Raw genomic sequence first — 1,153,433 nt, forward strand, 5'->3', positions numbered from 1 at the left:
TGGTGGGCAGATCACTTGAGGCCAGGAGTTCGAGACCAGTCTGGCCAACATGGCAAAACCCTGTCTCTACTAAAAATACAAAAATTTGTAGGGCAAGGTGGCACAAGCCTGTAATCCCAGCTGAGGCTTAGGCAGGAGAATCACCTGAACTCTGGAGGTGGAGGTTCCAGTGAGCTGAGATTGCGCCACTGCACTCCAGCCTGGGTATCAGAGCGAGACTCTGTCTCAAAAAAAATAAAAATAAAAAATAAACAAATAAATAAAATGCTTGTTACCCAGGATTCTGGCATGGAGTAGGCACTCAAGAGATGTTAGTGATAATGATGTTAGAACATGTACCTTTTTCCTCAGCCAGGTTGTCTAGAAGAGGAGAAAGAGATTTAAAATGCCCTTGGCAATTTTTCCCTCCCAGAGTCATCCTGTTAGAGAAATCCAGCTCACATGATTCCCATTGCCTTTTCCGAAATCCACAGCCTATACAAGCAACTGAAAGTAATAAGCATAATTTAAATGCTGTGTCTTTCCTAATTAAAATCCATCCAGAAAGGGATGCCAGGGTTATTTTTGTCTATGTGGCAGAGGAAGTTTTATTACATAAATCCAGCCTTCTCAACAGAGTCCAAGAGGAGGTGTGTCCATGTGTGCTTGTGTGTGTCTGTGTGTGTGCACACATGCACCCATATGCATGTAGCATGAGTTTGGGGGTGTGGCCAAGAATGCATGGTTGGCACTGAACAGGTTGAAGGGTCTGAATTTTCAAAGGGAGCTATTGATAGAGCCACTGGCAATTGCTTCCCAAGGCATCTTAGGCTGGTGAAGAACCTTGGAGTCTGCCTTGGCCCTCTTCGCTAGTTCTCAAGAAACACACTGGGATGGCTTTTCCATGAGGGGATGTTGACCTAGCTCTCTCAGCAGAGGCTCCACATGCTTGGTGGCTCTTCTTGGAAACACTGCTTGCCAGAGCAGCTGTGTCAGCCTGGTTCTCCAGAAAAGATGGGAAAGCAGTCAGGGAGCCCTCTGCTAACCCAAGGGCTTCTTTCCAGGGGACAGCTCCCAAGAGCAATCCACACAGGAAACCCAGTCCAGATAGAAAAGAGACGACAATGGAAAAACAAGGAGGAAAAGAAGAGAAGGAAGGAAAAGGAAGAAGGGCAAGGAGATTTAAAAGGCTTAATTAAGAGACATTCTGAGGATGGGTTTTCTTTTCAAGGGCAGGAGTTCATTTCTGTGTGGGAGGCCAGTTGGCTGAAGTATGAAGATAGTTTGCGGCACACATTTCATTTTCAAGGGATTCTTCCTTCCCTTCACCTGGCCCTGAACCGTTGCTGTAACTCTACTAATACTTGTCAGATGAATCTCAATGTATTTTCTCATGTTGGTAAATTTGTTTCTTCTCTGGAAGCCCCTCTGCCACATTGCTGCTGGGAAGGAGAATGTCCTAGAGTAGGCAAGAAGACAGATATGATGCTAAGGGGACTTCCTACCCAACAGGAAAGAAGGGGGAAAATGCATCTGCAGGTCTGATGAGGGGGCTCAGAAGAGAGAAAAGACAGGGCAAGAGATAAGAGATGGGATGCTTCCACCCCTCAACTCAAACCCAGGGTCGTTGTGGGTAGGAGGGGAGGAAAGATATTGGGCAGGAGTCTCAAAACTTCCAGATAGGGAAATAGGATAACGCACACCTGGGAAATAGAAAGGTCTTGGAGACAGCCCATGGTTAGTCGCCACAGCATCCAGCATGGCACAATAGCAGCAGGCTAGCAGGGCTGAGGAAGGTCCATATGAATGGGCTGGAGGTCCAACTGGCTGAGATTTGCGGACTCCAGCTTGGTGCAGGGAACACATTGGAGGCCCCCAGGGAGATGCAGAGACTGAAAGAAATGAAGGACCAAAACAGCCCCCAGGCTGTAGATAAGGGGGTAGGGACCTCACCTCTGGAGTCCAGGTCAGGGATCACACACAAGGCTCTGAAGGACAAGGTGAGATTCGCCTTCCCAGGCAAATAGGCGCAAACCAGACTAGAACAGCCCACAGATCAGCACAGACCTGAGGCCAGCATGGGAACCTGAGACTCCCCACCTCATCGCCATAGAATCTGTGAGTTCTACCTGCAGCCAGCCACAATCTTGAGAAACAGAAGAAGGTGAAAAGATCTTGAGAGAAATTTTCCTGGATATTTGTACTTTGAATGAATTGAATTCTTAACCCAAAGATATCAAATTGAGTGAAAGATCCTGCTTTGAACTGGAAAAGAAGAAATTATATGTACCTGGCCAATTAAGTTTTTAATGAACTCAAATAAGGATGAAATCAAGTACAGGTCATTTTAAGAGCTGCGTTTTTTTCACAACTCAGTTGTAGTGTAAAGTTTTTGACCACTCAGTAATAAGGACCTTGCACATTTGCAAATAAATTTAGAGTGTACGAGTCATTTTCACATATGTTATTTTTTTTGAACTTCACATTGAATAAAGATGGATGTTAGTCTGACTTTACAGATGCAGAAAATGGAAGCTCAGCAATAGTAGGGCACTTGCCAAAGCTCAATGTAGATGAAGGCCTGCTCTAGGGCCATTTCAACTACAAACTGCAGAGTCTCAGTCTAATACAGTGATGCTCAACTGGGGCAACATTTTTTGGCAATTTCAATTGTCACAACAGAGGAGAAGGGGTGCTATTGGCATTTAGTTGGTATTTAGTAATGATATTTAGGGGTATTGTTAAACATCCCACAATGCACAGGACAGCCCCCACAACAAAGACTTATCTGGCCCAAAATATCAAGATTGCTGAGGTGGAGAAACCCTCTATGATATTACAGAGGATTCCCAGAGTGGAAAATGACTGTCTCTTTTCACACTTGTAGAAATGGAAAAGAACTCAGAGCTGAGACAATTGCAACTTAACAAGAAAGCCCCAACTACCAAACTTATTGGAGCTTCATTTCCAAAATGCTGTTGGCGATGGGTGAGTGAGAGGTCTTGCAGAGAATTAAGAAGAAATTGTGTTCACTATGGACAGGGGAGTACCCAGAGGTATACTGAATGCAGATAGTATTTAATCTCCCCTCCTTTGACAAGATAATTATCTTCAACAACAATCATAAAATAAAACAAATAATAGTAACTGACAGAAAACCATGCTTTTTAAAATTTTTATTGAATGTCATGTTAATAGTCATGTCATAAGGATGGCAACAGTAGACACTGGGGAATACTAGAGGTGGGGAGGGAGGGAGCAGGGGGCAAGGGTTGAAAAATTATTGGGTGCTTGCTCACCATCTGGGTGACAAGATCATATGTGTCTCAAACCTTAGCATCACACAATATATCTAGTATGGTTTGGCTGTGTCCCCACCCAAATCTCATCTTGAATTGTAGCTCCCATAATTCTCCGAGGGAGAGACCTGATGGGAGATAATTGAATCACTGGGGGTGATTTCCCCCATACTGTTCTCATGGTAGTGAAAAAATCTCAGGAGCTCTGATGGTTTTATAAGGGGAAACCCCTTTTAGCTTGGCCCTCATTCTCTCTTGTCTGCCGCCATGTAAGACATGCCTTCTGCCATGATTGTGAGGCCTCCCCAGCCATGTGGAACTGTGAGTCCATTAAACATCTTTTTCTTTATAAACTACACAGTCTTGGTATGTCTTTATCAGCAACATGAAAGCAGACTAATACAATATCCATGCATATATGTCCCCTGAATCTAAAAAAATTAAAATTATTAAATAGCAATGATGTTAGTAAAATAAATAAGTAAATATAGCAAAACAGGAAAAGAGCAGTAGACAACTCATACTTTTTAATTACATTAGTGTATCTTCTTTTAAAAGAAAAAAACGTATACCCACATATCAGGCAGTGGCAATAACGCATAATAATATTACAGATTTTGTGTTTGTGCCTGAACTTCTGTAAATTTGATAATAACTTTGTCAAAATTGGTCTTCTAGGCATATTTGACTGGGTAACCAGATTTATCAAGCTATTTTCACTCACAGTTGATCAGAGAACTTTTAATTAATTTTAATTTTGAAATGTGCTTTCACACCGAGGAACAGATTTGCATATAGTAATTTTAATACTGACTTGAGGGCAAGTTTAGAAGAGATTCATAAAAATCCTATTCCCCAACAGGTTTCAGAAATTGCAATACTGCCCATGTCTTTGTTTCCTTTCAGGATTTATCCTAGCAGCTTTTCAAAGTCTTCGTATTTGAAAATTCCACCAAAATACCTTCAGCAGAAATTTCATAATTTCTATCGTAGTTGATAAAAACTTGAAAAACTTTTCTTTTGCAAAAGAGAAAAATTGCTGAATAATATAGAACATTGATGTCATCCCTTTTAAAATCGCTCCAGACGAGGTACCCTGAACTGCCTACACCATGGGCTGACCCGCCCTGCTGCTCAGCCCTCGGATGCTTCCTGGAGGAGGAATGCTTCATGGTTTAGGGGAAGGATCTAGGTGGTAAGGCAGGCTTCATTGCATCACAATATTCCAAGATTAGATTTTTTCTTTTTTATGTTTTTTTAACTTTGCAAAAAGAATATGAAAATACAGAGACACATTAAGGAATAAATATCACACATTGAATTAGTTAGGATTAGGTTTGTTTGCAATCCATAACGTCATCTCTGTCCTCAAAAATGCTGGCAGCTTTGCAGAAGGGGCTCAGCTGTGGACAAGTGTATTGAAATTGCACTGCAGAAAGTTAGCCACGGCAAGAGAGGGACATGTGGAGCGCTTGGGTTGGAAGTGGGTGGGTTCAGAGGAAGGAGTGACTGCTTCCAACTGGGAAACTAAGGAACATTTCATGGGAAGAGTGATGACATTCATCATGAAGAATGGGTAAGATTTAGATACTTAAAGCCTGCTTAGGCCTAGAAGACAGCAGACTGAAGAAATGAGGCTCTTGTGCCTCCATATTTCCACCTGCAAAACAAGAATCAGATCATCTTTGCCCTTAGGATCCTCCGTAGAAAATAGCCAAAGAGGAGACAGGGTGCTGTATTGAACAGCCTGGCCTGGGGAGCAGGGATTGCATTTAGCTGTGTGTAACACTTGGCAGGTCACTTTCCTTCTCTAGACCCCAAGGCTCTCATCTAGAAAATGAACAGATTCACCAGATGGAATATATCAAAAGCATCCTCTGACCCAAACATTATCTTGTGATCCTTACAGTGCCTTGGGGAAGGTTTCTGAGAATGGGTAATGGGCTTCCTGCTCGCATAGACACTTTAGTGAATGGGTATCACAACTGTGGCATGGTTACAAGGTCACGGTCAGGAGGCCAGGACTACTAGGGTCCTGTTTGGGCTTTTTCTGTTTTCATCTACCTGCCCGGGCCCTCAAATCTTCATCCCTATTTTGCCTATAGTCATTTCCACCTCCTATCCACATGCACCCATTCACACCCCCTCCAACACCACCGCTTCACACAGGGGAGAAAAGTAAGAAGGGAAGGAGCAGAGGAAAGAGGGAGAGACAGAGAGAGAAGGAGGGAGATAGAGAGGGGTGAGGGGAAATGGAGGGGGAGAGAGACAGAAAAGGAGGGAGGGAGTGGAGGAGTAAGGTAGAGAGAGTGAGAGAAACAATGACAGAGATGGAGACAGAATGAGAGACGAGGGGAAGGGAGAGAGAGGGAGAACGAGGGGAGGGGAGGGAGTGAAGGAGGGGGGGAGGAGAAAAAGAGGGAGAGAGCGAGCGAGAGAGAAAAAGAATGAAAGATTGAGAGAGCGAGAACGACCAGCTCGGTACACAAATAGCTCAAATCCAAGGTTCCCACTGACAACCTTGAGGCTGGGGGACGTCTCCCCTGTGTCTCCTCTTTCAAATGATGTTTCCTCTATTTCCGAGATTCATCTTCACTCAAAAGAAAGAAAGGCACTTTGGTCTTTTAAGGGTTCCTTTTCATGAAGCCTTTCTTGTGTCAGCTTCCCTCTGTAGTTCTGGGGAGGCAGCAGGGGGGTTGGGGCCTGAGAGCAGGGTGAAGGAGTTTCTGCAATGCTGCCCAGGGAAGAGGCGGATGGGCTGGAGACAGGGAGGGGCATCGCAGGACAGGCACAGAAAGCTTGTCAAAGCACACTCATTTTTTGGCTTCAAAGCTATGAACAGAAAAGTTAGCAAGAGGAGAATGAGGTTACAGGTGGGGGAGGCTCGTTTTAGGAAAGACAGCCCTATCTCAGATGGAATAAACTGAGCCCTGGCTTCTCCCTCCCAAATCACAGGGAGTGGGCGGAGGAGCACCAGGAGGCAGGCTGGGGAGCCAGCGAACTGTCAGAGGCATTTACTTCTTTCAGTGTATTCAAAATTAATTAATTATAGCTGAGGACATTGGGGTATATTTGCAGGGGGTTGAGGTGGCACACATGAGGTCTTCCCAGCCCATACTCCCTTGGGGATTTGGGATGTCGAAACACTCAGCAGCACGGACCTCCCGGCTCCCCTCTGACCCTGGGTAAGGTTTGCCATCACCAAATCTGTCTCCTTGTTTATTGTACCCTGAGTCCCTCACAGGGTTGCTGAAAGGGCCAAAATGAAAAACAGATGAGGGACTGTTAAACTGTACAACGGTGTTCAGACGTGGTGGGATCCTGATCCCATGGGCAGGAATCATTTTTCCTTCCCTGAGTGCATCCTCTTCACAGGCAAAGTTCATGAGGGACCCTCCTTTTTCTTTCCTTCCTCTCACCCTCTTCCAAGGTCACAGGATGCTGGGAAGAGGAGGGACAGAAATGATGACTGGGGAAGAAACCTGGATTAGAGCTGGGCCTTGTGACTCATGCTGGAGTCCATTGTATCTACTTCCAAGGAAAATCACAGAATCCTCAATTGGCTGTGGATGTGGGGTCAACTAACAGGCACTGCCTTCCAGTCTTTTATACCCTGGGACTCATTTTCAGTAGTGGCTTCAGAATTTCTACAGAGAAGTAACTCAAGAGCTGTGGTCTATTTAAGGGGTAGAAGGTGCCGCCACAGGAATTGGAAGCCATGTTAGCAAAGCAAGGATCCTGGTTTTACTTGAGTGTGTGCAAATTTGGGGTGGCTTTTGGAAATGAGTGGTGATCATGCGGGACAAAAGTCCATGATGCTTGCACTATCGATTTACCTTGGGGACGGACGATAAAGATGTGATGAGGATTGCTAGGGGTAAGATTGATGTCACGGCACGAGCATCAGATGGGAAGTTTGCAAACCTAGGATAGAATCCAGTCTCCAACATCAACTATTTGACTTCTCATCTTGAAATAGGATAGTAGATGAGAGATTCTCTAAGTCTCCTTTCTTTTTTTTTTTTTTTTTTTTTTGAGACGGAGTCTTGCTCTGTAGCCCGGGCTGGAGTGCAGGGGCCGGATCTCAGCTCACTGCAAGCTCCGCCTCCCGGGTTTGCGCCATTCTCCTGCCTCAGCCTCCTGAGTAGCTGGGACTACAGGCGCCCGCCACCTCGCCCGGCTAGTTTTTTGTATTTTTAGTAGTCTCCTTTCTTAATCCATCCTCTGCCTCTAGTAGGTTAGGATAGAAATCTTACAAGTAAATCTAGCCTGCAAGGGACAAATGTCTCAAATGGTGTCATTATGTTTTCTCATGTCCCTTGTGTTATTCATTTAATTTTCAAAGGTCAGAGAGAGAACACTAATCCTGAGCCACTTCCTTCAAGAGGCTCCTTGTCCATCTCCTGCAAGGTCCAGGGAGAAGAGAGGGGACTGGGCAGTACAAAGGAAGAAAGTCACTCTTGTTGAATGTTTACTGTTCCAGGCCTCCAGATGCTTCATATTTGTTATCTTGCCGAGTCAAATAATATGAAGATGGCACTAATGACTGTGAGGTTCGGAAAGATTAAGTATAACGTTACCAGCTAAAAAGGCCTTCTCCATAGTGGATGCTCCATAAATACCTGTTTCTGAAATAAATGGACGCCAGAGACAGGGTTCGAACCCAGTTTTAATTCAACTCCAAAGCCTGTGTGTTTTTCACGCTGCATCTTCAAGCCCAGCTTGGAAAGGAAGATGGTGATTGAACTTCTTCAAATGCTGCCCATCTCTGGCAAGCTTTGTCCAAAATGTCATTCAGGAGAAACTCTTTTGAGGCCATGCACCAAATAATCAGTGATGACCTCACTTTCCCTCTCCACTGACGAAGGATTCTGCAAGGCACGTTGGTTGATTCAAACAGAAGGAAATTTAAAAAGCAAGTATGTTGTGGCACTTGTGGTTGTGTTACAGTAGGTAATTAGTGAGACATGAGCAGGGCACAAGAGGACCCCCCACTCCGCCGCCCCGACCACCAGGAATGTCAGGCGACCATCAGGTGTTGGTCAGGCGGTTGTTAAACTGTCTCTTTAAAATAATAATTGACCTCAGCCAGCACAAGGAAAAGGCCAGTCTCCCAATAGATAAAAACATCTGAAACTGGTGATGAGCAGCTTCTCTATGCGATCTCAGGAGTTGGGCAAGTGGGCTCGAGCATGTGCACTAAGAGGCAAAATGGTGGCATTTAATTGGCATATGACCTTCTAGGAACATTTGACTAGTAAGGGAAGAAGGCCTCAAGTGAACATGCATACAACTTCAGAGAACACTGACAGTGCGGCTCCTCCCAAGTTGCAAGAGATAGAAGCCTACTCAAACTAGCCTTAAAAAAAGGTGGGGCGGGAGAGGGTAACTATAATGCTAGATATTGTTCAGAATTCAAGGGAAGCGCAACAGTTATTCAGGAAGGGCAAGAATCAAGGAAATCCAAGGACTTTGAAGGATTGCAAAGACATGTACGAACCTGCTATTCACTCCTCCACTGACTCATTTTGTCCCTCTGTGATTCTTGGTGGTGGTGTTTTGTTTGTTTGTTTTTTGTTTTTTTGAGACAATGTTTCGCTCTTGTTCCCCAGGCTGGAGTGCAGTGGAGCAGTCTCGGCTCACCGCAACCTCCGCCTCCTGGGTTCAAGGGATTTTTCTGCCTCAGTCTCCCAAATAGCTGGGATTACAGGCACCCGCCAGCTAATTTTTTGTATTTTTTTGAGATCAAGTTTTGCTCTTGTTGCCTAGGTCATGCAATGGCGTGATCTCGGCTCACTGCAACCTCCACCTCCTGGGTTCAAGTGATTCTCCTGCCTCAGCCTCCCAAGTAGCTGGGATTACAGGCGCCTGCCACCACACCCAGCTAATTTTTGTATATTTAGTAGAGACGGGGTTTCACCATGTTGACCAAGCTGGTCTTTAACTTCTGACCTCAGGTGGTCTAACCGCCTTCGCCTCCCAAAGTGCTGGGATTACAGGCGTGAGCCCCTGTACTCTGTGTTGTTTAGGGGAGAACTTTGCAATCTTCAGTGTGCATAGGAATCATCTGGAGATCTTGTTAAACTAGAGATTGTGATTCAGGAGTCTAAGACAGGACCAAAGAGGCTACGCTCCTGAAAAGCTTCCAGTTGATGCTGATGTTGCTAATTTGTGGACCACATTTGGAGAAGAACTTTGATCATGAGTTCACAAGCTCCAAGTGTAATCACCTGGGAAAAAAATTTTAAACTATGCCTGAGTTCCACCCCTACCCCATTCCCACCCCTCCCATTTTGACTCAGTTGAATGCAAGTATGACCTGGGATTCGCATTGTTAAAGTTTCCCAGGTGATTCTAATGAGCAGTAAAGTTTGAGAGCCACTATCTTAGACTTCAGTTGATGCAGTGGAATGGCTCCTCTGGGCCCAGGTGTCCCTCCTAGTCAGGCAGCTGTGGATGGAGGTAGTGCTCAAATTATAAACACATCAGCCACACTCAGGAATATATAGGACAGGTGGTCAAACAGGAAGCAGGAGTGGGCAGGCAGGCAAAGATCAGCACATCTAGAACAGGAAGGGGCTTGGAGTTCAAATAACTTGGGTTCAAATCCTGGCATTACCGTTTCCCTAGTTACATGCTTTGCTCCAGGAATTCTGATTTCAGAACCCTTTGAACTTTGGTTTCTTTAATGGAAAGATGAAAGCTACAATTCCTGACCCATATTCCTCTCAACCAGAGAGTGCAGAGTAGAATGAACCGAGAGAGCTTTCTAAGGAAAATGGGCCGGCGTTCCACACCAGAGTCTGCAAATTCAACAAGTCGCAGGCTGATGCCAGGCATGAGTGTTTTTGCAAACTCCTGAGAGGATCCTTATGCGCATCCCTGACAGTGAACCATGGATCAACTGAGATCATGGAACTTAGAGCTGTCCTTGACTCCTTCTACTAAACTCTGCAGGCTCAACCTTCCTAGATAGCGCTTGAATCTATGCATCCACCTCATCCCTAGAGACTTACTCAGAGACTAAAGTAGAAATCTCCCTCACTCTTCCTAATTCTGTGCAATCCGTCTTCCTCATAATTGCCAGTATAATCTTTCTAACGTAGACACCTGCTCATGTCATTCTCCTGGTCAGGCTAAAGTCCAAAGGTCTTAGAGCAGCATGCAAGGAAATTCATGGTCTGGTCATACCTCATTTTTTACCACTCATCTTATACCCTTTGCACCAACCATGCTGTTGCCTGTAGGAGTGTTCTGTTCTCTTCTCTTACCTCTGTGCTGCCACCTGGGATATCCCTCTCCATCTCTCCTGACAAGATCCGGCTCATATTCACTCACCTCAACCATCACCTTCTTTCTGGGGACTCTCCAGACCCATCCTGTGCCCCATCAGAGCTTATGGGAGGCATGGGGTCAATTCTATTTTAGGGGCTATAAGAGACATTTCAAAACATATAGAAATGCCAGAAGAAAGTTACAAAAAAAGTGGTTATTCTATCTTTAGGAATATGTATATTCACTTGGAAACAAATCAAACATTCTAATTTGAGCCCCTTCAAAAATGTTAGAACTGGCCAAATAACCCTTCTGCTCTTTCACCTCCATCAGCCCCACTCTAATGCCCTGCCTTAAGCCAGCAGGACACACATCTAGTGGTGCATAAAGTATATCCAAGGGATATGTTTGCGTAGGCAAATCTTAAGGGAATTTCTAGGTCCTCAAATTCTATATGTATTTTTTCTTAAAATTGACCTACCTGAGATAGTGGTTGCTGATGAGGCCTCATGCTGGTTGGTTTTTTTCCTTTCTTCTCCTTTTGCAATCACATTTCCCCTCGTTTTACAAAACATAGGCATACTTCCTACCTATCCTAAACCTTACTCTAGCTCTGGGCTCCAGTTCCAGGCATAAAAATGTCCGGGGCAACAGACAAAGGGACAACAAGGAAGTTTGTTGTCTGTGAAGTCTTTTTCTTTATCTGTTATCCAGCACCACTCCCATCCATCTTCCTAGATTTGTAGTTCTGTTAAAGTTTTGTTTTTCATGGATAATAATTATTTAAAAATTTACCATAGATGTGGTTTTGATCATGCATATGCTAGCAATGAAGGTAACCATAAGTCATACCTAAAGAAAAAAAATTTTTGTTTTATGAGCCTTGTTTTATTTTCTCTGAAAATAATAAGAATCTCAGTCTACAGTTGTTGTTTTACAACTGAGAAATATGATGGGGGGCAATATAAGACTTTCAGGCATAAAAATATATTACATAAGAAACAAACTCAGTGAGGAAACAGAATGTAAATAATGATTTCAACAAAAAAAGTGGTATACAAATTCCAACTCTACTTTTCAAATGGATGTTGGTTGGTATTAAATCACTAGGGTTTTATTTTTTTATTTTTATTTTTTTTGAGGCGGAGTCTTCACTCTGTCGCCCAGGCTGGAGTGCAGTGGCACCATCTCGGCTCACTGCAAGCTCCGCCTCCCGGGTTTACGCCATTCTCCTGCCTCAGCCTCCGGAGTAGCTGGGACTACAGGCGCCCGCCACCGCGCCCGGCTAATTTTTTGTATTTTAGTAGAGACGGGGTTTCACCGTGTTAGCCAGGATGGTCTCGATCTACTGACCTCGTGATCCGCCCGCCTCGGCCTCCCAAAGTGCAGGGATTACAGGCGTGAGCCACCTCGCCCGGCCAATCACTAGGGTTTTAATAGTTCATCAGATATATTAAAAAGAGTCATGAAGTAGCTTATTTTTAAATGCCAGTACTTAGAGTAGCTATTACATCCTTTGCAACTATTTAAACTTGTGATAAAAAAATTTTAGTTGTCAACTTTATAATGTGCAATGTGGATGCATGGGTTAAAGAGAATTTTAGGGAGCATGTGAACAAAAAAACTGAAAGACCGGTGCTCTAAAAAATGGTAGGCCTCATCTTGAAGTGAGTATCTGAATAACTGGGGCTGGGGATGAAGGGGGCACGAGTGGCCAGGGAGAGAATTTGGACTCAGGAGAGTATAATGAGTAGAAAAGCTGATCTGGAAGTAGAGGCTAGTTCCCCTGTGATATGGTTTGGCTGTGTCCCCACCCAAATCTCATCTTGAATTGTAGCTTTCACAATCCCATGTCATGGGAGGGACCTGGTGGGAGGTAACTGAATCATGGGGGCAGGTTTTTCCCATGCTGTTCTTGTGATAGTGAATAAGTATCACAAGATCTGATAGTTTTATAAAGGGCAGTTCCCCTACACATGCTCTCTCTTGCCTGCTGCCATGTAAGATGTGCCTTTACTCCTCCTTCACCTTCCACTAGGATTGTGAGGCCTCCCCAGCCATGTGGAACTGTGAGTCCATCAAACCTCTTTTTCTTTATACATGACCTAGTCTCAGGTATTTCTTCATAGCAGCATGAAAATGGACTAATACACCCTGAGAGCAACTGAACAATTCTGGACAGTGTTCAAATGCAGGATAAATGGAGGGAAGAAGTAGGCAGTGATGTTCTGAAGGTCCAACCCAGCAGGCTTAGCCTAACCAGGGTGGGAGGTCTGTCCAGAAGGTGGAAAAACCTCAAAGTCATGTATGTGAGGGGTGATGAGCCTAGGTTGCAGTTGGGAACCTGGCAAAGATGTCAAGACTTCAAATTAAGGACACTGGGCTTCAGAAGAAGGTTCTCATATTAGCGTTAGGCTAAACAGCAGTTAGGCCATGCAACAAGCAACCCCAGTATCTCAATGGTTTAATACAGAGAAGCTTTTTCCTCCCTTGTGTAACAGTTTGATGACTCAGTGTCATGCCAGACCCCTATTAATCTCAACAAGCAAGGTACCATGTTTGAGAGGCAGAAGAAGAAACCCAGAGCTACCAAATGAGACATAAATTATTATCAGAGGAAATTTACACACAGGGATGGTCCAGTGGCAGTGGGCCAGCCAGAACCACAACCACTTGCAAATAGCATGTAGTTTATAATATAGCATTTCCACTTCGCACCCTCCCCTTAACAATCTCCACCTGACAACCTTCATTTAACGCAAAACAAAGGGCTTTGATCCCCTGTATGGCTCGTGGTCCTTGGGACAGGCTGGGGGTTCAGATGTTCATCATAGATAAAAAATGAACCTCCAGGCTGGCCACTCCCAGATTCCTGAGCTTGGAACTCTGAGCACATATTCCGCTGTGTCTGCCCTACAGGGTCATTCTCAGAGTATGCTTAAGCTGTTGCTGTCAGGTGTGTTTGCCATACACTCAGGATCAGGGTCCTGTCCTTCTTAGTCTCCATGTTCTCCAGGAGCCAGAAAAAAGGAGAGAGAGGGGATCAGGTGGCACTGTTTATGGGCCTTTCATGGAAGTGACACCTGTGGTTACTTCTGCCTATGTTCCTTTGGACAGAATTCAGTTGAATGGTCATACTGGAGGCAAGGGAGCCTGGAAAAAGTGGTCTAGTTGAATGTCCAGAAGGTGAATAAAGAGGTTTGGTCAACTCCTGATGTTTCCCACCCCTGTCAAACTCTGGAGTCAGGCTTTGGTCTGGGTTAAAATGCTGATTACTGGCCAGGCGCGGTGGCTCATGCCTGTAATCCAGCACTTTGGGAGGCCAAGACGGGCGGATCACAAGGTCAGGAGATCGAGACCATCCTGGCTAACACGGTGAAACCCCATCTCTACTAAAAAATACAAAAAACTAGTTGGGCGAGGTGGCGGGCACCTGTAGTCCCAGCTACTTGGGAGGCTGAGGCAGGAGAATGGCATAAACCTCGGAGGCGGAGCTTGCAGTGAGCTGAGATCCGGCCACTGCACTCCCGTCTGGGTGACAGAGCAAGACTCCGTCTCAAAAAAAAAAAAAAAAAAAAAAAATGCTGATTACCTAATTTCCATAAGCCTATTTCTTTATCTGCAAAACAGGGATAATAATAGTACCTGTTTTGTAGTGTGAGGATTAAATGAGATGTGGAAGGCACAGGTTTAGGACTCAATAACTGTTATCTCTCTGTACCGTTTCCAGGCATCGTGCCAGGCTTTGCAGGATAAAAAGAAGTTAGAGACAGGGACTTTGGATCCAAGTCCTCCCTGACTCAAAATCCAGAGAGGCAGAGGATGCTTGCCACCTTTGACTAGTCCTATCTCCTCTAAAGGGTCTTTTTGATTTATTACCAAGAAGCCATCTTCTGACCACAAAGACAAGATTTCAATAATTCTCACCCGGTTCCTAGCTGAAGATGTCCGAAGCGACTTCTAGGCCAATGATTTTCTTTTTTTTTTTTTTTTTTTTTTTTTTTTTTTTTTGAGACAGAGTCTCGCTCTGTCGCCCAGGCTGGAGTGCAGTGGCCGGATCTCAGCTCACTGCAAGCTCCGCCTCCCGGGTTCACGCCATTCTCCTGCCTCAGCCTCCCGAGTAGCTGGGACTACAGGCGCCCGCCACCTCGCCCGGCTAGTTTTTTGTATTTTTTTAGTAGAGACGGGGTTTCACCATGTTAGCCAGGATGGTCTCGATCTCCCGACCTCGTGATCCGCCCGTCTCGGCCTCCCAAAGTGCTGGGATTACAGGCTTGAGCCACCGCGCCCGGCCAATGATTTTCAATGAGGAAGTTGAATTTGTATGCTTTGAAGAGAGTTGAATTTGTATGCTTTGAACATGCCAAATATAAAATCGGTTGTCCCAGAAGAATCTTAAGCTAAGGTCACTATTCTTATTCCTCTGAGAAAGGTGACAGGTGGGCTGGGTGCGGTGGCTCACGCCTCTAATCCCAGCACTTTATGAGGCTGAGGCGGGCGGATCACGAGGTCAAGAGATGGAGACCATCCTGGCCAACATGGTGAAACCCTGCCTCTACTAAAAACACAAAACTTAGCTGGGCGTGGTGGCACACACCTGTAGTCCCAGCTACTCGGGAGGCTGAGGCAGGAGACTTGTTTGAATCCAGGAGGCAGAGGTTGCAGTGAGCCGAGATCACGCCAGTGCACTCCAGTCTGGTGACAGAGTGAGACGCCACCTCAACAACAACAAAAAGGTGAAAGGTGTTTGATGGGTGGAAATAGAGCTGAACCTAACTTGTAACCACTCAGTTTTAACTGGAGGTTGTCACCAAGTAAGAGATGCCCATCGACCTTGTGCACAAAGCTGCTGCTAGTCTATGAACTGTTGATGAAGTCATACTACGAAAGAACATTTCTAATGGTGTACCATCCGTTCTCACACCATCAGCCATCCTGCTCCAGCATGTGAGCAGGGGAATGGTTTTCTGTTCTCTTTGAAGGAACAAATGGTCTGAAATATTGAATAGGAAAAATGCTCAAGGCATACATTCTACTCCCGTGGGCCCCATGCAGTTATCTATTGAAGGCCTCGGATGTGCCAGAGACAATTCATTTGTTGTCATTAGTTCCCCCCACTACCCTCCAGAAGTGAGTATACCTTCATTTTACAGATGAGATTTACGTTCGAAACTGTTTAGAAGCTGCTCAAGGTTGCATACCCACTAGGTGACAGATTTGAATCCAGAATTCTACTCCTCAACACAGAGTCCCCTTCTCACTATGCCAGAGATGCTGAGTTTCTTGGCCTGGGCTGCAGCCCCACGCAGCTGGTTTTGAGCTCCCCAGGTGAATCTATGGGCTTCGTGGCTGAGAACCACTGCTCCACGTCAGCCTTCTTATAGGAATCGGGGGTTTTACTCCCCCTTGCATCACAGGTTCCTTCAGGGAAGTTAAAAAAAAAAAAAAAAGCGACAAGTCTTCTCTACAGCAAAATAAATGTGTTTATACACCAAAAAGTTGCATACAATTTCAGATAATTATGGAATCTCTGAAGCTTCTGCATGGATCCCGCAAGGGTCATGAACTTGAATTAAGAGCCAAGTCTATAAATCCTTAACACCAATTATTTGGCTGCACATGGGAGTTGGCTGGGATCACTTTAAAAATTCAGATTTCCGGGCCCCATCCAAGAACTACTGACTGAGAATCTCTGGATTTATACTCCCAGATGTTTGCTGAATTTTTTTATATATATTAGAGAACGAGACACTCTGTGGACTGGCTTTTGGGAACCACCCCTCTAAATGATGCTCATTCCAGGGATCAGAATTCATCTCAGCCGCTTTTACCTCTGTAACATTAGGTAAGCTACTTAACTCCCCTTTCAATTTTGTCTTCTGTAAATGGGGATAGTAATTGTCCCTACCTCATAGAGCTAATATGGAATAAAATACTCCATCTAAGTGTTTAGCACAGTGACTGGCACATAACTACCCAAAAAATGTTAATTTATTACTAATTATATAGTATTATCATTTTATTATCTAGGTAATAATCTATAAATGGTCTCTTTGCTACTGAGGTGAGAACAGAATACCATTGCTAGCCAACTGTTAATAAAAATACATGAAAGAAAGGAAAAAATTCAAAGTTTATTCAACATTAAGAATAACAGACAGATAAAGGTTTGGACTTAACAGCATAAATACCACCAAAATCATGGTGTACAATTAAACTAACCTCATGTCAACTTGTACCTGTTTAACAGATGCAATCTTTGTGGTGTTGCCAAAAGGATAATGGATTATCGTTATGTTTGGTAAGGTGCTTAAAATTAAAGACTTTATGTCGACTTATTCACACACACACACACACACACGCACACACGCACACTTACACTTGGCCTCCTGCAAAATGTATTGACTTTAGTTGCTATATCCGATTCGGATAAGGCTTTGCTCATTTTTTAAATGACATTAATAATTGCAGAAAAAACCTGGAGGAGACCTTGGCCTTGCCAGTGGGAGTACCTAGACGCAGAAGGTGATCGCCACCTGGACGGTAGAACACTTAGTCTCAGACATCTGCAGGGTGCCGAGACCCCAGTGCTAAATCCAGATCTCCAACTGCCATCACACACAGGCAAGCAGGCCCGGTCCCCTGCCTTGGGATCGCTCTAATTAACTGTGATAAAGATTAAGTTTTCCTTAAAGGAAGATTAGGGTAAAATGAGATAAACTACTAGAAAAACCAAAGTATAGCTTTGCATTTCACAGAATGTCTATTGTTTTACCCTGCGACAGTGGGGAAGGTGCCACTGATAATTCTTCTTGCTTCTTCTGAAAACAGACCCTAGACCTTCGAATGTACATTTGGAATTACCGTGAGTTCCCCACCAAACCAGTGGGTTAGAAGGAACCTCTGGGTTATCTAGTACAGGTTCCCACCCACCCCGCTGTGGAATCCCATCTGTATTCTCCTCAAACAAAGGGTCCTTCTGCTTCGAGGGATGGGTCCATGGAGGCCTGTAGTATTTGAAGACAAAAGGCCTATCACAGTCTTGCCAATAATGTGATAGTTGAGTGGTTCCAAGTGGCCACTTTCTGAAGAGAAAGAAGTAATGATTTACAGCCCTCCCCTCCACTAACTACCTCCTTAAGGCAGCACCAGCAGAAAGACAGGCTGGTCAATGTTTGCCTCTCTTTGCCAAGTCTAGTCAAAAGAAACAACAATGTGACCTCATCATGAGGTCCTAAGCTGCTCCTTCCAAATCATCTCTAGATGATGTCAGTGTGATATGATTTGGATTCACTGTTAATGGCCAAATAATTAATCTCTGAAAGATGCTTAGGATGAAAAGGTGAAAAATGACAAAGGGACTCTCATAATAGCTGCAGTGTGCAGACATGTGTCTAACCCTGGTTGACCCAAATCACTCGGAGTCAAGCCATGAGCCCCCTGCTCCATGGAGCAGATCTGCCTTGTTTGCTAGTTAACTGCCCTGGATGGAGAGGCAGCCAGTCCAGAGGGAGTGTTCGTGTGTGTGTGTCGTGACAATGACTTACATATAAGGCACCTGTACAGACTCCAAACTGTTTAAATGTTTAAGACGAGGTAGGTTTCTGAAACCTCTCCTGGCACACAAGAGAATACATTTGATTAGAATCTTTTTATTTTTTTCTGCAGAAAACATTTCAGATGCTCATTTGAGATAAACATCTAATTCCAAGAAGGACCAGTGCTCAAATATAGTTTTTTCAGCTACCATTTGATATGGCCATAAATTTGGATGGTTCATGTTGCAATCCTTCCACAATTCTCCACTTAAAGACATCATGTTTCTTTGTTTTTAATGACTATTGCCATCTAACAATTCTACAATTCGCCTCTTTGCCTGTAAAAAGGCCAACTCTACGTCCACTTGTGTCTCATATTGATATCTTTTATTTAGCTCTGCTTAAGATTGCAAAGGTTTTTGATTTTATTATTCACCTGAACAATGTATTGCAACTCCAATTGTACTGCAATTCTGATACACCCCCACCTCTTGCTGTTATCTATAGCTTGTGGCAAAATGAACACCTAGTGGAAATATCCTACTGGTTGGGTTTCCCAAGTCTACGACACTATGAGAGAAGCATTGCTGATGGACTGACAGGAAGACCACCAGATCATTAAAGAATTAGATATTCTGAAGGCAGGAAACTAGAAAATCCCATTGATGAAAGGATATTTTAATCTAGCATAAAATGTTTCTTTGTCGTAACAGCAGAATTTCTTGACATTTTACAACTTAATGAAACAAAAGAACAATCGTCTTTAAAGTCAAACATCTATCAAATTATAAACCAAACACATAGCACCGATATCGACCTCATAAAACGTGCGGGCCCGCAGGGTAGAACAGAACTGTCTGGGGCACTGGTAGCAACGTGCCATTCCAGGAACTCAGAATTTCGAAGTGAACATTTTTGTGGCAGATGCTTTTCCTAAAAAACACTGTATCATCCAATAAATATTTGACTAAAATCCATTTTGTGCTTTTGGGTGACGTTAACTGACTTCTTTCTGAGGCCTAATAAGAAACAAGAAAGCTCCTTGTGTATTTGAGAGCAGGATTCGTCATCACAAGCCTCGATACTGTCATACAATTTTAATTTAAAGCAGAAAATGTGCTGATGTGTCAGTGATAGGGCTTAAAATATTAAAGACTTCAAAAACCCCCAAGCGCTTCTTCTCTGTACAACATTGGTGAATATATATCTTTGCTATATAATTTTAAAACATGGAATAGTTTTCCTCTCCTCTTTTCTATATATAATATATGTCTTCCAAAATACATTGTCAGTATTTATATCTGAAAAATACTGTACAAAAAAGAACTTCCTATAATGACTCTGTATAAACATTAAACGATTTAATAATCTCTCCTTTTGGTCTATAGTAAACATTTAAATTGATTGGATTAACCACAGTTTGTGACAACACCATCCCCTTCTGAGATACACCAGTGTCTTTTACATTCATTTTTCAGAAGTCCACTTTATAAGAGCACATACGTTCAAAAGCAAACAGAGAATAAGAAACATAAGCTTCAGAATCATTAATTTATGAGGCATTCAAAAAGGACACCACTGGGAAAAAGGGCCTTAGAAAACATCAACTTATTAACTTAATCAACTGATTTTCTTTTTAAAAACAGCAAAGTATAATTCACAAAAATATATATATTACCAAAAAATGGGAAAACTGAATCTTAAGTAACTGTTTTGAATATCAAGAGGGATATGGAAAAAGTTAACTAGAAAATCGGGGGGCGAGGCAGCGTGTCAGGGAAGGGAAACAACAAAACCGAACACATCAATGTCAAAGGCTAATCCAAGACGCAGTTTTTGGCTCGTGTACTGATAAATTAACCCCTCATCCTTAGACCTCCCATTTCCCTCTGCTTCCTTGTCCTAGGGAATAGTCTGGCCATGCTCAAATGCATTACTTTACTTTTTGTGTTTTAAAAGACAGTGAAATTCTTAGGTAGGGAAAATATCCTACGTCCACTAGTAATACTCAGGCAGCATGCTCTAGCGTACAATAGGATTATTGCTTTAGGTACAGACAGTGCAAAAACACACTCTGTGTTCTATTAATAGTACTCTTACTTATCTGGGGTTGGTAGAATGAAAAGGAAACTTAGTAGATAGCGGGAAGTAAATATGGGATCTAATAAATCTAAACAGCACTTTCATTTGAAGACGATTATCACCAAAACTGAAAGTAAGAGAAAAGCAACCTGTGAAGGACTAGAGCTGCGGTGTAGTGCTAAGTTATTGTGTGCACCTCATTAGCATGGTAACTTATGGACTAAACAGAAACAAGAGCTTGTACTCTTAAAAAAACTGAGATCCACTATTTTACCAGGGCCCTTTTTAGTGAATCCAAGCAGAGAGTCCTGGAAGAGTAGGTAAGCTCGAACATGAAGCAACGCTGAACAGGCAGGAGTGAAGGAGGGAGGGGATGGGAGACCCGCGAGAGGGCTCCTCAGTCTAGTAAAAACATGGCACCTTTCTTTGTTGGAACTAAAAGACGATGAGAGGGCTATCTTAAAATGGCAAGAGCAAAGGAACACGCACACGCACATACCGCTGACCACACGCATAAGCACAAGCACATATACACGCACACACACACAGATGCACACCAAAATGGGAGCCAGTTGTGTTTATGCCTCTGGTAAAGTGCTGATGTCAGAAAGGTTGGTTTGGGTGTGGTGCTATCAGACAGGAAACAAACCGTCCATCTATTCCAAAGCCAGCCTGCAAAAATGCCATCCTACAGGGGCCCGTGCCTGGCCTCATACTTGGCAAGTATGTTCTTGCATTTGCCCAGCTCCTTCCTCAAGTCAGCCACCTCCTGGCGGAGGGCCGAGTTCTCCTTCTCCAGGAACGAGGCCCGGATGGCGATCTGGTTCTCCTTCAGCCTCCGGGCGTCGCGGGAGCGCTTGGCTGCCATGTTGTTCTTTCTGCGCCTTGCCCAGTACTTGTCATCCTGCTCATTAGTTACAGAAGGGAAAAAAAAACAAGATATTAGATTTCAGCAAAGTCCAGTGCCAGCCAGGGCATGGGCAGGCTCCAGGACTGTGCAGAGGCGCCAACCCGGGTTTCTTAGCTTGTGTCTCCTTCCTTGACAGTTTCTGCATGTCTGAGAGCGTGGCCCACGAGCCACACTTCCTTCCTGGAGCAAGGACCCACTAATCTGTCCCAACAGGCTCCTACTCTTTGCCCAGCAGAGGTGTGCTCAATGAAGCAGAGATCAGAGGCTGAATGGAAAGCAGGTGGCTCACCTCACCCTTAAATGACCTTCCAACTTTCTTTACTCTCCCTGCTTAACATTTTATTTTAAGAACCCTTTTCCTCCATGGGCACTCATATGCTTTTTTGGGTATGAGTTGGCGCAAAAATTTTAGAAGGCAATTTGGCAATATCGATCAACTATTTAAACGCATATACTATTGATCTAGCAACTCCACCTCCAGGATTTTGTCCTGTAGCAATCTTCATACATGTGCATATACACACAAGCATACACTGTTCACTGCAGCATTATGTGCAGTAGAAAAAATGAGGAAAAACTACGCCTAGGAGATTTAATAACCATGTTATGATAGAGTCATACAAAGGAATACTTGGCAGCTGTTACAAACAATGACCCACCTGCACCAGAAAGATGTTCATGATATGCCACTGTGTGACTATGTGGGTGGAAACAATGACAGTTTACACACAAATATGTATGGTTTCATCCCAGTCTGATTAAAAATCATATAACATATCCATAGAAAGAGGCGCAGAACGATTTATACTAATCTATAAAAGCAGGGCCTCTAGAAGGGGGATTGGCAGAAGCAAAGGAAAGAGGTAAGACTTTCTACCTTTTATATTATTCTGAACCATTACGATATCATATAATGGATACATACACTTTGGTAATTAAAAATAGAAATTAAAAAAAAAGGCTTCAACCTGCCACTAATCAAAGTACTCATATTGGCGGCCAGAATTTACATAATTTACTCTAATTTCCTGTTTAACTGTTCTCCGGGCCCTAATTAGCCTGAGTAATATTTTACTGTGGTCAGTGAAAAAACAATCCCTCCTTCCCTGCCCTCCACCCCCGCTGCTACCTCCCTGACAGAAAGGAAAACTTCTTAAGAAGACTCAGAAACAGGGATCTTCTTTTAGATCTTCCCAATTCATTGATGGTGCCACCTGGTGAATTTTGCAACTCCCTTTTTTCAGCAACTTGCAACAGCAAATCCCTCAGTCCTAGCAATTCTACTACCTGCAGTTACATGACACCCAGAATAAGTGGATCAGGCCAGTGCTTGCCCCCTCAGAATTCCAAGGGGCAGCTGGCATTGGGGGAGGTCACATGGGTTGGGGCCAAGGCTGCAAGGAAAGTCTAAGGTCAGCGGTCCACCCCCAAAACTGCCCATTACCCTCAACAGGCATTTGCCCTGCACAAATACAGAAAATGTGGGATAGGAACTGTGTAGATACCTCCTATCTGCCGGATGGCAGATCATCATCAAACCAGTACTATCATCTTAAATAAAGCACCCCCAGCTTTTTATACACTTCATAACTATATGTAACAGGGTAAAAAAAAAAAAAAAAAAACAATTTTCATAATAGATGATACCAGAATTCTTCTGGGTAGAGGGAGACGGCTGCTCTTTGAAGAATACCTGGGTAAGCAAGCTAGGGCAGGTGTGCAATGGCTGTTGGCCATATTTGTTGTCTGTGCTTCTGAAAGCGAGCAGGGGAGCTGGAGGCAGGGGAGAGGCTGGGAGGGGCCAGGAGGGTCCATGACATCATGGTGGTGAGGGGGCCCAAAGGCATATTAACAATAGTGGTGAAGCCTCCAGTTCTGACGGAAGTTATTTGTGTTTTGATGGAAGCCTGGGTTCTACTCCCTTCACAGTATCAGTAAATCTATACCCAACAATGTGCCCGGGAGTGTGGTTTCCAAAAACATTCAAAAGAGGACTTGATTTAGGATGTATCAGAGTCTGCACACAGGGGAACAGCAGCCCAGGAAGCGAAGGAGTACATAAGAATGAGCCCCTGGAAGACTGTAGAAACTGCATGTATGTGATGGGGGAGGAATGAGGAGGTCACACCATAGGCCACAGGCTTGGTGTGGCCTAAGATAATTCTGACCAGGTCTTAAAGCCCAGGGAGTCACCAGCTGACTTCAGGGTAACAACCAACTTCTCTCTAACTTATTAGTGCTCTTCTCACTTCTAAAGTGCTTTCGTTTCCCAGCCTCACCTGTCCACACATGCAGATGAGCCAGCCAAGGTGCGGAATGCAAAAAAAACCTTTCAGGTGGGAGGGAGGGGAGCTGGGAACCGGTCAAGAAGAGGATACAGAAGGCAGGAATGACAAAAGGAGTGTCCTGGACTAGAAAAACCAGCTCGCCTCCCTTTGTTATCGCAGAATGGTTGTGGGCAGGGGGAAGAGGGATTTTGAGCAGGGCTGATAAACTAAACTTGGCACTCCATCCCCTGCCCCCTTTCCCTCTATCTCCCAGGTGCTGATGCCATCTGGCTACTCAGTTACCTCCATGCAACAAGGGACCCACTTAGCCCTGCCGCAGCCAACAGGTCAACACTCCCTGTTTCTCACCAGTCTAGAAGTTCCATGAAAGCAGGAACAGTATCAGTATTGGCTCACCTCAGTATTCCCAGCCCCTGATACCGGGTTAGAGGGTTGGCACACACTAGCATTTGGAAAATATTCATCGAGTGAATGAATGGACCCTTAAAAGCATCAAGAAATCCAGGTGATTAAATGGATTTTCAGCTAGGTACCCCAGCATGTCAACCTCAATTCTCCCTTCATTCTCCAGGGCATGCATGCTAACCCTAATGACTGGCTCAAGAGAGGAAGTTCAGGCAGCTGCAGGGAAGATCATTTTTGGTGGGGGCCATTTCATTAAATTGGTTTCCTTGCCCAATGCTGGGGGCCAGAAACACCTTCTCCCCCACCTACCCTTAGCTCAGACCTTTCTGCCAGAAGGAGAAACATGCTACAGCTCTGCTTCCTGCTTTATATTAGCTCATGGTCTTTAGCTTGAGACTTCATCCACAACTAAAAAATATCCAAGGACACCGGGCAGGACAATGTGCCAGCCCATTCCCCCGCTGCTATGTGAAAAGGTCAGGCCTGACCATGACAGCAGCAATATGTGTAATTCCAGCACAGATAGTTTTTGCCTGGCCTCCTGTTGCCAAGGTTACCTGGGTTATTAACTAATCTTGCTCTTTGGTGAATGTGGAGACCTTGTGAAGGTCTAGCTAGAAGTTCTATCTATCACTCATAGCAGCATCCTTTCAAACTACCCTCCATTCAAGAGGAAATCCGTGTTGAACAGGATCCCTAGCTTTAGTTTAAGATAAGAGGCTTTAAAATACACAAAAAATTGGATCACTAAGAAGACAAGACTAGGAAAGGCATCTCATTGAAATAAGGTACCTAACTGCCCAAGACCTGAGCCCATGGTTGCCCCTTTCTTACCCCATCTCGGTCTAACCATCAATGTCCTGACTACTTTAGGTTTTCTGGTGTTTTTACCATGTGATTTCCTTTTTTGATTCTCAGGGTGACAGCCACTGATTTGTCACCCACGGGCCCTGTTATAGCCCTTGTCAGGGCCAACATGCTGCTGTGATCTTTTGTGAAGCTACATAACCTGGGAGCCAGGCTAAGCCTTCCTCTAATAGGTAGTGATCTGCTGACCTCAGCTTTCCATTTTCTGTATTTTCTCAACTGCAAGGTGATAACTTTAGACAAATGAATCTCTAAGGTCCCCTTCAGCCCTGACGTTTTCCTATTCTGCATTAATTAAGGTAATCTCAGGAATGTGGATGACAGCAGTGATTTAAATTGGCCAGGTACTTCTGCTTCCAGCATTTTTTCTAGATATGTAAAGCAGGAACAACTGGTCTAAGCCAGTTCAGATGATGTCTCAAATTCCTATTTCCCAGCCTAGGAGTGTCTCTACACAGGAACCCTAGTTAGGTTTGAGAGATGGGGGGCAGACAGTAAAAAAGGGCTAATTATGTCTGGTTCCAAGGCCTTGACTATGTAATACTCATATCTCTAGTACCCATATGATTGGAAAGAAGCATGAAAGTTCTAAGCAATGGTTAATAAGAAATGGTTCTTTTTTGGCATCAGCAGACATGGCATAATTTTGGAAAGAATTTTCATCCTAAGGTATCATTAAGTGTGTCTGGTTAATTTTCTTTTAAGCTGTATTTGACTTCCAAGGTAAATCTATTTCCCTTTACAAATAATGTGTCCCTTCAACACTTCAGAGAAAACCTACTCAGAATTAACCTAGCAGTGAGATATTCAAGTGATCATTACTTAAGATACAAAGTGAACAGTACATATAAATGGTGTCAGGGAATTACCAGTTTCCTTCACAAAATCCGACCCTGGTCATCCAAGGTTGGCAATATGGAGGAAGGACCTGTCTCTGGCTGTTATTCCCCACAGCCTACAGGGAAATGGCAGCACCAAATTATCACAAATTCCCTAAAAGGAAGGTAACCCTTGGAGGGCGATGAGGTTCAGATGCCCTTCTCAAATGATTTCCTTTCTCTTTCCAACCTTGAAAGATTTGGGGTTTGATTGTATTAGACTTTTATGGGTTTGCATGCAGACAAGAGCACATTTGCTTCCTTTGTGGGCTTAAAATCACTCCATTGTGGACTTTAAATCCATTTTACCACTTCTCATTGTTTCTGTTCAGCATCAAGACATAAAAGTGTATTTCAAAAAATACCCAGACAGGAAACAACTTGCCTAGAAGTCACATGCCAAGAAACAGGAAAAGAAATCAGAAATCCTTCATGCACTAGCTTCTGGGATCTTCCTGGGGTCACCCTTTTAATTTGTCTGCAGATACCACTCTCCATTTGCCCAAAGACTGATTACCAGTTCCAATTTACCTTCAGGTCATCAGGGATGAAGACTTTGCGAGCTTTCTTGATCATGGGCTGCGGCTTCAGTTCTTCCTCAGAGAACTTGCGTTTGCGAGGGTCAAACATTTCCTGGCCAGGGATGCTGGAGAGGGCAAGATCTGCTGGGTCTGGTTCATAACCCACTGGGACCTGGATGGTGTCAGGATCAATGGGACTCGGTGTATTGCGGTTTGCTGGCAACAGCTGACCTGGAACAACACAGGAGTTTTAATTCATGAACACCCTAGAGAGTCCCAGTAGGCAGCTACTTAATGATGGTCTGAGATGAGTGGTAAGAGTCTTCAGCTCACTTATATATGGTCCTAACATGATTTATCTTACTCATCCTCACTGCATTTCTGAGAACACAGCAGGTTGAGTATGACTTGACTCACGTCACATCAGGCAAAACAGAAACCCACATACACATGTTCAAAAACTAGAGAGGGAGAAGCCCAATTTAAAGATACACGTTCATTCTTTCCTATCACACATTTGCCAGGCACTCTGCAAGATGCAATGAACAGAACTACGGATTTTTCACCTTAAGGGTGTTTTCCAGGTGAGTTAGGGAGACAGATCAATAACTAGTCAGTTAGCGGAGAGTGTAGATGTTGGGATGGAAGTAAATCTCATGTGCTTCCACAGTGTGAGGAAATGGTACGTAACACAAAGGAGGTTAGGCAGCATTTCCTAGAGATGACACTTGGTACAGCTGCATCTTGAGACAAAGAGTAATTAGTCAAAAAAAAAAAAAAAAAAAAAAAAAAAAAAAAGGGTTTTCTAGGCTCCAAGACAAGACAGAGGTTTGCATTTTTGCAGAACCACATAAAGTCTTGGGTAGCTGTCACATTGAATCAGAAGAAACCATGGAGTAGGGAGAGGTGCGAGCACAAGAGACGTGGCCAAGAAGGTGGGCAGTGGGGATATAATTTTTAAAAATCCAAATGTCACTGAGGGATGCTGAGCAATGAAGTGACAAACAGCTGATGTTTGGAAGGAAGACTCAGGCAGCATGATGAACGGATTGCATGGGGCACGGCTGCGGATTGATCAGATACAAGGCTGTTGTGATAAACAGTGCACATATTGACAGTAGCAATGGAGATAGTGAGAAGGGGATTAGTTCAAGAAATATTTAACAAATTAGAAAGAACATAATAGAGACCATCTAACTTCCACTTGAGGGTCCTATAGGCAAGACCACTGAAATGCACGAACATCCACAGAACAATGGATTTCTTGTGTTTCTCAATGTGTCTTACTGGTGAAAGTGAACTTCATACCAGACCCAAATGTGTATGCTGGGAGCTCTGAATTTTAACTTCTAGTTTTCATCTGAATTTTACAATCGCTCCTCTCGCACCCCATGAATAAATAAGAGGATGTAGTTCAGCTGTGTTTGGCGCATCTCCTCCTCTTCCTCACTGCCAATGGTAGGTCAATGTGTGAAGTATTCTTTAGGTTTCATTAAAACCTACCCCAGGTTGAAGCATGAAGCCACTGGCTTGCATTCTAGCAAAACTGTAAAACTGTGCTCATCTGCCTTCTGGAAAGGCCTGGTGGGGAGTTTGCAAAATGAATGCTCTGGGTGACCTTCTAGGTCCCCACTCTGCTTTGCGCTCTCTTTGTATCCTGCTTGCCAAAGAGGAAGAGATGGGCCCTGAGGCACTGGCAGAGGATGGAGATTTCTCATTAGCCAATCTGTCGCTCAGCTCCAGCTTCCAGAGACTGCTGAGTTCTGTACTGGATGGTGTCAAGCTAGATTTGATCTTGTGCCTCTTGAGATTACCTCAGAAAATGAACCACATGTGATTCAAATGGGGATTGTATTTTCCCTTTAGAAACTCTTTGAACTTAATAACAAAGCTACCCAGTGCCATCACTGCAACGTCCCCACCTCCCCATACTTACACAGGCATATGCACCCATCTCCTATCATCATGAAACACCTCTTAATACTTCCCAAATCTAATTGCTCCAAGATCCTCCTTAGTACTCCAATATTGTTTATTATGCTGTATCAAAATGTTCTCCTTTATTGCTTTATAAATGTTCTTAAGCTGTACACACACACACACACCTCCTCTACCATACCACATGGTCTTTTACATTTTATTCATGTATCCCCACCTGACTCCTCACCATGACGCATACTTCAGAGTTCAGCTTCTACAAAGAGTACTCCTCATTTAATGGTGGCCTCTGAGATGCTGGACTCTGACATTCATTCGTGGACATTCTAACAATAACACTTTCCATTCAGGTGGAACCTTTCTTGGCATTCTTTCTCTCTAGGATTTTCCTCCAATGGAAGTAGGTCAGCCCTACCTGCAGAGTGGAGGAAACCTAACTGGACCACAGACAAGGTACGTGGCTTCCTCAGTATCAAACAGCAAATGGCAAAGGACCTGAGAAACAAAACCAGGTCCCGTTTCTCCCCAGAGATACCTTAGTGCCATCTTATTTATTTATATTTTCTGCTGAATTAACTCAGCTAAACTCATCTTTTCCTTTCATTTCAAAATGTCAATAGCATCACGAGTAAGGGGTATTTTTTTCTATCTCCTGTGGGATTTTCAAAATTTTAGTATAAGAATTGTCAATATAAGAATGCATGATTAATTTTTTAAATGATCAAAGATGTTCACTGCGAAATGTCAACAAATACAGAAAAGCGTCAAGAAAGTGAAAGTCCTGGTTCTTGCTACTCTCCTCTTCCCCCCAGTCCCACTCACTGTCTTCCCAGAGGTGATCACTCTTAACATCTTGATGTGAACCTCTTATATGTTGGTTTTTACACATAAGTGATTTAACCCAAATGGTATTATACTACCCACATATCTTAAATTACTTTTTAAATCTATCAATATACCAAATGCAATTTCCAATGTTAGTACAAATAAAACTACTTTTTAAAGGGTCAAGAGTATCCCATAGTTTGGATATATAACAATGTATAATTCCTCAACTGATGGATTTTTAGGTACATATTTTTGTAGAAGTGATTTCTAGAAGTGAGACTGCTCACACGAAAGGCATGTACATTTTTTATTTTTAAACATACTGCCAGGATGGCTATTAAAAAGTCAAAAAATAACAGATGTTGGTGAGGTTGCAGAGAAAAGGGAACATTCTTATACTGTTGGTGGGAATATAAATTAGTTCAGCCCCTGTGGAAAGCAGTTTGGAGAGTTCTCAAGGAACTAAAAATAGAATTACCACTTGGCCCAGCAATCCCATTACTGGGTTTACACCCAAAGGAACATAAATCCTTCAACCAAAAAGACACCTGCATTCGCATGTTCATCGCAGCGCTATTCACAATAGCAAAGACACGGAATCAACCTAGGTGCCACCTACAGTGGGTTGGATAAAGAAAATGTGATACATCTACACCATGGAATACTATGTATCCGTTAAAAAGAATCAAATCATGTCCCCTGCAGCAACACAGATGCAGCTGGAGGCCGTCATCCTAAATGAATTAACACAGAAAACCAAATATTGCATGTTTTCACTTGTAAGTAGGAGCCAAACACAGACATAATGCTGGGAACAATAGACACTGAGGGCTCTAAAAAGGTGGACGGAGTGGGGCAAGGTTGGAAAATGATCTATTAGGTACTATGTTCACTATCTGCATGGAGGGTTCAATCAAAGCCCAAATCTCAGCATCACATAGTATATTCATGTAACAAACCTGCACACGTACCCACTGAATCTAAAATTAAAAAAAAAAAAAAACATTTTAAAAACCTACTGCCAAACTGTCCTCCAAAAAATGTCATATTTACACTTGCACCACCATTTGTAAGAATGCACATGTCCCACAATTTGACTTTTTAAATGTTGCCAATCTGATATGCACAACTATTACTATTGTTTTGTTTTGTTTTGTTTTGTTGAGACAGAGTCTTGCTCTGTCACCCAGGCTGGAGTGTAGTGGCGCAACCTTGGCTCACTGCAACCTCTGCCTCCTCGGTTCAAACGACTCTCCTGCCTCAGCCTCCTGAGTAGCTGGGTCTACAGGCGCCCAGCACCACACACAAGTAATTTTTTGGATTTTAAGTAGAGACGAAAATTGTTTTGTATTTTTTAGTAGAGGCTATTTTTAGGAGAGGGTTTCACCATGTTGGCCAGGCTGGTCTTACTATTGTTTTAATTTCCATTTCCCTGGTTACTGGTGACACTGAACATCTCGCATGTTTATTGGTTATTTGTTCTTTTTAGAAAATTTTCTAAGGTATTTTTATACATATACTCTTCTAGGTGAGTTTCAGAATACATTGGTTAAGTTATATTTGAAGTTATCATTTTAAATATAACAATATTTGGCATTTCATAGGTTAATTTGAGGACAACTATCTTCAAAATATTGAATACACCCACAGTATGCTCTCCATTTTTATTTTTTGTGGGCTTTCGTAAAAACATGTATCAGTTCAGTTATAGTTTTCTTTATTTTAGCCTCTCACATTTCAGTTTATTCCTTAAATGTCTTATAAGAGTTGTTACTAGCGTAAATTACCCTATTATATTTCCTAAGTGGCTACTGCTGCTATATAGTAAGCTACTAGTTTTAAAAGCTATTGGTTTATATCCAGCCACTTTACTTTCTTATCAGTTCTAATAGTTCTAACAGTTCTAACTTCTCTTAGTTTTTAGGTGAACAATCTCATCTTCTGCCTCTATAGACAGAGGTGGCATCCTTTCTATGTTTATAATTCCTACTTTCTTTTAAATAATTTTCAATTTCACTGCATTAGCCGGGTTCTACAAGACAATGAGAAGAGAGACTGAGACGAATGATCACTGCTTGTCCCAGACTTTAAAGGAATATATGCTTTTAATTCTTCAGGTCCTTCAATATAAAGGCTTGTTCTAGTATCTTAGTAGATACAACCTGACAAGGTAAGGCAGTTCCAACTCTTTCAACCTTTGTTAATAATTTTTAAAATCAGAAATAATGTATTAAGTTCCCTTAAATGCCTTTTGGTATTTATTTATTGAGATAATCATGCCATTTTTCTCCTGTATTTGTTAAGTCTGAGCTTGGTATTTCCAAAGCTTTATTTAAAAGATCCATAGTGGACAAGATCAACCCCATTACGTAGCCTCTGCAGTTACAGGAACATTGTTTTTTTTTTTTTTTCTTTTTCTTTCTAAAAGCATCTTGCTGAAACTCACTTCCAGAAGAACCAAGGAGGGTTTCTAGAGGAAAGGGTGGAACAAAGGGCTTAAAGAAATCTGGAAAGAGAATAGAAGTGACCTTCAAACCCAAAGTTGGCCTCTACTTTTGTCACAGACTGGGCATGGCTAAACCTCCAAATAGTATAACTGGAAATAGGATATTTCATATTCTTACATATTTTAGCAAGAATTTAGCAGCTTGTGTTTAATTAGCTGATTAGCAAGCAGTCGTCAGTGAAGGGAACAGCAGCACTCTATGTCCTTATCTCTTCTCTAGTCAATGGTTTATTTTTTAAATTTATGACTGCATCAAAGTCACAAATCATAGTGTTTGTGTTACTTATTATTTAATCCTCAAGGCTAATTGCAACACCTGCAATCTTTCTGATGTGCTCCTCATTCAGGCAGTTAAGTAAATAAAGCAGGAGATTTGCAGCAGTAACATCAAAACACAATAGTCTAATGTTGATCACTGATGAGCATTAGCCAGCTGATAACATTATCCTCTATCAATTAAGGCTGAGGAAAGAGAAGACAATTTTTATTTTGGCCAAAGTGTTTCCTTTAGAGCAGATGGGTGAAACTCCTAGTGATTCAAAATTTGGTGCCAAATCTTTCCCTCCTGCTCACCTCTGCCCTCCTCCTCATCACCAGTTTAGGGTCTGTTCACTTGTCGAATTCCTGGATCCCATGTGGTCATAACCTGAAATAGCATCTTTTACCCTCTTGCCATCCCCTGATGATGATACCATCATCAGGGATTACAGCTGACTTTGCTACAAACCATGCCTGCCTCTGAAAATCCTTTTAGATACGGGGAGCCAATTGACTTAGGAGACGATAGCAACACTGTAAGGCCAACGAAGAGTGCTCACAATATATACAGAGATTAAATTAAAACCTCACAAATACAGCCTAAGGATACAGGCTTTCTGGACTCTGAGGCCACAGTAGCTGGTCTCCATTCCCACAGCAAGAATCTGTTATTTGTCCAACAAGTCCTCTCTGCAAAAGCACTCATGTCCTAATGGCCAAAGGCTCATTCCCAACCCATTCATGTCCTATTCCATGTGACTTGCACTTCCAGGCAGAGCCTATTTCCCTACCCCTCACACCTGGGCTGGTCTCCGACTTGCACTGGCCAACAGAATGTGGCAGAAATGACAGTGTTAGTTCTGATGCTGGGCCTGAAGAGGCTTTGCACGTTTCTGCCCCTTTTCTGTAGCACTTCTGTCATCACCATAAACATGCCCAGTCTAGTCTGCCGGAAAATGAAAGAACAGGCCAGCCTAGGTCAGCTTAAATCACCTGAACTCTAGATATGTGAGTCCAGCCAAGATCAGCAGAGCCACCTGACCAACCCATAGCAATTACAGATGAGTGAACAACAAGCCTTTGTTTGTGTACGGTGAGTTTTTGTGGTTGTCTGGTAAACATTCTCATGGCAATGGAGACTCACCGACAAGCTGAGTTATTGTGTAGGCAGAGAGTGTTTACACCCACATTAACATTATAGCAGGATTTAAATTTTTACAGGACAGTGGTTAGACCTGAGTCAGACCTGGGTTTGAATGCTGATTCTGTCACCTGTATGTTATAAACTTGAGCCTTTGTAAATAAATGACCCCCCAAAATGCCCCTCTAAATCCTAATAAGATCTGTATTGGGGAAAGGGACTACTGTTGACTTTTTCCCCCTTCTTTTTTTAACCTACCTGAGTTTCAATTTCCTCATGTGCAAAAGGAGATTACTATGCCTGATTCTCAGGGGTATGTGAAAAATGAATTAGATAACATACACAAACAAAGTGCTTAGCACAATCTGTAGTACCTGGAAAGTGTGCAATAAATGATCTGCATATAAACACATATACAAAACACAGACAATAGATCACAGATACTTGAAAGTAAATCAAATAAACAGACTATTTCCCCTGTCTAAGCCAGCACTGTCTGTCCCCTGAACTACTGCAACTTTTAACCTTCTCCCTTTTCTATCTCCCATGTCCCCACAGTGGTACACAGCACCAGAAAATAACTCTAAACATGCAGACCCATGCAGGTCACATCCCCGTATCAAACCTTCCCAAGGCTTCCCATTGCCACATATGATCAGATCCACGGCTCTACCTTACTCATATACTTGGCCACACCGGCCTTCCTTCTGCTCCGTGTGTACCCTGAATGTGATTCTACCCAGGCCTTTGTATTTAGTTTCCTCTCTACCTAAAACATTCTTCCTCTGCTCTCTGCCTGCCTAGTCCTCTTGCATCATTTAGACATTAGCACGAATGCCAATTCCTCAAACCCTCTGACTTTCCTCTACCCCTGCTCGATATCCATTAAACCACCCTATTTGATTTTTTTTTTTACAATATTTATCTCCATCTCAAACGATCTTTTCTATTTGTTTGATGTTCCCTCCACTCCCATGTAAGCCCCACGGAACAGTGACCTGGCCTTAACTGCTGCTGCCCCAGATTCTAGATGGAACCTACATGCAGGAGATAGCACAAAACCGAGCAACTGGACATAATGCCCCCCTCAGATACTAACAGGGACTTTTGGAAGGAACAGGGGCTAATTTTAATTCTTATTTTCAATATTTTGCAAATGGTCTATAATGAGTATCTTCACTTTCAAAATCAGAAATTAAAAATGTTATTTTTTTCACTTTGTGCATGTATGTTCCAGGAGTCTGTGTTAAATGCTACTGAGAGAAGGCTGGGCATGGTGGCTCATGCTTGTAATGTCAGCACTTTGCGAGGCCAAGGAAGGCAGATTGCTTGAGGCCAGGAGTTCAAGACCACCCTGGGTAACATGGTGAATCCCTGTCTCTACTAAATAATAATAATAATAATAATAATAATAATAACAAATAATTAGCTGGGCATGGTGACACACGCTTGTAATCCCAGCTACTTGGGAGGCTGAGGCAGGAGAATCACCTGAACCTGTGAGGCGGAGGCTACAATGAGCCGAGATTGTGCCACTGCACTCCATCCTGGGTGACAGAACCAGACTCCGTCTCAAGAAAAAAAAAAAAAAACCACTGAGAGGAGATCATTCAACCCCCTAGAAAGGAAGAAGAAACCAAAGAGAGGGAGGAAATGTGATGAGGAAAAAAAAAAAAAAAAACAGAGGAGGTAAAAGCATGTTGCTCTGCTGCAGGCTGTTTTACCAAATCGAGGAATATATTATGGTTGATAAACCAACCTAGCTGAGACCTAGAGGGTTCCCATCCAAAAGGCCACAGCAGCAGATGCCCTTCAATGCATCTACGACCTGAGGGCAGAAGTGTACTAGGAAAGGAAGAGAAAGAAAGAGAAATTAAGAAACCAAGGAAGAAATACAAGAATGACTCAAAGAAGAAATAAAGAAAGAATAAAGAAAGGTAATATGGAAGGTAAGAAAGCCATCAAAAGGGAGGGGGAGAAATAAAGAAGAAGAACAAAGAGAATGTCCCGGATCCCAGTAGCTGGGAACCTGTCATGGCTCTGACGTTTTTTAAATGTCCTGCACATTACACAGTTGATGTACTAATTTTAAGGTAAAAACAAATCATGCATACACACACACATACGCATACAAAACAAATCATGCATACACATACACATACGCATACACACACACACACACACACACACACACTTCCTTTTTGCCTCATTCAGACAGCAAGTGCTCAGTAAGTTTTCAGTCCATGATTATAGAACAAATATACTGAAAGGCCCACTGTAAAGATCCTTTGATCTTAGTGGCTCTTATCCAGCAATTCTCTCCACATAGTAACAGGCTGTCAACAGAAATATGGCTAAAGCATGATGCTAAAAAGCCAGTTCAATCCATCATGTGTAAACATTAGGAAGAGAGTCTGTCTGTTACCATTTACTGAGCAGGCGAACACGACGACGTCCTGCAGGCTGGTAGACAGGCTTCCCTGGCCTACTGAATAATCAATATCAGTAATTTTTTTAAAAACAGGGTCCTGCTCTGTCTCCCAGGCTGCAGTGTAGTGGTGTGATCATAGTTCACTGCAACCTTGAACTCTTGGGCTCAAACAATGCTCCCACCTTGGCCTCCCAAAGTGCTGGGATTACAAACATGAGCCACCTCTCTGGTAATATCAGTAATACAGATAGTAAGGTTCTTCACAGGTATTATTTCATTTAGTCCTCATAATAGCTATATGAAGGTAGAATGGTTCAGATACTCATTTTCCAGATGTGAAAATAAAGGAATAGAAAACAGAAAGTTTAAGACAAGCTCAGATATGCTAAATAATTTGCCCTCGCAAATGGAAAAACAGAGACTCACTTCCCCATCCTTCTCACTCTAAAACCCATGTTCTTTTTCATGCAAATGCCCCAGGAATGTAGCCAGGAAGCCTAACCATGCCCCAAGGAGAGCCAGGCACCTGGCCTTCCAGAATGAGAGTCCTGCATCAGGACCTGGGCCTCTGCAAGGAGGGCACTGTGTCCCACATTTTAAGGAGGAAAAAGTGGAGAGGCAGAGGGGTTGAAACCACCTGCTTAAAGTCACACAGCTAGAAAGCCAGGGGGAGGCCGGGTAGAGTACAGACTCCAGTGGGCTCAAACCATAGCCCATGCTCTTTCTGCTCCACTTCACTTCCTCCTCATGGGGGCAGAAGAGAAAAAAAGGGGAGACTGCAGTTTCCCTCCTCTCTAGCCCAACAGGTTCCTGGACAAGAGTTGGCAAACCCCAAAGAGGTAGGTATGGCTGTCTCTCATGGACAAGAGCCCAAGGAAGCTCCAGGCAGCCAGGCATCCTGCTTCCTTTCCCTCCCTTCTTCTTTTACCTCCCTCTCTCTCGTCCACTCCCTCATCCTCCTGAATGGCGAGCTGTGCCAAGAGCAAGATTGCATTTGACAAAGCAACTGCCGTCCCACAGGCCAGGGCTCCTGTCAATGCCACATCTCATGCACTGTATTTGTAAAGAGCTTCTGGATAGGCCAGAGAGCATGGCTCACTAGGAGAAGGGTAAGGATTCCCAGCAGACAGGGTGTCTGATGTATTCCGTCACATGAAGAAGAAGTTGGCTTCAAAGGTCACTTCTTGGGGGAGGTCTGTATTATATCTATGCCCTTAAACTATTAGTATGCAAATTAACGTTTGGTTTGGGCAAAGACAGACAGTTTGAACCCTGTTTCAATGCTCCCACTCTGGCCTGAGCCCCTTCCCTTGGGCCTGTCCTGCACAAGGTAGCTCAGTTCATCAGAAGTTGTAGATAAACAAGAATCATCATGACTCTGACACTACATAGTTGTGTAAGGCCTGGGGCCAGTTACTCTGCCTCAGGGTCTGGTTCACTCATCTATCAAGTGGGAGAAATGATGCCCACCTCAGGGCGCTGGATGGGATGGACAGTATGTGGGAAGGCCCCTTGGTAGGTGGAGAGTCCACACTTCCCTCCTGTCACACTCCCCAGCTCCCATTTCCCTCTCACTGCAGCCCAAGCAAAGCCTGTGAGATGTCACCCAGTGTGATCCTGTGCCCAGGACAGCACATTGCCCTGCGATCATGCGTCAGTACTCAAAGTGGCCCTGACTAGACTCGTCAGTTTCTAACTTGGCAGGAGCTTAGGCTGGATTAACAAGGCCTCTCATTCCAGTGGTGTTTATCATCACGCTTCCTTGCTTATGATGTCAGCAAAACCTGCCTCCTTGAACCAACTGAGAGGTGAGACCAGTGGAACTCATAACCACAGCCTGTTAGAAGTCAGTTAAGTTGGCGTACAACAGACATGACAACTAGTGGCCAAGGCATGTGGCCCACGAGCCTTCTCGCCATTGCCCCCCATGATGGTATGACATAGCAACTTCCACCTCCTCTTCCCTGGGCCGGGAGCCTCTCCCCAGACATGTGGGGTCACCATGTGGCAGAAGGTGAGGCAGGAATGGCTCTGTGCCTTCTATCTTGGCCTCCTCCTACCTGATAGCTGTGCCAGCACCTTAGGGCAAGGAAATATCATAGGGTGACCAGAAATGAACCCATGGTACCAGAGACAAACATCCGCATGAGGTATATTTCAGGTCTGGGCCCACTGAAGTGGGTAGGGATGGTCACGAATGGGAAACGAGAGACAACAACCTCTCCCTTCCCACATTCATATTGAAACCATGCCCCAAAGACTTAAACCAGTGACTCAAGAATTAAATAGAAATTCTTGAGCTTACCGAATGGCAGATAAAAAGAAGAAGAAGAAAAAAAGAAGCTTGTGGAAACACTAAAACTCCCTCTACTTGAAAGATGGTAAAGCTGGCTAAAATTGGTTGGGACCAATATGGCCAACTGGAGTCTGTGCAGAACGAGCTTACTGACGTCACAGCCAGAATTTCCACCACACGTTTCACATTCACCCCCCTCGCTGAATTTGCACAAACCATCCATGAGGATGCAGAGAGAGATAACTGTGCATGCCCAAGGACTTTCCAGACCTCACCCTTCCTGCCACCAATCACCTGCTAATCCCAAAATCCATCCCCTAAGCCTTTTCTACTACAAATGCTGCCTGAAAGCCAGCAAGCACAGGGAGACAGATTTGAGTTGGATCCTGTCTCCTTACTGGTCGATATGAAATAAAAGCTTTTCTTTTCTTAAAAACCCAGTGCCATAGTACTGGCTTCTAGTGCCCTGGACAATGAGCCCTATCACCTGGTAACAATGCCATGCTTCTCACTCCATCCCAAAGTTACGGAACTATGGTGGGAGAAGGGTAGCTTTCTAATCTCCTCTGTACTTGTAGGGAATGGATGGTAGGTTAAGATCTGGAAAACGGGAGGTTAGGTCAGCTGGTCAGCTGCTGGCTAGCTCAAAATCTGCAGTGTTTTGTGCAACAGTTATCCCTTCTTGAGAGAGTAGCAGTCAGTCCCTCCTCCCAGGGCTGCCATGGTGATGGTCGGTGTGATGACCATTTCAAGCCACACTGCAACTCTACACACTAGAGGACAGGCAACAAGAGACAGCTGGAGGAGCCCCCAGTCCAATGCTCACCTCAGCCCCTTCTCATATCCCTGCTATGGTGTGCAGAGTGGCGATGCTGGTCAAGGCCACCAGCTTTCCTCAGAGGAGTCTGAGGGGAGGGGACTTCGGCTTTTGTCAATATTCTGCATCTGGTAGAACTAGCCCAATGACGTGCTGCCTACCTATAGCCTCATTCTGCCCTCCTAACAACTCTGTGAAGTAGGTAGGGCCAAATGGACCCATTTTAACTATGTAGAAATTGAGCCACTAAGCAATTTATCTCGGTCCCCCTAGGATGGGCTACCGAGGGGGCAGAGAAACAAGTTCTCCCATACCTGGAGTCTATTTTCAGAAACAGACTTTCCATTTTAAATGACAATATGCACCACTTGAATCAGCGCCACCTAGGTCCCTGGAGTCTCTTTAATTGTCTCACTTGGTGAAAATGTGCAGGCCTAGTTATTTGAAACCTGCAGTTTCCAAAGAGCTGCCATGGCTAGTTACTAAACTGACTATTCTCCTTTGGGCTACATTAAATTTTTTGTTTTGATTTAGAAGAGAGAGTGAAGCAGGAGATGAAATCAGCGACAATATTCGCTGATGTTCACTGAGAAACCATGTGAACTGCAAACAAATGACCCATATGCTTCCCAGGTGACACCCTCCCCTCCCCTCCAACCCCCTAAAACCAAGCTAAACAAAACAAAGGAAGAAAAACAAGGTTGTTCTAAAGTCTGCATTTCTGGATGAACATGAATAGGATTCAGGTGTGTCTGTGGTTCTGCAACTTCTCAAAGAGATCCACAGATTCTTTCCCACATGAGTCTGTAAGTTAAGCACTCAAAAGTAAACATGCCTTTCCAAAGCCTTCTTGCCTTGGCTCCTACCCAGTGTTCTCTGTAATCTCTTCTACTAAAGTTCACAGAGTCCTAAACTGATCTGTGGACTGCTGGTCATTGCCTCCAATCCCTCTGTTATTTCTAAATCAACATGTTTAAGCCAAACTCATCCACCAATCTCCTATAGACCATCAGCCTCTCCTGCAGGTCACCTCATGCCTGTGAACTATTTCCTCTGTTCTTCCAGGCTTTAAACTTTAACCACCCATTTCCCAGACAGGTTGGGAAAATGAGCCAAGGATTGGAATCCAAAGACCCCATCAATTATGGCAACCTTGAGATTAGTCCTCAGTTTGCCCACCTGTTAAATAATAGGATGAGACGTTTGGGATGATAGCAAAGGCTCCTTCCAGATCTAGCAATAAATTATTCTTGGAGTGCAGTGGAAGCTTTCCTTTGTGTTTCAGATCCCTGTCACAAGACAGGTGCAGTCATGAGGGACTTGGACAACTGCAAAATCTTCCTAACTGGTCTTTGCCACCTGCAATCCCATCTGCCAACACAGCCACTAGATTACTCTTCCTAGAGTATCTCCACCATGATCAAAGGAAGCCAATGGCTTCCCGTTGACTCCTACTCTGAAATCTTTGTCTGTTGGGGAGAGACCTCCACAGCCAGGCATATTGTTCCTATGTCGTGCTCTCTGCTCAAGCCACTGGTCTGCTTTGTTTCTAGACACTCTTGCTTCATATCTTCTCCACTTCTACTTGTCCTAACATCCATATCAAGGTCTAATTCAAGCCCTCTGACTCCTGACTATACCAGTGTTGGTGACAGTTCCTCCTAACTTCTTTCACAATGTCTATACTGAGAATTTCTTTTATCAGATCAAGTGACTCTATAATTTTTAATCAACAAGATTGAAAATCTTTCCAGGCAAATGACATGCCACTGCCTTACACAGAAAATGATAAACTATGTCTTTGTTGATTAAGACACTCATTTGCTGAAAACACTTTCACTGAGCATCTACTATGGGCCAGGCTTTGAGAATATATAAATAAAACCCAAACTTTAAAAGCATGCAGTCTGGAGGTGCAGACAGGTAAGTAAAAAGGTTATTATATTGCACAATAATATGTGCTATAAAAGGGCTTTGCCCAGGGAGTCACAGGTTGGAGTTCAAAGGTTGATCAGAAATCCCTATCTTTGGAGGGAGTGCAGGGACAACAGGAAGTGTCCTTCAGAGGGAGTTGCCATCCTGGCCAAGTCTTGAAATTGGCCAGACAAGTAAATGGGATAAAGGGTAACCAAGGCAGAAGGAACAAAATATGTGAAGGCACGAAGATATGAGAGAATTCACGGGCCAGTCGGGGAACTGAGAGTAGCTGGTGTAACTGGAGCTCGGGGGGTAAGAAGAGTGGTAAAGGCTGAGACAGACAGAGAAGGGTCTTAGATGATCAGGTTCTGTCTTCAAGGGAACGGGGAACTATCGATGCAATTAGAGCAAAGGACTCCCTTGTCTGGATGACTCGTTCCAGAAAGATTGTTGTGGCAACCTGGCAGAGCTTGGATTACAGGGGAACCCGGAATGGTGACAGCTCCCCTACATCAACAGCCGAGAACTAGGTGGATTCAAGAGTTATTAATGAGATGGGAGCAACATGAATTGTGGCCAACTGAACATGGGGAAAGAGAAGGAGAGAGCAAGATTCACTTTTAGGTTTCTGGCCTGGACACCTGGAAAGGAGGTGTTGACATTCACTGAAATAGGGAATATTGTGGAGTGAGCACATTTAAGGGAAAATAAAATGTCTCATTGCGGATCCATTGAGTTTCAGGTGCCCAGATGAAGAAGCCTAGAGCACATGGATCTCAGCTTCATATACCAATGTAGGCTATAGAAAAGCAATGTAAATTGGAGATGCAGATGTTATAATCTTGATATCTCCCCAGACAAGAATACAGAGCAAGAAAACCAAAGAAAAAGTCCTGGGGAACACTGACAGTTTAGGTACAGCTGGAAGAGGAGGACTCTGTAAAAGGTACTTAGGAAAAGTCACACAGGTAGGAGGCAAACCAGTTCCTGAACAGGCTAGTGAAATGGGACTGACCAGAGATGTTTCCCTAGTTACACTGTTGATCCCTCAAGAGCAATCACTGTGCCTCCTAATCAAGTGGCTGCATTATTATATTGGTTAAACAAGTGAGGAAGGCCAAGCACTCACACCTGTAGTCCCAGCACTTTGGGAGGCTGAGGAGGGATGATAATCTGAAGCTTGGACTTCAAGACCAGCCTGGGCAATGTAGCAAGATCTTATCTCTAAAACATATTTTTCAAAAATTAGCTGGGCCTGGTGGTGGCATGTGCCTGTAGTCCTAGCTACTTGGGAAACTGAGGCAGGAAGATTGCTTGAGCCCAGGAGTTCGAGGCTGCAGTGAGCTAGATGGTGCCACCGCACTCCAGCCTAGGCAACAGGACAAGACCCTGTCTCTTAACAAAGAAGAAGAAGAAAACAAAGCAAATGAGGAACAATATGACTAGGAGTTCAAAACCAGCCTGGGCAACACAGCAAAATCTCATCTCTAAAAAATATTTTTCAAAAAATTAGCGAGCCATGGTGGCACATGCTTGTAGTCCTGGCTACTTGGGAGGCTGAGGTGGGAGGATCGCTTGGGACCAGAAGTTCAAGGCTGCAGTGCGCTAGACGTGTGGCAGGCATGCTGAGGTGATGACATGCATCTTGGATGTTAGGTGTCTGCCTTCTATTCTCCTTGGGAACATTTTGTTAGAAGTGTTTGTAAGAGCACCTTGGTATGTTAAGAACCACGGCTAACATAGGTGCTTCCTTTTGCTGTCTATTGCATCTAGTGTCTGAAGTTCCTGCATCAACTTTCATTATTTTTAGATTTCATGTCTGGAGAATGTATGTTTTGGGGGGCATGGGTTACGGAAGTAGGAAGGATAGCAGGCGAAATAGCCTCAACAGTCTACGATTGGCACCACAGGCTGTCTTCCTATTAGTTAATGATCATTCTGAGAGGTTACTAAGTGTTGCTAAGCAATAAGAGTTGCCTGAAAGTGTATGCTAAAGAATATGGATTATTGGGCACAAATCAGCTAATTCCACAGAGTCATCTGGTACCTAAATGAAATGGACTTTATGCCTCTGGCATCTCATTTGGGGTACGGTGAGCAATCACCTAATACCGTCAGCCTTTGCAGTTCTTGCTGGGCACTTCAGCGTCTGCTTCATGTAAGTATTCACTGCACATGTCCTGTTATTGACCAACTGATATATACCTTTGTGATGAGGTATTCTGGGAAGAACTAGATTAGAAGGAGTTGACAGTTTGATCTTCAGTCACGCAGGCAGAGGGAAAGAAAAGACCACAGAGCAGCCTATATAGTTTACAGCTATCTATAATCTGAATTAACATTCATTGAGCATGCATCTGATTTTTACATTCAGATGCAAGCCAAGACTTGGAAAAAGGCATACACTCAGGTTTTCTCATATAAATTCAAGTCCCACATAGGAGAAAAATGGCCGAACAGCCACTGATTTACACACGTAATAAAAACGGGGTTTATTAAACCTACTTCTTTCCACCTCCATGTTGGAGGGAGAAGTAGGTAAATTTTCACACATATTTATAGGCCTGCAGTAATTCAGCCTTGCTTTATAGTCATACAGCTCCCTAACATACACTAGAATAATATTCTAACCAGACAATTTCTTAGAAATATGTTGTTTCGGAAAAACTGAAATTTTCCAGCTTGCACTAAGATTAGCCAAGCTAAACCCATCTGTCTCCTGCTTAATGTAGTCTATGGAGAAAACTTCATGGGACAAAAATCTGCCTTTATATTTCACAGGCATAAGGTAAAATTTGTGTGCCTCTTGGGTAAACAGACCATAGATATGAAGTCATCATCAAAAGATCAGATTCTGAGTTCCATGCGTTTTCTTTCAGCTTCTCAACCCCGAGCCCACCAGGACCTATGTAAGAAGGAAATTCCACCGTGATCTGCAACCTTTGGGTAGACCAAGAATATTCCAACATCTCTGAAGTCCTTTGTCATTCGAGTATGTTGACAAACTCCCATCCCAAGCAGTATGTAGTTCCCCACATAAACCCCCTTAACAGGGGACCTAATCTGACCTCATCATGGGAGTCAGTTGGTTGATAAGGAGATCACCCGTGAAGATATGCCAGGCAAATGCTGGGTGGGAGTAGACAGGACTCAGTTTCTTCAAACAGGAAAAGAAAGAAGTGCTGGCCAGGCACAGTGGGTCATGCCTGTAATCCCAGCACTCTGGGAGGCCAAGGCGCGCAGATCACCTGAGGTCAGGAGTTCGAGACCAGCCCAACCAACATGGCAAAACCCCGTCTCTCCTAAAAACACAAAGAGTAGCCGGGCATGGTGGGGGGCACCTGTAATCTCAACTACTTGGGAGGCTGAGACAGGAGAATCACTTGAACCCGGGAGGCGGAGGTTGCAGTGAGCCGAGATTGCGCCATTGCACTCCAGCTTGGGTGACAGAGTGAGACTCCATATCAAAAAAAAAAAAAAAAAAAAAAAAAAAAAGAAAGAAATGCTGTTAGATGAAGACACACGGTCTTCAGGTTGGTAGGAGTGTAAGGGGTGTGAGTAGGTGCCTCTCACCCCTTAGAGCTGCTCAGGGGACAGAGGAACACAGCAGAGGGTGACAAGTCATGACCTCAAAGGAAAGGATCAAATAAATGAGGGCTGGGAAATTTTTTTCAGGCAGGCAGTAAAGAAGAGCAATAACCAAAGTAGTGTCCTAAGATGGATAATTCTTAGAACAGGTTTTCTGAAGAAGAGATGTCCATTTTCTTTCAATATATTGAGGCTACCTAAGCAAGGGAAAAGAGACACTTCCAGTTCCCAAAGCTATGTGATAACCTGGGGACATTTCAAACTGAAATAAGAGAAAGACTTTCAGTATCTACAAACTCTACCTACTGCTAATGAAATCTGAGGCCACACCAAAAGCAATTAGATAATTCTTCCTTGAAAGCCTATAAAAAGAAAAAATGGTTTATGAACACATAACTATAGAATAACAAGAAAAGGATCAGACAGAACCTAGGTGGTACCTCTCTGGCTCTTGTTGCTTTAATCATACATTATCTTAATAAAGATGGATTAATGTTTACATTTGTCAAAATAAAGAACTCCAGTTTAACAGAAATTTCAGAGGAAGTGGGTCATTCAGTTTCTCCCAATTAACCACATTAAAGGAGATCTTGCAGTTTGGATCCGAAAGGACATGACCCAGGCATCATCAGGAGGAACCGCGTCTCCTAATTTTACACCCTCTATCTAAGACCATAGATGAGAACATATATAAGTTCTCAACCTCGGTTACAGATCAGCCTCACCTGTCGAGCTCTGTAAAAGTACAGATACTCAGCTCCCCTCCCACCTCACCCAGAAGATATGAAAATGGGGCCTGGGCTCTGTAAAAAAAAAATTTTTTTTTGAATGAAAGAGGAAACAGCTTTCTCACACACTTTTAGTGGGAGTGTGAACTAGTTCAATTCTTTTGGAGCCTACACACTTTGATCCAGCAATTCCACATCTAGGAATGAAAACTTTAGATATACCACAGAAGTGTACGAAGACTGGAATCCAAGGATGAAAACAATCTAAATCCCTAGAGGCATTGTTAAGTAAATTATGGCATATCTAGACCATAGGCTCTATGCAGCCAGCAGATTTATATGAATTAATATGGAAAAATCTCCAAAAAATATCAAATGAAAAAGGCAAGATGCACAACACTATGTATTGTATGCATATACATATATTTCCATATTCCCATACACACAATATACACCCACCCACCCACATATATGTATATTAATGCTTATAAACACAAAGGGAACGTCTGGAAGAGTATGCAGAAACTGTGGACAGTTAAATCTGGAAATGGAATATGGGAACTCAAGGTACACTTTGTACAGTCTTATTTTACAACAATCGTATATTACTTTTGTAATAAAATGTCCAATTTCTTTAAAAGAAATCACTGGTTATTATCATGTGAGGCCAAGATTGAGAACCACTGGTCCAGAGGAAAACAGTCCCTGTGGATGTTAAGGAGCTTGCAAACCCTACCTTGTAAGGAAACCAACCATCCACACCTCAGGAATATTTGCACCATGTCATACCCATGACTCACCAGAAGGTGGTGCTCCAGAGGCAACCACTCAGGCCTCCAACCAAAACCTGTCCAACCAATTTTGCATTAACCTGTCTTTTTGCTACTCTAAGGACTATTTATGCCCCAAAGCATTCTACACTACTGCTTCTATAAAGGGCATTTTAGAAACACAGATGTCATATGCATTTTTCCCCCATAAAAATCTACCAGTTAGTCAAAACATTCTAATATAACTCTAGGAAACGTTGACCTGAAAGGAGCTGACACTGCTTGCTCTGGCCTCCCCCTCCTCCTCCACACTATTTCCCTGTTGTCTTTTCTCTGATTTACTCATCTTCTTATCTTATTCCAGGGTCAGTTCCACAAAGGCAGGCAGCCATCAGCTATGTGAGGCATTTGTCCTTTTGAATTTGTTCATACCTTTGGCGTAGAACAGGTGGTACGGGACATAGGGCAACCCAGGGCAAGTACCACGAGTTTGCCTCCCCTCCCACTAACACTCATGTTCTGGAAGTGGGTGTGTTGCCACAGCAACTGTCAAATCCCATCCATTACACCGCCTCTAACCTCCCAACGTCTTCTTTAAACACGTTTGAGACGTGTAGTTCTGTTGCCCTGGCAGTGCACAGCCGCAGGTCCCTTGCCAGGTGGCAAAGTTCTCCTTATCTGGGCAGGAGGGATTTAGCCCCGCTGAGTATTAGCCATCATATACATACATTTTAAATTTTCTCTTTTTTCCCCCTCTCATTATATCTCAAATCCATGTCCCGTAACATTCTGACCTGATCATTTCCTGTGAATTACTGGTGCATATTTAATGAAAATTCATTCTTAATATCAGCCAAGAAAAACTCAACAAGTCACTTATATTGTATCCTTTCTTTCCATGAATATAATTTTTGCTCATTCTTCAAGACACAATTCAAGGATCATCTCCGATCTTCCCTCCTCACTCTATTCAGAGCTGGCCATTCTTGCCTTCCTGATTCTACCTCATATATAATCTGACGCCATCTACCACACCCCATTCACAATTAATTATATCTCTTTGCCATTTATAAGCTTCTCAAGTTTAAAGGATGACATCTTCCTTATCTCTGAATTACCAGCACCTTGCCAGGCCCTCAGTAAATGATTAAAAATAATCATAAATAATGATGAATAAATGCACTCCAAAAAAAAATCCATGGGCTTGTGGTTTTCCATAAATTTTTATTATGTTATTAAATCACTGAATAACAGATGACAGCTGTGTATCTGACTTGACAGCAAGACCTAAAAAACATACACACAAATGCTTTTTAAAAGGGAGAATACAGAAAGGTCCATTTCCTGAGACTTTAGAGCCATCCTCTTTCTTGTTCTTGTTTTTCAGATCCAGGAAGTGCATGGAAAGGGAGCCTTCTCCATATGGAGAGAAGCAGTGAAGTCCTGAAGAAGGAAGCCGTAACATTCCTTGAGTACTCACAAGGCGGCCTGACATCTGGTCCACACTTGGGGAAAAGAGGCCACATCCCCACATGGAGATCTATTTTTGCATTCTGAGCTGCTGATGCTTTGCTCGTACAACTTGCCTTACACACAGAAAGGGGAAGGAAACTAATATTTACCAAGTGCCAGCTACATGCCCTGTGCTGCTTCACGTGCGTATCTCTCCCCCTATATTGTGTATCTTCAGAGAGCTCACCAGGTATGTCTCTGAAAAGCACATGGAAGTGAACACTGAATACTTCCAACTTTCTCCACTCACCCGGCTGATGGCCACATGCACAGCTGATGCCCAACACATCCATATATTCATGTATACTTCTTTATAAGGACTTCTCACCATGGTCGAAGGAGAAAATCTATTCGTGAAAGACAGATTCTCTTGACCATATGCGTCTCCCTGTTGCACTGGGGCAGATCAGCTTAATGTGGGCACAAGGAGAATGAAGCTTTGACTTATATGGACTGTGCTGTGGGTTTAGAACCAGCACCCTCAGGGACACAGCCAGACTCAGTGTTTCCAATCCTCCTCTACTAGGCTGTCCCTAAATCTTCCTGGGCTGCTGTGTTTATCACTTCATGGTGCTTCTTTTTTAAGATCATATCAGAAGGAACTGTAGCTTAGAAAGTCATCCCTCATGACTTAAAAGTAAAACCTGCATTAAAAACTACCCTCTCTGTGTCCTTTAAAGTTAAATTCCCTAGGAATTGGCTGAGGAGACCTCAGGGCCTCCCCAGAGGTGCATACGTTGCTCCTTTCCTCCTCACTCCCTCCACGTCTAGGTCCCTGGTACATATCTGCCACCGCATTGTGCCATCCACACAGGTGTTCTGATGGTTTTAGACATTCTACTACCTTGCACAAGGCAAAGTCTTCTACTGAGAAGTAGACCATTGAATTGGGGCTCCATGAACGGGCTCTGGTGCCAGACTGCAGCTTCATGTTCCAGCCCTGCCACCTATTAATTGCCCCCAGCACCATTTTGCTCACTTTCTCTGGGCCTCAGTTTTCTCATCTGTAAAATGACAATAATAATAGTATACCTACCGAGTACTAACAGTCGTTCCCAGAGATTGAGTTTTAATGATATAACACATATAAACCACTCAGCCCAGTGCCCAGACTATAAGCAGCACTAAAGAAGGGTTAGCTATTATTACACTATTCTTTTTCTACCCATTCATTTGATAGGAGCTCTGTAGTCAGAGAAAACCTGGTGCATAGTTGACTGCCCAGTTCTCAGGATTTCACCAGCCAGGAGATAGAGGGGGAAGCTCTGCCTTCTCTCCTCAGAGCACAATGGCAATCGGCCGCTGCCCTGTCCAGCTGCCACATGTAATGGTCATTCCACCGGCATCCCCTATAACTCCTCAGGCACACACAGCACCTCAAATCTTAATACATAATAAATGTACATATTAATATAGTACATGTGATCTTTTGATACATGCGTATAATGTGTAATGATCAAATCAGGGTAACTGGGATCATTGATCATTTCTTTGTGATGGGACCATTTCAAATCTTCCATTATTTTGAAATATACAATAAATCCTTGTTAACCATAGTCACCCTACTATTATAGGGTGCGTATCTGTGTGTACAAATAAGTTCGAGATACAAATCTGTGTTTTAGTACCTCTTAACTAACCTCTCTAAATCCCACCTCCCAGCCCCCGCTAACCTTCCCAGCCTTTCTACCTCCACGAGATCAACCTTTTTAGCTCCACATTTGAATAAGAACATACAATAGTTGTCTTCCTGTGAATGGCTTATTTCACTTAACATAAATGACCTCCAATTCCATCTATGTTGCTGCAAGTGACAGAATTTCATTCTTTTTTTTATGGTGGAATAGTATTCCATTGTGTATGTATGCCATATTTTCTTTGTCCATTCACCCACTGATGGACACTTAGGTTGATTCCATTCCTCGGCTACCATGAATAGTGCTGCAATAAACATGGGAATGCTGGTATCTCTTTGATATACTGATTTCCATTCCTTTGGATATAAAGGCATACCTCAGAGATATTGCAGGACCAGTTCTAGACCACTGCAATAAAGCTAAGAATCCAATAAAGCAAGTCACATGAATTTTTTTGGTTTCCCAGTGGATGTAAGTTATGTTTATGTTATATTGTAATCTATCAAGTGTGCAATACCATTGTGACTAAAAACAATGTACATGCCTTAAGAACACTTTATTGCTAAACAATGGTAATGATCCCCTGAGCCTTTAGTGAGTCATTTTTACTGGTGATGGGCCTTGCCTTAATGTTGATGGCTACTAATTGATCAGGGTAGTGTTTGCTGAAGGTTGGGGTGGTTGTGGCAGTTTCTTAAAATAAGACAATAATGAAGTTTGCCCCATCAATTGACTCTTCCTTTCAGGAAACATTTTTCTGTAGCACACGGTGCTATTTGATAGCATTTTACTCACAGTAGAACTGATTTCAAAATTGGAGTCAATCCTCTCAAACCCTGCCACTGCTATACCAACTAAGTTTATGTAATATTCTAAATTCTTTGCTGGCATTTCAACAATGTTCACAGCATTATCACTAGGAGTAGATTCCATCTCAGGAAAGCACTTCCTTTGTTCATCTGCAAGAAACAATCCCTCATCCATTCAAGTTTTATCATGAGATTGCAGCAATTCAGTCGCATCTTCAAGTTCTACTTCTAATTCTAGGTCTCTCGCTATTTCCGCCACATCTAAAGTTATTTCCTCCACTGAAATCTTGAAGTCCTCCAAGTCATCTACCATAAGGGTTGCAATCAACTTCTACTAACTCAATTAATGTTGGAGTTAGTTAATGTCCCTTCCCAAGAACCATGAATGTTTTTAATGGCATCTAGAGTGGTGAATCCTTTCAGAAGGCTTTTGATTTACTTTGCCTAGATCTATCAAAGGAATCACTATCAATGGCAGCTATAGTCTTATAAAGTAAATTTCTTAAGTAATGAGATTTGACAGTCAAAATTATTCCTTGATCCATAGGCTGAAGAATAAATGTCTTAGCCGGCATGAAAATAACATTAATCTTCTTGTACATCTCCATCAGAGTTTTTGGATAACCAAGTAAACTGCCAGTGAGCGGTAATATTTTGAAAGAGCTTTTTTTTTTTCTTTTTTTTCTGAGCAGTAGGTCTTAACAGTGGGCTCAAAATATTCAGTAAACCATGCTGTAAACAGATGTGCTCTTATCCAGGCTTTGCTATTCCATTTATAGAGCACAGGAAGAGTAGATTTAGTATAATTCTCAAAGACCCTAGGATTTTTGGAATGGTGAATGAGCACTGGCTTCAATTTAAAGTCACCCACTACATTGCCCACTAACAAAAGTCAGCCTGTCCTTTGATGCCAGGTGTGGATTTCTCTCTAGCTATGTTTTACATGGTGTCTTCTTTCAATACAAGGCTGTTTAGTCTATACTGAAACTCTGTTGTTTAGTACAGTCACCTTCATCAATGAGCTGAGCTAGATCTTTTGGATAATTTGCTGCAGTGTCTACACCATCTCTTGCTGCTTTGCCTTGTACTTTTTTGTTATGGAGATGGCTTCTTTCCTTAAACCTCATGAACCAACCTCTGCTAGCTTCAGAATTTTCTTCTACAGCTTCCTTACCTCTCTCAGCCTTCACAGAATTGAAGAGAGTTAGGCCCTTGCTCTGGATTAGGCTTTGGCTTAAGGGAATGTTGTGGATGGTTTAATCTTCTATCCAGGACACTCAAACTTTCTTTATAACAGCAATACGGCTGTTTCACTACTTTCTAATCATTTGTGTGTTCACTGGGGTAGTGCTTTGAATTTCCTTCAAGAACTTTTCCTTTGCATTCACAACATAGCTAACTGTTTGGCTCAAGAAGCCTAGCTTTTGGCCTGTCTTGGCTTTTGACCTACCTTCCAAATTAAGCTTACTCATTTCTAGCTTTTGACTTAAAGTCAGAGACCTGCAACTCTTTGTTCACTTGAGTGCTTAGAGGCCATTGTAGGGTTATTAACTGGCTTACTTTCATCCTTAGTGTTGTGTCTCAGGGAACAGGAATCCCAAGGAGAGGGAGAGAAATGGGGGAACGGCCAGTTGGTGAAGCAGCCAGAAGAACATACGTAACATGTATTAAGTTCACCATCTTATATGAGTGTGGCTCACGGTGCCCCCAAACAATAACAATAGTAACATCAAAGATCACTAACCACAGATCACCATAACAAATGTAATAATAATGGAAAACTTGAAATATTGCTAGAACCACCACAATATGACAGAGACATCAAGTGAACACATGCTGTTGGAAAAATGGTGCCAACAGGCTTGTGCAATGCAGGGTTACCACAAACCTTCCATTTTTAATAAACATACTATCGGCAAAGTGCAATACAGTGAGGTCCAATAAAATGAAGTACGGCTGTATACCCAGCAGTGGCACAGCCGGGTCATATGGTAGATCTATTTCTAGTTTTCTGAGGAACCTCCACACTGTTTTCCATAGAGTACAGCACTTTAATTCTTGAGGCTGCACCAAGGCCTTCCGTTAATGTTGGTTGTGCTTATTTGTCTGGTTTTCTTTTTCAGCACTGAGGAAGAAAGATCATTTTGAGGCAGGTTCTCCTTGGGTTGTCAAGAGAGACTCCTTTCACATTCCAAAGCAAAATATCTTGGAATTCTGTACCAGTGAGCCCCCTGCTCTCCAACAAAGAATAACCAAAGGGAATGCAGAATTCTAATGAATGAGGCTGGCCTTTTTTAACTAGGCTCAAAACAGGCTTATTTATTAATACAATGAATGCAAAGTGCTAGGAAAGATTAAGAGCTGAGCAAACAGACTTAGAATTAACTCAATCAGGCCTTATGAACGAAATGCATTTCTCTTTATAAAAAGTTCCCTGAGACCCCCAAGTGAATCTGCAATATCTAGAATCACATATGAATATATAGGTAAATTTATATATGAATATATGGCAACTATACTGAATTGTTAATTCTGGGTGATAAGAATAAGGATGTTTGCCACATTTTAAAAAAATTGTTCTATATTTTAAGTCATTCTCAAAGTAATTTTTCAAATGCCTCGTCATATGAATAACTTTATGCACTATTTTATGCAGAGAACTTTGCTATCTCATCTTGGCAAAAGGGGTGTTTTTTCCCCAGCATATTAGTAAACTGAGGCACACTAAACTGAACAGAAGCAGCAAATGTGAGGAGGCTCAGGCAACTCTGGATATTGCCAGAGGCTCACACTGTATTTCCTGCTGTGGGCACACAGGGTCTGGGGTACACAGAATGAATTCTGTGCAGGGATACTGAGGGCACTGCAAGTCCAGGGATCACTCTGTTCTAACTCTTGAGTCAGTGAACCAGAAGGGCAGCTTCCTGCCAGCTGCACATACCTCTGTGGTGGGGTCAACTACTCATGGCCTGGTGCTTGGAAGCCTTTAGCAAGGCCAAGTCTGTTTTAGCGCCACTTATCACTGGCTGGCATAGGGAGACATGCCATTCCGTAAACCAATCAAATCCTGTGCTCAAAGAAGCTATACCCTGACATACCACATGGAGAGGAGGGGCATTCTCCTGTATCTATCAACCAAAGAAACATAAGTTGATGTTTTTTCAAAATATTTATATCCATCTGCATCCTCCCTTCCCCACACCCAACATGGAGCTTCTCTACTTACCCAGTTAAAAATCCCAATTAAGAACCTGTGGGATGAGTTTTAAGAACTCTTACAGGTGATCTGGGAACATGCAGGCTGGAGCTGCTGACTTCCAATCATGTCTCTGTGATTAAAGGGTGGAAAATTGGGGGGTCAATATCCACTTTTATTTGTAAGCATCTAAATCCTCTTCTCTGAAAACACTCTTCATTCTTGAATCTTTTTTTTTTAATTTAAATTTATTTATTTATTTATTTTTTTGAGACAGGGTGTGGCTCTGCTGCCCAGGCTGGAGTGCAGTGGTGCAATCTCAGCTCACTGCAACCTCTGCCTCCTGGGCTCAAGCAATCCTCCCACCTCAGCCTCCCTAGTAGTTGGGACTACAGGTGAGCACACCACACCTGGCTAATTTTTTTCTATTTTTGGTAGAGATGGGGTTTCATTACATTGCCCAGGCTGGTCTCAAACTCCTGAGCTCAAGCGATCCACCTGCCTTGGCCTCCCAAAGTGTTGGGATTACAGGTGTGAGCCATGGCATCTGGCCTTGAATGTTTACCAATCAGAAAACAGTGAAACTGGCCAGGTGCGGTATGTTTACCGATCAGAAAACAGTGAAACTGGATGGGTGCGGTTTGTTTACCAATCAGAAAACAGTAAAACTGGCCGGGCACGGCGGCTCATACCTGCAATCCCAGCACTTTGGGAGGCCAAGGAGGGCGGATCACTTGAGGTCAGGAGTTCGAGACCGGCCTAGCCACCATGGTGAAACCCCCTCTCTTCTAAAAATACAAAAATTAGATGGGCACTGTGGTGCATGTCTGTAATCCCAACTACTCGGGAGGCTGAGGCAGGAGAATCCCTTGAGCCCAGGAGGCAGAGGTTGCCGTGAGCTGAGATTGCGTCACTGCACTCCAGCCTGGGTGACAGAGTAAGATTCCATCTCAGAAAAAAAAAAAAAGAAAAGAAAAGAAAATAGTGAAATCTTCATGAGAAAAACAGCTCACTGAAGTATTATGAGGAGCCTATCAGCAGGGGTGTATCTGCACTTCGCCTCCTCCAAGACCATCCTGAGTCATGTCTGGCCCACAGGCGTGCATCATGCTATCAAGACCCTTTGCAAAGACCCACCATGTTGAACAAAATTCTGCCAACATACGCACTCATTTCAAACCACTTCCAATGAAATTAGTGTATCCGTTACTTCATTCATTCAACAAATGTTTCCTGTATATCACCTCTGGGACAAAGCAGCTGCCTAGGTGCCAGAGATAAAAGCCAGTCCCCACCTCTGGGAAACTTGCAAGTCAACTACAGGGAGTCCACAGGGACCTACCAAGGTATCTAGAGTGCTTTGGGAGTTGGGAAGATGGACTTCAAAAAACCTTCACCTGTTTTATGCAAAATGAGAAAATTTTTTTTTTTTTTTTTTTTTTTTTTTTTTTTTTTTTTTTTTTTTTTTGACGCGGAGTCTTGCTCTGTGCCCCAGGCTGGAGTGCAGTGGCGCGATCTCGGCTCACTGCAAGCTCCGCTCCCCCGGGTTCACGCCATTCTCCTGCCTCAGCCTCCCGAGTAGCTGGGACTACAGGCGCCCGCCACCTCGCCCGGCTAATTTTCTTGTATTTTTAGTAGAGACGGGGTTTCACCGTGTTAGCCAGGATGGTCTCGATCTCCTGACCTCATGATCCGCCCGTCTCGGCCTCCCAAAGTGCTGGGATTACAGGCTTGAGCCACCGCGCCCGGCCAAAATGAGAAAATCTTGCAGGATTAAAGTATTTACACTGGTATGAGGATAGGCCAAACACAGGTCCAACAACTTAAATTACTGATTCTCAAAGTAGTCCAGACACAGTCCTTTCTGAATAACAATTGTCCTGCTGTTAGAATGCACCACGGAAATGCACGGTGCATTGTTTCAATTAATTATAAAATGAAATTACATTCCCTGAACACTTCCCAAGTGCGGGCAGAGGGTAGATGCCTTATGGTGTGTTGTTTTGCTGGGTGGCAAATGGCAACTGGCCAGGGCTTACACATTGACTATGGCTAGTACACCAAAGAGATAATCTACACATGAGTAATGCAGAACTGACTCTTGATACTGGCTGTAGATGACTCTCAATCATCAACTATGAGAGCGTTCATCGATCAAAAAAAGAAAACGTGGCTTTTAAAAAATACCGGTCTTATTTATAAAGGGAAGGGGGAGACAGCTCCAAATAAATGTCTCAACTTCAACTCTTTCTCAACACTTTCAGAAGACCTCTTTCAATGTACAGGGTGACTTCACCTTTTCAATAACCTTATCTAACCTCCCCTGGAATGACTAATATGATTGCAACAGTATTACTCTTTGAAGCAGCATGCTTCTCCCCTGCCTCGCCTCTGATTGAGCTAATGCATCTACCAGCCATGTGAGAACTTGGCATTATTTTTAAAGTTAATTACCAGCAGGTTTTTGAGACAGGTGGAATGGGTTTCTGTCACCTCCCTTCTGCAGAGTAAGTAAAGACTGCACCCGCGGACTGGCAGGAGGCTGTATCCCAGTCCCTGAGATTTGGGGCATCCTCTGTGACAAGGGAGGCCTTCCAACATGGTAGGAAGCAGCAACCTGGCACGTGCATCTAGCTGGACAAGTTTCTGTAAGTCTTGATTGGTTGTTGCTTGGCTGGATGATACTGATGGCAAAAGCAACATTCCAAAGCAGTAAATATAAGACTCTGAATAAGGCTTGGCGCTTGGGAAATCCTTATGGAATTTATGGCTTCGTGTGATGGGGAAAAAGAGTTTATTTTGAAGCATTTGTTATGAGAGGGGTCTATTCCATTGAGAAGAGAAATGTCAGTTATTATTCCAATAAATCTTTGTTTTCTAACCATTCAGATCTTTCCTAAGGAAGGTTTAAAATTCTAAAACCAACTTTATTTTCAAACGCAGTCAAGCTTCAGGTGGCCACTTATAAGAACAAACAATAGAGGAGCTTGGGGAAGCGAGATTACCCCAAAAATGAATTATACCACCTCTTTCTCCTAATTCCTCTTTTTGAAATTAGATACTTGTTTTACTGAAGGCAAAACAGCCAGCTTGGCCCCTGAGAAAAGTGAGATGAGAATGGCAGTAGGGGTGGAAAAAGGAGGGTACTATCGAGAGGTAAAGTACAAGGGTGGGTAAAAGAAATAAAAATAGACAAGTCAGGGAAAACCAAATGGCAAAGGTCCATTTGTTTGTTTTAACAGTGTTTGCCATTCCAGGCGGCTTGCTGAAGTTCCTTCCTTCCATGGCTGGCCTTGGACCAACATTAGAAAAGTCTTAGATCTCTGGAAAGAAGGTTTGGACAACAAAGTTGTTTTATCTGGGAGGGTAACTAGCTTACTCAAGAGTTCCAGGACTTTGGTTTTGATGTTATTACCTTGGCCTCAGTTTCTGTGTCCCAGGCGGTCCTGGCTCTGTTTACTGATTTTGCAAGAGAAAAGGGTGGCCCGAGGAAGGAAGGGGCTTCTCACAGGCACCACTGCCACATTTAGCTGGATCACCTTAGTACCTGGGCACTGCGAAGAAGATGAAGGCGGGGGAAAAGTAAAACATTTTCTAAAGGTCCTATCTCTCGACACTCATAAGAGGGAAACAACACTTCTCTAACTTACTCCCCAAATAGACACCGCCGTGGATGTTCTGCCAAGGAGTGATGTGAAAGTGTGTTCCGAAGTGAAATGTAAGCTTGGCCCCGTGCCCAGCTCTCTGCTGTATTTTGCACAGAGTGCTGCAGGCTGAAGGACCAAAGGAACACATTTCTCTCCACGTGACTGCAAGAGCCAGGCAGCCCAAGCAGATTTCTTTGTGTTAATAAAATGTGATCTCTAGACTGTACACACCAACAGCCCTGGAAAACGTGAGCCAGAGAGAAGGACCCAAGGAAACCCATGGCCCTGGCTGAAAAGGGACTGCAGCTGCCGGCACACTGTGTTGTATCAAGGCAGGGGCATTGCAGGCCTGGCAAATGCAAGTGAGAACACAGCCAGAGATGGAAAGACATGTCAAAGGCTCAGAGGAATGCTGCTTAAGAAATGAAAACAATCCATGGAATCCCATCAAATAGGATCCTGCGCAAATGTTTACTCTTTCTTGGTGGGCTACAGACCAAAGTCCTCAATGGACACTCTCAAGACTTTGGATATACCTGGGATCCAAGGTACCATGTCTCAAAACTGAGATCATTCCAAATATGGCAGGAGCTTGACTCCTAGGTTAAACTGTGTATATTCTGGTCTGGTGTAAGGTGTGACAAATACACATATTTCCATACTCTCACCCCACAGGGACCCAGGCAAATGCGGTCAACTCTCTATGAACCTGGGCAGCCATGGGAGGCAATCACAAGGATCCCAAACAATCACGATTGGGTGGCCTGGACTCTAGGGAGCTTTGCTGTTGTGGGCAGCCCCTGACTCCTTGCTTCAGTGGTCTTGGTCTCCACTGGCCAAGAGACCATTGCTCAGGGTCTCAATCTATTCTATATTTATCTATATCTTGGGAAGGGAGGAGGTTCCTAGGCTGAGGAAGAAAGGGGATTAGTGGCCCCTGCTCACTGGGTCCCTTTCAACGTATTACTTAATCTCCAGATTTTCAAATTCACTGTGCCCTGTGGTCAACTTGTTCCCAATTTGAACAGGGTGTTGGGGGCAGGAGCTGAAAGGTAGCAGGAGCAGAGCACCAGGACCCAGAGAATTTCTGAACCTCTCAGGTACTGCACTGGAGAACGCAGAAGTTTATAGGGCTAGAGGGCACCTCTGGTTGGAGAGAGTAGAAGGTCCTGGAAGAAGTCATCCCTTGGTCCCCCTCCCCTGCAGTCACCCAGTGCCCAGGTTTCCTAACCCTGGGGCAGGCAATTAGCCATCACCAGCTAATTATGGAGAGCTGAGTTGATGAGTGACTCCCAGGCCCAGGTGAGCCTTCACCTTGGTTAATCTGCAAACCAGTTAATCAGCCTCAGGATAATTGAAAGTTAATCGTATGCAGAGCTCAAGTGCAGTTACTGGAAACAACAGGAAACAGTAGTAGCAGAGGAAGTCAGGCCCACTCTCAGTGAACTCTTTTGCAAATCCCTATAGCCAATGTTTAACCTGCAGCCCACTTCACCCTATTGCCCAACACACTCTTGGATCAAGTCCTTGTCACACAACCTCCCAAAGTGCTGGGATTACAGGCGTGAGCCACCGCGCCTGGCTGCGACTCAGAGATATTTGATGGGATACAAAAATATGCTGAGGGAGCTTTAGCTGAAATTGAACATCTCTCTCAAGAGGCTAAAATCTTGCCTAGTTTCATGCCGATGTACTTTGTAATCCCTCAAGACTGCTGTACCTGGATCCCAGGGAGCACACAGTAAGTGCTCAACAAACTGCAGCTAGTTGATTATTTCCCTGGTGCAGTTCATGGATTTAAAGTTAGGAGGCTGGGAGGGCTCAGAGACATTTGGCTGGCTATGTTAGAAACATACTGGGGGAGCTGCAAAAAGCACTACACTCCCCCTCAACCGTTCTTTATAGAAAGAAAAATCTGAAGAGTTCAAACCTTACCAGGAAAGCAGATCAACAGCACAAAAACATAAAGCACGTTCCACAGCTGAGGAGAAATGAACTTCAGTTTATCTGTTCCATCAGCATGGATAACTGAGAATCACCTTCAATCCTAAACAGACTGGCAAATTCTCTAAAGCTTCCTTAAAGAAAAGTGGCTGCACTTTGATTTCAAATATCAAGAATCGCAAGTATGGAGTGTATGGTTGACTGCCTACCAAGGATGCAGTTCCCCTGGCATTTGCAGCCATGACCTCTGGCCACAGGCAGCTTACCAGGGCCTGCGGTTTGTGGCTGCCTCTGCTGGATCAGTGGCACCTACGCCTGTGCTTTATCGGAGTATCCACGGAATTACATGTTGGAATTCCAGCTTCCCTCCACCTTGCAATTCCTGTCTCGTGACCAAGGAGCTGAATCAATAGACTTCCTTTCTTCCATTCTCTCTGTTAAGCTAATCAGAATAAGCCTCCTTCAGAGAGTAAAACATTATGTGCTGGAGGCTTGGAAAACACTTTTCCAGGACATCGGAAGCAACACTGGCCCGAGTCCTTGATCTGCTGCCCAGTAGAAGGACAAGTACTGAAGGATCTTCCCAACCTGCTCTGGCAGGACAGCAAACACCAGGCACCAGTACTGCCCCACCCAAGCCAACGGCAGACATCACTAGTTAATCACAGAACTCTTCACTGAGCCCAGACCAAGCCTTGGAATCTTTCAAAATGACTTTCCAGGTACCTACTAATCCATCAGAGTCAGCTGCAAGATGAAACCTACTATCACAGGCAGGTCCTACAAACCTGACTCCAGCCACCCAGAAAAGCCAAAGGTCCCCTCTGGCCACTGCCCTTCTAGAAAAGTTGTCATCAAAAGAGCTAGCAGTGGGCCCTGGGGTTTTTCCTTCTGCGGGCTTTCCTTTTTTTCTTTTTCTTTATAAAAAAATTATTTTGTCTGGCTAATAAACTACTGCTAAGAAATCCAACTGTTGGAGCAATGATTCCAGCCGGATAATTTATTTTCAGGGTTGCTCTGGAATGCTGAACACCAGAGAGAATCTGGTGGTTCCCATTCAGCATGAAGACCATTTTTTAAGGAAGTCACTAGCTTCACTGTTGTTGTTGTTTTTTCTCCAAAAGGTGTCAAATGTCTTCTGCTTTTCAGCTTTAGTTTTTAAACTCTGTCATCCTTTATGAGTGGCAGAATGTCAGATTCTTAATCCATCTACTACTTGGCTCGGGAGCAGCTCCATTACCCCCAAGGGGCTTTAAATTTTTTTAGACATTCACCAAAACATGAATGTTAGTCGTCTTCCAGCACATAGTAGTCTTTGAACATGGGAGTCACAAAGCTAGAAACAGCGCCTACATTTTATAGACAAGAAAAATTAGGTTTTGAGAGATGTGGTGACCTGTCCAGAGACACCTAATGCTGACAGATTGGCTTTAGAACCTAGATTGGCTGACTCCAAGTTCAGTGCTCTTTGGAACTGGCCTACCTTTGAAATTGTTGCTATGTGTTTTCCATCTCTTGCCACCTAAAACCCAACGGAAATAATAACGGACGTTGATGTAAACTGTTCGGTCAGTTTTCTATTATGACATACTTGTAAGTTAGAAGGACGCAGATTATTCCCATTTTACAGATGAAAAAGTAAAAGCCAGAGAAGCTGAACACCTAAGGTTATACTCGCAATTAAGAGCATAGCCAGGACTACAGATTAAATCTCCTGTGTTCCCAAAGCAGCATCACGGAGCTTACAAAGACCCAGTCCAGCAACTCAAAATCCTGGAAGCAAGACTCCAAAGACATTAACTACAAGTGCATTTTAGAACGTGGTCTTTAAATACCAGATTTGGACTCTGAATTAAAACTCGCTGGGTGACAATCCGAGTAGGCACAGTCCCACATCCTTTTACTGATAGCTTGTTTAATGTAATTTAACGTGCATGACAATCCTACAAAATAGGCCACCATGTTCCGGATGAGGAAATGGGGGCTCAGAATTCAAGTGACTTGCTCAAAGTTTCCTGGCTTTTCAGCAGACCCCTGATTCCAAATTGAATTTAGCTTGGTGACTAAAGGGCTCCACAGTCACGTGCTGATGCTATTAGGACTGTGTTTCTCTGAATATCTTTATCAACGCTTGTTATTTCTGCCTTGAAAATGATTTCATCCTGATCTCCATGGTTTTTGGCCACCGAGATATGCCCAAATTTATTTTTAAGCTGCCTGTAGTCAGAATGGAAGGGCTGATGGAGAAAAAAAGAAAACATACTTTGGCAATGTATTCACAACATTCAGTCCTCTTGGGAACAGACTAAATTCCAGGGACCAATATCATTTCTAATATGAGTTGATTTCCTACAACCACTTACAGTAAGTATTTAGGACAATCCTGGTTTTAACACATAATGGCTATTGCTATGATTTCATACTGAATTGACCTGATTTAAACTTAGGAGCATTGTGTCCACTCTTTTATAAAAGCAGGGAGGGACTCAGAGATATTTTTTGTTTTGTTTTGTTTTGTTTGAGATGGAGTTTCGCTCCTGTTGCCCAGGCTGGAGTGCAATGGCACGATCTTGGCTCACTGCAACCTCCACCTCCCGGGTTCAAGTGATTCTCCTGCCTCAGCCTCCTAAGTAGCTGGGATTACAGGCACCCGCCACCACACCTGGCTAATTTTGTATTTTTCGTAGAGACGGGGTTTCACCGTGTTGGTCAGGCTGGTCTCAAGCTCCTGACCTCAAGTGATCCACCCTCCTCAACCTCCCAAAGTTCTGGGATTACAGGCGTGAGCCACCACGCCTGGCCGCGACTCAGGGATATTTGATGGGATACAAAAATATTCTGAGGGAGCTTTAGCTGAAATTGAACATCCCTCTCAAGAGGCTAAAATCTTGCCTAGTTTCATGCTGATGTACTTTGCAATCTCTCGAGACTGCTGTACCTTTAAAAGTCTTATCCTGCCACACCCATATGTATAGTGCACAACCTACTGTCGAGCGAGATGCATGTCAAAGGCCAAGAACCCCACAGCTGTAATCTAGTTGGAAACCAAAGTCACACCAGGTTAAACTCAATTCTTAAATCAATCAACTTCTAGTTGTCCCCTTTGTGTAAAAACTGTTTTTAGATGTTTCTTCCAAATAATCTACTTTTGTTTTTACAATTTCCTTATATTTCCATTCCACTTCAGAAAAGCCCATTCTTTCCTAGCTGGACCCCTCCCTGCCATGTTTCCCTCTGGTACAGAGAAAGGAGAGTTAAGAAGTGTGTATTTGAGAGACTCACACTAAGGAAAGCAGAAGGTCAGGGAGTTTTGTGACCATTGAAAACCCATTTTCCTGCCTCCACGTCACTCAAGAGCCCATCAACAACAACTAGAGGACAGCCGGTTCACTACTTTATGGCCCAGAAGTGCCACCAAGGGTAAAAAGAAGAAACAGAAAACACAGATCTGGCAGCATGTTGGAAAGGCTCTAGAGCACCAAAGGAAATGTATTCTAAATTCCCTTTCACCCTTACCCACTCAAGATCTTCCAGGCATAGCACCAGAAGACATATGCAGGCACAGCAGGGCATATGGAGATGGAAGACGCAGACTAGTTGGAAACCAAAGTTTCTGCAGAGCATACATCTATTACAAGAGCTATCCAAGAAAGCAGGCAGTTACACTGTGACATGCTAGGGTGATAGGACCACAAATGGTGTTTGAGGTGGGATGTATCTTCTCACAGGTGTAAATACACAGGGTGCTCACCTGCTTTATTATCTCTTCACGATCCTTTCTTCCCTGCAATAACTCAAAAGCAGTTTCCAGGCCATCACTGCTATAGCATTGCTGTAACACAAGATGTGTTCCCACTTAAGTGTCCATAAAATAGCCATGGAGGTGGAAGAAGAGAAGGAATAGTAATTGTAGAATAAAAATAAAACTGCTGAAAGCTGCCATTTATATACTGAGCACTGTTCTAAGTGCTGTACATGTATCATCTCATTTACTTCTCCAGGAATCCTCTGAAGCAGGTATTAGCACCCTCACTTACAATGGAGGGAACAAATGCAGAAGAGTTATATGGCTGGTAGATCCCACACCATCTTTGGGGGTTGGCCGATGACATCCTCTCTGATGGCAGGTAAATGAATGAAAATAATATTTCGGTTCCATATACTTATATGAAAATTTAAAGATATGAAAATTTAGTGGTGGGGGGAATGGAGAAGGGGACAGATGGAGATAACTGGCAACAATTTGGTGGGAATGCTAATCTCAATTACTGAAATGTCTGAATGACAAAAATTATTTTGCTATTCACTAATATGCACTTGTCATTCAGAATATTAATTTATATATACACAGTTAAAATCTTTAAAAACTCTTTTGTACTCAAGTTAACTCTGTGTCCCAAAATTATGTTTGCATAATTAATCTGTTTGGTAATATTTTTGCTTTTTAAATTAAAAAAATATATAATGTAGAGATGGGGTCTCATCAGGTTGGTCTTGAACTCTTGGCCTCAAGTGATCTTCCCACCTTGGCCACCCAAAGCATTAGGATTACAGGCATGAGCCACTGTGCCCAGCTAGTAATATATTTCTTTATAAAGAAGACAAAGATATAAATTTTAGTTTAAGCAATTCAAGATAAAATGATCATAAAATCTGAATCAATGCAATGTTACTGCCACGCAAGTGAGAGGGTCAAAGAAGAAATAAAATAAGCAGACCTAAATTGCTTCTTTATACCTAGTTTGTGTAATACTGAATCTTCCTGTCATTAGTTGTTTAGGAAGTCAATAACTAAATATCATTATCTGGCCTACTATGTTTAGATAAATTTCACTTATAATGTTAAAAATAACTTCTTTGACATGAATATAAATATTATTTTAAAATCATTTAGTTGCCACTGCCCATTTGAAACAAACATGCTTTAGATTCTATGAGGAAAAAAGATACTCACTTCCCCAGGAAGGTGTATTAATACAAAGAAATCAATCATAATGAAATGAATTTTATGCAATTCTTACGAGGCCAGTTCTGCAAATTTCTCTCTTCTTGTCTTCAGAGACTCTTTCAAGGCTTTATTTCCATCTTTACAGTTTGTATTACCTACTAGTTCCTCTATAAATCTTTCAATGGCCTTTGACCTTTTAAAAGCAATACTATTTTGATTGGATCTGAGATCTCTGTCCTGTTTTCATAGTTCTCTAGTAAAAGCCTGCATGGTCTCCTTCAGTGATACTAATTCAGCCCACATCATAATGACTCCATCCTAAGGTGAATTAAGTCTTCTGTTCAATCTTCAGAGCAAGTTGAGTTTAACTGTTTGCCACTATCCTTAAAATAACCCTTCATATCTTGGGGTATTGAGATTTCTGTTCTGGGTAATCTGATTACTGCGTATCTAGATGATCTTGTTCATCTGGTTTGCCGCATTGACTCCCACCGGTCAGGGCCTGGTGGCATCCGTCCCCCAAACAAACCTTTGCTTTTCCCATTCAATTCAATTCAATTCAAGTGGCATTTCTTGTGTATGAACGGACAGGCGTGCTTAACTCTTTCCATTAAGTGGAGAAGCACTTAGAGAGCAGTGATGAGACTTTCCTGCTCCACTGTCCATGCCTGGGTTCCACAGCAAAGACATCACAGCAGACTGTTACCCAGAGCTAATTAGAAAAGAAAGCATTGCTCTTCCCCACTCAAGGAATTTCTGCCAAAGCATTTATTTCTGCTGATCCGTTTATGCAATTCCACTTTCTAAGAGAACATTTTGTCACAGATGATTTAGTGTTGTAGCTCCCTGAAGCATCTTTCTGTAGCATGCACTCATTGTTTTTAGGAATATAGGGTCTCCCAGGCAAAATTTGAGAGGCAACAGGGTTTAACAGCCACAAGCCACGTCTCATGATAAGACCTCAAATTCCAAAGCATTCTTCCAAAGATCATTAAGGAAACAAATCCCAGATTAAACTTCTAAAAACAAAACTTTTACGAACCCTGTGTGACAGGGGAGCTGCGTAGTTTTTCAGGAAAGAAAATGAGATTGGATAGGTAGTGAGTTAAGAGAGTAACATCAGTTTGTTAAAGTCAGAAAAGAAGAAAAACTAACATTTTAGGAATTTCCACATTCAGTCATGGCGTCCGTACCCACCACACAAGCCAATTTAACAGAAACAAATACTATAGTTTCTCCCCCAGCAGACACTCGATTCTGCCAACACTCCTGTAATTATCCCAACTGTATGTAGCTGGAGGTGAAATGCCCACATTGACAGCTATTTTCTATGTAAGTGAACTAGATTGGGTTATGGCAACTCTTTGAGCCTTCTGAAATCTTGGCTTGATATCAGGGTACACTTTAGAGGGTGCTTGAGCAAGTCATTTCATGCACGTGACATTCAGCCGTCCAACCCCCTACAATCCGATCCCCTCCCACAATGTATGTCCCTTTCCTTTACTAGTACTCCCAATGTGAAACACACACACACATCCCATATCTAAGCATGATGTACAATTCTGTTTTCAGGAAAGAAGGGAGCCACAAATACAAGGTCAGGATTCAAGAATGCAAAACTGTAATAATGACTCCTTTGTTTCCCAGGAGTAAAATTAATAAGCTAGCCAGAAACTTGGCTTAGTATTTTTAGCTTGATATTACTGCTCCAGGTAATCCTTATAATCAGGTACCACTTGTATCACTGAGACATTAACCTTCCCACCCCCACCCACAAACCCAAACGCATGCATGCCCACGCACACACAAACATATACATAACATCTGGTTCAATACACTTATTTGCAAACCTAGTAAGCTGTATAAAATAGAGGCATTTAAAAGTGATGAACGTTAATGAGTTGGGTTTATTAAAATCTATTTTTCTACTCCTATGAGACCAGGCCTGCTTTTGGACTTTTAAATTCTGAACCAGTCAAATCCCTCAAACTATTTCCTTGCCAAACAGTGTTTCCCCCAATCACCAAAATTATGGGTTTTATAAATGAAACCTAAACCCTGTGTTTTTGAATTACTTTCTCTAGATCATTAGAACATCGTGTTTTGAAAAGCTGTTTGATGTTCAAGGGAGAGTATTTATTTTCAAAATAATAAAAATAAGGAAATCCTGGTTTGCCAGAGGAAACTATTGTCAAGTTTCTAAAAATGTTTCCAATCCAACCTTGAACTCAAGTGGAAATGTTCACATGCCACTTCCCTGCTCAAAAACCTTCAATGGCTCCCTATTGCCTACTGGATAAAGTTCAAGCGCTGCAGCCTGGTACTCATGAAGCTGTCAGCCTGACTGGCACCAACCTCTCTGACTCATCTCCTTGACTCCTTGATATGAATTTTCTGCACCAGCTAAACTGGATCTACACCCTGTTGCTTAAAACACCCTGTGGGCATTCCTGCCCCTGTAACTTTGTGGGGCATGAACCTCTCCAATCTGGCTCTCTCACCCCTCCTTCCGGGCCCATCACAGGCTACAACTCTTCTAAGAAGCTTCCCCCAGCACCTTTGCCTTGAGCAAAGGCTGCTTCCTGTGAGGTCTGGCAGCTCTTATTGGCTATACTGCTCTGTTATTTATTTTTAAAATTTTTATTCATTTTCTTGATTAATCTTTCAACCTCCTCTTTTCAACAGATATTGGGAGCCTCTATATACCAATCATTTGACACTGAGAACATGCTCGTTTGTCCTGTCACTCATCACTTTGCCTAAAAGTCTTATCTTCCCTACTAAATCACTGTCTCTGGAAACGAGCAGCCAAATTGTACTCTTGTCTCTCTTCCTCAGGGTGCACAAATCAAAACACCAAAGCACAAAACAAAAACAGATGCTATTTCTGGGACCGTGCACATTGCTCTTCGCCTCCTAAAACCTCCTCTGTTGCTTTCTCTTTTATTTTTCATTTTAGATACAGGTTCTCACTCTGTCACCCAGGTTGGAGTGCAGCGATGCAATCAAGGCTCACTGCAGCCTCGAACTCCTAGGCTCAGGTGATCCTCTTGCCTCAGCCTCCCAAGTAGCCAAGACTACAGGCACGTGCCACCATATCCAGCTAATATTTTAAAAAATATATTCTGTAGAGATGGGTCTTGCTATGTTGCCCAGGCTGCTCTCAAACTCCTGGTTTCAAGCGATCCTCCCGCCTCAGCCTCCCAAAGTCCTCTGTTGTTTTCTAATCACTGTATCACTTCGTAGAGAAAAGTAACTGAACTGACTCATGGTAAAGGCTTGTCTACTATGTACAGGGCACCAAGCTGGATCTTTCCTACATGGTAGCTTTAGAAAGCTCACAGAAACCCAACAAGGATGTTGCTTTGCAGAAAAGACTATCAAGGTTCAGAAAGATTAAGAATTTACTCATCAAAGAACCCCTTGGGTAGAGGAGGAATTATTATTCTGGAATGCTTGTGTAAAGTCTTGCTTGCAAGCAGGAGAATAAACTGAACCCTTCTCCTTTTGAAACACCATAACATACCTTTATGGCTTCCTTACCCCCAAGGTCACTATATTGCCTTTAAATATAAGTATTAATGTCTATCGTTAAACATTCAATGGTAGCAGTAACTGATTGACCTATTACCAAATATGACACGGAAGAAATCTATTATCAAGAACTTCTTTGGGCAGGGCACAGTGGTTTCCACCTGTAATCCCAGCACTTTGGGAGGCCAAGATAGGTGGATCGCTTAAGCTCAGAGTTCAAGACCAGCCTGGGCAACATGATAAAACCTTGTATCTATAGAAAATACAAAAAGTAGCCAGGTGTGGTGGTGCATGCCTGTAGTCCTAGCTACTTGGGAGGCTGAGGTAGGAGGATCTCTTGAGCCTGGGAGGTTGAGGTTGTGGTGAGCCATGATCATGCCACTGCTTTCTAACCTGGACAACAGAGCATGACCCTGTCTCAAAAAACAAACAGACAAACAAAAAAACTTCTTCAAAATGCATTTGGTTTATTTAATCCCGTGAGCCAGGAAGAATGAGTAAAGGGTACAGTCAGCTACTCAAGGTCACCTAAAATTCAGAGGCTAAGAGAAGGGCAAGCAAGACTTGGCAGAGAAGCAGGAGAGAAATCCAAATTTCTTGACCAGTGTTCCTTAATTAGCTAGGAAGGGAAAAGTATCAAGACTCTCTCTGAGCCCCATGCTTGGTCCTCCCATGGGAAATGCGATTCGATGGTGGTGAAGGTGCTGCTTGCAGCAGCTGTTATTAAGCACTTGCTGTGTGCGACGCAGGGTGACAATTACTCTGCATGCATTGGCTCATATGACCTTCAACAGTGCTATGAGGCAGGTCCAATGATTGTTCCAAAGTTCCAGATGAGAAGCTGAAAGCTCAGAGCATTTAAATGACTTGCCTGAGATCGTGAGCAGCTAATGAGTGGCAAAGTCAGGATTCACACTCAGGTTGGTTTGTTTACTGGATTCTGTGCTCTAAAAAACATTACTGCTATATTGCCCATATAGACTGGTGTCTCAAACACAGGACATTCTGACAGACATTGTGCCTGGTGAGACAGAGGCACCTAAGTCTGAGGGAAATTGAAATTTATAGGAAAACGGTGGTGTAGTATCTTTAGGACAAGACATTTGCTGGGGGAGGGCCTATTATTATTATAATCACTATTAGCTGTGACCAATATTCTCACCCACTACCGTTACAGAATCAAACACAGGCCCTGTACCTCTCTAATATATTATTTTCTAATTTTTTTCATCTTATTACTTTCTCTACTACCTCCCCTCTTCTCTCCATTTTCATTGCTGAGACATAAAAAATGATTCCTGGGTAAAAGTGATTAGTGCTAGTTGGAAGAGAGGTTTCTGAGAAACCTAATAAATCACGGCTGTCTTCCCCTTCTCTGGCTTTCTACATGAGAATGTTAACAAGGGTTTTTTCTTCCCACCTCCCCCACCCCCTTTCCTTCTCCTCCACCTAATTCTGTCTTTATACTGCTATTTTTCTAGTCTGGTAGGCACAGTGCTGAACTGGAAAGACTCTGCCAAGACCCTTGGCAGGAGCTGGCCTCCAGGAATCTTGCCCACCACAGCAGCGCAGAGAAGACAGGGCCTCTGGGCAGACAGGCAGGAGAGAGGGCCGGGTTTGGGGTCTGGCTAGAATGTTGGACAGAACAGGTTTCCCTGGCATCTGAGCTGCCCTCCAGAGCTCAGCTTTCTCATGCCAGGGTCAGGATTACAATTGCTTGCTGGCACTTGCTGTCATTCTCCTGGGAAGGGAAGCGAGAGGGAGGAGGGAAAGGAAAAAAAAAAAAAAAAAAGCAAGCCAGCACACCACACAGCGTTGGGCAAGCTCCACAGGGCACAGCCACGTGTCTGGAGCACACGGTCATGCAGGCAGGCAGCCAGGGTTGCCAGGGCTCACACGAGAGCTCGGGGGCTGGGCACCTAGACAGTGGCTGTTTCCACATTGGCAGAACAGGAGTTGGTAACCCAGAAGCCATGCTGCTGGGTTAACATCAGGGAAGTGACTTGTCCTAACCCAGAAGGAAGAGAAAGGTCAGGCTGGCTGCACAGAGTAAGTGTTGGACATGATGGGAAAGAAAAAAAAAATGCATGAAAGTATGTCCTATTTTTGCAGAGGGAAGGGGACTGGGTAAATAAACCCCAAAATAGAAAACAGGGGTTGGGAATCCAGTCATTCCTTTCTGTACCTCCATGCCACTGACACCATAACGGCTGAATGCACTGAGTACTCATGCAGTACACACCGGCCGGACTTGTCAAGTGCGATCTTATTTAAACCTGCCAAAACTCCAAGGGAGAGGGGCCATTTGTAATTTCCATTCTACTGATGAGTAAACTGAGGCTTAAAGAGGTTAAGAAATTGACACAAAGTTACATGGCAAGCCAGGGGTGGGTCCGGGATGTAAACCCAAGCCCCTGAGCCCACAGCCTACACTCCTAACCACCAAGTTGCCTTGCTTTCCAGACATACCCCAAAATACCTCTTGCCACAGGCTTGGGATTACTATCCTGTGAATGTCAGCAAGCCCGTCCTCTACAGGGCTCCGTGGAGAAGATAAACTCTCCAAGAAACAGAGCAATGACTCCCTCCCCTTCAGGATCCCCTAGCCCCTGATGAATGAACAGCACTTTCAAGATGCTTGAGACACCGGGCACAGCCACTATCAGTCATGGCGCTCCCAACCTGCAGATGTTATCAGTCTGCCGGATTAGAAAGATATGTGAACTGCACGCCCTTAAGGGGAGCTTCACTATTGAGAAAAGAAAGAGAATCCTCCGACCTTCCATAAACGCAGAAATCACCTGCGCAGAACTTCCCTCCATCATTATTCAGATTCCCAGGCCAGCATTTTCTTTCCATACCCAAACCTTCTCACAAGGAAGGTCGGCAGAAACAGAACACAAACTCCATATTGCAAAGGTACAATGGGTTCTCCCCCACCCCCGCTCCTTTTGTGCCACCCACTTATGCCATCCTTTTCCCACACACGACCACATGGAAGGGTTTTCACTGTACTCTGTAACCAGCCTTCATCATAACCCGGTCTCCATGCTCAGAACTAGAAAGACAGCCTTCTTAATTCTCAGCGGAATATGGGCCTAACAGTGGTAGGACACCCCCCAGCTATTCAAAGAAAAACCACCAGAGGAAACAATTTCAAATCTGGCTTTACAAGCATGTGATATAAAAATAACTCTGCCTTTGTCTGCTATAGATGACTTTCCCTAAAGGGATGGCTGTCCTTAAAGCTATCGCTCAATTCTCAGGGCAAACAGATTCTTCTTTTTCCAGTACCCGGCATATATTCATGCCTCCAGGAGAGCACCCCCACATCCCACCTCTGAAAGTATCTACAATGCAAACATTGAAGTCATCAGAATGACTCCTGCCATCTCTGCTGGCCTAGGAACATTCAGGACACTGCACCTTGGATGACCGAGGAGCCCCTGCAGTTAGCTCCAGCCTCCAAGAACCACTACTCTTCCCTTCATTAAGATGTCAGCCCAGAAAGCTTGGTGACCATACAATAGCCACAACAGGTTTTAATGAATCCCTGGATTGTTTCTTGAAAGAAAACTGGATTTCTTCAGATATTTCATTCATTCTTTGGTCAGTTAGACTAATAGAGATGGGGTGCCCAAGATAAGAAAGGGGGTGGGGCAGTCATGGTAAATAGTATGAGAATTCACAAGAATGGGCCAGGTGTGGTGGCTCACACCTGTAAGCCCAGCACTTTGGGAGGCCGAGGTGGGTGGATCACTTGAGGTCAAGAGTTTGAGACCAGCCTGGCCAACAGACCCCATCTCTACTAAAAATACAAAAATCAGCTGGGCGTGGTGGTGCATGCCTGTAATTCCACCTACTAGGGAGGCTGAGGCAGGAGAAGAGCTTGGACCTGGAAGGTGGAGGTTGCAGTGAGCCAAGACTGTGCCACTGCACTCCAGCCTGGGTGACAGAGCGAGACTCCATCTCAAATAAATAAATAAATAAATATTCACAAGACTGCTCACCTTGTCATTCCAAGAAATCCTTGGGGTAGACCTAGAAATGCAGACTTTATCAGCTCATGGTTTCATTGCCCTTCAACCAAACAGGTAGCACTAACACCACAACAGAGCATAGCTCAAAAGATGCATGCTGAGTGAACAGCCAGGAACAACGGTTTGGTAAACTACTCTGCAGTTATCTCCTGATTAGCCTGATGGCTTAGTTTTATCAACTAAGTGTATAATTATGCTCTTATTAATATTCTATTTCTTCTTGGCAACCCAACGTCCCCTGACCTTCTTAAAAGTTTTGCCATAAAGCATTGCAGGTGGTTTATCCATTCGTGTGACAGGATCCTAAAGTAAGCCTAGATTTTGCTGTCCAAGTTGAAGTTCTAGACCAGTGGTTCTCCACCAGGAGTGATTTTATTATGCCCAGGGGACATTTGGCAGTGATTGAAGACCATTTTTACTAGTCACATCCGGAGCAATGAGGGTCCTACTTGCAACTCTCAAGAGGTAGGGGCAGGGATGCTGCCAAGCATCCTAGAAAGCATAGGACACAAGATTTACCCAAAACGTTAACAGTGCCAAGGTTGACAAACACCAATCAAGACTGAAATTATACAATTCCCAGAATGCCCGAGGCTACATCTGCACTCTTCCCTTCTGAGGACTTATTTTCCTTAAGAGTAACTTGGTACTTTTATTCTGGTCACTCCTGTGAGCCACAGAGAATAATCAAGAACTTTCTCCTGTTTCTGGTTTGCTTGCAATATCCATCCATCAAGCCAACATCTCTTAGAATTTTATTTTGCGTTGTAATCTTTATCATGATCAACAATCTATGAGCAGCAGAGCGTTATTTTACCTGAGTTCGGTATTTGAAGACAAGGTTTAACTTTTTTCCTTTTCTGTGAGGACTATTGAGTTTTCAATTCCAAGAAGGAAATTATGTTAAAATGTGTTTCCATTATTTAAAATAAGACATTTAAATGGAGAACTTATTTCTAGATCCTCAGTGTTCCCTTTGATCCCAGTGTCTTTTCACCAGAACCTTACGAAATGATATCCCCTGAAACTCAGGAGTTCTTTGCTATGGATTGCAACTCCGACTGGGCATTCCAAGCTTCTGAGAGTCACTGATCAATACTGACTCCAATGAGCTCTGACAAATGAGTTTTCAAGCTGCTTCAATTTCCAAAACCCCAATTTTTGACTCTCAGTAGGAACCAAGGTGTGAACACCCAACATGTGCAGGTCTCCTGGGAAAAAATACAGTATTCCTAACATGGTACACATCCTAAATTTGGTAGGGGACTGAGAAATACTTGTCAATTGATTACAAGTGTTAGGGTCAAAATACCCCAATCCAGTAACTACTGGGCAAAATCTCCTGACATTTCTCTCCAGAGGAAGGGTTATGTACAGTACCTAGTTACCTTAAGAAGATATTTCCAAAGACAGGGATTGAAGAAAGTAACAACAGTTGACACATATAACAATGATCACAATTGCTTCCGCAAATAGAACACTCATTGCTAATCCTTTGACCCTTTATACATATTACCTCTAATTTTCACAACAACTCAATCAAATAGAAATTGTATCCTTCTACAAAAAGGGAAACGGAGGCTCCAAGAAATGATGTGGCTTTCTAAGGTCACACAGCTACAAAGTGGTGATTCTCAGTCTACAGAGCACAATGACCGAGGCACAACTGTGTCTCTCACCGGAGCTCTGTTCCCTTCTCTCCTCGCTGTTTTCCCACTTTGAAGGGTTATTCATTTTGTTGGCTGTTCCTACAAATAAATTGAAGACAGTGGCACCGCACATTCTAAGTAGCAGGGGTTCAGGATCCCATAAAGGAGTGTTTTCCCAAGCCCCCGCAGCCTCCAGGGGTGGCTGGAGACTAAGAATTAATTCCATTCCAGCCAGTGGCCTTGAGCTATAATTCAAAGTGAATTTTGGAGAAGGGGCCAGCACGCAGAGATTTGAAAGGAAGAACTTTAACTCTAATATGAATATATCAAGGCAGGGGTATTCTCTTCCTCCTTTGCATCATTTCCTTCCATTTAAATCTTGCTCTGTGTGCCACAGAAACTTCTACAAGGGTCGAGGACACGGAGTTCAGTAACAATCTCTAGCACAAGTTTCGCATTGTCCTGCTTTCTGTCTGCCCCCACAGCTAAGGCCCTCAGCTCTGTGACCTTCCGGACGATTTATCTGGATGAATCTTTGTTCCTGGTTACCTGTGCACATGAAATTGTCTTTCTTCCTGTTCATTTTGTACTACAGGGTGCTAAAGGCATGAATTCAAAGCTGCTTCAATCTGTGTTTATATCTGAGCATTAGCAGTGGGTTTTGAAGTACTGGTCATTTCAGGTGATATTTTTGTGTACTATTTCAAGATCATTTACAGCTGACCTTGCAGCCTTGTGGGCTCTGATACAGGTAGATTGAGTGTGATGGACAGATGAAAATGAAAAAAAAAAAAAAAAGTAAGAACAGTTGGGTTTATGGGAATAGCAACAAGAGAGATGGAGTCTGGTCCTGAAGAAGCCTCAGAAGCACAACATGAGAGCCTGGATTTAGATTCTATATCTCAGCTAATGACAAAACAAGATGAAAAGGATGGAAAAAATATACCTGCCCCACATCCCTACTCATATTTTTTTTTCCTTCAGGACAGAGAAGAGTGAACGTAGGTAAACCAACCCCTATTGAGAGGCTACCTATTATCTATGTGTTTAGGGAATGAGGAAAAGAGATAGGAGATGTGATGGAGGTTTAAATTAGCCAAATCATTAACTGTAAGTTGTTACTTCTTAAACCTGCAACCCTTGGATCGGCCGCATCACAATCCCATGGGGGAGCTGGTTAAAATGCATATGCCCGGGCCCTCACTCCAGACTTGCAAAAACTCAGAATTTCTAGGGGTAGACACAAAGAGTCTGTATTTACCAGACCCTCCGGATGAGTGACATGGACGCTCATTAAAGTGGGAGAGCCTCTGCCAGGAGTGGAGCAGAAGAAGGTTCCTCTCTTAGGATATTTGCCAAAACCTGAGTGTGAAGATGTTTACGCTAACTCTACCTCGCCTGTCCCGTTCACCCTCCTCCTCCCTTTCTGAAGGGAGCATCTTCAGGGCACTTACCTGGTCTGATGGGGCTCTGCATACAGTTCGGAGATGGGATGCCAGGGTGAAGGGGTGCAGAGGCCCGGCTGCTGAGGTCCATGACCGAGGGGGCAGCCGAGGAAGCTGGCTGCAGCCCGGGAGGGTGAGGGCTGTGGTCATGCTGAGATGGGCTGGGGGGAATGCCATTTTCTGACAAAAACTCCTCCAGGTCCATGTATTCCAACTGGAAAGTATCTCCGTCATAGGGAAGGGTTTTGTCCCATAAGGTAGGCCCCAGGAATGCCGACTGGGGGACCGTCGGGCTGTTACTCTCATCATCCAGCTTCTTTTCCTTGTCTTTATCTTTACTAAATGCTGCAGAAGAAGGGAAAGTTGGACTTAAAAAAAAAAAAAAAAAGAAAGAAAGAAAGAAAAGAAAAACAATACCGCTCTTTTACCACTCTTCCTGGCCTGTTATAAAACTACTTCTCACTAATGGCAGGATCCTTCTCTGGCTGCTGTCTTTTGTAGATCTAGAGTTAAAAGTTCAGGCAGGACGTGGATCTCTGCCTGTTTTTCAACATCTTCCTATTTACTTTGGAAAGAAGGCACTAGCCCTTGGGGCAGGGCTACAGGCTGATCTAGGATAAAAACCAGCGAACAGCCTCAGCACCTTATTTGAGAAGAGTAATAACTTAAATTTAAAATAGTAAAATAACACCTGCGATTATATGCAACTGCTGTCATTTTTAACAAAACAACAGCCAATAACCAGGCTTGAATTATCTTCCAGAAATTCAACACAGCAACAATATGAGGTCATTTAGACTTACAAAGCCAGTGAGTTAGTGGTCTTAATTTTGGTAAGGCAAGGACCTTCCACCCTTCTTTAATATCATGTTTAGAGCACCTACTGGATATCTGGTTATTTCCATATATTATCTCAAAAATCTCACAATAAACTTGCAAAATAGCAATTACCTCCATTTACAACAAAGACTTGGAGGCTCTGAGACTTGAAGGAACTTGACCAATGCCTCATGTTGGCAGAGGAGAAAAATGAGAACTTTCTGAGCTCACATGTCTTAGCTTCTAAAGCCACTGGGGCACACTGATTTTTACGAAAGGAGTTTAAAAAAATACAAAGTGTTTTCTTCCTTCTCTTCCCCAAACATTTGAGTATGATCCAATTTACAAACAGTATGCATTTACAAAACCTTTCAAAAGCACAGATATTGGAAAAGGTGAGTTATTCTATACACTTATGTTGGAAGTATGCAGCTATTTTCTACCTGGAAATACTGCTCGCCCATTAGGTCTTTAACAAGCATTCTGGATCTTGCCAATTCTAGTATTCAGTCGTGGGTGGAATCTGGGATTAAGGAATTTGCTTCTGAGTTTCATCTTCAGAGAAACACAGCCTCCACTGCCATCCATTCTAACCCTCTACCGTCTCATCTGAAAATCTGACTTAAAACACCCACATATGCAAAAGCCTGCAGCAGGCAGCCCCTTCCTCCCAAATGCTCTTCCTTAAAGCATAGTTAAGGAGGGGTCCGTGGCTATCATCTGCAGATTGCAAACTCTTGCAATGCAACAGGTTGTCCTCTCCTAGGAAAGAAGGTGCAAGTACTCCCAAGCTATTTGTAGCCAAATAACCTTTCAAGACTTTACACTGTGAGTCGCACGGTTCGCATTTGCTACTGTGATACCGAAGGCATGAAACCGCATCAACCCAAATCCGTGGTATCACTAGCTGGGTTTGGGGCCTCATCACACGTACCCCTCCTCTACCGCTATGGCCAAGGTTGTCTTGGGAAGGTTTGGGACTTACCAAGAAAGGGCTCAAGCCAGAGGAGGCTCCTGCGCGATTACACGTGAGCCTGCTCCGCTCTCCCCTCCCACCAGAAAAAGTGCACCGGGAAAGTGTCAGCGCTGGAGGCGTGCACCGCTTCCCGCCGAGAGACCACTCCCCCCACCGGCCCCAGCCCCCACCCCGCTTTCTCAGCTACCCTTCACCAGGAGAAAAGGCGTCTTCTCTCACACCTCGTGGGTTACAAATACTAACCAGTAACAGAAGCTGTAACACAACCCCGAAACCCAGGCTACGCAGTGAGACCCCCTCCCTCAAGCCGACCCCCGCCCCCTGCCCCGCACAGAACCAGGCCCCAGGGTTTCTTCTCTCCAGCCTGGGAGGCTCTGCCCTCCGCAGGCGGGCTCGCTCTGCGTGCGGGTGTACCTCGTTCTAGGGAACGATCCTGACCTGTCAAGTTACACCTCCCACCCGCGCCGCAGGAGCGGGACCCAGGGAGGCCGGGTGCCCGAAGCTCTTTAAATGTAGCTCAGGAGGGGTTCCTCCCCTTTCATGGAGGAGGAGGAGGAGGAAGGGGAGGAAGGGTGCTGGGTGAGCTCCTCAATTTCATCAGAGCGGGGCCGGGGCGCCGCGGGACAGGGCGGGAGCGGGGTGGGGGGATGCTCCAGCGGGCGTGCCCGGCCGCGGAGGGGGACCCCCGGAGCGTCGTCCCTTCCCGGAGCGGGGCCGCGGCAGCGCTCACCGTCTTCGTGGTGAAGGGGGAGCTTCAGCGGGTTCTCCAGCAGGGACCTGAGCACGCCGTAGGGAGGCGGGATAAAGGTGGGATTCAGGGGGAGCGGTCGGGACATTTTCTCCATCGCGATGCACTCAAAATTTTTCCCCTTAAAAAAAGAAATAAGAAAGAAAGAAACAACCGTCCCCTAAAATGTTGCTGAGCTTTTCCTCCGTCCTTTGCCAAAAGTACTCGCTCTCAAGGCGGTGGAGAAAAGGGAAGAAAAAAATTACTTATATTTTTATAAATACATCTGCATAAAAATATATATTAAAAAAAAACTTTCGGGTTTCCAGTGCAGACGGTCCCAGGAGAGCGCGCCAAGTGCCCGCGGGCTCCCCGGCGACGCGCAGGATGCTCTCACCTGCCTCGAACCCCTCGTCTTGCAAAATGTTCAAAACTGAAAAAAAAGAAAGAAAAAAAATATGTCGACGGCTGCAGAAGGGCAGAAGGCACCGCGCCGACCCCAGCCCCTAGTGCCAGCACCGGAGGCGGCGCGCCGTCCCACCCCACCCCCCTCCCCGCGCCGGCGGCCGCTGCTCCCCAGCGCTCCGCGGCCCCGCAGCGCCGGGCTCAGCGCATCCGGCCACCCATGTGCCGCGGCCCTGACAAGAGTGACGTCAGGGCCCGCACCTCGCGCCCATAGGCGTGCGGGGGCGGGGCCACGCGCGGCCCCGCCCGCCTGGCCCGCTTGCCCCGCCACCGTGTGTTTAGCGTCGCCGCGCGCGCCGATTTTCCGGGACTTTGCAGCGCTGGATGGTTACAGGGGAGTAGGTGCCAGATTCCCTGGGCCATCAACTTACGCTCCGGTATTTTTATTTTATTTTATTTTATTTTATTTTGGTCTGGATGGGAAGAGGAATGAGAAATTTATATCCATAGTTTTCAGGCTGGGAATAACCTGAGGAGTTTAAAAAAAATCCCGATGCCCAGGCCACATCCCAGATCAATTAGAACAGAACCTCTGGGGTGCTATCCGGGCGTCCATAGTTTTTAAAGCTCCCCAGGTGGTTCCAAAGAGTAGCCAAGTTTGAGATGATTGGTTTAGATCGGATTGAAGGTAATGACTCTTCTCAATATTTCTCCTGGCCCCAGCCAAGCTTAGCGTCTTCTTTCTTGCCCGGTTTCCACCACCACCAAAAAATAACTACTTCCTACGAGTCCGAATGGGATGCGAAAAGCAGAATGGGGAGCAGAGGGCTGAGCTGCTGGGCACTGTTGCCCACGCTGCCCAGAGGTGTTAACGGTGGGGGGCGAGAGGGGTAGACATTTGCCTGAAACGGAAAGCGGCGGGAGAGACACAGACACACTGAACGGGATTTTAGGAATATTTACTCTGGGTGAGTACAGGTGACTGTGCTTGGGTCAAGTTATTAGGTCTGCACGGTGATTAAAATAATTTTGTAAAGTATCCCCTACGGGGGTTTCGGCTTTCCTTGCTGTCACAGCAGCTGCGACGTCTCCCTCAGCCAGTTGGACCCCGCGGCGCCCACGGTCCCCGAGAGCTGCGTGCGACCCCTGTGTGGTAGCTCCGTTCCCGCGTGGGGTGGTGCGGGCGCTGGCGTGGCGTGCAGTCGCGGCGCCCCCTGGAGAGCTCCGCGGGGGTCCAGGCAGCTTCTCCCCCTCCCTCCTTACCTCTGCTTACTAAGACTAGGGTAGTTCGATCTGGGGAAGGGGCTGCAAGAACGAATGGGCACGAATTAAAGAAAACCGGTTTTCAGTGAGACGTAAAGACCTCTGTGACCCCAGGCTGAGTTGCTGGGGAAGGATGTGGTGGAGTCTTGATGGGGTTTACTTCCCCAGGAAGGGGTTGTAAGAGAGGAGGCGCCTGAAACCCCAGAGATCAGGAGCGGCGGCGCAAGGGGATTCAGGGTACCCTGGCAGGATGATTGTGGCAAGTGCCTTTCTGCCCTGAGCTGTAGGTTCCTCATAAAAGGACACGTAATCCAGTGACCTCAACCTCCTCACTCTAAAATTATGGCAAAAGGGTAAGGCGACGTTCTAAGTGAGACGTTGTTGCAGTGTTTCAGGTTTCAGACAAATTCCAGAAACAGCAAACTTTTAGTTAATGCCACATGCATTTATTGAGCACCACGGTATGTATGCCAGCGACTATGCGGGGGCTAGTGAAAAAAGATGAAAAAGACATAATTTTAACCTTCAAGAACTCATCGTTTAGGGTTTGGCATATAAACAAACAATGTAAAATAGTATTAAAAGAACAAAAATGGAAAGATGGAGGTGGCAGGGGCACTTACATTATTAGGAGAGGGATTCTAGAGAAGGTGCCTGAGCTGGGCGTGGAGCTAATAGTCTTTCGTGAATGGTCTGAATCCATTAATTCTATTATATATATATATATATATATATATATTTTTTTTTTTTTAATAAAAAAGGGAATCCATCTCCACTATCCTTTTGGAGAGAGAGGCTATTTCCCTGTCTTGAGTTCCTTACATCCCTGTAAGTTCATAAACTGGGAGGACTGAGAGCATCCGCTCAGCCTGGTTAGAAATCTGTTAGATTGCAGATTCCAGGTGCACAAAAGATGCGTTACCTAAGCTTTGTGTAACAGTCCACTGACATTACTCAGTACACCCAAAGCGCTCCACCTGCTCATGGTTCTCTGCATGTCCTCACTTCCCCATGTTTGCAGACATGAAACTCTTATCAGGTCAAGTAATCTGGTTTCCCAGAGTAATCTTCTCCTTACCACCTGACAGAGCTAAATACTGTGGCTTGGAAATTGCATTTCTCATTGCACGTGGATGAACTGGCATTGGTTGATCAAGCAGTTTCTTGGGAAATCGGTTCATTTAATTTAATTCCCCTGAGCCTGATCAACTTGTCACAGACCAGATTGAGGACCAGCCCTTTAGACCATGGTGACTCCCTCTCACTTCTCTCCATCCTTCTCTAACTTCAAAGGTATTTCTTAGAGTCTTAAAAATTATAAGCACTGGCTAATCTTCAATCTAGCCCCATTCCTTAACAAGATAAATGAAATTGATGCATCTTTTCTGCTCTGGCCATTTGTAAATGTTATTTTCTTTTATTTTTTTAACACTTTATTTTAACCATGAATATTTTATTCATGGTTATTTTGACCATGAATAACTTTCTTTCTCTTTCTCTCTCTCTCTCTTCCCCAGAAGCAGTTGCGGACGGCTGCTCAAGAGAAACGAACAGGATAGAAGAAATCAAAGGTTATATTGGTTGGGTAGTAAGACCCTCTGAATTCTACAGGCTAATTCTCAAATGGACATATCCCTAATGAACACTAACCCCAATCTGCACATATGCCCAGAGATGGCTGCCGCTCACAAGTGCTTAGCACTTGTCCACTTACAGAGCCCTTCCATGAGTGTCATATCATGTAGTCTGACAATTCCATGAGGAAAGCAATGATTCTGATTTTTGATTGCTGTGTAACAGATCACTCCAAAACCTAGTGGCTTAAAACAACCACCATTTTATTATTTCTCATTATTCTGCAATCTGGGTTAGTCTCAGCTGGGACACTGGGGTGGCTGGTCTTCTCTTTCTCTTCACCTGGCCTCCTTATACTATAGATTCATTTTGCTTGTTTTACAATTTCATGCAAGTGAAATCATACTGTATGTACTCTCTTGTGTGTAGCTTCTTTCACTCTGCACAATATTTTTGACATTCACCAATGTTGCATGTAGTTCATTTCTTTGTATTCGTGAGTAGTATTCCGTTGTATGAATATACAAAAGTTCATCTGTTGTATTGGTGGACATTTGGGTTGTTTCCAGTTTTTAGGCACGAATAAAATGTTTATGAGTATTCTTGTCTGAGTTCTTTTGTGAACACATGCTTTCATTTCTCTTGGATAAACAAATAGGAGCAGGATTGCTGAATCATAGAAGAGATGTGTGTTTTACTTTAGAAGAAGCTCTTCCATAGTCTTCTGAAGCAGGTAAATTTTCCTGCATTTCCAGCAACAGTATATGTGAGTTCTGGTTGTTCTAGCTCCTCATCAATATTTGGTGGTGTCAGTTTCTCTTAAAACTTGTAGCCATTCTAGTGGATGGATACTCAGTTCTCAATGGACCTTTCATCTGAATTTTCCTGATGCCAAATGATGGCATCTGCTACTTCGTGTGCTTCTTAGCAACTTGCACATCTTCCTGTTCAAGTCTCTTGCCCATTTTTGAATTTGGTTATCTTTTGATTACTGAATTTTAGGAGTTCTTTTATATACTTTGGTTATAATCTCTTTGTCAGATGTTTGTGTGTTGTGAATATTTTCTTCCCATCTGTGGCTTGCTGATTAGTTTTTATAATAACGTCTTTCCATGAGCAGTTTTTAATTTTGACAAAGTTCAATTTGTCAATTTGTTTTTCATGATTATTACTTACTGTGAACTAGGAAACTTTTGACTACTCCTGAGTCCTGGAGATATTCTCCTATACTTTCCTTTATAACTTTTATAGTTTAAGCTTTTTCATTTAGGCCTATGACCCATTTCAAATTAATTTTTGTGTATACTATGAGGTAAGAATTAAGGTTGGTTTTACTCATGGGGATAGCCAATTGTTTTAGACTTTCATTTCCCCCTTGAATTTTTTTTTCTTTTTTTTTTGTTTTTGAATTGGAGTCTCACTCTTGTTGCCCAGGCTGGAGTGCGATGGCATGATCTCGGCTCACTGCAACCTCCGCCTCCTGGGTTCAAGTGATTCTCCCGCCTCAGCCTCCTGAGTAGCTGGCATTACAGGCACGAGCCACCACATCTGGCTAATTTTTGTATTTTTAGTAAGAGACGGGGTTTCTCCATGTTGGCCAGGCTGGTCTCGAACTCCCGACCTCAGGTGAGCCACAGGCCTCGGCCTCCCAGAATGCTGGGATTACAGACATGAGCCACTGCACCCAGCCCCCTCTTGAATTGTTTTGATGTTATTGCTGACAATTATTTGACTGTGTATTTGCAGGTGACCCAAACTTTTGACCCCAAGGAAAAATAGGTGTTTTATCACTAAGGACAGAATAATGCTTTTTCTATGTTCTTTCTAAGTTTCCTGGGGTCTGATTCATATCTAGCAACAGAAAAAAGTTCATCAAAGTTTATGGCTAAAATGAATGCCTCACTTTCCGTGGCTCATTCAGTTTGTTGACAAGACCTCTGCAAAGTTGTCCACATTAAGTTAGATAAGAGCCAAAAGCAGAGGCATTATCCAATTTGCTTTTTTGTGTATGAGCAAATAATTAAGCCTATTGGCTAGCAATGCCTCAGTGCTCCTGTCTTAACCTGCATGAGCTTAAACAGTAAGTCAAAACTAAACCTCTTTGTTAGAGAAATTCAAACAAATACTAGATAAAGAACATTTGACAAGCCACTGAAAAACCCTTCAGTTGGCCCTTCAAGGAGAAACGGATAGCAGAGGCTCTGGAGGTTTAAAACTGTCCTAAAAATAGGAATGACCATAGAAGAAACGTTCCTCAGAATCAACTTCTTAAAAGATGCCAGCACAGCTCTCCTCTGAAGTTCTGGAAATTAGCCTTTTGCCCAGCCAGCGGTTGCCACCTGTCCTGTCATTTCAGAAGTTTTGATAGTGAGGTTGGGTGGGGAGTCCTTTGTGCAGCCCGGTGGGGGCAGACATGAGGCAGCCATTTTGGCACCAGCCTTGCGGGTCTGCAGAGAGAGCTTTGCAGTGTAAGCAGTGTTTATGTTTCAGATCCCCAGTGGGTGTGAAATGTTGTTGAGCACACAATGCCTGCCACTGTAGCCTACTTGGGGCTAGGAACCTGGGGTGGATGGAGACAAGCACTGTGGTTACGAAGGGCTTTATACTCCAGTGAGCCAAACCTCTAGATGAACCTGTTTATCTCATTGTCAGAAGGGCACTTTATCCAGGGAATTAATTCAGAAGTGAAAGGCATCACGTGGGAGTTAGGCTAGATATGCCTAACCCAGGCTTTTCCTTCTCTCCTTCCCGAAACCTCTAACTCAGCTAAAGCACCAAAAAGGAAAATTATATCTAATTAGCTTAACTACTGGAGACCCCCAAAGCTCTTTACTTGGTGTAGGATCATGGAAACCAAAACAATAAAACATTTGTTGGGAATGCCAAGCTCTCCTCTGAGGCTGACTCATGTAAAGGAGCATGAGTCCTTCCCTATCCTTTCCTTGAGGCTTCCCCGTCCTTTCCCTGAGCCCTGTATTGTTTGAGTAAATCTGAGTAGGAAAGACTAAGATAGGTAGATAGATAGAAGAGATACTAAATCAGGCATGTGTGTGTATGTGTGTTTCACATCAGAGGATGGTAGGATTTCTATACATGTGATAGGAAGGAGGATGAAAGAAAATTGTATAAAAGAGAAAGAAAAGAATGTGTGTGGCAAAAGGAGAAGAAAAAAAATCAATGCAGTGTATTGCATAGAATGAACACAGGATTTGGGGCTAGATATACATTCACACCTGCCACTATTACTTCTTCTACTACTACAACAAATGCCAACAACAGCATAAAGAAGGCATAAATTATTGTGTGTTTGTGTTCTGGAGCAACGTTAGACCAGTTAAATATATTATCTCATGTATTACTTGTGACAATGATATATATTTCATTATTCCCATTTTTCAGATGATGACACTGAGGCCCAGAGAAATGAGTGACTGGTCATGATCCTACGGCTAGCTAATACATGGAGAAGCTATGAGTTGAAAATAGGTCTGCTTGACTCCAATGCCTGCACTCTTAACCTTGCTCCAGTAAATAAATGACAAACACTCATTCAATAAACTTACTCCGTTTTTACTGGTTCAAGTTCTGCCTCTGTCCTGTGACCTTGGATAACCTCTCTGATCTTAAGTTTCTTTGTGTGAAATATGAACTAATGCCTGTGCCTCCCAGCTTGCAGAGTTGCTAGGAGGATTAAATGAGATAATTTATGTGGAGGTGCTTGGTACATTGTGAAGCGCTAAACAAATGTGAGGGCTTGCTATTTGGGGCTTTTTTTGCATTTTCTGGTTTCTCTGCTCCTTTGCAGAGATGCTCCCACTTATGAATCTGCAAAACTGTTGATGTAGTCCATGATATTAGAAGCTACTTTTCATCCAAACACACATCCCTTTTTCTTCTCACCCTTTTCTCCCTCTCACCAGGGGCAGCTAAATTCTATTGCTCCCAGTCTCCAAAAGAGACACAAGTTTGAAGTTCAATAAAAAAATCAAATATAGCAGATTCCAAATAGCCACTCAGCCAGAGTCGGGAAAGAATAGCTATTTCCTATATCTTCGTAAGGGGTGAAGGAATAGAAGTTTGTGGATTAACTAACACTTTAAAATTATTTCAAGTCTGGTAAATGCAACTGAAGGTAGAGACGGTTGAGCTGTAGAGGCAGAAAATCACCATGACTCAGAAGCTAGTCTTTAATTTGCTCAGTATCCAGTGTCAATTAGACTGAGTGAAATTGACTGACATCGACCACATTCTAAAATATAACTTGAAAATCAAAAAAAAAAAAATTATATATAATTTCTAAGCTGCACTTCGGGCTCTTTTATGTGCATGGAAAATATAAGACCAGGTATCCTCAGGTGATCAGAGTTTATTTTTAAGCTAAATAAGTGGAGAGCAAGACTACAAAACTGTGCTGAGTGTATGCATGCTCTGGTGGACCAGGTATTTTCATGACCAATGCAACCTGAAAACCTGCGGAGAACTTGAACAACGGCCTATCATCATGTAGGGTATCAGGACCAACTTCCCTCCCTTTATTGCATATTAATCCCAAAACAAAGGTTCTGATTCATAGACGTCACCATCTTCTTTGAAGTTTCTGCACCGGGTGGAGTCTCACGTGAGCCATCTCATAAGTGATTGGCTAACCTTACACCTATAAATGAGTGTCTCTGTTGGGACATTGGTAATTGGTCCAATTATAGAGCCCAAGGCAGCTGGTTTAACTCAGACACTGGCAAAATACCATGTGCAGCCAGATTAGCCTGGCATAGCTTTCCTTTAAAAAGGAGCTCTTTCTAGGGAGCATGCCAGGTGTGTCGAACTTCAAGCAATACTTAAAAATTTGTGTCAGCTGGAAAATGTGTTCCCTGCCCTGTAGGGATACTTTCCATGGGAGCTTTCTTGCTGAGCATGGAATCGGAGCAAGGGGAGTGAATTGGATGACCTTAATGACATCAGGCAGTGCCAGCCGGGTGCGCACAGCCTTGCCGAGTACTTCTTTCCAATTGAGCATGTGGATGTGAATGTTTCCATCCCAGGGACTTGGAGCCAGGGTGAGAGAAGCAGGAGGAAGCATCCTGAAGGGTCTTGCTTGGCCCGCTGTGGTTTTAGATCTTACACATCAATAGACACATTCTAGGGTTACTTTCTTCCTACTCATTATGCCTCAAAGGCATTGCATCTGCTGGTCTTTGTACAGCGCTGGAGGCAGCATTCCTGACTCTTTGGACTTCACTTTTACTAGGTTCCAAGCACACCATTCCCCATCTGTTAATGCACTTTTGGTGTCAGGCAGGGAACATTAAGATTGATGAGCTTTCAGCAGGTCTGCTTTCCTGAGACGACAACTTAGTCTTCTGCTCCTCGATGCACACAACACTGGTAGAGGGCTCTCCTAGGCCAGGTACTGTGCTGGGCACTGAGGACTAAAGCAAGGAGGAGAAATGTGGTCACAAAGGCCTTACAGTCGGGTGGGGATATAGCAGCTTAACCAAATACCTATCTCGGTGTGACAGGTATCATTGATAAATAAGGAAAAAGGGAGTATGAGTGGGAAAGTGATTAACTCTGTCTGAAGGGCTCAAGGCAGTCTTTATAGATGAGCTTCAAGTAAGGTTTTGTAGATAGAATAAGAGTACATCAGGGAGGCAGGGAATGGGAGAGGAATGCCAGTACGGTCTACACAGGCAGGAATACCACAGTCTGAATACAAGCTGTTCAGTTTTCTGGAATGCAAAGCTTACTAGAGGAAGAATGACACTGATTATTTTAACAGTAAGAACTATTATTTGCTGACCACTGACTGGGCTAGGCATTGTGCTAAATTCTTTGCATGCATCATGGTAACCCATCTTTAAAACAACCCTAGGAAATGGGTACTACTATTTCTTACTGATGAAATTTCTTGCCTATGTCATAAACCCAAGTCAAACTGGCTTAGGCAAATGGAGGGGTTTTGAAAACCTTTTCAGTCTCTTCCTTCTCTTTTTGTGTTGTTTTTATTCTCTGCAAACTTAACCTCTACCACACACTGGAGCATGTGATTTCCAGTAGTTCAGGAGTTTTACATATTTGCCTTTCCTCCACCAAAGAGGAACCAATTTTCTTTCTCAATTTTAGTTTAAAAAATCCCAGAGAGGCCAGGCACGGTGACTCACACCTATAATCCCAGCACTTTGGGAGGCAGAGGTGGACAGATCACTTGAGGCTGAATTTGAGACCAGTCTGGCCAACATGGCAAACGCCTGTCTCTACTGAAAATACCAAAATTATCCAAGTGTAGTGGTGCACACCTGTAATCACGGCTACTCAGGAGGCCAAGGCACAAGAATCTCTTGAATCTGGGAGGCGGAGGTTGCAGTGAGCCAAGATTGCACCATTGCACTTCAGCCTGGGGGAAAAAAAATTCTCAGAGAAGGGTTTAGATAGGCCCAGCTTAGATCAGCTGTCCATTCTTGGATTAATTAGTAATGGGACTGTTAAGAACGTGACCATTCCAACCGGCACTGATGGTTAGAGGGAAAGGAGGAGCAATTTCCAAGAGGAAGGAATCCCGGGCAGATAGAAGTACATATGCCCACTGAATTCTTCATTTTGTAGATGAGGATATTGAAGCTTTGAGAGGTTGAGTAACATGTTGAGGTCACACAGCTAGTAAGGAGCAGAAACTAAAATTCAGTCTATCTCAGTGGTTCTCAAAAAGGAGCTCTGGAATAAGACCACCGGAGCTCAATGCTGGTTCCACCATGAATTAGCTGGGTGGGTGACTCTGGGTACGTCACTGAGCTTCTGGGTGCTTCAGTTTTCCCAGCTGTAAAATGAGCAGAGTAATTGTACCAAGCTCACAGATGAGGATTAGATGCATTAATACCTAGGGAGAACTTAGACTAGTGCCTGGCACAAAGGATAAGCTCAATAAATATGAGCTGGCATGCTCTCATGCTTCACGCTAGCTTTCTTGTCCTGGTTGGATGAATGGCTGTTTCAATCTTCAGGGTTCCGCTCAGCTGCCTTCCTTGGTGAAACCTTCCTGATGCCCCCAGAAAAAGTTAGTTCTCCTTTGTGCTCCTGACACTTTTGCTTTCATGCCCATCTTCCCAACTGCTCCTTGAGGATGTGGTTCTTTCCTCCTGACACGTGTCATTCCACCAAACAGTATACCCACTACATAGAAGACATTCAGTAACTGTTCGAAGGCATAAATATACAGATTTCACCGGGGCAACACCAACATCGTGGGTCATGGAAAGGTGGGTCATCTGAACTGATCAGTTTGCCAAGCATTGTTTTTTCCAGCTCTCACATTTCAACTCTTCTTATTTGCCTGCCCCTGAAGGAGTGAAAAATATCATTTACAGAGTTCAGGAAAGTGGTTCTTCCTCCTTTGCTGTCAGCTTTTATCCAAATCTGAATGTCGGTCGTGTTTGTTATCAATGCTTCCCAGAGTCTCCATTACCTCCCCAGCGTGGGTTTCTGTTTACCTACTGTGACTTAACCCTGACTACTCAGCTGTCCTTCCTTATGAGTTTCTGTACACCCTGAGTCAGAATGGCTGCCTGTCCAAGTGAGACCTACTGTCAGGTTTGTAGGCTTGTGGGTCCAGTTGCTACTCAGTCAGTGCTTAAGAGTTACAAGCCGCCGACAACTAGTAATCTGGGTATCTCATACCATTGCCTAATCATTCTGGTTCTTTGTTAAGAAGATGGCAGGCAGCCTGTGGGATTTTCTTTCTTTCTTTTCCTTTTTCCTTTTTTTTTTTTTTTCTTTTTTTGAGACAGAGTTTCACTCTTGTTGCCCAGCCTAGAGTCCAATGGTGCGATCTCAGCTCACGGCAACCCCGCCTCCTGGGTTCAATTGATTATCCTGCCTCAGTCTCCCGAGTAGCTGGGATTACAGGCATGCGCCACCACCACGCCAGGCTAATTTTTGTATTTTTAGTAGAGACAGGGTTTCTCCATGTTGGTTAGGCTGGTCTCAAACTCCCAACCTCAGGTGATCCTCCTGCCTTGGCCTCCCAAAGTGCTGGGATTACAGGCACGAGCCACCGCGCCCAGCCTGGATTTTCTTTTTTTTTCTTATTTTAAAATTAAAAAAACATAAACCTTACAATTCAGGGTCATTACAGCACTGAAAGACAAAAGCCACACTCAGTTGTTCTTTATCAGTAGCTGTCAAACTTTATAATACCACAGTTTAGAGGAGCTGGCTAGAATGCAGATTCTTGGTCCTGCTGCTAAAGATTCCTGTTGAATAGTCTGGAATGGGGTTGAAGTATCTGCCTTTTTAACAAGATAGGTAGTTTTCTATGGCTGCCCTAACAAATTACCGTAAACTCAGTGTCTGAAAACAACAGAAACTTTTCTGTCACAGTTCTGGAGGCCAGAAGTGTGAAGTTGAAGTGTCAGCAAGGCCACGCTCCCTCCAAAGGCACCAGGGCAGAATCTTCCCTTGCCTCTTGCAGCTTCTGTTGGCTGCAGGCATTCGTTGGCTTGTGGCTGCATCACTCCAGTCTCTGCACCTGGCCCTTTTCTCTGTGTCTGTGTGTCTGAAATATCCCTCTCCTTTCTCTTACGGAAAAACACCAGTCACTGGATTTATGGTATACCCTAAATACAAGATGATTTCATCTTGACATCCTTAACTTAATTACACCTACAAAGATCCTATTTCCAAATAAGGTCACATTCATAGGCACTAGGGGTTAGGATTTGGACATATCTTTTTGAAGGGACACAACCCACTACAAAAGGTTATTCCGACATATGAGGTTCTGGCATCATACTGCAAAAACACTGTCCTAGTTTCTAGATGAGTATTAGAGATTATCCTGACTAGTTCTCATGCAATCTAGACAGTTCTACAGCTGAGTACTAGTCAGTTGAAAAAATTAGAAATGGACCAGGCCCAGTGGCTCATGCCTGTAATCCTAGCACTTTGGGAGGCCAAGGCGGATGGATCACTGGAGCTCAGGAGTTCAAGACCAGCCTGGGCAATATGGTGAAAACCCGTCTCTACAAAAAAAATTAGCTGAGCATGGTGGCTTGCACCTGTACTCCCAGTTACTTGGGGGGCTGAGGCAGGAGGATTGCTTGAGTCCAGGAGGTGGAGGTTGCAGTGAGCTGAGATCACACCACTGCAGATCATACCACTGCACTCTAGCCTGAGTGACAGAGTGAAACCCTGTCTCAAAAAAGAAGAAAGAAAGAGAGACAGAGAGACAGAAAGAAAGAAAGAGAGAGAGAGAGAGAGTGAGAGAGAAAGAAAGAAAGAAAGAAAGAAAGAAAGAAAGAAAGAAAGAAAGAAAGAAAAAGTATGCTTTTCCCTGGCACATCTTCCTGCCAGTGCTTGCTGAGGTGGTTGGCAGGGAGGGCAGGGGAGGAAAACCAGAGGGGCTAGCTTCTTTCCCCGGCTCCATGTTTCTCTCTGTCTCTCTCTGGCTCTCTCTCTATCTGTCTCTCAACTCCCCCACCTGCCTCTGCTCTGAAATGCCTGGTCTTTTCCTCTCCAGCTACCACTTTTAGAGACGTTGGCTGCAAAAGCAAAATTCTAGACTCAGACATTGCCTCTTGGTCAATTGCACTGAGTTTGAATGAGTCCGAAACATAAATATCAAATATATAAATGAATAAACACACACACACACACACACACACACAAGAATGGAAGCATTTTCTCTTCTTTTAATTCATTCAGGATTTTGTATATTGAACCTTGAAAAAAATCAACTCCTTTATCCCCTATAATCCTCATCCTGGTTTTCCCCTCCCAATATTTTATCAGTATAATTTTACCATTGAGATAAGATTCCTCCTCTTTCTCTTCCTGTGTGTTAATCATGTTTCTCATTCAATTTCAAACCAAAGAAGGCTTTGAAACCAAGGACCTACAATAATGCCTGTTTTTCTGCAAAAGTATAGGCATCTTAACATCATGGCTGCAATCTGCCTTGTCTACAAGAGCCTCATCTCCTTTACCACGTGTTCATTTCCTGAACACCTAATCCTCCAATGATCAGTTACAAATCCTGTAGCCAGTGCCCCCTCCTAAGACCAGACATAGTTCACCTTTTATACAGTCCTCAGTCTTTTCTCCTCCAAAGCGATACCAGGTCCTAGAACCCTTCCCAGAAGCTGTAACTCCTCTTTGACATCAGAAATCTGGTCCATTTGCCTTGGGTTCCAGCCCAAAGCTGTCCCTCCCCCTGCATTATCAGGTATTTACTGCATTATCAGGTATTTTCCTGGTAGCAGAATCTAGCTAAATGAACCTCTTGACTGAGATCCACCTGTTTCATTTTTGTAGCCCTGCTATTCGTTTAACCCTCAGTGAATCCACCTCGCACAACAACACGGCTGATGAATCCCACAAATGTAATGTGGAGAGGGCCAAAGAAACTAGATGTAAAAGGGTATGTGCTGGACATAAATTTCCTATGGGATTAGAAGCCATCATACTCTTGAGGGTGGGTGGGGGCCTGATAAACATTTAATGACTGGCTCTCCTCCGAGCAAGAAAACCATAATTGAAGTGCTGGCTAATGTCCATGGTGTAAATACTCCTAACCATTGCCAATTCAACCTACTAACATGATGTCACTTAACATGGAGCAGGAGAAGTGTGTGCTATAGCATAGCATTATGTGGTATTTCCACTAGACAGATACAATAGATAAATAACCTTAAGAGCATAAATAAGTGTATAACATAGTGAAATAAATAGGAAGTAATGAATTTTGAATATTTATTACCTATTACGGTGTGCCAAATGATCTTTCTAGCATCTCACTCTCCTACGAATGTAAAATCCCTACAGCTAATGTCACCTGAGATCACAGGACTAAAATGACTGCAAATATCCATGATACTCTCGATTTCCACCATCTTTGAACACTCCTAATCTAGTCTATATTTATTTGTCTTTTCAACAAATGCTTACCCAGCTATATTTCAGGCACTTTTTTCTCTTTGATAGTTTTATTGAGGTATAATTGACATACAACAAACTATACATGATTAAGTACACAATTTGATAGATTTTGAAGCCATTACCTATGAAGCCATTACCATAATCAAGATAATGTCCATATTTATGATAACTGGCACTCAAAAGCCACAGGAGCTAGCTTCAGCACAGGACTGGGTTGGGTAAGTGAACAGAATGGAACATGATGGGAGATTCTGGAGTTGGGATAATGTTCTATTTCTCGATCTCCGTGATAGTTAAATAGGGATTTCTGCGTGCTTAAAATGTATTGAGCTGAACACTTACAATGTGTGGACTTTTCCCAATGTGTGTTAAACATCAATAAATTTCACTCCAAAAATGGAGTAGGATTAAAGAGGGAAAAGGGTCAATTACTTCTTCTGAACTTAAAATTCTCTGGTTTTCTGTTGCATTTCAGTTAAAATGTCAGCTCCTTCCCACAGCTTTCAAGCCTTGCCCTGCAGCTTCTAACCCCTAACTATATTTCCAGCTTGACTAGCTTAGGCCTTAGTTTCTCAAAGCTATCAAGTTCCTTCCAGCCTCAGGGCCTTTACATATGCTGTTCCCTCTGCCTCAAGCTCTTTCTGCCACTGTGTTAGTCCACTTTTGCACTGCTATAAAGGAATACCTGAGACTGTGTAATTTATAAAGCGGTTTGTTTTAGCTTACAGTTCTGCAGGCTGTGCAGGAAGTGTGGTGCCAGGATCTATTTCTAGTGAAGGCCTCAGGGAGCTTACAATTATGGTGAAAGGCAAAGGGGGAGCCAGCGCATCTCACGGCAAGAGAGGAAGCAAGAGACAGAGAGAAAGAGAGAGAGAGAGAACGAGGGGGGGGGGAGAGAGAGAGAGAGAGAGAGAGAGAGAGAGAGGTTGCCAGGCTCTTTTAAACAACCATATCTCCTGTGAACTCATAGAGTAAGAACTTACTGATTATAGCAAGAACAGCTCCAAGCCATTCATGAGGGATCTGCCCCCATGACTCAAACACCTCCCACCAGGCCCCACCTCCAGCATTGGGGATCACATTTCAACATGAGATTTGGAGGGGACAAATACATACACAAACCATATCGGCCACTTTTCCTAAAGCAGCTACTTCCTTCTCATCCTTTAGAGCTCAGCCTAATCATCACCTTCCCAAGTGGCTGCCTTCTCTAAAGTAGTGTTACTCTTTTTCTCAAAGCCTTATTGGTTTCTTTCTGCAGGCTTTTTAAAGTGTGTAACTGTTTCTTCATCTGTTTGCTTTTGACCTTTGGCCTACTTAACTGTAAACTCCATGAGGTCAGGGATCACAGGTTGTGTCTTGTTTACCAGTGTAACCCAGACACAATGTAAGGGGCCCAGGAAATCTTTAATAAAAATGTAATGAATGGGCCCGGGTGCGGAGGCTGTAATCCCAGCACTTTGGGAGGCCGAGGCGGGCAGATCATGAAGTCAGGAGATCGAGACTGTCCTGGCTAGCACAGTGAAATCCTGTCTCTACTAAAAATAACAAAAAATTTAGCCAGGCGTGGTTGCAGGCGCCTGTAGTCCCAGCTCGTCGGGAGGCTGAGGCAAGAGAATCGCTTGAACCCTGGAGGCGCAGGTTGCAGTAAGCCGAGAGCGCACCATTGCACTCCAGCCTTGGTGACAGAGTAAGACTCCATCTCAAACAAAACAAAACAAAACAAAACAAATATAATGAACAAAGCAGTTAATTCTTGGTTGTCTTGGGGAATGCAAGGAAGCTGTGCCCCAGAGGATGTGTGTAGATGTAAGGAGTGGGAGCAGAGGAGTCAGTCTACTATGCTGATTACAAAGCCGCTTAGGTCACTCCTTACCAACTGCAGATTCCATGTCCTGCTTCCTGCAAGAGTCTGAAGGTTCACATCAGATGAGGAGACTGAAGCCCTGAGTGCCTAACGTCATGAGCAGCGGTGGAACTGGAATTGCCATCTCCTGATTCCCAAACTAGAGTTCGCCTCTCTTTGTCATATTTTCAGATGCTGGAATTGGGGAGTGGGGAAGGAATGAGGAAGGCGGAGAGAAGGAGCATGAGCTTTAATACATGCAGACATGGAAGAGAATCTGGCTTTATAACTGCCTGGTTCAGCATTCTTAGGCAAATAGCCAAGTCTCCCAAGCCTCAGTTGTCTCATCACTAAAACAGGGATCATAATGACCATTTTATAAGAATCTTGCAAGAAATGGAGGAAACAATATATATAAAGTGCCTATCTCATCCTTGGTGTTTTGTGAAAGCCCAGTTGGTTCCTTTTGTTTCCTGTAGTAGCAGAAGCCTCTAGGGGCTGGGCAAGATGAGGCCTCCCCTCGCTGTTCCACGAATGTCTTAATCATGGCTTTGATTGTTGCCCAATTTAATTAATGCCCTAGCAGTGGGTTGACATTCTCAGGCTTTAACTGTCTAACAAAAGCACTGGTACCACAATGCTATGCTAACACATCAAGCTTCTCCTCTTGAATGTCTAATGAATTCATTCCTGTAGGCACTCTGAGAAGAGTGAGAAAATTAAGGCATAGATTGGATGTAAAACGATGACAGTTGTGAGGCATAAAATCAATAATGTCCCACTTTCCCAAAAACCTGGAACCTCTGTCATGTCGAAAATATAGTGAGACATCTTCTGACATACTTGTATAGTGATGCTATTCTTCTAAGAACAATCTTTTTTAATTACAGGTATTTAACTTCTCATTAAAACTTGGTTACACTGATTTTAGGGTTCCAGGCATTAAAATGATGTATGGAGTGAAGTGCGTGCAGAGGAAGGAAAGTGATATATTTTTAATATTTACTTTCTTGCAGACACTATGCTAGCTGTTCACCTCCCTATCAGATAGGCATACCCTTCTTCATGTTAAGAACTTCAGATTTCACTTAATTTGAATGTAAAATATGCCAGTTGGGTAGAATTTAAGATGCTGTAGCAGAGACTGGGAAAGCAGAGGGGTTCCAATAGGTTAGAAGTTTGTTTCTTTCTCATATAACTGTCCAGAGATAGGCAGCCCGGGATTATAGGGTTGCTCTGTTCTCCTTCAAGATGGTGCTTCCATTTCTGAAACTAAGATGGTGGCCCCCTGCTGTCATTGTGTTTGCATCCCACACAGCAGAGACAGGGAAGGGCAAGGCAATCTTTTCTTTCAAGGGCATGATTCGGAAGTGCCAGACATCATCTTTGTTCACGTCCCTAAAGAGCTTAGATGATTTAAATAATACAGAAGTTCATTCCTCTCACATGTGACAGTCTAAGGGTAAGCAGTCTGAGGGCTTCCACAGTATCAAGAGCCACATTTCTTGTTTTTCCACCATCCCCCAGGGTTTGTCATCTATACAACAGAGGGCAGCTTACCACCACATGGGTCCACGTCCCAGCCAAAAGAACTGAGAGAAAGAAAGAGAGGACAATCCTTTTCCTCTTGAAGGCACAACCTGGAAATTGTTCACTTCACTTCTGCTCATACCCCATTGGCCAGAATATGGTCACATGGCCAAAACTAGCTGCAAGGGAAGCTGGGAAATGTGCCTAGCTAAAACGGGATAATTTTGTTACTAAAGGAAGAAAGAATAAATGGTTTCTGCCAGAAAATAACTCCTCTGCCATAGGAAACCATTATAGGGATTTGTCCACATGATACAATTTATTTGTCAGAAATTGCATGACTGTTGGATATAAAGTGCACTGTGGAGGGTAGGCACAAGCATGGAAGCAGGAAGAGTAGCTGAGGAATAAAGTGGCCTGGTCTAGGGTGTAGCAGCTGAGATGATAAGTGGTCTGATTCAAGATATATTTTGAAATGTACTTTCAAATGCCCTCAGGACACACACACACAATAATAATAGTATTAACACAAATATTTAAAATAAAAAAAAAAACCTAAGCAGGATTTTCTGTGGGGTGGATATGGACTGTGATGGAGAAAGAGGGGATGAGGATCTTTGGATGAAAGGCTTCTTCAAGTCACTCAGGGTTCAGCTCAATGAAGTTTCCTTAATCCACTGGTTCATGGCAGTCATGCTATCACATCATCCTGGTTTTTCTTGCTAAACCATATCTCTATCTGAAATTATCTTGCTTAGTTTTCTGTTTGCTTATTTTCTCTTCCCACTAAAAGATATGCTCCACGGAGTAGAAATGCTTTCTATCCTGTTCATTATTCCAGTGTTGGCACCTAGAACAATGCCTGGCACATAGTAATATTAAGAGCCAACATTTGTAAGCCAACATTTACTTAACACTTGTTGAAGGGATGAATCAGTTAGATAACAGTTGGTGTTTCTGAAGATGATAAATGAATAGAAAGAAAAATTAAATGATATAATAAGGAAATAGAATGACAGGAGCCAGAAATCTACACATTGAAGAGGCTACAATGTTCTTTAAAAATGGTTAAATATTGACCAATGCTGTCATATTAGTGATGTTGGTTATCTAAAGTTTACAGTCCTAGTAAAAAAAAGTCAGGTTACTTTAAAAGAAGAAATGATCAGGCTGCTCTCAAATATCTCAACTCTCTCTTTAGCCCAGTAGATTTTTTTTAAAGGAATCCCTAGAGATTTAGAGGGAAAAGAGTATGACTCAAGAATTCTAAAAGCAATCAAATTGTCATTCAAGCATGTAAGAACTGTGGAAACATATCACCTGTCCATTCTTCCTGGAATGGAAAGATATCATTAGGGGCCCTGCGCATGATTATGATGTTGAGGCATGTAAGCATTATTGGTGAGCATTAAAATATATTCAACATAAAGTCTGAGTGTTTTTAATAATTACAGTTGTAAAACATAATGTAAATGTTACATTTCTTGTCAGAAAAGCTACACAATGTAAAATAATAACTGAAGATTAATTTGGCTGCTTTAATAGGTACCAAATTAACACAGTTTAAACAAGAGGAAGTTTATTTCTCCCTCCACAACGGTCTGATGATAAACAGTCCACAGCTGCTCTGGGGCTCCATGATACTAGGCACACAAGTTTACTCTCTTGTTAGTCTGCATTCCCTGAAGGGTGGCTGTCTTCAGCTTTGATGAACAGGGTTCATGACCATGTTCATTGGGTTCATGTTCTAGCAGCAAGAAAGGTTAAAAGGTGGAGAGGGAGCAGAAATTGAACACATCTCTTTTACTCACATCCAATTAATCATCCTATGACCACACTTAGCAGCAAGGAAGGCTGGGAAATGTGGTCTTCAACTGGGTTGTACATGTCCACCTAAATCCTCTATGATTATAGAAGTAGTAGAGAAAAGACATGTGTGGGGAGGGAAACTGTCAATCTTTGACATTCTACTTCAGGGGTTGTTGTGAGAATGAAATGAATTATATCAGTACACATGCTTAATATTTGCCCCTAAACGTAGTAAGTGTTCAGGAATAGCAGGTATTCTTTTTAAATGAAAAGAACCTTATTTTTCCTTATAGAAATGATAATGTTGGTTATAAAATATTCAAACTATATAAAGGAATACAAAAAAGTCAAGATCACTCTGAACCTCATCTTCAGAGTCAACCACTGCTAACACTATGCCCATATATGATAATTTACCAAATGTGTATTTGAGTCCCAATATGTGATATTAGGGACATAATAAGACAAAGAGGTAAATATGAGCCTTCCAAATTTAGTCGATTTCCTTTTGAATTTATCTCATTGATATAAAACTATGAAAAAAAGATGAACTCTTATAAATGTTTCAGCACTTAAACAAAATGTATTCTCTATAGAGTAAATAACTGGTATATATACCTATTATTTCAACTATATTAGTTGCGTTATGTGTTTATGTTATGTTATTTGGTGCAAAAAATTTATGATCGTTTTATCTTCTTTGGGGACCGGACCATTCATAATTATAAGGTCTCCCCTTGAGTTTGAACATCTGATCTTAATATCACAGCCCATCCTTCCTTTCTTCTTCCACTTGTCTGTATTCTTAGGTTGATATATGAGTTTGTCCCCAAGCAGGTTCAGAACCCGAATAGGTTAATCTTTTTAAGGACTCAATTTTCTTCTCCCATTCCCTTACAACAACTAGGGTATAGTTTACAGCCACCTGCTTTGTACTTACTAATCTTAGGTTCTATAAGAACTTGAGATATTTTAAACACTGCATATCCTATTTGGATACATTTCCCCCACGTTGAAAAAGATTGTGCCAAGTTGTAGCAGCAACTCAAATCTAGAGTTTGAGTTTTCATTAGATTTCAAGTGAAGCCATCAATTCACAGCTAATGTGTAGTTCAAAGGCATTGTACAGGGTTCCTTTGAAGCCTTTGAAAATGTCACACATACCTTAACATTTTGTGCTTCATCTATAGAGAAGGAACCACTTCAGAGCTGGCATCTCTATTTACAAAGAGGCAAATATGAACCTTCCAAATTTAGTCAAATTCCTTTTGAATTTATGTCATTAATATAAAACCCTGAAAAAAAAAAAAAAAGGGTAAATCCTGGCTTGTTTGTGCCTATTTTTTTCCTAAGAAAATAATAAAATTGATGCCTGCAACTATTTGAGGGTACCCATTACATGCCAAGCATTTCACATGTATCGTCTTTACTCTGATCTTCATGGCCACTTGCCATATGAGTGTGATTACCACCATTGCGCAGGTAAGAGTACTGAAGGGAAAGTCACAAGTACAGCTGCACATGTAGACTACCAGTGGCAAGAGGGAGCTGGGGGTCAAGCCTGTTCTGTTTAACGGCAAAACTTCTGTTTGTTCCATTGCTTTAAGAGCTGGACTTCTGAAGCAAATGGGCAATTCTTTGTTTTTCTATGTTTTGTGTTCTGATTAATGTTTCCTCTTTTTCTCTCTCTGGACGCTCTTTACTAGAGTCTAATAAGAACAAATTCCATATGCAGCTACAGAAATGCAAGTCTGAAGGAATGGAAGGCTAGAACCTGTTTTATTTACAGTTCAGCAAACAAATACAATTTGCTTAAATAAACCCACCAGCAGGGTTGGTGGAATCAAGTCTCTTGTTATTTTAGTGCTGTAATTCCAGAATGTACCTCAGTGATTTAACAAAGAACACTGATATCAAATATTACTCTCTATTTATTGCAAATACCACACGAAGATTTTGTTCCTGTTTACAATATGTAAGCTCTGTAGCAAAACATTATATCTAGTTTCAGAAATGCTAACTGCATTTGGATCGCAAAACAGGTAAAATTTTCTGGGGTACTTATTTGTGCTTCTTACAACCAACTAAAACAGTTAACATGTAACTTGGGGAAAGAAAGAGTTGTTTTTGTTTGTTTCCTTTTGTTTTCTTTATTGAGATCGAGTCTCACTCTGTCGCCCAGGCTGGAGTGCAGTGGCATGATCTTGGCTCACTGCAACCTCCACCTCCTGGGTTCAAGCAATTCTGGTCTCTTAGCCTCCCGAGCAGCTGGGATTACAGGCACCTGCCACCACGCCCAACTAATTTTTGTATTTTTAGTAGAGATGGGGTTTCACCATGTTGGCCAGGCTGGTCTTGAACTCCTGACCTCAGGTGATCCACCCACCTCGGCCTCCCAAAGTGCTGGGATTACAGGCGTGAGCCACTGCACCCAGCCTAATTGTTCCTTTTAAATGCAGGTATATTTCCAATAATATGAAATACAAGGTGTTTTGGTATAACTGACTAAAAGGACCTGGGAATGATTTAATGAAATGAGGAAATGATTAGACCAAACCCATAGCATTATAGTTGTAGGTCTTTTCCACAGATTCAGGCCCTTCTTCAGACTTATTGATTCAAAATTTTGAGAAGTAGAGTTACAGACATGTGCTTTTAGAAATTTCATGGGTAATTTTGATGTGCATCCTGGTTATAGACCTCTGGGCTGGAGCCAGGTGTGTATCTTTAGTACACTGAGTAGCAACAATAAAATATTTTCTTGCCAATGCTGGCTGCTACTACAAACAGTTATTCTTCCCTGTCCCTTTCCTCACTCCAAGAAAAAGGAATTTATGCAGTGAAATAAAGATGGGCAGATGTTCTCAACAAAGGGCAATATGGATCATCTCATTCTCAAAGAAATCTACCTTACTTGTCTGCCATGAATACCTGACACAGATGGAATTTAATAGACACTTGCATACTAGGAAAGGGTTTTGGGAATGATAAAGTTTCAGGAATGATAAATGCAGTGGTTTTTTTTTTTTTTTTTTTTTTTTTTTTTGCGGGGCGGGGTGGGGGGATAGAGTCTCACTCCGTCACCCAGGCTGGAGTGCAGTGGCGTGGTCTTCGCTCACTGCAACCTCTGCCTCCCAGGTTCAATCAGTTCTCATGCCTCAGCCTCCCAAACAGCTGGGATTACAGGCGTGTGCCACCACACCCAGCTAATTTTTGTATTTTTAGTAGAGACGGGGTTTCACCCATTGGCCAGGCTGGTCTCGAACTCCTGACCTCAGGTGATCCGCCCCCCTTTGCCTTCCAAATTACTGAGATTACAGGCGTGAGCCACTGTGCCTGGCCTCAGTTTTTACTAACAAAGAAACAAAATACTTTTTTCCATTCAATCATATGGTGAATAGATGGACACAACACTGGAAATCACGGAGTCCAACTGTCTTATTTTATATTAAGAGAAACTGAGCCCAAAGTGGGGAAGTGACTTCTATGTCACACAGCTTTTTCCTACAGTACAAACCATTCAATTCAATGGCCAACCTAAGAATGCAAACCAAGCTTTCTGTTCGTTTTTGGAACCTTGCCTCACTGAAATTAGAAAGAACACAGAAACAGCTGTTCAACCATGTCCAGAAATGAGATTCCATTCTTCAATAAAGCACCAAAACTTTAGCTAAGAAGTGTTAACGGAGAAAAAAAGATCAGCCTGAAACAGATTCTTGAGCAAAGTTGCCCATCCTCACAGAGGCTCACAAAGAGTGAAATAACCAAACTTACTTTTCTATTAGATTTCCTCTCATCAATGTGAATTATCCTTCCAGGACATATATTTGAGAGTGGGCTTAGCCAAATCTTCATTACATGCTGTTTTTCTGGATCTATTCTCAGAGAGGAGCTTTCCTATTCTCAATCTATCTTCCTTTCCTAGCACCTAAACAAAAACCTGGAGAAGAGCATTTGTAGCAGTGTAAAGATCTGGTATCAAGTAATCCATATAATATTATTAATGCCTTGTTGGATGTTATGGACCGAATTGTGTGCCCTCCCCTACCCCATTCATATGTTGAAGTCCTAGCTCCCAGTACTCAGAATGTGGTTATATTTGGAAATAAGGTCATTGAAGAGATAATTTAGTTAAAATGAGGTCATTGGGGCAGGCTGTAATCCAATATGACTGGTATCCTCACAAGAAAAGGAAATTAGGACAAAGACACATGAAGAGGGAAGACCATGTGAAGAAACAGGAAGAAGATAGCCGTCTACAAGGCCAGGAGAGACTCAGAAGAAACCTACCCTGCTGACACATTGATCTTGGACTTCTAGACTCCAGAACTGTAAGACTATAAATTTCTGTTTAAACCACCCAGTCAGTGGGATTTTGTTATGTCAGCTCTAGCAAACTAATACATTGGATGTTTTATTCATTTGTTATGGATGTGAAATTTAATTCCATTCTTTAACAAGTGCATGCTCAAAATGGAGTGTCCGTACCACCATTTTGATCCTCTAGTTAAAATGAAAACCTGGGCTAGGCATGGTGGCACATGCCTATAATCCCAGCACTTTGGGAGGCCAAGGTGGGTGAACTGCTTGAGCCCAGGAGTTCAAGACCCACTTGGGCAAGATGGCAAAACTCCATCTACAAAAAAACTTAACTGGGTGTGGTGGTACACGCCTGTAGTCCCAGCTACTTGGGAGGCTGAGGTGAGAGGATTGCTTTAGCCTGGGAGATCAAGGCTGCAGTGGGCCGAGATCATGCCATTTCACTCTATCCTGGGTGACAGAGTGACACCCTGTCTAAAACTAAATAAATAAAATAAAATGAAGACCTAGACATGGTGTCAGGATGTTTGCATTGACAAACACCCGAAAACCCAATTCTGATGATTAAAGTAACAACGGGATGCATTTAGCTCAAACAGCTCAAAGGTCAAGAGGTAGTGCAGGCTTCAAGTGTAGTTTGATCAGGGTGTGGCTTCCTCTGCTTCTCCCTATTTATCAGGTGTGTGGTTGGGTTTGTTCCTCTCAAGGTGGAAAGATGGCATCAGTAGTTATACATGCTCCTCCGTTCCTATCCGAGAAGAAAGGATGGCATCGAGTAACTATAACAAGTTAAGGCTTTCCTCTGATTGAACCAGTCATTGTTACACTGATAATAACAACAGTAACAACAACTAATACTTAATGTACTCTTAATATGTGCCAGGCACTTTTCTAAGTGCATCTGCTGCATGAACTCTTTCAATCCTTATAAAAAGAGGAATGGTGGAAGCAAACTACATGTCCATCAGCAGATGAATGGATAAAGCAAATATGGTATAGACGTACAATGGAATTCTATTCAACCATAATAAGAAGGCAATTCTGCAATATAAAACAAGATAGATGAACCTTGCATACGTTATGCTAAGTGAAATAAGCCAGTCACAGAAAGACAAACACTGCATGATTCCACTTATCTGAGGAATTTAAAATAGTCCAATTCAAAGACTCAAAGAGTGGAATGGTGGTTTCCAGGGGCTGGGAAGAGGAGGAAATGGGAAGTTACCAATTAGTGGGCATAAAGTTTCAGTCAAGCAAGATGAATAAGTTCTAGAGATCTGCTGTACAACATTGTACCTATGACCAACAATAATGTTTTACACTTAAAAAAATTTTAGAAGAGTAGATCTCATGTTAAATGTTATTATAATACAACTTTAAAGCAAATAAATAAACATAAAACCCAAGCAAAATGAAACAAAAAACAATGGGATCACCCTGATTTGTTAATCTGGTCAAGCCCATCCCCTGAACTGAGAGAGGAGGTAAGGCCCCCCACCAGCCGAAATTGGAAGATTGATACACAAGGTGAAGGATAGATATTAGGAAAATAACCACAGTATGAACTACAACCATGTGTTTGAAAAGTTATAACTCTGTTCCATGCTTCAGATTTCCTTAGTGACCTAGCTTAACACAGGCAAAAACAAGATATGTTCTCTTGTCATTGTCCACATTACTTACATTACCTTTTGTCACAAAAGTTCTTTCTAATGTCACAGTATTGTTTTCTCCTGGCAGATACAGATGCCAACAGAAATTGAGTTAGGAAGCTTGCAGGCTTCCAGAAATTCACCAACACCTGACCAGCTTTTCTCTTGCAAGTTAAAGTGACCTCTTAAAAGGGTCAAACCCTGGGTCCCTTTGACTCTGCTACTGTTCTGACATTTGCAGAGGGGTGTGAAAACCTCTTTGCTTGTTCTGGCTTGTGTGAGCTGCTTTCTCTTTTACCCTAGATGTACAGTAAGAAAGGAGCAATCAGAGACAGGCATTTGGTGAGGCTTTAGTTTGTCCCACTTTCACTCTTGCCCCCAACTCCTACCTTGTCCATGTTAGATGTTCCCTGTAAGAATGAAATGTACTGATCTGATATTTTCCCATTTTTAAACTTGAATTCAATTAGACTTTTATCATGGGTCGTATAAAGCAGAAATGCATGTGTATTATATTTCTGGCATTCTAGTGAATCTAGTGTTATTTTCATAAGGCTTCATTGATTTGAAATAAATAATGGGCAATTTACTGACTGAAGGCTAAATATTTGTACAAATTAGTACGACCTTTTTTGAAAATAATTTGACAATACTTTATCAAAAGTTACAAACTATTTGTATCTTTTATATAGCAATCCCACTCCTAGGGGTTATTAAAAGTGGAGGGGGGAAAGCCTCATGCACAACAATGTTCATTCAAGACTGTCTTAGAAAAATATAAATGTAAACAATACATATTCCAACCATATGCATGGCTAAGACAATTATAGTAAAAACTTCTTATGGGAAAATATTATGTAACTATTAGTAATTTCCTTTGTTTGGAACACTTTCCACCCCCTCTGCCTTATTTCTCTGCCAGCTAACTCCCACTTAGTCTTCAAGACTCAGGGTACCCACCACTGTGCTTATATAACACCTGGGCACACCCCTATTAAAACATGTGTAGCCCACTGCATTGTAACCCATTGATTTTGCCTGTTAGTGTCCCCCACTGGATTGCAACTCACTGAGGCAGAGTCTGTCATTTGTGCAACAAGTTAAAAATCAGAAAGCAATGGGGCAAGAAATAAAATTATTTCTGATATCTGGAACTTAGCTTCAGCTAATTCAGACCTGCCTTCATTCCCTGCTCCCAACCCCCTCCAGCCTCCAGCAGCAGCAGCAGCAGCACCAGCAGCAGCAGTGGCAGCAGCAGCGCCCCTGAAGTCTCTTGTGGAAGGTGAGAAATCTGCCGATAAGCTTTCTAGTAGGAGTGTCTTTGGGGAGGGAGTGAGTGGGAGATTAGAAATGGGGCCGGTGGCATATTCCTGCAAAACTCCAGGAACCATTAGCATTCCACTTCTTACAAAGTTTGTTTTCATGTCTGAGTTGCTCTACGTAGTGCACAAATTGGGAATGCAAACGTGCAAACGATCGGTGTGATATACTGAAAGACGATGCGCGTTCCCTTCTTGCAGGCAGAACTGCCTTAGGAAGCATGAAAGTGGACGCAGCCCTGTGCCAGGTGTCAACTATTTGAGCTCGCTTCCCGGCCCCATTGATTTCCAGCTCCGCTCCCAGATACTTCGCGAGGCGCTCCCTTTTGCCCGCCCGACTTCTGAGCGGAGCGCTCGGGTGGGAGGAGAACCGGCAAATCCTCGCGGGCGCCGGGCGCTCGCGGAGCCGCCCGCGCCCAGCCCCGTCACGTTGGCTGCCGAGCGCATCCCGGCTGCGCCCCGGCGGGGAGGCGCAGAGGGTAGCTAAGGGGAGCAGGTCACGTGAGAGGAGGAGTCTGACCTACTTTCCAGGCGGCAGGCGCATGCGCACTTCCTATCTGCGCGCTGGCCGGGAGGCTCACGTGGAATCGCACGTGCCTGGTTCTCCAGCTAGGGGCTCCTGGCCGGGCGCGCGCAGTGGTAGGTCCGCGGTGGGACCGGCGGTGGAGGGCGCGGCAGGGCGGAGCGCTTGGAGACTTAATCTGCGGGTCCCGCAATCATCATCCGTGACAACCGCAGCCTCTGGAGAGTTGCTTAGGCGCCCTGCGGGGCTTCCCACGAATTCATCACATTCAACATTCGTGAATTCAGAAATTAAGACACAGACTGCCCCTCTGCCCTGTAAATCACCAGTTCTGCAACTTAGAATTTATCCTGCAATGGGCTTCTGCTCCTGTGAAATTAAGTCCCTGAAAGGATAATCATTACATCATTGTTGGACATCACAGACGGCCGAACCAGTCAAAATGTCCAACGATAAAACCGGTTAAATTCGTAGAAACATAAATTATGGTTGGACCACACTTGAAGTTGTCTGCAGCTCTTAAAAACAAATAGACTCTGCTCTCTAGACACTAATATGGAAAGACCTTCAAGATACATTATGTGATTTGTAAAAAATGATGCAGAACAGTGTATGGGATGCTGACATTTGTGAGGAAAAAAAGTATATATGTATATATGTTATGAACAGACTAGGTCTGAAAAAATATATTGGATGACTGGGGGTGGGGGTCAGGGAAGACGCAAAACTCCACACTTATGTAACTTTTAAATTTTGTAGCATGGATGATTAATCTTTTTTTTTTCAAATAACATTTAAAAACAGAGTTATTTAGCACTTACCCTGTGCTGGGTACCAGCTTTTATGTAAATCATTTCCTTCTAGAAAGTTTGTCATGTACAGTATCTGCCGCATTTCCTGTTCTGTTCGGCTTGAATCTTAATGTCTTGAGCTTTCTGATAAACTGTTGAGACATTTTTTTTAAAATCCCGATATGAACAACCCGAGTCCTCCACATCTTTAAGATTCTTTTCAAGTTCTGTCTCTTGAGGGGAGGTATCTTAACCAAGAGGCTCTCAGCAACAAATATTTGCATAATAAAGCCGACACAGCAGTTTTACACATGTGATTAGCTTTTACTCTCCCGATTACTCTGTGAGTTTGTAGTGCAGATATTATTATCGTTGTGGTTATTACGTATGTGCCGGTTATATTTGGTTGCAAGTTAACTAAAAGTCCAACTCTAAGAGGCTTGAATGGTACAGCTTATTTAACTTTAGGTTGGATGTTGGATTTCAGGGATACATCGATGTGCCTGCTAAACAATGCCATCAGGAACTTGTTTCTTTCTAATCTTCTACCAAGGTTTCCATAGTGTCAGCTTCATCTAAAGCACGGTTGCTCACGCCTGGAGTCCTAGCACTTAGGGACCCCCAGGCTGGCAGATTACCTGAGCTCAGGAGTTCGAGACCAGCCTAGGCAACATGGCAAAACCCGATCTCTACTAAAAAATACAAAAATTAGCCGGGCGTGGTGGCTCACGCCTGTAGTCCCAGCTACTCGGGAGGGAGGCTGAGGCACGAAAATCACTTGAGCCTGGGAGGCAGGGGTTGCAGTGAGCTGGGATCCCGACACTATACTCAAGCTTTGGGGATAGTGTGAGACCCTGTCTCAAAAAAAAAAAAAAAAAAAAAAAAAAGAAACAAAAACAAAAACAAAACCAGTAAAGCTTTGGGAAAGTCTCATTAATAAAAATGCTTCTTCCCAGTAGCAGCCAGCAAACATCCTCCCTATACTCCTTGGCCTCAAGTTGGGGCAAGTGCCCAGACTTGAACTAGTAACAGTAGCCAATTCAACTAACACAAATGAATTGTTAGTCCATGTGCTTTGAGGGGAGCTAAAGAAAAAAAAAAAAAAAAAAAACAGACAAACAGCCTATGGATGGTGCGAAGGGACCACAATGCCTCTTAATCATTACTATCACTCCTACTGCTATTATTTCTCTCTTTCTGGTGTGGCAAACTGGATGAAGTGATAGCTCTTGACTTCCTGAAGATTATGTAGGCAGTATACTTGCATTTCCCCGCTACTGTATACCTTCTCAGTGATGGAGTGAGAGCATGAACACATCAGAAAAGTTTATCTCCAATCTAGCAAAACAACTTGAGTTGTAATGAGAAATCAGTGATACCATTATGGCAGAATTATATATAAGGAAGTGTGCAAACACCACATTTACATTCTAGCTCCTCATCCACCCATCCAATAAGTATCAAACTTCTACTGTATGTGGAAGCATAAAGGCTCATACAGAAAAAACAGCCCATATTCATGACCAAGCCTCTGAACTCAGAGGGAAGACAATCAAGTTAGGCAGGCAAGATAAATACTTGGGAAACGCTGAAATAATGATATGAGACAGCGTGCAATTAAATGTCTAAGTGGATGATAATACACTGTGGCAGATGTTGAGAGCAGAGGCAGGGATTGGTTGAAAGAAATATAGCAAATAGGAGTGAGCCTTGAAGGATTGCTAAGGTAAGATACAGTAAGCATCGGAGAAGGGAAGGGTGTATAGATAGTTGGACAATATGAGCAAAAGAATACAGGTGGAGGCTGGGTGTGGTGGCTCATGCCTGTAATTCCAGCACTTTGGGAGGCCGAGGTGGGTGTATCACGAGGTCAGGAGCTGGAGACCAGTCTGGCCAACATGGTGAAACCCTATCTCTACTAAAAATACAAAAATTAGCCAGGCGTGGTGGCGTGCACCTGTAATCTCAGCTCCTTGAGGAGGCTGAGGCAGGAGAATTGCTTGAACCGGGGAGGCGGAGGTTGCAGTGAGCCGAGACCGCACCACTTCACTCCAGCCTGGGTGACAGAGCAAGACTCCATCTCGGGGGCTGGGGTGGGGGGGAAGAGTACAGGTGGAAATGAATAGTGTGTTCTCAAGATTAAAGACCTATCGGCATGGCGGGGGGTGTTTGTGTTGGAGGAGTGAGAAATGATGCTGAAAATGTAAGCAACCAGGTGCCCCAGGCCCCACCATCCTGTGGATATAGATGCGTTGTAAGTATTTAAATTGCCCTGGCTCTATTCCTACCTGCTCTTTGTTTCCAAGTCTCAACCAGTTGTATCAGAGTACCCGAGGGTCTTTCACATGTGTTCACAGATCAATCAGCCAGTTACTGTCACCCCACAGCATCTGCCGTGCTCTCCCTCTCCTGTTCTGCTCCCTCTAACTTCACCTTTTCCTAGAAAAGCAGGATGGAGGATGTCTCACCACCACTTGGCTAGTTACATGAGAGGAGGGGGAAGAGTCAAGAGTGATTCCAAGCATATCCACATTGGCTGCCTGGTATGTCAAAATGAAACACATTACGCACAGAGCACGCCTGTAATTGGCATGGTCAGACCAGACAGAGGAGGGACCTCATCAAACACATTAGGTTTTAAAATATTTAAGTAGTTAACAATGATCAATTCAAGATTGAGACATTCTCTCAAGGGCAGCCTGAGGCCAGTGCAGCTGCCAGGGCGGAAAATTTAAGAAGGCGCTCACTTTTGGGGTGGTGCAAGGGTGAACTCACAGGAATAATGTGCCATCGTATTTGTCTTGTGGTCTGGACAGGCCAAAAGTAGAGACTTTAAAGTGTCCATCTGAAACTCTAAGGCCCACAGCTTATCAGTCTTAACAGCAGGCAGAGATAGATTCATACCCCAATATTTATTTGTCTGTGCTTCTCCTTTTTTCCTTGTAAAAGTCTTTCTTACTTATCCTTCTTACTATAGCTCAAATCATACTTTAAACTTTGAGTTTTTAACTAGATGTATGGATTTATGTGGACATATGTGCTGTATATTCATTTGACAATTGAACAAACACACATTAAGGATCTGAAAGGATAGACCAGGAGATTCATTAGTTGTTGGGTCTATGAAGAAAATAAACAAAAATCAACAAAAGTCCTACTTTCCAGGAGATCCCAGCCTAGTAGGGGAGGTAGTCTATAAGGAGAATACAGCCAGGTATGAATGTTTATCAGGATGGGTGGGGGTTGAGGACCTGAAAGAGTGAATGGCTGTCTTTACTATAGTTGGTGGTAGATGGGAGGTAGCATCCTACCTTCGTTAGCATGTGATACCTGAACTGGGTCTTCAGAGGTGAGACCCCATAAGTCAAGCATTGTACAGGCATTTGGGGTGGAGAAAGGAGGAGTATTTAAATTCCAGATATTAAAAAACCTCTCACAGTAGGAGACAGGCCTGAAGACAGAAAAATGGTGAAGGTCCTGAGAAATGGTCAATAAAAGATTCTACTCACTGTTATGAAGGGACAGGAGAATGGTCAAGGTGCCTGACGTGTGGAACTAGGAGAAAGTTTTGGGCGTGACGAAGCCATCCATTCCATAACTCTTGTTATAGGAAATGTAAACATTACCAGGCAGAGTGGAGCATATTTGCATAAGGAGACAAGTTTTTACAGGCCTGGAAACTCCCTTTCTCTTTCCCTTTTGATGCTCAACATTATTTGAAAATCTCTGATGATGGAGATAGTATGCACTGAGACCAGTAGGTAGAAAAAGATACCAAAATGTCATAATGATAGAGGAAGGGTGTGATTGGTATCAGGTTCTCAACTGTCAATTGAGGATGAAGCATGTGTTTGATGGTGGGACCATTTTATCATCAAGGGAGTATTGGCCAGAAATGTCCATAACATTGGGAGCTCATAGATGAGCATAAGGGACCCTTCCTTGTTTTCCCTTGCCCCACATTTTCTGGAAAACAAAACTTTGTGAAATGCTGTGGCAGGAACATCCACTGGTGAAGAATCTTTTGGAATATCAGCCCAGGCCTCCTGCTTTGGCAGTGCACTTGTAATGCAGTAGCTTGTTCTTAGATAACCAAGCTACTGGTATGTATCAGTCAGCATAGGCTGGCGTGGGTCATTGTAACAAAAAAATCCAAATACCAGTGACTTGAAAGGGTAAAGATTTTATTTCTTTTTAAAGTCAAATTATTTATTTTGAAGCGGGTTCTTGCTCTGTGGCCCAGGCTGGAATGCAGTGGCATGATCATGGCTCACTGCAGCCTCAAACTCCTGGGCTCAAGTGATCCTCCTGTCTCAGCCTCCCAAGTAGCTGGGACTACAGGCATGCACCACCACACCTGGCTACTTTTTAAGATTTTTTGTAGATATGGAGGTTGTATTAGTCTGTTTTCATACTGCTATGAAGAATACCTGAGACTGGGTAATTTATAAAGGAAAGAGGTTTAATTGACTCACAGTTCCTCATGGCTAGGGAGGCCTCAGGAAACTTACAATCATGGTGGAAGGCAAAGGGGAAACAAGGCACATCTTACATGGCAGCAGGCAAGAGAGAGAGCATGTGAAGGAGGAACTGTCAAACATAAAACCATCAGATTTCTCACACAGTGAGTGTGAGAACTCACTATCACAAGAACTGCATGGGGGAAACTTCCCCCATGATCCAATTACCTCCCACCAGGTCCCTCCCTTGACACCTGGAGATTATGGGGCTTATAATTCGAGATGAGATTTTGGTGGGGACAGAGAGCCAAACCATATCAGGGGTCTCACAGTGTTGCCCAGGTTGGTCTTGAACTCCTGACCTCAAGCAGTCCTCCCTCATCAGCCTCCCAAGGTGCTGGGATTACAGGCATGAGCCACCACACCTGGCCAAAGGTTTGTTTCTTCATACTCATACCCATTGCAGGTTGGTGCTCCATCTCATCGTTGTTCTTACTTGAGGACTGAGATACAAGCTACAACCATTATCTGAGACATTGCTGGTCTCTTTGGCAGAGTGAAAATAGAGCACTGGAGGGTCCTACATTAGTGCTTGGAGGTAACACTCATTGCTTCCACTCACAACCCATTGGCTAGAACTTGTCATGTAGTTCTTCCACACAACCACGGTGGTTGTGTAAGTCAGTTCTCCCGATGCCAGGAAGGAAAAGGTGCTGGAATATTTGTGAGCAGCTTCAACAACTACTATGCACGTGGCATCTTTGGCCTCAGGTTGGCTCACCAAATTCTGAGTCCAACAGGCAAGTTGAAATACCAGGAATGATATTGATGGTAGGAATACTAATAATAAATAATTTTTATTGAGGGCTTTCTATTCTATTAGAATAAAGCTAGACATTAGTCTAAGCATTTTCTCTATAGAAGCTTCTTTAATTTTCGCAAGCATTTTGGAGACAGAGGTGATCACAGAAAAGATCATTCTGGCATAGGGAGGAATGTAGTCTCTCAATAGGGAGTGTAGCCTTAGAGTCAGATTTCATTAACAGAAAAATAAACTTATTTTATATAAACCAGGAGTAGGAAGTGGGAGCTATCAGTTTCATATATATTTCCACTTTCACTGCATAAAGAATTGATTCATTGTGTAACAAAATCACGAAAATATAAATTCAGGGGCATGAATAAATTAACTAGGACATTGTTTCTTGTACTTCACTTCCACAGTAATAATAGTTACTTTATTAATTGTTGCACATTTTATTACAGGCTTTCTTCATTCCAAGCAACCACAGGCTTTTCAAAGAATGTAGTGAGTACAGTATCTTCCTCCACATTGGCACAGAGATCATCCCTGGAGGAAATACATTAGGAGTGTGCTTACCAGGACATATTGTTTGCAAAGCTCTAGCTGAGGGGTATCTGGAAAAGAGGTTGTGTGTGTGTGTGTGTGTGTGTGTGTGTGTGTGTGTGTGTGTGAGAGAGAGAGAGAGAGAGAGAGAGAGAGAGAGATGTGAAAAGAAGTCTGGGGATGGAGGAGAGAATAGGCGTGTCTGTGTATCCCTAAGTGTGTTTTTCTGTTTACATCTGTATACCTTGCCCCACTATTCATTAGCAGCTTATTGAGTCTTTCTTTCGTAGCTGTTTCACAGCCTCCAGGGAGAATCACCTACCAAATGTTTCTGAGCAATCGGTGCTGATTTGGAAAAATGTTTTCTGAATTGCACACAAAAATAGCGAAATGATATTAAGCAACATTTGAGACTTCATAACCAAGCACCTTGTTAACTCCTCTATGTGCATTATGTTATTCATCCTCAAAATAACCAGTGATGAGATGAGTACTATCATCTGCTCAAGTTGACGCAAGACAAAACTGAGGCACTGAGAAGTGACACTGCTGTTCAACAGAGCAAACAGCTTACTGACTTCGGAGCCCACACTTGGGACCTCTGCAGGATCTTGCCCTCTGGAGCCTTCCTATGGCCCAACTGAGTCTGGCATTCTGTGTTCTAACTCCAACCCACCTTTACAAGCTTACTGTCCTCCACTCATTTAAACTTTCTGCTGCTGGCTGTTTGGCTGTTCCCTGAACTCCCCTAAGCTTATTAACTCAACTTTTCACCCACAGCGCATTCTGCCCTCTTCTGGAATGTCCTTTTTCTCTACCTGCCAGAGTCCCGCCATACCTTCAGGCTCATATCAAGAAATGCCTTCTTCATAAGTGCCGTCTCATCTTCCTAACCATGTCTAACTACTGCCCTCTTTTTTCATCTTTCCTGTGGGTTTCACCTCTGTCCACCCTGCGCTGGAAGAGCATGGTATGTCATATGCCTAAGTTTATTCTTCAAGAACCTAGCTGACCAAGTGGTACACATGATAAGTGCTTGATGAATGAACAAAGGGGACAGTTCTATAGGCCTGAGAAAATGTTAAATGGCTACACTGCAAAATGAGAGCATTATCTTCCCTCCTCTGGTATTTAAGGAAAGACCCATTGTGAAACAGAAACTAATGAAAATAAAGCTTAGTTGACTTGAATATTCTTTGATCAAACCATGTTCTTCAGAACTTACTGATGTTCTAAAGGAAGTTTGATATAATCTGGTCATTCATCCCCATATTATTTATTAAGTGACTACCATGAAAACAAGTGCTGTTCTAGAGACTAGGGATCCAGCAATAACCCAACAGATAATAAACAAATAAGTAAAGAAATATATAGCTTGTCAGATGGTAATAAGTGCTCTTGGGGTAGAAGAAAATAAAACAGTATGAACAGGAAAACCTGGGGCTGGAGGGAGCGATGTAATTGTGTTTGCAGTGGTCAGATAAGCTCTAAGCAAGGAGATGACATTTGAGAAAAGAGCTGAAGTAAGTGAGGGAGTGAACTATGCAGATATCTGGTAAGAGGGCATTCTAGGAAAGGGAACAGCAAGGGCAAAGGTCCCGAAGCAGGAGTGTGCTTTGTGTTCAGGAACAACAAGAAGACCGGGGCGGGGGTTGGCGGGGGTTGCAGTTCAAGGAACAAGGAGGAGAGAGATAGAAAAGGAGATCATGGAGGTCCTATGTAGTGGGGCCGGTGCAGATTAAGCAGGGTTTTTTAAGCTATTGAAGGACTTTGGCTTCTAGTGAGTGAGATAGAAGTCATGGAGCATGGTGAGCAGAAGAGTGGCATGATCCAACCTCCGTATCAGAAGAGCCCCTCTGGCTGCTGCACTGAGAACAGACTGTAATGGGGCAAGGAGATGGGAAGACCAAGTAGTTAGCTATTGCAATAAACCAGAGGAAAGCTGGACAATGGCTTAATCTAGAGCAGTGGTTCTCAACAAAGGGCAATGTTGCCCCCCAGGGGACATTTGCCAATGTCTGGAGAGGTTTGGTTTGTCACAGCTCAGGGGCTGGTAGGAAGCGGGTGCTGCTGGCATCTAGCGGGTGGAGGCCAGGGATGCTGCTAAACATCCTCCAGTGCACAGAGCTGCCTCCTCCCACAAAGACTTATCCAGCCCTAATGTCAGTAGAGCTGAGGGAGAGAAACTGGTTTAGAGTGGTAGCGAGTGGTGATGGTGAGAAACGATCAGCTTCTGGATGTATTTGGAAGGCAGTGCCAGTGGGATTTGCTGATGAACTGCAGATGGAGTGTAAGAGGAAGAAAGGAGCCAAGGGTGACTTAAAGTTTGTTACTGGAGCAATGGAGAAAGTGGAGTTTCCATTAACCCAGAAGGGGAGGAGGCTGGGAGGAGCAGATCTTGGAAGCACAGCCAGGAATTTGGTTTTGGACATGTCAAATTCCATCAGGGCATTGCTCCCATCCCCAGTGGTAAACAGGGCTCTCATTATATATTGCCAGTGAAAAATGCACAGATAATCCAAAGCAGATAGCTCCTCAATTATTTATATTTTGCTGGACTGCATTATATGACATTCTCCCAGCAAGTTCATTATCCTATTTATATTTTGCTTATGCGAGTATTCACCTGGGTTTACAATTCTGGAATGTGGTCTGCCTGAGAAGAGCAGATGAGAAAGCTTAGGAAGCAGGAGACCAGGAGAGAGCTAATAATAGCTTAGCATTAGGGTCTTGTCTTTACCAGGGGGTGGGGATCAATCTCTCCGTTCATGGTCATCGGTAGAAAGACTGGGATATGATCACCTATCCTTTTTTCAGTGTGACACCTGGTACAGATGCCACAATATCTACAGTGAAGTATCATGTGAAGAGTGTCCATGTCCTGAAGTGGATAGGTGCTCACTGGAGCCGGGGGGCGGGGGGGGCCACATTCCAGCTTTGCCACTGACTGTATCCTTGTTATGTGTGAGTTATATGAATTCTCTGAGCTTCAGTCTTATCATCTGTAGAATTGGCACTACAGTAGTTCACTCAAAAGGTGATGCAAGGATTAAACGAGCGAATACACGTAAAGTGCTTAGACTGCTGTTAGACACAGAGTAAGTGCTCAGTAAACATTTGCTTACTATTGCTGTGAAGATTGCTGGTTAGGGGTGGGAAAGATCCAAGTTCAAGTTCCAATTTTGTGGTCATGAACTTTCTCTGACCCTCAGTTGCCTTATCTTCAAAATGGCTATGATAAAAATTATCTATATCCAAGAGATACGAACACTGCATGAAACAGACTACGTAAAGCAGGCAGCAGATGGCCTGAGTTACAGGAAGCACTCAGAGAACAGATCTAAATCATGAGCAAATGAAACCAAAAATCTCATAGGGTGACCTGAACAGACCCATATCTTGAAACACTGTGGAGACCCTTTGCATACTTCCAGAGGCTGATGAAGAGCCAGAGCCCCAGAGAACCTGATGCCACCAGCCAGAATTCTGATTTCTAGGCAAGCAGTCCTAGGATGGAAGGGACAAGCCCAGGACTGGATGCAACATGCTTATGCTATGCTATGTTATATTATGTTATGTTATGCTATGTTATGTTATTATTTCAAAGGAAGAAGACAAAGGAAGAAATGATAGTAGTTTGAAACACGTGAAGAAAAAATAAACCCCAAATGAAACCCTCAGGACTCCATTGTGCCTGAGAAAGGACAGAGCAGACTCCATAGAGAGTAGATACTTGGATGGGCTTGCATTGGGAATGGAACTCTTGACACCCTTCCAACTAGGTCCAGAATGTGGTATGGGGCAAAGCAGGGGATTTACACGTAAGTCATGGGAGGAGGTGCATGTTTTGTATTTTTCAGGCCAGGACAGCAGCATTCTGAATCTGTATGGTCCCAGTCATTCAGTTCACCCACATTTACTGAGTGCTCGCCATGGGCCAGGAGCTGTGGTAGCTATTGGTATACAGAGGTGGATGAGATACCATCTGTACCTTCAACTGTCTTACAGGACAGTAACAAGACATGCATATACACAGCTAGCTCACATGCCACGCCAGGTAGAATTTAATGCTTTATCAGAGGAGGTGTGGGAAGCAGCTCAAACTTACCAAGAGTCATCAAAGATGATAGAGAAAGGACAGCTTTGATCCAGCCACAGTGCAAAGAGGTGAGAATGCAGGAATTAATAGAATGCAGTTCCTGTCCTAAAGCAGCCCCACAGCCAGTAAGGCCCGGGATTGTTAGTGTGTGGCTCATCTGCCACGTGTAGGCAGCCAATCTTATCCCGCGGGAGAGCTCAGCCTCTCCTTGGCAAACACCTTTTGCTTCCCTCGACCTACCTCCACATTGAGCTATCACCAGCTTTGACGTTATGGGATCAGAAACTCACACTAGAAGGACTCCTCAGTGATGATCTATTCAATGTTTTTCAAACGTCCTGTAGGGATGAAGCGTTTTGGACTTTATCCCAAAAGTTCCAAGGGGCTCTCATCAGGGCAGCTGGAGGTAAGGAAATAAAAGGAAAGAGAAATGAAGCCACCTCCTCTTTAATTTCAACCAGAGCAGTTCTATTTTTATTTATTTTAATGGTCTTCGTTTTCATATAAGATTTCACTTAAAGGGTTATGCAGCTGGAAAAGGTTTGGGAGGCACTAATTTTGTTTTTGTAGAGACGAGATCTGGAAGAGAAATGGCTGTTCAAGATATCAGAGTCAGAGAAAGCTGAGAGCCTGGGTTTCCAACTTGTGGGCCACTGAGCTTTCCACTGTGCCCACTGGCTCCGCTGTGAAGTGGGAGCACATCTGCAGGGGAACCTCAAGCTTCTCCCTAAAGTGAGCGGAGCAAGGTCGTGTGATGGGTTTACACTGGGGAGGGAATGGAGGAGCGTGGAAGAGCTGTCGTTTGTGGGCACTGCTTGGCACCTCCCCCTGCCTGCAGGTCATGGTGGTGTTGGGTGGGCACGTAGAACATAGGTCTGTGCTGGGAAAGAACCCAGGGGCCTCTCCCTGATTCTGGAAAATAGAGCTCCGTCGGGAGCTTCCTGGAGTGAGAATTTGAAGGTGGCAGGAAGTAAATGTGTTTTGAAAGAGGGACAGCTTAGGAAGTGCCCCCAGAAGACACAGAAATAAGCAGCTTTTCCCTGGGCACCAGAAACTCGGGCAGCTTTTAGGCTAAGGGTTCATTTGCTGAATGCCTATGGGGGAAACAAAAGTGAATGGTAGGTTTGTGTTCTGTAACATAAAGAAACCCATAGCCCAGTGGGGGAAGTTAGAACAAGTACATTTGTAACACAGGGGTGAAAGAAAGAAGGCCAGAAGAAATAAGGAGACACATGCCACGGGAGCTAGACCATTGTGAGGGGGAGACCATTGGCACTGCCTGGTGAAGGACGCTTTGAGGTGGAGGTTGAAGCCATGTAAGCCAGCAGGAGATGGGAAAGGACACTGCATACAGAGGGCACAGGGGGAACAGGGACAGAGACAGGTCCTCTCTGGCTCTGAATGGGAAGAGGGATACTCTGGTCTGGCTTGAGTATACAGTCTCTGAAAGGCTATTTTGGACTGAATCACATTCTTCCCAGAATCTGAGATGAAGCCCTTGGGGGTCCGTCTTCTCTGAAATACCAAGCAGGCCATTGCTGATGTACGTAGTTTTGGGAATTTGGTTTTGCTGCCTAGGGAGAGGGAGCCAGGTTCAGACAGAGATGGTAGGAGGCTTCCAAATGAAGTAACATTTCACCTCTTCTTCTGTTCCTTCCCAGGGGGAGAAGGTAAGAGCTGATGACCTATGGGGCCCTGTAAGCTATGGGTCTGGGAAGGTGGTACGTGGATGGCATTCACTTGGAAATCTGTCTTCCTCTCCTAACTTGGAAACTCTGTCTTCCTCTCCTAAAACAGCTTGGAAACCAGCCGGAGGTCAAGGGAAATTAGCAGCCTCCCCAAACCAGGATGAAAACGTAGTTATTATTTCTTTGGCACTTCCCCAGGTTAGCCACCTGACACAAGTCAGGGAGAGGAGAGGGCATGGATCACAATGAACCAAGGGCAGCTCCTCTCCCCTGGCGAGAGAGTAGAAAAATGCCAGAAGTGGGGAGTGGGAAGGAGACAGTAGAGCCAGCCTTGAATGACATGGCTGGATCTGATGAATTTCAGTGCTTACAAAATTAAGTCATTATCAAAGAAAACTTGGGGATAATGAAATGCTTTCCAAGCTATCTGGTTGCCCTTGATAAAATAATTACATGTCCCACTATGGATGTATGACCAGGTGAATAAGGGTTACTGCTCAGAGTCGCAGGCTAGGGAGCCAGCAAGTGAACATCCTTTTGAACTGATTTTGAATATTTATGTTTTCCTTTAAAAAAAAAATCAAAATTAGCATAGAAGTATGCTCGCTGTGTTCTCAAAGTTAAAAGACAAAAATCCATCTCTGAACTTTTGTAAATTTTTAACATGCATTCTCTAAAAAACCTGCAGTAGAATAACATGAAAGAAAAACCATGAAGATACATGTTTCTTTTTTCTTTTCTTTTCTTTTTTTTTTTTTTTTTTTTTTTTTTTTGAGACAGAGCCTGGCTGTGTCACCCAAGCTGGAGTCCAGTGGCCCGATCTCAGCTCACTGCAATCTCCACCTCCCAGGTTCAAGCAGTTCTCCTGTCTCAGCCTCCCCAGCTGGGACTACAGGCATGTGCCATCACGCCCAGCTAATTTTGTATTTTTAGTAGAGACAGGGTTTTGCCATGTTGGCCAGGCTGGTCTCGAACTTCTGACCTCAGGTGATCCACCCGTGTCAGCCTCTCAAAGTGCTGGGTTTACAGGCGTGAACCACCGCACCTGCTCTTACATACATATACTTCTGTTCTTCTTTGTCCTCTCCAAATTTCTTCATTGAGTATACCTTTGTAATTTGCTTTTTTTTTTTTTTTTTTTTAAAGAAACAAGGGGATTCCTTGTTTCCTTCTTCTCTGGGAATAAAGGGGAGACATTCGATTGTAGAATCTGGTTTCAAATCCCCTCACCTTTAATTCTTGACTTACACAGCATATGTGGTATGCAGAGGCAGGTCCCAGCTCAAGATGTGGTCTGACTCCCACAGAGTGGACAGGGAGAAGCAACAACCTTTCTGCCCTTAGTGACCTGAATACAGCAATGTGGCTCAAGTCTACACTGGTGTTTTTATTAGGATGTCTCATGGTTAGACTGTTTGCATCGTACTTCTAGCAGGCTAAGGACCTGCATTTTCTTTTTGTGTGCCAAGATTGGTCAATGCTTCAAGCATTCTGTCCCTGAGCTATCTGTGGCCAGAGAAGGTGCCAGTATGGGTCCCAGAGAATGGGCTCACAGGGCAGGGAGTATAAGCCAGAAGTCAAGGCAAGAACAAGAGGATCATAGTGGCAGAGGAGACCCCATAGTCAGAGCCAAAGGGTAAGTGTTTAGTCAGAGTCAAAGAATGGAACAAAAAATCAGGAACTGAAGTACCCAATGGGTTAAGAAATGAGTTAGGCTGGGCACAGTGGCTCATGCCGGTAATCCCAGTGTTTTGGGAGGCCAATGCAGGAGGATCACATGAGGCCAGGAGTTTGAGACCAGTCTGGGCAACATAGTGAGGCCCCATTAAAAAAAAAATTAGCTGGTGCGTGCACCTGCAGTCCTAGCTACTCAGGAGGCTGAAGTGGAAAGGTAGCTTGAGCCCAGGAAGTTGAGGCTGTAGTCAGCTATGAATGTACCACTGCACTCCAGCCTGGGCGACAGAGTAAAATCCTGTCTCTAAAATAAAAATAAAGAAGTTAGCTGATTACCCGGGTGACCTTGGGCAGTAGGGCTCTAGTGCTCTAGACTTGGGCTGTGTAAGGTGTCTGAGACAGAGTTTTTCAGGGTATTGGCCGTGTAGCTTGGGAATGGCACCATCGATTTTCAAGAATTTAGCTAGCCAGTTGTGTGATTGATTTGTTGAACCTGAGTGCATGCTTTGACATGTATCTCTATTAAATTCAGTCTTGCTATATTCAGCCCATTGTTACAACTCAGTAAGATATTTCTGGGACATGATTCTGTCACCCATGTGTTTACTCTCATTCCTAGCTAGATGATCCGGATTTGATCAGAATGTATTCCAGGTATTCATACCAATCTGTTGAAGTTCATAACCAAAGACCCCGGCTGCATCTTCCAGAGATGGTTATTCAATCATATATCAGTTCACTCACCTTTTACCTTCTTATTTGTGAAAATAACCTGAGAGACTCTGCAAAATCCTTTGTTGTAGAGCGTTCCTCACATACATCAGTTTAATGACCTTAACCAAAAAGACTTCAGGTGAATTTAACAAGACTTGTACTTGGCAGATTATATCTCTTCTCAGCATTTTCTCCTCTAAGCTAAGTATCTCAAGGGCTGTAATTTTTTTTGACACCAGAAATGGGAATAATGAATTACAATGTAATCGAGTGACAATAAGCCAGATGCATTTACATAGAGGTAGTGTCCAAATTTGCTTTCATTCCTAAAACATCGTTATGGCTGTGCAGTCACATTGACTGAAGATTCCAGCTGTCTGGATACCCAGATACTCACAAGGTAACCTGACCTTGGTACTAGATTTGGCCTGGGTCTGAGCAATTAGCTCTGTTTGTCTAGAGACGTTTTGATCAGTTCCCCAGAACTGAACAAATTCAGGAAAATCCACCCATGACAAATATCTACACATTCGATAAATTCATTTGGAAAAAAAATGCTTCTTGGGTGTCTACGTTGTGACTGGCACTGTTCTGGATCCTGGGATACAGCAGCAAATAAGATAAAGTTTATTCCCTCATAGAGCTTACATCAGAGCAAAAAGGCACATAATAGACAATTAAGCAAATAAACAAATAATATGATTTTAGGTAGTCGTAAACGTCATGAAAAAATTACGCAAGAATAGGGGATAGACAGTGACTGGTGCATGGCTGCATGGTAACTGATGATGTCTATATAATCAAAATATATATACTGAGTATGTTTATATAATCAAAATAGAATTTGTAATACGAATTTCTGTCCCATGGCAGATGTTTGTGTCCTTACTGCAGGACATAATTTTTTTTCAGTTACAGAGGGCAGGAAAGCTAAATTGAAATACTTATCAGTTTGGAAAGTGAACACTTTGTATAAAGGGAGAAAGATGGTAGGATGTGGTAGGTTATGGACTGTCCTATTGCACTGAAACCTACAGTGGGCACAGTGAAATGGTAAGAAATGGAATATGAAAGTAAGAACATTACATAACTGTGGTTCAACAAGAAAATATATCCTCAAACCTAGATGACATCTTAGAGAGTACATCTGATACAGCCTTTTTCTCCCCTCACCTCCCCAGCCAAAATTAAAAGGCATAAAGACAATGAGTGTGCAGTTCTGGGCTTTTCTGACTTGACAAGCCCCTCACCCTGTTTGGGCTGCTAGGCCAATGCCATCTTGGGTGCATCACTTGAGAGAGGCATTGGATACCTGCTCACTCATGCCAGTATGTATTTTACTGGTTTATAGTCTGTGTGGTGCCCAGTAGTCAATAGGGCCATTTAAAAAAGTCAACAAAACCACTGCTGAGTCTGACTTATCAATTTTGCCATCCTCAGACCTGCATCAGCCTCAAAGAAGGGTGGTCTAGTTCAGAATAAGAATAATCACTACACATTTTAAGCACTTTCTATGTGCCAGGCACTATCTCCTATGTTTTACATGGACTCATCTCTTTCACCTCTTACAACAAAACGAGTAGTATATCACATGCTTATAGCAGCACAATTTGCAGTTGCAGAAATGTGGAACCATCCCAAATGCCCCTAATCAATGGATAAGGAAAATGTATATATATATATACACCATAGAACACTACTCAGTCATAAAAATGAATGAAATAATGGCATTTGCAGCAACCTGGATGGAATTGGAAACCATTATTCTAAGTGAAGTAACTCAGGAATGGAAAACCAAACATCATATGTTCTCACACGTAAGTGGGAACTAAGCTATGAGGATGCAGAAGCATAAGAATAATACAATGGACTTTGGGGACTCAGTGGAAAGGGTGGGAGAGGGGTGAGGGATAAAAGACTACACATTGGATACAGTGTACACTGCTCCAGTGATGGGTGCACCAAAATTTCAGAAATTACCACTAAAGAACTTATTCATGTGACCAAACACCACCTGGTTCCCAAAAACCTATTGAAATCAATCAATCAATTAATTAAAGTAATTAGATAGTGTATGAATCAAGATGGCTAACTGCTATATCAAATAAGTCCTCAAATGAAAGGTGATTCCAGGTTGGCAAAGGGGCTCTGCTCCACACGTTCATTCAGCTACCAGGGATGCTGGCGGCTCTGCAACATCTAGCCAGTGGAAAAGTAAAGAGGAAGGAAAATTGCATATAGGAAGTTTTTATGGCTCAGGTCTGGAAAGGTTGAACAACACTTCTGCTCATATTCCACTGGCTAGAAATAAGTCACATGGCCACTCTTAAAACTGCAGGAGAAGCTGGGAAACATGCTCTCACTGTGTGCCCAGGAAGAAGAAGCAACAAGGAACTGTTGTAATTATCTTGAATTTTTAGATGAAGAAACCAAGGCTCTGATAATTTAAATATCTTGTCTAAGATAGTAATTAATTAATTAATTAATTCAGTCAGGATGCTGCTGTTGAAACCAGGCTAGTCTGACTATCCTAGAGACACTCTTAACCAATACGTTATATGGCCTCTTGAAGGGAAATGCACACCGGCTTTGGCGATTCTCCCAGATTTCCCCTGGAAAAGAACTGAGCACACAATGCCAAATTTTGCCTCTGCAATCCCCATTTTTCTACGCATTTTTGGCTAAACAACCCTCTTCTATTGCCATAGACTTTCTTCGGTTAGGTTAATTTTTATTAAGCTGGGACAAAGTTGCTTTTTCCTTCATCCAGGAAAATTTTTCATATCATACTTATGCATTAATTTTGCTGTCAAACTCTCAGAATTCTTGAGTGCATTTCATCATTTCTCCCACTTAGATGATTCTGCTATTAGTCAATAAAATCACTATACTTTCTAGGCATCACTTTTACACCTGTGCATTCAAAACAGTTAAGCCAGCACTCTCTTTTGTTGTTGTTACCAGGATGTCTTCTCAGCTGTTACTGCTCTGAATTCCCTGGATAACACAGTTCTGCTATCTTTAGTCAATTTTACTGACCTCATGAATATACTGTCACTGTGGGAGCAGGCAAATCAATGAGAGCACAGAGGTTTAAACTTTCGTGAAGGTTTATAATTGTTCAGGTCCTGCCCTGTCCATCTTGCAACATCAACATCTTTCTCAGTTCCCTCTCAGTTCTGCAAACATGCTTCCCTCACCATAAATTCCACACCTCATAATATGCAAAAGAGAGGAATATTTTCAAGATAGATGGGAGAAATGAGCCTGTCTTTTGACCCCAATTCAGTTGTGTTCGTCATCAGGGGTTTCATCTGGTGATGGAGTGGTCCATGATACGCACTGATAGAAAACCTGCCCCTCATCCCAACTTGAAAGCAGACATTCCAGCCTCCTCATCCCAGAGAATGATGCTCAGAACCACAAATGTCCTTTTCAGTATGAACAGAATATGCAACTATGAGCAAGGTAAAATTATGATTTTGACTATCTATCTAGATTTTGACCAGGAAAACCACATCGTTCCCTAAGAAGAAAGGGAATGCTGGTTGTCCCTGTAGTATAGGATTTGGGGGAAGAATAAAAGAACTATCCTGAATTTAAAGGATAAAGAAATTAATTGTTTATCATAATGTTTTATTAATTGTTTATCATTAATTGTTTTCATAATGACCCTATGGGCCCCTTGGGAAAAATAATGAGAAATGTAATGGAGAGCTGGTGATACTGGATGTGTGTCTTATCCAGATATCATGTTGAAATGTAATTCCCAGTGTTGGAGGTGGGGCCTGTTAGGGACTGTTTGGGTCATGAGGGTGGATCTCTCATGAATGGCTTGGTGCCTTCCCTATTGTGATAAGTGAGATCTCACTCTCTTAGTTCACATGACAGCTGGTTGTTTAAAGGAGCCTGCCTTCTCCTTCTCTTCTCTTGCTCACCATCTCTTGGTCCCACCCTTGTCATGTGACCCAAGGGCTTTCCCTTCACCTTCTGCCATGATTGTAAGCTTCCTGAAACCCTCACCAGAAGCAGATACCAGCATTCTGCTTTGTATATCGCCTGCAGAACCATGAGCCAAATAAACCTCTTTTCTTTATTAATTACCCAGTCTCAGGTATTCCTTTATAGTAATGCAAAAACATACTAACAGCTGGTTTCTGGGACCTGGCGATAAAAATCTCTGAGAAAGGTAGTAGAAAAAGCCATTTGAGGAAAAGTGCCTGAGTGAGCAGGAAATTCATTCCAAGGTGGAGAGATGAGAAAGTCGTAAGATGCTGGATGGGAATGAACACTTTCGGCCCAGGAAGTGACACCCCTTGTTTCTCTGCACCTGAGGAACTTATCTGAGGTGTAGTGGGAAAGGGCGGCAATAAAAATACTAGATTGTGTGCTCCACGAGGTCAGTGACCATCATTGCCTTCTTCTCCACTGTGCCCCCAGTTCCAAGCCCAGTGTTTGGCATGTCATAGCTGCTAATTTAGTATTTGTTGAACACATGTTGCACGAGTGAATGAAAATGACAAGAGCCAGGCTGCTTTTTGGGATTGCTTGTAAAAAAAATTACCATATTAACAGGGGTAAAAACTTTCCCCCATCAGGCTAGGGTAATGATCGCTCCAAGGCCAGGGATGCAGCAGAAGGGTAAAAAAGAAGCCCTGATGTTAGAAGCCACCAAGCAGCAAGTGAGGTCACAATATGACAGAGTGGCAAGAAATGAATGCATGAACTCCCACCCGACAGGGTCTGCCCAGGGAAGGGCGTGGACAGGAGAATGTTGGGGTCAATATGTTTACTGGGGATGTGATCTCAACCCACTGTCATTGTTCTCTGTGCCTTAGCAGTGCCGTGACCTCTCTCCTTTTATGTTTTCTTGCTTCTCATCCTGCTTGAAAGATGCTAATTGTGATTTGGGAGCAATAAGCCTATTTTTTTTTTTTTTATATTCCTCCCTGAAACTTAAACCTAATTCTGCCTTGTGGAGGAAGATGTCCAAATGAGTCTAATTTCTTTTCCGCAGGTTAGTCCTTCAAATAGAGAAAGACAGGCTAGAAAAGAATGCCATTTTCCTTTTATCGGAGAAAGATCAAAAGGTTGTTTCCTTCTGCTTACATCCCAGTTGTGGTTGTTGGAGAATTTTGCTCAAGTCCTACCTTCTAGGCCCTCCTCACCTTCTTGAGGCTCAGGGGAGAATTTAATTAATACATCTCCTCAGTTCACTTTTTGGACAATTCCAAAGTCATTTCATGTTGGCGGTATATTGATATCTCTTTGTGACAAAGTTAAAAATATGTTCGCTGTTCAATATGTAGGACCCATTGGGAATTTCTTTGTCATTTATCTCACATTGTCAAATTTATAAAATTAAAATTGCATGTAAACAGATGATTTTCTGAGTACTCAAAGCTGTTACTGATCAATAATTCCCTTCAGGTAAGAATGTCTTTATTTCTGCCTTTTGCTTCCAGGGATGCTTCTGGTGTAGGAGAGCAAAGATTTGGAAGAAATCTGTCATGGTTGATCTCCATCACTTCAGTTTGCTTTGAAGTGTACTTTTTGGCAATTAATGAGCATGTACATGTCTCTCTCCCTACCCTTAGGCTCAGGAAACTAGAATAGAGAGGAATTGGGTGTACATGTGGTGAGTAATGTTAGATGGTCAGATGTTTGAAACGTTAAGTATTATAGAATAAATTTTAGAAATATTAAATAAAGTTTGGTTCCTTCTTTCATACCATGACCTGTTTCCTTTGACTCAGCGGCATTAATTGCCTCAGAGAGCATGAAAGGAAGGCATAAGGAAATTAGAATAGAGGCAAATTCTTTTTCCTTCTTTTATTTGAATTCCAAATGGACTCTTGAAACTCAGAGCAGAGGCATTAGTTTTGAAATCTAAAGCTTTTATTTTTGTGCAGAAGGCAAAAGATGAGTTGGTTTCTTTTTTCTTTCTTTTTTTTAATTTTCAAAGGCTAAAACTCTGCAGAAAGCCAGGTATACAGTTAATTCCCTCAATATATTGGGGGTGGAAAGTGACAGCCTGGGTAAAGAGAAGCTTCAGAGAAGGATAAGGGAGCTTAGCTGCCAGTCAGACCCAGAGGCAGGTCTGGTCCCTTCTGCCTGCCTGTGAATAAGCCTGAAAGGGATAGATGATAGCAGACTAGAGCCCAGATAGGGAGGGCAACCCAAGAATAGAGGAGCTGTGTAGCTTCCTCCCCAGATAAAGCCTGAGGGGGTGGCAATGCTTTACAGAAGTCCCCTAGCCCTGCTTCGGAGAGTAGCTGTACAGCACAAATGGAAATTAGGCAGGGAGGGCTTGAGATAGCATCACCCCACCCAATAGGCTCTTATAACACCTGAGAGGCAAGGGGCACCGTCCAAAATTTCTACATGCCCCTTAGAGGGACTTAGAGTGGCTGACAGTATGATAGCAGTGGCACATCTGAGGGGTCTGCAGGAAACTTGATACTTGCCTCCTTGGAGGAAGGAATTTGGCTGAGGGGCATACGTCAGAGTGAGAGACTGAGGAAAGTTTAAGAGCAGGAGTGATTTACATTAGTTAAACTTGTATACATATGTAACAAACCTGCACATTGTGCACATGTACCCTAGAACATATAGTATAAGACTAATAATAATATTAATAATAATAATAATAATAATTAAAAAGCGCAGGAGTGGGAGTTTATTTAAAAGTTTTAGAGCAGGAATGAAAGGAAGTAAAGTACTCATGGAAGAGGGTCAAGTGGTTGACTTGAGAGATCCAAGTGTGCTGTTTGGCTCTTAACTTGGGGTTCTATACATTGGCATGGTTCTGGGGTTTCTGTTTCTCCTCTCTTCATTTTTCCCCTGGATCAGACTGTCTGCATGCACAGTGGCCTGCCAGCACCTATGAGAGGCTGCAGTGTGTTTACTGATGTTGTGTGCATAGTCACTTGAGGTATTTTTCCCTTACCAGTCAAGTGTTCCTAGCGGAAAGGTCATATACTGGTCAAAGTCTGCCATTTTGCCTCTTAGTGCACATGCTTGAACCCACTCGCCAAACTCCTGGGATCTTACGGGAAGCTGCTGATCACCAGCTTCAGGTGTTGTCTATCTACTGGGAGACTGCCTTTCCCAGGTGCCAGATGCAACCAATTATTATTTCAGCTAGACAAGTTTGTTTGTTTGTTTGTTTGTTTTTTGAGGTAGGGCCTCACTCTGTCACCCACGCTGGAGTGCAAGGTGCAATCTCGGCTCAGTGCAACCTCTGCCTCCCAGGCTCGGGTGATCCTCCTGCTTCAGCCTCCCAAGTGACTGGGACTACAGGAACATGCCACCATAACTAGCTAATTTTTGTGTTTTTAGTAGAGGCAGAATTTCATCATGTTGGCCAGGCAGGTCTCAAATTCCTGACCTCGAGTGATCCGCCCACCTTGGCCTCCCAAAGTGCTGGGATTACAGGCATGAGCCAACGTGCCCGGTCTCACCGTCACTGGACGGTTGCCTAATGTTCTTGGAAGTGGGTGGCAGTGGCAGTTGGTGGGGAGTGGGCTGGGGGGCTCTCCTGCCCTGCTCATATCTGCCTAATTACCTACTCTAATAAGAAGATTTGCTAACCCAAGAAGAACTTGGCCATCAGAACAAGAAGGATGGCCTCTATGCACCTGCCAGCGGAAGGTAAGGCAGGACAGAGAATATGCCAGTGTAAGGGTTCCCAGCCTCCAGGCTGTGGACCAGTACTGGTCCGTGGTCTGTTAGGAACCAGGCTGCACAGCAGGAAGTGAGCAGTGGGTGAGTGAGCAAGCAAGTATTACTGCCTGAGCTCTGCCTCCTGTTAGATCAGTGGCGGCATTAGACTCTCATAGAAGCGCAAACCCTATTGTGAACTGTGCATGCGAGAGATCTAGGTTGCATGCTCCTTATGAGAATCTAATGCCTGATGATCTAAGGTGGAATAGTTTCATCCCAAAAGCATCTTCCCCTGCCCATCCCCGTCCATGGAAAAATTGTCTTCCCTGAAACCAGTCCCTGATGCCAAAAAGGTTGGGGACCACTGTGCTAGCAGATACAGCAGGGACCCAAGGCAATGACCAGAGTTTATATGAGGGGAATTACATCCCAGCAGATTTTATCAGATATAGGTGGAAAGCTGCAGACCAGATACCCCATCCCACCAAAACTCTCCCCATAGTTAGATGCTACTTTGGGGTGGGTGGGCAGAACACTAAGTCTTAGCTTGTACTTCCTGGAAAGAAGATCAACCAATTGACTGAATTTATCTGCCTGGAATAGATGGTTTTCTACAATCCATTCAGATAGAATGAAGGCCCTGGCTAGTCATGAAGGTGAGCTAGAGAACAATTTTGCAAAGTTATGTTCTTTGCGTTCATGAGTTTTATGGCCTGATAATTAATGTCCAGTCTTTCAATTAGGGGTCCTCCCTCCCTGGCAAAGGCCCTGCTCAGAAACCATCTGAGTTTACTCAATTTAAGCTCCTTTACAGGTTTCTTAAACAGGGGAGTTTCATCTGACATGGATGCTTTAGTTGTAACTCAGTCCATAGATGGAACAATGGAGCAGATAACCTTAAGGGTACATCCCTTGGTTTACCGGTTTGATCTTTGGGCAGTTTTACAAATATCTACTGCTATGTAAACTTTCTATGATTAATTAATTGGATTTCAGCTTCCTAAACTGCTTGACACTCTTCATGATTTCTTTTCTTATTTATTATTATAAAAATATTGAAAAGTAAACAAATGCAACTGTCATGTTGAACATAGGAACTTGAAGGATATAGCAGACAACAACCTGATTCCATTCTTCCCACTGCATTGCATGGTCATTTGGGAGGGCACATTCTTTCTTATCCTTTTGGATACATTCCGGGAAGGGCCCTATAATATTTCAGGCCTCTTTGAGATAATTAAAAAGTCTTTGGATCACTTTAATCCTGTAAACATTATCAGTCCAGTTCGAAGTCCAAACTGCAAATTTCAATGAAAAGTTCCCATTTTCTAGCTTTGGGTGAGCGTTTCTGTTCCTTCACCCACTCATATCATTGCTAATTCTTCCAGAGTCAAAATGGGTAGGGATGAGGGTGGGAGAAAGGAGGAGGCAAGTGGGCAGGGAATGTCTTCTTTGATTGATATTGTACGTTGCCACTCTCTGGGCTCTGAGATGTTTTAAGGGGACTTTCTCTTGAAATGCTTTGGGGGTACTTTGCAGAGCCCCTAACACTAAGGAGGTTCTCTGGTTTTCTCACTTCCAGTTTCCTTACCTGGAGGATGTACTCCTGGACTTTTCACACTTTGAAACAGAGTCTCACTCTGTCACCCAGGCTGGAGTGCAGTGGCCTGACACAGCTCACTGCAGCCTCCAACTCCCTGGGCTCAAGTGATCCTCTTGCCTCAGCCTCCCAAGTAGCTGGAACTACAGACATGTGACACCACACCCAGCTAATTTTTTAAATTAAATTAAATTTTTAAAATTAAAATTAAAATTATTAGTTTGTAGAGATAGGGTTTTGTTGTGTTGCCCAGGCTGAGTCTTGACCTGCTGGCCTCAAACGATTCTCCTGTCTGGGCTTCCCAAAGTGCTGGGATGACAGGCATGAGCCACACACCTGACCTGATCAAGTCTTCTTGTGCTGCCAGATAGCCTTACTGGTTCTTACCTGGTCCCAGGAAAAACAGATTTCTTAGATCTGCTGTCGATGGGGGGCAGTTTCTTCCCAATCACCGTGTCTACTCTCTGCTGGAGGCTGCTGTGGCCTCTGTCCTGTAGATGCCTCAGGCATGAATGGGATTCTACACCACGGTGTCCCCAGCTCAGGACACACACAACCAGTTTTCTGAGTGGCCCCAGTGGAGCTACTTTCACTTGACTTGAGAAGCAGGCATCCTGCACTCTTCCTTAGGGTTCATGGGTGTCCTGCGTGTGTGGGTGGGTTGCGGTAGAGGGGCTGGATGAGATGAAGCATGCACACTGCTCTCTCTTCTAAAAAGTCTCTGATTTGCAAACTCTCCCCACCTCTCCAGTTTTAATCTCGATAGATGCTCAAGAGGATAATAGGATGAGCATTATAAAAATGATTTTCAGTTGTCTCCTTTGATGGATCACCTCCTTTGATCCTAGAAGGTGAAGTACTCCTCACTTCGAATAAAGTACCTCTCACTTTGGAATAAAGAATGAATTGACACCTATGGATTTAGGGTTTCAGCCATTTTAACAAACAGTGAGAAGATGTAATAAAAAATATTTTTAAAAGCATAGCAAATACCTAGGAATAAGTAAACACGTATGGTATTAATGATAGAAGTGTACTGAGATACACAAAAGAGAATGCGAATAAATTGAGACATTCCATATTCCCAGATGACTAAACATCATAAATACAATAATTATGATAATAACCATGTATTGAACACTAAACGTGTATCTGCCACTATGCTAGGCATTTTTAATTTTTAGCTCTTATAATCTACAACCTAAGAATTATTATCCTCATATTTCTGGAAGGAATGTAAATGTATTCATTCAATAATTTATTCATTCTTAACAGTTAAGTATTTATTGAGTGCCCGTTTTTCATCACACTGGAAAGAGACTATGAATGATGATACCACGACCCTGCCCTGATAGAGTTTATAGTCCAGGGAAGAAAACTGAAGCTAGGGGAGGATCAAGTAATTTGCCCAGGGTCACATAACTTGAAAATAGCAAACAGTAGATTTGAACTCTTACTTTAGACACTTATGTTCCCAAGTACTAAGTACAGAAACAGCATTCCCCGGCGGGGCGTGGTGGCTCATGCCTGTAATCCCAGCACTTTGGGAGGCTGAGGCGGGTGGATAATTTGAGGTCAGGAGTTTGAGACCAGCCTGACCAACATGATGAATCCCCGTTTCTACTGAAAAAAAAAAAGTACAAAAATTAGCCGGGTGTGGTGGCGGGCGCCTGTAGTCCCAGCTACTTGGGAGGCTGAGGCAGGAGAACGCCTTGAACCCGGGAGGCGGAGGTTGCAGTGAGCGGAGATCACACCACTGCACTGCAGGCTGGCAACAGAGCAAGACACCGTTAAAAAAAAAAAAAAAGAAAGAAAGAAAAAAAGAAACAAGAAACAGCATTCCCCAAACTAATTGATAGGTTCAGCATGATTTCAGTAGGACATTAAATCGGTGGGGAAGCTTGTCAAATGGATTCTGAATTTCATCTGAAAGGATAAACATGAAGATACAATTAAGAAAATGTAGAAAAAATTTAAAACGAATGCAAAGCATCAGATATCAAAATAAATTACCCAACTACCTTGACTTTTAGGTAAGCTGCAAAAAATAATAGGAAAATAAGTGGAACAGAATGGAAAGCTGTAGAATCATAAATAATGTATGATGAAAGAACATTTACAAATAACAGGAAAGGGAATATTCAAAAACTAGTATTGAAGTGATTGCATATTTGAAAAATTCAAGTGAGAGTCTTACTTTACAATTCCCAGGAGATAAATTTCATGCAGTGAAATGTAAATATATATATATATATTTTAAAAACTAGAAGAGAACATCGGCAGATAGTGAACTAATTAGGGATGAATGAGGACTTTTAAGCCCCAAAGCCATGGGAGAGGTCATAAAGAAAAAGATTGTTATATCTGATTATCTAAAACTAAGTATTTTGTTACCAATACAAGAAACAAAAGTAAAAGGTATATGACAAACTAGAAATCATATTTACAAATCAACAAAATGAAGGGCCAATTGCCTTACTTGAAAAAAAAAATCTAATTATACTAACATTACTGACACTGGCATAAAAATGTGCAAAGGTGCCGGGCGCGGTGGCACACGCCTGTAATCCCAGCACTTTGGGAGGCCGAGGCGGGTGGATCACCTGAGGCCAGGAGTCCGAGACCAACCTGGCCAACATGGTGAAACCCCATCTCTACTAAAAAAAATTTTAAAAATTAGCTGGGTGTGGTGGCAGGCACCTGTAATCCCAGCTCCTCGGGAGGCTGAGGCAGGAGAATCACTTGAACCCGGGAGGTAGAGGTTGCAGTGAGCCCAGATCTCGCCACTGCACTCCAGCCTGGGTGACAGAGCGAGACTCCATCTCACAAAACAAATAAACATAAAAACAAAAAATAAAAAAAATTGCAGTGGACTGACATAAATCAGCATGATTGAAACGAATGATGCTCAAGGTTGTTGTGGGTGGAGTGAGATCTCGGCCTACCTCCCCTCTAGTGGGAGCCACACAGTGACAAATTTCATGGGGGAGGCATTTCACAATAAAAGTCCTAAAAGCTTCAAAATGAGCACCTCTTTGAATGTGAAAACTCCATTTATTTATTTATTTATTTATTTATTTATTTATTTATTTATTTTTGAGACGGAGTCTTGCTCTGCCGCCCAGGCTGGAGTGCAGTGGCCGGATCTCAGCTCACTGCAAGCTCCGCCTCCCGGGTTCACGCCATTCTCCTGCCTCAGCCTCCCGAGTAGCTGGGACTACAGGCGCCCGCCACCTCGCCCGGCTAGTTTTTTGTATTTTTTAGTAGAGACGGGGTTTCACCGTGTTAGCCAGGATGGTCTTGATCTCCTGACCTCGTGATCCACCCGTCTCGTCCTCCCAAAGTGCTGGGATTACAGGCTTGAGCCACCGCGCCCGGCCGAAAACTCCATTTCTAAGAGTTTAAAGACATAGCTGGTCTCAAGTTTATATTTAAACAATGACTACTTCTCAGACCTACTTAAAATGGTGATTAATTAGACATAATCTTTACAAACAATGATAGGGAACTGTTCATGATGATTTATGCCTAACTATGGTGGGATATTATGTAGCCATTTAAAGAAATCTTATTTTCAAATAATAGTGGCAGAAGCAATGATAACAATATAAGATCAAATGAAAAGAGCAGGACACATATTTATGCATAATGCAAGACACCAGTTTTACAACACATGTGTGTTCTTGGGTTTGTGTATATATATCTTTATTTAAAGATATTAGAAGGAAATACACATAGTATACACAATATCTGTGTATATTTTAAGTGGGGAAAGATCTACCTGTCAAGAATCAATTTCTTCATCTTTCTAATTTTATGATTTTATAATCTAACGAAAACATTTTAAATTGGCACACCGAGTAAAACCATCCTCTTATTTTTGGCATTTGTTATTTCTCTTTTGAACTTTATCAAGAGAAGTAATACAGGCCTCTCAGATGGCAACCCGCCAACATCACAGATCAGGATTTTAATGAATTCCCTCCTTCTGAGCCCTAATTTAAGCCCAATTTAAAGTAAACAAAACAAACATATTACTCCATAAAGGGGAATGAGCGCTTCTTTGTTGTGCAGACTTTGAATTTGAATCTCTTTAGAAAAAGAAAAATAGAGCAAAAAATGAGCTTAATAAGCTAGACTCCTCTTCTGCTCAGGCTTTTCTCATTAGGGTTTAATAACATAAAATGCCATTAAAAATTTAAATTGATAATATGGTGTATCTGTGAATTAGTTTTCTTCTCCCTGCATGTTGGGAACAAGTGAATATTCCAGATGCAGGGGATCCTGCCTGGGAGATAATCTGTGGTACATCAGCGGGCTCCGTCCCTTCCATCCTCCTTCTTTCTCTCCCACTAAAGATATATGCACACACAGATACGAACATGTCTGCACGCACACATGCACATGTGTGTGCACACACACGAACACGCTCACATAGACACATTCTTGCCCTAACTTGTGTTGTAAACACAAGTTATAATGTTAGTATAACCAGGGATGCCCAACCTTGTACACTCAGCCTGCCTCTTGGTGAAGCTCCAAATTCCACGGAATGAAGAGCCTGATTCCAAGAGGATAATCATCTTGGAAGAGGGGAATAAATGGTGGGATGGAGAGCTGTGTTCTCGGCAAGCCAAAGCTATCTTTCAGCCCATGATGTGACCTAGGAGACAACAGTGACATGAAGTCCTCTGTCGTCCACAGCATCAGCATCAGATGTGAAACAGCATTGACTAGTTGAGCACAGGTCCCCAGCTGCTCTCCCTTATCCAGAACAGGTGGACTGTACTTTAAAGACAATGGCCGTGATAAGGGAGGTACATGTCTGCTACATTGTGTTTCTTTGAATATAAGCAAATTCCACCTTATTCTGTAAAGTGGCTATTTTCATCTCAGATGGACAGATGAGGAAAGTGAGGCACAACTTGCCCAAGTAGTGTGTCTAGGGCTTGACTCTGACTCCCCAGCTCTGGCCCTTCCTTCATGCCCAGCTCCTCCCAGCTGAGAGGACAGATTTGGATGAGCCTCAGCTGGGCCTGCGTATGAACTGGCATCTCTGCTGCCTCTGACCTGGTTCTAGCACAATCCTTAACAGATAAGACCTACTCTTCTCTCAGCTCGTTTCCTACCCCAGATGAATTGTTAGAAAGAACTTTGTTCATAGGGCATTTTCATTTGGATGCATCATTGGGTCTCCTAACACAGTCACTATCTATTCCACTGTCTGTCAAGAGTGGAAAATAAAGTTATTTTTTTTTTGAAATCTTCAGACTCCTCTTTCAGCCTTCTCTTCCAGATTACTTTCCATCCCTCCTCTTTTATAATATATTTAATTATTTTTTTAACTTTTGAGAGGGAGTCTCGCTCTGTTGCACAGGCTGGAGAGCAGGTGCATGATCTTGGCTGACTGCAGCTTCCAACTCCCAGGTTCAGGTGATTCTCCTGCCTCAGCCTCCTTTGTAGCTGGGATTATAGGTGCCCACCACTATGCCCTGCTATTTTTTTTTTTTTTTTTTTTTGTAGAGACAGAGTTTTACCATGTTGGCCAGGCTGGTCTTGAACTCCTGACTTCAAGTGACTCACTCACCTCAGCATCCCAAAGTGCTGGAATAACAGACGTGAGTCACCGTGCCCAGCCTTAAAATGTCTAACTTATAATAACTAAAACTTGTTTACACAAATATACCATCTCCACACAGGTCTGTTTTATTTTCAAGATTCTTGCCTTTAATTGTGGAAGAATAAGCTTTATTCACTACTCAAAGATTTGCAGGATCATAAAACAACATGGATGTATTCTTCCTCCTTCTCTCCTTTCATTCCCTCCCTCCCTCCCTTTTTTCCTTCCTTCCTTATTTCTTTCCTTCCTCTCTCCTTCCTTCCTCCCTTCCTTCCTTCCTTCCTTCCTCCCTCACTCCCTCCCTCTCCCTCCGTCCTCCCTCCTTCCCTCCTTCCTTCCTTCCTCCCTCCCTCCGTCCTCCCTCCCTCCTTCCTCCTTCCTTCCTTCCTTCCTTCCTTCCTTCCTTCCTTCCTTCCTTCCTTCCTTCCTTCCTTCCTTCCCCTCCTCCCTCCCTCCCTCCCCCCTCTCCCTCCCTCCTCTCTCCCTCCTTCCTCCCCTCCCTCCCCCTCCCTCCCTCCCTCCCTCCCTCCCTCCCTCCCTCCTTCCTTCCTTCCTTCCTTCCTTCCTTCCTTCCTTCCTTCCTTCCTTCCTTCCTTCCTTCCTTCCTTCCTTCCTTCCTTCCTTCCTTCCTTCCACCAACAGGGTGACCTTTGTGCAACTCCTTTGTGCAGAACAGTACTGATTTTTCACGTTGTACCTATGTAACTATGAGTAGCACCCACTGTCACTATCAGAAGTGTCCTGATTTGAATGATAAATTATATGATCTCCCAACCCACCCAACAAGCATTTATTGAACATCTTATAAACACCTACACAGCACACCGTACCAGGTGCAACAGGTGCACAAAAGCAGTTCACAGTCTGTAGTCAAGTCAACAACAATGTTTCTCTGCCTGTCTCCTGGGCAGTGCTACGAAGTGCTATGAAAGATTAGAACATACTGGAAGAATTGCCATGGATTTCTGGAGGCAGACTTCCTTGTTTTCTAAGCCAAGCCCAGATTAGAACTTGGAGTAAATTGACCAAAGAATTTCAGTTTCCTCATCTGTCAAAAGGCTGTAATTATGAAGCTGTGGGGAGGATTAAAACAGATTATGTTAATAAAGGCATCTAGTACAGCCTGGTACCTTGAGACTTAAAAATGCCAGCATTTATCAATATTTTATTATTATTACTACCATTACTATTTTATTGTTTTCTTAATTACAAAAGAATTGCATGGTTATTATAAGCAAATTCAATAATACAGAAATAGAGTGAAAAGTAAAAGTCACCCTTCCCACTGGTCTGCAATTCTACTGCAGAGATCATCAGCGTTAACACTTTGTGGGTAGCCTAGATCTTGTTCCACTCAACAAACTATATGTGTTTGCAAACGTGCACATGTGCGTGCATGAGAGTGTGTGTGGCGTGAATGGGACAGAGTGCTAAATGGGATATTTCCTATTGTTTCAGATTTGCAGTCAATGCATTACATTTGAAAACAATTGGCGATAAGGGTCCCTGTATTCTAAAGAGAAGCACAAAATACACCCCATCGGATTTGCTAAAACAAAGCAAATAGAGACCAGTGACATAAATACTAACAGCCTAGTAAAAGTAGACTAGAAATCAATTTGAAATAAGAGTATTTGAAGGGGATTTGTAGGAGTAGAGAGGACGTTAGCTTTTCTCTCCTCCTCTGTTTCAGGCCCAGTTAGGGGACTGCCTATGTGAATGGCTCATTCCTGTGTGGGAGGAAAAGGGCGCTCTATTCCCTGGCTAAATACCTGCTGGGCCGGGGTATTGGAAGCCCATCCTGCTCAGGGCACTGAGGTGGACTGAGACTGGAGGGTTCTAAGCGGGAGCCTCGAGTATGTCTGTGGGAGTTGGGGTGTACATGCATGGAGTGACAGGTGACTGTTTTCCTGCAGGTGAAGACTGAGGGCAGGAGTCTGGCTAGGGCTGCCCGGGATGGCACATCCTGGGGACAGTCAGCAGTTTGACAAGTTGTATATGGTGGAGAAAGAATGTGTGAGCTTCATGCATAGAGATTCACTGGACTTTAGCCATCTTGACAGAAGCCTGCCCCAAAGAGTGGCCTGTTAGGGTGCAGGGACCCCAGAAGTATGGGCTTGTGGGGTGAACTGCTGTGAGAAGTTGCAGGAGGGTAAGTGGAGAGTGCCTCCCTCAGTAATGTTGAAGTTTCCCATAAAGGTTTCCATGAAAGAGCCAGAATTTAGATGCGTGCCATGACAGAGGGCATGACCAGAACCCTGGTATTATCACAGCCAGCACTGGCTGAGTAAGACATTTTGCCCTTTTCCTTTGACACCTTTTTTTTTTTTCTTTCTGAGACGGAGTTTCCTCTGTTGCCCAGGCTGGAGTGCAGTAGTGTGATCTCGGCTCACTGCAACCTCCCCCTCCCGGGTTCAAGAAATTCTCCTGCCTCAGCCTCTTGAGTAGCTGGGACTATAGGCACCCACCACCACATCTGGCTAAATTTTTGCATTTTTAGTAGAGATGGGGTTTCACCATATTGGCCAGGCTGGTCTTGAACTCCTGATCTCAGGTGATCCACCTGCCTCAGCCTCCCAAAGTTCTGGGATTATGGCGTGAGCCACTGTACTCAGCTGACACCTCCTTTTTCAGGACTTGACCCTGTTGGAGTCATCAGCAACCGTAGGAGGAAAGAAAGGAAGAGTGTAAGAAAAGACATTCTCTCTACCCCACTAGGATTAGGCCTGGGCTGGCAAGAGAAGAGAAGTTTTCAACTGGATGTGAAGTTGAAGTTTTCATTTTACTGGCTAGATTTCTTTTTTTTTTTTTTTTTTTTTTTTTTTTGAGACGGAGTCTCGCTAATAGCTGCAAGTGATCAGAAAAGACGCTTTGGGATTTGCCTGATATAACAGCACATGAAGTTTTTGGGGGTGGGACCTCGTGATCCGCCCGTCTCGGTGGGATTACAACAATCACCCCACAGCCATTTTCTGTTGGTTACTGGGTTCAGCTCTCTCAACAAGCCCCCTGCACACACATACACAACACACACACACACACACACACACACACACAATATATATATATATATAATAATTCACAATAGTACATAGACACCTACACACGTAATGTATATGGAATAATTTACAGAGATTTTTCAAAGACATCATGCTATAAAAATTTTATAACTTGCTTTTCTCACTAATCAATATAGAGTCTATGATAATAAGTATAGACCGGCCTTATGCATTTTAATAGGTATATAATACACTATTTAATATATTCACAAACATTTAATTAACCATTCTTTTACTTAGGGACATTTAGGTAATTTCCAATTTTATACTGCTAGAAATAATGCTTCAGTATATTTCTTTTATCCAAGTGCCCATATTTTTGTAGGAGGAAACTCCTAGAAGTGAAATAGTACAAATGTTTTAAAGTTTGATAAATATTGTAAAGTTGCTTTCCATAAAATTTGTACCAGTTTATCTTCCCACCAAGTGTATATGAGATCCTCTCTTTTCACAGCCTTACCAAAAATATATATAAATATTTGTCAATCTAAAAGATTAGAAAACTCTTATTTTGTTTCTCAGATTTTTTTAATACAATGAGGTTGAACATTTTTCTGTAGGTTTATTGGCTATCTCTAGTTCCTTTTATGTAAATTGTCTCTTCACCTGTACCACTTTTTGTATATGTGTGGGTGTGTTTGTGTGTGTGTGTGTGTGCATTTGTCTGCTGTTTATGTCTTTCCCAGTTTGTTGTTTATATGTTTACCTTTTAATACTGCTTATGGTATCTTTTGCCCTATACAAGTTTTATGTAATGTAGACAAATCTGTCATTTGTTTTTACTTTGTGTGCTAACCTGTGAAAGGCTTTTCTACTTCAATATTATGATTGTTTGACTCTTTAGATCTTTAATTCATCTGACATTCATTTTATATGATGGGAAATGCTTCCTTTTATATAATATTTTAAAAGTACTATAATAAATATATAATATAACCAACATCTCTTGATACCTTTTTCTGTTATACGGATCTATTTCTCTATCCTTGTCTCACCATCATGTGGTTTCATTACTAAAACTTTATAGTATAAAGACAAATCCTCTTGAATTAAACAAAAATTTCCTTGGCTATTCTCTTGCATTTACTCTTCCAGATATAGTGTAAGATTTATCCAGTCAAACTCCAACCTCTCATATAAACATTATAGTGGAATTTCACTTCTGGCCATGGCAGGCTAATTTGTTTAGAAAAACTTACCTGCTAAGAACTACTAAAAAGGGTGGACAACAATTATATATATTTATATATAATATAAAATAGTATGTTTGGTAGTTATTCAATACTGCTTGAAAGTATTGGAGAACTACCAAGACAGTAAGAAATATAGATATATATGTAGATGTAGCTATAGATAGATACCTTTTTGAAGGGGTGTGTATATGTGTGTGTGTGTGTGAGTGTTTGTGTTTAATCTTGAAGGCATTGAAGAGATACCAATGCAGCCAGTACTTGAGCAAGCAGAAACCCAGAGAAAAGTAAGTTCATATAGTTGAGCCCAACTGGTGTCAGTTGGTGCCTGAAAAACTAATTATAGTTTTCTTTTTTATTCATATGGGAGAGACATTGCTAAAAACTGATATCAGGGCCCACCAAGGAGGACTAAGGAGGGATTAAGGTGAGTAAGTGATCTACTTTTATTGTGACTGTTGTCACAAGCAAAAGTAAATTCTTCCTGAGAAAGATAGTATCTTTTATAGCTCTGATTATCTGTGTAATTTTTTATACACAATATTTAGAGTTCAATTTTTAAAACCTGGCAGGCAAAAAAAGATAAGAATTAACCAAAAAGTACATAAAAAAGCAGATCACAGAAATAGACTCACAAGTAATCTACATATTAGAGTTTATCAGGAATAAACTTTAAACTGAGTATAATTAATACATTCAAGAAATTGGATGACAAAATGGAGAATTTAAGCAGAGAACTGGAAACTATGAAAAAGGGTCAAATAAAAACTATAGAACTAAACAATACAATAACTGAAATTAAGAACTAAATAGTTTAACACCAAATTAACCACAGCTAAAGAGACAATTAGTGAACTGGAAGATAGATCAGAAAAAAATACTCAGAATAATACAGGAAGAGAATAGCATTAAAAATAGAAGGACAGAGGAACATGATGAAAAGGTCATACAGACAGCTGAAGTTCAAAAAAAAAAAAAAAAGAAAGAAAAAATGAAATAGAACAGAAGAATATCTAAAGAGATATTGGATGAGATTTTCCAAAAATGACCCAAAAAATCAAATCACATTTTCAAGAAGTGCTATAAACTCCAATAACAAGTAGCAAAGAAAAGTATCTCTGTATAGAACATACTAAAACTAAAAATACCAAAGATAAGGATAAAAATCTTAAAACCAGTGAAATGAAGTAAGAAAAATAAAGATCACCTTCAAAGGCACAAGAAAGACTGATGACCAGCTTCTTAACAGAAATAATGGAAGCCAGAAGATAATGAAATAATGACACCAAAATCTTGAAACATATAGCATTCTTTTCTTGAACACCTTTAGTCAGTTTGTGAAATAATCAGTTCTATTAGAGGATGTGTATGATTGGCAGAAATTTTCCTCTTATATTGTACTAAAATGTATCTGCTTATAATTTTCACTGGCTCTAGTTTCACTCATGTTAATTTCAGAGAATTTAGAATATCAGGACTTTTGGAGCTAAATTTTCCTCTATTTGTTTGTGTTAGATAATTCTCAACAACTTCTGATGTTTGAGAAATATTTTTCAAACTCACCTTAGATCCCCTACCATCTATTCATTCTACAAACAATGAGCATGTATTAGGTACCTGTCGTTTTTTTAAATGACATCAATGCAATGATAACTATGACATGCTTACTCTTCATGAGGAGCTCTTCATAAAGAGGGTGGGAAAGACAATAGAGAGTAATTGCAATGCACTGTGATAACTTCAATTACAGGTATAAACATAAGATGCTATTAGAGTACAGGGCAGGAACATCTAACTCAGCGCGGGGGAAGAGGACCTAGTTCCTAAAGGAACTAAAACCTGATGGGATTAAGAGTTAGCTATATTTTCCTTTTTGGAGGGAAAAGCAAAACAGGTGTTCTAGGAATAGAGACCCATATGTGCAAAAGCATAAAGAAGTGAAAGAGCATGCCATCTGGTCTTTCTGCCTTTTTCTCAACTACAGCAGATGAGCTCCTTCCTGCAGCCAGGAAATATAACTTCCAGCAGCTCTAGAAAAATACTGCTCCAGTTTAGCAAACTCAGTGGAAAAATGAAGCTTTTTCCTACAGTCCAATGATCATTTTCTGGAGACATGAATGCTGAATGACCTTTCTTGGCTCTTATGCCCATCCTCCAGACTACTTAAAGTGGGAGAGGAATGTAGCACCAAGATTGAACAACCTTGAAGTATGTACCTAGCTTTTGGGGGAGAAGAAGAAATGATTAGAGAAAGATCAACAGTTTCCATCACCAGTGGAATCTCATAGAGTCAGGGAAGGTAGGGTTCCAAGGGATAAGATGTTGGTCAGAAATAAACCACGCCTATTAAACAATGCCTATTAAACCCTTTCAAGACTGTTAACTCTGCAGCCCAGATGTTTCCATGGCAGCGGTTAAGCTGTGGCTGCAGAAACAGCCTTCCCCTCCACAGTCACAAACCCATTCTCAAGAGCTTTTCTGTGTTCGCATAGAACGAGCATAGAATTTGCAGTCTGAATTCCTGGCCAGTTTTATTCCTGTTACTACCTGTGTTGCCCTGAGAAAGAAACCCTTTAAACCCAAACTTCTGTGTTTATAATAATACGTGCAATGTCATACTGGTTAGGTATTAAATTAAATTAAGTATTAAATTAAATTAAATGACATCATTTAATTTTGTGAAATTAATACCTGTAGTATTAATAATAAACTAATATCTGTGGTAACAGGTCCTGCCTGTTTAGTCCCACTCAATACCTGTTTATATTTCCTTTGCTTTTATCTTGGACTCTCAAGCATGTAAGAGATCAGGCCTGGGGGTGAGAAATATATATATGTGAATCAGGTATTCAAGACTGAGAGACCATAAGAGCAGACTGTGGAAAGGCTGAGTTGGTAGAGGAGGAATAGAAATTTGAGTAATGGTGAACAAGAGGATATGAGTGTAGGGCACAAGGTGCCCTAGCTTGCAAATTGACTCTGGCACCATATGTGTGTGTGTGTGTATGTGTGTGTGTGTCCCATATCTACATGTCTTGACTATATTGAACAAATTAAAGGTAAATTATTGATACAAATATAAATGACACTAAAGAATAAAGGACAAGAGAAAAGGAGAAACATTCGATTCCACCATGTAAATGTAATTCCATCTTTGTGAATTGTTTACTGTTTATGCTAATCACCCTGCAACATAATAAGAATTCTTAACATTATGAAATATGTTTCAGATTAAATTTGCTGCATGTTGCATTTGGTGACAAAAGTCAACCGTGTGCATGCATGCTCAGCTTTGCTGGGTTCTTGCTCTTGGAGCTTAGCTCTCTGCTCAAACATTTAAATGTGAAACTGCTGAGGAAGCAAATACGGATAGAGCAGATCTCCTAGTGAGACTTACCTTGGTCGTCCCTGTCTTTGCTGCGAACATTTCCTTTGCTACGACCTTAGCAGTAACATCTTGATTGGACTTCTTTCCTGGAATGTATTCAAATTTCCTAGGCATGCTGAGAAGAGAATTGGAAGCTGATGGGAATGAGAAATGCTGTAATTACTAAGTATCTTAGTATTGAAAAAGAAATTTGATCTTTGAATTTATTTTTATTAATAACACAAGACACTGGCATCCTGGAACATAGCTCTTCTCTTTTTGCTTCCCATCTCTCCCTTTCCCTCCCTTCCTCTCCTTCCCTCCCCTCCTCTCCCCTGCTTTCCTCTCCTCTCCTTCCTTCCTTTTCCTTTCTTAATTTTAATCTTTATCGTTTGAATAAAACATAATAATAAACTCACAATAACAAAATCATTTAAAAATGGACATTTATTATTTAAATAAAAACAGTGCAATCATTATATAAAAATACCAAAGCTTAGCTGACTTTAAACATTGCACTTGCAATTAGCATTTTAAATACCAGTGTGACTGTGGAGGGGAAGGCTGTTTCTGCAGCCACAGCTTACCCGCTGCCATGGAAACATCTGGGCTGCAGAGTTAACAGTGAAGCTTGTCAAAAAAATCAACTTTGGCATGGGGAAATGACAGTGAATGGAACATAATTTTGACCATGGGGAAATGTCCATTAAGCAAAGCGTGTGTAAAACTGTCTCCAGAGAGAGAGAGAGAGAGAGAGACAGAAATATGGATGAGTCTCCTCTCTGTAACCATCCTTAATAAGATGGAGAGCCATGGACTCCCAATTGGGTTAGAGAGAGAGAGAAAGGCCTGTTTGCTTCACCTCTTCCATTGCCTTTGTTTATGGTTTACTTTTTGTTTCTAATATATGCACCGTATTTGTTAATTGTTAAAAATATACACTGAAAATAGATTTTCTCCAGCAAGTTAATTTAGCTGTACATCCAATCAAATTGGAAATCAAAGTATATTTCTCCTTCAGGGTACATTCCTCTGAAAATCATCTCCAGACTTTGGCAAGAGTAGCGTGACTGCAAGACAGGGAGAAGAATGAGGCAGGGAGGAGGGTAGGGCGAGGAAAGACCAGTGAATTAGATACCTGTGGACCTGGGTTTGAGTCCTACTTCTGCCCCTTATTAATGTGTGATCTTGAGCAACAAAGAAGGTACAGAAACTCTGAATTTACTTTTGTCTCCTATAACATAGGAAACAAAAATGTAAAAGTACTATGAAGTACTTGCTTTGTGAGTTAGAATGTGCTACAGATTATGGCAGTTATTATTCTGGGATTTAATCCCCCTTGAAAGTTTCCACTTCCTTTTTTATAGAAAAACAGTCATATCTGGGGAAGACCTCCTAAGACAGTTTCATTAGCTGTGACTAAGAAGAGAATGATGTCTGTTCCATTACAAAGCATGGTGTGGTCACATTGTGAATTAATATAGCTTTCATTCAGTCACTCTTAGAGAGATCTGATATTTATTGAGAGGTGATTAAGTAAAAAGCACTGTGCTAAGCAGTGGAGATACTCTGATGAACAAAGGTAACCTAAGCTCTACCTTTCTTCAGCTTTCCTCTTACTGGAAGACAAAGACAAAAAAAATCCATGCAAATAAAAATGTAAATTACAAACTGTGGTAAGTGCAACAAAGGAAATTTAAATAAGGGAATTTAAAAAGGCTTTACAACAGGAGGGAAGGTAGGGCTAGATAGATATGATCGAGGAAGTACTATCAAAAGAAATGAAGCTCTAAGGAACGTGAATAGGGGAAGTATTCAGGGCATGTGTCTAGGCCCTGGGGTGGAGAAGAAGTGGACTGGGAGAACTGAAAAGAGGCCAGTGTGTATGAGCTAAAGGAAAGAAGCACAAGGTAAGAATGGGGGACACAGCTAGAGGTTAGATCATGCCGGGCCTCAGTAATTTATTCTATGTGAAATGGAAAACCATTGAGTAGGCTTTAAACACTGGAGGAACACAAATTGCATCTTGGGTTATTCTACTGTGAATCTTCTTGCGTTAGAATTCTAGTTATTTTGCTGAGTACCTTAACATACTTGAACATATAAGTGTAAAATAAATTCTGGTTATTACCACTCAGGGAAATCTGAAGATTAGGATGAATTCATTTTCCTGTCACGTTAGAAGTTTAAATGGAAAACAGGAGATGGTTTTATTAGCAGAAGGTCACTCCATCTTCCATTTGTAGTGGATGGCAAATACGATGGGGATGGTCTTTCAGAACTGAGAAACAGGAAAGAACAGACCAAGGCTTCTCATCAGGAAAGCATGCATAGAATGAACCGAAATTCTTTGAACTTAACTGCATCTAGGAGAAAAACACATTGTTGGAGGACTTTGATCGCTTCCTATAATTTTTTTTTTCTAAAACATTCAAGAATTCACAGAGTACTGTTTTCAGTAAGAATATGAATAAAACTCCATTCTGTTGTGCTTTCTGTTTTAAAATTTTTTGTTCTGAGCAGAATCCTGTCACTGAGTGAAAAATGCTAATTGGACATTTGATTCATCTGGACAGCTGTGAATGGAATTTTTGCTAACCAGCAGCAGATGTAGACCTAAAACAGCATGGCAAATAGCCATTGGCATGGATGTGATGTTAGCTGCATATGCCATGCTCTGATCCATCAGCATCTCAAAGTCTTTTTTTCTTGAAGTATTTTTTATTAAATATTTCTGTAAATTAATCTTAGTAATTGTAAATGGTCAACCCAATCCGTTGGCATAGAAAGACTGTGTCATAGCCTTTATAGTACTCCAAAGAGTGAATTGGTGGAGTTGGATGGGAAATACTTGCTTTCCAGTTGAAAACACAGAACAGATGCTGGCATTATTAACAGAACATTGCCTACTTGCAGTTCATGTTCTGGATGGAGTCGTACGCCACATTGGTCTCTGAGTAATACTCTTTAGTTTGTTTAGGAGTAAATGTCTTTGGAAGTGAACCATCTCAAAGTAAGAATTCTGTACATTGAGAAAAGGGTGCTGATGTTTCTCACGTAAGTTTGGTGAATTGGTGAATCGATTTTATACCAGATCTGCTTCATTTAAAGCAGTTATATTTAATGAGGAGTGAATCCCAAAAATTACTCATGGGGAATTTATGAGAAACAAAAAATCATGGGTTCTATCTCCAGAGAAATTTTGATTTCAGATTTCTATCTTGATGATTTTGATGTGCACCCCTGGTTGAGAATCTCTCATCAAAATAAAACTTTTTTTTTTTTTTTTTTAAGTTTAAGATCTCTTTCATTAGATCAATGTGGCATACGGGAGCAGCCACAGCCCACTCATGCATCCTGTATTTCCCACTGAAGCAGGAGGATAGGGTCTGGAGGAAGGGAACCTGAGGCCAATTTACACTGACTTCCTGGAACTAAATCAAAAGGAAAACCCCAACATTCTACACCTAAGTAACAAAAGGACCAGAGGCTACTCCCTTTGCAAACCTGTCCCTCATTTCTGTGTGGTAGATGGAAAATTAAGAGTATCTCTGACTGGTTGCATAAAGCAAACAATCAGATGTTTGCATAGGAGTGTAACTTTGTAACTTCACTTCAGCCTCTGATTATGGGCCACTACTTCATTTGCATGGGGTGTATGCCAAGTGGCCAATGGGAAACCTCTAGAGGGTATTTGGACCCCAGAAGATTCTGTAAACCAGGCTCTTGAGCCCCTGCTTGGGCTGCTCCCACCCTGTGGAATGTACTTTCATTTTCAATAAATCTCTGCTTTCTTTCCTTGCTTTGCTGTGCGTTTTCTCCAATTCTTTGTTCAAAACTCCAAGAACCCAGACAACTTGCAGTCAAGACTGTCCACCGGTAACCCCACGCTGAGGGAAGAGTTGGGAGGAAATCCAACATTTAGTGTTTCCAAATTCAGTTAGCTTGTGCTCTTCCCAGCAATGCTTTGCTGTGTCTCAGCCAGAATTTCTTTTTTTTTTTTTTTAATTTATTGAGCCTGAGTCTCGCTCTGTTGCCCAGGCTGGAGTGCAGTGGTGCAATCTTGACTCACTGTCACCTCCGCCTCCCGGGCTCACGCCATTCTCCTGCCTCAACCTCCAGAGTAGCTGGCACTACAGGTGCCTGCCGCCACGCCCGGCTGAGTTTTTGTATTTTTAGTAGAAACAGGGTTTCACCATGTTAGCCAGGATGGCCTCGGTCTCTTGACCTTGTGATCTGCCCGCCTCGGCCTCCCAAAGTGCTGAGATTATAGGCGTGAGCCACTGCGCCCGGCCACTCAGCCTGAATTTCTAAAAGAAATCAGGATATTTCAACTGTACTTTGTCCAGGGAAAGCCATAGGCTTGGTGGCTTGGTTCCCATTGTGGGGAACTGTCCTGCTTTCCCTCCCATTCCAGGTAAAGTAGTAAATTTCCCATTGGTCACTTTCATGTTGAGGGGAATTGCATTTTCCTATGTCCACTCAAGTCTTTGGAGTGTTCCCTCTAAGCAGAACTAAGAAGATCCACAGAACAGTTCTCCATCTTGTCTGCACATTAGAATCACCTGGGGGGTTTGTTTTTAAATCATGCTTGCCTTCCCATTCCCCAGAGATTCTAATTTAATTGTTTACCGTTGAGATGCCTAATTGTTTTAATGTGTTAATAGTTTTCTGGGTGATTTTAATGTGCAACCAGATGTAAGAATGACTGACTGGCAGCATCCCAGTTTGGCTTCCATAGATCTAAGGATCTGGCTTATTATATTAAGGACCATCAATAAAGATAACGTGACTTTCATTCAAATGTTGGCTGGTTCTATTAGAAACATGTTGGAATGAATGCATGCTCTTCATCATGACATTGTTATGACTTGGCTATTTATATGTCATTCTGCAGATCCAACTGGTTTGTCCAACACCTGTGGGTTTAAACCTCAAACCTCAGAGAACTGTCATCAAGTCTATTCTAGGGTGAGGTAGGCTATTCTTAGAACATTCATCCATTCATTCATTATTTAAATATTCATTCATAAAACAGTTACTGAGTACTTCCTATGTGCTAGGAATGGTGATAGATGCTGGGGACACGTATATCTTAAAGGAGCCCACAGTCTAGTTGTGGGGAACAGATGTGTGAATAGTTGCAATATAATGTTATACAAATGATTTACCAGAGCACTGGACACAAGAGAAGATCATAGAAGAACACGTGATCAATTCTCTAGGGTGAGTAAGGGAATACATAAAAATAAAACAGACAAGTTCAACTGCGTGAATGAAAGCTTAACAAGTTGATTCAGTGTAGGGTTGAATAGAAAATTTTACACAAAGGGAAGATGTTTTGCCAAGCTATGAGGATTCTGAATAATGCTGTACTTGGAAGTGGAATATAATTTGGTGGCGCTGGCTGGAGTACGGGGTGTTTGGCAGGGAATGGTGCATGCTAGGCGGTTAGTGATCACGGAGGCCCTTGTCTGCTATCCTTAGGAGTATGAATTTTGATCTCTAGGCAATGGAGAGCCATTGCAGGGGAGAAAGAAGCAGATGAATCATGTAACATCTGAAAAACATGCATGTCATCCTGAATGACCAGCTCTCCTGAGACCACCAGTCAAGTCATTGCTGAGCCATCCCACATTGAGGGGATTCAGAGAAGAGGTAAAATACTTAAGAAAATACAAACCATTCATTCATCCACTCAGTCACTGAACAAACATTTATCAAACACCTACTATGTGACAAGCAGTAGGGATACAGCAGGATTTCTGAAGCTGGACACTGTTGGCATTTTGGACATACGGGATACTGGGGAGAGTGGGATGCCCTGTGAGTAACAGAATGTTCAGCAGCATCCTTGGGCTTTACCCACTGGACGCCAATAGCTCCCCCTTCCTCTCTCGCCGACAGTGTGACAACCAAAAATCTCTGCTGGTTGAGAACCACTGGGATACAGGGATGAATAAGACATACCCCTTGCCCTCAACAATTTTACAGTCTAATCCAGAAAAGAAGAGATACGCATTTAAAAAGCCCAGTGGCTCACATCTGTAATCCCAACACTTTGAGAGACCAAGATGGGAAGATCGCTGGGGCTCAGGAGTTCAAGACCAGCCTGGGCAAAATAGTGAGACCCCCATTTCTACAAATAAAAATTAAAAAATTAGCTTGGCATGGTGGTACACATCTGTGGTTCCTGCTACTCAGTAAGTTGAGTTGGGAGAACCACTTGAGTCCGGGTGGTTGAGGCTGCAGTGAGCTCTGATCACACCACTGCACTTCAGCCTAGGCAACAGAGTGAGACCCTGTCTCAAAATAAATAAATAAAAAATTAAAAAAATTGACAGGCACAGTTCAAGGCTAAAGAGGGGAAATACATAAAAGAAATACAAACCGTTACAAAGGCTTATATAAAAGGGAAACAATGTTCCCATTTGGGGTAAGCAGGGACATCTTCATGGAGGTAGAGGCTTTTGAATTGGGCTTTAAAGTAGCTCTGGATGAAGGTGAACTGGAAGGATTGAACTTCATAAGATCTCTGGACTACCCAGTTCCATCTAGGCACTCCTTCTGCATAAGTTGCCCCATGGATAGTAGCTATGAGCCATCTGGACTCTGCTGATTGGCCCAGGGGTGCTCACCTAACCAATGTACAGGCTGACTGTTGACCCATAAGGTGACCTAGATTTTAACATGTCTCACTCATTGCTTTAATAGGACTGTTTGTTTCAACCAAATCACCATCCCTCCCTTGCTTGTTCCAGATTGATATTTAGGTGGTATGCACAGGTATGAGTACTTGATGTCCAGGTTTCATTTTGATTGCTCGTTACTTGGGCCATGTCAACTCATTACCCTGGCTCTTTCACTCAAAGAGCACTGTTCAAATGATCTTCTGCGTAAATGGTGCCCCTAGAAACATGCAACTCACACTGCTCTCTCTCTCTACCTCTCTCCACCAGTGACATATAAAGTGAACTAGAATATAAAGGCCTGACATTTCTCCACTGGACAGGGTTCAGGTATGTCCATGCCTCTCAGCTTTTGTTCTCTTGACCTCTGACCTTCTGGAACCTATGATTGATGCCTGTGCCTTCTGTCTCTGCCTGCATCAGTAAAGTAAATTTAGTTAAGGGAGAAGGTGAGAGATCCCACAACATTTTCTTAATCTAGTCATTAACAGACAGGAGGAGAGGCTTTGCATGCAATCATGTTTAGACTGGTTCCATGCAACCAAATAGGTGGTTCCATTGCTTTAGAGGCAGCAATGTGGGACAGGGGACAGGCCAAATAGGGGGAGCTCTAGATTCCTCTCTGCTACTTTGTTCCCTTGTTCCAGAATAGTGTATGTGTTGTGTATATGTATATTCATTCATATATATATACACACACACACACAACACATACACACACAAATAAGAATGTCTACTATTTTAAAAATGTTTTAAAGTGCTGATGCAATATTTTTCACATTGCTCTAACTTCTCAGTCTGAGATCTGGAACTAATCTAAGAGCCAGCCTACCTGGGTTCACTCTATCACTTCTGGACTGTGTGATTCAGGGCAAGCTGTATGACCTTTTTCTGCCCATTCTGTACCTCTAGAATGAGGATGCTGATTTTTGCCTCATGGGGTTGTTATTAGGATTGAATGCAGGCATATGTGTAAGGTGCTCTGAGATGCCTGGAGCATCAGAAGCACCATGCAATAGGAGGCTTCACATGGCATCACTTCCCAAGTGTAGAAAGCCTTCCTTTCCCTGAAATTCTTCCTCTGTTGATTGATCATGCCTAGATTTCTCTAACTGAGATGATTGCAAAATGCCTTCCTTTAAACGTTAATGCTTCTTCCCCCTGAGATTGGTGACACCTTAGTCCTTGCCTGTCATGGACACCTTGCTGTAGGAATCAGTTAGGTTCTTCCTCTGAGATCAGGTCTTGGTTAAGGTGAAGACAAATGGAGGAGGCAGCCCAGGAAGTAAATGATGGAAGGTTCCAAAAGCAAATTTCTAATTCTCCAAATTTTTGAAGTGATATTTTGAAGCCCCTTAGTTTAGAAACTGGTAGGGGTTTTTTGTTTTGTTTTGTTTTTACTTTTTTTCTCCTCTTCATCCCTGAAGCTATTCACCTCACCAAACTGCAGATAACTTCTCAGATTCACCACTTCCTTTCTGCTTGCATTTTACTGCCTAACTCAAGCCATCATCACCTTCCTTTTGGATGGCGGTCTCCTCCAAGCTTCTCCTGTGGTTTCATACATCCTGGTGAGATCTTCTCCAAACCATGATGAGAATTGATGTCAGGTTCTGTGGTAGGTTGTTCTCTCTCAAACTGCGCTCAAGAATCCTACAACCCAAACTTTTTTGCCTGCGTTAAAATCCCCATAATCCGGTTCATTTCATCTGTTCACTTTTAATTTGATTCCCTTGCATGTGATCCTTTCATCTAATGTGGTTTTCACAGCTCTCCTCTTCTACTCGCTCTACCTCCCAGGTCTCTGTTTCCTCATCTTCCTCATGAACTCAATCTTTTCTAAGCTCACTTCCTGCTCAACAATCTAGAATTCATTCTAGTCCCTCAGATTGGAAAGTCTTCCTCAAAATATATCCCACCCATCTGCAAATATCAGGTCAAAACACCAGTCCTTTATGTAGCTTTCACGAGTGCTCCAATCCAAAGTCATGTTTCTCTTTTCTGAGTCTCCGTTGGCACTCAAGTTTTTATTAAATCTTTTGTGCGCTTGTGTAGTGGTTAACTGCATGGTATTTGCAGTCAGAAAGACATCACTGCAGGTTTGAAATCTGGCTCTACTAACTATTAGCTGTGTGAATTAACTTCTCACACTTTCAGTTTCCTTATCGGAGAGGCTCCTCTGGTTCAGCAACATAAGACAAAGATTTGGGGGTCTGTGTCTATTCAGGTTTGAATCCAGCCTTCACTACATACTAGCTGGATCCCCTGAAAGTTAGTTAACCTCTCTAAGCCTGAGAATCTTCATCAGTAAAATGGGCATACTAAGCGTAGAGATTTCAGAGGGTGACCGTGAGCCCTAAATGAAGTAATCCATATACAAAGTGTTTAGCAAATTCCTGGGACATAGTGATTATGAATGTGGGGGCTAATCATACATCTTGGAAAGAGTGATTTCTCCATTCTTCGGGTATTTCCTTTCATCCAGAAGGAACTCAATTCGTGTAGGAGTCCTAGTCTCTTTCCTCCATTTTACTCATTACACTTTGAAGGTGGCGCGTGTGTGTTTAGGGTGAAGTAACTAACTTGATAGGTTAATTTAGGAAGAACAACTTTCAAATTGAGCACATTCAATTGTCCCTCCCTTTCTTTCTCTTGACACCACGTTGCTCACATGAAGTAAGTCCTCTTCTCTGTCATGCCATACATTTTATACTGGATTGCCTTTCCACTAAGAGGTCTGCTGTGGTTCCAGGATACCTGTGTGAGTTTATTTACTTCTGGGGTGTAGTATTGGAAAAGCCATTCATCTGAAAATATACACTCTATCCTCCAACCTATATTTTATCAATAATAGAGATGATACATTTGGTCCCTTTGTCTTTTTATCAATTCACTCAGAACTCAGACAGACAGAATTTTTTATTGGATTCAATAGCACCTATTTCTTTTGGTTATGATTAAATTACATAATTCACAAACTTATACAGCACAATCCCAGCCCTATTCATCACTTCCATTTAGCTATTCTTGTGTTATATCCTTTATAATAAACTGCTAATAGTAAGTAAATCACTTTCCTGAGTTGGGTGAACTGTTCTAGCAAATTATCAAGCATGAGAAAGATGTTGTGGAAACGTACAATTTGTAACCAATCAGTCAGAAATACAGGGGGCCTGGGATTTTTGACTGGTGCCTGAAATTGGGGGCAGCCTCATTTGACTGAGCTCTTAAGCTGTGGGGTCTGCACTGTCTCTGAGCAATGTCAGAATTGAATCGAATTGCTGGATATCTTGAGTTAGTGTCTGGAGAATCAGAGAATTGACTGTTGGTATCAGAGAACACCTCCACTTGACACTGTACATTCAAGGACATAGTTTGGTGGTCAAGCATGAGTGAGAGTAATAGAAAAAGAGAGTCAGAGACTGAGGTAGATGCAGAAAGAGACTGAGAGAGATGGGGATGAGAGAACGGAGACAGATGAACTATAACAGAAGATGTCTATGTCCCCAGAAGTGTCAGGGAAATAAGTATTTCTTCGGTTGAAGTTGTTAAGGGACCACTATTTGGTATTTTGAAAAAATAAGAAGGATCCTCCATTGTCATAACTGTTTGAAGGAATTTCATCTGGGAAACACAGACTATGATTATCTTTCATCATGAAGAATGCTTTTTCTCCAGCTGGCGTCACAGAGCTGGAAATGCAGAGTCTCAGGTCTCACCCCAGACTTATGATTCAGATTCTGCATGTTGGCTCCCAGGTGGTGCATATGCACATTGTAGTTTGAGAAGCCCTGTCCCTGTGGTATTAGATCAGTAAAGTGAAAATCAGACTTGGGTTCTAATAGTCCCTTCAGCACTCTCCAGCCACATGACTCTAGAAAAAACCTATCTACCCTGAGTTTCAGCTTCCTCATCTGTATAATGGGAATAAAAGATCTGCACTCCTTGTTTTTAGGATTTGTTGGGAAGAACCAATAAAATTGGAAGATGAAGATACTCTGAAGACTGGAAAGGGCCCTGAAAATGGAAGCTCTTCAGTTGCTCAGTACATGAGGCTAGGGTGGGGACTGACCTTTCCCCTAACTATCACTTCTGAGTTTCACTTTACTGCTAGAGTCATTCTCTCTGGCTCGGAGTAAACCCCACCATGTGTGAAGGAAATGTGAGCAAGTCAGCAGATGCAGTGTGTATTTTTGAACACGTTAATTTCTTTATCAGCTCAATTTTTTTTCTGAGGGCATCACTGTATTACATTAATGCCTTGAGTTAACAATACCAGTTGGCACTGCAGGTCTCACTTATATACACAGTGTAAAAGCTCAGGGAGTAGCATGGAAATTGCCACCCAAATCACAATGCTGGATCCCCTCCTTGGCATGCTTATTATCTCCCTCGGGAGCAGATCCACTATTCCTTCCTTTGTTTTCAAAACCCTTTATTTATGATAGTATTTGGCATCTATGCAATTAATTTTGTTCTTCTGCAGGTTTTGAGGCCTTGGGAGATCACAGACTTTATATTTTATCTCTGCCTGTCCAGGGCTTGGCACATAGTAGGGATGTCAGACATATCTGTGGAATATGAATAGTGGTGGTGGGGAATATGAAATTGACCATTGTATCCCTATTTATTCATTCATTATTAGCATCAATGAACCATTTTCAGATAAGGCCATCCTTGACAGTATACGTGAGGTCTTGTGCACCCCTATGCTTCCCTGGTACCCTTTCAAAATGCTCATCACACATGCAGACATTTAATGAAGGTCTTTCATGAGAGCTTGTGAGCTCTCTGAGGGCAGGGATTGTTCTGTTCCTTGCCATTTCTTTGGGCTCAGGACAATACCTGTCACTTTATGGTGTTCAATAAGTATTTGTAGAGTTAAAGCGATTCACTGGAGATTCCAATTCTTGAGGATTCCAACCTTCACTATTCCTTTCTAAAACCAAATTATCCCAACAGGAAAACTTCCCCAGTTGGAAATCTAGCCAATGTTTTCGCTGTTCAGAAAGTTACCCTATCAATTCTTTTCTCCAGTGGCCTACTGCCTGGAGGGAAGAAGAGTAACATTTACTGAATTGCCTACTTTCAACAATATATGATAAGTGTCATTTTCTCCACTCTTCTAGAGAGGAGAATGATGTTCAGAAGGTAAGTGGCATGACTAGGGACAAAGAGGTACTATGGGGCAAGGCTAGGATTCTAACCCAGGTTTAATCCAATTTATAGTCACTCTTCCCACTGCATCACACCACCTGGGTAGCACATAGAAGACTCTTATACTTTCTTATATTTTTCCTCTAGCATCTGTTTTTCAGAGTGTAATCTTGTTTAAATAGGGTCACAGAACTGGCCAATGTCAGAGAGGACTGATATTCCAAATTTAATTCCTTGTATAGGTTTATTTTCAACAAGAATTACTTCATAACTCAGCCTTCACTCTTTCAGACTAAACTGTCTCCTTCCAACTGGGGCATGTAACTTGACGGTGACCTCGCTTCATCTCTTAGATCTAGGGCAGTGATGGGCAGCCTGTTTCTTGTAGATGCTTGTTGATGGAAAGGTTGATCCTTTCATCCATTTGTTGGAACTGGGTTAAGGCTCAAAGTAAGCTCTGATGCAAATGCATTTGGATTTTCAGAAAATCCATCTTTCTCTCTCTCAGATAAACTATCTGTCCTTGGCTTCAACTTACGCAGGGCTTGTTCAAGTCACATATTTTATAGCCTAAAGAGGAAAAGCGATCATCAGTATAATTATTGTCTGGATGTAGACTCTTTGATAACCTTTACTAAAAATATATAGATTCTCGTAATTTACTTTTCATTTAATCTACTAATGTTTTACTTGGTTTTTTGAAGCATCCTTTCAGCATTTGTTTGCCAAATATGTATTCGATGTCCCCCTTGCATCAGGCCTTCTGCTAGGTACTGAGCATGCAAAGGGGAGAAATCATGGACTCTAGCCTCAAGTATAATTCATTCCTACAAAAAGTGCTGACATCTGCCTGAGGGACTCAGAAAAGTCTTTCCAGAGGTGGCAGACTTTGATGGAGACTGGGTAGATGAGGAGAATGAACAGGTTTTGCTCTGAGCCCATTCTAATAGATGTTTGCTGTCATTATGGAATCATTCTGGTAGAAAAGATCTCTGCACTTCGATTGCCAGGAACCAGGGTGAGAAAATCCTTTGTGGGGTCCTTTAAAATCAGGAGTGGCCACAGTGCTTTTTGACTGAGACAAAGGGGATAATGCAGTCACCGAGAATGGAATGGCCCTTCTGTTAGTGGCAGTGCCCTCTCCTATTCCATAAGGTGCTCTGGAGAGAAAGAGGTGCGTGTCTGTCCAGTTCCCAGGTATCGTTGTTCTAGGGAGAGAGAAGCAATTTCAGATAGCTGGAACATGGCTCAGAATTACCATGGAGATTCTGGTTTAGACTTGATGCATGGGTTCTTTTAAATCCTGGCTCTCCATATGACTTATTCATCATGCTGTATTTCCCAGGGAGCATCTAGTCTAAACTCTTCTTTTCAGATGAGGACAATGTGACCCAGACACATCCAGCAACTTACCGCGAGTTACACAGCCAATTAGTGCAGGTCTTCATTAATCCAGTGCTGACCTTATTCTGCCATGTTCAACATTAGTCGATTATTTATTTCATTAATAATTATTTACTGAATGCCTACAGTGTGCTAAACATGGTGTTAGGCAACAGATTATCTTCAGTGGAGAGGCAGTATCTAGTGATGGTTTCAAACTCACTGCTCTTCGTCTTCAATTAGTTGCATAACCTCTCTCAGGTACAGTTTCCTCATCTGTAAAATGGATATGATAACAGTGCCAATCACAGGGACGTCAGGAAGATTAAATGAGATAATGCATCTAGAGTTCAGCACAGCATCTGGCACACCTATTACCAAGGTTGCTATGGTCTAATCCTTCTGTGCTCTTCCGTCACAGCAAAGATCTTTACTCTTTAATTCTTATGTCTGCCTGCCCTAAAGATGGTTATGAAAGGTTACTTCTTCTGAGTGCTTTCATTCTCTCTAAGTCCCTCTAAATCCCTGATCGACAACTCTAGAGGACTGGAGCTTATCTCCCTCACAGCCATCCCCTGGTCCAGACACTCCTTCCCCACTCCTCTGGGTTCTTGGCAGCCTCCCCGGGAGGAAATTCGTTTGTGTTCTCATTACAGCCTCACAACCTTGGGAGGAAGCTTTGTCAATGCTCAGTGCATTCCCTGAATCCATTTGGAGAGGAACCCTGGGCCAGCTCCAAGATGCTATATCACCCATCTCTGAGACCGGCCAGGTTTGGGTTGGCTCAGAAGACCTGGGACTTGTCATGATCTTGGGCATTCTAAGAATGGGCTCCATAGAACCCTGTTTTTTTTTTTTAAATCATAAGCAGCACAGCACATCAGCCCATTTGGCAAGAAACAAGGGAGGGGTGCAGTTTAGCACATACTTGGCTGTGCATATTCCTAACAACATAATAGAGTTTTCATGGTTCCTTCCCAAGCTTGATCACCTTTAATATAATAAGTCATCTTCTGGGCAAGGTTCTGCATATACATGGGCATCCTGCTTCTCTGCTCTCCTTTTGCATGTCATCTTGCCTATGAGGGAGCATGCTGCCTACTTCTCTGCAAAATCAGTTGGAGGGAAAGCACACCAGTCAGTGTGCATTAATGATGGCAATGCATTCCCCAAAGGAGGCAGAAACCTCAGCAGACGTCTGGAACAGATTTGCAAAATACTCTGTCTGCATAAGGCAGCTCTGGACATCCGTGTATTTCTTAGCCCACAGCCTCTAAGGCTCACTTGAATGAATGCCTTTCATGGTTTCTTTGTCTCTTTTGATTGGAAGAATGAGCTCTTTTTATTTTAGGTCTTTTAAGGTAATTTTGGAGGATCTTTGTTTTGCCTGCTGTCTTTTTTGTTGGTCATGTGTGAAAATAAGGATATAGCTGTGAAATGGAGGAAAGCGGAATGAATGGAGAAAATGAGAAAGGGAGTGATATTTATTGGGGACTAATGATAGTATATCTATTTGTCATTTAGCCTTCATGACAAGTGGATAATCAACTGGCAAAAGATCACAGAGACCTGTGTATTCCTCTCCACATTTGTCTGTCTCCAAAGACCATGCAACACATCACAGATAAAATGATTTTGTCATTTTTTTACCTCTTCTCTAAGCCAAGAATTCATTTTTTATCTTGAACTCAGCTTCCTTGTAACTTCCATATTCTTTTGATTGAACCATCATGCATCCGCTAGAATTTGGTGCATTGCATATTTTACCCATCTGGGTTTCAGTAAGGATATATTTTCTTTCAATGCCTATTCTTTTACAACACTACATACTTTGATTTGCTAAACAAAGCAACCCAAGTTTTTTCAAATTTGCTTAGTTTTAGAAGTATTAATATATAATGAGGCTATTAATTCTTAAGATTGCTTTTCCTGTATTTGTTAACTTGAAATATAGTTAGAGCTTTTCTTTCCATGCATTGTTTTCCTCCTGAATATTTCTTTTTATGGCATTCACTATTTAAATGCATTTATCCACTCCAGGCTGGGTGACAGAGCAAGATCCTGTCTCAAAAAAAAATGCATTTATCCCAAGCTACTTTTTTCATTTATATTTGTGATCATAAATTAATGCATGGTTAAGTGTCAGCAATCACGTGGAGGGTTTGTAGACAAGTAATTGCATAGTGGTGATAAAATCTCTCTTTCATAGAGAATGTATGGAAGGGGTTGGTATAGATAATTGTTATGTCCACTGTAGATCTAACACCCTGTTATGCATCATCATCTTCAGGATAAAGTCCAGGCTGCTTCATGCTCTGGTGCCTCCACACATGGATCCTGGGCCCTAGTCATGGACAGCCATTGACAGCTTCCCAAACTCACTGGACTCTCTCCCTTCTCTGTGCCTTTAAATATGATGTTCACTCTGCTCAGTGCACCCTTTTCATCTTTCTCCAGATTCTTACCTCCTGTAAGGCTTGGGTCAAGCATTCATTCTGTGAGGAAGCCTCCATGCCCTGAGTGGATGCGTTGAGTCTGTCTCCTCTGTGGTCCTGGCACACACAGTAAGTGCTTTGCCCTATCAGAGTACTTGGTCCGCAGATGTCACTGCCCAGTACTCACCGGCTCTCTCCACTCCGGTCTTTGACTATGAACACCTTGAAGACAGGAGAATTTTTAATACCATGGGAAGTTGCTCATGTTATAATGCTTTTTCATTTTAATTTTGAAATAATATAAAGACCTCTTATATATTCTCCACAGAGATTCCTTATTCACATTTTACTTCATGTACCTTATAATTTATATTCTCTTTTCCCCTCTATGTGCACACACATGTACACACACTGCACTTGAGAGCAAGTTGCACACATAATTCCCCATGGCTTTGTAATACTTCCGTATGAGGAGGAGGAGGAGGAGGAGGAGGAGGAGGAGAAGAAGAAGAAGAAGAAGAAGAAGAAGGAGGAGGAGGAGGAGGAGGAGGAGGAGGAGGAGAAGAAGAAGAAGAAGAAGAAGAAGAAGAAGAAGAAGAAGAAGAAGGAGGAGGAGGAGGAGAGGAGGAGGAGGAGGAGGAGGAGGAGGAGAAGAGGAAGAGGAGGAGGAGGAGGAGGAGGAGGAGGAGGAGGAGGAGGAGGAGGAGGAGGAGGAATAGGAAGAGGAAGAGGAAAAGGAAGAGGAAGAGGAAGAGGAAAAGGAAGAGGAAAATAATAGTGGCCAGGTGGCTATAATTCCAGCACTTTGGGGACTGAGGTGGGCGGATCATTTGAGCCCAGGAGTTCTCGACCAGCCTCGGCAATGAAGCAAGACCTCATCTCTACAAAAAATACAAAAATTATCCCGGCCTGGTGGCACGTGCCTGTATCCCAGCTACTCAGGAGGCTGAGGTGGCAGGATGGCTTGGGCCCAGGAGGTCAAGGCTGCAGTGAGCTGTGATCATACCACTGCACTCAGCCTGGGTGACAGAGCGAGACCCTATCTCAACAAACAAACAAACAAACAAACAATCTTTCATACAGCCAAAGTATCACCAAAATCTAGAAATTAATATTAGTACAATAATACCATCTAATCCACAGACCCCCTTCAATTTTTGTCTATTGTTCCAATAATGTCTGCATAGGTCCAGGAGCTAATCCAAGACAACATTTATTAGTTAGGTCTCTTTAGTTTCCTTTGCTGTGGAATAATTCCTCAGTTTTCCCCTGACTTTTATGATGTTAACACCCTTGAAGACTAGAGATTACCTTAAAGAATACTCCTCAGCTTATATTTCTCTGATGTTGCAATGTAGAGTTTTTTAAAGCCATGTAAAATAATACATAGTATATTCCATCTACATAAAGTTTAAAAGCAGACGAAAGGAATACATACTTTCAGAAGTTAGTATACCGGTTACCTTGGAGAAAAGGAAGAGCTCAAGGGGACTTCAAGGGTGCTAGAAAGTTCTATTTCTCCTGTGTGATGCTTATTCAAGTGTTTTCTTTGTGATGATTCACTGATTGGTATATTTATATTTGGTACATTTTTGTGCATGTGTTATACATTATGATAATAGCTTTTTAAAAAATAGTAAAAATTAAATTTCTCTTCTCGTTATAAATTAACTCACATTTTCTCTTTGAGATTGGAAATGCATCAAACTTGCCCTCTACAACCTCTTTCCAATAATTCACTAAACAACTTAATAAGGCTAGAAAAAGAAATAAAAGTTACACAATTATAAAGGAAGAAATAAAATCATCATTTGTCAGATGAGGTGATTTCAGTTCTTTGACATTGGTTGAGAATTGTGTGGTGACCCAGGATATGGTCAAGTTTTGTAACTACTTCATGTGTATTTGGAAAAAAAAGTGTATTTTACAATTGTTGAGTAGTATAACAATTAGGTCACATTTATAAATGTGTTGTTTGGATTGTCCATACCTTTTTTGATTATTTTTGTCTGCTTATACTGCAAAGTATGATGAAAAACTCTTAGTAAGATATTAAAATAATAACATAAGCGTGTATATTACTTGGTTTACATAAATGTATAATTGCCACAGCTACCTGGCAAATTAAACTATTTTTTATTATCAAGTTTCTCTTTTATTTATTTGTGACAATTTTGGCCTTCAAGTATATCTTTTTCTGTTAATTTAGTGATACTACCTTTCTTTTAGTTTTTCTTTGCACTGTATATCTCTTAAAATTCATTTGCTTTTTTATATCCTTTTACAATATTTCCATGTTGAGATGACTCTTGTGAACAAGAGTCACAGTTATAGTTGTTGAGATGACTCTTTTGAACAAGAGTCACGGTTATAGTTGACCTTTGTTGAATTATAAAGTCTGACAATCTTTGCCTACAATGGAAGCATTTAGTCCAGTTATGTTTAATCAATTGCTGATATATTTGGCTAGAATCTATCATTTTAATGTGAGCTTTCTACTTATGTCAACCAACGTATGTATATATTTCTTGTTTCTTGTCTTCTTATTTATTATTTATTTTTTATAGAGACTGGGTCTTGCTATGTTGCCCGGGCTGGTCTTGAACTCCTGGGCTCAAGCAATCCTCCCAACTCAGCCTCCTAAAGTGCTGGGTTTACAGGCATGAGCCACTGTGCCCAGCCTCTTGTCTTATTTTATGTTAGTTGAATTTTCTGTTTTTTAACTTTTACTAACTTTATGGTGGTGGATCGAGAGATTACAACATTCATCCATTACCCATTAAAGGCTAATGCTACTTGGTAGTTTTTACCCTCTTTATGTGAAGTGCAAGGACTTTAGAATATCTGAAGTCTACCCTCCTTTTGACTTATATGCTATTGTTGCTGCCTATCAATAAGTTTAGAGATATTTAAAACACTATGAGATGTAATCACTATTGCTTTTTATAGCCAATATTCATTGAATTCTAATTGCATATTTATTCTTTTTATTTGATTTTTATCCTTCCCTTCATCTTTAAGCTTCCATTTGGAGTAATTTTTTTTCTAAGAAACTTCCTTTAACATGGATCTCTTGAATTCTCTTGACTTTTGTTGTCTAAAAAAGATTTTCATTTTATCTTCGTTTTTAAAAGCTATTATTGCCAGACATAGAAATCTAAGTTAGCCATGTTTTTGTTGTTGTTGTTGTTTTCCCTAGTACTTTGTAGGAGTAATTCTATTGTTTTTTTGTCTCTTATTTTTGTTGAGATGGTAAGCAGTGTTTTTTTTTGTTTGTTTGTTTGTTTTTTTTTTTGAGACGGAGTCTCGCTGTGTCTCCCAGGCTGGAGCGCAGTGGCGCGATCTCGGCTCACTGCAAGCTCCGCCTCCCGGGTTCACGCCATTCTCCTGCCTCAGTCTCCCGAGTAGCTGGGACTACAGGCGCCCACCACCTCGCCCGGCTAGTTTTTTGTATTTTTAGTGGAGACGGGGTTTCACCATGTTAGCCAGGATAGTCTCGATCTCCTGACCTCGTGATCCACCCGTCTCGGCCTCCCAAAGTGCTGGGATTACAGGCTTGAGCCACCGCGCCCGGCCTCTGTCCACTTTTAATATTTTATTTTTGTCTTTGTTTATTAGAAGTTTTACTATGATGTGTCTAGATGTGGCTTTCTTTGTATTTATCCTACTTGGGGTTTGTAAGCACTCTTGAATTTATGGCTTAATATATTACATCAATTTGGGTAAGAATTCAATTTGGGTAGTGAATTCTTACACTACCCCTTCTCATTGTACTTCATATGCCCTTTAGTCTCTTCTGTATTTTTATTCTTTTGTTCCTTCTTGCATAATTCTGGATGTTTTCTTCCATTTCCCTATTTTAAGTTGTGCCTAACTGCTGTTAAACACATTCATGGAGTTCTTAATTTTGGTTGTATCTTTTAGCTCCAAAATATCCCCTTTCCTGTGGTTTCCAATTATCTGCCAAAATCTTGAATCTCATCTTTTATCTCCTTTATAAGAATTGCTAAAGTTTGTGACTAATAATTCCAATATCTAGAACTCTCTTTTTGCTGTTTTCTCTTGATTCTTGCCTTGCCGTCTCATGTGCTTGGTTTCTTTTGACCACGTGCTGGATGTGGTACTATGAAAATTAAGAAAAAAGAAAAAGAGAATTTGTGTTTGCTTATGGAAGATAAGTAGGGGCACTAGAAACTTTGAGTTATATTGATCCAGTTTCTGGGACTGAAATGATTTTAACTTTGTCTTCAGTTTCTGCAAGGGTTAATCTTCTTCCACTTTACCCTTACTCATAGGATGTTGAGCCTTTAAAGTTCCAAAGATTTATCAGTACCCCTTTGGTAGGCTCTGGACTCCTACTTTTGTCTCTTTAACACTAATGAATCTGTTAAAATTTCTGTTCAGTAACTCATACTCTTATTCACCCCTTCTAGAATCAGCAGATACCCTAAGGGTAAATAGGCCCAAATGTTTAACTTACCTCTATTGGTTTCCACCTTCTTTCAGATTTCAGTCTTACAATTTCCCATCGCCTTTTCAGCTTTCCAATGACTTTAGGCAGATTTTTTTTTTTTTTTTAAGTCTAGACTTTCTAATTGTCTTCAGTGGGAGTGTTGTTTTCAACTACTTAGTCCACCATTTCAGATGCTATTTAATTATCTTAAAAATTAAATTTCCCTTTCTCTCTGCTTCTTATGGGAACCGAGGACAGGGATGCAGTCCAGGCTTGGGTTGTGAATTTTAAGGTGAAAATAACATGTTCCAGGGCCTGAATGAGATTGCAGCAAAAGAATTCTGACAGCACTCCAAAGGGAAGGTGAAATTTGAGTAGGAAAAATTCAGGACTACTGCTTTATCCTCTCATTATATCATAGGCGACTCTGTTTTTCCTATAACAGAATACAATTTAATTTAAGATTTATTTAAAAAATTTGTACCTATAATCACAACTACATTCTAAGAAGGTTGATAATTGACAGTGTGAAGACTTTTTCAAACCTGCTAAGCACCTTGGTAGTTCTGAATATTCAAGAAGGGTAGAAAAACTAGATAATTCTGCAAAATAGCAGAAGAATTTCGAGTCTTATATGACAATCATCGATGAAGGAGCTGAGAAGAAACAAAGGTGAAAGGTTAAGAAACATAGGTTGCTAGTGTGATAGAGTAAGGTTATGAGTTTAGTAAAGTGAACCTGCATCTGTCTCCTCCTCCATTCCCCCAAATGTTAGTGAATTGAAGTATACTCAGCTTTTCTAGCAGAAAGTAAAAAATGGATTGTTTTGTGTCAGTTGACATGATGTAGGATGAAGGCTTGGAATAGAAACCTAAAAGGGATTTTGACTTCTATAGGTCATATGGAGCAGGTGCTATCCACCATGACCTCTGAGATACACCTAAAATGGTCTTTTCTCTTGTCTCAAGTCTCTTCATGGGAAACTCCCCTCAGTGTAAACCTGAGCCAAACCTAAGTTTCTCTGTGATGTGGGAGGCTCTCTGTCATACCACATTACTGTTCCCACACTGGTAATAGTGAGATGTTACAGCTTAAAATGACAGAAAGCATGGTGGTCTCAGAGTTCTGAAACCAGCCTTTTGATTCTGATTCTGTCTCAAATGGTTGGAGAGTTGGTCGCCTTACCTGTAAAGTCTCCATTTCCTCATCTCTAAATTGCAATTCTTTTAGACTGGTGGTTTGCAATTATTTTCTGGGGATTCCTTTGTTCAAGCAAGGTCTTAAATACATACATACAGCAAGTAAAAAGAACTCAGGTTGAAGTAGAGTGGTGAACAGGGACAGAAATCTCATCCAACCTCAAACTCCCTCAGAAGGCTTCATAGAGTATGGTTTGATGACCAGTGGACTTAAAAGTTCCTATAGTTCTTTTAGTTCTAGCTTTCTCCTTATGCAAAGAAGAACAAATGCCATCTTTCAGTCATCCCCAAACAGTAGCTATTTAAGAAAATATTACTAATTTTTCCTTATGGAGGTGGGAGAAAGAGAATGGAAGAAAGCTCACATTTACGAAGGTCTTATCAGGTGCCAGACATAGAGCCAGGCACCTCCTTAGCCTTCATAATGACTCTGTTGAGTTGGTTTTTTGCCCAAAGGAGGAGGCACAGGCAACTCATCAGAGATGAGTCTTTAGCTCAAGGTAACATAGCTAGTATGTGACAGGGCTTCATTTTAAGCTCAGCTCTTTCTCACTCCACCACCGGACAGGGAGGTTGTGGGTAGAAAGTGGGCACCTTAGTAAATGAGATATCAGTCTGAGTCAAGGAAAATGCCGTGGAATATTGTGTGGTATAGATATATACAGTTGACTCTTGAATGATGCTAGGGTTAGGGGTGCCAATCTGCCCCCTACTCCCGCTGCAGTCAGATATCTACATATAACTTTTGACTCTCCTGAAGCTTAATTACTAACAGCCTACTGTTGACTGGATGCCTTACTGATAACATAAAGTTGATTAACATATATTTTGTATGTGACATATAGTATATACTGTATTCTTACTACAAAATAAGCTAGAGAAAAGACAACATTAAGAAAATCATGGCTGGGCGCGGTGGCTCAAGCCTGTAATCCCAGCACTTTGGGAGGCCAAGACGGGCGGATCACGAGGTCAGGAGATCGAGACCATCCTGGCTAACACGGTGAAACCCCGTCTCTACTAAAAAATACAAAAAAATTAGCCGGGCGAGGTGGCAGGTGCCTGTAGTCCCAGCTACTCGGAAGGCTGAGGCAGGAGAATGGCATGGCATAAACCTGGGAGGCGGAGCTTGCAGTGAGCTGAGATCCGGCCACTGCACTCCAGCCCGGGCGACAGAGTGAGACTCCGTCTCAAAAAAAAAAAAAAAAAAAAAAGAAAATCATAAGAGAAAATACATTTACTACTCATTAAGTGGAACTGGATCATAATAAAGATCTTGATCTTCATTATCTTCATCTTGAATACAGAGAGGAGGAGGAGGAGGAAGAGGAGGGGTCGGTCTTGCTATCTCATGGGTAGCAGAAGTGGGAGAAAATCCATGTATATGTGAACCCATGCAGTTCAAATTCGTATTGTTCAAGGACCAACTGTATATAGCTTTTTGCCTTCAGATTTGAACTCATTTTTGTTTAGTTTTATATAGGGGAGTCTAATGACATGCCTGCAGCCCAAGGATGTGTTTTCCTTCAGTTTATGGTCTAAGCTCTTCTTTGCTTGGTTACCTATACTCATAGGTCTAGTCTGAAGCGTTGACAAGAAGCTGTTAATTAGGCCCCCTTCTTTTTTTTTTTTTTTTTTTTTTCAGTGCTCTAGGAATCAATATGAGACATTCTTTTATTTCCGAAATGCTATCATGCATTTCCACTTTTCCCCAAGAGTATTAGAGAAAATAGTCCCAGTGGTAGTAACTCTTGCCATGAATTAAATGTGCAAGATGTTGAAAATTTTCCTGAGGGAAGAAAAAAATTATATGTAGCTTTGATTTCATTATGATTATACTGATGATTGGTTTTGGTTTTGGGCAGTGTGGAAAGGGCTAGATGGATGTAAAATACCAGATCTACATTAATAACAATCACAATAATAATGTTAATAAAGCACCATTTAGTGTGATTTTATATGTCAACTTGACTGGGGCACAGAGTGCCCAGATATCCTACTAAACATTTCTGGGTGTGTCTGTGAGGGTATTTCTGGGTGAGATTAACATTTGATTGGATAGAATGAGTAAAACAGATTTTCCTCCCCAGTATAGGTTAAGCCTTATCCTCCATTGAAGGCCTGGAGAGAATAAAAGGCTAAGAAAGGTTTCCTTCTCTCTGTTTTTGAGCTGGAACATTGGTCTTCTCCTGCACTTGAACTGGATCTCCTAAGCTGTCCTGGTTCATAGGTCTTCAGGCTCATACTGGAACTATACCACTAGTTCTTTGGAGTCTGCTGGAGCTTGCAGATGGCAGAACATGGCAACTCACAGCCTCTATAATCACGTGAACCAATTCCTTACAATAAATCTCCCTATATGTATAAAACAAATATCTATGTATCTCCTATTGGTTCTCTGGAGAATTCTAATACAATAAGTGATTGCAGTATAGCAGGCACTGCACTTAAGTGCTACACATAACTTATTTAATGTAATCTTTCACAATCTTATGAGTGAGATGTCTTCGATATTTGCATTCTGCAGATGAGGCCTACGGCAGGTAAGTAACTTTATTAAGGCCATATAGCTTGGATGGGGGACATTCACATAACCACTTGCCATGTGGTTTTGAGCAGTTCAACGAATTTATCTGAATTTATGTGTTAAATGGGGACAGTAATGCCCATGCTGAAGAACTGTCAGGATTAAATGAGATGATAGGTGTAAAGTACTTGGAACGGGGTGGGGTGCATGGTAGGGACTCAGAAATAGTAGCTTTTGCTACTTTATTTCTTATTTGTGTTAACAAAATTTAGAGGCTTTGCAGCTTGTGGAATAGATCTCATTCCTCTAACATGATATATCACTAACATCTGAATTTGATCATTTGTTCATCTCCATTAAGCTCCAATGATATTTCACGTTATCCTCGGGAAAAATGTGATTACTGTGACATTTAAAATTCTGCACAACCCAGAGAGAGAGGAGGCACACATTTGAAAACAAGAGGAAATCCTGGTTAGACTGTCATTAGACAACTCCACGTTGCCATAATTTAGGGAGTGGAACAGCTGCAAAGGTCACCAGGAGGTGCTTTGTTTCCCAAAAGGTGTTTGGTATTTACTTTCACTCAGGCATGTTCCTTCTGCTCTGATAACCATTGTCATTTTCCATTACAATAAAAGATGTCAGAGGGATTTTTACAGGCATATGGCTTTGATTTAGTTTTCCCCTCTGCGGTCATAAGAGAGTTTGAGAAATGAAAACAAAACAAAGCTCCACTCAGTCATTCATCAATTGCTATTTACTGGACAGCAATCCTGTGCCACACAGCCAGGAGGACAGAATCTCTATTTCGAAAGTCATGGAATGAACAACCTCCTTTCAAAGTGCTGGCTCTGGTGTGCTTCCTTCTCCATTTCCTCTCCAGTCTTTGCAAAATGAGTCAGAGGACTACATAGATTTCCTTGGGAAATTAACAATATCAGCCACATTTTCTTTTCATCACATTATTTGGAATTACGACTGGGCTTTCTGGTTGCCAGAGCCTGTTCATGTCCCTTCACTGCTTGCAATAATCCAGTGAGGCAGGCAAGACAGGCCTGATTATTGCTGTTGAACAGGTGAGGGCGCTAGACTTAGGGAGGTTGAGACACCTGGCCAGGGTGTCACAGCCAGAGAAGGGGCCAGTCTGAAAATTTCCTCCACTCTTGTTCCTTGCTCAGCTGTCCTCTACACCTGGGAGTTTTTAAAAACAAATCTTCTTATGACATTGCCCTGTGTTTCAGTCAGGGTTCTCCAGAGAAACAGAACCAGTATTTTCATATGTATCGCTATAGGTACAGAGATAAGAGGGGATTTATTATGGGAATTGGTTTGTGTGATGACGGAGGCTGAGAAGTTCCAGGATATGCCTCTGTAAGCTGGAGAACCAGGAAAGCAGGGGTGTAATTTGGTTCCAGTCTGATGTCCTGAGAACTAGTGGGGACCAATGATGACACTCTCTTCTAAGGCCTGAGAACTAAGGGTGGAGGTGGGGATAGGGTGAGGGTGGGGCTGGTGGAAGGCCCAATCTGAGTCTCAAGGCCCCAAAACCAGGGCCTACGATGTCTGAGGGCAGAAGAATGATGTCCCATCTCAAGAAGAGGGAGAGAGGATTCTCCTTTCCTCTGCCTTTGGTCTGTTCAAGCCCTCAGTGGATTGGATGATACTTACCTGCATTGCAGATCTTCATTCGGTCTACTGATTCAAATGCTAATCTTTTTCAGAAACACCCTCACAGACACACCTAGAAATAAATGTTTTACCAGCTATCTGGGTATCCCTCAACACAGTAAAACTGACACATAAAACTAACGGTCACACCCTACTTAAGATCTTTTGTGCCTCACCCTTACTCTAGGGGAATGTCCAGATTTCTTAACATAGCTTATGAGGCCTTTTGGCATCTGAGCCCTGCTTACTTCTCCAGACTTATTTCAGGCTATTCCTATTGTCCCCACCCGGTTGCCCACCTGAAGATGTGCTCTGGTTACACAGTTACACTCTGTGTAACTCTGTGTAACACTCCACAGCATCACTCTGTCTCATCGCCCTGCCATTACTCAGGAGGCTCTCTCACCTTTCCTCTTCTCCACATGCCTCATCAATATCTACTAATCATTTACATTTGTGTTGAGGCATTACTTCCTCCAAAAAGCCCTTGCAGACCGCTCTTTCCTGCGTTACATTCTTCCACTATGTGCGTCTGTCACACCTACTTCCTCCCCGTGCTGAGTTTGCCTACTTCTCTGCTTCTCTTGACTGGCTGTAAGCTCTGTGAGAGTAAGAACTGCGTGTATCTCATCCATGGGCAGCATCTGTGCCCCTAGAAGGTGGGCGATAATTACCCATCAAAGAATGAATGGTTTGTTTACTCACCCATACTCATCTTTCTCAGATAGCAGACCTCCTCCTGCATATGCGTCAAGAATCACTGGATTACTCTTGTGCCAGTTATTCCTCACCTGCCCCTCAGTTCCATCTGTGATCTTGTCTGTGCCTCAGGAAGAAGTAGAGCCCTATAGATTGCCTCCCCTGGGTTATCCCGCTGAATGCTTTTGGGTTGGCTTCCTTCTAGCAATGGGAAGCTCTCAAAAGAAGGGAGGATGGGAGATTGGGATGGCTCCATCCCTTTCTGTCCTTCTTGCTTTGACACTATGTTCCAATACTAGCTGCATCCCTCTGCAACTACAGCTCTGGCAGGGTGCCTGATCCTCCACGGTCTCATTCTCAGTGGTTTCCAGTGACATTATGTTCTCCTTTGTCCCCCAACTCTAAAAGCAGAGAGATGGCTTCCAGCCTACTGCTAGTTTTTGGGTGCTTCACCATCACTTGCTTGTTGTTTGACCCCTCACCACGTATCTATGAGCAGCGCCTTCATTTGGACCATCTGTGACGGATCCTATTTCCCGCAGGGTTTCTGACTGATAAACTCCTCTGCTTGGTGCAGTAAGAGAATGATTTTCAAATAGCCTGGGCTGGTTTCTCTCAACTTTAGATTCTTGAAGTTAATTCTCAAGACAGCTCCAGATTGCTGCCTTATTATACAGACATAGACAAAAATTTCCAGAAGGCTTGCAATAAAATTTCTACTCTCTGCTTAATTTTCAGCATTTCTGCTATGAGCATCAGCAGGTGTCTTTAGATTTCAAAAATCACACTGTTCCAAGCAGATTTGGTATCTATACATCTATATAATTCAGTGGTATAGAGGTCTCTCCCCATGCTTAGGAACTACTCTGCAGTGTTCTCAAATTTCCTCCCAGTTCATTCTGACTTCTTGTCATTTGACTCCCCTAATGGTTCTCTTTTTTTTTTTTTTTTTTTTTGAGACAGAGTCTTGCTCTGTCGCCCAGGCTGGGGTGCAGTGGCCGGATCTCAGCTCACTGCAAGCTCCGCCTCCCGGGTTTAGACCATTCTCCTGCCTCAGCCTCCCGAGTAGCTGGGACTACAGGCGCCCGCCACCTCGCCCAGCTAGTTTTTTTTTTTTTTTGTATTTTTTAGTAGAGACGGGGTTTCACCGTGTTAGCCAGGATGGTCTCGATCTCCTGACCTCGTGATCCGCCCGTCTCGGCCTCCCAAAGTGCTGGGATTACAGGCTTGAGCCACCGCGCCCGGCCAATGGTTCTCTTATGAAGGCCACATCCGCACTCAAAAAATGTTTGTTGGAATGTAGGGACATTAGTGTGAAAGGAGTTGCAGATGCCATGTTTTTAAGGATCAGTGTTTCCCTTTAAAATTCTTTGATCTTATAAATGAAATGTTTTAGTAGATTAAAAGTTGCATTCTCTAAGAGGAATATAGGAGTGGAGAGATTTGTGATAGGTAGATATCTGGGATTTACTATAACTTGGAGAAGGCAGAGACATTCTCAGATCTGAAAACCCTGGCTTAGAAACCCAAATCAGATCACTCTGTGGTCTAGGCCAACCTAAACAGAACCTGAGGTGCAGGAAAATTGTATGTGTGCAACTGGTATATAGGTGAAATATGGAAAAGTTGGATTTAGACAAGAAAATATTTGAAAATCACATATCTGACAAAGGACTTGTATCCAGTATAAAGAACTCTTAAAACCCAGCAGCAAGAAGACAACCCAGTTTAAAAAATGGGCAAAATATCTGAACAGAAATTTCACCAAAGAGGATAAATAGATGAAAAATAAACAGATGAAATGTTGTTCAACATCTTTAGCCATGAGAAGAATGCAAATTTAAACCATGATGAAATACCACTACATACCCATGAGAATGGTTAAAATAAAAAATACTGACAGTACCAAGTGCTGACAAGGGCATGGAGCAACTAGAACTCTCATACACAGCTGATGGGAATATTAAATGCACAGCCATTCTAGAAAACAGCTTGGAAGTTTCTTGAAAAGATAAGCAGGCAGAATAACACTCTCCCCTACAAATGCTCATACCCTAATTTCCAGATCACATGAAGATGTTACCTTTAAAAGCAAAGGGGATTTTGCAGATGTGATTAAGAGTATGAACTTTGAACTCGTGAAATTATCCTGAATTTTATCAGGGTGGACCCAATCTAAGCAAGAATCCTTAGAAGCAGATAACCTTTCATGGTTGGGTCAGAGAGAGAGATATGATAATGGAAGAAAGGTCAGAGAGGATGAGAGAAGGGTTAGAAAGAGATGTATGTGAAGGGACTGGACTTGACTGTCCATTGCTGGCTGTGCAGGTGGAGAAAGGGGGTCAAAAGGCAAGTTCCATGACCTCAAGGAACTGAACCTAAATGGATTCTCTCTGAGGGCCTCCAGAAAGAAATACAATCCTGCTGATAATTTGAATTTAGGCCAGTAAGACCTTTCTGACCTACAAAACTGTAAGATAATAAATTTGTAACGCTTAAGTCACTAAGTTTGTGTAATTTTTAAGGGCAGCAATAGAAAACAAATATATCACAAAATCTGGAAATCCTACTTGTGGGTATTTCATCTAGAGAAATGAACAGTTATGTTCACAGAAAAACCAGTATGTGGATGTTGATAGCAGCTTTTTTCATAGTCACCAAAGCCTAGAAACAACCCAAATGACTTTCAGTGGGTGAATGGCTAAACAAATTGTGGTATATCCATGCAATGAAATAAAACCCAGTAATAAAAACAAACTACTGATACACACAACAATCTGGATGAATGTCAAAGGCATTATGCTGGGTGAAAGAAGCCCGTCTCAGGTTACGTAATACATGATTATTTATATGATATTTTCGAAAAGGCAAAACTACAGTTACGGAGAATAGAGCAGTAATTGCCAGGAGTTGGGGTGGGGAAGGGTGTGTTATAAAAGCACAGCAGGAGAGCACTTGAAATGATAAAACTGTTCTGTATCTTGATTATAGTGGTGGTAAAATAACTAGACATGTGTTACAAATTCATAGAACTCTGCACTCCCCCAAAAGTCACTTTTTTTCTGTATTAAAAAATAATAAACTTAAACTATAACAACTCAATGACAAAACAAGGCAAAACAATGAAACAAATCTCATTGCTGACACAGCTGTCTGGGAATTTCCAGTCCCAGAGAATGAATGTATCACATACATGGTTGGGGAAGGAGACATAGTTACTTCTCTTTCCTTTGTGCCCTGGAAGCCCCTCAACATCTTTCTAGAAGTAGAAGGTGCTCCAGCAGGGGTTTTGGAGACTTACCTAAGTCTTTTCCTTTTCCAGTAAAAGGAGGAGCTGGTGTAGATAACCTCTACAGTTCTTCACAGCAGGTAACTAGGACTCAGTTCAGTCCTTGTGTAGGTGCAGGGTGACCACCTGTCCTGGCTTGCCCAGAGCTGAGAGAGTTCCCAGGATTTGGGACCTCCAGTTTAAAAATCAGGAGTCAGTTACTCTAACATGACTCAGGGAAGTCACATAACTTATCTGAGGCTTAGTTTTTTTCTCACATGCAAAATAGAAATAATGCTTGCCCTATCTCACCAAGTTATTATGACATGCAAACTTTAAACTGTAACTTCTATGTAAATGTGAGTTGGTGGGATTATTACTAACTTTTAAAAGAAACTGGACTTAGGGACAGTCTAAAAATTTGGAAAAATAAAAGTATTATTAAAGGAAGTTATGCAGTTGGAATATGTGTGTGTATCTGACTGCAGCATTGTTCAGTTTGCAGCTTCAGTTTTGAGGCTATAAGAATATATGCATCCAAGAAAGTAACTTTTGATTTTTGTAATCTGCTGAAGTTTTAGTTACCTGGATTCCAGGACAGGCTATGGCAGTGAACCTTGGCTACACACTGAAATCACCTAGAATCCTTAAAACACAGGTGCCAGGGTCCTGTTCTCAGAGAGTCAGGTTTAATGGGTCTGGGGTTTGGCTAGGCTTTGTAAATTCTAAAATCTCTCCAGGTGATTCTAATGTGCTACGAAGGGCCTCTTAATATACCAGACCTGGTCATCGCCCAAATGGGCTTGCACCTTGAAGATAGTGCCACTTGGAAGTTTGTTCTTACTACTAACCCAGATCAGTCAAAACTTACCTACAGTTGAATGAGCTCCCTCCACAAGAAAAAAGTCTTAGATATGCCTCTAAGTGAGAGGACTTCTGATCTCAATAGGGCAATAACTCACATCTAAAAAGAATGCCCAATGGTGGGACCAGTCACTCAGGGTAATAATACTATAATTATTGCTGTTTTCATTATCCAAAGGAGGACAGTTCTGGATTGGGGGATGTATTAGTTTGCTAGGACTGCCAAAACAAAGCACACAAACTGAGTGGCTTAAGCAACAGAAATTTATTGTCTCACAGTTTGGAGGCTAGAAGTCCAAGGTCAATGTGTCAGCTGGGCACTGCTCCCTCTGAAGGCCCTGGGGGCAGGGGATGGGGCTTCTATTCTAGGCCTCTCTCCTAGCATCTCCTAGGTAGTTCTCTGGCTTGTGGCAACAGTGCCCATTTTAGGACTTCAACATACAAATTTTTGGGGGACACAGTTCAACCCATAACATGAGAGCAGTCAATTTCCATATACATGGCACCATGTATCTTATTCAGGTGTACTCTAAAATACCATGATGGGGTATGGTCAAAATGGACTGGAATCTGCCCTAGGCTTCAATGGGGAGGTATTCCCTGGTCAGCAAGGAAAAGCTACAGAAGGTTAATTCACAGATTATTCCTTATAGATAAATCAATAATTTTGGCTGACGTTAGAGGTTTTAAAAACTCAGTCTTCGGCAAAATAAGAATTATTTAAAGGAGTTAGTAAGTTCCCCCTCAATAAGAATATCTAAGCAAAATATTGATGAGCTATTGGCCAGGGGTGCTTTGGAAGGATTCTTTCATTTGAAAGGTGGTTGGACTAGAGGAACTTACAAATTCACCTCAACTCTAGGATTTTGTGCTTCTTGCAAAGACTATTCAGAGGCACACCGGATGTTTTGTGGTACAGTTCTGCACCAGGCACTATATCCAAAGGAAGGATACTTTAGACATGGCTCTAAGTCCAAAGAGTTAATGTGAAAATCCTAATGATGCATCAGCTCTGCTAAAATCCATTGCTGGTTTTACACACAAAAGCTTTCAAGGTAGAAAATAATAGGTCCAGGATCTTTGACAATAGCAAAATAAAGACGGTAAACTCAGATGCCCTGCAGGACTGCCCAGCCAATGATACTGCTCTGAGATATTTAAGTTGACATCCATAATCACAGCATTGGCCCCAGTTCTTTCTCTGTCATGAAACTTGGCCCTCCCCAGAGAATGAAAACATAAATATCACATCTGTGACAACTCTAGCATTTCTAGCAGGAAAAAGAAAGCCTGAATAAGCACCAAATGCAGTGAATCTAACCACACAATGGTAAAACAGTTATTTCAATACAGATTTTCATTTCAAAAAATGATTTTTGTTGTTTCCACAATAATCAATTTAGTTATTGACAATGCAGATCAGGCCTCATTCATGGCCATAACGTAATCTCTGATCTTTCCAGTTCCTACAACACTACAAATATTCACAGGATTATATATAGAATTCTAAAGCAAAATAATCCTAGAAAATATAAGTGAAAATAAAAATATATAATCCAATCAGATACACTTTTTTCATACATAATACATCACTAGCCCTTTTTTCTTATAAAGGGCATGCTCACTATAGAGTAGTATGCAGAAAAATATAATGAATAAAATAGATATCACAAATAATGTCATCTAATATTTTTTTCAGATCTTCTATGGTGTTTATATATACAATACTGTTGGTTTTATATTGTATATGGATCTGTTTCCTTTTATTACCACTTGATGTTATACTGTGATACTTTCCTGGTATCATTAAACATTATTAAACACTTTCTATCATGTTAGATATCATATTTTATTTAGACATTCCCCTGTTTTCAGGAATTTAGGCAATCATCTGTATTTTAAATCATGCTTTAACAAGCCTTTTAAGCATTTTTTTATTTTGGTCTAAACTTGGGGTCATTTGTGAGCGTAAATTCACAGAAGAATAAATTTTTAGGGCTCTCGATAGATATTCCAAGACTGCTTTCCAGAAAGTTTGTGGTGATTCATAGATGCCCTAAGAATACCTGAGGATATCTATGTCATGTACCTGCACTAACGTAATTACTGTGTTTTAAAAAATACTTTGGTTTTATTATATCTTCAATAATTAATCGGTAATTCTAAGGAAGCCTTATATCGTAGGTGGGAAGGTTGGTTTGAAATTGGCAGGAAACAAGGTACTGGAATAGATTACTGAGGGAGTTTGCATTGTCCACAGCCATAAAGGTTCACTTCACAGAGTAAATAACACAAAATTATCTGTCCTGGATTGTTTAGACATTCAATTGCTTGAATGTCCAGGGACAAACCACTTGATCTCTTCTAAGTATTTCATGTCAGTGTCTTTAGAAATAGCTTTTAACATAATTTTGATTGAAATAATTTTTCAGAAAGCCCATTTCACTTGTTAAGGCATTTCATCTTTAGCTGAACTTTAAGTATGCTATGGGATAAACCAGAAACAAGGAGACTTGATTCTCCACACCATATTTCATTGATTCTAAGACACACATTTTTCACATCTAAGCATCTTTAGCATTTGGGTGTAAAATAGGCACTGCTAGCACTTTCAGATCCCTCTACCACTCTCATGCATGATAGCTCCCTGTGCTTTCACTCTCAACATTCAGAACCTGCACCTCTTTGTTGGAGGGCTGTCCTCGGGCTACAGGAACATGCTTTGACTACATTACAGGCTGGAAGCACCTGGAAATTTACACCCACCCCCCACGCCCATTCAATAACTCACGGTGTAGAGGTATAAATACTCCTGGTTCTCTGGCCTCTGACTTGAACCTACTGTAGAACCTTTTTGTCTCCAGGGCTCTCCTGTGGGAGTAAACCAAAGTCATCTCCAGAATAGGCTTTGCTTGACAACATCACAATTTTTGTGGGTTTTTTTCCCCCTTCCCTTTGGGTCGGTTCTATTTCTCTATTCCCCTACTACTTTTCACCCTTGGGTCATTTCCTAATTCACAAAATCCTTATGTCAGAGGAATTAAACACATTACAGGAAGTGTCTTACAATAAATGATGTCTTGCAGTTGCTGTCGGCCAGCGGACATAGTGATATGGTTGTCTTTGCCTGTGCACGCATGAATTTGGTTGTTCTTTCCATGATATGACTGGACTGTTATTCCTTTACTTTTTGGCTAATAAACCATTTAAGGACAATTGAGAAAGGAGTATGAACCCTGATTGTTATCTAAAAATTTTCTATTAAGTCCTTCTGACAAGATAAAATACGTGCCAGCATCAGAGTTGTAGAATGGATGTCTAAGACAGGGAAAAAAAAATCTCAGAGACTGCAGTAGAATGTTCCTTTAAGAAATGTTATTTATCTTGATGGCAGGGAGGGTGTTATTGTGAAAAAATGTGGTTTATGACAACTGTGATTCAAAAAAGAGATGCAGAAAGAGTTCAATTCTGAATGTACAGAGCTTTGTAAATATCATAATTTATTTATATTTCATTTTCTTTTACATACATGATTTTTAAAAATCTATGCTGAAACAGTTCCCTTGTATTTACTTAAAGGGCTATAAGATAAAAATTCTAAGTACTACGTCATATTTTAAATCTTTTTTTCATTTTTATTTATACACAAAATAATGATAAGTCTTATAACTGATGAAATACTAATTGGGAATATGGTACTTATAGACACAGAAGAAATACAATCAATGAACAGTCTTAATTGGAAAAACTAAGGTAACTTCATAGACTTCTCACCTTCCATTTGTAGTGGGAGCTCTATTGGTAAGTGAGGAACCACCAGTGCTTGGTCATATTCTTGAAATTGTGTATATTTTATTAAATATTTCTTATTCCTCCAATATCTGTGTGTGTGTGTGTGTATATGTATACACACACTAAGTGTGTGTGTGTATGTATGCATTCTATTTTCCTTCAGATTTTCCTTATATTGAGTACTTTCATTATTCAGAGAAGTAATCCATGCATTTAATTTGGTGTCAACTTCTTATTTTTGTGTGGTAATCACCAAAGAAAAATAAAAGCTGGCATTAGATTAAATGCATAGATTACTTCTCTGAATGATAAAACTGCCTAAAGAAATAGGATCTGCTCATAAACATCTTTTCATATTCCATTCCATAGAAATTTCTGACCTTACATGTCTGTATTACCTATTCCTATAAGGTAACTTTATTATCTACTCAATTTGTTTTGTCTTCCTGTTTTCTCTTCTCATATGTGCTGATGAAAGATGAATTTCTCCACTGCGAAACAGAACAGTCAAGCAATTCCAGTGGGGTTAGTTATAGATGAGATAATTTCTGCAATTTCAGAGTACTGTGGCAATACATAGCTCCCTTGTGCCAAATCAATTCTTCAGTAACATGATTAATTAACCCATAAGAACAGTTTGCTGCTGCTCGGAAATGCACTAACCTTGTATTTTGGTTTCAGGCTTTATCTACCCTTCTAAACCAAAATCATTCTGTGGTATTTCTTCAGAACCTTGGGCAAATCAACAATGTGTGAGTATGTGCTTTACAATCCTTTTACTGCAATCATACTGTGAGTTTTATGGCCCAACTTAAGTAGCATGCACTTCCTTCTTCAGCAAAATTCATTATATTGTTCCCACATTAGTGGAACTAGTTAATATAGACATGCTTACTTAAACCCCCACCTCATTTTCTTTATAATTCCCCTGCCAGAAGCAGGAAACAACTAAAATAGTTTTTTTTTTTTTTTTAAACACAATGTTACATTTTAAATTTATTTTGTAAACTTTTATGAGATTTTACTGTGTCATGTCTTGCACGAGGAATGAAAAAAAATATATGGACTCTGAGTTAATAATAAAGGACTCACAGTCTACCAGGAGAGATGACACATGCCCTACTTTCCTATCCAAATTAATTACATATATAGTGTGATCGATACTTTATTAAAAGGTATGCAGCAATAGGGGACCGGGGTAGGATTTCTGAGTTGGAACCCTTCCAGTTAACCTTCTCAGCCTCCAGGGTTTTAGAATAAAATATCCCAAAGCAACAACAGATCCTGGCCAGTTTTCTGTTTTCCCATTTCCTTCCCACCTCCACCTGATTTACCCACCTAGCTACTGATGTTGAGTGGAACAGCCACAGTGAGAGTTGGCTTTAATCAGAGTTCCAGTTTTCGTTACCACATGCAGAAAGAGAAGGTAGAACCAGAATTCAGGCCTCTAAGACTCAGTAACCCAGCTCAGTAGATAAAAGTAAATTAGTAAATATGGTAACCAAATGAGTGTCTGGACAAACAGGCCAGCAACTCTCTTGAGGGGCAAGTTCTTGCTCCACCACTCCTGAGTGGGAAGGGGGGCTGGGCAGGTGTGTAAAAATGCAGGCATGGCATCTATAGAGTGCCAGCCCTGGGCATGGGGAAGGCAGCATGTGTCAAGGAGCTCTTCAAAGAAGAGGTGAAATGAGAGCAGAGTCTTGATGTGTGAGAAGAAATCTCATGCAGGAATTGGGCAAGAGAAGCTTCCTAGACAGAGAACAGCATATCTGATCAACTGTTGGGGATAAGAAATGAGGCTAGAGAGAAAGCCAGGGGCTCAGATAGTAGAAGGTGCTAGGGAACTACTGAAGACTAGCAAGGGAGCAATAGAAGCAATTTTGTGTTATAGAAAGATAATTCTGACAGAAATGTGATGGGTAGATTGATGGGGACAGGTGTGGTGGAGAAGGAAGAAGCTATATCACCTATGTTGAAATCATCCGGGTAAGAAATGAGAAAGACTTGAAAAATAAATAGGCCATGTTTGCATGAAACAAAGAAAAGGGAATATATATTTAAGACATGTTTTAGGATGTATTCCTTTTTTTAATCCTAAACTCACCAGTTAGGTAAATCACTGCCTAGGGAAGAAGCAGAGACAGGCCAAAAGGGTTACTTTAATGGAGCACTCTCCACAAAGAAACACCAGGAATAGGGAATAAATGATCCGAGCAACATTAATTTCAGGCAACTTGCAGTTCTTTCCTTCCCTTGGGGTCACTGCTCAATTCTGTGGGCTGTCTTAGTCCATTCAGGAGCTGCTATAACTAAATATCTTAGACTGGGTAATTTATAAACAATATAAATGTATTGTTCACAGTTCTGGAGGCTGGAAAGTGCAAGATCAAGGTGCCAGCAGATTTAGCTTCTGGTGAGGGCTTGCTCTCTGCTTCAAAGATGGCGACTTCTTGCCGCATCCTCACAAGGCAGAAGGGGCAAACAGGTTCCCTGAAGCCTCTTTCATAAGGGTACTAATCCCATTCACCAGGATGGAGCCTCATGACCTAATCACCTCCCCAGAGCCCTACCTCTTAATACTGGTACCTTGGGGGTTAGGTTTCAATATATGAAATTAAGGGCTGGGCACAAACACTCAGACCACAGCAGAGGCTTATCTAGTGCTAAGGCACTCTGGGTTAAGATGTTCTAATGTTATTGTCCGAATTGATTTCCATTGAGAGAACATGTGGATGGAATGGAAAAGTCCTCATTCAGGTCCAGCAGGTGTTACTGCTACTCCTGTGATCCTTTGGGGTTCACAGAAATCAATCTAATCCTCCAGTCTGGACCACATTGGGCTGGAGGAAGCTCATTGCAGTTGTCCAAGGTCCCACTACCTAAACACACCACATAGTCATTTCCATTCTAGGGGACAAATGTCATTGAGGTTTTGCTGCTCCCTAGAACTTGGTCCAGAAGGTTAAGCCCAGTACCTTTCTCTGAGCCCTACCAACATTTTTGTTCTTTTTTCTCCTCCTCACAGCCAGGGGAATTATTTCCTAGACAGTGAGTAAGAAAGCCTCATCTTCCTCATCATATGTGCTCTCAAATCTTTGCCCTAAATCATAAATCCTTTCTAGTTCCCCAAAGAGCTAGATTTTGGAAACTCAAAAGAACATGCTTTTTCCTGCTTTCTGATATCACACCCTTTCTTAGTGTAATGAACGTTAAATGGCCCAGTAATTCAAATATCTGATAAGGAATGGGAAGAAAGAAAATAAATGGAAAAAGTTTTGGTTAATTTCAATTGTATAGCCTTTACATAGAATACGAATTACACAGGGCTAGAAACACATATATCTCACATTGTATCCCTACTACTCAGTGAAGTGTCTGGCATCTAGTAGCTCTCAGTAAGTGTGTAAGTGAGTAAATGAATACAAAAAGACAAAATCCCTGCCCTCATGAAGCTGACTCCCATTATTACTCCCATTATTGAGGAAGGTAACAACAAAATAAGATTAGGGCAAACTGATAATGTAAAAGAAATAAACAGGGTAGAGTGATACAGAGAATAATTGGATGATGGGGGAATGGAATGGGGGACAGAACTATTAATCTGATTGTCCTTTCCCTCAGAACAGCCCAACCCCCAAAAGTAAAAATTGAACTTTTGAAAAAAGTAGACAGAAACAGTATAAGTTTAAATGTAAAAAGTCGTATCAAGAAAGCAAACACAGAATTGCAGTTAATATTTACAAAATCATTATGCAGACACACTATTACATGTAGACAGTTGTAGTTAAAACACCTTGGGTATTTCATTTCTAAAGTGAAGCTCCACAGGCACATTCTGTTTAAGGTTCTTTTCATTCTCTCAAAAGTTATACGCAATAGAGTGTGTAAGTTGTTTTAATAATAGTTCAGTTCTTTACGTACATTGTAAAAATGTCAAGCATGTTGATTCTTCAAAAAGTTGCATTTCAGTTAGAAGAGAAAATAAAAATGTCCCATTTCTCCTGAGAAAAAGGATAACATTTTCTGATTGTTCAAACACTTTATGAAAGTATCATTTGACTCTATATTTTGACAGCTGCTTTGCATTTATTATTGGAGAAGCTCTTCATACGGCATCTTCCTTTTTTTTCCTTTTCTAGTCAAGAGGTGTTAATATTATTTTGGAATTATTCAAATTTAAGAGAGTGATAAAGGGTTGCTCTTCAGGGGTTCTTAATAAACAACCCCCTAACTTCTTACCCCTTTAAAAGGTTTTTTAGGGGAAAAAAAAAGAAAGAAAAATGGTTTTGGACTATGAGCTCCTTGTTTTGAGAATCATTACCATTTAGCCTCGTAGCATACAAATTTCACATTTTGCCTGGCATGTAGTAGGTGCTCAGGAAGTGTTTGTTGAGTTGAACTGGTTTTGGAAAAGGCAAGGGATTACTATCCTTATTATTCAGATAGGGAAAGTGAGGCCCAAAGAGCTGGAAGATGCATTTGTATTGTGCTTGGTACTCTACTGAACATTCTCACCCAAGTTAGCTCATTTAAAAGTTGGTCCTTGCCACCATTACATGTAAAGTAGGAAGAGAAGAGTAATGATGTGTTTGGCATATAGTGAACTAGTCACTGCTACACTTCCCTCTGTACAGCAAGTCAGTCTCTGCAGCTAAAGGAAATCTAAAACCTAATGATTAAAAATCTCAGGTTTTTGGACTTGGTGGAAGGAAGGTTATTCTTCCAAGGACAAAAACAAAAAACAAACAAAAAACCCAGAAAATCTATAGGAACCTTTGGACTAAAAACTAGTCCTATCATACATTAAAAAAAAAAAGGCTCACATACACTTTTGGTGGTAATGTAAGCTGGTCCTACTTTTATGGAGGAGAATTTATGAATATATACCAAAATTAAAATGAATGTAACTTTGACCTAGCTTTGATCAAGAAATTTAGGGATGTATTCACACTATAGACATACTAGCACAAGAGTGCAAAGATATATGAGGAAAAGGACGTAATGAATATATAAATGTTCACTGTGACATTGTTGGTAATAAGAAAACTTAAAACATTTTAGCGTGCAAAAAATTGCTGGCCACACAAATTATGGGTTATGTGGGTAGTGATATTTTATGTAGATATTTGAAATAAAAGATTAATCTATGTATTGACATGAAAAAATGACCACAACATTAACACGTCAAAAACAAGCTGCTTAATAGTGTGATTTCCTTTGAGTAAAATCACTTACCACAGTATTAGTGACTGCTACCTCTCGAAGGTGAGATGGGCTATCTCTTACTTTATTCTCTTCCATAGGACTTGATTTTTTAAAAAGAAAATAGATTAGTTTTAAAATTCAAAAATTAAGAAGAAGCTGTTTAGTTCTGGCCACACAAAAACTTTTTTGTTGTTGTTTTTTAAAATCAAGAGTAAGTGGAACCCAGGAAATGATTAGCAATTGTTCTACTTCACCACAGTGCTTAGCACGGTGCTTGTGATATTGTTGGTGCTCAATAAATATTTTGAGGGAATGAGTGAGTAAGGTTGATTGATGTTAAAGAAAGACTGGCTACTCATCAACACATAATGTGAGGGTCCTATTTGCACTGGAAAAGGACTTGCTAAGCCCTGACCATGTTTTTTTGAACATTTCTTATGGCATTGACCTGATGGTTTAGAGGTCACACAAGTTTTATGAAGAGGGAATCTGAGAGAGTGGCCAACTGGTCCAGTCCATTCACACACTGAACCTCCTCAGCAACATTCCCCACATAAGGAATTCAGATTGACTGAAATCTGCTGGGACAGTGCTTCCATTTTCTCCTGGGAAATCCTTTTCTTATCAGCCTTAACTACTAGAAAGTTCCTTATGGCATTGAACTAGAATCTGCCTTTTTATAAATTGTACCCATAGACAATGAATCTAAGCAGTTCCGCATAGTGGTTTAGAGAACAGGTTCTGGAATCACAGATCTGCCTTGAACCCTAGCTTCTACACATAGGTGCTTTGTGACCCTTAGGCAAAGATTACTAACTCTCTAAACCTAAGTTTTTTCTTTTAGAAATGGGGATCATTACAGTTCCTATTTCATGGAATGGTTTTAAGAAGATCATAAATAAATATATGCAAACTGCTCATCACCATGTCTGACACAAAATGCTCAATAAATAATATCATTACACTTGTCTAGGCCTTTTTCACTAGGTATTTGACAGAAACAGGGAGGCAAGTAGTACAAAACAGCAGTTAAAGGATGAGGTGTCTCTGTCGGTGGGCTGTGTGCCTGAGTACTTTGATTTCAGGCGACTCAAGCACCTGCTTTGTTTTGCTCACTAGAAACAAATTAGAAAACTCTCCAAGCAGGGGAGAGAGATATTTCATAGTATTAATCTGACGAAAACAAAAAGTTTGTACTTTCACAATTATAGACACTAACTTACAGAATACCTCATTCACCTTTGGGGGGGTGCAAGGAAATAGGTCCCTCTGGGGCTTCTCTCAAAACTTGTCTTCCCAGAGCTTCCTAACATTCAAATGGCTGTCAGGCAAAACACAAGTCTTCTCTAGCCATCCTGAAACATTTCTCATGGCTAATGACTACCTATCAGTCTGGAGTTGACTTTATATTATTACTCAAGACATAAATCATAAATCCTAAATGTAATCAGGAATGTATAGTTGAGCACAATGTATATATATATCTTTACCATATAAATCTGTATTATACACCATATGAAATTCGGTAGACTAGGAGACTTAGGATCTCAGTTTACTCATCTATAAAATGGTTACAATGAATGGTTCTTAGACTATGTTTTAAGGACTTCTAGGACTGCACAGCAGTGCTGGGGGCTGCTTGACTTGGGCTGTAGGCTTCCATCTTGTTTTGAGTAGAGCAGCAATGTTTTAACAGATACCTCTCTTCTCATCAGCTCCCCTCAAACCATCCCTCTTGGAAGGGCAACCTAAGCAGGACAAACCATGCCTTTCACTTTAGAAAAACATGAGCTGCTGAAAGAAATCTGTTGAAACAATATCACAAACAGCGCGCCTACTTGGCGAAGGCTTGGGTGCAGAGAAGGGGGAAGGGTTTATAGGAGAAGAATAGTGGGGTTATAGAGGGGCCATGTTCGACTGAAGAGGTGCCTTCTGAATCTCTGTGGAATGCACAGCTGTGGAGCCAGCTGCATCAACACAATCACAGTGTCCTGCGTGATGGGCTGTGACCTCCCTCTGTGGGGACAGCAGGGTGTGAGGGAAGGGGGACTGGACATGGAATCAGAAGACTTAGGAGTGAGTCTCGGTGCTGGGACAGGGAGCTTCCTCTCTCTGAACTGCTATTTCCCTACTGAAAACGAAGAATAAACATACCCACCAGATCAGCTTCACAGGCATGTTGTATGGTTTAAAGAAAGTGAGGTCTGCAAAGCATTTTGTAAATTAGAAAGCTCAACAAAGATATAAGCTGTATTCATTAGCCCAGGAGATGTCTAAATGTGACCCTTAAATTCCAAAAAGCTTGCTAAGATCACTGTCCTTATATGTGAATATAAAAAGTTAGTGAATTATCAAATAAATGAGGCATTTCCTTATGTTCATATACTTTTTCTATATGTCAATTATAAAAACCATTGTATCTGAGACCCTATGAAGAACTACATATGAAATTACAAAGACAGATCTAATTATATATGAAAAAGTATATATATTATAAAGTCTAATTATATGTGATTTCAAAAAATATGACTAGATTATTCTTAAGGAACTACTGTAGTGGCAATTGATTTTTTAAATGTATACAGAAATATCAAAAGTTTTACAAAAATACCCAAAGTCCAGATCTCCATTCCACACTTCAACAAGTAGTGCATGCTTTACTCCTATTTTAGACTGTTGCATCTCAGAATTGAATGTTATGTGTCTCTGCTCACGTCATCCATGTAGCTCCACTTCCTAAGGAAAACCATCAACTTCTCTGGTTGGGGAGTTCTCTAGAGAAATCCGCTTCATTCTCCTCTGAGCGAGACAGATTCAGGACACTCATCACAGGATGGATCCAGGATGTAGTCTGTGTTACGTGACTTGAGAAGAACAAGAATGCAATTAGAATCTGAAAGACTGTCTTTCTACTCATCCATGCAAGTATTGATCCTGGTGACATGGCTTCTACCCCAGTAAAGTCCCTGTGAGAGGAAGCAGTTAGAACTAGATCCAATAGTTTTAATAAGTTTTAGACACATTTTAAGTTTCAACGAAAACCATTTCTTTCTTTTTTCTTTGGTTAAAAAGGAATGCAGGTGAATGCAGCATCTCTAACTCCTTTCCTTTCAGTATCTGACATTCAGTCAGTCAGCAAGTCCAATGACTGCCTTCCTGTAACATCTCTGGGATCTGTTTCTTGCTCTCCTTTTTCAATGAAATAGTCTGGGTCACTGAAATGGTTTGCCTCCCTGACTCTGCTCTAGTTCTAACTCATTCTCTACTCCAGCCAAATAACTTTCTAAATGACAAATCATACACTGTTACTCACTTGGTAAACATTCAATGAAATACTTTGTTTTTTTAGCTTCCTCAACAATACCTTTTTTTTTTTTTTTTTTTTTTTTTTTGAGACAGAGTCCTGCTCTGTCACCTAGGCTGGAGTGGAGCCACACAATCTCAGCTCACTGTAACCTCTGTCCCCTGGGATTCAAGGAATTCTCATACCTCAGCCTCCCAAGTAGCCAGGACTAAAGGTGCATGCCACCACACCTGGCTAATTTTTGTATTATTGGTAGAGACAGGGTTTCACCATATTGGCCAGGCTGGTCTGGAACTCTTGGGCTTAAGTGATCCACCCACCTTGGCCTCCCAAAGTGTTGGGATTACAGGCGTGAGCCACTGCACCCCACTAACAATATCTTCTTCTTTCCCATAATCCTTTCCCATGAGAAATTAACTTTATTAATTCTAAAAAACCAAATATCCCTTAAGAATCCGCCAATCTGTGCCCATGGTCTTATCTCTTATTACATTAACTTATAAATGCTTGTTTATTTTTAGGCCTTCCTACTACATATAAAGCTCCTTAATGGCAGGAGCTATGTTTCTTATCTCTGAATTTGTGGGGCCTAACATGATCTCAGAACAAATGACCAGCATCCTGAAAAGTGTTTCAGGGAAATAACACAAGCAGAGATGAGAAAGGAAGTACAAAAGATATTGCATATGTCTAGGAAGTGGTGACACATCACAAAATCGTGCTCTTAACCTGGTGGATGGTATTTCTTACACTTAGTGTCCTACTCCCAGCCTTTGGCTGGATGACTTTCCTAAATCCATCACCATCTTCCCAACTCCGAGTGCACAAATTAGGACGAGGATTTGATTCTTCTCCTTGGACACTGTTTCTAGCCCTGGTTTACCTCACTGCCTTCATCCATCCTAGATCAGTTTCCCTAGCCTTCGTCCTTCCCAAACTCAACCTGAGAAGCAGCACCGTGTCTTAGATCAAGTGCATCTGAAGGCCAGTACTTATAAAGATTACTTAAGATTGTGGATCGGAAAGTGCCTCCTACATTATAAAGTAACATTTTCCAAAGTTATGTTCCCAAGAGTTTTAAATAAATGTTATGTGAAGAATAGCATGGCACAGTGGCTCATGCCTGTAATCCCAGTTACTGACTTGGGAGGCTAATATGGGAGGACGGCTGGAACTCAGAAGTTTGAGGCTGCAGTGAGGTATGATCCACTACATTCCATCCTGGGTGACAAAACAAGACCCTGTCTCAATCAATCAATCAATCAACCAATTAATCAATGTTATGTTAAGAATATAATTCTACAGTCAAATAAGTTTGACATAATGGAATAGGTTTCTTTACTATAGGATTTCCCAGAGACTTTAATATGCTAATGTGCTATATGCTAATGTGCTCTGTGAGTCTCCAAGACTATGTAATATTACTCAAAGTAACATATCTCTGTTAACAAACACAGGGCTTGTGTTCCATAGAACACAATTTGGGAACTATCACAAAAATGCATTCACTTTATTGGCCACTGATTACAATACTGAAAATGTTAGGTAGTACAAATGGTAAGTTCCACTGTTATTATTGGTTTGGTTTGTTTCCAATCCTATACTACACATTTTGTTCATGTCCCCACTACACAAATTGTTCAGTTCCTCTGTTTAAATATTAAAAATGTATCTTTTCATGGAAGAAGATTACTAGCAGTTTTATGATGGCATAAAAAGGGTTTCAGTTCTTTAAGAATCAAGGTGAAAGTGACAAGGCCCAGGCATCTTCATCGTTTCAAAAACTCAGAGTGTGGTTTAGTGTACAAGGAATCATTATTCTCTTGACAATAATCCACATTACTAATATCCCTTTAAAATGGTTTAATGGAATTTCTTATTATGGAGGCCAAATTTACTAAAGCATTTGATTCGGCACAGGTTAACTTCATTTCAAGGCCTTTATAAAGCTGGAAAGCTGCCTAACTTGAAAGTGGTTTAAAGAAATACTAATGAGTGTAACATGAGAGGGCTGGAATGCCACTGCAAGGTGAAATGAGGACACATCGCCTTGTTCAAAGTACATGTTTAAAACTAAAAGGGAAAAGCTTGATGAGACAGCTTTGCTTATTTTAAAATATTGGTATATATTTTAATACTTTGTTTATCAGCACATATTACTCCAAAGAAGAGACGATAATTTAAATCACTTAAATTTCTTCCTCTCCTTTGAAGTTCCATAATTGGAGGAGATGGGAAGGAAGAAAAACAGGAGCAATTACCCGAGGGTAAGTTCAGGTAGTATGCTTTGCTATTTGACTTTTTATAAATAACATTCTCATGCCTGAAATGTTACAACTGTCCATATATGAACATTCCATTAAATTGCTAATTTAAAATAATCAAAAGGAAAATGTCTAAGAAAAAAAACGTAGTTACAGACTCAGAATGGTGAATATCAGAAAGTTCTACCAGATGGTCATCCTTGCCAGTAACCTTCATTAAGCACTTTTTAATCAACAAATGAACATCTGCTCTTACTCCAAATACAAAAGTAATATAAAATTTGATTAACTTTATAACTTGATTAATCTTGTATTTGCAGTATTTTTTGTATATGTGTAAAAACACACATGCACACACCTAAGCATCAAATATGCAATTACAACAGCTACTCACTAGAAGAAATAAAACCAAAGCAACAGAGAGATGTATTCTGTGCTTCAAGCACACGTTTCAGACCCGGGTCTTTGTTAAAAATGTCCAGAACCAGTGGGACACAGTGCTTCTGAAGCTCAGGTAATGCATGGGAAGTGCCTGGCAGACAGGAGACATTCAATAAATAATTATAGCTAGTTTTATTATTAATTAGGGATTTCTGATTATTGTAAGAAAAACTTGGAATTCTTCCTATGATGCTGGAAGGGGGCCATTTGTGTGTATACCATTCAATTTTCTGTCCTAGTGAGCACTGTGGCTAAAGAGCTTTGACATAATCGGTATGATGAGATAATCCCAGATTTACTGGCTTGGAGAACATTCTAGTATTAAAAACATTTCCTCTGTGATTTGTGTGCTTGGTAATTCAGCTGATAAGAGAGAGAATAAATCAGCCCTGTTGACTCTGTTTAATTAATAAAGACCCCATGGTTCATAAAGGGAGATGTTGCTACTTAGTATAAAAAATTTAGAGGTTTGGAAAATAAATGAAGCTTACTATGGAACGTGAAAATTTTCCATTTGAACATACAGTACCTCTGGCAAATTCTCCTAAAGAGACAGTGCATCTGACCTGATTTGGAGAGCAGTCAACAGCACTTCAGATATATTTGAAAATCTCAAAAGCATAATACTATTTGCCTCTGAATGGTTGCCAAATCCATTGTTGGAAAACAATAATATTCGATTTGGGAAGATAACAGTATTGTGTGTTTTAAAAAATAATATTAGTAAACAGAAAGACACATTTTAGAGCTTATTAAAAAAACTAAGAGGACATGCTTTATTTTATTGGCATAGAAATGTAAGTGAATTATTTAAATCCCATTATAATTACCCTCCTTATGTTTCTTACCTCCTAGTTAAAGGAGCAAAATGTTTTCTTTCAAAATAAAAATTAGGACAACCTGTTAAACAGAAAGGGTTTAAAGACAAAAAGGACACTTGTTCTGTAGAAATTCATTCTTACAAGCGTCTGTGATGATGAAAGACATTCTTTTGTTAATCTTCCATCATAGATGGCACTATTTATACATCATTGTGAATTTGCATATACTATTTTATCATGTTTAAGATAAAGCTGTGGAATAAAGAGCCAAAAGTAATTAACTTCCAGTGTCATTTTTGGGGGGAGAGGTGATAATTGTATGTATATAGTATTTATATAAACCAGAAAACAAAGACAAATAAGTAACTATATGTTAATATAATTTGTTTCAGGCACCAGTAACTTTGAATCGCTGGAAAATTTTACAACTGGGCATAAACTGCAAGTAGTAACGACATTAAAAGATTTATACTTAAAAACTAATCCCAATTGAAAACAAATGAGAAGGTAGGAACACAAGCTGAGCCTTGTCAATAAGATTATTAAAAAGCAACCAAACCATGATAAAGCAGCCTATAATCTTATATAAATACTGGTTATGAGAATAATTACAAATTAGTAATGGGAAGTATTTATTCTAAAATACGTTTAAGAGAAAATTGCAGGCATTTTGTTCCCACTGGTATATAAGGAGTATCCTCTTACATAATTTTGGAAATATGCCACTAAAATCAAAATAAATATTTCTCATTAGTGAACTTTGTAAATATCACAGAACACTCTGAGCATTTTTTAATTAGGCATTTGGAAATCCAGTGAGGCTCTGATCAAATATTAGCAGGATCTCATCCAAATCTTTACAGTCGAGAGGACAAATTTTATTTTTATTATATATTTATGGTAATTTCTATTAAAAATCATTTATCTTTTAAAATCTTAAATTCCAATTAATTAAAAAAATATTTAGGTCTGAGATATCAAATTATATTATAAGAATCTAAAGCTATTGTAATATATTACTTATGTATAACATTGGAAAAAATTGTTGTCACTAGACTTGTAAAAGATAAACACTGAAAAGAAAATTCCTGAGGAAAAAGTATGGAAAATATTAATTACATTTTTTCAAAGAATATCCATAGGCTGGATTTCTGTATAGAGCTAAAACATACCAGGTACAAAGCCAATATAATTAATTTTTCAAAGAAGGAAACAACTCTGTAGTGACAGAGTACAGCCCCTAACTCTTAGAAATTGATGCTGTTTTTGATCATAATGGACAAACAAAATAGAAAAAAACAAAGAACATGTCCTACTGACACTGATACCTATACACTGAATTATTAGATACTAACAAACAATTATATAGGATTGTATAGTTGGTAAATTTGTACTTTCTCATATACCTGTTGACAGTATTCACCAAAAATTTATGTTCTCCATTCCATGCCATAGAGTTGCTGCCAGGTGGCAGCTGCCTAGGCAGAGACCACATTTCCCAGCTCTCCTCACATCTTTATGTGAGCATGTGATTAGTTTCTGTCAATAGAAGGTAACAGAATTGTTTATCTTTTGTGGGTCGGGGTTTTTAAGAAGCTGGAATGCCTTCTCTACTCTCACTCTTCATCCTACTAACCGAATGTAGAGGACTCTGAGGCCATCGGGGAGGGCAGAGACATGAAATGGGAGGAGCCTGGGTCTCAACATCACCACCTGAAGAAAAGCTACACCCATCAACCAGGAATCCCTGCATTGATTTGTGAGTATTAAGCCACTGAAAGCAGATGATTTGTTATTGCAGTTAGCATCACTCTAGATCACTGTCAAGCAAGACGAGAATATTTCAAGAGGAAGCTATGACTATTACTTTCTCAACAAATATATGTACAACTTCTATAAACTAAAAGCCTATCTTTCTAAAATACAGAAAATAAGTAATAACTATATATTTTCATGCTACTTTAAATATCAATAATCAAGACTGTCAGAATATAGATTAATGAATACTAAATTTAATTGGAAACAAGTTCATAAGACCACTGTCAACATTTCCATATTAAATTCCCACTGTGAGAAGTGCACAAAATGTAGAAGCTACTTTAATTTTTAGTGTTCTTATTAAAATAGAATTATATTACAAGCCATACAGGCGTTCACTTAATTTAATCAACAAAGGAAGTTTAATAAACATCTGACTAAACATTTTTCTTAATTAACAAATTTAAAACCTTAAGAAAACTAAAATTTAAAACATATTTCAACTAATTTATATTGATTATAATATTATGTTTATCTATCAAAGTTAAAATGATTACACCTCAAATTTTAAATATAAGCAAATATATTATACTACAGAATGATTTCTAAAAATCACAGAGTTGGAAGGTACTTTGAGAGGCTTCTTATGAGACCATCTCTAATGTCTTGAGGTATTTTGTCAGTATTACTGACTCCATCATGTATAAATGCTAAAGCTGCTTGAGAGTGAGTGTTACAAAGAAAAGCCTTCCATTATGATGAAAACTATAGGATAAAAATATGCCATCAACCTCTATAGTTTTCTCATGAACTTTTAAATCCTGATATTGGGAGTTATACCTGATGTAAATGACGAGTTGATGGGTGCTGACGAGTTGATGGGTGCAGCACACCAACATGGCACAAGTATACATATGTAACAAACCTGCACGTTATGCACATGTACCCTAGAACTTAAAGTATAATAATAATAAAAAAGAATACTGATTGTTTCTAATAGTGCCACCTTAGACTTGTGACTAAATGGAATTAACTGTCTTTTAGGACCTTAGCATATATTAAAGGCAAGAAAGAATTACATTCTTATTTTCTATATGAGGAATCTGATACTAAGAAAGGTGAAACAACTTATTCCAGGTCATAAAACTAGTGCATGTTAGAGCTGGGATCTAGATCCAAATCTGACTTCTGAGAATTTAACCATTATATTAATCTCCTCGCTGAGGTTCTGTTTTCTGGGTTGGTGTCAGTAACAATATATAGGGAGGCTCTGGAATGGATTAAGTGACCATCTGAAAGGGGTTCTTCAGCTTTACAAGGTAAAATTAATTAAAGATGTATTGACTAGTTCATTGATTATAAATGAAATGTCTAAAGGTATTTTTTACACACACACACACACATATATATTTTAAAGTACTTGCCATATGATATGGTTTGGCTCTGTGTACCCACCCAAATCTCATCTTGAATTGTGATCTCCATGTGTCAAGGGAGGGACCTGTAATCCCCATGTATTAAGGGAGGGAGGTGATTGGATGATGGGGACAGTTTCTTTCACACTGTTCTCGTGATACTGAGTTCTTACAAGATCAGATGGTTTAATAAGCGTCTGGCATTTCCTCTGGTTGCACTTCTCACTCCTGCTGCCTTGTGAAGAAGATGCCTGCTTCCCCTTCTGCCATGACTGTAAGTTTCAGGAGGCCTCCCCAGCCATGTGGAACTGTGAGTCAATTAAAGCTCCTTTGTTTATAAATTACCCAGTCTCAGGTGATATCTTTATAGCAGTGTGAAAACAAACTAATATACCATGAAATGCATAAGAATTGTTACCTGAATGACCATGAATTAAAAGTACTTGTAAGAAGCCTGAGTCAGAGGCTTTGTGCCAGCAGTCATATTTTTTACGTCGTGTAGCAACAAATTCTTCATATATCTATTTTTGTCTAATAGGTTGTTAGTTTCTGGAGGGTAGGGAAGGGTCCTACTCATCTTTATAGCCCCAGTGTCAGGCTCACAGAAAGGGAGGTCCATAAATGTTTGGTGCATGGATACATTCCACGGATGTACTACTATTGTTATATCACTGGGTAAAAATACTCAAAAGTGGTAGACAAGCTTACTTATAATGGGGGATCAGATAAAGCAATCTTCAGATGTGGTAGTTCAGTGTACCGTCCTAAATTATTAAGAAATATGCATAAGTAAATTGATCATTATTAAAATAAGATTTAAATAGCTCCAAAGTCACATCAATATTCTCATACCCAAGTAACTTCCAAAGGTCTACTCATACATTTGGTTGTAAGTAACAGTTGAATCACTGTGATAATTCAAACCATTTTGATTAGTTTATTTTCTATATAGCTGGAGTTATATGTCAATCTACTCAAATCCCAGGTTCTGTTAAAATTATTTACATCAAACAAATACTATTTTTAGCTAAGCAAACCTTGTTTTAACTATTAGAGATAACACTTTACTAAAGACAAATAAATATGATGGTAAGTGGCCTGGCTAACAGCTCACCCTTCCCTTCGGTCCCTAAACTGTAGAGGTGATTTTACCAGACTGGAATTTTTAGTCTTTGAAATCATGAGAATGCAGCCAAAGCCATGTTTCTAGGCACCAGATACCCAATAGAAGGATGGAGATTTTCATAGAGGTACCTGCTTAATACCAACGCTAAGTAACAAAGTGCAGGTGTGATCAAAGAAGACCTCTGGCCCTCTTAATATTGAGATCATTCATTTGATAGAGATGTTCAGGTATGTGGCAGCTGGGTAAGACTTTACATCAGGTAAGCATTTTGTACTTTACAACATTCTTTGATACCAATTTTCCAATTTGCTTTTCATATAAATCTCACAGACCTTATTTTTCTCTTCAGTTTTTACAATTGATGAAACTGAGGCTCAGAGTATCAAAGCCCTGTCCGAGGTCACACAGTATTGTGACCACTACCCTCCCCGCTCTACTTCTAACTCCCTGTAATCATTTTCTACTGCAGTAACCAATTTCCACAAATTTAATGGCCTAAAACGACATAAATTTACTATCTTCTAGCTGTGTAATTCAGAAGTCCCACACAGGTCTTATTGTTCTGGAGGCTCTAGGGGAGAATTTGTTTCTTTGCTGTTCCAGGCCACTCACATTCCTTGGCTTATGGCTCCCAACTTCAAAGCCAGCAACATAATATATCCTGAATTCTGCTTCCGCTGTCATATCTCTTTCTGACTCTTTTCTTCTGCCTCCCTCTTCCACTGTTAAGGAGTCATGTGATTGGACCCATCTGGATAATCCAGAATTAGCTCCCTGTTTTAAGGTTAGTTGATTAGCAACCTTAATTCTACCTGCAACTTGAATGCTCCTTTACCATGTGACCTAGTATATTCACACTTACGGGTGCTGGGGAATAGGATGTGAACACTTTTGAGGGCCATTATTCTGCCTACCCTATTCTTCCCTTAAGCTGCTTCTTCCCCTAAGACTAGGGTCTAATGGAAAATGCACTGATTGGGATCAACTTTTGCAATTTGCCTAAAACTTGCTAAACGTTTAGCATGAAAAGTTTTTTATATATATATATGTATGACACTATAATGAATATAATCTACTGAATGAAGAAAAAAGTTGCTAGGGACCTTATGAAAAGTAATTTTCGGGAGAAGCAACTATATGGACTGAACTACGTCCCTCCTAAATTCATATGTTGAATCTCCAATCCCCAGCGTGGCTGTATTTGGAGACCGGATCTCTGTGGAGATAATTAGGGTTAGATGAGGTTGTAGGGTTGGCAGGACACTGGTCTGATGGAACTGGTGTCCTTGTAAGAAGAGACACCAGAAATATCTCTCTCTGTGTGTACAAAGAGAAGAGGCCAGGTGAGGACACAGCCAGAGGTAGGCATCTAGAAGCCAGGAAGTGAATCTCACCAGAAACTAACCCTGATGGCACCTTGATCTTGGGACTTCTGCGAGAAAATAAATTTCTGTTGTTTAAGCCATGTCTGTGGTGGTTTGTTATGGCAGCACTAGCAGACTAATACAGCAACCAAATTTGGAAGGGAAAGAGTTTGACAAAAAGTATTTGTTAGTAAATTGAAATAAAGGGTTCTGGCAGCAAGGAAAATTACACACCTTCCAAATAAAAGAATTAACCCTCAGAAAGGTTACGAGCTTCCAAAGTACTTTATGAAACCCCAAATAATTTATTTTAATATCTCAATGAAATGTGAAAAAACATGCTTCATGCCTATGTTATACCTGTCATTGGTTAAAGGAGGGGGAAAAAGGGCTTTGATGCTGAATATTTAGGTCTAGATGTTCCTTTTATTTTAGTGGGCTTTGCCATTCTGAATAACCCAAGCCAGCTGCCTGGTCTTTCATTTCATGACGATTTCTCACACAGTACTTCATATTCCTACATATCTTTGTAGGTATTTACAGAAATTCCCAAGTAAGCTGTCTCAGGTTCATGATCACTGCAATGTCTCTGCTTCTGTCACAAGGCTTTTGACTGGCCAGAGAGTGGCACAGGTGTAGGTTTTGGCTACTGGTTTCCATCTGCAGTTGTGCAAATATTGTCATTTTAAACTCCTCCATTGGCAAGTAGCAATAGTATAAAATAAGGAAGAGGACAGGGAACTAACAGCTGATAAGCACCCATTATGTGCAAGGTATTTTGCTAGGTGCTTTTTACCCCACATTTCACTCAATTCTCAAAACAATCTGGGGAGACAGATAGAAATTATTATCTTTGTTTTTGTATGAGAATAGAGGGTAGAGAGTATTGAAATAACACCACCAAGGTCACACTCAAAAGTGGTTGCATAAACATTAGAAGTTAGCTCTGTCTGATTACTAAAGTGCTGATTTTTTCCCCCATCAATTGCTTCCGCAGACTGCCAACAACAGTATTCATTCGATAAATATTTATCATCCCTACAGATACCAGGCCCTGTGCTAGGTAATGAATATTCTCAACCAGTTGTCACATGGATGGTTACAGCTTTAAAGTGCAGTCTAGTAATTTCAACACCTTACAACTCATTCATAGCTAAGAAGTGTTTGGTGGCAAAATATTTAAAAAGGTCCATATTTCATCTTTTAAGTCCTTTGTTGGTTTCTTCATTGTAGCCTCATTAAGAATAAAATGCCCAGAATTCTTGCACATGTAAAAGAGAGTGAGGAGCTTACACATATTCTCCTTATCTAGTCTGAAGTCAATTGCATAGAAATTGCCCTGACACCTCATGCAGTGAGCCTTAGATCTTACTAATTTGTCAGTAGACATTTCCTCATTCACAGAATGAATCAAAGCCCCCAAATTAATGAGATCTTCAGAAGAAGGGTGTTAGGCAGTGTCCACTAAAAGCAAAAATAAGCCAGGTGCTTGCTCATGCCTGTAATCCCAGCACTTTGGGAGGCTGAGGTGGGTGGATCACCTGAGGTCAGGAGTTCAAGACCAGCCTGGCCAACATGGTGAAACCCTGTCTCTATTAAAAATATAAAAATTAGCCAGGTGTGACGGTGGGTGCCTGTAATCCCAGCTACTTGGGAAGCTGAGGTAGGAGAATCACCTGAGCCCAGGAGGCGGAGGTTGCCGCTGAGCCATTGCACTCCAGGCTGGGTGATAGAGCAGGACTTCATCTCAAAAAAAAAAAAAAAAAAAAAAAAAAAAAAAAAAAAAAAAAGCTAAAATAATTGTAAAGCATTTAGAAAAAGCTAACAGTAGTACTTTTAAAATTTCTAATTCAGAAACCATTCCTTCCTCTTCATCCTCTCCTTTCTAACCTCCCTAATTTCTAATTGCATTAGATTTACCAAAGCTAGGCTCTACTTTGCAAATAAAGTTAGGGCCTAAGAAATGATAATCTAAAATTCTTCTCTTTTGTGTTTTCCTTTGTTTATAAATGAGATGACACAATGTAACTGAAGCTTTTAACTAATACAATAGGCAGACAATACAATTTATTCACTTATAGATTATGAGCCATTCTTCCCTACTTGCAAACAAACTAACTGGCTATCTTAACCCAGGTACAGACATCATTTTAGGGCATTAATGAATTTTGACTGGAGAGAAATGAGAGAAACCATGTGTACTGGAATTTAGTTATGCTGTAGAGTCATAAAAACAAAGCTCTCACATACTGAACATCTCGTAAGAAATTTGGGGTAGGGGTGTTCTCATTGTTTATTTTGTTATTCCAACCTAATAGTTGCATCATTACTGTTCATCATGGCAGAGTTCCTGTCATGTGCTAGCAATACACTCTAGAAGAAAAGATTGCAAAGATGTGGCATGTGTCCTCCACACCACCTCTCCCTCTAAACCCATGGCAGACATCTAAAGCTGATCAAGGCATACATCACTGAAGCTGAATATGTCCTCAGAATTCTTCTCAAAATAATACTTGAGACAGCTATTATCGACAGAGATGGCATGAGTTAAAATCTATTTCCCTTCCCTGTTCTAGACAGAAACTTTTGTTTTATTCAAACACATAGACTTTCTAGGTTCTATTGATACACATTTGTAATGTTCTAGGTATAATACTGCCTAGGTGATAAAGAATGGAATTTATAATATGAGGAACAATATCTCAGATTTTAGGATCTGATATAAAGGCATATCAACCCAAATGAATGCATGGAGAATTACAAGCCAAATTTAAGTAACTTAAAAGCAAATGATTATATGTATTTGAAAAATCACCAACAGTATAATTCAGGGGTCCCCAACCCCTGGGCCATGGATAATTCAGGGGTCCCTAACCCCCGGGCCATGGACTCGTAGTGTTCCATGGCCTGTTAGGAGCTCAGCTGCACAGCAGGAGGTGAGCTGTGGGCAAGCAAGTACTACTGCCTGAGCTCTGCCTCTTGTCAGATCAGTGGTGGCATTAGGAGCGCAAACCCCATTGTGAACTGCACATGCAAGGGATCGAGGTTGCGTGCTCCTTATGAGAATCTAATGCCTGATGATTGAGGTGGAACAGTTTCACCCCAAAACCATCCCCCTGCCCCCGGTCCATGAAAAAAAATTATCTTCTACAAAATGGATTCCTCGTGCCAAAAAGGTTGGGAACTGCTGGTATAATTGAATATTCAAAGCAAGTACTGGACATAGACAATTTTGTATTATTTATATAAGTCATATGAAACATATATTTTACATATACTGTGAAGCGGCATCTACTAGGCATCCTCTAAGATGGTTCCCAGTGATCCCTACCTTCTGGTATTCATACTCTTGGGTAGGAGCCTCTTACACTGAACCAGGGTTGGTCATATAGCAGGAGTGATGGTAGATCAGTCACTCTGACATTGGTTATAAAAGACACCGTAGCTTTTGTCTTTCTCTCTCTCTGTCCTTTTTGTCCCTTACTTCGGGGAAGACAGCTGCCATACTGTGAGTAGCCCTACGTCTTCATGATATGGTGAGGAAGTGAAGCCTCCTGCCAATAACCTCATGAGTGAGCCTGGAACAAATACTCTAGCCAGCTCACTAAGCCACTCTTGAAGTCCCAGCCCTAACACAGTGACTACAACTTCATGAGAGACCCAGAGAGAAAGTGAGAGAGTCAGAATAATCCAGTGAAGCCACTCCTGGATTCAAGATGCTCTAAACTTGAGTAAGAAAATGCATATTGGTTTAAGCTAAAATATTGGAGAAATTTATTATGCAGATATAGAGTTAATACAAGTACGAAAATAAATCACAGTGAATCTGAATCAACAGAAAGATAATAGAATACAAAAAAAGCAATTAGCAGCTATGTCTAATTTGTCATAAATTCAGTTTTTTTTGCAAACTTAATAACTCTCCTAATAATTTTGTTACATTATATAACACGTATAAAGCATGTGAACTTTTAAGTGGAATCATACCAAAGACTACTATAAATCTGTAACAGTATACAACTTCAAAGGGAAAAAGATAAGAAGTTGGGTAGAAAAATGGATCAAGTTAATCAGAAAATTTCATTATAGCATTCTCAAGATCATGGATATTTTGTTATTAAATTTAAGAATGTTGCAACTCTCTCTCTAAGGAGAACATAAGAAAAAAATTCCTAGAATGCACAAATACGTTTTAAAACTATATAAATAATGTATTTTCTTTTTCACATATATATGAGGCAAGTGAGCAAGCTCTGCCCACCTGCATATATGCATATACATATTGGTACACACACACACACACACACACACACAGAAACATACACACACACACAGACATATATGTTTATTAATTCTATGAAACACTGGCTGTAGCAATGCCAACACTGATTAAATTTGTTCATCCTAGGTAAAATGCTTTCTTCTCTTGCATCAGAATTTAAGTAGATGACAAAGTGTTAATATATGTGTGATGGACATGTGGATGGGCAGGAATATTCAATGAGGATTATGTTCATCTGGACATTCTTAGGACACCACTGACAGTTATTCCCTTGCCAGAGGCTTGGCTTCCATCAGATGTTACAATTCAATTTCAGGGAAGGCAGTGACAGATGCCAATTTCAGGGAAGAGATTATGTGTATATAGACCATCATTCCTTCTGGTGTTCTGGGAGGGTGATTTCAGTCACTATTCTTAAGTAGAGGTGAGAGAGCAATGATCTGAGTCCATTACTTATTTCTTGCCTTCAAAGTATCATCTATATGGTAAATGAATCACTCTTACCTCAAAAGTTAATGCAGGCTATACAGACTGAACATTTTTGTTAGGGTAGTAAGAGAATCAAGATTGAAACAAAACAAAAATGACAAACCAAAACTAAATAGTTCCAAAAAAAAGACATATAGTAGATGTCTGCTTATGCAAACTTTACTTATCTGGCAACATCACCTAGTTGAATGCAGCTAAGAACCATGAAGAAACTCCCACCAAAATGTGAAAGCAAGGGGAGGGAGTGAAGAGGGCTAACCTTTGCTCAAAGTGTCTGTTTTGGACCAGGTGCTATGATAGGCCCTTTACATACACAAACTCCTTCATTCTGGACAGGAACCCTATGAAGGGCTAATATACTTCCCATTTTATAAATGGAGAAATTAAGCCCGGAGAGGTTAAGTAAATGTGCCTGAGGTTTAGCTATTTTATTCAGCTATTTTGTGTAGACACTGTTATTTTAATTAAAGTTTCTCCAAGTCCAAAGCCCATGCTCTTCTTTCCCTGATACCAGATGGCCTTCCTGTAATCAAATCCACCTGCAACAGAACTTACGTATCACACTTGACTTACATAAGCACTCCTGCAGAACTCCATTCAAAGGCTATTTACAAGCAGTTCAAATCAGCCTCATTATCTGGCATCCGGTCCTCTCCAAATACAAAACTGGGGAAGAAGGTGACTTGTGGAGAGGGGGCAAAAGAGAATGGGCATGGGGAGAGAAACAGGGACACTGAGAGAAACAAGAGATGACAGCTGTGTCTCTACTCTGTCTTATACATCTTAATATCCCCTGTAGAACTCACTGTATTATGTATAATGATGGATGTTCATAAGGATTTTGTTCACTGGCCTCTGTATAAGAAGTCAGGGAAGTGTGTAACATATACTAAAGTAAGACTTTCATCAAGAACAGTTAAACTAAAATAAGTCTTGGTGCTTGAACAGGGTTAAGTTCCAACAACAACAACAAAAAACTAACTTACGCCAAACACCCCATTCCTTCATGAGGCTGAGTAAAAGAAGCAATGGTATATTGTTAGATTTTCTTATTTCCACTCTTTGATTTTTTTAATCTCTGGAAGACAACTTCTTATTCTTACAACCAAGTTTCTATTCTACTATTTTAAAATGAATAAAGTATAGAGCTCTTCCTAAATTGAGATCTGTTTAAAGTGTCTTTCTTGTCACATGTCAACATACTATATTAACATGAGGATATGGAGGTGGTGAGGCATGGTGTGTGTGTGTGTGTGTGTGTGCGTGCGCGTGGGTGACTTTGGAGTCAGACAACCCTGGACCTGAATCTTGGCTCTGCAATTTTACTACTGTCTGACCTTGACAAGTACAGCCTCTTTAACAGTTTCTCCTAATGAAATGGTAAGAAAATGAAACCTACTATGGCCCTTTGGGGAATACATTTATTTTATTGTCTCTTTTTCTGTTTTCCTTATGTGTCAAGACTAAGGTCAAGGCAAAAAAAAATTGATGGACTTCCAAAACACACCCTTTGTGGGTATATTTTCTAAGCAAAGCAATGGGGTTAGGATAAATGTAGCGTCTCTCTGTTCTTTCCACAGACACTGAGTTGGTTCCCAGGGCAGCCAAAGGGCTTATTGACTCCCTTTTTTTTTTTTTTTTTTTTTGAGACGGAGTCTCGCTCTGTCACCCAGGCTGGAGTGCAGTGGCCGGATCTCAGCTCACTGCAAGCTCCGCCTCCCGGGTTCACGCCATTCTCCTGCCTCAGCCTCCCGAGTAGCTGGGACTACAGGCGCCTGCCACCTCGCCCGGCTAAGTTTTTGTATTTTTAGTAGAGACGGGGTTTCACTGTGTTAGCCAGGATGGTCTCGATCTCCTGACCTCGTGATCCGCCCGTCTCGGCCTCCCAAAGTGCTGGGATTACAGGCTTGAGCCACCGCGCCCGGCCTTGACTCCCTTTTGTCTCCTCTTCTGGGACTCTCTTCTCCCGCAGAGTGGGAGTCCAGCCCAGGGCTATTGTTCTAGGCTGCAAAGAACAGTGGCTTAAGCTAGCTGGGTCACAGGTAAGGAGACAAATCAACTTTCTGGCTGACCATCTCTTGTTCCCGCTTCGTTCTCTGTTTTGGGTAACTGTGCCCCTAGTATTCTTTTCTCTTAAGGCACTAGTTAGATGCTGACATTCAGCTCTGGGTTAGGATATACTGACAGCCAGGTAAGTTTGGGTAAAGGAGTTCCCCACAGGGTCCAGACTCATTTACTGACATTTTTCAAAGGTCCCTGAATGCAGAACCCCAGTTAATAATGCATGCTAATTTTCTTTCTTTTAATCATGCATTTCTTTTGGGGACCTTCTAGGAGAAAGGCATGACTCAGGGCAAGATGCGGTGCACCAACATCATAATGCCATTCCAATAAGAGCCCAGGAACATCTACTTTCCACATTGTTAAGAGCATTAAATGATATAATGCATAGAGAAATATACCTAGCATATTCCTGACTATTAAGCACAAGCTAGTGCTCAGTAAACGCTCAGGCCCTCATCTTTTCCTTTATAAATTTATAAAGTTAATATCAAAAAGAGAGAAAGAAAGAAATTAAACACAGATATGAATGTACTTTTTCATTTTCCTGCCATTCCTACAGTACAGTGATTCAAAGCTTCCAGAAACTAAACATGATTAATCCTGCATACTAGAGAGCCCCTTCCAGAAGCGGTCTGATTCTGGAAGTAAAGAGTGTGGCACTAAATGTAATCTGCACATGGAATTCCTGGGTCCTCTATGCCAAAAGTTCCTTTTCTTTCACATGTTATAAACAACACCTTTGCTTGATTAATCACTTCATGCTAGAGATTGCAAGAAAAAAATTCAGCATGAAAACACTAGAGAAAAAACTAGAGAAAACAGGTTTATCTCTAGCTTTTCCTTAAATTTTTTCAAATACAAAGCTTTTGAATCCTCAGTGTTTTTAATGGTCATATGATTGTTCAGGTTTTTTTTTTTCCCCTCCACGATGGTTTCTCCATATTGTAAATTCATGACGGCCATTTATTGAGCATCTACTGTGTTCCAAGTCCTATGCTAGGTGCTTAACATTGAACAACTTTATAAAGTAGGTAATATTCCCCTCAGTATATGATGTGAAAGCTGAGGTTAAGAGAGATGTAGGAAATGTGTAAAGTTGCAGGGCGTGAGAATCCAAAATCTGGATATTGCTTTGTAAAATATTTGCATGTTTGAAAGGGGATAGCAAAGACATGTCTCCCTTTTCCTCCCAAAATGCATACCAAGTATACTTTGCTAAAAGGATACACAAAGGAGTTCTCTGAGATCTTAGGAGTCTGCTGGGATTTCCCTTTGTGCTCTCAAAATGTCAATTCTGACATAAAAGGAATTTTCAGGAAATGGTAGAAGGATATCACAGTGCTCTGTCCAGGGCAAAACTAACCAGTTCAGCGCTAGGGAATGTATTCCCGTTCAGGCTTTCAGGGCTGGGTCTTTATCAGTGACAGTCTAGTGTAGTAGCAGAATCTTGGGGTCAGAAGACTTTGATTCTAGTTCTGACTTGCTAGTTAAGTAGTGATAGATTTTTTGGTAACTACTCAAGGCTCTTATTTTCTTCACCTATAAAACAGAAAAAATGACAAGGTACACATACCTCAAGGGGTTGCTCTGAGAATCCACTGAGGTAAGGTTTGTTCATATACTGTCCTATTTATCTCAAGTTATTTACTGTCTGTTTTTCCTATTGTGTAAATTCTATGCTATCAAGAAACCAGTCTATATATTTCACCACTCTATCTCCAGGGTGTGGTACACTGCCTGGCAAACAGCAAATGCTCAAAAAACAGTTGCAGAATGAACTGTGTGCATGTTAAAGCATTAAAAAATGTTGATTATTAGTATTATTGTTAATAACTTTTAAAGATATACAAAATGCATTTTTTGTTAGGTATTAACTTTTCATAAACATTAATACTATTAGCCAGCAAGTGAATTTAGGCAGCCAGCATTTAAGTTCAAATGATGATCCTGTTCCAATTTTTTGATGTTTCCCTAGAAATTATTACTAGGATTTTTCTCCCAAATGATATCTGATATTAGCATTTAAATCACATGAAATGAAAATGGTGAGGCTTCATTTCTTGTTACTAATTTTTGTAACCTCCAAGAAGGTTTCTTAGTTTTGCTGATTATTCTGCAACTTCCAGGTTCTCTCCAGATGTGAAGAAAATTGCTTACTTGGTTGAGATGCTTGTACTTACTTGATGAAGTACTTGATTCCATCTGCTGTGTAAGCTTCCTCCCACCCATAAGGTAAACCTAGAGTGAAAGGAAACCAAAAATATATTTAATAAGATGATAAAGATAACTTTATTTCCTGGACACAAACCTCCCTCATCTTTACAATTATTTGAGCACATTTCTTGTACAAAATAATTTTCTAGAAAGGGGGAATTAAGACAATTCAGATGAGCTTTCATACTCAGCATCTTTAGAACACAATAAATAAGTCTTGAGCAGTTAACAATCTGCTTTAGTTGCAATAACTGGATTATGACTTGTCATTTACATGTGGTGAGCATTTTTGTCAGCAGGATTCAAGCAAAAATTTGTGTTGCAGTGGATGGTTTTTGCCTGAAGGCAGAAGGATGGACAAGATGGCCTCTGCTTGTCTATTCTGGCTCAAAGTTTCTTTAATTGGCTCCCTTTACATTCTTTCACTCAGCTCCACAGGGAATCAGACATGAGTGCCAGATCAGCAGGGGTTTGAAAGTAGCTTTTGGACAAGACAAAATTCCTTATTAAGTTTGAAAGTTTAGCAAAGCGATTTACAATAGATTGTGGCATTTTACTTTGTTAATTAAGAATTTTGTGCACTAAACATAAACGGCCAAACAATTTGCTAAACTTAGCTTCCATTTCTGTAATGGGATTGAGAATAGTTAGCTATAAAGAGATGTGGATTGACGTAAGCAAGCAATATTTGGCCATATTTCTGTAAATGAGTACATTTTGGCCCTCATCATACCAAGAGAACAGCCCCAAGTTGAGGCAGCCACATTTTCCTACATTCTGATTTTGGGTGGTACGTTTCCAGAACACAGTGGTTTCCACCCCTCTGTCCCATCCAAGTACTGCTAAGGATTTTAATCCAATTTTTGGATCAGTTCTTTGACACTGGCTTATCACGACTCAGGTAGCCTACCTCTTTGGAAAGTAACTGAGCTTTAACAACAAATCATTGACTTCCTTTCCCCAAGTCTCAGCAAGGGGCAGAGCAAAAGTGCAGGAAAGGTAACTATTTTTGCTTGTTTGTTTTTAGAGACAGGGCTTCTCTTTGTTGCCGAGGCAAGAGTGCAGTAGTGCAATCATAGCTCACTGCAACTCTGAACTCCTGGGCTCAAGTGACTCTCCCTCCTCAGCCTCCCGAGTAGCTGGAACTATAGGTATGTGCCACCGTTCCTAATTTTTATTTTTTTTTTTTTTTTGTAGAGACCAGATCTCCCTATGTTGCCCAAGCTGGACTCAGACTCCTGGCCTGAGGTGATCCTCCCACCTTGGCCTCCCGGCCTGAAGTGATCCTCCCACCTTGGCCTCCCAAAGTGCTAGAATTATTGTTGTGAGCCACCGTGCTTGGCCTAACAGTAACTATTTGAATGAAATGAAACCTTACTCTACTGCCATTTGCTTCTTGCGAATAGTCTTTGAGAAGCAACTCTAAGGATGACGTTTTTGTAATTATAAAAAACAAGAAATACACTTTGCATTGTGTTTATTTCCAGTCTTTTACCACAAGTCATACACACCTTGAGCAAAAATTCTGTAACTATTTCCTTTGTATATTAACGCAGGCCACCTTGGAGTTTCTATTCTCTCTTTATGAATAAATGTTCCTCTTATAAGTAGAAAATAAGCACTTCCTAGAGCTTGGCATAAGCAAATGACTGGCTTCCTGAAAGCCCCTGAGTGACTCCCACTATACGTCTCCTCTAGTGTCCACTGCAAGCACATGCTCAGCCAGATGCGCCATGATAAACTGCTCTGCTGTACCAGTTCAAGTAGATTTATTTTCTGTCTTCATGCTTTCTGCATCTTCTTTTATAGATCACTTCATTCATCACTGACAAGCCCCTCACTTGGAGGAAAGAAACTGATGACTGTACCTAAGAACCTTGCTTTCATGACAAAAATGCTCAGAAATACCAGGATTTCCAATCAATAAGACAAAGGCAGCTAATAGTTAAGTAGGAAGTTATTCTAATGTGACTACAATTTTTGTCTGCTGAATAATTTGATCAGTACAATTGTATCTGTCCTTCTAATTTCTTAAGTTACAGATATGTTCTAATAAATAAAAAATGGACACTTTCAAGACAGTCTCTCTTAATCTACAGGCGCATTTGAAAATCGACATTAACATCAGATTACCACATCCCCTGTGCCATCAGAATAGAATTTCTGCCTTGATTATTTCTTTACAATTATTAAAAAAGAATTATAACTTTATAACAGCCTTATAAAGGTACTAATTCATAGGCATTTAAGTCACAATGGTTATTCAATGACTGCAGCCATAAAGATATCCCTGGATATTAAATAATATGTATAGCTTATTTTAGAAGACGTTCTCTGCTCTGAGAAAATAAGTGTTTCTTTTTGGGAGATTCAATAGTTGCGTATTGTTCGTGCAGATTTCATATAATCTATTATATAAAAGACAGACCTAGAGACTAAAATGATAGTAATTAATCTCTCAGTGATATTTCAGTAATAGAAAACAATCACTGTCTAATTATAAACTAAAAAACACAAATAGCCTACCTTATACAAAAATAGGACTTCTGATTCCCACCAGCTTATTGATGAACTCAGTTTTCCATTAGTAAAGTTTCATTTCTTCATAATAAGTGATTTGGATATAACTAACATTATCTAAATACTTTTCCATAATAATTTTTGTTCCAAACATTAAAATCTTCCCACATTTATCACATCTTTATACTTGGAAATATACAATGCTTCCATTTTTTTTCTTTTCATATTTGCTTTAAAAATGTTACAACAACTATAACCACCTGGAATTGCTTTTGATTAGAAGTATTGTCTATGAACCCTCCCATAACATTCTTTCCATCAGTGATCATCTGTTTTGAATCAATAACTTCATAGTGATGACTCCAAAATCTTCATAAGTATCTTGCCAACGTAAGAGTCTTAAATACATTCAACTTAGAATAGTGGCTGTTACCTAAAACTCGACATATCCAAAACCAAAGTCATTACGTTGCAGACAAAATAGTTTCCTTTCTGATTTCCCAGTCTATTTATGTATCAAATATTTTCTTTGTCATACCTGGACCATATGTATCATTCATTAAATATTTACTGATCCTTCATTATGTGTTCAGCATTTTGCTAGATGCTCAATATAAAATGATAAACAAATAGACATGACCCTGGATCATATGAAGCTTGAAATCGACATAAAGACGTTATTAAAAATAGGAATAAGTTCTATGAAAAAAATATGGAATACGATGAAGGTAAGTCATAGCACAGAAAAAGGCTGAACTCCCTAATGCAGAAAGAATTCCCACAAATCGATAATAAGATCAATAACACACAACAAAATAGGCAAAATGTGAAACATTTAGGGCATGAAACACAAATGAACACATGTGAAAATGTTTAACTTCATGCTTAATTAAAGAAATAAAAAGCTATTATGAAATACCATGTTCATTTATCAGATTAGCAAACATTAAAAAGTAGTTTAATCAGGCACAGCATTGATGATGTGAAGAGATAGTCATTCTCACATTAACAGAAGTATTAAGTATTACACACTTATGAGGAGAAACTTGTAAATACCTATCTAAAATTTTCAATGCTAATAACAATGAGTTGACATTTATTGAGCAGTTAGACTCCAGACACTGTCGTAAGCACCATACATGTACCAATTCACTTAATCCTCACAAATAATCTATGAGAAGTACTGCCATTATCCCTATTTTAGCAATAGAGAACTCAGGCACAGAAAATTTAAATAACTTTCCCAAGGTCACACAGCTAGCAGGGGAAGGAGCCCAGACTCTTCATCACTATGTTGAATGATCTCCATATAGCTTAATCCAGCAATTTTTCTTGTAGAAATTTATCCTATAGATATATTTTATTGACAAGACTGTTCATTGTGAAAACAAAAAATTGGAAATAATCTAAATAACCATCAATGGGAACTGATTAAATAAAGATACTGTAATAACAGAGCCAGATGTATTTGAAAAACATTTGTTAGTGCTATAAAATTGTTGCAAACTCAAATACGTTTAACTTTTAGCATCCAACATGCTGAGCAGAGCAGAAGGAGAGAGGGAGGGAGGGAGGGAGTGTGGAGGTGTTGGGGGGAGATATCTCTAACTCACAATTAATAAGGCTTTGCTAAAGAATATAACATTCATCACATAAATGGAATTTTCACTTGATTTGCAGCCAGAAAATCTGAATCCATATGTAATGTTCTTCAATTGCAAGCTGAATAACCATGGGAAAGTAATAATCTTATGGAATCTGAACTTTCTATATAAATAGATTTGTCATTTATATAGTAGTGATGATAATAGCTACCATTCTAGCTTAGGGGGTTAGCATGATACTCTTATTAGATAACATGTAACTACACAATCATATACAAAAGCAGACAATTGTTATTAATCGTAATGAAATTAACAGCCCTTTCTTCATTGCTTATGGTTCTGGTGATATAGAGTATTTTGGAAGCTTAACATAGGAAAGTGTTTATAGGGGAAACCTCCATTAAGGTGTAAGCACTTTTTTTTTTTTTTTACAATCCTTTCCTCAATCTCTGTTTTACTCGTGATAACATTCAGCAATAGAATAACAGAAACTAGTGGGACACTCTGACCCTGATCCAGTAGTGTGATGGTAAATGTTTTAACAACCAGCTCTTGGGGGTGGGGGCAAGGCTTGATTTGCAACATTTGCTCAGTTTCATAGTGTAAATACTATACCATGCCTATTTTGAGCTACCAATGTGATGTCACTGAATACGGAGATGGGAAGAAATGCATAGTAAAACATCATGATATATAATTCTTAGATACAATAGGTGTAAATAATCTCAAGAACAAAGACAAGAGTAAAATGCAAATAAATAATTAGGAAGTGGTTAGTTTTTAAAAATATTTATTACCATTTCTTTTAATATACTTTTCAGTTTAAATATTTTAATTATTAATAATGACTGTGTTTGACAATTGGCTCACAAAATTCTTGCAAGCCAGTAGAAGCCAGCTCAAACATACTACCGTGGCTACCCACTTCTTAGCTCCCTGGTCCCGTTGCACAGAAAGTTCCAAAAATCAAAGGACAGCAACGCTGTTTTATCCAATAGAAGATTACATGAAATTGATAGCAGCTTCCAAAGGTGTAAAGAATTGTTGCCCTAACAATAAACTATGTTTATCGGATGTTTACATAGTGCTTTCTACTATTTCTGACATTCTTCTAGGTAGTTTATAAATATTATTAATTCATTGTACCATCACAACAATTTGAGATAGATACTGTTATTAACCTCATTTTGCAGAGAGGAAACTGAGGGATAACGAGGTTTAAATAACTTGTCCATTGTCACACTGCTGATAGTGCAGTCATGATTTGAATGTAAGCATTCGGATGCCAGAGCCTACGCTTTTAAGCACTGTGTGTTGCTTCTTTTCCCTAACTCCTGTTTGCACTGCCAACAGTCAAAATTAAAACAATCAAATAATACTTTTGCCTAACTCTTTGAGGAACACAAAAAGTAAACTAGATTCCCAACGTCTTAATTTGTGCATTATTATCCAGAGCAATGCTCTTTTAAAAGGAACTGAAATAATTTCTAGGCTTCAACACAAAGCAGTCTATTTTAGAGACATTACATGTTTACAATTGTACAAGTTAATTTGTAGGTCTGAACTGCAGTGCCAATTTAAAAAGAACTACTAGCTAATTTTCCTATGAAAAAGGAATCTATTATACTGAGAGATGGTTGCCACCTATAAATAACCAAATAATGCAGTATTTCAACTATTAAAATCATTTCAACTATTAAAATCATTCAACCATTAAAATCACTACTAAAATCAAAATAATTGAAAAAAATGTATATATTTTCTGAATTGTGATTTAAACACTCCTTAATATTGGCCTTGCAAAAATGCTGTGTTTTAACAAACATGATTTTGGACCTGTGACTTGATTATTTTACCACCTGGTTATATACATCATTGTTGTCTGAGACAAAAAATAAAAAAGCAAATGACATATATACATATATAATTTCACACATTTTGTGCATCCCAAATTCAAAAGTTAAAATGTTAATGTAATTAGATATGAGCTATTTCTAGTTAGAAGTCACTTACCCGGCAACTGAAAAGCTATAACATATTAAAGGAAGAACAGTGTAAAAAACTTGTAGAGGTTATCTGGTGGTTCACAGTCTGCTTTATCTGTCTGTCGTTATTTTTTTTTGCCAACATATACTACATGAATTACCAGTAAAAGAGAAGGGGAAATGCCAACATTCATTTTCTGCATTTATCTTCCCAATAGATGCAGAATTCAGTGTTTTTTACAGTTGGAGTTCTCTCCCTCTCAGTTAAATTATGGAGTCACTTCTTTGAATTCTGAGGTACAGACATTCAAGGGGCCAGTTTAAATGTTTTCTCTTACATTGCTAACCCTGATCCCATGACCCAGACTGAAGATGAGAATGTGGGATTTCCCCAGCAGTTGTTTCTGGGCATTTATATTATGTAATGCTGGGGGAATGATCTGGGCTAAGGCACTTTGATTTGATTTGCTTAAAAGCAGTAATATACAACGGACTTTATTCTGTGCACTAATGAAACTCAGCATAAAACTTACTGAAGCTTTCCTCACTAGAGTGTGAGATCAGCCTAAAGACACAGCTGAATAATAGGATAAAATGATCTTCTCATACTCTGTCCTGCCAACAACCTTGGTTATGATTAGTCATCTAATAAATTTAATCAATGTAGACAGTAATGATGAATAATACATCTGACTCTCCTCAACCCAACTTCTTATTTTTATAGGGACCCCCCACCCCATACATCAATTTCTCCAGAAATTCTGAAGTTATATATAATTGCTTTGGATGAAATAACAGATCTTCATTTCACAAATCAAATGAAAATTTGATCCCAATTTTGTTTTACAGTAAAGCATTTTTTTTTGGCATCTACTGTACATCAACTGCTAAGCTAAACACTTTAAATTTGTTATGGTAAGAGATGGTTTTCACTGGTTATCTCATAATACATTTCATATAAAATAACTGTGTACTTCATTAAAAAAAAAGGCCTTTCAGTACATTCACCCTATCCTCTTGTAGCTGAAGACCTTGCTTCTTACCTCACTGAGAACACAGAAGCATCAGGAAGAGAATTTCTAGATTCCCACCACAACATCCACCAACAATGCACATACTCCGCCTTTCTCTGTGATCATACCTCATGCATTCCTTCCATCTTACTTACTCAAAGCTTCAATCCAACAATTGTCTGCTTTCTTCCCTAACATCTGTGTTCCCTCCCTGTACTGGGTTATTACCATGGGCATAAAAATGAGCTGTAATTATCTTCTATCTTAAAAAAAAATTAAAAGCAAAACTTTGTCTTGCCCTCACATTTCCTTGCAGCTACTACTCCATTTCTCTGCTCTACTTTATAACAAAACCTTACAAAAATGGATTTGTCTACATTCAATTCCCCTCTTTTCATTCATTCTCTTTTAAATCAACTCTAGTGAGGCTACCATTCGCCCTATGCCACTAAAACAGCTCTTGTCACTTTATGTCCAGAAGTCAATTTTTCAGTCCTCAGCTTCCTTCACTTTTGACTGTATGTGATGCTGTTGATCACTACCTCCTTGGAACAGTTTATTCGACTGCAAAGACACAGCTTTCTCTAGGTTCTCCTCTGTCACTGCTGTTTCTTCCCTGTTCATTTGCTAGTTTCTTCTCATCTCCCCAATCTCTAAAAGTTGGACTGCTCCAAGGCTTGGTTCTTCAACTCCTCTCTGTCCTTCCTTTCTGTTCTTTTCCTGCTTACACTCATTTGTTAGGTGATCTCATCCAGTTTCTATTTAAATACTATTCATACGTGACCCAGAATTCTCTATCCCCAGTCTGGACCTCTCTCCTGATTTCCAAACTGGCAAATTCAGGTGCATGCCCTCTCTTCCTTTATCATTGTATCACTTTTAAACTGAAGGTGCCCATTACTGATTTCCTGACTCTTCACCCAAACCTCGCCTCTCAGCTTTCCCCATCAATTTCTATCCTTCCAGTTGCTCAGGCCTAGGACACATCCTTGACCCTTTTCATTCTTTTACATCCCATATGTAATCAACCAGCATATCTTGGTGGCTTTGGTCTTCAAATTAGTTACAGAATTTGACCACTTCCCAAAACTTTTAGCATTATTAAGTTGGTCCATCCCCTACCTAGATTATTCTGATAGCACTGTAACTGGTATCCCTGCCACAGTCTACTTTCAAACTAGTAGGCAGCATCACTAAAAAACCAAAAAGTCAGATTATGTTCCTTCTACATGACCTGCCTCCCCCATCTCCAACTTCTCTGACTTCATTTCTTAATTCTTTATGTTCAATGTGCTGCAGCTGCATTGGTCTCATACTGTTCCTTGAACATAACAAGTATGTTCCTGCTTCAGGGCTTTGCCCTTGCTAGCCCTTCTGCCTAGAGAGCTGTTCCCTTTCAATGCATGGCTCACTCTGTCATTTCCTTTCAGGGTCTGCTCAGATGTCATTCAATCAGTGATCCTTTCCCTAGTCACTCATAAAAGAGCAGCTCCCTTCCTCTCCAACCTCTGACACTCATTATCCCCCTCAACCCGGTTTCTTTTCTCTCTCTTTCCTCACTAGGATGCAAATTCCATAAGAGGAGGTACTGTTCATTCATTGTTTCACTGCCAGTATTCTTGTGGCACATGATAGGCTCTTAGTTGCTGAATTAAGGAATCAATGTCACCAAATATCTATATTTATACAAATACCTACTATTTAACAGGATGTAATATTTGGGAGGAGAGTTCTTTAGAAAAAGATGTTGAGAGGGTGTTTAATAAGATAATTGGGCTGGGAATGATGGCTCATGCCTGTAATCTCAGCACGTTGGGAGGCTGAGGGCAGATCACGAGGTCAGGAGTTCAAGACCACCCTGATCAACATGGTGAAAGCCCGTCTCTACTAAAAATACAAAAATCACCAGGGCGTGGTGGCACACACCTGTAATCTCAGCTACTCGGGAGGCTGAGGCAGGAGAATCGCTTGAATTCCGGAGGCAGAGGTTGCAGTGAGCCGAGATCATGCCACTGCACTCCATCCTGGGGGACAGAGTGAGACTCCGTCTCTAATAATAATAATAATGATAATAATAATAATAATAAATTGAAAGTGAGGCTGTGAACGAATATGCTGAAATATTTGAATTATTTTCCCCAAGAGTTGATATTCTTCTTTTCCTTATGGGTACAGAGATGAAGAGGGGAGGGGCTCTAATTTATTTCAGTATACAAAGATAACATGTTTTTAAAAAGAACTGCTGTTGGCTAGGTGCAGTGGCTCACATTTGTAATCTCAGCACTTTGGGAAGCTGAGAGAGGTAGACCACTTGAGTCCAGGAAAAAAAAAATGCAAAAAATTAGCCAGGCATAGTGGCATGCACCTACGGTCCCAGATACTCAGGTGGCCGAGGTGGGAGGATGGCTTGAGCCTGGGAGGCAGAGGTTGTAGTGAGCCTAGATGGCGCCACAGCACTCCAGCCTGGGTGACAGAGCCAGACCCTGTCTCAAATCGGGGTGTTGGGGAAGCACCGCTGTTATTACAATGATAAAAATATTAAGGGGCCAGTGGCTGTTGAACATGAATTAATGGAACTATTGGGAAAAAAATGCACCTTCTCTTTTCTGTTCTATCCAGGAAAACTGATTTAGTGATTAGAGGTGGTAAAGTTGCTATCCAGCAAACTTGATTTACGCTGGTTAAGAGTCATAGCAGCATGTCTGATAGTTCAAAATGGACACTACCATTTGCTTGTAACAGGTTGCCTGACAGCAATAGGTAGACACACTTGATCTAAGAAAATAGGAACAGCAGTTTGCTAATTAGGTCAAAATGCTAGATTCAAAACTGACAGGGAAATTAGTGTGTCTCAAGGTGATTTCATAAAATCCCTATGGGATGTCATTCACTTAATATTACTGTACCATGTTTCTAAGAGTATCCCATACCAGCATACCAGAATTCTAAAAAGAGGACATACAAATGGCCAATAGATGTATAAAAGTGATTCACCACGAATAATCATCAGGGAAATGCAATATAAAATCACAATGAGATATCACTTCACACCTGTTAGAATGGTTATTATCAAAAAGTTGAAAGATAATCATTGGTGAGGATGCAGAGAAAAAAGAATTCTTGTACACTGTTGGTAGGAATGTAAATTAGTACACCATTTTGGAAAATAGTATGTAGGTTCCTCAAAAACTAAAACTAGAATTACTATATGATCCAGTAATCCCACTTTTGGGTATATACCCAAAGACATTGAAATCTGCATGTTGAAGAGATGTCTGAATGCCCATGTTAGTTATAGCACTGTTCACAATAGCCAAGATATGGAAACATCATGATATGGCCAAGATATCACTCATCAACAGATTAATGGATGTAATATTATGAACAATGGAATCTTGTCAGCCTTAGGAAAGGATTCTGCCATTTGCGACATGGGTGAATCTAGAGGAGATTATGTAAAGTGGAATAAGCCAGGCACAGAAAGACATCTATGACATGACCTCTACTGATATGTGAAACCTAAAAAGTCAAACTCATAGAAATGAAGAGTAGAATAGTTGTTACCAGAGGCAGGTGGGGAGGGAACAGGGGAAAGGGAAATGTTGGTCAAAGGTATAAAGTTTCAGTTAGACAGGAGGGATAAATTCTGGTGATCTACTGCACAGCATGGTGACTGTCATTAATAAGAATGTGTTTTATATTTCAAAATTGCTAAAAGTGTAGATTTTTAAACGTCCTACCACAAAGAAATGATAAGTATGTGAGGTGATGAAAATGTTAATTGGCCTGATCTGATCATTCCACAATGTACGCATATACTGAAACATCACATTGTACTCCAAAAGATATACAATTATCATTTGTTAATTAAAAAATATAAAAGCTTTCAAAAAAACATAATGTTTATACTTTTATAGCAACAGTTTTCTACTGTTGCATAACATATCACAAATTTAGCAGCTTAAACAACACCTATGCATTAGATCCAAGTTCTGAAAAGTTCTGTAGGTTGAAAGTCTGGCATGGCATGACTGAAATCAAGGTGTCAGCTGGGGTAAGTTTGTATCTGGAATCTCTGGGGAACAATTTACTTTCAAATTAATTTTTTGTTGTTGTTGGCAGAGTTCAGTATGCAGCTGTAGGACTGAGGTCCCTCTTTTTTTGCTGGCCATCAGCTGGGGCCACTCTCAGCTCCTAGAAGTAGCTAGCATTCCTTGCCATGTGACCCCTCCACTTTCAGTCCATCTTAAGCGGTGACACATAAGAGTCCTTTTCAGATTTCTAATATGACTTCTCTGTCTCCGATTTCAAGATTCAGATTTAAAGGCTCATGTAGGTCAGGCCCACCAGGATAATCTCTTTTTCTTAAGGTTAACTAATTACATACGCAAAATTTCTTCACAGCAGCAGCTAGATTAGTATTGGTTAGATAACTGACAGAAGGTGTGTGTACACAAGGAACCAGGAACATGGGGGCCCCCTGAGAATTCTGCCTACCACAATGCTCCTATTATTTATTTCATACAATGTCTAAATTAGAGCTGGGACACTTTTTTGTTGTTCCTAGGAAGGAAAATGTAACTAAGAAAAATATATCAAGGGTTACATACAAATAAAAAGAACTTAATAACGAATTTTAGGGCTTTTTTTTTTCTTTTCCTTTTTTTTTCTTTTTTGTGAGAAATAAAATCTCCCTGTGTTGCTCTGGCTGGACTCAAACTCCTGGGCTCAAGGGATCTTCCTGCCTCAAGCCTCATGAATAGCTGGGACAACAGACATGTGCCACGGCACCTACTTAATTTTAGTTTTCTTTATTTATTTTTTTGTCATGGGATTATAAACATTTTCTTCCAATAAACCCGGAACATTAAAAAAATAGTTTTCTATTTCATTTTGTGGTCAGTTAACGAGGGAGAGAAAGTGATAAAAGAAAAAGGGGGGAAAGGGGAAGAAAGAAGGCAGGAGAATGAGAAGCCAGAGGTAAGAACAGAGAGCAGAGATTAAAAAAAAAAAAAAAAAAAAAGAATCCGACCAGGTGCGGTGGCTCACGCTTATAATCCCAGCCCTTTGGGAGGCCGAGGTGGGAGGATCACAAGGTCAAGATATCGAGACCATCCTGGCCAACATGGTGAAAACTCATCTCTACTAAAAATACAAAAATTAGCCGGGTGTGGTGGCGAATATCTGTAGTCCCAGCTACTCAGGAGGATAATGCAGGAGAATCACTTGAACCCAGGAGGCAGAGGTTGCAGTAAGCTGAGATTGCGCCACTGCACTCCAGCCTGGTGATGAAGAGAGGCTCCGTCTAAAAAAAAAAAAAAATCCTTACAGGCTGAACACAGTGGCTCACGCCTGTATTCCCAGCACTTTGGAAGGCCAAGGTGGGCAAATCACCTGAGGTTAGGAGTTCAAGACCAGTCTGGCCAACATGGGGCAGCCCCATCTCTACAAATGTACAAAAGTAGCCAGGCATGATGGCAGGTGCCTGTCATCCCAGCTACTTGGGAGGCTGAGGTGGGAGAATCACTTGATAGCGGGTGGTAGACGTTGCAGTGAGGCGAGATCATGCCACTGCTCTCCAGCCGGGGCAACAGAGTGAGACTCCTCAAAACAAACAAACAAACAAACAAACAAACAAACAAACAAAAAACGGGCTATGAAATCTTATAGTTGTGTCCAGTTATAGACTATACTTTAAAAAGAAGGAAGAGAGAGAATACATAAAAGGGATTATAGGAGGCTAAAGTTAGGCACAGTAAAGTTGAGCAGGTAAAGTGCATTTGGGGGTGGTAGACTCAAATCTCCAGACCCCACCTCTCAATCTGATTTGGAATCTCATCCAAGCAATCTCTGGTACAACTGGTTAAAATCTCCCTCACATTCACCCAGTGTGGTAACTTCCTGAACACTCTCAGCAATGCCTCTCCCTCTTACCTCTCAGGTAAGTTCAGTTAACTGCCCAGACGCTGGGTCTGCCAGAAACTTCAACATTTTTTTGACTTTCATTTGTTGAATACCTACTGTCAGAGAACTGGTATAATGGTACCCAGATTCAGGACAGTATCTCACACATAGTGGGCACTCAAGAATTATCTGTTGATTGACTGTAGAAATTTGCCTCCCATGAAGACTGATGATTTAGTGAATCTTGCACATATTTGAAATTTTACTGTTGTTATGAGGTCTTTGTACTCACCAGGGGAGCTTATAAATATTTGTACAACTGTTATTTGTGGATTTTGACAACAGGGTAAGGAGGATCAATAGACATAAAATTTAGAAATGCTGTCACAGATGAGATGAAATGAAGTCAAGATCATTGCTGTTTCCGACCTTGAATATAAATGAATATACATAATGAAACCCTAAACACCACTGATCCCTGATCATACAGCATTTGTTGTTACTATCTTTGTCTTTCAAATTTAAAAAAGTTTATCTTAAAATCTGTTAACAACCTCACATTACTTTCAGGTAAAATTTGGAAAAAAATCATAAAAACAAGCTCCCTGAAGACATTTGCCTTTAAGAGGATGTTTGAAAATTTTAAATGTGTTTTTAAAAAGATTTAAAGAAAAACAATAAAAACACCTACATAGAGGGTTATTTTTTTTTAAATAATAGCTCTCATAAAGTTAGATAACTCAATAGTCATTACATTAAAGAGTTATAAACTTAAATAAAAGTGACCCCATTTTGCTTTTTTTCTTCTGCAAAGAATACCAGTTCTGACTGTACAGTTTGTTATCACTCAAAAAATTTAATCATTTAAATCACTTAAATCCATCCATGGATATGTTAATCCATGTTTTCAATAATCTTGAAAGACCATTGAAAACATATATCCCCAGAAAATCACATCCTTGAATGTTCACAACAGTTTTATTCACACTAGCTTCAAATTGAAAACAATTGGGGCCGGGCGCGGTGGCTCAAGCCTGTAATCCCAGCACTTTGGGAGGCCGAGACGGGCGGATCACGAGGTCAGGAGATCGAGACCATCCTGGCTAACACAGTGAAACCCCGTCTCTACTAAAAATACAAAAACTTAGCCGGGCGAGGTGGCAGGCGCCTGTAGTCCCAGCTACTCGGGAGGCTGAGGCAGGAGAATGGCGTGAACCCGGGAGGCGGAGCTTGCAGTGAGCTGAGATCCGGCCACTGCACTCCAGCCTGGGTGACAGAGCGAGACTCCGTCTCAAAAAAAAAAAAAAAAAAAAACAAAAAAAGAAAACAATTGGAAGATCCATCAATTGGTGACTGGATAAACTGTGGCATAACAATACAATGGAATACCACTCAACATTATGCATATAAGGATGAATCTCAAAAGCCCTACATTAAGTGGAAGAAGCTAGAAACTTAATAGTCTATTTATTCCAAATTTTAGAAAAGGCAAAACTACAGTGATAGAAAGCAAATCAAGGGCTGCCTGGGACAAGGGATGGCAGGGAATGGATTACAAAGGAGCACATGGAAAGGCTGTGAGGTGATGGAAATATTCCAGGGCATGATGGTGGTAGTATAATGCAGCTGTCTACGTTTGTCAAAACTCACTGAATTGTACACTTACATTTTATTGTATGTAAATTATATCTCAATTTTAAAAAGCAGGGGAAATCTCCTGAACCAGTAGTATATGCAATCCCATTTAAAAAGCTGCAGTATGAGCAATCCCGTTACAAAATGACTGCAATCTTCCTTTCATCTTTATGCTGTGTCAGTCCCACTTACTGTCATCCAATGAGCTATTTCCTGGAGCATACTACAGATTTCTTTTCCTCTCTGCTTTTTCAGATACTGTTCCTTCTACCTGCAATGCTCATCACTATGGAATATAGAAACTCAATAAACACTCTGGAATGACTTCAGGGACAATGGTCACACACCAGAATCTCCTTGTCCAGCTGTTAGCGGGTCTTTGATTTAGGGATTTCTTCAGTTGGGAGATCTATCCAGAAATTCTTTCTTTTGATGTAAAATTTGCTTCAATGAAATGTAAAAATCTTAAGTGTATATTTACTGAATTGTCACAAATGCCTACACCTGTGTAACCCCAACCCCAATCATGATATAGAATATCACCACCACCCCAGAAATATCCCGTTCCTGTTGATTTCTATTTCCATGCCCCAAGAGGCAGCCACTGTTCTGATTTTTTAAAAGGTATCATACTTTTAGCATTTCCATTTAGTTTTACAAAATTATTTCTATTTCTCTGCTTAGAGATCTTCTCTTTCCATTCATTATGAACATGTTTTCCTTCACCTCATTGCACGTAGGTATAACAACACTTTAGTCCTTATTTCAACATCTGGTCTTTTGGAGGTTGGCATCTGTTGACTGTTTTTTCTCTTGAGAATAAGTTACATTTTCCGGTTTTTTATTTTCACACTGAGTAATTTGGGATTGTTTTCTGGAAATTATAAACATTATACTGTAAAAACTCTGGATTCTGTTACACTACTGAGAAGAATGTTAATCTTTTTGTTTTGGCAGGGCATCTAGTTGGTCGGACTCAAGCAATAAGTTCTATTTCTTAGGCAGCACCTAAAACCTCAGTTCAGTTTCCCTCCCCATCCTCCTTTGCTGGGCTGTTTGCAATGTGCCCTATATTTGTGCAGTTTGGGGTCAGACCCAGAAGCTTGGACAGAGTTTACATGCAGAACTTGGGGGTCTCTGTCTCCAGTGCTCTTCTTTCTGGGATTTCCCCTCTGCCTTTCCAGTTGTTTCAAACTTCATATGCTAGTTCTATAGGCCAGAAAGACTGCAAGTTATCAGTTTTACCACTCCTGCTAGGGTTTGGACTAGAGTGAGGCAAGCAGTGTCTACATAGAAAATTTAAGGAGGCACCCTCCCTCAGGCTCATGCAAGTGCAGGGTCACTACCTGAGACTGAGCCTCCTTAAGAGGGAGGTGCACCCAGGGTACCTTGTTGCCTTACCCTAATCACAGCCCTGGGTCCTACCATCAATCTAAAAGTAGAACAAACAGGAAACTTATCCTATGTTGGGTCGTTCTTCCAAGTTTTGACTGATCTCCAGAATTTGCCTGGTCATATTCACTTTTCAGAAGCTTCAATCGTTTTTTTTTTTTTTTTTTTTTTTTTTTGTATTTTGTCCAGGGTTTACAATAGGTTTCTGCAGGATGGTTAGTCTGTCAGGAACTTACTTAGCCTTACTGGAAGTGGAACTCTCAGATGCTTAGAATTTTTGAGTGAAAAGAGATCTTAGAAATCCTCTAATTGTCTTATGTTATAAATTGATACTGACACCAAAAATGGTTACAGAGCTTTGTCATAGAGTCAATTAGAGGAAAAGATAGTAATCTAACTTCTACTTTAGTGATCATCCACTATGCTGTTCTGTAATAATGCTGAATGAAAAGAGCAGCTTCTGTGCAGAGTGTAAAATGCTGCACTCAGACCTTTCTTTCACATGTAAATAAATTGTACATTAACTCTCAATTATTTTTGTTTTGTTTTTCTTTTTTTTATTATTATACTTTAAGTTCTAGGGTACATGTGCACAACATGCAGGTTTGATACCTATGTATACATGTGCCATGTTGGTGTGCTGCACCCGTTAACTTGTCATTTATATTAGGTATATCTCCTAATGCGATCCCTCCCAACTCCCCCCACCCCACGATAGGCCCCAGTGTGTGATGTTCCCCACACTGTGTCCAAGTGTTCTCATTGTTCAATTCTCACCTATGAGTGAGAACATGTGGTGTTTGTTTTTCTGTCCTTGCGATAGTTTGCTGAGAATGATGGTTTCCTGCTGCATCCATGTCCCTACAAAGGACATGAGCTCATCCTTTTTTATGGCTGCATAGTATTCCATGGTGTACATGTGCCACATTTTCTTAATCCAGTCTATCACTGATGGACATTTGGGTTGGTTCCAAGTCTTTGCTATTGTGAATAGTGCTGCAATAAACATACGTGTGCATGTATCTTTATAGCAGCATGATTTTTATAATCCTTTGGGTATATACCCAGTAATGGGATGGCTGGGTTGAATGGTATTTCTAGTTCTAGATCCCTGAGAAATTGCCACACTGTCTTCCATAATGGTTGAACTAGTTTAGTCCCACCAACAGCATAACAATGTTCCTATTTCTCCACATCCTCTCCAGCACCTGTTGCTTCCTGACATTTTAATGATCACCACTCTAACAGGTTTGAGATGGTATCTCATTGTGGTGTTGATTTGGTATCTCATTGTGGTGTTGATTTGCATTTCTCTGATGACCAGTGATGATGAGCATTTTTTCATGTGTCTGTTGGCTGCATAAATGTCTTCTTCTGAGAATTGTCTGTTCATATCCTTTGTCCACTTTTTGATGGGGTTGTTTGATTTTTTTCTTGTAAATTTGTTTAAGTTCTTTGTAGATTCTGGATATTATCAGATGGGTAGATTGCAAAAATTTTCTCCCATTCTGTAGGTTGCCTGTTCACTCTGATGGTAGTTTCTTTCACTGTGCAGAAGTTCTTTAGTTTAATTAGATCCCATTTGTCAATTTTGACTTTTGTTGCCATTGCTTTCAGTGTTACAGACATGAAGTCCTTAACCATGCCTATGTCCTGAATGGCATTGTCTAGGTTTTCTTCTAGGGTTTTTATGGTTTTAGGTCTAATATTTAAGTCTTTAATCCATCTTGAATTAATTTTAGTATAAGGTGTAAGGAAGGGATCCAGTTTCAGCTTTCTACATATGGCTAGCCAGCTTTCTCAGCACCATTTATTAAATAGGGAATCCTTTCCGCATTTCTTGTTTTGTCAGGTTTGTCAAAGATCAGATGGTTGTAGATGTGTGGTATTATTTCTGAGGGCTCTATTTTGTTCCATTGATCTATACCTCTGTTTTGGTAACAGTACCATGCTGTTTTGGTTACTGTAGCCTTGTAGTATAGTTTGAAGTCAGGTAGTGTGATGCCTCCAGCTTTATTCTTTTGGCTTAGGATTGTTTTGGCAATGTGGGCTCTTTTTTGGTTCCATATGAACTTTAAAGTAGTTTTTTCCAATTCTGTGAAGACAGTCATTGGTAGCTTGATGGGGATGGCACTGAATCTATAAATTACCTTGGGCAGTATGGCCATTTTCACGATATTGATTCTTCCTATCCATGAGCATGAAATGTTCTTCCATTTGTTTGTGTCCTCTTCTATTTCACTGAGCAGTGGTTTGTAGTTCTCCTTGAAGAGGTCCTTCACATCCCTTGTAAGTTGGATTCCTAGGTATTTTATTCTCTTTGAAGCAATTGTGAATGGGAGTTCCTTCATGATTTGGCTCTCTGTCTGTTATCGGGGTATAGGAATGCTTGTAATTTTTGCATATTGATTTTGTATCCTGAGACTTTGCTGAAGTTGCTTATCAGCTTAAGGAGATTTTGGGCTGAGACAATGGGGTTTTCTAAATATACAATCATGTCATGTGCAAACAGGGACAATCTGACTTCCTCTTTTCCTAACTGAATACCCTTTATTTCTTTCTCCCGCCTGATTGCCCTGGCCAGAAATTCCAACACTATGTTTAATAGGAGTGGTGAGAGAGGGCATCCCTGTCTTGTGCCAGTTTTCAAAGGGAATGCTTCCAGTTTTTGCCCATTCATTATGTAACTCTCAATTATTAATTACCACCTGCTTAACAGTTTAGTATTGGTATAAACTGAATGTTTGTGTCCTCTAAAAATTCTTATGGTGAAGCTCTCACTCCTGCTATATGGCTGTGTTTGTAGGTGTGGCCTTCAAGGAAGTAATAAGGTTAAATGAGGTCATAAAGAGTAGGGCCCTGATTCCATAAAGTTAGTGTCTTCAGAAGAGCAGGGAGAAGACCCACTCCACCCTTTCTCTGTGTGTATGTACAAAGAAGGGGTCATGTGAAGACACAGCAAGATGGCAGTCATCTACAAGCCAAGAGAAGAGGCCTCAAATGAAGCTTACCTTGCCACCACCTTGATCTTGGACTTCTAGTCTCCAGAATTGTGAGAAACAAATTTTTGTTGTTTAAGCCTCTCAGGCTGTGATATTTTGTTATGGTAGCCTGAGCAAATACAGCCATAAAAATGGATCCAAATTTTGCACACTGTTAAATCAGCTTACTTGACAGAATTACTTCAGTCTGACTACACTGTAAAGGTAAACTCATTCTTCTGTAAAAGAGCTTGAACTCAGAAAAACAAAATCTACCAATCAATGCAGTAAAAAATAAAATTTGAAGGATAAATGTGGCACTCGAAGCAGATCTGTTGTAAGGCTGGAAGGCAACAGTGTTTCTAAAACAATTTAATCTCGTTGTATTCCCCACTTTATTTTTAAAATGTTTATATACAACTATTAATAAATATCACAGTCTATTCTGCAAATGCCTTTAAAGGGTCAAGGCTTCCAAAACAGCATGTAAACAGGTACCATGCAAAAGTAAGGCCTGAACACATATCCTTTATTTGCAGACTAAGCTTTCTGATCCATCATGAACCTCTGCTCATCTTTTCTTGATTTCCACACCTTCTGACCTCACAGCCTGTCTTATTTGGACCTCCATCTCATTCTCTTAGGTCCCCACATAATGTTGTTTCCCTATTTCTTCTAATGATATCATGGGGCCTCACTGCCCTTTTTACCTAAACACTCTTGATAAGATCTTTCCGTGGTGACTGGCCTGGGACCTTCTTGTCACATCTTAGGCTGACACAATCCAGCATAGCCTAGATTTATAGCAACCAATCATTATCAAATAAAAGGTATTAATAGAAATTAGGAGGTGTTAAGTAAAAGTTAGAATTGTATTATGCATTAGAGTTTCAAGTCATATTTCTCATTTTATCTTATTCTTTTTTTTTTTTTTTTTTGAGACTGAGTCTCTCTTCATCACCAGGCTGGAGTGCAGTGGCATGATCTCAGCTCACTGCAGCCTCTGCCTCCTGGGTTCAAATGATTCTCCTGCCTCAGCCTCCCAAGTAGCTGGGACTACAGGTGCCCACCACCATGCCCAGTTAATTTTTTGTATTTTTAGTAGAGATGGGGTTTCACTGTGTTAACCAGGATGGTCTTGATCTCCTCACCTTGTGATCCGCCTGCCTCAGCCTCCCAAAGTGCTGGGATTACAGGCGTGAGCCACCGCGCCGGGCCCATCCTATTCTTTTATATTTGTTGTTGTTGTTCATTGCTGCTTACTGTTGCAGTCAGGTATAGTCCATTATTGTAACATTAGAACACAATATTTAATTTCTACACTGCAACTCTTTTATCTCTTCTCTTTGTCTGGCAGTACTTAGTAAAGAAACCTATATAACAAGAAGCTAAGAAATATGACAATTATCTCTCATTTGACCAGTGATAGTAATTTCTGATTAATTCAGGATAAAAACCTGCATGCAATTATAAATAGTCCATTTTTATTTTGACATATTGGTTTGGTTTGACTGATGCGGTCAATCATTCCAAGTAAGCCAGGCACCAATTCTGCTACCTCTTCCCTTACATTTTCCCCTTCATTGAATAATCTTAACAAATTACTGGACACACACACACAAAAGCTGCTATGTTTAGGGATCCTGATACGAAAAGTACTTTGGCAAGAACTTATCTAACTACTAGGTTAGATCTTGGGGTTCTCTGGGCAAAGCAAGTTTTGAGATTAAAATTTGAGCATACCTTTCTTCTTAAAATTGTGTGTCTGCTTTAACTGATAACATAAAAGGAGAGGGATAACACATTTACAAGGAACATAAATTCCCATAAATGTGAATAAAACAAAGGAGGAATTAGCAAAATCTCTAAAAGATTTTCTAATTAAAAAATTTAGTTTTCTACTTTTAAGTACACTTTGATTTGAGATAATGTTCTTTAAGGATATATTTTAATGACTGGATAAAATACTTGTAACTCAAAACTTTAAGTATTTATAAAAGAGTGCTTCAAAAGCACTTAAAAGTTTCTTCTTTTACTGTAAGTAATCCCCTTATAATTTTAATATTTTAATCTGCTTTGGAAGTCATACATTAACCCACATACACACATATCTCAATATGTAAAATGACAATCTAAACTTTTGAGTGCTTCTTGTTATAATTTTTATAAATTCAAACTAGATGGAATTTAAATATACTGCTTTCTATTAATTATAAAATTAACTGCATGGAGTAAAATCTGCATTCATTTTTAAATATAGCCATATCTGATATAAAGTAAACATAAAATGTTCCAACTCAACTTTTTGCTTTTGCCAGTATAGAGCACATTCCTTCATTTATCTCTGCATTTGTACAGTACAGACTCCATTCCTTCATTTATCTCTGCCCAGAGTTACTCTTCCTTTTCATCTGCCTTGTGAGCTTCTGCTTATCCATCTAGAATCAGCTCCTCTGTGCATACTCTCCTAATTTCTTTGGCAGACTTCATCTTCCCCTCCTCTATGGTACTTCTGTGGTTTGTACCAGTTTCTATCACAGCACTTAACACTCTTCTGTGGAAAACATGATTGTGGACAATGACCATGTTTTATACATCTTTGTGTCATTTTCTGGTACACAGCTCAGGCTTTGGTGCATAATAAATGTTTAACAACAGTTTGTTGAGGATTTACATTCCAAGAAGTAAAACATCTTCAACATTTTTTAAAAAGCAATATTGTCTGGAGGGATTCAGAAAAATACATGGCATATTAGTTAGGAATGATTTTGGGTGAAAATGACAGACAACCCAAGTAGCTGGGAAAACAAATAGGTATTTATTTTTAAGGAGCCTAGAGGTTGCTAGACAATAGCATAAAGTTTTTCATCTTTCTATTCTAGTATCCTTTGGGTGTAAGTGGCTCATCCCTACACATTTTGTCTTGTGGGGGCCAAAAAGCCCCCAGAGTTACATAGGCAACATATTTGTATTGAAGGCAGGATGGAAAAAGAGGTGGTCCCAGCTCCACATGTCCTTATCCATTAATTAAAAGTTTCCCCAAGCAGAAGTTTCTAAGCAGACTTGACATGACATCTCATTGACTAGAACTGGGGTGGGTGGCCACTCTGTGAGGCAGGCTACCCCTGAGAGGGCAACTGTCTGACTTTACAGTTTCTAATGCAACAGGCTGGCTAGGGCAAAACACCAAGTCTGCCATAGATTACAAAAACAAAAACAAAAAGACAACAGAAGAGTGGATTAAGGTTAATTAAGATATTAAGGTTACCAGGTTTGTTGAAATGAGTATGCTGGAGACCCTGGGGATTCTAGGGTATCAGTGCAATTGGGGACATAGTTAATAATTCACACTGAGACATTTTCTCAAGATTGTGGTTGCTTATAATGACATAATGAGATGTTTCAATCTTGCATCTCATCTCTCTCTCTGTGTTTTTCAATTATGACAGTTTTCCTTTATCTCCCATTCACCCCAACCTCACTTTGGTTCCATCACTGCCATTCAAAATTTCTCAGAGTCAAATATTAAATGTTTCATTGTCTATAAATGCTTTCTTGACTTTAAAATATTTTTTTCTCATTTCTCTGAGCTATCAGCACTTTGTACCATTCATAAAATACTTAATATCTTAAACTTTGCATTACAAGAATTTGCACAACTCTTCTACTCCTCTCTTCTCACAGACTGCTAGCTCTTTGAGGGTACTGAATCTTCCTCAGTCATACTAGGTTCTGAAAAATTATTTTCTGAGTTGAATATTTAATTCATTTCATTTGCTTAGTGTTAGAAGGAAGGAAATGAGAGGAAAACCCAGCATGTACAAACACAGGGCCACTGCTAGCCTATGTTTATGTGGCAAAAACTAAAAAAAAAAAAAAATTTCCATTATGTGTTGAAAATGGCACTCCTTCCATGTGCAAGGGCTAGAAAATAGTGCCTCCTTTGAGCTGATGCACCTCTGAGGGCATGGAACGTGTAGGGCTAATATTCCTTCTGTGCAAATTGCTAAAATAAAGAAAAAAAAAACACTCTTTCTTCTAGGAAACACAGTCCTGTACCAGAGCATCCAGTGGGGTGAACAGAGCAAGGGCTGGATTTCAGTCCCCAATGTACTCCCTTGACCTCTGCTTATTGCACAAAATGCTCAGTGCTCTGCAGCAGCCATTTAGAAAAGATTTCAGAAGTTCCATTTTTACCCAGTATATCTACAAGTCTTTTGTGATTTCTCCAGGCTCTGTTTATAATGATGGTAAACTCAGAGCTTCACGCTTTTGCATGAGTCTAATTGTCCAAGATACTTGCTCACAATTGAGCCAAAATTTGTCTTCCTATTTTTCCTATCTGATGACCTGAGACTTCTGATGCTAGATATAATAATCATGTCTCGAAGCAGTGTACATATCTCTGGCAGGAAGCTGCCTCCTAAGAAATGCATAATAGAATGGAATGTAATTATTTATAGGTAGGTACTACCAACACTGTATTTGGCTATCTAACATTTGTGTGAACATGTAAAATCTTCCTCTAATTTGTTACCTACCCCATTTTATAGTGGCTGATGTGGGCTCACTTGCCATCCCATACGGCTCACTAACAATTAGACTATTAAATATGGAATTTTAATTTGAAAATATTATTGATAAAAAAACAAATGCTTACAGCTAAATTTATAGAACAATAAAGACTGACATTTAAAAGGTAGCAGTATTAAAAATCACTCTTTCTCATGTCCTCTAAGCATCTTTGGAAAGGCTTGAAATTAAGTTTAAAGAGGATTTCAAAAATAAGGGGAAGAACACCTTTAACTTACAATATTTTCTACTTGAGAAGTACACTTTAGTAACCTTAACTATGGCTATATGTTAACAATAAAAGTGAGATTATAATGATTTTATGTGATGTGTCATCAAATACATTTTAAAACATTTTCCGTATAATTAAAGCAAAAATAAATACAAAGGCTAGCTATAGAAACACAACATGCATATGGTTAGAAAATTCAAAATATCCAAAGACTCATTTTTTTTTTTGTTTGAGGCATTTAAATATCAGAAGCATGAAAGACAAGGGATTAACTAATATTGTAAGATTTCATTTATTCAATGATAACTTATTAATACATTTTGGTAAAGAACATAAACTGAGTTAGATATCTGTATTAGATACAGTAGAAGTTTATCTGTATTAGATACAGTAGAAGATTTACTGTCAAAGTGTCATATACTTATGGATATATTTTTATTTTATATACTTATATATTTTATTTTAAATCAAAACATATAAATATATATTCATTTGCCAATCTTTATTAGGCCAAAGTCTTGTCTTTGTTGACTGACTTCTGATTAGGGTTCTGTATTGTTCTTCTAGTTCTAGGGTTCTTGTATTGTTCAGAAATCATACTAAAAATATATCAGCTATCACTTCCAGGTGGGGTTTCTTTAAAGTGGATTAAGAATTAAGAGTGGTTATAAAATAATCCAAGGGCAGAATCCTTCTAGACTTCTATAATTTTCTCCCAGTCTTTCACAGATGACTTCTTTGCAATCTATCAATAGTATTAACTCACCATCATCAGATGCATTCTACTTAGTTTTTGTAGAAACAATTTTTTCTTTTCACATTCGTGTAACTATAATAAGCACAAGTGGCATCAACTTTTTGAAAATAAAATGATATATATTTTAACTAGTAGCAGTTTAAGTACATGGTAGTACCAGGGAGAGGCTTCTCAGGCACAAGTCGACATTGCCCATGGGCATCAATGTGCTTTTTAGAGAGAATGGATGAGTTGGCTAATCTGGCAAGTGGGTTAAAAATAGAGATCAGTTAATACAGCTTCCACTTTTTGGAGAAAGTGGTTCTAAAAAAAAAATACTGATGGTGATGGAGTCTTTTATAATTTATTGAGAAAATTTTAAAAAAGCACTATCAGGACAGTTAACTACTGAAAAGCATATGTATTTAAAGCCATTTTTCTTGGTTTCTATAATGCTACATTTGCCTAATTCTCCTTCTATCTTTCTGACCACTCCTTTTTAGTTCAGTTTCTTCTTTCAATAGACCTCTAAAAGTTCCTAGTGTTAAGTCTTGGATACTCTTTATTTCCCTACATGTACTTTCCTCCTAGATGATCTCACCATTTTCATAGCTTTAAAAACCATATATATGCTAAAGACTCTTAAATTTATTTCTCCAGCCCAGCCCTTTCTTTTGACTCCAGACTGGTATAAACAACTTGCCAATAACATCTTGACTTAAATGTTTCACAGGCAACTTATACTTAATTTTTTCCAAAGTTAAGTTTTAATTTATTTCTCAAAAGCTGATCCTGTCTGCAATCCTCCTCGTTATACTAAGTAAATCTGTTCTGGCCTCCTTTCATTTCTTTGAGTAGGCAACTCTTTGCGTCAGTCTGGAATGCTTTCTCCTTAACTCATTAGATGGTTGGCTCCTACTCATCTTTCAAATCTTAACTTAAATCTTACTATGAAGACAGACTTTTCTTGTCCTCCCTTCATTTCTACCAGAGCAACATATTCACTACAGTCACAGCACTTTCTCAGTTTGAAATTACATATATATTGATTTTCCTGTTTATTGTCTGCTTTCCCAACTTAAACCATAAGTTCTATAAAGGTAGGGATCGTGCCTGTTTCATCCATCCTTGTATACTATGGGCCTACCAAAATGCATGAGATATCATAGGCCCTCAAAAATGTTTGCTGAATAAATGAGTAGTGTTTTAGTTTTACTCCTTAGAACACTTACCACTATTTGTAATTATGTCAGTAAACTTTTACAAAAATGTCCAGTTATTCCCTAAAAAGCAAATGTTCCAGGAAGACTGTGTCTGTTTTATTCCTTATTCAATACGGTGTCTGACACATAGATACTCAGTCAATATCTGTTGGTGAAAGGAAGGGAGCAGAAGTGATGATACGACTGAGGGAGAGAACAGAACGTAAAGGAGACTGTTTTACACTAATGTTCTGAGACTACGGCAACAATTCAAATAAATGCTAAAAACATTCTGTCCATCATTCAGTTGTTTTGCCCACACGATGTAAACATCTGTACCTTTAGAAATAGCTAGATCAGTTTTTCACGTATAAAGCAGATGTTCAAAGTTATTTTAGATACAGCTGAAATTATTATTATTATTGTTTTTCGATTAGTGCAGCAAATTTGGGTAGACTTATGTTTCTCAAAGATACATAACTTTAAATGAGAGCTGTGCTATTTAGTCAAAGTCAGGGTATTGGGAAGCCTTGATCATGTGATGTGTGTTCAGTCAAATGACCTGGAATTGATCCAATTTCCTAACAGTAACATTATGGCACAATGGTTGCCTAAGACCTTTGGTCATCATCAAAACCTGAATGGGCTATAGAGAAAAAAATTTACAACTCGTCTTTTACACTAATGGTTGAGAGAGAGGAAAGGCTGAAATCTGTCATATCACTTGACATGTAATAGAAATGGACAGCTGTTCTCCTTCCGTAGCTTGAATACCCATTACAAAATGAGATCATATGGTAGATTTTAATAGCAGGAAAGACTCTTCTAAGAGATGATAGATTAAAAAAATTGCTTAGCAAAATGTCAGAGTCACAGTTTTTGCCTACGAAGAATTTCAAGATTACATTAGAAACAGATAAGGAATTCATGTACACACAAAAGCATATTATTATTTAAAAAAAATTTAAGAGTAAATCTTTAAATATTTACCTCCTGAGAAATTTCCTTCTAGAAGGATTCTTAATTATGCTTATCTTATTAACTCATCTGCAGTATTATAGCACTATACTTGTTTTTCATCAATAAAAGGTTTCATTAAAAACTTTACACAAATAATTCCTCTATGTAGCTGGCTCATTTTATTATTAGTGGTAGGTGTGCAGAGAGGGAATACATTGGTTTTCTACAGGAAATACTACAGAGATTTGAAATCTAGGTCACATAACAGAGCCCTGCTATAACAGAAGAGCACAAAGGCCCAATGTTTTTTCAGCTTCCATTCAAATATGATCATCATGTTTAAACAAAACTTAACAATTGCCTGCTTTGAAATTGCATTTGGTTAACTTATACGACAGTTATAACTGTCACATAATTATCCTTTTTGATCTCTTCACAGTCTTAACATGTTACAGTTATATACAAGGAAATTTACATTCAGTGTGTACTAAGGGTAACCACTAGACAGAAAGCCAGACACTGAAATTTGTGCTTCTGTGAAATCTTTAAGCTGGAAATCCCAAAACTGTTTTAAATACCAATTGAGAGTCTGTAGCATCATTGGGCAGCAGTAGAGTTAAAAATGGGGAAATTTGGCATGTCACATGGCAAGTCAGCAACTACATAGAAGAGACGCCTGGTATGTTCTAAAAGGTTTGCTTGCCTTTGTGGTTTTCTGAATGTGATATTATGGTAAATATATATATGTGTTGTGATTTAGGCACTAATGGTATTCAGAAATAACACAAACACCAAAAACATATTTCAAAGATAAAACATTTAAGTTACATTCCCAAATGCAAACATGCTCTGTAGCAATGATTTGAGTACATTTATCAGGTCTTTGGGAAGTGGCAATATTTCCTTTGAGTATTAAAAATATATGTTTATAAATGTGTATGTTTCATTAAGCTTTTCAGTCCTTGAGACATAAGTAGCTCAGATATTTCAGTTAAAATACAAGCAATCAAATAAGGCACCATTCCCTAGAGTTTGTCTTTACACCTATACTGGGTTACCAAGTCTTAAACCAAACTCCGACCTCCTTCAGCAATTCAGAAAAGAATTGGAAGGTAAAGTCTAACTCTGTCATTTCCAACCATGGTTAAATCTAGAACATAAATCATGTCTGATTAGTCAAATTTAGTTCAGCTTTGAATCCTGAATTGTACATTTGAAAAATAACCCTAGATGCTGGAGGATGACATCTCTATATCATAACAAATGTTCCTATTATTTAGGTCTGCATTCGTTTGCACTTGCCTTAAATTTTAAGCTTCAGATTCACTATTGGAAGAATTTTGCTGAGGAATTATTGCTTTAAACTGTGACTGGGTTACAGAGTAAAATATGCCAGTAAACATTTTGCAATAATTGTATCACTGCATTTTATTAAAGAAAAATCAAACAAAGGTTTACTCCAAAGAATAAAAAAGAGGGTATAGTTAAAAATTCAGAAAATACATGAACAAAATCTGTGCTTCTATTTGGGAAGCAGTAAATAATTACACGCTCTTTAGAAGAAAACTTAAGATGAGCTAAGGCAAGTTGTTACACAAATGCAACCATCCTCTTAGTCAACCCTGAACAAATGAAAACATGCAAAGAACTATAAGATTGATTAGATTAGAAACATGCGAGCTTTTTCTCTAAATCTACAGAAAGCCATATTCTATACTGATATATGTTTCTTATCTTTGGATTAAAAAAAGAGGTAGGCGGTTTTAGAACTATGATCATGTGTTGCACTTATATTTTTTTAAAGAGTCAATGTGCTTCCTAAGGAAGTCTTTGGAGGTTGATTTACTGCAAGATACTTAGAAAAACCTAAGTGGTCTGTTTCCTTAAGTTAATGTCAATTCGCCATTTACTCAAGCAATAAAACAATAGCATATTACATTTTAATAACTCTCCAAACCAAAGTACATCAATACACTTCACAGAACCTTATCAGCACCTTATCAATAAAGACAGATCCACTTTTGAATGACAACTTACATTACAGTATTAGGACAGGGCAAAGACATTTTCAATAAAGGATATGGTCAACAACAAACTTGCTCACAAAGAAAGGATATGATATGTACTTCAATTATTTTTTTCTGAGCTCCAGTTCAGGAGAGTAATTGCAAGAGTGCCAAAACATATGAAATCAAGGTTGGCTCTGGGAAATATGGGAACTGTGATTGTCATAGCAAAGGGCCCATTGTGTTCAATGGGAAGAACTGAGGGCTTCTTTTTGTTTTCAGTCATGAAGCTAAGAGGGAAGGTATTCTATCTTTTATGACCATGTTCTGCCTTGATGCTACTTGACCAATGACTTTAACCAAAAGGCTAACAAGATGATCTTCCTTCCTACCCCTTTATTAAAGATACTTAAATGTTAAGCCTTTTCTGAAATAAAGAAAAGAAGAAACTGTTTTCCATAGGAATCTTGATTACTTCAATAGTTCACAGTTAGCCTCAACTTAGAAACTTTTCTGTCATCATAGTCTGCACATAGCACACACAGTTGTAATGTTGTGCCCTAAGGGACATACTACTGTTAACAGCCCATCCAGTCGCTTGATTATCACTGTATGGTAAATGGCTTTCTAGGATAATAACTCTGATACAGACAATCAAGCGCTTTACTTAGTTTATTATCCTGTTTTCTTTTAGAACAGATCCAGGCCATATTTGACTTAAATGTGAGAGCACAGTGCAATGCAAATTCAAGGCCATTATAGACAAGTATAATTCTCAATTGGGTTCCTCAGTTTCTCATATTAGTTCAATTTCCAGGAGTAAGGTTGGCTTCCAACCTAGATTATATTTGTAAACAATATTTGCAAATAAGTGAAAATGACAGAACTACAGGACATCAAGAGAATGACAGATAAAATGATAAAAGAGGTAAGAAGCCTTCCAAATGAGTGCCAGTTAAGGGAAAAAACAGACAAAATAAGATTGGAAAGGTGGAAAGAGTATAGGATCAACTCTGTTTTGGATACTGGATACTAGAATGAATAAGCTTATAAAAAATCAGTTGTTCTTCCATTTCATAGGTGAGGAAAATGAAGTACAGAGAAGGTAAGAAAGTTGCAAAGATTATGTTGCTTATAGGAGGCAGAGGTAGGATTTGAACACGGGTAATATTGTTCTTGAGCCCATGCTGTTAGCCACTATATGCTGCTTCTTTCATTATGCGAAAAACAAAAAAACACCAAAAAACCCAAACCCAAACAAACAAACAACACACAAAAGTGTTAGCAAGTTAGAAAAGGACTAAAAGTAATAAGGCCAAAATGTAAATGACGATTGCCTCTCCGTGGTGGGTTATGAGCAATTTTTCCGGCTTATTCATTCTCTTCAGGTCTTTTCAAAATAACAAAAATAAAGTTTAACACTTTTTTTTTTATATCAGCAGAAAATAAAATAAAAATATTGCTGGCCTAACTAACATTTTCCCTCTTATGATAGCACTTCTCAATTTAGAAAAACTATGCATACAGTTAAACCACACTTCGATGACAGCTATCAGAGCACATCTCACTAGAAAGTCACAGAAATCTGGGCATAAGCAGGAATTTGTCCAAATTAAGTAACTTTTAACATATGTTACAGGATCAGTATAGATTCAGTGGAATTTCCCATACCTTTTTTCTTTTAATGCATTTTTATTGTATGTATTTAAAGTGTACAACATGATGTTTTGGTATACAAATATATGGTGAAATGATTACTACAAGTAAGCAAATTAATATAGCCATCACCTTCTATAGCTACCTCGTGTGTGTGTGTGGTAAGAGCACCTAAAATCTACTCTCCTAGCAAATTTTCAATATCCAATATCCTATACCTTTTTCCTTAATCCTATATCTTTTAAACTGCAGTGTTACATAACCGATATTTATGAAATGACCAAGAGGTCCTAAGAGGTACTGAAATGCCATATGAATCATAAAAGAATGATTAAATTGACATTCAAAATGGTGTTGGAGTAAATTGTATTTGTGCCCTCACCAATCTACTGAAATTTCTCCTCGAAAGGTCACAAATCTTTACAATTTCAGCCAACCTTTTTTTCACATGTTGTCCACTTGTTATCAGCATTTCTCACTCCTTCTTTGAAATTCCCTTCTCCATGGGTTTCCTCTCTTCCCAGTCATCTACTCTTCATTTGACCCTATCGTCCTGACTGCTCCCCATCTGGCCCCCCTTCCTCCTCCGAACTGTCCCAAATGAGTTCTCCTCCCACTCCTGTTATATCCTTTCTCTACAATATTAGGGTTTCAACCATCAAAACTACATGAAGAATCCCCCAAACAACATCTCCAAATACTGACATTTCTCCCAATCTCTTTCTTCATGTCAGCTGGCATCTCAAGCATCTCATGATGTCTAATATGGAACTTCCCTCACTCTAATCTCCCAGATCTGTCTTTCCTGCTGAGCTCCTTGATTTTTAATGGTTCGACCAACCTCCAATAATCCAGGCTCAAAAATCCAGTGTCGTTTTTACTCTTTGTCCTTGTTTCTCTTGTTAATTGTTGTTTAGTCTTACATAATCGACCTCTGCAATATTATTCATTTAGTTGTTAAATACTTGTTGAATAACTACTGTAGTAAATTCTGAGGCTACAGCAGTAAGACAAGTGAGGATCTTGCCTTCCTGAAGCTTATATTCTAGTGAGAAGACACAATTTCAGGTGGCCAATAAGTCCTATTAGAAAAATAAGATCAAGAATGAGTAGTAGCGATGATGGAGTTGATCAGAGAAAGCCTCTGCAACATTAAAGCAGAGACCTGTGGCTGGGTATGGTGGCTCATGCCTATAATACCAGCACTTTGTGAGACAGAGGTGGGAGGATCACTTAAGGCCAGGAGTTTGAGCCAGCCTGGGCAACTTAGCAAGACTCCATCGCTAACAAAAAAAAAAAAAAAGAGTAAAATTAGCTAGGTGTGGTGGTGTGCACCTATAGTCCTAGCTATCTGGGAGGTTATAGTGGGACAATAGCTTGAGCCCAGGAGTTAGAAGCTGCAGAGAGCTATGATGGTGCTATTGCACTGCAACCTGGGTGACAGATTTAGATCATCTCTAAGAAAAAAAAACAAACAAACAAACAAACAAACAAAAAAACCCAAAAAATCATGAATAAAATGAAAGCATGAGTCTTGTGAAGGTCTGAAGGAATACCATTCCAGGCAGGTGGAACAGTGTATTAGGCTATTCTCGTGTTGCTATAAAGGAATACCTGAGGCTGGGAAATTTATAAAGAAAAACAGTTTAATTGGTTCACGATTCTGTAGGCTATACAAGCATGGCACCAGCATCTGCTTGGCTTCTGGGGAGGCCTCAGGGAGCTTTTACTTATGTCAGAAGGCAAAGCAGGAGCAGGTATGTCACACAGTGAGAGCATGAATAAGGTTGTGGGAGGTGCTGCACACTTTTAAACAAACAGATCTCTTGAGAACTCAGGTACTCTCGCGAGGACAGCACCAACGCGATGGCGTTAATCCATTCATGAGAAATTCACTCTCATGATCCAATCACCTCCCACCAGGCCCCACCTCCAACACTGGGGATTACATTTCATCATGAGATTTGGGGGGACAAATATCCAAACTATATCAAATAGCAAATGCAAAGGCCTTGAGCTAGGAATAAGTTTGGCATGTTTAAAGAACTACAAAAACACTAATATGGGCCGGGCGCGGTGGCTCACGCCTGTAATCCCGGCACTTTGGGAGGCCGAGGCGGGCGGATCACAAGGTCAGGAGATCGAGACCACGGTGAAACCCCGTCTCTACTAAAAATACAAAAAATTAGCCGGGCGCGGTTGTGGGCGCCTGTAGTCCCAGCTACTCGGGAGGCTGAGGCAGGAGAATGGCGTGAACCCGGGAGGCGGAGCTTGCAGTGAGCCGAGATCGCGCCACTACACTCCAGCCTGGGCGACAGAGCGAGACTCCGTCTCAAAAAAAAAAAAAAAAAAAAAACACTAATATGACTGGTATATAGTAAGCAGGAGAAGAGTGGTAGACAATGAAATTAGACAGCTAGCTAGGGCCAAAAATGAAGGTCTTCATAAGGAATGGTAAAGAGTTTGGATCTTACTCTAAGTGTAATTGGAAATGATTGGAGAGTTTTGACCAGGGGAGTGACATGGTCTAATTTATGTATCGAAGGCTACTAGAGAATAGACTGTAGGGAAATCTGGAAGTAGGGTGACAAGTTAGGAAGTTACTGTGCCATTTTCCTTCCTCTTGACTAGTCTAGTTTAAGCTCCCATTACCTGCATCTACACCAGTGTTAAAGCTTCCCTGTTCACATTGCTGCTTCCCCTTCTTTACCTCATACCCTAGTGCTGGCCAGGTAAAGTTTCCTGAAGTACAGTTATGAGTCTACTCATTTCTTGCTGAAAGTCCATCACTAGCTCTTTACTGTCTACTAAAAACAATCTCCAGAACATTTTGCTAGGTGTTTAAGACAGTCTATAACCAAGTCCTGACTTATTTACCATTACTTTAAAAAATATTATTTACGTGCCAGGCTAGGACTTGAAAAAACTATAGCCATGGGCCAAATCTGGCCTGCCGCCTGTTCTTAGAATTAAAGTTTTATTGGAACACTACACCTTTGTTTACTTATTATCTATGGCTCCTTCAAAGTGGCAGCTAGTGGTAGAATAAGAGTCAGTGTCAGAATGATGTGACATGAGAAGGGCTTGACTGACCACTGCTAGCTTTTAAGATGGAAAGGCCATGAGCCAAGGAATGTGGGCAGTCTCTGGAAGCTAGAAAAAGCAAGAAAATGGAGTATTTCCTAGAGCCTTCAGAAGAGAATGCAGCTTTGCTGACACCCTGGTTTTAGTCCAGTGAATCATATTTTGAACTTCTGACTTGTAGAACTGTAAGATAATACATTTGTATTGTTTTAAGACATTGACAGCTGGGTGCTATGGCTCACATGGGTAATCCCAGCACTTTGGGAGGCCAAGATGGGTGGATTGCTTGAGGCCAGGAGTTCAAAACCAGCCTGGCCAACATGGTGAAACCTCTTCTCTACTAAAAATACACAAAATTAGCTGGCCATGGTGGCGGGTGCCTGTAATCCCAGCTACCCAGGAGGCAAAGGCAGGAGAATTGCTTGAACCCGGGAGGCGGAGGTTGCAGTGAGCTAAGATCGCGCCACTGCACTCCAGTCTGGCAACAAGAGTGAAACTCCGTATTAAAAAAAAAAAAAAAAAAAAAAGACATGGAGTTTGTGGCAATTTGGTACAGCAGCAATAGGAAACTAATGGACTATCCTTTAGGTTCCATAACCACTTTGAACTCTTCTGGGGCCTTACCATGTTCAGTTTATATTATACTCATATAGAAGTTTTAATTCTCATTGTAAATGGATAGATCCTTGAAGTTAGGGTGTATATCTGATTCATCTTTGTATCTACTATAATACCAATCATAGTGCCTTGTACATAGCAATAAATCAACAAATATTCATAATTAATGAATGCTTGACATTTTTTGAAAAATTGTAATGTATATATGGCATATATGATAGATAATCAGAATACTCAAATAACCTGTATAGTCCTTTTCTCGACTGTTCTGAAAAAGTGAGTTTATTTAAAAAATCAATATCTTAAAAGTATTAATAAAACTTAAAAGATGATTAATAGTCTTAGGCAATACACATGGTAATTAAGCATTTTTTGTTTCACTTTTAAAAAATGAAGGTTTCAAATCAACAAGCATGTAATTTCCCAATTCATAAATAATTATATTATGAATTGAAATACCTTTATTTGCATTAGTTTAGATTAAAATAATACTATAATTCTGAAATCGACAGTAAAAGCAATGGGGGATATATTTTTTTCAACTTTCTACTGATAGGTTATGTAAATAAAGCGAAATTTTGGGGGGAATTTAATTATCAGTAATGTCCAACAAGGCAATTAGGAATGAATTAAAACATGTATAAAGAATTCACAACTGATGACTGGCAAGATGGCCGAATAGGAACAGCTCTGGTCTGCAGCTCCCAGTGAGATCAACGCAGAAGGCAGGTGATTTCTGCATTTCCAACTGAGGCACCCAGCTTATCTTATTGGGACTCGCTAGACAGTCGGTGCAGCCCACAGAGGGCGAGCAGAAGCAGGGTGGGGGGTTGCCTCACCCGGGAAGTGCAAGGGGTCAGGGAACTCCCTCCTCTAGCCAAGGAAAGCCATGAGGGGACTGTGCCATGAGGATCGGTGCATTCCAGCCCAGATACTATGCTTTTCCCACAGTCTTCGCAACCCAGAGACCAGATTACCTTGGGTACCTGTGCCACCAGGGTCCAGGGTTTCAAAACAAAACTGGGAGGCTGTTTGGGCACTGAGCTAGCTGCAGGAGTTTTTTTCCATACCCCAGTGGCACCTGGAACACCAGCAAGACAGAACCGTTCACTCCCCTGGAAAGGGGGCTGAAGCGAGGGAACAAAGGGGTCTAGCGGATCCCACCCCCACAGAGCCCAGCAAGCGAAGATCCATTGTCTTGAAATTCTTGCTGCCAGCACAGCAGTCTGAAGTTGACCTGGGATGCTGGAGCTTGCTGGGGGAGGGGCATCCACCATTACTGAGGCTTGAATAGGTGGTTTTCCCCTCAGAGTGTAAACAAAGTTGCCATGAAGTTTGAACTGGACAGCTGGGCAAAGTTGCTGTAGCAACTGCCTCTCTGGATTCCTCCTCTCTGGGCAGGGCATCTCTGAAAGAAAGGCAGCAGCCCCAGCCAGGGGCTTATAGATAAAACTCCCATCTCCCTCGGACACAGCACCTGGGGGAAGGGGTGGCTGTGGGCACAGCTTCAGCAGACTTAAATGTTCCTGCCTGCTGGCTCTGAAGAGCGTGACGGATCTCCCAGTACAGCACATGAGCTCTATTAAGGGACATACTGCATCCTCAAGTGGATCCCTGACCCCCGTGCCTCCTGATGGGGAAACACCTCCCAGAAGGGGTCAACAGACACCTCATACAGGAGAGCTCCAGCTGGCATGTGGCAGGTGCCCCTCTGGGATGAAGCTTCCAGAGGAAGGAACAGGCAGCAATCTTTGTTGTTCTGCAGCCTCCGCTGGTGATATCCAGGCAAATAGGGTCTGGAGTGGACCTCCAGCAAATGCTAGCAGACCTGCAGCACAGGGGCCTGACTGATAGAAGGAAAACTAATAAACAGAAAGGAATAGCATCAACACCAATAAAAGGATGTCCACAAAGAAACACCATCCAAAGGTCGCCAACATCAAACGAAGATGAGGAAAAACCAGTGCAAAAAGGCTGAAAATTCCAAAAACCAGAACGCTTCTTATCCTCCAAAGGATCACAACTCCTCGCCAGCAAGGGAACAAAACTGGATGGAGAATGAGTTTGATGAATTGACAAAAGCAGGCTTCAGAAGGTGGGTAATAACGAACTCCTTCAAGCTAAAGGAGCATGTTCTAACCTAATACAAGGAAGCTAAGAACCTTGAAAAAAGTTAGAGGAAATGCTAACTAGAATAACCAGTTGAGAGAAGAACATAAATGACCTGATGGAGCTGAAACACACAGCATGAGAACTTCAAGAAGCATACATGAGTATCGATAGCCAAATTGATCAAGCGGAAGAAAGGATATCAGAAATTGAAGATCAACTTAATGAAATAAAGCATGATGACAAGATTAGAGAAAAAAGAATGAAAAGGAATGAACAAAGTCTCCAAGAAATATGGGACTATGTGAAAAGACCAAACCTATGTTTGATTGGTGTGCCTGAAAGTGACAGAGAGAATGGAACCAAGTTGGAAAACACTCTTCAGGATATTATCCAGGAGAACTTCCCCAACCTATCAAGACAGGACAACATTCAAATTCAGGAAATACAGAGAATATCAGAAAGATACTCTTCAAGAAGAGCAACTCGAAGACACATAATTGTCAGACTCACCAAGGTTGAGATGAAGGAAAAAATGTTAAGGGCAGCCAGAGAAAAAGGTCGGGTTACCCACCAAGGAAAGCCCATCAGACTAACAGCAGATTTCTTGGCAGAAACCTTACAAGCCAGAAGAGAGTGGGGGCCAATATTCAACATTCTTAAAGAATTTTCAACCCAGAATTTCATATACAGCCAAACTAAGCTTCATAAATGAAGGAGAAATAAAATCTTTTACAGACAAGCAAATGCTGAGAGGTTTTGTCACCACCAGGCTTGCCTTACAAGAGCTCCCGAAGGAAGCACTAAATATGGAAAAGAAAAACCGGTATCAGCCACTGCAAAACATACCAAATTGTAAAGACCATTGACGCTATGAAGAAACTGCATCAACTAACAGGCTAAATAACCAGCTAGCATCATAATGACAAGATCAAATTCAAACATAACAATATTAACCTTAAATGTAAACAGACTAAATGCCCAGTTAAAAGACAAAGATGGGCAAATTGGATAAAGAGTCAAGATCCATCGGTGTGCTCTATTCAGGAGACCCATATCAAGTGCAAAGACACACTGAGGCTCAAAATAAAGGGATGGAGGAATATTTACCAAGGGAAAAAAAAAAAAAAAGTAGGTGTTGCAATCCTAGTCTCTGATAAAACAGACTTTAACAAATATCAAAAAAGACAAAGAAGGGCATTACATAATGGTAAAGGGATCAATGCAACAAGAAAAGCTACCTATCCTAAATATATATGCACATAATACAGGAGCACCCAGACTCATAGAGCAAGTCCTTAGAGACCTACAAAGAGACTTACACTCCCACACAATAACAGTGGGAGACTTTAATACCCCACTGTCAATATTAGGAGATCAATGAGACAGAAAATTAAGAAGGTTATTCAGAACTTGAACTCAGCTCTGGATAAGCAGACATAACAGACATCTACAGAACTCTCCACCTCAAATCAACAGAATATACATTATTCTCAGCACCACATTGCACTTATTCTAAAATTGACCACATAAATGGAAGTATAACACTCCTCACCAAATGCAAAAGAATGGAAATCACAACAGTCTCTCAGACCACAGTGCAATCAAATTAGAACTAAGGATTAAGAGGCTGGGTGCGGTGGTTCATGCCTGTAATCCCAGCACTTTGGAAGGCCAAGGCGGGTGGATCACGAGGTCAGGAGGTCGAGATCATCCTGGCTACACGGTGAAATCCTGTCTCTACTAAAAATACAGGAAAAAAAAAAATTAGCCAGGTGTGGTGGTGGGTGCCTGTAGTCCCAGCTACTCAGGAGGCTGAGGCAGGAGAATGGCATGAACCTGGGAGGCAAAACTTGCAGTGAGCTGAGATTGCACCACTGCACTCCAGCCTGGGTGAAGAAGTTGAATCCCTGAATAGACCAATAGCAGGCTCCGAAATTGAGGCAATAATTAATAGCCTACCAACCAAAAAAAGTCCAGGACCAGACGGATTCACAGCTGAATTCTACCAGAGGTACAAGGAGGAGTTGGTACCATTCCTTCTGATACTATTCCAATCAACAGAAAAAGAGGGAATCTTCCTTAACTCATTTTATGAGGCCAACGTCATCCTGATACCAAAGCCTGACAGAGATACAACAAAAAAAGAGAATTTTAGACCAATATCTCTGATGAACATCAATGCAAAAATCCTCAATAAAATACTGGCAAACCGAATCCAGCAGCACATCAAAAAGCTTATCCACTATGATCAAGTGGGCTTCATCCCTGGGATGCAAGGCTGGTTCAACATACGCAAATCAGCATATAAACAGAACCAAAGACAAAAACCACATGATTATCTCAATAGATGCAGAAAAGGCTTTTGACAAAATTCAACAGCCCTTCATGCTAAAAACTCTCAATAAATTCGGTATTGATGGAACATAACTCAAAATCATAAGAGCTATTTATGACAAACCCACAGCCAATATCATACTGAATGGGCAAAAATTGGAAATATTCCCTTTGAAAACTGGCACAAGACAGGGATGCCCTCTCTCACCACTCCTATTCAACACAGTGTTGGAAGTTCTGGCTAGGGCAATCAGGCAAGAGAAAGAAATCAAGGGTATTCAGTTAGAAAAAGAAGAAGTCAAATTGTCCCTGTTTGCAGATGACATGATTGTATATTTAGAAAACCCCATTGTCTCAGCCCAAAATCTCCTTAAGCTGACAAGCAACTTCAGCAAAGTCTCAGGATACAAAATCAATGTGCAAAAACCACGAGCATTCTTATACACCAGTAACAGACAAACAGAGAGCCAAATCATGAATGAATTCCCATTCACAATAGCTTTAAAGAGAATAAAATACCTAGGAATCCAACTTACAAGGGATGTAAAGGACCTCTTCAAGGAGAACTACGAACCACTGCTCAGTGAAATAAAAGAGGACACAAATAAATGGAAGAACATACCATGCTCATGGATAGGAAGAATCAATATTGTGAAAATGGCCATACTGCCCAAGGTAATTTATAGATTCAGTGCCATCCCCATTAAGCTATCAATGACTTTCTTCACAGAATTGGAAAAAACTGCTTTAAAGTTCATATGGAACCAAAAAAGAGCCCGCATTGCCAAGACAATCCTAAGCCAAAAGAACAAAGCTGGAGGCATCACGCTACCTGCTTTCAAACTATACTACAAGGGTACAGTAACCAAAACAGCATGGTACTGGTACCAAAACAGAGATATAGACCAATGGAAGAGAACAGAGCCCTTAATACCACACATCTACAGCCATCTGATCTTTGACAAACCTGACAAAAACAAGAAATGGGGAAAGGATTCCCTATTTAATAAATGGTGCTGGGAAAATTGGCTATCCATAAGTAGAAAGCTGAAACTGGATCCTTTCCTTACTCCTTATACGAAAATTAATTCAAGATGGATTAGAGACTTAAACGTTAGACCTAAAACCATAAAAACTCTAGAAGAAAACCTAGGTAATACCATTCAGGACATAGGCATGGGCAAGGACTTTCTGTCTAAAACACCAAAAGCAATAGCAACAATAGCCAAAACTGACACATGGGATCTAATTAAACTAAAGAGCTTCTGCATGGCAAAAGAAACTATCATCAGAGTGAACAGGCAACCTTCAGAATGGGAGAACATTTTTCTAATCTATCCATCTAACGAAGGGCTAATATCCAGAATCTACAAAGAACTTAAACAAATTTACAAGAGAAAAACAAACAACCCCATCAAAAAGTAGGCAAAGGATATGAACAGACATTTGTCAAAAGAAGATATTTATGTGGCCAACAAACATATAAAAAAAAATCTAATCACCACTGGGAATTAGAGAAATGCAAATCAAAACGACAATGAGATACCATCTCACGCCAGTTAGAATGGCGATCACTAAAAAGTCAGGAAACAACAGATGCTGGAGAGGATGTGGAGAAATAGGAATGCTTTTACACTGTTGGTGGGAGTATAAATTAGGTCAACTATTGTGGAAGACAGTGTGGCTATTCCTGAAGAATCTAGAACCAGAAATACCATTTGACCCAGTGATCCCATTACTGTGTATATACCCAAAGGATTATAAATCATTCTAATATAAAGACACATGCACACGTATGTTTATTGCAGCACTGTTCACAATAGCAAAGACTTGGAACCAACCCAAATGCCCATCAATGATAGACTGGATAAAGAAAATGTCATACATATACACCAGGGAATACTATGCAGCCATAAAAAAAGATGAGCTCATGTCCTTTGCAGAGACATGGATGAAGCTGGAAACCATCATTCTCAGCAAACTAACACAGGAACAGAAAACCAAACACTACATGTTCTCACTCATAAGTGGTAGTTGAACAATTACAACACATGGACACAGAGAGGGGAACATCACATACCAGGGCCTGTCTGGGGGTGGGAGGCTGGGGGAGTGATAGCATTAGGAGAAACACCTAATGTAGATAATGGATTGATGGGTACAGCAAACCACCATGGCACATGTATACCGATGTAACAACTCTGCAAGTTCTGTACATGTATCCCAGAACTTAAAGTACAAAAAAAAAAAAAGAAAAAAAAAAAAGAATTCACAAATTGCTAGTAATGAGATACAATGTAGGCATTTGACAGCAATAAATAATGCTAAAATTTTGTTTTCATCATGGGTGTACAAAGAAGGAAGCTAAAAATAAATGAAGAAAAAGATAAAGGCATTTCATTTTCAATTATTGTCAAGTTATAAAAATGTTTGTACTTTTATGTGATACAAAGATAGAGAACATAGACATAACAAATGAGTCCATTATGTCAGTATCATTTGGAATCAGACAAGTTTCTGGCATTTACTAACTCTGAATGTGTCTCAAACAAAACTATACAAAACTCTGTAGATTGAGAAAAAATAAAGAGAATTATGAAGTAATCAGAATTCATATTAGGTTTTTAAAGCTCCTTTTATTTACAAAAGCAGTTCACTAATGTCTGTATTCTCATGGTTCATTCATGCTTCCTTGTATATAAATAAATACCATGTATGCTTTTTCATCCCCAAAAGTCTAAGAAGGAAATGTGCTACAGGAAAAGGGTGAATTTCCCTCTTTCTTATTGAATGTATATACATTCGGATGAGATAACTTAATGAGGAATTCATTCATTAATCATTGAGTATCAACTGTGTCAAGCACCATGATAGGTACTAGAAATGTTAAGCTGAATAAGACAATATCAGATGGTAAGGAGGGAGAGCTATTTCTCTCAGGAAGATTCATAGTGGTATTTCTAATATAACAGCTGCTGTTTGCTTCTGGAGGCTGGTGTCTTAATTAAGGTGGTAAAAAATCACCCTTCTAATTCCCCCAAATTTCTTTTGATTAGACAGAAAAGTGTCAAGGGGGTAGGGAGGATGTTTACCTCTCATAAGGAGTCTGAAGAGTGACTAAAAGCCCTAATAATGTAATTTCTATCCCTTATGCCAATAGAACAATATTTTTTAATCCAGGAAAAATTCTAGCCTTGCCACTGTGAAGGTCATTTTCCCACTGGGAAGATAGAAGCAAATGGCAATAGTTTATGGTGTTAATTTATATTGTGGTATAACAAACTACCACACATATAGCAGCTTAAAACAATACATGTATATTATCTCATGGTTTCTCTAGGACAGGAGTCTGGGCATGGCTTAGCTGAGTCCTCCACTTAGGATCTCATAAGGCTTCAATCTACAGGTTGAGCATGGCTGTGGTCTCATCTGAGGCTTGACTGGGGAGCACTGAAGGCTTCAACCAGAGACTGTCCTCAGCTCCTTGTCATGAGTCTCCTAACATAGCAGCTCATATCTTTGAAGCCAGTAAACAGTGCAAGATTCCAGCAAAATTGGCACTAAAATCTCATGCAATATAATCATGTACATCCTGTGACTTTGCTGTATTGTAGAGTTACAAGCAAATCACAGTTCTCAAACATACTCCAGGGGAGAGGATCATACAAAGGCATGAACACCAGCAAACAGGAATCATGGAAACCACCCAAAGAATTTGTCCAACACAATTCTTAGACTCTTCCTCTCTGTATTACCTTTAAAAACCAATTCTTCTACTTTTACATTATTGCTTTAAATGTAGTTCTTCTCATCTTTATTTTTCAAAGTTTAAGTTAATCCTGGCCTTAACTTCCCTAACACTATTTGTAAAAGTTTTTGTTAGTTCTAGGTTGTTTCTTTGTCCATCTTTTGTATATTTGTTTAAACATGTAAGTTCATTAAATAATTCTGTTAAGCTTCCCTTGATTTACTTGTGTACTTTTATGCTTTTTCCTTATTTAGGCTATAAGTAATCATACACAGTAGTGTTAACCTTTTAGGATTTCTTACCCTACAAGCTATGTTCCCATCCACAGTCTCTAAACATGAGAATAAACTCATTTTAGCCAAGTTTAAAACAAAACAAAACAAAACTGCGCCCATGTAGTCTGTAATATATGTCCAGATATGTACATAATTAAACAATCACACCCTCTGTGGCATCTTTTGGTAGAAATACAATTCCAGCAGATATTAAAATAGTTGAAGTGCTTCAGTATTGCAACAGGTTGGCAGGCACTAATGATCCACCTTCAGAAGGCATCATTCATACTCCTTTTATGCCTGGGCTGGTTAAGGTTCACTCTAATGGTTTTATTTTGGTTTCTTCCTTTTTTATCTCTCATGCTCATTATTGGTATATCATCCTCACTCACATTCATCACTTTCTGTACAGGAAACTTTGTAGTCTTATTCCCCTTCTATAAGGTGTGTTGCTCTGTTAAAAAGGTATAACCTTCCACAGAAAGATTTTAATCAGAAAGTCTCAGCAGATGGTATGTGGTACCTACTTAGGATCTCTATATACAAGAGTTGATTCTGTTCTTCCTCCAAGTTTTACCTACTTCAATACTGAGCTTCACCTGCTTGCTTTATACTAAAGGACATTAGCAAAGCTGGCCTATGTTCTTAGTGCCTGATAAATTGGACTCAACAAATATTTGTGGAAAGAATGGACTATTTGACATCTATTTGTACATACAAGTAGGTACAGTAATGTACTGCATAACCATGTTTCAATCAATGACAGACCATATTTGTAGCAGTGATTCTATAGGATCATAATACTGTATTTTTGCTGTACCTTTTTCATGTTTAGATACACAATACTTAGCATTATAATTGCATACAGTATTCAGTAGTTTTTCTATACATACCTGAAGCCTAGGATCAATAGGCTATATGCCATATAGCCTAAATAGATAGTAGGCTATACCACCGAGGCTTGTTTGTATGATATTTACACAATGATGAAATTGCCCAATGATATATACTCAGAATATATCCCTGTCATTAACCAATACATGATTATAATCTGTGTATTATATTTATGCATATAAATGGGTATTTCTGTATATAAACTTTGGAAGTGAAACTGAAGGGTCAAAAAAATGTGCATTTAGATTCCTAGAGATACAGCTAGACTGCTCTCCAAAAAAGCTGAATCTAGTAAACAACTATCAACAGTGTATGAGTGTGCTGGTTTCCCCACGTATTTACTAACACTGTAGATGACCAATCATTGTTAATATATGACACTGGTGAATAAAAATGGTGCCTCATTGTTTTAAGTTCATTCCTAAGTAAATAAAATTAAAATATATATATTCAACATTCATCTGTTAAATATTAAATATGCTTACTAAATAGATATTAAGCACAATAATAAAATATGAGTGTCTCATGAATACCTGCTATGTACCAGGCACTGTTCTAGGTGTTACCTAATTGTGGTAAAGAAGACGTTCAAGATCACTGTTCTCAGGAAGCTTATATTTTACTAAAGGAGGTAGAAAATAAACAAGTAAACAAACAAACAACAAATAAAGTGCTGTGAAGAGAATAAAATAGGGGAGTGAAATAGAGTATTGGAGGTGGAGAGAAGGTCAACATTAGACAGGTGATTAGGTACAGCCTTTCTGACAGTAGACAATTAAACTGGGGGCTTCATGATAGAATGAACTGGACCTCTCAATCCAAACTATTCTCTTTGCTTTTCTCAAACACACCAGGCACACTCCTGCCTCAGGGCCTTTCTACTTGCTGTTCCTTCTGTCTGGAACACTTTTCCTTCAGGTATCTATATGGCTTACTCCTACCTCACATGGATGAAATGCCTGTGAATATCTAGTTTATGGGTTTGCAGGGAACTACTGGCTATTTAGACCTCATCCCTATGTAATTTTAGTATTTCCATTTTCTATACAAGTTCAGCAAGGCTTCCTTCATTCCATATATAAGATTGTATGAAATGTTTCCAGGGGGCCTTTGAGGTTGCCAGTTAGATATAAACTTCTTTATTATTTCAATCTTTATATCCATTAAATAAATGAGTTGAAGACTGATTTCTTACCTAAAATTACTGCCACTTGAAAGCATGAAATGTTACTTTGCAATTGTTTTCCAGGGTTTTAGCACACAGTTTCTCACATGTTCCCAAATAAGTAATGTAACGATAGATCATAGAAATCTACATTAGTAGAAATTGTTCATTATCTTCCAGGGTTTCCAGTTCTTAAAAAAAAGGAGGTGCAGAAGATAATCGTTTAAGGCTGTAAGGACAAAATAATCCTTTTACGCAATGACAATGAAAAATGAAGATTATAATGGTGATGATGATAATGAGAATATTAAGTACCTACCAGATGTGAGCCATAATATTTTCAATGAGCTGGCCACTTCAGATACATTAGCTTTAATCCTCAGGACAAACCTATGGGTTGGTGATATCTCCATCTTCATAGATGAAAAAAAAAATGAGACTCAGCTAGCTTATAGAATTCTCAAAGCCAAATCTATTATGCCATAGAGCTGGCATTTGAACTTTATAGCATATGATCTTTTCACTACTCTGCTTCTCTACAAGTAAAAATGAATCTACTTTTTGGATAAAAATAGAATTAGGGTGTGAACTAATTTATTTTATTTATCTGTAGTAAAAACTACAGGCAATTTTTTACAAATGTTACTTCATTTTTATCCTATAATGCTTAGAGACAAATACATCATTTTTCCCATTTTATAAATGGGGCAAAAGTGAGGTTCAATAATTTATTTAAGGTTGTAAAATAACTTGGCTAAGAAGCAAGTTTTCTCACTCTGAATATTTTTCCTATTCTACTTTCGACTTTCACTTTCATTAGAATTCTGGAGTTATTATAAAAGAAATGGGAAACACAAATAGCACTGTGTAGTCCCAAGAACTAATTGCTTTATAATTTTTTATCAATAATGCCGGTTGGAAAAGGTCACATATTTTCAGAAAAAAAAAAACTATTAAAGATTCAGTTGTTGACTTTACATCTTCATTTTTTTTTGTCATTCAACAAAGATTTATTATTCACTTATTATGAGGTCAGCACTGTGCTTGTCACTAAAGATGCAAAGCAGTTTAGGACAAAATTAAGTGAGAAGAAAAACATACAAACAGATAATTACAAAGCAATATGAAAAGAGCAATAATACAGGTTTGAGCAAAGAGCTGTTAACTCTGTCTGGAGGTTTAAGCTCACTTTATGGAGGAGTGCATCCCCAGTTTTAAGATCTTTACCTAGGCACATTTATTATTCCCTCTTTACGTATTGTTATGCAAATAGCCCCAAAGAGAGCTTTTGTTTCTTACTGTGAGATCTCCATGATGCTTAAAAATTCTTTTACTTAAAAAATAAGCTTTAAAATGCAGCAGTAACAAATGCTTGCTCTTAAAAAAAAAAAAAAAAGCCATATAAAAGTTTCTAATAAAAAACAGATAATCTCCCTATCCTATCTCCTGAGAAGATCAATGTTATCAGTGAGGGAGATATCTTATAGCAGACTGAAAAAGCTTCTTGAGGCAATGCAATCTATTGCTTTATCCTGAATACTTGTAAGTCATGAAAATTAGGTAAGATGAAGTGTATTTTATTTAATGATTCTAATTGAAATACAAATTGAACTCTAAAACATAAACTCTAGCCTGGACAACATGGCAAAATCTCATTTTACAAAAAATTCCAAAAATTATCTGGGTGTGGTGGTGTGTGCCTATAGTCCCAGCTACTCAGGAGGCTGAGGTGGGAGGATCACTTGAGCCAGGAAGGTTGAGGCTGCAGTGAGCTGTGATCACACCACTGCACTCCAGCATGGGCAACAGCATGAGACCTTGTCTAAAAAAACAAAACAAAACAATACCCAAACACACAAAACCCCTATAAACCTATAGTTACAGAGCAAAGCACTTTCATAGTAGGTCACTTAATCCTTGAGACAACCCTATGCAGACTGTACCCTGACTTCAGAGACAGGAAGCGAATACTCAGAGAGGTCAACATATTTCACCAAATCTAAGGTGCCATCAATTTTAACACACCATGCTATTTTATATTCTTTAAAAGACAAAAAAATAATTACCAGTTCAATTGTGACATAATGTCTTAACTACATTCCTATGAGACTCACAGGATTTATTAGGAACCCTGGACTGAGAATTAGAAGACCTGAATTAGGATTCTCACATTGTCCTTTCCAAACTTGTGACAAGCAAATCATTAAGTTCTATGAGCTTTGATCTTTCCATATCTTTTAAACTAAAAAGAATAATGTCTCTCTCACAGGGTTGCTGTGAGGACATATTAATGTAAAACAGAACTTCAGAAGTGCAAAACTGATAAAAATTTAAAACCTTTTGTGTCAATGTTATTATTTTTTAAAATATTATCTGTAACAGTAATATTAATACTCTGTTGTTGAAGGCAAGAACTGAACTTCTGGATCCAAACTGAACTATTTTATCATGACAAATAATTATGAAAGCTCTTACTGCACAGATTTTAGTACTGCCGCCTTTTCTGAGATGAGCTGTTAATATTTTGTCCTCATGTGAACTCTGGAAAATACCTATTCCACTAACCCAAAATAATGCATTCAGTTTGGATGAGGAGATTTTCAGGCCTTGAGGGAAGATGTTTCTTACCGGCATCATTTACGTTTTGTCTGTCCAGTTATAGGATTGAAACATGCACTATACTTTAGGCATTCTATCATTATAGTCAGTTCTAATTGTGAAAAGAATCAGAGTTTCATCTTTTCAAAAAGTGATAATTGACTCTATTTTACCACTGATGCCTTCTAGAATCTTAGAAGCAGTCCTTGCATTTTTTCGGCCTTTGTGCTTGTAACCATTTTATGTGATAGACTGTTCACACGTTAGTAGTAAGGTATATAGATTTTACTTGATTAAATACTAGATAGTCTACATCCTGGAATCCCCTTGACAACTACTATAGTCCTGCCTGTAGTGGGAATTAAGTCTTGCTTGTCTAGCTGTGCCTTCATATCTTAAGGCTATCAGTAGTGTATGTGATTAAAGTATATATCTGAAATAGTTTCTTGGAAATGATCTTCTGTGAAAACCCACAATATATGGGAGCTTTGGGATTGATTCACACTAGATATTCGTTTTTGTATGTTAAACACTAGAAATATCATGGCTTCCTGATTTCTATGAGTGAAGAACTGTCTATGTTTGCTTCCTGTGTACCAACAGAGATTAGTAGATTGCTGCTATGTATCTGGTGGCATTAAATAATTTCGGCACTTTTTTAGGAATTTGTTTGACGAAAAAAGCAAATACCCAATAGTTGATTAGTGCAGAAAAGGCACAATAGAAAAACATGGAGTAGTCTAAGATCCAAGATGACAGCAGATCTGTCTGTGCTACCGGACTTTTGTTTACTCATTGAACCAATGTGCACATGAATAGGGAAGTTTAAAAATTAATACCGAATTTCAGGTGTTCCAAAAAGTTAAACATGCTGACACATTACTAATCCTTTTTAAAAAATAAATATTTGTTAGCTGTTACTTCAAACCGAGCCCAAGTTACCACCATCTCCCACCTCAATCCCTGCAATAGCCAACTAGTCTTCCTGCTTTCTTCACTCTTGCTACTCTTAGAGCCCAGTTTTAAATAAACACCCAAAGGATCTTTTAAAATGTAGACCATATCATGTCACTCCTTCTGCCTTCCTATGACACTTAAAATAAAATCCAAACTCCTTAGTATGGTGTTCAAAGCCTTGTATTATCTGGCTTCTTGCTATACATCCACCCTTATCTCGTGCTACTCTCCTGCTTGCTCATACGTATAAGACACACTGGCTTTTTTTTTTTCTCCCTGTCCCTCAAATATGTCAAGTTTGTTCCTATCTCACAGCTTTTGTACTGGGCCTGAAAGGTCCTTCCCATAGTTTTTGTTGCCGGCTGAGTCTGGGATGCAATGTTAACCTCTTCAAAGCCGACTTATTTGTCAATTAATCTAATGTAGCATCCCCACTTACTCATCTTTCCTAATACGTCATCTGGTTTCATTATACGCATAACACTCATCACTGTCTACAATTACTTTTTAAAATTTATTTGTTAACTTGCTTGTCCATCTCTGCCTACTACAATTTACCAAGCAGCTTGATAGCAAGGGCCTTGTTTGTGTTGTTATCCTAGGGTCTGGCCCATTGTAGATACTCAACAACTAGTTCTGGAAGGAATGAAATAATGAATGTAAATCATTACCTTTTCTTAAGTGATATGTTTTTCTCTTTAACTCATTTTTTCTGGAAATAAAATTGTACCAGGAAAAGAATTATTTCTCTTGTTGCTGGCAATATTTTGCCAACTTAAAGTTCAATCACCCAAGATTAAATTTGATATATTTTCTTAATGGAACCTTACAGCAGTGACCTACTTTCAGTTTGAAACAACACAGGAGAATATGTGAGTTAGCCATTTCCTTGAATGGCAAAGTGCCACAAATATTTGTTGTGGTTATTATCTGGCTTTGAATAATCAAGTCAGCAGACAACAGGTCTGTTTTACAAAAACAGGTAAAATTTATCTCAAATGACAGAATCACATAAGCTATTATCTAATGCTTGGAACATCATCCCAATTCTAGGACACAAAATAGCATAATTACTTTGTGTACAGGAAAATACCATAATGTCCATTCTAAATATTAATAGTATAGCTGACTTTCATTAAAGAAACAGAGTTTTGGCTGGGCACAGTGGCTCAGGCCTATTATCCCAGCACTTTGGGAGGCCGAGGCGGGCAGATCACTTGTGGCCTGGAGTTCAAGACCAGCTTGGCCAACATGGCAAAACCCGTCTCTACTAAAAATACAAAACTTAGCTGGGCATGGTGGAACACACCTGTAATCCCAGCTACTCGGGAGGCTGAGGCTCCTGGTCCCTTGAACCCAGGAGGTAGAGGTTGCAGTGAGCCGAGATTGTGCCACTGCATTCCAGCCTGGGCGATAGAGTGAGAAATGAGGCAAAGAATGATGAATGTCTGAGGTCCAGAAGAAGTAGAATGAGAAGATGCCATATCAAGTCTGAGCTTTAGCTCGTAAAGAAGGGAAGAATTTAAAAGACAAATCCCATCCAAGGCCTTTAAAATGTTACAGTACTGCTTTTCCCTTTTTTCTCAGAAAACCTTTTCTGATCTGCTTACGTAACTTCTAATTAGCTTCAGATGTAACAAAAAAAGGCAGCTACTACTCACATTCTTCTTAAAAGTTAATATATTGCTGATTTCAGATAGAACACCTGAAGTGATGCAGGAGGCTCGCACAGACAAATATATGCAATCAGATGGTCACCGCTTGACAGTCTTATTTTCAATTGGTTGAGTAAAAATAACAAAGATATTGAACCAACCTGTAAAAGTTGAACATTCATTTCTTTTGTTGCCTAAAATAATATGCTAAAGATTTTTCAGAGTAATGAAACATACTAAATTACACTGTTGTTAATAAAATACAAAATCATGATCTTTCTTTACTGAGAGAAATTAGGACTTTTTTACTGTTAATAGAAATATTTTCAAAATGTTATGTATTTCATTTATTTATTTATTGTTATTATTTCAATAATTTTGGGGGAACAGGGTGTTTGGTTACATGGATAAGTTCTTTAGGTGTGATTTCTGAGGTTTTGGTGCAGCCATCACTCGAACAGTGTACACTGCACCTAATGTGTAGTCTTTTATCTCTTAACCCCCTCCCATCCTTCCCACTAAGTCCCCAGAGTCCATTGTGTCATTCTTATGTCTTTGCGTCCTCATGTCTTAGCTCCCACTAATAAGTGAAAAGATAAGGATGTTTGGTTTTCCATTCCTGAGTGAGTTCCGTTAGAATAATGGTAACATCCATATTTTTGATATTACAGGTTGAGTACCCCTCATCTGAAATGCTTGGACCAGAAGTATTTAGGATTTTGGAATATTTGCATATACATAATGAGGTATCTTAGGAATGGGACCCAACACTAAAACATAAAATTCATTTGTTTCATAAGCACCTTTTACACAGCTTTTATAGAATATTTGTAACAATTGTGTGCATGAACCAAATTTGTAAACATTGAACCATCAGAAAGCAAAGGTGTCACTATTCTGGTCAACCATGTGGACAATCTGTGGTTGTCTGGCATCACCATCATGCTTGCTCAGAAAAAAATATATCAAAGCTGAAGTGGGCTGGGAGGGTGTTTTGTTTCATTTTGTTAGTTTTTTTTCTCTTGGGGACGCTGAATAAACTGTGTTATGCTCCCGCGTTTTGACTACAACCCATCATATGAGGTCAGGTGTGAATTTTTCCACTTCTGGGGCCATATCTGCACTCAAAAGTTTTGGATTTTGGGGCATTTCAAATTTGGGATTTCAGATTTGGGATGTTCAATCCGTATAAGAAATGCAGTAATAAAAGCACATGTATATACTTATACACATCTTTTTTGCAAATAGTAACAGGTGGGAGGTGGGGTTATTGAGTGAGAACATATGACCATTAAAAACATTTTAACTTTCACAAAAACCTTCCAAATGGATATTTAAAAAGCTCTTGATATATACTGCAAAACTGATTCCCAAGTATGTCTCATGCCAATTTATATTCCCCACCTGTAGTGGATGGAATGTTTACTTTCAACTTTAATTAGTGGCAGGCCCAGATGGCTCCTAAACTGGAGGGATTTTTTTAAATGCCTAATATATAAGCAATTTAAGAAAACAAAGTATATTCTCTACAGAAGGATTCCTGCCCCTTGCTTCCTTTGCTTAGGCATCATTTAGGGCCTCATGGGTGTAGAAACCTTAGCTCCAACTGCTGATCTCAATTCTGTGAAATCTCTGAAGCTTAAAATCCTACTTATCATGATAGTTTCATATTGTTTCTGACGCAAGGTGATATTCCTTTCTTGTTTTTTATCTAAACACACACACACACACACACACACACACACACACACACACACAATTTAAAATGTCATTTCTATGTGTAAGACCAGAATGGGAAGGTTTTAGCATGAGATCCCTCTTCTATCTTGATCCTGAAATCCATTGTGAATCTTGATGGCTATATTTCCTGGCTTTAATACTGTGGACTTTTTCATAATCATATATTAATATGTATATGTATGCATTTGTTTATAAGAGCTCGAATAGCTTGAATGAGATGTGTGTGTATATATACACATTATATATGTCATACATTTTTATTCATAAAAGCTTGAATTTAGAGAACTCTCTACGCAGAACTGGTTTTTGACCTTTTAAAGAATGTGTAGACCCTTTGATTGCCCTAAAATTTGACCAAATTGTTGTTGGAATTACCCTCTCAAACCTCTGGGTGAAATGTACCCTTGCATTGTGAGTTTAAGGATGACTCAGCAGTCTGAGTGGGGTGAAAAGTGACTTAGAACAAGAGGTGGCTGTGCAGAGCGATGTGGCTTTTGGTGCTGAAGCTGTCGTGACAGCTCCTGTTACACTTAAAGCTTCCTGTATGCCCCCGTGTCTGTCAGATCTAAAGTGTATCTCCGCTTTCTAAAGGATCAAGCCCCAGTTGGCCTTCTGCTTGACAAATAATCTGTGTGAACCTGAGGATTTCAACAAATGCCATTGACTCACTAAGATAAAAAAGAGTGAAAAGAGATCATCTGTCCCCTACCCCCAGCCTGTCTTTGACTTTATTCATTACTCCTTCAACTCAGAACATATTAAGAGTGTCCTCCTGCCAGGGTTCCTGCCAGCCAGTTATTCCCACAATCGTTACTGTTGTTTAGCAGTGGGAGTAACAGGTTGACTCTTCCTGCTTTCCTTCCATGTGGTCCTGCCTCTCCTATATTAAAAAGTTTTTAGGATTCACCTGTAACTGCTAGTGCTTTTGAAGATTTTTGCCCTATTTTGTATTCTAGTTATCATTTCCATGAGGCCTGAAGGAAGGTAGTTAGAGGCCTGTGATTATGCTGCCAATTTAACAAGAAGTCAATATATTCTCTTTTTATTAAAGACCTCATTTGGCTTATCTGGCCAGACTTTTTCTTATTATGTATTTTTAATGATAGAACTGCCTCTTTTGTTACATAACCATTTTGTCAATCTATATGTCAGTTAAACAGAAATTGCAGTTCTGAACATGTAGTTCAAAACTATTTTATTTCGAATAAAAACTACACAAAGGCATTATACTGATATAGAACACGTAAACATAAGGAGATCAATAGAAGCATCTCCAGGGATTCCAACACTAAATAAAAATGCCTATTCTGTTTTCAGACTGTTTCACTATAAATAATGATAGAACAGACAAAAGTTTCCTCACAGTTAGCAATAAACAACTAAAAGATAAGATGCTGATTAAGACATTTAGCCACAGTTTCCTGTGACAATTACATTCTAACTCAACATCAATAATAACATTAAATGATACATATTATGAAAAGCTCTCATCTACCATATTTTCAAATGTATCCAAGTTGAAAGAAGCTTTAGACAATAATAATTTAATACCTACCATAGGGAGAAAGTAAAATTAAATTAATTACTTTAAATAACAATAATGTGGCACCAGCAGTAGTCATGGCAGTGGCAGCAGCAGCAGCAACAACAATATCCATATAGGGAACATCTTACCCTACCAGAGGTTCTTTTGGGAATTTTATATGTACTATTTAATCTTTCAATCCTGCCACTTTGATATTATGAGATCCACTTTTTATATGCAAAAACAGACCTAGATGTTAAGTAATTTGGCTAGTGAAATTGGATGAACAATTGGGGTGCTCTGTGGAGCATGTCTAAGGAACATCAGAGATTCTGTGGAGCATTGTTTACATGTATTAAAACTGCTGCTTCCTTCCAGCCTGCCTCTATGATTTACACACTTCTCCACTGTTAGAGGTACTCTGGTGATGCTGGGATGACCATGTGTGCAATGATGTGAAAAGCATTCATGTTCCTTATACATGGGAGAGTCTTAGGTAGGGGTTTGTAAATACTCTGAAAATGGATGCAAAATGTGTGTAATCTCACATTTCTGGGAAGAGGGTTTTCATCAGATTCCAATGGAGTCCACAATCCAGGAAAGGTTTGGAATTGTCTTCTAGGCCTGGCGTGGTGGCTAACGCCTGTAATCCCAGCACTTTGGGAGGCCGAGGCAGATGGATCACTTGAGGTCAGGAGTTTGAGACCAGCCTGGCCAACATGGTGAAACCCTGTTTCTACTAAAAATACAAAAAATAGCCAGGCATGGTGGCAGGCACCTGTAATCCCAGTTACTCAGGAGGCTAAAGCAGGAGAATTGCTTGAACCCAGGAGGCGGAGTTTGCGGTGAGCCAGGATCACATCACTGCACTCCAGCCTGGGCGACAGAATTGTCTTCTAGATATTCCTTAGAGACTGGTTTTAAGCTGTAAGAGCCAAGAAACCTTACCCTTCAGCTTTCTGAGAAAATCCCATAGTATAACATCCTAGAGAACACTTATATTAAGAAGAAAGTAGAGGCAATTACTCAAGTAAAAATTTCAAATTGTAACTTGAAATAACCAGATAGTCAAGGCAAAGAAAGAAAACGAGGTGGGGGTTGTGGCTGAATTATCTACCTCATGGTAGTTTGTAATTTTCTGTTTTCCATGCAGAAAAAGCTGCTGCTTAAAGAGAAAGAAAATCAGTTGAATTTAATATGAATTATTAAACTTGAAAAGCTATGTCATATAAACCTATAAAAAGTACTGGCAAAATGTGCCAACATTAGCAATTATATTTCTAAATAAAAGGACAACATAGATTTGCTAGTTTTAAACATCAAAGCATAACCCTTGCAAGAGACAATACCTTTATAAGGAAAACTATAAAATACACATGGAAGAAACTGAAGAGGCTATAAACAAATGGAAGGACATCCCATGCTCACAGATCAGAATAATTATTAATAATACTGTTAAAACGACAATACTACCCAAAGCAATCTACACATTCAATGCAATCCCCATCAAAATACCAATGACATTCTTCATGGAAATAGAAAAAACTCTAAAATTTGGATGGAACCACAAGAGACCCTGAACAGCCAAAGCACTCCTGAGCAAAAAGAACAAAGCTGGAGACATCACACTACCAGACTTCAAAATATACTACAAAGCTACAGTAATCAAAACAGCATGGGACTGGCCTAAAAACAGACACACAGACCAATGAAACAGAATAGACAACCCAGAAATTAATCCACATATTTACAGCCAACTGATTTTTGATAAAGGTGCCAAAAGCACTGGGGAAAGGATAGTCTCTTCAATAAATGGTACTGGAAAAACTGGATATCCATATGCAGATGAATGACATCTCACCCTATACAAAAATCAACTCAAAATGAAGCAAAGACCTAAATGTAAGATCTGAAACTATGAAACTACTAAGAGAAAAAATAGGGGAAACACTTCAAGACAATGGTCTGGGAAAAGATTTTATGAATGAGACCTCAAAAGCACAGGCAACAAAAGCAAAATAAACAAATGAGATTATATCAAACCAAAGACCTTCTGCACAGCAAAGGTAATAATCAAGAGTGAAAAGATAACCTATAGAATTGGAGACAATATTTGCAAACTACTCATCTGACAGGGAATTAATATCCAGAATACACAAGAAACTCAAACTACTATCAGAAAATCAACAGCAAAAAACCAATCAATCTGATTTAAAAAGTGAGCAAATGATCTGAATAGACATTTCCCAAAAGAAGACATATAAATGGCCAGCAAATAGACAAAAAATGCTCAACATCACTAATCAGCAGGGAAATGCAAATAAAATCCACAATGAGTTATCATTTCACCCTAGTTAAGATGACTATTATCGAAAACACACAAAGTAAATGCTGGAGAAGATGCACAGAAAAGGGAACCCTTGTACACCACTGGTGGGAATGTAAACTTGTACAGCCACTATGGAGAACTGTATAAAGGTTCCTCAAAAAACGAAAATAGAACTACAATATGAGTCAGCAATCCTACTACTGGGCATTTATTCAAAGAAAAGAAAGTCAGCATATCGAAGAGACATCCTGCCATGTATATTGCAGCACTATTCACAATAGCCAATATATGGAATCAATCTTAGTGTCCAACAACAGATGAATGGATAAGGAAAACACGGTGTGTGTGTGTGTGTGTGTGTGTGTGTGTGTCCCCACATATGAATAAAAAAGTTGATCTCATAGAAGTGAAAAGTAAAACAGAGGGTACTAGAGACTGGAAGGACGGGGAGAACAGGGGATAGGGAGAGATTTGTTAAAGGATAAAAAATTACAGCTAGATAGAATGAATAAGTTCTAGTGCTCTATACTAGTGCAGGATGAGTATAGTTATCAATCATGTACTACATAGTTTGAAATAGCTAGAAGGAGGATATTTAATGTTCCCAACCCAAGGAAATGCTCAATGTTTGAGATGATAGATATGCTAGTTACTCTTATCGGACTATTATATATTATGTGTATCAAAATATCACTACATACCCCATGCATACATACAATTATTACTTGTCAATTGAAAATAAAATTAAAATAAAAATTTAAAAACCTGATTGCATAATTAATTTATAACCAGCATGCAAATTACTGACTATCATTGGGGGAAAAAAAGTGCAGATGAAATTTTTAAATTTTCTTCGAAATAAGTTCTGCTGAATTTCAAATATTTTCTTTGGATCATCATTTTTGACAGATATTCAAGTTAATGTTAGCAAGGTAATGAAAATTAATGATGTTAATGTCCACTGGGCTATGTCTATGCAGGTGTTTCCCTACACTGTTGCCGCCCCAACATAAAAATGTCTGATATATAAAATTCTGAACTTACACATAACACATTAGGAGTGATTATTTTCATTCCTCCTAAAACCCACAGAATTTCTTCACATAATTAGCCCTTATGAGTTTTTGACATATAATTTGATTTTTACAAACATATTAGGTAATACAAATTTTTAAGTATATACTTATTGTGAAAATTGAGTAGACACTATGAGAGGCATAGTTTCCAATCCTCCATATCACAGTTGTGAAATCAGAACTTATCCCAGAGGTCTTTGAATGTTACCCCATACCAAGCCAAGCCATCTAATACCCAGAACTGTACTGAAAACATCATTTTCATAGTTAATTAACATGGACGTTTACATCTTTCTTTCTCTGTCTCTCATTCTCTTTTCATCTATTTCCCAGCATGGGGAAGATTAAAAGTGGCAAACTAGAGGGATGGTGGAATGTTAGAAGCAAGCAGAAAGACAACTAGCAGGTAAGGTGACATTAGGAAAGAGACAGAAAAACAACCAAAATCTAACACACTAATCTACTAATATGCCATATATTAATGGGTACTTGTAATAATGTTTACTGAGCCATCCCAACTAAATTAACTTGCATTTGACATATACAAATGTATCACATTTTATTCTTTAAAGATGGCCACAATAATAACTTCTGACTATATGCTATTCTATAAAGAGATCTTGTCACTTTCCCATACATGGGTGGAGTCTAAGTCCCATCACCTCAAATTTGCATTGATGAACAGAATATGGTGAAAGTGAGGCTGTGTGACTTCTGAGGCTGGGTCATAAAAATTGATACAGCTTTTGTCTTGCTCACTGAAATACCTATGCTAGAGCCTTGAGCCACCACACAAGAAGTTTAACTACCTTGAGGTCACCATGCTAGGGAGGCCAAATATAGGTAGGTGTTCCAGTTGATAGCCAAAGATGAGCTCCCATCTTAGATGTCCAGCCCAGTAGAGTCATCAGATGATTGCAACCCCAACAGACATTTGACTGCAACCACGGGACAGTGCTCTAACATGAGCTGCCTAGCTGAGTGCAGTTAGTTAACCAACAGGACCATGAGAGAAAATACTAAATTGCTGGTTTAAGCCATTAACTTTTGGGTTGATTTGTTCTGCAGCAATGGTAAATGGAACAGCTTATTTTTTAAAAAGTGCTATGTCTATAGTTCAACCACAATTCAAAACTTACTCCCGAGTATGTTTTTTGTGCTAGGAATGTGATAGGTAGGTGCTTCAAATAAATTATGTTATTTAATAATCAAACAACTTTTTTTGAGTAATATCTTCATTTAGTGAAAAAGGAAACGTAAAATACTTTTAAAAGCTCTTTACTGGCCAGGTGCGGTGGCTCATGGCTGTAATTCCAACACTTTGGGAGGCTGAGGCGGGTGGATTGCTTGAGTCCAGGAGTTCAAGACCAGGCCTGGGCAACATGGAGAGACCCTGTCTCTACTAAAAATAAAAAAATAGCCAGGCATGGTGGTGTGCACCTGTGGTCTCAGCTACCTGAGAGGCTGAGACACCTGAACCTGGGGGTGGGAGTGATGGGGGATGGGGGAGGAGGAGGTCGCAGTGAGCCGAGATTGAGCCACTGCACTCCAGCCTGGGTAGTAGAGCGAGACCGTGTCTTGAAAAAAAAAAAAAAAACGCTTTATTGCATGCAACTACTTCCTGTGTTATGAATGCAATGTGTTATTGATTCTTTAAGGATAATAACTCCATTTTATTTCAAGAATATAATATAGCTATCTTCAGAATATTAGAATATTACATTATGTTTATTTAATTAAAGACTTTTTCTCCCTCTCTTCACAATCTCCCTGTTATGTAGTTCTTCTCACCCTTGGACCATTATTAGGTGATTGTTGGTTGTTGGTTCATATTTTAAACAAGGATCAACAATAGAGGTTCCCACTAAGAATGGTATTACACCTAGGGGGCATTTTTGGAAATTTGTGAGGCATTATCTATTGTCATAGGGTTTGGGGATACTTTTGGCATTTAGTGAAAGGGTACTAGGAATGCTGAACATCCTATCATTATAGGATGCACCCAACAGTCCTGTGCAACAAAGAATTGTTCTGTGTCCTGTATAATGTTTAAATGCCCTACTAGAGATTTATGGTGGTAAAACATCTGTTTTTAATTATTCAAATCTGGAACAAAATTCCATTTTTAGATAAACCTCAAATATTTTTGCATAGTTTTAATATACATTACATTTCCTAGGCTTGTACCTAGTATATAAATTGATGGAAGACTTTACTTTCTTCTCTTCAGAACTTTACCATTGGTCACCATTTTGGACAATCATTTGAACATTACTGATGACAATCTGCTCATGCTATTTAAAATGACAATACAGTGTTTCTGTATCAGTCTACATTCATGGTTGCCACATTTATGGTGATTCTCTGTTTAGGTGCAGGCATCTGATGACTACATTATATATCCTAGTATAGTTGTACTAAAGCATTTACTTATTGAAATATATATCATTTTATTATAAATCACCTCCCTCTTATTTCTCCTCTATAGTACATTAGCATGCCATTGATTTTTATAAATTATAGGTATAGTTAGGTAAATTATAATTTTCATTGCAGGAAAATAAAGGGTATGTAAGAAATAGTTAGAAAAAGGGAGTTGAAATTCATAAAGAGGCAAAAGTGTCTGGAGAGACACAAAGACACAGATAAAGAGGAAAATGTCCAGTCATTTATGTTTTCCCCAAGGATCTCTCTGTCTGTTGGGATGATGGAAGTTACTTAGAGCATTGCCTTACTTCTCTTTCTAGCCCAATGCTGACTCTAGAGGTATCTAGTGACAGGTCATGTAGCTCCTTTAGAGAGGTATTCTCCTGGCCCTAGCATAGGAGGATATGCCTGAGCCAGCAGCTCTGAAGACTAGAGAACTGGTTCAGCTATTCCAAGACAGTTAATTAACTACCTTGCTGACTGCCCCAGAGTCTGTTTCCAGTATTCACAGTCTGTGATCCTGGGGTTTTTTCCACGGTTCTGCTTAACTCATTGAGCAGTTTTGTCTGTTATATTTGAGTTTTGGGGTCTTTTGCTCAGCTGGATTGTACGTTTAATCTTACTCTATCTGTGGTATATTATTATTTAACAACAAGTTCCTCAATGCTGATTCCACTCCTCCAGTTTCCAGTGCTGCTGCCGATTGATTTTTACATTTATTCTTCCATTTCAAAGAAACTTTGGGTGGAAGTAGATGTAAATGCATGTCTTAATTAGAGCTCCATTCTGAGTCTTTACATAAAGGAAATATTCTCCTCCTATGATCTTGGTAGATCAAGATTTTTATTGATTAGGTATCAATTTTGCTGTAGGCAAGCCACTATAATGCAATCCAACTGTCTGACTTCAGTTTTTTTGTTAAATAAATTATTTTTTAAAAGTGAAAAAATGCAGACAACTTACAATCCATATCAAGTAAGGCACGAACAGATTTAACAAGTTCCTTAGACTCAAGCGCCAGCGTTGCTGGGATGTTACGTCCATTCCTTCCCAGCGGTGTGAGGGAAGTCTGAGAAGCTAACACAGCTCTTCTTTCACTATAAAGGCAGTAAAATAAAGTTGAACTCACTACACAATAAATAACATCTATCTTTACTAAATCTGAAGTTGTATTAGTTACAGATTTGTACAAAAATATTTCTATTTCTGAGGAAATTATTTCACATAACTAAAATTGAAGTAATTCACATAAAACAATATTTCTGTCTTCAATTATTTACTACATAATAAGTAGAAATATTTTAAAATTAGGTTGACTTCATGTATGAGAAAGAAGTAATAGAAGGATGACCTGTCTCCTAAGTCATTTGTTGGGCTGATTTTGTGAGTGCTTCTGTTTTGCTAATATGATATAATTTTATTTAGTTCCATATAAATTCAAAATAAACACATAAACATGACTTTATTAAAATACATTTATTATTACTTCTAGTAATATTAAATATAAATTCAATATATGTATTTGCTCCTGAAATTCTCTCTTAAACTATTCCATTTTTTGCCTCGAATCAAAAACAGCCTAGAGCATTTATATCACTTCTAAGAAATGCAAATGTCACCTAAAATGAATGCATTCTGATCTAATTAAAAATCAAATGTTTTCCTCAAAAAAAACACTAAAACTTACTTGAAAAAAAAAATTTTAAACTGATGACAAAATTGTCATTATTTATAGTCCATCTTCCTAAGCATAATGATATTAATTCACAAAGTGAAACAAAAGCATCAATTCTCAAATTCAAATACATAGCCTTTATTCTGTGTTGAATGACCAAGGCCAATATCCATGTAGAAGATATGCTATATTGAAATGACTGCACCAGATTTTACTAGTGTTTAATTTACTAAGACATCATGAAATGTTGCTTGATGTAGCTATTTAAAGTCGTCTTTTTTTCCATGAAGCAGTTTGAGGCAAGGGCAGGCTCTGGCTTTCACATAGCCATTTTAACCTTAATTTTTAAAACAAAACTTTTGAATTATTAGTCAAGGTAAAACTAAGACCTTGGAAAGCTGAGGGTGGGTGACACACTTAACCCATATAAGAAATAAATATGATTACTGATTATTTTAAGATCTTTACTGAGAGTAAAAATCATGAAATTCACAGAGTTTTCTTGTATCATAAGCAGCATGGAGAGTAAGAAGACATGTCAGATCCCTTCATCATAAGAAGCAAAACATTACACTAAAATGAGTTTAGAAGTGAATTATAAATATTCTTCTAAATTAAAAAATGCTATGCGGACCAAAATATCTTCATTTATTAAGCTGCTGTTATCACAGTAAAGGGTAGAGTATTTATTTATTTTCTGAGGCAGGGTGTCACTATGTTACCCCGGCTGGAGTGCAGTGGTATGATCACAGCTCATTGCAGCCTCAATCTCCTGGAGCTCCTGGGCTCCAACAATCCTCCTATCTCAGCCTCCCAAGTAGCCAGGAATATAGGAATGTGCCATCACATCTGGCTATTTTTTTTTTTGTAGAGATGGGGCCCCACTATGTACCACTATGTTGCTTGTCTCAAACTCCTGGGCTCAAGTGATCCTCCTGCCTCAGCCTCCCAAAATACTCGCATTACAGGCATGCGCCACCACACCTGACCTCATTGAGTCTACCTGTTTCTGCAAGCGTATGTTGCTAGAAGTAGAAGATGTATCTAGGACTAGTGGCAGCTATTATGAGATCAGAAAAAAATTACTTTGGAAATGCATAAACAAGAATCTTTCTTTTATAAATGTCTTTCATCATGTATCAAAATGACCATAAACTTGTGGTTTGAAATAAATAAATTTGATTGGTATGTTTGCAGCTTCTAGTAAGAAACTTTAAATCCAAAACGTATTATGAATAATGACACAATACAGGTATACTCTCCAAATATATTTCTTTTGTTTATATCTACTGAGAGATGAAAATGAAAGAAAATGATTGCATGAATATGTTTTCCAAAATTCTGTTTGCCAGAACAACTAGTCTGCTGTGTTGACTCTAACCTTTAGTAGTGAACCTGTGACCAGTAACTTTTATTCATATGCAGGACAATCAAAGAATTTCAAGTTAATCTCATCTTTATAGAATTTTTGACAAAGACAGGATAGGTGGTTCCTACCACAATTTTAGATTACAAGGTTACAATGATTGACTAAATACCTCCAGGAATTTCTTTAATAGAGATGGGACCCAAAACAACATGGTCTTGCACCTATTTCCATATGATGGCATCCAATGGGAGTTATGCAGCATCTTAGGACTATTGAAGAGATTTTTACTATTTGAGTCACAATGACCAGATGAAGAATTTAATCACTACCCATATTCTGCAAAAAGCACTTAAATTTTCTTACCTTAAATTTGATAAAGGAGTAGAATTATCAGAAAATACTTCTTGAATTGCCTAGCAACAAACAAGATGGTGAAGGAGATATATAAGTTTGAAAGTTTTTAAAAAAGATCTTTTCTTGATTAATATTTACAACCTCCTCTGTCCACGGATTAAACTGATGTTTCTATTACGTGGGGGTGGGGGAAACAATTGAACTAACATGCAATTTTACTCAGAAATATAACAGCTATAAAACATTTCTTTATAAGGTAAATAGCTATCAAATAATGTTTATACATTATCAGGATTTTTATTAAACTATTCATTAATATAGTATATATTTGGAATCACATTACCTTGTGTCAACTATTTCTCTAAACAATCTATAAAATGTGAGCCAATCTTTTCAACATCTATGCAGTTCTAAATCTGATCACAAGTTAGCATTGCTGCTCTGAGACTAGAGAATGTTTCACTAGGTACCAAATACAGTAACATTTATCTATATGCCAGTTGCCTATATATTTTTTAAAGATGAACGTAATAGAACAGAAAAACTTGCCTCTATAAAATGAAGAAGCTTTTCAGTAGATGCCTCAAAAGTTTTTCGAGCCATTTCTGATTTTCGTAATTGGCAGTCAAGTACCATGATTCTCTTTTTTAAATCCTGAACACTTTCCTGCAGAGATATCAAAAGGAACATTTACACATTTCTTCATTTTTATATTACTGATCCCTATTATTCAATATTACAAAATTATTTTTTTCTCTTACTGTACATATATTTTGATTTGGGGAACATGAAATTAACTGCATATTTAAAAGTTAATTTGCATGGAGATGCTGCAAGTTTTATGAGATAAGCTGTATATGAGTTCATTGATTCTTATAGTAAAATACATTTAAATTAGTTTATGGGTTTTTCTTTTTTTTTGCAATGTGTCTTACCAGATGCTGACAGAAACCTCTACCAATTTAACACAACTAAAAATGCTGGATACACACACACACACACACACACACACACACACACACACACACAAAGTAAGACAAAGCTAGCAAGGACGTAAAGGAATTCCATGGAGACATGCAACAGCAATGCCAAGTGAACCCACTGGGGTAAGACAGCACTGAAGCATAATTTGCTTAGAGGGTATATGCTGATCCCTGGTGGCCTACAGTTTGGGGTCTCAACAGTCACAAATGGAAAACAGAAGAACCTTAATGGGAACGAGGAAGTAGTAAACTTCACAGAGGTAAACAGTGTTTTGATGATGGCTCAGGTGACTTGAGTAAAAAAGTTTCTCCAGAATAATTCCTAACCAAAAGTCCCCACTCACGCAGGTTTGGGGCCAGAACTTACATTATCTGTGTGGCCTAAAAAGCCATATGCCGAAATTTTGGTTTAAATTGGTCCTAGGCTAGCAGAAGCAAACACAAAACTCTGGAGAGAGATTTCTAAAACTTGGGGCTCAAAGAATTCCCATTTATAATGCATTGATAGAACATGACCTCACAGACACAAGCAAAAATCACTAAACATATGAGAAAATAAGCTCTATGAATGAAAACTAACTGAAGGAAATAAAGTACAGTATCAGATCTATAAAGACAGCAGATATTTAAGTGAGCAGATACAGAATATAAAGCAATTATGTTTAATATGTTTTTAAAAATAAGAGGGAATTGAAAGTATAATACACAAGAAACTACTGAAATAGATCCAGATAACATAAAAAATAAATCTCAAAAATAAAAATGTAACATAACTACATTAGAAACTTTATTTATAGATTTGACATCCAATTAGATACAACTGTAAAGAGAATGGGTGAACTTGACCACAGAGGTAAAGAAACTTCTCATAATGGAACAGAAAGACAAAAATTGAAATATAAATGGGGAGAAAAGGTAAAGAGAAAACAGCCAGTAGAAGCTATAGCACACATCCAATCTGAATTACATAAGAACAAATACAAAGAATGAAAGAGAAATCACTCAGGATAATAGCTTAGTGATTTCCAGAAATGGCAGAAGACATTGCTCTTCGAATTGGGAAGCTCAATGAATCCCAAACAGTACACATTAAAGAAGTCAACACATGATTCATCATAGTCAAACTGCTGAACACTGAAGCCAAAGAGATCTTAAAATCATATAGAAGGAAACAGATTGCAAACAAATGACAGATTGACAGCTGACATCACAGACATGAAATAAAAACAGTGAAAGATATTAAATGCCAACTTAACATTCTAAATGTAGCAAAAATATATTTCAAGAACAAGAGTTGAATAAAGATGTTCTTCAGACAAATAAAATGTGGAGAGCTTTTATCATCAGATCCTTACTACATGAATTTCTAAAATACATACTCATGAAGAAAGCAACAAAGTGAGAAGGTCTGAGATGTAAGAACGTTTAACAGAAAATGTTAAACATGGAGTCTATTAAGCAAATGCTGACCACACAAAACAAATAATGTCTAATCTGTGGTCTTAAAAGAAAAGAAAGAACTAAAATACTGCTAAAAATGGAAATTAAGTCAGGAGGGATGATTGGATTTGTGTTCTAAAGTGCTTGTAATATTTAGAAGAAGAGAAAAAAGGTACTGATTAATTTTATAATTGAAGTTAAATTAGAATGTTAAAATTTCTAGGATAATCATTAAAAATTAGAAACAGAATGTGTAACTTCGAAAACAACAGAGAGGAATGAATGTAATGGGGCAAGGTGACATAGGAGAAATCTGAACCAATAAAAAAAATTAGAAAAGGCAGGAAATTACAAACTAGAGCACATGGGGAAAATAAAATGTACAAAATAAGAGGGCAGAAATCAGGCCAAGTGCATGAGCAAATAAAAAAGTGTAGATAGGAAGGTCTTTCCAATTAAAGGTCAAAAATTAGTAAGATGGGAAAAAAATCCAGCTACATGTTATTTACTATAGATACAATTAAAATGTATTGAAAAGTTGAAAGTAAATGTATGGTATTTAGACAAATACCAACTAAAAGAAAGCTGGTGTTACTATTTATTATCAATCAAAAATAAGCATTAAGGGGTAGAGAGGATTACTAGATTGAAGAGTCATGACATTTTCATAAAAGAATTATAACACAATTCCAAGCTTGTATGCACCTAAAAACATTACTTCAAAGTATATACAAAACAATTTTAAAAAGAGAAGCCAAAAGGGAGATTTTGCCACACTTTTATGAGTAAATGATGGCTGTAGCAGACAAATTAATATGAACAGAGAAGAACTGAACCCCACAATTAATGACCCTGATTTAGTGGATTATATAGAAGAACAGCATCCAACAAGTTCAGAATTATTTTCAAGCTTTCTTTGAACATTTGTAAACAGACTTTTCAAGCTTTCTTTGAACATTTGTAAACAGACTCCAAGGTAAGCCATGAGGCAAATGTCAACAAATTTCGAACAGTTATTATTCTATAAACTAGATTATCTGGTCACAATGAAAGTAACCTTTCTGTGCCTCAGTGGTGTTCATAAATAAAGAAAATCATAAATATGTAAATTCTTCCCAATTTAATCTACATATTTAATACATTGTCAGTGAAAATTCCGATACGTTTTTTTCTTTTGATGGAATTGATAAGCTGAATCTAAAATAGATAATAAAAAATCAAAGGGTCATGTAACCAACACATTTCTGAAGAAAAAGAATTAGGCAGGATGATCAGATATCAAGACTTACTGTAAAAGATACAGTAAGCAACACCATGTGTTATTCACAGAGGAATATACATTGACCAACAAAAGAGAATAGAGAACCTCAGATTCATACACATATGAAATCTTGATATATGACTGAGATTATTTTGTAGATCACCTAGGAAAGAAGGGGCTTTTTAAACATGGTGATGACATAGTTATTCATTTTGAATAAACAAAGAATGAAATGGATCCTCACCTCATACACTGCCACAAAACCAATTACAGAAGGATCAAAATTTAAAACTTTTAGAGGCACATATAAAAGAATATCTTTATATCCTTGAAAATGGAAGGACTTCTAAAAAGACACATGAGGGTAAAGATTTTAAGTTAGTCTACACGAAAATTAAAAACTCCTGTCCATTTTACCATACAGTGAAAAGGCAAGCTAGAAATTTGGAAGAATATTTTCATAACATATAATTTAACAAAGGATTAGTAACCAGAAGAATCACTACACATCTATATGAAAAAGATAACTAATCCACGGGAAAAAGGGTCAAAAGATATGAAGAAGCATTTCACGAAGAAACACAAATGCCTAATAAAGAGATAAATATATGCTCAACTGGCTACCAGGGAGGAGGAAACCTTGGTTTATAACATTAATGGGTAGAAATAACCCCATTATGGCTGATTTCAAGCTACCAACCTGATATCACTGTACATGGAGTTGAGAAGAGATGCATGCAATCAGCTCTCATGAGCTAGTGTCAGTTGGTCCCAGCATATCACTGTCTCAAAGCCATTAGTAACCAGGGAGATTCAAATTAAACTATAATGACAACACGTATTATAACTACCAGATTGATAAAAGTAAAATAAAACAAAGCATTAGCAAGCATGTGGGGTAAACAATAATTCTTATTCATTACTGGTGGGAGTACAAATTAGTTCAAATACTTTGAAGCATAAGTAGGCATTACCTAGTAAAGCCAAACTTACAATTATTCAACTTAGCAATTCTATTCCTAGCAGGTAACTATTACACATGTGGAGCAGGATACATGTACTAAAATGTTCTTAGCACCATTTATAACAGAAGAGAACAGAAACAATTGCACTGTCCATCAAATGCAGAATGGATAATTACACTGTAGTATATCCACACAATAGAGTACAAAGAAACAATGAGAAGACATGAACTAGCTAAAAACTTCAAAGAGATGAAATGCAAAAACAAAATGTTGAGTGAAGAAAAGCAGGTCAGAATCATACATAGAGTATATTTCTACTTATATAAAGTTGATAAACAGGTAAAACTAAACAACATATTGTTAAGGAATATATACACAAGTACTAAAATTTTCAAGAAAATGGTTAACAATAAATCCAAGAAAGTGGTTCTCTCTGAGGGAAAGGGTGGGAGATGCAACTGGAAAGAAACACTGTGGGTCTTCAAAGGTACTAGTAATGTTTTATTTCTTACGTTGAAGGTGAATAAAAACTCCAAAAGGTAAATAAATAAATAAATAACATAAAGAAAAAGTTATAATGAAAAATAAAAGTATTGTTACAAAAAGAATCTGTTATCCTACAAATAGACACTTGAATCTTAATTCTGTAATATCTTGGTCAATGTCTCTTTAAGCAATCTCACGATTCAAAAAAAAAAAAAAAAAGTTTCCTTCTTTTTTTCCACTGATACTGGGTTTAGAAAATGTTGAATGTTGAGATGCTCATATTAATAGCTCTTTAAAGGGACTTTTTAAAGACTGTTTTCAGAGACAGGTTACTGGCTTAGAGTCTTGTTAAGAGAAATGGCATGAGAACCCGATTATGATAAAAGAGAGAAAAACTGAATTAATTATATTACCAGGCAACTTAGGACAAAAATGTTTCTCAGTTAAGAGCTGGAAGAGATTACAAATAACCCAAGCTTAAAAAAAAAACAAAAAACAATGAATAATTTCATGTGAACTTTCTTGAAAGTTATATTATTTAAAATTAAAATATTAAACACTCTTGATTTTTCACTTCAAGAGTAACCGTAATAAATAATACTTTTGATATTGTGATAAATCTCAAAGTATTTTCATACTCAGGCTAAAGCTACATAACATAATCACATATCTATTTTCAGAATGTAAATACTAGGTCACAAATAACAAATATGTAATATTCCTAAATATTGCTGCTTTGTCAACTAAATGTTTTCCTCTTGGCCTTGTGGTATTATCAAAGGGTGATGGGAACTTCAGCCTTCTTGTGGAATTGGTTTAAGTGAACAGATGTGAGAAATAGTCTACTGACTTTTAACAGATTTCAAATTTTCTTTGGTAGTTTGCATTTCTAACACCAGTTTCATTTTCATGTGGTATATTTAAAGTATTTAACCTTTTAATGTTTAAATAAATAGTCATAAATTATTCAGATTTGCTTTATGTTCTCTTAGAAACTGATTGGATTCGAGATATAAATAACCAGTTATGTTTATAAGTGAACAAATGTATGAATATTTATTTCAATTTATTCGATTTTCTACCTTAATTCAGTAAAGTAAAAATATATATGACTATTATAGTTTTTTGAAGCCTCTTCACTGAATATAGTATGTATTACGTAAAAAAAATTGCATAAAAAACTTTGCACTGTCCAGGCGCGGTGGCTCATGCCTGTAATCCCAGCACTTTGGAAGGCCGAGGTGGGTGGATCACCTGAGGTCAGGAGGGCAGACCAGCCTGGCCAAGACGGTGAATCCCTGTCTCTACAAAAACACACAAAAAAATAGCTGGGTGTGGTGGTGGGTGTCTGTAACCCCAGCTACTTGGGAGGTTGAGGCAGCAGAATCACTTGAACCTGGGAGGCGGAGGTTGCAGTGAGCCGAGACCACGCCATTGCACTCCAGCCTGGGTGACAAGAGCAAAACTCTGTGTCAACAACAACAACAACAAAAAGTTCACACTGGCTTCTGAAAAAAATTCAGTATTTTGCTATTGAAATTGGAAAATCATCTATTGGAAACTATTTTAGTACACTGTACATTAAAAAAAATTCAAACTCAGTTTCTTCCCATTAATTATCTAGGCATTAGGCAAACATTCTTTCACTTTTATGCTTCCTTGAATGCTCTAATCAAAGAGCATACCCATTCCTAGACTCCCCTCCTCCCATTCCCATAAAATAAATTAGCAAGTTTAGAAACAAAAGAAAAAAACCAGTGTAATCAACTAAATGTTAAAGAGTTCCAGGACTTAATACCTGAATTGAACAATGTTGACCGATGACCTAAATAAATTTGGGGCACATGCTTTTCCATCCCAAAGCCATCTGGATAAAGGAAGGCTCAAGACCTTTACATTACCCCCATCAGGACACAGCATCCTATCATTGAATAATAGAAGACAAACATTGACCTAGTTTAGAAGAGCAGATGAAAAGAAAATGAAAACAGGATACATGACAACGGCAAGGAAACCATGGTAACTGGAAGAGATGACTGCTTTGCTTACTTTATTTTGGTCAGAATAATCAGCAAGCTGAGCCTTTAACTCTGTAATCTTGGCCTCTAACAGACGGATCACTTCTTCATAGTCCATTTCCATTCCATGTGCCTGTCTCTGCGCAGCTTCAGCAAGATGAATCCGACTACGCAGGGCTCTTGTTTCTTCAACTACAGCTTTTGCTTCCTAAAGATTTCAAAATTAATGTCATTTAAAAAATATGTAAGAAATACTTCCGAGGTTTACACAAAATATTTTCCCTGCTCTGGAAGTTACAATTCCACAAAGTCAATATACATATTTTTTTTATTTTTTAATTTGAAAATTAATAGTTATGTTATTTTATTATATGAGGTAGTTGCCTGATCTTACTTTTTCCTTTGTTGATTTCAGTATGGAAACTCTTGACTTCATATACCTAGCATAACATTTTGAAAATAAAGGATGTAGAAGAGTTGAAAATGGAAAACAGAAGAATAAGAATGGGCTCAAAAGATAAAAAGAGTAGGCTACAACAAAACTCAAGTAGGTGGTAGGACTCATGTTCTAAAAAGGCTCTTGTAGTGTCATCAGATGCTGCGGAGAGATTTGTAGTAGTGTTATGGGGCTTCTCCATGGACCAAGTTCCGGAGGCCAAAGTTATCTCAGGGACATCAATCTATCTACTACTTCTCACTTTCGGTTTAAGTCAAAAGGTAGCATTTAGTAGTAAAGTACATAATTGTGTTGTTGAATGCAATGCTCACAAGACATTTATTAAACACATGTTATGTCCCAGGTGCTTCACATGTCTTTTCTTACTTAATCTTTAAAACAATATTGAGAGAAAGACATTACCAAAAAACATTTCATACACAAGCAAACAGACTCAGAGAAGTTATATGACCTGTTCAAGCACACACAGCCAGAATCTGAAACTAGGTCTGCCTGACTGCATCATTAATGCTGTCTTTCTACTGTTTTACTCTGCTTCTAAATGAAAAAACAAAAACTCCTCATACAGCTATACCCTCCACCTTAGGAAGAGGATAGGGTAGCCAAAACCACTTGCTCTCTCAAAATGTAGTTGGAGGGAAAAAAATGTACTTTGGGACTGGGTCAAAGAAAGTCCCCCAGGATACCAATATAATTTAATATGGCACTTCTTATACTGTAAACCATTTCTTTTTATTTACTTGATGCAGAAATCTCTTTTCTCTGCGATAGAACTTTCTGCTCCAATTGCCATGGCTAATATTAAACTATGGCTATTTTAATTTTTTCAGAGCTGTTAAGGGACATTTGCTTTTGTTTGAGCCTAAATACATTTGAAGTGCTGGGAGGGTTAGGAACGCTGGCATATTCTTAAGGGTCAGTTTTTCATTCATACATTCAATACTGATTTATTAAGTATTTACTATGTGTCAGGTTCTGTTTCAGGTACTGGGGGTAGACACTAAACAATATAGACAAAAAGCCTTCCCTCTTGCTCTTTGGAATTTACACTCTAAGTTTGGGGAGACAGGCAGTAAATCAGGGATGAGACGTAAATGTCTCATTGAGAAGATAACTGACCAGAGACCTGCAGGAAGAATGGAGTCAGGATTTCCCAAGGAGAAGCTTTCTAGGAAGAGGGAACAGTTTTCATGAAGGCCCTGAGATGGAGTTGTGCTTTACATCTTCCAGAGAACAGCAAGGAAGCCAGTGTAGCAGAGGTAGGAGTGGTAGGGTCCAGGAAGAGGGGAGTAGTAAGACATGAGGGCAGAGTGGTAACAAGAGTGAATATAAGGATGGAGGTAGAGTGAAGTGGCAGAGGCTAAGAGAATTTGTAGGCCATTGCAAGGACTTTCGTTTTACTCAGGGTGAGACAGGAAATGATTGGAGGGTTTTGAGCAGAGAATCAATGTGATCTGACTTAAATTTTAAAAATGTTACTTTTGCTGCTGTGTTGAGAATAGACTGTAGATGGTGGGCAAGGCTGGAAGCAGGGAGAAGAAAAAGGAGACAGGCAAAAAATTAACTGTAGCTTCTATAAGGGTGATAGTGGTGGAGTTGGTGTGAAGCAGTTAGATTCTAAATATAGTTTGAAGGTAAAGCCAATAGGATAGTTCATCAATAGCATTTATTTAGCAGCCACTGCATGCAGCAAATATGTTTATGACAAAAATACAAAAGGGTAAAAGATAACCTCTCCTTTTCTGTCTCAACTTAGAATATCAGGTATGACTTAGATAAATGGATGAATAAAAGAGGATGTTACAAAAGAGAACCATGTGAACAAAGGAAGAGAGACAAGCAGAAATGTGTCACACTGGGAAACAATACTAGATCAATTATGATTGGAGTAGAGACTTGCCATAGGGGAGTAATGGACAAAAAAAGGTCGTGCCAAGGGAGGGAGTCAGGCTCTGATAGAAATGGCAGGCATGACGGGAAAGGAGCTTGAGTCTGAAGAAGACTTGAAGGTTTCTGAGCAGAAAATGATATGAGAAAACAGTGCTTTAGAAAGCTAAATTTGGCAGCAGGGTGCCAGATGGAGAGATGTGGTCAACCGATTGCCTTCTATGCCCTTGACTCAAAGAACTTTATTTCCTTGTATCTGAAAGTAATTGTTTTATAATAAAAGAATACTTTTGGAAAGAAATATCTGGAAAAGATAGGTACATTAACCTAGTCTACCACATCAGTCAATTTCATTCAGATGATCAAGAGAGTCTCTAGTGACACAGCTGGATCAACTTCACACCAGACTGCTGCCGTGCATACAGGAGGTAATGGCTGGCTATGTGCCAGTACTATTCTCAATGTTTTACATCCATCATCTCAGTTTATCCACACACTGCCATGGATGTGTCTATTATTATCCTCCTATTATTATCTGCATTTTATAGACAGGACATTGATGCACAGGAAAGTTAAGTAACTAACTCAGAATCACAAACCTAATAAGTGACAGAGCTAAGATTTGGCAGTCTAGTTATAAAGTTCACGTTCTTGGCTACTATGCTGTACTACCCTGCCTACTACAGAAAATATTTTTTAAAAATCACTTTTAGATGACAATATTATCAGTGCCCAGTCCTGGCTGAGCTTATGATGTGGTCATTATAATAGGTGTATTTGAAGCTGCTTCACTCTCCATTTTTCATTCAATCAAGCTAAAAAAAAAAAAAAAAAAAAAAAAGCCTCTAAAGAGAAAGAGGAAGGGCAGAAAATTCTCCATAGCTGCAATGAAGAATAACTAATTTGATGATTTGTCTTCTTCACACTCACTTCATGCAGCTTTTATTCCTCTATAAAAACAGCACTTTTATTTTTGTTCAAAGAATGCTAGTTAATTAAATGAAGAATCTGGATGGAATTTATATAGCCATTATTGTGCACTGATGGTAATACAGTGTGAAATGTAGTTGGGTGGTAAAAGATGCAGAGGTTTTGATGCTGAATAAATTCATGCTATTTCTTTTGTAAATATATAACTGTCAGGTTGGTGAATGTGACCCCTTAGCAAAGTTCTAGCCCAGTTACCACTGAATGGCTGTTTAAAAGATTAGTGCATTGAAATGATGACTTTCAGAGGAAGCAGTAAAGAAAAGATAACAGCAGTGTGCTGTATTTAGCAATACAAGATCACATAAATCCATTTTCTCTTTTCCTCCCAGGCTGTCTTCTAATAAATAACTGTACAGCCTCCTATGTCAGTAACAATTGAGCCAGAATTTTCCTGGTACCTCACCATGAGACTGAAATCCTATCAGGGAAAATGCTGTAGTCTATTTACTGATTTACTATATACTAGATAGAGTTTAATTCAATTTAGCAGGTTAGATGATAAAAGAAAAACGAAGATATAGTAGTAAGTCAGAAAATCCACAAAAGCATTATGCTTTTTAATACTAAGCAGTGTGAGCAAATGTACTAGAAGGGAATCCCGAATTATGAAGTAAAATCTCTAGCTTTTTTTATTTTTTATTTTGGCAACACTGAGGAAATGTCTTCAACTTACACTGTCCCTTGATAAAATGAGGTTTTTCTGCCTCACGATTACATAATGAACCTTTAAAGAAAATCAGCTCGAAGTCTTTTTTGAAAACGTTATCTGAACTAATGAAAATCTTTGTAGGCTACCAATACTTTGGACTTTTGTTGGGACAAAGCACAGTAACAGCTCACACACAGGACAATAAATATGCTATGTGTTTTTCCACATACAGCACTTTTCCCCCACAAGGTAACATGATCTAGAATGAAAAAGCATGGGCTTTGGATAGGACATAACTAGGTTAGAATCTCAGATCAGAATCTTACTTTATAAAAATTTTCTGGCTGTGTAATTTTCTAAGACTCAGTTGCTCATTTTTATAATGGGAAATCACACCTATTTTATTAGTTCAAAACTACTCTCACAAAAGAATTGAAGAAACTACTGTAGTTCTTGGCACAATTTTTTCCTTTTCCTCTTTCTCACCTTGAAAAAAATATACATAATCACCTGTGTGATCAGAGAGCTAGACAAAATAATTTATTAAGGGTTTTCCTGAGGCACTCAATTAGTAACACCAGCTCTTGAACTTTGGAGAGTTGTTTGGAAACACAATTTGCATACGTATTTTTTAATGTTAGCAACAATCATGCAAAGCCCTTTCCTCTAGTTACGAGTTGTAATGAATGGCTCCCTACAGTAGACGGAAAAAGCATTAATTGCAGTGGCCCATCTGTAATTAGGCTAACACATTCACATCACCAACTTTAAAAGTTCTGCAATTTTTAAGTTCATCAGTAAATCTTTCAAAACGTCAATAGGTGACAGGAGAAAAATGTGACTGCAAAGAGAAATTGTTTTTGTGCAATGTAACCTATGCTGCCAAGCCCTAAAGAATACTTCTCTTATCAGCTTCCTACATCCACTCTTTGGAAAGCCCTTCTTGGTCTTGGTACTATTACAGCTTGTGATAAAGATTAAGGGTTACTGCAGGAAAAGGGCTATTGAATTAAAATGCTTAAAAGTAAGTTATATCTAGCTTCCTTAACTTATGAGTCTGATTTGTTAAAATATATATAATATACCTATCAATGGATAATCCCAAAATGCTTTGCAGATATTGACAAATGAAGGTATAAATCACTCCTCAGGCATGAATGTGTATGGGGGAGAATATGAATTCGTAGAACTTTTTAATAAACCTCTGACATATGCTTTCTTTTCTCTTTCCTCACTCCCCCTTCATGATTCATCTAGCCAACTCCTCCTCCTCCTTACCTAACCGGTAATTAACCACTGCGAAGTCTTCATTTATAATGTAATTTGCAGCCATTGCTTAATTTCCATTCTAAACACTGTATTACTGATTTATGTCTTTATCACCTCACGCTTGGGTACTATGAAAATCACATATGTGATCACCCTGCCTATTGTGTTCTTTACTGTAATGTATTCTGCATACTTCTGAAAGACTGATTTCCTCAAAATATTGCTGAAGTACCACCTTAGGTAACAAACCTAAGAACATGGTACATGATAAAATATATCCTCATTCTTCATTCTTCAAAGTTCTCTACTACCTAATCCAAATCAACCCACTTACTAGCTTTAGTCCACTTAACTCTCAGATGATTCCCATATCCAAGTACATTAACTTACCACATTTACCAGATGAAATTTTTCCACTTCCAAGACACTTTGGGTCACATTAATCCTCTAGGTATATACACTTTTCACCTTTTTCCATCATCTAGGTGTTACTTGTCCTTCAAAATCTTTCTTATATTTCACCTTATCTGTTTTTTCCAGTTTACTTTTGTATAAATGATCTTTCTCTCCTTTTTAATCTTTTATATTTTTCATCTGTAATTAATCATATATTTAGTACTCTTACTGCTATCTTGAACTGTCATTAAAATGCTTTATTACCCAACTTTCTAAAATCAAAGGGTCTTGACTGCCCAAATTAGAACACAATCTGTCTGAGAGTAAAAACCCTATCTAATATGAGCAGGTGCTCTACTTAACATAAAATGAGATATAACTGAGTTGACAAGCCATGAAAATGACTATTTCATTTTTCATATAAAAAAACTGCCTTAAGGAACTTTACGAGGCAAGAAGCTTTCATAGGAAATTTCTTCAAAAAAGGGTTCAGATTTATGGGAATATTAGAATTACATTTCATTTAACAATTAAAATAATAATCATAAACCATGCTTTGAGAAACACCATATAATAACAGGCAAATTATTTCATTATACTCTTTTTTTTGAGACAGTCTCACTCTGTTGCCCAGGCTGGAGTGCAGTGGTGTGATCTCGATTCACTGCAACCTCCACCTCCCAGGTTCAAGGTGACCTCAAGACATTTGCCTGCCTCGGCCTCCGAAAGTGATGGGATTACAGGTGTGAGCCACCATGCCTGGCTGCATTATATTCTTTTTATATAAATTTTAAAAAATCTTTTTACAGTATTTATCAAGCAAATAAGACTAAGTGGAATGAAGAAAATACCAATGCTAAAAATGACAATTATACTTGTCAATTTTATTTCTTGTTTTCATTAAATATATACGATTTTAAAATTATGAACATTAGTTTATATTCCTTAAAAATTACAATTTTCGGCTAGGCGAAGTGGTTTACATCTGTAATCCCAGCACTTTGAAAGACCAAGGCAGGTGAATCACCTGAGGTCAGGAATTTGAGGTCAGCATAGCTAATACGGTGAAACCTCATGTCTACTAAAAATACAAAAATTAGATGGGTATGGTGGCAGGACCCTGTAATCTCGGCTACTTGGGAGGCTGAGGCAGGAGAATTTCTTGAATTTGAGAGGTGGAGGTTGCAGTGAGTTGAGATCACACCACTGCACTCTAGCCTGGGTGACAGAGAGAGACTCTGTCTCAAAACAAACAAACAAACAAACAAAAAAAAAAAACCACACAATTTTCCATCATGAGAAGTACAGTGCATGTTCTCTAAGACTAAATAATCTTGAAGGTCTTTTTCAACCTTACCTAATCCTTGATTCCACAATTTAGGTAGCAACACTTATTTTTAAAGTGTGTAATAATGACGGATATCTAGAACTTCAAGAAACAAAGATTTTCTTTATTTTGTATGATAAAGTAAAATCCATCCTCATTTTGCAAAGAAAGATAGGTTAAGCTTTTGGAAGAAAAGCAGGTCAATGAGATTATAATTAGCTCTAATTAACCCTCCCAAGAGCTTTCAACTTTTTTTACCTGCAGCTGCCTCACTCTCCAAAAGGTGCAACATTGATTTCTGCCTCTGACCATCAAAGAAAATCAAAGAAACAATTTTCAATCTCCTTTATAAACAGAAGTCCCTAATCAAGGACAGATATAAAAATACAACTAATTGATAAATTTTATCATATGAAAATTGTTCACTATATAAATATCAGTTATAACCCTCTTTGAAAAATATATTTAACCCTGAACAAGTATTTTCTGGTTTAATGAAGACTGACAAAGAAAACAACAACAACAACAACAAAAAACTTTCCTAATTCTCCAATTCTGGTTACACAAAAGGGAAAATTTATAGTATTGGAAATTTCCTTTCATAATTGAAGATTAAACTCTTTTCATTGAAAAATGGTACAGTTCAAAAGCAACTTTTGGGGTATTAAACATTAGAATTCATCTGAAATTTGGGATTTAAGGGAGATCTGGTCTTTAAAACATAAAAATATTCCTTCCAAATTAACCTTTAGAGATTTAATTAAATTGGAATCAAAATTTCATCAAATTTTGTTTTGGAGGAACTTGACCAAGAATTCTAAATTCAAAGCTAGACATAACAAGAGCTAAATAAAAAGATTCTTAAGTTGATGTCGATGAATAAATCAGTGAAAACTGGTAAGCAAATTTTGAAACTACAAGAAATAAAGAAAGAAACAAGAGGAAACACGGCCCAAGAATTTAAGGCTTTCATAAAGCAGCAATAGTTGGTAATGGCCAAAGAGGAGTTAGATAAAACAGTCATTTACCTAATAAATATGTATTGAAGAAGCAACTAGAAAGACCAGATAGCCCCACACAGACCCTATATTATGTAAGAATTTAATCTATGACAATGGTGATAACACAAAACAAAAGTGGTTGCGACAACTATTTGGAAAAACAGTGTAAAGTGTAGACCCTCATCTCATACCATATGTCTAACAAAATAATTTCTTAGATGAATTAAAGATATTACAGGGATGTGCGTAAATATATATCTGAAATATGGCTAGGAATGAACTTAAAGTTATAAAAAAGGAAAAATCATAAAGGCAAAGGTTTGACAACACAAAAACACTTATGTTTAAAAACTTCAAAAAAAAAATTAGACTGTAATCCCAGCACTTTGGGAGGCTGACGCGGGTGGATCACAAGGTCAGGAGTTCGAGACCAGCCTGACCAACATGGTGAAACCCTGTCTCTACTAAAAGTACAAAAATTAGCCAGGCATGGTGGTGTGTGCCTGTAATCCCAGTTACTCAGGAGGCTGAGGCAGGAGAAACGCTTGAACCCAGGAGCTGGAGGTTGCAGTGAGCCAAGATCATGCCACTGCACTCCAGTCTGGGCGACACAGCAAGACTCCATCTCTAACAAACAAACAAACATTAGAAAGGCAATTTGTAGACAGAGGGAAATATGTGCCCCAGAATTGGCAGAAATAGGGTTAATAACTACAGCGTAAAGAGATCTTATAATTACAGTAGTGAAAGGGGAAAAACAGTGATTAAGAATATGAGAGGAGGAAAGAGGAAAAAGCAGTGGTGGGAAGGGGACACAGACAAGATAAAGGGCACGTGGCAGGGGCAGCAGAATACCACTAGCAACCACATTAGGAAATCAGCTGCCTTCAATACTGAAGAACTGTGATGAAGTTCACAATTTAATTTCAAATCCATGGTTACAGACAATCTTTGATATCTAATATGGATGACAGTTAATCAAAGTAATATTTTCAAACAGAGTGATTTATTTATGTGGGATTAGGCATGACTAGAGAAGTCTTGTTTTTAACTCTAAAATAGCTTGTGAATAAATCATTTAACACAATGTCATGAGTCCCATACTGAAGTAAGGGACAGAAAGTGTTTCTCACATAGTAAACTGCCAAGATAAGAGTTTTACAGTATCAACTGCCTTATCACTACTTCCTCCTTGGGTAAAATTTACTAGTTTGTCAGCCAAATTAATTTATATTGCTCTAACATTAAGAAATGCAAAATGTTCAGCTTCTAAGTCGTTGTTTAAAATATACTCTCAAAGATGTTCTTAGCAACTGAATAATGGAATTTTAGTGATGCGTATTTGTTTGTTTCTAGTAAAGCAAATTATGGGGACTAATGCCTACTTTTCTATATAGATATGCCTCTAACAACTCACCAGCCACAGGGCACCTATTATGAAATGCTTTCTAGAAAGTGATGATTTGGCTCTATTTTTATTTTTCCTTACTAGATTGAGAGCTCCTTGTAGAACTGTATGTTTAGCATTCACAATGACTCCATATAAAGCATGCATTTAAAAATGTTTCTTAAATTCTCTTACCAAGTCTCCCTTATAAGTTACTACAGGGCTGTGTGAAACAATTGATGATAAAGTATGACATGTGATCCCTAAATAGCCAGAAAATAAGTGACTCACAGTATGGAACCTAGAACTTTAACAGCATCAGTTCTAAATAGGCCAACCTACCGTAGGCAATAATCAAATGAACTGGAAGGTTCCTATGAAGAACTGCAGAATCTTCCAACATTGAAAATTCTGTGATTCTAAATTGGGTTCCATATTATAAATAGGATAATAAAATTTATCTTAGAATCATTAAGATGGTAAGATCTTTTCTACAATTAAAAAGACCAACAACTATTTGGAAATGATAATTTTGAAATAGACACTTTTGTTTGCCAATGCTTGCTTAGAAGGCTACATTCACCTCTAATGAATCACTAGGTACAGTTGGTATCTGTGCAAACAGGAATGCCAGCTGGGCTGTCCAAAAGCTATGTGCTGGTGTTCCTTCTCCAAGCTCACTGTCTTCACCTTAGGCAGTTTCTTGGGCAGAGTCTAATGGTGGAGAATACAGGAGTCACTTTCTGAATCACAAAAAAGGAATTAGTGTAAAAAAAATCCAATTAAGTTTGTTTAATGAGTTTCTTCAACCAGATTGCTGTCTATCACTATAAGAGCTTTATAACTTCTTTTCTCAAAGAGATTTTTAAAAATCTTTTTAAAAAGCCTTTTCCAACTTCCAGGTACACCAATCAAAGCTCATCATCATTGGTCATTAGAGAAATGCAAATCAAAACCACAATGAGATACCATCTCACGCCAGTTAGAATGGCGATCATTAAAAAGTCAGGAAACAACAGATGCTGGAGAGGATGTGGAGAAATAGGAATGCTTTTACCCTGTTGGTGGGAATGTAAATTAGTTCAACCATTGTGGAAGACAGTGTGGAGATTTCTCAAGGATCTAGAACCAGAAATACCATTTGACCCAGCAATCTCATTACTGGTTATATACCTAAAGGATTATATATCATTCTACTATAAAGACACATGCACACATATGTTTACTGCAGCACTATTCACAATAGCAAAGACTTGGAACCAACCCAAATGCCCATCAATGATAGACTGGATAAAGAAAATGTGGCAAATATACACCAGGGAATACTATGCTGCCATAAAAAAGGAAGAGTGCGTGTCCTTTGAAGGGACATGGATGAAGCTGGAAACCATCATTCTCAGCAAACTAACACAGGAACAGAAAACCAAACACTGTATGTTCTCACTTATAAATGGGAATTGAACAATGAGAACACATGAACACAGAAAGGGGAACATCACACACTGGGGCCTGTCTGGGGATCGAGGGCAAGGGGAGGGATAGCATTAGGAGAAATACCTAACGTAGATGAAGGGTTGATGGGTGCAGCAAAGCACCATGGCACGTGTATACCTATGTAACTAACCTGCACCTTCTGCACATGCATCCCAGAACTTAAAGTATATATTAAAAAAAAAAAAAAAAAAAGCCTTTTAAGATAATTGTAGAGATGGAGTCATGATTTGTTGCTCAGGCTGATCTTGACCTCCTGGTCTCAAGCAATCCTCCTGCTTTGGCCTCCTAAAGTGTTGGGATTACAGGCATGTATAGGAGAATGTACTCTTTATCCAATCTCCCCCAGCAGTTACATCTTGCATGACTGTAATAGACTATCACACCTAGGAAACTGACATGGATACAATCCACCAACTTTATTTAGATTTAACTAGTTTTAAATGCACTCATCAATAAAAAGGAACAACCTAGAATCTAGATGAATCCCAAGGGAATTATTGCTAAGTAAAAAGAATCAATCCCAAAAAATAATATACTGTATGATTTCATTTATACAATATTCTTGAAATGACAACAGTATGGAGATATAGAATAGATTAGTGTTTGCCAGGTGTTAGGGGAGCAGGTAGGATGTGGCTGTGGTTATAAAAGAATAGCATAAAGGATCTGTGTAAAGAGGGTTTTTGATAGAAAATAAAAGTTGACATTCTGAGGCCACAGTGACTATCTGAAATGGAAACAGGAACATTTTACTACAGCATGCTTTTAGAACAGAAAAGACTGACAAATATATGTATTTTTCTTCTTTTTCCCTCTGAAGATGAGATAGCATCTTAAAACACCTACTAGTGCTATATGAAAAGCTAGTAAAAATTTAGATCACTAAAGAGAAAAAAGAGTGAGAAATCATATCAATTCTAAAAATTAGAGGCTTTACTGCTTTTTAAATAAATACACAAACAATCTTTAAAAGTGTGAAAATGTGAAAAGTACTTTAGGAATCACTTATTATTGTTGTTCCTTTTAAAGATATATTTAATTTGTTGCTTCATCTGAAAACTAAGATAGCTCACGTCAGCTGCACTAGCTGTTACTTGATTCATGTTCAACCTCAATTGTCCACAGAGAATCCTGTCTTGATTTGACCTTACATTTCTGCCTCAGGACTTCACGCTCTCCTCAAGAACTGAACCCAACCTTTACACAGGTGAGGCCAACTACAACTGGGCTTATCTGAACCTAGAGAATTTGCCAAATGCTTAAGATCCCACGTTTCTTTAGGGCAAAGACTGGTTGAGACAAGCTAAATATTTTGGCTTTGGACTGTTCACCAATTCATTGCTGCCTTAGGTCATAATACTATGCTGAAAGAAACTTTAAAAACAATGTAAGTGTGAGAGTAGGCTTTAGAAAGCTGTTGATCAAAGGAAGTTGCTAAAAGAGTGGCCCATGCCTGTTAAAAATTGTTAGAACTTGAAGAAAAAATAACAACAATTTCATGGGAAATTGTGCTCATGATTTTAAACTTAAGTTCGGTTATTCTGTAAGACATAAAAACTCAAAAAAAAAAAAAAAAAAAAACTTGAGTTTTAGAGAACAGTACAGCTAATTCTTTTCAAAACAGTAGGTATTCTGGTAGCTATCCCTGATTGAATAAAACAATGAAGGTGATCCTTCCAGTGAAAAATGAGCCCTTCACATCCTGTTTTAATAATTAGGTTATCTACATGTTTAAGGAATTCACATGGGATGATCATTAGTACTGTACTAGCTTGGTGTAAAGATCTTCAGAAGGATATCAAAGGAAAGAAACTGCCAAATTTCATACAATTTAAGTTTCTAGTTTTCAAAAATTTTTAAGAGAAGAGTTATACACACTCTGTAATTTTTAAAGACTCATTTATTGTGAAAAAAGAAATCAATCTTTGGAAAAATGGAAAGGTATTTTCACTAAAGCATAGGTACTCTTTCATTAACAATAGGTCTGTATCATCAAAATCCTTTTAACAAAGTAATATCAATCTATATACATAAGAAAAGCTGAATAGTACCCATGGCCAACATATTTTAAAATTGGATACTTTTAGGGTTGATTTTGGGTAGTCTACTTTTTTTTAATGGTGTTTGTTTATGAAATGAATGGTGTTTCAGTATGTATGCATGTAGGTTTGTATACACAGATGTATACATGTATTTTTAATTATTTTTGTTTAAACTGGAAACTATACACTAAGTACTACTCTGAATTCACACATTTTTAACCTCAATCTCATTTGTCTTATTTTGTTGATTGCATCATTACAGCCTCTCAGTCACTAAATTACAAATCCTTGACTGTTGTCTCTCCTTATTACTGCACATTCTATCACTGTTATATCGGGTTGACTTTATCCTCATGGTGTCTTTTGCATAGACCTTTTTGGTATATTACTATTTATGATTACCCAGTTAAATCCTCCATTGCCTATTGCCTGGACAAGGGCTTCTCAAATTTTAAGGTGCAAACAAATCATCTGAAGACTTATTAAGTGCAGAGTCTGATTCTATAGATCAGGAATGAGACCTGAGACTTTGCATTTCTAAGTTCCTGATTGCTCTCCTGTTGCTGACCACTCTGAGTAGAAAGGATGTAGAGTTCTACATCAGTATTTCTAATCACAGTAGCCACTAGTTGTATGTGGCTACTGAGCACCTGAAATATAGCTAGTTGACTAAGGAACTAAATTTTAAATTTTTAATTTAATTTTAATTAGTTTGTATTTAAGTTTAAAAACTCAAGTAATGTAAGTTTTTTCACAAATAAGACTGTATTGTTTTGGCACAACTAAGATATTAAGATATTTATTTAAGATATTATTTTTAAGATTTAATATATTATTGTTGAACTGTAATGTCTGTGTCAGGCACATGAGTCATTTGAGTAGTATACATAAACGCATAACTGATGTGGTCAGTGTCAAAAAATTAATTAATTATAAATCTTTTTTTACAACTAATATGTACACACAGTAGGTTTATCTGAATATTTTATGCAATCAGCATGAGTTACAATGAAACCTAGGTAAATCATATTAGTAATTAAATTAAAATACTTATTTTTATTAGGCTATAATTATTTTTTATTTTTTCTATTTAGTAAAAATTTGTCCATAAAATAACTATGGACAAAATTAAATTTAAATTAAAAGTGAAGACATACTATGATGTAGAATAAAATGGAGATAAATTAGCTAGTAATATTACTGGAACAATGCAATTGCAATTTGCAAATAGTGTGTCTACTGTATAAGATAATTCTGAAATATATAAAAAGTGAGCAATATTAATAGTCATTTTTGCAGATTAATGGTGAATTTGATAAGAAGTTTCCTATTAGCAGTAAAAAAAATCAATAAAATTAGTCACCAGAAGTAAATGTCCAACATTTGTAACTATAAAATGGCTAGAATTTTTGCACAAAAAAGAAAACCATTTTTAGATTGAGATAGTAATTTCAGTTATGACAAAACTACTGGGAAACATATTTTATAAAAAATGGAGGACATTCAATTAAGTAATAAAACAAATGCCCATCAACTATAAGAACTTCCTAAGAATATCAATGATCAATTGATTAAAATAGCTTTCAGTGGGCCATATCCTACAAGAGACACTACCAAATTCATACTTCAGGCATGTACTGCCTCAAAGGGCGTCCAAACTTATAAAATGTTGTTGATTTGCAGCCTAAAAAAATCAAACTTGCAGTGTAGATATCTTTAACTCTTTTATATCTGTCAAAAAAGACTTTCAGGTAGATAATAAAAAACAAATTTTCATGATGATAAATGGGGCTCCAGCTATATTGCATCAAAAATTTAGATTTATGAATCCCATCAACAAGTGGGTGAAGGATATGAACAGACACTTCTCAAAAGAAGGCATTTATGTGGCCAACAAACATGAACAAAGCCTCATCATCATTGGTCATCAGAGAAACGCAAATCAAAACCACAATGAGATACCATCTCACGCCAGTTAGAATGGCGATCATTAAAAAAATCAGGAAACAACGGATGCTGGAGAGGATGTGGAGAAATAGGAATGCTTTTACACTGTTGGTGGGAATGTAAATTAGTTCAACCATTGTGGAAGACAGTGTGGTGATTCCTCAAGGATCTAGAACCAGAAATGCCATTTGACCCAGCAATCCTCTTACTGGGTATATAACCAAAGGATTATAAATCATTCTGCTATAAAAACACATGTACACGTATGTTTATTGTGGCACTGTTCACAATGGCAAAGACTTGGAACCAACCCAAATGCCCATCAATGATAGACTGGATAAAGAAAATGTGGCATATATACACCATGGAATTCTATGCAGCCATAAAAAAGAAAAGAGTTCATATCCTTTGCAGATACACGGATGAAGCTGGAAACCATCATTCTCAGCAAACTAACACAGGAACAGAAAACCAAATACTGCATGTTCTCACTCTTTAGTGAGAGTTGAACAATGAGAACACATGTATACAGGGAGGGGAACATCACACACTGGGGCCTGTCAGGAGATGGAGCAAGGGGAGGGAGAGCATAAGGATAATACCTAAAGCATGTGAGGCTTAAAACCTAGATGTTGGGTTGATAGGTGCAGCAAACCACCATGGGACATGTATACCTATGTAATAAACCTGCACGTTCTGCACATGTACCCCAGAACTCAAAGTAAAATTAAAAACAACAACAAAATTTGAATTCATTGATTTTCAAAGAAGAAAGAGGCTGCTTTATTGTTTTATTCCACTGTATGATACATATTGAAAATATTTGTGCTCAGTTTTCTTAAGCTGGTTTTATGACAAGCATCATACAGTTGCTAACACTGTTTAGTATATGCACGTAAATTCTATGAGTCATCAGCAGTTGATAAAACTGTTAAAAGAAAAAAGGAAGACAATACATTTTCTGATGCTATGTTATTTGCCAATACTTTTTGGCTGAGATATGAAAGAGATTTACAAAGATTTTCTGTACTTTTAACTCCAATTGAAGGTTTTCTTAAACAAAAGGAATGTGCGTCTAATATTCAGTAACCAGACAAAAGAAAATGGCAGTGTGATTTACATTTTCTCATTAATATCACAGTGCATGTAAATGAGTTAAACTACAAACTACAAGGAAAAGGAAAGTTTGTTTATGAAGCTAGATAAGTATAAGAATTTATAGTGAAATTGAACCTTTTCGTAATATAAATAAAAAATAATGATTTTACCTATTTTTCTACTATAAGGTAATATGTAGATCTCAATTATTGATAGTGTTACATAAATTGGCTATGAAAACTGAAAAAATTTTGAAGTGTGCTTTCTTCATACTGCCAAATTTAGAGTTGCTTTCATTATATGTAACACTCCTTGAATTTGATGCTAATATTTTTTGTAGAGTTGGGGGTTCTCCATGTTGCCCAGGCTGGAATGAACTCCTGGGCTCAAGCGATCTGCCTGCCTTGGCCTCCCAAAGTTTTGAGATTACAGGCATGAGCCACTGGGGTTGGCCAGTTTTTTTGTTTGTTTTTGCGACAGGTTCTTCCTCTGTTGCCCAGGCTGGAGTGCAGCGGCATGATCATGGCCCACTGCAGCCTCCATCTCCCAGGCTTGAATTTTATGCTAATAATACTGAGCTGACAAGAATTAGTGAGGGTACTTAACAGACGTAGCTTTGAAAAGATCTTGCTTAAAAACAAATTCCTCTTAAAAAATAAAATAGTTTTGTTAGTGTGGATATAAATATTAAAGAAAAAAAGATTTTTGGTGTTCAGTTCAGTTATCAGAAACTTTTAAAATAAGTTTGGAACAATTTGAGTACGTGAATTCACTTTTTCAACCGTAAATTTTATTAAATCTAAACAGAGATCCAATATTTCCACTGAAAATTCACTGTAAAAATTAAGATGTGCTCTAAATTTAAAAAACACTAGATTTCAAAGATACAGTATAAAAAAAGGTAAAAATATCTCATAATGAATTTTAAAATATTATTGCATGCTAAAGTAACATTTTAGATAAACCCAACTAAATAAAACATATTAAAATTAATGTTACCTGTTTCTTTTTACTTTTTTAAAAAAATGTGGCTGTTAGAAAATATAGCAATATATCATGGTTTTCATTATATTTCTAAGGGACATTGCTGTTCTAGACTATTACGACAGCCTTTTATCTGATCTTTGGTTACTTCTCAACTTGCTGTCAGTTTAACCTTAAAGTATATCCTTCATTTATCCCTTCATCCATTCACCAAATGTTTGAGTACCTAATAACAGCTATTATTGTAAGATAAATCAGAGAACAAATCCAAGATAGCTGTCTTCATGAAGCTTACCCTTCAGATGGGGGACATAGATAAAGAGCAAAATGTAAGTAAATTATTTAAGATGTAAGATAGTAATCAGTTATACTAAAAGAAACTCCTCCACACACAGTAAGGGTTAGAGGAATGATGGTGCAAAGAGACCAGATGAGCTGGAGAATGAGTAGAGGGGTGGAGGAGAGAAGTGTGGAAAGAGCTGAGGTACTTTAAAAGGAGTGTTAGGGTGGGGAAAGGACAGCAGGTCATGTAGGCCCTCATAGGCTTTAACAATTACTTGGAGGTTTCTACTTGCAGCATTTCCAGCTTATTTTGACTGAGACAGAAAGTCCTGGAGAATTCTACATGCAGTTTTAAAACAATATTTCTGGCTGCTTTGTTCAGATTAGACAGTATGGGAGTAAGGCAGTGTAAAAGTAGGCTGATCTGGTAGGAAGCTGTAATAGTAATACGGGCGGGACTTGATGGCGGCTTAGACCACTGATGGAAGTGGTGAAAAGTGGCAAAATTCTGTGATTTCCAAAAAGTAGGCCCAACTGGCCGGGCGCAGTGGCTCATGCCTGTAATCCCAGCACTTTGGGAGGCCGAGGCGGGTGGATCACGAGGTCAGGAGATCGAGATCATCCTGGCTAACACGTGAAACCCCGTCTCTACTAAAAATACAAAAAAATTAGCTGGGCGTGGTGGCAGGTGCCTGCAGTCCCAGCTACTCGGGAGGCTGAGGCAGGAGAATGGCGTGAACCCGGGAAGTGGAGCTTGCAGTGAGCCGAGATCGTACCACTGCACTCCAGCTTGGGCGACAGAGCGAGACTCCGTCTCAAAAAAAAAAAAAAAAGTAGGCCCAACAAATTGGTTATGGAGTATGAAAGAAAGAGTGGGGTCAGATTATGTGTGGAGACAGTTGTTCACTTTTCTCTCTTTGTTAAATATTTTAAATGGCAGTCCTCTAAGATCTTAGGCTGGTATTCACTGTTTATATGTGTAGGCCCCAACACACCCACCCAAATGTCATTTCCCAACAGATTCATCTTTCCATGTTTCCCTTATGTTCCTGGGCCTTTGATAATGATGTTGATAAAAGAATACATGTCAAAACTAGTATTCAAAATTATATTCCTGACAGGTTTAGGCTCTTAAATTCTCAAGTCCTGTGAAAAAATTATAAGGTAGATATTATTAACACTTTTTCAGACACGATGACAGAAATATGTTAACAAATAAAGTTAGCATAGAAAAGGTCTATTTTGACCCCAAACACAAGCAAATTTCCCTTTTTGCCATGATTTTCATGCTGTTTTCTCAGTCTGAAATGCGCTCCCTTTCTGTGTCTGGGTCAGCTGACGTGCCACCTTATCTATGAAAAGTCCCCTTATGCCCTCAGTTAAAATTACATTTTCCTCCTCTTTATTAAATAGTTAATACAAATCATTTCCAGCTCTTAATATTTCTGCTTCTATTATTTATAATAATATTTGTTGAGTGGTATGTGCTATACACATTATCATCTATGTATATTATCTTAATACTTCTAATGTTATTGTGAAGGATCCTATTATCAACCCTATTTTACAGATGAGGAAGCTAAGACCCATAAAGGTGAAGTAGTTTGATAAAGGTCAAAAGCTAGCAAGAGGCAGGGTCAGGGTATAAACTAAAATGGTATACCTCCAAACCCCGTAATCTACTGCACTTATCCTTAGGCCAATTCACTGTTTTTTTGTTTTTGCTTTGTTTTTGAGATTGCATATCACTCTGTTACCCAGGCTGGAGTGCAGTGGTGTAGTCTCAGCTCACTGCAACCTCCACCTCCCAGGTTAGAGTAAATCTTGTGCCTCAGCCTCCCGAGTAGCTGTGATGACAGGCATGCACTACCCTGTCCGGCTAATTTTTTTGTATTTTTAGTAGAGATGGGGTTTCGCCATGTTGGCCAGGCTGGTTTTGAACTCCTGACCTCAAGTGATTCACCTACCTTGGCCTTCCAAAATGCTGGGATCACAGGCGCGAGCCACCGTGCCTGGCTAATTCACTGTAAACCACATAAGATTCTCTCTTTTATTTATATATTTTTTCATATATTCATTTTTTGTCTTATTAAATTCTAATACAAATTAGCCCTAGATTACTTATTCCTGCAGACAGGACCTTTCTTAATAACAGAAACTAATCCTTTCACAGAAATAAATACAGGAGGGCCTCATGTGGAAAAAGTAGGTACTGCTAGAAAAAGAAAAAAAACCAACTACTGTTTTTCTTTAGATTCACGTCTTACATCACCCTTTAATATAATTATTATTTAATCAATCATGGTTGATATTCTAAAGATTATATATTCCAAGCCTTTAGGAGAAAAGAAAAATTTAAAGTTAGGAGAAAACTCCCCTAATTTATTCTATATACAAAAACTAACTAGAAAGATTTGTAAACGTCCATTTTCAGGATGCAAACACTAAAATGTAAAAAGATCTGGCCATACAAACTCATGGAGGTATAAAAGATACAGAATGAAAAGCACTAAAAAGTCATATCAATTAAAGTACAAAAATATTTAATAAAATGAGGGTCTGAAAATTGGCCCCGAAATAGAGGACTTTAAAAAAACTTGACTTTGGAAATAATTTCAAATATTCAGTTGAGCTGCAAGAATAATATAAAGAATATATCCTCATATCCTTTACCCAGATTTATCTAATTCCCCAGGTTCATCCTTTTGCCAACATGTTCCTGAGTGAGAAACAATATATTCTTGTAAGCCACTGATAGTAAGTGGTTGCTGCTGAGATTTTACATGTTCTCAATCTCTCTCATATATGTATTCATATATGTAATAGTTAAACATAATGCAATTACATATATGTGTATAAATAATACACATATGTATATATAAATATACATGCACTTTTTTAACCATCTGAGGGTAAGTTATATACATCACGGTCCTTTATCCCTAAAAACTCCAATATTTCCTATGAATAAGGATATTCTCTTATATAACCACATATTTCCTAAGAATAAGGATATTCTTTTCTATAACCACAGTACAGTTAACAAATTTAGGAAGTTTAACATCAATTCAATGCTTTAATCTACCATCTGTATTCCAATTTTGTCAACTGACCCAATAATGTCCTTTATAGCATTTTTCCCGTTCCGGTACAGGATCCAGTCTGGAGTCAGATGCTGTATTTAGTTTTCACGTCTCTTTAGCATCTTTTAATCTGTAAACTTCTATTATCTTTGCTTTTTTTAAGAAAATATCATGGACATTTCTAAAGAATACAACCCATACACACACACGCATGCGTGCACACACACACACACGTCATACACGTCTTTTTTTTTTTTTTTTTTTTAAACGAAACTTTCTCTCATTTTGAGCTTGCCTGACATCTCTTCATGGTTAGATTCAGGTTACACATTCTCAGCCAGAAAACTACACAGGTGATGTTGTAGTCATTTTTTGGGCGTCACATTTGGAGTCACACAATGCCCATATGTTCTTCATTGGGATATCAACATTTAGCACCAGTCAAGGTGTTTTCTGATTCCTCCACTATATAATTGCTATTTTATCCCCTTGCAATTAATAAGCAGTTTGTGGAGAGATACTTTAAAACCATGTAAATATTCTGCTCTTCATCAAAATTTTCCCCTAAATTTAGCATTGAATGATTTGTGCCTATCAAGTCTTTACTAAAATAGATGTAAAATGCTGATTTCCAAAACTAGCAGCTTCTCTGCAATTACCAGTCAGTATTCAACATCCTACTATGAGCAAAAGTACTCCTTTCTCCCTATTAATTAATCAATTTACTAATGATACCATGAATTACGATTTCTTCTATAGTCTGCAATACATTACTGTACTAAATTATTTTGTACTCAAGTTCTTCCATATTTGGCCAGTGGAAGCCCCTTCAAGCTAGTTCCTTGTGATATGCCCCTGTCATTTTGAACATGTCCTTATTTTCTGACATATTAAGATATTCCAAGCTTATATTTTACTTATCCTTCCTTGTTTCTAAAATTAGTCATTTCTCTGAGTAACCTGAGTTTCTTTTAGTGGGGAGTGGTATCTGGACACTTAGATATAGTAATGTGCTCACTGTTATTAGGGTGTCTGTTTCTTAGTCCTTTAAGTTGACAGAGCTAGGGAAAATATACATATACAGATGGTCCCTGACTTATGATGGTTTGACTTAATGTTTTTTTGACTTTATAATAGACTTACTGGGGTATTAAACACATTTTCTACTTATGATATTTTCAACTTGGATTGGATGTATCAGGACATAACCCCATTGTGTTGAGGAACATTTGTATATATATACACGCATATATATAATACAGATGTGTACATACACGTTCATATGCACATACATATATAAGAAATGATGTATTCACAATGATACATCCAATTCAAGCCCATCCCACAGGGTTCTTTCCTTCTTTCTTTTTCCTTTTAAGAGACAAGGTGTTACTATGTTGGCCTGGCTGGAATACAGTGGCTAGCCACAGGCACCATAATAGCATACTGTGGCTTCAAGCCATCCTCCCACTTCAGTCTCCCAAATGGCTGGAACTACAGATGCATACCACCACACCCAACTCAGAGTCCTTTCTTGACTTCATTCATTCTATTTTGTCTTTTCTTTTTCATTGAGATTCTGCTTCTCAATAACAATCAACACATTTGCTAAGACCTATAAAGCATCTAAAATTGTTTCAGAACTGCTTTGCTCCACCAGTAAAACAACAGAACAAAACAAAAAACATACAAAAAAAAAAAAAAAAAGGTTTAGGACTTGTATGAAATTCCTTCCCAACTCAATTCCGTCCAGACAAAATACTGAGCACAAATACTGTATTCACTAGTTACTTGAATTGGTTCTATCTATCTTTGTTTTTTTTTTCTTATCATAATTATGGTATTCATTTGAAATACAATTAGATTCATTTTCTTCAGTACACTTGCAGTTTTAGGTTTATTTTCCCCTTTCCATCTTAATTTTTAATATATTTTTTGAATGAGTAGAATATTAACATGTACACAAAAGTAAATATTACATGATAATGTATTCTTAGAGAGGTGTCACTCTTTCTTGTATCTTAACATGCATGTCTACCCATGTTGTAGGTAATTAATTTCATTGCTGTGTAGTTTATCCCTCCTTTGATTTCTTTTACAAAAATAAGCAGCTATATTTTTAATTTTCCTTGTTCATAAAACATACAGAAAGGAGTGACACCTCTCTAAGAATATCATTTTATGCCCAGTGCAGTGGCTCACACCTGTAATCCAGCACTTTGAGAGGCTGAGGCAGGCAGATCACCTGAGGTCAGGAGTTCAAAACCAGCCTGGCCCACATGGCAAAACCGCGTTTCTACTAAAAATACAAAAATTAGCTGGGCATGGTGGTGCGCACCTGTAATCCCAGCTGCTCAAGAGGCTGAGGCAGAAGAATCGCTTGAACCCAGGAGGTGGAGGTTGCAGTGAGCTGAGATCGTGCCCCTGCGCTACAGCCTGGGTGACAGAGCAAGACTCCATCTAAAACAAAAACAAACAAAAGAATACCATTTCATGTAATTTTTACTTCTTACTTCTAGGTACATGTTAATATTCTGCTTCTCTTCCAGGAGTAGCAACTTGTCTGATGATGTTCAATCTCCAATTCCTTTGGTAGCTGCTTATTATTAAATGTTTAGGTTCTAGACTTATTTTTTATTGGGGGATGTCGTCTGTCAGAGTCTTATTCCATAATTTCTTAGATGGTTTCATTTAATGATTTTAGAAGCTAGGAGTTCGATGATAGTATAGATTTAACTCGCATTTCTTTTATTATGAGAGAAAGAGGTTGAGTATCTTTTCATTTGTTTAAGGGACATTTTTACAGCTTTTTTGATGAATTATCTGTTCAGGTCTTTTGCCTATTTTTTTATATAGTTTTGGTTTCTCTTCAACTATTAAAACTTCTAATTGGTTATTATTTGTGTATATGGATGCAATTTAGTTTTGCATATTAATTTTATATCTTGCTAGCTTATCAACTTACTGAGTTACTTTTATCACTCTCTAGGGTATTCCAGATTACTACTATATCATCTGCAAAAAGAGACAGTTGTATTTTTTCTTTTCCAAGTCATATGCCTCTAATTGTATCTTCTTTTTTGTGTTATTTTTATTAAGTTTATACACTGACGCTATACTTGCTTCATGAAAAGAATTTGGAAATTTTCTTTCATTTTTTACACTCTGAAGCAATTTATATAGCTTTAAGACTGTCAAAGGTTTGGTTAAATTTCTCTGTGAAGCCATCTTGCCGGGTCCTTTTATCTAGTAGTTTCTTGATAACTTACTTTATCTCTTCTACATAAAATGGCCTTTTAGGCTTTCTATCTTTACTCTGGTCAGTTTTGGCAAACTACATTTTAAAAAAAATTTTTTTAAAAATAGGTGAGTCGATCTTATTCATGTTAAGATAATCATTATGTTTTGTCGCGGTTCTATCAAATTGTCTTATGTTGAAATTCTTGTGTATATTTACTGCATTTCTTTGTGTGTCCTTTTTACTTAAAAAATTCTTTTTGGGCCGGGCGCGGTGGCTCAAGCCTGTAATCCCAGCACTTTGGGAGGCCGAGACGGGTGGATCACGAGGTCAGGAGATAGAGACCATCCTGGCTAACACGGTGAAACCCCGTCTCTACTAAAAAATACAAAAAAAAAAGAAACTAGCTGGGCGAGGTGGCGGGCGCCTGTAGTCCCAGCTACTTGGGAGGCTGAGGCAGGAGAATGGCGTAAACCCGGGAGACAGAGCTTGCAGCGAGCTGAGATCCAGCCACTGCACTCCAGCCTGGGCGACAGAGTGAAACTCCGTCTCAAAAAAAAAAAAAAATTATTTTTGGTGTTTATGAAGGTTTGTATTTTCATTCTATAGGTTATCTTTCCATTATTACTTTTTAAATGCTTACTGTTTCCTCTATTTTTACCTAATTTTTATGTGATATCACTTTTAAATATTTGTTGACTGCTACCCTTTGCTTATATAAGAAAACGAGGTATTCTGTATTCCTCTTTTTTCTTTCTTATCCTCCCATCAAAAAATTTACATCTTTTGACTTTTGTTAACACATTTAATGTTGACGTGTTAGTTTTTTCATCCATGCACTGACTCATTTTAGTCTCACCTGTACAATAAAATATATGAAGCATTTGGAAACATTTTTCAATGTTATTTCAGGCATTTTTTAGTTGGATAAAACTCATCCTATCTGAAGGTCTTCAGGAATACCACATGTGTGTAGTATTCCCTTAGTGCTCGTATATCCCAAACTGTTTGCTATGGCCTTGATATTTTAAAAGTCAGGTTGGCTGTATACAACATTTTTGTATACTTTCTTTCTTTCCTTTAATGTTGAAAATGTTGTTCCACTATTGCCTTACTTTGCATGTTGTTTTGAGAAACCTGATGCTGGTCTAATTCTATTGCCTTCGTAAGTTACTTAATCTTTTTACTTGGAGGCATTGTGCATTTATTTTCCTCTAAAGTCTAATAATTTTACTAGAATATGTTGTAGAGTAATCTTTCCAGGTCAGATTTCCCCAGTACCTATATTAGATTCAGGTCTTATTTTAACTTTAGAAAGTTTTCTTGGATTATAGTTCTAAGTATTAGTGCTGTTCAGTTATTTTGATTGATTTCTTTAAGAAACTCTTTTACTTCTTGATTATACTTTCACTTTCCTAGTTGCTTTTCTTGTTTTTTCATTGCCTTTTCACTTGATTATATTCTTCCTAGGGCAACTTGTAATTTAGTTTTCATTTCTGATAGGATTTTGTCTCTTCCTTCTTTCCTAAGTTTTATCAACTCTCATTTCAGTTTTTCCTGATTTTTTTTGGGGGGGGTATCAATATCTATTATTATTATTATTATTATTATTATTGTTGTTGTTGTTGTTGTCCCAGATTTATTGAAAATAATATAGCACTGCAGAAAAAATTCAAACAGGTCCCCGAGGCGTTTTGAAATTCATCCCAACTGTAGGCTGAGTGACCTGCAGGTTGGACAGACTGCCGAAGTCCAAAAGCTTCAGCATTTCCTTAGTGTCAGGATCTACTTCAATTATCTCCTGATCCAGGGCTGAGACCTCGGGAACGTAATTGTCTCTCCTTTCTCTCTCCTCCTCCTGCAGCTTGATGGAGATACCTCTTACAGGGCCTCTCTGAATCCGCTTCATCAGATGGGTGACATAGCCTGCTATCTTGTTGCGGAGCTTCTTGCTGGGGATAATGGCGATCTCCTCGCACACGCGCTTGTTCGTGTGGAAGTCGTTGCCCAGGCGCGTGTAGTACTTCTCTATGATGACCCGGGCCGCCTTCTTCACGGTTTTGGTGCGAAGGCGGCCCATGTTGGCGGGTCCTTGGTAAAGAGGCTATTATTATTTTTTAAGCTTCTGATTTGAGATGTGTTTTTCTTAGCCTGAAATGCTTATTTGAGGATATTCCCTTGAGTATGGAGTGTGACATTACAGTTTTCTTAAGCTTTTTGGTTAAATTGTTTTGGAAAGTTTTCATCAGGAGGAAAACTTTCATTGATATCAATCTGATTTTTCCAGTTATTTTATAATGATGGAGATAGAATTTTTGTTCTATTCTTTTTTATTTCACAGAAAAAGTTCTTAGTTCAAGAGCACTCTCTTCTGTGCAGTTTATTTAATGGATCTTGTTTTGATGGTCATAGGGTAGGGTGGGTGGATTAGTAAGTTGTGTTCCGCTTTCATTTCTATAAGATCCTTAATTTTCCCTTCTTATTTCCTTCTTTCCCATCATTGCCTAGTCTCCAAGGAATTCTATCCATTCTCTATTTATCTGGTTCTTCCTCAGAAACAATGATTCTTCAAGGCTGCCACTTCTGATTGCATTCATACCTTGAAGTCTCTTTTTTGTAGCTAGTGCTAAGAATCACCAAGTCCTGACCTATGTCCAGTATTTTGGCACTTATTGTTACATTTTCTCTTTCTGGGGTTGATTTTGTTTGTTCTTCATCTCATTCATGGTTTCTCTCTATTCTTTATTTCAGAATTTTTCAAGCCTTGCCTCCTCTGTTCTCTGTAATCCAGGTTTCAGTACAGGCAAGCTGCAGGAGTTTTGTTGGAATTATTCTTTTTCTTACTTTATTTATACATACTTTAAAGGCTGTGGTGTTTTATGTCACATAGTCATATTCAAAATATGGGTCCTGCATGGTTCTATTTGCTTTCTTTGTTGATTTTATGTTTTCTAGGGGGACTGTGTGAGGGAGATTCAAAATCAGGTGACCACTGTTGATCTCTAACAAAGTTCTCTTATTTATATTTTATTTGTCATTTGGGTTTTCATTTTATGATAATGTCATATATTTGTTTTATAGTAAGCTACCTCAAATTCTTTGAAGAATAATGCAAAGTGAAAATAAATATTTACTTTTTATTATTAACAAATAAATGTAAAAAATGCTCTGCCTTGATGGCTTTTTTGTTCTTTAGTAAAATGAAGTATGAGTAACAAAAGAAAACAGAGAAAGAAAAAAGGGGAAATGAAAGAAAAGAAAACATAATGGAAAAGTAAGGAGATTGGTTATTTTGGTCTATGGATATCTTTCTTTCAAAGCAATTTCAAAGATATTTTAACATTGTTTTGAGCAATAGCAGCAAGACTTTAGCATAGGTAAAGCCTCCAAAAGTGATTGCTTTTAAGATCTATGCTATTTTGTATTATATAATACGTATCAGGAAGCTCTGCGATATTATAAAGAATCACTGCTTTATAATTATACCTCATATGTTCACACACACACACACACACACACATGTGACACATGAGCACACATATACACAATACATATACTTACTTGCTTCACATTCTGGAGCTCTTCTGTCAATTGTTTCCTTTGCTTATCTGATTCCAACAATTTTTCCTATATTTAAAAAACCACCAAATTAACAACTTGTTATGAAACTATCAACAAGTATGACTTATTAGTTCCTTGTTTCAAAGCTTATATTCCCCAAATATCAAACTGCTACAATCTGAAAATGTTGCTTCTAGTCATTTTTCCAGCTTTACATGGGGCACTTAAAAGTAATTAGTTATTTACAGTAAATTGTGATGTAAATACACTTTTTATTACCTTAATTTTGCACAATCTCAAAATGTAAGCTCAAACGGAAGCCAGTTAAGAGTACAAATGTGTAAATATTAACTGGATTTTGGTTAAGCTATCATTGCCAAAGAGATACCAAATTGAAGAGCATTATTATTACAAATTAGAATTAAAGGTCTTCGACCATACTAAAGAGGGCATATGAATGGAGACTGGCTCATCTCTTAATTTCCTAATTTAATTTTAGCTTATTCTTGGAAGATTATCCATGAAAAGACAGATATGACTAATGTAACCAAAATATAAAATAATAGTTATTAAGATTAACATTATGCATACAAATAAAATACCTTTGGATTTGAAATTAAGTGAAGTATATACCCTACAATGTCCAATTTTGTTAATTATATCTTAAATAAATCCACATTTTATTGGTCAAATCAGAAATACTAAGAGTAATTTAAGAGCCATTAAATACAAACCTGAACAGAGGAATTGCTTGAACATTAAATTGAGTGGTAAAGATTCATGACAATATTGCAATGTTTATAAGAGGCAATATCCTTTCTGGTATATTTCAGCTTATTCTTGTCTAAGAGGTGAAATGAAGGTATATGAAAATGAATGTAATATAGCAATCTAATGAATATGCCACAGGAGCCAAGAGACTGCTGGCTCCTGTGATTTTATGTTCTGGCAAGTCACCTTCACTCTTGGTGCCCTAGTTTTTTTTGTATCTGTAAATGGAAAATATATCTATTTTCCATTCACCTTTGCAAAGCAGTAGCAATGTGAATTCTGCAGAAAGGCTTCCTTAAATAAAGCCCACGACACTTTTAAAAATTATTCTTGCAAAATAAAAATTAGCTACTGACATAAAATTATCTTGGTTTCATTTTTATTTGTACTCATATTAGACATGAAGAATAGAGATGTCACAGGATAATGGAAAGTGATGAGACACCATCTAAATGCTTTATGAACTTCATTTAACAACCTCTGCTTTTATATGAATGTATAATACAAGTAAAAATACTGAAAACAAAAACATTACCTTTAACAAAATATTTATTGCTTTGTACACTACTTCACATGGCTTCTTTAACTGGCCAGCTAATAGATAGATTTTGAGGTAAAAGTAATTATAACATGTAAAATTTGCTTTTTCTGGAATTTTTGCACCATATTCTAACCAACTGAGCTAGCTGGTTGCCAGCTTATCTGGGAGTTTAGGTTTTGTCATATTAGGGTATATTCAATTACATTTCATGAACTTTAAAGGTAAATCCTAATTTATTGAATGACTCCTCAGGAAAGTCTTATTTAAATGTTCAATTAATATGGCATAGACACTTTCAAATTAACATTCTAATAATTACTATTGATATTAAAATAAAAACAAATATATCATATCATTAAATTTAACAATGATAAACTATAAGGAAATGAAAAAGATCTGAGAGCCTCTGAAAATTCTGATAAACCACAAGTCTAATGGTTTAGGCAGAGATAAGAGAATACATAAAAAGTTATCTTATTAAGGTAACCAACATTGGGGAAGTTTTCTAAGAGAATATAAGGAAACCATTGTCAATGTATTTTTAAAACTAAATTTTTATTTTCCAGCAAAACAATTGTTAAACTAAAAAATGTGGAATGATAGTGGTTTCAAAGGTAAGAAAATAAATATATAAAATACTATTAGAGTAGTGAAATTCTCATATACTTTAGGAAGGAATGTGAATTGGCAAAACCTTTTCAAAGGGAATATGGTAACATATGCAAAATTTTAAATGTCTATAATTTTTAATAAAGCAATTATATTTTCAGACATTTATTCTGTGTATATACTGTACAAATGCCCATAGATACATCTACAAAGCTGCTGAAGATGAAATTATTTTTAAAAACTGGAAATAGTCTAATGTCTATCAATAGGGAACTGGCTAAATAACCATTTAATTTATAGGAGAGTTATCGAGAAGAATTTGGTATATCTGTGTATATTAACCTGAAAAGCTGGCTGAGATATAATTCTTATAAAGAGAGAGAGAGAGAAAAAAAAAAGACGGCAAGTTATAAAAAAAAGTGTGGATGGATGAAGTGACTTACATAGAAGTGAAAATACACACATACTGGAAAAAATTTTCTTAAGGCTTTATTATTTTTTGAAGCAGTTTTGGATTCATAGCAAAATTGAGAGGAAAGTACAGAAATTTCTCACATACTCCCTGTCCCCACATATACATATATTTATTTATTTATTTTTGTTTTTCTGTTTTAAATAGTAGATACGGGGTCCTGCTATGTTACCCAGGCTGATATTAAACTCCTGAGCTCAAGTAATCCTCCTGCCTCAGCCTCCCAAAGTACTGCGATTACAGGTGTGAGCCATCATGCCCTGCCTATTTTTAAAAAATATAATGTTCTGTGTAGAGAAAAATCTATGAAAAGATAAATAATATATTTGCAACAATGGCTTCCTCTAGAGGTTGGAATTATAAAAACTAAGATAGCAAAAAAAATTTTCTTTCTTTTTGGTGTAAAGATTTTCTATTTAATAAAAATTAAATAATTGTCAATATACTATACCATATTTAATAAAATAATTTAAAAAATATGTTCCTATGGTAAATTAGTGGTAAATCAAGTGGTTATGTTGCTTTTCCTGAAGATTTGGAAAATATAGCTTTCTGTAAAAATTAGGATATAATTTAAACGTAATATTCCTCTAAAAACAGAATGAAACCATATAAAGGCAATCAAGGCTAGACATGGTGGCTCACACCTGTAATCCCAGTACTTTGAGAGGCCGAGGCAGGTGGGTCATTTGAGCCCAGGTGTTTGAGACCAGTCTGAACAAAACAGTGAGACACCATCTCTACAAAATAAAAAATTAAAAAAAAAAAAAAAATTAGCTGAGCATGGTGGCTTGGACATGTTGTCCCAGCTACTTGAAAGGTTGAGGTGGGAGAATTGCTTGAACCCAGGAGGTTGAGGCTACAGTGAGACGTGATTGTAGCATTGCACTCCAGCCTGGGTGACAGAGTGAGACCCTGTCTCAAAAACACAAAACAAAAACAAGAATCAAAAAACCAAACAAACAAACAAAAAAAATAGAAGTAAAATGTTACAGTATATTTGGGATATGTGTGTTTTTTCCTCTCTTATATAATACTGTCTTAATTCCAAGTTACGTTAGCAAAACATGATGTCCCTTAAGAATAGCCCTGCACATGAAAAAAAATGTATTTCCCAAAGAACTCACAGGATCCAAAACTGCCATGACTTGCTTTATTGGCTCTTCATCTAATTCTGCCCTGGCCACCAATGAGAGAGAATAAAAAGGGTAAGAAAGAACCTGAACAGAAGACATGAGCAAAAACCATTGTTCACACTAAATGTTGTACAGTAATGTGAAATATAAATATGTAGACCACAAAATTAATTCTCTAAAGGCTAACTGAATAAAGAATCTGATTTTTACTATTTGATATTAATATTTTTCCATTAAAAATAAAGTTAAGCCCCAATACTTCAGAATCCAATATAGGATATTTTTCTTTTTCTTTTTTTTCTGAAGAAAACATGAGGAAACTAAATTAGAGGTTACCTTAAGTGTATTTACTTCTTTAAAGGCATCATCTCTTTCACGCTTGAGCCTTTCCATTTCATCTGCTTCTAAAGAATCACAAGGAAGAAGCTGTCAACATTAAAATATAAGAGAAAAGTTGTGCATTAGATGCTAATTATGAGAGGTAACATAAAAATCCTTTTTGACTAGTCTTAGGCTTTTGTATTCTAATAACAAAATTCAGTTTCTTACGTTGGAGTCATTTGATTAGATAAAAGGGAATATTAAAGTATTAAAGCAATTTCACTCATTTAGGCTTAACTTTACATTATTGTTACTTATAATAGAATTTTGATTTTGTTGTCACCTTTATCATTATTTTAACAATATAATTTTCCTTAAAATTCCAAATTCGAAGACTGTGTTTATAATGTCAAAAAGACTTCAGGAATTACCAACATAAACTATTCCCTAAATATATTCATTCTAATAGCATGGTATCTAAGGCTAACAAAATGCTGTACATTATAAATCAGATGGTTTACATGAGCCTAGTAAAGTATATTTATCAATTATGTATCTGGTTTTAACTAAGTGAAATGTAATGCAACAGACAAGTGGCTTAAAAAGATTCCTACACAGAAATTGTAGATTGAAGATAATATTAATAATTTATGCACAAGTGAATAACAACAACAAAAAATAGCAGAGATGACCAATTCTCTTATATCTAGCATGATGTCTTTGACCATCAATTATAATGTAAAAAACAACGACAGTCTAATCAGAGATAAAAATCCAAGTTTACAGCCATCTCCTATGTGGAAGCTATAACAACTAAAGAAAATAGAATTTAAAGGATTAAGTGGAGAAAGTGGTTGTTATGTAAGCATGGGCTTAAAGCAGGGCCCTTTAGATAGGTGAAGCGAATGTGGAGTAGAAAAAAAATAATAAAAATAATAATATCAATCACTTACTGGAAACTTGTATGTGCAGATGTATTACTAAGGACTGTATATATTCAATATCAATCACCTTGTCTCCATTTTACAGATGAAGAAACAAGCTCAGAAATGTTAATAACTTGCCTAAGGTTTCACAGCTAACAAATGGCCATTCCAAGAGTCCCACAAATATAGTCTCTGATTTTTACTAAAGATTCAACAAAAAACATGGTGGAATAGATGTAATAAACTCATATTTGCTTTCCAAACTCTAGAATAACAAAAGTAGGAGTTATTCTTCCTATTTGGGGAGAATTTATTTCCCTGAACATCACTGGTTCTTTTTGGTCTGTCACATTAGCTTTTGGGTATCTATGGACATTGCCAATAATTTATATGATCTACATTCTTCATGGTTCTGTTACTCTGCTCTCTCAGAAGTACTCAATACACACACTCATAAGAATTCATTCCTAATTGTTAGAATAATTTTGAACACATTTTAAAATGTAATAATATTTCCCAGAGTGTGTTCCAAAGGATATTAACAGGCTTTGTGTAAAAGCAAAATTGAGTGGTAGTGATGGTGGTAGTTGTCAATGCTTTAGAAAAAATTAATCTTACTTCCTACATGGCGTCCAACAGCCTTAATATGCCAATGAGCATTTGAATTGCCAAAAAAAAAAGTATAATAACTTGTCATGTTTCCTCAGTAATTTCACCATACTACAAACCCCTAACCTCATCACCCTGTTGCCTTCATTTATTTATTTTTATACTAGCTCATGGAACTAAAGTATACAAAACACAATCTGGGAAACTCAGTGTTGCTACTCAGCATTCATATGGCCTATTCCATTTTTTCATTCTAAGAAGTGAAATAAGGAGGATTCAAAAGTTTAAATAAGGCTGGGTGCAGTGACCCAGGTCTGTAATCCCAGCACACTGGGAGGCTGAGGCTGGAGGATTGCTTGAGTCCAGGAGGTTGAGATCAGCCTGGGCAACATAATGAGACCTTGTCTCTACAAAAAGTAAACAAAATTAGCCAGACATGGCGGGGCACTCCTGTAGTTCCAGCTATTCAGGAAACTGAGGTGGGCGGGAGGTCAAGGCTGCAGTGAGCTGAGATTGCACCACTGCACTCCAGCCTGATGACAGGGTGAGACCATGTCTTTAAAAAAAAAAAAAAAGTCTAACATTTTAGATACCAGAGCTAAAATAATTTATTAAGAGAAATTATAGATTGGGATTTTAGGGATGTGATAATAAACTTTTGAACTTAACATCATGGAGGTAAATCATGCATAAAAGAATCCATGGTACTATTTCGAGAGGCAAAGCCTAGACTAAATAGTCATAGAACAAACTATGAATTAAAAAAATGTTTTATGATCCCACTGCTATTTTGGACTGTGCAGCAAAAACTTGCAGTCAGAGAATTGGCCATGAATGTTCCTTGTGAATTCTTTGAAAAGCCCCTTTGTGTTCAATGACTTCTTTTATACAGTTCCATTCAAATATACTTCAGCTAAGGAAGCAGCAAATGAATTGTTGTTATTTAACAGCAACAATTCCAGACAGATGCCTGTTTTCAAAATCTATCACTAACTACTGAAATTTATATTCCTTAACCTTCCACATCTGTTTTCTGTCTGGTTCTCACAATATCATTTGTGATCCTTGGATCCCCTGAACTTTGCAACAGCTGGTAAATAACATTGTAAATCATTTCTACTCTGCTTTCTAGAATCTCCTTCTGGAGATGTCAAGAAATACATACTATAGGTCATTGGACTGTGCTGATTAGGTCTGACTTCACCTCTCCTTTTACTGTTGCTGCTCCATCATATTTTAAATTACTTGACTTGTATCAATTCTGGATAACTGCTATTCTGTTGGCCATATTTCCTAATCTCAATTCATTTTAAACAGAAACAGTTACAAAACAGTTAACTTCAGTGTCAGTCTAATTTTATTGATAAGGCCTTCCATTAGAGACCTATTCAATTACCTCCTTTCCTTATAAAAGTGTGTGTGACTTTACTATCCTATTCACCTAAAAATTTCTGGGTATCTTCTTTTCTCCTTCCATTTCTCTGCTCATTCCTTTCACTTCTTATAATCTGGCTTATACATCTTTCCTCTCATTCCCATATTTCTAAAATGATTACTTCCAATTTCACCAATAAAACTGCCATGTGACAAAGAAAATTACCCCAACCAACTTTCTTCTTTGTTATATATAACAGTATTGAAGGCTTTTTTCCTTGAAATTTTATCATCTTTAGATTGTGATATCCTAATATCTCACCCAGCCTTCTGCACATTTAGGCTATTCCCAATGAGTTACTTTCATGTCTACTCCTTAAATGGAGAAAGGGGGTTTGGGAGGTTCCCCAAAGTTTGTTCCTTTTCTCCTTTTTCCCTACAAGTTCTGAGTGAGCACATTCACTGTTATGCTTCAACTATCACTTTCCAAAATATCCCCAAATTCCTTCCCAGTGTCTACTTCCTAATTTCCAGTGGCCTTTGGTTATTTGTATTTGCCAGCTTCTTAAATCTCTCTAAAACACAACCTGTCACCGTCTGTACTTTGAAAAAGGCTTTCTCCTTATTTCCCTACTTCTATTAATGCTACCTGTACCATCATATTCTTAGTTATCCTAGCCAAAACTCTGGAGTTGTTTTTTGTTTTTTGTTTTTTTTCCATTCGTTCCTCTTCCTTAGTTCTCATGTCCAAAGGGTCAGCAAGTCCTACTGATGATATATTTGTTGCAGTTGTTGTTTTTGGTAAGTAATCTAGATCTATCATGTCTTTCCTTTCTTTTCTCCCCACCTTCACTATACTTTAGTTTTTTATTATCTTTATTTGGATTATTTCTATAGTCCTCTGTCTAGACTACCTACCACCACTTTCATTCCCTTCCTAGATAACCACACATAAGATTCCTCTTTCTAAAATATCACTTTTGTCATTCAACTGTTTTCCTTAATGGCTCCTCACGGACTACTGAGTGAAGTACAGACTTCTAAATTTAACATTTACCCTTTGAGGCATAACTTCTGTCACCTGAATGAACCCAATTATCTTTTTTTTTTTAAGTAGACTACTCTCTGTGTGCATTACATTCTAATTTTTCTGTTTATGCTAATACTTTGATCACTCCCTACTCACCTCTTGAGTACATAAAATCCTACTTATCCCTCAAAATTTACTCAAATGCCAACTGTTATGAATCTTTTCTGAATGTTCTAAGCTTTATTACTCTTACGGCCTTGCCACACAATGCAGCTTTTCTTACTATAATTATTTGGGCACATGACTTTTCCTTAAAATATGTAGGCCAAGTTTTATCTATCTTAATAACATGTGAACATAAAACATGCACACTGCAGTTGTTCAATATATATTTTGTGTTTTTGTTAGGGAAGTGGCTATAAAGTATTTACTGCTATACATGGTGAGAAATATGTACATATTATGATCCAGTATAAGTGAAACATTACTCAGTTTTATCATATACAGTTCAGTTTGATATTTTCCATTTTGTTCTATTTCACTTGTTTAAGGGTAGTCGCAGAACACTAAATTGACTTAACAAGAGCCCAAACTGTGAAAATCTATTTTAGGGAATTTAGTGTTCTGTCTATAATTTTAAGATAATCCATTCATGATACAGTACTTGATTAGTCTGGTAAAATCATACTAAGATGGACTATATTCTGCTATTGCTAAGTTTAGAGTACTGCTAAATGTGGGCTCCAGCCTTGCCCTTTCTGCATATAACCTTGTGCCAGCAGCAGGTGTAGCACTGTGTGAATTTTGTAATGTAGCAATGATGATTAGACTCACAGTAAGATAATTATATTTTTGGTTCTAAATGTCATATTCTTCCAAACCCAAAAGTTGTCAAACAAACAAAAGTAGGACTGATTTTAAACTGACTCAGCAATTCCTACTTAAAAGATAGCATCTCAAGAGATTTTATAAGTCAGACAAAATAATGAGCAAAAGCAGCAAGTTACAAAAGAGTACAAATTCTATAATTCTATTTATTATGAAATTCAGTAAAAGGCAAAAATAATCTATGTTGTTATAAGTCAAAATATTGGTTCCAATGTAAAGGTGGGAAAGTGGTGGTTGACTGGGAAGGTGGCCTGAGGGAGCCTTTTGAGTGGTGATTCCACTTGAGATACATAATAAAAATTAATCAAATTGTACACTTCACATTTTTGTACTTTATTTTGTGTATATTAGATTTCAGTAACAATGTTTTAAAAAATAAATTAAGAAAGACAAGCCATCTTTATTAGCCAAAAAAAGAAAACATATGAGTGAAAGACATGTATGCCTAACAGAATGACCCAGCCCTGTTGTTTGTGAAACTGAGATGGTTGAGGGGGTAACCATAGTGGAATTTCCCACCCTCATAGACAGTTGGCATCTATAACTACAGACTGATTGACATACTTCAGATGGGGGACTAAACTGCTTTTGAACTCAAAAAAGTAGGGAATTACACTGCAAAACAATCAGTAATTTTGTATGGTGAGCCACATGACAGTAATCGTGATTTTTATAATGTTTCTTCAAACTGTTACATTACCCATTAGTGAACGTGAAACCAAAGTTTTAATGAAATACAAGTGAATATTAAATAAGAATGCAATGTACATAGAAAAGGTAACTAATGCTTTGACAGGCTTTTGCTTCAGTTATATATGTAAGTATGGTGAAAAAGTACATTTTCTTATTGTGGACTCAAGTGAAAAAATACAATACAAAATTAATACAATTCTATTACACAACATTTTGATCTGAAGCCACGAATTGGAAATCATTGACATATCGGAATTATTGACATGTCTGGAATTATTGACTCTTGCACAATTGCCATTAGCACTTTGCTTTTGCTGTCAAAGTATCACAGGTTAACACATTCTTTTTTTTTTTTTAATCCCAACAACTTCCAAACTATAAAAACATTCTTATCTGCCCTAAAATTAATTGGTAAGGAGGAAATAAATTGCTAACTTGGAGCATGACAATCCATTTGCAGCTGCTAAAAAAGATTTGCTTGCTCACAAAAAATACTCTGAATTGCCACTTCATTGGCATGTTGTAAATTACCCAACTATCTTTGCCTTCCACATAAAAAATGAGCATGGCAGCTCTGAGAACTGTTTGGCAGTAAAAAACGATGCTCCCTGCCATCAACATTAGGTAGATAAATACCCAACACCTGAATCAGCAGAATGAAAACTCTGCTACTTGAATACAGCTTTAGTTCTCTTTGAATAAATGCTACAAAATTAGTTCTGATAAATCAGTGCTTCATGCTGGGAGAACTGGGTACTCTCCTGAGGGTTATAGAACAACCAGATCTTTGGGTGACTGCAATGGGCAACATGCTTAGCAGCAAAAGAGACTGCTTACAAAAGAGAACAAAGTGATTTGAAACATTAAAAAAAGTGACATGCATCATTTTTTAAATGAGCGGTCAGATTTATTTGTTCAATAAATTAATCATATACTTATATACTCTGTGTTTCTGGAATTTGAAATTATGTAATTAATAATAAACAGTATTCAAACTTCCTGTCAATAAAGGGTATCACCTGAAAACAGTAGAGCTCTAAATATGTCCAAGAAATAAATGTGCAATTTTTGTTTTTAAACTTGAACTAAAAGTTATTAAAAACATGTAACACATCTATTCTCCCGCTTGAATTTAGGGTTTCTAGCAGCATTCAAAGAACTTGACTGACTGTATTATTTATTTAGAAGTATCACTGAAAACAGAAACAAAAATAAAGAAATATCTAAGTTAATAAGACTATTAGCAATTCAGAAAGGGGATCATTAGAACAAAAAATGTTGAAGACTTCCTGGAAAATAAAAAGAAAATGGGTATAACAAGGTTGTAAGATATAAGGTAAATATATAAAAATTAATTTTATTTTATATATAACCAAATAAATTTAAAATGAACAAATTTTTAAAATGTACCATTAATTTTAATGGCAACAAAAAGTGTAAGGTAACTAGATTATTAAAATATAATTAATTTAAAAATATGTAAAATACATTGACATCAAAGCAGATATAAATACATGAGAGCCATAACATGTTCACAGAAACTTAAATTTATAAAGATGTTGATTCTTCCCAAAATAACGTATAAATTCAATAGAGCAAGATTTTTCATGGAACTCATATGGACAAGATAAGACTGAAGATTAGCCAAAGCGATATTTTAAAAGAATGGCAGGGGTCTGGGAGGCAGTTTGGAGTGATGTCAAAGGACATAACATTTCCATAAGACAGCAGAAAAAACTTCAAGAGATATATTGTACAACATGGTGACTATAGTTAATAACGATGTATTGCATTTTGAAAATTGCTAGAGTAGATTTTAAGTGTTCTCACTATAAAAAAAGATAAATTATTTGAGGTAAAGCATATGTTAATTAGCTCAATTGAGCCATTCCACAATGTATACATATTCTAAATCATGTTGTACATAATAAACATATAAAAGTATTATTTGTCAATTAAAAGTAAGTAAATAAGATAAACAAGATAGGAGAACATCTTATCAGATATTAAGACTTATGGAGCCAAGAAATCACCAGAATAGAGTCCAGAAATTCCCAGGTAAATATGGTAATTTCATAAGGGATACAGCTGGCATGAAAATAATTATTTCATCCCATTAAAATATAGATTTATATTTTTAATATTATGTTCATAAAAATTGATCAAAAGTTATGTCATATTTCTAATTTTATTGATTAATTATGTACCAATAATAAGTATAATTATAATTCAATACAGGAGAAAATTTTAATTTGTAAAGCCTTATAAACATAGGAAAATAAAACAAATCATTTTAATTCATTTAAAGTTTTTTTTTTTTGCAGCAAAATGACAGGGTGATCATTTCCCAAGCATACAATTATGTGTTATCAGGATGAGATTCCAGGTTTATACGGAACAGAAATAAGAGCTAACAGAGAAAATGAAAGAAAAAGTTTTGAGAATAAAAGGATAATGCATGAATTTTCTTTGAAATAGATGGCTATGGGTATAAAATACTGTAGTATATAGATTCTACTGGTAACATTTAAAAGAATTGTATAATAACAGGTTTCTTTAAAATATATATATATATTTATATATCCAATGATTTTAATCACTGGAAACAAACAAAAAAAAATCAACCAATGAAAAGTTGTTATAACTATATCATAAGACTAAGTCAATTTTAAGGTAAAAAACATTCGAATGGTAGATATAGAAACAGATCTGTGTATCTAGATAGAAATTTAGTATATGATAAAGTTTGCATTTCAAATCAATGGCAAAAATGTTTAAATTGTTTAAATTGTTTAAAATGTTTAAATTGTTAAATGTTTAAATTGTTTAAAAAAAGATGGGTTTTTAAACAAATGATGGTGGAACAAAAACAAGTGGTTTGCCTTGCATAAATAAGAATGAATTTTTTAGTTAATTAAATATACAAATTATATAGAACATAAATTAAGAAGGAGGTCCTTAAGAGGATAATACTACCAAAAATCCACATTGAAAAGGACTAAAATATTCAATAATATAAATGTCAAACTTCTATAGAACACATGATTGAAGCAAATAGACTTCACAATTCCATTTTATGTAAAGCACAAAAAGAAGCAAAACCAATCTACATTGTTAGAAGGTAAAAGAGTAGTTACCCAATTTTTTTGTAGGGGTACAGGGGTGTTACTAGCAATCAAAACGGAACCTGGGGGCAGGAGAGCATCTGGTAATGTATTTATTTAATTTTATGTTTCTTGATCTGATGCTAATAAGGATGGTTTAGACTATAAAATTTCATAGTATATACACACATTATATAGGTGCTTTTCTGTGTGTATATTATAGAGAGATAAAACAGATTAGAATGGACACATGCACACATGGTATCTGTCTGTCTAGCTAGCTAGTTACAGCACGTATCTTCCACATATCAAATTGCCAATACTGGTAAACTTAGGTATGGGAGTAGCACAAGAAGCTGGTGAGAGAGGAGAATGAAGATCAGGATGAACTTTTACTTTTGATTTTAAATTGATTTGTATTTATATATTTATGCAAGAAACATGTATTATTGCTATTTTTAAGTGAAAAAAGCCTACACATATGACATATAACATTCAAGACTTGTGACTTATACGTGTCAAAGCAATTCTATAGGGCATACTCTACCTGTGAATCTAATATATTGGAAATTTCATGTGCACCAACATTTACGTCATCCAACTGCAAGCAAAACAAGTTTCTGGCAACCTGGACAAAATCTAAAATGGAACACATTTAAGTAAGAACATAGCATTTAACCCCTTCTAAATCTTACTTTATTCTGTATGAAGTTGCTAATGTTTCAAATTTCACCTGCATAAATTATCTTAAAATAGTATTGACTGAAGTGATAGGTAAATGTAGTCCAAATAAGAAGTAAGAGACAAATTGGTCTGAACTTACTTCAGTTAACTTTGCTAAAATTAATAATTCGGTTAAGATAATAATAAAGCAAATATATAGCGTGGACCTATAGTTTTTCAACCCTTGTATTATAAGTAGAACTTTTTCTGAAACATATGATAATATTATGATTTATGGCTTTTCTAGCTGGAAGAACCTGAGGTTTGATAGCAATTATTAATAGCAGCAGCTAATGTTTATGTAACAGCTGCTGTATGCCAGGCATGGTGCTTAGCAATTTCATCCTCCCAACAGTCTTCTGAGGTAGGTCCTCTTATCCTGTCCATTTTACAGATGAAAAAAATTGAGGCTAAGACAGGTTAAATAGGAAAAAGAACAGTTCCTAGGCTTCTTCTGACATGAAGAGTAACTTACTTATCTATGTATCCTCAAATATTTTCCACTTTGGCTACTGTATTTTTAATTTCCAAGAATTCTTTTAAATGTTCTCTGATTGTTCCTGTTTTACAACATTCTACTTTATTTCATGGTTGCATTACCTTCACTTATCTTTTTAAAGATGTTATGAGAGTTTGCCTGAATTTTTTGTTTTGTTTTGTTTTGTTTTTGAGATGAAGTCTCATTCTGTCACTCAGACTGGAGTGCAGTGGCACGATTGTGGCTCATTGCAACCTCCACTGCCCAGGTTCGAGCGATTCTCCTGCCTCAGCCTCCTGAGTAGCTGGGATTACAGGCATGCACCACCATGCCCAGCTGATTTTTGTATTTTTAGTAGAGACAGGGTTCCACCATATTGGCCAGGCTGGTCTTGAACTCCTGACCTCAGGTGACCCACCCACCTTGGCCTCCCAAAGTGCTGGGATTACAGGCATGAGTCACTGCTCCTGGCCTCCTACCTGAAATTCTCTTCTGTGCTTCTGTTTTTCTTTTTTTCTAAGTTCCTTTATTCTGTTTGTCTGATAGTTTGGGGTTCTATACTTTATGTTGGAGGATTTCTCCAAATCTCTGGTGACTCTTGACTATGAGTTCATATTTAAGAATTGGGCACTAAAAAAGTTGGTTGGAAATTTTGTGTGTGTAACTTGCTTTGTCAACTGGCAGTTTTCACTACAGGGAAATCTGGTGGCCAGCTGACATTTTTGTTCACTTCTTCAGAGAGAATACTATAGTCTTCTGCCTATAGTAATAAACATGGCGGCAAAGTTCCCTGAGCAATCTGGATGCATATTACGAGTGATGACTCACTATATACTCCACAAACTCCCTTGCTGCTGGCAACTATGGGTCCATGATCTCTGGTTTAATTTCTCAAAGGAATATACTTCTTTTTCCCCGGAGGTGTAGCGTGGTAGATGCCGGACTACTTAAGAAAGGGCAGAAAAGAGCATGCATAATTCTCCTTATAAAGATTTCCAACAATTCTGTTTCAATATCCTGCCTAAAAACTCAGTCTCCAGAAGTACTTAATGTCTTCAATTCCTAAATCATTTTAGGGTCAAATCAACTTGTTCCTCATTGTGATTTTCCTCTATCTTCACACACTTGGGCTTTACCTACCTCTGCTCACAAATTTGTTTACTTTCCTCACCCATTTTCCTGTCCTTAGATATTGTGGTTTTAGTTGTATATGTTTTTCTGTTTCTTATTTTCATGATTATTTTGGGATGATTTTCAAGTGGAGATGGGATGAAAAATATCTTTTTATCATCACTTAAAAACCAAAAGGTCAATTTTCTTTTTAGCAATACAGATGCTTTATAAATGATACAATGTTACATCTACTATACAAGAAAAAATTAAATACTTAATAGTGACAAGAAGATAAAACGTGTTACATTCAAACATTACTGGTGGTAGAACAAATATATTGCAAAATATCTCTGAAAAACAATTTACCAGTATATATCAAAAGTCTAAACCATTTGTGAGGATTAGGCTTAAGAAAAGAAAGAAAAACAGCTACATTCACAATGATGATAAATACAGATTTGTAATATCAGCTACTAAGAAACAATCAAAATTCACAATAGTAGAAAGCCTTAATATTATAGTACAACAACTAAGTGGTACATTATGGTATCTTTAATAAGAATAGAGTTGATCCCTGAACAACATAGGCTTGAACTACACAAGTTCACTTATACATCAAGTTTTTTCAACCAAATGCATCAAAAATACAGTATTTGCCAGTTGCAGAAGCCACATATATGGAGGGTAAACTTTTACTATATGTGGGTTCTGCAGGGCTGTCTACGAGATTGAGTATGGCTGGATTTGGGTATATGCAGGCGTCTTGGAAACAATTCCCCTCCCATAGCAAGGGATGACTGTAATTATGTAGCATCATAAATATATTTACTACATGATATTAGCTGAAAAAGGATTAGAAGGAACCTCACAATAGTGAAATTAGAACTTCCATATTTTGTACTGTTTCTTTTGTTATTACTAAAGCAATGTTTATGCAATAAATTAAAAATAAAAAGAATATGATAGAATGATGATAGTTTAGAGCTGTTTAGGTCCTAATAAAATTCTTTCTGCTGACCCTGACAGCTCAGTAATTCTAGCTGAGTTCTTGGGGTACTGATTAAGAAACTTGAAATGGATGTAGTTTTACTTTTCCTTCTCTCCTTCTAAAGAACAAACACTCTTAATGAAAATGTGTCACAATAACTCTTGAGTGATGATTCGGTGATAATACAACACAGTAAACCTAATATTACCTCCAAAAGACACTGTCCCTTTTGAGTCTGCTTGTACTTGCTGTCTCAGGGCTTGGTGTTGTTCCTTTGTGGGCTGAATACCAAGATAATTTAGAGCCTGCAAGATAGAGAACTCATTAAAAGCAATTTTTCAAATCTCCAAAGAATAAAATTTTTCATTACAAACTTTACAACCCAGGGAATATAATCAATACCAGAAAGAGTTGACCAGGATTAAACACCCTAGGGAAGTCGGCTGACTATGGATTAAGTGCCTATAAAATATTAGCTTCCTGATTTTACTACTACTTCACTTTTTCCCCAAGACTAGCACTTTGGCTAACACCAAATTTATGACATTATCCTATAACCAAAAATCAAACTATTTCTTAGTTTGTATGATTTGGCAGAAGTAAAATGGCAAAAGAATCCCACCACATCAGATTTACAAGTGACACTCTAAAACATGAATTATATTTGGTTAATATCTTGTCTTTGAGAGCAAAACTGAAGTTGATAGGAATTAGGTTCAACATAAAATCTTCTGATTTTTGGCTTGTTGGGGATTACACAAATATTAAACTAAAAAGCTTTCTCTGCCACTTACTTCTCTCTTTCATCAGGCTCGTCCCTTAAGGGAAAGCTCTTTCTCCTTTTGGTATCCATTAGTGATTAAAAATTCAGAGACTGTTAATTGTATTCCAATGTCCATTCTCTCCTTGCTCCTTAGTAACCGAACCAACCACAATTTCGGCTGAAAACACTGCCATGCAGCTAAAAGACATTTCCCAGCCCCTTGTACATCTCCAAGCAGCCATGCCACTAACTAGGTACTAGCCAATGAGATACAACGGGAAGTGCCATAGAGTACTACTAGGAAGTCTCCTTTCAAAAGTCAGGGTAAGCACTTCTTGTCTATTCGGATTAATAAGGGAGAAAGAAAGAGAAAGAAAAAAGATGAAAGGAAGGAAAGAAAGAGGGATTGATGGAATTTGAGCAGTTCTTTTGGTTCACGTGGTACCTCAGTAAAGATGGTGGAACAGAAAGATAATTGGAACATGGTCCCTGACACTCTGGAACCTCCACAGCAGCCCTGGATTACCTTCTTTCAGCTTCTTTTTGGTGTGAAAGAAATTTCTAAAGGAAACCACTGTTATTTTGAGTTCACCAGTTATACATAGCAAAATCTAATCTTAACTAACGCAAAGGGACTGATTGGATGTCCTATTATTGGATATGGCAAGAGCATATATAGTGTCGATCACATCAAAACTAAAATGTAGGCAAAGTTTAGTATTGGTAATTATCTCTTACATATTTCTTCCTCCTTTAGAATCTTGTTAATCATTTAGTATTTCATTCATCAAATAATTTATTTGGTGCCTACTATTTGTTAGCCACTAAACTATGCATAGCTGATAGATAAATGAAATATAGTCTCTCACCCCAAAGAGTTTATGGTCTCTAGGGTGAGAACAACTGTAAAGAAATAAGTAAAACATGTAATTTAGTAGAAGTATGTATAGGGTATATTAATATACAAAGCAACTGGTTAATTTGTAAGTGCACAATTTGGGAACAATGAAGAATGGAGGAATAATCTCAGGAAAGATTCTTTCAAAAATGATTCCTGAGCTTAGTGTAGCATCATCTGCTTGTCTTGCAGTCAAGTATTTGCATTGTATAACATGGCATAATGATTTTTACCTTCTGTATGTTTTTCTCTTCAGTTATAAAAATGTTTCAAATATAAACACAAAAAAGAATAATACAAAGAACACCCATATACTCACTATCATCAATTAGTCGTTAATATGTACTTAAAATTTATGTATATATTTTCAATAAATAAAACTATATATTTGGTTAAAAGTTTTTATAATTGTTCCTCAGCAGGAAGTACTATCCTAAGTATTCTTCCTAGTCCTAATTTAATGACGTTTACTATGTAAGCAAGTATCCCCCAATAATATTTACTATTATTTTGTGCATTTAAGGTTTCACATCAAGAGTATAATCTAAAAGAGTAACTCTACAAATTATTTTTATTTTTATCTCAATTTTGTGATTTCATAATTGCTCAATATTGTCTGCAAAACTAGTTCACTTATTTTAAACTGTGAATAGTAATCCATTGTATAAATTTATTGTAATTTATTATCCATTCCCTGATTAACAGGCTTTTATAACTACTCCAATTTGCTTTTTTAAAAATTACAGATTATACATGCCTCTTTGTATAAATGTATGAAAATTTCTCTACATTATATCCCTAGAAAAGGAAGTCCTAAGCCACAGGGGACATATGGTCAATTTTATTAGATATTGTGGAATTGTTCTCCAAATTGGCTTCATCAATTTATGCACACCAGTAGTGAATAAGCATTCCTATTTTTCTACATTCTTAACAGCACCTGCTGTTTCCACTCTTTTATTTTGTCAGTGTTGTATATGAAATAGTATGTTGTTTGTTAATTTGAATTCTCCTAGTTACAAATGCAATTAAACATCATTTACATGTTTATTAGCAATGTTTTTGACTCATAAATTATTTAAAATATGTTTTAAATTTTCATACATGAGGTTTTAAGAAGTATCTTTACTGATTTTGAATTTGGTCTCTGTTTTCCAGCTGTGACGCACAAAAATGTCTCCAGACATTGCCAAGTGTCCCAAGAAGAAACACTGCAGCTCTGCCCTTGAGAACCACTGCTCCAAAGACAATTGCTGTATTAACAATTGTATCTATTTTTTCAGGGTTTTTTCTATGAATATAGTACCTATAAATTTATATAAATTGTGAATTTTTTGCAAAAATTGTCACACTATATATGATGTTAATAATTATTAATATATCATGTCTTTCTATTCTGTACATTTTACAAACATTGCATGCTTTTTAAAATTGTCATAATTGTACACTGTTGAAATGAACTTTTTTAAAAGCGTTCTTCTGATAATCATTTAGAGTGCACACAATTTTTCACTATGGAACACAGTGTTACAAAGTGCTAGTGCTTTTTGCTTTATGCCAATGACTTCAGCAGCTGTAGGAATTATCTGAATTTTTAAAAAAATTATAAAATATTAATACAGCAGTTATAGAAAATACTATAATAAAGTAATAGATGTCTACTATCTTGCTTCATTAAAGCTTAGCACTCAACTATATTTACTTCAGTTTTTGAATGTAACCAAAACATTATAAAAACCCCTTTTGAACTTATTCCCAGAGGTAAAACTTATCATATATTTGATTTAATATTCCCATGAATTTTTTATTATATAATATTTGGTATATACTAAAAGCATATATGTAAAAAAACATAAGTTTTAAGGTAGGACAGTAAAACACCTATGAATCCACTTAAGCAGCATAAAACTGTGAACACTGTTGGATTCATACCACAATATGGATATGGTATTTCACCAGAGGTAACCATACTAATGAATTCTGAACTATTGATTTCTTCTTTATCATTCTTGACCTGTTTATTTTAAAATGGTTTTTCACATACATATGTATTCCTAACATGTTATTTTGTTTTACCGGTTTTTTAGCTTCATAAAAATGCTGCAGATGGTTTTCTAAAGCTTGCTTTTTTCACTCTACAGTAAGGTTTACTACATATTTCAAATCAGAAAGTGTGAGTTCAACTTTTTTCTTTATTAATTTTTAATTTCAATAGCTTTTGCGATATAGGTAGTTTTTGATTACATAGATGAATTGTATTAATGGTGAAGTCTGAGACTTTAGTTTACCTATTTACCCAAGTAGTGTTCACTGTACTCAATATGTAGTTTTTTATCCCTGCCCCACACACCATCCCCCTTCTGAGTCTCCAAAGTCTATGATTTCACTTCCTTTATGCTTGCCTTATGATACCCAGGGGACGTACTCTGGTTTCTTGGGTGATAGGAAGGGCCATAGGGTTCCCACAAGTTTCTGTCCTTTGTGTTAAGCTACCAGAGTGGGTGGAGGGGCAAAGCCAGGTGGGAGCTGGGTCAGGCAAGTCCATGTTCTGACTCCACCTGAAGGACAAGCAGTGGCCCTTGTGGGGTTTAGCGAGTAGTTCTCTGGCCACCGGCAGTAATGTTCTAGGTTAAGAGCATAGCTGCCTCTGCTGTGCAGAAGAGTTCACACAGGGAGTAGGGAGTAGCAGATGGCAGTAAGCTTCACCTAGCTCCCATGCACTTGGCAACGCAGGTCTCTCACTTGCAGTGTTGGCTAGAAGCAGCTAGCTAAATTCCAGCTAGCTAAACTCACAACTGCCCCAGGTCATAAGCCTTTCACATAGACAGGAACCCTAGGCTTTCAGGCCACACCCTTTCCAGTCTACCTGCAAAGCCAGGGTGCCCAAGCTCCTCTGCCTGAGGCCGCAGCATACTTCCCACTTGCCCCCTGGATATGGACAAGGCAGTTCATCCCCATTTGAGATTAAATCATGAATTTCAGTTGGGAGTTTCTCTCAACTTGCAACTGCTGCCTGACTTAGTTGGCTGACTTCCACAAAGTCCCCTGTAATGTAGAATCAGGAATGGCTTCCTTCGGTCCATGTTGGAGGCTGCAAATGCACGCTATGCTCTTCCCACTGCCCCCTATATTAGTTCCAGTGCTGGGTAGGGTTAATGCCTTCTCCTGTGAGCTACACTGCCAGGTTCCCCAGTGGGGGTGTATATCTCTACCCATCTTACACTCTTGGGACTTAGTTTTTTGGCTGGCTCATGGTGTAGGCTGCAGCCTCCTGCTTCTTTCAAAGGGTTTTGGGGTTTTATTCCATTTTCCTTTAAGCTCCTACATTGCTTCTTGGGAAAAGGTTCACAGTGTGAATATCGATACACTATTTTGTCTTTCCAAGGAGGACAGACATGCTAATACCACTCTAATCTACCATCTTGGGAAAAAAACAAAAACAAAAAGCTTCTTTTTCATGACTGTTTCAGCTACTTTGGGTCTTTTGCATTTCCATACAAATGGATCCGTCTTTTTTTGCATTTCCTACAAATGGATAGGGTCACCTTATCCATTTCTGAAAAATAGCCAGCTGATATTTTGATAAAGATTGCATTAAATCTGTATATCAACGTGGGGAGTATTGCAATCTTAACAATTAAGCTCATAGATTCATGAGCACAACATGTCTTTCCATTTATTTAGATCTTCTTTAATTTCTTTCAATGATGGTTTGTAGTTTTAATTATATAAGTCTTACACTTCTTTTGTTAAATTTATTCCTAAATATTTTACTCTTTTAGATGCTATTGTAAAAGATTGTCCACTGTTCATTATTAGTGTATAGAAATACAATTGCTTCTTATATATGATCTTGTATACTGTAAACTTGCTGAACTCATTTTTAGGTCTAACAATATTGTGGTGGATTCCTTAGGATTTCTTATATACAAGATCACATCATGTGGGAATAGAGATAGTTTTAATTCTTCCTGCAATCTGGATGCCTTTTATTTATTTTTCTTGTCTAATTATCCTGGCTAGAACCTCCAGCACAGTATAAAGTAGAAGTGGCAAAGCAGACATCCTTGTCTTATCCCTGATGTTAGGAAGGAACCATCCAGTTTTCTACCATTAAGTACGATGTTAGCAATAGGCTTACATAAATGTCCTTTTTGAAGTTTAGGAGATTCCTTTCTATTGTTAGTTTATTGGGTATTTTTTATCATGCAAAGGTGTTAGGTTTTGTCAGATATTTTTCTTGTGTCTATTGAGACTATCACGTAAAAGAATAAAAAAATCAAGTATCTGCTTTTAATAATAATAAAAAGACTATCATGTAGTTTTGTCCTTTATTCTATTAACATATTGATTTTCCTATATTAAACCAACTTTGCATTCCTGAAATCAAGAGATGGGTTGGTACTATTTGTACAAAGTTTTTTGATTACTAATTCAATCTTTTTACTTGTTATAGTCTGCTTAGTTTTTCTATGTCTTCTTGAGTTAGTCTTGGTAGCTTGTGTCTTTCTAGGAATTTGTCCACTTCATCTAGGTTACCTAATTTGATGGCATATAATTATTCACAGTATTCTCCTACTTTGTTTTATTTCACAAGGGCAACAGTAATATCTATAACTTTCTTTTTTAATTAAATTAATTTTTTTTCCTTTTTTTTTATGAGACAGAGTCTCACTCTGTTGCCCAGGCTGGAGTATAGTGATGGGATCTCAGCTTACTGCAAGCTCTGCCTCCTGGGTTGACGCCATTCTCCTGCCTCAGCCTCCTAAGTAGCTGGGACTACAGGTGCCTGCCACCATGCCCAGCTAATTTTTTGTATTTTTTTTTTTTAGTAGAGACGGGGTTTCACTGTGTTAGCCAGGATGGTTTTGATGTTCTGACCTTGTGATCCACCTGCCTCAGCCTCCCAAAGTGCTGGGATTACAGGCGTGAGCCACCGTGCCCTGGCCATCTATAACTTACTAAAACATGACATTGTGAAATTTGGGCTGATGTAGGAGGCTCTTGTTCCTTCATTTTCCTTACTATATAGTATTCCTCATATAATGATAATAATCATGCTACCATGAATTTATCCATTCTTTTATTGATGAATATTTAGACTGTCTCCTATCATTTATTCTTTTAAATAATGCTGATATATTCTTGTGTCCGTTGGTCAGGATGGTCTAGTTACACCATCGTTTCTCTAACCCCAGAATCTTAGTAACCTAGAAAAGACAAAGGTTCGTTTTCTCCTTGCTAATGTTACATATCCAGTTTGAGTCAGCTGGTTTCTCTTCCTCTGTATTTTTCACTTAGGGACCCTAACTGTCAGAGCTTCCACCATCAGAAGTTTTGCTGCCTGCTAAAGCAGAGATGAAAGAAATATGATGAACTGCACATTGGCTCTTTATTAAAGAAGATGGGAAAGTACAATTCTATCACTGGCTGACAAGGATGAGAACCTGATATAGCTGAAAAGCTCTAACTACTACTGCACTGTACATATCTCCTTATATGGTGGCACTAGAATTGCTCTAGTGTATATGTCTAGAAGCAGAATTGTGAGGTTAAACGATGTAAGCAGGTTCAGTTTCGCCAAATTGCTCTCTAAAGTTACAATCCCATGAGTATCACATGAGAGTTCCCAGCTCTTTCTCTGTATCTTTGTGAACAATTACTCTATGTATGTTTGTCCACTTCATGAGTAGGCAATTGTACCTCACTGCTGCTTTATTTTCATTTTTCCAGAGGGCATCTTTTCATATATTTAACTGCCATCAGTTTTTTTACTTTTGTAAATAGTCCATTCATTTGTACCAATCATCTTTCTTTGGGGTTATCTGTATTTTCCTTGGGCTAGTTGGAACATTTCTCTAATTCTTTTTTTTTTTTTGGAAAAGGGCAACCAGCCCTTGCAGAATCTTGTGTTTCTCTAAATAAAGATACCAGTTCTAGAATTCCATCTGAAAATGGCCTGAGGCTATGCTAAAACTGAGCACCAATATCTGAGTCCTTCCTTGAGCCATATGATGTCAGTATCACTCACAAGTGCTCACATGCTTCTGTTGTGAGATTTCCCTCCCTCCTCTTCTCTCTTCCATTTTTCTTTTTTTTCTTCCTTCCTAGCTTGACTATAAATTTTAAAAACTTCTTTATTTTATTCATTGTCTCTATATACAAGTTTAGCATCTCTAATCCAAAAATCCAAAATCAAAAATGCTCCCAAATCTAAAACTTTTTGAGTGCCAACATAATACCACAAATTGTCCACACGGGTGGCTGAGTCCACACCTTTGCTTTCTGATGGTTCAGTATATACAAACTTTGTTTTATGGATAAAACTATTTTAAAACATTGTATAAAATTACCTTCAGGCTATGTTTCTCAGGCATATATATAAATTTTCCTGTTGAGACTTAGGTCCCATTCCCACGATATCTCATTAGGTATACATGCAAATATTCCAAAATCTGAAAATATCAAAAATTTCAAACACTTCTGGCTCCCAACATTTTGGATAAGGGAGACTCAATCCTATATTCATGGCAGGAATGGGTTCTGGATTTCTTGGATTATACAATGTTGCCAGAATTAGAAGTTCTATTCCTAACTGTTCAAGGATTACACAGACACTTTTGAAAGTCCCTTAAGAACTATGGATCCGCTCCCAGAGTAATAGCCATATATGCAAATTTTAATCTAGAATTTCTGGGGTTCATAAACTCCAAGTTAAGCATTTATGGCTGTAAGTTATGGCATTTAGTTGTGACTAGGCAAAAATCATTTTCCAGATATATATTTGAAATCTTCCATAATGAAGAGTTAAAAATTATACACACACAAACACATATACACACACAGCGGTCACTTTCCTATTAAAAATGCCTCAATGCAGGAGAACGGTGTGAACCCGGGAGGCGGAGCTTGCAGTGAGCTGAGATGCGGCCACTGCACTCCAGCCTGGGTGACAGAGCAATACTCCGTCTCAAAAAAAAAAAAAAAAATAGATAAAATAAAAATGCCTCAATGGCTTTTTACTGAACTCAGATTAAAATCCAAAGACCTCACCTAGGCCTACAAAGAAATGATCTGATTATCTCCCTGACTTAGGTCGTTAGTACCACTCTTTCCCTTGATCACACTATGCCAGGAACACATTTCTGTTTTTCTTAAAAAAAGTCCAGGCTCCATTCTGTCTTAGCACTTTTTCATTAACTGTTCTCTTATATCTCAGATGTTTTTCCCTAGCACCATAATTCTCACACTTCACGTCTCAGTTTAAATTTCACCTTCTCAGAGATCTCTTCTGTGACTACCAATCTGAAATAATCTACCAGTTACTCTGTCACTCTTATTATTTGATATGTACTCTTGTTATTCACTGGCTTTTTGAATTTTCTACCTCCTCCACCACAATGAATTATAAAGACCAGGAAATAACTTTTTGTCTTGTTTACCACCAATTTTACAGTGCCAAAACACTATAATGCCTCAACCAGAGGAAGTAAACAATAAACATTTGTTGAGTAAAAATAACCTTGTAATCTTTGATAATCTAAGATGGCTGAACTGGATTCACCTACAACCTCTTCTGACTTGCCATGAGAATGAAGGAAAACAATAGGATAGAATCAAAAAAATAACAATGTATATATGCCTTGATACTGCATATTTTATGTTTTCATGATTAGAGAAATTCAAACAATCTAGAAAGAAGTGAACTACATCTAAAAGTTCACTAGCAAGCAATAACCACTATTGATATTTTGGTATATAAAGCTTTCAGAATTTTATTGATGAACAAATCTATTTTAAAAAGGCACTCCAGAACTGAAAAAAAGGCATTCCATGTCAATGAACATAACTCTTCAATATACCATGTGTTATTAGATCAAGCTCCTATTGATTGCCATGAATTTTTCACTAATATAAACAGTGCCACTGTGAACGGCCTTCCACATATACATCTTTGTGCCCCTGTCTATTATTTACTTGGGAAAATTTCTTAAATGAGGAATTACTGCCTGAAAAGCATAGGCAAAATTCAAATTTTGATACATATTGTGAAACTATTCTTGAGTCATTTTTGTTTGATACATTTTTAAGAAATCCTCATTTTTTTCTAAAAAAAATAGTAATATTTTATAATTTATCTGAGAGTTACAATGTATTTCTGATAATACAGAAAAGATCCTGGGGGAAATCCTACCAGAAAAGTTTTTAAAAATTACTAGATAATAATAAACAATAACATCCACAAACACCTTAAATGCTTGGATTGGCTTAGGAGAGAGAGTGATACCAAAATTTATGAAGACACAAGAACACACAGAGGTAAGTGAGCATAAAGACAATGGATGCTAATACTTTTTTATAAAAAATTATGATTATGATTATTTTCAGAGACAGGGTCTCTTACTGGAGTGAAGTGGCATGATCATGGCTCACTGCAGCCTGGATCTCCTAGGCTCAAAGGACCTTCCTCCCTCAGTCTCCAAGTAGCTGGGACTACAGGTGTGCACCACCACGGCTGGTTAATTTTTAACAAATTTTTTGAGACATGGAATCTCATTTTGCTGCCCAGGCTGGTCTCAAACTCCTGGCTTCAAGCGATCCTCTTGCCTTGGCCTCCCAAAGCACTGAATTTACAGGCATGTGCTACTATGCCCACCCCAAGAATCTCCTAATTCTTGATGGCCTAAAACCTGCAAGCAGGAGGAAAGCATCTAAGGCCTAATACAGGGAGGCAGGATTAAATCACCCAAACAATGCTGGAACCTCATAGTGAACACTTTCAGTAAAATGGTAAACTAAGAACAAAGTCCTACAGACGTTACAGAATATGTCTTCCTTAGGTCTGGGTGGAAGAAAAAATATTTTTCCTGAGAGTGTATAACTATAACAATAGGTACAATAGTTTTATAGCCTGAAAAATCACAATCTGGGAATTTAGTTCCAGTAGTTCCTGATGTCTAAGAAACATACATATGTAAATCTTTTCCAAAGGTTTCATATAGTAGCTTCAAAATTCACAAAGATAAAATTCCATTTTTTCATTAAAGTATAATTTTATTTTTAAATTTTTTAAATTTTTATTTCTTGAGATGGAGTTTCACTCTTGTCGCCCAAACTGGAGTGCAATGGCATGATCTCGGCTCACTGCAACCCCTGCCTCCTGGGTTCAAGAGATTCTCCTGCCTCAGCCTTCCAAGTAGCTGGGATTACAGGCCAATGCCACCATGCCTGTGTAATTTTTGTATTTTTAGTAGAGACGGTGCTTCACCATGTTGGCCAGCCTAGTCTCGAACTCCTGTCCTCAGGTGATCCACCTGCCTCGGCCTCCCAAAGTGCTGAGATTACTTACAGGCATGAGCCATGGCGCCAGGCCGAAAGTATAATTAAAAAAAAAATCACAACATATGAGGGAATATGACATCATAAGCAAAAGTAAACATACATACAAACAAACAACAGATGTGACAACCAAAGACTGCAGCTACTGTATAGTTAGACATAGAATATGTTTAACATATTTAAGTTAAAAAGGTGAATCAAGAATAAGAGGAACAATATATTATAACAATACTAGGTAGACAATAACAAATTAGAAACTCAATGAATATGTGAAATAGCAGACGGTTGAAGAGAGTGAAGCAGAGAAACAATGTATAGGAGAAAGAGTTGAAAATGCAGCATAGATAGATAAGAAGATGCAAAATATGAAGGAGAAGCTTGAAAGACATGGAAGATGAGCGAGTCTGTCTATAAATATGTAATTGAACTGGTAACAGATAATAAAGAGAATTAAAGAGAGGCAATATTCAAAGTGATGCTAGCTGAGAATTTTGTAGAACCTAAAAAAGATATAAATCTGCAGATTTATGAAGCCTGAAAAATCCTAAATAGGCTAACATAAGAGAAATCAACACCTGGATACACCAAGGTGAAAATACAGAACATCAATAACAGGTAATATTTTCAAAAGCAGAAATAGTGAAAAGACAGATCATTACAAAATAAAGACAGAGCGACAGTTGAGTTCTCAAAATAGCAACAACAGAAACCAGAAAAAATAAAAATAAGATCTTCAAAAATCTTAGAGACAATAACTGTGACCCTAGAATTATATACCTAATAAAATTCTTTTTAAAAAATGAGGGCAAAATATTTTCAGAAAAATTAAAAAATGAGAGTTTTCTCGCAACCTATACGAAAAGAACATTTAAAGGGGTTAGAGAAAAGGGAAAATGACCCCCAAAATGTCAGAAATGCAAAATAGACCAATGAATAAAGAATATGGTAAATGTGCAAATCTAAACTATCATTGACTACAAGATTATAATAATTCCTAATTTATAAAACTAAACAAAGATATTAATAATTCATAATTTGTAAGACTACACAGAGATAGGCCAAAACCAAAATATTGGACAATTATAGATACATAAATTGAGAAGAGGGTGATCAGAATTAATGTATTGTAGGGCTTTGTATGTACAAAGGAATTCTGATTAACTTTAGACTTTTAAGTTAAATGTGCATGTTAAAATCTTAAGGAAATCACTAAAAGAATAGCAAGAGAAGACAATTTTCAAACAAGTTGGAGGTAAAAAGTAAAATGCAAAAGCAACTAATCAAATAATCAAATATAATCAAACCAAAAGAATACAACAAAAAGGGGAATAAAAGAAGTGATAAAAAAGAGAACAAAAAGAAATTTAAAAAATAAGATGGTAGAAATACATCAAACTATTTTATAATTAGAATAAATTTAAAGTATATGAAGCAATGAGAACTCTTACATAAGACTAGTAGGAATGATAATTGAGAAAACTACTTTAGAAAACAATTAAGTAATCCAAGAATTATTTTTTCAGCATATACAATGAGCCAAACATTTTTGTAGGAGCTGAAAACACAGAGCAAAAATTTTAACAACACCTCACATAAACTGAAAATAAACTCGGGTTACCCTCTTTGGGTCCCCTCCCTTTGTATGGGAGCTCTGTTTTCACTTTATTAAATCTTACAACTGCACTCCTTTGGTCCATGTTTGTTACGGCTCAAGCTGAGCTTTTGCTCGCCATCCACCACTGCTGCTTGCTGCCATTGCAGACACACCACTGACTTCCATCCCTCCCGATCTGGCAGGGTGTCCGCTGTGCTCCTGATCCAGCAAGGTGCCCACTGCCGCTCCTGATCGGGCTAAAGGTTTGCCATTGTTCCTGCATGGCTAAGAGCCCGGGTTTGTCCTAATCGAGTTGAACACTGGTCACTGGGATCCACGGTTCTCTTCCGTGACCCACGGCTTCTAATAGAGCTAAAACACTCACTGCATGGCCCAAGATTCCATTCCTTGGAATCCATGAGGCCAAGAACCCCAGGTCAGAGAACACGAGGCTTGCCACCATCTTGGAAGCAGCCTGCCACCATCTTGGGAGCTCTGGGAGCAAGGACCTGGTAACATTTTGGAGACCATGAAGGGACTTCCAAAGCGGTGAGTAATATTGGACCACTTTCACTTGCTATTCTGTCCTATCCTTCCTTAGAATTGGAGGAAAATACCGGGCACCTGTCGGCTGGTTAAAAACGATTAGCACGGCCACCGGACTTAAGACTCAGGTGTGAGACTGTCTGGGGAAGGGCTTTCTAACAACCCCCAACCCTTCTGGGTTGGGAGCATTCGTCTGCCTAGAACCAGCTTCCGCTTTCAATTTCCTTGGGGAAGCCGAGGGCTGACTAGAGGCAGAAAGCTGTCGTCCCAAACTCCCGGCGTTAGCTGGTTGAGATCACTGTGCAGCCAGAAGTCTCTACTCAACAGTCACCCATGCGTGTGCCCCTACCTTTCTTTGTGACCCATACCTTCTGGGTCCCGACCATGACTTTCTTGAAAGTGTAGCCCCAAAATTCTCCTTACCTCTGAATCTACTTCCTCTGATCCCTGCCTCCTAGGTACTGATGCTTCAGACTTTCATTTCCTCTAGCAAGTTGTATCTCCAAAGCGAGCTAAGGAAGTTCTACATGTGAGCATCCTTAGGCAGCTAGTCTTGTCCCTGGTGTCCCTCCCAATTTAGGCATACAGCTCTTCACATGGGCAGTTATGTGGGACCTGTTCCCCACCACCCTTGCCAGGGCCCCAAGTTTGTAAATGGTTAAGAGAAAAGAGACAGAGAGACAGACAGACAGAGAGACAGAGAGGCGAGAGACAGAGGCAGAGAGCGAGACAGGTAGAGAGGCGAAAGAAGCAGAGGAGAAACAGGCAGAGAGGAGAAAAAGGGAGTCAGAGAGAGAAAGAAAAAGACAGGAATAGTAAAAAACAAACAAACAAAAAACAAAAAACAAAACAGTGTGCCGTATTCCTTTAAAAGCCAGGGTAAATTTAAAACCTATAATTGATAATTGAAGGTCTTCTCCCTGACCCTGTAACACTCCAATACTACCTTGTTGTCAGTATAAACAAGGGCGTAGGCTGAAAACACTGAGACCACTGACAAACCGTAGCCTTCCTATCAAAAATCCTTAACCCAGTAACCCGGAGATGGCCCAAATGCATTCAATCTGTAGTGGCAACTGCTTTGCTAACAGAAGAAAGCAGAAAAGTAACTTTTAGAGGAAACCTCATTGTGAGCACACCTCACCAGTTCAGAATTATTCTAAGTCCAAAAAGCAAAAAGGTAGCTTACTAACTCAAAAATCTTAAAGTATAGGGCTATTCTGTTAGAAAAACGTAATTTAACACTAACCACTGATAATTCCCTTAACCCAGCAGATTTCCTTACAGGGGATTTAAATCTTAATTACCATACGAAGGTCCAACCAGACCTAGGAGGAACTCCCTTCAGGATGACAGATGGTTCCTCTGAGGTGATTGAGGAAAAAACCACAATGAGCATTCAGTAATTGATAGGGAGACTCTTGTGGAAGCAGAGTTAGAAAAATAGCCTAATAATTGGTCTCCTCAAACTTACAAGCTGTTTGCACTCAGCCAAGCCTTAAAGTACTTATAGAATCAAAAAGACTATCTCAATCCTGACTCCAAAGGTTACCTACACCCTCTCTGAAACGAATTTGCATAAGAATTGTTTATGGTAATGCATCTTGATGGCGCAGCTGGGTTGTTATGAAATACTCAGGAACCCAGTCCAGCTCTAGGACTCGCCCTCGAGCACAAAGGCAATGTTGGGCATGCTGGTAAAGGACTAGAATCCAGCAGCCCAGACCCCTTTCTTTGTGGTCAAGGAAGGCGGGAAAACAGGTGCAGGACTGCTACATCGGTGGGTGTAACTAATCCGATAAGCAGAGGCCCATGGGTGGTGATGCACCCTGGAAAGGAATAAGCATTAGGATCATAGAGAACGCTCTAGGACTAATGCTCATCGGAAAATGACTAGGGGTGCTGGCATCCCTATGTTCTTTTTTCAGATAGGAAATGTTCCCCTCAAGGCAAAAATGCCCCTAAGATGTATTCTGAAGAACTGGGACCAATTTGACCCTGAGACACTAAGAAAGAAACGACTTACATTCTTCTGCAGTACCGCCTGGCCACGATATCTTCTTCAAGGAGGAGAAACCTGGCTGCCTGAGAGAAGTATAAATTATAACACCATCTTACAGCTAGACCTCTTTTGTAGAAAAGAAGGCAAATGGAGTCAAGTGCCATATGTACAAACTTTCTTTTCATTAAAAGACAACTCGCAATTATGTAAAAAGTGTGATTTATGCCCTACAGGAAGCCCTCAGAGTCTACCTCCCTACCCCAGCGTCCCCCCAACTCCTTCCTCAACTAATAAGGAACCCCCTTCAACCCAAACAGTCCAAAAGGAGATAGACAAAGGGGTAAACAATGAACCCAAGAGTGCCAGTATTCCCTGATTATGCCCCCTCCAAGCAGTGGGAGGAGGAGAATTTGGCCCAGCCAGAGTGCATGTACCTTTTTCTCTCTCAGACTTGAAGCAAATTAAAATAGACCTAGGTAAATTCTCAGATAACCCTGATGGCTATATTGATGTTTTACAAGGGTTAGGGCAATCCTTTGATCTAACATGGAGACATATAATGTTACTGCCAAATCAGACATTAACCCCAAATGAGAGAAGTGCCGCCATAACTGCAGCCCGAGAGTTTGGCGGTCTCTGGTATCTCAGTCAGGTCAATGATAGGATGACAACAGAGGAAAGAGAACGATTCCCCACAGGCCAGCAGGCAGTTCCCAGCGTAGACCCTCATTGCGACACAGAATCAGAACATGGAGATTGGTGCCGCAGATATTTGCTAACTTGCGTGCTAGAAGGACTAAGGATAACTAGGAAGAAGCCTATGAATTATTCAGTGATGTCCACTATAACACAGGGAAAGGAAGAAAATCCTACCACCTTTCTGGAGAGACTAAGGGAGGCATTGAGGAAGCATACCTCCCTGTCACCTGACTCTACTGAAGGCCAACTAATCTTACAGGATAAGTTTATCACTCAGTCAGCTGCAGACATTAGAAAAAACTTCAAAAGTCCGCCTTAGGCCCGGAGCAAAACTTAGAAACCCTATTGAACTTGGCAACTTCGGTTTTTTACATTAAAGATCAGGAGGAGCAGGCGAAACGGGACAAACTGGATAAAAAAAAAAAAAGGCCACCACTTCAGTCATGGCCCTCAGGCAAGCAGACTTTGGAGGCTCTGGAAAAGGGAAAACCTGGGCAAATTGAATGCCTAATAGGGCTTGCTTCCAGTGTGGTCTACAAGGACACTTTAAAAAGATTGTACAAGTAGAAATAAGCTGCCCCCCTGTCCATGGTCCTTATGTCAAGGGAATCACTGGAAGGCCAATTGTCTCAGGGGACAAAGGTCCTCTGAGTCAGAAGCCACTAACTAGATAATCCAGCAGCAGGACTGAAGGTGCCTGGGGCAAGTGCCAGCCCATGCCATCACCCTCACAGAGCCCCGGGTATGCTTGACTATTGAGGGCCAGGAGGTTAACTGCTTCCTGGACACTGGTGCGGCCTTCTCAGTCTTACTCTCCTGTCCTGGACAACTGTCCTCCAGATCTGTCGCTATCCGAGGGGTCCTAGGACAGCCAGTCACTAGATACTTCTCCCAGCCACTAAGTTGTGACTGGGGAGCTTTACTCTTTTCACATGCTTTTCCAATTATGCCTGAAAGCCCCACTCCCTTGTTAGGGAGAGACATTCTAGCAAAAGCAGGGGCCACTGTACACTTGAACATAGGAAAAGGAACACCCGTTTGTGGTCCCCTGCTTGAGGAAGGAATGAATCCTGAAGTCTGGGCAACAGAAGGACAATATGGACAAGCAAAGAATGCCCATCCTGTTCAAATTAAACTAAAGGATTCCGCCTCCTATACCCCAAAGGCAGTACCCCCTTAGACCCAAGGCCCAACAAAGATTCAAAAGAAACTGTTAAGGACCTAAAAGCCCAAGGTCTAGTAAAACCATGCAATATCCCCTGTAATACTCCAATTTTAGGAGTACAGAAACCCAACGGACAGTGGAAGTTAGTGCAAGATCTCAGGATTATCAATGAGGCCATTGTCCCTCTATACCCAGCTGTACCTAACCCTTATACTCTGCTTTCCCAAATACCAGAGGAAGCAGAGTGGTTTACAGTCCTGGACCTTAAAGATGAATTTTTCTGCATTCCTATACATCCTGACTCTCAATTCTTGTTTCCCTTTGAAGATCCTTAGAACCCAGTGTCTCAACTCACCTGTACTGTTTTATCCCGAGGGTTCAGGGATAGCCTCCATCTATTTGGCCAGGCATTAGCCCAAGACTTGAGCCAGTTCTCACACCTGGACATGATTATCCTTCCATATATGGATGATTTACTTTTAGCCGTCTGTTCAGAAACCGTGTGCCATCAAGCCACCCAAGCGCTCTTAAATTTCCCTATACCGCCTTATCCTCATCTCAAAACCCTAAAGCAACTAAGAGGGTTCCTTGGCATAACAGGCTTCTGCTGAATATGGATTCCTAGGTACGGTGAAATAGCAAGGCCATTATATTCAGTAATTAAGGAAACTCAGAAAGCCAATACCCATTTAGTAAGATGGACACCTGAAGCAGAAGTGGCTTTCCAGACCCTAAAGAAGGCCTTAACCCAAGCCCCAGTGTTAAGTTTGCCAACAGGGCAAGACTTTTCTTTATATGTCACAGAAAAAAACAAATAGCTCTAGGAGTCCTTAAACAGGTCCAAGGGATGAGCTTGCAACCCGTGGCATACCTGAGTAAGGAAATTGATGTAGTGGCAAAGGGTTGGCCTCATTGTTTACGGGAAGGGGTAGCAGTAGCAGTCTTAGTATCTGAAGCAGTTAAAATAATACAGGGAAGAGATCTTACTGTGTGGACATCTCATGATGTGAACAGCATACTCACTGCTAAAGGAGACTTGTGGCTGTCAGACAACCATTCACTTAAATATCAGGCTCTATTACTTGAAAGGCCAGTGCTGCAACTGCGCACTTGTGCAACTCTTAACCCAGCCACATTTCTTCCAGACAATGAAGAAAAGATAGAATAACTATCAAAAAACAATTGCTCAAACCTACGCCACTGGAGGGGACCTTCTAGAGGTTCCCTTGACTGATCCCGACCTCAACTTGTATACTGATGCAAGTTCCTTTGTAGAAAAAGGACTTCAGAAAGCGGGGTATGCAGTGGTCAGTGATAATAGAATACTTGAAAGTAACCCCCTCACTCCAGGAACTAGTGCTCAGCTGGCAGAACTAATAGCCCTCACTCGGGCACTAAAATTAGGAGAAAGAAAAAGGGTAAATATATATACAGACTCTAAGTATGCTTACCTAGTCCTCCATGCCCATGAGGCAATATGGAGAGAAAGGGAATTCCTAACTTCTGAGGGAACACCTATCAAATATCAGGAAGCCATCAGGAGATTATTATTGGCTATACAGAAACCTAAAGAGGTGGCAGTCTTACACAGCTGGGGTCATCAGAAAGGAAAGGGAAATAAAAGGGAACAGCCAAACAGATATTGAAGCAAAAAGAGCCACAAGGCAGGATCCTCCATTAGAAATGCTTATAGAAGGACCCCTAGTATGGGGTCATCCCCTCTGGGAAACCAAGCCCCAGTACTCAGAAGAAGAAATAGAATGGGGAACCTCACGAGGACACAGTTTCCTCCCCTCAGGGTGGCTAGCCACCGAAGAAGGAAAAATACTTTCACCTGCAGCTAACCAATGGCACACTGTGAAGTGTGCCAAAGAAATAATCCCCTGCACTGCAGGTTATACATTTCAATCCCTGTATCTTTAACCTTCTTGTTAAGTTTGTCTCTTCCAGAATCGAAGCTGTAAAACTACAAATGGTTCTTCAAATGGAGCCCCTGATGCAGTCCATGACTAAGATCTACCACAGACCCCTGGACAGGCCTGCTAGCCCATGCTCCGATGTTAATGACATCGAAGGCAACCCTCCCGAGGAAATCTCCACTGCACAACCCCTACTACACCCCAATTCAGCAGGAAGCAGTTAGAGCAGTCGTCAGCCAACCTCCCCAACAGCACTTGGGTTTTCCTGTTGAGAGGGGGACTGAGGGACAGGAATAGCTGGATTTCCTAGGCCGACTAAGAATCCCTAATTCTAGCTGGGAAGGCGACCGCATTCACCTTTAAAAACAGGGCTTGCAACTTAGCTCACACCCGACCAATCAGGTAGTAAAGAAAGCTCACTAAAATGCTAATTCGGCAAAAACAGGAGGTAAAGAAATAGCCAATCATCTGTCGTCTGAGAGTACAGCAGGAGGGACAATGATCGGGATATAAACCCAGGCATTCAAGCTGCCAACGGCTATCCTCTTTGGGTCCCCTCCCTTTCTATGGGAGCTCTGTTTTCACTCTATTAAATCTTGCAACTGCCAAAAAAAAAAAAAAAGGGAAGAAAAAGAAAAGAAAATAAACTCTTTGATCCCACAATATTTAAAATAAGTGAAAATTTTAAAAAAATACAGAAATGACGAACTCAAAATTTCCCCTCTTTTGGGGACAGGTACATATGATCAAGAAGAAATACATTAGCAACGTCAAAGGTTCTGATTCTTAAGTTGGGTGATGGGTAAATATGTGTTTGCTTTATTATTCTTTAAACTGTATGTGTATAATACATTCTTGTACAGGATGAATGTTTTAATATAAAGAAATAAAAAAATTTTATAAAAATAATGCAAATAGTCTGTCACAGAAGGTGCTCAATATATGGTAATTCTTACATAAGTAATAATAAAATTACATAATGCAATTAACTACAGTGTACACTGATCTAGAGCTAAGCTTAGTAATAAATGAGTTTTGTTGAAAGTTCACACTAGATGAATACCACATGTCATGTTAGGTAAGCTCTTACATTTAAGTTGGAAGTAACATGTTTTATCAAAAAGTAGGTCTCATATGTAAGCACAGTATGTATGGGGAAAAAAGTAAAATAAATTGGTTCCAATAATTTATTAAATGACTAAGGTCATCTTTTAACCTGAAGCAAAAATAAAAGTTTGTTAATTAGACAAATAAATGTACTGAAGTTTTTCTGATGTCTGAATGATGAATTTTAAAAATTACTTTGTTACAATATTAGTCACACACCTTTCAGCCTAATACAAAGAACATTTCATTAACATTGGGTATGTCATTGCTCTCTACAGTTTTCTTGAAATGTTACAGAAATGGCAAGAGGTAAAAGTAAATACCAGTGAAATGGCATCCATATCCCAAAGCATCTTCCATAGGTATAAATATACGGATAATGCAGAGGTACGATATTTGGATTTCAAGCCAAGCAATAAATTGCATCCCTATTTGCTAAGTTTATAATGCATATTTTTAAGTTTAATATTAGGATCAAATGAGACATATCCTATTCATATTTTGATACAATGTATCACTACAAATAACTATGCTGAAATAACATTAAAATATCTGTATATTAAAACATTCTCAGAGTATTCATAGAAAGAGACAAATGTAAATCCATTTTATGGACAAGGAATTAAATAACTAGTTCAGTGTTATAAATTTCTCTACTTAAACCAATAAAATATAAAAGACTTCATGACAATGCCACATGTATATATACATATGTCTGAACATACATGTTTGTCATGTATGCGTGTGTGTGTGTATATATATATGACATTGTCTTGACAGGTAATTTCCTTAATCAAATTCTAACCTCTCTGCTTTCCTTAAAAATTGTACCAGGTAGGCTAATTACTTAATAAATTCATAATTAGCAAACATCCTTTCCTTGTGAAATTTTATTAAAACACCAGTTTTCGAGCTGCCACATGTAATGTCTATAGAAGATGAAAAATATATACTAATTTATTTTATTTTAAATACCTGATCATATTGGCCATATTTATTACTGAATAGGAATATGTTAAAACGTAATGGACAATAAAGTTGAATCTGTCTACAAAGTAGCAACCAAGAGAAGGACCTATTTCAAGCTGAGGTGATACTGATATTATGACCTTAATATGTAACTATGCAAAACAAGAAGAGTAGCTCAAGAAATAATTTGGGTGGATAGACGCTAATGTAGATTTTAGGAAAAAAGTTATTAAGATAAATATAATTTCAGATTCTAAAAAAAAGAATGCTCTACTAAGTAAAATTAACAAGTCTATCTTGATTAAGAGCAGAGGCAGAATTTATATCAAATGTGGGTTTCTTTGATGTAAAACTGGCATTTTACTTTTCCACAAAAATAATTTGTTTAGGCTTAAAGTGGAACCAAAACTGGAATTCGGATTTAATGGCCAAGCAACTCATATTTCTCAGAATCAATACAAATTTTGATTTTCATACCTCTAAGAATATTAATCAGGTTAAAAATAATATCATGTGCTAGAAAAATTTAAGTAAAATAACAAAGTCTGTCAGGTAAAGCAATTAGCTGGATAAATTTCTCCTTATCCAGAAGAATGAACATCTTGGATGTTCAGAAATGTATACTAAATCAATATCATTGAATAATTATTCATTTTTAGAAATGTAACAGTCATGCTTTTAAACTTCAAACACTCTATTTTTGAAAATGTTACTATTAACTGATTGCAGACCAAGCGTTAGCCAGAACTTACATTTTAGCCACAAACAGAAACACATGTTACAAAAGATACTCAGGATTTTGAAAGTATAAAGGAAACATCTCAAGTATCTAATTAACTGGAAAATTTTATGGAGCACAAACCAGCTATTTAAACACTAATAGGTACTACAGGGTCTGTGGTGAAGACACTTATAATTTCATTGATAAAACAAGATATTGAAAAGATTACAGGGCACCAAAAAGTGAAGGTAAGTGCTATTAATGTGCAAAAGAAGGTAATGTTGGTCTGAACTATAAGAGTTAGCAAAGTCTGAATGAAGGAGATGGAATTGAATGACAAAATCCAGGACATCCTGCCTCAAAGTACGGCACTTTGGTGTTTAAGAAAATGGCAGAAGCAGGAAGGTCTTTCTTACCTTCTCTCACCTTTTCTCCCCTGAAGTGGGCCATAAAACCCAGCTGATCCTCCCCTAAAAGCAGATTAGAAGACCCTCATTCCAGAGAGGTCCTCCCTATACCCAGAGGAAAGGAAGTATCTTCAACTCTGAAGACACAGAGATGTTAGGAATCTGAACAACCAGGCCTTGCTTGCTATGCTCCCCCCAGTTTATTACCATTAGATTACACCCTTTTGTGCTCCAACTACACTTTTGTATGACTGTTCATAAAAATACAGTTTTCCCTGTTTCTTTGGGTTTTCATTTCTGAAGGTTCTCATGTCATGTAAAACATACATTAAATAAATCTGCATGCTATTTTCTTGTTAATCTGTCTTTTGTTATAGGTGTTTGGGCCATGAATCTACCGATGGGTGAGAAATCTTTTCTCCCCTGTGTGAGTTAGAATTTAGATAAGATTTAAATTGGCAATGAGAAAGGACTATCATAGGACCAAGCAAAGGTATGGATATAGGAATAAACAGACGGTGTACTTTATTTTAGCTATGCATTTTTATACTCTTCCTAAAATGTAAAAATGCTTTATCCTTAAAAACTGACAGGAAGGTAGAGGTTGTGGACTTTCAGCAGTATATCCATTTTACATTAAAAAAAAAAAAAAAAAAAGTGGCTTATTTTTCCCTTCAGATCCCTGGTAACCTGATAAGAAATGCTTCTGAGTGCTTTTCTGCCTTTACTTTTTCTTTTTTAATTATCTTAAGTTTCTTTTACATCAGAGTCTCAATGTTCCACTTTCCCCAGGACTATTTTTTAGTGCTTTAGTATATTGCCACCATCTTTCTATTTAGTAGACGTCTGACTATTTTGTTCTTTAAAATTTTGTTTCTCTTTACTTAAAAAAATTGAATAATGGACTATTACTTGATTGCATTTATTGCCATTATCTATGAAGCCTCATCTACTTTGCCATAATTTGTTACATCTTTGCATACATTCTAGACTGTAAAAATCATATTTGTCTTATTCTCAGAGGAGAAAACTGTTTGATCCAAATGCCAATTTAATTATGAAAGATTTTATTTCTATTTTGTACTAGTGAACCAACATGAACTACCAAATTCAAATGTGAATTAAATAATTTAAATCCAAACTGCCATTCATTTAATTGTAAATAAGTAACTTCAAGAAACTAATGACTCCAGTACTTTATCCTCTCAAAGAAGGAGAGTACTTCTTTCCTGTTTTTGTCTTACGGAAGAAAAATGAAAATTTAAAGGATTTACCATTTCCAGTTTCTCTGCCTTAAAGCGAACAGAGGGATTTAGGGAGATCTTTTCTTGTAGTCCATAATTTTCAGTCCAGGCAGAAGCAACATCTAAGAGACAACAGGGTGCACATTAATTGGGAACTTAATTGGAATAGAAATTTTCATTTGACAGGATACGTTCTGAGTTCCTGCTGTTCAAAAATAATTCTAGCTAATCAGTTGGCAGCTTTTAGTTTTGTTTTCGTAACTTTTTCTTTTTTTTTCCTTTTCTTTTCTTTTTTCTTTTGAGACGGAGTCTCACTCTGTCACCCAGGCTGGAGTGCAGTGGCGTGATCTTGGCTCAATGTCCGCCTCCCGCGTTCAAGTGATTCTCCTGCCTCAGCCTCCCGAGTAGCTGGGACTACAGGTGCATGCCACCACGCCTGGCTAATTTTTGTATTTTTAGTTAGAGACAGGGTTTCATTATGTTGGCCAGGCAGGTCTCAAACTCCTGACCTCAGGTGATCCGCCTCCCTCGGCCTCGCAAACTGCCGGGATTACAGGAGTGAGCCACCGCACCCGGCCAGTTTTCATAATTTTTTTAAGTCTAAATTTTTTATATAAGCTGTCTTCACTTAAGTCCTAAGATACAAGAGTAGCCAATTATGCATTGTGAAGTCCCAAAGATATATTAACTTAAAAGACAAACATACATCCCACCACTACTACATCACCACAATGCCTTAAAAAGATAAAAAGTCTTTTTGTTCAAAGATGTTGATATTTTTTCAAGTGGTAAAAGTGTTTTGTGATGTGAATTCTGGAAGTACTCTGGAAAAAAAACATAAATGCAAGTCATTTCAAGTTTGCACATAAAGTATTATATAGATTCTGTACTTTGAGCTAAAAATCTTATCTCTTATTTTAAAGACAGGTTACATTTCAAGTAGCATAAATGAATTTTCAAGAGCTAAAAGTCATACACTTCTTATCCATTTTCCTACATCTTCTCAATATACCCTGATTATTTAAACGAGCCTTTGTCCTTATTGCATGAATAAAAAAGATGCTACAAAAGACCAGAACTTGAAATACTGTATGTTTTAATATGCCAAAGTTTGTAAAACAAATTCCTGTAATTCATGTTGATCTTACTATCTAAATTGCCACTATTCTAAATACACTTTTAAATGATATTTTACTAGTTCTACATAGAAACAAGAGGAAGAAGAAAAATCTTTGGAAAATGTCACATCTTTATGCAGTGTTTTAATTTTTTAAAATTTCTCAGAGCATCTGTCTCTAAGTACAAAATGATTTGCATTCTCTTAAGAATATAAGAAGTGCATATGAAAATAAATAGTCTTCCTCTAAACCTTTAACACATCCTTAACATTCTATGTAAAATCTTTAATATAGCTTATAGGTGTCAAGATCATAAAAAAATGGATGCTGACTTTTAGCTTCAAATGGAATTAAACTTTGAAAAAGACTGATTTTAGTATTAAATAGAATTTTTACAATTCTGATAAAAGTAAGTGAATCTCCTTTGTAATCATACCTAATTGTTGGCTATGAAATTAAAAATAATATATACATAGTGTATATATATATACACACACATACATACACATATATTCACATACATATGTGGGTATGCATATATATACACACACATATACACACATATACATATACACATATATGTGTATGTGTGTGTATATATACATATAATTTTTTTATACACATACATGTAATTTTTTTCCTCTCCTATGAGAAATTCTATGCCAAACCTAAAGTGTAGTATACAGATCAGCATGGAGTGGAATGATATAACCAACCAGCAGATAACTTTATTTTTCATCCTTTAAGGTTTGGATATGTGAAGCTTGTCCAACGACTTCCAGCTTGGTGTTTGGCCTGCAATTAAGGCACATTAACACTAGGTGGACCCAAGTGAACCTGATTATGGTCTCAAAGACTAAACTTGGGCTTGAATTATTCATTTCAAGTGTTAAGTAATTGAAAGAGTTGCAGAGGGGAGAGCAAGGGGAAGAGAGGAGAATGAGAGAAGGTGAGACAGGAACACTTACAACATTGACATACTGAGGAATGTGTTCTCACGTTTTCCTACATCTAAGCATAAAAATTTGCTATATTGGCCGGGTGCAGTGGCTCATGCCTGTAATCCCAGCACTTCGGGAGGCCAAAGCGGGCGGATCATGAGGTCAGGAGATCGAGACCATCTTGACTAACACGGTGAAACCCCGTCTCTACTAAAAATACAAAAAATTAGCCAGGCGTGGTGGCGGGTGCCTGTAGTCCCAGCTACTGGGGAGGCTGAGGCAGGAGAATGGTGTGAACCCGGGAGGCAGAGCTTGCAGTGAGCTGAGATTGTGCCACTGCACTCCAGGCTGGGCAACAGAGAGAGACTCCGTTTAAAAAAAAAAATGCTATATCTAACAGTGAAAAGAACAGAAGCTCCTATCTTCTATCTAAACAGTAAACTATGTACCTATATAAGCTCATTAATCTTCACAGTGACCACAGATGTTATTATTCCCATCCCAAAGATAAAAGACCAAGGCAGGAAAAGGTAAAGAAATTAGCCTAGGTCACATAGCTAGTACATGATAATGTTAGGAGTCTAATCTCTTGTGACTCCAGACCAATGTTCTTAAATGTGTTCAACATCTTTAATAATGGGTTTGCTCATCTACAAAGTTGGAGGAATAAACCAGATTGCCTCATAGGAGTTAGAAGATCAACAATATCATAGAAAACTACTGTGAAAACGTATACAGTATTATTAATATCAACACAGAGACACTGTATTATAAGGAGATTCAATGTAAAATTATACTAACCATTTAACAATATGCAATCAGGGCTTAACAAAATCTTTTTCTAGACAACTTACACCTTTACTTTTGAGTTAAAACCTTAAGAAGGTCTGTGTATAACTCCAGCATACTTCGTCAATTCAGAGTAGCTTTACCTGAAAGCCCCTCACAGACAGTTTTCCTCATCTGCCAATGACATCTCTCTATCCCAGCCCCAAGCTCTTTATTTGCTCCTCTCTGGGGGAGTGAGTTTTTCCAAGTATCGCTTATTATTCTCTTGGATCTCTCTCCTTCTTGTCCTTCTCCTTCTCCTCCTCCTTCCCCTTCCTCCTCCTTCTCCTTTCTTTAGAGACAGCGTCTTGGTCTTGCTCTGTCTCCCAGGCTGGAGTGCAGTATCCTGAACATAGCTCACTGCAACTTTGACCTCCTGGGCTCACGTGATCCTCCCACCTCAGATTCCCAAGTAGCTGGAACCACAGGTGCATGCCACCATGTCCAGCTAATTTTTTAATTTTTGTAGAAACAGGGTCTTGCAATATTGCCCAAGCTGGTCTTGAACCCCTGGGCTCAAGTGATTTCTCCCATCTCGACCTTCCAAAGTGCTGAGATTATAGGTGTGAACCACCATGCCTGGCTCCTCTCAGATCTTCTGTTCCTATCCTCTTTGTAGCAGCAGAAGAAAAGGAATGTTTTGTAAGGAAAGGATCAATACAATTTACTTAATACCACGAACTCTGAATGGATATTTTTTCCCATAACTACTTTATTTCAGTTTCAAAAGACTTGGTCTAAAGGAATTAAGTCTTTACACTATTAGTAAAGTTAAAATAATGACTATTTCTTCATGCAACAATTCTTTTTTTTTTTGAGATGGTGTCTCGCTCTGTTACCCAGGCTGGAGTGCAGTGGCATAATCTCAGCTCACTGCAACCTCTGCCTTCCGGGTTTAAGCAATTCTCCTGCCTCAGCTTCCCGACTAGCTGGGACTTCAGGCATGTACCACCATGCCTGGCTAATTTCTTTTTTTTTTTGCATTTTTAGTAGAGATGAGGTTTTACTATGTTGGTCAGGCTGGTCTCGAACTTCTGACCTCAACTGATCTGGCCATCTCGGCCTCTCAAAGTGCTGGGATTACAGACGTGATATTCAACTTATATACGGCACTAGTGAACAACTCTGGATTTTGAAATAAATTTCTGTAATAGCATCATTTTTGAAAACATTTAAATATTATGTGGATTTTTAAAATTCTAACCAATTTTTACACTTTGGGATGATTTTTAGATAAGAACAGACATAGAACTATCTAATTACATTTACTTTTGTTGAGGTTAACATTAAAATTTGTTTATATTTTTTGAATTCGTATCAGGTAACTGAAGGAATCTAGAAGTGATGGTTAATTTCTGATTTGTAACCATCTATAATTAGGTACTTATAACATACAAATCACAATATATATAAATTATCTAGAGATAATTTAGAGGTGAATTTACCTTTTTTCCATTCCCCAGAAATATCTTGCCTATCACATTTATGTAGAAGAAAATGAGACTGAGTTGACACAATTTCTACTCTAGAAAAATGTTCCATCTTAATTGTATTTTAGTATTTACTTTACCTATAACTTACTTAAATATATTTTTCACTAACCTATTTTTCTACTACAAAATCTACCACTGTTCTTACAGCGACTGGTATAAATTTACCTGAGATTATTTACTGTTAACAAGATCTCTGTTCTAATCACACCTGACTCTTAGAGTCATCTGACCTCTAGTTCATCCTTAGTTCTTTCATTTGTGGTGCTTCCTTAACTTGAAACGATCTCCTGTGTTCAGTTATCAATTGACGTTTACCACGTTTTTCAAGATATGGATAATGTCTGACTTTTGACAAGAAATTTTTCTTAATTTCTGCATATTGTGACAGATTCCTTATTATATACTAGTTTTTGGGGTCAAGGGGAGGACATAAAATTGAATCAAGAATTGGAAGCTTTTCCTTCTGCTCTATAAACATGACCTAGAATATTATCTGAGCTATACTCTAAGCTATAGGTTCTGTATTATTAGTAACAGGAAAATTTAGTAGGCATATACTATGCACTAATTACAATATAAGTGCTTGACATGCATGATCTTGTTTAATCCTCATAACAACTCCGTGTAAACTTGTAACTCTTTCAAGGTTACAGAGTTAATAAGATGAAAGCAAGAACTTGAACACTGAGTCTGTATCCAGAGTCTGGTGGTAACCACTGTGCCTTCCTTATACCATACTCATAGCACTCACTACTTCTTTCCTTAGGCCTCTATGTTCATGTCTTTACATAATTTGTTTAAATGTGTTATTTATCCACAAGACAGAATGGTTTTTAGAGTAACAAAACCACCCACATCCTGCTCCGATTAACACAAAAAACTGCAGATAGTAGCTGCTTGATAAAATAAACATACACACACATCTATAAACAAACATATGCATATAAATTAGAATGTTTCCTAATTTGAATAATTAGAATTTTTAGCCCCATGTTTTATTTCACAATATACTATTAAGTATCTCACAGAAAATATCCTAATTTCTTCATAAATCCCATTGTACTGTATTCTATATAACACAGTAAATCCTTACTGAATAAAAGGTTAAAAGAGGCATTGAATAGTTTAATTACTTTAAAAGTTAAAAACATGTTATATAATTATTAATAATTTATAATATAATCAAGGAATAAAGGATTCTGACTTCCATCATCCAGCAATTTTGATGTTCATCTCATGACTGTTTCATTTGTCTTTTTCTTCTCATATGGGTTCCCAGTTTAAAATAAATATAGTACATCCAGAGACTGGAAATTAATTATGTAAGAGGAATAATACTATAAAGTTTCTAAGGGTCAATAAATCTAAGTAAAAGCAAATATAACTCATGGCTGAAGATTGCTATTAACCCACTGGTAAATACCACCCCAAATCGGAGTAAACCACTGTGGAATATAGTATAAACTCCTGTAAAGATTGGCAGCTATTGGGCTGGGAGCAGTGGCTCATGCCTGTAATCCCAGCACTTTGGGAGGCTGAGGCAGGCAGATCACGAGGTCAGGAAATCAAGATCATCCTGGCTAACACGGTGAAACCCCGTCTCTACTAAAAGTACAAAAAATTAGTTGGGCATGGTGGCGGGCACCTGTAATCCCAGCTACTCGGGAGGCTGAGCCAGGGGAATGGCGTAAACCCAGGAGGCAGAGCTTCGACAGAGCGAGAATCTGTCTCAAAAAAAAGATTGGTTGCTATTTAATTTAAATTAATGCTTCCTTATTTTTCTGTTCTTATATGAATAATGCTATTAAAACAAAACTAAAATATACAGGTAAAAATTTGCATTATAATTAGGCATATATAATTAGTTTTTCAGTTATGTTTAGTCTTTTTATCGTTGTGTTTAACTTTTGGAGATAATTTCAGGGGACTTTTTCTTGATATTGATCCTGTAAACACCTTACAGCCAAATAAAAATCTTTATTTTACACTTGGCTTAGATAATTAATGCTTTATTGTTTTAAAAAGTCAGTAAATCATTTTATGGTAATTAAGAATCAATAATAATGAATTAACAATACTGACATCCTTTCTGATTGATATCCATATGATTTCTTCCAAAAAAACAAGACACATTTCTTAAGGTATGCTCCCTTCTATAATGTGTTTTCTGAAAGGTGTATTTAATATGCCTCATCAGTATTGCACTAAAAGGACACGGCAACCTAATCTTGATCTTTATAGAAGACTTTTCATTATTTGATTTAAACAATTCATGAATTATTATAGCTTTATAAACACTGTTATGACAATGCATCTTTTGAAATTTCAACTCTTTGTCCAGGGAAATTTCTAATAAAAGTCATATTTTAACAGGGACCAACATAAAGACATTATTTTTACTTTTTCATTCACTGAAGGAACAAAGACATAATTCACCCTTCTTCGAAGTCTTAAGTCACATTACATACTCCTCATTGAGAGAGAATTGAAAAAAAAAAAAAAAAACAGGAAAGAGAAATTAAACGTGTATTTACCTGTATTAGACAAACCCACAGAACAGTTTTCTGAAGAAGTAATTGGAATCTGTTCTGTTTTGCTGTATCCAGTTTTTATCTGTGAAAGAAAATGAGGAACATGCAATGTCATTTACTAAAGTAGGTCACTTGAAGCCCATGTTAACATAAAAAGAATGGTTACAGAGATTAAAGTAATTGTCCCTCAAACATGAACCCTCTAAAATTTTGGTATATGCATCTTCAAACAAAGCAATTCAGAATTAAAGGTAACAATTGCTTTCAGCTCTACCACATCCAAGGATAACAAAATATAAGGCCACACATGTTGTCTTTTAAAAGTATTATAGCTGCAAGTGACAAAGTATAAGGGGCTGACAGAAAATCGTATACTCTGTCTCTGTTCAGCATGTACCAGAGACTGAAGTTACCTTTGACGAATTTTATTCTACTGACTAAAAGCATAAGTTCCCTATATTACAGCTAACACAGACATAAATAATACACACTTTATTCTATAACTGTAATTTGTTAGGACAGTATAGCAGTTAGTAATTGAGTATGTTAATTCTGATATAGAAATTGCCCATTTTGTGTGATTCTACTTGGGTGAACTATAGCACGCATGAAGGTGCAATACCCTCTTAGACTGGATTAGCCTGGGATTAGCCTCACTGTGTGGGAAAGAAGCTAAGGAACAAAAGGAAGATGGCCTGACTTCAGTCAAGCAGAGAACAGAAATGGCAAATAACTAAACCAACTGAAACTAAATATGATATTCCTAACATAGTTTTGAGTGATATCTAGGCATATCTTTGTGGAACTATTTCGTCATGCTGGTATTTTCTAACCCATCATGCTTCTGGCCACAGGACATGCTGACTTAAAATATGTTTATTGAAAACACAGCATCAAAATTTTAAATAGAAAAAAATAAAAAAAACTTTCAAAGAAATATTAATTTGTTAACAATTTTACTGAAATAATTCTATATGTATATAACCAATGTAAAAATGTATAGGGAATTTATGGAGTACATACATAAATTTAAGATTACCTGACTTACCTCATAAGAAGGTAAAATGGCATTATTTGTTTTGGGAGTGGATGAGGTCTTCGGGATTAGTATTTCAGGAGGAGAAGAAAAAAAACTAAATGTTGAGGCTTGAGGTCCATATTCTCCTGAAGCTTCTACAAGTGATGTACATGACAGATTTTCTGGCTGAATGTTGTCGGATTTTTGTCTGATGAATGCTATCTCCCAAGCAGATTCTGACCTAGTATTAAAAAGAAATCACTTTATGGATATGCTATGAATACAGTACAACTGAATTCCAAGATAATGTTTCAAATGTTATTAAAAAATATTTCTTATAAAGTACTTAACACATCTTAAATTACTGCTTCCAAGGAAATATCTTAAATGACTCATTCTATCCCATGGGTAGTATAGTTACCTCAACTTGGCTCTGGTAATTATGCTTTTTGCCTCTTCAAATGATACACCAATCATAGATTCCTTGTTGACTGAGATAAGTTGATCTCCTGGTTTCAAACGACCATCCTAACAAAAACAGTAACATTTATAAAGGAACTAATGAGGTATTTAAAAAAAATTGATGCAATTAAAGCAATGAAAAGTTTTTGTGAAGAACACCTTCAAAAAGAGTAAAAAGTAAAATCTTAGACAATCTCAGTAGCAAAATGTCTTGATTAAAGTCTGGTTTAGTAATATATATGAGTAAAATGGAATGGTTCATGCATTCCATGAATAAATTTACATGCTAAAGAATTCTGAATATGGCAGGTAGGACATAGGCCAGTATACCAGGAAAAGGGACCTGTTTTAAAAACTGAGCACTATGAGGCTGATCATGCTCTGACTCTGTGATAAAGTGGGCCAAATAACTGTGGGATTATTTCAGAATACAAAACTCATTTACTTTAATTTCTCTGCATTCCTACATATTTCCTCCCACCAAACTGTTCAATGTGCAGTTATCCCACAATGAAATTTTTAAAACTTTAGTCAAGGGTCTTTTTTTAACAAAATTTTTAAATTTTCAAAATTTTTTAGTAGAGATGAGGTCTCATAACATTGCCTAGGCTGGTCTCAAACTCCTGGGCTCAAGCCTAGGACCACCTCGGCCTCCCAAAGTTCCGGGATTACAGGTGAAAGCTACTGCGCCTGGCCAAGGATTTTAATCATATTGATCCTACCCGTATTTCAGCATCATCTTTTTTACTAGACCTGCGATTAAGGCCTAGTTGGCTGTGCATATATTGTTAGCCATGTCCTGCTAATAATGACAATTCTAACTGGCTGCCTGGTGTTGCCTTTGCTAAGGCCTGGCTTGCTCATAGCTAGCCTAACTGAATACGACAGAGCATATCAGGAACAAGAGTTAATGTAGTTGTTAGATAAGTTTCCCAGTTTTTGTCTTTTCTTTTCATTCAAACCAGAAAATAAAAATAAGCTTTCTTCTTTTACAGCTCCTAAGGTATTTCCCTATTTATCATTAATTAGTACAGTGGTAGAAACCATTATTTTTATAACTACAGAAAAAGCTTATATGGTTAAAAAGGGAGATTTTCACCTTGATGGTACTTAAGTAACTTTCACAAATTCAAGAAAACATCTTTCTTTAGTCTTATCTACTAAAATATATCCCTTGGATACTGATCTTTAATCTAAGCTGTATTATTTATAATAATGGTGATTCACAGTTATTTTACTCCTAAATAACAATAGGTATTATTTTTTAAAAAGACATGAAGTACTATCTCTTTCACCGACTAAAGAATACATAGGAAAACAACAAAATTGACATAAAACATTCATGAAAGGATTTTATAGAAACATATCTCAAATACTGTGTAAAAGATGATATAATCTAGATGCATAATGACCCTATCCTACTGAAAGGTAAACATTATTTAAAATACTTAAGCCAACAGAGTCAACTTATAAAACATATATAAGCCACAGTGGCTTACGTCTGTACACCCAACACTTTGGGAGGCTAAGGCAGAAAGATTGCTTGAGCCCAGGAGTTTGAGACCAGCCTAGGCAACATAGTTAGACCCCACCTTTCAAAAAAAAAAAAAAAAAATAGCTGGCACATGTCTGTAGTCTCAGTTACTCAGGAGGCTAAAGTGGGAGGATCACTTGAGCCCAGGAGGTCAAGGTCATGATTGCACCACTGCTCTCCAGCCTGGGCAACAAAGCAAAATTCTGCCTCAAAAAAAAAAAAAAAAAAAATATATATATATATATATGTATATCATATATATGATATACATATGATATACATATATCATATATATTTTTATTTTATATATAATTTGAAAACAAATTTTCATTTTATGTAAATATGTGATTAAATATAGTTAGCAAAGTCAGACAACATAACATGCAGTGTTAGTACAGAGAAAAAGTTCACATGAAGGCAATTTAACCCATCTTATATTAAAGTACGCTGATGTACTGAAGCAGCATTTTCTGGCAGGAAGAGAGTCAGAGAAGAGAAGAAGAAGCATGCCTTCTGACTATGACTTCTGGTGTTTACATATTTTTTTCTTTCTAAAAAGTATTCATAGCAGTTAGTTTTTTTCTTTGCCTCCTAGAATAAGATCTCAGCTGATCATGTGAATTTCTGAACCTGTTTAAAAGTCAGAACCTGCAAATGAAAACAAAGCTATTTTTGTAAGTCTGGCATTCGAGTGCATTCTGCCCCAGCTGGATTAATGTATATGTGAAGATACTAACTTCAGAGATATGCTAAGATCTCTTCCACACAGTCTAGATTTCAATTCAGCAGTTACAGAGCAACTACCTGACATGCGAGGCAACGTGCCAAGCACTTTCATATGTTGAACTTCAGATCTGAATTCTTTCACATTGACATTCATGTAGATGTTGAAATAATAATATATTCCTGACCACGTAAACACTTCTGTTAAAAAAGACCAGTACTATTCATTTCTATATTATGACTTTGGTATATAGTTTTCTAAATAATACATTTCAATATTATCAGAAACCATCTATACAGCCTAATTCTGATTTAACTAACTCATTATACCTAATACTAAGGAACAGTCCTTCTGTAAGCCTTAAGATTCCTTTCCTATACTTTTACAAGATGTAGACTGACAGGAACCTTCTTTTAACTCCAGTTATTATTGTGAACTGAGGGAAGCTGTTTAGCTTTTATGAAACTCCATTTTCTTAGCCGTAGAATGGGGATAAATTTATGTAACACGAGGTTGCTATAAGAAGTAACATGTGTAAATTATAGCACATTATAGATGTTAAATAAGATGAGGTAAATGAGACTTCCATATCTGTTGTGGACAATTTTCATACTGATAGCAAATTTAATTATATTACTCATCAGATTGAGAAACTTCGATGGCTGCCAACTGGTAGGAAAAGTTGAAACCCCTCAGCATCCCAAACCCAGCACAACAAATTTACTGCAGCTTATTTTTTCTAGCTTCACCATTCACCTTCCACACCAGCATATAAATTCTTCATGCTACTCTCAGAGAATGTGCCTCAAATCAGCCATGGTCTTTCGAACCTCAGTGTTTTTATACATGTGAATTCCCATCTAGAATGCCACCATCTACCCTCCAACTTCTCTGCGATAAACTCTGACTTAAACGTCACAGCCCAATTCAAACACTATCTCTGCTGCAAGTTTTCTCTAGTTCCCCAGGATTTACTTAATTGTTGTATCTTTTTGCTCAAAAAACACTTTTACTTACCTAAAGGATTGCACTTAATCTGTATGGTCCTTATGTTTACACATCCGCTTTTCCCTGCCTTCGCATTAGAATATACTAAATTAGCAACTCCCAATCTAGGGGCAATGATTCTTTTAGTGGGCCAGAATCACCGATTCTTTCAGTTAGGTAGAACTAGAACTCTGTCCTTTTCATGGTTATTTCCCCGGCACAGTGCTAGGTACACAGGAAGTCCACAGTAGGTTAAAGGGGGCCAAGAAACAGTCTGAGGATTTTAGGGTAGCTATGACAGAAATAATAATGGCAAAGGAATAAAGAGAGTGACACTGCAAAGGGAACCATCTTGGCTGCTACTTCTTCAGCTCCCACCAGTGGGACTGGTTGCTTCATAGTTTGCCATCCAGAGGCCTGATCCTGCTATTTATCTAAAAGCCTTAGCCCTGGTTCCAGCGCTACGCTCAGCATGAAAACAGATTTCCTCTGAAAGTTAAATATGTCCTACTTCAATGCCACCAATTACATGATGACATTGATTGTGAGACCTATAATTTCAGAGATAGAAGAGGAAAAGTTACATATATATACACACTCAGAAGTATATTACATACCGATATATGCATGTTATATATATGTGTGTGTGTGCAAGCATAGCTTATATGTGTATGTTTTAATGTATGTCTTAGAACCAACTGAAGAAAATATGAAATATACTATCAGATTTGAAGAGAGGATTTTGATTTCTGTCTGCTTTCCCTATGTTACCAGCAACAAAAGAAAGAAAAAAAAAATGAACATTTGAGAACTTTAAAGTATTGTCGGAAATCTGACACAAAGGCCCAAGGAGGAAGTACCTTGGTGTGGAGCCCAAATGGTGCCAGTGGAAGGGTAAATAAGCAGATCAGAAACCCTCGGAAATGTGACAAAATGACTACGGAACCATTCATTCCTAAATTTAAACTGAGCAAGTATGTATGTGTCAGGCACCACACCAAAGACCAACAACGTTCCTGTGAATAAAATCAGAGAGCATCCTTGCCTTTAAGAAACACTGTCTTGTGGTTCAGGCAGAGTTGATTAAACAATCATAAATATAAATACATCATTACAAACTGAGATAGGTGACACAAAGGAAAGGAACAGGAGTTAGGAGCATATATAGAAAAAATAAAACATAGCCTAGACTGGGGAAAAGCAGGCAACATAATCCTTAGGCAATAGTATTTGAATTGATAAGGAAATAATATGGGAAAGAAAATGGAGTGCTGTTTCCAGACTAAGGGAACAGCATATGACATGGGAAAAAAAAAATTGGCCCCTTCCAGGAACTGAGAAAATGCATAGCGATAGAGAGCCAGAGAAGGAGAGGGCAGAAGCCACACTATATGGAACCTTGTAGGCAACCAATATTAGTAAGATATAGGTTGGGAGGGAAATAGATATGGCGCATGAGAACAAACAATGTTACTGAAAGAGCTGATTCAAAACTGATGACAGTTTAAGCTCCAGTGATGAGAATGAAGATCAAGAAGACTGATGGATTCAAGAGATATTTAGAGAGTAGAAAGTCAATGGTATGTGTTAATGAATTGAATAGTGTCATGGGAGTGGAAATAAATTTTCTAACTTTGTATACCTGGCTGTCTTTCACCAAGACTAGGTAAACTGGAAGAGACTCTGTTTGGGAAGAGATGAGCAGAATATGGTGTGATGTAAATGTTATGAGTTCAGCTTCAGAAATGTTGAGTTTGAGATACCCTTAAGAGGTCCAAGCAAAAATGTTGATCAGGGAATTGAATATGGGTATGAAGCTTAAAGGAGTGTCTAGGCCAGAAAAAGGGTCTAGGATTGACCCCAGATAGATACGGGACTAGCTGACAAGGTAAAAGGGCCTTGGACCTCTCTTATTTCCTTAACTTTAGCAACTAATATAGTTGTTCTCAATTTATAGGGTGCCTCTAGCTCTTAGAGCTGAGGAAATCTTGGTTCTACTTGAACTGAAAAGATGTATTCATAATATCCCATATTTGAATTCTGGATATGTTTTTCAAAGAAACATAATATTTTGCTTCTACTAAACCAGTATTTCATTCTCATATTTTCCAGGAGGAAAACATTTGGGGTGGGTGGTGGCAAACCATGAATAATTAAAGAAAAGTCCTTCTGAGTCCCAATAACTCCCTTACAGTTTGGAAGATTTGCAAATATAAATGAAATATAATCTAGCTATAAGCTTGAGATTGCCTATATTGTTAATTATGAAACATTATAATGTTAAAATTACAGAAAGTTAAAGCATTCATACGCATTTAAAAAATATTAAGTTACTCAGTTCAGCAACTTCATTAAGATAACCTTATGAGTTGTGTTTCCTATTCTACAGATTATACTATGTAGAAATTCTGTGCAGACTAGAAATTTATAACATGTTAAAACAGTATTTAGAATACAGTGAATGTATCGTTATTAATACATTGTTTTGAAATAGTTATATCAATTTTGTATTTGAAGAATAAATATGCATATGCATACAGCTCTCCATCTTGAGAAAATATTTAAAAATAATGTAAGCACTAGAAAATTACTCTTGTATACGTTTTTTTATTTTTTATTTTTTAGAGACGCTCTGTTGCCCAGGCTGGAGTGTAGCGATGCAATCATAGCTCACTGCAACCTGGAACTCCTGGGCTCAAGGGATCCTTCCGCCCGGGCCTCCAAAAGTGCTGGGATTACAGGCATGAGCCATTGCCCCCGGTCCTCTTCTCCTACACCTTTTTCTATCTTGCCTGTTTTTGGTCAGCTGTGACCAGGTAGAAAGAACATTAATAGCTCTGTGCTGCCCTCTAGTGGTAGGTAGAGAATATAGTCAATGAGAAAATTTTGCCTTTTAATACTTCTTTCAATGAAATTCTAAGAAAAAGTAGATATTATAAGAATAATTCCTTAATTTGCTATCACTGACAGAAGACAAAGAGTCATTCAGCACCACTGCTATCAATTTATTACTCTAACTCCAAATAGTTTTCATCGTAATAAACAAGCACAAATTCATGCTTATCTTAAAAGCAAATTCTTAGCTTAGGCGCGGTAGCTCACGCCTGTAATCCCAGCACTTGGCGATGCTGAGGCAGATGGATAACCTGAAGTCAGGAGTTCGAGACTAGCCTGGCCAACATGGTGAAACTCCGTCTCTACTAAAAATACAAAAATTAGTTAGGTGTGTTGGCACGCACCTGTAATCCCAGCTACTCGGGAAGCTGAGGTGGGAGAATCGCTTGAACCTGGGAGGTGGAGGTTGCAGTGAGCCGAGATTGTGCCACTGCACTCCAGCCTGGGCAACAGAGTGAGACTCTATCTCAAAAAAAAAAAAAAAAAAAAAAAAAAAGAAAAAGAAAAAAAAGCAAGCAAATTCTTATCATTTGTTAGGTACCTTGATCTATTATTGCGTTATATCAAGGGTAGTTTAAGAAATGCCTTAGCTATATTGAACACACACACACGCCCCTCTCAGCTTTAACACTAAAGAAACACCTCGGCCGGGCGCGGTGGCTCACGCCTGTAATCCCAGCACTTTGGGAGGCCGAGGTGGGCGGATCACGAGGTCAGGAGCTAGGAGACCATCCTGGCTAACACGGTGAAACCCCATCTCTACTAAAAATACAAAAATTAGCCAGGCCTGGTGGCGGGCGCCTGTAGTCCCAGCTACTCTGGAGGCTGAGGTAGGAGAACGGCGTGAACCCGGGAGGCGGAGCTTGCAGTGAGCCGAGATCGCGCCACTGCACTCCAGCCTGGGCGACAGAGCAAGACTCCGTCTGAAAAAAAAAAAAAAAAAAAAAAAAAAAGAAACACCTCAATTCTTGGAAGAAAAAAATTCAATTTTTGGTTTGTTTGGATTTGTTTAAATTTAGTTTTTAAATATGTTGATTAATAATTTAAATTTAATAGCCAAAAAATTATATCATTAAACTTATTAAATAATACTTTTTTGAGACAGGGTCTCACTCTGTCATCCAGGCTAGAGTGCAGTGGCACGATCACACCTCACTGCTCTTGATCTTCAGGGTTCAAGCAATACTCCCACCTCAGCCTCCAAGTACCTGGGACTACTGGCAGGCGCCTCCACGCCCGGCTGATTTTTTTTATTTTTAATAGAGTTCAAGTCTCTCTACGTTGCCCAGGCTGGTCTCAAACTCCTGAGCTCAAGCAATCTTCCTGCCTCTGCCTCCCCAAAGCTAGGATTACAGGCATCAGCCACCATGCCTGGCCCATATGACACTTAGAAAATACATTTAAAACAGGCCTTATTATCTGAACAACCGTAAAGCAATTGAAATTACTACAACTATTTTGGAAGTTATTGGTAAAATGGAATTTTTCCCTAACAAGACAAAAAAATCCAGCTGAAAAGATAAACTGCTTGGTAAACAAGTGTTTGCAGTGGTGGGGGACGGATGGGGCAGTGGGTAAAAGTAGTAGGACTATTTACTTAACCAAACAACAAGAACAAAATAAGAAGATCCTTTCTCTTGCTAATCACTTGATATTAATAGAATATTTTATTAATTCTTAATTATTAATTTTATTAAATTCTTTATATCTGATATCTCTCCAAAATCAAATGGAGGCAATCAAATGGAGAATATTTTATTTTATTAATTATTAATATAATTTTATTAAATTCTTTATATCTGATATCTCTCCAAAATAAAGTGGACGCAATTTTCAAAAAATGACACATAATCACTTTAGTAAAACAGAAACAGCAAATGAAATCCAAGAAGAATGAGAATTCAAATATAGTAACCAGTTTGTTAAATTGCTGGGGTTGTGCTTCAAATTTGGGTCTCAGCTTCCTACCAACCAAAGTGAAAGGGAGCTCATTATATAACATATTTCTTACATTGAAGAGGAGAGTAAGACTTTCTAATTCCTAAAAAAAGACAATTTCTGGTTTTAACGAGTGATAAAACTCATTAGCTCAACAAGAACTGCAAATTCAGAAATTAGTACATTTTGTTTGCTGTTTCTGTTTTGTTTTGCATTTAGTAGAGGCTAAATGAATGTAATTAAAGTTCTACTGATCCAACTTAATTTAAAAACTCAAAGTAGTAGAAAGATAACATGTCATCAAATATAATTTCTCTCAATCAGATACAGGATAAAAGTTGAACAACACGTAATTTAAAAATAATAACCTTATCTTACAGTCAGAAATATCTATTATTTTCATATAAGAATAACCTATTTATTTCTTAGTTTAAAGCTCCTTGAGGGCAACAGTCTTATCTCCTAGTTCCTTTGTATTTTTCACTGAGGTATGGTCACAGTGGATATAAATTCACTAATAAAGAAGAAAAAATAAACTTCACCACTGGTAGTCTTATTGTTTGTATTTTTGGTGGGTAGGGGACATATTTTTACCTTATAACAGTCTCCTCCAGGAATAATTTCCTGAATATATACCAATGGGCCTTCATTCCGGTTAATTCCTCCTAGTATCTTCAGGCCAAGGCCTGTTTCCTTGGTAATTGTAATCACCTGAAAGGCAGGATCCCTAAGATAAAGTAAATTAGCACACACAGGTTAGTCTAGAGATCTGTACCTATTTTTTTCTTTAAACTACTTATTAAATCAAATTCTTAGATCTAGACCAGCGGCCCCTAACCTTTTTCGGCACCAGGGACTTATTTCGTGGAAGACAATTTTTCCATGGGAGGTGGAGAGGGGATGGGGGTGCAAAGAGGCGATGGTTTCGGGATGATTCAAATGCACTACATTTATTGTGCACTTTATTATTACATTGTAACATATAATAAAATAATTATATAACTAACAATAATGTAGAATCGGGGGAGCCCTGAGCTTGTTTTCCTGCAACTAGACAGTCCCATCTGGAGGTGAGGGGAGACAGTGACAGATCATCAGCCACTAGATTCTCATAAGGAGCACGCAAGCTAGATCCCTCACATGCACAGTTCACAAAAGGGTTCGTGCTGCTACGAGAATTGAATGTCACCACTGATCTGACAGGAGGCAGAGCTCAGGCAGTAATGCTCGCTTGCCCTCAGCTCACCTCCTGCTGTGTGGCCTGGTTCCTAACAGACTACAGACCACTACCAGTCTGCGGCCCAGGGGTTAGGGACCCCTGATCCAGACAACCTAAAATACTTAGTACTTACTAGCAATGACATTTTTAGAAGTATGGTGACATAACAGCAATTAAATGAGTTTGCTTGCCTATTATCTACAAAACCAAAACACAAAAGAATTTACAATGATAATGCTTATTTCTTTGGAGTAGAACAAAAATTTATTAAAGGTGATGGAAAAGATTTGCTTTTACCTGGTTATTAGACTACCTGAAGAATTCCAAAACTAAATATTTTAAGTAAGTAGCTTTAAAAGACATGCCTGTGGCCATTTAAAGCAAAGTTAATGTGACTTCCATTTGAATCTCAAAATTTATCTTTTTAATTTAGAAAGAATATTTTCTTGGTACAAAGTACTTGTTTCAACTGTAATATCTGCCAGACATAAAAGCAATGCCATTTGAAAAGAAGGGACTGTAAAAAAAGTCCTGCAAAAGGAATATCCAAGTTGCATTTCTGAATACCTAGGTCAGACCAGAGACTTTCACTGGTCAAACAAAACTTGAATTAAGTTTGAAATAAGACTGAGGGCTGCCTGCTTACTTATTATGTACTGAGTACTGTGCTAAACAATACCTAAATAATGACATTTAATTTAATATTTATAAAATCCTTAAGATTCTTATCCTTATTTTTTTAAAGGACCCAAAATTCAGGTAGGTTAACTTGATGGCCCAAGAGTGAGCCCAGTCAGTCTTACCTCAGAGGCAAAATGTGATATGTAATCTACTTTGTTGTTGTATTAGAGCCACTGTTGAATATAGGACTTCCGGCTATCTTCAAAAACATCGAATAACTGAAACTACTATTAAAAAAAGAGTTACTTCATATCTTACATGATTATAGTTTTTAGAAAAAGCTTTCTTAGCTTCCACCATAGAAATTCTAAGAATATCTTTAAGAAAACTGTTGCATTCAAAAAAATAATTTCTAAAAAGAAGAAAGAAAATTTTTTAAAAAGGATATAGCACTCCCTGTTTTTGATATTTTGCTCTCCATGTATAACATCATTTAGAGCTGTATTACAGGTATACTGAATTCAGCTCTAATTTGGGAAGGTCTCTCTGGTTTCTAGGGCAATAGTCAGTCAGCTAGAAAACAGGCAGAGAGGACAGGGTCCAAGGGTCCAAATGCACCCTAAATTCATTCATTCTTTTTTTTTTTTTTTTTTTTTTTTTGAGACGGGGTCTTGCTCTGTCCCAGCTGGAGTGCAGTGGTGTGATCTCGGCTTACTGCAACCTCTACCTCCCAGGTTAAGTGACTCTCCCACCTCAGCCTCCTAAATAGCTGGGATTACAGGTATGTGCCACCACACCCAGCTAATTGTTGGTATTTTTGGTAGAGACAGGGTTTCACCATGTTGGCCAGGCTGTTCTCAAACTCCTGACCTCAAGTGATCCGCCCCCTCAGCCTCCTAAAGTGCTGGGATTACAGGCATGAGGCACTGCCCCTGGCCAATAAACCCATTCTTTACGGGATAGTAGATTGCAAAAACATAAATGAGTAAAGCCTAGAAATGAAAGAGAAGGTAAGAAAGGGAAGTAAGGTGCCTTATTAGATCTCTCCACTAACTCTTAAACCCTCCAAATGTGAATGTCCTTCACTGGGGGCACAATAATCTCCAGCATATATTATTGTTTCAGTGCAGGATCTTACTTTTCTAATTCTAACAAAGCGTTATTAGCACAGCAGTTTAGTGCTGTTAGTATTTTTTCTCTATAAATCTATCCATATATTTTCTGAATTAATATCCATATATTTTCTGAATTGCTATCTTACTACTTAAACAGTTTTAGATCTTATTTTTTTTCTTACGCAGAATTATTATAAGCAATGTCTATGTTGTTAAAAGTTCTTCTTAAACATAAATTTATATGTTCATGGCAGCATAAAATTTACATACACGACTAGGACCTTATTTTAAAACTCTTCTATTGTTAAGATTTTAGATTATATACTTTTTTCCTATTAAATATTAAAATAGTTCTGCTAAACTTTACTCATAATAAGAGAATTACAAGTTAAAACTGCAGAGATACTACTACTCACCTACCAGACCAATGAAAATTTAAAACTTCAACAACATACTCTGATGACAAAGCTATGGGAAACAGGCATTTTTGCACACTGCTGGTGGGAATGCAAAATGGTACAACTTCTAAAGAGATAAATTGGTAACCTCTAACAAAAAAAACCCTCTGGTCCAGCAATTCCATTTCTAGGAATCTATCCCAAAAATACTCTGGTAAAAAATAGAAAATGACTTATCTGCTAGGTTATTCATTTTGGCATAATTTGTATTCACCAGAAATTGCAAACAATACAAAGGTCCATCCATAAGGTACTGGCTGAATAAACCATGGTACATCCACACCGTAGAATATTATGCAGTTATAACAAAAAACAAGGAAGATTTCTATTAACTGATATGAAGGGATCACCAGGATATACATTAAAACAAAAAGGCAAGGTCAAAACAGTACACATGATACCTTTTACTTAAGAATATTCTGGGGAGCGGAATCCAAATATATATAATTATCATGTGTACATATATTATATATGTGTATATTTATTTTTATATATATGCATTGGCTTAAACAAAAAGAAGCACTACAAAAGGACCAAGAATAAAAACAACTTTTTATAGAGAGAATGAGGGCACACAGTGAAGACTAGACTAAGAGCAAGATTTTTTTAAATATACCTTGTTAAAGGTATGTTTTATGTTTTCAAAATGGCCACCAATTCCTCCCATTCCTGTCTGCATGCATCTTGGTAATGTGACTTTACTGCTTCCTTTCATTAAAAGCTAAGTCTAGGCCGGGCACAGTGGCTCACGCCTGTAATCCCAGCACTTTGGGAGGCCGAGGCGGGCAGATCATGAGGTCAGGAGATCAATACCATCCTGGTTGACACGGTGAAACCCCGTCTCTACTAAAAATACAAAGAAATTAGCCGGGCATGGTGGTGGACACCTGTAGTCCCAGTTACTTGGGAGGCTGAGGCAGGAGAATGGCATGAACCCGGAAGGCAGAGCTTGCAGTGAGCTGAGATTATGCCACTGCACTCAAGCCTGGGCAACACAGCCAGACTCCGTCTCAAAAAAAAAAAAGAAAAAAGCTAAGTCTATATCTCCACTCCTTGAATTTTTACTTGGTCATTTAAATTGCTTTGGCCAATGAGATACCAGCAAATGTGAGGAAAATGGATATTTGGAAAACACCTGTGCTTCTGCCACCAGGCAAAAAGCTTGAGCCAGCCTCCGGAAGAATGACAGACTAGTTCTAAAGAGACCTCAGCCATTCAGCCTTCCTAGCTGAGGCCTCACAAGATGTAAATGAGGCCATCCTACATTATCTGGAATAGAGCAGAACTGCTCAACCAACCCACTGAATCATGAGAAAGAATAAATGCTTATTGTTTTAAGGGACTTTAGGGTGGTTTGTTAGTCACCAATAGTTAATCTTATCAAAATTTTTAACAGAATTATAGAATATTCTAGATATTAAAAAGTCAAAATTTAAAAAAGAAATCTCAGAAGAGTTTTTAAAAATGAATTTTATAATTGTTTATTTTTTATTATTTTTAGAGACAGAGTCTTGCTCTGTTGCCCAGCTGGAGTCCAGCGACTATTAACAGGTGCAATCACAGCATACTACAGCCTCAAACTCCCAATCTCCCGAGCAGCTGGGACTACAGGCATGCCCTACAGGCATGCCCTACTGTGCCTTGTACAGATGACTTTAAAGAGAATGCAGATTTTGTTCTATACACTGATTTACACTGAAAGGTAATTCAATGTATTACTTTACTTACTACTCATTACTGCTATCCTAGACCACATTAGACAGCTAGATGTAAAAAACTTTTAATCAAATGTTCATTAGTAGTTTACATATTTCAAACTATATTTCAAAATGTATTAAATTTAAAAGTTACTTTTCAAGTAGACTGGATGGTACTACAGTAGATGTATTTTTATTCATGCTTTCACCAAAGTAGCTTTGGATTTAACAGCTGTATAAACGAAGATCTTGATGAAGAGTCTAGAAATTCTTCTTTTCCTAGGATTGAAGAAGTAGAAATTAAATTGTCAGGTCTTAGAACTGTCAAATTTGATTCCAACTATTTGTAAAAACATTATATACACTTGGCACATAAATAATATAAGCCTGTGTATAGATGTTAGATGTATGTATTTTGAGTTATGGCATTTTAGTCACTGACAATAACATCAGAGAAGTGTAAAGACAACTCATTAGATAGATAGATACATGTTTATATCATTATGAATATCCATATCTATATAAAATCTTCATTCTCTGGCAAAAGTGAAGAATACAGCTAAGCTTTAGGTAACTATTACAACTTCCACCCTTGGTAAGCTTAAAAATCACATAATAGTTAAAGATTGAGGAAAATGTCTCTGGCGAGCACAAGGCTATGAAGCTTATAGTCAGAAAAGTAATTATCCAATGCATTTGAAAAAAACTAAATTCTTATTATCTTACCAACTATCTTGAGGCACTTCCTGCAGATCCTATATTACTCTGACTAATATTATTCCAGGAACTTCTTAAATGGCTTTCCTATGAAGAGAAAAAAAATATGCTTTTAATGTCTTATATTGTTCCACTGTGAAAATTACAGAGAATAGTGCAGTTTCATTGAATTAAAACAAACTGTATTTGAACAGAGATTTACCACCTTTTCATAAGAAAAATGAATGAAGCAAAGGAACTTAAAGTTGACAAAGACACTAGGATCATTTAGTACAACTCTCTTCCTGAAGAAATGAAGAGCTAGATTCTGAGACTGTGTGGTTTTCCCTCACAAATGAAAAATAGTGTTTTTTTTATCTTCTTCTCCTCCTAACTAGAACTCAGGTTATAGTCTACAGGATGGACCTTGAGATCTGATAGGCCTGGGTTCTCATTTGAAAGTTCGGGCTTCTCCAAGCCTCGGTTTCCACAAAGGTACAGTGGGTGCCTTGATTGTGGTGATTTCACAAATGGACACACATGTCAAATGTAACAAACTGTCTCACTTTAAATATCTGCTGTTTGTTGTAAATCAATTATAGCTTAACAAAGTTAAACTTTAAAAAACCCGATTTTCAGTTAAAAATGGCATCTTGACCTTGGCACATATCTTCTTTCCCTCCCAACAGCCAACTAATATGAAAGTCTTAGGGTAAAGAGTTACAAACAGTATAAACTCAGAATGTTGAAGAGTAAATGGGAAAAGAGCCATTGGATGAAAATTAAGTTTCTGGAAGATAAAAAATAGATGGTTGGGTGACAATTGGTAACAAGAGGGCTGAAGAAGCTAAGATTTAGGGCAGTGCTTCTTAAACATTTTTTAAGTCTGAGCACACACATAATGGTAATATTTGTATGGCATACTAAGCTAAAGAAAGGTGATATCCTCTGAAAAGCAGCACATCAGCAACTGATTCACAACAAAATTCTGGCCTAGGAAACAGGTGCAGGAGGAATGTATCTTAAAGAATCCCAGAGAAACTGAGGACTCAGAAACAAAAAGTTCTAGGCAGAACAAAACTGAGAGATTGAGGACTAAAATCAAGAGGATCATCCTATCTTTTCTTCAACCACTGTATGCAGAAGAAATCACAGATTCTTCTGTAAATGAACTGAATGGGCCCCAAACACAAAACAACTACTTTTGAGAACCTAACATAGCGATATATTCACTGGTCTGGGTGGTAAAAACACATTTTGACTTCACAGCCTCTGTAGTAGCAAGCGACAGGAACCATGGAAGCATGCAGATCAACAATAGCCAGAGACATGAAGCCACCAAGCCACAATGTCGGTAGCAAAAGTCCAATGACCATGAAGTAAGAAAGTTATTCAGTACCCATGAGGAAAAGAAGGGCCACCTGAGGGAGGAGCTTACAATCCTTGGGCTTTGACTAGCAGTCACTCAGAGTCAAGAGCCACCGCAGCTGTCCACAAGACTGATATAGCCATGGAAGAGAGTTCAATTCTAAAACCAAGTTTGCATAAGTTCATTATACACTGCTTTAATAATGCATGCATGGAGCAGATTCTCAAACCTCAAGAGAGGTCATTCTCATATAACAATAATAACAGTAACTACCATTAATTGGCACTGTGTTTCACATACTATGTATTCCAAATGTATTTATTTAATATTGTGGAAAATGTACTGGACCTAAGTTAAAAAAAGAAAAGAAAAGAGAAGAAAAGAAATGCAGAGTTCAAATGGCAATATTGCCATGTGTTAGTAATATGGCATTAGAAAAACTGCCTAACCTCTTAGCATCTCCTCATATTAAGTAAGGTAGGAATAGTAGCACCTTGCTCAAAAACAGATGTGAAAAATTGAGCAGTGTTTCTACTGGTACCAAAGTGAGTAAGATCCTCATCTTTGGTGAGTTGTTCTAACTGGACACAGGTCCCCAGGTCCCCTGGGAACATATCCAAGTCTAATGATGTATAAATGCTACTGTACAACACATTCCATATAATATACTTAACAAGACATTTTAAAACATTTCTATTTTAAGGTGCAAAATAAAATTTAGGTGTTTATTCCATTCACTTAACATGTTGGCAGTGTCCTAAGTGCTAGAGATGAGATGAGATCAGGAGGGGCGAAGTGCTCTGACAGCAGTATACACAGGGAGTATGGAGAAAGGCTGCGTAACCTGGGATCTAAGTCATCATTAAACACCAATACAGCCAGGCGCCATGTCACAGGATTTTCTTCCCACAAGAACCCCACAAGGGAGGTATTATTAACCCAATTTTATACAAAAGAAAAATAAGTCATATAGAAAGTATGTGACTTGTCCATTGTCACAGGCTAGTTGTAAAGTAGAGTTTGAATCCTGCTCTTTCTTGCTCCAAACCCAAGCTGTTTCTACTACAGTATGGTGGAAAATTAATTCAGGTAAAAATCTTGATTCACCAAAAAAGTAGAATGAGAGAGTAAGAGTAGTAATGTGTTATCTCTTTTATATAAAGATGACACTACTGATTAAACAGAAGTGGGTTTAATCTTATGCATCCCAACAGTGGGCTTATTTTTTGTATTAACAAGGTATTCATTGTCATGTCCTTAAATATCATAACATGCCTGTCCTTTCCCTCTCCTTTGCCTGCTTCCTACTCTTTCTTTATACAAGCTTGCAAGGCCCTCAACCAACAGGGATTCTAGTAATGTTACATACTCACCACACACACACACACACACACACACACACACACACACACACGCCACCCTCAAGTTCCCATAATTAATAAATAACACAGAAGGAAAACATTCTGTTCTTTTACTAAAAATATGCACATTGAAGACAAATATATTGTTATTCTAGTTTGGTGAATCATAAGAGGGAAACAGTTAGGTCAGCAAAAACAGAGAAAGTAGAACATTGGAGAAAAAAAAATCTTGTTGTATAAGATGAATCTATTCCAGAAAACTTAAATTAGAGCTTTTCTTTGATAAATCTGTTTACTTATGATCTCATTAAAACAATCTTCAACCCATATAATTAGAAATCTCATCAGATAAAAAAAAAAATCTGCCCATAACGCATATGGTGTTTGAGTAAGACTTAGTAATTTATATTCTCAGACATGGTATTCAATAAAAGCAGTTCTTTTCACTGGACAAAAAATAGAGAAAATAAAAGGGATAAAAATATCTTCTGCCAGAAATTATAGTAAATATTAATTTAATGAAATTACAAAAATGCCATAATGAAATTGATAGAAATTGCCAAATGTCCCTCAGTCAGGGTTGTACTAATTTACTATCTCACCAACAATAGTGACTGTTACTCTGAATTTTCTCCACTATGGTATACTAAATAACTTTTGGATTTTTGTCAGTCTTATTGATGAAAATGGTATCTCAAGGTGGTTGGAGTGAAGCTGAAGAGTTTTTTATGCTTTAAGAACCATTCAGTATCTTCTTTTATGTGAACTGTGTTTTTTTTTTTAACACCTTTTGCCAATTCTTCTATTTATTGTTAGGTCTTTTTCTGTTCAGTTTCTAGGAGTTCTTAAATCTTACAGAAATTCTCTATCAGCACTAAGAATTGCAAATATATCCCCCGCCCCCAACACTTTTCTTCTGGGTTATAGGCTTTTTGTTACGCAAAAGTTTGTGGCTAACTTTATGAATCTTTTATGATTTCCAGGTTTTAGGTCAAATTAGAAACTCCTTGCCCACTCCAAAGTTATAAAGAATTCTCTCATATTTTCTTCTAGTACTCTTATGGTTTCATTTTTAAATATTTGATCCATTTGGAATCCATCGTAATATAAAGTACAAATCCAACTCATATTTTTCCCAAGAAGACCACCCCATTGTCTCAACCACATTTATTAAATAACCCATCTTTTCCCCACCATTTTGAGATACAACTTTCATCATATACAAAATCTCTTAAGGGTTTGGGTCTACTTCTGTAATTTTTATTCTGGGCCTTTGGTTAGTCTGTTTATTTGTACACCAATGCCATTCTATTTTAATTACAGAGGCATTATCATATCTAGTAAGGCCAATCACCTCTCATTTGTTCTTTTGTTAACCAAGTTTCCCGGTTGTTTTTGGTTATTTATTTTTACACATTAAATTCAAAGTATTCTTATCTTGTTTAAAAAACAAAACAATGCTATTTGTAAGGGAATCATACTAAATTTACAAATTAATTGAAGACATATTGTTATCTATGATGTTATTTTGAGTCTTCCTATCCAAGAATTTGGTATCACTTTCCATTTGTTCAAATCTTCTTTTGTGATCTTCTATAGCAGGGGTGGCCAATCTTTTGGCTTCCCCAGGCCACACTGGAGGAAGAAGAATTATCTTAGGCTACACACAAAATACACTAACACTAATGATAGCTGATGAGCTTAAAAACAAATTAACAACAACAACAACAATGCAAAAAACCTCATGTTTTAAGAAAGTTTATGAATTTGCGTTGGAACACATTTAAAGCTGTCCTGGGCTCCATGCAGCCCATGGGCCACAGGTGGGACAAGCTTGTTTCTATGGTGTTTTAAAGTTGCCTTCACAGTGACCTTGTGAGGCAGGAGAATAGAGTTTGGAGGCAGGGAGCCTAAGGCTGATTGGTGCTGACTTCCTAGAACTGAATCAAAAGGAAAACCCTACCTTTCCAAAAGGATCAGAGGCTACTCCCTTTGCATTGCCTGGCAGATGAAAAATGGAAAGTACTTCTGATTGGTTGCAGGTCACTCCTTCATTTACATAGGGTGCAACCAAGTAAACAATGGAAAACCTCTAGAGAAAGTTTAAACCCCAGAAAATTCTGTAACCAGCTCTCTTGAGCCACTTGGTCCAGCCTGTTTCCACTCTGTGGAGAGTACTTTCATTTCAGTAAATCTGTGCTTTCATTGTTTCATTCTTTCATTGCTTTGTTTATGCATTTTGTCCAAATCTTTGTTCAAAGTGCCAAGAACCTGGACGACTTGTAGTCAAGACCCTGCACTGGTAACAGTTGCACATTTCTTATTTAGTTACTTCCTAGGTATTATTATCTTTTTATTGTTAATTTAATGTCTTTTAAAAATATACTATTTTATACATAACAAAAAATGTTTTGGGAAAGCTTTAAGTGTATTATCTTCTAGAAAATAATTTCCCTCCCACCCCAAATTCTGCTTGATTATATGATTATATATATGTCTTCATTTAAAAATGTTACTAACAAAGCAGTGGAAGAAAAAACCAGGCACAATTCATACGTGTTATATTTTTGTTAAAAATTATGTAACTGTAATATATTGGTTTACATACAAGTGCATTTTACTTAACACTTCAACACACACACATAGACACCTGTCACAAACAAATAACTAGACAATTTATTGAGCTATCATTACAAAGTCTAAAATAATACATTTAGAATAGATGTATAAAGGCTTTGTAAGCAAAAGCCTAATTCCCATCCTTCCTTGCCAAAGTACTTTTATATTTACTTTGAGGTACTTAACGAGCTGTAAGGTCAAGAGCTCTAATGTCTTTTTAGTTGTTTGTCTAAAGTGAAATGATCACAAGAAGGAAACGGAAGGACAGTATGATACCAATGAAGGCAAGATTTGTTGCTTTAATACTAAGTCCAAACAATCTTTTCATAATAAAAGTGTTAAAAAGCTCATAAGAAAAGTGCTTTGTCGAAGCTATTGGCTATCTAGAGGTGTCTAAAGATACATTAAATTATCTCGATAAAATGGGGATTTTCAGACAGATCTGGCATGTTCAGGGTGGTATGGCTGTAGACTGGGGAATTGCAGCTCATATTGCGTATGAGGGCTTACGCTTATATCGTTAGTGAGGGAACAAAAGAAAAGAAAGGGGTTAAAGGAGGCTTTTTCTTAGCAGAGAGCACTGTTAGCTTTTCCAGGGGCAAAAAGGAGAGATTTAATTGCTTTCTTGGGTTCACACACTATATAAAGTAACCAGATTCCTGATAGAGCAATAAGGACACATAGGGCACTCCTTGATTTTATGTTCAAAAAGGAAGATGTGGCTGGGGTCAGAAGTATCTAAAAATGCTAGGTAAGTATGGTTTGTAAAATATCCCTTAACAGTGAAAATTCAGCACATTTAATAAACAATTATGAACAATAAAGAAAAAGAGGGTTAGAAAAAGTGAGAGAACAGAAACATTTTCACAAGTGGCACCTGGGGAAATGGGATATCAGTAATGGTGGAAAATCCAAACCCACGATTTTTCTACCAAAGGCAGGATACTAGTTCATTTTAATACTCTGCGGTTGGCAAGGAGTGATTCAGCAAACATACAGAAGTATTTGTTAGTTCATAAGTATCATTACAGAATAGTTAGTAATTATAAAATATCAGAAACCTCAAAAATATGTAAAAATTGATAATTGGTTAAATAATTTACAGTACAATGATGTCAAACAATACTATGTAATCATCAAAAATGGTCTAGGTAAAAAACAGCAGCAAGGTGAAAACAGAATGTATAGAATAATTTAATCTTTTAAAATTACATTTATTAAAAATACACAATAAAATGTAAACAATAACTGACAATTGGAACTACTATTTTTATTTACTGTTTTTATTTCCTTCTTTAAATTATTCTTTAGTTTTTGAATGGCTTAAAACAAGGATATATACTTTGATATATTATTTGGATAAAGAAGGAAAAATACCAAAAAAGCTACCAGGTTTGAGTGTACCTTCTTGGCATCTAATATTTAAAATCAGCTCTTTCTGTCTCCTTTAATGTCATTTTCTCCTTTCATCTTCATTTGCTAAGGTATCAACAAATGTTGCAATTTAAATAACACAGATCTAGTGTTTCCCAAAGAAAATCAGCTATATCCTTTAAATAACTTCTTATGACAACCCCTTTGTAAGCAAATTGACAGGCAGTAGAAATAAATACACTTATTTTCTGCTATAATTTAAAAAGAAAGATGACTCATAGCAAAGAAGCTCATAGTACATATTACACAGTACATATATTTCATGACTTTTTTATTGCATTGGGAAGAGTACTGGTCTAGAGGGTAGATGCCCAGTAGCCATATGACTTTGAGTAGCCACTTACTCTAATCCCTAGTTTCTTCATATGTACGATGTCAAAATCACTCATCAAATGATCTTTAAAGGTTCTTTCTTGGCTCTACAAATCAAAAATTTTCTGGCAGTCTTATTAAGCTACAAGTCCCCCAGTGTTTTTGAGGGAAAGATTTTCTTTTTAAAATATACATCCACCTCTAAGATCAGTATGGCCCATGAATGGGAGGGAGTAGGCTGCAGTAGGTCATTTGGGAGGGATCAGAGTGGAGGGAAAAGTGTACTGGTATAGTGACATTTCACATTAAGGTCATTTCAAAAGAGGAAGAGGGCACAATGATGTTGGCTGCTCAACAATCTGTCTGGTTTCTGTGGACTGACAAGTTAGAAATGCCTATTTATTTATTCACTAAAGCTAGTATTAAACATGTAAATATTTCTTCCTATAAAGTTAGATGTATTATACTTGAGAAGACAAAAAAATGACAGCATTTAGAAACTGCTAACTTGTTTTATACCTTATCACAGCAGAGATTCTTCAAGATAACATCAGCTATTTATATAATCCTAAGGTTGTTTAAGAAAATTGGCAAAATCAGGAATGACTATTTTCCCTTGGCTAAACTTAACTGATCATTTTTCAAACAACATAAAAGTTTCAGGAAACCAAGATACAAAAGATCAAAGAGTTATAGTCATCCCTCAGGATCTTCAGGTAACTTGTTCCAGGACCCTGCAGATACCAAAATTAGAAGATATTCAAGTCCCTGATATAAAATGATGTAGTATTTGCACATAACCTATGCATATCCTCTCCTTATACTTTAAATCACCCCTAGATTAACTATAATACCAAACACAACGTAAATATGTTATGCTATATTATTTAGGGCATGATGACAAGAAAAAGTTTGTACATGTTCAGTAAAGACACAGCCGTTGAGGCCTGATGTTCATTTTCAATCTGTGATTGGTTGAATCTGTATATGTGGAACTTGCAGATACTGATGGCCAACTGTATTTTATTCTCTTTTATTCTGTACCCAAAGGCAATATTCCCTTTGCTATTGCATGTTTTTTTTCTTTCAAGAACCTAAGGCATTCAGAAATGCTGCTCATTTGTCTTGGGGGTTTTACCAAAATGCCAGGGGTTCGGTTTAGGTCCTGTTGCTTGCTACACAGAAAACCAATCACTGAAAGAAGGAGTATTGCCAGGGAAGAAGGCTTTAATGGGTGCTGCAGTCAAGGAGATGGGAAATTTGTATCCCTCTGCCCGACTAGCTAAAATTAGGGGCTTACATGGCAGGGAAAAAAATGTAACTGACTGGAAAAACAGGAATTAGGGAGGCGTAAGGAAGAGGAGTTGGTCAACAGGTAGCAAGTGATTGGTTAGGCTAGCGGTCTCCAACCTTTTTGGTACCAGGGACCAGTTTTGTGGAAGACAATTTTTCCACGGATCTCAGGGTGGGGGATGGTTTCAAGATGAAACTGTTCCACCTGAGATCATCAGGCATTAGATTCTCATAAGGAGCATGCAACCTAGACCACTCGCATGCACAGTTCACAATAGGGTTCTCACCCCTGTGAGAATCTAATGCTGCCACTGATCTGTCAGGAGGTAGAGCTCAGGAGGTAAGGCTCACTCACCCTCCACTCACCTCCTGCTGTGTGGCCAGGTTCCTAACAGGCCACAGACGGACACTAGTCTGCAGCCTAGGGACTGGGTACCCCTGGGTTAGGTAGTCATGATGGGTGAGGGGTCTGGTGTCATATTGTCCTGATGCAATGATCTGGTAAGTTTCAGTTCCTTGATAGTACCTGGGAGGCCTGATGGTTGGTTTCTTGAGAAAGTAACTCAGATAAGACAAATTTAACTTTCTCAAGTTTTAACAATGGGAGAATCAATTTCTATGTTTATTCAAAGAAACTATTAACATCAGTTCTATGGGACAACTGGTCGTATTTCAGGATGCGTAAGCATCTGCCTGTAACACATAGCCCAACTCACTGGGAAACATCAGAAAACTACTTCAAAGAAAGTCTCAGTCTTCTTGAAAGGAGTCTTCAGCAGCACAACAGCTCACTGCTCTCAGAAGTTTCCTTAGGCTACCTGCCTTCTGTTTGCTTTCATGCATGCATTCATCCACCAAACATTTAACTCAGTACAATTATGTGCAGGTATCACACCAAGGGCTTGTGATATTATGGTGAACAAGTCAAGATCATTGCTCTTTAGGTATTTACATTCTAGTGGTGGTAGAAAAACAATAAAAAATGATACAATTAAATGAACTAGATTTCAGATACTGAAAGGAGATAGCAAATGTGACTAAGGAGAGAAGGGCTAATTTAGACCGGGGATTGTGTCCCAGCTAAGATCCAAATAAATCAGCTGTGAAGAAAGCTGACGGACAAAGCATTCCAGGCAGAGAAAAGGTTTGAGGGCAGTAAAACAAACTTGAGGTGTTTACAGAAAAGAAAGAAGTGCAACTAGAGCGTGGTGAACAGGGAGAGAGTGGCAGAAGATAAGGTTAGAGAAGTAGACAAGGTCTGGATTTCCTAGGGTCTTACGGGCTATGGTAGCAAGTTGGAGTTTTGATCATATTTCACTTAACCTGACTATTCTCAGGAGACCTGAATTTGCCTTTTCCTTTCTCTCTTACCTTTAACCTTCTAAAGGTTAAAAGTAAAGGCTCTAAAGGCTCTCCACTTTGGTCTCCACTTTTGTACTTTCCCGAGTTTTATGCCTTTGCCTTTAATCATATAATTAAACTGTGCTTTGGCCTGAATCATGTGAGACTGTCAGTCAGTGCATTTGAGATATAATATTGTGCCTTTATCTATATCTGTATGTGTATCTATATATCTATTTACATCTTGACCAGGACTGGCTGCATAAATTGCAGGGCCCAATACAAAATGAAAATGCAAGTCCCCATGTTAAATAATTATTAAGAATTTTTAGCAGGGCATGGTGGTATGCACCTGTAATCCCAGCTACTCAGGAGGCTGAGGCAAGAAGATCACTGGAACTTGGGAGGCAGAGGTTGCAGTGAGCCGAGATCATGCCACTGCACTCCAGCCTGGGCAACAGAGTGAGACTCCGTCTTAAAAACAAAAAAGAATTTCAAGATGCTGACAGTAGAGCATTAAAAATAAACACAGGGCTTATCTAAGTGGGGTAGGAATCAGGAGTTGGAACCAAACTGAGGATCAGCTAAAAAGTTCCTGGATAGAAGCAGCTTTCCATAAGACATGGCCACTGGTGTGCCACATCAGTTTATTATCACCATGGCAACGCACAGACCTTACCACCCCTTTCCACGGCAATGACTCTACAAACTGGAAGCTACCACACTCATCCCAGAAATTTCTGCATAAACTGTTCCATGATTTGCATATAATTAAAAGTGGGTATAACTATGAGTGCAAAACTGCCTCTAAGCTGCTATTCTGGGCACAGCATCTGTGGGGTAGCCCCATTCGGCAAGAAGCAGAATCTCTGCTGCTTACTGTACAATGCCACTCCAATAAAAGTTGCTGTTTAACACCACTAGCTTGCTCTGGAATTCTCTTCTGGGCCAAGCCAAGAACCCTCCTGGGCTAAGCCCCAATTTAGGGGCTTGCGTGTCCTACATCATAAGTGAGGGGCCCTTTTAAGAGCAGGGTCTTGTGTGACTGCACAGGTCATATTTTCATGAAGCTGGTCCTGATTTTGATAAACATTACTTGAATTAATAAATGCCTTCTATTGATAAATGATTTGTTTTCCTTTCATATTATCTGTCAATCATATAAACTCAAGAGCTTTTAAATGGAGTAGCTTCTCAAAAAGATGGCACAGAGGCCACTGCCAGGAAATAAGAAACTAAGATATCAAAACCGACTGAGACGACTTCAGGGCATTATTGTGCACTAATTGGAAAACAATAATTACCCTGCCTTTTCTTAAGCAAACACAATATATTTGTACTTACTGTTTATTCAAATACATTACTCTTATTCTTTTAGATACAAGTATTGTAATAAATAGCTACTAAATAAACAGTTGTTAGTATTGTTGGAATTACTGTTAGATATTTCACATTCCTAAATGAGTTCAGGAGCTTTATTAGGAAAACCACCAGAAAATACAGTTCAGTGATGACCACCATATTAAGACTGAAGACCCAATTTCCTTAACTTATGTTATGGATTAAAAATACCAAAATTTAAAATAATACACCTTTATAATCCACAGAAAGCCTAAAAATCAATAATCAGATAAGAAAATATTATGTGAATATCAAAATGGCTTATATGAAAAATAACTTACATAACTTATTTTACCTAATATATAAAAGTGGACATGATTATAGCTAACCAGAAAGAGTTTACAAGGTCTAATTGTTTATTGCTGAAGAATAATATTGCAAATTAACGGTGTCAAATCTAAAATGTTAGTCCAGCTCTTGATATTTAAAACACGTAATCAACACCTATACCTACAAAACAGGGTTGGATTAGCCCTGCCCTGAGGAGCTCTCATTCCATTCATGGTATAACCCATTATTTGGCATTAGTTATCATAACGATTTACGCATTATTACAAGCACACTCAGACTCATAAAAATCGCAGCCCAGGCTTATGCATTCATTTAAAGCTTCAGAGAAAAAAATATACATTTCAGCATCTCCCAGTGTTGTGTTGTTATTGTATCTATGCATATTGACAGACCTTTCATCATCATGAGAACTCCTTGTATCCAGGTTATAACCTTGGTCTCTGACCCCAGTCCTATGCTCAACTCTGTCTAAACTGTTCTAGCTTTGAAATAACTTCAAATGTGCCATCTTATAAACAGGCATCTAACCACGTTAATGATGATTTTCACCTGAGACAAAAGTAAAGCAGTATTTCCTAACATAGAAAAAAGGCTTCTGTGTTTTTGTTGTTGTTTTGTTGTCATTCATTGCAAAGCTGCTTTCTACAAGATGCAGTAAAAATAGCAAGTTGTACGGAGTCAGAAAAAATCCAGGCTTAAACTCCAGCCCTGCCACGACCCAACTGATTAGGCTTGGACAAGTTAACTCATCATTCTAAGCCTGCTTCCCCTATTCATGGACTGAGCTTGGGAAAAGAGTAGCGGAAACGGCCTATGTGTCTAGAACCAAACTTCCTAACCGGCCTTTCCTCCTTCCTCCTACCCCTTCTAAAATGTCTGCAGCTGAACTTCCTAAATACAGTTTTCTCTTTCCTTCTTCCTCGTCACTTTTGTCTTGCTGAGTTTTTGGATGGTGTCCAGTGGGCAGCATATTTAATACCCAGCTTTGGGCTGACATACCAGGCAGAGATGAATTCACTTGTCTGGGGTCAAGCTTTCAGCCATAGTAATCTGCTTACATATGGGGGGAATTGAGCAAATAAGTACATACATTGAAGATAAAGGTAGCCAGATTTCCTGCTGTTGAACACACAAATGCATACTTGTTTATACACACAAATTCTCTAGGGTCTCTCTGCTGAGAAAGGCCAGTAATGAACACCTCTAGTGCTCAGAGCTTGTTTTTAAATACGACTTTCCACTAAAGAAACCAAAATTCCTGGCAGAAACGGCTGATTCCAAGGCAGGTCAGGAAAATACAAGATAAGTGTGGCACGTTGTTGTGCTAGAAAATAAGGAAGTGATCAAAGAATGATGGAAACATGTCAAAAAGGGGCTTCTATTGGCTAAGTCTAAGAAAATTTGAAGTTAGAACTAAAAAAAATGTAATAAATTGATTAAAATTTGAATTCATGAGTCTATGCTGATGTAAACAAATAAACAAGAAATATATGGCATAGCAAGGAAAACTCTACCTTACAGTAAAATGCCAACTAATAAATCTAGAAGGATTGATAACATTAGAAAGTTGTCATTTGGCATCCATCACAGTAATAACAGATTCAAACAAGAAGCATCAATGGATGCTAAATCTGGAAGAAGAAAGGATGATGGGAAACAGAATATTTACAGTCTCGAAGCTTCTCCCTACAAAACACAAAGATTCTCCCCACAAAACACACATCGCCTATTAATTTATGAATGTGACGTATTTGCTAATTCACCTTGTAACAGAGAAACCTGGCAGACACAATCTTAAAGAAACAGAAGTTAACAACATGAAGCCATGGAATAAATTGAGATCATGTGAGACCTAAGAGGACTCACTGACTGAAGCACAGCATCTCCTCTATGATATTCCTGTCAAGGGGTCACAAACATGAGGAAACATCAGACAAACCTATACTGAGGAACATTTAATCACATAACCAGCCTGTATTCCTCAAAAATGTCAAAGTCATGAAAGATAAGGCTGGGTATGGTATCTCACGCCTGTAATTCCAGCACTTTGGGAGACCAAGATCACTTAAGGCCAGGAGTTTGAAACCAGCCTGAGCAACCCAGCAAGATCTTGACTCTCAAAAAAAAAAAAAAAAAAAAAAGAAAGAAAGAAAAAAAAGACAAGACTGGCAACTATTCCAGAAGAGGCATGACAACTAAAATCAACGAGTAATCCTGGATTAAATCCTAGATCTAAAATGGAAATGATTGGGACAAATGGGGTAGTTTACATAGAGTCCATGAATAACATGATGTAAAGAACTTAATGTATATCCCCCCAAAACCATATGTTGAAGCCCTAACCTCCCAGTGTAGCTGTATTTGGATTAGGAAGTAATTATGGTTGAATGAGGTCCTAAGGGTGGGAACCTGATCTCATGGGATTGGTGTCTTTATAAGAGACATATAAGAGCTCATTTACTCCAATCTATGTAAGGTCACAGCAAGATGGCAGATGTCTACAAGCCAGGAACACCCCTCACCAGGAAGTGAATCAGTTGATACAGTGATCTTGGACTTTCCAGCCTTCAGAACTGTGAGAAACAAGTATTTCTGTTGTTTAAGCAACCAGTCTGTGGTATTTTGTTATCGGTAGTCCAAGCTGACTACATATGGTAATACTGGATAAATATTAACTTACGGTTTTGATGCCTGCTCTGTGGTTTGGAAGAAGAAAGTGTCCTTGTATTAGGAAATAAACAAGTAAGTATACAGATAAAGACTGAAGAATCTTCATCATTCCCTAATCTTGGTGAAGAGTATACAAGAAATTTGAGTACTATCATGTTGCAGAAATGTTTTAAATGGTTTAATATGTTTTTTAATTGGACATTGAACTAAATGATGTTCTACACATTTCATTCAAAATATAAAAAACCAAAATATTTGTCATTCAGAAGTGTTTCATAAACATGAACTGTCATTTCACATTATCATACTAAGATCAGATACGATGCATATTTTCTTTCATTAAAGTAGAAAGCTACAAAGACCAACACCACTTCATTGCTATCGATATCACTGTACATAAGAGTTTCATTTTGCAATTATTATACAAAAAATAAAATACTGGAGTCCAAGACGAAGACTGTATTACTGACATATATTTATACTGCTACCTGGATCTACAAGGAAGGGATGCCTGGAGAAAAAGAATGGTGAGTGGAAATGTATTGTTGGTGTCGGGGATTTCAGTCTATGTTGTAAGAAAATTAAAGTACGAGAAATCTCATAGTTTAATTCTAGAAGAGCTGAGAATCTGGTACAAGAACCAAGGCGTATGCAGATGAAAAAGATTTTCAAACACTGTCATAACACAATATGAATAAATTTGTAGAATCATGGAGACCTGAAATTTTTAAGACAGTATGCCAGAGTATAGAAAGAAGTCAGAAGGTATTTAGATTTTATTGGTTCTGCAATTTTCTGGCCCTGTGACCACAAATTAATCAATTACTCACTCAAGGTGACCTTCATCACTCATGTGGACTACTGCAATTGCTTCCTAATTGTTCTACTTCCATTCCTCCCCCTACCTTTAATCCATTCTCCACAAAGTAACCAATATCTTCTAAAAAATGTGAGTCAGATCATATCACTTGTATGAGTCAAACATTCCAATAGCTTCCTATTACTTTTAGAATAAAATCCAAACCCTTGGGCATGGCTTTAAAGGCTGGTATTACCAGGCCTTTGTTACCTGTTCTGACCCCATTTCCAACCACTTTCCACTCTGCTCACTATGTTGGGAACACAGTGGCCTCCTTTCTGTTCTTCAATCATTCTAGCTCTTTCCTTCCCCTGGGCCTTTGCTTGGCCTGGAATCGTCATTGAGCAGGTAGCTCCTTATCATCATTCAGGTCTAAATTCAAATGTCACTTCTTCAAAAGGACCTTACTTTACTACCCCTTCTCATCACTGTCAATCATATTATGTTACTCCATTGTCTTCACTGTACTGATTGTTCATCTGAAGTTCCCTTATTTAGGTAACTGTTACTTGATTATTTTCTGAGTTCCTCAGTAGAAAGGACACTCCATCACAGAAGTGATCTTCCGCCCTGTTCTGTGCTATAGCGCCAGCAGGTCGATTGGTGTCAGGCTCACAGTTGAGAGGCAATAAATAAATAAAATGTCGAATGACTACTTAAATTTTCTCAGGCCTCCAAGTTCCTCATCCACATAGTGGGGTATAATTATACCTGCTCTGACCATTAGAAATGGCCAGGTAGCAAGTAGAAATACAGCCTAACTTCTAACTTAATTCTTACTGTGCCTCGGTCATCATGAAAGTCGCGTTATATGAATATTCTCATTTACTGTTATGATTTCCATTTTACAAGTAAGGACACCAGGTCTTAGAGAGGGCAAGTAACTGATCTAAGGGCACAGGGCCATGGTGAGGACCCGGGTAAAATTCTAGAACTGCCTAACCTCAGAACCTGAGCTCTTAACTGCTATTTTATCGTTTCTAGAAAGATGCTTCCTTCTAATACAGTAAAATCCGCTACGCTGTCTGTCCCCCTCGAGTTCGTCCTGTGGGACAACTGAAGAAAGCTATTACATCCCCCCAAGGGCTTCTTTTCTTTCAGTCTCTCCTTAAATGGCCCTCCTGTCCTGGTTACTCTCTCCAGAACAAACTTCAGCTTGACAGCCTCCCTCTTGCTCCAGCTGTGTGGTGATTTCCACTGGCCAAGTTGTAAAAAGGCATCAGAGCAGGGGAAGCCGACTGCCCACGGGCTGAGAAAATGCAGGCATCGTGGGTGTCCATGAGGGCTGCGGTTAACGCAGCAAGGCTTCCTGAGAGAGGTGATCCCCGAACCAAGTCCAGGGCAGTAAGCACAGGAGCCAGCGGCCAGGGGACCCCGGGAGAAAAGACCGCGGGAGAGCGTCGCCGGGGCTGCCGGGTGGAGACAAAGGCTGGTGGAGTTTAAATAAAGATCACAGGCACAACCCCAAGTGATGGCAAGCTTGCACGCGGACGGGCTAAACGCATTTTCCTAAACGTTAAGAGACGCTCTGGCGGGAAGCGAAGTGGGAGGAACGGTCACAAAGCAAAACGCAAACTTACCCGTAATCTGGCAACCCGGCCTCCGTAGCCCTACTGCAAGCGCTCCCACCTGAGGAGCCTGGTAGCCAAGGCAGCGGCAGGCTCAACCCAGATCTCGCGAGACGGAGCAGGCCTCGCGAGATTTGACCTCGTCCCTGAGAGGCTGGTGTGTGTTAGTTCAGGGGGTTATGGGAGGGCTCTGGTATCTGGGATGGAGGGGCGTCGCTTTCTGTGGCTGGCGTTGGATCCACCCTGGGTCTCCAGCCAGGGTTGCAGAGAGGGTAGAGCCGTTTCTTAGGCCAGCGTGGAGTGGGACAGGAGGTGCCGAGAGAGGACTGAGGTGGCTTGGGACATGGAAGCACTGCAGCCTTCCAGCCCGGCATCTAGCACTGCAGCCGCCGCGGCGGCCCAAGAGCTCCGACCCTTTCACGCGCGCGCATGTGGAGGAATGGCGGCGGCGGAACAAAACGACCCTCACTTACGTGGCCGCTGTCGCCGTGGCCATGCTGGGGGCGTCCTACGCTGCCGTACCCCTTTATCGGCTCTATTGTCAGGTAGGGGCCGCGCTGCCCGCAGGGTGACGCAGATGCGAGAGGTGGGGGTGCAGGACAAATCCCGGGACAGGCCCTCGCTCTGCGGGTCGTAGGTGGAAGAGGTGTCCGATATTATCTACCTAAGAGGAGAGAGGTTCAGAACAGCCACTTAACACCCAAAGCCACCAAAGAAATTGGTGGCAGAACTGCAAGTAGCACCCAGTTCCTCTTAGTGATTGTGCTTATCCTGTGCTGCAGACTCCCTCATCTATGAACTGCACCTCGTCCAAAAAAAAAAAAAAAAAAAAAAGGTCCGCAGCCTCTAATCGGGTATCCAGCAGTCTGCCTTACTCTCCTGCGCACACACGCTTTTAAAATGTATATTATTCATACATTCAGTCTGCAAACCACATGTGGTTTATGTGCTAAGGGTAACTCTGGAAATTGGGCTTATCGTGTTTCTTGTGCTTAAACTGGGATTAGCAGTTCCTCCATACAAAGAGGCATGAATTAGGCCTTTGAGGCTCTCTCTCCCGCCCCTTTTAATATATAACTGTGATGTACTTAACCTGGAATCTCTTAAGTACATTGCAGTGGTTCTGGGAGTGTGGCGCCCAGGACCAGCAGTATCAGCATCACCCGGGAACCTGTTGAAAGTGCAAATTCTAGGGCCCGACTCCAGGACTGAGTCAGAAACATGGGGGGGTGGGACCAGCAGTCTGTATTTTAGTAAGTCCTGCAATTGATTTTGAGGCCAAGTTTTGAGAACCACTGGCAAAGTCAAGTTTCACGTATTTTAGAGATTTAGCGTTTGTCCTTAGCTAATAATTTGCAGCTTTGGCTGGGCATTAGGATCACCCGTGGAGCTTAACGTTAAATACACGTTCCAGGGATCCCCTACCCCAGAGATTCAGGTTAGGAAGTCTAGACTAGGGACAGGAATTTCGGTTTAAAAATCAGGCCACAAGCGAGAGCTACACATTGTGTTCAGTAGGTGTTTAAGATAGTGGCTTCCAAAATTCATTGTACAGCTGCATTGGGAATCACCTGGAGAGCTTCTAAAAATCCACACACATTACCTATTTTTATCATAATGCCAGAGTGGGAACCAGGCATCAGTAATTGTCAATTATGTTTTAGGTGATTCCAACGTGCAGGAAAGTTTGAGAATTGCTATTTTAACACCATGACTGGTATTCTTAGCTGGAGTTCACTCTGTCCGTGAGGCACGTTTATTTATTTAAATTTGTAGAGACGAGGTCTCCCTGTGTTGCTCAGGCTGGTCTCTATTCCTGGGCTCAAGTGACCCTCCTGCCTTGGCCTCCCAAAGTGCTGGGATTACAGGCGTGAGCCACCATGCCCAGGCTGTGGAGATTAATTTACCTTTCTTTTAGATGATGAAGCAGCAGAAGGCAAAAGGACTTTTCTTTTCTGGCATAGTCTCCTAATGCCAGCATTTATGTGGGAATGTGCAATAATTGATTTCTGAGGATGAGTATAGAATGTGAATTACTTTTCATCAGAGACCAAACCCAGGCATGAATTCTAAAACTACCAGTTGGTTAAATCATAAGCAGAACTGAATCCAAATCAGCAAATCTAGATCATTCTCAGACTGCCAAGAGTCTGGAGGAGAGTGAAATTTGTCCCTCAGGAAACATTTAATGTGTGAAGACATTTTTGGTTGTCACAGCATGGAGGTGGGGGTATAGGGTGCTATTGGCGTCTAATAGGTAGAGGCTGGGAATGCTGCTAAATAACCAACAAAGCACTGCCTCACCCCCAAACAACAAAAAATTATTCAGCTCAAAATGTCCATAGTGCTAAGATTGAGAAACTCTGCCCCAAACTGAAATAATTGATAATACTGTGTGTGAAATGTGCCCACATGCAATCATGGGTCAGGAAGGCAAATGTAATTTGTAATCTATCAGGTTCTTAGGGCTAGTAGCACAACTAGAATAGCGATCAGGACATCTTTTCAGTGCAGTTTTCTAGTCTTTTTGTCTATTTTACTTTCTCTAGGCATTGAACTTAGAAATTTGAAGAATCCATGTTCAAAGACTATATCAGGGAATCTTTATTGAGGGAGGATACTTAAAAAATATTTTTATTCAAGTGACAAATTCTTCAGGAAAAGGAGTTACATCTTAAACATTATAGCACTCAGGGAGAAGGATAAACAAGGATAAAGGCTTGCCCTCTGATGCATCTTTTAGGGATATAATTCAGTTATGTTGTATGGCAGTTGAATAAAGTTAGTTGACTTGTGTAACAAACAGAGGATGCTAAAACACTGTATCTTGCTGGGAGTCTTCCCCTAGCCTCAAATTTGTTTTTTTCTTCCTAGCATAGTAACAGGCTAATTATCTGGAAATCAGAATTCTGGCAACCTCAAGTATCCGAAGAAAGATGACCTTGGAAGTAAGGGCTTTTTTTTTTTTTTCTTCTTTTGAGATGGAGTCTCGCTCTGTCGCCCAGGCTGGAGTACAGTGGCGCGATCTCGGCTAACTGCGCCCTCCGCCTCCGGGGTTCAAGTAATTCTCCTGCCTCAGCCTCCCGAGTAGACCTAGGACTACAGGCGTGTGCCACCACGCCTGGCAATTTTTTTTTTTCTATTTTTAGTAGAGACAGGGTTTCACTGTGTTAGCCAGGATGGTCTCCATCTCCTGACCTCATGATCCACCCGCCTTGGCCTCCCAAAGTGCTGGATAAGGGCTTTTTTTAAAAAGTGATGTCAAGGAAATAACTGTCATGAATAAAAGAAGTGTCAGACACAAATACTCTTGATGCCCTATGATTATTTCTGTGGCCATAGGGGTTAGGTGCTCTGATTACTGATTTATATAAAAGCTCTACTATACAGAGAAGTACAGAGAAAGATTCAAAAACATTAACCAACATGGGAAAATACCTATGATGCCTTAGAAAAGCAGAATGTTAATAAAAGTGAAGCTAGAATCTAATTTGGATTATAAAAGCTGTGATATGGAAAAGGACCAGACAGGAATATGGAAAAATTGAATTAACATTTTCAGTGAAATTACGAGGTGATGGGTAAATTTTATTTCTATTAACGAAACACTAGCAATGAAGAGAAATGTGTTTTTTTACAAATGGCTAAGCTGGAAATTGTGAGTTCTACTATCAGTGATAATAGTTCACTTATCTAGTGATTCTGCTTTTCCCAGACTCATTTTTGACCATGCCAGGTAACCAAGGGATTGCTGAAAAAGAGAAATGACTATAATGAATACAGGCTCATGACATCCCAAAAGTGGTCAGACTCTTGACAGTTACAGAAATGGTCAGTTAACCATATGTAAACTTGGCTCCAAATGGATTATTAATACTACATTGTTTTTAAACTTTTATCAAAAAAATAGATCATCAACACCTAAAAGTATTGTTTAACATATTTGGTATCTTTTTCTAGACTACTGGACTTGGAGGATCAGCAGTTGCAGGTCATGCCTCAGACCAGATTGAAAACATGGTGCCTGTTAAGGATCGAATCCTTAAAATTAGCTTTAATGCAGATGTGCATGCAAGTCTCCAGTGGAACTTTAGACCTCAGCAAACAGAAATATATGTAAGTGACTAACCAGCCATTAAAAGATTACTTTATTAATGTAAATTCCTTTCTTTCATCACTTAAACTGTCAGAGAACTACTTTTAACAATGTGATTCTAATAAAACATGACATTTTTTCTTGTTCCAAACTGACTTTTACTGTCATGTAACTTAAAAATTAAAGTATAAATTCTGTTTGCATTAGGTATAAGGCACTGTCAAAAAGTAGTCTATGGGAATAAAAAAATTTATAGTAATGGAACCCGTCAGTATTTTGAAATTAAGTTTAGATGAGTGAAACAGTTGGGAATAGCAGTAACTGTCAGCCTGTATAGCTTCCTGACTTTTCCTCAGGCATAGAAGACATGGGAAAAATGTGGAAAAGCGTTGGTGACAATAATTAGTTTACTGGTTTATATCAAAAGTATCCCTGTCCTTGTAAAAGAAAAAAAATTGAGGGCCTTTGAAGTAATCAATAAGTAGTAAATAGTTATGTTATACTCCAGTGAGACTGAGACTATACCTAAAAGCTTTCCTAAAATTTTAACCAACTGTAAGAAAGATTTTAACTGATATCTCATTAATTGAGGATTAGCCAGAGTTAATTTCAACCCATATTGGAAAAGCCTTATAAATATTATTGCTTGCCCAGTTTAGTAAACATGACTGAATCTCTTAATAATTAAAGCTTTTATAGGTTATGATTATGAATCTTATCCAATTACATGGTAGTATACAAGGTATTAGTGGCTGAATTGGTACACGTGACAGAATATCCTTTGGAAAAATTTTTTAAGCCTTGCTATTTTCTTATTTTCTCCAAACAAGGTATTAACACTCTGTGGCATAATAAAGGTTCTAGTCAGTTTTATTCTGGTTTTAAGGTAAGTTTAATGTTGGTATCTTTTAAAAAAAAAAAAAAGTCAGTCATGACATTCAGGTATAAGGGTTACAGAAAAGTTGGGCTAGGGCTGTTATATGATTGGCTTGGACACATTTTAAATAATGTAATTTGCAGATTATTCCTTGAAGACCTCAAATATACAAGAGGACAATTCATAACTAATTGTGGATATTAGAACATTGGTTCTTCATTGACATATGCAAGTAAGTTTTTAAAGTCATATGTTTATGGGTAATACTCACAATTTATTTTGCTGAACCCTGCATTAGATTAGGTATTATGGTCTGATGAATAGGCAAAATAATGAGACTAATTTAGCAGGGAAAAGAGGAACTTTGTGAGATTCAAAGTATTGATTTTATATATATATATATATTCTTCAAAACAGGTGGTGCCAGGAGAGACTGCACTGGCGTTTTACAGAGCTAAGAATCCTACTGACAAACCAATAATTGGAATTTCTACATACAATGTTGTTCCATTTGAAGCTGGACAGTATTTCAATAAAATACAGGTAAAACAAAGTGTAAACTTTACAGAATATGATAAAGGTACATGAAACTGTTTAGTATGAAACTTAGTGTTTTTAGTAGATCTTGTGATTTCTGAAAACTAATTTCTTCTAAATATCAAACTATTTTTCTTCACTATCTATACCTGCTATGCAGATATTGAGAACGAAACCAAATGAATATCTGCTTTTAAGATTAGAATTTGTTCTTGATCCTTAAAGCAGAATTCATTGAGATGAAAAGATGCTCTTATCACAGAACTGTGTATTTAACCATATGTGTATTAAAATCAAGAAGTGTACTAGAATGCTAAAAGAACTGTATAGTTTGTTATGCAATATGAGAATAGAAATGTTATTAAAGTCTTTCTATAATTTCCAGTGCTTCTGTTTTGAAGAACAAAGGCTTAATCCCCAAGAGGAAGTAGACATGCCAGTGTTTTTCTACATTGATCCTGAATTTGCTGAAGATCCAAGAATGATTAATGTTGATCTTATCACTCTTTCTTACACTTTTTTTGAAGCAAAGGAAGGGCACACGTTGCCAGTTCCAGGATATAATTGAAGTCAGCAACTAAGTCTTCCTTCAAAGTTGATTTTTGGGAAAATCATGTATCCTATCTTTTCAAAGGAGAAATACTGTACAATAATACGAAGTCTTATATTTTAAATACTTTTTCTCAACTAATTTATTTCACTTAAAATTGAGAGAACAAGGAAACCCACATACCTAGCTAGAATATATGATTGACTATTCAATACCATACTGAAGAGTTTGATAGTATTAAAATAAGTCATTTTGTTTTTTAAATATGCAGGCATGGGTTCATCTTAATTCTATAATTCCCTTCCAGATTATTAACTCTTCATACTTACAGCAATGAATCTGACAATGTTTTTCAAAAATGTATGATCAGGGTTATTTGTTTCAAGTCATAGGCCAGAACTTCTGACTATGTTTATTATATCTAAAAGAGTTGGTTGCTGTTTTCCTTATGAACAGTCAGTATTTTAAAAGCTCAAAGTAGAAGAGGAGTCACTAAGCCCTAACAGCTTGTCCAAAGATTTAAATTCTTATTTCAAATTTGATTTGTGCTTTAAGATTTAGGGCTATTTTATATTCAGAGTTCTGAATAGATGATTACTTTGAAATTGTAGTATCATGAAATTGAAATAAAATACATCTAGGCTGCTAGCCAAAGTGTCATCATTACAAGCCCATGAATGTTAAAATGTACAGGTGGGACTGTGAAGATTTACTGACATCAAAAGTTCTTCTGGAAAAAAACCTTTGTAAAAAAAAAAAAACGTATTAAATTATTTTAATAGTGATTTATTTGTCATCAAATGTACAACTTATTCTAAATATTTTCATTTTCTGTGTTCCAAATAGAAATGTTAAGTTGTAGTAAAAAGAGAAAAAAAGACTATTTAGCATTACAAAGAATCATATTTCAAGGCTGCCCAATGTAGAGTCCAGTGACCTGTTCAGGACACCTGAAATATAATTAAATGACAATCATCAAGGTTTTAACAATTTACAGTTCTAAACCAGAGGATTATAAAGAAGTGCAAATTGACTTTTACATTCAACTTTAGTTAAATGAAGGCACTCAGTATTCTTCCTGAATAATACATTCAGTTTCTCACATTTTATGCTTTCATCTATTCAGAATTATTTTGTAGTAAAATAATCTACTCTTATCACAGCTGTGTGACGATTTCTAAATGTAGGAGGGCCTGTGAAATATATGACACTGCAGTTAAATTGGTTGGCCTAAGGACTAAGTAATTTTTCTGCTGCTGAAGTTTTAAGTGAGTATTTGTTCCCAAGAAGTTCTGTTGAAATCTCACGCTGTTGTCAGGAATCAGTGTTATCCTGGAACTGTTATTCTTCTATTTAATCTTCATCATAGCAGAAATGTTCCAGCGTGGCTTTGACATGGTGGCAGGTATTGTCTTCCAGGCTTCAAAGCTGCACAGTCTACCCTTTAGAGAGTTGGCACCTTTGATGTGGCTAGTGAGCTGATCATCCACTTTCTTCTAAAATAAAGAGAAGAAAATAGCCAGTATTCATCCTGTCCTCTTTCCCCATTCCTTGATAACTCTCTTGTCTTTACTGGGAGGCTGGAGAGCCACAGTCTAGTAGAAGAAAGGTAAGAATGTGCTTCTTCCATAGGGGAGGGTATAAGGGGAATAAATAAGTTTAATAGTTCATTGGTGATCATTAAATAGTAAATACATGGGATTAGTAGTGCTGAAAATAGGAAAAACTCAAACCTATTTGGAGTACTAACAGTAAATGGGCCTACTGGTACCGGTTGACAAGTATTAACCGCACGTAAAAGACAAATGCCTGATTTCAGTGCTACTCCTATTGCTCATCTATTTTGTTAGCATTAATATTTCTATACCATAAACTACTATATTTCCAAGTCTTATTTACAGATGAGAAAATCACAAAGAATGAATCTCATTAGTGAACAATGGTTCAGCACAATTGGAATGATTCAGGGGAACTCATATTTCAAAGTGACAGACTCAGATGGCTCTTACAAAATATAAATACTAAATATGTAAAGTGATAATTATACTGAAATTATATGGAATTAAGTTGTATAAGTTGAAGTCTTTACCTCAGTCACCATGATTTTCAGTTCCTTTGTGCTGGTGAGCATCAATTTCTTCATAAATAGCTCTGAAACAAAGCCATCACAGCAAAAGGGTTATATATCAATTTCAAAGTGCTATTTTCGTTTTTAACTGCCAGCACCGTAATTAAAAATTGAGCTGTTTTTGGAGTTCTGGCTATATATGAGTTAAAAATAAGTTTCTGCCCTGAAGTGTATATTCTAGTTTTCTTAAATTCTAATGTTGCACTTCTTTTTTTTTTTTTTTGGAGACAGAGTCTCACTCTTTTGTCCAGGCCGGAGTGCAATGGTGCTTTCCTGGCTCACTGCAACATCTGCTTCCCGGGTTCAAGTGATACTCCCGCCTCAGCCTCCTAAGTAGCTGGGATTACAGGGACATGCCACCATGCCCAGCTAATTGTTTTGTATTTTAAGTAGAGACAGGGTTTCACTATGTTGGCCAGGCTGGTCTCAAACTCCTGACCTCGGGTGATCTGCCTGCCTCTGCCTCATAAAATGCTGGGATTACAGGTGTGAGCCACCAAACCCGCCCTTAATGTTGCAATTCCTATGCCTCTTAAAAGTATGTATTTTATAGAACCAATTAATTTTTTATTGTGATTTAAATGAGAAATATGGCTCAAATTTGAACAGTTTATGTTTTGCTTAAAAAAGTCTTCAGTTCTTCTGGTTTCAAACATTTTTTAAAAATATTAGGACAAGTGTAGTGACTCACACCTGTAATCCCAGCATTCTGGGAAGCTGAGGTAGGTGGATCGCTTGAGTTCAGGATTTCAAGACCAGTCTGAACAACATGGCAAAATACCATCTCTACAAAAAATATAAAAATTGCCAGGTGTGGTGGTACCGGCCTGTTGTCCCAGGTACTCAGGAAGCTGAGGTGGGAGGATCACTTGAGCCTAGGAAGCAGAGACTGCAGTGAGCTGAGATCCTGCCACTGCACTCCAGCCTGGGCTACAGAGCAAGACTCTTGTCTTAAAAAAAAAAAATTAATCTTCCAGCTTATTTAACCCATGTGATTATAGTCCAGACTCCTCAGCCACCTATAGCTCATCACTTGTCATTTCTGTACATTTTTTATATTGTTTAATGACATCCTTCATTTGTTTTTCTTTTTTTTTTTTTTTCTTGAGACAGGGTTTCACTCTGTCACTCATGCTGGAGTGCAGTGGTGCAGTCATGACTTATTGCAGCTTCAACCTCCCAGGTTCAAGTGATCCTCCCATTTCAGCCTCTCAAAATGTTGGGATTAGAGGCATGAGCCACCATGCCAGGCCCATTTAGTTCTTTATATGTATCTTACATATGTCTGTAGCTGGACAATATCTATAACTGAAAGCACAGTATTCATATATACAGTATAGCAAAACATGGCTGAGGAAAAATCTCAAAAATCACAGCACTGTGAAACCATGATCACCAAGTTCATAAGGCCCCAGAATGGTCCTACAATTTTAATCTTTCCCTAAAAAGTTTGGTCTCATCTCCCTCAAAACGATTTCAGTCTTCTTCACTCTCCTCAAACCTCTGACCTCTCTGGTAGAAACCTCATTCTTAATACATTAAATGTCTTGATATGGAAACTTTCTCATTTTCCCATCACTGAATCTTCAAGTTTATCTTCATCTGTATTGTCCGTTATTTCTGTGATCCTATCTATTCCTGGCTTCTGAAGCACTTCACCCAGTTATTCTCCCCTTCCTGAGTCTTCAGCCTCTCCTATGCCAGATCCTATTCTTTGACATTCACAGATTCTCCAGCATCTTCCACATCTCCCATTTTATACAAAGTACAGTCTTTAATTCCATCTGTACTTGTAGTAAATGCCTTGGTATCCTCTAGCTACCAAACTCCCCCCACCCCGCCTTTTTTTTTTTTTTTTTTTTGAGGTAGAGTTTCACTCTTGTTGCCCACGCTAGAGTGCAATAGTGTGATCTCAGCTCACTGCAACCTCTACCTCCTGGGTTCAAACAATTCTCCTACCTCCTTCTGAGTAGCTGGAATTACAGGCACTCGCCACCATGCCTGGCTAATTTTTCTATTTTTAGTAGAGACGGGGTTTTGCCATGTTGGCCAGGCTGGTCTCGAACTCCTGACCTCAGGCGATCTGCCCACCTTGGCCTCCCAACGTGCTGGGATTATAGGCATGAGCCACCGTGCCCGGCCCAAAACCCATTTTCATCACTGCTTCTCATTTAAGTTCTAAGAAGTTATCTGTACTTACTGTCTCTATTTACTCTCTTATGTGCTTTTCAAATGCACTGAAATTTGGGTTCTGTATCCATCAGTCCATCAAAGTAGCTTTACTAAAATCATCAAGTGATCTCTAATCCATTATCTAGTTTTCAGTTCTCATCTTGTCTGCCCCTAGCACTGTTCTTCACAGTTGTACTCACTTCTCTTTGCTTCCAAATTACAGTTTCCTCATCTGGTACTGAGCTCCCTGTTAACTTTCTTTACTCTTGGCTTTAGCATTTCCATTTCCTTGAATGTGCCAGAACTCTGTCCTCTGGGTCTTTGTACAGGTTGTTCCTTGAACCTACAATACTCATTTCCAAACTTTTAACTAAGAATTGCGGGCCTCAGCTTTTAATGCTACCTGAAGCTTTCTCTAACCCCCATTTAAGTTAGTTCTGTTATACACTTTCAAGTTGCCATATTCTTTCATAACATTAACACAAATTGTAAACCTGTATTTGGTGATTTGTCTAATTTCTGTATCCATGCTACATTTAATCTCTGTGAGGATAAGGGAGCATGTTTCTTGCTCAAAATTATAAATTAGTCCAGTCATAGTCCCTGGCACATAATATTGAAATAAATGAATCGTGTATATCTTCATAAACATACTGTTTGTCTTGGTAGAGCAAAAATTGTCAACCTGGGGTTCATGGACAACCAGTGATATGAAAAAACCCAGTAATTTCCTGCAAGATTCTGTGCTTTTCCTTGGAGAGAAGTCCCTGAATTTCATGGGACTTTCAAAAGAACTGAGACATTCTGACCCCTAGAAAGACCCATCACAGGAATAAAGAGTTCCAAAGCTTCACCTCTCCAGCTTTTTACTGTCTCTCCCACCTCCAGTCTCTGTGACACTGCCATATCTACATACAGCAATCTCCTAATTTGAATAGAATCAAGAAATTTTCCACTACCTATTTGGATGGAGAAAAAACAAGTTTCTAGAAAGCATACCTAGTTTAGTGCTAGTTTCTTAAACCACTAATATGATCAGTGATAGATCTACTCTAACAGGCAGAATGACTTAGAGAAATTTCTCAAACCTGAGTTAGGAAAAAATACATAGTGGACTCCTAAGTCCCTTAACATCTGCTCATAAATTAAGTCAACCATTACATTGAGGGATTAAACCAGGGACCATAATATCAAATGTCTACACATGTCAGCCAAAGAAGAGATGCAGAGGGTTGGGTGGGACTGTAAGCAGATAGGAAGGGTCTCCAGGGACTATAGGAATACAATCAACTTGATTAATCACCTTTTTTCCCCAAACCCTGTGTGGAATGCAGCCAGCTAGCTGGTTTAAACCAGCTCATGACAGACCTCAGAAATTTACAGATGGATCCCAGTGTACTTGCTTCATTACCATAACATGTGACCTGTGTGCTGAAATAACTCACTGCATCCGTACAACTGCAACCCCTCTCCATATAATAACATACCCTCTTCCCTATCACCCCATAAAACCCTCCTGTCACTTTCCTGCTTTGGAGACTATGCCCAGTGGTTTATTTGTGACAAGTAATAAAACTCCTATTGCTCAAAGCCTACATTCTTGGTTGGTTATAGTGGCTCATGCCTATAATCCCAGCACTTTGGAAGGCTGAGACAGGAGGATTGCTTGAGCCCAGGAGTTCAAAACTAGCCTGGTCTACATAGACCCCCTTCTCTATAAAAAAAGAAAAAATTAAAAGGCTGGGCACGATGGCTTACACCTATAATCCCAGCACTTTTTGGGAGGCTCAGGCTCAAGTTCAAGGTAAATGAACTTGAGACTGAGAGTTCGAGACCAGCCTGGGCAACATGGCAAAACCCTGTCTCTACTAAAAATATAAAAAATTAGCCAGGCGTGGTGGTACCTGTCTGTGGTCCCAGCTACTCAGGAGGCTGAGGCATGAGAATTGCTTGAGCCTGGGAAGCGGAAGTTGCAGTGAGCTGAAATCACCCCACTGTACTCCAGCCTGATAGAGTGACACTCTGTCTCAAAAAAATAAATTAGCCAGGCATGGTGGCGTGCCCCAATAGTCTCAGCTACTCAGGAGGCTGAGTAGGGAGGGCTGCTTCAGCCTCATAAGTCAAGGCTGCAGTAAGCCATGATCATGAGTGACACAGCGAGACCCTGTCAAGAAAAAAAAAAAAAAAAAAAAGAATAAGCTGTGTTCTCATGGAGGGTTGTCTGTTACTCACCACATGAATGAATCTCAGGTTTTTTTAGGGGTAACAAGTCCGGCACCCCAGATGGGACCCAGGCCCTGACTTGACTTCCCATATAGACTCCTGGCAGGCAAAGCAGTGGGCTGTGGAAGCCTGCCTGGGCCAACTCACCTCGGTTGCCAAGAGGGAGACTAGAGAAAGGCCTTGGGACCCCCGAACTGGTGTCTAGTGAAGTCTACTAACCAGCACCACAAGATCTCTCTGGGAGAGTAGAAGTGGCTGCCTAGAGTCCAGACCTTTTGCTCGGTGCTCCTTCGAAGCAGCAGCTCCATGAACTACTAAAAGAGTGGTCTGGGTTTTGATCATTAGGATTCTGGGTTGTCAGGATTAGGACCTAGGTCAAGGGATCCAGGATTATTGAGAAAAAGAACTTCCTTCTTTCAGGTCTGGGAGACAGAGACATCGCCATTGTTTTAACAAGGGGAATCCCCAACATAAAGACAAGGATGCTTGTCTTCAGGATTTGATCCCTTTCTGGTATGACTGTAGGGCTCGATACTCTTCCTTGTCTGTGGCCTGAAGGAATATGAAGTCTGGATTCCTCTACCCTTAGTGTGTGGCAACCCCTAAAATATCAGGCTTTGTTTTGCAGCAGTCAGAGAAGGACTGCTATTGGTTTGATGAGGAGACCAACTTTCAAGGATCATGATCCCTGGAACCAGAATGCAGTGATACAAAGGTTATGTGAACAGAATGTGTGTGCTTTCTCTGAGGAAACACCTCACTTGATTGATTTACCTACCTCCCCACCACCTGAGCTGGATCCAGAACTACTTCAGTGTCTCCATGAGATCTCCTGGGAGGCTGCCCGGACTGAACATGATCCAGGGAAAGGAAATCACTGTTACACTCTCAGCTCCCCAGGACCTCCACTCCAGATGGCTTCGCATAGTGGCAAGCAAAGAGGACCACAAGTATTCAAGCTGAGTTGTGGAATTTGTGTTATCATTAATCTCCAGAGTTTGGAAGCCCCTCAAACTCTGTGCAGAGACCCTAGGATGTGGTGAACCAGGTCTTGGAAGGAGAGCTTGTTGGGGTGCCTCCTCTGGCAATGGAAACTGCATATCAACTCATGACCAAAAAGCAAATGATATATTACTGTAATAGAGCCTGGCCCCAGTATTCCCTAGGAGATCAGAAGAGATGGTCTGAACGTGGGTCACTTACTACAATTCTCCAATTGGACTTACTTTGCAAGAAATACGGTAAATGGGAAGAAATACCCTATATGCAATGTTTTATGGCCCTCTATCAAAACCCTGCCCTGCAGATGAAATGCAGAATATGTAAATAGGCCAAAGGGAACTATATTGCCAATTCTAGAAGCCTCTGGAGAGGAAGCACCAGTCGTGTGGGGGCCTGTAGGGAAGGGAACAAGAAGAGTCCCTTTATTTCCCTCTCCAAGAGAAGTGAGGCCCTCTAACTCTACTCGGGGCCTGGTACCTTGACCAATACAGGGGCATAGTCCACCTTCTTCCTTGGGAATGGTGCTCTCAGCACCTCCAGGGGAAAGCAAGGGCCCGTTATGTACTTGCCGGGCCCTCCAAACTCTGCAGAGCCAGCAATGGCTCCTGCTATGGCAATAGCAGGCCCCCGCCCCCTCCCCCGCTGTACTCTTCTTTGCCAGGGAGCACCACTCATAGTGGGAATGCATATAACCCTGGAGGGTGACTGTTCCCACTCAGAGCGTGCCTGTTGGAGAAAGAGGTTTTGCTCGGGTCTGTGTTTTTTAAAACTGTTGACTTGTATAACTGGAAATCCCATAGTAAGGGCTTACGGGTGAGCCCACAAGAGTTCATAACTCGCATATGGAGAATATTCTCCACACATAACCCTACCTGGCCAGGTGTGCAGACCTTAATAGCAACCCTGCTCACAGCAGAAGATAAATCTGCCACCATGGCCAAAACTGAGGAGGAGGCAGACAGTATGTGTGCTGATAACCTGGTGACCTGTCCTGTTGAGGTGTTGGTCCCAATAGCTAACCCAAACTGGGACCCCAATGATGACAAGAATCAAGAGTGGCTTCATCATTATAGGAATATGCTTCTCAGAGGTATGAGGGAAGCAAGCCAGCCCCTGGTCAATTGGGGAAATCTCAGAGAAACAGAACAAGGCCCTAATGAAAATCAGCATTCCTAAATTGATAAGAATGCCTCCAGAATTACAGCCCTTGGGACCCAAATGACCCAAAAGCCGAGTAGTACTTTAATCCCACTTCATCTCTCAGCCCCAGATATTCAGAGAAAACTCTAAAAATTGGCAATAAGTCCACACACTCCCCCTTTCCAACTGGTAGACATCTCCTTTAAGGTCTACAGTAAAGAGATGTGGCATCTGATGAAAAAGAGGACAAGAAGATGCAGCAGCCCTACAGACTACTTCAGGAAAACCAGGAAGAAGATGGCATGAGTGAGTAACCAGGGCCCCCGCCATGGAAATCAGGGCCTGCCTACACTGAGGCCCAAACAATGTGCTTACTGGAAGCAGAAAGGATGCTGGGAAAGGGAATGTCCAAATCATCTCCAGAGAGGGAAGAAAGAGGACAAGCCTGAGGTACCAGTTCCCTGTAACTGGACAAGAAACTGATGGATGGGGCCATGGGGCTCCCTGCCTGGCTCCTCAAAACAAGATCCACATCTCCCCTCCAGGTTACACAGAATAAGGGGGGCAGCCAGTTGGGTTGTTAAATTTTTTTTATTTTTTTGAGACAGAGTCTGTTACCCAGGCTGGAGTGCAGCACCGTGATCATGGCATACTGCAGCCTCCAACTAGGCTCAAGCAGTCCTCCTACCTTAGCCTCTCAAGTAGCTGGGACTAAGGCACACCAGGCTAATTCTTTTTGTTTGTAGAGACAAGGTCTCGTTATGCTGTCAGGGCTGGTCTTGAACTCCCGGGCTCAAATGATCCTCCAACCTTGGCCTCCTGAAGTGTTAGCATTACAGGCATTTGCCACTGTACCCGGCCACCAGCTAAGTTTTTGATCAACACTGTAGCCATGTTTTCTGTGTTGATCACTAAAAGTGGACCCTATCCAGGAGGGAATGTATATAAGGGATGTGTCTCATAAAGGAAATAAAAGATTCTTGGAGCCTCTGGTCCATGAAATGGTATCTAAAACTTTGACTCATTCTTTCTTCTGTTCCCCAAATGTCCCATTCTCCTTTTGGACTTCTAAGTTTGGAGCCACAATTTCTCTAAATCAGGACAGGATAGAGGTGTTCTGAGCCCATGGCACTGCCATGCTAGCCGTAGTTCCTGGGGAAGTTCCAAACTTGGGACCTCATAAGACTCCTTGGCTAATGTGGTACTAGATAACTGTAGAGCATTAGACTGCCTCTTAGCAGTAACAGGGAGGAGACTGTGCAGTTATTAATTCCTCTTGCTGTACCTGAATAAATACCTCAGGGGAAACAGGAAGTTAACATTAGGAAAGTCCATGCCCAAGCCTCTTGGTTCCACACTTTTAATCAATAGCCATATATATATATATATATTTTTTTTTTTTTTTTTTTCGTTTTTTTTTGTTTTTCAGAGTCTCACTCTGTTGTCCAGGTTGGAGTGCAGTGGTGCATAATCTGGGCTTACTGCAACCTCCACCTCCTGGGTTCAAGCGATTTTTCTGCCTCACCCTCCTGAGTAGCTGGGACTATGAGCGCTCACCACCACACCTGGCTAATTTTTGTATTTTTTGTAGAGATGGGGTTTCACCATGTTGCCCAGGCTGATCTCGAATTCATGGTGATCCGCCCGCCTTGGCCTCCCAAAGTGCTGATAAGGGAGAAGACCACCCCTCATATCGTCTTATGCCCAATTTCTGCCTCCAAAGAAAGAAGCAGTAAAAACTAAAAGGCAGAAATGAAACCCACAGGCAGACAGCCTGGTGCTACACCCTGGGCCTGGTAGTTAAAGATTGACCTCTGACAATTGGTTATGTGATCTATACATTACAGACATTGTATAGAAAAGCACTGTGAAAATCCCTATCCTGTTTTTTTCTGATCTTATTACCGGTGCATGCAGCCCTCAGTCACGTACCCCCTGCTTGCTCACATGCACTCCCTTAGAGTTGTGAGCCCTTAAAAGGGACAGGAATTGTTCACTCTGGGAGCTCGGCTCTTGAGATGGGAGTCTTGCCGATGCCGTCAGCCAAATAAACCCCTTCCTCCTTTAACTAGGTGTCTGAGGAGTTTTGTCTGCAGCTCGGTCCTGCTACACTGGGATTACAGGGGTAAGCCACCACACCCGGCCTAATAGCCATACTTCTAACTCTATTTGAGAAACTCTCAAATTAGCAATACCAAGTGTTACTTGGTTTCTTCCCCTAAAGGGGGCACTAATTTTATTGCTCTTACTACTGTTGTTTAGTCCCTGCATCTTTAACCTCTTCGGAAAATTCGTATCTTCTAGATTAGAAAAATTTCAACCGTAGGTGCCTTTACGACCTATCCTGGGAGTCCCTAAAACATATTTAGTTTTAGTGCCTAGAGATTTTCACTCCTCTAACATCTCTGGATACAGTGTCCCTGGATCAACATGAAGAAGTTACAAAAGAATGCCCTCTGACCCTGGCCCCTAAAGAATTTACTTGTGCTAAGTAATGAAATGGCTATTGATCAAAACCTGTGTTCTTGGGAAGAGTCATCTGTTACTATCCAGGTGAATGAACCCTGGATTTTCTGGTGGGTAACAGGGCCTAAGGGCTGCAGAGCCTGCCTATGTAAAGGAGATAGCTACTACTCAGCCCCAGCCCATAGCTGGCATGTAAAAATTCAGGCTTGGTGTTGCCAGAGTATCTAAATGATCATGAAGTCCAGATTTTTTATTTTCAAATATCCAAGTTTTCAGCTGTTGGCAACTGTGGTCTTATGATACATACTGTTTTTGTCTAAGGTTCCTGGCTTACAACTCCCATAGCCCTTGTTACAGTCTTTTGTTATAATGTTGGGTGTGACAGGCCTTAGGAGCCAGCCTCTGGAAGCAGAATTGCTCTGACCTTCTCTAGTCCTCCTTTCACCTGCCCCAAGGCACCACTCTAATTGCCCACCTTTTTGACTGTGGGTCATAAAAGCCTCCCTAGAGAGGGTCCTGCCCTATACCCTGGGGAAAGGAACTGCTGACATCAAGAAGCTTCCATTAAAAACCCTAGAGGACTGGGTTGGGGTTGGGGTGGGTCGAGTCAGTTTCTGGATAGCTGAACATGTGGAAGTACCTGGAGGGTGGGACTCCAGGGAGGACACGGAAACTCCATGGCCTCTTCATCTGCATCCTTTGCAATGTCCTTCATAATAAACAAGTAAATGTAAGTATTTCCCTGAGTTCTGTGAGCTGCTCCAGCAAACTAATCAAACCCAAAGAGGAAGGCATGGGAACCCAACTTGAAGCCAGTCAGTCCTAAGTTTGGAGGCCCAGTATTGTGACTAGTGTCTGGGAAGGCAGATGTCAGGGTGGTGGGGACTGAGCCCTCAACCTGTGGGGTCTGACACTATCTCCAGGTAGATGGTGTTGGAATTGAATCAGAGGACACCCAGCTGGTGTCCATTGTAGAATTCATTGCTTGCCTGCTGGTGGAGAGAAATCCTCACATATTTGGGGGTCACAAGTGTCTGCATTCATTGTTATATCAGTGTGAGAGCCAAGGAAAAACATGGTTGAAAGTTTCCCGAACCAGCAATTAATTTTTAAAATGCACATTTTAAATTCTGCACAGGTCAAAAAAAAAAAAAAAAAAAAAAAACCAACTGCAAGCAAGATGCAGCCTGTAGGCTGTTAGTTTCCAAACAATGATTTCAAAAAAACGTGCTTTAATAATTTTTAACAATTTGGGGAGTAACCTTCAGTCACTCAAAGTATATTAAAGTTCTAAGGACCTTACCATTCCACTAATATTTATATATCTTGCCCAATAAGAAATCATACAATAATGCTTTAAGGATTTTAAGTAAAAGATAATTGTTATACTAATGCTTTGGAAGACTAAAAACAAGTTCTAATATAAGACTTTTTTTGGATCAGTTCTTAAAGAGCAGCTAAAATATTCCATCAATGTGGCATAAACTTACATCACCAGTGACTAGTACCCTTCTTAAGCTAAAGAGAACATGACTTTCTGCCAAGGAATCTACGAGGAGTCCATTAAGCATGTTAGTTCCAGTTACTTCTTAATGTGCAACCCCAGCATTTTTATTTTTATTTTTTATTTTTTTTTTGAGACGGAGTCTCGCTCTGCCGCCCAGGCTGGAGTGCAGTGGCCGGATCTCAGCTCACTGCAAGCTCCGCCTCCCGGGTTCATGCCATTCTCCTGCCTCAGCCTCCCGAGTAGCTGGGACTACAGGCGCCCGCCACCTCGCCCGGCTAGTTTTTTGTATTTTTTAGTAGAGACGGGGTTTCACCGTGTCAGCCAGGGTGGTCTCGATCTCCTGACCTCGTGATCCGCCCGTCTCGGCCTCCCAAAGTGCTGGGATTACAGGCTTGAGCCACCGCGCCCGGCCAGCATTTTTATTTTTTAGTCACATGGTCGGAACGATAAGACCATTAAGAGTAACACCTGCCATAAAACCTCATAAGGCATTTTTAATAAGGCCATCAATTTCTGGCAAGACCTAAACAAAGTTAAATGTATAACCAAGTCTGTTAGCTCTGCTATCAAAGGGAACCAAGACAAAAAAATCAATTAATCATTTTGTAAATGACTTACTCTGTAGTGACAGCAGGAGCTAAGGGATCAAACTCCATTACCTCGTAGTAATTAGGTGGCTGGAGATCACTTTTTGTCATCGCTTTAGGCAAAAAAAAGAGACCAGTAAACATACATTGTGCTTTTCGAGGAATACATGTAATTGATATTCTTTTTATAATTTATACTTCAAATATTAGATCCTAATAAACACAACCAAAACAGACTGGTGTTCCAATGCTACTCCCAAGTTCAACAAATCTGTATATAACAGAAAGGTTTCCAAACCTCAACTACCTTAGCAGTCAAAACACAATAGTTTAACACAAGTTTAACACAAGCATTTTTACAGTCTCTTATAGTCAGTCATAATGCTATCTGCCCTGAATTTGTTTCATTAGCTTAAAAATACAAAGAACTACCTCTAATTTCTCCTATTTTCAGTTACCAACGAATCTCTGGCAGACTCATATATTCTCGTAAGTTTCCTTATTTGATGCAAATAATAAGGTCCCATGTACCTGGATGATTGCTGGGCAAAGGTGGCAGACTCTGGTTTGATGGTGCCGCTGCAGTGGTTTGTAGACTAACCGGCTGTAGAAACACTGAATTTGAATGTTCCAGAAACTGAAGAAAGCATAACACATGTTCATATAAACATTCTACATTAAGCTTTTCTTTTATTAGTTAGACTCCTACACTTCCAAGTACATTATTCCAAGAACCATATACTTTGAACTGGACAAGAACAAGTTGTTTGTAATTATTACTTTAGTATTTTTAGGTTATCATCACTTATGAGATTTACTTCGTTTCTGCTGGGCATGGTGGCTCACATGCCCAGATTTCCACATTCTGAGTGAAAATAATCCTAACACTCAGAATGTGGAAATCTCTTGTCCTTTTTTTGTCGCTTGTCCTTTTTTTGTCTGTCTCAGCAATTTGGGAGGATGAGGCAGGAGGATTACTTGAGCCCAGGAGTTCAAGATCAGCCTAGGCAACAGCAAGACCCCAGCTCTAAAAAAAAAAAAAAGCTGGGCATGGTGGCTCGCATTTGTAGTCCCAGCTACCCCAGAGACCAAGGCAGGAGGATCGCTTGAGCTTAGGGGTTTGAAGCTGCAGTGAGTTATGATCATATGATCTTGCTATATGTTCTAGCCTAGGTGACTGAGTGAGACTCTATCTCAAAGGCAAGAATTTACTATATGTTTGTCTGGATTTATGCCTAATGCACCCCATTTCCCATAGAAACTGAAAAAAAAAAAATATTGCTTTTAAAAATGAAGCAGATTCAATGGCTCAGGCCAGATTCTCTGTTGTTTCACTCTGAATATAAAATCTCAGTCCTGAGTAGGAAAAAAAAAAAAAATCTTAAATCTACAGAGAGGCACTCAGTGACACAACAAAATCAGGACTGATAAAAGATTAAAATCATAATTAGAAATTTCTCAGAATTTTCCTCATTCATTCCACAAATATATCCTGGGTACCTATCAGCTGCCAGGCACTATTAATAAAGCAATAAAGCAGACCAAGTTCCTGCCCTGATGACGCAGACAATCAACAAATGTAAACAGATATCCAATGGCATGTGCTCTAATATAAAAGCAGAGTAGTGGGTGGGAGAGAGACTGAAGTAGAATACTGCTCTAATAGGTCATGGTCAGGAAATGTCTCATCATTGGGGGCATTTAAGCAGAGCCTGACTAAAGTGAGTCTTGTGGTTACTGAAGAGGACACAAGTTCACAGTCTCTGAAGTGGGGACGGCCAGTGTGGTTGGAACAGAGTGAGCCAAAGTAGAGAGGGGCAGGAGGTGAGGCTGGAGAGGTGACAGGTGTGGTCAGATCAGCATTTCAGGCATTTACTGAGTAAAATGGAGTGAGGAAGAAACTCATAGGTGGGTTTTGAGTAAATGAGTGACATAATATGACTTTACTTTTTGAAAAAGAATGCCCCAGTTTTTGTTTTAAGAATAGATTATGAGGTGGGCAGGAGGGATGCGAAGGGAGGCAAAGGTTGAAACAGGGCTTCCCTTAGAGGCCACTGCAACGTCCACCTGATGGTGGCTTGGACTAAGATGCAGAAGTGGAGGTGGTAAGAAGTGGCTGGATAATTGACATACTTTAAAAGTAAAAGGCAAAAGTAAAAGTAAAAAGGTGGATGTCAAACACTATTACCCAAGGTTTTTGACCTATGCAGCAAAGAGTAGAGTGGCCATTGACTGAGGTGGGAAGCCTACAGGAAGGGCAGGTTGAGAGTGGAGACTGGGAAGAAATCAAGAGAAGACATTAAGTGGAAAGTGGATGTATGAGTTCTGAGTTTAGAGAAGGGGTCTGAGCTACAAGAGATACAAACTTGTAGGTTGTCAGAAATTGAATGGTTATTTCAAGGTATGAGACCAAAAGACCACAGAGGAATGAATGTAGATAGAGAAGTCTGAAGCCTGATCCCTGGGGTCTCCAGCAATGAAAGGTCAGTAGAGGAGGAAGAGCCAGCAAAAGAGATGGAGAAGAAATGAAAGGGAGGCAGGAGAAGAACCAAAGTGACTGATATCTGAAAGCCATGTGTGCAAGAAGGAGGAAGTGATCGATTTTGTCATTTGTTGCTGATAAATTAGATAAAATGAGGGACTGCAGTTCTAAATTTCATAATACAGAAGTCACCAGTGATCTTGACAAGAGTTATGTCCACAGAGTGGTAGAAGAGCATGTCTGAAGTCTGTCAAAGAGAATACAAGCAAAGGAAGTGGAGACAGCAATTACACACTCCAAAAAAATTTTGATCCTTAACCATCTTGCCAACAGGGGCTGCACATCAACACAATACTGAGCAGAACATGGGAATTAATGACCGTGAGTTATTTTCTGGCCACAAGAATCTGCTGACTAGGCGCACTGCTAGAAAAGAGTCTTGTTACTTACGTTATCATATGCGTGGCTTGAGGTGAGGTTTTGGCTGATCCTTTGGGAAAACCTAGGATAGTGTGATAACACAGAATGATTACCCTACAGTGAGAACACAAATGCAAAAAGTAAGATCATTTTCCTAGTCTAAAAACAAAACCTAAAATGTACCTTCAGACTGCATAAAGTGTCATTTTGTAATAACTATTTATAAAACAATTGGTTTTTCAGTGCACATCAGGTTTTGATGCCATGGGCAGTGGGAGCCCTGAGACTGTGGAGTATGCACACAACACTAAGAACAGAGCCTTTAGTCTTTCCATCAGAGTAGCTACCACCCCATCGTTTCCTAAAGGATGAGTAGTAGTATAGAACACAGGTTAAGAAGAAAGCTGTGAGGGTTCCAGTCCAGGATAAAGTGGAGCAAACGTACTGCACCCTGTCTCTCCACTGAATGTCACTTAAAAGTGGACAGAATGCATAGAGCAACTCTTTGAGGACTCTGAATAACAGGAGCAGCCTCATTGGGAAAGAAGACCAGAATTCAAGTATCACTGAACTGTTGGTGAATTTACTGTTCTCTGTCCCTTTATTTCCTGACCAAATGCAATGCAGCCTGAACCCTAGGCATCAATGAGAAAGACAGAACTCTAGGAGAAGCCTTCTCATTCTCAAGGAGCAGGAAAGGGAAAATAATCCTAACACTCAGAATGTGGAAATCTCTTGTCCCTTTTTTTGTCCTCTTCTCTCTGTTCTCTCACACCCCAAACCACACGCAACCCCAAAGTGGCTGTAGCGACAGCAGAGGCAATGGGACCTGTAGGGAATTGAAACAGTGAGAAGAATCTTCTTCAATAGGAGCTGTGATACCCACAGCTTTTTTCCTTTCTCTCCTGCCGTTTAGTCACAGACATAAGCATAGTCAAGGAAATGTGTGGTATCATAGGGTAACTAGAGCTCCAGCTTTATGACTGGATAAACAAAAACGGGAGTCCCAGGAAACTAGAAAGTACCAGATAAATCACGATGATGGAGGACTCAGGAAAACAACCCGATGAAGTTGTTTATGAAATACTGAGCTCACCCCCCAGATCCCACCGCAGTCACGATGCCAAAAATGGTGAGAAGTGAACAAACAACCTGCCATCTGGACCTTAGATTGACCACAGGATGGAACATACATGAGACATATTTGAATGGCACTGCAAAGGCTTTGAAAATGTAGCTGACATTGGAGCCACCCCCCATAGAAGAAGGGTAAAATTGTGGTATGAATCTAACCAGGTTGTTTACATACTAAAATCAAAATATCAATATTCTTGATATGATTTAAATTAAGACCAAGAGTCTCCTAATAAGACATTAAAAATGCCCAAGATAGAATCCAAAATTATGAGGCATATGAAGAACCATGAAAATTTCAGCTTGCACGAGAAGACAACAACAGATATTGATGCCAAGAGGACACAGATGTTGAAATTATCTCAGAGATATTTAAGGCAGCTATTGTACACATGCTCCAAAGAACTGCAAACAATCTTTAAAAAAAAAAAAAAAACACGGAAAAATAAAGTCACAGCAAAAACACAAGATATAAAGAACCAAAATGAAATTTCAGAACTAAAAACCCCAATAACTGAATTAAAAAAAAAAAACTTACAGAATGAGCTCAATAGCAAAATGGAAATGACAGAGGAAACAGTCGGTGAACTTGAACATAAATCACAAAGTATCCAATCTAAAGAGTAAAACAGACAAACAGGACCCCAAACACCTATGAGACAATGGCACAGGTCTAAAATTTGTGTCATCAGGGTTCCAGCAGAAGAGCAGAAAGATTGTAGTTCTGAAAAAAAGACTAAAAAATCACAAGTTTGATGAAAGACATAAAGCCACAAACCACATTCAAGAAGTTCCATTAGTGGGTTAAATGGTGGCCCCCCAAAAGCTATGTCATGTCCTAATTCTCAGAATCAGAGTTTCTGGGGACCAGCAACTTTTTGACAGTCACCCAAGGGATTTTTATGCACACTGAATTATTAGATCCAGTAGGCTACAGATTAAAACAGGCAGCTATTAGCTGAAATTTGACTCTTAATGAATTTTATAGATACTTGTTGTTAATGGGCTTTTATCTGTATTATTCTTTCTCACATTACCCAACAAGATTAGCAAGACAACTCAAACAGAATCACCTACTTTAAACCACATTATTTACCAAGCAACTTCAATCTGCCTACATGTCAGCATTTACTTGTATTGTATGTAGCCAAGACAAGAGGTAGCCAACCAAAGAAACTGACCTAACTCAGTATCTTCATGAGAGAGCCATTGACACTTTATCATTTCCCAACACATGAATCCTTTCTTCTCTTCTTCCCTTATATTTTGCTCTTTTTTCTTCCCAGTTTGATTCTTCTTTTTCATTTTCCTCCCTCTGCCCCTCCCCCTTTTAAATATAGAAAAGTAATTCAGTGATTGGGTACACAAGTATTTAAACAAAACACTAGGCAACTTTTTAAAAAATCTAAATCCACTGATATAAACACACTGCCAAAATATGTTAAGTGAAAAACAAAAGCAAAGTTCAGAACAGAGTGATAGTATGCTGCATTTTATTGAGTAATGGAGAAATTCATATTCATATTTGCCTACAGACACTATGGAAGGACAAATTAGAACCTAACAAAGTAATTATCTGGGTGGGAGTAGAGCGTGACACTAGGGAAAGGGAAAGAGGGAGGATGAAGAGGGAATGAGAACAAGAATTGTCTTATACAACTTTTTATATTGTTTTGATATCTGAATAATGAAAATGTATTGCCTATTATCTAAAATATATACACTTAAAAGGAAAAAAGCTATTGACATTGGCATAAGGCAAATTCAACTGCTATTTATTCTATCCTGCCTCTTCTGGAACTTATATAACCACTCTTTCACTCTTTTTCATTATTTTCCTTCCTGTATCATTCTTGTTTCTTTATGTGAATAGAGGCAAATATTAATATATATTCTTATTTACAACTTTCTTACACAAATGCAATATATTACACACACACTACTTAGCACCTTTTTTTTCCTACTTAGCAATAAATATATTGGTGATTATTTTATCCCCCAGCTATATAGTAATATGTTGTACAGATGTTTAACAGTCCCCAACTGATGGATACTTGAGTTGTTTCCAATTACTTGCTATTGCCCAAAACATTGTAAAGAATAATCTTGTAAACACCTAACTCTGTATAAGTGTGGTAAAAATTTATACACATAAGATTACAGATTGAAAGAAATAAATGCATTTATAATTTTAATAGATATTGCCACTTGCCCCTAGAAGAGTTACATAAATTTTGTCATAGTAACTGTCTTTCCATAGCCAACAAAGTATGTTATGAAATATTGGTACTTTTGCCACCCTGAGAAGTAGAAAACGATTTCTTATTAGACTTTAATTTACATTTCTCTATAAGTAAAGTTGAACATCATTGCCTATGTTTATAGGTCATTAATATTTCTTTTTAATACTGTACTATCAGAAAACCTGATGGCTGGATGCAGTGGCTCACATCTTGTAATCCTAGCACTGTGGGAGGCCGAGGCACCTGGATCGCTTGAGCCCAGGTGTTTGAGAATAGCCTGGGCAACATGGTGAAACCTCATCTCTACTAAAAACACACAAAAATTAGTAGGGCATTGTGGCATACGCCTCTAATTCCAGCTACTCAGGAGGTTCCAGCTACTCTATCAGGTTTTATTAGTCCAAGTTTAATACTGGACTATCAGTCCATCAGACTTGCTACTTACTGGCCATACAAACTTGGGCAAGTTCTAGTTCCTTCAATAGAGAAATGACCAAGAAGTCGCAGTCTCTTTTCGTGTATGATGGGAATAATGATAACAGGCCGGTGCAGTGGCTCACTTTAGGAGGCCAAGGCAGGAGGATCACCTGAGGCCTAGAGTTCAAGACCAGCTTGGGCAACAAAGCGAGACCGCATCTCTACAAAAAAAATTAAAAATGAGCCTAGCCCAGTATGGTGGTGCACACCTGTAGTCCCAGCTATTAAGAGGCTAAGGTGGGAGTATCCCTTGGGCCCAGGATTTTGAGCCTGCAGTGAGTTATGATGGCACCACTGTACTCCAGCCTGAGTGACAGAGCAAGACCCTGACCTAACATCACTGACCTAAATACTTTAGTGAAGATTAGATGAAATAAACAAAACTAGCTTAACTGAGTGCCTGCCACACAGCAAGTGCCCTGTAACTGATGGGGCCATTACTTCTAATTTTGAATCTCATTGCTTTTCTGCCTCCTTTATCATTGTATTTCCCCTGTTCTTCCCCATCTCCTGTTACCACTAAAAATAACAGAAAGGGACAATTTATTGAAGGCTTACTATGTACCAAGTGCTATATTAGGAGTTTTGCATATAGCATCTCACTGAATCTTTGTAAGAATCCTAGAAAATATTCTTAGAAGAAAAATGAACATTTACAGTGGCTAAATAACTCATCTAAGTTATATGGCTAGCAGGAAGTAGTGCTGAGATTCTAATTCAGGACTGTCTGATTCTTAAGTCTCTATTTTTTGCTATTTTATCATGTTTTTCTTTTTTTTTTTTTTTTTTTTGAGACAGGGTGTTGCTCTGTCACTCAGGCTGGAGTGCAATGGTGCAACCTGCACTGCACTGCAACCTCTACCACCTAGATTCAAGTGATTCTCATGCATCAGACTCCCAAGTAGTTAGAATTATAGGCATATGCCACCATGCCCAACTAATTTTTGTATTTTTCCTAGAGATGAGGTTTTACCGTGTTGCCCAGGCTGGTCTCAAACTCCTGGGCTCAAGTGATCCATGTGCCTTGGCCTCCCAAAGTGCTAGGATTACAGATGTAAGTCACTGCGCCCAGCCATCAGGTTTTCTTACTTGTAAGGAATCCAAATGTCATATTAGTTCTGCAGTGTTACTGACATACTTACAGGGGTATTTCTGTATTCTCCAAGGCTAGCAAGTCCATCTGTGGATGAAGACTGGGTTTTAAGTTGTTTGTTACATCAGAACTTGGAGAGCTGAAATCTAAAACACAAAATGGACTTGTTTGGCTTTAAAACATTTTGTCAGTCAGTTATTACGCTGGATTTTCTACAGTAAAAACAAAAAGAAAAAAGAAAAAAAAAAAAAAGGGAAAAACCCACCAAATAAAAGAGATTAATTTAGATATTTCTGTCACCATAAAATCATGAGATTTCCTAGCTCTAAGAGAAATTAAAAAGCATCATTTATGGTAGGTAGAGAGAGAAAGAATTTCCCTGCCATGAGAAGAAGTTGTTGTAAGGGTAAGAAATATTATTGTATTGGATTTTCTAAAATCCTAAGCTGATCCAGAATGGAAAGGATTTTATATCTTGTTCTGCCCAGCACAAAAGTAAAAAGTAATAGTACATACTGAGCTCTACCTTCACCTCAAGCTCCAGTCCATAATCTTTTTTTTTTTTTTTTGAGATGGAGTTTCACTTTGTCACCCAGACTGGAGTTCAGTGGCACGATCTCGGCTCACCACAACCTCCACCTCCTGGGTTCAAGTGATTCTTCTGCCTCAGCCTCCTGAGTAGCTGGAATTATAGGTGCCCACCACCACTCCCGGCTAATTTTTGTATTTTTAGTAAAGAGGCGGGGGGTTTGCCATGTTGGCCAGGCTGGTCTCAAACTCCTGACCTCAGGTGATCCACCTGACTCGGCCTCCCAAAATACTGGGATTACAGGTGTGAACCACCGTGCCTGGCCTCCAGGCCATAATCTTAAGTGAGATACCCCAAAGGGAATAATTACTTTCCCCTCTGAAAATTCTCTACTAAAAACTCAGGAAAACTCTCCAATGTAACTGACTCTACACATCCCACTAGCCTACATAAACAAGTAGCCAACATTTTAGAACTGGGTAGAGATCTAAGAAAACCACAAATTCAGTGATACTGAGTGTTTTTACTCTGGAAACAGCAGATGACATAGGAGAAAAACAAACTGCTTTTAGTTTGGCAAAACTGGATTTCAGCATTTTTCATCATCCTTATTTTGTAATTTACCAAACCCTTGTTGGGAATAAGGACAGCAGAAGATAACAAGTTAGGTAAGATAGGTAACTCTTTTATAAATGTTTATAAAATGCATTGTAGCAGAGCTTACATCACAACTTGGAGAGCTGTAACAAAGCTTACAATGCATTTTATAAACATTAGTTTGTTAATCTTGACAACCACCCTTTAAGGCAATCATTGTTCCCATTTTATAAAGTGAGAGTCTTAAAGGTTAGGTGGCTGAGAGGTGCAGAACTGGCATTTCAACTTGGACTTTTCTGACTTTAAAGCCTGTGTTTTTCCTTCTTCATTTCACAACCACTTGGTTCATACCTTGTAATTTCTAAATTTCTCCGCTTGCATCAGAGATACTCCCTTACCTGATGCTGAGGTGTAGCAGAAGAGCCCAATGATAATAGTGTGTAGGTTCAGAGTAGACTTTAAGTATTGGCCATTGGGCTGAAAAGCCTCTACAAAGCAGGCCAGGTGAATTCCATGAAATTCTAAGTGAGTAGGATGAGTTTCAAGGACCTCCTCCCCCAGACACATCCCATTGCTATACCAGGTTTGACTCAACCATTTGTCAGGAAGTAATCACATCTCCTAACATAGTGCTCTGACATTCAAACTGTCTTCAGTCCTTCTTAGGTGGTATTTAATCATGTAATTAAGGAGAACTGTTTCACATCAAGCTCTTCTGCTGGTCTGAAAAGACCTGAGTGTTTATTTACTTAAGTCTGAAAGTTGATTATTCATGGTGTTGAGTTCTCCCAGAGTGTCCCTAGGCATCCGGGGACTGGGACTTAGGTCGAGGAGATCTTGAGATGGGGCAGAAGGCTCACTGGTAGTCTGAAAACAAAGCAAAAAAAAAAAAAAAAAAAAAAGTGTCATGTAGTTTATCATAGCTTTCTCCCCATACATTCTCCTTTGTTGAGGGGAGGATCCTATTTGGATGCATTTTAAGGAAGAATTCTCCATTCAACCAATGGGCAACATTAGTATGAATCCCATCTTAACCACCTACATAGGTTCCTGCTTCTTATTAATAACTTAATAACATTAACTTTACATTACATGACATTAACAGTTTAACATTAACAACTTAATAACATTAAGTTATTAAGGCAAGTAATCTATACCATTAAAACCACTCCAAATTATCAATGCATATCTCCCTCTTTTTAAGACTTGTTTTAGGTAAACCTTGCTTCTTACTGTAATTGGCAAAATGTTCATTTGTTTATTTTATAATGTTTCTAATCACTTACACTGGTGGCTTCCTTCTGGTTATTTTGCTCCAAAATCCTTTGTTGGTTTCTAGTAAACCTGTTTAAATGATCAAAATGCATGTGTTTTAAAAAAATATATGAAAATGCTATAAAAATCTAACAATTATTAATACACAAATATTTAGGAATAAAGACAATCAGCCTCATCCTCTCACAATTATCAGTAAAAAACTTTTAATAACTTTTTTCCAGCTTACAGAGTATTCATACCCTCAGAGAAAACTGTGAGAAAATAGAAAAGTATTAAAAAAAATCTCATCACCCAGAAATTGTTAAATCTATTAACATTATTCCAGTATTTCATCTATAAGTGCATCTATTTTTAAACTTAGTTAAAATTATACTTTACATAATTCTGTATCCTAATTTGATTATGCTGTGAGAATTTTTCTAGCTGAAATACAATTTTTAATGGCTATAATATTTTACCTTATGAATCGATCACACCTTTAACCACTCTTACTATTAGCAATTATTTGTTTTCTATTTTGCCATTATAAGTAATTTTCCAAAATATTCAAATATATTTAAAGTATTTTCACTATTTCACTGTGTATTTTTATAAGATACTTAATACATACCAAAAAATTGACCTTCTACAACTCTGATTTAATTTTACATTGTTTGTCCACTGAGAGTAAAGGAGTATAAACGTAAAAGACTAGAGAAGTTGAAGGCAGAAATCCAAGGTTCAAGTGTCAGTGTTAGTACCTTGTAGCTACATGACTAAGGAGATGACTTCCTGAACCTTGGTCCCCCAGCTGCTAAGAGGGAATAACATTTGAACTATTTCCTCAGAAAGTTATTTTCAGGGGCAAAACTAGATAGTACAGGTGGATGAATGTGGAAATGCTTTGCAAACTGAGATTTGCTTTAGAAACATACAGTATCACTGTTAAGACAATTTGACTTCATGATCCTAAACACTTTAAAGTATAAGTTTATACTCAATTGGGCCTCTGAGTCCAAGCCTACAGGTATACATCCAGATGGCCTGAAGCAACTGAAGAATCACAAAAGAAGTGAAAATGGCCAGTTCCTGCCTTAACTGATGACATTAACTTATGAGCTTCCTTCTCCTGGCTCAGAAGCTCCCCCACTGAGTATCTTGTGACCCCTGCCCCTGCCCTCCAGAGAACAACCCCCTTTGTAATTTTTCACTACTAACCAAATCCTATAAAACTGCCCCACCCCTAACTCCCTTTGCTGACTCCTTTTTCTGACTCAGCCTGCCTGCACCCAGGTGAAATAAACAGCTCTATTGCTCACACAAAGCCTGTTTGGTGGTCTCTTCACAAGGATGCGCGTGACAGAATCTGCGCACGCAGTTTAACGATTTTTCAAAAACATGTGCTTTTAAATTCCACCTAGTTAAGCCGGGAACTGTGGCTCATGCCTGTAATCCCAGCACTTTGGGAGGCTGAGACAGGTGGATCACTTGAGGTCAGGAGTTTGAGACCAGCCTGGGCAACATGGTGAAACCCCATCTTGACTAAAAATACAAAAATGAGCTGGGCATGGTGGTCTGTAATTCCAGCTACCAGAGAGGCTGAGACAGAAGAATCGCTTGAACCTGGGAAGCGGAGGTTGCAGTGAGCCGAGATCATGCCACTGCTCTCCAGCCTGGGCAGTAAAGCAAGAGTCCATCTAAAAAAAAAAAATCCATCTAGTTATAACATTAGCTTCTTGTGTTCTAGTCAGTTAAGTGCTGGGTATGAACAACTTTCCTAGATCAAGCCCTGAGTGACAAATTTCAGTTTCTTTATTTGCACAACTATTCCCTGGATGTAATGAGCAGATACTTTGGGGGATGTTGGAATAGGGTGAATGTATTTTGCAAGTGGATGGATATGAATCTTTAGGGGCCAGAGCGTGGGCTGTGATAGGTAGAGTAACGCCCACCCTCACAAAGGTACCCACATCCTAGTCAACACAACCAGTGAATATGTTAGGTTATATGGCAAGGGGAAATTAAAGGTTGAAAAAAGAATGAAGTTTGCTACTGTTAAAGGAAAAGAAATCTCAGGACCCCAAAATCACTAAGCCAAAAGGAAAAGTCAAGCTGGGAACTGCCTCAGGCAAATTTTATTCCTAACTAATATAGCTACAAAGATAAAAAGCTACCTACCTCTCTCACAATTTTCCCAAGAGAAAACTCCTTGTGGGCCTCAAGATCTTTACCCTAAAACAGTTCTGTTGAATCCCACCTTGGCAATATAAACTGATAGCTTATCTTCACAAGTACAGGACAAAGGACAGAACTGACTGAGTCCTCTGCCCTACTGCTTATGTAGAAATGCAGATTCACCGAGCCAGACCAAGGTATGAGTGACTATTCCTCTAGCCCCTTCTCACATGTAAATTGTGTATTCTGTGAAAGATTTATCAAAGACTCAAAAGAATGCAACCATTTGTCGCTTATCTACTTATAACCTGGAAGCCCCCTTCCCTGCTTTGAGTTGTCCCACCTTTCTAGATGGAACCAATGGACATCTTACACATACTGATTGATGTCTCATGTCTCCCGAAAATGTATAAAACCAAGTTGTGGATGGCCGGGTACGGTGGCTTATGCCTGTAATCCCAGTACTTTGGGAGGCCAAGGTGGGTGGATCATGAGGTCAAGAGATCGAGACCATCCTGGCCAACACAGTGAAACCCTGTATCTACTAAAAATACAAAAAGTAGCTGGGCGTGGTGGCACACACCTGTAGCCCCAGCTACTCAGGAGGCTGAGGCAGGAGAATCGCTTGAACCCAGGAGGCAGAGGTTGCAGTGAGCCGAGATTGTGCCACTGCACTGCAGCCTGGCGACAGACCATGACTCTGTTTCAAAAAACAAACAAAACAAAACAAAAAACCAAGCTGTGCCCCCATCACCTTGGGTGCATATTGTCAGGACCTCCTGTGGCTATGCCACAGGTGCATCCTTAACCTTGGCAAAATAAACTTTCTAAATTAATTGAGACCTGTCTCAGATACTTTTGGTTCACATTACTAAGCTGCCCTTAATTGAGAGATTATCCGGGAATGTACAGATAAGCCCAATGTAGTTATAAAGGTCCTTAAAGGTGGAAGAGAGAGGCAGAAGTGGAAGTAAGAGTGATATGATACAATCAGGCCTGAACTAGACACTGTTGGCTTTGAAGATGGAGAAAAGGGGCCATGAGCCAAGGAAAGTGAACAGCCTCTAGCTGCTGCAAAAGGTAGGAAGATGGATTCTCCTCTGGAGCATCCAAAAGTAGATAAAACAGAGGATAAGCCACTAAGTTTGTGGTAATTTGTGACAGCAGCCAGAGAAAACTAGGAGACTAGTATCTTTTCTAGAGGCAAGAGTTTCTCTCTGAATCTTAGGACATAAGTGTTTCACAGTTGTTCTGGTACACACGATTCAAAGCCCAGTCAGAACAAGCTGTTCATAGAGGTAATCCAATCTCCTGAGAGCTAGACAAATAAACACAAGTTCCCCCTCGGAGGAAGCCTTTAGGCAGTGGTCTTATGGTTTGCAATAGAATTCTCCAAAATGAAAGCCAGAAGGCAGCACTCTACTGAAAACGATGTGGTTTTCCTTGGATATTTTTTGTTTATAAAAATTTGTTCCACAGAAAACAAGAGTAACAATTGTGAGTTTCTTCAGTGCTAAGAAAGCAAGCATGGTGGCCAGGCAAGGTCGCTCACACCTGTAATCCCAGCACTTCAGGAGGCCGAGGAGGGTGGATCACCTGAGGTCAAGAGTTCAAGACCAGCCTGGGCAACATGGTGAAACCCTGTTTCTACTACAAATACAAAAACTATACGGGCATGATGGTGTGTGCCTGTAATCCCGCTACTTGGGAGGCTGAGGCAGGAGAATTGCCTGAACCCAGAAGGTGGAGGTTGCAGTGAGCCAAGATCGTGCCACTGTACTCCAGCCTGGGCACTCCATCTCAGAAGAAAAGAGAAAAAGAAAGAAAGGAAGCATGGTTCCTAGGCTTACATCTTCAGTCGATGCCCTTCTCTGAATACACAGTAAATATGAGACAGTAAAGGAAAGACACTACCATTTCATAGATACTGGTTTTTATGTTTCTCTTTTTTGAGACAGGGTCTCACTCTGTTACCCAGGCTGGAGTGCGGTGACACGATCTTAGATCACTGCAACCTCTGCCTCCTGGGCTCAAGAGATGCTCCCACCTCAGCCTCCTAAGTAGCTGGGACTAAAGGCGTGCATCATCATGCCTAGCTAATTTTTGTAATTTTTTGGTAGAGATGGGGTTTCGCCATGTTGCCCAGGTTGTTCTCAAACTTCCTGAGCTCAAGCAATCTGCCCACCTCAGCCTCCCAGGGTGCTGGGATTACAGGTGTGCACCACCATTCTTGGTCCATAGCTACTGGCTTTATTTTATGGATTCTCTTAATTCACTCAAGATAAGTGGGAAGAAAAACTTAGTCAATAAATTTAAAGGTTAAATGGGACACTGGTGCAGAGGAAGAGAAGAAAATACTATTGAATGGACGTCAATGTGCTCTACTAGGTGTTTTCATATATATTATCTCATTTAATCCTCAAAAAAGCCCAACCCTCTAAAAAGGTATTATTATCCTATTTAATACATCAAAAAAAATAAGAAAGAAAAAAACTTAAATCTTAGAAAAGTTATGCAACTAATCCAAAATCATCAGCTAGATTTGAATCCAGGCCTGTTCAGCTCTTTCCCTTATGTCAGACTGGTCTCATTCTTTATCAGCTGATTAGAAATACAGTCATTGTGCAAGTAGAGATTCCCAGTAATTCTCAACAGAAACAGTGCCCCTAACATGCCCTTAACATGCCCTTTTTTTTATTATTTCTCTTAGAGGTGGGATTTCACTCCATCACACAGGCTGGAGTGCAGTGGTGCGATCATAGCTCACCACAGCCTCAAATTCCTGGTCTCAAGCTATCCTCCCACCTCAGCCTCTCCAGTAGCTAGGCTATAAGCACCTACTAGAACCACCACACCCAGCTAATTTATTTTTTATTTATTTATTTGAGGCAGAGTCTCACTCTGTTGCCAAGGCTGGAGTGCAGTGGTGTGATCTTGGCTCACCGCAACCTCCACCTCCCCTTCAAGTGATTCTCCCGTGTCAGCCTCCTGAGTAGCTGGGATTACAGGCATGCACCACCATGCCCAGCTAATTTTTTTGTATTTTTAGTAGAGATGGGGTTTCACTATGTTGGTTAGGCTGGTTTCAAACTCCTGACCTCAAATGATTTGCCTGCCTTGGTCTCCCAAAGGGCTAGGATTACAGGCGTGAGCCACCGCGCCTGGCCTTATTTTTTATTTTTTGTAGAGACAGGGTCTTACTATGTTGTCAGGGCTGGTCTGGAATTCCTGGGCTCAAGTGATCCTCCTGCCTCGGCCTCCAAAAGTGCTGGGATTATAGGTGGGAGCCACCATGATGGGCTGAAATGTCACTTTAACTAGGAGAAAGACCTCTGGCATTTACTGAGTAGGAGCTGCACAAGAGAAAACTGTCCCACCCCACATGCCAATACCTTTCCTATTGAGAATGGAGGATCTAGAAAGAGGGGTTCCTTGTAGGCACTCTGATAAGAATGCTGAGTAATTGGTGGTGAAAGTAGAAATGGAAGAGGGGTAAAGAGGGTACATGATTTGCTCACCTCTCATATCCAAGGATGGCATTATTCAAATCCTCGTTCACCTGAATTAGCTCAACAGTTACATCTTCATTCTCCACCACCACAAGCAGGTCCATGATCCTCTCCTGCATCTCCCGACCTGTTTTATAGAGTTTCTGTCAAAGAAAGGAGAGAGATTTCTTCTTCCACACCTGAAACATTCTATAAAGACATATGACTCACCAATCTGTGCATACCTACAGTCACCTCCACCCTTAAGTCGCCTGTGGGGCACTACCTAAGTACTTAACTATAAACAGCTTATCCTTCCTATTGGAAGGCAGTGAGTCATAAACTGATTATATTTTCCTTTAAAAATCAAAATAAGTGTCATAAGAATAATATGGTGCATTGAAAATAATGCTGGACTAAAATCCAGAAGTGCTGTATGGGAATTCTAAATGTAGTGCTTATTAGCTGTGCCATGTTGGGGAAGAAAAAAATAAATTAAATAAACACGTTTTTAAAATCTCAGTTTTCTCATTGATAAATGAAAATTATACCCCTTGCCACATCTACCTCAAGGGTTGACATAAAAATCAAATGAGATGTGTGTAATGAGGAACTCTATAACTATAAAGCATAAACATAAAATGTTATTGCATTATTAGTGGTAGAAGTAGTGAAAATACATTTACAGTGGCATTATTTTATTTCCTGTTATGTTGTACTTAAACATTTAAAGTTTATAGTTATATCGCATTTTGAGGCAAACTAAAACAGGATTAACAAACAAATCATGAATACCCTTATTTGGACTACCTAGAAATACTGCATTAAACCATGACTCCACCTCCCAAACCCATTTTTTTTTTTTCCTCATAAGCATCACAGCCATCTATGTCAGACTTACTGATCCAGAATCTCCAGGCTGGGGGTCTGAAAATCTACATTTTTTTTTAAACAAGCACTCCAAAGTGTTTCTTATGTACACTGATATTTAAGAACTGTTACCTTACAACTGACTTTTTTTCCAGGCACACCTTCGATTAACCCGAGGTGCATAAAACTGATATTAATATTTCCTCAATCCCACCTTGGCTAGAGTTTGTCTGTGTAATAGTACATTAACATCAGGCAAAAACACAGGGACGCTGCTTCTCTCAAAATGAAAGCAATAGAACTTCCTTAAACACCGCACAATCACTTTGGCTGACTTTTCCCCTCAAGAAAGAAAGATCTGCTGAAAAATGTATGTATGCTTCTTGAAACCATTCAGAATCTCAAACAATCTATTACAAGACTGCTGACAGGAAATCTCTAAACAAATAAATCAAACTATTACTAACTGGCGTTTAGACTCAGAGGTAAAAGCCACTACCCTCTACAAAATCATAACAACAAATATTTAAAAGACAACGTGACATAAAGAGAAAAAAAAGGTGAGTTAGACAGATGATAGACTTTCCGATTTTAGACTTGCAATGTGCCGCCAGAAAAACCATCCCATTTGCCAACCACAGGGCCATCTTCAGGAACAGTATAGTGTAGGGGTCAACAGTGTTGTTCTTAAAGCTCCAGACAGTAAACATTTTCTGCTTTGTGGGCCATCTAGTCTTTGCTGCAACTACTCAACTCTGCCACTATAGTGTAAAAGCAACCCTGGAAAATATATCAATAACTGGGTGTGGCCATCTTCTAATAAAACAGATATATGTAGCAGGCTAGATTTGGCTCCTTTATATACCCCTAGTATAATGCGAAGAGAAAACTTTGGTCTCAGATGCCAAACACATCTCCCATATATATGCCTGCTATGGAATTTGGGGAAATGTGGCTAAAATTTAGCCTTAGGTTTTGTTGTTGCTGTTTCGTTTTGTTTTTTGTTTTTTCCATCTATAATACAAGGAGAACAGCTATCTTGTAAGTTTGTTGTAAGAATTGGCAGTGGTGTCATTGAAACCCCAGTGTCTGGCATACAGAGGTAGTCGGTAGTAAATAAATGTATTATGGGTGCTTGACAAGGTGTCACTAGAAGCTTAACTAGATACCGAATACAATCCTGTAATACGCTATTATCCAGGATCCGATCTTCTACAAAGGAAATAATTAAGAATGGCATTTAATATAACCCCCAGAATGAATGAGAACTTTTCCTTTGTTCTTGCTTTACAGAGTGTACAGAAATTGTTCTTCTTGTTGCTCACTGGCAGCCTTGCTAGAGCAATGTCAAGATCAAGGGAATTCAATGGCTGATACCTATGACAAAAATGTAGAAATTAATTGAAATGAATTTGAAGCCAACATCAATAGCCCTCAGTCACATGAAGACACTCCCTTTGCCCTTTCAAGAGACAGATGGGATGGAAACATGAAAGGAATAGCACATCTCAACAGGTCTGCAAAGCAGAATGTGAAAAACCTCTTCAAAAGCCAGCCCACTCTGATCTTTGCAATTGATGTCTGTCTCAGAGGAGGGCCAAGCCACCTGGAAACACCCGAGAGCAAGCTCTATGGACAAAAGGATAGGTCACAGTTGCCCAGAGCAGGTACTTGCAGGGCTGTGGATGTGGGGAGCCGGGGGGGGCAAGTCAAAATACAGAGCAACAGCTGATGGTGCATATGTCCCTCACGGAGACCCTGGAATTGTCTCCGTTTATACCATATAAAAGCAAAGGCAAGCTTCTAAGTTAAAGTGAATTTAACAATCAATTCAAAAGTCTTTGGAGCAAAACAAAAAGGAGCTCATTAAGAGATTCCTCTTCTGATATCCAGATGGCTCTTACTCCTCCATAGGGCACTCAGGAATTAAGGAAGGAGATCCCTCTGCACTTTCAATTCCAACTATAGTCATCCCACATTGACCAACAGAGGGCAACTCAATAAAAAGAAACACAAAAATGCTTGCATATCTATCTCGAAAGAGCTAAAACAGGAAGAAATGTGTTTGCTTTAAAATGTCTCTGGAAATACTATCTGTATGGCAATATCCCTATTATTAGCCCATAACGTATTTTCTTCATCCCAGTATTCCCCACTCAGAGTGCAAGAAACCCCAATGTCTCTATCTGCTCAAAGTAAATACTCTCCCCGCTTACTCTAAAACTGAACATTCTTCAGCTTAACTTGCTTATATAGTCTCTTTTTCCTTATACAGGCTTCAGTCAAATGACAAATTGTCAGCATAATCCTTAAGAAAAGCATTAACATGTTAAAGCCCTTCCAACTCTTCTTTCCAACAAAACAGTGTCTGCAAAAAGTACAGGACTTGGTTGCTGCCTTCAAATTGCTTCCTATACCCACATGAAAACACAATAGGTTAGCCAGGTATAATAGAAAGTTAGTCCTGGGTTCAAAATGAGAAGCTAGTTGGTCTAATGGATAGAACATAAGCTCATGAGAATGAAGTTCTCCTTCCAGCTCCACCACTTGTCACGGTGTGGGCAATTATTCTTTCTGCATATGCAGCCTCATCTGCAAAGGAAGGGAGATGGACTCAAAGAGGCTGACAGTCCCTTCTACTCTTAATATCTTACACATTTCTGAATGGTAAAGACAAGAATGGTCTGGGAGGATGGCTTTATTTTTCCTATTCTCAGGATTTTTTTTTTTTTTTCAACTGGTTACAATCCTCATAGGATCCAATTTCAGATTCCCTTGATTTTAAATTTCTCCAGTAAGTTAGAGTAAGGCTTTCTCTAGTTGTCATTTCAAAATCTGAGCTCCCTTTATTCTAAATACTAGAGCATTCTCTTCTTGTCTTACTGAGGCTAGGCAAAAAAAAAAAAAAAAAAAAAGAGAGATAAGATTAAAGTGGGAGGTACCAGGAAAAGTCAGCTATTAAGATAAGAAGAAGGTGGCCCAAAGCTGAGTGCATAACACCAAGAAAGCAAATACACAAAACACATGTTGCAACTCTTCATTCCTACGGCCAAGGTGGCTGCCTTTAACTCGTCACAACAGTTGTTAGATCGCACAGAGCCTCAGAATTATCACGTTCCACTTCGGAAAACTAAAGAAAATCCAGTCCTCACCCCTAATGAAAAGTTTAAAGTTTACAAGCAACACAGTGGTGGGAAAACGTGTCTACTGCACAAAATGGTTTTATGGCCTGAGAATCTAACAAAAAGCAAGACCCTCTTAGTTAGTAGGGCTTCAGGATCTAATTGTTCAGCGTGGGTTGGTGGAACAGAAAGGGGATTCCAAGTAAATATATTGGATTTCACATGAAAGAAAACAAGACAAGGAATAGGTTCCAAAGAAACAGAACAGCTACTAGAAGGTAAGTATAAACAGACAAAACAGGAAGAAATTCCAAGTGTACAGGTTGGTTTATTTTTTTGAGAGTGAGTCTCGATCTGTCACCCAGGCTGGAGTGCAGTGGCGCCATCTCAGCTCACTGCAACCTTCGCCTCAACCTCCTGAGTGACTGGGATTACAGGCGCATGCCACCACGCCCAGCTGATTTTTGTTATTTTTAGTAGAGATGGGGTTTTGCCATGTTGGCCAGGCTGGTCTCGATCTCCTGACCTCAGGTGATCCACCCGCCTTGGCCTCCCAAAGTGCTGGGATAACAGGCATGCTCTGCTGCGCCCAACCTCAGGCTGGTTTTATAATAAACCGATATTATAAGACTGTGGTCACTGGTAAAGTATATGTGCAAGAGCAGTCAAGAAATTTTTGAGTGGAGGCTTTTCCTTTCTGCTGGAGAACTTTTCTTGGCTCTCCAGATCCACCATCCACACTTTCTGCCTTAACTCTGTGCCCTGGGGCCTGGCTTGTAGAGATCACATCACCAGGTCCCCTGTCTTCCTGCTTCTGTGCTCAGCCAACGGGCATGCTGGCTGGCAGGAAACAGGAGGAAGGAAGGAGAATGAGGTCTGGATATTTATTCTTTCCACCCCTTCTACCAAAGGCACCACTGTTCTCAAGGCTGCCTTCTCCACATTATTCTTTCCTCTAGGTTCTGGCAAAAGTGCCCTCTTCTTAACTATGTAATTATTAGTTAATAACCCAGTGATATTAGTTAATAATCCAGGGTAGCGATCAAGCCCTTGTGGTTTCCCTGAACTTTAAAACATCTTACTAAATAAACGGTATTTTGATTAAGCTTTCTTCAAATTACCCAAATGAAGTATGTCATCTCTTTGCTAATATACCCTACAAAGCATGAAAACACATCTTTAGAGTAATCAAAATAGTATGATGCCAAGTTAGCCACAAATAGGTCAAGGGATGAGAATAGTCTCTAGAAGACAACCTTGAATTAGAATATACAGTATATGATAAAGGGGCATTTAAAACCATTGGAGAAGGCATGAATTGTTAGTAAATGTTATTTGGACAACCAGCCATCAAATTGAAAAAATAAATGAAGGTAAAGTCCCCATCTCATACCAAGAATACAAATTCGAATTTTAAGTCACATAAAATCCAGGGGAAGAAAGCTATTGATTAATTAAGCCTGTTTTTAACTGAATGATTACATCATGTTAGGCACTAATCTGGGAGCCAGAACCTGGTAATGAACAAGACAAGCCTTTTGACATTTCCATTCTAGTAGGCAAAGACAGCTGACAACCATGCAAGAAAAGCATCAGATGCTGTGAGTGCCAGGTGAATAAATGGTGATGTGATAGGACAGTGGCTAATTTTAGACTGGGGAGTCAAAGAAGACCTCTCAGGAGAGTAACACGCTAAGATCAGAATGATAAGAAAAAGTTCGAGATCAGCCTGGCCAACATAGTGAAATCCCATCTCTACCAAAAATACAAAAAAATGCTGGGCATGGTGGCAGGTGCCTGTAGTCCCAGCTACTCGGGAGGCTGAGGGAGGAGAATCACTTGAACACGGGAGGCGGAGGTTGCAGTGAGCAGAGATCGTGCCACTGCATGCCAGCCTGGCTGGCCATTTGAAGACGGGGAAGCGTGAGAGTCAGGGATGAAACAGTTCCCCAGCAAGAATGAACTCAGTGCGCTCAAGGAATAGGAAGTAGGTTGGTTAGCAAGCATGTGCCATGGAAAAAGAAGTAGGCTAAAGATGACCGAGAAGGGCTCTGTGACCAGAGTAGAGAGGTTTGGTTTTACTCCAAGTATAATGGGAAGCCAATGGAGGGTTTCCAGCAAGAAACAACACAATCTGGTTTACATTTCATTTTATTTATTTTAATTTTTTGAGAAGTAGTCTTGATCTATCGCCAGGCTGGAGTACCGTGGCGCGATCTTAGCTCCCTGCAACCTCCACCTCCCAGGTTCAAGCTCCTGGGCAGCTCGCGGCCTCAGCCTCCTGAGTAGCTGGGATTACAGGCACCTGCCACCATGCCTGGCTAATTACCTTTTAAAAAGCCACAATACAACTTTGGGAGGCCAAGGCAGGTAGATCACCTGAGGTCAGAAGTTTGAGACCAGCCTGGTCAACATGGTGAAACCCTGTCTCTACTAAAAATACAAAAATTAGCTGGGCATGGTGGCAGATGCCTATAGTCTCAGCTACTCAGGAGGCTGAGACAGGAGAACGGCTTGAACCCGGGAGGCAGAGGTTGCAGTGAGCCGAGATCGCGCCACTGCACTCCAGCCTGGGCGACAGAGCAAGACTCCGTCTCAAAAAAATAAATAAATAAAATAATTGATGAAAAAAATAAAAAGCTATAATACAGACACCCAACTTCATTAGTCATTAGGGAAATGCAAATACAAATCAAAATCAAAACCGTAATGAGATACCACTTCACACCTACCAGAGGGCCATTAAAAAAACACACAATGGAAAATAACAAGTATTCATTGTGGAGAATCTGGAATCCTAGTAGTACCGCATACTGCTAGTAGAATATACAATGGTGCAGCCACTGTGCAAAAGAGTTTGACAATTCCGCAAAAAGTTAAAGTTACTATATGTCCCAGCAATTCTACTCTTAGATTGATACTCAAAAGAAGTGAACACAGGTATTCAAAGAAAAGCCTGTATGTGAATGTTCATAGCAGCATCAGTCACAATAGCCAAAGGTGGAAACAATGGAAACAACCTAAATGTCTACCAATGAACTGATGTACAAAATGTGGTATATACAATGAAATATTAGGCCATTAAAGTAATAAAATTCTGATACACACTACAACATGGATGAACCTTGAAAACATTAAGTGAAAGATGCCTAGACACAAAAAGTCATATATTTATGATTCCACATATATGAAATATGAAATGTCCAGAACAGGTAAATCCACAGACACAGAACCAGATTGGTGGTTATCTGGAACTGATGAAAGGCAGAAAGGGGAGGGGCTGCTTAATGAGCATGGGGTTTCCTTTTGGGGTAATGAAAAGGTATTGGAATTAAATAGAGGAAATACAGTTGAACTTTGAACAACACGGGTTTGAACTGCATGGCTCCACTGAGAGGTGGATTGTTTTCTGCCTCTGCCACCCAAGACAAGACCAATTTCTCTTCTTCTTCCTTCTCAGCCCACTCAGCAAAAAGATAAAGACCAAGACCTTTACGACCCATGTCCACTTAATGAATAGTAAATATATGTTCTCTTCCTTATAATTTTCTTAAATTTTTTTTAATTTTAATTTTTAAATTGAGACAGGGTCTCACTCTGCTGCCCAGCAATGGTGCAATCACGGTTTACTGCAGCCTCAACCTCCTGGGCTCAAGCGATCCTCCCACCTCAGCCTCCCCAGTAGCTGGGACTGCAGGCATGCACCACCATACCTAGCTAATTTATTTTTTTGGAGCGACAGAGTCTCACTATGTTGCCCAGGCTGGTCTCAAACTCCTGGATGCAAGCAATCCTCCTGCCTCAGCTTCCCAAAGTGCTAGGATTACAGGTATAAGCCACTGTGCCCAGCCTTCCTTACAATTTTCTTTCTTTTTTAAAAAAAATTTTATTTATTTTTAGTTTTTTAATTTTTTAATTTTTTTTATTATACTTTAAGTTCTAGGGTACATGTGCACAACGTGCAGGTTTGTTACATATGTATACATGTGCCATGTTTTTTTTTTATTTTTGAGACAGAGTGGCACTTTGCCGCCCAGGCTGGAGTGCAGTGGCACGATCTCAGCTCACTGCAAGCCCCGCCTCCTGGGTTCACGCCATTCTAAGGCCTCAGCTTCCCGAGTAGTTGGGACTACAGGTGCCCACCACCATGTCCGGCTAATTTTTTGTATTTTTTAGTAGAGATGGGGTTTTACCGTATTAGCCAGGATGGTCTCAATCTCCTGACCTTGTGATCCTCCCGCCTCAGCCTCCCAAAGTGCTGGGATTACAGGCATAAACCACTGCGCCCAACCTACAATTTTCTTAATAACATTTTCTTTCCTCTAGCTTACTTTAAGAATACTCACGTATGTATATAACATACATAATATGTGTTAATTGACTGTTTATGTTATTGATAGGGTTTCTGATCAACAGGACATTAGTAGTTAAGTTTTGGGGAAATCAAAAGTTATACATGAATTTTCAACTACATTGTGGGGTCAGTGCTCATAACTGCTATGTGTTGTTCAAGGGTTAACTGTAGTTACAATGAATGTATATTTATTTTCTTTTTATTTTTTGAGATGGAGCCTCCTGCTGTTGCCCAGGCTGGACTGCAGTGGCGCGATCTCTGCTCACTGCAACCTCCGGGTTCAAGACATCCTCGTGTCTCAGCCTCCCGAGTAGCTGGGATTATAGGCGCCCACCACCATGCCCAGTTAATTTTGTATTTTCAGTAGAGACAAAGTTTCACATGTTGGCCAGGCTGGTCTCGAATTCCTGACCTCAAGTGATCCACCCGCCTTGGCCTCTCAAAGTGCTGGGATTACATGTGTAATCCCACCACGCCCGGCCCTGAATGTACATAAATGCCACTTACTTGTACCCTTTAAAATGGTTAATTTTATGTGATATGGATTTTGCCCCAATTTAAAAAATGCTATATAGAAATTTTGTTTTGTTTTTTTTTTTTTTGCACAGCACTATACTCAATATCCTGAAAACCTTTCTCATAACAAAATACCTAAAAATGCTAGATATTAAAAATATTTTAACATTTGTGCCTACACTTTCAGGAGAGCATGAGAAATCCTCAAAGGCTCAAAACCAAGTAAGATCTAAAGACTCAAGCAGCAAGAAAGGAACGATGGTTCACAAGGCACCTATCTGCCAATCTCCAGTAGAGTTCTCAGCAGATGCAAAGGACAAAGCCCAGGGTGCAACAACATGGGGAGCTGGAGCAAAAACCCCTCCTCCACTCAGACGGAAGCCCCACATGACTACTCCCTGTGAAAGTCAGCGAATCAGAAAAACCTCAGCCCCACAAAGCGAGATGGCAAGCCAAATTGGGTGTCAGCGTCGGTTCTTGGTGGAGAGAGTGAAAATACTTATTTTTCCTGAGAAATCTGACAGCCTTACTACATCCTCATCTCTAGGAATGAGGCTGCCTGCCTTCAAAGTTTAAAAAATCCTAATGAGTGCTGATTATTTTTCTTCTAACTGCAGAGGTTCCTAGATTGTTTTGGAAACCAGCAGTTCTTTGGAGGAGAGTCCTTTTTTCTGGCCTCGACAGTCACCCTGGAAGTTCCCTGCTCCTGAGTTAGTGGCTCAGACAGCAGAGGACAGAGGACAGTTGTTTTCCTCGCCATGTGAGGGCCCAAGGCCTATTCAATCTTGCTCTGATTTTGAGGTTAGTATGGGCTGCTTCGGGGAAAAGTCCTTTGGAAGGGTCTCTTTCACTTCTGTGGGGCTGTGAACTCTGAGCTGGTCTGATCCCACCTGCTTTATCAGGCACTGAATAGTCTCACTGTTCTGGAGGCCTGATGGTCAGTTTAGCCTTTTCTGTCATCCTTGGGGTTTATTTTTATTTTCATATTTCTTCCATCATTTCAATGGGATTTGGGGAAGAAAGAGGATGTAAATATATTTTGGCAAGCTAAAAAAAAATTGTGATTATTGGTTGGTTTGGGGAGAAAAATGCCTGTTTTACAGTTCACGTAGCTGATTTCAAATACTTTTATTCTTTCTTTACAGTTGTACTCCTTCCATCAGAGTATGCCCGTGGGCCCTCACTGACCCCCAGCCTGGGTGTCGCCTCTGCTGATGACTCCCTAGGCTTATGCTGAAGCCTCCAAAAGGCCCTGCAGTTATAAGGGGGCAGCCAACCAGGGCGCCAGTATTATCTGGGGGTTCTAACTGTACTGACCTGACTCCTTCAGATGGGTGTGAGAAACCTGTGAAAAAGTATACCCTAGAGAATTCTTTGTTTATGACATAAGGTTAGAGGGGGGGAAAAAAAGAATAGAAAAACAAAAACACCAAAAAAAAGAATTCTGTTTCTCCACAGTCTATCGATGCTGATTTCATTCTGAAATTCTTAAATCAGATAAACTTCTTGTCCTTTTTCTCCATAGACGATTTAATTGAATTATTTCAGATCAACCATAGTGGAGTTATTTAGATATAAAAAAAAAATTAATTATTTGTCAAAAGAAATTAAGAATAGCACTCCCCACACCAGATCTTTATATGTCACTAACAAAAAGCACACAAAGAAAAATAACATTCCACATTCAACAGTCTCTATAAACAAATTGATCCCCTGCCAGAACCTATTCAATCTGAACTGGCCATGAGTAGTATTCTCATGTTGATTTATAACCTGAGACTCTTTACTATTCAAGGCAAAACACAGCCCTGAGCTCTGGCATTAAAACAGCAACCAACAAATTGGTATTATCCTTGCAAAATTCAACCAAACATCTGCAGCCAAACACTCTGAGACAAAAAAGGCACTTCAGATTGGAATAAAATATAAAACTGGATTCACGTATTTAAATGAAATGTTTCAGTGTATGTTTACTGAAAGATTGTATGCCACAGATGGATGAGAATATGAGACAAAAAGTCACAAATCATTTCATTTTTGAGCTCTGAAAGGTCCAGGAAGACCAGGTGGAACTAGAAATATTGCTGTGGCCATTTAAAAAAATATTATCCACCACATAACCATTTACTTTGATATTTAATTTTTCAATTTTAGTTTAACACATGTGTTAACATCATGAGTTAAAAAGTTTATATCTGGAAAAGCCTCCATTATGGACTACTACATTTGAAATCTATTTAATGATGAATTTTCCTTTTTACATCCCATATAAAGAGGATGTATTTAATATTACTCTGGCTGTCATCTAAGCTCTTCATTTGATACATAAACTAAGTCCATTGTAGTAAATGACTTGCCTAAGGTCAAGAACCCCAAGGATCCTTAGCAAAATGTTTTAATTCTCCTAAGATATTCCAAAAATAATATACTTAAAGCTACTGATCCACAATATTGATTTATTTCTCAACGTGTACTACTCTGATGTTCTGCAGAATATCAGCAGGTATTTGGCAAATTGGGATTCTTTAGTTAAATAAGTTAACAAATGTTGGGTTAAACAAAGACTCTTAGCTATATCAGTGAACTTTATGCACCTCCAAAAGGAGAAATACAGTAGACAATTGGTTTTGCAAACGTATTTGACCAAAGATACCACTTTCTACCCACAGAACACAGCATACAACCAATGAGAAATACTCTCTTGTTTTCTAGAGTCTTATCTTGCTTCCTGAGAATTTATCATCATAACACCACCAGAAGGATTTTTCTAAAATCTGACCTGGTTATGTAGCCCCTCAGCTTATACCCTTTCAACAGCTCCCTTCTGCCAGCCTGGTCAAGCCCACGCTTTGGCATGGCGTAATCCTCCATTACCTGTACAGGTCAGCTCTTACCTCACCTGGAACTTTATACTCCCACGTTGTGGTTTACATCCTCTTCTCATCCCTACACACCTGAGCGATACCACAAATTCACATCCATTAACGTTGGGGTAGGGCATGGCAATGAGTTCCTCAAGAGGAATATCTGAGTCCCCAGTAGTCTCTGGGTATAGGCTTGCATGGATATAGGAGAAATGACCTCTGGTTTTTTTATTTGTTTTTATTATTTTTTAAACAACCCTTTAAAAAACCCTTCTGAGCCTGGAGACAGCACAAAAGAGAGCAAGGCCCAGTTTTGGCCCATAGGCCACAGTTTGCTAACTCTTGAATTAGAGGATATTCAAGGATATTCAAGGTTGCCCACAATGAGTACTGCCTAGAACATGGAAGGAATATGAAGGGTGCTCCATGCCTAAAAGCCAGAAGCCAAGAAGCACAAGGGGCTCTAACAGATGGGTTGAGGTATAGCAGTGAAATAACCAGGCAAGACAACCCCTGCTTATGCCCCTTCCCTCATTTGAGACCAGATAGCTGAGAAAGGAGTAATGTTTCCAGGTGGAAACAATGAATTAGGACAGAGGGATAGGGTATTATTTCTAGGTGCTAGTAGCATTCAGGAAAAAAAAAAAATAGAGAATACATAATCCAGAAGACCAGCCATAAATGGGTCCCAAACAGCATCATCCCATATTGCTATACCATATTCTGAAAACATTATCAAGCTCAGCTGTAGCAATTACATTCTCCCTTCAGCATGGGTGAGCTGGGTCACTAGAGAATGCAGACCAGCTGGCAGAGAGTCTCACACAAAAATGAGCTCACTAACAGCAATCCAGCTGAACACTGGAGAAATGCAAATTAAAAAGACCAACAAAAAAATTTGCAGAATCCACAGAAGAAACAAGAAAGCAGTATTAAATATAATTATTATTCTTGGAAAGATAAAGAAAAGTAGAACCATGAAACGAAAGAACTATTACAAAAATCCAACATATTTTAAAAATATTTTAACATTATACACATATTTGTACATAGTAAATATTTTTAAAGTATATATTTTTAAATAAAAATAAACTGTTGAAACATTTATTAGAAGGACTGAATAAGCAACCCAATGTACAAGTTTTAGAGAAATACATTAAACAGAGAAATTATCCAAGAACTTAGAATGAAGAGATGAAAAGTATAAAAGAAATGTTAAGAGACAAATGAATCCAACTGGAAGTTTCATCATCTTAAAAAAGTTCCATAAGAAGAGAATAGAAAGAATGGTAGAAAGGCAATATTTAAAGTAGGAGCTGAGAATTTCCTAGAATTAAAAATACACATGAGTCAATAAGGCAAAAAAGGCTATCATCTACTAAGTAGGATAAGTAAGGAAAACAAACATCTGCACACACATGTACATATATCTCTTGATAGGGAACAGTAAAATTTCTGAAATATTAAAGTAGAGAAATAACAAATGCAACTAGAAAAAAATATAAATCAAAGGATTAAGAAGCAGAATAATATAATACTTCTATCAGCATTAGTGGGTGTAAAAGAACAATGAAGCAGTATCTTCAAAGGCCTGAAGAACAAGAATTTTGTGCCTAGAATTTTATATCTAGCTAAACTAATCTGCATTTAACATGACAATCAAAGGACATTTTTGGATATGCAAGCACTCAAAGTTTGCACCAAAGTTTACCAACATGGGTGTACTTCAGCAAGGAAAAAACAAACTATTCACGATAGCAGTGATATATAAGAAACATTGTTGGGAAAATTTTTACAATTTTTTTTGTTTCCCAAATAAGAAATGAGCATGGGAAAAGTTATTTACTAACAATCTAAGAAGTTAAAGGAAAAATAACACATGAGAAGTGGGGAGTGGGAATCTGAGAAAAGTAAAAATATCTTAAGCTTCTTAGTTTAGCAACAAAGGGACTTAGAAACTAGAAACTGATTTTTTTTCTAACTGCTTCTAAAATTAATAAGTTTTAAAATTTTAAATAATTAGAACAGCAAACCAGTAGAGGGAAAAATAAAGTATATGTATACACAGACATAGCAGAAGGCATAGGAGGGCTGTAGAACTACTCATGCAGTCCAAATGCCCTGTCTACTTGTTCCTCTACAGCTCAAGCACTGCTTCCATCTAGACCGTTCCTAAAAACCTCACCTCTCTCCTTCTGCCCACCCATGATCCCACCATACACTGAACAAATTTATATTACAGTATCTATAATACTTCTTTATGTTTGTTGTTTACAAACCAATCTTGCTCATTAGGCATAAATTCTTAAGGACTAGAACAGCCTCCTCCTCATTTCTACATCCCTTCCTATATCACAGTTACTCAATGTTTGTTGAATGGATGAAAATAGAGGCAATTTTTACATACTTAAAACAACTAGAGAATTGATTATACATGACCAAGGTTATAACTTACAATAAATTATTTGTTGCAAGAGGCTAAAATCCACGTCTAAGTCACTACCGCATTTCTGACAAAGTCATTCTTGGATATTTTTGTTAAGTTTAGAAATCAATTGAAATGAGGATGTAGGAGGACGTACTAGACAATATTAAGGTGTCTTCCATCTCCAAAGCTCAGAATTTAGAGAATAACTTTAAGAGACACTTTGACTGATTGTCCCTGAAATCGTACAACACCTGCAGAAGCTCTATGTCTTCATGGTTTTCAGACCCAGGCGTATTCTCCATCAATATGGCGGACATCACTCGCACATTCATTTTCACCATATCCAATTCACTGTGCAATTTTCCAATCTGTAGAGAGCAACACAATCACCAGTCAGTGTGACACACACAGAATGTGTTCACATTCCTTGTTTCCTGCCCCCATGGGACATTTGCTGGAAGAAAAAATACTTCTGCAAAATTTAATATTTTCAAACTTAAATTTAATTTCATATAAATATACACATAGTTATTTTACAATATATACCTTGTCACCTTCTAAAAGGACTTGAGATCTCTTGTAATAAACCCCAAAATATGCTTTAGGAATTTTAAAAATGAAAGAAAAAAAAAAAAGGTTAGAACCAAATATGAAGAGGGGAGAAGTACTAGGTACCTAGCAGAAGAAGGTACCAGAAACCTGGATAAAATGGCAAAAGTTATCCTGAGTTTCTTGGCAACGGACAGGATAAAAGAAAAACAAATGAGGGTTATCTAGTTCTCATGGTATTAAAGAAGAAAGAAGAAATAAATCTTTTTCCTGTATTAAATTCTAAGAGGAATTAGTCACATGAATTTTTATATAAGAAAAAAATAATAATACAAAGTCTTCAATTATAGTTCCTTTACAGCGGAACGGAAATGGGCTTCATACAATAATTGCTTATCTGTACCTTGGACAAACTGATATACACAAAGAAGTAAATACAATTCAGTTGGCATAATAAATACAAGTAATAAGACTACCATTTACAAAACTCTCTGAAATATGTGACAGTCCTACCAGAAGTAACAGGAATTAGCTCATGGACACTAGATCCAGTCCACAGTCAAGGCTCCACAAAGCCATGAAAGCCACTAGGCAAGCACAACTCTTACAAAGTTGGGCTTTGGAAGTAGACAGAACCAATGGGATTAATCCTTCTTGGAACTGAACTATAAGTCACATAGTATGACTAAGCCTCAGTCTCTTCCTCTGTAAAATAAATGTACCTACATCTCAATGTTGTTAACCAGAAAGGACAAACTGTATATAAGGTGCTTACAAATCAGGAAAACATATCAATAAATACAGTGATTGCTGTTGTTACCTGTTCTGGGACCAATGTAATAGTCGAGTTCTTTGGAGCAATTACAGAAGAAAGAGCTGGTGCAGTAGGGACAGATGTTGGAGGATTTGATGAGATTTGAGCAGTCTATGAGTATAAAATATGGTAATATTATTATGTGAATTAACATAGCCACCCAACGCCAAGTTTTTTCCATTCAGCTAACTCAAGCACTCTCAAACAAAGTCCTGTGTACAGGGTATCTGCCCGGAGTAAATCATCAACTACACAACCCGTCCAGCATTTTGTGAAGAATGCTAAGCAAATGAGATGCCCATAATAAAGCAGGTATTCAACAAGAGGTGGCTATTAGAATTATCATTTACAATTTAATAAAATGCCTTTTTTTTTTTTTTTTTTTTTTTACCAAGGGTTTAAGTGATAAACTGCCATGTGAGATTATTGATGCCTTCTCTTTGGACTGTTAATAACAAATGATAGCTCAATTCATGTCAAGTCTGTTTAAGCCACAGCTGACAAGGCATCTCCTTCTCCATCAATGACCCTCCTTGGGTCAATGCCACATCTCCAACCTTGGGCGGCGAGGTGAAAGCTCAAGGCTCTAGGCCAGTGCTTCTCAACATAAATGTACAGAGAAAACACCTGGAAATCTTGTAAAAAGGGAGGTTCTGATTAGTCTAGGGTGGAGCAAGCCAAACAAACTTTCACACTTTAAGTAGCAAAATCCCAAGTCTCGGTTATTCTATGAGATATTGCAATATCCTAATAAATTCATCTTTTTGCTTAAGCTTAAGTGGATTTTAGGGTTGTCTCTTGCAATGAGAAAAGACCCAACTGATATACTACTATACTCTCCATGGGTCAAAGAAAGGCCTCTTACCTCTTGTCTTGCTGTTTCAGCCTCTGCTTCTGAGGGAGGAAACTGAACGCCTTTCTTAAGCAGGTCAAGGTATACTTCTTTGACTTCGCTTACATCCACACCTCCTGGGAAACCCTGTGACCAAGCCTGAGTTCAAGAGATGAAAACGTTCCAGAGTTAAAACAGCAACAAAACCAAAACACAATTCTTTTTTTTTTTTTTTTGAGACAGTCTCACACTATTGCCTGGGCTGGAGTGCAATGGCACAATCTCAGCTCACTGCAATCTCCACCTCCCGGGTTCAAGCGATTCTCCTGCCTCAGCCTCCCGAGTATCTGGGAATTACAGGTGCCCACCACCACGTCTGCCTTATTTTTTGTATTTTTTAGTAGAGATGGGGTTTCACCGTGTTAGCCAGGATGGTCTCGAACTCCTGACCTTGTGATCTGCCCACCTGGGCCTCCCAATGTACTGGGATTACAGGCGTGAGCCACCACGCCCGGCTGAAAACACAATTCTTAAGCTCCTGATAGAAAATGAGAGATCAATAATTATGTACCCCACTCAGAAAGAGAAAGCTACTTTTGAATGCCATGGGCAAAATGCTCATTTTCAAAGGCTAGGAAAATATAAAATATTTTATTTTTATTTTTTATTTTTTTTGAGATGGAGTCTTGCTCTGTTGCCCAGGCTGCAATGCAGTGGCGAGATCTCGGCTCACTGCAAGCTCCACCTCCTGGGTCCACGCCATTCTCCTGCCTCAGCCTCCCAAGTAGCTGGGACTACAGGCGCCCGCCACCACGCCTGGCTAATTTTTTTTTTTTTGTATTTTTAGTAGAGACGGGGTTTCACCGTGTTAGCCAGGATGGTCTCAATCTCCTGACCTCATGATCCACCTGCCTCGGCCTCCCAAAGTGCTGGGATTACAGGCATGAGCCACCGCGCCCGGCCCAAAATATTTTAAATCAGACTTTCATGCCTCAAAATCTTGAAGAAACCCTAAGATATATACTATCAATTGTTTTTTGCTGCTCTGAATCCAAAATTAACAGATTCCAAAACAACATCAGTAGCTCTTTTTCCAAGTAACCTTGAATTAGTCAGTTAGTTGGAACAGTTTCCCAACCTGCAAAATGAACATACACATCATTGTCTTTCCTATTTGACACAGATAAAATAGAAACTGAGAGGAAAGTAGGGAAATGACTACAAATCTTCAGAAAAAGTGTACCATCCAATGCCAAAAAATTATTATTACACAGAAACTAAAAATAGCAAAAATGCTTTTCTGGCTCAATCCAAGACATATAAAAGATAAGCAAAACAATCAGGAGGTAAGCTGTGAAATCCCTAATCTTAGAAATTTACCATCCCATGAGGTATACAACAGACTTACCTTAATGAAATTCAAGATTCTATTCTGAATGTCTAATGGCAAGTTGTATCTAGGATTCAGTAGCTTAACTAAATTCTCTTTAACAAATTCCTTCTTCACAATCAGAGTCTGGAAACTTGGACCACAGTTCTGCACGCACATGTCAATAAGCTAAATTAGAAAAATAAATTAAACATTATATTTATCTGGCAAAACCACCTCCTAAAAATGTAAGGGAAAAACTGCTAAATAATAATTTCCACCAGCATACTAATTAACAAACATAATTTAGTATCTACTAAAATATATGGCAAAATGTTAGGTTCTGGGGATATGTGGAAATATGAGCATAATGTAACAGTCTAGAGGACAGACTTATCGAGGAGTCCCAGCACATCCAAAAGGGAATTAACCAGCAATGCAGAGTACTAAATGCTAAATGCTGAAGGGACGTGCAGGCCAAACATATGAGCTACAGATGGAATAATATCTGTCCCAGTTTACCCAGGGTAGCACAGGTATATTCCCAATGTCCTGTTTATTAATGATGACACACCCTTTCACTTTCAAAAATGTCCTGGTTTGGATGATGAATTACACAGTCACCCTAGCTATAGGTCCTTATAGGCAAGAGTGATTATTTAGGGCTGGGTGGTCTTACAAGACTTTTGGAAAAGGCTAATTGGAAGCTGGGCTTTGCAAAATGGCTAAGAACAGTAAAAATGAGTATAGAGCTATATTCCAGACAGAGAAATTGTATGAAAACTATATAAATGTGGAAAAGTGGGTAAGTTATGAAGGGGGAGATAAGTACTCTGGTCTGTCTCTAGCAGAGGCATCTTGCAAAAGGTAAATTGGGGAGACTGTAAAGATAGGGTAGATAAAGTCTGTCCAGGTTGTAGAGAAGTTTGTGTGGCAGTGCAAAGGGTGTGGATATTATCTTGAAGGCACTAAGAAGTTACGGAGGGTCTCTGTTAGTTTGTCACCATCACACCTTTACCCTGAAATTGAGGAAAAGGTTAATGTGCGCAAAGTACTATTCTGGATAGGTTGTCAGGCAGCACTCTGCAAAGGCAAGTGGAGGGAGAAGAAACCTGGAATGACAGAAAGATCCACTAGCAACCCACTAGTTCAGGCATGAGATACAAAAGGCCTAAACTAAGATGATGTGGGTACAAGAAAAGGAGTCACGACAGAATTATGAAGGAAGAACTTTGAATGACAGTGCTGGTCAAAAAAGGAAGATGACTGAAAGTTAAGTGACTCTCATTCTGCATGAGGACCCCTGTGATGGAAATTTGGAAGAGGGGGTGGTATGGCTGGTCTAGGGGTAGAAATGACGGGCTGAAATTTAGATATTTTGAGTTCAAAAGATAAGGGACATTTAAGTAGGTGTTTAGCAGTGAGCTGGACACACACAGCTATAGTTCAAGAGAGTGAAGGACCAAAATTGAGTTATCAAGGCTGCCTACAATGAGAAGAGAGGAAGAAGGGCTGAAACACTGGGGTTCACCTATTACACAGGCCAGCGAAAATCCAAGGAAGGCAATCAAAGAGTAACTGACAGAAAATGAAGCACAAAATCAGGAGTACATAAGGCACCCCTTTGGTAAAGTCAAAAGAAAAGTTTCCTGGAGGATGGGGTGTTATACAGTTAAGAATATGCACTAAGGAACACCAGTTCCCTTGAAAAACACATTTGCGATAAAGCAACGTGAGCAGAAGCTTGACTAAGAAAGAATGAGCCAATACTGAAGAACTGCATGCAGAAAGTAGATTTCTAAAAGTAATCTAAAAACAAAATTAAATCTTTAGTTTCCATGCTACAACCTCAAATTAGAAAGGTCATAGAAACCATTAACATGACCAGGATAATCATCTCTGCAGAATAGAAGCCCTAAAAATGGACTTCATGCCATGCTTTGTCTTTGTATTTTTAGTCTGTCTTTAATGGAAATACATAAAGTGGCAGCAGGTATGAACGCTATAGTTTTAAAGCACTGTGATCAAGAAGGTAATCAGAAAATACAGAAGGTGAGCACGTGTAGCTGTGTGAAACACAGCGAAAACCTTTAAGGCAAAGGAAAATAAAAACAAAATCCAAAACATACTAAGATGAATCTATACTAGTGCAGGTTGTTAAGACAAAGTTGGAAAGTTGAATAACATGCCATTTAGCTTGATGGATTATTATAATGAGTATAATGAGTTTTTAATGGGTGAAATGCTGAAAGGAAACGTGCCTCTAGCTCAATGTGAGTTTACAGAAATATTTCACCTAACTAGTTGTACAGTCTTAGGCAAATACCTAGGCTCCAAGTCTCATTCTCTCTAGGCATATATATATATATATATATATATATATATATTTTTTTTTCTTTTTGACACAGGGTCTCACTCTCTCATCTAGGCTGGAGTGCAGTGGTGCAATCTCGACTCACTGCAACCTCTGCCTCTCGGGTTCAGGTGATTCTCATGCCTCAGCCTTCTAAGTAGCTGAGATTATAGGCGTGCACCACCATGCCCAGCTAATGTTTGTATTTTTAGCAGAGATGGGGTTTTGCCACGTTGGCCAGGCTGGTCTCGAACTCCTAGCCTCAGGTGATCCACCCACCTCAGCCTCCCGAAGTGCTGGGATTATAGGCATGAACCACCACACCTGGCCCTCACAAACAAATTTTTATCTTTGGTGCAACAAGATTTTATGATAATGAGTAACACTCCCAGGAGGAACATGCACAAAATCAAAGAGTCAACATGAAATGCTAAAAATGTGAACATCTGGAGATTAGCAGTCATGCCTTTTGTGTTTTCCCATTAGAATCAAGAATGCCAGGACTAATTACTTCTACATCACCTCCTCTATTATATCACCAGAACCTCTTTTACCCTCCAACTCACTCAGATAAGTAATAAAACCTACTGTGGGAAATTAAATTAAAATTAAATATGTTGTTTTCACATATTCTGAAATTGAACTTGGTGCAAATGTGTTCAGATAACCTATATTTGGAAATAAGACAAATAAGAATCCATAATCTGAGGTGGGATTGAAAACTCTGGAGCCAAGGAACAAAGAGAGACTGAAGTGGGTGACTCCAGGCTTCACTGATCTCTTGGGCTTAGCTGGGCAAATCACTTATCCTAAGCCTCAGTGTCCTTATCTGCAAAATGGACATAATATCTCCCTCTAGAGACTTGTTGAAAGGCCCAAATGAAACATAACAAAGAGCGTGACACAAAGCAGGACCTCAATACATGGCAACTATTTAGATCATCTTCCACGGAGAACTTCCTAGCAGGACTGAATGTGATGATTAGCTGACCTAAGTATTTTAAGAGAGGGCTGGAATCAAAAGAGATTTTCTCACTGTAAATTTCCAAACCAGGCACAGTGACAACAACCAGGTTTCAGGGCCATCAGAGCTACACCTGGGCCATGAATAGTGCCTTCACCAAGGTGACTACCCCAGCCTAGAGGCCTCACTCCTCTCAGTCCCTCCAATTGCAACAAGCTCCTGGGGGGACAACCACATGGTTTTGTTTTGCTTTGTTTTGTTTCGTTTCGACACAGAGTCTCGCTTTGTCACCCAGGATGGAGTGCAGTGGCACAATCTAGGCTCACTGCAACCTCCGCTTCCTGGGTTCAAGCAATTGTCCTGCCTCAGCCTCCCAAGTAGCTGGGATTACAGGCACATGCCACCATGCCCGGCTAATTTCTGTATTTTCAGTAAAGACAGGGTTTCACCATGTTGCCCAGGCTGGTCTCTAACTCCTGACCTCAAGTGATCCACCCTTGTGGGCCTCCCAAACTGCTGGCATTACAGGCACGAGCCACTGAACCCAGCCTGATATTTTGTTTCACAAGTAAATTTGCCAAAGGAGAATAAACCAAGCTTTTCCTTCATTATTATTTTCAACCACATTTTACACATCCTATGAAACCCCTGAAGCTCACTACTTAGGGGGTGCTCCACAAAGGCCTATTAACTAATTGATTCTTAGGAACCTGTTCAACCACTTTCTATTTGACACTAATAGTAGCCTCTTGCTGAGATTTATCACAATTGACTCATTCAAGAAGAGAATACTTCCTGGCTCAGAGTAATAAAGCCTGGAAACAAAATTCTGCTGAAACACAAAACTGCTCTACCGACTGATGGTAGGAAATCATAGTACAGTCAGATTCCATTAAAGCCTAATCAAGGTTAACACGTCCATGGAGAACTCAACATGACAGATAACATAAAGAATATTTATAACTGAATTTGACAGGCTCTCATCACTTTACATTAATAAAATGGAAATGTCATATATAGGGATTACTTTTTAAAGAGTTTACTAGTAAACTTATAATTGCGTTTGACAGACATGGGTGACTCCTTCTGTGACTAATTCCCCTCATAATTAAATTTGGCTTATGTGAATATTAAAGTCAGTTCTGAGGCCCTAAGCACACCTCTGCAAGGCAGGGAGTAGTCTGAGGTGAGGTGACTGGACCATTAAATACACCACTTGGGGAAATCAGCATGAAGAGATGAAGAGTCAAAGGCCTATTTAAAGAAAATCCAAGGAAAACCCAGGTGTTTTTCCTGACTTTAATGTACTGTGACCCCAAGGATGAAGGTGTATTCTGACTGGTGACTCTTGCCTGTTTTTAGGCACAGGCTTTAGATTCTCTTGTTCGCACACATTGGACAGAACCCGTAAGGTAAGGTAGCTACAGATCTGAGGTGGAACAGATCATGGGAACGGCAGCAAGCTGGTAGTCAGGCTTGAGAGATTAGACTACCTGATGAGAAGGAAGAGTGGAAGCCCAAAGAGAAACAGAGGGCCAGAGGCACGACACTCTGGAATAACCCAGCTTCCTCAAGGAGGGTCCCTGGTCCATCGTCATAGCGAGGGAACCATGATGGAAGAAGATATGGAGGCGGGATTAAGAAGCAACCACTGACACATCAAGTAGGCTTGGGCACAATGGAGGAAGCGGCAAACTGTTATGAATGGTGAACACCTGTAAAAAGCAAAATAATAATACCCCATGCTGAAATAGAGAAGGTGGCATAAATTAGTCTTCTGCCCTTCTCTTCCTTACTGAATTCTCCTAACCTTTGGCACCCTTGAGATATCCCAGATATACCACGAGAATGGCTTACGTGAATATTAAAGTCAGTTTTGAGGCCCTATGCACACCTCTGCAAGGGAGTGAGTACTCTGAGGTGAGGTGACTGGACCATTAAATACACAGTTTGAGGAAATCCGCATGAAGATAAAGGGTCAAAGGCCTATTTAAAGAAAATCCAAGCAAAAGGGTACATCTACCCATCTTTCTACTCCCGTTCTACAGTACCTTCCATTAGCCCTTGAGTCTTCCCGGATACTAGGAGAGATGGGATTAGGTGTGTGTATGAGGGTGTGGTGCTTAATCATTAATCCAGTCAACATCTGATATACCTGGCCCTGTACTACACAGGAAGAAACTAAAGACACAAAGGAAACACAGTAGCCTGCTCTTTTAAGAGGCTTGATTCGTTCTGAGAAACAAAGAAGTATGAGGCAAGGGCATGGAATTTAGAATCTGAGGACTGGGATCAAATCTTGCCTATGCTATGTAATAGCCATTTTCATCTTGGAAATAAATCAGTTTCTCTTAGTCTCAATTTCTTCATCTGTGAAATGGAGTTAATAATAGAACTACTTCACAGGGTGGTCAAGAACATTGACAGGTGCCAGGCATTTCTATCAGTGACCCATCGTTCTGGGATTTCTACAGAAGTGCCTCACTCTTCTCTCCACAATCTCCTCCATTCTGTGACCTTCAAGAGTTAAGGATAGGTGAGAGGTTCAAAAAAAAAAAAAAAAAAAAAAAAAAAGGTGAAGGGGGAAAATGCCTCTAAAACTATATTCAGATCCCAACGTGAAGGGTTTCTTTAATGATCAAATCATGAAGACCGTTCATTGCATTTCTGCTCATTCAGTGAGCCTATGCAAGATGTCCATTTTCTTCTACATGTAACTAGAAACCAGGAGCTATGCTCACATATGCCCCAAAGTCCTCTTGATAAAGACTAATGCTCCTAAGGCAGTGTGATGCTGGCTGATTAGTGCCGTGACCATGCACAGTCTTCGGCTGGGCTGAGATAAACAAAGGCGTGCAGAATAAATCAGAAAGCTACATAGCTCACTCTCAGGCAGCAGGCAGGGCTTGCAACACATACTAAAGTAAAAAGGACAACTCACCAACGTGACTGAAGAGGTCATATGGCCAAGGATGGTGGGAAAATGGGAACACGTCAAATAAGAGTCCACACTTAAATAACAGACAATACAACACACAGGAGAATTGCTTAAACCAACATAGAACATTCTCCAAATCATGCCAGGCAGCAGAACTTGGTTGGAATTTAATGAGCTGAGAGCATCTCAGGATTCCACAAAGCTGTTCAAGTGAGGTAGAAAGCTAACAGGGAGGTATTTTTCAAAATTTCAGTTCTCATCTTAAATTATGGTTAATTAATACATGCACAAACTTTATTATTATTATTTTTTTTTTTTAAGAAGGAGTCTTGCTCTGTTGCTCAAGCTGGAGGGCAGTGGTGCGATCTTGACTCACTGCAACCTCCACCTCCTGGGTTCAAGCAATTCTCCTGTCTCAGCCTCCCGAGTAGCTGGGACTACAGGAACACGCCACCACGCCCGGCTACTTTTTGTATTTTTAGTAGAGACGGGGTTTCACCATATTGGTCAGGCTGGTCTCAAACTTCTGACCTCAGGGGATCCACCTGCCTCGGCCTCCCAAAGTGCTAGGATTATAGGCGTGAGCCACCATGCCCAGACACAAACTTTTTTTTTTTTTTTTTAAGAGTTGAGGTCTCTCTTTGTCACTCAGGCTGAGGTACAGGGGCATGATCATAGCTCACTGCCATCTTGAATTCCTGGGTTCAAGTGATTGTCCTGCCTCAGCCCCCTAAGTGGCTGGGGCTACAGATGCAGGCTACCATGTCTGGCTACTTTTTAAATATTTTGTAGAGACAGGGTCTCACCACCTTGCCCAGGCTATTCTCAAACTCCCGGGCTCAAGCAATCATCCCACCTCGATGCTGGGATTATAGGCATGAGCCATCACACCCAGCCAATACACAAAGTTCTTCATCAGTTCACCATGTATAATACATGTTAACTACTAATTCCCATCTCCTGACCAAGAACAATTGATTTTTCAGGAACAAGCTCTTCCCGTGAAATTAAATGCTATTACAAAGAACTCAACTTTCTTTATTCTGCAATTCTCATAAATGAAGAGTTTTAACTCATACTGTACACAACTCTTAGGTCATCTATTAGCTAACCTATTAGTTTTCTCAGAATACTTGCTTCTTATTTTGTACCCAGGATTAAAAACGTAACTATAGCTTGAGAAATTGAGTCTTACTTATAAAATTAAAGTACTTACTGACAAGGTAAGTTGGATTTCTTTATGATTGTAGTTTTTGGAAATCCTTTTCTTCAAAGCTTTCACTGCATCTTTTGGCCTATGGTAATAAATACACTGAAATCACCAATTCAGGCATTGCTGAAAATAATCAGTCTCTCTGAAAAGCAACATGCATTTGGAGAGAAGAATGGCTAAGGAGAAAACCAAGGCCTTGGTCCTACTGTGGGACCCTACACGAATGACTTCACTTCTTGAACCTAAATTTCTTCACACATACAGGCAGAAAATACCACCTACCCCCTTATGAGAATCAAATACAGTATTTTTGTACAAATCTATTACCTAGAAAGCACCACCCATGAAATGCGCTCATTCCTGTATCCCTCTATCAATGCACAGAACCAACTTATAGGAAATGCAACTTCTGAAACAACAAATGTTACCATTTTAATTAAAACTATTAGTATTTCCTGAGCACCCTACAGACAAGGGGATGTAAGAGGAATTACAACAAACTAGGTCAGCTGCCAATACGCCACAATTTTACGTTACAAAGAACTGTTTGTATGGGTCCAAATTTAAGAGTCTCTTTTTGTATTATCAATGAATTGGTATTATCAATGAAAATGTTCCCAGAGGAACTAAACATGGTAAATAGAATTATAGGAAAAAAAACCATACACACTTAAAAGTACTAACCAGCTTGTAATCCCAGCACGCTGGGAGGCCGAGACGGGCGGATCATGAGGTCAGGAGATCGAGACCATCCTGGCTAACACAGTGAAACCCCGTCTCTACTAAAAAATACGAAAAACTAGCCGGGCGAGGTGGCAGGCACCTGTAGTCCCAGCTACTCGGGAGACTGAGGCAGGAGAATGGCGTGAACCCGGGAGGCGGAGCTTGCAGTGAGCCGAGATTGCACCACTGCTCTCCAGCCTGGGCAACAGAGCGAGACTCCGTCTCAAAAAAAAAAAAAAAAAAGTACTAACCATAAGCACTTTCCATTTATTTATAACCAATAATTTTGATGTTTTCTTTATCAATATAAGCTAGACTAAATCTCTTTTACTGTCAGTTATCACTTTAATATGCACAGGAAAATTACCAGAATTGTGTTCCGAAGAATAACTTGTAATTGACTACATGCAAACCAGTTTGTTCTTCTTAATGACTTTTTTCTTACAACTTCGATTCTCTAAAGTTTAAGAAGTTTAAGGGCAAAAGATAGCACATGCTATAAGAATACAGCTTAAACATGGGTGAGTTGACATTCAGAAGGAAAAAAATTGTCCTGTGACAAGGAGGAAAAGAGACTGCTATATTGTTTCCTGGTTACTAAAGACAATTGCCCAGAAATAGGTCACCACCAGGAGTCAACCAGCTTCTTGATAATATTTGACGGTTTCATCAAATACTGGCCATGGGAGCTGGAGATATTCCTAAAGAAGGAAACAATCTCTCTTTTTCTATCTTTTTTTTTTTTTTGAGACAGAGTCTCGCTCTGTTGCCCAGGCTGGAGAGCAGTGGTGCAATCTCAGCTCACTGCAAGCTCCGCCTCCCGGGTTCACGCCGTTCTCCTGCCTCAGTCTCCCGAGTAACTGGGACTACAGGCGCCTGCCACCACGCCCGGCTAATTTTCTGTATTTTTAGTAATGACGGGGTTTCACCGTGTTAGTCAGGATGGTCTCGATCTCCTGACCTCGTGATCCACCCGCCTCAGCCTCCCAAAGTGCTGGGATTACAGGCGTGAGGCACTGCACCTGGCCTTTCCCAATCTTTTAAAAAGAAGCAATTTGAGCTTCACAGTGACAAAATTTGAAACTGTTAAAGAAACTGCCAAGAGGAAAAAAATGATAGTGGATTTATAGATACTCTACATGCTGAAGCAAGCAGCTGCCCCAATATTTCAATCTGACAAGTCTTCAAAAGGTAGAGAGCGCCTAATGAATGATGAAAACACTCTTTCAACAACAAAACTGAAACATTTGCAAGAGAAAACGTGCTGTAGTTCTGATGCTTCTTATCAGAGGCAAATACACGGAAACTATGCTGTACTCACCCATCCTGGGTAGTGTTAATTATGTCACAGATGTGCATGAACTGGCCCCAATCTTCAGTCTGAACTCCAGCAAATGTAGCCTTTTCTGCCAAGAAAAAGCTGTTGAGTCTGAGCTACGACAGAATAAAAAATGTCTGGTATTCCTGAAATAATCTGCCTAGGCTGCACTAGCAAGTGTCATTAAGTGTATATTGCCAAAGGGCAAAGTGATTTTTTTTGGAACCGTTCTCAGTAATTCAGGAATCAATCAGAACCCAAGTTCAGAGTGCTGTTGCAGCAACAGTAATGAGTGATCTATTAATAAAGACTGCAAGCACAATACCTGGCCACAGGCCCAGGCCAGGCCAGCTAAATCTCCACCTGCCTGGCTTTCAGACAAGGGAACTAGGGCTTAGTGAGCAGCTACCTACAAGGTGAACTGCATAGTGCTACGTATTTTATCATATGCAATCTCATTTAACCCACTGTTAGAGATGATGAGACAGAAGTTGAGAGAGGTTAGGAAATTACCAAAGTCATACAGTCAGTATGAAGTAGAATTGGCATTCAAATCTAGGTTGTTTGGTCTCACTGTTTGTTTTTAAAAATAATTTATTCTCTGGGGGGACAGGAGGAAAGAATTTTTAAAGGAGAGAAGTAATCCGTTGGTCTTAGGAGCCAAAATATTGGCATAACTCCAAATAATAGTAACATATTTATTCTCCTATCATCTTAATCTCACGATTCCTTCTAATTTTACCAATTATTATAACTTCAACCAATACTTGCAAAGACACTGCTTATCTCGACTACGTAAAAACTTCCATTGCATACACTTTTACTATCAGTCTTAATTGTTTCAAACTGGCACTGAGTAACTATCCAAACTAACAATAACAAGCATCTAAACTAACCACAGCTGCACCAGGCTGACCAGAATGTTTCTGCACTTGGAACCCTATCATTAGATAATCAGGCAATACAAGATGTTACCTGGAAAGGGTAATGGAACACTCAACATGAATGCGCTAACATCTTCCTAAGAGAAGGATAAGATCCCTAAGAATGAAAACACGGGGTTCTGGGGGAAATGGAGAAAAAACCAAAAAGGATAGAGAAGGGAAAGAAAGAATAAGGACTTGTTTCGGGGAACCCCAAAGTTTGGCTTGCTTTCAATCAAGGAAAAGAACCACTTGAGGCCGGGTGCGGTGGCTCACGCCTGTAATCCCAATCACTTTGGGAGGCCGAGGCGGGTGGATCACCTGAGGTCAGGAGGTCGAGACCAGCCCGGTCAGTATGGTGAAACTCCATCTCTACTAAAAATACAAAAATTAGCTGGGCGTGGTGACGTGCACCTGTAGTCCCAGCTACTCGGGAGGCTGAGAAAGGAGAATTGCTTGAACCCGGGAGGCGGATGTTGCAGTGAGCCGAGAGCTACTGCACTCTAGCCTGGGTGACAGAGCGACACTCAAAAAAAAAAAAAAAAAAAAAAAAAGCAAAAAACAAAAAACAAACAAAACTTGAATTTGGCACCAAATGGACAAAGCTTATCTTCCTAGAAAACTCCCATTCACCCTTCAAAAGCCACAGCAGAATTCATTTCTCCCTTCCGGTAAGTTTTGTGTGTTTTGCATTTTCTTGCATTGCAAAGGTGCGGCACAAAACCGTGCGGTCTTCCCTACAAGAAAATGAGTTCCCTCAGGTTTGAGATCACGTCTCACCTTGGCCTTACCAGTGCCTGATCCAGGTCCAGACACATAGCTGACAGTTAGTCCATGTTTACAGAATTAAAAAATTAAGCAGATGAATTGCTGAAGTTTCTTTTGCCTATGAAGATACAGTCGGAACCCATTTCTGCTCAGGGTTCATTCTAATATCCAACAAAGCACAGCCATCAAGGGAAAGCATCTCCTCAATGGTAGCTACTCTGACCATTTTATAAGGATGTGTAAACTAAGGTTCTGTTTAAGTGGTGTGTTCGGTGTCACGGCAGTTAGTAGAGCTGTGAGCTAAATTTTCCAAATCTCGGCCTCTTTACTACAACTACTAGGTTCTCAAGATTTCATCACCCCACTAAGTTCCTGACATCATCACACTTTGCCTGGCATTAATATGCACTCGTGCCACACCCAATTCCCAAGGGAGGAATCAGGGAAAAGAGGGAGCAGTGAGCTGGTGCTTGTAAGAGTCCAATCACTGGCTTCTACATACATCATGCAAGGTACATTCGGAGGAGAGAGAAATCTTTTAGGTGGATGCCGGTGTAGTCCCTAGCGGCCTGCAAGAGACCTCCGTGCCCCCAGATGGCTCCTCTGTTCCCCTCCTCTTCACTCCAATGCCAAGCATTTTCATTCTCTTTGTTTACCCAGAAAAGCAATCCAGGTTGTATAAGCTTGGCACTATTGAAAACTGGTTTGGGGAGACCTGCCCCTCACAGTAAGGTCACATCACTTAGTCTCCCAGAGCCTCCTCTTCTGATCTGTAAAACGGGCATAACAATACCGTGCCCTAGAGAGTGTGCGTTTAGGAATAACTTTCCCCTGGCCGAGAAGTTTCTGGTGTCTCCTTGTGGAGGCCCAAATACTCCATGCCTGACTCCCGCGATTCACCTGTTTGGTTCCACTCCCCAGGAGACATCGAAAGGAAGGTACATTTTTGAGGACCGCGGGTTCTAGAGTGAGTTGGCCAAGAAGGAAACGGACGAAAGGGGGCCGGGTGGAATGCGGGTGCCCTGGGAAAGTTGCTGGGGGAGGGGAAGGATTTTCTCCAAGTTGGACTAACTCCGTCCTCTGCAGGCCGAGAATGGATCAAGCAGGAAAGGATCCCACGGTCCCCTGCCTGCCTGGGCGTCTCTCCCCGCGCCTCCTTACCTATGAGGTGGCCCACGGAGGTCGCGTAGGGATCCCGGTGACTCTTGCCAAACGCCATGGTAGCTCCAGAGGGCCGGGCCCAGGAAATCCGCCTCCACCGCTCTCTGGCTCCCGACTCCACCCGCTCGGTACCCTTGGCTCCTCCTCTTCGCCCGAGCGCTTCCCTGGCTCTGGCGGAGGCGGTGCGTTGTGCGCTGGCGCTGCGGGGCGCGGGTACCGAGCGTGAGGAGCGGGGCGCGGGGCAGGGACGCTAGGGCGGGGCTTCGGGACGCCCCGCGCACCTGCAGCGCGCCCTGCGGGACCGGCAAGGAGGCGTCGCTGCCCGCTGCAGGTGGTACAGGCGGGCAGCGGTGGGCGTATGGAGCCTGCGAGAGTGGCGCGGCCGCCCGCTCGGATCTCAGGTGGGCTTTTCGCCCCGCGCAGGAGGAGCAGGAAGCCCAAGATCTCCAGCTTGGGAAGTAGAGACCCAGGCTTTGATCCCGCCGCTTGCTAGGCAGATTGTCACTCTTCTCTGCGCCTCTTTGGCTGCCCTTGGTAGACCAAAGATAATAAGGGGTTAATAACACAAATTCAGAATTGTGAGAATTAAGGGAAGGACGTAAACCGATTAGGTCGGTGTCTGGTACCCACAAAATAGTTAACCACTGAATAAATTGAATAACTAGAAATGTTTACCCTCGACCTGCCTTCGCCCTACAGATGCGGGAGGGGAGGTGTGCGCCCTGCCCTTTGAAGCTGTAGGTAATGTCTAGGAGGAAGGATTGGGTTCGAAGTTAGGGCTTCCCAGGAGCAGGCCCTCTTTGTGTCTCCTGTTTCCTCGAGGGACCACAGGGCGCCGCCACGCAAGCTCTTGTTTTCTAACCCCACTTTCTGGGAGCCGTGTTTTCCAGCCTGATTCTAAAAATGGGGGAGGGGCTTTCCGTTTCCTCTGGCAAGGAGGATGCTTGGTTTTAGGCCTGAGTTTGAGAAGCCCAACACCTTTCCAGCTGCCCTTTGGGAACCAGAATTTATTTCTTATTCCTTTGCATTCAATTAACATTGAATTGGCGATGTTAACAATCTCCAGCTGCCAGAGAGTGATGCGTCCCCAGGCCATGTCAGATAGCCATAGATGAGCTCCTGGTGCTTGTAGATCCTGTTTCCTATAGTCTAACTGGCACCCATTTCAAGTTTGTTTTTTAGCCCTGGATATGGTGACTAGGGAGACGAAGGGGACCTGTTTTGACTTATGTCCGTGGTCTTGTGAATTTTAATATAGAGATCAAAACCAATTGCCAGGCACTCCAAGAGGCTAACATTTAATTATTTATCTCGAACTCAATTATTTATAGTTTTTCTTGACCGAAGTGAGCCAAAACCTGGGATTCTAAAATCTGGAATGAAATATTCTTGTTGTGATGATATTTCTCATAATGGGATTTGTCTCATCTGTAGCTAATATTCTCCACCTGCCTATTCAGGGCGAGTAACTATTTCAGATGGTGCCATTTATCAACTTCCTTAGTCATCACTAACAGCCTCTGCTGACACTGTTGAAACCCTCTTTTGTGACATCACCAACCTAATCTGTATTCCATGCTACAGCCTCTAGCAAAGTGTTTTGCCTTTTCTGCAACCTACAATCAACCTACAATCTCTGAAAAAGAAAGCCAATTTTAGCTTAGGACAATGTTGGTGTCAGTGGCCTTCCATCAGATAATGAGAACTAGGAAGGAACCAAGCATCCAGAGAGATAGATTTTTAACATACTTCTATGTGGGAGATTTTTCTTTTCTTCTTCTTCTTTTTTTTTTTTTTTTTTTCTCCTATGTCTGCTTTCCTTACATGACAGGACTCAGGCACTGAGAAAGAGGAGAGACAGTAGCAAGAAGTATCTTCTGGACTTGATGCTTGGGTGAACAGAACCCAGGTTGATGAGTACTACCTGTGTTCTATCTCAGCAATGCCTGGCGGAAGTTTTTCTCTCTCCCTGTGCCCTCCAGGGTGTTACGGTGGTTGTTGCAGCTTTCTTGTGTACTCTGTTCCTTTCTCCATGACTCCTCTTCTCTCCAGGCATGAAAATCCACATGGTTAATGTTAGTAAAGTCTAGCAGCGGGGACAATAGAATTCACAACTAAGTTGAGGTCAAAGAAGGAGCGGAATCCCACAGGGGTAAAATGACACCAGGAGTAAAATCTTACCACAATTTCAATTCCAAGAACACTTAGTAAACATTTATTTATGTAAACTGTGCTAAGTGTCTACAACTAGAAATCTATCTTAATCTTCACAGTCCTGGGAGGTGGGTAGTATTAACCTCATTTTTACAAATATGTAATCTGAGATTCAGAAAGATCAAGCTCATAAATGGCTTGACTAAAGTTTGACTCATGGCTGCCTGGTTCCAAAGCCTATATTATTGTCACTAGGTGAATCTGTTTATCGAGCCTGATGTGTTACTTTTTTAAAGGATCTGCTTGATTCAGTGCGAGACCTCTTGAAGAATACAGGAATAGGGGAAGTCATATACTTTGCTGGCACAAAGTTCTACTTTTTTTCTGTTCTTGTTCGATAGTGAATATTTTCTGTGCTAGAACAATATGCCAGATATGTTCTAAACATATTACATGCATTATCTCATTTAATCACATAATAACGTTGAGACCAGTACCATTATTACTTTATATTTCATATTAGAAAAACCGAAGTAATGGCTGGACACGGTGGCTCACACCTGTAATCCTAGCACTTTGGGAGGCTGAGGCGGGCAGATCACCAGAGATCAGGAGTTTGAGACCAGCCTGGCCAACATGGTGAAACCCTGTCTTTACTAAAAATACAAAAATTAGCTGGGCATGGTAGTGGGCGACTGTAATTCCAGCTACACGGGAGGCTGAGGCAGGAGAATCGCTTGAACTCAAGAGGCGGAGATTGCAGTGAGATGAGATCGTGCCACTGCTCTCCAGCCTGGGCAACAGAGTGACTCTGTCTCAAGAAAAAAAAGAGAAAAGAAAAGGAAATAATTTTTCACATAGTCACATTGCTAGGGAAGGACTGTCTAATTCCAGAACCTGTGACTTGAACAGCTGTGCTATCATCTTTCATGGTAGAGCTCTAGATGGTAGGTGGTGCCCTTCACTAGTTCACATTTTGAAAGAAGTGGGTTCTAGGGGGCAGTGTCTATAGAATGAAGTGACTGAATTTGGCAAGTACACCTGTGTAGAAGACAAAGATAACCCACCATCACGATTCTTGCAGCTAAGAGATTTTTGCCTTCTCATTTGATTGTTGTGTGTGTGTGTTTGTGTTTGAGGTGGAGTTTCACTCTTCTTACCCAGGCTGGAGTGCAATGGCGCAATCTCAGCTCACCACAACCTTTGCCTCCAGATTCAAGCAATTCTCCTGCCTCAGTCTCCCTAGTAGCTGGGATTACAGTCATGTGCCACCATGTCCGGCTAATTTTGTATTTTTAGTAGAGAAGGTGTTTCTCCATGTTGGTCAGGCTGGTCTCGAACTCCTGACCTCACGTGATCCACCCTCCTCAGCCTCCCAAACTGCTGGGATTACAGGCGTGGGCCACCGCACCAGGCCTGTTCCTTGTTTTAATATTTAAATGTGCTCCCTATAACCCTCCCCGTAGTATATCCACTAGCCTTCTCATTATCCTTCTCTTTTTCCATGGGTCTAGTTCCAAACACTACCTACTCTCTGCCCCAACTCTCCCACTATAAAAACAAACTTTCATAACTATGTGATCTTCAGCTTTAATAGTCATCCCCATCATCTTTGACCCTCTGCACCACTCATGTGATGGCCTTTCGTTATTAGCCAGCCTTATCTTTCAGGGCACTTCTCTATCCTACTTTTTTTTTTTTTTTTTCTCTCTCTCTCTCTCTGACTGCTAATTCTCAGTGATCTTCATTTGATTCCATTTTCCTCTCCATTCTGCTAGACCTAAGTAAGTCTCCCCATACTTCCAAGGTCCGCCTTTTTCTCTTTCTGCATTTCTCTCATCCCACCTTCTCCTTGTCCCTTCTTTATGAAGTCTTTTCTGACAACTCCCAGAAGAATTGAACCCTTCTTTCCTGTCCCAGGTACAAATTTCTGTCTTATAGTCCACAACACATTATATCACTGATTTGTTTAAAAATCTGTTCCCTGCCTCCTAGATATAGGTCCCACAAAGGAAAAGGACCCATTTGTAGGACTTGGTGTCCTGACACTCAACAGCCCTTAAGGGATTTTTTTTTTTTTTTTTTTTTTTTTTTTTTTCTGAGACAGTTTCACTTTGTCACCCAGGCTGGAGTGCCGTAGCACAATCTCAGCTCACTGCAACCTCTGCCTCCCACCAGGCTCAAGCGATTCTCCTGCCTCAGCCTCCCAAGTACCTGGGATTACAGGCATAGGCCACCACACCTGGCTAATTTTTGTATTTTTATTAGAGACAGAGTTTCACCATGCTGGCCAGGCTGGTCTTGAACTCCTGACCTCAAGTGATCCTCCCACCTTGGTCCCCCAAAGTGCTGGGATTACAGGCATGAGCCAATATGCCCAGCCTAAGGTATGTTTATTGTACATATTAATGAATGGCTCTTCAAAATCTTAAGTTGTTCTGTCCTTCCTGATATCCAGCCCTTAATTCCCTCCTGGATGCCTTGTTGAAACTTGAACTCAGTATGTCTAGAATTATACTCATCCTCTTCTCCATTATCTCAATATCCTACCTTACTTGTTTTGTCTGTAGCAGTCATTCTCAACCATATGCATAGAAATTCCTGGGTTGCTGTAAAGACTGATGATATCTGGGTCCCACCTCAGAGATTCTGATTTAACTTGTCTTGGATGCCTCAAGGTCATAAAGAATTTTAAAGGTCCCTGGATGTGCTAATGGTACCATAAATTCCCAAACAGAAAATCTTGAAGTTATCCCCAACTTTCATTTCAGTCAGTTCTGGATTTCTCTATGTTCTTCTTTACCTCTCTTTCTCTTTGCTTTTTCTTTTCTGTGGACACTGTCTGTCCAGAAATTGTCAATGTCATAAGCTTTAATACTGTTTAGGGATGAAACTAGATTGAAGTTCAGGCTTTCCTGAACACGATCAAATATCCCTGTGCATTTCAAGACATATTATTTCTCCTTAAAATAGACCTTCTTTTGCACAATGTCTTGCCCATTGTTTTTGAAAACCACATGTACACAAATATATGTTCATTTTATTTCCATATATATATATATATAGAGAGAGAGAGAGAGAGAGAGAGAGGTAAGTTCTTACTATGTTGCCCAGTCTGGTCTCGAACTTCTGAGCTCAAGCGATCCTCCAACCTCACAGCCTCCCAGAGTGTTGGGATTATAGGCCTGAGCCACATCCAGCCTACTTCCAGTCATTTGTTAATATACTATGTCTTTGCAACTCCTGGTTGTGAAAATTAAAGAACAACCTTTCTTTTCCAGCTCTTAGGATAACCCTCCATCAGCTTCACACGAGAGGGTTTCTCTCAACCCCAACCCCAGCTCTGTTTTGTTCCATCTTTATGGGTTTTAGGCTGAACTCAGAGACCCAAGATGAGAGAGGACAAGGCACAGGAAGAGTGAAGAGGGGAACAGTTGTTGACTTCTACCTGTGCCAAGCACTGTACAAAGTGCTTTGGTATCTCCAATAAACTTCAGAATTATTTTTTAAAAAATAATTACTCCCATTTCATTAACTAACTTGCCTAAAGTCACTCTCAATATGGAGGTGAATTTGGGTTTTTCTCATTTCCAAGCTTAAGCCTTTTCCCATTGCATCACACTGCCAGCCCCTGCCTTCCCCACCAGCAGGGGTCCGTTGCTGATCTTGGAGAGCATCTGAAGCAACGCGCCCAGTGCTCCTTATGCAGCAATGCCAACCAGAAGTTTGTTGATTGATTTTAAACCACAAGCATCCTCCAAACATTAATCTTTAAATCATAAAGAAAGTTTCCTTGGTTTCTCTCATCATCCGTACAATTAAGAAGCTCCATTGAGAGGGGGAACTAAAGGGCACCTGTTGGTTAAATTTGTCATCTCAGTGGATTCCTGTGAGACTAAAACCAAAGTTTTATCTGGAAAATAAACCAAAGGAATCAATATTTTCAAAACCTGAGCCAACCAGCTTTCTGTGAGTTTTATAATATCATCGGTGCACACAACTCATTTGGGGTTTGTCATTTAATTCCTGTGTGTTCCTTTGGGATCCTAGTTTTAGTTTGCAAATCAGATTAGCTGGGCTCAAATCAACTCTCAGGTGATACAAATACTTTTGAAATAATAGGGTTGTTTTGAAAAATAAGAAGATATTATGTTTATAGCACTTGGAATGATTCTGGGCATATAATAAAGCTCAGTAAATATTAACTAGTTATCATGATCATTTATCCTTCCAATCTACCAGGTGGCCTAAAATTTCCACTATTAGAAAATGGCCTTTGAGGTTGGGCAATGTCTCTCTAAAAGCCACTACTTAAAAGATGCTGTTTGGGATCTTTATCTATCAGTACCTACTAGTATCAGTATAATTACACATTTGGTTTCTGTTAGCATGTTATGAATAATGTGCAACTTGGTGAACCATTCCATTGAAAAAGGTCTCATAGGAATGGGGCTCTAAAAAGAGACCATGAGCTGGGATTTTTGTGGCAGGGGTTGTGAAAGGCTGGCTGCTTTGAGGTTTGTTTTGCAGGAAAGCCTTGAATAAAGGGGTGTAGAGCAGGGGAAACACATTTAATTTCAATGTCAAATTTGGTTCTAATCCCAGGGCTACCATTTGCTAATTGATCTTTGACAGGCAAATCACTATTTCAGAACATTTGTTTCTTTATCTGTAACAATGGAACTAATCGAACATATCTCAAAAAGTAGGTCTCAAGATTAAATGAGTTGACATTTGAATGCTTTTAATAAATGCCTGGCATGTCCTTGGTGTTCAATACCTGTTAAAGCCCAAAGCTTAAAGTAGGCTTCTCTTCCCTATTTTCCATCATATCATCTTGGTTATGTCCTTTATAACACTGTTAATAATCTGAAATTGTTTTGTGCAATTATTTGTTTACTTGTCTTGCAAGACTTCGTATTGCTCCCTTGATCCACAAAATATACCGTTGTGATTCTATATTGCGCTGCAGCCACAGCCCTCCAGGCCAACTCTTTCCCTCAGGTCCTAAAGCAGATCTACCCAAAAAATGCAGATTTGGTGGTCCATCGTCCTATAACCTACTTTAGTCCAGCTATAATACCGTTTTTAAAAGCCATTGTCTTGCCGATATTAAGAACAGTCCTCTCACCTCACCTTCTTTTCTCTTCTAACACCATTTGTCACTGTTGACCTCTGCCTGCTCCTTGAAAGCATTTCTTCTCCTACCTATTATGGTGTGATGTGCAACTGCCATGTACTTCTCCTGATTGTACCTTCAGTGCTGATTTAAAGCCTCCTTGGCCCCCGCCCCACCTCTCTTTATCCTCTTCTTCTGGGTTATTGTCTTCATAGCATTTACTGCTATTTGAAATGCTCTCATTTCTTCATCTGTTTGCATATTTATAGATGCATTTGTTTGCATATTTATATATTCTTATCTGGCTTGGGGAGGGCGCAGAAAGTTCTGTTTTGCTCATCACTGCATTACTCAGTGACTGTAACACCGCCTCGTATGTTCTATAGTTCATTACATCTAAAGCTCTTTCTGTGATAAGATGCACTATTTTTTTAGGGACAACAAAAAGGAAAAGAAAAGCTGCCAGTTAAACTATGAGATACTGTTTTCTTATTACTTATAATTTTTATTTTGTGTTTATTTAAATAATGTTTTGAGAATTATTGGACCAGATGTTTTGTATATATGACTCTTTTGCATATGTGAAAAAGAAAATGTAAGCAAAATAAATTAACAAAGATGGCTGGATGCCGTGATTCACATCTGTAATCCCACCCTTTGGGAGGTTGAGGCCGGTGGATCACCTGAGGTCACAAGTTGGAGATCAGCCTGGCCAACATGGTGAAACCATGTCTCTACTAAAAACACAAAAATTAGCCAGGCATAGTGGTGGGTGCCTGTAATCCCAACTGCTTGGGAGACTGAGGCAGGAGAATCGCTGGAACCTGGGAGGCAGAGGTTGCAGTGAGCCAAGATCACGCCAAGATACTCCAGCCTAGGAAACAAGAACAAAACTCCATCTCAAAATTAATTAATTAATTAACAAAGATATTTCTTCTTCCCATACAGAATCCAACTCTCCAAACTCACTCCTTGACTCAGAGACATCAGTGTGTTTTTCCCCACCCTGTCATTTTTTATGCCACTGTCAGCACTGGTGACCCTGCTTTTCTTTAGAGAGCTCTGCTATTGTCTCCCAATACTTTATTCTAAGCTGTTGACACTCATTTTAAGTTTTGATGGTGGTGCTTTTTTTTTTTTTATCTTACTACAAAGTATCAATGAAAGCTTTTCCAGACAACAAACAGGACTCGTTTTTCTTCCCAAAATGGTCCTTAAATAGATTTGGGACTGAAATATCAAGGGTATCAGTGTCCCATAAGCCACCAGAAATGACAAGCAGATTGCACATACCCACGCAATGACAACTGTGTATGCATTTCTGCTGTTGCCTGGCTGACAGAGATTATAACATACCACAGGTTGTGAGACGTGTTAGAGATGTTTTTATTTTTATTTTTATTTTTATTTTGGAGACAGAGTTTTCCTTTGTCGCCCAGGCTGGAGTGCAGTGGTGCCATCTTGGCTCGCTACAAACTCCTCCTTCCAGGTTCAAGCAATTCTCCTGCCTCAGCCTCCCGAGTAACAGGGATTACAGGCGCTCACCAGAATGCCTGACTCATTATTTTTTGTATTTTTAGTAGAGACGGAGTTTCGCTGTGTTGGCCAGACTGGTCTCTAACTCTTGACCTCAGGTGATCTGCCCAACTCGGCCTCACAAAGTGCTGGGATTACAGGTGTGAGCCGCCATGCCTGGCTGCATTAGAGATGTTTAAAATACGGAGGAAAAAAGTACATCTTATAGTAGTTGAGATTCTCTAGTATGTTCCCTGCAGATATTTACTAAATGAATTAATATATAAACAGAACCAGTGTTACTGCTGTGTAAGCCAACTAAAGTCTAAAATAAATCACCTAAGACAGAAATCCCATGTATTAAGCAATTCTTTGTTTCTTTTTTTATTATTGGCTCATCAAGGTTCAGCAATTATTTCATCTACTTAAATTCTAGAATCAATGAATTCTTTTCTTTTTTTTTTTTTTTCAGTAGAGACAGGGTTTCACCTTGTTGGTCAGGCTGGTCTTGAACTCCTGACCTCAGGTGATCTGCCCTCCTTGGTCTCCCAAAGTTCTGGGATTACAGGCTTGAGCCACCACACCCGGCCAATGAATTCTTAGTGATGATAATTCAATCTAGAGCAAGTTTTAACATTTTGAATATACTTTTTCACTTCTAATTTTACTTCTCATTCATTGTTTCTTAGAAGTTGAATGCAGCATACTTTAAATTATCTGCTTTAAAAAGATAAGTATTACACAGGTATTTCAGTGGGGTGCCCTCGATTTCTCGTGTTTGAAAAATAGAAAACATTTTATAACAGGTAGTTTTTTAACCATGAGAGGGCAGCCTTGGTTAACTTATCAAATTCTTGCAAAGGCCTAGCTGGGCAGCCACATTCTACAGAGTGATTCACTGGAGGGGGAGGAGGGCTCCGGGAACCTCAGCCAGCTGTTTTCAGGGTGTTTTATTTGCTGAAGTCTAGTTGTGCTGCCAGGAAGCACATTGATGCTGCTGTTTTTACTTCCTGAGTGTCTTACATTGGCAGTGAAACCTGGTATTACTTATTTAGCAGGCAGATGGGGGATCCAGGGGAAGGAGCTGTCTGGGAAGGCTGACGTGTATCAGAAATTAGGTGGCTGCGGGAGGGGATGCTTTCACAAAGGCCATGTCTGAGATTTGAATCTCTGATAACACATACATACCTATAGTTATGCAAACTTTGTGTGTGTGTGTGTGTGTGACTTATTTATTTTTGTTTGAGACGGAGTCTTGTTCTGTTACCCAGGCTGAAGTGCAGTGGCACAATCTTGGCTCACTACAACCTCTGCCTCAGAGTTCAAGAGATTCTCCTGCCCCAGCCTCCCAAGTAGCTGGGATTACAGGCACGCACCGCCACACCCGGCTGATTTTTTTTTTTTTTTTTTTTTTACTTTTAGTGGAGACGGGGTTTCATCATGTTTGCCAGGCTGCTCTCAAACTCCTGACCTCCAGTGAACCACCCTCCTCGGCCCCCCAAAGTTCTGGGATTACAGGCGTGAGCCACTGCACCTGGCTCAAAGTTTGAAATATTGTTAGAGACTGGAGAGGCAAAACCATTAAGAAAGGGGAGAGGTTGAAGGTAAGTCTAATGAGGATGGATGTCACGATCAATCAGCATAGATGGTCAAGGAGACAAAAGGGGATAGTGACTTATATTTTACATCCTTATTAGATCATTTATTCCTTCCTTTCTTTATCACACATTATTGAATTTTATACAGAGGCACAACATGAACTCCTAAGCCAGTGAGGGAAACTTCCTAGTAAGCAGATAATTGCAGTTCAGTCTAAGTGGTAAATAAAAATATGGACACAGTATCATGGGAGTACAAACTAGGAACTAACTTTGCATGGAGGATTGAGTCCTGGATTAAAGATCTGGGCAGCATAGGGTTAGACCCAGGCCTGTTAGTGTAGACCTGAGCACAAATAATGTAATGACCAAATAATGTAATGACCATTGTAATGTAGGAGAAGAGAGCTCTAGTCAGTCTGAATCTCATTCTGTGCCTCACTCTTTTATAGAGAGAACTTTTACTTTTCAGTGCTAGCCCATCTCTATAGTGATGAGAGCAGTTACTAAGGTGTTCCTAATGTCTTTACAGTTAAAAGTCCTTCTATGTTAGCTTTACCAACTGAGCAATGAGAACATATGGCAGCATGCACTCATTCATTCCACAGACATATAATGAAGTCCCCAAATGCGCCAGTCACGATGCTAGGAATTAGTGGTATATGAACAAGCACAAATCCAATCTGCATCCCAAGTGCTCACAATCAACTAAGGAAGAAGTTATAAATCACTGGACAAAGTTAATTCTTCATGCAGATGGGCAGAAATTTTACTTTTCCTCAAGTTCTCGAGCCTAGTAATCATACAATGTTTCCTCATTAAGTTTCTTAATCATCAAAAGATCAGGATGAGCTTCAAAAGTAGTAGGGATGAAAGTGGTAGAAATCATCATATTTTGTATTAGTCTTAGCCCCAAGTTATAAAGTGAATGTCCTACCATGTTCCTTACAAAAACATAAGAACAACAACAATAGCATTGGTTGCATTCCAGGGCTAACTAGGAATGCAAAACAGGTCATGTACAGTTTTGATATTGCAGTATCAGAGGTTTGCATCGTGATTAGAGGTGTATTCTGAATCATGTTAAAAAAAGTTATTAAAGAGATAGTACAGAATCAGTTTCACTTTTAAATTAATTAATTTATATCTTATTCACTTAAAATCATCTTATTCACTTAAAATCATACTTACATACAAGTATATACTTGTATGTGTACATGTTTATTTAGTGTATGGCATGTGTATGCACCCAAGAAGGCCACCCTGCAGTTTCCCTGAGATCTTTGGCCTCAGAATATCTTCTATACTCCTGAGCCCTTCCTAAGAAAATCCGTTTACAGTTTCTTTCCTGTGCACTTTCTTACACTGAACACTTGTCTGTATTCTCAACCAGGAATCAGCAAATATTGTCTGTAAGAGGCCAGGTAGTAAATATTTTAAGCTCTGCTGGCATCTAGTCAACTCTGCCTGCCATCGTAGCACAAAAGCAGTCATAGACAATACATAAGCTAATGAATGTACAAACATAGACGGCAGGTCAGATTTGCCCTGCAGGTCATACTCTGAAAATCCCTGTGCTGAATCATTTGACCCCAGCATTTTGGCTGATTTGATTAGGAGGGGGCATCCAAAATAAGGGTGACAAATCTGTTAGCCAGTCCCAATATGTTGCCCTGGCGAGGACCTTGTATGAGATCTTTGTAACAATTGGTGTCTCTAGATAGGCAGACAGATGGACAGACAGAGCAATTGTTAGTAGGATCAGCAGCATCAGGAGCCAAGAGTAATCAGAAGCTATCAGTAAAGTAAAATGAAAATATTTTAAAAAGATAACCAACTAGAGGGTGGGGTAGTTAGTTAGTAGGATTGAGACTAGAGAATTTGAGAAAATTCACATTGGTGGGGGTTGTGGGTCTTGAGAATTGTGTGTCCTAAAAAAATCTTAGCACAATTAATCTGCATTCCAGCTTCAGTCTAGCCATCCCTGGGTTCCTGGAGGAGTTATGTTGTTCTTATTTCCACATGTAGCCTAATAGCTGATTTCCCATTGCTAGTGTAACCTCAATGAATATCTATTTCCAACAACTCCAAAGAGCCTAGGTGGCATTCTTTCTGTAGGTTGGGAACTGGAGGTGTGTATCAAATATTTATCAGCAAATATTGGCTATGTTGGGAGATTTCTGAATCATTTGTTTTATACTTTCTTCCTAGTCTCTGAATGGATTGAGCAAGCCTAAGTCATTTTTTTCTTGAAAATGCACAGCCACTTTCTCTGGGGGCATTTGATGAGTAGGAAGCATGGCTGTGTACCCACCTCAGGCCTGACAGTCCTGCTCAGTGAGGCATCAGGGCCCCATATGGTAAAAATCGTTCCATGACAAGTCTGGTTTATTCCAGTTGTTGCTTCTATTGAAAATCTTGAGGAAAACCTTTTCATGTTTCTCACCTGAGTGCAGTGAAGGTTTCTGGACTGCCTGGGAAAAGGTTTAAAGGAAGGTTACATTATTAATCAATATGCTTTTATGCCCAGTTATCCCTGACCAGAGACGAGTCCTTCACATTGCTCTTAGCAGTCCCTGGAACTTAATTCAACCCTTGTCATCTCTGACAGTGTTTTATGGTCTCCTGCTCTGGCTGCCAATCTTAAGACAACCTCGATTTTGGAAGAAATTTCCATTCTTCTTCTACTGTACGAGAAAAAAAGGTACAATTTTGTAGCTATTCAGGGTAGAAAGATGTTTTATCACTGAAGGAGTGAATTCTTGGATGTGTTAATATATCTCCTTTCACAGGTATGTTGAAGGACATTTTACTTCTGGCTCTGTTTTTTTATTTTTTTTATTTTTATTTTTATTTTTTTTTGAGACGGAGTCTCGCTCTGTCGCCCAGGCTGGAGTGCAGTGGCGCGATCTCGGCTCACTGCAAGCTCCGCCTCCCGGGTTCACGCCATTCTCCTGCCTCAGCCTCCCGAGTAGCTGGGACTACAGGCGCCCACAACCGCGCCCGGCTAATTTTTTTTGTATTTTTAGTAGAGACGGGGTTTCACCGTGGTCTCGATCTCCTGACCTTGTGATCCGCCCGCCTCGGCCTCCCAAAGTGCTGGGATTACAGGCGTGAGCCACCGCGCCCGGCTGGCTCTGTTTTTTTAGATGGTGTCTAACTCTGTTACCCAGTCTGGAACGCAGTGGTGCAATCTCGGCTCACTGCAACGTCTGCATCCGAGGTTGAAGCGATTCTCCTGCCTCAGCCTCCTGAGTAGCTGGGATTACAGGCTGCACCACCACGCCCAGCTAAGTTTTAGTAGAGATAAGGTTTCGCCATGTTGGCCAGGCTGGTCTTGAACTCCTGACCTCAGGTGATCCACCAGCCTCAGCCTCCCAAAGTGCTGGGATTACAGGTGTGAGCCACTGCACCTCGCCTCATTATTAAAAAACAAACAAACAAACAACAACAACAACGAGAAAAACAGTTAATTGCCAAATGTTGCATAAGACATGGCAACTTGCTTTCAGAAACCGTTTTTTATAAATCTGGATGTACATTAAAGTTAATATGGATCCCCTAGGTATAACCCCTTGAGAACAGGAGAAAATAGACATCACTACCATTATCTTTCTGTTAGAGGCCAATCAGCATTAATAATATACCTGGCATTTGCGCACTTGCCAAGTGCTAGTCACTGAGGCACAGAGTATTGATAACTTGCCCAAGGTCTCACAGTAAGAAGCAGATACATATGCAGCACTATCCTGCTTTCATGACATTATGTCCATAAGCTCAGACTCCAGCAAACTTAAAGGAAGCCTTCATCCACAGAGCATGGAGATCTGAAGGGAAAACCTAGGTGTGAGCAATGAGATATTTGATCTCTCTAAAGTTTCCTTTTTTTCTGTAAGTAGAAGAAATAGGCTCCCCTGAGGATTATATTTCAAGTAAAAAGTCAAGCAGTCACTGCGTTGTATTGCTACCCACTGTGTGGCTGCCCTCTATTAGGCACTTTCACAATGAGGTTACAGATCAGAAACAGGCAGTTCAGGGGCCAGCTGATGAGAGACGGACAGAGGCCTGCCTGGGGTATACACTTGTTTTACATGAAGCTTGTCTTTTCTTTATACAGAGCTGTGCTCCATGCTGCTTACATGGCTGTTTCATGTCCTAATTAATTTTGGGGGCTCTCTGTTGGATTTTAATTACAGATCTATTAATCCATTGGAAGAGTTGACAGGTGTTGTAGGTTGGTCATAGCAAATTAAAAGGCAAGTGCTGGGTAGGAAGTCCTGAAGACTCTTAGTAATTCACTCACAAAAAAACTTGCCACTTGAAAGTGGGGAGCACAACCAGAATATGTTTAGCTACCTAGAACGCATTTTTAAAAGGAAAGACACCGAGGCTGAAAACACTGACTCAGTTTGGGCTTGCATTTTCTATTGAGGTGGGAAGGGATGTCATTAATAGAATGAATGAGGATGGGATTGGGCTGGGTCACCTGGAAAAACTTGAGCAAAGTCCCATGGGATGATATAAACACAATGCTGGCAAAAACGAATAAACAGTTTATTTCTAGCAGGGTTTGTCCTCAAACCTCATTATAGTCATGCAACACATAAGAACGCTAAGGTCAATAACAGGTGGCATATCCGATGGTGGTCCCATAAGATTATAATGGAGCTGAAAAATTCGTATCACCTAGTGACATGATAGCTGTCCTGACATTGTAATGCAAAGCATAATTCATGTGTTTGTGGTGACACTGGTGTAAACAAACTTACTGCTCTGCTATGTGTATAAAAATATAGCAATACAATTATGCACAGTTCATACTACTGATAATACTAAATAATTATGTTACTGGTTTATGTATTTACTATGCTTTTTATCATTATTTTAGAGTATATTTCTTCTACCTATTAAAAAAAGTTAACTGTAAAACAGCCTCAGGCATTGTTATCACAGGAGATGGCATTGTTATCACAGGAGATGACAGCTCCATGTATGCTACCGTCCCTGAAGACAGTGGGATAAGATGTAGAGGTGGAAGACAGTGACACTGACGATCCTGACCCTGTGTAGGCCTAGGAGAATGTATATGTTTGTGTCTTAGTTTTTAACAAAAAAAGTTTAAAAGTAAAATAATAATAATTTTTTAAAAAAGGATATATAGCCTGAATAAGGATATAAAGAAAGAAAAGAAAATATTTTTGTTTGGCTGCACAATGTGTTTGTGTTTTAAGCTAAATGTTATTATAAAGGAGTCAAAATGTTTAAAAATTATAATATATATAAAGTGTATTAGGGTTCTCTAGAGGAACAGAACTAATAGGATGTGTGTGTGTGTGTTTATATATATATAATATATATATTATACATACATATTATAAAATATATATATTATACATGTATATATATATAAAAAAAGGGGAGTTTATTAAGTATTAACTTACATGATCACAAGGTCCCACAAGGCAAGCTCGAGGAGCAAGGAGAGCCAGTCCCAGTCTCAAAACTGAAGAACTTGGAGGCTGATGTTCGAGGCCAGGAAGCATCCAGAAAAAGATGGGGAAAAGATGTAGGCTGGAAGGCGAGGCCAGTCTCGCCTTTTCACATTTTTCTGCCTCCTTTATATTGGCTAGCAGCTGATTAGATGGTGTTCACCAGAATAAGGGTGGGTCTGCCTTCCCTAGCCCACTAACTCAGATGTTAATCTCCTTTGGCAACACGCTCACAGACACAACCAGGATCACTTTGCATCTTGCCATCCAATAAAGTTGACACTCAGTATTAACCGTCACATAACGTAAAAACGTTATAGTAAGCTAAAGTTAATTTATTATTAAATATTTAAAATAGATTCAGTGTAGCCTAAGTGTACAGTGTTTCCATAGTCTACAGTGGTGTACAGTAATGTCCTAGGCTTTAACATTCACTCACCACTCACTCCCTAACTCACCCAGAGCAACTTCCAGTCCTGCAAGCTCCATTCATGGTAGGTGCCCCATAGGGGTGTAGTTATTTTTTTTTTTTTTTTTTTTGAGACGGAGTCTCGCTCTGTCGCCCAGGCTGGAGTGCAGTGGCTGGATCTCAGCTCACTGCAAGCTCCGCGTCCCAGGTTTACACCATTCTCCTGCCTCAGCCTCCCGAGTAGCTGGGACTACAGGCGCCCGCCACCTCGCCCGGCTAATTTTTTTTGTATTTTTTAGTAGAGACGGGGTTTCACCGTGCTAGCCAGGATGGTCTCGATCTCCTGACCTCGTGATCCGCCCGTCTCGGCCTCCCAAAGTGCTGGGATTACAGGCTTGAGCCACCGCGCCCGGCCGGGTGTAGCATTTTTTAATATCTTATACCGCATTTTTACTGTACCTTTTCTATGTTTAAATATGTTTAGGTATACAAATACTTACCATTGTGTTCCAATTGCCTATAGTATTCAGTAGAGTAACATGTTGTGTAGGTTTGTAGCCGAGGAGCAACAGGCTATACCATCTAGCCTAGGTATATAGTAGCCTAAACTGTTTAGGTTTGTGTTAAGTACACTGTGTGGTGTTTGCACAATGATGATGAAATCACCTAATGATACATTTCTCAGAACTTTTCCTTGTCATTAATCGATACATGCCTCTGCAAAACTTTAGAAAGAATTTGAATTATGGAGAATTCTTTTTAGCCTTAATTAAGAGGCTAGAACCAAAGCTGGGGAAAATGACCACTTTTTCCTCCTAAGTGCACTTCCAATTTTGGAACTTTGTCCCATTGTTCAGAGAAGCAGCCATTCCAAGAGAGCTGGAGTGCAAAAAAGCCCCTTTACCCCAGTTCAAAGATATCCGTGCCCTGGCTGTGCCCTGGCCTAGCCCTGGGAAAGGGGACATCGGAAGTGACAGAGCTGGTCAGCCTCTCCTCATTTGGAAGCAGCCCTAGCTGTATCTGGTGGTTGAAGGAACCCTACAGAAAGAGGAGAAAAATCCGTGCAAATAAGATGGCATTTTATCACATGTTAAAACTTCTACCCTTCACAGCACAACCTGCCAACTAGGTCTGTCATCCAGCACTCCTGCCCCTTGAAGGCTGAAGCATTTTCCTCCTCACCCTGACTCATCCCTGGGCAGGAGCAAAAGCAGGATGGGGAGAAGAAAGGAGCCTTGAGTTGCCCATAGGGGTCAATACCTGCCTCTGTTTGGAAATCAAACAACCCAAATGTTGAGATTATAAGGCAGGATTTCTTTCTGTCAACAAAAGCATCCTCTTAGGAATGAATTGGAATTACAGAGAAAACAACTTAGAGCCTTTGAGAACTTCCTAATTAGCAGAGTGGTGAGACTGTAGAATAAACAAAGAGAATGGAAGATCTTTTTAACACCTAAAAGGAAAAGGTAAACAAACGTAGTAAGTAGTGTCATTACAGTAAGTTATTACAAACGTAATAAGTAGTAGGAAGAAGTTAAGTAGGCCTCCTACCTTTTCAGCATAATTCTTCCCTGTCTTTTAAGACCCTCCAATTAGGTGCCCCTTGTGTTTACTTCCAGCACACACTTGCATATTTACTATGATATCTATTCATGGACAGAGAATGTAGTCTATTCTACTTCTAAATATTGCTTTTCATTACAGAAACATAGCGTTATTTTTAAGAAGAGTTACCAAAACAACTAAATTCTAAATTTTGCTTTTCCTTACAGAAACATGGTGTTATTTTTTAAAAGAGTTACCAAAACAACTACAGTCGAGCGTCACTTGACAATGGAAATATGTTCTGAGAAATGTGTCATTGGGAGATTATGTTCTTGGTTATCTGAACATCATAGAGTGTACTTACACAAACCTACATGGTCCAGCCGATGACACACCCAGTCTATTTGATAGCCTATTGCTCCCAGGTTGCAAATCTGCATGGCATGTTACTGTACTGTAGGCTATTAGAACACGATGGTAAGTATTTGCATATCTAAACATATTTAAACATGGAAAAGGTACAGTAAAAATACAATATAAAAGATAAAAACTGCTACACCTGCATAGGACACTAACTATGAATAGAGCTTGCAGGACTGGAAGTTGCGCTGAGTGAGACAGAGAGAGTGGTGAGTCAATGTGAAAGTCTAGGGCATTATTGTGCACTACTGTAAACTGTAAAAACACTTAGGCTACGCTAAATTTATTTTAATTTTTTATTCAGTAGTAAAATAACTTCAGCTTATGATAACTTTTTTACTTCACCAACTTTTAAATTTTTTTAACATTTTGTCTCCTTTGTAATAACATTTAGCTTTAAACACAAGCATATTGAACATCTGTACAAAAATATTTCTTTATATTCTTCTTCTATAAGCTTTTTTCTTTTTGAACAGCCCTTGCCTTCCCTTCCCTTCCCTTCCCTTCCCTTCCCTTCCCTTCTCTTCCCTTCCCTTCCCTTCCCTTCCCTTCCCTTCCCTTCCCTTCCCTTCCCTTCCCTTCCCTCCCCTTCCCTTCCCTCCCCCCCCCCTCCCCTCCCCTCCCCTCCCCTCCCCTCCCCTCCCCTCCCCGCCCTTCCTTCTTTCCTTTTTTTCTCTCTCTCTCTGTCTCAAGACAGGGTCTTGCTTGGTTGCTTATGCTGGAGTGCAGTGGCACAATCTTGGCTCACTGCAGCCTCGACCTCTCAGGCTCAATTGTTCCTCCCACCTCAGCCTCCCCAAGTAGCTGGGACTACAGGCACATACCACTATGGCTAACTTTGTATTTTATTTATAGAGACAGGGTTTCATCATGTTGCTCAGGCTAATCTAGAACTCCTGGCCTCAAGCAATCTGACCCCCTCAGCCTCCCAAAGTACTGGGATGATAGGCTTGAGCTATCATACCCAGACTGTAAGGTCTTTTCTATTCTTAACATTTTTCCTTATTTTACTTTTTAAATGTTTTTGTTAAAAACAAAGACACAAACAAATACTTCAGCCTAGGCCTACACAGGGTCAGGATCATCGATATCAGTGTTTTCCACCTCCACATCTTGTCCCCTGGAAGGTCTTCAGGGAAAATAACATACATGGAGTTGTCATCTCCTATAACAATGCCTTTTTCTGGAATAACTCATAAGGACCTGCCAGAGGCTGTTTAACAGTTAATTTTTGTTTTAAATAAGTAGGAGTACACTCTAAAGTAATGATATAAAGTATAGTATAGCAAATACATAAACCAGTAACATAGTTGTGTATTATCATTATCAAGTGTTATGGGCTGTATATAATTGTCATTAGGTGAAAGGAATTTTCAGCTCCATTATAATCTTATGAGACCACTGCTCTGTATGTGGTCATTCATTGACCAAAACATCATTATGTAGCATATGACTGTCTTCAAATCGTATAAAATCAGCTGAGTGTGGTGGCTTACACCTGTAATCCCAGCACTTTGGGTGGCCGAGGCAAGCGGATCACTTGAGGTCAGGAATTTGAGACCAGCCTGGCCAACATGGCAAAACCCCATATCTACAAAAATTAGCCAGGCGTGGTGGCGCACACCTGTAGTCCCAGCTACTCAGGAGGCTGAGGCACAAGAATCACTTCATCCTGGGAGGCAGAGGTTGCAGTGAGCCGAGATCACGCCAGTGCACTCCAGCCTGGGTGACAGAGCAAGACTCTGTCTCAAAAATAAATAAATAAAACGGATGTTATTTTCCCTAAAAATTTTTTAATAATGAGAGTGTTTCCATAGGCTAAACGCGTAGTTATAATCTTCAAACATCACTGAGCTGACCCAGCATTTAATTGTCTGAAGTGAAGTGGCTTTTTTCTCCTTTAACCACCAGCACCCTCATTATTGGAACATCTTGTACACTCTTTTTTGTTGACTTGTTATATCTCTTGTTATTGCAAAATGAAGCTCAGAGCCTCTCAAAGTAGCTACAATCGGCCAGCAAAAGCATTCTTACTACACTATGTGGATGACAGAAATTTTTCTCTTTACTCACATTGCTAGTTGTTGGCCATCCCTTTACAACCAATACTTGTCCTTGCAATACAAATAGTGTTCCCTAATTTCTCAATTTTATAATAGTCATGTTATGAAAACATAAATTACAAAAGAACTGCCTGTTTCAGAGTTGTGCTTTCCACAACTGGCTGCATACCAGAATCACCTGAGGATCTATTAAACACCACAGCTTTTTTTTTTTTTTTTTTGAGACGGAGTCTTGCTCTGTTGCCCAGGTTGGAGTACAATGGCTCAATCTCGGCTCACTGCAACCTCGCTTCCCAGGCTCAAGTGATTCTCCTGCCTCAGCCTCACGTGTAGCTGGGATTACAGGCACGTGCCAGCACACCCAACCAATTTTTGTATTGTTAGTAGAGATGGGGTTTCACCATGTTGCTCAGGCTGGTCTTGAACTCTTGACCTCAGGTGATCCACTCGCCTCAGCCTCCCAAGCACCACAGCTTCTTACCTGCACATCAGATGAGCAGAATCAGAATTTCTGGGAGTAAAGTATGGGAATCTGTGTTTTCAAAAAGCTTTCCCCAGGATTTAGTTGTACAGCCAGATTTGGAAACCACGATACAAGATGACCTTCTGTAGTCTCTCTCTCATTGTTTGGAAATCCTTTGAGTGGAAAAAAAACAAAAACAAAAACAAACAAATAAAAAAACCTCTTTTTTCTTCCAATTAAGATTCTTGCAAATAATAGTTGCCCAATTAATGCCCAATTAATTAATATAGAGAGAAGGAAAATAATTTATTACTCATTTGTTTGAGGAGGAGATAAATTTTTGAGACATCCTTAGAAGAAACTAAATGTAATTTTCTCTACAATGACCATGCAAGGACTGAATGTTTCCCAATAAAATGAAAGTGTCCAGTCGAGGTTGACCAAGGGCTTGATGAGACAATAGGTGTGAAACTATCACAACAAAGATTGACATGTAATAGATTAATAAGTGCTTAATAAGTTTATTCTTCCTTGTAGACTTAATCTCATATTTTCTCAGTGTCTGTCTCTCTATGTAGGTCTTCAAACCTTTTATTTTCCATTAATATGGAGAATAAAACATACAACATTATTTTAAAAGTCAGAGATTATACAGTATTAGGCATTATTCTCTGGAATGTAATTAGAATGAAATATGATATTTCCAGTTTTACTGATTCACTGTTCCCTTAATTAGTCTCTAGTGAACTAGCCCCTCTATATTAGAAGCTAGTTTTTCTCTATTCAATTTCTTGAAGATTTAAGTTCAAACAAGAGTAGATCCCTTTCTTCTTTTTGATTGCAAAGCACTTTGTACCTAAGTTATAGAGTTAACACACACTGGCTTTTATTTTAATTACCTAAATGTGCATTCATTTTTTCCATTTTGATTACTCTTTGTAAATCTCCATAGTTGCTTACCCATTGCAGATGCCCATTGAATGCTACTCTGTCCTATATATTTGCTAAAATTGTGATTGGTTGGATTTGGGGGTATTATTTGCTCCCTTCCTGCCTTCTCTCTTGTATGATAAAGCTCTCTGAGTCTGTATTGTCTCTCTTATACAGTGACTGGAAAGTGCCTTAACCCCAAATGGACTTCCAATTTCTTCTCATTTCTCTGTCATCCTTTACAAGTTGTTTATTTTATTTTATTTTATTTTATTTTGCTTTTTCTACTTCCTTAAGCCTTACATTTTCTCCTGAACATGTTCTAAGTGGTTTATTTCACTGCATCTCTCATCATGATCTTCTCGCATCACAATCACCAATGATCCAGGAGGGCCCATTGCTTTGTCTTGTGTTATTGATTCCTCTGCAGCATTCAACAAAGCCGATGCTTCCTTTTTGAAAGATTCTTTCCACTTGATTCCATGACCCCAAACGCTTAGTTGCTTTAGTGTCCTCCTAATCTCACACATTACACTTTCTTCAACGGTTCTGCCCCTCAGTCAGATCAGTAAATATTGGATGCCCCAGGGCTCTGTTCTGGGTGCTCTTTTCTTCTTTATTCACATCCTCTCCTCAGGTGATCTCATCTCTTCCCATGGGTTTGGATAAGATATACAGTCTATGTAAAGGTGAATCCAAAAACATACTTTTGTTGGTACCTTTTCTTGGAACTCCTGACTTTTCCATCAAACTGCCTGACACAGCCATATAAATCTATTAGCCATGTCAAACACAACATGACTGAAAGAGAACTCCTGATTTCACCCCCAATTATCCTCCTTCTCCAATCTTCTTCACTTCCCCTAATGACATCACAGTGTACCTTGTTGCCTGGGACCCAAACCTGGGCCTTGATCTTTCACTTTCTTTTGCCTGCTACTCAGTGAATCTTGTGGATTCCCAAGATGTATCCTAAATCTATTCATTTCACTTTGTCTCCATCCCTGGTACCCTAATCTAAGATACCCTAATTTCTAGCCTGAAAAAGTCTTTCAACTCATTGCCCTGCTCCAATTCTTGCTTCTCTACATTCCACTTTTTCCAAAGTAGAGTAAACTTGTAAAAACACAAATCTAGTGATGTCATACATCCTCTCCCCATGACTTAAACCTATCAATGGCTTTGACTCCACAGTTTAGACTAAAATTCAAAATATCTGTCTTGATCTATGAAATTTTATACTAGTGGTTCTTAAGCTTGCGCATGCACCGTAGTCACTGGAAGGCCTATTAAAACTTTTGTTGGTACATTTTCTTGCTGGGCCCTACCCCACAGTTTCTGATTTGGTAAACATGGAGAGTCGGTAGAGAATTTACATTTCTAATAAGTTCCCAGGTGATGTGGGTGTTGCTGGTTTGGGGACCAAATTTTGTAAAGCAGTACTCCATGCAACCTGCCCTTGCCTACCTCTTATCTAAGCCCCTATTAACTTTCTTCTCTTTTTCTATGCTCTGTCTACTCTGGGCATTCTTTCCCCATAATTAGAACTCTTTTTTTAATTTTAATTTTTTAATTTTTTTAGAGACAGGGTATCACTCTGTTGCTCAGGCTGGAGTGCAGTAGCGTGATCATAGCTCACTGTAACTTCAACCTCCTAGGTTCAAGCAATACTCCTGCTTCAGCCTCCTGTGTAGCTAGGACTACAGACACATGCCACTACCAGGTTAAATTAGAACTTTTATATTAACATTCAGTCTTTCTGGAATACTCTTTTTCCAGTCTTGATTTTGGGACTGATGTTCTTTCTTGTTATTGAAATCTTAATTTAAGTTACTAACACAGAGAGGCCCTCCCTCACCACCCAATCTAAAGGACTCCCCAAACTGTCTGTATTAGTCATTTTGGTGCTGATAAAGACATACCTGAGGCTGGGCAATTTACAAAAGAAAGAGGTTTAATTGGACTTACAGTTCCACGTGGTGGGTGGTAGGGGAAGCCTCACAATCATGGTGGAAGGCAAGGAGGCACAAGTCACATCTTCTGTTGATGGTGGCAGGAAAAGAGCTTGTGCAGGAAAACTCCCCCTCATAATAACCATCAGATTTCGTGAGACTTACTATCACAAGAACAGCATGGGAAAGACCTGCCCCCATGATTCAATTACCTCCCACTGGGTCCCTCCCACAACATATGGAAATTCAAGATGAGATTTGTGTGGAGACAGAGCCAAATCATATCATTCTGCTCCTGGTCCTCCCAAATCTCATGTCCTCACATTTCAAAACCAATCATACTTTCCCAGCTTTCCCCCAAAGTCTTAACTCATTTCTGCATTAACTCGAAAGTCCACAGTCCAAACTCTCATCAGAGACAAGACAAGTCCCTTCCGCCTATGAGCCTGTAAAATCAAAATCAAGTTAGTTACTTCCTAGATACAATTGGGGTACAGGCATTGGGTTAATACAGCCATTCCAAATGGGAGACATTGGCCAAAAGAAAAGGACTGCAGGCCCCATGCAAGCCCAAAATCCAGCAAGGCAGTCAAATCTTAAAGTTCCAAATGATCTTCTTTGCAGGTCTCACATTCAGGTCACACTGATGCAAGAGGTGGGTTCCCATGATCTTGGGCAGCTCTGCTCCTGTGGCTTTGCAGGGTACAGCCGTCCTCCTGGCTGCTCTCATGGGCTGGCATTGAATGTCTGTGGCTTTTCCAGGTGCACAGTGCAAGCTGTCAGTAGATCTACCATTCTGGGGTCTGGAGGATGATGGCCCTCTTCTCACAGCTCCGCTAGGCAGTGCCCCAGTAGGGACTCTGTGTGGAGGCTCCAACCTCACATTTCCCTTCCACACTGCCCTAGCAGAGGTTCTCCATGAGAGCCCCGCCCCTGAAGAAAACTTTTGCCTGGGCATCCAGGCGTTGCCGTATATATTCTGAAATCTAGGCAGAGGTTCCCAAATCGCAGTTTGTGACTTCTGTGCACACTCATGCTCAACACCACATGGAAGCTGCCAAGGCTTGGGGCTTCCACGCTCTGAAGCAACAGCCTGAGCTGTACCTTGGCCCCTTTTAGTCATTGCTGGAGTGGGTGGGACACAGGGCACCAAGTCCATAGACTACACACAGCACGGAGACTCTGGCCCTGGCCCACGAAACCATTTTCTCGTAGGCCTTAGGGCCTGTGATGGGAGAGGCTGCCTTGAAGACCTCTGACATGACCTAGAGACATTTCCCATTGTGCTGGAGATTAACATTCAGCTCCTTGTTACTTATGCAAATTTCTGCAGCTGGCTTCAATTTCTCCTCAGAAAACGGGTTTTCTTTTTCTTTTTTTTTCTTTTCTTTTTTTTTTTTGAGACGGTGTCTCCCTCTGTCACCCAGGCTGGAGTACAGCGGCGCGATCTCGGCTCACTGCAAGTTCTGCCTCCCGGGTTCACGCCATTCTCCTGCCTCAGCCTCCGGAGTAGCTGGGACTACAGGCACCCGCCACCACGCCCGGCTAATTTCTTTTTTTTTGTATTTTTAGTAGAGACGGGGTTTCACCGTGTTAGCCAGGATGGTCTCGATCTCCTGACTTGGTGATCCGCCCGCCTTGGCCTCCCAAAGAGCAGGTTGAGTCACCGCGCTCGGCCGGGTTTTCCTTTTCTATCACATTGTCAGGCTGTAAATTTCCCAAATTTTTATGTTCTGCTTCCTTTATAAAACTGAACGCTTTTAATAGCACCCAAGTCACCTCTTTAATGCTTTGCTGCTTAGAAATTTCTTCCACTAGATACCCTAAATCATCTCTCTCCAGTTCACAAATCTCCACAAATCTCTAGGGCAGGAGCAAAATGCTTCCAGTCTCTTTGCTAAAACATAACAAGAGTCACCTTTGCTCCAGTTCCCAGCAAGTTTCTCATCTCCATCTGAGACCACCTCAGCCTGGACCTGTTTGTCCATATCACTATCAGGCTTTTGATCAAAGCCCTTTAACAAGTCTCCAGGAAGTTCCAAACTTTCTTACATTTTCCTGTCTTCTTCTGAGCATCTCTAAACTGTTCCAGCCTCTGCGTGTGACCCAGTTCCAAAGTCGCTTCCATATTTTCGGGTAGCTTTTCAGCAGCGCTCCACTCTACTGGTACCAATTTACTGTATTAGTCTGTTTTCACACTGCTGATAAAGACATACTCAAGACTGGACAATTTAAGAAAGAAAGAGGTTTAATTGTACTTAACAGTTTTACATGGCTGGGGAGGTCTCACAATCATAGCAAAGGCAAGGAGGAGCAAGTCACATTTTATGTGGATGGCGACAGGCAAAGAGAGCTTGTGGAGGAAAACTCCCCCTTATAATAAGATGTCACCATCAGATCCCGTGAGACTTACTATCCCAAGAACAGCACAGGAAAAACCTACCCCCATGATTTAATTACCTCCCACTGGGCCCCTCCTACAACACCATGGGAATTCAAGATGAGAATTGGGTGGGTACATAGCCAAACCGTATCACTGTCTTTATCAAATCACTCTATTATAATATTCTGCACAGCACTTATCACCGTCTTATTTTTCTTCATTATTTGGTCATTTTAAGTAAGCTCCATGAGACAATGGGTTTTATCTGTTTGACTCACCACTGTAGCCTCAGCAACTAAGAAAAATGCCTGACACAGAGCAAATGCTCAATAAATAAACACTGAATGATTGAGGAAGGGCTCCTAAATATTTAATACATGAATGAAGCAAAGACAACATTGAGCACACTTAACCTCAACTACTGGTGAGCTTTTTCAACTACTGGTGAGGGCCAAGAGTCCTCCCTTTACCTCTCTTGAATTCCTTAGCTCAGTTTCCTTCTTTTGAGAGCTAAGTTTGATTGGATCCAGTTCATTGCTCCTCTGGATTAATGGTTCTTGTATTTGGGCATTAGAAACAAGTCCTTTAAAGAGATGAGAGAAGTAATTGTGTAAAATCGACAGTGCAGCAAAAGAGCTGTGCTTTTACTTAAAAGAAGTAAAAATAATAATGAATAATTATAAATATAATAATAAAAGTAATTTTTAGATGGATTTCAGGGTAGGCATAGTGGCTAATGCCTGTAATCCCAACACTTTGAGAAGGTGAAGCAAACAGATCACTTGAACCCAAGGAGTTTGTGTGTGTGTGTGTGTGTGTGTGTGTGTGTGTTTTATCGAGATGGAGTCTTGCTCTGTTGCCCAGGCTGGTGTGCAGTGGTGCAGTCTCGGCTCACTGCAACCTCCACCTCCCAGGTTCCTGTCTCAGCCTCCTGAGTAGCTAGAACTTCAGGTGCATACCACCACGCCCGGTTAATTTTTGTGTTTTTAGTAGAGATGGGGTTTCACCGTATTCGTCAGGCTGGGCTCAAACTCCTCAGCTCAGGTGAATCCACCCACCTCAGCCTCCCAAAGTGCTGGTATTACAGGCATGAGCCACCATGCCCAGCTGAACCCAAAGAGTTTGAGACCAGCTCTGGCAACATGGTGAAACCCCATCTCTACAAAAAATACAAAAAATTAGCTGGGTGTTGTGGTGCATGCCTGTAGTTGCAGCTACTTGGGAGGCTGAGGTGGGAGGATCACCTGAGCCTGGGAAGTCAAGGCTGCAGTGATTACATCACCGTACTCCAGCCTGGGTGACAGAGTGAGGCCCTGTCTCAAGAACAAAAATAAATAAATAATTAAAAATAAATGGATTGCAAATTAAAATTTTAAAACAAATTAATAACAAATCAGTAACACATTTCAAGTTTGGGAAATGTACTTACTTTAAAAGTTTACTTCTCATTCTCTATTTGAGTCCTCTTTGTTTCTTTCACAGCATTTATCATAACCCAGTTTTATTTTTGTTTGTTATTTGTCATTTTCTCAATTAAACTTAGTATGAGATCTATAAACAATTGTGAAACAATGAATTAATATTTCTATTATAGTACATCTCACATTATCTTCACTCTTGAGTTGATCTACCTTCCTTAACGTCTCGAGGATGGGAAAGTATCTTTTTATTGTCATATTGACAACCCCAATACCTGTCACTTAGTAGGCACTAAATAAATGCTTGCTGAATTGAATTGTTTCCCATTTCCAGAGGTGGAAATGTACATCTGCCAGTGAACTGGTGGCTTCCATGAATTTATTGATCTGTTTAGGTCAGAGTATGGTTAATTAGTGCTACATGCCATAGTGTGCTGAGACTGATTCCTACTGGTCCACAAGATCTAATTGCTATGTTTTTAGGAATCTTGTGAGCTGATTGATGTCACATTGGTACCTTGAAAGCAGCCTTGGTGGGAGTATTAGTAAATGCAAATTTTATTTATTAGAAATCAGCAAATGCGGCCGGGCGCGGTGGCTCAAGCCTGTAATCCCAGCACTTTGGGAGGCTGAGACGGGCGGATCACGAGGTCAGGAGATCGAGACCATCCTGGCTAACACAGTGAAACCCCGTCTCTACTAAAAAATACAAAAAACTAGCCGGGCGAGGTGGCGGGCGCCTGTAGTCCCAGCTACTCGGGAGGCTGAGGCAGGAGAATGGCGTAGACCCGGGAGGCGGAGCTTGCAGTGAGCTGAGATCCGGCCACTGCACTCCAGCCTGGGCGACAGAGCGAGACTCCGTCTCCAAAAAAAAAAAGAAATCAGCAAATGCTGGGAGGCTGAGGCGGGAGGACTGCTTGAGCCCAGGAGTTCGAGGGGGCAGTGAGGCAAGATCGCTCTAAACTGCACCCTAAACTGGACCACAGAGTGAGACCCTGTCTCAAAAAAAAAAAAAAAAAAAAAAAAAAAAAAAAAAAAAGAAAAGAAAGAAAAGAAAAGGAAAAATAAAGAGAAAGAAATCAAAGCACTTTGGGAGGCCGAGGCTGGCGGATCACCAGGTCAGGAGATTGAGACCATCCTGGCTAACACGGTGAAACTCCATCTCTACTAAAAAATACAAAAAATTAGCCGGGCGTGGTGCCGGGTACCTGTAGTCCCAGCTACTAGGGAGGCTGAGTCAGGAGAATGGCGTGAACCGCGGAGGCGGAGCTTGCAGTGAGCCGAGATGGCGCCACTGCACTCCAGCCTGGGCGACGGAGCAAGACTCTGTCTCAAAAAAAAAAAAAAAAAAAAAAGAAATCAGCAAATGCAACAAACCAGATATTTTATTTCTTCAGTTTGTTTGTTTTATAACCAGTTGTTCCATTGCTGTCTGAACATCAGAATAGTAAAGAAGTATTGACTTTCTTTCTGCCTAGTTTCCATCTCTCAGTTTTCTGATGCTAGACTCTGGCTGAAATGACTGATCTAAGACTTTAAGAAATAACTGAAGCTTTGTACCCTTTGACCATCACCTGCCTGTTGGCAAGATAAATAAGTTTTAGAAATCTGCTATATAGCATAGTGCCTATAGCTAATGATACTGTATTGTAGACTTAAAATTTGCTAAGGTAGAGCTTATGTAAGTGTTTTTACCACATGCACACACACACACAAAATAATAATAAAGGGAATGGCAGAAAACTTTGGGAGGTGATGGATGTCTATGGCCTTGTTGGTGGTGATAATTTCATGGTGCATACTTATCCCCAAACTCACTGAGTTGTACACATTAAATATATACATCTTTTTAAACTGTCAATCATACCTCCATAAAGTGGTTTAACAAAGATAAACATAGGATACAAGTTGACCCCTTATCTCTATCACAATTTTTCCTTATGATTTCCAAACAGATCTAGGAAAGAAAGTCCTCTTTGTCCTGGTGATAAAGCTGCAAAGATTAGAATTAGGACTGTTCTTCAGGCTGTTCTATCTTTGCCTTCTCTATGGTTTAGTGATCTTAAGCCAGTGAGTTCTGCATTCTTCCAATCCTCCCTACCCCTTGCCTTTTTTTTTTTTTTTTTTTTTTTTAATTTAAACTTGTTTGAACTGGGTTTTAGTCATTTATACAGTAAAGAACCTGAGCAGTACAGTACAGATAATCATAGTTAATAGTTGATGAAAAGTGTACCTGTAAATGCAATGCAGTATAGAACAGTGGAAGTATATTGGATTATTAAACCAGAAAACTCAAGTTCGTTCGAATGCCAGTTCCATCAATTAGTAGCTGTGTGTAGCTGGAAAAATTATTTAGTCTCTCTGGACTTTCATTTCTTTTTTTTTTTTTGAGACGGAGTCTCGCTCTGTAGCCCAGGCTGGAGTGCAGTGGCCGGATCTCCGCTCACTGCAAGCTCCGCCTTCCGGGTTCACGCCATTCTCCTGCCTCAGCCTCCTGAGTAGCTGGGACTACAGGCACCCGCCACCTCGCCCGGCTAGTTTTTTTTTTGTATTTTTTAGTAGAGATGGGGTTTCACCGTGCAAGCCAGGATGGTCTCGATCTCCTGACCTCGTGATCCACCCGTCTCGGCCTCCCAAAGTGCTGGGATTACAGGCTTGAGCCACCACGCCTGGCCTGGACTTTCATTTCTTTAACTGTAAAATGGGAATAAGACTGCCTACTCTGATTTTTCCGCAAGGTTTCTAAACTAATCAAATATGACAATAGGTGTGAAAATGTTTTATAAAGCATAAAGATACCCGTATCTATGATAATAATAACCTCATGAAGAAAGAATGGGATTTATCAAACAGATTGATCACTAGAAAATATTTCTGCTATTTCTGAATAAAACAATTTATAAATGTTGGAAGTTTTCAGTGTCCTTGGTCATTAGGTTGCCCAAATGTGTACTGAATTTTAGGAAGAAACAACAATAGCAGCAAAAGTGGTTCTTGTCCTCAAATGCTTATTTTTAGAATAGTTTGGAGTGAGAATATGGGAGAAGAAAGCATTGACTAGGAAGTCAAGAGAACTGGATCCTAATACTGACTCAGTCACTAATGAATATATGACTTGAGACATGCCATTGCACTTCCCTGGACCTCAATATTCCCACTTATCCAATGAAGAGTTTGGCCTAATTCTCTAAAATGCCTTCTGGCTCAATAAGTCTATAATCCTAATTGAGTAGACAGGGCATGCACTCATGAACAGATATAAGAATCCTTACAAAGTAATTTACCAGTAAGTACACGCAAGCGAAGGGAGTGTATATTAAGTATTTAAGTGGGTCAACTGAAAGAGTGACCCCCCCCGAGTGGTCCTACTCAGGAAAAGTATTGACATCTTGACTGATGGACCCTATCTCAATGAACTGCTTATGATAGTAAATGAAAAAATAAATGTCCATCACATGAAACTGAACTGCATGCATTGACGTCTCCACAATAGATGCACAAATCAAGTGAAGTTCTACTTGGTGTTTGCTAGTGCCAGATACTCATATACATTGTTTTACTTCATTCCAGAGAAGTTCAGCAACTTGCCAAAGGTCACCCAGCTAGCAAGTGGTATAATAAAAATCAAATGTAAATTTTTTTTTTTTAATTTATTTTTTGAGACAGAGTCTCACTCTGTTGCCGAGGCTGGAGTGCAGTGGTGCGATCTCAGCTCACTGCAAGCTCCGCCTCTTGGGTTCACACCATTCTCCTGACTCAGCCTTCTGAGTAGCTGGGACTACAGGCGCCCGCCACCACGCCTGGCCAAACTTTTTTTGTATTTTTTAGTAGAGACGGGGTTTCACCATGTTAGCCAGGATGGTCTCAATCTCCTGATCTGGTGATCCGCCAGCCTCGGCCTCCCAAAGTGCTGGGATTACAGGCATGAGCCACCACGCCTGACCCAAATGTAAATTTTTTGATGCTAAGTTCAGCATTCCCACTGCAGTACCATTATTAACTACGACCCACTTGACCTTATCCCATTGCTTGTAAACAGATTTGACTCTAGACCTCAAAGAATCTGGTCAAGCAGCTGCATTTGTCTCTCCCCCAAACTGACTTGCATAATACTTTTATGTTTTACAAAATTAAGTAATTCTTATTTTTGTATTTGCATCTCCATTATTTTTTCTGTTGCTGAAATTCCAGGAGTTGGCAGTTGCAGTTCCTACTGATTCTCTGTATATCGGTGAAGACTAGTAACCTCAATACACATGTGACTTGCTTGCGCAGCTTCCTTCAATTCCCACCATACCCAGATGACTCTTCCAACAATAATTCCTTTGCAGTAAAGCATTCTTCTCAATTTTGAAGATAGATAATTCTTTGTGAGTAGGAGAGAAAACATTATTACTAAGTTTCTTTGTAATACTTCTTTCTCTTCCATCTTGTTAGTCTTTACCACAGCCTCACTCTGCTTTGGCCACTGGAGTATTTCCTTGAGTTCCTACTAATAGATTAATGCATGGTGCTTTATTAAGACATATGGATGTGTCACTCTAGTGCCATGCTAAGCATCAGCTGCTCTAGGGGGCAGTTGCAGTTCTTCCCTTGACATGAATCCTTTCATGATTCCTTCCATGACTGCAAAAAATTAAATGATTAGGCCATTCTGCTAGTGCCTAAAGCAACTTCCTACCTTCCCCCTTGTGAGTCCTCTATGGGAAATATTCCATACAATGAGATGAAAATAAACAGAGAGAAGTAAGTATATCTATCATGTGCCAGGCCAGAGACTGTTTCAGAAAGCTCAGAAACAATAATGAGAAGTTATATTCTTTCTCAGTCAGAGCCAATTGCTTAGTTTCAGATTGCACACAGTGAGCCGGAATCAGTTCGGGGATGTCAGTCTTCATGAGTGTGAATTTGCTGCGGTTATTCAGTAGGTTCGCCCTTGAAAGCATGACTCTTTCAGTACTGCTCATTAGAGAGTGTTCTATAGACCAGAGGTAACATGTCATGCATGTAGGTTAAAATAATCCTTAAAATTAGAATTATATAAAGGGTGCTCCTACTGATTGCTGTATTTTGTTCACTCTGAAAAGGCAGAAATGTAACTGGTGGAATCCACTTGGTTCACATTGCTGTGTTTTACAATTCCTAAGAGAGGTGTTTAACTGGGGCTTTCTGAAGGTGACAAAAGATTAGCTGAGAATGATCAACTCCAAAGTGTATAATGGGAAAACCTCCATTCGGCTTAGTATACTTTCTTTTACAGGGGAGAAATGGAGATTTAGCAGCTCATCATTAATTATTTTTAAAAATGTAAAACCATTTACTGGTAAGTTTAGGTAGCAATTTTGTTTTTACTGTTGAATAAATGGTAATATTTGATTTACTACATATGGCAATTCTATTTGGAATCCAGGTTGTATAAAATGCTTTTCTATTATTAAAGTTTAAAGGTAAGTCACATAAATATAATATGTCTTTTATTTTATTAAAGTCAAGCTGATTGATATTTAATTTGTATAGAGTAAGAGGCTGGGCGTGGTGCCTTATGCCTGTAATCCCAGCACTTTGGGAGATCAAGGCAGGTGGATCACTTGAGCTCATGAGTTATAGGCCAGCCTGGCTATCATGGCGAAGCCCCATCTCTACTAAAAAAAAAAAAATACAAAAATACAAAAATTAGCATGATGGTGCACGCCTGTAGTCCCAGCTACTCGGTAGGCTGAGGCACGAGAATCACTTGAACCCGGAGGCAGAGTTTGCAGTGAGTTGAGATCGTGCCACTGCACTCCAGCCTAGGTGACAGAGCAAGACTCCATCTCAAAAAAAAAAAAAAAAAGTTATAATAGCAATAATTTGTATACTGTAAGATTTATCCTTTTTTGATAAACCGTTTTATGATTTTTGACAAAAATATACAGCTGCATAATTGCCTCCACGATCAAGATATACAATATTTCCATCACCCACAAAATTTCATTCATGTTCCTTGTAGTTAATCTTCTCCACCTCCTCCAACTCTTGAGCCTTTGGCAACTATTTGTTCATTTCTTTAACTGTAGTTTTGTCTTTTCTAAAATATCACATAAATGAAATGAACAGCATATACTTTTAAAATCTGGCATCTTTCATGTAGCATACAGCTTTTGAGCTTCATCCTTGGTGCCTGCATCAATAATTTGTTCCTTTTTGCTTTTAAGTAATATTCTATTGTATAGATATACCACACTTTCTTTATTCATTTATAAGTTAATGAACATTTTCCCACCAGTTTTGGCTAATACCAATAAAGCTCCTATGAACATCCATGAAGAAGTTTTGGTATAGACATATGCTTTCATTTCCCTTAGGTAACGACCTAGAAGTGGAATAGCTGGGTCAGGTACTGAGTGTATATTTAACTTTTTAAGAAGTTGCCAACTGTTTTCCAAAGTGGTTGTATGATTTTACATTCTTATTAGCAGTGTGTCAGAGATACAGTTGCTTTACATCCTCACCAACATGTAGCATGGTCAGTCTTTCTAAGGTGGCTGTTCTAACAGATGTGTGGTAATATCTCATTGTGGTTTTAATTTGCACTTTCCTAGCAAGTAATGAAGTTATTAGGTATGAGTAGGTAGTCAACAAATCACAAGATATAGAGCATCTTTCCATGTAGGTATTTGCCATTCATTATCTTAATTGATAAAGTGTCTAAATCTTTTCCATTTTTAATTGAGTCATTTCTAATTATTAAGTTGTGAGTGTTCTTTATATATTCTGGATATTAGTCCATTTTCTGATATGTATATTACAAATATTTTCCCCTTGTTTGTGGCTTTTATTTTTACTTTGTTAACAGTGTTGTTCAAAAATAAATTTTCAATTTTTATTAAATAAAAGTTTTCTTTTATCAATTTTTTTGATACTTTATGCTTTTTGTACCTATCCAATAATTCTTTGGCTAGCCTTCATATATACTCTTTAATAAGGAAAATAATTCTTTATAAAATCTGGAGAAAATTCTCTACAGCTACAAAACTTTGCAGAAATTTACATCTCTGCAGATGTCTTTAGGTAAATCTCTCCTATAGATATAATAAATCTTTCTAACTGAATTATTTTAGTTCACCGTGCTGTTTTCCTAATAACACTTTCTCTGTGTTGGTAGAGCTACTCGTAGATATTTTTCTTTTTCTTTTAACATGAGGTCTCTCTCTGTAACCCAGGCTGGAGTACAGTGGTGCAGTCTCAGCTCACTGCAGCCTCAGCCTCCCAGGTTCAAGCCATCTGCCCACCTCGGCCTCCCAAGTGGCTGGGACCACAGGGGTGCTTCATGACGCGTGGCTAGTTTTTGTATATTTGTAGTGACAGGGTTTCTCTGTTTGGCAAAACTAATATCGAACTCCTGGACTCAAGCTATCCACCCACCTTGGACTCCCAAAATGCTGGGATTACAGGTGTGACCCACCATGCCTGGCCGATATTTTTCTCATTATGCATGTGAGTCACTATCAGATACTAAGATATACATAGAGTTCTTTTGCCTAGTCACTATCATGAACATATTTTCTGTTGCAATAAGTTATTCAGTGTTCTTTGACCTATTTTTGCTTTTTAATTACTTATCTGTAAATACATTAGCCTACAGTTTAATGACATGTTGAAAATCACTTTTTTATTTGATGTAAAGACTGAGTCAACTCTATAATAAAGAATGCTGTGTTTATTTCCTGAAGTGTTGATTTAGTTAGGCAAAATAGTGAAATTTCACTGTTGGCAATAATTATGATTGTGTTATTAAATGTATTCTTGCTTTTTTGCTTCAGTATTTTAAGAAGTCTTTTCTTACAGTTTAATTTTTGATATGACATAATATATTTCATAAAACAGTTGATACTTGTATAAGATTCTGCACGGACACAAATCATAACAATAGAATTAGAAATTTACCTCATTGGGCAAATTTGTGTTTGCCTTAGTACTTAATATTGATTACGTCAGTTAAGAATATTCATGGTTCTTTAGTGAAAAAAAATTCATTTTAATTTCTTCTCTACCTAGGCAGTTACTTCCTCATTCAGTTGTATCACCAGGACAGCCACTGGGCCTCTGTGCTACATTTCATGATGCCAATATCTATTTCTTGTTTTGGATTATGAGTTTCTTGAGGACAAGAACTATGCTTTATTTGCCTTCATATCCCGAGTATCCCTTACAGGACCTTCACACAGACACTGGAGATCTGAAGGTGTGTTACTAAAATGATGTCTGGATTAGTGCAAAGTAACAAAACATTAATTTTCTGTATTTATATGTTCTCCTAGAAACAAAGGGCAGTATTCATGGAGATCAAAAGCTGAGTTTGACATCAGACTTGGGTTCAAATCCCAACTCTGTCACACAATGGCTCTGCTGCCTTGGACAACTAGTTTACCTTTTGTGCATCCGTTTTCTCATTTATAATACGGAGATGGTGACACTCAGCTTCAGGTTGTTTTGAGTGTTTAATGAGTCACACAAAGTGCATAGCACAGGGAATTCAATACATGGGAGCTGTTTGTAATGGAAGCATAAAAATGTATTTCCATATTTGCATTCCCATCATCACAGTATTCTGTCTTACAAAAATTTAAGACATTGAGCATTACAGGCCACCATCAAAATGCAGTATTTATTTAAGAGCAAATATGTTTTTCTATATCCTTTGAACCACCTAGAATATTCCCTACCTGTCCAAATTCCACTCTCGGTATCACAGGTCCTATTGCATCTGTTGATGTCTGTTTCACTTGCATTTTCTTAATGGTGTGTGATAGTTCAGTCTCATATCAGCTGGAAGGGTTACGACTTCCCAAACGAAAAGCTCACAAAGTCATTTCTGTATTCCACTCACAAATATAGGGTTCTCATCTGGTTTCTGCTTTATTCAGAGACAGGTAAATTCACTACCAAACACTGGAAAATGGTCAGAAACATTTAAAATATGTTTGTAAAAATGTTCTTATAATTTTAAAATATTTTAAAGTATTATCTGCCTACACCCACATGCATATAGAATGCTGTAGCTGAATGCATATTATCCCTTTCATTCATTCACTCATCTATTTTTCCATTTAAACATTTCTTAAGTACCTACTGTACGCTAGCTCACTGTGTGAGTTCAGTCCTAGGAATTCTTAATAATAAGCAAACTTGCTTCTCACAAGTGTCTTAAATCATAAAATTATGGATTAAGTTCACCTAGAAAGTCTGTATTTTCTGAAAAGTAATCCATCCAGTAACATTTTTACGTGCAAATAACTGCAAGGGCACAATATGTGTTTTTAAAGTTTTAAAAATCAATCTTTGGAGAGTGATGGATTTAAACTAGCTTTACACGCATGCAATTACCCTTCAGCCAGCTTTCAAGAGTACCCCCAACCCATTTCAATTTAACATCCTCTAACCCCCCATGGATATTAAGACATTGTGTCTGTGCCATCAATTTTCGAGTTTCTTGTGAACTGAAGAATTCAAGCATGGCAGAGACAATCTTCCCTAGGACACCCTGTTACTCATCATTTCTCCAGTGTATGTTCATGCCGATCCTTAGTTTGGCTCAATAGAGCTAAATACATATCTTGTTGCATCTGATAATTTAACACAAGAAAGCCAAGATTCCTGGAATCATCTGGGTATTGTTTTACAAGAATTTTTGTTGTTATGATCAGATGTCCTCCATACAAAATAGGCAGGTCATTGTGGCCTCAGGTGATGTGATTTTGCCTCTCATTTCCCCTCTTTTTTTTCTGAACCCCTTTCCTTGCCTCTCTCCTCTTTGACGGCTCACTCCTCACCAACACACACACTTATAAAACACACACACCTAGATATTCAATTCTGCAATTTTCCTGAAGTCTTAGGCTAATGTTTCTATTAGTTTGTCTTTGCTTCTTAGGAGCAGGATAATTGATTTGCCTATATCCAGATCTATACATTATGTATTAGTAGATGTGAAATCACACGCAAATGGTAGGACTTGGCAGGAGGCATCAACACAGATTAGCTCAAGCTGATCAAATAATAACCACAAGTCAGCTCTGCTCTCCGCTCGATGAGTCTCCAGAGGAACATCACGGGAATCTTTTCTATTTTTCAGAATGGCTTTCCCTCTCTTGTACTCTTAATAAAAACATTTATTCCCTGGGCATCCTAGGGTAAAATTTAGTCCTGATCAGCAACAGTCATCATCGCATTAAACATTAAAGGGGAGAAATGCAATGGGGCTGTCAGAGTTCAGGGAATAATGGAGAGAGAATTAAACTGGCATTAAAGCAGCAATTAAGCACTTGCTAGGCAAAGTGTGGAATCCAAGGAAAACCAGAGGGAGTTAGGTAACTGACAGCTTGGCCCTGCGAAGAGGAAAGGTATTGGTGCATCCGTTGAATCTACAAATAGAACCTGAGAAGGAGGAGTTGCCAGAATTTTCTGGCTGAGAGAAAATGTTTTATCAGCAATGGGCTGGAGGCCAGCAGTGTAAATTTCCACTTAAGTCTGAATATCTGAAAAGGGTCCTTGCTCTTTTTATCTGTCATTTAACAGAATCTGGATAGGTGTTTGACCAGGCTGAGTCATGGCCTCTTTCAGAACCAAAGAAAAAGAGATGAGGGGTTTGTGAGTTCCTTGTCATTAGAATGTCTCATTAGAATTGAAATTTTTGCCTAGCCTACAGTTTTACAGTGTTTAGGAATGCTGTGACCTCCTGCATGTGTCTTAACCTTGTCCCAGTGGCTGGAGGGATGAAGCTAAGGGGCAGCAGGAGAAAGGAAGTCAGAGAAGTTGGAGGCTACTCTGTAGGCTAAAGTTTCCAACTAGGGTTGGTGGACTGGATATGTCTTATATGAACTGCCAAATATACTGAGACCAAGAGAACTTGCAGGGTGGAGATTAACATTCCAGATAAGGGGATTTAGAAGGCTCCCTGGACCAGCCAGAGGAGGCAGAAACATGTACTGTAAACCAGGGAATGTGGATCCAGGGAAAGGAGCGTGAGGAAGTATGGAAAAATCAATGCAAATGGTCAGATTCCACCTTTTAACTTCCTGCTATTGCATGAAAGGCCAAATGATAAATGGGTGGATTCTACTCTTGATTTTGACCTTCTTGACCCCTCCTAGTGTCTTGAACTCCACTGTCTCTGACCTCCTGTGGGTCAGGGCTATATGATGATGAGTACTTGGGTTTAAGCACTTTACAAAGGAATTTCAAATCTCAACCACCTCTGCCACTTAACAAGCTATGTCACTTCAGGCCAATTTACTTACCCTTCTGAGCCCCCATCTCTTTGTGAAATATAGAAAATAATTCCTACCTTGCAGAAGTGTTATGAGGGTTAAATGGTAAGAGGTACGTAAAGCCACTATTTTAGAATCCGACATGGTGAATATATGATATACTATAGTTATTAACCTGGCTTCTTACCAAGAGTCGGACAGCATCTGACCTGGGTTTGTGTCCTGTAGAAACCCACTGGTTTGTTGGCTTCTACCTGGAAAGGATTATTCCTAGAAGATACCAGTTCCCTGGATATTCCTAACCCAGCACCATAGCACTCCTGGAGATAAGGGTTATTTGTCATTTTAGGGGTTCCACCAAGGAGTGCTCTTTAGTTATCTCAGTCATCCTAACTTGTGGGTTGTCCCTTAGCCTTTTGTTACTTTATTAAAAGATCTAAACTCTTCAGGAGAACAACCTGAGCAGCGTTTCTCCCCCACCATTCAGTGATTCCTCTACAACTCAGGGATAATTTTAGGCTTGATTCACATGCTGGATGACCAAGAGTTAACTCAAGAGCTAGTAAAAAAAATTCTGACATTACCTATTTTTAAACCACTGCTGTTAAGGTCCAACACAGTTTTTCTAGGCATTAGGCATTTGGCTAAGTGTTTCAACATCAACTGATGTATGGGATAATGCACTTTGAATTCAGTCCAAACAGCATATTTAAATAGCCAAGTACCATTTAATATTCCCAGGCATGGAATAGAAAAATGATTTTTCTGCTTTTTCTTTTTCTTTAGTAGTCTCCCTACATAAGACAGACCAGGATCTGTAAACACAAACAATAAGAAACTCGCTTTAAAACAAATAGTTGGTTGCAATAACTGTGATCTAGGAGGAATAACTGACCTTTACTGGCATACAGTTTGCTTTGCCTGAGGAAATTCGATTTTTCAATGTGATATTCTTGGGTAAATCTCCTTTGTTGAGAGCATTTTTTTTTTAACATGCGAGGCTGTCAACTCCTGCCTTGCTCTACCTGCCCTTATTTCTCTTTCATTGCAAATTGAAAATATCCTACTCTAAGCACTTCATTTCTAGTGTTATTCCAGATCAGTCTGATGGAAGCCAGACCTGCCCTGTGAGTGAGATGGCCACAGGCTAAACTTGAGCCTACCCTTTGACCAGGGACTCAACTGGCCAGCCAGTGAGGGGCTTGTATATTTTCTGGGCCATTGTGAAGGGATCAGTGGAAACACACTGTTTTCACGATTATGACTCTAAATTTCCCATTTGTTAAAAGGAAGAATCTGTGGTTATTCCAATATTACCACCTTGAAATGAGGTGTTTAAAGCCATGAGAGAATTAAAGATGAGGTCAGGAGTATCAAAGACTTGGTAATGTAAAAATGTAAGGACAGTCACTTGAGGTGAATACCTTTTAAGTTATTTCTTTCAACAATTCCTTTTTACTTAGAAACGAAGAGAGTGTTGTCATGATTATAGGTAAAGTCAGCCCATTGAAGGGAGATGGATTAGAGAGTAGGACCTTTTGCCAAAGCAGTTTTGTGGGCTTGGAATGTTAGCACCAGATATTGGTCAATGATTCCATTAGGTTGGGTCCATATGCAGACAGACACCTGTGATTATCAGGTGGCAGACATTGAGTTGTTTGAAAATTCCTAATTCTACCAGATTCCTTCTTAAAATTATTTCTATTCTACAACTCTCTGATTCTGTTTCTGTTTAACTTGAGAAGTTGGTTGTAGGAGCTTGGGTTAATCACTTCCCTCTTGAAAAAAGAGACCAGATCTCTTACGGAAAAAACTTGGGTAGGAGCAAATATGGAGTTTGTGAAGATGAAGTCATCTTTACAAAATGGAGTTGGGTGAAGGAGGCAAATAGTAACTGTCTTTTTTAAAAAAAAATCACCTGTGTCAGGTGCTTTTCACTCAATATCTGATTTGCTGCTCAAGCAAACTTGGAAACATTTAGGTATTTTATCTATTAGTGAACAGATCAGAGAGGTTAACTGACTTCACAAAGAACCCTTTGTAAGTGGCAGAGATAAGATTTGAATCAGGTCTGTCTAACTCTAGAGCACATGCTCTTTCGGTTGAAACCCACTACATGCAGCAGGTATTGCAGTGGAGGAGGAAATAAAGTCAAATTCATAGTAGGACCTGGAAATGTAAGTGCTTCCGTGGGCATATGCGAACTCTTCTTGGAGGAAAGAAAATGCTAGTGAAGCCTTGAGGATGAGTAGGACTCTGAGAGAAAGAGATGAGGGTTGGAGAGAAGAGGTCAAGAGAGGGTTAGGCAATAGGCTGCAAAATGAGCAAATGAATGAAATGAAGGAAAATGGGTTGTTCCAAACTGGCAGAAAATTCAGTGTAACTCAAATGTAGGCTGTGGGAGATGAAAAAGTCTGTGCCAGGAATGATAAGACTGACAAGATGGGCAGAGGGCTTTACTTCCACAGCACAGTGTGTGATTCAATTCCAAGTGGCTTACACTGTCAGTGATGTGAGTTCACAGGAAGGAAAACGTCTCATGAGCATTTGTTCCTTGAATCATTTTGTAGAGGAAATTCTATGCTGCCAATGCCTTTCCCTGGCTCTGTTTCTCATGAGATCTTTGAAAACACAGACCCTGGATCTGTATGTAGAACAGCGCTCAGTAAGTCAGCTAGTGGATCAAGAAAAATTCTGTCATTCCTCAAACCCAGGGTTATCTGTTCCTTCAACCAGCATAGCTGCCAGAGACCCTGGAGAAGTCTGAAAGAGCTTACCCCTTCATAGGCTTATCAGGTAAGCTAGCTCAGACACTGGTTGTGAGAAGATAGCAGGCTTCCAAAGGGAGCAGGGGAAATGACAGAGCAAAACAAAACAAAACAAACATATGTGTGTATATGTGTACATATATGTGTATGTATTATGTATGTATATGCATATTATATATAGGGGTGTGTGTGTGTACGTGTGTGTGTGTGTGTGTGTGTGTATTTTCCTCTTGGTTGGGCCTTATCATTCTGTTAAGGAAAATAATTCTTCACTAAAAGAAAATCAACATTAGAATTGAGCTGGGGAATTTTACTCAATCAGGGCTGTTTTCAAAGAATAGGGCATATAGTCTCAGGTGAGTTTGCAGGGTTCAGGTCTGAGTGCACAGCCAGATGTCTGCACTGGGGATTCAGAGCAAGGCCAAGTAAGCAGACACCCAGTTTTGCAGACAGCTATCTGTCTGCTGTCCCTGAAGCAGTGAAGCACTTATGGCACACAGACGGGTTATTATTATATTAGCTGCTGAGAACTCGTGTAGGCTCTACTTTGGCCTATCTGTGTGCCTGTGTGGCAGTGGAATAGAATGGAACATAGTGGACTGATTTAGCAGTCAGATTTACATTAAAATTAATTTATTTAGCACATGTTTATTAAGCACTTATTATATGCTAAGACCTGTGTTAGAGAATTATCTAAACTAGAAAATAAGACAGAAAATATTTCTTCTTCAAGGAACTTGCATTCCCTTTTGATCTACAGATTTCATGCCATCTATTCAATACCATGCACAGAAAACCTTTTCCAGAGGGTTCTATTGCAGGGGTTGACATACTATGGCCCACAGTTTGAACCTGGCTTACTACCTATATTTGTACAACCCAAGGAATAAGAACAGTTTTTACATTTGTTGGGGAAAAATTTTTAAAAATATTTTGTTATGTGAAAATTACATGAAATTCAAATTTTATTGTCCATCATAAAGTGTTATTGGAACACAGATATGCCCGTTTTCTTATATTAAATATATACAGTTGGCCCTTGAACAACATGAGTTTGGACTAACTGAACAGGCCCACTTATATGTAGATTTTTTACAATAAATCTCTCCTACTTCCCTTTTGACCTCCTCCACCTCTGCCATGCGTGAGAGACAGCAAGACTAACCCCTCCTCCTCTTCAGCCTACTCAATGTGAAGACAATGAGGATGATGACCTTTAGGATGATTCACTTCCACTTTAATACATTGAAAATATATTTTCCCTTCCCTATGATTTTCTTACTACTTACTTACATTTTCTTTTCTCTAGCTTACTTTATTGTAAGAATACAGTATATAATACATATAACATATGAAATGCATGTGAATTGACTATGTTACTGGTAATGTTTCCCATCAACAGTAGGCTTTTAGTAGTTAAGTTTTTGGGGAGTCACAAGTTATAGGCAGATTTTTGACTGCCCAGGGGATCAGTACTCCTAACCTCTCCATTGTTCAAAGGCCAGCTGTAGCCTTTGGCTGCTTTCACACAGCAGAACTGGGTAGTTGTGAGAGAGACTGCAAGGCTTGCAAAGTTTAAAATGTTTGCTATCTGGGCCTTTACAGATCCCCGGTCTAAAGTCTCTGCATGTCCTCACAACATTCTCCTCCTAGTTCGCTCCTCTCAGGCTGTTTGCATCCTTCCACAGTGGCTGCTTTTGATTAGCAAAACAATGTTTTTCATGTTGCCAGATCCAGGGATTTCCTGTTACTTGACCTTTCAACAACATTAAAGACAGTTGGTGTTTCTTTTTCTTTGAGATGGAGTTTGGCTCTTGTTGCCCAGGCTGGAGTGCAGTGGCCCGATCTCGGCTTACCACAACCTCTGCCACCTGGGTTCAAGCGATCCTTCTACCTCAACCTCCCAAGTAGCTGGGATTACAGGCATGTGCCATCATGCCCTGGCTAATTTTGTATTTTTAGTAGAGACGGGGTTTCTCCATGTTAGTCAGGCTGGTCTCGAACTCCCGACCTCAGGTGATCTGCCCATCTCGGCCTCCCAAAGTGCTGGGATTACAGGCGTGAGCCACCGTGCCTAGCTGGTGTTTCTTTTAACACTTTTTCTCCAGGCTTCCATGACACTATATCCTTACCTTACTACCCACTGTGCCACCCTCATTCTCAGTAAAACCAAAGATGTGAAAAGTTCATTGTACTTGGACAGCCTGTACTTGCTTTGCGTGAGACATTCTGAAGTTATAAAACCCCTCCGTGGAGCTACATGCACATCTGCCCGCATCCACCTTCAGGCTGGTTCCCCACCAGTTTGGCTAGCACCTTGCTACCGGCTCTTCAGAAAGGGAAATGTCAGTGCATTTTAGGATCACTGTTTGTGTCTTGTGGTTCAGTGATATACCCACATCTCCACTCTCTGCTCCATTCAAGAATGTAACTGGATTAGAGGAGAGATAAGGAACACAGAGTTGGGGAGTTCTCCTATGCAACACAATTCTCTGTAGTGTGAATACTAGAATGGTGAAAGAACTATAACCTTCAGTAGGAAAGAAGAAACCCTCCGCTGTCTGAAACATAAGCAGAAGGTTTTATAACCCTATATGAAGAAAATGAAACACAATTGGGAGGCTGAGGTGGGCGGATCATGAAGTCAAGAGTTCGAGATCAGTCTGGCCAGCATAGTGAAACCCCACCTCTACTAAAAATACAAAAAAATTAGCCAGGTGTGGTGGTGGGTGCCTGCAATCCCAGCTACTCAGGAGAATGGCTTGAACCCGGGAGGCGGAGGTTGCAGTGAGCCGAGATCACACCATTGCACTCCAGCCTGGGCGAGAGAGCAAGACTCCGTCTCAAAAAAAAAAGCAAAGAAAAGAAACACAAGCATCTGTACCCAGGTGTTTCTCCCCAGAGTGGGACTTCCCTAGCGTTCAGCAGGTTGCACTTCCTCCTGTGTGCATCATTCTAGTTCCACCAGCATTGTCTCACACCTCCTGGATGGATTTCCACTCATGGGATGGAGGGCAGTTTAGTATTACCTAGGGCATTCTCCAGTCCCTCTGAGCTGCCTGTTTGGATTGTCCAAGTATCTCCCAAGATTCCAATGATTGTTATCAATAGCTCCCCAGTTATAAATTTCCATAGGCATTAAGTGGGTTGCCCTAACTCCATATTCCACTTAAGCCTTGTTGTTGTTAAGCGTCATTTTGTAAAACTTAAGGTTATTCAGAAATGCATATGTCATGTTATCTCAGCAACACCTATACTGTGCACAGGGTAGGATTGGCTGATGGTATGAAACTAGAATTTTGGGTCTTGGGGTCTCAGTGAAGCCTCTATAATACCCCTAGCACAAGAGGGTGTGTTGCTTCAATGACATATTGCTTTTTAAACCTAAGTCTTAAAATGGTTAAGCAATGCTAGAAGCTCTGAACCTGATTACCTTGGGTTGATAAATATGAATGCTTTAATTTGTGGAGCTGAGGTGAGCCTTGGATTCCTGTGGCCCACCAAGCACTACCGCCCTGTGAGGCCCAAGGTGACACCAGGCATGGCTTGGACTCTTTCAAGGGAGCAGCAGCGTTCTCCGCTTGCCTGCGGACTTGTCCCTCATTATGTTCTCAAATCAGAGCCCTGGGATTCACTGGAGGCTTTGTCCTTTATTTGCTCGCCTTTTCTGGGAACAACCAGGTCATTTTGAATTTTATTGTTTTCCTGTTTGGTTTGGTTATTTCATTTAGAAGGATTTCATAGAGTAAATACCTCCCTCATCTCCTCCTGTCATTCTCAGGAGCATATTTCCCCTCATCCTGCAGTGCCGTGGTGGAAGGCAGCTGCTGTCATAGGCATCGTAAAACTTGACAAATAGTTGATCTTTTTGAATCTGGCATAGGATGACTTTCTTTACTTTCTATTCTATTGTTCAGGGAAATAAACATTCTCTATGAAATCACATTACTCCAGAAAAGCATCCAGCAGCTTTCAGTCACTCAATGCACTTGTGGTGACCAAGTGATGCAATGTTGGGAGGACTAATAATTGATGGGGCTTGAAGGAGGGAGGGAAGAAGTAGAGGCATCATCTCAAGGCCCAGAGACTTATCTCAAGTTACAATATCGAGTGAATGGCTTAACTCTGAGGTTTGTTCTAAAAGAATCCTTGAAGAATCATGTATAATTTTTAACATATTTAAAAGTATACATTGAGCTCCCCCCAAAGAACAATTTCATTAATTGCTGGTGTTATAAGCTAGAATCATAATCCCTTTCTTATATTACAGAGCATACTTCCAAAGTATCTTCTTTATGTACTCTCAAATTAAGGAATAATTTTAAAAAACAATAAAACTGAAATATCTTCAAGGATGCTGCTGACATAATTCTCTTCTTCAGATATCATGGGGTTTCCAAACGAGATCTGTTTGTAATAATATTATCATTCACATGTTTCCAAAGGCTTTCACTTAATCTTTTTTAAATAGTCAAAATATTGATGAACAATTTCTCATACCATAGGCCACTATTATTCCAAAAGAGGATACCTAGAATGGGGAAATGACAATCATACTGATGTTTTGTATAATCAAACTAAGATTATAGGAATTTGCCTCAATTAGGAAATGAGTTTAGGAAGGAACATAGAGATCATGTTGAGCTATTGTCAGCAGTGTCCTTGAGTTGGCAATAGTGTAGGAAGCATGTAGTTCCCGGGTTCCACTTTTTCCTTTTTTATAATAACTTCTTTGATGCTTTCAAAGACTACCTCCCCCTCCAATCTGCCATTGGCTCCTCAGCACCTCAAGAACAGTTAAAACTTTCTAACATGATATTCAAAATACCAGGTGTTCTATCTCCCCATCTCCATTTCCCTCTGTGGCCCCATATGCATTGTATATATATGCAACGCATACAGAATTCTCATGATTCAGCCATGTTACTTTTATGTCTGTGGTTTTGGACATGCCTCTTACTTCTTCTTAGAATGTCCTTGTACCCTTTTGCCTGCCTGGACAATTCCTTCTCAATGCTCAAGCTTTAGTTCAATGGTTGCTGCTACGATTTGAATGATGGTGTCCCCACCAAAACTTGAAATCTAACCTCAATCCAACAGTATAGAGAGGTGTGGCCTTTGGGAGGTGATTAAGACATGAGAGCGCTACCTTCATGAATGGGATTAGCACCCTTATAAAAGGGTCTGAGGTTGAAGGGAGCACTCTTGCCTTTCCATCCATTCTGCCATGTGAGGACACAGCATTCCTCCCTTCTGGAGGATGCCACAAGGTGCCATCTTGAAAGCAAAGCATAGCCCTCACCAGACCCCAATCATGCCAATGCCTTGATCTTGGACCCTCAGCTTCCAGAACCATCAGAAATAAGTGTCTATTTTTTATAAATTACCCAGGCTATGATATCTTGTTTCAACAGCATACAAACATATTCAGATAGCCACCTTCTAAACGAAGCCTTCTTCAACCATCCCTCTCCACTTTGTGCCCTGGCTATGAACTTATTATATCCTTTTTTGTGTCACCCCAAGACCTTACTAACATGTATATATATATCCATATATCCATACGTATATGTATATCCATATATGCAATATGTAAACATATTGTCAATGAACAATATTGCAATTATTTACATACTTATTCGTTATTGAACTGTGTGTTTCTTGAGGGAAAAGACTATATTTAATTAATTTTGGTTTTCCTAGTACCTAGGGTAATATCTGAAACATAGCAGGCACTCCAAACATAGAAAATATATGCTGATTAAGGAATTAAAATAATTTAGATAATTTTATCAATTGATACATATTTCCTGAGCTGCTCTATTTTCACACTGTGCAGGTTCTATGGGAATATGAAAGAGGCGATTATTTCTCTACTCTTGGGGACTTTATCGTTTAACTTGGAAGGCAAGTCTAGCACGCTTGAAACAATTAGAGCACTGTCTGCCAGTGTTCAGAACACTCCTTGTGGAAGTGCTACTTCAGAAAGGGTTTGTGGTCAATTAAATGTGAAATGTTGCATATTATATCTTCCTTTCAGAGATTTCAATGTACATAAGCACATAAACACTCTGAGAAATCTTGTGATAAAGTAGCCTGTGTAAATCCCTAATCTCATGTGACAAGGAGGCTTTATTTGCCTGGGTGACACCTATTAATATCCTGTGGTTCTAAGGAATACACTGATTTAAAGAATAGAAATAAGTGTTAAACTGTGCAGATGCAATTATGTGCAAAGCAATGCAAAGAAAAGAATCATCATGGTGAGTTTAAATAGGTAGAAAAATATCCTAGCATGAGTCCGGCTTTGGGAATTTAAGGACTATTTTATAATTCTGATTTTTTATGTGTGTTTTTTTTTGTTGTTTGTTTTTGTTTTCCCTGTTCTACATAGTGAAAATTGTTGCCTTCACCATGACCTGGGCAAGGCTGGAGGACTTCTACTATTACTGAACATTGGGTAGACATTTCATGTGCCAGTGAGCCAAGAGCTCTACTTCAATTACTTTGTTGCAACCGTAGGGGTTGGAGATATTTCAGTCCTATTCTACAGATGAGAAACTTTTGGGTAGAGTAAATGTGACCTTCCTGAAGTTACAACAATAGTAACAGGCAGAGCTGGGACTCAAAAACCAGGTTGAAACCAAAACTCATGCATTTAATCATTAGTCTCGTTGTACTGCATCCCAAAGAAGACAGGGACATTTCCAGGGAAGAATCAACATGAAAAAGTTGAGAGGTTGGGAGGCCACAGATAATTTCCTTCTTTTTTTTTAATTAATTAATTTATTTTTTAATTATACTTTAAGTTCTAGGGTACATGTGCACAACGTGCTGGTTTGTTACATATGTATACATGTGCCATGTTGGTGTGCTGCACCCATTAACTGGTCGTTTACATTAGGTATATCTCCTAATGCTATCCCTCCCTCCTCCCCCGACCCCACGACAGGCCCTGGTGTGTGATGTTCACCTTCCTGGGTCCAAGTGTTCTCATTGTTCAATTCCCACCTAGGAGTGAGAACATGCGGTGTTTGGTTTTCTGTTCTTGCGATAGTTTGCTGAGAATGCTGGTTTCCAGCTGCATCCATGTCCCTACAAAGGACATGAACTCATCCTTTTTTATGCTTGCATAGTATTCCATGGTGTATATGTGCCACATTTTCTTAATCCAGTCTGCTATTGATGGACATTTGGGTTGGTTCCAAGTCTTTGCTATTGTGAATAGTGCCGCAATAAACATATGTGTGCATGTGTCTTTATAACAGCATGATTTGTAATCCTTTGGGTATATAGCCAGTAATGGGATGGCTGGGTCAAATTGTATTTCTAGTTCTAGATCCTTGAGGAATTGCCACACTGTCTTCCACAATGGCTGAACTAGTTTACAGTCCCACCAACAGTGTAAACGTGTTCCTATTTCTCCACATCCTCTCCAGCACCTGTTTTTTCCTGACTTTTAAATGATCGCCATTCTAACTGGTGTGAGATGGTCCATGGTTCCCCAGATATATGGTTGAACATTATTCTGGATGTTTTTATGAGGGTGTTTTTTGATGATATTTACGTGTAACATGGTGGACTTTGAGTAAAATGGATTGTCCACCATCCTGTGGGTGGGTGTCATCCAATCAGTTGAAGGCATGAATAGAATAAAAGACTGGCTTCTCTCAAGTAAGAAGAGATTCTGCCCATGGATGGTCTTTGGACACTAACTGCAACACTGGTCCTTCCTGGGCCTCCAATCTGACAGTCTTTGGATTTGAACTGCAGCATCAGTTCTTCCTGGGTCTCTCTAGTTTGCTGGTCCACTCTGCAGATTTTGGACTTACCAGCCTCCATAATCGTGTGATCCAGTTTTTAAAAATAAATTTATTTCTCTTTTTCTCTGTCTCTGTCTCTGTGTGTGTGTGTGTGTGTGTGTGTTTGTGTGTGTGTGTGTGTGTGTGTATACTTCAAAATGAGTTTCTACAGAATTTCTTGATTCACCTGCAGTGAATGTCAAGAACATCAGGAATGTCAAGAATGTCAGTGGTTTTGAGTCAAAGCTTGATGGTCAGTGTGGGTTCTAATTCTGGCTCTGTCACGTGCTAGCCACGTGATTTTGGGCAATTTGTTTGACACCTTTTGTCTTAGTTTCCTCATCTGTAAAATGAGGATAGCAGGATCTACTCCATAGGTTTTTGTGAAGATTATGTAAAACAATACATATAAGGTATCTTAAAACTGACACAAGGTAATCACTAGTCATTGTAATGATATTATTAATAAACCTAAACCAAAGAATCTCTCACTGTAGTGATATTATTAGTAAACTTAAAACAAAGAATCCTGCACTGTAATGATATTATTAATAAACTTAAAGAATCCTGCACTGAGAGAAGATGCTGTGGAAATTTTGCTTATACAGATGGTGTGATATTCATGAATGGCTTTACTTTGATCTGATAAGCAATTGAAACTAAATAGAAATTTTGATTATCCAATTAATCAAGCTGAGGGTGGGTCCCAATAAAACTAAATTTAACTATGTTTTTCTCCCTGTCCCTAGGCTTTCTCTTCTGATATTTTTTTTTTCATCTTCTATAAAGACAGTTTTACTGGCAAATTCTTTTTATCTGAATTTGCCTTTAAGCACTTGCATGGTAACCTTTGATCTCCCCTCTTGAAAAAAGTGGATGGAATCTTGAAATGTTGAAGTGATGTTGATTCCTAAAACGTACACGTGCTTTTCTTTATGTTGCCAATGACATCATGGATGTCTCTGCCCTTCTTTTCTTTTTCCTCCCAAATAGATTCTCTCCAAAATTTTCCAAAGTGAGGAGAAAGTAGTTTAATCTCTCTTTCTTTCAGCATCCATTAGTTATAGAATAAAGAATTACTGGCCAGGTGCGGGGGCTCACGCCTGTAATCCCAGCACTTTGGGAGGCTGAGGCGGGCAGAATACTTGAGCCCAGGAGTTTGAGACCAACCTACTGAAATACTACCTCTACAAAAAAATGAAAAACAGAAAAATTAGCCAGGCATGGTGGCGTGCACTTCTATAGTCCCAGCTACTTGGGAGGCTGAGGTGGGAGAATCACCTGAGCCCCAGAGGTTGAGGCTGCAGTGAGCTACAGTTGCTCCACGGCACTCCAGCCTGGATGCCAGAGTGAGACCCTGTCTCAATAAATAAATAAATAAATAAATAAATAATAAATAAAACAAGAATTACCTAATTATATATATTTCTTTTGGATTCAAAACAGATGTGATTAAGTTTTTTGCCACACACCCTAGTCTATGTTCCCTTCCATTACTCACCTACCTGGGTTACACTGTTGCTGGCTAACCAGTATATCTGCCTCACTCTTTCTCTGCTGTCACCCAATTTGATATAAAAACTTAGAAGACATGCTTTTCACTTGAAAACACTTCATGGTCTTCCCACCAATTCCAATGGTCCTGGCCCATTCTGTCCCTTGGACTTGGTCACTAGTCTCCAGCCACACAGGGCTCTGAAGTCCTAGACCATCCACAAGATCGTTCATACCTTCAGGTTTTTACTGTTGAACGCACTTTGTTTTATATCTGTCTCCTTCTTATTGTTCATGTCTCATCTCGGACATCATCTCTTCAGAGAGGTCTTCCCTGCCCACCCTACTCAAAGTGAATCTACTCCACTGATTGCTCCTATCACCTCACCCTGTTTAGTTTTCATCGTGGTACTTACATCAATCTGAAATCGGCTGGTTTATATTATAGTATTTGGTTTTCTGGTATATCCTCTTGGTCTTCTCAGTAACACTATAAACTCTCAAGCATGGCAACCTTGTCTGTTTGGTTTGCAGCTGTATCTCAAGCACCTAGAATAGTCCCTGGAACATAAGTAAATATTTGTTAAATAAATGATTAGTTTCCTAGGCATGCTTTCCACTTGTATTCCTGTCATAAACATATGTGCACCTCTTGATTGAGGAGTTTGACCCCAATGATTGGTTTACCTGAATATACCGAAACAAATGATGCCTACTATTGCTTAGGTGCTTATATTTTTATGCCATGGATTGAATTTGAATTTATCTTAGGCCTGGACTGTCATAATGTATTAGGTGGTGAATAACTCTGACAGCATCAAAGTACAAATTCTTTTGTAGACACCATAGGAAATGCAGGAAGGATGGCAGGACCCAGCAGGTATACCATTGGCTAAAGCCCATCAATGTGGAGGCATCTAAAAATCAGGGAAGCATCCTTCCTTGCCACCCCTCACCCTTTCATCAGTCACATCAAAAGTTTTCATTAAACATTCTTCAATGCAATCCATCCTTCAGGTTATGGACCTTTATAGCCTAAGAAAACAAAGGCAACAAGTGACAGATTCTGTCTAGTGGCTGTCCCCAGTGTGGCTGGAATTTCATTTCAATGAAGCAGATGACTTGTTAGGGAGGCTGAGTTGAGATATTAATTTATGTGAAGGAAAAGGGGAGGTTAAATATGGGGCTGTCATTCTGAGCAATGCCCTTGCAAGACAGATGATACCATCTTCCCTTTTCAATAGCCTTCCTGGCATCTAATTTGCATGAGTTGTGAGATAACGCTCAGCCCTGTCTCATTTGCAAATCCAGAAACATAAGGGACAGCCACTAAAGCCTCAATCAGTAAATCCAGAGAGTGTAGCAAGGTTAATTCTTCTCATTTTTAGTGACAGAAATAATGCATTGGTAACCTCATGGATGGGAAAAAAGAACTTGTGAAATTATAGCAATATTTACTTAAGTAAATACTTTCACAGCTCTCGAAACCAGTCAGATAAAGAAATTTATTTTCCCCAAATTGAAGATGTCTGCAGAAGACCACTCCTTAACAAATGAATAAAATTCTCAATAAGCAAAGACCAATCAACAGGACTGACAGTCATGGCTTCATGATATTTTTGGAATAATTACTAAAAGTTGTTTTAAAAAACATTTTTTAAAAAAAATTTCCTGTTTCTCATTGGAATCTAGCTCTGTGGCATTCATTGCCTTAAGTTAAGGGGAATGAAAAAGAAAGCCAAACAAACCAACAAACAAAAAAACAACTTTGGAATTTGTTTCAAAAGAACAACCTAGCCTTCAAGAATACTTAGGGAATAAATGGTAGAGCTGGAAGAATACAAGGTGAGCCAGAGCCAGGAATCAGGTCAGGAGACTATATGGGATTCCACACATTGGGAGGTGGAAGCAAGTCTAAGGAGAAACAACGTGATGTGGCTTAGATATTACAGTTCCTGAAAAAGGAGGAGTGAGGGATGTGTCCACCATGACCTAGCTCCTTGGGCTAATTTGGGATAAGGAGGGCAATAAAAGAATAATAGGGGTTGTTAGCAGCAGAATGTATCTGAGCTACGCGGCACCAAATTATGTTCACAGCAACAAATCTGTAAGGATTTGAAGCAACCGCAATTCTTGCCTGCTCAGAAAAAATGAATTCAACTGAGGGGCATAAGGCTGGAGAGACTGAGGCAAATTTTAGAGCAGGAGTGAAATGAAAGGAAGTACACTTGGAAGAGGGCCAACTGGGCAACTTGCGAGATCAGGTGCACTGTTGGCATGCTTCATGGGGGGTTGCACTCCTTCGCCCTTGATTCTTCCCTTGGGGTGGGTTGTCTGCATGTGGAGTGGCCTGTCAGCGCCCGGGAGGGGTCGCATGTGCAGTGTGTTTACTGGAGTTGTGCGCATGCTCAACTCTTCCCTTACCAGTCAAGTGTTCCTGCAAGGTCATATACCAGTTAAACTCTGCCACTTTCCCTCTTAATGCACATGCTTGAGCCCATTCACCACGTGACATCTTATCGGGAAGCTGATCACTGGTTTCAGGTTTTTCTATGTATTGGGATACTGCCTTTCTTTGGCACTGGCTGCAACCAATTATTACTTTGGAGAGAGCTGTGGAGAGAATCAGTGAGTCGTGATTGTGCCAGTGCATTTCAGCCTGGGTGACAGAGTGAGATCCTGTCTCAAAACACACACACACACACACACACACACACACACACGCAGAGCTTATGAATTGTTTATTTCTGTAATTTTCCATTTAGTATATTTGGACAATAGTGAACCATCAGGAAGACAAGAACTGAAGGGTAGAAGTTCCCTTGCAGGTTTTTGTTATCAGTGACATGTAAATGAGCAATTCACAGATGACCACAGGTAGAACTTTGTGTGCTTTGTACATATGGACCATGCTATGATGTGTCTCACATTTGATGATATTCCACTTTCAGAATTTTAGTATATTTGTTTATCTGTATTTAGTATATTTTAGTATAATGGTTTATCTATATTTGTATATAGAAAATGGGTTTGCTAACTTACCGTGGTTTTGATTTGTCTTATATTCATCATTTCTTAAAACTCTTGTATGTATTTTTTATAATAAAAAATAAAAGTAAGACATGGGAAAAAAAAACTGAACTGAACTGAAACCAAGGAATAAGGGGCATTACTGCATACCACGTTCATAGAGGCATTATTCAAAATAGTCAAGAAGTGGAAGCAAACCAAGTGTCCATCAATGGATGAGTGGATAAAAAATGTGATTTATATATATGTATATACAATGGAATATTATTATACCTTAAAAAGGAAGGTAATTCTGACATATGCTAAAACTAGGATGGACAATACACTAAGTGAAATAAGTCAGTTACCCAAAGATAAATACTATATGATTCCATTTATATGAGGTACTTAGAGTAGTCAAATTCATACAGACAGAAGGCAAAATGGTGTATTCCAGGGGCTGAGGAGGGAGGGAATGGAGAGTTACTGTTTAATGAGCAAAGTTTTCATTTTGCAAGATTAAAAGAGTTGTAGAGATGGTATGGTTGGTGGATATGGTGGATATGGTTGCATAGCAATAAAAATGTGGATATGGTTGCATAGCAATATAAATGTACTTACCACTACTAAACTGTACACTTACAAATGGTTAAGATCGTAAATTCTACCTTACGTATATTTTACTACAATTTAAAAACGACCATGTAAGGAGGAGGCTATAGAATTTTGCATGTTTTCCAGTCCAGCTCACTGGGATAATGGATTAGAAAGGTATTTGGGCCCGCAAAGTCAAGTCAAGAGTAAAGAGTGGGAAGTTTTACAAAGATTTCCTTGAATCAAATAATCCCCAGGGACTTGTCAGTAGAGAAGTCGCTGTATGTGGTAACAAAATTAACCCTGAAATCTCAGTGGCTCGTTACAGGATAAAGATTTATTTAACAATTATGCTGCCAATTCAGCGTGGATATGCAGAGGACCTCTACTTCTCATAGTTGCTCAGGGACCCAGGCTGATGAAGGCTGCTCTACTTTTCTACCTTATGATGTTGCTCTTATTACAGCTTCTAGGGTTGCAGAAGCAGGGAAGATAATGCAAGGAGATAATGTGGAATGCTTTTAAGTATCATGATTACAGTGACATACATTTGTTCCATCTAAATTTTATTGGCCAGAGCCTACAGATATAGTGCCAATTTAACTGTAGGTTGGGCAGGAAGTATACTCTTTTTGGATGTCCAAGGAGAGGAAAACGAAATAGAAGATAATAAATGCATAGTATTGTTTCTGCCCCAGTGAACTTTCCTAAATACCAGAAATTAATAGATGGATCGAATCATGGGTCATATACATTCATGAAAAAATCAAATCAATTGTGAAGCTGTAATTATTATTCCACTTTATAATGATCCTTCCACATACTGGACATTTACTTGTAATATCTATTAATCTATATACTTCCTCTTTCCACAAATGACTTCAAGAGGGTTTTCAATAAGACAAGAGTAGAAGAATACAAAGTAAATAACAAAGAAGGTGAGAAAAATGTTAGTTTTGAGCTTTTGGGAGATCATGGTAGAAAACTTCAATACTTATGGTTTTCTAATAAGGGTAACAGGGTGGTTCTGTTTACCATGGGACATAACACTTTTCTTGCACTGATTTTGCTTATGATATGTTTTATATAGAGGACATTGCATAACATACTAGATCATTTTTTCGATAGCAATTTTGCAAGAGATGACACATTTTTGATCTCCTCAATAAGAAGACATACTACTAAAGTGGCCTGTAAAAGCATTTCTACAGGGAACTAATATAATAGTCCTTGCACGTAGCTTTTCTGACTGTTTGATTTGATTCAGGGATAGAACTTAGAGGATTGAGGGAAATGAATATTTATCAAGTCTCTTAGCCTATTTCTCTAAATATCAGTTGTCTCAGTGAGAATTTGGACATTCGATGAATAGAATATAGTATTAAGTGAAAGTACAACTATCCTGTGCTATTGATTCAGGAGATTCGTATACTTTTGATGGAGACAGATAAGTGGAAGAGTTAACATGTTGATAGGAAAATTAAGGAAACTTACTTGCATCGTTATCCCGAATATAAATTTTAAAGTAGAGGGTTTAGAACATAGCCTTTTAAGTGTTAAAAAATATTGGTTAGGTTCTCAATTAACCATGCCATGAGCCCATTCCTGTGTGGTCTATTTTCCACAGGGGTGATTTGACAAAGGCTTGGAAGAATCATTTAGAGTTCATGACCTGTTTCAAGGTGATTGACCCCATGCACTGTTTCCATCTGTGTGTTCAAAGGCTTCTGTGGCCTACTGCTAATGCCTTAAGCCAGCTGGTTATGTTCTTCCTACTTGTCCAAGTGGAAAAGCATGCACAGACACCTGAATGTTTGTTCTCAGCCCTTTGGATCTTCCTTGCTGCTTCTTGATGTAGTCTTCATCTGATCTGACCTTCTGACTTCAAATTTTTGACGTCTTCTCTAAAATCTCCTCCTATTGCTGACGCTTTGGATTTTACTTTTAAAAAATTGCTTCTGTGGTCTTTTACTTTCAGCTCTTTTCAATAGATTTTGGCTCATATGCATCCTTCTACTTCTTTTTATGCTGCCTTGAATAGGTTGTCACCCTTCAATTTAAGATTTTAGGAATTCCTAGCTTATCAGGTGGACCAATCCTATCTCCCAAAGGAGGTGTTATAGCCACGCTAGGTGTAGATCAATTCTTACTTCTAAAAAAATCTTTAATTAATATTCTCCATCAGATAAATTTGAAGATACAAATATACAAGGATATACCAGTTGAACCTGGAAGTGGCCAATTCTTTATGAAGACAATGAGTAGAGGGATGCTCTCATGAAAAGCATGGTTTATTGTACTTTGAACCCATTCCCAAGAGATGTATACCTGAGCCACTAATTAAATTAAATTGTTTTGCAAGGATTAAAAAATCCTTTTTTCAGGAATATTCTTTGATGACAGTGCTTAATCAGGTAATCAGTAACGAGTGGATGTAACATTTCCCAATTAGGTAGTGTTTAAATTTTACATACATGGGGTGCAGTTATAAAGTTAGGGCATTTAGAGTTCAAAACATTTAAAACTTTATTGAATTAGGAAATCACTAAAGCTCTATGCATTTGTGTTTCTGAGCAGATTTAGTAATATCTAGTATTTTGATCTGTGTAAAATACTGTATTCGTGCATTTTTTAAAAATATACAAATATAAATTTTTAGTATCTTTCACATCAAATTAGAAACACATATTTGGAATTTACTGCTGCAGTCTCAACTGTGCTTATCATGGTAGTGGCGGAAACTGGAAGACTTTTTTTAAAACCCTGAAGTCATCCATACTTGCTACTTCTTTAGTTTTCTTGCTTGGAATGAAAAGTATTCACAAATACCACCACCTAAGCACCTGTTTCAAATGAAACTCAGCCTTCAGCTTGCAAAATGATGTCTTTATAATTAAGCAAACAGCAGAAGACCCATGCGAGTTGCTTCTTTCTTCCTGGAGATGTTGGCAGGATAACTGGAATCCTAGGAGCTCCTCTGTGTTGAATTTGAGAGGCAGAACAAAAAGAAAAGTGGCCTTTTCCATTACAAGTCATGGAGGTAATGTGTAGAGAAATGATATCCACATTTCAAGAATAGGGAAAGTAACTGGGTAAAAGAAGCAGGACTACCCACTCTAGGAGACAACATAGAGACACTTGCCAAGTCCTGAGTTCAGAATTTTGTTTTTGAGATGAATATAAAAGCACCTAAAGGTCAAGGAAAATTTTCTTCCTGTGATAAAGAACATAAAGCCTGTTTGGTGGTCTCTTCACAGGGATGCGCGTGACCCTTTGCTTTAGTGTAGATGACCACTCCCCTCTGTAAGGTAGGGAGGAAGAATGTTTGTTTAGTTCCTTTCCTCTGGCCGATCTCTTTTTTTTCTTCTCCTCTCACGGTCCAACAGAGACACTTGGCCTCCTGGGGGCTGCCCGCCCCCGGCCCAAAGTCCAGTTTACAGTGGCACGCCTTACTCCGCCATCTTCACAGCTTCCTGTATTCGTGCATTTTTACTTGGATCATCAGGTTGACCAGATAACTTCTAGGCATCTACATTGCTTTGATGTCTCTTTGAGCAGCTTGACTATCTGGGAGAGGCTGAATAGGGCTAGATGGCTGAAAGGAAGGAACCATTCTATCCACTGGATTGTACCTTCTGCTTTAATAGTCTGATCCTCTCCTTTTCCATTGGGTGTCATGGGCAAAGCTTTGGGGTTATTACTTACCTGGTGGGAAAAAATGCTGTGAAAAAATGGAGTGTCAGAACAAGGCCATACTTCCACAGAATGTTCTTGTATGGCCAGGTTCCAAATGCTTCACATTCTTTGAGTTCCAGTTTAACTTCCAGACTTAAACTTTTCAGAGTTTCCACTGCTGTAGCTCTTTACCTGAGGTGAGAAATGTGTCCCGAATTCTCTGTGGTTCCATAGAACCAAAGTAAAGCTGACATTAAACCAGTCTGCAAAGGTTCACAGAGATTAATATGCTGCTAAATTATTTAAAAGGATTGACAATTCTTTATCTTATCCATATGCATTGCTTGGTTATCCAGCTAGCTTTGTGCAGTTATGATGAGAAGAGATTTTAAAGAGAAAGTTAATCTGAATCTCCTTCTTCGTTAAAAATCAGTTCAGGGGACAGATAAAAATGTGTACTCTGTGGGATGAGAATCAGCCTCCCAAATATATTTCCACTCTTTTGTGCTAATGTGTCTCTTCAATAATCCCTCAAAATAACTTTGTTTAAACTGCATCTCCTTCAGGAGTGCTACTATTTGTCCTTGGCATTAGTCACCAGGGGAAAAATAGTAGGAATGAAAAGAAGAATGAAAGGTGGTAAAAAAAATTCTCAGGATAAACAACCAATTTGACTGGATTGGCTTAGTAGTCCTGGGTTCTAGAATGCCACTGGGCTTTCTTTGCTCTCCTTGCTCATACATTAGGTAAGTTGCATCCATATCGTAATATATTCTCTTCTAAAATAAATGCTTATGAAAACCTGCGGCTGTGTGATGCAAATTAAGCTGTTTTTTCTCCAATTTCCAGAGGTAACCAGCATAGGCAAAGTCTTGCCGATTATTTCCATATCCTAGTCATAGCTCTACCCTTTATTACTGTCATAATTTGGTATAGATTTGGAAACGTTAGTGGGCAGTAAATACCTAAATTGGTAGGAGAGAAAATCAACATGCTTTCCTTCTGGGAATAGTTTAGGGTAGGTTTTACTTCTGGACTCACAGAAGGATAGCTGTAAAAAAAATGGTGAGTGGATTTAGTTCTTGGCCAAGGTAAATGCTTGAGAATTCGGTTGGGGAGAGAGGCTGAGAGGCATCTGCAATGAGGCTGTTGCTGAGCTGAGCTATTGACTTGACACATGCTGCTCCTTAGCTGCAAGGTGTATTGGGAGCAGAGCTGCACTGTCTCAAAACATACTGAATCTGTGGAGGAAAGCAAGAAGTCTCTGGAGACATTCATACCCCCAGCTACTGGCAGTACTGCAGGGCTGCTGAGGACTCACAGCTAAGTACCCCTGGAAAGACTATGAAGAAGAGCATTCCAGAAAGAACCCAGAGCATAACCAGAACCACAAGCATAAGAGTACTCATTTTGTGGGAGGGGTTGGGGAGGCGCATCTAATGAGGATGGAAAAGTAAGCAGGATTTAGGCCATAAGGAGCCAATTATGATCTGAATGCATGTCATATGGTCTTATTAGCATGTCATACTAAATAAGGAACTTGAATTTTAATTTGTGGGTGTGTTTGAAAAAGAAAAGCAATCTGATTGGATATGGGATACATTTGACAGCAGCCCTGAGAGCCCATGCACTTCTCCTGTGGGGTAGAGGACTTTTGGGAAAGGAGGCAGATTTGCCCAAGGTATGGCTGGTAAAATCTAAGATGCTGGCAATCCAACAAGGTCCTCTGCTAAGATCAGAAGAGTAAACATTTTTTAAAATCTTTGAAATAACTATAGATTCACAGGAAATTGTAAAAATAATACAGAGAAATTTTGTGTATGCTTCACCCAGTTTCAATGGTAAGGTCTTATGTAACTATAGTACAGTATCAAAACCAGGAAATTGGCAGAGGTACAACCCATAGAGCTTATTCAGAGTTTACCAGTTCACATGTACTCATGTGTGTGTGTGTGTGTGTGTGTGTGTAGCTCTATGCAATTTTGTCACATGTAGATTTTGTTACCACCACCGCAACCAAGATACAAGACTGCTCTGTCACCTCAAAAATTCCTCATGCAGACTGGGCACAGTGGCTCATGTCTGTAATCCCAGCTCTTTGGGAGGCTGAAGCAGGCTGATCGCTTGAGCCCATGAGTTTCAGTCTCTAGAAAAAATACAAAAATTAGCCAGGCATGGTGTCATGCACCTGTTGTCTCAGCTACTCAGGTGGCTGAGGTGGGAGGATGACCTAAGGTCAGGAGGTTGAAGCGAGACTGCAGGAAGCCTTGATTGTGCCACTGCACTCCAGCCTGGGCAACAGGGCAAGATCCTGTCTCAAAAAACAAAAACAAAAACAAAAATCTTCATGCTCCCCCTTTATAGTCACATCTATTACTACCTCCCTTCCCCATCACTCTCCACTTGCATCCCTAATCCTTGGCACACACTAATCTGTTTTCTAATTCTATAATTTTGTCATTTGAACATGTTACATCAATGAAATCATATCATGTGTAACCTTTTTGAAATGGCTTTTTTCCTTACTCAGCCTAATACCCTTGAAATTCATCCAAGCATCCAAGTTTTCCTGTGTATCAATAATCAGGGGATTTTAAAAGTTTACAAATCTATTCTATTTTTACAGTGTGTGTGTTGGTAACAATTTAGATATTTACTGCCTTGAAATAGAGGCCCAAGAAAGTACAATGGTGGCTAAATGCTATAAAAATTTTGCATTAGATTAAGAATAATTGTTAAACATGATGTGTCAGAGTCTAGGGAACTGGGTGACTTTTTCTCAACCATAATAGTCATAGGTAAATCTACCACTGTTTCTTTTACCTGTGACTTGCAATTTCTTTGGGCCTCTGTCCACATGTAAAATGTGAACTAAGTAACGTGCCTCTGTGCAGCGTGTTGGGAATCATGAATGATGATGAAAATCAGAAAACCTGGGTTTGTGCCCAGGCTCTGTTCTACACACATTTCAACTTCACTGAGTCTCAGATTCTGCAGCTGGAATTTGGGGGGTTTGAAATCTGCCTTCTCTACCAAAAAACCATTAGTAGAATCAAATGAGATTATGTATGTTAAAGCAATATTTACATTGTCAGGGACTACTTGAATGAAAGAATTGGTTTTGAATATAGACATGTCCTACTAAAGGAATAAAAAAAATAACTTTCCTATTCTAAAGCCTAGGTTTACAACATAAGAGGAAGTTTTGTTGTAAGAAAAAGCAGGGTGGTCAGATTCCAGTTATTAAAGCTCTGTCACTTTGAAAATTTACCTAACCTTTCTCACAGTCAGTTTTATTTTTCATCAAGAATGTATTTAATACCTTTTGTTGAAGGGTGTTGTGTTGACAGGAAATAATATGAATAATATTATCACAGTATATAATATGGAGATAATATGAATAACATAACATTAATAATATGGGCTTAGTCCATTGTAGGTGTTTAAAAATGGTAGTTCTACCAATTGTTGCTATTTTTTTTTAGGACCTGTGCATTGATTCCTTTTGGAAAATGCATGGTTATCAATGTGAGTTGATTCTTTTTGGAAAATGCGTGGTTACTCAACTCTGTCAGGCCCAACACAATAGTTAAAGATTCTGTTACTTGCCATATGTGTTACTCTTGTCACATGAAGTGACACATCCCTGTCATGCCAGATTGGAAGCATAACATAATGAGGAGAACATAGGCTTTGGCAGAGAGAGATCTGAGAACAGACTCCAGCTTTGTTTTGCCTGCCTTGGGCAGATGAAATAATTTTCTTATCTATAAAATAGGAGTGAATAACATAATTAGTGCCTAATGCAATGACAGGTGCTTGGTAATGACATGAGCCCCCAGATCATACCCAGTTTGAAATAAACACAAGAACCACAATTCTAGGGTGGACTGGATAAATTATTTCTTCCGAGACTCTCATTCTCACTTGTTATATTAAGGATGGTTGAGGTTAGGAGTTGAAAACTAGTGGCTTAAGAGCTGAATATTCTCCATAGTTGTGCTTCAGTTGACTAAAAGATTTGTTTACTGGTCTCTCTCTCTCTCTTTGTCTCTTTCTCTCTCTCAATCTATCATTTGCTTTCAGTGCTTTGGACTTGAAAGCCTTTGGGAGTGCAAAGTTTCCCCACTAGTTCCACATCCCTCATTCCCTCTTGTCTTATACCAGACTGCTTTCCGCATTTTTTTTACACACAGCTGGACATTGAAGGCATTTGAACTTGCTCAGCTGAAATAGACTGTCCTTTCCCACAGTGTGATCTATGGAATGTTAATAAATATTTAAAATAAAGTTTATAGCTAAATAATTTTGGGAAATGGCGGGTGAACAAACAGATTTCTTTACTATTGCAGTTCACAGGCACTGATGAAGAGAGTGGTATAGAATCCAGAATTTCCTAACTGTATAACAGTATTTGAGAAGATAATTTCTGTCTTAAACTTAGAGCATCTCACAGGATTAGTGAACCATGTAGTAATCTACTTTGGGAAATAACATGGTAATCTATGATTATGCCAAGTGATAACTTATTCTGAAATGATTGGGTCTAGAGATTTGAAGTAAGTACTTATTTGAAATATCTGCAGAATATACGAAGGAAACACACAAACACATGAACATACCAAATAGAAATTATGAAAACGCTGAATGGAATCATCACCAAAGATTATAGTTTCAAAATGTATTGCACAATGCAGCATTAATTAAAAATTTTTGAGTCCTTTGAAGACAGTGATCTTTTGAACTACTTGTTTTATTTATACTTTGAGAGTCTGAAGTTTAATATGACAATTCTTGAAATATTAAAGAGCAGGGGTTGCAGCGAGTCATTGGTTATTTTTTATTTTTCTGTTTGTTTTCATCACATTTCTGGAGAGTGCAGAATGAGCTGTACTGTCTCTACCACAGGGGACAATAAGCTTCTGCAATACATTAAACTCTATTCTTTGAGACTAGATCAGCTTTCTACATATTGATTTGGATGTTGTAACTCCCTTTCCAAGTCCCACAGAACAAGAATCTGGGAACCTGGCTGAATGTGACCACAGGATGAGTCTACTCTGAGGGCCACAGGTCATAAAAATAAAGTGGACACAAAGACAATGCTTAGGAGTAAAGCTCAGACACTAAACAAAACCTTAATCTGAAAGGACTTGGCAGAGGCATAAATCAGGTAGATGTCAAAGAGGCAGATTTGGGGAAAAGAAAAAGCAGAACAGATTGATTTGGTCCGGGACATAAGCAATAGATCCCCAAAAGAGAGACTCTGAAACCTTATCCATAATCCTAGAGGTTTTCGTGGAGGTTCTGTGGTGGCTGGAAGAGGAGCTTATTAGTGTGCTCACAATACAACTTGTTTTGCATGCAACTTCTCCCCAACCCTATCCATACCCACAACCTGCCAAAGATAAACTGTCACTGGAACTGCCCTGGATACACCTAGTAGTGCACTCTAAGGTCTTAGCAGCAAGGAAAACTATAGGAAATGTATTTTCAAAATCAGTCCTCTGAGAATTAAGCTTTCAATATTTAATGTCAAAACTTATTGGAAGTTATATATTCCTAAGAAGCGAAAACAAAAAAGTGACGAATGGATATGGGAGCTGCTTCTCTAACCTGGGCTCAGAGCTGTTTTATTTTATTTCAGCGATAAAAAAAAATGCATGAAAATAATCCGAATTAAAGAGCAACCTATTGTTTTTTGGAAAATCAAATGAAGACGTTGATATTATTTAGAACACAATTTTAATTGTCAGTGATAAAAAATTTAGATATTTCACTTGTCGGTAGTGTAATTTGGGTTGACAAATGAAGATCTAATAACTATTGGGTATTAGTCTTGGTGCCTGGGTGATGAAATAACCAGTACAACAAACCCACATTATGTGAGTTTACCTGTATAACAAACCTGTGATGGTAGCAGTGGCCTGTCTGAAGTGACCACTGTGAAGACACCAACAGTGTGTTCCATGGACTGGTGGGAGCTGGGAACAGGAGGAAGCCCCACTGCCTTCCTGAGTTTGTGGGGTGGCAGCCCCACCCTCCCGGGCACAGCTGCTGCTTCCTAGCCATGGCTGTGGACCCAGGCATCCCTGTACTCCCTGAGACCCAGGGAGCCTCCCTGCCCCTGCAAGCTAGAAAGTGCCTGCTCCTGTTGCCTGGCCTCTCGCCATGCCTGCTCCGATTTAGGAGCAAAGTTGAGGCCAAGCCCAGGTGCTGTTGTAACCCAGCCCGCTGCTGCCTTGGCCCCCTCCAGACTTTGGGCACTGACAAGCATGAGAGGGAAGCTGAGGCGGGGCTGAAGGTGGCTGGGTGTGGGCCTGCAGGCGCCCCTCTGCACAAACAGCCTGGGTACTGGAAAAGGGATGACATGATTGGTGGTAGCAGGATAAAGAAAAGCTTCTGGGTGGAAAGGGGCAGGTATCTGATGAAGCCCCACCTTCAAGCCAGGAAGGGCCTGAAACATAGTCTGTGGCCTGAAGTGAGAACTGTGGTGCTTTTTCCAGTGCCCATGGCCACCTATGGACCAATCAGCATGCACTTTCCCTCTTCCTAAGTCCATAAAAGCCCAGGACTCAGCCAGCCTCACAGAGATGTCCATACTACCAGCTGCAGAAAGGAGCCACCAACTCCAGGTCTCTTGAGAGCTGTTCTGTTGCTCCATGAAGCCCTTCTCTGCTTTGCTGACCCTCCAGTTGTCTGCCTACCTCATTCTTCCTGGACGGGGGACAAGAACTCAGGACCCACTGAATGGTGGGACTGAAAGTCCACCAAGTAACACAAATAGGGTGAGAACATGCCCCCTGCTTGTCACATTGTGGGCAATGGGAAGGAGAGAAGAGCTGCAGCCCTTTAGGGAACCCAGACCTAGAGTCTCCCTGAGCCAAGTTTATGACACCTTCTTTGGAGCTCTGTAGTTCCTGAAAGCTCTGATCTTCTGGGTGCTACTGTGTTCCCTGGTGCCCACAGTGGGAGCTGCTGTTGGTATGCCTGATCCAGCCACTGCCTTACACAAAGCCATGGCCTGTGCTGGAGCCTGGAACTGCCTGCCCCACTGCAGCTGGCATGCCTTGCTGTGTGCAGTGGCTGGACCCCATGCTCACTCACACGCCCCTCACTGCTCCACACTTGGCTTGCCCTCGGCAGGCACGAGATCTGGGCCAGTAGCACAAGCTGAGCACAGCCTGCTGGGTCAAGTGGGTGGAACAAGCCCAGTGGGCCCAAGCAAAATTTGGGCAAAGGTGTCACTGGCCACAAAGGTTTCTGGCTGGAAAAACAGCACCCTAAGAATCCTGTGACACCTGCACATGGACTCCTGAACCTAAAATAAAAGTTTAACCAACAAACCAAAACCAATCATATGGCTGTATGTCCATGATGGAATATAGCCTAAGAATGAAATGATGTGCAAAAAAAAAAAAAAAAAAGCAAGTGAAATCTGATTTATGCTGCTAACCTAAATGTGAGAAAGATATTCGATTCTGCCTTTGAGATGTCCCTGCGATTTGCAGAATATTGTGCTAAACCTTTAACCTCTGATCCGAGGTGATGAGTTGTTCCTTCTGGAAGTCTGGTGTGGAATTCCTGTCAATGAAGCAATTCCAGTAAAGAGCAATCCTGCTGAAACAGGATTGATAGCATCATTAGAAACAAATATGCCTACAGAATGAGAAAACCTACAAATAACAGCCTTTGAGACAAAATATTAATGTTTCTTGGGAATTTATTTAGTGCTTATTTTGTGTGAGGCATTCTTCTAGATCTAGGATCCAGAAACTTTTTCTGTAAAAGACTAGATAGCAACTACTTTAGACTTTGTGGGACATCTAGTCTCTGTTGCAACTATTCTGCTCTGTCCTTGTAGCACAAAGGCAGCCATATACGATATGGTAACTAGTACACATAGCCATGTTTGAATGAAATTTTATTTACAAAACTGGCAGCTGGCTGGATTTAGCTGCAGCCTGTGGTTTGCTGACCCCTGTTCTAGGGGTTGCAGAAGTAGTCAAAACACAATGATTTCTTACAGTTTGCTTATATTTTAGCAGTGGGGTGGAGGTGCAGGAGTAAGCAACAACAAAAAGGAATCAATAAGCAAGAAAAATATGATATCATAAGTACTCTGCAGAGAATTAAAAAGGATGCTATGACGGATGATTGCATTTGTGCGATTGAAGGGAAAGGCCATTTTGAGGAAGGGGCATTTAGTTTGAGATCTCAGTGACAGGAAACAGCCAGTTTAGCACTGATCTGGAGAAAAAATATTCTGCTAATGAAGATTTACTAAAATGAAATGAGCTTGGTGTGTTCCAGAAACCAGTAGAAGTCATTGGGAGAACAGTGGGTGGATGGGGCGAGAGTATTTTTTCTTATGTAAATAACCCCAGAGAAACTGTATGCGTAATGATTTTCAGCTTGGAATTTTTTTTTTTTTAATAGAGCAAGATTGAAAACACTGTCAGTTCCTTCATGGGAAGGAATGTGTCTTATTTATTCAGTAACCCAGATAACTGATACATAGAAGACCATCTGTAAATGTTTGCAGAACTAAACAATGTACATTTCTGGCAAAAAGTAAACGATTAATTTCATTATATGAAGTTGATGAACTTTTCCAAAGACATTGACACCATTATATTAGTTTAGAATGTTTTCAACTGCAGTAACAGAAACCTTAACAATGGCTTCTAGAAACTTGAATTTATTTTTCTGACATAACAAGTCCAGAGGTAGGTGGCCACAGGTGCATCAAGGGCTGATGTCTCTGAAATTCTTAAGCATTTCTCTTGCATACACAAGATGGCTTCCACAGTTCTAAATGGTGCATCTGGGTTTAAGACAGAAAGAAGTGGGAGAAAGGGAGGGACAGCATGGTTTGTTCCTTTTGCCAGTAAAAGGAATGCCTTTATCAGAAGCACCTCTTTCTCCCCCAGTGCATTTCCCCTTAGGTTTCAGTGCCAGAATTTAGTCACATGACCCCACGCCCTGCTGCAAGGAAGGCTGGGAAAGTAGGAAACAGATTTGCCATCATTGGTGTAGATCAATCATGATTTATCACTAGGCTGGGCACAGTGCCAATCTCAAATAAAACTGAGTTCCTGTTGGTAAAATGAGGAGGGAATGGAAATTAGGTAGGCCACTATGTAGATTATGTACTATTGTGGAAATGCTAATTATAGAGGAAATGAGAAGAGCAGAATGAAGAATTGTATCCACACTGCGATCACCAATATTAATGTAAATTACCAATAATTTGAGCAGTGTTTATAAATACACATTATCTAATTTAATTCTCACAACAATTCTGTGAGGTAGAGAACATTTTTCTTCCCTTTTATAAGTGAGAAAACTGTGATTTAGAGAGATTAGGTAATTTGGCTGAGATCACACAACTAATAAATAGCCCAGCAAGGATTCAAATTAGATTCTCCGATTGCAAATCCTGATTTCTTCTATATAGAATTTGTGTCCAGGATGACTTCTTATATAATGTTGTATACAGATCAATGGAAAAGGATATGCAAGGGAATATGAATAAATAAAAACAGTTCACATTTTAGGGTTGAGTTATAAGTGGGGATATATGTGATTAAAAATCTTATTTTATAAAATTTTAATAATTACATGGCCAACATAAAAATGTAAAGGGGGGCATTAATGCTTTATGGGAAAATAAATAATTCATTTACCCTCTTTTGCCAGACCTGTGCTCTTTCATTCACTTCTCTTGATATTTTTTGTTTTGGTTGCTACAGTCTTTAAATTTATTTTTCTTGAGGTATAACTAAAGTAAGTTATAAATATTAAGTGTACAGCCCAATACGTTTTTGCATGTGTGTAAACCTATGCAACTACCACTTAGATCAAGATACAGAACATGCGTAGGGGCCCAGAATGATTCATTGTGCCTTCGCCTGGGTAGGTTTTCTCCCACCAAAGCTAACCACTGTTCTGACTTCTGTGGCTGCAGACAAGTTTTTGTTTTTAAACATCAAATACATGGAAATGAAATCCTGTTCTATGAACATATATCATATGTAAATATATACTCTTTAAGTAAAGTCTGACTTCTTTCATTTAACATTTTATCTGTGAGATTCATTTATATAGTTATATAATCAGTAACTTGTTCTTTTTTGTTGCTCTACAGTATTTCATTATATGACTATACTATCATTTATTTGCTTTTTTTTACTGTAGATGAACAATTTGGGTCATTTCCAGTGTTTGGCTATTTGAATAAAATTGCTGTCAACATTCCTGTGCAAGTCTTCCGTGGGCATGGAACTAATTTCTGTTGAATGTATATCCAGGAGCAGGACTGCAGGGTCATAGGACATATGTTTAGCTTCGGTAGATGCTACCAAACATTTTCCAGAGTTATTCCAATTTACAGGACTACCAGAAAAGTGAGTGAGGAGAGCAAAGATCACCAAGTGGCTACCAAGCACACCATCCAGAGGCACAACTCCTTATCTGAGTAATTTAGAAGTAATTACACTTCCTTATTGTCTGAAGCCAACACCTGGTACCAGGTTTCTTTCTCCAAGATTTATAAGTGGCTGGAATTTCTATACATCTCTGAAATGCATACATGTCAAAACTCAATGTGCAACCCTTGCTGATGTCAAGGCACCAAAATGTCTACAAATGTAATCATTTATCATGACTTTTGTAGCCAACCTAGTTCATATCACCCTGAAGCTGCCATTTAAGATCCATAAATACACCTAAGGAAAAGTCCATCGAGACACGCTCAGTCCTTTCTTGCTTAGGCGCCCTGCTGCACTCTTCTGCAGTGTCTAACAAAACTTTCCTTTTCAACCCTACGCTGTCATCAGTAAATTCTTATTTCTTCCTGTGAGTCAACCACTTTCTGATGCCAGGGCTCTGACACCTCGCTCGGCGGTGAGAAAGTTCCATTTGTTCTATGTCCTTGCCCGTACATGGGATTGTTGATTTTTTTCATTTTAGTCAATTTAATGGGTGTATGGTGGGAACTCAATTTAGCTCTGTTTTGTATGTTTTTTTTTGTTGTTGTTGTTAATTAATTAGGGTGGGCATGTTTTAATATGCTTATTGGCTTTTTGAAATCCTCTTTTGTGAAAAATCTATTCCAGTCTTTGTGTATTTTATTTTTTTGAGACAGAGTTTTGTTTTTGTTGCCCAGGCTGGAATGCAGTGGCATGATCTCGGCTCACCACAACCTCCACCTCCTGGGTTCAAGTGATTCTCCTGCCTCAGCCTCCCAAGTAGCTGGGATTACAGGCATGTGCCACCACTCCTGGCTAATTTTGTATTTTTAGTAGAGATGGGGTTTCTCTATGTTGGTCAGGCTGGTCTCGAACTCACAACCTCAGGTGATCTGCCTGCCTGGGCCTCGTAAAGTGCTGGGATTACAGGTGTGAGCCACCGTGCCCAGCCAGTCTCTGTATTTTAAGATTAAGGATGTTTGTCTTTTTCTTACTAATTTTTCTTTCTTTCTTACTTTTTTTTTTTTTTTTGAGATAAGATCTTGCTGTGTCTCCCAGGCTGGTGTGTAGGGGCATCATCTTGGCTAACCGCAGCCTCAAACTCCTGGGCTCAAGGGATCCTCCCGTTTCAGCCTCCGAGTAGCTAGGACTGCAGGTGTGTGCCACTATGCCCAGCATTTTTTTTTTTTTAGTGGAGATGGGGTCCACTCTGTTGCTCAGGCTGGTTTTGAAGCCCCAGCCTCAAGTGATCCTCCTTCCTCAGCCTCCCAAAGTGTTTGGATTACAGGCATGAGCCACCATGTCCAGCCTCTTAATTTTTCAAGGGGTCTCTATGCACACACACACACACACACACACACACACACACACAACCTCACTCGATTCTCTTTGATACTATTTATATCACAAATATCACTTTATACTATAGCTACTCTACTCCAGCCAAGTCAATATTCCATACTCAATCTTGGCTGACACTAACTCCTGTTAGATCTGTGTCATACCTCTCCATGGTGAATGCCCCTTTACTTTCTTTGTCAAGGCGTACCTGTTCTTTAAAATTTAGATGAAAACTTACCTCTTGGAGGTCTTTGTGTATAAGCACTCATCACATACAATCACCTTAGTACTGATTTTTTCCCTATGTAGAGGAGGGAAAAGGCTGATGTATTACTTATATTGCTCATAAATTTCTGTGTGCATTAGTGTGTTTCTGTCTTGGCGCATATGTGGCATTCAGTAAATGTGAATTCTGTTGTTTAATCTACATATAGTCTTACATGTGTATTTATTTTCTAGTTCAAATAATTTCAGAAACTGTTTTATTTGGTAGTCCTCATGTTTATCTTATTCTCATCTGCAATATTAACTTTCTCAACACCTGAATAACTAAAGTGAGAGGTCAGGTGAGGAACTGAGATGTTAGAGTTTACTATATGGTAGAGTGAAATGACTTCCCAAGAATTTTAGTTTTTGAACGTTTAATTTTGTAAACATTTTGCAATTTTGAAATAAAACACACATATGGAAAAGTGCATAATAATTGTAGAAGTAAATACTTGTATAATCACAACCCAAGTTAAGTAATAAGCCATTTTTGTGAGGCCTTGCCCCATTAGACTACCTTCTCTCCCTTCAGGATATCTCCTTTAATTAATTTTATGGTAATTGATCCCTTGGTTTAAAAAGTTGTTTAACCACATATGCAAGCATTCCTGAATGATATAGTTTAGTTTTGCATGTTTTTGAACTTTATGTAATACAAAGCATACTGTAAGAATTCCTTTATGTCTTTTTTTTTTTTTTTTTTTTGCTTAACATTAGGATTGAAAGATGAATTTATGTTGTGTGCCTAATTAATTTTTATTCTTGCATAGTGTTCCTGAATGGAGTTGTATGTATTGCTATGATTTATTTACCTATCCTACTGTCAATGGGCATTTGGGCTGTCTTCAGTTTGGAGCTATGGCAAACAGTAGTGTTATCAACATTCTTAAGCAAGGATCTTGGTGAATATTTGTCTGCATTTCTCTGAAGTACATACCCAAAAATGGAATTACTGGTCATATAGTATGTGTCAATGTTTCTGGATAATGTCAAATTGATTTCTCCAAATAATATGAGGAAGACAGTCACAGTAGACACCTTTGAACGATTTCTAGTCAAAGCTGAATTTAGAAGTTTGTTCTGAAGGCAAATAATCTGATGCAGGGCAAAAGATTACTATTTCACCTGCCCAGTGATAGCAAATGTTTTCTTTGTGGCCAAATAAGAGAGGAGCATAGTGTAACAGATACATAGGCTCTATTGTAAGACATAAAGGTTTGGGGGTGTGGGGGAATGGAAGTCAAACCCTACCTCTGCTACTAAATTGCTGTGTTGACTTAAAGCTCAGGTTCAGTGTGGTCATCTGGAAAATATATTCAACACGGACACATAGGGATAAGTTTGTAATGGAGAATAAATAAGGTATTGAATATAAAGTGCCCTAATGCAGTGCTTTGCACATGATACGTTCTTCAATGTTATTTTCCCTTCTTTTTAAAAAGGAAAGTGCCAACCTATCTTAATGCTCACCTTCTATTTCCTGCAATATGTGGATAAGACTTTAAGATGCATCTATTCTCAGAGTCATTTTCTAATCTGCCAAGATTTTTGGGCTCTCGTAGTCATGTCTTCTGGGAAAAGCAATTCACAATTTTATGGAGTGAATACTGAGAGTTGTCACACTTGTCCAGGGTTGCCAGTGTCTAGGAGACACTGAAGAAGGACTCTCTCTTAAAGGAGAAAAAGATTAAACATTGCAAAATAAAGTGTAATGCTTATGTTGATCCTTCTATGCGAACATGTGTGCTAGCATGGACCTACCTCTGCTTCGACAATCCAGAGAAATCCCAGTTTCATCAGATTATTGTTTTGTATGTTGTGTGTGTGTGTTGTGTGTGTGCGTTTATAACACACTTTTTCCTGCTTATTACGTTGGAGTATGTGTACTTGGAGGAAATAATCCAAAGAGCTAAAGGATAAACAGTACTTATATTTAGCAAACTTGGGGAATTTCCTAGAAATGGGTGATTTTTGTTTTGTGGAAATTTTTATTTGGATATTAAAGCAATCACTGGTAAATTACAAAGCAGAGTTCAAATTTTGCTTGGATTTTAAAAATAACCATGTTTTCAGGAAACTCTGTATTTCTGTAGTGTCCTTTGGGCTGTGCCCTAACCTCCCTAGGAATACACATTTACTTCTGTCCTCCATTAGAGAGATCAGAAAAAGTTGAAAATTATTATCATCAAGAGGGTCTTCTCATATGCTCTTAGGTCATCTGCTGTTCTCCTTCTGTGACTTTATTTCCTGGGATGCCACAAAAACCTTGTCTCATTGGTGCAGACAGTACTAGGCCTGGGATGGGAGTGTGAGGGTGTAGGGTTCGGGTGGGGTTTGTTGTCCTTTGTATGTTTGCAGAAAACGTCATCCTGAGTTCTACACCAATCTACAGAACCAGAAGTGATTATAAAATGCTCCAACAAAGTCCACACATTTTTAAAGCAAAGTCAGTAGATTAATAGATTTTAAGATTATTTCGGCCGGTTCTTCTTCTCTGCCTATTTCATATGCAGATGTTTCAAGTTTCATATTCTAGTCTGAAACCATCTGTAATTATCGTAAGAGCTCAAGCTCTGTATCCCACATTTTACAAGGTAAGACAGTTTTGTACTCTTTTATGAGATGGTCAGTCAAATGTGGCCCCAAGAGGAGACACAAGAGAGGTTCAGAAGAAAGCAGAGTTTATTATACTCACAAGTCCTAAAGACAGGAGGCACAGCACACCATGCAGGGCCACATGGGAAAGATACCGAAGCTGTCAGGAGGCTAAAGACGAGAACAAAGGGAGCACTTGGGTCATGGGGTATGGTGGGAAAGGCAAAGCAGTGCAGGGTGAATAATTTTGTATTAACAAGTTTGAACAATTTCAGTGGACTTTGGGATATAGGGTTAAGCGCCTGATACCTGACTCTGGGATGGTTAAGTCAGAGGAATATTGCTTCCTGATGTGCAATGGCTGATAGAGAAGGTATGGCTCTGGATTTGTTAGTTTGCACATCAAAGTCATGCTTTCAGCTGAGCCCTTTGTATTGCTAAGAATTGGCTTGGGGTTGGGAGGAAGGGTCTCTCCTCCCAGAAAGATTTTTATTAGGATGTCAAAACATTATATCATAAAATAAGTAAAATACAAAGACAATAGTTCAAGTTTATAAAATGAGGGACTTGATCTGATTCTATGATCCCTATAGTTTTTTCCAATTTCTCAAATGCTAGGATTCCCTTTCAAATTTCTTTCTGATTAAGTGCTTAGTGTGACAAGGGAAACTTGAGTTTAACATAAAGTTGGTTTGCTACAAACACTGAGGTAATTAAGAAATATTCATTATCTTGGCAAGAACTTTTTAGCTGAGTATATTTTGCCTTAATTATGGTAATAATAACAAAGTCAATGAACTTAACACCTTTCCATTAAGTGCCTCCAAATGTTTTATTCAGAAGTGCAGTGATTCTAAGAGGGCAAAATTAAATGTTCTGTCTGCACGATGAGCTTTATCATTGGATTAAATCAAATACATTTTGAGTTAAAGGTTAAAACTAGGTATGGAAACATTGACTGTTAATTTAATTTCATATGCCATTATGAAAATTTTTACAAAAGCTAGATGTTAACGTTCTCACAATGGTCTAGGGACCTGGTGTTTGGGCATGTTTTCTATTAACTTTTTCTGGGGATCAAGTGTTAATGGTCTATCTTTCACTTTTCTGTATGTTCAGGAGTATGTAGGTGTTTTAAAAAAGCTACGTGCAGTAAAATTCACTCTGTAGTGTAAATTCTATGCATGGAGTTGTACATCCACTATTACACTCATAACACAGAATAGTTCTATTACCAAAAAAAAATTCTCTTTATTACCTCCTTGTTGTCAAAACTTCTTCATCTAGCTCCAAACTTCAGCAAACACAGATTTCTTTTCTGTGCCAACAGTTTTTCCTATTCAGAATGTCATACAATAAAACCATATAATATGGAGTTTTTTGAGTATGGCTTTTAAATTTTTATTGTTTTGCTTAGCAAAATTGGAATTGATCCATGTTGTTGTGAGAGTCAACAGTTCATTCTTTTTCATTGCTGAATGGTATTCCATTTGGTGACTGCATACAATTTATTTATTCATTCATTCATTCACAAGTTGAAGGACAGCTAAGTTGTTTCCAGTTTTTGGTAATTATGAATAAAACGGATAAATATTTGCATACAAATTTTTCTGTTAGCATAGTTTCTATATTTCTTGGGTAAATACCTAATGAGTGACACTATTGTGTAGTATGGCACATATATATTTAATTATAAGAAACTATCAAACTATTTTCCAAAGTGACTGCATGGCTTTTTCTTCCTTTTTAAATTATACTTTAAGTTCTAGGGTACATGTGCACAATGTGCAGGTTTGTTACATAGGTATACGTGTGCCATGTTGATTTGCTGCACCCATCAACTCATTTACATTAGGTATTTCTCCTAATGCTATCCTTCCCCCAGCCCCCAACAGGCCCTGGTGTGTGATGTTCTCTGCCCTGTGTCCAAGTATTCTCATTGTTAGTTCCCACCTATGAGTGAGAACATGTGGTGTTTGGTTTTCTGATCTTGTGATAGTTTGCTGAGAATGATGGTTTCTAGCTTCATACATGTCCCTGCAAAGGAAATGAACTCATCCTTTTTTTTGGCTGCATAGTATCCCGTGGTGTATATGTGCCACATTTTCTTAATCTAGTCTATCACTGATGGACATGTGGGTTGGTTCCAAGTCTTTGCTATTGTGAATAGTGCCGCAATAAACATATGTGTGCATGTGTGTTTATGGTAGCATGATTTATAATCCTTTGGGTTTATACCCAGTAATGGGATCACTGGGTCAAATGGTATTTCTAGTTCTAGATCCTTGAGGAATCACCAGACTGTCTTCCACAATGGTTGAACTAATTTACACTCCCACCAACAGTGTAAAAGCTTTCCTATTTCTCCATATCCTCTCCAGCATCTGTTGTTTCCTGACATTTTAATGATTGCCATTCTAACTGGTGTGAGATGAAATCTTATTGTGGTTTTGATTTACATTTCTCTGATGACCAGTGATGATAAGCATTTTTTCATGTGTCTGTTGGCTGCATAAATGTCTTCTTTTGAGAAGTGTCTGTTCATATCTCTTGCCCACTTTTTGATAGGGTTGTTTATTTTTTTTTTTGTAAATTTGTTTAAGTTCTTTGTAGATTCTGCATATCAGTCCTCTGTCAGATGGGTAGATTGCAAAAATTTTCTCTCGTTCTTCAGGTTACCTGTTCATTCTTATGGTAGTTTCTTTTGCTGTGCAGAAGATCTTTATTTTAATCAGATCTCATTTGTCTATTTTGGCTTTTGTTGCCATTGCTTTTGGTGTTTTAGTCATGAAGTCTTTGCCCATGCCTATGTCCTGAATTGTATTGCCTAGGTTTTCTTCTAGGGTTTGTATGATTTTATGTGTAACATTTGAGTCTTTAATCCATCTTGAACTAATTTTTGTATAAGGTTTAAGGAAGGGATCCACTTTCAGCTTTCTACATATGGTTAGCCAGTTTCCCCAGCACCATTTATTAAATGGGGAATTCTTTCCCCATTTCTTGTTTTTATCTAGTTTGTCAAAGATCAGGTGGTTGTAGATGTGTGGTGTTATTTCTGAGGCATCTGTTCTGTTCCATTGGTCTATATCTCTGTTTTGGTACCAGTACCATGCTGTTTTGGTTACTGTTGCCTTGTAGTATAGTTTGAAGTCAGGTAGCATGATGCCTCCAGCTTTGTTCTTTTGGCTTAGGATTGTCTTGGCAATGTGGGCTCTTTTTTGGTTCCATATGAACTTTAGAGTAGTTTCTTCCAATTCTGTGATGAAAATCATTGGTAGCTTGATGGGGATGACATTGAATCTATAAATTACCTTGGGCAGTATGGCCATTTTCACAATATTGATTCTTCCTATCCATGAGCATGGATTGTTCTTCCATTTGTTTGTATCCTCTTTTATTTCTTTGAGCAGTGGTTTGTAATTCTCCTTGAAGAGGTCCTTCACATCCCTTGTAAATTGGATTCGTAGGTCTTTTATTCCCTTTGTAGCAATTGTGAATGAGAATTCACTCATGATTTCGCTCTCTGTTTGTTATTGGTGTATAGGAATGCTTGTGATTTTTGCACATTGATTGTGTATCCTGAGACTTTGCTGAAGTTGCCTAACAGCTTAAGGAGATTTTGGGCTGAGACGATGGGGTTTTCTAAATATACAATCATTCATCTGCAAACAGGGACGATTTGACTTCTTCTTTTCCTAATTGAATATCTTTTATTTCTTTCTCTTGCCTGATTGCCCTAGCCAGAACTTCCAACACTATGTTGAATAGGAGTGGTGAGAGAGGGCATCCCTGTCTTGTGCCAGTTTTCAAAGGGAATGCTTCCAGTTTTTGCCCATTCAGTATGATATTGGCTGTAGGTTTGTCATAAATAGCTCTTATTATTTTGAGATACGTTCCATCAGTACCTAGTTTATTGAGAGTTTTTAGCATGAAGGCTGTTGAATTTTGTCGAAGGCCTTTTCTGCATCTATTGAGATAATCTTGTAATGTTTGTCATTGGTTCTGTTTATGTGATGGATTACGTTTATTGATTTGCATAGTTGAACCAGCCTTGCATCCCAGGATGATGCCACCTTGGTCGTGGTGGATAAGCTTTTTGATGTGCTGCTGGATTTGGTTTGCCCGTATTTTATTGAGGATTTTTGCATTGTAGTTCATCAGGGATATTGGTATAAAATTCTCTTTTTTTGTTGTGTCTCTGCCAGGTTTTGATATCAGGATGATACTGGCCTCATAAAATGAGTTAGGGAGGATTCCCTCTTTTTCTATTAATTGGAATAGTTTCAGAAAGAATGGTACCAGCTCCTCTTTGTACGTCTGGTAGAATTCGGCTGTGAATCCATCTGGTTCTGGACTTTTTTTGATTGGTAGGCTATTAATGATTGCCTCAATTTCAGAGCCTGTTATTGGTCTATTCAAAGATTCAACTTCTTCCTGGTTTAGTCTTGGGAGGGTGTATGTGTCTAGGAATTTATCCATTTCTTCTAGATTTTCTAGTTTATTTGCATAGAGGTATTTATAGTAGTATCTGAAGGTAGTTTGTATTTCTGTGGGATCAGTGGTGATATCCCCTTCATCATTTTTTATTGCATCTGTTTGATTCTTCTCTCTTTCCTTCTTTATTAGTCTCACTAGCAGCCTATCAATTTTTTTGATCTTTTCAAAAAACCAGCTCCTGGATTCATTGTTTTTTTGAAGTTTTTTTTGTGTCTCTATCTCTTTGAGTTCTACTCTGATCTTAAGTTATTTCCTGCCTTCTGCTAGATTTGAATTTGTTTGCTCTTGCTTCTCTAGTTCTTTTAATTGTGATGTTAGAGTGTTGCTATTATATCTTTCCTGCTTTATCTTGTGGGCATTTAGTGCTATAAATTTCCCTCTACACACTGCTTTAAATGTGTCCCAGAGATTCTGGTACATTGTGTCTCTGTTCTCATTGGTTTCAAAGAACATCTTTATTTCTGCTTTCATTTTCTTATTTACCCAGTAGTCATTCAGTAGCAAGTTGTCCAGTTTTCATGTAGTTGTGCAGTTTTGAGCTAGTTTCTTAATTCTGAGTTTCAATTTGATTGTACTGTGGTCTGAGAGACAGCTTTCTGTGATTTCTGTTCTTTTACATTCACTGAGGAGTGCTTTCTTCCAATTATGTGGTCAGTTTTAGAATAAGTGCGATGTGGTGCTGAGAAGAATATATATTCTGTTGATTTAGGGTAGAGATTTCTGTAGATGTCGATTAGGTCTGCTTGGTGCAGAGCTGAGTTCAAGTCCTGGATATCCTTGTTGACCTTGTGTCTTGTTGATCTGTCTAATATTGACAGTGGGGTGTTAAAGTCTCCCATTATTATTGTGTGGGAGCCTAAGTCTCTTTCTAGGTCTCTAAGGACTTGCTTTATGAATCTGAATCTGGGTGCTCCTGTGTTGGGTGCATATATATTTAGGATAGTTAGCTCTTCTTGTTGAATTGATCCATTTACCATTATGTAATGGCCTTCTTTGTCTCTTTTGATCTTTGTTGGTTTAAAGTCTGTTTTATCAGAGACTAGGATTGCAACCTCTCCTTTTTTTTTTTTTCTGCTTTCCATTTGCTTGGTATATCTTCCTGCATCTCTTTATTTTGAGCCTATGCATCTCATTATTTTGAGCCTATGTGTATCTTTGTACGTGAGATGGGTCTCCTGAATATAGCATACTGATGGGTCTTGACTCTTTATCCAATTTGCCAGTCCGTGTCTTTTAATTGGGGCATTTAGCCCACTTATATTTAAGGTTAATATTGTTATGTTTGAATTTGATCCTGTCACTATGATGTTAGCTGGTTATTTTGCCCATTAATTGTCACAGTTTCTTCATAGCATCCAAGGTCTTTACAACTTGGCATGTTTTTGTAGTGGCTGACTGGTACCTTTTGTTCCTTTCCATGTTTAGTGCTTCCTTCAGGAGCTCTTGTAAGACAGACCTGGTGGTTACAAAATCTCACAGCATTTGCTTGTCTGTAAAGGATTTTATTTCTCCTTCACTTAAGAAGCTTAGTTTGGCTGGATATGATATTCTGGGTTGAAAATTCTTTTCTTTAAGAATGTTGAATATTGGCCCCCACTCTCTTCTGGCTTGTAGAGTTTCTGCTGAGATATCTGCTGTTAATCTGATGGGCTTCCATTTTTGGGTCACCCAAACTTTCTCTCTGGCTGCCCTTAACATTTTTTCCTTCATTTCAACCTTGGTGAATCTGACAATTATGTGTCTTGGGGTTGCTCTTCTCGAGGAGTATCTTTGTGGTGTTCTCTGCATTTCCTGAATTTGAATGTTGGTCTGCCTTGCTAGGTTGGGGAAGTTCTCCTGGATAATATCCTGAAGAGTGTTTTCAACTTGCTTACATTCTCCCCGTCACTTTCAGGTACACCAATCAAATGTAGATTTGGTGTTTTCACATGGTCCCATATTTCTTGGAGGCTTTGTTCATTCCTTTTCACTCTTTTTTCTCTAATCTTGTCTTCTCGCTTTATTTCATTAATTTGATCTTCAACACTGATATCTTTTCTTCCACTTCATTGAATCAGCTATTGAAGCTTGTGCATGCATCATGAAGTTCTCGTGCCATGGTTTTCAACTCCATCAGGTCATTTAAGGTCTTCTCTATGCTGTTTATTCTAGTTAGCCATTCATCTAACCTTTTTTTCAAGGTTTTTAGCTTCTTTGTGATGGATTATAATATGCTCCTTTAACTCAGAGAAGCTTGTTATTACTGACCTTCTGAAGCCTACTTCTGTCAACTTCTCAAAGTCATTCTCCTTTCAGCTTTGTTCCGTTGCTGGTGAGGAGCTGCGATCTTCTGGAGGAGAAGGGGAGATATGGTTTTTGGAATTTTCAGCTTTTCTGCCCTGATTTCTCCCCTTTTTTGTGGTTTTATATACCTTTGGTCTTTGATATTGGTGACCTACAGATGGGGTTTTGTTGTGGATGTCCTTTTGGTTGATGTTGACGCTATTCTTTTCTGTTTGTTAGTTTTCCTTCTGACAATCAGGTCGCTCATTTACAGGTCAGTTGGGGTTTGCTGGAAGTCCACCACAGACCCTATTTGCCTGGGTATCACCAGCGGAGGCTGCAGAACAGCAAATATTGCAGAACAACAAATATTGCTGCCTGATCCTTCCTCTGGAAGCTTTGTCCCAGAGGGGCACCCACCTGTATGAGGTGTCTGTTGGCCCCTTTTGGGATGTGTCTTCTAGTTAGGCTACACAGGGGTCAGGGACCCACTTGAGGAGCTAGTCTGTCCATTCTCGGAGCTCAAACACCATGCTGGGAGAACCACTGCTCTCTTCAGGGCTGTCAGACAGGGATGTTTAACTTTGCAGAAGTTTCTGCTGCCTTTTGTTCAGCTATGCCCTGCCCACAGAGTTGGAGTCTATAGAGGCAGTAGGCCTTGCTGAGTTGCAGAGGGCTCTGCCCAGTTTGAGCTTGCTGGCCACTTTGTTTACCTACTCAAGCCTCAGCAATGGCAGACGCCCCTCCCCCTGCCAGGTTGCAGCCTTGCAGGTGGATCTCAGACTCCTGTGCTAGCAGTGAACAAGGCTCTGTGGGCGTGGGACCCACTGAGCCAGGCGTGGGAGAGGATCTTCTGTTCTGCCAGTTGCTAAGACCATGGGAAAAGCACAGTATTTGTGCGGGAGTGTCCCATTTTTCCAGGTACAGTCTCTCATGGCTTCCCTTGGCTAGGAAAGAGAAATCCCCAGACCCCTTGTGCTTCCTGGGTGAGGCAATGCCCCGCCTTGCTTTAGCTCACCCTCTGCAGGCTGCACCCACTGTCCAACCAGTCCCAATGAGATGAACCAGGTGCCTCAGTTGGAAATACAGAAATCACCTGTCTTCTCCTGTCTTCTGTGTCAATCATGCTGGGAGCTGCAGACTGGAGCTCTTCCTATTCAGCCATATTGGTCTGGATGCTACCACTACCAGTAAATGTATGAGATTTCCCAGTGCTCCACATCCTAACTGCACTTTATTTTATTAGATTTTTTTTATTTTAGCTATTCAATTAGATATATAGTGGTGTCTCTTTATATTTTCAATGATGCTAATTATCTTTTTATAGTTTATTTTCCATCTGCATATATGCTTTGGTGAAGTGTCTGTTCAGATCTTATGTCCACTTTTAAATTGAGTGGTTTGTTTTTTCATTGTTAAGTTTTAAGAAATTTTTGTGGATTGTGTTTACAAGTCCCTTGTCAGACAGATGACTTGGAAATATTTTCTCCTCATCTATGGCTTGTATTTTAATAGGTCAAAGGTTTTAAATTTTGACAAAGTTCAATTTTTCATTATTTTCCTTTTATGAATCACACCTTTGGTATCATATCTGAGAACTCTTTGTTTAACCTAAGGACACAAAGATCTCCTATGTTTTTTCCTAACATTTTTATAGTTTTGCATTTTACATCTAGATCTATTTTGAGTTAATTTTTCGTAGGAAAGGTAAGATACAGGGTGTGATGAATTTGTTTTTACACATATGAACATCCAGTTGGTCCAGCATCTTTAGTAAAAGACTCTCCTTTCTCCACTAAATTTGTTTTGCAATTTTGCCACAGATCAATTGTCCATATATGAGTGGGTCTATTTATGAACTGCCTGTTCTGTTTTATTTACCTATGTGGCTATCCTTTCACTAGTACTTTACTGTCTTAATTACTATCTCAAACTCCTGACCTCACTTCAAGTAATCTTCCTGTCTCTGTCTCCCAAAGCACTGGGATTACAGGCATGAGCTACCATGCCTGGCCAATTACTGTCACTTTATAGTAAGTCCTGAATTTAGGTAATGTGAATCTTCTGGCTTTTTTTCTTCTTCAGAAATAATCTGGTCATTTTGGTATCTTTGCCTTCCCATATCAATTTTAGAATCTGCTTGTCAATACCTAGAAAAGAGCTGTGAGATTTCCATGGGATTGCATTGATTCTATATAGCAGGTTGAAAAAAAATGATAACAAATATTGACTTTTCTAATCCATGGATATCATATATCTTTTCATTCATTTAGATCTGTGATTGCTTTTATCAGTGTTTTGTATTTTTCATTATATTGGTTCTGTACACATTTTGTTAAATGTATCTGTTTATTGTGTTATTGTAAATGGCACTGTTTCTAATTTTGACTTCCAATTATTCATTGCTAATATATAGGAATACTATTAATTTTTGTATATTGGCCTTGAACCCTAGTACCTTGCTAAACTCATTTAGTATTTCTAGGAGCTCTTTTGCAGATTCCCTTGGATTTTTGATATATGCAATCATAGTATCTGCAAACAGAGGGCATTTTCTTTCTTCTTTATAATTTATATACCTTTTTCTTCCCCTCACTTAATGGCACTGGTTAGATCTTACAGCACAATATTGAATAGGAGTAGCGGAAGCAGCTATCTTACCTTATTTCTAATTTTAGAAAAAAAATTTAGTCTTTCACCATAATATATGTATTAATATATGTTATGTACTATATATTTTGTTGGTAGATGACTTTTATCAGGATAAAGAACTTCCTGTGCATTCATCATTGCTGAGAGTTTTTTTTCAAAACTTTCATTACTAGATATGAATTTTCTCAATTGATTTTTCTGCATCTATTAAAACGATCATGTAGGTTTTCTTCTTTAGTCTGCTAATATGATGAATTACATTGATTGAATTTTGAATGTTAAAACAACTTTGCATTTCTGGGATAAACCCAATTTTATCATGATGTATTATCCATTGTATATATTGCTTGATTTTATTTGCTTATATTTTAAACTCTATTTTTATGGCTTTTAATTTACATTAATGCCCTGGATTTTTTTCTTGTGTATTGTCTTTGGATTTGGCAGCAAGCTAATGCTGGCCACATGAAATAATTTGGAGGTATTCTTTTCTTTTTTATATTATAGAAGTTATTGTATAAATTTTATGTCTTTTTTTAGGGACATGAAGAAATTTCTTTAAGAAAATTCTACTAAGAAATGTTTAGTAGAATTGGCAAGTGAAATCATCTGGGACTGGAGTTTGTTATAAGGTTTTAAACTAGTAATTTAATTTTTTAGTGGCTATAGTACAATTCCAGTTATGTATTTTTTCTTAAATGACTTTTGGTAGTTTGTGTTTTTAAAGGCCTTTGGACCATGTATTAGTCAGGGTTCTCTAGAGGGACAGAACTAATATATATAAAGGGGAGTTTATTAAGTATTAACTCACGTGATCACAAGGTCCCACAATAGGCCATCTGCAGGCTGAGGAGCAAGGAGAGCCAGTTTGAGTTCCCAAACTGAAGAACTTGGAGTCTGATGTTCGAGGGCAGGAAGCATCCAGCACATGGAAAAGATGTAAGCTGGGAGGCTAGGCCAATCTCTCTTTTCACATTTTTCTGACTACTTTTTTTTTTTTTTTTTTGAGACGGAGTCTTGCTCTGTTGTCTAGGCTGAAATGCAGTGGCATGATCTCGGCTCACTGCAAGCTCCGCCTCCCGAGTTCACACCACCCCTGCCTTAGCCTCTCTGGTATCTGGGACTACAGGCACCCGCCACCATGCCCGGCTAATTTTTTGAAATTTTAGTAGAGATGGGGTTTCACCGTGTTAGCCAGGATGGGGCTGCCTGCTTTTTACTCTAGCTGTGCTGGCAGCTGATTAGATTGTGCTGACCCAGATTAAGGGTGGGTCTGCCTTTCCCAGCCCACTGACACCAGTGTTAATCTCCTTTGGCAATACCCTCACAGAGACACCCAGAATCAATACTTTGTATCTTTCAATCCAGTCAAGTTGACACCCAGTATTAACCATCACAAGTCCACCCCTTGTCAACTTGAACCCATACACATCTCCTGAGATTATATGTAATCTTCAAATAAAGACAATAATAAGGTCATAGTTATGCCTAAAATAAGATAACTCTCCTTCATACAACTGGAAACGCCCCAATCCCCAACCCAAATACTATTATATAAAGTTAACAATACTTAAATGCTGATGTGAAGTCAATAAATCTTATGTCATGATAAAGGAGAAAGGAAATAAAATGAAGATATTTTCTTAGTACAAGTGTATACATGCACAGACATGTTTTTAACAAAAGAAGGACATACTCATGACAATTACAATCCTTGGTTCTGCAGCTGGTCACGTGGTTGTAGCTGGTATTGATGACTACCTTCTACTACCCATTCTGTATTCCCTTTGCCTTCAGCAAGCACCTCAGCAGGTTGTGGTTTTTTTTTTTAGTGGAGTGACCCAAACTTTCACTCTGGAAGGACCTGGGTCATTTGTAGTTCTGCCTGGATTAGGCTGTTGTAGTTTCCCATTGCCCTTAATCATAGGGCATGGTAATACTAAGAGATTCCCAGTGGATCTCTTGTATTCCATGCATACTCCTCTTTACCTCCATTGTGGACTAGTGAACTGATTTCATCCTGATAGTCTGGGTCAATCACCCCAGCCAACAGTGTAACTCTCTTAGCCTGTTGACTTAGAGGTAGGAGAAGCCCAAAGTGTCCCGGTGGCAATCTTAACTTCCAGTTTAATGGAATTGTTGTGTTTCCTGGTGACAGCATTCCTCCCTCTGGAACTAAGACCTCTAGGCCAGGAGAACAAACATAATGTTGCAGGAACAGAAAACAAAAATTTTGCTCGTGGATCACTAGGGGTGATGGTGAGTGGTGCGACTTCCACTTCCACCCCTTGATTCCAGGACCCATGAATCCTGCCTATGGGAGAAACAGTACCATATACTGGATGCAGATTCAGAGCATACATGGCCTTCTGGAGAACGTTGCCCTCAGTCCTGGAAAATATTGTCACCTAGTTCACATTGTAATTGTGACTTCAAAAGGCCATTCTACCATTCTATCAATCCACCTGCTTCAGGGTGGTAGGGAACATGGTAAGACCAGCGAATTCCATGAGCCTGAGCCCACTGCCACACTTCTTTAGCCATAAAGTGAGTGCCTTGGTGAGAGGCAATGCTGTGTGTAATACCATGACAGTGGAGAAGGCATTCTATGAGTCCATGGATGGTAGTCTTGGCAGAAACTTTGTGTGCAGGATCAGCAAACCCATGAGCAGAGTACATGTCTATTCCAGTAAGCACAAAGCTCTGCCCTTTCCATGGTGGAAGAGGTTCAATACAATCAACCTGCCTCCAGGTAGCTTGCTCATCACCCCAAGGAATGGTGCCATATCGAGGGCTCAGTATCTGCTTCTGAAGCCAGGAGATAGCATTCTTGAATTCATCATTTTCCTTTATCACTTTATCTACTGAACTTAGGAGGAGCCAATCAGTTTCATTATGTTTCTTGTTTCTCCACATATGGTCAAATATATTATGTACAGAGTCACTAAACTCCTTGCTTCTCATGAGCGATGAATCAGGAGTGTCAAATGCATTTATTTTGCATAACTCTCTAAACAGTTGATGCCAAGGACTATCAGTATTCTCTATGCTATTAGAAGTACAGTCCTTAGCAATTTTGGGTCCAATCATATTAAGCAGCCAACTCCAGAAACCCCAAAACCAAAGAAATAACTCCATTCTTAATATTCTGTTCCTCTAAAACCACTCCTGGTACCAAAATCTGTATTAAGGTTCTCCAGAGAACTCTCTCTCTCTATATATATAGAATATATATATAGGATATATATAGAAAGAGAGAGAGAGAGCGCAAAGTTTTTTAAGTATTAACTTACACAATCACAAGGTCCCACAATAGGCCATCTGCAGGCTGAGGAGCAAGGAGAGTCAGTCCGAGTTCCAAAACTGAAGAACTTGGAGTCTGATGTTTGAGGGCAGGAAGCATCCAGCACGGGAGAAGATGTAGGGTGGTAGGTTAGGCCCATCTCTCTTTTCACATTTTTCTGCCTGCTTTTATTCTAATTGTGCTAGTAGTTGATTAGATTGTGCTGACCCAGATTAAGGGTGGGTCTGCCTTTCCCAGCCCACTGACTCAAATGTTAATCTCCTTTGGCAACACCCTCACAGACACACTCGGGATCAATACTTTGGATCCTTCAATCCAATCAAGTTGATACTCAGTATCAACCATCACAGGCCATTTCATTTATGTTGTTGAACTTACGGGATTGTTTGTAGTAACTCCTTTTTATCATTTTAATATTTGTGCTGTCTTTAGTGATGTACTGCTTTCATTCCTGATATTGGTAAATTGTATCTTCACCCTTTGTTCTTCATCAGTCTTTCTTGATGATTATACATTTCGTTAATCTTTTCAAAGGATCAGCTTTTGATATCATTGTTTCCTCTGTTGTTTTTCTATTTTAGTTTCATTTATTTGTGCTCATAAGAGAAATTAACAACTTAAGGGGAGAAAAAGAGTCTATTACGTTTCCCCAGATATTTGCCATTGATATTGCTTTTTCTTCATTCCTAAAGTTCCAAGTTTCTATAGGGTATCATTTTTCTTCAACCTGAAGAGCTTCCTTTTGCATTCATTTTGGAAAAGGTTTGTTGGTTTTTCATCTGAAACTTCATAAGAATTCCTTCATCTGAAAATTTATTTATTTTTTCTTTATTTTGAAGGATATTTTCACTGGATATAGAATTCTAGGTAAACAGCTTTTTTCTTTCAACAGTTTAAAGATGTTCTTTTGCTGCCTATGGCTTTGAAAGTTTCTGATGAAAAATCCATATTCATTTGGATCGTATTTTAAAAAATTTTATCCAAGATTTCATTTTTTTCTTCTGGTTGCATTCAAGAGTTTTTCTTAACAGTGAGACACCTGGAGTGCAAAATTTCAGGAAGCACTCACTCTCAAGGTGATGCATGTACAGTGTTGGCAGTTGACCAGCCCTGAAAGCCAGTGACCTCTCATGAAGATTCTTTTCTTGTCCAAACTTTAGTCGGGCTCCTGAACTTTCTCCTCTGCCCATTTGTGTACTTCCTTGTAAAATCCAGTTTTACTAACGAACCCTACTAAGTCAGTTTAGTATGAACCTTCACCCTCATTATCTGATCACTCTTGATATCTGATCCAGTTCCTCTTCCTCCACCCTGCCCTAGGCGATGTCTGATCACCCTAGCATAAATCCTGTTAGATTGGTTTAGCTAGAATTTCCCTTACCTGATGCTTCCTCTTACTAATTTTCCATCCACTGAGCCTCACTCTGCTCCTTAGATATGAATTCCTACTGGCCCATTCTGTATTTGAAGTTGAGTTCAATCTCTTTCCCCTACTGCAAAATCCCATTATCGTGGTGGTCACTGCACCTATCGCAATGGTCCTGAATGAAGTCTTCCTTACTGTTTCTTAATAATCATCATTGAATTTTTTTTAACACCTCTTAAAATTTTCTCCTTAGGTGCCTACCTTGCATTATCCTAGTCCCAGCCTTGTTTGAACTCCTCAGCTCCTGGGAGGCTCCTATCTTAGCTTTTCCTGCCAGAATAACAGGAAAAACTGGGTTCCCCTTGCACTGTCTTGTTGTTCCACACAATTGGGACTGCCCTCAATATAATGCAGCAAGAGGAAAGAGAGAGAAAATTGAACAGGAATTTTTCCTTACACTCTTTGGACCACAAACATCATTTTCCTCATCTTTTTTGGCCAGATAGATGATTTTCTCTCGGGGATTCAGATGCCCACACAACCATCACCATCAAGTTTGCAGTGTGGCTCTGTGACTTGGGCTGACCTAGGGGCAAGTCTCAGAGAGAAAAAGAGAGAGATAGGGTTAAAAAAAAAAAAAAAAAAAAAAAAGAAAGCCAAACTAGGAATTTCTCACATACTGATTGTCTTGCAGGAGTCCTTTTTCTCTGTTCTCTTGCCAGAAAAAAGATGGTTCTTTCAGTTTTTGCTGTCAAAGTCACTGTGCAGTTCAATGGTCATTTTCTTATCTTTCTCACACATTGAACCATGCAGTTCTTAAGAAAAGGAGCTATGTCTAACTCTCCCAGACATTAGTGTCTAACTGTAATTCCTGGCAATTGATAACACTGAAAAAACATTTGTTAAATAATTGGATAAACTAAACTATGGAGGGCTCATATCTGTCTTTTCTAAATATAGGTAACTACACATAAAGAATACTTTCACCCAGACATGTATTTTTTACCCAGATGTTGTGAAGTCAACCTGTTTTTCAAGATTTAAGGTCTGATTTAAGTGTAATACTTTCCTACACACTTTGGCAGATTCCTAGGGACTATGTTCTGATCATCTCATTTTCACATTGAATTTTCAATTTGACTACAATTTGCCTCCTATGACTCTTGTTTCTGCTGTACAGTGAATCAAATATGAGACTTAACTTTTTCTTTGTTCCCCAAATCCTTGTTGCAAAGCTTTTGTGTGTGTGTGTGTGTGTATGTATGTGTGTGCATGAATGTCTGTGCATCTGTCTGTGTACGTGTGTGTGCAGACTTTGAGAAGGTCCAGGATGATGGAGGGCTAGCACTTCACAGACAATAAACTTAAAACTGAATATTAAATGCTTTTAAGGGTCTATCTACCACATCACTACAGTCTCCCCCTCTTTAGATTCAATTTCCCTCACATTATTATACAGAATAACTTATCTTTCCACATTTCCACTCAGTTTGGATCTACTTTTGCATTTTCAAAGACTCATTCACAGGCTTTTCCAAAATAAAGAGTAATCTAACCCTTTAGTCCAACAGAAGAGCTGGCAGAGGCCTTTAAGCTTTCAGTTTCCTCTCTCTCTTCTCTTTAACGAGTATATAAGGATTTCTTTTTCAGTTAGTATGATTTAAGCTAGCCTTTCCACACTTTCTTGCTTTCTTTACAAAATACAGAAGCTATTAAAGTCAGCTTAAGGTTTTAAGTGAAAATTTATTCATCCTGCTACACTTCCTGACAGACATACATGTTTATTTGCTAAAGACCAGGAAAAAAGCATAAGAAGAATATCACTCTAAAGACCAGGAAAAAAGCATAAGAAGAGTATCACTGCTTATTTGCAAAAGAGCATGGGATTTGGAGTTGAAAGACCTGTGCTTGAATCCTGGCTATATGACTTTGTACCTGAGTTATTTTGAGATAAGTTTATATCTCAAACTATGGAAGGCTCATAATATATCTTTTCCACATAAAGGTACTTACATATAAATACTCATAGTTTGGTTCATCTATTTTAAGTCCCTATAGTTTTGTTCATCTATCGATCATCTCTTTGAGCCTCTTTTTATCATCTGTAAAATGAGAATAATCATATTTTTTGGAATTCGAAGTTGCTGTAAAAATGAAACAAAAGAATACCTGCAGAGACATTTCATAAAGCATCATTTGTGCTATAAACATTAGCTATTATTTTCTTTATAATGTCTCCATTTTAACAGTGATTATCTCACAGGTAGTTATTTATTCTACAACATTAAATCCAAAAGCTTCCTCCATTCTTGATCAATTTTGAAGCAACATCTTTACAATGGAAGTACCTGAAAGTCAAACTGTAGCTGAGGAGACTCCCATGCAAAAGATCCCCTATACTGTAAGGACACTTTTTTTTTTTTTTTAATCTCCACACCTCACTTTCTTTTCTTGCTGTACCCCAACATAGGGGTCAAATAATTTCCATGTGATGACAGAGAAGATTAGTGGTGGAGAGAGGAAAATAGAATATGAATGGAGGGGCCTATAAATTACTGGCCTATAGTTATATTCAGGAAATTTGATTTGTATTGGCAAAGAGTCAGTCATCCTTTTAGGGTAAGTCCAATACAGATATGTTTAGTATGCTTCTTAATATCCGTGTGTATCCATTATCCCTGTGACCAAATCACACGTAATGGCAATTCTTGGTTGTTTTCAAATGAAGCTAAATTTGATCAAGTAATCTAGATATGAAAACTAAAAATCTATTGCTGAGAATATTTGAAGTGCTGGCAAATTGTGAAATTGACTCTTGTTGGGGAAGATATATCTATGCCTTATAAACTATAGAACTTTATATTAGCCATATCAAATCTCCTATGGAAATAGCACTGGGCCTTTTGGTATTTCTTTGGTTTGAACATGAATTTACTTAAATGAAAAGGGCAACAGCATTCCGGAAAATTGCTTGTACTGATGAGCTACCCAAAAGCATATAAGTGTGGCCAAATGCTCTGACATTATCATTTAATAATGTTGGAAGTTTATTGATCATCCTTCAAATCCGTTTACTGTGATTAATGTCCATGCTAAAGTTCCTGGGTTTGGAAGGCCAGCTTGCACCATCACTCCCTCATTAAAACAATTTCCTCAAAAAAATTTAAAGGCAATTTTACAACAAAATGAAAGAAAATTTAAACAAGGAAATATGAGTCACTTTCTATGCCGCTATCCTAATCCAATAATAGACTTACTTGTTTTCATATATCCTTCTGAATCCATTAGCATATATTGTTTTGTAGTTATTATCCTAATGATCAGACAGATTTAGAATCTGTGTTTTTTACTTAACATTATGTTATTAACACTTCCAATGATGTTATGTCATATTTATCATTACCTCTTGTAATTGGTGCTTAACAATATTTTGGCAGTGTCTTACATTATTCCATTAATTTAATGGGCTTTCATTTACATGGACATTTAAATTGTTTTCAAATATTTGCTGTTACAGGTATTAGTGCATTATCCCATGAATATAGCATTTAGCTATTGTTATTTCTCTTTCATTTCTTTAGAAAGCATTTCCTAGTAGATTAAAAAATTATTGAAATTTTTCCACCTCACAGTGCCAATCAGCACATAGGAGTATAGCAAAGTTGACACAATATTGCCAGTTTTTCAATGTGAATATTTAAAACTTCAGAATAATTTAATAGTTATAAATTGTTACCTAAAGGTTGACTTTACATTTTTATGAAAAATAAGGTTGAACATTTTCTATATATTTGTTTATTAGAACTTTCATTGTGCCTCTATTCATTGCCCATTTTATCTAACGGTGGGTTGACATATTGTCTTATAATATATAGTAACAATTTGCTGCAAATATCTTCCTATTTTAGTTTTTATTTTTAATGCAAAATACTTTTAATTTTAGATGATCAAACATATTTTCAATTGTCTTTGTGATTTCTTAGCTTGCTTCAAATAGAGGAAGTGATCGTTTCTTCAAAGAATTGATAAATAATATTTTGGTTTTTTTTCTATCTTCCTACAGTAAAATATAGTAATTCAACTCTTTAATCCTTGAGTTTGTTTTGAAAAATTGGGACTCATTTATATACTTCAAATTGGTGGTGCTAATGAAATAATATGCTCTTAGATTTCTATGTACAAACATAGAGGAGAATTAATTATGACTGAATTGAGACTTGTATAAATTTGATAAGCAAACATGAAGACTAAAAAAAAAAAAAAATCAAAGGCAAAGAGTTATTACAAACTGACCAATGTGTAAATATTTCTTATTTCACATGATCATTTTGAGAAACTGAACATTTGAAAAAATTATATTCCATAAAAGTGTTGTGTATTTTTTCTATTTTCTGGAAGATTTTGTGTAATTTTAAAATTGTATGTATTTTTGAAGTTTGGTGGAAATTTCCTGCAATATTACCTGAGCCTGAAATTTTTATGTGACTTCATAAAGTTATGCAACTATTCCATATCTTTTCAAGTCTGTTTTGGTAAATTTTGTTTTCTAGTATATTTTCACATCATCTAAGTTTTCAAAATGTCTGGCATTTTTTTTTTTTTAATAGTGCTCTCAGCATTACAAAAATCTGTAATGTAGTGGTAGTTGTTCCTCCGTTTATTTTATGTTATCTGTTTTTTTTCAGAGACAGGGTCTCACTCTGTTGTTCAGACTGGAGTGCAGTGACATGATCATAGCTCACTGAATCCTGAAACTTCTGGGCTCAAGCAATCCTCTCACCTCAGTCTCCCAAGTATATGGGACTACAGGCATGTGCCACCATACCCAGCTAATTTTTTTATTGTTTAAATTTTTCGTAGAGATTGGGTTTCACTATATTGCTCAGGCTGATCTCAAACTCCTGGCCTCAAGTGATCCTCCCTGCTCAACCTCCCAAAGTGCTGGGATTGTAGGCATAAGCCACTGTGCCTGGACTATTCTTCCTTTTAAATCACATTTTAGTTTGTTCCTTCTCTTTGTCTCCCTTTTTGTAGATTAATCCTCCAGAGAATTATTGAGCTTTTCTCTTTAAGGAGTTGAATTTGTCTTATTCATGATGCCCTCTAATGACTCTTTGTTTTCTGTTTTATTTATTTCCTGCTTTCAGTTTGATAACTTAAAACTTTTTTTTTTAATGTTTCACACTCATTAATTTCAGCTTTTATCTATCCTAGTATATGCTTATATTAAATATAAAATTTCCCTCTAAGTATCACTTTAACAGTATTCCACAAGTTTTTATATGTAATTATTTTTATTTTCTTCTAAGTATTTTAACATTTCCTTTATGATTTTTTTCAACTTTTCAGTTATTTAAAAGAGGTGTTTTGGGGCGGATGCGGTGGCTCACGCCTGTAATCTCAGCACTTTGGGAGGCCGAGGCGGGCGGATCATGAGGTCAGGAGATCAAGACCATTCTGGCCAACATGGTGAAACCCTGTCTCTACTAAAAATACAAAAATTAGCTGGGCATGGTGGCATGTGCCTGTAATCCCAGCTACTAGGGAGGCTGAGGCAGGAGAATCCCTTGAATCAGGGAGTCGGAGATTGAAGCGAGCCGAGATCGTGCCACTGCATTCCAGCCTGGCAACAGAGTGAGATTTTGTCTCAAAAAAAAAAAAAAAAAAGACGTTTTAAAATTGCCAAAGATATGAAGAGTCTCAAACTTTTCTCTTTATTATTGATTTCTAATTTAATTGCATTGTGGTAGGAAGACATAATCTGTCTTATATGAATTCTTTGAAATTTGTTGAGACTGTGCCTATGGATAATATTTGCAAATGCAGATGTCCCTCGTGCTCATAAAAAGAATGTGTATCTTAGTCTGCTCAGGCTACCATAACTAAACACTATAGACTGGATGGCTTAAGCGACAGGAATTTATTTCTTCCAATTCTGGAGACTGTAGTTCTGGAGATCAAGGTGCTAGCCAATTCCGTTCCTGTAAGAGCTCTCTTCTGAGCTTGTTTGCAGGCAGCCTCCTGGAAGTCCTCTTGCTCTGTACTCACGTGGCCTTTCCTCAGTGCAGGTAGCACTGGGGGGAAGATGGTGGAAGAGACAACAAGAGAGAGAGGAAAAGACAGAGAGAGAAAAAGAGAGAGAGAGATCGATTTTCCTCTTCTTAGAAGGCCACTACTGCCATTTTAAAGGTCCTACTCTCATGAGTTAATCTAACTCTAAATACCTCCCAAATGCCCTATCTCCAAATAGCATCACGTTAGGGTGTACCCCAAAAGGTATCTGAGAAAAGTCTAAATTAATTCAGAAAGTTTATCTTGCCCAGGTTAAGTACGCACCCATGACACAGCCTCAAGAGGTTCTGAGGACCTGCGCCCAAGGTGGTGGGGGCATAGCTTGATTTTATACATTTTAGGGAGACATGAGACATCAGTCAGTATGTGTAAGATGTACATTGGTTCAGTCCAGAAAGTCGGGACAACTCAAGGCAGGGAAGGGAGCTTCCAGGTTATAGGTAGATGAGAGACAAATGATTGCATTCTTTGAGTGTTTGATTAGCCTTTCACTGAATACACAATTTACATGTGACAGAAGAGTAGAAGAAATAGTCACATATGCCTTGGTCTGGCTTAGTGAAACAATAGGGCAGAGGAAGTCATCAGATATACATTTGTCTCACATGAGCCTCAGAGGAATGACTTTGAGTTCTGTCTGCCCTTTGTCCACAAGGAATTTCCTTGTGGGAAAATTGTGAGGGAGGTATTTATGTTTTTTATCTTTGTAGCTATCTTATTTAGGAGTAAAATGGGAGACAGATTTGCCTGATGCAGTTCTTAGTTTGATTTTTCCCTTTGCTTAGTGATTTTGGGGTCCTGAGATTTATTTTTCTTTTACAGGGGATTAGGGCTTCAACACACAAATTTGTAGGAGGACAGAAACATTCAGTTCATAGCAATGTGTATTCTTTAATTAATAGGTACTGATGTATGTATGTCAAGTAATCAATCATGTTATTTATGTTATTCAAATTTTTAGTATCTTTGTCAGAGGCGTTTGAACCAGAGCAACTCCATGTTGAATAAGAGCTGGCTAAAATAAGGTTGAAAGCTACTGGACTGCATTCCCAGATGGTTAGGCATTCTAAGTCACAGGATGGGATAAGAAGTCAGCGCAAGATACAGGTCATTAAAACCTTGCTGCTAAAACAGGTTGCAGTAAAGAAGACAGCTAAAACCCACCAAAACCAAGATGGCAACGAGTGTGACCTCTAGTTGTCCTTGCAGCTACACTCTCTCTAGCACCAGGACAGTTTACAAATGCCATGGCAACATCAGGAAGTTACCCTATATGGTCTAAAAAAGGGAGGCATGAATAAACCACCGTTTTTTAAAAATCATATTATCAAGAAATAGCCATACAAGTGGACGACCAACAGCCCTCAGGGCTGCTCTGTCTATGGAGTAGCCATTCTTTAATTCCTTCACTTTCCTAATAAACTTGCTTTCACTTTACTCTGTGGACTCACTCTGAATTCTTTCTTGTGTGAGATCCAAGAACCCTTTCTTGCGGTCTGGATCTGGACCCCTTTCTGGTAACATCTTTATTAGTTTTTATATGTTTAGTGTATCAGTAATGTTGGAGGTATGTTGAGGTCTTCCACTATGAGGATGGTTTTAAATTTTTTTCTGCAATCTTAATGGTTTTTGCTGATTACTTTTGGGGCATTGTTAAAGAAAAAATTGCTTATTACACTTGTTAAAGGTAGTAAGAAAGACTCTTCAAGGGGGCCATAGCAACAGGAACATAGATACAGGAACCACAGCAATGGGTTCTTGTAGTGGGGGAGAGAGATTAAACTCAACTCTGACTCCAACAAGAACATGTAGGATTTATGACAGAGGAGCAGAGTTAGGGTCAGTGGATGGAAAATTATCCAGGGGAAACAACAGGGGTAGGAGGGTAATTCTTGCTAAGCGGATAACAGAATTCTTGTTGAAGGCAAGCCAGGGTGATAAGATGTCGAGAATGGTCACATATCAAGGGTGATTAAGTGGTCACATATTAATTTGGTTTTGCAAAACCAGATTCTGTAAGAACAGAGGGAAGCCCAAGGTATAGCATGGTCAAGCAGAGGACTCAGAAGAGTGGGACTAAACTTTTTGTAAAAGAAGAGGATCTTTTTCAGCATTTTTATTAGGATTATACAAGTTTAGAACTGTTATATCTTCACGGGGAATAGACATCAATATTAGTGGCTATCACTTATAAAGGTTTTCTCTTAAAGTTTATTTTTCCTGTATGAATATCTTTATGCAAACCATTTTTAAAGTATTTTACTAGTATACTTTTTGTCCTTTAATTTTCTTTCTATGCCATTTTCTGATTTTAAAAACAATCCACTCTGACAATTTCTATCTTTAACTGACAAGTTTAATCCAATTGTTTGGTCCAATTACAAGTTTAATCTCCTGTAATTATTGATATATTAGGACTTCTTTATATCATCTTACTTTGTGCTTATTATTATTACCCCTACATTTCTACACGTTTTTTTTTTTTTGTGTTTAGAATAACTGATTTTGAGATTCCTTTCAGCTCCAACATTTTATAATTTTATACAGTAAATAAAACTAAGTAAAAAGTAGTGTGGTTCAAGCTACATATTTAATAGCAACCACTGTGAGTGGGAGAGGTCAGAAATGGCTTCATTTGAGTACATTCTTGAAGAATAGATTCTATTTGACTAAGAAGAAAGATAAAGATTAACAGAAATCAAGATGAGAGATACGTGGTGTGAAAGAAGATTATGAATTTGGGAGCAGAAAATAAACTGAAATTCGAGATGAGAGATGTTAGGGCATGACTGCTAGAAGAAAAAAGCCATGAAGTCTAGAAGAAAGAGGAGAGGAAGAAGGAAGGAGGGCAGCAATAAAGAGGAAGGGGCTGAGAGATGATCATATGGTTACCAGTCGAAGATATCCAGCTTCTTGGCATCTTAAACAAAGAATTGGATGAAATGCACAAACAAGGCAAGGAAAGAATGAAGCAACAAAAGCAGAGATTTATTGAAAACAAAAGTACGCTCCACAGGGTGGGAGCGGGCCCCAGCATAGGGGCTCAAGAGCCTCGTTACAGAATTTTCTGGGGTTTAAATATCATCTAAAGGTTTCCATTGGTTACTTGGTATACGCCATATGTAAATGAAGAGGATGAAGTAAGGTTACAAAGTCATTTACTCCATATACACCCTATGTAAATGAAGAGGATATTTCCTGTCATAGTTGCAGTATTTCCATTTGATTTAGTTCTAGGAAGTCCTTAGGTTCCCTGCCTCCAGGCCCTGTTCTCCTGCCTCAATAACAGTGAACATAATAAATGCAACAAAAGTACATTGTAGATGTTTACACCAGAAGTTAGAGAAATAGCTTTAAATTTTGTAATGGTCACTCCATAGTGTCAACAGTGGCAGTGCACAAGAATCTTACATTTTGTCTCATTTTGATTTGGGAATAGCAGGTTGGAAGCGAGTTATTTCTGATAGCTATGAGTACAGGTAAACCATGGGTGTCCATTTTGACCGTAAAGATGGGGACGTGTATCAGTGGAAGTGACATCCAAGCTGTCACAGCATGCCAAGGACCCCCTATGCAGTGTCTGTGGGCTTCTATGGGAGAGATGACCTTTCCTGAATTATTTATTAGAAAGCTCAGAAAGTAAGCTTGACTTTTCCATATTATTTATAGTTTTTGTAAGTGTAGGGCAAAGGGTATCTTAGACAATGTTCCAGAAAATGTTCATAATTTTGAAAGAAGGGAATAGAAAAGACTGGACCAAAGAATCCCACTATATGAGAGTAAGGTCTGCGTAGCCTTATTTACATTCCAGCCTGGGAAATGACCTTTCATGGTGACAGAATAAAGACAAATGCTTGTTCATGATCCTTCTATTAAAATCAAATTTATAAGTGAGAAAGAAATAATGATGGAAAATGTAGAAGAATTATGAGGTAAAAATTGAGCAATGTGTTCTGAAGCTTTCGCTCTTGCTATCACTAATAATAAATCTATGCTGCCCAATTGCTATTCTTTTCCCAGGGAACTAAATGATGATGATAAGATGTCTCTCCTGCATTAGCAATCAGAACGGAGTAAAAACAACCATCGCTTTGCTGAAGATTAGTTGTTAGCAGGGTGTTAGAACAGTAAATGCACAATTCAACTCCACAAAAGTTCCCCTACTTTCGGTGCCATCTAAAGGAAACTGTGCTATGAGAGCTGAAATTTGTGTAACCTTCCTGAGGCTGTATTTGGAGTTTTGCCTCAATATATCAAAAGATCACATCACAAGGAAAGCTGAATAATTTCTTTGCTGTTCAGCTGTCAAAACTCTTTTCCATAAAGCCACAATAATTAAAAGACTACGCTACTGGCACAGAGGTGGACGGATTAATCAATGAACAGGCTAGATGACCCAGACCTTCAAATATGTAAACACTTAGTACACAGCTAAGTTCTCATCCTGCATCGTTTATATCCTCAAAAAACACATTAGATTTTAATGTAATAAAATATACCAACATTGTAGGAAGCTGTCAGTGATTTCTTCTTTGATCTTTGTACTGGAATAAGTTTGTAGGATAAATGTAGGTAGTAGAGAATGCTTTGATAAAGCGCTTGATTCAAGAGTCAGTAACCTGTGATTTAATTTTCCTTAGTGATTTAGTGGTTTTTACATCCGGGTAGGTTGCTTAATCTTTCCAAATGCACAATTCTGCAATCTGTAAAATGAGAGGAAGATTTGAAACTATCCCCTAGGGTTATTTTAAGAATTAAATGAGATAATGAATGCAACACGCTTTCTACAATATCTGGCATGTAGTAATTGCTCAATAAATGTCCCAGAGGCAACATAGCATAGTGCTTAAGAATTCAGGCTCTGGAGTTAGATTTTCTGAGTTCAAATTACAGTTCTTCCACATGTTTCCTCATCTCAAATTATATTGCAATAATAAAGCTTGTAATTGGAATAATAATAAACTTTACTGTGTAGGGTTGTTGCCAGGACAAAATGTCATGATGGGTAAAGTGTTTAGCATAATAACTGTCTCGTAACCACATCCCTTGTCATCCATTATTATTACTGTTAATTCATACATTAAGACAAAGAAGGGAAAGATACTGTTATGTAAAATGTAAAAGTATATTTAGATATAAAATCTTAAAAGGAAACATAAAGCAGAAAATATTTTTGAAAAATATGTCTAAAATATAAACTTGTGGTAGATCCAAATTTTTTGGTATAATTTCTAGTGGCAATAAATTCACTTAGCTTTCTTTTTTTCTGAACGCATTTTTACTTTACCTCCATTTTTGAAGAATATTTTTACTGAATATGGAACTCCAGGTTGACAGTTTTATTCTCTTAGCACCTTAAAGTTGTCATTCTGTGATAATGATGTGAAGTCAGCGGTCAGTCTATTCATTGTTCCCTGTATGTAATGCGTTTTTTTTTTTTTTCTCAAAGGCTGCTTCTAAGATTTTTAAAAAAATATTCATTTTCCAGAAGTTTACCTCTGATTAATATAAGTATGATTTTCTTTGTGTTTATTCTGATTAGCATTCATGGATATTCCTGGATATGGGGGTTTCTCCTTTTGATCAAATTCGGAGAAAAGTTGACCAAAATTTTGCTACTTTTTTCTTACCCTATTCTCTTCCTCTCCAATTACATAAATGTTAGAGTGCTTGATATTGTTCAGATGTAACTGAGGCTTTGTTAGGTTTTTTTTTCCAGTCTTTTTTTCTCATTATGCATTTTAAATTATTTCTATTGACCTGCCTTCAAGTTCACTGAACTTTTCTTTTGTCATGTATAATCTGCTGTTAACATCATTCAATCAAGTTTCTTAAATGAAGTTTTGATTTCTGATATTATATTGTTTAGTTATTAGATTTATTTATTTTACAATGTTCAACTCTCTTATAAAATTTTCATTCTCTTTACTTACATCTCTATCTTTTCCTGTAGACTAACGTTCTTATCTTAGTTGTCCATCTAAAAATAGTAGCACCTGGTTTGTTCTGAATACAGATGGTCTCTGGCTTACAATAGTTCTACTGATGATTTTTCAACTTTATGATGGTGTGTAAGCTATACATGCTCGGTAGAAACCATACATTAAGTATCCATCCATACAACCATTTTGTTTTTCATTTTTTGACCAGCATTCAATAAATTATCTGAGGTTTTTCAAAACTTTCTTATAAAATAGGCTTTGTATTAGATGATTTTACCCAATTGTAGGCTAATGTAACTGTTTTGAGGACATTTAAGGTAGGCTAGCATAAACTATGATGTTGGGTAAGTGAGGTGTATTAAATACATACATTTTTGACATGATATTTTCAACTTACAATGACTTTATTGGGACCTAACCCCATTGTAACTCAGGGAACATCTGTATGTTTCTGTTGAATGACATTTTTCTTGACTACTGGGTCTATGTTCTCTGCGCCCCCCCCAAATATGGTAATTTTTTCATTAAATACTGGTGTGCTGAATGACACCTTATAGAGGCTTTAGATCCTGTTTTCTTTCACTGGAGAATGTCGAGTTTGGTTTTAGCAGGCAGTTAAATTACTGACTGATCATCTTGAACATGTGAGGACTTAATTTTGTAATCTGCAAGACCATGACTATTTATTATTTACCCTGGCCCTTGAAAAAATCTGTTAGTCCAGGAACGTTGTCTTTATTCTTAAAGTGGGAGATCTTTCTGGGCTTCCATGGAAAGCTTGAGGTGTTTTCCAAGTCTGTCCAATTTGGGGTACGAGAACTGCACTTTTTTTTCCCCATCATTTAGCTCTTTAGGGTTTCCAGCTATTGTTTTTCCTCTGGAATCTTTGGCCTCTCTCCCATGCATGTGCAATACAGAGGTCAGCCAAGCACTTGAAGGGGAGTTCATGAGCCAAGTTGGGTCCCTGTGGATTTCTTTTTTATCTGCAATTTCTCTCTTCAATTTCCAATCACTCTTGCAGTTCTGAACTCCTTTTTCTGATTCCTTGGGTCAGAAAGAAAACAAAACAAATAATCTATGCCTTGCTCATGAGTTTTGACCACTTCATGCCTGCAGTTGTAGAGTACCGTCATGGAACAAGCCATACAAACGTGAATCTCACTTAACATAGTACGTTTTCAGGGGCCAAATCTTTTCCATATTTTGCATGATTTTGGTTGCTTTTCTATGCCTTTCAATAGTTGTTTATAAAAATTTGGTCCAGAGTTTGTAATTGTCGTTTGTAAGAGGACAAATCTAATATAGAAGCTACTACCTAATTACTGGAATTCTGCTGGTAAATCACTGTGTATGTCCAAAAGACTCAGAAGTGGTGTATTTAGATAATGAGAGGAAAAGTTCACTTGTAAAAAGGGCAGGAGAGTGAGAGAGACTTCAAATGGAGTAGCTCATGAAATATACAACACAGCAAGTATTTTTTGTATTATTATACTTGAAGTTCTGGGTTACATGTGCAGAACACGCAGTTTTGTTACATAGGTATACACGTGCCATGGTGGTTTGCTCCACCCATGAACCCGTCACCTACATTAGGTATTTCTCCTAATGTTATCCCTCCCCTAGTCCCCCACCCCCCGCAGGCTTCAGTGTGTGATGTTTCCCTCCCTGTGTCCATATGTTCTCATTGTTCAACTCCCACTTATGACTGAGAACATATGGTGTTTGGTTTTCTGATCTTGTGATAGTTTGTTGAGAATGATGGTTTCCAGCTTCATCCATGTCCCTGCAAAGGACATGAACTCATCCTTTTCTATGGCTGCATAATATTCCATGGTGTATATGTGCCATATTTTCTTAATCCAGTCTATCATTGATGGATATCTGGATTGGTTCCAAGTCTTTGCTATTGTGAATAGTGCTGCAATAAACATACGTGTTCATGTGTCTTTATCGTAGGATGATTTATAATCCTTTGGGTATATGGTCAGTAATGGGATTGCTGGGTCAAATGGTATTTCTGGTTCTAGATCCTTGAGGAATTGTCACAGTGTCTTCCACAATGGTTGAACTAATTTACACTCCCACCAACAGTGTAAAAGTGTTCCTATTTTTCCACAACCTCTTTGGCATCTGTTGCTTCCTGACTTTTTAATGATCGCCATTCTAACTGGTGTGAGATGGTATCTCATTGTGGTTTTGATTTGCATTTCTCTAATGACCAGTGATGGTGAGCTTTTTTTCATATGTCTGTTGGCTGCATAAATGTCTTCTTTTGAGAAGTGTCTGTTCATTTTTTGATGGGGTTGTTTGTTTTTTTTCTTGTAAATTTGTTTAAGTTCCTTGTAGATTCTGGCTATTAGCCCTCCGTCAGATGGATAGATTGCAAAAATTCTCTCCCATTCTATAGGTTGCCTGTTCACTCTGATGATAGTTTCTTTTGCTGTGCAGAAACTCTTTAGTTTAATTGGATCCCATTTGTCAATTTTGGCTTTTGTTGCCATTGCTTTTGGTGTTTTAGACATGAAGGATTTGCCCACACCTATGTCCTGAATGGTATTGCCCAGGTTTTCTTCTAGGATTTTTATGGTCCTAGGTCTTACGTTTAAATCTTTGATCCACCTTGGGTTGATTTTTGTATAAGGTGTAAGGAAGGGGTCCAGTTTTAGTTTTCTGCATATGGCTAGTCAGTTTTCCCAACACCATTTATTAAACAGAGAATCTTTTCCCCATTGCTTGTGTGTGTCAGGTTTGTCAAAGATCAGATGGTGGTAGATGTGCAGTGTTATTTCTGAGGCCTCTGTTCTGTTCCATTGTTCTATATGTCCGTTTTGGTACCAGTATCATGCTGTTTTGGTTACTATAACCTTGTAGTATAATTTGAAGTCAGGTAGTGTGATGCCTCCAGCTTTGTTCTTCTTGCCCAGGATTTTCTTGACTATGCAGGCTCTTTTTTGGTTCCATATGAAGTTTAAAATAGTTTTTTTTCCAATTCTGTGAAGAAAGTCAGTGGTAGCTTGATGGGGATAGCATTCAATCTATAAATTACTTTGGGTGGTAAGGCCATTTTCATGATACTGATTCTTCCTATCCATGATCATGGAATGTTTTTCCATTTGTTTGTGTTCTCTCTTTTTTCCTTGAGCAGTTGTTTGCAGTTCTCCTTGAAGAGGTCCTTCACATCCCTAACACAACAAGTATTTTAAGGAAACAAAATGTAAAACTGTCATGGTTACTAAGGTTATCTTGTTCTGCTCATAGTGAAAATCAGCAACCCTCTCACATGTTACCACATTCAGAAATGTTATGACCTATCTTCAGGCAGTAGCATAGCCAAAATTCAAGAAAATAATTTTGTTAGTTTAGATTTATGGAAAACATTTAAGGTTTTATTATTTTGAAGACCAGAATCAGTTAGAATCATCCTTGCCTTTATTTTTTTCTTATTTTGGAGTGAAAAATGTATTATTTTTGTTTTCTTTTTGAATGACATTTGGTTATTGGGAAATGGAGATTTGATTATGGGGAGATAGAGATTTTATGAACCTGTCTTATTTCTCATTATTATGCCAATGTGTCATATTCTTTTTAAGAAATTGGATATATTTATCAAGTGCCTCAAAACTGTTTATACTCTCTTGTCAATAGTTTTGATGTACAAAAAGCTTACACAAATTGATAATAAAAACACTAAAATTTGAATGTAAGGAGAGGCATATCTGAATTAGACAATTCACTGAAGAAATGATAAATGATTATAAATGATAAACAAAGAAAAATGCTCCAACTTATCAAAAATCAAACAAATTAAAAGTCTAGCAATAATATCCACTTTTCCTGGTATCACATTACAAAAGAAGTTAATACTTAGTAATTCACAAGGATACAGCTAGATGAACACTCACATGCACTGCTGCTAGAAATATAACTTTTCAACATTTTTTTGAAAAGCAATTTGGTTATATGTGTGAACAACCTTAAAATATTCATGAATTTTGACCCAGTAATTCTCTTTTCAGAACCCCACTTTAAGAAAATAGTTGATAATTCAGAAAAGGTATATTTTATACAGTTGTCAATTAAGAAATTTTTATTGCATGCTAGTTACTGATATACCTGCTAAAACATTTAGAGATTAGACCTATTGTTATCTGTAATATTTACTTTAAAATGTATCAGAATTGACAGATATATAGAGGAAGAATAGATACATGGATATGTGAGTAATTAAATATAGCCAGGTATGTAATTAATATTAAATCTCAATGCTGGGTATATTTTTGTTCAGTGACCAATTCTTTAAACTTTTGTATATGTATGAAAATTTCCAAAATAAAAAGTTGGGATAAAATGCATTGCAAGTTAGAAAAAATTATAATAACTGCCAAAGAATAAAAATAGTTTATTATTTAAGTTAATTATAGTGCATATTTAACTTATTTATAGCACATACAATTATATATGTAGTTAATTATAGTGCATATAATTATACCTAATATGTATAAATGACACTGATGGGGAGACTGTACTGTACACCAAAGTTATTATCAATGTCTATCTTGGTGGTGGGATTTCAGGAGATCATGACTATGATAATATTTTTGTGTGTTGTCTGAACTATGGTTGGCTCATTATTGGGTAATATAGCTTCAACTCATTGATTGAGATTGTTAAGAGAAGAAAACGGGACTGGGGGTGGGGAAGAAAAACCTTTTGATTTTTTTTTTTAATTTTTATTTATTTTTATTTTTATTTTTATTTTTGAGGCGGAGTCTCGCTCTGTCGCCCAGGCTGCAGTGCAGTGGCGCGATCTGTGCTCACTGCAAGCTCCACCTCCCGGGTTCACGCCATTCTCCTGCCTCAGCCTCCCCAGTAGCAGGGACTACAGGCGCCGCCACCACGCCCGGCTAATTTTTTGTATTTTTAGTGGAGACGGGGTTTCACTGTGTTAGCCAGGATGGTTTCGATCTCCTGACCTCATGATCCGCCCATCTCGGCCTCCCAAAGTGCTGGGATTACAGGCGTGAGCCACCGTGCCCGGCTCCCTTTTGATTTGTTGTAGCTCAATGGTTTATTTTCATTGCTTGATGAGGCTGTAGAAGTTTTTGAGTTCACATTGACTTCTTTCCCATATGGCTCCTCTGCTTGTTTCCCTCTACACATTTCAAATTGTAACTTTTCAATTGAAAGTGTAAAAGGCTAAGTGGCCAGTTAGCAAGATTCCAAACAATTTTAAAGGAGCAACTGAGAAGTAGGTTTTGGCATCCAAGAGATTTGGGTTGAGATCCAAGCTCTGCTGTTCTGTGCACACACTTCAAATTTAACTTTCCTCATCTGTAAAAATGGGAATAAAATACCTACTTTAATGTGTTCTTGTGAAAATGAAATAAGATAACATGGGAAAGGAGACCAAATGTTGAAATAAGTTAGTACATTAATGAAAGTTTTAAAGTCCATATACCTCTGGGCTTTTTCTGACAAACCAAGTTCATATGGCATCTAAGTTTGTTTCTTGGGATGGATAGTAAGAGAAGTGAAGCTGTATATGAAAAGGATACATATGTGCTCACAAAATTACAGAGAAAATTGATTATCAGGATACTCACAATTCCCAACCAATGTATTCCATGTTAATGGAGCAAGGGTCATAACTTACCCATTTTACCGTCTTCTGTATTCCTCTGCTTTTTACTTATTTAATACTTAATTACCTTTTGTAGATTCAAGCCTACTCCAATACCAGAAAAAGTCTGACCTGAGGCCAAAAAAATTACTGTAAACCATCTAGGGCTAGGAACTAATCTTTAACTTTAGTGTCCTCCTAGAAATCAGAGCCCTGCCTCTGAGCTTTCACCCAGTGGCTACAGGCCTACTCTTCTTAGATGCAATATTCTAATTCTACTTACCTGTTTGGACTTGAGGATATCATCTGCCTTGGATTCTCTCTTCCTCTTGTGGGCAAGCTGGTTTGTGATTCTAGCTTTTGACCTGAATTGAGACAGTAGAATCAACTAAAGAATGTTTATTAGGAAGACCAAATCTATAGTACTAACCTATATCTGGATTATTTGAACAAATATTTATTAAGCTTCCCTTGCATGTCAAGATCCCAGAATATAGAGAGGACCATTATTGAGAAATGCTGCTATATATTACCGACTTACTTGTAGTAAGAATAAAATAACTGCTTGGTAAAACTTGAGTGGGAGGAGGAAAGACTCTAAGGGAAGTGGTGTGTGTGTGTGTGTGTGTGTATGTGTGTGTGTTTATGTGTAGGTAATATTTATCATGACTGATATGGGAGCCTGGTCAAGCTAGTTGGCATCAAACTGATGCTGAACATCTCATTCCCGTATGAAACTGGAGGGCCTTCCTTCCCAGGCTGCCACAGTGACACTTTCTGAAATCAACTTATAAGCCCAGTGCTAGTAAATGGCATTTAGCATAGTTGGCATGTTCCTGAAGCAACAGTTACCTATGGAGAGCAGAGGTGGAAGCAAATTGCTTCTCAATTTTATGCAGTGCTGACTCTTCAACACAGAGGATGCATTTCATTATGTGTAACTTTGCTGGGGATTACTCTGGATAGCTCATTGAAGCAAATCTGCCCATCAAAGCAATGCTCACTAGAGGGTTTTATTTCTTTCTTTCTTAAATATTTTTTTCTTCTATCATAAAGGAAATTAAAAGCAAAAAAAGTAAAAAAAAAATATTTGAAATGTCAGGAAGAATTACCAAAAAGAGGAAAAAAAGCTGACAAGAAACTTGTTGGAACAGTCAATTTTTCTAGATAGAATGACTGCAGTGGTCATTCCTTTGCCCTGGGAACAGACTCAAGGGTCAGAAAATGATGAGCTGCCCTACCCTCTTTCCTTCCGTTTTTCTCTGGTGGTGCTTATGAAGAAAGGTATTTTTGTGATTCTTTTCTGCTATTTTAAGTTACCAGAGTTCTGAGTTCTATACCAGTATGGCCTTATTCCCTGGAGATTAAAACACTGGGGCCCCAGGGTCTGAGATGGCTTATACAACACCCTCCTTTCATCATGAATCCAAGAAGCCAGAGATAAATGTATTCCTGACCACCCAAGGACTAGAAGAGGTTTTGGAATTTATTACACAGAAGCTTTGAGAAGACGCTGAAGAATGGTGGTTTTCAACTTTTTCTTAGTTCTGGAGCACCTCATTAAAATTAAAGTTTATAAGAGCTTGTTAAAAATGGTTGGAAACTCAACACCTCACATGTTTCACTCTAATCTGGGTTATTCAAATAGCTTCTTGAGCCAATGCTCAATATTTTAAACATAACTCATGCTTTATTTATTATATACAAATTTGGAAATTTCAAAAAAATAAAAAAGAAATAAATCAACCACATCACACAATACTCGATTTAACTATTCGTGTATATGTGCCTGCATATATGTGTTTGCTTTTAAAGTTTTGAAAACACTGATTATATAACTTTATATCTCACCTTTTATTTGAAATTTTAATATAAAATACATTCTGTATTCTTTGAAGACAGTGTATTTAATGCTATAACATATGGCTCTGCTCTTTCTCTGCTGTTGTATATATAGGTTTTTCCAATTTTTGTCTATTATAAATAATAATGTGATAAATGTCTTTTTGTATGTCCCAAGGATAGATCACAGAAGTGAAAAAAAATCTGTGGTCTCATTGAAAACATTACATGAAAGACAAAGAGAAAGCAAGACCCTTGCATATCTGTATATCCAATGGCTTCATGGGGGAACCTGAGGGGAAGCCACACCCCAGATTGGCTTGATTGCTAAACCAATGGAATAACAGAAGCAGAAGTGAGATAATTAACTAGGAAGGCAATGCCCCCTGCTTCTCTTCTTTTTTCTCTGCCTTTTCCTTGCTTTCCTATAGGGAGGATAATTTATAAATATCATTTAGAGCAGAAATTAGCAAACTTTCTCTGTAAATGGCCAGAAAAGAAATATTTTAGGTTTTGCAGACCACATAGTCTTTGTAGCAGCTATTCACTTCTGTCCTCATGGAGTAAAAGTAGCCACAGACAACATTGAGAGAGGAGGTAAAAGGAGACTAGCTAGGCAGATAGTTAGGGCAAAGAGTCCTTGGCAGAATTTCTCTTCTAACGAAAAGCAGCCCAAGAAATCACTTCCTTTCTAACAAAGAGCAGCCTGGAAGATCGGGCTGCATTGATAAGGAAGCTGGGAGCTTGCATGGAGGCAGGGATATCTGCAACTGCAAAGATAGAAAGGGGTACCTGTGGCCAGGCGTGTTCACCATGGAAGCTCCTCCTCCCTCTTTTTTAGCACATGCACAGTAGGAAAGCAACTTGGAGTATTTCAGGCAAAGGACCCTCCTGCATAATAAAAGGTTGGAGTAGGGGCTGGCAGAGATTTGTGCTCTATGCAGATGGCACACTTGGTCCTAACCATTTTTTTTGTGCCCTGTGTAGATAAGATACCCCTCTCCACTAGCTCATTTACAAAAACCCTTGCATTTCACTGTGGAATGGCAACCCTTTCCAGGACCCCTCTCTGCAACAGAGAGCTGTTTTCTCTCTTTCACCTATTAAACTTCTGCTGTAACCTCACCCATGGTGAGTCCACATCCTTGATTTCCTTGACCATGAGATCAAGAACGTCGGGTGCCACCCCTGGCAACATGTCATTTCAACATGTAAGCAAATGGGCCTGGTGGTGTTCAAATAAAACTTTTACAAAAACACAGTGTGCTGCATTTGGCCTGTGAGCTATAGTTTACTGACCCATGACTTCAAACCTCAATTGGATGAGGTTCACCAGCAGGCAGGGTCACTGTGTTTTAAAAGGCTATGCACATTGATTCTTTATCCTGAATCTTTACTGAATTTGTTTATTGGTTGTTACAGTGTTTTTTTTTTTTTTTTTTTTTTTTTTTCAGATTATTCAATCTGGTACCACTTCTTTAGGCCTCGAAACTAGTAAACTGAGATAGCCCACTAATGGGGTGAGCCATCTTCCTTTTTCTTTCTTCACCTGAATATTTGTTATTGCTCTGGCTCAGGGGTTGGATCTAGGCTTGCATGTGAAACATATATGATCATGCAAAGGCCTTGGATCTAAGCTGTGTGTCACTACTCAATTATTATTGGCACTTGTCTTCAAGGATTATTGGGCAAGTCTCAGCTACAGACAAAGAGGGATTTTATTAATCATTTGTTAAAATTTTATTGATGTTAAGCTCTTTTAGAAATATTACTTGGCAAGAGAGTAATCATCAGGGCATGATTTGGAAATTTTTGGATTCTTTAGTTAAGTACCGTACAAAATCCACCCTTTAGCTTTTGTGAAAGCAATATCTTTTCTGCATGCACTGTTAACATGATATTTTACCACAATGGACTATATTTTCTTCCCTGGATGAAACAAACAAAAAAAAAGGCACTTGAGTGTTGGTCTGCATGTGACTGTTGTTTTGAGGTTAGCATTGAGAGATGGCAGGAAGCCAGATGGACTAATCTGATTGCGAGCGGAGCAGGGGCTTCTATCCTGTCCCATGGGATCTTCTGAGAGGAAACTCTAATGAAAAATAGATTAGATTTTTACCAAGTAGAGCTTCAGGTGTCAAATGCTTAAATTGTACCATTTCCCATTCTCATTACAATTACTGTCATAAGAATGGATTCACATCATGCTATTTTTTTTTTTTTTGTTCTCTTTGAAATTCTAGCAGAAAAAACAAGACCTAGGAGTGCATTATCTGCACAGGAAATTGCTGGTTCCTGTAAATATGAGGTTTCTTTTTCTTGCTCAGGTGATCTGTACGTGGAGGTACCTTATGAAAACTTATGTTCTCACCTGGGAAAAGCATGGCATGGGATATAGAAGACTGAGAATCTGTTCAAAAGGAGCAGAGAGTAGGGTCAGCAGCAGAAATAGGAGGCATAATTTATACATGCAAAAGGATTTAGGTATTGTGCTGGAGAAGCATTTTAAATGGCAATAAAGATGATAATGAATAATAACTAAGGAGGCAGAAACCAAAATGATGAAGGGATTCTGTAATTAACAGTTAAATAATTTAAGACTTCATAATATTAAGTTATCTGAATAATGCTGCCTTCGAGGGAGTAATTTAAAAACATAGGAGTATTAAAATGGAGCATGGAGATTTTCTTATCTGTGCTCCGCATTGTGCAGAAAGGGATGGAGTCACAAAGTTCAACAATAACCAAAGGGCCTGATCACCCTCTCATCTCTACACAAGATATTTTCAGTCAGATGTTCCTCAAATCCAAAAAAAAAAACCAAAAAAAAAAATCTAACATTGAAATTACCATCTTCCCAACCACACCCCTATACTGTCAAATTAGCTCAACTTTTGAATTCTTTCTCTTTTAATAATACCTCTGATCTTCCATGACTTAGCGACAGCTAGCCAACTACCTCTTCTCCTTTCTTTCCATGTATGATCAGTGCCCTAGTTGTGCAGGCTCTTTCCTTCCAAGGCCTCCTTTGCTAAAGTACCCCTTTTCCAGTGCCACTTTTGTAGTTCTGTGTGCCACATCTGCTTTGGTTATTATCATGGCCCCTACTGTTGTTTCTAAGCTTCCAATGTTTTCACTAATACAATCCATCTTGTGAACTCTTATTTGCTAAATAATTCTTCTTAAAGTAATAGTTTGATTATATTCTTCTTTTGTTGAAATTTATCAGTTATTTTGCTAGGCCCTGATGATTAAAGTCTAAACTCACTTATTAGCTTATTCATCAATACCCTCTGTTTTCTGGCTCAACATTCCTTTCTTGATTGATTTCCCTCTCTCCCCTGATAGACTTGGTAACTTCCTGCCTTTGTGCTTTGCTCCAGTTGTTCCCTTAACCTGGAATGTTCTCCATGCCTACATTTCTCTAGCTATAGAAATCTTATGTGAGCCTCAAAAGCAGATCAACAGACATGACTTTCCTAATTCTGTACCGATTATTCTATATGTAATTGTCTCACACTCCAACTTAACTACAATTTCTGTCATTGGAGCTCTCTTAAATTTGACTAGTTATGAGAATCATTTGAGCTTTGTAAAGACATACAGATTCTTAGGTATTGGCGAACCTATTGACTCATAATCTCCATGAAATGTCAGGTGTGAAATACTGACTTATATCAAACACACTGGTGTTCCTTTTCACATATTGCCTTATGGTATGTTTTAGTTCATTTTGTGCTGCTGTAACAGACTAGATAATTTAGGAGGAACAGAAATTTATTGGCTTATGGTTCTGGAAGCTGGAAAGTCTAAGTTCAAGGCACTGGCACCTTGGTGTCTGGTGAGGCCGTTCCCTTCTTCCTAGATGGAACCTTGCATGGTGCATCTTTTGGAGGGGAGGAAGGCTGACTGCTCAAATCACAGAAGGTGGTAGGGCCAAGAGAGTGAGAAGGGAGCCAAACTTGCCCTGGGATTAATCCCACCAGTGGCGGCAGAGACCTCATGGCCTAATCATCTCTTAAATGTCTCACTTAATATTGTTACAATGGTAATTAAATTTCAACATTATTTTTAGAGGGGGCAAACATTCAAACCACAGTGTGGTGACTTAACATTTCTTCTGTATAATAAGATGTTTTCTACTATATCGCAGAGTTGTTTAGAGCTTGGGATGCATCTTTATCTTTGTATGTCTGCATTTCTCAGCACAGTTATTTGCATATAGTGGGTGTTTAATGCGTATAGATTGGATAAGTAAAAAATGTAGTCCTCCGATAAGCTAACATGACGATTTTTTACAATTTATCAGACCACACCAGTCAAACCCTATCTGTTATTGGCCTTACTTTCTTTGTCCAAAATATCTTTTTATCACACTCTGATCCTTCCTTTTGGCTGAAAAGACCAATACTTCCTTTTGGCTAAAAGGACTGAGACGGTTGGTCTCACGTTCTAAGATCTTCCACGAAATGGAAAAGTGATTAATCCTATGTCAATATTTCTTATCTCTAGGAAAACTTAGGTCTGAGTCAATTCAGGTACACGGTTTAGGGTGGGGAAAGGGGAACATTATTCACTCTAGCAGAATCACAGAGCTGAGTATGATATGGAAATCATTACTATAAAATGATCTTCCCCATATGTGTGAAGGTACAAAGATATCAAATTGCCCAGAGCAATTTGCTCTTACAATTGTTCATGGTGATTTATTCAACTTCAAGTCTCTTGTAAGTTTCCCAAAGGAAGATAAGGCCAATTACCTGCCGGTGCCTAATCTTTCAGTACGATTACTCAAGAGAACACTTTGGGGCAGTTTTCTGCTTTGATGATATTAAGGTGCATTCACTATTTAACAATGGTGAGATGATTGTCATTCGGAGGACCCATCCTAACTGCACAATGGGTTCTGATTAGGATAAGACCGCAATTGTTGCTGATGAGAGTAACACACTGTAGTTGGCTGTTAGTGCCCCATATCTCCTTAGAAAAAGGTGGCACCTGTAAAAATCAATAATGCATGAGTCGAGAAAGCTCTGCGATAGCATTTCTCTTAAGTCCAGAAGGAATGACAGAATCAAACTTTCTCAGTTTCCCAAGTTTCTCATTTCATTCATATCGAAGAGTTTATGTGAAGCACCTGTGTTGTGCTTTTCACTCTGCCAGCTGTTGTGCATCAGATAAGATAAATATAAGACATTATTCCTACCCTCAAGTAGTTTATAATCTCAATGAGTGAAACAAGACATTTAAACATATACAATTAAAAAGGCAACGCAAGGCAGTATGTGGGCAGGTTGCAAATTATCTAAATAGAGAATAGGATAAGGTTTAAAAGAGAAAGAAGAAAATGTGCTATCCTTAAGGAAAGTTGGACCTAAACCTGATCCATGTTTTATTTGAGGTAAGATGAAATAAGCAAATAAGGAACAGGACCACTGATAGAGCTATTTATATCTTAGCCTTTTGGGCAGAGGGATGGAGTGCCGAGTAGGAAACTTAAGAATTTTTAAATGAACATCTTGAGTATTTCTTAATGTATGTTGTGTTTATTATCCCTGAAGGTGCCAGAACATAAACAACCCGTTTCTAATAGTGGTATCTCATTTTGCATTCTTAAAGTGATTTTATTTGCAACTGGGCTATTAATTATCTTCATCAGTGGCAGCCTTTGAGCCATTCATTTCTTTGCATTCTGGTATTTTCCTGCTGTCTCTCTTTGTGAGTGCACTTCTCTCTCTGCAGTGATCTATAGTGCTCAAGAAAGGATTTTTAAATTGACAGACTGAAAGATACCAGTGCCCGGGAGAGTTTATTAAACCCACAGCCAATGAACTTGGTTCACAGCAATGCCTTTAAAAGAATGAGTGTCTGAAAATCTGCAGGGCACTGTATCGTTTTAGCACTGAAAAATGAGACAGGGATTTTGAACAGTGTGAAATGGACATTCTGTTCTGTAGTTGCAAGTGTGTGTGACAGAGGAAGAGATTATGCTAGTGAAAGAATGGAGGAGAAAATATGAACAGGGACAAATTCATGCATGAGGCAGTTTTCCAGGGACTTTTGGAGTCCATTCGTTTCTGAAGGGTCAGGGCCAGGGAACGGGATTCTTGTGGGTGGAAACCAGAAGCTCCACAAAGGGAGATTTTTGCCTCCTTTTTGTTTAAAAAAAGCAAAGCTTTAAATGAAACAGGAAAGCTCCTGGATTATTTAGACACTCACTTGCCTGCAGGCATGGATGGACCAGATGGTTCTTGGAGACCCCATCCAGCCCATGATTTTGAGAGTCTCTGTCTCCTGAGAAGGCAGTTTGTGTTTAATTTAAACATAGTTAAAATATAGACTCTGTTGAACATTCTACAATACTGGCCAAACGGCTCAAATAATAATGCAGTAAATAGTGTTAAATTACATTTCCCAGTATGTTACCTGGATTATATGCTCCAGTTCCTTCTTTCATCCATCTGTTCATTCTCATTTATTGAGCACTTCTAAGTGGCAGGAGACCAGGATACAAGAATGAATTAGGTGTGACCCCTGACCTTGAAGAGCTTATAGTCCAATGGGGTAAAGAGAAAATTATCAAATGTAATTTGTGATGGAAACTGGATTCGGAGGTCAGAAATGCTTCCAGAGGTGAGCCGAGTTTTCATAACTTGTAAGAGTTCACTAGGTAAAATGTGAAAGCAGATTGCTTCAATAACAGGACTTCAATGAGAAAGTTAAACTCACGTAACATCGGATAAATTTATTTTTGTAAATTGCAACTTATTGTAATGTGCTGTAAATGTTACCAATACATATGTCATAATAATAATTATAAACTCAAAGATGAATGTGTCCAAAAGAAAAATGATTCACTTAGCTAGCTGTCGTTTGGTTATGTTATATACATTTCAAAGAATAATTATTTTCTGTAGTAAGCTAAACTTTGACCAAAGTGCCACATTACATTGTCTTGGCCACTTGCTAGAGACTCAGAAAGTCTGAACTCAAACTCTGCTGATATGTATGTTTTTGAATCTTTAGTTGTTTCATCTGGTTGCTTTTTGGGGTGGGGGAAGGGCTGTTGGAATTATTAACTTTTGATGGCATATTTTCTGCTATTGTTTTTTTTTTTTTTTTTTTTTTTTTTTTTTGATGGAGTGTCTCTCTGTCACCCAGGCTGGAGTGCAGTGGCGCGTGGTCTCGGCTCACTGCCAGCTCCGCCTCCCGGATTCACGCCATTCTCCTGCCTCAACCTCCCGAGTAGCTGGGACTATAGGCGCCCACCACCATGCCTGGCTAATTCTTTGTATTTTTAGTAGAGATGGGGTTTCACCGTGTTAGCCAGGATGGTCTCTATCTCCTGATCTCATGATCTGCCCGCCTCGGCCTCCCAAAGTGCTGGGATTACAGGCATGAGCCACCTCGCCCGGCCTATTGTGGATTTTTAACAGGTTCTCCGGTGCGTGCAAATACATGAAAGCCTTCCTGAGCGTGTTACTTTGGACATAACCCTTAATGCACTTCCACCTGTGTCTTCACCTATTAACCGGGAAATATAATGCCCTTCTTTTACTTCACAGACTCGAAGTGAGAATCAAAGCCATGTGTATGAAAGCCTTCGTAGACTATAAACTAATACCAAGCTAAGGCCTCTGAAAAATTCTAACTTTTCAAACAGTTCCACAATGCTCTTGATTTTCAGTTTCCCATCTTCTTACTTTTGAGCCACCTTTCATGTAAAGCTGAATGACTACTCAAGACCAACAGATCCTGCCTAGCAATCTGCGTTCTCTTCTTCAGATCCTCCTATATGAATCACTGCTCCAAGATCTCTTTTGCTGTCATGTAATTAATTGCAGAGCTAATTTGTTTGTTCTCTTGGCTAGGTTTGTTGTCATTTAAGACTCGCCGTGATTTGTAACCGTCTGTGGGCTGAATTACTATAGGGAAAGTGTTGGTAAGTGTGTGTGTGTGTGTGTGTGTGTGTAAGCCTGCATGTGCTTGAAGTCATTCAAACTCAGATCTGACAATCTATCAGTAAAGTGTAAGGTGGTGATTCCAGCTCAATATCCTTTACTGAATCATGAGAGGGATCTAAGAGAGAATTCAGTTCAGCCATATCTCTTTACCTGTTGTGGAAATAATGCTAAAATGAATTTGGCCAGGGTTACGCCACAAGGACCAGAACTCAGGTCTCTCAGTGTAGAGCGCTTTCCAGACAGCTATTTTCCTTTCTCATTTTGGTATTTTGAAACCAGTACTGAATGCATTCTTATTTTTATTTTTTCATAATCCAATGCAGTATGTGCCAATGCTATTTTGAGGGAATTTTGGTTCATTGTTCAATTGAGGGCTTCATCTTATTAGCCAGGAAATGAATTGTAGTTCACTTTTCAGAATCATAATCTTGAAAAAAAAGTTTGGACGAAAACATTTGGCTCTTTATGGGTGAGTGAATGGCTCTATTGACATAAATTGATGTGGCTTACAAATTAAGGACAATACGTGAAATAAAATTTAGAAAACCTGGGTTCTTGGTCTTGGTCTCTCTCATGTGGCTGTGAGAATATCAGCATGTCACTTATGTTTCAGAATCTCATTTACTTTTCTGCAAAATGGAGATACAGCTACCTTCTACATAAGATTACTACCCAGTTGAAAAGAATTTGCAAATGAGAAAGTTTATATTGTCTGTAACAAATTATGCAAATATATTAATGTTATTTAACTGCATGCTCCAGAGCCCTCTAGCTTTGCTGCCTCTGATAGGTGGTTGAATCAAGCCACATAAAATTCCAGTGTTGTCTGATGGCTCCATAGGAAGTGTCAAGGGTCTTCCTTAAAGCTTCTTGCTTCTAATCTTAAATCACCCTCCTGGTTGAAATGGCAGTAACACATACATTCTAATCTTTAAAAGCTTTGACTCTAGAAATGAGGAGTGTCAGGGAAAAGTCATCTATATATTTAAAGAAACCCGGAAATTAGCTTCAAAAAACTGAAGCATATTCAGCAATATAGAGGGCTAAGTGTTCAGAGCCTTAAATACACTATAGTTTATTCTGAATGTTCATTTTGAAGCAGAATTTTTGCGATTTTCCCCATGCCCATGTCCATACTAATGTTAACAGATGTCCCACCTTCCAAAACAGAGAGGCAAGCTTGGCAGCTCTTCTCAGTTCGCAAATTTAATTATGGCTTCAAATGTGATAATGGAGCAACCTTTCCAAGTTTTAATTGGATCTGCATTTGGCACAAGCAACCTTCGTTTTTTCACCATATGGGTAACGGCAGTGCAAGGTGCCATTTTGTGCCCTTGATGTGAGTTAGTCAACTCTTGATTACCTGCAGAGGAACTGGCCATGTAGTGGATCTGTCATGGCTCTTCATAACCCCATCCAGCTATTCCTGCACTTAGTATTTAGCTGGGTCGCCTCCCCACTTTGTCACTTTGGGACTGTAAACTAATTTTAATATTTACTTGGCAGAATGCCGACTATGAATCTGATGCTAACTTATTTGTCACTCCTTGCCATCAGAAAATCCATCCCAGATGTAATATCCACACGGTCTTTGATGTGTATTGTGCTTTATAATTTGCAGAATGCTGAACAGCTTATGTGATCCAGACACCAGTCCTATGGCTAGGCAAGTTAAGCACTGCAGGTGAAGAAATTGAGTTTCAGAAAGGTCGAGTGACTTATCTAAGGCCTCGTAAGTAAGGAATGTGATTTCAGCCTTATGTCTCTCAAGCCAGGGCTCTTGCATCTATATGGTACATTCCCACAAAAGTATAGGGGCTTATTTACATAATCTATTTTGAATTACCTATACTGTGAGTTCCCTTTATTAGTATAGGTAATGCGAAGTTTGAGCTTGAAAAAACATGGGGAAAAATGTAGGGTAAAGATGCAAGGAAATATCAATATCATATTCATTAACTTTCTAAACATTCTTCTATGCCCCCCTTCTTAGAATTAAGTATCCTTTTGTGCTTTCAGGAAGAACTGGGTGGCAGGACTCCGGTAGTTCATAGAGTAAAGAGCAGGTGAACATGAGAAAAAGTAAGAAGATCTAGGACCAGTGTCTGAGGGAATTAAAATAATTGTCATGGACATGTAAATTTTTAATTCAAAAACATATGTATTGGATACCCATTAGGTACTGCCAAGTATTGGGTTAGACTTTGTGGATAAAAAGGTGACTGAAATACATCGCCTTTGAGGCAATTATTGGCTACTGGGAAAGAACAATAGAAACAAACAATTATGACAGCTAGTTAATAGAAAATTAAAGGTAAGCTTAGAGTGCTATGGGAACCAGAGAAGGGAAAAACTAATTCAGTATGATGGTGAATTTCAATTCTTTCTGGCTTAATTTGGGCACTATGGGAGAGCTGATGCCTTTAATAATCATGAAATTAAAGAAAATCTCTTGAGTCAAGTGAAGATATTATTCCAAATTAAAGCTGAGTGTGTAGAAATACTTACAAAAAAACACTGGCCCATTAAATCTAAAAAAAAAATACTTAATCTTGCAAGACCATAATTCAACCTTTTACGATCGACTGTTTGGGATCATATTTAGAAGGAATCTTTTTGGCCACAGTGTATATCGTCAGCATGAAAGCACAGTGATGAATACAGCAGAGAAATAGCCCTCAGCAACAAAGCAGCACAGATCACTGGGGGATGCAAATCCAAATAACTGAAGGCCTTCTATTTAAAAACATGCTTTGGTCGCAGCAACCATCCTGGAAGATTCCAAAGCACGTTGAAATAGCAATGTTCTGGGCACCAGATGGTTCCTGGAAGTGCTCTGAACAACGTGGTCTGGATTGGGCTCGGGGGTGGATGGGATGAAACCATTTTACGAAATGCCACATACTGTCTAGGTGTAGGGCAAGGAGGTAGCCTCTCCAATTTGTCAAAAACTCATTTTTTGGGCCCCAAGGTCTCCTAGCAGCAGAATGGTTTCTGGAACCTGCCTTTCCTTTCTTGTGCCAAAATAGGAGTATTTACCCAGATGCAAAAGGTGAAAAATAATGACATTAAAAAAGATTGGAGTGCTTAAAAAATATGGATTTAATTAAGCATTTCTACTATTTGGGGATGGAGGGATTCAGATTCAGAGAGGCACGTGTAAGATATAACTTCTACCATTTCACTATCTCACCACCACACCATGGTCCAAATGCTCTCATTCCTTGGCCTTTCTCTTGGCCAAGTGGGTGGATAACATGGAAATTATTCTTTCTTTAATTTTTTTTCGACCAAATATTAGCTGATTAAAACACACTGCTTCTGGTACAAAAAGAATTCCTCTGTGTGTGTGTGTATGTGTTTACATATGTACTGAGAATATAGCAGAAGTAGTGGATGTTGTACTAATATAGCTTTGGATGATATGAAGGTCTACAATTCCATTTTATATAATTCTGTTGTTTCTTTCCCTATAGGCAGCTATTATGGCATAGCTAGTACAGCTAGTATAGGCCACACTATGAAGTCATTTGGCAGTAGGATTTTCTGAAAAGGGAATGGGTTCCAGAGCAGTGAATTTCAAACCTACTCCTGCCACTTACCAAATCATGGAAATGGCCTACTTCTGCTGAGCTTCTGTTTTCTCACCTGTCAATGCAGATCATTAGTTTCCATTTTACAGAATCATAGCCCCTTTCATTTATTTTTACTTTTTATTTTTTTGAGGTAGAGTCTCGCTTTATTGCCCAGGCTAGAGCACATTGGTGCAATCTCGGCCCACTGCAAACTGTGCCTCTCAGGTTCAAGTGATTCTCCTGCCTCAGCCTCCCGAGTAGCAGAGATTACAGGCACCCATCACATGCCTGGCTAATTTTTGTATTTTTAGTAGAGAAGGGGTTTCACCATGTTGGCCAGGCTGGTCTTGAACTCCTGATCTCAGGTGATCTGCCCGCCTTGGCCTCTCAAAGTGCTGGGATTATAGGCGTGAGCCACTGTGCCCGACCAGTAGCCCCTTTCAAAGTTTCCCCTAGTTATATCTGGGAGTGCTCAGGATTTTGGCATGTGCATGCATGTGCCCAGGAGCAGGTTGGTGTGTGTTTTTTGCCTCTTCTTTCTTGTCAAGGCCCCTGACTGTGGCTCTGCACCTTTACAGCCAGGCTCCATGGAGTTAGCTGCCATCCATGGTGGCCGTGAAGTCAATGTGCACTGAATTTGTGGCAAATGAATATGAGTTTGGAAATGGGGTTGAGGTGACAAAAATGGCCCTCACTCTAATTCAGCCTCACTTCATAACATGTCCTGAAGAAGCACTATTTATTCCCAGCATCTCACATATCCTTTATCAGACTTCATCATGTGAGTTCTAGCGCAGTTTTCTCTCTTTAGAAGACTTAAAACTGGTTCCTCTGGCTAGCAGGGCGACAGATGCCAGGTAATTCCCCTGCCACTGCTCCCCTGTATCTAATTATCCCCTATATCTTTGATTCGAACTTACCTGCAGTAAATTATCTTCTCAAAATTCAGCATAAAATCTTATGAATATATGTACTCAACAGTGTTACCAGCCTCCCAGTTCTACAAACAACTCGGCTCTGAATCTTGCTTTTGAATCTCTGCACACACCGAAACAGCAGAGAAAGCAGTCAAGATTTCTCAGCAACTGGAAGGTTTCATGAGTTAGCATGCTGCAGCAATAACTCAGAAAGTAGAAACTCTGATACTTATCAGGTCCATTCCAATGACAGATGAATAGAACGTACTTGGTTAGTGCAAATTGAGTTTTGATATCCAGTGTATACTGGATTCATGTGAGTTACAAAGATAGAACAACAGAATTGTGATTCTGTAAATAATAAAAGTTGGACTTATACAGTGCTTTTTAAAACACTTCCAGATTCATCTCACTTTCAAAAACTATTTTTAAAATATGTGTTTAAAGTATACCATGATCTAGGCTTATTATGTATCACATCATCATTGTACTTCACAAGAAATAATAAAAATAACTAATAACAATGAATATAATAGATCACATTTACTGACATGAGGCACAGTTCTAAAAGTTCTAAACATTCGGCCGGGCGCGGTGGCTCAAGCCTGTAATCCCAGCACTTTGGGAGGCCGAGACAGGTGGATCACGAGGTCAGGAGATCGAGACCATCCTGGCTAACACAGTGAAACCCCGTCTCTACTAAAATACAAAAAAAATTAGCCGGGCGAGGTGGCGGGTGCCTGTACTCCCAGCTACTCGGGAGGCTGAGGCAGGAGAATGGTGTGAACCCGGGAGGCGGGGCTTGCAGTGAGCTGAGATCCGGCCACTGCACTCCAGCCTGGGCGACAGAGCGAGACTCCGTCTAAAAAAAAAAAAAAAAAAAAGTTCTAAGCATTCTACATATGTTAACATATTTAATCCTCTTTGTGGCCCTGTAAGTTGGATAGTGTTATTCTAATTTTACAGATGAGGAAAGTCTGGGTCAGAGAGGTTAAAATAGCTTGTCAAAGTAACATAGGCAATAAGTGGTAAAGCTGAGATCTTAAAAGTCTAGGCAATTTATTACGTTTCTTTACCTCTCCTTTATATTCCTTTATACTTATTTACGGCACTTATGACATTGCATAATGGGTACTTGTTTAATATCTTTCTTCCTCCACCGGGTGACGCTCCCTAATGGCAAGGACCATGAGTTGGGTGTACAGTTCAGTGTTGTACTGGCACATGGCCAGAGCCAAAGTGTCTGCAGAATGTAGAACAATTTCTCAGCGAATCTCAGGATTATTTATTGAATTACTCCTTTCTGTTTAGCAAAGTGACTTTGTTAGACAATGAGAAGCAACAAAGAAAATACACGTGAGCCATACTCTACCGTTGTTTGCAATCAATTGGAAAAGTCCTCCCCAGATGAAGACTTATGTGACAATCTGAAAGATAACACTAATGCCAGACAACAAGCTGGTACAGTTAGTGTGTGAGTAAGTCCTACGTGAGTAGCAAATAAAGGCTATGACTCAGAGGAGGGAGGGGCAGCCTTGGGATCCCCTGAGTTGCTCAAGAACACAGAGTTAATGTTCAATCAGGAACTAAAACTGGAGTCTTTCGCCTACCAGACAACAGCTCTTCAGTTACACTGATGTGGGAGAAGGTCAAAAGCCTAGAAGAGAATGAGAGAATAAAAGAAAACAAACATTACTGATTTCCAAATGATCCAAATAGCAGACTCACTGGATTTATAAAACTTTTGAGTTAGTCTCATGTTAATTCATTAAATTATTCACTTAATCACTTACTCGCTTGCTCACCACAGTTAATATTTACAATTACTATGTGCTAAGCTCTGTATTAGGTGACAGAAGTCTCTGGGTTAGAAAGTGGAGTTTGAGAACTTCTCTGGTCAGGCATTCATTTCTTGGCAGCAACTTGGCACTGTGGGAGGTGTTTAAGAAACCACCACTGATTTTGGACTTGAATTTTTTAAATGAGTTGCAGTCAGGTACCTGACTAGTTTTATAGATTCAACTAGCACATTCTGTGTCCCCACTATATTTAAACATTGTGGGAATAAAGTGAAAAAAAAAAAGTTCCTATACTCAAGAAGATTACAGTGTACTTTATTAGGTTTTATAGTGGGTCTATAAACCAGATGGTGTGGGGGACAAGGTTGGGGAAGATCTCTTCATGAAATGTAAGGTGAAGAATTGTGTAAATTCATTAACGCCTTTGCCAAGTGTCTCTGATCCAGGGCTCACAACTATTCATATTCTGCTTTTTCTCTTGGGTACCAGCAAGCTTGTCATTTCCAGTTCCATTTGTAGTTAGGCATGGCAATGTGATTTGAGTTTTGTGTAACAGAATGGGAGCAAACATGATATGCACCTGCTTAGAAAATCCTCCCGTGCTCTGCCCTCCCTCTGTTTCCCCATTGGCTGGTATAATGAGAGGACTCTGAACCTAGATTTGGGTGAGGCCATGAGATCCAAGAAACTGGGATGAATAATAAACTGCTGACCATTATGGAGTGTGAGATGAGGGAGACATTGTGCCAAGCCACCGTTATTAGGGGGCTGTTGTTTGCAGCAAGTGGTTAATTCTAACTATTCAGTGTTTGTGCTTGACTTACTTAGGGCCAAATCCTCAATATCCGGACACCAGGGGAGGGCATAAGGAAGAATAATAAAACTTGTAACCATAAAATGTGTTCAAATTTACAAAGTACTTTAAGATATATGAGTTTATTTTGGCAACGGTTCTTATAATAACTATAGGAATATAGGGCAGGTAGTATTATGTCCGTTTTACCAATAGAAAACACTAGGCTGTTTGTGTTAGACTGCTTGGAAAGATAAGACTATCAAAATAAACTTTATTTCAGTTAGGGAAAAGTTTCTCCTTAGGACTATATAGGGACTAGGGATTTTGCTAACATAGACTTTAAAATAGCTTAAAAGTCTTTTTCCACTGCCCCCCACCTTCCCTGCTTTAATCGAATACATGAGTCTGAAGTGAAAGGGGAAGAAAATAAGAGAGGTGGGATCATCCTCCTAAGGGGTCATGGTCCTTCCTTGGATATGACCCCACTGGCTGTCCTAGGGCTACTGTGATCGAGGAGCATGATTCACACGGTAGTCTCCATGACGTGGCAGTACTGGGCCTTCTCCTTGCCGGGACTACAATAATTAATTGAGGGTGTCCACATAACTTATGAGAGTATAACCTTTGTCTTTCTACTACCAAAGCAGTGTAAGCAGTTCTACTTTCTCTAGGGCATCAAACCTTTGTACAGCCTCTGGTATACCTTTTGCTTATTTTTAGGCATTTGTTATTATGATTTTGCCTTTTGTTCTTTCTCACAAAAAAAGAATTTTCTCATGCAACATTTTCATGTAGCCTACAGGGACCCTGTCCTGGCAGTTATCCATTTCAACTCCCCCACCCATTGAATGTTTCTAATTCATTTTAACTTTTTTAATGCATGCAACTAATATGCTTAGAATTTTCCTAGGCGCAGGGCATATAGAGACACACAGAGTATGACTCTCACTATTAAGTAAATGATCTTTACAGAAATACTTAAAACTATTTAAAACCAGTCAGTATTAATGTTCATTTGGGTTGACTTCATAAATATCTGTTGAATACCGATGCCTTCAACAGGCAACTTACTGTGGTACGTTGTACATGTGAGGATTGGGATGAGTAAAGAAGTAGAAAGACATAAAGCTCATCAGCAAGGAAGATCTGAGGATGAAAGAAAGAACAGGTAATACTCAGGCTTGCCTAAGGCTATAAAACTAGATAAGTCTATTGTTGTAGGCAAGCCATTATATTAGTTAAGACTCTTTTGGCTTCAAATTACAGAAAATGCAATTCAAATTTGCTTGAGACAAAAAGAATTTATTGGCTCCTGTACCTGAAAAATCTAGGACATAGAACTGTGTATTAGTGGGATCAGAAACACATTTTCTAGTTTCAGAGGTGGTAATTAGAACAGAATCTTTATCTTCTAAATAAGTGGGTTTTATGCATGGAATTAGAATCATTTAATGTAGATACAACATAAGTAAGCTTCAAGACAACCACTTGTTTTTCTTGGAGATAGCAGGGAACAAAATAAAGCATTCCAGCCAAGAGGATAGTTAAGTGGTAACAGAGTCTCACTAATACAGCCAAGCAGATGGGAAAGGTGTCCTGACAGCCCAGGGTCTTCGATCCTCAACAAAGTTGGGTGTTTTATTTGTCCTGCAACATGGGAAAAAAAACATGTCTAATCAGTGACTCCCTAGATGCAATATCAGAAGGACAGGCTAGTGTGTGTCCTCTTACCTTGGGATGTCCAGAGAGATGAACTCTCTCTTTTACGGAATCATCTATATATAAGTTAGGAAACTCAAGCACATCAAGCTTTGCCAGGCACTTAGGCAATTGAACTAAATTAAAAAAAAAAAAAAAACCCCACAAATTCCTTAAAAATATAATTAAAAACCACCTACACACTGTCATTTCAAATATAATAGTTGTATCTATATTTAAATTGTTATGATATTGTCAAGTTGCATTAGTCAGCATTGTATCAGTGGCTAAAAGTTGTTTTTATTTTTTTTTCAGACAGGGTTTCACTCTGTCACCCAGGCTGGAGTGCAGTGGTGCAATCACAGCTCACTATAGCCTCCACCTCCCAGGCTCAGGTGATTCTCTCATCTCAGCCTCCTGAATAGCTCGAACTACAGGTGCACAACTCCATGCCTGGCTAATTTTGTCATTTTTTGTGTGGAAATAAGGTTTTGCCGTGTTGCTCAGGCTGGTGCCAAACTTTTGGGCTCAACTGATCCACCCACCCTGGCCTTTCAAAGTGCTGGGATTTCAGGCACAATCTAGGAAGCTAGGAGCTAGGAAGGTTGAGGCTGCAGTGAGCTGTGATTGCACCACTGCATTCCAACCTGGGCAACAGAGTGAGACCCTGTCTTAAAAAAACAAAACAAAACACAAAAGCTTTTAGCCACTGATACAATGCTGGCTGATGTAACTTGATAATACCATGGCAATTTAAATATAGATAAAACTAAAAACTTTAATAATGTTATAGAAGTATACAAGATATCAAAGAAGGAAATTATTTTTACGAAGCTGTATTTATTTGGAGGGTATCAGGTATTTGTGTCAAGATAATATGCAGACCTGACTACATCTAGTTTCTCAAGCAAATTTGCATTCTCCCATTTCTTGGCTGTGCTTTCCTCTGTATCGATTCTTTCTTAGGCAAATTCTCTGCTTAAGTTCCCAAGACTGCTGCTGGTAGCACTAGTTTTATTTTCTAGTTCCTCATTAAGCAATAGAGAGAGACTCTTCCTTCCTAACAATTCAAACAAAATTTCTAGACTTGAATCTTAGTGAATTAGGTTGGGTCATGAACGTATACGGAATTAATCACTTCCTGTGAGTCTTGAAGATTTAATGATTCAGTTGGCCAACCTGGATCACATGCCACCCAAGCCACAGGGACTGTGGGATTGAAGAATCATTTAAATAACTACCATGCATCGTTTGATATACTTTACTGTATTAGTTCGTTTTCATGCTGCTGATGAAGACATACCTGAGACTGGGCAATTTACAAAAGAAAGAGGTTTAGTGGACTTACAGTTCTACGTGGCTGGGGAGGCCTCACAATCATGGTGGAAGGTGAAAGGTATGTCTCACATGGCAGAAGATAAGAGAAGAAAGCTAGTGCAGGGAAACTCCCATTTTTAAAACCATCAGATCCCGTGAGACTCATTCACTATCATGAGAACAGCACGGGAAAGGCCCACCCCCATGATTCAATTACCTCCCACCAGGTTCCTCCCATGACACATGGGAACTGTCAGAGTTACAATTCAAGATGAGATATGGGTTGGGACACAGCCAAACCGTATCATTCACAGTTTAAGATCATGGGGAACCACTGCTCCTACTTTACCTAGATTAATTACATCAGAAATGTTTACTTACAGCATTCTCCTTCCTAACGCTTATTTCTTTTTGATTCAAAATTCGGATTGCATGAAAGAAAAAGCAAGTTATAGCTAGCTAGAGCTACAAACAAAACAAAATACAAAAACAAGCACACAACAAAAAAACCCAAACAAATCCAGCAACAAGTATTGGAAGAAGCCTTAGGTATCTCACAGGATCAAAGGAAGAGTTGAACATGCCTGTGGAGATGCAAGGAAAAAAGGTAATCTGTAGAACCTTAGAAGTAGGGGTCCATGGTCTCTTTAGAGTAATGGTATCACTGTCAGTCTACCACAAAGACTTTCAGTCTTATCTGTCAATTAAAATTTCCAGTTTCTTAGGGGAAAGGATTTGATTAGCCATTGCTGGTCAAATGTAAACCTCTGGATCATTCAGCTATTCCTGGGAGACTGAACTATGTAATATAACATGAAAAAAATACCACTACCTTCTTTAGAAAAATAAGGAATGACATTCATGGAAATGCACTTTTGCAATATTGCATAGCTAATAATAGCAGAGCCAGTATTTTAATCCAGTTTTGATTAAATAATTTATATTCTGTAAATAGTACCATGTCTGTTAAACACATTGTGATATCCTGTTTACAATTCTTAAATGTGATGATTTTGTTTTTACATTTGCGTGCCTTCTTTGCACTTTGCTAATTCCTTAATATTAATCAAGCTGTGCTTAAGACATTTCAGTCTGTTCTAGCAAGAGCAGTGTCTGTGGAGGCTGAACCTGCTTGGCATCAGGATTACAAGTAGGATGTGCTCATCAAAGAGGCAAAACTCCCTTGGAAAATTGCTCTCCCTCCTTTAGTGATTCTTCCTGAGAGCTCTTCTCATCTCACTTTTTGTAGGATTTTAAGTTTAGTTTATTTAAGGAATGATTCTGTATCACACCAACTCTATTCCCCATGAATGTACATGATCTGAAAATTACAAATCCTAACAGTTTCTGCTCACAATATGTGAATCTAAGAGTCAAGAGAACATTTCACAGTAAGCATAAAATGTGACAAAACTAGATTAAAAAGACCCCTGGTGATGACATGATTCTGTTAGGGGTGATGAGGCTGTTTTCTTCACCCATTCTGAACAACAGATTTTGACTATGTATCAGTTGCTTTTCACTCATGTCAGGTAATTTCTTACAATAGGTTTTGAAAGTTACACACACATAGACATGCACATTTATTTTATATATATAATATAGAGAGAGAGAGAGAGAGAAAGAGAGAGAGAAACAGAGAGAGACAGAAAAACTATTAGGACAACACATCTTAGAAGCATAACTATCTATAAAATAAATTGAATTCCATACAACATGGTTTTATGTATTTATCTAATTTTTTATAGTATGATTCTAAGCCTATTCATTAAGGAACATTAGAGTTTTTGCAGTGGCCTTATTTGGTTCCTTTTCTTTCACAATTCTTCTTCATGGACGGTTTTGTCCTGATCTCAGGCAGCTCCTATCCCACACAAGTTTATGCTGCATTAGTCACTTCTACCGTTAAAGAATATTGGAATACAGAAAATTCAGCCTCTCCGCTGACAATTATTAAGGTTTTACTATTAGTCGGGCACAGTGGTTCATCTTTGTAATTCCTGCACTTTGGGAGGCCGAGTCAGAAAGATTGCTTAAGCCCAGGAGTTCAAGACCAGCATGGGCAACATAGTGAGATTCCGTCTCTATAAAAAAATTTTTTAAAAAATTATCCAGGTATGATACTACCTACCTGTAGTCCCAGGTACTTGGGAGGCTGCAGTGGGAGAATCACTTGAGCCTAGGAGGTTCTGGGAGGTTGAGGCTGCAGTGAGCCGTGATCACACCACTACACTCCAGCCTGGGCAACAGAGTGAGACTCTGTCTCAAAAAAAAAAAAAAAAAAAAATTCACTATTGAAGTGCAGAGTCCTCATCTTTTTCTACACCTTGTGAGAACTGCCTGTTGCCATTTTAGCTTCCAATTTTCTGTTTGATCTCTTTGATCTGTAGAAATGAATTAAGCCATTTCTCACTGTGGGATCACTTGGGAAAAGCTCCTCCTTCTGAAGAAATCATTTGACTCTGGTGTAGCATCATCATAATATTCCCTTTATCCTTTAACTCATTGGTCCTCTTCTTCTCCCCCTAGAGCTCCGCAGTGCCACTAGCTAAATGGCTAAGTGGAGTGGTATTGTTCTTAGTATTTCAGGTCAATATCAGTGTGGGCTACAAAAGCACAAGTTTACACAATTTGCAGACAGTGATATGGCAGCGAAACAACTTACGTGATACCTGACCCTATCCAAGGCAATCTGGCTCAAGGGAGAGTAGAGTTACATTCATGAGATGACTTTCCCAGTACACAGAAGTAGAGTAATCAGGCCAACAACAACAAGTTAGCACTGTGCAATCTACAAAGCATCTACAAAACATTTCTACATGTATTATCCCTTTTAATCCTCAAAATGCATTATCTTTCATCTTCACAACACTGAATGAGACGATAATAGGATCCCCTTTTCAGATGAGGCTCAGAAAGGTTATGATTTGGTTAGAATGTGCACAGTCAGAGTTGAGTCTGAATCAAGATCTTGTAGCTCTGGATCCTACCTCTTTTCCTGATGCCTCATAGTTGGTGCCAGAAAAAGTACCTTTCCTAATTTTTGTGTCTTCCTAACACAAATACAATCAGTATTGCCTTTTGCCTGAGTATAAAAGTACAGGTCTTTTAAATGATTCATTAAAAGAGAGACCAGACAGGCAAGAAGGAGATCTCCTCATAGTGCAAATACAAGAAAATCTGCAGTAGTTGAAAGATCAGGAATAAACTATAAGTAAAGATCACAAGAACAGAAATGGGGCAAAGAAGGGCTACTTTTTCTATAATCTAAGAATCCACCCAAACTGGACCTTCTCTAACAAACAGAGGAAAACTTACTGTATTCTTTTGCTTCAAAATATTCTGTTCACTTGAAATTTTGAAAATACACATTAAAATTAAATAATAATTCTATAGAAAAAACTTTATATTCTTTAGAATAAATCAATTATCAGAGGTTATGACTAGTAACCTAGTCATAACAAAGGCAAAACAGTAAAGTGTAGGGTTCTTGCTAAGAGAATCTTTTGCAGCAGCCAGAGGAGTTCCTTTATAGTGTTGAAAAGAAGCCCAATGTGTGCACAGGGTTATATTTTAGGTGATAAAGGAGACTTTCTAACATCTTTTCTCTCTTTGATTCTATAAAGATCAAATAAAAATTCTGTTCATTTTAAGAGAAGCCTAAAATATGAGAAGCAGCCAAGGTTCCTTTTCTCAGTGTGACAGTGTTGCTGACACACAGCTGGAGACTGATTTATCATCACATTTAAAGAAAGCCTTTAACAAATGACAACACATGTGCGCATTAGGCGGTTCCTTTGTCTCACATAAAACAAAGTGATAAATGGTATATGAATTTTAAAGGCATAATTCCTCAAATGAAAACTCTAAAATATGAGAGTTAAAATATCTGAATTGCTGGTGATTCCCCCATTTCAAGTTTTTGTATGGCATTCCATGGGATAATATTGAGAAAAGTTAGCTAAGAGTCTGTTAGTCTCTTCTCATCTCAATGCCAGTCTTACATCACCATTTCTATGCTTCATATTTATAAAATGCATTGTGATTTTCATTTAGAAAGCTGAAGTGGGTTGGTTTCATCACAAACCTACCCCTACCCCTCTCTTCTACGATATCCACTTTTTATTTCTGACAATTAAATTAGGATTCCTTAAAACAGAGTAGACCAGGAGCATACAGTTAATTCATAAATCTTTGATTTTTATGTGAGAATGTCAAAAACATCAAGTCAAGAGAAAGTCAAGGAATATTCCAAAATTTTATATAGCATCTATCAACATGGGATCTATGGTAACCCCATACCTCCATTTCACGCACGTACTTTCTTTTTCTATGAAGGTTCAGTTTGAAATTTGACCCCCTTAGGATTTTAAGCAGCCATATTTGGCATGAAAGTCAAGACTGGGGCTGGTAAAATACAGCCAGCCAATAGGCCAATTTCAGCAAACTGACTGCTCTTACAAATAACGTTTTATTGGAACACAGCCACACCCATTTGCTTATGAATTGTCTGCAGTTACTTTCATACCATAACCACAGAGTGAAGTAGTTGTGATGGTTTGAGGCAGAAAAGCCTAAAATATTTACTATATGAACCTTTAAAGAAATAGTTCGCTGACCCCTGCCTGGTCTAACCTAATTCTGATTAGTGTTATAGGGCTGAAAGCAAGATATTTTTTTTCCTTCTTGATTCTCTCATATATAGAAAACTATTTTTTCAATTAAAAATCTATTATTTGAAAGTTTATCAGAACTGGCTGTAACCCAGATACCTTTTTTTTTTTTTTTGTATTCAAAAGAAAGCTATTAACCCTGACAGACATTTCTCAGTCTGTGCTTTTTTCTATTTTATCATTTTAAAGTACATCAAATAGAAAGATGAAAAAGCATTTGCAGGCTACTTGGCTAGCTTCACAAATTTTCCCCCTTCCTACCAGCAGAAATCTCCAAATGACTTTTTCAGGGACTATAAATCGCTAAACTTCTACTTCTCACCTGCCATTCCATCCCTGACCTGCAACTACTTTTCCAATGCTCAAAGTGGTTGGTCCTGACAGAAACAGAAGGGCCCTTTTAGGTAAAATAGCTCTAATTTTCACAGGAATTTTCCTAGTCACAGAAATGGAGTTTACAACAAGGAAATAACACTCTCTTTAGTGGGTTTGAGTTGCGATCCTGAAACTATAAAGTTTCCTCCAAACAGTCTGCTCATAAATCCTTTTAAGTATGCAGTCCTTAGCACAAGTCCCTACTAAATTAAATATCAAGCAGAGCTAGGAAAGGACTAGTAGGTACGTTCGATTATTTTATAAGGTTGGGATACAGAAAGTGGCACAGGAATTTGAAACTCTAATTGCTGCTTCTCCCCTGTTGCTCTTTTAGTCTCCTGAAGAGTGTCAAAAGTTCCAAGCTCATGCTCTCCTAGCTAAACATGTTCAGGCTTTTTGTCCTCAGTTCTGACACCAAGCACTAATTGTACATACCCAGAAAGCACAGGGAATTCAGTGTGGTTTTTCTTTGTATTGTTGAGATTATTTCTTTAAACAAGAAATTTTCATCTTTGGGGCCCTTGGCCTCATTTTCTGAGGCAATAAAACAATTCAGCAGTGACTCGGCAACTTGTAAACTTTTGTCTCAGACACCTCATCTCAATAATTCTGCAAGCCAGAAGTTAAATTTTCCAGATATCCCCTCCCCCAAAATATTGAAGAGTAAAATGAAAATCATTGTAATATTAAAAGAGAAACTAGAAACATGGATATATTCCACAACTCAAGGAACTCAGGTTATTTGGACAATGTGCAATAATTGAGTTATAATCCTTGCCTGCTTTTAGCTAGTTACATGACCTGAGAGAGTCATCGTGTAGAACTGGGTTTGTTAAATGATTAGGCTTGGTTTTTAAAGTCTTTCTTGTATACAGATTCAGATTGTATTCAAATTCTGAACTGTGAGGACTGTCAATCTCTGGGACAGGTTTTTAGAGAAAGGCAGTCTTAAAAGATTTACTCTCCTGTGTTATTCCCCCACTGGCCTCAAATAAACTTACATGGAACTTGCAGAGCAGCACAGATCCTTGAATACCCTTGATAAGATAAATGACTCTTCTGTTTAGAAGGCTGTGCTCCTTGACCAAATGTACATCATTGGCAGGTGCCCAAGTAGAATGGTGAGAGAAAGAGAAGGTAGCTGTCTTCCCTGCCAAATCAGCTGAAGCAACCTTGGCCCTCAGGGCAGATGTGTTATAAGCAGATGGCCTTCACATGCCAAAGGGAACTGCACCATTTTACATACTGTCTCATCTAGAGCCAAGGGAGTAAGAAGTAAGTTATACAAATTCTTTCCTAGGCCTGTAATTTTATGATTTTATAGCTAATGAGGCTTTGATTTTCTTAAGTCTACAATTGAAACTTTGATAACCACACATTTTTACTGAGATGAATCTTGCCTTAACAGCTGCAAGTGGGACATGGTTCATTAGGGACCTCTATATTATAAGACATGTAATCCTCCCCTTAGTTTTTATAGAAAAAAACTCTCGAGAATGACACTATAATATTTGACCTTAATAACTGCACCTGGAGTCATTCACCAAGAATACCAGAGGGCTTTTGCCAACAAATTTAGCTCTGTACATTAGCAACACAATGATTCTGAAATCGCATTCATCTGTACTTTTTAGGAGGTTCTAAAGCAGCTCAGTCAGCCTTGATGAATTAGTTCTTTCTGTAAAATAGAGGGATGAGAGAACTCACTATTAGTACCTTTTATAGAAATGGCATGAATCCAAATTGTTAGTAATTTAAGATGCATATTTCAGAAGTGCATGAATTAATTCAGTGAAATGGATGAGATTAAAAATAAATTTGCTCTAACCTTTTGTCGTGAAATTAGTACATGGAGATGTTATAATGAATGGGAGGTGTGGTAATCCAGCTCACTTAAGGATTTAAATCCATAAATGTCTTTTACCACTGGTGTTCCATTCAGCACTCCTGTGCACAGGCAGACTGCTGCCTGCCTGCTGAGGCCAGTGATTCTTCTATATTCTTTCTGTGTTGGCAAACACTCAGAAAGCATCATCCTTGAGACCATTCAAGAACAGAAGTGTATGTTGGGGGAAAAGAAAGAAAAGCTATATCATTCAAGTCCCAGGGAAGAAAATGCACAAACAACAACTTTATTCAACCCCTATCTTTGGGTAAGAAAATTAAGGTCAGTCTTACAGGAAGTCTTCAACTCCATCGTCCCACCCACAAGAAAGCCATTCATCCTCACTGCCAATGCCCTGGGTCAAGATTCTTAGCTTTTACACTTGGAAAACTAACTGCAGTAGCACTGGTTTTTTCTTTTCAACCAGTTTCTTTTGTCTCCAGCCTGCTTGCTTTCAGAAAGCTCTTGTTAACAGAAAGAGCTTGCTAAAATAGAAATTAGAGCTGATCATTTCCATGTTTTAAATCCTACATCTCCCACAGTAATCATGATAAAATTCAGATTTGATAGAGGAGGACTCGAGGCCCTTCCTTCACTATCTGGGCTCTATCTGTACAGCTAAGGAGTGCTCTGCTCCTGTCAAATCAATCTATGTGCAGTTTCCCAAATGGTTCTGTGTTCTCTTGTCTCTGATCCTTTGTGCATGCCTTTAATTTCTCGTTAGGTCTAAAATTTGAAGGATGAAAAAGGATAGTTAAAATTTGTTGGGCACCTAATTATAAGCCAGGTATAATTCTGAGGATTTTACATTTTTTAATGCATTCAGTTCTCCCAGCAACAGTATGAAGTAGGTACCCTCAGTATCCTGGCTTCATAAAGGAGGAACTTGAAGCATAGAGCAGTTAAGTTCCCTACCTGAGGTTACACATAGAGTAAGAGTTACATATGGGATTCCAGGGCATATGCTCATAGCCAAGGTGTTACACTGCTTCTAGGTCTCATGAGGCATTTACTCATCCTTCAAAATCCAGTTCAGAGGGCATTTTCACTGGGAAACTCCTGTGATGCCCCCACCTCCCGCTGCATCTTATGGAGGTGATGCGCATCTGTGTTCCTTAGTACCCCATGTGCACCCCCCGTTGTAACACAGACAGCATTGTACATGCTAGCATCTCCACAGTCTCTCCTGCGTTTCCATGCCTTGTGCTCTGTAAACATCTGTGGATTGGAGAATAACTCGTTTTCAAAAGAAATCATTTCCTTTTGTTTTAAAATGTTCTATATTTCTAGTGAGTAATTCAGTCCTTAGTAGACAGTGAGTACTCAGTAAGTGTTGGGCCAAATGAAAGAGCAAATGGGTTTATGAGATCTTTCTTGGTGCCCATACGAAGCAGGAGTAGATCAACTTCCATTAATATGGCAGTTCTCCTTATTTTGCTTTACCGTGCTTTTGGTTGTTGTTGTTGTTGTTGATTGTTTTTGCTACTCCATCAATTACAAATACCACTACCCCACATGACTATACAACTGTAAAGAAAAAGCTTCTCTAGTGTAGGCTTTGATTTATAGGGTATAGCACACTTCTTAACTTTAGCACAATAATGAAAATAATTACAACAGAATTTTTTCAGATTGATATTTGATATAGCAAGAAAGGGAAAGAAACATCTACTATGTGCCAAGTCCTAGTCCAAACAGTTTATAGGATTTCATTTAATTATCATAGGATTCTTTTAGGATAAGTATTATATATCTTCATCTTACAGATGAGAAAATTGAAGATCAGGGTGATTAAGTTTTTTATCCAAAATCATATAAAGAGTAATTCGCTGAGTGGAAACCCAAACCTAGACCTGCCTGATTCCAAAGAATATACCTTATTTAAAGCATGGCCAATGAAATGGTGTCTGAGGTCAGGGTTGGTGCCTATGTAAGTGACCACTCTCTGAGACTACAACTTCAAGTAGATTCAGAAATAAAACAAACCTAATTAACTTCATTATTCAATGGCAAGATTTGTATTGAGTTTGCCAGTAGAGTAGAAAGAAGGCATCATTGCCTAGTGATCAAGAGAGCAACTCTGTTGCTAGACTGCTAGTTTGAATCCCTCCTTACTTGCTGTGTAACCTTGGGCAAGAGGCAGAACCTTTCTGTATACAGTTTCTCTACCTGAAAAACAGGCAAAATAACAAAACCTACCTTACGTAGTTATTAGACCCTGACTCCTGATCTATGGTTTAGTTAGAGCTTTCTTGCCAGCATTGCAGCACTAGATAAACAGGAATCTCATGCCTTCTTAGCTTAGTGCATCTGCTGTCTACTTTTGTCCAACTCCAAAATGCCACTGCTTATCATGCTACCTGACTTCAAACTATACTAGAAGGCTATAGTAACCAAAACAGCATGGTGCTGGTACAAAAACAGATACATAGACCAACAGAACAGTACAGATGCCTCAGAAATAACACCACACATCTGCAACCATCTGATCTTTGACAAAACTGACAAAAATGAGCAACGGGGAAAGGATTCCCTATTTATTAAATGGTACTAGGAAAACTGGCTAGCCATATGCAGGAAACAGAAACTGGGCCCCTTCCTTGCACCTTATACAAAAATTAACTCAAGATGAATTAAAGACTTAAATGTAAAACCTAAAACCATAAAAACCCTAGAAGAATACCTAGGCAATGTCATTCAGGACATAGGCATAGGCAAAGACTTCATGACTAAAAGACCAAAAGCAATGGCAACAAAAGCCAAAATTGACAAATGGGATCTAATTAAGCTAAAGAGCTTCTGCACAGCAAAAGAAACTATCATCAGAGTGAATAGACAACCTACAGAATGGGAGAAAATCTTTGCAATCTATCCATCTGACAAAGGTGTTATAATATCCAGAATCTACAGGGAACATAAACAAATTTACAAGAAAAAAAACCAAACAACCCCATCAAAAAGTAGGTGAAGGATATGATCAGATACTTCTCAAAAGAAGTTATTTACGTGGCCAACAAACATATTTTAAAAAGCTCATCATCACTGGTCATTAGAGAAATGCACATCAAAACCATAATGAGATACCATCTCATGTCAGTTTGAATGGTGATCATTAAAGAGTCAGGAAACAACAGATGCTGGTGAGGATGTGGAAAAATAGGAACACTTTTACACTGTTGGTGGGAGTGTAAATTAGTTCAACCATTGTGGAAGACAGTGTGGTGATTCTTCAAGGATCGAGAACTGGAAATACTATCTGACCCAGCAATCCCCATTACTGGGTATATATCCAAAATATTATGAATCATTCTACTATAAAGACATATACACACATGTATGTTTATTTCAGCACTATTTACAATAGCAAAGACTTGGAACCAACCCAAATGCCCACTGATGATAAACTGGAATGTGGCGCATATACACCATAGAATACTGTGCAACCATACAAAAGAATGAGTTCATGTCCTTTGCAGGGACATGGATGAAGCTGGAAACCATCATCCTCAGCAAACTAACACAAGCACAGAAAATCAAACACCGCATGTTCTCACTCATAATTGGAAGTTGAACAAGGAGAACACATGGACACAGGGAGGGGAACATCACAAACTGGGGCCTGTCGGGGGATAGGGGGTAAGGGGAGGGAGAGAATTAGGACAAATACCTAACAGATGTGGGGCTTAAAACCTAGATGACGGGTTGATAGGTGCAACAAACCACCATGGCACATGTTTACCTATGTAACAAACCCGCATGTTCTGCACATGTATCCAAGAACTTAAAGTAAAATAATTTTTAAAAAATGCCACTCCTCATTCCAGGCTCTCCTGCATGATGGGTGAAGGCATGGGATTATGAATCCCAGACATCCTTCTGCTAATGCACTTCTTTTCTCAGGAAGTGACAAAAGTTTTTTTTTTTTTTTTTTGTCTCAGCTCTAACAGTCATGTAGTTTATGTCTACACCATGCTGTACAAATTACAGTCAATTACTTAAGGTTAACAATAGGAATTCCCAGTAGTAGTAAAGAAACTAGCTATTTGTAAGTCATTTGTAGTAATCTTTAGTAACTGATAATTAGGCACTAATTAGTTCATTTGCTTAGTGTTGTTTTCACGTAGTAAGACGCTTAGTGAGTTAATTACAAGAAAAGAATTGAGTGGTAATTAAATGTCAATTAAGGAGTTTTATATGTAAGCAAAGTACCTTGGTTAAATAGTAATGTTTAAAACTAAAACGATGAACTAAATGATTCAAGGTAATGTGATGAGAATTGTTCTGTTCTTATACTGATTATCATGGTGCATTAGTCTTGCTTGATATGCAACAGATTAAACAAATCTTAGGTTATTAGAGTTTCTCAGTTTTAGCTCCATTGACATCTTGAGCTTAATAATACTTTTTTGTAGTGGGTGAGGGCTGTACTATGTGTCGTAGAATGTTTAGCAGTATCATCATCCTTTACCCATTAGATGCAGTACTTTCTCAATTGTGACAAATAAAAACGTCTCCAGACATTGCCAAATGTCCTCTGTGGGGGTGGGGATGCGGAAGCAAAACCCCCTCCAGTTGAGGATACTGGGCTGTCTCCTAATATTTTGTTTTTGTTGTGTTTTTCTTCAAGATTACTTTATTTTCATTACTTATGTGAAGTTGTATTTTTAGAGCTCATGATAACATCTGAGGGCTCCACTGGCCAAATATATTACCAAGAATTAACTGCTACAGTGGTAAGAACACTGAATTTGGTACCCAAAGACTTCAGCTCAGAGTAAGTGTCCCCCACCATTACGTGATCTTAGGTGAGCCATATAACATCTTTGAATATAAGTTTTCTCATCTGTGTGGCAAGGAAAAGAGAATAATCTCTAGTTTTGTGTAGGATTCTAAGACTTCTGAAGTAAAAACAAACCAATACTTTGCAATATGATTTTTCACCCTTAGTCACAAAGATAGTTTGGGATCATCCAGAACCTTCCTTGACCAATTATCTATTTTTCAAATTCAAATATTATTGAGTGCTTTCTACATGCCAGACACTTTTTCTAGGCACTGAAGACAAATTAGTGAACAAAATAGACTAATTCATGTTGTGTTAGAGTGAGAGAGTGCGTGGACACACAAAAGCAGAGTTGGGGTAAATAATTTAGTTATAATAGGGTGATGTAGAAGTTCCTACTGAGGAGAAAAGACTTGAAAGAATGGGGAAATGAGCCATGTGGGTATCAGGGAGGAGATTGTGGTGTCCAAGATTGAGAAAGAGCCAGTGCAAAGCCTATTTCCTTTTTCTTATCCAAAAGGCAAAATGTTTATTAACCTAAGTGGACGTTATAACTGAAATTGTTGCGTATAATGTTAAAATTAGGTATTTTATTATAAATGTCTCATAATTTTCCTTTTAAAGGACATTAATATGTGTCTACAAGATATTTTAAAATAAGCATATGTATGCCTTTTAATACAATGTTTGGATGATTTTAATAAATGGGGAATAGTACGACTAAGAATAGTGAAAGAAAAGTTTTATTAAGAGTCAATTACGAAATAGGCAAACACTGTTGTGTTATTGTCTTTCTGTAACATTAAATTAGTTACTCTTGTCAGATTGAGTTTTTGACAATAATATTTTAGCACTGCATTAAGAAGTCACACTATGACCTTTACAATTTGAAATCTTCCAGATAACTATAAAAGTTCTACTCAATGTAATTGGAAAGTCTCAATGTAAATCTCTCAGCCTAGATGATCCTCAGCCATCTGTCCTCAGCTTAGATAATCCTCAGGAAAGATGTAAAGGAATTCTATTCCCCAAATTATTGCATGCGCATAATAGTTAGTCTGTGGGCTTTATACTTAAAAAATTAACCAATTAATATATATTTAGGAGTATAAGCACAGGCTTCTTACATGCATATATTATGTAATAGTCAAGCCTGGGCTTTTAGTCTACCCATCATCCAGCTAGTGAACATTGTACCCAATAGGTAGTTTTTCAACCCTCAACCTTCATCCCTCTCCCATCCCCCACTTTCATACTCTTCAAAGTCTATTATTCCATTTTGTAAGTTGATGTGGATGTGTTGTTTAGCTCCCACTTATAAGTAAGAACATGCAATACTTGACGTGCTGTTTCTGAGTTATTTCACTGAGGATAATGACCTCCAGTTTCAGCCGTGTTGCTACAAAAACCATGAAGTCACTCTTTTTTATGACTAAGTAGTATTCCATTGTATATATGTACCGCATATTCTTTATCCATTTCTCTGTTGATGGACGCTTAGGTTGATTCTCTATCTCAGCTATTGTGAATGGTGCTGCAATAAGCATACAAGTGCAGGTATCTTTCTGTTATAATGATTTCTTTCCCTTTGGGTATATACTCAGTAGTGGGATTGCTGGATCGAATGGTAGCTCTATTTTTAGTTCTTTGAGAAATCTCTATATTGTTTTCCATAAAGGTTGTACTAATTTACATTCCTACCAACAGCATATAAGTATTCCCTTTTCTCCCCATCCTTGCCAATAACTGTTGTTTTTAGATGTTTTCATAATAGCTATTCAGACCAGTGTAAGATGGCATCTCATTGTGGTTTTAATTTACATTTTTGTGATGATCGGTGATGCTGTACATTTGGTCATATACTTGTTAGCCACTTTTATGTTTTCTTTTGGAAAGTGTGTTTATGTCTTCTGCCCACTTTTAAAAATGATTAATTTTTGTTTCAATAGTTTTTGGGGTGCAAGTGGCTTTTGGTTACATGGATAAGTTCTTTAGTGGTCACTTCTGAGATTTTGGTGCACCCACCACTTGAGGGTTGTACACTGTGCATGATACATAGAGTGAATTTATCATTCACTCTCTCCCAACCTTCTCCCCCAAGTCCCCAAAATTCATTTTATCATTCTTATGCCTTTACATCCTCATAGCTTATCTCTCACTTACAAATGAGAACATGCAATATTTGGTTTTCCATTCATGAGTTACTTCACTTAGAATAAAGCCCTCCAGCTCCATCCAAGTAGCACAAAAACATTATTTCATTTCTTTTTATGGCTGAGTAGTATTCCATGGTATATATATATCACATTTTCTTTATCCACTCGTTGGATGATGAGCATTTAGGTTGTTTCAAAATTTTTGCAATTACGAATTGTGCTGCTATAAACATGTGTGCGCATGTGTCCTTTTTCTTTCTTCTTTTTTTTAAAATTTATTTATTATTATTATACTTTAAGTTCTACGGTACATGTGCATAACGTGCAGGTTTGTTACATATGTATACTTGTGCCATGTTGGTGTGCTGCACCCATCAACTCGTCAGCACCCATCAACTCGTCATTTATGTGTCCTTTTTCATATGATGACTTCTTTTCCTTTGGGTAGATACCCAGTGGTGGGATTGGTGGATCAAATGATGGTTCTACTTTTAGTTCTTTGAGGAATCGCCATACTGCTTCTGTAGTGGTTGTACTAGTTTACATTTCTACAGTGTAATGGGGTGCTCTTTTCACTACATCCATGCCAACATCTATTGTTTTTTGACGTTTTAATTACAGCCATTTATGAAATGTAAGGTGGTATCTCATTGTGTTTTTAATTTGCATTTCCCTGATAATTAGTGATGTTGAGCATTTTTTATATGTTTCTTGACTGTTTGTATATCCTCTTTTGAGAATTGTCTATTCATGTCCTTTGCTCACTTTTTGATAAAATTATTGTTTTTTTTTCTTGCTGATTTGTTTGAATTCCTTGCAGATTCTAGATATTAGTCCTTTGTCAGATACACAGTTTGTAAATATTTTCTCCCACTCTGTGGGTGGTCTGCTTACTCTGCCAATTATTTCTTTTGCTATGCAGAAGCTTTTTAGTTAAATTAGGTTCTATTTTATTTTTGTTTTTGTTGCACTTGCTTTTGGGGTCTTAGTTATGAAGTCTTTGCCTAAGCTAATGTCTAGAAGAGTTTCTCCTATGTTATCTTCTAGAATTTTTATGATTTAAGGTCTTAGGTTTAAGTCTTTGATCCATCTTAAGTTGATTTTTGTATAAGGTGGAAGATGAGGATGCAGTTTAATTCTTCTACATGTGGCTTGCCAGTTTTCCCAGCATCGTTTATTGAATAGAGTGTTCTTTTCCCAATTTATGTTTTTGCATGCTTTGTTGAAGATCAGTTGGCTGTAAGTACTTGGCTTTATTTACAGATTCTCTCTTCTGTTTCATTTTTATACTAGTACCATGCTGTTTTGGTAACTATAGCCTTGTAGTATAATTTGAATTTGAGTATGTGATGCCTCCAGATTTTCTTTTCTTTTCTTTCTTTTCTTCTCTCTCTCTCTCTCTCTCTTTTTAGCTTAGTATTGCTTTGGCTATGAGGGCTCTTTTTTGATTCCATATGAATTTTAGAATTATTTTGTCTAGATCCATGAAGAATGATGATGATATTTTGAAGGGAATTGCATTGAATCTGTAGATTGCTTTTGGCAGTATGGTCATTTTCACAATATTGATTCTACCCATCCATTGAGCATGGAATGTATTTCCATTTGTTTGTGTCATCTATGATTTATTTCAGCCATATTTTGTAGTTTTCCTTGTAGAGATCTTTCACCTCCTTAGTGAGGTGAAAGTATATTCCTAGGTATTTTATTTGCTTCTTTTATTCCCTTCTACTCAGTATAAAAACATTGTCTATTCTGAGAACTGCCTCTTCTGTAGTGCTCCCCTGTCTTTATCAGTGTTATCTTTTTTCCTGTGCACCTATTGTTCCTGCCGTGTTCAATTGGAATTCATTTTCCAGCAGTTTCCCTGAGTATGGGGTTTTGTACTCAAAGGGGGCTTTGGTTTATTAGTTTTGAGAATGCATAGGATCCATATTTCTTCCGGTGTTTTCAGATCTCTTCATGGATTCCTGGTACTCAGATGGCTATGAAGAAGAGTGCAAGCTCTCTCCCAGAGTTTGCTGCTCTCCCCACTAGGCCTGCTGTGTGTGCTCTGCAGTGAGTACCTGTGGACAAGCTTGGGACTCTCCTGTTCTCAGGTGTGCATGATGTCCAGTGATTTCCCTTTGCCTCATTCCAAATAATTCCAAATAAATGCTGATATTACAAGGACCTTTTGGCTCTAAACAGTCTTTCTTCACCTGTATGTATTTTGCGGCTCAGGGGAGTAACGTTGTTACATAGTTTTGTTATGGATGTCATCTGTGTGACTTTTGTTTTGCTATTTTAGTTACTCCATCTGTTTTAATGAGACGATTCAGAGAGAATCTTATACTATATAGGGCCACCACTATTGCTATCATCCCAGCATTCCATCTGATGCATATTTTAATCCCATGGTATTGTATGTAACTACATTTCTGAAGCTACCTCAGAGAGCCTTTTGTCTAGAAAAGAGGGTTAAATAAGTTTAGAGAAAGGACACATGACATACCACCTCTGCCCTCCTCATAGTCCACTTCCAGGAAGCAGACATAATCTTTCTAAAAGCTGCCCTTTCTAATGCACTCTACATAAAACTTCATGGCTTAGAAATCTATGAAAGGAAAATATAGGCTTCATGGTGTGAGGAAATAGAGGGTTTCTTCTCTTGGCACATTTTTTTTTTTTTTTCAGACATAACACTCTGTTAACAGTTCCACCCAAGCCTTCAGAAACTTGAGAATTATTTGGAATGTGGAGGGATGAAATGGAGTGGAGACTGGGAGAAGTGGGGTAAAGGAAAATGGTGGAGATTATGCTAGCCCCAGGTTCTTAAGTCTCATTACTTCTTACAAGAGCAACGTGCAGCAACGTTCTGAAGTTTCTTCTCCATGCCCCACACTTTGTCCCTTAACGACTGGGCACGTCAGACTTACTCCCACCAGAAACACGGTGGGGAAAAATATCCTGGAGTAAATGAGAGTAAATGTAATTTCATCAGCACTGCCCTTAAGCTTTTATTCTGAATATTCTCTTTTCAGAGCCTTGTTGTTTGGAGTCCTCTAGAAACCTGAGTTTCCCGATCCTACTAAAGGTGTGCTGAGCACAGCATCAGCTCAAACCCAGATGTTTCTGACTTTAACTTAGCTTTAAGGTGTTAAGGGAGATGAGCTTTGAATTACCTTTGGGAAAATAATCTCCACTTTACTATTATGAAACAAATAAATCTTTACTAGTATTAAAAAGACACTTCAAAGTTTTTTCTGCCTTTTTATCCCTCACCAAACCTTACTTTCTAAATGGCATATTACTGAATAAAGTGTAAACGAATCAGTACCATATGGCTTAATCTTCTCTTAAATCCCCTTTGGGCATGGGAAATTAATTGACAAACTCAGTGGAAAAGCTTTCTTTTGGTGTTTGGAACCCCGAATTTAGGAAGCATGACAGCGATCGTTTAGGGACTCCGGTTCCACTTAATGCCTTCTTCCCTATCAACAAGTCTTATAGGGCTAATGGGAATGCAGCTTTCAGAGCTGACTACCTCAGACTCTGGGTCTCAATTTCCCCTCTGTATTTATTTCTCTGAGATTTTATTAGGAAATGCACATCAGTTAAGTGCAAACCAAAGGGTTTGTTGCCTCCTGTGAACTGAGACCATCAGGCTTGGGCAAATGCAGAGATTGGGAAAAGCAAGTCAGGCTGTTTCTTAGCTATTAAATGTTTCAGAAGTTCCATGAATGCTAAGCATCCCGTAGAGAACTCAACATGAGATAAAAGAGGTTTATGATTAGTCCCTGAAGATTATTTTTCAGGTTTCTCTCTATGGGCAAATGTTAATTAAGATTCCTTTGTGTTTGCAAGTGTGTAAATGGGAAAGTCAGTGAGGTACGTAGGAGTATGGGTTTTTGGAGTGTTGAAAATCGTTCAAGACACTTCTCTGCCTCTCACTAGTTACGTGACTGGCCAAAAAACTGAGCTGAAACTGCAGGTGTATTGCGGGGGCTGTTGGGAACACCATTGAGCTCTTGCCTAAGGCTCAGCTAGGGGTAAAGTACAGGGTAAGCCCCTGTAGGGCTGAGGAACTTCGGGCTAACAAGGTAAAAATCAATCAAGTCAGCACCCTCTGCTTAGATTCCAGTCAGTTGCTTCAGACATGTTGAATAAGTGATTAAGAACTATAGAAATTACATTATCAGCCACGCGAAGGCAATTTGATTTCTCTTTTCTGGTAACTCACTCCCATCACTTAATACATAAGTAACTGCCCTCTTGCCTGCAAAATAATTTATTTTGCTCTTGCCTAATCCTGTACCTTTTCCCTGAAAAAGGGGAGGGTAAGGGGACTCAGGTACATGTTAGAAATTGCATCCACTCCATTTTGGCTATGAGTCTTAATCTCATAAGCATCTATTTCCTCATCTGTAAAATGAATAGGGTTATAGGATCTCATAGCATTACAGTGAAGTACAATGATATATTAATATCTATTTAATATGTTCAATCCAATAAATGGCACTTGATAGGGATCATTGTTAGATCTCTTCTAACTTGCTATCTCCTGGTTTATAAAGTGCTAGACATTAACAATGAGGGCTATTGTATCCTGAAGGTGATAGGACCGGGTTATTGTGAAGTTCAGGTAGTTCTGCTTGTGTGTAATTTGATTGAATGCTTTAGGGGTTAGAATGAGTCTTGGACAGGTTATCCTGAAAAGCCCTTTAAAAGACACACCTGTCAAAAGCAAGGTGCCCCTGAAACCTGAAGCTGCTGTTTTGTAACACTTTCACATGTGGGAATGGAGCTTTGTTTCCCCAGATAACCACAAAATTCAATCAGTGTAATTATAGAAATCACAACTAACTCATATTTTTTTTTTTTTGCTATTTTATGTTGCTTTATTATCTCTGTCACTAGTTACTTTATGGTTATTTTGTTACTCTCACAATGTTTTGAGACACAGACTTCAAATAATTAATTTGAATATTTTGGGAAAAATTAAATAAAAATGCGTGGAGAATAATATATATATATATATATTTTTTTTTTTTTTTGAGACAGAGTCTCACTCTGTCGCCCAGGCTGGAGTGCAGTGGCCGGATCTCAGCTCACTGCAAGCTCTGCCTCCCGGGTTCACGCCATTCTCCTGCCTCAGCCTCCCGAGTAGCTGGGACTACAGGCGCCCGCCACCTCGCCCGGCTAGTTTTTTGTATTTTTTTTTAGTAGAGACGGGGTTTCACCGTGTTAGCCAGGATGGTCTTGATCTTGTGACCTCGTGATCCGCCTGTCTCGGCCTCCCAAAGTGCTGGGATTACAGGCTTGAGCCACCGCGCCCGGCCCATGGAGAATAATATTGCTAACATCTATGTATCCACTATAGAAATTTAATAATTGTGAAATTGGCAAATTTATTTTTACTTCTAATTTTTGATTTAAGTTGAAATGTCTCTATACCTCACTAATCCTGTTCCTCTTACTCAATGCCAATCCTATCGTTAACTTTGCGTGCATCTTTCTAGTCCATGTGTTATTTTCACTACATATAAAATCTTAAGACCAATATGTAATACTGTTTTGTAGTTTTAAAAATGTATGTACAGTTGATCCTTGAACAACATGAGTTCGAAATGTGTGGCTCCACTTAGATGCAGATGTTTTCTAAACGCAGATTGAAAATACAACATTAGCAGGATGTGAAACCAGTCCATATGGAGAGCCAATTTTTTGTATACACAGGTTTCACAGCGCTGACTATGGGACTTGAATATGCTCAGATTTTGGTATACTCAACCCGAAGTACATGCAGCAATCCTCAGCATGTACTGAGGGACAACCGTAAATGTTCTGAAGCTCCTTGTTTCATTCAACAGTGTTTTTGAGACCGATCCACCTGGACACATGTGGGTCCAGTAATTCATATTAACTATTAAATTACTAGTAATTCATTTTGTCATATGACTTTACCAGAAAATCTCTTATCCGTTATGGCTTCACATTTAGATTATTTCCAACTTTTTGCGCTTTATTTCCCCAAATGGTTAATAGTTTGACAAAATATAAATCTATGTAGCTGCAAGATACATACAGCCAGTTTCTGTAAAGTGTAGTTATAAACAGGAAGAAACAGTCACTGTCAAGAGAGAATTCTGTGAGAAGCGATCTCGCCCATGAGGAGCACTGGAATCCTAACTGTAATGACATTGGTGTGATATAAGTTTATTCTATTGCCCTGATTCTCAGGTTTATTTTATTTTATTTATTTATTTTTGAGACTCAGTCTTGCTCTTGCCATCCAGGCCGGAGTGCAGAGGCGTGACCTCAGCTCACTGCAACCTTTGCCTCCCGGGTTCAGGTGATTCTCCTGCCTCAGCCTCCCAAGTATCTGGGATCACAGGCTCCTGCCACCATGCCCAGCTAATTTTTGCATTTTTTTTAAGTAGAGATGAGGTTTCACCATATTGGCCAGGCTGGCCTCAAATTCCTGACCTCAAGTGATCAGCCTACCTTGGCCTCCCAAAGTGCTGAGGTTACAGGTGTGAGCCACCATGCTGGGCCTCTTGGGTTATTTTTTTTTTTTTTATCAGGATCACCTAATCCATGTCTTTTAACAAACCATGTAGTTTGTCCTTGGTTTATATTTTGGGAAACACTGTCTTACGGGGCTGAGATTCAGAGCATAAATTTGCATGGAGTGCCTTCTATGATGTTGCTCCTTAGGAGCCTGTGATGACGAGAGGCTATTTACTAAGAAATCTTTTTCCTGGGAGACATGAGAAATATTGACATGTTTAGAGCCTTTACTATATACCAGCTCAACGTTAGGCACTTTTAGACACATAATTCATTTAATCCTCACTGATCCTTGAAGGTTCATTTCATAGACAAAAACTCTAAGATTCACACATGTGTGATAATGGCCCAAGGCTGTATAGCTACTGAGCAATGATCTGAAACTTGAACCTAGCTCTACTTGATTCTAAAATCCTATGTTCTCTATTCTACATGTTCACATGTTCTCACGGGGTGGTAGAACCAGCAATACCATTATTAGACACAGAGTCACTGAATCAGCAGAAATTTATTTGAGCCTCCACCATGCTGTTAGTTTAGTCAATTACCGTAAAAGTTTAAAAAGAAATACTCACTTCTTTTGAGGAGCTCGTAAGATACTAGAGAAGAAAAGATAACAATGACAGCAACAGTAGATAGTACTGTGAACTGAATTTGTGCATATTGGGAGGGAGCAGCATGAGTTGGAGGAGGAAAGCCATCCTGGAGGTGAGAATTGGGCCACTCTGAGAGCATGGATGGCATTTTCCCAGGCAGGCAGGAAGCAGCAAAGATTTTGGACAGGTAGACTTGTGTGAGCAAAATCTTGGCACTTGACACTACAAATGGCCTATATCAACTGCTGCCGAGGATGCGAGTAAAACCCAACAGAGTAAGAGGGAGCTTAGACATGTAACTCCAACCTATGATCTCCTTCTGTTTTTCATACCTCTTGTCTCAATTCTCCTCAAATTATAGTATAGTTGATGGAGTTCATCAGGACACACAAGAGGCATAGAACACCAATGTCTTGAGAAAATCACAAAGAGCTATCTAAGTAGAACAAGCCAAAAGTTCCTGGTGACCAAAGGAGGGACACACACACACACACACAAACAGACAAGTTGAATACTTATGTTTGATGGTCGTTTAATGATTTAAAAAAAAAAAAAAAAAAACCTATAATAATGTCATTTGCTCTGAGGAGGCAGATGGAAGCTAGAGCTATGTGTTATAACAAGGTTTGTTGGCTAGCCTGAGAGCCAGCTGACTCTAAGCAAGTATGAGTTTAAAATGGATAGCCAGTTTCCTTCTCTTTTAAAACATAATATTAAACCAATGCCCAGGAAGTAGCTAAGTCTCCTCCAGGGACCACAGCTGCTGTTTAGCACTCTCATGCCTGGGACATCAGTTCTATGTGACTCTTGCATTCACTGCCTCCCATCCCATCCCTACCTGACTTTCCTTCCCAGTGCATTGGGAAATTAGGTTTTGGAGGATTGGAGTCAAACCGATCTACTTAGAGTCTTGCTTTCCTCCATTACTTGATGGAGATGTAAGATAACCTTTCTGAACAGCATGTCCTTATCTGTAACCTAAAGATAATCCTGCTCCTAGAGTTGTTGTCAGAGTAGTGTGTTGTGAAGCTCCACATGCTGTTATTCTCAGAAAACGAAAGCTAAGAGATTTTTAGCATTCACTGAAAAAAACTTCTAAAAGATGTGCTTCTGGAAAAATAAAATTGAACTCACAAAGAGTGAGATTTGAGGGTAAGTACTTATCAAAGAAGTTTGTAAAGATGTAGATACTGTTAAATAATCTCTGGTGGGTCGGGTGCTGTTACTCACACCTGTAATCCCAGTACTTTGGGAGGCTGAGGTGAGTGGATCACCTGGGGTCAGGAGTTCAACACCAGCTTCGTCAACATGGTGAAACCCCGTCTCTACTAAAAAATACAAAAATTAGCTGGATGTGGTGGCACAAGCCTGATAATCCCAGCTACTCGGGTGGATGGGGTAGGAGAATCACTTGAACCTGGGAGATGGAGGTTGTGGTGAGCTGAGATTGCACCACTGCACTCCAGCCTGGGTGACAGAGGGAGGTGTTGTCTCAAAATAATAATAATAATAATCATCATCATCATCATCATCATCATCATCATCTCTGGCGGTGCATGCAGAGCAGCCTGCTGGGATGAAGAGGCCCAGCTAGTGGGCTGCGTGGCCACAGCCGGAGCATGAGGCCAACCTTGGCACGCGGGTGCTCACCCGGCCAGGCAGTGAGCGGGGAGCGGCCCTGGGCTATGAGGCTTGCCCCCAGCTGGCTGACCGCCGTGCCTTCCATATGAGTTGGACCCCTGGCAGGGCAAGAGCCCAATTCACCCACTTGCCCACTCGGGGGAGTTAATGGCAGCAGAGGGGGCCATGGGTACTTTAGAAGAAAAGAATTTCAATCTGTCCTTCTCTGCCTCTAATGCAGAATTTGATCCTGTGGTTGCAGAATTAGAGGACGCTGTCGTGGATGAAAAGCTCCACTTATTACAGAGAAATTTCATAGATAAGTACTACCTGGAGTTTTGAGGACACGGAAGAGAATGATGTAACCTACATGCCTATTTTAATAAATATATTTTTTGGCAGAAAAAATATGTTGAAGGATAACCTCTGTAGCAGATTCCTGAATTCAACGTAGCAGTTTTCATAACTATGTTACAGCATCATAAGGATGAAATGACTGGTGACATATTTGACATGCTGCTCACCTTTACCAATGTTTTGGCTTTTAAATAAATGTTTTTGGACTACACAGCAGAAAAAGAAGGCTGGGGACTGGACTTAAGCAGTGGTCCAGTGGTGACTTTGTTGTGCACATCATCTACACCAGCTTTTCAGAACAATCTGCAACACTAGGTCCTACCTCCAGCCAATAAATGGGATCATTCTGGATGTCACCGACCCAATAAGCCAACAGAGTCTGCTCATGATGATGACAGAAGAATATGTCTTGGAAAGACTGACTCTGTTCTGCAATTCTTCATTAGTACTAAGTATCAATAGGTCAAAACCAAAATGACCTAAACCTCCTGGACCTATGTCTCCTGAAACACCTTATTGTATTCATTGACCTTAATAATCCTCCCAATGGGTAACCCTGGTACTCCTCCCCACCTCAAGTAGACACCTCTCTCGGGTATTTCTGAGTTCGACTCCTCTGGAGCAGGCCATGTCAATCATTCCACCTGGGATGATTGTTACACATGTTGGTGTGTAACAGTGTGGAATAATCCACCATTAACACCCTCTGTCCCAGCAGGCTTTACATGAATCTTTGTGCACCCACACCTCTTATTTACATGAGTCAGAGTTTCAGTCCTTCAGCTTCAGTGTGGTTTCTGATATTTATCAACGTGTTATTCAAGCCATCTTGAGATTTCGGAATCTCCTATGACCACAGCTTGTCTTGGCCATAGGAATCAATGGAAAGAGATGTCTTTTACATAAAAGCTACATGCAAAAAAACTCCTGATTTTAACATTTGTAGTCCTTGTGTCACTGTCTTCTGCTAATCCCATTGTTTCTAGAAGTCTCTTTTAAGTTTTAATTTTTTTTTTTTTAATTTTTATAGATGAATAGTCAGGCTAACCTAGTGGGTATGATCTTGGAACTTCCATGATTACCCACTTACAGATGAAAGTATTATATGCTGTGTGCTTTTTAGTTAGCGCTGTGAAGGCAAAAAAACTTTCTATGTTGGCATTCATTCCTATTTTACTGGGTACCTATGAATGTATGCTGTTTGCTAGAAATAGACTAAAAGATATCTTGTTCTTATAACAACGTGTTGGTGTGTTTGCATGTTTGCTGAAAATCCTTTCTGTATAAACCAGTTCGTTCGGTTCTCTGGGTTAGGTAGGGACTCTGCAGTTTCCTCCTGCTCTAAGTCTCTCCTACTGAGATGGTGTTCCATTGGTCCAGCTGAGCATGAGTAGGAGGTAATAAACAGCTTTACTAATTATTTGTTTGCTTTGGTTTGCTGCAATATATGGTGAACTACTTATCAGAAAACATTTATATAATCTCTAGAAAGGAGAAAAAACATGGTAGTTCAATTCCCAATGGGTACCTTTGAAATTTTTAATTGTAAAAATAAGAATCCGTACTGAAAATAAATAAATCATCTGTACTGGAGGGAGGAGGTGATATGAACAAGATGGAAGTAAAATACCACAAAAAAGAACCCCATTTAAGTGGGGAGGTATATGATTAAATTTCCAATATTTCCTAGTTTTTGTATTGTTCAGAAAGTGTATATAAATGTGATTAACTTTTGACTTTTACCAAGCAAATAAGTAAAATTTTAAGTTACTTCTAGATGAATAATTTTTTTTTTCTTTTTTAAGACAGGGTCTTGCTTTGTTACCCAGGTTGGAGTGCAGTGGTGTGAACACAGCTCACTGCAGCCTTGACCTCCCAGGCTCAGTCCCCCAAGTAGCTTGGACTACAGGGGTGTACACCACCATTCTCGGCTAATTTTTTGTATTTTTTTTGTAGAGACAGAGTTTTGCTATGTTGCCCAGGCTGGTCTTGAACTCCTAGGCTCAAGTAATCTGCCCACCTTGGCCTCCCAAAGTGCTGGGATTATAGGCAGTGAGCCACTGTGCCTGGCCCAGAATGTTTGTATTTTTAACCAGTGGAGAAAATGAAAGAATAATGGGAATTGATCAGCAAAATAGAAGTTAGAAAGGGAGAAACAAGAAAAAAATAGAAAAATAATTAAAAAAACAGAATACTGTAAATAGAAAGTATGAAATAACATGACAGACATGTCAAAATGTACAAATAATTACAATGAATGTATGAACTGAATTTATTAACTGGAACAGATATTATTATTACAAAATGTAGATGTAAGTTGTTTACAAGGGAACCACTTAAACTTCAGGATTCAAAGAGGTTGAAAGTAAAAGAATGGGAAAAGCTATAACTGGAAATTACTAACAGAAATAAGGCTGGGGTAGCTATATTAATATTAAAAAATAAACTTTAGGTTAGGAAACATTATTAGAAATAATAATGAAAAGAGGAAAATTCTCTAGCAAGATGTAGCAGTTATAAACTTGTTTGCAATTAGTAACAACCTGAAAATATGTGAAGCCAAAATCAACAGAATTTCGGGGGAAAAGTAATAAATAACAAACATAGCATAAGATTTTAATGAATGTCTCTCAGTAATTGATTTATTAAGAGAAAGAAAAAATCTAAAGAAGATTAGCAAATTTTAAAAATTTAATATAATGGAAATAAAGTAATTATATTCAACAATTAGGGGATCTGTATTCTTTTAAATAATTCATGTGGCATTTACAAAAGCGTACTAAGCCAGACACCATAACTTATCAGCTTTTTGTTTGTAGAGATTGGAATTTTATGTAAGTAGAATCATGCAGTGTATACTCTTCTATTTTGGCCTAGCTTCTCTCAGTATAATTATTCTGAGGTTCATCTATGTCGATGTATGTATCAATAGTTCATTCACTTTTATTGCTGAGTAGAATGCTTTATTCATTCAACAGTTAATAGACAGTTGGGTTTTTCTAGTTTTTGCCTATTATAAATCAAACTACTATGAACATTCATGTACAAATGTTTACATGGACTTATGCTTTCATTTTCATTGGAGTGATAAGGCTGTTATATAGTGGAGGTGTGTTTCAGATTTTTTAAAATTGCCAAACATTTTAATAAGCATTTTACATTCCCACTAACAGTGTATGATATTCCTTGGTGCTCTATATTCTCACCAAAAGTTGGTATGCTTTTTAATTGTAGCACTTCTAGTTGTGCTATCTTATTATGGTTTGACATTGCACTTCCCTGGTGACTAATGATGTTGAGCATCTTGTCAAATGCTTATTTATCATTTCAAGGTCTTTTTTTGTACAGTGTTCAAATCTTTACTCTTTTTTTTGCGTTGTCTTATCCTTTTTGAATGGCAAGAGTTCATTATATAGTCTGGATACAAGTTCATTATTTAATGTCTTAGTCCATTTGCACTGTTAAAACAAAATGTGAGACTGGGTAATTTATCAAAAACAGAAATGGATTTCTTCACAGCACTGGAGGCTGGGAAGTACAAGATCAAGGCATTGGCAGGTTTGGTGTCTGGTGGCCTGTTTCTCATAGATGGCTCTGTATAGGTATTCTCACATGGTGGAAGGTTACGGGCAAAAAGGGGTGAATGCTATGTCCTCACATGGTAGAAGAGCAAAAAAGGGATTAAGTTTCAAATTTGAGCTGGGTGCTGTGGCATGTGCCTGTAGTCTTACCTACTTAGAAGGCTGAGGTGGAAGTATCTCTCGAGGTCAGCAGTTCAAGGCTGTAGTGTGTGATGACGCTGCATGTGTGAATAGCCACTGAACTCCTGCCTGGGCAGCATAGAAAGATCCAATCTCTAAAAAGAATGATTTGAACATGAATTTTGGATGGAAAAAATTCAAACCACAGCATTGGATAAATGTTTTACAAATATTTTTTCTCAGTTGGTGGGTTATATTTTTATTTTTATAGCAATGCCTTTTGAAGAGAAGTTTTGAAGTTTAGTGAAGTCAATTTTTAAAATTTTTTTATTTTTTGCTTTTTGTGTTCTTTAAGATATATTTTCCAAACTCAAAAAGAAATTGTCCTTTGAAGAGAAGGTGAAGCAAGGTGGGCAAAGAGAAGCCTTCACTGAATGCCCTCCTTGCAGGAACACCAAATTGCACAACTATCCACACAAATCGAACCTTCATAGGAACCAAAAGCAAGTGAGTGATCAGAGTACCTGGTTTTAACTTCATACCACTGAAAGAGGAACTCAAGAGGGTAAGAAAGATTGTCTTGAATTCCTGATTCAAGGGGAATCAGAAGGCCACGCTTCCCCGCTTCCCCACTTCCCCACTTCCCCAGCAGCAACTGTGTGGCACAGAAAGAGAATCTATGCACTTGGAAATGGGAGAGTGCAGTGATTGTGGGACTTCGCGTTGGAACTCAGTGCTACCCTGTCACAGTGGAAGGCAGTACAAGGGAGAACTCAGCCAGTGCTCATGGAGGGAGCATTTAGACCAGCCCTAGCCACTGGAAAATTGCCTATCCCAGCAATCAGAAACTGAGTTCCAGTGAGCCTCACTATAGCAGGCTAAGGTGCTCTGGTGTCCTAAACAAAACTGAAAGGCAGTCTAGGCCACAAGGATTACAATTCCTGGGCTAGTCCAGGCGCTGTTCTGGGCATGAAGCCAGTGGACTTGAGGGGTATGCAACCTAGTGAGACACCAGCTTGGAGTGGCCATGGAACTGCTTGTGTCACACCTCCCCCCACCCCAGATTGCACAGCTCACAGATCTGGGAGAGACTCCTTTCATCCATGTGAGGAGAGGAGAGGGAAGATTAAAGCAGACTTTGTTTTGCAAGTCAGATACCAGCTCAGCCACAGCAGGATTATATAACAGGCAGGATCGTGAGGCTTCCATTCCAGACCCTAGTCCTGGATGACATTTCTAGATATACCCTGGGCCTGAAACGAACCTGCTGCCTTGAAGGGAAGGAGCCACTCCTGGCAGGATTTATCACTTGTTGACTAAAGAGCCCTAGGGCCCTGAATAATCAGCAGTGGTAGCCAAGCAGTACTTGCGGTGGTCCTTGGGTGGAGACATAGAGTTGTGCCGGCTTCAGGTATGACCCAGTATATTCTCAGCTGTCATGGCTGTGGGGAGAGACTCCAGGTTGAGAAAAGGAGAGGGAAGATTAAAGGTGACTTTGTTTTGTAGCTTAGGTATCATCTCAGCCACAGTGGGTTAGAGCACAGGCTTTTTGGCTTTCTGATTTGAGGCCTTGGCTCTTGGGCGGCATTACTGGACCTTCCCTGGACCAGGGGTTGCCACTGCCAGGAAGGGAGAGTCCAGGCCTGGCAGCATTCACCAAATGCTGAGTAAACAGCCTTTGGTTCAAACAGAAATTTTAGAGTTGGAAAATGCAATTGACATACTGAGGAATGCATCAGAGTCTCTTAATAGCAAAACTGATCAGGCAGAAGAAAGAATTAGTAAGCTTGAAGACAGGTTATTTGATGATACATAGTCAGAGGAGACAAAAGAGAAAAGAATAAAGAAGAGTGCAGCATACCTACAAGACCTAGAAGGGCAAAATCAACATACAAAAATCAGTAGCATTTCTATATGCCAACAGCAAATAAACAGTAAAAAAAATATGTTAAAATGTCCCTATTACCCAAAGCAATCTACAGATTCAGTGAAACCTCTATCAAAATACCAATGACATTCTTCTCAGAAATAGAAAAAAAAAAATCCTAAAATTGACATAGAAACACAAAAGACTGTAATAGCCAAAGCTATTCTTACTGAAAGAACAAACCTGGGTGAATCACATTATCTGACTTCAAATTATACTACAAAGCTATAGTAACGAAAACAGCATGATATTGGAAAGAAAAAAAACATATACCAACAGAACAGAATAGAGAACAAAGAAACAAATCTATACATCTACAGTGAACTCATTTTCAACAAAGGAACCAAGAACACACGTTGGGAGAAAAGAGTCTCTTTATTAAATGGTGCTGAGAAAACTGGATATTGCTATGCAGAAGAATGAAACTAGACCCCTGTTTCTCACCATATCCAAATTTCAAATCAAAATGGAATAAATACTTAAATCTAAGACCTCAAACTATAAAACTACTAAAAGAAAACATCGAGCAAACTCTCTGGAATGTTGAACTGGGCAAAGATTTCTTGAGTAATACCTCATAAGTAGAGCCAACCAAAGCAAAAATGGACAAATGGGATCACAACAAAATAAGCAGCTTCTGCACAGCAAAGGAAACAACCAATAAAATGAAGAGACAACCTACAGAATGGGAGAAACTGTTTCCAAACTACCCATCTGACAAGGGATTAGAACCAGAATATATAAGGTGCTCAAACAATTAATTATATAAGAAAAAATCTAAAAATCTGATAAAGTAGGCAAAAGATTTGAATAGACAAATCTCAAAAGTAGATATACAAATAGAAAACAGGTATATGAAAAGGTGCTCAACATCACTGATTATCAGAGAAATACAAATCAAAACCACAATGAGATATCACCTCACCGTAGTTAAAATATCTTTTATCTAAAAGACAGATATTAATGAATGCTGGTGAGCATGTGGAGAAAAGGGAATCCTCATACACTGTTGGTTAGTATAACCACTACAGAGAGCAGTTTGGAGGGCTCCAAAGATGAAAAATAGAGTTATCATACAACGCAGCAATCCCACTGCTAGGTATATATTTTTTAAAAATGAAACCAGAATATCCAAGAGATATCTGCACTCCTATGTTTATTGCAGCACTATTCACAATAGCCAAGACTTGGATGCAACCTAAGTGTCCATCCACAGAAGAATGAATTTAAAAATATGGTACATATACACAATGGAGTACTAGTCAACCATAAAAAAGAATAAAACAGTCATTTGCAACAGCATAGATAAAATTGGAGGTCATTATGTTAGGTGAAATAAGCCAGACACAGAAAGACAAACTTTTTATGTTCTTGCTTATTTGTGGGAGCTAAAAATTAAAACAATTAAACTAATGGAGATAGAGAATGAATGATAGTTACCAGAGACTGGGAAGTAGAGCAGGTAGGAAGTGGAAGTGGAGATGGTTAATGGCTTCAAAAATATAGATAGATAGATAGATAGATAGATAGATAGATAGATAGATAGAGAGAATATGATCTAATAATTGATAGCACAACAGGGTGACTACAGTCAACAATAATGTATTGTGCATTTTAAAATAACAAAGAGAGTACAATTAGATTGTTTGTAACTTAAATAAAGGAGAAATGTTTGAGGTGATGGGCACCCCACTTACCCTGATGTGATTATTATGCATTGCATGCCTATATCAAAATATTTCATATACTCCATAAATATATTCACCTATTATATAGCCACACAAATTAAAAAATTAAAATTAAAAATATATGCTTTGGGAGGCTGAAGCAGGAAGATTGCTTAAGCCTAGGAGTTTGAGTCCAGCCTGGGCAACACAACATGACTCTATCGCTACAAAAATTTAAAAAATTAGCCAGGCACGGTGGTGCATGCTTTTAGTCCTTGCTACTTGGGAGGCTGAGGTGGCAAGATCCCTTGAACCTGAGTTCAAGACTGCAGTGAGCTCTAATCATGCCACTGTACTCCAGGCTGGGCAACAGAGCAAGACCCTGTCTCTAAACATATTGTATTATTTTCTTTTTAAATATTTTGTAGAATTCACCCACGAAAACACCTGAGCCCTAAATTTGTTTTGTGGAAATATTTTTAAAATACAAATCCAATATCTCTAATAGGTATTAGAGCTGTACAGATTATCTAATTATTCTAGAGTGAATTTTAGTTATTTATGTATTTCAAGGAATCTTTCCATCTTATTGGCTATATCGAATTTGTAGGTCTAGTATTTATGATATTCCTTTATATTATATTTTATTATTTGTGGGATCTGTAGTTATGTCTCCTCTCTCTTTTAGGTTATGTCTTCTCTTTTTATGCTGATTAATATGGCTAGAGATTTATCACTTTCATTTGTCTATTCAAAGGACCAACTCTTGGTGTTTTTATTGATTTTTACTATTGCTTTTATGTTTTCTATTTCATTGATGTATACTCTGATATTATTCCTTTCTTCTACTCCTTTTGGTTATAATTTTTTTTTTTTTTTTTTTAAGTCAAGTTGTGTTGGGAATAGGCCCCCAAATCTGGCCATAAGCTGGCCCCCAAACTCGCCATAAACAAAATCTCTGCAGAACTGTGACATGTTTGTGATGGCCATGACGCCCATGCTGAAAGGTTGTCGGTTTACTGGAATGAAGGCAAGGAACACCTTGCCAACCCAGGGCGGAAAACTGCTGAAAGGCGTTCCTGAACCACAAACAATAGCATGAGTGATCTGTGCCTTAAGGGCATGTTCCTGCTGCAGATAACTAGCCAGACTCATCCCTTTATTTCAGCCCATCCCTTTGTTTCCCCTAAGGAATACTTTTAGTTAATCTATAATCTATAGAAACAATGTTTATCACTGGCTTGCTGTCAATAAATATGTGGGTAAATCTCTACTCGAGGCTCTCAACTCTGAAGGCTGTGAGACCCCTCATTTCCCACTCCACACTCTATATTTCTGTGTGTGTGTCTTTAATTCCTCTAGTGCCGCTGGGCTAGGGTCTCCACAACTGAGCTGGTCTCTGATTGGAGACCTTCTTCTATTCTAATGTAAGTTTTAAGTGCCATGAATTTCCCTCTAAATGCTGCATTTGCTGCATCCTGCTAATTTTGATATTTTATTTTTATTTAGTTTGTAATTTATATTTTCATTTCCACTTTCTACTTATTCTGGAATGCAATTAAGTTATATAGAAACTATTTTATCCTTTCTAAGCTTGCTTGTACACTTTTTAATATGGAGCAGAACAGTCTTCATGCCTAATCTTTCTCCATTACTATGCCCTTCTGAATACTCTACTCAATGCTGCCAATGTGTTACAAAGTTCTTTCATTCTGCCTGGTGACAACACAAACTATTCCTGGTGCCAGGTGAACTCTGGAGACTGTTGACCTTCTAGTCCTTTTGAATGGTTCTTTCCCTGAACTTGCGTACTTTCCTTACATGCATGTGTTGGTAAGTTCTCAGCTGAAGTTTCAAGGGGAGCTCTCTACAAGTCTCTAGAGCCACTTGTGCAGCTTTCCTCTCCTCCCTGGTAGTTTGCGCTGAGAACTCTTGCCACTGTGGATTCCCAGATTTATCTCCTTGAATCAGTGGTGTGGAAACTTTGCAGATAATAAGCTAGAACAAGTGTGTGGCTCATATTTGCTTCACTTTTCTCAAGGATCATTATCCTGTGTTACTCAGCATACAATGTCTGAAAAACCTATTTCACGCATTTTGCCCAGTTTTAAAATTACTGCAGGCAGGAATCAGTCCAGCCACTGCTACTTCATCTTGCCATGTATATATATATTTTTTTAAGTAAATATGACCTTAGATTTTGTTGATAGAATTTGTGTGTACAGATCAACTGAGGTAAATAGTTTCTTGGTACTTGGAACTGGTTAGACAACACTTGAAATTTTTTGTTAAATACACTTTTTAAAACTGCATGGGTAACCTCTGCTGTAGCCAGAAGTGCGTGACTAGAATTAAAATGTGTTTAGTGTGGGGAATGATCATTGTTTTCAAGAATTTCTTCCCCACATAGCAGTCAGAGTGATTCTTTTAAGTTAGAAATCAATTCATATCACTAATTTCCTGAATACACTTCTATGAGTTTCCATTATACTAGAATGAAATCTAAATTCCACACCAATACCTGTAAGGCCTTATATGATCTGGCCAGAGCCAGCTTCTGATCTCCTCTTTTTTTTTTTTTTTTGAGATGGAGTCTCACTCTGTTGCCCAGGCTGGAGTGTAGTGGTGCGATCTTGGCTCACTGCAACCTCTGCCTCCCGGATTCAGGCCATTCTCCTGCCTCAGCCTCCCGAATAGCTGGGACTACAGGCGCTTGCCACCATGCCCGGGTAATATTTTGTATTTTTAGTAGAGACAGGGTTTCACCGTGTTAGCCGAGATGGTCTTGATCTCCTGACCTCATGATCCGCCCGCCTTGGCCTCCCAAAGTGCTGGGATTACAGGCGCGAGCCACCGCACCTGTCCTTGATCTCCTCTTCTAACAGGCTGCCTCACTTTCTTGAAGCCTTGCTCACACAAACCTTCTTGTTGTTCTTCAAACATGTTAGGCTCACTGCTACCTCAGAGTTGTTACCCTTGCTGTTCTCTCTACATGGATAACTTTTCTCCATATCTGTCCAAGGTCAGCTTTTTTCCTTCATCTTTCATATTGTTATTCAAATGTTACCTCTTCAGGGAAGTCATATTATTTAACTTTCTTATTTAAATAGTCGCTTCTCATCCTACATTTTATTCTTCAGAGCACTCACTCATTAATATTTTTCTCTAATTATATTCTGCTTTATTTGTTTATGTATCACTATCTTCTACCCCAGTATTTAGACTTCCTGAGGGAAAGGGCTTTGTCTTGTTTGCCATACCATAACAAGCCCAGTCTGCAGAACAGTATCTGGCATTGTGTTGATATGCAATAAATGCTCATTTAATGATGAAGAAGTGTATATTAGTAGACGTTCTTGTGTGCTCCAGATGTTATTCTTTTAATTGTACCAAAGACAGTAGCATGAATGATCATTACTGAGTAACCATTAAGCACAAGCCACTTTATATATATTCTCTCATTGATTACAACAAAATAAAATCAATTTAGAGATGCTGGATAAAGTTTAGGAGGGTTCATTATTTTGTCTAGTTAATAGAGAAGCAGAGATGTAAATTCAGGTCTGATTTATTTATTTTATTTTATTTATTTTTTACCAATGCTGTATGTATTTTTCTGTTGTATCCCAGTGCAAATTCTCAGCTTGATAATTAGAAGCTTAAGTAATTTGTTAATTTCATTTAAAGGAACCAGTCACATTGTCTTATAGCCTACTAGGTAGGACAGAAACAGCTGGTGTTTTTACTTTGTTTTGGTTTTCCTAGTGCAGGTGAAATAACTGCTCTCCAAATGGATAAAATATGTGCACGCCATTCTTCACTGTTTCGTGTTCATCCTTTCTCTCTCTGTTTCTTTAGACTCTCAAGACAGATTAAAAATGCTGTCTTGAGTTCCGAGACACTGCCTAGAGAGATGTAGGTCTAGCTAGCAGGAAGTATTTGCAGTAGAGGTTAAAGAACTTTTTTTTTTTTTTTTTTTTTTCCTGGAGGAATCTCTAGTGAGGCAGAAAAGAGAGGATGGTTCTTCAAACTCTTTCAGCTAAAACATTTGTAAAAATTGACAGGCACTGAATTTATTACCAAGGGCAGCAGTAACCTAGTGAGTTCACGTCAGGGTCAGGGTTCATGAGGACAGAGCAAGTAACATGGGCTACTTTAGCACACCTTCTCAAGACCTGAATTGCACCTCAGTTGCAAGAATTCTGTGAACTGTCTTTTTTTTTTTTTTTTTTTTTTTTTGAGACGGAGTCTCGCTGTGTCGCCCAGGCTGGAGTGCAGTGGCCGGATCTCCGCTCACTGCAAGCTCCGCCGCCTCCCGGGTTAACGCCATTCTCCTGCCTCAGCTTCCCTAGAAGCTGGGACTACCGGCGCCCTCCACCACACCCAGCTAATTTTTTTGTATTTTCAGTAGAGACGGGGTTTCACCGTGTTCGCCAGGATGGTCTGGATCTCCTGACCTCGTGATCCGCCCGCCTCGGCCTCCCAAAGTGCTGGGATTGCAGGCGTGAGCCACTGCGCCCGGCCTGTGAACTGTCTTTATAGGCAGGGTGGCATCTCCTAATAGGCTGAGTGGCCTTCCACAGAGCATTTGAGCAGAAAGAATAACAAGGAAGAAAGATACATATCTTACATAAATATATCAAGCCATGTAGTGGAAATTTGTTGCAGGTTCAACAACTCAGTGTTTATTTCCCAGCCACCACATGCTTTTTTGTAATAGCATTCCAATTAACTCTTGAGTAACAACTTTTCTCTGATTCTGTGCCATCCTGTTGGCACTGTAAATTAAGTTAGTCTTTATTCTCCTATCCAAGGAGTGGGCACATGATCTAAGTTTGGCTAATTTAGAATCTCTTGTATGATATTGGTGGTGCTATAAAAACATGGAAAAATATTTAGAGCTTCTTCATTCTAGTGTGGGCGCTTTGATCAGATGGCTTAGTATGGCCCTGCTACCCAGAACTCCTTCTTATGGCCAGGTTTTCCAGCTGTTCTACTGACTACGTGAGTTACCCAAGATCTTTCCAACAAATAAGCATTTTCTTTTTAAGTGTGTCGGTGTTTATTTTTGTTGCTTATAGTCAAAGAAGCTGGCTGCGGTCTATTTATGAATATGTGTCTTTGGATGCCAAAAGCATTTTCCTAATCGTGACACAGAAGTCAACAGAGCAGGGAAACAAGTCACTGTGACATAACAGGGAATTTCTTTATATGGTAGTTGGTATAGCCTTCAGTGCTGCTTTGTCCTCTCCCTAAGCTTATGACTCTGAGTTCTTTAAATTGTGTGCAATCCTAGATCACAAAGCTCTGGGCTCTCTATGAGGAAAAAGTGAACATTGTTAAGCTTCCTCCACCTTCTAGCATTTTTATTTCATGTATTCTTTTACATTGATGATTTTCTGATTTGGTAGCAAAGGGAAGTGGTGGCAACCATGAAGCAGATGAAAGTTATTATTTTCATGCTCTCAAACTGGCCGTATGTCATATGACCTAGTTCAGCATGTTTCCTGCTTGGCAATCAGCTTGCCTAAGACACACAGTTGAAAGTAATGGATCTTCTTTATTTAGAGCACAACTCAGGCTATTTGCTTTTCAACAAGAACACAGGGCACATGAATCTTACCTCAAATTTTGGGAATTTTATAGACTTCCAGGAGTACTTTATGTTTCTTTACAGAAGTCACGTAAGGGTATTTATATTCCCAGCACACTGAAAGAAATCTAGAAGCTCAGTACACTGAATTGTTTCTCCTCAAATCTGGACTATGTGTGCTATTTTTTTTTCTAATAATTGAGCACAAAAAGCTAAATCTTCCTACACTTTATGTGATTAAATCTAGGATACCTTTTGCTAGAAATTAGATTTATATTTCAAAATAGTAAGACTCAAGAAAGCAATGATATCTAAGAAACACAAACCAGAAACAAAAGAACACAGCTTATAACTGTAACTCTGAAGGACTTTGATGTAGTGTATAAGGTTTAGACAACAAAGTCTGGTAAGAGTGAAAAGAAATACGGATCACTCAAGTATAAAGGCTGAGAAATATACTTGGATATGGAGCTTGGTTCTGGGAAGGGAATTGGAAAGTCCTCTAACAGACCTTTGAGGAGAGGTATGAAAGGGATGGAAGTCAGGTGGCCAGGCAGAGTTTCCTTATCTGAATTGATAGCAGAGATTAATCTAGAGAAAGGGGGTACCACATAGGTAGAGTTCAAGAAGAACATCTGTTCTACAATGAGCTTCTAAAGTTTCGGGGTGAGGGGGCCTATGTTAATAAAGTTAATGGTAGCAAAATAAATTCAGCATGGAGGAGGAAACTTGGGAGAGAAGGGCCTGCAGATCCTAATTTCTGAGATAGTGTCTTATTTACAAGCTGCAGTAGGCCTGGGAAAAGGAGAAAGCTAGAGCATACTGATCGATTCTGGAGGTAGGACAGGGAGTGGTGGAGATGAAAGGTTATGAAGGAGTTGGTAGGGAGGATAGGCCTGAGGTTGCGACGGTGAGAATGATGATGGCTGACGACACAGAGACTGAACATGGATACATGGCATTATATTTCATACCTTATAAATACTGGGATTAGCAAGTTTGACTCTCTGAAAGAGATTCTTCAGTGGATTCAAGGGAAATATTCTAATATTCTGAATAAGGCAGAATCAGGACAAGCAAAAGAAGGGCTGATATATGTGACTCCCAAAGAATTTGACTTGGCTTTTGTTAAATCACCTGTAAAGATCAAATAGATGAATATAAATTCTATAAGTATTTATATCTTAGTCATTAATTTTTTTAAAATGTCAGTGAAATTAAAAATTGAAATGCACCATGGGGTGAGAACATATTAAGAGTACCAAATGTGGATAAATTTATCCTTAAATTAATATAAATTGGTCAGGAAAAATCAAGGAGTCAAGTGGCTTGCTACTTCTGTGATAATTTTGAGAGACAAACACATTTGTGGTATCATCCAGTAAAACAGTAGTAGATCTTTTCAGGTAAGTGGCTGCAGAAGTTGCAGTCATTGCAAATATTTTCTCTTCCATCCAGGCCCATTATTTATTGGACCCTTCTAATTCTTTATGGTAATATTTTGAAAGAATCAGAAACACACATGTGTGAATGGGGTAGTTTCTGTCCTGATACTCTCTCTTTCAGGATGTGTGGATTTTCTTTATTCCTGCTCACTGTTCTTTTGAATTCTCTTCTCAGCTTTACAGTTCCAGGACAGTTTGATGTGTACACCTTCCAGCTCCACTTCAAGTTTCTATCAGGGATTTATCTGGTTTGGTCTTGCTATATGAGTTGGGATCTCATCTTATTCCCCAGTGGCTGTTCACAATACTCTAAAGTATGAAGAACATAAAAAATATATCAACAACAATAATAATGAATCTACATAAAAACAAAAGGCTTTGTCCTTGAGCTTCAAACTATAACATCATGAGAGTTCTCCTCATCACTTTTTGCCTTTGGTGTTTTACTTGTGGGAATGTGATTTAATCTGGAAGGTCACTGCCTTTAGACCTCTCAAATCCTCATTGTCTTTTTTCCTCTACTTCCATGAAAGTATGTCAGTCCCAATTTGGATATAAAAAGATGTCTTTTTCAAATATTGGCACCTGATTAGGAGAGGCAGATGTTCAATTTCTGGCTGGAACCAACTCTAGGTCTCTGAGTTTTGGAGGGGTAGTCGGGTGTAGGGGATAACGTGTTTTCTTGCTTTTTTCCAGGAGGGTTTCATTTGATGAATTAAGGTGTGAGTAGATTATCAGTTTTATTGTCTTAGTTTTCAGGATAGTTGTATATTTTTGACATTTCCTATGTATTCACATATAAATACCTTTTCATTAGATAGAAAATCAAGGAAGTCTATTTCAGGACCTCTTAGCTAAAGAATATTTAAAATTGTTGCTTAGATTGAAGCAATGGGTATGAAGTGCTTTGGATTTTAAAAAGATCAACCTGTGATAGGCCTGGGTTCTTTTTTTGAAAATATAATGAAGGCCATCTATTCTTCAACAAAAATATGGATATGTGGGCAGGCAGAAATGTTCAGGAAGGGATCTCCTGATTTTAATTATTAATATATTTAAATGCAGTGATTTAATTCTGAGCACATAAAGAGCATTTTTATAGTCTTTTAAAAATATATGGATTAGCTACCTTTTTACATCCCGAATTGATAACATCTTTCTTCTCAGAAGACTTTGGGATATGTAACTTCTCTCATTAGTCCGTGTGTGCACTTTGTCTATCTTACACATATTTACTTCTGTCAATACAATAGGAAAATCTGCCCCTAAAAAAAGTACTGCATCTCAAAGCCTAATAGAAACATTTTTGATTATTCACTGATTTGGATTATAGTCCCCACTACACCTTTTTTTTAGGGTGAGAGAATATATAGTTAGTTGCCTTTGAGGGAAACTTAGACCTTCTGTTTTTTAGGCTAATGGGGTCAGGAAAAATTTAAACACCCTCAGAGGATCATGAGTTAACTGTTGGGAAATGCTGCTTCCTGAGTATATGAATCTGGCCTTTTGATGGTTGTGTCGGCCAACCCAACATATTTCTTTCTTTTCCTTCTCATAACTATTTAGAAATGTAAAATCCAAGTGATCCTTTAGTGGAGGCATGGGTAGAAAAAAATTAAACTCCTTTTCATGTTGATTACTTTCTTTTTAGAATAATAGCATCATAGATTCCAGCATAATACCAGAGAAAATAGAATAAGCAGACTGTCAAATGCTCCCTTTTCTGGCTGCCTGTCTTTGGCAGAAAGGATGTTGGAGATTTTTCTGCTGGATTGCCAACTCTGAGGCCTGGTGAGGGTAGATGAGTATAAAAAGCTGGCAAAGGGGCAGAACTTTGTTGACCTACATCAAATGAACTCTCCAAGGTCTAGTTTACTCACTGCACTTGGAGAAAAACTTCAAAAAATGCAGTAAGAGACAGTGAACTCTCAAATCCCTTGATTGCCCATCTGTTTCGCCTGAAAATCAGGCTAACCTCCCATGGCTGCTATAATATTTTACCACACCTTCCAACTTTAGGACTTCAGTTCACATAAAAGAATCAAGAATAGTATCTAGAACAGAAAAGTTTAATTGGAGCAAGGGAGGCAGAATATGGGTCACTGATGGGCAGGTGCTTTATTTATTTATTTATTTATTTTCCTAGAGGGTAAAAATTCAAGTCTCAAGGACTGTGTTGTAAAATTTGCTACAGTAAAACCAGCAGACTCCTCTCCAGAGACTTGCTGCCTGAATGATCTGCCCAAGTTTCTTAGATGGAAAACATGGAAAAAGTTACTGAAGCTGTAAATGACTTTCACTTGGAATTGATCATTTAACGAGTTACCCATTTTCTGTCTCCGTCTTTAGGATCAAAATAGATTGGCATCAAGGATGTGCAATCTACGCAGTCACACAGAATCCCCAAGCCTACAAGAGCCTCATGATTTATTTAATGCTCTTCTTCACCTTTTAAACATTTTTAACATTTGTTGCAAAATATGTAGTCAGTCCTGAGGGTAATTTGGAGGTAATGTTTATTTGACGGTGAACTGAGAGTAATAACAGAAGCACTGGACTGAGATATTGCCTAGTTGGCACCACCAATTAGCAGTCTCACCACTGGTAGTGGACCATTGAACCTTCCTGGTAAATTCTTGGTTAGTGGGTTGGCCTAGATCAATGGTTTAAAAGTGAATGCTATGTTTCCATTGAGATGTCATGATTTTTACTGAAAAGCAATGAGGTGGAAGCTGAGTGGACCAGCTTCTGGGCCCTATTCCTGCTTCAGTGCAGAGTGGATTGTTTATCTGTTTTATATTCAAAAGATCTCTTCTGGTTCTAAAATTCTATGAATAGAATTCCTATGATCAGGACAAGTGGTTGAGGGGATGAGGTAAAGATAGAGAAACGTATAGTGCAATGATTTGCCCAGGTGAGAGAGTCTTACTTAAAGATTTGGTTTGGGAAAGGCAGATGCCACGAAAATTATGATGACAAATTAAGCTCCTCTTCATATGCCAGGCAAAATACTGTTTTTAGAAAGAATCTTTCTCTCTGACACACCTAGTTTCTTGTAACTTTTCGTGCTTCTGAATTCCCATGGTTCTTATGCAATCTGTACCGTTAACTTAACGCAAACTTGTGCTATGTTATAATAATATTTAGTAATGAAAATACCAATGTTAGTATTGCAATAGTATGTTTTTCATTTCTGATAGAGAAAGTTTTTATTTGTGTGGCTTGTGTCCCTAGCTAGATGTAGCTTAGTACATGATAATTCCTTGAAAGGATTTTTGAATGAATTCATGGAACGGATGAATAGATTGTAAACTTCTTGAAGGCAGACGAAATTGTTTTGGATTTCTTGTGTTTTTAAAGTCTAGCAGAAGATTATGTGTATTCCACATGATACTGGTTATGAAGTGATTTAACAGTTCCTTCCTTAGAATGTTGCCTAGGGGGAGTTTTATGAGGTTACACAGGAAGTGTCAGTATACTATAAAACAGAAAGTCCATATTTAGTTTCATTTTCTTGGCAGGAAGTGATTTTTCTCACAAAATACCCAAAAATTCAATCAATAAGTAAATAAGTGAATACATAAATAAATAAGAAAAGAGAAAAAGGGGAAAATAAAACCCCTTAAACAAACCATTCTCTTTCTATCTTCCAGCACTGTGACTAAGTGCACAGAAAACTCTAATCCTTCAAAAGGAAGTTATCCTAGAAAAATGTCCCACTTTCAGTGCCCAGGGTATAGAAACATAGATTAATGACGTAATAAAGCCCTAGCCAACATTTTTCGGATCACATTTTAAGAAAAGAAAATTGACCTTAGAAATCACTTGATTCAGCCTCAGTCCTTAAAGGCTATATTTTGACTGAACATATAAACCCAGAATTAAGATGATCCCCTGAAATAAGAAGTACAAACAATGAGTCAAAGCACTGTGCAACCCACAAGAGCCTCTCTAGGACCGAGGGAAATTAGACTAGAGCTAGTCCACTAAACACTACATTGATTAAGAATTACCAGCGTTCTAGTGTAGGGAGGAGTAGAGGATATAGCAGAATTCACTGTGCCCTCCACACTATATATTTACAACATATCCCATGACAGACTGCTAGTTCAGTTATTTTTAACAATTCCTTTTTCCATCTTTATATTATCTCAAGCTAAAGAAACCCTTAGGTGCTGTTAAATATAGATACTAGGGGTGGATCGGTGTCACCTAATTACTAAAATTAATATTCTGGCACACATACCACTTACATAATGCTATTTCAATAAAATTAACCTGAGAAGTGTTATACATTTCAGTACATAGCATTCATGTGCATAGAAAATTCACAACAACATTTGTCAGATTCATAAATCAGTCAACTAACCAATAGGTAGTCATATCAGAAAGATAAATCTTTTCATCTGTCTCCTTGCTTTTCCTTGTAGTCCTGTCTATTCAGGAGTCTGTGACTTTCCTTCAGTAAAATAGATTTCTCTCCTTTCCTCTTATCCTTCCTTCTTTCTCTGGTCTCTTCTATTTTGCCTCCTACCCTCTCTTCTCATCAGTATTTTGAGAAGGACGTTCCTTGAATAACTGTGGATATGGGAAAACCATATTGTTTTCACATAATATCCGTGGGCCATCAGTGATAAAATAATAATGCCCGTTGAATATTTAGGTGAGCTGAAATATTCATCCTAAGCTAGATTCTCTGGTCATCCTGTTAAAGTGCTTCTCTATTTCTGAGATGATAAACTTCTGTCTCTCAAAGGACAGAAAAGTCTGATATAGTGATGTGGCATTGTTCCTCTGGGGTAATACCTGAGGTTTATTGTCCCATGGCCAGAGAAAACTAGGATGCGGACACACCAGAGTGAGGTTAAGAGTGTTAAGAGTGAAAGTTTAATAGGCAAAAGAAAGAGAAGAATTCTCTGTGCAGGGAGGGGCCCTGGAGAAAAATTAGTTGCCAGTTCCGTGGTGAAATGCACAGGGTTTTATAGACTAGCTTGAGGAGGCAGTGTTTAATTTACATAGGGCATGAAAGATTGGTCAGACCAGGTGTGTCATTTGCATAGTGTGCAAGAAGCTGGCTGCCCCACCCTAATCTTTTATTATGCGGATCGGTTCTCTACCTGGTCAGTGCCATGTTGCATGGTTCTTTCCTATACACATGGTGACAAAGAAAATGTAAGATGAAGCCTCCATGTTGAACATACTTGGCTTCCAGGTAGTCCTTTTCTATTGGCACTCACCTGTGCAAGCTTCCAGCTTGCTTATCTATGTCTGCAGCTCGATTTTCAGGCTGCTTTATGTTAGAAAAGAAATGATTTAGGGCTGCTTTTTGTTGAAAGGGAAACCTTGCTGAGGACTCTTGTCCTCACTATCTGCCTAAATAATTTTTTTCTAGGTCCTTTATCAATAAGATATGGTGAGGTAAGTTTAGGTCTAGAGGAACACCTGCTTTGAAAATGCACATAATTTCAACATCTCAGAGTTGTTTATAACAGAAGAAAGTCTGAAAACTGCTTCCAACTTTCATCTGCCCATATTGCTATGGCATTTCATCGGCCTGCATCTCTAGACAACATCTTTCTCTTCAGGGTTTAAGATCTTCTAGATCTTCATATTGTCTAATATGAAAATCTAGATCTAATATAGATCTAATATTCTATATTAGAATTATAGATGCCAAAAGGACACATTTTCTTCCATTTAGTAGACACAAAGATTTTTTCTTTATCTCAAGACTACTTTGAGAAAGCTAGTGTTCAAGAGTCCTATATGCCTGTGAATCTCTTCATTATTTCTCAAAATCTTAGACACACCTAATAATTATAGAGTACTTTAAAAGTTGGGCACAGTGGAGTTGAGCTGTCATAGGTTTGGTAAGCTTTGGCTATGCTGAATTCACATATGTCACTCTAAGGCATCTCAATGTGACCTATACAGTCTCAGGAACACTCCCTCTAACATTACAGAGAACACAAACACATTTTTAATAATTGAACTACTTGCTCAAGATCCACATAGCTATTAAGTACTGGACATGGGTTTTGAACCTCATCTTTGTCTGATTTTACTTACGTATTTATTTATATACTTAATTTTTTAAACTTTTATTTTAAGCTCAGGGATACATGTACAGGTTTCTCATGTAGGTAAATTGTGTGTCACGAAGGTTTGGTGTACAGATTATTTCATCATCCAGGTAATAAGCTTAGGATCTGATAGATAGTTTTTAAATTCTCTCCCTCCTCTTACCTTCCACCCTCAAGTAGGCCCCAGTGTCTATTGTTGCCTTCTCTGAGTTCATGGGTACTCAATGTTTAGCTCCCACTTTTAAGTGAGAACATGCAGTATTTCGTTTTCTGTTTCTGCATTAGTTCACTTAGGATAATGGCCTCCAGTTCCATCCGTGTTTCTACAAAGGACATAATCTTGTTCATTTTTATGCCTGCATAGTATTCCACTGTGTAAACGTGCCACATTTTCTTTATCCGGTCTACCATTGGTGGGTATTTATGTTGATTCCACATCTTTGCTATTGTGAATAGTGCTGCAATGAACATACATGTGCATGTGTCAGTATGGTAGAATAATTTATATTCCTTTGGGTATATACTCAATAATGGGTTTGCCAGATAAAATGGTAATTCTATTCAAAGTTCTTTGAGAAATTGCCACAATGCTTTCCACAAAGGCTGAACCAATTTACATTCCCACAAGCAGTGTAGAAGTGCTTTCCTACGCAACCTCACCAACATCTGTTATTTTTTGTCTTTTAATAATAGCCATGCTAAGTGGTGTGGGATAGCATTTCATTGTAATTTTCATATGCATTTCCCTAATAATTAATGATGCTGAGTATTTTTTTTTTTTTTTTGATGGAGTCTTGTACTGTCGCCCAGGCTGGAATGCAGTGGCATGATCTCGACTCACTGCAAGCTCCTCCTCCTGGGTTCATGCCATTCTCCTGCCTCAGCCTCCCGAGTAGCTGGGACTAGAGGTGCCCACCACCATGCCTGGCTAATTTTTTGTATTTTTAGTAGACACGGGGTTTCAACCGTGTTAGCCAGGATGGTCTCGATCTCCTGACCTCGTGATCCACCAGCCTCGGCTTCCCAAAGTGCTGGGATTACAGGCGTGAGCCACTGCTTCTGGCCAATGTTGAGTATTTTTTTCATATGCTTGTATGTTGTCTGTTTATATGTCTTTTTTGGAAAAGTGTTCATGACCTTTGCCTACTTTTTAATGGGGTTGTTTTTTACTTATTATTTTGTTTAGGTTCCCTATAGATTCTGCATAGTAGATCTTTGCTAGATGCATAGTTTACAAATATTTTCCCCCATCTGTCAGTTGTCTGTTTACTCTGTTGAGAGTTTCTTTTGCTGTGCAGAAGCTCTTTAGTTTAATTAGGTCCCATTTGTAAACTTTTATTTTTGTTGCAATTGCTTTTGGTGTCTTCATCATGAAGTCCTTGCCAGACCCTATATGCAGAATGGTATTTCCTAGGTTATCTTCCAGTGTTTTCAGTTTTTGGTTTTACATTTAAGTCTTAAGTAAATTTTTATATGTAGAGTAAGGAAGGGGACTAGTATAAATCTTCTGAATATAGGTAGGCAGTCATCCCAGCACCATATATGGAATAGAGAGTCCTTTCCCCATGGCTTGCTTTTGTCAACTTTGTCAAGGAATAGATGATTGCAAGTGTGTGGCTTTATTTCTTGGCTCTCTATTTTGTTCCAGTGGTCTATGTGTCTGTTTTTGTAGCAGTACCGTGCTGTTTTGGTTACTGTAGCATTGTAGTATAGTTTGAAGTTGGGTAATTTGATGCCTTCAGCTTTGTTCTTTTTGGTTAGTATTGCCTTGGCTATTCAGCCTCTTTATTGGCTCCGTATGAAATTTAAAATAGTTTTATCTAGTTCCGTGAAGAATGTCAATGTAGATTAATAGATAAACAGCATTGAATTTCTAAATTGCTTTGGGCAGTATGGCCATTTTAATGATGTGTATTCTTTCTATCCATGAGCATGAAATCTTTTTCCATTTGTTTGTGTCATCTCTGATTTATTTGAGTGACATTTTGTAGTTTTCACTGTAGGATCGTTCATCTCCATGGTTGGCTGTATTTCTGGGTATTTCATTCTTTTTGTGGCTATTGTGAATGGAGTTGTGTACTTGATCAGCTCTTAGCTTGGATGTTGTTTGTGTATAGAAATGTTACTAATTTTTTTTTGTACATTGATTTTGTATCCTGAAATTTTGCTGAAGTTGTCTATCAGATCTAGATGCTTTTGAGCAGAGACTATGGGGTTTCCTAGGTATAGAGTAATATTGTCTGCAGAGATAGTTTGACTTTCTCTCTTCCTAGCTGGATGCATTTTTATTTCTTTCTCTTGCCTGATTGTTCTAGCTAAGACTTCCAGTACGATGTTGAAAAGGAGTGGTGAGAGTGAGCATCTTTGCTTTGTTTCAGTTTTTAAGAGGAATGCTTCCAGATTTTACCCATTCAGTATAATGTTGGCTGTAAGTTTGCATAGATGGTTCTTATTATTTGGGAATATGTTTGTTGCCTAGTTTGTTGAGGGTTTTAACATAAAGGGATGTGGAATTTTATTGAAAGGCTTTTCTGCATCTATTGTTATGATTATGTGGTTTTGTTTTTAGTTATATTTATGTGATGAATCACACTTACTGAATTGTGTATGTTGAACCAACGTTGCCTCCCAGGGATATTGCCTGCTTGTTCATGGTTTTGACATGCTTTTTGATGTGCTGCTGAATTTGGTTTACTAGTATTTTGTTGAAGATTTTTTCATCATCTATGTTCTTCAGGGATATTGGCCTGAAATTTTCATTTTGTGTGTGTGTCTCTGCCAGTTTTTGGTATCAGATGATGCTGGCCTCTTTGAATGAGCTATGGAGGAATCCCTCCTCCTTAATTTTTTTGGAATAATTTCAGTAGGAATGGTACCAGTTCTTCTTTATACATCTGGTAGAATTAGGCTGTGAATTCATCTGGTCCTGGGCTTTTTTCTGGTTGATAGGCTTTTTATTACTAATTTAATTTTGGGTCTAATTATTGGTCTGTTCAAAGATTCAGTTTCTTCCTTTTTCAATCTTGGGAGGTTGTATATGTCTAAGAGTTTATCCCATTTCTCATATGTTTTCTAGTTTGTGTGCATAGAGTTTTTTTACAGTAGTCACCGACAGTTACCTGTATTTCTGTGGGGTCAGTGGGAATATTCCCTTTGTCATTTATAATTTTCTGTATTTGGATATTCTATATTTTTGTTATTCTAGCTAGCAGCCAATTAATCTAATTTAGTTTTCAAAGAACCAACTCCTGGATTTGTTGATCTTTTCTATGGGTTTTTGAGTCTCAATTTCTTTCTGTTCACTTCTGAATTTGGTTATTTCTTGTCTTCTGCTAGCCTGGGGGTTGGTTTGCCCTTGTTTCTTTAGTTCCTCTTGGTGTGATGTTAGATTGTTATTCTGTGATATTTCTAACTTTCTGATGTTGGCATTTAGTGCTATAATCCTATAGACACTGCTTTAGCTGCTTCCTAGAAATTCTGGTATGTGATCTTTGTTCTCATTAATTTTGAAGAATTTCTTGATTTCTGCCTTAATTTCATTCTTTACTAAAGTTATTCAGGTTCAGATTGTTTAATTTCCATGCAATTATATGGTTTTGAGTGATTTTCATAATATTGATTTATCTTTTTATTGCACTCAGGCCGGTGAGTGTATTTGGTATGATTTTGACATTTTTAAAAAAAATTTGTAGAGTTTTGTTTTATGGGCAATGGTGTGGTTGATTTTAAAGTATCTGCCATATGCAGATGAGAAATATGTATATTCTGTTGTATTCTGGTGGAGAATTCTGTAGATATCACTTAGGACCATTTTATCAAATGTCAAGTTTAGGTCCCAGAGATCTATGTTAGTTTTCTAACTTGATGATCTGTCTAATACTGTCAGTGGGGTGTTGAAGTCTCCCACTATTATTGTATGAAAATAGTCTCTTTGCAGGTCTCTGGGAACTTGCTTTATTAATCTGGGTGCTCCTGTGTTGGGTGCATATATATTTAGGATAGTTAGGTCTTCTTGTTGAATTGAACCCTTTACCATTATATAATGCCCTTCTTTGTCTTTTTTGATCAGTATTGGTTTATAGTCTGTTTTGTCTGAAATTAGCATAGCAACCTCTACTTTATTTTCTGTTTTCCATTTTCTTGGTAGATTTTTCTACCTCCCTTTATTTTGAGACTATGGATGTCATTGTGAGATGCATCTCTTGAAGACGGCATACACTTGGGTCTTGATGCTTCATCCGACTTGCTACTCTGTGCCTTTTAGTGGGCATTTAGCTCATTTACATTAAAGGTTAGCATTGATATGTGTAGATTTGGTCCTGTCATCATAATGTTAGCTGCTTATTATACAGACTTGTTTGCATGGTTGCTTTGTAGTGTCACTGGTCTGTGTACTTAAGTGTGTTTTTGTGGTGGCTTGTAATGGTATTTCCTTTCCATATTTAGTACTTCCTTTAGGATCCTTTGTAAGGCAAGTTTGGTGGTAATGAATTCTCTCAGCATTTGCTTGTCTGAAAAGGATCTTATTTCTCCTTGGCTTATGAAGTTTAGTTTAGTTGAATATGTAATTCTTGTTTGGAATTTCTTTAAGAATTTTGAGTAAGCACACACCATGTACTCTGGCTTGTAGAGTTTCTCCTGAAAGGTCTGCTCTTAGCTTATTGTGGTTCCTTTTGTTGGTGACTTGCCCTGTCTCTCTAGCTGCCTTTAACACTTTTTCTTTCACTTTGATCTTGGAGAATCTGATGAGTATATGTCTAGGGGATGGTCATCTTGTATAGTATCTCACAGGGGCTCTCTGAATTTCTTGAATTTAAATGCTGGTGTCTGTAGCCAGATTGGGGACATTTTTATGCACAATATCTGCAAATACGTTTTCCAAGTTGATTGCTTTCTCTCCCTCTCTTTCAGGGATGTCAATGAATTTGTAAATTTGGTCTCTTTACATAATCCCGTATTTCTCAAATATTTTGTTCATTCTTATTTTTTTTTTAAATTTTTCTCTGACTAAATTTGGAATACTGGTCTTTAAGCTCTGAGTTTCTTTCCTTGGCTTCATCCATTCTGCTGTAAATATTTGTGATTGTATTATGAAATTCTTGAAGTGAATTTTTCAGTTCTATTAGATCAATTTGGTTGTTTCTTAAAATGGCAATTTTGTCTTTTATCTCTTGCATTATTTTAATGTATTCCTTAGATTCCTTAGATAGGGGTTTGACTTTTTACTGAATGTTGATGATATTCATTGCTATACATACTCTCAATTCTATTTCTGTCATCTCAGCTATTGCAGTCTAATTAAGAACTGTTGCTGGGGAATTAGTGTGACTGTTTGTATGTAAGAGGACATTCTGGCCTCTTGAGTTGCCAGATATTGCACTTCCCCCCCTCCCCCCATCTGTGTGGATTGATATTCCTTCAATCTTTGTGGTTGCTGTCTTTTGGACTTTTTTTTTTTTTTTTTTTTTGCCTCTGTCTCCTTTGATGCTCCTGGGGGTTTGATTGTGGTATAAATTAGGATCAGTTAACTGGGTTTGTTTCTAGAGGATTATACAGTTCCAAGCCTCAGCTCAGCACTCCTGGTTGGCATGCTCTAACTCTGGGGGCTAATACCAGCCCCCCGTCTTTGTTCTGTGGCTCCTCAAGGTTAGGAATCTACTGCACTGGAGGGGCCAAGATGTTCCCAGTCTGCTGGCCACAACAGTACGACGGGTGGTGCCAGCCAAAGTGCTTTATTGGGTTGATGACAGAGGGATCCATGCTTACTTGCATGTGTCAGCAGCTGTGGCAGTGTGGCGAGATGCACAAACAAAGCCTTTGAGATGTCTGGGACTACGTAAAGTGAACAAACTTATAAATTATTGGTATTCCTAAGAGAGAAGAAAAATTAAAAAGTTTAAAAAATCTATTTAACATATAATTGATAAGAAATTACCAATTCCAGCAAGATATTTGGACATCCAAATGCAGGAAGCCCAGTGATCCCCAGGCAGATGAATTGCAAAAAAGTCGTTACCATGTCTTATTATAATCAGACTGTTTAAAGTAAAAGTGAAGGAAAGAATTATAAAATTAGCAAGAGAAAAGCAGCTGGTCACCTATAAAGGAAACCCCATCAGACTAACAGTGGACTTCTCAGCAGAATCTTTACAGGACAGAAGAGAATGGGATGCCATATTTAAAGTGCTAAAAAAGAAAACCAAAACCAACCCTCTCTACCAAGAATTCTATACCCAGCAAGATTAAGCTTTATTAATAGAGAAGAAATCCAAGACAAAGAAATGCTGGGGAAATTTGTTACCACTTGGCCAGTCCTACAAGAGATGCTGGAAGGAATCCTAAACTCAAACTCAGAAAGAAAAGGATGGCTGGGCATGGCGACTCACACCTGTAATCCCAGCATTTTTGGAGGCCAAGGTAGGCAGATAACCTGAGGTCAAGGTTTCAAGACCAGCCTGGTCAACATGGCCAAACATGGTCTCTCCCCAAAAAACAAAAATTAGCAGGACATGGTGGCATATACCTGTAATCCCAGCTACTCAGGAGGCTGAGACATGAGAACTGCATGAACCTGGAGGCGGAGGTTGTAGTGAGGCAAGATTGTGCCATTGCATTTCCGCCTGGGTGACAGAGCAAGACTTTGTCTAAAAAAAAAGAAAGAAAGCAAACAACAATATTTACCATCATAAAAACACAAGAAAGTATAGAACTTACAGGTAAAGCAATCCTGAAAAGGAGGAAGATAAAGGAATCAAATGGCAACACTACTTCCTGAAGGCAACCTCCACTATACATATTTCTTTCAGATTCTTTATTACAGATATGGCTCTTCTAGACACATAGCTAGCATGCAATCAATGTATAGAATTTGAAATGTACAGTTCACTAATATCCATCTGTGACAATAAGTCAGTGTGGGAGACATTGTGTGATATAAAGATCATAGAGGTTAGATAGCTCAATTGGGTTTCAGTTTTGGCTTTGCCTATTAGCATTGCAAAAAAGATGAGACAATTCTCTGTAATCTTCTCATCTATAAAATAGAAGAGTGATAATACTTATTCTAATGTTGTCCTGAGTATTCAATGAGATTTAGTCAATTAAGTATCTGGTACTACAAGGTACATAATTGAGGTATACCCCTAAGTGCCTCCCCTCTTCGCCTGCTATTTCCAAAGGAATGCTGCATCTTATACATCACTATAACCAGCTGATCATGACTTTTTATTTTATTTTTAATTGACACGTAATAATTGTACGAAATTATGGGGTACAAAGTGGTATTTCAATACATGTATAGTTTATGTAATAAACAAATCAGGGTATGTAGCAAAGCTATTACCTCAAACATCTAATATTTCTTTGTGGCAAGAACATTCAGAAGCCTCTCTTCTAGCTATTTGGAATATGTATACAATATATTATTTGTAATTATAGTCATACTACTGCACAATAAAGCACCAGAACTTATTCCATCTATCTAATTGCAGCTTTATAGCCATTGACTAACCTCTCTCTATCCTTCCACTCAACATTTGTTACCCACTACCCTCCCCAATCTCTGATAACCACTATTCTCTATTCTATGAAATTAGATTTTTTTTTTTTAAGATTCCATATATGAGTGAGATCATCGGTGTTTATCTTTCTGTTTCTGACTTACTCCACTTAAATGAATGTCCTCCAGGATTGTCGATGTTGTAACAAATGACAAGACTTCATTCTTTTTTATTGCTGAATAGTATTCCATTTTTAATATGTACTACATTTTCTTTATTCTTTCATCCACTGATGGACACTTAACTTGATTCAATATCTTGGCCATTGTGAATAGTGCTGTAGTAAATATGGGAGTGCAGATATCTCTTTGATATACTGTGTCTTTTCCTTTGGATACATATACCTACCAGTGGGATTGTGGGATAGTATGGTAGTTCTTTTTTAAATTTTTTGACAAACCTCCATACTATTTTTTATAGTGACTGTACTAATTTGCATTCCCACCAACAGGGTGTAAATGTTCCTTTTTCTCCACATCTTAGCCAAGGCTTGTTGTCTTCCATATTAATACCTATCAGAGGTATAGTTTGCAAACATTTTCTCCAAGTTTGTAGTTTGTCTCTTCATTCTGTGGATTATTTCCTTTGCTGTACAGAAGCTTCTTTGATGCAATCACATTTGTCTGTTTCTGCTTTTGTCGCCTATGCTTTTGCAGTCTTATGCAAAAGAAATTTTGCCCAGATTAATGCCATGAAGCATTTCCCCTATGTTTTCTCATAGTAGTTTCATAGTTTCAAGTCTTACATTTGTGTTTGTATTGCATGTAAGGTTATCCAGAAGGATCCTCTCCTCTTTAAGCTAACTCTGTCATTGCTATTTATAACTGAGTCAGGCTTTATCTTGTACTGTGTACAGTTACCTTGACTAGTTATTTCTAAGATATCCTCTGATTTTCAACTAGATAGGTTGAAGTAGCAATCTGAACTTGCTAGCACCTTAAGAAATTAATTTCCTATGACAGTGCATGAGGCAGATGGCATCCTTTAATTGCTCTGCTATACTTTGAAGGGTGAAGGTTGTTTGCATTTTTTTCTTTCCTGATGATACTATTTCTTGTGAATGAAGAACATGAATATAGAACTCACTGCCCACTTCACTTCTGCTTAGAAAACTGTCCTTCAGCTTTGCTCATCTGTATTCATCCTTAAAATCTTTACACAGCCCACTTGTCTTCCTCCATAAGGCAGCCACACTCCCTCCTTCCATCTGACAACACATCTCCCACATACCTTACATAATGTTGGAAAAGAAGGGATCTCACACATCACCAAGTCTAATTTTTAAAATTTTAAATTTACCCATTAAATTGGCTCTTTTTCTCCCTTAGCCATGAGGAAAAAGGAGATCACAGGTTCATGGGACAGCAATAAAGAAAACATATATATTTATATTAACTATTTAAATTTTAAAAATAATTTGTGCCTGTTCTAATAATTTGAACATCATGGGACTATTTATATTAAAATTGTCTTCTTTAAAGCTTTACTTCTGCACGCTAATGTAACCACTGTTTAAAATGCAATGTTCATCATTCTACACTATACACTTTTATCTGCTTAAACAAGATTATATGAACTATATCCATATGTAATTGCATTATAAAAACCAGATCAAAATATGTGTTATTTGGAAACTTTTTAAAATTTCACCTTATTTTATGAATACACTTTCAAATCAGCATTCAAAAATATAACTGAGTTTTAAATTACTGTATTTTTTTCATATTGAGAATTACCATAATTTAATCATCCCTTCTCGTACTGATAGACATTCAGTTTATTCGTTATTTTTTGCTAATAAAATGCATTGCTTTCTGAATCATTCATATATATTCGTACATATATATATACACATATAGTCATATATATATATGTTTTTAAAAAATACTTCCAAGAGGTAGATTGCTTGGTCAAAAGATAATTGCATTATAAATTTTAATTAATATTACCAGAAGGCTTTTCACAAATTGTTGAAAGTTACAATGCTCAACAATGTGTGAGTAAATTTATTTTCTTACATCCTTGGTCTCATTGGATGTTATTAAAATGTTTCAATCACAGAGAAAAATTTCACATTTTAAGTAATGTGATGATTTATTTTGTATTTTATCAACTATTTTGTTTGAGTATATTTTCATTTATATATTGACCTTTCGCATTTCATTTTCTATGATTGCCTCTTCAAATACTTTGCCCACTTTATACTGATTTGTTTGCCTTTCTAATCAGTCTGAAGGAACTCTTTATAAATTAATGATAATTATCTTTGTCATTCATAAATATTGCAAATAGTTTGTATTTTCTTTTGATATCATATGTAGTATATTTTGCCACAAGAGATTTATTATTTGTAATTAAATAAATAATGAGTTTAAAGAATGCGTTAAGTAAACTTTGACAAGGAGTGAATATTTTAAATGGAAAATTTTGGAAACAAACTCTCATTTTGAAGAATCTATAGTCCCTCATTCAGACTTAAAAGCCTTAGGCTCTATTCTTATTGTGCAGGAAGCATTTTCTTATAGTCTATTTTGTTTTAGAGTAATAGCATGCACTAATGGACCACATCTTTAAATTAGTTATACTACTATTAATTTTTGCCTTTTAGCCTGAAATGTACCCTTCTTCACTGTGCTTTGTGATACTAGAACGGGACCCTATGAACATTTCTTCTTCCCAGCTGGCACAATGTTAATCTTTAATAATAAAGGATGCTAGAGTAATTCTTCAAGGCCAGAGCAGGAAGAAGGACTTCTTTTCCTTATTCCAGTATGTTATGGAAGCCAGCATATTGTCGTGTGTGTGTGTGTTGGTTGGAGTTATGCTCACCTCAGCCTTCCTCATGGTTTAGCTGCAGTCCATACCGTTCAGTAAGTTTTTCCTCCACTCAGCAGCAGGCTGCTGCTGTGGTCCAGTGAAAACTGGTGCCCTCCAGCAAGCTAACTTTCTACTAATGGACTATGTGTTCTTGCACAGCTGTACCTTTCCCCAGAGGTCTGAATCCCAGACTGTGGAAAGGGCTCCAATAAAAGTTGCTAAATTCCTTCCTTGTTAGTTCTCCTTCATCCCTAGGAAAAGTAGCTGTTTTCTACAATTGCTACTTCAGTGGCTACTATGCCTTAGTATCCTGTTTGCTCCTTTTAGTAGTTAACCACTCTTTACCCCTTAATAATTTTTTAATTAAATTTTCCCTGTTCCAATTACTGGTGTAGTTTATTTCTCTGGATTTGACCCTCTCCAATATATTACAGTAGCTGTGAGGTTTCTGGGAGAAATAAAGCAGCAAACCCTGTATGCTGGGCAACAATAAGGAACAGAATACAGATTCACTGTAGAAGATGAAATTGCAAGGAACTGACTTAGTGACAAAGGAAGGCAACATGATAGGTGGAGAAGGCTCTACACCAGAAACGCAGGTCTGGAGGCTGAACATGAATCCAGAACAGTGTGTGATTTTTTTTTTTTTTTTTTTTTTTTTTTTTAAGACAGAGTCTCCCTCTATGGCCCAGGCTGGAGTGCAGTGGCATGATCTTGGCTTGCTACAACCTCAGTCTCCTGGGTTCATGTGATCCTCGTGCCTCAGCCCCCCGAGGGAGTAGCTGGGACTACAGACATGCACCACCACACCTGGCTAATTTTTATATTTTTAGTAGAGACAGCGTTTTGCCATGTTGGCCAGGCTGGTCCCTAACTCCTGGCCTCATGTGATCCATCTGCCTCAGCCGCCCAAAGTGCTGGGATTACAGGCAGGAGCCACCACCACACTCAGCCTTAGAATTGTGTGACCTATCAGTCATAGTCTACTTGTCTGCAAAGTGACCTCCTTGGATAAGATCAGTGTATTCCAACCTGTAGTAATTTGTGTTTTGCCTTATAATGTTTGTCATAACTGTGGATCATCTATACTTTTGTTTAATTAATGTTTTCCTTTCAACCAACCCATTTTAAATTAATAGTCTTTATTTATGGTACAGTGTTACAGTTATACAAAATTTGCACAGATAGTACAGATCAATCCATTTTAAACTTAAATAGATTTGTTTAAAAATAAACTTTATAAAATAGATAGCAATGATGTAAGTTTTCCATAAATATATTGATAAAAACAAACATGTACTGATGAAAATAAAGGGCACATATATAATCTAAAATAATATATTATCATACTACATTTATTACTTTGGGAAAGAAGAGACTAGGATATTTTTGAAATGCCTCTACTATCTCTAAAATTCTGGACTATGGGATACTATGTTCATGTATTTTTTGTTTGTTTCAGGGCTATATGAAGATCAATTGTTTCAAATGTTGTCTTCTATAAATCAACAGAAATCTCTGTATCCATATAGATATATGTCTCTCTCTCTCTATGTATGTATATATACACACAGACACACACTTATATTTGCATTTGTGTGCATATCTATAAATCTGTAGCCAATACCTATGTCTGTAATGTATTAAAATATGTACCATCATTTTCTTCTTCTTGGGAATTTGTGATTGATGTATCGGCATAAATCAGCCCCATCATTATTCTTGAGCTGGTCTTGACATTCCTATTTAAATCATAACCTTGAAAGAACAAAAACAAATTGGTTTCTCCATACTCTGTAACCCAATAGCAATCAAATGGTGCTTTTCATGATTCATCAGAGCTCAGAAAATGTTTTCAATGAAGATAATGAAGGCGAAATTTCAAGGATTTTTTATTGTTTGTTGAGTTCAAACAAAGCACATGGGGTTGCTGTTGCCACAGTAACAGATCCTCCATGTGCATTAGTTTATACCTTTGTCTTTAGTAATAGGAAGCTGGGTTATTATTTTTCCTGTGTGAATGTGTGTAGTGTGTGCATACACACATGCGTGTGGGAAAGAGTAAATGAGAGAAAGAGAGATGGGGGGAGGGGGGGAGAGAGAGACAGAGAGAGAGAGAGAGAGAGGAGAGAGAGAGAGAAACCTTTACTCTATAAGAGTAGTTTACTCTTTACTCTGTAGTTTTAGACCTTTCTTAGTATGGCCCTCTCATTTTTCCTAGAATCTCAGTAGCTCATGTTTTTCATTCAGACCTGTTCTAACAGAGACCTTATCTCTCTCCAAACAGATGACAGCAGCTTTACACAGAGAACAACATTTTATTTAATTATTTTTATTTGGATATGTCTTTTTATGAAGTCCTTTTGTTAGAACCAAAAGTTCTAACTCTGTATAGAGAAGAGGAGAAGGTTAAAGAAATACGTAGGATGGATTCTTGACTATTTGCATGTGGATTGTTTACCTCTTTGCTATTACTTGGGACCTATTTTTAGCTTTGGACTGTTCTCACACTTTTGGTGATTTCACTACCTTGTAAAATTAATTTGTTCTCAGAAAATTAAATGTATAAAATATAGGAACAAGTATAAATATAAATATACTGCAGAAGATTATAATAGGGTAAAATTTTTTCAAAATTTTAAGTTCTAGGATGCATGTGCAGGACGCGCAGGTTTGTTACATAGGTAAATGTGTGCCATGGTGGTTTGCTGCACCTGTCAACCCATCACTTAGGTATTAAGCCCCGCGTGCATTAGCTATTTATACTGATGCTCTCCCTTCCCCCACCCCCTGATAGGCCCTGGTGTGTGTTGTTCCCTTCCCTGTGTCCAAGTATTCTCATTGTTCAGCTCCCACTTATGAATGAGAACATGCAGTATTTGGTTTTCTGTTCCTGTGTTAGTTTTCTGAAGATGATGGCTTCCAGTTTCATCCATGTGCCTGCAAAGAACATGATGACGTTACTTTTTATGGCTGCATAGAATTCCATGGTGTATATGTGCCACATTTTCTTTTTCCAGTCTATCACTGATGGGCACTTGAGTTGATTCCATGTCTTTGCTTGTGAATAGTGCTGCAATAAACATACACATGCATGCATCTTTATAATAAAATGATTTATATTCCTTTGGGTATATACCCAGTAATATATATCCAGTAATGGGATTGCTGGGTAAAACAGTATTTCTGTTCCAGATCCTTGAGGAATTGCCAAACTGTCCTCTACAATGGTTGAACTAACTTATATTTCCACCAACATTGTTAAAGCATTCCTATTTCTCCACAGCCTAAAGAGCATCTGTTGTTTCTTGACTTTTTAATAATCGCCATTCTGACTGGCAGGAGATGGTATCTCATTGTGGTTTTGATTTGCATTTCTCTAATGATCAGTGATGTTGAGTTTTTTTCATGTTTCTTGGCTGCGTAAATGTCTTCTTTTGAAAAGTGTCTGTTCATGTCCTTTGCATACTTTTTGATGAGGCTGTGTGTTTATTTCTTGTAAATTTGTTCAAGTTCCTTGAAAATTCTGGATACTAGAACTTTGTCAGATGGATAGGTTGCAAAAACTTTCTCCCATTCTGTAGGTTCTCTGTTGACTCTGGAGATAGTTTCATTTGCTGTGCAGAAGCTGTTTAGTTTAATTACCTCCCATTTGTCAATTTCTGCTTTTGTTGCAATTGCCTTTGATGTTTCTGTCATGAAATCTTTGACTGTGCCTATGCCCTGAATGATATTGTCCAGATTTTCTTCTAGGGTTTTTATATTTTGGGGTTTTAAATTTAAGTCTTTAATCCATCTTGAGTTAATTTTTGTATAAGCTGTAAGGAAGGGGTCCGGTTTCAATTTTCTGCATATGGCTAGCTAGTTTTCCCAGCACTATTTATTAAATAGGGAATCCTTTCCCCATTGCTTGTTTTTGTCAGGTTTATCAAAGATCAGATGGTTGTAGATATATGGTCTTATTTCTAAAATCTCTATTCTGTTCCATTGGTCTATGTGTCTGTTTTTGTACCAGTACCATGCTGTTTCGGTTACTGTAGCCTTTAGTATAGTTTGAAGTAAGGTAGCATGATGCCTTCAGCTTTATTCTTTTTGCTTAGAATTGTCTTGGCTGTTCAGGCTCTTTTTTTCGTTCCATATGGATTTTAAAGTATTTTTTTTTTCTAATTCTGTGAAGAATGTCAATGGTAGTTTGGGAATAATATTGAATCTATAAATTACTTTGGGCACCATGGCCATTTTCATGATATTGATTTTGTCTGTTCATGAGGGTGGAATGTTTTTCCATTTGTTTGTTTCCTCTCTTATTTCTTTGAGTGGTGATTTGTAGTTCTCCCTGAAGAGGTCCTTCTCATTCCTTGTTAGCTGTATTCCTAGGTATTTTACTCTCTTTGTAGCAATTGTGAATGGGAGTTCATTCATGATTTGGCTCTCTGCTTCTCTATTGTTGGTGTAAAGAATGCTTGTGATTTCTGCACATTGATTTTGTATACTGAGACGTTGCTGAATTTACTTATCAGGTTAAGGAGCTTTTAGGCTGAGACGATGGCGTTTTCTAAATATAGGATCATGTCATCTGCAGAGACAATTTGACTTCCTCTCTTCCTATTTGAATACCCTTTATTTCTTTTTCTTGCCTGATTGCCCTGGCCAGAACTTACAATACTATGTTAAATAGGAATGGTGAGAGAGGATATCCTTCTCTTGTGCTGTTTTTCAAAGGGAATACTTCCAGCTTTTGCCCACTCAGTATGATATTGGCTGTGGGTTTGTAATAAATAGCTCTTATTATTTTGAGATATGTTCCATCAATGCCTAGTTTATTGAGAGTTTTTAACATGAAAGGATGTTGAATTCTATAGAAGGTTTTTTCTGTGTCTATTGAGAAAATCATATGGTTTTTGTCATTGGTTCTGTTTATGTGATGGATTACATTTATTGATTTCCATATTCTTTGAAAACATTTTAATGTCTTTATTATGCATATTACTTTATATTTAAAATAATTTAATAATATAATTTTTAGCAATATAGTTTCTGAAATATTTTTGTAACTCAAAAATAATAACATCCTGTTTTGAAAATCTTAAGGTTTACCTGATAAGAAACATTGAGAAACACTATACTAAAGAAGAGGAAAAAAATTAAGTGCTAATATTATTCGTATGTTCATCATCATGTTTTCAGCCAACAGTTGAGTACAAACTCTTTGCAAGCCACTATGGAAGAAAGCCAAGAGCAAAATGACAGTTCCTGCTTTCAAAGAGCTTACTGGCTTGTAACTGGAAGGAGACAAGTACAAAGACTGATAAGTTCTCTGATACATGTAAAGTCGCTCTGTTATTATATAGAACAAAGTTGAACTCAGTTTCTGGTGGTGAGAACAGAAAGGAAAGAACAAATGGGAGCTATTAATAAAGTAGAACACACTGGGCATCCTGACCAATCAGATGAGGGAAGAAAGATAAAGAATTAAAATTGTTGTCAGTGAGATGCCTTTTATTTAGAGATATAAGGAGAAGGAAAAAAAGGGTCTAGTGAAAGTCTACCTAGAAAAAAAGGATATGTTAAAAATTTTCCTTTACAGATGACTAAATCCTCTTCCTTCTTAATTTCAAGTTATTATACAAAATTTCTCATTCAAAACCTTTGGATAATCACAGTGTTTTAGAACTAATAATTTTTTAGAGTTTTAAAATGCAAGATTAAAACATGAAAATTAAAACATACACACATACACATACACACACACACACATACACATACTTTTTTAATGTCTAAAGTATATATCAAAGGCTGCTCTGTACCAAACTATAATTTCAGACTTTTTAACATTGAAGATTGACAACGATTCAAAAAGAATGGATTCCAACTACCTGATGAATAAATAAAATGCAGTACTGTATATCCACACAATAGAATATTATTTATCTATAAAAAGGAATAGAATTCTGATATACTCTTCCATACAGATGAACATTGAAAACATTATTATGAGGGAAAGAAACAAAAGGCCAAGTATTGTATGATTCCAATGATATGAAATGTCCAGAATATGCAAATCCAAAAAGAAAGTAGACTAGTGTTTGCCAGGGCTGGGAGGGGAGGGAATGTTCTAGAATTGAACAATGGTGAATGATATACAACATTGTGCATATACTATAAAGTACTGGACTGTACAATTTAAAATTTTGAACTTTATGATATATGAATTATGTCTCAATAAAGCTTTTTTTTTTTCCTTTAAAAAATAATGGGCTGGGCATGGTGGCTCATGCCTGCAATCCCAGCACTTTGGGAGGCCGAGGCAGGATTGCTTGAGTCCAGAAGTTTCAGACCTGCCTGGGAAACATAGTGAGACCCCGTCTTTACAAAAAATACAGAATATAAATAGCTGGGCATGGTGGTGGTGCATGCTTGCAGTCCCAGACACTCGGGAGGCTGAGGTGGGAGGATCATTTGTGCCCAGGAAGTTGAGGCTGCACTAAGCCATGATTATACCATCCCTCTAGCCTGCGTGACAGAGCGAGACCCTGACACAAAAATGAAATTCATATTTTTTTATCTCATGAACCTTCAAATTTTAAAGTACTTAAAATAAGCCACCAAGATGAATTATTGTAGGGACATACTTGTTTGTGTCTTTGAGTAACCACATGGATCTTGTAAGATCCACCAGAGAAAAAAAAGGAATGGTAAAAGAGTTCTTCAGATACTTCATATTTTAAAATAAATATAATCATGGAACATCTGTAATTAGTATAATTATAAATAGCCATAGGAAAAGAAATAATAGAACCAGCTTGGGCTGCAGTGTCCTTATTTCAAAAATATAGCAAAAATAAAATATTTCAATCAAATGCTGAAAATAGTTATAAAGAGTTAATCTTGCAGTTTTCTCTCTGAGTTCAAAGTTCAAATTGTTTTTACTCCAAATGAGGTTAGGAATGTTTATAAATGAATCTAACGCCACTACAATTGGATCACTGCGAGCTATGGCTTTTCAAAACTGAAGAAAATGTAAATTTGAAGATTCAACTAGAAAAATAAAAGAATGAAGAAACTGGAAACTAACTTTGAACAACCTTCAGTTTTATTATGAAAAAGATGATTTATAGAGAGAAAAAGAAACAAGGAAGGAAAGGAACAGCAAAGTCCACAAAAATCTATCTCCATTCATTTGAGTCCTAGACTGATGTTCTATTAGGCTTAAGCATAACATATTACTCAACAGAACTTATAAATCGGTTTGCTGATTCACGTATGCTGAGTCTGCTGAACAATTCCTTCCATGGGTGGATCACAGCTAGTTAGCAATAGATAATGAGAAAAATTTACTTCAGCGGATTGGGAAAGTCTAACTGAATTTACAATGGCATAATCTTCTCTTGTATGTGGGAACTATCTAAAGACAAGATTTTTAAAGATCTTAATCAAAACTAGATACAACTGAAAGTTTAGGAGAAGTGAAAAAATATAGATGTAACGAAAAATCAGCATACTTTCTTTAATATTCATAGACAATAAATTAACAAGATAAAATGTTGGGCGGGTGTGGTGGCTCACACCTGTAATCCCAGCACTTTGGGAGGCCGAGGCAGGCGGATCACGAAGTCAGGAGATCGAGACCATCCTGGCTAAAACAGTGAAACCCTGTCTCTACTAAAAATGCAAAAAAATAGCCGGGCGCCGTAGCGGGCACCTGTAGTCCCAGCTACTCGGGAGGCTGAGGCAGGAGAATGGCGTAAACCCGGGGAGGTGGAGCTTGCAGTGAGCCGAGATCACGCCACCGCACTCCAGCCTGGGCGACTGAGCGAGACTCCGTCTCAAAAAAACAAAACAAAACAAAAAAAAAACAAAAAAAAACACAAAAGATAAAATGTTGAAATTACCAATGTTTATTTAGTCATTTAAGATTTTTTTTTTAATTTGTATGTGTTCTTCATGTTAAGCAATGTAAGTAAAATAAATGGGTAAACGTTGATTTATAACTATAATAAGATGATTACTAGATTCTAGCATATTACATAAGCTAAATTTAAGCAGTTCCCATTATTCTCCCTAGTACGTGGTAAATCACAATTTTAAAAACTTGTTATTGTTTTTGGCCTATTAAGATAATATAAGTTTAATATTATTTAAAAAGTTTAACAATATTAAAAAAGTATAAAATATAATTGAATCCGGGTAATTTAGCAAAATATGAGCTTCCTAGTCATTTTATAAGACCTATTATCTCTAGAACAATATAATATGAAGTAAGTTCAAGGTATTAAAAAAAAAGAATTAAGCAGTTTTTTCTAAATAGTACATCCTTAACATTGGAGGTAGAAAGGGGTAGGGTACACATAAATGAAGATAATAGAGTAGTAGCAGCTGATTTGTATGAAAATCAGCCTCTAGGTCTTATTTAAAATGCATGAATTAGGCTAACGCTTGTAGCTCTAAATAAGTAGTTTTATTGCTTTTCTTTTTGAAATGAAAATCAAGTTAAGATCGATTATGTGACATATTGTGATCAAATAGTATTTGTTACGCTTCTTAAAGTCCACATTAGAATTTTAGTTGCAATTGGGCCAGGCGCGGTGGCTCACACCTGTGTTCCCAGCACTTTGGGAGGCGGAGGTCGGACGGATTGCCTCGGCTCAGGAGTTCCAAACCAGCCCTGGCAACACGATGAAACCCCGTCTCTACTAAAATACAGAAAATTAAGCCGGTGTAGCGGTGTGCGCCTGTAGTCCCAGGAGAGGCTGAGGCAGGAGAATTGCTTGAACCCGGGAGGTGGAGGTTGCAGAGAGCCAAGATTGCGCCACTGCACTCTAGCCTGGGTGACAGAGTGAGGCTCCGTCTCAAAAAAAAAAAAAAAAAAAAAAAAAAAAGGAATTTTAGTTGGAACTAAAAAGCAATGAAAAACAAATGCCTTCCTTCAACTGGCTATAGTTTCTATTTTATATTTGTGTTACTAAGTGTTTGATATATTTGGATATTTGTCCCCCCACAATCTCATGTTGAAATGTGAACTTTACTGTTGGAGGTGGGGCCTGGTGGAAGGTGTTTGGATAATGGGGATGAATGACTTATGAGCGGCTTAGTGCCATCCATTGGTGATAAGTGAGTTCTCCTGAGTTCATGGGAGATCCCATTGTTTAAAAGTATGTAGCACCTCCCCTCTCTTTCTCTTGTTCCTGCCCTCACCATGTGACATTCCTGCTCCTGCTTTGCTTTTCCTTATGGTTGTATGCTACCGGAGGCCCTCACCAGAAGCCAAGCAGATGTTGGTGCCATGCTTTTACAGCCTGCAGAACTGAGAAAAGGAAAAGAGAAAATCTCTTTTCTTTACAAATACCAGTCTCAATTATTCCTTTATAGCAATGCAGAAACAACCTAACACAATATCTTAGTCTGAGTTGTTATAACAAAGTACCTTAGACTGGGTAATTTATCAAAAAAAAAAAAAAAAAAAAAAAAAAAAGTTTATTGCTCACAGTTCTGGGGAATGGGAGGCCCAAGATCAAAGAACTGGTAGATTCTGTGTCTGACAAGAACCTGTTCTTCATAGATGGTGCCTTTTATGTGTCCTCAAATGGCAAAACAAGTTTCCTTCAGCCACTTTTATAATGGCACTAATCCCATCATGAAGGATCTGCCCTCATTATCTAATTGGCCCCTAAAGTTCCCACCTCTTAAAATTATTGCATTGGGAATTAGATTTCATCATATGAATTTTGGGTAGACAGAAACATTCTGACTGTAGTGCTAAGTAATACACAAAACTACAAATCTCAAATGACACCGTGAGATATATAATAAAATGGTCCATATGTAGCAAATTTAGCTATATGCTCCTATATCAGCATGATCGGTTTTAGAATGTAATTTAAAAACTGTGTAAAATCAAATGAAAAAGTTACAATATAATATGCCAATGCTGATAAAAAGACAGATGTAATAATAAAGGTTAAAAATAACATTTGGATTTGAAAAAATTTAGTATTACAATTAAAAATGTTTAATCAATCCCATGTAAAAACATAACTAGAAACAAAATATAATTTGCCTCAAATAGATTCCTTTGATTATAATTTATAGAACAGAGGAACTTGATGATACTATTTCTATTCATTTTACAATTCATGGAAACATTTGCTTTGCTATAAAAGTTAATTTTAAAGTCTCTAAAAAAATAAGTAAAGAGAAGAGAAAAGCTGTAGAAAGAAGAGTCCTTTAAAGTAACCAACAGGTAAAAGTAATCTATAAAAATAATTGTGGGTTGGCTGCGGTGGCTCATGCCTGTAATTGCAGCACTTTGGGAGGCTGAGGCAGGCAGATCATGAGGTCAAGGGATTGAGACAATCCTGGCCAACATGGTGAAACCCTGTCTCTACTAAAAATACAAGAATTAGCCAGGAGTGGTGGTGCACACCTGTAGTCCCAGCTACTCAGGAGGCTGAGGCAGGAGAATTGCTTGAACCTGGGAGGCAGAGGTTGCAGTGAGCTGAGATCACGCCACTGCACTCCAGCCTGGCGACAGAGTGAGACTCCATCTCAAAATACTACTACTACTACTACTAATAATAATAATTGTAATAGTCAAGTGATGTTTACAGGCAACCTTGGGGGAAAAAAAGAACAGATAATTAAAAATGAAAAAGAAGATCTACATATGCAGCAAGATCACAAAATTGTTTCCAGTCACACATTTCACCTAGAAGAGATGAACAGTCATATAAAGTAGGTATAGCCTGGCACAGTGGCTCACACCTGTAATCCCAGCACTTTGAGGGTCCAAATTAAGCCAGTATGGTGCTGTGTGCCTGTGAGAGGTGAAGTCAGATGGACCTTTGGGTCGGGTGGGGACTTGGAGAACTTTTCTGTCTTACAAGAGGATTGTAAAATGCCCCAATCAGCACTCTGTAGCTAGGATTGTAAAACGCACCAATCAGTGCTCTGTGTTTAGCTAGAGGATTGTAAATGCACCAATTAGCACTCTGTAGCTAGGACTGCAAAACACACCAATCAGTGCTCTGTGACTAGCTAGAGGTTTGTAAAATGGACCAATCAGTGCTTTGTAAAAATGCACCAATCTGCTCTCTGTGGCTAGCTAGAAGTTTGTATAGTGGACCAATCAGTGCTCTGTAAAATGGACCAATCAGCACTCTGTAAAATGGACCAATCAGCAGGATGTGGGTGGGGACAAATAAGAGAATAAAAGCTGGCCACCCCCCAGGCAGCAGCAGCAACCTCTCCGGTCCCTTTCCATGTTGTGGAAGCTTTGTTCTTTGGCTCTTCACAATAAATCTTGCTGCTGCTTACTCTTTGAGTCCGTGCCACATTTAAGAACTGTAACACTCACCACGAAGGTCCGTCGCTTCATTCTTGAAGTCAGCGAGACCAAGAACCCACTGGAAGGAGCTAATTCTGTACACACCTGTAGTCCCAGCTACTTGGGAGGCTGAGGCAGGGGAATTGCTTGAATCCAGGAGGCAGAGGTTGCAGTGAGCCTGGCCAACATGGTGAAACTCCATCTCTACCAAAAATAAAAATAATTGGCTGGGCATTGGTGTGCATGCTTGTAGTCCAAGGTATTTGGAAGGCTGAGAGATGAGAATCGCATTGGAACCTGGGAGGTGGGGGTTGCAGTGAGCCAAGATTGTGCCACCACACCCCAGCCTGGGCAACAGAGTGAGACCCTGTTTTTGAAAAATAAAATAAAATAAAATAAGAGTAGGTATACAGGGGAAGAAAAAACAAGGTATAATGTCTGTATTTCATGTTTTCTAGATTGAATAATACACAAACTACATAAAATCAATTAATTAATCTTCATAATAATTCCCCAGCAGCAGCCACCAGAAGCTGGAAGAGGTAAGAAACAGATTCTTTGAGGTAGAATGGCCCTGCCAACACCTTGATTCGGGTACAGTGATACTGATTTCAGACTTCTGGTCCCTAGAATTATGCGAAAATAAGTATCTTTTGCATTAAGCCACCAGGTTTGTGGTAATTTCTTACAGAAGCCATAGGAAAGTAATACACAAACAATACGCGTTAGGGCACTAGGGCTTAACTGAAAGTTATTTTGGTAAACATGAAAAGTTATCTATATGAGCATATATTAATCTTGTGGCATATATCTTAGGAAATTTTTTTTTTTAGTTATTAATATACTTTAAGTTCTGGGATACATGTGCAGAATGTGCAGGCTTGTTACATAGGTATACATGTGCCCTGGTGGTTTGCCGCACCCATCAACCCGTCATCTACATTAGGTATTTCTCCTAATTCTATCCCTCCCCTAGCCCCCCACCTCTCAACAGGCCCCAGTATGTAATGTTCTCCTCCTTGTGTCCATGTGTTCTCATTGTTCAATTCCCACTAATGAGTGAGAACATGCAGTGTTTGGTTTTCTGTTCCTGTGTTAGTTTGCTGAGAACGATGGTTTCCAGCTTCATCCATGTCCCTGCAAAGGACAGGTACTCATCCTTTTTTATGGCTGCATAATATTCCATGGTGTATATGTGCCACATTTCCTTTATTCAGTCTATCATTGATGGGCATTTGGGTTGGTTCCAAGTCTTTGCTATTGTTAGTAGTGCTGCAATAAACATACGTTTGCATGTATCTTTATGGCAGAATAATATATAACCCTTTGGGTGTATACTCAGTAATGGGATTGCTAGGTCAAATGGTATTTCTGGTTCTAGATCCATGAGGAGTTGCCACACTGTCTTCCACAATGGTTGACCTAATTTACATCCCCACCAACAGTGTAAAGGTTTTCCTATTTCTCCACATCCTCTCCAGCATCTGTTGTTTCCTGACTTTTTAATGATTGCCATTCTAACTGGTATGAGATGGTATCTCACTGTGGTTTTGATTTGCATTTCTCTAATGACCAGGGATGATGAGCTTTTTTCCATATGTTTGTTGGCCACATAAATATCTTCTTTTGAGAAGTGTCTGTTCATACACTTCACTCACTTTTTGATGGGGTTGTTTGTTTTTTTCTTGTAAATTTGTTTAAGTTCTTTGTAGATTCTGGATATTAGCCCTTTGTCAGACAGATAGTTTGCAAAAATTTTCTCCCATTCTGTAGGTTGCCTGTTCACTCTGATGATAGTTTCTTTTGCTGTGAAGTAACTCTGTAGTTTAATTAGATCCCATTTGCCAATTTTGTTGCCATTGCTTTTGGTGTTTTAGTCATGAAGTCTTTGCCCATGCCTATGTCCTGAATTATATTGCCTTGGTTTCCTTCTAGGGTTTTTATGGTTTTAGGTCTTATGTTTAAGTCTTTAATCCATCTTGAGTTACTTTTTGTCTAAGGAGTAAGGAAGTGATCCAGTTTGTTTTCTGCATATGGCTAGCCAGTTTTCCCAGCACCATTTATTAAATAGGGAATCCTTTCCCCATTGCTTATTTTTGTCAGGTTTGTCAAAGATCAGATGGTTTTAGATGTGTGGAGTTATTTCTGAGGTCTCTGTTCTGTTCCATTGGTCAATATATCTGCTTTGGTACCAGTACCGCGCTGTTTTGGTTACTGCAGCCTTGTAGTACAGTTTGAAGTCAGGTAGCATGATGCTTCCAGCTTTGTTCCTTTTGCTTAGGATTTCCATGGCTATATGAGCTCTTTTTTAGTTCCATATGAAATTTAAAGTAGTGTTCTGTAATTTGTGCATATGCTATCCCTGGTGAAGTAAGAATTTTCAAATAGAGATTATACAAATGACAGCTTGCATATAGGATTGTCAGAGGACTTTTGTGCTTCAGAAGAATGAAAAATCATTCTCTTGATATTTGAATTTTTCCCACAGTGTATCAAACTAAGTAGTCAGCTACCTACTTTTTGCATATCTTCTGACTTCTGGAAGCAGCACCCCGAATTTGATTACTTTCTCACATTATCCATCTAGTAAATTTCTACTGGTAAATTTACAAAAGGTAAATGCAAATATCACCTCATACATCCCTGACTCTGTTACAGCCCTAGGGAAAAATTATATCATATTCACATATATCTGTATCTGACACTAGATTAAGCTTCTTGGGAGCAGAGAGCTTGTCTAGTCCAACTCAAAGCCCAGCTTACAGCTTGGTACACAGTAAGCGCTCAGTAAATACTACTATTTGAGCTCAGTAAATACTACTATTTGATGATGCTTCTGATTATTAGCGTGTTGAAATCAACGGCATAAGATGACCTGGAATAAAAGTATTTAAATAAAATCTAGTAGAAAAATGAAAAGAGCATAAAATAAAAACAAAAACGAATGGTGCCTCTAATTCCAATACCTAGAGATAACCACTGTAACATTTGGGTATATATTTGAATTCTGTCTTTCTAAGTATAGATAAATACACACACATACAAACATAATTAATAAAAAAGGTATAATATCATAATATTGCTAGTAAATTGCAATTTTTGACCTAAACATATTTTATTAACTGTTATTTTCTAAAAATGATTATTCTACCACATAAAATTCTCAAAATAATAGATGTACATGGTAAGAAATCAAAGCATACAATATAAGTCTTCAGCCTTTTCCCTTTTCACAGTTCAGAGAAATACATTTTTAAATGGTGTTACTTATAAATAGTTATACTTCTTTTCTTGATTATCATTATGGTTATTATATATGTAATATATATTATAACGCTATGATTAAAATTAATATAACCTATAACCCAGGGGCAATTCCAATTTGAGCTGTGTAAAGATTCTCTCACATACATTCAAGGAGATATGTATATGTATATTCATGGCAGCACTATTAGTATTACTAAAAAGGAAGATAATATATATATAATAAAGGGAGATTATATATAACATATAGATATATATTAAGATATATAATATGTTATATAAGATGAAAAGGGAGACTATATATAATCTCCCTATATAGATAATATGTTTATTAGCTTATCAATATTAGGCAATATTATGGATTCTCAATTTAAAAAGTTACTTAATTTATATTCACTACTTTCCAGTTCCCCCGTTCACCTATATTATTTGATATTTACATTATTTTTAGTTTTTCTATTAATTACCATTATTCAAATAATTAACAGCTATTCCTATTTACTCAACTTTTAAAGTGTATAATTTTATGAGTTTTTATAAGTATATACCTTGTGAAAACATCATTCTAGTTAAGAAATGAAATATTTTCTTTACCTGAGAAGACCCTTCGTGTCTTCTTTCCGTGAACTCCTGCCCTATAAAGGCAGCAAATGTTTTGATCTTTATTATCATATATGACTCTTATCTGTCCAAACTTCATATTCATGGACTCACACAGTAAGCATTCTTCTGTTGAATGGCTTCTGTCATTTATGATAATTTTTTTGAAAGTAATTTTATTTTATTTATTTATTTTTATTATTATTATACTTTAAGTTCTCGGGTACATGTGCACAACGTGCAGATTTGTTACATATGTATACATGTGCCATATTGGTGTGCTGCACCCGTTAGATAATTTTTGTTTTGTTTTGTTTTTGAGATGGAGTCTTGCTCTGTCCCCCAGGCTGGAGTGCAGTCGCGCTATCTCGGCTCACTGCAAGCTCTGCCTCCCGGGTTCAGGCCGTTCTCCTGCCTCAGCCTCCCGAGTAGCTGGGACTACAGGCACCCGCCACCACGCCCGGCTAAGTTTTGTATTTTTAGTAGAGACGGGATTTCACCATGTTAGCCAGGATGGTATCCATCTCCTGACCTGGTGATCCGTCCGCCTCCGCCTCCCAAAGTGCTGGGATTACAGGCGTGAGCCACCACACCAGGTCCATTTATGACAATATTTTTGAGATTAATTTATGGTGCTGAGAGTTTAATGGTTCATTTTTATTATTGCATAGCAATAGATCATAGAGATATAGAACAATATGCATAAGCATTTTCTGTTATTTTTGGTCAATGCCATCTTCACAATGTGTAAACTGCATGGGTTCTTTTGTAACTTTTCTTTCACTCGACATTAGATTATTGACATTAATCGTAATGGCATATACGCATATAGGTCCATTTAAGTAATAAACCACATTTTTTTTAGATTCCTTCTCAGTAATTCTTCTCTTTTTCCTTTCTAGTAGTACCAATAGTATTGCCATAAACATACATGTACATATCTCCTTGACATGTGTAAGAGAATCTTTAGGCAGCTTAAAGTGAAATTGCTTCTGGGTTGTATGTTATATTAATTTTCATCATTATTGGATGTGGTAAAATTACTCTGAATTGATTGTATTAATGTATAAGCAATATATTTTTCTATTTTTTCACATTATTTCCAAAACTTAATTTCACCAGTCTTACTAATTTCATACAATGAAAGGAAATGTGAAATGGCATCACATTTTTAATCTTTATTTTTTTCATATATTTATCAACCAGTTATGGTTTTTTTTTTTTTTTTTTTTTGTAAATTGCAACTATAATGTCCTTTGCTCATTTTTATGGTCCTTTGTCAGCCTGGGGTGCCTTTGTATTTGTCTATGGTGATTCTATTTTTCTTTTTTTTTTTAACTTTTATTTTAAGTTCAGGGGTACATGTGCACATTAGTTGCATTGGCAAACCTTTGTTGTGGGGATTTTTTGTACAGATTATTTCATCATCCACGTATTAAGCCTAGTACCCATTAGTTATTTTTCCTGATCCTCTTCCTCCTCCTACCCCCCAGTAGGCCCTAGGGTGTGTTGTTCCCCTCTATGTGTCCATGTATTCTCATCATTTAGCTCCCACTTATAAGTGAGAACGTGCAGTATTTGGTTTTCTGTTCCTGTGTTAGTTTGCTATGTATGATAGCCTCCAGCTCCATCCATGTCCCTGCAAAGGACATGATCTAATTCTTTCTTAGGACGGCATAGTTTTCCATGGTGTATAGGTACCACATTTTTTTTATTGGGTCTATCATTGATTCAAAGTCTCAGGAAACAAAATCCATGTGCAAAAACCAGCAACATTCCTATACACCAACAACAATCGAGCTGAGAACCAATCAGGAATGAATTCTCATTCACAGTTGCCACAGAAAGAATAAAACACCTGGGAATACCGCTAACCAGGGAGGTGAAAGATCTCTACAAGGAGAACTACAAATCACTTCTGAAAGAAATCAGAGATGACCAACAAATGAAAAAACATTCCATGCTCATGGATAGGAAGAATCAACATTGCCAAATGGCCATAGTGTCCAAAGCAATTTATAAATTCAATGCTATGCCTGTTAAACTACCATTGACTTTCACAGAACTAGAAAGAAAAACTATTTTAAAATTCACATGAAACAAAAAAAGAGCCCAAACAGCCAATGCAATCCTAAGCAAAAAGAACAAAGCTGGAGGCATCACGCTACCCAACTTCAAACTATACTACATGTCTACAGTAATCAAAACAGCATGGTACTCGTACAAAAACAGACACATAGACCAATGGAACAGAATAGAGAACCTGGAAATAAGATCACACTCCTACAACTATATGATATTCGACAAACCTGACAAAAACAAGCAAGGGGGAAAGGATTTCCTATTCAACAAATGGTGCCGGGATAACTGGTTCAATAAATGGTGCTGGGATAACTGGCTAGCCATATGCAGAAAATTGAAACTGGACCCCTTCCTTATACCATATACAAAAATTAACTCAAGATGGAGTAATGTCTTAAATGTAAAACGAAAAACTATAAAAACTGTGGAAGATGACTTAGGCAATACCATTCAGGACATAGGCACAGGCAAAGATTTCATGATGAAGATGCCAAAAGTGATTGCAACAAAAACAAATACCCTGTTTTTCTTACCCAGAAGTTCATTAGTTAGCACAGGCTGAATTATGCTGCGTTAACATCCTCCATATCTCAATGGCTTAATGCCACAAAATGTTGTTGTTGTTGTTTTTCCACTTAGAGTCTGTTGTGGGTTTAGATGGCTCTTCAGGATACTTGTCCTCTACTCAATCACTCAGCAACCTAGGCTGCTTTGAATTTGTGGCTTTGCCATCTCAGCACAAATTGTTGTTGTTCTACACAATTCCTGTGGCAGGGAGAGAGCTGGAAGATCTCATAATGGCAATTCCTTTCTTATGTCCAGAAGTGAGACAAGTTACCTATACTGACACTTGATTGGCCAGAACTAGTCAGCTTAACTGCAAAGGATGGGGGAAATATCATCTTCCCATATGCCAAAAAGGAGCAAAGAGCCACATGGGGATGGATATTAGAAACTTATGATGTGAAGATTTGAATTTTAATGTGTATGTTTACTCTTCCCAATAAACTTTAAAATGATTTTAAATTCTCTCTCCAAATATTTTTGGAATTTTGATTAATATTGCAATGGAATTTCAGAATCATTGATGATAAGGAGGGAGGAAAACTGACATCTTCCAGTATTTTAAGTTTTCTAATTCACAAGCCTCATTTGTGTTTCCAAATATTTAAAACTCCATAGTTATCTCCCAAGAGAGAGTAATAGGTTTAATTATATTGAATCTACACGGCTCTATCCTCTAGTTAATTCCTAGGCATGTTGTGGTTTTTTTGTTGCTATTGTAAATAAGATTTTGTTTCAATTGACTATTTCTCATTTATAAAAAGACTATTAGATTGGGTGTCTTTATTTTGCATCTGACAACCTTAAGAACACCTTTAAAAATTTGATTAAGTTTTAACAAATTTCATAAATTTAAAAATTTTACACATATTAAAAACAATAATACTTTTACTTTAACCTAGTTCTTGCTCATTTTTATATTTTTCGTATATCTATATCATTTTTCTATTTTAATAAGTTTCAAATAATCGTAATAATCATGTGTAGTAATATCTTGTTGCTATGAAGAGAAATACTTTAGAATCTTACAGTTAAAAATGACATTTGTTATCAATTTGAGGAGTTCTTTTCTTTACATGATTAAGTATACGGATTATTAGGACTGGATGTTGGATTTTATCAAATGTCTTTTTAGTATCAGGATAGTCACATGATTTATCTATTTTGATCTATTGATTTAATGAATTACAATAGCAGGTTTTTCTACTAAACTACTTTTGCATTATGTAATAAAGCCAACGTTGTCATAATATATTACAGTTTTAATTATGCTTATGGATTCAATTTACTATTATTTAGGATATTTCTATGTGTTTTTAGATAATAATTGGTCTATATTTTAGTTCTCTTTGTGCTATCTTAAATTTGCTATCAAGATTATATGCTAGCTTTGTATAATGAAATGAGAAGTGTTACATCTTTTTTATTTGCACTGCAGTAGTTTAAGTAATATTTGGATTTTCTGCTAATTAAAGATTTGCAAAGATTCACTCATAACAATCTTAGACACAACAATTGATTTGAATATATTTCTCAATTCCTTCTACATTGACTAGCTTTTTCATCTTTATTGATATAGTGTTAATAGTCTTCATCTTCTTTGGAAAATGGTGCATTTAATGGCAATTGTAAGAATATATAAGCATAGAGTTATAGACAGTATTAGACTATTTGAAATGTAGGCCTGCATAATGGTATGTTCCTTTCTATACTCCTACATTTGGGTGTTTGCATGCTCTTTATTAGTTCTTTTTCTTGCGTTTCTAGTATAATTTGATGTTAGTTTTTATAAATTACTGAGCTGAATGCTGAATTTATTTTTATTTCTTATTTAATAGTAACATTAATTATAGTCCATGTCTTATATGATCTGACATAAACCATTCTGTTTGTTATTGTTTTTATATTCATTTTGTAAAATCAGCTTGAATTTCTTTTTTTTTTAACCAGTTATTGCTTTAGGAAGTCTTTCTTATTTTAACATAGTTCATTTTTTGATTGAATATTTTGTCTTTATTTCAAATTTATTGCATTATGCATATAATCATTTTATGTTCTTGTATGTACTAATTTTACTACGTGTTCTAGGGAAATTTGGAAGACTGGTGTTTTCCCCACATTTGTAGGGTAAAGAGATTGCTATGTATCTATTAAATTACGTAACTATATTAATGATATAACTCAGAGTTTCTATGTTCTTTATTTTGTATCCATACTACAAGAGTATTAAAGCGTTCTAGCATGACAACTGCTTTGTCAGGTTCTCCTTACGTGTATTTTAACTGCTTTATTGAGATATAATTCACATATCATACAATTGATCCATTTAAAGTGTATTCACAGAGTTGTGTGACCACCAACACAATAACTTATAGAACATTTTCATCATTCCAAGAAGAAAGGTCCATATCCATTGGCAATCACTCCCTATTCACTTCTTCTTTCTGGAGACCTAGGCAACCATAAGCATATTTTCTGCATCTATAAATTATTCTTTTCTAGACATTTAATATAAAAGGAAATATGCATTATGGGATCTTTTGTGACTGAGTTCTTTCACTTAGCATAATATTTTCAAAGTTTAATTTAATATGGAAAATGTATCAGTATATCACTCCTTTTTATTGCCAAACAATATTCCATTGTATGAATATACTCATTTTTATATTTAATATTTTATGCATTTTTAAATTGCATTTTATTATATAAAAATGTAACAATCCAGTAAAACCAGAAATAAAGATATATTCTCCTGAGCTTTTATAGATGTTGATTTTTATTAGTAATCTTCTTTTTCAGTACAATGTACAACTTCATTTACAGTCTGATTATACAAGTGCTAAGTGGCAAAAAGATCTGGAATAAATATATTTTAAAAGGCAAAGCTGTAAAACTAAGTACATGCAACAGGGTCTATGATGATGAGGCAAAGTATCCAGGAAATAGCATAAGATACAATAGTTTTGAGGTTTTAGCTGATGTTTCAATCATCTTTGTCTTTTGCCCCATGTTTAAGGCTGCATGTGAACTCAATGTAATTAAAATTTCCTTTTTTTTGTCAGTAGGGCCTTCTCTGTACAGCTCATTCACTTCCCATTGTTGCCAGCAGTTCTCTCAAATAGTCTTCCTGAATGGTTCCTGTTGCTTCTTTATCAAAGCAGGCCAAAGCATTTCTCATGACATCTTCAGGATCTGTGCTATTTAATTTCTCACCAAACAGTAGGGCACTGATGAAATTTATAAGCCCAGAACCTCACTCATTACAGAATCTTGCTATACATCAGTTGGATTCTGATGAAGAGAGAAGCAAGCATGTCATGCACATCTTCCTGGTTGAAAGAATCTCTATTCTGATCAATAATGTCAAAGGTCTCTTTGACCTCTTGAATCTGTGACTTGTCCAGTATGGCAAACACACTGAATATTATGTTTGGTGAGTGCTTCTTGGTGGCCTTGGTCTTTGTCCTTTTGCTCAACATGGTGGCTCTTTAATTCCACTGCCAGACACTAGAACCTGAGCTGCCCTACAAGATGACTATTGTCTTGATGAGCACTGGGCAGTAGCTTGACTGGTTGCACCTTGGCATTTCCTACCTCCAGAGACAAACCAGAAGGCTTGTAAGACCAGTTTTTATTTGTTCACTTATCAGTTGATGAACATTTGAGTGTTTTCTTTTTTAGCTATTAAGAATAATGCTGTTATGAACATTGGTATGCAAGTTCTTATGTGAATATTAGTTTTCATTTATCTTGAGCATATACCTAGAAGTGGAATTGCCGAGTCACATGGTAACTGTTTAACTTTTTGAGGAACTGCCAAACTGTATTCCATAGTGGTTCCACCGTTTTACGTCACATCAGCATAAGTATAAGGGTTCCAACTTCTCCACATCCATGCAAATACTGGTTACTATTTTTTTATTACAGTCATCCTAATGGGTGTGAAGTAGACTCTCATTGTGGTTATGATTTGTATTTTCCTAACTGCTAATGATGGTGAGCATCTTCCCATGTGCTTATTGGCTATTGGCATATTTTCTTTGACAAAATATTCATTCATATATTTTGCCCAATTTTTGTTGAGGTTATTTGTCTTTTTATTGTTGAGTTGCAAGCATTCTGTGTATATTCTTGACACAAATCCTTCATCAGATATATTATTTGCAAATACTCTCATTCCATGGTTTGGTTGTCCTTTTTACTTTCTTGATGATGGACTTTAAAGCACAAGAGTTTTTAATTTTGATGAAGTCCAATTTATTTATGCCTTTTTAAAATAATTGTGCTTTTGGTATTGCATCTAAGAAGGCTAGGCATACCCCAAGGTCAAAGTCTGTTCCTATTTCCTTCAAAAAGTTTTATATTTTTAGCTCTTACGTTTAGTTCTGTGATCCATTTGGAATTAATTTTTATGGTGTAAGGAAGAAATTCAACTTAATTCTTGTGCATGAGGACATCAGGTTGTCCTGATACAATGTGTTGAAAAGACCATTCTTTCTCCATTGAATTGTCTTGGCACTCTTGTCAAAAATCAATTGACCTCAAATGTATGGAAATTTCTTTTCTCAACGTTCAATTTCATTTTATTGATCTATATATCAATTTGTGTGTTAATACTACACTGTCTTAATTGCTGTATTTTTATACTAAGTTTTGAAACTGTGAAATATGAATCTTCCTACTTTCTTCATTTTTTAAGGATGTTTTATGTAATTGGGGTCCCTTGCAATGAGCCTGGATTAGCATTGGCTTGTCCATTGCTACAAAAAAGGCTGCTGGGATTTTGATAAGGATTGCGCTGAATTTGTAGATCTGTTTGAGGGTAATTGGCATCTCTACAATATTAATACTTCCAATCCAGAAACATGAAATACTTTTTCATGTTTTAGTTCTTTTTTATCTTCTTAAAACAATGTTTTGTAGCTTTCAGAATATGTTTTGCACTTTTGTTAAATTTATTCCATAGTATTTTATGCTTTCTGTTTCCTTGTATATGCCTTAACATCCAGCATTTTTCATGCTACCCTTCATTCTCTTGATCTTAGAATGTTTTACCTATTAAGAAATACTGAGCTCTAGCTAAATAGTTGAAGGCATATTCCTTACTCTTCCTGTATTTGCTAGGCTTTTCATATTTGCTGATGTACCTATTGGAATCCTTGTACTTCTGAAGTTTCCCTGATGCCAATGAAGTCACTGCATTTTCATCAAAATGAAGCTGTTCTTGGTTCCAACTAGCTGAGGATATCAGGTTTCCATGAGATGTTAGTTTCTTGAAAGAAAAACCCTTGAGTATTAGAAGCCTCATATTTAATTAACCATCAACAATTTTGGAGGAATTGGTTAAATTAAAAGTAGAACACGGCAAAGGGTGACATTTCATTCTTGGTTCTGTTAGGACATTTAGAAAATTATTATTTTTATTCTACATTTCCCATTGATCCTTTCCGCATTATGTGCTATTTATATGCTATACAACCTTTTTTATAGCTTTTTTTCCCCCAGAATTAGTATTAAAGCTAGATAATTTTCTGTGTCTAGTCTCTCTGCTATTTCTGCAAGTTCAGAGTTTAGAGTGCCATCACTGATTGTCTCCACAGATTTGGTCATGTGCATTTCTATCTGTAAAGAAGGTAGGGGGTTTTTCTTTTCTTTTATACACTGTCTTTTTCAATTTTATGCTGCTATAGCAAAAATACTTGAGACTGGGTAGCTTGTAAAGTACAGAAATGTATTTCCTCACAGTTCTAGAAGCTGGGAAATCTAAGACCCAGGCACTGGCAGGTGTGGTTGTCTGGCGAAGGCTCTTCACATGACAGAAGGCAGAAGGGCAAGCTACCTAATGCTGCATGAATCCCCATGTACAAGGACTTTAATCCCATTCATGAGAAATGAGCTCTCAGGGCCTAATCACCTCTTAAAGGCCCTATCTCTTATCACATTGGCAACACCGGAGTTTTGAAGGGGATGCTCATTCAAACCATAGCATATACATAGTACAAAAAGAAAAAAAAAAAAACAGCCCTGTAGAATCCTTGTGTGAGTAAGCAGCAAGTCTGCTTATTCACTGTTGTGTATATCTTTGTGTCTAAAGACAATGCCCGACAAAACTGGTGCTCAACATTGTCCAAGGTGTTTCTGTTTTGTGTTCTCTCTGACTTGAACTGAAGCATTAGGTATGGATGAAAGTAAGGTGTTTCAGGTTGGGTCCATCTTGAAAACACCTTCCTTCTGAAAATTGTTGACTTTCTCCTATCTTACTGTTTTATACTATTAAAAAATCTCAGCCGGGCACTGTGGCTCACGCCTGTAATCCCAGCACTTTGGGAGGCTGTCAGGCAGATCACGACGTCAGGAGATCGAGACCATCCTGCTGAACATGGTGAAACCCCATCTCTACTAAAAGTACAAAAATTAGCTGGGCATGGTGGCGTGCTCCTGTAATCCCAACTACTTCGGAGGCTGAGGCAGGAGAATCACTTGAACCCAGCAGGCGGAGTTTGCAGTGAGCCCAGGTCACACCACTGCACTCCAGCCTGTGCAACAGAGCGAGATTCTGTCTCAAAAAACAAACAAAAACAAGCAAACAAATAAACAACAGCAAAAAAAAAACCCACGTGTCCACAGTACCAGAGGGGTTTTTCCATTTAACCATTTCGTTCTTTCTATGTGAGGGCCAATATTTCTATACACATTATTTTAGTTTTGGTATAACAATATAAAACAATATTGATTTCTTTTTAAAAATAAAAAATGCATAAAATCCCATGACTCTATCATAACTTCCATTTTTGAGTATTTTCTTTCAGTTTTCCATATGCTTCCATATTCCCCCAGTGGCAATCATCCTGAATACATTACTTTGTATGCTCTTCCATTTAACATAACGTTGTAACATTTATTCTTGCTTGTGCTTGGCATGTATAATTTAGTGTCTTAAGAATCTTCAGTATTATATCAAAATCGACATGATTTTGAGCATCATAGGAAGTGTAAATTATGTTTTCCTAATAAATAAAATGTTCAGAGTAAATATTTGGAAAATATCACAAATCTAGTATGCAAGTTGACTACTTCTCCAACTCATATTCCTGACGTCAAGTCCTGAGCTTACTATGTTATACCACATAGTATCTTCTCTAAGGCTTTGGGACACCTGTCTGCCAAATGCTACTGTATTAGTTTAGCTCCTTTCATTTTGTGAGAGTTGTGCTACTTTATTTGCAGAAAACGAGATCATGGAGGCTCTGTTCTAGTGCTTAGTCATTCCAGTAATGCTGATGATGTCCTTTCAGGTGTGTTTGTTTTGCTTTCCACTTTACATCTTTAGTTTCAAGGCAAGTTTGGTTGATTAACCATCACTCAGTGTGGACCAGTTTTTCTTTGGTGGTCCCTAAATTGGGAAACTCTCCCTAGTCCAACCAATTTTGAAAAAGGCACCAATATGATTTAGCTTGAAGCATATGATTTGGCCCGCCACTGGGTATTTTCTGAGTATGCATTTCTCAGCAAGATTTTTTTGAGGCTTCTTGTCCATGCATTTCACCCCCAGCTTCCAGGTCACACAGTTCCCTTCTTTGTGATTACAGAACTCCAATGATGCTCTTTACTAGCACTACAACTTTCTTATGCATAATGGCAACATGCTCTTTCCTTCCACAATCGGATGGCAACTTAAAGTCACGTCTAGTTACTGCATGCAGAGGTAATTTCCTGACCCTCCTTCAAAAACTGTTGTCCAATCTCATAGCTCATGTTATCTTCCAATTCTGTCATAATTCCTTCTTAATATTGTGTCTTTCAGGATAAGATGGCAAACTGTCACTGGAGCAAAAATTAAGCTAACCAAAACAATTGCAATTAAAATTCCTTTATAGAAAAGGAGACGATTAAAAATGACACAAGAAGGTCAGGGTATACCTCATATTTAGATATTCTGATAGTGTGTGAGAAAAGGAAATTTAATACACAATCCTCATTTCTGTAAGGATAACAAGAATAGTTCCTGGCACAAAGTAGATATTCAATAAATATGCTGAACAAATTAATGAATGAACAGCTGGTCAGTATGGCTTTCCTCCTTGTTCATTGATTGATTGATGCCTTTAGCCGTCACTTCCAGTGATAGGGTTCTTTTCCCACTGGATGATCCCAACCTTCTTTCCTGAGAAAGATGAGCCGTAGGTAGTCTTCTATTTATTTTGCTATTGTTGTAGTTTTACATGGAGTCCCCTGGGTTCTAACAGCACTATTCCAGCTCCATGGTACCTCCAAGCTCTATTTTCCCTTAAGAATTAAAGCCAATTCCATTATAGTAAAACCATTATCTTGTCACAATCTGGATACCTTGTTAGCATTCTTTCTCAGCACTAAAACCTCAAAAGAAGCGAGGTTTAGAGCAATGAGTTTGAGGGACAAAATATTTTAAGGTGAGTCATTAAATACACTTCAATTAGCTATGCCTGCACATTCCATAATAGCTGCTTGCCTGACCTACGCCTTTCATCCCACGTAGCTCCCCTTTGGACTTTCTACCATGATATTTCCTGTGGCTAGGAGACTTCATTCCTGATCCTTGACATAAAATGCAATCAGGTATACAAATGAGCTAAGATCATAAAATGACTTAATTAACAGCACTTGAATTCATCATTATATCCCTACCCCTTGCTGCAAATTGCAAGGAAAGGAGTGGAGTGGGACAGCAAATCCTCTTCTTCAATAACAACTAATTGAAAATACGTGCCCTGATCCTTCGGTGGCTTATTCATTCTTTCTATCGAAAGGGAGAATATAAGATGATGGTGATTTGTTTTTATTGTTTGTTATTATTATATGCTTACCTTTACATAAATTCTCTTGTCAACAGTTTTGCTTTATTCATTTTTGTCTGGTCACCATGGGTCCTAATTTCTTTTCTCAGGGATTAGAATCTCTATTCTTCCTCCTATCACCCCTCTCTCCAGTCTATAGTAATTAATCAATAACTACAGGCTTCTGTCAAGGCTCTCAGGCTAATCTGGCTCATGTTCCAAGCAGGCAATATCATCTACCAGTAAGCAGATGGAATGAAATAACTGAATTTCAGACTAAGGCCACTAGAAGACTGTGTGCCAGGACTGCTGTATTTCGTCTCCTTTTGTAACTGTCTTAAGCTGATCAAGGTTTTGAAATGGCATCAACATTAGAGCTGAGGGGTGTTATATAGAAAACAGCCATACGAACTTTGTAAATGTATGTCTTGTAGGCATTGTATTGAGGCCTCAGTTTGTTATATTACATAGTTTCTTCTACGTGAGGTTTCAAAATAAATTTCCTTCATGTCTGAAGCTAAGAAAGGCTGGACTTCCTCTTAGTAATATTGTGAATCTAGTAATTAATTATATTTTCATTTTTGCCTCAGGAAATGAGATCTAAGTATATCTTGTACACTTTCATGAAAGTGTACAAGATATTATAGTTTTTTGCATCAGTACTGTCCTTGACTTATTTTTTTGCCTTCATTGCCTTGTCACACCAATTTCCTTACTTATTTTAAAATTTTGTATTATTTAATTGCTTACTTTTCTGTAAGCTGCCTCGGATTCCTCCTTTTTTGAATAATGTAGATATGAATCTATAAACAAATGGTTATGTAATTAAACAAAAATTTTAACATTTAATATTTGATTCAATTAGTTTAAAATACTTTTATTGAAATAATATTGAATTTAAAACAGATTATAAAACACCTAATATTATCTGAGCTCTTAGAAAACATTAAAATTACATTGTTTTAAAATGTATATCCTGGTAATTCAAAACTTTTAAAATAATTTAATTGTTTCTGAATTAATTTTTTTCCAAGCCATGATATTTTATAGTTACTCTAACTTTCTATCATTGGATTATCATCAAATTTTCTAAGCATTTGGGGGCAATCTGGAAATACACAGATGAGATTTTGTTTCTTGTTTAGATTTTTTATTTTTTATATTTAGGACTTTGTACATCTATATTTTCTGTGTCTTGAGATTGAAACCTCTTCAAGTTGCCCCATGAGCACCAAGAATCTAAAGAAAAATAAAGATGTGGATTTGTAGAATAATAGATGCTGCCATCGCAGTATGACAATGTCGTTGGCCCCTCCAAAACATTGTTTAATGTTGCTACTGACTTTCCATTTCTCCAGACCCTTTTGAAGACACTCAATACAGCTGGATGTCTGTTGCAATTTATCAATAAGTTTGTAATCCAAATCAATATCCAGAGTTATGAGAATCTGCTTAGAATGACTAAGCTTTCCACTAGTGCTCTAGTGGGTGTTAATGCCTGTTTTTCCAAAGCAATTACATTCAAGCTAATAAGGACAGACTATTGAACCCAGTGCCATGTTTCTTCACCATTTGTTCCTTGGTACTTTTATTAAAATCATAGAAGAGAATAGGACTCCAGTAAAAGGCAACAGAATTGGTGATCTATTCTCTGCATTCCTGAGCCTTGTATCTGCACCTCTCATGAAATGCAATGTCTTCTGTTTTGAAAGGGAGGTCAAGGCTGCAGAAGGAAAAGCAGCAAGGACTGTTTTGTCACTCTTCCTCTGGAGCTTTCATATCTCCTTCTTGTTCTTCTGAGGCTGAGCTAAAAGGAGGGACCTAAATAGTAGGAGAAAAGTATTATTATTTAGTTGTTTGTATTCCTCTTGTGGTTGGACACATATTGTCTTATGTCAGGCATAAGGTTTTGGCTTTTCTGTGGAATGTATTGGTGGATCCTCCAAAATGCTCTTGTATAGACACTCGTCATGCATAGTTCCCTGGTATAGATGCATTCTCCAACTGACCTCCTGATACCCGCAATCAGTTTCTGTCTGTTGCAGAATCCTCTATAGCTTCTCACAGCTTGCTTGTCATATTTCAGCATGGTGTCATCCTTGACATAAGCCTATTAAGACAACTCAAACATGGCTGCTTGGCCTTTGGGACCCTCATACATTCTTATAGTGCCAAATCATGGACAAGTAGCTTGCCCAAGTTAAAATCCCCTTCTCCTTAAAGTGTAGACAAGGGATAATCCAGCCAGCTTTCCCCCTTCAGACTTCCACAGTAACTAGTCTGTGTGTTCATCTGTGCCCTGAAACTCCTAGGAACACATATCAGACTCTTCCAATATCTTTCTCCCTAGTTTTATTCTGGTCCTGTAGCAGCATGTGGCAGGCCTATAAATTTTTGTTGCTCAAAGAACATTAAACCAGTGTTAACATGACTTCTTTTCTGGTGTCAAGCCAATCTTTAAGTTCTCTTTCTCTTAGCATGATAGAGGGGAGGCACTACCCTTCCAACTCTCCTTCTGAGTGGGTGGGAGGAGAAAGAAAAAGAAATTCTTCACTTGTTTGAAAATTCTCCTGCCAACTCTATTCAATAACCATTTGAATTTCTAGTCTTACACAGACCAGAAGCAGAAGGTTATGATGTTGGGGGGCTGGGAGGTGGATTTCATTCTTTGAATTGGAACTTCTATCCTCTAGTGTAGCATGGATTTATCTTGCAATTCTTTTAAAAATGTTTATTTCCAGTAAGTATCTGCTGAAAATTTTTTTTACAATTACCACAGATCAAGGTATTGCATGGTCTTTAATTATTTTTGCCAATACCGAATTTGTCTTTGTAATTTTCTTGACTCTCTTTATTATATTCTTATTTTGTTTGTGTGTTTCATGCTTTGCTGTGTGTTTGGATACTTCTATTGTTTTAACGAGTCGGATCTTGTAAGTCTGTGTTTGGATTTAACTTTCTTTCCATAACCCAACAAATATGTATCATGAAAATCTGTTGTCTTGCCATTAACAACATGTCTCTGATTCTGAGAAAAACAGCAAGTTGTATGATCATGTGTATTTTAACTAGGTTTTTCGGTATTTGTAAGGTAGGTTTGTTGCCTTCTGAGTTAGAATGGCATCTATTACTACTTGTCTTCCCTGAATCAGTTAGTTCATCATTAATTTCCTAGTCCAGAATAATTTTACTGTGTCATTCATGATGGTTCCCAGAGAGATAGCCACAGAGACAGCAAAAGAATCTAGGAGTATGTTTTATTGTTTTTACCTATAGGTCTTCAGCCAAAATTCTGAAAAGATAAGAGCAAATATTTCATTCAATAGTGTGTTACTCAACTAGGGAACATAATGGTATATTTTCTTTTCTGTAAAGCACGAAAGAAAATCTTAAGTGACTGACCTAGGACTTGATGTATATTATCATGAACATAACAGTTGACAACCACAAAGCTGAGTAAGACATAGATACTGGGAAGTGGGCTGAGTACGTGGATGACTCTTTTTTGTACCAGCCCAACAGCACACACATTCCAGTTTTCTCCTCAGCAACTGCAAATGACCCACATCTTTAACCCTCAGAATGACTTCTAAATAGTCAAAAATCCCCCAATGTTAAATATGCATATGCCCATGGTCTGCTATACTTAAGTAGTACGGCCATTTCAAGGACAAAATGCAATGTTGTTTTTTTTTCTTCTGACCTTGATATCATAAATATATTTTCTATTTGACTAAAATCTTTCTGAGGAGTGGTATTGTACCTTACTTTTATCTCTATCCTTTTCCATCATCCCAGTGGGGTTGAGCATAAGATCTCTAAAGTGTTGTCAACTTAAATTTCATTCTGGAGCCTATTGGGAATCCTGAATCATTTTTACTTTCTAGGACAAGTAGCCAGTGATTTGATCCCTTTGTCAGGGTCTTCTTCTCTTTATAGAAAAATTCCTTAAAAAAAGTTGACTATATTAGCTATTTCCAATTCCTCTACTCACAGTCTCTTTTGAACCCACACTCATTGGTGTTTTGTTTTCTCCTTCTTTGAAAGAGTGTTGCCACAGTCCTTGACGGTCTCCATGATACCAAATCCAGAAGTTCGTTATAATTCCTCATCACATTAGGTCTATCAATATTAGAATAGCTGACCCTTCTCTTCTTGAAGCTCTTTCTTCCCTTTGCTGCCTTGCTTAGTTTTTCTTCCATTTCACTTATCACTCTAATTATATTCTGCTTATTATTCTTCATCTCTCAAAGCCCAGACTTCAGATCTCTTTTTTGGTTCTACACTTACTCCCTAGGTTATCTTCCCCAGTTTCAGGGTTTTAGAAGCCATCGTAACTCTGACAACTCCTAAATTTATATCTACAACTCACGACTTTTCTTCTCAAACCCTTCTCATATATCCAACTGCCTACTCAACACATCCCTCTTAGATGTAAAGTTGTTATCTCAGGCTGAATATGGCCAAAACAAAACTCTTAATTCCTAAGCTCCCAAATCTGCTCCTCCCACAGCTGTCCTATCTCAATGATTGGAAATTTCATCCTACTAGGTGCCTGGGCCAAGAAACATAGAGTCATCTTGAGTTTCCTTTGTCTCTTATACTCCACGTTCAATCTGTTAATCTTTTCAGCAGTATCTTCAAAATATATCCCCGTTTCAATTACTTGTCATGACCTTCTCTACACCAATTTTACCTAAAATGATATTGTCATTCACTTGTGTTATTATAATAACTCCTAATTTCCCCTGCCCCTCCCTCCCAATTTGACAACAGCAGGCATTCAATTAATGTGGAGTAATTGAATTCATATTCCATTTGAATGGGCACTTTTGTTAAATGAATGAATGTGTGGTTGCCTGTTATTGCCAGTTGGCTGTTGGAGGTCATGTCAGTCAGGTTCATTCTCAGGATTCAAGATGGCTTTTTGTCTCCTTCACCAACCAACACACATGTGCTTGTGTACACACACACACACACACACACACACACACACACACACACACACACAATCTTCACTTCCATCTCCTCTAAATAGACTTTAAAGACTGCCAAGATTACTCCAGTAAGGCAGTGAAAGTCCCTTCAGGTACAAGAAAGTGGGCTCCATCTCAGGCTAAGGGGCTGAGTTGGCCAAGACATTCTAAGGTTATAGAAGTGGGAGCATCTTTTTCTCTTTCCTGAAGACTAAGATTCTTTCAAAGTAGATGCTGGAGTAAGAGATTACCAGTGGGTAGGATCTGGCAATACTGCCCATCCAGGTGGGATTCCAATAAGATATATTTGGCTTTTGACTTCTGGTAGCAGAAATGATTTCAAAATGAATGGTCACTGCTAGACATTTTCTTTCTAAAAAGGATCTAAATCAATATTTCTGCTGGCTTGGTTTGTTTGTCCTGCACGCTGATTCATTCTGTTGTTTCTCACCACAGGTCTGAGACTTGACTGTTATCACAACCCTGCTTTTCTCATTGCCCTACTTTCATGCCATGTGGACTTGATCTGCCTCTGGCTATTAGGTTCATCAAAATTTTCAGTTTTCAATAATAACTTTGAGTTCTCTGTGCCAGGTGCCCCAAGGCCTTTAGATCTCAGCCAAATCATAAAAAGGAAGAAAAACAACTTTCCCACTTTCACTAATAGGAGAATAAACTTCAGATCACACTCTCAGAAGATTTGGCCTTTCATCAAAGTCCCTTGTTTGGGGTGACTGGGTCTGAGAATTAATCAATGGATATTTGGCTCACACAGAAGAGTTTGGAATTGTCAGCACCTAACTACAGCCCTGCTTTTATTATTCAGATAATAATTATTGTAGCTGCAATTAAAATCAATTACTTTGTGCTGGGTGATATATTCTTTACATTTAGCCCTCACAAAGACCTTATGAGATATGCAGTATGTTTTATCCCTTGAAGACATGAGGCTTAGAAAGGTTGAATAACTGTCTAAAGTCACAGAAGAGGCAAATAACAGAACACATACTTGTTCACAACTGCTCTTCTAATGCACATGCCTATTCTTTCAACGATTGCGCAATAGTATCTCCCTTAGAACAAGGAGTCATACTTATGGGGCTGGACGTGTTACTTTGCCCTCTTTCTCTTATGCCTAACCTTTCTGAGTCCTCTCAATTGTATTCATTTCTGTTCTGGAAGAATAAGGTGGCAGAGCAGATTCAATGCACCTTTGTTGCCCAGATGGAGAAAATAAACCAGGCTTTTCAATGATTTCCTAATGTTTCCTATCTGATAGGAGCTTAGGGATGTTACAAACTCATGTATGTCACTGAACACACCATTGGATGAGGATATTTTCTATCCCTGCAGATTCTGGAAAATGGAGCCAGAAACCTTTTGGAGGAAGGAGCCACATTTGATCATCCTTCCATGGGGTTATTCTGTCCCAAGTGATTCATTCTTTTGTTACTTATTAAGAGTAGCTTTGAGTCCATTGCTAATATTTAAATTAGATTTTTGATATATCAAATTCAGTGTTTTTCAGTAAACAGTTGGAATTCTACCTCTGGGGGCTTTTTAGCTATATCAATAAGCCCCAAACCTATATAAATAACTCTTGATTGTCTGAAAGTGAAAATGCTTCATGAATAAGACTGGGGGAAACAAGGAACCTCAAAGTCGTTTAAACCTATAATTGGATCACTCGTACTTTCAGCGGTCCCTTACATATTCCACAATAAATTAAGATGATTATACCTGACACCCAGATAGCATCAATTTTCACTTTAAATTAAAGAGAAGATAATTCGATAGATCTTTTCTCTGGCCAGTAAGAGGTCTTCAGAGACTCCAGAAGCTCATTAATATATTGAGCTTTGAAGTTTTTGATTTGGCAGAATTTCTATGTTGACTCAGTATCAAGTGACCTAATGCTCAGATTTCTTGTCAGTTAGTTATCTCCATGGGTTAGAAAATGCTGCTAGCAAAGCCATGTATTCTCTGTGGGGTAGAGAAAGTTGCTCTTCCAAACTATTGGTAGACCCTTAACCCCAGCTTGTAAATGTTCGTGGTGTTTCACAAGGTGGGAACCAGGAACAATCAAACCATTGCATTTATAGTGTCTTCTGGGCTTTGCTAAGCTTGATATAATCACCAAAGGGAAATAAACAATGCCACTTTCCTCCTATCCCTAAGAATCTTGTCTTGCTCAGTCAAGTCCACACCGTCTTTTAAAGGAGAAAGGAGGGGCCTGTTTTTGTTATACCCAAGGACATCAACATTGGGAATGGCATAGGCAGGTCATATTACCGCATATCAAGGGTCATTTTACTAGTTGTTTCTGTGAATGGGAGACCACATAATAACTGAGCAAGCATGCGTAAAGAAAAAATATGGTTGGGACTCTTGGTTTCTACCATCGTGTGATTGAATTCCAGGTCCATATGTTGTCTACTCAACATCTCCACTTAGTTAACTAAGAGAAGTCTCATATTTAGTATGTCTAAAACAAAACTTAGGCTGAGCATGGTGGCTTATGCCTGTAATCCCAGCACTTTGAGAGGATGAGGCGAGAGGATCTCTTGAGCCCAGCAGTTTGAGACCTGCCTAGATGACATAGCGAGAACCCATCACTACAAAAAATAAAAAAATTAGCTGGGCATGGTGGCACATGCCTGTAGTCTCAGGTACTCGGGAGACTGAGGTAGGAGGATCACTTGAGCCCTGGAGATTGAGGCTACAGTAAGCCCTAATCACACCACTGTGCTCCAGCCTGAGTGAGAGAATGAGGAGACCCTGTCTCAATGAATAAATAAATAAATAAAATAAAATAAAACAAACCTTCCAGACTTCTGCTACCCCAGAGGACGGAATGGTGTCCATCCCAAATATTTCTATCTGGAACCCGTGAAAGTGACTTTATTTGGAAAAAGAGACTTTGCAGATATAACAAAGGATTTTGAGATGAGATCATCCTGGATTATCTGGGCGAGCCATGAATCCAATGACAAATGTCCTTATGAGAGACAGGGGAGAAGAAACACAATAAACATTCGAGTTATGCAAGAAATGCCTGGAGCCACTGCAGGCTGGAAGAGGCGAGGAAGGAGGTTCCCTCAGAGCCTTCCTAGTGAGTGTGGTCCTGCTGACTTTGATTTCAGACTTCTGGCCTCCAGAACTTCGAGAAAATGATTAACTTTTAAATTAAGTGCATTACATTGACTGTCGCCCTCCACTAAAATGTAAGCACCACAAGAGCAGGGAATTTTCCTCGTATTTTCATTACTGCTGTATCCCAAGCTCCTAGAAGAGTGATTAGCATTTATTTTTTTTCTGTAAAAGCCCAGAGAGTACATATTTTATTTGCTTTGCAGGCCATATGATTTCTCTTGTAGTTATTCAACTTCGCCAATGTAGTGTGAAACAACCATAGTATGGGTGTGACTGTGTTCCAATAAAACTTTATTTGCTCCATTTTATTTGCAAAAACAGATGTTTAATAGGATTTTGCCTGTGAGGTATAGTTTATAGCCAACCTGTATCCTAGAACAATAACACCTAATATTTGTTGAATGAATCAGTACATTAAATATACAAAAGAGGGCGGATTACCAATCTTTTTGGAGCTTCATTTTCTTTAGCTTCAAAATCAGGATATTAATTTTATGCTCATTTACATATTATAAGGTTTAAATGAGAAAATCTCCTATCTGAGTGTCACATGCATGTAATACACAGTAGAGCTTTCCTCCTTCTTCCACCTAAAGTGAGGCGAAATAGGCTGATCATGTTATTTAAGCACAATATTTATTCAACCTCAGTGCACAATATTTTATTGTGCACAATATCTTAATGTTAACCATTTTCTATGCATTACTTAGGAGCATCCTCACAGAAGCCCTGTGAGGTAGCCAGAGCAGGGACCAACATATGCGTAGAGTTTATGTGATCTCAAAGTCACTCAGCTGGAACAAGGCAGTATGAGAATTCTAGTGTGGGCTGAATTGTAGCGTGTTCCCTCTCTCATGACTCAATCATTAAAGAGGGATTATTTTTCATCTGAAATGTAAAGTATTTCTGTTTCATTCGAGCCTCACAGTCCTCCTACCCCCTGCCCCAAACCTAACAGTTACATTGAACAAAGACAGAGGAGTCTTGTACCCTGGCACCTGCAACACACCAGGGATTTATTTGTTGAGTTGCAAGTAATAAGTACTTATTGTATTATTTGCTGAGTAGGTGCTACAGTGGACTATATTTCTTAGATTTTTCCCCTGTTCTCCAGTGCAGATTCTGGGCTACCAGAAATGAAGGGGAATAAACAGCAGAAGGAAAGCACCTCATAACATGCAGAAGTGGAAGTAAAATGTGGCAGGAGTGAAGGTTTTGATTTAAATACAGGGCTCCAGCCAGCATGAGTTAGAGGACATTGCTCCTGTAAAACCCCATTTCCCACTTCCATTTTGCTGCACAACAAATCCAAATATCAAATATCAATGGCTTGGCGTTAAGGATGTGTTTCCAATTTGTTATGGGGATTTCTGGGAAATCAGCTTGTCAATATGGGGCAAGATATATCATCATGATGCTTCATGCCCCATAACTGGGAAGACTTCTCAAAAGAATGAGTCACTGATGCTCCTCCAGCCCTTGTTTATGCTCCTTCTTGGTAAAGAGAAAGCAAACACATCACCTTGCCTCTTGGTTTCACTCGACACCTGTCCAGAAAACTTGATTAAGGAAACCTGAATATTTCTATTCCTTTTTTTTTTTGAGACGGAATCTTGCTCTGTCCCCCAGGCTGGAGTGCAGTGGCACCATCTCGGTTCACTGCAAGCTCCATCTCCCGGGTTCACGCCATTCTCCTGCCTCAGCCTACCCAGTAGCTGGGACTACAGGTGCCCACCACCACACCCGGCTAATTTTTTGTATTTTTTAGTAGAGACGGGGTTTCACTGTGTTAGCCAGGATGGTATCCATCTCCTGACCTCGTGATCCACCCACCTCAGCCTCCCAAAGTGCTGGGATTACAGGCTTGAGCCACCAGGCCTCTATTTCTTGAGTATAATTTCTGTCATCCCCATTCTTACCTTTTTATTTTCAACTAAAATAAATGCTAATTGCATTAATATTTGTAATCACAGTGGAGAGCCCGTCATAATTCATGGATCATTGGTCAAGCCAGCCTTGTTAATTTTCTGTGTCACATAAGTCTTGGGGACTATTAATCTCAGGGTTATTGACACTAGGATACAGTAGCTTTTTATGATATTAATGCAATTTGAATGAGCCTTTGTGTACTAATTTGGATTTTGTAAATATAGTTAGGGAGGTGAAGAAAAGGATTAAAGGGGCACTGTGACTAAAAGGCCGTCTTAGCCAAGAGCTACTTTGGTAATAAGATCATTTGAACATATTTTGGTAGTGTGCAGGCCCCAAAAATGTTTGAAGAGTGGGATGAAGGGAAAAGATAACACTGGAAATGGCAGAGGGATTATTTTCTTCTGTATTTCAGCTCTGCCAACAAGGCAACTGGGGAAGAGAAGGGCTGAATGAACACAAAATTTCTGGTTGCTGCACAAAATAGGATCAAAGAAAAGAGAAGAATAATCAGAGGTAATGATGGTAATTTGTTTTCTAGTTCAAATATAATTGACCCACACTGAAGACATAATTATGGTACATTAAGGAGATTAAAAGAGAGACAAAGGCAAAAGCATGGAGCGATGACAACATGATTCAAGATCCTATAATTATGATGTTTTAAAAATCACAATATTTTGCTATTAGCCTTTCAACCCACAACATACAGGAATAGTGGAAAACCAAGCAGATTCCATTTCAGTTGTCAGATTCATGTTTTCCTTTCTTTTTTTATGCCTGTTTCTTTCCCTTTTAGTTTCTTCTAACAGCTGCTGGTACTTGAATGTTATCTACTAGTAATAAGCATGTGGGAAAATGGAGTGAAACAATGGTTTATTTAGATGAGGAGGGAGTCTGTAATGATAATTTCCCACTCCTTCCTTTTCATCCATCTTAAGCTTGCATATTTTGGACTGAGTCTGAAATCCTAGAAGCCTGAGCTGATACTGATTTCAGTTGAGTATTTCCCAAAGTGTGACTTATAAGGCACGTAAGATGCTTTAAGGTTGTATGTGGACAAGTTTTTTATTGTGTCAGTTATGGATATATTTTAATGAGCATTGAAAATGTTATTCATCCCTTAAATCTATGCTGTTGTGGTTATTATCTGGTTATGATGAGACCAAGTAAAAACAGTGAGTCAATTTAAGGGTTAACACTATATAAATAATTGTACCAATGGTGCATGACATTGGTACAAATCATGAGAGTGGCCGGGGAATTACTGGCATTTCTGAAAAGTTGTTTTGGCCGGGGAATTACTGGCATTTCTGAAACGTTGTTTTATCTCCCTTTTCCCTCATCCCATAGCACTGTCTGTTTGCTGTTCTAGGGTTATATAATGAAACAGAGGTGGGGTGGCAGTTCTGAAACACCAGTTATGAAATCGTGGATATTTTGGTGCTAACTAATAACTACACTAGTATTCCCAGCAATCTCTAATCTCCAGAGATCTGGGCTTTGAATTGTGTAACAAATCAACTGCTGTCTGCCGGCAGGTCAGTGATTCGTCGACAGAGTATTCGAAGAGAAAGCCATAGATATCACTGAGGTTGAATAATGAAGCAGGGATGCGCATGTTTTTCTAACTCAGCGTGTGTGTGTGAGGAGTTGCAGTGGGTGGGTGGGCGGGGTGTTAGCTTGACTACAGGCACAAAATTATTCCTCAACGCAGAATGAGGTGGTGCTTTCCAGAGACATGCAGCCTCTTCAATCAAGATGAGATCTGTCAAAAAAAAAACATACGGAGCGCATTACAAGAAATTCAGTCTTTCCCAACTCAGTTATGTCCTTACCAACCTCTTTTACGATACACATAAAGACACACACCCTTTCTTTGATCCAGGGCTCAATCGATCATTTTGGAGGTGCAATTCATTGCTTGCTTAGTTGTTTAGGGAGTTAGAATTCACCAGTCACTGTACTTTCTCATCGAACTCCTAAAATTCTTACCATTCACCTGAAAAGTAGAACTGATATCCAACCTACATGCTCAGCATGAAGTGAGACTATTTTTCTGAGTACACAAGGTGAGCTAAGTGGGTTGTAAAATCTAGAAGAGCAAAAATGGTCTCCAGGTTGAATAAAATAGGCATAAGAAATACAAGGAAACTTGATTACAAACCATCTGAGGTAGAAATATCTTTCCAGGTAGATTTCAGAGATGCTCTTTAATTTTTTTTTTTTTTTTAAATTAGATACATGATTCTCACCTACCTTTCCTTTATGGCAAATATTTCTGCTTTGGAAGTTTCTAGCAAGTGCTTTCTCTCATTCTCAGCACCCTCCTGTGCATTGGGGCTGAACTTTCAACTCTACTCTCCGCCCGTGTCATCTTTTATGAGTACTCTCTTCCTTTAAATTCCCTCCGAGGACATTTTCCTCATCCAATTCCTACATTTTTAGAATGAGGCCCTGGAATCTTGAAGGTTTGAACAATGGTGATGTTGAATATTTAAAGAGTACACTCAGGACGTATCTTTGTGTTTAGCCATATGAGTTCATTAAAAAATATATACCCCTGTCTCCCAATCTCCAGGAAACTTAAGACAAAATAAATTTGAATCTATTTCCACTTCGTGCTATGCAAGTACAGGAAATTATGTCAGATTCTTTATCTCTTATTGAAAATAAACATTCCATTTAACCAATAACAATGTTATTAGTTTGCATAGTGTATTTGTTTGCTATTGTTGCTGTAATACATTACTACAAATGTGGTGACTTATAAATGACACATATTTATTATCTAGAGGTCAAGTCCAAAATGAGTTTCACTGAGTGATAAGATATTGGCAGGGCTGCACTTCCTCTCCAGGCTCTAAGACAGAATCTATTTCCAGGGGGTGAGGGGAGGGGATAGGCGGGCATTATTCAGTACATTGTTTTCAACTCATTTACCTTTAAGAACTCCTGTTGTAGACATGTTTAAGGTTGGATAAAGAAGAAAATACATGGCAGTGCATATTTATCTGTAGTTAACCTATTTTATTTAATGTCCTATTAATCATATAAGTTCTTATTTTGTTGTATGTAGCATACCTACACTTTTACTTTTCCTTTTTTTTTTTTAAGACAGAGTCTCACTCTGTCACCCAGGCTGGAGGGCAGTGGTGCGATCTTGGCTCACTGCAACCTCCACCTCCCAGGTTCAAGCAATTATCCTGCCTCAGCCTCCCGAGTAGCTGGGACTGCAGGTGCCCACCACCACGCCCAGCTAATTTTTGTACTTTTAGTGGAGATGGGGTTTCACCATGTTGGCCAGGCTAGTCTCAAACCCCTGAGCTCAAGTGACCCACCCGCCTTGGCTTCCCAAAGTGCTGAGATTACAGGCATGACCACCACACCCAGCCTCCTTTTTACATAATATTTGGCACACTGGGTACCAGACACTTCTCTGCAATTGTCAGTCAAATCCATTTTAGTTATCTTTTATTAGCAATATTTGGAGAGTCCAACTTGGTCTTTCACCTTGAATAGCTTTCTCTCCATTCACAGCTTCAACTTTAGGCATAGAAAAAGGGCTCCTTTCCTCTGTATATTCTTATCTCATAGACTTTCTCCAGATTCTGGCCCTTGAACTCTCTTGCTATTTCCTTAACCACTGTGATCCATCATTTGCTTCAAATTCATTACCTGCTGTCTTCTTTGTTTTGATGTTTTATTTTATTGTTTTTATATCTCCCTTACTCAGGATACACTGTTAGGTTCCTTTTGAGTCTTGACTCTTCTATCCTGATTTCATTAGAGTTATTTTTTCTATGCTGTAATATCATCAGACTGGAAGATGAATTTAGTTCAGTAATAAACCTTTCCCTGCAAATCCACAAAATTTTAACTTATTAACTATACTGAACATGACCTCAAACAGAGACAGATAGTGTAGGTCGGTGCCATATCCAGAAGTTCAGGCCACAGCCAGCACCTGGACTCGGTGCTGGCAGCATTTACCCAGACCTCCTTGGTCAGCCTGGATTGTGATACTCTAGCTTTAGCCTAGAAATGGCCTCAGATGCCTTTTCAACTCAGCGCTCAAGACAGCCATAATGGCCAGGCACAGTGGCTCATGCCTATAATCCCAGCCCTTTGAGGAGGCTGAGGTGGGAGAATTGCAGGGAGCCAGGAGTTTGAGTTCAGCCTGGGCAACCTACTGAGACACTATGTCTACAAAATAAAAATAAAAAATTAGCCAGCTATGGTGGCGTGTGCCTGTATTCCTAGCTACTCAGGAGGCTGAGGTGAGAGGATCACTGAAGCTCAAGAGGTCAAAGCTGCAGTGAGCTATGATTATGTCACTGCACTTCAGCCTGGGTGACAGCAAAGCAACACTTTTTCTCAAGAACATAAAAAAGACAGCCATCATGAAACATCAGGGAAGGAAGGTAATCTTCAAAGAGAAACTTATTTGCTTTATTTGCATCCTTGGAATTAAACGGTGAAAGGAAATTGTCTAGAAGTATATGGATATTTGTAGAAGGACATAATTTGTCATGTAATAATTTTACTTGCTCCTTTGTCTCACAGGGCATTTTTAGTAACTCTAATAAGTATTATTTTTCAGGTGCTTTATAACCCAAGAAAAGTTCAAGTGCCCAGATATATTAGTCTGTTTGAGATCTGTAGGGAAAGATTCAATATTAGACCTTCTAAGCATGACAGTTCCATTTTAGACATGCCCAATTTACCACACTTCAGCTTTAAGCAACCTGGGGCAGGATAAAGGCTGTGTTCTGCTCCTGTTTGACACCTTCTGAGGATCCATTGTCAGTTTTAACAAGCTGTGTGTTGACATTATTCAACATACTTTATCCGCTAAGATGCGTTCTAGCCTTTTAAACAAGGGTGTACATTTAAACTGGCAATGGGACTGACTGCTATAATGCTTATGGTGTCAAAACTTTAGCCTATGCTGGTCCCAGTGGCTCACTCCTATAATCCAAGCACTTTGGGAGGCTGAGGAGGGCAGATCATGAGGTCAGGAGTTTGAGACCCGCCTGGCTAATGTAGTGAAACCCCGTCTCTACCAAAAATACAAATATTAGTCAGGCGTGATGGTATGTGTCTGTGGTCCCAGCTACTTGGGAGGCTGAGGCAGGAGAATCACTTGAACCTGGGAAGCGGAGGTTACAGTGAGCTGAGATCCTGCCACTGTACTCCCGCCTGGGTGACAGAGTGAGACTCTGTCTCAAAAAAAAAAACCTTTAGCATAAAATGTCACTCATTGGTTATGAAGGTGTTGGATGATGCAAGGTGCAATTTTTTAGTCTCCAGAAATTTTGCAAGGAAAATATAAATACTCCAGCAGGTTTTAATCAGTTCTTTCATTCAAAAGGAATTATGTGAAATTCAAACTCTGTCTCCCTCTCTCTCTATATATATATATTATAATATATGTGTGTATATATAATGTGTGTGTATATATACACACATATGTGTGCATGTGTATGTATGTTTCTACCATCTATTCTATCTCCACTCTCTTACATTCAGTAGAGAAGAATTAGTTTTATATTCTTTTGAGTGATGAATTATTCACGAAACTGCGGTTCCATGGATCAGGTGTTTTGCCATGGCACCCTGCCGGACACACGACTTGGATCTCTCATGCACAGTAGTCTGCTCGGCTCTCCTCTTGGGCACCAGGAAATCACACTATTCTTTCCTCTCTCTTCCCTTTGTTGCCTAAAACAGTACAGTGCATACCTCATTGGGTGTAACCAACTTTACAGAAAGATTAGAGTAACTGAGGGAAACTACAATACAAAAGGGGAAAAATATGAAATGAAGTTTTTTCCTATAGTGGAAAGCACCTAAGACACTTAGTTTTTGAGGAATAAGGGTTGATTTGGGTGGGGAGGGTTTCTGTGGAATATTTTCTGTTCCTAACTCTATCTGCTCTCACACCCATCTCACTCTGGGACCACTATTTCCTTCCAGTATCTGGTCTGTTTCAGGCCATCCATGGTATATTCTACCCACAAAGATCTACTCACATGAGCCAATGTTTAAATTATTTGGTTTAAAATAATATTTAGAATAATGGCTCTGGGGACTCCAGCAAAACAAAATCTGTGGCTCCTGCCTCTCTGGTTCCACAGAATAAAGTGTCAAAGAGTAATAGGGTATGAGTGGCTTTATCACTCAAAACCTACACAACGATGCATGATGGCATAAGGCAATTCCGTTTGAGTATTTTCCAGAAGCGGGAGTTTAAGATGCACCTGGTTGTCCAGTAACTAACTATAAAATCAGACAGAGAGAAATTCTTACCTTTAAAAAAGAAATGATTTTTAAGAAGACTGTAGTCTAAACCAAAAGCAACAAATTCTATTGCTTACTTGACCAGGCAATGAAATGAATTAATTAGGTAGGGTAGGAATTGTGGCAAACCGAAGACTACCTATTTCTTCTAAAGGTATCATTCATAGACCTCAGAGCACTAGCAGTTGCTCAATTCTAAGGTGTTGGCATATTTATATACCATAGGTACAATTCCATTGTATTAATTTCACTTAGGATACAAGCTAAGTGGTGCCCTTTGAGTTTATAAAATAATGTGGCTCTGTGACACTATAGCTGATTTTCAGTATGTGGTAATTCAAGCTTAGAGTTGTCAGATCTTGCATTTTTTTCAAGAGAAGTCACAATTCTATGTGAAATCTTCCAATTTAATTTTTTGCAAGTAATTCAAGTCAAAAACAACTCTGTGTAAGCCAACAAAATATGTCTGCTGGCCAAATTTGTCCTATAAGCAAAGATAACTGCCTTCCATCTACATCCTTTATGCGTAAGAGAAACATTTTCCTAACTGCCCTAATAAGTTGAGAGATTGTTTTTCTTACAGCAAGGATAGTACTTCACAGTATAATTAGAAAGACTCTACCTCTTGCTTTGCCTGAGGTACTTCTGGTTTATGACTATAATCATAGTACCCAGTTTGCTTTAGCACTTTTCTTAGATTTTTCATTTTTTAAGCATAGTGTTATATTGACAGCTGCATTGAAATAAGCAGTGTGCATTTGGTTGATTTCATTTCTGTTTCCATCTTCTGCCATGCCAAGTGTGAGTTACATGTGCAGTGAATAGAGGTTTCACTTTAACATGTAGTTAATGTAAAAAATGAACTAGTGACGCCACATTTCTCTACTCTGGCCCTTTGAAAATGCAAGTAACTAACACCCTAAATCCTTCCTGTCATTGACAGCATTAAGCATTCTTGTTGGTGAAATAAAGTAGACTCCTTTCGGAGAAGCTAGAGATAACTAACATCTACTTTTAGGTGTTGATGGGAGAACTGTTGTTTTGTTGCTATCTCTGCTGGCCACTTGGTGAATTGCCGTGGTCCTGCCTTGGGATGCTAGATAAATAAAGCACCAGATCATGGTTGCAGACAGTGGGAACCATGCAAACTTATAGGCTAGATATATGTGCAATATGTAGGGAAATAGAGAGTAGTTGGAATGCTGATGCTACAATGATTTTTGTCATCTATTTAATGGTAACTCTAGAGCAATTTATTTATTTTACTATTTATGCTTTTAAAAATTGTTTTCAATGAATTCTTGGCAGCAATTAGTTAAAGCAAAAAGAATAATGTATATTTAATAAGAAACTAAATATAAATTTTTATTTCTTAAAAACTTAGTGAATGTGAAACTCGAGTAAGATATTTGTTGACAATTATTATCCATTAAGGGGATGATATGGTTTGGCCGTGCTCCACCCAAAATCTCTTGAATTGTAATCCCCACAATCCCCATAATTCCCACATGTCAGGAGGTGGATCAGGTGGAGGTAATTGAATCATGAGGGCATTCTCCCCCACGCTGCTCTTGTGATAGTGAATGAGTTCTCACCAGTTCTGATGGTTGTATAAGTGTTTGGTAGCTGCTCCTGTATTCATTCTCCTTCCTGCCACCTTGTGAAGAGGGTGCCTTGCTTCCCTTTCCCCTTCACCTTCAGCTTTGATCGTAAGTTTCCTGAGGCTTCCCCAGCCATGCTGAACTGTGAGTCAACTAAACCTCATGCTGAACGGTGAGTCGATTAAACCTCTTTCCTTTGTAAATTACCCAGTTGGCAGTTCTTTGTAGCAGTGTGTAAACAGACTAATACAAGGGATTATTTTGATAAGCCAGAGTCATAAATATAGTAAGAAAGCATCAGGATCTACTTCAAATGTTAATGGTTGCTTTTAAGAAAACTACCCTATCCTAGTCACAATAATGTTAACACATACAGCTGCAGAAAGTGCATTTATAGCTCATTCTGTGAAACATGACTTTTCATCTAGATCAGATGACTACATTACATTATTTCATTATTGATTCCAACTTTCCCTGTGAACATACTAAAAGCAAAGAAATAACTGTTAATATGATTACTTCATTAGCAGAAATACTTTGCAAAGATTGAAATGATGCCACTTTATTTTTCTCAATATCAGCAAATGCTTCAAGTTAAAAATGAATTAATCACGAGGTCAGGAGATCGAGACCATCCTGGCTAACACAGTGAAACCCCATCTCTACTAAAAATACAAAAAATTACCTGGGCGTGGTGGTGGGCACCTGTAGTCCCAGTTACTCGGGAGGCTGAGGCAGGAGAATGGCATGAACCCGGGAGGTGGAGCTTGCAGTCAGCCAAGATCGCACCACTGTACTCCAGCCTGGGTGACAGAGCAAGACTCTGTCTCAAAAAAAAAAAAAAAAAAAAAAAGAATTAAGTTTAGTAATAGTTGATCCTTTGAAGTCTCAATTAATGGAATGACAATCATTCTGTCAAAGTTACAACATTTGACAATATTGTGAATGCTATTGTTATAATTTTAATTAAATATATTAACATTTAATAGAAAATATTTGTTTTTGGAAAAAATATGAGCACAGATTTTAGTAGAGTACAGTGTATTCGTGAAAATAACGTTCTTATTAAATTAATAGGCCATGGAGCAGAAACGTACTTGGATTTTGATATAGTTCATACATAATTTATAATTACATCTAAATCTATGCTATCTACCAGTAAAAATGGAAGCTGTAGATATAAAAATACTAAATGTTGTCATATAAATTTACTGAGAGTAAAAACTGCAACTTTGTTTTGAGAAGATATTATTACGTTTTAAAAACTGCTCTGGTATTTTGGCACATTGGCAATATGTGCTTACCTCTCTTAGCCTCGGAGTTTTGAAATCTTTGAATTTGGGATGAGCTACTCTTTAAAACAAACTAAATGCTTTATGATGGTAATGGGAGTAAAAATTTTTAAAGTAAGTCTTAAGTTTTGGTTGCATTTTCTTCAAAATTAGTTGAAAATCGTCAATCAAAATATTTAACACATCAATTTAAAAAAATCTGCAGCTTTGGAAGTACTTAGCAAGCAAATGAGAAGGCACTAAAATTGTTCTTTCAAAAAGGAAAAGAATAACTGTATAAATACAAGAGCAAAAGCCAACATTGTAACTTTGCCATTTAAAGTGTGGTCCCGGGTAACATTAGCATCACCTGGGAACTTGGTAGAAATGCAGACTCTTTTCCACCTCACACCTACTGAATCAGAATCTTCATTTTCATAGAATTTCTGGGGCATTTGTATTCACATCAAAATTTGAGAAGCACTGGGTGTAACAGATTTCGCTGAGAAATTTGGTAATTACACTTTTGAATATGTTGACACTGGCAAGAATACTTTGGTGACTTTTTTTATTCATTGGAAAAACTTAGCTTCTCTGCTAGGATGACAGGAAATTGCAGAGGCCTAGAAAGCTACAATATCTAAAGTTGACAAAGTATACCGAATAATCATAGAGGATAAACATAATCAGAAATAATCAGAAATATTTGATAATTATTCATTGAAGAAAAGTATCAATGAAAGCAAAAGGGCAGTACCCATAAAAATATTTGTTCTGAAATATTTATGCATCAATAGGATGAAAACATAAGAATGAGAATTATATCCATTTACTAGAACTTGCTGTGTGCTTAGTAGCTACCTCAACTTTTGTAGAGAGAGATTTTCTCCACTAAAAATGTTATGGTCTACAGAGAAGAGTAAATGGAAGGTGTAAATAATTTTAAATACATCAAATATAGAATGGAACACTGAAGGTGAACATGTAATTTTATTTAAAAAATTAAAAATAATAAGGGTGTATCAAAAAAAGACCTTAAGAAAAATACCTTCAACACATCATTAGCAATAGATATGACTAAGAAACTGATTTAAGTAAATTGATAATCTATGTAAAAATAATTATTCTACTTATTTTTGCTTTTTTGTTTATATCAATAATTAATGTATCATTTTATAATAATACAATACAGTTTTATTTGCTTTTACATGGATATACATTATAAGAACAATTATATTTGGAAAATAATTTTGAATAGAATGATTTTATGCAACATAATAAAAACCAATTTGACAATCAATAAATCTTCTTAAAAATTATATAATCTGAAAGTATCCCTCAAAAGTGGTTTGGACAGTGTAATGCAGAGCAGTGTTAGTTTCTTTTCATTTGTTTCTTTCACTTCACTCTTCAAAAATACTCCTCTTCCCATCTATTTTTTGTTAAAGGTTGGTTTACATTGGCTCTTTTTGTAAGCATTAAAAACCGACTATTATTTTTGAGGGTTCAGGTAAGACATTTTCAGGCAAGGATAACCCTCTTCAGTTATGAGGAGTGGGAAAACGGAGATGATAGCAGGAGAATACAGACGGGTGGTTTCAGAACTACAATTACATGTAAATTCATTGAAAATAAATCCATTTATATTGGCATTATGCCTAATATACCATGTTCATATGTGGTACTTCCGACTGCCTCTGTTGTCACTACCCTGGTCCGAGCCACTGACAGCTCTCATCTGGATTATGGAAGCAGCCTTTAAATAACATACCTCTTCTTGCCCTATTAGTCAAATGTTAATGGAGCAGCCAGAGGACTTTTTAGTATTTTGAGTCCAGTTTGTAGCACTCTCCTGATGGCTTCCAATCTCATCCTCAAGAAAAGCCAAAGTTTTTATCCATGTCCTACAAGGTCCCTCAAGTTTACTTCCTTCTAGATTGTACAGAAACAGTGAACATGGTCAGGTGATGACCAACCACTTACATTGTATTTGGTTCCATTTCTGACTCCTTGGTTAGGATTTGCCAGCATGAGGATATTGCTTTTGCCATATCTACCATTGTCACTGTGCAGGCTTTGCTGTCTTATATATGTCCCCCTACGAGAGCTACTGCATTCAGTCTCCAGCTGTACCTGCTTCTCTTTTGGAGAGCAGTTCAACTTAGCCAGTCAGCCTGCTTCTGGAGTTCTGGCAAACATATTTTTATTTGCTATTTTATTAGATGTGATTATTAGTTGGTGGTTTATCCCTTTGGTAGATTGATTTTCCACCAGCATTTTTTTCCCAGATAAGCTTCATCTTCCTAATCTAGGGTTTGCCTTTCTGGCTACCACAATGAGTATTAGAGCAATACAGACCTTCTTGAATACCAGCATGAGCAAAATACACTACAAAAGTAATTTTGCTGAGTCCCCAAAATCATCCAATTGCCATTCAAAGCCCACAAGATTGTTTGCTCTGACCTTTTCAATTATCTTTATTGTGAATCATCCATGTGTATATTTGAGAATTGATTCTGTTACACAGTCTTCCAAGGATGATATAGCCTATGGCAATCTATTCATATTCTGATCTCTAAGACAAACTATTTTCTGTACTTTGCATGAGAAGAATGGAATAGAGTTTGCATTTTTTGATGTATTATTGCTTCATTGAACTTCAGTTTCAACTAGGTGCTACAGTCTGAGTACACTTAGGATTCAGAGCTATTTTCAGGGTACTATTAGTCATGTGGTATCTTTGTACTATTTATTTTAATTTATTTTATTTATTTATTTTTGAGATGGAGTCTTGCTCTTTTACCCAGGCTGGTGTGCAGTGGTGTGATCTCAGCTCACTGCAACTTCCGCCTCCTGGGTTCAAGAGATTCTCCTGCCTCAGCGTCCTGAGTTGCTGGGATTACAAGCATGCACCACCAGGCCTGGCTAATTTTTGTATTTTTAGTAGAAACAGGGTTTCACCATGTTGGTCAGGCTGGTCTCGAACTCCTGACCTCGTGATCTGCCTGCCTTGGCCTCCCAGAGTGCTGGGATTACAGGCGTGAGCCACCACACCCATCAGCCTTCGTACTATTTAGAAAAATGAACCCTTTTCTCTGGGAAGACATAGTTTCATGTCAGGTTGCATACCTCGATGAGCAAAGGATGGATGATTTCAGAACTCCAGTCATTTTCTTGGCTGGAGAACTTTGGACAGCAGACAACCTGTACAATAGCATGTGACAGTTCTAGAGATTAACAGATTCTTTTTTCTGACTTTAAGGAGTCTCATTGGCATTGGAAATTTCCTGAGGATATTAACTCTGGCTTGGTCTTCTTTATTTCCCCTTGTAACTAAAGGAAGGGCCTGAACACATAAGTTCTTGATAAATACTTACAGGAACAAAATATTGAGCTTAGAAATATCACGATAGCGTACTCTAGAAATTGTCATGTGTGTTTTCACAGCTTTTAGCTGGCTATTGGAAAACATTTCACTTGAACTGAAAGGGAAGTATTTAAAAATAGAGAAAGAAAGAGAGGTGAATATACTTGCTTGGTGAAATTGCAAACGGGTTTGTGTTGTAAATATTAATATATTACATAATTTCATTTAGGGAACTTGGTAACTATGATTGCTTTTGGAGATCTAAATCTTCATACATATCATAATGAAATAGCATTCTTTGAAATATGAATGATGATAAAGATTCTTTGATTTCAGACATCTATTCAGCCTCTTTTCAGGTCTCTCTGTGGAGAAGCAGTTATTCTTGTTAGCAGAGATGTCAGAGGATCTATTTCAGTTTTACTGATACCTTTTTCACACTCTACTCAACCAATGCTGGGCAGATTTTTGTCTATCAGTTATGCAAAAAGACATGTTGCTTTTTGCATGTCTTTTTGCAAAAGTAGTAAAACCAGTGTCTCAGAACAGAGACCAACCACTTCAAGTCTCTGAAACCTTCTTGCCTTTAATGAGACTAAGAACAGGTCACAGAGTAGCTTCATCACTTGTATATCATCCTTATGTTTACAACTAAAACACACTGGTAAGTTTGCCAGAATATTAATGAGTTCCTGGTGGATGTAGCACCTGTGCCCCCAGTACCTTGCTCAGAAGTCTATTGCCACATATGTACTGAGGCCACATATGTACTGAGGCCATACTTTCTATGGGTGCTTCCAGCCAATAACTGAGCTTGGCAGGGATCCTATGGTACAGCCATCATTGGGAGACGTGGGACTTCTCTGATGGACACCTTTGACTCAAGAACTCTCTGAAAGACTTTATCAAAACTTCCTCGGAGGTCATGATTGTCTAAAACACTTTTTACAGAACCTTCTCTTTCTCCATTTCTCGAGGTCTAATTCACACCATGGTTTGATGGCTCTCCAGTATTGTCTGTATTCTCTCCCATTTTCTCTCACACAAGTATTTCCCTAATAACATCCTTGCAAATTTATTCCCATCTTGTCATCTGCTTTTTGGACAACCTGGACTGAGAAAGTACCCAACAGTGACTAACTCTTAGCAGCACATGACTGGAATTGTGCTTGAGAAGAAGGCATAGAGTCAACAGCCTTTGTTTGACCTCAGATAGACTGTTCGTAACTCATTGAGTGATGCAACTCCTTTACTTAGTTTAACGCATTGCTTTATCTGTTGCTTTTACTCATTTAAACCACAAACACCTAGTCATGACTGATCTCTAGAAAATTCCATCTGCCCATGCCTGTCTTTTGAGCCATCTGGTGGTAAGTGACCCTGTATATGATGCTGTAAATTCACCTGTATGTGTTGTCGACTTCTTCACTGCAAGACCTTATGTGCTCTTTGTCTTGTCTATGTCCTTGACTGGGATGAAGCACTAGGCTGGCCTCAGGGCTCATAAAATCTCTACTCAATAATAACATCTGTCATAAAAGGAATTAAACAATTTGATATTTTAAATGGAAAACCACTAAACTATTTAAGTACCACTTTATTAAGTGCTTACTATGTTCCAGGCACTATGCTAATTGATGTATATGCCTTATCTCCAATCCACATAATCACCTTATCAGGTGAGTATAATTACCGCCCATTTTTTACAGATAAACAGCTTACCAGAGGTCTCACTCTGAGTGGTGGAGCCAGGTACAGTGACTTCAAAGTTTTTACCCTTGCTTTTAATTTTTTTACTACATTACCTCACAATTAAAAGCCCTGTGACCAGGGCATGAATAATATCATTAACTGTGGTAATAGTATCCATACTTTACTGAATTCTTTACATAATACATTATATTATTTAGTCTTTGTTATAATCCTACAATGTGAGCCTTGTCCTTGTATTAGTTGTCTATTATGGTGTAACAAAATACTATAAAATTTAACGGTATAAAATAATAACAGTTTATTATTTCTCATAATTCTGTGGATTGATAGTCAGGGTGGTTCTTCTCCCAGGCTCACCTGGCATCGCTCATGTAGCTGCTGTCATCTGATGGCTCCACTTGGGCTGGAGTTTCCACGGGAGCCTCAGTCAGATATCTGGAAGTCGAGGCTGACTGAGGCACTCCATTTTTCTTACTGTGGCTTGTCAATCTTCTGTAGGGTAGGCTGATCTTCTTCACTCATAATGGCCTCAGGCTTTCAAGACAGTGAAGATGGAAGCTCCAAGACATTATAGAGAGTAGGGCTCTAGACACGTAAATATTACTTCTGCTTTCTGTTGCTTAGGGACAGTCACAAGACCAGCCCTGATAAAAGGAGTGGCAATTCCACATTGCCTTTTATTATATTAATTGTATTTAAAAATGAGAAAACTAAGTGGAAAGCCAGAATTAAAATCCAGACCTCTATGACTGCCTCCTTCGTTCTCTTTCCACTCTGCCATGCTACCAGTAGGACCTCTTTCTCCACAGTCTTCCTATCAGAACTAGATGAGACTGATGATAGAAAACCACTCTGCCAGCTCAACTGTGTCATTCAACATCAAAGCCCTCACAATCTGTGGACGAAAGTTTCTATTCTAGCATATATTTATTAAGTGTAAGATGCAATATCCAGTGCTTCTTTACCACTATTTCACAAATTATTTTCTGAGTATGGTTTCTTTTTCTCAGCTTTTTTCTTTCTCCTTTCATTATTTATTCCCCTTTTCTCTCTTTTTGGTTCTTCTTCCATATTTCTCTGTCTCTCTCAAAGGCATTTTATTGTGTTGAGTTACAACACAATAAAATAATCAAATTGGAACTTGAACACAGATCCTCTGAACTACCAATTCATTATTCTTATCAAAGGATGGCAAATATGTACATATCTGCTGCCACTCCTGGTCCCATGTCCCTGGCAGATATCTATAACTGATCAAAGTTAGCACTTGAGATGAAACCTATTTGAAATCCCCACACTACACTATATCTAGCTATATTTTTTAGATGACACACAGTAAAAGTCACTTGTCATTTTCTTGTAGAATGAAACTGTATTCTGCCCAGCTCAGCTCCTTAAAATATAAAACACAGGATACCTTGCAGTCAAAATAACTCTTTTTCTTTTTTTCCAACCACAAGATTTCCTATCTTGGTGAACTGGAATAAGCAGGAATAGAAAAATTCCATGACCTCTTCATATTATCTAAGTGTTCAAAGCAAGCAGTTCTACCTCATTTATGTTTCCATTCAACTTTAGTTATTCCAAAGGGAGAAGAGAGGAAAAGAAACCTTTAGCTCTAAGCTTATACACAAACAAACAAATTATTTCCCTTTGCAACCAAGGAAGAAAATATATTGAACTAATGAAAATAATACAAATGTCTTTGTTTAACAGCTGCTTGGAATGAAATCTAGTTGGCACAAATTCAATTACAGTAGTTCTTGCTCTTTGGGGCCGTTATTAACTAAAATAATGGTAGCCTGAACATAAGCACTGCAATACCGAGATAGTCCACTTGATAACTGAGATGGCAGCTACTAAGTAACTAATGACAATCCAGGCAGAATGGAGAAGGATGGCATGAGATTTCATCATGCTACTCTGAATGATGCCCCATTTAAAACTTATGAATTGCTCTTTCTGGAATTTTCCCACTTACATCACAATAACTACATCATTCACCTCACTTCATCTTACCATATAGGCATTTTATTGTCTCACATCATCACCAGAAAGGTGAGTATAGTACAATAATATTATTTTTAGAGAGACCATGTTCACATAACTTTTATTACAGTATATTGATATATTTATTGTTTTATAGTTAGCTATTGTTACTCATTCACAGTGCTTCATTTATAAGTTAAACTTTATCATAGGTATTTATGTATAAGAAAAAACATAGTGTATATAGGGTTTGATACTATCCACAGTTTCTGGCATCCAATGGAAATCTTGGAACGTATCTCTTGTGGGTAAGTGGGGACTATTGGTAGTGACTTATTTGGTGGTGTGGGGAGAGATGTATTTCCATCTGGGGCAGTAGAACTTGCTGTGTTGGTTGAGTCAGCTACTGGGAGTCCACTTACTTTTATATTCCATCTGTAATTATTTTTTATTTTTTATTTTTTTATATGTAGGTTTTAACATATAGCAGTTAGTCACTATATTCTTACACAGGTATTTATTTGCTTTTTCTACCCCTCAAAATCTTAGTATTTTGTACTCTCTGGAAAAAATAATAATAAATGTGCATAATTTTACCTGAACTAAAATCACACACACACAAATGGATTGAGATGCATTAAGCAATGAATTCCATGTGTATGGCAAAGTGAAACATGGATAGAAGTGGACCAAAAAAAGGTGGGAACCTAATTGTCCAGTATAGAAATAATCAGAGAATGCTGACCATTGGCCATTCCTGTGGCAGGACAGCTGGCCAGAGAGAATGGAAAATATTGCCTAATTTACCATATAGAAATTTCAGAGTAACTGAAAAAATGCTTCAAAAATGCATTTCAATGAAATTTTCAGCCATTACAATGCACAATGATAAACAGGGTCATAAAAGATCTCATGTATACTAAATTGAAGTGGGAAAATCAGACAGACATAGGACAAGTCTAATTTATCTCTGTCTTAAATGGATAATACAAGTCATTCCAGCTCCCTATTAGTCTATATTCCCTCTTGTTTTTTTAGTCTATATTCTTGAAAGTCTTTGAGCTTATAGGAGAGCCTGCTCAGCCCCCTTCTCCTATCTCTTCAACCTACCCATCACACATAGGCTCAACCATGCAGTGTGTTTGCTTACTCAGACTGATCATACTGCAGATGCATGGAACTTTCTCTGCTATCACAGGTGCCACTTCCATTGATACATCTGAGGAAACATGTTAATGTTGCCTTCATTGTTGATGAAAGCAACAAACTTATCCATCATTGAGAGGTGGCATAAATACAAATTCAAATAAATGTAAATGTGTAGTCTGATGCACATGACCGTAGCCTCTTAAGAAGGTGTGTCTTTATGTTTTTAAGAACTGGAAAGCTTTTATTTTTGCTTCTTGCTTTTTTTTCAGCAACATCTGTTGGCTTATGCGTGCATCTTTTGTAATGCACCTGTGTAGGAAACAGCAAATTCAATGGAGAAGGAGGAAAGGTGGACAGGAATAGAGGATATGTGGGAAAGGCATTTAAAATGTTATCAAGTTATGAATGCCAACATTTCACTTTTTTATGCTAAATACAAAAGCATTGCTGATGCATGTGTGAACATGACCACATATATTGTCTTTGATGCTCTTGGTCTTCTAATTAGGCAAACATAAGTTTATTTTTTCAATATTTGTGTGTCATAGCAAAGGCATAACTGATGTTTCAAATGCAGGCTTAGTTTTGTAAGAACTCCTATGTCCCTCTTCCTTCTTACTCTCTAAGGTGAAGACCCAATCTTCTGGAAGAATAGCTCCTTAGGGAGCAGACTTAGTCCATCTATTCTATGTTTTCTCAGTAGCTTTTGGATCCTCTCAAATTGCTACCTCCTTTAGGGTTTTGTGTGCGGATCAAGGAGTCTTTAGTGAGTGCTGTGGGGGTATAATACATATAAACCAAACAGGCGCCCTTTTCTGGGTTATCTCTTGGCCAGTAAGTTGATCTGATTGCTTTGAACATTGCCTGTCAGGAGTCCTTGAATAGCTTGGCAGCAAATCAAGAAAGACTCAGAATAGGTGGTGGTGGGAGGTGGTGGTGACAAAAAACAAAAACAAACAAAAAAACACTGATATAGCTCTTAGATTTAGCACTTTTTGTCCAAATATTTTACCTTTAAGGGCAGTTTTGATATTAATTGGGAATTGACTTAATTTGTATAAAAATATTCATCAGGGGTCTGGCAAGAAGTTACAGAGGTAGACAGCTTGATGTGCCTCTGCAGGTGATAAGTGAGCATGATCATGATTTGGAGTCTTTCAGACCTGGGTTTAAATCATAGCTCCACTTTTCTTTCCTTCTTTGGACTAAGTACTTTTTTTCAATTTTCAATGCAGAAATTCTCTTGCTATGTTCTTCTAGATAATGGTTATTCATCCACTGGATGTTATCTTAAACAACACCTCTTCTGAGATGCCTCACAAGATCTTTTAGTATAGGTTAAATCTTCCTCCTCTAATTACAGGCCTCCTTCAGTAACATGTATCTTATATGAGGACAAAGATTTTGATCTTCCTCACCATTGTATCTTCAGCATCTATCTGCATGTCTTGTATCTGAATTGTAATTTTTGAATCAATAACTTAAATTCACCTTATAGAACTTACATTTTCAGGGCGGGGCCAAGATGGGGAAATAGAAGCAGTGGCGATCAGAGATTCCCATCGAAAAGAATCACAATTAGAGTGTGAATCCTGAACCGGCAACTAAGTTATCCAGTTTCTCTCAGCAGAACTGACTAGGCAATGGAGTGATCCACACAGAGGGAGGAAGAGCAGTGTGGTGCCGTGGCCCACTTGAGAGCCACACAGGGCAGGGGAGCCCCCATCCCCAGCCAAGGGAGGCGGTGAGTAAGCATGCTACCCAGCCAGGGAAACCATGCTTATTCCACGGAACTATGCAACGCATGGATCCAAAGATGGCACTCGTGAACCCATGCAACCGGGGCCTAGGGTCCCAATCCTGGAGCTGTGCAGATTTTCAACAGCCTCTCAGCTAGAATCTGCTTAAGCCTGCCTAGTTCCTGGGAGGAGGGGTGACCAGCACCACAGCTGCAGCTGACTGCTCTCTAAGCCTTTTGAACTCCTTGAGGGAGAAGCGGCAGCCAGCACTGGGACTCATAACTGCATAAGGCACTAAGCTCCCTGAGCTGGGGAAGGGCAGAATTCATCTGTAGAGCCCCGGGCTGCGCTTTTCCCCTGCAGGAGCCATGGAGGCTGGATGGCTTGGTCCCAAGAGGTGCCCCCAAAAGCCCAACACACCGGCTGTGGCAGACTGCGGCCAGAGTGCCTCTTCAGGCCTGGCCCTGACCCATTCTTCCTCACTGGGTGTGGCTTCCCTGCAAGAATTGCAACAATTCCAGCCAGAGGCTCAGGGACAAAACCATGAGCTCCCTGGGCCTGAGCCGCTAGGGGGTGGGGTGGCCATAGTCTATGCGGAGCAGCAGATTTAGCCTTTCCTCCTACTGGTTCTGAAGAATCCAGGCAGCCCAGACAAGTGGGTTTCCACCAAGCAAAGCACACCCCCTCCACCAAGGGACAGTCAAGGTACTTCGTTAAAAGGGTTCTGTTCTCAGTGCCATCCAACTGAGTGAGAACCTCCAAGAGGGGTTGTCAGATGCCCTATACAGGAGTGATCCTACTGGCATCAGGTTGGTGCCCCTCTAGGTCAGAGGTCCTGGAAGAAGGAGCAGGCATACATCTTTGCTGTTCCCAGTCTCCTTGAGTGACATCTCCAGGCATGGGAGTAAACTAGACGGATGGAGTCTGAATTCAACCCCCAGCAAACCACACCAGTCCTACAGAAGAGGAATCTGACTATTTAAATAAAAATAAACAAGCAGAAAGAAACAACAACAGCATTATTGACAACAAAAAAAGTCCCAACAAAAACCCCATCCAAGGGTCAGTAGCCTCACAACTGAAACTAGACAAACTCATGAAAATGAGAAAGAACTAATGAAAAAACATTGAAAACCCAAAAGAGCAGAGTGCCTCTTCTCCTCCAAATAATTGCAATGTCTCTCCAGCAAGGGCACAGAACTGGACGGAGGATAAGCTGGAGAAATGGACAGAAGTAGGCTTCAGAAGATAGGTAATAAAAAACTGTTGGGCTAAAGGAGCATGTTCTAACCCAATGAAAAGAAGCTAAGAACCTTGATAAAATGTTAGAGGAGCTGCTAAGTAGAACAACCACTTTAGAAAGGAACATGAATGACCTGATGAAGCTGAAAAACAAAGCAGGAGAACTTCATGAAGCATACACAAGTATCAATAGCTGAATTGACCAAGTGGAAGAAAGGATATCAGAGTTTGAAGAGCACCTTGCTGAAATAAGGCATGCAGAAAAAAAATAGAGAAAAAAGAATGAAAAGGAGTGAACAATGCCTCTGAGAAATATGGGACTATGTTACAAGAGTGAACCTACTATTGATTGGAGTACCTGAAAGAGATGGGGAGAATGGAAACAAGCTGAAAAACACACTTCAGGATATTATCCAAGAGAACTTCCCCAACCTAACCAGACAGGCCAACATGCAAATTCAGGAAATACAGGGAACACCACTAAGATACACCACAAGAAGATCAACCCCAAGACATATAATCATCAGATTCTCCAAAGTCGAAATGAAGAAAAAAATGTGAAGGGCAGCCAGAAAGAAAGGCCAGGTTGCCTAACAGTGGACCTCTCAGCAGAAACCCTACAAGCCAGATGAGAGTGGGGGCCAATATTCAACACTCTTAAAGAAAAGAATTTACAACGCAGATTTTCATATCCAGCCAAACTAAGCTTCATAAGCAAAGGAGAAATAAAATTCTTTCCAGACAAGCAGATGCTGAGGGATTTCATCACTACCAGGCCTGCCTTGCAAGAGCTCCTGAAGGAAGCACTAAATATGGAAAGGAAAATCTGATACCAGCCACTGTGAAAGCATACCCAAATATAAAGACCAATGAGACTGTGAAGAAACCGCATCAACTAATGTGCAAAATAACAATACTAATCTTAAATGTAAATGGGCTAAAGGCCCCAGTTAAAAGACACATACTGGCAAATTGGATAAAGACTCAAGACCCATTGGTGTGCTATATTCAGGAGACCAATTTCACATGCAAAGATACACAGAGGCACAAAATAAAGGGATGGAGAAAATTTACCAAGCAAATGGAAAGTAAAAAAAAAAAAAAAAAAAAAAAAAAAAAAATTGCAGAAGTTGCAATCCTAGTTTCTGACAAAACAGACTTTAAACCAACAAAGATTTAAAAAGACAAAGAAAGGCATTACATAATGATAAAGGGATCAATTCAACAAGAAGAGCTAACTGTCTTAAATATATATGCACCCAATACAGGAGGACCCAGATTCATAAAACAAGTTCTTAGAGATGTACAAAGAGACTTAGACTCCCACAGAATGATACTGGGAGACTTTAACACCCCACTGTCAATATTAGATCAATGAGACAAAATTAACAAGGATATTCAGGACTTGAACTCAGCTCTGGATCCAGTGGACCTAATAGACATCTAGAGAACACTCCACCCCAAATCAACAGAATATACATTCTTTTTAGTGCCATGTGCCACTTATTCTAAAATTGGTCACATCATTGGAAGTAAAACACTTCTCAGCAAATGCAAAGGAACTGAAATCCTAACGAACAGTCTCTCAGACCACAGTGCAATCAAATTAGAACTCAAGATTAAGAAACTCACTCAAAACCACACAATTACATGGAAATTAAGCAACCTGCTCCTGAAAGACTCCTGGTAAATAATGAAATTGAGGCAGAAATCAAGAAGTTCTTTGAAACCAATGAGAACAAAGAGACAACATACCAGAATCTCTGGCACACAGCTAAAGCAGTGTAAAGAGCAGTGTAAAGAGAAAAATTTAAAGCACTAAATGCCCACATCAGAAAGCTAGAAAGACCTCAAATCGACACTCTAACATGACAATTAAAGGAGCCAGAGAAGCAAGAGTAAAGTAATCCAAAAGCCAGCAGAAGACAAAAAACAACTAAGATCAGAGCAGAACTGAAGAATATAGAGACATGAAAAACCCTCCAAAACATCAGTGAATCCAGGAGCTGGTTTTTTGAAAAAAATAACAAAACAGATAGATGGTTAGCTAGACAAATAAAGATGAAAAAAGAGAAGAATCAAGTAGACACAATAAAAAATGATAAAGGGGGTATTACAACTGACCCCACAGAAATACAGAGTACCATCAGAGAGTACTATAAATACCTCTATGGAAATAAACTAAAAAATCTAGAAGAAATGGATAAATTCCTGGACACACACACCCTCCCAAGAATAAACCAGGAAGAAGTCAAATCCCTAAATAGACCAATAACAAGTTCTGAAATTGAGGCAGTAATTAATAGCCTACCAACCGAGACTAGCCCAGGACCAGATGGATTCGCAACCAGATTCTACCAGAGGTATAAAAAGGAGCTGGTACTATTCCTTCTTAAACTATTCTAAACAATTGAAAAGGATGGACTCCTCTCTAACTCATTTTAAAAAGCCAGCACCATCCTGATTCCAAAATCTTGTAGCGGCAAAACAAAGAAAACTTCGGGCCAATATCCCTGATGAACATTGATGTGAAAATTCTCATTAAAATACTGGCAAACTGAATACAGTAGCACATCAAAAAACTTATCCACCACGATCAATTTGGCTTCAACTCTGAGATGCAAGGCTGGTTCAACATATGCAAATCTGTAAACATAATCCAGCACATAAACAGAACCAAAGACAAAAACCACTTGATCATCTCATTGGATACAGAGAAGGCCTTTGATAAAATTCAACATCCCTTCATGTTCAAAACTCTGAATGAACTAGGTATTGATAGAACATTTCTCAAAATAATAAGAGCTATTTATGACAAAACCACAGCCAATATCATAATGAATGAGCAAAAGCTGGAAGCATTCCCTTTGAAAACCAGCACAAGACAAAGATGTGCTCTCTCACCACTCTTCTTTAACAAAGTACTGGGAGTTCTGGCCAGGACAATCAGGCAAGAGAAAAAATAAAATGTACTCAAATAGGAAGAGAGGAAGTCAAATTGTCTCTGTTTGCAGATGACATGATTCTATATTTAGAAAACCCCATCATGTCAGCCCCAAAACTCCTTAAGCTGATAAGTAACTTCAGCAAAATCTCAGGATAGAAAATCAGTGTGCAAAAATCACAAGCATTCCTCTACACCAACAATAAACAAGCAGAGAGTCAAATCATGAATGAACTCCCATTCACACTTGCTATGAAGAGAATAAAATACCTAGGAATACAGCTAACAAGGGATGTGAAGGACCTCTTCAAGAACTACAAACCACTGCTCAAGGAAATAAAGCAGGAGACAAACAAATGGAAAAACATTCCATCCTTATGGATAGGAAGAACCAGTATTGTGAAGATGGCCATATTGCCCAAAGTAATTTATAAATTCAATGCGATTCCCATCAAAGTACCATTGACATTCTTCACAGAATTAGAAAAAACTACTTTAAATTTCATATCAAATCAAAGAAGACCCCATATAGCCAAGACAATCCTAAGCAAAAAGAACAAAGCTGGAGGCATCATGCTACCTGACTTCAAACTATACTACAAGGCTGCAGTAACCAAAACAGCATGATACTGGTACCAAAACAAACATATAGACCAATAGAACAGAACAGAGGCCTCAGAAATAACACCACACATCTACAACCATCGGATCTTTAACAAGCCTGACAAAAACAAGCAATGGGGAAAAGATCTCCTAGTCAATAAATGGTGTTGGGAAAACTGGCAAGCCATATTCAGAAGACTGAAAGTGGTTCCTTTCCTTATACCTTATACAAAAATTAACTCGAGATGGATTAAAAACTTAAATGTAAAACCCAAAACCATAACAAGCCTAGAAGAAAACCTAGGCAATACCATTTAGGACATAGGCATAGGAAAAGACTCATAATGAAATCATCAAGAGCAATTGCAACAAAAGTCAAAATTCATAAATGGAATCTAATTAAACTAAAGAACTTCTGCACAGCAAAATTAACCATCATCAGAGTGAACTGGTAACCTACAGAATGGGAGAAAAGGTTTGCAATCTACCCAACAAAGGTCTAATATTCAGAATTTAAAAGAAGCTTAAACAGATTTACAAGAAAAAAAAATCAACCCCATCAAAAAATGGGCAATGAATATGAACAAACACGTCTCAAAAGAAGACATTTATGCAGCCAACAAACATATGAAAAAAAGCTCAACACCACTGATCATTAGAGAAATTCAAATCAAAACCACAATGAGATACCATCTCACATCAGTCAGAATGGCAATTAATAAAAAGTCAAGAAACAATAGATGCTGGTGAGACTGTGGAGAAATAGGAAGGCTTTTACACTGTTGGTGGAAATGTAAATTAGTTTAATCATTGTGGAAGACCGTATGGTGATTCCTTAAGAATCTAGAAAGAGAAATATCATTTGACCCAAGAATCCCATCACTGGGTAGATACCCAAAGGAATATAAATCATTCTACTATAAAGACACATGCACATTTCTGCTTAGTGCAACACTATTTACAATAGCAAATTCATGGAACCAACTCAAATGTCCATCAATGATAGGCTGTATAAAGAAAATGTAGTACATATACACCATAGAATACTATGCAGCCATAAAAAATAATGAGATAATGTCCTTTTCAGGGACATGGATGAAGCTGGAAGCCATTATCCTCAGCAAACTAACACAGGAACAGAAAACCAAACACTGCATGTTTTAATTCAAAAGTGGGAGTTGGACAATGAGAACACATGGACACAGAGAGGGGAACAACACACACCAGGGCCTATTGGGGTGTGTGGGGTGACAGGAGGGAACCTAGAGGACAGGTTAATAGGTGCAGCAAACTTTTGTGGCACACGTATGCCTGTGTAACAAACCTACAACTTCTGCGCATGTATCTTGGATGTTAAAGTAAAATTAAAAAAAGAAAAAATGCAGAAGCAAAAAGAACTTACATTTTCTTAACTGTAAAATGGGTATAATAGTGCTATCCTAATTCTATTCCTATAAAACTTTTGTCTTATAGATCTTCCATTTTCTCAGCTGTGAAATTGGTATAATAATAATATCTCACCTGTGAAATGGGTATAATAGTGCTATCTTCAGCAGAATAACATATGTAAAATGTTAGCATGGTGCATGACAGCCACAAATGCACATATAAAACTTATCACATCTCATTCATTCTAAGATGCAACTCTGCCCCCTTAAATTTTAGCATCTTTGAACTTGGAATCCATCTTTTAATTGAGATAATGTGACAGACTTATAATCTGTATTTTTTCTTTCCCTTTAATGGTACATAAGTAATGGCACATCTTTGCTTTAATGAAATATGGTGGTTCTTTCTGGTCTCCATGGGGACCGATTGTAGCCTCAGCACCCCAAAGCTTTTTCTTTTGCATAAGGATAGGCAGCATCTGTACTTCAAAAAAAAAAAAAAAAAAAAAAAAAAAAAAAAAAAAAAAAAAAAAAAAAAACACTTATTAGAATAACTATAAAATAAAAGGGTAGTCCAAAACAATAAGATAAGAAATAAAATAAAGGTATACCTATTGTATTAGATTATAAAATCTTAATTTTCACAATGACCCCATTTTATAGGTCAGGGAATTGAGGCAGAAAGAGGTTAACTAACTTGCCCAAGTTCACAGAGTAAATTCTAGAGCTGGGATTTGATCCCAGAGTCAAATCTTCACTGTCCAAGAGAGTATTTTATAAATGTAAAGCCAATAAAGTGGTAAAAATAAACTGAAGTAATTACATAAACATTTAAGACATATATTTATCAAATAATTATGAACAAAATTGGAATATCAACAAACTGGAAAGCAGTGCCACTGTACCACATGGCAATTTATTTCGTAAAGAAGCAAATGTCCTGTAGGACACTTTGCTAAGTGGAATAAGCCAAGCATAGAAAGGCAAATACCACATGATCTCAATTTTATGTGGAATGTGAGAAAGTCAAACTTGTAGAAGTAGAGAGTAGAATGGTGGTTACCAGGTTCTGGGGCCAAGGGTAGGGGGAAATGGAGAGATGTTGGTCAGAGAGTACAAAGTTCCACTTAGGAAGAATCAATTTTTCTTCTACAATATATTTTGTAAATTATTTTTATTGAAAAGATGCAAGCTAAATTCTATTTTTTGTGTGTATTTAGAATATAAAAAATCAACCTGAAATGATTAGAGTTAGTATCATTTTAAAAGAATTATGCCCTTCTTATTTCAGAAGTTATCTAGGGTGGTTATGAGAATACCTAAAATACAGGAAACTAGCATATTATAATCAGAAGAGATTAAAAACAGTAAGTGAAGCCAGGAATTAAAACACAAAAAAATCAGACCATAAACTATTATATGCTTGTAGATGGGCATGAATGACTTTCTGAAAGTATTTATATCACTACAACAATGACTTTCAACAAACTGATTTCTATATGGTCCTTGTATATAGTTGATCCCATCTCTCCAGAATATAATTCCATAAATGGACTTCTACATAATATCACAATGAATATGAACATTCAGTAGATACAAGATAACTTTACAGAATGTGATAGATAAAAAAAATCTTTAACTCACAATTACAATAAAGGAGAAAAATCCAGAAATAATCTTTATCCCAAATACCTGATATTTATATCAAGAAAATTCATAAACATTCTGAGAGTCATTAAAAAAAGACTGAACTATGAAAAGTCAACCTAACTTAATACATGGGAAATTTGAATATGACTAAGGTATAACTATCAACAAATGCATTTGTTTAAATTCACTTCTCATCAACATTTCTATAATTTTGGGCTTTTTGAAGGCTTGACTGGTTCTAAAGTTAAAATGAAGAATACATGTAAAATTGCTTTCTGAGAGAGGATTTTAATCAACCTAAAGCCATGATGTAAAGCAGTAAAAATCAGTTAATAAAGATGATTATTTAAAACTTATATGCATAAAAATTAATAAACAAAATGAGAATATCAACAAACTGGAGAAAATGTAATAAGAATATAATTGGTAAATTGTAAAACTGGCATTGAAAAACAGGGAAGTTGGATCATTTACCTCCCATTTCTAACCCCTCATTGGTTGGGGCTTGCCCTCAGAAGGATTGAAACTATCGTGCCTTAGGGTGTCCCTGAAAAGCACACTCCCACGAACCTGGAAAGAGTGTTTGGTAGAAAGGCAGAGAGATGCAAATATTAAGGTGGAAAGCTTGTGTATAGGATTGTCTAGTGTGACTGCAGATGAGCTTAGAGAGGGTGGAGGTGATATGGGGAAGGGAAAAAACATAGCAGTATCTACTACAGGTGAGAAGTGTTTTGATTACAAAATTAAATGAAAAATGCTGGGTAAGCCACATGTATGAAGAACAATTACCCTGATGTAAAAAAAAAAAAAGGGCATGGAGTATAAAGACTGCAAGGAATAATGGCAAAATATTAAGTGAATATCTTGGATTCTAGGACTACCACCAAATTTTATTATAGAAGTAGTACTAATATAGAAATTATAGTCGTCACATTTGTTGTTACTTTTATTTATGACAAAGGTTCACAAACTATAATCTAATTTCTGTTTTTGCAAATAAAGTTTTATTGGACACATAGTCATGTCCGTTCATGTATTTCCAATGACTAATTTTGCCCTATGTCTGAAGATTTGAATGGTGCAACAGAGATCAAATGACTGACACAACTTAATATATTTATTGTCTGGCTTTTTAAGAAAAACTTTGCTGATCCCTGGTTTAAAACAGTGTGCCAGGCTAATAGGATAATCTGAGCACAATTTGACTGAGGATATACTAGAAGTATTTGGGGAGAAAAGAACAAAACAGCCCTAGAACACTATATTTGTGTAATGCATATTATGATATGAATTTCAGAAGCATATAGGTAGAGATATAAACTACTCAATATCTTTTCAGGTAATAGGTTTATCTTTTACACCTTATATTTTGGTTGCTAACCTTTTGCAGCACACGCTAGGAAAATTTGAGAACATCAACCACTCCTCAATCACAGTTCAGTCACGGTTTGAGTTTCAAATCAATATCATATTGAAATTATGTGAAGACAATGAAGTGGCTAACCAGCAAATTGCTCCTCAAAATTGGACTACAAAAGCTTTAAATGGCTTCATTAAGAAAAGCGAGCCCCTAAATACCCAGTAAAGGGGAGCAGGGCTCCTTTGAGAAATGGGTAATTTTAGGCCTGGGGCAGAGAAGGTACAAAGTAAGCCTAGGCGTTTTGGGGTGCCTGAAAGTAAGGAAGTGTTCAAAAACTACTGGGAATGAGTCAAGAGGGCCTAAGAGCTGAATTGAAGAGTCTTCCACTGGCTACATTTGGAACAACTTGAGCATGAAAAATAATGATGTGTAAAACAACGCACAAATACAACGTGTAAAACTATAATACATGAAACCATAATGATGTCAAAAGTGAGGGGGAGGATTGAAATGCTTTTCTTTATAGAAGAATGCCAGCTAACATATGTAGAAGAAAGGATAATGTTGGAATAAAACCATTCTGATACCACCTATGGGATAATTAATTCAGGTAGGGATCATCAATGGATGTCAAAATTACTTGGTGAAAGAGAACAAATATCTTGGTGTTAGGAGACAAGATATTTGCATGGTCTCAAAATATTCCCCTACTGATTGTTTATTAAATTACAGGGAAAAGTTAGTTTTATAATGAAAAGATCTGGCAGATACCAGCTTAATCAAATAGTCAAACTTATTCTCCATCAGCAGAACAAATTAATAAAACCTGCCTTCTGTTGTGATTCAGAGGAAATTATACATCATCTATGCAATATTCTTGCCAAAAACATTTAACCTAAATTTAATTATAAAGAAGCAATAAAACAAATACAGAATATGGGACAATCTAATAGTCAAATGACCTAGACTATGAAAAGTGTCAATAACATGAAAGATTATTCTAGATTAAAGAAGATTCATCTGGTTTAAAGGGAAATGGAGAGATACAGACAACTGTAATGTTGCATTTTGATTGGATTCTAGACTAGAAAAAAAAAACAGATGTAAAGGACATTTGGTGGAAATCTGAATATGAATTGTGTATTAGATGACATTATTGCATCCATATTAAATTTAAATACATTTTAAAAACGTTTTTGACTCCCAGGAACTCAACTCCTGTATTAGCTGACCTTGGCATGAAATGTGTATTGTTTTCACTAATCTTCTCCTTTTTCCTAAATATCCTATATCACTGAGGCCCAACCTGTTTCAAGTCTTCCCTAAAAGCTCTGATTATTTTAGATCTAATTGGCTTGCTTCCCCTGAGATGTTCTATGATAGCCTCAGTATGTAGCACATCGTTTAGCATTTGACTTTGTAGGAGTAGAAGTAGTGGTACCCTTGGAGACAAATGAGTATAGTGATCAAGAGTCAGGCCACTTGGGTTTGAATCCAGGTCCCATTGTGTTATGTAGCTTCTCTGTATTTCAGATTCCCTTTCTTAACATAAAAATTAAATGATTTTCCCAAATCCAATGGAAGATAAAGCTCCTGTTCATTTATTCACCAAAAAATTCTGTAGTTCCTTCATCAGATATCAAAATCATTCATAGTCTCTATTTCGTAAGTCAAGTATCTCACTGAGCATTCTAGTGAAAAAATTGTTTTTCTCTAAACCTCCGTAATACCTATATTCTCATACTCTTAGCATTCTTCTTAATAGTATGATTATCTCAGCATGTACTTAGCTGTACAATAAGGAAAAACCTACTTGTATTTCAATATGGTTGTCATGGAATTTAAGGAAAGGTTGGATGATGAGGCTTCAAAAGTGAAACTCTGAGAACCTCAGCAGCTGGAGTTTATGGATCTTCCTTCTAGTTTTCTACAGTTGTTATGAGTCAGCTCCAAGCCACACCTTCTATGTTTTGATTCATATTCTCAATGAGAAATATATTACAGACAACCTAAGGACAAGATATTCCCAGTTCATTGATCAACAATGTGGATGTTATAAGTGGGAAACAATGTGGCATACACAGAGCAGTACAGGTGATAGTCATGTGGATTGGAAGATGATTGCAATTTATATGTCCTCATTGGAATGTACAAGTCTTAAGGGCAAGGTGGAAATCTCATTTATCCATATTCCTCATTTTATCTAAAACATGTATTTCCACATAACAGCTAGTATGAACTGCATTGTGCCCCCTAAAATTTACACGGTGATACCTTAACACCCAATGTGACTATATTTTGGAGATAGGGCCCTTAGGGAGGTTAAAGGAGGCCCGAGGATGGAGTCAATCTGACAGAAATTGTCCTCTTACAAGAAGAGGAAGAGACACTAGATATGGTATCTATCTCTGTCCACACATGCAGAAAGGAAAAGCCACGTGAGGACACAGCCAGAAGGTGGTTATCTACAAGCCAGGACGAGAGGTCTCACCAGAAACCAATCCTGGTAACACCTTGATTTTGGACTTCTGGCCTTCAGAACTGTGAGCAAATAAAATTCTGTTGGTAGAGGCACATAGTCTGTGGTATTTTCTTATGGTTCCCCTAGCAGACCAATACAGTAGATGTCCAAAACTGTTGGTAAAATACATTTGCTCATTTACCTCCCACCCCACTAAAAAACTTCTTCCTGATCCTGTGGGTATTGTTATTTCCTTCTGAAAAATAAGGGAAATAAGATTCCAGAATACTATTTATTTAAGTGGGAGACCAGGACCACCTTCATTTAGAATATTTTGGGGTGCCTATTAAAAACTGGATTTCCCCCAAAAAAGTCAGATTCCAGCAACTCCCCCTAACCAAGAATCCCTGTCGTTGGCACCTGAAATACACATTTAACAAGCATCTCAGGTGATTCTTATCTACTTCACATTTAAGAACTATCACCAGAGAGAAGTAAGTTGCTTAGGGTCAGAGTAGCAAGCTTGGTGGTCTAGATTTGAATAGACATTTATCAAAAGAAGACATACAAATAGCAAGCAGACATATAAAAGGGTGATCAACACCATTGATTATCAGAGAAATGCAAGTCAAAACTACAGTGGGATATCATCTCACCCCAGTTAAAATGGTTTTTAATCCAAAAGACAGGCAATAACAAATGCTGGCAAGGATGTGGAGAAAAGAGAACCCTTGTACACTGTTGATGAAAATGTAAATTAGTACAACCACTAGGGAGGACAATTTGGAGGTTCCTAAAAAAAAATAAAAACAAAAAAACCCTAAAAATAGAAGAGCTACCATATAATCCAGCAATCCCACTGCTGGGTATATACTCAAAAGAAAGGAAATCTGTATATTAAAGAGATATCTGCACTCCTGTGTTTGTTGCAACACTATTCACAATAGCTAAAACTTGGAAGCAACCTGAGCATCCATCAACAGAAAACTGGATAAAGAAAATGTGCTATAAATACACAATGGAGTACTATTCAGCCATAAAAAAGAATGAGATCCTGTCATTTGCAGCGACATGGATGGAACTGGAGGTCCTCATGTTAAGTGAAATAAGCCATACACAGAAAGACAAACATCATGTGTTCTCACTTATTTGTAAGATCTAAAAATCAAAACAATTGAACTCACAGAAATAGAGAGTAGAAGGATGGTTACTGGAGGCTAAAAGGGTGGCAGGGAGCTGGTGTAGAGGTAGGGATGGTTAATGGGTACAAAAAATAGTTAGAAGGAATAAGACCTAGTATTTCATAGCACAACAGGGTGACTATAATCAGTAACAGCTTAATTGTGCATTTAAAAATAACAAATAGTTTAATCGAATTATCTGTAACTCAAAGGATAAATGCTTGAGGCAATGGATACCCCATTTTCTATGCTGTGAATATTTCACATCGCATCCCTTTATCAAAACATCGAATGTACCTCATAGATATATACACATACCCGGTACCCACAAAAAATTAAAGATAAAAATGATTTTAAAGGAAATACATGGTGCTATTCCGCAAAAGGAGAAAAAAATGAACTTGGTGGTCAAGTTAAAATCTGTTTTTCCACTCACCCTACTTACTTACAGACAGTCTCATCATCTAAGGGAAGAAATGGTTGCATAAAGGTGAGAGATCCAATGTTATACAACTATTTTATTAATGTCCCATATTTGATGAGTTTTTTTACAACTTGAAGGTACTTTCCTTCAACTTTGCCATTTAACAGAACATAATATGGTTTGATAAAACAAAGGGGCTTTTTGTTCAAAATTATTCTGAATACTGTTTCATGTTTCTCTTCTCTCAGCAAGTAATGAAACAACTCAATTATCTATCATTAAACACATTCCACAGTAGTAAGTTTACTGCACTTACTAGCTCTGAGATGGAGGGCAATTTACCTTCTGCCTTCTTTATTTCTCTGATAACCTGCTCGTCATGTGTTGCTTTGACTTTTCTGCTATTATCTCATTTAATTTAACAATTTGAATTCATTTCAATTCGGCAAGCATTTATTGAGAGTCTATGTTTTTAACATTGCCTTAGCCCCCGTGGGTAATATAAATTCTGCTCTGATGGAGCATGTTCTCCAAGGTATGTGTTGGTGTCACCGTATAGCTACATCATATTGCTTTTGGAATGAGGTAGATGAAAAATTATCCTGTCATCTTTAAAATTATCCAGAATTGACAGTTGATGGCTCAGCTTTTTCTCCATTAGGAGGTTAGTGAAAATGTCACAAAATACACTAGGCAAGTAAGTTGAAGTTTCCAAGGTAAACTGTAACTGATGCTGAAGATATTGCAATACGAATCCCTTCTTATGACAAACACGTTCCCTGGGAGAGGACCACAGCTGATTTATCTGTCTTTCCAATATTTTAAGAGAAACACAGCCTTTGCAGAATGGGAAATTGTCTACCTTAGGGGAGTCTCATTATCAAAGTAGAGATCACCACAGTACCTGACCCTTATGGAGCTATTGGGAGGATTAAATGAGGTTTTGTATTTAAAATGCCCAGAACAGTTTCTAGCTCAAAGTAAGAGGTAAGAGCTCAAAAATTGTGAGCTACTTTAAAATTGAGGACTGAGCTTTTAGGAAGCATGTTTAAAATGTGGGAACAAACTTATAAGACATTTAATAAACATTTCAATGATATTTATGAAAATGTGCATGTGGGGAGAATAAAAGTAAAATCAGATCTGGTATTAACTTACTATCAACTTGCTTACTACATGGATTTATATAAATAAATACGTAAGTATCTATTATATCAGACATAATTTTTAATGATTATAATTGATGGCTTGAGCTCAAGGACAAAAATAATGATGATGATGATAAATGCAACAGACATTATCTTTTTATACTGTGTTATATTCTAAAATGCTTTCACAAACATTTTCTCATTTAATTCCCATAATAACTTGTTGAGGCTTAGAGGTAGTTGAGAATTGATGATTTGTCCACGGTTCAAAGCTCTTAAGAGACAGAGCTAGGTTATAACTCAGGTTTAATAATTTTGCATTTATTGCTATTTCTCGTATATTCCAAGACTGAAGTTGGATAAATGCTATAAGAGTTATCAGATGTCCCCTTGCTTTTAAGGAATACGTCTAAGAAAAAATTGAGTCCATTTGTACAGTCTTCAGTTTCAGGCTTTCAAATAAAATTTTATGTTTAATTTTTGTGGGTACACAGTAGATGTATGTATTTATGAGGAACATGAAATATTTTGATACAGGCATGCAATGCATAATAATGACATCATGGAAAATGGGGTATCCATCACATCAAAGTGTTTATCCTTTGTGTTACAAACGATCCAATTATACTCTTTTATTTATGTTTAAATGTACAATTAAATTAGTATTGACTACAGTCACACTGTTGTGCTATCAAATAGTAGGTCTTATTTCTTCTTTCTATTTTTTGTACCCATTAAACATCCCCACCTTCCCCCTGACCCCACTACCCTTCCCAGCCTCTGGTAACTGTCCTTTTACTTCAGTCCATGAGTTCAATTGTTTTGATTTTTAGATCCCACAAATAGGTGAGAACATATGATGTTTGTTTTTCTGTGCCTGGCTTATTCCACTTAACATGACAACCTCTAGTTCCATCCATGTTGTTGCAAATAACAAGATCTCATTCTTTTTTTATGGCTGAATAGTACTCAATTGTGTGTACATACCACATTTTCTTTATCCATTTATCTGTTGATGAACATTTAGATTGCTTTCAAATCTTGGCTATTGTGAACGGTGCTGCAGTAAACATAAGAGTGCAAATATTTCTTTAATATACTGATTTCTTTTCTTTTGGGTACATACCCAGCAGTGGGATTGCTGGATTATGTGGTAGCTCTATTTTCAGTTTTTTGAGGAACCTCAAACTTTTTCTCCATAGTGGTCATACTAATTTATATTCCCAACATTGGAAGGGTTCCTTTTTCTCCACGTCCTTGTCAGCATTTGTTATTGCTGTCTTTAGAATAAATGCCATTTTAACTGGGGTGAGATGATATCTCACTGTAGTTTTGATTTGCATTCCTCTGGTGATCAATGAATGATGTTGATCACCTTTTCATATGCCTGTTTGCCATTTGTATGTCTTCTTTTGAGAAATGTCTATTGATATATTTTGTTCATTTTAAAATCAGATTATTAGAATTTTCCCTTATAGAGTTGTTGGGCTCCTTTTATATTCTGGTTTTTAGTTACTTGTCAGGCAGATAGTTTGCAAATATTTTCCCCCATTCTGTGAGTTGTTTCTTCACTTTGTTAATTGTTTCTTTTGCTGTGTAAAAACTTTTTAACTTGAGGTAATCTCATTTGTCCATTTATGCTTTGGTAGCCTGTGCTTGTCAGGTATTGCTGAAGAAATATTTGCCCACTCCAATGTCCTAGAGAGTTTTCTTAATGTTTTCTTTTAGTTATTTCATAGTTTGAGGTCTTAGATATAAGTATTTCATGTATTTTGATTTGATTTTGTATGTGGTGAGTAATAGGGGTTTAGTTTTATCCTTCTGCATATGGATATCCAATTTCCAATTTTCCCAGCACCATTTGTTGAAGAGACTGTCTTTCCCCCAATGTATGTTCTTGGCATCTTGGTTGAAAATAAGTTCACTATAGGTGTGTGGATTTGTTTCTATGTTCTCTATTCTGTTCCATTGGTTTATGGGTTTTTGTTTGTTTGTTTGTTTTTTGAGAGGGAATCTTGCTCTATTGCCCAGGCTGGAGTGCAGTGGCATAGTCTTGGCTCACGGCAACATCTGCCTCCTGGATTCAAATGATTGTCCTGCCTCAGCCTCCCAAGTAGATGAGATTACAGGCTAGCACCACTAGGCCTGGCTAATTTTTGTATTTTTAGTAGAGATGGCGTTTCACCTTGTTGGCCAGGTTGGTGTTGAACTCCTGACCTCAAGCGATCCACCCACCTTGGCCTCCCAAGTGCTGGGATTACAGGCATGAACTGCTGCACCCAGCTTTATGTGTCTCTTTGCATGCCAATACCATGCTGTTTGGTTTACTGTAACTCTATAGTATAATTTGAACCCAGGTAATGTGATTCCTCCAGTTTTGTTCTTTTTGCTCAGGACAGCTTTGTGTATTCTGGATCATTGGTGGTCCCATATGTATTTTAGATTGTTTTTTCTATTTATATGAAGAACGCCATTGGTATTTTGATAAAGATTGCATTGAATCTATAGATTGCCTTGGATAGTATGGACATTTTAACAATATTTATTCTTCCAATCCATGAACATAGAATATTTTTCCATTTTTTCATGTCTTCTTCAATTTCTTTTATCAGTATATTATAGTTTTCATTGTAGAGAACTTTCACTTCTTAGGTTAAATTAATTCCTAGGCATTTAATCTTATTTGTGACTATTGTAAGTGGGATACTTTTTGGATTTATTTTTCAGATTGTTCACTGTTGACATACAGAAATGCTACTAATTTTTGTATGTTGATTTTGTATCCTGCAGCTTTACCAGATTTATTTATCTGTTTTAATAGTTTTTGGTGTTTTTCCAAATATAAGATCGTATCATCTGCAAACAAGGATAATTTGACTTCTTCCTTTCCAATTTGGATGCCCTACATTTCTTTCTCTTGTCTAATTGCTCATGCTAGGACTTCTAGTAGTATGTTGAATAACAGTGGTGAGAACATCCCTGTCTCTTTTCAGATCTTAGAAGAAAGGCTTTCAGTTTCCCTCCCCGTTTATTACAATGCCAGCAGTGAGTCTGTCATATGTAGCTTTTATTATATTGAGGTATATTTCTTCTATACTGAGTTTTTTTAGGGTTTTTATTATGAAAGGTTGTTGAATTTTATTGAATACTTTTTCAGCATCAATTAAAATTATCACATGGATATTGTCCTTCCTTCTGTTGATATGATGTATCACACTGATTGATTTGCATACACTGAATTATACTTGCATTCCTGTGATAAATCCTAATTGGTCATGATGAATGATCTTTTAAATGTATTGTTGAATTTGGCTTGCTAGTATTTTGTAGAGGATTTTTGCATAAATATTCATCAGAGATATTAGCATGTAGTTTTCTTTTCTTTTCTTCTTTTTTTAATGTGTCATTGTCTGGCTTTGGTATCAGGGTAATACTGGCTTTGTAGAGTAAGTTTGGAAGTATTCCTTCCTATGTTGTTTTTCAGACCGATTTAAGTAGGATTGTTATTAGATCTTCTTTAAATATTTGGTAGAATTCAGCAGTGAAAACCGTTGTGTCCTGGGCTTTTCTTTACTAGGAGACTTTTTACTGTGGCTTTGATCTCGTTACTTGTTACTGGTCTGTTCAGCATTTGAATTTCTTCATGGTTGAATCTTGATAGGCATTATATGTCTAAGATCCATTTTCTCTGGATTTTCCAATTTATTGGCATATATTTACTCATAGTGGCCAATAATGATCCTTTGAATTTCTATGGTAACAGTTATAATGTCTCCTTTACATCTCTGATTTTATTTATTTGAATCTTCTCTCATTTTTTTCTTTTTTTTTTTTAATTATACTTTAAGTTCTAGGGTACATGTGCACAATGTGCAGGTTTGTTACATAGGTATACATGTGCCATGTTGGTTTGCTGCACCCATTAACTTGTCATTTACATTAGGTATTTCTCCTAATGCTATCCCTCCCCCTGCTCCCCACTCCACGATAGGCCCCGGGGTGTGATGTTCCCCGCCCTGTGTCCAAGGGTTCTCTTTGTTCAGTTCCCACCTATGAGTGAGAACATGAAATGTTTGGTTTTCTGTCCTTGTTAAAGTTTGCTCAGAATGATGGTTTCCAACTGCATCTATGTCCCTGCAAAGGACATGAATTCATCTTTTTCATGGCTGCATAGTATTCCATGGTGTATATGTTCCATATTTTCTTAATCCAGTCTATCATTGATAGACATTTGAGTTGATTCCAAGTCTGCTATTGTGAATAGTGCCACAATAAACATACATGTGCATGTGTCTTTATAGTAGCATCATTTATAATGCTTTGGGTATATATCCAGTAATGAGCTCAATGGGTCAAATAGTATTTCCAGTTCTAGATCCTTGAGGAATCACCACACTGTCTTCCACAATGGTTGAACTAGTTTATACTCCCACCAACAGTGTAAAAGTGTTCCTATTTCTCCACATCCTCTCCAGGATCTGTTGTTTCCTGACTTTTTAATGATTGCTATTCTAACTGGTGTGAGATGGTATCTTATTGTGGTTTTGATTTGCATTTCTCTGATGACCAGTGATGATGAACATTTTTTCATGTGTCTGTTGGCTGCATAAATGTCTTCTTTTGATAAGTGTCTGTTCATATCCTTTGCCCACTTTTTGATGGGGTTGTTTGTTTTTTTCTTGTAAATTTGTTTGAGTTCTTTGTAGGTTCTGGATATTAGCCCTTTGTCAGATGGATATATTGCAAAACTTTTCTCCCATTCTGTAGGTTGCCTGTTCACTCTGATGATAGTTTCTTTTGCTGTGCAGAAGCTTTTTAGTTTAATGAGATCCCATTTGTCAATTTTGACTTTTGTTGCCATTGATTTTGGTGTTTTATTCATGAAGTCCTTGCCCATGCCTATGTCCTGAATGGTATTGCATAGATTTTCTTCTACGGTTTTTTTTTAAGGTCTAACATTTAAGTCTTGAATCCATCTTGGGTTAATGTTTGTATAAGGTGTAAGGAAGGGATCCAGTTTCAGCTTTCTACATATGGCTAGCCAGTTTCCCCAGCACCATTTATTAAATAGGGAATCCTTTCCCCATTGCTTGTTTTTGTCAGGTTTGTCAAAGATCAGATGGTTGTAGATACGTGGTGTTATTTCTGAGGCCTCTGCTCTGTTCCATTGGTCTATATGTCTGTTTTGGTACCAGTCCCCTCCTGTTTTGGTTACTGTAGCCTTGTAGTATAGTTTGAAGTAAGGTAGCATGATGCCTCCAGCTTTGTTCTTTTTGCTTAGGATTGTCTTGGCAATGTGGGCTCTTTTTTGCCTCCATGTGAACTTTAAAGTAGTTTTTTCCAATTCTGTTAAGAAAGTCATTGTTAGCTTGATGGGGATGGCACTGAATCTATAAATTATATTGGGCAGTATGGCCATTTTCACGATACTGATTCCTCCTAACCATGAGCATAGAATGTTCCTCCATTTGTTTGTGTGTTTGTGTCCTCTTTATTTCATTGACCTGTGGTTTGTAGTTCTACTTAAACAGGTCCTTCACATCCTTTGTAAGTTGGATTCCTAGGTATTATATTCTCTTTGTAGCAATTGTGAATGGGAGTTCACTCATAATTTGACTCTGTTTGTCTGTTATTGGTGTATAGGAATGCTTGTGATTTTTGCACATTCATTTTGTATCCTGAGACTTTGCTGAAGTTGCTTATCAGCTTAAGGAGATTTTGGGCTGAGATGATGGGATTTTCTAAACATACGATCATGTCATCTGCAAAAAGGGACAGTTTGACTTCCTCTTTTCCTAACTGAATACCCTGTATTTCTTTCTCTTGTCTGATTGCCCTGGCCAGAACTTCCAACACTATGTTGAATAGGAGTGGTGAGAAAGGGCATCCCTGTATTGTGTCAGTTTTCAAAGGGAATGCTTCCAGTTTTTGCCCATTCAGTATGATATTGGCTGTGGGTTTGCCATAAATAGCTCTTATTATTTTGACATATGTTCCATCAATATGTAGTTTATCAAGAGATTTTAGCATGAAGGGCTGTTGAATTTTGTTAAAGGCCTTTTCTGCATCTATTGAGATAATCACGTGGTTTTTGTTGTTGATTCCATTTATGTGATGGATAATGTTTACTGATTTGCGTATGTTGAACCAGGCTTGCATCCCAGGGATGAAGCCGACTTGATCATGGTGGATAAGCTTTTTGATGTGCCTCTGAATTCAGTTTGCCAGTATTTTATTGAGAATTTTCACATCAATGTCCATCAGGCATATTGGCCTCAAATTCTTTCTTTTTTGTGTCTCTGCCAGGCTTTGGTATCAGGATGATGCTGGCCTCATAAAATGAGTTAGGGAGGATTCTGTCTTTTTCTATTAATTGTAATGCTTTCAGAAGGAATGGTACCAGCTTCTCTTTGTACCTCTGGTAGAATTCAGCTATGAATCCATCTGGTCCTGGACTTTTTTGGTTGGTAGTCTATTAATTATTGCCTCAATTTCAGAGCCTGTTATTGGTCTATTCAGAGATTCAACTTCTTCCTGGTTTAGTCTTGGGAGTGTGTATGTGTCCAGGAATTTATCCATTTCTTCCAGATTTTCTAGTTTATTTGCATAGAGGGGTTTATAGTATTCTCTGATGGTAGTTTGTATTTCTGTGGGGTCTGGAGTGATATCCTCTTTATCATTTTGTATTGTGTTTATTTGATTATTCTCTATTTTCTTCTTTATTAGTCTTGCTAGTGGTCTAAAAATTTTGTTGATCTTTTCAAAAACCCAGCTGCTGGATTCATTGATTTTTTTGAAGGGTTTTTGTCTCTATCTCCTTCAGTTCTGCTCTGATCTTAGTTATTTCTTGCCTTCTGCTAGCTTTTGAATGTGTTTGCTCTTGCTTCTTTAGTTCTTTTAATTGTGATGTTAGGGCGTCAATTTTAGATCTTTCCTGCTTTCTCTTGTGGGCATTTAGTGCTATAAATTTCCCTCTACACACTGCTTTAAATGTGTCCCAGAGATTCTGGTATGTTGTGTCTTTGTTCTCATCAGTTTCAAAGACCATCTTTATTTCTGCTTTCATTTCATTATTTACCCAGTAGTCATTCAGGAGCAGGTTGTTCAGTTTCCATGTAGTTGTGTGGTTTTGAGTGAGTTACTTAATCCTGAGTTCTAATTTGATTGCACTGTGGTCTGAGAGACAGTTTGTTGTGATTTCTGTTCTTTTATATTTGGTGAGGAGGGCTTTACTTCCAATTATGTGGTCAATTTTAGGATAAGTGTGATGTGGTGCTGAGAAGACTGTATATTCTGTTGATTTGGGGTGGAGAGTTCTGTACATGTCTATTAGGTCTGTTTGGTGCAGAGCTGAGTTCAAGTCCTGGATATCCTTGTTAACCTTCTGTCTCATTGATCTGTCTAATATTGACAGTGGGGTGTTAAAGTCTCCCATTATTATTGTGTGGGAGTCTAAGTCTCTTTCTAGGTCTCTAAGGACTTGCTTTATGAATCTGGGTGCTTCTGTATTGGGTGCATATATATTTAGGATAGTTAGCTCTTCTTGTTGAATTGATCCCTTTATCATTGTATAATGGCCTTCTTTGTCTCTTTTGATCTTTGTTGATTTAAAGTCTGTTTTATTAGAGACTAGGATTGCAACCCCTCCTTTTTTTTTTTCTTTCCATTTGCTTGGTAGATCTTCCTCCATCCCTTTATTTTGAGCCTATGTGTGTCTCTGCACATGAGATGGGTCTCCTGAATATAGCTCACTGATGTGTCTTGACTCTTTATCCAATTTGCCAGTCTGTGTCTTTTAATTGGGGCATTTAACCCATTTAAATTTAAGGTTAACATTGTTATGTGTGAATTTGATTCTGTCATGATGTTAGCTGGTTATTTTGCCTGTTAGTTGGTGCAGTTTCTTCCTAGCATCAATGGTCTTTACAATTTGGCATGTTTTTGCAGTGACTGGTACTGGTTGTTCCTTTCCATGTTTAATGTTTCCTTCAGGAGCTCTCGTAAGGCAGGCCTGCTGGTGACAAAATCTCTCAGCATTTGCTTGTCTGTAAAGGATTTTATGTCTCCTTCAAATATGAAGCTTAATTTGACTGGATTTGAAATTCTGGGTTGAAAATTCTTTTCCTTAAGAATGTCGAATATTGGCCCCCACTCTCTTCTGGTTTGCGGAGTTTCTGCTGGGAGATCCGCTGTTAGTCTGATGGGCTTCCCTTTGTGGATAAACCGACCTTTCTCTCTGGCTGCCCTTAACATTTTCTCCTTCATTTCAACATTGGTGAATCTGACAATTACATGTCTTGGGATTGCTTTATCGAAGCATATCTTTGTGGTGTTCTCTGTATTTCCTGAATTTGAATGTTGGTCTGTCTTGCTAAGTTGGGGAAGTTCTCCTGGATGATATCCTGCAGAGTGTTTTCCAACTTGCTTACATTCTCCCCATCACTTTCAGGTACACCAATCAGATGTAGATTTGATCTTTTCACATAGTCCCATATTTCTTGTAGGCTTTGTTCATTTCCTTTTACTCTTTTTTCTCTAACCATCTCTTCTCACTTTATTTCATTAATTTGATCTTCAATCACTGATACCCTTTCTTCCACTTGATCAAATCAGCTATTGAAGCTTGTGCATGTGTCACGTACTTCTCGTGCCATGATTTTCAGCTCCATCAGGTTATTTGTTGCGGGAAGTCAGGAACCTGAAAGGAGGGACCGGCTGAAGCCATGGCAGAAGAACATAAATTGTGAAGATTTCATGGACATTTACTAGTTCCCCAAATTAATACTTTTATAATTTCTTACACCTGTTTTTACTGTAATCTCTGAACATAAATTGTGAAGATTTCATAGACACTTATCATTTCCCCAATGAATACCCCTGTGTTTTCCTATGCCTGTCTTTACTTTCATCTCTTAATCCTGTCATCTTCTTTGTAAGCTGAGGAGGATGAATGTTGCCTCAGGACCCTGTGATTGTGTCAACTGCACAAGTTGTTTGTAGAGCGTGTGTGTTTGAACAATATGAAATCTGGGCATCTTAAAAAAAAGAACAGAATAACAGCGATGTTCAGGGAATAAGAGAGGTAACTTTGAACTGGCTGCCGGTGAGCTGGACGGAACAGAGCTCTATTTCTCTTCTTTCATAAACAAATAGGAGAAATATCACTGAATTCTTTTTCTCAGCAAGGAACATCCCTGAGAAAGAGAATGCACCCTGAAGGTAGGCTTATAGATGGCCCCTTTTAAGGCATCTCATCTTTTATGGTTGAAGCTGAAGGGATGAAATAAGCCCTGGTCTCCTATAGTGCTCCCAGGCTTATTAGGAGAAGGAAAATTCCCGCCTAATAAATTTTGGTCAGACAGGTTATCTGCTCTCAAACCCTATTTCCTGATAAGGTGTTATCAACGACAATGCATGCCCGAAACTTCATTAGCAATTTTAATTTTGCCTCATCCGGTGGTCCTGTGATCTCGCCCTGCCTCCATTTGCTTTGTGACATTTTATTACCTTATGAAGTATGTGATCTCTGTGACCCACACCCTATTCGTGCACTCCCTCCCCTTTTGAAAATCGCTAATAAAAACTTGCTGGTTTTACAGCTCGGGGAACATCACAGATCCTGCCTACATGTGATGTCTCCCCTGGACACCCAGCTTTAAATTTCTCTCTCTTGCGCTCTTTCCCTTTATTTCTCAACCCAGCTGAGACACTTAGGAAATAGAAAAGAACCCATGTTAAACATCGGGAGTGGGTTCTCCCAATAGTCATTTAAGATTTTCTCTAGATTGTTTATTCTAGTTAGCCATTCATCTAATCTTTTTTCAAGGTTATTAGCTTCCTTGGGATGGGTTCAAACATCCTCCTTTAGCTCAGAGATGTTTGTTATTACCGACCTTCTGAAGCCTACTTCTGTCAGCTTGTCAAAGTCATTCTCCATCCAGCTTTGTTCCATTGCTGTCGAGGAGCTGGGATCCTTTGGAGGAGAAGAGGCACTCTGATTTTTAGAATTTTCAGCTTTTCTGCTCTGGTTTCTTCCCACCTTTGTGGTTTTTATCTACCTTTGATCTTTGATGTTGGTGATCTACAGATGGGGTTTTGGTGTAGATGTCCTTTTTGTTGGTGTTGATGCTATTTCTTTCTGCTTTTTACTTTTCTTTCTAACACTCAGGTCCCTCAGCTGCAGGTGTGTTGGAGTTCACTGGAGGTCTACTCCAGACTCTGTTTGCCTGGGTATCACCAGTGGAGGCTGCAGAACAGTAAATATTGCTGCCTGATCCTTCCTCTGGAAGCTTTGTCCCAAAAGGGCACCTGCCTATATGAGGTGTCAGTCAGCCCCTACTGGGAGGTGTCTCCCAGTTAGGCTACACGGGGGTCAGGGACCCACTTGAGGAGGCAGTCTGTCTGTTCTCCAACCTTAAACACCATGCTGGGCAAACTACTACTCTCTTCAGAGCTGTCAGATAGGGATGTTTAAGTCTGTAGAAGTTTATGCTGCCTTTTGTTCAGCTATGCCCTGCCCCAAGAGGTGGAGTCTACAGAGGCAGCAGGCCTGGCTGAGCTGTGGTGGGCTCTATCCAGTTCGGGCTTCCCAAGCTGCTTTGTTTACCTACTCAAGCCTCAGCAGTGGTGAATGCCCCTCCCCCCTGCCAGGCTGCTCCCTTGCAAGTCAATCTCAGACTGCTGTGCTAGCAGTGTGCAAGGCTCCGTGGGCACAGGACCCACTGAGCCAGGCATGGGACATAATCTCCTGGTGTACTATTTGCTAAGACCATTCGAAAAGTGCAGTATTGGGATGGGAGTGTCCCGTTTTTCCAGGTACCCTCTGTCATGGCTTCCCTTGGCTAGGAAAGGGAAATCCCCTGACCCCTTGCACTTCCCAGGTGAGGCAATGCCCCGCCCTGCTTTGGCTCACCCTCCGTGGGCTGCACCCACTGTCCAACCAGTCCCATTGAGATGAACCAGGTACCTCAGTTGGAAATGCAGAAATCAGCTGTCTACTGTGTTGATCAGCTGGGGGCTACAGACTGGAGCTGTTCCTATTCAGTCATCTTGCTTTCATTTTTTTCTTAGTCTGGCTATAGCTTTGCCAATTTTCTGTATCTTTTCAAATCACCAAATTTGCGTTTCATTGATTTCTGTATTGTTTTCTTCATTTTAATTTTATTTATTTCTGCTCTGATCTTTATTATTTCTTTCCTCCTATTAATTTTGGGTTTGGCCAGCTCTTGCTTTTCTAGTTCTTTAAGATGCATCATTATGTTGTTTATTTGAAGTTTCTCTTCTTTTGTGATGTAGGCACTTATAACAATACATTTCCTTCTTAGTAATACTTTCACTGTATCCCATAGGTTTTGATAAGTTGTATTCCCATTATCACTTATTTCAAGACATTTTTCAATTTCCTTCTTAATTTTTTTATTGACCTACTCATTTGGAAGCACATTGTTTAATTTCTGTGTGTTTATAGGGTTTCCAAACTTTCTCTTGTTACTAATTTCTAGTTTCATTCAATTGTGGTCAGAGAAAATGCTTGATATTATTTAAATTTTTTTGGAATGTTTTAAGACTTGTTTTGTGACCTAACCTATAGTATCTCTTTGAGAATGGTACATGTGCTGAGGAGAATGTGTTTTCTGCAGGTGTTGGATGAAATGTTCTGTAAAAATCCATTAGGTCCATTTGGTGTGTAGTGCAGTTTAGGTCTGATGTGTCTTTGTTAATTTACTGTCGGAAGATCTGTTTGATGCTGAAAGGTGGGTTGTTGAAGTCTCTAGCCATTATTGTACTGAGGCATATTTCTCTCTTTAGCTCAAATATTTGCTTTCTATATCTAGGTGCTCCAACATTGAGTACATGTATATTTATAATTGTTATATCCTCTTGCTAAACTGACCCCTTTATCATTATATAATAACCTTCTTTATCTCATGGTTCTCTCTTGAAATCTATTATGTCTAATTTAAGTATAGCTACTCCTGCTTTTAGTTTTCATTTGCATAGAATATGTTTTTCCATCTCTTTATTTTCAGTCTGTGTATCTTTACAGGTGAAGTCTGTTTTTCTGTAGGCAGCAGATCCATTGGGTCCTTTTAAAAAATTTATTCAGTCACTCTATGTCTTTTTATTTGAGTGTTAGTCCATTCACATTCAATGTTAAAGATAAATAAGGACTTACTCTTGCCAATTTTTAATTTGTTTTCCGGTATTTTGTGGTCTTTTCTTCCTTCTTTCCTTTCATCCTATTCTCCTTTAAGTGAGGGAGACTTTTTGTGGTAGTATGATTTAATTTCCTGCTCTTTATTTTTTATGTATTTGTTATTTGTTTTTCAATTTGAGGTTACTATGAGGCTTGCAAATATTCTTATAACCCATTTTAAACTGATGAAAACTTAACACTGCATAAACAAACATTAAAAAAATTAATAAGAACTCTACATTATAACTTTGTCTCTCTGTTTTTTAACCTTTTGTTGTTTGTCTTTATGTTTTATTATGCTATGCCTTGGAAAACTGTGGTAGTTATTATTTTTTATTGCTTCATTTCTTCTTTCTACTTAAGAGTAGTTTACCCACTACAAATACAATTACAGCGTTATAATATTTTGTGTTTTTCTGAGTGCTTACTATTACCAGTAAATTTTGTACCTTTACATAATTTGTTATTGCTCATTAACATGCTTTTCTTTCTGATTTAAGAACTCCTATTAGCATTCTTACAGGATAGGTCTATGTTGATGAAATCCCTCAGCTTTTGTTTATCTGGGAAAGTCTTTATTTCTCCTTTGTGTTTGAAGGATATTTTCATTGGAGATGTTCTTCTTGGGTAAGATTTTTCTTTCAACAGTCAAAATATGTCATGCCACTCTCTCCTGGCCTGTAAGGTTTCCATTGAAAAGTCTGCTACCAGATGTATTGGACCTTTATTGTATGTTATTTGTTTTTATTCTCTTGCTATTTTTAGGATTCTTTCTTTATCTGTAACCTTTGGCAGTTTGATTATCAAATGCCTTGAGGTGGTCATCTTTGTGTTAAATCCACTTGGTGTTCCATAACCTTTTTGTACTTGAATATTGACATCTTTCTCTACATTTGTGAAGTTCTCTGATATTTTCTCTTTGAATAAGTTTTCTAGCCTTATCTCTTTCTCTACGTCCACTTTAAAACCAATAACTCTTAGATTTTCCTCTTTGAGGCTATTTTCTAGATCTTGTAGGTGTGCTTCATTGTTTTTTCTTCTTTCTTATTTTGTCTCCTCTGACTGTGTATTTTCAAATAGCCTGTCTTCAAGCTCACTAATGTTTTCTTTTGCTTGATCAATTCTACTATTTAGAGGCTCTGATGCATTCTTCAGTATGTCAATTGAATGTTTTCAGCTCAAGATTTCTGCTTGATTCTTTTTAATTCTTTCAATCTGTTTATTAAATTTATTTGATAGAATTCTGAATTCCTTGTCTGTGTTATCTTGAATATCTTTAAATATCCTCAAAACAGCTCTTTTGAATTATCTGTCTGAAAGGTAACATATCTTTGCTTTTCCAATATCAATCTCTGGTGCCTTATTTCGTTCATTTGGTGAGGTCATTTTCCTATATTGTCTTGATGCTTGTAGATGTTAGTTTTTGTCTGGGCATTGATAAATGAGGTATTAACGTAGTCTTTGAAGTTTGGGCTTGTTTGTGCTTGTCTTTCTTGGGAAAGATTTCCAGATATGCAAAGGGACATAGGTTCAAAGCCCAATAATGCTTTGGTTCTTGCAGACTCATAAAGGAACTGCCTTGGTGGTCTTGGATAAGATCCAGAGAATTCTCTGGATTACCAGGCAGAGACTCTTGTTCTCTTCCCTTACTTTCTCCCAAACAAATGGAGTCTCTCACTCTGTGCTGAGCTGCCTGGAACTGGGTATATGGTAATGCAAACACCCCTGTGGTCACTACTATTGGGACTGTGTTGGGTCAGACCTGAAGCCAACACAGCACTGGGTCTCTCCCACCTACTTTAACCACTACCTGGCTACAACCCATGTTCACTCAGGGCTTTAGGGCTCTATGGTTAGCAGGTGGCAAAACCAGCCAGGTTCATGTCCTTCCCTTCAAGGTGGCAAGTTCCCCTAGGCTCCAGGCAAGTCAAGAGTTGCTGTGTTGAATCCAAGGGTTAGAGTCAAAAACCTTGGAAATTTACCTAATGTTCTATTCTACTGCAGCTAAGCTGGCACTCAAACCACAAGACAAAGTCCTTCCCGCTCTTCCCACTTCTTTCCACAGGCAGAGGAGCTTCTCCTTGCAGCTATCACCACCACCGGCTCATGGGGGCTCTGCCAGGCCACAGGCGATGTTCACTTAAAGCCCAAGTACTCTTCAGTCAGCTTGTTATGAATTCTGCCAGGCCTGGGACTCACCTTTTAGGGCAGTGGGCTCCCCTCTGGCCCAGGGCAGGTTCAGAAATGCTGTTCAAGAGCCTAGACCTAGTCTTGGGATACCAAGAGCCTGCTTGTTGCTCTACCCTGCTATAGCTTAGCTGGTACCTAAGGTGCAAGACAAAGTCTCCTCTACTTTTCCCTCTGCTTTTCTCAAATTAAAGGAGTCTTTCACTATAGCCTTCACAGCTGAGAATTTGCTGGGTCACACATGAAGTCAGCATGTCTCAGAAACCAAGGCCCACAATGTACTACCTAGGTATTGCTGCTTGTTATTCAGATCCCAGGGGCTTTTTAGTTAGCAGCTGATGAATCCTGCTAGGACTGTGTCTTTCCCTTCAAGCCAACAGTTCCCTTTTGGCCCAGGATGTGCCTAGAAATGTCATCCATGAGCTAGGGCCTGGCCTTGGGGAGGGGTGGCATCAGTGATTCAAGCCTGTCTCTCACACCCTCTTTAATACCTGTTTCAGTGACATGAAGCTAAAACCAGGTACTGTGATTGTTCACCTAATTTTTTGGTTCATGCGATGGTGCTTTTCTGTGTGCAGATGGTTGTTAAAATTTGGTGTTACCGCAGCGGGACAGACAAATGGTTTAGGTTTCTATTATGCCATCTTGCTCCACTTGCCAGTTTTAGGCTTTTTAATCTGCCAAGGGATGTACGTACACAGAAGCTTTCTCAGTTCTCTGGGCTTTTTGCATTATCCCATAAAGCATCCTATGCTGCCTGTTAAACTAACATAAAATCTCTAACACACATTCAAGTGAGACTGATGATTATGTAATATTATTATGAAAAAATAAGTTAATTTCATTAATTAATCAATATCTCAACCCAGTTCTACTAATTGGAAAATAAACTTGGAATTTGTGGTCAAAAATAAATTACACCAATACAGTCATACTGTTTTGGACCTAGTTAAAAGAATTAAATGTTTAAATCACTATGTTTTCTAATTAAGCATCATCCTAGGATACCCTTGGAGAAAACACTGAGTGGAGGGAAATACTCTGTGTGGCTTTCAAGCCAACAGCATTTAAACTATGCTGTCTTGGAGGAGGGAGGAAGTGGGGAGGGAGACACACACAGACACACACACACACATGCAGAATTTTTAGAATTTTAAAATCTATAATCTATGGTGCATGGTGTGGATGCTTAAGTCTAAGTTTCTAGAGAAAAAAACTAAATAATAGTTTCATGAAATCAGTAAAGAACCCTTCTGCAAACATTGTTAAGAATGGATGACATATTTTTTCCTCCCCTGTCTTCAGCCTGAAACAATAAGCAAATAAAAATAAACAGAAACCTTCCTTCACATAAGAATTAAAAAATGGCTACCAATTTACCAATCACGAAAGGCATTTGCCCATAATGGACATAGCGTCTAAAAACTGACATATGATTCAAATGTAAACTCAGATCCATATGGTCCAGCCTTGGAGCTGTATAGCAGTCTAGCAGCCAGAAACAATTTAAAAATAATTCAAAACTAAACTTTCTTCTCTCGGAAAAGTCCAGCTCCTTTATTTGCACTCTGAATTTCTCGAATCCCTCTATCCTCTTAAAAGACTTTAGTCCTATAGTTAACCCCTCTCTTTCCTGCATCATGTATCCCCCTGTTTAATGGGATCAATCTAGTCAGCATATGAATAAGTTAGTGCCAACATCTTAACATGCCCTTGATCCCACATACTCTGTCTAATCATGCATATTTCTTGACCCTCTTCCCAAAAGATATTCTGGAAAGAGTTGTCTACACTCACTGTCTCCTTTTTTCTTCTTCTTTTTAAACCTCTACTCACTCTTTTTTTTTAATTAATTAATTAATTAATTAATTTTTTTATTATTATACTTCAAGTTCTAGGGTACATGTGCATAACGTGCAGGTTTCTTACATATGTATACTTGTGCCATGTTGCTGTGCTGCACCCATCAACTTGTCAGCACCCATCAACTCGTCATTTACATCAGGTATAACTCCCAATGCAATCCCTCCCCCCTCCCCCCTCCCCATGATAGGCCCCGGTGTGTGATGTTCCCCTTCCGGAGTCCAAGTGATCTCATTGTTCAGTTCCCACCTATGAGTGAGAACATGCGGTGTTTGGTTTTCTGTTCTTGTGATAGTTTGCTAAGAATGATGGTTTCCAGCTGCATCCATGTCCCTACAAAGGACACAAACTCATCCTTTTTGATGGCTGCATAGTATTCCATGGTGTATATGTGCCACATTTTCTTAATCCAGTCTGTCACTGATGGACATTTGGGTTGACCCAGCCATCCCATTACTAGGTATATACCCAAAGGATTATAAATCATGCTGCTATAAAGACACATGCACACATATGTTTATTGCGGCACTATTCACAATAGCAAAGACTTGGAATCAACTCAATCAATCTACTCACTCTTTTACCTACCCAATTAGAAGGAGCATGAACATCTGTATGTTAATCATAAGAATTAAAAAATGGCTCCACTGACATTATTCTTTTCTTGGAATAGCTTGGAAAAGCTAATGTTCAATGTCCATTCGTCTGATAGCAATGTATTGGCCATTTGCAAACATTGGATAAAGGTTTTTATTCTTTTCTTCTTGAAACATTTTTGTGTTTTGACTTTCATGACATCCCCTGGTTTTCCTTCAACAACCTTGGCATACTTCATTTTCCTTGAATGCTTGGTTGTCTCCTCTTTGTTCATGGGGTTTTTAAATGTTGATGTTTTCCAGACATCAGTATTCTGGTTTTCATTTTATGCTGTCTTTCTAGGTGATCCCATCCAGTCCCATGGCTCAAAATGCAATTTATTGCTAAGGACTCACAAATATACACCTAACCTGCCCTGAAATCCAGATATGTATAGTCAACTGCCTATATGACATTTTAATTTGCTTACCTAACAAAGATCTCAAACTTCCAATTCCACAGCTCCAACCTTAGCCCATGCTACCATCATGTCTTATCTGGGTTTCTGTAGTATCTTCTTCAGTGATCTCCATACTTCCACCCTTACTTTAATCTATAATCTATGGTGCAAGGTATGGATGCTTAAGACTAAGTTTCTAGAGAACACCATAAATATGATGAATATAATATTTATCATTCACACCCCAAGAAATCATGGCGATATTCAAAAATCATACATTGGAACACATCATATTCCCACTGAAAATTGTTAAGTGCCTTTTACTACACTAAAAGTAAAATCTAAAGTTTTGACCATGTCCTACCATGCTTACACCATCTGGACCCAGCTTTCTCACCCACCTCACCTTGCACCACTCTGCACCATTTCCCCATCCAACTGTATCAAGACATTCCTCATACCAGTCTGCTCCTCAGATGAGACTAGCTCTTTTCTGTCTCAGGGTTTATGTCCCCTGCCCTGAACACCTCTTCCTCAACTTTTCAAAGGGAAATTTACTTTAATCTTGTAGGCTTCAGTTGTAATTTTACTTATTCTAAGATGACATCAGCGATCCCCTCCTCTGCCCCAGTCTCATCATTTCCATCTCAGTGTCTTATTTCTTTCTTTCTTTTTTTTTTTTTTAGGATTTATCACAAGCTGAAATAAATCTTGTGTGCTTGTTGACTATCTGCACCAACTAGAATGTACATTTCGGGAAGGAAACTTGATATTTTGTTCACTGCTCTATCCTCAGTACCTGAAAGAGTGTCTAACACACAGAAGGTACAAAATGGATATGTTATGAGAAGCTACATGAATGAATAACAAATCCTTTGTGAGACTTTGTAAAATCGCCTCTGCTGATTTATCTCCTCTCATTATCTCCTCTCTGCTATACCACATTTTAGTCTGGCTGGTCATTTTCATTTTCTCAGTTGCTCCTTATGGAAGTTTAGAAATTGGTCTGGGGAAAAAAAAAACACACAAAAAGCACAACAGATTCTCCTCGAAGAATGGGAAAAGGGAACAACCAGTGCTTAGGAAGGAATGTGAGTGAACATCTATATATTAATTAATTGATCCCCTTCATAGACTCATATTTTTTCAAATCTAAAGAAAGCTAAAAATTTCTAGACATTAGTGAGCTTGTCTTAAATGCCTAAACAAAGAATTCTTTACCAGAAATTAAGATGATCAAGCGTGAGGTGGCATAAGGAGAAGAAAGAAACACACATTTAGGGACCCAGTTTTGTACTACTAGAAACGCACACCATCTTTCTTTTTTCTTAGACAGCCTCTGATCCAAGAGAGATGAACCGAGGTGAGGCAGAGTAAAAGAATAAGGGGAAGCCAGGTGCAGTGGCTCGCACCTTTGGGAGACGGAGGCAGGCAAACCACTTGAACCCAGGAGTTCAAGGCCAGAGGCCAGACTGGGAAAGATGGTGAAACCCTGTCTCTACCAAAAATGCAAGAAAGAAAGAAAGAAGAAAGAAAGAAGGAAGGAAGGAAAGAAAGAAAGAAAGGAAAAGAAGAGAAGAGAAGATGAAGAGGGAAAGAAGGAAGGAGAGAAGAAGGAAGGAAGAAAGAAAGAAAGGAAAGAGAAAGAAAGAAAGGAAGGAAGGAAGGAAGGAAGAAAGAAAGAAAGAAAGAAAGAAAGAAAGAAAGAAAGAAAGAGAAAGAAGAGAAGATGAAGAGGGAAGGAAGGAAGGAAAGAAAAGAAAGAAAGAAAAAGAGAAAGAAAGAAAGAAGACGAAGAGGGAAGGAAGGAAGGAAGGAAGGAAAGAAAGAAAGAAAGAAAAAAAGAAAGAAAGAAAGAAAGAAGGAAAGAAAGAAAGAAAGAAAGAAAGAAAGAAAAAGAAAGAAAGAAAGAAAGAAAGAAAGAAAAAAAGAAAGAAAGAAAGAAAGAAGGAAAGAAAGAAAAAGAGAAATAAAGAAAAAATTAGCTGGCCGTGGTGGTGCATGCCTGTAGCCCCAGCTACTAGGAAGTGTGAGGTGGGAGAATCACTTGAACCTGGGAGGTGGAGGTTGCAGTGAGCTAGGTTCATGTCACTGCATTCTAGCCTGAGTGACAGAGCAAGACCCTGACACACACACACACACACACACACACACACACAGAGAATAAGGGGAGAAAAAGCAATCTTTTTTTAAAAAAAGTCCTCTTCTGATTAAGCATAGATTTATAAATACTAAATTACATAGAGGGTCCGTGAGCTTGAATAATCTTAACTCCAAAAGTGGGAATTCTGAAAATGGAGGAGAGATTCTGCCAAGACAGGGGAGAGAGAATGTTATTATAAGCTCTCTGCTAACTCCAATTACTTTTTTTCTTTTTTAACCAACTAGCAGGACCAGAGACGGATGCCTACATTCAGAGAGAAACAATAACCTATATGTATATATAAAAATTCAGTCATGTATCACTTAATGACAAGGATAAGTTCTGAGAAATGCCTCATTAGGTGATTTGGTTGTTGTGCAAACGTCATAGAGTGAACTTACACAAACCTAGATCATATAGCCTACTACACATCTAGGGTATCTGGTATAGCCTATTGCTCCTAGATTACAAATCTAAACAACGTCTATACTATACAGAATACTGTAGGCAATTGTAACACAAGGGTATTTGTGTATCTAAACATATGTAAATATGTAAAAGGCACAGTAAAAATACAGTATTATAATCTTATGGAATCACTGTAGTTTGTATGGCCCATCATTGACTGAAATGTCATTATGTGGTACATGATTGTATGTGATATTACTATAAACAATAAGAAGAGGAAGAACTGACCAAAGCCAAGAGGAAAATAATAAATAAATGGGATTTAAGAATTGGACATGAGAAGGCAATTTATTATTATTTTAAAATGATACAGTAGGCCAAATAATGACTTCCTAAGACTTCCATGTCTTACCTCTGAAACCTTTCATGGTAAAGGGGACTTTGTATATATGATTAAATTAAGGATCATGAGATGTGGAGATTATCTTGAGTTACCCAGGTAGGCCTAATATAATCACAGAAGTCCTTGTAAGAGGGAGGCAGTGGAGTTACGATTTAAGTGTAAAGTAGAGAGAAGATATAAAGATGGAAATTGAGGTCTGAGCGAAGGGAAGATGGTATACTGCTAACTTTGAAGATGGAGGAAGAAACCACAAGCAAAAGAATGTAGTGGTTTCTAAAAGCTGGAAAAGACAAGGAACCTTAATTTTCCCTAGAGACTCTAAAAGAAATGCAGCCTCATGGATTCATTTTAGACTTCTGACCTCTAAAACTGTAAAATAATGTATGTTGCTTTAATACTAAGTTTATAGTGATTTGTTATAGCAGCAATAGTAAACCAATGCAGATGATATGTTTATATATATCTGGAAAGCATAAGATTATAAATATTAAAAGTCTCTAAGAGATAAAACTATTCAATAAGATTTCTACTTACACATTATATGCAGAAATCAATAGCTTTTTTTGTATACAAAAAGGAGCCAGTTAGATAATATAGTGAAACAATGGATCTGATTATTTTATCCACAAAAAAATATGAAGTCCCTTGGAATAAGTAGATTGGAAATGGGAAAACTCCACTGTTCTCAATATTGGCTGCATATTATCATCATCTGGGAGAAGTAAAAATCCTAGTGCTCAGACTGCCCCACCGCAGACAAAGTTAATCAGAATTTCTAGGAGAAAGCCTTGCCATTCTTAAAGCCCCCCAGGAATTTCAATGTGTAGCCAGGTGTGAGAACCATTGGTAAATTGTATTTTGGATGGGTGGGGGCAGGAGGTGAATGTAGAGTTACAGTAAATTAGGAAAAGATAAACAAGCCCATACCTGAGGATTGAGCACCTGGAATGGGACGCTGATTACAGCAATAGAAGGGCACTTTGCAGAAAGTACTGAAAAGACTTAGCAACAAATTGAATGTGGAAAATGAAGAAGAAGGCTAATTTGATGATTTTTCAAAGGTTGCAAAACCGACAGAATGTTGATGTCACTTACTAATTCAAAGTATGTAGGGGAACAGATATCCAGATGGAAGGAAGAAAAAAATGTTGATGTGTTAAGATCGATGTGATGGCAAGGAAAACATGTGCATCCTTTAAGCAATTAATTGTATGTATTTGCAATCTTAGGAAAATTGACTTCACCAGAGACAAAAATCTGGGCATCACCAGCCCAGAGATAAAAGAGTGAGAGAAAAAAACAGCTTCACAAAAATGACTATAGTCTAAATGTTTGTTTCCCTAAAATTCATATGTTGAAATCTTAATCCACAAAGTGATGGTATTGGGAGGTGGAGCCTTTGGAAGGTGAGTAGGTCGTGAGGGTGGAATCCTCTTGAATGGGATTAGTGCCCTTATAAAAGAGGCTCCAGTGAGAACGTTGCTTCTTCCACCATTTGAAGTTATAACAAAAAGACTGCCGTCTGGGAAGTGAGCACTCAACAGACACCGAATCTGCTGGCACTTCACTGTTTGACTTCCCAGCCACTGGAAAGGTAAGAAATACATTTCTGTTGTTTGTAAGCCAATGAAATTTTGTTATAGCACTTCAAAGCAAACAAAGACAGAAAGTCTCTAAGAAAAGAAAGAGGGAACCGTGACCAAAAGAGAAAAATAAGTTAAAATGGTAGGATATATGTTACTGTTATACAGAGTGGCTGTAACTGTGAGAAAATATGATTTTGGAAAGAGGTGTTTTGAAGGCTCAAAAACAGAATTATAAAAAATAAGAAAAGAGGTTTGAGAAAAGCTGTTGGATTTACCACTAGCAAAGCTACAAGGCAACTAACCAGAAAACCAAGTAACATTAAATATAGACAAGAATATTAAATCTGTGTATCCGTGGAAGGTAAAGAGCATATTTGGAAGTATTAGTGATATTCACCAATTGAATCTAAGAGAAATGAATGCTTGTTTCTAATTGACCAGTTAATTAAAAAAATATGTGTTGAGCATGAAACATAGTGCTTAGTGCTATGGAAAATGCTGAAGTTTGAAAGCTTCATTCAGGTTACCATTGAGATTTTATAGTTTGGAACATGATGTTTTAGTTGCTTTGATGGATATTTTGATGGCTGTGTAGGTCACTAGTCACTTTGAATAAATGTCAGTGGGGAAGTGCCGGCATGTGTCGAAAGCCCAAATGTAATCAAAATTCTAAGTGTCATTCTGTTGCATCCTAAAACTGCCTCAAAACATGCAATATTTATTTTCTTTGGTACAATGACTTTTTGACTATACTTTAAAAATGCACTTTAAATGTTCCTAAATATGTTTACTACGGGCGTGTCTAGCAAATCTACACTGTTGGCTGACACAATTAGGGCTGGAAATATTAGATGACTTGACTAGAATAAAATAGCATTTGGGAAGTGAAAGATCAGATTCCCAAACCTTTTAACTTGTATCACAATGATCCTTCTATTTTGGTATGTTTAAATACATAATAAGAGTTGTCAAAATCTGTATTGCCTCAAACCCAATAGAAGCTTATTTTTTCCTCATGAAGCAGGCCATGGTATGTATGCTTGGTCAGTAGGAAACTCTTCTCACATGGTGATTCAGGGACCCAGGTTCCTTCCATATTGTGGCTCCCCCATTCTGCAGGTCCCATGGCAATATTATTTTCTGCATTCAGTTAATGGAAGGGAAAAGGAAGTGGTGAAAAAGCATCTGAACTTCTGAAAAGCCTTGTCTTGCAGGTGATACAAATCAGTTCTTAGAGTCCTTTGGTAAGAATTGCTCATATGGCTACATCGCATATCACTGAAAAGTGAGCTGTGTAAGAGAACGAATTTTATGAACAGAGAAAGTCTCTCCTATACTTTAAATATGAGATGTTTAAAGTCAATACTTGAATTCAGTATTTGAATAGTAATGCTGAGTTGACACATCAGGAAGCTGGTTGCTAAGGGAGAGCACTGCATGATAACTAAGTCCCTTTGTTTGGTTTCTGCAAATATACTGCAACCAGATGATTTTTAGTGGTACTTCTAACCTAGTATCTAATTTATTGAAATGCACAATTTCTTACTGTCTTTTGAATGCAGTGTACAAACATAGTCACAGAAATTCTCCAACTGTCACATCACTACTATGATTTTTTGTAATGTTCTCACCTTTTCCCTGGCCTGTAAATGCTTTACCATGCAAGAGAGAGATTGTTGTTGTTGTTGTTGTTGAAGAATTTTTATTTAAGTAAGTTTCACTAACAATAGCAAAAATATATCTCTCTCCAGGTTTCCTTTGGATAGGGGAAAACCAGCATAGATTTTCTACAGCTGGTAAAATACAGGTCTGAAGGACAAGCAGCAGAGACCAGATCATAGTTCAGGCTGTTGAGCAAGAAGTCATATTTGTGCTGTTATTGGCTCAGGGTGCTTGGCTCTACAGTCCTGTGTAGTGACATGGCAGATGCCAATTTTATAAGGAAAAAGGCAAGTAGTGCTGATATGTAAATATCTGAAGCATTCTAGTGGAGCTGCTGATTAAATTGCTTGTTATGTTGAAAACTCAAACAGAAGTAAAGAAGGAAGCAGGAATCTATTCCCCAAAGCAGGTCTGATCATAGACTTATACGCTGCAGGTAGAATATATATCCTGAGTGTTTTCTCTAAGCAAGAGTAAAAACTGCTGGTATTTTCTCCTGCGTGTCAGCAGCTGCAGAGTAAGGGTGAATGGGCTCATGGTTGCTCCCTGTAGGTCAAAAATTCATTATTACTCCCCTTTTTATTGCATCCATGCTGATGTATTTAATTTAGCAGAATGAAATGAGATGAAAGGAAAATAGAAATTGTGATAAAAATAATTTGGTATTTCATGAGAGCCTTTATTTTCAGAGAATTGTAGTCCCTTAGGAACTCTGAACTTCATTGCTTCTCTCTCAGCCAGAGAGTTTCAGACGGTGAAGGCTGAAAAAGGAAATATTTTGTGCTCATCCTTTGACCTTCTAGATTTATTATTCATAAAATGAAAATATTAGTGTTGAGAAAACTTAGAGGAGGATTATAATAGAGTTAGGATGCGCAATATTGAATTCCCAGGTGTAAGGTAGAACCTGAGGCCAGTTAAATTGTGATTTCTTTTTCTTCCCCCCAAAAGTTCTTTTATTTCTCCTTAACATTCTGCATTTCATTGTGCTTTAGCATGTATGCCAGTCATCCACTTATTGTCTCTCACTCCAAATACATCTTTGTCATTCTTAGTAGTGTTGGAGCTGGGCCCAATAAACTTTTCTCTTTAGACAACTGGAGCGATGTTAGCCTTCCTCAGCTGAGGACACTGAAGGTATGCTGCGAGAGAAAGGGCCTTATTTTCCTGGTTCTGAGGCTTTTCTCATTATTCCTATAGCATGACAGCTGGTGAGCAGCTTCACCGTGAATCTCACCACCACCCCAGTGGGTGGGCTTTGCAGGAGGCCTTACTGATACCCAAGCAGGCATTTCCTGCTTGCTAACTTCCACTGGTGGCACTTTGGCAAGCTTCTTTCTTGCCTGTCCAATGAGCCACAGCCTCTTCAATGAGATCTGAATCTCAGCCTCATGGGAGGCGAATCTTGTCAAGTTTGTCCCTTCCTTGAGCACTCATTCTCAGCCCTAGAAGTAGTGACTTTTTCCCACATTTGCTATTCACGTATCTTTAGAGTTCTCTTTATTATTCTTGATAGTCAATCTCATTTTACTAAATAACAGTTCTGTATATGTTTTTCTTATGCAAGTTACTGGTATGGTTTGTCTCCCACTGAACCTTGAAAGATCCCAGGGTGTTTCCAATTTCTTTTGTGATTAGGGTTGTCCTAGCAGGGATTTGTAGGTGTGCTTATGTAGTGTGGGATCTGGCCAGCAGCCCACAATGCAACGGGGCTCTTTCTTTGTTCCCAGGCAGATCGGCAGGTCAAGAAATAATAGACACACAAGACAGTGAAAGCTGGGTCCAGGGAGGTCACCGCCTTCTGGTCCTGTGATGCTGCCAATGCACTGGATATACCAGCATTTATTATTAAGTTTAGTGAGGGCGGGGTAGGTTAGTGAGGGATTTAGGGTCATTTGATTATAAGGTGAGATGGTCACATGGGGATGAAGTAATTCTTTAACATAACATCGGTATGCAGAAGTACAGTATATAGAGATAAGAATTTATAATATAGTGTGTGTATCAGTAATTTCTAACAGAATCTTAAAACAGAAACACAGTCTGCATAACCTATGATTAGCAAGATATTAATCAGCAGTAACAGTTGCAGCAAAAGCTGGTTACAAACAATCCATAGAAACAGGACGTGAAGCTAGACAACTTGTTAGACCAGAAATTCTCAGAAGGGAGTATGCCTTAACCCTAAAGAGGCCTAGAAGAGCCGTGGCAAGATGAGGGCGTTTATAGCCCCATCTTATCCATATGAACTGGTGCCCCTCATGCATCCATTTATAGGCTCTCCACAAGGGTTGCATTCCATTCCCAGAGATATGAACATCTGCTTTTCTGGGATAGGAATCTTGGTGATGTGAAACCTCCCTGACTGCACGTTTGTTCATAGGCTCTCTGCAGGGGGAAGCACATCACACACTGTTGGCTCATTCTGGCAGCCCAACCTGGCATTGTCTTTACACAATCCTGCATGCAACTTTGTATTTACAATAATCAGGAGTATTTCATCTTTTATTCTATAGTAATGGTTTCAGGGGGTCTCCCTCCACTTATGGGTACTAGGAAAAGTACATATAGTTAGTTCTAAGTTATATCTGATCATGAAGATGCCAGGGGTTCCTGGGTCTGGTGGCAGAAACTTTTGACACCAATGAATGAGTGTTCATATATTTTAAGATATCAATAGGCTATAATGAGGAGGTTAAAAACAACAACATTGGATAAGGCACCAGGGGAAATCTTTTATTATTAAGTTTATATATCTCTACTCTCTTGATAAATGGCCCTGCAGCTCTGTATGGCATGATCCTACAGTGACAGGAAGAAAGTGATCTGGGGATGGTGAAAGATGCTGCAATGAACATATTTCACTCATTCATTTTGAGTTGGGCTTTTTTGTCCTCCTGACTACTTCCATTAAACTTATGTATGCCTGATGTTCTACTATTGGAACTCTAAGCATGTAGGAGTTATTTATATCCTACTTCTCAAGGTAATTGCCAAGGTCTGATTTCAAAATTCAAATAATTGCAACCTCAGGCATGAATGGGTTAAATTGATGGACACTCCTACGGATATAAACTGATGGACACTCCTACAGATATGAATATGAAAGTGTTCTCTGTCTTTACTGTTGATCTTGATGACACCTAGGTGAGTCACGTTACACAACTTGTCCTCCAGATTGAGCATTACAATCAATGTAATACATATAACATTTATATTGGAGTGATTTTTCTAAATAATGAGACACAGATGCCTTCTGCATACTCTGCGTATTGCAAGTAAAAACAGTCAAATACCAAAGAATAAATTTACTAAGACACGTACAGGATGTTTATGAGGAAACTATAAAACTAGACTGAAGAACTGTATTAGTTATCTATTTCTGTATAAAATATTACTCCAAATTTTAGCAGATTTAATATGTAACTATTATATATCCTGTGACACATTTTCTGAGGACCAGGAATTTGGGCAAAGCTCAGCTGGATGTTTCTGGCTTGGGAGCTCTTACAGGGTTACAGTTAAGATGTTGTGTAGGGTCACAATTGCCTGAAGGCTAAAATACGTGATTTTGAGATGGCTCACTTACCTGGCTGGCAGGTTGGCTTGGCTGTTTAGTGGAGGCTGTAGTTCCTCATTAACTGGACTTCTCCATAGGGCTGCTGGAGCATCCTCACAACATGATGACTGGCTTCCCACCAGGGTGAGTAATCCAAAAGATAGCAAGGACACTGCCTTAGAAATAACATATTGTTACTTCTGCTGTATTCTGAGGATTACTCAGAGCAACCCTGATAAAATGTAGGAGAGGACTACGTGAGGACTTTGATACCAGGATGTGAGGATTATAGGGGATCGTCTTGGAGGTTGGCTACCACCAGTGCTTAAATATGAGTTGAATAAGTTTAAGAAAAGTAATGTTTCAGGATGGGATGACTAATACTTTATAAAATATTAATTCTCCCCAAAGTATACATATTAATACTATTCAATGCTAGTCCTATAATGTTAATAAGTTATTTTTAGGTCAAGGACTTTGACAAGTTGGCTGTTTTTAAATAAAATATGATAAATGCATTAGACACGTGAAGATATTTTCAAATTTTGACAAAAGGTAATTAAGTGGGCATTTGCCCTATTTGCTATTTTTTAAGCTCTAGTAATTAAACCAATGTAGTGGTGCTGGCTTAAAAATAATTTAATAACCTGGTGAAAATCAATAGTGGTAGTGAAAACTCTTGACTTTTTTTGCTGACAGTTTGAAGCCCCAACACACTTTCTGCCCATATTTGGGCAAGCTGATAAAAAAAAAAAAAGCTTAGGTGTTCCCTTCTTTGGCATCTGCAGGAAGTTCAAGCCACCCAAGACCCTGTCTTCCATGGGAATCCTCATTCCAGCCCCCCATTCTCTCACCACCATAAAAACTTTTGTTGCGGGTTGAATTGTGTCCCCATCAAAATTAATGGCCTCAGGATCTAACCCCCAGTACCTCCCTCAGAATGTGATCTTTCCAGAGACAGGTGGTTTTTTTTTTTTTTTTTTTTTTTTTAAGAGGGGTAATAAAGTTAAAATAAGGTTATTATTGGTCCTAATTTGCTGTAACTGGAATCCTTATAAGAAGGGAAAATTTGGACACAGAGAATCATGCTGGGAGAACGCCATATGAACATGAAGACAAGCCAAGGAAAGAAGCCCAGAGCAGATTCCTCCTCACAACCCTCGGAAAGTACCAACCCTGTCAGTATCCAATCTCTGGCTGCTAACTTCCAGAATTGTGTGACAATAATTTTCCGGTGTTTAAGCCACCCAGTTTGTTATGGCTCCCCTAGCAAACTAATGAAACAACGCCAGCATTGTTTTCCTGTTCTCTCAAGCCATTGTTGGATTTGTTTAGGAACTTTTCCTGGAGCCAGATTCTTGAGTTCAAATCCAGATATGCAATTTACTAACAGCATGAATTTGGGCAATTCATTAACCTTTAGAGGCTTCAAGTTTTCTGGTCTTTACACTGAAAATAATAAGATTAATACTTCATAAGGTTGTTTGAGGGAAAATTAGCTTAACTTTCCAAAGTGTTAAGAAAGAAAGTACCTGATACATAATTAGCATTGTATTTCTTTTGTTAATAAATGATAAATGAAACATTATAATTTGTTTAGTAAAAGAAAGTATTATTCTATACATGTGTAATGTTTTCAGACAAACTTAAATGGATGCCCATTTCACATTGTACATACTTCCATATACAAAACCAATTTCCAGGTGGAATAAACATGTATTATTTAAAATAAAATAGAAGACAATTCCATTCATACAGCTCCATTCTTTCATAAATCATATATGTTTATAAAATGTGTATAAAATGCAAATGTATGGATGTGAAACACTAGAGGTGATATAGTCAGGAGTATGTTAGAGGAGAGACTGGCTAGATGTACATTAGTCCTGTTTCCTTTTTTTTTTTTGGTAGTGCAGGAAATCTAAAGTGCTTATCCTTTTTTCTGTGTGGTTGGGATCTTGTGACTATTCTGAGCAATGGGGTCTAGGAAGAAGTGATAAAGATCATTTAAAGACCTGGCCATACAACATCTGTATAGCTTTTCATACTCTCTTATTCCCCTATCCACAAGCCTACAAGCAAACGATTATGAGGAGGCAAAGCCACACAATGAGTAACCACTGCAAGCAGAGTCCCTTGGAAGAAATACCTTGTTCTGTAACATGAACAAGGAATAAACTTTCATTCTGGAAATCCACAGGTATTTTGGGGTTATTTGGAATAGCAACTAGCTTTACATGTCCTAATGAATGCTGGAGGACTGCTTTCATATAGAATGAAAAAAGTATTGCTTTTTAGAACCAATCTTTGTAAAGGCAAAACAATGTGGGTAATAATTAATTGCACAAACCCTTCTGCAAGAGTAAAGAACTATACTTTTAGAATTGACCATTGCCAGTAGAGAGTATAAACATATAATAGTCAGAAATGAATGCTTATGACCTAATATGTGACTGTCTGAATTCATCTTTGGCAAAATGGTTTAGGGACAGCAGTGCAACATAAGCAACTCCAGCTTGACTAAAACCAAGCATATGAAAGTCAATGCTGTCTGTAAGCTTAGCTGAGAAAGGCTCGAAATGAGAAACTATAGAATTTTTTAAAAGCCTTCCTCACAAAATCATAGTATCAAATAATTGGCAAATTGGGAAAAACATTTGCATAATATATAACTAAGGTTGCTATCCTTAGTAAGTAAAAATGTGTGTAAATCACTAAGAAAACAATATCCTAATGGAAAAACTGATAAAAAACAAGAACAAATATTTAACACACACCCAAGCACAAAAATTCTGTTGGCCAACAAATATGGGATAAGATGTTTACTTGCACTTATTAACAAAGAAATATCAGTTGAAACAACAATAAAACGTAGAGCTAAAAATTAAAGTGAATAGAGCTCAGCGTTGACGTGGATGTTGGGAAGTAGGCATTCTCATATAACCTTTTTTATGGGGGAATTGTAACTGTTTTTGGAGGACAATTTGTACATACCTTTTGATCTCAGCTTTACTTCTATCATTTACATATTGATTCTATAAGACCAAGTAATTCTGTGTAGAGTTGTTTATAATAGTGAAAACTGAAAACAGTTTAAATGCCCCAGATCAGGTGATCAAATAAGTTATGAGGGATTCTTACAATTGACTGTTATTCAGATGTTAAAATGAATAAGGTAGATATTTGTGACCTAGTGTAGAAATAGTTCCATAATGTATTATTTATGGTTTGGAGGTGGGCACAAGGAGGCTACATAACCCTTTAGACATATATATACATATATATGTATATAAACATGTACATGCATGTATGTATATGTACGTGTGTGTGTGTGTGTGTGTGTGTGTGTGTGTTTTCCAAGCTTCACATCCTTTTCTTTCAGAGTTACTTTGCACTAATGTTTTAGGAAAAAGAACTTTTATCTTGCATTCCCTCCTCAGTATTTATCCTACTTCTCTTCTAATACCTGCTTCTTTCAAATATACTTTGAGTTATTATTTCCATTTAGAAATCGCTGTCTTTCTTCAATATGAATATTGTCACTATCACATGCTGGCCTCAATAGAGAGGTAAAATAGGAAAGGAACAGTGAGTGCTCCTTGCCAAGAACAAGACTGTTAAAAGAAACTCGAAGAAGAAAATAAAGATTTTATGTCAAAGTAGACAAAGGGTTTAGTATATACTCATCACTTTCTGTGTTGAACAGAACAAGGAAAGAGGTATTTGTTGTAGATAAACTGGCCTGAAATGTCTCTTCTATGGAAGAAGGAAGAGAGAGCTAGTCTTTCACCTGTGGTATCTTCAGCTTCTCTCACTGATTTGATTCCAGCATCTCCTTCCCTCTACTAAAATTTACTTTGACTTTTGACAAGGATGCCATTTAGCAGAGGGGATACCAACTTGGTCCGACAGATTTTAGAGTTAACAGTGCTGTTAAAATAGCTGTCAAAGTAAACTCTGCCAGAATTCATGGCACTCATGAAATAAAGAGACTAATTTGTTCAAAATCTTATTATCCCGAGAGCATGTATATTAGGAAAGGAAGATGAGGTGCTGCTTAATGTACCTTGTGACTAAGTATATCTCTTCTCCTAATTCTAACACATGGACATAAGAAAGGGCTTAGCTTTCCATTGAAATGGGCAGCAAGATGTTTTTTGATGAAGGAAAATAAGGAATAAGATATTTTTTTGTCTCCTCATCTTTTCCTTAGCCCACACCACACAAATACCTTCAGAGAGCACCATAATGCTTTTGCAAAACTGAGACAACTCCCAGGCTTGGCATTGAAATTTAACTAAATGTGACTTAGTGGTTAGGGCTGTACTGCCTCCTTAGGGCGCATTGATGGAAAGGGCAATCACACAAACAGGATGCTGTCGGGTAATGCTTTTCTATCACTGGAGCTTTCTAAGATAAATATTGTGTTCAGCAGCATGTATTATGCATGCTTTTTGCAAAATGTCTGCAAACTAATTTCTGGCAAGCACAGATGACAGAAAATACTTAATGCAGGGCACTGGCAGCTTGTAGACATGCTGGAATTCAGTGCAGGCAGAAACTCTTACAGACAGGGAGATAAAGGCCTTCACAAATGGGATAATGATAGTTTTCAGTGCCAAGTGCATTTTCATTTATCTAAGGACTTCAAAATGCTTCCTAAATGTTGTCCTATTCTTCAGTGTGTAAATTAGTAAAATGGAGAAGAGAGAGGTTAAATGATTTTCTACCACCTTCTAGCAAATCTAATATAGGTGAGAGTTCTGACATTATATTTATGAAACTCCCTAATGGGCTCCTGGCAATTTTTGACTCCCTTCCCACATCAAGGAAGTTAGGGTGATGCTTTAGTGCTGATTGAAAGTGTCAAGTGTTTGTAGGTGTTGATTTGAAATGGTCTAGATGACATAGAATATTGTAGAAGACATGCCCTGACCAATAAAATTGAAATGAAATGTGTTTACATGAGAATTAGGGGGCTCGGCATGGGTGGAGAGAGGCTAAACCTCCTTCATAGCCTGGGTCCTACAGGTCTAATATATTATAGCTTTTAGTCTACAACCAAAGGGAAGCCAAGAACTGAGCAGGGAGAATTCAGAGGTTTATACCTTCCACATATCTGAAAACAATTGAAAAATAACATAAATACCATCGAATCGAGGGCTAGAAGGAACCCTAGATATTGTCTCCATTACCTGCTGCCTTATTTTACAAATGAAGAAATAGAAGCCTCATGAGCCATAGTGATAAAATGACTGGATCCACATTATACGCTGAGTTAGTGAGGAACCAGAAAAAGAAACTAATCCAGTTGTGTGTCTCTACTGCTTGAAGTTAAGGAGTCTAGAATATTTGTAAATCAATTATTTCTCGGAAATGTAGGAAGGAGGTACCAAAGTTATCATTCCTTCGAATATTCTCTCAGCCCTACTCTCTTTCCCTCCTTCTTCTGGATGCCTAATGATATAAACATTGACTTGTTATTGTCCCACAAGTTTCTGAAGTTCTATTTATTCTTTTCCTCAGTGTACTTTCTTGGTTGTTCATATTGGGTAAACTCTTTCATTTGCCCTCCGTTCACTGATTCTGTCCTCTCTCATCTCTACTATACTATTTAGCTCACTCACTGAGTTTTTTTCTTTCTGTTATTGTAGTCTTACAGTTCTACAACTTGCATTTGATTTTTATTACGATTCTTATTATGTGTCGTTATACACTATTTTAAAATTTACTTCAAAAGAATTTGTAATTTGTTGAAGCATTTTTATGATGGCTGCTTTAAAATTAGCGTCACATTGTGCCAACATCTAATTCATCTTATGTTTGCATCAGTTGATTATCTTTTCTCATTCAAGTTGTGATTTTCCTGATTCTTGGTATGATGAATTATTATCTATTGTATTCCATACATTTTATCTATTATGTTAGGACACTCTGGGTACTATTTAAATCTCTTATTTTAGCAGGTGATCACTCTGTTTAGATTAGCATGCAAATCGTGGCCTACCTTTGCAGGCTGTAATTTCAATGAGAGTTTAATTTTTAATCTTTGCAATGTTGTTTTGGTCTATCTGATTTATCTGGTGCCATTGGGTCTCCCATTGGTTCCTACTAGTGCTGTCTAAGGGGGTAGACAGAATTTCTCTGGGCTGGGCCACCTCAGCGTCCCTTAGTTAAGAATGGAAGGCTCAGGACATAAAGAGGATTCCTGGGTCAGACAACTTATGACAGGGACCAAGCATTGGGGAAGGAGGACACTTCCCATGGCTGCTGCTTATTAATGGGGATTCCCATCCATTCTCCTCACCAGTGGTGCCAGGCTCTCCTGATGTTATCACAGGAACTCCCATTCCATCCTGGAAAATAATTGGGCCTGTCAGGGCTGCCCTTGGTTGCTAGGTCAGAGGTCAAGAAACAGCAGGCCTGGGGTACTTTCTTCTGTCGAGTCATGGTGGTAGGGTATAGTAAGATATCTTGTTACTGTGCTCTTCTTTCAATGCAGAGGCCCTAGACCAGTTTGCCTTCCAAGTATTATACTTGTATTTAGTGTATGTGTGGGGGCAATAAGTCTTTGCCATTGCATCTGCATCAGAAGTCCTCTAATTGCAGCCAGAAGTGGTAGCTCATGCTTGTAATCGCAGCACACTGAGAGGCCTAAGTGGGTGAATCGCTTGAACCCAGGAGTTCAAGACCAGCCCGGGCAACATGGTGAAACCCCATCTCTACAAAAATACAAAAATTAGCCAGGCATGGGGGTGCATGCCTGTAATCCCAGCTACTTGGGAGGTTGAGGTAGGAGGATCACTTAAGCCCAGGAGATGGAGACTGCAGTGAGCTGAGATTGTGCCAATGCACTCCAGAGAGTGAGATCCTGTCTCAATTAAAAAAAAGTCTCCTAATTTCATTTTTATTACCATTTTATTCTTAGTTGTGGGGTGTGTGTGTGTGGGGGTGTGTGTGTGTGTGTAAACTGGCAACCAAAAGATGGGAAGTTTTGATCTCCCAAACATGGGTATTGTTCTTTTTACCTTTTGTTCTATCAGAATCTCAGAAGTTCCCTGGTAAGCCCTATTATGTTTCCTACAGTGAGCCTGAAAGGCTTGAACTAACTCCTTGCTCTTGGAATGGGGGTTGTGTAGGGGTGACAACCATACAATGCATCATTGGCTTTTTGAAAATGTATTATGACTTCAGAGACTTTTGAATACAGACATCAAAGAAGCTGAGAAATAAAAGCATAGTGTTTCCATATAAAAATAACTCTGCTTTTCTTATATAAAGACATTTGATCATTTTATTTAAGTTTTTAACTTTAAACATTTTTAAAGTTTTATTTTTCAGCTTTATTGAGTTTGTTTTTCTTTTTTCTCTTTCTTTTTTTTAAATCTTTTTTATTTTTTTGAGACAGGGTCTGGCTCTGTTGACCAGGCTGGAGTACAATGGTGCAAACTCAGCTTGCTGCAGCCTCCATCTCCTGGGCTCAAGTGATCCTCCCACCTCAGCCTCCTGAGAAGCTGAGGCTACAGGCACATGCCACTACACCCAACTATTTTTTTGTATATTTGTAGAGATGGCATTTTACCATGTTGCCCAGCCTGGTCTTGAATTTCTGGACTCAAGCAATCTACCTGCCTCAGCCTCCCAAAGTACTGGGATTACAGGTGTAAACCACCATACCCAGCCTACTGAGGTATAATTAACACTGAAAAGTTGTATGTATTTAAAGTATACAATGTAATGTTTTGATGTATGTACACATTATAAAATGATTACCACAATCAAGCTAATTAATGTATCTATATCTTCACATAAATTCCATTTTGTATGTGTGGTGAGAACATTTAAGATCTCCTCTCTTGGCAAATTTCAAGCATGCAATGCCTGAAAATATGTAGTAACCATGATATACATTAGACCTCTAAAACTTATTCATCTTGCATGACTGAAACTCTACAGACTTTCTTGACCACATCTTCATATTTTCCTCATCCTTTTTCCCCTGGTAAACACCATTCTGCTGTCTGCTTTTATGAGTTCAAGTGTTTAGATTCCTTTATAGTTTTCAGTGTATAGACTGTTCACCTTCTTTATTAAATTTATTCTTATATGTATTTACTCTTTTTGATACTATTCTTACAGGATCCTTGGGGTGTCACTTTTCTGACTGGAAACCTCTGTGGCCAGTGGTGCCTTTGCCCAAGTTCTGCTCAGGTACACTGGACTCACTCTACCCACTCAGCCTGGCAGGCTACACTTGGCTCAGGCTACCAGCCTGGATCCCATGCCTACCAAGGGCGAGTCAGGCGTGGAGTGGTGAGGGGTGTGTGAGTGAGCATGGGGTCTGGCTACTGCACACAGTCAAATATGATGGGTGCTGCAGGGGGTTGGTGGCTCAAGTGCCAGCATGGGTGCCGACCCTCTGTGAGGCTGCAGCTATACCAAGTTCACTGCAAGCAGCTTCCACCGCTGGCGTTGGGGAATATGGTAGCACCTGGAAACCTGGAGATGCCAGGAACTGCTGGGCGCCCAAAAGGGAGTCACAGTCCTGGCTTAAGGAACTCCCAGGTCTGGATTCTAGCCCTGTTTGTGTTACAACTCTTTTAGCTTCACCATTTGGCAGGTCCTGAGTTCTTGTCCTGCAACCAGAAAGAATGTGGTATGCAGACACATGGAGGGTGAACAAGGTGAAGAGGAGATTTATTGGGCAATAGAACAGCTCAGAGGAGACCTATAGCGGGCAGCTCCTCTCTGTAGCCAGGGCATCCCAACAAGTGTTCGGCTCTCAGCAGAGAGGTTATTTCTTTGTCTTATTACATCAGTTGGGACTTCCTTTTTTTGATTTCGACTTTTATTTTAGATACAGTGGGTGCATATGCCAGTTTGTTACATGGGTATATTGCATGATGTTGATCTATGGATGAACATAGATGGATCTAATCCAACATAGAAGGTGGATTGGATAAAGAAAATGTGGTATATATACACCATGGAATACTATGCAGCCATAAAAAGGAATGAAATAATGTCCTTTGCAGCAACATGGATGCAACTGGAGGCCATCATCTTAAGCAGGGACAGAAAACCAAATGCAGCTTGTTTCCCTTACAAGTGAGAGCTAAACATTAAGCACACATGGACAGAAACATGAGACCAATAGACACTGAGGACTTGTTAGACAGGGGCGAGAGAGAAAGGGATATGGGTTGATAAACTGCCTACTGGGTACTATGCTCACTACCAGGATGATGGGATTTGTACCCCAAACCTCATCATCATGCAACATACCTATATAGAACTGCTTTTGATGTATTCCATAAGTTATGGTATGTTGTGTTTTCATTTTTGTTTTTCTCAAAGTATTTTTTTTATTTCTTATTGCACCCATTGGTTGTTCAGGAGTGTGTTTATGTTCCACATATTTGTAAATTCCCCCTTGTTGTTGATTTCTGGTTTCCTACCACTGTGACTGGAAAAGATACTTGATATGATTTCCATCTTCATAAATTTGTTATGTTGCATTTTGTGGCCTAATGTATATTTTGAAGGTTGTTCCATATGTGCTTGAAAAGAATGTGTGTTCTGCTGCTGTTGGTGGAATGTTCTATATATATATCTATTGGTTAAATTTGATCTATAGTGTTGTTCAAGTCCACTTTTTCCTTATTGATTTTCTATCTGCACAATCTGTCCTTTGTTAAAAGTAGAGTTTTTAAATCTTCCACTATTATTGTATTTTCCCTTTGGTCTGTTAATATTTGCTTTATACGTTTAGGTACTCCAATATTGGGTGCATATATATTTATAGTTTATAGGGTGGACCTGTTATATCCTCTTGATGAATTGATCCCTTTATCATTATATAATGACCTTTTTTGTCTCCTGTGACAATTTTTATTTAAGATCTATTTTGTATCATATATGTATAGCCATGCCATTCTCTTTTGGTTACATTTGCATAGAACATATTTATTACTTTTGTGCCTATATATATCTTTAAAGCTAAGGTGAGACTCGTGTGAAACATAGTTGGATCTTCTTTTTTTTTCCATCAATTTAGCCACTACATATCTTTCAATTAGAGAATTTAATTTATTTACATTCAAAATAACTGTTGATAGCCGTGAACTTACTAGTGCCATTTTGTTGTTTTCTGACTGTTTTGTAGCTCCTATATTCCTATATTTCTCCTGCTGTTCTCTTTTAGGATTTTATTTTTTTCTAGTGGTATGTGTTGATTCCATTTTCCTTTCCTTTTCTGTATATATTGCAGGTTTTCTTCTTGTGGTTACCATGTGGCTTATATAAAACATCTTATATTTATTTATAACATCTATTCTTTGCATGCAAACACTGTATATTTTAACTTTTTCTCACATTTTATGTTACTAATGTTGTAATTTATGTCTTTTTATGTTGTGCATCCATTAACAAATTATTATAGGTATAGTAATTAGTTTAAAATAATACTTTTTAAACTTTTATTCTAGAGTTGAATATGATTTATGCATCACCATTACTGTATTACACTATTCAGAATTTGAATATTCTTAACTTTACAGTGAGTTTTATACTTTTATGTATTTTTATATTGTTAGTGAGTGCTCTCTCATTTCAACTTTAAGAACTCCATTTAGAATTTCTTGTATAGTAACTTTAGTGGTTATTAACGTTTGTCTGGGAAAGTCTTTATTTTTTATTTCACAGGACGACTTTGCCAGGTACAGTATTCTTGGTTGGCATTTTTTTTTTCTTTCAGTACTTCAAATATAGCATCATACTCTCTTCTGCAAGGTTTCTGCTGGTAAATATGCCAACAGTATTATGTGGATTCTGTTGTATGTAATAATTACTTTTCTCCTGCTATTTTCATAATTCTCTCTTCATCTTTGACTTTTGAGATTTTGATTATAATGTGTCTCTGTGAAGATCTCCATTTTAATCTATTTAGGTTTATTGAACTTCATGGCTTTGGATGTTTATTTCTGTCTCCATATTTGGAAGCTTTCTGTCGTTATTTTTTAAATAGTTTTTTACCCTTTTCTCTTCCTCTGCTTTGTCTGGGTTTTCCGTAATGTGTATATTGGTTTGTTTGCTGCTGTCCCGGAAGTACCCTAGACTTTCATCACTTTTTAATTCTTTTTTCTCTATTTGTTCCTCTGACTAGGTAATGTCAGATTACCTGTCTGTGAGATCATTGATTATTTCTTCTGCTGGAATGAGTCTGCTATTGAAGTTCTCTATGAAATTTTTCAGTTCAGTCGTTATGTATTTTAGCTCCAGAATTTCTATTTAGCCCTTTAAAAATATATAGTTGCTATCTCTTTTTTAGACTTCTTATTTTGTTTGTGTATTGTTTTCCTGATTTCATTTAGTTGTCTGTCTGTGTGCTCTAACAGCTCACTGAGCTTCTTTAAGACAATTATTTTGAATACTTTGTCAGGCAATTAGTACACCTTTGTTTCTTTAGGGTCAGTTACTAATGTTTTGTTTTATTCCTTTGGTGGTGTCATTTTTCCTGATTACCTGTGATCCTTGTGGCCTTGCATTGGTGTCTCTTCATTTAAACACATAGGTGCCTATTTTAGTTTTTACAAATTGGCTTTGGCATGTAAAACCCTTCACCAGTCACCGCATCTGGAGATACTGGATGAGCTGCCTAGCAGGTTCTATGGGTGGGCTTGTCTGGTTACTGGCTAAGTAGGTGTGGGGGCCAAGAACCTGAGTCCATAGGAGCTAGCCTAGTGCCTGGGTCCACAGGAGCAGGCATGGAGTCTGGGTCTGTGTGGGCAAGCTAGGTGCCTGGGTCTATGGGTCTGGGCCTGGATTTCTGGGCCTGTTGGGGTGGTCCTGGGTCTGACTTTGGAAACAGACCTGGAACCTGGTTCTTCAGGAGCCAGACTAGTGATAGGGCAGGCCTGGATCCTAAATCGATGGGATCAGGCCTGAGTCCTTGGGGTGGGCCTCGATCTTGGGGCACAGGAGCTGGTTTGGCAGTGGAGTGGCCTAGAGCTTGAGTTTGCAATGGTGGGCCTGGGTTCTGAAGACACAGAAGTGGGCCTGGAGCCTGGAGATTGGAACTTGGAAACTGTTTGGCACTGGGGCAGGGCTGGAACCTGGGTCTATGGAGGCTGGCTTGGTCCTAAGCTTCACTGGGATGGGCCTGGTGCTGGTGTCTATGGCAAAGTCAGATGTTCACTTCATTCTCCTGCCCACACGTGGAGGATCTCTCTCCATGCTGTGCTGAGTGAGCTTGGGAGATAGCTGATGTGCGCAATGTGAAACTCTCCTTCCTACCCTCTTTAAACTGCCTTTTAAAATTTTATGTGCTCCCCCCAAGTACTAAAATATGTTATTTGGTTTTCTTAGCCCTTGTGAAGGGCTAAGAATTATTAGCCCTTATAATTGTTCAGATTGATATTTCTGTGAGAGAACAAACACTGGAAACTACTATTCTTCTATCTCACCTGCTAATTTAAAAAATTGGTTTTCAGTAATTGTTATGTGTCATCCAAGGTTTCAAACAAGTGGGTCAGCCAGAAAGTTAGACCCAGAGATGTTTCAACAAAGTACTTCATCCGAAAATCCAGTAGTGAAGAATCGTATTTAGAAGAATGTTGTTTAGAAACTATGATCTGAATGATCATTATGCTCATTAATATTGGGTAGCAACAGGCTCTCTCAGTAGACAGAACTAGGGATACATACATACACACATGCATCAATCTACCTACCTACCTAAGTTATCTATCATCTATCATTTATCTACCATTTTTCTATCTCTATGTATGCATGTATAGACATATCTATCTATATATACACACACATCCTATATCACACATTTACATCTATATTTATTTGTCTATCATCTATCTCTCTATTGATGCATCCATTTATCTCAAAACCTATGAGTTCACACTGATATCTGCAATTCCAATCCAAATCAAATGCACAAAGTGCATTCCAGTTTTCTCTCTTTCTATATTTATAACTCCCTTCTCTGGCAATGAACAGCCTGGAACCATTATTTTTAATATATTTATTTATTTGATTAATTTCCTAATATGTTGTTGCTGCCTGCTACCATCCCTTCCTGATACACTGGATTGCCATTACTCTGCCCCCATGTGGATGCTTACTCTCTTTACTGGGGTCCCAATGCCTTCCTGCATGGCTACTTCTATCTCCTCATATGGATACTCTCTTTACCCACTTTGGCACCCCACACCAGGGTGCTCCCTCTGCCCCATCCAACAGGATGTCTACCTGTTGAACAATACCTAATGGCTTTTGGGCTTTGTTGTCCTGGAAGGAAAAGAAAGAGAAAAGAAGGTAAAGAAAAAGAGGAAGAGCTTTAAGTTTAATCTTAGTTTAAATCCCAATTTCAGTCCTAATTTCACTTTGATATGTTACTATGAGACAAACAAAAGGATTCATTAAGTTTTGAAAATTCAGTATTCATGCTAGAAAAGCTAATCCTCTTTCAACCCTGTTAGATTTTTAAGAGCATTATGCTTTATTTTTCCTTACTTTTTACTTCTTTATATAAGAAATTTGGCCACCACTGGATTCAGCCAAAGAGATTTTAGGTTGGTTTATGCTGAGTTCTACTACTCCATAAGCTACATAATAGAAAAATTGTCTCATAAAATCAATGTCTGATAATAAATCTAGAAATTCTCAATGAACAAAAATTAATAGATGAATATTTAGTCTATATCTGTAACTACATGGCTATTTCAAGTTTCTGGTGTTTGGGCAGGAATATTGAGTTTATTAACTATATCTTGCCAGCTTCATTAATACTCTTAAAAGGATATAAAAATGCATGTTAGTTTATTCTCCTCTCCATTAAAAAATACACCATCTTCTTTCTCTTCCTCACACCTAATTAGGATTAGGTCTAATCCTAAGCGATGAATTATCATATAACTGATTCTACCTTACCTTATGAAGTCATCACTTTAGCTGTCCAAATCTCTTATCTATTACTCTGTTCAACTCCAATCTGAGTCAGTCCTCCTGCCTTTCCTTACTCCGCATTGAACCACCTAGAACTCATCAGCAAAACATTAGAGCCTCAATTTCTTACCTGAATATTTCCTGATTTTTTTGCTCTGACTAAAATCTAACTACATCTAAGGACCTTACTTCCCTGAAATCCTGTTATTTTGCAGCTATTTTTTTCTCTTCTCATATCCTGTGGTTAATGGAACTTGGAGGAGGGGGTAGGTGCCTGCTTTTATGTCTCATGTACACATCTAGATTATTTTTCTTTTCCCAAACTGTCCTAAATTCTGTTATTTTTTCCTAACCAATTCACTACTTTCTGAAGTGGCTATTTAAACCACTATTCTCCTTAAATTTGAAATTCTTCCATCCCCTCTTCACTATTAACTGGTGACCTTGCTCATGCTACTGTCAAGATATAAAAGAGTTATGAGGAACTACCTCATTTACCATGTTTTTTCCTCTCTCCTTTTAAAATGGCTACATTTCTCTCTGCTGCCTGCTGCTATCTAAGACTGATCCTTCCACTTAAACACTTACTGACATTCTTTCTCATTCAAGGACTTTCATCCTACACTTTTCTGTATCTTCCCTTTCCTCCAATTTACCTTACTGTAAGTGGTAACTAGTGTCTAGAATGGCCTCCAATCTTTCCTGTCTCCTGGAATTCCTGTCTCCTGGAATTCACACCTTTGTGTAGTCCCTTTCTACTTTGTATTAGAGTTTGTGTGATCAGTATACTATGGCATAAATAACAATATGTTACTTTTACAATCAGGTTATAAAACACACCGAGGTTTCTGTCTTGGTTGATTTCTCCCTCTCTCTTTTCTTTCCTTTCTCTTTCTCATCATTCACTCCAGAAGCCAGCTGCCATCCTGCTTGGTGAGGCCCACCTGGTGAGAAACTGGAACTTCTTGTCAGTAGCAGTGTGAGTGAGCTTGGGAACAGATCTTCCATACCAGTCACACCTTCAGATGACTGTAATCCCAGCCAACATTTTGACTGTCGCTTTATGAGCTAGAACCGCACAGCTAAGCTACTCTTAGATTTCTGACTCAGAAGCTGTGTGAGCATAAGTGCATTGTTATCAACTGCTAAGTTTTGAGATGATTTGTTATAGATAAATAATATACCATAGAATCAGGCTCGAGGGACTCTTTTTCAAAACCAGACCCTTCCTTAGTTCTATGTATCCCATCAGCTCCTGTCACATTTCCTTTTTCCTTTTTAAAACATTTCCATTTTTTTCTTTCCTATATTTTTTCAGTCCATTTCAATCAGACTTTTGTTTTTACCACTCTATTCAAATTGCTTGCGTCAAAGGCATTGAAGACTTCAATGTTACATCCAATGGTTAATTTATATATATTTTTTGTCACAGTTGGCCCCTCCCTTTGGTAATCTTTAACTTGAAGCACTGTCTTTGCATGGTTTCCAGGAAAATCTGGTTTCCATTTTTCACTTCTCCTTCTCCTCATCTTTCAGTGTTGCATTTCCCTGGAGCCGTGTTTTGATTAGTTATTCTGATTCCACACCTACTGATCTTTCAGTTACACCATACTGAATAACAATGAAATGTCAAGCAATGGATAGTTAAAATGTCCCTGAACATAAGAAAATCAGTGTTAAGAGGCTTTTTTTTATTTTTTATTTTTTAATTTGGGCAGGGACTTTGGTCATTCAATAGAACCAAATGTTATTCTGTTTTTCTCAGAATTCTGTCTGACCACTAGTTAGGAATGTGTCCATCCAAAACTGCCAGACTAATATAGATATTTATGTATATTTAAAGTTTCATTTTTATTGAGAGTCCTGGTTTGTCCAGTTTCCAGAAGGCTGATTGTGATTCCATCTGAGTAATTGTAAGTTCGAGGCTATAGATTCGGACTGACTTCATTTGCAAAAGAATTAGTTCAAACTTCTGAGTCCATTGGGCAACATCTGCCCTCAGATACACATTTAGATGTGTGACTCACTTGTTGCTCTGCTTGCAAGAAAGACATTATAGTAGGACACCACAGAAGCTGGAGGTAACCAGGGAGCCACTATGTAGCCGGATATTGACTTTTTCTATACTGCTTGATTGTCTCTGATGAATTCCAGGCTGCTCTACAAGATAAAAGAACAACTTTAGAGCAGCTGAAACTGAATACAAAATGGACTCAGAGGTGAAGCATTTATGTTTGTTTACAAGGCTCTTTACTTGTGAACTGAGCCTGTGTGGATTCATCTGTCACAAGGTGAGAATCATACACTCTTGTTTTATGGCTAGTCACTCTCCACCTCTCCAGTCCTCTTTACATATTGACTTTCTTTTGAGGACCCAGCACAGAAGCACTGATATTCCTTAAATAAATATACAAAAGTATATAAATAAAAAGTTTTATGTTATTAATATCATTTGACTAGTTGCAAGGAAGCAGCTTAGTTATGTAGGTCAATAGATTATACAACATATTCAAAATCAAAATTTGGTGTTAATTTTAATGAATGAGTTAATGTTTTGAAAACTATTTTAAAAGCCTAGAATGAGAATATACAAAAGTGCTGATTAGTGTAAGATTCATAATTGAGTAATAATGCATGTCCTATAATGTCTTAGTCACATCAATGCTCTATAAACTTTGCATTTTACCACAAAAGATACATTAAAATGAATAAAGGTTTGTCTTGATTGACTGTGTTAAGATTATTTAATTCATAGTAAAATTAAAGTGGAACATCCTACCATGGTGAATTTAAACATTATATGAAAAACAATTGAAATTTATGGAGCATATTTTTCCTAATTAAATTATGCTCAGTCTTAGCTAACATGGAGTCACTTAAGTATCACTTTAATATTTTGTATTTAGGTTTCTTTAAATTTGATGAAATTCTGTTCAATTCATTAAACTTTCTAGAGTCATATATTTTATCTATGAAATGGGTGAAGTGAGTACACAGAAACTGGGTGACCAGTACCTTTCCACATACAAAATTATACTATTTTTTAAAATGTGTGTATAATATGCTAGATATAATGTGATGTGATTGTTGCCGGAGGAAATGGAGTGATGACGCAGGATGTTTCCCTCATCCTTTCATGGGACTTGCAACAGGGTACCTCATTTACTCAGCTCACTGCTCTCAACTCCTTGCAGGAGGGAGCACATGAGTGAACAAGGTAGGAACTGGAATACATGAACTCTGGAACCAGCCAGTCACTTTGGCACTGGCAGGAGTGAACTCCACTCACTTGGACCCACTATGTTTCACCCCTTGCAGGAGGGAGTGTGCAGGTGAACGGTTGTAGAAGCCAGGGTGAGCACTTTTGGATGCCAGCAGGAGCAAATTGCATGTGGGCCCCATGGCAGCATCTGGGGGTGGAGGATACCCGCTACGCCTGAAGCCCCAGAGGGCATGTTACAGAGCTCTTTTAGCTCTGCCCTCCACAGACAGCTTAAGTGTTAAAAACTCAGTGGACCCATGGCTTCCCTCCACCAGTGAGGGCAAAGGGCCAGTGTCACAGCCTTTGGTATCCATACTCATGGCTCCTGAGCTCTTGTCTGGCATCCAGGAAAAATGAAGTCACATGGACAAATAGAAGGATGGTAAGTGTGGGGGATTTTATTGCCAATGAAAATGACTCTCAGCTCAAAAGGGGACGGAAGCAGGTGTAGGTAATCTTCCCAAGAAGGCTGCTTATCTCTAGTCGGATTCTTCTCCAAAGTTACACCATCAAGCTGTCCCTCTGAAGTCAAGCTGCTTCTTTCTGATGTCCAGCTGTGGCCTCCAATTCAGCTGCTTCTCCTCTCTGCCAGCTGAGTCTGGGGTCTTTATAGGCACAGGATGGGGCAGGTTAGGGATAAGGGTGGTTGAGGAAAAGGTAACATTTGAGCAGGAAAACATGATATAAATTCTCACTTTGGGCTGAGATCTCAGGCTTTTTGGCTTGAGGGTGGGGCTTTTACCAGGGACCTGTTCTTTTTTGCCTATAATTTCTCTGCCTCCTGCCTCTGTTATTGTAGCAGTGATATGGGATATAGACAGGAGTCAGTATAGCCCCTGCCTTCAAGAAATTCACATTTAGAAATAGGCAAACAAAAAAATGTATTATTACAACATAGAATTAAGCAATCATTTTCGAGAACTATAAGCCACATGCTGTAATGAATGTAAGGAAAAAAGGATCATGGCCAGTTTCAAAGATCAAGTTGTGTGTCTAGGTGATTATTGCATTTGAGATGGGTACTAAAGGATGCATAAGATTTTGATAGGTAAAGAAGTCAGTGAGAAAAAGATAATTTCCATCTGTAGCAGACGTAATCATATAGGAATGGAAACACAGTACATTTTCAGGAAACTTAGAGAATATTCTTCCAGTGTTGTTTAAACACAAGATACATGCAAAGCAATAAGCTAAAAATATAGCTTTAAACCCTGTTGTGGAAAACCTTAATGGCCAAATTGTGAATTTAAACTTAATTTAGTAGGCAAAAAAGAGCTATTAAAAATTTGTAATAGAAAATAGGAATGAATAGGATAATTATTCTTGCGAGGATTTTCAGAGATGAAATTGGGAGGTTGAGGAAAGAGTTAGGATAAAGACAAAAGGAAGGAACCAGAATCAATGAATACCATTTATTCATTTAAAACATTTACTGAGTGTCCACTAAGTGCTAGGTAATGCTGTAAACAGTGCTTCTTCCTTATTGAACACAGTGGAGACAAAATGTACTGATTAATTTTTAAATTTCAATTTAACTTTCAGAGGAAAAATAGAAGATGTGTATCTGCTATGTACTCTTTAAGGACAAGTCACATTTCAACACCTGAATTAGAGAGAAGAGGGTTAGGCTCTGAGTAACCAGTAGTAAAATTTGAGATAATGTCAATTTAACTAGAAAGAGATGTTTTACATAGGATTCCTAGTGGTTGATAGTTTTAATATTTAAAGTCACCAAGCTGGGCAGTTTTAATATGTTGATAAAATAAGAAAATTACTTGGCTTGTGTACATGCCTCAGGCTATAGGGAATGTAAAACAGTTTCTAGTATGACACTGAAGTATATTTCTCAAAGTACGGCCCATAGGTTGATGAATCAGCACCTCTAAGAGGAATAGCTATCTGCTTCCAGTTGCAAAAGACTTTTGTTACTTTAGTAACAAGAAAAAAAAAAAAACAGATAATATAAAAATCATACGTTTCTTTGGGGCTATGATGATAACAAGGAAGTCTTGATGAACTGAATTCCAGAGAGGAAGGAGTCTTATTAAGGAGCAGAGAGATTCATACCTGAGGGAACATGTCTGGTTTGGGTTTCTCCACGTGGAACCATTGACCTGACATATCAAGAGATTTTGCAGGGATGAGGGAAAACCAGCTGAGCCTTTAAATAATAATTTAGTAGAATGAATTGCAATCTAGACATAATGAGATTCAGCCTGAAAATTATATCCCTTTGTACAGGCCCTTTGCACAAAAAAAATTTGCCAAGAATTTGCAGGGAAAAGGCTAGAAAGCAGATAATATTTTTGCACAGGCTTTCACATTCCTACAAATTTAGGGCCTTTATAGATTTGAATTAAAGGATGAAAAAAAAAGTTCTAAAAATGTGGCCCAATCCAACCCCCATTTCAAATACTGCGATCTCTGATAACTGTTGTAGGAAGTTGGAGGTTGGGCTAGTAAAGTGAACTCAATCCAATTAAAACTGCAGCCCCACTCAAGCTAAACTCAATTCTTGGAATAATGTTTATGCTCAGCCTCACACTCTAACCTTAAGACATAGGGAAAGACTTTTATTTTCTGAAAACAAAACAAGAGCAAGTGAAACAAAATAACAATATTATATTTTGGTCTCCACTGTATTTTTATATTTATTGTACAGAATACAATAAAAAATTATAAGACATACAAAGAATGGACCTATGCCTGGATCCCACCTACTTCAGATAAATCAAAATCTGTGGAACCAGTAGTTAAAATAGAAAGCTGAAATGGAGGGATTTGCATGTAACAGAAAAGAAAGAAGATAATAGAGACGAGAGAGCTGAAGTTGTCCTCTGACACAAAAACTAGGGAGGTCAAATTAGGAAAGGAAGTGAAAAGCATTAAATTCTACAAAAGAGAAGTGAGATGCAAATTGATTATTTAAAAAAATCATATTTACCTTTGTTCATTTCTTACAAAGTAGTCTTTTTTGCCAATTAGAAGAGTAGTTTATTTAAAGTTATAATGTAAAACCTGGAAGTTCTAATTTTCTTTTGCAAATTTGAAAGAATAACTGGATAGTTTAAAAGTTTCTTCTCTTAAAATGCCTTTCTTCTCAAACTAGGTTAGACTATCTCTAATAACAACTTCTCTTATGCTTGCAAAATTAACAATTTGTAATAAAAAAGAGAAAGCATAAATTCTTTCTTGTGACTAATTGTACTTTATTAAGCTATTGATTTTAATCAGAAAGCTAATATGGTAGGCTGCAAGGAATGGAGAATTAAGCAGATGTTCATTGATAACTTGGAAGAGAAAATTCTATTTGTAAAAGCAATGAATATTTCTTCCATTATCCTATTTAAACAGATGTTTTGTCTAATCTGCATTCACTTTACTTACTACCTTATCTTTGACCTTTCCTTTGATGGTATTCATGGAAGAGAATGTCAGTGTTTACCTACCTGCTGTGCTTCCATCTGTCTAAGCAGTGCATGGATACACACAAATTATATTTCATTTGTATGACTTTGAATGACAGAGGAATAACTAAGACTTTATAGACATAGAATAATCAGATATTATCTCTTTAGTCCCAGAATAAACTATAACTTCATCTTACATCTGGACAACTTATGCTAGAAACAGGTGCTTTGAATCACTTCAAACTAGAAACTCTGATTTCCAGAATCTCTAGAGGTTTCTCTAAACAGTTTTTATATTGGCCTGCAAGTTTTGCCTTTTTGTTATTATTTTTTTCCACCTGGATGGGTGTTCAGGCTGTGGTAGAAAGAGCAATAGTGATTATTTGTGATATGGGTTGGTTATTTTAACTGTCTAGTCAAATAAGCCCTCATGTTTGGTCTCAGGTGTTTGTTGATGATTTGGAGTTAAAGGCTCACTCTGAAAAGAGCTTCGCTTCTTTGGGAATTATTTTATTGTTCAAATAGCTTGGTAATTTTCCGGATGAACAGGGACCTGAGGCAGATAAAATATCTCTGATAAGGTATTCTCCCATATCTCTTGAATTAAAAATGTATTGCTTGCCCATAGGAGGTTTTAGCTACCAGTATCTTAACTGGAATGAGGAAGATAATTTGCATCTACAGATTGTTTAAAAAAGAAATCTTAAGTCAAGGTCCCACCGCAAAGTTATAATATGACATGTAGGGGATCAGGTTAAATAAATATATTATCTATGGGAATAGTTCCAAGATGGTCTGATTAGATAATTCATAGCATAAATTAATTTAATTTTTTAGCACATAGCCTAATTTCTGATTGTATCTTGGGAAATACAAACCTCTCTAGCAGTAAAGGACAAAAAATCTTGGAGTTGTTTTAACTGATATTATTTTTGCACAATTTGGACTTAATATTTCTGAGGACTGACCCATTTGATAAAAATGACATAATAAAACAAATACCTGAAGTCCTCCCCTCTTAATATATCTATCTATATAAAATTTAAGGCAGATAACATAAAGTATATATTTATTATCTATTACTGTGTAGCAAATTATAGTACAACTCAGTGGCTTAAAACAACGAACATTTACTGCCTCATAGATTCTGAGTGGAGAATCCAGGAATGGCTTAGATGAGTGACTATGGTTCATGGTCTCTTTATAAGGTTACACTCAAGATGTTGGCTGGAGCTTCTGTCATCTGAAGCCATGACTTGGACTGTTATGTTCACTTCCAAGACTGAAACTTTAGAACTGAAAAACATAATATGTGAAATAAAACTGGATGGGCTAAATAGAAGTCTGGAAATGAGAGAGGCTGGTAGAATGGATTAAAATATCAATTATATGCTATCTACTAGGATTATTTCAAATATAATGATGCAAATAGATTGAACATGAAGAATGGAATAAACATAGACCAAGGAAACTAACCAAAAGAAAATTGAAATTGATATACTAATATAATACAAAGTAGCTTTCAGAGCAAATAAAGTTATTAGGACAAAAAGCATTATCACATAATAATAACAAGTCAATTCAACAACAGGCTAGAGCAATCCTAAATGTATGTGTTCCAAACAACAAAGCTTTAAAATTCATGAAGCCAAAATGACAGAGCTTAAATACAAGATAAGATACATGTACAATTATAGCTGGGGACTTGAATGTAAAATGATGAGCAATATAATGTAACCTAAGGATTATGTCAAACTGTAGGGTGAAGTATCCTGCAAGATTATGACAAATAAATCTGCATGTTAATTGGGATCTGGTGCCTAATGCAGTATCTGGAACAGTAAGTGTCAGGTATGGGAAAACCAAATACATTTATTCACTCCATTATTCCAACAATTGCTCAAAAACAATGAAATGAAAACTTTTTTTGGTTGGTAGGCTATTAATTATTGCCTCTATTTCAGAGCCTGCTATTGTTCTATTCAGGGATTCAACTTCTTCCTGGTTTAGTCCTGGGAGAGTGTAAGTGTCCAGGAAATTATCCATTTCTTCTAGATTTTCTAGTGTATTTGCATAGAGGTGTTTATAGTATTCTCTGATGGTAGTTTGTATTTCTGTGGGGTTGGTGGTGATATCCCCTTTATCATTTTTATTGTCTATTTGATTCTTCTCTCTTTTCTTCTTTATTAGTCTTGCTAGTGGTCTATCAATTTTGTTGATCTTTCAAAAAACCAGCTTCTAGATTCATTGATTTTTTGGAGGGTTTTTTGTGTCTCTATCTCCTTCAGTTCTGCTCTGATCTTAGTTATTTCTTGCCTTCTGCTAGCTTTTGAATGTGTTTGCTCTTGCTTCTTTAGTTCTTTTAATTGTGATGTTAGGGCGTCAATTTTAGATCTTTCCTGCTTTCTCTTGTGGGCATTTAGTGCTATAAATTTCCCTCTACACACTGCTTTAAATGCGTCCCAGAGATTCTGATATGTTGTATCTTTGTTCTCATTGGTTTCAAAGAACATCTTTATTTCTGCCTTCATTTCGTTATGTACCCAGGAGTCATTCAGGAGTAGGTTGTTCAGTTTCCATGTAGTTGAGCGGTTTTGATTGAGTTTCTTAGTCCTGAATTCTAGTTCGATTGCACTGTGGTCTGAGAGACAGTTTGTTATAATTTCTGTTCTTTTACATTTGCTAAGGAGTGCTTTACTTCCAACTATGTGGTCAATTTTGGAATAAGTGTGATGTGGTGCTGAGAAGACTGTATATTCTGTTGATTTGGGGTGGAGAGTTCTGTAGATGTCTATTAGGTCCACTTAATGCAGAGTTGAGTTCAATTCCTGGATATCCTTCTTAACTGTCTGTCTTGTTGATCTGTCTCATGTTGACAGTGGGGTGTTAAAGTCTCCCATTATTATTGTATGGGAGTCTAAGTCTCTTTGTAAGTCTCTAAGGACTTGCTTTATGAATCTGGGTGCTCCTGTATTGGGTGCATATATATTTAGGATAGTTCTTCCTGTTGAATTGATCCCTTTACCATTATGTAATGGCCTTCTTTGTCTCTTTTGATCTTTGATGGTTTAAAGTCTGTTTTATCAGAGACTAGGATTGCAACCCCTGCTTTTTTTTTTTTTTTTCCATTTGCTTGATAGATCTTCCTCTATCCCTTTATTTTGAGCCTATGTGTGTCTCTGCAGGTGAGATGGGTCTCCTGAATACAGCAAACTGATGGGTCTTGACTCTATATCCAATTTACCAGTCTGTGTCTTTTAATTGGAGCATTTAGTCCATTTACATTTAAGGTTAATATTGTTATGTGTGAACTTGATCCTGTCATTATCATATTAGCTGGTTATTTTGCTCACTATTTGATGCAACTTCTCCTAGCATCAATGGACTTTCCATTTTGATGTGTTTTTGCAATGGCTGGTACCTGTTGTTCCTTTCCATGTTTAGTGCTTCCTTCAGGATTTCTTGTAGGGGAGGCCTGGTGGTGACAAAATCTCTAAGCAGTTGCTTGTCTGCAAAGGATTTTATTTCTCCTTCACTTATTAAACTTAGTTTGGCTAGATATGAAATTCTGGGTTTAAAATTCTTTAAGAATGTTGAATATTGGCCCCCACTCTCTTCTGGCTTGTAGAGTTTCTGCAGAGACATCTGCTGTTAGTCTGATGGGCTTCCCTTTGTGTGTAACCTGACCTTTTTCTCTGGCTGCCCTTAACATTTTTTCCTCCATTTCAACATTGGTGAATCTGACAATTATGTCTTGGAGTTGCTCTTCTTGAGGAGTATCTTTGTGGCGTTCTCTGTATTTCCTGATTTTGAATGTTGGCCTGCCTTACTAGGTTGGGGAAGTTCTCCTGGATGATATCCTGCAGAGCGTTTTCCAACTTGGTTCCCTTTTCCCCCTCACTTTCAGGCACACCAATCAGATGTAGATTTGGTCTTTTCACATAATCCCATACTTCTGGGAGGTTTTGTTCATTTCTTTTTACTCTTTTTTCTCTACACTTCTCTTCTTGCTTCATTTCATTCATTTGATCTTTAATCGCTGATACTCTTTCTTCCAGTTGATTGAGTCAGTTACTGAAGCTTGTGCATTTGTCACATAGTTCTCATTTTATGGTTTTCATCTCTATCAGTTCTTTTAAGGTCTTCTATGCATTGATTATTCTAGTTATCCATTCATCCATTCTTTTTTCCAGGTTTTTAGTTTCTTTGCGCTAGTTACATCGTTCCGCCTTTAGCTCTGATCAGTTTGATTGACTGAAGCCTTCTTCTCTCAACTTGTCAAAGTCATTCTCCATCCAGCTTTGTTTTGTTGCTGGCGATGAGCTGCGTTCCTTTGGAGGGAGAGATGAGCTCTGATTTTTTGAATTTCCAGTTTTTCTGCACTGCTTTTTCCCCATCTTTGTGGTTTTATCTGCCTTTGGTCTTTGATGATGGTGACGTACTGATGGGGTTTTGGTGTGGGTGTCCTTTCTGTTTGTTAGTTTTCCTTCTAACAATCAGGACCCTCAGCTGTAGGTCTGTTGGAGTTTGCTTGAGGTCCACTCCAGACCTGTGCCTGGGTATCAGCAGCAGAGGCTGCAGAAGATAGAATATTGCTGAACAGCGAGTGTTGCTGTCTGATTCTTGCCCTGGAAGCTTCGTCTCAGCAGACTGTGTGAGGTGTAGGTCTGCACCTAATGGGGGATGTCTCCCAGTTAAGGTACTCAGGGGTTAGGGACCCACTTGAGCAGGCAGTCTGTCTGTTCTCAGATCTCAACCTCCATGTTGGGAGATCCACTGCTCTCTTCAAAGCTGTCAGACAGGGGCATTTACCTCTGCCGAGGTTTCTGCTGCTTTTTATTTAGCTATGCCCTGTCCCCTAAGGAGGAGTCTACAGAGGCAGGCCGGCCTCCTTGAGCTGTAGTGGGCTCCACCCAATTAGAGCTTCCCTGTGGCTTTGTTTACCTATTTAAGCCTTTGTTTACCTACTTAAGGGGTGCCGTTTACCTACGGACGCCCCTCCCCTAGTCTCGCTGCAGCCTTGCAGTTAGATCTCAAACTGCTGTGCTAGCAATGAGGGAGGCTCTGTGGGTGTGGGACCCTCTGGGCCAAGTGTGGGATATAATCTCCTGGTGTGCCATTTACTAAGACCCTTGGTAGAGCAATGTATTGGGTGGGAGTTACCCGATTTTCCAGGTGTTGTGTGTCTAAATTTCCTTTGGCTGGGAAAAGGAATTCCCTTCCCCCTTGCACTTCCCAGGTGAGGTGATGCCTCACCCTGCTTCAGCTCTTGTTGGTTGAGCTGCACCCGTGGACCAGTGCCAACTGACTGACATGCCCCAGTGAGATGAACCCGGAACCTCAGTTGAAAATGCAGAAATCGCCCATCTTCTGTGTCGCTCACACTAGGAGCTGAAGGCTGGAGCTGTTCCTATTCAGCCATCTTGGGCGCACACCGCCCCCCTACCCTCCGTTTCTTTTTTTTTAAATACCCGTACCATGCTGTTTTGGTTACTATAGCTCTGTAGCACAATTGGAAGTCGGGTAATGTGATTCTTCCAGGGTTGTTCTTTTTTATTAGAAAAGCTTTGGCTATTTGGGATCTTTTGTGGTTCCATATAAATTTTAGGATTTGTTTTTTGATTTCTGTGAGTAATGTCATTGGTATTTTGATAGAGATTACATTGAATCTGTAGATTGCTTTGGGTAGTATGAAGCTTTTGAAAATGTTGATTCTTTCAATCCGTGACTATGAAATATTTTTCAAGGTTTTTGTTTCCTCTTCAATTTTTTTCATCAGTGTTTTATACATTTTATTGTATAGACCTTTCACTTCTTAATTTCTAGGTATTTAATTTTATTTGTGGCTATTATAAATGGGGTTAAATATTAAATTTATTTTGCAGATTTTTCACTGTTTACATATAGAAAAGCTAGTGATTTTTGTATATTGACTTTGTATCCTGCAACTTTACTGAATTTGTTTATAAATTCTAAAGTGTTTTCCCTGAAGTCCTTAGGTTTCTTCAAATATAATAACATATCATCTACAAACAAGGATAATTTGACTTCTCCATTTCCAATTTGGATGCCGTACATTTCTTTCTCTTTTCTGATTGCTCAAGAAAGGACTTTCAGTACTATGTTGAATAATAGTGGTAACAGTGGACATACCTGTCTCTTTTCAGACCTTAGAGGAAAGGCTTTCAGTTTTCCCCCATTTATTATTATGCCAGCTGTGAATCTGTCTTATGTAGATTTTATTATGTTGGGTTATGTTTATTTTATACAAAGGTTTTTTAGGTTTTTCATCATGAAGGGATGTTTAATTTTATCAAATGCTTTTTCAGCATCAATTGAAATTATTATATGGTTTTTGTCCTTCCTTCTGTTTATATGATATATCACATGTATTGATTTGCATATATTGGGATAAATCCTGATTGGTCATAATGAATAATCTTTTAGATGTATTGTTGAATATGGCTTGCTGGTATTTTGTTGGGGATGTTAGCATCAATATTCATCAGATATATTGGCCTGTAGTTTTCTTTTTTTGATGTGTCTCTGGCTTTGGTATCAGGGTAATATTGACCTCTTAGGATGAGTTAACAAGTATTGTCTCTTCCCTATATTTTTCAGAGCAGTTAGAATAGTAATGGTATTAGTTATTCTTTAAATGTTTGGTAGCATTCAACAGTGAAAACATTGGGTCCTGGGCTTTTCTTTCTGGGAGTTTTTTTTTATTACTTTGATCTCATTGCTTGTTACTGATCTGTTCAGGGTTTGGATTTCTTCATGGTTCAGTCTTAACAGGTTGTATGTGTCCAGGAATCTGTACATTTTTTTTCTAGATTTTTCAATTTATTGGCATATGGTTGCTTATAGTAATCACTAATGATCCTTTGTTGTAATTGCCTTCAGCATCTTTGTCATAAAATATTTGCCAGTTACTATGTCCAGAGTGGTATTGCTCAAGTTGTCTTCCAGAATTTTTAGTTTTGTGTTTTATATTTAAGTCTTTAATCCATCCTGAGTTGATTTTTATATATGGTGAAAGGAAGGGGTCCAGTTTCAATCTTCTGCATATGGCCAGCCAGTTATCCCAGCACCATTTATTGAATAGATAGTTTTTCCCTATTGCTTGTTATGTCAGCTGTGTCAAAGATCAGACTGTTGTAGGTGTATGGCCTTATTTCTGGGCTCTCTATTCTGTTCCACAGATCTATGTATCTGTTTTTGTACCAGTACCACCATGAGATTTAGTTACTGTAGCCATGTAGTGTAGATTGAAGTCAGGAAACATGCCTCCAGCTTTATTCTTTTTCCTTAGGATTGCCTTGGCTATTCAGGTGGTTTTTTTTTGTTGTTGTTTTGTTTTGTTTTTTGTTTTTTTTCTTTTGTTCTATATGAATTTTTTAAAGCTTTTTACTAGCTCTGTGAAGAATGTCATTGGTAGTTTGATAGGAATAGCATTGAATCTGTGGAATAGCATTGAATCTGCAAATTGCTTTGGGCATTATGGCCATTTAAACGATACTGATTCTTTCTATCCATTAACATGGATTTTTTTTTTTCATTTGTTTGTGTCATCTGTGTTTTCTTTGAGCAGTGTTTTGTAGTTCTCCTTGTAGATATCTTTCACCTCCCTGGTTAGCTGTGTTCTTAGGTATTTTATTCTTTTTTGTGGAAATTGTGAATGGCATTGCATTCCTGATTTAGTTCTCACCTTGACTATTATTGGTGTATAGAAATGCTAGTGATTTTTTTCACGTTGGTTTTGTATCCTGAGACTGCTGAAGTTGTTTATCAGCTTAAGGAGTTTTTGGTATTAGACTATGGGTTTTTTTGTTGTTGTTGTTGTTGTTGTTTTTTTTTTTTTTTTATAGTAAGTATAGAATCATGTTGTCTGGAAACCAGGATAGTTTGACTTCTTTTCTTTCATATTTGGATGCTCCTTATTCCTGTTTCTTGCCTGATTGCTCTAGCCAGGACTTTCAATACTATGTTGAATAGGAATGGTGACAGACGGCATCCTTGTCTTGTGCCAGTTTACAAGGGGAATGCTTCCAGCTTTAGCCCATTCAGTGTGATGTCAGCTGTGGGTGTGTCATAAATGACTTATTTCCTTCATTGGAAATAATTGCTCCTTGGAACCAACTCAAATGTCCATCAATGATAGACTGGATTAAGAAAATGTGGCACATATAACCATGGGATACTATGTAGCCATAAAAAAGGATGAGTTCATTTCCTTTGCAGGGTCATGAATAAAGCTGGAAACCATCATTCTGAGAAAACTATCACAAGGATGGAAAGCCAAACACCGCATGTTCTCACTCATAGGTTGTAATTGAACAACGAGAACACATGGACACAGGGTGGGGAACATCACACACTGGGACCTCTTCAGGGGATGGTGGGTGGTTTTGGTTCCATATGAACTTTAAAGTAGTTTTTTCCAATTATGTGAAGAAAGTCATTGGTAGTTTGATGGGTATGGCATTGAATCTATAAATTACCTTAGGCAGTATGGCCATTTTTACGATATTGATTCTTCCTATCCATAAGCATGGAATGTTCTTCCATTTGTTTGTGTCCTATATTGAAAGCTCTTCCTTCAATACCTAGGTTATTGAGAGTTTTAACATTAAGTGATGTCGAATTTTATTGAAAGCCTTTTCTGCATGCATTGAGACAATAGTGTGGTTTTTGTCTTTAGTGCTGTTTATGTGATGAATCACATTTATTTGTTTATATTGAACCAAACATGTGTCCCAGGGATAAAGCCTACTTGATTGTAGTGAATAAGCTTTTTGATGTGCTTCTGGATTTGGTGGGCAATACTTTTGTTGAGGATTTTTACATCTATTTTCATCAAGGATATTGGCCTGAAGTTTTCTGTTTTTGTTGTGTCTTTTCCAGGCTTTGGTATCAGGATGATTCTGGCCACATAAAGTGAGTTGGGGAGGACTCCCTCCTCTTAGTTGTTTGGAATAATTTCAGTAGAAATGGTGCCAGCTCTTCTTTGCACATCTGGTAGAATTTGGCTGTGAACACATCTAGTCCTGGGTGTTTTTGTTTGGTAGTCTGTTTAGTACTGATTCAATTTCAGAGCTCACTATTGGTCTGTTCGGGGAATCAATTTCCTCTTGGTTCAGTCATGGGAGGGTGTCCAGGAAGTTATTCATCTCTTCTAAGTTTTCTAGTTTGTGTGCGTGGAGGTGTTTATAGTTGTCTCTGATGGTAGTTTGCATTTCTGTGGTGTTGGTGGTAACATTCTCTGTGTTGTTTCTAATTGTGTTTATTTGAATCTTTTTTCCTTTCTTCCTTATTCATCTGGCTAGTGGCCTATCTTACTATCATTTTTTAAAAAGTCAACTTCTGATTTGGTAATGTTTTGAATAATCTTTCATGTCTTCATCTCCTTTAGTTCAGCTCTGACTTTGGTTATTTCTTGTCTTCTGCTAGCTTTGGGGTTGGTTTGCTCTTGGTTCTTTGGTTGTTTTAGTTGTGATGTTAGGTTGTTAATTTGAGATGTTTCTAACTTTTTGGTGTGGGCATTTATTGCTATAAATTTCACTCTTAACTCTGCCTTAGCTGTGTCCCAGAGATTCTGGTATGTTGTATCTTTGTTCTCATTGGTTTGAAAGAGCTTCTTGATTTCTGCCTCAATTTCATTATTTATACCAAAGTTATTCAGGAGCAGTTTGCTTAATTTCCATGTAAATGCATGGTTTTGAGCAAAAATTTTAGTCTTGATTTCTAATTTGATTGCACTGTGGTCTGAGAGTGTGTTGGGCATAATTTCATTTCTTTTGCATTTGCTGAGGATTGTTTTATGTTTAATTGTGTGATTGGATTTAAAGTATGTGTCATGTGGTGATGAAATGTATATTCTGTTGTTTTTGGGTGAAGAGTTCTATAGAGCTCTGTCAGATCCATTTGGTTCAATGTTGAGTTCAGTTCCTGAATATTTTTATTAATTTTCTACCTTGATGATTTCTGTAATACTGTCAGTGGAGTGTTGAAGTCTCCCACTATTATTCTGTGGTAGTCTAAGTCTGCAGGAAAGTCTCTAAGTACTTGTTTCTGTGTTGGGTGCGTATATATTTAGGAGATATATATATATATGTATATATGCATATATCTTTTTGTTGAATTCAACCCTTTGCCATTATGTAATGTCCTTGTCTTTTTTGATCTTTGTTGTTTTAATGTCTATTTTATCCATATTAGAATTGCAACCCTTGTTTTCTGATTTCCATTTGCTTGAAAGATTTTTCTCCCTCTCTTTATTTTAAGCCTATGGTGTCATTGCATGTGAGATGGGTCTCTTGAAGGCAGCATATTATTGGATTTTGCTTTTTTATCCAGCTTGCCACGCTGTGCCTTTTAAATGGGACATTTGGCTCATATACGATTATGGCTAGTATTTATATGTTTGGGTTTGATATTGTTATTGTGTTGTTAGCTAGTTATTGTGCTGGCTTGTTTGCCTGGTTGCTTTATGTTGTCACTGGTCTGTACTTAAGTGTGTTTTTGTATTGCCTGGTAATAGTCTTTCCTTTCCATATTTGATGCACCTTTTGAGATCTCTTGAAAGGTGGGTCTCATAGCAAACTTCTTCAATGTTTACTTATCTGAAAGGATCTTTTCTCTTTCACTTAGGAAGTTTAGTTTGGCTGGATATAAAATTCTTGGTTGAAGATTTTTTTCTTTAGGAATGTTAAATATAGGCCCTCAATCTCATCTGGCTTGTAGGACTTCTGCTGAGAGGTCTACTGTTAGCTTTATGGGGCTCCCTTTGTGGGTGGCCTGCTCTTTCTCTCCAGATGCTTTAACGTTATTTTTCATTTTGACCTTGAAAAATCTGATGATTACGTGTTGTGAAGATTATTTTCTTATGTAGAATCTTGCAAGGGTTCCCTGTATTTCCTGAATTTGACTGTTGGCCTCTTTAGTGAGGTTGGGGAAGTTTTCATGGATGATACCCTGAAATATGGTTTCCAAGTTGTTTGTGTTCTCCTTGCCCCTTTCAGGGATGCCAGTGGTTCATATATTTGGTCTCTTTGCATAATCTCATATATCTCAGAGGTTTCATTGATTCCTTTCTTTTATTTTCATATAACTTTTATTTTAGAAAGCCAGTCCTGAAGTTCTGAGATTCTCTTTTCAGCTTTGTCTATTCTGCTCTTAATACACGTGATTGCATTTTGAAATTCTTGTAGTGTGATTTCAGCTCTATCAGAGCAGTTAGATTCTTTTTTCTACTAGTTATTTCATATGTCAGCTCCTGTATCAATTTTTCGTGACTCTTAGTTTTCTTGGGTTGGGTTTTGTCATTCTGAATCTTGATGATCTTTGTTCCTATCCATATTCTGAATCTTATTTCCATCATTTCAGTCAACTTAGTCTGGATAAGAATCCTTGTTGGAGAACTAGTGCTGTCGTTTGTAGGAAATAAGTCTGGCCATTTCAGTTGCCAAAGTTCTTGCATTGTTTCTTTTCAGAGGTTCCACTGGCTCTGTGTCACTCCTGGGTGGGCTGTTATTCTGCCCTACTTTTCTTTGTTCTTCTTTAGTCGAGTTTTTTTCTTGATGAATCCTCTTATGTGTACCTGGATGTTTCAGTTGAAGGTGCTATATTTACTCATCCTATTTATCTCCATGAGAGTGACATACACTAGCTGCCTTTGGTTGAACATTCTTCTTCACCAGCTATCTGAATTTCCAAATCATGTACTGTGCACCTACATTCTTGTGCTTTCCTCCAAGTGAGGGATCTTTCAGGTTCTCCCCATCCTTTTATATTCAGTCTGTGTGTTTTTATTGGTGAAGCATGCTTCTTGTGGGCAACAGATCAAAGGGTCTTGTTTTTTTCACGATTCAGCCACTCTATTTCTTTTTATTGGAATGTTTAGTACAGTTTCATTCAGTGTAATTATTGATAACTGAGGACACGCTTCTGCCATTTTGTCATTTGTTTTCTGATTGTTTTGTGGTCTTCTTTCTTTCCTTCTGGTGTTCCTTTAGTGAAAGTAATTTCCTCTAGTGATATAACTTAATTTCTTCCTTTTTATTTCTTGTGCATCCACTGTATGTTTATGGTGTGAAGTTATCACGAAGCTTGAAAATGCTATTTTATAACCCACTATTTTAGCCTGATAACTACTTAACATTGTTTGTATAAACAAACAAGCAAAAAGAAAACTAATATAAATCTTATCCTTTAATTTCATCTCCCACTTTTTAACTTTGTAGTATTTCTATTTATATCTAATTGCACTATGTATTGATAAATTATTGTTATTTTTTATTGGTTTATTGTTTAGTCTTTCTGTTTATGATAAGAGTAGTTTACAAACCACATTTACAGTGTTATAATATTCTGTGTTTTTCTGTGTACTTACTATTACCAGTGAGTTTTGTACACTCAGTTGATTACTTATTGCTTATTAACATCCTTTTATTTCTGATTGAAATAATACCTTTAGCATTTCTTGTAGGACAGGTCTGGTGTTGATTAATTCACTTAGGTTTTGTTTGTCTGGGAAAGTATTTCTGTTTTATGTTGGAAGGATATTTTCACTGGATATGCTATTGTAGGGTAAAAGTTTTTTTTTTTCCTTTGGCACTTTAAATATGTCATACCACTCTCTCCTGGCCTATAAGGTCTCCACTGAAAAGTCTTCTGTCAGACATATTAGAGGTCCATTGTATGTTATTTGTTTATTTTCTTTTGCTGCTTTTAGGATCCCATCTTTACTCTTGATCTTGATCTTTGGGATTTTCATTTTAAATGTCTTGAGGTAGTCTTCTTTGGGTTAAATCTTCTTGGCATTCTATAACCTTCTTGTACTTGGATGTTGATATTTCTCTAGGTTTGGGATCTCCTGCTGTACCTCCTCTTTAAGGCCAATAGCTCTGATATTTTCCCTTTTGAGGCTATTTTCTAGATTCTGTAGAAGTGCTCCATTGTTTATTCTTTTTTATTTTGTTTCCTCTGTGTATTCTCATATAGCCTGTCTTCAGGCTCACTAATTCTGTCTTCTGCTTGATCAATTCTGCTATTAAAAGACTCTGATGCATTTGCCAGTATGTCTGTTGCATCTTTCAGCCCCAGACTTTCTGATTGATTCTTTTATATTATTTTGATCCCTTCATTAAACTTATCTGATGGAATTCTGAATTCCTTCTCTGTGTTATATTGAATTTCTTCAAGTTTCCTCAACACCACTATTTTGAATTCCTATCTGAAAAGTCACATATCTTTGTTTCTCCAAGATTTTTCTCTGGTTGCTTATTTAGTTCATTTTGTTAGGTCATGGTTTTCTGGATGGTGTTGATGCCAGTAGATGTTCTTCAGTACGTGGGCATTAAAGAATTAGGTATGTTTTGTAGTCTTCAATGTCTGGGCTTGTTTGGACCCATTCTTTTTGGGAAGGCTTTCCAGATCTTAGAAAAGACTTGGGTGTTGTGATCTAAGCTGTATCTGCTTTAGGGAGCACCTAATCCCAGTAACACGTTCTTGCAGACTCATATAGGTACCGCCTTGATGGTCTTGAACAAGATCCAGGAGGATTCTGTGGATTACCAGAAAGAGACTCTTGTTCCCTTTTTTCACTTTCTCAAAAATAAAATAAAAAATAAAAATAAAAACAAACAAACAAAAAAGAGTCTCTCTTTGTTATGAGCCACCTAAAGCTGGGAGCAGAGTGATACAAACATCCCTACAGCCACCACATCTGTGACTGCACTGGGTCAGACCTGAATGCAGTGCAGCACTATGCCTCCCACGAGGCCTGCATTGACCACTCCCTGGCTACTGCCTATGTTTTCTCAAGGCCTTGGGGTTTTGCAATTAGCAGGTTGCAAACCCAGCCAGGTCTACGTTCTTCCCTTCATGGCGGCAGGTTCCCCCATGCCTCAGATGGATTAGAAGTGCCATTTAAAAGTCAAGGGCTAGGGTCAAAAACCTTAGAAGTCTACCTGGTGTTCTAGCTGAGCTGGCAGTCATACCACAAGATGCAATTTTTCCCACTCTTTCCCTTTTCCAAAGGCAGAGGAGCCTCACCCCGTAACTACCACTATAAGCCAGCCACAGAGAGTACTGACAGACGACTACCAATGTTTCCATAAGACCCAGTGGCTCTTAAGTCAACTTGTAGGGAAGGCTGCCTGGCTTTGGATTCACCTCTTCAAGGCAGTGGGCTCCCTTTTGGTCAAGGGCAGGTCCACAGATAGGGTCCAGGAGTCAAATCCTGAAATCAGGTATCCCAAAAGCCCACATTGTGCTCTACTCCACTGTGGCTGAACTGGCACTTGAGACGCAAAATAAAGACCGCTTTACTCTTCCCTCTGGTTTTCTGGAGCAGAAGGGGTATTGACCCATAACCACCAGAGCTGGTAATGTGCTAAGTCTCACCTGAAGCCAATAACTCTCAGAGGCTCACCCAAAGCCCTCATCTTAATATCTGGGTATCACTGCTGGTTATTCAGGGCCCAAGAGCTTTTCAGTTAACAGATAATGAATGCTGCCAGGACTGGGTCCTTTCCTTCAAGGAAGTGAGATTCCTTCTTGCCCAGGAGTTGTCTAGAAGTGTCATCCAAACTAGGGCATGGGAACAGGGGCCTCACAACTCTGACCAGTGTGATATACTGCTGTGGCTTAGCTGGTATCCAAGATGCAAGATGAAGTCTTCCCCACTCTTTCCTCTTCTCTCTTCAAACAGAAGGAAGGGATCTCTTTTCAAGCCATGAACTGTGCAGCCTGCAGTTAGGGGAAGGGTAATGCCAGCACTCCCTCAGCTGTCCCATCTGGTGTCTTGGTAGGTCATGTGCCCATCAAGTCCACTGTCTCTGGGCCTAGTTCAGCAATAAGACTCACTATGAGTTGCAGTCCTTATGGCCTAGACTGCCTTTCAAGTTTATTTAGATCACAGAGCACTTTAGCCTGTGGTGGTGAGGTCTGTGGGAACTCAAGTTTGGACCACTGGGATTGGCGATTCCCCTCTGGCTAGGGCTGATTTAAATGCTCGCTCCATGGGTGAGCAACAGCTGAGTTTGCTTCTGTTTTCCTTTCTGCTCTAACAGGACAGCACTAAGTTTAATGCCTCTCAATTACTGTGTTCTCCCTCCCCCAGCACCCAGAGATGCTCTCTGTACCATGACTTTACTGCTAAGGTTGGAGAGGTGTTGAGGTTGGGGCCATGTTGACAATTCAAGACTGTTTCTCTGTCTCTTCAATGCTTCTTTCAGTGACAATGGAGTTAAAACTAGGTACGATGAAGGCTCACCTGATTTTTGGTTCTCATGAAAGTGTTTCTTCTGTGTAGATAGATCCTAAATTGGTGGCCAGTGGAGAGGATGTATGGTGGAGTTTTCTATTCTGCCATCTTGCTCAGCTTCTTTTGCTTCTGATTCTTAAATGGAACAGGTATCTTTCTCAAAACACAATTCAGAGCTACATTTAAAATAATTAAGATGAGGCATGACTAGACCTTCTGAGTTGCCAGTCATATTCTATTCTTGACCTGGGTAAGGGTTACTTAGATGTAGTCACATTTTTTATGACTCATTTATGAGATATGCATTTTTTCCTGTGTGTCACATTGCAATTTTAAAAGGTTATAAATGAAAAATAAATGGAATATAATGTTTTAAAAACAGATTTATACTGTTTATATATAAAGTGAATTTTAATTGTGATAAAGGTCTTCCGGATGCTTTGACAAATACCTCTCAGTTTCAAAAAGACCACAGGTCTTTAAAAACCTCTTGTGTTAGAGTTGCTAATAGAATCCTCAAACACATTGCAAACTAAGGCTGATTCTGCCTGTTTTCCAGCCTTTGCAAACTTTTTGTTCTCACAGCTGTTACTTTACCTTATTTCCTGATGGCAGTCTGTCAAAGTCTCTTGAACTTACTTATTCCTAAGCAGAAGAGGTTTAAGGAGACTTAAACTAACATTTTGTGAGTCAGAATCTGGTTAGTCTTGCTGTTAGTCTAGTTCTCATGCGCCCCAGTTCTGAAAATTTTACTTCCATCTTGTTTCTGGACTTCGGTTCTGACTTCATGACCTGCCACTTACTCTATTATTTGTAATGTAAACCCTGCTTTTCTCTGCTTCATTTTCCTCTGCTTCCCTAGTGTCTGATATCATCTGCCTAAATCCTAGCTCAGTATTTGGTCTCTTCCTACCACTTGACAAACTTGACAAGTCCTCTTTATTCAGTAGTTAGTGTTGGTGGGTTCCAAGATATTATCTATCCCTATTTGCCTATTGCCTTTTCTGCCAACTTTCTCTATATATATATAAACATATATATCTTTTGTGGGCTTCCATTACCTCTAACACCTATTGCTTTTTTCTGTTTCTACTTGTTGTCTCCTTTCAAATGGTCCTGTTCTTGGCATTTCTGTTTGTTGTATTGTGCTTCTTCCTAGGACCTACTGTACACAGAATTTATGAAGAGAGAATATTAGAGATGGAAAAAATGCCAGAATAAATGTGTATAACCTTCCCTTTTATACAGGAGAAGACTGAGGCTCAGCTAAACATTTAGCTGAATGATATTTTCATGTATTACAGTAACAGGATGATATTTTTAAAACACTTTCAGAAATGTTTTCCTTTGTGATCATCTGTTTTTTTTTTTTCTCAAGAAGATGTCTCAATGTGTCTATCTGAAGACAGCTTCATAGATCAGAGCATCCAAATCCTGAAGCAGTTACAAAAATTTCTAGAGCTCTGATGGTTTGGTAGAAACCTGGTCTTGGGATAGAGAGACCACATTTAGGGACCTCGACTTTGGAGGCTTTTGCAAGGGACATTGATTTTAGCAGTTGGTGCCAGTAAATGCCTAAATCATAATATGAGACTAGCCACATCTGAGTGGGTACCAACATTGGATGCTGAGTGACCATGAAGCGTGTGAAATATCTCAGAGAAGGCCAACAAGGACTCAGAGGACTGCACGTGGAAGAGAGTCCCCTTCCCATTCAGTGCCAGTTTATAGGTAAGCCTCTCATTTCTACCTTGAGAAGAAAAAGACAACAAAGGAAAGCCCTTGAATAGTTTTTTTTTTTTTTTAAAAGACCTAATATTAAATTTGAATTTTAAATGAATTAAAGATTTAGCCAATAGGTTTAGAATGGATAAAACTGAATTACTGTTAGTGAGCTTAATATTTGTTTCTTCTTTAACCAAAATGGTAATTTAAAAGCAAGTGGTATATAATTTCAAGAAAATAAATGTGTAATATTTTGCGTGTCAGCTTTGAAGGAGATTTTTATAGGCTGGAAGAAAGGTTGAAGAGAATGGTGTGTGAGACTCTGGGGACCCACAAATAGTGAGTGCCCTAGGGAGATAGCAGAGGGGAATGGAGTCACACAAAATAACAGAAGACTTCCAGACCTGAATGACTGATGTGGACAGGGACAGTAAGTCTCTTAGAACAGGGGTAGCCTGTGTGGACAGCTGATCAATAACACATTACTTGGAATTATAGTTCTAGATGCAATAATTGTGGTATAACTTAGGGTATCCTAAGATTATCTTAGAATGCTTCCTACTAGCCTAGTGAGAGAGGAGCTAAGTTCAAAATTAAATTGATGTGGAGAACATTTTAAAATGGGATTTGATGTGTCCCTGTTTGTAAGTAGAAATATATTCCTGTGATTATTACCTAGGCATAATGACAAAGGAAGAAAGAGAAAGAAGGAGAGAGAGAGAGAGGAAAGCAAGCAAGCAAGCAAGCAAGAAAGAAAGACAGACAGACAGACAGACTTGTGTAGCTCCACATTTCTCTTGAGTTTGAATTGTCAAGTTGCTCCGCAAAATGCCACTCAAAATCTGATGCTTTCTGTTTAGGCCTCAAACCTGTGGGAACCTAACTATACAAAAGTGAAAACTCAAAATGTAGTCCCCAAATTTAAAAAGCAGTCCAGTGAAATCAGATCAAATAGAAGTCCATCTGGTTCACCACTACGTCATGCCTGCGATTACTCTCAGGTGTACAAATGCAGCTGAGTGGAAATGTGAATATTAATTGCTTGTATCCTGCCAGTCTCCTTGATTCCTCTGGGTCTTTGAAGAAAATAAACATTGTGCATATCTCTCAGGAATATAATCCATCTGGTTTGAGGGAAATGACATTATCTCTCAGCAGATGTAGAAGATTTTAAACTACAACTGCTCTGCTGAAAAACTTAGGCAGAACACCTCTAATCAGACCCCAGAGGAAAGAAAGGGACATGTTACCCAAGAAAGCTTTTGTCGTCTCTTCATGTTGCGTACTGAGCTGAGAATATCCTGGCTTATGATGATGACTGGGTGATTTCTGGACCAAATCATTACCCAGTCTTGTGAAGAAAAACCCACCACTCGTGTTTGCGTTGGTTTGTAAGGAAAGTCAAATAATTGACTTTTCAAAAAAACTAATTCAGTGTTTTTCAGAATCATTGGGGCAGTCTTTTCAAAATATGAATGCTGAACAGTAGATCTGCTTAGTCAGAACCTCTGAAGTTGGGGGGACTGGCAGATAAAGGGTAAAGACCTACCTTGGGCAAAGGACAACAGAGATATACACAGCATTACTATGGATATCTCATTCTCATTCTCTATTATGGGTTCTTTTTTTTTTTCTTTTTGAGACAGGGTCTTCTCTGTTGCCCATGATCTCTGTGGCATGATCATGGCTTGCTGCAGCCCCATCCTCCTGGGCTCAAGAGATCCTCCTACCTCAGTCTCCCAAGTAGCTGAGACCACAGTTATGCACCACCATGCCCAGCTAATTTTTTAATTTTTCTAGAGACAATTTCTCCCTATGTTGCCCAGACTGTTCTTGAACTCTTGGGCTCAAGCCATACTCCCACCTTGACCTTCCAAAGTGCTGTGAATACAGGTGAGCCACTGAGCCCGGCCTTCTGTGACATTTTATAGTTCCTCTGGCATCGACATCTGTGGTTTCATTTCATCCTTCCCACAGTCATGTGAAGCAGGAAGAATGGGTGCCGAAGAATTTTATGAGTCTTTTTTTTCTGGTTGATTTATGCCCTGGTTTCACCCCTGTAGTCCATCTCCCACATTATGGTGAGAGTAATCTATTTAACATGTACATTTTATCAACTATTACTGCTCAATTATTTTTCTAAATGACTCCTCATTACCATTACCATAAATATCACTTTTCTCAAAGGACAAAAAATGTTAGCGATAATCTCTTCTCTTCAAACCAGCCTGGTCTAATCTCTCTCCTTCCCTCATGGTATATGAAGCTTTAACAATAGTGACTTGTCCTTTACCCTGCGTATGTCAGAAAGTCTTTAACAAACTCAGCCTCCAAGGTCTTCCTCCCAGGCTTCATGCCTGGTTAATCCTCACTCATTCGGTTACATTTCTGCCTGATGAATATTTTCTCTCAATTCATAGCTTAATCTCAGCAGACAGACTTACAAGTTTATTTGTATATATTTCCCATGTTAGTACTGACACATTTTAACATTAGTTTCCTTTTTTTGGTCTGTATCTTTACTAAAATTTAATTTATTCCCATGTAGGAATTGTGCCATTTAATCTTTGTGTCACTAAGCTGAGAACAGAGCCTGGAATATGAATGGAAAGATGATTAAAGGAATTCCATAACCAGTTTATCCCACCAGTTTTGTTTGAGTTTTACCCAGCTCCTGCTGAGGTGACCGATCTCATGTAGGCACAGAGTGACAGCACATGTCTTTCTCCTAGGGGGTCCTCTTGTTGCTCTGAATGATCAGAGTCAGTGGGACCTGATTCCACCACCCATAACCCAGAAGCGTGGGAGAGGCTAGTATGCATAAAACAAACATTTGAACAATGGGGTATGGGAGCAGGTGAATAAAACGCTGAGGGCACAGTACCAAGATGAAGGATTTTTTGTGGGCACTTGAAAGATGGTTACACCAGAATGGCGAATTCCTTATACTTGAAGACAATCAGCAATTAACTGAGTATTACACCCTCATAATATACTTTCTCCTACCCTCATCAACTCCTGCTTCTCCAGTTAAATGGCACATATCCCAATCAAAGAATGGAACGCAAGTTGTAGATGCAGGCTTTCCTTTCTGAGAAACCCAGGCTTAGACGGTTATAGACCTAGTGATTGGTAAAGAAAGAACTTAATGGTGCTTCATAAATATATGTGTATAAACAATTAACAAAACATAACTGAGACATTTTCAAACAAGCATTTATTTTTTAACATAATTATTGTACTTCTTGTTCTTCAATTTTGGGATATACTTAGCCACAATATTGCAGAATGTTAATCCACAGTGGCCAGTAAGAAGAGAAGGGACATATAAATTTTATTGTTTTACTTATGTGATCAAGTATCTCTAACAGAGTAGCCTCTTTTAGCTTTTCTAAGTAAAATCTTACGTCGGAGGGCTTAGGTATGGTCATTCTTTGCACTTGATTTTTACTTGTTTGTTATCTGGACAATCAGCACTGGAATATTTCCAAGCATCTAGATGATCTTTTAAATACAGGCAAAATCATTGCATTTTTAACATCGATTGGTATGGTTTGGCTCTGTGTCGCCAACCAAATCTCATCTTGTAGCTCCTATAATTCCCCCATGTTTTGGGAGGGACCCAGTGGGAGATGATTGAATCATGGGGGTGCATCTTTCTTGTGCTGTTCTCATGATAGTGAATGAGTCTCATGAGATCCGATGGTTTTAAAAATGAGAGTTTCTCTGCACAAGCTCTCTCTTTGTCTACTGCCATCCACATAAGATGTGACTTGCTCCTCCTTGCATTCCACCATGATTGTGAGGCCTCCCCAGTCATGTGGAATTGTAAGCCCAATAAACCTCTTTCTTTTGTAAATTGCCCAGTCTCAGGTATGTCTTTATCAGCAGCGTGAAAACAGACTAATACAGTAAATTGGTACTGGGAGTGGAGTGTTGCTGAAAAGATACCCGAAAATGTAGAAGCGACTTTGGAACTGGGTAACAGGCAGAGGTTGGAACAGTTTGGAGGGCTCAGAAGAGGACAGAAAACTGTGGAAAAGTTTAGAACTTTCTGGAAACTTGTTGAATGACTTTGACCAAAAGCCCTGATAGTGATGTGGACAATAAAATCCAGGCTGAGGTGGTCTCAGATGGAGTTGAGGAATTTGTTGGGAATTGGAGCAAACGTGGCTTTTATGTTTTAGCAAAGAAACTGGTGGCATTTTACCCCCCCCCCCCCGCCCTAGAGATTTGTGGAATTTTGAATGTGAGAGAGATGATTTAGGAAGAATAAATTTCTTTTTTTTTTTTTTTTTTAGACAGAGTCTCACTCTGTTGGCCAGGCTAGAGTACAATGGTGCTATCTCAGCTCACTGCAACCTCCACCTTCTGGGTTCAAGTGATTCTCCTGTCTCAGCCTCCCGAGCAGCTGGGATTACAGGTGCCTGCCACTATGCCCAGCTAATTTTTGTGTTTTTGTTAAGAGATGGGTTTTCACCATGTGGGTCAGGCTGGTCTTGAATTCCTGACCTCGTGATCCACCTGCCTTGGCCTCCCAAAGTGCTGGGATTACAGGCGTGAGCCACTGCGCCTGGCCTGGAGAAGAAATTTCTAAGCAGCAAAGTATCATCAAGATGTGATTTAGGTGCTGTTAAAGGCATTCAGTTTTATAAGGGAAGTAGAGTATAAAAGTTCAGAAAGTTTGCAGCCTGAGAGTAGGATAGAAAAGAAAATCCCATTTTATGAGAAATTCAAGCCAGCTGCAGAACTTTGCATAAGTAATGAGGAGCTGAATGTTAATCACCAAGACAATGGGGAAAATGTATCCAGGGCATGTCAGAGGCAGCAGTCACTCCCATCACAGACCTGGAAACCTAGGAGGAAAAAAATGATTTCATGGGCCAGGCCAAGGGTCCCCATGCTATGTGCAGCTTAGGCACTTGGTGCCCTGCATCCCAGCCACTCCAGCTAGGGCTGAAATGGGCCAATGTAAAGCTCAGACCATGGCTTCAGAGGGTGCAAGCCCAAAGCCTTGGCAGTTTTTATGTGGTGTTGAGCTTATGAGTGCATAGAAGTTAAGAATTGGGTTTGGGAATCTCTGCCTAGATTTCAGAAGTATGGAAATATCTGGATGCCCAGGTAGAAGTTTGCTGCAGAAGTAGGACCCTGTGGAGAACCTCTGCTAGGGTAGTGCGGAAGGGAAATGTGGAGTTGAAGCCCCCACACAGAGTCCCTACTGGGGCACCACCTAATGGAGCAGTGAGAAGAGGGCTACTGTCCTCCAGACCCCAGAATGGTAGATCCACTGACAGCTTGCACCATGTGCTTGGAAAAGCCACAGACACTCAACAACAGCCCATGAAGGCAGCCAGGAAGGAAGCTGTACCTGCAAAGCCACATGGGCAGAGCTGCTCAAAGTCGTGGGAGCACCTCTTGTATCAGTGTCACCTGGATGTGAGATATGGAGTCAAAGGAGATCATTTTGGAGCTTTAAGATTTGACTGCCCTACTGGATTTCAGATTTGCATGGGGCCTGTAGCCCCTTTGCTGTTTCCAATTTCTCCCATTTGGAATGGCTGTATTTATACAATGCCTATATACCCATTGTATCTAGGAAGTAATTAACTTGCTTTTGATTTTACAGGTTCATAGGCCTGAGGAAGTTGCCTTGTCTTGGATGAGACTTTGGACTTCAGACTGTAGACTTTTGAGCTAATGCTGAAATGAGTTAAAACTTTGAGGGACTGTTGGGCAGGCATGATTGGTTTTGAAATATGAGAACATGAGACTTGGGAGGGGGCGGGGTGGAATAATATGGTTTGGTTTTGTCCCCACCCAAATCTCATCTTGTAGCTCCCACAATTTCCATGTTTTGTGAGAGGGGGACCTGGTGGGAGGTAATTGAATCAGGGGGGCAGATCTTTCTGTCCTGTTCTTGTGATAGTGAATTGGTCTCACGAGATCTGATGGTTTTAAAAATGGGAGTTTCTCTGCACAAGCTCTCTTTTTGCCTGCTGCCACTCACGTAAGATGTGACTTGCTTCTCCTTGCCTTCAACCATGATTGTGAGGCTTCCTCAGGCATATGGAACTGCTAGTCCAAAAAACCTTTTTCTTTTGTAAATTTCCCAGTCTCAGTTATGTCTTTGTCAGCAGTGTAAAAACAGACTAATACACCAGTTTTTTTTTTGTTTGTTTTGGATCAGGTGCTTAGTGTTAGGTAGACACAGTTGAGTCCAAGAGCACTCCAAGGTAAAAACTCATTAAAAAAATCACCAGGGTAAGACTTGGGACTTATATTATTTTTTTTTGTTTTCGGTGAGTTTGTATTTTTTCATGGTGGTCATATCCTCATCTATATTAAAGTACAGCAGACTTAATTTGAGTATCTGGCAGTAGAGAAGGTCAGGCCCCAAAGAATGCAAAATGGCTTCTCAGCTACAACCTCAGTCCACCCAAAAGGGAGTCCTTCACTATCACTCACTTATAGTAGGCAAATGTTTTCATTTGCTCTCAGGTAAAGTACTCCTAAGAGCTGGGCAGCTTCTTTATCAAAGACTGAAAGAATGGTGACTAGAAATGGCAGATTAGAACAAAAGAAAAAAGTTATTAGAGGTAACCAACATAATTGATAAAAATGAAATTGTTTCATGATTTCTCTTATGCCAAAAAGCATAGAAAATCTGTTATTATATTTCCTGTTGTGATCTAAAATAGGTTAAAAGTGGCCTTAACTACATTAGGATAGTTTTGTTTTGCTTCTGGGAATGCTGAAAAAAAACCTAACTTGTTTTGATTTCATATTGTCTGAAATGCGCCAAAGAAAATTAGTTAAACCACATAATCTGGGTTGTTTGTTAGGCAGATGATAGGCTAACATTTGCCAACTGCCCGTGGTGCCAGAAGCATGAAGTGTAGTGGGTGTGTCAGTGCCCCTGACAACCTCTGTTTTACAGAATGCTCTTGCACTGGAGACTTAGAATGACCTATACTTAAATTCCTGGGATATTTCATATGCCTGGTGATTTGACATTCACTCATTCTCAGGAACGAGTGGTTTCACAGCATAGTCTAGTCAGATAACTGAGGCATGATTCCCTGGTGGACACTGTTGGCCTCTCTTTTATTTCTTCGGGCAGCATCTATTGGCACATTCCACAAATGGCAACAAGTTAGTTGCTCTGGCATAAATTACTTCCTGCTGAAACTTTTCGATTATCAGATACATTAAAATACTCTTTCTCTAGTTTTCAGTAGCAAGTTAGAATTTTCGTCATTTTACTGATTAATTTATCTTCGGGGAACTTTGAGAATGGATGAATCAAAATTGTGTGCTTTACACCCTAATTTGGATAAAACAGAACCCATAAAATACATATTGCATATTTTAATATCTGATTAAAGTACAGCAGACTTAATTTGAGTATCTGGCAGTAGAGAAGGTCAAGTTATTCAAATAACTTGAATAAAGATTTATATTGAATATAAAAGAAGCCATTATATCATGCTAATTAACACTGTTTACAAAATTCTTTTAAAACTTGTTGGCAAAAACTTTTCTTATGAGGTAGAAAATTCATCTACATTTTCCACTAAGCTGAGAGTCATGTCCCCACTTCCCCTTTCTCCCTTACTGTCTTCTTCTGGCTTTCTTTCTGTGTTCTCCAATGCTAATCTCTTGTTTATAAGAAGTAAACATCTCTAATGTCTTAATTTTGTCTAGATCTCATTTCTACATCATTTAAGCAGCAGTTCTGTAGATTATATGGTTATATTTTGCCAATAAAGAGCTTTGATTAAAATGATGGCTCCATGTCTGATTTTCTTGAATTCAATTTACTAGATACAATGGGAACTTGTTATATTCTCTCTCTATCCAGCCTTCCTGGAGTACCATTACTATATTTGGGGATTTTCCAGTCAAATAGAACTTTCCCAGTCTCCCCAGGTTCCTTTGCATCCAGTTCTCATGCATGTGTCCTGGGCATCACCTGCTAAATACTTCACTCTCATGGACTAAATTGTGTTTCCCCCTCCTCCAAATTCATACATTAAAGCCCTAACTCCCAATGTAACTGTATTTGAAACAGGATCTTTAGGAAGTAATTAAGGTAAAATGAGGTCATAGAAGTGGGGCCCTGATCTGATAAGACTGTGGCTATATAAGAAGAGGAAGATATATATAAGATATATATATATATATCTTATATATATATAAATAATACATTTGCAAATTGTTTCAACTTTTTCACTACTTTAAATGCAGTCTATCTAATCCTCAAAACAGTTTTGAATTAAACAGTATAGACATTATTACATGCGTTTTTAAAATGAAGAATGAGAAGCAATGAAAGTTTTCAGACTATTGAGTAGAAAGTTTTCAGAGACTGAGTAATAAATTGGAAAAATTACAGAATTCTAGTTAGAAAGGAAAAAGGACTCAGGCCTCCTGAACATATATCATACAATATATGCTCACATATTTCCTCTCTTTACCATTATATGGTTTTACTTTTAAGTTTTATGGAGCCTTCTAGAAATTACCATTACTTTTTATACTCATAAAGACTCTTGTTTCCTTTCATTTCTACCATATTACACTGTCCACATTCTCTCACATTCTCCTAAAGATTTTTCAGTTTAATTATTTACTCTGCTTATGCTCAACCTGATCATCCTTTTATTTATTAGCGGCTTTGTATTTAGTTTAATTCCGTGCTTTGCAAGTGTTATTTATAGTACAAGTGTAATAACAACTTTTGGAGAGCTGAATTTATATTCATTAATTATTCAGACTAGGTAGGCTAATATTCACAGAATATGATCTCATTGATACTTCTGTGTTTTGGAAGTCCTGCTTTTTCAGCTTCCTGTCTGTCAGCTTTGATCACTGATTTCTTTGCTAGTATGTGAAATTCTAATGATCGCATCTTGGATACAATTTATATAGATGAATAAATATATCATTTTGATGATTATCACATCAAATAATTTGATAGTTATATAGTATGATAGTAGGCATATATCCTTAGGAAAATAAAGATATTATAAAGCAGCAGATAGACAAGATATTTGTTTGACTTCTCTTTCTCTCACACTCCACACAAATCCATCACCAGGTCCTCTGGCTGTATCTGCTTAATGTGTTTATGTCACTTGTGGTCCTAGCAGGAAGCAGACAGCACATTCATTTTAGAATAATTTGAGGGACTGTTTAATAAAAAAAACTTTTTAATAAAGGTGTGGGCAGGGTATTTGGGAAACACAGAGCTAGTGCAATACCCTGAGGGGAATAACAACCCCAGGACTGAAGGGGCCAGGGAAGGAGCAGTTACCACAGACTGGAAGGAGAGAGTCCTGCGGAGGAGGCTGCTTTGGAGGAGCCTGTGGGATGGATGAGGCAAATCCGTAGCAAGTCCTCTGGAGGGAATCAAGGGAATGAATAGCTTTCGTCTGTCAACCTGATACCAGGGTGGAACGAGTAGACACGGTCCACACAAGTCAGCCTCTAAAGGGAGATGGATGGTAGAGATGCATCTGGAGAGTCAATGGAATATATCAGGCACAATATCTAAATCTGATTACTATTCAGCACCTTCATCGTAATCACCTTGGGACAAACAGTCCTCATATTTTTCCTAAGCTATTGCAATACCCTCCTTACTCCTCTAATTAATTTCCTCTTCAACCTATTACATATTTTCCACAAGCAGTCAGAGTGATTTACAATCTCTCAGTTAACAAAGACACATCTTTTCTTAAAACTCTTCAGTGGCTCCCAGATTATGAGCATTAAATGAAAAGTCCTTATCGTGAATGGCTGAATATGATCTAGCCAGCCAATCACCTTTTCTGTTATCTCCTATTTAAAACAGTTCCACCTATCTTTTACCCCAAATCTCCAGCCACACTGTATTAGTTTGCTGTTGCTACTGTAACACAGTACCACACACTTAATGGCTTAAGTAACAAAAATTTATTACTTTACATTTATGGAGATCAGAATTTTAATATCAAGGTGTTGACAGGGCTGTGATACTCACCAAAGCTTTGGGAGAGAATCTATGTCCTCACCTTCTTCATCTCCTGGATGCCACCTACATTCTTAGGCTCACAGCCCCTTTCTCCAATTTCAAAGCCAGCATCTTAGCGTGTTCTCACCTCTCTGATCTCCTGCCTGCCTTTTATACAGACTCTTGTGATTAAAATGGGCATATGTGGATAATTTAAAATAATCATCACATATAACTATCAGTATGGTATTTTCATTTTTGCCATTCTGATTGATAAAGTATTTCATTTATTTTGCTTGTTTTTTTTTTTTTTTTTTTTTTTGAGACAGAGTCTCGTTCTGTCACCCAGGCTGGAGTGCAGTGGTATGATCTCTGCTCACTACAAGCTCCACCTCCTGGGTTCATGACATTCTCTTGCCTCAGCCTCCCAAGTAGCTGGGACAACAGGTGCCTACCACCATGCCTGGCTAATTTTTTGTAATTTTAGTAGAGATGGCGTTTCACCATGTTAGCCAGGATGGTCTCGATCTCCTGACCTTGTGATCCACCCACCTCAGCCTCTCAAAGTGCTGGAATTACAGGCCTAAGCCACTGCCCCACCGGTCTATTTTGCATTTTTTAAAATTTCAATTTTGAGTGTTTTAAGATTTTTTTGAGTTTTTAATACTTCTTTTTTTATACCCCGGGGCTAAGAATGAACAAATCTTTCATCTGTTAAAAATACTTCTTTTTCTGTGACCTGTTTTTAATATTCATTAATTTTTTATCAATTTACTCATCTTTTTATTGATTAATTTGTGATTTTAATATGGTAACAAAATTAGTCTTGTCTGCAGTAGGTATTTCAAATATTTTTAAATTTATTATCTTTCAAGCTGTTTTTGTGTTTATTCAAGAATTTTCTGGATTTTTTTTGTTTTTATTTTATTTTATTTTATTTTATTTTTGAGACAGGGTTTTGCTCTTGTTGGCCAGGCTGCTAGAGTGCAATGGCACTTCAGTTCACTGCAACGTCCGCCTCTCTGGTTTAAGGGATTCTCCTGCCTCAGCCTCTCAAATAGCTGGACTTATAGGCACCTGCCACCATGCCAAGCTAATTTTTTATATTTTTAGTAGAGACAGAGTTTCACCATTTTGGTCAGGCTGGTCTTGAACTCCTGACCTCAAGTAATACACCTGCCTTGGCCTCCCAAAGTGCTGAGATTACAGGCATGAGCCACCGTGCCTGGATGAATTTTTATAGGGTAAAAAGTCAGTTTTCTCTTTAATGTTTGAATATTTCCTTGCATGCTTAAAAAGACATCATTTAATTTTGTGTGTGTGTGTAAAGTCGAGGTCTCCCTGTGTTGCCAAGTCTGGTCTCGAACTCTGGGGCTCAAACTATCCTCCTTTCACCGTGGTCTCCTAAAGTGTTGAGATGACAGGTGTGAGTCACCACACCCAGCCAAATAAAACATAAATACTTCATTCTTGAACATTTTTACATTACTTTAAAAATATCTTCTAGGACTTTAAAATTATTTTTACATTGAAATGACTGATTCATGAGGGAGTCAGAAAAAAATTAAGACACAGAATTTAATTTTTTTATTTTTTCCAAATCATATTGGGAGATTTTTATTAACTTAAGTTGACATTCTTAATTTTGTCTACAAGTCCTTGGTAAATATGCCTTTATTTGAAACAAACCTACAGGTGTTTCTTAATATGATAGAATCCGAAGACTTGCAGTTATCAGTGTTTCCTAATGATTAAAACAATGTTCAAATAATTACAAAGTTACTTCATCAAAATACTTAGAAGAATATTCTGAGGAGTGTTTGAAACCTCTATTTATAAATAGTGATTGATACATTTATTATGTATTTAGTGCTGAAGATAAACACTTTTTACATAAAACATTGTTTTAATCTGGTCTTCTAATGAGGCTAGTTATTAGCTATACTGTATTTTAACACTAAAGAATAAAGCTTTATCTTCATATTTATCTTATTTATAGGACTCTTATCAATGAAGAACTTTGTATCCAACAATAATAAACTGGCAAATTGCAAGTTATGTTTTGTAGGAAAAGCAAAAAAGACTGTCTGCGACAAAAGAAAGAAGATACCTGCGTTATACATGCTTCGTGCAAACAGTCCGTTCTGAATGGTACAATGAAATGTAGACCAAATCCTTTTAAATGTTTGTGTGCTGAGATGGCAATTACAACCTCCACACACTAAAAAGAAAGAGAACAATAACACAGAACACAGTATTCTTAATGATTATAGCACATTTAACACCTTCAGCCATCCACTGGGTTTTCAGATCATATTGGCAACTGAAATTTCACATCCACATGTGCTTGCTTCGCTAAGGTCACTATTTCAGAGAGCTTTACAGCCATTCTAGCAGCTTCATCCAAGTCATCTCAAGCAAGTATTTTAAGTCCACTGTCGGCTATCAGTGCCTTAGCATCATCGACTTGTGTACCTTGTAACCGTACCACAACAGGTATTTTAATTTCCAAATCTTTTACTGCCATGACTATACCCTGTGCAATAACATCACAGTGCATGATTCCTCCAAAATTGTTGACCAGAATAGCCAGTACCTTTTTATCTGGAGGTGATAAGCTTAAATGCTTCTGTTACTCGATAGACTGTAGCATCACCACCAACATCAAGGAAGTTGGCTGGAGGCCCTCCATGAAGTTTTATTGTATCCATTGTGGCCACAGCCAAACCAGCACCATTTACTAGGCAGCCTGTATTTCCATTGAGGCCAATGCAGTTGAGATTTGCCTTAGCAGCATCTTTGTCCCTTTCATCTTCCTGGGTCCAGTCCTGTAGATCAAAGATTTTCTTTTGGTGATAGGCTGAATTCGAGTCAAAATTGATCTTTGCATCCATACACAATACAGCTCCATCTGAATCTTCCACCACTGGATTTATTTCTATCATGGTTGCATCATATTTCAGAAAAAGGCTGTAAAGCTAGACCATGTATTATGCTGTGATTCCACAATATTAGGTGGAAATCCCATCTTCTGTGCAAGCTGGAGAGCTTGTTCCTTTTTGATGCCTTCTTCAATATCAATAGGTTCTTTAATTATTGCTTCAGGAGTCTCGGCAGCAACATCTTCAATGTTGACACCACCATGTGAACTTCCTGTTAATACAGGACCTTGAAATGACCTTTCCATTGTTATTGCAAAGTAGTCGTCTCTCCTGGGATACTTTCGCTCACAGACCAATACTTGGTTGCATATTCTGCCCTTGTCTCCCGTTAGCTTGGTAAACAATTTTTTCCCAATCATTTGTGAAGAAATAGCTCTTGCTTCTTCTGGAGAGAAAACTATCTTCACTCCTCCTTTGAGGCCACTTTCGAATGTTCCTTTTTCTCTACCACCAGATAAAACTTGGGCCTTTATCACAACATCTTTTGAACCTAATTTTTTGGCAACTGCATAAGCTTCATCTGTTGATTTTGCCACATATCCTTTGGGAACGGAGACACTATCTTCTTGCAATAACTCCATACTCATGTATCCATGTAGTGAGAGATTCTTTTGCTGTTGCTGCTGTGCTTGGAGTCCATGGTTATTAATTCAGAACTTCCCAGAACCTTACCCCAGAAAAGGCAAGTCAGCCAGCGCTGCTGGTCCTCGGACATTCCCACCTAGGACAGCTGAGCAGCGGCCCGCAGGGCCATCCGAGGCCGGTGATTCCCAAGGGTGACAAGGGACACGAGCCGACCGTAGAACATGGAGGCCGCCGTTTCTGAGTCGGACCCCCAGAATTTTATTTTTTCAAATAACTAGGCCTCTCATATTTTGAAATACCCGCCTTTCTCCCACACATAGCCCACTCAATTCCCTTAAGTTCCAGGGCCCATTTGGGATCACATATTCTGTGATATTGATCTGTCTGTTTAATCTTACTGTAGCTTATGAGTGTTTCCCTTACCTCTTTACTCAAACATCCTCTGTCTTTCTCAGAACAATGTTTTCCTGAAGCACTCGCTAATGCTTTTCTCCCCCTTCATCCTCATGCTCCCAAACTTGGAGATGAAATAAGTGTTTTTCATATTCCTCATTATTGCTTCCACAACTCTCCTCTCTCTGAAAATAACCAACTTTAAAGTCCCAAGTTTTCAAACTGATTTTTGAGTCACTTCCACTCCATCTTTGAAATTCTTAACTCTCTGTCCTCCATATTCCTGTTATGATCTTGGCCATTTTAATATCTATATAGCTAGTCTCTGTTTCTGCATCTTCTCTTCGCCATTGAGCTTATCTTTCATGCTATCCCACCAACTCCCACAATCATGTTCTGATCCTTTTCATGCCCACAACAGCAACATTTCTTGATCCTCACTTCTTAGTTCATACACTTCCTCTTCTCGATAATCTTCCTTTACACCATACATGAATCATTCTTCGTTATGGTCATTTGCTAGCCTGGGCAGTACCAATGATAGTGATCCCTTCTTTGTCTCAATTTAAACATCCCAGTCTTCAAATAACACCCACTATCTTTCTAGTTTACTCCCTTTAGTACCCCATCTCTAACGCCTTTTCAGAATCTCACTTGTACTTAGAACTCATTCGTTATATGTTTTTTCAGTGTCCCTTAACCTCCCATGATACTGCATCTTCTTACTCAAACACTGTAATCAATCCTTTACATACATTCTCTCTCTTTATGATACTCTCTTGCGAAGCCTGATTAACTCCAACTCTCCATCTATTCTGCCCCTGCACAGGTACGATTGAACCTAGCTAGAGAAAGGACACAACCACTCTAATTGGTCTTCTTTGAAATTCGTGATTACAGATCTCATATGGTCCCTTAAAGCTGCCTAGAAGTCAGGACATTTCCTCAGTTAATTCAGTCTCCCACTTTCCTAGATGAATATTTCATTCTTTATCTTTTTGCCTCAAATACCCCAAATTTCCTTACATTCTCACTCTCAGCTAATGACCTTGTTTCATAGTTCAACAAGAAAATAGAAGCAGTCAGAAAAGAAATTCCTTAATTCTACCACCACCTTGATTCACTTACCTACAGCACATCCTCTGCCTTTTCTTCTGGTTCTGTAGATGAATGTCTCATGTTCCTAACAAAACCTAAATCCTCCGCTTATGTAGGCCCTTTGACCATTCCTTTCTAGTTTCCCTTACTGGTTTTACTTAATTTCCTTAGCCTCTAAGTATCATAGTACCTGGGACTATAATCCTTGGATCTCTTCTCCTCTCTCTCTCTTTTTTTGTTTTTCTATCCACACTCATCACTTGGCAATTTCACTGGATTTCTTGGCTTTCAAATATTATCTACTTGGGCATAACTCCCAAAATTATATATCCAACTCATAACTTTACTCTAGACATTATATTTGTATGTCCAACTATCCCTATGAAGGTGGGTAACTTCATTTCTCCCTTGTTGCCTGTACCAACTGCTGAGGCGCATCTGTACAACTGTAGTACTTGGAAGAATCACCCTTTGCAAGCAACTGCTATAATCAGTAAAAGATTTTTTGACTAGGTGAGGATGAAAACATAGTATCTTAGAACTCCCAAACCTAACAATATTAAACTGCTTGTACTTTAAAAATAAGCTTATTTTTTATTCTTTGATGACTTTGCATGCAATTTCTAGCTGAGACGAGCACTGGGGTTTGGCAATGCTGTTTTGTATGGATATTCTCCATTCACTTTTTTAGAATTATTGGAAGCTTAGAAATTATTGAAGCGTATTAAGCCTTTAAATTGAGTCCACAGACAAAGCCAGTAACAAAAACTTCATATACTACTTATATATTTTAAAGAATACTTCAAAAAGTATTTAATTCTACTTCAATCTCTTTATATTCAACATAGAGAAAGCTTCAGTAGAAAGTGTCAAACCACAGTAGAAAACCAGCCCAAGTAGTTGCAAAGAAATGAGGGTTTTTTTTAAGCATGTGTTGAAAGTTATTTTTGACATTTTTATAAATAAGCTTATCTCACATTTCTGTGCACCTCCTTCACTTAATAAGGATTTTTTTTTCCTTCAGCAGAGTTTTCTTCTTTTATACATCATTTAAGTTTGTTAACTTCTTTTTTACTTTTAGAAAAAAGTGTGTGGAAATATTATTGAATTTCTATACTCATTATAATAGCTTAAAGTGTTAACTCTATCTCTTTGAAAAAGCTATTTGTCACTACAGTGTTTATCTGAATATATGTTTGATTCATTTTATATAGCTGCCAAGGTTCAACTGTTATGATCTCTTATAAGACCCAGAACATGTCAACCAGAACATGGCCATGTTTGAAATTATCAGAAATTATTAGCCAACATGACAGAATTACCTGGTAACATTCCAGCAATCTATCAGATTGTTTCATAGAAAAGATTCAAGAAAAAAATAACTTGTAATCATAGTGCTTCTGCCATCTGTAGTAATTTTCTAATTTAGAGTAGAGATTATTTTTATAACATAAATAAGTTCTGTGTCTGTTGGAATAAATCCTTTCATCAATTTTAAAATTAAAAGAGAAATAATAAAACACAGAGTAAATAAATGTGTGTACCAATTTCCTTAGTTACCTTCATCTCAATCTCTTGTTGATAACTATGTATGGAGCACCCATTACATCCCAGAAAGTATGAGAGGTTCTGGGGGAATAAAGATGTCCAAGACAGGATTAATCCAAACCTTCATGAAGCTTAAAGAGAAAGACACAAAATGAACTGTTACAGAATTGATGAGTGCCATCTGAGACACATGTTCACAAAGATCAAATTTGGTCTATAAAGACTCCCTTGAAAATTTTTACTGAAGCTCGAAGGAATAATGGACAAGAGGCTAAAAAGAAAGGAACAGAACATTTCTTGCATATTCTCTGAGGCAGGAAAGAGCTTCTCTTATTCCAGATACGCAGAAAAGTCCAGTAACTGCATAAAATAAAGGAAGTCAGACTGTTTGAGACAAAGCTAGAGGAGTTAGCAGGAACCAGGGAGCCATGTTATTTTATACAAAACCATAGAACAATTTATCTTTTCTTTATCTGTCAATTAAATATTTTTAAATTAAAGAAATAGATACATAAGTTAGGGAAAAACCTCTCCATGTTGTACAATGTGCTGATTTGATATATGTATACATTGTGTAACAATTATCACAGTACATTAACACATCCATCATCACCCATGCTGTACATTAGAACTTGTCCATCTCATAACTGGAACTTCGTACCCTTTGACCAGCATCTCCTTGTTTCTCTCAGCCCCTAGTTCCTGGAAACCATCATTCTACTCTCTGCTTCTATTAGTTTGACTATTTTAATTTCTACAAATAAGGGAGCTCAAACAGCATTTGTCTTTTTATGTCTGGCTTATTTCACTTAGCATGATGTCCTCCTTGTTCATTTATGTTTTCACAAATGATAGAATTGTCTTCTTTTTAATGATGAATAATATTCATATAAATATATATATATATACCACTGACTCCATTCACGTACCAACAGACAGATTATTTCCTTATCCTGGCTTTTGTGAATAATGCTGCAGTGAACATGGAGGTACACATATGTCTTGAAGATACTGATTTTGTTTCCTTTAAAAGTGGGATTGCTGGATAATATGGTAATTGTAGTTTTAATTTTTAAATTTTAATTGTATTTTAAATTTTAATGTTAATTATATTTTTAATTGTAATTTTAATGTTTTAATATTGTTTTCCATATTGGGTGTACCAATTTACATTTCTACCAACAGTATACAAGGCTGAAAGCCGCAGAATAGTTTTAAGCAGAGAGTGAGATATAAGAAGATTTGCATTTTAAAAGATCCTTTTAACTGCTTGAGAAAAAAAATAATTCTCAAAAGGACAATGACAGCAGAGAAGGAGAGAGATGATTGGGGTTCAAACTTTTTAGAAGTTAGCCTCTATTAGATTTCGTGAATAAGCAGACGTAAAGAGTGGTGAAGAAGAGGACATCAGTGAATCTTACGTTGTGAGCATGATCAAGTATGTAGTAGACCAAGATAGGAAAGTCAGAGAAAGAGCAGATCTGAGTGCTGGGAAATAAAGAATTCACATGTGTGAGTCTATAGCTAAGATGACAATTTGAGTGTGGAAATATACATGTGGGGACCATAAACGTGTAGATGGCATGTAAAATGATAACGGGGTAAGATGGCCTAGGAAAGAAAAATTTAAGGAGATAGAGCATGGCATTTCTCAGTAGAGTGGAGATAATAGTGAAAGCCTAAGATAGAACGTAAGCCTGGAAAAGTCGGAACTCACTTATAAAGAGGAGAATAAGATTAGGAGTTGAGAAACATTGGTGAGAGGACACTATGTTGAGAGGTTTTATTTTTGTGTTTTTCTCACAACAATGGCAACCACAATACTTAGCATTTGTTTTACCTTTTCTCCTCTGAGACTATAAATCCATTTGTTTACTGCTGAGTAACTAAAATAGCCACTAAAGCCAGATGTCCCTGTATATTTTTGTGTCATAATGTGGAGAATGAGGGTCATGATGACAAAGATGAGTGTGAACTGCCCTATATTTAAAACAGTTGACAATAGAAAGATAAAAGCCAAATGTGTTCAAAGGTAATCAAGGATTGCAATGTTAGTATCAGACAATGCTGAACACATGGTAAAGCCTTAAAGGAAACAAACCAAGATGCCTTAAAAAAGTTGAAAAATGATGTAACCTACAAGGAACATATAAGTGCCATGAGTCTTTGTATACTACTAATGTGCTATCATAATAAGTAAAATTAAATAAAATACGTAGACAAATAGGCATACACATATGTCTCATTTGGTGACAGATAACACACACAATGAGTGAGGATAAGGATGATTAATAAGTTGATCTTATACATCTATATTTCAGACTCTGACTTGCTAGCAGAATATCCCTTCAATTTAATCAACCCACAGGGCAAACACATATACACACACATATTTCTTTTTTGCAAGATATACATGTATATATTTCTTTATAAATATGTATACATATGTGAATTGTTCTTTTTAGGAGATGGGTGCACATACATGCCTTGAGAAGCATAATAATTTTCATAATTTGTAACGGGGCACAGGCCATATGCTCTAAGTACACTGAAACTAAAAATTGCTAATCAAATTAGGAAAGCAACACAAAACAATCACTTATAAATGGAAGGTACACAAAATGGTTAAATCTTAAGAGACAATAAGGTAGGAATTACCATTCTCTAAAACATAAAAGTCATAAAAGCATAAACATCATGCAATCTATATGCTATTATTAAAATTGTACTAAAAATTCATTAGACATTTGTTACTAAATAAAAAATATAAAAATAATGAATTCAGATAAATCAAAGTTGAACAAATAAGCAACTTAAGAAAAATAGGTAGAGGAGATAAAAATTTTAAAATGTTAATAAGATAAACAGAAAAAAGTACAACTAAGAACTGTATCTAAAAGCTGGTTCTTTGCAGAGACAGGTAAACTATTTTTAACCTTTTTTAAAGTAACCTAACACAGTTTAGTCCTTTTTCATACATAAAGGTAGCTTCCAAAATAGTTACATATGACAAATAAAAATTGGCTTCCAAAGCCTCATTATCAGTTACCAATGACAAATCGCAGACCAGAATTTGTCATGAATACAACATTTACTAAAAAGTCATTTTTTGAAAAAGCTGTCACAGAACTTTCCTAACATTTTACAGTCTAAATTTGATGAAGTTTCATGTGCATTTAAGCAGAATGTGTATTCTGCTATTGTTGAATGGAGTGATTTATATCTGTTTGGTCTTGTTGGTTTACAGTGTTGTTGAAGTCCTTAATTTTTTATTGATCTTCGGGTAGGTATTCTATTCCTTATTTTTAAAAGTCTCTATTAATTTACAACTATTTTCCCCTTTAATTCTGTCAATGTTTGCTTTCTGTATTTTGGGGCTCTTTCTATGTCGTTTAGTGCTTATGTTTATAACTGTTACATTATCTTGATATATAGACCCTTTTATCAATATATAATATCTTTGTTCCTTGCAGCAGGTTTTAATTGAAAGTCTGTTTTTTCTGACATTAGTATAGCCACTCAAACTCTCTTTTTGTTATATTTGTATGGGCTGTGTTTTTTCATCCTGTCACTTTCAATCTACATGTGTCACCAAATCTAAAATGAGTTTCTTATAGACAGCATATAGTTGGATCGTGGTTTTAAAAATCCATTCTGCTAATCCCTCACTTTTGATTGTAGAGTTTATTCCATTTACATTTAAAGCGATTACTGACAAGGAAGCACTTCTGCCATTTTGACATATATTTTTAGTGTGTCATACTTTTATTGTTCTTAATTTTCTTCTTTATTGCCTTCTTTTGTGTTTAACTCTTTGTGGTTTACCAATTTGATTCACACTCATCTGCCATTTTGACATATGTTTTCAATATGTCATACTTTTATTATCTTTAATTTTCTTCATTACTGCTTTTTGTGTTGCATTAGCTGTTTGTGGTGTACCAATGTGATTCACTGTCATTTTCTTTTGTGTATTATTATGCTTTATGTTCTAGGGTACATGTGCACAATGTGCAGGTTTGTTACATATGTATACATGTGCCATGTTGTTGTGTTGCACCCATTAACTAGTCGTTTACATTAGGTATATCTCCTAATGCTATCCCTCCTCCCTCCCCCACTCCACAACAGGCCCCAGAGTGTGATGTTCCCCTTCCTGTGCCCAAGTGTTCTCATTGTTCAATTCCCACCTATGAGTGAGAACATGCGGTATTTGGTTTTCTATTCTTGTGATAGTTTGCTGAGAATGATGGTTTCCAGCTGCATCCATGTCCCTACAAAGGACGTGAACTCATCCTTTTTTATGGCTGCATAGTATTCCATGGTGTATATGTGCCACATTTTCTTAATCCAATCTGTCATTGATGGACATCTGAGTTGGTTCCAAGTCTTTGCTATTGTGAATAGTGCCGCAATAAACATACATGTGCATGTGTCTTTATAGCAGCGTGATTTATAATCCTTTGGGTATATACCTAGTAATGGGATGGCTGAGTCAAATGGTATTTCTAGTTCTAGATCCTTGAGGAATTGTCAGACTGTCTTCCACAATGGTTGAACTAGTTTACAGTCCCACCAACAGTGTAAAAGTGTTCCTATTTCTCCACATCTCCTCCAGTACCTGTTGTTTCCTGACTTTTTATTGATTGCCATTCTAATTGGTGTGAGATGGTATCTCATTGTGGTTTTGATTTGCATTTCTCTGACTGCTAGTGATGATGAGCATGTTTTCTGTGTCTGTTGGCTGCATAAATGTCTTTTTTTGAGAAGTGTCTGTTCATATCCTTTGCCCACTTTTTGATGGGGTTGGTTTTTTCTTGTAAATTTGTTTGAGTTCTTTGTAGGTTCTGGATATATTAGCCCTTTGTCAGATGAGTAGATTGCAAAAATTTTCTCCCCTTCTGTAGGTTGCCTGTTCACTCTGATGGTAGTTTCTTTTGCTGTGCAGAAGCTCTTTAGTTTAATTAGATCCCATTTGTCAATTTTGGCTTTTATTGCCATTGCTTTTGGTGTTTTAGACATGAAGTCCTTGCCCATGTCTATGTCCTGAATGATATTGCCTAGGTTTTCTTCTAGGGTTTTTATGGTTTTAAGTCTAACATTTAAGTCTCTAATCCATCTTGAATTAATTTTTGTATAAGGTAAGGAAGGGATCCAGTTTCAGCTTTCTACTTATGGCTAGCTAGTTTTCCCAGGACCATTTATAACAAATTTTTTTTAGTAGTTGCCATAAGAATGATTTTTAATACACTACATATATAACAATCTATTTTGAATTGATGACAATTTAACCTAATAGTATATAAAAATTCTGCTACTATAATATATAACCTTATCACCCATTTACATTGTTATTGTCAATTATGTCTTTACTTATTTTGTATATATTAACATACACTTATAATAATTATACCATGCATTTGTCTTTTAATTGAGGTAGGAAATACAAAGATAAATTACAAACCAAAATACAATAATGCTGGCTTTTATATTTACCTATGAAGCTACCTTTGCTGGAGTTCTTTATTACTTTGTATTCCTTTGAGCTAACTTGTAGTGTTCTTTCATTTCTGTCTGAAGTGCTCTCTTTTAGCATTTCTTGTAGGGCAGGCCCATTAGTGATGAAGTCTCTCAGCTTTTGTTTATTCAGGAGTGTTTTAATTTCTCCTTCATTCTTTATGAATCACTTTTCTGAGTATAGATTCTCAGGTGGATTTTTTTTTAATTTTGTTTGTTTGTTTGTTTGTTTTTTGGTCAGCATTTTAAAAGTGTCATCTCATTATCTTCTGGCTTCCATGATTTCTGATGAGAAATTAAGAAATCTGCTATTAATTTTACTGATGATCCCTTGTATGAGATGAGCCATGTTTCCTGCTGCTTTTAATATTTTGTTTTTGTCCCTGACTTTTGACAATTTGGCTATAATTAATCTCCTTGTATTTTTCCTTCTTGGAGTTATTGAGTTTCTTTAATGTGGAGTTTTACGTATTTTATTAAATTTGGGAAATTTTCAGCCATTGTTTTTTCAAATAAGTTTTATATCTCTTTCTCTTTTTTCTCTCACTTTGAGATCCCTAATAAGCATATGTTAGCTCGATAATATCCCATAACTCTTTTAGGCTCTGTTTATTTTTCTTCATACTCTTTCTGCTTTTCAGGCTGGACAATTTCAATTGACTTATCTTCAAGTTTTTGTATTCTCTTTTCTGCCTGCTCAATGTATTTTTGGAGCCTTCTAGAGAGTTTTGAAATTTCAGCTATTTTATTTTTCATCTTCATAATTTCTATATGGAAGCAAGATGGCCAACTAGAATCCCCTAGCACTTGTCCTCCTCCATAAAGATAGCCAAAATTTTGAATTAAAAAAAAAAAAAAACACCACCACACATTTTGGTGAAAATAACTAAAGGATAGTGCCAGAGTATATACAGAAAGTAACAGAAGCACTAGTGAGCACAGAAACTCAGGATAGCCTCATAAAAAATGAAAGGAAACACCTGGATGCCACCACCTACCCTATCCTCCAGTCAGGATCAGCAGCAGGGAAGAAGTGAGCAACAGGACCCCAGCATCCTTCATCACCACCTTGGACACTCACAGTTTTCAAGACTGGGGACCCCTGCAGTCCTCATGGGCACTAAACCCAACTGAGGGAGCTTCCTAGAGTCCACACAGCTGTGCTCTCCCCAGAGAAAGAGCTGACACTGTGCCCACTCCCTGTCCCCCATGTAGCTATTACACTGTTTTATCTTGAAACTGGAAATGCTGCTGAAGTGTGTCTTGGCTCTGTGAAATGGAGTAGCCACAATACCCTTTTATCCCTGAGGCTAAGCTGCCATGGAACCACCTCTCCCCAACAGTGATCCAACATCCCCAAACTGAACTGTGAGTAGCTGATGAAGCAGCTCCGCCTACTCCTCCCAGTTGCTCTGAGCCCTGCACCTGGGGACTGGAGCTAAAACTTAGAATTCTCTTCTGAGGAAACAGTGCTTTCGCAGTGCTGCTCCACCTACCTCTTTCAGTCATTTCTGTACCTTGCCCCTTGGGACCTGAGCTAAAGCTGCACACTTTCTCATGGGGAAATGGTGCACTGGCAGTGCTGCCCCATCTACCCTTCCCAGTCACTGCTGTGCCCTCCCCCCAGGGTCCTGAATTGAAGCCTCACCCACTGCCTCTCATGGAAGCAGTACCTTAGTAGAGCAGTTCCAAAAAACCCTCCCTGTCACTGCTGTGCCCTGCTCCACAGGACTCAAGCTGAAATTGAATATTGCCTCCCAGGAAAATGGTGCTTTGATGGAGCAACTCCACGTACATCTTCCAGTCAGTCCTGCAGCCTTCCCCCAACCATTGCTAAAGCAATGCCTGGCATCCCAGGGAAATGATGCATTGACTGCCAGATCAGTTACATTCCCAGTGCCTGGGCTGAAGCAATACCCTGTCTCCTGGGAAAACAGTACCTTGGCTGCCTGGCAGAGTAATGCTTCCCTGGTGCATAAGTTAAAGCAGCACCCTGCCTCTCAGGAAATGGTCCCTTGGCCATTCAGAGCAGACAAGTACCCCAGTACTTAAGTTGAAGTGACATCCTGCATCTCAGAGTAATGATCCCTGGGCTGCCAAGAGCTGTCAGGTTAGAGCAGAAACAGTGCATTGCCTCCTAAGAAATCTGTGCCGTAGCCAAGGTGAGAAGCTGTGCATCCCACACTGTAGCTGAGACACCTTCACTTCATGCCTAACACCTCTAAGTTCCTTGCTTACCTGGACAGGATTAGCTCTCTGTATCTAAGATGCTGAGACACAATTCTCCCCGGGAAGTGAAATCAGTACTGTGCTTCTGCTTGTCTCCTGGGACCCAAACAATAGCTGTGCTCTGCCATTCTGGGGTCCTTGCTGCTGTTGCACCTGGTCTCACAAAGTCTGGACTGCCAAGTCCTACTATGCCAGGGTCTAGAGTCATCACTACACAGTGCCTCATATCTTGGGACCCAAGTTGCCTCTGAACCAAACTGGATATGGCTCTTGAATTACAGCCACAACCTGCTCCCCAGGCCCAAATTTCCAGAGCACTCCTTCCCCAGATCTGGGTCAATGTTGTGCCCTACCCACTATGGTCAGAATCACAGCTACAACCCAGCCTCCTGGTCCTAAATTGCTAAAAAGGGGATGCCTCAGAGTCACATATCCTAGATCCACAGACATTATACATCCAACCCTGCTACAGAGAGTTAACCTTCTCCCCGCTATCCAGGTGCTACAAAGTTTCATTGGACCCTGGACCTAGGATCTTGGCTCCACAGCCACTCTGAGCATCTGCACATGGAATCCAATGCCACTGCAGATGCTTGTAAGCTATATCATATTTGAAAATAAGAGGGATTCCCTCTGCTAAGTCTCTTCATTATGGGGAAAATAAAAATAAGAGAACTCCAAAAGCTCTTGACACTGAGAACCTTAACCATCTACGCCACTGCCACCACTGCTGCTGCTGCTGCTGCTGCTGCTGCTGCCACTGCCACAAACTTCTACAGTCTAGGTCATGGAGACACTCACAGTTATCACTGACATTGATCACACTTGAAGAAGCTTAATGAAGACTGTATCACTACATCTATTTGAAACAAGAGTCACCACATTCTTCCCAATCAACACCCTAAGACCTACCTGCAGTTGAAGGTCTTTTTCTTCAAAAGCCACTGTGTAAAGTTTGGAAGAGGCAATTGTCCCACCAAATGCACTGGCATTAACATTTTAGAGCAGGCAGGTAGCTAGACATGAGCAGGACTGGGGAGTCCATGAGAAAAGAGAGGTCTAGAAAACTTCGCACCCCGGAGATCATCCAAAACATGCATACTAGATATGAACAGAGAGGAGGCGAAATACCTATGCAGAAAGGAATGCCCCTTAAGATGCCTAATGGTTATTCACTCTGCAGTTCAAATGTCAAGATGTTGCTAGGTGCATGCTGATAAGGAGGAAAGAGGGTAAAAGAGAAATTCCTAAGAGATACACAGGTGCAGTAAGTATAGATTTCACCACTATACAACCTTCCTGGGCTGGCGGTAATGAGCAATGCAGCCATTAGATGGAATTCATATCCAACACTGGGTCTGTACATGCACATCAACTGACAGGGTAATCTCAAAACCCTGGGGTGGAAACTAGGTGGGGAAAAGGTGGGGACTTAAGGCCAAACTGGAAAAACTAGACACAGAAAAAAGAGAAAAAAGGCAGAGACTTGAGACAGAAGCAGAAACTTCAAGAAAAATATCCAACACCATAAAAACTCAACACAGAACTCTCAGGGGGCCATTGGCCCATTCTCTTTCAGCAGCCTGCTCTGCCTCATCTTTCAGAGCATACTGTCCTTTTAAATAACCTTTCTGCTCCCCATTTTTTCAGTAAATCTCTCTGCTATCTGTACTATTGTTTGGCTGAAATCTTTCTCCCAAAATGACTATGGACCAAGGATTTTCCTCCTTCCCAGTAATAAACAGAGGGATGCAAGAAACATAAAAAGGCAAAAAAGTATGACACCAGCAGAGGAATACAATAACTCTCTAGTAACAAACCCTATAGAAAAGAAAATAAGTGAACTGCCAGAAAATGAGTTTGAAATAATGATCTTAAGAAAGTTCATTGATATACAACAGAATACAGACAATTCCATGAAATCAGGAAAATGATTTGCAATATGAATGAAAAATTTAACAAAGAAATAGATATTATAAAAAACCAAACAGTAATTCTACAGGTGAAAAAAATCAATAAGATAAAAAGTACAATAGAGAATTTCAACAGCAGACTATATCAGCAGAAGGAAGAATCTTTGAACTTGAAGATAGGTCATTTGAAATTATCCCATCAGGGAAAAACAAACAAAAAAATAAAATGAGCGTGAAGAAAGCTAACATAATTTATTGAGCACTATTAAGCAAACAAAAGTTTGCATTATGTGAGATCCAGGAGAAGAGACAAAAATGGCACAGAAAACCTATTTAACAACATGACAGCTGAAAAATTCCAAATCTGGAGGGAGATACGGACATCTGGATCCAGGAAACTCAAAGGTTCCTGAATAGATTCAGCACAAAATGGTCCTCTGTGAGGCACATTATAGTCAAATTGCCAAAAGTTAAAGACAAAGAGAAAATTCTAAAACAGCAAGAGAAAAACATGAAGTAACATAAAAGGGAATCCTCAATAGAATAATGCAGATTTCTCAGCAGAAACCTTATAGGACAGGAGAGAATGGGATAATATATTCATAGTGCTGAAAGGAAAAATATTGTCAGCCAAAAATGCCATATCTAGCAGAGATTTAATTCAGTAGTGAAGGGGAAATAAAGTTCTTCCCAGATAAGCAAAAGCTGAGGAAATTAATTGTAACTAAACTGGCATTACAAGAAGTGTTCAAGGGAGACCTACATCTAGAAGTGAAGGAAGATAACCACCATCATAAAAACACATAAAAGTAAAACAACAACAACAAACCTCACTGGTAAAGCATATATGTAAAAGAGAAAGTGAAAGGATCTGGACCTTACAATTACAAAACAAAAAACAAACAAAAAAACACCAGACCACAAGGATAAACAAGAGAAGGGGAAAGGAGGAAAAGATACAAAACAACAAGATGACAATTAACAAAATGAGAGGATTAAGTTCTTACCTTTCAATAGTAACCTTAAGTAAATGAATTAAATTCCTTAATTAAAATATATAGAGTGGCTAAATGGATTTACAAGAAAAACCATAAAACAATACCCAACCATGTTGCTTATGAGAAATCACTTCACCTGTAAAGGCATGCATAGACTGAAAGTGAAGAGATTGAAAAAGATATTCCACACAAGTTGAAATCTAAAGCAAGGTGGAGTAGTTATACTACAACAGATGAAACAGCCTTTAAGTCAAAAACTATAAAAGGAGGCAAAGAAGATCATTATATATTGATAAAGGGATCTATTCAGCAACATAACAATTATAAATATTTATGCACCCAACACTGGAGCACCCAGAGATATAAAGCAAATGTTTAGATCTAAAGGGAATGGTAGACTCCACTACTATAATACTTGGGGACTTTGACACCCAACTCTCAACATCAAATAAATTATCTAGACAGAGAATTAAAAAAGAAACATTGGACTGAAACTGCACTTTAGACAAAATGAACCTAACATATGTTTATAAAACATTTAATCCAATAACTGCAGAATGCACATTCTTTTTATCAGCCCTTGAAACATTCTTCAGGATAGACCATATGGTAAACCATAAAATAAGACTCAACAAACTTAAAAATAATTAAAATAATATTAAGTATATTTTCTGACCACGATGGATTAAAACTGGAAATCAATAATAAGAGGGACTTTCAAAACTGTACAAATACATGTAAATTAAACAACATGCTCCTGAATAACCAATGGGTCAATAAAGAAATTAAGAATGACATTAATAAAACATTTAAACAAATGAAAACACACACACAACTTACAAAAACCTATGGAGTACAGCAAAAATAGTATTAAGAGGGAAGTTTATAACAAGAAACACCTACATCAAAAAAGTAGAAATATTTCGGCCGGACATGGTAGCTCATGCCTGTAATCCCAGCACTTTGGGAGGCTGAGGTGGGCAGATCATGAGGTCAGGAGATCGAGACCAGCCTGACCAATGTGGTGAAATCCCCTCTCTACTAAAAATATGTAAATTAGCCGGGCATGGTGGATTGCGCCTATAGTCTCAGCTACTAGGGAGGCTGGGGCAGGAGAATTGCTTGAACCTGGGAGGCGAATGTTGCAGTAAGCCAAGACCATGCCACTGCACTCCAACTTGGGTGACAGAGCGAGACTCCATCTCAAAAAAAAAAAAAAGTAGAAATATTTCAAATGAACGGTTGAATACATCAGAAACAACTAGCAACTAGAAATGCAAAAACCATGTAAACCCAAAATTAGTAATAATGATAAAAATATAAAGATTAGAGCAGAAACAAATTAGGACTAGGAAATATACATAAGATATAAAAATTGGCTTTTTTTTTTTAGATGGAGTCTTGCTGTGTCACCCAGGTTGGAGTGCAGTGGCATGATCTTGACTCACTGCAAGCTCCGCCTCCCGGGTTCACGTCATTCTCCTGCCTCAGCCTCCCGAGTAGCTGGGACTACAGGCGCCCACCACCACGCCTGGCTAATTTTTTGTATTTTTAGTAGAGATGGGGTTTCACCGTGTTAGCCAGGATGGTCTTGATCTCCTGACCTCATGATCTGCCCACCTCATCCTCCCAAAGTGCTGGGATTACAGGCGTGAGCCACTGCATCTGGCCAAAAATTGGCTTTTTGAAAAGATAAATTGAGAAACCAATAGCTAAACAAGATTAAAAAGACCCAAACAAATAAAATTAGAAATAAAAAAGAGGGCATTATGACTGATACCATAGAAATGCAAAGGATCATTAGAGACTATTATGAACAACCATATGCTAACAAATTGGAAAACTTAGAGGAAATAAATGGATTCCTGGACACACCCAAACTACCAAGATTGGACCAAAAAGAAATAGAAAATTTCAATAGATGAATTATGAGTAATGAAATGTATTCAATAAGAAGTCTCCAGTCGAAGGAAGCCCAACATCTGATAGCATCATGGCTCGATTTTTCCAAACACTTAAAGAACAGCTAATACCAAGTCTTCTCAAAGTCCTCCAGAAAATTAAAGATGAGGAAATTCTTCCAAATGTATTCTATGAAGCCAACATTACCCTGATACCAAAACCGGACAAAGAGACAAACACACATACAAGAGAACTATACACCAATATCCCTGATGAAAATAGATGCAAAAATCCTCAACAGAATTCTAGCAAACCAAATTGCTCAGTACATTAAAAAGGTCATTCATTCACCATGATCAAGTAAACTTTGTCCCAGGGATGCAGAATGATTTAATATACAAAAATATACAATATGTATACATACATAAATTATGCCAGTGAATAATAAATTATGCTGGAAAAACTAAATATTGATATGGAGAACAATGAAACTAGACCCCTGTCTCTCACCATATACAAAAGTCAACTCACCATCTTTTAGACTTAAATGTAAAACCTCAAACTGTGAAACTACTAGAAGAAAACAAGGGAAATGCTTCAGAACATTGGTCTAGGCAAAGGTTTATTGAGAAGACTGCAAAAGCACAGGCAACAAAAGCAAAAATAGATAAATGAGATTAGGTCAACGTAAGAAGCTCTGTACAGCAAAGAAAATGATAAATAAAAAGACAACCTAGAGAATGGGAGAAAATATTTGCAAGCTATTCACCTGATAAGGGATTAATATCTGGAATACACAAGAAACCCGAACAACTCAACAACAAAAACACCAATAATTCAATGTAAAAATGGGCAAATGAGGTAAATATATATGTATCAAAAGAAGACATACAAATGGCAAACAGGTATATGAAAAATGCTCAACATCACTAATCATCAGGGAAGTGCACATCAAAATGACAATGAGACATCACCTCACCCCAGTTAAAATGGCTATTATCAAAAAGACAATAACAAATGCTGACAAGAATGCAGAGAAAAGGGAACTCTTATACACTGTTGGTGGATATGTAAATTAGTACAGTCATTATGGAAAACACTATGGTGCTTCCTTACAAAACTAAAAATAGAATTGGCATATGATCCAGCAATTCCACTACTGAGTATATATCCAAAGGAAAAGAAATCAATACGTCCAAAACACAGGCTCCTGTGTTTTTTGAAACACTATTCACAATAGCCAAGATACGGAATAAGCATCCATGTCCATCAACAGATGAACAGATAAAGAAAATGTGGTATACATACATAGTGGAATAATATAGCCAGAAAGAAGAATAAAATCCTGTAATTCATAGCAACATAGATGAACTTGGAGGACATTAGGGTAGGTGAAATAAGCCAGGCACAGAAAGATGAATACTGAATGTTCATATGTAGAAGCTGAAAAAAATGATTTCATAGAAGTAGAGAATAGAATAGTGGTTTCTAGGGGCTGGGAAAGGTATTGAGTGGGGGTAGAGGTGATAGTAAGAAGTTTGTTAACAGATACAAAATTATGGCTAGATAGGAGAAATAAGTTCTAGTGTTCCATAGCACTGTATGATGAGTATAATTAATAATAATCTATTATTTATTTTCAAACAGTTAGAAGAGTGAATTTTTAATGTTCCCAACACAAAGAAATGATAAATATTTGAGGGGATATATATGCTAATGACCCTGATTTGATCATTACACATTGTATACATGTATCAAAATATCACATTTTACCCCATAAATATGTACAATTGTTATGTGTCAGCTGAATATAATACAAGGAGGAAAATATTTTTAAAAAATGACTCTGGTTTCTTTTTATAATTTCTATATCTTTATTGATATTCTCTATTTATTCATACATTGTTCTCCTGGGTTCCTTTAGCTCCTTGAGCATATTTAAGATGGCTGAGTTAAATCTTTGTGCAGTAAATCCAAAGTTTATACTTCCTTAAAGACATTTTCTATTAATTTCTTCTGTGAATGGACTATACTTTCTTATTTCTTTTCATGCTTCATAATTTTCCATGGAAAATTGAACATTTTCAGTATTAAAATGTGTTAACTTGAAATCAAAATCTTCCCACTCTTCAGGAGTTTTGGTTTGTGCTTTATATTGTTTGTTTTTAAAGCAATTTTCTGAATTAATGTTGTAAAGTTTGTATTTCAGTCATGTGTGGTCTCTGAAATTTATGTTCCTTTATGTTTTGTTCAACTAGTGTTTCGACAGACATTTCCTTGAATGTCATGAATAGATATTGCAACTAAGGGAGAAAAAAAGGGAAAAATAAAGATAAAACTCCCTCCTACTCTTTGCAGATTGGCTCTGTACTGGGCACTCCTTTAATTCTTAGTCCTGTCATTCACAAGTTCACCTTCCCCTTCACTGTCTGCTTGCACTGAGACTAGAGATCAGCCAGAGGTAAAAACTTGCAGTTGTTATTGTTGTTTTCTGAGTATGCATCTGGCATGGGTATATGTGTAGCTTTCTTTATTTTTTTTTTTTTTTTTTTTTTTTTTTTTTTTTTTTTGAGGCGGAGTCTCGCTCTGTCGCCCAGGCTGGAGTGCAGTGGCGCGATCTCGGCTCACTGCAAGCTCCGCCTCCCGGGTTCCCGCCATTCTCCTGCCTCAGCCTCCCGAGTAGCTGGGACTACAGGCGCCGCCACCACGCCCGGCTAATTTTTTTTTTTTTGTATTTTTAGTGGAGACGGGGTTTCATTGTGTTAGCCAGGATGGTCTCGATCTCCTGACCTCGTGATCCGCCCGTCTCGGCCTCCCAAAGTGCTGTGTAGCTTTCTAAATCCCGTAGGATACATGGTCACTTTTGAATGTTTTAATTTCCAAAGAAACTCTCTCCTCAGTTTTTAATCCCAGGTTTTGAACACTCTATTGTATGTTTCACTGTAACCTTTTGCTCCAGGTGTCTATGGCTTGCTTGTTATTCTTACCATGGTTTTGAAAAATGCCCTCTACTTTTCCATCCTGTGTGAGCTCTAGGTTAGGCCAAACAAAGCCATATTCCTTGAATTAGTCTTCCTGGTAGTTCCCAGACAAATTAGACCAAACATAATTATTTCTGAATAAGGTCTATGCTGCTTCCTCTAGAATCAGGGATAGGGTTCCACACTGGGAATGTAGGCTGCTGTCTTCAAGACTGCTACTACACTGGAGAAGGGGTGGGAAAATGGCATGTAAAAACACGACAGAGCTTTCCTGTCATTTTTAAGTTGCTTTTTTCTTCATTCAGCATTCACTTGTTTACTCTAAACCTTTTACTGTTTTCCAGCATTCTGGCAAAGTTGATTCTTACAGTTTCGGTTGGTTTTCAGTGTTTCTGTAAGGGGATGGCTCTTGTAGCTACTTAGGTCACTCTACATCACTCTTGATAAAGTTTACAGTTCCTGTTCTTTTCACTGCTCTGCTCACAGCCTAGAATAAACCATTTGCTTGAGTCAGACCTGACATATTTCTATTGCTCTTATATTCTGCTGCCAACTGTAGTTGGCATTCGTTCACAAATCCTCCAACTCAATGGCTGGACATAGGACAATTAGACATCAAATTTCAAGTATAATTGGTAAGACTAAAGGCTAATTCCTTCTTAAGTTTTTTTTTTTTAATTTTTAATTGTGAGATACACATAACATAAAATTAAATCTTAATTATTTTTCAGTTATCCTACAGTTCAGTAATATTAAGCACAGTCACGTTGTACATCCAATCTCTAGAAATGTTTTCATCTAGCAAATAAAAACACAAAATTTACCACTTTAATTATTTTTAAGGGTACAGTTCAGGAACATTAAGTACATTTTTATTGTTGTGTAACCATCACCACCATTCATCTTCGGAAAATTTTCATTTTCCCCAAGTAAAGCTCCATGCCCATTAAACAATAATTCCCCATTCACCCCTATCCCAGGCCCTGGAAACCACCATTCTGGCTCTATGAGTTTGTCTACTCTAGGAACCTCATATATGTGCAAGCATAAAGTATTTGCCCTTTTGTGACTGGCTTATTTCACTTACCATCTTTTCAAGGTTCATCCATATCATAGCAAGTCAGAATTTCTTTCATTTTTAATGCTGGATAATATATCATTGTGTGTATATACCATATTTTGTTTATCCATTCATTCATCTATGGACATTTGGGTTACTTCCACCTTTTAGCTATTGGAAATAACAGTGCTACATGGGTGTACATATATATCTTTGACACTCTGCTTTCAATTCTTTTGAGTATGTATCCTGAAGTTGAATTGTTGAATCATATGGTAGTGGTAGTTTCATTTTTTAAAATTTAATTTAATTTTAAATTCTAGGATACATGTGCAGAATGTGCAGGTTTGTTACGTAGGTAAATGTGTGCCATGGTGGTTTGCTGCACCTATCAACCTGTGACCTAGGTATTAAGCCCTGCTTGCATTAGTTATTTATCCTGATGCTCTCCCTTCCCCTGCTCACCCTGCCCTGACAGGCCCCAGTGTGTGTTGTTCCCCTCTCTGTGTCCATATGTTCTCATTGTTTAGCTCTCACTTATAAGTGAAAATATGCAGTGTTTGGTTTTCTTTTCCTGTGTTAGTTTGCTGAGGATAATGGCTTCAAGCTCCATACATGTCCCAGCAAAGGATATGACCTAGTTCCTTTTTATGGCTGCATAGTATTCCATAGTGTATATGTATCACATTTTCTTTATCCAGTCTACCATTGATGGGTATTTGGGTTGATTCCATGTCTTTGCTTTTGTGAATAGGGCTTCAATGAACATACGCATACATGTATCTTTGTATTAGAATGATTTATATTCCTTTGGGTACATACCCAGGAATGGGATGAGCCAAGTTCTTAGCTTCTTTACATTGGGTTAGAGAACATGCTCCTTTAGCTCAGTGAAGTTCATTATTACCCACTTTTTGAAGCCTACTTCTGTCAATTCATCCATCTCAGCCTCCACCTAGTTCTGTGCTGGAGAGGTGTTGTGACCATTTGGAGGAGAAGAGGCACTCTGGCTCTTTGAGTTTTCACGATTTTTTTCATTGATTCTTTCTCATCTTTGTGGGTTTATCTAGCTTCAATCTCTGGGGCTGCTGACCTTTGGATGGGGTTTTTGTAGGGACTTTTATTGTTGTTGTTGTTGACTTCTGTTTGTTTTTCTTTTAACAGTCACATCCCTCTTCTGTAGGGTTACCGTGGTTTGCTGGGGGTCCCTTCCAGACCCTATGTGCCTGGGTCCCTCACACACCTGGAGGTGTCACCAGTGGAGGGTTCAAACAGCAAAGATGGCTGTCTGGTCCTTCCTCTGCTAACTCTGTCCCAGAGGAGCACTGACCTAATGCCAATTAGAACTCTCCTGAGTAAGGTGCCTGGCAACCCCTGTTGAAGGGGGGTCTCACCCAGTGAGAAGGCACAGGATCAGGGACCTGCTTAACGAAGAGTAAAGAGGACCTTGTCTTGCATCTTGGACATAACCTCAGCCACAGTAGGATAGAGCACCAGGCAGGGTTGTGAGGCCCCAGTCCCAGGCCTTAGCTCCTGGACAACATTTATAGACACACCCTGGGTAAGAAGAGAACCCACTGCCTTGAAGGGAAGTACCAACTCCTGGTATGATTCATCACCTGCTGACTAGAGAGACCTTGGGACCTGAATAACCAAAAGTGATAATCAGGTAATATGCCATGGGCCTTGGGTGAGACTCTGAGATGTGCTGGCTTCAGGTAACAGCTTGACCACAGTGGAATAGAGCACCAAGGGCACTCTTGGGATCCCTGATTCCAGGACTACGCTCTTGGACAGCATTTCAGTATCTGCTCTGGGTCAGAGGGGAGTCTACTGCCTTGAAGGCCTGATAGCATTCACCATACGCTGACTGAATAATTATTGGGCCTGGGATTGAGGGAGGGGTGGAAGAAACACCCCTAGCCACCACATCTGGTGTCTCACTAGGTCATGTGCTGTTCCAGTCCACTGGCTCTAAGCCCCGGACACCATCGGGACTTGCCTAAGAATTGCAGTCTTTGTTTCTTCCACTGCCTTTCGAGTTTGTTTAGTTCTCCAGAGCAGTTTAGCCTGCCTTGGATAGGCTTGCTGAAAATCAATTCCCAGCCACTGAGATGGGCACTTCCCCTCTAGGGAGGGCCTGTTCAAATGCTCCCTCTGTAGGTGGCCACTGTCTGAGTTCAGCATGATTCTACTTTCTGCTGTGACAAGGTAGGACTGAATTCAATGCAAAGTCCCCCAGTCATTGTGATACTCTCTTTCCCTCAAGTGCACAAATTCTGTTTCCATGCCATGCAGCCAAGGCCAGGGGAGGGATGGTGCCAGCAACTCAAGACTGTCTTTCCTAACCACTCCAGTGCATCTTTCAGCAATACGAAGTTAAAACCAGGTGCTGTGATTGCCCCCCTGATTTTTGGTTCTTGTGAAGGTGCTTTTTTGTGTTTGTGAAGATAGTTTTTAAAATTTGGTGTTCCTATGGGGCATGAGGGTGATTGGTGGAATATTCAATTCTGCCATCTTGCTCTGCCCCTTAAATACCTTTTTAAATTCTTATACCCTATTCAAGTAAACGTGGCCGATCTGATGATTTACTGATCCTTAAAAAAAAAACCCAAAATGTAATGTCTTAAAACAACAGTCATTTTATTATCTTTTTAATGATTCTTTAGGCTGACTGGGATCAGTTGTGTAGTTCTTCTGCTCCAAGTGATGTCAGTTGGGACTGCATTAACCTGGGGCTTGACTGAGCTGGAACACACAGGATATTGCACTCAAATGGCTGGAAGTTGGTGCTGGCTCCTGGCTAGGAATTCAACTGGTATTATTAATTGGAAATTTAGTTTTCTTCCATGTGGTCATTCCATGTGGTTTGGGCTTCTTATAGCAAGGCTGCTGGATTTTAAGAGGAAGGGAGGAAAAGCTACCACTCTGTGATGGTTAATATTGAGTGTCAACTTGATTGGATTGAAGGATGCAAAGTATTGTTCCTGGGTGTGTCTGTGAGAGTGTTGCCAAAGGAGATTAAAGTTTAAGTCAGTAGACTAGGAGAGGCAGACCCACCTTCTGTATGGGCGGACACCATCTAATCAGCTGCCAGTGTGACTAGGATAAATGCAGGCAGAGGAACGTGGAAAGACTTGACTGCTTAAGTCTTCTGACCTCCATGTTTCTCCTTTGCCAGATGTTTTCTGCCCTTGAACATGAGACTCCAGATTCTTCAGCTTTTGGACTCATAGACTTATGCCAGTGATTTGACAGGGGCTCTCAGGCTTTTGGCCATAGACTAATGGCTTCACTATCAGCTTCCCTACTTTTGGGGTTTGGGGACTTGAACTGGCTTCCTGGCTCCTCAGCTTGCTGACAGCTTACTGTGAGACTTCACCTGTGGTCATGTGACTTAATTCTAATAAACTCCCTTCATACATACATCTCTCCTATTAGTTCTGTCCCTCTAGGGAACCCTCACTAACACACAGTGATTTTATGTTTTGGGCTCCGAATACTCAGAGCATCATGTTTACTGAATTCTCTTAGCATGTAGGAGTCTACTATAATATTTATTATACAGAATAAATGTTACTAATTTTATTGGTTAAAAAGTATTTCTGATACTAATTATATTAATTCCCAAAGCTTCTTGTGGAACTGATATGTCAATAGCTAAAGCACTTATAGTAGTCATACCTGAAATATACCTTTCTTAATTAGAATGCTAGATGACCAGTCCAAGCCTGTTAATTTATGATTAGCTTAACAAGTGTTTTTTACCTTAGGTATAGCTTAGGATAACACATAGATAATATCACACTGTCTATGTTAAAGTGTATTAAAAGTAAATTAAAACATCATAATTCTAATCAAGAAAAATGAGAGTAAGCAAAATCACACAAAATTGAAAACCCAGTTACAGAGTGAGAAAATTGGAAAAAAAATATGAGATAACAAGCATTACAACATTATGCAAATGCACTTAAAACCTAGAAAATATTATTTAAAAAATATATATTTATAAATGATCAAAATTGACTTTAAGTAGTAAAAGAAAACAGAACAAGAAGCATAGAAAATCCTGAGAAAATTATTGAAAAAGTCTTCTAAAATTAAAAAAAAACAAAAATGACAAGGTAGTCTTACATATTTTACTGGTTCATTAGTTCATAACTTTAAAAAGTGCATTATTCTGATGTAATTTGTAGATCAGGAGCATGGAGAAATAAACCAAACACCAAAATTCTTTATTTTTTGGAAGACAATACATTTGACACAAGTAGCATAAAAAATATGTATCAAATTCAATTTATTAATCTTTATAAAAAATCCTGAATTAAAATATGAACTCACAGGATTCAGCTTTAAATTAAAAGAATGATACAACATAACTAATCAAGGCTATTTATAAGAAGGTGAGGATGATATAAATAATCATCAATCTTTTAATTAAAAGCACAACAGAGAAGTAAAACTTTGTCATCGCTTAAAACAATGCCAGTCTCTGATTAGTCATAAGCAAAAAAATTGAAACTGGATCACTTCCTTACACCTTATACAAAAATTAACTCAAGATTGATTAAAGAATTAAATGTAAAACAACAAATTTCTTTATTTTTTGGAAGATAATACATTAGACACAAGTAGCATAAAAAAGTTATCAAACTCAACTTATTAATCTTTATAAAAAATTCTAAATTAAAATATGAACTCACAAGATTCAGCTGTAAGTTAAAAGAATAATACAACATAACTAATCAAGGTTCTTTATAAGAAGGTGAGGATGATATAAATAATCATCAATCTATTAATTAAAAGCACAACATAGAAGTAAAACCTAGTCATCATTTAAAACAGCGCCAGTCTCTGGCTAGTCATATGCAAAAAAATTGAAACTGGATCCTTTCCTTACACCTTATACAAAAATTAACTCAAGATGGATTAACAAATTAAATGTAAAACCCAAAACTATAAAATCCCTAGAAGAAAATCTAGGCAATACCATTCAGAACATAGGCACGAGCAAAGGTTTCATGACAAAAATGTCAAAAGCAATTGCAACAAAAGCAAAAATTGACAAATGGGATCTAATTAAACTAAAGAGCTTCTGCACAGCCAGGAGACTATCAACAGAGAGTGAACAGAAAACCTACAAAATGGGAGAAAATTTTTACAATCTCTCCATCTGCCAAAGGTCTAATATCCAGTGTATAAGGAACTGAAGCAAATGTACAAGAAAAAAACAAGCAACCTTATTAAAAAGTGGGCAAAGGACAGGGACAATTCTCAAAAGAAGACATTTTTGCATCCAACAAACAGAAGAAAAAAAGCTCAACACCACTGATCATTAGAGAAATGCAAATCAAAACTACGACGAGATATCATCTCACGCCAGTTAGAATGGCAATAGTTAAAAAGTCAAAAGACAACGGATGCTGGCAAGGTTGTGGAGAAAAAGGAACACTTTTGCATTGTTGATGGGAATGTAAATTAATTCAACCATTGTGGAAGACAGTGTGGCAATTCCTCAAAGACCTAGAGGCAGGCTGGGCATGGTGGATCATGCCTGTAATCCCAGCACTTTGCGAGACTGAGGCTGATGGATCACCTGAGGTCAGGAGTTTGAGACCAGCCAGGCAAACATGGTGAAATTCCATCTCTACTAAAAATACAAATTTGGCTGGGTGTGGTGGCGCACTCGTGTAGTCCCAGATATTCAGGAAGCTGAGGCGGGAGGATTGCTTGAACCTGGATGGCAGATATTGCAGTGAGCCAAGATCACACCACTGCACTCCAGCCTAGGTGACAGAATGAGACTCACAATTAAACAAAAGAAAACCTAGAGGCAGAAATATCATTTGGCCCAGCAATCCCATTACTGGGTATATACCCAAAGGAATATAAATCATTTTGTTATAAAGATAGATACACACATATGTTCATTGCAGCACTATTCACAATAGCAAAGACATAGAATCAACCTAAATGCCCATCAATGATAGACTGGATAAATAAAATGTTGTACATATACACCACGGAATCCTACACAGTCATAAAAAAGAATGAGATCATGTTCTTTGCAAGGACATGGATAGATTGAGAAGCCATTATCCTCAGCAAACTAATGCAGGAATAGAAAACCAAATACCACGTGTTCTTACTTATAAGTAGGAACTAAATTATGAGAACACACGGACACATGGGGGAGAACAGCACACACTGGGGGCTGCCAAAAGGGGTACTGGGGGAGGGAGAGCATCAGGGAGAATAGCTAATGGATGCTGGGCTTAATACTTAGGTGATGGAATGATCTGTGCAGCAAACCACCATGGCACACATTTATCTATGTAACAAACCTGCACATCCTGACCCTGAACTTAAAATAAATGTTGGGAAAAAAAAAGTGCTAACTTCATGTTTAATATGAAACCCTAGAAACATTCTTCTTAAATTTAAGAACAAGGCAATGATGCTCATGATCATTTTTAAACTCGATGGGGAAGAACTATGTAATTTTACTAGAGAAGAAAAAGAAGAGATGTTAACAGTAGTAAAGAGGAAGCAATGCTTTTATTTGCAGTTGACAAAACTGAACAGAATTAATTACAAACTATTTAAAATAAGGCTATTAAGTATACTGACTACTTTTTAAATTAATATACAAAAAATTACTTGTCAATAAACAAATGTAGTTTACACCTGCAGAAGTGAACCTTCAAGTTCTTAGTGATTGAAACTGCCTTCTTGGCCAGGTGTGGTGGCTCACGCCTGTAATCCCAGCATTTTGGGAGGCCAAGGTGGGCAGATCACTTGAGGTCAGGAGTTGGAGACGAGCCTGGCCAACATGGTGAAACCCTGTCTCTATTAAAAATACAAAAAATTAGCCAGACGTGGTGGTGCGCGCCCATAATCCCAGCTACTAGGGCAGCTGAGGTAGCAGAATCGCTTGAACCCGGGAGGTGAAGGTTCCTGTGAGCCAAGATGGTGCCTCTGTACTCCAGCCTGGGCAACAGAGAGAGACCCAGTCTCAAAAAAAAAAAAAAAAAAAAGAAAAGAAAAAGAAAAGAAAGAAACTGTTTTCTGCTTCTTGGCCTAGAATGGAGACATTTTGGAATATGTCTTCTTTGCCTCTTATCTAAACACTCAAGGGGATCTTCTTGGTTATGCAAATTAAAGCAAGTACTCCTTACCTTTGAGGAAGGCTGCAGTGGGGGTCTTTGTGGCCTAGCAAAGGTATCTCTAAATATTGCTCCATATTGAGAACTTGTCCATGGCAAGAAGCTGAGTGCATTTGCATAGGAGTCAGGTAACCTCATGGGAGGACGCCAGTTATCTTGAGAACCAACTCCCAAATCATTTCCTTTTGAAAGTGCCTACTTGAAGACTACTAATTGCTATAGAACTCCCAAGTCAGATGTGCTGGTTAAGTTCAAACCCAAGCTCGCTCTCTCTCTTTTTTTTTTTTTTTTTTTTTTTTTTTTTTTTTTTTTTTTTTTTGAGACAGAATCTTACTTTGTGGCCCATGCTGGAGTGCAGTGGCACCATCTTAGCTCACTGCAACCTCCTCCTGATGGGTTCAAACAATTCTCCTGCTTCAGTCTCCTGAGTAGCTGGGACAGGCGGGCACCACCACACCCAGCTACAGCTAATTTTTGTGTTTTTAGTAGAGACAGGGTTTTGCCATGTTGGCCAGGCTGGTCTCAAACTCCTGACCTCAAGTGATCCCCCAAATCCCTGACCGCCTCAGTCTCTCAAAGTGCTGGGATTACAGGTGTCAGCCACTGTGCCCACCACTGAACCCAAGCTCTTTTGATTTAGATGTATTAGAGCCTCTTTGATGGAGTTGGATTGTTGTGAATTACGGCAGGAAATGATTCCCCAGCCCAATGTGAGTACACCTTTTGAGAAAAAGAGTCAGAACCAGAGATCAGGATGTGACACCAGTACTTAGACTGGAGGCTCAAAAAGAAAGGCTGGTTCCAGTACAGCCCCTGCTGAGACTAAAGACCCTATGATGACCCAGTCATCAGATAACAGTGGCCCTTCTTTGAGATAAACAACTGAGGGTGTGAATTTTTTCTTTTTTTAAATTATACTTTAAGTTCTAGGGTACATGTGCACAATATGCAGATGTGAATGTTAATGCAAACTTGGAGCTCAATCTTGGGATCAACACAGCCTGAGCAGGTATCAGATTACCAGGTAGACACACATCAGTAGGACCAGCTTTCAACAAAAGTACCATGTTGAAGAGACAGAAAGCAATGGCAATAGGGGGCTGATTGTATTCTCCAGTTTCCCCCCACCTGGCATCTGAAAGGAAAATAGACCCCTAAGTAAACTGCCTGGATTCTTAGACATTTCAATGTGGAAACATCAAGAGAGAGATGCAATACTAACTGCCAAACTGGGCAAAAAGTGCGCAGTGATTAGCTTGAAAAATAAGAACTGTGAACTATTTTTTATCCTAAGCGTCTAGTCCTACTGGCTATATAAACAATAACCAGTGAATCGTGCTACATTCAATCAATGGGATATTTATTACAAAGGCAAGGTAAAAAGAATAAGGTAGTTTTTGAAGTACAAATTTGGAAGAAAATGAGAAGGATATATCAAATAAGCAAATAAATAAATTTTTAGGGAGATTCCATTTGTAAAAAGTCTAAACTCATCCCCTTGCATGTATATGTGTGCACGCATGCACACACACATGCACGAACACACACAAATGCATTTGCTTATTAATATATGATATATTTATTCCCTAAACTGTTTCCCATGGTTACTTCCTAAGGAACATCATGAAATAGCAAATGGGAATTTTATTTTTTAATCATCTATATTTCTAGGCTATTTGTGTTCCTGTATAATAGCATGCTATTTTTATGATGAAACCAATAAATATTTATATATTATTAAATGTATTAAAGATGTATATTTATTTGAAGATATACTTTAAAGATATATATTTAAAGGTGAGAATGGTCAGGAATGCCAATTGCTATACAACTATTATGGAAGCTTAGGCATAAAAATGTTTCATTACATTTAGCAGAATAAAGATCTTATTCAAGGTTATGATCTCCTAGTATAAAAATACACTCAGTTTAACAATTGTGACTGCCTATCATAATTTAATAGGTATTTGTTAATTTAATTCAACAAATAAAGGATTTATAAATACTAAAACTATTGAATTGCATACATGTCTAATATTATTTAGAGGCAAATGACTCTATGAGATTTCAGAAAGAAAGGTTGATGCTTACTTCAAAGATTAAATCAGATTATGGAGGAGCATGTCCACATGAATTTGATGAGTTTTCTTAATAATTAATGTGGCCAACAAATACAGATTGACAGAATAGACCTTTGAGGAGAAGGAATTCGGACAGTGAATTAACAATGGCTTGAGGAGGGCGGAGCAAGATGGCCGAATAGGAGCAGCTCCAGTCTCCAACTCCCAGCGCGAGCGACACAGAAGACCGGTGATTTCTGCATTTTCAACTGAGGTACTGGGTTCATCTCACTGGGGAGTGCCGGACGATCGGTGCTGGTCAGCTGCTGCAGCCCGACCAGCGAGAGCTGAAGCAGGGCGAGGCATTGCCTCACCTGGGAAGCGCAAGGGGGAAGGGAGTCCCTTTTCCTAGCCAGGGGAACTGAGACACACAACACCTGGAAAATCGGGTAACTCCCACCCCAATACTGCGCTTTAAGCAAACAGGCACACCAGGAGATCATATCCCACACCTGGCCGGGAGGGTCCCACACCCACGGAGCCTCCCTCATTGCTAGCGCAGCAGTCTGTGATCTACCGGCAAGGCAGCAGCGAGGCTGGGGGAGGGGCGCCCGCCATTGCTGAGGCTTAAGTAGGTACACAAAGCTGCTGGGAAGCTCGAACTGGGTGGAGATCACAGCAGCTCAAGGAAACCTGCCTGTCTCTGTAGACTCCACCTCTGGGGACAGGGCACAGTAAACTAAACAAACACAGCAGACACCTCTGCAGACGCAAACGACTCTGACAGCTTTGAAGAGAGCAGTGGATCTCCCAACACGGAGGTTGAGATCTGAGAAGGGACAGACTCCCTGCTCAAGTGGGTCCCTGACCCCTGAGTAGCCTAACTGGGAGACATCCCCCACTAGGGGCAGTCTGACACCCCACACCTCACAGGGAGGAGTACACCCCTGAGAGGAAGCTTCCAAAGCAAGAATCAGACAGGTACACTCGCTGTTCAGAAATATTCTATCTTCTGCAGCCTCTGCTGCTGATACCCAGGCAAACAGGGTCTGGAGTGGACCTCAAACAATCTCCAACAGACCTACAGCTGAGGGTCCTGACTGTTAGAAGGAAAACTATCAAACAGGAAGGACACCTACACCAAAACCCCATCAGTACATCACCATCATCAAAGACCAGAGGCAGATAAAACCACAAAGATGGGGAAAAAGCAGGGCAGAAAAGCTGGAAATTCAAAAAATAAGAGCGCATCTCCCCCGGCAAAGGAGCGCAGCTCATCGCCACCAACGGATCAAAGCTAGACGGAGAATGACTTTGACGAGATGAGAGAAGAAGGCTTCAGTCCATCAAACTTCTCAGAGCTAAAGGAGGAATTACGTACCCAGCGCAAAAAAACTAAAAATCTTGAAAAAAAAGTGGAAGAATTGATGGCTAGAGTAATTAATGCAGAGAAGGTCCTAAACGAAATGAAAGAGATGAAAACCATGACACGAGAAATACGTGACAAATGCACAAGCTTCAGTAACCGACTCGATCAACTGGAAGAAAGAGTATCAGCGATTGAGGATCAAATGAATGAAATGAAGCGAGAAGAGAAACCAAAAGAACAAAGAAGAAAAAGAAATGAACAAAGCCTGCAAGAAGTATGGGATTATGTGTAAAAAGACCAAATCTACGTCTGATTGGGGTGCCTGAAAGTGAGGGGGAAAATGGAACCAAGTTGGAAAACACTCTTCAGGATATCATCCAGGAGAACTTCCCCAACCTAGTAGGGCAGGCCAACATTCAAATCCAGGAAATACAGAGAACGCCACAAAGATACTCCTCGAGAAGAGCAACTCCAAGACACATAATTGCCAGATTCACCAAAGTTGAAATGAAGGAAAAAATCTTAAGGGCAGCCAGAGAGAAAGGTCGGGTTACCCACAAAGGGAAGCCCATCAGACTAACAGCAGATCTCTCAGCAGAAACTCTACAAGCCAGAAGAGAGTGGGGGCCAATATTCAACATTCTTAAAGAAAAGAATTTTAAACCCAGAATTTCATATCCAGCCAAACTAAGTTTCATAAGTGAAGGAGAAATAAAATCCTTTACAGATAAGCAAATGCTTAGAGATTTTGTCACCACTAGGCCTGCCTTACAAGAGACCCTTAAGGAAGCACTAAACATGGAAAGGAACAACCGGTACCAGCCATTGCAAAAACATGCCAAAATGTAAAGACCATTGAGGCTAGGAAGAAACTGCATCAACTAATGAGCAAAATAACCAGTTAATATAATGGCAGGATCAAGTTCACACATAACAATATTAACCTTAAATGTAAATGGACTAAATGCTCCAATTAAAAGACACAGACTGGCAAACTGGATAAAGAGTCAAGACCCATCAGTCTGCTGTATTCAGGAGACCCATCTCACACGCAGAGACATACATAGGCTCAAAATAAAGGGATGGAGGAAGATTTACCAAGCAAATGGAGAACAAAAAAAAGCAGGGGTTGCAATACTAGTCTCTGATAAAACAGACTTTAAACCATCAAAGATCAAAAGAGACAAAGAAGGCCATTACATAATGGTAAAGGGATCAATTCAACAGGAAGAGCTAACTATCCTAAATATATATGCACCCAATACAGGAGCACCCAGATTCATAAAGCAAGTCATTAGAGACTTACAAAGAGACTTAGACTCCCATACAATAATAATGGGAGACTTCAACACTCCACTGTCAACATTAGACAGATCAACGAGACAGAAAGTTAACAAGGATATCCAGGAATTGAACTCATCTCTGCAGCAAGCAGACCTAATAGACATCTATAGAACTCTCCACCCCAAATCAAGAGAATATACATTCTTCTCAGCACCACATCATACTTACTCCAAAATTGACCACGTAATTGGAAGTAAAGCACTCCTCAGCAAATGTACAAGAACAGAAATTATAACAAACTGTCTCTCAGACCACAGTGCAATCAAACTAGAACTCAGGACTAAGAAACTCAATCAAAACCGCTCAACTACATGGAAACTGAACAACCTGCTCCTGAATGACTACTGGGTACATAACGAAATGAAGGCAGAAATAAAGATGTTCTTTGAAACCAATGAGAACAAAGATACAACATACCAGAATCTCTGGGACACATTTAAAGCAGTGTGTAGAGGTAAATTTATAGCACTAAATGCCCACAAGAGAAAGCAGGAAAGATCTAAAATTGACACTCTAACATCGCAATTAAAAGAACTAGAGAAGCAAGAGCAAACACATTCGAAAGCTAGCAGAAGGCAAGAAATAACTAAGATCAGAGCAGAACTGAAGGAGATAGAGACACAAAAAACCCTCCAAAAAATCAATGAATCCAGGAGTTGGTTTTTTGAAAAGATCAACAAAATTGACAGACCACTAGCAAGACTAATAAAGAAGAAAAGAGAGAAGAATCAAATCGATGCAATAAAAAATGATAAAGGGGATATCACCACCAACCCCACAGAAATACAAACTACCATCAGAGAATACTATAAACACCTCTACGCAAATAAACTGGAAAATCTAGAAGAAATGGATAATTTCCTGGACACTTACACTCTTCCAAGACTAAACCAGGAAGAAGTTGAATCCCTGAATAGACCAATAGCAGACTCTGAAATTGAGGCAACAATTAATAGCCTACCAACCAAAAAAAGTCCAGGACCAGATGGATTCACAGCTGAATTCTACCAGAGGTACAAGGAGGAGTTGGTACCATTCCTTCTGAAACTATTCCAATCAATAGAAAAAGAGGGAATCCTCCCTAACTCATTTTATGAGGCCAACATCATCCTGATACCAAAGCCTGGCAGAGACACAACAAAAAAAGAGAATTTTAGAGCAATATCCCTGATGAACATCGATGCAAAAATCCTCAATAAAATACTGGCAAACCGGATTCAGCAACACATCAAAAAGCTTATCCACCATGATCAAGTGGGCTTCATCCCTGGGATGCAAGGCTGGTTCAACATTCGCAAATCAATAAACATAATCCAGCATATAAACAGAACCAAAGACAAGAACCACATGATTATCTCAACTGATGCAGAAAAGGCTTTTGACAAAATTCAACAGCCCTTCATGCTAAAAACGCTCAATAAATTCGGTATTGATGGAACGTACCTCAAAATAATAAGAGCTATTTATGACAAACCCACAGCCAATATCATACTGAATGGGCAAAAACTGGAAAAATTCCCTTTGAAAACTGGCACAAGACAGGGATGCCCTCTCTCACCACTCCTATTCAACATAGTGTTGGAAGTTCTGGCTAGGGCAATCAGGCAAGAGAAAGAAATCAAGGGTATTCAGTTAGGAAAAGAAGAAGTCAAACTGTCCCTGTTTGCAGATGACATGATTGTATATTTAGAAAACCCCATTGTCTCAGCCCAAAATCTCCTTAAGCTGATCAGCAACTTCAGCAAAGTCTCAGGATACAAAATTAATGTGCAAAAATCACAAGCATTCTTATACACTAGTAACAGACAAACAGAGAGCCAAATCAGGAATGAACTTCCATTCACAATTGCTTCAAAGAGAATCAAATACCTAGGAATCCAACTTACAAGGGATGTAAAGGACCTCTTCAAGGAGAACTACAAACCACTGCTCAGTGAAATCAAAGAGGACACAAACAAATGGAAGAACATACCATGCTCATGGATAGGAAGAATCAATATTGTGAAAATGGCCATACTGCCCAAGGTAATTTATAGATTCAATGCCATCCCCATCAAGCTACCAATGAGTTTCTTCACAGAATTGGAAAAAAACTGCTTTAAAGTTCATATGGAACCAAAAAAGAGCCCGCATCTCCAAGACAATCCTAAGTCAAAAGAACAAAGCTGGAGGCATCACGCTACCTGACTTCAAACTATACTACAAGGCTACAGTAACCAAAACAGCATGGTACTGGTACCAAAACAGAGATATAGACCAATGGAACAGAACAGAGTCCTCAGAAATAATACCACACATCTACAGCCATTTGATCTTTGACAAACCTGAGAGAAACAAGAAATGGGGAAAGGATTCCCTATTTAATAAATGGTGCTGGGAAAATTGGCTAGCCATAAGTAGAAAGCTGAAACTGGATCCTTTCCTTACTCCTTATACGAAAATTAATTCAAGATGGATTAGAGACTTAAATGTTAGACCTAATACCATAAAAATCCTAGAGGAAAACCTAGGTAGTACCATTCAGGACATAGGCATGGGCAAAGACTTCATGTCTAAAACACCAAAAGCAACGGCAGCAAAAGCCAAAATTGACAAATGGGATCTCATTAAACTAAGGAGCTTCTGTACAGCAAAAGAAACTACCATAAGAGTGAACAGGCAACCTACAGAAGGGGAGAAAATTTTTGCAATCTACTCATCTGACAAAGGGCTAATATCCAGAACCTACAAAGAACTCAAACAAATTTACAAGAAAAAAACAAACAACCCCATCAAGAAGTGGGCAAAGGATATGAACAGACATTTCTCAAAAGAAGACATTCATACAGCCAACAGACACATGAAAAAATGCTCATCATCACTGGCCATCAGAGAAATGCAAATCAAAACCACAATGAGATACCATCTCACACCAGTTAGAATGGCGATCATTAAAAAGTCAGGAAACAACAGGTGCTGGAGAGGATGTGGAGAAATAGGAACACTTTTACACTGTTGGTGGGATTGTAAACTAGTTCAACCATTATGGAAAACAGTATGGCGATTCCTCAAGGATCTAGAACTAGATGTACCATATGACCCAGCCATCCCATTACTGGGTATATACCCAAAGGATTATAAATTATGCTGCTATAAAGACACATGCACACGTATGTTTATTGCAGCACTATTCACAATAGCAAAGACTTGGAATCAACCCAAATGTCCATCAGTGACAGATTGGATTAAGAAAATGTGGCACATATACACCATGGAATACTATGCAGCCATAAAAAAGGATGAGTTTGAGTCCTTTGTAGGGACTTGGATGCAGCTAGAATCCATCATTCTTAGCAAACTATCACAAGAACAGAAAACCAAGCACCGCATGTTCTCACTCATAGGTGGGAACTGAACAATGAGATCACTCGGACTCAGGAAGGGGAATATCACACACCGGGGCCTATCATGGGGAGGGGGGAGGGATTGCATTGGGAGTTATACCTGATGTAAATGACGAGTTGATGGGTGCAGCACAGCAACATGGCACAAGTATACATATGTAACAAACCTGCACGTTATGCACATGTACCCTACAACTTAAAGTATAATAATAATAAATTTAAAAAAAAAAATGGCTTGAATCCTTTTAAATCCTGTGAAATAAGTACAGCAAAAATCCTACTCAAATAGTTGATAGTGCTTTGAGATTTAAAGAGAATTAAAGATTGTTGTTGACCATGTTTTTGTGGCAATGGGAAGAATTTTAAGCAAATGAAATTGTGCTTAGGTATTTAATTTCCTTTGAGTCGGAAGTCACAAGTCAGACGTTCCACTAAGAATCAATCTTTGGAGGAAGACTGATTGCTTTCACCCAAGACCTTGAGTCCTGGTAGAAAGCATTAAGAGATGTAGATACAGCAGATTCTTGTTATTCATGGTAATATTCATGAAGTTGTCATGAACACTAAATTAGTGAATACTGAATCATTGCTCCATGGGGAAATAAGAGGTGATGTTTCTGTAAGCATCTGGCCATGTTTTAGTTAACTGATCAATACAAACCTGGTTTCGTGTTTCTGTTTAAAGACACCTTATTTAATATATATTGTTGATTTACTTACATTGAAATAATGATCAATAGCACTATAATTCATGCCTCAGGGAAGCTTATCTTATGTGTTTGCCACTATACAAAACATAGGGATGTGAATCTTCTAAGTGAAAATATTTTAATTGTGAATAATATACAAGAAACGGGATTGCAGTCCAGGACATAGATATGGACCAGAATGGCCTCTGGTATGCCTGGAGAACAATGGAAAAGGTGAGCGTTTTATGGCGGAAAGAGCAGTTTATGCAAATTATTTTGAAAGAAATTTAGTTGACCCTGGAAACATATTACAAGAGCTGGTGAATTGTGACTGGTGATTTTCAGCAGTTGGTACGTAGGAGAGGTAATCTTATAGTTACGGCTAGGTCCTTACAGTTTGGAGTTGGGCTTGTGAGACAGTGTATTAGACAAGTGTTCTTATGTAAGTGGCTAGCTGTCCTCATGCTACTAGCTGTCCTAGCTGACTCTTTAGTAAGCTTGTAGTTTGAAAACATTTCTTGTGACAGTTTCTGTTATGAGGCAAATTGTGCATTAGAGCCTTCCCTTCATTGCCTTACTTAGCTTCATTTGCCAGGGTTTGACACAATGACTCCATTTTGAATCCTACAACTTTCACATACTATTTTTGCCTTAAAGCACATCATATCCTCCTTGAGTTTAGGAATGCTAGGCAGCACTTCAGCCCTATGTTTGGGAGCCTTTCAAAACAGCAAAGTCACCAATACAAAGCACAAAAATGCAAATACATAGAACTAAATATACCACAAAAAGAACACTTGTTTACAGTATGGAAGCTGAAACAAGAAGGCAGAGTGTTGCCCTGTAGGTCCTTAGCAAGGAACAAACACATTGGGCAACTCAAACTTTTCACTACACTCTGAAGAGCTGTGAATGACCTCTAAAGCACTGTGGCTATTGGTTTGGGGGTTACAAATAAATGTGAGTGAGTAGGTAAATTTGCAAATACAAAATCTACATATAATGAAGATAGACTATGTCTTCCAACTAAGGTCTATGGAACAGAATTCAAATAACTGAAATCCATGCTGTCATAATTTAATCTAAAAATTTAGGTATTTATTTTCCTGTTTTCTTTCCTTTTTCACATTAACGTTAGTCATATTATCTATAAGGCCCCTATTCTTCATATTGCATTTTTGTATCCTTAGTCATTCTGTGCTATGAGTCCAACACCTGGCGATATTTTAATTATAATTTGATTTAAAAAAAGACATTAAACCAACATTTGTGTTTGTATACAGTTTTGTTTTTGTTTTTGTTTTGAGAGCCACATAGCGTCTTTCCCTTCATACCACTTTATTGGAATGAATCTGTTGGTTTTCTGAATAACTGGTGACTTTTTAGATGGCATATATCAGACAACCAAAAACATAAAATTTAGTAATGCAAATTTTTATGCCAAGGAATAGAAGTTTCAGTCTCTACTAAGAATATGGAGGCCTTTCATGGGAGATAGCTTTTGCAACTGAACTTTCACAGACATAAAACTTGGACAAGGACTAGGGAATTGAAGGTACCTATTTGGAGGCTGCTAACCTCTGGACACCTCCCAGGTCAGTTGTGCTGATTAAACTCAACTCCAAGCAATTCAGATTTACCCAATCATCTCTTTACTATAAATGTTATACAAAACTATTTGGAATCCTTATGTGCGTAATTTGCTGTTAAATAAATCATTAGTTGATATTAGATGGCTGATATTTTGAAATAATAATTTTGAAATAATACACCTTGAAAATAAGAGAAGAATTTGTCACCTAAGTAAACTGAATGCCTGCCTTCAGGATTGTGCCTGGCATCACGCAGACTTCATTTGGATTCACTAGCTTTCCTTCACCAAAGAAGAGAAAATTGTATTCTTAGTTCAAAAAAGAAAAAAAAAGAAGAAGAAGAAGAAAAAGAAAAACAAACAAAAACCCTACGCCTTGATTTGAGGATTGAAACTTTAATCACTCAAAAGGAATTCTGGATAGCTTTGTTCTTTCCTTAAGCGACTTCACTTCATACTTCGTAAGTGTCCTAGAAAGCAGTGGACTCTTACCTGCCAATGTGCAAAGAATAGCTGGGAACAAGAAAACGACACCAAGACTCTAAAACTCCTGGCTAGAAAGGTTCAGAAATTGGACAGATAGTAGTTTAGAGCAGACCTCTTTGGATAGAATTTGGACTTTCATGGGGGAACGTATGCTATTTTAAAGGAAGAACGTTATGTTTATTTCTCATCAGGTCTCTCTGGGATCTTTAGAACAGGCATACCTCATTTTATTGCTCTTCATTTTATTGTACTACTCAGATTTACTTTGGTTCAAATTTATAGGCTCTTGTAATTTATTCTTCATTATTAATTGTCTGCGATACTGACTCTATAGCTATGCTCTGAGCTCCTAAAAGGAAATAATCATCCTTCTACCTTCTGTGCCTAAAAGAGTACATAGTACAGAATTATGGCTTAGAAAATGTAATTTCACTTGAATGACTGCAATGATCCATTTTCAAGGGGAGACATAGGAACCACTCAAATGTGTAAAGGTTATTCTATAGTTATGTAATTTTAGTCTAGCTATACAAAAGGACATTTTTATATGGCAACCATATGGGAAGAAGTTTCTGCAGAGTAATCATATTCCACTTCAGAAAATAAAGGCAATTAAAAGAGAAGCTATTCAGAAGGAAAAATGAATCAGTATGATTCTAACAGTTAACCCTATCAAGCTAATCAAATCCAGGAATCCCTAAACAATCACCTGGCAGACCAAATCCAGCTTTGCTCATTTGTTTGCATGTTGTCTGTGCTGCTTTTGTGCCACAATGGCAGAGATGAATCGTTGCAATAGAGATCCTATGGCATGCAAAGGTAAAAATAATAACTATCTTGTCCTTTACAAAAAAAGTTTGCCAACTCCTTTCTTGAGCACTGATCAAGGAGAGTAGTTGTATCAAATAAATATTTCAATCCAAGAGCTTCATTAGAGAAAGAGCTCTTCAATGCCCTCCCACCAAAGACAAACAATATATCTGTAGTCAAGAAAGTTGGACTTATTGGCTCATTGCCCCAAGGGAGGTAAAAACCATGGGGAACTATTAGGCATTTCAGAAAGAGAGTGTTAGGAGGGATTTGTTACAGTATTTGTGCTTGCATTAGGTAATTTGGGGGAGTGTTTAAGACAATGTAGTTTTGCTTTTCACTGGGTGCTGCCACAAAGTGAGAAAAGTTGTATGATCCTTAATAATTTTTATCTATGTAGATAAGGAATGGAGCAGGGTTAAATCATAGGTAAAGAAGCAGTCATCACTCATTAGCTGGGAGAAGATGTTCGATCACTGCTGTCTGTGCCTCATACATTATAGAGTGGTATCGGTTTGTCTTGCTCCACTGTGATCACAGAATGAGTGACCTTGTCTGATATTGGCTTCTGTGAGGTTATGTTCCACAAGAGAACATCACGGTACAGCTCTTAGTGACAGGCTAGATCAACTGACAGTAGTTGAGGACTGATTTTCCTCTCTCTCAGAGCATCATACTCCCTGCCTTTGGTTACCATTCTCCACTTTCTTAATCTCTGCCTTTATTTTCCTACAGAACAATAGGTCACTTGACTCAGCAAACTGGATAAATTTAGAGCAATATCCCAACAGAGGCTCAACTAGATGGACTTAACACATAGCAATCTCATCATTTAAATTAGGGAGGGAGCTTCGTCTTAACCCTTAGAGTAGGAGCTTTGGAAGCAGACAGATCTGAGTTTAATTCTGAGCTCTACCATTTTAAATTATGTCATTCATGAAAAATCTCAGAATCATTGAGCCCTAATTTTCTTATATGTAAAACAATAAAGTGTTTATAAAAATTACATAACATAATGTTTGTAGAAGCACAAAGTACAGTGTTTGTCACATAGGAAAGGTTCAACAAATGATGGCTATTACTAATAACAATGACAGACATTCCTGTATCAAATATTTCATTTTAATGAACATGAACCATACGCTGCCAATAAGTATGATATTGTTAATTCATGGAGGACAAAAATTATCTTTTTTTGTGGTAGACTATTCAGTAACCTAGAAAAATATTGTACAATAGCATATAGTGCATACTTCTATTTTCATGAAAATAAATTATCTTCGAATTGACTATCAACTCTGACTACTGAAATGACTAGTTATCTATTTGTATATACTTATCAGTTATTTATGTTTCTTTTTCTATATGTTTGATATTCATATTCTCTGGTTATTTTTATCAGATGGTTGAAATTTTTTAACTAAATTACCAAATCTGAAACAAATAATCAGAAAGAGAATTTGATTATTTTTCTGTCAAAAAAGTATCTGTAGTAACAGATTGACAAGAAGAATCACATTGTCTATTTGACTCCTACTTTGTAGTTCATGTTGTCATGTTGAAAAATGATAGAAAAATAAAATTATAATTTTAAAATTATAAGACAAAGAGGAACTAATCTTGACTGTGAGCTGCAGAAATCAGGTAGACTGAGCCAACAAAAGGCGTGTATTTTGAGCCATCTGGTTCCCACTGAATTGTTCTTAGAGCTGGCAAATATGTTATGAGCCATTAAAAACTCTTTAGTTGGCCATACATAAATTACAACCCTAATTAGTTGGTTGAGTTTTGATATGGGTGGTTTATGAGGCACCAGACAGAAAAAAAACCAGCTCCTGCCTGACTTCAGAATGAGTTCATGTTAGGGTATTGGCAGCAGGGCAAATATCTCAATTACACATTCTGGTAATATCAGAAGAATTCTGATATTCATATTCCATATGGTGAGTGAGTAGGCCAAGGAGTTTGGGGTGACATTAGAGCACATGGAAACCCAGAGTCTGTGACAGTCCTACTGAGTCCTGCTAGTTTACCAAGTGCTCAATGACAGATGGGGTGTAAAAAAAATATTGCTTGTGTATTTTTCTTAATGATTTGCCATGGGGTACAGTTATTATCTTTTTAACACAATGAACTGTGGCCAAGAGTTGAAAAAATAAAATGAGAAACATGATTATAAATATCTACTCAAGGTCAGAGAGGTTACAGGATACACATTTTTAATGACTTAAAACTTGAGGTAGAAAGGAACATCATTCTAGAAATGCAGGATTTCTAAAATAACAAACCAGAAAGAGAATAATTTTATTTTCCAAAAAAATAGCACTTGTGTTAAATTCTGGGATTTGAAGTTGAAAAAGCAAATTTCCTCACGTAAGGCTCATAGTTGATGGCAGGGACATAACTAAACAGATACAAATGTTTGTGAGAACAAGAAGGCAGAATTATATATAGGGCAGGACAGAAACACTGAAAAGATAGTGATTCCTTGGGAAAGACTTGTCAGAGAAGTGGATGCTGTTGGGGCCTCAGCAAAATGCCCTTTACCAGCTAGTAAACGCAAGACCTGACTGTTGTAAGTGCTGACTGATGACAATTTTTAGCTCCCCACTTCTCTGGAGAATTACTTTTGTCAACTGGGGATCTGCCTCCGTGGTACACTCTGCATCTTCCCTGTAGGGGAGAAAGGATTTCTTTTTTCTCACAGATTCTTTGGTTCATGATTGAAGCTCCTATAACAAAAGGCAGATTAACAAGAGAAAAGGATTTGAAATCATTTAATAAGTTTATGTGACACAGGAGTCCTCAGAAATGAAGACCCAAAGTAACAGAAACCTATGTATAAGTTTGATGAAGATGTGGATAGTTGTGGGAAGTATTATTGGACAAAGAAGTGTATGATCTAACTATAGTAAACCGAGAGCATTCTTCTATGTGTCCTTGTGTCTTCAGAGATAAAGATACTTCTTTTCTCCAGGTCAAGGGAGGGTGCCTCTCGAGTGAGGGTCTTATGACCTGCTTCAGAGGAAACTCAGAGAAGTCTTTTCTAGGTCTTAAGGCCTGATTCAAGGGATAGGGGCAAGAGAAGGTCAGAGAGTGACCTTCTTGCTTCTGCCATTTTCTCAAATGCCAAGGTGCTGTATTTGGGGGTAGCATGTCCTGAACCCATCACTTTCCAGATCTTGCTCAATAACTGACTGGCACTGGCGAAAGACCATTCCTCTTCCTTTAAGGTGGGACACACTCTGGGGCACAATTTGTCTTCCAGTCTTTCACCAAGAGATCAAATGGAAGCTGGTCTCCAGCTGTTACCACATGCTTGATTAGCTCTTTTTGCCCCTGACGCTTTCTGCTTCCCTGCTCCTCTTGAGCACTCCCTCAATAATTCCTTTGAACAAGAATTCTAACCTAAGTGCTTTTTCTAAGGGAAACCACCTAAGACAATAGCTTTTTCTGTGTGTTCCAACAGACTCACCTAAGCATTAAGATACGAGCTTCTTTCAACCTAAATTCAGTTACAGTGATGAACACTTTTTTTTCCATCAACATTTTCCCCTTCATCTCAATGAAGGTAAATAATGCTTAGACTACAGTGCATTAAAAGTCTCTCATTTCTTTCATATACACTTGGTTCTTTTTTTCCCCACAGCATCTCTGTTCTACTTGGTTCTTTGTACTTAATTTGCCTTTTTGGCCCAGGCCTCTAAATCTAATTTAAAGTAAATGATGTCTCTTTTATGTTCATGAGATCAAGTCTCCTCTTATCTAAAAGGCTTTTCTTCTTATCCAGGAGCTCTTGATCTTTATGAAACTAAGTAATTGAATATCCTCATCACATTACACTTTCACTGTAGTCTAAAACCCTAAATAACTAATCTCAGTTCTGTTGATATGCCCAAGGGCTACTCTGACCAGCATGATAAAGTAGTTGTTGTCATTTTGTTCCCATTCCCCTACCTCTCCATTCCCCTCTTGAAGGAGAGAAGAAACTTTAATAATCATTTAATCTCATCTTTTCCCCAGATGCTTGAATTCACAGTTGAATATCTTGACCTAGTCTGTCAAAGTTATGTTTGAACATTATGGGGTCAAGAAACTCACTCAGTGAAGTTCTCTTCAACTGAAAATTCTAGAGCAGTTTAAAATAGAGAATGTGAGAGACAAATCCAGGTTCTTTGTTTCATGTGTAAAGGAAGTTGAAGATCAGAGATGAGAAATTACTTAAGTGTTGTATGAACTCTAATAATTTTCCATATGGAGCCACCAGATCATCTTTCCCTGGATTTCTAGATTTCTGTCCTTATTATGCTCTGCTCAAAAATTATGTCCTGCTTAAAATTAAAACAAAACAAAACAACCACACAAAAATATTGACAAATTCATTGTATCAGATGGCAAACTAGAAAATTTTCAGCAAAGTCCATTAATGCTAGAAACTCTTTTGATAGTACTCATAAACTTTGGCTGTGAAAATTAACACTATGTGCCAGATTTATTAGGAATTCTCTCCATGTTGCAAAGTTTCACTACTGTTTGACTATGAAAGACTTAATTAATTATTAACATGCCTTACCTGATATTTCGCAAAGTAGCCAGAAAAAATTATCTCAGTGCTTAGGTTCCAATTTGTATCTCATGCTATTTCTCGGGAAAATCTAGTCCAACTTGTAAATCTTACAGAGTTTTAAGGTCAAATTTGGAGTTTCTGTTCTCCTGTAATGTTGCTAGCTAAGGAAAGAATATCCTAAGATATTTAACATTTTTAATGCACAGCTTTTTAAAATGCATTTATTCATTCAACAAATATTAATGAGTACTTACTGGATATCAAGCACTGTGCTGAGTCCCGGGGTTTAGGAATAAAAGTGCTCCCATTTTAGTGGGAAGATTGACAAATAAATAGTTACACGCAGACTTTCATGGAGGCACATACAGGAGTTCCAGACAGTTCTGCCTCAAGACAATCCTTGGCACTGAGTGGGGTATGTGTATACTTGAGTGGCAGGTTCAAAAAATAATAATTGCAGTGACAGTGTCCTAAATAAAATGGGGAAATAATTAAGGTTGGCTGAGTGGGTTTCACAGAGGATGGGACACTTAAACCAAGTCTCAAAAAATTGACAGGAATATGCCAAGTATACCTTACAGTACTCCAGGCTGGGGAGTGGCAGGCAGATAAGTTTGGAGTTGTAAAACATCAAGACAAGCTCAAGACCTACAGATTGTTCTTTTCAGCTGAAGTGTAAGGCGTAAGTATCAATGATGACAGATTAAGATATAGTTAAGTTTTACATATGTATTTATATATATGCATATGTACATACACATATGCATATGTATGTATAGTGTGTATACATATGTATGCATACATATACAGCAGACCCTTGAATAACATTGTTTCCTTATAATGTTGAGAAAAAAAATTGATTTCTAGCTAATATCATTGTCTATGTGGAGTTTGCATGTTCTTCCCATGTCTGTGTGGATTTTCTCCTGGTATTCTGGCTGATTTCCTCTCATATCCCAGAGCTGTGCAGGTTAGGCGAATTGAATGTCTAAATTGTTTCAGTCTGAGTGAGTGTGGATGTGTGAAAGAGTGTGCCCTGGAATAAAATGTCCCGTCCAGGATGGGTACCTGCTTCGTACCCTGTGCTGCTGGGTTAGGCTCTGACTACCCAAGACCCTGAACTGAAATCAATGTGTTGGGAATTGAATAAATGAATGAGCACAAATTATTGCCAAATAAAAATTTGTAAAGTATAGAACACTCATACAAATATGTGACAATAAATGATGCAATCCGTAAGTGCTCAGTGAGCCCATGATATGTTATTGTTTGGGTTTGAACTACATGGTGGTAGGAGGGACTCCTCAACAATTTTGCTTTGCAAACATTTATTTCTTGACTTAACCCACCATTACCACGACCACAGTCACTCACTGATTCACCAAAAATTGGGTAAATCATTTTTGTTTGTATTCATATTTTATAAATATATGTATAGATGTATGTATAGCTCACATTTAGTTCAGTGTATAATATTAGAAGTGTTTGGCTTCTATTTAGAAGTTTGGTGATATTTTTATGACTAGAAATATGCCTTATGAGCTTAACTCTTGTTTATGTCAATTAGCCTATGTGGTTTCCTTATATGCCGTTTCGCTTGCACTCAGTTTCCAAGAGCCGAATGATGACATTGAGGACTACTTATTGTATATATAATACATATCACAGGAGGCAGGGCCAAAAAGGCCAACTAGAAACAGTGGCATTCAGATGCTCCCATCGAATAAAACCATAATCATGTGAGCCCTTCACCGGCAACCAGAGTATCCAGGTTCTCTCATCAGAACTGACTAGGAGGCTGGTGTGACCCACGGAGAGAAGGAAGAACAGGGTGTTGCAGTGGCCCACCTGAGAGCCGCACAGGGCAGGGGATCGTCCTCCCCCCAGCCAAGGGAGGAAGTGAGTGAACGCTGGGAATTGAATAAATGAATGAGCACAAATTATTGCCAAGTAAAAATTTGTAAAGTATAGAACACTCATACAAATGTATGAAAAAGCAGGGAAAGCATGCTTTTTCCACAAAACTGTGCAACCCATGGATCGGAAGATCCCGTTCACGAACCCACACCATTCGGGCCTAGTGCCCCAACCCTGGAACACACAGATTCTCAACAGTCTCTCAGCTAGAATCTGTTTCCGGGGAGAGGGGTGACCAACACCACAGCTGCCACTGCCTGCTTTCTAAGCCTGTTTGAGCTCCTTAGGCGAGGCGCAGCAGCCAGTACTGGGACTCGCAACTGCATAACATGCTAAGCTCCCTGGGCGGGTGAAGAGCTGCACACATCTCTATAGCTAAAGGCTGTGCTTTTCCCCTGCGGGAGCTAGGGAGGCTGAATGACTTGGTCCCAAGACTTGTTCCCCACAGTCCAATAAGCTGGCTGTGGCAATCTGTGGCCAGAGTGCCTCTGCAGGCCTGACCCTGACTCGTACTTCCTCATCTGGTGGGGCTTCCCTGCAGGAACTCTCCAATAACTCCAGTCAGAGGCTCAGGGACAGAACCCAGATATCCCTGGGCCTGAGCCCTGAGGGGAAGGGGTGGCCACAGTCTGTAGACCAGCAGCCTTGGCCTTTCTTCCTGGTAGTTCTGAGGAATCAGGGCAGCCCAGACAAGTGAGTTTCTCCTGCGGGAGGCACACGCCCTCCACCAAGGGACAAAGTGCTTCATTAAATGAGTCCTGTTCCCCATGCCACACAACTGGGTGACACCCTCCAACAGGGGTTGTCAGAAACCTTATACAGGAGTGATCTTACTGGCATCAGGTTGGCGCCCCTTGAGGTCACAGGTCCCAGAAGAAGGAACAGGCACCCATCTTTGCTGTTCTCCAGCCTCCTTGAGTGACATCTCCAGGCACAGGAATGAATAAGATGAATAGGGCCTGAAATGAACCCCCAGCATACTGTAGCAGTCCTACAGAAGAGGGACCTGAACACTGAAAAAAAAAACAAGCAGGAAGCAACAACAACAGCATCAACAACAACACCATGACCACCAACAACAAAAGCCCCCCCAAAAAACCCATCCAAAGGTCAGCAGCTTCGAAGACCGAAACTAAACAAATTCACAGAGCTGAGAAAAAATAAATGAAAAAATGCTGAAAACTCAAAAGGCCAGAGCGCCTCTTCTCCAGATGATCTCAGTGTCTCTCCATCAAGGGCACAGAAATGGACGGAGGATCAGATGGATGAATTGACAGAAGTAAGCTTCACAAGATGGGTAATAAAAAAACTATGCTGAGCTAAATGAGCATGTTCTAACCCAACAGAAAGAAGGTAAGAACCATGATAAACGGATAGAGTAATTGCTCACTAGAATAACCAGTTTAGAGAGTTAAACGACCTCATGGGGCTGAAAACTACAGCACCAGAACTTTGTGAAGCATACACAAGTATCAATAGCCAAATCAACTAAGTGGAAGATAGGATAACAGAGTTTGAAGATCACCTTGCTGAAATAAGGCATGCAGACAAGACTAAAGAAGAAATAAAAAGGAATAAACAAAGCCTTCAAGAAAAATGGGACTTCATAAAAAGGCTGAAACTACGAATGATTGGAGTACCTGAAGGAGACTATGAGAATGTAAACAAGCTGGAAAACACACTTCAGGATACTATCTAGCAGAACTTCCCAAATCTAGCAAAACAGACCAACACGCAAATTCAGGAAATACGGAGAACACCATTAAGATACTCCACAAGAAGGTTAACCCCAAAATACATAATCGTCAGATTTTCCAAGGTCAAAATGAAAAAAAAAATGTTAAGGGGAGCCAGAGAAAAAGACCAGGCCACTTATAAAGGGAAGCTTATCAGACTAACAACAGACCACTAGGCAGAAACTCTATAAGCCAAAAGAGATTGGGCACCAATATTCAACATTTTTAAAGAAAAGAATTTTCAACCCAGAACTTCGTATCCAGCCAAACTAAGCTTCATAAGTGAAGGACAAATAAAATGCTTTTCAGACAGGCAAATGCTGAGGGATTTTGTAAACACCAGGCCTTGCCCTGCAAGAGCTCCTGAAAGAAGCACTCAATATGGAAAGGCAAAAACGGTACCAGTCACTGCAAAAACCACACCAAAATATGAAGACCAATGACACTATGAAGAAACTACATCAACTAGTGTATAAAATAACCAAATAGCAGCATAATGACAGGATGAAATTCACACATAACAATACTAACCTTAAATGTAAATGGGCTAAATGTCCCAAATAAAAGACACTGTCAAATTAGAGTCCAGACCCATTGATGTGCTGTATTCAGGAGACCTATCTTATGTGCAAAGACACATATAGACTCAAAATAAAGGGATGGAGGAAAATTTACCAAGAAAATGGAAAGCAAAAAAGCAGGGGTTGCAATCCAAGTCCCTGACAATAGACTTTAAACCAACAAAGGACAAAAAAGACAAGGGCATTACGTAATGGTAAAGGGAACAATTCAACAAGAAGAGCTAACTGTTCTAAATATATACGCACCCAATACAGGAGCACCTAGATTCATAAAACAAGTTCTTAGAGACCTACAAAGAGACTTAGACTCCCACAAAATAATGGGAGACTTTAACACTTTACTGTCAATATTAGACAGATCAATGAGAGAGAAAATTATCAAGGATATTCAGGACTTGAATTCAGCTCTGGATCAAGTGGACCTAGTAGACATCTACAGAACTCTCCAACCCAAATAAACAGAATATACATTCTTCTCAGTGCCACATGGCACTTATGCTAAAATTGACCACATAATTGAAGTAAAACACTCCTCAGCAAATGTAAAAACAGACTCTTAGATCACAGTGAAATCAAATTAGAACTCAAGATTAAGAAACTCACTCAAAACCACACAATTGCATAGAAATTAAATAACTTGCTCCTGAATGACTACTGAGTAAATAACAAAATTAAGGCAGAAATAAAGGAGTTATTTGAAACCAATGAGAACAAAAAGACAACATACCAGAATCTCTTGGACACAGCTAAAGTGTTAAAAGGGAAATTTACAGCACTAAATGCCCACATCAGAAAGCTATAAAGATCTTTAATCAATACCCTAACATCACAATTAAAAGAGCTAGAGAGACAAGAGCAAACTAATCCAAAAGCCAACAGAAGACGAGAAATAACTAAGATTAGAGAACAATTGAAGGAGATAGAGACATGAAAAACCCTCCAAAGAGTCAATGAATATAGGATCTGGTTTTTTTGAATAAATTAACAAAATAGACCACTAGCTAGGCTAATAAAGAAGAAAAGAGAGAAGAATCAAATAGACACAATAAAAAATGATAAAGGGGATATAACCACCTATCCAACTGAAATACAAACTACCATCAGAGAATAGCATAAACACCTCTATGCAAATAAACAAGAAAATCTAGAAGAAATGGATAAATTCCTGGACACATACACACTCCCAAGACGAAACCAGGAAGAAGTCAAATCCCTGAATAGACCAGTAACAAGTACTGAAATTGAGGCAGTAATTAGCAGCCTACCAACCAAAAAAAAAAGAAAAAAAGAAAGCCCAGGACCAGATGGATTCACAGCTGAATTCCACCAGAAATACAAAGAGGAGTTGGTACCATTCCTTCTGAACCTATTCCAAATAATTGAAAAGAAGGGACTCCTCCTTAACGTATTTTATGAAGCCAGCATCATCCTGATACCAAAACTTTCCAGAAACAAAACAACAACAACAAAAAATATTTTAGGCCAAATTTTAGATTAATGAACATCAATGCAAAAATCCTCAATAAAATATTGGCAAACCAAATCCAGCATCACATAAAAAAAACTTACCTACCACAATCAAGTTGCTGCATCCCTGGGATGAAATGCTGGTTCAACATATGCAAATCCATAAAGGTAATCCATCACATAAACAGAACCAAAAACAAAAACCACGATTGTCCCAATAGATGCAGAAAAGGTTTTTAATAAAATTCAAAATCCCTTCATGGTAAAAACTCTCAATAAACTAGGTATTGATGCAACATATCTCAAAATAATAAGAGCTATTTATGACAAACCCACAACCAATATCAGATTGAGTGGACAAAAGCAGGAAGCATTCCCTTTGAAAACCGGTACAAGATAAGGATGCCATCTCTCACGACTCCTATTCAACATAGTATTGGAAGTTCTGGCCAGGGCAATCAGGCAAGAGAAAGAAATAAAAGGTATTCAACTAGGAAGAGAGGAAGTCAAATTGTCTCTCTGTTTGCAGACAACATGATTTTGCATTTATAAAACCTCATCATCTCAGCACCAAATCTCCTTAAACTGATAGGCAATTACAGCAAAGTCTCAGGATACACAGTCAGTATTCAAAAATCACAAGCATTCCTTTACACCAACAATAAGTAAGCAGAGAGCCAAATCATGAATGAACTCCCATTCACAGTTGCTACAAAGATAATAAAATACCTAGGAATACAGCTAACAGGGGATGTGAAGGACCTTGTCAGGGAGAACTACAAACCACTGCTCAAGGAAATAAAAGAGGACACAAACAAATGGAAAAACATTTCATCCTCATAGATAAGAAGAATCAATATCATGAAAATGGCCATACTGTCCATAGTAATTTATAGATTCAATGCCATTCCCATCAAACTACCATTGACATTCTTCACAGAATTAGAAAAAACTACATTAAATTTTATATGGAATCGAAGAAGACCCCTATAGCCAAGACAATCCCAAACAAAAAGAACAAAGCTGGAGGCATCACGCTACCTGACTTCAAAGTATACTACAAGGCTATAGTAACCAAAACAGCATAGTACTAGTACCAAAACAGACATATAGACCAATGGAGCAGAACAGAGACTTCAGAAATAACAGCACACATCTACAACCATCGGATCTTTAACAAACTTAACAAAAACAAGAAATGGGGAAAGAATCTCCTACTCAGTAAATGGTGCTGGAAAAACTGGCTAGGCATATGCAGAAAACTAAAATTGGACCCCTTCCTAATACCTTACATGAAATTAACTCAAGATGGATTAAAGACTTAAATGTAAAATCCAAAACCATACAAACCCTAGAAGAAAACCTAGGCAATACCATTCAGGACAAAGGCATAGGTAAAGGCTTCATGACAGAAACATGAAAAAGCAATTGCAACAAAAGCCAAAATTGACAAATCAGATCTAATTAAACTAAAGAGTTTCTGCACAGCAAAAGAAACTATCATCAGAGTGAATAGGCAATCCACAGAATGGGAGAAAACTTTTGCAATCTACCCATCTGACAAAGGTCTAATATCCAGATTTAAAAGAAATTTTACAAATTTACAAGAAAAAACTGACCCCATCAAAAAGTGGGCAAAGGATATGAACAGACACTTCTCAAAAGAAGACATTTACGTGGCCAACAAACATATGAAAAAAAGCTCAACATGACTGATAAGAGAAATGCAAATTAAAACCACAATGAGATACCATCTCACACCAGTTAGAATGGCTATCATTAAAAAGCCAGGAAATAATAGATGCTGGTAAGGCTGTGGAGAAATAGGAACACTTTCACACTGTTGGTGGGAATGTAAATTAGTTCACCCATTGTGGAAGACAGTATGGTGATTTCTCAAGGATCTAAAACCGGAAATACCATTTGACCCAGCAATCCCATTACTGAGTATATACCCAAAGTAATATAAATCATTCTACTCTAAAGACAGATGCACACATATGTTTACTGCAGCACTATTTATAATAGCAAAGACATGGAACCAACTCAAAGGTCCATCAACGATAGACTGGATAATGAAAATGTGGTACATATATATCATGGAATACTATGCTGCCATAAAAAGGAATGAGATCATGTCCTTTGCGGGGACATGGATGAAACTGGAAACCATCCTCCTCAGCAAACTAACAGAGTAACAGAGAACCAAACACTGCATGTTCTCACTCATAAGTAGGAGTTGAACAATGAGAACACATGGACACAGAGAGTGGAACAACACACACCAGGGCCTGTTGAGGGGTAAGGAGTGAGGAGAGGAACTTAGAGGAGGGTCAATAGGTACAGTGAACCACCATGGCACATGTATACCTATGTCACAAACCTGCACATATGTCCTGTTTCTTTTTTTTTTTTTTAGAAGAAATGAAAAAATACATATCATAAAATGCATATCTCATATATATATATATATATCCCACAGCATTATCATTATAATAATTATGTTTTATAATATTCAGGAAGAAAGTAACAATTTTGTAGTAGATGTCATTTGAACAGTTGGTAAATCAAGTTGAAGGAAGAAGAGAATTAGTTTCCATTAGTATCTTTAGCAAAAATAAATTTCAGGTAGATTGAAGATCTGGGACCAAAAACAAAACTTCAGAATGTCCAAAGAATAGATAAAATAACACATTTAAGGTCTTAGAGAAGGGTACATTTAAAAAAGTAGGACATGAAAAGGGAAAAGAATGTCAAACTCTGTTCAAACAAAAACACTAAAAATAAAGTTAAAGGACAAGGCAGAATCTCTGAGAGATTTGAAATATTTATACCTGAAAAGGTACCAGTACCCAGAATTATAAAGAACTCTTGAAAATCCAAGGACAACCCAAAGGTCAACTGGACAAGGGATTTGAATGGGTAATTCATAGAAAAGGAAACCAAAATGGCCAATAAGCATTTTATAAGACTCCCAGCTTCACTCGTAATTTAGTAAATGCAAATTAAATCTGCAGTGAAATACATTTAATACCTATTCTAACAGATAAATTTTTAAATATTTAACACTTCCTCTTGTGCATGGAAAAACAGGAATTCTCACGTTATTGGAAAAAATGAATGTTAATATAACCACCATTGAGGACAATTTGGCCATACCAGTGAAGATGAAAGTTTGTATATTCTCTTACACAGCATTTCCACTTGTAAGTATAGTCTGTAGGAAAACTTCAATACATGTAATACAGGCTTCACAACTACTGCTATTTATTGTAACATTATTTGCATCAACCAAAAAATTAGAAACAACTCAAATATCCATTTACAGGACAATAGATAACTTGTGGTATGTTTATATAATGTCTTTAAGCACTATAAAGCAGTAAAAATAAACAAGCTAAAAATATAATTAACAATATAAATAAATCTCAAAAACCTAATGTTGAACAAAACAATTACATTGTAAAATGATACATGTATGTGATGCCAATTATGCAGTTTTTAAAAAATGCATATTTTCACTATGTAGGATACAAAATATGAGTTACAAAAATATATGTGAGAATGATAAAACACCAAAATTCATGATGCATCTACTATATCAGCTACTAGTAATTATAACATTTTTGAGTCTTGTAAGTGTCATCCACTATTGTGAGTAATTCACAGATATTTAATTCTATCATTTAGTCACCACAGCAAGTTTATAGGATATTTATCATTATACCTCCAAGTTTATAGGTAAGAAAATTGAAGCACAGATGACTAAGTAATTTGTCTTATTATACAGATAGGAAGTGACAGAGATGGAATTTTTAGCCTCCTTTCAGCCAGGACATGATGGCCGTTACCTCTAAGTAGAGAGAGAATGAGATATAGGCAGCTTCAACTGAAATGTTTTCGATTTTTAAAATTCTGAAGAAAATACAGTAAAAGATTAAGATCTGATAAAACAAGAGGAGGAAAACAAGTGTCCATTATATAATCCTCCTTAACTATACTTACAATATTTACAATATTAGAAGCAGAGGGGAAGGAGGAGAAAATGGAAAAGGAGGAGAAGGAAGAAGAGAAGCAGGAGAAGAAAAAAGAGGAGGAGGAAAAAGAGGAGTAGAGGGCAGAGGAGGGGGAGAGAGAAACAGTGAGCACCCTGGCAGCAGGTTAAGTGGTGAATTTAAACAGAGCAAACTAGAAACAGAGGAGCAAGTAATAAATTCTTTTCTAAATAGGAGATTGTAAATATAACATTTACTGACACTTGGTGATATTTCTAAAAAGACTCGAACTATTTTACTAATGAAAAACCTAAACAATATGGTTTAGAGTTTACAAAATATTTTCTACATATATTACTATTCAAACATCCTCCATTACCTATAAGGCAGGCACTATTATTATCCTCATTGTGCTGCCAAGAAACCCGGGGTTAAGAAAAGCGTCATAACGTGTCTAGTAGTCCTAGAGTTAAGAGGCGTTAGGATTAGGGGCTGGACTCAGGTTCACTGACTTGAATCCCCTTTTACTTCCCAAACATGAATAGTTCAAAGAGCCTCACAGCAACCACATCTACTCTAAATTGACTGACTGACTTTAAAAATGTATTTACATGGTCGTTAGTATCAGTCATATTCTTCAAACATAAAACCTTCATCTCAGACATCATTTTCTGTAATCCATATTCTCAGTACTTGTGCTTGAAGAAACATCAATATTAATTCCAGCTTTAAAGTAGGTTCTGGATAGGAGCCTTCATTTCTTACTCATTTGCTATAACTTTTTGACTTTGAAGTTGACATAATTACCAAATACTCTGTTCCGCTTTTACTAGATTCTGTCATTACTGGAAATCTAAAGTTATAGATAATATTATCCTCCCTCAAAATACAGTGAAGGAAAAACTGGGAGAGAAAAAAAATCCTAAGCAATAATATTTGCATCACCCTGGCTCACTAAAATGATGTTTTCACTATGAATATATTAATTGTTTATGGCCTCTTCACTTATGGGAAGAAACCTGTTCAGGTTCAAGCACATTTTGGGGGATGGAGGAAGAGGTGCCAAGGATCCAATTTAACATGACTTTGAAAAACATGACAGATTCTAGAACTAACATAACTTTCTTGAGGCAGTGCCAATAGGCAGAAACCTACACTTGTGCATGAAAAATTCTACACAATGTCTTTGCTTTATAAAAAGACTCTTTTGTTTTACAAAAAGACTTTCCTTTGAAAAAGATTACATTAGAATGTCTAAATCTTTTTTGCAAGAAAATTAAAAATGTGATTAAATTGATCAAGATTTAGCTTATTCCAAAATTCTCAACAACTTGTGAATACTACTAAAATAATCCACACCTCTGCAGACCCAGCTGTTTATTTAAGGAAATCTAACATTTCCAGTAACAACTGCTTTATCTTACCTGTGCCAAGTCATGGCCATCAGCTCCCCCATTCCCACACCATTTATCACTCAGCAAACTAGGAGCAATGTTCATTAATTTTATTGGGAGGAAGGCTAATCTCAATTAGTAGAAATTTGAATTGTAGAATATATTTTTTAAAAACAGATGCATTGTTGCATTTGCTTGCATGACCTACCTCCTTATTTTTCTCTATGATTACCTTAAAATTAAAGATTGAGGTAGGGTAAGAATATAGTTTGAAATTCTAATTTTCCATTCTCTTCCCTTCCAGGACAGTTTTCAGTGTTATGCTGAAGAGGGTGTCTGTATATTTCCGATGTGAAAAATAGAACCAAGTTGTTTAATAGATTTTAAAACCCAATTAGCACCTTGGTTGATTTAGCTTTGCCAGTGGCTTTTGTTCTAAAATCTGAGACCATAGCAAGGACTTCCAAGTTCCCCAACAAAGGAGTTTATAACCAGAAAATGGAGGGGAAAATGTTCTTTCTTTTTCGTAATGTCCTGTGTACAGTATTGTTTCTAGAATGCAGAAAACAGAGGTCACAATGTAAACAAGGCATTGAGATGGAACTTATAAAACACATTTGGATGGTGAATAACAGAAGCACATTCTAGCCCAAATGGAATAGAGGGTTCACTGGGGGAGCCATAGGAAGTACGGTTGATGAAATAAGTTCATGAGCAGACAGACAGGAAAACTGAATGACAGAATCAGTAACGTCCAGAGTGGAGAGCCATTGAAGATGTTTTTATTTTACTTGCACTAAGGATATAATGATTGAAGGGAATGAGTATGAAATACATTTTAATGTCCTATGTATTCAACAGAACTTGGCAACTAATTAGATACACGGATTGCAGGATGTGAAGAAAACCAACATTGATGAAATGGTTATATTCCAAGTTCCTTTTTCCCCAAGAACTTAAAATATATGTGATTTAATTCTTGTTTTTTAATTATTAATTGATAATAATGGTATATGTTATATATATATGTGGTACAATGTGATGATTTGATATATGTTTACATTGTGAAATAATTAAATCAAGCTTTTCAAGACATCCATAAAGCTGAAATAATTAGTTACAGTTAATGGGTAATGAACTTGAAGTTTACGGATTAGTTTGACTGGGGTCACACAACATGAAAACGATGGAGGTAGATTTTAACTCAAATTAACACAGGCAGTACCCACCTGACGTTTTCAATAGACTAAATGATCTTCCAAGGGTGACTTGCTGTTTTGAGAGGCCATATGTTGAATGGTTAAGAGAAGCTTGTGTGTGATTTAAGACTGGCTGGGTTTGTATCTCAGATCTATCATATAACACTCATATTATCTTCAGCATATCATTTCATCTTAAATGTCATTTATGAAGTGGGAATAATAGTAATATCCTGACCTCAAAGGATTTTGATGAGAATTAAACACTTAGAACAGTGTCTGGAAAACTGAATTCATTTATTAAGTGCTTGCTGTTTTAATTATTATGCTTTCATAATATGTATTATTCACTGCTTTAGTTAGGAAAAGAATGGTTGGTGGATAGCCAGGGAGAAGTAACACAGAGACATAATTTTGAAAAAAAAAATGATAAACTGGATTTTAGATATAATGAGACTGTTATACTGGCAATGTATCTATTTTAGATTTGGTAAGAAGGTAGCGTACTACATTCTCTAGTGTGCTAGTCAAAATTCACATCTTTGTAGTTGTACTGAGAAAAAAATTTTTAGATTTCAACCTTTTAAATTGGCGTGATTTTTACTTCCTATTAAGTACAATGCACAAACTACATCATTATTTATTAAACACAGTGTAAAAACTACATTTTTTCCCATTGCTTTGACCTCCTGACTGAAGTTGAAAGCATCTACAATCCTGGAATACCTGTATCCCAAACTGGTGGATTAGGAAAGGGATATCCCTGCCCCCTGCATCTGAGACTGCAGTAATTCCTGGCCAAAACTCCAAACACTGTCATAATCCTCTTTATAATTTTTCCAGGGACAAAAAAATATGCATTTTAGATACAGCTTTTTCCCACTACATCCTAGCTAAACCAATATATGAACAGGGTCTAAATAAAATTATTCCAAACAGGTAATCTATAAATTATATTTACCTCCATCAGTGCAAGCATGTAACCATCCTACAGAAAAGGGGCCTCAGTGACCTTTTTACTATCTTGCTTAGGAATGGTGCACATAATTTCAGTGTGCACATAATTTCAATATCCACCATTCTCGTATAGCAAGAGGGAAGAAAAAATGTCGTGTGGCTTATATTAGTTACAATGGAGAGACTTTAACAAAAAAGTTCTCTATAGCAACAATTATGGACATTTCCAGAAAGCAGAAATAAAGGAATGTAGCCTTTGCAAGAGGACAATACTGTAAATCAATGGAGAAGGTTCTGAAGTCCTTGAGATTTCTAAGGACAAGAGTAAAAGAGAATGAAGACCAGCAGCCAAAGATAGATACTTGAAGAGTACTTAGCTAGACTGTAGAAGAAAGAATAGACTCAACAGAAGAGGGTGCTGGAATGATGAAAGAATAACAGCAACTTATTGGTTGTGAAAGGTTAAGATGGCAAAAACTTCAAGGAACCAGCAGAGAGATTCAGGAAAAAGAGAACTGACAAAAGATTAATAAGTGTATAAATAAGAAGGCTAGAAAGTGGCCTTCTTGAGAAGAGCTTGAATGGAGTGGTGGGAATAGAAACTACTTTTCAAGAGGCTAAAAGAAAAATTGGTGGAGAAGAAATTAAGACAGCAACAATGTGCCTCTTCTTTCAAAAGACTGGCAATGCAACTAAGGAGAATGCCACAAAATCACCAATGCAATTAAATTTCTTACCAAGTCATTTTCACCTTTAGACAAATATTGATTTTATCCCAGCTGTTCTCAGAATTTCCAAAAGAGTGAATTAGTGAATTATGATTTAATGGGTTTTAAAAATTTATATTTTTGCTTTCACAATTCAAAAGATTTCTATTTTGTTTAGGCAAATTTTGAAGAATTCTGTAATTTGTTTTGTGGATTCAAAGAGTAACGATAATGTATTATCACTATTTTGGTTATAATAATTGGAACAAATTGATTCCTTTTTTAGAGACAGGGTCTTGTTCTATCACCCAGGCTGGAGTGTCGTGGTGCCATCATAGCCCACTGCAGCCTCAAACTCCTGATCTAAGCAATCCTCCTGCCTCAGCCTCTTGAGTAGCTGGTACTACAGGCACATACCACAATGCCTGTCTATTTTCATTTCTTTTTGTAGAGATAGGGTCTTGATACATGACCCAGGCTGATCTCAAACTCCTGGCCTTAAGTCCTCCCACATTAACCTCCCAATGTGTTGGGGTTATAGATGTTAGCCATGGCGCCTGGCCTGATTCCTTTAGAAAATGTTAAATATATGGTATTTTCAGATAATATTTGGTATTATCTCTTGGCTCTGGGCCCTAAGTTTGCTGCTAGAAAAGTCATTGCAAATTGAAGTTTTACAAATCTAATCCTAATTTACATGGGCCAAAAAGTTTGCTATTTAAAGAGATTCTATTTTTTCTAGCTATCTCAACATTTAACATTAATTTGAAACAAATCTATATTTTTGCATACATGGTAGAAACAACCAGCTGCTAATATGTAGATGACATTTACAAATTCAAGTTGAATATTCCTTAAACAGCTGATTTTCCACATCAGCAACACATATGGTCAAGCTGCTCCATTTTGACCTTTGTTCTCTCGTGCTCACTTTTCCCTCAAGCCATTTGGAATGATAGCTTTCCTTTCTTGCGTTATCTTTTTTAGGAAAAAGCAGTCCCATAATTAATTGGCTCAAACGCTCCTAATACAATTTGTTAATTTTCCACTGCAGCCCTTTTCTCTTCAGAATTCATAGGCATCTCCATAAAGCCAGACCAGGATTGGTTCAATCACAAACAATGGTTTCAAATTAAATGCTGCCTGTAGCCAGGCATATTACACAGATTTAGGGGTCACAAATTATAAACTTCAGGCCTGCTTCTGTCAATAAAGTTTTACTGGAACACAGCAACACTCATTCATTTAGACATTGCCGTTTGCTGTTTTCATGCTACAACAGTAGAGCTGAGTAGTTGAGACAGCGGCCATATGGTCCTCAAAACCAAAAATATTTACTCTTTGTCCCCTGATGTAAATGAGCGAACCAGATATAAACAATAGTGAGTGGCAAGAACTATGCGGAAGCTATAAGGGTACTCTACATCTCAAGCACCTAACAGTTATTATCATGTAGAAAAGCCAGGCCAGTTTTACCAAGTTTAGTATTTGAAAAAAGCCAGAAATTCAGATTTTACATACAACTTTCAATTTTTTAAGTGTTAGCTACTAATCTATTTTTTTTTAAAAATGAATGAGTTAACACTTTAAGCTCAACAAAATTGGTCTACAGCCTGGATCTATTCTTTCTGAGTTTATAACCTCTAAAATAAATCTGAACAGCTATGTGGTGTTCAGTAAGTAAATAAGTTTCTCATATGCAAGCTGTTGAGGGTCAACTCTCCAAAAATGCCAACAAAATAAAACTGGCTGATTAAGCAAAGCTGAATTTTTTGCTCACCCACAGTAAAGGAAACAAAGTCTTTTCATGTCTAGGAGGAAGAAGAACAAAGGCAAAATATTTATACAATTTTGGATGGGGAAGGGGTCTTTTGTTTGTTTGTTTTTTCTGTTTTTTTTTTTTTGTTGTTGTTTTTGTTGTTGTTGTTGTTGTAGTTGTTGTTGTTTTGAGACAGAGTCTTACTCTATCACCCAGGCTGGAGTGCAATGGTACGATCTCAGCTCACTACAACCTCCACCTCCTGGGTTCAAGTGATTCTCCTGCCTCAGCCTCCCAAGTAGCTAGGATTACAGGTGCCCACCAGTGTGCCTGGCTATTTTTTGTATTTTTAGTAGAGATGGGGTTTCATCATTGTGGCCAGGCTGGTTTCGAACTCCTGACCTGAGGTGATCCACCCACCTCGGCCTCCCAAACTGTTGGAATCACAGGCATGAGCCACCGCGTGTGGCCGAAGGGTCTGTTTTAAGGTGGTGCTTTCAGTGTGGAGACCTAATTGGGATTGAGCAAATTAGTGACATAACAGTTTAGGATTGGTAAACACAGCAAGAGGAGGCTTTGGAAGCAAATCTTAAAACACATAAACAGTTGTTTAATGAGCTTAGTTGAATAGCCTAATATTCTAAGAAGGGCTATAGACTCTATGAGGGCTGGTTGAGTGTTCTGTTATCTGAATAAATGGATTTACAGTAAGTTCCTGAGACATTTTCAACTTCATCTCCACAGACAAGATTTTCATGGGATAGTAAAGTCACATTGGTACAGTTAGCTCTGTGGTTGTAGATGGCTTCAGTTCTCAGACCTCCTTTTCTCCCTACATTGGAGAACATACTCTTAAATATGAGAATATAATCAATTCAGTTGGTTACCATTATGTGAGGTGTCATTATTACAAATAAAGTTTTAGAGGATGGCCATTTTGACTTCTAATAAGAATCAGATTTTCTCATACTCATTTTGTGGGACAGTTGTTAGGGGACAGCAGCTAGGCACCAGCATTGAAGACTACAGAGATGACACAGCAGAGCACAGAAAACAAATACTGCAAGAAAGATTATCATCAGAGTTTGTATGTAGCGCAGTTCTTAGCCAGGAGCCAAGAATGCTCAAAGAAAGCCAAGAGAACAGATTTTTTCCCCAATCTGAAGAAATCACAGAGCCCAAAATGGAGTTATTAACCACATATGAATTTTATGATTTCTTAGTGTTTGCTTCTTGGGTCATTTTCAAAATGCAGGCCTACATCAGAGATATTGAAGATTCAGTTATAGACTACCACAATAAGGAGAATATCTAATAAAGAGAGTCACATAAATGTTTGGTATTCCAGTACATACAAAATTTATGCTTATACTATACTGTAGTCTATTAAGTGCACAATACTATTAGGTCTAAAAAGCTGTGCATACCTTAGTTAAAAATACCTTATTGTTAAAAATGCAAATAATCATCTTTTCCTTCAGCGAGTCATAATCGTTTTGCCAGTGGAAGGTCTTGCCTCAATGTTGATGGTTGCTGACTGATCAAGGTGGTGATTGCTGAAGCTTGGGATGGCTGTGGCAATTTCATAAAACAAGACAATGAGTTTGCCACATCAATTGACTCTTCTTTTTTTTTTTTTTTTTCTTTTTAATTGAGATGGAGTGTCACTGTCACCCAGGCTGGAGTACAGTGGCACAACCTCAGCTCACTGCAACCTCCACCTCCTGGGTTCAAGCAATTCTCCTGCCTCAGCCTCCTGAGTAGCTGGGATTACAGGTGTGCACCACCACACCCAGCTAATTTTTGTATTTTTAGTAGTGACAGGGTTTCAACATGTTGGTCAGGCTGGTCTTGAACTCCTGACCTCGTGATCGGCCTGCCTCAGCCTCCCAAATCACTGGGATTGCAGGTGTGAGCCACTGCACCCAGCCAACTCTTCCTTTCATGAATGATTTCTCTGTAGCATGTGATGATTGATGTTTGATAGCATTTTACCTACCATAGAACTTCTTTCAAAATTGGAATCAATTCTCTCAAACCCTGCCACTGCTTATGAACTAAGTTTACATAATATTCTAAATCTTTTGTTGTCACTTCAATGTTCACAGCATTTTTACCAAGGGTGGATTCTATCTTAAGAAACCACTTTCTTTCCTCTTCTGTAAGAAGCAATTCCTCATCTATTCAAGGTTTATCATGAGATTGCAGCAATTCAGTCACATCTTCAGGCTCTCCTTCTAATTCTACTTCTCTCACTATTTCTGCTACATCTGTTGTTACTTCCTCCACTGATGTCTGGAATTCCTCAAGTCATCCATGAGGGCTGGAATAAACTTCTTCCAAATTTCTGTTAATGTTGACATTTTGACCTCCTCCCAATGAGGCACAAATGTTCTTAATGGCATCTAGTATGGTGAATGATTTCCAGAAGGTTTTCAATTTACTTTGCCCATATCCATCAGAGAGATTACTGAGAATGCTATAGCCTTATGAAATATATTTCTTAAATTAGACTTGAAGGTTGAAATTACTCCCTGATCCATGAGCTGCCACATATATATTGTGTTAGCAAGTAAGAACACAACATTAATCTCTTTGCACATCTCCATCAGAGCTCTTGGGTGACCACGTGCATTGTTGATGTGCAGTAATATTTCGAAAGGAATCTTATTTTCTTAGCAGTAGTTCTAAACAGTGGTCTTAAAATATTCAGTAAACCATGCTCTAAACAGATGTGCTATCATCCGAGCTTTGCTGTTTCATTTATAGAACACAGATAGAGTAGATTTAGCATAATTCTTAAGGGTCCTAGCATTTTCAGAATGGTAGATGAATACTGGCCTCAACTTAAACTCACTAGCTGCATCAGCTTCTAACATGTGCGTCAGTCCATACTTTGAAGCTTTGAAGCCAGACATTGAGTTACCTCTAGCTATGGAAGTTTTAGATGGCATCTCCTTCCAATAGAAGGCTATTTTTTCTACATGGAAAATCTAATATTTAGTATAGTTACCTTCATTAATGATCTTAGCTAGATCTTCCGGATAAGTTGCTGCAGCTTTTACATCAGCACTTTCTGCTTCACTTTGCATTTTATGTTGTGGAGATGACTTCTTTCCTTAATGGCTGGTTAGTGGAGAAATTAGAACACACGCGTTGTTTATCAACTAAGTTTTCCTTTGTATATGCGTGCAGGTCGTGGTGCCACATAATAATGACAGTATTAACACCAAAGATCTCTGATCACCATAACAGATATGATAATAAAGAAGAAGTGTGAAGTAAGTCTGCATCACATTTCCAAAATGTGAATGTGACAACAGGGAGAGGAAGTGAACACATGCTGTTAGAAGAATGTGTTAGAAGAATGGTGCTGACAGACTAGCTTGAGGCAGGGTTGCCACAGACCTTCAATTTGTAAAAAATGCAATGTCCACAAAGTGCGATAAAACATAATATAATTAAACAACGCATGACTGTATATTATATTTAACTCAATTTATCCAAAATATTATGATATTAATGTATGATTGAATGTTCTCACTCATAAGTGGGAGTGGAACAATGAGAACACATGGACACAGGGAGGGGGACATCACACACTGTGGCCTGTCAAGGAGTGGGGGCAAAGGGAGGGAGAACATTAGGACAAATACCTAGTGCATGCAGGGCTTAAAACCTAGATGATGGGTTGATGGGTGCAGCAAATCACCATGACACATGTATACCTATGTAATAAACCTGTGCGTTCTGCACATGTATCTCAGAACTTAAAGTAAAATAAATATATATATGATTGACATAAAATATTAATAATATATTTTACATTCTTTTTTCATATTTAAGCTTCTGAAATCTGGTGTGTATTTTGTACTTAGTAGCACATCTCAATTTGAACTAGTCGTATTTCAAGTGCTCAATAGTCATACATTGTTATGGATTATTGTATTGGATAATGCAGATTCAGAGACTTGGGGAGAGGTATAGGGAGAACAGGAGAAACAGAGAAATAAACGTAGCCTGCAAGTTTCCTTATACAGTTTAGATAAGTAATAGGTAAAGTTCTTTAACCTTTCTGAGCCTGAGTTTCCCCACCTATAAAACAAGGATGACACCTTATATAGAGGTGTTTTAAAGATTATGAGAAATTATACACATAAAAACACCTAACAAGGCATTTGAAATGTGTTCTCAGTAAATAAGATATACATTCTTTTATCAAACACAGATTTAATTAATGTCTTATACTGTGGTGGCTACTGTTGAGGAGATAGTGAGGTGAGTCCCCTGACTTAAGTGGGCTCTAGGTCTTACAAACCAAGTTGAACAGGTTGAAAGAATATCAGGCAGCTCAATTGGCTAATGAAGAAGAGAAATGTGGTTTGGAGAAATGGATTCATGATTCCTGGTGTCAAGCAGGAACTTTGCCATTTACTGGCTGTATGATGTTCAGTAGTTTCCTTCCAATGTGTAAGATTGCTTTTTAATCTGTAAAATTTGAGATAGTGAATGGAAATTTTACAGGATTGCTGTAAGATTTAAATGAGGTCCTGTCAAGGAAAGCACTTTATAAACTGTGAAGAGTTAAAAGAAATTCTAGATATTATTATGAGCTTTAACATAAGAATTTAAATTTTGTTGATGTTATTGCTTATTTGTAGTTCAAGCAAAAAGAAAGAATATTAGAGTCTCTGAATTGCAAGGTTTTCTTCTGTCCTATGACGTGCCATGTATACTTTCTCTGAGGCAAGTAAAAATGTGTTCAGGACAAAAATTAAAACAGTATTAGTAACATTTGGATTCAGTTAACAATTTTTTTGAGCTCTAGGGAGGAAATTAATTATGTGAAAGGAGTGTTGGAGTCTCTCCTTGCAAGGCTGGTTCAATATATTTGTGTGTGTCCCCTTTAAGACAAGTAAAACTATACACTTCTCACCTGAAGACTTATATTCCAGAACTGAAATGAAGTTCACTCAGTCTTCTTTCTTCTTTGTCTGCAGTGCACCTGTTATTGCTTTCAGAACCAGCACCTTGCCAAAACTCCTTTCGAAAAATTTTGCTGATAAATTAAATTGTTCTCAATCCTCAATTCTCAACTGTTCTCTTATCAAAATGTATGAAGTAAGGTTGGTGCCTGTGATGACAACTCAAAGGCTCTAGAAGGAAAAAAAAAAAAAAAAAAAAGCTTTTTTTTTCAGGGTAGGTAGTTTTTCTTCATCATTCATCCTGAAAGCGAGTTTTTTCCTTTCTTCACTAATTAAATAGTTAGGACAACAATGATTATTCAACCAAAAAAAACACAGACCTGTCAAATTTTCTCTCCCTCACTTTCCATCAGTGTGGATTGTTGTGATTTCTGAGAAAGGAACAGATGCTTGCAGGGCTTGGGGATGGCGCTGGTTCTGAGAGGCTCCTCAGGGAGCCCTTCTATTGCGGTTAGTACCGCCACTTGTTCAGCAACTCCAATGAACCTAGATTTGAGGTGAGTTATGGATGAATCAGTGGGAAGGTTGTATTACTAAACCTGCCAACAAAGAGGGCAGGGCTAGCTCTTCTGTATTATTAAGTCAGTTTAATGGAAGAAATGTTAAATGAGGCTTTACCGATTTACTTTTAATGGTAAAAGGCATCCAAAACTTGGGAGAAAGATGCATTGAGTGCTCACCATTCTAAGGACAGAGCTAAGAAGGAGCCACAAATCTAGGGCCATATATACACCTCACCTTTATGAAAAGCCAGCTGAGTTTGCTCTCTTACCTTTCTGCCTTCAGGTCAAATAACAGAGAGGGGAAGAGCAAGAATCAGAGGTATTTGTGAGTAGGGATCTCATGGGTGGCTACATAGGTCATCCTTCCTTTAAAATCAAGTAATGGGACAAACTTAACAGAGAGGCATTTATAGAGACTGGGGGGACCTGTAATGGGAAAACTGGCATTGCAGCCTGTGCCTCCTACTAGGAATGGCAAGAATGCATGCATTTCTGAGGGGCAGATGAATGTCAGGTAGCAGGACCTCACCTCTGTGGGTGAGGGCCCACCCAAGAAGGCAGTGGTGTTGGCCCAAATCTTCCAACCAACAAAAGATGCTGGAAGTAACTGTGGTGCTAGAAGCTGAGGTGGAGTGAAAGAGATGGAGTCAAAGCCACAGCTCTTAGGTCAAGGAGGGTCTGAGACAGAGAAACAGCAAACACAAGATCGTAATCGTGAAGTTGATTAGGTGAAAACAATTATGATTTTTTTCCTCTATTCCCCCCATTGTGCTCCAACCCTGGAGAAGCTGGGACTACTGTGGGTTCCTTGAACCACAGGTCAAACCTGAAAGTGGAGACTGAAGTTTTAAACTTGATAGCAGTGAAATGTTAGTTTTTTTTAATTTTAAATTTTATCTTTTTTATTTTTTATTTAGGTTTTTTAAGTTCCAGGGTACATATGCAAGATGTGCAGGTTTGTTACATAGGTAAATGTGTGCCATGGTGACTTGCTGTACCTATCAACCTGTCACCTAGGTATTAAGCCCAACATACATCAGCTCTTTTCCGTAATTGGCTCCCACCCCAGACCTTCCCCAGCAGGCCCCAGTAAGTGTTCCCTTCTGCATGTCCATGTGTTCTCATTGTTCAGCTCCCACTTATAAGTGAGAACCTGTGGGGTTTGGTTTTCTATTCCTGTGTTAGTTCACTGAGGATAATGGCTTCCAGCTTCATCCATGTCCCTTCAAAGGACATGATCTCATTCTGTTGTATGGTTGCATAGCATCTCACACTAGTCAGAATGGCAATTACTAAAAAGTCAGGAAACAACAGATCCTGATGAGGTTGTGCAGAAATAAGAACACTTTTACACTGTTGGCGGGAATGTAAATTAGTTCAACCATTGTGGAAGACAGTGTGGTGACTCCTCAAAGATTTAGAACCAGAAATACCATTTGGCCTAGCAATCCCATTACTGAGTATATACCTAAAGGAATATAAATTATTCTCTTAAAAAGATACATGCACACATATGTTCAGTGCAGCACTATTCACAATAGCAAAGACATGGAATCAACCCAAATGTGCATCAATGATAGACTGGATAAAGAAAACATGGTACATATACACCATGGAATACCATGCAGTGAAATATTTTAATTGGAAATGACTGGGTAGTTCAGCTACCTGCCTGAGATGTCATGGTGGAACAGGAAAGGAAAATTAGACAGAGAATGGTTAAAGGAAGTGATTGGGAAAAAAACCCAAAAAACAAAAAACAAACAGCACTGTTCATGTTTGGATGCAAAGAATTCAGACTCTAAAAATTACATTAAGTATATCCTTAGGGCTTTCCTCTTTACTCCTTTGATATAAGAAAGGTGGCTGGGTGCTGTGGCTCAGGCCTGTAATTCCAACACTTTGGGAGGCCGAGGTGGGTGGATCACTTGAGGTCAGGAGTTTGAGACCAGCCTGGCCAGCATGGTGAAACCCCATCTCTACTAAAAAATACAAAAAATAAAAATATAAAAAGAAAGAAAAATTAGCTGCAGCGCCTGTAATCCTAGCTACTTGGGAGGCTGAGGCACAAGAATCGCTTGAACTCGGGAGGTGGAGGTTGCAGTGAGCTGAGATCTCACCACTGCACTCTAGCCTGGGAGACAGAGCGAGACTTTGTCTCAAAGAAAGGGAAAGGACTTACTGTTTATAGGTTTTTATGTATTGTAGCTCATTGATTTTAAAACTCAAGTTTCTGAAAACATGATGCCTCTTAAAATCAATGAGGCATCACGTTACTAATTATAACTTTAGTAACTCCTTTCTTTCTTAGCAATACATAAAATAATTGAATGTCATGTATTCAATAGTTTTTAGAACTGATTCTAAAAAAATTCTAAATGACATAAGGCAAAATATTTAAAATCAAATTTATTGATTCCAAATAAAATAAGGTATAATATTTCTGAGATGGATTTCAATATTCCAGTTTATAGATGTGGAAATACAACACTCATGCACCTTGCATCTGTCTGCATTTTAGGAGCAACCTTTCTGTACCCAGTGGTGTCAAGCTTTTTTTTGGTTGTTTTTTCAGCCTTTTGGGGGATTCTTGTGAGGACAAATCTTAGACTAATTCCCAGCTGCTATGGTCTGAATGTTTTTGTCCCCCACTACATTTATATATTCCAATCTTAATCCCCAAGGTGATAATATTAGAAGGTGAAGGTTTTGGGAGGTCATTAGGTCATGAGAACGAAGCCCTCATGAATGGGATTAGTGTCCTTATCAAAGACAGCCCAGAAAAGACCCCTGTTCTCTCCCCAGCATTAGGACACAGTAGGAAAGCACTGTCTATGAACCAGAGTGAGCCCTTACCAGACACTGAATATGCTGGTGACTTGATCTGGAAACTTTCAGCTTCCTGAACTGGGATAAATGAATATCTGCTGTTTATAACCAGTTTATGGTATTTTGTTGGAGCAATCTTAACCAACTGAGATACCAGCTACAGTTTTGTATGCTCGAGACCAGCAGCTCTTAAACTTTTTGGTCTTAGGAATCCTTTACACTCCTAAGATTTGTTGAGAACCTCAAATAACTTTCTTTATATGTGGAATATATTTACCAATTTTTGCTGTGTACAAAACTAAAGTTGAGGCATCTTTAAATCCCAAGAAAGCACAAGCACTTTAGCTGTTGGAGGAATGATGTCATTGCTCTCCTGTACCCTCTGGAAAGCTCCACTGTACACTTGTGAGAAAACAAGACCAATAAAAAGACAAATAATGCCTTTTTTTTTTTTTTAATTACAAAAATGGTTTTTGCTTCAGAAACCTTGAAAGAGTCTTGGGCATCTCCAGGAGCATCCCTTGGGCGTGACTGGAGCACACTTTGAGAACTGCCATTCTAAAACTTTTCTTCTCCCTTTCTCAGCTGTGAAGAGGTTGGAGTTGAGTTTCTTTGGCAGTTTTTTCATGAACAGAATGAGCATTTGTCACAACATACACAATGTACATTGCAGGACATCCTCTGTCAGTCAAAAACACAACCCAATTAGCTTTTCATGATGTAAACTTCCCAAATCAATTGGCCTGAAATTTTAAATATTGGTCATTCCCAAGGCTTAGGAAGAAAAAAACCCAGGGTATTATCTCTAATATACCACAATTGACATATGCAGACATACTCGGAATGGAGCCATGGGCTATCCCTCCACTAAGAGTCACAGTTATGGTTAAAAAGGATTTTAAAATATGAGAGACATTATAATTCACCTAGTTAAATTCCTTTAACTTTTAGAAAAGGTAACTAAACCCTGAAGGGGTGAAATGTCCATGATTGTGAGGCCTCCCCAGCCATGTGGAACTGTGAATCAATTAAACCTCTTCCCTTTATAAATTACCCAGTCTCAGATATGTCTTTATTAGCAGCGTGAGAACAGACTAATATAATGAATTCTATATGCAAACTGAGCGACCATCTCATGGACATACTCAAAAGCTCATTCAGTTTCACTTTACAGCATATTTAACAGAATCACTCAACTTTCATCATCATTTGAAACAGAACATTTTTTTGGAGTCAAAATAATAGTGTCTCACCATACTAGTTGTGTGTTCTTGGAGAAGTTAATTAAATGATCTGAGCTTCAGTTCCACAGCTCCAAAGTGTTGCTCAAAACACCTATCCCAAGAGCTGTTTTAAAGATAAATTAAAAACAAAAATAAAGAATGGTTTCTGGGCCAGGAGCGGTGGCTCACACCTGTAATCCCAGCACTTTGGGAGGCTGAAGCAGGCGGATCATGAGGTCAGGAGATCGAGACCATCTTGGCTAACAAGGTGAAACCCCGTCTCTACTAAGAATACAAAAAATTAGCCAGGCATGGTGGCAGGCGCCTGTAATCCCAGCTACCTGGGAGGCTGGGGCAGAAGAATGGCATGAACCCAGGAGGCAGAGTTTGCAGTGAGCTAAGATTGCATCACTGCACTACAGCCTGGGCGACTGAGCGAGACTCCAACTCAGAAAAAAAAAAGAGTGGTTTCTAGCATATCAATGGATTTGATTTTGATAAACATAAGTTACTTCCCCTTTTGCAGAGAGACCAGCTGTATATCACAGAAGAGGTAGCTTAAGTTGTATTTCTAATAAGATGTCATTCAACTAGTTTATCCCTTCCATAGTTTCTCCTGTACAGAATATTCAGGTATCGCATGAATCCTCGTATGTTAATATTCTCCTTATTTGAATGAAATATACAGATTCAATTCCAGTGCCGGTTGTGCAACTGCCTACATAGAGAGTAGGACTACATGGGTTTCCATGATACTCAGTCTGTAATTTTGTGTGTTGCATTTTCTCTGCACTTAATTGTGCATCTCTTAGTTTCATTTCAAAAGCAAAATGCAACACAAAACAAACAAAAACCAGTGTGACCATATTATCTTCCAACTCTCCTCCTCACATGAGAAGGGGAATAGAGAAGAGAAAAACCAATCTCCCCACACCACTGAGGACTCTTGAAGCAAAGCATGCCTAGTACAAGAAGGGATTGCTCATCACTATCCTCGGTACTTTCTAATCAACAGCATGTTCTTGACCTTGCCCTTCTTAGAGTGGAAAAAAAAAAAAAAAATCCCTAAAGTAATTCAGAACTATGTCACTTCAGTCTTGTCATATAACTAATTTTGATTCTGGGATCAGAATCCTTAAATGCTCGACACCATTGGCATTAAAATCTTCAAGATTTGGAACTCTGGAATCCTCTTGTCCTTTCCAGTTGTGGACCTGCACTTCCTCTAATCACTCAGTTGGCTAATGATCCCTTTCCAGCAGGTGTAAATGAGTTTTCACACTCCAACCTGGCTTTTGTCAAGCCTTTATTGTAAGTAGCTAATGAGTGCTATTGCTCTGAGTTTTCTCCTGCGAAAGAAGGGTATGTCTAACTAGTGATATAATGACAAGTGCACGCTAATGTTATTCTGTTCAGTGGTGCTGAAGAGCACTGAGAATTTAAGAAAGATGAATCTCTCAAACAAAGGCAGGCTAAAAACATATTAAGCAGAGCTGTGCTGACAGCCTAATTCCATTACTTCTACGCGATCTTGAATCCACTCAAGCATAGCGAAGATACTTTGGAGGTAAGAGGCAAGGAGGCAGTATCCTCATTAAAAATATGAGCAGAGCCTGAAGGCAAGCCCAGCATGGTAAATTAGCCTGGCTGGTGAGGAGAATCCAAGAAGACAAAATTGATCAGACTAAACGTTGTGACTTCAGCATTTCAGGGCACGGACAAGTGCATAGATTTGACATCCTGCCAAATAGGACTGCAGATGAATAATCTTCTCCAGGACTCTTGATGTTCTTTCTGCTCACCTCTCCCTGAACAATGGCTTTTTATTTTGATGACAAACTCCCAGAGCTTTGAAAAGTGCTAAGCCCAACAAAACAGTTTTATTTTCTTTGCCGTTAGTGTGTGATAGCCGTGTTTCAAGTGTGATAGCATGCATTTTAAACAATACAGGTAGTATTTTTGAAAAGAAAGCAGCTGTTACAATTTCCTGTGATTGTTATAAATAACCTAACACACAAATTGTTCCCATCATTCAGTATTGAATGGCAGGGATTGGATGCTATAGCATTTCTCTTTTCTTGTTGGAAAGTAAAGTTTCTCATGTAACTTAGAGTTTTCCCTATGTTTTTTCAAACATGTCTAGTATTGGTTTCTTGTGTCCTCCAGACAAAGAATATGCTTTGTTGCTCTGTGTATACCCTGTACTGGCTGGCACAGTACAACTAATAACTCATTGTTGTTAGGTGAATAACTAGATGAATAAATAATGAACGAATGAAATGATAGTTAATCTAAAAGTGAGTGAAAGCAGAAAATCTTATAAAATTACAGATACGTGTCTTGTTTTGTTTTAACCAAAAAGGATATTATTTGAAAGTCCTTTGATATAGAGTCAAGGGCTTCTCTTTAAGTATGTTAAACCCAACAGAGTTCTTTATTTTCTTTCTTGCATAAACCATGTCAATTACGCATCTTTCACAGTTTACAGTTTTGGAATCTTTAAAGGTAAGTAAAAACTTAAAGACACATGCAAAGCAATTTGAAGAAAGAGTTATTTTAGATTTCCATGATTTCCCTTCAAAATGTTTTACAGCTTCCTTCCTATATTAATTCAACAACAGTTTTTATGGTGTTTTATTAGTTCCCTATTGCTGCTGTTGCAGATGACTACGTACCTCATAGTTTAAAGCAAAACAAATTTATACCTTATAGTTCTGGAGACCAGAAATCTGAAATGGATCCCAATGGGCTAAAATCCAGGTGTCAGCAGGGCTGTATTCCTTTTTAGAGGCCTTGGAGGAGAATGCATTTTTTTTTTTTTTTTTTTGCTAGCTCTAGAGGAATCCTGCATTCTTTAATTCCTGACCGGCTTCTTTCACCAAAGACAGCAACGGCCAGTTGAGTTTTTCTCATATTGCATCACTCTGACTGACACAAAGGTTCGCCTCTTTCATTTTAAAGAACGCTTGTTATTATATTGGGCCTATCCAGATAACCAGGATAACATCCCCATTTTTAAAGTCAACTGATTAGCAACTTTCATTACAGCTTCAATCTTCTGTTACATGTTGCCATGCAGCAAAATATACTCATAGGTTTTGGAGATCAGCGTGTGAACATCTATAAGGGAGCATTGTTCTGCCTACTACAGCTGTTTTAAGCTATTACAAGGCATACAATTTATTTGTAATAGATAAAACAGCTTTCTTTTCATAATCATAGTTTATTCATTTATATAAATTTAATTCCATATAGTAACCACAACTACAAATACAGCTTTCATATATACATATATTTATTTATAAACAATTAACTTAGGAAAGCAAAATCTTATCTGGTAGGTGAGACATTTGTAATTGGTTGCCTTATTTAATATTGTTCCTCACTAATAGAATCTCAAAATTGTTTGGGAGTAACAGTATAGCCTTACTGTGGGCAATTACTAGTCTAAGTTAAATTACAATCTTGGTCCCCATTTCCATAGCTTTTTTTGGTGCTAAAGTTGGCTGCAGAAAGACTCATTCACTTTTGGCCAATGAAATCTAAAGAAAAAACTCTTTCAGAGGCTTTTGTAGAAGCTATAGTTTTTCTGATTTAACAACAACAACAACAACAAACTCACAACAATGTGATTGGCAATATTTGAACCCTTTTTTCTCCTACTTCTTTCCTTCTATAATGAGAAAGACATGGAAACAATAGTTGGAGTTTCAGCAGCCCTTTTATTGTGTGAGGAAGAGGTCAATGCAATCTCATGTCTTTGCCGTGGCATATTGAGTTACTCAACTCTAACTGCATAATTCTGACTTCTTGTAAAATGAGAAAAATTAATTCTCTAAGGTTTTCTGCTTCTCTCAGCCAAATATATTACCAGTTGAGCTAATAGATGCAAAAGTGCATGAACACAGTACAGAACTGCCTACTAGCTATGAGTATTCAATGTGTTGTGAGCATCAGTGAATAAAACTTACAAAGGGAAGGGAAGGCAAGAGTTAATCGGGAGAGCTGGTTAAACAGAGGTCACTTAAGGGACAGTCTACTATTTACTGAATGTATGCTTACAAAAAGTGACATATGGTATGGCATAGTTGTCTTTCATGTCAAGATTACATGTATATGACTGGAAAATATCATTTAATCTAGTTAAATCCTACTATTAAAAACCGAGTAAGATGTTTGTTTTGGTTAAATACAGCCTTAATGAGATTTCTAGATGTCCTGAATACTGCCTCTCTAATCTTACCACCTGCCACTCCCCTACCTCTTCATTCAGTGACCTGAGATTGCTGAACTCTGTGTTTTCTACCAAATGCCCCATGCTGGCTCATAATAACATGCCTTTGGATGCATTGTTTCCTCTTCCCAGAATACCCCTTCTTCCCTTGACCACATAAAAAACACCTGTTTTTCCTTTCAAACACTTTTCAAGTTATCCTTTTCATGATAATCTCTTCTTAATTCCAAGATCCAGCACTCTCAGTCTGCCTCCCAATAGAGCAAATCTATAAATCACTGTTGAGCTACCTTCAAATCTGGTGCACAATTTTACTACTAACCTTGTACACATCTCTTATGTGCCTGTCTCCTCTACTTCCCAAAGGTTGGGATCATACCTGGTCTATTCATATTTGTAACAGCAGCATCTAACAGAGATCCTTATATGTAATAGCCCCTCAATACATTTTTAACCAAATTAAATTCTGACCTAATCAAACATATTATTTGAAAAGTTAGATTCACGAGTAAGATAAATTAAGTGGCAATTACTAATTATCCAAAAATACTTTCTCTTTAACAAAAATATTTTCTTCCTTCCTTTTTTCCTAACAAGGTAGTACAGTATATCAGGACTTGCTCTGAAGTCAATTTGCTTGACTTAACCCTTGCCTAAGATACTCACAAGTTTACAAGCTTGGGAAAGTTATTTAGGCTTTCTAACCTTAGTTTCCTACCCCTCCATAATAGAGATTAAAGTAATTTGCTCCACAGAGTTATCAGGAGATTATAAAAGCTAACCAATGTGTATATGTATATATGTAGCACAATGACAGTCACCGAGTTAGTGTCAATATTATATTCCCCCAATTCCATCTCAGTGAACTTGTCCATTTGGAAACCTCCCAGATGACCTTACCCAGGTAAAATTTCTTGGGCCTCATAATTTATCTGTATTCTGACAGTTACATTGTCTTAAATAATTATTTGTGCATATAAATTGCATCCCTTACCTACATAGAATAGTCAGCAAGATCATGGACTCTGGACCCAGAACATCTGAGTCCTACACTTTTCTGCCACTTAAGAGCTATGTGATGCTGGGAAAGTTAATCAATCTTTTTGTAGCTTAGGTTTTTCATTTGTAAAATAAAGATAATAATGCCTATTGAATGCCTGTTCAATAAGATTGTTGAGATTACTAAATGTGTAAATATATAGTAGTGTCTAGCATATCACAAGAGCTCAGTAAATAATATCATTAATATTCATAATAATGTAAATTATAACCTCCTCGATGGCATAGCTCCCCTATCTCACAGATGTTTGCGTCTTCTGCATTCTCTATTGGTTGTTCAATAAATGTTTAAAAGTGAACACGTGGATAGATGAATGAAGGCACTGGCTGTATTAATTGCGGTCTACCTGCTTCAGCACCTGGGTAGCAGTTTTAAACTTAGGAGACTGTACCTAAATCATTTTTCTTGCATCATGTGATACTGATGATGCAGAACCATAAGATAAGGTGAAACTATTACTCTAATTAAGCAGAAGGTATATTTTCCAAATTAATTTTTTTCCTCAGTGTTATTAATGCAATAAAATTATATTTAACTGGAATTCGTAGGATTTAGAGAAACAACAGCATGTAGCTTCTCCTAAAGCCCTGTGATAAATCTTTAGCAGGTACAACTTCTTTTCTAACTCAAAAGAGGAATGGGAAAGTTAAAGGGCTTGATTCTAGGCTCTTGGAATCAAGCGGTTAAAGTGTTTAGTAGCTGCATAGTACTCATCTGGGGATTACTCTCATGAGCACGGGATAGACTAGCTGCATAAGTCTAATGTAGGCATTTCTGCTGGCAAGACTAAGGACTCTCTCAGCATGACAGATTGGGTCTTTCCAACCCAAGAGGCCTTTCCAGGTTGGCATTTGGCCGCTCATCATATAGTTACCCAGGTTCTGGTCATATTGACTTCTGGCAATGTTATGTTCTTTCAGTCTTTTTCTCTAACGAATGACCTCATATTCCTCCTTCAAAAATAAACTCAATATGCACCTCTTCTGTCACTCTCCTCAACTCCTTCCCTCTACAATCTAGGTACTCGCTCTCTTTCTCCTGTGTAGTAGGTTAATGATTTATTCATGTGTTTTCTTCTGGTAAGTATGATGTGTCACTTATCTTCCTTCCCTAAACATCTCCCACATTTTTTTCTGGTAGTCCCCAAGGGAGCTTTAAGGAGACCTAAGCTCAATGGACATCAGTATTTGCCCAGATTCACATAGCAAGTGAATATAAAAATAATACTGGAAATTAGTGAGTGTTTTCTGGGTCAGGGACCTTGCTAAGAGGTTTATGTAGATGGTTTCATTTAAGTCTCATTTAAAAATGAAGAGAATGGGCTCAGAGAGTTGTGGTAATTTTCCCAGCCTTAGCGACAGGGCACTGAATGACAATCCAGGTCTCAGAACTCAGGACCCACTCAGGTGCTCCTTCTTAGTGCTACCTTATGGCCCCCTCATTTCCACTCACACCTCTTTCTCCTATTTCTGAACTATGTCATTCTTTATAACTCCTAGTTCATCAAGAGACATATCAAAGATGCTAAATATGTACATATTGATGATTGGATAGCTAATGCCTCCACATCACTTAGAAGCCTTTATTGATACCTCATTTAACAGTATATTTCTCCTAGGAGCTATGAAATTTGTGGTCCATTTGGAAACAACATAAATATCAGTGAGTGGATATCAGATAGAATAGACTGTGGCATTTAAAATGATGTTAACCGAAGTCCTATTGTAACATGGGAAAAATATGTTTTCAGCAAAAAATCCCCAAACAGTAGCAAAAAAAGCCTAGGATTTAAAATTGTATGTATCATATGACCTGAACTATCATAACTTATACTTCTAAATTAAAAGCTATTGATTCTGTCTGGTACGAATATAATAATCAGCTCATCTATGTATATAACTTTATAACTAGTAGAAAAATTTTAATTTGAAGATGTATGTAGAAAGCAAGTGTCCATATGAAATTCTAATGATGTCTAAAAAATAAGTGGAAGGGGTGACAGTCTTTTATCAATGCCTAATTGCATAGGAGAAGTCTGATTAATTTTATTGATCTCTAGCTAAGTCAGAAAGATTTAAAACCCTGTAAGGCTTTTATAATAGCATAACAACTGCAGCTTTTTAGGACACCTAAAATTAGGTCACATGGAAATACATAATTCTCAAATATGGTTTCTGACTATGCATGATTAAAGTCTTCATTTATACTGTTAACAACTGATTTCTCTGGCCAGTTTTTTCAAGAGTTGCTCACCCTTTTGCAGAGAAAAGATTACAGTTTTAGCTGATAGAGGAATAAACTAGGGACTTCCTCAGGAAGTTGCTTGTATTTACGTAATTTTTAAGCCTCTGGATTGGAATACCTACCTATAAGTGTTATATCCATTTAGCAATATGACCTCTACTTATCTTTTCAAGAGAATTTAAATAGCTTTGATCAAAGCAGTATTCCTATCTTGTTGAATTTCCTCACACATGTTTTTAAGAACTGCTATAGGATATCAGAAAGAGATTATATTTCAGAGTTAGAATCAAACTATCATACAACTCTCTTCATCAAATCCAGGGATTAAATATGCCTGCAGAACAAAAAGCACACACAGTGATGCACACTGCCTGTATTATCAGCAAGATATGGATGTCTTATTTACCTTAGTTTCTAAAAATAATTGCCTACTTTAAGATTCCAGATGTCTGAAGAAATCTTAACTCTTTGGATACTCAAATTAATTTTTTCAATTTAAATAATTATGATTCAAAGTATAGTCAACCTCCTTACCTTACTGAATAAAAATACTGAATATAATTTCTATTTTCCAAAAAATGTACAGTCAACATTATAGTCATTGGATACTTTATGGTATACTAACAGACACAATCCCTCAGGGACTTCCGAAATATATGTACAACCTCTTGATAAAATGGTCCCAACTGCAGCAATTTTCATCTTACTTGGTATCTGATTTTGAGCATTCTTCTGCTTCATCATTTACTCACACATAGACTGCTAGCATCACTTACTATTGACAATTTATCTCATCACAGCAGTCTCTATTCCTGTTAATCTGTGTCCCCGTTGGCTAGGGAACACAAAGTAAGAGTAATCGAGTTCTGGATGATGAACTTGGCATTCTCTAGAGTAAACTGCATGGACTTGAATGTACAGGCTTTAGAACATTGGTCGTAGTGTTTCTGTGTGTGTGTGTGCGTGTGTGTGTGTAAATGTGTATTTGCATGTACCTATATTTGCTTCCTGGCCATGTTCCAGTTAGAAGAGTTTGTTCAGTAATGTGACCTTCTTATAAATGACAATAATATATGGAGGTGATTAAAAATTTTTACAGATTATTTTTTGAAAGTAGTAAGATATAGTATTCAATATTTTGATTCTGGTAGAACGAAACACACACACATCACACACATATACACACACACATACATGCACACATATATATATGAGGTTGTTATATATAATTTGTTTATCAAGGAAATAGAAATGAGTAAGAATCTATTCACCTATTCACTTATTTATAGCTAGGGTGAAAATGTAGTGAGGGACATGGGGTCACTAAGATACCTTCCCAGACTAAGCAACCAAGAAACTCAAAGATGGAAACATGGGTGTTCCACTAACACTACTTCTATTTTGTAGGAGGAAAACTGATAATTTGAGATTTGGGTTCAAAGTCTTTTCTTGCTGATAGATGCCACCTTTGTGTTTGATTAAGTGTGTTTTTGAAGTGGGCAGTTTCAATTAAACTTTCCAAAGTTTTCCAGAACATTTTTTTGTAAACCCTTTTCTTCTGATAACTTAGAATTCAGACAACAGCCACCCCTGATATAGTTTGCAACATGTCTTCGAGAAGAAACTGTCTGCAAGGAGGATCTGATATCTCTCATCATCTTCTGTCAGAGAGGGGCTGGCTCACTCAGTCAAAAATAGTTAAGATTACCTCTTTGAATTTTCATTTCTTCCTGAGCCGCTGAGTGAATCCAGAGAACTTCAGCCCTGTCAGGCCATGTTTACTACTCAAGGAACCGGTTGGACGTGTTCCTCAAAATGTAGATCCTTTCTCTTCATGAGGACACACTGCAGCGTAATATACTTCTTTAAGTCTTCAGCTGGTTTAATGGTTCAAGATATCTATGTAATGAAAAAGAGTCACCTGGTAATGGCAATTCATATAGCTGCATGTGATGTGTGCTCATTCTGTTACAGCAAGACACTACATAATGTAGTGATACATCTATGTACCTGCTTATCCCATGATAGACCGAATGTTTGTGTCTCTCCCAAAATTTAAATTGGGACTCTAACCCTGAATGTGATGGTGTTTGAATATAAGGCCTTTTGGAGGTAATAAGGGTTACAAGAGGTCATGAGAGTAGAACATTCATGATGGGATTAGTGCCCTTGCAAGAGACCTGAGAGCTTATTCTCTCTGTCCCCACATGTATACACAAAGAAGAGGACATGTGTGCACACAGTGACATGGTGGTCCACCTGCAAACCAAAAGAAGAGGCCTCAAGATAAAGCTTACCTTGCCAGCACCTTGATCTTGGACTTTTAGCCTCCAGAACTGTGACAAATCAATTTCTGTTAAGTCACCCAGTCTATGATACTTTGTTATGGCAGCTCGAGTTAAGAATTTAGATGGTCAGCTCCTTGAAGACAGTGATTGAATCTTATTTCTCCTTGTATATCTAAGGTAGTGGTTCAGAACCCTGACTGCACATCAGAGAGTATTTAGAATAAACCAGCATCTTGTTCTTACTCCAGACAAATGGAACCTGAGTCTCTGAGGTGGGGCCAAATCTGATTCTAAGGTGGAGTCATATCTCAGAGAATCAGATTCATGTTTATTTTAAATTATAGTCTATCTTTATATTTAATTATATTTATATTCAATTATATCTGTATAATTTATATAAAATTATTAAAATATTTATAATTATAATTTATATTTATAAATATAAATTTAAATTTATACTTATAATTTTAAAATGATATATGTATGGCTTATAAATATTATATTATGTATATTTATAGTTTATAAATTATAAATATAATTAATATAAATTATGATACATAAATATAAATTATCATACTTTTAATATATAAATTATAATTATAATGACATATAAAATTATTTTAAAATTATTATGTATTATAATTATATGTATGTTTATTATAATACATATTAAATATATTATAATTTATAATACTTTACAGAACTGTGACATATATACATATATTCAACATATATTTGAACACATATTCAATCATACTGTATTAATTGAGTGTATATTATACTTTAAATTTAATTTTATTTATGAAATACCACCCAATTTATTCTGATGTGCAAAGATGGGAACAATTGCTCTAGTAACTAACCTAGTACCCATCATTATGCAGGTACTCCCTTCACTCTTTGGGAATAAGCCATTATTCAGAAAAGAAACTGGAAATCAAAAGATTTGATTATTTTAGTTACAAATACTTTTCAGTTTGGGAGCAAATGTCAAAACGTATTTGTATTGTTACATGTATTTTATGTGGCATCTTTCTTTTTTATTTAATGTGGCATCTTATATACAAATTGATTATGCACATATGATTAAACTCAGTATTAGTAAAGATTCAGAAATTTAAGATTTTTTTTAACTAATGAAGTCAATGTATAAAGAACAGCAAGCACAACAGGCCCACATATGAGGAATCTTTGTCATTAGGAAGTAAATCATGTGCATATCTTTGCATGTACTCAGATTCAAACTCCTTGAGAACACAGAACATTTTTTTATCACAAATAAAAATATCAGCCTCTGTGGTCCTGATCACATTTTGCTTTATAACTCCCATAAAATTTGCAAATCTGCCATTCTCCCAATGTACCCATTGGCATTTATAGTTCCCATGATTTGAATGATGTGTGCCCTGAACAATTAAAGTCAAGGAAGAGATTCAACAATTTTCACTGAGTGCCTCCAATTACTGAGGTTCCTTAGCATAAAATGTCATATTTAATTCTCACAACTACCCTGCAAGCTAGATGTCATTATCTTTATTTTTCAGTTGAGGAAAACTGGGCTCAAAAGATCTACCAACTTGCTAAAAGTCTCACTGTAAGGAGGAAATTTGATTTTTAGCTCATGTTTTTGGCTTTCATCTGAGTCCTCTTGCTATTATTGCATGGCAACCTCCTTAGGCCAGAAGTCTGATAGCAAAGAATGAAAGATGCATCAAGCGTCCATCCAGGCAACCATTTTCCCTTTATGGGGCAATACCTGTGATGTCCTTGACTAAAAACCTTTTGGGGAAAAACAAATCTTGGCTAACACAAGGTATTAGGAGATGGGAAAGATGTTGGACAGTAGGCATAGAACAGTCTTGGAGAGGCTGCCTTTGAAACAGTGCAGTGTAGACAATGTGGTGTAGACAATGCAGTGTAGGCAATGTGATGTAAACATTATAGAAAAGTCCAGCTTTTTCTGTGGGCCAGAATGTGGTGCTGGTGAGGGTTTAGACCTTTGAAATTCACTAAGGTCTGCATAGAATTACTCTCCAAAAACTGTTTCTCACACATCAGTACGTGAAAGAATCATCTGGGTGGATAATGATGAACGGTAGATTCCTGGGCTTATCCCTAGACACTGAGCTTCAGTACTCTAGAAGTTGTAGACTTATCCAGTTAATAAGAAAAAAAGGATACTGGAGATCATATGGTGCAAAACAGTGCTCTGTAGGATGCCCACGGTGACACTCATAACCTCAGTAAACTACCATCAGCTCACTAAGATGCTGCTTATGAGCTCCTCGTGTATTTAAATCATGTGATTCATGCCACAAATGTCGGACAGAACTTGACACATAGGAAGCTCTCTGTACATTTTAGCTATAAATTTACAAGATGTAAAAACTAAATCCCACACATGAAGATATATCAGCCAAGATCACACTCCAAGGTCAAGGAAGAGCTAGTATTGTTTTTAATGCTAATTAGCTTATTTTTCACTTTTGTCAATTTCTCCCAATTCTGGCTCCTAAATTTGAATGTTGACATTTGTCCTGATGTTACTAATTACCCGATAATAAATGAGGAATGTTTAATAGACAATAAAATGCACCCTTTTTCAAATTCATGGGTGTCGCTATTCTTTCTCTCAGGCTCAATTATTTCACTGTTTTTATAGACACCACAAAGAATATAGCCATATCAAATAATAATTTACACTTACGCTCTTTGACACACAAGTCAGCCCCTGAAATAATGGTAAGTCATATGTAGATAAGTGAGTGGATCATCTGACATGCCCACAACCCTTACAGAAGAGACTGTGAACTGGAAAGATGGCTCTGAATATGTCCTCTGACAAGTTGTCTCTGAGCTGAAAGAGGACAATTTACGACATACATGCAAAGCATCTCAGGCAGGAAGCAGAACAGGGGCATAATCTTCCATAAAGAAGGGAGGCTACTGATTTCTTGAAGAATAGGCAGAAGGACAAACTACCTGCCGACTGCCAGGGCTCTTTTGCAATTCAGAAGATGACTGTAGCTTGGTTTATAATGAGTTTTTCAGGGAAGCAGTGTAGAGCTACTCTCTGGAACTTTGCAATATTAGTCTAGCCCTCAACCAGCTTTAAAAATGATAAATCTTTGTCCCTGAAATAGCATCTTTTATGTTTAATTTATTTTCTTTAGCTTGAACAAAGCCTCCCTATTTATTTTCTCTGGCTCCAGGGGTTAATAATTTATTTTCTTCAGCCACAAGAAGGTCGTCTTCATTTGTTTTCCATAGATCAAGGAAGAAACTTCTTAGATGCAGATCAAATGGTAGCACTGACTATAGATGCTGAGGGACAGAGAAAGTATGAAAGTTTATTCCTCCATCCTTGTTATGCAGTTTTCTACATTTGACAGCACACATTAGGTTTAATTGTGTGTAGTGATGTAGGCAGATACAATTACGGATTTCTGTGACAATGTAATAAATTGCCACTTGTTCTGAAGATTCTGTGGTGGTATGCTAGAGCTGGCTCACACTGACTTGTGAAAGTTGATCATATGCACCTGTTCCCACTTTCACATTCAGTGGTATCATGTTGAAATCAGCCATTATGGGAGCATTTACACCACAGAAATTGGCAGATGTCATAAATTAGATCATTCTTTTGTCAGAGAGTTAATTATTAAACATGTAGTAGCACAATACTGTCTCTCTCAACATACACGTGCAGGTGTAAATCTAATATAATTGAACACCTTTATTCTGTTTCTATATGCAGCAGAGGTTAAAGTCATAGTTGTCTTCATGGAAATTTTGTTTTTGTATTTAGTCAGTAACCCAGAAGTATTGACTCAGAAACTGATATCAGTCATGAAGTGTATAGACTTTGCTCCTCTCTCTGGTCTTTAATTGGCCCATTTTATATTTGTCTTTAGTTACTAAGATTTAAGGAACTTCTGAATAGTAGGCACGTAAATTTATTGTTCTATCTTAAAATATCTTTATTTGTTTAGCACAAATGTCTCCAAACATCCATTCAGCAGAGAATCCCCAAATCCATCTATTTTTTTTAATCCTCTCCATATTGTTTCCTTCCTGGCAACCACCCCAGCTTCCACGGCAACCTCAGACAGGAAGATAAGATCTTCAGAGGCTGATAAACAATAGTTGTATTTATTGCTGAAATGAAATAAAGTATATTTTTTAGGAGAAATAAAAACTTCCAGTAATATTTGCCTTGCAGATGTGTCTAGAAAACTTAAATTTCATTTCCAACTAGAATATTAAGAAGAAAGAGACCAAATTTGACAAGTGACTTATAACCATGTCACTTATCAGAGAGAGTTGAATGAATGGAAATACTCAGATGACATGTAGATGTCAATTCAGTGTCTCTCTAACCATAATAAGCTGGATATGGGAAACGTATTCAAAAGTGATATAGATTGTGCTAGAAAACTGGGACAATAGTTGGGAATGTTTATCTACACCTTTTTTTTCCCCCTGAGATGGAGTTTCCCTCATGATGCCCAGGCTAGAGTGCAATGGCACAGTCTTGGCTCGCTGCAACCTCTGCCTCCTGGGTTTAAGTGATTCTCTTGCCTCAGCCTCCCAAGTAGCTGGGATTACAGGTGTGCATCACCATGCCCAGCTAATTTTTGTATTTTTTGTGGAGATGGGGTTTCACAATGTTGGCCAGGCTGGCCTCAAACTCCTGACCTCAAGTGATCCACTGCCTTAGCCTCTCAAAGTGCTGGGATTACAGGTGTGAGCCACTGCGCCTGGCTAACACTTCCTAAGTGAACAGAGACTTTGGCATTATTTAATTCTTGCTAAATATTAGCAAAAAAAGAACCACCTTAAAAAATAAAATTACCCTCTTAACAAACATAATGTTAAAATGGAAAGTCTGTGGATTTGCTATAAGTAGTGAATATTACCCAATATTAGTAAGAGTTTAAGTGGATGGACACCGTCATGTATTGCTGATAGGTGACAGATATTGTGGCAATGCACACCAAAATCTTAAACATTGGTATACTTTTGGACTTTATTCTGTGGATTTTATCCTAAGGGAGAGGATTAGTATACATGAAGATTTAGATGTAGAGCTATTGACCGAAACATTTTAGGACATCAAAGGCGGGAATAATATATGTGTCAAAAAATATTCAACCATTCAATAATATAATTATTAATTGACATGATGCTACTTATGAGCTGTTTGGAGTTCAGCAGCATAGATCCCTCTGAGTCTGTTTCTCATTTGTAAAATGAGTAAAATACTAACAGTTAATATTTATACAGTGCTGATTGTATGCAGCCACAATTCTAAGTATTTTGCATATATTAACTCATTTGCTCACTACAGTATTTTACATATAAGTATTTATAAATATTTTATGTATATTAACTCATTTATGCACTAAACTTTATGAGGTGAGTAGTTGTACCCGAAGCTCTTAGAGAATGAGATAATTGCCTAACATGACAAAGCTAGCGAGTGGCCTAGCTGGGCTGCTAACTCAACCCATCTGGCTCTGCCTCCTTCTTATGCTGCTAACTTTCCCTAAGTATCCCCTTAGGGAAGGAGTACATCACATAACTGGAAGGAGTACATGAGATAAGACTACAGAATGTCCAATATTTAGTAAGCGCTCAATAGTACTTTTCATTTTAAAAAAAAAGCAAAGCTAGTATGAACTAGTTGAAAACCTAGTCAAGTCTAAAGACAGAGATCATAGGCAATAAGATTTGAGTAAATTAGAAAGTTCTTCTACTAATTATGTAATTTAGATTCATAAACTGCCCCTGCACAGCTCTCCTAGACAGACTTGGAATTATCTTAGATATGACATAAAGCCTTGCTACAGCTCTTGTGTTGCAAAACTTTTGAGGAATAGAAAGCAAGAACAGAAATGACTAGAGTACCAGAAAGAGGGGGAAAAAGCGAACTGCTGCATAGCTGAGGCTAAAAGAATTGTACTTGAAGAAATTACAGAGCCATTGGCTGTTTTCTATGAAAAGCGAAACAGCAGCCAGGGAGACAAATCAAAGATGCCCATGAGTAGGAATTGCCGGATGTTGCTGATTCACTGGAGGCAACCCGAGAAGTTCCAGAGCAGAATCAGGAAATCGGGTGTTAGGGATTGATTTCTCCATATCTCAGCACTACTACACTATTTGATACAGTGTGGCTATTCCATAACTGCTGAAAAAAGAAAAGAAAAATGAGGCCAAGGTAATTATGTTGCGCAACTATTCTCTATTGAGCTTTTACTAATATATAAGTCTTGATCTGACAATAGTACTTGACAAACATTAAATTTGTAACTTAAACTTCTTGGGCATAATAGAAACTCTTTAAATTATTCACATATTATGTTACTTGGGTCCTAGATGGATCTTACTCAACTTGATCTTTATTTAAATCGAAAGTTTTGATGTGTACCTACACAAAGACATTTTATTTATTTATTTATTTATTTATTTATTTATTTATTTAGAGACAGTTTCACTCTTGTTGCCCAGGCTGGAGTGCAATGGCATGATCTTGGCTTACTGCAACCTCCACCTTCCAGGTTCAAACGATTCTCCTGCCTCTGTCTCCCCTCTAGGTGGGATTACAGGCAGGCAACACCATGCCCAGCTAATTTTGTATTTTTGGTAGCGACGGGGTTTCTCCATGTTGGTCAGGCTGATTACAAACTCCCGACCTCGGGTGATCCACCTGCCTCAGCCTACCAAAGTGCTGGAATTACAGGTGTGAGCCACCATGCCTGGCCCATTTTAATTTTTTAATGATCACAGAGGCCACGTTTTTTTAAATTGACAACTCAGTCTCTACATACATACAGTATTGCACAAATTATAAGTGGATCAACAATTATATTAATGATACAAACTCATGAGCATTTACATAAAACTACCACTCTAAGTTTTGGTGCGTTTTACACCAACTACTTTAGTAAATAAAAGAAACATAAAGAAACTCAGCTACTTGAATTCATGAGAATCAGCTTTCTAAAAAAGCATATATGTCATCTCATAGAATACTTAATATGTCAAACTCAGGAAAATCAGAAACTAGGAACACTTTTAAAGAAAAGTTGGTGATAAAAATGTTAGGTTAAAATATTGTTTAAGAACTTTAGCACCTGGACTGAGTAAACAGGAAGTATTTGTATACCAGGAATTTTAAGAAAAGCTCCTCATGTTCTCCTTTGCAATTAGGACCACATTCCAAAAGCATAATTCTGGGTTGCTACAATATTTTCTCTTCTACAAACCACTGTTTCAAAGATTAAGGAAACAAGATGATAATTCACATAAAAGAGTTTTAAAGTATCCTTCCCACTCAAAATAAAAATAATATGATCTCCATCAAATTTTAAAGAAATTCTATCAAAATGTTGATCAGATAAAGAAGTCAGAACATTTGCCTTCACTGATTGACTCAGAGGGCAGAGCATGTATGTCACCTACAAGGTAGGGGAGATGGGGGTAAAGCCCCTGCCCTCCGCCTGTGGCATGGGGGGGTGGACAGGAGCCCTTTGACTTCCCTGGGGTTTTGCTTCCTCACACAGAGAATTGAGGGAGGTGGGCTAGATGGCTTTTAAGAGACTCCTCAACTAAAAGAATCAAAGTCAGCTTGAGATCTCATCTCTGAGCAGACATACAGGGTGGTAAACGAAACAGATTAAAAAACAGGTAGATGAAGTCTTTCTTACCTTTTGATACCATCACTCAGCAGTAATCTGTACTCCAGTTGAAGAAAATCCTTTCCTGGTGCTGTTAAAGGGTCCACAACAAGGCATCTGACAGTGAATTTTTGATAAAAACGTAAAAAGGCTATGTTAAGTTTGGGTGGAAAAATAATGTACCACTATGTTACTACCACCAGTCAGGACGTCTGATTTTAGGAGTCGCCAATCTGGATGGGAGAAATGCTGAAGGAGATGCATGTTCAAGCCATTCAATAGAGATCTAATGAGTGCACACGGTTCAGGAAATGGATAAACAGATGCCCAGGAAAGCAACTTTGAAGAAACTGGTTCTAAAACAAATGATGCAAGAGGGTTAAATGATCCAAAGAGAAAGATAGTGTCTTACTTTCCGTCCCCTACAGAGAATATAAATATCGTTTATTCTGGAATCTAACTTACTGGCTTCATTTTCAAAATGCATCACTTTATTTTCCTTACAAGGCAGCTGCAAGTTAAGCACATGACAGTCACATGATTTTCTCAGTGAGCCCCAAGGTTTCCACTAGCTTTCCTGGAGCCTATGGCCAGAAGAGTCTGGAGATGTCAAATATTAACTTACTCCACAGTCGCAAGTTCCTTTCATGTTGGGTTATTGAACACAACTCATTGGATAATTTGTCTTCAACATAGTCCACTTCTGTTCCTAAAAGTGTTAGCTGTGCTTTCTTGTCATGAATACTCTGACTCCTATAACTCCATCAGAATCTCCTTTTGTCTTCGTATATTCTAGGGTACAAGAAACGCCATTACAGCCCCTGGTTTGGACACCAACTTTTACACCTACGAGCTCAGGCTTATCTTTAAGGAATTGTTTTTTATCTTGTTTACTGCTGAAAGTGTCAGGGTGAGGGCGCCCGGTGGGCTGCAGCTTCCTCTTGCGCAAAGCCCGGACAGTTGCCCAGGCTAAGGAAGCGACGTCTTTGCCATCCCTGCGTCCCAGTGCCTTGGGCTGGAGCTGCACTGCCTCAGCCTCTCTCCATGGACACGGCAGTATGTTGACACAAAGGCATTTTGTACATACACATAGATTTTTCCATGGCATAATTCAGCCCTAAAAAAAAGTCAGTCTTTTATAGCCTTCAATACCAGTGTGTTTTTTCCTCTTTCAAAATGTGTGTCCTATCAGTAATATTTATTATTATTATTATTATTATTATTATTGAGATGGTGTCTCACTGTTGCCCAGGCTGGAGTGCGGTGGCATGATCTCAGCTCACTGCAACCTCCACCTCCCAGGTTTAAGCCATTCTCGTGCCTCAGCCTCCCCAGTAGCACTGCACCACCACGCCTGGCTAATTTTTCTATTTTTAGTAGAGGCGGGGTTTCACCATATTGGCCAGGCTGGTCTGGAACTCCTGAGCTCAAGTGATCTGCCTGCCTCAGCCTCCCAAAGTACTGAGATAACAGGCATGAGTCACTGTGCCTGGTTCTATCAGTAATATTTATTCACTTCCACAAATAATCTAGTTTTATGCCAAAATGTACTGTATATTTTGTGTATATTTTTCTTTTGCTAGTATTTTTATTTAACTACATCCTGAGTGCATGCTTATTAATTTAAAAAATAAACACCACAGAAATTATTTAGGTTTCATACCTGAGAATCCCTCTTCACCTCCAGCCGTGTACCTGGTTCTCAGAAGTAAATTCTGACTCTCATACCCAAATATGCTGGGCCAAAAATTTTATGTATTTATGTTTTAACCTTTATACTTTAAAATATTTACTTCCTAATATGCCTTCTATTCAATATAATACATGCACTTGTAAAACAGTACAAAATGGTATTTTATTCAAAGCAAACAATGGCTTCTAGCTAAGGATGGTGATTTGAATGCATGTCTTTATTTGCCACCTTCTGAAATTCCACCAAAATGGAAGTTTATTAAAAAAGCACCGATGCCAAAGCTCAGAGAATAACACAGAAAATAATAGTAAAAAGCTGTTGGAAGCTGGAGAATCCATGGACAAGTGGTAACTGAATTAGCCAACTTGAGAAAACATAAATCTAAACTGGCATTGCTAGAAGCGATCAAGTTAATCTGCTTTGTTAAACCTCTTAACAGAAATCAAAGGCATTGGATACTTCTGAAAGAGATGGTGAAGATGAGGAGGCAAAAAGCAGTTCCGACTGAAAGATTTTCTAAGTAGATAACTCCCGGATTCCCTCCTCATTTTTAGCCCTGACCAGTCTTAGTAGAAGACTGAGGTTTACTCTCCAGAAAATTTCTGAGTTTCTCTTTGCTATGGAAACGTAAGTACATTGAGGGTGAGAAGAGTGTAGTAAATATGTGGACTCTCAGGACACTAGTAGCCAAAATTACTTCTGCAGGAAGAGAAATGGAAAAGTCTTCCTTGAGATTTCTCACCATCTCCAGATAATTCAATAGAAAATTAGCTAACAGTCACCCCACGTGAAACCTACAGTCAACAAATTTCTGTCATAGTCACAGATTGCAAAAATCTTTTTGTTGTCAGGTTGATATGATATGATTGGGCAGCCAAAGATCATGCCATTAAGTTTTTATCATGAAAGACAGGAAGCAACATGAACAAAAACAGCAACAACAAAACTTGGGGGAAATCAGAGATTATGCGAGGATATAAAAACTCGAATTTAAAAACTCATTAACATCTCAAGGAAGATAAAAGAAAATTTGTTTCTATGAAGTAAGAAAAGTCTTTCAAAGAACATAGATGGCATGTAAATTTAAAATACGATAGCAAAAATTAAAATTCAATAGAAAATTTAAATGATAAAGTTAAGAAAATTTTCCAGAAAATAGGATTTTTAAAAAAGGGATATAAAATAGGGAAGGAAATATAAAACAAAATATCAGCCTGAGTGAACCACATCCAGGTAAATGAGTTTCAAAAAGAGAAAAGAGTAAACATGGAATGAAATAAATTATAAAGAAGTGATTAAAAATAAATTCACAAAGTTAAAGAATATGAGTCTCTTGATTTAAGGATCTTTTGAATGATCAGAACAAAGGATTAAAAAAATATCTTCAGCCGGGCGCGGTGGCTCAAGCCTGTAATCCCAGCACTTTGGGAGGCCGAGACGGGCGGATCACGAGGTCAGGAGATCGAGACCATCCTGGCTAACACGGTGAAACCCCGTCTCTACTAAAAATACAAAAAACTAGCCAGGCCAGGTGGCGGGCGCCTGTAGTCCCAGCTACTCAGGAGGCTGAGGCAGGAGAATGGCGCAAACCTGGGAGGCGGAGCTTGCAATGAGCTGAGATCCGGCCACTGCACTCCAGCCCGGGCTACAGAGCAAGACTCCGTCTCAAAAAAAAAAAAAAAAAAAAAAAAAAAAAAAAAAAAAAAAAATCTTCAAGGCACATGTTCTTGAAATTTCAAAAACTGGTGACCAAAAAAAAGGGAAGCATGTTCCCTGAAATAAAAAATAAAACACAGTAAACAAAGAACAATAATTGAAAAAAGAGAAATGAAAATTGAACTTAAATTCTCAACAGCAAAATCTTCAATATTCTGTTAGCAAATTATTTCCAGTCTCGAAATCAATATATAACCGAACCATCAATCAAAGCATGAGGGTACCATTTCTACCTCCAGCTAGTAATTGTATCTGACCAGCCTTCCTGCTAAGGACAAGCAGGAAAACTGGATAAGATAATTTTTAAAAACCTGTGTGAAGGCACTGGAAAGCTACTAGGGAGGTGAGTACTTGAAGGACCCAAAATCCTAGAGGAAATGGAAACCCAAAGACTAGTGCCTGACATTTAGCTCTGCTTTCTCCTTGACACACTTGCAAATACTAAAGCAGTGCCCTGAAAGACTGAGCCACTGAGCAAGTGTTAAGCAACCTCATGGGGCTGGGAGGGGAAAAAAATGGATTCTAGGACCCACCAAAAAGGGAGTTAAGGTAAAAACATAAAGTTTTCAGTTGAGACACCTAAAAGACCATTGCTTAAAGTGAAAAAATAAGAAATAGACCAGACATCGCAATAAGTGAAACCTGCCTCTCAATTAATTCGATCTCACTGTATTAAGATGATCAGTTTCTACCCCAATTGCCTGTTAGTAGTAAAAGTAAATGCTGTCTGCTAGAAGTGTCATCATTCAGAACTTCCAATTGTGTCTTTATTTTTTTATGAAGACTCTCTAGGGCTCTATTTAAAAATAAAATAGCAGGCAGGTAAAAGACAAGAACTGACTGTAAAAATCTAGAGAAAAATCAGAAAATGGTAACCAATCCACAGGAAAGTCAGATATTGGTGGTATCAGACACAGACTTTAATTATAACTAGAATTAATATGGGCAAGAAATTAATGAAAAATTTATAACTTTAGCAGAGAATGTGAAACTAAAATATGAATTCTAGAAGTAGAAAATAAATACAATCAAGTATACAAAAGACACAGTTTAAGAAAGGATTAGTGATTTAGAATGGGGGCATAGAAAAGTATCTCTAGAATGAAGAAAGGAAGCAACCAAAGGATAGAAAATAAAACAAGAATATAAGAGATATACAGCACAGAGTGAAATGATCTAACATATATGTAATTGGAGTTACATGAGGAGAGGAAAAAGAGAATGGGACAGACCTAATATCTTGTAGTAATCAAAGAGTCAATGCTCTAGAGTTTCCTGAAATGGATAGAAAAAAATTGTGCCCAACATTCACAAAGCTTTATGAACTTCAAGCAAGATAAATACAAAAAACCCACCAAAAAACACAAGCAAAAAACCCAAATACAGGTACATCTTGGAAAGCTTCTGAAAACCTAAAATAAAAAGATAACTTTAAAAATAGCCAGAGTAGGCCAGGCACAGTGGCTCATGCCGGTAATCCCAGCACTTTGGGAGGCCGAGGCAGGAGGATCACTTGAGCCCAAGAGTTCAAGATCAGCCTGGGCAACATAGGGAGATCCTGTATCTACCAAAAAAATAAAAATAAATAGCTGAGAGTGGCAGTGCATGCCTGTGGTCTCAGCTACTCAGGAGACTGAGGTGGGAGGATCACTTGAGTCCAGGAAGTTGAGGCTGCAGTGAGCTGTGATAACTCCACTGCACTCCAGCCTGGGTGACACAATGAGCCCCTGTTTCAAAAATAAATAAACAAAATGGCCAGAGTAAAAAAGACTACCTTTCAGAAAATGAAACAGATGAAGTAAACCAAGAAATACACTTGGAATTCAAGATATATGTGATCTAGCCAGGCAGATTGATAAAGGGTACTCCAAGGTTTTTACTGAAAGAATCTCAGTGTATTAGCTGCGTCCCTGACCTAGAAATTAACTTATCCAGAGTAGGGAATAAGATAGTAGACATCCAACATGTTGAAAGTTTCAGTGTAGCTGTCTTCTGTAGTTAATAGATGACAATAGGAAATGCAGAATTAGGCTTTCTCATTTCAATGGGAAATGATAATATTCTTGAATAATAATCAAGAATGGTGGTGTGTAACCATCAGAGACACAGTGGGGACATAATTTACTTCAGTAAAACCTAGGAGTGCAGGATTTTATTTTCCACTTCTAGAATCTAGTTTGATGATTATTATAGATTTATGTTCTCTGCTGAAATTATACATTTTTCATTAATTTATTGCCCATATGAATCTTAGTTATTAAAGTCTGTGTCTGATACCACCAATATCTAAATTTCCTGTGAATTGGTTACTATAATCAGAGTGTTTCAACTTGCAGAGGTCTTTGCAATGGCTAATTGATCACAGAGTCCCTAGAAACTAAATAAATGGGCTTATCAAAGGGCTATTTGACAATTTAAGCAGAATAATTTTAGCTCAAGTAAGCAGAAACCTGGCTTGAGTCACTGCGGAGGAAATTAATGGACTCTTACCTACTCTGAAGGTCTCTTTCTCAAAGATACTGATCTCCTTGTAAAATGAGGGACTGTGTTTCAATGACCTGCTTTTTCTTTCTTCCTTTTTTTTTTTTTTTTTTTTTTTAACCATTTGTCTTAGCCAGTTTGGGCTGCTATAGAATGGGTGTATAAAACAAAAAGGATTTCTCTCTCACAATTTGGAGACTGGAAGTCTAAGATCAGGGTGCCAGCATGGTCAGGTTTTTTATTATGTCTTCAACATATCCTTCCTTGGTGAGTGCATGCGGGGAGAGTGGTAGCTCTAGTCTCTTTCACTTATAAGGACACTAATTCCACTCTGGGGGCTCCACCCTTATGACCTAATTACTTTTTGAAGTCTCCACCTCTCAATACTATCTCACTTGGGGTTAGGGTTTTAACATGTAAATTTTGGAGAGGATAAAAACATATAGTCCCATTAAACCATAAATCACAAGTATATACTGCAATTCTCCATCAATGCCTTCTCCAGAAGGGTAGCTCTGGAGCACTAAGAGACATTGTCATCCAGACCGCCCATAGCGCACTTGAGTATTATCTCATCCACTGGATCATAAAATTAGAAATGCACAGCTGTGTTTCCTTACAAAATAGCAAAGGTATATAGGAATGAATAGGTATAGGCAAAGAATAAACAGGATACTCTTATTCTTTGAGCATCTTCTTTCTGCCCCTCTAGATCCCCTTTCCATCATTATTAGCTTCTGCTTTTCATGCCCTAGAATTATCGTTTACTTGGGTTTGGCCAACAGGAGACACCAGTAAGAGATCAGAAGATGGGAGTAGACTGAGGTTTGGTTGCTCTCTGGCTCCCTCTCTGCTGGTCTGCTGATTGGCAATGGCCATCCTCTTTGGGAGGTCCCACTTTCTTCCTGGAAGCCCTCTCCTACAGCTACTAAGGGAATGGTTCTATTCCCAGTTTCCATATGCCCTTCTCTTTGACCCTTCACACCTAGGAAGGCAAAGGGTCCCACTGTTTCTGGCAAAGTGGTGTGCTCTGTTCCTACTAATTTCTTTTAACCCTCTTCATACCCTTGAATACAGTCCCTTTATTAAAATTTCTTTAATTACTTCATTTTGCAGTACCATCTGTTTCCTGTCAAGACCTTTCTGATAGTTTCTAATTTAAAATGCAAACTTTATTATGGTATTTAATTATCATATATATGAGTCTATTTCTGGACTCTATTCTCTTCACTGGTGTGCTTAAATGTTCTTGCACCAATAACACATTGTTGTAATGAATCCAGCGTTATAGCATAGTTTTATATGTGATAGGACAGCAGTATTTCAACTTTTTGGCCTCAGGAAACCCTTGTACTCTTAAAAATTATTGAGGAGTCCAAAGAGCTCTTATTCATGAGAGACAAATTTCTCAACATTTCCAACATTAGAATTATACTGGAGACATTTAAAATATTTGATTATATATATATATATATAAAACAATAAAATCTATTATGACTTAACATATTTTATAAAAAACTATATTTTACAGAAATTTTAATGTGTTTTTTAAATTTTTTCAAATCTTTTTAATATTTGGCTTAATAGGGAACACTTGTATTTTAACATGTGTATTTACATTAAATTGGTTGCAATATATTGTTTTGCTTGAACTATATGAAGAAAATTTCACCTCATAATGATATGTAGTTGAAAAAGGAAAGAATATTTTAATAGCCTTTTCAAATAATTGTTGATTTTCTTTTATCTTATACCCAACTGTGATGAACAATAGTATCTCAAAAGTCATTTGTAATGTAGAATATGAAGCCACATCAATAAGTTTCTTGTATTTAAAATCCATTGGTCTATCTTTCACTCAGAATGGATCTTAGACACAAACATGGTTTTGTAGCATCATGCATTGGTCATTTGGAAAATATTTATTTCCTGAGGTATGTAAATCTTAAAAATATCCATGTAGTAGACGATGTCAAAAATTATAGTTAAGATAACCAGGCATGTCAGTCATCAGAAAAGATTCAGCTATTGGGAAGCTCTCAAACTTATAGTGGCAGATACAAGTTTTCCAAAATTTTTCTTTTTATATGAAAGGTAAAATTATATCATTGACAGCAAATCATGGCAACTATCTTCTTGATGTGGCAGTCTCATTTCATTTATTTTTGAGAAAATATCTGCCAAATATCCCAGGCCTGAATAATCATAGATCATCCAGTGGTTACTAGAGGCGATGTATAGCATAGTGATTACAATTTGGGGATCTCAAAATGAGACATGTTTGGAACCAAATTCTGACTTGACTACTTATTTTGAACATATGAATACTTTCTTGCCACTCCCACGCTATGAGATACAATAAATCTGACACCCTTGAAACATATAAGCAGGTGCCCAATACATTGTCATTGGTCTGACTGCATTAATGAATAGATAGCGACAAAATGATCTTATGTATGTATAGTCAATCATAGACCAAAAGGGCCTTGAAATCCCTTTCTGATTCATTTTACACACAGTGTAGTTAAAGTTAGGTCAGGAAGAAGATATGGCAGATATCCTTGTTTCTTAAAGACAAACTTTAATGTGGTCATATAATCACAACAGTATCTGTTCTCCTGCATGCAGAACACTATTAATATATACCTAGGTATCTAAAATAATACTATTTTTTGAGTTCATATATATATATGTATACACACGCACACACATACACACACACACACACATATATATATATATATAATTTTATTTTATTTATTTATTTTTTTGAGACAGAGTCTCTGTCACCCGGGCTAGAGTCCAATAGTGCAATTTTGGCTCAATGCAACCTCCACCTCCTGGGTTCAAGTGATTCTCCTGCCTCAGCCTCCTGGGTGGCTGGGATTACAGGCACACACCACCACGCCTGGCTAATTTTTGTATTTTTAGTAGAGATGGGGTTTCACCATGTTGGTCAGGCTGGTCTCGAACTCCTGACCTGGAACTCCTGACCTCATGATCCACCCACCTCGGCCTCCCAAAGTGCTGAGATTACAGGTGTGAACCACTGCACCCCTCCGAGTTCTTATATTTTTAATAACATTTTTGAACTTTTGCTAAAACTTAAGTAGACAACAGAAGATAGAGTACACAGAATTTTTTTCCAGAGAGAGATAATCAGATATCCAGTGAGGAAAGGAACTCCACATCTGTGGGCAGAGCATAGCAGAACAGACTATTGCAGACTTAAACGTCCCTGTGTGACAGCTCTGAAGAGAACAGTGGTTCTCCCAGCATGGTGTGTGAGCTCTGAGAATGGACAGACTGCCTCCACAATTGGGTCCCTGACTCCTGTGTAGCCTAACTGGGAGACACCTCCCAGTAGGGGCCAACAGACACCTCATACAGGCAGGTGCCTCTCTGGGATGAAGCTTCCAGAGGAAGGATCAGGCAGCAATATTTGCTGTTCTGCAGCCACTGCTGGTGATACTCAGGCAAACAGGGTCTAGAGTGGACCTCCAGCAAACTCCAACAGGCCTGCAGCTGAGGGACCTGACTGTTAGAAGGAAAACTAACAAACAGAAAGAAATAGCATTAACATCAACAAAAAGGACATCCACACCAACACTGCATCTGTAGGTCACCAACATCAAAGACCAAAGGTAGACAAAACCACAAAGATGGGGAGAAACCAGAGCAGAAAAGCTGAAGATTCTAAACACCAGAGGACCTCTTCTCTTCCAAAGGATCGCAGCTCCTTGCCAGCAATGGAACAAAACTGGATGCAGAATGACTTTGACAACTTGACAGAAGTAGGCTTCATACGGTCGGTAATAACAAACTTCTCTGAGCTAATGGAGCACGTTCTAACCAATTGCAAGGAAGCAAAAACCTTGAAGAAAGGTTTGAAGAATGGCTAATTAAAATAACCAGTGTAGAGAAGACCTTAAATGACCTGGTGGAGCTGAAAACCATGGCGCAAGAACTTCGAGATACATGCACAAGCTTCAATAGCTGATTCAATCAAGTAGAAGAGAGGATATCAGTGATTGAAGATGAAAAAAATGAAATAAGGCAAGAAGACAAGATTAGAGAAAAAAGAGTGAAAAGAAACAAATAAAGCCTCCAATATGGGACTATGGGAAAAGACCAAATTTATGCTTGATTGGTGTAAATGAAAGTGATGGGGAGAATGGAATCAAGTTAGAAAACACTTTTCAGGATATTATCCAGGAGAACTTCCCCAACCTAGCAAGGCAGGCCAACATTCAAACTCAGGAAATACAGAGAACACTACAAAGATACTCCTCGAGAAGAGCAACCCCAAGGCACATGATTGTCAGATTGACCAAGGTTGAAATGAAGGAAAAAATGTTAAGGAGAGCCAGAGAGAAAGGTCAGGTTACCCACAAAGGGAAGCCCATCAGATTAATAGTGGATCTCTCAGCAGAATCCAAGCAAGCCAGAAGAGAGTGGGGGACAATAGTCAACATTCTTAAAGAACAGAATTTTTAACCCAGAATTTCACATCAAGCCAAACTAAGCTCCATAATTGAAGGAGAAATAAAATCCTTTACAGACAAGCAAATGCTGAGAGATTTTGTCACCACCAGGCCTGCTTTAAAAGAGCTCCTGAAGGAAGCACTAAACATGGAAAGGAACAACCACTACCAGCCACTGCAAAAACATGCCAAATTGTAAAGACCATCAATGCTATGAATAAACTGCATCAATTAATGGACAAAATAACCATCTAACATCATAATGACAGGATAAAATTATCACATAAAAATATGAACCTTAAATGTAAATGGGCTAAATGCCCCAAATAAAAGACACAGACTAGGAAATTGGATACAGAGTAAAGACCCATCAGCATGCTGTATTCAGGAGACCCATCTCATGTGCAAAGACACACATAGGCTCAAAATAAAGGGAAGGAAGAATATTTATCAAGCAAATAGAAAGCAAATAAAGAAGGGGTTGTAATCCTAGTCACTGATAAAACACATTTTAAACCAATAAAGATCAAAAGAGACAAAGAAGGTCGTTACATAAGGGTAAAGGGATCAATTCAATAAGAAGATCTAACTATGCTAAATATATATGCACTCAATACAGTAGCACCCAGATTCATAAAGTCCTGAGAGACCTACAAAGAGACTTAGACTCCCACACAATAATAATGGGAGAGTTTAACATCAACTGTCAATATTAGACAGATCAATGAGACAGAAGGTTAACAACGATATCCAGAACTTGAACTCAGCTCTGTATCAAGCAGACCAAATAGACAACTACAGATCTCTCCACCCCAAATCAACAGAATATACATTCTTCTCAGCACCATATCACATTTATTCTAAAATTGACTACATAATTGGAAGTAAAGCATTCCTCAGCAAATGTAAAAGAACAGAAATCACAACAAACTGTCTCTCAGAAGACAGCGCAATCAAATTAGAACTCAGGATTAAGAAACTCACTCAAAACCGCACAACTACATGGACACTGAACAACCTGCTCCTGAATGACTACTAGGTAAATAATGAAATGAAGGCAGAAATAAAGATGTTCTTTGAAACAAATGAGAACAAAGACACAACATATCAGAATCTCTGGGACACATTTAGAACAGTGGACAGAGGGAAATTTATAGCACTAAATGCCCACAAGAGAAAGCAGGAAAGATCAAAAATTGACACCCTAACATCACAATTAAAAGAACTAGATAAGCAAGAGCAAACACATTCAAAAGCTTACAAAAGGCAAGAAATAACTAAGAACAGAGTAGAACTGAAGGAGATAAAGACACAAAAAACTCTTCAAAAAATCATTGAATCCAGAAGCTGGTTTTTTGAAAAGACCAACAAAATTGATAGACTGATAGCAAGACTAATAAAGAAGGAAAGAGAGAAGAATCAAATAGATGCAATGAAAAATGATAAAGGGGATATCACCACCAATCCCACAGAAATAAAAACTACAATCAGAGAATACTATAAACACCTCTATGCAAACAAACTAGAAAATCTAGGAGAAATGGATAAATTCCTGGACACATACACCTTCCCAAGACTAAACCAGGAAGTAGTTGAATCTCTGAATAGACCAATAACAGACTCTAAAATTGAGGTAATAATTAATACCCTTCCAACTAATAATGTTCAGGACCAGAGTACAGCCAAACTCTACCGGAGGTATGAAGAGGAGCTGGTACCATTCCTTCTGAAATTATTCCAATCAATAGAAAAACAGAGAATCCTCCTTAACTCATTTTACGAGGCCAGAATCATCCTGATACCAAAGCCTGGCAGAGACACAACAAAAAAAGAGAATTTTAGACCAACATCCCTGATGAACATTGAGGAGAAAATTCTCAATAAAATACTGGCAAACCAAATCCAGCAGCACATCAAAAAGCTTATCCACCATGATCAAGTTGGCTTCATCCCTGGGATGCGAGGCTGGTTCAACATATGCAAATCAATAAGTGTAATCCATCACATAAATGGAACCAATGACAAAAACCACATGATTATCTCAATAGATGCATAAAATGCCTTCAGCAAAATTCAACAGCCCTTCATGCTAAAAACTCTTAATAAACTAAGTAATGATGGAATGTATCTCAAAATAATAAGAGCTATTCATGACATATCCACAGCCAATATCATATTGAATGGACAAACACTGGAAGCATTCCTTTTGAAAACTGGCATAAGAGAAGGATGCCCTTTCTCACCACTTCTATTCAACATAGTGTTAGAATTTCTGGCCAGGGCAATCAGGCAAGATAAAGAAATAAATGGTATTCAATTAGGAAAAGAGAAATTCACATCATTCTTGTTTGTAGATGACATGATTGAATATTTAGAAAACCCCATCGTCTCAGCTCAAAATCTCCTTAAGCTGATAAGCAAATTCAGCAAAGTCTCAGTATACAAAATCAATGTGCAAAAATCACAAGCATTCCTATACACCAATAAGAGACAAACAGAGAGCCAAATCATGAGTGAACTCCCATTCACAATTGCTACAAAGAGAATAAGATACCTACGAATCCAACTTACAAGGGATGTGAAGGACTTCTTCAAGGAGAACTACACACCATTGCTCGAGGAAATAAAAGAGGACACAGGACACAAACAAATGGAAGAACATTCCATGCTAATGGATAGAAAGAATCAATATTGTGAAAATGGCCATAGTACCCAAGGCAATTTATAGATTCAATGCCATCACCATCAAGCTACTAATGACTTTCTTCACAGAATTGGAAGAAACTACTTTAAATTTCATATGGAAACAAAAAAGAGCCTGCATAGCCAAGACAATCCTAATCCAAAAGAACAAAGCTGGAGGTATCACTCTATCTTACTTCAAACTACGCTATGAGGCTACCATAACCAAAACAGCATGGCCTTGGTACCAAAACAGAGATTTAGACCAACGGAACAGAACAGAGGCCTCAGAAATAATACCACACATCTACAACCATCTGATCTTTGACAAACATGACAAAAACAAGCAAGGGGGAAAGGATTCCCTATTTCATAAATGGTGTTGGGAAAACTGGCTAGCCATATGTAGAAAGCTGAAACTGGATCCCTTCCTTACACCTTATACAAAAATTAATTCAAGATGGATTAAAAACTTAAACATTAGACCTAAAACCATAAAAACTTTAGAAGAAAACCTAGGCAATACCATTCAGGACATAGGCATGGGCAACAACCTCATGACTAAAACACCAAAAGCAATGGCAACAAAAACCAAAACAGACAAATGGGATGACATTTGAAACTCTGATGGCAAAAGAAACTACCATAAGAGTAAACAGGCAACCTACAGAATGGGAGAAAATCTTTGCAATCTACTCATCTGACAAAGGGCTAATATCCAGAATCTATGAACTTGAACAAATTTACAAGAAAAAAAAAAACCCTCCAAAAGTGGGCAAAGGATATGACCAGACACTTATCAAAAGAAGACATTTATGCAGCCAACAGACATACGAAGAAATGCTCATCATTATTGGTCATTAGTGAAATGCAAATCAAAACTACAATGAGATACCATCTCATGCCAGTTAGAATAGTGATCATTAAAAAGTCAGGAAACAACAGATGCTGGAGAGAATGTGGAGAAATAGGAATGCTTTTACACTGTTGGTGGGAGTGTAAACTAGTTCAACTATTGTGGAAGACAGTGTGGTGATTCCTCAAGGATCTAGAACTAGAAAAACCATTTGACCCAGGGATCCCATTACTGGGTATATACCCAAAGGATTACAAATCATGCTACTATAAAGACATATGCACACATATGTTTATTGTGGCACTATTCACAATAGCAAAGACTTGGAAGCAACCCAAATGTCCATCAATGATAGACTGGATTAAGAAAATACGGCACATGTACACCATGAAATACTATGCAGCCATGAAAACGCATGAGTTCATGTCCTTTACAGGGACATGGATGAAGCTGGAAACAATCATTCTAAGCAAATTATCACAAGGACAGAAAACCACACACTGCATGTTCTCACTCATAGGTGGGAATTGAACAATGAGAACACTTGGACACAGGTGGGAAACATCACACACTGGGGCCTGTCAAGGGGTATGGGGCTGGGGGAGGGGTAGCATTAGGAGAACTACCTAATGTAAATGATGAGTTGATGGGTGCAGCAAACCAACATGGCACATGTATACCTAAATAACAAACCTGCACATTGTGCACATGTACCCTAGAACTTAAAGTATAATACCTTTTTAAAAAAAGAATTGCACATTTGAATAAGCTGAAATGCTGAGCAATACTCTTCTCTCTTCTAATGATATTCTGAAACGCATTTGGTTACCTAAAAAGCTACACCTTTATAGCATTTCCTTGTGTAAGATTATTAATCCAAGGTTCAAGTTTCCAAATTTTTGTTGCAATGTGGATGGCAAGGATAGTCTTTCTCTGATGTTCTTAGAATGTCCAATATTCAGGTTCTAGATTGTGAAGGAGTTGATTGTCCTTAGTGAACCATAAAAGTTTTCTTTACCTTGTGAAAATATACTGTGGCATAATAATTAACTGTTATAGCATAAACATGCATTGAAAATGACAACTAAAAGAAATCCCTTTATAAATGTTTAGATTACCCATCAGGCAGCCAAATGTACCTGAAGGTTTTATTGTCTTCCCAGGAATATGGAAGTAAAGTTTTGTTTTAAACTATTTTCACAATTTGTAAGTTACCACATCAAGATATTTAATTTGGATAATTTTATACCCCTCAGTCAAATTTTTTCTTCTGAGGAGGATCTATCTATCATCTATCTATCTGTCTGTCTGTCTGTCTATCTATCTGTCTGTCTGTCTGTCTGTCTATCTATCTATCTATTTCTGTTAGTTCTTTTTCTCTGGAGACCCTGACTAATACAGGCTCTAAGATAAGCACCAGGGATATACAGGTAACTAAAGCACAGTACCTGCCATTGGGTAAGATGCCACTTAATGGGTTTATAAGGTTTAAAGACCACTTAAAGGGTTTATAATTGTAATTATCTACTCAGTAGATAATTACAATTGTTATTTTTTATTTCCTTAAGCATGATAATTGGATACAGATATGGGGGCCATACAAATGTTAAAAATGTGTGAAGAGTTAACATTGGGACGCTTAGCAGATACATGATAATATGTCTTTAAACACCTACATATTATAGAGAAAGAAAATGAGAGAAGATCATTCAAAAATGGCAAAAGAACGTGGCCTTACAGATCAAATATCAGCAGACTGATGAAAATTAGAAAATATATTGAGTTCAATACAGACACAATGATACTTAGATAAAGAATATATGAAGGAAAATCACTGAGTTTCTTAAAAGCACAATAACAGTAGCAACACAATACTCTAATCCCAAACTGCATTTACTTGAATGTTGCTTCTCATTAATCCAAATAATACTCGTTGTTAGAAAACGTTATCTGAGAAGATTTAGGATCCTAAATAATCTGGTCTGTAATTTTAAAAGAGAGTAAAGAAATTTACCTCCTAAATCCTGGGTTTGTGAGCTTTCCTAATACCTACTATAGAAATGCAAAATGTTTTTCAGTTATCGTATTATTAATTCTCGTACCTTTTATCTACATTTTCTGACTGAATAGCCTTCATTTTAATTGTGTTTTCTGTTTTCCTTGTTCTGATAAAAAATTATTTTAAGGACATTTTGTTCTCTTCTATAAAAACAATTATGCAAAAAATTATCCCCAAATAGTAACAAATTCTCAGTTTGTGTTTCATTCAGTGTAACATTTAGTAGCATCTCCCAGCTGACTTCTTATGTGATGAAAGAAAGCAAATGCTATAGTAAAGAGAAACAGCTGTTTCTTCCAACATTATAAATGTTATAAATCCCTTTCTTGTGAATAAAATGCAATCATCCCCTTTATTTCCAAAAGTAAGAGAGATCAGCTCCAAATAATGACAATCAGCAACAAAGGTGACTAACAATCCCCTTCAAACAATGGGAATATGTATATGACCCACAGTTTATCACTTCTCAAATCTTGTTTAGAACAGAGTAAGGGGAGGTTGGCTACAATAACCGTAATATTCTTTCAAATCAGGGTCTCGGATTTTGAAAAGTTCTTCCTAAGGATGTCAGCACTGAAGAATAGGTTCAAATTGTCAAAGCTATTTGCAACTGATATTGTAAGTAAGTTTTAACAATAGGGAAATCAGTTTGTGTCAAAGCAACTTGGGCCATTACTGAGTGCCATTTTCTCCATCTGTCAAACAAATAGCAATGAACTTCTTTTGCACAGCTGTTCAAATTAGCATGAGCTCACAGGCCTGAGGCCTAAATATGTAATCTGGCTGATCCTAATAATAATTGTGCCTTACCAAGTGCATGTTCATGAAAATCCACCGTGTCACTGCTTCTGGCCTCCTTTGAACATTTGTACCATTTTTATACTTTTGCAGCTTGTAATGATATTGCCATTCTTTTATTCATGCATTTTCTCCTTTCTTTATTATTAGCTTTCACTTAAACCTTAAACCTATTTTTGGAAGCTCCTATTCATAATAGCTTAAATCATGAGTTATATTATTTTTTAAAAAAGTATTTGCCTATAAAAGAAATAAACTCAAGTTGCCTAAAGCAAACGCTGGCCTATCGGTCTCTTGAAAATGTTTACTCAAGGCCCCCATTCCCTATACTTAACCTTTATACAGAAAATCAAAGAAGAGTCATCTCACAACAAAGGAGAATCATCTCAAAGACAAGAATCAGATGAAAAGCCTACATATAATAGCATCAGTCCCAAGCTATCCATTCACTGTCTTCCACTGGGACTAATTCTAGCTTAGGGGTGTGGAGCTCTCTTTCCCCTGGTGGGGACAATACATGAAGATAATCCATCTAGAAAGAGAAGAGACTATGAGGCTGAATACAAAAAATGAGAGACAAGTTGAGGAGAGAAGAAGTGGGGACAATTCTAAGAAAATTCTAAGATTCAAAGCTCTTGTATCTCACATCAAAACATCAATCAAATTTCCGCCCTCTAGGTCTTTGAAAAGGGTCTTGAGTGCTCTCCAGTGCTACCAATTGTAGACCTAAAAGAAAAAAAAAAAAATCAAAATCAGTGTAAATAGAGAGTTTACTTGGGCCTTGTTTGAGAACTGTAGCCCAGGAATGATGGATTTAAGTTGCAATTAATGTATGCTCAGGTTAGCAGCAGTTACAAGTGGGTTTTTAAGGAAAAAAAAGAAGAGGTAGTTCCTAAGTTGTTTACCAAGAATTTACATTAAAGTAACATAAGCTATTGACTGGCTATACATCTTTCTTTGCATCAAAAATTCCAGGAACATGAAGATAATGGGACAAGCAGCAAGTCAGGAACAAAAATACTTTAAACAATTACCCCTTGGTGTGGGTGCAGGGAACATGATTAAAGTTATGTCTTTCTGGGTCAGATAAATGTTCACGTACCTCATAGTTCAGAATGCGCTGAGTTATTTTTCTTTGTTCATAGTGAAGTTGGGAATATAAAATACTGTAATTGGGATCCAGGAACAAGGAAAAGTCCTTTAGAAGTTGAGGTAATTTATCTTGGACATCTTTAGTAAGTACAGTATTACAATGATTGCTAAATAAATCAACATATTTGTACCAGTTGTAAGACATTTAAGCAAAATAAATATATTTATGCTAGCCATAGGAAATGTAAGTTAAAAATAAATATTTAAATGGATACACCGATGACTCCCAAATATTTAGATTTAGCATGGACTTTTCCCCTGTAAAAGAACAACTGCAGTGGTTGGAGTTTGACAGTCAAGAAAGAGTTTAGTCAAACTACTGAAAAAGGTCATTTGTATTTGCTAATGGGCACTTATTTAAGACTCCCACCTTTCCACAGAGACTGGAAGATAGGAGATCGATCTATCTTGAAGATTATATTTCAAAGGGGTGGCTCCCAGGTTTTTGAACAAGACATTCCTGGCTGGTAAAACTGGCAAGAAGCTGAAAGATTTACATCTCAAAAGGGCAGGGAAAGGATTTATAATTTCTAAAGTAAATGCTCTATGAAAAAGGAGGCCTATAATCAGGAAGAAGCCTATCTAAAGTTTAGTAAAATCAAAGGAAATCATTAAGGTCATTTTAATCACCCTTGACTTATAATAGCTACTCAGTATTTTCACTGAATGTCTGACTGGTGTCTAAAACTTGAAATATCCAAAAACGATCTCCAGATCAGCCTCCACAAAGCCATTTATCTTACATTCTCCCATCCTCAGTAAATGATAAACCTCAGTAAAATCTTTTCATCATCCTGGTCTCTAGTTTAAATGTATTTAGAATCTGACCATTTCTCACCATCTCTGCTGCAACTCATATGGATTATGAAAACAGGTCAGCATGGTTCCTGCTTCTGATCTTGCCCCCCTTTCATTTATTTTAAATGCAGAAGCCAGAGTGATCCTTTTAGGTCATAAGGCTGATCATGTTACTTCTTTGATCAAAACCTTCTAATAGCATCAATTTCAATCAGGATAAAATCCAAAATTGTTACATGACCTTCAAGGCCATCTTCATCTCACCCTATATCTCTGACTTCTTGGACTCTCTCTCTCACTCTTCCTCTGATCCAACCACACTGGTCCCTTGCTATTCTGGGAACACATTAGAAACCAGCCACTTGCTATCCCTCTGATGAGAATACTTTCCCATGATATCTGATGGTTTTCTTCTTCACTGTTATAGGTGACTATTCAACATGACTTTCTCAGTGAAGAATTCCATATCACACTATCAAAAGTTGTGTTTCTACTCATTTTTGTCTTAATTTGACTAGTTATTTTTTAAACTATATTGTTTTTAAGGAATTATATTTTTATCAAGTCTAGTTTTTATTTTTATTTTTTATTTTATTTTATTTTATTTTGAGATAGAGTCTCACTCTGTCACCAGACTGGAGTGCAGTGGTGTAATCTCAGCTCACTGCAACCTCTGCCTCCTGGGGTCAAGCCATTCTCCTGCCTCAGCCTCCTGAGTAGATAGGATTACAGGTGCGTGCCACCACACCCAGGTAATTTTTGTATTTTTAGTAGAGATGGGGTTTTACCATGTTGGCCAGGAGGGTCTTGATCTCCTGACTTCATGATCCGCCTGCCTTGGCTTCCAAAGTGCTGGGATTACAGTTGTGAGCCACCGTGCCCCGCCCTAGTTTTCCTTTTGTTAATTTATTCATTCCTGGATTGAAATCTTCTATTCCATCCATTCTGCTTTTTTTTTTTTTAATTGTTTTGCTCCTTTATTTCTAATTTCTTTGTTGAATATATATCTTTATAAAAGAAAAATTTCAGACAAATTAAATTTAAAGGAGGTTAACTGAGCAATGAACAATTTGCAAATTGGGCAGCCCCCAGAATCACAGCAGATTCAAAGAGATTACCATGCAGCCATGTGGTGGAAGAAGATTTCTGGACAAAAAATGGGAAATGATGTACAGAAATTGGAAGTGAGGTACAGATTGGCTTGGTTGGTTACAGCTCAGCATTTGCCTTATTTGAACACAGTTTGAACACAGCAGTGTACGAGTGGTTGAACTATGACTGCTGCCATTGGCCAAGACTTAGCTACTGTTACAGGAGCATGCTCCTAAGTTAGGTTTTCAATCTTGCCTACCTATTAAGGTAGGTGCAGTTCATACACAGGAACTCAAATATAGAAATATGGAATCTTCTCAGGCCATATTTAGCTTGCTTTAACCATTCCCCCTTTTTGGTCATTTTCTCAATTTTGAGAGATTGACCAAAACTTTAGCTATTGATGTCACTATCACCATTGTAAATGTACTTGAAACCCCCTGAGAAACAGTAGAACAGTGAATTTTGCAAAGGTAGAAACAAGGACTGAATAGGGGGTGCATCCTTATGCTGGAATATCCTGTTTACAGGAGAAAAACAAAACCTGGTCTGTTTTAGGATCTATGTATTTCCTCAAAGACTTAGTTTGATTATGTTACATTTAGCATGAGTGACTCCATTTTAGTTTCATTTGACCTGCTGGGGTCTAGTACATGAGCTTAGTCTTAAACAGTGGCCTCCCATAATTTTGTTTAAAAAATTTCCCCTTTTTGGTCAGGTTCTCATTTAGGTGAGGATGTGACTCAAACTTCGGGCCTTAGCACCACTCCCTGTTACCATCATTTTGGGTTTCTGGTCTCAGCACATCATTCACAGGTTACAGTGTCCTTATATGGTTGTACATTTCTTTTAGCTTCTGTCATTCCAATTGAAGAGAGACAATTTGACATTCTAGAGATGGCTGCATGCAAACATTTAAAATCTTTAGAGAATGTAGCACACCAGGAAGGCTATTATTATGACTACTGGGAGAATAATACCAAGAGTTTGAAGTATGCTCCACACCCAGGGTGTCCATAATTCAAACCACATAAAATTAAAGAAAGAATGCACTACATGAAGAGTCAACTTGTTTGACTAAGTAGTCTTTTCATTAATCCCCTACAACTGAATTTTTGTAATTTACTTTTGATGTATTTCTCCTTAGGTCACAAGTGTCAGCAGCTGCACAATAATTTTCTGTTTAGCCAAATCTATGATTCAGCATAACTTTAAAGAATTTAAAGTCTGTTGTGCAACTATAGCCTTTACAGTAGAATCTGCTGTAGAGGCTATTATAAGGGATAGATTTTTAATTATTGCCTCTTTTATTCTGAACTATGGAAAAATAACCTAACAATGTGTTATTCTATGAGAGTTAAGACCTCCTGGCAATGTTCTCTTTAACCCATAATGTGAAGTTTTGACTGCCTATCAGGCAACATATATACCATTAGAGTTTCTCACCTACATTGGGCCTTCATCTTTTATCTATCAAAATATAAGGTTATTCATGTATAAGACTGAGTACAAATCCTTTACAAATAAAAATATACCCTGTAAGTGCACATAATAGATCTCCTTTCCATTTCTATAGTTCATAGAGGCATAAACAAGGAAAAAATATTCAAAGACAAAAGTCTCATGATAGTAAATGTCTTGATCCATGATCTTGGGAAAAGCTGTTTACATCAAGGATGCTTTCTTCTGGGGAGAAACTTTCCTGGTTAGTTTTACCTTATGGGTCCCAATGGTGGTAGAGTTCCAAGAGTGTGAAGGGACCCTTTTCAGGTGTAAGATTATAAACCTAAGGTTCAAGTTTTGTTGCAGTGTGGATAGCAAGGAACTTTCTTTTATGTTCTAAGAAGATGTTCTCAGGTTATAGATTGTGAAAGGGGTTGATTGTACTTAGTGAACCATAAAAGTTTTCTTTACCTGTGAAAATATACTGTGGCATAATAATTAACTGCTATAGCACAAAACATGCATTTAAAATAGCAACTAAATGAAATTGTTTTATAAATGTTTAAATTACCCATCAGGTAGCCAAATGTACCTGAAGGTTTGATTGTCTTCCTAGGAATATGGAACCAAACATTGGTTTTAAACTACTTTCACAATTTATAAGTTAACACATCAATATATTTAATTTGGATCATTTTCCATTTTCCATGATGTGTCATAGAAGGCAGAGCATTTAATAACAAAAGCTTTAAGGACTCAGGAAGGACAAGGCAGATGTCCTGGTTTTCCATGGGTCCATGCTTAACATTGGACTTATGTCCTCTTGAATATCAGTTGTTTCTCCAATTTAGGTGCATAGCACTGATAACTAATGGGATATCTTAGGTAATTTGACTTAGACTGTGGAGTTCAAATTGTATATCTAAACAATTTCAGTATCGGCTGGTTTAACATGAAAATCTGCCAAAGTGTTTCCTCAGTATTTAATTTTGTTGTTGTTCTATTTGGTTAGCAATTTTATACAAAATATTTGGTTATTTCTGTGGTGTACAATAACATAATAACCGTAAGCATATAATCAGACATGTTAGAATTTTTAAAATCCCATACAATTTTAGAACATATTAATATTCAATGAAATATAACTTGAAGATTAAACATTATTATTTTGACAATGCTTCCCATGTAACTTAACATGTTAAATAATTCCATTTACCTCTCTTTTGGATACTTCAAGGAGGTCCCCTTTTTAGCCTTCCAAAATTATAGGTCAGAAAAAACTATTTCAAAGCTAAAATTTGATTTTGGGAAGCCTATCAAATATGTTAAAGGTTTAAAACACTTGATATTATGAATGAGAATTCCAGATTACCATAAGTTATTCATTTTGCCAAAACAATGACTCAAAAATATTTAAGAAGGCAAAAAGCTTTATTCATTGATAGAAGACTTAGCTTTCCAAGCAATCTATCTTTTGACTTTTCCATCTTCATTTTCCCTTTTTGGTAGTGTATTTAGAAGGGAAACAAAATTTTTTTTATTATCTTGTAATATTACATGAAATTCTTGTTCAAGAAAGAAAGCCAAATTTCACCCTTGCATTAGTGGGTTATTAATGTCAACCCCCTAGTTTTAATAAAACCTCATAGAAAAATCTATACAATCTTAATCAGTTTGACTGTAAGGTGAGATTTTTATAAACCTTTCATAACCTGTTACAAATTTTTGTTAAGGAGAATGTTAATGCTTTAAGAAAACCCTGTTGAGCTTTTATTTTGATGTTCAATTTAGGGAAACCAGAGAGTACCCCTTTAAATTTAGCCAATATTTTTACACATAGAATTTATTTTACAAGGTTAACTTTCACAAACCTTCCACAACTTGTTTAAACCTTTAAATATTTTCTCTCTCACTTAAAACAATCCTTTAACTCCCTAAACTTAGGCAAAAAAATTCACATTCCCATGACTTTTAATAATTTTTTACCAAAAACACATTTCACTTTCTTTACAAACCTTGCATGTAAAACTGTTTTTTTTTTTTCAGTTGTTCCAAATGCATGCTACACTGTTAATCCTTAGCAACTTTTACTTTTGGTGAAAAACCCTAGTAAATTCAGGATTTTAATTATGTACTAGGTGTGGAGCCTAAGACCCAGACAGAAATGCAGATAAGGTCTGACTCTTTCCAGCTTCATGTCCCAGGCCTTGCCTAGCTGTAAAGCAGGGAAGTTGTTCTGTTAAGAGTCATAGTGGCATTTTATGAATCATCTATGAGGCCTGTACATTGTTAAATTGTACAACATATCTTGCATAAATTCCCTTTCACAAATTCTTTCATGACTTACACAGACCATCTACAACATGCTTAGACTTTCTGACTTGTCCTAAATATCCCTCTGTTGTTTAAACAGCCAGTCACTTTACTTTAGCTTTAGGACAATAATTTGCTCTACAAGATCCTTTCTTATATAAAATCTCCCTTCTTTAATACCTTTTTTGCATAGTTAGGGTGCATGGCTAATTTCACCTGTCCCCAGGCCTTATCTAGAATCTAATGTTCCAAAATAAATTGAACAATTTTTAAAACTGAAAGAAGCAGTTTGTGACCTTAAAGCATTTAGCAAACTTAATATCTGACTGGCATAATTTAGATGAAATATTTACACTTTTAAATACTTTTTACTAATACTTTTTAAAACTGTCTTTATTTCCCCAAGGTTATTTATGTCACATGAACAAAAAGGCATTACATGTTTTTCTTTTCTGACAAAATATTTGATTTAAGCTCTTATTATTTTTAAACCAGTTAGTTAAAGCTCTTTCATATATAAACATCACATACATAGTACATATAAATACAAAGACAGAAGATAAATGACTCATTTTCCAAGTCAGGAATTGGACACTGAACCTGGGCCATCATTGTGAAAAGAGAAAGCACAGCCACATAGTTAAAAGGTCAAACTCCCAAGGACATGCAAGACAGGAGGAAAACCTCATCCAGTTTTGTTTTGTTTTTCTTCAGGGAGCAGCAAAGTTTATAACTTGCCAGTTTGCTGGGCTGTCTTCAACAGTGGACTTATAGGTATCTTAAGCCCATGTTCTATCCTAAGTTACCCCTCTCCATTATAGAACATAGAAAGACATACAAATCACACTAGCTTACTACAACTTAAGATACGCCTCACTTGCCTGTAATCCCAGCACTTTGGGAGGCCAAGGCAGGTGGATCATGAGGTCAGGAGTTTGAGACCGGCCTTGCCAAAAGGGTAAAACCCTATCTCTACTAAAAATACAAAAATTAGCTGGGTGTGATGGTAGGCACCTGCAATCCCAGCTACTTTGGAGGCTGAGGCAGGAAAATTGCTTGAAAGGAGAATTGCATGAAACTGGAAGGTGGAGGTTGTAGTGAGCCAAGATCACACCACTGCACTCCAGCCTGGATGAAAGAGTGAAACTCCATCTCAAAAAAAAAAAAAAAAAAAAGATTAGCCTCACAAATCCTTTTTCTCATTAATCAAAACTTTACAGAGGAAATAAACAGTGATTTTTACCATTCATTCAACCAGTTTGCACGGAGAGACAGATAGAGAGAGGAAAAGAGAGAGAGAGGCCAGAAGTCTGGCTGGTAAGAAATTCTTACCCTTTTGCTATCATGCCAGGATTCTGGGTTTCTTTTCTCTGAATGACCCAGCTGACTGCACCACAGCCCTGAGGCCAAGTCACAGCACAAAGGAAAATTATCTGTTTCTGTTTTGGCGGGAGTAAAATACGTATGAAAAATCAGACATTAACCACTCTGCTTAGCACCCAATATTAAACTGTCAGGGCTTAAGTTTGCCCTTAGATGGGTCCGTTATCTTTAATCCAACCTCCAACTAGGAGTTTAAGCATGTAGTCTCTGGGAAAGATGGTTGCCTTGTGTAATAGAAAAGATAAGAAAGGGAAAGGAGAGCAAGAAAAGCATTGCCTGTTGCAGGGTGGGGGAAGGTGAAGAGTTCAGGGAAAGACCTACCCATTGCAGCAACTCCAAAAAGTTCAGGTAGCCACTTGTCAGTAGCAAAGGGATCTTTTCTAGCATTCCCATCAGCTCTCAAGTTTCCTCTTTTGGGAAGGAAAAAGCTCCCCATGTCCCATGGTCCTGTACCTATCTAATTCTGTCACCCATAGCTGTCAGCAAAAAGTGTAAGACAGATTAATCCAAAGAGAACAGAAGCTAACATTTTATAGTACCCAGCCCATTCTTAGCCTAAAGGGACTTTACTGAGAGCCCTCATTTTTAAATGTACCCCAATCTGTTGTTCATTGAGAACATTCCACTGTAAATTATCTTTAGTAAGATTTTGCCATTTCTGAAAGACTTCACTGCCTCCCAGGCCTAATGTATAAGCTGGAAAGAATTCAGTTTTCCAGAAATTAAAGATCCTATTTTTACCTAAAATGTTGGCCTTACTCTCAGGTTCTCTTGATTGGCCAATGATTATTTTTCCTACATAAGTGCACAAGAAAAATTAAACAAAGGGGTAGAACACAAAAATTCCAGTGATTTTTCAAAAACCAAATTTTATAACTACAGCGATATTACTGCTTACTACCAGTTCCATTCTTACCCAGTCAGATGTAAGAGTTCTCTAACTGGAACCAAGCCAGTTCATTCCATGATCAAATTCATTCTGGGATCTAGTCCAGTTTCTGTTGCAACTTCCAAACCCAGTTTGGGTTAGAAATTCACTCAAAGAAACTCAGCTCAAAACACAAATCCGTGAAGCTCTGAAATCTGACAGGGTGCTTACCCACAATCCCCAACTGCTCTGAGAGATCAGTACACCATCTCTACACCACCCGGTAGAAGAAGATTGATGGACCAAAAGAAGGGGTAAATGACATAAAGAAATTGGAAGTGAGGTGCAGAATGGTTGGGTTGGTTACAGCTTGATGTTTGCCTTATTTGAACACAAAACTCAGTTTGAACACAGCAGTGTATGAATGGTTGAAGTATGGCCAATGGGATTGGCCAAGACTTATCTACCATTACAGGTGCATACTCCCAAGTTAGGTTTTCAATCTTGACTACCTGTTAAGCTAGGTTGCTGTTCTTCCACAAGGACTCAAATATAGAGGTACGGAGTCCTTCTTAGGCCATATTAATTCCCTTTAACAGTCTAAATATATAATTCAATTTTTGATAATAAAATCTTGTAACAAATTATTTGAAAATACATTTAGATCATCTTCTGCAGTTTGATATGTGATTTCTGTTGTTGCTTTACAAACATTTCTTAATCACATTTGTGATATCTTTATTTCTGGAGCTTTTAGGAGAGTGCTTTGAACTTTTTAAATAGTTATTTTCATTTAATATATTGTGAACAATTTCTGGTTTTGTTACAATGTGGTGAACTGATACTCCCTACACAATGGAAATTCTGGATATTTGTCATGTGACATAGTATCTGGTCACACGTTATTATTGCAAGGGTTTTCATTTTCAAGTATTTATCTTTGAACTTTGTTAGCAGCATCTTTCAGCCCGCAGATTTATCTATTTATTTTTTAAACTAAATCTGTCCATCTTTTCTGGGTTCTGGGTTTCATGTTCTTGTTAGTAAACTTTAAGTTAAAAAAACTTCCAAAATTATATAATCAGGTTTAACTTCTGCCAAACTAGATTATTTGCATTTCCTCAAACCAAACCTATAAGTTCACATTACCAAGTTTCTTTTACTGTTTTATTCTTCCAGAAATGAATTTCTTTTCATCTCTGTCAAAATCCTGCTCATTCCTTAAGATCTATTTTAAAACTTACCTCCTCTATAAATGTCTCCTGATTTGCTTCCATCATGCAATCAGATGTACCTCTCCCTTTTCTTATTCTCCACTGCACATTATTTGTACCTTTCTTGTGACATCTCATATCCTGCCTTGCATTAAGATTAGTTCATTACTTGCTTTTTCCAATCTTCAATATGTATTTTCTTGAGCACAAGAACTGCTTTTTCTTAATGTTTGTTTTTCCTCAAACAAGATTATACACACAATAGGCATTCAATAAGTATGCATTATTTTAAGGGTTTGAGTGGTAAAGGCTTTCTCTGATGTTAAGTCAAAGTGCCTGTTTCAGTTTGCTGGAAGTTACTCTGGAAGAAAAGCTGGTTACCCTGTCAATTTGAAGTACCCATCCTGATTAACCTGACAAGATGAACTACAGAGACTCAAGCATGCTCAGAAATGCTGGACAGACATTTAACTTAATAGTTCAGGAAGTATGATTGCTACCATTGTTTGTTTTGTGTTACTGGACTTGAAGAATAGGCCTCCAGCTTCAGTTTCTAAGACATCTGAATAAAAATATATTGTTTATCTGTAAAATATCACTAGAGAACTGGCTGTTTCAGACGTCAGGTTGATCTAAAACATACTTCCTTTTATCCACAGCCTCTCTGTTTCCTTCAGCAGTTTATTGGTAGAAAATAATCACAGGCTTGATTTTCTAAGATATTATCACAGAAGTTCTCTGATAGACTGTCCTTTTAAGAATCTGTCTGAGTCTTCCCAGCTGCAATCTTTTAGGTAAGGCCAGTCTGCTCTCTCCACCTTATGGTTTCTATTTGGCCTTTGATGATTGTCTTGAATGGAGCTCTTTATTCTAAATATTTAATGAAAGAGTTGTCTTTTGTGCAAACCCGTTTGAGAATTTATTTTATCATTCACAAGTGGAAACCAAACTTTTCTATAAAAATTTTAGAGAAAATCTGTCCCTAGTCCTAATAATTCTCTCATTTATACACTATGGATACTTTCTTTCATTTATGGGATCATTTGTTAAGGCTTTCATCTTCCATTTTACATGTTAGAGACCACTCTAATAAGGTACTGATTTTGACTGGCGATGAATATAGGCTCCTGTTTAATGCCATTTTTATGGATTTGAACACAGTTATTAGTTCTATATGTCTTGGATGGATAAAGAAATCTCTTAATTCCACAGCCATTGAAAAAAGCAGGAGAATCTGTAGAACTAGAATTTCATTACTCGTTTCTTCAATTGCATTGAGTTTTCTAGCTTTAAATCAGTTTCAGGGGTACAAGTTACTCTTACTGAAATTTATCCTGTCTTACATGTTTATTAGTTTTCCAGGGATGCCAATAAAATACCACAAACTGGGTAGATTAAACAATAGAAATTTATTTTTACTTAGTTCTGGAGGCTGGAAATCAATTCCAGGTGTTGGCAGGTTTTTCTCCTGAGGCCTCTCTCCTTGGCTAGCAGATGGCTATCTTCTTCCTATGTCCTCACACACCCGTTGATGATAGACTGGAATGTGGCACGTATACGCCATAGAATACTATGTAGCCATAAAAAATAATGAGTTCATGTCCTTTGCAGGGACATGGATGAAGCTGGAAACCATTATTCTCAGCAAACTAACATAGGAACAGAAAACCAAACACCACATGTCCTCGCATAGGTATACAAGGGTATGTTACATAGGTAAACATGTGCCATGGTGGTTTGCTGCACCTATCAACCTGTCATCTAGGTTTTAAGCCCCATATGCATTAGGTATTTGTATGGTATAGGTATGCATAGGTACAGGTACACATATGACACTCTCATCCCTGGTGTCTCTTCCTATTCTTATAAGGACACCATTCCTATTGGATTAGATCCTATCCATATGACTCTGCTGGATTTTAATTATTTCTTTAAAGTTCCTGCCTCCAATTACCTTCCTAATCTAAAATATTGGAGGTTAGGACTTCAATATGTGACTTTTAGGGGACACAGTATAGTCCATAACATCATGGCAAATGGAAATATCTAATTGCTTTACTTAAGGGAGACAACATGTGTAATGTGTTTAGTACAGTTTCCAACATATCATTAAGACTCAACCATTGGTAGTGGTAGAAGTTACTTTTACTGTTGATGTGTGGTGGTGATTATTATTATAATAAATTATTACTATTATGTAGACAAGCAAGGCCATACAAACACCAGACACTTCTAGGGTAAAAGTCTTCTTACAATCATAGTGTTGGTAATTTTCAGCCAATAGCTCTCTTATTCAGAGGATATTTGACATTATAAAAAAAACCTAGGAGAGGAGAAAGATTTGAACAAAATAGAAGAGACAGTTTAATTAACTGAAAGTAGTAGGGGCTTTGGAGTTAGTAGACTTGTGTTTGAATTGCAGCTCTGCAATTGACTAGGTCTTGGAGGTAAGTATTTTAACTTCCCTGGACTTGCAATTTCTAAATCTTAAAAACAAAATTACGAGTTCATATTTGTATGGCAAAGATCAAGTAAGACAACATATTTAGAAATGTTGAAGGGCACAATATTAAATGTTTGGATGGGCTTCATTTCATGGCTTGTGAGGAAAAGGGTGAATAATTTCTGTTATTGAATAGAGGCCTCAGAAATAACACCTCACATCTACAACCACCTGATCGTCAACAAACCTGCAAAAACAAGCAATGGGAAAATGATTCCCTATTTAATAAATGGTGCTGGGAAAACTGGCTAGCCATATGCAGAAAACAGAAACTGGATGCTTTCCTTACACCTTGTATAAAAATTAACTCAGGTTTGGTTAAAGACTTAAACCTAAAACCTAAAACCATAAAAACCCTAGAAGAAAACCAAGACAATACCTTTCAGAACATAGGCATGGGCAAAGACTTCATGACTAAAATACCAAAAACAATTTCAACAAAAGCCAAAATTAACAAATGGGATCTAATTAAACTAAAGGGTTTCTGCACAGCAAAAGAAATTATCATCAGAGTAAACAGGCAACCTACAGAATGGGAGAAAATTTTTGCAATCTATCCATCTGACAAAGGTCTAATCTCCAGAATCTACAAGGAACTTGAACAAATGTACAAGAATAAAACAACCCCATCAAAAAGTGGGCAAAGGACATAAACAAATACTTCTCAAAAGAAAACATTTATGCAGCCAACAAGCATATGAAAAAAAAAGTTCATTATCACTGGTCATTAGACCACAGTGAGATACTATCTCTCGCCAGTTAAAATGGCAATCATTAAAACGTCAAGAAACGACAGATGCTGGTGAGGCTGTGGAGAGATAGCAATGCATTTACACTGCTGGTGGGAGTGTAAATTAGTTCAACCATTGCGGAAGACAGTGTGGCAATTCCTCAAGGATCTAGAACCAGAAACACCACTTGACCCAGCAATCCCATTACTGGGTATATACCCAAAGGATTATAAATCATTCTACAATAAAGACATATGAACATGTATGTTTATTGCAGCACTATTCACAATAGCAAAGATTTGGAACCAACCCAAATGCCCATAGATGATAGACTGGAATGTGGCATATGTATACCATAGAATACTATGCAGCCACAAAAAATAATAAGTCCATGTCCTTTTCAGAGACATAGATGAAGCTGGAAATGATCATTCTCAGCAAACTAACATAGGAACAGAAAACCAAACACCACATGTCCTCACTCATAAATGGGAGTTGAACAGTGAGAACACATGGACACAGGGAGGGAAATAGCACACACGGGGGCCTGTTGGGAGATGTGGGGAAAGGGGAGGGAGAGCATTAGGGCAAATATCTAATGTGTGTGGGGCTTAAAACCTAGATGATGGGTTGATAGATGCAACAAACTACCATGGCACATGTATACCTATGTAACAAACCTGCATGTTCAGCACATGTATCCCAGAACTTTAAAGCAAAATTTTAAAAAATTATTAACCACAACAAAAAAGAAGTTACATGTTTTAATTTCCTCTAGAAGCCCTAAAAAGACAATATTTTCAAGTGAAAGAATAGCTGTAGGAGAAACTGTATTTTATTATTTATTATGAGAGTCATTTCTCTTTTGGAAATAAAGGTCTCTTTTTAAAGCAATTTATGCACATGTCAAAAATTCAAGTGATACAAATGAGTATACAGTGAGTGAAAAGAATGAAGTCTTTTCTCACCTCTGATCTCCAGTTCCTCAGTTCCAATTTGGAAACACCCTCTGTTATGAGATTTTCATGTTCTGTTCTGTCCATATAGAAATAGATGCTCCCCTCTGTCCATACACATGCTTCAAAAGGAGAAATATACTGTGTTTATACTGTTCTTTACCTTGATCTTTTCATTCAGCATTACATCTTGGAAATTGCATCACATGCTGTCTGTCTAAGTGCTTAGTTTTCTTTCTGGGGTTCTCGTCTTTATAACATGGGACTTGAAGCCTGAAAACTACATTCCACACACATTTCCTTCTCACATTGCTTCCTCATTTTCCACATATAACTCTGATAGTGGCAGTGATGGTGGCAGGTTGCAACAAATGGCTGCACATATCTGTGGGCAAGAACTATTGGTAAAGTAACAATGAGGGTGGTAGAGCAGTGGTTCCAATAGCCTCTGAAACAGTTACTCCAGTAAGCTTGATAGCAAGAGTAACAGGGCCTACTTCTGCTCAGCTATTCTGGAAGTACCTTCAGCAGTTCACTGGCAAGGGAAGGTATATGGGCTTCTGCCCAAAGGCAGTAGCTGACTTTTGATCCTTGGGTAACACTCTTGTGTTCCTTTGGTTGCTCCTGCCCCTTTCAACACCTGCAGCTTCCTAATTTGTTTCAAATGGCTCCTTCTTCTTTCTGTCACCCTCAACTCTCCTAAGCCTTTTCTGGCTGAACTGTCTAGATAGGTTTATGTTTCTCTGACTAGATATCAATTAAAACAGCAATTATTATATATCTATATCTGTTTAACCTGTATTCCTTTATCTGTCATTTTAAATGACTGAATTGTATTTCATTGTGTGAGTACACTGTAATTTACTTAGTTAATCCTTTAGTCATACAAGTTTAGGCTCTTTCTAGTCTCTTATTACAGATATTGCTTACCCATGTCAAATATATCTGCAGGGTAAATTCCTGGAAAAGGAACTACTTCATCAAAGGTCTTGTGAATTTTAAATGGTGAAAAATAATATAAAATTACTTTCCAAAGAGGGTGTACTAATTTACATCCTCTTAAACAATTAAGGAGGATGACAATTTACCTATAGACTGGCCAAAAAATTACAGTATCAAACTTTTAATTTTTGACAATTTGGTAGATTAAAATGGTATCAATGATTATATAAATATTACTTTAAGGTAAATTTGTGCATCTTTTAAAATGCCTAAAAGCCATGTGTATTTCTTTTTCTGTATATGATCCATTAGTGACTTTAAAAATTACCTTGCCTTTTCTTTTGGACTTATGATATTTCTTATATATTGAGGATATTAGTTCTTTGTCTGTCATATATATTACATAATTTCCCCTAGTTACCATTCTCTTTTGAATTTCTTCTTTGTAAAAACTTTTAAATATTTATATAGTCAGCCTTTTCTTTACATAATGAGTACTTTATTTTATAATTCTAGGTTTCATTTTTGCTGTAGAAAGGCCTTCTCAACTCTGAGATTCTAAAATTTTTGTTCGTATTTTTTACTTGGGTTTTTATTATTTTTTAAGTCAAGTCTTTTATCCATCTGTGATTTATTTCAATTTAGGGAAAGAGGTAGTGACCTTACTTTATTTTCCCCAAAGTGGTTAACAACTTCTTTCAACATAATTTACTGAGTAATTGATGTATTAATTCACTGAGCTGAAATGCTATGCTTATCATATACTGAATTATTTTGTTCCATTGAATTGCTATCTATTCATATGCCAGTACCAAGCTATTAAAACTATTATTTATCTATTTTAGCATCTGTTGGGATTATTCCCCCTTTTACTCTTCTGTTTAAGTATTTTCTTTTATCCTGGAATATTTGTTTTTCCACATAAAATTTAGAATTACTTTGATCAGGTAAATACCTTTAAAAAAATTAACATGGTCTTCTATTTGTAATCAGTTTCGGCATAATAGAACAATATTTTATGTATTTCAAAATAAAAAGGTCTTATATCTAGAAAGTGGTGTAATGCCCATTTCATCTTCGATCATATTCCTAACCATTATCCAGTGCTAAAAACAATGCTGATAGTCAGCTGAACAGAAATTTTATTAAAAATTTGAAACTAACAGTTGTGAAGGCATTGGCAATACCATATTGACCCTTTCAGATGTCCTAATTAGGACAAAATAGACGTTTCACTTACAATGTAGTTTACGAGACATTTTTTAAAAAAGGAAAATACTTTAATTATAAGAAAGAAGGACATGAAAGAGTGAAGCAAATTCCATAAGTGCTGGATCTAGGAGACATTGTAATGAATGTTTAATTCCACTGTCTGATTCTACAGATGGAGGCAGTGAGGCCAGGAGAAAGAAAGAGACTGGTCCAAAGTCATGCCATGAATCTTTGGCCAACTTGAATTTAAAGTCCATTCCCCCAGCACTCAATTTGCTTTTTATAGACTCCAGCTGCTTATCTCACCAGCTACATGCTTGAATCTCATTTCTGAGAAACTAGCACAGCTAGAAGAATCAGCTTTATGTGTGTACTGTGTTTGTGCCCCTTGACTTGGTTCAATTTGAGGTTTCAGTGGTTTGTCATGGTAACAGAAAGCCCATCACTAGAGACTCAGACCTTTCAATTATGGGGTGTTCAAGAATTTCGTTTTAAGATACAAATGCTTCTGGAAAGGTGACATTTAGATCCCTTTCCTAAAAGTCAGAAGGAGGGGTAAATGACCTTTAGATGTTAGATAGTGTATCAATTCCTCCTCATGCTGCTGTGAAGAAATACCCAAGACTGGGCAATCTGTAAAGGAAAGAGGTTTAATTGGCTCATAGTCCTGCACAATTGGGAAGGCCTCGGGAAACTTACAGTCATGGCAGATGGGAGAGTAAACATATCCTTCTTCACAAGGTGGCAGGAGGCAGAAGTGCCGAGCAAAGGGTGAAAAGCCCGTTATAAAACCATCAGATCTTGTGAGAACACACTATCACTGAGAACAGTATGGAGGTAACTGCCACCATGATTAAATTACCTCCCACCAGGTCCCTCCTATGACACATTGGGATTATGGGAACTACAATTCAAGATGAGATTTGGGTAGGCACACAGCAAAACCATATCAGATAGCATGGATTCACTCCCTCTACATAACAGCTCATCTGGCCCTGGCCCTAAGGGAAGGGGAAACAGAACCAACAGGAAGATTTTTAAAGGCCTCAAACAAAGGCTGATCCTTTCCTACATGGCTTACTGTATTTCTAAGAATGAGGATTGGGGGCTGAATATACAGGATATTGCTGTTTCTAGGAAGCTAGGGTTTAATATTAGGATTCTTGGTGCAAATGGGGAGTTAGGGAGGATGTAGCAGGGTCTCAGATAGAAGTTTCAAGAAGTTTTCAGTTCAACTTGAACCAACATCCAATGATTTGTTATAGGTATCCCTGGGCTCCTTGTTAAAACATAGAAAGTTAGACTGCTAAGTATTTTTTGCTTGGGTATTACTGTGAAAGTTCTTTTGATGTTTCTGTGCACTTGCTATTCAGTGTTACAGACATTGTGAATATTTTATAAGATAGCCACAGACATTAATAGCATCTGGAATGCTTATATAACATTTTAGCCAAAAAGTATTATTTTCTATGTGGTACTATTGTTTGCAGATTTTCTTATTTATTTATGAAAAGCAGATGAAAATGAATGGCACCCTTGGCCAGGTGCGGTGGCTCAAGCCTGTAATCCCAGCACTTTGGGAGGCCGAGGCGGGCGGATCACAAGGTCAGGAGATCAAGACCAGCCTGGCTAATACGGTGAAACCCCGTCTCTACTAAAAAATACAAAAAAAAACTAGCCGGGTGAGGTGGCGGGCGCCTGTAGTCCCAGCTACTCGGGAGGCTGAGGCAGGAGAATGGCGTGAACCCGGGAGGCGGAGCTTGCAGTGAGCTGAGATGCGGCCACTGCACTCCAGCCTGGGCGACAGAGCGAGACTCCGTCTCAAAAAAAAAAAAAAAAAAAAGAAAAAGAAAATGAATGGCACCCAATAGAAACTATCGTGCCTGGGGAGCATTGAGACTTTTGTATTTATTTTCTCTTCCTCTTAAGCATGAGCCTTTGAAGTATGAAAGGCCAGAGAATCTGAGGCACAAAGGAGTGATGTCAGCAGCTAAGGATGGACAATGACCTGGTAGAATGAACCCCTGGCTCCTAACGCTTTCTTAAATTGACAATCACTAAACAGAAAATCCTGACTAATGGCCATTTGATTTACCTGGATCTTGCTTAAATGCAGATTCCAAGGCTCTTCTCCCAAGAGAGCCTAAGTAGTATCCCTTGAATTAAGCTAAACATCTCCATTTTGAATAATTGCTTAAGGGGACTCTGATATTGGTGGCCAGGATTTCACTCCGTGTAACAGTAGAGTGCCTCTAACTATTTCTCTCTAGAAAGAAATTTTACTGAATCACACATCACAGGATCTCAAAAACGGAACATATCTGGTGAGTCATATCACTAGTCCAGCAGTTGTCTCTTTTTAAGATCTTTCCAGCACATCCCCATTGGAAAACACCTAACATTTTACACAATGTCTCTTTATACTAAAACAAAATATTTCTCCCTGTCTTCCAGTCACTGTCTGTCTACTTTCAGTACTGTGTTTAAACTCAGTTCCTGTTTCATGTATTAGAAGATAATTTTCTAGACCCCCTTGACACTTTCATTCTCTGGGAAAAAAAAAATATATATATCCTTAGTTGCAAAGAATTCTGAGTTTTCTCCATGGTACCAACTTTCATGACATGAGAAATAGTTTAGTAGGTCTTTCCTTGAACCACTCTAGGCCTGCAAGTCCATTTGGGATGCAAGATAATTTTTTAAATTCAATTGTTGTGCCCATATTAATTGAATTGCCACTGAGCTACCATTGTCCACATTGAGAAATGCAATACTTAGGTGCTTTTTTACCAACTTGCATTTCACCCATTTTACTAAAGATCTATTCTCCAGGTGTTCACCAGATACCCCAGACCTATCTGGCTATGAAGTGTCAGGCACTGTATTTGGTGTTGCTGATGTGGTGTCAAGTACAATGATAGAGCAATTAAGATGACTCACTTGCTCATTTCACTGTGGAGTAGTCTTTTTAACAGCTTTCCTGTCTCTTTCTTTTTAAATTGAAAGGAGGGGTGGCAAGGACATGAAGCATCTTTATTTGCACTACTTCTAAGAAGTATATATTTTATCTGCCTTTATTCCAGAGAACTACCTTCCCCAGATTTTAAGAAACTCTGGGATTGTCATGAGATTCTTCCCCAAAGGAGTGGGACATGAAAAGCAGGGTAGAATACAGACAGGGAGAGAAGATGGGAGGTCATTTCAAATAAAGGATGTAATAGGAGAAAAATGAATAGGGACTGCCCATGTAATTGTGTAATGGAAAGTGTGTGTGTGTGTGTGTGTGTGTGTATGTGAGTGTGAGTGTAGTCACAATTCAAGGATCTTAAGTTAGAACACATAGTTCACTTTAGAAGACTACAGAAGGTAAAATTAACCAGGCATAGTGAAGGTAGGCAACTGTGGCTGGCAAAAAATAAAACTGTGGAGAAAATTATGGACTCAATATGCTGATGCCTCAATTTTCCTACCCCACCTTATCTAATGTCCTAAGAAGGAACTCATTCTATTACTGCAAACAGTTTAGGAAAACAATCCAACTAGAAGCTGACTTGGTATGATTCAGTTAATTAGCCTGGTATTATCCTCTGTCAAAGGAAGGTTAAGGGTTAGCTTTTTTAATAGAGTTCCTGTGGCAGAACATTGACAAGACAAATGTTACTGCTTTCTCACCTAAATTACAACATTCTATTTGGCATTTGGAAGGTAGGCACAAGGAGAAATAGGATCCGAAAAAATGATGTTTATATTAGTAGAGCCATACATAAAGTATTACAAACATCATTGTATGGTCAACAATTATGGTAAATCTACACTCAGACTAGATATCTGTGACTCAGTCTTTACCAGTAACATAAGTTCCTATGACTTTTGCATAGTGAGCCTATGTGTAAAAAGCTGTAATACATGTGTATATCGCTTTATTTTTTTTTAATTATACTTTAAGTTCTGGGATACATGTGCAGAATGTACAGGTTTCTTACATAGGTACACACGAGCCATGGTGGTTTCCTACACCCATCAACCTCTCATATACACTAGGTGTATTTCCTACTGCTATCCCTCCCCCAACTCCCATCCCCCAACAGGCCCTGGTGTGTGATGTGTACCCCGCCTCCCACCATGTCCATGTGTTCTCATTGTTCAACTCCCACTTATGAGTGTGAGAATGCAGTGTTTGGTTTTCTGCTCCTGTGTTAGTTTGCTGAGAATGATGGTTTCCAGCTTCATCCATCCCTGCAAAGGAGGTGAACTCATCCTTTTTTGTGGCTGCATAGTATTCCATGGTGTGTATGTGTCACATTTTCCTTATCCAGTCTATCATTGATGGGCATTTGGGTTGGTTCCAAGTCTTTGCTATTGTGAACAGTGCTGCAATAAACATACATGTGCATGTGTCTTTATATTAGAATGATTTATAATCCTTTGGGAATATACCCAGTAATGGGATTGCTGAGTCAAATGGTATTTCTATCTACATCCTTGAGGAATTACCACACTGTCTTCCACAATGATTGAACTAATTTACACTCCCACCAACAGTGTAAAAATGTTCCTATTTCTCCACCTCCTCTCCAGCATCTGTTGATTCCTGACTTTTTAATGATCGCAATTCTAACTGGCATGCGATTGTATCTTATTGTGGTTTTGATTTGCATTTTTCTAATGACCAGTGATCATGAGCATTTTTTTAATGTTTACTGGCTGCATAAATGTATTCTTTTGAGGAGTGTCTGCTCATATCCTTTGCCCACTTTTTTTGTGGGGTTGTTTGTATTTTTCTTGTAAATTTGTTGAAGTTCTTTGTAGATTTTGAATATTAGGTCTTTGTCAGATGGATAGATGGCAAAAATTTTCTCCCATTCTGTAGGTTGCCTGTTCACTCTGATGATAGTTTTTCTTTTTCTTTTTTTTTTTTTTTCTGTGCAGAACTTCTTTAGTTTAATTTGTTCCTATTAATTTGTTAATTTAATAGTTCCATTTGTCGATTTTGGCTTTTGTTGTCATTGCTTTCAGTGCTTTAGTCATGAATTCTTTGCCTATGCCTATGTCCTGAATGGTGTTGCCTAGGTTTTCTTCTAGGGTTTTTATGGTTTTAGATCTTACATTTAAGTCTTTAATCCATCTCAAGTTAATTTTCGTGTAGGGTGTAAGGAAGGGATCCAGTTTCAGCTTTCTGTATATGGCTAGCCAGTTTTCCCAACACCATTTATTAAATAGGGAATCCTTTCCCCACCTTGCTTGTTCTTGTCAGGTTTGTCAAAGATCAGATGGTTGTAGATGTGAGGTGTTATTTCTGAGGGCTCTCTTCTGTTTCATTGGTCTATATATCTGTTTTTGTAATAGTACCATGATGTTTTGGTTACTGTAGCCTTGTAGTATAGTTTGAAGTCAGGTAGCGTGATGCCTCCAGCTTTGTTCTTTTTGCTTAGGATTATCTTGGCTATGCAGGGTCTTTTTTAGGTTCCATATGAAATTTAAAGTAGTTTTTTCAATTCTGTGAAAAAGTCAGTGGTAGCTTGTTGGGGATAGCATTGAATCTATAAATTACCTTGGGTAGTATTGTCATTTTCATGATATTGATTCTTCCTATTCATGAGCATGGAATGTTTTTCCATTTATTTGTGTTCTCTCTTATTTACTTGAGCAGTGGTTTGTAGTTCCCTTTAAAGAGGCCATTCACATCCCTTGTAAGTTGTATTCCTAGATATTTTATTCTCATTGTAGCAACTGTGAATGGGAGTTCATTTACGATTTTGCTCTCTGTTTGTCCGTTATTGGTGTATAGGAATGGTTGTGATTTTTGCACTTTGATTTTGTATCCCGAGACTTTGCTGAAGTTGCTTATCAGCTTAAGGAGATTTTGGGCTGAGATGATGGGGTTTTCTAAATATACAATCATGTCATCTGCAGAGACCATTTGATTTCCTCTTTTCCTAATTGAATACTCTTTATTTCTTTTTCTTGCCTTATTGCCCTTGCCAGAACTTCCAAGACTATATTGAATAGGAGTGGTGAGAGAGGGCATCCTTGTCTTCTGCTGGTTTTCAAAGGGAATGCCTCCAGTCTTTACCCATTCAGTATGATATTGGCTGTGGGTTTTGTCATAAATAACTCTTATTATTTTGAGATACGTTCCATCAGAACCTAGTTTATTGAGAGTTTTTAGAATGAAGGGCTGTTTAATTTTGTTGAAGGCCTTTTCTGCATCTATTGAGGTAATCATGTGGTTTCCGTCATTGGTTCTGTTTATCTGATGGATTACGTTTATTGATTTGCATATGTTGAACCAGTCTTGCATCCCCAGGATGAAGCTGATTTGATCATGGTAATAAGCTTTTTGATGTACTACTGTACTCGGTTTGCCAGAGGATTTTTGCATCAATGTTGTCTTTTCCTTTGTGTCTCTGCCAGGTTTTGGTATCAGGATGATGCTGGTCTCATAAAATGAGTTACGAAGGATTCTCTGTTTTTCTATTGTTTGGAATTTTTTCAGAAGAAATGTTATCAGCCACTCTTTGTAGCTCTGGTAGAATTCAGCTGTGAAATCCTCTCATCCTGGCTTTTTTTTGGTTGGTAGGCTATTAATTACTGCCTCAATTTCAGAACTTCTTATTGGTCTATTCAGGGAATTGACTTCTTCCTGGTTTAGTCTTGGGAGGGTGTATGTGTCCAGGAATTTATCCATTTCTTCTAGATTTTCTAGTTTATTTGCATAGAGGTGTTTATAGTATTCTCTGATGGTGTGTCTGGAGTTGGTTCTTTCAGGTGGGTTTGTGGTCTTGCTGACTTCCAGAATGAAGCTGCACACATTTGTGGTGAGTGTTACAGCTCTTAAGGTGGGATGGACCCAAAGAGTGAGCAGCAGCAAGATTTATTGTGAAGAGCGAAAGAACAAAGCTTCCACAGCATAGAAGGGGACCCAAGCAGGTTGCCGCTGCTGACTCTTTTATTCACAGGTTGCTGCTGTGGTCAGCTTTTATTCCCTTATCTGTCCCCTCCCATGTCCTGTTTTTGTCCTATCAGAATGCCCTTTTCTCGATCCTCCCCAAAGTTGGTTACTTTTAGAATCCTGATGATTGGTCCATTTTACAGAGCACTGATTTGTTGGTCCATTTTACAGAGTGCTGATTGGTCTATTTTACAAACCTCTTGCTAGCTACAGAGCTCTGATTGGTGCATTTTACAATCCCCTTGTAAGGCAAAAAGTTCTCCAAGTCCCCACTTGTCCCAGGAAGTCCAGCTGGCTTCACCTCTCAATACCCCCTCTAAACAGGATACCCCAACTGCTTTTGGGAATTGTGCAATGACCACTCTAGCTACTTCCTGCTGGATAAAGGCAAAGAAGGGGCCCTGCAGTTGCAGTGTCCTCCAGAGGGGCACTCTCTAGGCCAGTCAAAGGGCCAGTGGGTTGGTCCAGGGGTCCTCAGTAGAAGTTGTGAGTTAAGCTCAATTGGGGTTTCATTTGTAAGTCCATCTGTAGCTTGATGGCCTCGATCCTGGAGGAAACAAATTTGACAAAGAGGTTAAAAATACAGGGCCCAAAGGCAAGTAATAGCAAGATGGCTGTCAAGGGACAAAGAAAGGGAAGAAGACATGTCACCCAACTCTAAAGGTTGGTATAAGAGTTTGAAAGGTGTTGTCTGATTTCAGAAGCCTTTTCTTGTAAATGCTGGGCGGCATCTCGTACTACCCCTGACTGGTTAGTGTAAAAGCAACAATCTTCCCCTAAGAAGGTGCAGAGTGCTCCTTTCTCAGCAGTGAGGAGGTCTAGGCCTCGGTGGTTTTGGAGAATCACTGCTGCCAGAGAGTCTATTTGGGATTGTAGAGTTAGGATAGAGTTTGTTATTTCTTGCAAACTGAGAAATCCTTTGAGAGTGTGTGGTAGTAGGATAATGAAGTAGATAATCTGGCTATTGCAGTTCCTGTAGCAGTGGCCATTCCTAACCCTATAAGTAGGGGTATTAGTTGTGTGGCCCCGTGCTGATGGACTTGAGCTTTGAGGGGCACTAATAGGGTCTGATTTCCTAGGTCAATGTCAATGTTGGGACTTGGGAAGACTAAGTTGCAGGTGCCTGTCCAGTTGGTTGGGATGCAGATATAGGTTGAAGTTCCACGTAAAGAAGAATATGCCTTGGCGGGGTAGACAGAACTGGTTGTGTATATTAAAAAGGTGTGTGAGTTTGTTGTTTTCATTTTCCCATACTCCTAGATTACTTGCCAAGGTAGCTCCAGTGAGTGGCTGGAAAGGGGTGTGGGGAGCAAACTGACTGGCTCCCTGTGCTCTATTTTCCCACTGGAGAAAAAACCACTTTGTGTCTACTAGGAACCGTTCAAGGGAGTGATTGAAAGAGGGGATGAGAAGGCGTTCATTAGTGGTGGGGCACTGCTGCAGGGGGCCCAGAGGTGAATGGTCATGCAGAGAGTATGTTTGCTATTACAAAACCTGGACTGTTTGTAAAGCAGGGAGGAGGTGATGATTTTGGGGGGCCCTGAGAAGTGGACAATCCATCTGAATGGAGCTGTTTGGATGACTCGGAAGTTGCTACGATCTGCTGGCGCTTGAAGTTATAGGGCGTAATTACACTGATGGGATAGTATGCGCCCCAGGGGCAGGCCCGATAACAGGTTGTTTTCAATGCATAAAGGGGCTTGGAAAGTTGAGACGGTATTTGTGGTTACAGGGCCATGTATGGGCTTTTCATTGCATGTGTAATAGGTGAGGTTGGAAATGTAAGAGCGTAAAAGCTGGAGTGCATGTCCTGTTAGGGTATTTTTAGTAGAAAAAGTCATCCATACAGCATTTCATATGGACTGAGCCCCATTTTGTGATGAGAATTTCAGATTCTCAACAAGGCCATGGGCAAGAGAGTAGGTCATGGGAGATGAGTTTCTTGTGTTAGTTTCCTTAAGTGCCTCTCGCATGTTTCATTTGCTTTCTCCACCTTCCCTGAGGATTATGGTCTCCAGGCTCAGTGGAATTGATATTGTATCCCTAGTGCCCTGGAAATTCCCTGAGTTACCGTGGCTTTAAAAGCTGGACAATTGTCACTTTGTAAGCTTTGAGGAAGCCCAAACCTAGGAATTATTTCATGAATTAGGACTTTAACCACTTCCTGAGCCTTCTCTGTCTTGCAGGAAAAGGCTTCTATCCAATTTGTGAAGGTATCAACACAGAACAACAAATATTGAAATCCCCTTGACTTAGGCATATAGATGAAGTCTACCAGTCCTCTCTGGGATAGTGACCTATTCTTTGTTCCCCCAGAAGGGTCTTACAATGGACCAAGGGATTACTCCTTTGGCACACCTCACAGGCTTTGACTACTTGTCGTATGGTGCAGAGGAGATTTGGCCCTGTAAATAGGAATTTGGCCGTTTAATGAGTGTTCTCAATACCCATATGAAAACTTTGGTGGAGCGTGTTAAGTATTTTCCACTGGCTGGCTTTGTGTATGTGTGCCTTTCCCTCTTCTGTCATTAACTATCCCAAGGGGAGAAAACTATGCCCTCATGAAAGTTCCCATTCTGTGTTGGTCAGGGAAATACTGGGGCTTAATTTCTTGGAGAGGGCTATTCCATACCAAGGTTCCTTCCCTAGGTATTTCTAATGGAAGATTCAGCCTGGCAGCAATTTTGGCCTCAGCGTCTGCCAGGTTCAGCCTGGCAGCAATTTTGGCCTCAGCGTCTGCCCAACAGTCTCCTTCCACCTTTTTTCCTTCACCTTTTTGATGGCTTTGGCAATGTAAGACTGCCACCTCCTTGGGTTTTTGCACTGCATGCAATAACTTCATGATTTCCTTGTGGTATTTAATGGAGGTTCCTGCAGAGGTTAGGAACTCCTTTTATTTCTATATTGCAGCATGGGCACGTAGGATTAGATAAGCATACTTGCTATCTGTGTACACATTTATTCTTTTTCCCTTTCCCAGTTCTAAGGCTTGAGTAAGCGCCACTAGTTCTGCTACCTGGGTGCTGGTCCCTAGGGGAAGAGGCTTACTTTCAAGTACTGTTACATCAGTAACTATGGCATAACCTGTCCTTCATATCCCATTTTCCACAAATGAACTTCCATTGGTAAATAGGTTAAGGTCAGTATTAGCTAAGGGGACTTCTAAAAGATCCTCTCAGTTGGCATAAGTCTGAGATACAGTTTATTGGCAGTCAGGTGCTATTGGTTCTCCATCCTCTGAGAGAAATGTGGCAGGGTTGAGGGCAACACATGTGCATATTCAAAGCACCAGTCCCTCAAGGAGTGGTGCCTAGTGTCAAAGCAGGCAGTTGTCTGATAGCCATAAATTTCCTTTGGCACCTAGTATGCAATTTACATCATGAGTAGTCCAGACAGTGAGATCCTTTCCTTGTGTTATTTTGGTAACCTCTGATACTAAGATAGCCACTGCTGCAACTACCCATAAACAGTAAGACCAGCCTTTTCCTACTACATCAATTTCCTTAATTAAGTATGCCACTGGGTGTGGGGTTGTCCCGAGTCTGAGTAAGGACTCCAAGAGCTATTCCTACTCTCTCTGTGACATATAAAGAGAAGCTTTGTCCTTTGGGAAGGTTTAAGGCTAGAGGTTGTACTAGGGCCTGCTTCAAGGTTTTGAAGACTGTTTCTGTCTCTGATTCCCATTCTACTAGATGAGTATTTGCCCTCTGGGTCTCCTTGATTAGAGTATAGAGTGGCCTGACCATCTTGCTGTATCCAGAGATCCACAGCAAAAGCTGGTGATTTCAAGGAACCCCCACCACTGTTTTAATGTCTTAAGGTGAGGATAAGCAGATATAGGCTGTATTTGTTCTTTGCTGAGGGCCCTGGTTCCTCTGGCTAAGATTAGGCCTAGATATTTGAGTTGTTGTAGGCAGAGCTGGGCCTTTGATTTAGATGACTCATACTCTTGATTAGTTAGAAAGTTCAAGAGATCTAGAGTAGCCTGCTGGCATGAGGCTTCTGAACTGGTAGCCAAAAGTAAATCATCCACATACTGAAGGACCAGAGTGCCTGGACTTGAGAAGTGGCCTAGATCCTGGGCCAGTGCCTGACCAAACAGATGAGGGCTATCCCTAAACACTTCAGGCAAGACCGTCCACATAAGTTGGGACGTGTGGTCTGTGGGATCCTCAAAGGCAAAGAGAAACTAGGAGTCAGAGTTCAGGGGAACGCAGAAGAAGTCATCCTTGAGGTCCAGAACAGTGAACCATTCTGCTTCCTTTGGTATTTCAGGGAGCAGGGTATAGGGGTTAGGTTCAACTGGATATAGAGGAATTACTGCCTCATTGATGAGTCTAATAACTTGCATTAATCTCCACTGAGTGTTTTGTTTTTGTACTCCTAGAATTGGGGTGTTGCAGGGACTGCTGCATTTTCTTACTAAGACTTGAGCTTTTAAATGTCTAAAAATATCCTGTAATCCTTTATGAGCTTCAGGCTTTAAGGGTATTGCCTTTGATAAGGAAAAGTGGTGGAGTCTTTTAGTCCGATTTGGACTGGGTGGGCATTTTTTGCCCTTCTGAATTGTCCTTCCAATGCCCAGACTTTTGATTCCCTCCTCAAGTAGGGGACAACAAATGGGTAACTTGTTCCCCATATTCATGTAGATAATAGCTCCAGCTTTGGCTAATGTGTCCCTCTCTAATAAGGGTGGAACTTTCAGGCATACCAAGAAAGGCATGTGAAAAGAGCAAAGTATCCCAGTTACAACTGAGGTGGGAGAAATACCTGACTTTAGGCTGTCCCAGGATTCCTCAGACAGTAACAGACTTTGAGGACAGCCGTCTGGGGCAGGAGATTAACACTGAGAAGGCCACACCAGTGTTCAGGAGGAAGTCAATTTCCTGGCCTTCAATGGTTAAACGTACCTGGGGCTCAGTGAGGGTGATGATATGAGCTGTTGTTTGCTCTGGGCACCCTCAGTCCTGTTGTTGGATCATCTGGTTGGGGGCTTCTGGCCCAGAGAACCTTTGTCCTCTGGGTAGTGCACCTTCTAGTGATTGCCTTGGCATAGTGGACATGGGCAAGGGGGTGACTTTTTTTTTGTTGTTAGACAATCTTTTTTAACATGTCCTTGCAAACCACACTGATAATAAGCCCTACTGGATTATTTGCCTGCTCCATTTTCTGTCCTCTCTGAACCACCAAGGTTTGTTTGTCTTAGGGCCATGACTAAGGCTGCTGCCTTTCTCTTATCTTGCTTTTCCTTTTCGGCCTGTTCCTCTTGGTTCCTATTATAAAACACTGAGGTTGCCAGGTTTATTAATGCCTCCAGATTTTGTTCAGGGCCCAAGGCTTGCTTTTGGAGCCTTCTTCTGGTATCTGTGGCTGATTGGATAATAAACTTATCTTTTAGGATCAATTGACCCTCAAGGGAGTCAGGTGACGGGGGAATATAGTGACTATAGTCTCCCATAGTCACTCCAGGAAGGCGGTAGGATTTTTTTTTTCCCCTGAGTTATGGTGGACATCATTGAATAACTCATGGGCTTTTTCCTAATTCTCGTTAGTCCTCCTAGAACAGAGGTCAACAGATGTTTACGACTCCAGTCACTATGATCTGAGTCTAGGTCCCAGTGGGGATCTATGCTGGGGACGACTTGCTGACAGGTAGGGAATTTTCCCTTCTTGGCTGTCATTCTATCATTTACTTGACTAAGATACCAGGTATCTCCAAACTCTCAGGCTGTAGATAAAGCCACATTCTCTTCATTAAAAGCCAGCGTTTGATCTAACATTAGCATTACATCTCTCCAAGTGAGGACGAAGGTTTTCCCTACACCCTGTAGGGCACCTATATACCTATCAGGATCATCTGAAAACTTCTCCAGGTCTACCTTGATCTGCTTTAAATCAGAGAGTTAGAAGGGGACATGTACCTGGGAACCTGGGATGGGCCAATTCCCCTCCCCCTACAACTTAAAGAAAACATGACTGATAGCCTGGGGGGTTTTGCGTTCTCTTGGAGATTTCTTTGTTTCCTTCTCGGAGTGGGAGATTAGAGGAGACTCATCATTAACAGGGAGGGGAGCTGTAGGAAGGTTAGGATATGGAGGGAAGCTGAGAGGTCCTCCTCTGGGATGTAAATTTCAAACTTTGCATAGTTGTGGATTATCCTTCAGTGAAAAGAAAGTTTGGACATAAGGTAGTTCACTCTATTTACCTTCTCTCTTACAGAAAAGGTCAAGTTGCAGGATAGTATTGTAAATCATACTTCCTTAAGGTGGCCATTTTTCCCCATCAGAGAGAGAACATTGGGGCCAGGCCACAGTGCAGAAAAAAAAAAAAAGCTGCTTCTTTTTCAGGGTTTGCCAATCAAATTGGTCCCAATGGCCTAGGATGTATTTCAAGGGTGAGCCTGTTGAATGGCTTTCCTCTCTGCTGACCCTCAGCTCAGCCCAGAAGTACAAGAAAAACAGAAGTTGATTCCAGGCAAACCAATGCTCCCAACTCCCAAGAGTCGGGGGTTGTTAGAGAGCCCTTTCCCAGAAAGCCCGACACCCATGTCTTTAGTCTGGCAGCCACACTAGTCGCTTTTTACTGGCTGACAGGTGCCCAGTGTTTATCCCCCAAATTCTGAGTAAAAATGGGACAGAATAGCAAGGGAAAGGGGTCCAATTGTACTCACCAGGTGGCGAAATCCCAGACAAACCCCCAAGATATGTCCGGACTTGGTTCCTTCTGGTGGGTTCATGGTCTCTCTGACTTCAAGAATGAAGCTGCGGACCTCTGCAGTGAGTGTTACAGCTCATAAAGGTGGCACGGACCCAAAGAGTGAGCAGCAGCAATATTTACTGTGAAGAGTAAAAGAACAAAGCTTCCACAGCTGGAAGGGGACCCGAGTGGGTTGCTGCTGCTGGCTGGCATGGCCAGCTTTTTTTCCCTTATTTGTCCTCTTCCATGTCCTGTTTCTATCCTATCAGAATGCCCTTTTCTCAATCCTCCCTGTGATTGGTAACTTTTAGAATCCTGCTGATTGATCCATTTTACAGAGCACTGATTGGTCCATTTTACAAACCTCTTGCTAGCTACAGAGCACTGATTGGTGCATTTTACAGTCCCCTTGTAAGACAGGAAAGTTCTCCAAGGCCTCTTCAACCTGGGAAGTGCAGCTGGCTTCACCTCTCAATGGTAGTTTGTATTTCTGTAGGACCAGTGGTGATATCCCCGTTATCATTTTTTATTGTGTCTATTTGATTCTTCTCTCTTTTTCTCTTTATTAGTCTGGCTAGTGGTCTATCTATTTTGTTGATCTTTTCAAAAAACCACTTCCTGGATTCATTGATTTTTTTAAGGGTTTTTCATGTCTCTCTTTCCTTCAGTTCTGCTCTGATGTTAGTTATTTATTGTCTTCTTCTAGCTTTTGAATTTGTTTGTTGTTGCCTTTCTAGTTCTTTTAATTGTGATGTTAGGGTGTCAATTTTAGATCTTTCGTGCTTTCTCTTGTGGGCATTTTGTGCTGTAAATTTCCTGCTACACACTGATTTAAATGTGTCCCAGAGAATCTGATATGTTGTGTCTTTGTTCTCATTGGTTTCAAAGAACATCTTTATTTCTGCCTTCATTTCATTATTTACCCATAGTCATTCAAGAGCAGGTTGTTCAGTTTCCATGTAGTTGTGCAGTTGTGAGTGAGTTTCTTAATCCTCAGTTCTAATTTGATTCCACTGTAATCTGAGAGACTTTGTTAGGATTTCTGTTCTTTTGCATTTACTCACGAGTATTTTACTTCCAATTATGTGGTCAATTTTAGAATAAGTGTGATGTGGTGCTGAGAAGACTATATATTCTGTTGATTTAGGGTGGAGAGTTCTGTAGATTTCTATTAGGTCCACTTTGTCCAGAGCTGAGTTCTAGTCCTGGATACCCTTGTTAATTTTCTGTCTCATTGATCTGTCTAATATTGACAGTGGGGTGTTAACGTCTCCCACTATTAGTGTGTGAGAGTGCAAGTCTCTTTTTAGTTCTTAAGACTTGCTTTATGAATCTGGGTGTTTCTGTATTGGGTGCATGTATATTTAAGACAGTTAGCTCTTCTTGTTGTGTTGATCCCTTTACCATTATGTAGTGTCCTTGTTTGTCTCTTTTGATCTTTGTTGGTTTAAGTCTTTTTTATCAGAGACTAGGATTGCAACCCTGCCTTTTTTTTTTTTTTTTCTTTCCTTTTTGTTGTTAAATATTCCTCCATCCCTTTATTTTGAACACCTACAAGATGTCAGCTGTACGAGGTGTCTGTTGGCCCCTACTGGGAGGTTTCTCCCAGTCAGTAGACACAGGGGTCAGGGACCCATTTGAGGAGGCAGTCAGTCCCAAATGCTGTGCTGGGAGAACTGCTGCTCTCTTCAGAGCTGTCAGGCAGGGACATTTAAGTCTGCTGAAGCTATGCCCACAGCCACCCCTTCCCCCAGGTGCTCTGTCCCAGGCAGATGGAGGTTTCATCTATAAGTCCGTGACTGGGGTTGCTGCCTTTTTTTCAGATACGCCTTGCCCAGAGAGGAGGAATCTAGAGAGGCAGTCTGGCCACAGCAGCCTCGCTGAGCTACAGTGGGCTCTGCCCCATTCAAACTTCTTGGTAACTTTGTTTACACTGGAGGGTAAAACTGCCTAGTCAAACCTCAGCAATGGCAGATGCCCCTCCCCACCACCAAGTTCGAGCATCTCACGTCGACCTCAGACTGATGTGCTGGCAGCTAGTATTTCAAGCCAGTGGATCTTAGCTTGCTGGGCTCCGTGCGGGTGGGACCTGCCAAGCCAGACCACTTGGCTTCCTGTCTTCAGCCCCTTTTCCAGGGGAGTGTACGGTTCTGTCTCCCTGGCATTCCAGGTGCCATGGGGGTATGAAAACAAAACAAAACAAAAAAACTCCTGTAGCTAGCCCAGTGTCTGCACAAACAGCTGGCTAGTTTTGTGTTTAAAAATCCAGGGCCCTGGTGGCATAGGCACCGGAGGGAATCTCCTGGTCTTCCGGTTGTGAAGAATGTGGGAAAAGTGCGGTATCTGAACCAGAGTGCACTGTTCCTCCCGGTACAGTCTCTCATGGCTTCCCTTGGCTAGGGGAGGGAGATTCCCCGACCCCTTGCATGTCGCAGGTGAGGCGATGCCCCACCATGCTTCAGCTTACCCTTCATGGGCTGCAGCCTCTGTCCAACTATTCCCAATGAGATGAACCGTGTACCTCAGTTGGAAATGCAGAAATCGCCTGCCTTCTGCATTGATCTCGCTGGGAGCTGCAGACCAGAGCTGTTCCTATTCCATCTTGCCAGCCTCTCCTTTATTGCTTTAAATAGTAGATTTGCTCCTAGAAAGAAGTATCTTTTTATAGATTGATGAAATATTTAAATAACCTTTAAAGCAATAAGCAAACTTTAATGATATTTTGTTAGTTGCAAGGACAGCAGTAGAAGAGAAAGGAAGCATTCAGAGACTGCATTAATCCAAGTAGAGTTTCCAGGTCAAGAGAGGTGATAAATCTAGTGAATTCTGCACTCATCTGATCACATACATTGTACTGTGTTAAGTTCTGTTCACCACTTTTTAAAATGGAAATAGATGAGCATGTGTTCATATGTAAGACGATTATTATATGTTAAGGAAGTTCTGGAAATAATATATAGACTATTTAATCCAAGAATATTTGGATAAAAAGGATAATTATTTTTAAATATTTAAATAGCTGTAACATAAAAGAGGGAGTTCATTTTCATGTTTTCTTATGGCTGCATCTAGAGCTAATGAGTGACATTTATAAAAAGTGAGTTTTTAGCTCAATATGGAAAAAACTTTTTAAAAATCAACACCTTCTAACAACAGATAAATCGAAAATAGTGGATGAATGATGATATACCTATGATGTTACAGAAAGGATTTCTATGTAAAATTTGATGTAACGTAGAATTACAAACCTTCTGTGTCCTTTTCTATCATAGATTATTATTATTCTAATAATTCATAACATGATAGCTTGAATTTTTTAATAAAAGTGATAAATCTGCTGAGGGTAAAATGAATAAAATGTAGTTCTATTTTTACTCCTAATTAAAGTTGTATGTAAATTTAATATTTACTTGTTTTTATATGTGACATAAAACCACCGAGAGATATATTTCTAAAATATGCTAATAAAATATTAATAGTTCAGTACCTGAGCAATGCTACTATGAAAACAACATATTATCACAAGATCAAACTTACCAAGACAGTATTTATCTACTTATTTGTGTAATTCAGCACTGATGTCTTTTCTGAGATAAAAAAACAAACAAACAAACAAACACTAAAAAGTTGAAGATTTAGAACAAACCTTAAATCTTTAAAAGTTATAGTGGATTTTTTAGTATAATTAATCATAGGAGTTACAAGACAATTTTGGTTGGCTGAGCAAGAGCCTGATAAAATCTCCTCCCACTTTTCCCAGTGTTTGTTCATATCAGTTAATAACATGTGAACTTTGCTGCACTGGGGAGAACCAGGAGAATAGTGTGACATTCATCCTACAACCAGCTACTTGGACTGCATTTAAAACAGGAGACTGGTTAAGTACGGGGACCCTGGAGCCAGAACATCTGACTCAAAATTCAGGTTAAGTTTCTTAAAAGCTAAGTGAACCTGGGCAAGTAATCGAAACTTTTATTGTCTCAGTTTTCTCATTATAAAATATTTAAAAATTAAGAAAATATATTCCATAGGATTGTTGTGACAATCATAATTACAGTAATAGCTAATATTTATTGAATGCTCACTATGTACTTGGCACAATTCTAAATTGATTGCCTGTATTGTTCATTTAATCATTATAACACACTCTATAGTTGGTCAGTTTTTTTTCGTTTCCAAGTTGGGAAACTGAAGCACAGAGAGTTGGCAACTTATTCAAAGTAATACTATTAACCCAAAAAATCCAGCTTCAAATATCACATTCTTAAGTATTACTCTCTAACCATATCAAGTAGGTCTTAGCACATGGTAAATAATTCAATAAATTATAGCTAATGTTATTATCATCAGAGTGAAGACATGTTTTCATATTGTTCAGTTACTGAACTTCATTAATATTTTATTACCATAATTTAGAAATAAAAGGGAGATACAGACAAAGAGGTGATACTAGAACCCTATGGTTGTGTCACTCTGAATGCATCTGATCTCATGGGGCAAACAGATTTAACGAGATTCTTTGTGTGACTCTAGGCACAAATGGAGCTACTTTGGATTCCAAGTAAAAAGGCAATAAAAGCCATCTCTCTCTTTCTGTTCAGAACTCTTTTAGGGACAACATGGCAGGCAGTGACAATGGCGAAGCTTGACCACGGGACTTTGCAGTCACTGAATATATAAAAGGGGGAATAGAGTGAAAACCACATGGCAGTAGTTTCAACACTGGCTTTTAAGCATGATTAAGGCACCACTTTTAGAACTTATTATAGCCAAAAGAGATACTGAGGTGAACGAATATTCATCAGATATATCAGTGGGCGCTCAAGCTGCCATAATTTGATAATTTAAAATAAATGCGGGTTCTACTGGCAGTGGATAGCTCAGAAAGCTCCTCTCATACACTCTCTCAAATAACAAATATGAAATCTGTTCCAAAAATAAAAAATAAATAACAAAACCTTCCCAAAGGCATCGGAGAGTGACAAAAAGCAGACAGACTATGGGGTGGAGGTGGGGACAGGAATCGATACTGGGAGGGGAATGGCACTGGGAGAGTTTCCCATTTTATTTGTTTCCATCCTGAGAATGACAATGTGTGCACACGGGGTGATAAAACTACAAGAAAGTCTGGTGTCATGTTGGCTCAAACAGAGGAGAAAGTTCAGGGCAACCACAGTTATAGAAAAACAGGTTAGGAATCCTGGGGAGACCCACAGAGGGAAAGTCCAATAATTAGTGTATAAACTCTTCCCAGATATCGATGACCTCTGAATCACATCTGTGTGTGGTAGACTTTCAGTAACATAGCAAGGCAAAAAGGACAGAATTGAGATCAGGACCACTGCCCAGGAGAAAGAGTGTGCAGTTTAAATTTACCAAAACAATTCGCTAAAACAAATACTTGTACACTGTATAGGGCAATGTAAGAGAATCCAGAGTCTCTATAATATTAAATGCATATATCCAGGATACAGTACAAAACTTACTTAACAAAAGAAGAAATAAAAAATGGGAACCATTTTCTTAGGGGAAAAGACCAGTAAGAAAAATAATGATCTTGAAATGGCCAAGTTGTTGTACCTATCAGACAAAATTTTAAAGCAGATTATTATTGAGCAAATTATTATTATACTCAATAATATAAGGGAAAAAATACTTAGAATGAATAAAAAGATAGAAATAGAAAATTGAGAAAAGGAACATTAAAAATGGAATTTTTAGAACTGGAAAATACAATATTTGAAATTTAAAAAAACTCATTGAATAAGCTTAACAGCAAAATGGAAATGACATAGAAAAAGTTCAATAAATTTGATGACCGAACAGGAGAAAATATTCAATCTGAAGGCAAAGAAAAAATACTGAAAAAAATGAACAGAGCCTCAAAGGCATAACATTTGTTTTATCACATGTGAAATTTGAGTCCAAGGAGAAAGATAGAAGAAAAAAAGCAAGACACAAAAATATGTGAAGAAATAATGTCCCTCAAATTCCCAAATTTTGCAAAGACACAAATTTATAGATTCAAAAAGCTAGAAAGCTCTGAGTAGGATAAATACAAACAAAAGTATTCCTACGCAATGATATGGTTTGGCTGTTTTCCCACCCAAATCTCATCTTGAATTTAGTTCCCATAATACCCACATGTTGCGGGAGGGACTCAGTGGGAAGCAATTGGATCATGGAGGCAGTTTCCCCATGCTGTTCCCATGACACTGAGTTCTCATGAAATCTGATGGTTTTATAAGGGGCTTCCCCCTTTGCTTGGCACTCATTTGCTCTCCTGCCACCCTGTGAAGAGGTGCCTTCTGCCATGATTGTGTTTCCTGAGGCCTCCCCAGCCATGTGGAACTGTGAGGCAATTAAACCTCTTTTCTTTATAAATTACCCAGTCTTGGGTATTTCTTCATAGCAGCATGACAACAGACTAATACAGCACGTTATAATAAAACATCTGAAAACACAAAAAAGACACAAAAGAGTACATGCTGTATGATTTTATATGTGAAATTCAAAAAGAAATGAAACTAATCTATGATGACAGCAGATAAGTTATTGTCCGGGGCCAAGGGTGAGGATAACCTCAAAACGACGAGGAGCCTTTCTGAAGTGCTGGACATATTTCATGTCTTGATGGTAGAAATGTTTATGCAATTGCATATGTTGTCTAGATTCAATGAATCATATACTTACAGTGGGTGCATTATTTTTATATGTTACAACTCAATAATGTTGATTTTTTTTAGAATGAAAGTAGTGTTTGGGAAAGTATCTTCCCAAAGTGCAGTTGTATATCAAGGATTCTAATAGCCAAACTATGTTCTTGCCTTCTTAAGGGACATTCAAAGTAGAATAAGAAAATATACCGATTAGCCATATTGGCTAATAGACTTAGAGTATCAGCAAGTCAAATGAAACGTCCATATGCATAGAGAAACAGTTCAGAGAACCCAAGTTTGGTAGCGTAGCACGTTTTCTGATTTGGTTTATATCAGTTTGTTCAGAAATTTAAATTTTTTGTTATTGCTTTTCAACCATATAAATTTATCATTTGTATTAATGAAACCTTCCTGAAATCATGCAGTATTAAGTATAAGACTTTTTAAAATCCAGTTTCTATGCTAAAATCTTACCAAGGATATGAAATTTCAAGGTTTTCTATGCCAAGCACCTAGGATAATGTTTGCAAATGTTGCAGTGTTTCAGTATCTCGCAAAATTAATATTCTAAGGAGTATGAGTAACACTTTGAATCTAATCTCTGTAAGCATATCTTATTGGCTATTGCTTACCCTTTTGTACTTTTGTTAGGCGGGTCATTTTAAATACGTAATGACAAGTTATGATTTCTATTAATAGATTTAACCCTATAATTACATGGTTTGGAAATGTGTGATTATAATTTTGTGGAAGAAATACCTCAGCAATGCTCAGAAGTTTGAGAAAAGTTAGTGTCAGTCTAAACATCTAGATAAACATTGCAATTAATAAAAAAATAAATAAATAGAAATAATCTTATTTCATGGACATTGTCTAATAAGCTATTGGATATTTTAACTAGATACAGGTATGTCTATGATATAAATAATTAACACATTTTAATTAAGTATAAGAAAATTTTGGCAGGCATGGTGGCTCATACCTGTAATCCTAGCAGTTTGGGAGGCTGAGGCAGGAAGATCAGGCTCAATCTCAGGAGTTTGAGACCAGCCTGGGCAGTAGAGTGAGACTCTGTCTCAAGACAAAAAACAAACAAAAGCTTAGGAAATATTAATAGATCTTCATAAATTAGTTGTGGTATCTCTGAGAACAGGGACCATGCCTGTCTCATCTTTGTATTTACAGTAGTAGTTCAGCTGTCAGTTTTAGCTTAAAATCTAATGAGACCCACAGAAAAGTGTTTATCTGAAACATATTAGCTTTGCTGCTCACACAGAAACAAAACCTTTTCCCATATTTTGTTTCAGTGCTATTCCTTTAATTTTTGTTCTTTAATATTGCTAAAAGAAATGACTATATTTGGAAAGCTCCAACAATTGTTGCAGAACAATTGTTGAAGGCATTGCCCATTTTGTAGTTCAGCGTCTCTTATATAATGTCTGAGAAAACAGATTGCTTTTAGGCTTTAGTAGGAAACTTCCCCTAACTACACTTTCCTTTTATTAAAAAATAAGAAATAGAGAAGCTAGGACTTTTTAAAAAAATTAAGTAGAGACTAGATTTTCCATTTGTCCTATGATGTAAAATTTACATTATAGAAAAACATACATTTCTTCTACCACCCCTATCTTAAGACCCTTCAGTGACATCCCATTACTTTTTTTTTTTTTTTTTTTTTTTTTTTTGAGATAGAATCTCACTCTGTCACCCAGGCTGGAGTGCAATGGTGTAGTCATGGCTCACTGCAGTCTCGACCTCCTTGGCTCAAGCGATCCTCCCGCCTCACGCTCCTGAGTTGCTGGGATTACAGGCATATGCTGCTGCACCTGGCTACAATTACTCTTCTGCTAAAGATAAATCTCCTTAGTATGGCCTCCATGGCATTTCATGGGGTGGCTACTGTCCATCTCTCTTGACACATCTCACTCCTAGAATGTACTGCAGTTCTACATTCTCCTCTACTCTCCTGGTTCCCTTCTGCCCTCTGCCTTCTGCCTTCTCACTATACATGTGTCACTTACCTTATGGTCTTGGTACAATCATCACTTCCTTAGGAAAGCCTTTATAGTCCTCCTGAGTAGATCAGATCTTTGGGTACCTACTCCCACAGAACCAAATACGTATCCTTCAAAGTCCTTATCACACTCTGTAGCTAAATACATGTTGCATAATCATTTAGTTAATGTCAATTTTCCCATTATTGTGTGAACTCTCAATGGGCACACAAGGACTATATCCACCTATGCTCCCCTCAATAAACCTAATACTAAGTACAATACCTAGAAGTCAAACTGTTCAAATCAGTTTTCCTTCCCTTCCCTTCCCTTCCCTTCCCTTCCCTTCCCTTCCCTTCCCTCCCCTCCTCTCTCCACCCCTCTCCTCCCCTTACCCCCCCTTTAGCCCCCTCCCCTCCCCTTACTCCACTCCCCTCCCCTCCTTTTCCTTCCCTTCTCTTTTTTCTTTTTCTTTCTTTCTTTCTTTCTTTCTTTCTTTCTTTCTTTCTTTCTTTCTTTCTTTCTTTCTTTCTTTCTTTCTTTCTCTCTTTCTCTCTTTCTCTCTTTCTCTCTTTCTCTCTTTCTCTCTTTCTTTCTCTTTTCTTTCTTTCTTTCTTTCTTTCTTTCTTTCTTTCTTTCTTTCTTTCTTTCCTTTCTTTCTTTCTTTCTTTCTTTTTCTTTCTCTTCTTTTTCCCTTCCCTTCCCTTCCTTTCCCTCCTTCATTCCTTCCTCCCTCCCTCCCTCCGTCCCTCTCTTCCTCTCTCTCTCTCTTTTTCTTTTGTTGACAGAGTTTCACTCTTGTCACCAAGGCTGGAGTGCAATGGCATGATCTCAGTTCACTACAATCTCTGCCTCCCGGGTTCAAGCAATTCTTCTGCCTCAGCCTCCCAAGTAGCTGGGATTACAGGCATCCACCACCATGCCTGGCTAATTTTTGTATTTTTAGTAGAGACGGGGTTTCACCATGTTGACCAGGATGGTCTGGAACTCCTGACCTCAGGTAATCTACCTACCTACCTCGGCCCCCCAAAGTGCTGGGGTTATAGTTGTGAGCCACTACCTCAAATAAATATTTCTTAAATAATGAATGACTGCAGGGAATGTCTTTATATGGACAATTTTTACACAATTATTCATGTAGGATAAATTCTTAGATGTGGAAGTAAGTCCGCTTTTTACCCAGCACTCAGTATGTGTGAGCTCCTGTATCAGACATTGCAGTGAGTAAAAAAACTTCTCTGACCTCAAGAAGCTTATAGCTTTATGAGAAGAATAAAAGTAAGACTCAAGTGATCATAGTGCCAAGTAGAGTTTGATAAATGCCACAGAGATGGTTCTACATCACTCAATATATTTCCCAATGTTTACTTTAGTGACTGAGTACGTAATATGGTACTGATGTTAAGGACTTTGATTTCAAATATGATATAAATCTTATATGTATATTCAACCTGGAATTGTGTCTTAACTCTTCAGGTTTTTCATAACATCCTTCTGTGGAAAAAAACATATACAAAAGAAGCAAAAAATGACAACAACAGACAGCTTTCCTATTAAAGTTTTGAGTAGAGAAAAGACAAGTGCTTTGAATGAGTAGCCCTTTAACGTGGGCATGACCTACTTCAAATTAGCGACTCACCCAGTCATGCTTCATTGCAATTGCTGCTGTTTGTTTAAGATCCATTGAGCCAGCTTTTATAAATTATCCCTTAATATGTTGTGGACACTTTGGTGTGGGGAGGATGCTCACTTTCCCCAAGAAGCTAATGAAAATTCAGTGTTTGCCTCTTCCCTGTACCTCATTGCAAAAATCAATGCCTGAAATACAATAGCTGCGTAGTGATGATCTGTGATTCTGGTGCCTTCACAAAGCTGAAAATTACAGCTCATAAGGCAATCTTTCTTTCTCTTCTCTGAAAACCATAGATTCACACATCTGCTGCCTTCTCGACCTTGAGCCTTCTATCTTCTTATCAGACAAGAATATTTTCTTCTCTCTTTTGTAGAAGGTGCTGACTCTTCCCGGAAGCTAGGCCCAGAGTGTAGCTGCTCACTGAACACCTGTGGCTAGATTTGAAATCTCTGCAGTCTCCCAGACTAAAGAGCTGTGCAAACTGAAAATTAAAAAGTCACTTTCTGACTTTTCAGCAATAAATTTTATTTGCTGGTGTCAAAATACAACAGCAGCAATATTTACTAGGTCAACAAAACCAAAGGATTTGTTTCTTTTATAGGAGTTTGTGGAGTAAGGATATCTGCGGAGGAAGAATGAGAAGTAAGATTGAGGGAGCAAAAATAGAATATTGACTCCATCTATTTAACTCCTTCTTTTAAAATAGGAGGTTTAAAACCCGAGGTCCAGGTAGGTTTACTGAGGACCTGAGACCAAGGATAGGTCTTAAGGGGTGTTTAGTCCGTATGCGGGGTTATAAGCTTAGGTAAACTTAATGAATACTTTGATTTCATCAGATTTCAAAGGGAAAGTAAGAGGTCATAAAACAAAAAAGGAATTATAAAATAAAGTAGAAATAATGAAATAAATAATAGAACTACCTCATAAAGTTCTGGAAAAAAAATGCTTGTAGTGCATGAAATTACCACTGATATTAGTGATTAGTGTTTATTTTTGTTTTGTATAAGATGATCATAAGGAGGCTGGATATGGTGGCTCACACCTGGAATTCCAGAGCTTTGGGAGGCCAAGCTTGAGGCCTCAAGCTTGGGAGGATTGCTTGAGGCCAGGAGTTTGAGACTAGCCTGGGCAAAAAAGTGAGACCCCCATCTTTATTTAAAAAATCAAAAAATTAGGCATGGTAGCACATGCCTGTGGTCCCAGCTACTTGGGAGGCCGAAGTGGGAGAACCGTTTGAGCATAGGAAGTTGAGGCTACAGTGAGGTGTGATTGTGCCACTGCACTCTAGTCTGAGCAACAGAGCAAGACCTTGTCTCAAAAAAAAAAAAAAAAAGATATCATAAGGACAACTAGTACTAGCCCAGAGAAAGAAAGATTAAGAAGGAAGGCAATATCTGTTCTCTAATATTTTTAGAACCATATTGATTGATGAAAGATTTGAATATTCCCAAGAGGGGAAACTGAGCTAATTAGTAAAATTATATTGAGATAGCCCTACAAAGAACTTCCCGGAACTCATGTCTCAAAAGATGGGATAGACTGTTTCTGTTTAAAATGAGTGTTATTTGTCACTGGAGGTGCAAAAACAGTTATTGAATAATTCAGGAAGGTGGAGAAACTTGTCCAAGCTCATATAGCTCATGAAAATCAGAATTAGGATTGAAACTTCAGTCTGATCTAAAAGCTCTTGCCAAACTTTTGAGAGGTGTGGATTCTCTCTTGACATCACACCATTAAAGGGACATAAACTTGCCTACAGGTGGCACTGTTGAACAATTTGTTAAACAACTTAATTGCTAAATTCCATAAATATGTATATTCTCTTGAATTGATTAAATTTGTCTTAGATTCTTAGAATCTGCTCAGGATAATGTATAATATTCCTTAAATGCAATAACCGAAAGTTGTTCTTATTCCTATCATAGCTGCCGCTTGACTGGCTGATTCAACTCCTGAATTTTAAACATATGAAAGCACAAATGACCCACTGCCAGTGCCCTCATTAGCCAGTGAAGAAATGCTACAGGTTCCCCTTAATAAAGAACACTGTTCCTTCATCACATTCTTCTATTTCTCCCTGTGGTGTTTGAGAAGAGATAGCAGCATATCTAATCAATTGTTGCCTGGATGAAATTACCCTTATGTCTTGGTTTCCTGCTTATCAACAGACTGAAGAGAACTCTTTTGTTGTCATGTAGAAGTGGGTGGATCACTTTCTTCTGTTTCTCAAGAAATCATTCACATTTGGGATGCTAAGCAATTAGAGCATCTAATTCTAATGTATGTAACAAACCTCCTGTTTCACCTCAGCACAGGCTCATTATGTCGTGCAAGACTGCTGCATGTTGAATTTGCACCTTCGGTAATTAGTACAGCTATTCTGCCAGCCCTCCTTCCTGCCTTTGCCAACATTTTCTGTGTTAGCAAACAAGCATCAATCACCAACCCGATGAGCAAAATTAAGGCCGCTCCGTGCAACTCAATTCACAAACTAGACTGAAATTCCAGGTTTAAGAACTCATCTTTGCCAACATTGCAACTACATGTAACAAAAATAGCAAGAGTGAACATAATAATAATGACTTTTACTGAGTGCTTACTGCATGCCAGCACTGTGCTAAATGCATTACGTGGTTTGTTTCACATAATCCTAATAAGAAGCCTAAGGGGGAGTCCTCATATCTGACCACTTTATAAATAAAAAAATGAGCCACAGAGACGATAAATAACATGCTCAAAGCCATAGAGCTGTCAAGCATTGGAGCCAGAATGAGATGACAAGCATCATCTGCCTGTACATGGAATTGTAACCTTTTGAGAAAAAAAAATGCTTGGATTCTCTGACCCAAAGCTGACCAAGTTACCACTGAATCAGACACTCATTACCCAGAAAAGGAGCATGGTCAAATGAGATCTGCATTGGAAGTCAGGAAGGCATGGGAAATTTCCCAGGGTCTTAGAAACTTTTTGTAAGGGGGTTCAGGTGAAGAAAGAGGCATAGTGTAGTTGAAGAAAAGGAATAGAGGTGTTTCATTATATTTTTCATATTGATGTCATTTGAATTTATCTCTACACTGGGATGCATCCCTGCATAGGAGTTCTGAGTGTGAGAGAGTGTGTGTGTGTGTGTTTGTGTGTGTGCATGCATGCATGTACATGTCATGCTATTGTTGCTCTTATTGTCATGGGGAATCTTAAGGAAAGAATGTGAGTAATTGTCTGTCAGTCTTAAACTTTGCCACTGAGCCAGTCTGTGATCTCTGTACCTGACCTGTCCTTTTGTGCCAAATTTGCTTTTTTGAACCATCAGGATTTTTTCATAATGACCTGGTTCTTGGGAAAAAAAAAAAAGATGAAAATAAGAATAGTGATTAGATAAACTTTGCTAAGGTGAATTCTATTAAAAGGACAGACTTTCATTTTGAAATTTTGTTATTTTATTTTTCCTTCTGGCACACAATCCTGACTTTCATACCAACCTACTTGCTGAACATGGCAAGTTTTTAGATTCTCAACCACCATGTTCTACATGCTTATTTATTCAGAAATAGTTTTTCTTGTTATTGAAGCACCCTAATGCCAATGACAACTGTAGCCATTGCTACTTACTAAACAATTGTTAAAATAAGTTACTGAAGTATAATGCCTAGCAAGACAATATTTCCAGTGGTTAAAACTCTATAGTTGGACTCTCTGGATTCAGTGGTGATTTGTGAGATTTTGGTGCACCCTTCACCCAAGCAGTATACACTGAATCTAACTTGTAGTCTTTTATCCCTCAACCCCCTCCCACCCTTTCCCTGGAGTCCCCAAAGTCCATTGTATCATTCTTATGCGTTTACAGGCTCATAGCTTAGCTCCTACTTATGAGTGAGAACGTACGATGTTTGGTTTTTCCATTCCTGAGTTACTTCACTTAGAATAAGTCTTCAGTTCCATCCAGATTGCTGTGAATGCCATTAATCTGTTCTTTTTATATGGCTGAATAGCATTCCATCATACACACACACACACACACACACGCACACACACACATATCACAGTTTCTTTATTCATTCGTTGACTGATGGGCGTTTGGGCTGGTTCCATGTTTTTGCAATTGTTAATTGTGCTGTCATAAACATGCATGTGCAATATCTTTTTTGTATAATAACTTTTTTTCCCTCTGAGTAGATACCCAGTAGTGTGATTGCTGGATCAAATGGTAGTTCTACTTTTAGTTCTTTAAGAAATCTCCATACTATTTTCCATAGTGGTTGTACTAGTTTACATTCCTAACAGCAGTGTAGAAGTCTTCTCTTTTCACCACATTCACCCCAACATCTATTATTTTTTAATTTTTTTGATTATGACCATTCTTGCAGTAGTAAGGTGGTATCACATTGTGGTTTTATTTGCATTTCCCTGATCATTAGTGATGTTGGACCTTTTTTCATATGTTTGTTGGCCATTTGTGTATCTGCTTTTGAGAATTGTCTATTCATGTCCTTAGCCTACTTTTTGATGGGATTGTTTGTTTTTTTCTTGTTCATTTGTTTGAGTTCCTTGTAGAATCTGGATATTAGTCTTTGGTCGAATGTATAAATTGTGAAGATTTTCTCTCATTCTGTGGGTTGTCTGCTTACTTTGCTGACTGTTCCTTTTGCTGTACAGAAGCTTTTTAGTTTAATTAAGTCCCACCTATTTATTTTTTTGTATTTGTTTTTAGGTCATGAAATCTTTGCCTAAGCCAATGTCTAGAAGGGTTTTTCCAATGCTATCTTCTATAAATTTTATAGTTTCACATCTTACATTTAAGCCCTCGATCCATCTTGGGTTGATTTTGGAATATGGTGAGAAATGAGGATCCAGTTTCATTCTACATGTGGCTTGCTGATTATCCTAATACCATTTGTTGAGTAGGGTGTCTTTTCCCCACTTCATGTTTTGGTTTGCTTTGTTGAGGATCAGTTGGCTGTAAGTATTTGGGTTTATTTCTGGATTCTCTATTCTGTTCAATTGGTCTAGGTGCCTATTTTTATACCAGTATCATGCTGTTTTAGTGACTATGGCCTTATAGGATAGTTTGAAGTCAGGTAATGTGATGCCTCCAGATTTGTTCTTTTTGGTGAGTCTTCTTTGGCTATGTGGGCTCTTTTTAGTTCCATATGAATTTTAGGGTTGTTTTTCCTAGATCTGTGATGAATGATAGTGGTATTTTGGTGGGAATCGCATTGAATTTTTAGATTGCTTTTGGCACTATGGTCATTTTCACAATATTGATTCTACCCATCCATGAGCATGGGATGTGTTTCCATTTCTTTGTGTCATCTATGATTTCTTTCAGCAGTGTTTTGTAGTTTTCCTTGTAGAGGTCTTTTACCTCCTTGGTTAGGTATATTCCTAAGTTTTTTGTTTGTTTGTTTTTTGCTTTTTGCAGATATTGTAAAAGGGATTGAGTTCTTGATTTGATTCTCAGCTTGCTTGTTGTTGATGTATAACAGAGTTACTGATTTGTGTACATTAATTTTGTATTCTGAAACCTTGCAGAATTCTTTCATCAGTTCTAGGAGCTTTTTGAAGGAGTCTTTAGGGTTTTCTAGGTGTACAATCGTATCATCAGCAAAAGGTGACAGCTTGACTTCCTCTTTACTGATTTGGATGCCCTTGATTTCTTACTCTTGCCTGATTGCTGTGGCTAGGACTTTCAGTACTGTGTTGAATAGAAGTGATGAGAGTGGGCATCCTTGTCTTGTTCCAGTTCTCAGAGGGAATGCTTTCCACTTTTCTCCATTCAGTATTATATTAGCTATGGGTTTGTCATAGATGGCTTTTATTACATTGAAGTATATCCCTTGTATGCCACTTTTGCTGAGGGTTTTAACCATTAAACAATGTTAGAATTTGTCAAATGCTTCTTCTGCATCTATTGAGATAATCGTGTGATTTTTGTTTTTCATTCTGTTTATGTGATGTATCACATTTATTGACTTGTGTGTGTTAAACCATCCTGTATTCCTGGTGTGAAACCCACTTGATCATGATGCATTATCTTTTTGATATGTTGTTGGATTTGGTTAGCCACTATTTTTTTTACGAATTTTTGCATTTATGTTCATCAGGGATATTGGTCTGTAGTTTTCTTTTTTTCTTATGTCCTTTACTGGTTTTGTTATTAGGGTGATACTGGCTTCATAGAATGGCTGAAAGAGGATTCCCTCTTCCTCTATCTTGTGAAATAGTGTCAATAGGATTGGTACCAATTCTTTTAATGTCTGATAGAATTCAACTGTGAATCCATGTGCTCCTGAACTTTTTTTGTTGTTGGTAATTTTTTTATTACCATTTCAATCTCGCTGCTTGTTGTTGGTCCGTTCAGAGTTTCTAATTCTTCCTGATTTAAGCTAGGAGGATTATATCTTTCCAGGAATTTATCCATCTCCTCTAGGTTTTCTACTTCATGCATGTAAAGGTTTTCATAGTAGCCTTGAATGATCTTTGGTATTTCTGTGGTGTCAGTTGTAATATCTCCCATTTTTTTCTAATAGAGTTTATTTGAGTCTTTTCTCTTCTTGGTTAATCTTACTAATGATGTATCAATTTTATTTATCTTTTCAAAGAACCAGCTTTTTGCTTCATTTATCTTTTATAATTTTTTGTTTCAATTTCATTTAGTTATGCTCTGATCTTGGTTATTTCTTTTTTTCAGTTGGATTTTGGTGTGGTTTGTTCTTGTTTCTCTACTTCCTTGAGGTGTGACCTTAGATTGTCTACCTGTGGTCTTTCAGACTTTTTGATGTAAGCATTTAAGGCTACAGACTTTCCTCTTAGCACTACCTTTGCTGTATCCCAGATGTTTTAATAGGTTGTGTCACTGTTATCATTTAGTACAAAGAATTTTTTAATTTCCATCTTGATTTTACTGTTGACCCAATGATCATTCAGGAGTATGTCATTCAATTTCCATGTATTTTCATGATTTTAATATTCCTTTTGGAGTTAATTTCCAATTTTATTCCACTGTGGTCTGAGAGAGCACTTGATATAATTTCAATTTTATTAAATTTATTGAGACTTGTTTTGTGGCCTATCATATGGCCTATCTTGGAGAAAGTTCCATGCACTGTTAAATAAATGTATATTCTGTGGTGATTGGGTAGAATGTTCTGTAAATATCTGTTAAGTCCTTTGGTACTAGGGTATAGTTTAAGTCCATTGTTTCTTTGTTGACTTTCTGTCTTGATGACCTGTCTAGGCTGTCAGTGTAGTACTGAAGTCCCCCACTATTATTGTGTTGCTATTTATCTCATTTCTTAGGTCTAGTAGTAATTGTTTTGTAAATTTGGGAGCTCCAATGTTAGGTGCATATATATTTAGGACTGTGATATTTTCCTGTTGAACAAGGCCTTTTATCATTATATAATGTCCATCTTTGTCTTTTTAAACTGCTGTTGCTTTAAAGTTTTTATGTCTGGTATAAGAATAGCTACTCCTGCTTGCTTTTGGTGTCCATTTGCATGGAATATCTTTTTCCACTCCTTTACCTTAAGTTTATGTGAGTCCTTATGTGTTAGGTGAGTCTCTTGAAGGCAGCAGACGCTTGGTTGATGAATTTTTATCTATTCTGCAATTCTATATCTTTTAAGTGGAGGATTTAGGCCATTTACATCCAACATTAGTATGAGATGTGATGTACTATTCTATTAATTTGATATTTGTTGCAGGAATACCTTGTTTTTTTTAATTGTATTTTTATTTTATAGGTACTGTGAAATTCATGCTTGAAAGAGGTTCTGTTTTGATGTAGTTCCATAATTTGTTTCAAGATTTAGGGCTGCTTTTAGCAGTTCTTGTAGTGCTGGGTTGGTAGTGGTGAATTCTATCAGCATTTGTTTGTCTGAAAAAGACTGTATCTTTCCTTCATTTATGAAGCTTAGCTGGATACAAAATTCTTGGCTGATAATTGTTTTGTTTAAGGAGGCTGAAGATAGGGCCCCAATCTCTTCTAGCTTGTAGGGTTTCTGTTGAGAAATCTGCTGTTCACCTGATAGATTTTCCTTTATAGGTTACTTGGTGCTTTTGCTTTATAGCTCTTAAGATTCTTTCCTTCATCTTGACTTTAGATGACCTGATGGCTATGTGTCTAGGTGATTATCTTTTTGCAATGAATTTCCTAGGTGTTCTTTAAACTTCTTGTATGTGAATATCTAGGTCTCTAGCAAGACTGGGGAAGTTTTCCTCAATTATTTTCCCAAATATGTTTTCCAAACTTTTAGATTTCTCTTTTTTCTCAGGAACACTGATTATTCTTATGTTTTGTCATTTAACTTAATCCCAAACTTTTCGGATGCTTTGTTTAATTACTTTTTATTCTTTTTTCTTTGTCTTTGTTGGATCGGGTTATTTTGAAACATTGTCTTCGAGCTCTGAAGTTCTTTCTTCTGCTTGTTCAATTCTATTGCTGAGAATTTCCAGTACATTTTGCATTTCTCTAAGTATGTCCTTTATTTCCTGAAGTTGTGATTGTTTTTTATTTATTCTATCTATTGAAGATTTCTCCCTTCCTATCTTGTATCATTTTTTAAAAATTCCTTTAAATTGGACTTCATCTTTCTCTGATGCTTCCTTGATTAGCTTAATAATCAACCTTCTCAATTCTTTTTCTGGCAATTCAGGGATTTCTTCTAGGTTTGGATTCATCACTGGTGAGCTATTGTGATTTTGCAGGGATGTTAAAGAACCTTGTTTTCTTATATTACTATAATTGTTTTTCTGGTTCCTTCTCATTTAGGTAGGCTATGTCAGAGGAAAGATTGGGTGTGAGAGGCTACTGTTCAGATTCTTTTGTCCCATGAGATGCTCCCTTGATGTAGTACTCTCCCTCTTTTCCTAGGGATGTGCTTTCTGAGAGCTGAATTGTAGTGTTTGTTATTTATCTTCTGGATCTAGTCACCCAGCAGTGCTACCAGGCTCTGGGTTGGTACTGGGGGGTGTCTGTACAGAGTCCTGTGATGTGAACTGTCTTCAGGTCTGTAAGCTGTGTATACCAGCACCTGCTCTATTGGAGATGGCAGGATAGTGAAATGAACTCTGTGAGGGTCCATAGTTGTAGTTATTGAATGCACTAGTTTTGTGCTGGTTGGCCTCCTGCCAGCTGGTGGTGCTTTCAAAAGAACATCAGATATGGTAGTATAGGGAATATCAGGTGGTGGGTGGGACCCTATAACTCCCAAAAGAATATACCCTTTGTCTTCAGTTACCAAGGTAGGTAGGGAAGGACCATTAGGTGAGGGCAGGGCTAGGCATGTCTGAGCTCAGACTCTTTTTAGGCAGGTCTTGCTGTGGCTGCTATGGGGCATGGGGGTGTGTAGTTAATGTACCTTATGTATGCAGGCCAATGGAGTTATATAAGTTCCCAGGGGGATTATAACTTCCTCTGGTGTGCCATGCAAGTTGTCAGAAAAGTGGAGGGAATGCCAGCAGTTACAGGCTTCATCCAGTTCCCATGCAACTTAAAAGGCCAGTCTCACTCCCACTGTGCCCCCTTGCCCTAACAGCACCAAGTTTGTTTCCAGGCAGTGGGCCAATAGGGCTGAGAACTTGCCCCAGGCTACCAGCCTCCTGACTGAGAAAGCAAGCTGGGCTTTTGCACCTCCCTGCCTGTGGTACCTGCACACTGGATTCGTGTCCTTCCCTGAGTTCTGGCCAGGAAACTTTGCATTCAGTTGGGATTGTTACAAGTTCAGCTGAAGGTTTCCTTCTCCCTGTGGTCTTTTTCCAGTTACTCTGGTAGCTCTTCCCAAGGGTCCCTGTGAGACACATCAGAAATGGCTTCCCTGTGAACCTAGAGAGTCCACAGGGCTTTTCCCATTGCTTCCTCTATCCCTGTATTTCTCTCAGCAATTTAAATTTTCTCAACTCCAGGTAAGGTCAAATCCTTTTCCTGTTAGCTGGACCTTCCCCTGTTATCCAGTGAGGGTGTGTGTTTGGGGGCAGACAATCCCCCTTTCCCACTTTTAGTTTGGGCACTGAGAGTATTTAGGCTATCTCCTGGGTCCTACAGGAGCAATCCACTTCCTTCAAAGGGTCTGTGGATTCTTTCAACTTTGTTGGTATCTTCATTCAGTAGTTCCTGGAACAAAAGCTCACAATGCAAGTATCCACACACTGCTCTGTCCTCCCAAGTGGGAGCTGGAATTTAGTCCTGCCTTCTATCTGCCATTTTTTTCAAAAGTTGTAATTTATCTAAATCTTGACTTTAATGTCTATAAAATGGGAATGCCACTATCTACCTTATAAGATTATCATGAAGATTAAATTAGATAATTCAAGATCAACTTAGTACAACAGACACAATTCAAAGCATCTGTATAATCTTAAGATAAAAATACTGATGTACTTGGACCCAAATAAGTTAAAAGTTTAAATAGTGTTGATCATAGTTTTTTGCATGCACGTTTTAAAATTAATATGGTATCTATTAATAAAGAAACAACATTTTTCTTGAATTCAATATATTAGGGCCTGTATGACAATACAGCATATGAAATTCCCAGCATGTTCTGGAACCTAAACTCTATGTTGCTGTGCTTTCTAAACTAATTTTAATGCAAAATATTAAGAAAAAAATGTTCATTACATAATTTTTTTAAAAATCATTTAACAAAGTTGAGTGACTTTTCTTGTTGGAATTAGTTTCTAAAATTCAAATGTGCATTGTGAATAGCCAAGATGGGGGTTTGTATATGCAACATTGCACATGTGCTTTTGACCAGGTGGTTATTTTCTCAAAGCAGACATAGAAGCCAGTTTGGGAGTGCAGCTGGATTCCCATGAGTCCTAGTAGGTATGTCAGTTTCCAGCTTTGACTCCTCTTAACCTGGCCTAATTTATAGCACTTACATCGTCGTTCTGGGCTATTTCACAAAACATGCATACATAAAGTAGATAAGATCTTACGTTATTGATTCAGTTCAAAAACTGAATGTTTGAAACTATAATAATTTGATCCTTTATGAGCCAGTAGTAATAGTGTGGGCGAGTGATGGAATTTAAAATAATCCAAAAAAGATTCTTATTTGAAAGTGGTAGTACCAGATCATAGGCCATCAAGCCAGAGGATGTCGTTTCCTGTTCTTTTCTTCCTCCAAATTAAACTCTGTTTTTTCTTTAACTTTTAAGTTCAGGGGTACATGTTCAGGCTTGTTAACATAGATAAAGTTTTTGTCACAGGAGTCCGTGTGAAGACAGTCCATAAACAGGCTTTGTGTGAGCAACAAGGCTGTTTATTTCACTTGGTACAAGTGGGCTGAGTCCGGAAAGAGAGCAAAGGGAGATAGGGGTGGAGCAGTTTGATAGGATTTGTGTATGTAGTGGAAAATTACAGTTAAATGTGGTTATCTCTTGTGGGCAGGGGTGAGGTCACAAGGTGCAGGGTGTGGAGATCATGAGACTCATTGCCCAGGGGGGAATGTAACAAGGTCTATTGATTAGTTGGGGTGGGGCAGGAACAAATCACAATGGTGGAATGTCATCCTTTGTGGTTCTTCAGTTGCTCCAGGATATCTGAATGCATACGTGCAGGTCACAGGGGTTATGACGACTTAGCTTGGGCTCAGAGGCCTGACATTCCTGTCTTCTTATATTAATAAGAAAAACTAAACAAAATAGTGGTGAAGTGTGGGGCAGTGAAAATTTTGGGGAGTGGTATGGAGAGATAATGGGGGATGTTTCTCAGGGCTGCTTCAAGTGGGATTAGGGGCAGCCTGAGAACCTAGAGAGGGAGAGATTGAAGAAAGATTTTGGGGTAAGAGGTCATATTGTGGGGTTGTTAGAAGGAGCATTTGTTGTATAGAATGATTGGTGATGGCCTGGATACGATTTTGAAGGAATTGAGAAGTTAAATGAAAGATACAAAGTTCAAATAAGAGAAGGAGAAAAACACGTATTAAAGGACTAAGAATTGGGAGGACCAAGGATATCCAATTGGAGAGTGCCCAAGGGAGTTCAGTGTAATTATTTGCTTGGTTGGTGAGTTTTTGGACTTTATCCTTGAGTTTTTTATGTTGTCAGATACCAGGCGAGACTGATTTATGTAAATACAATACTCTTCATTGAAAAATATACAGTCTTATTTTTTTTTAGCAGTGAGTAAGTTGAGGCCTCCATGGTTTTGGAGAAAAGAGAAATGCAAAGCCAGCAATTGTTTGTTAAAGAAGGATTAGAAACGGCTAGGAGAGAGTGAGTGAGATTGATAGTGTGGTGGAGATAGCTGGGGAGAGGTAGAGGGTGACATAAGAATGGGAACGAAAATAAGAGTGATTGTAAAAGTAAAGAATAGGACTTCGTCAGGGTGAAAGTATTGGAGGGTGCCCTGCCAGGAAAGATCATCTATCCACTCCAAGAGGGAGTCAGGAGTGGTGGTCTGGGGATAGTACCAGGAGATATCTGCTAAGATGGTTTGGAGAAAAAGTGTAAACCAGCAGTGTAAACAAGGGCAGGGCATTTATGAGTACTTGAGAATGGTAAATAGGAGTATGACTAGGCAGAAGATAGTAGGGATGACAAGTTTTTGGGCCACAGTCCAAGTGAGGTGGGGCTGACTGCGTAAATCCCTGTTGTGAAGAGTAGGGTAAGGAAGAAGAGACCTAATAAAAATGAAAGGATGTATTAGGCTTATAAGGGTTCCTATCATCCTTTAGGAATGTGGGTGAGTTTAAGAGAAGTAGGGGTGAGTACTTGCGACTTCCAGGAGAAAAAGGCGAGATCACCTGGTTGATGGGCACAGCTCTATTATGGAACAGTGAACCTAATGGGGGTGGCAGGAGGGGTACTGCAGATGGATGGCAGTTGGGGTGCTACAGATGACTAGGTAGGGTCCAGTCCATTGAGGCTGTAGAGTCTGAGGGATCAGACTCTTAACAGGAACTGATCATCCAGCTAGGGTATCTTCATATGGCTGAGAACCTGGAGTAGGCAAGAGAAAATTAGCAGCCTGGTGAATTTCCTGTCTAGCCTGCTGGAGGACTGGAAGATAGCCTCCTAGAGGGCTGGTGTCTGGGATAAGGTTGGGGCTGAGCAAGAAAGTGCATCCATATAAAAGTTCAAGTGGACTGTACCCTGTAGCATCTTGAGGACAGGCTCTAATTCTGAGAAGGGCAAGAGATAAAAGTACTGTCCAGTCTTTTTTAAGTTGGAGGCTGAGCTTGGTGAGGTATGTCTTTAAAAGACCATTAGTCTGTTCTACCTTTCCTGAGGATTGAGGATGGTAGGGGGTATGAAGGTTCCACTGAATACCAAGAGCCTGAGAAACTGCTTGAGTGATTTGACTAATAAAGGCTGGTCCGTTATTGGACGGTATAGAGGTGGGAAGGCCAAACCAAGGAATTATGTCTGACAGAAGGGAAGAAATGACCATGGTGGCCTTCTCAGACCCTGTGGGAAAGGCCTCTACCCATTCAGTGAAAGTGTCTATCCAGACCAAGAGGTATTTTATTTTCCTGACTTGAGGCATGTGAGTAAAGTCAATTTGCCAGTCCTGGGCAGGGTAGGGAAGGGAGGGGGCCTGAGAAATCTCTGAGGAGTAGTAGAATAGCAGATGGAACACTGAGAAGTGATTTCCTTGAGGATAGATTTCCACAATGGAAAGCAAATGAGAGGTTCTAAGAGACAGGCTAGTGGCTTGTAACCTACATGGAAGAGGTTATGAAATGATGGCAGAATAGAATGGGCCTGTGAGGCTGGAAGAGATATTTAACTTGGTCCAAGAACCATTTGCCTTGAATGGGAAGGGATTGATAGGTGGAAATTTCAGTGCGAGAGTAAGTAGGAATGACTGATGAGAAGGAGAAAAACTGGCTGTGAGGGACAGAAGTAGGAATGCTGGCTGCTTCTCTCGCTGTCTCATCAGCATAATTGTTGCCTTGAGCAATGGGGTCTGAGGCCCTTTGATGGCCTTTGCAGTGAAGGACTCCAGCTTCCTTTGGAAGTAAAGCCACCTTGAGAAGAGTTTTTATTAAAGATGCATTAATGATGGAGGACTCTTGCATAGTGAGGAAACCTCTTTCTGCCCGTATAACAGCATGGTGGTGCAGGATATGGAAGGCATATTTAGAGTCAGTATAAATATTGACACACAGTCCTTCTGCAAGAGTGAGGGCTCGAGTTAAGGCAATGAATTCAGCTTGTTGAGAGGTAGTGGAGTGGGGCAGAGCAGTAGCCTCAATGATAGATGTGGAAGATACTATGGCAAAGCCTGCCTTTGCTGGTGAGTGGCAATTAGGCCTGGTATGACTGCCATCAATAAATCAGGTGTGATCAGGCTGAGGAACAGGAAAGAAGGAAATATGGGGAAATGGAGTGAATGCCAGGTAGATCAGAGATACAGTCATGGGGGTCAGGTGTGGTATGGGAGGCCAGATTGAAGTCTGGGCCAGGAACAATGGTAACTGTGGGAGACTCAACAAAGAGTGAGTACAGCTGAAGGAGCCAGTGGGAGGGGGGAGAGGATGGGGCGGGGGGGAGGGGGCAGAAACTATATGCATCAGGTGCAAAGAAGAAAATAGATTTTGAAATTTATGAGGACTGTAGAGTGAGGTGAGCATAGTTTGTAATTTTGAGGGCCTCTAAAAGTATTAGAGTGGTGGTAGCTGCCGCACACAGACAAGAAGTCCAGCTTAAAACAAAAAGGTCAAGTTGTTTGGACAAAAAGGCTACATGGCACTGTCCCAGTCTTTCTGTAAGAATTTCAACTGCACAGCCCTGCACTTGGGCTGTGTGTAATGAAAAAGGTTGGGATGAGTCAGGGAGAGCTAGTGTTGTAGCAGTCTCTAGAGCTGTTTTCAAGGAATGGAAAGAGGAGTGGGGAAAGGATTTAGGATCTATGGTGTCAGCTAGGTTTCCTTTTGTGAGTTTATATAATGGTTTTGTTAGGATGGAAAAACCAGGTATCCAAAGGCAAAAGTATCCAACCATGCCCAGGAAGGAAAGGAATTGTTGCTTTGTAGAAGGGGTTGGGGTTTGAGAGATCAGTTGGACATGATCAGCAAGGAGAGCATGCATGTTTTCATGAAGACTTATGCCAAGGTAGATCATGGATGGAGGAGAAATTTGAGCTTTGGAGGGGGATACCTAATATCCTTTGGAAATAAATGTTGAAGGAGCAGGAGGGTATCTTGTTGAGAAGACTCAAAGGAGGGGCTACAAAGTAGAAGGTCATCAATATATTGAATAAGGTGAGAAGTAGAGGGGTGGAAATAAAGCAAATCATGAGAAAGAGCTTGGCTGAAGTAGTGAGGGCTGTCCCTGAAGGCTTGTGGCAGTATAGCTGCTGGGAAGGATGGGTGTCAGGGCCAGTCCAGGTAAAAGCAAAAAGAGACTGGGATGAAGGGTGAAGGGGAATAGTGAAAAAAGCATCTTTAAGATCAAGAATAGAATAGTGAGTTGTGGAGGAAGGTATTGAGGATAGGAGAGTATATGGGTTTGCTATCATGAATGGTTAGGCAAGACAATTTGGTTGATAAGGCGAAGATCCTGGACAGGCTTTAGTCCCTTCAAAGACTGTTGTGGGATGGGATACTGGCATTGAGCAGGGTAAGGGTGATTAGGTTTTAATGGGATAGTAATGGGCATGTGATCGGTTGCCAGGGAGGAGTAGAAAGGTCCTATACTTGTGGGTTAAGGTGGAGGGATACAAGGGGAAGATGTGAAGGAGACTTTCAGTTGGGGAAAAGGGTGGCAATGAGATGTGGCTGTAGTCCAGGAATAGTCAGCGTAGCAGATAATTTTGTTAAAACATCTAGACCTAATAAGGGAACTGGGCAGGTGGGGATAAGTAAAAAGCAGTGCATAAAAGAATGTTGTCCAAGTTGGCACCAGAGTTGGGGAGTTTTAAGGGGTCTAGCAGCCTGGCCATCAATACCCACAACAGTTATGGAGGCAAGGGAAACAGGCCCTTGAAAAGAAGATAATGTGGAGGGGGTAGCCTCCGTATCGATTAAGAAGGGTGATGGACTTACTTGCCGCTGTAACCCAAAGCGTCTGTGATGGTTCAGGAGGCTTCCGAGGCAATCGGGCAGCATCAGTCTTCAGCCGCCAAGCCGAGCAGATCTGGGAAGGAGTCAATCAGAGAGCCTTGGGCCAGAGCTCTAGGGGCTCTGGGAGTGGCTGCCGGGTAAGTTGGACAGTCCGATTTCCAGTGGGGTCCCACAAAGATGGGACATGGCTTAGGAGGAATCCATCATGGGGGTTGGTTGTACAGATTATTTCATCACTCCAGTATTAAGCCTAGTATACATTAGTTATTTTTCCTGATCCTCCCCCTCCTCCCAGCCTCCACCTTCCAATAGGTGCTGGTGTGTGTTGTTCCCCTCTATGTTTACATGTGTTCTCATCATTTAGCTCCCACTTATAAGTGAGAACATGGGGTATTTGGTTATCTGTTCCTGTGTTAGCTCACTAAGGATAACAACCTCCAACTCCATTCATGCCCCTGCCCTGCAAAGGACATGATCTTGTTCTTTTTTATGGCTGCATACTAAAAGGTTGGGATTAGTCAGGGACAGCTAGTGTTGTAGCAGTCTCTAGAGCTATTTTTAGGGAATAGAAAGAGGAATGGGGAAAGGATTTAGGATCTATGGGGTCAGCTAGGTTTCCTTTTGTGAGTTTATATAATGGTTTTGTTAGGATGGCAAAACCAGGTATATACACATTTCATGGTGTATATGTACCACAGTTTCTTTATTCAGTGTATCATTGATAGGCATTTAAGTTGATTCCATGTTTTTGCTATTGCGAAAGTGCTGCAATGAATGTACATGTTCATGTGTCTTTATAATAGAATGATTTATATTCCTTTGGATATATACCCATAATGGGATTGCTGGATCAAGTGACATTTCTGTCGTTAGGTCTTTGAGGAATTGCCACCCTGTCTTCTACAATGTTTGAACAAATTTACACTCCCACCAACAGTGTATAAATGTCTCCTTTTCTCCACAACCTCGACAGCAACCGGTATTTTTTGACTTTTTAATAATAGCAATTTTTAAAGAAGCATCCACCCATCTTCAGATTTCCGTGCCTATATCCAAAGCCAATTCAGGTTAGAAGGACAAGTAGCGATGTCTCTTGATTCAATAGCTTGTCTTCCTGTTTGGCTCCCATCTGTGTGGGTATCTTAGGAAGCTGGGCTTCCATTTTGGTCGGGAAAGTCCTATATTGAACCAGATTTTGCCACATGGATGGTGTAAGTTTTATACATGTATGCCTTTCGATGAATAATTCAAGAATATCTGAATGCATAAGAACAGTTGTAGTAGGATATTTTTTGGCAATATTATTTGTACTTGCTGTCCTCCCTGCCTGGGAAGGTCTTGCCCCAGACACACGCATGGCTGGTTCTCTCATGTCCTTCAGTTCTTTGCTCACAAGTCTTCCCTGGCCACTTATGAAAAACAGCAGCCCTTCTTCTATACTCCTTTTCTGTGGAGTCCTCTGCTTTTGGTTTTCTATAGTACTCGACACCACACGTGGCACACTATTAGTTTACTTGTTTATGTGTTTAGTTTCATTATCCCACATTAGAATGCAAATTTCCTAAAAGCAAGAATTTGTCTGTTTTGCTTACCTGAGTGCCTAAAGCATATGCCTGTAGACAGTCATAATAAATATAGGTTGAATGGATGAATACATAAATTCAACAGAATGAGTTACATCTATATGTAACGACCCAGAGGGAAGAGTAAGATATACTGTTGAGAGTAAGCAACTTTTTAAAGAAAGTGAACGAGATAACCCAATTTTTGTAACAATATGAAGTGTGTATGTATGTATCTAGATCATCTCTATCTCAATCTTCCTCTCTATCCATCTCTCTCGCTATCTGTAGTTCCAAGAGCACAGATGATAAATGCCAAATTGCAAATTAACATGAATTGCCTTAGGATATTAGAGTTAGACTGCAGGATTGGAAAGAGAGTCCTAATATTTTTATACCTTCATATTGTTTGCCTTGTGACAACAAGCATTGTATTACTTTTCTAATAATAAAAAAAAAAACTATTCAATACAGTAAATGCAATCACCCTCACAGAAAATGACTCCGGGCTGTTTCTTTAAATGTAGTATGGCAAATAATATTATTTTACTCTTGCACAGTTGGACTTCTTCTCATCTTCATAATTCTAGTGTCTGCAGGCTTGTAGTCTATAGATAATTAGCTTCATTTAGGGTTTACCAGAGTCTCAGGTTCAGATGAGCATGTGATTGTTTGCTAAGGCTTAGCCAAAAGGACTCTTCTACTTTGAGCCTCAGCTCTTAATTGTCTGAGATTTTAGTAGAAAAAGACAATAGTAATTCATCAGAGTTTTGGGGCTTCTTATAAACAGTGGTGTACCTAAGGCAAGATAGTGATGGTGACCAGCCTTGAGTGCAGGCACTAAGGGGCTATAATGTCTGTAGATAATTTATAATAAATAATAAACCTAAGTAAGAGTCCATCTGCTTTTTATTATCAACATGTGCCAGCAACTGTAAATAATATCTCTCTTAAAATTCCCTTCCTAAAAAATGTTGGGCCTAAGTTTTAAATAATCACCGTGGTTACTGATGAGCCAGGATGAACTGCACCATCCTTGATTTGTCACCACTCATTAATTTGATTTTCATAATGAAAGGTGGTGTCTTAGTTACAGCACCTATCATATATTTAGCACAATGCTAAGGAATAGAAATAGAAAGATGAATAAGACATAGCTCCCACACTCAAGTTGCTTTCAGTCTAGCGAGGAAACAGGCGCAGATGCAACTGAATAAAATATGGGCGATGTATTTTAATGGAGCAATCTCCAAAGTGCTTTGAGGATACAGAAGAGGAAGTGATTAGTTCTGCCTGGGGAATTCATTCAATACTTGTTCACAAATGTTTACTGAATGAGTTGCCTATACTGTGCCAGGTATACTGAAAAACACACAAGGTCCCTGTGTCATTAAAGCTTATTTTCTGACAGGACAATGCAGGTTACAGCATGAGTAAGCAAGGAAAATTCAAGCAGAGAAAAGTGCTTCAAGGTGCTCTAACAGAGAGGTCCTGGGAAGAGTGGTCAGAGACAGCCTCGTGTGGAGGTGATGTTTGGGCAGAACGATGACATGGTGACAGCAATGCAAAGATCAGGAGGAATGAGTGCTATGAAACCAAGAGGTGGTACAGGCCAGACCACATAGAAAGGAGGCTTGCAAACCCGGCTGTGCTGAGAATCATCAGGCAAATGCTGTATCCTGCATAAGTAATCTGGCATGAGGCCCAGGCATTGCTGTTTTGTAAAACCTCTACAGGAGATTCTCATGTGCAACCAGGGTTGAGATGCTATGGAGTATAATGGGAGAAGTAGGATGAAGACCACAGCAGGGTTTTAAGCAGGCCAGTGGCATCATCTAATTTACATTTAAGAATATCATTGTGCTTGGGTTATGTGCAGGAGCTACCACATGGAAGGCAAGAGTTAAAGCAAAGAAACAAATTAGAGGTGTTTGAGGTAGACCAGGGGAGAGATTCTGATGGCTTGGACCCAGGTGGAGAAGCATAGAATCACAAAAGACTTCACAGCGTTCTGCTGGACTTAGAAGGAAACGAAGGCACTTTTAGTTTTGATGGAAGAGTAGGAATGAGAGCATGGGAAAGGGATGAAACCTGGGATGGATCGTGGTACGGGAAGGGGTGTTGAGACTGTGGGAGACATGGGTTTAGAAAGATTCAGACGACTAGCATATTGGAGCTGCTAAACTGATAAACCTCTGAAAAAGTTAATCAAGGGCAGAAAAGTTAAGACTCTGCTTTAGGTGAATTGTTAAGTTGCAACACTTACCTTTGATTCCTCCTGGCCTTCCCCTTAAGTGATCTCTATCCCTTTTTAGGGTCTGTCTTTCATTGTTCATATTAGGAGGTTTTCCCAACCTGTGGAGCTATTTTCCTTGGTTGGCTTGAGATTTCTTATGGTTTTCTCCTACCATTATTGTAGTGAGGCTTTTTTTTTTCCGAGACCAAGTCTCACTCTGTCGCCCAGGCTGGAGTACAGTGGTGTGATCTCGGCTCACTGCAACCTCCGCCTCCCAGGTTCAAGTGATTCTCCTGCCTCAGCCTCCTGAGTAGCTGGGATTACAGGCACGCGTCACCACGCCAGACTAATTTTTGTATTTTTAACCGAGACAGGTCAGGCTGGTCTCAAACTCCTGACCCTGTGATCTGCCTGTCTTGGTCTCCTAAAGTGCTGGGATTACAGGTGTCAGCCACTGGGCTTGGCCTGTAGTGAGTTTGAATGCTCCTCTTTTCTCCCTATATATACTCTACTGCTGTAGAGTAGCAGTGATTAAACACAGAACGAGTCATAGAGCCTCCGAAGTAAGCTTTCACCCAAGCTTCAATGTGTTAATTTTGCTGTAGGAGACCCCCAGAGTAGCACTTAAAGCTCAGGTTCTCAATTTCCTGGTTAATTATCTGATTAAATACTTTCCTTGGGCTTGTTCTCCTGCTGTGCAACTTTATGTCATGGAGACTATGTTGTACTGGCACCAAATTATGATTGCATGTGTTATAAAATCTCTTTTATTGTCTCTTTTCAATGGGGGAATGGTGGAACTTTATGAAGTGAAGCTATGAAAACAGCTAGTGTTCTGTAAGGCTGAAATTGTCTAAAGGTTTTTGAGCTTAAGACATATATTTTCCAAAGTGAATGACATCTGACATGTCTGATTTCTTTTCTGTAGCTTAGCAATCCATTGTCTTCATGCTATTATCTTTCTTCTCAGAGAATGTCCCGTCAGTGCCTATCTCTGTGGGGAGGCATTACATTATTGACCAAGAGCACAGGATGTGGAGGCAGACAGATTTGCCTTCTAACCACGGTTTTACCATTTACTTGCTGTGGTCCTGTGTGAGTTACTTACCTGCTCTGAGACTTGATATCCATATTATTTCACAGATCATCCCTAGACGAACAGCATCAGTATCACCTAGGGAATTATTAGAAATGCAGAATCTCAAGCCCATCCCAAATCCTACAGTATCACAATCGGCATTTGAGCAAGATCCTCAAGTGGTTCATATGCATATTACATTCTGAGAAGTGATTATCTAGAAATATCTTTGCTGTGTATTCAACTCTACCTGTAAACAGAAATAACTATTTCAGAAGAATGTCAACAGAGGAAAACTTGATAGTTGCAATTTTCAGTGTAGAGAGTTGTTTAAAAGAAGCTCATTTGTAAAAGACAGAAAAGATGAAGAAAGAAGGATAAACCGTTTTTGTCTTTGGAAAAGCAGATAGGCCTTAATTACCCCCTCAAATTTTGATATTCAGGTGGTCCCTCAATGTGTCCGTGCCCTGAGTTAGCTTTGGAAAACACAGTGAAGGCAAAACTCTTTCATGAAGCCTCGAGTCACATTTTTGAGGCTGCTTACTTTACTTAGAATTGCCACCACCCACCCCATCTTGGAATACTCACTATTCTTGATAGAACTCACAGGAAAAACAGCTTTATAACAAGCACTGAATCTGTAAGCAAATATAGAAAGCTTAGACATTTCACAAACTCCTGATTTTCATTGACTTTATAACTGTCCCTACTTTTACTGAGTTAGGAGAAGGGGCAAAGAAGAAAGAATGAGGAAGTTGAAGTTTCCGGAGTCATCCTTAATCACACCCACACTTGCCCTATCATTTTCTATTTGTGGTTGTCTTATGAATTTCTCAACTTTTGCTGTGTTATTCCCAGCACAGCTTGGATTTCTGGAGAAAATGCTTTCTAGTTCTTTAATCACCACTATTAATCTTTTTCTCTGATTTCTGTTTTTCAGCAGTAACACAATGTTTTTCACTTTTCTTTTGCTCCTTGCTGCCCTCACCACTCAGAATGTGACCTGAAAATGCTTTGCACAAATTTTGGATATAATTCTCCACAGTGGTGATTCATGAGTGACCTTCAGTTACCTTGAATTATGTTGTATTTCCCCTTGGCAGGTGGTGAACAGCAAAAGTTCTCACTCTTGTGTTAGGAAAAAAAAAATTACTGTAAATAAAGAGTACTGTAATTTTCTTTATTAACTATAGCTACCAGTAATAGCCAGGGCAACATCGAGACACTAAACACAGTGATTCAGATCTGTTGTCCAATTGCTATCTGACTATTTCATCACACCATGTGAAGAGTTTGCATGAGAGGAGTGAGAAGAGAAGTCAAAGGCGTATAACTCAGGATAGGGTTGGTTATGCTGGAGCAACTGGCAACTCTAAAATCAGTCTCTTAACCTCACAAAATGTCATAAAAATTCTAAATTATGTGTCCAATGATGCCAGTTGACAGTGGTGCCCTTCTTATTGCAGATACTTAAGGATAAGATTTAAAAGGCTCCATTTTGACCCATGCTTTCTCAATCACCATGGCAGATGGAAAGGAATGAGGAGAATCCTTGATGGCTCTCCAAGTTTTTGCCCATAGTGACACATCATGTTCACCCATGTTGCACTGGCCAAAGCAAATCACACAGCTTATCATCAAATGGAGTGAAAAAGCATAAGCCTACTGTGTCCAGAAGAACAGCCGGATATACTTGGTGGCTGGTGCTCGTGACTATCTGAGACTATCAGACCCACAGATATCATGGGTTTCAGCTTTCCGATTTAATCACACACTGTTTTGGGAACTTAGTAAACCTTGAATTTCTCAACATGTATAATAGATATAACACCACCCGCCCTACTTACCTTATTAGGTTATTTTGAGAACCAAACTCACTAATATGTTTAAAAGGACTATGAATGCATCAGAGATTCTTTGTGGAAAGATTTTTAGCTCCAGCTACATGACTTTTTTCCACCTGTGCTCTATTGCATTGGCTGGGCAGTGGATGATATTGTTATTATTAAATCTGAATGCTCCTATACAAAATCCTAGTATGAGTTAATGGAACATCAAGAAGAGTGTTTTATATTATCAAAAGTGACACAAAATCTGAAAATGCAATACTGCTTTTGTTCTTAACATCGAGAATGTGGAGCTAGAATCAACTCCACCATTGCTGTCATTCCCGTGACTCTATACAACAACCACCCCCCCCCCCCGAAAATTTGTTCTGTGGATTAAAGATTTAGTTTGGAGAGAAGTCACTTGGGAGCAGTAAGCCCCAAGCTCATGATTGCATAACAATGGAACTACTTTCTAAGAAGTTTCTGGACAATAGAAGGGATTTGAACAGATATAGGGAGAAGGGGAAAAGGAAAGAAGATAAATTGAATAGATGGCTGGCAGCTAGAGAGGAACTTTGTAACAGAGTAAATGTATTTAATCAGAAATTTTAAGTTTTTCTGTATAACTTACCATTTGAATTTTCTTCCACTTCTCTCCTTATATTTTACAGAAAACGTAACACTGACTAACGTCTTGTGGAAGTGAAGTTTTTGTTTGTTTTGTTGGCTTTTCTTTGGCGGTGGGTGGGATTGGTGTACAAAATGCTGAGTATGGCCTCAAGTTAGATACAGGATGAGAATACAGGATGATTTGTGAGAAATTTACTAAAATATGTAACACCAAACATGATAAGAATGAAAAGAGAAATATTTTAGACAATAATCAAAGCCAACTAGTCAAGCAGACAGTTGTATAATTAAAAAGATAATTCAGTAGTTGTTGTATGTCCCTCTACTTTTTAATATTTGTTTGATTCTATGAATAACATCTTTGATTATTCACCCCTAGCAGAGGGTAAACTTAGTCATTCAGCTCCTGAAGGCCAGAGCAGTGGACATTGTGTCAGAAGTCAGAGGACTAGTACTAGAACTGAACTGAAAGGAGACTGTAAGTTTAAGACAGAAAGTGAGTATTTAACAGATCTTCTAAACCAGAGGCACTGGAGGTGAGAACAAGGACCAAGCACAGAGGCAAAGAGGAGTTAAACCAGTGACTAGATTGGAACAGGTGAAGTGAGAGGTAATTTAAGTTGATTCTGGAAACAGGACTTGGTGCATCTCCATTGGCCAACTCAGTGCTCCTAAAGTTGCTGGAACAGAACAGACACTAGATATATATTGGCCTTTTGGATTTCACTCATCATTAACTTTTCAACAGGTTTTTAATTCACAAAGCATCTGGGGTGTATAATTGCTTACCTAACAGTGTCCATTACATGGTTGGAAGATAACCAGGACAGAGATAAACTAGGGAAAGATGGAGTCTCTTCAGGCCATTTCAAGTGCTGAAGTAGAAAATGTGGATTAGTAAAAATGCCCAGCAAAATAGCAATGTCATGGTGTCAGGTCCTAGCACGATCACTTGTGAGCTATATGACTCAAGCTAAGTTACTTAACTTCTATGAGTGAAAGTTGACCCATATAAAGGGATAATAACAATAAACTCTTTACTTACATTACATGATTATTGGATAGGGTACCAAAGAAAACCATTGAGGTATATGATGGTTAATATTGAGTGTCAACTTGATTGGATTGAAGGATGCAAAGCATTGCTCCTGGGTGTGTCTGTGAGGGTGTTGTCAAAAGAGATTAACATTTGAGTCAGTAGAGTGGGAAAGGCAGACCCACCCTCAACCTGGGTGGACACAATCCAAACTGCCAGTGAAGCCAGAATAAAAGCAGGCAGAAGAACGTGGAAACACTAGACTGGCTAAGTCTTCTGGCCTCCATCTTTCTTCCATGCTGGATACTTCCTGCCCTTGAACATTAGACTCCAAGTTCTTCAGCTTTTGGACTCTTGAACTTACACCAGTGATTTGCCAGGGCTTCTCAGGCCTTCAGCCACATACTGAAGGATGCAAAGTCGGCTTTGCTATTTTTGAGGTTTCGGGACTCAGACTGTCTTCCTTGCTCCTCAGCTTGCGGATGATCTATTGTGGGACTTCACCTTGTGATGGTGTGAGTCAATACTCCTTAATAAAATCCCTTTCATATATACATTTATCCTATTAGTTCTGTCCCTCTAGAGAACCTGTCTAATACAAGGTCTTCTTTTTAAAATGCATAAACTGTTGTGCAAACAGCATACTTTCCTACTTCCACATCTCACTTGGGTGTTTCTTTTGCACAGGCTTTGCCCCAGATCTCTGTAACGTGGAGATTAGTGTGGAGTAAGAGTTAACTCTTATCTTCATGCCTAAACTTCAGAGGTGTTCTCTGGCCATCACCTTCCTCCCTAGTTTTGTAAGCTGTCCTTTATTTATTATATCATAAACCACATTGTATCATCATTTCCTAATGTCATTTTTATAATGGAAAGTCAGTCTCAGCATATTAAAGAGCTAGTCTTATTCTCTAAAAATGTATTTTAGTTATGAATAATTCTTGCAAAAGAACACTTGATGCTTATTATTACTTAAAAACTTAACAAACATGAGGATGAAGATAGATATAAACTGATTATCGCCATTTTGACACCAAGTAAATCTCCCTGAAATCAATTAGCTGCTTACTAATTCAGTCAAGACCAAGCCAGAATCTACTCCTTTAGTTTGATCACAAACACAAAAGAAAGTGTGGAGGCATAAATTGTGGATTCATCCTTGATTATAAACTTATCATATAGACAATTTAGACTATACTTATGTTTTATATTTTAAAATAAATCATAAAAGTGAACATCTAACTCAATTTTTTGGAGAGATTTTTCTAACCCATAGAATATGTTTTGGGCCTCCCAAGGGTCTAAAAACCACAGTTTGGGAGATTGTCCTGGAGACTAGGTAGAACAGAGAGTAAGAAAGATAAGATCGGGAACCTGGCCAACAGGTTCATACCTGTTATTCCAGCACTCTGGGAGGCTAAAGTGCGAGGATTATGTGAGGTCAGGAGTTCAAGACCAGCGTAGGCAGCATAGCGAGACCCTGTGCCTACAAAAATTTTAAAAAATAAAAATAAAAAGGGCATAGTGGCATGCACCTGTAGTACTAGCTACTTGGGAAGCTGAGGGGGCAGGATCACTTAAGCCTAAGGTTTTGAAGTTACAGTGAGTTATGATGGAGTTTCTGCATTCCAGTCTGAGTGATAGAGAAAGGCCCTGTTTTGTTTTGTATGTTTTTGTTTGTTTTAAAATAAGAAGCTAAGTAACTCTCCTACAGCAAAATATTTTTACAGAATTCTGAACCAGCCCTGTGAAGTGATGATGGTTGGCAGATAATTTGCAGAAGAACTCCGAATATAGTGGACATAAAAAGATTTATTCTGGATTACAAGTAAATGCCATCCAGACAGTCAAGACAGATGTAATTACCGCAAACTGGTGAAGACAGAGGAAGAAAAGTAATTTTTTTTGTTCAAAGATTATTGCTTGAAATTTCCTTACGGCTAGGCAACACTGGACACTGATTTGATTTTTATTGCAATGCAGTGATAACAAAGTCACATATCATTAAGTTTCCACAGAGGACATTGAAAGGAAAAGTCTCTCTTTTTTACATGTTGTTACTTAAACATTGGTCTTTAGCCAGGGTCAAGAGATTTCTTTGCCAGCTTCCTGGCTTTCCTGAAGCCTCCAGAGTTGGTCTCTCTAAGCAATATGCCTGCAGGACAGGGAGGAGCAAGGTTTGACAAAACTAGCCTGTGTGACTTCCCTAACCTGAGAATACTTTCAGTCTCAAGAAATGCGCAGGACTGGATTTAGAGAGAGAACGGTTGTTATCTCTGAGAATAAAGTGAGGGGTGCACCCAAGCACGGGCATGTTTGCTGAGTCTTCTCATCCTTGGCTTTTTGCACTTATGTTTCTCAATTATGTTTTAATATAACACACATGCAGTACTTTGTAATTAAAGCCAAAACACAAAAGATCACTGCAAAGCAATTCTAAAACTCCTTAATATCCTTCCTCTATTTTCTTGTGGAATGGTAGCAGTCATTCAAATGGAAGAAATGACCTTGTTTAAGCAAGAAGACCCCTTGCCTGTAAAGGACCATATTGCCATTACTTCAAAATCAGCTACTGCTTGACCACTGGGGTAGATTACTTTTGAATACTTTCCCCAAGAGGGCTTCTCATTAAAATGGCTTTGCCTCAAGAGCTAATGTAGAAACACATTTCATTCATTAATTACCTCATGGGTAGAAATTGCTTCCTAAACTTTATTTGGAAGCAATTTTCTCCCCTTAACTTAATTTCCTTTCGTTCACCAGGTTCAATTGCCTGTGATGAATACAAAAAAGAAAAAAAACAGTTTGTGATCCGAAGCTCCCCAGCAACAAAAATTGCATTTCTCAATTAGGCCTGTTATTAACCACCTTTTCTACTTTATGTAAGGATTTACAACCCATCTTGAAATCGCAGACCTTTTATGTTCTCTCCGAGCTTGGACTTTTTTGGACCTATTTTAACACAATGGATGTTAATGTGTCGGCATTCGATAAAGCAATGGGCAAAAATAATCTGAGAGGTGAAATATAAATGTATTCAGGCTGACCTAAACCCATAAAACTTTAAAATCATAAATAGGTTGACATTATAGCTTATCAATTAGCTTATCGCTAATTCCTACTCTAGAGAAACGTGTATTGAATTGGTAGCTCAATTTTGCTACCAACTATTAAGAAATGTCAGATGGAGCTCAGAAAAGTAACCTCACGTGGCATAATTCTATAACTGCCACTTGCATCCCTCTTTGAGGAGGAATACATTCTACCTTTCAGAATAGGTATGAGTATGGATCATTGATTCAAGAAAATCTCTAAACCTCCTCTTGACCTTTAATTTTGACTTAGATCTAGCAAGGTGAAAGAAGCTTATTACTCTGGGTTTTCCAGAAAAACACAAACAAACACGATCTCTCTCTCTCTCTCTCTGTTTCTCTCTCTCTCTCTCTCTCTGTTTTTCTCTCTCTCTCCCTCTTTTTCTCTCTTTCTCTCTTTCCCTCTCTCTTTCTTTCTCTCCCTCTCTTTCTCTCTCTCTCTTTCTCTCTCTCTCTCTCTCTCTCACACACACACACACAAGCATATCTGGGAGATATTGCAGTTTCAATTTCAGACTATCACAATAAAATGAATATTTCAATAAAGCAAGTCATACAAATGTTTTCATTTCCCACTGCATATAAAAGTTATGTTTATGCTATACTGTCAGTGTGTAATAGCATCATGTCTAAAAGATCAATGTACGTACCTTAATTAAAAAATACTTTTTTGCTAAAAAAATGCTAAAAATCATCTGAGCCTTCAGAGTGTCATAATCCTTTTGCTGGTGGAGGGTTTTGCCTCCATGTTGATTGCTGTTGACTGACCAAGGTGGTTGTTGCAACAGAGTTGGATGGCTGTGGAAATTTCTTAAAATAAGACAATGATGAGGTTTGCCAGATCAATTGACTCTTTCTTTCATAAGATATTTCTCTGTAGCATGTGATGCACTTTAATAATGTTTACTCACAATAGAACTTTTGTCAAAACTAAAGACAATTCTTTTAAACCCTGCCACTGCTTAATCCACTAAGTTATGAAATACTCTAAATCCTTTGTTTTCACTTCATCAATGTTTATAGCATTTCACAGGAGTAGATCTCATCTCAAGAAACCACTTTCTTTGCTCATCATAAGAAGCACTTCCTCAGCCATTCAAGGTTTATCCTAAGATTGCAGTATTTAGTCACACCTTTAGGCTCCACTTCTAATTCTAGTTCACTTGCTATTCCTACAACATCTACAGTTACTTCCACCCCCGAAGTTTTGAACCCCTTAAAGTCATCCATGAGGGTGAGAATCAATGTCTTCTAAACTCCTATTAATGTTGATACTTTGGCCTCCTCCCATGAGACAAAAATGTTCTTAATGGTATCTAAAATGGTGGATGCTTTCCAGAAGGTTTTCAATTTAATTTGCCCAGATCCATCAGAGAAATTACTATCTATGGCAGTTATAGACTTATGAAATATATTTCTTAAATAATAACACTTGAAAATTAAAATGACTTCTTGATCCATAGCTTGCAGAATGGATGTTGTATTAGCAAGCAAAGAACAGTGCACTTATCTCCTTGCTCGTCTGCATCAGAGCTTGTGGGTGACTAGATGCATTGTCAATGAGCAGAAATATTTTGAAAGGAATCTTCTTTTCTTAGCAGTAGATCTCAATAGTGGGTTTAATATATTCAATAAACTATGCTGTAAATAGATACGTTGTTACCCAGGCTTTGCAGTTCCATTTATAGAACAGAGATAGAGTAGATTTAGCATAATTTTTAAGGGCTGCTATAGTTTGGCTCTGTGTCCCCACCCAAATTTCATGTCAAATTGTAATTCCCATGTGTCAAGAGAGGGACCTGGTGGGAGGTGATTGGATCATGGGGGTAGATTTCCCCCATTCTGTTCTTGTGATACTGAGTTCTCAGAAGATCTGATGGTTTAGAAGTCTGGCACTTCTCTCTCTCTCTCTCTCTCTCTCTCTCTGCCTTGTGAAGATGTGCCTTGCTTCCCCTTCACCTTCTGCCATAATTGTAAGTTTCCTGAGGTCTCCCCAGAATTTTCTCTTTCTGCTACATAGTCAGGCTGCAAATTTTCCAAACTTTTGTGCTCTGTTTCCCTTTGAAACATAAGTTCTAATTTCAAACCATCTATTTCTTCATGCATATGAGCATACCTTTTTAGAAAAAGCCAGGTTACATTTTGAATGCTTTGCTGCTTAGAAATTTCTTCCACCAGATATCCTAAATCATCTCTCTCAAGTTCAAAGTTCCACAGATCTCTCTAAACTTTCCCTCATCTTCCTGCCTTCTTTTGAGCCCTCGAAAGCGTTCCAACCTCTGCCTGTTACCCAGTTCCAAAGTCACTTCCACATTTTCAGGTATCTTTGTAACAATATCTCACTCCTGGTACCAACTTTCTGTATTAATTCATTCCCACACTGCTATAAAGAATTACCTCAGAGTGGGTAACTTAATAAAGATTGGCAGAAGGTGAAGGGGAAGCAGGGCATGTCTTCACAAGGCAGCAGGAAAGAATGAGGGGGATTTGCCACACTTTTAAACCACCAGATTTTGTGAGAACTCAGTCACTATCATGGGGGAAATCTGCCCCCATGATTCAATCACCTTTCACCTGTTCCCTCCCCTGACACGTGGGGATTAGAATTCAATATGAGATTTGGGAAGGGCAAGGGATAAAATGATATGGCTTGGCTGCGTAGCCACACAAATGTATATGCACACACACACACACAGGTACTTCATCTCATTGTGTGTCTCATATATATATACACATGTATATACACACACACACACATACACACATATATATGTCCAAACTGGAACTTACACCATCAGTTCTCTTCGTTCTCAGGTGTTCAGACTCACACTAGTGTTATACTATCAGCTTTTCTGGGTCTGATATATATCAGAGCTGTTATATATCCCAATAATTTCCTCATCTTCATCCAAGACCACCTCAGCCTGAACTTCATTGTCCAAAAACACTGGCAGCTTTTCTGGGTCTGATATATATAAGAACTGAGAAAAGCTGATGGCATAAGTCTAATGTGAGTCTAAAGGCCTGAGAACCAGGAGAGCTGATGGTATAAGTTGACTCTGAATGCAGAAGACCAATGTCCCATTTCAAAGAAAAACAGAGAACCAATTCTACCTTTCTTAGCTTTTTTGTTCTCTGCAGGCCTTCATTGGATTGGATGAGGCCACCCGTATTGGGCAGGTAATCTGCTTTACTCAGTCTGCTGATTGAAATGTGAATCTTATCCAGAAACACCCTCACAAACACACTCAAAATAATCTTTAACCGAATATCTTGGCACCTTGTGTTCCAGTCAATTTGACACATAAGGTAAACCATCACTGAAGCCTTGATCCAACAACTGATCATAGAGAAAAAGGAAAGAATATTTATTTAGATAGAGAGAAAGAACCAAGCAACTGAGGGAGTTGGGTTTTTTTTTTTTTTAAATAAACTTTCTTATTGACGAGTAATGTTTTTTTCTAATCATATACCAAATGTACATTAATGGTCATTGAAATAAGCAGAAGTTTATACGTACACAAAACCTTTATTATATCCAAAAGTTGACATATAAGGTAAACCATCACTGAAGCTTTGATCCCAATAACTGATTTTAGAGAAAAAGGAAAGAATAACTTATTTAGATAGAGAAAGAGAACCAAGCAATTGAGGGAGCTGAGGGTTTTAAATAAGCTTTCTTGTTGATGAGTAATGCTCTTTCTAATCAAATACCTAATATACATTAATGTTCATGGAAATAAGTGGAAACTTATGTACACAAAAACTTTATTATATCAAAAATTTATATACAAACAGGACATGTACCACATAATAATACCACTAAATTTGCATGTATATTTAGGTATAAACCATTAATTTTTGTAAATAGTATGTTGGTTTCAATTACTTTATGAATGTTATTATTTTAATAAATGTCCTGTCTTTGAAGCTCGTTAAATTCATTCCATTAGCTTGATATGTAATATTGCCACAAATTACTAGATTATAAAAACTCTGATTTTATATTTATAAACAAAATGATAAACTCCTTCAGAAATATATATGGCTTATACATGTATTTAAAATGTTTGACTCACCATGACTCAAGTTTACCTATATATCAAACCTGCACACGTACCCCTGAACTTACGTGTTCAGGGCGCGGTGGCTCAAGCCTGTAATCCCAGCACTCTGGGAGGCCGAGGCGGGCGGATCACGAGGTCAGGAGATCGAGACCATCCTGGCTAACACGGTGAAACCCCGTCTCTACTAAAAAAAAATACAAAAAACTAGCCGGGCGAGGTGGCGGGCGCCTGTAGTCCCAGCTATTCGGGAGGCTGAGGCAGGAGAATGGCGTAAACCGGGGAGGCGGAGCTTGCAGTGAGCTGAGATCCGGCCACTGCACTCCAGCCTGGGCTACAGAGCGAGACTCCGTCTCAAAAAAAAAAAAAAAAAAAAAAAAAAAATTACATTTGACTCTTTTAATAATGAAAGACACGAAAACTAAATCATTAGCCCTCCATTCCATCCTAAAACACAATGATGTGTTAATAGGAGGGACAACCAAATACTATGGCAAGTAGCAGTGCATTTCTGCTCTTACCAGTTAAGCCCCACACATACTATATGTTTGTTCTCAAACCATTTTATAACAGCAATACTTGTCATTATAATCACATAATTTAATTACATGCTGCTAGAGGAAAAAAAGTGGTATTTCCATGAAAGTTAGTTGAGTGCATAGAAAGTTTTACTAAATGTAAGTCAGGGAAAAAAATGGTTGATATTGAATTACATATAGGTGAGATAAACTGTAAGAGAAAGGGAAACAATAAATCTAGAAGTACTATGCATTCACAGTACTTTTGGTTTTCTCTCGCCTTTCACAGAATAGAAAATAAAAATCATAGAAGACGACTTATGGGAGTGGATGACTTCTTGCATAAGTATGACTTATACAAGAAGATCTGATCAGTTATTTAAAAAGAAAAAAAAATTGAAAGATTTCAATCCTGATGGAAATCCAAATTTTGCCATGTAGGGTTTCTAATAACATACTTCAATAATTTATGTTTAGCCTGTATGAAGCAACACTTTGTTGTTTGATGTTTGTATTAATTTGCAGCAAATCTCATTAACTGGCCCATCTTTGATAACAGTTTTTAATTTTTCTAGCTGATAATGAGTATGAGTGATAATGTTATATTCACTATTCACTCACCTCATTTCTCCTCTATATTTCCCCAACTCATTGACATGGTGCTTGCCCGTGTGACTGATTTTAGCCAACGGAACGTGAATAAAAGTGATAGGGCGTCAGTTCTTAGGTAAGGCCTTAAGATGGTTGGCTCATTCCTACAAGCCCTCTTGAGCATCTGACACCCACCAAGAGAAGATCATGCCCCAGACTGATCATCAGCCTGAGTTTTCCTTCAGTCTGAGTCTCAAAATGAGAGACACATGCAGAAAACCTGAATCCAACCAGCAGCCTGTAGTCTGGTGATGAGTCCCACTGAATGGAGTGACACCGAAGCTGAGCTGTAGCTAACATGCAGAGCAGCGATGAGTGAAAATTAACAAAGTGTTGTCAAAGCCATTGAATTTTGTATTGTTTGTCACACAATATTTTTGCATCAAAAGCTGATTAATCCAGCTTTTAACCAATTTTGTGACTAGCCTACACTTTTAAATACTTTTTTTCATGCTAGCATGTGTATTTAGTACTCCTTTTTTTTCCCACTAAAGATGTTACTTGCCCTTAAAATTTTTTGAATGGATATTATTTAGAACTACATCTCTTTTTGCAACACCTCCAGAACAATACTTTCAAATGTGTTTGTAATTCACTTGGATTTGCTTTAACAGACACATGTCCAAAATAGGAAAACTGCCCATACATGAAAATATTAGGAATAAAGGCATCTTAATATATTTTAAATAGGTTTAAATGTCTAAGTGACTCATCTATTATTTTTATGACTTCTTGCATTATCCCAACTTTTTAATTTAACCTACAACTAGTCACAATAGTATTTTATATGAATATTATTTATTGTATTAAAATGGCAAAGGATATATACTTGTTATTAGAGAAAGTATGAAGAATTGGGCAGTCTCCATATACTCTAATAGCTGAAGAACAGACCTTTGAAAGTGGTAAGCAATGTGTCTCTGGTCACACTGTAAAACATTTGGAAGGAGCCATTCTGTCCTTTTGTTTGCGATACCCAGCACAGGACTTGGTACATTTTTGACAATTGGTAAATATTTCATGAATGAAAGAATGTACATGCCTGAATGCTGGCATGGATACAGCTCTCTAAGAATGTATTTATTGATGCTTTTTCTCATACTCTTGCTTGCTTTCTCATGGGAGTATAGTTGTTCCTATAAGTATACCAGAGACAAAAAGAAAAGGTATCAGGAATAATAAAAAGAAGAGAGCCGACTGATTCACTGATCGACTAGTTTTTTCATAGTCTATTGATTAAATGTCAAATAATATCCATAAAAATTGAAAATCTGCATGCAATCTGCCTTCCTACAATCAGAACATTTCCAAAAATATTTACTTCTGTCTAGTGTGCCTGAACCCATCTACTTCTATCAGTTGAGTTGTAGGCTTACAAGTATATTCATTGTAAGCTTGATTATACTAGTGAATAATTATAAACAACATAAAATGCCTGACTATAGGGAATTTGTTAAATTTATCATGGTGCATACATGCAATGAAATACAGCATGTCTTGCATTTAGTAAGAGCCCAATAAATATTGTTGACTCACTGACTGCAGTCATTAAAATCAAGGTTGTAAATGTATATTTATTGACATTGAAAAAAATCCGTAACATGTTAAGTCAGGCTAACAGGTTACCAAGCGGCATGTATAACAATTCTATTTCTATGTGAGGAAAAACAACATACATATATTTGTCTGTATACATAAAGAAAGTTGAAGGATTTTTACCTGAATGTTAAGGGTTGTTATTTCAGAGGCAGATATTTGTGTTGTTTTCTCTTTTCAACTTAATGTTCTTCTATTATTTCCTGATTTAGTTTACAATGATCATATATTATTTTATAATTATAAAAACAAAAAGACAACGTAACTTTGAAAAAAGTTCCATATGTAAAGTGTTTGGGAATGGACTATGTATAAAGCCAAGTCAGCTACAAATGGGTAGCTTAAAGATAAGGAAAGAGGGAGTTCTCCAGTGTCTGGTTTGTCATGTTGTTTATGGGTGAATTTATAAGTGACATAGGTGGAAGAGGGGCTGGAAAATTTAGATTTTTCTACTAGATCCACAGTCTATACTGAACTCTACCTTCATACATAGTAATGGTTCATCACTTATCCTACAAACATGGCAAAGAAGGTATTTTTGCACATTATTCCTTAAGCTACTAACAAGAAAATAAAAATCAGAAAGAGACAGGAAAAGTATAATTTTAAAACTGAATCAGTTCTCTGTTGCCCAAATCCTCTCCCCAGAAGTCAAATTCCTAGAAAATACACAGCACGTCCAGTGTATGCGATGTGATTTTAATAAACTGTTGTCATTTATCTAAAATTCAAATTTAACTGAGCATCCTGTATTTTTATTTGCTGAATCTGGCAATTGTACTGACCAAGAGTAAGTCTGGCCTCATTTGCTCATTTAGTAGGAAGTAATCAAATCTGCCTGCAGGATTATTGTGAGTGTATCAGAGGTATCTCTTTTACTTCCCTTCTCAACTCTTAGCTTTTATGTCAACACTGACTCTGCCTTGGTTCATCCAGCCTTAACACTGACAGCTTGTAGTGTAGCAGCTTTGCTTTTCTGTATGAGGTCTATTAGGGCCATTCTCATTCTATCCTCAATAGAAGAAGATAAATACTGGTACTTTTGCTACGTAGAACAACAAAAAAATCCTATTTTTTTTTTTGTCTTGCTCTACCTTCTGCCCCCAGCCAAGAAGGCACTAATGATATGATTCTAATCAATCCCCATTATTATCTCTTGGTATGAGATGGCGTTTTTCAAAGCGTATGTTTCCTACTGCCACACAGTACTGCATAATCCATCATCCTGAAACATAATGATTGAAAATAATAAGATTAATTTTGCTTACAAGTTTGCAGACTGATGGTTAAGGCTGAACTTGGCTGGGCAGTTCTGGTCTCTGCTGGGGTCACACACATGTCTGGCATTTGGCCGGCTGTTGGCTGGAGCAACAGGGGCCACTCACCCATGCATTTTCCATATTTCATCAGGCCATCCTGGTCATGTTCTCATGGCAGTGGTAAAGGTGCAAGAGTACAAGCGGAAATATTTGAGCACTAGCCTTTACTAAGTACTTGCAACTTGGTCTCTTCGGCACAATATTAAGTCAGTGAGCTATCTTTGCTAATGCTCAAACAACCAAGTGGCTCAATATGGGATTCTTAGAATTGTTCACATTTGAAGAACAACCTATTCTTAGGCATCCCAGATGCACCTAATGAAACCAATAGTCCAGCATCTCCCCAAAGAGGGCCTAGCAATAGTTCTGCTTGGAACTAAATGCGGTTCACATTTTCATACTCACAAATTGATTTTCAGTCTGACCAGGCAACTGTAGCACTGTTTCTTAGTGAGTCCATCAAAATTATAAATCTATTTAACCTTTTTCCCTTAAACTTCTATTAACTACACAATATGCACTGCATAGATAATGTTAACACAGAATGAAATGGAAAATAAGGTCTTCATCCATCCCTAATCTAATTGTAGCAACTTGCTGATAACTAATGAAAAGACCAGAAAGTAATCATTTCCTCTTTTGAATGAGGAAGAGTTTTGCAGCTTGACTGCAACTATCTGAATTGCAAGCTCCATTTGTTGAAACTAACATGAAAGCAGTACATTTGACTCTTCTGAAAATCACTATGTGAAATTGTTTGAAGACTATTGTAGAAATTTATATTCATCTTTACCTTCTCATAATCATTATGTTATATCATACTTTATAACAAAACAAATATCCTGAATTTTATAAAATTAAAGCAGAATAAAATGTTATTATTAAGGTCTTTCTTGGATGTTACCGGCAATTAACATTTAAATGAAGATTTAAATTATCCATAGCACAAGATTGAGGGAAACAATTACATTTAATTAAATTTATAACTCTCAATGATCAAAATAGAAATATAACAAGAATTGCTTACTATTTTTTTCTTACAGAATAAAAGACAATTTTAGTATTTTATTATTTTTCTATATATTTGATACTATATTAAGATTATGCATATAAATCCAGAAAAATGGATAAATTCTTTTTGATTTTTGATTCTGGTTATGTGAGCATATGTGTATCCCATATTACCAAATATACATAATGTAGAGAGTTTTATTGTAGTCAAGTGAAGTGCAATGTTGTCACTGAAGAGACATGTTTAAAAGTATTTTTGAAGGTTTAGCTTGAATTCTGTGAATTACCACCTGTTTATACCAACTAATCATGTAGCACTGTCAGAAAAGATTTTTCTTCTTGTTTAGGCATACCAATTACACTCTAAATACTTTTTGAAAGAAAAGAAAAGCTAGTTGTGACAGTGTAAAAGGAATCTTGGACTTGGTGTCTGTGTCCTGCTTTGAATCTCCAAAACTTGTTAGTTGTATGACCTTGGACAAATGTCACCAGAGCTTTGTTTGTCTGCAGTTTCATGAAACGGTGGAAATAAAACAGTGGCACACTGCAAGAACTCAATAAGCTCTTACTGAACAACTGAAAGAAAAGGCACAGAAAGAAAATAAGCAATGAGTTTCCCACCTACATTTTACTATGGAAATACCCTCTGGTTTTCATTGTCAATTGACTTTTTCTGGATTCAGGCATGAACAAGATCAATAATTTCTCCCTTGTTCTATAATATGGATAAGCAACAAATGGTATGGGAGTTAACTGCAAAAATGCATTTGTGAAACTATTAGTCTAAACAGAATGAGATTATTGTATCAATGCTGTCTCTAAAATGTAGATGAAGGATTTGTCCTAAAACAGTTTATACAAATACCTTGAATTATTAGAAACAATCATGGTTACTGATTATTCTAAATTTCTAGGGAGTGATATACACTTTCAAAATCTGCCAGAAGCTTTAGACTTACTTTACAGAACAACAAAAAATGTATACATAAAGACACTCCCTTGGACATCCACAGGCCTAAGTGGTCAAGCTTGGTATCTGTGATTTCAGAAATATTGATATTCATTGTCTTCCATGAAATAAAAATGCATTTTGCCTCTCGATGTGTATAACAGTTAGCTAACTATAGAACTTTAGGGGACAGGCGATGATAGTGACAGGGGGCAGACAAATCTTAGGCAGGTGCGGCGGGTCCCCAGTAAAACCCCACCTTCAATCCAAGAACAGCCTGAAGGCTGAAAGACTACACTGCTGGTTCTGGATGAAACCCTCAACCCAGAGTGAGAACATCTGTTCCTGTTTGGCCCCCACTTTCCCAATTGGTTCTTTTTGAATAATGCTTTTTAAGTGATCAAATGTTGGCTTTTCTAATACTACCTCTGACCTGCCTCTCCCCTTTATGCTCCAAGGAGGTTTGAAACAAACCAAAAACTCATTCAAAACAACAACATTCAAGATTCATAATATTTTAAAAAATGAATAAGTGAAACATACCTTTTAAACTTTTAAAATCAGTAACATTTTTCTCAATCTAATGGAACCAAAGCAAGAATGGATCTAATGTCAGATAAAAGTAAAAGGCATAGTGTAAAATGCATATTTCTCTAAACAGGATCAGTAGTCCATACAAGAAGGAAAGCATATCCTCTACCTCTTCCTGTGGCAGATACTCTTGGATACTTGAAAACCAGCCTCATTTTTTTCTTGCCAGAAGATTCCACCTACCACTACAGAGGCTGAAAATACGGCAGGAGATAGAACACTGGCCAGTGAGACAGAAAAGCAGTTTACACCGACTTTTAGGAAATATTTATTTTTCCTTGAATGAAAGCATTAGGAGAGAAGAAATTGCTGCCGCTTCCTTTCTACTTTTGGATGTTGTCCTATGAGGATAATAGTTGCACAACTGCGGTCACTTTGTGACCGTGAATTGAAGACCAAGAGACACTGATACAGAATTCTGATAACTGATATTGCTGAGTCACTTAAGCCACCCTGATTTGCATATCTATAGACTCTTCACTATGTGGGAAAAATTAGCCCATACTGTTTATGAATTCTTTTTTTGGTGGCTATTTTGTTCCTTGTGGCCAAAAATACACTATTGAACCTCTGATGCAGGATTTTTCTCAGTCACTTGTCAGCTGGTGACCCCTGGCTGGTGACGCCCTTGCGCAGGCCTTGCTTGGGCCCAGGTTTGCCACAGGAGACACCCTGTCCACTCAATCTGGTGGACTGTGACCAGTGGCACTCTGGCATTGATCCCACAGCCAACATAACTATACACTCAGCCCCTGGTGGGAGGGGGTGTGTCAGGGAGCAAGTGTGTGGCCCAGCTGGGCACTCCAAGTGCTGGCACAGAAGCAGGCTCCGTGTGGTGCTTGCAGCCGGACCAGGCATATCACAAGCCACTCCTGTGGTATACCCCAGCATCCAGAATAGGGAGACATGGTGATGCCTAGGCAGGGGTGCCCATGACCCTAAAGCCCCAGAGGAGATGTGATGTTACAGCGTGCTAATTAGCTCTTTTAGTCCTCCCATCCACACCCCAACAGACAGCAGCATGTTAACAGCTCTGTCAGCCCTTTGCCCTGCTCTGGTGTCTACAGCTCCAAGGCTGGCTCAACCCTGCCACTGCTTTCATTGCATGGGGTGGCTACCATCCACTGATAAAGGGCATAGGGCCATGATATTACAGCCTGCTCTGTACCCACGTTTGGTGGGTCCCAAGCTCTTGTCCTGTGTCCAAGAATAATGAGAATATGCTGACAATCGAAGAGTGAGGAAGGGGGAGAAGAATGTTTTTGAGTGACGAAACACCTCTCAGCAGAGAGGGGATGCGCAGGTGGGCAGCCACCTGAAGTCACGTGGTTTCTCTCACAGTGTGGCTGAGAGTGGGGTTTTTATGGACAAAGAAAGGGGAGGAGCAGGCCATAGGTAGTATTAAAAAAGGTGACATTCTGTCATTTAAAAAGCATTATTCAAAAAGAACCAACCAGGAAAGGGCAGGCAAACAGGAACAGACGTTCTCACTCTGGGTTGCGGGTTTCATCCAGAACCAGCAGTCTAACCTTTCAGCCTTCAGGCTGTTCTTGGATTGAAGGTGGGGTTTTACTGGGGACCCACCCTATCTGCCTAGGATTTGTCTGCCTCCTGTCACTATCACCACCTGTTCCCTAAAGTTCTATAATTAGCTGACTGCTATACACATCAAGAGGCAAAATGCATTTTTATTTCATAGAAGACAATGAATATCAGTATTTCTGAAATCACAAATACCATGATGGAGATTCTTGATGGTAAGTAATGACAGAGATAGCCTATGATGCTACTGTTTTGGTTCCAACAGGGAAATTCTTTTTCTGTTTCAGAGACTCTCTAATCCCATCCCTTGGCAGAAGATTTGTTATAAAGCAAGCTTGACCACTTAGGCCTGTGGATGGCTGAGGGAGTGTCTGATTTGTGACGTGATGGAGAAAGGGAGGGAGGGAGGAAGGAAGAGAGAGAGAGAGAGAGAAAGAACAGATAATAAAAGCTAGAAATACCAGATCAGAGTAGGTAATACATGTTGTGATCCGAATGAATTCTGAAGTTTTAATTTTATGTGTTTCTGCAGTGCATGTTTGTGTGGCTATGCTGTTTCTTTAAAAGGTTTGTATAGAAGGAAATAACAATGGTGACAGTAATTTAGCTAAAAACAAAACAAACAAACAAAACCCAGGTGTGCTCTTGCCCAGGAGGAAGTGAGGATAGCCTACATTTTCTTTTTCATTTTATACATCACTTGGAACTTACTGCAGTGATTCCACAAAGTCAGGAGGCTTTAAAAAGTTAATGAGAAATATATAAGAAAAGCCTGTTGTGTGCTATGTTTGAATATCTTGTAACGTCCAGGCTTTGTTACCCAGGGGAGCAAGGTTGTTTTAATGGCTTTCATTTTTATTATACTAGATTTGCAGAAAGCACTCTAAACCTTCCAAGTTAATAAAGAAAAAGTATTGTGACCCTTGGTAGGCAAACAACATTATTTCAGCACTGGAATTTTTAAAGATTCTTCTTCTATTATTTGACCTCAAGGACTTTACATTCATTGTTGCAAATTCATAATGCTAATTGAGTTAAACCGTGGCATGGATTTTGATATTTTAGTACTATACCCTACTTGATCACAAAGGCCTGGATAATCAGGTTCACCCTTAACCATGACTTCTTGTGACTTCTTTCGTGTTGGTTTCTTGTAAAGTCAGTTGAATTGTATATTCGAGGTTAATTAATATGAATATATTTTTCTCTCCAACTAATTAAAAATCCCTTGAAGGTAGAGACTCTATGTTATATTTTTCTGTTTCCTCCAGAACAGGGTTACCTAAAGAATGTCCCATGGAAAACCACTTCCTTGGGAATGCCAGTAAATATTTTTTTAAAAGTTATCTTCTTAAATAAGGTAGAAAAAACTGTTTGCTTCTTTTTAAAGCAAATCGTTATAAAGTATAACACTTCAGAACATTTAAAATGCAAACATACCCCACATCCCCGAGCTAGGTACATATATGTGGAATTTCCCAAACATAGCTGGACATAAACTTTTTTTTGGAGAGGGAGGGGCAAGTGGGGTGATAAGATACCTCTTAAGATAAAATATTCATTGTGAAATGTTCCTCTGTAATACTTATAATCTGAAAAATCATCTTTATATAAATAATATCTTGATTTAAGTGTTTAAAGAAATATTTAAATGTATGGTTTTATAAAAGCAAGAAACAAATGTGTTGGAAATAGCTGACTCACATTTAATGCATTATTTAAAATTTATGTAAAGTGTTCATAGGCAAAGATTTCTAGTGAATAGCCAGTAAATCTTGGGACATCCTGCTTCCAGTATGGTGATTAGCTTATATCATTCAAACTTCTTGCTGTAAGAAAAAAAAAAAGTCTAGACAAGTTGAATAGCATTTGAGTGATACCAGGGAAGAAATGATTTAGAGAGCTAAAATCCTGGGGAGTAGGGGAGGGTAGGTAGATGAACCCGATATTCAATTCTGCTTTCTCCAGCAAGGTATTTGAGAGGCTGGAGAACTTTGGGCAACCTTGTGGTGCTCAGCAGGCTAAAAATTAGAGTTCTGGACTTGCCAAGGAATAGGGGCATGAGAAAATACTCCAATCTTTCAGCTAGGACCTGTGAAGGGCAGTATTTCCGAGTAATGGCTATCCAAAAAAGACCAGCTCTCATAAAGACTGAAGTTTAGTTTTGAATCAGTTCACTTCCTAAAAGAAAGTACTCTTGCTCTCTGAGGTAACTGCCTGCCAAGGGCAAAGGTAAATCTTTTCTGGAGGAAAGTAACATCATCCCATCCAGCATCTCAAATTACTTCTGCAATTTTTTTCATAAGAAAAGGTCAGACAGACTTTGGGAGGCCGAGACAGGCAGATCAGGAGGTCAGGAGATCGAGACCATCCTGACTAACATGGTGAAACTCCGTCTCTAATATAAATACAAAAAACTAGCCGGGCGTGGCCTGGGGCGCCTGTAGTCCCAGCTACTCCGGAGGCTGAGGCAGGAGAATGGCGGGAACCCGGGAGGCGGAGCTTGCAGTGAGCCGAGATGGCGCCACTGCACTCCAGCCTGGGTGACAGAATGAGACTCCGCCTCAAAAAAAAAAAAGAAAAAAGAAAAGGTCAGATGGATATTCAATAAAAAATAGCAGGGTATACAGAGAAAGAACACTAATGTCTGAAATAATGGACAGTAGAAACAGACCCATAGGAGATCTAGATACTGGAGTTATCAGACAGGTCTGTGAGAAAACTGAATAATATGTTCACAAGAACCAGAATCTATATAATGAGTCAAATTGAAATTATAGAAAATTTTCAGGAGAAAATGTTTAACTCTTATCCACTAATTCAACACTATTGACCATCTAATGTGAGCCAAAAAGCACAAAGAGAACAAAAGAGAAAAAAAGGGAAAGAAATTGTGGCCTTGAGGTACTTACATCCTTGTATTAGGTTGGTGCAAAAGTAATTGCAGTTTTTGCATTGTTGAAATTTGCTATTTGATATTGAAACATATTCTTAAATAAACATGGTTATGTTATACATCATTTTAATGCCCATTTCTCAGTTTATTTTATTTTGCTAATGACTTATTACTTGCTATTTATTTTATATTCATTTTAGACTATGGAAATGATGTTAGACAAAGAGCAAATGTGAGTGATTTTCTTATTCAAGTTAAAAATGGATCGTAAATCAGTGGAGATAACGTGCAACATCAACAACATATTTGGCCCAGGAGCTCTAACAAACATACAGTGCAGTGGTGGTTCAAGAATTTTTACAAAGGAGACAAGAGCCTTGAAGATGAGGAGGATGGTGGCCAGCCATCAGAAGTTGACAACGAACAGTCAAGAGCAATCGTTGAAACTGATACTCTTAACAACTACACAAGAAGTTGCCGAAGAACTCAACATCAACCCTTCTACGGTCATTTAGCATTTGAAGCAAATTGGAAAGGTGATAAAGCTCGATAAGTGGGTGCTTCATGAGCTGAGTGAAAATCAAAAAAATTGTCGTTTTTCGTTTTGAAGTGTCAGCTTCTCTTAATTTACACAAAAACAATGAACCATTTCTCGATCGGATTGTGACGTGCGACAAAAAGTGGATTTTATACAATAACCAGTGATGACCAGCTCAGTGGCTGGATCGAGAAGAAACTCCAAAGCACTTCTCAAAGCCAAACGTGCACCAAAAAAGGTCATGGTCACTGTTCAGTGGTCTGCTGCTGGTCTGATCCACTATAGCTTTCTGAATCCTGGCAAAACCATTACATCTGAGAAATGTTCTCAGCAAATTGATGAGATGTGCCAAAAACTGCAATGCCTGCAGCCAGCACTGGTCAACAGAAAGGGCCCAATTTTTCTCTATGACAATGCTCGATTGCAGGTCTTACAATCAATGCTTCAAAAGTTGAACGAATTGGGCTATGAAGTTTTGCCTCATCCTGCATATTCACCTGACCTCTCACCAACTGACTACCACTTCTTTAAGCATCTTGACAATGTTTTACAGGGAAAATGCTTCCACAACCAGAAAGATGCAGAAAATGCTTTCCAAGAATTCATCAAATCCCAAAGCGTGGATTTTGACACTACAAGAATAAACAAACATATTTCTCATTGGCAAAAATGCGTTGATTGTAATGGTTCCTATTTTGATTACAAAGATGTGTTTCAGTTTAATTTAAAATTCATAGTTCAAAACTGCAATTACATTTGCACCAATCTGGTAGCTACAGACAAAAATAAACTACATATAAGTAAATAAATAACATGTTAGAACATTGTAAGTAACAAAGGAGAAAATAAATAGATAAGAAACTTCAGGTAGGGTGGTGCAGTTGGAGTGAGTGGATATAATTTAGATAGAGTTGAAAGGCAGGCCTCATTTAGAGAGTGACATTCATACAAAGCCTTGAAGCTGACATCCTCATAATCCCAATAAGTTAGGCTGATAATTGTGGGGAAAGCATTCTAGACAGAGAGAAAGCCACTGCTAAGACCCTAAAACAGGAAATTAACTCATAAATTCAAAGAATAGTGAGGTTATGAGTGTAGATGGAGTGGAGTGAACTAGAAGGAGAGAAGTGGTGGTAGGAATCAGGAGGAGGGGGTTAAATAATATTGAAGTTTATTGATCAAAGGGACTTTGACTTTTACTGTAAGTTACATAGGAAGCCTTCAGAGAGTTCTGAAAAGAAAGGGCTATAATCTGTTGTAGTTTTGTGTTTGTTTGTTTGTTTGAGTCAGGGTCTCACTTGCCCAGGCTGGGGTGTAGTGGTGCAATCTCAGCTCACTGCAACCTCCACCTCCCGAGCTCAAGCGATCCTCCCACTTCAGCCTCCTGAGTAGCTGGGACTACAGGTGGGCACCACTGTGCCTGACTAATTTTTGTATTTTTTGTATTTTTGCCATGTTGCCCAAACTGGTCTTGAGCTCCCAAGCTCAAGCTATCCACCTGCCTTGACCTCCGAACGTGCTGGGATTACAGATGTGAGCCACCGCATCCGGTCTGATGTACATTTTAAAAGGACTTGCCTTGCTGCTCAATTGCAAAGACAACAAAAACTGGAGCAGTTAGGGACTATTGTAGAAAACTAGGAAAGAGCTTAATGGGGTTCAGACAAAGTTGAAATAAGAATAACATGGAAAAATGACTGGATTGGATAGTGTTCACATTTTGAATTTGGAGCAAATACTAGTTTCTTATGGGTTGACTGTTGGATATGGAAGAGTAATTATTAATAGCCACCTCTTTCACTCTAAACGTTCTAGTGTAGCCAATAAATTATATGATCACCTTAGTTAAATCTGAGTAAACCTTTCTAGGTCATGGTGTATCATTATTTTAGTGTACTCGCTGGTCCTAAATTCTAATAATTCATATAGAATCATATAATCAAGAGTGATTTAACTTTCTCAATGATTTGAAAAAGTTTAAACACCATAAGGATAATCTATTTAATAAAGATTTTTAAACATTTAGACTGGACTCAGTGGCTTACGTGTGCAATCCCAGCACTTTGGGAGGCCACAGTGGGAGGATTGCTTGAAGTCAGGAGTTCAAGACTAGCCTTAGCCATATAGCCAGATCCTGTCTCTACAAAAAATACAAAAATTAGCCAGCTGTGGTTGCATAGTCCCACCTACTCGGGAGGCTGAGGCAAGAGGATCATTTGAACCTGGGAAGTCAAGGCTGCAGTGCACCGTGGTGGGGCCACTACATCAACGCTGGGCATCAGAGTGAGACCATGTCTCAAAAAAAAAAAATCATTTTTGAATCTTTCTTGGAGTGGTAGTCTTTAAAGAATTAGTTTCTTAGTTTTGAGGGCTTGGTCAACTTTCTCAACATCTTTGACTCATTTTAACCATTCATTTCTTCTGTGAAGATCTCCTTAAACTATTTGAGCTTGTTAGCAATTTTTTTACAAAAGTATTCTTTTATAATTCTTTTAATTTTCTTATATTTATTTTTTCTTAATTAGATTACCTGATAGTTTATCTTATTCTACTATCATTAATTCTTTTCTTGGAGGAGAGTCATATAGCCAGCTCTGGATTTACTTATCAGTCTTTTAATTTACCCATTTATATTACTAATTAATTTTTCTTGCTTTCCTCATATCTTTTACTAAGAGTTCCATGTATAATATTTCCTAGAAATTTTTATTTTCAAGGTCTATATTATTTGATAAAGAGTCTTGAGAGTTATAGCTACATAAAATTGATTCTATTTTATGTAATGCTTTTGCCTGGAATATTTCTTTGTGTAATATTAGTATCATGGCTCTGGCATATTCTTGCTCATTCTTTCACTTTTAGATATTCTGGGTCATTTTATTTTAGAACTGCTTCCTAGATAATACACAGTTGAGTTTTGTTATTTGACTCAATTTTAAATAATTAATTCCTTTTAATAGCCTATTCTATCTACAAAATGTTAGCTGTTTTTGTCCTCTGGTCTTACTTTGTAGTTTTAGTGCTGTCATACTATTTTTTTTTTATTCTTACCTCTTTGTTATATAATATTCATTCATATTTAGGGTGTGCGTGTGTGTGTGTGCTTACTTAACTGTGTTAATTTTGAAAGCAGATATCTGTTTGGAGTTCTGTTTGGGAGTTAGCTGTTTAATTAGCAATAATATGCCTACATTTATATTTTTTAAATTATCAACTCAGAAGTAAAACTTTTCTATTGAAATTATCCCACTTATGCCATTTTTCTTGAGAGCTTTCTGCTACCAATGGACTTTGTTAGAATTATTGTTATTTTAAAATGTTGTCACAGTCTATTAAAAGGGAATTTTATTTTTAACCATCTTATAGTTTTATATACAATATAAGTAATAATTTTATAACTATAATTACATATTTAATTTTATATTTATATTCAAATCAATTAAGTGCTTACATTCCTTTATTTATTTATCAATCAACAAATATTTCTTGAGGGCTTCCTACATGCTAGGCATTGTGCTGGACAAGGGAGCTACAATGGAGCCTATGAAGATAAGACATTATCTCTCACCAAGAGAGACAACAATAACAAATATATGCATAAATCTACAAAGTAACCAAAACCCATGGAAGTAAACAAAATGACTAGTGGAGAATAAGCGAAAAGAGGCTATTTTAAATAAAGCGGTCAGATAAGAAGTTTTAGAGGAGATATCACTTAACTCAAAGCATGGGCAAAAGCCCACTATAAAAAAGCAAGGATAATAACATTCCAGGAGATAGGCGAGAAATGTACATGCAGAGTACCTGAGAGTGCAACAGAGCTTGGTATATTTCAATTTATGCCGGAGGTTGCAAATTTTTTGTGTGAAAAGTCAGACCTTGGCGATGACCTTGAGCAGTAGGATATAAATAACTCCCACAAGCTTAGTGTTCCAATAATGGAACACTAGGCATAAATAGGTTAACAAACTGAAAAATGGCCTGTGTGCTGCGGTAAAGTGAGAGACATCAAATGAAGCTGCAATTCAACATACGTCCTTCATTTTTAATTTCTTGTTTTCCTTGAATTCTGGAAAAATTTTAGCGACTGTCTTATGATTTATGGTATCTTACCTATTCTCTCCATTATGTCCTTTCAAAAATACAAACTTTTTTTTTTTTTTTTTTTTCTGACAGAATCTTGCTCTGTGGCCCAGGCTGGAGTGTAGTGGTGGGATCTTGGCTCACTGCAAACTCCATCTCCCGGGTTCACACCATTCTCCTGCCTCAGCCTCCCGAGTAGCTGGGACTACAGGCGCCCGCCACCATGCCCATCTATTATTTTGTATTTTTAGTAGAGATGGGGTTTCACCGTGTTAGCCAGGATGGTCTCAATCTCCTGACCTCGTGATCTGCCCGCCTCGGACTCCCAGAGTGCTGGGATTACAGGCGTGAGCCACCACGCCCGGCCCAAAAATACAAACACTCTTAAGTAAGAATTTCAGACCAAGCAAATCGTATAAATTCATGCTCCACAATGGGGCATGATGCTCTGATTTTCTTCTTCCATGAATTGATAGCAAGCTTCCGTGGAGTTTCCAAGAACAATTAATTATGATTTCTACATCCCCTTTCAACAATTAGGGCAGTTAAGGGCTATTTTCTAGTGGTGTTTGTTAAAACTGTAACTATTGGATATGTATCAATTAACGTCAAGAAGTGTTAAGAATGTAAGATTTTCACTCTACTTGCAAGCTAACAAACTTGGCCTAGTTTTGTGGATTTTAACAAGACATGAGATTATTTGGTCAGAGACAAAGGCCTTTATTGCTCATGTCACAGAAAGCAGTATGAGCTTCATGTTTCCATCAGTTTCTTCTGTAACTCTCATGTCCTGTGAGATGAAGCAGAGGGCCTTGTGTAATGTTCTAAATGAAAAATTATGCAGTAATTTTTGTTTCATGGCTGAGGAGCCCTAAGTTAGGTAACTAGAATCTTTCATAATCGGCAGTAAGCAAACCTGCCTGATGTTTGTTTCAAGAGAAATTACTTTTATTATGTTAAATACTAAGCAAACCTGCTCCTTGCCCCAGAGAGGAACAGTATCTCTAACTTCCAAGGCTGTTTGCTATATAAATATCCTTGGAAAGAAACTTAGGAATAAAAGGGCAGGGCTGGGTACAATGGCTCATGCCTGTAATCCCAGCACTTCGGGAGATTGAGGCGGGTGGATCACAAGGTCAAGAGATTGAGAGCATCCTGGCCAACATGGTGAAACCCCATCTCTACTAAAAATACAAAACTTAGCTGGGCGTGGTGGCATGCACCTGTAGTCCCAGCTATTCAGGAGGCTGAGGCAGGAGAATTGCTTGAACCTGGGAGGCGGACATTGCAGTGAGCCGAGATAACTCCACTGCACTCCAGCCTGGTGACAGAGTGAGACTCCATCTCAAAATAAATAAATGAATTAATTAAAATAAGAATAAAAAGGCAGTTAGTGTCCCTTGCTCAACAGACATGCAGAAATGTGAGAGACTTATAAAAAATTGTCCCCCAGTAGTTAATTCCTAGGGAAGATTTTGGTTTTCTGTAATGTGATGTGTTCATACTGGTTTTCTGTTTTGCTCGTATCCTTCTGGAATGGCAGTACATTGCTGAAAACTCTGTATGCTTTTCTCTTAGCAGCCGTACTAGCATTCTCCATGAACTATTACTTCATGCTTAATGTCATGTCAATTACTGTAGAGTTTAAGTTTGATAAATATTTGCTTAACAAATCAATTCCTACCTCTTCTTAAATAACTTACTAAGCTCAGCCCTGCTTACAGAATATCACGCATGCTTATTTCAAAAGACCATTATGATGAAAATAAGAGTGTTAATATGTATTTGGGTTCTCAGTGCAATTTCAGAAACTAACATTTATTAATTAGTGAACAATTCTGAAAAGCCTTCCAGGAGAGATTTACTTCAAAGTAATAAAATTTTTATTTTATTTCAGTATATAGCCAAATAGGAACCAGTTTCACACAGTGGATTGGGTTATTTCATTAACAGGATACAGAATATGAAGATAAAAAATCTAAAACCAAATAACAAACAAAAACAAACTTAAAGGATCACTTTTCATCTTAAGCAAGATAGTAAATGAAGTTTCTATAGTCTTGGAGCTCTAATTCCATAGAAATGATTGGCTCTGGGAATATAAGGACATAGAAGTGAAGTTCAGTAATATAGACCATCCAACAAATTTTAAGAACAATCTCCTTGAAGATTAAGAAGGCATGAGTTCTTTTTTTTTCCAGGAAAAGAGGCAACAGATGGTATAGAAATATAGCAGTATCATTAACCACAAAAGGAACTCACATTTGTTCTTTTCATCAGTCATCTAGACTGTCAACTCCTAAAGAGGGTTGATGCTCAATTCTACTGGTCTAGGACAAAAAAATAGACAATAGACCTGGACAGGTTTTCTAAGTCATAATGGAGAATGTCAAAACAACAGAATTTAGGCTAAAGTTATATTATAATTTTATCCATTTATGATTTTTTTCATGGTAAAAGAATGCTTAAGTTGATCTATTTTCAAAACATACATTCAAAAGGGTGAGGCTAGGCAGGTGAGATACTTACATGCTTTAGAATGAGTAATATGTGTACTGTATGCTAAATGGTAACTTAGAAACTGAAAATAAAAAATAAAAAGTAAATCACAACATTTTTTTCTATTAAAAATTAAAATCTTGATACAAATTTTAACAAGTAATTACAGTAATACAAGCGCCTTTATGATTGAGACATGAAATGATCACATTTCCTATTCCTTTATCAGTGGTTAAAAAACTGATGAATGATCACAATTAGATATATTAGCTACATGTTCTCATATATTACAACTTATTCTAGAAGTTATTAGGGTCATTTCAGGGAACATGAAATTTCGCTTGAAGAGGATATAGGTAGACAAGATTCCTATATTGGCAAATGTTCATTTATAAAATATCATAATGTATCTTATACAATTATTCTCATGCCACACAAAAATAAAATATTATCTGGATAGTATGTGACAAGACCTTTCTAAAAACTGATGTCAAAAAATTTAAATTTCTTTCCTAATTTGAACTCTTTTTCTACCCTATCTATAAATCCTTTTTACAGAATAACGTAGACTGGTCCCTTCCTCTCTCCTTTCCTTTCTTTCTTTATTTCTCAAATAAATGTATCCCCACAAAGTGAACTACTACTAAAATAAACTACTACTGATACTAAACTATGCGTCTCTTGACAAAAGCAATTGTACATTTTCCATATTTGCTTTCTCAGTATGGGTCCAAGGTACCCTCTGTGTGATGTGCCTGACACATAGATAATACTCAACACAAGTTTGCTCTAAGAATGCCATCGACTAAAAAACTTGGATAGCTCCAAATGTACTGTTATTTACTTGCAGTTTAAGTAATTCTGAAATTGAATGTGATGTTACAAAAAATTTTAGGCTTAGATACCAACTGGCTTGTTGCATCCTCATTGACCCTACATATCCTCCCATTAGAATATCCTGAGAAAAATGCAAAATGATAGCCCCTGAAACTAAGATATTATTTACTGATTCATTTCATGTGTTTGATATATATTTATTGAGTTCTTACTATATGAAGTCATTATTCTAGATGTTGAGAATAGAGCAGTCACTAACACACAAATTTCCTGACTTCAAGTTTATATTCTAGGGCAGAATATTTTCTAAATAGGTAAATAAATATGCAATGCAATGTTAGGTAGCAATTGGTACTGTGAAAAAAATATATAAATCATGTAAGGATATAGAAAATTTGGGAGAAGGCCTCTTTGGTGAGATAATATGAGACTTGAATAATGTGAGGGAAACAGCTGTGAAAATAGCTAAGGGAAAAGTGTTTGAGGCAGAGAGAAGCCAATGCTTTGAGGTGGGATAATGTTTGGCAAGTGAAGAAGGAGTCAGCAGGGCAGTGTGGCTGTTGCTGAGTGGCCACAGTGTGGGAGTCAGAGCGGTACTGGAGAAGTAGTCAGAGGGCAGATCACGTGGGGCCCTGGAGTTCATTGTCAGATCTTTGGACTTTATTCTAACTGAAATTGGAAGCTCTGGAAGGATTTTTGACAAGTGGTTTATGTATTTAGATTTGCTTTAAAAGAATCACCTTGGTTGCTCTGTGCTAAATAGACTGTAATAGATGAAACAAGAGTTGAGCATGGAGAGAAGACTTCAAAAGAAGCTTCTACGAACTAAGGCAGGGAAGGGATTGAATTGAAAAGTTGAAGGCCCTAGAGAAAAAAAGATGGGAAGAGGCTTCCACTTGGTCCCTCCATGTACTCTTCTCTAGAAGGTACCCGACGGTACTTGCTGAAGACATTTCTTTGTCCAGAACTTCTGGATGATCCAGCAATAAATTAACCTGTGATAATTTAGAAAATTACGCAGCTTGGCTGCAAAGTACTCATCATCGCATTAAAGATGTATGAACAAGCAAACACAAACCAATAGGAGGCAATGACAATATTTCCACAGAACAGAATATATTTTTAAAGGATTTTACTCAAGCAAGCAGTAGGCAATTTGCAAAAACACAAGCTTTCTCTTCTCCATTAACTACCAGAAACAAGGAATGGGACGTTTGATGGCCTAAGAGTATCCTGTAGTCATGTGGTCAAGTGGACTGGTGATTTCTGTGATCATGTGGGTGTTAGTTATTTTGTTTGTTTGTTTTTAGATTGAAGAAGGCTTTATGATTCAGGCACTTGTAAACTGGGGACTAACCTGCATTCAGTATGGAGTTTTGGAATCAGAAAGACCAGAATATAAATCTCCCGCATCTGCATTTGCTATTTATGTGATCTTGGACAAGTCACTTGACATTTCTGGTCTTCACTTAATCAACTATAAAATAAGAATAACCAAGGCTGGGTGTGGTGGCTCACGCCTGTAATCCCAGCACTTTGGGAGGCCGAGGAGGATGGATCACGAAGTCAGGAGATCGAGACCATCCTAGCCAACATTGTGAAACCCCGTCTCTACTAAAAATACAAAAATTAGCCAGGCACGGTGGCACACACCTGTAATCTCAGCTACTCAGGAGGCTGAGGCAAGAGAATCACTTGAACCTGGGAGTCACAGGTTGCAGTGAGCCAAGATTGTACCACTGCATTCCAGCCTGGTGAAAGAGCGAGACTCTGTCTCTAAAAAAATAAATAAATAAATAAATAAATAAATAAATAAATAAATAAATAAAATAAGAAAAACAGTGGCCACTCCACCAGCACATGGATTTTGTGAAGATCAAATGGAATAATGTTACTGAAAGCTTTCTCTACTGTAAAGAAACATTTGATTCTAGTCGTTATTACCATCTTCATCACTATAATTCATTCTAAGAACAACCATGTTAATGGGTATAACAAAAAGATGACATTGATGCAAATCATCTAGATGATCTGCCAAGGTAACCAAAGAAACTTTAAATTTTTCTTCCCTTTGGCAATGGATTTTTTTTTAAAGACATATTTTTAGAAAAGTACTTTAAAAATAAATGAGCTTAGATAAAAATCATTTATGTGTTTCACAAACACAACTGAGTGAATACTGGGTGCTGGGTACTATGGTAGAAAATTAGTAGCCACCAAGAAAAAAACAAATTAGGATTCTGCTTTCTGGGAAGGTGTGGTCTGGTAAAAAGGTTGAGAAATATACATTAACCAACATAAGTGAAACTGAAGGGTAATCTCGTTGAGATATGAGATATGGACATCTGAGATATGCAATAAGATCCCAATGAATCGTGGCTAACAGCAGACACTTATACACATAGTGGATTAAATAGTATTTCTTGAAACATGTTATCTTCTTAATTGATATGAAATTATCAGAAGAAAGAACTATTTCTTAGAAAGAACTTCCTTCACAAAGAAGGAAGTCTTATTTTATTGTTGCTATTCACAATTTGGTTTTGCCCACTAATCTCTAGTGCTCTAACAGATGAGAACAGAACAAAATCTGTTTCTTGCCTCCCACCCCCCTGTTTTGTTTTTTTTTTTTTTTTTTTTTTGAGACATGATCTCACTTTGTCACCCAGGCTGGAGTGCAGTGGCATGAACAGGGCTCACTGTAGCCTCAACCTCCCAGACTCAAGCCATCCTCCCTCCTCAGCTCCATAAGAAGCTGAGACTACAGGAATAGTTCTGTAAAAAAAACTAAGAAATAGTTCTTTCTTCTGACACCTGCAGTTTATTAAAATATGTCCAGCAGGAGCAACATAATGAGACCCCTATCTCTACAAAAAATTTAAAAATTAGCCAGGAGAGGCTAATAAGTGGTGGTGCATGGCTATGGTCCCAGGTACTAGGGAGGCTAAGGTGGAAGGATCACTTGAGCCCAGGAGGTCAAGACTGTAGCGAGACTTGATTACACCACTGCACTGTGGCCCGGGGAAGAGAACGAGACCCTGTCTCAAAAAAAAAAAAAAAAAAAAAAAAAAAAAAAGGATACAGCAATGCTTGCATGAGATTGTATGAAGAAATTAAGATAGGTATTGAGGACTAAGCTCTGATTTTTTTAACTTGCCCAAATTCCTACCTCAGGGGTCTAGTAAATCATGCCCTACAAACCATGACTTCTCATCAGATGGGTTTTATTTGACCCTATATATCGTGACTTACTTTTTAATCTGACTCTGGCATAGCGTTATGAGACAAGGAAAAAAAAATATTTAACCCCAAAATATATTTCCTTGCCACACCTTGAAATTGCCTTGCAAAGCCTCTTGTGGGAAAAATCTACATCTTATAGAGAATCCCCTTTCCCCTTTTTTTCCTTCTTTTCTTTCCAGATCCAAGAGATCATCAGCTAAGAGACAGGTACCCTTTTAGGTTCAATAAGAAACATTTTACAACATGCTCTCTCTCTGAAGTCTGCTATCTGAGAGATCCCTCTGCACAGTAAAACTTGGTCTCCACAATCTTTTATCTTAACCTGAACATTCCTTTCCATTGATCTCAGGTCTTCAGATAAACTCAACCAATTGTCAACCAGAAAATGTTTAAATTTATCTATAGCCTGGAACCCACCGCTTTAAGTTGTCCCGCCTTTCTGAACCAAACCAGTGTATTTCTTAAATGTATTTGATTGATGTCTCATGTCTCCCTGAAATATATAAAACCAAGCTGTACCCTTACCACCTTGGGCACATCTTTTCCGGACCTCCTGAGGGCTGTGTCATGGGCCATGGTTACTCATATTTGGCTCAGAATAAATCTCTTCGAATATTTTAGAGAGTTTGACTCTTTTTGTCAGGAGTATTTTAACCTACGTTATGCTCCATAATACCATAAGTTAGTGAAGACTCATCAGAATACACATAGAATAAAAGAATAATAAAAAAAAAATAGATACTATGTGAAAATGGACAGTAGCTTCAATAACATATATTTTTGAATGAATATCTAAAAATTATAGCTGCTTTTGCTTTCCCCCAACTTCCTAACATTTTATGAGATTTTATGAGATTTGTCGTTTTTTTCTACGCTAACTGACATTCTGATCTTATGCTCAATACAAAAAGACTTAATGACTTTCGCATTTAATGGGAAAGAAGGTAACCCTCAGTTAAAGTGAGGAGTGAATTGGGGACTCACTGTTTCTTCACACACATAATAATGCTAATAGCTCCTAAAGTTCCAAACTTTGTTTAATCCCTTTTAATACAAAGACGTATCCCATGAATGGAAGCTTTTTATTTTCCATTAAATTGATCTTTGGGTATGAAAGTCAACAGGAAACACAGAGCACTTTCCTTTCATTATATTTTTGAGCTGATAGGCACATACAGAGCATCCTAGTCTCAGCAGAAATCTCATTTAACAAGGCATCTACTTTAAGTAGTCAGAATGTCAACAATTTCTTTCAGATCCTTTTCTTTCCTTGGATACGGAGACATCCCAGGCATACTGAATTATGCTTTTTTGCTTTGATGAGCAGATTATCTTGTCTAAGGCAGCAACACTTCATTCACACAGTTAGCTTTCATCTTCAAGTTTCCACGCTGTCCCTGTGTTATGCTTTTGTCTCAAGCCATATAAGGAGAAAATCATGATAAGTCTTCTCAAGGCCAGAGATTGTCATCTTGCAAAGGGAGTTAAAGCTTGATTCCTATAGCTCCTTCAGGTGTGTTTTTGTGCAACGTTAAATAGAACAGTAGCATGTAGGGACTTTGAGAAGTGTGTCCTAGTCTTGACCTTTTGTTTATCAGTTCCAGGATCTTGAATCATTGAAATTAAAGTTAGCTGTAAACAAATTGAAAACACTGACATCACAAAGAAGGAATTCTTCTTATTTTATTGTTGCTATTCACAATTTGGTTTTGCCCACTAATCTCTAGAGCTCTAACAGATGAGAATAAAACAAAATCTGTTTCTTGCCCCCAACCCCCCCTGCTTTTTTTTTTTTTTTTTTTTTTTTTTTTTTTTGAGACATGATCTCACTTGGTCACCCAGGCTGGATTGGAGTGCAGTGGCATGAACAGGGCTCACTGTAGCCTCAACCTCCTAGACTCAAGCCATCCTCCTTCCTCAGCCACATAAGAAGCTGAGACTACAGGAATGCATCACCACGCCTGGCTAATTTTTTATTTTGTGTAGAGACAGGGTCTCATTATGTTGCCCAGGCTGATCTCAAACTCCTGGGCTCAAGTGATCCTCCTGCCTGGGCCTCCCAAAGTGCTGGAATTACAGGTGTGAGCTGCTCCACCGACTGTGATTTAATCCTAACAACAGAATTTAACCCAGTTTTATCTTTTACGTTCTTAGCCATTAAATTTTGGTTCAAGCTTCAGTAACTGGAATTCCCTATTACCTAAAAGTATATGATTTTGATAATGTGCTGAAAGTTGACATTGTTTCTCTTTCTTTACTTTTTAAAATTTGTTTGTTCCCTTGTTTTCCATACACAGCAAATTCAATCTTCTTCTTCTTTTTTTTTTTTTTTTTTTTGTCAAATGAGCCAATAAATCTAGTTTGTTCTGATGCTAGATTTGAAAGTTAGGATGAAGGTGGTATGGAATAGGAGGTACATGCAACTAAGAGCCTTCTCAGAGAACAAGCATAAGTATAAATCATTTTAATTTACAGAATCACTACTAAATGATTTTAACCCCAAATTTCTGCAAATAAAATAGTTTAAATACATCATGAGAAATTGTTATTAAATTTACTACTTTCATAAGATAGAAGGCAAAAATTCCATGTGTATTTCATTTGAATATTTAGGACTTGTGGTTTCAAGATGGTAAAAAGAAAAAAAAAAGACATTTTCACAACTTTCTCCCCAAAATTACCCAAATTCAACAAGAATGATAAATAGGAACAATGTGTCTTCGTAAAATCAGATAATATTTATAAATCTAAAAGACAATTTATGAAGATGGAAGGACTTAGAAGGCTGGCAAATGATTTAAGAGAAGACATTTGTTAAAAATGCAATGCCTGTAGTTCTGAGAAATTCACATTGGAGCGTCCTAGGAAGAATTTAAGAATTAGACTTACTAGGTATTTCTGAAGACTTGGATGTGGTTGGAACCTGGGCAATAAACAAAAAGATTGCTTAGAAAATCCCTTTCTGGAGCCCAGACTGCCAAGTGACTTTTCTTTCCTCACCAGAGATTGAACCAGAGCCGACCTCTGACAAGGGGGATTTCAGACCCAGCAGAAGGAGAGGTTGCGACACTATACTTAAACAAAGGAATAAGGGAAAATGGGAATTCTGAAAGAAATATCCAGCAGAAATGTTAATTTATAGAGACAGGGTGCTTTTCACCAAATAGTTTGATAGTAATATAGTGAGGAGAAGATATTAACATGTGTTCTCTTTTAGAAAGTTGGTTTCATGTCCTAGAAAAAAATAGGACTCTTTGCATTCAGTTGATATAATGGTTGTTATGGAAACTACTTTGCATTGAATGACAAGGGCAGTAAGCATATGTATCTGGCTTTGGGTAGATGCAGTCACATTTTTTTTTTCCCCCAAATGAATGGTTAACTTTCTAAAGTGAGTAAGTACATTTTCAGTAGAAAAAGATGCAAAGTAAACAAATAAAACCCACTGTCAGTTCAAAATTTTTCAGCAGGCCGAGTATGAAAGCCTCCCAGAAGGGACTATTTGGTGAAAGTTGGTTTAAGTAAAAATGAAGTCTTTACAACTTATCAAGCTTAATATTTACCAATATTCACCAATGCCCAGAGGCTTTTTAGTGGTACTGTTTACCTCATCTACTCCAGAAACATTTACTGGGAACTTTAGATACGGCATATGCATATTCAGAAAAAAACAAACAAACAAAAAAACTTAGGCTAGGGGAAAGAAGAGATAATTCATTTTTGTAATATTCAGACTATAGCTATGGATGTCACATAAATCTGCTTAAATTGTCTTCTTTTAATCAGTTTGTCATTACAAATTTCAGACTGATGTTTTCTAAATTAGAAACTAGAGCTTTTTATTAATTTATTTGAAATACTTTATCTGTTTAACATTTAATGAGATTTCAAGCAATTGTATAAGCCAGATGGTATTTTGCAGTCCATGACTTTATCAAAGAAACAACATCTTTGTTCTTTTGTATAAACTTTTGTGTTTCCACAACCTTCAGGATAAGAAAAAATGGCTTATGGACCAGATGTCATTTGACCATAAAAGTTCCTTTTAAAGGAATCCACAAGACGCTGGACTTGGAGATATCTTAATGGTATCATGAATCCTTAAACACTTTCTTCAGATTTCTCTATGACCTTTTCAGATGGTGATAAAATTCTGATGGTTTATTTATTTATTTATAAAGAGGTATTTCTGTCTTGAAAAAAATAAGCAAGAAGAAAGATAACTGATTTCAAGAGCAAATCTTTCATCAAAACCTGGAAATGCATTCTGGCAAGGATAACTCAGAAAAACTGGCATGCCACAGCAAAGAGGTTATATCATGGCTTCTGAATGCAAAACAAATGTCAAGAATTGCTGAGCCAAAATGTTAAATTGTCAAAAGAATGGTCTTGCTCTTTATATTTTAACCATGGGGAAAGGAAATGCATCAACAATCCCTGGCTGATAACATTATCTTAAACTGTTAATTATAAGCTACAAGAAACAAGACTTTCAGCAGTTGATGGCTAAGAAGTTTATTATAATTTTGTAGTAGGCACTAAAGAATATTGGCTATAGGTGAATTAGAATAATTTCAGTCCCCGAATAATTTCAGTCCCCAGTTTATTCTAAAACACCTATCATGTGACAGTTAATAAAACATGCTAAATTTCTCCCCTGGCTTCCTACCTCCCAACACAAAGAAACAAACACTGTCAACATTCAGTGGAAATTGAGCTTGCTTGGATCCAAAGAAAACCTAAACCCCTTTTTAAAGTCAGTGGTTATCCCAGAGGGTGGTCCTCAGGTAAACAACAGCCATATCATCTGGAAACTTCTTAGAAGGTCATAGAATCACTTTAGAACTGAGGCCCCACACCAGACTTTCTGAATCAGAATATCTGCCGATGGGGCTCAGCAACCTGTAGTTTAACAAGCCTTTCAGGTGATTCTAATGCTAAAGTCACTGTGTAGGTGATATGGGAGGGGGACAGGGAAGTGCTGGGTAGAGAAGGGGCAGGTCCCTGGCAAGGGCTCCACCCTCGGGCCTGTGCCCATGGATCTAAGTAATAACGGGCACTCTGGGTTTTCGGGCTCAAATGTTGCATTTACCAAGACCACTCTGGCCTGTCATGCCCCCACATCCTGTGCCCAAGAGACCTTAGCAGGCACACATACAAGTTGGCTGGACCTCTAGAGGAGGAGAACACGCTGACCGACACCAGCAGACGCTGGCAGACCAGCGACGGCGGAACGACGTGGACACCGAGGGGAATTCGGCCGGGGGCGATCAGAGGAGACTCTGGCCGCTGGGCAGCCCGACTTCAGGGGAAGATAACCTTCTCATTCCATCCCCCTTCTGACTCCCCAGCCATGTTGCTGAGAGCTACCTCTACCACTCATTAAAACCTTGCACTCATCTTTCAAGCCCAAATGTGATCCGATTTTTCCAGCACACTAAGGCAAGAATCCAGAACACAGAAAGCCCTCTGTCCTTGCTATAAGGCAGAGGGTCTAATTGAGCTGATTAACACAAGCTGCCTGCAGACAGCAAAACTGAAAGAGCACACTGTAACACAGGCTCACTTAGGCTTCAGGAGTTGTAAACACTCACCCCTAGATGCTGCGGTGGGGTCAGAACCCAAAAATGCTCCCCACGACTTCTGCACCTGCCCGGCTGCGTGCTCCCCTAGTGTTGAGCAGTGCAGGCACCAAAGAAGCGAGCCACACCCCTGTCGCACACCCTGCCAGGGGGATAAGGGAATTCTCCCATTTCATAAGATTCTAAAACCATTCTGTGTGTTGAATATGCAGCTGTAAAACTTATCCTTAAATACCCATTGGAAAGGTACAAAAATGTTGTTCAATAGTCCACCTCAAAATATGCCCAGCATAGTCCATTTTTCCTCTAGTATTGGAGAAAAAAGTTTCTGCCTCTTTGGTCACTGGATGATGCATTTGACTTGGGGTCATATTTTATGAAAAATACATATATTTAAATACAATTTAATGTAGTAAGATGCGTAGGCTATGAGATTATGGGGAAATTGACGATAACAAACAGACTAGGACATTAGCATTTCCCATCATGTTTGTTTTAGGGAATATATTTATTGAATAGCCTCATGGGAAGAATTCACCATACAATTCAAAATATTTTCTTTCTCTTTCTTTCCCTTTTTTAAACTGAGCGTGTGTAGTTTAATTCAAATAAGTGAATTGCCCATGTGGTAAACTATTTGGGCCATATTATTTGACTATATGTTGTGTTAGAATAAAATCTCTTGTTAAGAACTATTAAAACAAATTAAATTTAGCAGAGTTTATTTGAGCAAGGACAGTTTCATGAACTGGGCAGACTCAGAACAAAAAGAGATTCAGAGAGCTCTACCCAGCAACAGGGGCAGGACAGTATTTATAGACAGCAAAAGGAAGTGATGTACAGAAATAGTTTGATTGGCTACAGATGGGCATTTGCATTTATTGGACATGGTGTGATGAGGCATTTGCTTTCTGTGAACATGGTCTGATCAGTTGGCAGCCTGTGATTGGCTGAAGCTTGGCTATGTAATTGACTGAGACTCAGCTATTTGTTACAAGAATATACTCTTATTAAGGTTGCAGTTTGTTTACATACTAAGTTAGTTTGCAGTTTACTCTGTAGGGATTCAAAGTACAAAGGCAGCCTTAGGACAAATTTAATTTAACAAAATAAATCCATAATTTTTTAAACCCTTGAGATCCAGGAAATTTTGTGTTATTCTCAGTTTGAACAATGTGATTGTTCTATGTGATTATGGATGACACTAAGCCTGTTTTCTCATTTTTTCTTCTTCTACACATAGATTTTAAGAACTGGTTTGGAGGTTATTATTCAGGGTGTGTGTGTGTGTGTGTGTGTGTGTGCGCGTGCATGCATGTGTGGTGTTTGTGCATGTGCTAACAACAAAACACATTCTGATAAACAAGATTTGTCCAAGGAATATAAAGATCTTTAATCTTAGCAAATCTATTTCCATATTAGCATCACATTAAATAGTAGAAAGTAAACAAGAAAACATACTATCTATTTAGATGTAGAAAAATTATTCAATAAAAATTCATAACAAACTGGGAATAGGAAAAAAATAATTTCAGTTTTTAACCTGATAGAGGGTTTCTGTAGGAGGAAAATGATAGGAAATATGGACAAAATAGCAAAACTCTAGTATTTCCCTTTATTCAGGAATAAGACAAATATATCTGCTATAACTTCTAATATTCAATATTGTACTAAAGGTTTAGCTAACTCAAAAGACAAGAAAGATATACAACAAGGAATATGGAAATAACAGAAAGTAATGCCACTCTATTTTTAAATGATGAAAATCTCTGTATAAAAATGCAAGATAATTTGTATATAAGTTATTATAAATCATTGCAAAGTTTTTAGATAATAGATCTACACACAAAAACTAAGAGTGGTTTTAGGGTCCCTAATTCTAGTAAAGTGTATTGATTTTTAAAATTTTCATTCACAGAAATAATAAAAACTTAAAAAACCCGTGAGAACACTATTAGGAGATCTTATAAATGATTTAAATATGTATAAAATTATAAAATATTGTTAAAAGAGATAAGAAAAAAATTAGAGAGATACTGTGTTCATATATGAGAAGCCTCAATATAATAATGATATTAATTATCTCAAAATTAATTCAAAATTTTAATCCACAACAATATTTTGTTGAGATTTTGACAACATGTTCAGTCATGAATATTTTGAAACAGGAAAAATTATACAAAATTGATGTGGCAGATACTGAGATTATTATAAATCTATAGTAATTTAAACAGTGTTTTAAGTGACACAAAAATAGGGTGACACAAAATAAAATAGAAACCCCAGAAAATGACCCAGACATTTATAAAACTTGATATATGGCAGCAATAGTATTATAATTAGTGGGAAAATGTGGGTTTTTCAGCAAATGGTCTTAGGATTGTATTATTCAGATAAAAAATACAATTAGAATGATACTGCATATTACAAAAAAATGTAAATATAAAGAGCCAAATTGTGTATTCTGGGAAAATATAGCAAAATTTTTATAAAGACAGGTTAAGAAAACACTTCTTGATGCAAATAGAATAAACTATTTAAAAAGGCTGAAATTTTCAAACACATTAAGATTTTAAATTTCTGTACAAAGAATCACAATGTAAAAATATGTCAGACTGGAAAAATATTGTAATGTGTATAATCACCAAAACATAAGTATGAAGAATATACTGTAAAAATGATTCCTAAAACTTAGTTAGAAAAAGTCAGCCCAATAGAAAATTGAGCAAAATGTACGAAGAGAAATGTGATTCCTGTCTACCAACTCCAACAGAAGAGAAAAACTCAAGAGAAATTCACAAGTCATTCCCATTATATTGACAAAATTAAGTGTTCGACAATACCAAGTATTGACAAGATTATGGCATAACAAGAACTCTTCATACGCTGTGGATTGAGATAAACATTGTTACGATCACTTTGGATAACAACTTGGCAATAGTTAATATTTAAATTTTAATATGTGCATGCATTCGACAATCCCACAATGGAATATGTCACAGAAATAAAAATGAGTGGCTGAGAACTGTCAGTACTAACAAGGATGACTCTCACAAATATTAATGTAAACAAAACTGTATTTTATATAGGAATATATAAAATATAGTAATACATACTCGTGGTAAAAATATAAAGAAATGCATAAGCATTAAACAATCTAACGGGCAGATGACATAAAGTTACCTTTTGAAACCCCTCTATGTCATCATCATATTTCTCTGTCTTCAGTATCACTGGTCTCCAAATAATTTGACTTATCATAGTGAGAGTCATTTTTCCCTAAACCACTCTCTTTCCTCCACAATTTCCCTCAGAGTCACAATAATGTCTATCTTAGTTCATTCAGACTGCTGTAACAAAATATAAATGGAGTAGCTAGACAGAAACTTGTGTCTTGCAACCTGGACATTGGGAAATTCAAGATCAAGACACCCACACATTCACTACCTTGTGATGGCCCCCTCTCCGGTTCATAGATGGTGCCTTCTGTCTGCACGTGGCGGAACAGACAAGGCAGCTCCCTGGGCTTCTTCAATAATGGCACTAATCCCATCCATGAGGGCTCTGCCTTCATGATCCAATCACACTCATTGACCCCCAACTCTTAATACCATCACAATGGCAATGAAGTTTTCAACATAGGAATTTTGGCCACGGGGGACACAAATATTCAGACCATAATGATGTCTAAACTACGGATTGTAAACTCATCATGTACAGAGATGGTCAACACTTCTCTGTGTGTCCAACCCCCAGGACTGTTCTTTACATAACAGTTGTACAGCAAATGCACTAAGATTTAAATAATCCTGAAATGATTTGTTTTTGCTCATATTATTCAGTTTCTGAGTTCTTATAACAATAAATCTAACTTTGAATCTTTTTGCAAATAATGTTGAATGCCTTGGAGAAAAATTGAGGTTACACCATAAGTTTAGACAAATTAGATACAGAACATGAAGTAAGGCTAAAAGTATGATAAAAAAAAATCCATGTTTGTATGAGTATGCAGTCTTATTATGCAATGTATCTTACCCGTAATGACAAAACAGTAGTCAGAGAATTGCCATGGGGCAAAAAATAGAATAAAAGAATGTTTGAATAGCTACAGCAGGCAGACTACATTAATTATAACATCAAGAAAATGCTCTCTCCTGAACAGAATATTTTATGAACTCGGAGGAAATGTATTTTTCTCCTCCAACAGTAAAAAGTAACTTAAATTTTATTAATAGATTATGAAACGCTGAGTGGATTCGTTTTCAGAATTAGACAGATTTGTGGAGAAGTGGCCTTGGTCTTCCAGGTATGTGGGAATTTCATGCCTAAAGTCAAGAGCATCTTGGGTCTCCTCTCTTCTTATCGTCTTGTTAGTCAATTACTTCCATGTTGTGAATCTAATATTCTTTTATTATCCATCTATGAATTGCTAGGCATAAACAGCATCAACATCTGCAGCAACTAGTGTTAAGATGGCTCCACTCTACCAGCTGTCATTTAGCAATAATGCATTCTGTCTTATAATGCTTCCTTTCATTTCACAGTACTCTACAATATAAATTGTTATCTATATATTGCCCTGTTTAAGCTTTAGTGTATCACTTAATAAATGATGAAACTGAGATTTCAAAAATCTAGTGACTCAGGTCTCTAAGACCTAGTAGTACCATGATCCCGAACCTAATTACAAGGCTTTTATCTCCCCAATATACCAAGGTGTTTTTATGTTTGTCTGATTTCCATTGATTTCTCATATCTTTTCCCATTTTTATAAAATAAAAGTCTTAAGTTGTAGCAGGACAAGCCACAGACAAAACTCCTCAGACACTGAGTTACAGAAGGAAGGGGTTTATTTGGCCGGGGACATCGGCAAGACTTCTGTCTCAAGAGCTGAGCTTCCGGTGTGAGCAATTCCTGTACCTTTTAAGGTCTCACAACTCTAAGTGGGTGCATGCGATAGGATCGTGACTGATTGAGCAAGCAGGGGGTACGTGACTCGGGGCTGCGTGCACTGGTAATTAGATCGGAACAAAACAAGATAGGAATTTTCACAGTGCATTTCTATGCAGTGTCTGTAATCTATAGATAACAGAACCAATTAGGTCAGGGGTCGATCTTTAACTACCAGGCCCAGGGTGCGGCGCCGGGCTGTCTGCCTGTGGATTTCATTTCTGCCTGTGGATTTCATTTCTGCCTTTTAGTTTGTACTTCTTCTTTCTTTGGAGTCAGAAATTGGGCATAAGACAATATGAGGGGTGGTCTCCTCTCTTAAAGTAAAGCAAACAGTCTTAAGCTATAATGCTCACATAAAATACAGATATTTAGTGAAGCCTTGCTTGATGAAGCTGGTAAAAATAAATACACTTTCATTATATGAAGCTTTCTGAACAAGGCAGGATTTTTGTTTTTCAAGATGTTAGGAGGTTTGAGCAGGAAAGAGTTTGTTAGGAAAAAAGAAAGAGGCAACATAAAATAAATTAACAACATAATTCAGATCCTGGAGGTATCTTAAAATGGACTTGGAGACTTGGACACAAACACTTGAAAGAAGATCTGAGAATATTTCAAACAGAATATTAAACAATGATAATTAATGCTATAGGACAGTATCACTAAGATGTAATTGGTGATAGGAAAATAAGAAGATCTGAAGTGTTTTCCCAGGAGTAGTATGCATTTACATAAAATCTATGTTTTTCCAGATTTAAAAAAAATCAGCTCTGTACATACTCATGAGCAGAGAAAAGGAAAGAAAAATATATTGCCAGGTTGGGAAGTTATTAGAATACCATTTGCTAAACTAGTTTATATAAAATTTTAACCTCAAAGTATAGCTTTGAGCTTTTTCCACGTAGAATACTGTATAATCAATGTTTTTTTCAGTGCATTTACTTAAATTATATATTCCTTTTTTAAAATTCACTGCTTTTTGACAACTTTATATATCATTTGATTATTAAACTAGCATATAGTATGCAATAGAAAGATATTGTGCTCTCCATCACTTGTTAATTTCTACTATGCAACTTGGGTAAATTTAAACTCTTTTTGCCTGAGGGAGGAATCTTCTTGGTTCTCAGTGTTACCTAGGCATTTGAATAAAAATATAAAACCTTTTAGGTTTTCAGAAAGCAGATATGTCAGAAGATAATATGCTGTCCAGAAGTACTTTAAATCACCCATCAGCTTAGTCTTTTAAAATGTGCTATACCTTTACCTACACTGGAATGTTTTATGATCGAAAACAGTAGCTTTAATATTTTAAATGTACTTTTTGACTCGGGGAAGCCTAATCTAGCACAATTGTGTTACTTCTCATTGCAGTGTTTCAAATTATGTGTGCTTAGAGGACTGAATTTTCAGTTTTGATTTATCATCTTGTGAGTCAAGTACTTTTAATTGCTTTCCTATAAGATAAAGGTTTACTCATTTCAATTTCGCAAATAATTCATGAGGGCTCATGAATATGCATATCCTATCTTATGTAGAATAACATTATTAATCAGGTTTTTCTGAGAGTAGAGTAATAGATTAAATAAAATGGGATTTAGAATGAAAAATAGATTATAAACAAAAGGATTTATAGAAAATAACTTTTTCTTGGTTGTTTTAGAAAATGCATTCCAATTGTCAAAATATAAGGTCAGTTCTCTAACATTTGGCACACTATGTTATTATTCACCTGTTATGCCCAGACTGTTTGTTCCCCAAAGAAGACCACCAGAGTCCAGAGTCAAAGCCAAGCGGCAAGGATCTTTACTACAAGTTCGAACTTGGTCCCTCCTTTACACAGTATACAAGAGGGCCCCGAACAATGCAAGCGTTTGCTTTTTATAGCCCGAAAGTTGCAGGGGAACAAAGAAATTCTTTTGGCTCCTGCGCTTTCAGTAACCTTGAACGGCTGTCTCCTTATCGGAGACTTTCCAGGTGGTGTTTGTACTGGGCTCAGGGAGTTTTGAGCCCCGGGCTGAGGAATGTGCCCAGCTCCTTTCACACCATTTTCCCCAACAATATGTTTTGTGTTGTGTACATTGTCACATGCATCCGTGTGAAGAGACCACTAAACAGGCTTTGTGTGAGCAATAAAGCTTTTTAATCAGCTGGCTGCATGCCGGCTGAGTCCGAAAAAAGAGTCAGCGAAGGGAGATAAGGTGGGGCCGTTTTATAGGATTTGGGTAGGTAAAGGAAATTACTGTCCAAGGGGGCTTGTTCTCCGGTGGGCAGGAGTGAGGGTCACAAGATACTCAGTGGGGGAGCCTTTTGAGCCAGGATGAGCCAGGAAAGGGAACTTCACAAGGTAATGTCATCACTTAAGGCAAGAACCGGCCATTTTCACTTCTTTTGTGGTGGAATGTCATCAGTTAAGGCAGGAGTAGGGCATTTTCTCTTCTTTTGTGATTCTTCAGTTACTTTGGGCCATCTGGGTGTGTACCTGCAAGTCGCAGGGGATGCGATGGCTTGGCCTGGGCTCACAGGCTTGACATACATGACGGTACTAAAGATATAAAATGGACAAATATGTGAACCTAGAAGAAAATGAACATATTTTAAAAGTATGGAATTACTTACATATACATTTACATTATTTAAAGTATTCTATTACTTTCTAAGACAACTGTATACATTATAAACTTAACATAAGATTGTACTTCTAAAATGCATATTTGGGACTCAAAATTCACTTTTCATGGTTAGAAATGAGATTTCTATTGACATCTATAATTATGGGATAGGATTCTTATTAAGGGTTAAGACATGAATAACTTTCCATGGAAAAACAGAGTAATTTGGTTTTGTCTTCTACCATTAGCTGTTCAGAGGTAAGTAACAGTGGAAGTCATTTTAGTTATTTGCTTATCATTAGTCTTAGATATACCAACCCCAATGCACACAGTAATGTAAACTGATATGTTTAACAGCATGGTTATATTATACTTTAATAATCAAAAGCATTTAAAAAATTTTTCATCTAACTTTCTCAGCTGATGATTACATAAAGCTTATTTTATTTATATTGTTGACCTTAATTTATTATTTTCTTGAAAGAACACTACATTAATATCTTCTGTTCTGTGGTAGAATAATGTATTTGTACTGTTTACAAGAAAATCCAATACCAGTTTGCTTCTTAGTTTGCTCTTACTAATTGGCAAAATTAGAATTACGTGGCTCAAAGGAGCTATCTCCCTAGTGTTTGTTATAACAAAGAGAGAAATTTACCAGCTAACTTCAGCCATTTGGCCCCTATACTTACTTTGGACAGCAAAGAAAATAAATTTTCCCAGTATATAACCCCTCCCTCTGCAATGGTTAATAAGAAGTTTGAAGCCAAAACGCTGCCTGAGATTTTACACGGCTAAAACTCTCAGGATACTTCAGAGAGAAAGATAAATAGTAGCATATAAATTTTGTTTACATAACTAGTGAAATAAGGACCCTTGGAGATAAATGCATACACGCAGCTTTCTTTTGCTTTCTCCCTTCCTCCCTTCCCTGCTTTCAGTTTTGTTTTTTGTTTTTTTTGGAAATTTCTCAAGAAAAAATTAAAGGATTACACATAAAAAGTTGTTGCTTAGTAATGGTTTTTAGGATTCATTTTTTTCCCTGAACTTCTGTGGAATCCTCTTACTCAGTTCTAAGATACAAGTAATGATTAGGCAAGTAGCTACCGGTTTTAGAAAACTTTGAATACTAAATGGTCTGCTTCAGAATTTTAAAAATCTGTAGTGATTCCTCAATCATTTCAAGTGTTAAAGAATCTGTCTGGGGATTTGCATTGGAGGGCAGAGATGGGGAGCAAAGAATTAAAACCAGAAATGAATTCTTATATTCCAAGAAAATCATGCTATTAATTGCATATAATAGAATTTTAGAAGTAAAGGGGAAATTAAGGATTATTTGACCCCCAATTCTGTTTCTTGGAACATAAGTTTTGCAAGGATTTTTTATTCAATTTAAAAATAATGGCTTAAGGAAAGGCTAGATTGTTTTATTTTATTTTGTTTTATTCAAACTGCAAGACTCCATAGTGCCTGTAATTTGCTCAAAAACATTGTGAATTAGCAAAGTAAATACCACATTAGCTGAAAATAAATATTTTTGGAAACATCTCATAGGTCTTAAGTTTGCCTCCCACAGAACACCATTTGGGCTAGCATTAATCAAGTCTGAATTCTTCTTTTTTCCAGATAGTATGGAGATAATAAATAATATCCTGACCAAGATGCCCTTAATATTTCCCTCAGGTTGACTAAACTTTAGACAGGTTTATCTTTGACTGTAGGCCCCTGATTTCCCTTTTCTTAGACCATTTACTTTAGAAAATTTGCATTTGCAAATTCTTTCTCTGTCCCTTTGAGATGTAAATCTTCCTGCAGCCTCTTACCAGCTATATAATCCAGGAAACTTTTTTCTCAAGGACCTGAGAGCCATCCTTTTGAAATATAATCATCAAGGTATACAGTGCCCCTCTGTCTTAGTCTCTGTGCCAAGATAGGAGTCTGATTTCCATAAGCTACTAGTAGCAAAGACAGGTGGCCTAATTATATTGACCAACCTCTGCCCTCACTTTCAACTACATCACTCAAGCACTGACACGGTTTGGCTGTGTTCCCACCCAAATCTCATCTTGAATTGTAGTTTCCATAATCCCCACGTGTCCTGGGAGGTACCCAGTGGGAGGTAACTGAATCATGGGGAGAGTTTCCCCCATGCTCTTCTCACGATAGTAGTGAGTAAGTTCTCACAAGATCTGATGATTTTACGAGGAGCTTCCCCCTTTGCTCAGCTCTCATTCTTCTCCTTCCTGCCACCTTGTGAAGAAGCATGTGTTTGCTTTTCCTTCTACCATGACTGTAAGTTTCCTGAGGCCTCCCCAGCTCTGTGGAAATGTGAGTCAATTAAACCTGTTTCCTTTATAAACTACCCAGTCTCAGGCAGTTCTTTACAGCAGCCTACGAATGGACTAATACAGGCACTTAAAAACTTTCCCACCTTTTGTTCCAGTTCAGTCTCTTCCCTATTTTTGTTTCAGTTCAATCTCTCTCCTACTGCAACTGTCTTGACTAAAAAATCTCCTTAGCCTGTTTAACTTGTCCAGTGTGATTTATCTTTGACAATCCTCAGATCACACAACTTACACAGCCAAGACTAGATAATACTTCTGAATATCAAGTGTATACTTATAAAATGGGTTAATATTTGGTATACAAGTGTGGTAAGCAACATTAAAGATGGTTTGTCACACCTTACATTTGAGAACATTTGTTCTCTTTATTTGTTTCTTATGGTAGTTATTTGAGAGAGAGGTATACTAGATACAATCTGAATGCTTTATTTTTATAATTATATTCATTAGAACTGTTTTAAAACTCAGTGTTAGAGAGGTTTTCTCATGCCTACTGAAGTAGAAAAAAGCTTATTTCATTTCGTTTCTCAGTATATGGTCTGTTGAGAAACAGAAACAATTTTAAAGTAATCCTCCAATTAAAGTCAGAAACAAACCCTGAAGACACACATCCATACATTAGATTTCAATAAATGGTTTTCTCTAGTTTAACAAGCAACTTCAAGTTTCCTGCAGTTGTTTCATTTTTATGACCTAATTTGTGTTGGGCTATCTACTCAGATTCATTCTTCCTAAATCAGAGTTTCATTCTAAGCTGTTTGAAGTGTTCTAGACACTTATATAGAAAGACATTGGACTTTATCCTGATCATATTATTTTAGAACTTCTGCAGACAAGAAACCTAAGGAATGGTGATCACTAGGTGCCTATGATGAGTTATATAGTAACATGAATATATTTAAAATTAATAAATTTTACTGTGTTTTACTTTTATTATTATGCTCTTACAAAACTATGTTGATATTCTGCCACTTATGTTAAAAGCTATATTCTAGGATTTAAAAATTGATCATTCTTAGACAGACAATTAAAAATTGGATTTCTCTCCTTTCTGACACACTAAGCACCTAATTGTTGAGCATAGATTGTGTGAAATTTGATTATCCTGTTATTATGCTTATTAAACTTGGTTTACTTGTTGCTTTCCACTTAATGGAACATTGAAGCATTCATAATCCATAAGAAGGGACAGATGTTTGTTTCCATTTTGTAAATGCAGAAATTAAATCTTCATAGAGGTGAATTTCTTAGGATTACTTAGTTAGTCAGTGGCATAATTAGGATGCAGCTGTCAACTCTGGATTCTTTCTATGTTGTACTACTTCTATTTGAAGCTCTATGGCAATTAAATAATGCAATTCTATAAATTTTTAAAAATTGCTAAGAACCTTCTTCAAATTGCAGGATGGGGAAAGATAACAGAATGATTCTTCTCACTCTCATCACTTTGGTATTAATACATGTATTATTTATCCTTTCACTTAATAAGCCTTTGCTACCACTTAAGGTTTTCAAATGTAAGTGGAATAAGAATCAAATACATGGGATAAAAAGAAATTGGAAATGGGAAACTTTTGATGTGTGAGAGGAAGAATAAACTTATATGTTCTGAGGTTTTATGCTCCAAAATAAATATATTTAAAACTAAGACAACAAAGAAAATGAGGGGAATTTCTGTTCCTGTCCAAAATAGGTAATAGGTGATGGAAATTCCCTCAAATCTGTGGTCAAATCCCCATACATGCCAACAAAGGCAGTATGAAGAACCTTGACTTCTACCCATGCAAGACTGTAAGGAGGTATCTACCCCAACACCCTTGCAACAATTGTGTCAGAGAAGGTCAAGTAGGGACTTGAGACTGCCCAGTAATTAGGCTCCCTGCTTAGAGTGTCAATGAAGACCACATGAGGAGCCTGAACTTTTATCCCCACTCAGCAGTAATAAGGTGCCCTTCTCCTTTCCTGCTAGAGTGGTGTTGAAGGAGACCAAGTGGAGAGTGAGGCCTTTACCACTGTATAGTTCTAAAAAGACCACCCCCACAATAATGGAAACTACATAGACAGCACAGGGCAGTAAAAAGGAATGGCCAAGTCTCAGGGTTAAGAGAGGCCAAATGGTGAATCTGAACTTCTGTCTCCACCTGATAGTAAAAAGGTAGTGTTCTAATTTTCCTGATAGAATGGTGTCAGAGAAAGTCAGTGAAAACAAAAGGTTTAAATAAAATCCAGAACCTCATAACATAAGGCAAATATGACTAGGTTTCACTGAAATCACATTTCATACCAAGAACCAGGATCTCAAATTGAATGAAAGAACATAGTCATTGGATGATGATATGGTTTGGCTGTGTCCCCACCCAAATCTTGTCTTGAATTGTAACTCCCAAATTGTGTTCCTCCCACATGTCATGGGAGGAACCTGGTGGGAGGTGATTGAATCATGGGAGTGTGTCTTTCCTGCACTGCTGTCATGATAGCGAATGAGTCTCCCGATGCCTGATGATTTTAAAAATGGGAGTTTCCCTGCACAAGCTCTCTCTTTGCCTGTTGCTATTCATATAAGACGTGACTTGCTCCTCCTTGCCTTCTGACATAATTGTGAGGTCTCCCCAACCATGTGGAACTGTAAGTCCATTAAACCTCTTTTTCTTCCCAGTCTTGAGTATGTCTTTATCAGCAGCGTGAAAATGGACTAATATAGTAAATTGGTACCAGTAGAGTGGGGCATTGCTGAAAAGATACCTGAACATGTGAAAGCGACTTTGGAACTGGGTAACAGGCAGAGGTTGGAACAGTTTGGAAGGCTAAGAAGAAGATAGAAAGATGTGGGAAAGTTTAGAACTTCCTAGAGACTTGTTGAATGGCTTTGCCCAAAATGTTGATAAGCAATATGGACAACAAAGTCCAGGCTGAGGTGGTCTCAGATGGAAATGAGGAATTTGTTGGGAACTGGATCAAGGGTGACTCTTATTATGCTTTGGTAAAGAGACTGGTGGCATTTTGCCCCGTCCTAGAGATTTGTTGAACTTTGAACTTGAGAGAGATGATTTAAGGTATCTGGCAGAAGAAATTTATAAGCAGAAAAGCATTCAAGAGATGACTTGGGTGCTGTTAAAAGCATTCAGTTTCATAAGGAAAACAGCATAAAAGTTTGGAAAATTTGCAGCCTGATAATGCAATAGAAAATCCCATTTTCTGAGGAGAAATTCAAACTGGCTGCAGAAATTTGCATAAGTTAATCCCTAAGACAATGGGAAAAATGTCTCCAGGGCATATCAGAGGTCTTCATGGCAGCTCCTCCCATCACAGGCCTAGAGGCCTAGAAGGAAAAAGTAGTTTCGTGGGCCAGGCCTGGGGTCCCCAGGTTGTGTGCAATCTAAGGACTTGGTACCCTGTGTTCCCAGTTCCTTCTGCCATGTCTAAAAGGGCCCAGGGTACAGCTCAGGCCATGGCTTCAGATGGTGCAAGCCACAATCTTTGGCAGCTTTCACATGGTCTGCAGGTGCAAGGAAGTCAAGAATTGAGGTTTGGGAATCTCCACCTAGATTTCAGAAGATGTATGGAAACGCCTGGATACCTAGGTAGAAGCATGCTGCAGGGGTGGGGCTCTCATGGAGAACCTCTGCTAGGGCAGTGTGAAAGGAAATGTGGGGTTGGAGCCCCCACACAGAGTCCCTACTGGGGCACCACCTAATGGAGCTGCGTGAAGAGGGCCACCATCCTCCAGTCCCCAGAATGGTAGATCCACTGACAGCTTGCACTGGGTGCCTGGAAAAACCTCAGACACTCAACATCAGCCTATGAAAGCAGCTGGGAGGGAGGCTGTACCCTGCAGAACCACAGAGGTGGAGCTGCCCAAGACCTTGAAAACCCACCTCTTGCACCAGCGTGAGCCAGATGTGAAACATGGAGTCAAAAGAGATCATTTTGGAACTTTAAGGTTTGACTGCCTTGCTGGATTTTGGACTTGCATGGGGCCTGCAGTCCCTTTGTTTTGTCCAATTTCTCCCATTCAGAATGGCTGTATTTACCCAGTGCCTGTACCCCCATTGTATCTAGGAAGTAACTAACTTGCTTTTGATTTTACAGGCTTGTAAGTGGAAGGGACTTGCATTGTCTCAAATGAGATGTTGGACTATCAATTTTCAAGTTAATGCTGAAATGAATTAAGATTTTGGGAGTCCTGTTAGGAAGGCATGATTGGTTTTGAAATATGAGCACATGAGATTTGGAAGGGGCCAGGGGAGGAATGAAATGGTTTGGGTATGTCCCCACCCAAATTTCATCTTGAACTGTAGCTCCCACAATTCCCAAGTGTTTTTGGGAGGAACCTGGTAGGAGGTGCTTGAATTATGGGGGTGGGTCTTTTCTTGGCTGTTCTTATGATAGCAAATTACTTTTACAAGATCTGGTGTTTTTAAAAATGGGAGTTTCCCTGCACAAGCTCTCTTTACCTGCCGCCATCCAAGTAAGATGTGACTTCCTCCTCCTTGCTTTCCACCATGATTGTGAGGCCTCCCCAACCATGTGGAACTGTAAGTTCATTAAACCTCTTTTCCTTCACGGTCTCATGTATGTCTTTATCAGCAGCATGAAAACGGACTAATATAGATGAAAACACTAAGGTGGCAGGGATATCAGAATTGTCTGTCATACACTGTAAGGCAGTCATCATGACAGTGCTACAGGATGCAGTTACAAACATGGTTGAGACAAATAAAAAAACAGAATGTCTCAGAAAAAAGGTAGAGAATGTAAAAAAGAATCCAATGGAAATTTTAGAATAAAAAATTAGGTAACCAAAATAAAAAGCTCAGTGGGTCATCTCAATAACAGAATGGAGAAGTCAGAGGAAAGAATTAGTGAACTGGAAAATGGAACAATTGTAATTCTTAATATAAACAATGGAAAGAAAATAGACTGAAAGAAAAGGAGAATAGGACCTTAGAGACCTGCAAGACTGTAACAATAGGTCTAACATGTCATCAGAATCTAAGAAAAAGAGAAAAGGAGGGCAGCATTCTCAAAAAGTATGCTAAAAAATAATGAATGAATCTTTTTCCAAATTGGAAAAACACATAAACATATACATTCAAGAATCCATGTAAATCCTAAACAAGATAAGCTCAGAGAAATTCATGCTGAGAACAACATCATTAGACATAAAACTAAAGAAAAAAAAAATCTTAAAATTAGCCAGAGGAAAAAAGGCTCTTTATCCACAGGGGAAGACAATTCAAATGACAATGAATTTCTCATCAAAAATAATGGAGGCCGGAAGGAAGTGGCACAATACTTTTTAAGTGTTGAGAGAAAAGAACTGTCAACTCAGAGCCCCATACGAAGTAAAATCAATAAAACCATGAAGACAATATGAAGACATTCTGGAATGAAAGAAATCTAAGCTACTTTGTCCATCATCTGGCGACTCTGAAATAATATATAAGGGAACTTCTCTAAACAGAATGGACATGATCAAAGAAGGATCACTGGAGCATCAAGAAAAAAGAAATAATATACTAAGCAAAAACATGGGTAAATAGGTGTCTCTTCTTCTCTTGTATTTTTCTGAATTATGCCCGACGGTTGAAACAAAATCATAACACTGACTGCCTGTAAATGTACACAGAGAAAATATTTAAAACAACTATATAGTAAATGTGTGAGAATAAAGGAACCTAGACAGAGTTAAGGTTTCTACGTTTCACTAGAACTAGTAGAGTGATTACAGCATGCATGGTAAATTATGTATATATGATGTATTATTTAGAAAAACCACTGAAAGAAAAAACTATATAAAGAAATATACATAAAAACACTACAAAAAAGTAAAAATGAAATTTCTCAGGTAACCCATAGGAAAGCAAGAAAAGAAAACAGAAATAATAAACAGAGAACAAACAGGAAAGTAAAATACAATAGCAGAATTCAGCTCTATTAGATCAAAAATTAAATTAAATATAAATGGCCTAAATATACCAAATAAAGACAGAGATCATAAGAGTAAATTTTTTAAATTATCTGATATATACTGTCTCCAGGAAATTCACTCCAAATAGAACAATATAAGCAAATAGAAAATAAGAGGATAGAAAAAGATATATCATGTAAACATCAATCAAGAGAAAGCAGGCTATGTTAATATTAAATAGTCTTCATAGCCTAGAAAATTATCAGAGACAGAGCGTGACATTATATAATGATAAATTTATCAATCACCAAAATGATATAGTAAGTTTTTATGTTTCTGTACCAAGCAACAGAGCTGCAAATTACATAAAGCATAAACTGATAGCACTGGAAGAGGAAATAGACGAATACACAATTATTGTTGGACACTACAACAACCTTCTCTCAACATTTGATAGAATAACTAGACAAGAAATTATCAGGAATACAAAGCATTCAGCAACACCATCAACAATATGATCTAATCAGAATGTATGGAACATTCTGCCCAACAACATCAGAATATACATTATTTTCAAGGATCCACAGGACATACCCAAATACAGACCATACACTGGGTAATAAAACAAATCTTTTTTTACTCTCTGGCCCAGGCTGGAGTGCAGTGGTGCGATCTCGGCTCACTGCAAGCTCCGCCTCCCAGGTTCATGCCATTCTCCTGTCTCAGCCTCCTGAGTAGCTGGGACTACAGGCACCCACCACCACGCCTGGCTATTTTTTTTGTATTTTTAGTAGAGACGGGGTTTCACCGTGTTAGCCAAGATGGTCTCGATCTCCTGACCTTGTAATCTGCCCACCTCGGCCTCCCAAAGTGCTGGGATTACAGGCATGAGCCACTGCACCCAGCCTATAAAACAAATCTTATAAAATTTTAAAAGAATTGAAATCATGTAGGATATGTTCTCCAAGCACCGTGGAATTAAATTAGAAATCAATAACTTAAAATTAACAGAAAAATCTGCTAACACTTAAAAACTAAATAGCACACTTGCATTTCATAAGTTCACAAGGAAGTTTCAAAGAAAATTTTTTAAAAAAGAATACTTTGAACTAAATGAAAATGGAAGTAAAGCGTATTAAAAACTATGGGGTGCAACTGAAGCTTTGCTGAACCTAAATGCATGCATGAGAAAACGGGAATCCCTCAAATCAATAATTTAAGCTTCCACCTTAATAATCTAGGAAAAAATAGCAAAATAAAACTAAAGCAAACAGAAGGCCAGATACAATAAAAATAAGAGCAAAAATTAGTGAAATTGAAGACAAATATTATAAAGCAAATTAATGAAATAAAGATCTGGGTCTTTGAAAAGACCAGTACAATTGATGAGCATCTAAGATGAATGACAAAAAGAGAAAAGACAGAAATTATAGTATCAGGAATGAAACAGGAGATATAACTACAGATCATGTATATATTAAAAGGAAAAGAAGAGAACACTATGAACAACCTACACATCTAAACACATAATTTGATGACTTAAAGTTCCTCAAAAATCATGAATTGCCACAATTTACCAAAAATGAAATAAAAAATGTAATAGCCCTCTGACTATTATGAAAATTGAATGCCTAATTTAAAACTCACAAAAAAGAAACCAAGAAACCCAGATGGTCTCACAGGAGAATTTTGCCAAATGTTTAAAGAAGAATTAACACCAATTCTATACAATCTCTTCCAGAAAATAGAAGAAAAGGAAACAATTCCTAATTTATTTTTTGAGGCTAGTGTTAATCTTATTCCCAAACCAGGCAAACACAATACAAAGAATAAAAATTACAACAAATATCCCTCATGAATATAGATGCATGTCCATAAAAAATCAGCAAATAGGATTCAGATTATGTAAAAAAGAGCTATACACTGCGACAAAGTAAAATTTATTCCAAGCATTTAAGTATGGTTTAATATTCAAAAATTAGTCAATGTAATTCACCTTTAAAAGAAGCTATAGAAGAAAAATCATTTGATTATATAAATTGACGCAGAAATAGCATTTGACAAAACTCCAGGTGGGCGCAGTGCCTCACGCCTGTAATCCCAGCAGTTTGGGAGGCTGAGGTAGATGGATCACTTGAGGTCAGAGTTTGAGACCAACCTGGTCAACACGGTGAAAACCCATCTCTACTAAAAATACAAAATTTTGCCAGACGTGATGGTGCATACCTGTAATCCCAGCTACTTGGCAGGCTGAGGCAAGAGAATCATTTTAACTGGGGAGGCGGAGGTTTCAGTGAGCTGAGATCACGCCACTGCACTCCAGCCGGGGCAACACAGCAAAACTCCATCTCAAAACATATTCATAATTAAGATTCTCAAAAAATAGAAATTGCCTCAGTTTGATAAAGCACATCTATAAGAAGCCTACATATAAAATTATACTTAACAGTGAGCACTCAATAGTTTTCCCTGAAGATCATGAATCAGGCAAGGATGTTCACTCTTGCTAATCTTACTCAGCATTGTGCTGCAAGTCTTAGGCAGCGCAATTAAGTGCAAATACCTTTTTTTTTTTTTTTATCAGGTTAAAGACTTTTCTTTTTATTTCAAGCTTGTTAAGAGTTCTTATTGTAAGTAGATATTAATTGTATTGAACAATCTGTCTCCATTTAATGAAACAATCAAATTTTTTTTTAATCTGTGAATGTGGTGAATCCTATCAATGGATCTTCTGGTCATAAACCATCCTTGCATTTATGGGTGTTACAGGTTAGGTCCCAAAGGGAGCAGACTCTGAGAAGTTTCAGTTTGCAGGATATTATTAGGGATATTCTTAAGACCAATACCAATGGAAGGGATGGGGAAATAGTAGGATTAGGCTAATGGGGAGGTCTGGCTTTCATGCAGACCTTATAGCTTCAGCTGCCCATGAGGTGCCATTCCAGTAAGGGTGTGACCTTGGAAGAGTTATCTCTCTGAAGCTGGAACAGTCCCTGAAGGGGCTTCTGCTGAAAGATGTCTTTTCACAATATTCCAAACAGATCTTAAACAAGGATTTTCTTTAAGGGCAATTTGGGCTTCACACCTACAGGTCTACCATGCTGAGATATACTGGTTATTATAGATTTCTTCTTAAAAATATATGACTAAATTAATTTGCTAATATTTTATTTATCTATATTCATGAGTGAACCTGGTTAGTAATTTTTATTTCCTATCCTATATTTGGTTTTAGTAGTTAAGGTCATACTATTCTCATAAAACAATTTGCAGAGTATTTATGTTTTTCATATTCTCTGAGATAATTTGCATAAAACTGAAGTGATCAGTTTATCAACCATTTGCTAAAACTTACCTATCAATATGTGGCAGAGACTGCAGTTGTACTCTCATTCTCTCCCCTTTTAAATGAATCTAATTCCTGTGATATTTAAGTAACTACATTTTCCAGATTCCCTTGCTTCTAGAAGTGGCAATATCACTCAATTATAGCCAAACATTGAGTGAAAGTATTATGTGGAATTTTATGAAAGCCATTTTATAAAAGCAAGACTTTTTGGGCCCTTTTTTTCCCCTTGTTGTCTGGAATTTGGATGTATTGGCAGCCAGAAGCCTGGTATTTCGGAGCAGAATGACAGTGACTAAGTCTTTCACATGACAGAATAGGCCATTGTGAGGTTAAGACCACTGTAGCTAAATTTTCTAAGACATATCAACGTTGGCTTTATATTTATCTTCATGTTCAACAACTTCTTTGTTCCTCCTATTTGTCTCCCAGACACTGTGTTGGAGTCTGTTTCTTTAGTCTTCAAATTCATCCTTTAGAAGTTGCTTTAATGAGAGTTTGCTGTTAGTATAGTCTCAGTGTTTATTTAAAAATATCTTTCTCCTTTTTTCTTTTGTTTTTCTTTAAAGTCTTGGCCAGGCACAATGGCTCATGCCTGTAACCCCAGCACTTTGGGAGGTCGAGGTGGGTAGGTCATCTAAGGTCAGGAGTTTGAGACCAGCCCGGCTAACATGGCAAAACCTCATCTCTACTAACACAAATAGAAAATTTAGCCAGCTGTGGTGGTGCATGCCTGTAGTCCCAGGCTACTCAGGAGGCTGAGGCACAAGAATCACTTGAATCTGGGAGGCAGAGATTGCAATAAGTGGACGTGGCGCCACTGCACTCCAGCCTGGGCAACAAAGCAAGACTCTGTCTCAAAAAAGAAAGCCTCATTAACTAGGTATGTAATTCTAAGTTGGTGGTTATTTTATTTTATTTTATTTTATTTTATTTTATTTTATTTTTTGAGACAGAGTCTCGCTCTATCTCCCAGGCTGGAGTGTAGTGGTCGGATCTCAGCTCACTGCAAGCTCCGCCTCCCGGGTTCACACCATTCTCCTGCCTCAGCCTCCGGAGTAGCTGGGACTACAGGTGCCGGCCACCTTGCCCAGCTAGTTTTTTGTATTTTTTAGTAGCGACGGGGTTTCACCATGTTAGCCAGGGTGGTCTCGATCTCCTGACCTCGTGATCTGCCCACCTTGGCCTCCCAAAGTGCTGGGATTACAGGCTTGAGGCAGTTGGTGGTTATGTTTTTCTCAGCACTTCAAAGATATCATTCCATTCTCTTTACTCTTTGGATTCCTTTGTTGCCTTTCAGAAGACTATCAATCGTTTTATAGGGAAAATTTGCTTTTTCCTAGCTTCTTTAACATCTCAACATTATCTCTGGTATCCTCAGATTTATATGATAGATGTGGGTATAGATTTCTTTTTATGTGTTCTGCTTGATATTTATTACATTCCTGAATCTGGGATTCATGTTTGCTAATAATTTTAGAAAATTCTTAGCCATTGCCTCTTCCAACACTGTGTTTGCCATACTCTCTCATCTCTCCTCTGGAACCCAAAATAGAGGTGTGTGAGAAATCCTCAGTCAATCCTCCATGTCTTTGATCTCTCATATATGGAAGAAGATACCTCTTTGTTTCTCTGGATAGTTTTTGGATGATATCTTTGTATCTATCCCCAGTTTACTAATTCTCTCCTCAGCTCTGTTATTTGATTCAATCAGTGTGTGTGTGTTTGTGTGTGTGTGTGTGTGTATGTGTGTTTTCATTTTAGCAATAACATTTTTTGTTTGAGGAAGTCCTATTTGGTTTTCTTTCATATCTCCCTGGCTATTTTGTATTCTTTTGTATTTGCAGCTCATTTTATTTCTATACATCTAAGAATATGCTTACTTAATAGTCTGTGTCCTACCATACTTCCAACTCATGTAATAGTATGCATGCCAGCTCTGGAAACATTGTTATATTTGTGACCACCCAGTGGGTTCTCCTTGCCTGCTGATTAGGCAGAGCCAATTTTTCAAGACAGGGGAATCGCAATAGAGAAGTTCAATTTATCAGAAGCAGCTGTAAGGGAGACCTGAGTTTTATTATTACTCAAATCAGTCTCCCTGAAAATTCAGAGATCAGAGTTTTTAAGGATAATTTGTAGGATATGGGGTTGGAAAGTTGGGAGTGCTAACTGGCCAGGTCAAAGATGAATTCATAGGAAGCAGAAGCTGTCCTCCTGCACTGTGTCAGTTCCTGGGTGGGGAGCACAGGACGAGATGAGACAGTGTATCATTCTGGGTGGCATCAGCTGGTGCATTGAAAGGTAGGGTCTGCAAAATATCTCAAGCACTTATCTCATGTCTTATAACAGTGACTCCTGAAACATAATTTCTCACCCTTGGCTAATTTGTTACTCCTGCAAAAGCAGTCTAGTGCTCAGTCAAGAACGGGGCTGTTATCATCTCTGTCTCAAAGTCAAACTATAAACTACGTTCCTCCCAAAGTTAGTTTGGCTTATGCCCAGGAATGAGCTAGACAACCTGGATGTTAGAAGCGAGATGGAGTCAGTTAGGTCAGATCTCTTTCACTGTCATAATTTTCTCAGTTATAATTTTTGCAAGGGTGGTTTCATATTCAGTGTGATATAGCACACTGCAAAATGGAGCAAGGGTTAAAAAAAGTGTACATTTATTAGGTAAATTTTATTTCTACCTGACTTGCTGGGCTCTTCCCTGCTCCTGTGTCTCCAGTCAACTTTGTTCTTTTGCTCTCTGATAAGGTTGGTCCCCAAAATTGTGAAAAGATATGGAAAAAAACCATGTGCATCCAACTGAATAATGAAACACTATTTTCTCCGGCAGGATAACTAGAGTTTGTGAGGGCTTTAAAAAAACCATGCCTCAAAATGGTCACAGAGTATACTAACAGACCTAAGTTAGCCCTGGTGATCATCGTATACTCCTGAGTATCTAACAAATCTTTGAATTCTTATTTTAAAGATTATTTTAAATCTTAGTTTTTGAAAACAAATCTGGATTACCATCAGCCTTTATCCATTTTCAGAATTGATTTTTTTTTTTTTTGAGACGGAGTCTCGCTCTGTCCCCCTGGCTGGAGTGCAGTGGCGTGACCTCGGGTCACTGCAAGCTCCGCCTCCCCGGTTCCCGCCATTCTCCTGCCTCAGCCTCCCCAGTAGCTGGGACTACAGGCGCCCGCGACTGTGCCTGGCTAATTTTTTTGTATTTTTCATCGTGGTCTCTATCTCCTGACCTTGTGATCTGCCCACCTCGGCCTCCCAAAGTGCTGGGATTACAGGCGTGAGCCACCACACCCGGCCCAGAATTGTTTTAAGTGATGATAAAAGAAAAACTTCAGTCAAATTAAGTTTAAGGGAGTTTAATTGAGCAATGAAGGACTCACAAATTGGGCAGCCTCCTGAGCCAGGGCAGTGGAAGAAGATTTATTGACAGAAAAAGGAAAGTTATGTACATAAAACAGAAGTGAGGTACAGAAACAGCTGGATTGGTTACAGCTCAGCATTTGCATTATTTGAACATGATTCGAACAGTTGGCTACATTTGATTGGCAAAACTCAGTGACTGGCACAAGGGTAGGCTAAGGTCTGTTTACACCTCCACTTGTTATAGTTCACGGTGTACAGAAAAACCTTTAGAACAAACTTAAAATATATAAGGAGGCAACTTTAGGCTAATCTTGATTTAATAGTGACTACTGTAGACTATCAAGAGACATAATTCAATTGAAACGGAAAGGAAAGACTTAAAATTTTTGAGTGCTTGGTATGTGCTCATACTCTACTAAGTATTTTATATACTTTACCTTAATACCGTAAAAGGACAATTTTTAAAAAATCCTAGCACCTCCATCCCACCACCAAGCTTTGTATGCAAAAGGCAGGGTCATTGCAACACCCTCTTTCAAATGAATAGCTGTTACTAACACTGTATGAGCCAGATTCCCATGGAGAGGAAAAAGGCCTCAGGTGTCAGGGAAGGACAGCCTCCACAGACCATTCATAAGTACAAGTTTTGCTAATCTCCCCTAAAAGAGGACAAGCCAATTGTAACTGTAGGTCTACAATGTAAATCTAGCTTTTAACACTCCAAACTGATAACATCCATTACAAGCTTACCTTCCTAGGGGCATAGCAAAGTCAAGACCTTTTCCTTCATCTACTTAGAGACAGCTGCATAACTGACTCTTCCTTTACTTCCTTTTCCTCTTCAGATATTCACCCTATGTATAATGTAGTGCTTGCCTAACCATCTACCTGTCCCTCTTCCTACAAACCTTCCCCCCATTAAGGAAATGTATAAATACTAAACTTCCTAAAAATCTCTTCAGAAAAACAGATGCAGATGTGTGTGTGTGGCTTGTGTTTTCCTTAGATGCACCCTAAGGTGACTTAATAAACCTCAATGATCATGATCGAGATGTATGTCTCAGTCACTCATTTTCATTGTCAATACCTTCACTACTCCATCAGTTGCTATGTGTTATTATCTTATTATAAGGTGTGGAAAGTGAAAATCTGAGACCCTAAGTAACTATCTAGGGTCACATGCCTTATATTTGACATTTTTGATTCTGAAATCCATTATGCAGATTCCTACTTGTTGTTACAGGAAATCCCTTTTTCATGAACTTGGACAATTCTTTTTGGATCCTCCTAATGAGAGTCATACACAACAACATGGAAAATCATAGTCAACAAAATTGGCCTCCTCTGTGCTATCATTCCTTCTTCTCATACCCATCCTCCCTTAGGCTTCCCTATCCCTATCTTTAGAAAACATATGAGAACAACCTAATTGTTGTCCTTTCAAATTTTTGTTCAATTTGTAAACCAAAAATAAAATCCTAAGTCTCCCAATTGATTGAACAGACCCTCTCTTGTCTAAGAGGACCCCAGAGAAACCTGAAAAACTGAATTTCCACCAAGACAGGAAAGGAGGTTGGACCTACCTTCTTCATTCTACCTCCTCCCTTTTGAGGTTTAGGCACAACTGACCAAAATTAAAGTTAAAATAGAGATTATAAGACTGAAAAAACACACTATTTGTGGCAATAAGATACCAAATTCCCACCTGATTTTGGTATAGCATTACATGACACATAGCAGACCATAAAGGAAATAAAAGTATTTTACTCCAAAATATATTTTCTTAGACAAATTTTGAAATAGCCCCGCAAAGCCGTCTTTCATGGGGGAAATTTTCACCTATAGAGAATCTGCATTAATGTAACCAGGCCTTTCTTGGATCTAAGAGAGATAACGGAGTCTGATATTTTTTTAAATCTGAAAAGAAACACTTACCATTTATTCTGTCGAAAGCTGCTACCTGGAGGATTCATCTACATAAGAAGAACCTTGGCTTCCACAACTCCCCTTATCTTAATGCAAGCATTTCTTTCTACTGACGTAAAGTCTTAGACAAAGTATAACTCTTTGAACCAATTATCAATCAGAAAAATATTGAATCTACCTATGACTTGTAAGCTACCCCTTCTCCCCACTTCAGGATATTCCACCTCTTTATGCTGAACCAGTGTATACCTTACTGTGTTGACTTATGTCTTTGCCTGTAATGTCTGTCTCTTTAAAATGTACAAAACTTGACTGTGACCTGACTACCTAGGGCACACTTTCTCAGGATCCCTTGAGACTCTTCCCAGGGCCATGGTCACTCATATTGGTTTAGAAACCGGTTTCAGTCATCCATGCATCTATTTTTATGCTAATGATATGTTGGTTCAGTTATAGGAGATTTTTGTCATATCCTGATATATGTTAAGCCAAATTCCTCTTCATTATTATCACTTCTTTAAATATTTTAAAGAGTTTGTTTTTTCATCAACTTATTTATATACAATAGAAGTGTTAAGTATAAATATATAAATACACACATATGGAGCTTATTCTTTCCTTTCAATATGAGATTATATGCAAATGTTCTGCATTCTGCTTTTCTCACTTAAGAATACCTTGTGGAAATTTATTTTCAACAGGTATAATTCTATTTTATTTATTTTAATTGCTGCATAGTGTTTCATGGTATTGTTTTTGCAAAAGGGTCCTGATCCAGATCCCAAGAGATTGGACCTCATGCAAGAAAGAATTCTGGGCGGGTCCATAGAGTATAGTGAAAGCAAGTTTACTAAAGAAGTAAAGAAACAAAAGAATGGCTCCTCTATAGGCAGAGGAGTGTCATGGGCTGCTTGACTGAGTATACTTATACTTATTAAATAGTTATTAATATTTCTTGATTATATGCTAAATAAAGGGTGGATTATTAATGAGTTTTCCAGGAAAGGGGTGAACAATTCCCAGAACTGAGGGTACCTCCCCTTTATAGAGTTCATGGAATAACTTCCTGTTGTTGCCATGGCATTTGTAAACTGTCATAGTGCTGGCAGGAGTGTCTTTTTAGCAGTTAATGCATTATAATTAGCATATAATGAGCAGTGAGGATGACCAGAGGTCACTTTCATTGCCATCTTGGTTTTGTTGGGTTTTGGCCGACTTTTTAATGGATCCTGTTTTAGCAGCAAGGCCTTCGTGACCTGTATCTTGTGCTGACCTCCTTTCTTATCTTGTGAAAATGAATGCCTAGCCTCCTGGGCATAACCCAATAGGTCTCAGCCTTATTTTACTCAGCCCCTGTTCAAGGTGGAGTCACTGTGGTTCAAGCGACTCTGACAGTATGAATGTACCTTATTTTTCTACCATTCTCACTATGACCAATGCTCTAATAAAATCTGTGTGCATATATACTTTAATATCTGTGATTTTATTTCTGTAAATATGATCCAAAAACGAGGATTGTGAATTGATAGCTCGAATGATACATTGACTAATTGCAGTAGATGTTGCCTGATTAATTTCCCAAAAATGTTTTAAACCATTACAGTTTTGTTTCTTCCTCTGAAGGCATCCTGTATCAGCATTCCCACCAACAGTAAGTGCTATTGCTCCTTTTAAAGCTGTAGGAAGGTGATATCTCAGTGTTACTTTAATTTTTAATTTGCATTTTCCTGATTCCCAGTGAGTTTGAGCATATATTTCTTTCTTTCTTTCTTTCTTTTTTTTTTTTTTTTTTGAAAGAGTCTTTCTTTCTTCATTGCCCAGGCTAGAGTGCAGTGGCACAATTTCAGCTTACTGAAACCTCTGCCTCCTGGGTCCAAGAGATTCTTGTGCCTCAGCCTCCTTAGTAGCTGTGACTGCATTTCGTATTTTTTGTAGAGATGGGGTTTCACCATGTTGGTCAGGCTGCTCTTGAACTCCTGACCTCAGGTGATCTGCCCACCTCAGCCTCCCAAAGTACTGGGATTACAGGTGTGAGCCACTGTGTCCAACCTGAGCATGTATTTTTGACTTAGGATTTACGTTTAAGAAATGTATTTTCTGATATCTCTTTCCCATTTTTATTGAGTTATTTGCCCTTTTTCTTGTCAAAATTTCAGAGCTTTGCATTTTGTTAAGGAAAAGTTTAAACACAAAAAGTTTTTACATGTTAAAACACTTTACATAGAGGCCACTCACAATATTTACTCTGCATGAATCTTTGGGAAATAATGTTTATATAAAAGAAAAAAATAACATTGAAGTTTTAACCAAAGTATAGGATTGTCTGCTTTATTAGTAATTAAATATTGTCTTTACCTAACTGACCATGGGCTTTGTGTTGAGACTCTAAAGGCATAGTTTACATTTACATTGTTCAGTGGTTTGTCATTTAGAAATTGTTAGTTAAGTATATATGAAGTATGAATTATGGAAAATTGTTTTACTGTTTGCAAAATTATTTCTCAATTTTATAAATAGCAAACTATTTTTGGTTGAATGTTTTACAATTTTCTTTCCAAATCCATTGTTTGTCTATTACTTTGATTTATATCACTTTTTGCCATTCAAAGTTTTAACATTTTTTTAGACAGAAATGTCTATCTTTTATTTATAGTATCTGGTTTTACCTTCCCTTCAGCTCACCATTAAGGCATTGGACATGTTTCCCAGGTTGTTTAAAGCTTTACAAAGATTTAAACTTTAAATTCATTTAAGTCTTTATTTCCTGTGTAATTTTATTTAGTATATGGTATAATATCAGGAAAAATTATATTGTTTTCTATATAAATGGCCAATCATGACACAATCTTATAATTTATTTTCTCCATTAAATTGAAATACTAGCCGGGCGCGGTGGCTCAAGCCTGTAATCCCAGCACTTTGGGAGGCCGAGACGGGCGGATCACGAGGTCAGGAGATCGAGACCATCCTGGCTAACACGGTGAAACCCCGTCTCTACTAAAAAAATATAAAAACAAAACTAGCCGGGCGAGGTGGCGGGCGCTTGTAGTCCCAGCTACTCGGGAGGCTGAGGCAGGAGAATGGCGTAAACCCGGGAGGCGGAGCTTGCAGTGAGCTGAGGTCCGGCCACTGCACTCCAGCCTGGGTGACAGAGCGAGACTCCGTCTCAAAAAAAAAACAAAACAAAACAAAACAAAAATTGAAATACTAGTATTAGTGTGTAGAAAATTCTCATATATGCTAATACCCATTTATTTTTTCTACATCTTGTTTCGCCCATCCATGCATCTATTTTTATGCTAATGACATATTGATTCAAGTACAGGGGATTTTTGGTGTAGCCTGATTTATGTTAAGGCAAGTCTTTCTTTACTATCATCACTGTCCTCTTCTTTTTGCTTAATCTTAGATGTTATTTTCTTCCATATGAACGTCGAGATCCGTTTATAAAATTTGACTTACATCTCTATTATTCTAATTAGAGGCACATTACACTTATACTAATTTAGAGAGAATAGTGGTTTATGAAAGTAATCCTTCCCATAAAGAGAATGGTATATGTTTGTATGTGTTCAGATTTAGTTTTATATTCTACAATAAGATTTTATTGTTTATCTCATATATTTTCTGTTTCTTTTTTGTTACTTTTATTTGTAAGTATTTATAATTTTCAGTATGTAGTGAATGGGATGTGTTTTACATTTCCATTTTAAAATTTACATTTACTTTGTTGCCAATATACATGTTTCTATGATGAGTTTGTGAACATAATATATTTTCTCCTTTTTGAAACATGTTAAAAGAGAAAAGCAAGAATGAAAGAAAGAATGCTTTTGTTTTTAAAACTAAGGCATTTTTAAGAGTTTATTTTAATTTTTCTACGAAAGGACAATCCCCACAATTTTAACTTGGTAATGTAAGCAAGCATGAAAACCTTTACAGTGTCTCTCATCCATGCTTTTTTCCCCCCGTGTTCACTTGGCAGCTGCTATAACAAAGCACCATAAACTAGGTAGCTTACAAACAATGGAAGTTTATTTCTCATAGTTCTGGAGTCTGGGTAGTTCAAGATCAAGGTGCCAGCAGATTTGGGGTCTGTTGAGGGCTCCTTTCTCATAGGTGGCACCTTCTAGCTATGTTCTCACATGGTGAAAGGAGATAGCTATCTCTCTGCAGTCTTTTATAAGGCCACCAGTTCCATTTATGAAGGCTCCACATTCATGATCTAATCACCTGCTAAAGCCCCACTTCCTAATATTGTCCCTTGGAGGGTTAGAATTTCAACATATGAATTTTAGGGAGACACACACATTCAGATAACAGCACATACTGAAATACAAGGAAACACACCTCTACAAAATTGTTATTGTATTGATATAAAATATTTCATTTAAAGATAAATTATGGACATTTTTCTTTGCCAAGAACTATAGATCTTTATCATGATTTTTAAATGGTAATGTAGTTTAAAACTATCAACAATATAGAGGATACTGTAAATAAAATCTTTAAATGTATCTCTCTGCACACTTTTCCATGTATTTGTATAGGATAACTTTGAAAAGTAGAATTCTTGGGACAAAAGGAATGCAATAATATTAATAGCTACATGTAATGTATGATTCCCACCTGTGAGAATGAGAGTCCTAGTGTTCATGCATATTTGCTTTTTCTTTCCGTTCTGGACATGAAAATGGGTATATTTTCCACCATCCTTGCAGGTACATAGAGCCATGTAAGATGGTAAAGCCATGAGATACTTGAGTCATCCTTTGTCAGGAAAGCTAAAGCTTGGAGAGATGCTGAAAACATGGTGGCTTCGCAAGTGTCTAAACTACCAAAAGGTTAAACCACTTGCCCAAGTATAAACAGCTTGTGAACTGACATACTGTGATTCAGACCTAGGGAGCTTTCTCCAAAACCCATCCTGGAAATCCCTACCTTATTCTTTTTCATATTATGTTTTTTCATTCATATTTAGGATATCCTTTACAAATATTATAGCAACCTATAATCCCACCACTATTTCCTGACAGTGCACATTTCTCCACTTGAACTCTGATACTAGGTATTACTAAACCCTAAATTCTGTTTTAGGCTAATGGAGTAAAGCTAAAATTAATTGCCATTTAATTTGCATTTTAAACACTTCAGGTAAGGCTGAATACCATGTAATTTCTATTTCGTCTTCTGAAAATGACCCGTACATATATTTTGCCTATATTTCTAATCTATTTGGGTATTCTTGTTTCATAATAGCTCATTATATAATCAAGAATAGAAACATTATTATAGTGCCCTGACTAAATTGTGAAAATTTTATATCGTTTGGATTTATTCTTTTATTCCTCTACCTTTTTTCCCTAAGAGAAAGTATATAGAACACTTTACTTTTTCATCTGACTTTGTTTTCATGCTTAGAAACCTTTACTCTCATACTAAGATTATAAAATAATAACTAATATATTTTTTTTCTATTTTGATATAAAATAGTTTGTCAGGATAAAACATTTATTTATTTTTTCCAAATGGCTAGTGATTTTGTTTGTTCTGACAAATTTGTTCAGTAATTCTCTTTCCTTAATGATCTGTTTTTGGTCTGTTTTTGTCTTCTTTCTTTTTCATTTCTCCTCTGGCATTATACTTTAAAAATTAGTTTGAGTTTGGCCAGAGAGAAGGAGAGACCCTTGTATCCTGGCTTATTCCTTAAGTTTGAAGCGCAGGAAAGTGGGGAGAGGATGCCAGAAGCAGTCGAAGAACTTAAGAGTCTAAGAGATCAGATGTTTAGGGAGTTCCTGAATGGTGAATCTTGGGTTCCCTTCACTGAAGCTGAATAGAGGGATGATGATTTAGCATAGAAATAATTCAAAGGAAAAGATCAAGGTGTTATCAGTCTACTGGCACTTTCTGCATTTTTTGCTCTAGAGCATACATTTGATTTTTTAAATTATAGATCTCAGGTACCTGTTGAAGTTCGCTTGGTCCTCTGTTTCTGAACATACCAATCAAAATTATTTTAAAGTCTGTGTTTGAAAACTTTAATTTCTGCATTACCTGCAAATCTGCTTTTATTGTCTCATTTTCTTTTGGTCCATTCTCATTATATCCTTAAATTTTTTTGATTAAATAAACATTTTGTATATACAAAATTATAAAAGCTCTGGATTAGTTTCTGTTAGCAAATTAAGGTCAAAAAACCTTAGTCCTAATGGGAACTGAGATGTTTTGGGGTGTTCATTTAGTCTTTCTTATTTATGCTTTTATTTATTCATTTTTTCCTTTCCTCTTTGGGGGTAGTCCTTCAAGATTCCAGACTGAAATCCCAGAGTCCTTCTTCCTTGGCAAGTCATAAACTCCAATTTAAATCTCTTAAGCATAATGAGATTGCCAAAAGCTCAGTTAGGTCTTCATTTTTTTCACTGCCATTTCTCTCTCGGCTTCACTTTGCCCTCATTGCTTACTTTTATGAATCATGAATACCTTGATAGTAAAAGCAGCTCACATCATTGGGCTCACAACTCTCCACTTTTTTTCTCCATGAAATGTTGGCTTCGCAAATCCTTCCTATGATTAGCCCTGAAATCTAAATTTTATCATGATCCTACAATAATGATAACAGCACTGCTCATCTTCTCTGCCTCTTTTAAGTCACTTTCTGCTGGCTTCCCGTCTTTGTTATCTACAGCAGTCAGGGATTGGTGAATGTTTTAAGGAAAACAGCCACAATAGACCAGCTTACCTCGATAGGACTTTCATCTGTCCATGACTTTGGTTCTTCAAGTCTCAGCCATCTTTGTAATTCTATTTAGTCTTCAAAATCTTTTATATTTTTGTTTTTATTTAATTCAGACTGTCTACTTGTTCTCTGTAGAAGATTCAGTCTGTTACAAGCTATTTTGCCATTATCAGGAAGGAAACTCCTATTCAATGACATTTAAAACAAAATTTCCAACAAATCCAGTGAGCCAGGCTCTGTGTTTCAAAAGGATTATTTGGATCCCTGATAGCTTCCTTTTTAACAAAGATTGGATATGAGGTCTGGTCCAAAATTTTATATAAGTTAGGTTCAGACAAGAGGAGGAAAAAGTAATTCAGGCTCTTTTCTGGCTAATTGGTGACGGGAAGGGAAGGAAAGAGTTTGAGAGTAAGGCCAGAGAAGCTATAAGTAATTTCTCCCAGCTTCCCATACTGCTTTTACAGGAGCACTGAGAAGAAGGAACTCTCCCTTACTCCCCATTTATGACTGTAAAAAACCCCGACACCTTGCAAGGTATTGTCACTGCAAAGTTAGCTTAAAGGTATGGTGTTTCCGGCCGGGCACAGTGGCTCATGCCTGTAATCACAGCACTTTTGGAGGGCGAGGAGAGCGGATCATGAGGTCAGGAGTTCGAGACCTGGCCAACTTAGTGAAACCCTGTTTCTGCTAAAAATACGAAAAAAAAAAAAAAATTAGCCAGGCGTGGTGGCAGGCACCTGTAATCCCAGCTACTCAGGAGGCTGAGGTAGGAGAATCATTTGAACCTGGGAGGTGGAGGTTGCAGTGAACCAAGATCTCACCATTGCACTCCAGCCTGGGCAACAAGAGTGAGACTTCATCTCAAAAAAAAAAAAAAAAAAAAAAAATTGGTATGGTGTTTCCAGGAAGAGAGAAATCTCAAGACATGCACTTTCCTAGAAGCCCCTTTAAGCCTCTGTATATTCTATACAGAACTTCAAAGTAATCAAGGAGCTTGCCAAATAATATTATGTAATGAGGGCTGAAGAAATAATTAGGAGTCAAAGTAGGACCTCATAAAGGTTCATAGTACCAGTGGGAAACAACCACCGTCAGGGCAGCTCAGACAGGGAGCCACTGCAAACATGGATTGATGCAGCAGAGACCAGATAAAGAATAATACCCACCAGAAACAATCTCTCAGTGGCAGCAGGGCAGCCAGCAACCAGGTAAATAAGAAACAGTGCCTCAGGGACAAGAGGATATCAGCACACACGCAACACCAGCCCACACCGGGAAGTCCCTTCTAATGCCACAAGAATGGGTCAACCAGAACCTTCCTTCACATACAAATAGATTATATTTTTGAAAGAGAAGCAATGGGAGGGGAAGGTTTCCTAAGAGACTAAGCATTATTATCCAAAGTAAAGCTCAAATGTTGCCTAAAGGAACTGTGTAAATTATCAGTTCAGGTTATGTTTAAAATCCTATTGGACTTTTAATGAAAAATTACACCTATTGACTGTGCATGAAGGCTCAAGAGAAAGACCAGAGGAGCTACACATTTCCTGGACAGTTGAATGCTCAGTCCATAGAATGAATGCCTAAATGAATAAATTGAATGAAGACAAATATTCTCATTAAGGTACACAATGCAGAAAGTTTGAGCTGGGTCTAAGGCAGAGAGGAAAGATTATTCAGAAGAATTTTTGAAATCTGTGTGGCCTTTCTCCAGTAACCTTCAGGATCAGGTTGGTACTTCAGTTTCTTCCTTCCACACAATTGTGTGTCATACCCCTTTACTTTACCTTTAGCTTCTTAATCAAGGGGGAAATGAAAGTGCCTATATGGATTTGGATTATGGTGGCGTATAATGTATATTGCCTATGAAAACCAATGAGATTCCTAATTTGGGGCCCCCATCCTTGTGCTTAGCCTTATTGTGTTATGGCAAAAAAAAAATTCTCTGAAGTTCTTATTAATAAGTTGCTGCCTATGACATATAGCCAGTGTATATTTGGAAATCATGATGTACTACTTAAGATGACATGCCTGTTAGCTATTTTGAAATTTACACTGAAATGATGAAAACAGAAAACTCCTTCAACTCTGAGCAAAATGCTTGTAATGATGTTCCTAAATAGGTAAGAAATCAGAAGCTTCTGTATTATGACTCTGCCTTGGGTCTTGTAGGAGCAGACTGGCTACCAAAAATGGTGCAATGACTGACTCCACCTGACTCAGAAAGCTACAGTAGCAAGAACCAGCACAGACTAGGCAGAAACAAAGTAGATCAGAGCCTTCTTTGAAGACCTGTGCATTCAGCAGCATGCCAAGCCATATCTCTGAAATGTTTCTGCAATGCTGTAGGAAGAAATCTCCCGCTGGCACTTAGCGGATCGCTTAATAAATGTAATTTAAATTTATTTTCCTTGGAACTATTTCAGAGGGTTCCCCCTAACTGTTTTTCCCCAAAACACTATATATATAGTGTGTGTGTATATATAGTATATATATAGTGTGTATATATAGAGATAATATATAATATATATTCTCCAGCCTCAGCCTCCTGAGTAGCTGGGACTGCAGGCATGTACCACCATGTCTGACTAATTTTGTATTTTTAGTAGAGACAGAGTTTCTCCGTGTTGGTCAGGCTGGTCTCGAACTCCCGACCTCAGGTCATCTGCCAACCCTGGCCTCCCAAAGTCTTGGGATGCCAGGAGTGAGCCATGGTGCCCAACCCAAACACAATATATATTTTAAGGTACCAGGTAATTAGATCTCTGTATTAATTATTTAGGGGTTGGGGAGTTTGCTATTTTTCTTTGGGCCTTACAAGATTGATTACAAAGGCAAAGAGTTTGGAAAGAAGGATGCAATGACAATGACTCTGCCCCTGTGCACAGTTCAGTTAGGTCCATTAGAATCATATAGTTATACAGCCTAAGAAAAATGTCATTAAAGCAAGAGGACAAGAATACATAGTGATGCTGATAGAAAATTGGTGCTGTAAATTTTACCATGTTGACTGGTTATAGTGGAAGAGCAAAGTAATTCCAGAAACAAATATTTAATTATAAGAACACAACTGTGCCAGCAATTGCACAACCTCTTTCAATATGATATTGACAAAAGGGGAACTAATGTCCATGTGGCAGAAACTCCAACAAAGTAACCCAAAAATCTAGGCCAGTTGCCTTTTATTCTGTAGCTTAGGTGTCAGCATTTTCTCACCCAAGTGAAGTTCAATTCTCAGGGTTCTGTGTTTACCCCATGATTGGAATGCTGAATTAAGCACTTGGTTATGTTCTGCAATGAAAAATCCTTCTCTTTCCTTCTTTTCTCTTTCCCTCCATCCATTCTTACTGTATTAGTCATTTTCCACACTGCTGATAAAGACATACCCAAGACTGGGCAATTTACAAAAGGAAGAGGTTTGTTTAACTTATGGTTCCACATGGCTGGGGAGGCCTCACAATCATGGTGGAAGGCCAGGAGGAGCAAGTCACATCTTACGTGGATGGCAGTGAAGAGAGAGCTTGTGGAGAGAAACTCCTGTTTTTAAAACCATCAAATCTCATGAAACCCATTAACTATCACAAGAACAGTGTAGGAAAGACCTGCCCCCATGATTCAGTCGTCTCCCATCAGGTCCCTTCCCCAACATGTGGGAATTATGGGAGCTACAATATGAGATTTGGGTGGGGACACAAAGCCAAACCATATCACCTACCACTCTCTCTCCTTTTCCTTCTCTCTCCTTCTCTCCTTCCTTCTTTTTTTTCCTTCCTTTCCTCTTTATTTTCAATACATAAAGCATATAAATGCTAAAAAAATTAAAGTCATAGTGATGTCATAGAAGATGGTAGAGTAGGAAGCTCCAGGAATTGGTCTCTCCACTGAAACAACTACTGAGCTGGCAAGAAACGTCAGAATCAAGTATTTCAGAACTCTAGAGTCTTGTGTAATACTTATAGCATCTAGAGGAGTGCTTTTGTGAAGAAAAAGCCTGGTAAATTTTATTGAATTTCAGTATTTTATGAAGTGACCCAAATTCACTATCTCCCAGCCTGACAGCACATAGCCACAAGGATGGTGGCTTATATTTCCAGTGTAGCTTGCTGGTGCCACAGTGAGAAATACAGATTTTGTTCCCCCAAAATCGAGATTGCATCTTTTGATCTGCTTGACAGATTACTGAGGGACTGGCAAAAGAGCTGGCCATGGTTTCAGTTCTCAAACACAATTAACTTCCCTGAACAGTTGGTTGTGGGAATTTAAAGAGATAGAACATCATTTCTCTTCTTTTCTTATGGAATCTATGCATTTGAGGACATTTCTCTCAGGTCACTGCCTGACATCATAAATCACAAAACAGAGACTTCAGTAACCACATGTGACCAGGAATATATTTTTTGAAAAATTATTTTGGAAAAGTCAATAAATAAATGAATATCTGGAGCTTTCATCAAGCAACAGAAATCACTGGGGAGAGGGAAGAATCCGATGTCCTGAGTTAACAAATTTACAGTATTTAAAATGATCTGTTCTCGAGGAAAAAAAAAAATCAGAAATCACACACAAAAATGAGAAAGTATGACCCATTTACAGGGGAAAAACGTGGCGGGGGGGTGAGGGGTGCAGATTTGACCAAAACCATCACTGAAGAAGCCCTAGACATTGGATTTATGAGACACAGACTTTGAATTAACTACAAAATATGCTCAAAGAGCTCAACAAAATCATAGATAAAGAACTTAAGAACTTGGGAAAATGGTGAACAAACAAGTAGAGGATACCAATAAAGAGATAGAAATAGGAAGCAAATAGAAATTCTAGAGCTGAAAATTATAACAGCTGAAATTGTTCGGGGTGGGGTGGGGAATCTAATAGTGGGTACGCTATAGTTTGAACATTCTCTCCAAAACTCATGTTAAAATGTAATTACCATGATGATGGTGTTAAGAGGTGGGATGTTTAAGGGGTGATTAGTTCATGAAGGCTTTGCTGTTATCTCAGGGGTGGGTTATTTTGTAGGAGTTTGGTCCCTTCTCTCTCTGTCTTGAGTGCACGGTTCCTCACCATGTGATACCTTCCACCATCAGGTGCCTCTTACCAGATGCTGATGCCATGCTTTTAGACTTCCCAGCCTCCAGAACTGTGAGTCTAGTAAATCCCTTTAAAAATAAATTTCCCTGTCTGTAGTTATTTTGTTATAGCAGTAGGGAATAGACTAAAACAGGGTAAAACAGTAGAATTGGACAGGCACAAAAAAGAATTAGCAACTTAAAAATAGGACACTTGAAATTACCCAGTCTAAGGAGCAGGAAAAAAAAAAAAAAAAGAGTGAAGAAAAGTGGACAGAACCTAAGGGATCTATGGGACACTGCCAAGCATGCCCACATATACATTATGGAAGTCTCCAGAAAGAGAAGAGAAGGATAAAGGTTTAGAAAGAAATAAAGAACACTTGAAAAAATAATAGCAGGAAACTTCCCAAACTTGAAGGAAAACATGAATCTACACAACCAAGAAGCTCAACAAACTCCAAGCAGGATTAAAATAAAGGGATTGAGATCTATGCTGATATACATTATATATAAGCAAGCTGCCAGAAGCTAAAAACAAAGAGAGAATCTTAAAATCAACTGAGGAGAGTGAAAATTATCTGGTGACTACTGACAGGCCCTGGAGACAAAAACTTTTCATCTGAGGAATTTAGAAGGGAACAAAGACAACCTGGTAACCATCAAACAGGCCATGTGGTGGCAAAACTCCGTATCTGGGGAATTTAGAAGTAATTAAACTTCCCTAGTATCTAAAGTCAGCATCTGGACCAGGCGTGGTGGCTCACACCTATAATTCCAGCACTTTGAGAGGCCGAGGCAGGTGGATCACCTGAGGTCAGGAGTTTGAGACCAGCATGGCCAACATGGCAAAAACCTGTCTCTACTAAAAATACAAAAATTAGCTGGGTGTGGTGGTGCATTCCTGTAATCCCAGCTTCTCTTGAGGCTGAGACAGGAGAATGGCTTGAACCCAGGAGCAAAGGTTGCAGTGAGCTGAGATCTCACCATTGTGCTTCAGCCTGGGCAACAGGCTCAAAATAAATAGCTAAATAATAATAATAATAATAAATAAAGTCAGCATCTGGTTCCAGATCTAGAATTTCTATACATCTCCAGAATGCCATGCTGAAACTCATCTTGCAACTCTTGCTGATGTTAAGGTATCAAAGTGTAATCATTTATCATGGCCTACATGGCTAATATGGCCCAAATTATCCTTAAGTTCCTGCCATAAGGTTCATAAAATCTCCTAAGAAAAATTCACCGTTGTGCACTCAATCCTTTCACTGAGGAGGCCCCACTGCACCCTTTGCAGTGTTCTTTCTTTCTAATAAACTTTCACTGTGCAAATCCATACTATTGTTGGTAAATTCTTCTTAGTAAACTGTGAATTGACAGTAAACTTCTTAGTAAACTGTGACTTCCTGATGCCAGGCTCTGATACCTTACCTGGCAACAACAAGAAAGAAGCAACACGTAACATACAAGGGACCCTAAAAAGGATTAACAACCAATTTCTCATCATCAATAATAACAACAAAACCAAAGGAAGATTTTTACAAGTGACTTGTCATACAAGAAATGCTAAAGGAAAAAAAAAAGAAAATAATAAATGCTAATGGGGGTCCTTCAGCTGAAATGAAAGAAAAGTAGATGGTAACTTGAAGCCATAAAAACAAAGATTATTGGTAAGGGTAGCCGCTAAGGTAAATATAAAGTCTAACATTATTGATGTTTTGACTTGTAACTCCTCTTTTTTGTTTTCCATATGATTTAAAGGAACAAATGCATGTAACAATAATCATAAATCTATAGTGAGCATACATTGAATAAAGCTGTAATCTGTGACAATAACAACATAAGGGAGAACTGAATAGGAGCAGGGTTAATGTGTGCTATTGAAGCCAATTCATTATTTATTTATGTATTTATTTACTTTTGAGCTGCAGCAAGATTTATTGTGAAGAGTGAAACAACAAAGCTTCCACAGTGTGGAAGGGGACCCGGGTGGGTTGCTGCTGCTGGCTAGGGTGGCCAACTTTTATTCCTTTATTGGTCCCCTCCCATGATCTGTTTCTGTCATGGGAGGATATGACAAAGAAGAATATGCCTTGGCTGGGTAGACAGAACTGGTTGTGTATGTTAAAAAGGTGTGTGAGTTTGTTGTTTTCATTTTCCCATACTCCTAGAGTAGTTACTGAGATAGCTCCAATGAGCAGCTGGAAAGGAGTGTTGGGAGCAAACTGAGTGGCTCCATGTGTTCTATTTTCCCCTTGGAGAAAAAAACCATTTTGTATTTACTAGAAACAATTCAGGAGAGTAATTAAAAGAGGGGATGAGAAGGTACTCACTAGTGGTGGGGGTGCTGCTGCAGGCGGTCCAGGGGAGAATGGTTATGAGGGAGTGTGTTTGCCATTGCAAAACCTGGATGTTTGCTAAGCAGGGAGGAGGTGATGGTTTCTGGGGGCCCTGAGAAGCAGACAAGCCATCTGAATGGAGCTGTATAACAGGCTGCGTTGGAAGCATAAAGGGGCTTGGAAAGTTAAACTTGTGTCACGTCCTGTTAGGCTATTCTTGGTTCTATTGGAGATTGGGGAAAAGCCCAAATCTAGGAATTATTCATATAAATATGAATTAGTACTTCAACCACTTCCTGAGCTTTCTCTGTCTTGCAGGGGAAGGTTTCTATCCAATTTGTAAAGGTATCAACACAGACCAACAAATATTGAAATCCCCTTGACTTAGGCGTGTGGGTGAAGTCTAACTGCCAGTCCTGTCTGGGATAGTGACCTATTCTTTGTTCCCCTAGAGGGGCCTTACGATTGACCAAAGGATTATTCCTTTGGCAGACCTCACAGGCTTTGACTACTTGTTGGATGATCTGGAGGAGATTTGGCTAGGGATTTTGCCATTTGATGAGTGTTCTCAATACCCATATGAAAACTTTGGTGAAGGGTCTTAAGTATTTTCCACTAGTTGGCTTCAGGTATGAGTACCTTTCCCTCTTCTGTCATTAACCACTGTGAGGGGAGAAAACTATGCCCCTGTGAAAGTCCCCAATCTATTTCAGTCAGGGAATACTGGAGTTTATCTCTTGGAGAAGGCTGTTACATACCAAGGGTCCTTCCATAGGTATTTCTAATGGGAGGTTCCGCCTGGCAGCAATTTTGGACTCAGCGTCTTCCTGATGGTTTCCTTCTGCCTTTTCTCCTTCACCTTTTCGATGGCTTTGGCAGTGTAAGACTGCCACCTCCTTGTATTTTTGCACTGTGTGCAGTAACTTCATGATTTCCTTGTGGTATTTAATGGGGGTTCCCCCAGGGGTTAGGAAGTCCCTTTCTTTCCATATGGCAGCATGGGCATGTAGAATTAGGTAAGAATACTTGCTATCTGTATACGCATTTATTCTAATTCCCTTTCCAAGTTCTAAGGCTATGGTAAATGCCACTACTTCTGCTAATTGGGTGCTGGTCCCTGGGGGTAGAGGTTTACTTTCAAGTACTGTTACATCACTAACTATGGCATAACCTGCCCTTTATATCCCATTCTTCATAAATGACCTTCCATCAGTATAAAGGTTAAGCTCAGGGTTAGCTAAGGCAACTTCTAAGAGATCCTCTCGGGCGGCATAAATCTGAGCTACGATTTGCTGGCAGTCATGCTTGATTGGTTCCTCATCCTCTGGGAGAAAAGTGGCAGGGTTGAAGGCTGCACACATGCATATTTGAACCACTGGTCCCTCAAGGAGTAGCACCTGATATCTAAGCAGGTGGTTGTCTGATAGCCATAAACTTCCCTTATCACCTAGTGTGCCATTTACATCATGAGTAGTCCAGATGGTGAGATCCTTTCCTTGTATTATTTTGATAGCCTCTGATACTAAGATGGCCACCACTGCAACTACCTGTAAACAGTGAAGCCAGCCTTTTGTTACTACATCAATTTCCTTACTTAGGTATGCCACTGGTTGTGGGGTTGTCCCATGAGTCTAAGGACTCCAAAAACTATTCCCTTTCTCTGTGATGTATAAAGAGAAGTTTCATCTTGTGGGAAGGCTGGAGCTTGTACTAAGCCCTGCTTTAAGATTTTGAAAGCTGTTTCTGTCTCTAGTTCCCATTCTACTAGATGAGTATTTGCCCTCTGGGTCTCCTTGATTAGAGTATAGAGTGGCCTGGCCATCTCGCTGTATCTGGGGATCCCTAATCAGCAAAAGCCAGTGATCCCAAGGAGCCCCCACAACTGTTTTAAAGTCTTAGGGTGACAATAAGCCAGTATAGGCTATATTCATTCCTGCTGAGGGCCCTGGTTCCTCTAAGATTAGGCCTAGATATTTGAGTTGTAGGCAGAGCTGGGCCTTTGATTTAGATGCCTTGTACCCTTGATTAGCTAGAAAGTTCAAGAGATCTAGAGTAGCCTGCTGGCATGAGGCTTCTGAACTGATAGCCAAAAGTAAATCATCCACATACTGAAGGACCAGAGTGCCTGGACTTGAGAAGTGGCCTAGATCCTGGGCCAGTGCCTGACCAAAGAGGTGAGGGCTATCCCTAAATCCTTGAGGCAAGACCATCCATGTAAGTTGAAACATGTGATCTGTGGGATCCTCAAAGGCAAAGGAAAACTGGGAGTCAGAGTGCAGGGGGATGGAGAAGAAGGCATACTTGAGGTCCAGAATTGTGAACCATTCTGTTTCCTCTGGAATTTGAGAGACCAGGTTATAGGGATTTGGTACAACTGGATATAGAGGAATTACTGCCTCATTGATGAGTCTAAGATCTTGCTCTAGTCTCCACTAACCATTCGGTTTTGTATTCTAGAATTGGGGTGTTGCAGGGACTGCTGCATTTTCTTGCTAAGCCTTGAACTTTTAAGTGTCTAACAGTATCCTGTAATCCTTTATGAGCTTCAGGCCTTAAGGGGTCTTTTAGTCTGATTTTGACTAGGTGGTCATTTTTTGCCCTTCTGAATTGTCCTTCCAATGCCCAGACTTCAGGGTTGATTCCCTCCTCAGGCAGGGGACAACAAATGGGTAACTTGTTCCCCATGTTCATGTAGACAATAGCTCCAGCTTTGGCTAATGTATCCCTCCCTAATGAGGTTGTGAGACTTTCAGGCATAACAAGAAAGGCATGTGAAAAGAGCAAAGTCTCCCAATTACAACTGAGCAGGTGGGAGAAATGCCTGGTTACAGACTGTCTCAGGATTCCTTGGATGGTAATGGACCTTGAGGACAGCAATCCAGGGCAGGAGATTAACACTGAGAAGGCCACACCAATGTCCAGAAGGAAATCAATTTCCTGGCCCTCAATGGTTAAACTTACCCAGGGCTCAGTGAGGGTGATGACACGAGCTGGTGCTTGTCCCAGGCACCCTCCGTTCTGTTGTTGGATCATCTGATTGGGAGCTTCTGTCACAGAGAACCTTTGTCCTCTGGGGCAGTGAACCTTCCAGTTATTGCCTTGTCATAGTAGACATGGACAAGGGGGTGGCTTGTTTCTCATTGGACAATCTTTTTTAAGGTGTTCTCGCAAACCACACTGACAACAGACCCTACCAGGTGATTTGCCTGCTCCATTTTCTGTACTCTGAACCACCAAGGTTTGTTTTCCTGTGGGCCATGACAACGGCTGTGGCTTTTGTCTTATCTCACTTTTCCTTTTCAGCCTGTTCCTCTTGGTCCCCATTATAGAACACCAAGTTTGTCAGGTTTAATAATGTCTCCAGATTTTGTTCAGGGCCCAGGGCTTGCTTTTGGAGTTTTCTCCTCATATCTGTGGCTGATTGGGTAATAAACCTATCTTTGAGGATCAAATGACTATTGAGGGAGTCAGGTGACAGAGGAGTATATTTTCTTTAGTCCTCCTGTAGCCACTCGAGGAAGGTGTAGGATTTTCTTCCTTACCCTGATTTATGGTGGACATTTTTGAATAATTCATGGTTTTTTTTTCCTAACTCTCCTTAGTCCTTCTAGAACACAAGTCAACAGATGTTTGTGACTTCAGTCCCCATGATCTGAGTCTAGTTCCCAGTGGGGATCCATACTGTGGATGTCTTGCTGACTGGTAGGGAATTTGTCCCTTTCTTTGGCTGTCATTCTGTCATTTACTTGACTAAGATACCAGGTATCTCCAAACTCTCAGACTGCAGCTAAAGCCATGTTCCTTTCATTAAAGGCCAGGGTTTGATCTAACAATAGCATGACACCTCCCCAAGTGAGGTAGAAGGTTTGCCCTAGACCCTGTAGGACTAGTCACTATCAGGATCATTTGAAAACTCCCCCAGGTCTACCTTGATCTGCTTTAAATCAGAGAGGAAGAAGGGGACATGTACCCAGGTTGGGCCAAATTCACTTCCCCCTACAGCTTGAAGGGGACATAATCAATAGCCTGGGTGTTTTTGTGGTCCCTTGGAGATTTCTTTGCCTTTTTTTCTTCTGGGTGCAGGAGATTGGAGGAGGCTCATCACTGATAGAAAGGGGAGCTGTAGGGAGGCTAGGATGTGGGGGTAATCTGAGGGGTCCTCTTGTGGAATATAAATTGCAAGCTTTGCATAGTTGTGGATTATCCTTCAATGAAAAGAAAGCTTGGACATAAGGTATTTCACTCCATTTGCCTTCCCTCTTACAGAAAAGGTCAAGCCACTGGATAGTATTGTAATTTATACTTCCCTCGGGTGGCCATTTTTTCCCCATCTGAGAGAGAATATTGGGGCCAGGCCATAGTGCAGGAAAAAGTAAGCCACTTCTTTTTCAGGGTTTGCAGGTCAAATTGGTCCCAATGGCTTAGGATGCATTTCAAGGGTGAGGCTGTTGATGCCTAAGTGTTTCCCATCTGAAAGAAGAAAAAAAACACATTTTTTTTTTCTGCCCAAGAACCCACAATGGTCCCTGGACCCTGCTGTTCAGAATAGTTGTGCTCACCAAAGCAGCAGCAGAAATACTAGTTTTCCTCCTAGACCATAAAGAGGACTGAGGAAGGTCAGATTTAGTGGTCCTTACCAATGCATTCTCAAAAACCTGTTAGTTAGAGTCTTAAGCATTTTCTCCTGTTGGTATTGGGACCTTACCCTTGTCCTATAAAGATGATATGCCTCAAAATGGAGTGAAGGGCCATACCCTGAGGGAGGGAAGAGATCTCCAGTTGGAAGAGTGGCACATTTTGTCCTCACTTATCATCATATGAATAGGAAGGATATCCCCCTAATTTTGGAGTCTATAATTTCTGAGGCTCCCCATATCCTAGCTTCAGGAATAGCTTTTGTTAGGCCTGCTAGTCTAAGGAGTGATCCTAAAATTGCAGATAGTTCACCCCTCCCCCCAACCCCTGCACTGGGGCTTTGGGCAAAAATTATGTCTTTCTGATTGGTGAGCCTGGGTGCCTAAAGAAGGGAACAGAGTCCCAAAATTTAGACTAGAAATCATTCTTATAGGAGAAACTAGAAGAGCACCAGGGACAGGAAGTGGTTTTTAGAAGTGGGACTAGCCTCGGAGAAGAAAGGTGGGAGGAAGTTTGTCTGACAGGTGTTAGGACCCAGGAGGCAAGGGTCAGGACAGATAGGATAGATGGTTGTGTCTCGCTTCGGCAATGTAACTCAGAGTTCCGCTCATGGCTGCAGGGTGAACCAACTTTTTGTCTGGACCTTGGAGCTGAATGTCTTTCCTATCTGTTGACTCTCAGCTCAGCCTGGAAGTACAGAAAAAGTGGAAGCTGGTTCCAGGCAAACCAATGCTCTCAACTTCAAAGAGTCGGGGATTGTTAGAGAACCCTTTCTCAGAAAGCCTGACACCCTTGTCTTTAGTCCAGTGGCTGCGTTAGTCACTTTTAACTGGCTGACAGGTGCCCAGTGTTTAGCCCCTGAATTCTAAGGAAAAATAGGGCAGAATAGCAAGTGAAAGGGGTCCAGTGGTACTCACCATGTGGCGATATCCTGGACAAGCCCCCAAGAAGTGTGTGGAGTTGGTTCCTGCCATTGGGTTTGTGGTCTTGCTGACCTCAAGAATGGAGCTGTGTACCTTCACAGTGAGTGTTACAGCTCTTAAAGATGGCATGGATCCAAAGAGTGAGCAACAGCAAGATTTATTGTGAAGAGTGAAATAATAAAGCTTCCACAGCATGGGAGGGGACCTGAGCGGGTTGCCCCAATTTATTATTAATTAGAGCTAGAGTGATACAAATTTAGAATGTTAACTGTCATCTCCATGGTAACTACTAAGAAGGTAACTAAAAAAAATACTGACAAGTAAATAAAGAGGGAATCAAATGTGGTACACCAGAAAAAATTAAAAAAATAAAAAACGAAGACAGTATTAAAATAATTGAGGAACAAAAAGATATATACACTTATATACATACACACACACACATACACATACACACAAGCATATATATGTATAATAGCACAATGGCAAAAATAAATTTTTCATTATCAGTAATCTGGTTAAATATGAATGGATTAAGCTCAGCAGTTAAAAGTCCATAATTGGCACATTGCAGTTTAAAACACAAATAGGTTGAAAGTGAAAGGAAGAAAAATATCCATGTGAATATTAAACAAAAGAGGACCTCCTCTTACTTAAAAAGTCAATCCTCCTATCTCCCTCCTTCTCATAAATAAATACATTATCACTTTTTAAAAATTTCCCCTTCTGTTTGTTCCTTCCTGTTTTTTCCCTGTTGAAAGAATTTTGTTCACCTTTCTAGGATACGGCCCCCAGCCCCTGTTCACTACTCTGATGGTCAGAGACTTCTGTGATCTATGGCAAGTCTTGGGGAATGTTCACTGATGGCTGGTTTTTGAAAAGCAGCATTAGGGCTTTAGTGTGATAACAGAAGAACGTAGAGCTATCAGCAATTTTTATTTCCTTGACAGAGCCTGGGCCTTCCTATTTGTTTCTGGCCACCACCTACTGAGAATAAGTACTTTGTATGGGTATTCATTCCATTTTAATGTTTAAACCACTGCAACTCCATCTTGAACAGGGGCCGGGTACAATAAGGCTAAGACCTGCTGTGCTGTATTACCAGTGAGTTAAGGCATTCTAAGTCACAGGATGAGCTAGGAGGTTGGCACAAGATGATACAGGTCATAAAGAGTTTGCCAATAAATCAGGTAGCAGTAAAGAAGCTGGCTAAAACCCATCGAAACCAAGATGACAATGAGAGTGACCTCTGGTTGTTCTCACTGCTACACTCCCACCAGCACCATGACAGTTTACAAATACCATGGTAATGTCAGGAAGTTACCCTACGTAGTCCAAAAAGTGGAAACATGTATAATCCACCCCTTGTTTAGTATATAATCAAATAATCACAAAAATGGGTAACTAGCAGCCCTTCGGGCTTCTCTGCCTGTGGAGTAGCTGTTCTTTTATTCCTTTACTTTCTTCATAAACTTGCTTTCACTTTACTGTATGGACTTGCCCTGAATTCTTTCTTGGGCAAGATCCAAGAACCCTCTCTTAGGGTCTGGATTGTGACCTCTTTCTGGTATTATCTTTCTGGTGACTACTGAAGGGACAATACTGAGGAAACTCCTGACCTAGAGGTTAACTTTAGTTAAGTGGTGGGTTCTGGTAACATCTGTCTGGTGAACCCTGAAGGGCAATACTGAGGAGACCCCCCAACCCCAAGGGTAAATATCTGTGTGCACCAATTGGCTGACTTTGGGTAAGTGGGGTGCATAAACCTGGGTAAAGGATAGGGCTGAGTTACAGGCCCAACTTAGGGGAGTTAAGAGTCCCTCTTAAGACAGAGAGAGTTAAGATCTCCTCTCAAAAAGCAAAAACGCTTGACCAAACTTGGGTTTGAGGCCTAACTTATGAAGGTTAGGGTGCTTCCTAAGATTTAGGAGGTTGGAGGCCCCTCTCAGTGAAGTCCCTCTTGACTAAGAATGGTTTTGGCACTACGGGATATTAACTGCTGTTCTGTTTGGATTAATCTGCCTTGCACTTTTTGCTTATGGCTATGAGTAATGGAATTAGGCATATACAGGACCATGGGACATGTGTAGGTTTTTTCTCCCCAAAACGGGAAACTTGAGAGCAAATAGAACTGCTAGAAACGATCCCTTCGCTAGTGATAAGTGGCCGCCTGAACTTTTCAGTGTTGCTGCAAGGGATGGGTCTTTCTCTGGCCTCCCTGAGCTCTTTGCCTTCCCTACTCTGCCACAGGCAATGCTTTTCTCTCCCTTCTTCCCCTTTCCTATCTTTCGTGTTATTCAGGATGACCATCTTTCCCAGAGACCACATGTTGAAACTCTTGGTAGGAAGTTGGTTTAATGATAATGGGGCCCAATTAGGGGCAAGTTTGAGTCTTGCCCGTTTGATATTGGGTGCTAAGCAGAGTGACTAATGTCTACGTTTTATCCCGTATATTTTGCTCTGGCCAGAACAGGAAAAGATAATATTCTTTTGTGTTGGGTCCTGGCCCCTAGGGCTGTGGTGCAGCCAGTTAGGTCACTAGGGCCACTCAGGGAAAGAGAACCCAAAAGCCTGGCATGCTGGCAAAATGGTAAGAATTTCTTATTAGTCAGAATTCTGGCCTCTCTCTCTCTGTGCAAACTGGTTGAATGAATGGTATTGATTAATAGGAAAAAAGGATTCATGAAGTTAATCTTAAGCTGTAGTGAATCTGGTGTGCTTTCTGTGTCTTTCGGTATGGTCATAAAGGGGGGTACCTTAGGACAGAATGCAGGCCTAGGACTCCATAAGCCTGGTGTTCAAGATGGCCCAGCAAAGTGGTCACTTACAAACTCTGCTACAGGTGCCCCCCACCCCTCCCCCAAAAAAGAAAACTCGTTGAAGTTTCCCTCTTGTCTTGTATATCCTTGGGAGCTTGACCTTGTAATAATGTAATAATGTGGCAGTATTTTGTCTTGTTTCCCACCATCACAATGGTGGCCCAGGTTCAGGGTTCAATTCTTGGCTTAGGAAGTGAGTCCTTTATCTTCTGTGTGTGTATTTATATGTGTTGTGTTTGAGTGATAGAAAAAAAGCTTCAATTGGTTTAAAATAATAAGTGCTTAAATATTTTTTGAGAAAAGTAAAAAGTGTAATGCCTTTTGGTTCACATGACTTAAGTAATCTTTGGGAAACAAAAACAGTTTTAAAGATTATTGGTAAAATAAAAATATATTCAAAAATGTAAACATTTGGTCTAAATTATGCAGGTCAAATACTAAGTTTGCTAAATGCTTTAAGGTCATAAACTGCTCCTTTGACTTTTGAAAATTGTTCAGTTTACCTGCTTTGGAGCATTAGATTTTAGGTAAGGCCCAGAAACATATGGTGTTAGCCATATCCATAGCAATGCCGGAAAAAGTCAGTCCTTATCTGGTGTCCTAAGCTCCACACCTAGTACGTAATTATAATCCCTTACTTACCAACGTTTTCACCAAAAGTAAAGTTGCTAACAGTTAACAGTATAATATATGTAATTGAAACTACTGAAGAAACAGTTTTACAAGTAAGGCGTGTAAGGAAAGTGAAATGTGTTTTTGGTGAAAGATTATAAGAAGTCATGGAAATGTGGATGATTTTGGCCATATTAAAAGTTAAAAAGTTTGTTTTTTACTTTAGATAAAATAAAGCTGGAGCTTTAAGCAAGTTGATAGAATAAAGCTGGAGCTTTAAGCAAGTTGTGGAAGTTGTATAAAAATTAATCTTGTAAAAAAATTATTTACTAAAGTTAAAGGGGTATTATTCAGTTTTTCCTTAAACATTGGAATAAAAGCACAAAAGTTTTTTCTTATAGCAAAAATCTGCTTATGATCTGCTCTTTAACAAATATTTGTAAAGGTTTATAAAAGGTTTATGAGAACCTTACCTTATGGTGAACAATTAAAATAAAATCATTATAGATATGTCTATATGTCTATAAACCTGTAATAGGGTTTGACATCAATAATGTACAAATGCAACAATGAAATTTGGCTCATTTACTATAACAATTACATAGGAAGCACTGTCAAATATAAAATGGTGTTTGGCTTTCTTTGGGCTGTGTTTATATAAATATGTTAGTAGCATCTGTTCCAAAATTATGTAAAACTACTATAATCCTGATATAACTTAGTGTATGTTATTAAAAGTTGTAATTGTTATGTACAATTGTCATATGCCACAGAAGTAACCAAAATTTTCTTGTCAACTGTGGCTTTAATAGTAGCTATTCTATGACTTTTTTTTTTTATCATCCACAAATTTGAATGTGACCTGCCTTGCTAGGTTAGGGAATTTCTCCTGGGTAATATCCTCAAGAGTGTTTTCTAACTTGGTTCCATTCTCCCCCTCACTTTCCAGTACACCAATCAAATGTAGATTTGGTCTTTTCACATAGTCCCATATTTCTTGGAAGCTTTGTTTGTTTCTTTTCACTCTTTTTTCTCTAATCTTGTCTTTTCACTTTATTTCATTAATTTGATCTTGAATCACTGATATCCTTTCTTCCACTTGATTGAATTGGCTATTGAAGGTTGTGCATGTGTCACAAAGTTCTCACTCTGTGGTTTTCAGTGACTACTGGTCATTTAGGTCTTCTCTACACTGTTTATTCTAGTTAGTCATTAGTCTAACCTTTTTTTCAAGGTTTTTAGCTTCCTTGCAGTGGGTTAGAACATGCAATGGGTAGATTGCAAAGATTTTCTTCCGTTCTGTAGGTTGCCTGTTCACTATGATGGGCATTTGGGTTGATTCCATGCCTTTGCTATTGTGAATAGTGCTGCAATGAACATATGCATGCATGTGTCTTCATGATAGAGCAATTTATATTCCTTTGGGTATATACCCAGTAATGGGATTAGTGAGTCAATTGGTAGTTCTATTGTTAGATCTTTGAGAAATTGCCACACTATTTTCCACAACGGTTGAACAAAATATACATCAATATACCAAGAGGGTATAAGTGCTTCTTTTTCTCTGCAACCTCTCTAGCACTCATTATTTTTTCACTTTTTAGTAATAGCCATTCTGACTGATGTGAGATGATATCTCATTGTGGTTTTGATTTGCATTGCTCTAATGATTAGTGATGTTGAGCTTTTTTTTATATGCTTGTTGGTCGTATGCACATCTTTTGAAAAGTGTCTGTTCATGTCCTTTCCCCACTTTTTAATGGGGTTATTTGTCTTTTTTTTTTTCAAATTTAAGTTTCTTATAGATGCTGGATACTAGATCTTTGTCAGATGCATAGTTTGCAAAAAGCATACTGTCATTTCTATTGCATATCTTGCAAATATAAATATATTATTTCTGTAACTGTGCATTTATTTTATTGAAACCTAAAGTTTAAGTGTTGGCTATGAGTAGCATGGAGTAAGCACAGTCCATTGCCTTTACCAATGAATTCAGGCATAAAACCAGGAGATAAGGCATGGGACAGTTATTTGATGATTTTAGTATAGCTATTTGATGAGTCTGAAAAGTAAATAGTTGTAGGTGGATGGGGCAAGAATACCAGAATTCAAAGTTTCACCACACTGGAGATAATTTTAACACTTCTTCCTTCAAGTCTCCCACTGCTTGTTCAAACATCTGGCTACAGTTGCAGATGTGCATGGCAGAGAGAACTAAAGCCTGGATGGAGGACTGAAAAGATTCTTCAGGTAAATGGAAAGTACTGGGGAGATTGTAGAGAGTGATAAATGTGGAAATGCAATCCTGCAATCCTGCATGGGTTTAATTCTAATAAGCAGGCAAAAGACATTGGAAACTGAAATGATAGATCCCTGTTAGGCTCCAGACTGAACCACTGAATGACACACATGACACAGATCTAGATGGCAGTAAAAAGGATTTGAAAAGGTTTGAAATTGAGCTGATATTAGAACTGCAGCTCAAAGAAGAATATGCTACCTGAGCTTAAATTTGCCAGAAAAAATCACATGCTCAAACAAAAATATAAACATTTCTCACAGGATTTAAACAAGACTGAGATTCTTATAATAACCAAAGTGTCCAGCATACTACCTAAAATTTCTTGGCATTTGAAGAACCACAGAAATCTCAGCTTGCATGGGAAAAGACAATTAACAGATGCCAAAGCTAAGATACCCAAGATATTGGAATTATCTGAGAAAAATTTTAAACACCTATTATAGTAATGCTCCAACAAGTACACCCAAAGGCTCTTAAAAGAATAGAAAGCAAATTTCTGTTAAAATAAAAGAAGAAGAAAAGAATCAATTGGAAATTTCAAAAATGAAAAAAATACTTACATAAAAAAATTACAGGGCAAACTTTATAGCAGAATTGAGATGAGAGAAGATAAATTCAGTGAACATGAAGATTAAGATAAATTATCCTGTCTGTTAAACAGGGATAAATAATTTAAAATGTAGACTGATCCTCAGACATTTGTGGAGACACTTATTAAAAGTTCTGAGACTTGGGTTATTACAGTTCCAGAAGAGGAGAAAGAGTGTACTGCTGAAAAAATATTTCAAATAATATGGCCAAAAACTTCCCAGATTTGACAAAGACATAAAATCAAACTCAAAAATCTCAATGAATCTCAATGAGGGGAGAGGGAGAAGGAAGGCAAGAAAAGAAAAGAAACCCATGCTCAGACAATCAAACTGCTAAAAATTAAAGTAAAAAATATAATCTAGAAAGCAACAATATTACTTATAGGGAATCAATGATTTGAATATCTGTAATTTTCACATCAGACACCATGGAGACCAGAAGGATTCTGCCATAAAGGGTAGAACATAACATTTCTACATTACATGGAAAGTGGTAAAGCATGTGTTCTAAGAAGACTGTGAAGAGTTAGGTTCGCATATTGTATTCCCTAGAACAATGATTTAGAAAAATGCAGCCGGGCACGGTGGCTCAAGCCTGTAATCCCAGCACTTTGGGAGGCCGAGACGGGCGGATCACAAGGTCAGGAGATGGAGACCATCCTGGCTAACACGGCGAAACCCCGTCTCTACTAAAAACACAAAAAATTAGCCGGGCGAGGTGGCGGCGCCTGTGGTCCCAGCTACTCGGGAGGCTGAGGCAGGAGAATGGCGGGAACCCGGGAGGCGGAGCTTGCAGTGAGCTGAGATCTGGCCACTGCACTCCAGCCTGGGCGACAGAGCGAGACTCCGTCTCAAAAAAAAAAAAAAGAAAAAAGAAAAATGCAAAAAGATATGGCAAAAAACACAATCAATAAATAAAAATAGCATTCTAAAACATGTTCAAATAACAAAAAAGAAGTAAAGAAATGGAAAATGGGAAGATAAAAAAGGCTGAGTAAACAAAGTAAAAAAAGATAGACTTGAATTCAAATATACAATAATTACTTTAAATGTGTGTGCGCTGAACACCCCAATAGCAACAATAATACAACACTTATACAGACATTACAAGAAAATTAGAGCTTAATGTCTCTCATCAGTACAGATGCATATTCATCAACAAAATACTTAATAATTAAAGGTAGAAATACGATATCATGACCAACATGGGTTTACAGCAAGAATCCAAAGTATAATGACATACAGTTAATGTAATTCATAATATTAACAGAAAAAGAAACCAATGGAATAGTCACAAAAATGCAGTCAGGAGATATAGTTTTGGAAGAAATAAATAAAATTGTGTCTACCTAGGTGACTTGGTTTTATATATAAAAAATTCCCCAAATCCACAAAACAGATATCAGAACTCAGTGAGTTTAGCAAATTCACAGGATATGATATCAATTTATTAAAATCACTTGTATTTATGTATACTAGTAATGAGCAATTCGAATCCACAATTTTTCAAGTGCCATTGAAAATAGCAACAATAACAAAAATAGATAGTTATAGATCTCATAAAATATGTACAAGATCTATAAGCTGAAAACTGCAGAGCAATAATGAAATAAATAAAAAAGACTAAGTGGAGATCAATACTATGTTCATGGACTGGAAGACTAAATTTGTTAAGATGTCAATTCTCCCAAATTTACTTATACAGTCAATACAATTCTGTTCAGAATTCCAGCAGAATATTTTTCTCCTTCCAACAGAAATGAAGAGCTGATTCTAAAATATATAGGGAAAGAAAAATGAACTAAAATAGCCAAAGTAACTGTGAAAATCATTAACAAAATTTGAGGGCTCATATTATCCAAACCCAAGAATTTTCATGGAGGTGCATCAATCAAGACAGTGTGCTATTGGCAAAAAGATGTATACATAGATAAAAGGAACAGAGTTTAGAAATAGACCCACATAAATTTCATCAATTAATTGTTGACAAACATGCAAAGCTAACTCAATTGAAGAATTGTCTTTCAACAAATGATCCTAAGAGGATTGGACATCCAGATAGAAAGAGGGAAAAAAATGAATCACGAACAGACTTAACACTATGTACAACAATTAAAAGTAAAATTAAAAATGGATCATCGATCTATATTAATACAACTTCTAGAATACAAAATAGGAGAAATTTATTGTAACCTTGAGTTAGGTATAGAGTTTGTAGGTATAAGACCAAAAGTATAATTTATAAAGGAAAATTTGGTAAATTTGTCCCCATCAAAATTTAAAATATTGACTTTAAAAAACATTGCTTTCAAAATAGGGACAAGCTACAGCCTTGAAAAAACATCTACAAAACACGTATCTTACAATAGATTTGTTTCCAGCATATGTAAATGTTTCACAAAACTTAGTAATGAAAAAACAACCTGATTTAACAGTTGTCCCAAGATTTGAACAGACACTTTAATAAAGAAGATATATGAACAGCAAACAAGCACATCAAAACAGGAAGAATATCACTAGTCTTTAAGGAAGCAAAATTTAAACCATGATGCTAAGATCTGGCAACACCAAGTGCTAGTAAGGATGGTGGAGCAACTCCAATGTTAATACGATAAAGGGGAGAATGTAAAACACTGTAATCATTTTGGAAAATAGTTCAGCACTTTCCTACAAAATTAGAACTACACTTAATCATATGACCTCCTCATGAGTATTCACAAAAGAGAAATGAAAACATGATCTCACAAAAATTATTACACAAATATTTGTAGCTTTTTTCCATAATTATAAATAACTAGAAGTAGTCCAGATGTTCTTAAAAACTGAGTGAAATAAATCTTAAAATGGAATATTCCTCATTGATAAAAATGAGCAAGTACTAATGTACATAACAACATGGATGAATGTTAAATGTATTACACTATATGAGAGAGGCCTGACTCCAAAATTTACTTACTACATATGATTCAATTTGTTTGACATTGCCAAAAACGCAAAACAACAAGCCAGTCAAGTAGTTGACAGGTGCTGGGGGTGGGGTGTCCACAAAGGGGCCAGCAATGATTGCGGGGGGTGATGTAATTGTTTTATATTTGGTTTGATGATAGTCACCTAACTGTACATGCCTGTCAAACCTCAAAGAACTATACCCTAAAGAACGTGAATTTTACTGAATGTAAATTGTACTGCAATAAAGTTGCCTAAATATTTTTAACTGATGTTTTATCTGAAGTTGCACCAAACATCTTAAAAACTGAATTGGACTGAGAAAACTATAATTGTGATATACGTCAATAGTAATGCAGTAGGAGGGGACAGAGCAAGATGGTCAAGTAAAAGCCTCCATAGATTATCTCCCCTCCCCACAGGAACACAAAATTTGACAAATATCTACGCAAAAATAGGACTTTCATAAGAACCAAAAATCACAATACTTGGTTTTAAGCAATTACAGTACTTGGTTTTAATTTCATTTCACTGAAAGAGCCCTTGAAGAGGGAAGGAAAGATAGTCTTGAATCACTAATGCCACCCCTCTTCCATTCACTGGCAGTAACCAGTAACCGCACGGCACAGAGAGAGAATCTGTGCACTTGGGAGAGAGAGTGCAACAATTGTGGGATTTTGCATTGAACTCGGTGCTGCCATATCACAGCGGAAAGTAAACCAGGCTGAATTCAGCTGATACCTGCCCATGGAGGGAGCATTTATAGCAGCCCTAGCCAGAGAGGAATTGCTCATCCCAGTGGTGGGCACTTGAACTTCGGCAAACTTCACCACTGTGAGCTACAGTGCTCTGGGGCCTAAAATAAATGCAAAAGACAATCTAGGCCATAAAGACTGCAATTCCTGGGGAAGTCCTAGTGCTGAGCTGGGCTCAGAGCCAGTGGTCTTGGAGGGCGCGTGACCTATGAGACACCAGCTAAAGTAGCTAAGAGACTGCTTGTTCTACCCCTTCCCCTACTCCAGTCAGTGCAGCTTGAGGCAACAAAAGTGACTCCTTCTTTCTGCCTGAGGAGAAGAAAGGGAAGAGTGATATCCATCTAGGATATCCATCTAGGATACCAGATCAACCACAGTAGGTTACAGCACTGGCAGAGTTGAGAGGCCCCCATTCCAGGCGCTAGCTCCCAGACTACATTTCAAGACACACACTGGCCAAGAAGCGAACCTACACCTTGAAGGCAAGGACCTAGTCCTGGCAGGATTCATCATCTGCTGAATAAAGAGCCCTTGCACCCTGAGTAACCAGCAGCAATACCCAGGCAGTAAGCTGTGGTCTGTTGGTGAGACTTTGATACATGCTGGCTTTAAATAAGACCCAGCGCATGCCCAGCTGTGGTGGCTAACATCAGAAAGCTCTACTGCTTTTCTCAAGCAGAAGGAAAAGAAAAGGGGACTTTGTCTTACAACCTTACAACTTAGGTACTAACTTAGCCCCAGGAGAGTAGAGTATCAAGTAGGCTTTTCAGGTACCTGATTACAGGCCTTGGCACTTGGACATCGTTTCAGGACCTGTCCCGATTCAGAAGGGAGTCCACTATCCTGAAGGGTGAGTCCCAGGCCTGGAAACATTCACCACAGCTAAGTGAAGAGAACTTGAGCCATAGGTGAACATTAGCAGTAGCCTGGTAGTACCCCTGTGGGTTTGTGGTGGTGGTAGGTGTGTGGAGAGACTCCTCTGCCTGTGGAAAGGGGAGGAAAGATTAGGAAGGACTTTGTCTTGTGGTTTGAGTGCCAGCTTAGCCACAGTAATATAGAGCACCACGTAGATTTCCAAGGTTTTAACTCCAGTCCCTGGCTCCCAAATGGCATCTCTGGACCTACTTAAGGCCTGAGGGAACACATCATCCTGAAGTGAAGAATGCAAGCCTCACTGGCTTTGCCACCTGCTGCTGATTGTAGAGCTCTAGGGACTTGAGAGAAAACAGGCAGTAGCCAGGAAGTGGTTGCAGTGGGTCATGAGCAAGAGTCAGTGCTGTTCTGGCTTCAGGCCTGAATCAGTACAGTCCCAGTAGTGGTGGCCACGACAGGGTTTTTGTCACCCCACTCCCAGTTCCAGGTGGCTCAGCACATACAGAGGAAGAGACAGAGAGAGAAAGAGAGACCATTTGTTAGGAGAAAATAAAGGAAGACAGCAAGAGACTTGCCCTGGTAATTCAGAGAATTCTTTTTGATCTTATCCAAGACCACCAAGTCAGTACTTCTATGTACTTCTATGAATCTATACTATGTACTTCTATGAATCTATAAGAACCACAGCATTACTGGACTTGGGGTGTCTCCTAATGCAGATAGAGCTTAGATCACAAGAGCCACATCCCTTCAAATACCTGGAAAGCCTTTCCAAGAAAGACAAGTGCAAACAAGCCCAGAGTGTAAAGACAAGAGTAAATATCTAACTCTTTAGTGCCCAAACAATAATGAAGATCCACAGGCATCAAGACCATTCAGGAAAACCTGACCTGATATACTGTGGGATATAATGACAGCAGTTCTAATAGGAAAGTTTATAGCTATAAGTGCCTACATTAAGAAAGAAGAAAAACTTCACGTAAATAATGTAACAATGCTTCTTAAAGAACTAGAAGTGCAAACCCAAAATTAGCAAAAGAAAAAATAAAATTAAAAAGAAGATACAAAATATCAATGAAAGGAAAGGTTGGTTTTTTAAAAGATAAACAAAATTGACAAATCTCTAGCCAGATTAAGATAAAAGGAGATAAGACCCAAGTAAATAAAATCAGAATTAAAAAAGGAGATGTTTATACCAAAACTGCAGAAATTAAAAGGATCACTCATGACTACTATGAGTAACTATATTCCAATAGATTAAAAGACCCAGAAAAATGGACGAATTCCTAGACATACACAAATTACCAAGACTGAACCGTGAAGAAGTCCAAAACCTGAACAGACCACTAACAAGTAATGGGATCAAAGCCGTAATAAAAAGTCTTCCAGGAAATAAAAGTGCAGTACCCATTGACTTCACTGCTGAATTCTACCAAAAATTTAAAGAAAATCTAATACCATTCCTACTCAAACTATTCCAAGAAACAGAGGAGAAGGGAATACTTCCAAACTCATCTACAAGGCTGGTACTACCGTAATACTGAAATCAGACAAAGATAAAAAATATATCTTACAGGCCAATATCACTAATGAATATTGATGCAAACATACTCAACAAAATACTAGTAAATTGAATTCAGTAACATATTAAAAAATCATTTATTATGACCAAGTGAGATTCATCCCAGGGATGTAAGGATCATTCGACATATGCAAATCAACCAATGAGATATATCATATTAACAGAATGAAAAACAAAAACCATATGATTATTTCAATGGATTCTTAAAAAGAGTTTGATAAAATTTAACATTCCTTTGTGATAAAAACCTTTAAAGAACTGAGTGTAGAAGGAATACCTCAATATGCCATATATGACAGACCCACATCTACTATCATACTGAATGGGGAAAAGCTAAAAGCCTTTCTTCTAAGATCTGGAAAATGACAAGGATGCCTACTTTCACCACTCTTATTCAAAATAGTACGGGAAGTCCTAGCTAGAGCAATCAGACAAGAGAAAGAAATAAGGGGCATCCAAAATGGAATGGAAGAATTCAAATTATCTTTTTCCAGAAGATATGTTCTTACATTTGGAAAAACTGAGACACCACCGAAAAGCTACTAGAATTGATTAACAAATTTAGTAAAATTGCAGGATACAAAAATCAGAATATAAAAATCAGTAGCATTTCTATATGCCAACAGTAAACAATGTGAAAAGAAATCAAGAAAATATCCTAGTTGTAATAGCTACAAATAAAATTAAATACCTCAGGATTACTTAACCAATGAAGTGAAAGATTACTACAATGGAAACTATAGAACATTGGTTAAAAAATTGAAAGGACACAAACAATGGAAAGATATTCTATGTTCATAGATTGGAAGAATAAATATTGTTAAAATGTCCATACACCCCAAGCAGTCTACAGATCCAATATGATACCTGTCAAAATACTGATGACATTCTTTTCGGAAATAGAAAAAATTCTAAAATGTCACAAAAGACCCAGAATAGTCAAAGCCATCTCTAGCAAAAAGAACAAAACTGGAGGAATCAAATTACTTGACTTCAAATTATAGTATAGAGCTATAGTAACCAAAACAGTATGATACGGGCATAAAAACAGATACATAATCCAATGAAACAAAATAGAGAACCCAGAAATAAATCCATACATCTACAGTGAATTCGTTTTTGACAAAGGTACCAACGAAATACACTGGGGAAAGGGCAGTCTTTTCAATAAATGGTGCTGGGAAAACTGGTATCCATATGCACAAGAATGAAACTAGACCCTTATCTCTCACCATATACAAAAATCAAATCCAAATGGATTAAAGACTTAAATCTAAGAAATCAATCTGTGAAACTACTACAAGAAAACATTGGGGAAACTCTCCAGGAGAGGACATTGGAGCGAGCAAATGTTTCTTGAGTGAAACCCTATAAGCACAGGCAAAATGGACAAATGCAAAAATGGACAAACGAGATCACATTAAATTAAAAAGCCTCTGCACAGTAAAGAGAACAATCAACAAGGTGAAAAGACAACATACAGAATGGGATAATATATTAATATTTGCAAACTACCCATCTGACAAGGAGTTAATAACCAGAATATATAAGGAGCTCAAACAACTCTATGGGAAAAAAAATTTACTAATCTGATCAAAAATGGGCAGACGTTTCTGGGTGGATTGGGGGAGAAGTGGGGATGGTTAATGGGTACAATAAAATAGGTAGAATGAATAAGATCTAGTATTGGATAGCACAATAGGGTGGCTATAGACAATAATTTAATTGCACATTTTAAAATCACTAAATGAGTATAATTGGATTGTAACAGAAAGGATAAATGCTTCAAGTGATGGATACCCCATTTAGTCTGACATGGTTATTATGCATTGCATACCTACATCAAAATATCTAATGTACCCTATAAATACGTACACCTACTATGCACCCCCCAAATTTAAAAATTAAACGATAATAACAATGCAGCAATATTAGGCTCATGAACATCATTTTTGCAAAACTTAAAGAAAAAAATCTCACAGGGCAAAGGAAGCAAGAGATTATCTTGCATTGTTGACCTCTAAGCATTGGCTTCCAAAACAGCCGAGTAATCTGTAAGAACACATCATCTCATCATAAATAAGTAAATTACATGCAAAACTGTTACACACCAGGTATTTGCCTTACTCTATGAAGATTTGAATCAGGCAACAATTCTTTACCATATTTTAGCCATAGTGTTCTTTGTCAAATAGTTTTTCATGTGAAGAAACTGACACATAAAGAAACAATAAAATGACGGGTTTTTTTTTTCTTTTTGACCAAACAAACATAAATTTCTTCACAATTAACTATATAGTTTTATTAATATGTATGATTTTTGCCTAAATGGTTCAACATGATCATAATTTTAAAAGTCACTAAAAATAAAGTGCAATTGATAACTGGTTGAGTTGAAAATGGGACAGTGGCTTAGAAATGTCTGAAGGCAAGAGGCTGTTAAATTTCTCATACACACTAACATATTTTCTATGTATTTCATTCTGTTTGGAATTTCTTTCAGGAATCTTTTCCAAAAATAGCTAAGGGCAAATTAGGTATACTGTAACATTCTTTTAAATATATAGTGCTAAAAAATAGTATTCTCTGTTAATTATTTTAAATTGAAAAAGGACAAGGTATTAATAAGGATTGAAAGTCAAGTTTTTAACATAATCTCATATTGAATTGTCCATTGCAATCTAAAACACCTACTTCTTGGGGTTGGTTAATGGCTACAAAATATAGTTAGGTAAAATAAATAAGATGTAGTATTTGATAGCACAGCAAGGTGACTAAAGTCAACAATAATTTATTATATATTTTAAAAAACTAAAAGTAAAATTGGAATGTTTGTAACACAAAGAAATGACAAATGCTTGAGGAGACAGATACCTCATTTACCTTGATGTGAATATTACTTGTTGCGTCTGTATCAAAATATCTCATATAACCCATAAATATATACACCTACTATGTACCCATAAAAATAAAAAATATTATAAATGAAAATACCTACTTTAATTCTACATGGTCTATAAAACAGGAGGCAGAGAGTCATTTGGGCATAGTATATTAAAAATAATAAAATTTAAAGAAGAAAATCTCAAAAATGTTTGAATGCTCTCAGTTACTCTATCTCATACTCTGTTATCAAAGGGTGACAACCTGGCTGGATTTAAAAGCTGAGGTACACTTTTTTCCTGCTTTTCTAAAACCAGGCATAAGACTAAGTTCTTCAAACTATCAAAAAAGTGTAACTTTTAGCAAAGCTGGGAATATTTGGCTGATATATTGAAGTTTTGTGTAAGCTGAATCTAAAACACCAGCATTATTTCTCTTTATGATTTATTTACCTCTAACAGAAACAGACTCTAGCTATGAATTTAGTAATTTTTCTCTTAAAATGCCTCCTCATTTTCTTGTCTTAATGAGCTTATAAAGACAAGAGTCTTAAAAACTATTTCAAAGAAAATATCCAAATCCAATTTCTGCAGAATGAATTCAGGCAATATTTTCCTAATGTTGCTTCTGAAAATGCCATTTAGACAATTATGAGGACGGCTTTTCTTACTAATGTTGAGTCATTGCCAGATTTTAAGAGAAATTTTTCAATTCAACTTTGATGTATCTATCAGAAAGAATATATGGAATGTTGCTTTGGAGATTTGGGGGGCAAAATATCTGTCTGTCACAAGAGAGTAGGATTTGCCTGTCATCTGTTTTCACCAGAATGCATTTGCAAAGATGTATTTTTTCCTGCACTTCTGCCTCTGAAAGCAAAGTAATACAGTGGGTTCAGTACAGTCATTGTATTTTTTCCTGCCTCTGAAAGCAAAGTAATACAGTGGGTTCAACGTAGTCATTAGTACTGTTGCCAAATGTTTCTGGTTCTCTGCTTCTTGGGACATGACAGGATTGCAATTTCTGACCCCTTTTTGATTGTGTGGGGCTGTGTAAGTCGTTTTGGCTAACAAGTTATGAGTGGAAAGGAAGCAGGACACTCCTATGCTGAGCCAAGGTGAGTCACACTCGAACTCGGTTACCTGTTGCCTAAGTCACCAGCTGTATGAGTTTCCTAAGGCTGCCATAACAAATTATCACAAACTAGGTGGCTTAAAACAACAGACATTTAGCCTCTTATAGTTTAGAAGACCAGGAGTACAAAGTGAAGGGGTTAGAAGTGTTGGTTCTTTCCAGAGGCTCCAAGAGAGAAGTCATGCCTCCCCGCTGGTTTCTTGTAGTTAACAGTGCTTGGCATTCTTTGCCTTGTAGATGCATCACTTCAATCTCTACCTCCATCTTCACATCACTTTCTGTCTTTGTGTCCTCTCCTCATATAAAAACATGAGTCATTCTATTTAGGATCCACCTTAAATTTGGGATGATTTTATCTCAATATGCTTAACTAATTAATTCTGCAAAGATCCTATTTCCAGATATGATCACATTCTGAAGTTCTAGATGGACATGAAATTTTAAAGAACATTATTCAGCCCAGTACATTAGCCATCGTCCAGATTCTTGAAGCTCCATACACCTGAGATCCAGAGTAAAGACAGCATGAAGCCTCAGCCAAGCTGCAATGGACATTTGACACAAGTGAGAAAGAAACAGGCTGCTGCAAGCCACTGAAATGTAGGGGATTTGTTACTGCAGCAGTTAAGTCTATGTAGATAGACACAGATTTGATGTTGAAAGTGATCCTCTTAGAGTTCAGCTTTCCATTTTCCTGGTGTGCAGAAGTCTACTGGAAGCAGATTCAGTGGTCACATCAACATCAAATGATTTCAGTAAACATGTGTATGTAAGCTTAAGACTTGTTTGAAAATAGGGTGGCTCATCCAAAGGTGACTTGGATTAACAAATTTGAGTAGTAATAGTTGAAAGAAGAGAATATTGTTTTATCATTAGGAAAGTTTAAAAAGTACTTCAGGTAAATACATTTGTTATCCAAAGATCAATCTATCAGTTAAATAAAATATTAATCAAAATCCAAGTCATTTTTGTAAACTAACAAACAAGTTCATTAGACAAAAAGTAGAATCGTGTTGACAGTTTATTCTTTTAAGTAATTTATTTTGAATTTAGAATTTTTGCATCTGTATCTCAGACAGGTCTGTGTAGTTTTCTGAGTTCTCTTTTTAAGACGTTGGTTTTGCTCTCATTAATTAATTTTTTTTCAGTTCCCTGAAATAGTTTAAATGTTACAGAAAAATAGTTTGAAAGAATATAGAAATATTCTGTACTCATCTGGGTATGGTATTTCTTATAAGTGGAGTTATTTCACAAAATAGAGAGCAGAGGAGGATTCTGTGTGTGTGTACACTCATGTGTGTGCATATATAATCTTGGATCTATTCTTCATGCCTCTTTGCCTCTTTTATTTTTGATCATTATGTGAATCTCTTCATTATTGCCTTTAAGTTCTAGGACATTCTAAGAATTCTCTAGATAGTCATCTAATTCAACATGGTATTTACAACTTCCAATAGACTCATTTCTACCTCCATTTCTCTTTTTAGTTGAGCAATTATATATTTAACCTGTAAGCAATGTTCCCAATCTCTGTTTGCTCCATGTCTATTACTTGACTATTATCTGGGGAGGCAGGAACGCTTCCAGCCTTACCTCCAGCCCATGTCACTCAGACTGGTTGCTTTGCTGACCTCCTTCTGGAGTCTCCTATTACACACAATCCTTAGGCAGGTTATCTGTATCCAGTGACTTGGGGGTTGGAAACTTTTCCTTTCAAAAATTTTGTATGTTTCCAACATTTTCATTCTTTGTCGTGTTGACAAAATTTACTCATTGGAAGGGGATAAAGGTGAGGAAGAGAAAAGAGAATAAAACACATAGGCCGAATTCACTACCCCAAACCAAAATTCTCTCTGCTTGACATTGAATGATTTCTTTACATTTGTTGTAGTCCCAGTCAAGTGCCTGGTGTATAGTAAGCCCTTAAGAAATAAGTAATGATTGACTTTTAGCAGGTTGAAAACAATCACTTTATACAACAGATTAAATCTATTAGAATATAACAATACTAAAATTTAAATATTCTTCTTTTTCATAGGTTTTTAAAGTTTTTTCTCATTTAGCAAACATTTGTAAGAATCACTTCATTTCGGCCAATATCTGGAGCATGGAATCATACAATGACATGATTCTTGTTATTGAGGTCTTTCTAAGCTTTTAAGTCTCTGCTTTGTATTCAGCTCCTGATGCTGTGCTTCCTACCATAGTAAACAGTATTGCACATCCCTATTCTTCACAATTGTAAATCCCTCAACAGTTTCCAAGGCATTTTTTCAGATTTTGGTATCTCATTTGGTCCATACAGCAACTTTCGCAGGTTATTTTGTTTTTACTAGTGAGGAAAAGGAGACTCAAAGTAAAAGAAAAAATTGCCAAAGTTTATACAGAGAGCAAGATGTGATGATAAGGAACACAAATTCAAGGTAGACTGGATGGCCAAATATAAATTCATCTCTCTCTTGAATCAAGATCAAAAGCACCAAAGATATTATTAATTTGGGAAATTTACTGAGTGTTCAGAGCTTTGCACACATTTTATCTGTTGGACAGCTACATTTACACCCAAAACTCACATGAAGAGTCCTGGAAGAATGCCAACATCTATTACACATGGGGAAGCCTATTAATAATTTGTCAGTTGCTTGGATCCTCAACCAACGTTAAGTCCTATGGAGGAAGGAAGATGGGACTGTGGCAGAGAGAAAGGCATGTCATTCTGGTAGAAAATTCTGCTCACCCAATAGCTGTTATTATAGGTGAATAAGAAGGGAAATCAGAATAGTGAAAAGGACAAAATATGGAGAAAAGATATAAAAAAGGGAAGTAAAGTGAAAATTCAGTCATCCATTCAGCTCTTTGTGCACTCCCAGATGATTGGCATTTAGTAACTATCCAGATGGCCAGCTGAGGTGTTCACCTGTCATCAGATGTTTTGGCATCCTGTAGACAGTGGGCTACGAGTTAAATTAGATCTGAACCATTTCTAACTGCCTGAATAATCCTGTAATATTTGCCACTAGGCGTAAAATGAAGTAGAGTACTCAAGGATTTTTTTATTAAGTGGCTGTGTTTTTTCTTAATGCAAAATGAATTGCTGAGAAAATGTTAAATGTATCTGTAACTCTCTAAAAACTTGTCACTCTCCATAGAGAGATGATGAAAATATTAATTTCTGGCTACCTGAGGAGCTGGAATACCTGGGCTCTAGGTAACAAGGGAGCTTCCTTTGAATCCAGAGGGCTCACTTATAATCTCTCTGAAGGAACTTGAAGCCTAACTGAGAAAAGTTTAATAATGTGAAAGAGGGAATAATATGGAGGACTATAGAAGCTCTAATCATCACCCGTTCTGCCATGTGGGAAATAGGGAATATTGTAGTCTGATTGTGTAGAGCACGGGTTTTAAAGAGAACCCACATGAACAAAATACAGGAAGGAAAGAGCCACTTGTTCCTCATCACCTTTGACCAGTGATTTCCGAATTCCCACTCTAATGTTTTGTCATCAGTGCACAACAGAGATTAAAAACAAATTGATGTCTGTTCTGAATCTTCACAAGAATTAAGGCATGTCTAGATTTCAAATATGCAAATTTTTTCAAAGTGCTAAAAATTAACATAAAGAGAGCTAATGTTGTTATTAAGTATTATACATCAAGTACTCTTCAAATCAATTTAAGTGGATTGTCTCATGAAATCATTACTATAAAATCTATTATATACCTTCTCAGTTCCAGCTGGATTATACATCTTTCATGCTTCTTTCTGTGCCTGATTAGTATGAACAAATTTTTGGCCAGGTGCGGTGGCTCACACTTGAAATCCCAGCACTTTGGGAGGCAGAGGTGGGCGGATCACAAGGTCAGTAGTTCGAGACCAGCCTGGCCAATATACTGAAACCCTGCCTCTACTAAAAATACAAAAAATTAGCTGGGACTGGTGGCACATGCCTGTAATCCCAGCTACTTGGGAGGCTGGGGCAGGAGGATCACTTGAACCCAGTAGGTGGAGGTTGCAGTGAGCCAAGGTCACGCCACTGCACTCCAGCCTGGGCAACAGAGCGAGACTCTGTCTAAAAAACAAAAAAAAGAAAAAAATTCCCTCATTTTTTCCCTGAAATGCTTTCACATAAATGATTCTGTTTAATCTTCACAACAAGCCTGTGTGGAATGTACTGTTATACCCACTTTTGCAGATGAGGAAACTGAGCTCAGAAACTTGCCTCTGGACTCCCAGCATGGACCTGGTGATCACAGGATTTGAGCCCGTGCAACCTGACTCTAGAACTGGTACTCTTGAAACTACGCTAAGTTGCTTATATATTGCCAGGAGGATTATTGCCAATATTCATTCTCAAAATTATCCACTACCAGATCAAAGCAAGACAAGAGCAAAAGTTGGCATAATAATTCCATTGAGCTCAGAATCAGTCACAAAACCATTAAAACAGCATCGCTGTTGTCACATCTCATCTACTTAATTGTCCCAGAGATTCCAGCTGTCTACTTTCTAGTAGAGGTGATCATTCACAGGGTGGTGTGTATTTAGCTGAGCTTTTAAAGAAACTTCACTTGATCTTTTCAAAGGCATAAAATGCGTTGTGTTTTTAAAGAGAAAACATTAGCACATTTCACTAGCATGAATATAGTCACTACTTTCTTGTATGATGAAAATGCTTCCAAAAATGTCATTAGCCATCTCAACGTCAACAGAAATACCTGGGTAAGGTCATAAATTAAAATGATTATTCTTAATAAATTATTTATCTAGGAGAATTATCTGGAGGGTAAAGAGCAATAAAATTCAGAGTTGGACACTTTGATGTTTCCCTTCATATCTCCTCCTTGTGTCTTCAGTACAACCCTTCATGAAGACCAAGGATCAATTTCACAACTCAAAAACACAGAAACAGTAACACCCAAAATATATATGCACTGATGAACAGGACTAGAGGGAAGCACCTCATTTTCACCAACATTAGGTTATGGAAAGATACCATAAACCCAGAATAGTGTATCTTAAGTTGGTTTCATATAAACTGATTTTTGGATTTTTTCTAAATATGAAAAACTGGATATTTTCTTTTCTTTTTTTAATTTAGGTATAGCTTACATAGAATGCACAAATCTCAGGTGTACAGATTGATGACATTTTATATTTGTATATAAATATACGATATATTTGTATATACATTTGTATATACACAACCACTACTCAGGTCAAGATATAGGACATTTTTAGCACATCAGAGGGTTTCCTTATACCAATTAATCTTATTACCAATCATCCTTTCCCAGAAGTAACCATGGTCTGGTATCTATCACCCAAGGTTAATTTTGCCTCTTATTAAACTTTACATAATTTAAATCACATAGTATATACACCTTTTCCTCTGGCTTTTTTCACTCATTGTTATGTCAATGTGATTTATTCACATTTTCCTGTGTATCAGTTCTTTTCTATTGCTGTGTGTATATCACTGCGTGAGTGCACCAAAGTTTAGTTATCAATATTCCTGTTGATAGACATTTGGGTTATTTTCAGTTTTTGTCTGTGATTATTGAAGATGCTATGAATACTTTGTGCATGTCTTATGTTGTACTATACACTCATCTGATTTCTGTCAGGTATATTCTTGGGAGTAGAATTACTGTGTCTTAGAGCCCCATGTGTTCAAATTTGGTAGTATATACTGCTAAAATGTTTTCCAAAGTGGCTTTATTAACCAATTAACACTCCTACTAATAATATATAAGAATTCCAGTTCATCTATATTCTTGCAAAACTTGCTATTGTCATTCTTTTAAGTTTTAATGATTTTGCTGGATTTAAGGAGGCATTTAATTATGGTTTTACATACATTTTCATACTGACCAATGATGTTGCATACTTGTTCAAAGTCAAATCTGTTTGACTAAATTTTTTTAAAAGCTCAAACTATATGCTGTTTACAAGAAACACATTTGAAATAAAAATACATACAGGTTAAAAATAAAAAATGGAAAAGATATGCTATGTATAATAAATACTAAGCAAAAGAATACTGATATGACTATAATAGTATCAGAGAAAGTATACCTAAACAACAAGTGTTATGAGAGAAAAATAAAGGTATTTTATGATAAAATCTCTTTTTCACTGGAAGATATAACCATCTTTAATCTACAGTTCATGAAGAATAGCAAGAAGGAAAAAATAATTTTTTAAAATCTTAAATTTATTTTCCTTAATAACACAGCTTCAAAATATGCAACGAAAAGATGACAGAACCCAAAAAAGGAATAGGTGAATCTGCAATAATTGTTTGAGATTTTAATATTTCCCTCTCAATAACCTAAAGAGGGAGATCAATCAGCATAAAGAGACTGTGAAAAATGTAATTAACCAACTTAACCTAATTGATATTTATAGGGCAGAATAACCAAAACTGCACAATACAATTATTTTCAATTGCTAACTGGAATATACCAAACAAAACCATACTCTGACATTTTTAACTCTTTTGTAAAATTAAAGAACTTGCAATTGATAAAAAAAAGTTCTGAAACTCTAATAGTTAATATATTATTATATATTATCCATAACTTTTTCTTTACACATACAAATAAAATATATGTGTGTGTTTATATATATATACTTTATATATATACACTTTATATATATACTTTATATATACACTTTATATACATGTACACTTTATATGTTATATATAATACGTATACTTTTAAAAAGGTATGGAATATATATGTGTGTGTGTGTATTTCTAAAGTACTGTGAATATTCTTCCATGTTATGTGACACAGATCTTCTATATGAATGCTTTATCCATATTCCTTGTCCATGTTTCTAGAATTAATTTTTATATGTTACTGATTCATAAGAACTCTTTGTACATTATGGATGTCTATTCTTTGTCTATAAATCTTCAATTTTTTTAACAAAGTTATATATATATATATTATCCTTCTTCCCTGGTGGGTTTCCTATAGAGAGCTTTTAGTTTGTATGTGATCAAATCTGTGCCCTTCTTTTACAATTTCTGGGTTTTCTCCTTTGCTTAAAGGATTCTACACTCCAAGAATATCACAATAGTCTTTTTATTTGCATCTCTTACTGTACCTGCCTCAGGTAGGAAGAGCCAGGTGACGACCTAGTAAAGAGCAACCTGCAGATCTCAATAGTTTGACAAAATAACTTCTTTGCTCATATTTTATACCCAGTGCAGGTCAGGAAGAGATCTCTAATCATCACAGCGACTGTAGGACCCAGGATGATGAAGGCTTCAACTTTGCATATTCATGTAATCATTCTCTCACGTGTATATCATGAGGCTTATTCTTACAATATTTTACATTGTAATTTGCTCCATTCCCATGCAGCTCCGGCAGTCTAACACCCCTTACCCTGTTTAATTTTTTTCTTTTTTTTTTTTTTTTTTACTAATAGAACTTACTAACTTATAAAATACAACATAATTTACCTTTTTATTTTTATTGCCTAGTTCCCCTTTCACTCCCAACACTAGAAGGTGTCTAAGAGCAGAGAATATTTACTTAGGGATACAAGTATTTTGTGGGTGTTCTAATGATGTAGCTCAAGTATCCAGAACAGGGCCTGGAACATAGAAAGTGCCCAACAGTTTTAGAATCAATAACTTAATGAAATATTATAAACAAGAAAAATATGAGCAGTCCAATAGAAAACATGGTAAAAGTTTGAATAAAAATTTCACAAAAAAGGCAATCCAAATGACTAATAAACTACAAAAAGTTTGTATCATTTGTAATCAAATAAATTCAAATGAAAGCAATGATGAGATAATTTTACATACATGCAAGATTAAGTTTTAAACTTTAGTGATTCAAGCCCAGGTGTGGTAGGTCATGCCTGTAATCCCAGCACGTTGGGAGGCCGAGGCAGGTGGATAACTTGAAATCAGGAGTTCAACACCAGCCTGGCCAACATGGCGAAACTCATGGTGCATGCCTGTAATCTCAGCTACTTGGGAGGCTGAGGCAGGAGAATCACTTGAACCTGGGAGGCGTAGGTTGCAATGAGTCAAGATTGCACCACGGCACTTCAGCCTGGGTGACAGAACGAGACTCCATGTCAAATACAAAACAAAACAAAACAAACAAAACTAATGATTCAAATGATGGCAAGAAATGCAAAGCAGTAGAATCTCACATATATATCTGGTGGGAGTGTAAATTGGTACAAGTGTTTTGAAACTAGGTTGGCATGCCCTAAGAAAGTTGAGCATAAGAATATATTACTCCAATGTGTATAATATAACAAAGGGAATTGTTTATACTTGTGCATCAGGCTTTATTACAATAATATTTATAGCATCACTGTTCATCAAATTTAAAAAATGGAAGCAATCTAAATATTCTTCAACAGGAATTGGTTAAAAAATGATTTTGTGGCTGGGTGTGGTGGCTCAAGCCTGTAATCCCAGCACTTTGGGAGGCGGAGGTGGGTGGATCACAAGGTCAGGAGATCGAGACCATCCCGGCTAACACGTTGAAACCCCGTCTCTACTAAAAATACAAAAAAAATTAGCCAGACGTGGTGGCGGGTGCCTGTAGTCCCAGCTACTCGGGAGGCTGAGGCAGGAGAATGGCATGAACCCGGGAGGCGGAGCTTGCAGTGAGCCCAGATCACGCCACTGCTCTCTAGCCTGGGCAACAGAGGGAGACTCCGTCTCCAAAAAAAAAAAAAAAAGGGTTGTATATGTATAAAGTAGATTATTATCTATCAGTGAAAAGGAATGAATTGCAGGTACATACATATATCAACAAGTTTGAAACTTATGTATATATTGTTGAGTGAGAAAAGCAATCACAAAAGCGTATATACACTATGATTCCATGTATATCAAAGTCCCAAAAGAGAAAAAAATAATATTTATATAGTTGTGATCATAGAAGGTAAATGATTTTCTTAAAAAACAAGAAAAGAAATGATAATCAGCAAATTAGTTTAGTGGTTACTTTTAGGGGAAAAAGAAGTTGTTATCCAAAAGAGGAATTTTAATGTACTAGCAATGTTCTATTCTTAACTGGAGTTGCGGTCACATGGGTATTCACTTATTCTTAAACTGAGTTTGTACATGTTAACATCCTCTTTATATGAAAAATATCTATTCCCATCACTTTTCAGCACTTCTAGCATCCCATGTTGCCAGATACTCTGTGAGCCAGAGACAGAGTAGCTATTTTACAGTCTTTAATTAATCACTTGCTGAATTTTCTTTTTTTTTTCCTTTTTTTTTTTGTACTTTTAGTAGAGACAGGGTTTCACCGTGTTAGCCAGGATGGTCTCGATCTCCTGACCTTGTGATCCGCCCGTCTCGGCCTCCCAAAGTGCTGGGATTACAGGCGTGAGCCACCGCGCCCGGCCCCACTTGCTGAATTTTCTACTTCTGGCTCTTGCTTCTATTTCCTGCTGCCTCTCATCATTTGTTATTCCAGAGTTTTAAGCGGGGAAACTTACTTTTTCACAAGTCACACCTCAAACATGTATTGAGTCTCAGTTTCTTCATCATATCTACTTTTTATCTGCCAGAAATTCCTCATTATTTTGATGTGTGGAATAGGATGCTTCTCAGTTTCCTTGGACTGTTATATATTTATAACTCCCATTATTTCTTTTGGATTTTGAGGAGGAAGACAGGTAATGATTATTCTCAGATATTTTGATTCAGAAGCCTTCTATACTCGTGGGCGAATATTTTAGAACTTTTAAAATATCTTTACTTTCATTCTGAAGTAATCTTTAATAAGCAATGATTCTGAATCTCAACTTTAGATTTTTCTACCACTCCAAACAAACCACTGGGACCCTGTTTTGTAGTTGATGATATTTTAATGTGCTGTGGAAATTGCAACTCAGAATGCACATTAGAATTAACTGGGAAAGATTTGAAAATACTGGTGTCCAAGGTGTAACCTAGAACAATTAAATCACAATTTCTTGGTAGAGCTGTAAAATATTTATTTAAAATAAAAATTTCCGGGTTGTTTAATATACACTGGGGATTAAAAACCATTAATTTAGTGAGTGAGATAAAAGCATAACTAAAGTTGTATTAAGTAAGGTAATTATAAGATAAAATAAATTATAAAATAAAACTATAAAATAAGATAAAATGCCATTGGATCAGCATTTAGGGTCCTTGCTACCAAAACCATCAGGAGTAGTTTTTTTGTTTTTTTGGTTTTTTGAGACAGATTCTTACTCTATCTGTCACTTAGACTAGAGTGCAATGGCACAATCTCGGCTCACTGCAACCTCCACCACCTGGGTTCAAGCGATTCTCTTGCTTCAGCCTCCTAAGTAGCTGGGATTACAGGCACGCACCACCACACCCAGATAAATTTTGTATTTTTAGTAGAGATGTGGTTTCACCATGTTGGCCACGCTGGTCTAGAACTCTTGACCTCAGATGATCCGCCCACCTCTGCCTCTCAAAGTGCTGGGATTACAGGCATGAGCCATTGCACCCAGCCAGGAGTACATATCAATGCTTATGCCAACAACAGTCATGCCAACACTTCTGTAATGAAAGAGGGACCCATTTTTTAACCCTATGTTTTCAGGGAACAAGTCTCTCCTGGTTTCGTATATGTGGACATCTAAGGTTTCTCTGTTCTCAGTTATCAGAAGCAGATGACATTTTTTTTTTTTTTTTTTTTTTTTTTTTTTTGAGACAGAGTCTCGCTCTGTCGCCCAGGCTGGAGTGCAGTGGCTGGATCTCAGCTCACTGCAAGCTCCGCCTCCCGGGTTCACGCCATTCTCCTGCCTCAGCCTCCCGAGTAGCTGGGCCTACAGGCGCCCGCCACCTCGCCCGGCTAGTTTTTTGTATTTTTTTAATAGAGACGGGGTTTCACCGTGTTAGCCAGGATGGTCTCGATCTCCCGACCTCGTGATCTGCCCGTCTCGGCCTCCCAAAGTGCTGGGATTACAGGCTTGAGCCACCACGCCCGGCCGCAGATGACATATTATAAGCAAATTGAGAAAAGTTCACTAGGTGGGTTCTAGTTTAATAAGAAAAATAAGACAGTTTAAAGTCTGTGGGACTATATTCCAATATTTTGGGTTTAGAGTGTGTAAGTGTATACAGAAACAAACACACCCACCACGGTGTGCTTTAGGGTTGAGTCTTGCAATACTTTGTATAGAGTCACAAAAAAGACCTTAATCCTTTATGTGGTTGGCCAGGTCTCACTAACAACTGTTTCAGTACTGACTGAGTAGTTAAGTTAAATATTAAAAGCCAGTGCCCTTATACAAAGGCCAGAATGTAACAAAAGCCCATCAAGAGTTTTGCCTAGGCCTTCTTGGGCCTTAAAGCAAGACAGTATAAAGAAGGAATTCTTAACAGACCTATTTAGGATTAAACAAGTTTTATTGGGGTTCTGAAGAAACTCCCCAGGCCTCCACAAACAAGTTTATTGGAGGTCTGAAGGAATTCCCCAAACCCCCTTGCTTTCGCAGGAGACAAGATAAGGGTAATCACCCCAGCACCTGGAATCATTCAGATTACGTCAATTTACTGAGGTTCCAGAGAAAGGTCTTCAAGACTCAGACCTTACTTATAGATTAAAAGAAGTTAATCACTTATGTCTTTAGATGAATGTATACTTACATGTAGACATACAGCTTAGATGGTACATAAGCTCTGCAAAACTTTGTAATTTTGAGTTGATCTGGCAAAAATTTCCAGGCCTTCTCCCTGTAACTGGTTACAGAAATAAAAAACTCTCTTCCTCCTCAGTTCATCTGCATCTCCCTATTGGGCCATGAGAAATAGCAGCCTGAACCTCAGTTTGATCCAGAAATATTTACAAAGACTAACTCTGTGTTCTCATGAACTCTCATTATATTGGTGATTAACAATGAAGATTTTAATACTCAGCAAGACCCACAAAGTTGTGGTCAGAATATGGGTTCCTGGAAAAAAAATTTCAAAACTGTGACATTGGTGCATTTCTGAATTATTCGGTTTTCCCTTGGTCATTTCAATATACAAAGGAAGTGATGATTGCTATAATATATGTTTTTAAAAGGGCCATTGAAATTCAAAAGAGAAAGACTAAATCTACCTGAAGAAGCCCAGAAAGGATGAAGAGAAAAGGGAACAGTTGACTTCAGTCTTAAAAAATGAGAGGGCATTCACTAGGAAGGAAGAGGAGAAAGGCTATTTAGGAAGAGAAAAAAATGACATTATCAAATCTGTGTTTTAGAAAGACAGCATGGAGAATGATTTGGAAAAGGAAGTGGTAGGATGTGGGAAGATAAAGGAGACAGCTACTGGACAAGTTAAAAAAAAAGACATGGGGGCTTGAAGAAAACCATTAGCAATGGAGATATAATAGAAACACAGAGATTTGAATAACATGTCAGGGAGAAGCTTGACAGTTTGTAGTTTGAGAGGGGCTTAGGAAAAAGGAAAGAACCAAGGATTGCTCTGAAATTTATTTGGGGAGAAAAATTGGGGGAAAAAAGCACATTTGGATGGGTTGAGAGAAAGTATTTCTATTTTTAATGGTAAGGTACTTGTGAGTCCCTAGGAGAAGAGAGTCAGTGGACATATATTTAACAGCTGGGATGATGGGGCAAAAGTGAAGGCTAAATATAAAGATTTCTAAGTCACTGACGTGGAGATAGTCCATGCCACATCAGGAAATGTTATGACTCAAGTATAACTTGTTAACTAAAAAGGCAAGAAGGGTAAGGTGTAAATGAAGAAGAAAATTGAAATGCATACATGATAAAAAGCAATGACAGTGAAGAAGAGATCCTTTGGACTAAGAATACTCATATAGTTATTTCATCTCTGGAGATTATATCCCCTCTGGAGGAGGGGATTTGAATATTGCATTGAAATGCACTGACTGCTTCTGATTCTTGCGTGAAGTTGGATCAGGCTCTCCACATTCCCAATGTAGGACACAACTGTGTTCATCAATTAGCAACAGCCCATCACCATATAATGAGACTTAATAGCCCTGCATTGATGTTATCAGTCTGCCTGATGATACTGTCTCGGTTTTAAGTGGTAACTCTAATATACCAATGATTGCCAGTTAACAACAGACCTGCATGCTACTCCAACATTTAACACACTTCAAAGAAAGAAAAAGAAATATCTTTCCCCAAAATGTGGAAAGATGCAATGGTATCTATTAATATACTATTACTGAAAGTTTTTTACTGAAGTCTGGCACAATCAACACATCCTTATTTCATGGCAAATCACCAGCCCTATCAGAAAAGATCATACATGGTATTCAGTTAATAAAAAATGAAAGAAAAGCCATAAGAGATGAAGCTGTACAGTAATAGAGGATCCCAAAGTTCATATGAAATGTATATACCAACACATCTTTACAAGTGCCTGCAATACACTTTTAAAAATTATTTCTCCTTAGTTAGTAATTAAATATATCCAGAGAAATAACATAGTATAATAAAAATAGAAAACAAATATTTCAACACTAGTGTTTGAGAAGATCTGAGATCAAATGTGAATTTAGGCACTGTAATATTGGCAACTGTTGCTGAACCAGAGAATGACAAATCTCTCAAAGGTGTGCCACCTCATTTTGATCTATATTAAAATGAGCATGTTTCTGCAGTTTACACATGCTGATGTCAAAGTGTTTGAACTGAGTGGATTGATGTACACATTCATTGGTCAAATGAAGTGTTGAGATGAGGGGATTGTACAATGCTTGTGCAGACAGGGTCCAACATCTAGAAGTTAAGTAGTATAAGAGAATATCAAGCCAACATCAAAAAGGTTGTGAATTATCTCACTGTAGTCAGATTGTAGCTTGGAGTTTATATTCCAACCTTTGTCTATATGTTTATGAATATTTGTGGTGTGGTAGATAAATACCGAACTTGGAGTCAGATGATTTGTGTTTTTCTGTTTCTGTTACCCTGTATCTGTCACTTACATGTTATGCGACCTTGAAAACTAATTTAACTGCTCTCAGACCTATTTCTCCAAATGTGCCATGAATGGTAAGAATTAAATGAAATTTTCCTGGTGAAAGTTTGCAGTATGAAAGCACTCTGAAATGCAAAACTCTACCAACGTGTTCTTGTCATCATAAACCCACATTTTGGAGATATCTAGTATTTCTTCACAGTCATCCATATGAAAATAATAACAACAGTTAACACAAACATGGTAGCTACTGTGTGTTTGGCATTTCTGTAAGTGATTTACATATATTAATGAATTTAGTCATTACAATAACCCCATGATCTGAATATTATTATTATTATTATTATTATTTTTAGAGACAGGGTCTCGCTCTATCACACAGGCTGGAGTGTAGTGGTGTAATCATGGTTCACTTATTATTTTTCTCCCTACTTTACAGGTATGCAGACTAATCACAGTAGATAGAATTTGAACACCAAATATCTGACTCTGGTTTCTGTTGTAAATTCAGATTTATGTAGTTGTAAGGATTGTTAATGATGATGTGTGGCTTCTATACTTTATGTACATACAACCCTGACATGAGTTAGAAGCAGTAAGGTTTTAAGTTTGTTGATTAAGAAAGCAATGCATTTCAAAGGCACACATTGGTTTTCAAGTGTAATTTCAGGTGAAGCAAACTTAATTTGGGGCTGGTCTAGAATGCATGGAAGAAAATAGTCTTTCAACTTCAATGCAAGCTAAAGAAAACAATGGTTCACTATTATTTAAAGGTAGAGTGCTTCATAATGTAAATGATTCAGGAAGAAGATATCAAAAGCAAATATACCTGCAGGCAAATATCTCAATAATAAATGATTGAGATAAAAAGGGGGAAAAGAAAAAATATGTGTTGAATGAACACAAAATCTCAGATTCTGATAGGTTCTTGACATATATCCTACAACTTACACCTCAACAAGAAAGTGCAATATTTTATAGATCCAGAAAACGGGGATTAGAGAGATTAAGCTCAGGAGAGTGACAAATTGTGTGTTACTGAGGAATGAAGTAAGATAGAAACATCCTGAATGACAATAGAAAGCACGATTCTAGTTCACATTAACTTATTTCTTCTTCATTTACAAATATTTACTGAACACTTTCTGGGCAGTGTTATACTAAGGAGCCACTGTGACCATAACTTTAAACACAGCACACAGATTCCTTCTTTTCAGGAAGAGACAGAATAAAGAGGCCATGCTATCCTGCTATATGGATAAGACAGTGTCTAGAAGCCAGAACATGTAGGAGGGAGGCTTGATCCAGCCTTGGGTGGGGGGGAAATTTTTCTGAAAGATATAATAATGGCTATCTTGGAGAGAAAGGCACTGGTCAGCATGACACCAAAGGTGTCTGCCATTTTTCTTTTTTCTAATGATAATTTATTTAGAGTCTGTTGAAACCCTATGACTATTGACAGAGAGGAGATGGAGGTGGAGGATTTTGAGTAAATTACAACATACTTTTGGAAAGCTCTGGGTTTAAAATTAAATTTTGAGAATTGATGCTGAGAGTTCCTTTGGAGCCATGCCTTTTTACTTTTTGTATCTTTCTCTCTAGGTGCACATAGACTTATTCCTCCCCACCCATCTTGCATACCCTTTTCTTCACCACAAACTGATAGGGTTCCGGCTGTGTTTTTTTATTGTAGATAATGAAGTTCCAATTAGATAGTCTCCTGCTGGCAATAATAATACAGTCTGTTCTTTAAAATCTGCTAAACTCTGCTCAAGATAGTAGGCAACTCATTTTAAAAATTAAAACTCCTGCACTTTTATGTGGCATCTTCCTCCGTTGAATTTATTTAGACAATATAGCCTCCAAATTTTCCCTGAAGGCCTTTTGACCCACTTTGAAAACAGATCAAAATGTTTGAGCCAAATTCACTAATGCAATTTTCATATTTTCTTTGGTAATGTGTAGAAAGGACAGGAACTTCTATTTACTGAGTGGCTAATCTGTACTCGATCACTTTACCTGTGTGGTTCATTGACTCTAGGAGGTAAAAATTTGAATTTGCTCAAAGAGGATAAGCAACTTGCCCCAGGCTACTCTTAAATGTCAGAGCTGGGACATAGATTCATCTGTCTGCTTCAAAGCTATTGCTCTTTCCTTTGATCAGTAAAGGCAGGGACTAGCCAGTTGCCTGTTTTGTAAATAAAATTTCTTGGAACACAGCCATGCACATCTACTTATGGCTGCTTTCAGGTTACAATGGCAGAGTTGAGTAGCTATAACAGACACCATGTGGCTCACCAGTGCTTAACAGTGCTAAATAGCCACATTTGGCTAGTGACTATTACTATTGGACAGCATACTTCTAAATGCACCAGTGCATTAGATGAGGGTTGGGAAAATGGGGTGAACAGAACAAACATACAATTATCATCTCCTGTCCAGTATGCATCATCCTACTTGTTTCCATGTTGTGTTGCTTCAATATCGGTTTGAGGTTATCTCTTGGGTTTGTAAATGTATTATCTCCTGTTTTTGTCTTGGTGGCCAAAACACTTATTTATCACTCTTGTTACATGTTAGCACCTGCAGGACAGTTGCCATGTTCCTACTCCCTGTGTCTTCTTATTCTAGGACCTAGCTGAATGAGACATCTCAGTTTGGATATGCTATTCTCATGGCAGAAGAAAGACAGTAAGAGAACAACCAGAAACATACAGTGACTCTGAAAGACTTCTTTGCAGGCATGGTTTCTGCCTCTCATTCCATTGGCCTAAGCAAGTTGCATGGGCAAGCTTAACATCAATGTGCTAGAGAAGTATACTCCATCCACACGGGACACGACAGTGGGTGGATAAGCGCATCCTCACCTAGGAAAGGGGTCAGCAAGTGCTTGCAAACAATAAAACAGTCTACCACATTTCCTTGTTTCCGATGAGGAAATTATGATCTGGAGATGATTGTATAACTTACTTATTGCCAACCAACTAGGCAGTGCCAGCAATAAGAATGAAACTCAGGTTTGTCTTACTCTAAAGTCTATGTTTTTCCATTACACGTTTTGTAGGTTTCCCAGGGTATTTTGGCTGATAGGAGAAAAGCGTGCTGAAAATCTTCTATTTGTCCTGTGAATACCCACTCTCCTTCTTCATATCTGCCTTGCCCTGGGAGGCTGACCTATGCTGACTTCATCAATAGCTTTTCTCGCTCCCTATTTTCCAGGTAGGTTTGGCATAGGGAAGCCCTGGAACAGATTGGAGGGAGGCAGAGGAGTGTGGCTGTATGTTTTATCACCCCGTCTCCCTCCCAGTAGGGTCACCAAGGACCGGCTGTGTCTCTTCACAAAAGGTCTTAGCTTCTAGCAGGCAGCTCTCTACACAACCCCTCCCTGTACATTCTGGAAGCACCTTCTCTTCACTCCACCTCTGCAGGCCTAAGAGTGTAAGAGAGCTGAGCTGTTATTAAACTGAGTACTATCTCTGTGGCTCTTCTACACTATCCCTAGACCTTTAAAAATAATCCTTAAAGTTGAGCTCAATGGCTTATAACTTTAATCCTGGCACTTTGGGAGGCTGAGGCAAGAGGATCGCTTGAGCCCAGAAGTTCAAGAAAGAAAGAAAAGAGAAAAAATAATAACCCTTAAATTCTGCTTGAATTGTCATAATTTTAGAGTGCTCTCTTCTTCTTGCTGGGACTCAGTTCACAAAGAGCTCGTAGCTGTAACCCGAGGCAGAACTGAAGAGAGATAATCACAGTTTTGCACTGCTTTTCCTTCTGTTTTCCCTTTAAACATGGAGAAAAAAGTTATTGCAAAGCACTTAAGAAATTTAGACACAGGTTAAATGAATATAGAAGTATAGAAAAAAATTTAAGGAGGTTTGGGATCTAAGAAAGTAAGAGTTTCTTGGTTTTATTTCTTGACATTATGATTGACTGGTAACAATATTCAGATTCTCTGAGCTATCTATTTCCATGACTGGAAAGATAACTCAAAATACATGATGCATTGAGATTATAATGATTCATTCATTAATTCAAGAAATATTTATTGTGCATTTACTTTAAGCAAGAATATGAATTCAGAGTAAGAATAAATTAAGAGATTGAATTACTAGTTTTATTAGAACATTTTTACTATTTCCTACCCATAGTATGAACTTCCTTAAGATGGGTTTTTTAAAGGGAAATTTTGAGGCACTCTTGAGATGAAGAAATCAACAACTGTCTTTCATCTTTCTTCTCAAATTGTCATATTCATGAGATGTCTTCAGAAATTATGTACTTCTATGTTCAAATGAATCCCAGAATTTCTAAAGGATAACTCCAAAAGGAAAATGTTCTGTTAACAGTGATGATCACCTGAGAGAATCATAAGGAAAATGAAACTCAAGGCAATACAGTGGGGGTCCCTTCCCCATAAAGGCTACTCCTTCTACAGAGAAACTGTGAACACACTGGGGTTTATTTCAATAGAGGAAAGAATGTTACCTCACGGATGGCAGAGACCTTTTTACAGGTGGGGAGGATGAGTCTAATAAAACCTTAGAAATAGAAAGAATCTCAAGATATTGATATTTAACAATACCTCCTAGAGAATCTAAGGATCAGATTTACTCATGTCACCTTGTTAAAGTTGTCAAGTGGGTCCACGCTACTAATAGCTGTTAGATAGTGTATTGAGATGGTGACAAGCACAGATCCTGGACCCAGGCTAGGTGGCTTCAAAACCTGCCTCTACTATCTTCTAACAGTGTGGAATAGGCAAGTTACTAACTGTGGTGGATAGGAAGGTGCACCATTCAAAACATTCTTAAGAAGATTATAATGTCCAGCAGCAGAGTGTGGTCTGAGATAGTCTGTAGCTCTTAGCTCCTTCAGGGTCAGCTTCAATCTGTAGAGATCATTTTGCCTGAAGTGATACCTTTCCTGGGCCAGCCTGCACCTGGTGACTGAGCAAGGCAGGGTTATAAAGGTCCAACTACTTTTGCTCAATGTGGAACACTGTGATAGGCAGTGTTAGTGTTAGAACTCCTTGCTGAGTTGGCCAAATCTTTGTCAAGCCTGCATCTGAGTTAACTTCTCTGTTCAATCCTGCTTCCTCCTTATTTCCTTCACTATGGTTGACCTCTACTACACATCTGATTCTCCAAACTCTATCTCGATCCCTGCTTCCAGAGAGCCTAGCATGTGATAGCACTGGAAGTGGTCTGAGGAATTAAGTGAGACAATAGTGGCATTTTGGAGCTGGATCATTCAGCTCCTTCTTGATGATGAGGACTCCGTCACTGAAGGCAGATGGAACACAGAAGGGCTCTGGTTCCAGGCAATGATCTTTTAACTTTCAGCAGTTGGGAGCTGGCAGGGAGTACCATGGATGGAAATGCACTAGCAGGTTCAATATATTAAATACTTGAAATATAAGAAGAAAATAGTAAATATAAGGATATTAGGATAAGATAGTTATTGCAAAGCATCATTGATGCACTACTGTAGCAGTCCTCAAACTGTGATGTATATCAGAATCACTGGAACGGCTTTTAGAAACATGGACTGCTATGTCCCAAAGCCACAATTTCTGACTGAATAAGTCTGGGGTGGGACTCAGTAATTTCCATTTCTAACCCATTTCCAGGTGATGCTAATTCTGCTGGTCCACAAACACATTTTAAGAATCTTGCTCACAGAAAAATAATAGACGGTTGAGGAGAAGTTACATGTCATCAAAAATCAACCATGAAAGCCAGAGGGCTTGTCTGGTTACATATTAAATAACAAATAAATAAATAAATAAATAAATAAATAAATGCTCATTTCTGAGTCAGAGGGCAGACAAAGCCAGGACCAAGCCTGGGACATAATACTCAGAATAGCTGAATTTCAAAGATGGTTAAACACCCAATAAGGGTAGACTTTATGCCAAGATCAATCCCTTCATTGGGAAAACCTGAAATCTTTGCCCATTCTTTGGAATGGGAAATCTGATGGCTTTCCTAGAATACTTTGAATATTCAGACTCCTCTGCACCTCCTGAATTTTCAGTGGTGCCCCACATCATTCTTGTAAGAGTCAACTTTTTTTCACTCTCATATTTACCCCCACTGACATACAGCTGCAGAAGCCTCTTCCACAAGGCAGCATGTGGTCCCTCAAGACCTGAGACCTATCCCTATTTCTATATGATACCATTCTAGGTTATCAGATTCCAGCCCTGCTCATTATTTTTAGCTACTTTGCACCTCTTTATAAATTTGGGACAACTGATGATATGCAAACTCTACCTGATGGATATTTAATTTACTGCTTCCCCCCACCAAAAAATATAAAAGGACAAAACTCAATTTTGGTACCCATCTAGTAAATCCTTACCTTGCCCAAATTATCAGTCCTTTCCAAGTTTTCAATTCTTTCAATTTTCCTCAATATCTGGTTATAATCTTCCAGACTTACTTTTTCTGATGATTCACCTTCCTTCTTCAATCAAGATTACTAAATAATAAAACCTTAATGCCTAGATCCCTGTTGCAGCACTAGACTGCTGTGTGACTGGCCCCTTTCCCCAGGATCTAAACAAGCTCTGCAGGCCAGGTGCGGTCACTCATGCTTGTAATCCCAGCATTTTTGGAGGCCAAAGCGAGAGATCAGGAGTTCAAGACCAGCCTGGCCAACATGGTGAAATCTAACCTCTACTAAAAATACCAAAAAAATAAAAAATAAAAACATTAGCCAGGCATGGTGGCAGGTTTCTGTAATACCAGCTACTTGAGAGGCTGAGGCAGGAGAATCGCTTAAACCTGGGAGGCAGAGGTTACAATGAGCTGAGATCATGCCATTGCACGCCAGCCTGGGTGACAAGAGCAATACGCTGCCCGCCCCGTCCCCAGAAAAAAAAAAAAAAGAAGAAGAAGAACCTCTGCAAACTGAAGCTTCCTAAGTTAGTAAAAACTTAGACTCATTCTGGCAGCCAGACCAAGCATAAACTGCATTCTCTTTGTATTGTCTGGATCACAAAGGAAATTACATGAAATGCTCAGTCAGTCATGCCTGCCCTTGTAAGAGAGGTAACCAAGACTGTGGACCATATCACCAAGATATTAGTGTATCAACAATCCTAGCTTGAGAGCTTCAAGAAATCAGTGCGGGCTGCTGTTTCATCCATTTCCCTCCACGGACCTCTTGGCATCCATTAGACTGGTTACCTTCAGAGTTTACATCCTGTTTCTTTATTTTAATACAACTTTTTATACTAATATTTCAGAGGCATCCTGAAATATTACCTAAGGCATCCCCCTGTTGAGATATCTGATCTCCAGAATCCTAAAGCAACTGACCATTGTTTCTCCCTCTTAATAGCTAGTTTAACTGGTTTTGCTAACAAGAGTCCTTGAGAGGCAATTTTTTGGACCCTGCTTTGCCCACTCAAGAGGTTTATTATGACCTCTGAGATGTTCAGTCATGAATGATATTCATTTTTCTTGCACAAAAGTGGGGTACCAACAGTGTTGAACTTTACCTGAGTCTCAGGCTAACAGAAAATTCAATGGCTAAGAACTGCTGCTCCCTTCTGCCCCCCACACCTCCAACCTTTTTGTATTCTGGAAAATGGTCAACCACAAGGGAACACCTGCTCGTGCATATTCTGAGATTAAGACTTACCTCCACTCTTCCTCCATGTCACTCTTGTTTTATGAGACTAGATTTTCTCCCTCTCATTTGAGACACTTATCATTAATAAATATTCTCCCCATTAGAATGACCTGAATAAAATTACCTCCTTAATTATCTGGCTCATTTTGTTTTTGTATCTGCTTCTTCCTCTTCTTCCTTTTCACTGATGTTGATCCCCAGTAAAGCATTTTGCAGTCTGAATTCTGTCTCAGTGTCCGTTTCTGAGGAAGTCAACTTATAACACTAATTTCCTGCCTTAATTCCCTCTCCTATATATAGTGGTAATCGTAATACCTATTCCTACTTCACTGACTTTTTGTGAAGATTTTTTATGTTAACGTATGCAAAGTGCTTAAAATTATGTCTAGCAAATAGTAATAAATGCTAGCCATTAATATTATTGAAGAGCTTGCAATAGGAGAGGGAAAAGGTATTTAATAACTTTTTTTGGAACTACACAAAATTTCTGCAGACCCCCATTGTGACTGCATACCACTGACTAACCACGTGATTAATCCCGCGTGTATCATGCAGTTACACCCTTGCCTTAGAGCAAGAACATCTTTGAATGGAAGGAATGCATGCTCATCAAATGGCATGTGACCCGCTCCATGACACAGCTGCTACCCACCTCCCGGGATTTTCATCTCCACCCTTGTCCCTGCTGTATTCTACCCTTGCATAATTATCAAATATTAGTTTACTTCACACAGGTTAGGGCCTTGGTATATGTCTTTGTAATGCTAGAAATGAATCTCCATCTACCTTCTTAAATTTACTAAATCCTACTCTCTTAAGATTCAGTTTAGAAAATCTTTTGCCCAGACACACTCATATACACAATAGGCAAAGAACTGAAGTATGTACTTCTTTTATGTGTCTCCCCAGGACCCTAGGCATACTTCCAACATTGTACCTGCCACATTGTAAGTGCTGTTAAAATTACTTATTTATGTGTCTCTCTTCCTCACTATAGCATAAGTTTTTAGAGAACAGGAACCATATTGTGGTACAAAATCATTTTGGTGCTTTGTATTGAGGTGGTATCCAATAAATTCATATTGGATGATTACACTGAGATAAATGTAGAGTGCACTATGCATTTTTAAGTAGCTGAAAATTTCAGAGACCTTGCAATTCTTTTATTATTACAAGAGGACTGGTGGTAGCGAGTTCAAGAACATGTGCATGCATGTATACACACACACACACGTATGCACCACTGCTATTTTTTTTGTAAATCGGAATCATTAGCAAGACTATTAAGAAATGTTATTTACTTTTATATTATCTATTTTCACAGATATTTCTTGCATTTTTGTTAAAAACTCAGATACAAAATGCTCTCATTATACATTCTTTATAGATACTCTATAAATCTAAACATTTTTAATGATATATAGTCCTTCAAAATTAAAAGTTTTTAAGCACTTTAAATTGAGATTTTTAAATGTTGAAAGAATGATATACAGAAGGTTCAATTTTAATAATTACATTAGTTTAATTTGAAAATTTGATACAAATATAGTAATGGGGCTGGTTGTGGTGGCTCACGCCTGTAATACCAGCACTTTGAGAGGAGACCGAGGCAGGTGGATTACTTGAGGTCAGGAGTTCAAGAACAGCCTGACCAACATGGTGTTACCCGTCTCTATTAAAAATACACAAATTAGCCGAGTGTGGTGATGGGCACCTGTTATCCCAGCTACTCGGGAGGCTGGGGCAGGAGAATCTCTTGAACCCAGGAGGTGAGGTTGTGCTATAGCACTCCAGCCTGGGCCTGGGTGATGGAGAGAGGCTCTGTCTCTAAATAAATAATAAATAAATAAGAAATGAACTAGTGGGATGAGGGAAAAAAAAGATTGCTTCTTTTACTTTATGAAATGAAATTTCAGAGGCCAAATATTAGTGAAAAAAACTTTAAAGGTAGAATGTTGATATCCTAAGGAGATCCACCCTTAAACTGTATACCACAATTTTCTCTCATAACCTTCCCAATAAATAAAATTCATACAACAAACAACACCTATTTCTGTATTCAATGTTCCATGATTGAGTTTGTACTCTGCCAGGTAATACCAGAAGGGGTGGGATATAGCTATAAATCACACAGGGAGCTTAAAACTCAGTAGAGAAAACAGGCAAGTAAACATTAATTAGAGTTCAAGGTGACAAGCGCTAAGAGATAAAGTATTAGGTACTACTAGTGCAAATTAGAAGGTGTGACTTCCCCTGCTGATGGGGCCAGGGATGGAAAAGAATGGGTAGAGGGAATGTTATTTCCATAATGTTCCTCCTTTGCCTCAGCTGTCACTTGTTCTTACTGTTAAACTGCCTTCTTTTAGTTCCTCATTCACTTTCTGTTCATGTATGCATGTTCTAAACCTTTAATTTGCAAATTTTCCAAGGTTGTGGGACAAACTTTCCTTTTAATTTCTGGCAGTCCTAAAGTCTCTATACACAGTGGGTACTCAATAAATGACATCAGCCAAGTCTAGCCAGTAATTATCTCTTACCCAAGCTTTCCCTAGTCTTGCCATGCAACTAACTAGGTGGCATTCCTCTGGTTTACCGTCAAAACTGATGAGGAGGGCACTAAGGGAGCCATTTCAGAGCTTCTCAGCAGATTAGCAGTGCAACTCCTATCATTGTTAATAAGATTTACAGAGGTAATCTACCTGACTTGGTAGAGAAACCCTGCTATTAAAATAAAAAGGGCAATACCTTCAGAACAGAGCAAAGTCAACTGTTTTACCTTCTAAGACATTAACATGATAATGTCACTGTTCCTCCAAGGGTGCCTGGCTTGCTAATAAATATGCTGGTGCCATTCAGAGAGACACAAAGGGCAGACTATTAGGTGAAACGTTTATATTCTGTTGCTTGAGGAAAACATAGGCTTTCTCTTATGACCCTTTTTTCCAGAGCTACATTCTCATAGACATATCTAAGCATGGGTCTCCCAAAGTTCAATAAGTCATGGAGGCCAAAAATTGAGGGTTGTGTACAGGCAATAGTGAGCAGTTTCACATAGACCTAAAATGAGGTGCCCTGAAAAGGAGTAGTGAGGTACTGTTGGAAATAAGAATTATGGCTAGTTCTCTGAGGAACTTGCGATGGTTGCCAAAAAAGTTGATTTTCCTCTAAGCAGTGTGGAGTTTTCTCAAGGATTTTAAGCAGAAGAGAGGTGTAGATAGATATGTGTTTCAGGAAAGTTAAACTAGGCTGAATGTATTGGAATAACTGTAGGTGTTTATTATTATAATAATGACCCTCCATATCTATAGATTCAGCATTCATGAATTCAGTCAACCATAGGTTGAAAAAAGTGTTTTTTAAAAAGGATGGTTAGGTCTGTACGGAATACATATAGACATTCTTCTTTATTATTATTCCCTAAATAATGCAGTATAACAACTATTTACATAGCACTTATGTTGTATTATATAGTATAAGTAATCTAGAGATTAAAGTACATGGAAGGGCGTGCATAAGTTATGTGCAACACTATGCCATTTTATATAAGAGACTCAAGCATCTGTGGATTTTGGTCTCTGACGGGCACTCTAAAACCTATTCCTCATGAATATGGAAGGATGGCTGTAGTTTTTCTTTATTGGAACTTTTCTCTAAAAAACAATTTTGCCAACACACTATAACTGCAAGTCAGATCATATTAATCTCAAAGTTCTTTGTTACTGTATCAGAGATGTGTAGTGGCCAGCCATAGAAAGTGATTCTCACTAACACTGAAAAGTTGTAAGACCTGACTTCAGGGAGAGCAAGAGAAAGGATAGTTATAGAGACCTGAGAATCAGGTCTTCTCTAGGACTCTGCCTTTGAACAAATTAGCTTCAATCATGATCAGTTTTTATAAGACTCTGCTCAAAATGCAAATTTCTAGGCCAGGGCAACTGATTTCTAGGCAAAGGCAACTTGATTAAGTTGAATAATGACCCCTGGAATTAGCAGATGTTATCTCATGATTAAAAATCCCACCAGAATAACATGGCACAGGGAATGATGCTGAGCAGACGAACCTTGAAATCAGTGAAAAACACAAGTAAAACAAAAACATGTCCACTACAAGGACATCCCTAAAAAGAAAGTTCACACTCTCACACCTCCACCAAGGTTCTCTATGAGAGGGCCCTACGCTCCCTTTCAAATCTTAGTTCTTAGTATAGCCATCTTTTCGTAAGTTATTTCAGACATTTTCCTTCCTATACAAAGCATAGATTTTCATATCATCTTGCATTTCTTTATGATACTGTATTACTTATTAATACTCTATTTATACTACTCATTGCTCACTTTTCCATATTTCACAACCAAAATTTTACTCATCCTCAGTAGCTTAGCTTAAATGTCATTTCTACAAATCTTCAGCTGTATTCAAACACTTTACTTGTATCTCTATTGTTATTTTATTTTGTCTTTAATAATTTATTGATAATACTATTATTATCGACAACTAAGAAACTGTACAGAAACTTACAATAAAAAATATTATAAATGTTATTTCATTTGACCCTGTTGGTGCTCTCTGTTTTACTACACTTTATCTTTCATAGGTCAAGAAGTGTTAGATAGAAAGATTGCTTAAGTTTATGCCTCTAGTTACTGGTAAGGTTGAATTCCAATTCAAGCTCTTCTAGTTCTTGCCTCCCTATGTTATTTGAAAGTGTCTACTCAACTAGATTTCAATTTCCAAAGGCAAAGAACTTTGTCTATCGATGTGTCTCCCATGGTACCTACCAAAGGTTTGCAATGGTAGGTAGTCAGTAAATGTGTGTTGAATAAAAGAATGATAGCATCAAAGTTTAAAATGTATTATCAAATGATAAGTAGTTTTGGATTCAGAAAAAGAGAAATCGATGAAAGCTAGATAACGGAATGAGTCTTCCTCTTGAAGGTAAGATTAGAGTTGAACTTCGGACATGAATGTTTGGAAAGTCAGGAAATGACAGAGAGATTTCATGGTAGCAGAAATCTGTAAGCTGAGACTTTCTCACAGCCTGGATTGGTACATCTTCTTTGTAGTTTAGTTTATAAACATAAAGAATCCTTTCAAATGGGATATTGACCTGCTTAGGGGATGGGGGAGGTGGTACGAGGCCAAGATGCACTAAACAGTGATTTATCATTTACTCCCTGATTCTTCTTATCAGGTTGATTTATGAGGCAGCTGTCAGGCCTAGCTCTGTGATCTGTGATAGACTTTGAGCTTCAGGCTTCCTCAGCCAAATTAAATTTGACATTCAATTTAAAATCTGGGATACAGTATGGGCAACTCTAACTATAACGTGGTATAGCAATGAACGTTCTGCTTAACATGGGGGTTTCTACAGCTCCCTGGGTCTTCTCCTCTGAAATAGAGCATTTAATTCATTTCACCAAATCATACACTTTTAGAACTAAAAGACACCTTACAAATGCTTGAGGACAAAGAGGATCCTGCAATTCTTGTATCAGTCATAGCAACTAACATCTTACCTTCCTGTGTGAGATCATGTGCATAACAACCAGAGTATAGGATTTTGAGGCAGACAGACTGGTGTTTCATTCATAACTCTGCTGCTGACTTCTTGGGTAAAATTGGGCAGAATATCTAACCTATTTAGGTTTCAGGTTCCTTATCTCTGAAATGAGAAAAATACTTACCTCAGAAGTTATTGTAATGATTCATCAAGCTAGCATATGCAATTTGCTCTGCACACAGTACATCCTAAAAATATCTTGGCCCCACTCCATTTATAACACTTAGTGCATTGGGTTAAAATGACTTGCCCAGTGGCATAGAAAAGTGGTCCTGTAATATTCTGTCATTTAAGCCCTCCTGAACGCAGACATTGAGACGGTCTTAGGAATGTAAGAGGTTTATTGAGCAGAAGAAAGATTACCATACTCAAGCCAACCTGAAACCTGTGAAAGAAAAGGAAAGAGGAGGTGAGATTGGGCAAGGAGAGACTCAGCTTCAAATGAAGGTCTGATAGCATCTGCCAACTCACTGGATAGTTCTGAAGCAGAGATGACTTGTTACAGGATTCCAGCTAGGGAAGAATGGTGCCCAGATATTGGCTGAGGGCTGCCTGGGATGAGAGTGGGCTTGATTCAAAATCTGAGACAATTCTTGCAGATGCCAGTAGCTGAGGACTACCAGCTAACTACATTCCTTACAACTGAATTTCTCGCAAGTTATTTCTTGAAGGGAGATCTGAGTTGCACATTCCAAACCTGCCACAACTAGGAGCATAGTGTTCTATTAGATCAAAAAGCAGTTGTGACCTTTAAAGTTTCACATAATTCAAAGCCAAGAAAGACTTGATAACTAACAGATAAAATTTTTAAAATAGAAAACTTTGATGTATATGTTCAAACTGTATTCGGAACTGTATGGGACTGAAGAGGCAGCAATTTCTATATTTCAAGACTCAAAGAGATAAAAAAAAAAAAAACCATAGAAAAACACAGATGAATGTTGACAGAAATAGAGAGAAAAAAATGAGAATGTTGGAAGCAAAAAGAAAAAAAATCAATCCTCTTTTTGTAATGGCGATGTAGTATAAAGAAGACAAATGCTTAGAGGAGTTACATAAGTTGTGAGTGCATTCCCAGCTCTGGTAGCTGCTAGGTCTTTTACCTTGGGCAAGTTATCGAGCCTCTCTGAAAGCTAGTTAGTTCGTACTTTTCTTTTTCTATGTTAATCAATTCTGGTATAAATAATACTTTGCTATTTCTGTGCCAAAGAGCACTGAGACCAGTCTAAAAAACTCACTTAGCTCCTTCTTCCAAGAAATATTTGCTCTTGGATAAGACTGTGAAACAACTAAAAAGCTCACTTATAACTAGCAGCTTGCTCATAATACTGCAAGACCTTCATTTCACTGTGTCCGTCAGTCTAAAGCTAGTGCATCATAAATTCTGCCATTCCCAAATATTTCCCCATCCTTTAAAACTTGCCTTTAAATCACCCCATCTAAGTATAAACTTGATAAATACATTTTCATGACTTTTGTGAGATACTGTAAATACACTGTCAAGATCGTCCTCTTCTTTACTTCATTAATCTAAATCAACTTAGCTTTGTTCAATCAGTAAATGTTTCTGGCGGTCTTTTTAGGGAGTGTGATGGTTAATATTGAGTGTCAACTTGATTGGATTGAAGGACACAAAGTATTGTTCCTGGGTTTATCTGTGAGGGTGTCACCAAAGGAGATTAAAATTTGAGTCAGTGGACTGGGAAAGGCAGACCCACCTTCAATCCGGGTGGGCACCATCTAATCAGCTGCCAGCACAGCTAAGATAAAAGCAGGCAGAGAAACGTGGAGGGACTAGACTGGCTAATTTTCCGGCCTGCATCTTTCTCCTGTGCTGGATGCTTCCTGCCATCAAACATTGGACTCCAAATTTTTTAGCTTTTAGACTCTTGGACTTATACCAGTGGTTTGCCAGGGGCTCTCGGGCCTTCGTCCATGACTGAAGGCTGCACGGTCAGCTTCCCTACTTTTGAGGTTTTGGGACCTGGACTGGCTTCTTTGCTCCTCAGCTTGCAGACAGCTTGTTGTGGGAGTTGACCTTGTGATCATGTAAGTCAATACTCTTTAATAAACTCCCCTTCATATATGCATCTATCCTATTAGTCTTATCCCTCTAGAGAACCCTGACTAATACAGGGAGTCAACAACCAGCACAAGATTAGAAGTTTTGCAAAGAGTTGTGATGGAAGGTAATATGGGTAAAAGAACTGAGGAAATTAGCAAGAAAGTGATGTTGTGATGGACTGTTGAGCCTACCATGGAAGACCAAGAAAATGAAAACAATCAGGGGACTAAATGTAGTGGTTTTCAACCTTGGCACTCTTGATATTTGAGGCTGGAAAATTCTGTTGTGGGAGATGTCCTGTGTATGATATTAGCAGCATCACTGGCCTCTACCCAGCAGATAACAATACTACATACCCAGGGGTAACTACCAGAAATATCTTCTGACATTTCCTTGTTTTTTAGAGGGCACAAGTTCCCAGTTGACAGTCACCGGGCTAGAGGGAGAATAGAGAGATCAATAAATTCGTTAAATAACTAAAGTATGTCAAATAACTATTTTGGCAGGATTACTTGAGTAAGTAAGTGGGCAGGGTAGGTGAGTTTGGTTGGGAGGGAGAATGCTTAATGAGTAATTTCAAAGATAGTGCCATTTTAGGCTTTATTATTTTTCAGAGTATAAGCATGGGGATGGATGAGTGACACATCGTAGAGGAGAAGGATGCTACATAAGAGAAGCCCAGACTTGGTGGAAACATTCGATGTTCTAATGCATAAAAAGTAATTAGTTCAGAGGCTGCCACGAGATGAATAGTTAAAAAGCCTGATTGTCTTCTCAATTTGATTTGTGGCAAAGGTGGTTAAAAATAGAAAAGAAGCTGAAACTTTACATGTAAATATGTCCCTGCTTGAGTAAAAACAATGAAAGTGATCCTGATAAAATGAGTCTCCAATGAATAACAACAGGATTTTATTTTAATAATACTGACATGTTCCTGTTTCTAAAATAAATGTTTAATAGGGGCAAGATGACTTCCATACTAAGGTATGTTGAAAGAAAAGAGCTCCTTTACTTACTACTGAGGTAGGAGTTATTAAGAAATTATTTTAGGCAGATAGAGAGGAAAAAAGGGGTCCTTGGAAAATTTTTCGAAACTCTTATGTAGCATGAAAGCCCTGGCTCTTAGACCCAAGCCGGCAATCTTTGATATGCAAATGCAAGCGGTTAGAAACTGGGTCCACTCAACATGGTGATTACCAGGTTGTCCTCTTGCCCTGACCCGACATGTGCCTGACAGCATGGCCGCCCCCACATATCCCCACGTGTGTGGAACATCGTGGCGCCCTATATTTGCATGTTAAAAGACTAGGGTGGGAGGAACAGTTTCTTTGTGGGCTATGTGAATGACATGCCTGGTCAAACCAATACCCTGAACCCTATGCAAATCAAATCGAACATAACTGGCTAATATTACCAAAATGTGGGGTCCCGTCTCTTGGCTTTGGAGCCCTCCCTCCATCTTTGTACAGGGGAGCTGCTTCTTTCTTTCTCCTCCCTTCTTTCTTGCCTGTTAAACTCCCTGCTCCTTAAAACTACTTCACATATGTCCTGTCCGTTTTTCTAATTCGACTCCAAACTAAGAACCTGGTGTTTCTCCACTCATCAGAGCGGTATCACTACCTTGGGTCAATTATAGTGAGACAATACACAAAGCTAAAGTATTTATTTGATAGTACAGAATGAGATTCAGGAATGATCTTATTGAGTCTTAATTATTCAGCAAATTTTATTATTTATCATAAATTATCTTAATAAGTAAAGCAATGACAAAAGTAGTGTAGCTAAACAGAAGAATAAGTAATACAGACTTCTGTGTGAAATATGATTAGACAGCTACTATCATCCAGGAGTTAATTTCATTTCATCGGGCCATTATTTTATTCTTATAACATACACAAACACTGATCCACAACAAAACATTGAATCAAAGATTGTACCAAGTAAATGATTGGATAATATCACCACAAATCTCAATCTCATTTTTTTTTTTTTTTTTTTTGTACATTCATCTGAAGCTATCTGGAAAAAAAAGTCTGCCATCTACTTCTTACCCATCACTGAACTCTGATGTTAGCCCTTCTTCCCTTCACTCCCAGACTTAGAGTTCTGGCCCGCATCATGCTGACTAGGTCACCAGGGCATTTTTGGCTTTTTGAAGTACTTTTGAATGAATCCTCACTACAATTTTAAAGCCATAATTTCAATTACAAAGGCAATCTGGGATTAGGCTATGATGATTGAAAGCAAAGCTTTTAACCCTCTACACCTTTCCTAGAGACTAATGGCTTTATTGGAAAGGATCAAGCAAGCCAGTTGATAAAGGCTTTTTCACCCTACCTGCTGGTGGCTGCCTTTTTGTAGCTAAAGTGGGAGTCTAGGTGAGAAATGTGCATTGTGTCCCATAACCTGTAGTTTTTCTTAATTATGAGGAATTTTTTTCTTGAGCTTGAGCCCTCCATAATGCCAGCAGAATTACACCATTCAAGTTGTGGCATCACAGAGGTAGGTAACTATTTTTCCCGAAAATGTCTGCATTGTGCTTCAGGAAGAAAAAAAAAAATGTACCAGAGAGACTCTAATGGCACTTTTTCTCATAAAGAATTAAGAAGGAAAGAAAAATGTTTCGGAAAAAGACTTTCTCACCTGATCTTACTCTGCCTAGCGCAGCTGCATACAACTGTACTTCTTCTTCTGAAATGCATGACTGTCTTTTCTTCAAACAACCTACTTATATTTTTTATTTCTTCTTCGTTTTTTGTTTGTTTTTTTAATGAAGAAAAGGGGACTAAGGCCTTAAAAATAGACTCAACTTAACAGACATCTGTAAAATATATTCAGAACCTCAACTTTTAGGCCTGATGATTTGAAGAAAGCAGTTTCTTTACAAATTTTTATTTGAAATAAATTTCTTAATGATAGTCAGCTTTTCCCAGAATTTAAAGTAAGGATAATAGAAGAAAATGGACTCATCCTTCATATTTTTTGAATCTCAACCTGAAATATTCTTACTCCCAGATTTCTTCATCTACTCTTTTTTGAACTCTGGGTTTTACAGAGAAAATCAAAGGAAAGTCATGAGACAGGATAAAGGACATTGCAGTTCATTCATTCAATGGTACAGGTAAGACATCACAAACGCAGGTGTACAAGATACGGGACCTCTTTTTTTTTTTTGGAGACAGTTTTGCTCTTGTTGCCCAGGCTGGAGTGCTGTGGTGTGATCTCAGCTCACTGCAACCTCTGCCTCCCAGGTTCAAGCGATTCTCCTGCCTCAGTCTCCTGAGTAGCTGGGATTACAGATGCCTGCCACCATGCCTGGCTCATTTTTGTATTTTTAGTAGAAACGGGTTGTCATCATGTTGACCAGGCTGGTCTTGGACTCCTGACTTCAGGTGATCCACCCACCTTGGCCTCCCAAAGTGCAGGGATTACAGGTCTGAGCCACCACTCCTGGCTGATATGGGACTTCTTTAACTTTTCCTATTTCTTGTTCAAGCCACCATGTGATCGAGTTCTGGAAACTGAATCTCAAATGATTCAGAGTAATCTCAGTCATGTCAGGGCTTCTGTTCCTCTCTTAGAAATTGTGTTCCACATCTTGTAGGAGTCAGGGAGAGCCAATGTGTGAATACTGGCACTTGTCCTATACCAATATCATCCATGCTGGCCTATGTGGAAAGTCTCTTGTTCTTACTTGTCCTTTAGTCATGAGACACATTGATCACTGTGGTGTCTGCTTCATACAGTACTTCCAGGTCTCTATACCCAGCAATTTCTTAGTTAGTCCTGTACTACTTTTGGGTGCACAGAGAACAACTGGAAACTCTGGAGCTGCTCAGGTAAATCTGCCTAGAAACTCAGTGAATATCTTTATTCTGTGCCTCTTGTGCTATATCAACTTCTAAGAGGCTTTCCACCTGCTCAGGTTCTCCCTGGGAGGTAAGGCACGGGTCGGCTCTGCTCTTTGATCCCCCAAACTTCCTCATATTTTCTACAGGGTATGCCCCCATCTCCCTTCTAATAGGTGATATTTACACAGCTCTGTGACCATGATATAATCAGATTTATATTTTATTAAGCTTTTTTATAATAAAATTATTATAGACTCACAATAAACCAAAAATAGTATAGGAAGTTTCCATGTACCTTCCCAATGATAACATTTTACATAACCGTAGCACATTTTCAAAACGAAGAAATTGCTGCAATGTTATTAGCTAAACTAAGGACTTCATTCTGATTTTACCAGTTTTTACATTTACTCACACATTTTCTTCTTTTTTGGTGTATAGTTTTATAAAATTTTGTCACATGTATAGATAAAATTTGTGTAACCACCATTGCAATAGCCAGAGTAATCCAGAGAAACAGAATCAATAGGATATGTGAAAACAACAACAGAAACAATAAATATATATGTGTGTGCTATATATATATTACATATATATATAATATATATATATATATACAGAGAGATTTATTTTTAAGGAATTGGCTTATGTGATTATAAAACCCAAAAAAGAGCTAATGTTGCTGTTTAACTCCAAAGACCATCTATTGTCAGAATTCACTTTTGCATGGCGGAGGTCCTTCTTTTGCACTATTCAGGTCTCCAACTGATTGGATGAGGTACATCTGCATTATAATGGATACTTTTTTCCTCAAAATTTACCAAGTTAAATGTTAATCTCATCCAAAACACCCTCACAGAAACATCCAGAATAAGATTTAATCAAATATCTGGATACCATGGCCCAGCCAAATTCATACATAAAATTAACAGTCACAACCACTAGAATTAGAATATTGAATTGTTTCATCATCACAAAGAAGCTTCTTGGTGCAACTCCTTTAAAATTTTGTCTTCTTTTTTATAACAATAAAAATAGCTAATATATATTTATTAAATGTTTACTATATGCCCATGCTCTATTCTAAACATTTTATACGTATTACTACAGGCAATCCTAAAAGTAACCTAATAAGGTAGGTATTAAGATAAACCCATTCAGGCCACAAAAGAGTTCCAAAATAGATTAAATTAAAATTAGAAGTTGAAGAACTGCATTTATAGGATAACATTTATATAAATACATATGTGTGCACATATACACTCATACCCCACAAAATATAATTTTTTTCTCTCTCTCTCACAGACTAGAATTGGTAGTGGTATTCAGAGAAGAATTTCATTTTATTTGTATGCTTTTTAAAATCAAAACTGAATAAGAACAGTTCTATATTACTTGTAAAATTAACACAAACAAAAATTTGAAAACTCAATTATACTAATATTACTTTGTATATTGTCTTACTTGAACAACTTAAAACTTATTTCAAAGGGGGCAGAATTCATTCTCTGTATCGCTTCTCCTTCTTTGGAAAAACATCCCCAAATTATTGCATCTAATTTAAGTTTCTAAATATAAATACAAGATGTTGACTTGTTATTACATGGAATAAACTTTAATGTCTTCCCCTTAACCAAACTACTTTCAGAAAGGTAGAAGATAAATTAATATCTAATTTTATGCATTTATTTTGAACAGTTAGTGAGCACCTCTTATATGCAAAGCACTGGGGATACCATGTGAAAAGCCCCCATACTTCCACTTCCTGCATGTAGAAGGTAGCTGCTGAGATGACACCCAATGATCCATACCTCCTGGTAGTCACACCCTTGTGTAATTATCTCCCCTTGAATGGGAGCAAGGCTTATTGACTGGTTTCTAATAAACAGAAAACAACAAAAATGAAGGGCTGTAACTTCTGAAAGCAGGTTATACACTGTGGCCTTCACCTTAGGCAGTCTTTTTTGATCTCTCTTGAGTTGCTCTGTCTGGAGAGAGTCAGCTGCCATATCATGAGGTGGCCCTGTGGAAAGTCCCAAGTGGTGAAGGGCTAATACTTGCCCACAACCACATCAGTAAGAATAGAAACAGATGTCCTCTCCACTCCACACTGATTGGGTCTTCAGATAAGACCACAGCCCCAGCTAACAGCATGACTACAATCTCTTCAGAGATCTTGAGCCAGAGGCATACAGCTAAGCCATGCTCGGATTCCTGACACATACAAACTTTGAGATAGCAGATGCTTGATGATTTAAGCTGCAAATTTGTGGAGTAAACAGTCTTTCTTCTGTGTTCCCAAGATACTTTGTATTCTTCCTCTATTAAATTCATTAACAGAAATTATTGTGCTGACCATATGGCAGGCATTGTTCTAAGCACTTTACATATGTTAATTTACTCAACTGTCTCACCACATCTGTAGAGATAGCACATTCATTCTTCCGGCTGCTCTGACAAGGTACCACAAACTGGGTGTCTTAAAATAATAGATATATTGTATCATAGTTTTGGGATCTAGAATTCTGAAATCAAGTTGTTCCAGGGCCGTGCTGCTGTGCAACATTCTGAGATTGTGGACCGAATCCTTCTTTACCTGCTCCTGTCTTCTATAGGAGCTGGCAGTCCTTGGTGTTCCCTAGCTTGCATCAGTTCAGTCCCTACCTCTGTGTTCCCATGGTGTTCTTCTTGCATGTCTTTACACTGTCTTCCTTCTGAGTGTGCCTGTCTGGGTATCCAAATTTCCCTTTTGTAAGAGCCAGTCGTCTGGGCGCAGTGGCTCAAGCCTGTGATCCCAGCACTTTGACAGGCTGAGGTGGGCGGACAACGGGGTCGGGAGATTGAGACCATCCTGGCTAACATGGTGAAACCCCGTCTCTACTAAGAAAAATACAAAAAAAAATTAGCCGGGCATTGTGGCGGGTGCTACTCAGGAGGCTGAGGCAGGAGAATGGTGTGAACCCGGGAGGCGGAGCTTGCAGTGAGCCGAGATCGTGCCACTGCACTCCAGCCTGGGCGACACAGCAAGTCTCCATCTCAAAAAAAAAAAAAAAAAAAAAAAAAAAAAAAAGAACCAGTCGTGTTGAATTAGGGCCCACCCTAATGCCTTTAAACTTGATTATTTTCAAGTAAGGTCACATTGTGAGCTACTAGGGGTTAGGACTTCAACGTATGTTTTTTAGGGGAACACAATTCCGCCCATAGCTGGTAAGTACGATCATCATTATTATTCCTGTTTTAAACAAAGAGTTTAAATATTTGCCAGCATTGCACAGATAATAAATGCCAGAGGAAAGATTTGAATTTAGGCATTCTGGCTCCAAAACTTTTGCTGACAACCACTTCCTTACATCACCTATAATATGGTCACATGCCACTTAATGACAGGGATACATTCTAAGGAATGCATCGTTAGGTGATTGATTTGTTGTACAGATATCATAGAGTGCACTTATACAACCCTAGATGGTACAGTCTTCTACACACTTAGGCTATCTGATACAGCTATGCCTCCAAGGCTACAAACCCATACAACATGTTACTGTACTAAATGCTGTAGGCAACTGTAACACAGTGATATATATTTGTGTATCTAAGTACAGAAGATTTACAGTAAAAATACAGTATTATAATCTTAAGGAACTTCTATCATATTTGCAGCAATTAACCAAAACATCCTTATGCATCACATAACTATGTTTATTTCTTTGTATTTTTGTCTTCCACAAGTAGCAACTAGTTAGCCACTAGCACACAGTATCTGATATGTGTTGAAGAAATATTTAATTTTAAATTTCAGTGATATTTGAGATGGGTTTTAAATCATAGCTGTTCTTTGTCAGATGGAAAAGATAGAAGGGAAGTGTCCTTACTGAAATTCTTACTCAAGTTGTATTTGATTTGAAGCTTAGAGCTGACAGATTATACATATTATAATAAATACACCTTCAGTTGGTCCTGAAGAGCATCTTCTATTTCCTAAAGCACTTTTGGTCATCATACAATATATAATAGTTCTCTTTGAGACTACCTGACTGGCAAATAAATAAAAATATAAAACAAGTTTAAAAGGTTCCAAACAAAATGACGAGAAGCACATTTTGAAATGTACAATTGCTAGGTTAATACTTCTTCTGAGCTTCAACACGACAGAGGGCCGTACTGTATCAGATGATCATGCCTGTGATGATTGATGAGAACTAAAATGGAACTTTACAAGTTTATCCAAATAATGACCTCAGTACATAAAAGGTAAGTCAATTCATGTTTCCCTGAAACAGTATTGTTGTTTCTTAATTGTAGGTGCATTAGCAAGTTCCCTTTAGAGCGTGAGTTATTAAACAATTAAATAAATGTTGCCCATCTGTGCACCAGCAATTTAAGTGACTTACTGTACAGTTAATCAGTCATGCTTAATCAGCATGTCAACGGTTACCCACTTGGCTTAGGGGCACAGGCTTTTTATTTGTGGTGGAAATTGCAGAAATGGAGTTGGATAGGATAATTTCACCATGGGAGCAGAGGAAGTCAGAAATTAAGGTGTTTTGTTGTCTTTGTTAATGTGAAGAATATGTAGTTTTTGGTTTTGGGGTTCCCCTCCCCCCAACATTTGCTTCAATCTAAGCAATAGCATTAGAAATGTACATGACAAGCATTTGGTCATTTCCTCCAAGGTGTTGTCAGATTCTCTCAGCATCCCATTTGGCTCCGTCTGTAAAAACACTTTGCATTTACATTATACCTTTTTGTAATGATACCAAGGAAGTGAAAATAGTAATAATTATGTGAACCTGGGAAGAAATAGAAATTCTTATGCACAGCTCTGAGACTAAAAGGAAGGCTTCATTGATGTTGGCTGGTTGTCTGAAACTCCATTTTCATTTCACTAATAACTTAAGGAATGTACTGACGCTAATAACATCTTGCAGCCTGGTTCTTTTCAAAGGTGCCAAAATATTAGTGCTTAGGTACACTGATGGTGTGCTGAAGGCAGAATATTCACCTCCCTTTATTCCAAGGATTCACGAGAAGATAACCTAAGAGATCTGTCCACATGATGAAACTATTTAACCAAAGCAAGCATTGCCCTTTATCCACAATCTCATTATCAAGAGATTGATTTTAAAAATGTAAATATGTATAAGAAAAAGGGAAGAGGGAGTGTGAAGATTGAGAAAATACAAAGAAAGTAGATGGCGGAACATACATTTGTTTTTTAATACAATATATACGGATTAGAATAAATTTTAGATGCATATGCAGAAAACTCAGAATAACTTGATTTATACCAAAGTCAAGAGCTTATTTCTCTCTCACGTTAAAGTTTCGAGCTATGCAGATTAGGGCCAATATGCCACGTTTTTCCCACTAAGTTCTCAAAGACCCTGGCTGCTTTCTGAGTCTGTTTTTCTAGTGTATGACTTTCACACTTACGTTCAAAGACAGTATCTATGTTTCAGGCAGCAAGGAAAAGTTCAGGTAGTAAAATGGGGCCAAAAGTACCCACCAATTGTCTTTCAGTGATGGTTTCTGAAAGTTGCCACACATTTCTGAGCATACTCCATTGATTCAAACCTAGTAACATAATCACATTGCAATGCAAAGGAAACAGGAGAGTGTAGTCTATTTTGGCAGACCACGTATTCTACTAAATATCCAAGAGTCTGGCCAGGCGTAGTAGCTCATGCCTGTAATTCCAACAATTTGAGGGGTTGAAGTGGTCATATCACATGAGGTCAGGAGTTCGAGACCAGCCTGGCCAATATGGTGAAACCCTGTCTCTACTAAAAAAAAAAAAAAAAAATTACCCAGGCTAATTAGCACACTACTGTAATCCCAACTACTTGAGAGGCCGAGACAGGAGAATCACTTGAGTCTGGGAGGTGGAGTTTGCAGTGAGCCAAGATCCTGCCACTGCACTCCAGCCTGCACAATGGAGTTAAACTCCATCTCAAAAAAAAAAAAAAAAAAAAAATTCCGACAATCTATGTTAACGGAAATAATCTTTTAAAAAATACAGTAGGACAACACATTTCTACACTCCATGATTTCATCCCACTCCAAAAAGGTAATTACTTTTGATTTTTTTCTATTTAGTTATTCAAAAGTTATATGTATATAACTAAATATTTGTTAATTCCTTTATTTTTTGATTTATCAATAATATACTCTTCTCTGATCTCCATTATAAATTATTGGTATAGATTATCTGGCGTGACCCAAAGCCCCCAGATAAACAAAGATGCTCTTATCAGGCAGGATATTCTAAGGAATAAAAGGTTTCCTCCCAGGAGCTGAGGGCAAAGGGCCAAACTTTTCTTCAGGCAGGGTTAATCCTTTCTGCACGAAACTCATAATGTGACTAGGCAGGTTACTCAACTCTTTAAAGAATGGTTTCTTAGTTCCACCTGGTAGCAAACAGTACTATTGTATATACAGGAATAAAGACACATCATGACCATTTAGTCTCTTCTCCCCTTCCGGCTTTTACTTTCTTTAATTTTCTTCTGTGAGTGTCGGGTATATCTGCAGGTTCCACCTGAGATTTCCTTTGGCACACACTGCACTGATTCTATTTCTGTTCAGTTTTCCTATCAATATGATGCTATATAACTTCAATATTTCAATGCTTCACCTTCCATACTTAGAGTACAGATAAGCACATCACCTTAATCTACTCCTCTAATGATCCGTCTTCCCTCTCTGCACTTTTATGAATGTATTCCTTTTTGACCTTCTTTACCATCATTTTAATTGGATTTTGGCAGGATACAAGATAAATACAACATATGAGATAAATACTCAGAGTTCACTTCACTGTGCCAATCTGTGAGCTCACACATACATTTCAACTCACTAACTTTGGAAGAGATTTTTTAAAATAATCTGTACCAAAACATTCAATTGGTTGGAAGTACATTTCTGACTCTGTGGGAGGGGTGAACTGTTGTATAAATGAAAGCCTATATGAAGTCATATCACAGAGTCCTACTAAAATCTTCCAGGTTCTGGTAAATCATCATGGTGGAAATGAGGTTTTTTAGCATATCGAAAATGGTTGCAAATTCGTTGACATGACTTGCATTGAGAGATGGAAGTCTACGTCCTCTTTCATTGAATCTTGGCATATTTTCACCACAAAATATGGTAGAATTATACTTTTTCTGGTTTCCTTGTCCAGGCCTTAATAGACTGTCCACTTCCCATCCTTCTCATGAAAATGTTTGTTCTGGGAAAGTAAACCACTATGCAAGGATTGCCCTAAGATTATCATGCTGTGAGGAAGCTCAAGCTAGCCATGGGGGAGGTTTCATGGATAAAAGAAGAGAGATGGCCATTCAACTCCGGCTATTCCAACCATCATAGCCTACATGCAAGGCTGTCAGTGAAGAAGCCATCTTAGACATTTTATCTTAAGCAGATGCAACATGGGAAAAAAAAAAAAAAAAAAAAAAAAAAACACAAAGAAACTAGTTGGCAGTCAGAACTGAAGCCCCAGATACATGACCCTAGTTAAATTGCCCAAGCAACTGCCACTCATTTAAGTTATCCCAGCTGAGGTCTCAGTCACCATGGAGTAGAGACAAGCTACCTCTCTGTGTCCCTCTCAATTTTCTGACCAACAAAATTGTGAGCATAATAAAATATTTACCTTTTTACTAGAAAAGTTTGGGGTGGTGTGTTATGCAGCAGTAGATAACTAGCCCAGGTTTTAAAAGCCAGGATTTTTCTTTTTTGATAAGCACCTTGAGTACGCTATTAGTGATAGAAAGCTAAATATGTTTATCATTTTTCCTGTGTCTCTGGGGAAAAAAGTATTGGAGCTTGGCTCTAAGGAAGGCATTTTCTAAATGTAGGTCTTTATTCCCTTTTATCCACTGAAGCTTATTATATTTGTAGTCCAAGAGATAGTTTATTTTCTAAGATTTATATTTAGTTTATCAATCAATGGATTAGGATATTACTTCATTTATAACATGTTAAATGATGCATAAATGTAATATAATAGAAATGAAACGTGATAAACTGTAGAAATATAAATACAAATTTGATTCAATATGTTCGCAGTTTCTTTTGCCCTCTGTCAGTGTGATTGCTTTTGCATAATCCATGTCTCTAATTATCCCTTCCCCTGCTTTGCATATAAATAGCTAATTAGATAGTGTCCCTGTCAGCTATGAAGTATATAATATCCAAAGACACACTCCTTTAGAAATTTAATTTGGGGTAACAGATTGTACTAACCAATTGAAAAACCTCAAGATTCATGTTTGGTGAATCATTTGATGTTTTAATTTGAAGTCAGAAATGTCACACGTGAATCAAAATATCAGTCCAAGTAATTTACTTATTTTGAAAAATTCCACTTTTTGCAAAGATTTTTCATGTCTTCTTCTTGTTTTATATCAACTCAATGGGTGGCAACAAAAACAATGAGAATGAAGGCTAAAATTTATTTTCTTTAAGGAAATATAATTTAAGAAAGTTAATGGGTGGGGGTGGGGAAAAGAATAACTATGTCCTACTTACCAGGTATAAGAACCAGCAGGCCTGTTTTCTAGCAATTGAATAAATACTCATAATATGTGAAGCTTTCACTAAATGCTGCTTGTTTACAGGCACAATTTCATCCAAGCATTATTGCTTTAAGAAATAGCTGCTGAGCATGATTGGTGTAATCTGTGCTAAGGGTACAGGACAACGTCAGACCATCAGTGAACTCTGTTCAGGAACACAGCCATGGGAAAGCATCAAGAATTCTAAAACTAAAAATGCATACTCTATTACTTGGTTTTTCTGATGCTTATAACAGAGTACCTGAAACCGGGTAATTTCCAAATAAAAGAAATTTATTTCTTACAGTTATGAAGGCCAAGAGGTTTCAAGTTGAGGACCCAACTTGAACAGTCCTGAGGAGGTGCAGGATGTCACATGGTGAGGGGACTGAGTGTGCTAATGTACTTGTTCAGGTGTCTCTTCTTCTTATAAAGCCACCAGTTCCACTCACATGATAACCCATTAATCCATTAACCCATCAATCCGTTCATCCATAATTGGATTAGTCCATTTATAACTGCTCTGACCTATGACTCAGTCACCTTTTAATAGCCTTACTTTTCAATACTGCCATAGTAAGGGTTGTTTCCAACATGTGAAATTTGGGGGGCATATTCAAACCATAGCACGCACTGCCTTTCCTTGAGGAAAGGACTAGAGTCAGTTTCTAAAAGTGCACAAGCTTGAAAACTAGCTAGATCTTGTTCATATCCAGGGATGCTATTTGCTGAAAATATCAGAAGCTTACTTTGGTTTATTTAAAAAAAGAAAAGGCTGCAAATACCAGAAGCTTACTTTGATTTATTTAAAAATAAGAGGATTTCACTTTGGGAGGCCGAGGTGGGCAGATCACCTGAGGTCAGGAGTTTGAGACCAGCCTGGCCAGCATAGTGAAACCCTGTCTCTGCTAAAAATACAAAATCAGCTAACTGTGGTGATGAGCACTTGTAATCCCAGCTACTTGGGAGGCTGAGGCAGGAGAATTGGTTGAACCGGGGAGACGGAGGTTGCAGTAAGTGGAGGCTACAGTAAGCTGAGATTGTGCCATTGCACTCCAGTGAGGGCAACGAGCAAAACTCCATCTCCAAAAAAACAACAACAAAAAGAGGGCCGGGCATGGTGGCTCATGCCTGTAATTCCAGCACTTTGGGAGACTGAGGCAGGCAGATTGCCAGAGCTCAAGAGTTCGCAACCAGCTTGGGCAACGTGGTGAAACCCCATCTCTACTAAAATACAAAGCAACAACAACAAAAATTAGGCAGGCATGGCAGCATGCACCTGTAGTCCTGGCTACTCGTGGGGCTGAGGCAGGAGAATTGTTTGAACCAGGGAGGCAGAGGTTGCAGTGAGCCAAGATTGCACCATTGCACTCCAGTCTGGGCGACAGAGTGAGACTCTGTCTCAAAAAAAATAAAAATAAGGAAATAAATAAAAATAAAGGATTTATGAGAAGAGTCTGTGGTAAGTATTCCTGCTAGAAGTTTGGTGAATGAACCTTAAGTAGAAACCAAGTGAGGCCATATGCAGCCAAACTCAAAAAGTTTGCTCAAGAAACCACTATGAGAAACTGTCGCTCTTGCTTGCCCTCTATGAAGATTGACTACCCTGAACACTCATTGCTGATAGGAACAGGAGACAGGGAAATATGGAGTAGAAAGGGGTGGTTCCCCAGCAAAGGCCCCACCCTCAACCCTGGATACCCATGGCCCTAAATGAGAACAGGCATTTCTGTTTTGACACCCAAAAAGTTGCCTTTTGGCCTGCTGCGCACCCTATCCTGCCTCCATATAAACCCCAAACCCCAAGCTCCAGAAGAGACCAGCAGACCAGTGATGGTATAACAGTGTAGTAGAAAAAGAGAGAAGAGGAAGGACATCTGGATACTGAGCGGAGTTCAGCTGGGGACAGTTGAAAAAGAGTCAGGCCACTGGGGAGCCCGATTCCAGGGAAAGACAACCTTCCCACTCCATTTCCTCCTCTTTATGTTGCTGAGAGCCACCTTCACCACTCAGTAAAACCTTGCACTCATCCTTCGAGCCTGCGTGTGATCCAACGATTCTTATGGGATACTGGGCAAAAGCTCGGGATACATAAGGCTATAACACTGGCCCCCTGCCCTTGCGATAAGGCAGAGGGTTCATTGAGTTGATTAACACACAAGCCATCTGTAGACAGCAAAGCTGAAAGAGCTTGGTAACACCAGGGTTGCAGACAACCACTCCTAGACGCTGCCATGGGGCTGGTGCCCCAAAGTGCTAGCCCTAGTTCCTGCACCCGTCCATCTGCGTGTTCCCCCTCCTGTAAGGGGTTTGGGCTTGCAGTGGCCGAACAGAAAGCCACCTCCCCTTTGCATGTCATGCAAGGGGGACCAAGGAACTCTCCCGTTTCATTGCCACATTCTTAATTTGGTGGATGAATTCCATGTGACGCTGAGCATTTGCATCACTATTCCAATATTCAACGTGAGAGTGCTTAAACAGCTGCACTTAGATTACTTGATCAAATTTTAAGTACTAGGCAGGGAAGGAATATCTGTTCCTCCATCTTCAGACTCCCTAATACAAGTTAAGCATTCAGAGCCATTAGAAATCAACTTCTTCAACACAGCTCAAGCAGGGGTCCTGGTCATTAGAATTTAATGAAACTCATCCCCTACTTGGTTAAGAGCAAGCCCCAAAAACTGAGATCTCAGCCCCCTGCCACCTGCACCCTCCATGGATTGGGATTAAAAAAAATATATATATATATATATATATATATGCGCGCGCGCACACACACACACACACACACACACACACACACATATACACTGTCTTTTCCCATGGGCCCATGGGAATTCAGTTTCATCATCTTGGTAATGGAGAATGCCAAGCTCTGGGTAAATTTTGTTCATCCCATACAGGCACTGAGATTAACGTCTCATTCTCTTAGACAGTGAACCCATCATTGATAAGGTCAGAGACATCCAGAACCATCATTTGCCATCTCCCTACAGATTTAACCTCTTTAACACAATCTTCCTTGAGAAAACCAAAATCATCTCATTTCGCCCTTTCCTCCCTTATTGTCATTTTCTATCAGTTCTCACAACCTCAGACACTTCTCCTTTTTAAAATTCTAACCTGTATATAGTCTGAAAATTTCCTTTTCTTCTATCCTCCAGTCACTCTCGACTCCTGAATCCTTCTTCATTGGGACCAATGTTATGCGCTGTTCATCACCAGTGAAATCCTCTATGTCTTCAAACTCTTTCATGATTTTATTTTCCCTTTCTTGCTGTAACCTGAACCTGGATCTCTCTTGGGGTGTTGCATTCGCCAGCTTCTCTTAAGTTGTGGTTATTTACATCTCTATATCTTTTACCATTAAGCACTTCCTTCCTATTCTATTTCCAGAATCTTCTTCCTTCCTCTTCCTTAAAATCTTTAGCTTAAAATCTCAAGCCCTTTAGACTATATCATCCATTATGTGTAATTAGTGGTGTAATTTACCTACCCTATCTACCCCCATTTCTCCACATTTTAGTTCCTTCTGAGCAGTTTGCCTATCTTATTTCTTATTGTCTTCAATATATCCATACATGATATTTGCAATTCTGATACCTGTCTGATACCTCCTTACGTAATCTCTTATTTTATGATCATCTTATCAACTGCTCTACTTAAATCTCTACTCTGTGGTCACACTCTGAATTTGTTATTACCCATAATTGAAACCTGGACATAATTTCAATTTTTTCACAACTTCACTTTTCAGCTCACTCCTCTATTACCCCAATTTCAACAATTCCACCACTCAAATGAGACCTCCCATCCATTTGTCTTACCACCTCTTCTCTGTTCTTCAATGTGCCACTGGATGTCCTTTTTTCCCTCCTTATCCAAATTCAATTCCATGGCCAATCATTTTATTTATCTCCTTGAATATATTCTTTACTCCATTGCTCTTCTTTCAATTTGGGGACTTACTTGACAAAATCACAATTCTGGTAAATCCAACCTTTTGCCAGTTTTGCATCTGTACCAATGCAAATAATTATGGTTGCATAGAAATATGAAATCATGTTGATAGGTCTCATTTAAAATTTATGACTACAAGTGCCAGATAAGCTCTTAAAGTTGCTACACAAATCATAGAATATCTCCCTGGTTCATTCACTTTCTAGTTTCTTATATGTTCATTCACATTTTGTTCTTCCTTCTCAAACCTCTAACATAAGCTCCACCAGCCTTATCATCGGATGATTATCTTTTTTACTGAGGCCAGTAAAAAAAAAAAAAAAAAAAAAAAGAAATAATTTCTATAGACTTCTACCATCATTATCTACCTACCTGTTGGCATCTATGACCACATATCCATCCTTTTTACTTTTGAGTATGGATTAACTATTCACACACTTATCCAAAGCGAATTCCCTGAGTTGGGCAATTAATTTCATTTCCTCTTACCTGCTTAATAAATTCTTAAGGAATTTCTACTCCAGGAATGTTCCACTTTGTCTCCCCTGCATGGTCAATTTTCCCCCTTGTATTGGATCATTTACACCAGCCTACAAACATGCTGTTATTTCTTGCATTTAAATCAAACAAATAAAAAACACCTTTAAAAGTTACACCTCCCCCACTATACACACTGCCATTTTCAGAGATTGACATTGTAGCCAAACTCCTCAAAAGAGACCTCTCAGCTCCCAATTCCTATTTCATCTCCCCTCACTACACATTAGCTGGTAAACTACTTGGAGAGTTTTAGCTCACCTACTAAACCAAAATGCTTTAAAGGTCATGAAGAACTTCCTTATGCTAAATCCAGTGATATATTCTTAGTATTTATTATATTTGATCTTGCTAAACATCTTTCTTACAGTTGATTGCATTTTCCTTCTTAAACCATTAGCTTCACTTGGCTTCCGAGACATCACCTCTGTTTTCTTTCCTCCTTACTGATTACTCTTTCTTGGCCTTGCTTTGTGAGTCTTTCTTATTTTCTCAACCTCTTAGTTGTGTTAATGTTGTGGTAATTCAAGGCTCTCTCCCTAGCCCTCTTCTCTTCTTTATCTACACTCTCTTCCTTGAATCTACTAGTTTCATGTCTTTAAGTTCCATTCTCGTGTTCCAACCCAGCCCAGTCCAGCCCAGGCCTCTCTTCTGACTTCAGAAGTTTTAAATCCAACTCTTTATTTGACATATTTACTTGGATGTCTAATAATCATCTTTAACTACTGTTGATCTTTCCTGAAAATCCTTCTCTATCCACTGACTTGCCCTTTTCTGCTGATGGTAACTGTCCTTCTAGGTTCTCAGACCCAAACCCTTGAAGTTAATCTTAATTCTCTTCTCTCATAATCAAATCCATTAGGAATTTCTGTTGGCTTGGCCTTTAAAAAATAATGAGAAACTGATAGCTTCTGATATCTTCACTGTATCTTCTTGCCCAGAAACACATTCTCATTTAGAGTGCCATAGGTGCCTCTTAATACAGCAGCCAGAGTAATTGTTTTAAAACCTGTCACATCTGTAATTCCTCTCCTGAAAAAGCTCAATGGTGTTACATCTGGCTGAGCATAAAAAACAAATACATATAATGGCTTCTAATTTCCCATAGTGTATACCTGGCACATCTATACTACTCCCTTAGTCACTTCTACTTAAGGCCATGGAACTGGCTCTTTCCTGTGTCTGAATTGCTCTTCCCCTGGGACAGCAGCATCTCCTTCCCTCCTGTGTTTAAGTGTCCCCTCTCACTGAGGATTGACAGCTCTATGTAAAATTTCACCCATCCTCCCTTCCACCCCCACTTCCATCCCTATCCTGAAACTTCTAATCCATTTTTTCTCCCTGGATTCTGTCACCTTTTAACATAATGTTAATTAATGTGCTATATTTATAATTTACTGTCTTTTCCTTTGGTATAATGCAAGCCTCTAAGGGCAAAGATTTCTATCCTTTCCTTTTATTTTTTACATAATCAATAGTCAATAAATGTGGTTGAATAAATGAGTAACAGTCCAAATCTATTCTGAATTTTTTTCCCAGAAAATTTTATGGTCATTTGAGTGACTTTGGCTAGATAATTAATCCACAATTTAGTTTTTAATATTTTAAAATATGGCTTTAACTCTATTTCCTCCAATAGATAACTATCACATCCACATTTATGGAATAATTTAGCTTTCTAAACCAAATGCCAAATTCATCACATCATTATGTGAATAAATGTGATAGATATTTTTCAGGATTCTATTTTTTTCTTTATTTATCAACTAGTATACCTTACATGGACTGTAGTAATAATAACTGTGGTGTCAGAGTATTTGTCCTGTCTGGTAGAACAAATGTCTGCTTGTTGTGTAATTGACAATTCTTGCACATTTAATATTTTAGACAAACTTTAAGTCAGCTTGAAGAGTTTCTTAAAAACCACATTGGACTTTTCTTTGAAACTGAATTATTTACATTCATAGATTTTGGAGAAATCATCATTCATTTTTCATTAATTCACTCAGCATATCATTTTTGATTGATGTCTATATGCCAGAATTGATTTACATATATGAAAGCTACATATAGAATTTAACATTTTCTAAAAGTCTATTTTAAAAAAGCAGGTAAAATTAATTTTAACAATACCTTATTTTACTAAATATGATTAAAATATTAATCATTTCAACACATAATCAATATAAAAACTAATGTCACAAGGCACTGAAATAGACAGTGGGGTATGATGGTTGAAGAAAATAGACAGAATATTGTCTTTCTGTACCTCATGTCTTGTTTATGGTACTGAAATTTCAGATTCTCAGCATTGTAAAATGTCTCCTTATTTACACAATTCTTTTAAGCTCTATAAAATTAATAAATTCTCAAATACCTCTAGCACATTTCTTTATGCCTAGAGTTCTGTCTTTGTTGTCTTTAACAGTTGATGTAACAATAGATGTTGTTAATTTTTTAAAATTTATTTTCTACTTGATTATTGCAATATTAAATGAATCAAATAAATATAACTCAATCACCTTATTACATTCCTTATATTTTTATTCGCTGTTTAGCTATTTGGAAATTCATAGAAAAAAATCCTATCACTTACAAGTGTGAGATAAATCTTTTCCCTGCTAATATTTTTTATAGTGGTTTGGTTGAAAATGTTACAAAATCTTTTGATGTTTGTTGTAGAATTCTGATAGGTATCTTTTATTAAGATGAGAAATTTTGTATCTCTTTCTAGACTGATAACTTTTTATAAAAAGACAGAAAAACGCATATCTAAGAACTAACATTTTAAAAGCTAATTTTAAAGCTAAACTCCATGCTTATGACTGTGAGTGTTCTACTTGTGGCTTCAGCTGTAGGATGCTGGGGCTGGAAATTTCCCATTTTGCTGCAGAATCTTCAAGTGCCAATATGCTGTTTCCCCCACCCCCCAGGGATTATTCAACCGGGGAGAGAGAAAAGCAATAATTGATCAGCATCTTGGGGTATCAATGCCCAACTGCTGGCATTCTGTGTGTCTTAGGGAATTCAGATCTAACACTTTTACTTAAATCTCTGGTTTTCAGATTTTCTCAGAGTCTGGAGTGTTTGTTCAGTTTCTCCTGAAGAAACACTTTTGATTTTGTACCTAAAAAGAGAGCCAGGGTAGTAGCTGGCTGAGGTGAGGAGGGTTAACCTGTGTTGCATACTGACTTTTAAGTGAATCCTCCTGATTTCAGCCTGTCAGCTAATTTCGGCCTTCTCCTATATCAAATTGCTGAATTCTAAATTAGAAGATTTTGCCAGGCTACTATGTTAAATTCTTTTCTTTCCATATTCTGTACTGGATGCTCTGCAGTGGGGGTCCCCAACCCCCCTATCCATAGTCTGTTATGAACTGGACTGCACAGCAGGAGGTGAGTGGCTGGCAAGTGAGCAAAGCTTTATTTCTATTTACAGCCACTGCCCATCTCTCACATTACCACCTGAGCTTTGCCTCCTGTCAGATCGGCGGTGGCATTACATTCTCATAGGAGCATGAGCCCTATTGTGAACTGCACATGCAAGGGATCTAGGTATATGCTCCTTATGAGAGTCTAATGCCTGATGATCTGTCACTATTTCTCATTACCCCCAGATGGGACTGTCTAGTTGCAGGGTGGCAGGGAAAGGAGTTCAGGGTTCCGACTGATTTTACATTATGGTGAGTTGTATAATTATTTCATTATATATTATAGTGTAATAATAGAAATAAAACACATAAATGTAATATGCTTGAATCATCCTGAAACCATCTGCCTCCATCCTTCCAGTCCATGGAAAAATTTTCTTCCATGAAACTGGCCCCTGGTGCCAAAAAGGTTGGAACCATGGCTCTGCAGCCTATGGCTTCCTCTGCCATAAATCAGTTCCTGTTTCTCTACTTGCTTTTAGTCGTTAAAAATTTCGGTTAAAATCTTCAAAACTACAAAAATGTAGATATCATTTTCCCCATTTCTTGTGCACTGAAGCCTTTGTATTTATTCGTCATAATTCTAGTGAGGTCTCCGGAGAAATGGAGAAATGAGTGATAAAACATGTTGACTCAATCTGCTATTTAAAACTAAAGTTGCTTCCATTTTATGAACTTCATAAATGAGTTATCCATATAGTTTAGAGTTAATTATGTATTACTATTTATATGTTCTTCTGCATTCTCTTTTCTTGGATTCAGGTTTCTGTTTTGCTGGAGAGCATACTTTAATAATTAATCAAGGGGAAGGAATAAGTTTTCAGCTGTCTGATTCCTTGAATTTCTGAAAATGTATTTCTTTTGCATTCATATTTGAACATAATTTAGATGAGTCTAAAATATTTTCCATAAGCCCTTTATAGGCATGATTTAATGTTTTCTGTAATACCGGAAATTTGTATTAATTCTCTCACTCTGTTAGTTTATGGAATTTTCCATTTGTTCCTGGGCATTAACAAATTTCATCACAATGTCTCTAGGTGTTTTTTTTTCCAATTATAATTTTAGTACTCACTGGCCCTTTTCACATAAAGACTCAAAACGGTTCAGATTAGTAATTTTAAAAATTATTTTTCCAGTTATTTCTTTGGTAGGAAATATTCATTGACTTCTTACATCTATTCTTCACATCTCTTAACTTTATATATAATATCTATCTATATATAATTTTCTAATACATATATACACATACATATATACAAAATTACATATACACATTTATATATGCCTATGTATTAATATATAGATTATATATGTATATATACATATACATATATATTAATATATAACTAAAGTGTAGGTATATAATTAATGTAGATCTATTTATATATGTATATATGTAATTTTTTCTGATTTTTTCTTTTGCCTGTGTTTTGAGGAAATTCTCTGTCTTAATCTTCTGGTTCATTTACTTAATTTTCAGCCACAGTCGTTCTACCATTTGGCCTTGAGTCAAGTTTCCACCTGCCTGCTCCCTTTTTTTCCATCTACCCATATGACTTATCTGCTGCTTCAGAACAAATTGCTCCAAAACCTGATGTCTTAAAAAAGAAAACACTTATCTCATAGTTTCTGTGTTTCTGGAATACAGGCATGGCTTAACTTGCTTCCTGTGCCCTAAATTCTCCCACAAGGCTGCAATCAAAATGTGGCCAGGGCTGAAGTCTCATTTAAAGACTCAGTTGAGGGAGTGCCTTTCAAGCTCACTCGTGCGATTGTTAGCAAGATTCAGTTTTTCATGGGCTGTTGGAGAGAGATCCTCAGTTTTTCACTAACTATTGGCTGGAGGACTCCATCAGCTTTTTGCGAAGTGGGCTTCTTCATAGGGTAACTCACAACATGGCAGCTGACTTCCCTCATAGTAAGCAAGTAAGACAGCAAAAGCAGCAGCACACGCTGGAAACTGCAGTATCTTTGTAACCTAGCCTTGCAAGTGTTATCTGTCATGTTTGCCATATCCATTTATTAGAATTGCTAAATCCAAACAATACTCAAAGGTAAGAAATTACAGAAAGGCATAAATACCAGGAAGGAGGATCTTAATGGTTCCCTACCATACACCCCCTCCCCATTATGTTCATTTTAATAGCAAAAGATTCTGATTGGTTTTTAAATAGTGATCAGTTAATTTTTAATAAATGTGAAATCATTCTGAAATTCTCAGAGGGTGCTATTTATAATTAATTTGAGCACTTTTTCTGATTCTTGCACTAACTGTTTTGTTCAGTGGTTGGTTCTGATTGTTTAATATGACTACTTAGTGATTATGGCATAGTTTTTCATATTTATAACTAAAAGACTAGTTTGATTGGTATCGTATGTACCCAACAAGAGAAAAAATCTAGATTGTGCTGGTAGAGAATACAAATACTGATCTGAAGATTCTGCTAGTATGGTCATGCAGAGAAGGGCTGGACAAAGATGGAGCCTGACTGGTCCACACAGCGTCTGTCTCCTGAGTGCACTCGAAAAGTTATTTGAGAAACTCCTCTTTTTCTCTCTAGAATCAAAGCTCATGCTGGGTGTTTTCTGCCTTTAAATAGAGAAGACTATTTTAGATTTAACCTGAGGGCATCTTCTCAGAGTGGAGCCTCCTGTAGCTGTTCCTGTGGTCTTTAATTAATTACATGGTACCTGCCCGATGGCTCACTGAATTTTTTCAACCTGACTGGCTTTGATTTGAGGTTAGGCCATGGCTTTTTCAGGAAAAACTTCCTTCTTTAGTTTCTCTCTCTTTCCTATAGAGATTCTCAGACTGCTCTGTCTATTGAGTTTTCTGGTGAAGTCAATGTATTTCCTTTTGTGATCTAGAATTTCTTTAACTCTTGGTCTCTTAGTGAAACAATTTCTGGTTTTTCAGTGACCAAAATGGTGTTAATTCCCCTTTGCTTTACTAAACTTTAGACAGGCTTCTTCCTGACTCTAGATCCCTGATCTCCCTTTTCTTAGAGCATCCACTTTAGAAAACTTAAAATTGCTTTTTTTTTTTTTATCTGCTTAGTTAAGATATAAATTTTCCTTGAGCCTCTAGTTACTTTTTTAAAAAAATGTTTTATTTATTTTATTATTATTATTATTATTATACTTTAAGTTCTAGGGTATATGTGCATAACGTGCAGGTTTGTTACATATGTATACCTGTGACATGTTGGTGTACTGCACCCATCAACTCGTCAGCACCCATCAACTCGTCATTTACATCAGGTATAACTCCCAATGCAATCCCTCCCCCCTCCCCCCTCCCCATGATAGGCCCTGGTGTGTGATGTTCCCCTTCCCGAGTCCAAGTGATCTCATTGTTGAGTTCCCACCTATGAGTGAGAACATGCGGTGTTTAGTTTTCTGTTCTTGTGATAGTTTGCTGAGAATGATGGTTTCCAGCTGCATCCATGTCCCTACAAAGGATACAAACTCATCCTTTTTTATGGCTGCATAGTATTCCATGGTGTATATGTGCCACATTTTCTTAATCCAGTCTGTCACTGATGGACATTTGGGTTGATTCCAAGTCTTTGCTATTGTGAATAGTGCCGCAATAAACATACGTGTACATGTGTCTTTATAGCAGTGTGATTTATAATCCTTTGGGTATATACCCAGTAATGGGATGGCTGGGTCATATGGTACTTCTAGTTCTAGATCCTTGAGGAATCGCCATACTGTTTTCCATAATGGTTGAACTAGTTTACAATCCCACCAACAGTGTAAAAGTGTTCCTATTTCTCCACATCCTCTCCAGCACCTGTTGTTTCCTGACTTTTTAATGATCGCCATTCTAACTGGTGTGAAAACCCAGGAATGTCTTTTCAAGGCCCTAAAGGCCACTTCCTAGAAACATAATCATGGAAGGAAAGAAATAGTGCTCCTATCTCCCAATCTCTGTGAGAAGGTAGGAGCTTAATTTCCATAATTAGTTAGCAAACACTGACGTCCTAATAACATTCACCAACCTCTTGGATGTTTTGGAGTACCCTTTCCACTAGCTTATCACAGCATTTAAAAACTCCTATTTTTTCTTTAAGCACAGTTGAATTCAGTCTGTCTCTCCTATGGCAATAGTCTTAAATAAAATCTTCCTTCCCCGTTTAACTCCATCCTGTGTAATTTTTCTTTGACATCAGAGCTGCTATAAATTTATACCTATTTTTGGAATTTGTTCTATCATTTCAATGAAATGTTGCACAAGCCAGAGGTAAGTGTGCTTAGTGAGACTTCTGGAATTGGCAGTGCTGATTCAATTATTATATTTTAAAAATTCATTTGTCACTGATTAATAAATTGCTAATGTTGGCTGGTCGCGGTGGCTCAAGCCTGTAATCCCAGCACTTTGGGAGGCCGAGACAGGTGGATCACGAGGTCAGGAGATCGAGACCATCTTGGCTAACACGGTGAAATCCCGTCTCTACTAAAAAAAATACAAAAAACTAGCCAGGTGAGGTGGTGGGCGCCTGTAGTCCCAGCTACTCGGGAGGCTGAGGCAGGAGAATGGCGTGAACCCGGGAGGCAGAGCTTGCAGTGAGCTGAGATCTGGCCACTGCACTCCAGCCTGGGCAACAGAGCGAGACTCCGTCTCAAAAATAAAATAAAATAAAATAAAAATTAAAATTAAAAAATAAATAAATAAATTGCTAATGTTTCCATTTTATATAGTTCCTAGATTCTCTCAATGTTCTTCTTTAATTACAGTACTTTATTTTTTTCAGAGCAAGTTCAGAGTAATACATTATTTTTAACATAAGGTATATATTTTGTAAAATACTTTTCAGTTTAACTTCAGAATTTAGAAAATCAACTCATAAAATTTAGGATATCTAAAATTACATGTTACATCATATACTTCTCTGTGAGTCTAAACTTTCTATCAAGACAACTGAATATGACACAGATAAAAATTATAGATGTGTGGCGACTTCTGCTTTAAATTTTATCATAATACTCCAGGTCTTTATGCCAATTTGAAATAGGTTCCTCTGAATTTAGTGGTGTCAGGTCTATTTTTAGTTTGGTAATATTATACATTTGGCTTATCCCCTCTAGCCTATATCTTGTATGAGCTCAAATATTTTTGCCTAAATATTTTCTGATTCCTGTGGATTTCTCATGAGAACATTAGTTCTGGCTTTCAGCTTATTTGCATTTTACTCCCCAAAGGATGCTCTTCCTCAACTATCCAATAACCCAGATGTAGAAATCACTTTCTCTTGGTTATCTCTCGACCCCTACACCCACAAAGCACATGCACCTGATATTCCTGTGTATAGGAAGCATCCTTAAGGAATTCTGGTTTTACATTAAAGCAAAACAAATAATCTAAACCTTATTGTTAGACATTTATTTCCATAAAAGTCTATAGACTTCTCAAAAGCAAGAATATTTCATAAGATATCTGTTTATTATATACTCCAAGTTTCTCTTAGTGTGCTTTTCTCTGCTCTGTCTCGATGTCCTTCATATAATTTTTGCTCTTCTAGGTTTTGCATTCCTTCTCGTCGGGGTCCTCTTCAACTTCTTTTCCAAAGAAATTTAGCTCTCAATTCATTGTGCAGTTCTAGAACCGATTTTATATAGCCAAGACTCTGTTGGCTCAAAGTCTTACTCTTTAGTTGGTACAAACTAATTAAATTTTTTTTTTTTAATTCTGGTTTTCAGTTCTATTGAAAATTAGTAGCTATGATCAGTTTGAATTATAAATGTTATTTTGCTATGTTACAAATGAAATTGTCTAAACATTCTTATAATGTCATTTTTAAAATGCCTATAACTAAGAGCCAGAGAATATTTCAGCTTTAATTTTCCTGCTAATTATTATGTTGCTGAATATGGTATGTTGTCATAGGATCAGTGGAACAGAATAGTTCCCTAAATCTCCTTTTTTAAATTATGAGCTGTCTTTGTTTTTACATGGATATGTCTACTTTGCCTGGCCAACTTATTTCCATGTGTTTTTCAAATGAAAACCTATATTCAATATATTTAGAAATAATTACTGTTGTCTTAACTAAAGGGTAAGGAAATCAGTACTTAAAAATACAAAAGAGTCTGTATCATTTGAAAAGCAAAAGACTAAAATTAATGAAGCATTTATTCTTAGGGACCCGGGAGGACAAATAACAACAAAATAATTATAAGGAAAGGAAAAGATAAAGATAAAAACCAATAGTTATAAAACAGAGAAAATATTCAGAAAAAGTAGAAACAAAGGTACCTAGGGAAACCGAAGCAAGTGGAGATAAAACCTGAAACTAGTAAAAGAGAAAAAAGACAATACAATAGATTAATAGATAAATCTCTGAACTAGTTCTTTTGAAAAATATAATTAATACATGATGAATTATTTAATCAAGATAAAATATTGGCGGGAGTGGGGAAAGTACAGAGGTACAAAATGAGAAAGAGAATTTAACTACAGATTGTAAAATGTAATTTTGCTCAATTTATCCACATTAATTGAAAACCTGCATGAAATGGATGATTTTCTAGAAAGAGTATAAATTGTTTTATGCTTCTGGAATTTGGAGAATTTTTCTCAGCAAGAAGTAAACCTCAAAAGATGAAAAAAATAAATATTGATATACTTACCTATTTATAAGTTTTTTGGCAATAGGAAAATAAGATAAAGAAATTTGAAAGACTAATAACCAATTGAAGTAAAAATCCTTGCTGACAATAGCAAAAACAAAAACAAACAAAAAAGCTACTTTCTTTAACAGATAAAAAAACTCATATAATCAATGAGAAAAAGAATATCAATCTAATAGAAAAATGGACAAGCAACACAAACTAGTAGTACACAGTACACACAGAATAAATGGTTAGTAAAAGTAAAGTCAATGTCATTATGAAATAAATACATGCCATCCATTTTTTAGCTATCAGATTGACAAAAAATTACTTGACAAATTTTATTTGGAGACAGTTTGGGAAACAAACTTTAGTGAAATGTGCATGTAAATTCTCATCCTTCATTACAATTTGCACTATTTACCAAAATTGAAAAGACACATAGCCTTCAACCCAAGCAATGCTACTTCTAATGAGCTAACTGATCTTCAAAGATACTGACACATTTGAGCACAAGTACATGTACTAAGTAGTTCATGGTAGCATAATAGCAGAAGTCTAGTTATGGAGTTGGTTAAATAAGGAATGATATCTTCACAGAAGGGAGCAATGTACAGTGATTTATGGAAATCAAATTGGTTTGTCTAATTCTCCTATATTTGGTGAAAAATATATCTACAAAACCATATATGGTTATATAAACATAATATTTCTAGAAGGACACAGAAAAATTGGCAATACTAGCTACCTCTACAGAGAGAGTGTGAGGGGGACTCAATGGAGGAAACAATTTTTTACTATCATCCCTTTGGTTCTAAATGTTTTCTATTTGCATATGTTGTTTTTACATAACAATCAATTAATATGACAAAACCAAAATGAATGAGATACTGTGAAATGCACAAGCATATTTTACAATGAAATCCTGTGAAGTGTTTAACACTATTGACTCAATGTTCCTTAAAACATTAGCTAGGAATTTGTTTTTCAGCACCTATTCCTGTATTTACCAGCTCTATCAATAGAACTCCAGTTAAACTCCTCTTAAGCTAATTTAGAGAGACAAATACCTTGAGTGTTTTAAAAGAGAAATTCTATCATTGGTCATTTACTTTTATTACTTAGGGTCATTTTGCTTGAGTCATTTATTATTCCTGGGCACTGCACTAGGACTGATAAGTCATTCTATTTTAAATCATGTTCAATTCATGTGCTCATGTTTGTTAACACAAATGAAATTTTACATCTGTTAGAATCTAACAAGGATAAAATTTATGAAAATATTTTAGTTCACATAAAACTTTCTAAAGAGGGACATTTGGGGCTTGAATACTTGCCTTTACCGATTTGAGTACAAATCATGGTTATATCCCTGTGCCAGATTAATAATTTCAATATATATGAGTTCTAAGTACACTCTGAATTGGTCTTAGGCAAAACTGTGAAGTATGGAGTTTGTCCTCATCACATTCGTATTTGAGTTTCACATTGTCACTTATGCATTCAGTGAATCTTATCAAACTGCCCTATTCTTCCAAATTCTATCCTCCCATGAAACCAAACTATGAGAAAATTGTTCATTTTTATCTTATTCTAGTAATAAGATCTGACATTTATTGAACACTTTAATACATGCCAAGGATTGCACAAGGCACTCTATCCACATAACTTTATTTAATGGCAACAAATTTTTCACTGCTGAGGGGAGTATAGATTGGTATGGTCATTTTGGCAGCCTTATATTAAAATAAAAATGTTTAGTTTATGTTGCATCATTTCTTTTCTTTGTTTTAACTCTAGAAAAAATGTTTACATTTGTATATTAAGACATCTTCAAGGAAGTTCATTTCAATATTGTTTGCTATAGTTAAAAAACAGAATAGGTTCTTTTTAATTTGAATGTCCACAGGAAGCAATGTGGGGATGAAAACATTATAGGACAGCTTAAAAAATAATATTACCCTATAAGTACTAACCTGAATATAATTCCAGAAAATACGATGAATAAAAAAACAAGTAAAAGAACATTATATAGAGTATAATAGTATCTGTCTATCTATCTAAACACATGTAAGACAAAATGATCTCTAAAATTAGTTATAATTGCATAGGAAAAGTTCTGAAATAATATATAAGTAATACATTTTTAAAAATCAATAAAACTCAGATTATAATTAGTACTGGGGAGGGTGATCACAGGAAATTTTTATCTATGATGCCTAATTTTTACAAAAATAATATATTTACATATTTTAAGTTAAAAAAAATTATTTGAGAGCTGCTCTCCCTGACTTATGAAAGAGTCATGAAAGAAAGACCATTTTCTTTCAAATATTATTGCTGAAGATACAGAATTTCCCCCTTTTGTCTTTGTTGCTTGAGACGTTACTGGTAAATTTAGTGCACAGTTACATTTTATTTGCAGGAGAAGCGGCCCAGGGTAAAGAAGAAGGAGCAACTCTAAAGCCAGTTTCTTTTTTGCCTCTGGGATTATTTAATCTAGATAGCAAAACTGACAATAAGATATGTTTATTATTCATTTTACAGATCAATCAACTGAAGTTCTGTAATTTGCCCAAGATTCCATTGCTTATTAGTGTGAATACATAGCAATAAAACATGGGTGTAGAATAAAGCTTCTAGCCTGCGGATCATGCTTATTCTTCAACAGAATTCAAGGAAATTAGAAAAGCCTGCTACTTTTTTCTCTTCCTCAACTATTCTGCTGTTTATTGACCAAAGTGACTATTTGGGGTGCGCGCGCACACACACACACGCACACATGAATTTGTGGAATTCTCTTCCCTTGAGTGTAAATGGGACCTATGACTTGCTTCTGGTCAACAGAATGTCCCAAAGGTGAGGGGATGTCACTCCTATGGCCACATTACCTAATGTAAGAATCCATCTTGCTAGCAGGCTCAATGTAGAGATCCTTCTTTCCGGCCCGATGAGGCGAGCCATGTTGAAAAAGTCTATGTGACAAGAAACTGCAGAGGGCATCCAGGAGCCAGCGACAGCCTCTGGTCAAAAGCCAGCAAAGAAAAACCAAAAACCAAAAAACAAACAAATGAACAAAAAACCCTGTAAACTCTTAATCCTATGACTATAAGAAAATACATTCTACTAACTGAGTGAGCTCGGAAGCATATTTTTCCCCAAATAGGAATGTAGCCCAGCCAACACATTTTTGGCAGCTTTGGGAGACCCTAAGCAGAGAATCCAGCTAAGCCTGGTGTCCAGAAACTGTGATATAATAAGTGTGTATTGTTTTAAGCCAACGAATTTGTGGTAATTTATTACATAGCAGTAGACAACTAATATAATCAATCAACCATAGATGACCACAAATGAGATTCAAATCTCCCAGAATTAGACTTAGCAATTTGAAAGGGTAGCCCGAGGCAGAAACTAGCTCACTGGATAGCAAAGGGTGTCAGTAGAGCTGCCCCTAAGAGGATAACAAGTGGGGAAAGAGGATTTTGCCTAAAGATTGCTGATGATGAACTTTGCTCACCTCACAATTTTACCCAAGGCCCTGTAGTGAATACTGATCGGATGTCTTGATTCCAGTTTTGAATAGAAATAAAGCCTCCAGGAAAGGAAGTGTTTTTGTGTGTCTTTTTTTTTTTTTTTTTCTGTGTAAATATTAAACCTCTCCACCAGTTCAAGTCATATAAGTAAGGATCGGCAGCTGAAGGTTATAGAAACATTTGCTTTTGAACTTGTTATCAAGATGTTACAAATCAGAGGTAAGTTATAATCACTAAGAGATACCATGGCCCATCGGTCAAAAACTCTAATGATTTTCTGGTATCACACTGACCCTGATCATTTTATTCCATCCCTCCTAAGGTGATGTCTCTGCTCTAGCATAATTATTCTGCAGCTGTGGATTTTCAGAACTGCTTCATTGAATCTCTTTCTCAGTCATGACAGGGAAATTATACTTCTCTTAAGGAGTCTCCTCTTTCATTACACAGTGCAATGCTACTGGCAAAGTTTTCCAGATCTTATTAAATGTCAGATAATCAACTTTCTCATCATATCAAGGATCTCAAAGTTTAAGCCTTCAGCTTTCAAGGTTCTACTTGTCTGCCCTATTCCTTCAATTTTTAAGAAACACAGAAATAATTACTCATGGGTCTGGTATAAGATAGGTTTATGTATCATTTGTACTTAGTAAATACATGAAGTGGAAAATGAATAAGTCTTGCCTGTAAAAGTCTTCATCTGTCAGCCTAATGTAGTATAAGGTAGAAGGAACATGGAATTTGGAATAAGTTAGACCGGGAATTGAACTTGGTTCTGCCACTTGCTTTCTGTGTCTGTTCTCCTTCAGCATCAGTTTCCTTATTTGTAAATAATAATGACAATATCTACCTCAGATATTGTGCTTGAAGACTGGTGAAGGCAAGAATATTAACATTGCAGATGACTAGACTTAATTCAAAAGAAGCCTAAGGGTCAAACGGAATTGGATTAAATGGCGTTGAAGGGCAGATGCTTGTTAAATCTCTATCTTTTGGCTTTCTGAATCCTAAGTTAGAATTCACATAAATAGTTACTTTTACTGAAGCCTTAATAGTCACCGTCCCCTCTGGCTTCTATCTAAAATCCTTTTGTGACCCGGAATAACTTCCTCCAAGTACTACATTTTTATTTATCTCAAAGAGGAGACCTGAAAGTATTTCCTGTTGGGCTGGAGCTCATCAGTCTGATTAAAAAAAAAAATCCGAAGGATTAAAAAGTGCCTATTTATTTTGTCTTCTATATAAATCTGTGCAACTTCAAATTTTTGACGTAAATGTTCTAGATGATGGGAGAACTCAAAGACTTGAAATATTATAATGGTGAGGAGTGATAAATCTGGAATCGCTTGAGATTATAATTTAGTTGAAGCTGTTTTCAATCATGGAATGGAATGTCAAGAAAAAAAAAAAAGAAAGGAAAAAATAAAACCTGGGAAGGCAAATGTGACAAACGCTCCTCCTGTCTCTTGTTGAAGGCTCTAGTTGTTCCACATAGAATGTGGAATGTTATAATGATTGGGAGGCAGAAGCATGCATAGAATCAAGAAGACAGTAGATTAAATGCGTAAGGGCTGATTTACAAAATCTCTATCAATTATGCTTCCCTTGCTCCCAGATCTATTATTTACCCTTCCCTGTCCTTTCTGGGCACTGTAGGCTAATCTGTAAGCACTGTGTCACCTGTTCTCTCAAATACGGTGCTTAATAAGTACTAAACTTTTCCTTTGGTCTAGTTTTTCCACTGTTCAGAAATAGTATAATTTTTCCAAAATGTCAGTAATCTCATGAGATAAGAGTCTTAAAAACTTAAAAATGAGAACCCAAAATGTGTTCATAACTCAAATTTATTCACTAGCTTCCACATCTATGGTGTCACACACATATTTCAGGTTGAGCAAATGCTTATTTTTGTGAATGAATAAATAGCCTGTCATTTGAGCTTTAATGGGCTCTACTGTGTTTTAACGAGAGGAGGATCCAACGCTGGTTGCAGCCTATGTCTAGAAAAACGTTAACAGGATGTAACTGACCATATCTGGAGCCATATGGCAAAGCAAAACATTTTCACATGAAAGCTCGCCAAGATGTGAATTGCCTTGCTACCATGTGAAGCTACATTCTAGCTAAAAAAAAAAGACTTTATATTTTTCAGGTACATCAGTTAAATTATATTCATGATTCTTCAGATAATGAGAGATGATACTTTTACACAAATATAGATGGTGACTCAGACAAGCATATTTATACATACATTCATGGACCTATAAATGCAATCAAATAAAGGCTAGAGAGGAACTGTTACAGTGAATCTTGGTGTTTAAGACATCATTTCAACTGTGTCGACTGAGACTTGGGCAAAAAGAGAGAAAGACAAAGAAGACTTAATTACATAACACTGAGTAGTTGATAAAAATTGTTTCATATGGGCCAGGTGTTTTCAAATATGTGTGACTTAACTCCCACAACAATCCTTAAAAATAAGCATTATTTTTTTCATTTCCAGATAAAGTTCAGGGTTGTTAAATAATTTGGCCAAGGGCACACAGCATATAGAAGAATTAGTGTCTGACTTGGTGCCCATGACTTTAAACACAACACTCGTCTGTTTTCAGAGCATTAAATAACCATGTATCTACAGCCATACTACTCAAACTAGGTTTGGAGGTTGTTCATTACCCTCCCTGTTCTGGTAATACCTTTGAAAAGTAGTATTTGAGTTCATTCCTGCTGCTATAGCAAAATATTACAAACTGGCCAATTTATAAATAATAGAAACTTATTTCTTGTAGTTCTGGAGGTTGGGAAGTCCAAATAAGATCATGGTGCTAGGAGATTCAGTATCTGGTGACAGCCTATCTCATCCTAATGGCACCTACTCACAGTGTCCTCACATGGCAGAAGGCAAGAGGGCAAAAGGGGAGAACAAGGAATGAACTATCTTCCTCAAGCCCTTTTATAAGAGTACTAATATTATCAATGAGGGCAGAGCCTAGTCATGGCCTAATCATCTCTCAAGGACCCCACCTCTTAATACCATCACCTTGAGGGGGTAGGTTCCAACACATAAATTTTGAAGGAATGCATACATTTGAGCCATAGCAGACAGTAATTAATCTATCTCATGGAGTCCTCATAATTCCTATAGTCTGGGAGAAAATGAATATAAGTCTGATAGGAATGAGTAGGTTGATTGAGAAAAACTGCCCAATGGGGCAACAGGATGAAACCAGTCTGTCTACAACACAATTCAATTTTATCACCAAAGATAATAGAAAGGACAAAAGGACCTAGGTCAAATTCTGGCTTACTGTCAGTTCTTCTGATCAGAATGAGACTCCCCATGCCCCAGAAAATATATATATATATATATATATATATATATAAAAAATATGTAATATAGAAAATATAAAAATATATTATATATTAATATATTATAATATATAATATTGTTCAACTGAAAAACATGGAATCTATGAAAGTAAAACTATATAAATGTAACTTAAAGAGAAAAAATGGGTTCCATAATTGAGATTTGGTGGTAACCCACTCCTGTGTTGGGGATTAATCAGCCATGGAATATGGAGAAAAGAGGGTCAAAGGGTGTAAATTAGATACCTATTTACATACTCAGGTTCCCTCAACTGTATCCACCCTCCAGACCCATGGACACCACCAGGGACTGACAAGTCACTTGACTAGAGTCGCTAACCAGGCCCTCCTTTGTGCATCTACTGCACAGCTGTGGTGAGCAGCTTCAGCCTGAGGCTTCTGGCTTTTTCCACATTTAAATGAAGCCCACTCTACAGAGTGTGAGATCTGGCATCTCAAATGACTTCCAACGTTTGCAAATGATAGAACCCAGTAGTGTGGGAGATTCCTTGTGGTAAGAGCACTGATCAATGGGAAACAGACAGTGGGAGGGAATCAGGCAGATGTATTCTCCCTTACGTATTCTTACGTGGATGTCTCTGAGACATGGTTACTCCGAGACACATGCTACCCTGCTGTCAAGCAGGTTCTCAACACCCTGGTTTCCATTCGACCTGTCTGATAGCCAGATAATTGTTTCCTGTGGCCCTCTCCTAACCCATACCAGGCCATAGACCACCTCCTTTGAGCATGCGCTACACACCCTTTCTCTTCGTGCCTGCCTGTCGTACTGAATTTGTGTTCACTCCATGGTGGCTTCCTGGTTTTACAGTGACTCTGAACCAAGTCTGGCTTGTGGAAACTAGTGAACTTCTACACTGTCCGATGCACTGCAAACACATCTTCAACGAAGTTCGAATTCCTGCCTTATTGTAGGGGTCCCCTTTCTTCTTGTCCTCTCTGGGGTACTCTCGCTCAGCCATAGGGTATTCTTAAGAGTTCTCTCCATATTTTTATAGTTACTTTCCTGTTATAGTTACGAATTCTTTATATTAAACTTTTCCTGTTGAAATTACTGTGTAATTTCTATCCAGTGACTGAACTTTGACTGAATCACCAGGTAACATGCCCCAGCATCACCACGAGACAAAATGGGAATATAAAGTTATTTGAGCCTCACTCTCAGAGGCTGAATCTGAATGTTCTCATCTACAAATGGAAAAAATCATACCGAATTCATTGCTGTAAAAATTAAAGGAGATGATATCTATAAAACTTTATAAATTTCAGTGTACTCTATTATAGTTTGGAGAAAGCTTGACCTTTTAATGAAATGAGATTCCCTACCATATATGCAGTTAACTCCTTCTTATTCTTCAGGCCTCTGCTTGGGATATCCATATTCATATTGTAGCACCAAGGATGTTTCTCTATCGCAGCACTTGTTATAATTACCTATTTAATCAAGGTAGTCATCTTCTTGAGGTCAGAGGGTCTGTTCTTTCTACTGTTGTGTCTCCATCTTTTAATGCTTGATGGATGGGAGGCATCTTAGAAATATTTATTAGGTGCATCAAATACATCTGACAGGGCAAGTCAATGTGTCACTGGAAAAAAAGCTAATATAGAATAATTAATAGAACTTTTTCAAAAGAAAAATTTCAGAATGCTATTCTAAGTACCGAGAATATTGCAAATAAAAGCACAAAAGCATCAAAGTGTATGACATTTGTGAGAAACGTGGAGTGGCCAATTGTCCTCAGAGATTACTGTGCCTGAAAGGTGATATGTGTCAGGAAGAGATGCTGGAAAAATAAACTGATATCAGGCTGAATGCTGAGCTAATCAGTCTGGACTTAATCATTAGGGCTTTGAGTACCATCAAAGATTTAAAGCAAGATATAGCATGAAAAGACATAAAACTATGATTCAATTGGTAATTCATAGAGTGTGCAGCAGTTTTCTTTGGCATGGGAAAAGAAGAGGGCTTTAAATGATATACTTTTTATATAATTATAATGTTATATATTATAAAATATATATTTTATATATTATTATTATATATAAGAACATAATTCAAGGGTTGCCATCCTATGCTATAAACTTGGAAAATTTATATATATGTTTAATATATACATTTTAATATATAATATATATTATATATTATATAAATATAAATATATATTAAATAAAATATATATAAATAAAACATATTATATATATTATATATATGCACACAATTCAAGGGTTGCCATTCTGTGCTATACACGAAGTAAAACAAAAAACAAAAACAAAAACAAAATCATAAGAAATAGGGACATCCTTCCAGACTTCAAAGACAGCCAAAAGAGAATAAAATCATGAAATTAATGAACTGCCCTTCATGCTAGAATCCTGGGTGAAATGGTCCTGATTGTATTAATTTGCCTTGGGGACACCTGGGCAGTTGGGTCTGGGGCAATATTCAAATAGAATACAGAATGCGTGGTGTATTACAGAGTTGCACAACTTAGTATCCCGGGGCCTCACAGACGTAAGATTCTAGGATTTAATTCATTTTCTTTAGGGTATGTCACTGTAACATAAATGTTAACCAGACCTGAACTTTTTGTTTGTTACTTGCCAGTTGCCATGAAGATTTGTGGGTTTTTGACAGCTGCAGAGCACTAAGATGATTTCTGGTGACAAGGCTGCATGCGGAGACAAACATTTAGAAATTTTAATAAAGTCAGGTTATCTCTGTTTAAGGCACTAATCTATGATTTTTAGAATGAACTATTGTGGGGGTGCCCTATTTATGAGATGGGAAGAATAAATGTGTGAAAATAACCATAGATTTTAATCTACTGATATTTAGTTTTGAAAGAGTCCATTTCATGGTCTGTTTAACTGTATCACAGGAACAATCTAACAAGATGGGAAGTGAAGGGAATTGCTATGCTCACATCTTACTTTGTATTCTAAAATGTGACATTTAAAACTAAAAGACCTTCAAGATTTTACAGTTAATATTAAATACTGGCATTGGGAAAAGGACATCTGTTCTTAATCAGCATTTGGGATTTTGTTTGTGTGTGTGTGGATGTGCATGTCCGTGCACAAGGAAAAAGTGGATCTTTGAATCTGTGAAAATATTGGTGACATTATAACAATAAGTAGACAACTGAGTATGAATTACTATATCATTAATGCAGATTTCTTGATTAAAGTCAATTTGATTCTATCATTATGATTTATCACATGCCTGAGGCATGCATTAAAGACTTCAAAGCACACACGCCTAGACTTGTTTTATTGTTTAATTATTTATAACTATTATTGCTTGTTGTAACAAAAATATCTTAATAAAATTTAATAGAAGTTTACTATTTTCTTCATATAAAGTTGTCCTTCTCAGACTTAACTTGGGAAGCTGCCTATTCTCTGCCACTCACCAACTTATTCTCTCACAAACCACATTAGATAAAAAAAAATGATGACACAACTTTTCACATGTATTTACTCACTGAGAGTCTTTTTTTTTTTTTTTTTTTTTTTTTTTTTTTTTTGAGACGGAGTCTCGCTCTGTCGCCCAGGCTGGAGTGCAGTGGCCAGATCTCAGCTCACTGCAAGCTCCGCCTCCCGGGTTCCCGCCATTCTCCTGCCTCAGCCTCCCGAGTAGCTGGGACCATAGGCGCCGCCACCTCGCCCGGCTAATTTTTTGTGTTTTTAGTAGAGACGGGGTTTCGCCGTGTTAGCCAGGATGGTCTCGATCTCCTGACCTTGTGATCCGCCCGTCTCGGCCTCCCAAAGTGCTGGGATTACAGGCTTGAGCCACCGCGCCCGGCCTCACTGAGAGTCTTAAAGCAATTTATAAACATTGATTAATTATGTTTCAATACATCCCTCTGGGTTACATAGCTGCTAATTTTTCAGCTATGTACAGGATATATGAAACTTGTTTACACCATCTTTTTATTCCCAATTTTGCCCTTGGCTACTTAAGAGTGTGCAATCCTGTGGAGTTAAAATGTGTTAAGAAGAACATGTTTAGTAAGAATGCAAGAAGAATCTGAATACAATTAAACAGCTATGGTAGAGTGAGTTCTCTGTATATAAATATATACATTTCCATGTCCTGGGACCATCCTTCTTCCCCAAATACAATGATTTTTAAAAATCTACCTAATTTTATACTTGCTATTTTGTCTGCCTAGGATGCCTTTTTGGTTCTTCAGTCTCACTTCAATCTCCTATAAACTCAACCTTTTAGACCCAAAGAGAGGCTTTCTCTCCCTGATATCCCCATAAACAGAATAATGATTTTTTTTCTGTGCCAGTTATACCCATTTAACTTGGTTTACAACATTTACATCAATTTACTGGATATATGTTTTATCAACGTATGTCCGGTCTTGAAAATGGAAACAGAGAGTAATTATTAGGTTGGTGTGAAAGTAATTGCAAGTTTTAACATTACTTTAATGACACAAACTGCAATTACTTTTGCACCCTAATAATATAAGGAATTAAAGTTGAGAGAAAGAAAGGTAGAAGGGGCTTTCTCCAAAAATCAGAATGCTGCCACAGTTCCTTTTGTAGCCCATAGGCCTGTCATTGCTGCAGAAATGCTAGTGCATCTGGAGTCACTGCTGTAGATTTTAGAGGAAGAATTGCAACCACCACTGAGTAGAAGTTACCTCTGTTACTAATTCTGGAATCACCAATAAAACTGGAATCACCAATGATGTTGGAGTCTACAGTTCCCTCAAGTCTCTTCCTGCTGCTGCAATAGAGGCCAGAGCAGAGAACATACATTCTTTTTTTCTCCAAAATGCTAAAATCTCACCAATGTCTTTTATTTTATTATACCTTTTATTGAAAGACCCAGTAAGAGTACAATTAGCAAGAGGGGTTTGGAAATATAGTTTTCTTCCTTTCAGCCTAGCAACAGAGTGGAGAATATAGAACAAGTATAGGGCTAAGAACAAACAGACAAACCACTGGCACATATCTGTCTGTATTTTAAACATAGGATGATTCTTGCTTTTGTAATTGATAATTTACTATAAGGTGGCCAGTCAAGGTAAGAACTTATAGCCATAATTTAGGAAAGGAATTCTGGTGACTTGAAAGTAGTAGAGATCTTTAAGAAGTGGTCAGATATTGAATGTATTTCAATATAGGGTAGGAATTTCTGATTGACTGGATGTAGACATGAGAGAAGATGGTAGAAAGATATATTTGCCATCACCTGAAATGTGGTACATTATAAGAAGAACTGGTTAAGGAGGTGTTGATCATGAACTCAGTTTTGGACTTCGTTATATTTGTCATGCTGCTTAGATATCTATGTGAAGACATTTAGTTGGTCATATAAATCTGGAGTTCAGGAGGAAAATTCATGCCAAATTAGTCATAACAACAGGTTAAGATCACAAGGGAAGTGAGAGTAGATAAAAAGGAAAAGAGAGTCAAGAACTGATTCTGGGACATCTTAATGCTATAAAGTCAAAGAGGTTAGGAAACATCCATAAAGAAGAATAAAAAGATATCAGTGAGTAAGAAGAAAAGTAGAAGAAGGCGATATCCTGAAAGGCACATAAAGAAAGAACAATTGAAGAAAGTGTATTAGTTCGTTTTCATGCTGCTGATAAAGATATACCTGAGACTGGACAATTTACAAAAGAAAGAGGTTTAATTGGACTCACAGTTCTATGTGGCTGGGGAGGCCACACAATCATGGCAGAAGGCAAGAGGGAGCAAGTCACATCTTATGTGGATAGCGGCAGACAAAAAGAGAGCTTCTGCAGGGAAACTCCCCCATATAATACCATCAGATCTCATGAGACTTATTCGCTATCATGAGAACAGCACAGGAAAGCCCTACCCCCATGATTCAATTATCTCCCACCAGGTCCCTCTCACAACACGTTGGAATTCAAAATGAGATTTGGGTGGCGACACAGCCAAACCATATCATTCTATCCTGGCCCCTCCCAAATCTTGTGTCCTCACATTTCAAAACCAACCATGCCTTCCTAACAGTCCCCCAAAGTCTTAACTCACTTCAGCATTACACAAAAGTTCACAGTCCAACATCGTATTTGAGACAAGACAAGTCTCTTCCGCCTATGAACTTGTAAAATCAAAAGCAAGTTAGTTACTTCCTAGATACAATGGGGATACAGGTATTGAGTAAATATAGCCATTCCAAATGGGATAGATTGGCCAAAACAAAGGGGCTACCGGTCCCACGCAAGTCCAAAATCCAGCAGCACAGTCAAATCTTAAAGCTCCAAAATGATCTCCTTCGACTTCATGTCTCACATCCAGGTCACGCCGATGCAAGAGGTGGGTTCCCATGGTCTTGGGCAGTTCCACCCTTGTGGCTTTGTGGGGTTCAGCCTCCCTCCTGGCTGCTTTCACTGGCTGGCACTGAGTGTCTGTGGCATTTCAAGGTGCACAGTGCAAGCTGTCAGTGGATCTATCATTCTGGGGGTTGGAGGATGGTGGCCCTCTTCTCACAGTTCCACTAGGTGGTGTCCCAGTAGGGACTCTGTGTGGGGACCGCTACCCCACATTTCCCTTCTACACTGCCCTAGCAGAGGTTCTCCATGAGGAACCCACCTCTGCAGCAAATTTCTTCCTGGTCATCCAGGCATTTCCATATATCTTCTGAAATCTAGACAGAGGTTCCCAAACCTTAATTCTTGACTTCTGTGCACCCGTAGGCTCAGCGTCACTTGAAAGCTGTCAAGGCCTGGGGCTTGTGCCCTCTGAAGCCGTGGTTCAAGCTCTACATCAGCCCCTTTAGTCACAGCTGGAGTGGCTGGGACACAGGGCAGCAAGTCCCTAGACTGCATACAGCAGAGGGACCCTGGGCCTGGCCCACAAAACCATTTTTCCTTCTAAACCTCTGGGCCCGTGATGGGAGGGATTGCCATGAAGACCTCTGATATGTCCTGCAGACATTTTCCCTATTGTCTTGGGGGTTAGCATTCAGCTTCTCATCACTTATGCAAATTTCTGCAGCTGGCTTGAATTTCTCCTCAGAAAATAGGATTTTCTTTTCTATCACATGATCAGGCTGCAAATTTTCCAAACTTTTATACTCTGCTTCCCTTATAAAACTAAATGCCTTTAACAGCACCCAAGTCACCTCTTGAATGCTTTGCTGCTTCGAAATTTCTTCTTCCAGATACGCTAAATCATCTCTCTCAAGTTCAAAGTTCCACAAATCTCTAGGGCAGTGGCAAAATGCCACCACTCTCTTTGCTAAAGCATAATAAGAGTCACCCTTCCTCCATTTCCCCAAAAGTTCTTCATTTCCATCTGAGACCACCTCAGGCTGGACTTCATTGCTCAGATTGCTATCAGCATTTCGGGCAAAGTCGTTCAACAAGTCTCTAGGAAGTGCCAAACTTTCTCACATTTTCCTGTCTTCTTCTGAGCCTTCCAAACTGTTGCCTGTTACCCAGTTCCAAAGTCGTTTCCACATTTTCAGATATCTTTTCAGCAATGCCCCACTCTACTGGTACCAAATTACCTTATTAGTCTGTTTTCATGCTGTTGATAAAGATATACCCAAGACTGGGCAATATACAAAAGAAAGAGGTTTAATTGGACCCACAATTCCACATGGCTGGGAAAGCCTCACCATTATGGTGGAAGGCAAGGAGGAGCAAGTCACATCTTACATGGATGGTAGCAAGCAAAAAGAGAGCTTGTGCAGGGAAACTACCTCTTATAAAACCATCAGATCTCATGAAACGTATTTGCTATCATGAGAACGGCATGGGAAAATCCTGCTCCCACGATTCAATTACCTCCACTGGGTACCTCCCAGAACATGTGGGAATTCAAGATGAAATTTGGGTGAGGATACAGCCAAACCATGTTAGTGTTTCAAGGGAAAGAAGTGATAAATAGTGTTAAATGCCACTAGTAGGTTAAGCAAGATGACATTTAAGCGTTCATCATGGATCAGAGATAATAGATGGTGGAGTGAGGATCTGAACCTAAGAACTCTGACACTAGTGGCATGTGCTTAACTATGACATTGAATTTTAACATTATCACCAGCTTCCAGACAACTCTTGGGGATGGAGACAGCTATAGGAGCTTCTCTTTCATACATGTACTAGAAAAACCATATACATATATAGCTAAAAACTAGATATAGAAAATTTAAGGAGCATTTTTTTTCTGCTTACTTTACCTGCTGTAGCTGGGGTACAAAACAGAGAACAATGGTGAGTTTTACCTATGACTATTTAGGTAATTAGGAAATGGATATGCAAGAATTGGGACATGCATTTCTGTGTGTGTTTGGAAACATAAAAAGATAGAAATTTTTCACTAATTAAATAATGGAAAGGTTACTGTCTTATGAGCATCTTGATTGATTGCATTACACACTAGCTCTTCTGTTTAAACATGGTTTATTCAGCCAGCAACTGGCTTTGTAGAGACTCAGGATTGGCATTATGCTAACAGAGTGTCAGGCAATGTTGACAGCCAACTGCTATTTCCAAAGGAAATTTTTCACTTATTCCCAGAACAAGATTATAAAAAGTATTATTTGAAAACCTGAATTGAGTGTAGTCACTCCTACTTTCTGATGTGGGAATCTAGGATGAGAGTTGCATTTCATCATTGCAACCTCCCACTAAGAGTGATTTATGTGAGAGGAAGAAAAGATAGATGAATTTCAAAGGTTTTGGCAGCTCCTTTGTCCTTCCTACCAATGAGGGAACTTGGATTATATGACATTTATTTTGGCAGAGTACATTAAAAAATACTTTTTATAGATTTAGGAAATACAAGTGTGGATTTCTTAACATGAATATACTGTGTAGTGGTGAAGTCTGGAATTTTAGTGTACCCACCACCAAATAATGAACATTGTACCCAACAGGTAAATTTTCAAAGCTTGCCCCACTTCCACTTTCCCACCTTCCATAGTCTACAATGTCTATTATTCCAACCTTTATGTTCATGAGAGTACATGAAAGAATCTTTGGATGTACAAAGGTAGATAAAATAATGGATGGAAAGAAAAAATTATTCTGCCGACTTTTTTTTTTTTTAATGAAAATTGAGCTATGAGGAGAGAAAGAGTAGGGCCCCAAAGAAACATGACCAATTAAGTGGCCTTAATGAGAAATCCCCTAGTGTGGGGGTGATTAAAGAGCTTTTCTTAATAGACATTGCTAATATTTTAAGTAATGTGCTTTTCTGAAATATAAATCCTTCCAATCACACAAGGCCTTCAGTAAGTTTGTTACTCATAAGTGTTTTGCATTATCTATTTTTGAAAAATTAAAGGAAAAAGAGCTTAGCCTTCCATCTGGGTTGGTGCAGGGCAGATAAGAGAATGGTTGCTGGAGTGATAAGTGAGTGAAATTGATAGTCCAAGAGAGTGCAGAAAATCAAGCCATGAAAACAGCCCCTGGCAATTTACAGAAATGCTGGGGAATGCATCGGACCTTCTAGAGAGTAGGAATAGCTGCCAAGACAACTGCGTTTAAGCTATATGGAACAGGATAATGGTTAACATATAGATATTACAGATACCTAAAGTTCTGTGTGTGTGTGTGTGTGTGTGTTTTGTGTGTGTACATGTGTTGGCTATTGGTTACGCTAGGGACCAAGATATAATGATTCTTCTCTAGTATTGAAGCAGCACAATATGAATAGTCATAGTAGTGTAATGTCTGATCTGGGAGTTAGGATAACAGGTTTCGAATCTAGTTAATTAACTGAATGCGTGATTTTTGGTGAGTCCTTCACTGCTGGGGACATATATTTCCTTGATTGAATAATCATAAAATTAAAGCTTGTTAACTGATATACAAGAATTTATGCGTCAAATCCTATGACGTACTATTTAAGCAATTTCAACACAAATTCTGCCCTTGAGAGAGTAAATAGCAGAGTGAAAATCAATAATTTAAATTTTGGTTATGAAAGTGTTTTGTAAACTCTGAGGCGTTCTCTCAACATAAAGTTTGCTATGTTTCACTAAGTGATTGCTTGACTTGCATTCTGCTAGAAGCCCTCTCTTGATTTCATTAGATTGGTCATAGGATGATCATGTTGGGTAGGAAAATGCCCCAACACAAGATGGAAAGTCCTACATCTTAGTTAATTACAAGTCTGACTGAGAATTCATACAACACGTGATTGTTTGGCGATTCTTTCAATTTGTATGTAAAGGATTGGCTCAAGAGCCAAAAGACCTGTCTTAAGTCTTGCCTTAGCCATTGACAAGCGCTGAGACCTCAGACAAGTTTGTCATAACTATCCTGAGCCTTGGCTTTTTCATCCATAGAAGAAGTTAGAAAATGTCTGCATTGCCTAATTTACAAGTTTGTAGTGACTTAAGAGAGTGAGCATGAAAGCACTTTGTAAGACGGAGAACACTACATCAAAGTTAGAAATTATTACAGTATTTCTGTTTTAATCACTAGCTTATCTCTCTCTAGTAACTACTACCTACTGTCTTTTGATTGGTGATATAGCAATATTGCTAAATTTGAAGATGGTTTAGGGCAAGATGGATGTATCCATATGTAAACAAGATTTATAGCATTCCTTGATTTCGTGATGCTAATAAGTACAGCTCTTGACAGTTGTGGTTTTCCTAGTGGCATCTTTATATGGCTTGCCTGATTCTTTTACCAAGATTTATGTTTGCTTGAGCAGCCTCCCTGAACCACAATCATAGTCCCCATAAATTTCCAGCATATTTGCTTTGACAATAGCCACATCTCCTGCCACCTTAAGATACCACAGAGGGGTGTCTTAGATGCTGTGTTTCTTGCGGTTGGCAGAGATTTCTTTGAGTTTTGCTATGTTTGCAGGGAGGGCAGAAGTTTTGGGGGGAAGCTGAATGGCATTAAATTAAGGTCAATCCCAGTGCAATGGTGTTAAAAGCAAAATGGTCCTTCCTGATGAGTCCTTGAACAGTTGGGACTTGGAAAAGTTAGAGGAATATCAGACTGCTGCTTCCTTTCTTTTCCCATGACTTAGGGCCCCTAATGCCAAATTAAAAGATAAAAGTCGGCTGGGCTCGGTGGTTCACGCCTGTAATCCCAGCACTTTGGGAGGCCGAGGTGGGTGGATCACCTCAGGTGGGAGTTCGAGACCAACCTGACGGACATGGAGAAACCCCGTCTCTACTAAAAATACAAAAATTGGCTGGGTGTGGTGGCGCATGCCTGTAATCCCAGGTTTTTGGGAGGCTGAGGCAGGAGAATTGCTTGAACCCGGGAGGCGGAGGTTGCAGTGAGCCGAGATTGTGCCACTGCACTCCAGCCTGGGCAACAAGAGCGAAACTCCACCTCAAAAAAAAAAAAAAAAAAAAAAAAAAATCATTTAGAACTTGCTGTGTCAAGGTTTTTGGCCCAAACAGCAAGTGTTTAATCAAGAAAACCATTTCACTGTGTAGATAGATAAGGGGTAAATCAGTTAAATACTCAACCTTGGGTCTACAGTTTGGGAAATGCATTAAGAGGGCCCTTTAAATTTTATAAAGGACAGGTGAATCCTGGCAGTAATTGTGATATTCCACTCCCTAAAAATTTCTACTCATTACTTAGGGAATATGTTCCAAATGCTTTAACAATGTAATCTCAACCAACATTTGCAGTTTAATGTTAAGCTACTCACTACACATACTTTGTTTATTGACAACATCTAATTACTTGATACTTTAGAAACATATCATGCAATTTATTGCTTTCATCCTTTTTTTTTTTTTTATGCTGCTACATCTATCTGGAATATCTTTCTTCTTTCTTAAAAATTCTTATTTACGTTTTGAAATCCAGCTTAAATATTGTATTAGTCAGCCCTACATTAAGAAACAAACTCAGTGGTTTGCAACAACTAGAATTTATTCTAATGTTCACAGACCTTCAGTTTGACTGTAGTTTGAGTACTCCAGACTGAGCTTGTTTGTGACTCTGCTTCATACTGTAGCCAGCTAGGCTTGGTTCTAGACTGCCAGTTTTACCTGGAGCTCCTGCTGAAGTGACAGCAGCTCTTCAGGGTATATTCATCTGGAATGGCAGGGCAACTCCAAATTCACAAACAAGTTTTAAGTTTCTGTTAGTCTTGTGTCCAATGACATCTGCTCTTCTAAAGCAAGTGACGTGACCAAGGCCAATGTTAAGGGATAATGGTTCTACTTGAACCATCATGAAGCATGTCAAAGTGTGGATATATAATTATATCACAGTGAAGTTAGCTTGAATACAGTTATTTAATCTAATGCAAATGTAAAGCTTTCTTCATCCTCATAGACAAAGTTAGCCATCCCCTCTTCAGTGTTCTTTGAATACATTTCATAATGCTTACCTCATTGAATTGTTCTTATTTAATTATGTTTATCTTTCCCAAATGTGTGGCGAATTGTAAAGAATCCTCTAATATTTATTTTTGTGAATATATCACACCACACTTTGCTCATAATAGAAGATCAATAAATATTTGTTTGAACAGAGGAATGAATGATCTGCATCTCAAGCTCTCACTTATGAATCCTTTCTACAAAGTCCTTCTGTTGGTTTCAAACAGATTTCACTCTTTCTAGGCAATACAAAATAAATCAAATGTGAAAATATCTTATTATAGTAATTTTCTCTTTATTCAGTAGGTCTCTGATCTCACAAGAACAATTAAGTTCAGAGTCTGGGATCATTTCAGGTGGGACTAGTGACATTGTTTCTCAAGCCCATGCTTAAGTATTTTAACTGAGGAATAAGTTATTTTACTGCATTAGTCCACTAGCTGTGTGATTCTGGTTATAAGTATTGTGGTCTGAGAGATTAATATTTAGTCATACGCTTCATGTCTGAGCTCATAAAATGTAATATTCACTGGTTGGTTTTAAGCCAACAAGAAATGTTAGCATGAAATGAGAATCTCCTTCTACGGCAATTTAAAGCAAATTAACAGTGACACTAATGCCGTTTTGCTTGACAAAACACTTCTTCATCCTTTTTGTCAACAGCTTTCTAAGGTTTTGAAGTTTAAACTGATTTTGGGTCTTTTATATGGAGACGGAGGTGGATAAACACATTTTCATCGTTATATATTTCAGCTTTAGTGAAAGAATAAATGGAACATTTACATTTTATTTAAAAGCCCAACTTTTACAAAATTGTCAATGAAAAATGACAGGATATATATTATATTTATATTAAAGCTAGAACTCTTTACCTCTAATAAAGCAAGAAAGTCAATTTAAAATGGAAACTAGCTTCTAATCCCTTTGGAGGAAGAAGGTTGGAACAAAAGACTCCAATTCATGATTTTCTAACAAGATTGGAAGAAGCTAAAAAGCAAAGCAGCTGCTATATTAATTAATCAGATGTTGAGAATTACTGTTACAATATGGGTTTGATGAAAGCACATGACTAATATAATTTTAAGGTATCAAGTGTTCTTAATTCATGTTTTGCTTAAACAAGCAAGGTGTTTATATTCTTAATAAGATTTGCTTCTTTTACCCTATACTGGTCTCTTTATTATTTCTTTGTGGTGCATATTACAGCCTAACTATGCTGTATTCATCCTCACCTAAAGCACAACCATATTGAATCATTGGCTGGCTCTAAAACATGTCTTCGTGACTTTGCAAATAAGAGGTTTTGTCTTGTTTTGTTTTGTTTTGCTTGCAAACCCATTCTTCATTCCTGCACTAATGCTTCCAGCTACAGTTGCAACTTTTCTGCATAAATGTATGCACTCTGCTTTCTGCTTTTGTTGGCCTTGATATGTTCCTTTATCACAGCACTTAGCGCAAGGCATTTGTAATAGCCTCTTTGCATACCTATCATCCCAAATAAACCATTTTAGTCCTTATGTGTCATGCAATGTCTGGGCCAGAGAAGCACTCAATAAATTTTTTTTAAAATACATAGATTTATTCGAAAGACATAATACATTATTTCTACTATGAATTTCACACTGTTTAATGGTTGCCATGGCCTAAAAAGAAAAGCCTGTGATGTCAGCCAGCTGTTGTTTGCCCTAATTCACTCCCAGTGCTTTTCAAAATGGTGAATTTTCTCTATCATATTTACTAATCTTAAAAATAGGTTCTGTGCTGTAGCCTTTGCTTGTCTTAGTTAAGCATGGTGAGATTCTCTGTAATTACTGCTTGTAAACCACCGCAAGGTTCTCAGATGAATTAAAGTGTGAAATCTTATTACAGGCTGTATATTGCTGTAGTAACAAACAGGCATGGCAAATTACACCATGTCCTCGTCTCTATTGCTTTTAAGGAACAGCACAATTCATAATTATCCACAAGTATTGATTCAATTGTCTCCTGCTATCTTGACTGCCAGATTAGCAATCCTCCCTGCACTTGGTTGGTTTGAGGGTATGTAGAAAAGTTTCTTTTTCCAAACGATGGGTTTTTTTTTTGGCAGCTTCAGATGTTCATGTCTGTAGAAAAAGCATTCTGCATAAGCACAATGAAATTATTATGCCCACCAGGGACAGAATAATTTAAAATTATACAGAATTTCTCTAATTGCCATCAGTGAGTAGTTGCATGTTCACAACAGCAATAGATATTTTAGGCTGCCTCCTCACCTCTAAAGGGAGGAGGTCTAGTAATTTTTGCTTGCAGTAAGCAATTTGCCATATTAAAACTATAAGCCATCTATACACCCTACAAGATAGCAATGGAGAGATTAGTTCTGAACTGAATTTTGCTATTAGACTGAATTGCGGGGTTGGGTGGATATAGAAGTGTCTAGCAAATCAGTTTGGCCGTGCATGCCAACCAACTCAAATGCTGAAGCTGTGGCTATATAAAGATTTAGTTTCAAGCTGTGGGGGAGAAAAAAGGAAACACTTAAAACCCAGGAATCATGGATAAATTAATTTAGTAATTAAGGTATAGCACAGCAAGCTTGTAGTGATTAATAGTCATACGGCTTTTGTTTCCCTTTGTGCAAATAACCACCTCTGTCAACAAATCTGGTAACAACCATTTTCTTAAAGAGTAAAGTTTCTTGAATTTCTTCTGCTTTATTTTCTGACTCCCAGTAGTCATAATTAATATAATAAAACCCCCATTAGAAACTCATTAGTGTAAATGCAAAAAAGGTCTTGCATTGTGAATGCCCCTACCAGGCCCTTAATCATTTGAAATGTCACGCTGCATTAAGTATAACATTGATTACCTACGATAAAAACACGCAATACAAAAATTATTAAAGTGGTATTTTCAAGCTGTTATCTAGAGCAGAAGGGCTTTGAAATGAATTTCTTTCCAGAGGTTTGAACATTTTGGAGGCTAAAGGCTTCATTAATTTATCAGTAAAAGCCTTGAGTCCCAAAATAACCTTTTGGCTTTTTCCTATTTTTTTTAGTTGTGTCCCTCAACCCTCACTCGTTCACTCTTCTTTCCTTTTTAAAAGCTTTTCTCGTAAGTGATAGACGTTTGGAGGAACCTTTTGACAACATACTAAACATACTAAAGTAGTTTAATCTTGAAGTTGTATTTAAACATCTTAATATTCTTTTCTTGAGGGATGGGGATGGTGTGTCTTCAGAAATGGGAGAAGTGAAAATTTGGTGGTTATAGTTCTTCCAGAATGAGGCTTTGCTGAGTATGATGGAATAATAAATACTCTGCACTAAACCAAGAACTTACAATCCTAAAGCCTATTAGAATTTATGCAGCATTGCCTTCTACATGATCTGATTGACCACTTGTAAGGTAAATCACAACATCGATCATTTTTGAACTAACTTTTCTTAAGGTCATTGAAAGTTATCTAATTTGTCTGGAAAAAAATGGTTAGAATCTTCAAAATAGGTCAAAAAAAAAAAAAGAGAAAGAGATGGAAAAATATAATTACCAAGTCTCTTGTATTGTTCATCCTTCTAGGTTATAGCCACATTTTCTTGCATTGGAGATAATCTGCAACTCTATAAATGGTAGAAAACTGAAAGTAATGCAAACAATTCTGGTACATAGAAATGTAATTAGTTGTGTCTAGTGAAATGCAACTGATGATTGCCCTGTGGACAGATCCACTGTAATTCTGTTTGTAAATTCATTTCAACATTCCTTATATGCCTATGTGTATGTGGTACTCCGAATTCTCCTTCCAACACTTGACTAATGAACTCATTAATGAATTAATTGAAATGTTTGATACTAGTTCATTTTATATGTATAAGAGTCATGATTATACCTTTAAAACTATATTCATAGTGGAGAATACCTGTGAAACATCCTAATGAAATTCAAGGAAAAATTTAAATTTCGTCTTCTACCCTACCCTGGTCCCACATTTCTTTGCTTTTCACCAGTGCATCTGCAAAAAGCTTCTGCCAGCCATAGATCTAATCCCCCATGACCCCACCCTCCCCTGTATTTTTATACCTATAGAAGTCATGAGACACCACATAACCCAAAGAATACTTAGAATATCATGGTGAGGCTGCTGTCAGGAATTTCAAGATTTGCTGTCAGGGATTTTAAGAGTCTGCCTCACCAAAGAGCCCTTTCTTACCTTTCTACATCTTTTGTAATCAGAGTCGTATTTATGCTTTTTCAGGGCTCAGTGACTTTGACAGCAGTGATAACAGAATGCCAGAAGGTAGATTCAGATGACTTTCTGGTTGGCACTCCTTTTTACGTCCTTGGTTTTTATAAAATGTAAGTCTGTCATTTGACCTAGCATTATCTAAAATTCCTGCAGCTCTTCTGTTGCAGTCACAAAGGCAGGAGCAGAGAATGGAGAAAAACTCACTTCTTTCAAAAATGGAAAGAGACAATTTTCAAAGAATTATTGAGGGAAAGTAAAAATGCTAGGATGGGAGTCCTCAACTTCCTTTCAGGAAAAAATTCCTAGATCGGCCTTTTGCACATAGAGGTAGAGGCATCCATCCTTTTGTACATAGAGGCCTTTGTAAAGAATAGGCAACTATTCTATGGCATAGGTAACATGCTTATGCTGAAGCTGCATCAGATATTGCTACACTGTAGGTCCTATACTAGGAACAAGGTGGCACCTCTATATCTGGCAGAGAAGAAACAATTCAAAGACGATATTGTTCCTAGTATTTATTTCACAACGATATTTGAATTTCATACTGGACTTTCAGAATGAAACTGTTAGATAGGTAGAAAAAAAAACTCTTCCCTGTTGTTGATTCTTGACTAAAGGCCAGAATGTGGACAGATTGCCCTGTGGACAGATCCACTATAATTCTGTTTTTAAATTCATTTCAGCATTCCTTATATGCCTTACATCACCTCTTCTTAGAGGTGAGTTACAAGCCACTGGTGAAGTTGGGCAACAGCTAAACATGAGAAAACCTAGTGAGACTCTCCGTCCTAGAAACTTGCTACCTAAAACAAGGGCAGAATCTTATAATTTGTAAGCCAAGTGGTTGAGAGTTCTTGGAGCCACTGTGTTTATTTTACTTTTGTTATCCCTTTGTGTTTAGAAAATCTTTTGGAAGGTTCCAGCATGTATTAGCTGGACTAAGAGGAATCAAAAAGAGATTTGGTTTGGGTTCAATCAAAGTGTTAAAGGGATTGAAATAAACCCTGGGGCCAATGTGCAATGGCAGCAGGAGAGCGAAATAGAAAAAATCTCAAAGGCAAGAGAAAGTTGGGATGGTAGAATAAATTCCTATTTGGTACTCATTTCTTCCTATAAAGATTTTCCCTTACTAATCAGAATATCTGAATTCATGGCATCATCCAAAAGACCACTAGGGTGGCTAAATAGGGAGAGCTTTATTGACAATATTGGTTTGTAAGCAAGCAAGAGAAAATCTATAATGTGTACAGATGGTGCTCTCTCTTTGGAAAGGGGAGACACAGGCTGGATTTTATGCCTCACAGGGACCGTATTACACAATAAAGTCATACATGTTTAGCATGTTTGAAGGAAAAGCTGCACAAATTTATGAGGGGAGCCAAGCACATGTGCAATGGGTAAGAAACATGTATCATACCATATTCACTTTGGGGAGGGGGTGTGGCATTAAAATAAGGTGGAATTTACCTCTTAACATCATAAGGTAAACTATAGGACACAAAGAATTTGAACATAGCCTCTATAAGCTGACTGAAACTGACCTCAGATCTGTAGTAGTTTATGAGAAAAGAATGTTTGTAAGGCCAGTCCTCTGTCCATTCAGAGTTGCAGTGGTCTGGGTTGCAAATCAAAGTTAGGTGAGGTCTGATAGCTCCTATTATTAGAGAGTTTAGAGAAATAAGAATTCAGAAATTTGCCATACCAGATGATCCCTGAACACTTGACCCTCAGGTTACTTGGTTTCTTTATCCTTAGTGTTAAGTAGAGTCTCAGTTGACAAAGGGGTATCTATTTTGGTCTCTCAGATCACAATTGTATTAAGAAAGTTCTTATTAACTTTAGCATCTCTACCACAGTAAAAAAGTGGGCATGGGTGGATAGAGAATTATGTAATGGTCTAGAATGTATACTATGTTTGTACCATAAAACATTTTTCCGAGGTGGGTGGATCACGAGGTCAGGAGATGGAGACCATCCTGGCTAACACGGTGAAACCCCGTCTCTACAAAAACAAACAAAAAATTAGCCGGGCGTGGTGGTGGGCGCCTGTAGTCCCAGCTACTCTGGAGGCTGAGGCAGGAGAATGGCGTGAACCCGGGAGGCGGAGTTTGCAGTGAGCCGAGATCACGCCCCTGCACTCCAGCCTGGGTGACAGAGCGAGACTCCGTCTCAAAAACAAACAAACAAAAACATTTTTAAAATCAAGAAAAATTTGAAACATACATTTCTGCTCGCATTGAGCATTATTTATTTGCAACATTCATTATTAAGCATGAAGTCAGAGAACAGATAAATTAGCCATGGTGCTGTTCCTGGTCAGTAGATGTTAATGTTGCAACATAGATGAAATACTGCTGCAAGATATTGATGAAAATGTTGCTCTGTGAGAGGAAAGATGCATACAAAGTGAAAGTTGCTTCAATTTCTTTTGTTCCCCAACTCTAAGATTCTATGATAAGGAGTAGGTTGCACAGTAAATCTGGAAAACAAAGGACACAACTGAGAATATCCCTGAGTCACAGAGTTCACTGTGAGTGCTAAAAAATTTTACAAATGAAGCGTCTCACCAAGCCCTCGAAAAGTAGAGTTTGAGAGATATACCAACTTTTTAGCACCCCAAGCAAGAAGAAAATTCAGAAGTTTGTAATGTAGTAGTCCAGAAATGTCCAGCTTTTATGTGCCTTCTACCAATTTATTGCTTTTATTTATTTCAGTATATTACATTACTCTAAGCAAAAGATTTGAACAAACTTTCTAATTTTGTCCAGCTTTCTAATTGTGTAATTTATTTATGATATTTAGGATAATAAAAATGTATTTAGGATAATAAGTTCGCTCCTTTTTATTCCATTATGGATGGACATATTATTTATAAGAAAAAAGTAAAATAATTAATTAAGCATATTTATAAAGACTATTATTAGATAATCATTACTATTTTAATATTCCTATTCTAAATATTGATGGGAATGGTTTTGAAGCAGTAAACTTTTAGTAAAAGTAGAACTCTAGAAGATAGTAGCATATTTTCCTGTTGTTTTTCAGCAGAATTTTAATTTGCACGAGTACAATTAAACTAGTTTTCTAGTTTGAGGATAGGGTTAGTAGAGGAAAAGGGACAGTGAAACCTTAATTCCTGGATATTAGGTACAATTACAGAATCAGAGAACGCAGGAATGGTAAAAAAAAAAAAAAAAAAAAAAAAAAAAGCTTTAGTGGCAGAAAAAAATAATTTAGACCTCAGCTTAATTGTTTATTAGCCATGAAATTGCATTCAATTTCTCTGAGCTTCAGTTTAATTCTCTGCAATATGGGCACAATAATAATTGCATCATATAGTCATTATAAAGCTTACTTGAAATTTTCTATAAACTAGAGTTCTTGGAAGTGCCATAAAAATGCTAGTTCCCCTCTATTGGGCTGATTGAAGAGATTTATTGAATTTATTAAAGATTTATTAAACTTTGTGGAGGTGGTTTCTTTCAAGGTGGAGAAAAATGAAGTTTAGAAGAGAGGAATACGTTTCCATACAATATTTCAGACAATCACAGAATGTTAGAACTAAAATAGTTCCTGGAAAAAGTCTCCAGAGATTTTATGCCTTTCTTTTGCCCAATAGATTCATTTTTAAAAAACGAAATCTTTTTTGTTACATCTGCAGTTTATTCTCTATTTAGCCTCTCTCCTTGTCTTCCAGCCACTGTCCAAATCCAACCAGAGGCAGAAAGCAAGGGACACGAGGGTTATATCCCATAGGACTCAGCTCTCTAGGGGCAAAGCAGGGCTGGGAAGGTTGGAGAATGGATGGGAGAGGCCAAATAGAGAAGAGGTTAATGCATTCTCTGCCTTTCTCCCCTAGATCCTGTCCTGTTTGGGTGTGTCTTCCTGCAGCGCTAGTGCACTCCTACAGCTTCCTCTGAACTCCTCTACAGCTCCAGCTCTCATTTAGTTCTCATAAAGATAAAGCTGTTTCTTCCTTTATTTCTTTGTGGTTAAAGGTGGCAAAGGTTCCTGCTTGCTGTTGTTCTTCTCAGAGTGCCTATTCGGATCCTCCAATCTTGTCCTACCCCCTTGAAAAAGTATCTTTATGAAAGTCTCTTTTGATGCCTGTGGGAACTTAATTATTCATTTCCAGTGGTCACAGTAACACATTACCATCAACTTGATGGTTAAAACCGCAGAAATTTATTCTCCTGTAATTCTGGGGGCCAGAAGTCTGAAATCAATATATTGGCAGGACTATGGTGGGGCGGGCGGCGGGGGGATCCATTCTTGCCTCTTCTCAGCCTCTAGTGGCTTCAGGTATACCTTGGTTTGTGCCTGCATCACTCCAGTCTCTGCCGTTGTCATCACAGGATGTTCTCCTCTGTGCTTTCCTCTCTTCTGTCTCCTATAAGGACACTTGTCATTGAATTTAAGGTTCATTCGGGTAATCTAGGATGATCTCATCTCAAGGTCCTTAATTGAACCTGCAATGATATTTTTTTCTAAATAAGGTAATATTTGCAGTTTTTAAAACATACAGGTATATTTATTGGGAAGTTCCATTCACCCCACTACACTGACCCACACAAGTTCTTAATACTTAAAACACATCATAAAAGTGCTCTCCTGTAAGGGAGGGTTCTTGAACCACACCAGCTGGGCTTCCCCTCATCTATGTTATGCATGAGGAAATAGAAGCCTAGAGATCAGAAGTTATTTTCCCAATATCACAAACTTAGTTAGTAGTACTCCTAGGCATGGCTTTCCCTGTGAAACTTTCTCATTCCTGATATTTGAGTAACTGGGAAGGTAATCCTGTGGTCAGTATCATTTACTGTGCTAGTAGGACAATTAGGTATTCCTGGCAAGGGTTAATGTGTGCCTTCCACGTGTTTTCCGTTTAGCTAGGTAAAATATTATGATTAATGCTTCTTACTCTCATGATTTTTTAAAAGCTACAACGAAGGTAAAGAAACATCAAAGATATTCTTGAGCCGAATTACTGTCAAATTTAGAGTACTAAACACATTAGTTTCCCCTCCCAGTTCTGTAAATTAAGGAAAATTGAAGTAAAGAATGTCAAAGCAACTTCGAAATTTCTTTTGGCAATAGACAACAGGGCTTCTAAAGCTATATGAAAAGAATACCCTCTAGTTGTGTAATGAAGTGATTCTTAACATATGGTGTTTGCTATTTCCAGTGGGATTTCCAAAACTTAAAATCAGAGAAAGCAGCACTTTTTTAGACTGTCAGGTTGGCTCAGGTATGAAAAAGAACTGTTTCCGCATCTGGTATAATATATCTGAAATAGGGAGGTGAGGGGGCGGTGGAAAATTCTTATTAGTCTCTCTTTAGTTTGGATCCCAGCAGTGTCACTTATGCTTTATGTATTCCAACACGTTTGAATCAACTTTCTGGATCGTGGTCTACTAATCTGGATGAAATCAAATACCACAGGGAATTGTCAAATAGTTTGAACTATACTCCTAGGAGTTCATATCCTTTTTAATATGTTTAAAAATATACCACGCTTGCCTCTCTCGATCTTCAGTGGTCTGTTTAGTGTTTTTTTTTTTTTTTTTTTTTTTTTTTTTTAATGTGCTTTGGCTCAACTGCATGTTCTATCAGGCAGTGCAGATGGAAGCTCCTTAGTTAAAATATTCAGGAGAGAAAAGAGAATTAAGCCCACAATAGTATTTTTTTAAGCAGGCAGGACAATGCTAAGAATAAAATTGCTTTGTATTTTTGCTTCTGGTAATTTCATTTGGAGCTTGTGGGGAAAATGCTAACGTTGATTGAATGTATTGGTTATTGTGTTTTTAAGGCACCTCCCCTTCATTTATTCATTTCACAAAATGAATTGTGAAATTCAATGATTGAGAGTCTGCTGTATACCAAACTATGTTCTGGGTTCTGGAGTTACTGTGGTAAGCCAGAGAGCTAGAATCCTTGCTGTCTTATAAATTACTTTCTAAAAATAATAAAAATAAAATAAACAAGTAAATAATTAAGAGAGAGGAAAATCAACAGGTTATGTTATAAAGCAAAAGAGGTTAGCCGGTTATTTGTGCCTGGGTGGTATGACTTAGGGTGTACCAAGTCATACCTTGAAAATAGGAACTTGAAATTAGGTGGAGCAGGCTGGGCAAAGAGGTCAGGCTCCCAGTGCATGATGCTGCTTCTCTTTCACCTCATTCAGCCTGAAGACCAAATCTTAATCTTCCCTCATCCACCATTTTTCTCTGGGACCTGACAGGGTGTTGGAATAAAAGGCTGCATGACAGGTATCATATTTCATAAGTGGAGAAAATAGTATTCTTTTATCCTATCTGCTTTTTTTCCCCACTAGATCTTAGGAGTGTATGAAGTAGCATTAAAGCTTGACTTTGTTTCATCCATAGGTTGTGTCCTGTGGGCAAATGAGTTCTACACGTTTACATACCTCTTTGCCTAGGCAGATTTTTTTTATCATTGAAATTCGAAAATAGAAAGTTTTAACAGGACTAACATACTCATGCATCCTAAGAGGAACCAACCTAAAACAACTATAACTTTTGAACTGATCCAGTCAGCCTGGTCCTGTAAATGTGCATCTCCACACTGATGAATGTTCTTTATTTAATTAAAATATATATGATTATGGCACATTTGTCTTTCTCAGAGTGGCCATGCCTGATCTTTCAAGGAATTATTGTTTATTGGTTTGAGAAACGAATGGGCAGCTTTAAAAGAATATGTAAGCTTTTACATTTATTTTCTGTCTCCTAAGTAGTTACATATTGCTCTTAGTTAAAATATGCTGCCTTACCTGCTTAAAGCTTCCCTTGGAAGATATGTAGGTTGTAATAAACACTAATTAGTTTGTGCGACCATTCAGCAAACTGCTTTGGAAGAATCCAGTGATTTGCTTACAAATATCAGCTCTTTAATGGAATGTCTGATGTGAAGTGATTACACATTTATAGAGGATGTAGACTTAATCCAAAGTTATTAAGTCTCTTGTGATCAATTCACCAGATGCCACAGGAAAACAATTTAAGGGGAAGCTGTCTAAAATTAATATGTTAGCAGAGGTCACACTTACTGGAATTTGCAATTGCGCTCAGGGGTATAGTTCATTCTTTAAGTGGAAATTGACTAATAAGAAGGAAATTATAATTCGCTTTTAGAGATAATTCTAAAAAAATGCATGCCTAACTTATTTTCCGAACAAATTAGCATCCTGTTTGAATGTTTAAATATCAAATGAAACATCTTCCAATTGCAACATATAAGCCGTATAGAGAAAACAGTATTTTAGGGCATATTGAACACACATAGAAAGCTGTAAAAAGCCCACACTCTTAAGTCATGACCAATTCTTAGGGTCTGCCCCAAAACACTATCTGAGAAATATCCCAAAGATTTGAGATGTCTTTGTTCCGAAAGTGTAAACTATAAACTGTGATGAGAGCTATGAAAAGTTATCCACAATGCTGTTAGAACAGATGATACAGAGATCTGAGAGGTCATAAAGATAGCCCTGAGGAAGTGACATTGATTTGAGAGATGAAGCGTCTCAATATTCCTGTCAAGTAGCTCTCCATCTTATGCTAATGTATCATGTACTGTTTCCTTGCTACCCCAAAACCATGTAGAATCTCTTCTCCCTTGTTGCCTCTCTTGCAGTGTGGGTTGGCCATACATCTCAGACCTGGCCTATGAGAAAAGAACAGAAATCTGGAAAGATTTGCTTTTTAAATCGAAAAGAAAGAGAGATATAACTGGCAAAGCACTTCTTCTTCTATCTTCCTAGTTTTCACATGGCAACTAGGTTAGCTATCTTGGTGTCCCGAGGCAACATGTAGGAAAAATTGGCCAAGGTTATTACAGAGATATCAGCTAGAAAGTCATCAATCCACTGAAACAGCAGCCAGAACTGCTTACTTCCAAACTCCACATTGTTGATACTTACGTTCCTATTTATTTAAGCCCCAGTATTGGGTTTTCTGTTATTTGCAGCCAAAAGCATCTCTAAATGTTACAATTACAAACCCCGTATAAGTAACTATGTGATCAACTCGAACAATCCAATGCAATTGTAGGCTGCAATGGTAGAAGTAGAAACATCTAGCTGGCAAATATTAACATGCTAATAGTTACTCACTAGTTTCCAACTCATCATTGCAGAGAGGAGAAAAGCCAATAGAATGTGAAGTTTGGGGGAAGGAAGTGCAGGAATCGAAAGGTAATTGTATGTCGAAGTCAGCTGAGCTTTAGGATGTTTATTTCCTGTATAATATTTTTAGAGTGAGATTTTCTTATGAATTATATTTTAGATTTACAAAGTGTATATTTTAAATTACAAAACAAAAATTTATATTTTATCCCTCTAAATTTCGGGCATGCTGAGGCATTACAGTATTTCTTTTTTGTTTGTTTGACTTTTTGTTTGTTTGAATTTTTGTTTGTTTTGTGAAACAGATTTTGATCTGTCACCCAGCTAGAATGCAGTGATGTGAACATAGCTTACTGCGGCCTTGTCCTCTTAGGGGAAAGTGATCCTCCTGCCTCAGCCTCCCATGTAGCTGGCACTATAGGTGTGCCACACCACAACCAGCTATTTTTAAAAAATTTTTGCAGGGACAAGGTCTCACTTTGTTGCCCAGGCTGGTCTCAAACTCCTGAGCTCAAGCAGTTCTCTCACTTTGGTCTCCCAAAGGGCTAGAATTACAGGTGTGAGCTGGCCCCATTACAGTATTTCTGAGGTCAGGTCCATCTGGATTGGACTTCTTATTTCATCATTAGTTGTGTAACCTAGAATAAATTATTTAACCTCTTTGAAGCTTAAGCATTCTCATTTGTGCAACAAGAAGATTAAGGGTATCTTATGCTGACCATCATTGTGAGGATTACCTGAGATTTATTCAGCAGAGTGTCTACCACACTGTAAATGCTCAAGTGGTGTTTGCTGCGGTGAAGTGGATGCTGCCATTGACTGGCAGCTGCTCTGATACCATACAGGTGATAATGTTGTGATGCCCTTGTTTATTCTGTGGTCAATGTTGGTAACTGCCACTAACTATTCTTATATGTCTGTTTTTCTAGATTCCTGACTTTTTTAGGGGAAAGAAGTCAATGTCCAAGGCGTCAGGCTATGAAAAGGGTTAGAAGACTCAAAGTAGTCAGCCATGTATTATCTGTATTCTATTTGACTCCTTTTCCTAATAATTGTTTCAGTGTTTATTAATCTTTCTTCATAATGTTTTCTCTTTCAAATTCCTTAACTCTCTTTACTGAATACACATTATGCAAATCCATCTTTTAGACATTCTGGGGAATAAATATGCGAAAGATATGGTCTTTGATTCCCGGAGCTTACAGGTTACTAAGAAACAGAAGATAGTTAGAATAATAACTCTAGTATAAATAAGGATAAACACTATCTGCTTGATCCTAAGAAAGTGCTGTAGGAAGTCAGATAAAAGGGAGAATTATACAATAGGGCTGATCCTGGAGAACTTCACAGAGAAGGTACATTGCAATAGAATCATGTACAGTGATTAGGGTTTTAATAGTCAGACATAGAATTGGGGAAAAGAATGTTGCTGGCAGAATAAAGGAAGGAATTGGAGGAGTGGAATAAAGAGAGAAAAAAATCAATGCAATCTTGGGAATTAATATTTTCACTTGAGACTTCCTAAACATTTATTTGGCATGTGGAGGAGAGAAGACACGTGTCCCTCCACTAAAGACAGTTGTGATTTTTAAGTGAACAAGTGAACCTTTCAAAGAGCTTGCCATATATGTATTTACCTCTTTTCCTAGTCAGTTGTTTTTCCTCATTGCAGTTTGCCACTGTAAAGCCACAGAAAGTTAATGAGGCCATTTAGCTTGTCAAAAATCTCTCTAAAGAGTAGACATTAAAAACACTTCTGCAGAAAATGCAGATGGAAAGAGTGAAATTAAAGCAAATGACTGTAAGATGAATCCTTTACATTTTGAGGGAGGAAGATTCTGATATTGATCTTGGTTTTATCTCAATATGATTTACAGATTTAACTTCTGAGGCTTTATAAAGGAAAGTAAAATTAATAATTTTATACTATGTATTTGTACATTTTTTTTTCTGGGAATATAATCTCCTTTGGAGGTGGGGAGGAGTGATATATATGGGAATCTTTAAAACTGTCTTGAAGGAGGTGCCAGCTGAACAAAATTTTGAACGTTTTTCAGACAGTGGAGATTTTGAGAGTGCATTGAATGGACCTAATCAAATTTAACAAGGAGCTAAATGGCAACCCCTGTTTAGGAAAACATAAGCAGTTCAGAGCTGAGAAAAAAAATAAATAAGGGAATAAATCAACAGCAACTAGGCTAAAGAGGAAGGTAAAAGCCTCAAGAACAAATGGTCAGCATTTTTTTCCTTTTGTTTTTAGTCAATACATAATAATGGTATGTATTTGGGGGACACAGAGTGGTATTTTGATATGTGTATACAACGTATAGTGATCAAATCACAGCACTTATCATATTCCTCACCTTGAACATTTATCATTTTAAAAAATTCAACCATGATCTTGCTTAACTTTTGTTATTTTTCTTTTTTATTACCTTTTATTTTAGGTTTGGGGGTACATATGTTGGTTTGTTACATAGGTAAACACGTATCACGGGGCTTTGTTGTACATGTTATTTCATCACCCAGTCATTAAGCTCAGTAGCCAGTAGTTATCTTTTCTGCTCCTCTCCCTCCTCCCACCCTCCCCACTCAAGTAGACCCCAGTGTCTGTTGTTTCCTTCTTTGTACACATAAGCTTTTATCATTTAACTCCCACTTATAAGTGAGAACATGTGGTATTTGGTTTTCTGTTCCTGCGTTAGTTTGCTAAGGATAATAGCCTCCAGCTCCATCCATGTTCCCACAAAAGACATGATCTTGTTCTTTTTTATGGCTTCATAGTATTCCACGGCGTATATGTACCACAATTTCTTTATCCAGTCTGTCGTTGATGGACATTAGGTTGGTCCCATGTCTTTCTTTGTTATTGTGACTAGTGCTACAATGAACATTCACTAGTATGTGTCTTTATAGTAGAATGATTTATAGTCTTCTGGGTATATACCCAGTAATGGAATTCCTGGGTTGAATTCTAGTTCTGCTTTTAGGTATTTGAGGAATTGCCATACTGCATTCCACAGTGATTGAACTAATTTACACTCCCTCCAACAGCATACCAGCATTCTTTTTTCTTCACAACCTCACCAGCATCTGTTGTTTTTTTTCTTTTGAGAAGGAGTCTCACTCTGTCGCTTAGGCTGGAGTGCAGTAGTGCAATCACGTGCACCTGTAATCCCAGCTACTCAGCAGGCTGAGGCAAGAGAATCACTTGAACCCATGAAGCAGAGGTTGCAGTGAGCCAAGATCACGCCACTGCACTCCAGCACTCCAGCCTGGTCAACAGAGAGAGACTCTATCTCAAAATAAAAAACAAACAAACAAAAAACCCAAAGATTTTCTCTTATCTTTCCAACATAAATTGTTGCTTTATATGTTAACTTACAAATAGGTAGGCATAGTTTATTGCATTGCTTTATTTCATAAGCAATCACCTTTACGAAAAAATCTGATGAAGAAAAATATTAAAAAGGCCTTTTAAGTTGGAACTTTAATGACCAAATACAATTTCATAGCAAAAAGAAAAAGAAGAAGAAAAAATATTAAATGGTAACTTTACCTTGGAGAATGCAACTAAGAGATATCCTAAAAGGTAAATATTAATATATTTAAACTTATATTTAATGAAAGTAAATTTAATTACAATTATTAGACTAAGCTAAAATGCTTATATTTTGGGGTTTAAAAATATATCACAGCAAAATGTGATGTTTTTACAACAAATTCATATATAATACAACAAAATTATGAATACTGCAACAATTGTTTTTACTACTTTTTCTCTAAGGCATTTCTTTTATCTTTAGTTATTTCACTTTTATTTCTTTTGCAAGTGCCTGTTTCATGAAAACTATCATTGAATTTCTCTTTGTGAACCATTATCTGGTCTAACTTTCCAGAATTTTATTTATTAAAGATTTTGCAGGTTACTCCAGCAGTTATTCATTCCTTCAATTTCTTTAGTGAAACCAGTATTTTGACATGTATATTTTATTTGGGTATTATTTGATATTGTATATGCAATATCCAGCAATCAACAAGGGACCTTCCAGAGAGATATGGAATGACTTAGTGGGAATAGACACTAGAATAAGGGTGGAATATTTGAATGGAACTAAGGGACAATTAAGTGACCAATTAATGTGAAAGTATTTTCATGTTACAAAACTTTGTTTACCTACAAAAGAGGGAGATTACTTGACCATGTGGTAGCTTTGAGTATTTTAGAAAATGGTGCCCATTCTAGGTAAACACAACCCTCAAATTTCCATGTCTTAGATTCACTCGTTGGCAGGGTTCTCTTGTGCAGAATCATAATCTGTCAGTCACACATGGTGGCCAAGCTATTGAATATGACCCCAAAATTTTACTGTATAGTAATAAGTACAAATTATAAATAACTGGACAATTCAGTTAATAAACATAATAATGACAATACCAATAGCAACATTTGTCAATTCATTGGGGAATATTTGCAAAGCAGTTTATTTCAAATAGACAAAATTCTTAACTAACTAAATGTCACTTGAATTTCATTACTAGTGCAGGTCGTCCCAACAGCTAAGTTGTTTGCTTTCTTGACAAAGAGAAGACTTATGCCTGTCTTTATGCATATAAGTAAATAAGGCTGTGTGCCTTCTCTTCCATCTAAAACACCTTCTCTTTTCTATCCATCCTCAAATTTCTGTCTTTATCAAGGCAAGGCAAATATATTCATCTCTAGTATGAGGCCTTTGCTCATTCCCTGTTGTGAATTTCTCTTCAATAAACTTAATGCTGTTTCTAGATTAGAGGTTTATTAAAACCGTTATCACAATTAAAACACTTACCACAATTCTGCCTTGTATTAAAAACACAAGTGTATGTCACCCTTCCATACAGAGGGTAATAATAATGGTGTACTTATCTTAACAATTTTCTATATCTTTTCTACTTCTTACTATTAGACAAGTTAAATTAATACTAAATACACAAAGAAGTTAAAAAAAGATGGAAGTCAAATGGACTGATAAGAGATTTACATTTTTGCATTCAAATTATTTTATCTTGAATAGATAATACTTGATCATGGCAGAACGTTTGAAGTGAAATGCATAAATTTTGTCTCCTGACTCATACAATTCCCCTTCCAAGGGACAGTAGTATTACTGCAACTCATGCATTGTTCCAGAAATTGTCTTTGTCTGTCTGTCTACCTATCTATCTATCTATCTATCTATCTATCTATTCCACCTTTTTAAAACGCTTATTGTAGTAGTATATTACAAACCTTGCTGTGTATTTGCTATACTCTATTACAATATACCTTAGGCATCTTTCCATAGCACTATCCAGATACTTCCTCATTCTTCTTTAAACCAATAGTATACTGAAAGGCCTTTAAGATATTCTAAATCATTTGTTATTATAAAAAGTGTTGCAATTAATAACCTTGTAGATATATTGTCCTACACATGTACTGGTGTATCTGTAAGATCCCAAGAAATAAATTTTCTGGGTTAAAAGTTCCTTGTGAAGGGCCTAATTGCCCTTCACAAGGACTGCAACTGTTTATCACTCCATAACCCTTTAGTGGAAGAAAGTGCCTACTTCTCACTTCTCCTCAATCTAGTACATTATCTTTTTTATTTTTTGCCATTCTCAAAGCTGAAAAATGGTATCTCAATATTCTTTTTATTTACATGAAGAGTGAAACTGAGCATCTTTCCATATTTTTCAGAACAATTTATAGTTTCTTTCCTCTTAACTTTCTGTTTAGATTATCTGCCCATTTACATGTTGGGCTATTGGTCTTTTCAAACTGTCTTGTAAGAGCAATCTTTATATGTTAAAAAAATCAATTATCTCTATGTTTCAGATGTTTTATTCCTCAGCTTGTAATTTGCGTATGTGCTGTTCATAACAAATTTTTCCATGTCAAAATTTATGTTGTATATAGCTAGTTTATTGACATCAAAAACAACTTAAATAATTTTTCTCCTTTGGCCATGAATAGCATGTAAGAAATACACACGAATTACAAATGCAAGAGATTTGAATTAGATATAAAGAAGCTTTAAGAAAAGAAACTATCATTTGAGCTGATTTTGTAGAATGTTTACTGAGTATCTTTCTCCAGAGAGATGTTAGATTATGGGTAAAATAATGGTTGTAGTCCTTGAGTAGCTCTTGCCTGAAATCAGCTAGATTAGATAACGTTTTGAGACCATCTTTGGCACTATGGATATAAATGTTATTCAAATAAGTTGCTATACATATTGAAGAATATATAGTATCCTCCCAAAGTTCCACAGGGATCATTCAGGCTATTTTTTCCCCTGTACCAACAGGGAAAAGGGGAATAAAAGATGAACAACTTGTCACTTCTATCACAGTGAATAAATGGGACACTGGGACCAGGATCCCCCGCCAAAATGGCTTCATTGCCAATGTCATCAGCAATGTCTTGGCTCTTTTCCCCCCCATACAGAGGGCTTTCTCCCAAACTGAAACCAGCACTAAACTAAGCTATGGTGAACTGAACAAAATTGCATTTGCCAAAGTCCAAATGATTGGAAACACTGTCCTCTTAAAATTTCATGTGATTTGGCCTTTTACAACATTCAAATAAACAAACAATACATGCATAAATGAACTTCAATAGTGTGCTTTTGATATGAAGTTCTCTAAGCAACACATTAGTGTTTATACAGCATCAATCTGTCCCTTTGGACTAATTAGCTGACTTAAATAAAAAGGCATTTCTAAGAATATATTTGAATAGAAAATAAAAGGACAGATTAAAAAATTTAAATACTTCAGAGCTTCATTTACCTCTTGAAATACAAATCAAATCAATATGTTCAAAACCCCTAGGTTGAAAGTCTGGAGATGAACACACACAGATGTACATGCATGTATATAAGCTTGTCCATGTTCTTAAAATATCCATGAAAACTATAGACTTGATCTGAATTAGAACAAAGCCACTAACACTACTTTAGGATGGTAGGTATTTTTAAGGAGCAAACATTAAGACTTTGACATTTATTCTAAAGTCAGAAATGTCTCAGATAACTGGTGAGAGATAGACTCAGTATTGGTTTTATATCTAAGTCCTGGGCACTCCAAGAATATTGTCACACGGATTAAAGAAAGCCCTTATTTGTTATACAGAGTCTGTTTAACCATTAAGCATAATCAAGAATGCACAAGATGGCAGGGGTCGGGGGAAAGGGGGAATAAGGATTGCTAATGGGTACAAAACTATAGTTAGATAGAACAAATAAGGTCTAACATTTGATAGCACAATGAGGTGATTCCAGTCAACAATAATTTATTGTACATCTAAAAACAACTAAAAGAGTATAATTGGATTGTTTGTAACATGAAGAAAATATAAATGTTTGAGATGATGAATCCCCCATTTACCCTGATGCAATTATAATGCATTGTATGTCTGTATCAAAATATCTCATGTACCTCATAAATATATAAACCTACTATGTACCCACAAAAATTAAGAATATTTTTAAAGAGAATGCACAAGACACTTTAGCTCTTGGTCAAGGCTACCAGATTCCTGGAAAATATTAAGTAAAAAATATGGACATAGGTAAGTTTAATGATTCAGTGGACAGAGGGAGAATGGCAGACATCATAATAGAATGAGCCATAACAGATGGTTGCTAAGAGAGGCTCTGGTAAAGAAATTGGAACAAGTATAATTGGAAGTTGACTGATGGAGAATAAATAATACGCAGGAGTTTTTTTTGCTTGTTTGTTCTTAATTAGGAATTCTCTGTAAAGCACTAACCAAAAGAGGGTTTATTACCATGAATGTACACACTGGGAAAAGTCAGAGGAGTAGAGGATTAGTCAACGGTTATGATACATGTGCGTGTGAAAGCATAGAGGAAAGAAAGGGACATGCAGTGTTACATTTTCTGCTGTTCTTTCCTTATGGACAAACACCACCAATGTAATTTTCCAAATCCTAGTTTGGTTCCTCGATCCCTTTATAAGACGTCTTTTTATTATGCTCTTGTGTTTTATTTTCTTGCAATCTTTAAAAATGTAGTCTCTTATGTCTTAGACTACGCATTTTATACAGATTTATCTTCCTATTTGATGAAGACCAAATCTTCTTAATGAAACCATTTTATTTAAGAGAAAATGTTTTAATACTAATCTTACTAAAGAATATTCTCTTCCTCTGGTTATTAAGAATGAGGGATTTTCCTTCTACAGTAATTTTTCCACAAGTCTGATGTTGAATGTTTGCTTATTCATCATCAGATAAGAAGCAATCTCTTCAGACTTAATGGTCAAAATTTGAAAGTGTACGTGGATTAGTGTTTAATTTCTTAAATAATCAAGAGAATATAAATAGAAATCACAGTAAAGTGTCATTGAACACCCATCATCTATCAAATTCACAAAAGTTTAAAAGCCTGATATTGCCAATGTTGATGAGAATATGGAATAATGGGAATTTTTTAATACTTCTGGTAGTGGTATAAATTAATACAATTATTTTTTAAGATAAATGTTATCTGATATTGTTGAGTATATATGATCAAATGTCTAGTAATTACACTCAGATATAGATACGTTTATATTCCTGAGCATTGAGATGTAAGCAAAAGATTGTCTATAGTTATACTATTCGTAATAGCCCCTGATTTGAAACGGTTCAATGATTCTTTAAGAGGGGAATACATAACTATATCAAAATATATTCATACAATAAAATATTTTACATCATTAAAATGAACACAGTACACTTACAAACAACATAGATAAATCATACAAATAATGTTGAAAGAAAGAAACAAGAAAAAAAAGTGCATTCACTATGATGTCACTAATGCAAAAGCTTGAACTTTTTAGAGATGCATACTTTGGTGATAAATCTCTGAAGAAAGTAAGGAAATGACCCATCAGAATGTCAGGATAACAGCTACTTCTGTGGGGATCAGGACTGGGAAATCTGAAGATAGGCAATATTCTCTTTCTTTATCTCAGTAATGGGAACATCAGTGTTTATCATTATTCATTAAACTAGCATTTATGTTTTATGAACTTTTCTATAAATGGAATATTAAAAATAAAGAGTATATAGATTTCTTTCTCTTTTTTTTTTCTTTCGAGATGGGTTGTCACTCTGCAGCTTAGACTGGAGTGCAGTGGTGTGATCATGACTCACTGCAGCCTCGATTTCCCCAGGCTCAGGTGATCCTCCCACCTCAGTTTTTGTATTTTTAGTAGAGATGGGGTCTCACCATGTCGCCCATGCTGGTCTCGAACTTCTGGGCTCAAGCAATCCACCCACCTCGGCCTCCCAAAGTGCTAGGATTACAGGCACAAGCCACTGCACCCAGCCAAGTACATATTTCTTTGGCCCCATTCATTGTCAACTAAGGAGACTTGACTGGATAGACAAGTCAAAAGAGAAAAAGCAATCAGCAACGCAATAGATTGTAATTATTTGTCTACACATTTAGCTCTGCCACTGAACCTCACTAGACACTAACCTGGAGATTAGTCCAGAATTCATGTATTCAACCCCAGTGCCTAGTCCTGAACTTCATAATAACCACACTCAAAAATGTGTGTTGAAAGTATAGGTGGGTGAATAAATGAGTTATGCAGAATCCACAGTCAGCTACTATGGTCCTTAGAGTGTGTGTGTGTGTGTGTGTGTGTGTGTGTGTGTGTCCGTGTGAGAGAGATGAGGTAAAGGTTTGTTGTCTCTGTGATGGGCCAATGAGATCTAGTTTCTTGTATAATAATAGCCAGGAAAGTAAAAGACTGCAATATTGTCAGCAAGCCCTACATAACATGTATCAGAAGTGTTTACATTGATCAGTCATCGAGTTCTATTGTATACATGTCGAAATTGAATGGATGTTTATTTAGGTAAATAAGCACAACCAGAGACAAGTTAAAAATAAAAGCATCAGTTTACCTGTGGAGAAAGAGAATTTTGAGTTCATCTACAGAAGTCAGCAGTGGGGATGGGAAAAGAAGGAGGGACCTTAAGCTCAGCTGGGACAATTTCAGAATAATTGTCTGCTAAGAGGTTTACATATCCCAAGTAGGTGGTTTTGGCTCCATGCAGAGGAGTGTTTAACACAGCCTTCCTTATGAGGGGAGGCAAAGTATGGTGGCAGTTGTTTTGATTTCACTGACTTCTGGACAGTATGTCCTACGATAATTGGTGTTATTTGCAAATAATATGAAGAACTCTGTATTAGACTTTGAAATATTCTGGAGTAATATTCAAAATAGTAATCACGATATTTCCCTTTTCCTTTTCTGAACATTTTTTCTCCTTTCCTTTCTTCCTGAACGGTTGTATTCTTTTTTTTTTTTTTTTTTTTTTTTAGATGAAGTCTTACTCTATCACCCAGGTTGGAGAGCAGTGGTGCAACCTCGGCTCACGGCAGCCTCTACCTCCTGGGTTCAAGCAATTTTCCTGTCACAGCCTCCTGAGTAGCTGGGACTACAGGCCTGTGCCACCACGCCCAGCTAATTTTGTATTTTAAGTAGGGATGGGGTTTCACCACGTTGGCCAGGCTGGTTTCGAACTCCTAGTCTCAGGTGATCCACCCATCTTGACCTCCCAAAGTGCTGGGATTACAGGCATGAGCCATTGCTCTCGGCCCCTGAACAATTGTATTCTAAAGTCAATAGGTGGAGCTGAATATGGTAGACATTCATTTTGAATATAGAGGAGTGCAGTGGCCCAGACCTGGGGGTAACCTGGGTATCTATACAGGAAAACTGCCTGTCATAGGTGTCAGAACCTCGGTAGAGTGAGAAGCGCATCCCTTCAGGGGGCAACATGGCATGGGGGATCAGAGTGCAAATAGGTAAAGAAGGCAGTCCTTTGAACTTTTCACCAAGCAGGGTGAGGAGAGAGTCCATGTGGGAGGATACCCAAGTGCGTTACGTCAGAGACTGAGCAGCTTGAAGAGGGTGTCCATATCAAGTTATGAGATTGACAGACATACTAAAAAATAACTGACTCATCTATTAAAGAATGTCAAGGGCAGATGGAGGCACTCCTCCAAATGAAAGGTTGCTGAAGTGAAATGACAACTAAAAGAGACAGATGCTTTTAAACAGGACTCTATTGCTGTAAAGGATACAGTTAGGACATTGGGTAAAACTTGGAGTCCTAGGATCAGATAACTATACCAATCCTAATGTCCTGATTTTGATGGCTGTACTGGGGTCATGTTGGAGAATGTCTTTACTTATAAGAAATACACACTATAGTTCTGGGGGTGGATAGGGTGTCAGGTCAGCATTCACTGCTGATGAAACCCAAGCTTGGGTAAGTTAATTGTTCAACTGGTGATTGAGCTGGAATGTGAAACTACAGCGGACCCTTTCCATTAGATTTTTCCCTTGCTTCTCCGAGCATTTAATAACTAAGTACATTGTAGCCACTGGGCATCTTCATTTCTCTGATTGGGAATGTTCATGATAGAGAAAAATGGTGAAAAGAAAGCGTGAGATTCCTGTAGGAACATTTATAAAATGGCGCTCCTCATTAGATAGCAAGGCTTAGCTCAAATGTAACCACCTCAGAGGGACCTCCCCTGGTGTCTGTTTCTCTCTGTTGGGTGTAAGCCCAATCAGAGCTGATACCCTGTCAGTTTGTTTAATTGTATCTTCTGTGGCCAACACAGTGCCTGGTATAGGGAAGGCCCTCAATTAAACATGGATGGAAAAAAAGAGAGAGTATAGTTTGCTTCAAGAGCTATTCCATAATTCTCCATTTTGAAGTCCAATTCTCATTTTGGGAAGTCCAATCAAATATCCAATATCAATCATTTACCAGCAGTCTTCTTGGAGTGACTTGAGTTTTTGTGCACCTGCCCAGATGGAAATCCCCAACAAGCCTGCCATTTAGCCTGTGTTTCAGAGACTCAAACTGCAGAAATTTTCTTGCCCTGCCTCTGCTTCAAATTAGTCCCAGAATAAAGCTATATACGTTAGCGCATGCATTTTCTGTAACAGCCACAACTTTCTTTGGTCTTGGTTGACCTACATTATGTGTTATCACGGAGATGAGAAGGGTAGAGGTGCAAGTCAGACAGGTAGAGGAGACCGGCTATTAACTTTCTTTCTCTGCAAGGTTAACAATGTTCTTGTTTGCAGACTGGAAAAAAAAAGAGACAGAAGTTTGTCTCTCATTTAGCTGGATTCACAGAGACCAAGTTGCCTTACTGGGTTCTGTGAGCATAATCATCCCTATGGCAACGGAACTCTATCTATGATAGTGATTTCACTATTGCATCAAAGAGACACATATGGTTTTTATTTGTTTTTTTGGAACATGACAAGGTCTTATTCTAATATTCCATACTGGCATAAAATAAAAGGAAACATGTAAAATGTGAGTGGAGGTAACATACCTTTTAAACTCAAGGTCCTCTCTTGTTAGTCAGACTCAGAAAGCTCCTCTCTTTTAAGGGTTTAATTTTGATGCTTTCCTTTTCTCACATTCTGATATGGTAAATGACTGCCTTCTATTTCTATCAGACTGACACAATCAGTCAGCCTTCAGATCCCAAACATGTTTGCAAACCATCTGTTACATTTACTAACAGAGTGAAACAAAAGATCTGGCACTTGACAGTGTTTCAGATATCAACTTTGAAGCCTCATGAATTTGCTAAAATCTGCTGGTATGCTACACTCAACTATCTATGTTCCAGAAACTTGCAAAGGACCTCTAACCAAAGCCTTGTTATTACTTTCCTAAATGCTATCATTAAAATGCTGAAGGTAATTTGCGACCAACCCATCGCCTTTACATAGAATGGTGTATTATTCTTGGAAAAGGGAATCGGATCTGCAAATATTTTATTATATTCTTGAACATAAACATGCAATTATTCAAATCAATCCTCTATGCTTGTACACTTGAACTGCGCTATCTGCCAGAGATCCATAAAGTGATGTCAGATGAATAGAATTAGGGGATTAGAGGATAAACAGCATTTAGCAGTGATTCGGGGGTATATGATACTTCGTGCTTAGCTAATGGGTTCTCTAGAGTATGGTAGAAATATTGTTCTGGTTGAAAAGAAATGAGCTATTGGGCAAAGTTTTAAAAATAACTTTATGACTGTTTCTTTTCCAGGGAGTCCAATCGAATAAAGCATAAGACAAATATATTCATTATTAGCATGAGACAGCCGTGAGTTATGATGGTACCAAACCCATATGTCCATAGAGTGCTCAACTGTTTACAAAGTATTCCATTAACATTATCCTACTTATTCCTTCGATGACGCTGTGAGGGGAGAAAGTAGTTACTCTCTACCTTCTACATCTGAGGAGGTAGACTCAGATAAGTGATATGTTTCACTTAAAATCCCAAAGTTAGTAAGACAGAAAGCTGAAGGTAGGGTAGTCAACCATCCTTATTTTCCTGGGACTGATGTGGGTATTGGGGCATGGGAATCTCAATTTTAAAACTAAGGGTAAAAGGTTTCCTGGGACATGAGACTGTTATTTTTAAAATCAGAAAAGTCCTGGACAAACTTGGAGAAGTTGATCACTTTAGCTAGAGATCTATGAATCAAAGAATTCTGACTTCAGTCCTCTTACCTTGCTACACAACTTCGATGATAAGTTTCATGGATCAGATTCAACGATTCGGTTTACTCAATATGCCTTTATTCACTCAGGCTGGGAAACTGAGGCTTATATGGTGGAAATATCTTACAGTGGGTTTTACATGCTTGCTTATTTTAGATGGGACAACAAACCAGCATTAATCCTCAGTTTTACAAATTGCATTCTTCCTTCACGTGAAACTTTAGGAGATTGTGCGAAGAGGAATATTGCAACTCAGAACCTAGAATAAAATTCTGCAATGAATCAGAGAAAAATAAGTGATTTGTATAATGTGTGGCTTTCATTTGAAAACAAACCACATTAACTACATGTTTCTAGGACCCAGTGAAATATTTTTACTGCTTCAAGGCCATCACAAGTCGATAGTTCATACTGTGAACTACAAATTAATTCCAGCAGCAGTCCTGATGTCCCGAGTCTCTGTTTTCACCATCATGTATACTTTTAATGTCAAAAGCTCTGCATCCAAACCCCTACTATCTATTAGAATGCTATGCTAGCAAATGGTGACATCATCCGGAACCTTAAAAATACTGAGATCTGGCTTTGCATATAGGGTTAAGCTAAAAAAGATTACATATTATGAGACTTTGAGTTCTACTAATGGAGCTAGAAGACACACTATTATGAAAAACAATAGAAATAAATAGATGAGACTTGCCAAACCCAGTTAGTTTGCAGCTATAGGTTTCCTTGATTTTGTCAGTCAGATAAATATTGGTAATTTTTGACATGTTTTGTTAGAAAGTTGTTTCTAATCAGCAAATAGATGATTTTTAAAGTTGTAAAACAGAAATCCAGCTAATAAATCCTGAATATGTAGATGCATAGTGACAAGAATGAATAAAAAGTGATAGCTCCTCAATAAAGAAGGTTTTATTCCATTCTGGTTTTTTTTTTTTTTTTTTTTTTTTTTTTTTAAGTTCAGGTGTAGATCTAACAAAACTTTTACAACAGTTGTATGCCAAAATCTAAAATATGTTGATGAGAGAAATCAAAGATCTCAATAAATGGAAAGCCAAACTGTGTTTGTGGAAGAGAAAGCTCAACATAATAAAGTAATAAATTCTCTCCAAATTGATATACAAATTTAGTGCAATTTCTATCAAAATCTCAGCAAGATTTTTATTCTTACAGTCAAGATTATTCTAAAATTTGTATGGAAATGCAAAGGAACTAGAATAGCTACAATAATTTTGAAAGATTACAAAGAGAGAAGAATTGCCCCTACCTGATTCAAGACTTATTATGTAGCTGCAGCAATCAAGACTGGTATTGATACAGAGACAGACGCACATTGATCAATGGAACAGAATAGAGAACCTAGAAATAGATCCACAAAAAAATGTATCCAACTGATTTTTGACAAAGGAGAAAAGGCAATTTAATAGAGGAGGTAAGATTGCTTTTTTTCATTAAACGATGTTAGAGCAACTGAACATCCATAAGAAAAACAAAACAAAGCAGAACAGAACAAAACCCCTTGACCTAAACTTCATAACAACAACAAACTTTTGCTTTGAGAATGACCCTGTTAAGAAGACAAAAGACAAGGTACAGATTGGGATAAAATACATGCAATGTATGTATCCAACAAAGGACTAGTATCTATAATAAATAAAGAACTCTCAAAACTCAACAGGAAAAAAAAAACAATTAAATTAAAAAATACATAAAAGATTTGAGGAGACATTTCAAGAAAGAAAATATACAGGTATCAATTCTGCACTAGAAAAGATTTTCAACATCATTCATCATTAGGGCAGTGTAAATTAAAACCACAAGAACAAGATATCACTATACCCTCTATCAGAATGCTTAAAGACTAGTAACAACATTAAATGCTGTCAAGGATGCAGAAAAACTGGATTTCTCACACATTCCTAGAGGGAATGTAAAATGGTATAGTCATTCTGGAAAACAGTTCCTTAGCAAGCTAAATATGCAGCCACCATATGGGCCAACAATTACACTTCTTGGCATTTATCCCAGAGAATTAAAAACTTATCTTCACACAAAACCTGTACACAAATGTTTATATCAGTTTTATTTGTTATAGCAAGAACTGGAAACAATTCAGATATCCTTCAACTTGTGAATGGTGAAACAAGCTGTGGTACAACTATACCATGGAATGTTACTCATCAATAAAAGACCAATCAATATAAGAAATAATTTAGATAAATCTTTAGAAAAGTATGCTGCATAAAAACCTCTAATCTAAAATTGCTATGTAACATATAATTCCACTTATATAACATCCTGAAATAACAAAATTGCAGAAATAGAGAACAGATTAGTGTTTGCTAGGGTTTGAGTAGGAGTTGAGGGTAGGAAGGAAGTGGGTGTGGCAGTAAGAGGAAAACATGAGTGATCTTTGTGGGTGATGGACATGTACTGTATCTTGACTTTATCAATGTCAATATCTTGGTTTTTATATTGTACTATGGTTTTGCAAGATGATGCTATTGGGGGAAACGGAGTAAAGAGTACACAGGATTTCTCTGTATTATTTCTTACAACTATGTGTAAGATGATAATTATCTCAAAATAAAAAAATGTAATTGCACGACTTGGATGAGATTGGAGACTATTATTCTAAGTGAAGTAACTTAGGAATGGAAAATGAAACATTGTATATTCTCACTGATATGTGGAAGCTAAGCTATGAGGATGCAAAGGGTAAGAATGATACAATGGACTTTGGGGACTTTGGGGACTTTGGGGGAAGAGTGGGAGGGGGGTGAGTGATAAAAGACAACATATATGGTGCAGTGTATACTGCTCGGGTGATGGGTGCACCAGGATCTCACAAATCACCGCTAAAGAATTTACTTATGTAACCAAATACCACCTATAACCCAGTAACTAATGGAAAAATAAAATAATAAAAAATATAAATAAATACATTTTAAAAATGTAATCACAAAACAAAGAAGTTCATTCATAATCTGATAACATGTTCCATAGCATAACCTGTGTGGTTGATGGCTCAGGTGATTTTAGTCACCCAGAATATCCCAGATAGGTGCTTAGTCTTCTATTTGGGGTGGTGCTTGCCCCCAGATGACCATGAGAGAAGAGGATCAGGGCTGACTAGGAAGCTGTGATCTTTAAAGTTTGCATTCACTTGGCTAAGCTACAGTGCCCAGTTGTTTGGCCAAACACCAGCCTAGATGTTGTAAGGTATTTTTAGATGTGATTAACACCTAACATTTTCAGTAAAGAAGGTTACCGTCTATGATGTGGCTGGGCCTTATCCAATCAGTCAAAGGCCTTAAGAGAAAAGACTGAGATCCTCTGAAGAAGGAATTTTGCCTCCTGATTGTCTTCAGACTCAAGACTGAAACATTAACTTTTTCCTGTGTCCCCAACCTACTGGCCTAATCTTCAGATTTTGGACTTGATAGCCCCAATAATTACATAATTTATTCCTTAAAATATGTTCTCTCTCTCTCTCTCTCTCTCTCTCTCTCTGTGTGTGTGTGTGTGTGTGTGTGCGCGTGCGCGCGTGTGTGTGTGTGTGTGTGTGTGTATTCTGTTGGTTCTTTTTCTCTGGGGAACCCTAATACAGAAGGCTAAGACATTTTTTTTGTGAACTTAAATACCATGAATCCTCTCAAATATCCATGTGGTTACACAGCAGTTTCTTCTGAGGCTTGAGGTTATCCCTTACCCAAGGTGAGGCATGCATGGTGGGTGGTGATTGGATCATGGGGGTGCATTTCCCCCGGGGAGCTACTCTCATGATAATGACTGAGTTATCATGAGACCTATTTTTAAAAAAATGTGTCGCACCCTCCTCCTCTCTCTCTTCCTCCTATTCCAGCCACATGAGGTGCTTGCTTCCCCTTTGCCTTCCGCCATAATTATAAGGTTCCTGAGGCCTCCACAGAAGCAGGTGCTGCCATGCTTCCTGTGCAGCCTGTGGAACCATGATCCAGTTAAATCTGTGTTCTTTATAAATTGCCCAGTCTCAGGTATTTCTCTATAGCAGAGAGAAAGGATTAATACAGAGTGCTTACATCAGACAGCTTATGCACGTCTCATTGAACCCCAAAACAACTCTGTGAAGCAGGCTCTATTAGTAGTCTCCATTTAATAACGTAGGAAACAGAGGCTTTGAGAAGGCAAGTAAGTCATCCAAGGTCATAATTCTCACTTGCAGGTAACTTCCTTTGGGTCAGGAAACTGTCATCTCTCAGGGATTTGATCATCTACAGCCAACATTTCCATAATGGAGATACAGAGAAGGCTACTTATTCTCAAGACTTATTGATCTTTTTGTCAGATATTTCTAACAGTTTTCTGAGTTTAGTGAGTTCTCTTTTGGGAAGGAGCATATCCTCTGAATAATCAAAGTTGCATAAATGATTACTTTGACAGGGTGTATATGCCAGAGAAGCAGAATGGGGAACTGACGCAAACCAACAGAAACAAAGAAAACTCATTATACATGTGTTTCTTCTTTTTTTTTTTTTGAGATGGAGTCTCGCTCTGTCGCCCAGGCTGGAGTTCAGTGGCATGATATTGGCTCACTGCAAGCTATGCCTCTCAGGTTCACGCCATTCTCCAGCCTCAGCCTCCCGAGTAGCTGGGACTACAGGCGCCGCCACCACGCCCAGCTGATTTTTTGTATTTTTAGTAGAGACGTGGTTTCACCGTGTTAGCCAGGATGGTCTCGATCTTCCGACCTCGTGATCCGCCCACCTCAGCCTCCCTAAGTGGCATGTGTTTCTTTTAAGATGTATGCACTTGTAACCTCATGAACTTGTGTTCTTACATGTATACATAGAAATAGTTGTGGAGACCCAGGAGGAGATGCTGTACAGTTAATGATGACCCTGAAGAAGAATTACTGTTAAAGTGAAGGACACTTCCCTCCCCAAATAAAGAAAAACACATAGGACCATATAGAAATTAAAAACCAAGAACTTCAATAAGTATATATCATTTAAATGCTGAGGATCTCTCTGCTCTAGTAGATGGCAGTAAAGGTTATGTTTTTATCTAGATAAACAAAATGTTTCTAAGAAACATCTTGTTTCCAGAACATCTTGTCAGTTGATTCTGAAAGAAAAAAGTCAGGCAGCTCAGGAAGAGTGGGCAAGAGAACAAAAACAATAGGAATTTTATCCACGAAGTAATGTGAATTTTAAAAATACACTTTGCAGAACTTAGGCATCTATATGAATATTGTCCTTCAAGCTGGCTGCTTTGTGAATACTTGTGAGGGTTAGAGGAATAAATTGTAGTTATACAAAATGTTTTCACTCCTCTTTGGGAACCACATCTAGAGGCCGTTTGTAAACCACATAATGATGTTGGCCACATTATTTATTTATTTATTTATGCACTACAAAGAAAACAGCCTTCGGGAATTATTTAGCCTCCATAAGTCTTTGTTTCCTCATCTGTGAAATGGGTCTAATACCTAACCTCAGTATGTTGTCATGATAGTCATGGATAATTATAATAGCTACCATTTTGAATGTGATATGATTGGATCTGGGTCTCCACCCAAAACTCATGTTCAATTGTAATCCCCAGTGTTGGAGGTGAGGCCTGGTGGGAGGTGAATGGATCATGGGTATGCATTTCTCCCTGGGTGCTGTTCTCATGATAGTGACTGAGTTCTAGTGAAATCCGGTTGTTTAAAAGTGGGTAGTACCTCCCCACTCTCTCTCTTCCTCCTGCTCCAGCCATGTGAGGTGCTTGCTCCCACTCTGCCTTCTGCCATGATTGGAAGTTTCCTGAGGCCTCCACAGAAGCAGATGCTGCCAGGCTTACTGTGCAGCCTGTGGAACTGTGATCCAGTTAAACCTGTTTTCTTTATAAATTACCCAGGCTCCAGTATTTCTCTATGGCAACGAGACAACAGATTAATACAGAGTGCTTACATCAGATCCTTCGTCCATGTCTTATTGAACCTCACAACTTTCTGAAGCAGACTACTACCATTAGAAGTCTCCATCTAACAATAGAGGAAACAGAGGCTTTGAGAGGGAAAGTAAGTTATCCTAGGTCATAATTTAGTAACTGACAGAGCCAAGAGTTGATTCCAGATATCTCTGACTCCTAAGTTCATGTCTTAATGACTGTATCATAATATCTCTCAATAATTAAACTTACCCGAGGAGGTATCTATTATGCTGTATGCACATAGTAGTTATTCAAGATTAATATATATCATACTCTCATCTCCACTCTTTTTTATAAGCCCACGGATGCTTGAGTTGATTTGGAATCGTTCTTTTCAAACGTAAAAATGACTGGAAGCAACAATCAATCTTAGATAAATTTCTTGGTGATTGCTCTGAAAACAACATACTTAAGTAATTAAGGCAATCCAAACAGCACACAAGTAAACATAGGCAGGCAAGTCAACTTGCTTTTCCACTGACCTGCCTTTGTAAACAAAGATGGAAAGGTCCTCTTTCTGTTCAGCTCCTCTCATAGGAGTTTGCCAGATATAATAGAACTCTACTCTCGGTGGGTCAGTCTACCCACTGGAGCATGTAATTGGTTCTTTTTATGCATCGGACTGGTCCCTGGCGTTCATAACCTTGGTTAACTGGAGATGACTCCTGTGTCTCACTGAGTAAAGACAAAGAAGATCCTGAAGTTACATCTTCCTGAAACTGAAGGTGCAGCTTCATCTGTGATAGGAGATAGTGGCATGAGGTCTTTATAGTTTAGAAGCTAAATTAATTACATTCTTATTCAAATCCTTGCAACAATAAATTCTGGGATAGTGGAAGTGACTTGGAAATAAGGAACACTTCCTAAGGGAATTGATACTTCATCACTTGGAAAAGGCATCAGGCTAGAGCAGGGCCCTTGCTCACCTTTCATGAAGGGCTGATAGTCAACAGGTAGCTTGAGTATGGCTGTGCCAGTCGTTTATGGTCAGTGGTCTCCTGGTTAGTCAGTACCTGAGTGTGATCAGTTGCTACATCTTTTGCGTATGAGTGGGTATAATGGTGCTTCTGTAGCCAAAGGTAGAATTAAGCCCAGATGAGAGTGGATTACTGGCTATGAACAGATTGTTAAAGTGTAAAATAAAAGAACTTTCAAGAGAATAAAAATTTATCAGACCTGTTATTTTAGTTATATTCTGCTAAAGGAGATATAGCTTCTACTTAGATTGGAAAAACACCTTCCAAAGTTCCCTTATTTTTCCAGCACAGAAAAAAAGCTGTTGCTACTTACGGTCGAATTCAAAAAATAAAATAAAAAGACCAGTTAAAGAAATAGTGGCAGTAACACAGCTAACAACCAGCATAGTGGGAGCCATACCAGGGGAGCAGGGAAGCAACACACATTGTGTGAGACTCTAGGAGGGCAGAAGAATTATGTCATTTGGATGGATGCAAACAGTGATTTCTGTTTTCTTCAACCAAAAAAAAAAAAAAAATTGACAGTGAGGAGGAGTTATAGTTTTAGGTAACTTGGGGACTTTAGAATATATATGCTGCATAATAGCTAATAGCTACACATTTTTTTGTTGCAATAAAGCTTATTTTTAAAGCAATACAGTGTAAATTGGGGATGTTGTAGTCAGCATACTTGGTTGTCTTACTAGAGTTATTTCCTGGAGTAGCTAAGCGGATGTTCAAACTCAATAAAATGTGATCTCATAAAGTAAACTGGGCCATGGTTATCTTTCACTTAATTGATATGTATTTTACCAAAATCCTACATTCTAAAGCTATCCCAACTCAATTAAAAAATGAGTTACATGGCTAGGATACTGATATATTAGCCTTCATCTCAGCATCATGTAGGACATTACCTAATTTCTCTTAGGAATCGATCCTTCCTCTTTTCCAGTTTTTCCTCTTTCAATCCCACTGCTGCCATTTGTGTTTATCTGTTGATTATTGTCCCCTTTTATCACCATTATGAGAAATCTAAGAGCTCATTTGGAATAAATTAAATTATTTATCAGATATGAAGTAGCTACTATGTATCACAAATTGTGCTACATGTGGTGGAACTGAGAAAATGATCTTTAATTGTAATGTCTAGCAGAGGCAGTCCAGAGGAAGAGAGGGGTGAGGGCTTTGGAGTCAGGGAGACCTGGCCCTGTCAGATAGATTTCATGTTGTTACATTTGTAAAGTTATAAAGAAAATGATAAGGTTGTTGTGAGGCTCAGGGAACAGAGTCTGGCTCATAGTAGGTGGTCAACAAATGAGACCTTTTAAAACATAATCTAGTGTTGTTTATTGAAAAATTATGAAACGCACATTCTAGTTTAGTTCTTTAGAGATTATTCCTGAAATTTTAGTATGTTACTTTATATCCCTGAAGATCAATTGTTTAATCTGTAAAAATATGGTGCAAATAGTCAGTTCCAAGAGTATGTGATTCTAGTGACTCTATGAGCTATTTCCCTCTGGAAAATACACAATCAATATCAAAGAGGACTTTGTACAAAACTAAGACAATGGACAGAATCTAAAAATGGGACCAACAAGTGCTAGTTTCTTAGGTGTTTTACTTGTTTGTTTGTGAGATGGAGTCTTGCGCTGTCGCCCAGGCTGGAGTGTAGTGGTGCAATCTCTGCTCACTGCAATCTCTGCCTCCCGGGTTCAAGCGATTCTCCTGCCTCAGCCTCCTGAGTAACTGGAACTACAGGCGCCGGCCACCATGCCTGGCTTATTTTATTTTATTTTATTTTATTTTATATTATTTTTTTTAATTTTATTTTATATTTATTTATTTATTTATTTTTATTTTTATTTTATTTTTTTTTTAGCAGAGATGGGGTTTCACCACGTTAGCCAGGATGGTCTTGATCTCCTGACCTCATGATCCACCCGTCTCGGCCTCCCAAAGTGCTGGGATTACAGGCATGAGCCACCACGCCCGGCCTTCTAGGTGTTTTGAAGTCCAATAATATAAAGCATTAGTACAAATATGCTGCGACTTAAAAGCTGAACCAAGAAGACAATGACAAATAACAGGGCGGCATACAAGATCAATCTTTTCATACTTTCCTAACTCTCTGCTTTCTACTTGTAATCTTTTGATTTGGATGTTATGATTTTTAGCAGTGATCCTACACAAACTCCATAACAAGGTGTAATCACAGCAACAGCAAACAAAAACCAAACAGCCACAAACAATCAAAAACTATGGAGAAAAAAATTAAGTTTTCAGGAGGGTCTCATTGCTTACTGATACACAGGACAAAAAGGCACTGAGTTTATTCATTTAACAAATATACATTGCTTAATTATTATGTGCCACGCACCGTGCCAGCACATTGGGATAAACCAGATAACCATTGCTCCTGATCCATGAATCTTGGTCTGGTTTGGGTTAGGGAGGAACCCACAAACAACTACAGTACAATGTAATCAATGCTGCGAAAGAGAGATCAAGCATGACATGAGCACACGAAGAAAAACACATGTCTGGATCAGTAGTTCTCAATCACGGGCGATTTTGTCCTCCCAGGGACGCCTGACAATACATGGAGGCATGTTTGATTGTTATAACTGGGGTTGGGGGTAGGGATGTTACTTGCATCTAGCTGGTGGAGGTTGCAGGACAGCCCCCTCCACATCAAAGAATTATTCATTCCACAGTGTTAACAGTGCTGAAGTGGGGAAACACTGACCTAGATGTAAGGGGCTGAAGAAGACTTCATAAAGAAAGTGATGTTTAATCTGAGAGTCGAAAGAGGAGTAGGTGTTAACAATCTATTGAATTTAGCAAGAAGGGGGTTGTTACTGACCTTGACAGGGTGCAGTTGGAAATGGTTTGAGGAGAGAGTGGGTAGTGAGAACATGGAGAGCCAAAAACAATTCTTTTAAAAAGCTTGCCTGGGAAGGAAACAGACAGTGCAGAAGCTGGAGTGGGATGGGATATGCTAATGCACAATTATGTTTTGTTTGGTTTGGTTTTAAAAATGGGCAGGATTTGAACATGCATAATGCTGATGAGAAAGAACAAGTGGAGGAGGAGATATTAAAAACAAAAGAGGAGCAGAGGAAAGTTAATAGAGTGAGGCTTCCACATACCATATGATTCCATTGATGTAAAATGTCCAAAGCAGACAGACCTAGAGAGATGGAAAGCAAGTTAACGGTACCTAGGGCTGGGGCTGGGGATGAGGGGGTTGGGGTAATGAGGAGTAACTGTTAATAGATAAACTTTTTGGAGGGTGGGGAATGAAAATTTTCTAACATGTATTGTAGTGATGGTTGTACAGCTGTGTGAATAGATTAAAAACTATCAAATTGTAGGTTAAAAACTTTTAAATAGTTTTGTTTTATGGTCTATGGGTTATATTTTAATAAAGCTGCTATTAAAAATAGAGTGAGAAAGTGAGGGTGGAGGGAATAGGATTCCTCAGAGAGGGCGAGTGGTGATTTTTACATAAGAGAAGAGAGCTCTAAGTGACAGTAGAGGAAGGGAGCGCCTGATGGATCCAGGTGGAGACCCAGCCTTAAGGTGGCAGAAAGGTGAGAAAGTCTGATGACTTTCTTGTTTGTGAAGTGAATGTATAGAATAGAGATCAAGTGAGGGTGAGTGAGGAGGTGGTGGGATGCAGATTGGAGAAGACTGTATGGTTTAGAAATAGCCGGTCCCACAAAGAGTAGCAAGCAATGAATAAGGAGTCAAAGATCTTGCCTGGGATTACCTAGAGACTGAATTTGGAGACCATGACTTTATAGTGGCCTTAATCTAGCAGACCATGTTATTAGGTTGGTGCAAAGTTATCTGTGATGATTGCCATTAAAAGTGCATTCACAGTACTTTTCATGGCAAAAATCGCAATTACCTTTGCATCAACCTAATAATATGCAAGACTTGTAGACCTAACATTTAAAGAACAGGCAGCAGCTATGAAGGACTCAGACTCAAGATCGCCTCAAGTCAGTACCCAATGATAGTGGGATGGGTGCACTGGGGATAATGGCAAGAGTGAGTTTGAAGTGGTAATCCACAAATTTAAACTGTACAGGGAAAGCAGTTCCAAATTTCATTTGTAGAATAGGCCAGTTTCTTATGGCATATTGTATATTTGATTATAGTTCAGATTTTTGCCATGCATTACAATGATAAAATATGTTTGCATATTTTATTTTGTCTTACTTATATAATGTCTTAGTGTCCTTGGGCTGCTATAAAAAAAAAAAAAAAACCCATTTATTATGGCGTTTATCAACAACAATAATTTATTTCTCACAGTTCTGGAGGCTAGGAAGTTTAAGATCAAACTGCTGGCAGATGTGATACCTGGTGAGAGCCTGTTTCCTGGTACACAGATGGCAACTTCTCTCTGAATCCTTACATGATTGAAGGGGCAAGGCAGATTGCTGGGGCCTCTTTTATAAGGACACCATTACCACGTATGAGTGCTCTGCCCTCGCGACCTAAATATCTCCCAACAGTCCCACCTCCGGACGGGAACAGATTGGTGATTTGATTTCAATCTATGAATTGTGGGCAGACACAAACATTCAAAGTAGAGTAAGTAATGTCTATAACGTTTTATGTATATCATTACAAGATACAAAAAAGACAGCTCTTTTTTTAACTCCTGCGCATCTACTCTCCCCCACACGCATGCATGTGCACACACAGAGTCTTGTTCACAGTGGATGTTTAATAGCTGATATACAACAGCTTTGCTGAACGCAGGTGACTTACATAAGCTTAGAACTCAGTATCAAACTGCCTACATTTAAGTTGTAGTTGTATCTCTTCAAGTGTGTAGATTGGGGCAAGTTATTTCACCACTCTCGACATTGATTTCTTCCTCTTTAAAACAAGGTATGTCACCTATCCTGATTTTTGTTTATTCATAGGTGTTTTTTTTTTAGAAGGATTGCTATTCAGAAGCAGGGGATACTTTTCCATCATTCTCTCTAGCTGCTGCCTTACCGTGTGGTCTAGTCCCTCTGCTTCTGGACACAGTATTTCATCTTTGTTCTTCTTCATAATTATGCCAATCACCTGATAAACTAAAGGAGATGTATTGTTTTGAACTAAAAGGGAGTTGCTACACAGCATTAAGATACACATCAAGTGAACAAGTCCCAGCTGAGCACTCGTTAAATCATCAGGCTTTCCCCAAGGTCTTGCTCTCTTTGTGATAATTGATGCACAGCTGTCATTGGCCCAGGACCAGGCCTCCAGCATGTAGCCAAGAAAAGGAAATCAGAAGCTGGTGCTTTGCTAGTGTGATGATATAGTAAGCTATACACCCTCATCTAGACTTTTCTGACCTGTTTCTTTATGGGTAGGCATGGAAAACACTCATTCAACATGGACTAGGTTTTTCACTGGTGATTCCAAGCATGTAATAACATTGCTGTTTCATTAAAGGGAAAGCAAGATAAGAGAGATGTATTCAGCCATGGGCGGGACTGTGGAACAAGGCAAAGAAGGAGTTATCTTCAGCCACGGGGATACTGGTTGGCATTCCAAGCAGGCAGGCTTGGTCTCTAATAGAGAGCCAAGGAGACGTGTAGCAACCAAAGACAGCAGAGTGAACAAGAATAATATGTCACCATTGATTGTCTTTTATGGATGTTACTTTTCACTAAAAGCTAGGGTTATTTCCCTGGTTATAACAGCCCAGTTTGGGGGCAATAGGGTAGATGTGTCTTTCTAGGCACTTAAAATGACTAATGACATCTTTTGTGTCTCCCTGTGTGGATGTGTGTGTGCACTAGAAATGTGAGACAGTCTTCACGGAATAAAGTATGTGAAAACACGTTATAAAAGGCAGAACATTATAAACTTGTGATGGACTGTTGTTTTTAATTGAATTGAATCCTCCATACATCCGCTTCACTTTTTTTATGCCATTCTCCTGTCCCTATGCTTAGCTAGTTTCTAATGCGTTAATTAATAACAGCTAGAGTCATAATCCCTTCCTGGGGTGCAAGAATATATATATATATACCCACATATATATATATATTCTCATTTAAGTATTATTTAAGTGTAATTACTATTCTTTTAAAATATGAAAGTAATATATGCTTATTATAAAAATCGGAAAATGCATAAAATAATGAAGAAAATTATATTATCTATAATCTCTCTGCATCAAGATAATCATTTATTTGTCATTGCTTTCAGCTCTTTTACTATACATACTAGGATATAAAACATATATATTTCATATGTTGTGATCATCCTGCATATTATTTTTGAATATTCCTTTTCCATTTAAGTTTGTATGAAGGGTTTTATCTTGTGATTAAATGTTCTTCAAAAATACTTTAATGGATTCACAAGAGTTCATTACATGAACATAACTTAAAAACTAACTCCTGAAAACAACATTTTATTGTTTCAATTTTCATCATTTTTTTAAAATCTAATATATTTTTATCATAAAGCTTTAGTTTATTTTGTTTTGTTTTCTTAAATTTCTACTTTTATTTTTTAGGATCATGCCTCAAAATGATATTATAAATTGATGGGTTGTGCATATGTCTATGTATTTAGTAGAACTCTCTTGAAAGTACAAATGACTTAATAGAGAATGTAAAACCTTATGCATTTTGTCAAGAGCAGCAGTAAGGACGATGTGTGGTAATGACAATCTCCCATACTGTTCAAGTTACATGCTACCCATCAAAGAAAGCATATTCTACATCTTTAGCATGATCCAAGTATAATTGACTTAATTGAAAATTTTGTTCTTTAAAAACTCTGTATTTTCTTGGTATGACTTGAAGTCTTCTCAATCAATGAGTTCACTTTGGATAAATTATTATAGGAACCTGGTTTATATATCAACACACTCATTGTACTATCCTCTTCCTGGACATTCAATCTTTCTACTACTGGGAGCATATGAACTTGTATTATTTACTGTTTGTAGGTTTCCCTATATACTTTCAGACTTATGACTCCTAAAGGCGATAGAATGTGTTACTTGTTTATTATGATAGCCTCTGGCTGGATTTAGAAGCTACATATCAACAGAGTAAATACTATTTTAAAATATTTCCATATTGTATCTGTATTTTGGTATTATGTTGATGATTTTCAATTGTTCAAGGTTAAAGAGGTTAAACACCCCATGTACTCCTGAACCACCCATATCTCCCACATATACATTGTTTGATAAAGCATAAAACCAAACAAATAAAGATGTGGGAAAATGAGAATACTGGCATTCTTGGCCTGTTATTTAATGACTCTACCAAGGTAACTCTAATTTTTGACATTTTTCCTTCCCCTAGGCTGGTTCTGCTACTGAACTCAGCAGGCTAATCACGCTTGACCTATCCATGCAGAGGTAGAATGTCATTAAAATGATTGAGGGGGTACACATACCTCAAACACGACAGTGGTGATGGCTTCCTCACGTGACATGTTGCTCCTGAAATAATTTTGAGATTGTTTCTCTATTATCACAACAGAGCCCTGACGTATGTTTCACAATCCGGTTAGCTTCTTACCGGGACCTTGAACAATTATCTTATTTTAGTCAGTTACAACACCTTTTCCCTGATGCACCATTGGATTGATGCAGGAGGATGTAATTATGTGAAATTGAGACAGCAAAGGCCCCAAATGAATCAGCAGCTTATTCTACTGATACAGGGTACAGGGAAGCTTCTTTTGTGTTTTCCTGGCCATTTGAATTCTGCTGTTTGCTGTTCTCTCCAACTTTGCTTCTTTGATCCAGAGTGTATATGCCTGCTCTGCTTTTGTTAACTCAATGCCTGCTGGACCTTGCCTTGTCTCAGTCTTCAGAATATGGATCTGAAGACTGGATCACAAAGACAGATCATGCTGAGGCTGGGGAGGCGTATCTGATCTCTGGGTTTGAGTCCTGGTTAGTAACAGAAGGACTTTAGAGCAGCACTAAAATCTCATTCACGGCATGAAACAAAGTCAGAGTTGAGCCATAGTCAGACATTAAATCAAAGTGTCAGATGTGACAAACCTGAGCAAGGCCGTGCATGAGAGGATGAGTGTTCTTGAGCAAAAGGGAAGTCTAAATCTGTAGGGTTGACAAAGAAGTAAATATGCTGAAATGAGGGAGAGCCCAGGGGTAGGTTTAAACCATTATTCTTGGACTGTGCCTTGCTGTGGTACAACAACTGGTAAATTTTGACGTCCCTTGCTCTGCTAAAGTTCCTAGTTGGTCTTTAAGGCACACTGTTTTGAAACCTGTGCCTGTCAATCCTAAGCCTAGTAGTTCTACTAAGATTCAATAGCAGTATCAAACCAGCCACATGGTTTCAGTAGACGACAGAAGGCTGTAGTGAAAATGAAAACAGAGGCGGTTTCAAGTTAAAGGCTATTCCTGGGCTGGTTGCTGCAGATGCTGTGGGTCTGTTGTTATATGTGGTTCAGCCATTGTCCATTTGTATATTCAGTCTCTCAACATACACATATTCTAAATTCTTGTCAGGCAATTGTGGTGGATTCATATCTTCATATGAATTAATTTCAGTTAAACTACTTCAATGCTAGGGGCAATGCCTCTCTTCAAAGGACTTTATAATCTGGTGGGAAGAATAAATAAGCATTGCACAGTAAATTCCACAAACAAAATGCTCTAGGAATCCAAGTATGCATGATCATACCTAGTTTTGTTGACTGGATAAATTAAAAAGGGCTTCACAGGCAGATCGCATTTGAAATGAGCCTTTAAGAATGCGAAAACAGCTCTTTAAAATGGGGTGGGTAAAGAATTGCGGAGATGGCCTCAAAGAAAACAGTGGAGTAGGGAAGTAGGAACGCAAAGACAAATTTACTGACTCCACTAGGTTATACTGATCTGAGCAACTCTGTTTTGAATTATGTTATAGATTCTTAACTGCTACCCTGCAAGTTTTCTTATTCTGAATTTCATTCCCCTCTTTATGTTGTTCTGTTCTGATCCCAACCATTACCTGTCATTTTTTTGTATGAAAGTGTGCTAAATGGTAAGATTCCAATTATCTAATACTGCTTAGAGATAGTCTTACGAAACCATTCCCAGAAAGAACCTGAAGATTTTCAAAGTATTCCACTAGTGTGAGAGTCTGGAACTATAAAAGTCCAGATAGTGAATATTTTTGGCTTTACAGGTTTTACAGTCTCTGTTGCAACTACTTAACGTTGCCACTGTAGCACAAAAGTTGTAAAGAATTGGTGCAAACAGAGTTGGCCTCATAGTGGGCTGACTTTGGCTCACGGCATGGATTGCTTGCTGATCCATCTATTAGTGGATGGATATTTCTGAAGAGAGATTGGCTTTGTTAAAGCAGATATTGGAATTGAGATAATGCCAAAGTACTGGAGACATTTGGGAAATAGTCCAAATATATGTACCACTTGTCTTCATAGAACCTTATCTCGGCCGGGCACGGTGGCTCAAGCCTGTAATCCCAGCACTTTGGGAGGCCGAGACGGGTGGATCACGAGGTCAGGAGATCGAGACCATCCTGGCTAACACAGTGAAACCCCGTCTCTACTAAAAAATACAAAAAAAAAAAAAACTAGAGGGGTGATTTGGCGGGCGCCTGTAGTCCCAACTACTCGGGAGGCTGAGGCAGGAGAATGGCGTAAACCCGGGAGGCGGAGCTTGTAGTGAGCTGAGATCCGGCCACTGCACTCCAGCCCGGGTGACAGAGCGAGACTCCGTCTCAAAAAAAAAAAAAAAAAGAACCTTATCTCTGTACTTTTTTTTTTTTTTAAACAAAATACACAGTTTCTTATTCAGAGAAAAAGGGTTAGAATATTTTTTCTCTTGTGAGACATAAATGTAACTTAGTTATAATGCATGTAACAAATGTTTACTGGGCCTCTACTGCTGCTGTGGATACCCAGAAGAGTAAGTCTTGACTCCTTGCACATTTACACCTTTAAAGATCTTATAGATTAATAGTAGAACAAGGTAAGCACTAAGATAGAAGCACACACACACAATTTATGAATATTTATGGTAAGAAGAGATTATGCAAATGGACCCCACCATTTTTTTCCTTCATGAGCACTTGAGATGCAATTCAAAGTCTAGGTAAAATTAATGAGTGAAAACATGAAGTATTAAACATTTAGACAAGTAAGTTAAGATATCTGGGAAACAGTGTATAGTCTGCTTTAAATTTTACTCAGATCTCTAAATCTATCACATCCCAACTTTCCTCTTGACTTTTCCCTGGACTTAAGTTCTACTCATTAACCAATATACATAATATTGCTTAGGTATATTTGTACCAAACTGTTCCCAGAAAGGATTCAAAGAAAACCACCATCTCATCATTTTCTCAGCTTAGAAGACTAGTATGTCTCCTTTTTTCAACTTATCAATTTATTTTACTTGCATTCCAAATTTTGCATACATCAGAATATAAAATATGTTTTTAATTCTTCAACCTTTCTCCATCTACGCTTCCACCAATTAGTCCCAAGCACAGGACTCACATGCTTGGACTCCTGGACTAGTCTCCTAATGATTCTTACCACTTCCATTCTTGCTCTGTTCTAATCCCTTCCTTACATAATTGTCAGAATAATATTTTTTAAAATCATAAAGTAGACTGCTTTAATGCCTTACTGGAAACCCTTTAGGAGCTCCCAATTACGGTCAGGCAAACAACCAGACTTTCAGCTCTGCACGTCTTCAGCAGTCTTCCCTGCCCTCAAATGTAATCTTTCTTTCCTTTGGAGCACTTTCGTTGTCACTTTTGCATGATTGATTCCTTGGCTTTTTTCAGATCTTATGTTAATTTTTAACCCTTTAGGGATTCTTTCTCTGATCATCTTATTATAGAAGATTGCTTGTTCATGGATTTCATGACAACACATATTGCTTAACTCTTCTATTAGCCTGAATCACTGAAGGCAGAAATAGGTTGTTTGGTTCACTGTAGATATATAGCACCTAGTAGTACAGTGCCTGCCAGTATAGGTATTTATTCAAACGGTTATTCAATAGTTATTTCTTGAGAACAGTCAGGACAGTTACAAATGCAATTTGGGAGAGTGAGGTATTGAGGAGTGATTGATGCAGATTTGGCCATCACTTGCATAGAGGTGATTGATGGTTGAGATTACAAAAGTGGATGATATTTTCAAAGAAGATAAGAAATGTTGAGAAATAATTTAGAATGCTCTGGGTAACTTAGAGTAGGTTATCTAACCACTTTTTCTTTATTTTTTTTTTGTCTGTAACATATGTATAATATGATGGCCTCTATGTATGTATGCTATCATGTCTCTAATATATGCATAATAATAGTACCTTAGGTAACTAAGTCACCTTCATAGGACCTGGCACGTTAAGTACTCTCAGAGGACCTGACATATAGTAGGGTCTCAATAAACATCTATTCCTTGTCCTTTCTCATTCTAAACTACTACACTCTCATGAAATATAAAATAAACAAATATCAGATCTCAGGTATGCTTTTTAAAAATAGTAAAATCTCCTTCAACAAACATTCAACAAGCACTAATTTATCATCTTTTGTGAATATCAGGTTTGATGCCAACTGCTGAGAGTATTTTTAAAAAGGAGTTTATGGTTTGGAGGAGCATACAGACTTTGGAGAGAAATAAAATGGGTGATTAAAATGTAGTAAGCATAGAGGCAAGGGTGCAAAATGAACACAGAGAAAAGTGGTTTGCTCTTTTTAAGAACATGGATATTTCAGAGGGATTCAGCGTGGTCTTGCAAGTTCTTGAATCTCTTCCTTAGGCCTTTACTAGGATGCCACATGGTACAATTTACTTAACTCCTCTGAACATCATTCCCCACCTGTAGAGTAAAAATAAGAATCACATCTTTCAAGGTTGTTGTTAGGTGTCACATAGATTAAGGTAAATGACTTGATCTATTCTAAAATGCTTTAAGTGAGGATCTACCGTGGTGAGTCAAGGGGAATCTGAAATAAAGCAACTGCAGTTGGTAAACGGCTTATCAAATAGTTTCAGCCCAACAGGAATTACAGAACTCTCCTCACCTACCCATATGATCTAAGGTTTCCACCATCATGAGAATACTTAGTTATAAATAAAATCATAGAACTGAAATTCTTTTATTATTATTATTATACTTTAAGTTCTAGAGTACATGTGCATAACGTGCAGGTTTGTTACATATGTATACTTGTGCCATGTTGGTGTGCTGCACCCATCAAATCGTCAGCACCCATCAACTCGTCCTTTACATCAGGTATAACTCCCATGCTTAATTAAATAGAATATTTAGGCATGCTACTCTTTAGAGGATAAAGAAAGTGATAAGAAAGCAAACTGATAATAGGGAATCAGTAAGAAAAATAACTCCAGGCTATGTCTTGGAGATAGTAGACATTTCAGATCAATCTTTCCTATCTTTTTTACTTACTTTCTATGCTACACACAGAGAGCATATTTAGAAAGATGAACCTTAGGCAGCATAAAAGCATCATCCAAGAACATTTCTTTCATGTTCATTATACACACTCTACAGCAAAGGCTGGAAAATGGGTGGCTATATTTAGTACAGACTTCTGAACAACACAGTCTAGAAAAATACTATACTAATCAATTTTTAGGTAAAAACTTTAATTTATCATCCACTCAATATTAACGGTAAAGTGTTGTAACAGAGATTAATTTTAGACAGCTTGGAAAAGAAAAAGAATCTGCATCACTTGATTCCAAATTAGACCTCCTGTGGTTTTTATGCAAGCAGGTTTTAAAAACATATTCATTTTAATATTAACAAAATATTATCATTTACATAAATTACTATTTAAGTATAATTTCTGGGTAAAATTGTTAGAGTGAACATCTTTGACAAATGAATGATATAGCAATCTTGAAGCAATAGGTAACTTTCTTTTGAAATTCTGACTAATGTCACTGGAATTTCTTGGCTATCTCTTGTATTTTCACATGTCAATCACATAATAATGTTCACTGATTTTTATTTTTCTTATTTCATGCTTCCTACCTTTTTTTTTTCTTAAATAATAATGCTCTTTACCATTACCAAGTGTAGTTTGAAAGTTTTTGTGAACGATATCTATTTAAGGCAAAAGGAATCCTGAATTTGGCAACTTTCTAATTGAATTAATATTAAGTGAATTTATATTTTGTAGAATCATGGCAGCAAAATTCAGCCAGTTATTCCAGCAGGTGGCTCCCTAGTACTGCCTGCTGATTTATGAGTTTGTGTTCAAAGAATTGTCAGCATAAGCAGTGAAAATTCGGATGTAGAATTTTAAATGTGCATGAGTTCTCCTGCCTTTCAGATTCTAATGAACTGCAGCCCAATGCCAGTTTGCCACATGGTTTCACTGTTGCTACAGTCTCTTCATGTAAGAAGCAAATGGCACAGAGAAGTTTGCTAACAAATTCAACAAAATTGTAACTAAATAGCTACCTTTGTGACTGTTTAACAGGACTTAATTGACTAGATACGTTGTAAAAATAGGGATAATAAATGGCCTGGGAATTGTATCCCTCCTGGTTGTTTATTGCTGAAGCAAAAGATTCTCTCAGCAGTGTGCATTGTTATAAATCATTAAGAGGAAAAGAGAAGTGATGGAACCAAGATTAGAGACTGCATGTTACCACTGATGAATGCTTTTGTGTCTCTGCCCTAATCCCTTAATAAAGACATTTATAGATAATATAATGCATTTGTACTTTGATAATTTCCTCATTATTTCATTAGAGACAATGTTGCAGAGTAGAGTCAGAAGGGTAAAAATAAGAATTCTATTTCAGGTCTAGCAATTATTAACTACATAACCTGGGGCAACCTACTGAACTTGGTTTTTCATTTGCAAGTGGAGTTCTCTAGATGGCAAATATCCATCTAGAGAATTGTTGGAAAAATTAGAGACAAGTTCTATAAAATTCTTGGAATACATTAGATGCTCAACACGTTATACTTATTATTTTCATAAGCAATCATATTTAATCCTTACCACAATCCTATTTTTTCTGCAATGTATTGTTATTTCAACTAGCT

General features: G+C 38.4%; 5 protein-coding genes, 2 long non-coding RNA genes and 2 pseudogenes across 29 annotated transcripts; 3 read left to right on the forward strand and 6 right to left on the reverse strand.

The window, feature by feature from the left end:
- Nucleotides 1-16,667: 16,667 nt before the first annotated feature.
- Nucleotides 16,668-76,473, reverse strand: HLF (HLF transcription factor, PAR bZIP family member). 2 transcript variants are annotated; one of them, XM_050764756.1, is made up of 4 exons: nt 76,147-76,473; nt 73,631-73,966; nt 26,053-26,273; nt 16,668-21,077 (listed from the first exon to the last, which is right to left on the reverse strand). In XM_050764756.1, exons 1-4 carry the CDS (start codon nt 76,259-76,261, stop codon nt 20,862-20,864), a joined length of 888 nt encoding a protein of 295 aa, XP_050620713.1. In that variant the 5' UTR covers nt 76,262-76,473; the 3' UTR covers nt 16,668-20,861. The 2 variants fall into 2 exon arrangements, with proteins under 2 accessions (XP_050620713.1, XP_050620712.1); XM_050764755.1 differs by having other exon boundaries at nt 20,377-21,080.
- Nucleotides 76,474-76,870: 397 nt separating this feature from the next.
- LOC126939448 (uncharacterized) lies at nt 76,871-82,924 on the forward strand. 2 transcript variants are annotated; one of them, XR_007720389.1, is made up of 4 exons: nt 76,871-76,985; nt 79,329-79,396; nt 80,045-80,119; nt 82,786-82,924. It is a non-coding gene; the product is annotated as an uncharacterized LOC126939448 (long non-coding RNA). The 2 variants fall into 2 exon arrangements; XR_007720390.1 differs by having other exon boundaries at nt 79,329-79,382.
- Nucleotides 82,925-169,425: 86,501 nt separating this feature from the next.
- Nucleotides 169,426-376,086, reverse strand: STXBP4 (syntaxin binding protein 4). Of its 12 annotated transcripts, none has more exons than XR_007720369.1 (19): nt 376,003-376,086; nt 359,503-359,580; nt 358,931-359,055; nt 354,261-354,393; nt 345,548-345,654; nt 345,157-345,367; nt 344,112-344,190; nt 337,228-337,319; nt 314,033-314,129; nt 311,070-311,161; nt 301,914-302,003; nt 298,049-298,114; nt 270,988-271,164; nt 264,353-264,469; nt 263,813-263,862; nt 261,369-261,502; nt 251,315-251,469; nt 246,129-246,511; nt 201,441-201,494 (listed from the first exon to the last, which is right to left on the reverse strand). XR_007720369.1 is itself a non-coding variant. In XM_050764693.1 (18 exons), exons 3-18 carry the CDS (start codon nt 358,975-358,977, stop codon nt 182,678-182,680), a joined length of 1,665 nt encoding a protein of 554 aa, XP_050620650.1. In that variant the 5' UTR covers nt 358,978-359,055; nt 359,503-359,580; nt 376,003-376,086; the 3' UTR covers nt 169,426-182,677. The 12 variants fall into 12 exon arrangements, 9 of the variants coding, with proteins under 9 accessions (XP_050620650.1, XP_050620653.1, XP_050620654.1 ...); XR_007720371.1 differs by lacking the exon at nt 251,315-251,469 and having other exon boundaries at nt 201,443-201,494; nt 246,129-246,289; nt 246,418-246,511; XM_050764693.1 differs by lacking the exons at nt 246,129-246,511; nt 251,315-251,469 and adding an exon at nt 169,426-182,792 and having other exon boundaries at nt 201,437-201,494.
- LOC126939425 (40S ribosomal protein S17-like) lies at nt 296,113-966,572 on the reverse strand. Of its 4 annotated transcripts, none has more exons than XM_050764792.1 (2): nt 966,569-966,572; nt 296,113-296,591 (listed from the first exon to the last, which is right to left on the reverse strand). In XM_050764792.1, the coding sequence occupies exon 2, from the start codon at nt 296,565-296,567 to the stop codon at nt 296,160-296,162; it is 408 nt and encodes a 135-aa protein (XP_050620749.1). In that variant the 5' UTR covers nt 296,568-296,591; nt 966,569-966,572; the 3' UTR covers nt 296,113-296,159. The 4 variants fall into 4 exon arrangements, with proteins under 4 accessions (XP_050620749.1, XP_050620748.1, XP_050620751.1 ...); XM_050764791.1 differs by lacking the exon at nt 966,569-966,572 and adding an exon at nt 909,744-909,748; XM_050764794.1 differs by lacking the exon at nt 966,569-966,572 and adding an exon at nt 822,058-822,063 and having other exon boundaries at nt 296,113-296,582.
- On the forward strand, nt 376,121-413,470 carry LOC126939410 (cytochrome c oxidase assembly protein COX11, mitochondrial). 4 transcript variants are annotated; one of them, XM_050764759.1, is made up of 4 exons: nt 376,121-376,535; nt 379,951-380,106; nt 381,381-381,506; nt 413,334-413,470. In XM_050764759.1, the coding sequence occupies exons 1-4, from the start codon at nt 376,170-376,172 to the stop codon at nt 413,412-413,414; spliced, it is 729 nt and encodes a 242-aa protein (XP_050620716.1). In that variant the 5' UTR covers nt 376,121-376,169; the 3' UTR covers nt 413,415-413,470. The 4 variants fall into 4 exon arrangements, with proteins under 4 accessions (XP_050620716.1, XP_050620715.1, XP_050620717.1 ...); XM_050764758.1 differs by lacking the exon at nt 413,334-413,470 and adding an exon at nt 389,007-390,583 and having other exon boundaries at nt 381,381-381,518; XM_050764760.1 differs by lacking the exon at nt 413,334-413,470 and adding an exon at nt 392,788-393,231 and having other exon boundaries at nt 376,122-376,535.
- On the reverse strand, nt 382,821-441,655 carry TOM1L1 (target of myb1 like 1 membrane trafficking protein). 4 transcript variants are annotated; one of them, XM_050764720.1, is made up of 16 exons: nt 441,250-441,655; nt 438,401-438,485; nt 436,360-436,438; nt 428,928-429,077; nt 427,553-427,678; nt 426,694-426,798; nt 425,576-425,692; nt 411,201-411,334; nt 405,537-405,594; nt 405,000-405,117; nt 403,174-403,270; nt 398,208-398,259; nt 395,807-395,912; nt 395,307-395,388; nt 384,140-384,201; nt 382,821-383,546 (listed from the first exon to the last, which is right to left on the reverse strand). In XM_050764720.1, the coding sequence occupies exons 1-15, from the start codon at nt 441,305-441,307 to the stop codon at nt 384,141-384,143; spliced, it is 1,428 nt and encodes a 475-aa protein (XP_050620677.1). In that variant the 5' UTR covers nt 441,308-441,655; the 3' UTR covers nt 382,821-383,546; nt 384,140. The 4 variants fall into 4 exon arrangements, with proteins under 4 accessions (XP_050620677.1, XP_050620679.1, XP_050620680.1 ...); XM_050764722.1 differs by having other exon boundaries at nt 438,401-438,480; nt 441,250-441,325; XM_050764723.1 differs by lacking the exon at nt 438,401-438,485 and having other exon boundaries at nt 441,250-441,475.
- LOC126939451 (uncharacterized) lies at nt 441,589-657,206 on the forward strand. Its single transcript, XR_007720394.1, has 4 exons — nt 441,589-441,650; nt 451,460-451,641; nt 454,247-454,339; nt 656,505-657,206. It is a non-coding gene; the product is annotated as an uncharacterized LOC126939451 (long non-coding RNA).
- LOC126939401 (succinate--CoA ligase [ADP-forming] subunit beta, mitochondrial-like) lies at nt 766,505-767,876 on the reverse strand (annotated as a pseudogene).
- Nucleotides 831,935-854,779, reverse strand: LOC126938295 (uncharacterized; annotated as a pseudogene).
- Nucleotides 966,573-1,153,433: the final 186,861 nt, after the last annotated feature.

Source organism: Macaca thibetana, chromosome 16 (genome assembly GCF_024542745.1).
Source record: "Macaca thibetana thibetana isolate TM-01 chromosome 16, ASM2454274v1, whole genome shotgun sequence".
Lineage (NCBI taxonomy): Eukaryota > Metazoa > Chordata > Mammalia > Primates > Cercopithecidae > Macaca > Macaca thibetana.

Excerpts from the sequence above, each read along its gene's own strand:
- HLF (XM_050764755.1), bottom strand. The coding sequence starts at position 76,261 with ATGGAGAAAATGTCCCGACCGCTCCCCCTGAATCCCACCTTTATCCCG. Across the intron at positions 73,967-76,146 it reads CCCCCTTCACCACGAAGACG|CATTTAGTAAAGATAAAGAC; the intron begins GTGAGCGCTGCC and ends CTTCTTCTGCAG. Across the intron at positions 26,274-73,630 it reads GCAGAGCCCCATCAGACCAG|GTCAGCTGTTGCCAGCAAAC; the intron begins GTAAGTGCCCTG and ends GTGTTGTTCCAG.
- LOC126939425 (XM_050764792.1), bottom strand. The coding sequence starts at position 296,567 with ATGGGCCGCCTTCGCACCAAAACCGTGAAGAAGGCGGCCCGGGTCATC.
- STXBP4 (XM_050764693.1), bottom strand. The coding sequence starts at position 358,977 with ATGAATAAAAATACATCTACTGTAGTACCATCCAGTCTACTTGAAAA. Across the intron at positions 302,004-311,069 it reads CCAATATATTAGATTCACAG|CTTCTTCCTTGTGATTCTTT; the intron begins GTAGAGTATGCC and ends TAATGTTGACAG. Across the intron at positions 298,115-301,913 it reads AAGAAGTAAATACACTTAAG|GAAAAATTGTTGGAATCAGA; the intron begins GTAACCTCTAAT and ends TTTTAAATATAG.
- LOC126939410 (XM_050764757.1), top strand. The coding sequence starts at position 376,170 with ATGGGAGGGCTCTGGTATCTGGGATGGAGGGGCGTCGCTTTCTGTGGC. Across the intron at positions 376,536-379,950 it reads TTTATCGGCTCTATTGTCAG|ACTACTGGACTTGGAGGATC; the intron begins GTAGGGGCCGCG and ends ATCTTTTTCTAG. Across the intron at positions 381,507-381,885 it reads AGTATTTCAATAAAATACAG|TGCTTCTGTTTTGAAGAACA; the intron begins GTAAAACAAAGT and ends TATAATTTCCAG.
- TOM1L1 (XM_050764720.1), bottom strand. The coding sequence starts at position 441,307 with ATGGCGTTTGGCAAGAGTCACCGGGATCCCTACGCGACCTCCGTGGGC. Across the intron at positions 426,799-427,552 it reads CTGAAACAGCAAGACAAGAG|ACTGCTCAAATCTCATCAAA; the intron begins GTAAGAGGCCTT and ends TTATACTCATAG. Across the intron at positions 395,913-398,207 it reads CAAGCCACGCATATGATAAC|TTTCTGGAACATTCAAATTC; the intron begins GTAAGTAACAAG and ends TGCTTTCTTCAG.